The sequence below is a fragment of the Homo sapiens genome, chromosome 1, assembly GCF_000001405.40.
Source record: "Homo sapiens chromosome 1, GRCh38.p14 Primary Assembly".
NCBI classification, from domain to species: Eukaryota; Metazoa; Chordata; class Mammalia; order Primates; family Hominidae; genus Homo; species Homo sapiens.
The window spans coordinates 236904184-238057616 of record NC_000001.11 but is presented as its reverse complement, the minus strand read 5'-3'; the positions used below and the strand labels follow the sequence as shown (position 1 = coordinate 238057616).

At 39.3% G+C, this 1153433-nt stretch overlaps 3 protein-coding genes, 4 long non-coding RNA genes, 1 other non-coding gene and 12 pseudogenes across 27 annotated transcripts, besides 15 other annotated features; 8 read left to right on the top strand and 12 right to left on the bottom strand.

Moving 5' to 3' along the window:
* Positions 14248–14748: an enhancer, noted in NCBI's record as "H3K4me1 hESC enhancer chr1:238206169-238206669 (GRCh37/hg19 assembly coordinates)". NCBI's record gives its function as "activates a minimal SCP1, AML or CMV promoter by ChIP-STARR-seq in naive H9 embryonic stem cells {active_cell/tissue: H9 hESC(naive)}" and the evidence as "EXISTENCE:reporter gene assay evidence [ECO:0000049][PMID:30033119]".
* Positions 106114–107875, top strand: MTND5P18 (MT-ND5 pseudogene 18; annotated as a pseudogene).
* On the bottom strand, positions 107883–108403 carry MTND6P15 (MT-ND6 pseudogene 15; annotated as a pseudogene).
* On the top strand, positions 108474–109600 carry MTCYBP15 (MT-CYB pseudogene 15; annotated as a pseudogene).
* MTRNR2L11 (MT-RNR2 like 11 (pseudogene)) lies at positions 112404–113893 on the top strand (annotated as a pseudogene).
* On the top strand, positions 113887–113961 carry NMTRL-TAA3-1 (nuclear-encoded mitochondrial tRNA-Leu (TAA) 3-1; annotated as a pseudogene).
* On the top strand, positions 113976–114915 carry MTND1P25 (MT-ND1 pseudogene 25; annotated as a pseudogene).
* Positions 114984–115055, bottom strand: NMTRP-TGG1-1 (nuclear-encoded mitochondrial tRNA-Pro (TGG) 1-1; annotated as a pseudogene).
* Positions 115125–116159, top strand: MTND2P27 (MT-ND2 pseudogene 27; annotated as a pseudogene).
* Positions 116061–116724: an enhancer, noted in NCBI's record as "NANOG hESC enhancer chr1:238104193-238104856 (GRCh37/hg19 assembly coordinates)". NCBI's record gives its function as "activates a minimal SCP1, AML or CMV promoter by ChIP-STARR-seq in naive H9 embryonic stem cells {active_cell/tissue: H9 hESC(naive)}" and the evidence as "EXISTENCE:reporter gene assay evidence [ECO:0000049][PMID:30033119]".
* Positions 116556–116854, bottom strand: MTCO1P38 (MT-CO1 pseudogene 38; annotated as a pseudogene).
* Positions 129296–195442, bottom strand: LOC100130331 (POTE ankyrin domain family, member F pseudogene; annotated as a pseudogene). Its single transcript, NR_027247.2, has 12 exons — positions 195412–195442; positions 195095–195217; positions 190442–190594; positions 175049–175151; positions 153495–153643; positions 152016–152190; positions 151507–151680; positions 150442–150670; positions 141221–141384; positions 136559–136739; positions 136301–136372; positions 129296–130868 (listed from the first exon to the last, which is right to left on the bottom strand). The product of NR_027247.2 is annotated as a POTE ankyrin domain family, member F pseudogene (transcript).
* Positions 130601–131101: an enhancer, noted in NCBI's record as "H3K4me1 hESC enhancer chr1:238089816-238090316 (GRCh37/hg19 assembly coordinates)". NCBI's record gives its function as "activates a minimal SCP1, AML or CMV promoter by ChIP-STARR-seq in naive H9 embryonic stem cells {active_cell/tissue: H9 hESC(naive)}" and the evidence as "EXISTENCE:reporter gene assay evidence [ECO:0000049][PMID:30033119]".
* ZP4 (zona pellucida glycoprotein 4) lies at positions 166695–175213 on the top strand. Its single transcript, NM_021186.5, has 12 exons — positions 166695–167156; positions 167441–167562; positions 167648–167750; positions 169107–169259; positions 170056–170243; positions 170749–170846; positions 171731–171861; positions 172037–172226; positions 172302–172452; positions 172770–172848; positions 174771–174875; positions 175068–175213. Exons 1-12 carry the CDS (start codon positions 166982–166984, stop codon positions 175193–175195), a joined length of 1623 nt encoding a protein of 540 aa, NP_067009.1. The 5' UTR covers positions 166695–166981; the 3' UTR covers positions 175196–175213.
* Positions 202672–203233: an enhancer, noted in NCBI's record as "NANOG hESC enhancer chr1:238017684-238018245 (GRCh37/hg19 assembly coordinates)". NCBI's record gives its function as "activates a minimal SCP1, AML or CMV promoter by ChIP-STARR-seq in primed H9 embryonic stem cells {active_cell/tissue: H9 hESC(primed)}" and the evidence as "EXISTENCE:reporter gene assay evidence [ECO:0000049][PMID:30033119]".
* RYR2 (ryanodine receptor 2) lies at positions 223629–1015433 on the bottom strand. 18 transcript variants are annotated; one of them, XM_006711802.4, is made up of 107 exons: positions 1015048–1015433; positions 787001–787120; positions 726635–726739; positions 701632–701652; positions 693245–693259; positions 688009–688083; positions 682822–682900; positions 680182–680294; positions 670237–670336; positions 669434–669530; positions 640494–640568; positions 634369–634525; positions 616134–616298; positions 612095–612216; positions 603043–603226; positions 600882–601017; positions 588430–588525; positions 565693–565811; positions 564530–564663; positions 560865–561106; positions 556714–556906; positions 554112–554328; positions 550803–550907; positions 545826–545929; positions 527107–527190; positions 509027–509186; positions 506926–507073; positions 490842–491050; positions 488298–488472; positions 467616–467824; positions 466625–466977; positions 465764–465878; positions 463981–464141; positions 463488–463517; positions 461960–462119; positions 455506–455592; positions 446629–446855; positions 442774–443578; positions 440131–440331; positions 433747–433852; positions 431813–431956; positions 429537–429810; positions 426076–426190; positions 423907–424039; positions 422625–422728; positions 419125–419260; positions 418416–418602; positions 416615–416720; positions 414170–414290; positions 409004–409173; positions 407520–407740; positions 406116–406206; positions 403203–403343; positions 401633–401796; positions 399595–399673; positions 397543–397632; positions 396670–396807; positions 391028–391105; positions 389659–389734; positions 383398–383521; positions 382771–382886; positions 379505–379569; positions 377040–377161; positions 370113–370162; positions 358592–358652; positions 357150–357388; positions 355558–355639; positions 352274–352404; positions 350348–350668; positions 348519–348759; positions 348050–348137; positions 345780–345872; positions 340249–340419; positions 339096–339155; positions 334355–334489; positions 331309–331344; positions 330418–330530; positions 327261–327357; positions 325468–325571; positions 323861–323912; positions 315268–315321; positions 313994–314017; positions 301230–301329; positions 299841–299920; positions 297765–297841; positions 296589–296662; positions 286730–286810; positions 285517–285605; positions 283969–284097; positions 278847–278951; positions 275971–276052; positions 272645–273942; positions 271581–271648; positions 269482–269629; positions 266102–266188; positions 265294–265512; positions 263620–263750; positions 262286–262328; positions 259447–259580; positions 255701–255761; positions 251334–251480; positions 248582–248716; positions 238425–238581; positions 229172–229236; positions 226987–227087; positions 226052–226103; positions 223629–225065 (listed from the first exon to the last, which is right to left on the bottom strand). In XM_006711802.4, exons 1-107 carry the CDS (start codon positions 1015093–1015095, stop codon positions 224970–224972), a joined length of 14958 nt encoding a protein of 4985 aa, XP_006711865.1. In that variant the 5' UTR covers positions 1015096–1015433; the 3' UTR covers positions 223629–224969. The 18 variants fall into 18 exon arrangements, 16 of the variants coding, with proteins under 16 accessions (XP_006711865.1, XP_006711866.1, XP_006711867.1 ...); XM_006711803.4 differs by having other exon boundaries at positions 490842–491047; XM_006711804.4 differs by lacking the exon at positions 313994–314017.
* Positions 272307–273506: an enhancer, noted in NCBI's record as "BRD4-independent group 4 enhancer chr1:237947411-237948610 (GRCh37/hg19 assembly coordinates)". NCBI's record gives its function as "activates an origin of replication core promoter dependent on BRD2, P300/CBP, MED14 and CDK7 cofactors, and independent of BRD4, by STARR-seq in HCT116 cells {active_cell/tissue: HCT116}" and the evidence as "EXISTENCE:reporter gene assay evidence [ECO:0000049][PMID:35650434]".
* Positions 466460–467659: an enhancer, noted in NCBI's record as "BRD4-independent group 4 enhancer chr1:237753258-237754457 (GRCh37/hg19 assembly coordinates)". NCBI's record gives its function as "activates an origin of replication core promoter dependent on BRD2, P300/CBP, MED14 and CDK7 cofactors, and independent of BRD4, by STARR-seq in HCT116 cells {active_cell/tissue: HCT116}" and the evidence as "EXISTENCE:reporter gene assay evidence [ECO:0000049][PMID:35650434]".
* Positions 586426–586498, bottom strand: MIR4428 (microRNA 4428). Its single transcript, NR_039626.1, has one exon. It is a non-coding gene; the product is annotated as a microRNA 4428 (primary transcript).
* Positions 768530–769729: an enhancer, noted in NCBI's record as "MED14-independent group 3 enhancer chr1:237451188-237452387 (GRCh37/hg19 assembly coordinates)". NCBI's record gives its function as "activates an origin of replication core promoter dependent on BRD2, BRD4, P300/CBP and CDK7 cofactors, and independent of MED14, by STARR-seq in HCT116 cells {active_cell/tissue: HCT116}" and the evidence as "EXISTENCE:reporter gene assay evidence [ECO:0000049][PMID:35650434]".
* Positions 768530–769899: a biological region, named in NCBI's record as "MED14-independent group 3 enhancer GRCh37_chr1:237451188-237452387".
* Positions 769091–769899: an enhancer, noted in NCBI's record as "OCT4-NANOG-H3K27ac-H3K4me1 hESC enhancer chr1:237451018-237451826 (GRCh37/hg19 assembly coordinates)". NCBI's record gives its function as "activates a minimal SCP1, AML or CMV promoter by ChIP-STARR-seq in naive and primed H9 embryonic stem cells {active_cell/tissue: H9 hESC(naive and primed)}" and the evidence as "EXISTENCE:reporter gene assay evidence [ECO:0000049][PMID:30033119]".
* Positions 936508–936810, bottom strand: RN7SKP195 (RN7SK pseudogene 195; annotated as a pseudogene).
* Positions 981505–982170: an enhancer, noted in NCBI's record as "OCT4-NANOG-H3K27ac-H3K4me1 hESC enhancer chr1:237238747-237239412 (GRCh37/hg19 assembly coordinates)". NCBI's record gives its function as "activates a minimal SCP1, AML or CMV promoter by ChIP-STARR-seq in primed H9 embryonic stem cells {active_cell/tissue: H9 hESC(primed)}" and the evidence as "EXISTENCE:reporter gene assay evidence [ECO:0000049][PMID:30033119]".
* Positions 1031902–1032102: a silencer, noted in NCBI's record as "peak789 fragment used in MPRA reporter construct". NCBI's record gives its function as "represses an SCP1 promoter by STARR-seq MPRAs in K562 erythroleukemia cells {active_cell/tissue: K562}" and the evidence as "EXISTENCE:reporter gene assay evidence [ECO:0000049][PMID:32103011]".
* Positions 1040564–1041093: an enhancer, noted in NCBI's record as "OCT4-NANOG-H3K27ac hESC enhancer chr1:237179824-237180353 (GRCh37/hg19 assembly coordinates)". NCBI's record gives its function as "activates a minimal SCP1, AML or CMV promoter by ChIP-STARR-seq in naive H9 embryonic stem cells {active_cell/tissue: H9 hESC(naive)}" and the evidence as "EXISTENCE:reporter gene assay evidence [ECO:0000049][PMID:30033119]".
* Positions 1044072–1046399: an enhancer, noted in NCBI's record as "VISTA enhancer hs2138". NCBI's record gives its function as "enhancer in: somite[3/7]" and the evidence as "EXISTENCE:transgenic organism evidence [ECO:0001131][PMID:17130149]".
* Positions 1046842–1047837: an enhancer, noted in NCBI's record as "NANOG-H3K27ac hESC enhancer chr1:237173080-237174075 (GRCh37/hg19 assembly coordinates)". NCBI's record gives its function as "activates a minimal SCP1, AML or CMV promoter by ChIP-STARR-seq in naive and primed H9 embryonic stem cells {active_cell/tissue: H9 hESC(naive and primed)}" and the evidence as "EXISTENCE:reporter gene assay evidence [ECO:0000049][PMID:30033119]".
* Positions 1053176–1053514, top strand: MT1HL1 (metallothionein 1H like 1). The gene has a single exon (NM_001276687.2). The coding sequence runs from the start codon at positions 1053245–1053247 to the stop codon at positions 1053428–1053430; it is 186 nt and encodes a 61-aa protein (NP_001263616.1). The 5' UTR covers positions 1053176–1053244; the 3' UTR covers positions 1053431–1053514.
* A 1046-nt stretch (positions 1053515–1054560) lies between these two features.
* Positions 1054561–1074560, bottom strand: LOC107985368 (uncharacterized). The gene is made up of 3 exons (XR_001738551.1): positions 1074007–1074560; positions 1073133–1073184; positions 1054561–1056250 (listed from the first exon to the last, which is right to left on the bottom strand). It is a non-coding gene; the product is annotated as an uncharacterized LOC107985368 (long non-coding RNA).
* Positions 1057400–1060305: an enhancer, noted in NCBI's record as "VISTA enhancer hs2137". NCBI's record gives its function as "enhancer in: hindbrain (rhombencephalon)[6/8] | midbrain (mesencephalon)[7/8] | cranial nerve[6/8]" and the evidence as "EXISTENCE:transgenic organism evidence [ECO:0001131][PMID:17130149]".
* Positions 1074561–1074636: 76 nt separating the features above from the next.
* LOC124904563 (uncharacterized) lies at positions 1074637–1113780 on the bottom strand. The gene is made up of 3 exons (XR_007066964.1): positions 1113512–1113780; positions 1075194–1075231; positions 1074637–1075083 (listed from the first exon to the last, which is right to left on the bottom strand). It is a non-coding gene; the product is annotated as an uncharacterized LOC124904563 (long non-coding RNA).
* On the bottom strand, positions 1075874–1076308 carry RPL35P1 (ribosomal protein L35 pseudogene 1; annotated as a pseudogene).
* LOC124904564 (uncharacterized) lies at positions 1108201–1111081 on the bottom strand. The gene is made up of 2 exons (XR_007066965.1): positions 1109684–1111081; positions 1108201–1109158 (listed from the first exon to the last, which is right to left on the bottom strand). It is a non-coding gene; the product is annotated as an uncharacterized LOC124904564 (long non-coding RNA).
* Positions 1113781–1129213: 15433 nt separating the features above from the next.
* Positions 1129214–1144934, bottom strand: LOC105373218 (uncharacterized). 2 transcript variants are annotated; one of them, XR_001738550.2, is made up of 3 exons: positions 1140697–1144934; positions 1136035–1136806; positions 1129214–1133777 (listed from the first exon to the last, which is right to left on the bottom strand). It is a non-coding gene; the product is annotated as an uncharacterized LOC105373218 (long non-coding RNA). The 2 variants fall into 2 exon arrangements; XR_007066963.1 differs by having other exon boundaries at positions 1136035–1144386.

The window sequence follows — 1153433 nt, the reverse complement described above, 5'->3', positions numbered from 1 at the left end:
TCTAGCAGATATCATTTCTGAAGCCTTTAAATTTATCAGCTTTGATAGTGCTGGTTATGTTTAAAGTAATTTTTTTTCCTACATGAATTCAGTTGGTTGAGTCCTCTAAAATGATTCTCAGTGTCATACTCTGGTCCAGCATCTGGTCTGTATATCCTAAAACTGAAATTCTTCACTGATATAATATTTTTCAAAAAGAAAAAAAAATCAATTCTGTAGAAAAGTAGAATGCATACACTATAAAAACAAACGTCATTTTTAACCTGGGTCTTCTGATGTGAAAGTTTAAATTCACTGGCAAACACAAGTTCTCAGAAAAAAAAATGCAGATTAAAAAAATGAAGCTAAATTTTACCAGATTAAATTGTTTAAGAGTTGGCTTTAGGTTTTAAGATTTAGGACACCTAAAATTAATAAAAGAAAGAATAAAATAGAGCAAAGGTGTCTTAGCAAACTACATTTAAAAAGACTAAGAGGTTTTAGTTGACTATGAGTTCATATAAATAAACAGTGGTATAACATTGTTTTATACATATTAAATTAAAGAAATTGACAGAGGTGAGTCTCAATAATTTTAGAGGTTTATTTTGCTAAGTTGAGGACATGCTGAGGAAAAAGGAACACAAAATCACAGGCAATATCTGTGATTCATGCTTTTTCCAAAAAGGGTTCAGGGACTTCTGTATTTAAAGAGGAAAGAGCAGGCAGTAGGGAAAAGAGAAAGAAAAAATGGGGGCAAGGGTAGATAAAGGTGGCAAGCAGTTGCATTCTTTTGAGTCTTTGATCAGCTTTCTCTGAATTCACATTTTACATGTGAACGGAGAGATAAAGAAATAGCCAATTATGCATTCATCTTGTGCTCAGTGAATCTGCATTTTTACATAAGACAAAGTAAACATAGAGGAGAGGAAACAGTCAAATATGCATTTGTCTCAGGTGAGCAGATGGATGACTTCTAGTTTTGTCCTTTGTTCCATACCTGTGAACATAAGCTATTAATTTACTTTGTCAGGATGAAATTCAACACAACTGTTACAAGGTAAAGATCTTGGGGTCAGGCTGGGCACAGTGGCTCATGCTTGCAATCCCAGTGCTTTGGGAGGCTGAGGTCAGAAGATCGCTTGAGGCCAAGAGTTTGAGATCAGCCTGGGGAACACAGTGAGACTCCATCTCCATAAATATATATATATATATATATATATATATATATATATATATATATATATATATACACACACACACACACACACACACACACACATATATGTATACACACATATGTATATATATGTGTATATATATACACACATATATATACACATATATATACATATGTATATGTATATACATATATATATATAGAGAGAGAGAGAGAGAGCCAGGCATATTGGCAAGTGCCTGTAGTCCTAGCTACTCAGGAGGCTGAGGAGGTAGGGTTGTTGCTGGAGCCCAGGAGTTAGAGACTGCAGTGAGCTATGATTGTACCACTGTACTCTAGCCTGGGTGACAGAGTAAGACCTCTGTCTCTTATTTATATATCTTGGGGCCCACAAGGAATTTACTTGTGAGCAAACTGTGAGAGACGTATGTAGCCTTTTATCTTTGTAGCTATCTATTTAGGAAAAAATGGGAGGCAGCTTTGCATGACTCAGTTCCCAAGCTTGACTTTTCCCTTTGACATAGGGAGTCTGGGGCCCTAAGATTTTATTTTCCTTTCTAGATAGATAGATAAGCTTTTTTTTTTCAAATTACACAAAATAATTCTACAGTAACTGCATAATCTTTCATAATTTATAAGGAAGGTTCTTCTCATACTTTCCTCTGTTTAGATGATACTTGGAGAATGACATCTATTTCTGGAATTACATTCATTTTAAGAAAGATATAAACTAAACAAAAATACATTTCAAACAGAGTAACCAGAATTCTGAAGGCTCTAAAATTAAGTCATGTGAGGAACTATTGAAGGCATTGTTTCTTTCCTTGAACAAAAAAAGACAAAAGGGTGCATATTTTGTTATATTCACACATCTTAAGGGAAGATACTAGAGGATAGATTAGAACTATTTACATTGTATTAAGATATGAACCAGTATGACAACATTAAAAGGCAAAATGTAATATAAAAGACTGACACAGAAGGCACTAAATTCCCCTTTAGAAAGATAGTCATACATGTAGACCACAATTATATTAAACTGAAGGACAATTTTTCTTGATATAGAACTTCAGATAGACAGTTTGGGGATGGGGGATTCTTTTTAAAGGGGTAATTTAATTTCTGTATTACATTATTTCTTAATAGATAGCGATCATTCTTAATGTTGTTTTAGTATATATGCCTTTTTTCCTCTAGATAATTTTAAGATTTTCTCCCTATCTTTGGTTTTTATAAATTTGACTATAATGTACCTAGGTGTATAATTATTTGTATTCATCCTGATTGAGGTTAATTGGGCTCTTTAGGTGTGTGAGTTTAGAGTTTTCATCAAAATTAGAAATTTATCAGATATTTTTTCAAATAATTTTTTCTGCTACAATTTTTTCCCTCTTTTCTCTTCTGGGGACTCCAAAAACATGTTTTTTATACTGTTTGTTATTTTGTACTAGTTATTGAGTTGCTCTCTCTCTCTCTCTCTCTCTCTCTCTGGGTGTGTGTGAGAGAGAGATAGAGATTCAGCACAAATGAATTTCTAATGAATTTCTAATGTTATAATCACCCAGCAAGTTCTTCCTGCCTGCTGCACAGACAAAACCAGTTCACTGAGACTGTGGTATTGCAGTAAAGAAAGAGTTTACATGCCTGTAATCCCAGCACTTTGGGAGGCTGAGGTGGGCAGATCACAAGGTCAAGAGATTGAGACCACCCTGGCTAACATGGTGAAACCCCGTCTCTACTAAAAATACAAAAATTAGTTGGGTGTGGTGGTGTGTGTCTGTAATCCCAGCTACTCGGGAGGCTGAGGCAAGAGAATTGCTTGAACCCAGGAGGCAGAGGTTGCAGTGAGCCGATATTGCACCACTGCCTTCCAGCCTGGCAACAATGCAAGGCTTCGTCAAAAAAGAAACAAACAAAGAAAGAAAGAGTTTAATTAACACAAGGCCAACCACATGGAAGAACTGGAGAACTCACTCAAATCTGTCTCACTGAAAACTCAGAGATTAGAGTTTTTCAAGAATAGTTTGGCAGTCAGAGGACAGTGCATGTGTGCTGCTGATTGGTAAAGAATGCAATCATAGAGGTGTGGAAAACAGTCCTTGTGCACTAAGTCCACCTCTAAGTGGGGGCCACAGGACTAGTTGAGTCAGGAGTCATGAGTCTGTGTGGGATCAGTCTGAAAAACATCTCAAAAGACCAATCTTAGGTTCTACAATAGTGATGTTATCTACAGGAGCAACTGGGAAGTCACAAATCTTGTGACCTCTGGCCACATGACTCCTGACAGTAAGGGTTTATAGAAACTATGTCTACATTTAGCAGAGTTTAGGCCCCTCCCATAATCCTAATCTTGTGGCCTTTTATTCCTCTTACAAAGGCAGTTTCAGGGCCTGAACAAGGAAGAGATCAGTTTTAGGGAGGGACTATTACCCTTAATTCAAAATTAAACTATAAACTGATTCTTCCCATAGTTAGCTTCACTTATGCCCAGGAATAAGTGAGGACAGCCAGCCTGTGAGGCTAGAAGCAAAATGGTGTCAGCCATGCCAGATTTCTCTCTTTGTTATATTTGCAAAGACAGTTTCAATGTCATGTCTTCGAGTTAATGTATTTTTTTATTCTGCAGTGTCAGATCTCCCATTAATCCTATCCAGTGAATTTTTATTTCTAGAATTTCCATTTGATTTTTTTTGTAATTTTCATCTCTCTGGTGGGATTCTCTGTAGAATTACTCATCATATCCATATTTTCCTTTAAATACTTTAATATGTTTGCAATAGCTATTTTGAAGTCCTTTCATAACAATTTCAAAAATCTCTATTATTTGATTGACCTATTGGGTCTATTCAATTGACTGTCTTCTGATTATGAATGTCATTTTCTTGTTTTTCTCATGCCTAATATTTTTTATTAGATGCTGTACATTATAGATGCTACATTTTTGAGAGTCTGGATTTCCTTTTCTTCCTTTAAAGGATGTTTTGTTTTCTTCTGGAAGGTGGTTCATTACTAATAGGTCAGCTGATTCACGTCAAGGCTTGGTTTTACCCTTTCCAAAGCAGGTCTAGAAGAGCCCTTACCTGAATCAGTGCTATCTAAAAGAAATTTCTATGATAATGGAAATGTTTTTTATCTGCACTTTTTTTAATATCATAGCTACTATCCACATGACTATGGATTATTTAAAATATAGCTACTGTGACCAAATAACTGTGTTTTAAATTTTATTTCATTTTCATTCATTTAAATTAAAATAGCCAATTGTATCTAGAAGCTAACCATATTGGAGAGGACAGCCTTAAGCTAAGCTTGCATAACCCAACTCCTGAGGCACAACCTTTCTGTGGTTGCAAATAAATGTTTCATAAGTTAAGTATCATTTCTTCACTCCGACTCACAGGAAGTATGTCCTCTTGTGTCCTGTTTAGCTCACCGTTCTCCTGTAGCTATTGTCTGACCAATTCTTTGAAATTTCATTTTTATACATAGACTTAGTATTCAGCCAAAGATTCAAGGGATCCTTTGTACAGATTTTTGGAGCTTTGCCTCTGCATAGTTCGCTCTTTTTTATCCCGTCCCAAAAATTCTAGCAACTTCAAAATCCCTGAGCTTCAATCTGTATTTTTTCTCTATTCAGTGACACCTATTGATCTCTACCTAGGCTCTACTTCTCAGTTGTGTGTTATGGGAACTGCCCCAGGCAAAAAGCTGGAGTGAATGTGAACCTCACCTCATGCTTTTCCCTTCCCTGGGAGGATTACAGCCACACCCTGTCTATTGTTCAGTGCTGCAAACAGTTGCTTCACACCTTTTTGTCCATTTTTATAAAAGTTTACTTTGTGAGGGTAAATACTAAATCCAGTCATGACCTGATTCAGAAATAAAAGATTCCTTTCTTTTCTATGTGTTTGGTTTTTTATTATATAAAGCTTTTACATGATTGCAAATTTAAAGCAATATAACAAGGTACAAACCCATAAATGTCATTTCCAAACGTGCTCCCCTCTGTTCCATTCCTTACCCACCCCCATAACTGAACATGCTATTAGCATTAGTTTTACATGACATTACTGTGTGTGTGTGTATTCATACCCCGCTTTCTTGTGTAAAAGAAAGCTTACTATAAATATTTCTCTGTACATTATTATATTTGTTTAAAAATTGATTTTGGACAGCACTAATTGCATAGTTCTTATGTATTTGCCATTTTTTATTCAAACAATCTTTTTTGAATGACACTTCAGTTATTTTCAGTTTTGTGCTATTACAAATAATGCTGTGTACATTAGTCATTGCCAGTGTATTATTGAGAGAGATTCCAAGAAGTAGGATTTCTGAGTCAAAGGAAAAATCTCTTCATTTTACACTTTTATCTCTCTACAATTTTATGTGATACATACAATGTACTCTGTATAAACTGTATTATTTGCAGTTAGAAACCATTTTCTCTCTTATGGGTCTTGGTATGTGTTAGTTAATCTACTTAACATTATCTTTCTCCATCCTCTTCCCAGCACAAATTTCTTGAACTTCTTTGAAATGAATTCCTTGTGACTTCTTTGAAATGAATTCTTTGGGACTTCATTAAAGATATGACTTCTCCATAGAGGCATTCTCCAACATTCATCTCTCCACCACACACAGACACACACACGCCACACCATACCACACATACAGCACACACAGCACACACACAAAACATACATATCACACATACACCACACATGTACCACACATCTATACCACACATATACACCACACACATACACCACACACACACACCACAAATACATACATCACACACCACATACACACACACACAACCTATATACCACACACCACATATAGACCACACATACACACACACACACACTATATGTACACCACACACCACACACACAGCACACATACACCACATGCATAACACACACACACCACAAACAGACACAGAGCTATGTGGGCGCCTATCTGTTTCTGTCTCCCTCTTGTTTGTATTCATGTTGCTGTCTCTTTCTATTAACTTGCTTTCTTCTAAAATGTCATTTTCTAAGACGGTCTCTTCTCTTTTTCTATAAGTTTAAGATAGTTGCCTGGTAAGCAAAGCCATACTCTAACATTTCTTTAATGAATGCTATTTATGATCATAAAGTTACCATGAACACTGTCGTATTCTTTTTTTTTTTAAGATTTTCCTTATTCTTCAGCTGTTCTATAAAGATTTCATGTTCTGTACTTTCTAAGAAATAAGTGTTTTGTTCACTTGCTGTCCTTTGATCTTGTATGTAAATAAAATAACTTTCATAATGATAAGTCAGAGTGGCTAAGTGTCTCCTTTCTTTCATTTGTGAAATCCACATGAAAAAATCAGTGGACTGGAAGATCCATATTCATCTCCAAACACCAGAACCAACGTAAATGCAGAAAGAAATGGAGAAATGGTGTGTGTTGGGAAACGAACTAGTGTTGTAAATGTCTCTGTGCCACATAGGAGTTTAAGAAAGGTGAAAAGCCCTGCTAATGAAGAAAATAACAACCCTCAATGAAGAGAGAAATAGTAGGATGAACAATGAAAATGAGAAACAGCAAAATGAATAGTGGAAAATAGTAAATCATATCTGTGTAAGCACAATTAGTGATAAATTAGTTTGGAATTTGATCATAATGCCCTTGGGGGAAAATTGTTCTTAGTGAAAAAAAAAAAAAAACCTTCAAAAAATTTATGAGAGAAAACTGTAGGTAGAGGTTGGTGATTAGCCATTACCCACTTTTGGACAGGGAAGGCATTGGATGATTAAAATACAACAAAATAGGTTAGACTTTAGAGATCAATATCCTCGATTCTATGGGATTTATGACATTGATTAATTTATTGGAGAAGGCTGGGGAATCTATATATTAAAGAAAAATCTTTTGAAATAGTATATCATCAATAATAATTAAAAGAGTGAGGAACTACACAGGAATGGGTAGACAGATCAGTGTAACAGATTAGAAAATTCAGAACAAGATACATAGATACATATGTGAGTTAGTATATGATAAAGGTATTACTTCAACTACTGGGAATTTATCTAATAGAAATAAGAATGTACACAAATGTTTGGTTATGGGGATATTTATAGTAGCACTGTATATAATAGCAAAAAACTTTTTTTTTTTTTTTTTTGAGTCGGAGTCTCGCTCTGTCGCCAAGGCTGGAGTGCAATGGCACAATCTTGGCTGACTGCAACCTCTACCTCCCGGGTTCAAGTAATTCTCCTGCCTCAGCCTCCTGAGTAGCTGGGATTACAGCAGCATGCCACCACGCCCAGCTAATTTTTGTATTTTTAGTAGAGACGGGGTTTCACCATGTTGGTCAGGCTGGTCTTGAACTCCTGAGCTCATGATCCACCTGCCTTGGCCTCTCAAAGTGCTGGGATTACAGGCATGAGCCACTGCACTCGGTCTAAAAAATATTTTTTTTACTATTTTAGTGTATCTGAACAATTAAAATGCTAGAATCTATTAAAATTATTTCTTTAAAAGCATACTCAATGACATGAGGAAATGTGGTATAAAATGGATTTCAGTGAATAAAATGCATCACAAATAGCACATATGGAATGCTGGTATTTTGAAAAAATTTGTACCCATACATAGTAAAAGTCTTCTAAACACATATATAAAACAACATTTGGAAATGTACACTCTGAAATGATATCCATTGTTCTTGGTGGTGGGATTATAGGCATTTTTTTTCCTTCTTTGTTTCTTAATTTTGGGCTCTTAATGAATAATAATATTAAAATGTAGTCATAATATTATTTTCAATGAATTAGACTACTCCTAGTCTAATTGCATTGAGCAATAATGAACAGTCTTACTGTCAATACGTTGTTTGAAATAAAATAAACAACTTTAAATCTTTCCTATAGGCACAATGAAGGAGGATGAATTCTTCCCTCTCACCCTCTCCCACACTGAGTCTGTTTAGATGTTAATAAACTGTGACCAAGTAGATGTGATTGATCAGTCTGGTAAACATCCTTTACAACAGTTTGTACCGGCTGGCTAAATACTCATAGAATTAACTCAACTGTTAAAAGCAAATCAGAAAGATTGAGAAATTTCTCTTAGAGTTTATTCTATGGCATTTAAAACTATAACTGCCAGGGTTATATAGACATGAACCCCAGTGGCTTCATAGCACCACATAAACACATGGCAAAATTATAACATGCCATTTAGGATGAAACCTACTACTTCTTTTACTCATATGGAAACAGTTTTAAGCCACTGAAGGTTAGGTAATAAGACAAAGTTCCTACATCGGACACTTACAATTGTATCCTGCTGATTCTCAAAGCAGAACAAAGGAATTTAACAAGCTCAAAAAGACCCAAAATCTAAACAGCCCCTACTGTGAGTTGAAAAATAAACTGTAATTGCTGTTTGTTTTAAATTTGTATTGAAGGGTATGTGGGAACTCTTTTCAGAGAGGAAAAATAATGTAAATTTTTACCCTCATTCAATTTCTTTGGCTGCTACTGTATTATTTGAAAGTATTCATCATAAATTTTATATATCATTTAATAACATTTCAAAATTGCAACTTTTATTTAACCCTCAACTGTTTTGTTGCAAAGCTTGTGAGTTATTGTAATATAAAAACAGAGATTCTAATGTGCCTCATATCACTGGGGGTAAATACGTTCTTACATTCTTTCAGTACTGGCCACATGACAATCTATCCCCCACCAACATCTACACAGTGAGAGGATTTGAGACAGGACCTCATAAGTAAGTGTAATGAATACCTGTTGAGATATCTTCAGATGGCTGCTCTGCAGACTTGGCATAACAGGCCATGAAGCCTCCCAAGACCAACAGACAAAGTCCCAGATGTCCATAAGCATGCCAATTATCAAAGAAACAGAAAATCGGAGAATGATTACAAATAACAAGACGAATGTCCAGCTTTGTCAGTTTGCTCATCCGTGGGATAAAGAAATCTGTATGTCAACATTTTTCATTTGTTAACACAATGCCCCCATTGTTACAGGCAGATATGAACTCCTCCAATGACTTATCCCTGGAGCTGCAGTCTAATATGATTGAATTATTTTCATAAATAGCTTGTTCATATATTTTCTGCATCAATTTAAGATGTATACCTGAAGAGATAGCTAAGCAATTTCCCCAAACTGAATTTCTATAATTCTAAAGGAAAAGATTTTTGGCAGTAAGCCCATGATTGACCTTCTTACCTCCTGTCATCCTTCACTGAAGAGAGGACACTATCAGTATCAAGAGCATGCATTCTGGAGCAACCAGGGGTGAGTCCTAGAGCTACTATTTACTGATGGTATAACATTGCACAGAATACCTGATATTTATGCATCTCAGTTGCTCATTTGTAAAGTGAGGACAAGTATAATAAATACCTCATAAAGTTATTGCATTATAAGAGATAACAAAGTGCTAAGCACAAATAATAAATATTAACAATTATTGCTGATGTTAATGGTATAATATTTCTACTACTATCATTAACATTCAGCCCTGCATATCCATGGGTTCCACCTCCATGGATTCAACCAAACACAAATCAAAAATATTTTTTGAAAAGTATTTGTACTAACCACTGCTCAAGGAAATAAGAGAGGACACAAACAAGTGGAAAAAAATTCCATGCTCATGGACACGAAGAATCAATATCAAGAAAATTGCCATACTGCCCAAAGTAATTTATAGATTCAATGCTATTCCAATCAAGCTACCAGTGACTTTCTCCACAGAACTAGAAAAAAATACTTTAAATTTCATATGGAACCAAAAAAGAGCCCATATAGCCAAGACAATCCTAAGCAAAAAGAACAAAACTGGAGGCATCATGCTACCTGACTTCAAACTATACTACAACTCTACAGTAACAAAAGCAGCATTTTGTTACTGGTACCAAAACAGATATATAAACCAATGGAACAGAACAGAAGCCTCAGAAATAATGCCACACATATACAACAATCTGATCTTTGATAAACCTGACAAAAAGAAGCAATTGGGAAAGGATTCCCTATTTAATACATGGTGTTGGGAAAACTGGTAGCCATATGCAGAAAACTGAAACTGGACCCCTTCCTTACACCTTATACAAAAATTAACTTAAGATGGATTAAAGACTTAAACATAAGACTTAAAACCATAAAAACCCTAGAAGAAAACCTAGACAACACCATCAGGACATAGGCATGGGCAAAGACTTCATGACTAAAACACCAAAAGCAATGGCAACAAAAGACAAAAGAGACAAATAGGATCTAATTAAACTAAAGAGGTTCTGCACAGCAAAAGAAACTATCATCACAGTAAACAGGCAACCCACAGAATGGGAGAAAAATTTTGCAATCTATCCATCTGACAAAGATCTAATATCCAGAATCTACAAGGAACTCAAACAAATTTACAAAAAAAAAAACAAACAACCCCATCAAAAAGTGGGCGAAGGACATGAACAGACACTTCTCAAAGAAGACATTTATGTGGCCAATAAACATGAAAAAAAACTCGTCATCACTGGTCATGAGGAAAAAACCACAATGAGATATCATCTCACACCAGCAGGAATGGAGATCATTAAAAAGTCAGGAAACAACAGATGCTGGAGAGGATGTGGAGAAATAGGACCGCTTTTACACTGTTGGTGGGAGTGTAAATTAGTTCAACAATTATGGAAGACAATGTGGTGATTCCTCAAGGATCTAGAACCAGAAATACCATTTGACCCAGCAATTGCATTACTGGGTATATACCCAATGGATCATAAATCATTCTACTATAAAGATATATGCACATGTATGTTTATTGCAGCACTATTCACAATAGCAAAGACTTGGAACAAACCCAAATGCCCATCAATGATAGAATGGATAAAGAAAATGTAGCACATATACACCATCGAATACTATGCAGCCATAAAAAAGAATGAGTTCATATCCTTTGCAGGGATATGAATGACGCTGGAAACCATCATTCTCAGCAAACTAACACAGGAACAGAAAACCAAACACTGCATGTTCTCACTCATAAGTGGGAGTTGAACAATGAGAACACAGGGACACAGGGAGGGGAATATCACACACTGGGTCCTGTTGGGAGTTGGGGGCAAGCGGAGGGAGAGCATTAGGACACATACCTAATGCATGCGGGGCTTAAAACCTAGATGATGGGTTGATGGATTCAGCAAACCACCATGGCACATGTATACCTATGTAACAAACCTGCAAGTTCTGCACATGTATCCCAGAACTTAAAGTATATATTTTTTAAAAGTCTTTGTAGTAAACATGTACAGACATTTTTTCTTGTCATTTTTCCCCAAACGATACAGTATAACAACTATTTACATGTCATTTACATTATGTTAGGTATAAGTAATCTAGAAATAATTTAAAGTAGGCAAGAGGATATACATAGGTTATATGCAAATTTTTTATAACAGTGACTTGAGCATCTGTCAATTTTGTTTTATGGTTTGTTTTTTTGTTTTCATAAGTTATTGGGGTACAGATGGCATTTGGTTACATGAGTAAGTTCTTTAGTGGTGATTTGTGAGATTTTGGTGCACCCATCACCAGAGCAGTATACACTGCACCATATTTGTAGTGTTTTATCCTTTTCCCCTCTCCCCTCTTCTCCCCAAGTCCCCAAAGTCCACTGAATCATTCTTACGCATTTGCCTCCTCATAGCTTAGCTCCCACATATCAATGAGAACATACAATGTTTGTTTTTCCATTCCTGAGTTACTTCACTTAAAATAATAGTCCCCAATCTCATCCAGGTCATTGCAAATGCTATTAATTAATTCCTTTTTATGGCTGAGAAATATTCCGTCATACAAATATACAACAGTTTCTTTATCTACTTATTGATGGATGGGCATTTGAGTTGGTTCCAGGATTTTGCAATTGTGAATTGCACTACTATAAACATGCGTGTGCGAGTATCTTTTTCAAATAACGACTTCTTTTCCTCTGGGTAGATACCCAGTAGTGGGATTGCTGGATGAAATGGTAGTTCTATTGTTAGTTTTTAAGGAATCTCCACACTGTTTTCCATGGTGGCTGTACTAGTTTACATTCCCACCAGCAGTACAGAAGTGTTCCCTGATCACCACATTCGTGCCAACATATACTGTTTTTTGATTTTTTTATTATGGCCAATGTTGCAGGAGTTAGGTGGTATCACATTGTGGTTTTGATTTGCATTTCCCTGATCATTAGTGATGTTGAGCATTTTTTCATGTGTTTGTTGGCCATTTGTACATCTTCTTTTGAGAATTGTCTGTTCGTGTCCTTAGCCCGCTTTTTGATGGGATTGGTTTTTTGTTACTGATTTGTTTGAGTTCATTGCAGATTCTGGATATTAGTCCTTTGTCAGATGTATAGATTATAAAGATTTTCTCCCACTCTGTGGGTTACCTATTTACTCTGCTCACTGTTTCTTTTGCCATGCAAAACTCTTTAGTTTGATTAGGTCCCAGTTATTTATCTTTGTTTTAACTGCATTTGATTTTGGGTTCTTGGTCATTAAATCCTTGCCTAAGCCAAGGACTAGGAGGGTTTTTCCAATGTTATCTTCTAGGGTTTTTATAGTTTCAGGTCTTAGGTTTAAGTTATTAATTCATCTTGAGTTGATTTTTTTTAAGGTGAGAGATGAGGATCCAGTTTCATTCTCCTATATGTGGTTAGCCAATTATCCCAGCATCATTTGTTGAAAAAGGTGTCCTTTCCCCACTTTATGTTTTTGTTTGCTTTGTCAAAGATCAGTTGGCTGTATGTATTTGGGTTTATTTCTGGGCTCTCTATTCTGTTCCATTGGTCTATGTGCCTAATTTTATACCAGTAACATACTGTTTTGGTGACTATGGCTTTATAGTATAGTTTGAAATCAGGTAGTTGATGCCTCCAGATTTGTTCTTTTTGCTTAGTCTTGCTTTGGTTATGTGGGCTCTTTTTTGGTTCCACATGAATTTTAGGATTTTTTTTCCAATTGGTGAAGAATGATGGTGGTATTTTGCTGGGAATTGCATTGAATTTGTAGATTGCTTTTGGTAGTACAGTCATTTTCACAATATTGATTCTACCCATCCATGAGCATGGGATGGGTTTCCATTTGTTTGTGTCATCCATGTTTTCTTTCAGCACTGTTTTGTAGTTTTCCTTGTAGAGGTCTTTCAACTCCTTGGTTAGGTATATTCCTAAGTTTTTTTTTTTGGGTTTTTTTTTTTTTTTGCAGCTATTGTAAAGGGGGTTCAGTTCTTGATTTGCTTTTCTGCTTGGTCATTGTTGGTGTGTAGAAGAGCTACTGATTTGTGTACATTACTCTTGTATCTGGAAACTTTGCTGAATTCTTTTATCAGTTCTAGGAGCTTTCTGGAGGAGTCCTTAGGGTTTTCGAGGTAAACAATCATATCATCAGCAAACAGTGACAGTGTGACTTCCTTTTTACCAATTTGGATGTCCTTTATTTCTTTCTCTTATCTGATTGCTCTGGCTAGGACTTCAAGTACTAAGTTGAAGACAAGTGGTAAGAGCAGGCATCCTTATCTGTTCCAGTTCTCAGAGGGAATGCTTTCAACTTTTCCCGATTCAGTATGATGTTGGCTAAGGGTTCGTTATAGGTGGCTTTTATTACATTAAGATATGTCCCTTGTATGCCAGTTTTGCTGAGAGTTTTAATCATAAAGCGATGCTAGATTTTGTCAAATGCTTTTTCTGCATCTATTGAGATGATCATGTGATTTTTGTTTTTAATTCTGGTTATGTGATGTATCACATTTATTGACTTGTGTACGTTAAATCATCCCTGCATCCCTGGTATGAAACTCACTTGATCATGGTGGATTATCTTTTTGATATGTTGCTGGATTTAGTTAGCTAGTATTTTGTTAAGGATTTTAGCATCTATGTTCATCAAGGATATCGGTCTGTAGTTTTCTTTTCTGGTTATGCCCTTTCCTGGTTTTGGTATTAGGGTGATGCTGGCTTCATAGAATGAATTAGGGAGGGTTCCTTCTTTTTCTATCTTGTGGAATAGTGTCAAAAAGATTGGTACCAATTATTTGAATGTCTGGTAGAATTCTGCTGTGAATCCATCTGGTCCTGGCCTTTTTTTTTTTTTTTTTTTTGGTAATTTTTTAATTACCATTTCGAGCCAAGATGGCCAAAAAGGAACAGCTCCGGTCTACAGCTCCTAGCGTGAGCGACACAGAAGACGGGTGATCTCTGCAGTTTCCATCTGAGGTACCGGGTTCATCTCACTAGGGAGTGCCAGAGAGTGGGCGCAGGACAGTGGGTGCAGCGCACCATGCGCGAGCCAAAGCAGGGCGAGGCATTGCCTCACTCGGGAAGCACAAGGGGTCAGGGAGTTCCCTTTCCTAGTCAAAGAAAGGGGTGACAGACGGCACCTGGAAAATCAGGTGACTCCCACCCTAATACTGCGCTTTTCCAACGGGCTTAAAAAACAGCGCACCAGGAGATTATATCCCACACCTGGCTCGGAGGGTCCTACACCCACGGAGTCTCACTGATTACTAGCACAGCAGTCTGAGATCAAACTGCAAGGCGGCAGCGAGGCTGGGGGAGGGGCACCCGCCATTGCCCAGGCTTGCTTAGGTAAACAAAGCAGCCAGGAAGCTCGAACTGGGTGGAGCCCACCACAGCTCAAGGAGGCCTGCCTGCCTCTGTAGGCTCCACCTTTGGGGGCAGGGCACAGACAAACAAAAAGACAGCAGTAACCTCTGCAGACTTAAATGTCCCTGTCTGACAGCTTTGAAGAGAGCAGTGGGTCTCCCAGCATGCAGCTGGAGATCTGAGAACAGGCAGACTGCCTCCTCATGTGGGTCCCTGACCCTTGACCCCCGAGCAGTCTAATTGGGAGGCACCCCCCAGTAGGGGAAGACTGACACCTCCCACGGCCGGGTACTCCTCTGAGACAAAACTTCCAGAGGAATGATCAGACAGCAGCATTCGCGGTTCATGAAAGCCCACTGTTCTGCAGCCACCGCTGCTGGTACCCAGGCAAACAGCGTCTGGAGTGGACCTCTAGCAAACTCCAACAGACCTGCAGCTGAGGGTCCTGTCTGTTAGAAGGAAAACTAACAAACAGAAAGGACATCCACACCAAAAACCCATCTGTACATCACCATCATCAAAGACCAAAAGTAGATAAAACCACAAAGATGGGGAAAAAACAGAGCAGAAAAACTGGAAACTCTAAAAAGCAGAGCGCCTCTCCTCCTCCAAAGGAACGCAGATCCTCACCAGCAATGGAACAAAGCTGGATGGAGAATGACTTTGACGAGTTGAGAGAAGAAGGCTTCAGACGATCAAACTACTCCGAGCTACAGGAGGAAATTCAAACCAAAGGCAAAGAAGTTGAAAACTTTGAAAAAAATTTAGACGAATGTATAACTAGAATAACCAATACAGAGAAGTGCTTAAAGGAGCTGATGGAGCTGAAAGCCAAGGCTCGAGAACTACGTGAAGAATGCAGAAACCTCAGGAGCCGATGCGATCAACTGGAAGAAAGGGTATCAGTGATGGAAGATGAAATGAATGAAATGAAGCGAGAAGGGAAGTTTAGAGAAAAAAGAATAAAAAGAAACAAACAAAGCCTCCAAGAAATATGGGACTATGTGAAAAGACCAAATCTATGTCTGATTGGTGTATCTGAAAGTGACAGGGAGAATGGAACCAAGTTGGAAAACACTCTGCAGGATATTATCCAGGAGAACTTCCCCAATCTAGTAAGGCAGGCCAACATTCAGATTCAGGAAATACAGAGAATGCCACAAAGATACTCCTCGAGAAGAGCAACTCCAAGACACATAATTGTCAGATTCACCAAAGCTGAACTGAAGGAAAACATGTTAAGGGCAGGCAGAGAGAAAGGTCGGGTTACCACAAAGGGAAGCCCATCAGACTAACAGCGGATCTCTTGGCAGAAACTCTACAAGGCAGAAGAGAGTGGGGGCCAATATTCAACATTCTTAAAGAAAAGAATTTTCAACGCAGAATTTCATATCCAGCCAAACTAAGCTTCATAAGTGAAGGAGAAATAAAATACTTTACAGACAAGCAAATGCTGAGAGATTTTGTCACCACCAGGCCTGCCCTAAAAGAGCTCCTGAAGGAAGCACTAAACATGGAAAGGAACAACCGATACCAGCCACTGCAAAATCATGCCAAAATGTAAAGACCATCGAGGCTAGGAAGAAACTGCATCAACTAACGAGCAAAATAACCAGCTAACGTCATAATGACAGGATCAAATTCACACATAACAATATTAACTTTAAATGTAAATGGACTAAATTCTCCAATTAAAAGACACAGACTGGCAAATAGGATAAAGAGTCAAGTCCCATCAGTGTGCTCTATTCAGGAAACCCATCTCACATGCAGAGACACACATAGGCTCAAAATAAAAGGATGGAGGAAGATCTACCAAGCAAATGGAAAACAAAAAAAGGCAGAGGTTGCAATCCTAGTCTCTGATAAAACAGACTTTAAACCAACAAAGATCAAAAGAGACAAAGAAGGCCATTACATAATGGTAAAGGGATCAATTCAACAAGAAGAGCTAACTATCCTAAATATATATGCACCCAGTACAGGAGCACCCAGATTCATAAAGCAAGTCCTCAGTGACCTACAAAGAGACTTAGACTCCCACACAATAATAATGGGAGACTTTAACACCCCACTGTCAACAGTAGACAGATCAACGAGACAGAAAGTTAACAAGGATACCCAGGAATTGAACTCAGCTCTGTACCAAGTGGACCTAATAGATATCTACAGAACTCTCCACCCCAAATCAACAGAATATACATTTTTTTTCAGCACCACACCACACCTATTCCAAAATTGACCACATAGTTGGAAGTAAAGCTCTCCTCAGCAAATGTAAAAGATCAGACATTATAACAAACTGTCTCTCAGACCACAGTGCAATCAAACTAGAAGTCAGGATTAAGAAACTCACTCAAAACCGCTCAACTACATGGAAACTGAACAACCTGCTCCTGAGTGACTACTGAGTACATAACGAAATGAAGGCAGAAATAAAGATGTTCTTTGAAACCAACGAGAACAAAGACACAACATACCAGAATCTCTGGGACACATTTAAAGCAGTGTGTAGAGGGAAATTTATAGCACTAAATACCCACAAGAGAAAGCAGGAAAGATCCAAAATTGACACCCTAATATCACAATTTAAAAAACTAGAAAAGCAAGAGCAAACACATTCAAAAGCTAGGAGAAGGCAAGAAATAACTAAAATCAGAGCAGAACTGAAGGAAATCGAGACACAAAAAACCCTTCAAAAAATTAATGAATCCAGGAGCTGGTTTTTTGAAAGGATCAAGAAAATTGATAGACCGCTAGCAAGACTAATAAAGAAAAAAAGAGAGAAGAATCAAATAGACGCAATAAAAAATGATAAAGGGGATATCACCACCGATCCCACAGAAATACAAACTACCATCAGAGAATACTACAAACACCTCTACCCAAATAAACTAGAAAATCTTGAAGAAATGGATAAATTCCTCGACACATACACCCTCCCAAGACTAAACCAGGAAGAAGTTGAATCTCTGAATAGACCAATAACAGGCTCTGAAATTGTGGCAATAATCAAAAGCTTACCAACCAAAAAGAGTCCAGGACCAGATGGATTCACAGCCGAATTCTACCAGAGGTACAAGGAGGAACTGGTACCATTCCTTCTGAAACTATTCCAATCAACAGAAAAAGAGGGAATCCTCCCTAATTCATTTTATAAGGCCAGCATCATCCTGATACCAAAGCCGGGCAGAGACACAACCAAAAAAGAGAATTTTAGACCAATATCCTTGATGAACATTGATGCAAAAATCCTCAATAGAATACTGGCAAACCGAATCCAGCAGCACATCAAAAAGCTTATCCACCATGATCAAGTGGGCTTCATCCCTGGGATGCAAGGCTGGTTCAATATACGCAAATCAATCAATGTAATCCAGCATATACACAGAACCAAAGACAAAAACCACATGATTATCTCAATAGATGCAGAAAAGGCCTTTGACAAAATTCAACAACGCTTCATGCTAAAAACTCTCAATAAATTAGGTATTGATGGGACGTATCTCAAAATAATAAGAGCTATCTATGACAAAGCCACAGCCAATATCATACTGAATGGGCAAAAACTGGAAGCATTCCCTTTGAAAACTGGCACAAGATAGGGATGCCCTCTCTCACCACTCCTATTCAACATAGTGTTGGAAGTTCTGGCCAGGGCAATTAGGCAGAAGAAGGAAATAAGGGGTATTCAATTAGGAAAATAGGAAGTCTAATTGTCCCTGTTTGCAGATGACATGATTGTATATCTAGAAAACCCCATTGTCTCAGCCCAAAATCTCCTTAAGCTGATAAGCAACTTCAGCAAAGTCTCAGGATACAAAATCAGTGTACAAAAATCACAAGCATTCTTATACACCAACAACAGACAAACAGAGAGCCAAATCATGAGTGAACTCCCATTCACAATTGCTTCAAAGAGAATAAAATACCTAGGAATTCAACTTACAAGGGACGTGAAGGACCTCTTCAAGGAGAACTACAAACCACTGCTCAATGAAATAAAAGAGGATACAAACAAATGGAAGAACGTTCCATGCTCATGGGTAGGAAGAATCAATATCATGAAAATGGCCATACTGCCCAAGGTAATTTATAGATTCAATGCCATCCCCATCAAGCTACTAATGACTTTCTTCACAGAATTGGAAAAAACTACTTTAAAGTTCATATGGAACCAAAAAAGAGCCCGCATCGCCAAGTCAATCCTAAGCCAAAAGAACAAAGCTGGAGGCATCATGCTACCTGACTTCAAACTATACCTCAAGGCTACAGTAACCAAAATAGCATGGTACTGGTACCAAAACAGAGATATAGATCAATGGAACAAAACAGAGCCCTCAGAAATAACACCGCATATCTACAACTATCTGATCCTTGACAAACCTGAGAAAAACAAGCAATGGGGAAAGGATTCCCTATTTAATAAATGGTGCTGGGAAAACTTGCTAGCCATATGTAGAAAGTTGAAACTGGATCCCTTCCTTACACCTTATACAAAAATTAATTCGAGATGTATTAAAGACTTAAACGTTAGACTTAAAACCATAAAAACCCTAGAAGAAAACCTAGGCATTACCATTCAAGACACAGGCATGGGAAAAGACTTCATGTCTAAAACACCAAAAGCAATGGCAACAAAAGACAAAATTGACAAATGGGATCTAATTAAACTAAAGAGCTTCTGCACAGCAAAAGAAACTACCATCAGAGTGAGCAGGCAACCTACAAAATGGGAGAAAATTTTCGCAACCCACTCATCTGACAAAGGGCTAATATCCAGAATCTACAATGAACTCAAACAAATTTACAAGAAAAAAACAAACAACCCCATGAAAAATGGGTGAAGGACATGAACAGACACTTCTCAAAAGAAGACATTTATGCAGTCAAAAGACACATGAAAAAATGCTCATCATCACTGGCCATCAGAGAAATGCAAATCAAAACCACAATGAGATACCGTCTCACACCAGTTAGAATGGCAATCATTAAAAAGTCATGAAACAACAGGTGCTGGAGAGGATGTGCAGAAATAGGAACACTTTTACACTATTGGTAGGACTGTAAACTAGTTCAACCATTGTGGAAATCAGTGTGGCGATTCCTCAGGGATCGAGAACTAGAAATACCATTTGACCCAGCCATCCCATTACTGGGTATATACCCAAAGGACTATAAATCATGCTGCTATAAAGACACATGCACACGTATGTTTATTGCGGCACTATTCACAATAGCAAAGACTTGGAACCCACCCAAATGTCCAACAATGATAGACTGGATTAAGAAAATGTGGCACATACACACCATGGAATACTATGCAGCCATAAAAAATGATGAGTTCATGTCCTTTGTAGGGACATGGATGAAATTGGAAATCATCATTCTCAGTAAACTATCGCAAGGACAAAAAACCAAACACCGCATGTTCTCACTCATAGGTGGGAATTGAACAATGAGAACAAATGGACACAGGAAGGGGAACATCACACTCTGGGGACTGTTGTGCGTCGGGGGAGGGGGGAGGGATAGCTTTAGGAGATATACCTAATGCTAAATGACGAGTTAATGGGTGCAGCACACCAGCATGGCACATGTATACATATGTAACTAACCTGCACATTGTGCACATGTACCCTAAAACTTAAAGTATAATAATAATAAAATAAAATTTAAAAATACATAAATAAAAAATAAATAAAAACAACTGCATCCTCTGGGGATGACCAAGCCAAAAAAAAATTACCATTTAAATCTCGCTGCTTGTTATTGGGCTGTTCAGGGTACTTAATATAACACATATTATGTGGCTATTGAATGAAATGTTCTGTAAATATCTGTTAAGTCCATTTGTTCCAAGGTATAGTTTAAATCCATTGTTTCTTTGTTGACCTTCTGTCTTGATGACCTGTCTAGTGCTGTCAGTGGAGTAATGAAGTCCCCCGCTATTGTTGTGCTGCTGTCTATCTCACTTCTTAGGTCTATTAGTAATTGTTTTTTAAATTTGGGAGTTCCAGTGTTAGGTGCATATATGTTTAGGATTGTGATATTTTCCTGTTCCACAAGGCCTTTTACCATTATATAATGTCCCTCTTTGTCTCTTTTAACTGCTGTTGTTTTAAAGTTTGTTTTGTCTGATATAAGAATAACTACCCCTGTTGGCTTTTGGTGTCCACTTGCATGAAATGCCTTTTCTACCCCTTTGCTTTAAGTTTATGTGAGTCCTTATGTGTTACATCAGTCTCCCGAAGGAAGCAGATAGTTTTCTGGTGAGTTCTTATCTATTATGCAGTTCTGTATCTTTTAAATGGAGGATTAAGGCCATTTACATTCAATGTTAGTCTTGAAATGTGAGGTACCATTGCATTCATCATGGTCTTTGTTGCCTGTGTACTTTGGATTTTTTGTTTTTGGTTTTTGCTTTTTAACTTATTTTTTTTTATAGGTCCTGTGTGATTTATGCTTTAAAGAGGTTCTATTTTGAAGTGTCCCCAGGATTTGTTTCAAGATGTAGAGCTCCTTTTAGCAGTTCTTGTAGTGGTGGCTTGGTAATGGCAAATTCTCTCAGCATTCGTTTGTCTGAAAAAGACTGTATCTTTCCTTCATATATGATGCTTAGTTTTGCTGGGTACCAAATTCTTGGCTGAAAATTGTTTTGTTTGAGGAGGCTGAAGATAGGGCCCCAATCCCTTCTAGCTTGTAGGGTTTCTGCTGAGAAGTCTGCTGTTAATCTGATCAATTTTCCTTTATAGGTTACCTGGTGCTTCTGTCTCACAGCTCTTAAGATTCTTTCCTTCATCTTAACTTTGGATAACCTGATGACAATGTGCCTAGGCAATGATCTTTTTGAGATGAATTTCCTAGGTGCTCTTTGTGCTTCTTGTATTTGGATGTCTACGTCTCTAGCAAGGCCAGAGAAGTTTTCCTCAGTTATTCCCCAAAATATGTTTTCCAAGTTTTTAGAATTCTCTTCTTCCTCAGGAACACCAATTATTCTTAGGTTTGGTCATTTAACATAATCCCAGACTTCTCGGAGGCTTTGTTCATATTTTCTTATTCTTTTTGCTTTGTCTTTGTTGGATTGGGTTCATTCAAAGACTTTGTCTTTGAGCTCTGAATTTCTTTCTTCTACTAGTTCAATTCTATTGCTGAGACTTTCCAAAGCAGTTCACGTCTAAAAGTGTGCAAAGTTTCTTGAATTTTTTATTGTTTTTTCTTTAAGCTATCTATTTCCTTGAATATTTCTCCCTTCACTTCTTGTATTGTTTTTTGGGTTTCCTTGCATTGGGTTTTGCCTTTCTCTGGTGCCTCCCTGATTAGCTTAATAACTAACCTCCTGAATTGTTTTTCAGGTAAATCAGGTATTTCTTCTTGGTTTGCATCCATTGCTGGTGAACTAGTATGATTTTTGGGGGGTGTTAAAGAGCCTTATTTTGTCATATTACTAGGGTTGGTTTTCTGGTTCCTTCTGATTTGGGTGGGCTCTGTCAGAGGGAAGGTCTAGAGCTGAAGGCTGTTGTCCAGGTTCTATTGTCCCATGGGGTGTTCCCTTGATGTAGTACTCTCACCCTTTTCCTAAGGATGTGGATTCCTGTGAGCTGAACTGCTGTGATTGTTGTCTGTCTTCTTGGGTCTAGCCACCCAGCGAGTCTACCTGGCTCCGGGCTGGTACTGGGGGTTGTCTGTACAGAGTTCTGTGGTGTACCGTGTATGGGTCTCTCAGCTATGGATATCACCATGAGTTCCAGTGGAGGTGGCGGGGGCAGGGGCGCAATGGATTCCATGAAGGTTTTCAGCTTTGGTGGCTTAATGCTCTATTTTTATGCTGGTTGGCCTCCTGCCAGGAGGTGGCACTTTCCGGAGAGCACCAGCTGTGGTATTATGGAGAGGAACTGGTGGTGGTCAGGGCCCTAGAACTCCCAAGATTATATGCCCTTTGTCTTCAGCTACCAGGGTGGGTAAGGAAGGACCATCAGGTGGGGGCAGTGTTTGGCTGTCTGAGTTCAGACTCTCCTTGGGTGGATTTTGCTTTGGCTGCTGTCGGGAGATGGAGGTGAGATTCCCAGGTCACTGGAGTTGTGTACCTAGGAGGATTATGGCTGCCTCTACTGAGTCAAGCAGGTTATCAGGGAAGTGGGGAAAGCTGGCAGTCATGGGCCTCACCCAGCTCCCAAGCAAACCCAAGGGCCAGTCTCATTCCCACCGTGTCCTCCCCTGACAGCCCTGAGCCTGTTTCCAGGTGGTGGGTGAGATGGGCTTGAAAACTTGTCCCAGGATGTCCACCTCCCAGCTGCAAAAGGAAAGGGCTTGGCTTTTCCCCAGCCTGTGGAGTCTGCACACTGGATTTGCACCCTCCCCCAAGTTCTGGCCAGGAGGCTTCTCACCTCATTCAAATTGTTATAAAGTTCAGCTAGAGATTTCCTTCTCCCTATGGCATTTTATCCCCTGTTCCTCTGGCCACCCTCCTGATGGATCCTTGTGGTACCAGGCTGGAATGGGCTGCTTGGGGAACCAGCGAGCTTCCAGGGCACTTCTGCTGCTTCCTCTACCCCTGTTATTTTACTCGGCTCTCTAAATTGACTCAGCTCCAGGTAAGGTCAGAAACTTATCCCACAAACAGACCTTCAGTTTCTCCAGTGGGGGTGTGTGTTCAGGAGAGGAGGTTCTCCCTTTCCCACTTCCACAGTTGCAACATTCATAGTATTTGAGGTGTCTCTCAGGTCCTGCAGGAGCAATTCACTTCCTTCAGAGGGTCTGTGGGTCCTCTCAGGATTGCTGGTTTGTTCTTGCAGTCGATCTGGAGCTCAAATTCACAATGCAAGCCACCACATGCTGCTCTATCCAGAGATGCAATGTAGTCCTGCCTTCTGTCTGCCATGATATCATCGATGTCGTTATCCTTCAAGGAGTCCTGAAATCAATTACCCACCAATACTGAGGAATGACTGTATTATTAATACTACCACTGCTACCCTAACTTCCCCTACTGCCGCTAATAAATTATACTGCCTCTGAGCCTGGACTAAGACAACTCAGGCAGAGCCTCTGTTCCTGCGGAGCTCACAATCTATTACAGATGGGCAGAGAAGTAAATGAATGAGAGCAATAAAGTAGATGCTCTAATAAAATGTGTGCATAGGGTTCAGGAAAGACATGAAGGGAAGAAAGCATGAATTGAGACTTAGAGTTCTGAAGCAACCTTAAATATTCAGTAACTATTTGTAGCTCTGTAGGCTGGAACCTAGGGTGCAGTTTATGGGACTGAAGATGGAAGTGGGGCCAAATAATGGAGGGGTGTCAAGACTGTGTTAAGGAGTTAATTTTTAGGATTTCTACCTTTTGAAAAACTCCGATACTTTCCACATCATTTTCTTATTCTTCATGACAGTCTTTTGTTGTAGAAAACATTAAATCAATTTTACAGAGAGAAAATTAAGGCATGGGGTTGAGGATGTTAATATGACAAAAGTTACAGAACTAGTAAGTGGTGGTGTTGGTGCCTGAGCCTAGAGCTCACCCTCTTTTTTTGTCCTTATTATTCATTAGTTTCTTTCAGCTTTATTGAGGTATAATGGACAAAAACATAAGTGCATATATTTGAAGTGCACAATGTGATCATTTCATATACTTACATATTATGAAATAATTAAGACAAGTCAATTAACAGAACACTACCTCACATAGTTATATTTTTTTCAATTTTTTGGGTGTGAATGCAAGACCTACTCTCTTAGCAAATTTCAGGAATACAATGCAGTTTTTTTTTTTGTTTTTTTTTTTTTTTTTGAGACGGAGTCTTGCTCTGTCGCCCAGGCTGGACTGCAGTGGCACGATCTCTGCTCACTGCAAGCTCCGCCTCCCGGGCTGACGCCATTCTCCTGCCTCAGCCTCCCGAGTAGCTAGGACTACAGGCGCCTGCCACCACGCCCGGCTAATTTTTTGTATTTTTGGTAGAGACGGGGTTTCACCATGTTAGCCAGGATGGTCTCGATCTCCTGACCTCGTGATCCGCCTGCCTTGGCCTCCCAAAGTGACAATGGTAACCATGCTATACATTAGATCTTCAAAACTTATTATATGACTTATAACTGAAATTTTGCCCCCTTTGATCAACCCTTTTTCCTCCACCAACCACATGCCCAGATCCCCATCTCTGTTCTGGCAACTGCCATTCTACTCTGGTTTTTGTGTTTGTCTTTTTGTTTGTTTGTTTAGATTCTACATATGAATAATACCATATGGTATTTGTCTTTCTGTGCCTAGCATATTTCACTTAGCATAATGACTTCCAGGTGGATTCATGTTGTTGTCAGTGGCACAATTTCCTTCTTCTTATGGCTGAATAATATTCTAATGTACGTGTGTGTGTGTGTGTGTGTATACACACATATACATATACTCATAAGTGGTGATAATGGATCATATGGTAATTCTATTTTTAATTTTTTGAGGAAACTTTATACTGTTTTTCATAATGGCTGTATCAATTTACATTCACACCAACAGTGTACAAGGGTTCCCTTTTTGTCCACATCCTTGCCAACCTTTGTTACCTTTTGTCTTTTTGATGATAGCCATCCCAATAGGTATTAGGTGATATCTCATCATAGCTTTGATTTATATTTTCCTGATAATTAGTGATCATGAGTACCCTTTCATGTACCTATTAGCCATTTGTGTATCTTTGGAAAAATGTTTATTTAGGTCTTTTGTATATTTTTAACCAGATTATTTGTTTTGATGCTATTGAATTGTATGTGTTCCTCACATATTTTAGATAGTAACACCTTATCAGATATATTTGCAGTTATTTTTTTCCCATTCTGTAGGTTGCTTTTTCATTTTCTTGATCGTTTCCTTTGCTACACAGAAGATTTTTAGTTTGATGTTGTCCTATTTGTTTATTTTTGCTTTGTTGCCTGTGCTTTTGGTGTCATAAAAAATCATTGCCAAGATCAATGTCAAGATTTTCCCCTACGTTTTCTTCTAAGAGTTTTACGATTTCTGATCTTACATTTAAGTCTTTATTCCATTTTTAGTTAATTTTTGTAAATGGTGTAAGATAGAGGTCCAGTTTCACTTTTTTGCATTGATGATATCCAGTTTCCCAACACCATTTATTGAAGAGACTATCCTTTTGCCATTGTATATGCTTGACACCATTGTTGAAGATCAGTTGACTGTAAATGCATGGATTTATTTCTGGGCTCTCTATTCTGTTCCATTGGCCTTTATATCTGTTTTTGTGCTGGTATTATGCTGCTTTGATTACTGTGGCTTTGTAATATATTTTGAAGTCAAGTAATGTAATGCCTCCAGATTTGTTCTTTTCACTCGTGGTTGCTTTTGGCTATTCAGCGTTCTTTGTGGTTCCATAAGAACGTAGAATCATTTTTTACCATTTTGTGAAAAATGTCATTGGAATTTTCATAAGGATTGTATTCAATCTGTGGATTGTTTCAGATAGTATGGACAATTTTAACAATATTAATTCTTCCAATTCATGAACACAAGGTATCTTTCCATTGATTTATCTACTTCAATTGTATTCATCAATGACTTCTAGTTTTCAGTGTGCAGATCTTTCATTATCTTGGTGAAATTTATACCTTAGTCTTTTATTGTTTTTGCTCCTTTTGTAAGTGAGACTGATTTTTTAATTTACCTTTGAGACAGTTCATTCTGTATAGAAACCTATGAGCTTCATGGACTTTAATGTCTGCATCTCTCTCCAGATTTGAGAAATTTTCAGCCATTATTACTTTAAATACTTTCTTTCTCTCTCCCTTTCTCTCTCTTTCCCATCTGGGAAATGCCATGTTTCACTTGATGGTGTTGATAGTGTCCCATAACTCAGTTTGGCTTTCTTCACTTTTTTCTTTCTTCTTTTTTTTTCTCCTCTGACCTGCTTTCAAATTCATAGATTCTTTCTGCTGCTAGATTAAGTGTACTGTTGAGGCTCTTTACAGCATTTTTCATTTCAGTCATTGTATTTAGCAGTTCCAAAATTTCTGTCTGGTTCTTTTGTTATAACTTCCATCTCACTGTTGCACTTCTAGTTTTGTTTGTGTATTGTTTTTCTAATTTCACTGAGTTTTCTATACCTGCTATCTTATAGCTCACTGAGTGTCTTTACAACAATTATTTTAAATTCCTTTACTGGCAATTTATAGATTTTCATTTCTTTGGGGCTGGCTACTGGAAAATAATTATGTTTCTTTGGTGATGTCATGTTTTCTTGATTTGTTGTATTTCCTGTAGTCTTGCATCAATGTTTAAGCACGTGATGGTACATTTACCTATTCTAAACTTCATAGACTGGTTTTGGAGGGGAGAGACATTCACCTGTAGGTAGGTACAAGCATGCCAACTGGGTAGGGTGTGGCAGTTCTGGTTTTGGGGAGTAGTCTCCATGAATATCCCACTAAGTGAGGTCCGCATTAGCAAATATTGCAGGAGAATTCAATGACTAAGGACACTGTGGGTGTCCACAGTGGCAACAAGGACTGTTGGGGTCTTTGGTGGATAAGGCTGCTAGGAAACTCCTGATCTCTTTTTCACCCAAGGGGGATGTCATGGCTGACAGGATCCATCTTGGCATTGGGTATGGCTTGTGGGCACCCTCCTAGTAGTAGTAGCAATAATGTCTAATGCACAGTTGCTTGTGGAGCAGCCACAGAGCTGGAGTCCATAGCACAGGCACTCATGATGTGACAGCATCTTCAGAGTCTGGGGTTCTGGATAGCTTACAGTGGCAGTGGCTCCAGTGCCCATGATGTGGGCACACATGGAGCAACCTCAGAGTAAGATCTGGAGCATGGGCACATGAGAGCAGCTGCAGAGCTGACATCCAATGTACAGTCACTCACAGAATAGCCATAGCTCTAGGGTTCAGAGCTTGCATGGAGTTGGGGCTGTGGGTGGCTGCCTTGGTCTCAGGGTGGCACAACAGCTCATTCCAAGCCAGGCACAGCAGCATCTCCCTCTCCAGAGTAGACAAGGTGGCACTGAATGCTGGTGTACTCTGCAGAACAGGCCACCAGGATTAGAACCAACTAACACTATGAGATGGATACTTTATTGTGAAAGCTGCAAGGAGTCTGCAGCTTTTTGCTCTACTTTTTTTTATTCTCCTTTTTTGCTCTACTGTGTTGCTGTAGCTTCTTAATTGGACTGTTGAGCCCTCCTGGGGCTATTTTCATTCACAAATAGCTGTCTCATTGTTTTTTCGTGTCTGGGGCAAAGAAGGCTGATATCTCCTGCTCTGTCATTATGCTCACAGAACTCACACTCTTAACCTCTAAGAAGTCTGCCTGTATTTAGCCAGTGAGTGCCCATGGCTTGGGGCCAAAGTTTTCTAGTTAGACAGAGGGGTCATGTAGTCTTACCTGTGTCTTGAAGCATCATCTAGCAGGAGTGTGGAGAATGGCCTGGAGGGTTAATGAACTTCTGGCAGGCCAGATCTCACAAAAGCTGAAAAGGCAGGCCTCCGAAACAAATGTTTCAGCACTGACTAAATGGTTAGGTTAAATATTAAAGGCTGAGAAAGCCAGTACCCTTACACATAGGCTGGAACAACCAATAAAGGTCCACTAAGAGTCTTGCCCAGGCCTTTCTGGGTCTTGGAGCATGACAAGATAAGGAAGGAATGCTCACACTCCCCATACAAGGACCCATTTAGGTTTAAACAAGTTTTATTGCAGGGTCTAAAGGAACTCCCCAGATGTCTATAACTTAGTGGGACACAAGGTAAGAGTAATCACCTCCAGCACCTGGACCCATCTAAATTAAGTAAATTTACTGAGGCTCCAGAGGAAGATCTCCAGGACTCAGACCTTAATTATAGATTAGAAGAAATTAATCACTTATATCTTTAGGTGAATGCACACTTACACGTAGACATATAGCTTAGAAGGTATATCAGCACTGGAAAACTTTGTAATTTTGAGTTGGTCTGGCAATATTTCCTCAATATTCTCCCTATACCTGGTTACAGAAATAAACTCTCTTCTTTCCCATTCCTCTGCATCTCATTACTGAACCAAGAGAATAAGCAGCCTGACCCTTGGTTCAGTCTGGGAACAAACTTACAAAAATAGCCAACCACAGTCAAATCACATCCTTTCAAAGGAAGAAAATTCCTGGAAGTTTCTTTCCTTGCACACCTCTTTTAGTTTTTGGAGTCATTTCCCAGGTATCTGAGCTCATAGACACCTGCTGGCATCCTTGTGCTTTCGTTCTGCCAATACAGCAGCTCTGCTGATTCTTCCACAAAATCTTCTTTCACATCTGTTCTACAAAGCTTGCCTCACTGTTCATGCTCCTCACAGCTTCATGCTCCTACTGTACGGGGTGCTGATGGCTTTCTATGTGAAATTCTTTTTTTTTTTTTTTTTCAGACGGCGTCTCGCTCTGTCACCAGGCTGGAGTGCAATGGAGCAATCTCAGCTCACTGCAACCTCCGACTCCCTGGTTCAAGTGATTCTCCTGCCCCAGCCTCCTGAGTAGCTGGGATTACAGGCACATGCCACCATGCCCAGCTACTTTTTATACTTTTAGTAGAGACGGGATTTCACCATGTTGGCCAGGATGGTCTCCATCTCCTGACCTCGTGATCCGCCCGCCTCAGCCTCCCAAAGTGCTGGGATTACAGGCATGAGCCACTGCACCCGGCCCTATGTGAAATTCTTTAAGGGAAACCCAAAACTGAAAATTCCTCCTAGAGGGAAAACTCGTGCATCAAGTCCTAGAGCTCACAGCTTGGGCCCAAGTTTTCTATCTGTAACCTGCTGCTCATTGCATATCTGAAAAGAGAATGGAATGAAATTGCAATTATATGGGAGTTTGAGCAGCTCGCTGCAATCCTGAGTAAAAACGAAAATACCTAGGCTCATGTTTTGCTTCCTTGAAGGGGTAAAGAGAGCTCACAAGGATAGTTTATGGAGTATTAGCAGTACAGGGGCTACAGTGTTACTGTTGTTGATGACATTTACCTTACAAACACTGCAAAAGATTAATTTATCTTAGTTCCCACATTTATATTCTTTACCACATTCTTCTTTCTCTCTCAATTGTCATGTAAAAAGTTTTTTGCGTTTTTTTTTTTTTTTTTTTTTTTTTTGTAGACTGTCCTCAATTTATAAGCTAGCAGTGTTTCCCAAGTTCATTTGTAAGTCAATTACTGGGAACTCAGAATACAATGTCTCAAACTAGCAATTAGGATAAATGTTGATTAGGTCCCTAGGCCAGCCCACAAAATTTAACCCAGAGTGCCACTAAGTCTAATACCTCTTAACATTTCAGTCCTACAAAATCACCACTCATTCATATTCCTGTTCCCTTAAGAAAATGGATCCTTAGTTCCCCAGAATGTATTCTCCTTTCTACCACGGGACAGAAAGAGTTAGATAATCATGAACAGATGCTACTTATTATTCTCCACCTTTGTGAAAAGGTAAGTCACTTTCCATGTCTACTGAAAAATAAAGTCCCTTTCCCTTTCTATATAAATTTACCTAAACGGAATTCCTGCTTTGTGTCAAATATCTTTAGTAGTGGTTTGCAGAATTTAATTTAGTCTGAATATTCTAATTTAGTCTACCTGGCATGGGGCCGAAGAATCTGCATAATAAACTTCTCAATGGTATCTTATTTTTAAATTGAGATATAATTTATATGGACTAAAATATATAGATCTTAAATGTTCAGTTCGATTAGTTTTGACAGTGGTTGTATCCATGTAGCCATCACTTAAAAGAAGCTGTAAAACATTTTCACCTCTTAGAAAGTTTCCTGATACTCCTCTCCATTCCATTTTCCCTCACCCTAAATGAGTACTCTGATTTCCCTCACCACAGATTTGTTTTTACTGCTTTCTAACTTCATATAAATTGAATCATATAATATGCTCTCTCTTGTGTGTCTGCCTTCTATCATTCACAATGATTTTGAGATTCATTTGCATTGTAGCATCTACCATTGAAAGGTTTCTTTTTATAACTAAATATCATTTCATTGTATGCTAGTTTATCCATTCTTCAGTTCCTAGACATTTGCAATTTGAAGCTCTGATGAATAAGACGTCTATGAACATTTGTATATATGTACTTTTGTGCACATACATTGTCATTTATCTTGTTTTATATGACTAGGAATAGAATTACTGAGTCAGAGATGGATGTGTTTTTCACTTTATACTGCCAAACCGTTCTCCAAAGTAGTTGTATCGTTTTACCCTGACACCAGTAGTGTATGAGAGTTCCAGTTGCTTTACATTTCCCCTAACATTTTGTATTAGCATCTTTTTAAGTTTGGCTATCATAATAAGTGTAAAATAGCAGTTTATTTTGGTATAATTTGCATTTCCTGATAACTGTGATTTGAGCACACTCTATTATCTTCATTCAGAAAATGTCTGTCCAAGACTGCCTATCTTTTTGTTGGATTGTTTGTCTTCTATGTATAGAAGTTCTAAATATATTCTAGATTCTAGATTGCCTCAAGCAATCCTCCTGCCTTGGCCTCACAAAGTGCTGGGATTACAGATGTGAGCCACCATGCCTGGCCCAGAAACTTTTGATTCTGATAATGTTTTCTTTTAGTAATTTGTGGGATTTGTTTGTGTCATCTCTAATAAATCTTTACCTACCCTGAAGTCACAAGCATATATTTTTATGTTTTCTTCAAAAAGATTTAGATCATAATTTTTACATTTAGGTCTGCGATCTTTTAATCACTTCTTTGTATATTGAGTGAGTCAGATTTCAATTTTTTTCATATGTATATCCTGTTGTTCTAGCATCATTCATAAAAATACATTGCTTTCCTAACTGACTTAACAGCTTTATTGACAATCACTTGGCAATATAGGTAAAGGTTTCTGTCTGAACTCTATTCTGTTCCATTAATCTATTTATTTATCTTTACATAAATCCTACACCATGTTGACTGCTATAGCTTTACAACAAGTTAGATCATTTTAAGGCTTCAACTTTTCTTCCTTTTTCAAAATTGTTTGGCTACATTACATCCTTTGCATTTCCATATAAATTTTAGAATCATCTTGTCAATTTCCTAAACAATTTTGCTGAGAATTTGAGATTACATTGAATCTGTATCTTAATAATACTGAGTCTTACAAGTAATATATATGACGTATTTCTACATTTAGTTAGGTTATTTTTAACTATTCTCATCAATATTTTAGTTTTCAGTGAATAGGTCTTGAACACATTGTGTTAGCTTTATTCCTAGGTATTGAATTTTTTTAATGCTACTGAAAATGTAGCATTAATGAAATAACTTTCATTTTCAAGTTATTTATTGCTAGCATTTAAAAATATAATTGATTTTCATTGATTTTTGGTCTTGTATCTGATGATCTTGCTAAATACTAACTATTTCTAATAGGTATTTTGTTAAAATCCACAGGTGTCACATGGCTGAACAATGGCCCCTAAAAACATCAGATCCTACCTAATTCTTGGAACCCGTGAATGTTACCTTGTATAGCAAGGGAAAAAAAAAATAAGGATACTGTAGATGTGATGGAGTTATGTCCTGGATTATTCAGGTGGACCCTAAATGCAATCACATGTATCCTTGTAAGTGTGAGGTAGAGGGAGATTATACAACCTCAGAAGAAAAGGCAATGTGAAGACAAGTAAGAGGCAGATTTAAAGATATTGCCACTAAAGATTGGAGGGATACGGCTATAAGCCAAGGAATGCTGGCTGCCACCAGAAGCTCAAAGAGGTAAAGAAAGTATTCTCACCCAGAGCCTTTAAAGGGAGCACTGCCCTGCTAACACCTTGGGTTTGGCTGAGTAATACAAATTTAGATGTCCAGCCTCTAGAACTGTGAGACTAAATGTATATTGTTCTACGCCATCAGTTTGTCGTAATTTGTTACTCCAGCCACAGGACAGATCTCAAAGATTGTTTCAAGCTTTATTCCCAGGTGTTGGTTTTTCATACTACTGTAAATGATATTTTTATTCTCATTTTCAAATTATTTATTTTTGGTACTTAGAATTAGTGTTGTATTTTGATCTTGTATCCTATGACCTTGCTAAATGGTAAATATTTACTACTTCTAGTAGTTGTGTGTGTGATTATAAATTCCACTGAGATTTATAGGTACACATCATGTAATCTTCAAATAACATATATATCAAATAATATATATATCAAATTATACACACACACACACACACACACACACACACACACACACACATATATATATATACTTTTTTTTTTTTGAGACAGAGTTTTGCTCTTGTTGCCCAGGCTGGAGTGCAATGGTGCAATCTAGGCTCACTGCAACCTCCACCTCCCAGATTCAAGTGATTCTCCTGCCTCAGTCTTCCGTGTAGCTGGGATTTCAGACATGTGTCACCACACCCAGCTAATTTTGTGTTTTTAGTAGAGACGGGGTTTCTCCATGTTAGTCAGGCTGGTCTCGAACTCCCAACCTCAGGTGATCCGCCCGCCTTGGCCTCCCAAAGTGCTGGGATTACAGGCATGAGCTACCACACCCGAGTATTTTTATTTTTTTCCTTTCCAAACTCTATGTCACTGATTGCCTTTTCTTTACTACTGTCCAGGAATTACAGTACAATGTTAAGAAGAACACATGTCTTGTCTTCTTCTTGATATTAGAGGAAGAGTTTAATGTTTCAGTATAAATTTTACTACTGGTTTTTCAGGGGTTGTCAGTGTTCTTTATCAGATAGAAAAAGTTCCTTTCAATCTCTGATTTGCTCATAGGTTAATTCTTTTTCATGAATGAACTTGCATTGTGTCAAATGCTTCTTCCTCCATCTGTTGAATCATATAATTTTTCTCCTTTATTGTGTTATTTTGGTGAATTTCACTGTTTGACTTTTGAATGTTGATATGGCTTGGCTCTGTGTCCCCACTCAAATCTTCTGTCAACTTGTAATTCCCAATGTTGGGGGAGGGACCTGGTGGGAGGTGATTGGGTCATGGGGGTGGATTTCTCCCTTGTGTTTTGTGATAGCGAGTAAGTTCTCATGAAATCTGGTTGCTTAAAAGTATGTAGCACTTCCCCCTTCACTCTCTCTCCTGCTCCAACTGTATGAAGACATGCATGCTTCCCCTTTGCCTTCCACTATGTTTGTAAGTTTCCTGAGGCCTCCAGCCATTCTTCCTGTATAGCCTGCAGAACCATGAGCCAATAACACCTCTTTTCTTTATAAATTACCCAGTCTCAGGTAGTTATTTATAGCAATGTGAGAACAAATGAATACAAATGTTAAATTAATACCGCATTATGGGGATAAGTTCCACTTGGTCACAATGTACTATGTGGCTATTTTTGATTCATTAGTAATTTCTTCAGGATTTTTGCATCTATGTTCAAGAGAGATATTGGTCTATAATATTTTTAATACCTCTTTTGTGTTTTGGCAACAGAGTTATGATGACCTCATCAAATGAACTGGGAAGTATTTTATCATCCTTTATTTTCTGAAAGAGCTTATGAAATATTGGTAATATTTATTCCTAAATGTTTTCTAGAATTCACCAGTGAAGACATCTGGGCCTGGAGTTTGTTTTAGGGAAGGTTCTCTATTATGACTTCAATATATGACTGTATTATGACTTTAACAGATGATATGCAGGGCTATTTAGATTTTCTACTTTGTCTCCTGTCAATTTTGATATGTTGTATTTTTTCAAAGATTTCAATTTTATCTTATTTATTAAAGTTATTGCATAAAGTTGTTCATAACATCCTTTTATTATTCAAGTGTCTATAGTGATATCTCAAGAGTCTCTGGAGAGGTTTTATCTCAGCAGTCTTACCTGCCCCAGCATTTGGCACACAACCCTGATCCACTCAGTGAGAGAAAATTGGGAAGAGATGGTGGGTATGTGCAGGCTCAAATTATGTCTTGGGCTCCTCAGATTGTATGTATGTAAGATACAGAATGTATCTTATCAGCCCAAACATGCTATTAAAAATTTGTTAAGAATTCTACTGGTTTTTTCTTACCCCATCTATGATGGATTCCTCCCACCCTCACCACTCTGCCAGGTATGAAAAACAGGAATGCCTCTCAGCTCCTAGGAAAGACTTACCACTTTCTATATTTTAGTTTATTTAGGTCTATTTCTGTCCTGAACTCTCTAATTGACTTCTTAAACTAGGATTTTGTAGCTTGCCGCCTATTTGGCTTGTTCTTAGTAGCATAGAAGCAATTGTCTCCTGTGATTTTGTCCATCCTAACTAGAAATGGAAGTCTCCCCAGTTATTCTGATCCAAGTGCCCTGTGACCAACCATCACTTGGAAAAGCCTTCCACAGGCTTTTGCATAGGGACATAAAGAATAGCTGGTCTCATTTAGGTGTAGGTTAAGACTTTAGTTTGGAAATTCCTTGTCCCATGAATATTCAGTATCTTGTCAAGGAGCATTTGTTGCCTAGAAAATTTCAATAATTGCATGTACTACTTTCATTATAAAGTAAAATTTAATGTTAGAAAATTTATACTGAGGACTTTAAATACCTGACTGAGGACTTTAAATACCTGACTTGAAAATAACTGCTTTAACCAGAAAAATCTTGAGTCTTAATTTATTTTTTTAAGAATGAAACTCTGGACTTAGAAATACTCAATTTAACTTTTCAATAATAAAAAGTTTTTCTTTTATCCCATACCAGAACAAACTTTATTCAAGATGGTAATGCCTAAGCTAAGGAAACAGTACTTTTAAGGAATTTTAAAATTAAACCAGTGAGAGTTACATTGACAGTTGGAGCAGGAGAATATGATTCTAGATATGTGCTTTTCCACTGACAGTTTTTATTACTTATTTATAACTAGTATTTATCATTTCAAACTTTTTTGTTTTCTAAAGAGAAAAGACACTTTTTCTTTATCATTTTGTGCCTGCATTGCCTGAAGTCTGAAGAGACTCACATGCTTAATAATTTCCATAGCATCTTTGATGAAATAATCAACCTTGTATAACACATCTGCCATACTTTACATTGAGGGTTCATGCCTGTGAGGTCATATCATATGTCTTCTGTTAGAGACACACATACATATATTTTTATTCTTCCCTGTGAAGCATATCGTGAATTCTAAACAGAGTCACAAAAAGTAGAGTTAAGGTACCCCCCTGAGGAAGTCAGGCAGGATATCCTTGCCTGCACCTCTATTGAGGTACCATGTTTTAATGTCTAATCCCCAGCTTTTCATACTGGATTTTCTTAATGTACCCTCAGCCACTTGCTAACTAAGAACTAAGTACCCACACCAGTTAACATATACCCACCAAATGGTACATAAAGTAAAAAGCTAATCAAAAATAGGACCTATGACTTTTTAATGACCATAATGCTTCAGTTTTTACTTAAGACACCCTACCCTCACCATACCAGGGCTTCTAAAACCTGAATTATTCATCATAATTTTGCTCTGCGATCTTGTTAAGTCTAACAATAAAGGTAAAGTGGTTTGGGGGTATGTTTTATCTGAGCTCTGGGAAAGCACAACCATAGGCCAACCCCTCAACAGAGAATGTAAGATGTCCTTTTGCACAGATGCACCATCTCTTAAAAAGAATTGCCACTTTTCCTTCCAACCCTAAGCCATGGGTATACTGACCGCATTCCTTGTGACCATGATTTCTTTCCTTTAGATATATTGTGACCACTAGCAAAACTACAGTTAAGAGTTCTTTTCTCGAGTCTAGGAATCATTTTGTCTCTATATCATTTCAGACCCTTCACAGTTCAAATAAAAGAAAATCCAATTAAAATGGGCTTACATCATAGTTTGAAAAATATTTCAGTGCTTAATTCAACGTTTGAATCTATTCAGGATCCAGTTTTCCCCTGTCTGTTTTCTGGGACAACATCAGTGCTTTTGGATCTGATTCTAGGCAGACCCTCTCCACATGGTCCCAGGGTGGCTGCCAGTTGTTCTCAGGGCCAGCTTTCCTCATCTTTGGGCACTGGGAATGAGAATCTTTTGGGATGGATTCCACAGGGAAAAAAATACTGAGGTGCTCCAGGAAATGTGTCTTCAAATCTCATTGGCGCTGACTGGATTACGTGCCTGTCCTTGAACCAGCCACTGTGGGCTCAGGGTTAGGATAACCCAATTTACTGAAGCCAATCAAGAACCAATCAAGAATCTAGAACTTGAAGGGGGTCAAGGTCACCCAATCCATAAAGCCAAAATGAGAGTGAGCAAACTCACCAGGAGAAGATAAGGCATGTGATGGGGAAACAACCAACAAATATCCCCCAAAATAGGCTCCTGGAATGATGCATTCATTGAATTATTAAAATCTCACCATTTCTGGAGTCCTCACTCTAGTAAGCCACAAGAATAATCAGGAATTCTCCAAGGAAGTTTAGGGAAACAGAATAATGGTCAAAGAAGCATCTCCTCTGTTCAGAGATTTATGCTAGGAAGAGGGAGGGAAATCCCTGCTTACAATCCCATAAACTTGTACTTGCTCATTAATTTTTTTTTTTTTTGCTACTTATTCAAATCAGGATGAAATCATAGGATGAGAATTTACAAAAGTTTTATACATCATTTATTTTTGAAAGTTATTGCAAAAATATTATTCTTGCACAAATTTATTCTTTTTTAACCTGGGTTATTGGAACTATTACAATAATATGCTCGGAGGTCAAATCTCCGAATGCCTGTCAAGCTTTTCACGCTCTGTTAAGGAGCACTTGTCAATACCTCCATACTGCTTACACAAGTCTATATTTTCCATCTGATCTGGGTAAGGAGTATATTCTTCCCTACCTTCTCTCTCTTGAATGGTAACTCAAAGTATCCCAGTGCTTACTCAGCTCAAAGTGATGTTTTGGTATCTATCACCTCACCAGTGAGTAACCAGGCCAGAAAATATATTTTTTTTTTTTTTTTGAGATAAGAGTTTTGCTCTTGTTGCCCAGGCTGGAGTGCAATGGTGCAATCTCAGCTCACCGCAACCTCCACCTCCCAGGTTCCAGAGATTCTCCTGACTCAGCCTCCCTAGTAGCTGGGATTACAGGCATGCGCCACCACACCTGGCTAATTTTGTATTTTTTTTTTTAAGTAAAGACGGGGATTCTCCATGTTGGTCAGGCTGATCTTGCACTCCTGACCTCAGGTGATCCATCCGCCTTGACCTCCCAAAGTGCTGGGATTATGGGCGTGAGCCACCGCACCCAGCCCAGAAAATCTTGTCTGTGGATTGAAAGGGCACCACCATCCACTGCTACTGTAAATGTTGCTGTTGCTCTATGAGTGCCTTTGCCCAGACTGGTGGATAACCCAGTGCAAGGTCCTTACCATCATGAGAAACAATATGGTAACAGGAGCAAAAAACCACTGCTGCTGGTCCTACAGGAGTTTCTCAAGATTCAAAGAAAAAAGATGCCCTTTCCCCCTAGCTTTACTCACTGATAAAAGCTCCAAGCCAGAGGACATCTGAGTTTTAATCATAACCTCTTTAGTGGCACAGATCTTTAGCTTACACACTGCAATCACTTTCTCAGAGTCATGCCTGTGGTGACTAGACTGACTCAGGAGGATTCCAAAATCAGGCCACAGAATAGCAAGAGCCAGGGCTTATATATAACATCCTAGACCCACGTAAAGGCACGTAACCAATATGGCTATCCCGTCCTTTCCCCACTATCTCCACCTCAAGTCCAGTTTTTGCTCCAATGTCCCTTTGTCCTTTCCCAACAACCAGTTTTGACTGGAGCCATTTCAGTTTATTCAACATGTTGCAGTAACTTTTAAACTCAAACTGTCCAGTACCACCATTCCCAGAAGATCCCTGCACTCCTGCTCTTTTCCCATCTTTTCCCTAGCAACCGAGAGACTCCACATATCAATAGAAATGAGGACCAAAGTGAGGTGGCCCCATCCACACTCAGAGATGATGCCAAGGGTCAGGGTCAACACCAAAGTATAGTGGGGGACCAGAAGTAGCTCTGCAAATTTGCCCCCAAACAAGGTAGTTTAGCAATCCAACTACTTGAAATTGAAATTGTTAGTACTTTTTAACTGGAAGTTATCATGGAAGCAAAAAAAAAAAAAGCAAGAAAGGAGGAATTTATGTTTTTAGTTTTTTTTTTTTTTTATTTTTTAGTCACTCATTCAACCTAGAAAGAGGGAATTTTAAAAGGGAGAAAAACTCTACCTTATGAAAAATCTCCTTTCACCCGTTTCAGTTGGAAATGAAATAAAAATCTCTGGCACGTATCTGAGTGGCTTACTATACATATCTAATTACCATGCAGGATAGGAATCAACTCATTCATGAAAAATGGTCTAAACCTGCTTTGTTGTCATTTTATTTGATTAGAACATTCAGTTATCCATTTCTGCTCAGCTGCCCTAGCTTGTTCAGGGTATTCACTTAAAACCTGGAGTAATTCAGTGGGTCCACTGCTTTCCATCACATTCATGGCACTGTAGCCTGGAGATAGGAAAGGGATTAGAAGGAAGTAAGAGGCACAAAGAAATAGACACAATCCTAACCTCAGGTTACAGGCAACAGAAGAGGCTGAATCTCAGACCTAAATAAAAATGCAAATAAAGTAAAATCTCAGAAATAAAAAATATAAAGTACAACTATAACATACTTGTATGTGCACACACACAAACACACCCATATTTTGTGGACATATTAAAACCAAGATAAAAGTCTTTGATTTTAAACACCTTAGTGCAATATGTAAACAAAGTAAATTTGATGTAATAGAAATTACCATTGAACACAAGATTCAAAACCATAGATGAGTCAAGGCTTCCCGCTTTGAGATACTTCTGTTTTCGGAATTCATTACCTTTCAGCTACAAGAATTGTTAATGCTGGTTATAAAAAATGACAGGCTGCAGCAGGATACTAAAGAGTAAAGCAAAGAAATGTGAAGAGTTTGATCATGTGTCTTTGTCTATTTGGATACAGGTGAAAATTGTGGAGTGAACAGATAGCATGTGGATAATACACAGGATGTAATTAGGAAGTGCCAAATAAGAGAAGAATAATGTAAAAAATGCAATAATTGGGAACATGTCTGTTAGGCATGCTAGCTATGTAGAAGTTGCTGTGATTTCTAATATATGATAAAATATTCTAATTCTGAGGTTATGTGAATTTGTAGTATAAACCTATGTATTGAGTTGGCATTCTGTTCGTCATTCTGCCTTATTAGATACAATGCACAAAGAATGGCTGTGCTGTGGCAGTGATGGAGGAGGAAGGAGAAGGGAAGTGGTGAGAGCCAGGGCAGCAGCACTCCGACTTGTCCTGGAACGCTGGTTCTTCAGATGCACTTGATTCAGTCATGTCAATAGCTCAAATCGTTGACAACTTTGCAATTTAGAAAAAATTCCTAAACTGCAGAAAGGTGGAAAAGGACAGTACAATAAGCACTCTTATGCTCATCACCTAAATTCAGCTATTGTGATCATTTTGCAACATTGACTCTAGCTTGCTTAATGGCTCTCTAGAGAGAGAGAGAGAGAAAGAGAGAGACAGAGAGAAAGTGTGTGTGTGTGTATTTTAGAGCAGCATATTTTTCTTTTTTTTTTTTTTTTTTTTGAGACGAAATCTCTCTGTCTCACCCAGGCTGGAGTGCAGTGGCGCAACTTGGCTCACTGCAACCTCCACTTCCCAGATTCAAGTGATTCTCCTGCCTCAGCCTCCGGAGTAGCTGGGATTACAGGCGCGTGCCACCACGGCCAGCTAATTTTTGTATTTTTAGTAGAGACGGGGTTCACCATGTTGGCCAGGATGGTCCCTATCTCCTGACCTCAGGTGATCCACCCACCTCGGCCTCCAAAACTTCTGGGATTACAGGCGTGAGCCACTGCGCCTGGCCTCAGCTATTAATTTCCTGTTTGAAATAACAGGAATTGCTAAAGGTAAAAAAATAAAAAAGTTAATACTTATTATTCTTCTTTCTTCTTACCACTCACCCATCTTCACCAAGGTTGGCTCTTTCACGCACTGAATGGTTATAAAACCATTTTGTATCTCTTTGCATCACCATTGCCTTGGTTCAAGCCTCCATTTTTTTTTCTAGATGATGATATAGCAACAGCCTCCTAACTGGATTTTCTGCCTCTGATATTGCCTTTTTCAATCCATCTTCTCTTTGCATCATTGTTCTTCTAAAATTAATACATAATTGCCACACTTCTCTACAGAATAAAGTCCACACTCCTTACACATCTTGTAAACTGGTTCCAGTCTTCCTTTCCATCCTCATTGACTGCCTGTTTCATTCATGCTCCCCGACCCTGTTTTGCAACCCTATTGCAATTTCCCTACAGAACTTCCATGTCTTCTGCCTCAAAGGTGCTTTCTACTTTGCTTTGGTAAATACAATTCCATGCAGGGTTCAAAATCTCACTCTTGGCTGGGCACAGTGGCTCACACCTGTAATCCCAGCACTTTAAGAGGCCAAGGATATTAAAGGTGGGTGGATCACCTGAGGTCAGGAGTTCAAGATCAGCCTGGCCAACATAGTGAGACCCTGCCTCCACTAAAAATACAAAAATTAGCCAGTCATGGTGGTGGGCGCCTGTAATCCCAGCTACTCAGGAGGCTGAGACAGGAGAATTGCTTGAACCCTGGAGGTAGAGGTTGCAGTAAGCCAAGATTGCACCACTGTACTCCAGCCTAGGCAAAAGAGAGAGACTCTGTTTCAAAAAAACAAAAAACAAAATCCCACTCTTGAGTAGTTTTCTTTAACTCCTCAAAGAAGAGGCAGTTCTCCTGCTAAGTTCCCAAGATAATTTATCACACTGCATTACAACCATTTATTTTCAAGTTGGTCTCCTCCATTAGACTATATTCCCTCCACATTTCACTACAACTGGAAACTTACACAGTTTACTACATTGTTCCTACTTTTAAGATGAGGCACCTAACCCCCAAACCTAAAATAAAGGTTAAAAAGAAAAAATAAATAAAATAAGGCACTTAATATTTTCTCATTATCTGAATATTAGCCATTTATGAGGAGTAAAGAAAGAAAAAATTATCACTTGAAGAAAAGGCATTAGACCTTGTTTTCATTAGTTTTCCCACTGTTTCCTTTTTTTTTTTTTTTTTTTTGAGACAGAGTCTCGCTCTGTCACCCAGCCTGGAGTGCAGTGGCGCCATCTTGGTTCACTGCAACCTCCACCTCCCGGGTTTAAACAATTCTCGTGCCTCAGCCTCCCGAATAGCTGGGATTATGGGTGCATGCCACCACAGCCAGCTAATTTTTGTATTTTTAGTAGAAATGAGGTTTCACCATGTTGGCCAGGTTGGTCTCAAACTCCCAACATCAGGTGATCCACCCCCTTCAGCCTCCAAAAGTGCTGGGATTACAGGCATGGCCATCACGCTTGGCCTGGTTCACAGCTTTGTATTCCCTCCCCAGCTATTATTTCCAAGTACTTCTGAACTATGTTTGGAAAGAGCCACCTCAGCCCACAGACAGCCATAGAATAACCATGTTGGCTGTGCCAAGCCTGAACAATGAGGACTCTGACAATTTCCTATCATTAGATACCTCTGGAATGAGTATTCTATGACCTAGATGTGGTTTTCTTTCCTTTTTACCAACCCTCTAGAAATAGCCAATTATTAAACTTTCACCCCTCACCGCTAAATACACACACACACACACACACACACACACACACACACACACACATACCCACGCACCTTGATTCAATAAAAGGCTCAAGGAATTGTTGGTACATTGTTCTTGACTGCTCACTAAATCTACTTTAAGACATCAACTTGGACTCTAGCCTTAAGGGAAGCTACTGTGGCCTATAGCACCAAACTCTTGGCCAGTCTTATTATGGAATATTCTCAGACTCTCTCAGAGTCTAGAGTTGATGTGTAACCAACACAGTATAACCCTCTTCCTTTATCTTGAGAGTCTGCCTCTTTCTGGTAGATTGCCACCCAATTGTTGTGTTACTTAACCAAATATCCTGCACTATTTTGGGAGACATGGTGATGAAAGGGGCTCCTGTTCCAAGGGCTTACCTTTGCTGTGTATAGAGGCCTAGCTCCCCTTTTAGGGAGGTAGGTCACCAGAAAGGAGCTACATGTCTCACCGCAGCACAGCAGGGTCACACACTCTTACCAAACTCTCACAAGGAAAATGGCTATTCCAATCCCAGGACTCAACAAAGATCGAAAACTGTGTTTCTTGCAATAAAAAAAGAAAAAAATTCCCTGATACCTTCCCCCCTTGCTTCTCATAAAGGTCCAAAGTGGGATTGCACCTTCTGCCCCACAATAAAATAATATGTCCCCAATACTGTATTAGAAAAAAGACGAAAACTTAATATTCGACTAGTCCATCCCACCTCAACCCACATTCTGGAAATTGCTTATTCAACTAACGTTATGAGGTCTATAGTTACATTGCAATTTGTATAGTTTTATTGTCTGTTTTTGATCTATACACATATAAAAGTAAAATTTCACATTTGCATGAAGAAAGAAAGCTGTTACAAAACTAAATCATGCCACTTAATTACCATGTCAGAAAGTAATAAATTGAGATGTCTGTATATAGTTGATGGCCTCTTCAAAAATCCAAATTTATTGTCTTTTTTTTTTAGTCCTGGAAACTATTTTCATTCAAGATGCTAAATCAAGCATCATGGGCACTGGAAAACAGTATTTCAGCTAAACTCAATTAGATTATTTCACTGGAAAAAAAAACTGTGTCTTATCTATCAGGTTGAGAGATGTCTGGAGTTAATAATTGTTTTCTCTTTAAATTATATTTTATATTGAAAATTCTTTGGAAAATCATTTCTAGGAAAGGAGAGCAACTTCTTCTTCATAAGAAATAACCCATCCTATAACTGTCCAATAGTCACTGGCAATGATAAAATGTGATGGGTGTTTAAGTTCTGCTTTCTCAGACAGTCAGTAAAATGTGAGCTCTTCCTTCTCCCTAATGATGGCATCATTTTATTTCTGACCTCTACACCATCAATATTTAGTGTATTTCGCCCACAGCAAAGACGTTCTTGTTGACTTTGTTGTTTAAGGAAAATAAAATGAGTCCTCTAAGGCCAGTAACTGAATAGATAAATTTGGATTCTTAAGAATTACAGTAAGAAGAAAACATCCCACTACTAGGTAGCTAGCAGAAAGCTAGATAAGAGGAAAAAGGTTATTTAGCTCTAAAAGGACAATTATTTATAACCTCAGCATAATCATGAGAAGACATCAGATACATGCAACCTGAGTGACATTCTATAAAATACCTCATCAGCACTCCCCCAAATTGTAAAGGTCATGAAAGACAAGGGAAGACGAAGACATTTTCATAGGTTGAAAGAGACTAAGGAGATAGAATAACTAAATGCAATGTGGTTTCCTGAATTGGATTCTGGAACAGAAACAGGACATTAGTAGGGTGAAAAAAGGAAGACTTCAATAAAGTCTGTAGTTTAGTTGATAGTATTGTACCCTTTTTAATTTCTGAGTTTTGAGAAGTGTACTACAGTTATGCATGATGCTATATTAAAGAAAGCTGGGCGGACAATATTTGAGAACACTCTGTATCATCTCTGCAATTCTTCTGTAAATCTAATATTATCACAATATACAAAGTTTTAGGAAAAGAAATACAGCTGTTGGGGCTGGCCAACATTTCCGAGCAGCAGCAATATTCTGCTAAAGTCAACCAAGTTTATTTAAGCAGAGGAAACTAACACCTGATTTATACTTATGAACTGTTTTGTCCCCCTCAAGTTAATCTATAGACCTTCTCATACCCAGGGCAGTGATTTTAATTGCATTATGTTTTTAATATCCTTTGCAGATTTGGTGCTTAAAATTGCCCACCCTCTTCAGTTTGCCTGATCAATTTAGTTAATAGTATACCACTTCCAAGACAAACTTCCGTATCTATTTCGTCTGCAAGGAGCACTTTTCTCCACAATGTCTCTTTGGAAATTCAAAGTTACCCTTATGAGAGTTATTTAAACCTAAATCTTACCTAGACTGCTTGCACATTCCTAGATCATGAATGACACCCAGATGAACTTAACAAAAGGGAGGTATCCTATTCTCTCTCCTCAGCAACCTGTTCTTACATTGCTCCAAGCTTGCTAGGAAAAAGCTTTACTAAGATGTCTCTCCAGACCCATCTCAAGTCTTTTTCTTTTCCCTATAATGGTGCACGGTGTATGTAAACCAAAAGAAAATAAAGTTCAACATTCAACAGATTGTCTATTTCATTTTTATTGTCCATGTTTCAACTGCAGCAAGAAATTGCAAAACAGGAAAGCAAAGAGAAGATTAGAAAGAAAGTAAAACATGGAGCTATCAGAACCCACTCAGTTACTCAAGCCACCAATTAATTGGCCAGACAGTTTTAGTGTGGGTTTGTTACACTTACTGGAAGATTTCAAAATCTTGGATTTGAACTAGCATCTCAGGAGAAACTGAGCATCTGGGCATCCATAGCCTCTAAAGTCTCATCTCCCACAATATCCTTTCAAACAGAACGTGACCAACACCCCAGTCTCACAGAGTGAACTATGCATTTTCCTGCCACTGCTGACACTGGACATTCCCTTGGGTTAAAATGCCTATTATCCCCTTCCCCTCTAATCAAGACCTACCATTCCTTCATCGGTCTTCATAAATTACTGCAATCAAAACTATTCATGCTTCAATTTACTATATTCTGTCTCCTAAATATGCTGGGAGAAAACAAAAGGCAAGGTTGGTCAAATTTTACTTGAACGTGTCACTTGATTTTCCTGTAATTTCATTTCTTTCCAGAATGTTCTGTTTGGCCATCTACTTTTTATTCCCACTATAAAATAGTGGTGATGCTCTTGTAGCACTGTGGTTAAGTTGCTTGACCTTCAGAAGTCTCTATTTCTCATCTCTAAGTGAGGATAATATACCTAATAGTGTTTGTATGGGTAGTTAGCAGAGTACCAGGCACGCGGCCAAAACTAAATACATATCAGTTAGTGTTGTTGGTAGTGGTATTGGAGATGGTGGTGATGGTGCTAATGTCTTAAATCACATTTTAAGCATTTGACTAAAATTTAAAACCTTATGTTTACCTTTTCGTAAAGAGACATCAAACCCTATTTGAGAGTCCAGAGCATGTGACCTATCTCTTCCTACCACCAATCTCATGAAAGGACAGTAAATTAATTTTTTAAAAGAACAAATTCACACGAGAAAACAACAAATTCTCTCATAAAAAAATATTAAAATTTTGAGAAATTCCTATAACACAGAAAGCAGAAGAAATCTGGCTGATAAAGAAACAAAACCAAAAACACCACAACCCAAAATATACCCGAGAACACATCAGAGATCAGAGGAGGCATAAACGCAGAGATGCTTTAGTTTAGAGAAGTCATCACAGAAACCATCCTGAGGCAAAGTCAGCAAATCACTGAAGAACTCCATTTGAAGCATGGGAATCAGCCTCACCCCATCCTTCCCCTATTCTGAAAGCAGATAGCAGCAGCAGCCCCCTGCACATATTGACACGCCCAGAATCACTTTGTAGGAAAGACTCACCTGGAGGAGCAAGTGGCCTTAGTGTTGGGACTAGGGAGAAAAGCAGATGTGGGCCTGCCTGAGGTACGTCCTGATGTGTACCTGGTTTTCTAAAGCAGTGGCTGTGTCTCAGGAGATCTACCCAGTGTGTTCTGGGGCCAGAGACACTCAGGCACTCAGGATGGATGGTGACCACCCAAATCTAGAAGATGCACCTCTGAATCCCTACCCTGGGCTCCACACCTCAGGCCTTTCTCACAATTACAGTTGATCCTTGAACAACACAGGGGTTAAGGGCACTGAGCCCCTGCACAGTCAAAAATCCATGTATAATTTTGACTTCCCAAAACTCAACTACTAGTAACCTACTGTTGGCTGGAAGCCTCAACGATACCATAGTCAATTAACACATTTTTGTATGTTATATGTTATATATAAATAGCTAGAGAAAAATAAATAGAGAAAAGAAAATGTTATTAAGAAAATGATAATAAAGATAGAATATATTTGAATATATTTGCTATTCATGAAGTTGAAGTGGATCGTTGTAAAGGTCTTCACCCTTGTCATCATCTTCATGTTGAGTAGGTGAAAGAGGAGAGTTTGGTCTTATTGTCTCAGTGGTAGTAGAGGCAGAAGAAAGTTCAGGTGTAAGTGGACCCCATGCAGTTCAAACTAGTGATGTTCAAGGGCCAATTTGTATTTAGAAGAATGAGGCTCCTGTCATCAGAACCTCCATTCAACAACAGGCAAACAAGGATCGCCAATAAGAAATGGGAAGTCAATCAAATATGCCCAAATATTTGGAAAAAACCTAATACCTGCAAGAAAGAGCCCAAAGCAATAACAACAACAAAAAAGAATTAAAACTTAAGGAGTTGGACCTAATAGAGTACAGAGAAGAAAACATAAAAGTAAATTTAATGTGTGTCCTCAAATAGGGTCCATAGTAATCTCATTCAAAATCTGGAAGCAGCTCTAAAGAAAAATACTGTGTAGTTTGGAAACTAAAAATAAAATGGTTGGAAATTTTTTTAATGCAACAGATGAGCTAAGTAGCATCAGCGACCTAGACAAAGTTTAAGTAGCAAGCTGGAAGATTAACCTGAAGGATTCTACCAGAATGTGTGCAAAATATAAAAAGTATGCATGAGTGTTCACATAAATGGCTGAGATCACTGCTTTTCATATCTATACAAAAGAACAGAGATGCTGACAGTAAAACAAAAGAAAAAGAAAATTATAAAATTTAATTTATTTAATTTTCACAATGTACAAGGGGAAAACCAGACAACTTTTTGGCCACAGAAAGTTGGAATTGTTTTCAGAAAATATGCTTTCAAGTAGCTGGAGAAAAACAGGCTAAATACAATCCCATCCAGGTTACAAGCTGTTTATAACACACACACACACACACACACACACACACACACACACTTCTGATTCTGGAAGCCACTGAAGTAAGATTAAACAAGGAAAGGGGACATATGTTGGGGTGTGCTGAGCTGAGCTCAAGAACTGAGTTTCATTCCAAATTCAAGCACTATAGCCCAAGGAAAGCAAAGTACTATAGCACTTTTGAACATTAAAATGTCTGAGACTTCTCTTGCTATGGAGGTTAATTACGGGCCACTATGCTATGGATTCACCCCTCCAATGACAATATTTTTCCTTCCCCTGACACCTGTGAACAAACTTACCTGCTTCTTCTTCCAGCTCATTTTTCTTCTTTTCTCAATGCAAGCCAAACACCTCTTGTCAAAAGCTAATCTTATAAAGCTTATCTTGACACTTTTGACTACTCCTTCCATCTTAGGCCTGCAAGATAACAGCTCCACGTTTCCCTCTAATTTGAGGACTATTTATCAATCTTTTCACAGGCTCCTCCTCTTCCACTTGTCCTTAATTACTAAGCATTGCTCAAAGCTCAACTCTCCATTCCCATCTCTCCCATTTAGATACTCCCATAGCTTCAACTAACACTGCTAGACATTGGACTACTAAATCTATTCAATCACCATAAACACAGAAACATTGTCCTATTGAGAACTGGAATTTTTATGTTTTCCTTGCAAATATTTACCTGTTTTAGTTTGTTTTTGTCTATTTATTTAATTGTTCTTTTGCTAGTGTAACAACAGAACCACTACAGCAGCTCAGCTCTATATTCCAACCAGCTCAAGATTATTCTAGTATTGGGGACTAAGAATAGACAGAAGGTCTTCCTCCCTCAGTGACCTCTTCTCAAAGCCCAAGGACAGCCAGTCATGGTGGCTCGCACCTATAATCCCAGCACTTTGAGAGGCTGAGGGGGATAGATTCCTTGAGGTCAGGAGTTCAAGACCAGCCTGCACAATATAGTGAGATCCCATCTTTACAACAAAAATTTTTTTAATTAGCCAAGTGAAGTAGCATGCACCTTATAGTTCCAGCTACTTGGGAGACTAAGGCAGGAAGACCACTTCAGCCCAGGAGTTCAAGGCTAATACAACAAGGCCCTATAAAAAAAAAAGCCCAAGGACATCCTGTATAAGGCATCAACATGCATCTGTCATGCAACAATTGAAGGCCTTCTTGATTCTTCTACATTTCCCACCAAGAGTATCACCTTCTGAGGTTATGGACTCTAGGTCTGCTATGAGATTGGTAGAGTAATGCTTCCTTTGACATTTCAAAAAGTGCAGTTTGAGAAGGAAATTGGGGAACATGACTCTATAAACATCAACCACTCCCCCCATTAGCCTGTCCCTCCAAGATACAAAACAATCAATATCCTCACAGCTCCCCTTCTCCAGTTTTAAAGCTCTTTAAGGTGTACAGCCTCAGATACTCTCAGGTATTGCCTCAGATGTGACTTACAAAGGAACAATGGAATAGTAATCTATTCACTTAATTAAGACTTTGATAGCCTCTTATCATCATAAGTTCTAACACTGTTTGGCAAAGAATTTAAAAAATATATAGTTGCTGCTGCTGCTTTAGAAAATCTCAGATCCTTTGGTCTCTTAAGATGTTTTCCAACACTACTGAAGTGCAAGAATCTATTTTCTATTCTACATAATGACCTGTATTTTATCCTATTTTTTAGAAAGTCACCAATGGTAGATATGAGATATTAACATAGGCTAAAATCTATATTTAAAAAATCAGATAATTGCAACTTTAATCATTTGTTATGTAGAATATGTCAATCTTTAATTTTTATAAATAAAAACAGTATTTAAAAAGGAAACTAGGCAGGGTACAGTGGCTCACACCTGTAATCCCAGCACTTTGGGAGGCCAAGGTCAGCACTTTGGGAAGCTGAGGTGGGTGGATCACCTGAGGTCAAGAGTTCAAGACCAGCCTGGCCAACATGGTGAAACCTCATCTCTACTAAAAACAAAAAAATTAGCCAGGTGTGGTGGCGCACGCCTGTAATCCCAGCTACTCAGGAGACTGAGGCAGAAGAATTGCCTGATCCCGGGGGGCAGAGGTTGCAGTGAGCTGAGATCATGCCACTGCACTCCAGCCTGGGCAACAGAGCAAGACTCAATCTCAAAAATAAATAAATAAATAATAAAAAGGAAACTAAAGCATAACTCAAAAACATACAGTCCAAATCATTCAACTCCTAGAAGATATAACATTCAGTAAGTTACAGTATCATTACTAGGATCAGTGCCTACCCCTGAGGATTTTCCAAATTGGTTTGAAATTAGGTATATTTCTTCTGTTTAGACAGTAATGACTGTTTCTAATATATTTTTTTATCTCCCAGCACCTAGCACAGTAATATAAATACAATAAGTAAGTTTCTATGACATTACAGATGTCATAGAAACTTAATAAATGTTTGTGTAACAAAATTGAAATGGAAATGTGCCAAACACTCAAGAAAGCAAAGTAATGCAGTATGTGAATTCAGTTATATGTGGATCCACTCTGGTTTTGCTACTTATGGGAACTGGGGCAACTAACGGTTTTTCTCAACTGAAAAAAAAAAAAATCCTGAGGGCAATATGTATATCCTAGAGTTTATCATGAAGATTAAATAAAATGAGATTAGGTAGCATAAAATCAAATGAGGTGGCATTATCATAAACTCAATATTATGTAATTTTGTCCTATCTAAAATAATGGTTATAGCCATAAGCCATCGTTTTCAATAATAAATGATGAGAAACTTTGAGTCAAGTCATTGAGACAAGAATTTTTGACAATGCAAAACACTGAGCTAACCACTACCCTTTGATTGGGAAGATAAGCTAAAGCGCTTGCCTTTCTAGAAATGTGGTAGAATAAATACTCTGACCATCTTTCCTGCTACAAAACAACTAGATGACGGATATATTTCAACAAACATTCTTTTAAATGCATAAATGAGCTTCCAAAAATATAAACAGAGAAAGCTTGGGGAATCAAAAATGAAGAGAGAAGCTGGGCACGGTGGCTTATGCCTGTAATCTCAGCACTTTGGGAGGCTGAGGCAGGCAGATCACCTGAGGTCAGGAGTTTGAGACCAGCCTAGCCAACACAGTGAAACCCTGTCTCTACTAAAAATACAAAAATTAGCCAGGCATGGTGGCAGGCGCCTTTAGTCCCAGCTACTTGGTAGGCTGAGACAGGAGAATCGCTTGTATCTGGAAGGCGGAGGTTGCAGTGAGCAGAGATCATACCACTGCACTCCAGCCTGGGTGACAGAGCGAGACTTTTTCTTTAGACTGTCTTTGAAAAAAAAAAAAAAAAAAAAAGAGGAAGCAGAAAATACAGTGGTGACTTAGCCTTGCAGCTGTCATCACTCTCCTGGGATTATTGATGATACCAGAGGTCTGTAGTTTTGAGTTTTACCACCACACAACCATCCAGAGAACAGAAAACAAACCTGGGGGTAGAAAAAAATTTATGAGGAAGAGATTAGATTTCCATTTAAAGCTTGGGCTGTCAATTGCTACATCCATAATGAAACAGTAAGAAAATAGAAAGTTTCTTACCTGTCAAGATGACAAGAAATTGCTCTCAACATAAGCTCTGAGTAGAAAAAAAAAATCAAAAACTATCTCTACTGAAAATTTAACATTGTTTTAGGACATAAAACTAATCTTAAAAAATTTCAAATAATGATTATCTAACAGTCCATTTAGTCTGGCCAAAGGCATTTAAATTAGAAACCAACAACATAAAGATAAAATCAACAACAAACAGTTATAAAATTTAAAATATTCGTCTAAACTTATGGGTCAGAGAAGAAATTAGAATTGCAATAAAAATACACCTTTTTGTCATAAAAGTTGAATTTGTTCATATATCTCTTAAAATTAACTTAATTGGTGCCTCATCAATCTTATTGTAATATATTAAAATGTAAGATCTTAGAATGACCTCATGCTAATACTGTAATATATTACCTTGGTATTTTCTTCCTAAGGTGGAACATTATTTCTAAGCATGACATTTATGGAAGTAAAAATTACAAGTAAATCTAAGAGATTATCTTTAAAACACAAAACAAAATTTTATTTTTCTACATTTAATAAAGTCCCTAGTACATAGCAGGTATTCGATAAATTTAGGTGTTTTCATAAAAGGTGATGCAATATTATGGCAATGTGTAAACTTTACCTTCAGTCATTTTTTTTGTCCTTTTATCAAAAACACTAGTTTGAAACTAGCATTCTCTGCAGCAATCCCAAAACCACTTTTAATTTTTCCTTTGAAAAGTAATGGAATGCTTAAAATAGAGGAAAGAAGGATGTGATGGTGTGCTCCAGGCAAAACCAATGGAAACATCACCAGGGATACCAAGTGTTCATGGTCCAATCTGTGACTCCTTCCAAGAATGAAGTGAGAAACCATGCAGAGCTGCTTCTCCCAAGCTTGAAAATAGCTGATCCTACTGCTATGAGAAAACAGTATGGTGGTTCCTCAAATAATTAAAAATAGAACTGCCATGTGATCTAGCAATTTCACTTCTGGATATATATCTAACAGTACTGAAAACAGGGACTTGAACAGATATTTGTACACTCTTTTTCCTACAGCATTATTCATAACAGTCAAGGGGTGAAAGCAACCCAAGTGTCCATCAATAGGCAAACGGATAAGCAAAATGTGTTGTGTGTGTGTGTATGTATGTGTATATATATATATATAAAATAGTACATTGTTAATTTCATTTCTTTTCTTTTCTTTTGGACAGGATCTTTCCTTTTCTTTTCTTTGAGACAGGGTCTCACTCTGTCACCCAGGCTCGAGTGCAATGGCACAAGCATGGCTCACTGCAGCCTTGACCTCAGCAAGTTCAGGTGATCCTCCCACCTTGGCCTCCCTAGTAGCTGGGACTACAGGAGTGCGCCACCATGCCCAGACAAATGTTTTGCATTTTTTGTAAAGACAAGGTCTCACCATGTTGCCCAGGCTGACCTTGAACTCCTGGGCTCAAGCACAGCTGAGTTCCCCAAAGTGCTGGTATTACAGGAGTGAGCCACTGCACCTGGCCTCAGCCTTAAAAAGGAAGAAAATTCTGACACATTACAACACAGATAAACCTTGAGAACAATATGTTAAGTGAAACAAACCAGTCACGAAAGAACAAATAATGTATGGTTCCACTTATATAAGATATCTAGAGTAGCCAAATTTATAAAGGCATAAAGTAGAGGGGTGGTTGCCAGGGAGTGGGGGTAGGAGGAAATGGAGAGTTATTGTTTAATGGGTACAGAATTCAATTTTGCCAGATGAAAAGTGTTCTGGAGATTGATGGTGATGGTGGTTGTACAAGAAGGTGAAGGTACTTAATGCCAATGAACTGAACATTTAAAAATGGTTAAGATAGTAAATTTTACATTATGTGTGTTTTGCCACACTTAAGAAAATGGCTTTTACCTCTTTAATCTACACAATCTGTCCAGCCTTTGTTGGTGCCAACTAATTTTTGCTCCAAACTGAGGGTAAGGTGAGGCTATATTTAATTTTGTTAGAACTATTTATCTTTCTCCCTTACTGGGTTTCCCTCCATTATTTAAAGCAAGCACATATTTTTTTTTCTTTTTTCTTTTTAATTTCTGGGATACATGTGCAGAACATGCAGGTTTGTTACATAAGTATACACACGTCATGGTGGTTTGCTGCACCCATCAACCCATCATCTACATTTGATATTTCTCCTAATCCTATCCCTCCCCTACCCCCGACCTGCTGCCAGGCCCCAGTGTGTGATATTCCCCTCCCTGTGTCCTTGTGTTCTCATTGTTCAACTCCCACTTATGAGTGAGAACATGTGGTGTTTGGTTTTCTGTTCCTATGTTAGTTTGCTGAGGATGATGGTTTCCAGCTTCATCCATGTCCCTGCAAAGGACATGAACTCATTCTTTTTTGTGGCTGCATAGTATTCCATGGTGTATATGTGCCACATTTTCTTTATCCATTCTATCATTGATGGGCATTTTGGTTGGTTCCAAGTCTTTGCTATTGTGAATACCGCTGCAATAAACATATGTGTGCATGTGTCTTTATAGTAGAATGACTTATAATCCTTTGGGTATACACCCAGTAATGGGACTGCTAGGTCAAATGGTATTTCTGGTTCTAGATCCTTGAGGAATTGCCACACTGTCCTCCAAAATGGTTGAACTAATTTACGCTCCCACAGTGTAAAAGCATTCCTATTTCTCCACATCCTCTCCAGCATCTGTTGTTTCCTGATTTTTTAATGATCACCATTCTAACTGGCATTAGGTGGTATCTCATTGTGGTTTTGATTTGCATTTCTCTAATGACCAGTGATGATTAGCTTTTTTTCATATGTTTGTTGGCCATATAAATATCTTCTTTTGAGAAGTGCCTGTTCATATCCTTTGCCCACTTTTTGATGGGGTTGTTTTTTTTCTTGTAAATTTGTTTGAGTTCCTTGTAGATTCTGGATATTAGCCCTTTGTCAGATGGACAGATTGTAAAAATTTTCTCCCATTCTGTAGGTTGCCTGTTCACTCTGATGATAGTTTCTTTTGCTGTCCAGAAGCTCTTTAGTTTAATTATATCCTATTTGTCAATTTTGGCTTTTGTTGCCATTGCTTTTGGTTAGTCTATCCATGCCTATGTCCTGAATGGTATTACCTAGGTTTTCTTCCAGGGTTTTTATGGTTTTAGGTCTTACGTTTAAGTCTTTAATCCATCTTGAGTTAATTTTTGTATAAGGTGTAAGGAACGGGTCCAGTTTCAGTTTTCTGCGTATGGGTAGCCAGTTTTCCCAACACCATTGATTAAATAGGAATCCTTTCCCCATTGCTTCTTTTTGTCAAGTTTGTCAAAGATTGGATGGTTGTAGATGTGTGGTGTTATTTCTGAGGCCTCTGTTCTGTTCCATTGGTCTATATATCTGTTTTGGTACCAGTACCATGCTGTTTTTGGTTACTGTAGCCTTGCAGTATAGTTTGAAGTCAGGTAGCATGATGCCCCCAGCTTTGTTCTTTTGCTTAGGATTGTCTTGGTTATATGGGCTCTTTTTTGGTTCTGTATGAAATTTAAAGTAGTTTTTTCTAATACTGTGAAGAAAATCAATGGTAGGCTGATGGGAATAGCATTGAATCTATAAATTACTTTGGGCAGTATGGCAATTTTCATGATATTGATTCTTCCTAACCATGAGCATGGAATGTTTTTCCATTTGTTTTTGTCCTCCCTTATTTCCTTGAGCAGTGGTTTGTAGTTCTCCTTGAAGAGTTCCTTCACATCCATTGTAAGTTAAGTTGTATTCCTAGGAATTTTATTCTCTTTGTAGCAGTTGTGAATGAGAGTTCACTCATGATTTGGCCCTCTGTTTGTTTATTATTGGTGTATAGGAATGCTTGTGATTTTTGCACATTGATTTTATATCCTGAGACTTAATGCTTAAGTTGCTTATCAGCTTAAGGAGTTTTTGGGCTAAGACGATGGGGTTTTCTAAATACACAATCATGTCATCTGCAAACACAGACAATTTGACGCCCTCTCTTCCTAATCTGAATACCCTTTATTTCTTTCTTTTGCCTGATTGCCCTGGCCAGAACTTCCAATACGGTGTTGAATAGGAGTGGTGAGAGGGGGCATCCCTGTCTAAAGCAAGCACATCTTTTATAAACACATAATGATTAATGACATCTGGCAGGGATACTAAGAAGAAACCCCATAAGAGCAAAACACATGTATTCTTTTCTAAATATAACTTCAATACAGTGTACTCTCCAGCAGTCCTAACAGTGAGCATTCAAATGTTAACAGTGTTTACTCAGCACTCATTATTCCTCTACTATCAGTTAGGCTTCATTGTAGCAAAATTATGTCTAACATATAGTGCAGATTCACTGCATACATTGCCATTTGCATGGTGAGGTGTCATTACTCAATTTTATAAGTAAGTCCATGTTTTTTTATAAGAAGAAAAATTGTTTTACCCAATATAAATGCCTACAGGGTAATATTATAGTCTATGGGAAGGGAAGACAATTTTCATTATTAGTATGAATTATTTTATAATGTGTATTCTTATTTTCGAATTTAACAAGAGCTGAAAAATTTCTTAATAATATGCAGAGGCTCGAGCAGTTCCAATACATTCTGCATTATAATCTCATTTTAAGTCACTTCACATTAAGCAAGGATAGATGTTACTGGAGTGTACAGTGACAGAGGATGAGAAACTAGTTTATCCCATGGGTAAGCCAAGAACACAATGAAAACTTCAGTGACTTTTAGAATTATGATCACACTTTTCAAAAATAATCCACTCTTAAATGGCTCCAGTCCCTAAAAACAAAGACAATAAGCTTCATGGAGAAAAGAACTATATGAAAAAATTACAGCTACTTAGGAGGAATAAGTTCTAGTGTTCTATACCACTGTAGGGTGACTATAGTTAATAATAATTTATTGTGTGTTTTCAAATAGCTAGATGAGAGAATTTTGGATGTTCTGAACACAAAGAAATAATAAATGTTTAAAGTGATAGATACGCTAATTATCCTGATTTGATCATTGCATATTGTATACATGAATCAAAATATCACACCGTTGCTCATAAATATGTACTATTTTTATGTGTCAATTAATAATTTTTAAAAAGAAAAGAACTATATTTCAATCACCTCTTATTTCCTCTACAGCACATAGTTTGGCAGTCACCAATTAATTCAAGTGCTCACATATTTATTGAGCTTTTAATATATTCCAGGTATTCTTCTAGGCACTGGGGATTCAAGTGTGAATAAAACAAAGTCCTGTGTTCCTGGCAATTTCATTCTAATCATGAACATACCATGTGTTCAATAAACTAAATGGATTTATGAAAAGGAGAAAAATTGTAAAAATCCAGTAACTCAGGATTCACATAGGCAGAGGAACTCCGGATGTGGACTATTCCTTTATCTGTAAAACATCTCTTTACATATGCTGCAGAACTTCTGTTTCATCACCCTATGATCTCTTTAAATATGATGCTGTGGAAATAAATACAACCTCTGAGTTTCTGTAAACACATGTCCTTTCAGACACCATGCCCCAGAAGAGGGCCCATTAGTACACTGCTCTAAGCTACAATTTGAAGAGTGTAATACTCTTGTCTTTGCTTTGATGCGGACTCTTTTCCAGCTGTGAATAAACTCAGTCCTCGCACTTCTGATGTAGCATTGTATATCTATCTTCCCAGATTTCCCAAACTGGTGGAATCCTTTTCCCTTTAACCCTTACCATTTCTTCTTCACAGAAGTTCTTCTTCACAGTGTTGTTTGTACTTCTTGATATTTTGCAGGGTACTTTTCCTCCAAGGGTTTCTTGTAAGAAAAATTCTGAAGAAAAAGAAAAACATTATCTGTGATGTTTAAATTTATAACACAAAGAAAAGATTGTGAATTGCCAAACAGTCATTTTCAGAATTACACTACGTCCTTTTACCATTAAAATGTATGCGTGCTTGTTTCAGAAACATGGTGAAGTTATCTCAAAAGGCTACTTATTAGAAATCTGTTTATATGAAAGGTGACTTTCATTGTTCAAGGCACAACATGACTTTTCTTCCTTGTAGACAGAAAAAAACAATCTTTTGAGATTAAAATTATGAAGAGGTTTCCAAGTATATGTGTCCTTTTCAAATTCCATTTAACATAATTTTCTCTAATGGTAATTTTGTTTTTTAGTTTATCTACCTATCCAGTTAGAGGTTTGCCTTTCTTTAGAGTAATGCACTTCTTTTAAAGCAAGTAGAGCTGTCCCTCTCACTCTTTAATAAAATCTCAACTCTCTTTTTACAACCACCCTCACATTTACATCATCCCCTCCTCTTAACAAAGGTTTCTTGTGCTCTTCTATTGTGAGTTAGAGATTACACTATTACTACACATACAGAGAACGCTGCTGGACTGGTGAATGATTTGCAAGGTGTTGAAGTATTTACATTCAGGATTTCATTTTTTTTAAATTTCAAGAATGAAGTTTATGCATTTTGGAAGTGAGATCCAATGCATAAAGCTGAATGGTCTATTGGGTTTGGGGCCACCAGGGGTTCTTTCAGAAGAGATAGGAAATGAATGGGGCAGTTTCTCACAAAGCGTGGGCTGTGGATTGACCACATCAAAATTCCCTGAGATATTTTTAAAAATTCAGATTCAAAGACCTCACTGCAGAACTAAGAATCAGAACACCCAGGGTAGTACCTGGGGCTCTGCATTTTAATATGCACCTTAGGTGATCTTTATGCACACAAAATTTGAGAATCAAATGTACTATAGATACGGGGGTAAGAAAGATAAGAACTCGACCTTGGAATATTTATCTTCCCCTTCCATATTCCAGCCAATACTAAATAACTGCTTCTTAAAAGTATCCATTCTTCTGGTCTGTTAGCTCACTGCAGTAATTATTAGCTAAAATCAGGCCAGTAGGAGGGCTAGGGAAAAGAAATCATGAAGAAAATTCTTCTCAGACACACACACACACCACACACACACACACACACACACAGTGGGGGGGCAAAGATGAACTTTGGGTGCAATACTCAATACTCTTATTTATTTGGAGATCCTTTTTTAACAGAATGAAATAGCATTCAAATCAACAGCACTGGAATCTCTAATCATGACATATTTAACAGTGAATTCTTTAAGATGTTACTGCCCACATGTCAAACCACCAATGAGCCAATCCATCCGTTTAATGGCCTCAGAAGAAGGGTGTCTGAACATAAATGCAGGAACATATTGAATGAATGACTGTATTATAAATAATAGTGAAAGAAAATTTTGGAACAGAAGAGGAACAGTGATTGTGGACCGCGAGCAGCAATACATACTTTGAGGAAGATCTGAAACGTGACAGAGGATTTTCAGCACAAGTGAGATTTTCTCGGGTAGAAAAGATTGGAGAAGGCATGCCTGAGTGAGGCAGTCAATTGCTTAAATATTTTATGGATCTGTCTGCTGTTTACTGGAGGCAGCATGCAAAGGTGTCAGCTTTCAAAAGTGTAAATAGAGCAGGTTTCTTAACTTCACCCAAGACAATTCCATAAGATCTCTTGCCAGGAGGAAAATTATGACTTTTCTTCTTTTACATTCTTTCTGCTGTTCTTGTTTGCAGATAATTTTTTTTAAAAAGCATCTTTTAAAGTAATATCTAAATAGTTTTTGCAATTTTAGATATGGAGGAGGAAGATGGATTGCCACATCTGAAACAGAATGCTGACTTCCTAACAGAGTAATTAATCCTAAGGCTTTGGCCCTGTTCATATATGTAGACAGCTCCTCCTCACTTCCCATGCATATTTTAAACTCACCCTTGAATTCCCAGTTCAAACTTTATCTCCTTTGCAAATTATTTTGTCTACTGTCAGTATCAGCTGCATCTCTTTTGTTCTTGCATAGCATTTTCTACCCTTTTTACAAAAACGATCACACTGCCTTATAATAGTTTTTGTTTTCATTGTTTCCACTAAATTGTAATAACTGGGATATAAGCTTCTATGGGATTGGGGTCTTTACATTTTAAAATTGTATGCCTAATATAGTGTCAGGCATATGACAGGCACCTAAAAATATTTGATGCATGAATAAATAAATGAATCAATGATATGATGCCAAGTAGACTATGCTAGACTGAGCTTAGCAGGCAGAACAGATTCTTAACACTATTCTGTTAAGAAAAGACGATGGGAACTGCAGAGGAAAAGGGAGAACTTTATTTTCTATAAAAAACTATCTGCAGACTGGGGAGGCGCCACCTTCAGTACAAGTGAACGTGTGCTTTCTGAAGAACCAAAGGAGGGTCTGGCTTAAGTAAGGAAAGTTCTCACCCTGGTTCTCAATCAGGTCCATTCATGCAAATGAAAGATTCAAACTTGTTCAGTTCTGATTGCTCAAAATAGTGGAGCCCTGACTGGATTATTTTCAAGCCCCAAACCAGAAGATGTTTCTTTCAAATGGCCAGTTGGGGGAGTGGGGGTGAGGGAAGAAACGCGTTCTAGCCACAATTTATCTTGGCACCCACAACAAAAGTCAGTTTGGCTTGACTGTAGAAAGGGAAGTCCTGTGATACTTCTACAACATCTTTCTCAGAAAACAATATGTGACCGCTCCCTTACTTCACTATGGCTGCTTATTCTGATTTTGAGCACCTCTGTTAGCTACAGGGAGTCCATTTTGTCTGTCTGTCAGGGGCATCCTTTAACATCTCTAAGGCCTCCTCCAAACTTCCTCTCGTTAACGCATTTATGCTGGAGCTTGCAAAGGATTTTTGTGAAAAATCAGACCTTGGTGATGACCTTGAGCAGTAGGATATAAATAACTCCCACAAGCTTAGCGTTCCAATAATGGAACACTAGGCATAACTGGGTTAATGCCTCATCTCTGTAATTCTAACTCTAGTCCTAATTTTCCTCTGGTTCTCTTTCTTCTTCCTATAAGTAGGCTTAAGTCTCTTTGAAGCTTAAAATGTTAGAATTAACAAACCGTCCCAACTGTCTACAGTCATCACCTACCCGTGTCTTAAGTTGAGTTTTCTAGAAACAGAACTTAGGATGAGAATCCTTGTACAAGGGGTTTAATGAGGGAGTGCTCTGAAAAGAAACCTGTAAGGAAGAGAAGAAAGAAGGATAGGGCAGGAGGAATGCTAAGCAAAGGTGTGGTATCATATGAGGTATCGATAAAAAAAGAAAAAGCCAAAAGATGAACTAGCACAGAGCACTGCTCTTAAGGGTCCTTGGCATTCCTATGAATTTTCTGGTTACCTATATTTTAAAGATAGTCTCCTAACAATTCGCTGATTCTTGGCACTAAAAGTCTTTTATTTTCTCATGATGTCATGCTGTGAGGTTGTATGGAAAAGCCAGTTATTAACATATTAAATCAAGTAACTAGTAAACTCTAAATGAATTTAGATATAGGCAAAGACAAAATGTGTATGGAAAAAATTTTTTTTCCAAATAAAAATGCTTTACTGTTCATTTGTTCAAAGATGATACCAATTGTGTTGTTTACTCCGTGTGTGAATGTTAATGAGTAATGAGTAAGCTACCCTACAGATTACTCATCCTGTATGTTGAATTAAAACTATTTCATGATTAAAAAGAAAAAAAAAGGATATTGTATCAGAAGTCTAGCTTCAGATAGATCCCAAGAGGAATTCTGGAACACAAATTGCACTGGGGCTTATCTTGCCTTGAGACGAGGAAGCTGAGATTTGATACACCCTCCCCCACCCCTCCCATTCCCCAAACACACAGTCAGTGAGTCTTTGGTCACAAACCACTAGAGAAGGGCCAGAAGATCCCAGGCATCTCCATGAGTTGGGTCCTTTCATCTAAGGCAATGACACCCACTTCTCTGCAGACTGGAATCACTTAAAGAACTCCCAACACTACTGACGCCTGAACACCACCTCCAGAGATGATGTTTTAATAGTCTTGGGTGTGGTTTGGGCAATGGAATTTTCCCATGCTTTTAGGAGAGTCTAAGGTGCAGACTAGTTTGGGAACCACTGATATAAGCACCAACAAGAGTACAGAAAATTGCTGGATCACTGCTTGGTTGTGAACTGAGGGAAAGTAATCAAGGAGTATTGAGCTGAAACAGATGTCATAAGCCAGTAAGACTATTGAAATAAAAGCTGTGGTTTGGGGCAATGAAATTAAGCTTTTTGGGGTATGAGCCTGAGATGCCTGCAGAACACTCAGGTTGAGAGAAAGTGCTGGTATAACCTCAAGTCAGTGTTCAGATTTTAAATACCAGCATGTTCAACTTTCAAAGTTTTATAAGATTTGTTGTTAGAATAGACTATTTCTGGGGTTGAGAATCTGAAGTTATCAAAATAAAATGTCTTTGCTAATACATCTGTGGTGATATAATGTATTGAAAATACCAAGAAAGATTTCTGTTCTTGATGTTTCCTTTTACCCCTGGCTCTTTCCCTAACATATAAGAGCAATGTGTGTTCAAGACCTCAGGGCAGGGATGACAAAACAGACTGAGGTGGGGAAGCCATTCAATCTTCGAACACCTAAACTCTGCTAAGGGAATCAGGGCATAAAAAATAGATTTAGAATACCTGATGCATCAGAGCAAAGCTTCTTCACTCCATGACTAGATTAAGAAGTCTACAAGTTGGGGCAGAGTCAGGGAGGGGACAGATAGAAAACAAGGACAGGACAGGCGCGGTGGCTCATGCCTGTAATCTCAACACTTTGAGGGGCCGAGGCGGGGAGATCACTTGAGGCCAGGAGTTCAAGACCAGCCTGGCCAACATGGCAAAACCTCATCTCTACTTAAAATACAAAATTAGCTGGGTGTGGTGGCGCATGCCTGTAGCCCCAGCTACTCGGGAGGCTGAGGCACAAGAATCACTTGAACCCAGGAGCCCAGGAGGTGGAGGTTGCAGTGAGCCAAGATAGTACCACTGCACTCCAGCCTGGGCGACACAGCAAGACTCTGAAAAAAAACAAGGAAAGTTTAGACTTTGATTGGGCTCTGAAAAGGGGCCCCACACCCTCCCCCAGAATGTAGGATCTAACAGAAACTCATAAAGTTTTAGGGAATCTGTGGGTTTATTCCCAAGTGAAATGCCCTAGAAGTGTAATAGCAATATGAAAAATATAGACATATGGTCCTAAGATAGTCACACCAAATTCCTTTCATGTGGGGTCACAGGGAATTTGGTGTGACTATCTTAAATGCCCAGAGAGGGGCCCTGAAATAGCAGAGAGAGCTTCAACTGAAGAGCTTATGGTCAGAAATGAAGGATAACACAGCTGTGATACAGGAGAAGGGTGGTGTCTCCGAGGATGTTCGCCCAGATAGGGAAAGAGAGACAGACAATTCCACAATGCCAGGAATGAAACTAACCCCAGGGAAAATGCTTCCTCTAGGCTGACCATGAGTAAGGTTCTACCACCTGCCGACATGGGAGGATATGATAAAAACTGAACTGCTTTTTAAACATCAAGAAAGTTCTATTTATCACCTAAATGAGGTTATATACTGAGATAAGCAACTAACAATTCATCTTATCTGAGAATATAATTTGGACCAAGAAGAAACTATTTGGCTTCATTATGTATGAGCAAGAGCACTGCATTGAGGAAGGATCACCAAACTGTGAATCCAGGTATTGGGGTAGAGTCCTAGTTTGGCTACGTGTGTGTATATGTGCAGGAGTATATGTGTGTATACATTGTGACTGTCTATATATATGTATGTGTACACATGAGCAGTGTGTGTGTAAGACAGCTGTGTGTGGACTGTGTCTTTAGCAAGTGCTTTTGAAGCAATTTATTAAGAGATGGGAGGGTCTGGGCTGTAACGAAAATTTACCACTGTGTAACAATTTTTTTTTTTGCCCTCAAAATGAATTGGTGTATTTAGTCCTTAAATATAAAACTTGCTCCAGTTACTATAAAAATACAGCAGTTTGAGCAGAAACACAAATAGTGTTTGAAAAATATAGGCATATTAGAAGCACTTTGTGGTGTATTTTGAAATTACCAGTTAATCCATTTTCCCAAAGCAGCTTCCAGGCCCCTGAATGTCAAACCATGTTCAGGAAGATGCAGGGTAGCTCTCAAATGAGCCCAGTTGCATTCTCTGCAAAGACAACTTACGGTATTAAGGCTGGCCTGGCCTGGGAAATTACTGTTCCCTGGATGAGCAAGAAGGCCTTAGTTTATTCAAGGCCCCACAGGTTATTTTGACACTTTCTGTGACCTTGGAGAGGGCTATACCCTGCCTGGTGTGGTGAGGACTCCAACATTTTATTCCCCTCATAGCTAAGAATCCTCTTCCTTCTCTCACAGACTTACAGAAGCATGAGCAGTGAGACTGAAGTGTTTGAGTTGAATTCATAACTTCGGGATGTGTATGTTGTAAGTAAGGGCCTACTCTTTTAAAGGAAGAGAAAAAAATTGCTTGGAAAGAGAAAGTTAGACTTCATCAAACTCACAGACCCATTATATAAGTTGAGACAAATCCATGTAATTTTCAATGGCTTAGTTTTCTCAATTGGAAAATAAGGAAATGGTATTAGATAATCTCTTCAATCCCTCCTGGCTCTAATATTCTATAATCAAGGTTAAGAGCCTTTAATCCCTAATCCCTTCCCTTGGTGTGAGGGAAGTGGGGGCCAAGGTGACATATACATCTTCCTAGGCCGTCTGCTTTCCTAAACATCTCATTCTGTCCACGTTATTCAAATCCCGTAGCTGCACTATATTAAACAGAAATATTAACTTTCCAAGGCATCAGAAAACTGGTCTTAAGGTAGTCTTGCTCTTGTTCCTATCTTTTGCAAAATCATGAAAAAGCCAGATTCTTTGAAAATCTATTGTGTCAAGTTCCCAGACTCATCTTGCCTATCGTACACATTTGAAATAGAATGATACACGTGACACTCAGCGACTTTATACTAACATTCGCTTTTAACCTCGGACAAAAAAAGAAATAAATCAAAGAATCTTTCATCCGGCACTGTGCCTCTGCCTGTCCAGACAGATGGCTGTCTTTCTGTTTCTGGAATCTCTGGAGAAGGAGTTCTTACAGTTTCTCTTCTTAATCTTTGTCAGTCGAGTTCAATGTTCTTTTTATTTACAAAATAGCATGCAGGAATATAAAAGAATGGCGTGTTCTCTGCGCAGGCTTCAGAGGCAAACTGAAGTCTAGCTATATTCTCCCCTTTGAGCCTGCAATCTACAAAAGAGGATTTCTAAGAATGGATTTCCTGTAAGTTCCTTGACATGACATATTTACATATAGTTGTAAAGCCTGACAGACAACCAATAACAGAATGATGCTTCCCTCCTTATCTCCCTTTCCTTACAAAGTCCCTTCTTCCAACTCAGAATCTATATTTACAGATTTCTTGCTTTTAATTCTGGACAGTGTCATTCAAAAAACATTGTTGAACTCTGTATTATCTATCAGGAAACAGATGACACACTCAAATGTGGTAATTTGATGGTACTTTAATAAAGGAACTATTTAAAAAGGGGTAAGCAGAGTTTAAGAAAAGCAGCAAGGTATGGTACAGAACCATCGAGCTTAGAGTGGGGGGAGCCATCATTACCCCTAGGCTTGAAGGAGCTCAGGGGCAGGGGTGGTTAGCTAAACCCAAAAGATAGAGTTGTTTGGAAAGGGGCACCTAAAAGTGTTTTTTTTCCTCACAACTAACCTGCAAAGACCTGGCAGGGAAAGAATCAAATAGCCCTTTTTCCTTCCAGCCTCAGTCTTTTGCTGGTGCCCTGTTGCCTACATCAGAGGACAATCTATATGGGTCAGCTCCCTGGATCACAAGGAAGGGAGAATTGTTGTGGAGAGCAAACAGGAGGAGTCAAATGGAAAGTAATAGATATGTAGCTTATAAATAGCAGAAAAGCAGAAGCAAACTGGCCTTTCTGCTGTGGCTCTGATTCCAAAATTTTCAGCATCCAAATCATATCAGCTCTCTGTCTTTTAAACCAGGAATCAGTATGTATTTGTTATCTATTGCTGTGTAACAAATTACCACAAACTCAGTGGCTTAAAACAATATGTTTATTATATCATAGTCTACTGTGGGTCAGGAGTGCATGGAAAATTCAGCTAGGTTTTCCACAAGGCTGCAATCAAAGTGTCAGCAAGGAGTGGGTTCTCATCTAGAAGACCAGCTGGGAAAGAGTTGTTTACTTTTCACCCAGGCTGTTGGCAGATTTTGTTTCCTTGAAGCTGTGGAACCAAGGGCTCTGGCTTATGGCTGCCTGTACTGGAGGACCACCCTCAGCTCCTAGAGACCATAAGAAATGCCTCACTACATAGCCCTCCCCTCAACATGGCCAATGTCTTCATCAAACCTGGCAAAGCAGAGTCTCTAAAAGTGAGCCTTCTAGCTAGACAAAATTGTAACATAAAATAATAACAGAAGTGATACCCTATTACCTTTGCCAGATTCTACTGGTTAGAAGCAAATCACCAGCTCTGCCTGCATTCAAGGGTAGGGAATTATACAAAGCTATGAACACCAGGAGGTAGGGATCACTGGGGGGTGACTGAGGGTCTGTCCACTGCATACTACAAAGTCAGTTTAATATGATTCTATTATTTTTGCATATACAACAGTTCCCCTTATCCACAAGGGATATGTTCCAAGACTCCCAGTGAATGCCTGAAACCAGATAGTACCAAACCCTAAACATGTAATAGATATTTTCCCCTATACATACTATGATAAAACTTAATGTATAAACTAAGCACAATAAGAGATTAATGACAATAACTCATGATAGACTAGGACAATTATAACAATACACTGTTCACAATTTCATAGATAGATTTGTTGTAACTATAGATCTTAGCCACCCCAGCATGTAATTTTTTTCTTTCTAAATTGAGAACTTTCACCTCCTCACATAAAGGAAGCACTTTATGGCTTCTCTTTGCTGTACTGTAATTTCCAGCATATTAATTTTCACTTTGGGTCCATTATTAAGTAAAATAAGGGTTACTGAACACAAGTACTGTGATACCATGACAGTTGATCTGATAACTGGGAAGGTTACTAGGTGACTAACGGGCAGGTGGTGTACACGCCAAATTACAGACTGATTCACAACCTGGGCGTGATGAGGTGGGACAGTGTGACACTATACACAATTTAAAACTTACGAATTGTTTATCTCCAAAATTTTGTTTTTAGTATTTTCAGTCCACAGTTGACCATGGGTAACTGAAACTGCAGAAAGCAAAACCATGGACAAGGGGGAACTACTGTATAATAAATATTAATACATCAATTTTAATGTCAACAGTAGACATTTTACAGATTCTCTTGCCCATATTTCCTTTAACATAGCCCACCACAGCTTCGATATCTTTACCAGAAGCACTAGTTCTCTCTAGGTCATTTGAGTGAGTCTCTGTTCTTTTACAAAAATAATTTCCAACATCCCTTCTCTCTCTGGGCTTGACTTTCATTGCTCTCCCATTTATCAAAACCATTCTAGCTGTTCAACTCAATTGTATTTGTAGGCCTCACCCATCTCCAGAGTTGCTATGCTTTTCTTTGTAAAAAGGTGGCTAAAAGATTTGGTCCCACGTTTATAGTTCCTATTAGGCCAAAACAGAAAATCACGTAATAAAAACTTGAACTGACAAATAACTATGCAACAGACAACTACATGGTGATCTCATCACTTAGTGAAATGCTTTATTGAAAATCTTACATTCCTTAATGTTGATTTTTTGTGTGTGTTACAGAATGTGTCTTTCAGTTCCCTAAAGTGAGATTTAACATTTAGAAGTTTAATACATTGACAACAATAAAATTAAACATATATAAATTCATTGATTTGATCCTAACTTTTCTACCAATTTATTGAGCATTGCATCATGAAATCATTTTAGGAGATTACAAATGTTAATCTTGCTTATTGATGTTACATAGTATTAAATGTTTTACTCTATGTGGTAAAACCAACATGTCTTTGACATTAAAAGATAAGACATTCAAAAGTCATTTGATATTGCTTCAGACACTGCTCAAAATTACCTCATAAGTCACAAAACTTGGGGTTTTATTGTGAGAGTAAGTTATTTTTCTCTTTAATTTCAAGGCACATAATTTTTATTATGTTCAAATTAGTTCTTAGTTTTCATTTACACGTATTGTACATCAGAGACCCTCCGTCACCTATGTTTCTCCTGAGTTTAGCATCTGTAGTTCAAGTTAGTATTTTTCATCAAAGGAACAATGATAAAGAGATAGGATAGCAATTATAAGAAATTCTATTAAAAATTCACATGTGATCAATTTGGGGAAAAGTTTCTGTTATGATACTGAATTAAAATTATCGTAGCTCAAATGATACATGTATGATCTCGACTTTGTGAAAAAACAAGGAGCAAATACAGCAAAATACTAATGAAGTTGTTTCTGGATAATACAATTATAGATATTCTTTCTCCTTCTACCTGTCTGAATTTCCCAAATTTTCTATAACGAGAATGAATTGTATTTTTATTAGGAAAACAAATTTATTAAACAAGCACAACTGATTTATTTGGGACTAGTTAAGGTATTATCTTTGCTATACTAAGTATACAAGATGAGAACTTTTTGGTCAATTAAAATTTAAACTATAAATGAAATATTCTTATAAAATTTGTATTTGTGGGACAAAGTTTTTATAGAGACATAATTTTAAGTTAAGGAAATACGAACATTTCTCAATTTTTACTGTTCAAAAATTGAAAAATTTTGAAGCTCATTTTTCTCATAGTGATTTCATTGGCTTTCTTCATTATATCAATGTTGTCATAAAATTTCTTTACATGTGCTGATACGGTATTATAATAGTTGCCATACTTATAAGATTTAATTTATTCAATAGAAGAAGAAATTTTAAAAATAATTTTATTGTACAAACACAGCTTTCATCATAGTGGACTTAAGGAATAGAAGAGTTTATTATTGTCGGGCAAGGTGGCTCACATCTGTAATCCCAGCACTTCGGGAGGCTAAGGCAGGATGACTGTTTGAGGCCAGGAGTTCAAGAGCAGCCTGATCAACATAGCGAGACCCCATCTCTACAAAAAAAATTTTTAAAAATAGCTGGGCATGGTGGCACACACCTGTAGTCCTAGTTATTCGGGATGCTGAAGTGGGAGGATCAGCCTGATCAAAGTTACAGTGAGCTATAATCTTACCACTATACTCCAGCCTGGGTGACAGAGTGAGAACCTGTCTTAACAACAACAACAACAAAAAGGAAGAGCGGGGAGGGGAGGGGAGGGCAGGAAGGGGATTATTATATATTTTTTATTATTATACTTTTAAGTTCTAGGGTACATGTGCACAAAGTGCAGGTTTGTTACATATGTATACATGTGCCATGTTGGTGTGCTGCACCCAATAACTCGTCATTTACATTAGGTATATCTCCTAATGCTATCCCTCCCCCCTCCTCCCACCCCATGACAGGCCCCGGTATGTGATATTCCCCACCCTGTGTCCAAGTGTTTTCATTGTTCAATTCTCACCTATGAGTGAGAACATGCGGTGTTTGATTTTCTGTAACTCCTACCCCTTAGTCAAACAGAAAGGAAAGACAGCACATCCAGCTGTTCAAGAACACTGCTGACACCTAGCTGAGCTCTTTAAAGAGATATGGGGCCCACATTAACCCACTCAGCCAGGAGGACTCTGAGGAGTTCTCATTCCATCACATCCACCAGCCACCAAAGGTCCCCTTCTCATCTAATAGAGGTCCTATAGCTCCAAGACCTGGGAATAAGGGGACACTAAAGGCAAAAAAATAGGCTGTCCCATACTTGTTATTTTTGACTTCTGCATGTGTACTAAAACTTTGCTGGCCTTACATGTGTCTCAAAGAACATTATGAATTCTAGTTACTGCTGAATCTACTCTACATCTTTCATAATTCAATGCATGCAAATTATACATTGTTATTACTACAGAATTTGATTTGACCATTCACATTAAATCACATAATGTTCACAACATCCCAAGTTAAACAACATTTACAAATAATGTTATATATTGATGCCTGAATTTGGTGCATCCAATATAATACAACAGTCAAGGTAAGCAGCAATCCTAAAAGCTTTCTGCCTTCACTAGGCTTTTTTTTTTTTTTTCTGTCTGGGTGTGCTACATGCTGAATCAATAATTTCAAGAAAACCAAAGCTCAAGATGACTGAATAATATTGAGTGGTTTAGCCTTGTATCACCAGCAAGTTATTGAAAACAAATAGCCAGCTGTAAATTCATAAAATTAAATTCATTCTTCCTTATCCTTGCCTCTCAATGCCTTACCCACTGGTATTAGGCTTGGTAAGTATAACCCTATTAAACCATTTTAATCTTTCATAGAGAAAGAACAGTTAAGATTGTCAATATTACATCTTAAAACAAACTCAAGTTGTAGTAAGAGGCAAAGTACATCATGGCCAGTTTTGCAATAAAATTACTACCTCCCTTTTGCAAAATATTAACATATAAAATGATAACGATTTTGTTGACTAATAAAAATGTAAAATAAAAGGGATCAATCAAATAATAATGCCTGCTATACTCTTGGGCAATCAAAAAATATTTGACAAAAAAAATGAAAGAATGAATACATTTTCAAGAACAATCTTTCTGCAAGTAAACTACACAGATATTCCAGCTAACATATTCAAACAAGTTCAAATCTAAGTCACAAAAATAAAAAATGCTTAAGGGCAATATAGAACGATCCCACCCCTAAAAAGAAAAAATAGTTGAAATAGGTTGTAATCCCCACCAATTATTTTGATCCCAACTTATCCAATGTGTTTTATTACTTACTCTTGCTCCACATCTGCTCTTGTAATTATTGCATATGTATTTGTTTATATGGTTTTTATTATGCGGCTCCTCATTGGAATACAAATTTCATTAAGCCATGGATATTGTATACCTTTTCACTACTATAATCCCAGCACCTAGAACAGATCATAAATAGTAAGTATTTGTTCTTTCTCTCTCTTACCACTATACATGTATGTGGCTGAGATTCCAAGATGCCTGAATTTACTTGGGTTATAATACTATGTGACTCCCAGCTTCTTCACTGACAGTTGACTTTTTTTTTTTTTTTTTGAGACAAAGTCCCCCTCTGTCACCCAGGCTGGAGTGCAGTGGCGTGATCTTGGCTTACTGCAACCTCCATCTCCTGGGTTCAAGCTATTCTGCCTCAGCCTCCCGGTAGCTGGGATTACAAGTGCGTCACCATTCATGGCTAATTTTTGTATTTTTAGTGGACATGGGGTTTCACTATGTTGGCCAGGCAGGTCTCGAACTCCTGACCTCAGGTGATCCACCCATCTCGTCCTCCCAAAGTGCTGGGATAACAGGCATGAGCCACCACGCCAGCCAAGTTAACTATGTTTTAAAACTTATTTCATTTGTACAGTGCAATGTGCCATGGAGGTTCTCTTTATTTTCTTTTTGTCTGGCAATATGTCTCATAATTTATTTCTGGATAAGATGTTAATATATGTGATTATTTTAGGTAGGTAGAAGGTACTTTATCTTATTTGAAGACTATGTACCCAAAGACCTGAGCAGTCATTTACTTTTGACTTGAACAAGAATCTCTAGAATGGTGGCTTTCACACCTACTGTGCATCAGAATTAACTGAATAAGGTTTATTTAAAATGAAAAACAGTGGGGATAAGGTAGGAAGAATAATGTTAGAAGTTGCATGACACATGTTATATTTTCTGATAAGTAGGAACACAGCAACTAAAAAAGAAGAGACGGGAGAGGGAATAAAGATAGTTGAATAGCACATTGCTTATTGTATAAGCAAGAAATAGGAGTTAAAACATACTATTAAAACTTACAAATCAGAAGATTAAATTGGAAAACAACAGACGACAGGCAATAAAAAGGACATAAGTACAAAGAAAATCCTTAAAAACTATAAACCCTCTTAAATATCCAAAGAAATTTTAACAAAAGGGCAAAGAAAGTATACCATAAAATGAAACATAGCATATATACCATAATAACTATAATGTAAAATATGACAGAATTGAGACAAAGCACATCAATCATATGAATAAACAACAATGAACATTAACTTCCCTATTGGAAAAATCTTTGCACGTTGGCTGTGAAAATAAGACCAATCTGTAAGTGATGTACAAGAAACACATCTAAAACAAAGATACTCAGAAGGTCAAAACTAAAGGGAAACTGCTCAGAAAATAATGGAGACTTGTCAAAAGGGCATGGGCGTCAGCTTGAAGGAGCTCCTAATAACCAAACCTGGGATAATTTGAGCATCAAAATGAATAACGGTGATAACTTATTATGATATATTGAAGAAAACAGAAATCCATGGATAAATAAACAGAAAAGAAGAAAAGTCTCTTCCTTACAGTAGAATGCCAACTAATAGATGCAGAAAAATAATGGAATGATAAAATTACAATCAGGCAACCAACAAATAATGATTTCAGGCAAGAATCATCAATAACTACTAACATTAGTATATGCACAGTTGATGCTAAACAGGATATTTAGACAGTCTCAAAGTATCTCTTCACAATATACTTATTAATTATTAATATAAAGGGAAAAATGATAAATTTACAGTAGAGAAACCCAGAAGACAACCTCAACGAGGGACCAAAGTTAGCATCACCTATAAAGAGACAAATAAATAAATAAATTATGTGCTTTCTGCCATAATGCACTAGAAGAACACAATACCACTTTTATAGTACTCCCCTTTTTTTAATATATAGCATGGATCAAATCATGAGGAAACAAAGCCAAATTGAGGGATATTCTACGAAATAAGCAGCCTCTTCAAAAATGTCAAGATCATGAAAGTAAGAAAAGATTTCAGAATTGTCAAAGATTAAAGGAGATGACAAAGACATGGTGACTAAAGGCAATATGTAGTGCACCACTGGACACTGCACCAGAAAGAGGACATCTTTATTTTCGGGAAACTCACAAGGAAGTATTTAATGGTAAAAAGACAATCCATCAGCAACTTACTCTGAAATGGATCAGGGAGAAAAGTGTTTAAATATATGTACAGAGAGAAAGAAAGAGAGCAAAGTAATAAAGAATTCTGATAAAATTTTACTCTTTGAGAAAGTTAGATGAAGGATTTATGGCAATTCATTGTATTATTTTAAATTTGTCTGTAAATCTGAAATTACTTCAAGATACACTCATGTGTTGCATTACAATGGGGGTACATTCTGAGAAATGATTTGTTAGGTGATTTCACCATTGTATGAACATCACAGAAGATGCTTACCCAAACCCAGATGATACAGCCTACTACACACCTAGGCTGTCTGGTATAGCCATTGCTCCTAGGCTAACAACCTGTGCAGCATGTTACTGTACTATATGCTGTAGGCAACTGTAACACAATGGTAAGTATTTGTGTAGCTAAACACACCCAAACATAGAAAAGGCACAGTAAAAATACAGTATTATAACCTTATGCGATCACTTTCATATATGCAATCCGTTGGTTGCTTACTGGAACATCATTATGCAACACACAGCTGTAAAAGTTAACATAAAAGTTACCTGAAAAAAACCCACAATTGAAAACGAACCAAAACAAATGAATCTAACCACATACCAAACTGTTAACATAACTATTTTTTGAACTTTATCCATATTTAGTTGGATGTGCTCTAGGATTTAAAGAATTCTGAAGTTCACATTTCACTAGAGTTACACTAGAGTAATCTGGAGAGTTATTGTTAGTAATAATATCTCCCATTGATTCTATTTCTTTTATATTGTGGGATAAAGCATTAATTTTATTAATGTTAAAAACAAGATCTACACTGTTAGAAAACAGATACAATTGTGAAATCAAATAAACTATATTAAAATACTGTAATGTTAAAATGAAATAGAAAATTATCAATATGAGGTTGGGTTCGGTGGCTCACACCTGTAATTCCAGCACTTTGGGAGGCCGAGGTGGGTGGATCACTTGAGGACAGGAGTTCAAGACCCGCCTGCCCAACATGGTGAAACCTCCTCTCTACTAAAAATACAAAAATTAACCGGGCATGGTGGCATGGGCCTGTAATCCCAGCTACTCGGGAGATTGAGGCCAGAGAATTGCTTGAACCAGGTAGGTGGAGGTTGCAGTGGGCCAAGATCACACCACTGCACTCCAGTCTGGATGATACAGCGAGACTCCATCTCAAAAAAAAAAAAAAAAAAATGACACTGCTGTGTCCTTTATGTAGATGCTGAAAAAGAAAAAGAAAAAAAGAAAGAAAATTATCAGTATGAGCTTAAGGATTTTAAAAGTGTCTTTTCCGGCTCTGTTCCATGAAATAGTATCTATGCCATGTCACCCAGCAGCAGTGGCCGTGTCTCTTCCACACAGATTTTGTCTCTAATGCCACCCACACTAAGTCTGATAAGATTTCTTGGACAAATGCCTGATTTTACTCCTGCAGCAGGGATTACAAAAGGTAGGCTTCAAACATCTTAATGGCTCAGAAGACAAAGAAGCTTTTAAAGCTATGACAAAAGGACACAGTGACATGGCTCCCTGTGGCTGAAAGAACAACTTGAACTTGAAAAACAATTGCAGAAGAGAGTAATGTGTTGAGTCGATGAAAATCCATGGGTCCATAATGACACTGACAAAAGTAAGAAAAATCTCATTTTTTTCACTATTTAAGAGGCTATTAAACCTACTTCTCAATCTGAAAATTGATGATTAAGGGAGAGAAGTAAGTTGTTACTAAGAATTGCATTTTAGAATAATCAAATGCATCTGTCAATGGAAAAAACGTTTAGAAGAATTTTAATTAATAAGAAATGACACCATTTTTTTGAAATCCTAATGAAATTAGGGATGAAGATAAGAACTGATGTTAAAACCATCAGGTGAAAGACTGATGGGAAATAAGCACAGAGCTTGATTATAAGAAAAAGATGAAAAGAGAAACTGAATAGATTCAACTACTAATTTGTAAAGTTAAGCCTAATCATAAACCAGTAAAGAGAATTCTATTAACACTGCTAGATCAAGGGTGCTTATATTTCAATACTTAGATTTTAATAATTCGTGCTGTTATCTCTTCTTATAAATTAAACTAAAGTGAGGTTCTCATATACGATTCAGATCCAAGTAAACATTTTCCCCCACACAGTTTTCTTTTGGAGGCATAATTTATACTCTCCCTGTGAAAGCCCAAAAGTAAAACTTTATCTTTAATCTTCTTCACGTGGGCAACTAGTAGAAACTTGGTGCTGGAGGACCCCAAAGAAGTCTACAATTTTTTCAGAAAACAGAAGTTGATGATGTTTATTATTACTCATGGGTAGCAAAGCCCCATAACTAACTTGCAGCAGCTATTTTTGTTTGTTTGTTTGTTGTTGTTGTTGTTGTTTTTGTTGTTGAGCAGTGACAGCACACCAGTAACTTCCCCAGAATAAATTACATCCATTTTTTGGTACAAAATGTAGTGGGATTAAAGAAAACCAATGAACTCCACATGCAACACACTTACAAAGGACCCTAGGAGTAGGCTCTTCTAGACTTGGATGGTGATGTGCCAATATGGAGATAAAGGAATTTAGGAAAATCAGGTATTCCTCAGGAATGCTTGTCCCTCAGTCTGATCTTCTTGTTGCAGATCCTATTTATAAAGCCAGATGGTGAATATTACTCCTCTAACCTCTTATCCATCACCTCTTCCACTATGTGGATTGACGCATGAAGCAGATTATGACAAGGGTCTTGCAGTAACAATACAGAAAAGAAAAAAAGCAAATTAATAATTTTCAAAATATTAGCCCAATTACAAAAATGTTAGATAACACAATTTCCAACAAATTAGAAGCATTGAATGTTAGGAAATCCTTTAAACTAATTTTAAAATCACTATGTACATAATTACATCTCTGATGTCTTAATATATTATCAATCCAACATCTACATTTCACTTCATATTGCCTAACCACACTTAATTCCATGCTGTCACAGTATTATTAGTGACATTATCACATCATGTTAGAGTTATCAGAAAATTTCCTCAATGGTAATATCAGTGAATAGCTTAGCATCAAGATTTTCTTATCATTATTCCTTAGTTAAGCTAATTTGAATTTGCTGATTAGATTTATCCTCAGGATAAAGGCAGGGTTATTTCATGTCATGCATGTCATGTTATTTCAGCTAATTGTCCATTCTTCACAAATGCCGATTAGCAACTTTTTTATTGAACAAAATAAAATCTCATGGTTTAGTAGAAGAATTCACATGGATATGCTGTATAACCCTGGGGAAACTTTATGTTTGAGTGTCATTTTCTCTGGGTTGCAAATAGGCCAATAATGTGCCAGATCCAAGAACCAATTGTGCTTCCCTGGAAAAAAACACCAGGCACTCTTTGCTTATGATTTAAAGAGCACCCAAGAGCTCAGGCCAGGCTTAAAGAGCAAATGACAGACCACAAGCTTGCTGAAGGCCTGCCTCCCAATCCCAGAGACAGGGACATGCCTGGAAGAGAAATCACAGTATACCAAAGTCCTGGTCCAGTTATAAGAATCTTCCAAATTGCAATCTTCTCTCTCAGTTTTCTTACATTTCTCTTTTGTTCCTCTGTTTACCTCTCCTCAGTTCTCTCTAACGAGCATAATACTGTTCCCTCAGTTTGCTCTAGGTCCTTACTCCGCTTATTTTTATCAAAAGTATATCATCATGTAATTTTCAAAAATAGAACAGAAAAGTTTAGATTGTGTAACAATACTTCCTGAACTGCCCTTCTACCCCAAGTCCCCAGAGGTAATAACTTCTAACCACTTTTGTATTTAGACATGGTGGTCACTTCCCTAATTCTAAATCTGGATTATCGGCATAAATACCTCCAGAGATCAGGCAGGCAATATAATTTTTGGGGTGGGCTATGCATAAGGTACTATCTCCTTAAAGGATTAGTGTAGTTTACTGTAAATATAGAATACATACATTTTCTAATGTCAAATTAAAAAAATACTCCATACACACACAAAAAAACTCACTTACCCACCAGCTGTAGCCTACGGACAGCCAGTTTGTAACCCTCGACCTAAATAATGTACTTATATCACTATTATAAAACCTATGTTGTAAGACATCAACTCTCCACTATGAAAAAAAAAAATCAGGCTTTTCTGACTCACATTAACATACTTCTCTCCAATTCTTCTTTTAAAATTTAGGCAGTTATATTAATTAAGCTTCTATTTTTAGTTCATCAACTTTATACAGTACCCTGTTATTCTCCATTAGGTTCCAATTCCCACTACCTTTCCTCCACCTTTCCATCTTCCACTTTATGTCACTTAGATTTTGACTTTTATGTGGCTAAGGTTAATATTTATTCTTCATCTTTGACCATATCTAAATCTTTCATCTTTGGGCTGAGTTTGTGATGGTTAATTTTACATGTCCAATTTGCTAGGCCACAACACCCAGATATTTGGTCAAATTCCAGTCTCAATGTTGCTGCAAAGTTATTTTTTAGATGAGATTAACATTTAAATTAGTTGTCTTTGAGTAAAGCAGAACACCCTTCATAGTGTGGATAGACCTCATCTCATCAGCTGAAGGTTCTAAGAGAGAACACAGAGGTCCCCTAAGGAAGAGGAATTCTGCCTCCAGACTACCTTCAGATTCAAGCAGCAACATCAGCTCTCTTCCCTGGGTCTCCAGCTTGCCCACCTATCCTGCAAACTTCAGATTCACCTACCTTCACGATTGTATGAGCCAATTCCTTAAAATAAATATCTCTATGTAATACATTGAGAGAGATTCATTGGTTCTGTTTCTCTAGAGAACACTTACTAATACAGGGTTGATTGTATTTAAAACAATAAACAGCATTTCCATTGTAATGATTTTCGTTGTATTTCTATCAATAAATTTCCACTGTAATGACTATGAAAATAGCAATCACTGCTGAACCAAGTAGTATACTTGGATTATGTATTTTCACCACAAGTACAAAGGGATAATTTCTGTATTACCTGAAGAAAAACATGTCTGGTGTCCAAGAGAAAAGGATTCTATTTTCTCACTGTCCATCTATGACTTAAATTAATGCCACATTTTGTTCCATATTAGGACAATGATTTTTCTTACATCCATTTTTTCCCTAGAGTTTCTAATTGTCTCTCTTTTTTCTTGTTAACAGAAAACACGTGTTTCCTCTCCAAGCCACTAATGTCATTTAGGCCCTTGGTCACTCTGTCTATTGCTTAGAATAAATCTTAACTTATGCTTTTTGGAGTCCAGTGACTTCCTGTTGGAATTTAGGCCATTTTTTTCTAGGCCTGAAGCATTTGTCATTCTGAATTTCTTTGAAATGAACTCCTGGATTCAATCAATTATTTTTAGTAATTCACATTTCCCTCTCTTTTTTTCATCTTTGTTTTGCCAGAGTCTATACTTAAGTGACTCCTTTATGAAGGATACAGTAAAGGTAAGTTATCTAATTATTCGTAATTATTATTTTGTTCTCACATTTTATTGATAATTTGTCTGCTATGAAATTCTAGGTCCCAAAGAATGCACCCAGGGAATTTTAATGGCATTTCTGTATTGTCTTTGTTAAACAAAGTTTATGGAATACCATTGGTTTGAACTAGCATCTTGCACTAGGTCCCAGCAGATCAAACCAAACCAGAGTGCAGTCACTCATGCTAAGTGCTATGTAATCAAACTGAACTTTGAAACCAGCTGGTTTTCCAAAAAACAGGAGAATCCAGTCAACCTGAATCAGCTTAATAAGGAAGTTCTCTCTGTTTTAATCTTATAAGGAAAGTAACTGAAACAACCAATTCTCTTTTTGGTCTCTGTTTCTGCCTTCTTCATTCAGCCCTTTTCAGCCTATAAAGCTGATCTTTTCTGTTTAGCTCACTGGAACACTCATTCTATCTTAAAGAGTGTGGTGCTACCCAATTGTAGAACTGAAAATAAAAGCCAGTTCAATCTTTAACTAAATTCGTGTGATAGTATTTTTTGACATCGCCTAACAGCCATTGTTGCTGAAGATAAATTTAATACAATTTTATTGTTGTTGTTGTTTTTGAGATGGAATCTTGCTCTGTCACCCATGCTGGAGTGCAATGGGGCAATCTCGGCTCACTGCAACCTCTGCCTCATGGGTTCAAGTGATTCTCATGCCTCAACCTCCCAAGTAGCTGGGATTATAGGCGCCCATCACACCCAGCTAATTTTTGTATTTTTAGTAGAGACAGGGTTTGGCCATGTTGGCCACGGTGGTTTCGAACTCCTGACCTCAGGTGATTCACCTGCCTTGGCCTCCCAAAGCGCTGGGATTACAGGTGTGAATCACTGTAATCCTGGCCATTATTTGGTCTTACATTTTAGTTTTCCAGGCATTTGCAGAGCAACATGCTGGCCAAGCGAATGAAACCCCACCCCTATCCTTCTCACACCTCCCCTGCCTTTTTACCTCCAAGCTGAGCCTAAGCCTTTCACAGTTTCACTGAGAAGCTTGCTTTCCTTTCTACTGTTCATCATCCTACATGCCCTTGGCTGCTGTTTTTGTGTTTTGTTTTATCCAACAGTAAACTTCCATCTTCCTCTACCTTCCAGAAATTTATAATCTGTCATTCATTCTTTTCACTACATGGAGTTGATTTATTTGTTAAAATCATTTCATTGGTTGCTTAAGAATGAGAGAAACAGTTGTTCTCAGCCACCCCTTTAAACCAAAAGACTTTTGTCATCCTTTATATACCATTCTATTCTATTCTTTTCCTTCCTTCTCCTTCTAGCTTCAAACTTTTCTTCTAAGTTTCATCTGTTCCTATAGTTACCAGAGTTTAAAACCAAAGTATTTTATTTTTGCTTCATGTAAAATATTTGACTGTCCTTTTACTTAAGTATCTTCAAAGAAAAAAGAATCAGAATGAGGAAAATATAAATAAGATTAATTGAGTTTTGGTACAGGCTAGTTTTGGTACATTCATGTTAATGAAACTACAAGAGGTATGCAAGCAGAAGACATCTTGTGAAAATAAGTGACAACTGGCAGAGGTCATGGATGAAGGAAAGAAGGCTATGATTTCATTGTTTTGTTCCAAAAATTTCTTCAAATTGTATTTACTTTTGTAAAAAGACAACATTTAGTGTCACATGCAGTTTTTTCCATAAGAAGGTGATGTCGACCTTGTACCTTCTATTCTATATTGTCCTGCTATTGGCTGATTATCAGAGGAAGTTCATTGATTTCAAAGACATGATCATCAATTCATACCTTCTAAGGAAAGGAACTGCATATGCAGCATTCAAAGGAATTACGAACATACACAATTGTGGGGGATTGGAGTGTCCTGCAGTAACCCCTAGGACTTTCTCTTCATTCTTATGTTAAATTTTATCTTATGTTAATTTTAAAAAGCTACGTTTTCACAGTCAACCTATAAGTCTCACATACACGCTAATGCGGGCCACAGAGAACTACATCTTCATTACTACAATGTTAAGAAGGTTTTCCATTTTCATCTGTAATCTATAGCCTTACCCCAAGTACTATATAAATAGAGCCAAATCTCTCTATAACTGATATTCTATGTCACAAGTCCTGACTCAAAGTCATCATAGTTCTTTAACCTATGCCAATTATATGCCTCATTTCACAGAATCATCATCATATTCCTTCCTACTGAGAGTTTGGTTCTCTCCCCAAACTAACCCTATTTTATAAGTGCAAGGATCCCTATTTGACTTTGATTTAGGAGTTAGTACTATCAGTGTCTCATGAAGAGAAAACTGAAGAATGGAACGAGACCTCCGATAGACCTCATTTTCTTCCATTGTTGCTGCTATTTCTGCCATGTGATGGAGTTCAGAACAGGTGAAATTTTATTTTTACTTTTTGGCATGTTGGAATGCAATTTAAAATATTTACTAAAATTTTAATATATTGTCAATGTTTTGAGATTGTTTATCAGTTTATAATACTAAAAAATATTTTTTAATGAAACCATTCTAATGTCAACCTAAAAAGAAAGTGTCAAAAGAAACTGAAATACAATTGTACTGTGGAATACTGTTACAGATTTTAAAAATTATACATACAGATGGATAGATTATGATCCACATATACTCTGTGTGTGTGTGTGTGTTTTTTTTGTGTGTGTATAAAGACAACCAAGAAACACTGGAAAGGTTGGAAATGGAATCCAAAGATTCCATTATTTTAATTGGAAAAGTTCAAAGATCCAAAGATTGGACCCAAGATTCCAATCTTTCAAACAGTCCCAAGACATTACTATTACTAACAATAGAAGCAATTTGCAGTTGACATGCAGAATGTTCATATTTATGTCAAAACAAAAGAGAAGGGGGAAAGCAAAACTATTAATTTCCTGGTGAGAAGAAGTAGCTTAAAACTGACCGGCCTCCAACTGAGAATAACTAGAAAAGCCAGAGTTAAAATACAGAGTAAAAAACACATAAAATGCAGAGCTGATGTATTTAAAGGCAGCAGAGAGCTGCTGGGTCAATAAGAACTAGAGTTAAGAGGAAACATGAAAGTTGGGCAGAGTTGATTCTGAAGCTGCTTTTAACACAAAGCAATTACCAATTCTGAGCACAGACAAGAGGGTGAGAATCAGGGCTTTCCCCTCCAAAGGGCTGCTGTCAGGGAACAAGAAACTAGCAGAGCCTCTAGCTGAGTCTCAGGCAGCCTCAATCACACAGTCTGTGCTTTCCCAGGTCATTTGCCATATTTGAGGCTAAGTGGGGTGACACACTAAAATCCTAAGCAAAAACTCTCTCAAAAGCAGAGAGGAGTTTTCAGTGGTTTCATGAGACAAAGATTAGATTTTGTAGCCCACGAGAGGAAGTAGGGGGTGGGTTAGAAAATTCTCCAGGCAATTCCTGGAGGACCAGAATCAATCAACAGATGGACAGAGCCTTAGAAGAGACCCATTTGGAGCCAAATGGAAGTGACAGCAAATCACTCTCAAACAGATCTTTATTCCACGAGTGGTTGCCTGAATGGCAAGGCAAGCAGACACCTGTGATTCTGGGACAGGATGTAACAGGACATTTCCTGGTTTGACCTGCCTGGGTAGGTGACACAGACAACTTCTCTTGCCTCATTAGCCACCCACTATGAAGAAATAATAGCTGTGCCCTTATTCCTGGGAACAAATGGCCAGATTATCCAGTCCACTGAGTATGCATGGAGCATCTTGGAATATTGACCTTGCTCTCAAAAATTCTGTAAATATGACCTGCCTCTAGCTTGCTTAGAGGGATGAGAATTCCAATTGAGCCTCTTTGACGCATTGAGTTTAGTGTCTGCTCACACTGACAATCAGAGATAACACCGATTATAGATGAAGATGCTAGTTGACAATGAGAATGAGAAGAGACTGTGCTTTCCAAAATAAAGTGCCCAGTTCTTAAGATTTAGATATTCTTAACCTTATGTTTCCAGATGATGAAATTAAGTTTTAGATACATTAAGAAACATACTACTGTCATGTAGCTACTGGGTAGATGTGGGAGTCCAACTCTGATTTCAAAATCATGTTTTTTTCTGTTGCAAAACAGTTTGTCTAAAAGTTGCTGATATGAAGCCACCACTGTTTAAAGTGCTGGATATCATAAAAATTTTAGTCATGCCCACATTCAAAACCTTGCATAAAACCTATAAAGTGGCATGAATTTAAGGCATTAAAAAGGAAGTGAAATTTAACAGTGAAGATGAGGAAAGACTTTTGCATGTTGGAGACAGGGTGAAAATTGGGAGGAAGAGTTTGATCTAAGCACATCATTTAGAATATACTAAGTTATGCTGAGTAGCAAATAAACCCCAAAATTCAAGGGCTTCAAACCACAAAGACTTCTTTCTTTCCCATACTACATATCACCATGGGTCAGGGTCCAGTTGTGTTTTCAGGAACCAGAATAATCCAGCAGCCACTATTTTGAAATATTCTGGTCACCAGCACAAGTGTTAAAAAGGCTTGGGAACACACACATTGGCTCTTGAAGCTCCTTTTCAGGATTAGCACACATATCTCACAATAATATTGCATTAGCTAAAGCACATCCTGCAGGCCCCTGTAACCTCCAGCCTGGGTGGAGAAGTGCAGAAGTGAGAACCTGAATACCTAGAACATCAGTGAGCATACCTCACGGTTACCATGAAATGGTGAAATCTGCATCCCTTACGGTCACCATGAAATGGTGAAATCTGTGAGCACCCCTCACGGTCACCATGAAATGATGAAAACTCATTCGAGTGTTGTTTTCATTGTTGCTAAAGTAACGGAAAGCACTCACTGTATCACATAAATAATAAGGAAAGTTATCATTATTAAGCTCCTAATATGCAGAAGGCACCTACTTGTGCCTGTTGTAACATTTGGTATGATTGTCCCTATTGTTCAGAAGAGGATCTGGGGCTCTGAAAGATGAAGTAAAAGCTTTGGGTTTAAGATTATGTAACTTTCATCCTCTCTCCTGAAGTCTGCAGAATGAAGGCAACAAACAAAAGAGAATAAATTTGTAACAGGGCAAAGAAAAGAAGAGAGAGGCTATGGGTGAGAGATTTGTTGAATTTCTAAGAAACATGTGGAAGGACAAAACTGAGTAGAAGTGAGGGTTCCTGCAGAGTTCACTGCCAACGCTGAATACTCAGGTATGAAGGTGGGAATGGCAGAAGTGATCAAAAGCAGGCAGATTCATTGAAGTTAAGTCTGTGGAAGACTTTTCCAGCCAGCCTGCCCAAAAACCTCACACACTTCCATATGTGCACACCACCTGATAAAGGAGACACTTGTCACAGGCACCTCCTGGGAATCTGCTCTCTGAAGTAACTGAATTATTTTCTAGGGGAAGGTGCAAGTTCCTGTTGTGGGTATCAGGGTCCCTTTTCTCTATGGCTTTTGGCCAGTCTGGTGGGGGGTGATCCCAGCCTGCCTGCTGCTCACCCGTGCATGCTGAAGTGAAGCCTGCATGTCACTGTGCCACACACACATGCACAGCATTCTCCACAAACCCACCAGCGTGCTGGAAGGGCATGGCAGGCAGAAGGGCTGGGGTTGTCACTCATGATCGCCAACACCATCGTTTTAATAAAATCATAGCTAAAATCAGGCACATGAATAGGCTGAATAAAAGATACTCCTATTGCTGCCTCATTATGGACCCAGTGGGAAGGTGGACAATGGAGTCAATCTGACAGAGAGTAAAACATCAGCTTTATTAATAAATAAATAAATACAAAGTTTTTAACTGGAAAACCTGAATCAGGTCTGTAGTATTCTAATAATGGACTTCACACTACAGCATTCCAGAATTAGAAAAGTCTACCAATTTAGTTGCAGCAAGATCATCTCAGGCCTTTCCCCAGGGCTGGCTCCTTTGACCAAGGAACAAAGAATGGAGAAAGAAAGAGAAGAAAAGAAAGCAAAGAACAGAGCAAAATGCATGCTGTCTACGGGAAGGCCAGCCCCAAAGAACAAGGAGAAAGGAAGGGGATAAACGATGAATGACTGTTCCTTCTGCCAAACTCACCAATCACATTAGTCATCGCTCACTCTCAGCAGGAGTAAATGATGGGGTAAGGGGCCAGTAATGCTACTCTAGTCAAAGCCCCTCCAAGCAAAAACAGAAAACCAGAGGAAAAAAAAAGTGTTCTACTCCTAAGATTTTATCAGTCAGCATCCAACCAGAAAAACAAAACAATTCTGAGTTGGTTTTTTTGTTTTTTTTGTTTTGTTTTTTTGTTTTTTAAATTACAGAGGGCATTTAATACAGGGAATTGGTTTTATAGGAGATGCGAGAGACTCTACCACCAACCAAGGAATAATGAGGCAACTAACAGATCAGCAATTTCAAGAAGCTGCTACCCCTTACAAAAAGGTATAGGAACCTAGGGCATCTGGGTGACCTGGAAGAATATAAAATCATGGTGGGCATAATCATTGGAGCCAAAACCATGAAAAGAGAAGGAAAACTGTCAGAAATACTGCCTGATAAAGAAAAGGAAGAGGAAAAAGACCCTGATTTATCTCACTTGTCTCTGTCCTTGGATCCTCCATCAGTGCCTTCCATTGGCCAAGCCCAGTCAGAGACCTGCAGGCATGCAACTCTGTAAGCACAGACTTCAGTGGGTGGCAGAGCAGCAAAGAGGAGGGTGAGGATGCAGCTAAGGACAAACAGGCCCAGGACTGGCACACACACTAACATTTGTTTGCACACTCACTCTGCACCAGACACTGTGTTTACATGTTTAACACAGGTTACCTAATTTAATTGCTACAAGTCTATAAAAGAGGTAGGTATTCACTATTGTTAATCCACTGTACAGGCAAGAAGCCTACTTAGAGTTGACCTGAAATAATAACTAGGAACAATTAGAGGAGGAGAGTCAGTTTTGCAGAATAATCAATAGAGAATGTAAAAATTTTCAAATGGATACCTAAGTGTATAACAATACTATGTAAAGGTCTGGAATAATCACTGAAGCCACAGCAAGAAATAGTGAAGTGGTCATCTCAGCACAATAAGAGTAGATGGGGGCAAGAGACTTTTGCTTTATATTGTATAATTTGTTATAATATTTGGATTTTTAAACAAAATTCCTAATTTCTTTTATAATAGGAATGGGAGAAAAGAAAGTTAATTGGCTGAGCCAGTCTTATATGATTCTGAAGTTCATGTATTTACATTACACTCCACAGTCTCCACCCCAGGAGTGAGCTGTGAGTAATTTATCTGCCACAACAGCAACCCACCTGTGACTCCTTAACACCCTCACTGGAAAATCAGAGCACATGGCAGGAAGCCCTGGGGAGGGGTTATTGCCGGTGACCTTAAGGGCAAAATAATGTGCTTCTCAGGGATTCAACCTACGGCGGTGGTTGGACCTCTAAGCACTCCCTCATCTACCAAAACAAGCATCTGAAAGAAACCCATTGCTACGTAACCAAACAGCCACAGTCAGGCAGTGTCAATACAGATTTTGATTATCAGTTATTTTGGGATGTTGCCAGCAAATTTTCCCATGATGGGTTTAAATAACTGAACTTTTCTTCATGTGTAAAATGTGTACAGGATAAACCATGTAATCAGATGATATGTGTGGTTTTATGGAATATCTCTAATCAGTGATAAGCCAATTGACATAAAATTATTTTGTAAACCTAAAAGGCACTCTTTGCCTCAGTGAGCACCTGCTATAATCTAAATAAAATCTCATTGTAGTAGCCATCATCAAAGTGCTTTCAACGAATCCTCCAAGAGTTCAGTTAATTACCCCAATTTTTTTCTATAAAAGGGAGGGAAATAGAGAATGGAAGGCTTTTAATCCTAATCTTTATACCATGTCAGTCTATGAATCGGAGGTTACTTAATATAAACCAGTGTGTTTCCATCAGGAAAGAAAAGGCTACACAGTCGGGCCTTCCTGGTAACAGCCACTCATGTGAGAGCCCCAGAGGGACTTTTATAGCTGCCAACACTGAGACTTATGGATTCTGTCAAGAAATTAATGCTGTCATGAAAAAATATGCTTTACGATTTTTATAGCTTGGCATCCACATCCTTTGACAGACCATCTGCCCTATCCTGGTCTCTACCTAACTCCCCCCACCACACACACACACACACACACACACACACACACACACACACACTCTCTCTCTCTCTCTCTCTCTCTCTCTCTCTCCATGAGACCAGCTGCCTCTAAAGACAAACAGAAGAGGGAAATGTGGATAACTAAGATTTCTGTCTTTTTGCATGGCAAAGTTTCTGAGGTGAATAAGATTTCTGTTATGTTAATGCAGATGAAAGGAAAAATGGATTGCTTTTACTGGAATGAAGAGAGAATCTTAGTATCAGCCTCTCCCATGGAAAACTCTCCTAGGAACATCAAAGGGAATGCCATGCCTGGTAGCAGAGTAGAATAATCTAGCTAGCCTCTCCCATCCTGTTTCTGGCATCAGGTAAGATTTCCAAATGGTTTGAATTGAAGCAGCAGACATACCCCCTAGGAACTGACTAAGAATCACGCATTCTATTTGACACAAGCTATTGCATTTTTCTTTTTTTTTTTTTTTTTTGAGATGGAGTCTTGCTCTGTCACCCAGGGCTGGAGTGCAGTGGCATGATCCCGGCTCACTGCAACCTCCGCCTCTTGGGTTCAAGCGAATCTCCTGCCTCAGCCACCCAAGTAGCTGGGATTACAGGCATGTGCCACCACAGCCAGCTAATTTTTTGCATTTTTAGTAGATACGGGGTTCCACAGTGTTAGCTAGGATGGTTCAATCTCCTGACCTCAGGTGATCCACCCGCCTCGGTCTCCCAAAGTGTTGGGATTACAGGTGTGATTCACTGTGCCTGGCTATTGCATTTTTCTAATCTAACAGAGGTTTTTGGGCAGAAAGAGGAAAACCCAAGTTAAATTGGGCACTGATGGTAAAATGGATTTTCTCAAAAGCAACTTCTCAAAGAATCAGACACGTGGAGTAACTGTAATCCTTGTTATTTTGACTGGTGGCAAGTAGGACTTGGCATGGAAGTGCAAGGTTAGTAACTTGAGTTTTATCTAATTTAGCTGATGGAGTTTTTCAGAACTTTACTAAATGCAAATAAAAACTGATGCTGTTATGAATCCCTTAGCAGTATGGAGATAAGAAATGGAAAGAAAAAAATTCTAATGCATGATCACACACACTCACACATACATTTACTGACAGTTTACAGCTCTGTAAAAATATTACCATTGCTCAGGGCCTCTTTCCCAATCTGTTTACACTCAACATTGATCACAAGTTCTTTATATTTCCTGAGGCAGACAAGAGTTTTACAAATTTATATGGTTTATTGATATCCCCAGAGTAATGAATAAAGCAGCTCTCATAATCAACTGTGCTCTAATAATGATTTTGGGGGAAAGAAACAGTGTTGCAAAAAATAGAGTCTTTTTTCTGTGTATCATCCTGGCTAGAGGGCATAATCAGAGTCTCAACAGATTGTGGAGCTTTCTCAGAGTCTATGTTCTATGTCTATGTTCTCCCTAAATAATTTTTTTTTTTTGAGACAGGGTCTCTCTCACCCAGGCTGTAATGTAGTGGTGCCATCTCGGCTCACTACAATGTCAGCCTCCCAGGCTCAAGCGATTCTTCTACCTCAGCCTCCCGAGTAGCTGGGACCATGGGCGCATGCCACCATGCCCAGCTAATTTTTGTATTTTTGGTAGAGACAGGGTTTTCCCATGTTGCCCAGGCTGGTCTCAAACTCCTGAACTCAAGTGATCCACCCACCTCCACCTCCCAAAGTGCTGGGATTACAGGCGTGAGCCACCACACCTGGCCTTATATTCTCCCTCAAGAATCTTGATTGTGTTCTTAGCCTTCCTCTCTCCTCACCCTGGTAGCTTCCTAAACTTGCTCCCTCTCCAGGAGTTTCTTGCCTTTTTCCTCCCAGATAAGAGCTTCATAGTTTAGAAAAACTTTCAGCTATCTGTGATCCGTTTCTCCTCATCCTTCATTTTTAAGCTGCCTACACCATGCACCAGTTCATGGGTTTCCCCCTCCTTGGATTTACCCTCTTTCCACTTTGGTTCTCTGTCTACCCAGTACTCTTCTCTTACTTCTACCCACCCCAAAGTACACACACTTTTTTTCTGAGAATACAAGGAAAAGACTCAGATATATGGACTTTAAGGTTTAAAAACATAATATGAAATACTGCAAGGAGAAACTATCTTATTTGACTCCCAGCATCTAGAACTACCCCTTGATTAAAATAAGCAGTCCGTGATTTTTACATGGTGACTTTATTAACTACCTGGTGCCTTATCTAGAGAAAACCATAGGAAGAAGTTGGGCCAGGATAGGCCTAGTTGGCGTCTGTTGTCCCAGCATGATTATAAATACTGTCTCTTCTTGCTTTCACAAACTCACAGTGTCCAATTTGCTGCAAGTCTGAGCAGCAAACTTGTTTGATCACCTTATCTAACTTATATTTTATATAGTTCCAAGCCAGACTAAAACTCTTTGAGGTGATGTATATTTTAATCTCTGTAATAACATTAGAAGTATAATGAAAGCATGCATGATTATAAAGTGAAAGAAGGAGAATAAAATAATTAAAAGCAACTTGACTAATCTAAAAACAAACAAGAAATGAGAAAAATAAGCAAAGAACAGGTGGGACAAATAAAAAAGAAACAGATGACAGGTATAAATAATATTACATCAGTATTCTACCAAATATGTGTAATTTAAGTACTCCAATAAAAAAGCTTGTAAGACTGGAGATTTGGGTTTTTGTTTTGTTTTGTTTTAAGACAGAGTCTCGCTGTGTTGCCCAGTGTGGAGTGCAGTAGCAAGATCTCAGCTCACTGAAACCTCCACCTCCCAGGTTCAAGTGATTCTCCTACCTCAGCCTCCTAAGTAGCTGGGATTACAGGTGCCCACCACCGCACCTGGCTAATTTTGTATTTTTAGTAGAGATGGGGTTTTACATTATTGGCCAATCTGGTCTTGAACTCCTGGCCTCAAGTGATCTGCCTGCCTTGGCCTCCCAAAGTGCTGGGATTACGGGTGTGAGTCACTGCGCCTGGCCAGATTTAGGGTTTTTTATTTTCACTTCTACTATGTGCTGCTTATAAGAGAGACACAGAAAGTTTGAAGGAAAAAAAAAACCAAACAGAAGATTTATTATGTAAACACTTATCAAAAGAAAGATCACGACTCTACCAATATTAGATAAGTACATTTTAAGGGAAGAAGTATTGTTAAGTATCAAAAAAGATGGTTTATAATGGTCAATTCTAAATAAGGATATAACAATCTGAAAATTGTAATCACCAAATAACATAGCCTATAATACATTAAGTTAAAATAACACAACTTAAAAGAAGTAGACAAATGTACATTTCTAGTTAGAGATATTAACACACTTCTCTTAGAAACTGACAGAAAATAGATAAGTCAGAAGAGACACAAAATTAAAACAATTAACATACATGCTATGATTAACATATTGTAAAAGAAAAATGAATCTTGGGACCCCAAAATCACTAGGCCAAGGGAAAGTCAAGCTGGGACCTGTGTCGGGCAAAACTGTCTCCCATTTTATTCCTAAAAAAAATAGCTAAAAGATAAAAAAAAAAAAAAAAAAAAAAAAAAAAAAAGAAAAGAAAAAGCTACATAACTCCTTCACAATTTGCCCACAAGATCTTTACCGTAAAAAAGTTCTGTTGGATTTTCCCCCGCAATGTAAAAATTGGTAGCTTATCTTCACAGGTGCGGGACAAGGGACAGAACTCAAAGTCATCCCCCTGCTCACCTGAGACAAATGCCTGTCACATTGTTTCCTCTACCCTATTGTTTATATAAAAATTTACATCATTCACTGAGATTCACTCTGATTCACTGAGCCACACTAGGGCATAAGTGATTATTTCTCTACCCCTCCCACATGTAAATTGTGTATTTAGTGAAAGGCTGGCCAAAGACCCCAAAAAATGCAGCCTTCTGTCTCTTATCTACTTACCGCCTAGAAGACCCCCACTTCAAGTTGTTCTGCCTTTGTGGACTGAACCAATGTATATCTTACACATATTGATTGATGTCTCATGTCTCCCTAAAATGTAACCCAAATATACAACCAAGCTGTACCCCAGCCACCTTCGGCATATGTTGTCAGGACCTCTTGAGGCTGTCAGGGGCACGTCCTTAATCTTGGCAAAATAAACTTTCCAAATTGATTGAGACCTGTCTCAGATACTTTTGGGCTCATAAAAGAAAAGAACACCGAACAGCTGTCAAATACACCTTCTTTTAAAATATACACAGAACATTTGCTGAAGTTAGCCATAAATGGGGCCTAAACCAAGCCTCAAAATATTCAGTATTGAAATCTCATAGATTATTTTTTCCAAGCATAGTGGAATAAGCTAGAATTCAATAACAAAAAGGTAGCCAGAACATCTTCAAATATTTGGAAACCAACAATCTTAGATATGGGTCATAGAAAAAAATCACAATGAAAATTACAAGGTATTTTTAACTAAATACTAGTGTAAGTAAGACATACCAAAACTTGTGGACTGCAGCTTAACCCATGCTTTCTGGAAAACTTGTAGTTTTAAATAAAAATATTATTAAAGAAGAAAGACTGAAAAATCAATGCACTAATAATTCAACTCCAAAAGCTAGAAAATAAACAGCAAATGTAAAACAGAGAATGTAGGATCAATAAAACAATAAAGAAAATAAATAGAAAACAAACATACAACAGAGAAAAATAGAAACGGAGTTTCATTAAAACTAATGTTGTTTCTTTTCAAAGGTATATAAAATGTATAAACCCAAACAGGACTAAACAAAAAAAAGAAAGAGAGTATAAATAATCTCAAGAATGAAAAGGAGGCCATTCCTAAGATCCCAGAGACATTAAAAAGAAATCAGAAAAGAGAACAACTCTTCTTTGCAGAAGAATTCCATATAATATATGTACATACTGCCCCTATGGACAGTGAAGCTTAATTCTCTTCTTTTTCTCTTTTTAACTTTTAGGTTCAAGGGTACAAATGAAGGTTTGTTACACAGGTAAACTTATGTCTCGAGGGTTTGTTGTAGAGATTATTTCACCACCCAGGTATTAAGCCTAGTACCCAACTGTTATCTTTTCTGCTCCTCTCCCTCCCCTGACCCTCCTGGGGTCAAGTAGACCCCAGTGTCTGTTGCTTCCTTCTTTGTGTTCATAAATTCTTATCATTTAGCTCCCATTTATAAGCAAGAATACAATCATATTTGGTTTTCTGTCCCTGCGTTAGTTTGCTAAGGATAATAGCCTCCAGCTCCATCCATGTTCTCCTTTTTTAGAAGGTAGGCAGGACTTAATGACTCAATTCCAAAGAACAAAATATAGAAAGGGAAAAAGAGTAATTCTACAGTGAAGAAGCATGGCAGACACCAAACTAATTTGTCAAAAATTACAGAAATAGCCAGCACATTAACTCAAATATGTTACTTAGCAAAGCCAAGACCCCCCAGATCATGCCTACGTTACTACAAGAAATAAATGTATTTTTCACATTATTAATTTGCCTCCTACAGAATATTTTCTTTGCTATAATATCTCCTAGTCTTTGATCTTCTTTTTCTTCTGTTCCTTATAAAACTGTACAACTGAAACATAAACAGTACCTACAAAATTATTGAGGTAGGTTGCAAAAGGTGGCCCTAAATGCTTCCCATCCCTGTAAGCACAGTTCTTTACAGTGTGATTTCTGTAGTTTCTCCCACCAAGGGTTGGACTCTATTTCTCTTCCACCTGAATGTAGGCTTGGCCCTTATCCTGACTTGGCCAGTGAGACAATAGCAAATATAAGCAGAGACTTGGAACCTTGAAATCATCATGTGAAAGGTCTAAATTAGCCTGCTGAAAGAGGAGAGGCCTTATGCAGCAGTGATAGGCTGCCTCAACTGAGGCCTCCTCTTGGGATCAACCAGTCTCTGAATGCCATATGTGTGGGCGAGGCCACTGGACACTATCAAGCCCCAGTTGAACCAGTCTTGACTACAAATCTATAACAAATGCTTATTATTTTAAGCCACTAAGTTTTGGAATGGACTGTTAGACAACAAAAGGTAACTGATACAATCATATTTTCTGCTTTTTATCTCCTTTGAGATAGTCATTACAAAAAAAAATTCTATCAATCAGATTCCCACTATTATGGTTTCTTTACTACACATCTGTGAGTATAGCCATATTCCAGAGTTTAGGCCCAATCCTGACCCCAAATGTTGACATAAGTCCTAGAGCAATTATGCACATGCCCAGCATTGAGTTAGTCTTGTCACAGGTCTTCTCCAGATTTGGGGGCCTCTGCTTCTCGAAGCCCCTGGTTCATTGCCTCGGAGTCAGTCCTTGATTGAAGTAATTTCATTAAATGTCCTAAATACATCCCTATGCCAAGAACTATGCTTGAGGGTAAAGACACAAAGAATAAGACACAACTCTGCTCTTGAGAAGGTATTGAGATGGTGTTGAGATGGAGCAGGGACCCCTCTTAGAGGCTTGCCAGGGCAAGGAGGCAAGCAAGGAAATAAAGGAAAAACTTGAGTTCCTTCAAGGAAATTCCAGGCACCTAGCCAGCTCCGAGAAGTAAATGAGCAACCTGATAAGCAAGAAAGTAATAATAGCTTAAAACAATAGCCAAGGAAGCTAGAATCACAAAATGTTTGGTTCCCTATAGAAACTAAAGATAGGTGGCCATGGTGACATGCACCTGTAGTCCCAGCTACTCAGGTGGCTGAGGTGGGAGAATTGCTTGAGTCCAGGAGATCGAGGCTACAGTGAGTCGTGATTGCATTGCACCACTGCACTCCAGCCTGAGCAACAGAGTGAGACCTTGTCTCAAAAAAAAAAAAAAAAAGAAAAAAAAAAGAAAAAGAAACTAAAGATAAAAATCTAACATCCCTGAGTTGTTTTTCAGAAACCTGGACCCCCACCAAATTGATTCACTGGCACACAGACCTCACGTGAGAGGGAACTGAAGACTGAACTCTGACTGCCTTTCTTTGTTCTAAATTTCTTCCTGAGGGGCCTGGTGGAAGTCACACCCGTAGAACAGACCTTAATATTCTTTTCTGCTGACCTCAAGATTTTAGACAAAGCTTCATTTCCTTAACCAATCACAAATCAGAGAGTCTTTGAATCCACCTATGACCTGGAATACCCCCTCTTGACTTCAAGATATCCTACCTTTTAGGCCAAACCAATGTATAATCTCCATGTATTGGTTTATGATTTTGCCTGTAACTTCTGCTTTCCTGAAATTTACTCCTGACTATAAAAACCATTGCTTGCCAGCCATCGGGGATGTCGGGACTTAAGCATTAGCTGCCTGATTCTCCTTGCTTGGCACCCTGCAAATAAATGCCCTCCTTTCTCCCACTGCAAAATCTTGGTGCTGCTTGTTTGGCTTTCCTGTGCCTGGTGAGTGAGCAGACCCCAGTTCCGTTTGGTAACAGTGTCTGGACAGACAAGTATACCAAGAGGCAAAATTGAGACAGTATTGCCTAGCAGAAGGCAATATTTAACTAATACCTCAATTCATCACTGACAGACTTTTGCCTGTTTGTCAGAGACTCTGCCTGTCATCTGGGTAAACCAGGCTGTTGTGCCTATGGACACAACCTTCTCACACTGCTGATCTGCCTGCCTCCACTAGCTGCTTGCTCTTTGAAGCTTTAAAATCACAAGCTTCCCTCTGTCCCTGCTGGGATAAAGGTCCTGGGTCTGAGCTTAGTTTGACCCCATTAACTAAGGTACTCATGCCCTCCTGCTTTCCTCCTCGAGGTATGATCTATGTTATCTGAGGCCTCCCACTGGATTTTTTTTTTTTTTTTTTTTTTGAGAGGAGTCTCACTCTGTCACCCAGGCTGGAGTGCACTGGCACGATCTCAGCTCACTGCAACCTCCACCTCCCGGGTTCAAGCAATTCTCCTGCCTCAGCCTCCTGAGTAGCTGGGACTACAGGCACATGCCACCACGCCCAGCTAATTTTTTTTGTATTTTTAGTAGAGACTAAATTGACCAGCCAATTTACCATATTGGCCAGCCTGGTCTCAAACTCCTGACGTTGTGATCCTCCTGCCTTGGCCTCTCAAAGTGCTGGGATTATAGGCATGAGCCACCGCGCCCAGCCCTCCCTCTGGATTTACATCCTAGTTTCCTCTTCGTGGTGTTGAAGCAGTGTCATTGTCTGGGGTAATAGCCACGGTTCATTGTCCCATGGCCATGAAAACTAGGACACAGACACACCAGAGTGAAGTTAAGAGCAGAAGCTTAATAGACAAAAGAAAAGCAGCCCTCTCTGCTGCAAAAAGAGGGGTCCCAGAGAAAAATGGGTTGCTAGTCCTGTGGTGAAATGCATGGGGTTTTACAGAGAGCTTGAGGAACTGGTTTCTGATTTACATAGGGGAGGAAAGATGGGTTGGACCAGGTGTGCCATTTGCATAGCACACAAGAATCTGGCCACCCCCACCCTAATCTTTTATTATGTAGACGGGCTTTCTACCTGGTGGGCACCATGTTGTCTGTTCCTTACTACACACATGCTGACAAAGAAAAAGGAAGACGAAGCCTCCATGTTGAACATGCCTGGCTTCCAGGTAGCCCTTTCACATTGGCACAGCTGCCAGCATTCACCTGTGCAAGCTTCCAGCTCGCTTATCTATTGTCTGCAGCTTGATGTATCAGTCTGCTTTTCATTAGAAAAGAAATAATTTGGGGGCTGCTTTTTATTAAAGGGAAGCTCTGCCGAGGACTCTCTTACTCTCACTCCTCTGCCTAAATAATTTCTTTTGAGCTCCTGCATCAGTGTGACCCCAGCCGATCTCAACCCAGCCCCATGTGTCTGCCTGGATATCTGACTACCTACTTTACCAACAACTCTGGTTCCCTCCCAGTCTAACTCGGAATCCCTGTGCCATCTGCCTCCTTCTCGTGCTATTTGTGGGCACAGCCTCAGACTTTCCATTGCTCCCCACTTAGGCTCTCCCTTATGTACTCCTTCTCTCACTATTTTATGCACTCTATTGCACTGCTTTCCTCTCTTTTAATGCCTTGACCTACCTCATCACTACTGTGATTACTGTAAATATCCAAATTAGAAAATATAATCCCAATATGAATTGGGGCAGAATAACCAAGTCAGTCTATATTGATCAAAATCATTTCTTAAAATGTATTTGTAAGAGAACAAATGATAATTTCAATTGATATTAGAACACCTTTCAGTTTTCTAAATAACAAGAAGATGTGAGAGGATCGTCAGCCTCCCAATGACACATTTATTTGAGGATAATTAAAAGGACAATAGAAGGCAGGGAAGAGCTGGAAACTGGTGCCATGTCACTGCCACCTTTAGCCTTAGTGGTGACAGTGGAACATGTAGTTGTTAACTCACTGCCTCAGAATCTCCTGTCCAGTCCTTTCCATTCTCTGGAAAGCCTGATTAAAACACAGGTGGAAAATGAAGCACTAATGACAAGAATATCTACTACCAGAGCAAGCAAGCAAGCAAACAACAATAAAAAAATCCAATGACTGGTGAAAGCCAGGGTTGTTGTTTAGTCAACAGACAACCTTGAGGGGACATTGGACTCCTATGCAGAACTCAGATTATTTCCCTGGGGATCCCTGAGTCCTGGAAATGCTATCATTAATCACCCTTAACCCACACAACCTCATTTTTCTCATAGTAGCATGTGTAAATAAAACGAAAACCTTCCCTGAAGGCAAACATAATGGCTCCCCATTAAAATGAGACTGCTTGGCCTAAACAAACAGTGCACTGGGTATCCATAATTCTGCATGAAATGACAATGATTTTTTGAAACAGCTGGGGTGCAGTAAGATCATTATTGGGCTGTATTTAATAATTCTAAATGTTAAATGGAGTCCAGGCTCCCCAGAAGCCAACTTAAATTGGTTAAAAAAACAAAAAGTCAGGGTTAGAAATAACTGATTTGGGCATATTATGCATAACTTCTGCTGAATAAAAATTTGCCAGTGTTTGGACATTGGCAAGGTATGTCACTACAATGAAATAGTGTAGGGAGACTGGAAGAAGTGGGAACAAGTGTTGGTGGTGTGAAAGGAAAATAAATCTTTGGGCCCCCAAATCACTAAGCTAGAGGGAAAAGTCAAGCTGGGAACTACGTAGGGCCAACCTGCCTCACATTCTATTCAAAGTCACCCCTCTGCTCACTAAGAAAAATGCATATCTGATTACCTCCTCTAGACAGGCTAATCAGAAACTCAAAAGAGTGCAACCATCTCTTATCTACCTGTGACCTGAAAGGCCCCTCTCTGCTTCCAGTCTTCCCACCTCTGCTTCCAGTTGTCCCACCTTTCCAGACGGAACCAATGTTCATCTTGCATATGTTGACTGATGTCTCATGTCTCCCTAGAATGCATAAACCCAAACTGTGCTCTGACCACTTTGGGCACACGTCATCAGGACCTCCTGAGGCTGTGTCATGGGCACATGTCCTCAACCTTGGCAAAATAAACTTACTAATTAACAGACCTGTTTCAGATTTTCACGGTTCACGGTGGGAAGATGGCAAGTTTGGTTTGTAGAGAGAACTGGATGTTAGCTGCCCTTGAGAAAGCTGATAAGAATTGACCTTGTAGGGGCCAAGGGAAAACTTCCCCTTCACTCTCTAAAGGTTCATTAAAAAATTAACTCACAAAAGGCAGATGAATTGGAGGAAAGGCACACAAATGTATTAACATGCACACAAGGGAGAATAATATAGTGATTACCCCATGCCCAAAGGGGTGCAGAAGCTTGTATACCATCTTGAAGTTACAGAAAGAATGGGGGCTCAGATCATAGCAAGACAGGTTACAATGGCAAAATAGGTTTTAAGATAAGGAGAAGAGGAGGCCTGGCTAGCAAAAAGTGGTCTCCTTATGTAAATGAAATCCCACAGGTAGCAGCCCTCAGATAAAACAGATGGTAAATGTGTCTTTCAGAGCTTTCAAGGTATCAGACTCTCAGTCAATCTTTCCTAAATCTGGACATGGGAAGGCCTGACTGCATCAATGCAGATTCTCTACAGATGCAAATCTCCCAACCAAAAGACACATTTGCAGGGCTACTGCTGTTTGCTGGCTCTCTGAACAGCCATCTCAAAAATATGTCACTATATTTTGGGGTAAAATATTTTTACTTACTTCCACCTCAATTTCAATTCCATGGCTAGTGACTGCCCACAGACACCCACTGTTTCCATGAAATCCTCTGCCCTGTCCCTTCTGTGCCCCACACATTCAGTGCTTATGCTCAATCCACCAGTTCAACAAGAAATGCTTTGGATTCCAGGAAGGGGATGAAACCAGCCTTCTGCCCATGCAGGGCACTATGCCAGGTATCATAAAGAAATTTAAAATGAATTTTAAATAATAAGCAAAACAATGTCCCTCCCACAGAACATTCAGAGTCATGTAGGAAAAAATAAGACAAGTTTTTAAATAATAGTACAATAGAAAGAGAAATCTCATTAGCAAATTATTAGTCACTAAGATGACTGTGCTCCCAGGGGGACCTGGATCTCTCTAGTCAAGTTCCAATATCTCATTGACAGAATCAGATTGGCCCTGCTGGGAACCAGTGTCCACCTTAGAGCACTCAGCCATAGCCACACAGAAGACTCCCAATATTACTGAGCCAGCCAGTGACCTCCCTGACCCTCTAGAGAAAAAGAAAGTGTTAAATCTGTATAATCCTATTGTTTCTATTTTAGCATGCCACATGAGTTAGATCTTAAAGAATTGGCAGAGTTTTGGCAGGAGGATGATATGGGCTGAGGAAAAATACAAGGAAAGGTACAGAACCAAAAAATCTTGCACCATTTTTCTGTGCAGTTCTTCTGTTTGGAGGAAGCACAGAAGTAGGAGTAGAAAATGAATAGTGAAACACAATAAAGCTGGAAAGGTAGTTTGAACCCATGTCATGATGGTTTTGGGGGTGATAAACAGAGGGCAATTATAATTCAATTGGCAAAAGGAGCTACACACTTTGCTGACTTTGGTATTTTTGTTTGAATATTATATATACTTACAAAAATCTTTTAACTTCATAGGAATAATTTTGGTTATAATTACTATGAATCAGCCAGCCTCCTCATGGGAGCAAAATTACTTTTTCTAGCTTGGCACTTCAGATCTTACTACATATATATATATATAAAATCTTTTTTTTTTTTTTTTCTAAACAGGGAAGATAGATAGTGACCAGAATAGCTTTTGTTCAAACATCAGCAGCAATAACAGCTAAAGCGATCTATCATGTTTACTGGCAACGTCAACTGTTTGCACGGAGTATAAATGTCCTTCTTTCAAATTGGCCTCATCAGGAAAAATCTTTTTGGAATTTTAAACTGCCTCTTTTTGCCAAGTATAGAAGTTCTGTCCTTTTCTCAACACAAATTATTTGTTTTCTTAGATTGCAAAGCATTCTATTATCTGAGAGGGAAAAGAAGTCCTGGGAAGGAACATAACAAAAACTCTGTCAAGCATTAGTGAGAAAAGAATTCTGATAACTGAATTCTGAGACTTCCTAGTAAAGGACAGCCATGGAAGAAAAAGAAACAGCATAGTTGAGTAGTGGTGGGGCAAGGGTTAAAATGGGAAAAGGTAAGACATTTTTTCCTAGAGCTTAAAAAATGGTCAAATTCTTAAGTATCTAATTTTCTCTTTTATTACCTCTTTACTAAATTCAATGACAAAAGAAATTGATGATCTATTATAGCCATATCATGACTCAAAACGCATAGATTTCCCTGACATTAGAAGCTTCCGCGTTAAAGATGGAATATTTTAGGGGAAAAAATGTTGATTCTTGCACTCTATTTCAGAAACTTCCAGTACAAGTAATGAAGCTGTTTTCAACATTTCCAATGTCTCTGAGAGCCTCAGAATTCAAAAATCTAGAGGGCTTTTCTTTCTTTTTAGTTGTTTTTGGGGTGTTTTATTTTTGCAGATATTTTTGCATTAACATAATTAAAAATCAAACCATCTTTATTGATTTCCACTGACATTTTAAAAATCATGTTCCCTGGGACAAATCTTTAGAATTCTTTATAATTTTCTCATTTCCAATGCAAGCAATCTGAATTGAGCTTATTAACTATTAAAAATTGAAAAATGTTACTCATGAGTCTTTTTTAAAAAAGAAGAAAATATATATAATGGCAACTAAAGTCTTTGAAAATAATGTACTGTACTCTGTTCTCCCTGGAACATATATAATTTCTTTGAAGTTAGATTCTTAAAGAAACTAACATAGACTGAAAAGAACCCCTAAGGTTTAAATTAATGTTCTTCCACTTGTATCTAAATGCTTACCAGGGAGCCACCTGAACAAAAGAAATGTCTTTTTAAACTGAAATTTTGAGAACAGGAGTCATTAATGGTTACTATTTTCATTAATGGTTCTTACCATTAAGTTTGCATTTTTAAGATGGTAAGTAGCCTTTAAGACTAAATAATGCAAACTAAACTGAGCAATTATTTAGATCCACAAGTGATTAAGCTAAACCAACAACTGGGGCTTTTTATTGATCAGCTGATTGTTTTAGTCAGATTAATGGGAATATTTGGCATGATGCAGCCATCCTCTTACCTCAAGCCTTCCAATCTAGACACTACAGATTTGTAAATGCCTTCTCACATTCTGTGTGAGAGCACTGAGATACAATGTTGAAGTTCCTTCTTCCTTTTTTCTTATACCCTAGCTACAAAATGTAGCAAGGACCTCCCAAAAGAGAAAGTGCTAAATTAGCAGGTCCAACTTAGGGACTTCAAGGAAGTATCACATCCTAACTACGGTTAGTTTCTTATGAATGTGTTCTCAAGCTGTAATTCCTTTGAGAGCAGGGACCATAACTTACTCATTTCTGTTTATCACCTAATGCAGTGCAAGTATTCAAAGCCTGTTGATGGAACTGAATGAACAAACGAATGAATGGATGAACAAATACACAAATAAATTAATTATTTCCTTTCCCCTGACATCAGTGAATTGCCTTAAGCGTTCAAAGGGGAAAAAATACGAAAGACTAGAAAGGCTGGGAAGTCATCATGTATTTAAAACTAATTATGTACTTGTCCACATGTATTATTACCTCCCAAATATTGTATTAAGAAATGGAGATTTAGAGAGGGTGTAGCTAGTACATGGTGCAGTTGGGTTTTAAAGCTAATTCTGACCACAAAGGAACTACTGGGAGTCTGAGGTGGGAGCTTCGCTTAAGCCCGGGAGTTCAAGACCAGCCTGCGCAACACAGAGAGACCCTATCTCTTTAAATAAATTTTTTTTCATTTTATTTTAATTTTTTGAGACAGGGCCTTCCTGTGCTGCCTAGGCTGGTCTTGACCTCCTGGGCCCAAGCAATCCTCCTGCCTCGGCCTCCCAAAGTTCTGGGATTACAGGTGTGAGCCACTCTGCCTGGCCAAAATTATTTTTTAAATTAGCCAGGCATAATGGCGCATACCTGTAGTCCCAGCTACTTGGAAGGCTCGGGTGGGAAGACCCCTGAGCCCAGGAGTTTGAGGCTGCAGTGAGCTACGATCACACCACTACTCTCCAGCCTGGTTGACAGAGCAAGACCCCATCTCTACACACACACATACATACACACACATACATACACACACACAAAATAAAATAAAATAAGAGAGAGAGAGAGAAATCAAATTCTTTCATTCAAGCCCCTGATCTTTCCACTATCTCAACACTTCTTACTCTATCCTCTGCTTTACAATGTGTAAAAGGGATCAAGGAGAGAACAGGAAATCAGAGTTTCTCTTTCTTCCACCTAAGAAAGGCTTTTCTCTTAACCTCATCTTAAAATGTTGCATTTTGAAGGATATGAAATTAAAACATCTTTAGGGAAATCAGTAATCATGGAGGAGACAAAGGCTGGATTTGCTGTGTATTAAGGATAGGAAGAAGAAAGGCCACAATATTCTGTAAGTACTCAGCTCTTTATAGTCCTCCATCACCCCTACTGTGGTTCAAAAGTAAAGCACCACTGCCTCAATTCAGCAAATTACTCATCAGAGGCCATACTTAAATATTTGTTCAAAGAAAGATATTTGCTTTTCATCTGGGTCTGGGTCACTGAATACATTCTATAGCATGAAAGTTCCATCCTCTTTAGGACCAGTAACTCTTTGTCCTAAGGAATATTCCTGATGGGGCATATACTCCAAGTGACAAAACTCCTTCTTATCTCAGCTAAGATCCTATAAGTAAAAGAAAGTCTTAAACAACAATCTTAGCATGGGTCTCACAGATATCTACTGATAAACGCTGAGACTTCAGAAAGTCCAAGAAGCCCCTGAAATTGTAGGCAACAATTGCTATGTATGTCCATTTGTGCATTTGCAGGGCAAGAACCTCTATACCTATCAGAGGTTCTTTTATATAGAACCTCTATAGCGATAGATCCTAAAGAGATTCAAAATAAAAAAGATGAGAGATTCTTGCAAAAGAAAGTAAGTAACCCTTGTAGCTTTAAATTCCTACCATAACATATTTCTCTGGTGATAACATTTGCATTCTAATTCATGCTTTATGATTTTATTAAGTGTATTTTTGCTATAAACACCCAAAGGTGAGAAGGTAAATAAATTAATATGTGTTTAAGTATAAATAGAAACAGCAATGGTATCATACACAGCAGACAAGAAGCCTGACAGTGGGCACTGCCAAGAGGACACAACTCAGCTCAGAAGTCCTCTCCAGAAGAGGGCCTCGTGCAGAGGACAAGGAGAAATAGCAGTTTCCTAAAGGATGTTCAAGGCTATGCAAGGCATGCTCCCAGGAACTGCTGTAAATGTGTGAAGGCCATTGCCATCGTAGGGGCCAATGAAAAACTTCCTCTTTACCCTCAGAAGTTTTGTGGGGAAATCAATCCACAAAAGGCAGAATAATGGGAGAAAAGACACACAAATGTATTTAATCATAGTTTTATGTGAAATGGGAGCCTTCAGAATGAAGACCCAGTGATACAACGGAAACTGTTCATTTTTGTGCTTAGGTTCAACAAAGTATGGACAGCTGTGTTGAAATATGCTTGGACAAAAAGGATATAATATATAAATTTCAAAAGGTATAATATGTAAATTTAAAAGGGGGTATAATATATAAATTGTAAAATGTAGAGCGGATATAAATGCTTCAGCATTATTATTATTAGCAATAGAATGAGTGGAGAACCCAGCCAGTCCTGTCTGTCTCTGTTCTTCTTGGCCTCTGTGCAATCCTTCCTTCTGGGTATGGGGCAGGATCCTCTCTGGAGTGGAGAGGGAGGTCTGATGACCTACAGTCAAACAAGGTAGGTCACACAGTTTCCTTATGGCCATTTTTTTTTTTAACACAGAAAGGCAGGAGGAAAGTTGGAGTAGTATTTTTTCGGTTTTATGGCTGATTTTGGGTAAAAGGGGTTCTGGTTTCTCTGACCTACCTGGGGGAAAGATTCTAGTTTCTATGGCTGGCCCCAGGGCAGCAGAAGGGAGCAGAGACAGAAGGGTAGGAGAAATTCAAAGAGAAACTTTTGTTTCTGAGGCTGCTGCTGAGGCATTCATTTTGCGGTATCCTTTTCTGAGCCCTAAGACTATGAAGAAGCAGTTGTCAGCACAAACACAAGAAAGGGAATAACATGCATATGGAGACGTGTAGCACCACAGGAACACAGGGCTAAGAGATCCAAACACTCCTGTTGTCAAAAGGCAGCCTGGGAAAAGGTGTAGAGCATTTCAGTTTCACACATCGCCACCTTCCTAAAGTGCATCTTGGTCAAACATCGACTACTTGCACTCAGCAAAGCTCCTGGGATTCATCAGTACCTGTCGTCACTCTTCTCACATGGATTAGTATGTTATGTGATTCCTATATACAAACTGGCATTATAAACCCTGACTACACACAAGGAACCAATATGGCGCATTACATCAACAGCATAGCCTGAAAGATTCTCTGGATAGACACTGTCGAGTCCCATCTAATGGCTTTAACAGAGGCATTAACTTGTTTTGTGTCATACAGCTGTGTTAAAGATTCCCTAAATAGATAGTAACTTGGCAAGAATATATTAGTAGCTGCTCACCATGCCAATCATCTGAAGCTAATGTCATAAGAGGGTGCATGTAAAAACCAGAGGGCAAAGTAGATTTGCTCTGTTAAGATTCAGCTAAGCCCAGTTTTTTAAACGCTTTGATATTTTGAAGTGAGTGGTTCCACTGCACAACCTTCCCAGATTCTAACACTAAAGTAAGCAAAAGTGAAAGATTAGTGATTTGAGCCAGTTGTACACAGACCTGATACTCCGAACTCATAAATCCTGTGTGAGCCATTAAATTCATTGGTATTACAAGGGGAGAATGAGGCAAAGTTCAAGATTTGACTCCACATGTGCCACTAAGTTTTACCTAAGTTTATGACTAAAGATAAAATGCCCAACCATGGAAAGCTCTGGGTTTCCCCTGGAAAGACTGTACAGCCTTTCTGCTGATGACCATGAGGGGATTGGATAGGAAAGGATCAACCTCACACCATCCACAACCAAGGTCAGCGGTTGAGTGAGCCCACATATTAAACACTTCACAACTGACTAGATTCCAAACCAGTACTAGAACTTAGTTCTTCTTTTCATTACGCCTTGTTGCATCTCTATTGAAGACAGAGAAGTAGCGCCATCTGGACAATTGAGGCTTCTTTTTGTATTCCCCACAGAATGTCACACAGTGCTAAGAACTTAGACCTAGCTTACTGAGTTAGAGTAATATGTAAATATCTGTAGTTTTAATAATAATATTTTTCTCATTAAAATAGAAAAATAGAAAAAATACATATGCATCGTACAGGCACACACACATACGTTTCTTTGCCTATATATTTATTTTCCACAAAACATTATCACATTATATTCACTGTTTTGTTACGTGCATTCTCCCCCTTAGCAATAAGTTATAAAAGCCAGCTGATTTAGGAAATATAACTTTTTTAAAAGCCTAATGATATGTTGCATGGCATGATCCGAAGCACGTATCTTCCAGGGGAGTTCTTCTTGACCTTTGGAGAGCTAAAATCTGTAGCGCTGCCAAAGGTTTGAGACTTTGGACGAAACAACATGCCTACATTGCCTCTTCTTCCTAATGCCCTGTCCAAATCCCTACCTTTGTGGCTGGAAGCTATGATACTCTTTTGCTGCCAACTAGTGGTAAATTTCAACTTCTGACCGACGTTTCTCCCGCCTAGCACAATGATTCAATGTTCTTCTAACACCATGAAGCCTGGAAGGGACCTTGTGAGTTCTTACAGAGCAGCATTTTCAGGTTGCAAGCCACAACCCTTTAGTATATTGTGAAATCAGTTTCATTTTTTAAATGAACCTATTACAAGAGAAAGGAATATAAAAAATACCAAGTATATCCCATGAAGTGAATGAAGGTGTTAGATCATGAAACTCTACTTTCAGTTATTTGTGCATGTGTCCCCTTCAGTCACAAGGTAACATGGACACAAATTTAAAAAATTGAAAGCTACTGAAGTAGGGAGAGAAGCCATTAGAACAGCAGGATTCCAAAGTTTGCCTAGAATCCTTCTGTACTTTAAAAAAAAAGTTTAATGCATAAACTCATTACGCCTATAATTCCTCTAACAGCTTCAGGGCTTGAAGTGGCTGGCTTCCATACTTGTTAAAAGAAGCAAACCTTTGACAGATTCTTTACTGCCTGCTGCCTGGGTTCTTACAGGAAAAATGAAAAATGTGCAGCCTGACTTATTTTAATCATAAACCTAGGCATGTTTCTGGAATAATGAATCTCCTGATTAAAGACTGCAAAGTTCAAAGACTCGTTTTGGCTGCAGGAAATAAAATGATTTGGAATTAAAGGTGAAGGAATTGAAGCAGGTGAAATGTGAATGGCTTAAACTGCAGCTCTAGTACAATCTTTTGCCTTCTAAGAAATCTCAATGAGAAGAGATTATCAGAAGAGACAATTTGCACTGGAACCATTATTCAGGCCTGGCAAAGCATCCATAATTTTAGGACACAATAAAAAGTTTCTGCTTTGACTTTCAAAAGTTGACAACTTTAATAAACGAGACATAATGATGTCCAGAACCAACTATATAAAAATATAGTACTGGCCGGGCGCAGTGGCTCACGCCTGTAATCCCAGCACTTTGGGAGGCCGAGGCAGGCGGATGACGAGGTCAGGAGATCGAGACCATCTTGGCTAACACGGTGAAACCCCGTCTCTACTAAAAATACAAAAAATTAGCCAGACGTGGTGGCGGGCGCCTGTAGTCCCAGCTACTCAAGAGGCTGAGGCAGGAGAATGGCATGAACCTGGGAGGCAGAGCTGGCAGTGAGCCGAGATCGCACCACTGCACTCCAGTCTGGGCGACAGAATGAGACTCCGGCTCAAAAAAAAAAAAAAAAAAAAAAAAATATATATATATATATATATATATATATATATATAAATTCCACTAACTCATTAACATAAGCCACAAATAAAAAATGTGGTTATCAATTGGAAGGGCTTGAAATGATAGGCTTAAGGGTTTACTTTGGGAATTATTTTGAGAGTTCTAAGTCCATGTCCTTTAAAATGGTCTATTATTATGTATATCATTATGTATCTGTTTGACTCAAGATCTACATCCTTCACAAAGCCTTCCCTGACTTTCCTTTCTTTTAACAGAAAAGATTTACATTGTGAATGATGTATTTATAAATAACATATCTTTTCAACTGCAATAAGACACTAAAATGTATACTACATCAGGCTACTCACTAATGTATGATAATTTTTTAAACCTGGATCCTTACAGGTAAGGACAGCATTTCACGTATCATATTCTCCCAGACAATATGGTATGATACCGAGCACAAACATTAGACTGTGGATCTAATAATAGAAGCGTACAACTTCTTATCAATCAAGAAAGTATGCAAGAACTGCTAACTCGTGCCCCTACGCCTAACAACGTGGCTTTCTCAACTTTTAAAGGATTAGTCATCCGTTGGCCTTAGGAACCAAAAACATTAGTGCAACTCCAAATAAAAGTAACAAATATGTATATTTCCACTACTATAATAACCCCAATCCCCTTAAGCCTACCAATCATTATCACCTTAATTAATCCCTGCAAAAAAGGTTCATACCCAAATTACGTAAAAATATCTATCGCAGCCGCCTTCATCATTAGCCTCATCCCCACAGCAATGTTTATATGTATAGACCAAGTCATTACCTCAAACTGACATTGAATAACTATTCAAATTATTAAACTCTCACTAAGCTTCAAACGAGACCACTTTTCCACCATATTTATCCCAGTAGCACTATTCGTTACCTGATCTATTGTAGAATCCTCAATATGATACATAAACTCAGACCCTAACATTAATCAATTTTTTAAATATTTACTTATTTTCCTCATCACAATATTAATTCTGGTTACCGCCAACAACCTCTTTCAACGCTTTGTGGGATAAGAAGGCATAGGAATCATGTCTTTCTTACTAACTGGCTGATGGTACAGCCGAGCAGATGCTAATACAGCAGCCCTCCAGACAGTTCTGTATAACTGCATCAGAGATACTGGCTTTATTTTAGCTATAGCATGATTTCCCTTAACCTCCAACACATGAAAAGCTTCAACAAGCGTTTATTCTAAATCCCACCCATGACCCCTTCAATTAATTAGCCTTCTCTTAGCAGCCACAGGAAAGTCAGCTCAATTCAGCCTCCATCTCCGACTCCCATCCGCCATAGAAGGCCCAGCCCCAGTCTCAGCCCTGCTCCACTCCAGCACTGTAGTTGTAGCAGGTGTTTTCCTACTCGTCTGTTTCTACCCTTTAATAGAAAATAACCTATTAATCCAAACCTTCACGTTATTGTCTAGGGGCTACTACTACCTTATTTACAGCAATCTGCGCTCTAATGCAAAATGATATTTAAAAAATCATAGCATTCTCCACCTCAAGCCAGTTGGGCCTTATGATAGCCACAATTGGCATTAATCAGCTGCACCTAGCATTCTTTCACATCTGCACCCACGCCTTTTTTAAAGCTATATTATTTGTATGTTCAGGGCCCATCATCCATAACCTCAATGAAGAATAAGACATCTGAAAAACAGGAGGGCTATTCAAGACTCTACCTTTTACTTCTTCCTCCTTTATTATTGGTAGCCTTGCACTTACTGGTATGCCTTTCCTCACAGGCTTTTACTCTAAAGACCTTATTATTGAAACCGTAAACACCTCATATACCAACGCCTGAGCACTTTCTATTACTCTTATTGCCACCTCCTTAACAGCTGTCTATAGTATCTGTATTCTTCACTCTAATAGGACAGCCTCGCTTCATAACTCTATTATTAACGAAAATAATCCATTCCTAATTAACCCAACTAAGTGCCTAAAAATCGGTAGCATCTTCGCTGGATTCCTCATCACCAACAGTATTATTCCTGTTTCATCTCCCCAAACAACCATACCACTTCACCTAAAGTTCACAGCCCTAGCTGTGACCACCCTAGGCCTCTTCCTAGCAATAGAGCTTAATCTCATAACTAATAATCTTAAACTAAGGTTCCCATTACAGACATTCAACTTCTCTAATATACTAGGATTTTATTCACTCACAATTCACCGTTCAATCCCCCACTCAAGCCTATTCACAAACCAAAATCTGGCTTTACTTCTACTAGACCTAATTTGACTAGAAAAGTCCATAGCAAAAGCCAAAGTCCATTTCACAAACCCAAGTTTCAACTTCCATTACCATATCTACTCAAAAAGGCCCAATTAAACTCTACTTTCTCTCCTTTTTTATTCCATCCCTCTAACCCTATTGTTAATAGTCTAATCTATTATCCCGAGAAATTTCAATTACGACATAAATGCTAACAAATAATGATCAACCAGCAACTACCACTAATCAACATCCATAACTCTACAAGGCAGCCACACCCACAGGATCCTCATGCAACAACCCCTACCCCTACCCCTCAAAAATTAATCAACTCCCTGAGCTATTACAATTAATTGTGATCACAACCCCATCGTATTCAGCTATTCACCAAACCAACATCAACTCCATTAATAATCCTAATCATAAATCCCCTGAAATGTCAATACTTGATCCCCATGTTTCCGGGTATTCCTCAATAGCTATTACCGCAGTATAACCAAAAACAACCATTATACCACCCAAATAAATCAAAAAGACTATTAATCCCATGAAAGCCCCACAAAAATTCAACACAATACCACAACCCACAGCACCACTAATAATTAAACTCAAGCCTCCATAAATAGGAGGTTTTGAAGAAAAACCTACAAACCCTATAACTAAGAGAATACTCAATAAAAATAAAGCATATGCTATTATTCCTACAAGGATTATAACCATGACTAATGATATGAAAAACCATCGTTTTCAATTATAAAAACACCAATGACCAATACCCGCAAAACACACCCACTAATTAAAATTATTAACTACGCATTTATTGATCTTCCTACATCATCTAACATCTCTACAAAATGAAATTTTGGCTCACTTATTGGTGCCTGCCTTATTCTCCAGATCATCACAGAGTTATTCCTGGCCATACACTCTACATCAGTTACCCTAGCCACTTTCTCGTCAGTTGCTCATATCAGCTGAGATGTAAATTATGGCTGAATGGTCTGCTATTTTCATGCTAACGGCGCCTCAATATTTTTCATCTGCTTTTTCTTACACATTGGCTGAGGCCTATACTACGGGTCATTCCTATTTTTAGAAACCTGAAATATTGGCATTATACTCCTTCTTACCACTATAGCAACAGCATTCATAGGCTACATACTCCCATGAGGCTAAATATCATTCTGAGGTGCTACAGTAATTACAAATCTATTATCAGCCATCCCAAATATTGGAACCGACCTTGTACAATGAATCTCAGGTGGATTCTCAGTTGACAAAGCCACCTTCACACGATTTTTCCCCTTTCATTTCATCTTACCCTTCATCATTACAGCTCTAGCAACTGTTCACCTTTTATTTTTACATGAAACAGAATCTAACAACCCTTTAGGGATTTCATCAGACCCCAGCAAAATCACTTTTCATCCCCTACTACACAACCAAAGACATTCTAGGTTTAATTTTTCTCCTCCTCCTCCTAACAACTCTAGTACTATTTTCACCTGATCTCCTGAGTGACCTAGATAATTACACTTTAGCCAACCCCCTTAATACCCCACCCCACATTAAGCCAGAATGATATTTTTTGTTTGCATACGCAATCTTACGATCCATCCCTAACAAATTAGGAGGCGTATTAGAACTCATATCTTCCATTCTCATTCTAGCAGTTATTCCCATACTTCACACATCTAAACAACAAAGGGTAATATTTCAGCCATTCAGTCACTGCCTATTCTGAATCCTAGTGGCTGACTTACTCACACTCACATGAATCGGAGGACAGCCAGTCGAATACCGTTTTATTACGATTGGGCAGGCAGCATCTATTATATACTTCTCTCCCATTCTCACACTTACACCACTCACTACTTAAATTAAAATTCCCCTGTAGTATAATACAATACTCTGGACTTGTATACCAGAAATGGAGAACCCCCCTCCCCAGGACAACACAGGGAAAAACCATTCCCGCTTCACTGTCAACATCCAAAGCTGAAATTCTAATTAAGCCACTCCCTGAACTTTACTTAGCACATACTTTAACTACTGTGTCAGTATTAATCAGTTAGCACTAATACATTAGTGTTCTTATGTACTTCGTGCATTACTGCTAGTCCCCATGAATAATATATAGTACTATAATTACTTACTTGTACATAGTACATTCATAAATTAACGTACATTGCAAACCTAGTCCACATGCATATAAGCATGTAATAGAAATTACCTAATTAACTATCGCACATTACAACCATTGACCGTACAATACAAACTTACCCCTCACAAATATTGACCCATACTAAAAATCCCTAACATTACATACTGCGTACGTTCGTTCATTGGACATAGTGCATTTCATTCAAGAAATCCCTCGTCAACATGGATATCCCCTACCAAATTTTGGTCTCTTAATCTACCAACCTCCGTGAAATCAGTATCCTGCTCGGGAGTGCTACCCGCCTCGCTCCAGGCCCATAAAACTTGGGGGTGACTATACTGAAACTATACCTGGCATCTGGTTCTTAACTCAGGGCCATAAACCTAAGATCGCCCACATATGCCCCTTAAATAAGACATCTTGATGGACTAGTGATTATCACCCTATTAACCAGTCACGGGAGCATAGCCACGCATTTGGTATTTTTAACTTTGGGGGATGCTATCACTCACCATCGCGGAAGGCCTGGTCCCCTCTGAATCCTCTGTAGACGTACTCCGATTTGATTCCTACTTAAATCAATTGTAGAAGCTGAGCTTATATTGAATATTCCGAACCCACATAACAACCATACGGTGTTAATTAATTCATGCTTGAAGGACATAATAATTAATCAACAAGCAGGTAGGTTCACACACGTTCCCTCAAGCAGGTTCCCTCAAGCAGGTTCCTTCAAGCAGGTTCTCTCACGCACTTACGCTTACGCACCTACGCTCACCTACGCTCACGCACCTACGCTCACGCACCTACGCTCACGCACCTACGCTCACGCACCTACGCTTACTTTCAGGAACTTCTTCCAATTAAATCTGCAAGCCCCCCTCCCCCCATCTCTAACTTTGCTATTAACCTAGACAAATATACTCTTGCCAAACCCCAAAAACAAGAGACTAAAACGCAACCCGTCAGAGCCCAAAAATTTTATTTTAACTATAAATACCCCAACAGCTATCCCTCGATTTATGTAAATTTTCCTAAAAATCTTAAACCCCTTCTACTAAACTAAACCCCAATTTATATAGTAAATATAGTAACTAAATTTCCACCCTAATACTAATATAACGCCTTGAACATACCCCTCTGAAAGCACTACCCAATATATTATATCCTAAATCAATTATATTCTTATTAGGAATAACTATCTTAATCAAACCTTTGCCAATTCAATTTTAAAGCCCTGAATTCTCAGAACTATAAACAACCATTTACATTTACTTCTTCCTTTCTCATATTTTAAACCTACATTGAAATATATATATATATATATATATATATATATATATATATATATACACACAGTTAAAGTAGCTTAATTATTTTAAAGCAAGACACTGAAAATGTCTGGATGCGTCTGCATAACCCCATAAACAAATAGGTTTGGTCCTGGCCTATCTTTAACTCTCAGTGAGATTACACATGCAAGCATCCCCGCCCCAGTGAAAATGCCCTCTAGATCATCCAGATCAAAAGGAGCAAGTATCAAGCACGCACAAATGCAGCTCAAAACGCTTTACTCAACCACACCCCCACGGGAAACAGCAGTGATAAATTGTTAGCAATAAACGAAAGTTTAAGCTATACTGATATTTAGTGTTGGTCAATTTCATGCTAGCCACCGCGGCCATGTGATTAGCCCAAGCTAATAGAACTTGGTGTAAAGAGTGTTTAAGGTTTGCCCTCAATAAAGCTAAACTCCATCTACGTTGTGAAAAATTCCAGCTGAAATAAAATATACTACGAAAGTGGCTTTAATATCCTCAAGACGCAATAGCTAAGACCCTAACTGGGATTAGATAACCCACTGTGCTTAGCCCTAAGCTCTAATAGTTAAACTAACAAAACCATTCGCCAGAATACTGCAAGCAACAGCTTAAAATTCAAAGGACTTGGAGGTACTTTATACCCCTCTAGAGCAGCCTGTTCTATAATCGATAAACCCCGATATACCTCACCACCTCTTGCCCCCAGCCTATATACTGCCATCTTCAGTAAACCCTAAAAAGGTAATAAAGTAAGCACAAGTACACACATAAAAACGTTAGGTCAAGGCGTAGCCCATGAGGTGGCAAGAAATGGGCTACATTTTCTATACCCAGAAAATATTACTACAACCCTTATGAAATCTAAGGGCTCAAGGAGAATTTAGCAGGAAACCAAGAGTAGAGTGCTTGGTTGAATAAGGCCATGAAGCATGCACACACCGCCCGTCACCCTCCTCAAATGTTCTAAAAATTATTATAGCTAAAACTCTCTACATACATTCAGAGGAAATAAGTCATAGTAACATGGTAAGCGTACTGGAAAGTGCGCTTGGACAAACATACTTGGACAAAGTGTAGCTTAACCTAAAGCATCCGGCTTAAACCTGGAAGATTTCATCACGACCTGATCACATGGAGCCGATTCTAGCCCCAAACCTCGCTAAAAATATTATTAAATCATCTCAATCAAACCATTTACCTTAGACGAAAGTGTAGGCGATAGAAATTTATGCCTTGATGCAGTAGATACACTACCATAAGGGAAAGATGAAAGAACTAAATTAAGCACTAAAAAGCAAAGATAAAGTCTTTTACCTTCTGCATAATGTACTAGCTAGAAATAACTTGACACAGAGAACCATAGCCAAGTCTCCCGAAACCAGACGAGCTACTCAAGAACAGCTGAAAGAGCACACCCACCTGTGTGGCAAAATAGTGGGAAAATTCATGAGTAGTGGTGACAAGCCTACGGAGCCTTGTGATAGCTGGTTGTCCAAGATAGAATCTTAGTTCAACTTTAAACTTACCCACAGAATTACTTAAGCTCCCTGTAAGTCTGTTAGTCTAAAGAGGGACAGCTCTTTAGACCCTAGGGAATAACTTTTCTGTAGAAAGTAAAAAATATTACCCCCATAGTTGACCCACAAACAGCCACCAATTAAGAAAGCGTTCAACCTCAACATCTAATTATCTTAAATTCTAATCACTTTACTGAACTCCTAACAACACCTTGGACTAATCTGTTATTTAATAGAAGCAATAATGTTCACATAAGTAACGTGAAAATATTCTCCATTGCATAAGCTTATATCAGACTGGAATAACCCACTGACAACTAACAGCCTAATATTAATAAGCAATATAACAAGCACCTTATTATTTATTCTGTTAATCCAACACAGGCATGCTCTAAGGAAAGATTACAAAAAGTAAAAGGAACTCTGCAAATCTTACTCGGCCTGTTTACCAAAAATATCTCCTCTAGCATTTCCAGTATTAGAGGTACTGCCTGCCCACTGACATATGTTCAACGGCCACGGTATCCTGACTGTGCAAAGGTAGCATAATCACTTGTTCCCTAAATAGGGACTTTTACGAATGGCCACACGAGGGTTCAGCTGTCTTTTACTTGTAATCAGTGAAATTGACCTATCCGTGAAGAGGTGGGTATAAACAAATAAGAAAAGAAGACCCTATGGAGCTTTAACTCATTAATGCAAATAAAACTTCAAAAAGCCTACAGGCCTTAGCATACTGTCTGTGCATTAAAATTTTGGTTGGGGTGACCTCGGAGTATAATTCAACCTCCAAACAGCCTAGACTAAGACCGCACTAGTGTAAGCGAGCTGACACACATTGATTCGATAATTTGATCAACAGAAGAAGTTACCCTAGGGGTAACAGCACAATCCTTTTCTAGAGTCCATATAGACAATAGGGTTTACAACCTCAATGTTGGATCAGGCCATCCTAATGGCGTAGCTACTATTAAGGGTTCATTTGTTCAATGATTAAAGTCCTACGTGATCTGAGTTCAGACCAGAGTAATCCAGGTCAGTTTCTATCTATTTAACATTTCTCCTAGTACAGAAGGACAAGAGAAATAGGGCCCACTTCATAAAGTGCCCTCGCCCCATAGATGATATTATCTCAATCTAACAAATCATCACACACCCTACCCAAGAACAGGGTTTGTTAAGATGGCAGAGCCCAGCAATTGCATAAAACTTAAAACTTTACAATCAGAGGTTCAACTCCTCTTCTTAACAATATGCCTATAATTAACCTTCTCCTACTTATTATTCCCACCCTAATCGCTATAGCATTCCTTACACTCATTGAACGAAAAATCTTAGGCTATATACAATACGCAAAGGACCTAACACGGTAGGCCCCTATGGAAAGCTCCAACCATTCGCTGACGCAATAAAACTTTTCACCAAAGAACCCCTACAATTCTCAACATCTACTATTCCCGTTTATATTATTGCCCCAACCCTGGCTCTTTCTATCGCTCTCCTCTTGTGGACCCCCCTCCCTATACCGGATCCCCTAATTAATTTTAATGTAAGCCTCCTATTTATATTAGCCACATCAAGCCTAGCCGTCTACTCCATTCTATCATCAGGATGAGCATCCAATTCAAACTATGCCCTGATCGGCATATTACGAGCCGTGGCCCAGACAATCTCACATGAAGTCACCCTAGCCATCATCCTGCTATCAGTCCTACTAATAAGTGGCTCATTCAACTTATATGCACTCATCACAATGCAAGAATTCCTATGACTGCTCCTACCATCATGGCCCCTAGCCATGATATGATTTATTTGCGTGCTAGCAGAAACTAACCAAGTCCCTTTTGACCTAACAGAAGGAGAGTCAGAATTAGTCTCAGGTTTCAACATTGAATATGCTGCAGGTTCATTTGCCCTTTTCTTTATAGCAGAATACATGAATATTATCGTGATAAATGCCCTAACTACTACTATTTTCCTAGGATCACTGCACACTATATATTCACCAGAACTCTATACCATAAATTTCATTACCAAAACCCTCATTTTAACTGCCCTCTTTTTATGAATTTGAATAGCATACCCCTGATTCCACTACGACCAACTCATATAACTTCTATGAAAAAATTCCATACCACTTACACCAGCATTCTGCATATGATATACTTCAATACGTATTCTAATTTCCAGAATTCCACCTCAAACATACGAAATATGTCTGACAAAACAATTACTTGGTAGAGTAAACAACAGAGGTTAAAATCCTCTTAGTTCCAGAACTATAGGAATTGAACCTACCCCTGAGAATCCAAATCTCTTCGTGCTACCTATTACACCAAGTCCTAAAGTAAGGTCAGCTAAATAAGCTATCAGGCCCATACCCCAAAACTGTTGGTTATATCCTTCCCGTACTAATTAACCCATTAGCCCAACTTATTACTTTCCTCACTATTTTCATAGGAACTCTTAACACAATGCTAGGCTCACACTGATTTCTTATCTGAACAGGACTAGAAATAAAGATACTAGCTCTTACCCCAATCTTGATTTAAAAAATTAATCCCTGCTCTACAGAAGCAGCCACCAAATATTTTCTTACACAAGCAACCACATCTATAATTCTCATAATAGGTATCCTTACTAATAACCTGTCCTCCAGACAATGAACAATAATAAATACTATTAATCAATTTTCATCCTTAATAATAATAATGGTTCTAGTAATAAAACTAGGAATAGCCACCTTTCACTTCTGAGTCCCAGAGGTAACCCAAGGAACCTCTCTAATATCTGGCATACTTCTTCTCACACGACAAAAACTAGCCCCCATCTCTCTTATGTTTCACATTTTCCCATTAATAAATATGGATATTCTCCTACCTTCCACAATTCTATCCATTATAGTGGGCAGTTGAGGAGGACTTAATCAAACACAACTCTGTAAAATCCTAGCCTACTCCTCGAGTACTCACATAGGCTGAATGATAGCAGTACTAACTTATAACCCAGACATTACCATTCTAAATCTGATTGTTTATCTTATTTTAACAATTACCACATTTCTAGTACTTAACCTGAGTAAATGCACTACAACCCTATCACTATCTGGCACTTGAAATAAATTAACATGATTAACACCTATAATTCCACTAATTCTATTATCCCTAGGTGGCTTACCTCCATTAACACGATTCCTGCCTAAATGAATTATCATTCAAGAATTTACAAAAAACAATAGTCTTATTACCCCGAACGTTATAGCTATTATAATGCTACTCAACCTGTACTTTTATATACGCCTAATTTGTTCCGTCTCAATGACAATATTCCCCACATCTAATAATATGAAAATAAAATGACAATTCGAAAATACAAAAACCATACTACTCCTCCTTCTGCTTATCATTTCTATTTTCTTCTTACCAGTCTCTCCAGTAGTGTTATTTATTTAGAAATTTAGGTTAAAAAAGACCAAGGACCTTCAAAGCCCTTAGTAAGTACATTTTACTTAATTTCTGTAATAAACCTAAGGACTGCGAGACTCTATTCTGCATCAATTGAATGCAAATCAACCACTTTAATTAAGCTAAGCCCTTGCTAGATCGGTGGGATTCAAACCCATGAAAACTTAGTTAACAGCTAAATACCCTAATCAACTGGCTTCAATCTACTTCTCCCGCCACTGGGGGGAAAAGGCAGGAGAAGCCCTGCAGGATTGAAGCTGCTCCTTTGAATTTGCAATTCAACATGAAAAATCACCTCAGGGCTGGTAAAAAGAGGTCTTGACCTCTGTCTTTAGATTTATAGTCTAATGCTTACTCAGTCATTTTACCCTTTTTCCACTAATGTTCATCAACCATTGATTGTTTTCAACTAATCACAAAGATATCGGAACACTGTATCTGCTATTTGGTGCATGAGCGGGGCTAGTAGGCACTGCCTTAAGCCTCCTAATTCAAGCTGAAATAGGCCAACCAGGAACTCTATTAGGAGACGATCAGATCTATAATGTTATTGTTACCACCCATGCATTCGTCATAATCTTCTTTATGGTGATACCAATTACAACTGGGGGTTTCGGCAACTGACTAGTCCCTCTAATGATTAGTGCCCCCGATATGGCGTTTCCCCTGATAAATAATATGATCAAATAGTAAATGGAAAATGAGAAGGAAATTAGCATTTATAACCATGTGTTAGACCCTTAACATATATCATTTGATGTCCACAGCAATCCTGAAATTATTCCTGACAATTATTCCAGGAATTAAATTATTCCTGACAATTATTCCTATTTTACAAATGAAGAAACTGAGCTCGGTAATAATTCACAGAGTCCAGTAGGTCTCCAGAACCTCGAGACCTTTGTACTATATCAAGGATGATGGCAAATATGTGTCATCCCTGAAAGACAATCACTGTGCTCTTTCCTACTGAGGCAAGATACAACCTCAGAATCCTTCTCAACCCAGTGGTTTGGGCAGCTTCAACCAATTAATCGTAGTAGCTTCAGGAGTAGAAAACAAATTGCAATTCCTATTATTCAGTCTAAAGTCTCCAAGAGAACTTCCAGCTCAGATATTCTATATTTCCTACCCACACTCTTTAAAGAGTTACATTATAATAAATTATAAAAGGCAAAGTCCAAGTTAGAAAATGAAGCTTCAAGCTGTCACTTTGTCAAAAAGTACAACTCCCAGTCAGGGCCGTCTGTGCCTCCAGCCTCCAGCCTCTCTCTCTCATTACTTTTCCCCTACCATTTCTGGGCCCCTTTGCATCATTGTCTGTTATCCAGCATTATCCTAGGGCTGCTCTGTCCAATATGGTAGTGCTAACCACATGTGGCTATTGAGCACCTGAAATGCGGCCAACTCCACGTCAGGGATGCTGTAAGTATAAAATACGCTGTGGAGTTTTTTTTTATTATTATTAGATGGAGTTTCACTCTTGTTGCCCAGGCTGGAATGCAATGGCGCGATCTCGGCTCACGGCAACCTCTGCTTCCCGGGTTCAAGCGATTCTCCTGCCTCAGCCTCCCGAGTAGCTGGGATTACAGGCATGCACCACCACGCCCAGCTAATTTTGTATTTTTAATAGAGACAGGGTTTCTCCACGTTGGTGAGGCTGGTCTCAAACTCCTGGCCTCAGGTGATCCACCCGCCTCGGCCTCCCAAAGTGCTGGGATTACAAGCATGAGCCAACACACCTGGTCTACACTGTGGGTTTTGAAGCTGTTGTATGAAAAAGATGTAGACTATCTCATTAATAATTTTCTATGTTGACACATGTTGAAGTTGTATTTTGGATGTTGAGTTGAATAAAATATATTGATAAAATTAATTTCACCTGTTTCTTTTTACTTTTTTTGTAATGTGGCTACTAGAAAATTTAAGCACATACATGGCATCTATTTGTGACTTGCATTCTATTTTTATTGGACAGTGCCATCTTAAAGGCTTCCGTTTGCTATCTTTGATTCTTCTGTCATCCCAATTCTGTCTGGCTACCTATTCCATTTTCAAGGCTGGCTGACCCTGCATCTTCCTTAGTTGCTGGCTCTTGGCTGCAGCTTTGAGATGGCAATAGAGCAGCCATTCCTTCTTCTATCGGTCCACCATAGCTTCCTTTTGCAACAACTCTCTGCTGCCCCTGTTGCTGCCAAGCAACCTCTGAACTCTCTCAGCCCAATTTTAGCTCTTCCAGCCAAACCCCATCGAACTCCAGCAATCTTAATTTGTTAGGGATCCTTTCAGAAATACATAGCAAGAGATTGAATTTAGACTAGGGAAGTGAGAAAACAATCAAGGCTATCCCTCCTTGGACTTGGAGTACACCTTCTTTTGCAGGGCATTCAACTAGGTCAAGCAATCACATCTGCAGTTAATTGATAGAGTATCCGAAATAGATGGTCCATTCTGATAATAGCTTACCAATGATCACAGCCTGGGGAATGATCGCAGAAGTGGAATGACTGAGACCATGTCTGGAAACAGCCAGAGCAAGTCAGAGGCTATTAAAGGTCCAAATATGAGATTCTGAACAGGAACTGACTCTTTAGGAATGAGGGAAATGCAGAGAGACTCCACAGGAAGGTTCAGTTACCTAAAAAGGAAAAGGAGCGAACCAAATACGTGTCTCATTGATCAAAGATCGCCACCGCCAGGGGGCAGTAGAAAAACAAATGTCGAAAGATCTGAGTTCATATCTCAGTTCCACCACCTTAGGGCATACCCGCGATCCTGTCATTTAACTTTTGCATCTGAAGACTAAAGACAGTAATGCTCATCTAACCCTGAGAGTGTCAGTTACATAAAGCATATGAAGGGTTGGGGTCACAGGAAGAGGGAGGTGATAATAGGGGTAGCTGTCTCTCCCCGAGTTTCCCAAATTGGGAAAAATGTGTATCTACAGGGAATGTGATATTGGCCACAAAGGCACATAAAAGCAGCTCTGTATATTGTGAACATAAGTCACAGTTTCGTTCCTTCAAAACAGCATCAGAATTCAATTTTTTTCAGCATTAATGAATATTTTACAAAAGGAATGAAGTGATCCCAACAGCACTTTGAGAACACTGCATTCGGTTGTGTTACTCCCATGACCACACCTACTCTCCAAAAGTTTAGGCACATGCATGAATTCACAGATGCAGAAGTTCTCACGAATCTTTTGCGTCACTTGCATTCTTGCTCCTCTTTCATCATGACAAACTTGCTCCTACCCCAGGGCCTCCGTGCCTGCTCTTCCCCCTGCCTGAGACCATCTTCACCTGTCTCCCTCCCTCACTTGTGTTCTGCTCATTATGATCACCTCTTTTGCTGCACCCATCAGGAGACCTTATTAGGTTACACTTAACGTGTCATCTCATAAGACAACTGTGCACCACGCAGGACTCCAATTCACTAAAAAGGACAGGAACAAAATTGAGCCTGCTAAAACCATAGTCTCAAGGGTCCCTCTACAGCATTGGGCATCCTTGCAGCAACTCATGTGCTATCGTCCACAATGGGGCAGGAAGAGATCCATGTCACACACTGCAGGAATTGTCCTGGCTTAAATGCCTTCTGCCCCACAAGAACTAATAACTCTTGCAATAAATCTACAGGCATTTTTTATAGACTCTCCACAACCAGCATGCTGATTACAAGACTCATGGACTCAAAGAAGCCTAAAGCATAGCACCTCCATATAAATAAATAAACTTAGAGTTTATTTGCGGTGCCTCTGGTTCAGATGCAATTTGCTAATGTGACATCATTTTTATCATAAGCAAGCTTGCTTAATAATATAGTTGGCATGCTTACCCTTATCGGACTACCAGAGAAACAGATCTAGACAGCTGGACTGAATCTCAGGTTCTCATGCAGGGCGAGTTTTATTAACCCACAACATCTAAAATCACCATATGTTCTGTGACTCTAGAATTTTCAATCCTCATATCCAATTCACAGCATACATCACTGTTTACCGATGTGTTTGTTACCTGGCTCCCCAACCATCAGTATCATTACAGCAGAGAAGTTATCTGATATATTCCCTGGTGTACTCAGAGTCTAGAAGAATGTCTGACACAGAGTAGACACTCAATAAATATGTGTTAAATGAATGACATCCAATATCTATGGTTTTGCACAAACACAAGAAACCCAGGCTATTCATGGTGGTTTAACTGGCAAGTAATATGCAGACATGCAAGTAGGCAGGCAGCCTATCACTATGTCCAGAGTCATGCCCTCGGGAGCTGGTCCCAAGAGCACATGGGCTCAGAGGAAAGAGTCCTATTCATAAGAGGTCTAGGGTGTCAATTGGGGATTTTGTTATGGAGCAGCCAGTAGTGACCTAGTTTAGGACTTTAAAAAGTAACTCAAAAACAAGAGCAACAAACAGAGAACAACTTAAGGCAGAAATCTAGCTAATGGGACAAGAGAATACCAATGTCTGAGTGGGCTCATCATCAAGACAGTTTCACTGTGTGCTATTTGACTTCTATAAGAGGCCTCAGCACAAGAGTTGATCAAATTACCATGCTTTCCAGCAGCATTTCCCAAAGCTTCTGGGAGATATTCATAGACAGTACTTCAGAGAAGGTTTTTGCTTGGCAAATCTCTAGCTAAACACCTTTTTTATTAAAAGACTTCTGAGAATTAACTTTGTGAATCCCAAAGAGAGAACACAAAACATAGCATTTCCCAAACTTTTTTAGACATCCTTCCTTCACTGATCGTATCACTCTGTGAAGTACTTTTGTACTTTGGAAAAATTTACATAAATTTGTTTTATACTATTTGGCAGAGAATCATATATTACATGTACTATGACCTAAACTGCCCAAATGAGTAAAGAGGAACTAAGCTGAAAGCAAAATTAATACATCCCATGTGATTTGAGGTATAGAATTTAACTATAATATGCAACATTTTTAACTTAAAATGTTATTTTTAAATACCTAAAAATATATGTAGTTAACTATATACATATATACATATACCTATATATATATAGGTATATGTATATAGTCAACAATTAAAAAAAAACTGTCCCTGAATAACCAACACTTCCCCTTATCCAGTTCTTATCCTCTGCACAGGAATGAGCTCCTTTATGTATTCTAGTCTTCCAAGAACTGAATATTCACGAATCTATAGCACTTTCACAACTTGAATAATTTCAAACCATTAATAGCTAGCTTAATACCTACCTCTGATAATAGGCAATCTAAGAAAACAGCAATTTTATGTTTAATCAGGTAACCAATGGAACATTCTTTGCCTCAAATGAACCAAAAACAAAACGAGAAGAAAAACACATTTGGAAATAAATCTGCCAGCCCACTTTATAATGTAGACTTGCACCAGTTGTTTGATGAGCATTTTGATAATTAAAGGCTGCTCTGTCCTATATGTCCACGGTCTGTAAGGTGGCCGTCCCCTCCCCTGTCATTCTTTGGGTCCCAACTAAACACCCTGAGGGAAAAAACTGGGCATTTGCTTTGACTCTTTCTGAAACATGGGGAATTTGCAAAATCTTTCTAAAGCAGAATAATGTGTTACCATGCAAAAAGTAGTATGCAAAGAAGTCTAAATCATCCCAAAATAAAACTCTCCTATTATTGTGACACTTGGATGGCCCCATCCAACAGCAAAATCAGGCCAAACACTATTTTTTAAAAAGCAAAGAGAAATAACCGTTAATCACTTTTGAGATTTGCTAAGGTAATAGCAAGTCAAGAAATCTCACAATTTTGTCTAAATATGTAAACAAGGGTTATGTCCTTCATTAATATTCATCTCTGTGAAAAACTGACATGTTTACACTTCTTGTAGTTCTTTACACTTCATGACTAGCAATTTATTATACATGAAAGAATTTTAAATGTGCACTTCTAGTAGAATAATCATCAATTTTTTACAATGAATGACCAAGGAAACATCTTAATTCTAGCTCTCATCTTAATATTGGTTGGTGCAAAAGCAATTGAGGTTTTTGCCATTACTTGGGCAAAAACCTTGATTACTGTTGTACCAACCCTATACATTTCACTGCCTGGCTTCTGGCTACAGAACATTACATATCCAACATAACGTATGAATATTACTCCTTCCCTATCTTTTACCCCTAGGAAAATGAGGAAGTAAGGATGGGGCAAGGAGAGAGGGGTGCTTCAAAGCCTGATATGTACTGCAGCTTTTGGTAGTCAGCTAACATTTGAAGCACATTATGAATCATAAAACATTTTGAATCCCGTCTGTCTCAAAGTTTTTAGACATTCTTTCATTGATTGATTTACAGAAAGCAGAGAACAAAGTTGAAGTCATTCTAAAAACTAAGCTGCTTTGCTTCCCTGTTTCTATGTTGATGTTTCACTCCTAAATTTGTAAAAGTAAAGCCTTCCATGCCCAGAGGCAGCATCTTTAATGCCTAAGAGAACACAGATGTACATACATGGTGATATGGGTTGGCTGTGTCCTCACCCAAATCTCATCTTGAATTATAATTCCCATAATCCCCATAGGTCATGGGAGGCACCCAGGATAAGGTGGTTGAATCATGGAAGCAATTGCCCCCATGCTGCTGTTCTCATGATGGTGAGTAAGTTCTCACAAAATCTTATGGTTTTATAAGGGGTTTCCCCTTTGGCTCAGCTCCTGCTAGGAACAGTCCCCCCAAATCTGGCCATAAACAGGCCATGAGAAACTAGCCATAAACAAAATCTCTGCAGCACGGTGACATGCTCATGATGGCTATGACGCCCACACTGGAGGTTGTTGGTTTACCAGAATGAGGCCAAGGAACACCTGGCCCACCCAGGGCAGAAAACCGCTCAAGGCGTTCCTAAACCACAAACAATAGCATGAGCGATCTGTGCCTTAAGGACATCTTCCTGCTATGGATAACAAGCCAGAGTCTGTCCCTTTGTTTCCCGTAAGGAATGCTTTTAGCTAATCTATAATCCATAGAAATAATGCTTATCACTGGCTTGCTGTCAATAAATATGTGGGTCAAACTCTGTTCGTGGCTCTCAGCTCTGAAGGCTGTGGGCCCACGATTCCGACTCTGCACTCTATTTCTGTGTCTTTGTCTTAATTCCTCTAGTGCCGCTGGGTTAGGGTCTCTATGACCGAGCTGGTCTCGGCACTCATTCTTCTCCTTTCTGCCACCATGTGAAGGACATGTTTGCTTCCCCTTCTACCATAGTCATAACTTTCCTGAGGCCTCCCCAGCCCGGCAGAACTGTGAGTGAATTAAACCTCTTTTCTTTATAAATTACCCAGTCATGTGTAGTTCTTTATAAGCAGCATGAGAACAGACTAATACACATGGCAACCCAGAGGAGAAACATGAAACACTTGGAATTTGTTTGCTGCCAAATCAATGAAGAGCACTGCATTTTCCTTGAGAAATCCTCCGTGGTTCAGTTGTTGCCTGATTACCCTGCTTTTGGTGTGGGCTCTCTCTTTTCCAATTTGGTAATTCCCCACAACCAAAATATCAGGTTATTACATCAAAACCTACCCATATTTAGTAGTGTATCATGTCAAAGTAGATAGGAAGTACTGGCATGTTGGCACCTTTCCAAGGCTTTGGTAGTCAGCTAGACACAGTATGCAAAGAGGACAAGTGAGTCCTGGGTGCACTTGTGACCTGTCCTTGTGACTTGGAAAAAATGGCATCATGTTCTGTCCGATGTGTTTCCGCTAGGGTTCTTTGTGACCCCTGCCAGGTGCTCAGACCATGGTAATACTAAAGAATGTTCATATTCTATGTGTTCTTTGTAAAGATCATTTGGTGGCAAGTTAAGCGAAACCAATTTGAGGCACCTTGAGCAATAAAGGTTTTATTATGAGAAAAGTGGGAAATTCCATGGAACCACAAAGGATGGATTTTGCTGAGCCTCAGGAAGGGGCAAGAATCAGAAATAGCAAAATTTTCCAGAGGTTTGTTTTTTTTTAACCAATGTTTGTCTGTCTTTTGCTTCCAGCCCCCAGGGTAGGATACAGCCACTCTTTAAAGAAACTGATATGATGGATGTCAGTCTGAATTCCAAATTTCTGAGAAAGAATCTCAGTGGACCAGTCTTGGTCAGGTGTCCACCCTGGGCCCATTAACTGTGTTCAGGGAAATCAGGTCAGGAGAAACAGAAACAGCCATGAAAAGCCTGGCCTGTGGGTCAGCCAGCCAAGTAAAAGGATGAGCTAGCTGATTAATGAGTTTCTTGCAATGTGTAGGTGTACAAGCATGGAGAAGATGACCACTGGTGGCCTGGTCTCCTGCAATGCTTACATTGTCTGGTTCTATAATTATACTAGACATTTCCATATGAATATGTTGCATCATCTGAAATCCAACATGTCTAGACCAAATCCAACATGTCTAAACCAAATGGCATCTTTATACAATCTGCTGCCTTTCCCACTAATGAGACCAACATCTCTGAGTCACACCTACTTAAGTTCTTGTTAAGTTTCTTGTTCAGCGGTTCAAATTCTTCATGCTGCTACTGATGCCATACTGCTCTAGGCACATCTCACTATATAAGATCTGGATTAAAACCCTTAGGATAAATCGCTTTTTGCCGCCTACTTCTAGTTTAAGTAGACAAGCATCAGGAGGTGTTTTGCAGCCCTCATTGACTTTGGTCTCGTTAAAGGATTCCTTGTGATTTGGGGGTATCAAAAGTAAAAATGCTTGAGGATCACTTGAGGCCAGGAGTTTGAGACCAGCTTTGGTAACATAGCAAGACCCCCATCTCTATTTTCTTCCTGAAAGAATCTGTAGTATCAGTCTATAGTGTCATAAGATGCCAAAAATATATAAGAGTCACAGTAGCTGAGGAAGTATCTGAATGGGGAGGGGAAGGAGAAGAATACTGTAATGTGAAAAAGAGACCTAATACATACAAACTTCAGGAAAATCATCTCTTAACCTGAGCATAAGCACTCACAAGTACCTCCTCCCAGGATGCATCTGAGCAGCCTAAGCTTAATCATGCTTTCTAAGTTGCATGAGCACAACTAGGAATCTGCCTTCTCTCCCATGCTTTGAAATGTCAAGGAGGCCATGTTGACAAAATAGAAGCTGTGGCTGGAACAACCTGTCACTTCTCCAACTAATGCTAATGAATAGTTTTTTTATCTACCATTTCTTCACCTTCTGTCACTTAACATTTTCTTAGTTGGGGTCAAGTCTGGTTTCTTAACATAGAAAAACTCCAAGTAAAAGAGGCCCAAACAAGGTAAACATTTATTTTTTCCCCCATAAAAAATAATCCTGATTAGGCATCCAGAACCGCTGTGGCAGCCCTGTGAAGTGATCAGGAGCTGTGTCCTCCCTTCCTTTCTAAGCTGCCATCCTCACACATTTTGCTATCTTTGGGGCACTTTGTGGTCCAGGAGAGCAGGCAGATCTCCAGCTATCATATAGCCCCTTCCAAGCCAGGAGGAAGGCAATGAAAACAGACAGCATCCTTTTCTGGCAGTCCATACATATTTCTTACATCTCACTGGACAGAATTCAGCCACGTGCCACATGCAATTGCAAGGAGTGTGAAAAACATGATGTTTTAGAGCTGGCTGGAACTGTGCCCAGCAGAAAATTAGGTTTCCGTTCCTATGAAGGAAGGGGATGATGGATGGAGGGGTACACAATTAGCTATCACCACCATACCAGCCTTTCCCAGACATTTTCTCTTCTCATCTGGACTTACACCATAGACTGATAACTGTGCCCGCTCGGCTGCCATTCTAATCTATCATGCACACAAGTTAATCACCCTAAACCACTCTTCCACTTCTAGAGGACAAGATAAGATCAGGCAATTCAGACCCACACTTCCTCATCTCCTAAATTCACTTCTTTCCCGAGAAGTAATCTCCAAAAACTACCCTCTGCAAAACCTTCCAAAGGCTCATTTCTCCAAGGACTTTAACCTTCTAGCCACAAGATGCACCTCCAGGTTTTTCACCTCCCATCAACCCAGGGCTCCAGCTTTGTCCTTCACTGAACATCCTCTGGATGCAATGAGGCCTTTCCTACCTCCGAAATCTTTTGTTCTTTACTGTCCACCTGCAATTCTCCGTTTCTCCCTTTCTCTCTCTCTCTTTCTGTCCACCCCTCTTAACCTGTCCTCTCTCATGCACATATTCTCCTTTTTCATTGTTTGTATCCTACGGAAACCAAATAAAGTCCCATCTTCTCAGTAATGCACAGCCTAGAATTCATTTCCACAGATCGACGTGATTTAGCTGAATTGTAGTCTTTTTTATCTCTGATGTTTATTTAATACTCATTATTAATGTACTCAGTCTTATCTCTTTTCTAACACTGTCACTTGTCATGTTGGGCCTGTTGTTTAGCCTTTCTTTTCCTCGGGGTTATTAGGAAGTTTTATTGATGTACTGCAATCTACCAGGATGCATTTCCCATTCCTACATCCCTTCAGAATGTTTCTCCTGCTCCCATCCAGGGCAGGGACCCCATCTTGTTCACACGCACCACAGCTCCCAGGGCAATGCCTGCCACATATAGTAAATATCCAGTGAACAAATCTGGCTTGAGACTTACTTTGTATAACCTTAAACTTTATTGAAGAGGTTATTCTATTCTCCAACCAATGCTGTGAGCCATGAAAAGCTGGTGTCACCCTTCACTGATACTAGGGAGTGGCCAAACTTTTATTGTTTAACTTCTAACCCCACCATATTTCAGTATCTCTCATGCCAAAGCAGAAAGTAAAGTTTCACATGGAGCACGTAATCTGCATAGGTGGAAAATCATCAAAGTGCATTCCTGTACCTTGCATTGCACGTACATCTCCACTGCAATGCTTGGTCCAGAAATTACTCTTGGGACTGGAAGAGCAGATATCATATTCTACCCCAGCAGCTATACAAGCTAATTGTATGGAAGAGAGATTTTAACACTGAGATGTGTCTAGAAATGCCGAAAGCATAAATCGAGACAAAGGGAATTCGAGGGAAGTTTCTTTTGGATGGATCTAATAGTTACACATTCATTTGGAGTGGAGTCTATCTTTCATGAATAATGCTTTCCTAATTTGTGCTTATGCAGCCACTTAGAGGGTATAAGACTGACCAGGCAATCCAAATTCATACTTTCTAAACTCACTTCACTCAGCTCCTGAAAAGCAGTATCTACAATGGATTCCCTGGCACTTTCTGTATGAGTACAGATTATTTGTCTTGACCACATTTCCTTTGGAGAAATCAGATTCTTTTAGCTTAAATTACCTAAGAACAATTGAACTTGGCATGTTTCTTCCTGAGTGGAAAAACGTTTCTCAAGTGTTCTGGAGATATGATCCCGGTTTTCAAAAAGCCCAAGATTTGCTGGGTGTCTCTTTTTTTTTTTTTAATTAACTTACATTGCAGGACTCAAAACATTTTCTGAAATCAAACACACTATAAAACTAATCTAAATATTGGCTCCTTCATGACCTCCTTTAAAAAAATACACAGTGAAGACTGGGCGCGTTGGCTCACGCCTGTAATCCCAGCACTCTGGGATGCCTAGGTGGGTGGATCATGAGGTCAGGAGATCGAGACCATCCTGGCTAACATGGTGAAACCCCATCTCTACAAAAAATTAGCCGGCTGCGGTGGCACGCGCCTGTAGTCCCAGCTACTTGGGAGGCTGAGGCAGGAGAATCATTTGAACCCCAGAAGAAGAGGTTGCAGCGAGCCAAGACTGCGTCACTGCACTCCAACTTGGGTGAGAGAGTGAGACTCCGTCTCAAAAACAAACAAACAAACCATGCTGAAGCATTCTGGTGAACTGGCTTTAGAAATGTTAATAGAGGAAGTCAAAGTTACAAACCCAATCGACTTTTCTATCAGCTAGATCAGGAACATAAAAAATACACTACTACTCATGGGTTGGGAATAAATACTATCATTCATAATAAACTAATATTTATTTAATATTTCCAATGAGCCAGATATAAGTAATACTATATGCCCATTTACAGGTTAGGAAACTAAAATATGTTAAGTGACTGGCTTGAAATTATGCAACTCATATGTGGCACAGCTGGGATTGCACCTGGCTGTCTGGCATCAGACTGTGTTCTTAACCATGCTCCTGTTCTGTAATGAATTAAGAAAGTGATTTTCCAAATGTCAACAAAGAACAGAATCCATTATCAGGTATCAAGTATCACTTCAGAAGCAATGGAACTCTCAGAAACACACTGCTCTGCCATTCCATTTTACCTATAAGAAAATAAAATAAAGAAAAGCTATAGGAAAAAATGTAATGGGAATTTGGAAGATGGGTAATGATGCTTTCCCAGTTTCTCCAAACCCATGTGAACAGTGTAACAGCAATATAACACTTTATAAATTGGTAATCTCTAGAAACCAATACTGCTGCTCTCACCAGTATAATATTAAGTCTAGAAACTGGAACCAGCACACATACAAGCTAATCAGGTTGTAGTCTAGTTCTTGGGATTAGTGAGAGTTTTTAGAAACTTGTTAGCTATATTTTTCACTGGGTTTTCTTTAACAATGTTGATGTTTCTTTATTCATCCTGTAAAGAACAATAACAAAGAAGTGGTCATCTGAGGCAATATTATTTCTTTGTAAACCTAAAGGGGAAAAAAATTGAAAGAATACACATATTATTTTTTTGGGGGGGGCAGATGGAGTCTTGCTCTGTCGCCCAGGCTGGAGTGCAGTGGCACAATCTCAGCTCACTGCAACCTCACCTCCTGTTTTCAAGCAATTCTCCTGCCTCACCTCCCGAGTAGCTGGGACTACAGGCACATGCCACCATGCCTGGCTAATTTTCTGTATTTTAGTAGAGACAGGGTTTCACCGTGTTACCCAGGCTGGTCTCGAACTCCTGAGCTCAGGCAATCCGCCAGCTTTGGCCTCCCAGAGTGCTGGGATTACAGGTGTGAGCCACTGCACCCGGCCAACACATACCATTTTTTTAAAAACTCTATGTCTATTAGATGTTTGTGAAGATACCCACACCAACATGAAATTAGATATAATTATAAACACATAATGACAAAGTATAAATGTGGGTAATGGATATTAAGAATAAAATTTGAAAGTAGAGTTTTCACTGAATTTTCATATTTAATGTATTAATATATACTAGGTGATATCACAAGTGTAGTTACTCTATTTCTCTTCTCTTCAGTCTTTTAAAAGAACAAAGACTTAACATTAAGCTAGCTGTTTTTATTAATATTAAAAATCACCCATCAAGTGTTGATCTTAACCAAAGGCTAGACACCAACAATATCATCTTCCAAAGGTTCTGTCTGTGGCAAGTGCCACATGGATTTAAAAATACAAAATTATACAATTCTCAGTTTGATGAGCCTCTGGAGATGACTGATAAAAGAAACTGTTCTAACAGCTTGAATCTCTAGATGATTTGGGAAATGTCACAGGCAATAACAGGGAACTTTGGAATGGCGTAACAAATGGATGATCTCTGTCCGATTACAGCACATATTTTTATCAATTTCAAAGGCTTTGCTGCCAGTACTCCCAGTGTGCTAATCATTCTAAATAACAGATCCAGTCGATTCACATCTTATGAGACAAAATTAAAGCTTCTTGAAAAGTTGAAAGTATTTCTGTTTGAAAAATCTTTAGTTTCTAATTTATAAGGAAGACTTGAAGAGGTCTATCTCAGATATGTATCATTCTGTAATTTAAAATACCAAATGTTAACATCTGAATAGCTGATGTGAGCATAAGAACTTTCTGGGTCAGAGCACTGAAATCAGATTTGGTTAAAATTTTGGCTTTGCCACATTAGTGGCACCGGGATGGCTTATTGCCGATGGTGATGACCTGGCCATTGGGCAGCTCTAGCTCTTCTCCAGGGAGGAGGAAGATGCGGCCGTGGCCATCTCCTTCTCGAAGTCCAGGGTGATGTAGCACAGCTTCTCCCTGATGTGGGGCATGATCTCCCGCTGGGCCGAGGTGGTGAAGCTGTAGCCACGCTCGGTGAGGATCTTCATGAGGTAGCCTGTCAGGTCCCTGCCAGCCAGGTCCAGATGCAGGACGGCATGTGGGAGGGCATAGCCCACGTAGATGGGCACCGTGTGAGTGACCCTGACCCCATCTCCAGAGTCCCTGACAATGCCACTGGTGCGCCCAGAGGCGTAGAGGGATAGCACGGGCTGGATGGCCACATACATGGCCGGGGAGTTGAAGGTCTCAAACATGATCTGAGTCATCTTCTCTCTGTTGGCCTTGGGGTTCGGGCAGGCCTCGATCAGCAGCACTGGGTGCTCCTCCAGGGCCACGCACAGCTCATTGTAGAAGGTGTGGTCCCAGATCTTCTCCATGTCGTCCCAGTTGGTGACGATGCCATGCTCAATGGGGTACTTCAGGGTCAGGATGCCGGCTTGCTCTGGGCCTTGTCGCCCACGTAGGAGTCCTTCTGGCCCATGCCCACCATCATGCTCTTGTGCCGGGGGTGCCCAATGATGGAGGGAAACACAGCTTGGGGGGCATCGTCCCCAGCAAAGCCAGCTTTGCACATGCTGGAGCCATTGTCAATGGCAAGCGTGGCGATCTCTTCTTCCATCGTGACTGGTGGAGGAGTGGGGCAGCAGAGCAGCAGGATAACACGGTGAACAGGCTGGCGGGGGCGACTGAGCTTGAACATCCTTTCAAAAGAGAAAACAATAGTCCTAGATAGTTTTCCTGGAAAATTCTACCAAATATCTTAGAAAGAAATTATACCAATACCCTGTAATCTCTTCCAGAAAATAGAAGCAGAGGGAATACTTCTGAACTCATTCTATGAAGCCAGCATTACCCTAATACCAAAAAAACCAGAGACATTACAAGAAAAAAAAAATTATGAACCAATGTCTTTCACGAACAGAGACACAAAACTCCTCAAGAAATATTAGCAAAATAAATCCAACGATGTATAAAAGCAACTATAAATCATGGCCACATAGTATTTATTCTGAGTATGTAAGGCTGGTTTGATACCAAAAATCAATTAATTCATCATATCAGCAGGCTAAGAAGAAAAATTATAATACTGATAGATGCAGAAAAAGCATTTGGCAAAATTCAAAACCAATTTATGATAAAACCTCTCAGAAAAGTAGGAGTAGAGAACTTCTTCAATTTGATAAAGAACATCACCAAAAAATATCCAGCTAACATTATACTTAATGGTGAGAAACTAGATGATTTTCCCCTAAAATTGGGAATGAGGTTAGGGTATTCTCTCTCACTATATTCTGCATTGCTCTGGAAGTTCTATCTAACAGAATAAGACAAGAAAAGGATATAAAGGGTGTACAGGTTGAGAAGGAAGAAATAAAATTCTTTGTCCTCAGATGATACCATTTCCTATGAAGAAAATCTGCAAGAATTGACAAAATTCCTGGAAATAAGCAATTATAGCAAAGTTGCAGGCCACAACGTTAACATACAGAAGTCAACTTTTTTTATACAACTGCAATGATCAATTGAAATTTAAAATGAAAAACACAAATACCATTTGCATTAACACACACAAAAAACTTAGGTACAAATCTAGAAAAATATGTATAAGGTCTATATGAGGAAAAACTAAAATATAAGCATTGTATTAATGAGATCAAATCAGATAATGTCAATGGGGAAAGCGACCTTTGAAGAACTTTACTAAACTTAGAGGGGGTCATATATTTGCTTATTTTCCTCACAATACACTCTTTAGAGTACTATTCATAGGGCAGAAGTCAATATTTTTAAGAGCATCTATCCCCTAACAATGACATTATGAATGTATCTTTAACAGTGGGTCTATGAACACTGATAAGACAGCCTCTTTTTTCTTATAGAAAATCCTAGACTTTCTTAGTGTAGAAGGTTCCTCTTAGGTAATAACGCTGTTCTCTCTGGAAAACACTCACATGCATACATTTGTTTATTCATACAGCCACAATCTCTAGCCATATAATTTGTTACAACTTGTTTGGTCCCTCTGAACTTGGCTTTCTGTATTAAATTGTGATATTAATCTTATCTATCATTGATTTATCTTGAGAAATAAGATTATTGACAAAAGCTCTTGGCTTAGTACCTTGCACATAGCAAGCATTCAGTAACCACTAGCTGTTCTCTTTGTATTTCTACCTAATCTTCAAAGTAGACTGGGGTAGAGAGGACTAAATTCTCATTCTATTTGTCTCAATCTGATGCTGCATGGAAATCTCTGGCAGGGCTGCCTTTCTGCAGCTTGACTATTATATATCTCTGATGCTTGAAAAGCCAGCAGCCAAGGTAAAGTCTAGTAAAACAAAATATTTAATTTGAAAGTAGCCTGATATTATCATAGACAAAGTACATAGATATTATCAAAATTACATCTAATTGTTTCTTGCCAGGGGAATTAGACAAGAAAAAGAAATAAAAGATATCCATATTGGAAAGGAAGAAGTAAAACTATCTCTATTTGTATGTGACATCTTGAATACAGATAATTCTAAGGACTTCACTAAAAAGAATTATTAGAACTAATAAACAAGTTTAGCAAGACAGTAGGATATAACAACAAAAGAGAAAAATGTGTTGTATTTATGAATAATAGCATTAAAGGATCCAAAAAATAAAATTAAGAAAATAATTTTGTTTACAATAATATAGAAAGAATAAAATACATTAACAAAAGAAATGCAAGACTTATACACTGAAAACTACAAAATGTCAATGAAATATTTAAAGTAGACCTAAATAATGTAAAGACCTTCTATATTCATGGATTAAAAGTCTTAATGGTGTTAAGATGGCAATATGCTCCAAATTGATCCACAGATTTAATGCAATACTTTTCGAAATTTCAGGTTGCTTTTTTGCATAAATTGACAAGCTGGTCCTAAAATTTCTGTTAAAATGCAAGGAAGCTGTGATGGTTGATACTGAGTGTCAACTTGATTGGACTGAAGGATGCAAAGTATTGTTCCTGAGTGTGTCTGTGAGGGTGTTGCCAAAGGAGATTAACAATAGAGTCAGTGGACAGGGAGAGACAGACCCACCCTCAAACTGGGGGTGGGCACCATCTAATCAGCTGCCAGCACAGACAGGATAAAAGCAGGCAGAAGAAAGTGGAAGGACTGGACTTGCTGAGTCTTCTGGACTTCATCTTTCTCCCGTGCTGGGTGCTTCCTGCCCTCGAACATCAGACTCCAAGCTCTTCAGCTTTTGGACTCTTGGATTTACACCAGTGGTTTTCCAGGGGCTCATGGGCCTTTGGCCACAGACTGAAGGCTGCACTGTTGGCTTCCCTACTTTTGAGGTTTTGGGACTTGGTTGGGCTTCCTTGCTCCTCAGCTTGCAGACGGCCTATTGTGGGACTTCACTTTGTGACTGTGTGAGTCAATACTCCTTAATAAACTCCCCTTCATATATACATCTATACTATTCCTCTAGAGAACCCCAACTAATACAGAACCTTAATAGCCAGAAAATATTGAATAAGAAAAAAAAAAGTGTGAGGAATCACATCTTTTGATCTCGAATCTTACTACAAAGATACAGTAATCAAGACCTTACTGGTACTGGCATGAAGATAGACATATAGATCTATGGATTAAAATAGAAATGCCAGAAATAAATCCTCACATTTATGGTCAATTGATTTTTGACAAGGCTGCCAAGACAATTCAGGGGGAACAAGAACAGTTGTTTAAACAAATGATACTGGAATAACTAGATATCCCCATGAAAAAGAAAAAAGTTGGACTCCTATGTCACACCATATACAAAAATTAACTAAAAAATGTGTAGACCCAAATGTAAGAGCTAAAACTATAAAAACCCTTAGAAGAAAACATGGATACATCTTCATAACTGTGGATCAGCCAATGGTATCTTAGCTCTGACACTGAAAGCACAAGTACAAGCCATAATCAAGCAACAGAAAAAGAAGGTAAACTAAATATCATCAAAAGTTTTTAAACTTTTTAGCTTCAAATACCATCACCATCAAGAAAGTGAAAAGACAACCTACAGAATGGGAGAAAATATTTGCAAAACATATACCAGAAAAGTGAATTATATGTACAATACATCCAAAGATAAAAAAAACAAACCCACACACTTACAATTCGACCTTAAAAAAGTGGCACAATTTTAAAATGGACAAAAGACTGGAATAGTCATTTCTCCAAAGAAAACATACAAATGACAAATAGCATATGAAAAGATGCTTGATATCATTGGTCATTAGGGAAAGAAAAATTAAAGCCATGAGATACCACTTCACACCCATCAGGGTAGCTACAATAAAAAAGATAGACAATAACTAATGTTGATAAGGATGTAGAGAAATTGGAACCCTCATACTTTGATGGTGGGGGTGTCAAATGGTGCAGACACTTTAGAAAAGAGTTAGACAATACTCAAAATATTAACAGAGTTATCATATGACCCAGCAATTCCCTTCTGTAGTGTCTACTTTTGAGGTAAATGACATATTTGCCTCAAATATATCAATATATCAAATATATATATTTGCTTCAAATATTTCAGGATATATCTGAAATCAAAGGAATGATTATTATTTTGGCCATTTAATGTCACAGGTCATTTTTATATACATATATAAATCATACCTGGCAAAGTCCTTCTAAATTCTACCAGACAAATTCTCATTACAGCTTTAATATTAGCACAAGCTTTAGTTCTATTTGTTGTTATTTTGCCTATTTGGTACATCATAATATTTGAGGTCATCTTATATAATTAAGGTAGAATTATACCCATGTTGTAAGATTTGGCACTGCATTTTAGCATTTTTTTTTTCAGACAGGATCTCACTCTGTTGCCCAAGGCTGGAGTGTAGTGGTGCAATCACAGCTCATTGCAGCCTCAACCTCCTGGTCTCAAGCAATCCTCCCACCTCAACCTCCCAAGTAGGTGGAACTATAGGCACAGGCCACCACGCCTGGCTAATTTTTACAATTTTTTTGTAGAGATGGGTCTCACTACATTGTCCAGGCTGGTCTTGAACTCCTGGCTCAAGCAATCCTCCTGCCTTGGCTTTCCAAAGTGCTGGGATTACAGGTGTGAGCCACTGTGCTCAGTTTATTTTAACATTTTAAATAATCATAGGCTTATGGTTGTGCTATCTTTCCTTTAACCAGCATACAGGTCTCCTTCATTGAGGTTGAATCCATGGATAGGAAAGCAGCTTTAGGGCACACATTGAAGGAGGTCTCTGTACTCTGACCCAAACTGCCCTGCTGTCCCTCCCCTCCAGTCCAGTTGGAGCTCTGTTACTAGTTAAACATTATTTGCCGTTCCCTCAATAGGCAGAATACTCTCCATTCTGAGCAGTTCCCTCTGCAGATGATGTTTTTTTCTATTCTCTCTCTCTCTCTCTCTGTCTCTATCACTCTCTCTCTCTCTGTCTCTCTGTCTCCTTTTTTGGTCTATCTTCTTCCACTATTCAAGATCTTACCATACCTGACTTAAAAAAGAAAAAAAAAATCTAACCAAAGAAGTTTCCTTATTCTCCCCATTAAAATGCATTAGTATTTTCTCTGTGCTCCAACTGAATAAAAATGGTGGATCTAACATTACAAGGTTTACTATGTGACAAGCCAGCATCTTAAACCCTACAGAAATCACTTTATTTAATCCTTCCAATACCTCACAAAATGAATATTTTTATTAATCCCAATTTCACAAAGGAAAACAAGATGCAGAAATGTTAGAAAAACACATGTCATAAGAGGTAGAGCTGAGATTTAAACCCAGGCAGACTGACCTCAGAAGCAGCCTTGGACTTGATCCCACTCACCAGAATCTTACTTGTATTAAGTTTCCTAGTTTCTGGGCTTCCTCTTCTCATTTGATTGTGAATCCTTGAGCAGGAAGCAGCATCTTATACTTCCTTATAACTAGCCAGGCCCTGGCACAATGCCTGGGGCATCATGGTACTTAATTCATATTTGTGGAATTAAATTATAATAGTGTTCCTATGGGAAACTACAACCAACTTTAGGATAATGCTTCATGATATTTGTCCAGGAATATCTTGTGGCCAAAAGGCTAGACTAAAATGAATGTGATATTCACCACTCCTTATTACCTGGAATGAGCTTCCATATTATCCACACTTGCTCTTGCTCTTCATAATTCACTTGGAAAGAGGCTATAACTCCTGTCAAATCATTAGAAGAAAGGCTAAAATAATCACTGTAATAGTTAGAATCATGATTATCACAAAGAACAGATAGTACTGTGTTTTATACATACATAATTGCATACATATAACAAACCTGTGAAGTATGTACTGTTATATCCATGTTAAAGAGGAAGAAACTGAGACTCAAAGAGGTTAACTAACCTGTCCAGTCACAGAGTTGGTTAGAGGATCCAACACCAGCTGTCTGACTGCAGAACTCAGGCACATTAATGGCTTCCCATGCTGTCTGCCATTGGAACAGGACCTGGTGCCCTGTATTAGGACAGAGGTGAACAGCTCCCAAACGAGGCCCTCTCTCTTCTTCCTGCAACATCCTCAAGGTCTGCGAAGAGGTTCCAGAGAGCCCCTCAGTCCCAGCTGTCAACTTTTTCTCTAAACAACCATGATTTATTTGTAAACACAAACTAACATTTTGATTTCTTTTAGTTTATTTTTCTTTTCTATTGCTAGCCTGGACATTTCCAAAACATTGGTGGTAGCATACTGAAAAGATCAATTCCATTTCAAAGAACTGACTCACGGTTGCTTTCTGTTGGTATTGCTCACCCAGCATGCAGTCTCCCTGCTCATCTCAAGTGGGTTAATGGACTTGGAAGTCTGCATTTTAGGCTGAAGTGTATGCTTTAAATTGAAGAAGCAGCGTGTTGTGTTGTGCCGTGTTGAGGTGTGTTGTGCTGTGCCGGGATGTGCTGGGCTGTGCTCTGCTGTCTTATCTCATCTTGTCTGATGTTACTGACATAGTAGAATGCAGATTTCATTGTGGTGTAAAATGTCTTCTGGGTTATTTCAAAGCAGCCATTGAAAATTCCCTTTCTAACACTGTCAGAATTGGAAGCTGTTGATGTCAGTAAATGTCTTAGTGCTGTTTCTAGGCATACAAAATACCTCACATCTTTTTTCTTTCTTTTTTTAATATCACATTTCTTCTTTGTTGACACACTCAAATAGGTTGGACTTGTCCTAAATTATTAAGAAAATTGGAATGTGCCAATACTTCCCAAAAAAACCTGATTAATAAGGAGCCAGGCAACCTCTCAGTGATTCTCACTTTCTGGGATCTTCCCATCAGACTCGAAACAACAGGTTTTCATTAATATAAACAGAAAGGATTTTTACAAAGGAAAATATCTCCAAGATGTTTGTAAAAAATAATTGCAAGAATGAGCTCTTAGAGGGGAGATATTCAAATGAATTAAATTTTGTGGGCGGCAAGCCACCCAGGCGCCGAGGCAAGAGACCGAGGACACGAGCTGTTCCAGTATAATAAAATATAAAACAAGAATAGTTATACCAGATATAGATCTTAGATATGATCATATATGAATATCATTAATCATTAGTTGGTAGTAATTACTCTTTATCCCAATATTATAATAATCCTCACTCTACAATCATAACCTAGGAAAAGCCAGGCCATACAGAGATAGGAGCTGAGGGGACATAGTGAGGTGTGACCAGAAGACAAGAGTGCGAGCCTTCTGTTACACCCAGACAGGGCCACCAAAAGGGCTCCTTGGTCTAGCTGTGACGCCAGTGTCTGGGAAGACGCCCATTGCCAGGTGGACCGTGGTCTAGCGGTAGCGAAAAGTGTCAAGGAACAACACCCGCTACTTAGCAGACCGGGAAAGGGAGTCTCCTTTTCCCCGGGGGAGTTTAGAGAAGACTCTGCTCCTCCATCTCTCGTGGAGGGCCTGACATCAGTCAGGCTTGCCTGCAGTTATCCGGAGGCCTAACCGTCTCCCTGTGATGCTGTGCTTCAGTGGTCACACTCCTAGTCCGCCTTCGTGTTCCATCCTGTACACCTGGCTCTGCCTTCTAGATAGCAGTAGTAAATTAGTGAAAGTACTAATAGTCTCTGATATGCAGAAATAATGGCGTAAGCTGTCTTTCTCTCTGTCTCCTCTCCCTCTCTGCCTTGGCTGGCAGGCAGGGAAGGGCCCCCTGTCCAGTGGACACATGACCCACGTGACCTTACCTATCATTGGAGATGACTCACACTCTTTACCCTGCCCCTTCTGCTTTGTATCCAATAAATAACAGCGCAGCCAGACATTCGGGGCCACTACCGGTCTCCACGCATTGGTGGTAGTGGTCCCCCGGGCCCAGCTGCCGTTTCTTTTATCTCTTTGTCTTGTGTCTTTATTTCTATACTCTCTCGTCGCGGCACACGGGGAGAGACCCATCGACCTTGTGGGGCTGGTCCCTACATCGCTGAAGTGGGAATTGGGGTGGAGGTTGAATGGATTGAACTGGGAAGGCTCCCGTCTGGCTGGACGCCAGGGGCTGAGAGTTGAGGAATGCCCCATTGTTTAAAGGGGCCTGGGGCCGGCCCCTCATCCCGTTTCCCTGATTTTTAAAAGGCTGTAAAGGATTGCCATCAATATCAAATCTGGAATGGCATTGAGATGCCCAGTGAAAGCCCTTTTGGCATCGTGGGCATACAGTAGAAGGTGGGGCGTCTTGTTGCTGAAAAGTTTTTTGTTGTTGTTGTTGGTGATGTAAAGGACTGCGACCTGCACGCCGAGGGCAATTTCTTTTTGCAAGTCCCTTCTGGCCGCATAGGAAGCATTGGCCAGAGAATTGTCCAGGCATTAGAATAGAGGCCATAGCTTGTGCCATAATCATTGCTGTATGCAGAGTTCCTCCCACCCCTTCACAGGCTTTAACGTAGGAGGTGAGTATATCACCACCAAGTGGAATTTTGCCTTTGACGGGGCGAATAGCCGCCTGACAATCTGGATTTGCTTGTTCATAAACCATAAGTTCTACAACAAGTCTTTGGCCGTGGCTATCAGGAATAGCCTTTTCTGCTGCGTCTGGAAGACGAGCAATGAAGTCTGGGTAGGGTTCGTGTTGTCCCTGTCTGACAGCTGTGAAAGATGGGCATACTTTACCATCATCTTGAATTTTGTCCCAAGCATCTAAGCAACATTTTTGCAGTTGTTCAACAACCTCATCATTTAGTATAGTTTGGTGTCGGATTGCAGCCCATTGACCCATTCCCAGTAACTGGTCAGCTGTAACGTTAACAGGAGGATTGGAGCCCTGATTAAGATGAATGCGTTCCTGGACAGCATCAACCCACCAAGTCCTGAACTGTAAATATTGGGATTTAGATAAGACTGATTTTGCTAAAATTTCCCAATCATAGGGCACCAAACGTTTATCTTCTGCTAAGCCTTTTAATGTGGAACGGACAAAAGGAGAGTTGGTGCCATATTGTTTCACTGATTCCTTAAAATCTTTGAGGAATTTAAAAGAAAAACTTTCCCAAGTAGCAGGGCGTAGCTGAACCTGACCTGGATGTATGGGGTCAGGCTGAACTACCGCCTGAACAGCGGGAATGCCAGGTATTGGCTGTGCCCCAGGAGCCGGCAATTGCGGAGGCTGATTATTTCCCTGAGCAGCCTGAGTTTCGGGCTGAGGGGCTTGATTATCAGCCTCTTGATCCTGTTGAGCTGCGGGGTCAGCCGCCTGCTGGGCAGGATCAACAACAGGCTGTGGGTGATTTTGTACTGTTGGGGTGGCAGGTACTGGAGGTTGTAAAATTACAGGAAATTGCCAGGCTTCGGGATCCCCATATTCCCTTGCCTGAACTATAGCCCTCATAAGCGGAGTGTCGTCTTCAGGGATGTATGTAATTTGTTGCTTATGAGCAGCAATGGTAGTATTGGCAACAGCAGTCGCGACTGGACCAGGAGCAGAAAAAGGGGTAGAATTTTGAATAGAAGGAGAGTTGAAAAACTGAAAGCCAGGTTGAGACCAGATTACCTGCTGAGCAGGTCTTTCATGGGCCTGAAAACCAGGCTGCCACGGCAAGTGCAGACCAGGCTTCAAGGGAGCCTGTAACTCTAGCCAAGTCTGAGTAGGAGGAAAGGATCCAGGCTTCAAAGGAGCCTGTGACTCTATCCGAGTCTGATTTGTAGGAAGTGGACCAGGCTTCCAGGGAGCCTGTGACTCTGAGTCCGATTTGCAGGAAAGGAGCCAGGCTTCCAGGTAGTCTGTGACTCTAACTGAGTCCGATTAGGAGAAATAGGATTGAGGGCCTCATTACCTGGCCGAGAATTGGAAGCCTCTTTTCTGGGCTGTTCAGATAGCGGAGCCTCTGTATCGGGCTACATAGAAACATAATTTATAGACTCGTTTTCAGGCTGCCTGATCGCGTCTGCTATTTGCACGGCGGCAGCGTTGAAAGAGTGAGGAGAGACAGGAGGGTCTGGCTGCAATGGCTGTTGATATGTTTCAACTGAGTTTTGCTGGTTGGGGAAATAAGTGTATTTAGGTCAGTTAAAAGATCATCATAAAGCGACAACGGGGGTGTGGTAGCCTCTGGCGTAGGTGGCGGTGGCGCAGGCATGTCAGAGTGGAAGTCCTCCTGTGAAATTATGTTCTCAATTTGTGCAGTATCCTCAGGTTAAAAAGAACTGAGAACTTCCTCGACCTCCTCAGAGGAGAGGAAAGAGGGATCAGTCTCCATGTTGTCCTCCTGAGTCTGTAAGGAGTCTAAGACAAAGCGAACTGAAGCCCAGATTGACCAAATGGTGGGTGGGATAAAATGTCCCCCCTTATGAGCAATTTTGAATTGTTGGCCAATCTCAACCCAACCTTTAAGTTCTAAAGTTCCCTCAGTCGGAAACCAAGGGCAAAGAAGATCTACAACCTCAAATACTTCAATTAACTTTTCAGTAGAAACTTTAACACCTCCTTCTTTAAGAAGAGTTTTTATAAAATTTAAATAAGCTGAGTACTTTGTACTGGCCTGTCCCATGGTGTCCCCAGAATACTCTGAGCGCTGTAGCTTACCACCAAGTTTATTGACCGCAATCCTCAGGAATATCTCGTTGAACTCCTCTGCTGATCCCACACTCAGGGTGCAACTTCACACAGCGAGGGAGAGCCCCACGTCAGATCGCCAGATGTAGGGACCAGCCCCACAGGGTCAGTGGATCTCTCCCTGTGTGCCGCGACTAGAGAGTGTAGAAATAAAGACACAAGACAAAGAGATAAAAGAAAAGGCAGCTGGGCCCGGGGGACCACTACCACCAATGCGTGGAGACCGGTAGTGGCCCCGAATGTCTGGCTGCACTGTTATTTATCAGATACAAAGCAAAAGGGGCAGGGTAAAGAGTGTGAGTCATCTCCAATGATAGGTAAGGTCACGTGAGTCACGTGTCCACTGGACAGGGGGCCCTTCCCTGCCTGCCAGCCGAGGCAGAGAGGGAGAGGAGACAGAGAGAAAGACAGCTTACGCCATTATTTCTGCATATCAGAGACTATTAGTACTTTCACTAATTTACTACTGCTATCTAGAAGGCAGAGCCAGGTGTACAGGATGGAACACGAAGGCGGACTAGGAGTGTGACCACTGAAGCACAGCATCACAGGGAGATGGTTAGGCCTCCGGATAACTGCAGGCAAGCCTGACTGATGTCAGGCCCTCCACGAGAGATGGAGGAGCAGAGTCTTCTCTAAACTCCCCCGGGGAAAAGGAGACTCCCTTTCCCGGTCTGCTAAGTAGCGGGTGTTGTTCCTTGACACTTTTCGCTACCGCTAGACCACAGTCTGCCTGGCAACGGGTGTCTTCCCAGACGCTGGCGTCACCGCTAGACCAAGGAGCCCTTCTGGTGGCCCTGTCTGGGCATAACAGAAGGCTCGCACTCTTGTCTTCTGGTCACACCTCACTATGTCCCCTCAGCTCCTATCTCTGTATGGCCTGGCTTTTCCTAGGTTATGATTGTAGAGTGAGGATTATTATAATATTGGGATAAAGAGTAATTACTGCCAACTAATGATTAATGATATTCATATATGATCATATCTAAGATCTATATCTGGTATAACTATTCTTGTTTTATATTTTATTATACTGGAACAGCTCGTGTCCTTGGTCTCTTGCCTCGGTGCCTGGGTGGCTTGCCGCCTGCAGAATTTGTAACTTAAAGCCTCTGACCTTTCCACTGATTTGTTTAATAATTACCCTGGTATTTTTGCTTCTTAATTAAATGGAAAAAAATTCTAAGTCTTTTCCAGTCAATATTAACTAATGTTTATATAAATTTGAAAATCATGTTTAAGCAATTAATAACAAAAATGATTCTTAAACTACGGAGTGTTTAGGAAAAAATGAGCCCATCAGGGTAACTTATCCTTTGTTGCCAGCTTCTGTTTCTTTTAGGATTTTGCACATGAGCATTGTGTACATTTTTGGCCCAGTTTCCATTTCTTTGGTAACCAGAATCCAGGTGATGGAGGATTGTGTGTTTGTTAAATAAGGTTCAAGGTCCTTAAGAAGGGCTTTCTCAAGCCTCTGAGAGTATGCCTGAGAATCTACATCATTGATAAGGAAACAAGAGCAACACCAAGGAAATTGTAGTTCTGATTTATATCTTGTGCCTTTGCATTTTCAGTGCTCTATCTTTCTTTCTATTCCAAATATTTTACAGAATGCTCTCTGCCTAAAAGCCAATGAAACAAATAAACAGGCAAATGTGGAAACAAACAGAAGCCTGGTAATGAGAAAGAGCTGCTACTCCATTTATTTTTAGACCTGTGATTTTGGGTAAGGGTTAGCTGCCTCCAGGGTTGTATCAAAGCAAGATGGTTGAAGTAGGTGATTGGGTCCACCTCACTTAAAGCCCCCTGGCTCCTACCGTGAAGGTATGGAACCACTTTCCTCCATGCCTACCTCTACTAACACCCATTGGGCCTGGATGGCAACTGATAAAGCCCTGTAAAGGCTAACTAAGCAAAGGTATTTGGGCTAAGATTTTAACAGGTTTTACATTCACATTTGGAAGTTAGCCTTTAGCACTGGAACCCAAAGAAATCAATAATGTAAGACACCAAAGATGGAATTTTTTCCCCAGCAAATTAATAATAAAAACTAAAATGTCCCTATTTCTTCAAAGCCTTTTGAAACTGTCCTCACAGAGTTAACAAGAATTCTGGACAGAAATATAGTTATAATTAAGCATTCATCAGGCTGCACTTCCTTGTAACCAGAAGTCACATAACACTAGATACCGACCATTTGTGTCCCCATTGTTCCTAAACATAAGATTTCTGATGGTATAACCATAAGGATTTTATTTAAGAATTGCTTAAGCAGATTCTGAATTCCAGCAGAACAGCTGATGCCAACCAGTTTAAAGAGCCCCAAAGAGGAATCAAATTAGGATAAGAATACAGTGTCTTCATCCTGCACTCTTGGACCAATCAGTGATCTCCACACCTCAGCCCACTCCAAAACCCTTAAAAACCCTAGCCCTAAACTACTCAGAAAGATAGATTTGAAGTTTCCTCCCATTTCCTCACTTGGTGGCCCTGCAATTAAACTTCTTTCTCTGCTGCAACCTGGTGCCTCACTATAATTACTTGCCATATATTTGGGCAAAAAACCTATTACATCTACAAAATAAAATAATTGAGGTGTTCAGTAGTAATAATACTAGTTGCAGTCCCATTTTTGCAGAGGAAGATACTAAGGCTTTTTCAGGAAAGGCATTTTCTCAAGGTGCCATGAGATTAATACATTTTCAATTCAGGCCCAACTCAATGACATCAAATTGATTCCACCCTACCACCATCACCAACAAGGTCATGCTGTGTATGCGGTGGCCGTTAGATGTCACTGTATCTGTGGCAGCCTATACTGTATAAAATGCCCATAGCTTTCAAAGGCTTGGCAGTCTTGTAGAGCCAGCTCATAATGAGACTAGGTCCCCTGATCTGAAATTGCTGGATCTCCCTCCTCATCAGCTTCCTCCTTCCATATACTGTGTTCAGACCCTCCCCAAGGTGTAACCCAGCAGGAAGAGCAATGTCTCTGTTACTTAACTGACATTCCTTAAATCCCCTACTCTGTATATTTTTCAGTTAATTTCACAAAAGATGGATTGTAAGGTTTTAAAATAATTTGTTATAAACTTCTTGTATGTAATTTATAACATTTTTTACATCACAGTATAAAATGTATTATGTCAAATAAGATAATTATTTACTGTTTCTCCAAACCAGTGGGGAAAATGGCAGAGCAAGGGTCAAAGACCTGTGGTTTCTCTGCTTCTGGCCCATCTCTACCAATGGTCCTGCACAGCCCCATCAGGGAAATTATTTGTAACTTCTTTCAGCAAGTCCACATAAAATAGCTGAAAGACAAAGAGGACATAATATTTGACATATAGGGAGGTTTGGAGACATCATTGTGAAAGCTATATCTAGGAACCCCTTTATTCCTGCTTTTCCCCTTCCCAAATTTCCTCAAAGTCTCCTGTAACTGACAAATCAAAGTTGTAGGCCCACATCAATGTAGGGATGCTAAAACTAGAACTCCCAAATTAAGATGGATTCAATGAAAGGAACAGAAATCATCCCAAGTTAATAGCATCCCAGGAGATACAATAGCAAAACCTCTCTGGAGAAGAACATCCCCAATTTAAGCTCTCATTATTCCCACAGATGAGGATCAACTAAATAAGAACTCAAAATCAAGGATCACCAAATCCACAAGGAAACAAATATGATAATGAAAACCAAGTGATAATAAATTTAGAACCCTTAGAACTACAGTTCACAAAATTATTGATTACAGAATAGAAAATGACAACCTTTTGCTTACAGACAGGAAAAAATAAAATAATTAAAATAAACTAAAATGAGAAAAAAATCAGCAAGCAACAATAGGCTATCCAAAATGACTAGGCAGATATTTTCAAAACTGAATGAAACTAATATAAATAAAAAACATAATCTTTGAAGTTAAAAACTCAGTTGAAAGTAAGTTATCCACAGCCAAAGAAGGAATTGGGAATTAGTGAGTGCGAAGACTGATCTGAAATAATTACTTAAATTGAAGATCAGAGAGGCAGGAGATACAAAATATGAAAGAGATTAAAATATATCTTAAAAAAACAAAATGTGATAACTCCTATATAATAAAGAACCTGACTGGTCTTTGTCCCCAGTTCCTGGGAGAATGTCCCTAAATATTTGCAATTTCCTGAGTGATAGGGGTATCTTTGTTATTTATGATAAGCCCTGGTAGTTTATACCAACAAGATGATTCATACTGAGTCTCTAGATAGTTTATGCTAATGGGATGACTCAGGGTAGAGGTGGCCATACCAGAAAGACCAACTATGGCTTTTAGCCATGTGATATCTACCCAACATCCAGGAAGAAGAGGAGGGATGAAGATGGATTTCAATCCCATGGCCAAGGATTCAATCAATCATTCCTATATTATGAAATTCCAATAAAAACTCTGGATACTAAAGTTCAGTTGAACTTCACTGGCTAATAGTACTCTATGCTCATTCTTTACAATTATGTGCTAGAAAAATGATGCATTCTGACTCCATGGGAAGAGGACACAGAAGTTTCACATTTAGGATTCTTATTTTATGCCTCTTCTTTTGGCTGGCTCTGACTGGTATCCTTTTTTGCTATAATAAAAGTATAATTCATAGTATAGTGTACCATGGCAAAATAAAGCACTTTCCTGAGTTCCATAATTTATTCTACTGAATTATTAAACCTGAAAGGGAAGTAGAACCTCCAAATTTGTATCGAGTTGGTCAGAAGTGCAGGAGGCTTCAAGACTGCTGAGCATGTAGCTGGTGTCTAAAGTGAGGGGAGTTCTGTGGAGGACTGTGCCTGTAACCTATGAAGTCTGGCCTAATTTAGGGTAGTTTGTGCCAGAAGTCATTACGATAACATACTTTCAGTCAGAGTCAAAGAAGGAAAAACCTGTGTGTTGGCCTGATCCATTTATGTTTTAGACAGAATGCTCTAGAAAGATACAGAGGATGCATGAGGGAGCCTGTTACATGTTATGGATGGCCACGGAGATACAAAATCAAGCTATATTAGCCCAGGTGGAAAGACTGACTGTAAAAGATATTCAATAAATTAATTGAATTCAGAAATTCAGCTCTAAGGTCAGTCAGTCCTCTGGAAAGCATGCAATATCAATGAGGGGTCTACAAATTACTTTTTGTTCTAAAAGTATCCTTAGAAATGATCCATCTAAGAGCCTCAGCCTCTGTGTGGGCTTTGGCTTCTTCCGGCTCTCTGGCTCTGCCTCACCCATGGCTTATCCTGTGTCTTCCTCCTCCTCTCTATCTCATGGCTGTTGCTTCTTTGTTGCTTCTCTTGACTCATGGATGGTTTCTGCCATTTCCCGTTTCTGTCTGAGTGTGCCTTTGTGAAGGGTTTGCATTCACATTCCAGACATGACAAGGCATGATGTACTGGTCACCACACCTGGAGGGCATCTCTATTGGGAACAGTCCTCACAGCAGGACTTCTCACAGGCTGATGGTCTCCCTGAAGCCCCACCTATAAGATACTGACTGCCCCTGTGCCCAGAACTGACCCTCTATCCAATTCATTATCCCAAACACTGCTGGTTCACATGGCATTGACAAGTATACCAAGAACCTCTTTTGGCTACTCTGCACAGAATTCAGCTAGAGGTAGAACAAGTGGAACAAATAGTTTGGATTCCTCTCAGTGACTTGTATGCATGTAACTCTTGTCTGTTCTTATAAAACATCTATTGATTATTCTAGTTTCTTAAAGGCAAAATATGTGTTCATCTTTTGTCTTCTTAACCCCCCTAGTGTAGTGACTGAAATTTAGGAGATTTAGTATATCCTCAGTAACTGCTCAATATACTCAATAAACCTTAATGACCATTTGCAGCTAAACCCATATTTTGACTTGGTCCTGCATGTTTGAAAATATATCACAGTGTAATTTATTTTTAGCATCCTTCTAAAGCCATTGTCTTATTTGATATAGACCAAATTGCAAAGACACACACTTATTCCTCCCCAGTAAAAAGAGTTTCAGTGGCTTGATTAATACAAGTTAATCTATACATATTGCTGACAGCTTCTAATAAAAGCCCCTTTTTAAAAACATGTCAAAAAGTTGGAGAAAATGTTGACTCTCGGACTCAGCAAACTAAAAATCTTTATAAAATTTTATTTTATTGGTCAAAAAGTAATTCTGTGTTGGCATGAGTTTGGACAAATTAACAAAAGATTGTTCAACCCCCAATTTAACTTCAGGGCATTTGCATTAAGACATATGGGAAATAATAGCTATAAATTTAAAAATATATAAATATTCTACATGAATGACAAATTGTTAAATGGGAAGGAAAAAAACCATTCTGATATAATTCGTGCTTCATTTAATTCAGAGTTCAAGAAAAATTAAACTTTCTGAGATACATTATTCTTATTCAATGAACATCTCAACTTTAACTTTTCCTTCAAACACTGGTATTTACATTTAATTACTTACCCTTTTAAAAGACAGGCATGGTTTTAATAAAAAACTCAAAACGAGTTATATTTTGTTCATTAACATCAATTGCTCGTATTCTTAACTTCACATATGCCACTGTAAAGTTAATTCCAATTCAATGGTTTCAGAAAAGAGTTTTTGGTGTTGACAGTAACTGCTAATCATGTTTAAACATAAAAATAAAATATTTGCAGGCATTTTTAGACTATTATAACATTACATAATGGAAATAACTTTTCAAATCTAATTTTTGAGCTTTGTCATCATAAAATTAATTAAACTTGAAGGGAATTCTAGCTTTTTTGTATTAGACATGTATATTGCTCATGAAAATATATAATTACAGGCCAAGAAAATGTTGGGAGCAATAAAACACTAATGGTGACCATGTCAGGAAGTTTTTGAAATGAAGAATGTTACATTGCCACTATTCTAATCATCCAACCATCCAACACTGCACTGTGTGTTCAACTCACCCTTTAGCTGGGTGCTCGTGTAAACACTAGCAGAATTCACTTAGAAACCAGTACTGCCCAATTTCCTTTACTCTCAGTAGATGAATGACCTCACCTCATACATCACAAGAACAGATAAATCATTAGGAGGCCTCAACTTCCCAACACCAAACCTACATACCTTTGGAGCTGAAACATGTCTGTTTCTTGCTGTTACTGTGGAAAAAATGTCCCTTTTCTTATCCTGGGTCAGTTCCTCAACTTATGTTGAGACCCATTTTCGCACACTTATGCAGAATTCTTACACTATCAAATAACTCTTCTTTTCCTGTATTTTTCTTCTCTCCCTACTTATTGACTTCACTCTATAACCAGTTACTGTTCTAGCTACCCTCCTTTAGTCAAAACTTTCAAAATCACAGTGTTTTCTTGGCTTGCCATCTTCATTTTCTCACCTCCCAAAACTCAGTCCTCTTCAAGCTGACTTACATCTTTTTCACTACCAAAACAACCCTATAGAGGTTGTCAGTGACCCCAGTGACAGTAAATCTAATGGAAATTTTTGGGTCTTTATCTTACTTAACCTAGTTTTAAGATACACAAACAGAATGTCTTCATATACATATACATAGTGAGCTGATTACTCTAATCAAACTAATGAACATATCCATCACCTCACATAGTTTTATAACTATGTGAGGTGAAAACACTTAAGATCTATTCTCTTAGCAAACCTCAAGTACACAATACAGTATTATTAGCTATAGTCTCCGTGGTATACATTCGATCTCTAGAAATTTTTCATTCTACATAACTGAAACTTTGTACCCTTTGACCAACATCTACCCATTTGCCTCACCACCAGGCCCTGCCCCTGCTAATCTCCATTCTACTCGACTTAACCTTTGAAGTGACTCTCTCTACCTTCCTTCAACTCTTGGTACTGACGGTATCACACAACATTGGTTTTATCTGTCCACTTCCCAACTTCCCTGGCATCCTTCTCTGTATAGTCTTTTAAATAGGTAGCTCCTCAGAAATTAAACATATCCCCTCCCTTTATTTTCACTCTATACTCTTGGTTTAGGCAAGCTCCTGGCTTCAAACACCAGCCAGCTGTCAATAAGTTCCAATATAAATATGTAGCCCAGACCTTTTAAGTTCCTGTACCAATACATCCAATTGCCTATACAACATGAAGCTCTGAGGGGACATTAAATTCAGGATGTCCCCAAACTTAGGATCTGACTCTCCAAACCTGGCCTTCCTCCAGTCATCCATAGCTCAGTAATTGGCATAACACCAGTAGGTTGTACATACCAGAAAACTACAAGCCAGTCCTGATACCACCTCATCTTCACCAGCCCATTTAACCCATCATCAAGTCCTGCCATTTACTTCTTACCTAACTCCCACATCATTCTTTCTCTGTCTCTACCACCAACATCCTGGAACAAATTACCTTCATCTCTTAATGGACTACTCCTAAAGCTTTCTAACTGACCTCACCTATATCCAGTATTGACCTTCAATCCATTCTTCACACCACAGTCACAGCAAGCTTTTCAAAATGTCAATCTTGAAAATGTAAATCTTGTTTATTGTTTATTTCAAAATGTATATCTTATTTTATTCTCTACCTTAACATATTGTAATGGAGTTCCATTGCTCTCATGATGACGAGCAAATTATTTCACATGGTCTACAAGCCTCTGTGACTGGCCTATGCCTGCCTGTCTTGTAGTACTCCCCTCTCCTTTCTCTCCACCCTGGCAACACCATCCTTGTTTTTAAGTTATTCTCTGCCAGGTTCATTTTACTCTGTTTTTCCTTCATTGCAGTTATCACAATACTTTCATATCTATTTCCTGAATATTTGATTTTGTCTCCACTGAAAAGACTGTTTCAAAAATCAGGACTAGAAACAAGAATATTTTATCCCAAAGCATCTTGTTCACACATAGTAGGTGTTCTACAATCACCTACTGGATGAAAATCTGCATTACAGATACTAAGATTTGTAACTCATCAGTTAAAACCATGGGAGTGGAGGGGCTAACCTAGAATGAGAAGAGAAGTGGGTCAAAGAAAGAACCCCAGAGAGAGCTGACATTACAACTACCCAAGAAAGAAGGTGCAGGCTAGGTATTCATTTCATCTGAATATGAAATGTCTCATACATAAGCTTTTATCCTTTCCTTCCTGAGGATAGACTCACTTCACAACCTAATGTTAAATACGCAACCACTTTACCTGTTTTCACTGACAAGCAATTGCCACTGAGTTTTTCTCCTTAGGTTCCTCAAGACATGGTTTCTTCAGTGATTGGCAGCACAGGTGTGTCATACACATCTCTGCCAGCTGCAAAGTTTCGCTGTTTGAGAGGCTGGTAGGACTGCAGGTTAAGGGCCCATTTGGATAAAGTAGGCTGTGACGAGCCTCCTTCTGCCTTTGGAAAATCACACTTCAGTCATCTACCTCCCTTCAGGGAAGCACAGTGTAAGTATCCCAATAAGAAGGAACAAGAAAATACAACAGAATGAGGAAATCTAGAAGAAACAGAACCTCATAAAAGGGGTACAAGATAAATGATAGGATATCTACTTAAATTTGAATCTCAGATAAATAACAAATAATTTTTAGTACAAATATATCCATGCAATATTATATTTACACTAAAAAAGTGTATTAAAAATGTATAGTTAAATGAGAATGCTAGGTATTTATTTGCTAAATTTGGTAACCCCAACTGACACCCACACGTTCATCCATTCATTCACTTAGTAAATATATTTTGAGGGCAACTATGGGTCAGTTACTGTTCTAGCTGCTGGGAGTCAGCAGTGAACAAGACAGAAATTCTTCGTGGAGCTTTTAGTTCATAATAAAAACCAAACCTAGGTGCCTGTGGAATCTGAAAGGCTGCACTGCCTGAGGGGTGGGCCCAACCCGCCACTCTGCACAAAGTCTTCCCCCATCAAAAGATATGCAGTTGGCCCATGAATATTTGCAGTCCACTTATTAAAGCACTATTTTCTTAAGGGGATAGTCACTCCAAAATATTAACAGTGATCATCGTTGAGTTTGTGAATTTGAATGCTCTTACTCTTCCTACTTCTCTGCATTCTCTACATTTTCTAAATGAGTACATATTACTTGTAAAAATAGTATAAATTTTTCCCTTAACTCGAGTTGCCAGTAAAACTTTTTTATTCTTTATTATTTTAAATACTTTTTATTATTTATCAATGAATGGGTCAAGGCCTAATCTGCATCGTTAGCAGGAAGTCTATTATGTACTTCTTAGATGCCTCTTACCTCTGAATTGTCCAGGTACTTTTTAGAAGTCCAAAAGTAGAAGAGGGTTGGGAGGGCAGACATATCCTCACCCCAGCAATGCCAGAGCTAGAATCTGCTCACTGCCTCCTGAAGTCTCTATTCCTGTTGAAGGCATGCCTGTACGTACTCCATCAGCAGGATCTGAGTTTCCACCTGAACAGAAACCTGCTGAGGCCTGTCTATAGAATGGTCCACCCAGTCCTTTAATGTTAAAATAATCTAATGTGCCGCTAAGTATGCATACATCAGGGCTCAGATCTTTCCACTGCTATACACAGCTACCACCCAGGGACCAGTTGGCTTTCACATGCCTACTTATGGCTGCTTCTGCTGTATCCACCCACCTCCTTGGTCCAGAACAAGCCAATCTCCTCCCCAACCAGAAATCCATACTTTAGAGGTCCAGCAGCCTTCCCTTTTAAATACACAAAAGATCTGATTATACTCCTTTTCTCTATACAATAAGTAGAGTTATTTTTCAGCCTCACCCATCTAAAAGAAGCTACATCAACGATGCTAGGAGCTCTTATTCTTCCCCAGGAACCCTGTCAGCGACTCCGGGGAGACCAATATCCATCCTTGAAGATGGGCAGTTCTCTTCCAAAATTCTAAGGCATATTTCTGGCTCTTCTTTCAGTGGAAGCAACAGGACAAATGTAATCTCTAGAAGGATATTACATTGCATTTACATTAAAATATAAAATAAATCACATTGCACCCACATCTCACCATTCAGCAATGGACTTGATATGGATTTCTTAAGCTCTTATGTCAGGCAAAGCTTTCTTCTCCTTACCTTTATCTTACTAGGTAATTCATAACGGTAGAGCCACCCATTTGGGCTAATTTTTAAAATTAAAAAATAAAGCTGAATGGACCAGGGTAATGCATCCTGACCCATAAATTTAACCTTTTTTTTTTTTTAGATGGAGTCTCGCTGTGTTACCCAGGCTGGAGTGCAGTGCCGCAATCTCGGCTCACTGCAACCTCCGCCTCCCGGGTTCAAGCGATTCTTCTGCCTCAGCCTCCTGAGTAGCTGGGACCACAGGGCACACGCCACCACGCCCGGCTAATTTTTGTATTTTTATTTTTGTATTATTATTATTATTATTTTGAGACAGATATTATTTTTTTGAGACGGAGTATCGCTCTGTCGCCCAGGCTGGAGTGCAGTGGCACGATCTCGACTCACTGCAACCTCCGCCTCCCGGGTTCACGCCATTCTCCCGCCTCAGCCTCCCGAGTAGCTTGGACTACAGGTGCCCGCCACCACGCCCAGCTAATTTTTTTGTATTTTTAGTAGAGACGGGGTTTCACCGTGTTAACCAGGATGGTCTCGATCTCCTGACCTCGTGATCCCCCCGCCTCGGCCTCCCAAAGTGCTGGTATTACAGGCGTGAGCCACCGCACCCGGCTCCTAATTTTTGTATTTTTAGTAGAGACGGGGGTTTCACCATCTTGGCCAGGCTGGTCTCAAACTCCTGACCTTGTGATCCGCCCACCCCAGCCTCCCAAAGTGCTGGGATTATAGGCGTGAGCCACCGCCCCCAGCTATTTGTTTTTTTTTTTTAAATAATAGTTTAATAATATTTTATTTCATTGCTATTGATATGGTCTCATGCCTCAGTAATTCATAACTACCCATATATGATTTTTTAAAAATAGAAATTGCCTTAAACAGACGTTTTATCATGCGAAAAAAACAGAGGAAGATTTTTCAATTTATCTCAGGCTACTAGCTAACATTTTGATCAGATTGAGGCAAAACGATAATTAAACAAGTCAAGCCCAAATCATGTAAGGCTTGTGTCATAGGATTTTAGTGCGGTAAGGGGACTTTAAACATGAGCAACAAGGATGCTTTTATTATACAACTGACAAAACTGAGACCCAGAGGCAAGTCCACAGAATTACACAACCAGCTTGGCATCCATTCAGCAACACATTAGTTGACAATTCTTATGTACCAGTCCTGGAGTGGGAAGTCCAAGGATGAGTAAATTGTTCATGGAGGAGTCCACTGTCTTCATCAAAGTTGGAAATAGGACTTAGGTCTCCTCAATCCTGGGCAAAAGTCTCTCCTTCCCAGGAAGGCAGGCTATTGGAATGGTCCCTCCTGTATTTGGCACATTGGAATAAAATGCCATTTAATGGCTGGTTTCATTAGTAAATACTTACCCACCCCACATCCTGAGAGTTTCACTAACCATCAAGGAGTCATCTGCAACAAGTAGACTAATCAACTTGGAAGACAAAGTAGATTTGAGAAATTAATTATTTCCAAAGTCATACAAATAACATTCAACCCAATGGTATTATCAAATTCCCACATGACTTTAAATGCTTTCTCCTTCATTTCAAGCCTCTGCTAAATTATCTATGCCCCGGAGCATGAAAATGCAGTGCATAAATCATAAACAAGTCTTGTTCTTTTTTTCTATGCTATTGCAGAAATGTCAATTTGCCACATCATTTAGTTTCAGAGAAGAAGCTCCAGATGGGATGGGAGGAAGCATGAGCAATGGGCCTGATCACTTGGGGGGAAAAACTGGGGAATTTCTGGCCAAAGTGAATTTATACAGTTTCAAAGAAAGGTATTAACATGTATGTAAAGTGTGAGGTCAGAAGAACTGGCTCCCCTTCCTAGATTGTCTCAGTTTTTATTTCAATTATATTTACTTGTAATTCTCTCCCCATCATTGACCCCCTCAAGCTATGCAGAACACCACCATCACCTGTTGTTTTAATTTGTTTACTTATTTATTTTAACAACTTATTGATGGCTTCTCATGCTGAGACAAAACCCAGACTTATCTACCTTGGCAAGCATGAATCTACATTTTTTAACTGTACAAAAGAAAATCTATATGCACATACCGCCAGAGGAAGCAGCTGCAAAAACTATTTGCTTCTATGGAAAAGTCCTTAGGCTAGGATTTAGGAGAGCTGGGATCTTGGTCCAGGTCTGACAGGAGATCTAAATTATTCATGCCTTTATTCTCACTCCTTGTGCCTGCACAGGAGAGGTGCTAAGGCTACATCGTCCATCAGACTCATCTCTCAACACAAATCCCCTTCTCCACTGGGTGTGACCCTTTACTGTCGCCCACCTACATCCTGTCAATTCCTTATTCTGCATGTTTATTGATCATTTTTGCCCTTTGCCCTTTAATATTTAATAGTCATTAATTCATCAAATTGTGACTAGCCTCTTCCCATACCATCTATTTTATCACACTCAAGCATCATCAGCTGAAACTCAAATTCCACCTTTGGACACTTTCAACTCTAATGTCACTGGCCTCCCACTGCTCTCTGGTCCTAGTCCTTTCTATCTGTATCACATATTTTGTCACTTGATTATATAATGTCTCATATTGGTGTTTGAGATTTTTTTGTGGTTGCATTATTTCTGAACTGCCTCACTGTATTTGCCTTGACACCCATCTAAGTCTTGAACTCCTTCTTTAAATAGTCTAAAGTCCTAGTTTCTTGTCCCAATTCTCTCTCAAATACTCCCAACTAGTCTGAGCAAAGCCAGTTATTCTCCATTTTCTTAAATAAAAAAAGGACCTCCCTAAAATTGTTTGCAACTCTAATATTCTGTAAGTCAATGATTTTATGTATTGTTTATAAATTCAGATATGTATTTTTTGGTTTTCTTATTAATACTCCTTTCAATTCCCAGCAAAATTAGAGCATATAATAGATGCTTAATCCAGGAGGAAATGTGACAGAGGCCAGTGAGATTATTTCTCTGGCTACTCTTTGTGGAAGTGGCCAGAATTCCAAGGGTTAAAATCAGGTTTCTTTGGAAGTAACCCTCAACTACTAAAGCCTTTGCTATTATGCTAAGAGCATCAGAGGTCTCTTTTTTTTCTCCTCAAAGCATGGCAGAAGATGATACAAACACAGCTCAGTATTTATCGGGTGCCTAAAAAAATCCATCTCCAGAGCTTACAATTTTCAACCAACAAGGAGCAAATTCCCTTACCTCAAAACAGCAGGGTCTTCTGTCTCCTTGAATAAAGAGAAATGCATGGCAGTCACTTGTCAAGCAGACCCGATTTAAGAAGAAAGAAATGCAGTGATCAACAGTTTCAGTTTGCAATTTGCAAACAAAGAGTGAGATCTGATAATCCTAGAATGTTCCTCATTTTCTGCTTGAGGAAAAAATAAAGGAAATCTTTAAGAACTGTCTTGTTATTAAAACGAGATGATTGCTTCAGCCTTTCTAAAATGTTGTGTAATATTAATGTTTCACTAATGACATTTGTAATATACTCTGTGATAAATGCCTGCCAAAGTCCTGCTCTCGCCAATGTCGCCGTGTGGGATGATAATAGGCATGACCCCAGCCTCTTACACAGATTGGACTCATTTATTACCCAATGTCATCGCCAATTTGCATCTCTGATCCACAAGCCATTTTTTCCCCCACTGTTATCTAAATTTGTCCTTGCAGCCATTTTCATCAATTCTGGAGACTTGTGAGTAATAGCCTCACTGCAGGAAAGGGAGTTAGGTGCTCTCCCATGAGGCTATCAGATGAGGGCCACAGTCAGCTTCCAGGGCAGACTCCTAGTGAGAGGCCTTTTGAACTTGCAGCTCCCCTAGTGGTAGATATCAGACTACAAGATAGTGGTTGGCAGGCTTCTGCTGAACTTGGAGGCACCCTACTTTATATTTTGTCACCATCACAAGGAATTCAGATGGCTCTGCAAAACTAGAGCTTTGAAGTTTAAAAAAAAGAAAAAAGCAACCTTGAATAGATTCTCTTGCTCTGATTCTAACCTATCATTTATCTGTGAGACTAAGAGAGAAATAAAAAAGAGGAGAGTGATAAATGAATGGAAAAGGAGAATATGGGAGGAATTATTTGGAATACCCAGCATCCAGCCAGAAATGACAGCCCTCAAATCACATGCACTGATGAAACATGAGCTGCTGGCTGTTCTTAAGCAAAATACATAGGAACATTTTTAATTAGTTTATCCATGATTTCATTGTTTGATCAATTCATTGATTCATTAACAAGCATCACTGGCAGATATTAGGCTAGCCATAGGGAATACATGTGTGATTAATTATTGCTCAGAGACTATTTAAATGCCATGAGACTAATTCTCTCCTATTTACTGTTTTACCCGCAAGCCTAGCATAGTATGTGACAGAGAGCATCTGATGAAAGAGATAATTGAGACAGAGAGAAAAAGCAAAAGAGAGGGAGGGAGAACAAGAAAATTAGGGTAAGAGAGGGCTACTTTTTATCCCTAGAATGTTGGAAAATATTTGACCCAGAGTTGGGGCTAGGTGAACATTAATTGTTTATAGTGGAATTAACGTGATTTATTTCCAAAGCATTGACTACCCTCTATGACTTATTTGTGTTCAGACTGAATAAAAATATCCTAACACAAAAATTTCATTATTCTATTGATATTTGCTTACAGGGAGGTGAACACGGCAGCTACTTGTCTTCATTATATGTCTTTGTATGTGCACAAATATGCTTTGGCAAAATCATTTAACTAGTCTCACTTATAGGAAAGGGTGTTACGAAGGTTTAAGAAAGTCCGTTGAACCGAATGCGGAGAGGACTGCCAGCCCTTGGGGTGAAAAACAGGGCAGGGAGCAGAGGGGCTGAGGAGGGGCCTGTTTCTTCCTGGGGTGTTTTTGTGATGTTTTAAGCTGAATTCTCAGAATATTATCCACCCATTCCATAAATATTGATGGAGGCCTTGCTATGTTGGAGGCATTGATTTAGAAAGGACAGACTACACCCAACGAACCTGTGATCACAAGGGACCTAGACCAAGGAAGGAACAATTAAGATACTCTGAAAAGGACCAGGAGAGGGGAAGGCACCAAAATGATCAAGGCGAGAGAAGAGGCTGGGCACAGTTATTCACACCTATAATCCCAAGACTTTGGGAGGCCGAGGCATAAAGATCTCTTGAACCCAGTTCAAGTCTGCAGTGAGCCATGATTGTGCCATTGTTCTCCAGCCTGGACAACAGAGTGAGACCCTGTCTCAAAAAAAAAAAAAAAAAAAAAAAAAAAGGAGGTGGGGGAGAGAATTTCCAGAGCAGATGATGCTTTAGTTAGGTTTTTGTTTGTTTTTTTGAGACGGAGTGTTGCTGTGTCACCCAGGCTGGGAAGCAGTGGCACGATCTCAGCTCATTGCAGCCGCCGCCTCCCAGGTTCAAGCAATTCTTCTGCCTCAGCCTTCTGAATAGCTGGGACTACAGGCACACGCCACCGTGCCTGGCTAATTTTTGTATTTTTAGTGGAGACAGGGTTTCACCATATTGGCCAGACTGGTCTCGAACTCCTGACCTCATGATCTGCCCACCTCGGCCTCCCAAAGTGCTGAGATTACAGGTGTGAGCCACCACACCCGGCCCAGTTAGGTTCTTTAAAAAAATAAAGGGCCAGGTGTGGAGGCTCACGCCTGTAATCCCAGCACTTTGGGAGGCCGAGGTGGGCAGATCACGAGGTCAGGAGATTGAGACCATCCTGGCCAACATAGTGAAACCCCGTCTCTACTAAAAATACAGAGAATTAGTGGGGTGCAGTGGCATGTGTCTGTAGTCCCAGCTACTCAGAAGGCTGAGGCAGAAGAATCACTTGAACCCAGGAGGCAGAGGTTGCAGTGAGCTGAAACTGTGCCACTGCATTCTAGCCTGGCCACGGAGACTCTGTCTAAAAAATAAATAAACAAATAAAAATAAAATAAAATAGTGGCTCTTGCCTGTAATCTCAGCACTTTGGGAGGCCGAGGTGGGCAGATCACTTGAGGCCAGGAGTTCAAGACCAGCCTGGCCAACATGGTGAAACATATCTGTACTAAAAAGAAATTAGCCGGGAGTGGTGGTGCGTGCCTGTAATCCCAGCTACTCGGGAGGCTAGGCCACAAGAATTGCTTGAACGCAGGAGCCAGAGGTTGCAGTTAGCTGAGATTGCACCACTGCACTCCAGCCTGAGCAATAGAGCAAGATTCCATCTCAAATAATTTTTTTAAAAAAAGAAATAGCGTAAAAATAAAAAATAGAGTAAAAAATATAAAAATAATATAGAGTAAGCAGGCACACACACATAAACAAAGGGTAAGAGAGTATTTCAGAAAAGAAAATCCACAGACCACAGCAGGGGGAAGGAAGGGATCAGGGTGGGTTTAAGAAACTGCAGAGGCTTCTGCTTGACCAGCCACTGGGAGAAAAGAGGCCATGCTGGATAACCGGAGAGGACTGGGGTTGCCATGCTAAGCAGAGCAGACTGGATCTTACAGGAAGTCTCACTCATATGCTGAGGTAAGCTCAAAAACACAGATGGGTGGCAGAAAATGAATTAGGCCTTGCAAAACCAGCTCCCCTATAAAGCACAGATGCAGGCCACTTAAATAATCAAGAGTTCACTCATCTAACAAGTACTGTCTGAGCATAAGAGGTAAGCAATGTGGAGAAGACAAAGGTGAGTATGACTGACCTTCAAACTTCGTATAATCCAGGAAGGGAAAGAAGAATACTAAGTAGTCACTCCCTAAAAGGAGTACTGATAGAGAGCACAAGAAAACCAAATGAAGAAGGAATGACCTCCAGCTGGGGGATTAGGCAGTGTGCTTCATGAAGAGAACCTGGAAAGCTCTAGCCCCAGGCAGTGGTCTTCTTGCTTGAGTGGATCAGAATCACCTGGAAGGCTACTTAATGCTGCTCCCAAGGCTGGAGTTTCTGATTCAGGAAATGTGGAGTGAGACCCACAAATATGCATTTCTAACAAGTCCCCAGGCCATTCTGCTCCTGCTGATCTAAGAACAAAATTTCCAGAACCTCTGCTTCAAGGGAAAGTTAGGAATTGGGCAAATACAGATGAGGCTGTGGGCATTCCAGGAAGAGAGAACCATGTACTAAAGGCACGTGGGTAGAAAAGCAAAGCAATATCCTGGTTACGATCAAGTTAGGGTCACATAGAAGGAGCACACTGTACAGCTGATCCTTGAACGACATGGGCTGAACCTTGTGGGTCCATTTCTACACAGACGTTTTTCAACAGATACAGTTGGTCATCTGTATCCATGGGTTCCACATCTGCAAGCAAATGTGGATGGAAAATACAGTATTCATGGGATATGAAACCCACGGATGAGGGTTAACTTTACCTATATGCAGGTTCTGCAGGGCTGTCTGCCAGATTTGGGTGTGCACAGATTTTGAGATCCTCAGGGGTTCTGGAACCAATGCCTCACAGATACAAGGTATGACGATATAAGATATCATCAGACTCAAAACCTTCGTGAATTAATTACCCAGTCAACTCCAGTTAGCTGAGAGCAATTGTGCTAGAATAGTTATCAGGCATAAAGCAATGGCCAAAGTAAGAATAGCTGTCGTGTGACCTGCACCTTTCCTCCTCAATTTTCTGCTTTTGAACTACCCCACCTCACCAGGTCTGCCCACTCTCTAAACTGAAACAGCCATTAGTACCAACCAATTCAGCCATTGGGTGCATAACTGATCCCTTCCCTCTAAATGAAAAAGAATGACAAAATCCCTTTAGTTTAGTCAAGGCTAGATTGGGAATTTTCAAAAGGAATTTTAACAGGGAAAGGCACACTGTTTTCATTTCATCATTAAAAAAAAAGTCTACCCCAAACAAAGATTAACTTGGCTGGTGCAATTTCAAAACAGCTTACAAGGCATTATAGGTGGAATTATATCTCCCCCAACAAAAATATTATGAAGTCCTAACCCTCTAGTCCCTCAGAATGTAGGCTTATTTGGAAATAGAGTCTTTATGGAGGTAATCCAGTTAAAATGAGGTCATTCAGGTAGGCCTTAATCCAGTACTGCTGGTGTCCACATAAAAGAGGAAATTTGGACACAGAGAGAGAGATATATATACACAAAGGGAAGACTGTGAAGGCACAGGGAGTACACTGATGTGTACAGCACAGGGAGTACACTGGTGTGTACAGCCCAGGATCAGTGGGATGCACCTACAAGCCAAAAAATATCAAGGGTTTCTGGCAATCACCAGAAGATAAAGATACAAAGAAGTTCTTCCCTATAGGTTTCATGGCCCCACTGACAGCTTGGTCTCGAACTTCTGGCCTCTAGCACTTTGAGAGAACAAACTTCTGTTGTTCTGAGTCACCCAGTCAGCAGTACTTTGTTAGGGCAGCCCCAGTAAACTATTGCAGAAGGCAATTTCAAATTCTTTACATACACACAGGCACACACCCACACATACCACACACATCTTGGCATTTGTCATTTTAAATGGTATATCCACACGTTGCCTGCTGTCCTCTTAATTAGCCTTTGAAATCAGAGTAATAGCCCTCATTCTCAACCACAATTGCATGGAAAGATTTGTTTTGTAATTTTTTGGGTAATGCTAAAGAGGATATGTTTCCTAGGGGTTCTCTTGTTCTTTGGATGACAGTATAAAATTAGCTGTTACCACCCACATTCAAATGAAAAGCCAATCAGTGGTGCAGTGGCAACTGTCAATCTCGGGCCTGCCCAGCTGTCAGTCAATCTGGCCATAAACTTTGTTCCTTCTGCCCACTTTGTCTTGCTCTTGAGTGGAGGAGTAATTTCCCACAGGCTTGCACAAATAATTAATAAGTGGGCAGAAGCCACTATAAATACCTTGTCTACAGAAAGTCTAAGTAAGACACACTACCTGAAATCACTAGAGTCAGGGTTTTTTCCCTTCTGTTAGTATTTTAAAAGTTAGAATTAGAACCCATGACAATTACATACTTTGATAGATATGGGATGTTGGAGGAGACCCTACTGGTCTGTGGTGCTCAAAACTTACTGTCACCTGTAAAGACAACATGTCAACTGCATGGTCTAGAGAGGGGAGAACATGATCCAAACTTAAGCAGATGGCATAATTAAAGGTGGAGGAAGGGCATGAACTTCAACAGAGGCAGTCTGTCTGGGCCAGAAAATTTTCACTAACCTTATCTGTAATTCCCCACCCAAAAGTCCTTAATTTTATATTTTCTAATTTTTATTTTTTATTTGCATATATTCATGGGGTATAAGTGCAATTTTGCTACATTGATATATATCATTGTGTTGAAGTCAGGACTTCCAGTGCAAAAGTTTTAAATTTTAACTCTTTTTCTTTCTTTAGCAACTTAGTCTCCTACCTCTTTCTTAATCTCTTCTTTCACTTTCAGAAATAGGAATATCAACATATGGTTGACCCTTGAACAATATGGGTTTCAACCACATGAGTCCACTTATACATAGGTTGTCTTCCACCTCTGCCACCCCTGAGACAGCAAGACCAACCCCTCCTCTTCCTACTCAATGTGAAGATGACAAAGATGAAAACCTTTATGGTGATCCACTTCCACTTAATGAATAGGAAACATTTTCTCTTCCTTATGATTTCTTAATAACATTTTTTTATCTAGCTTACTCTATTATAAGAGTACAGTATATAATATAATACATATACAGAATATGTGTTCATCAACTGTTTATGTTATTGGTAAGGCTTCTGATCAACAATAGGCTATTAGTGAAACTACTTTTGCAAAATTATGAAGTAAGAGAAGTCTGACATAATTAACTCTATCTTGCATCTAACCTCCAAGCTGTTGTTGGTCATTCCTGAGAGTAAGCCAAGCTAACTTTGGGAGAGATTTAGTTTATAATGTAACCTTAAAGCAGGGTTCATAATAGCCTTTCCCAAAACTAAACCACCTTTGTAAGACTAATGAAAGTCTACAAGGTTAGGATGAGAGGTGCTGGAATTCTGCTAAGATCTAGGTGTACTTACAGATAACCAGGCATTGTTTTGTGGGTCAGGAGACGTGTAACTTTTCCCAATTACTCCCATAGATAACATCACTATTGTAGAACCTAAGATTGATATGTTGGGGTATTTTTCAGGCTTTTGCATTCTGGCAACTGACTGACCCCCACCCAAAGGCAGACCTGTGACTCATGACCCAACTGGTCCCGTGGCCCCGTGATCCAGAAGTGAACACAGTGCACAAGGACCATTTTCCATACCCTTAAGAGTGCATTCCAATGAATCAACAGCAGCTGTTCCTTAGTCCCCTGCCCACCAAACTATGCTTGAAGACCCCCTAACCTCCAAGCCTTCAGAGACTGATTTGAGTCATAACTGTCTCCCATGTGGCTGGCCTCACATCAATGATATTCTTTCCTCATCAGAATGTCAGGGTCTCAGTGAATTGATCTTGCCTGTGCAGCAAGTAAGACAAACCCATCAGGCAATTACATTAGTTACATTTGAGGGGGACCAAAAAACTCTACATGGATTTTTGGCTGCATGCGGGGTTGGCACCCCTAGCCCCCACATTGTTCAAGGGTCAACCATACTGACATCCCTCTCAAAGTCCGACTACCCATTCAGTAGGGTATCCTCCTGCCTGTGAAAGGGAATGATAATTTTCCACCCATCATGGCAAAGGAAGGTGTGGAGCAGGGAGGGGAGAGACATCAGAACAGAGCAGGTGCTGTGCAGTCAGCACAGGAGACACTTCAGAGACAGGTCTTGTACCTTGGACACAAAAGAGGCGTTGAAACAAGAGACCCAGTAATGGAAGCCATCGCAACTGACTCTGAATTACACTTCATTCTTGCTTGTTGAAAAGGAAAACCATGTAAGTACTTACAGTAAATTAAGTTTGACATCTTCCTTCAGAAGAGAAGTGTCCTAATTTCCACCACATGCAGAGAGCAGCTGGATGCACCATCCTTGCTCCCTAATTACTGATTAACACAACAATGGTCTAATCATCCCTCCATATTTGAGGGATAATTTTGATTATTGCTTCTCCACACTTGAAGTGGGCTTCCTGGGGCCTTGTTTGAGTGGTACTTCACTCTCCAGTTAGGAGGACCCTGCTCCAGTCACAGCGGGGCAATCACTGTTAATGTCAGATGAGGAGTCTGTACTCAATGGCCAGAAAGCATTGTACTACAGCTCCATGCTATCCAAACCTTGTGGGGTGATGTCCCTATTCTGCAGTTTAAAATGAAACACTCAAATGTAAATATGACCAGATTGAAGAAGGTTTTTGGAAATCACCGTTTGCCTTTCCCCAATCACACAGGTTGCCCTCATGACCTGAGTGGCCAGATCACTGAATGAGGAATGGGCAGCTTCAGTGAATGAGGAATGGGCAGCTTAGCTTCAGTGCAGGACTCCCAAGTACTTTGGTAAGGAACACAAGGGGAATCCTTAAGCCCGCCTATAAAATGTGGGTTGCATGAATACTACCATGACTATGGGGCTTTTGATAAGTCTGTACACATTAGGATGCCTCATAATCTGTTCGTAATGGCTCTGAAACAATTTTTAAATGACTGGGTGATTCTGACATAAGACAAAGAACAGCATTTGCCCTTTCACATTCAAAGGACAGAGCATTCATGTTGTGATAATAGTGGATAGGATGTTTTTTCTGTTAAGCCTGGGGCTCCTCGAGGTGGATCACACATTATCAGTGCATTTTCTCATCCCGAAATTAAATGATGATGTTCTTGGAAGATTCAGCAGAGGAATGAGCATAACATTACCTAACCCCAGACCTGCCTGCATTATCTTGGCATCCATCTTTGACCCTCTGCAGCATCAGAGAGATGGGTGTGATCCTAGGTGGACTTCAAGATAGCTCCACATAGTTCCAGGCTTGTGTGATTTTTCAACTTCATTATGTAAACACAGGACCTCATTTGGGAATGCAGCCTCATGAGTATAGGCTGTTCCTCAGACTCCCTGCAGATCCAATGAGTGCACTGCTTGGCATTTGCTTTCCATTTGCCACCCATCTCACCTTTATCTCCCAGGCTGGTCCTGTTGATGTTAGTGACAATGTAGCAATTATGCAACAAGCATTGTACATACATTATTTCATCTAACCGTCTGTTGTAATAATACTGTCCATGTTATTATCCCTATTTTACAGATATAAAAACTGTAACTGAGAGAAAGAGGTTAATACATTGACAGAGGTTGCAGAGTAACAGTCAGAATTTGTACCCAAGTCCACCCATTGTCAAAACTCACATGATATACTATACTATATTGCCTCCAAGTATGAGCAAAGGAAGTTACGCTCCTTGACTTTTCACCACTTTATAAAGCTGTTGGGAACAGGCCCCCCAAAATCTGGCCATAAGCTGGCCCCAAAACTGGCCATAAACAAAATCTCTGCAGCACTGTGACATGTTCGTGATGGTCGTGATGGCCATGATGCCCACGCTGCAAGGTTATGGGTCTACCGGAATAAGGGCAAGGAACCCCAGACCCACCCAGGATGGAAAACCGCTTAAAAGTGTTCTTAAACCACAAATAGCATGAGTGATCTGTGCCTTAAGGACATGCTCCTGCTGCAGATAACTAGCCAGAGCTCATCCCTTTATTTCAGCCCATCCCTTTGTTTCCCATAAGGAAGACTTTTAGTTAATCTATAATCTATAGAAACAATGCTTATCACTGGCTTGCTGTCAGTAAATATGTGGGTAAATCTCTGTTCGAGGCTCTCAGCTCTGAAGGCTGTGAGACCCCTGATTTCCCACTCTACACCTCTATATTTGTGTGTGTGTGTGTGTCTTTATTCCTCTAGCATCCCTGGGTTAGGGTCTCCCCGACTGAGCTGGTCTCAGCATAAAGCAATATTAGTAAGTCTAGTCAGGAGACTGGCCTTTTAACTCCTGAGACATCTTGCATGAGTCAAATCCTCAGATTCTTTCTTACATGTGCAATCACATGATATTTACTTGAAGGAAAAATACCTAAGGGTTATGAGTTTGAGCTCATCATAAAGGAAATGAATTTGTACCGGTGAGGTTTGGAAACTACATTTTCAAGGGGGTTAGCCCTAGGACATGGCCACTAATGAAAGCATATTCATTGATTCAGTCTTTACTCAGAGAACACTGAGTACATACATCCAAGGCACGCAGGATGCAGTGACAAATAAAAAAGTCCCTGGCCTCACGTGCTTCTAGTGGCAAACTGAATAAGAAAGAGGTCATTACAATCCAACCTGGCAAATCCTGTGAGTAAATGGCATGTAATAACCCAGTGGTGAGCACCTAATCCAGGTAGACGGTGTCAGGGAAGCCACATCTGTCTTTGAGGGCAGAGTCCAGCTTTCCTTCAATGTCATTTTTCATCATGTGGTTAAAAGGGCCACCAATTTTCCCAGGAAGACACATACTTATTTGTCCTCTGTGATGAGTTGAAGAGAACTAGAGATACCTAGTTACACATTCTCAGTGCTTTGACTACAATTTTTAGTCAACCGAAAAATATCAGTCTAAATACAATCAGGGTACAATTTGGGAATATTGGTGGCAGACTGCAGAAGACAAGTTTCCATGCTCTTGCCTCTCCAGTGGGGAATGTATCCATTTATCCCCAAATCTCTTAGAATTTCTCTACAATCTGGTCTGACACTCTAGCTTAAAGAGTGACCAAAGTATATAACTTGTAGTTTATGTGGAAAACAAAAATGTAGAAAGCAAGCAAGAAACCCTGACATCTTTATGAAATATGCCTGAAACACAGCCGAAAGATAAAATTGTCAAATAGCTGTAAGAGGCAGAACCAGTTTGAGGAATTCATGGCCTAATCCACATTTCCCCCAGATCCTGTGGGGAAACACTGTAGGACAGTTATGGCAATGAACCACTTTGGAATTTGTTGAAAGATTGCTGTGGTAGGATTCCCTCTAAGGACCAGGAAAGGGTTCAAAATCAACCTTTCTCAGGAAATAAGTTTAGATTTTTTTCTAGAATTTCAAGACAGGCTCTAATCGTACAGAAACTTTTCTAGAATGGATGGAGAAGGTGACAAGGCTTCTCAAGGGCCCCAACTCTCACCCGACAATGTTGACTGAGCACTCACTGCTTGGCCAAGCACTGTGCCAGGCACCTGACATAGAATCTCTTGCTTAATCCTCAAGCACACCACTGCCAGGAGATAGCATTCCCATTTTACAGATGAGAAAACCAAGATTCAGAGAGTTTGTAACGTACCCAGACCCCATAGTTCATAGATGGTAGTTTCACACCCAAATGTGCAAAATTCTAGAGGGAGGTCTTCTGAAGTCAATAAGTTCAATAAACTGGTGGGACAAATGCTATGTTGAGCAACCCTGAGGAAGCTTTCTTTCCTTCCTTTCTGTTAGCTAAAAGTTACTACATTTTTCTTGGGCTCTGAAGTCTGCCTGGATTGTGGTATTTAATGTGAGGCAGCTGCAGACTGTGCCCCAAAGCAAATGAGGCTAGAGGAATTCCCCTTTCTGAAGGCATCCCACCTGAGTGTCACAAAGATGTGCAGCTGAAAACAAGCCTGACTTCTGTATATAAAGGAATCTGGGCAGGCAGACCCTCGGCTCTTGGGAGAGGAGGCGGAGAGTCTGCAGCCGGCAGGAACTCCTGGTAGCATTATGTGGCTGCTGCGGTGCGTTTTGCTGTGTGTTTCATTATCTCTTGCTGTGAGTGGCCAGCATAAGCCTGAGGCACCAGATTATTCCAGTGTGCTCCACTGTGGGCCGTGGAGCTTCCAGTTTGCTGTAAACCTCAACCAGGAGGCAACGTCTCCTCCTGTACTAATAGCTTGGGGTAAGTTTGATGACTTGCCTTGCTTAGCCAAGCAATGATATGTCTCCTCTACTACCTAAGATGTCTCCCTATCTTCCCGTATTGATACTTTCACCTTCTGAGCCCTGTTGCATCTTTCTGCAAAAGAAATAGTCTAAGTTATAACTACATCTGATCTGAATCTGATTTCCCTCTTGTTCCTCTTATTGACAGTTGCTCCTTGGGGTCTAATGGCAAGGCTGACTATCCTTTCTGGCACTGGAGACTGACCGCTGTGTTTTCTCACCTCTTCCCCACCCCTCCAGACAACCAAGGGCTGCTGCACGAGCTGCAGAATGACTCCGACTGTGGCACCTGGATAAGAAAAGGTCCAGGCAGCTCCGTGGTGTTGGAGGCAACCTATAGCAGCTGCTATGTCACTGAGTGGGTGAGTATGACCCAATGGCCAGGGAGACTGTGTGAAGCGCCTCATGCTACCATCCAGGCTGACCCCCAAGGGCCTGTCTCTCCAGGACTCCCACTACATCATGCCAGTTGGAGTTGAAGGAGCAGGCGCGGCTGAACACAAGGTGGTTACAGAGAGGAAGCTGCTCAAGTGTCCTATGGATCTTCTAGGTAAAGGCTGGAAGCTCTCAGGGTCTTGTGGGGGTGGTGGGGGTGGGGTGTGAAAGTACTCTTGGTCCTCTCTGACCTGCTCTGTGCAGTGACACCTGACACTAATGAAGGAAGGATCATGTCCCAACTCTCACCTCCATGGGCAATCCTTAGGATAACTACCAATTGAGACTCCTCAATGCCAAGGCACTGTGGGTAAGCACTTCAGGTGTTACCTTCCCTAACCCTAACATAGTGCTGCAAATACTACTGCTGGCCAGGCACAGTGGCTCACACCTGTAATCACAGCACTTTGGGAGGCTGAGGCAGGTGGATCAGGTCGGGAGTTGGAGTCCAGCCTGACCAACATGGAGAAACCCCATCTCTACTAAAAACACACAATCAGCCGGGTGTGGTGGTACATGCCTGTAATCCCAGCTACTCGGGAGGCTGAGGCAGGAGAATCGCTTGAACCTGGGAGGCTGAGGTTGTGGTGAGCTGAGATCGTGCCCTTGCACTACAGCCTGGGCAACAAGAGCGAAACCCTGTCTCAAAAAAAAAAAAAAAAAAAATACAACCTATCTCTTGCCAGGAAGTTTTCCCAAGGGCCTATCACTGGTGAATGACTGAGCTGGGATTCAAAGAACTCTCCCAGAACCAGGAGCTTTTCACCCATGGGGAGAATGATAGGAAATAAAACTGAAGCTAGCAAGGGAACTTGGAAAAATACCTCCACAGAGCTAGATGTGCACTGAGACTAGGACCCAGGTCTTCCATCCCACAAGCTGGAGGGGTATCTGAGCATTTCCCTAAGGAAACAGCAGGAAGTATGATGCCTACTCAACTTTAGAAAGTCTCGCCTGACTGAGAGCCCGTCCTCAAAGTCAGAACAGACTCAAACTATAAATTCACTCTTCTCACCTGCCTTCCTTCCCAATACATAGCCAGGATGGGCAGCACTAATAAAATGAGGAATCATAGGCCCCACCCCAGTTCTGAACCAGACCTGAACTCAAAAACAATCTTCAGATAACTCATATCCAAACTAAGGCTTGAGAAACGCCTCTAAAGAACAGAAGGAAGGATTGTTACTGGAAGGAGTAAGAAACCCCCCAACTGCTTCTACCAATTTTGTTGACATTCTTGTTTTTAAAAAACTAATAGCAGGGCACTCTTACAAGGTGACTTAATGTTGACAACCTCCCAAGACTTAATCTACAACATGTAACCTCTCAATACTATCTACAATATGGAGTAGACACCTATTTCAATCATCTACATATCTACAGGAATCCAAAGTCAATGACTTGTATCAAAATGGTATTCAAGACTAACTTTTCCATTATCTAACCTGACTTACTCTTTTTCAAAACCTAGCCCGAGATGCTCCAGATACTGACTGGTGTGACTCCATCCCAGCACGGGACAGACTGCCATGTGCACCTTCACCCATCTCTCGAGGAGACTGTGAAGGGCTAGGCTGTTGTTATAGCTCTGAAGAGGTGAATTCCTGCTACTATGGAAACACTGGTGAGTAAGTGAGCACACCTCTGAAACCAGCTGAGGAAGTGTGGCAATTACAATGAAACCCAGAGAGGGGTTTGCTCAGAAGGCAAACATCAAGTGATAGCAGGCTGCCATGTAGCCATGCATCCAAGAACACTTGATCCCAATGTAACAGACTTCTACAACTCCCACTGTCCATTCTCCCAGAATCCAGATATAAAGTCAATAACGCTCAGACTTGAAGGCTATGTGCCAGATAATTGCTAGTGCCAGATAACTTCTAACTGACAGAAACTTATAGCGACTTTGGCTGATGGTCTTGGATTGTTTAGGGAGAGTCACTTCAAGGCTGTTGCTTTCTGCTTGTCTCTAATCCTGCTCTGAGGTTTTCTAACATAAACTTGACCTCAGAGTATGTATAGGTTGGTACAGGAGGAATCCCGGCTTTTGCCATTGTGGCAAAGGCTGCAATTACTTCTCTACCAACCTAATAATCGCACACGCTATTCCAAGATCTTAATCTTAACTGACAAGCAAAATGAGGTAGGAACTACTATCCCCCTCTTAACACATGAAACTGAAGCAAGGAGGTGCAATACTTGCCTGAGGTCACACAATAAGTCAGGGAGGCAAGACTCAACCCCAGATCATTTAGAGCCTGGGTTAAACTGTGGTTGGTTGATCTTGCACTGAGGTTGTCACTGGGAAGTTGTCACCAGCTTCTCAGTGGGATTAAAAGTAACTAAGTGGTTAGACTTTCATCTGGTTCTCCCCACAATGGGAGAGATGACCTGCCTTCAGCACAGCTGCTCTGTTTCAGTGACCTTGCATTGTACCCGAGAGGGCCATTTCTCTATTGCTGTGTCTCGGAACGTGACCTCGCCACCACTGCTCTTGGATTCTGTGCGCTTGGCCCTTAGGAATGACAGTGCGTGTAACCCTGTGATGGCAACACAAGCTTTTGTTCTGTTCCAGTTTCCATTTACTTCCTGTGGCACCACAAGACAGGTGAGCAGTTGGGCTTTGTTCCTGGCTCTGGAAGTTGGGTGGGAAGGTTGTAGTGACTAGTGGGGGAGAGCTGAAATATGTTGGCCGTGAACGATACTTGTGACTACTACTTGGAGTTTGGGAGAGTCCCTAGGGCAGGAGAATGCCTCATCACTGAAAAAGTTAATCTCTTCTGGGTGTTCAGCTAAGACCATCACAGCTGTGATCTAGCTAAGGGGCTGTCATTTACCGTGCTATAGAGAAGAAACCAGCAGGGATGCTGACTGGAATTGGTAGTGCTTCAGCTGCCTCTCCTAGGTGCTCAAATTCCTTCTTATTCCTTTGTCCTGAGATAAGGCGAAGTGATAACTTGCCAGGATGTCACTGCTATGTGTTCTTACCTCTGCTGAAGTAATAGGAAATATACCATACAACAGGGTAGCATTGCTGAGGGCTTAGACCAGATGCAAGTCAAGCAGCATAACACTAACAGAAATGATCAAGACTTCTCCATCTATTCCTGTAGATCACTGGAGACCGAGCAGTATATGAAAATGAACTGGTGGCAACTAGGGATGTGAAAAATGGGAGCCGTGGCTCTGTCACTCGTGACAGCATCTTCAGGTAAGGGCTTGGCCAGAATGACTTCCCATCTGCCATAAGGTGGGCATTCTCAGGTAAGCCCTGAATCCACAAATGAGCATTCCTCAGCAATAGGAGAAAACCTGTCTGCTACCTTGGTTCACCAATTGCACTGCCCATTACTTGATTAGGTCCATCTGTGTTGCTGTCTCCAACCCGACCTAAGCCTCAAGCTCACCTGGAGTTCTGCTATTTCACTTAACTAGATTTTTTTCTCATTTTGGCCTTCTCCATTCTACATTTCAGCCTACATTTCTCCATTCTACATCTGGCCTTCTCCACTGTCCATGCTGTAGCCAAAAGAATTCCTTTAAAACCTTAAGTCAGTCAAATCACACACCTTAAAGCCATGGACAAAAAAAAAAAATCTTTAAGATGAACATCAGGACCCTGCATAAAACAGCTCCTACTTCATCTCCAGCCTGTTCACTTCTAACATTCTCAGTCCCTTACTCACTATTCCCCGATTGCAGCCTGGTTCTTCTATGGAATTCTCAAAGGGCCTCAAGCACTTCCTTGCCTCCAGGCTTTGCTCTATATTGGGTGACGCTTTCCCTGTACCTCAAGTTTTTCTTTCACCTTCATATCAAGGGTACCTCTAAGGTCTTCCCTGATCTTCTCTATGGCAAGCATCTGTTTCTCATGATGCATCTTTATTTCTGTGTGCTTATCTCCAACTCAAACATTGGTCCTACTTGTATATTGGTCTCCCCAACTAAAATACAGCTCCCAGCAGGGCAGGAACCACATCCATCACACTTATAAACTTGTCTAGCACTTAATGCTTTCCTTGAGTTAAAAAGAAAGGATGTGTAACTGACACCCACTTCCCACAACCAACTAGCTAAAATCTTGTTTCTCTGCAGGCTCCATGTCAGCTGCAGCTACTCAGTAAGTAGCAACTCTCTCCCAATCAATGTCCAGGTTTTCACTCTCCCACCACCCTTTCCTGAGACCCAGCCTGGACCCCTCACTCTGGAACTTCAGATTGCCAAAGGTATGACCCCCTTGGCTGGAGTATCTGGCCTATAGTCTAAATCCAGTCTTCTGGGGCATGAAGACCCTAAGTTAGTAACAAGACACTTAAGGGGCTTGGGGCTATTTAAAGGGGTGACAGTCCCTCAAGTCACTGAGAGATTACTACTTCAAATCCTTATTTCTGCCTCTTGCAGATAAAAACTATGGCTCTTACTACGGTGTTGGTGACTACCCAGTGGTGAAGTTGCTTCGGGATCCCATTTACGTGGAGGTCTCCATCCTTCACAGAACAGACCCCTACCTGGGGCTGCTCCTACAACAGTGTTGGGCAACACCCAGCACTGACCCCCTGAGTCAGCCACAGTGGCCCATCCTGGTAAAGGGGTAAGTGGTTCTTTCATACACCTGTGCTGAAATTCTCAAAGAAGCCCATCCTGACTGCTGGGTCTCTTGGTCTAGCTGCCCCTACATTGGAGACAACTATCAGACCCAGCTGATCCCTGTCCAGAAAGCCTTGGATCTTCCATTTCCCTCTCACCACCAGCGCTTCAGCATCTTCACCTTCAGCTTTGTGAACCCTACAGTGGAGAAACAGGCCCTCAGGGGACCGGTAGGATGTTCCCTTCCATGACACTCACCAGGGCTCTGAACCTCCCCAACTTACAACTGTTTCCATGTCCTACTACTCTGCAGCCAAGGAAGCCCTTTAATGCTGGCTATTGGTACTGACTCAGAGCAACCCTTGTTACTAATTACATGAGTGACATCTGTCAACTGGACTCCAGTTCCTTAGTGCCATTGTGATATCAACTTGGACCATATCAATTTTCTGATAACTTCCTGAACCTCTTCCTGGGGAGGCAAAGCAGGTTTAGAGATACATGGCATGGTGATACTACAAATGACCTGAATTCTGTTGGCTCCCAGGTGCATCTGCACTGCAGCGTGTCAGTCTGCCAGCCTGCTGAGACACCATCCTGTGTGGTGACCTGTCCTGATCTCAGTCGTGAGTAACCAAGCTGTTAGAGGACAGATTTGAATGAATCTTGAGTCCCATGTCTAACCTTTCCTAGTCTCTGGCCAAACAACTCAAACTGAAGATTCATCTTACTAAGGCTTCTCTAAGTACTTGCGGTGCCATAGAACAAAGATGACTAGCTTCCCAGAATCCCATGTCTCCTAAAACAAGCTATAAATGTTCGGGTAACCCTCAACCTTAGCTTTTTCCATATAAACTTTAATTCATCCACCAACCAAGGCAGTTTATGGCCTATCTTATGTCTCATTTTAACAAGATACACCTGAATAGTTGAGAAACATGTCTGTACCTGCTTGACAGGTCTGGCAATGCAGCCTAAAGATCTATAAGTAGAATGACTGGACCTAGAATGTGGTCTCTAGTTCGTTGGGTCCAATGCTTCTAAGTAGTCAATGTGTCTGTATGTCTACATGGGTTCTACCTGTACTTGCCTAGCCTCTGAGTTTGGATTCATGACCTCTAAAGCTTTAAGTGCCTTCTAGCAAAACTCATAGTAACTAAATGGTGCTTTATTATGCAAAGTACAACATTAAGTAACATCTCCAAAAATGCATATTATCACTACTTCTAAAGAATGAACCATCTTAGATTGAGGTCCTACAACTGGCAAATAGAAGTAGAATTAAAACAGTTCTACACTGTTTGTGTGTGTTTGTGTGTGTTTGTGTGTGTTTGTGTGTGTTTGTGTGTGTTTGTGTGTGTTTGTGTGTGTGTGTGTTTGTGTGTGTGTGTGTGTGTGTGTGTGTGTGTGTTTGTGTGTGTGTGTGTTTGTGTGTGTGACCAGTTCTTGCTCTGTCATGCAGGTTGGAGTACAATGGCATGATTACAGTTCATGGTAGCCTCGACCTCCTGAGCTCAGGTGATACGCCCAGTTCAGCCTCCCAACTAAAACTACAGGCGTATTCTACTATGCCCAGCCTTTCTCCCTCTCTTCCTCTCTCTTCCTCTCTCTTCCTCTCTCTTCCTCTCTCTCCCTCTCTCTCCCTCTCTCTCCCTCTCTCTCCCTCCCCCGCCCTCCCCCGCCCTCCCCCGCCCTCCCCCGCCCTCCCCCGCCCTCCCCCGCCCTCCCCCGGCCCTCCCCCGCCCTCCCCCGCCCTCCCCCTCCCCCTCTCTCCCACCTCAGCCTCCTGAGTAGCTGGGATTACAGGCATGTGCCACAAAGTCCAGCTCATTTTGTATTTTTGGTAGAGACAGGGATTCACCACGTTGGCCAGGCTGGTCTTGAACTCCTGACCTTAGGTGATCCACCTGCCTTGGCCCCCCAAAGTGTTGGGATTACAGGCATGAGCCACCACGCCCGGCCTTTGTCTTATTTTTTTATAGAGATGGATCTTTATGTTGCCTGGGCTGGTCTCAAACTCCAGAAAGCTTTTTTTCCTCACTGTCCACCTGCAGGTGTGTCCTTTGTTTCCCACTCTTCCATTTGCCATCTTGCCATCTTTCTTAATAAAACATAGGATACAGAAAACGTAAAACTGTATATTTCAAGTGAATGAAATTTGTTTTACTTCACTTGAAAACCAGATCTAAACTCATTAAATTGTTTTCTCTGCATCTCAGCCTCCAAGTTCTGTTCTAATAGTTACCTTTGAATTTCAGGGAAAGATCTCTGAATTATAAACATGATACTGTCAAAGTACTATTTAGAAAAGGATGGCAGTTCAGGGATAGTTTCTAACATCTTTATACGAAAGTCCTGGTGAAACTAAGGTAATGGCATCAGATATAAAATCTCACTTGTTCAAGTACATATTAATATACTTAATGAGGTTTTTGTAAGGCATAGAACCAAGCTTTATAGAGACACTTGGCCTTGCACCATAACATTTTCTATCCCTGCCCTATGTGTGCAAAAACTAATGAATTACTAGGTCTCATTTCTCTAACAGGAAGAAGAAATTTTGACAACAGTTCTCAGAACACTACTGCTAGTGTTTCTAGCAAAGGCCCCATGATTCTACTCCAAGCCACTAAGGACCCTCCAGAAAAGCTCCGTAAGTATCCAAGAGGGAGGAGATCAAACTAGTGAACTAAATTACTAATCAAAGCAACTTCCTCCTTTCTATCCCTCTTGTTCTAGTCAAAAGAAATTGACCTTCCTATAGCAGAAGACTGCTAGTCTTTGTCAGGACACAGAATCACTTGGTTTTAGCATACATTAACCTACCTTTCCATCCATCCTCCAGGTGTTCCTGTAGACTCGAAAGTTCTGTGGGTGGCAGGCCTTTCTGGGACCTTAATCCTTGGAGCCTTGTTAGTATCCTACTTGGCTGTCAAGAAACAGAAGAGTTGCCCAGACCAAATGTGTCAATAAAACCAGAGTGTATTCCCAGCCTGTGCTGAGCTTCTCATTTGAAAGGTAAAAGGTTAATTTCAGACTAGTTCATCTGTTCACATCACTTTATCTCTTAAGCTTGGTAGTATAACTCAACTGAGAATAGAATAGAAACTGATACAAAAATTTCAGACTTAGTAGAGGTCTTAGGTCAGAGAACGTGGAATAAAATTTTTCCATAAGATCAAGGAAACTAGGGTAGAACTAATTATGAATCTAGATCACTGGTTCTCAAACTTGAGTGTGCCTCAGGATCATGGGAGGGCTGGTAGAAACAGATGACTGTTCCCATTCTCGGTTTGAATTCAGTAGGCCTGGTCCCATTCTCAGAGTTTGATTCAGTAGGTGTGGACAAAGGTTTAAACTCACATTTCCAGCCATTTCCTAGATGATGCTGATCTTCCCTGGTCTGAGCACCAGACTTAAACCAATGTCTAGAACAGTGACTAAAGGTATCTGATCATAGATCCTCCAACTGGAGGTGGCTTGATCATCAGAGACTTAGTTTTGAGCCAGAACTGACAAGTAGTTTCCTAGTCTTAAGAACTAAGACTTTTTTTTTTTTAAAGGGGGTGGGTGGGGATACCATCACTGACTTCTCAAGGCAAACATCCTGTTTAAGGAACTTTCTTATAACTGATGCTGCTGCTCAGCCATACTCTGGGGTACTTCCTATTCTCACTGAAATTCTGAAACTAATCCTGGTTCTATCAACTTCACCTACTTATTTTTCAGGGAATAACTGCTAAATTGACCTTTCAGCAAGGTAAAGGTGTTACACTCCTGAACAGCTGCTTTGTAGTCAAGCCAACCCTACTTCAAATTGCTAAGCAGGATGTAAACCCTGACCTTACAGGGATACGTGTGTTTCACGCAACAAACTATCCTAGAAGCTTGATGTTAACATACTTGAGCCTCATGAAAATATCACATAGTATTCATTCATCCCCAGCGTCTAGAATCTGGGAAAGATACAAATCAAATAACTTGCCCAGGGTCACTTGAGCAACAAAAGATAGATTCCAGTTCAAGTTTTAACACTAACTTGCACCCTTAACTCCCCATGGTACTGAAACTCAGTTCCTCAGAAAGACTAGTTGCCAGCGGTAGGCACAGGTGCAGCTTGACAAAGGGTTGTCTCAGGCTTATGAAAAGATAATGGCTTGGGGAGATAATGGCTATGCTACATGCAAAGGTCTGTCTGTTGACCTGTAATGAAGTCAGACATTTAGAGAAGAATAGTCTCTGACTGCAGTGGGGTAGTGTTTTGGTGTCTAGGTTAAGCAACTCAAGTATACATGTAACTTACTTGGCAATCAGATGAAACTTAACCTACTACTGAATATCATATTCAAGGTTTTGCTTTCCTATTCAATCTCTTGAATATACTTATAACAAATTTTGAATGTTAAACATTAATTGGAAATACGATGTACTTCTAGATATTAGATTGTTGGGAAAACTTATACCCAACTGTTTTCCAATAGCTGAATAGTACCTGTTTTAAACTAAAATTCTACTAACCAAACTTCAAGTGCTCAACAGCTGCTGCTGGCAGGGAGCTATTCTAGCTAGTTGCTGTATGACTCAAATCTACTCCATTAAAATGTATATTGGCTATATAAGCAGCATAGTAGGCATTGGGAATAAAGCAATGAACAGGAAGGCTTCCTCAGCAACTCTGACAAATGTCAGATGATTCAAGGAAACAAAGTTGGGTAAATGGGAGAAGGGAATTGCTAAGTCTCATCTTTTTCTATGAGGAAATAGATACGGGCATAAGTTTTTAGCCTATCCCTCTAAAACAAAGCGAGTATATAGGGTCCTCTCAAGCAACTGACCTTGACAAGTCAGGAATCGGAGTTTCCAAAAGAGGAAAGCTTTAGCAGAACCTGGCATAAAGGCCACTCGCCCCTCTAAGAGGAGGGTAGTAATACCTGTACTAACCAACGGCTACTGCAGTTAACCAAAGAAAACCCTGATACTTAAGCCTCTACCTAGGACTTGCCAGATTCTCTCTAGCAGGGTTTCTGGGACTGTTTATATTAACATGGTATGCCTTCAAAGGGAGCAAAACCTATTTCCCATATTTTACCATGAAACTTCTTTTCAGAATAAGAGTAATTCTACAGAACCTATTTCTGCAGATTTAGTTTTCCTGGTTTTCAAACAATCTATTAGAAGTTAGTCTGATCAGAGAAAATATTGCAAGGAAAGACAAAAACATCTCTGAATAGTCTCTGGCCAAAATCTAGCTTGAAGTTGAGTTTCTACTCGAGAAAAGTCAGTTAGAACCATTAACTTATAGTTTAATATAGTCTCATAGCTAAACCAGAAACTTGATTATTCCCCTCAGAGGCCCCATTAAACCTCTTTTTGGAGGCATCTGTCTAATTTTAAATAGCCTCTATCAAGTAACTCACGAAAGACTGTTACCCCAAACTTATTCACTATCCTCCAAATGGGTTTAACTTTAGTTTCTCATTTCTAGTTAAACCGATAGTTCTTTCCCTCCTGACTAAATCGTTCTGATCAATCCAGGATAATGTAATTCATCCCTGTATCTTTTTTCCTAGAGAAAAATCACTTTATTCCTTACGTGCCTCTTGCTAACTGATCTTCCAGAAAAGTGTTCTACATGTAAGTGATATGGCAACATAGCCTCCTATTTTAATATGGCGGGGTAGCTTTCCACCGCACAGCTGTCAGCCTCAGCTTCCCCTGCCATGTCTTGCCTACATACTAGCTGTGTAACAGTTCTAGCTACCCTAAATTTCTTGAGGGTAGGCACCTATTTTTGGAAGCAAATTCTTCCATTAGCCTAATGTCAGCTCCTCATCATGCTTGTCTGTGAAACTCAGAAAGGGGGCCATATGTCTGTCTCCTCTTACCTCTCTAGTTTGACACTTGTGAGTCTATAACCACAGATCCTATTAGGTCAGATTCCCTCCTCCCCTGTGTTAGCCAGGGTGTTCCTGTTCATGTATGACTCACAAGAAGGTGGGACTTTCCAAGTCAATGAAGAGACAGGCTGTGGAATGAGAAACATCTGCAAGCCATATATCTAATAAGGGATTAATGTCAAAAATGTAACTCAATAAGGAACCCAAATAAAAATGGGCAAAGGACATGAGTAGACATCTCAAAGGATATACAAATGGCCAACAGACTAGTGATGCTAAACATTCTCATTTATTAGGGAAATGCAAATTAAAACCAATGAGCTCACCTCCTGCCCATCAGAATGGCTATTATCAAAAAGGAAAGAAGTATTGGTGAGGATATAGAGAAAAGGGAACCCTTGAACCCTGTAGATGGGAATGTAAATTAGTATAGCCATCACAGAAAATGTTATGGAGGTTCTTCCAAAAAATGGAACTACCCTCATGAGCCAGCAATTCCACTAGTGTGTATGTATCCAAAGGAAGTGAAATTGGTAGGTTGACGAGATATCTGCACTCCCATAGTCATTATTAGCACTATTGACAATAGCTGAGATACTAAATCAAAGTTTCCATCAATAGATGGATGAAAGTGGTATATGTATACAATGAACTACTATTCAGTCTTAAAGGAAATCTTGTCATTTGTGACATGAACTTAGAGGAAAATGTTAAAGTAAACCAGGTATAGAAAAGTACATGATCTCACTTAAACATGTAATCTTGAATTTACAGAAGCAGAGAGTAGAATGGTTGGTTACTTGTGGTTTGCAGAGGGTAAGATGGAAAGATGTTGCTCAAAGGCTGCAAACTCAGGAATAAGTTCAGGGGATCTTTTGTACACCATGGTGACTACAGATTGGGTTCTTATGAAATAAGTGAGGTAATTCATGTTAGTATGATTCAGCCATCCTACAATATATACACATCTCAAAATGTGCTATATACAATAGTGTTAAAGCCAATTAAATTCTATAGTATATAAACAAGATCGAGAGAAGTTGGAAGTCTGCTGGTCACCAACAACTTAGGAGTTGAATTCTTGAAGCATTAAGATTCTTTTTGTCACTTTCCAGGGAAATATTTATCTTGGCTTCTTGGAAGTCTAACCTGAGAACCTAAGGAAGCTGGCAGGTGACTGGAAACAGCATCTTGACTTTACCCTCCATGTATTGAAACATTTTATTGGATCCTTATTTTGGACAAAGTTCCCTTTTATATTAGGAAATGAAGTCAGTACTCTGGTCCAACAACCAACAACATGGAACTTGTTTACATGGTCTGGTAACAAGAATAATGGTAGGAAACCAGAAGTTGAAGCTGATGTTATAGCAGCCGTTTGGAAAGAAGCCTATTCTAACAATGTCACGTTCCCTGCCACTCCCATCTTCACTCAGAATATTCAGATCAGAAGAGCCAGATACAGACACAGAGATGTAATCTCTGTGAACTCAACTTTCTCACCTCTGAAATAGAAAACTATCAATTGTTTCTAGCTGTCTGGCTCTAAATTTTTGGTTCTTAGAACCTTCTTAATCCCCTTCAGTTTTTTTCCACGGGTCTTGATTTGCAGCTGTCCTTTGGAAACTCTACTCCCATGATTTCTTGCTCGGTTTTCATGCTGTGAACGGACAATATGCTTTTGTGTCTTACACCACAGCACGTTTCTGCCCTCTAAGGGCTAAATGTCAGCTACTGTTTAATAAAGGTTTGATTAAGCCTTACTGCAACATTTGCAAGCCAGAGGGAGCAGAGATTGGATAGCTGTGCCACTTAATTGCCTCTTTCTACATTTTCCAAGAAGTACTGCTTTTTAACCCTTGCTAATGTGAAAGACACTGTGGTAGACATTGCCACAGGGAAGCCACCTTCCCCGATACCTCCAAGTACCTTGGCCATGACAAGAAATGGCCAAATCAAGTGAAATTTCTCATTTCAAGCACAGTGGTTGGGAAGGATACTTCCATGAAGCTAGGCTGTTTTTGTTTTAAAGGTGGTGGAATAATAGGCTCCGATGATACTGGATAAAATAAGTTGTACCTGGCCGGATGCGGTGGCTCACGCCTGTAATCCCAGCACTTTGGGAGGCTGAAGCAGATGGATCACGAGGTCAGGAGCTCAAGAGCATCCTGGCCAACATGGTGAAACCCCGTCTCTACTAAAATACAAAAAAAATTAGCCAGGCATGGTGGCAGGCACCTGTAGTCCCTGCTACTTGGGAAGCTGAGACAGGGGAATCGCTTGAACCCAGGAGGCGGAGGTTGCAGTGAGCCGAGATCGTGCCACCGCACTCCAGCCTGCTGACAGAGCAAGACTCTGTCTCAAGGAAAAAAGTTATACCCACCAAATTGTCTTTTAATCTAAATATTAGAATAAGGGGCTGAATTATATTTATTCCATGTTTACCAATTGTTATGTGACTCATCGGTTAATTTATCTGGTCTTTGTTTTGTGACGCTAGAATACCTCAGACTAGGTTGTTTATAATGGACAGAATTTATAGAGTCCCAGTTGTGGAGGCTGGGAAGTCCTAAATCAAGATGTCAGCATCTGGTGAGGGCTGCCTTGCTGTGGAGACAGTAAGAAGTGGCCAAAGTTGCCCTTTTATAATGGTACCAACCCCACCCATGAGGGTGATGCTCTCATGGCCTAATGACCTCTTAATGGTCCTACCTCTTAATACTGTTACAATGGCTCTTTTGTTTTTTCTTTTCTTTTCTTTTCTTTTCTTTTCTTTTCTTTTCTTTTTTTTTTTTTTTGAGACAGCCTTGCTCTATCACACAGGCTGCAGTGTGGTGGCATGATCTCAGCTTACTGCAAACTTCGCCTCTCAGGTTCAAGCACTCCTCCCCCCTCAGCCTCTCAAGTAGCTGAGATTGCAAGTGTGTACCTCCACACTCAGCTAATTTTTGTATTTTTAGTACAGGTGGGATTTCATCATGTTGGCCAGGCTGGTCTGGAACTCCTGACCTCAGGTGATCTACCTGCCTCGGCCTCCCAAAGTGCTAGGATCACAGGTGTGAGCCACGGTGCCCGGCCCAGCCTGGCAATTAAATTTCAACAGGAGTTTTGGAAGGCACAAGCATTCAAACTGTTATATCCCCTCGTCAGTCTATAAGCAGTCCTCTCAGAACATTAAATTTATCTTATGTGTGTCAAAAACACCTAGAAGATTATTTTCAAAGAAAATAAGGGGGAAAAGTTTGGAAATGTTTATGGAAGGATACAAAATTTCAGCTACAAAGAATAAGTTAAAGAATTTTACAACATGGTGACTGTAGTTAATAACAATGTATTCTTGAAAATTGCTAAGAGTACATTGTGTTATCACTACAAAAAAATAAGAGGTAATGTATGTGTTAGCTAGCTCAACTTTGCTATTCCACAACATATACATCTCAAAACATTGGCAGGGTGCAGTGGCTCACGCCTGTAACCCCAGCACTTTGGGAGGCTGAGGCAGGTGGATCACTTGACGTCAGGAGTTTGAGACCAGCCTGGCCAACATGATGAAACTCCATCTCTACTAAAATAAACTTTTAGCTGGTCGTGGTGGTGCATGCCTGTAATCCCAGCTACTCGAGAGGCTGAGGCAGGAGAATCACTTGAACTCGAGGGGCAGAGGTTGCAGTGAGCCAAGATCATGCCACTGCACTCCAGCCTGGGTGACAGAGTGAGACTGTCAAAAACAAAAAATGGACATGATCAATACAAATACTTGTCAATTAAAATATGCTTTTAAAAATGTTAAAGCAGAAAAGATGTTTCCACTGGCCACCCTTCCCTCACAGAGGGGAGGCGAACGCCCCTGACGCAGTCCTGAGACAGGCAAGGTGGGATTGTTGAGAAAGCTGGTTTTGTTGCCAGTCACCTTCACGGAAGGCTCTGCTACCCAGACCTTATGAAGTCAGACTTTCCTCCTAAAAATGCTGCTGTCCTTGTTTAGGGCAAAGGGCCTGGCACAGAGCAGGAGCTCAGAACATTTGCTGAGTGAATCATAGCAAACCATGACATAATTTAACCCGATTTAAAGGAGTCTAGAAAGTTGCCAGAGAATGGCTGGATTTTAAGCAGTTCGTATTTGTTCCCTAATGTAGCAATATGTGACCAGAGAGGCCGCTTCGGGCCAGCAGGTTACCCATCTCTGTCAGTAACCTCTTTGCACCCTAGCTCCTGTGTCTCCAGGATGGGACCCTTGGCTCATAGAAATGAAAAGCTTTGTGATAACAAAAAATCACAAATCCAGTTGCAGCTATACTTAGCCTTTGTTTCTCATAATTTTTGAAATGGCTTTGAGATATAATTCACATTCCATACAATTCACCCATTGAAAGTATACAGTTCAGTGGTCTTTAGTATATTCATAGAGTTCTGCAACCATCACCACACCAAAAGACACCCTGTACCCATTATAAGTCACTTACTAGTCCCTCCTTTCTCCAGCCCACGGCAACCACTAATTCATCTCTATAAATTTGCCTGTTCTGGATGTTTCATATAAATGAAATTGACATGTAGCTTTTTGTGATTAGCTTCTTTTACTTAGCATGTTTTCAAGCTATATCCATGTTGCAGCAAAACTCAGCAATTCCTTTTTATGGTTGAATATCTACTTTTCCATTTTGTTTATCCATTTACAAGATGAAGGACAGTTGGGTTGTTCCCACCTACAGGTTGTTGGGAATCCTGCTGCTATGAACATTCATGTATAAGTTTTTGTGTGAACATATGTTTTTATTTCTCCTTGGTATGTACCTAAAAATAGATCTGGGCCATAAGGCAAGTCTATGTTTAACATTTTGAGGAACTTCATAACTGTTTTCCAAAGTGGCTCTGCCGTTTTCTATTCTCACCAGTAATATATGAGGGTTCCAATTTTTCTACATCCTTGCCAATACTTGTATCTGTCTTTTGTCTCATTGCAAATTAGTATTTATATACTATCTTTAAATATTAAAAAGGAATAAAGCCAATAAAAGGGCCCATAATTTTACCTACAAAAAAACTGCCAATGACCAAATTAGGAAAAAATCAAGCCATAGAAAAACATGAAAAGAAATCCCATTCCCCACTCCCAGTTCCTCTCCCCCAAGGTAACTGCTGCTCAATTTCTTGTATGTCCAGAAACAAGCTTCATGTGTGTTTACCCTTTAGTTTACACAAAAGTAACTCCATTCATATTCCCCTGCACAGAGATGTCACTGTTGGTTTTACACACACACACACACACACACACACACACACACACACACACACACACAGTATCTGTCTCTTGTTCAGGAAACCTGTAGCCTACAAAGAATAAGGACATGTTAGCTAAGGATGAAGAAGATGCCCTGCAGGAGTCCTGAGCAGTATATGTTCCTTTGTGTCCTCTCACAGGGCCTAGTAAAGTATATATGGGAAAACCACTTTTATAAAATGACTTTGTTTTGAACACAGTGGGAAGAAATAGTGTATGTCGGCCTTTTTGCAAAGCCCTATAGTAAACACTAGGGGATGGGGAGGGCTGAACTCGTGGTAAAGGGTGCTTTGAGGCCCTTGCATCATGCTGCATTTTGCCATTAGATCAGGCTCCAGGGTCTTGATCGTGCTCTGTGTGCTGTCTTCCCTGTCTCCTTCAAAAGGTTGCTTACCTGCAAGCATGCTGTTCCTGGCATTTGCTGTTGCCCAGGAAGCTACAGAGAGGTGATGGGAAGGTGCCTATGAATAAGTCCATTCATAATGAGGGCCAGGGAAGCAGCTCTCTGTCAAAGTCACAAATTCCATGAGTCAACCCTTTTTGCAATTACCATGCAGACAGTCTTAACACAATCTCTTTGAGTGACTTTTGTAAGATGACACCAAAGCCCTGAGACACCTCAGGGATGACTCAGTGCCCTTGACTCGGGGCCAGTCAACTTGATGTTCTGTGTTTCCTGTGATTAAGTCCTTTCCTTATTTCACCCCATTGCCTTTACATTGTAAGGTTTCCCAGATTGACATTTTAGGCCTTTTGTACAAAATTTAACCTCTGGTACCTCAGGAGTTGTCGTCTTTGGCCACAAAAGAAAAAATCTTGAAAACTTTAATAATTGAAATGTGGTAGCACAATGAGAGAACTTCCCCAGTGATGGTCTGATGAAAAAATATACCCGAAAATATTAATGGAAAAGTGCGCGGAGCACAAAGCCAGCGTTATTTAAATATTAGGATTGTGATAAATATTTATTTCATGTTAATGTACTGGGTAAAATGAAAAACAATGAGGTGCAGAATTAATCATGAGTCTAGCGTGGTGAGCTTATCTAAGCGAAAGGTTATTCTGTAAAACAGATGGTGTTAAAAGGAAAAGATTAATTTCTGCATTTTAACCCCTAAACTGTTGAGAAAGCATAAAATAATTACCGTTTTTTAGTATGTACACCATGCCAGACGCTCTTTAGGCAATTTCCATGGATTATTTTATGTGATGCTCATAAATAACCCACAAAGTAGGTAACATTACTATCCCACTTTTAAAAAATGAGATTTGAGGGTTTTTTTTTTTTTTAACATTGATGCTAGATAGAGGAACGTGGTTTTTATAAGAAACATTCAATAAATATTCCATACATAGTGAGTAAATGACTGTTATTGATGGACTATCCCAGTCCTGTGCAGGCTGACCTTGGCAACACCCCCAGTTCTACAAGTCTGAGAAATGACAGAGAAGCAATTTAAATCCCCGATTTTCCAGGACATCACATACATCTCCTCTCCAGATTTCATTTATCTGTTTGCTCTATGACTTCCTGCCTTCTACAGAGCCCAGGAACCTGAGGGCACTAGTAGATCCACTCAGGAATCCCAGTTTGGATTTGAGTTTTTCTGATTCTGTGCCCTTTCCATGGTAGCACCTGCCTCCATTCTTTTCCATTCTAGTAGCTCTCTTGATTTTCTCCACTTTGAGTTGGAAATGTCAAACACAGTGTTCCATTTAACTCCCTCGGCTTTGTATCTCTTTTTATAGGTCCTCGCACAGGATAGGTCCACAGGAGGAAGCTGGTGGCCTTGGCATCTCAGCACCCCTGGAAGCTCAGCAGGAGAGGTTTTGCCTTTCAGCCACTCTGTGGCCCAGTGTGCTTGGGTAACTGTCTCTGCCGCCTCATCTGTGTAAACTGGGATAGTCCAACAACCTGTGGGGTAAGTCACTAATGTGACATATTATTTTGACTTTTACCTTATTACAGTTCAGCTTCTACTAAGACTTTGGGAATTTGGATTTGAGCAATTTGTCTCAAAAATAGCTCTTCTGTCACATATCAGTCCCAAGCCAGACCTTCAAGACCCTCCACCAGCTGCCCTATAACTACCTTCATCTAACTGCTCCTTGTCTTTCCTGGCCCCTGAGTCTTCAGCTGCCCCCTTTAGGTTAGAACACCTGCCCCTAGATCCCAGCCATGTGGGTTATCCGGCCAATGGCCCCAGCAAGTTCCCTAGCAGCCAGCCAGCATCACCACCTAGACACATGCCAAGACAGTTGTTAAATGGAACACTGCATTTAGGTCACTAGCTGGGAACTTCATAGCCACTCCCTTCCCCACCTGGAGCACATGACTTCTCTCTTCCTGCAACCCCTTTTCAAAATGTACTCTTCCCATAAAGCTTCATAGTATACTTTGGGATATTGGAACAATCAAATTACATCAATACATAGAAAAGAATTGTGAGGTTTAAGTATGATACATTTAATGAGCTTAGCACAGTACTTGGCACACAAAGTGCAACCAACCAGAGTTCTCCATATTGTCATCCTCACTGGTGTTACCATCATTCTTATCACCAACGGATGCTTATTAAATACATACTTATTTGCCGTGCAGAACTTAAAGTTGTAACCCACAAAATGAGCAAAATTGATGAGCTATCTAGGACTGACCCCACCCCTCCTTTCTTGAAGAAGCATCGTTTAATCAGGTAGCCACTCCACCCCGTATATCTGTGTTCATAGGTGATGCTGACCCCACCCCAGTTCTGGGAGGAGGCCTCTTTTGTCTGAGAGGAATCCCATCCCTCTTATTACTAGCTGGTTCTGGAGTGAGTGCGTGAGTACCCCAGCTCTGAGGCTGGAGAATTCCTGCAGAGGGAATTTGGAAAAATCTCCTCACTCCTAAGAGCTATTAAGAATCTTCTCTCAGCTGGGGATGGTGGTTCACGCCTGTAATCCTAGCACTTTGGGGGACCAAGGTGGGCAGATCACTTGAGGTCAGGAGTTCTAAACCAGCCTGGCTAACATGGTGAAACCCCGTCTCTACTAAAAATACAAAAAAAATTAGCTGGGCATGGTTGCGGGCACCTGTGATCCCAGCTACTCGAGAGGCTGAGGCAGGAGAATCACTTGAACCTAGGAGGTGGAGGTTGCAGTGAGCTGAGATCACGCCATTGCACTTCAGCCTCAGCAACAAGAGTAAAATTTCACCTCAAAAAAAAAGTACTCTCTCTTCTGGCCTGAGTATGGGATAGACTTAGTGACTGGCTTCTAACTAACAAGCATGCTGCAAATAGTCGGGGGTTAATGCTGAGGCTAGATCAGAAAAAGCATATGGCTTCCATCTGGCACTCACTCATTCTCTCTTTTTACACCTGCCCCTGGGTCCCAGCCACATGCTGTAAAGTGGTCCCAGCTAGTCTTGTAGCAGCCAGACAGCATTACCACCTAGCTATGTAAGAGAACGTACCTAGACATATGAGAGAATGTACCTCTAATGAATCCAGGTCCCAGATACTTCGGGATAGAGATAAGCTGTTTCTACAGCATCCTGTCTGAATTCCCAATCTGCAGAACTTGTGATAGATGATAAACAATTATTGTTTTAAGCAACTAAGCTTGGGGGTACTTTGTTGCACAGCAGCAGATAACAAATGCACCAATATATCACAGACATCTCCACATTAACGATGTAAATCTGCATCATCATTAAATGGTGTGGCCAACTGACATTAGCCAATCTGGCCATGTATATGCCTTAAGTTCACTTTGGTAGAGATTGGTAGCTACAGAAAATTTTGAGATCATGAGAGTCAGCTATTCCCCTCACGAATGAAAACAAGGTCAAATTCACACACACACACGCACGCACACACACACAAAGAGAAAGGATCACAAAAATAGTCATGTCATCTATTTCATGAGCTGGGGGAAAGCCCAACTCTAGGTCTTTTGCCATCGTGCAGAAAAGCTTCACGTAGCCAATGCGGAATATCATAGAATTTGGTCAGTCTGGGCACCAGGAAAGCGAATCCAGACCCAACTGGAGTGCTGTCTAAAGGTGAACCTGAGTCTAAACTGGCCCCTGGATTTTGGGATGGAATCTCAAGTGTCATCATAGGCCACAGGCCTTGCTCCATTCTTATGTTCTTTTTCAGGCAAATATAGGGTTTCAAATAGTTCATTAGACCCAATCTTCAATATAACTGATTTTGCCAATAAAGACCATTCTTAACAATCACTCCAGCCATTAGCAAAGCCTCCACGTTTGATGAAGAGGTGGGAAAGAGGAGGATCTTGACAGTGGTCACACTGGGTGAGAGCTTCCTGATGACAATGTTAGCTGACCATTCCTACGGGTTTTAATTTCAAAGGGAGCCAATGGCTATACTTAGGAATAACTTAACACACCATATATGATGAAATATTTTAAAACAAATATAGATATCCTTACAAACAGCTACATGGCATTCCATTGTATGGCTATACCAGTCTTTATTGTGCTGTCTTCACTTGGTAAACATTTATATCATGGCCAGTCTTTACAGTATTATAAACAATGTAGGGATGAACACCCTTATACAGACACTTTTATGTACTGTACTTGTTATTCCTTGAGATAAATTCCTTCAAGTGAAATTGCTGGGTCAAATGACATGTATATTGCCCAGTTTCTCAAAATGTAATACAGCAGTATATGAGAGAGTTAGGTGAAGTTTTCAAAAGAAGCTGTACTTCAAAACTAAAGGCAAAGGAAACCGAAAGGAAGCCCCAAAGAGGAAAAGTGAAAAGATCATCATCCAAAAGACCACTAGTGTGGCTGAACAGCAGAATGGTGAACTGTGTTTGTGGTATCAGTTTGCAGTACCAGAAGAGACTGTCTCTGGCATGTACTGAAGGTGATTTCTCTTTGAAGAGGGAAGAGCAGGTTGGCTTTTATGCCTCACGGGGTCCATATTACACAGTAGAATCATACATAGATTTGGGGGAAAGCTATACATATTTATGAGGGGAGTCTTGTGTATGCACAATGGGTAAACACACATGTAACAGAGAGCTCAGTTTACTTTGGGGCAGGGTTTTAGATTAAAATGAGGTAGAATTTGGCTCTACATCAAAAGGTGAACTATAGAACACAAAGACACTTTGTGCGCTGTCTCTAGATCTGGCTGGAACTGACTTCAGGTCTGCAGTTGCTTATCAGGAAAGAATGTTTGCAAGATGGTCCTCTATCCAATCAGAGTTGTACGAGTCTGGATTGTAAAGCAGAGTTAGGAAGTGTCTGACAATTTTCCTGATAGCTCCTACTGTTAGGGAGTTTAGCAAAAGTGTGTTTTTTCTTGTAGCCATAGGAATTTAGGAAGTTGCCATGCCAGTCTAGCCCTGAGACCTCAACCTGTAGGTAACTTTCATTTCCTTAACCTCAGGATCTGTCTTCGTTAACAAAGGGTCATCTATTTTGGTGTCTCAGATCACAGAAGTCAAAGGGGTTTCAGACTCCCAATTTATTTATTTATTTTTTATTATTATACTTTAAGTTCTGGGGTACATGTGCACAACGTGCAGGTTTGTTAATAGGTATACATGGGCCATGTTGGTTTGCTGCACCCATCAACTCATCATTTACATTAGTTATTTCTCCTAATGCTATCCCTCCCCAAGCCTTCCACCCCTGACAGGCCCAGGTGTGTGATGTTCCCCTCCCTGTGTCCATGTGTTCTCATTGTTCAACTCCCACTTAAGAGTGAGAACATGCGGTGTTTGGGTTTCTGTTCCTGTGTTAGTTTGCTGAGAATGATGGTTTCCAGCTTCATCCATGTCCTTGCAAAGAACATAAACTCATCTTTTTCTACGGATGCATAGTATTCCATGGTGTATATGTGGCACATTTTCTTTATCCAGTCTATCATTGATGGGCATTTGGGTTGGTTCCAAGACTTTGCTATTGTGAACAGTGCTGCAGTAAACATGTGTGTGCATGTGTGGAAGACAGTGTGGCGACTCCTCAAGGATCTAGAATTAGAAATACTATTTGACCCAGCAATCCCATTACTGGGTATATACCCAAAGGATTATAAATCCCAATTTCTACATGTAAGTTGGTTTCCTTCCCTGGTTTCACTAGAATTCCCTGACACCCCACCCCTATCGCCCACCCAGTCCATCTCAGTTCCTGGAGGGACCAGGTATAGGGTCCTATGGCTAATTAGTGGAATCATTTAGAATTAGGGCTTTCCCTTTGAAAGCCCCACACTTCTATTATTTCCTCCCCTTTTGTCCTCAAGGAGGAGTGGGAATTAATATCAGGCTTTTCTCCATCCTTAGGTAAAGGGGCCAACACAGTTCCTTGAGGGGAAATTAGCACAACAGGAGAAGACACAAGCCCTGCACTCCCAGGACTAGACTCCCAGCCAAAGAGGGATGAGCCCCAATCAGTCAGGACTCCTGGGAAGAAAACAGTTTAGGTTCAGACAAGAACAATCCAGTTCCAAGTTTTCAATGGAGGAAAAAGATTATACCCCTAAATCACCAATTAAATCTTCTTTGCATGACTGAGATCCATTTACATAAATTTCCCCCCACTTTAAAACAAAGGAAGAACAAACTTCCAGCTAGGAAAGAACACACAGGATTTGAAAAGCCAGCCGTCTCAGGTTACCTCAAGGCAGGATCTGGTACAAAGGGATAAGAGTGAAATCCTTTAGCCCCAACTGTCTGAGTTCCTAGGGGGAAAATGCTTGTTTTATTCACTGTCCTATTTTAAACTGCTGGCCAACTACAACACTGGTTGAATTCATTTCCACTGAGAAAAGGAGAGAGAAGAATGCTGGTAGTGCCAAGCAGCTCCTAGACAGGATGGACAGATGGACAAGGACAGGACCAGAATGTTTTCTCATCTCTGCATCCTTAGTTTCCAGTGCAGGTCTGACTGGTGTCTCATAATCAATAGACATTTATCATTGAATGAATGAATGCTTGATAAGCCTCCATCATAGTACTTATCTTTAGCAGCAATTTACCCCAGGTCTTCCTCCCCACTAGACTACCAGCTACCTGATAGAAATGGTAGTCACAGTCTCTTCTGTGTCTCTTAGCAGAGCTCCTGATACAGCAGATGCTTCAGGAAGCTTTGCTTGATGAAAGAGTAGATGGCACAAGGAGAAAGTTCATCATCAGAGGTCCAGTTCCCAGTGGAGAGCAGGCAGCCTTTAATCAAAATTACATATAAATTGTTTCAGCATTCACACATACTGTAAGAAGCCCTCCCCCTGCCACTACCAGCCCCCCAGCAAAGAGGAAGGTAAGCAGCCTCCTTAAGGCTGATGCCATCTTCAAAACTCAGGAGTGGACTCAAGTCACCTCCTGACTTATTAGACAGGTCCAGGCCCAGATGAGTGAACAAATGAACAAATACATCTTAATAGCAATCATGAAGGGAAAAGATTCTATGCTAAAGGAAAACTCATTGAAGAGCTCATATTGGGCCTGACTCATGAAGGTTATCCATTTGAATGCAGGTTTGTTTATTATTCAACTTTCTACTGGTTTTGGGGACAGGTGGAAAATTGTTAACTCTAAATTGTAAACTCTTTTGGGCCAAAGACATAAATTTCATCATTCGTTTTGTAAAATGCTGGTGCCTTAATACATCAAAGTACTTATCTAATATATTCCCCTAGTGATCTGCAATTGTCTGCTAGGTAGGGCCTGTCAGAAATCACATAATTTATTTATGTATTCATGTCATAGGAAAGAGAGGTAGGAAATACTTTTATTAAACATGTACTAGATGTTAAGCATTGTACTTGGTGCTTCGTGTACAACATTTATTTATTGCTTAAAATAACCTATGAAGTAAGAATTACATATTCCCATTTCACAGAAAACAGACTCAAGGAGACTAAGGAGCTTACACAAAGCTCCTAGGTTACTAGCGTCAAGGCTAGAGTTACAGCCATTTATTTCTGATTTCAAATGCTCTATCCTTTAGTCAATTTATAGTAGCAAAAGGTGGAGGGAACTGAAATAATTGTCCAAACATAGAGAAATCATTAAACTAGAGTATATTTGGTTAGTCAAATATATTATGACCATTTTTTGCTTATCTTTATGAAGACTGTACTATGAAAATATTCTCATAAGATAGTCTTAAGTGACAAACTCTGGATAGAAAATGACAAAATAATTACAGTTGAATTAAAATCAAACATATCATCAAAGGCACATAAAACCTGCACAGAGGGGAAAAAAGACTGGAAGGAAATATACAAGTAATAGGGTAAAGTTTTTTTGCTACTTTAATTCAAAAATTCTTTTATTAGTGTACATTTTTACACTTGGAAATCACAATGCTATATGGAAAAAACAGTGCATTAAATTCTACCATTAAAACAATTATATCATTAAAATTATTCTATTACAATCTCAACTAAGAAAAAAACCACTATTATAAAATTGCAACCTCACTCAAAAATGTGTCCATGGCCAGGCATGGTAGCTCATGCCTGTAATTCGAGCATTTTGGGAGGCTGAGGTGGGTGGATCACTTGAGGTCAGGAGTTTGAGACCAGCCTGGCCAACATGGTGAAACCCCATCTCTACTAAAAATACAAAAATTAGCCGGGCATGGTGGCGGGTGCCTGTAATCCCAGCTACTCGGGAGGCTGAGGCAGGAGAATCACTTGAACCCAGGAGATGGAGGTTGCAGTGAACCGAGATCATGCCATTGCACTCCACCCTGGGTGACAGAGCAAGACTCCATCTCAAAAAGAGTATCAATTAAAAAACCAAAAATGCCACGAACTGTGTTAGACCAAGGTTGACTTGGCCTGACCCTCTTCTGCAGATGTCTCCAGTCTTGGTTAGTGGCACTAACACCTCCTGTCCCTATTCCCCAGACACCAGCTCTCTGGAGATTCTTACAGCTTTTCTTGGTATTCTCTGAATCCTTAACACTTAATATAGTGTCAAGTACATAGGCGGTGAGTTTTAACTTGAGGAGGCTCAAAAATAATATTATTAGGATTTCGTCCCAGAATTAAATGTGCTCACACAATCCTGGACAGAGATGGAAAACTGCAGGCCCCCTTTACAAAGGCCTGTGCAACTCAGCTCAAGAGTGTTGGAGGCAGGAACAGAGGCCTCTGGCAGAGATGAGCTCTGCAGAGGGGAAGGAACTGGCCCCCGGGCTCTGTCCCCTCTCTCTAACTCACTCATCTGGTAAGCCTCTCCTTTTCCCCAGACAGCAGGAGATGGGGAGAGGACCAGGAGTGTGGCCCCAAAAGAAGTGCATCAGAGGTGGAAACATGGGCCAGCGACTGGTGCCCAGCCTCCTGTGGGAGGCAGGGGAGGGAGGGGAAGCTTTCCACCTGAAGTAGCACTGGCTGGCACACAAGCTGTACCGTGCTTAAAGCAGTATTGGAGAACAGGAAGAGGTCGGGATGTGGGAAGTGGCCCCAGGTTGTCAGAGACTCAGAGGAACTCACAGAGAGCTGTCTGTGTGACACATTTATTTTTGATCCAGCCCTTGGGTTCATGGTTCCTGTCTGAACCTTATGGCTGGAAGCAGAAACCAAGGAGCAGCTTTCACCAGGCACTCCACACGCGCAGGGCCCGGCCGTGTCACTTGAACGCTCTGATGACAAATCCACGTGGCTTTGGTTAATTGGGAACCGCGCGGAGGCCAGCTCCGCTTTGGCAAATGGCCAGTACACAGTGGCCTTGGCCCGGAGGTCAGCGCTCTCCCGGACACGTGCGCAGGTCAGGCAGTGGTGAGGCAGCGCCCCCACGTGGCGCTTGGAGGCAGAGCATCTGGGGAAGCTCTCCTCGATACCCTGCAGGAGACACGCCATGGCCCCCCAGAAATATTTGGGTGGGAGGATATTTTGCAGAAAACAGAGACCCTGAATTATTCACTTAGGGGCAAACACCTGTAAAATGTGGATTTTAACTATTAACGAAACCCCATTAGGTTAGTAAGCCCTGTTAAAAAGTTAGATTCATCTTAAAACTGAGGTATCCATCCACTACTGTATTTTATTTTTCTCTCAAAAACTACAGTGACAGATTTTTTTGTTTCATTTTGGTTTTTCTAACAAACTTTCAGAAAGCAAATTAATACTTGAAAATTTCTCAGAAACCAGCTCTGTGACTTTAGACAGCAACATTTCAAAATAGCTTCCATCTCATCTTTAAAATGATGAGATTAAACTCCATGATTCCTAATTTCCTTCCAGCTCAAAAATATATTGACTTCTAGGGTGCATAACATGCTTTTCTTTATAATTTATATTACAATATCATAATTTCATTAAAAGTGGTCTAGATGACAGGAAAGAGAGTTCCACTCATTCTGGCTTATGCTAAGGGAGCGCATTTCCAGGAAATAAATAAGAGAATCTTGTGAGCGGCCATAAACACATGCTGAAATACAGCCAAGCCCCAAAGAGAAAACCCAAGGCTGCTTCCTGCCTCTTTCTCATGGGCCGTGAGGGTCCCTCACAGCTTCTGCTCTTGTGAGCACGTCTGACCCCATTCTCCCCGATCTGCAGCAGCCAGCTCTCCCTTTTAACACATACCAGGACTCCTGTTTTCTCATAGCCCCAGTTTGCAGGTGGCCCATAGTTACCACCGGGGCCCTGAGTCTGTGTAATGAAGTAAGCTCAGCTCCCATAGCCAATCCCCTCTCAATTTCCCAGTTCCAAAATCCAAAGAGAGAAATATGATTGGTGTAGCTCACCTATGGAGTCAGGTTTCACAGTATAGATCATTAGCAGCCTGTGATTGGCTGTCCTGGGGGCCGGTAACTGCCTGTGGTCCAATCAGGTGGGAGGGTAAGGTCATGTAACACAAAACATGGCCACTTAATTGTGGGTGGGGCACATTCTGTTAGTAAGGGTTAACATTAGACTGTAAAGACCTGTGCTGTCAAATAAGACAGTCACTAGCCATGTGTAGAATTTGAATTCATATTAATTGGAATAAAATTTAAAAATCAGTTCTAGTTTACACTAGCCACACTTCCTGCTCAGTAGCTATATGTGTGTCTAGTAGCTACTACATTAAGAACGTTCCCATCACTGGAGAAAGTTCTGGTGGACATCACTGACCTCTAGACAATAGAGCTATCTAGGGGAGTTATTTAATGTAGAAGATGATGATAACAGAGAATTATTTTACTATCTTGTTTTCTATCTTGGTGTCACAACTTAGATTCTTAGAGTCCTTGGAGAAGAATAAGAGGCAAAGCAGATGTAATTTTTCTCATGTACTAGATGCTTATTGAGTGTCCTAAGGCAGCCATAGGGACATTCTATCAGCTATCACTTTCTCAAACTGCGGCCTGGGTCACTGACTCTGGATCGGCAAGATCTGCAGAAACACAATGGGAAAAATTAGAATATACATTTTTTAAATTCATGTGACCCTTTCACATAAGGCACAAATAGAGTTAAAGCTGTGGGATTTGGTACCTGTTCAAACGGGGGTTTCATTGTCTCCTCCACTAAGGTGACTCTCAAAAAGTAGTCTTGAAATAGGAATGGTATAGGTGCTGGAGGCACAGTATTCAGTCACAGCAGAATAAGAAAAGCAGTACATAGGTCAGGGCCCTATTGCCTCTAATGTCCTTGCTCTTATTTTTTGGCCAAAGCGTAACCGGGGTACCATTCACTGAGTCCTGAAGTGGTAGGGGTGATGGTGATATACCTCACTAGCTGGTTCCTATGGAGTGACTTTGCTCTGTGACCTGCTTCTTCATCCTCAGGCCTGCTTTGGCTGCTGTCTGTTTACCAGCCTGGCTCTCCAGCCTCATGTCTTTCCCAGGAACCCCTGTACATAGAGAAGACAGTTTCCCCTCAGAAGAACTAAAAAAATCACATGAGCCTGGACCTGCTAGGGGCTATCACTACACTATTTAAAGACAACCTGATAGAAGTGCATCGAATTGAGGCACGACAGAGAAAGAGGGGAGGAGGGAGACGGAGGGAGAGAAGGAGGAAGTAGTGAGTAGAGAGATGCATTACAGTGACTTCATTTGTACTCTTGGATTCAGCGATGCCGGAAGTGGCACCTAGGACTTCCAGGTTACGTCAGCCAGTACACTTCCTTTTACTCGAAGGGAGTCTGAGCTAGGTTTCACTTGCAGCCAAGGGAATCTTCATTTCTTCACATCCTGAAACCAGCTAATGACAGCAGCAAGGAAAATGAACTAATAATTTATACTAAGTTATAAATTACTCATGACTTAATATTTCCTACTCCACGATTAATTCAGGTTTTGGAAAGCACTCTGAAGACTCAATGCCCCTCTTTCTATAATGCTCTCTCTGTAATATTTTGAAGGCTATTTCTCCCTTTATTTCTCTTTCAATAGAGTTTAATTTTTAGAGAAGTTTTAGGTTTACAAAAAGGATGAGCAGAAAGTACAGAGTTTCCATATACTCCTCCTCCTCTCCCTGCTCTCCAGTTTCCCATAGCATTAACATCTTGCATTGCTGTGGTACATGTGCTACAATTGGAACATTATTGATATATTTTTATTAACTAAAGTTTATGGTTTCCATTGGGGTTCACTCTTTGTGTTGTAATTTCTATGGGTTTTGACAAATGAATATTGTCATATATCCATTACAGTATCATACAGAAAAGTCGTTCTGCCCTAAAAATTGCTTGTCCTCTGCTATTCATCTCCTCCCACACACCCCTAATCCCTGACAACCACCGATCTTTTTTACTGTCTCTATCTATAGTTTTGCCTTTCCTAGAATGGCATATGTTAGAATCATACAGTATATAGCCTTTTCAGATTGGCTCCTTTCACTTCGGAATATGCATTTAAGTTTCCTTCATGTCTTTTCGTGGTTTGATTATTCATTTCTTTGAATTGCTGAATAAGGTTCCATTCCCTGGATGTACCACGGTTTGTTTATCCATTCACCTACTGAAGGACATCTTGGTTGTTTCAATATGATGCAATTATGAATAAAGCTATAGATTGGATGACCTCTTTCTGTTATGCCCTGTATGCCCTGCCTGTCCTATTTCGAAAGCTGTTTTTCGTTTTCCGAGAGTCACTCAGATGTCATCTGCCTAAGGAAGGCTTCTCATCTCCTCCAGAAGGTGTTCTTCGCACCTTGCTGTCTTCCTTCCCTGTAAGAGCACTTCTTACATGTTCTGTAATCGCATTATCACATGGTTGTGTGGTTTCTTTGTGTCTGTTCCCCACCAGAGTGAATTCTTTCAGAATGTCTTACCTCTAGTGAGTTACTTAACCTCCTTTTGCCTCAGTTTCCTTGTCTGTAAAATGAAGATAATTTTTATTGTGAGAATTAAAGAAGTATATTTATATACACACATACCCCATCTAGCATAAATGTATATATTCTAAATATATATGTATATTTAGGATAGTACCTGGCACACAGTATACACTATATACATATTATTCTTTTTATTGCTATTAATATTAATCTTTGTACCCATAGCAACCAGCATGTAGATGCCACTTAGTAAATACATTTTGGGCCTGGTGCGGTGCCTCACGCCTGTAATCTCAGCACTTTGGGAGGCCCAGGCAGGTGGATTGCCTGAGCTCAGGAGTTCGTGACCAGCCTGGGCAACACAGTGAAACCCCATCTCTACTAAAATACAAAAAATTAGCCAGGTGTGGCGGCGCGCACCTGTAATCCCAGCTACTACGGAGGTTGAAGCAGGAGAATTGCTTGAACCTGGGAGGTAGAGGTTGCAGCAAGCCGAACTCGTGCCACTGCACTCCAGCCTAGGCAAGAGAGCATGACTCTGTCTCAAAAACAAAAAATAAAAATAAATAAATATAAATAAATACATACATACATAAATACATTTTGAACCAATAGTTTCCTTGTGGATGTTGGTTGATACCTGACTAGATGTGATTTATAATTTAAAATCATAATAACTATGCCAGAAGATCAATACCTATTATCGTAGGGGTTTTTCTCATGCGATTACTCAGCAATTTTAATGAAACCTGTAGACTCAGGGTTAAGCTGCCTTCTGTGAGGAGGGCATGACCAGAGCTAATGAGGCCTGGAAGAAAGAAAGAACTGGGGCATTTGCCACTTTCAGATCCAGAAGCTTTACAGATCCAGAAGCTTCACTTCCCATTCCTCTGTCTTAATTCATTTCTATAGAATTGACACAAACTCAAAACAAACTCCAAAGGCTCTGGTGAGTAAACTAGAATATGGCAACTCTAATTTCCCATGAAGTCTGTAATTGGCAATGGGAGGGGGATGCTTAAATAACCCTGACCAGTACATTTATTTTCTATTTGTAGGAAAACTCGATATAATAATCATACTTCTATCTGTGGGCTTAACCCATTTCCTGGTTAGAGGAAAAACGAGTGAAGCTCGCTGCCCGAGCAGTATTTCCGAGGCAAATGGGAAATGTGTTAAAGAGCTCTTACCAAATTTGTATACAACATGTGCCATTTGTGTAAGGCATCTGGAAGATATGAGAGCTTCCTTTACCTTCTTCCCTTTCAGCAATGAATCATGACAGTTGAGCCCTTGTCAGTGTCTGCACCCAAGACTCAAAGTGAAACATGGAAACATGTCTGAGTTCAACTAATCTAACCACCTCACATTTTTGATATGGTAAAATGGAGATGCTTACTTTTCTTTAAAAAATTATTTTTATTTATTCTAAAAAACAAAAACAGGATACATGTGCAGAGTGTGCAGGTGTGTTACACAGGTATATGTGTGCCATGGTGGTTTGCTGCACCTGTTGACCCGTCCTCTCAGTTCCGTCCCCTCACCCCCAATCCTGCAACAGGCCCTGGTGTGTGTTGTTCCCTCTCTGTGGACATGTGTGGAGATACCTACTTCTAAAGGCCACTGTGTATTAAATGAGGAAGGTATTTGAAGCACAGGAAGACAGAGAGAGCCTGTCATAACTTCACTGCCCACATCATTTGCTGGAGCAAGAAGGCCCTAGGATGCAAATTCAGCTCTTCCTGTTGAGTATCGACTCCCAAATCCAGCTGGATTTCCTAACGTGCCCTAAGGCTTAGGCATAACCAGCTTTTCAAAAGTTGAGTCAAAGATGAAAATTTTTTGAAAATGAATATTCCTTTGGGCAACAGCTGTACCCGGGATTTAATTACTTTATAAATGAGCTTTGATCTCACAGTTTTGTGGCAGTCTTTCCACCACAACCACCCCCAACCCACCGTTCTGCAGACTATGCCTAATTATCTTATCTTGCTAAGTCATTAAATATGCATTTGTTAAAGCCACTTTCCTCCTCCTTTCTCACTACCCCAGGAGATTTTATCATAATTACTGATTTAGTTTCTTTCATTAGATGATGATTAGTTTGTGAATCTTTTGTTTTGCTGACATGTCTGTGTAGCTGGGTGGCCCTGGGAATTCTTGTGCCTGGATACCTGTTGTGGCCGCCTTCCATTTTCCTTCCAAAGGAGAAAGATAGTTGGTAGTAAGAGAGGTCCAAGCTATCCAGTTGGTTTAATTGAGCAGTTGCTGAACTGGTTAAACAATTAGTGTCTTAGCCTAGATTCCCCTGAGAACAGAGACTGGCACAAAGACTTGTGAGCAGGTAGTTTGCACGTCAATATGTAATGCAAATGTTTGCATGTCACCCAGGGAGTGGAGTGAGGGACCAGTGGGAGGGAAACAGGAGAGAGAGGTACTGCAAGGGCATGTTGCCAGGGCAGCTAGAGCTCCAACGGACAGGGGCTCCATCCCATGGAACTTTCTTTTACTTCCCCCCCAACCCAACTTTACTGAGGTATAGCTGACTCAAAAAAGCATATATATGTAAGGTGTACAAAGTGATGATTTGATATGGATACACATCGTGAAATGATTACCACAAGCTAATAAGCATATCTGTTACCTCACATAGCTAGCTACCTTAAGATCTACTCTCTTAGTAAATTTGAAGCATACAGTACAATGTTTTGAATTATAGGCATGTTAAACTAAATTTGGCCTTCATATTTTGAGTCTCTACATAACGGACTGCAACCTAACTTAGTACCTGCATGAGTCTGTTCTCACATTGCCATAAAGAACTACCCGTGACTGGGTAATTCATGAAGAAAAGAGGTGTAATGGATTCACAGTGCTGCAGGCTGTACAGGGAACATGGCTGGGAGGCCTTGGGAAATTTACAATCATGGCAGAAGGCGAAGGGGAAGCGAGCACATCCTCACATGTTGGAGGGGGAGGAAGAGAGCGAAAGGGGAAGGGCTACATACTTTCAAACAACCAGATCTCAAGAGAACTCACTATTATGAGAACAGCAAGGGGAAAACTGCACCCATGATCCAATCATCTCCCACCAGTTCCCTCCCCCAACATGAAGGGTTAAAATTTAACATGAGATTTGGGTGGAAACACAGAGTCAAACCATATCAGAACCTAAACTCACTGAAAGCCTGACTTAGGAGTATACTTTTGTAACAAGTAGCTGAATCTCAGCCAATCACAGCAGCTGAGCTTAGTCAATCAATCATAGGCAGCTAACCGATCGGACTATGTGGAAATAAGGTAAACGCTGGGCTGGAACCAATCGAGCTGTCTCGGGACCTCACTTCCGTTTTCTGTCCAGAAATGCTGCGTGCCCACATTGAGCAGCTGAATCCTCTGAACCTGTGTTCTGGTTCTGAGGGCTGCCCAATTCTTGAATTGTCCTTTGTTCAATTAAACTCTGTTAAATTTAATGTGTTTGAAGTTGTTTTTTTTTTTAAGTTATGCTGTATTTTAGATAACCAGAAGTCATTCATCTTATTAACTGAAAGTGTGTGCCCTTTGACCAACATCTCCCATGCCATTTTCTGAGAAGCCTTTCTGTATGCTCTGAGCCGTCCTTCCAGGGGAAAACAAGGGCAGAATTTACTCATTGGCTCTGGTCCCCCATCCGTCAAGCATGGCTGCGTAGCATAAGACTCTTCAGATTGTAGGTGTCTGTGCTCCAAGGGGGTCACCTCCAGCATCTCATACTGCAGCATCAGAGAAGCCCAGGGCATAAAACAAGAGATACATGGTGCAGGCCAGGCAAGCTGGTAGACGCTTGCATAGAAATACAGTCATGTGCTACATAACAACTGCTTCAGTCAACAAAACATGTATGATGGTGGTCCCATAAGATTTTCATAGAGCTGGAAACTTCCTATTGCTTAGTGACATCTTGATGATCCTGACGCTCTTTAGGCCTAGGCTAATGTGTGTGTGAGTGTCTTACTTTTTAACAAAAAAGTTTAAAAGTAAACTAACATATAAAAACTTTTAAAAATAGTGTGAAAGTTGATCCTATATGAATAGGGTCATTCTTGTCATACCCAACTATATCAGAGTTGAGGAACTAGGAGGAAAAACCACTCAGGATACATAATGTTGCTCTAGAAATGTTATTCTCTGCAAGGAAACTGCCTGTTGTAACCCAAAACCAGTTTCATCTACAGGTGCTGAGATAACTTGCTGCAGCTGTAGGACTAATTTTGCCCACTGCCATTGCCCATCCATCGGAGCTTGCCAAAACCTTACTAATATCAGTGAACTTTTTCTCAGGACCACACAAAACATCCCTCTTTTTTTCTTTATAAAACCCCCAACCTTCTCTTTGTTCTTCAGACATACTGAAGGTTACCCGGATGAGGATATGTCTTGAACTTCTTTTTTTTTTTTAAAGAGACAGGGTCTCACTCCATTGCTCAGGCTGGAGTGCAGCAGTGAGATAGATCATGGCTCACTCACTGCAGCCTCAAACTCCTGGGCTCAAGCTATCCTCCTGCCTCAGCCTCCTGAGTAGTAGGATTACAGGCCATGCCACCATGCCTGGCTTATTTTTTATTTTTATGTTTGTAGAGATAGTTCTTGCTGTGTTGCCCAGGTTGGTCTTCAGCTCCTGGCCTCAAGCGATCCTCCCACTTGAGCCTCCCAAAGCACTGAGATTACAGGCATCGGCCACTCTGCCCGGCTCCTGAATTGCAATTCTTTCCTCCAAAATAAAATTTTAAATTTAGAGATTTATCTCTACATTTTTATTTTGATGTCAGCAGCAATAGAAAAAAGCTTATAGAATAAGGACATAAATAAAGTATTTTTATATGGCTATACAATGTGTGTTTTAAGCCAAGAGTTACTACTAAAGAGTCAAAACCTTAAAAATTCAAGTTTATGTGGTAAAACAGTTTCAGTGAGCTAAGGTTAATTTATTTAAGAAAAATATTGTTCACGAATTTAGTGTAGCCTAAGTATACAGTTGTCAAAAAATGTGAATCCGAAAGAGCCAATCCTTCAAATGCATCCCAAGTGGCTAACTGATCCTAAATTAAAAATAGAGCTAAGTGGTCATTTGTTAACTAGGGATCACACAGGTACTGAGTTCCCTGAAAACCTGCACCTTTTTGTTATTAAGACTGTCAGCGTTCACCTAAATCAACCAATCACAGCTCACCTACCTTGGCCAATCAGGACTCAGCTGTATCACCCAATTAGGATTCAGCTGTATTGACCAATCAAAACGAAGCAAGTTTCAAGTCTTCATTGCATACATGGACCTGATTGGAAGCCCAGGTGGGAACTTTTGTTATAAAACCAGGGCCTTGTTTTTTTTTTTTTTTCCTCTGGAACACCCCTTCGTTTTACACTTAAGGCTGCAAACTCTTCGCTGGAATAGTTTCTTTTCTCCATGTTTTTTTTCAGGGAACTTGAGTTCACAGTGTTTACAAAGTCTTCAGTAGTGTATAGCAATATCCCAGGCCTTCAAATTCACTCACCACTCCTCACTGACTCACCCAGAGCAACTTCCAGTTCTGTAAACTCCATTCATGGTAAGTGTCCTAGACAGATGTACCGTTTTCTATCTTTTGTAATGTATGTATTTTTTTACTATACCTTTTCTATGTTTAGATATACAAATACCATTGTGTTACAGTTGCTTACGGCGTTTGGTATAGTAACATGGGGCACAGGTTTGTAGCCTAGGAGCTAAATGGCTATACGCCTAACCGAGGCGTGCTGTAAGCTACAGCATCTGCGTTTGTTTGCACGGTGGTGAAATCGCCTAAGGACTCATTTCTCAGAACGTATTAAGTTATGGATGACTGCATAGCGATTAGAACAGGGCACTGGAAATGCAATCGACACATATACTATGAGCCCTTTTTATTTTCTATTATTTCACAAGTGGCGCAACCCTTTCTTAGGTCTTCTATCTGATCTACTCGTTTCCAGCTGAAGTTTAGAAAGATAACAAGTGATTCCCCACAGTGTTTAATGCTACTCTGGGTGTTATCAATGATTTCAAAGAACATTGAAAAATTTTCCAAAATCATTTGAACCTGCTTTCTCAAGTATGTGGCACACATTTGAACCATTAAGAGGAGTCATCAGTTGGGGAGGAATGTATGTCTTATTAAGGCTAACAGTGGTGAGATGTCCCTCTCATAAAGCATTAGGAAAGTTTGCTTAAACCACGATACGCATTTTGCCACGGTTCCATGGAAGCAAGTGACTGTCTGAAACTTCAGCCATTGACTCTGAATGCCCTTCACAGTGGGAAGCTGGATGATTTCAAAACCTGGGTGATGGAGGTAGTGAAGGAATGCTTTCTACAAAACAGAATGTTGGCCGGGGTGTGTGGCTCACGCCTGTAATCTTAGCACTTTGGGAGGCCAAGGCAGGCAAATCAGTTGAGGTCAGGAGTTCGAGACCAGCCTGGCCAACATGGTGAAACCCCGTCTCTACTAAAAATTAGCTGGGTGTGATGGCTCCCAGCTACTCGGGAGGCCGAGGCAAGATAATCACTTGAATCTGGGAGGCGGAGGTTGCAGTGGGCTGAGATCGTGCCACTGCACTCCAGCCCGGACGACAAGGCAAGACTCTATCGCAAACAAACAAACAAACCGGAATGTATTTGGGAGAATAATTTCCTTCGGCAATGTAGGAAATTATTGCAGCCTTCTGAAGTGGCTTGAATGTGATTCAACCGAGCATTTTCAAATCTTTTCAGTGTAACAAAAGTAATTTAGGTCTACATTTAAATGTGAGAAGTCCTAGAGGGCAGGCAGTTGATTTATATACTTATCACATTGTGGCTAATCATGTACTTGAAAAGCAAGAGAAAATTACATGAAGTAAGACATGCAAGTATGTAAAGGCCAGGGTGTCTTCAGAAATCAATTACTTGACTCTGGTTAAAAATCACACCGATGCTAACACAGGAGAAGGTTCATATTCAGATGTAGAGAAAACATGACCTTCACAATCTGAGCTAACAAAAGAGCACTGTGTATTGACCTGAGGCAAAACAATCCTCTAGCCTGGAAGAAATAGGAGCTAGTAACCTAATAAACTATAGGCACATGGTTGTAGTTCCATCAGCTGTGATTTCTCTACCCCTGAGGATGTTTTTAGGAAGAGTGCAACATATTAGGACAATGTCGTGGGGGTATGAGCTTCAAATGATTCAGTCTAAAGCCATAAAAAAAGTTCAAATGTATTGCAATTTCTGGAGGAGGATAAGCTTTATAGTATCTCTCTATGCTGTTTCTATTATAAGACAATGACAGCTTGGTTGAAGTTGATATTCTAGATAATGCTGTGTGGTGTTGGTGGGGGTGTGAGAAAGGCAGGAGGTTCTTCACTGAATGGATGTTTCAGTGAGGCAGGTGGCATGCATTGAAGACACAAGGTTGGTGGTAGGACAGAAATTAGAAAGGAACATTTGTGAGACTAATGCTGTTTAAATAGTACAAGAAGCGAAGACAGAAGGTAAAGTGTTGATGGAGGATAGCCAAGGTCAAAGCATTAAGAAACAATGGCAATTCAGAAAGTTTACTTTAGAGGCTGGAAGCAATATATTGACAAGAAGGTTATGCTAAAAGGACATTTGTATGAATGAGGGATGTAACTGCAAGCTGTGGATATATTTGGCTGCAACTCAATAAAAATGATTATGGATAAGAAAAGAAAGACATTTTATTCCCTGATCCAATAGTGACTCAAGTTTAACACTGGCAGCTCTGGAGTTGAAGATGTGGCAAAAAGTTTAGGATGAGCCTGACAGAAACAAGAAAAAGATGCAGGGAGGGAAGGTCCTTTGGGATGTATCTAAAAAGAAAAGCAGCCTACCAACACTTTTATTTATTATTATTTTTTGAGATAGAGTCTTGCTGTGTTACCCAGGCTGGAGTGCAGTGGCATGATCTTGGCTCATTGCAACCTCTGTCTCCGAGGTTCAAGCAATTCTCTTGCCTCAGCCTCTTGAGTAACTGGGATTACAGTTGCCTGCCACCACGTCGAGCTAATTTTTTGTATTTTTAGTAGAGATGGGGTTTCACCATATTGGCCAGGCTGGTCTCGAACCCCAACCTCAGGTGATCCACCTGCCTTGGCCTCCCAAAGTGCTGGGATTACAGGCATGAGCCACAGCTAACATATTTAAACTGTGATCCATTTCCTTCTTTACATTCTCATAAGGGACATTTTAAAAATAATTGCTTCATAATTGATTTGGGTACATTAGGTGGAAGACATGCAAATAATATGGAAGAGAAATTCCAGTTAAGGAACAAAAGAGAAGCTTTTAGAGGTTATCGGTTTCCAGGAAGCAAGTAAAATGATAAATGAATAGAAAAGACCATAAACTTCCTGTGCCAAAGGAAAGCGTCATCTCGAACACACACCATTTATTTCAAGCCCATTGTGAAGACAGCTAGAATGTAATCTCAAACCCTAACCATAATTAGATTTTGCAAAATGTTTAACTACTAAATCAACTAAAAGCACCAAGGAGAATCAATGTATTTGATTTACCATGTTTGAAACATGGATACAGACTACTAAAAAGTCTGTATGGCAAAGACTAATATTTACCGAGCATTGTTCGCGTACATACTAATATTGGTAGCTTTACCATTTAATTCTCATGACATGCAATGAGGTAAGATAATATCATCATTCTACAGAGATGGAAACTGAGATTTAAATGGGTTAGGAAATGTGCCATATTCTGTTGACCCCCGTTTCCAAAGTACCCAGCCTGGTGTCCAATAGAAAGGTATTTAGTAACTCTCTGCTAAATGAATATATTAAGTAGTGATACCTAGAATCACACCTGAAATACCTAATGCAATGCTAAGTCTTTGAGGTCTCTGCTCTATTGCTTATTACTAATACGACTGAGATGCAGTTTGAAGTGTGAATATCATAACATGAACAATCTTCAGCTGCCACCAAGACAAGCCACCTCCTTTCTTCAGTACTTTGATGGATAATCAAATGGAATATCTACCAGAATAATCCAAACAGCTATGGAGAGAGTACATAAAACTTGCAATTTAGCCCTTCCCTCTTTTCCCAACCAAAAATTAGTATCTAACTTCAAGATAGACTTAAAAAATTAGAGGAAATATACTTTAATGAAGTAGCAGCAAACCCCCAAATTTATGAATAAATTAAACTCCAAGGTATTCAACATTCAGGTAGTCATCACAGTGTTGATTTTTACTTTTTTTTAGGGCAAAAGGGTGGGGGAGAAAATTATGCTTATAGGAGATGAGTGAATGAAGCCACTTCAGAAAAGTTTTAAAATATGAGCTGAGAAACAATAAAATCAGAGTTGTGGCAAGGAGATATCCTGTCCATATTCATTTACCATCTCCTTCAAGTAAGCAGTCAACTTGTCTCAATGTGGTGCAACACGGTTGTATAATAATTATATTAGGAACAGAATGCTGATAGATACTGGAAGTGATGTCAAAGCAGCCTCACGAGTGCTCCACTGGCGCCCCCTGCTGTCTCCTCTGTAGTCATGCTATGTATCTTTAGCTCTGTTGAATTGCTTTTCCCTGGCCGATAATGCCTTTTCCCATGGTGTTAATTAGGTTGCAAAGCTCCACTACCAACACTGAAACAACTTCAGTAGAACGCAGAATTCCAAGAGAACTGTGACCCAGTTTTTATGGTCGTGTCTTTATAAGGAAAAGCCCCAAGATACTTAGGAGTTAATCCACAGCCTCATGAAGAGTAAACCAAGGCCATTCCAATGGGTGGTGCCTGGCAAGAGAGCCAAAACACCAGTCGACCAGAAAACATTTTTGTAAGATAGAGCTGGAAATTCTACTTGCATCACAAACTCAAATGGCAAGTCGTTTGTTCCTTTAACATATATTGAGCATCTATAACTTATTGAAAATTATTCTAAGCATTGCTGGATACAAGCAGAATAAAGTGGTAACATTGACTTTCAGGAGTTCACCTTCTCATAAAAAAGGTTTGCTCAAAAAAACTTTCTGGCTTGGCACAGTGGCTCACACCTGTAATCCCAGCACTTTGAGAGGCCAAGGTGGGTGGATCACCTGAGGTCAGGAGTTTGTGACCAGCCTGGCAAACATGGTGAAACCCCATCTATACTGAAAATACAAAAATTAGCCAGGTGTGGTGGTGCACACCTGTAATCCCAGCTACTCGGGAGGCTGAGGCAGGAGAATTGTTTGAACCCAGGAGGTGGAGGTTGCAGTGGGCCAAGATCATGCCACTGCACTCCAACCTGGGCAATGGAGCGAGACTCCATCTCAAAAAAAAAAAAAAGCAAAACAAAAACTTTCATTAAAGTAATATTTACAAATCTATACACAGAACCGTAGAGAGGGAATTTGTTCTTGGTGTAATGGTATGTAATGGTAGGTGACAGCCCTGATCATCTTCCCAGGGAAAACAAAAATACTAAAAATACAAAAAGCAACTTTGGTTTAAATAACTGTTTTTATTAAAGTCTAACATACATACAGAAACATGTGCAAATAATTGCATAGTCAGGTTATCACAAATGAACACACCTGTATAGCAACCACTCAAATCAACAAATGTAACCCTACTGGCATTTCAAAAGCCAGCCTATGCTTCTCTGTGCTTCTAGTCACAAACCCCTCCTTCCACCAAGCTGACTTTAAAGGTAATTTTTGCCTGTTGAGAATCACACAATATTTCTTTTGTTACATCTGACATCTTTCGCTCCACTGTGAGACTCATCCATATTGTTTTATGTGCAGTCGTTTGGTTTTTATTGGTGTATAGCATTCTATCGTATGAATATAGCACATGAAAAGAGTTTACTTGTCTGCTCAATTGTAGGATGTTTTCCTGCAGTGTTTAGCTATTACGAATAACACACCTATGAAAATTATTACATGCATCTTTTGTTGTACCTATATACACTTGGGTATATCTACCTAATGTTGGAATTTCTGGATCACATGGCATCTAAAGGATAACCTTTAGTAGACACTACCACAGAGAACTATCAACTTATTAAAAACCTTTGATGCATTGGCAAGAATGTAAGAAGTAGTTGAGGTTAAAAAAAGTTCCCTTCCCCTCCCTCTCTCTCATCCTCCCTCCCTCTCCTCTTCAATAATTCAACCTAAAAACCATTAGGTGGAGTGTCTAGATGAGGAGGAGGCAGTGGTAGTGGCCCAGTGTGGAATATAGGAACCCCAGAGGAGTGAGGAGGGCATCACCCACGGGGGGAGTGAGAGTGAAGGTGTGGGCAACCCAGCGAGGGCTGCTGAGTGAGCAGAAGGGCGTCTGCCCCAGAAGGGGGTATTGGCAGTCGTAACTGGCTGTGAGGTGACTGCTTAGGGGAGAGCAACCCAGCGCAGGTGAGGGGTCAGAGACTGAAGACAGGAATGTATTCAAATAGAAGATGGTGTGGCTATCGGAGATTAGTTACACAGAAGGACTGTTGGCTCAAAAAGTAAATCTACTGAGGATAAAAGGGATCTAGGTGTCTAACTATTGGAGAAGGGAGTTACAGATTTGAAAATGGAGAAACTGGAATGAACTCTGTGGTGTCAGATTGGAGTCGGAGGGTTCAGTGTCAATCCATGGTTTTTAATATATAGAGATAAATATAGATAGAACTGTGCATTTTATATCTTGAGCTTTGTCCGCTATGAATGAACATTGTTTTGCTTCCTTCTTCTCCATCCGGATGCCTTCTATTTTTTTTCTTGCCTAATTTTCCTGGCTAGGAGATCTAGTATAAATTTGAATAGAAGTAGCTAGAGCAGACATTTTTGTTTTGTTCTTAGAGTTAGGGGGAAAGCATTCGTCTTTCACCATTAAGTGTGAAGTTAGTTGGGGGATATTTGTAGATGCCGTTATCAGATTGAAGTAGTTCTCTGTTTCTTCTTTGTTGAGTTTTTATTATCAAAGAGTATTGGATTTTGTTAACCTTTTGTGACATGTGTGATATTATAAAATGTACATATGGTCTTCAACCCCATTTCCTGTTTCCTGATACACAACTCATAAAATCCTTAGAATCATCAAAGTCATGACTTTTCATATGCTAATGATTGACTGTTGGCTGCAGCCCATAGGTAGCTCCAAGTGGGACTGGTCACTGGAAAGACCAAGGCATGAGTAGAAGGTGGGACTTTTAGCCTCACTGGCCAACCTCCAGGGAGTGGGGAAGAAGGCTAAAAGTTAAGTTGATCGCCAGTGGCCAATGATTTAGTCAATCATGCCTATATAATGAAGCCTCCATAAAAGCCCGAAAGGACAGAGTTTGGAGGAGCTTCCAGAAAGCTGAATATTTGCCCAAGGAGGCCATGGAAGCTTCACAACCCTTCCCCCATGCCTCGCCCTATGCATCTCTTCATCTCTATCCTTTGTAATATCCTTTATAATAAACCAATACATTTAGGTGTTTCCTTGAATTCCATGAGCCACTCAGCAAATCAGTCAAAACTGAAGAGGGGCCGGGCGCGGTGGCTCACGCCTGTAATCCCAGCACTTTGGGAGGCGAAGGCGGGCGGATCACAAGGTCAGGAGATCAAGACCTTCCTGGCCAACACGGTGAAACCCCATCTCTACTAAAAATACCCCCTCTCTACTAAAAACCCCATCTCCACTAAAAATATAAAAAATTAGCTGGGCATGGTGCTGTGTACCTGTAGTCCCAGCTACTCGAGAAGCTGAGGCCGGAAAATCGCTTGAACCCGGAGGTGGAGGTTGCAGTGAGCGGAGATCGCACCACTGCACTCCAGCCTGGCGACAGAGTGAGACTTTATCTCAAAAAAAAAAAAAAATGAAGAGGGAGTTATGGGAACCCCAACTTGAAGCCGGCTGATCAGAAGTTCTGTAGGCCCAGACTTGGAACTGGTATCTGTAGGAGGGTACAGTTTTGGGGACTGAGCCCTCAACCTGTGGGATCTCACACTTTTTCCACATAGAAAATGTCAGAATCAAATTGGAGGACACTCAGCGGCTGGCTGCTGCAGAATTGATTGCTTGCTTGTTGGTTGAGAGCAACCCCACACATTCGGTCACAGAAGTCTTCTGTGTTGATCTGTTGTTTTGCATAGAATAGGAAAAAGCACCGTGAGTGTGTTTTTCTTCACAACAATCTATTGAGATCATGCTTGGGTGTATGGATGCTCCATTCATTTTTTAAATAAAGTCCCCATTTTCAGTCTTTTTTTTTTTTCTGTATTTCATTTGGGGTAGTTTTATTGCTGTTTCTTCAAGTTCACTAGTCTTGTCTTACTCAGTCTAAACTTCTGTTAATTCTCTCTCATGTATTTTTCACCTCAGACACTATATTGCAATATTATTGTGCCTCTACTAATGTTAGTTTCTCTGTTGCTATCATAACAAATCCCCACAAATGTGGCATCTTAACAATCTAATCCCAGCACTCTGGGAGGCTGAGGTGGGTAAATCACGAGGTCAGGAGTTCGAGACCAGCCTGGCCAAGATGGTGAAACCCCGTCTCTACTAAAAATATAAAAATTAGCTGGGCGTGGTGGTGGACACCTGTAATCCCAGCTACTTGGGAGGCTGAGGCAGGAGAGTTACTTGAACCCAGGAGGCAGAGGTTGCAGTGAGCCAAGATTGCACCACTGCACTCCAGCCTGGGCAGCAGAGCGAGACTCTGTCTCAAACAAAACAAAACAAACAAAAAACAACAGTCAACAATCATTTATTAAGCAAAAAACATTTATTCTCTCATAGATTGGTAGGTCAGAATTCTGGACCCAGAGTGACAGCTGGTTCTGTGACTTTGTTTTACAAGATTGGACTCAAGGAATGGCAGGACTGTGCTCCTTTTTGAGGCTCTGGGGATAAACGCACTTCCAACTAACTCATTCAGGACATCAGCAGGATTTTAGTTCCATGCAACTTCAGAGGTTTCTGCTTCCTTGCTGGCTACTGGCCAGGGTCATTCTCAGCTTCTAGAGGCCACCCGATTCTCTGCCTTCCGACTCCCTCCATCTCCAAAGCCAACAGTGGCTCCAGTTCTTTCTACACTTTGACTCTCTAACATCAATCTCTCTCTCTCTCTCTTTTTTTTTTTCCTGCATTTAGCCTGAGAAAACTTTTGTAGGTGCTTCCTTTCCTGGCCTCAGGTAGTTTCCCTACGTGCTTCTGGGGCCAGTATTCAGCTGAAGACTAGAGGGGGACCCTCGGCCCATCACAGGGGTCTCTCTCCATTTCTCCTCCCTGGTTCTTTCCCCCATAGAACTCTAACCACCTTGGCATCCCCAGACTCCCAGCAACGCCTCTTTAACGCAGGGTATTATTGCTGTTGTAGTTGTTTCGTGTAAGAGAAACTAATGGGCATGAATAATCTATTTATATTAATTTCAAATCAAGATAGTAAAAATTTACATTCTTATAGAGAATTTAGTGACATCAAAGAATATATCTTCGAATTCGGTTTGAGGAAGCAGTGACCTATATGAAGAAATCCAAAATCTTCAGGTCTCATGTGGGTTGAACTGTATCCTTCTAACAGAAGATATGTTGGTGCCCTAGCCCTGAGTACGTATGTCAGAATGTGGCTTTTTTTTGAGATGGGGTCTTCACAGAGGTAATCAAGTTAAAATGAGGTTATTATGGTGGGCTCTAATCCAATATGACTGGTGGCCTTATAATAAAGGGGAAACATGGACACAGGCAGATACAGAGGGAGAATGAGAATACCACATGGAGATGAGGGCAGGGATCTACAAGCCAAGGAATGCCACCAAAAGAGAGGTGCCAATAAGCCACCAAAAGAGAGGAAAGAGGCATGGAACAGATGCCCCCTCATAGCCTCAGGAAGAATCAATGCTACCAACACCTTGATTTCAGACTCCTAGCCTCTAGAACTGTGAAACAATAAAGGAACTGTGAAACCACAGATTAATGGTAGTTACAGGAAATAACATGAATAAACTGGGCATTCAACATGTTTCTAAATCAACAAACTATAACTATATCAGTTTTCCAAAATTTATTGATAATTTTAACAAAAAATATTACCAATGCCACAATGGAAATCTTTTGGAACTTGACAAAACGATTTAAAGTGTTATCTGAAAAGAGGAGCATTAGAAAAGTCAAGAGTTTTTTTTGGTGAAAGGATGATGGATGGAGAATTTGATGTATTATATATTAAAACACATTGTGAAATTTTAGTTACTTAAAGGCATGGTCCTAATGTATCTGTTCAAACATCTTTATTGCAAGTAATAACTCAGTTCAAACTAGCTTAAGCTATCATGAAAATGACTTTTTAAAAAACTGTTATTTTAGGTTTGGGGGTACATGTGAAGGTTTGTTATATAGCTAAACTCATGTCATAGGGGTTTGTTGTACAGATTATTTTGTCACCCAGGTATTAAACCCAGTACCCAATAGTTATCTTTTCTGCTGCTCTCCCTCCTCCCACCTTCCACCCTCAAGTAAACCCCAGGGTCTGCTGTTTCCTTCTTTGTGTTCATGAGTTCTCATCATTTAGCTCCCACTTATAAGTGAGAACATCAGTGTTTGGTTTTCTGTTCCTGCATTAATTTGCTAAGGATAATAGCCTCCAGCTCTATCCATGTTCCTGCAAAAGACATGATCTCATTCTTATGCCTGCATAGTATTCCATGGTGTATATGTACCACATATTCTTTATCCAGTCTACCATTGATAGGCATTTAGGTTGATTCCATGTCTTTTCTATTGTGAATAGTGCTGCAATGAACATTTGCATGTGCGTGTCTTTATGGTAGAATGGTTTCTATTCCTCTGGGTATATAATTTATATTCCTCTGGGTATCTACCCAGTAATAGCATTGCTGGGTCAAATGGTAGTTCTGCTTTTATCTCTTTGAGGAGTCACCCTACTGCTTTCCACAATGGTTGAACTAATTTATACTCTCACCAATGGTGCATAAACATTCCTTTATCTCTGCACCCTTGCCAGCATCTATTTTTTTTTTCGACTTTTCAATAATGGTCATTCTGACTGGTGTGTGATGGTATCTCATTATGGTTCTGATTTGCATTAAATCAGTGATATTGAGCTTTTCTCATATTCTTGTTGGCTACATGTATGTCTTTTTTTGAAAAGTGTTTTCGTGTCCCTTGCCCACTTTTTAATGGGGTTGTTTGTTTTCCTCTTGTAAATGCAAGCTCTTTATAGAATGCTGGATATTAGACCTTTTACAGATGCATAGTTTGCAAAATTTTTCTCCCATTCTGTAGGTTGTCTCTTCACTCTACTGATAATTTCCTTTGCTGTGCAGAAGCTCTTTAGTTTAATTAGATCCCATTTGTCAATTTTTGCTTTTGCTGCCATTGCTTTTAGTGTCTTTGTCATGAAATCTTTGTTCATTCCTATGTCCAGAATGGCATTGCCTAAGTTGCCTTCCAGGGTTTCTCTAGTTTTAGGTTTTACATTTAAATCTTTAATCTACCTTGAGTTAATTTTTGTATGTGGTGTAAGGGGTCTAGTTTCAATCTTCTGCATATGGCTAGCCAGTTATCCTAGAACCATTTATTGAATAGGGAATCCTTCCCCTGTTGCTTGTTTTTGTCAGGTTTGTCGAAGATCAGATAGCTATAAGTGTACGGCCTTATTTCTGGGTTCTTTACTCTGTTCCATTGGTGTACGTGTCTATTTTTGTACCAGTGTACCATGCTGTTGGTTACTGTAGCCCTATTTGTATAGTTAGAAGTTGGGTAGCATGATGCCACCAGCTTTTTTTTTTTTCTTTTTTGAGATGGAGTCTCACTCTGTCACTCAGGCTGGAATGCAATGGTGCGATCACAGCCCCCTGCAACCTCTGCCTCCTGGGTTCAAGCAATTCTCCTGCCTCAGCCTCCCTAGTAGCTGGAATTATAGGTGCCTGCCAACACGCCCAGCTATTTTTTTTTTTTTTTTGTATTTTTAGTAGAGATGGGCCTCCCAAAGTGCTGGAATTACAGGTGTGAGCCACCGCACCCGGCCTCTTTTTTTCTTTTTGCTTAGGATTACCTTGGCTATTTGAGCTCTTTTATTTTATTCCATATGAATTTTAAAATATTTTTTTCTAGTTCTGTGAAGAATATCATTGGTAGTTTAATAGGACTAGCATTGAATCTATAAATTGCTTTGGGCAGTATGGTCATTTTAGCAATATTGATTCTTCCTATCCATGAACATGGGATGTTTTACTATTTGTTTGTGTCATCTCTGATGTCTTTAAGCAGTGTTTTTGTTGTTGTTGTTGCTGTTTGTTTGTTTGAGATGGAGTCTTGCTCAGTCACCTAGGCTGGAGTGCAGTGGCATGATCTCGGTTCACTGCAGCCCCCACCTACCAGGTTGAAGCCATTCTCCTGGCTCAGCCTCCCGAGTAGCTGGGACTACAGATGCACGCCACCATGCCTGGCTAATTTTTGTATTTTTAGTAGAGATGGGGTTTCACCATGTTGGCCAGGCTGGTGTTGAACTCCTGCCTTCAGGTGATCCACCCGCCTTGGCATCCCAAAGTGCTGGGATTACAGGCATGAGCCACTGTGCCTGGCCTAAGCAGTGTTCTGTAGATCTCCTGGTAGAGATCTTTTGCCCCCGTAGGTCTCCTTGTAGAGATTTTTTGCCCCGCCCCTGGTTAGCTGTATTCCCAAGTATTTTATATTTGGGTGTGTATATGGTAATTGTGAACAGGATTGAATTCCTGATTTGGCTCTCCACTTGACTGTTGTTGGTATATAGATATGTTAGTAATTTTTACACATTGATTTTATATCCTGAGACTTTGCTAAAGTTGTTTATCAGATTAATGAGCCTGTGGGCTGAGACTATGGGGTTTTCTAGATATAGAATCCAGTCATTTGCAAACAGGGATAATTTGACTTCCTCTCTTCTATTTGGATGCCCTTTGTTTCTTTCTCTTGCATGATTGCCCTGGTCAGGATTTCCACTACTGTTTAATAGGAGTGATGAGAGAGGGTGAGAGAGGGCATCCTTGTCTTGTGCTTGTTTTCAAGGGGAATGCTTCCAGCGTTTGCCCATTCATTATGATTTTGGCTGTGAGTTTGTTATAGATGGCTCTTACTATTTTGAGATATGCTCCTTCAACACCTAGTTTATTGAGAGTTTTTAACATGAAGGGGTGTTGATTTTACTGAAAGTCTTTTATGCACCTATTGAGATAAAAAGTGATTTTTGTCTTTAGTTCAGTTTATGTGATCAATTGCATTTATTTGTGTATGTTGAACCAACCTTGCATCCCAGGGATAAAGCCTACTTGATTGTGGTAGATAAGCTTTTTGATGTGCTGCTGGATTCAGTTTGCCAGTATTTTGTTGGGAATTTTTACATCCATGTTCATCGAAGATATTGGCTGAAGTTTTCTTTGTTGTGTCTTGGCCAGGTTTTGGTATCATAATGATGCTGGTTTCATAGAATGAGTTAGAGATAAGTCCCTTCTCTTCAATTCTTTGGAATAGTTTCAGCAGGAATTGTACCAGGTCTTCTTTGTATATCTGGAAGTACTCAGCTATGAATCTGTCTGATCCTGGGCTTTGGTGGGTAGGCCTATTCATTACTGGCTCAATTTCAGAGCTTGCTATTGGTCTGTTCAGGGATTCCATTTCTTTCTGGTTGAGTCTTGGAAGGGTGTTTGTGTCCAGAAATTTATCCATTTCATCTATATTTTCTAGTTTATTTGCATAGAGGTGTTCATAATATTCTGATGGTTGTTTGTATTTCTGTGGGGTCAGTGGTGATATCCCCCTTGTTGTTTCTGATTGTGTTTATTTGAATCTTCTCTGTTCTTCTTTATTAGTCTAGCTAGTGGTCGATTTTTTTCAGACAACCAAGCTCCTGGATTTGTTGATCTCAGTGTGTGTGTGTGTGTGTGTGTGTGTGTGTGCGCGCACATGCACCTGTGTCCTTCAGCTCTGATTTTGGTTATTTCTTGTCTGCTATCTTTGGGATTTGTTTGCTCTTGGCTCTCTAGTTCTTTTAGTTGTGATGTTAAGTTGTTAACTTGATCTTTCTAACTTTTTGATGTGGACATTTAGTTATTTAAATTTTCCTCTTAACACTGCCTTAGCTGCGTCCCAGAGATTCTGGGATGTTTTATCTTTGTTTGCGTTGGTTTCAAAAAACTTCTTGATTTCTGCCTTAATTTCATTATTTACCCAAAAGTCATTCAAGAGCAGGTTATTCAATTTCCATGTGATTGTATGGTTTTCAGTGAGTTTCTTAGTCATGACTTCTAATTTGATTGTGCTGTGGTCTGAGAGATTGTTATTTTAATTATTTTGCATTTGCTGAGGAGTGTTTTGCTTCTGGTTGTGTGATTGATTTTTAGAGTATGTGCCATGTGGTGATGAGAAGAATGTATATTCTGTTGTTTTGGGGTGGAGAATTCGGTAGATGTCTATCTGGTCCATTTGACCCACTGCTGTGTTCCTGAATGTCTTTGTTAATTTTCTGTTTTGATGATCTAATATTGTCACTGGGGTGTTAAAGCCTCCCACAACTATTGTGTGTGAGTCTAAGTCTCTTTGTAGGTCTCAAAAAATTTGCTTTATGAATCTGGGTGCTCCTGTGTTGGCTACATACGTATTTAGGATAGTTAGATCTTGTTGAATTGAACCCTTTACCATTACATAATGCCCTGGTCTTTTTTTTTTTTTTAAATCTTTGTTGCTTTAGAGTCCATTTTGTCTGAAACTAGAATTGAAATCCCTGCTTTTTTCTGTTTCCCATTTGCTTGGTAGATTTTTCTCCATCCCTTTATTTTAAGCCTATGTGTCATTGCGTATGAGATGGGTCTCTTGAAGACAACATGCCAATGGGTCTTGGATTTTTATTCAGCTTGCCACTATGTGTCTTTTATTTGGGGTGTTCAGCCCATTTACATTCAAGGTATTGTTAAGTGTGGATTTGATCATGTCTTCATGATGTTAGCTGGTTATTTTGCAGACTTGTTTAAGTGGTCGCTTCATAATGCCACTGGTCTGTATACTTCAGTGTGTTTTTGTGGTGGCTGGTAATGGTCTTTCTTTTCCATATTTAGTGCTTCCTTCAGGTGCTCTTATAAGGCAGGTCTGGTAATAACAAATTTCCTCAGCATTTGCTTGTCTGAAAAAGATCTTATTTCTCCTTTGCTTATGAACCATAGTTTAGTTAGATATGAATTTCTAGGTTGGAGTTTTTTTCCTTTAAGAATGCTGAATATTGTCCCCCAGTCTCTTCTGGCTTATACCGTTTCTGCTGAGCATTCCCCTATTAGTGTGATGGGCTTCTTTTTGTTGGTGACCTAACATTTCTCTCTAGCTGCCTTTAACATTTTTTTCACTTCTACCTTGGAGAATCTGATGATGATGTGTCTTGGGGATGATCTCCTTGTGAAATATCTTACTGGGGTTTTCTGCATTTCCTGAATTTGAATGTTGGCCTCTCCACCTAGGTTGGGGAAGTTCTCTTGCATCGTATACTGAATTACATTTTCCAAGTTGGTTCCATTCTCCTCATCTCTTTCAGGGACACCAATGAGTCATAGATTTAGTCTCTTTACATAATCCCATATTTCTTGGAGATTTTGTTCACTCCTTTTTATTCTTTTCTCTGTTCTTGGGTGACTGTCTTATTTCAGAAAGCCAGTCTTCAAGCTCTGAGATTCTTTCCTCCATTCGGGCTATGCTGCTATTAGTACTTGCACCTGTGTTATGAAATTCTTGTATTGTGTTTTTTCAGCTCTATCCGGTCAGTAACATTCTTTTCTATACTGGCTATTTTGTCTGTCAACTTCTGTACTGTTTTATGATCTTTAGCTTCCTTGGATTGGGTTTCAGCACACTCTTGTAGCTCAATAATCTTCCTTTCTATCCATATTCTGAATTCTAGCTCTGTCATTTCAGTCATCTCAGCCTGCTTCAGAGCTTTTGCTGGAAAAGTGATGTGGTTGTCTGGAAGAAAGAAGGCACTCTGGCTTTTTGAATTGTCAGGGTTCTTGTACTGATTCATTCTCATTTTGTGGGCTTATCTACCTTCAGTCTTTGAGGTTGCTGACCTATGGATGGTTTTTTTCTTTTATCCTATCTCATGAGCTTGAGGATTTGATTGTGGTATAATAAGGTGGATTCAGCCAACTGGCTTCATTTCTGGAAGATTTTTAGGGTGCCAGCACTCAGTTCCCAACTACTAAACTGCTGTACGTTATCTCTGAGGGACTTGTGTTGGGCCCCGAGATTGTTCTCTGGCTCCTTGGAGTTAGAAATCTGCTGTGTTTGGGGGGCCAAGGTGCTCCTAGACCGCTGATCACTATACTCTGAAGGATGTTGTCAGCCAAAGTGTTTCATAGTGTGGTGACAGCAGAATCCTTCCTTGTAGCAGCAGCTGCAGTACTAGTGGGTGCCAGGGTGCTAGCGGGTTCTGGGGTGCCTGCCTCTCTGCAGGCACTCACCAGAGTGGTGGAGGCAACCCAGTTATGGGGGCCTTTGCTGGCAACTATGTGTGCAGTGGCAGTAGAGGTGGTCTTGGCTCAGGGGGAGGGCGCTGGTGGACCCAAGTCTGGGTGGCCCCTCTGCGCCCTGTAAACAGGAGTGGTCATTCAGGGAGCTGGGAGGATCTGCTGTTCTCTGCACAGTGTTAGCACAAGGGTAAGGTGATGGTGGGGCTGGCTGGCTTTCTGCCCACCAAAGCTTCATCTGCAATGGCAGATGATGAAGCTGGGAGGGCAGACTGCACTCCTGTGTGCTGGCGGGGCAAGGATGGCAAAACCTGCCCACAAAGACATGTGTCAGCAAGGAGATGTGAGAAGTTGCCATGGGCCTAGGGGAAGCCGCAGTATGGGGAGAAGGTCCCTATGGGGACCCTCCTCTAGGCTCCGCCATGCTGGAGCTCTCCACTGGTCAGGCAAGTCTGCCAGTGCAGAAGTTATGATGCAGGCCCCCAGGGCACCTGAGACTGCCCTGCAAGCAGGCATGGCCAGGCTGGGGCCCCAGGAGAGGCCAGCAGACCAAAGGGTGCTCAGGTTGATCTGGCCCTCTATGATGGGCAAGACTGCCCTGCGGAATTCAGATCAGACAGCTCCCCTAGGGCTAAAGTCTCCTATGGGAGTGAGCCATGCCTAGGGGGATAGCCGTCCCTGGTTGAGCTCTGCTACAAATGCTCCTGCACCAAACCCTCTGGGCTCCACATCAGCTGACTTGTTGCCCTTACCACTTCTCTAAGCAGCTCTCCCTGCCAACTTGAGTGTTCATGGTGGTCAAGGGGTCTCCTTCTGCTGGGGTTCTGGAGGCCTGTGGCAAGACTGGGTTGCTCCTTGCCAGTTCAACTGACCCATTCCCCCAGAGTCTTTGCGGGCCAGGAATGAGTTCCAATGTACAGTAGCCTCATACAGTGTTCCCAACTTTCTCCCCTTCAGCCCAGCTTGTGTCTTCCCTCCATCCACTCTGGGTGCCCTCCCTCTGCAGATCTGTTAGGAACACACCTGTCATCGAGGTCCCTGGGTGGGAGCTGTTCCCTCTGGCTGCCTCCAGATGATTTTTATGCATCTAAACTGAGCATGCTTTCTGTAATACTGAAACGTTACTGTGTAGCTTGTACTTAAACACTTCTCATGGGAGCACTAAACCATCCAAAGTGGCCTAGCCTACTCTTGGGCAGAAGTATTAGAAGACCATTGTAAAGTTGGGCAAAATTTATCCTTTTATTGCTTCTAACAAGTGGTTGTATCAATTCTTGGAACAAAATCGAAACTTTTATTTTTCTGAAATGTCTTTGGGAATTTGTATTTTTTAAATTTGAGTGGACCATCTATGTTTTCTTATACAACTAATTGTACCATTCTCTTAGGAGGAAATAGAAGTAGATGATAGTTTTTTTTTTGTTCTGTGATATGTTAGCATTATTCCATATTATCCAAACTTAGAAGCTATTTTTTCCCTGTCACTCATTTTTTATTGTTAAATATTTAAAACGTATAAAAAGCCAAAGAAAAATCATGTGAGGGACGTTTGCCTCAGACTCAAACCTCTTGTGCCTCTTCAGATTTCATTGGTGCCACCTGCTTCCTGGGCCTCCAGCCACTGGTTCCACCTCTGCTTCCTGCACCAGACATTTTTCATGGTTCTTCCGCCTGGGGCTGCCCAGTCTCTTGTCCTTGGCATGTTGGGCCCTTTGGATCCCCTTATATAGCTAGGTTGACCAGCTGCACCCAGGGTTTCTGGCTCTTCTGCTACTACCAGCCTTGGCTATAACTGCCTACCACAGGGTATGGATCCAGTATCCAGAATGAACTCCTAGAGGTCAGATGATTCCATCTAGCCATTGGATGGGGACTTGCTGTGCCTTAGGGTGACCTTTGACCAACAAGAAACAAGAGATGAAAGACAAGTAGCAGATTCATTCTCATTCTTTATCCCTCCAATGGACGACTCCAAGACACTATTTCTCTTTACAGAATGCCTTGTGAAGCTCCAGCGTGCCGACTGGAGGTCCCTGCTGAACAGCTCTGTTGCTCTTCCTGGCTCGTGGTAGAACAGCAGCTAGGGTACTCATGCATTCATTTTCATTGCTGCACGTCTTTCACTTATACCCTGCTTTCCTCATACTTGCAGTTGTAGTGGCCCCAAGAAAGCATAATTACTTCAATCCTTGCCTCAGGTTAGCGTCATGAGAACCCGAGCTAAGAGGATATCTTGTAGACACTACCCATGATAAACAGGGAACAATTCCTTTCTTGTTTGTTACGCCAAGTATGGAATACAAACTTTTCTTTCTTTTTTTTTTTTTTTTTTTTGAGATGGAGTCTTGCTCTGTCACCCAGGCTGGAGTGCAGTGGTGCAATCTCAGCTCACTGCAACCTCTGCCTCCCGGGTTCAAGCAATTCTTCTGCCTTAACCTCCTGAGTAGCTGGGATTACAGGCATGTGCTACCATGCCTCGTTAATTGTTGTATTTTTAGTAGAGACGGGAGTTTAGCCATGATGGTCAGGCTGGTGATCAAACTCCTGAGCTTAAGTGATCCACCCGCCTCAGCCTCCCAAAGTGCTGGAATTATAGGCTAAACTATTTAGTTTTGTGTGTGTAGCATTTAGGCTCAACTCATTCTGGCACTTACTCTTCATGACATTTTAAAATGTAGGAATTCATTTCATAATTTATACTCTTTAAACAAAACCATAAGAGTCTCTACCAGTTTCTCACTGGCTTTAAAAAAAAAAACTTGCTTAAGTAATTGATTTTCTTCTACTTGCATGTAAAATAAAAGAAGAATCAACTGTCAATAATCGGGCCATGAATTTTTACTAACTCCTGTTGACAAGGGTTCTGTTTCATTCATCTTCATTTTGTGTAGGTGGGAGTAGCTTGGTCATAATATTACAAGCTTAAGTAGATATTTCCAATTTCTCCTTCTGGCAATTAAGAGTCTTATCATTTCAAGGTCATCTGTTACTCTTATTCTTGACATTACATCGGCCTATATCTACATTTCTGAATTTACATGTAAAATGTTATGTATATCTAATTTTAATACATTTTTTAGTATGAGGCTCAACTGCAGGTAATTCAAATTATGTGGAACAACTTTTAGGTTTGGTCTTTTCTTAAAAATAATAGTTTCTGCTTACACACTAATATAGTATTGCTCATGTTAGGATCATTACCTGTTGTTATACTTTATGGTGTTAACCAGGCCTATAAAAAGATTCCTTTTTTCCTATGAATAAAAATTAAAAGGCCTATTTAGCAGTGCTTAATGAAGATAGAATGCGCATACATGAAGTTCATAAGTTTCCTGGAAGAAAATAAATATAAAACTTATGAAAGGAATTGGAACATATTATGGGCATGCAGGGTTGGTAGGTGAAACTGTGATTTTGGGAACATGAAACTTTAAGGATTTATTTAATTACCTGCTTTAGATTCATATTAGCCATACAATTAAATTATACCATTTTAGATGAAAGGATACTGAACTTTGTTCTGTGAGAGATGTGTGCTGTTAATATTTATGGCTATTAAAAGGCCCTAGCTCCACCCATGCACTTGTATCAAGATTTGGATGCCATTTAACCAGTCGCTATCCAGACATTTTTGAGTGCTGGGCAGAAACCTTATCAGGAGGGAGACAGGTCATTCCCTTCACAACACAATGGAGATTTATGAAATAATCTGGGGAATGTCTAACTGTTCCAGCCTGTTCCATGTCAAGTTTACCTGAATTCCATGTAAGTGTAATTTTCAAAAAGTTCTCTTTCACTGTGCCCAGAGTAAATGAGGCACTCACTACTGACAGCCACCCAAACACCTTAACAGCAACAGGTATCGAATTGGTATATTCACCCAAGAAAACAGGAGCTTCAGAAAAATATGAACATTTCCCTGGTGAAGCAAGATAGTGAATACATGTATAATTTCCCAAGATATAATTTTTACAGTCAAAGTATTTTCATTACAATATGACTTTTAAATGAGTTCTTGAGGGACTGAGAACAAACTGTCTCCTGCACACGAAAAATGACCATCCGAGGAGTACCAGTGGACAGTGATGACCGGGGGCATTTGGAAATCTTCAACTTAAATTGTGAATATAAACTTATTTTATGGCGTAGATGCAAAAGATGTTTCTAAGGAAAAGAGAGGAACAGATGAAATAGGGGCAGAATGATGTTTGTAAGTGTTGTAGTTGAGAATAGGGATATGTGTGTGTTCATTATGTTTTTTTTGGGGTGAATCTTTGAGTATTGATTTAGTATTTCTAAAAGGATTCCATTTCTTGACTTTGGGTCACGCAGTCCTGAGTTAAATTAGAGAAGTGGAGAGCTACACTGTGTTTGAGATTCACTGAGACATTTCCTGGGGGAATTCATGCTGATAAAGAAAAGCTTCCTCTTCTCTTTTGAGGCCTTGAGAAGGAAAGGAAGAGGAGTCTTCCTCTAATGGTGGGCCAGTGAGGAGGCTGGGAAGTGTGACTTTCTCCAGTAATCAGCTGTTCCTTTACTCTTTCTTCAACACGTATGTGTCCCAAATCCCAGCCTCTCTCTTTCTCCCAGAACTTTAGAGCTGGGCAGTCAGGAAAGCCTATTTAAAAGCCTGCAAAATCTAGGGGCAGCTATGTGTTTATTTACTCACCTCCCACCTGTACTGTTACTTTGTGTCACCTCTGATTTGAGCATTATAACTAGAACATCTGAATCTATCAGTGGACTTTATGTCCTGGAAAAATATTCATTCCTTTCCACTACATACTTGCTCTGCAGTGTTTCCTGGCAAATGGCAGTGCACTCTTTGATGTTTTGTGGAGCTGACCTCATTTATTTTATTCAGAGTCTTCAGAGCATCAGATCACCGCCCTGAACAGTCTTGAAAATTCCTATGGTACAGCCAAATTTATTCTTCCCCCACATAAAAGTGATACCAGAAGACAAAAGGCAAAATCTAGATACTAGCACCGTGATGTTGTGCTGGTGAGGTGTAAGATGACGGAGAAGTCACCGGTACCCACAGCAGCACTTTGCACACAGCAAATGTTCAATTGGGTTTTGAATGTTTAATACACCACATGCTAGGGTACCGATTCTCTTTCATATTAAGACAGAAAATGAACTCCTATTATTATAGGAAATGAATTTGCCCTGAGCAAGGAAGAGCTTTCAAAAATGAGAGCTATATAAAAATTAAATAATCTGGGAGATAGCGATCTTTTTTTTCTGTCATTGGAGGTTTTCAAGAGGTCTGGCTGACCCATATAACAGGGAAATGACAGGGGTGGGCCAGGTGCCTGGTGACTCTGAGGCCCCACAATTATATACACAACAGTCTTAGAGGTACCAGGAAATCTGACAGCGTTAAAGGTCTCAGTGCAGTGTTTAGGATTGTCCTATATCCACCTCAAGTTAGAAGCTCAAGATTTTATGAGTCCCAGTTATAAGTTTTAAATGGAGAAAGAAGAGGATGAGAAAGTTAGTTAAATAGTTTAATCAGAGCGGTTTTACAGTTCTAAAATTAACAAGCAGACTTGTAATAAAAGAGCTCCAATGTTTGCAAAATGACCTTGTTTCCATTCTGAATCTGACTTTTTAATTGTAAAGGTTAGCATTACATTTAAAAGGACTCAAAATGGAAAAAATGGAGTGATGTATATTATCATCCGTGTTTTGTGATGCAACTGATGAAATCCCTGAATGGATATTGCTTCAGCTTTGATATTAAAAAATGGCCTGACAAGAAGTCCTTAATCAACAAAACTGATCACAGGTGGCTGAAAGAATGAGCAAAACCCAAAACTACTGTCAAGTTCATATTGTATCACATTGTTGGTGGATGACACTGGCTCCAGATATACAATTAAGCCCACGACACTTTATTACTATGAATAATTATCATGAAATTTCTCTCACGTTGATCAACTTGTTTCTGAAGGTTTTCTTTGTTCATTTAAACTTGCATAATAAACATGCAATGAATGGTTTCTTTTGAAAGTGTATTTTTTGCAGTCTTTTTGTTTTCATACAAAGATTTCATAAAGTTGCAATGTTGCATCAGAGCATTACCAAAATAATAGCAGGAGCATATGGGGGCGGGGGCGGGGGGGGGGGGCAAATGTGAATTTAGCTGAATGAGAAGAGCCTCCTTTTGTCCTGAGACACACCACCCGTTTTTTTTTTTTCTTTTTAAGTGCAAACTGCTTTTCTTACCCTCCCCCACTAAAGAAAAGACTAAAGGAAAAAAAAAAAACCTCACAAAATCAATCTAAGAAAAGAAAGGTCGACATAAAGAAAATAAAGATGTTTTTTCATGCACGTATCTTCTGCATAGCTCAACCCACATATAGTAAGGCACTATTTCCCTTCGCAACTGGTGTCCATGGCAATCTGTTAAGTGCTACAGTGCTCTGTGACCATTAGACAGACAGTTTCCTTCCAGGATGGTGAAATAAAGAGGCTGGGTGAGTGTGGCTGCCACGTGTCTCTGTGAAGGTCTCGTAGCTCGAGAAGACTCCGGGAGTCTCAGAAGAAAATCTATCTATGTGTGTTATGACAGTGTCCAGAATGGTTTTCTTTCCAGAATTCCTTTTTTTGTCTGAGTATGAATTTAGATTATTCTTCAGTCTTTAGTCTCAAAGTAAATACAAAAGGTGGGGGGAGGAAACAGCTCTTCCGAAACAGAGCTTCGATGCTCCCAGAAAACACACAACGCTGGCAATTCACAAAATCAGCAAAATGTTTCCAAGAGAGCAGAGAAATTGAGAGAGGGAGAGAGAGGGGTAGGGTTTTGGTTTTTAGAGGTGATTGGGTCTGAGTTTAATTTAGCTGGTCTTCATACTGTTTCCGGAAGCAATCCCCTGCTGGGAAAAATTCCCAACACCTTTCTTGATACATCTTCCAGACATAAGATTCCTGCAAAAGTCAAGGAAATGTATTAACATTTTCCCCAAAGTGTGTGCTAACAAAACATAAGGTAGAAACTCAATTCTGTTACCTATATCGCACGGAATAGAGAAGTCCACATTAATTTAGATGGTTCCTAACTAACTATACCAGACCTTAACGTCTCATAATAATCTTCATCCTGACCATTATAATGATAAAAATATGTTGGCTGGGCACACTGGCTCAAGCCTATAATCCCAGCATTTTGGGAGGCTGAGGTGGGAGGATCGCTTGAGTTCAGGCATTCAAGACCAGCCTGAGCAACATAAGAGATCTTGTCTGTACTAAAATTAAAAAAAAAAAAACACAAAAAAAAGCCAGGTGTGGTGGTGCATGCCTGTAGTTTCAGGTACTTGTGGGGCTGAAACAGGAGGATTTATTGAGCCCAGGAAGTCAAGGCTGTAGTAGGTCCTGATCATGCCACTTGAACTTGGCAAAACAGCAAGACCTTGTCTCAAAAAATATATGTGTGTGTGTATATATATACATTTATGCTTCTGAGGGTTCTCTTAAAATATCGTATCCTTCAAATTCAAACTACTAACAATCTGCACAGTGGAAGAGGAATTTCAAATAGCTTAAACACCTTAGGCATTTAACATGCATTGTACATAATACTTTGAAGTTCATTGGAAATCATCTATCTGATTAAACAAAGACATTATGCAATAATTAAGAACTCAATTTTTCAAAATAATGGAATTCAAAACTCAAATCCAGCATTTTCAGTTAGTAAAAGCTTATTGTGTTACATAAACTTAGTACAGAATTCTACTTTAACAAAGGCAATCTTTTCCATACTCATTCAACATAACAGGAACTTTACATCAAGATACCACAACTAATATCTGAAAGTAATTCCGTGCCTCACTGTTTAATGCACACATTTTGTTCTGATATTTAGAGCTTCTCTATCATTTCTTTCAGAAGATGACATGTAATAATTTACCTACCTGTCCTGTGTGTTCTGTTTCATCTTTGTTTATAAGATACATCAGAAAAAACCTACAGATACAGAGAAACTGATCAGAAATGAACGGTATGGAAATATTAGGATAAACAGGGCATATTTAGATAAATTGTATGGTTGCAATCAATTATGGCCAGCACAGAGAAAACGCCACATGCAAATTTTTGGAAAAATTAGTGTACCAGAAAGAGGAAAGGCTGTGGACCTGACTTTTCTGATCTGTTGCTATTTGACCCTAGAGGCTTCAAGTTAGGAATATACACACTGGTCAGAATCAAATCAACACTGATGAATTAGAACTGAAGACTAGCTTAATGAGAAGTTGTAATTTACTGATCAAGTTCCACTGAGTATAGTTAAGCCAATTTTTTTTCCCTATAATGCTACTCGGCATCTCTTCTGTTTGATACTAAAATTGGGTCGGAAAATGAGTAAGAATAGCATTTTACCAAACTATACTTTTGGCTAATCTCGAGTAATGGAAAGATTTCTATGTATTAATATTTTTTTAAATGCAGCTTTTAAGTTGGTATCCAACAGTGCCTGACGAGATCTGAAAGTCCTCTTAAGATCTGTAAGAAGAAAAACGGAGACTCGCATCTCCCTAGGAAGCAGCCTAAGAATTCCTATCTAAAATGAGAAACATGACCAAGACTCCCACAGAGGCCCTGCTCCTCCCTGTCCACCTCTTCATTTCAAGTTCTAGAAAGCATCACTTACATGAAGAGCTGCAACTTAACCTCTTAAGTCAACCTACTCCAGAGGAAAAGAGAGCCATTAGCTGTTGGACTTTCTTTTAAAGTATCTGCAGCAATTATTTTTTAAACAATAAACAAAAACTTCCTCTCTATTCTGAGATGGGCAGGGACCAGTGGCGTCTACTGGAGAGGTGGAAGATTCTGAAACGGGCACACTCACAAGTAATTAGCCAAGTTGTGCTCCTGTAAAGTGTGGGTTTCAAAGCCATGTGGCACTGTGTCGAAGTAATCATTGCCTATCCCACAGATGAAGCATTTGGTCTAGAAAACAAAGGGAAATATTAACGTCAGAGTTCAGAAAGCAAAACAAAAGGAAAACACAACTCGCCATGTAGGGGCAGCTATTATTTGGTTCACTCAATACACGTCAAAGATCATCACATGGAGGCTGTGCCAAGCCCACGAATATAAATGGAACTGTCGCTGTAACTATATCTTGGTGTTGGCTTAAATGACACAGGTACCAGCAGCAAGAAGTAGCAGACGCAGACAGGGAACAAGATGATGATGATGATGGCTGAAAAGCAACGTCTCTTCCTTTCTCTAGCCTAGGTGAAAATGTCCAGGCTTAGTGATCAACTCTTGTTCATGACATTGACTAAAGTTATCTAAGCAGGATTAACTGTGTCTTCAACTGAAACTACAAACTTAGTACCCACCCAAACAAAGTCGGACGACCAAGGGGGAATAGGTACAGATTACTTTCCTTTAGAAAAGGCCAAATCAAATACCAAGCTATGAGACATCCCATCTACAGTTTAGCAAGGGTCTTCCAGGTGCTGTGCTAGGTACAGAATTAGCCAGTGGATGTGAATGGAGAACAACTTTCGGCACTAGGGACCAGATTCCTGGTCCTCTTGGTTCCACCTTCTCTGGACCACGCCTCTCCTAAGCACCCTGTAGAGGGGCACCTGCTTAGGTCTGCCCCTTGCAGACAGGCCTGGTCCACAAAACCCAAGGAGAAGCAATGTATTCAATAATTGTCCCATGTGACTCTGGTGCTCATCCTTCCCTGCCAGTTGTAAGCTGTTTTATGCCATCTGAAGCATGTTTATGAGACCCTGTATTTTAGGAACTACAATCAAGATGATTATAATAGTGTATAAAATTCTTCCTGCCTTACTGATCAACAACTGCTGACAGCTGATAGGTCACATTGAGCAACTGGGGAGAACAATCGATCAGGTCTTCATACCACTCCAATGATGTCTCTTAAATTGAAGTGGCTCAAATCACACTCATCAGCTTTACCGATGAACCTGTTCTTCCTCTGGGTTCCCTAGGTCAGCTAACTATGCCACCATCCATCTGGTGGCTAATGCCTGAAGCCTGGATATCCCCTTGCTTGCTCCATCTTCTCCATTTGGTCAGTCACCAAGTCCCTCGCTGAGGATGCAGAAACTAGATGGATTCAGGCAGTACTTGCCCAACTCCCATGTGCCACCTCTAGCAAAAGCTTCAGAATCTCCCACCTGGAAAATGCTGACAGCCCACTTCCCTGTCCCTGTTCTTGCCAGTTTCTACTTCATGCCTCACATTTTAAACCATAGTTATCTTTTTAAAATGCAAATCTGATCATCTGGCTGCTCTGCTTAAAGCCCTTTTCTTGCTTCCCACAGCCCACATATTAAACTGTAAATTTCTCAAATGAGTGATTATATTCTTCATTCACTGGTATTCCTCTCCAGCCTCATCATCAGAATTTAATCTGCATCTGGTAGCACTGAGGCTGCTAAGAAAAAAACCTGCACATCAACTTCCCTAAAATCAGTCTTGGTATATAATTTCAGGTGGTGATGGGCTCAAAGGTCCCACTGTGAATGGTACCCCTGGAGATGTCCATGGTGTGGGAGAAGGGGTTGGGAGGTTGCCCAAACTGTCCTCCTCTCTCCTTATCAAACCCACAGACTTCCACAGTCTTCAGGCCTCAGCTCAGACATCCCTTCTTCTAGGAAATTCCCTGACCATCCAGGAGTGAATCAGATACCAGCCCTAGAGACCCTACCACTCCAGGGCTTTACTCCCATAAAGGACTCACCACACTGCTCTGTAATCATCTATTTACTTGTCATTGAATCTTTGGTTTCGAATGAATAGTCTCTCCACTTCTGGAGGGAAAGGATGGTGTCCTATCGCTGTTTGCATGCATGTGGCGTCCACCACAATTTCAGCCGACCACGCAGCTCAACTATATGTATTGCTTGAATGGAAAACACGCCAGTGAAACCACAAGTTGTGCCCTTCCCCCTCCTCCTTCCCACATTCATGATTCTATTGATAAAGGTAGTGAGGAAAACGAGGGCCCAGGACAACAAAGAAGCTGAGTCATGAATGGAGAAGCTTACCTCCATGTCTTCTTTGACTTGTTCCTGTTGGTCTCTTAGTTCTCCAAAAGCATCAATAATTAGACCTGGTGTTAAATAAAAACACAATTTAATCTTTATCAAGCAATGAATAATTCAGTTCCTTGGCTAATCCCCCCAGGGAAAGGGGAGATGTACAACTACCTTGCAAAATGCTCAGAACATGGTAAACGTGACTACATATCCGATACTCCTAGGAGAAAGGAGGCGGTGTTCTGTCTTTGGGGACAGAAGTATGTGCAGTTACTGGGACATACACTCACTGAAAAGAGTGTTTTAAAATGAAGTGACAGCAGGAAAAACCTTTTGTTAACTTGGCATATACAGATGTTATTACATACTTCATGCCGAAAAAGAGCAGCTGAGATTTATAAGTACAGAAAACTCCACTAATCAGATTTTTCAAGTACTAATGTAGAAATGAAACATCACCACTTAAACGAAGAAATCTGCCTCAAGTCTTTTTTTTTTTTTTTTTTTTTTTTTTTTTTGAGACGGAGTCTCATTCTGTCACCCAGGCTGGAGTGCAGTGGCACAATCTCGGCTCACTGCAAGCTCCGCCTCCCGGGTTCATGCCATTCTCCTGCTTCAGCCTCCCCAGCAGCTGGGACTACAGGCACACACTGCCACACCTGGCTAATTTTTGTATTTTTAGGAGAGACAGGGTTTCACCGTGTTAGCCAGGATGGTCTCGATCTCCTGGCCTTGTGATCCGCCTGCCTCGGCCTCCCAAAGTGCTGGGATTACAGGCGTGAGCCACCATGCCCAGTCAAGTCATTTTTTTTTTTTTTTTTTTTTTTGAGACAGTCTTGCTCTGTCACCCAGGCTGGAGTGCGGTGGTGCAATCACAGCTCACTGCAGCCTCAACCTCCTGGGCTCAAGCGATCCTCCTGCCTCAGCGTCCCAAGTAGCTGGGATTACAGGCGCACACCACCACACCCTGATAATTTCTGTTTGTACAGACAGGGTTTCGTCTTGTTGACCAGGCTGGTCTCAAACTCCTGGGCTCAAGCGATCCTCTCGCCTCAGCTTCCCAAAGTGGTAGGATTACAGGCATGAGCCATGGTGCCAGGCCCCAAATCACTTTTTTCACAAGTCCCTTATAAGTAAGCTTCCATAATTTCATTGACTGTGACAATCAGAAACACTGTGTTGAGCTGTTTTAAGCTCCTTTTCCCTCCTGAGACCTGCTGGCTTCACACTTTCTTCGAAGTTATAACTTTGCCCTCTTAGAAAACACGTTATTTTTACACTCAATAAGAGCACAATGAATGAATTATGAGTCCCTTAAGCTTGTCCATGGTATTTGACTAAAAAATAGTGTCATTTGATGTCTGTGGAACTTAAAAGAGATTGTCACATTTACAGACATTTAATTCAAGCCAGGATACATGTGTTAAGCGGAAAAGATAACATGACTTTTCTGAGAGAGAAAAACACCACACTCCAAGTTGCCCGGAAGTAAAAGGAAGAGCTAGTGGGTCAATACAGCACCGTGGTTGAAGGGGTCTGGATGCAGATTGCCTGGGTATAGATGGATTCCAGCCCTGTTTAGCTGTGCACTTTGGCCAAGTTCCTTAGACTTATTGTGGCTCAGTTACTTCATGCATAAAATAAGAGCACCATTCTCATAAGGTTGGTGAAATGGTAAAATTAGTTAATACATGTGCTGGGCAGATAGTAGGTATTCAACAATGATACTATTAATAGCTTTATAATTATTTATAAAGCACTGACTATGCATCAGGTATTAGACTGGGTACTTGAATGTATGTCCTTTTTTTATTATACTTTAAGTTCTGGGGTACACGTGCAGAACGTGCAGGTTTGTTACACAGGTATACACGTGCTATGGTGGTTTTTGCTGTACCCATCAACTTGTCATCTACATTAGGTATTTTTCCTAATGCTATCCCAACCCCTCAACAGGCTCTGGTGTGTGATGCCCCCCAATGTGTTACCATTGTTTAACTCCCACTTATGAGTGAGAACATGTGGCGTTTGGTTTTCTGTTCTTGTGTTAGTTTGCTGAGAATGATGGTTTCCAGCTTCATCCACGTCCCTGCAAAGGACATGAAATCATCCTTTTTTTATGGCTGCATAGTATTCCATGGTACATACGTGGCACTTTTTAAAATCTAGTCTATCATTGATGGGCATTTGGGTTGGTTCCAAGTCTTTGCTATTGTGAACAGTGCCCCAATAAACATACGTGTGCATGTGTCTTTATAGTAGAATGATTTATAATTCTTTGGATATATCCCCAGTAATAAGATTGCTGGGTCAAATGGTATTTCTAGTTCTAGATCCTTGAGGGATCACCACAGTGTCTTTTACAATGGTTGAACTAATTTACACTCCCACAAACACTGTAAAAGTGTTCCTATTTCTCCATATCCTCTCCAGCATCTGTTCTTTCCTGACTTTTTAATGATCGCCATTCTAATTGGCATGAGATGGTATCTCACTGTGGTTTTGATTTGCATTTCTTCAATGACCAGTGATGACCTATTTTTCATATGTTTGTTGGCTGCATAAATGTCGTCTTTTGAGAAGTGTCTGTTCATATCCTTCACCCACTTTTTGATGGGGTTGTTTGTTTTATTCTTATGAAGTTGTTTAAGTTCTTTGTAGATTCTGGATATTAGCTGTATATCAGATGGATAGACAGCAAAAAATTTTCTCCCATTCTGTAGGTTGCCTGTTCACTCTGATGATAGTTTCTTTTGCTAGGCAGAAGCTCTTTAGTTTAATTAGATCCCATTTGTCAGTTTTGGCTTTTGTTGCCATTGCTTTTGGTGTTTTAGTCATGAAGTCTTTGCCCATGCCTATGTCCTGAATGGTATTTGCCTAGGTTTTTTTCTGGAGTTTTCATGGTTTTAGGTCTTATGTTTAAGTCTTTAATCGATCTTGAGTCAATTTTTGTATAAGGTGTAATGAAGGGATCCAGTTTCAGCTTTCTGCATATGGCTAGCCAGTTTTCTCAACACAATTTATTAAATAGGGAATCTTTTCCCCAGTGCTTCTTTTTGTCAGGTTTGTCAAAGATCAGATAGTTGTAGATGTGTGGTGTTATTTCTGAGGCCTCTGTTTTGTTCCATTGGTCTATATATCTGTTTTCATACCAATACCATACTCTTTTTGTTACTGTAGCCTTGTAGTATAGTCTGAAGTCAGGTAGTGTGATGCCTCCAGCTTTGTTCTTTCTGCTTAGGATTGTCTGGGCTATGCGGGCTCTTTTTTGGTTCCACATGAAATTTAAAGTAGTTTTTTCCAATTCTGTGAAGAAAGTCAATGGTAGCTTGATGGGGATAGCATTGAATCTATAAATTACTTTGGGCAGTATGGCCATTTTCACAATATTGATTCTTCCTATCCATGAGCATGGAATGTTTTTCCATTTGTTTGTGTTCTCTCTTATTTCCTCAAGTGGTAGTTTGTAGTTCTCCTTGAAGAGGTCCTTCACATCCCTTGAAAGTTGTATTCCTAGGTATTCTCTTTATAGCAATTGTGAATGGGTGTTCACTCACAATTTGGCTGTTTGTCTATTATTGGTGTATAGGAATGCTTGTGATTTTTGCACATTGATTTTGTATCCTGAGACTTTGCTGAAGTTGCTTATCAGTATAAGGAAATTTGGGGCTGAGATGATGGGGTTTTCTAAATATACAATCATGTCATCTGCAGACAATTCGACTTCCTTTCTTCCTAATTGAATACCCTTTATTTCTTTGTTTTGCCTGATTGCCCTGGCCAGGACTTCCAACACCATGTTGAATAGGAGTGGTGAGAGAGGGCATTCTTGTCTTGTGCCAGTTTTCAAAGGGAATGCTTCCAGTTTTTGGCCATTCAGTATGATATTGGCTGTGGGTTTGTCATATATAGCTCTTATTATTTTCAGATACCTTCCATCAATACCTAGGTTTATTGAGAGTTTTTAGCATGAAGGGCTGTTGAATTTTGTCGAAGGCCTTTTCTGCATGTATTGAGATAATCATGTGGTTTTTGTCATTGGTTCTGTTTATGTGATGGATTACATTTATTGATTTGCGTATGTTGAACCAGCCTTGCATCCCAGGGATGAAGCCTACTTGATCATGGTGGATAAGCTTTTCGAGGTGCTGCTGGATTTGGTTTGCCAGTAATTTATTGAGGATTTTCGCATCGATGTTCATCAGGGATATTGGCCTGAAATTTTCTTTTTTTGTTGTGTCTCTGCCGGGTTTTGGTATCAGGATGATTCTGGCCTCATAATATGAGTTAGGGAGAATTCCCTCTTTTTCTATTGTTGGGAATAGTTTCAAAGGAATGGTACCAGCTCCTCTTTGTACCTCTGGTAGAATTCGGCTGTGAATCTGTCTGGTCCTGGACTTTTTTGGTTGGTAGGCTATTAATTACTGCCTCAATTTCAGAACTTATTATTGATCTATTCAGGGATTCAACTTCTTCCTGGTTTAGTCTTGGGAGGGTGTATGTGTCCAGGAGTTTATCCATTTCTTCTAGATTTTCTAGTTTATTTGTGTAAAGGTGTCTACAGTATTCTCTGATGGTAGTTTGTATATCTGTGGGATCGGTGGTGATATCCCCTTTATAATTTTTTATTGCATCTATTTGATTCTTCTCTTTTCTTCTTTATTAGTCTGGCTAGCAGTCTGTCTATTTTGTTGATCTTTTCAAAACACCAGCTCCTGGATTCACTGATTTTTTTGAAGGGTTTTTCGTTTCTCTATCTCATTCAGTTCTGCACTGATCTTAGTTATTTCTTGTCTTCTGCTAGCTTTTGAATTTGTTTGCTCTTGCTTCTTTAGTTTTTTAAATTGTGATGTTAGGGTGTCAATTTTAGATCTTTCCTGCTTTCTCTTTTGGGCATTTAGTGCTATAAGTTTCCCTCTACACACTACTTTAAATGTGTCCCAGAGATTCTGGTACGTTGTGTCTTTGTTCTCATCGGTTTCAAAGAACATCTTTATTTCTGCCTTAATTTTGTTACTTACCCAATAGTCATTCAGGAGCAGGTTGTTCAGTTTCCATGTAGTTGTGCAGTTTTAAGTGAGGTTCTTAATCCTGAGTTCTAATTTGATTGCACTGTGGTCTGAGAGACTCTGTTATGATTTCCATTCTTTTGCAGTTGCTGAGGAGCATTTTACTTCCAATTATGTGGTCAATTTTAGAATAAGTGTGAATTGGTGCTGAGAAGAATGTATATTCTGTTGATTTGGGGTGGAGAGTTCTGTAGATGTCTGTTAGGTCTGCTTGGTCCAGAGCTGAGTTCAAGTCCTGGATATCCTTGTTAATTTTCTCTCATTGATCTGTCTAATATTGACAGTGTGGTGTTAAAGTCTTCCACTATTATTTTGGGGAGTCTAAGTCTCTTTGTAGGTCTCTAAGAACTTGCTTTATGCATCTGGGTGTTCCTGTATTGGGTGCATATATATTTAGGATAGTTAGCTCTTCTTGTTGCATTGATCCCTTTACCATTATGTAATGCCCTTGTCTCTTTTGATCTTCGTTGGTTTAAAGTCTGTTCTATCAGAGACTAGAATTGCAATCCCTGCTTTTTTGTTTTGTTTTGTTTTCCATTTGCTTGGTAAATATTCCTCAGTCCCTTTATTTTAAGCCCATGTGTGTCTTTGCACATGAGATGGGTCTCCTGCATACAGCACATTAATGGGTCTTGACTCTTTATCCAATTTGCCAGTCTGTGTCTTTTAATTTGGGCATTTAGCCTGTTTACATTTAAGGTTAATATTATTATGTGTGAATTTGATCCTGTCATTATGATGCCAGCTGGTTATTCTGCCCATTAGTTGATGCAGTTTCTTCATAGTGTCAATGGTCTTTACAATCTGGTATGTTTTTGCAGTGGCTGGTACCGGTTGTTCCTTTTCATGTTTAATGCTTCCTTCAGGAGCTCTTGTAAGACAGGCCTGGTGGTGATAAAATCTCTCAGCATTTGCTTGTCTGTAAAGGATTTTATTACTCCTTCGCTTTTGAAGCTTAGTTTGGCTGGATGTGAAATTCTGAGTTGAATATTCTTTCCTTTAAGAATGTTGAATATTTGCCCCCACTCTCTTCTGGCTTGTAGAGTTTCTACAGCGAGATCTGCTGTTAGTCTGATGTGCTTCCCTTTGTCGGTAACCCGACCTTTCTCTCTGGCTGCCCTTAATTAACATTTTTTCCTTCATTTCAACCTTGGTGAATCTGACGATTATGTGTCTTGGGGTTGCTCTTCTCTAGGAGTATCTTTGTGGTGTTCTCTGGATTCCCTGAATTTGAATGTTGGTCTGCCTTGCTAGGTTGGGGAAGTTCTCCTGGATGATATCCTGAAGAGTGTTTTCCAACTTGGTTCCATTCTCCCGTCACTTTCAGGTACACCAATCAAACGTATATTTGGTCTTTTCACATAGTCCCATATTTCCTGGAGGCTTTGTTCATTTCTTTTCACTCTTTTTTCTCTAATCTTGTCTTCTCACCTTATTTCATTGAGGTCACCTTCAATCTCTGATATCCTTTCTTCTGCTTGATTGATTCGGCTATTGCTACTTATATATGCTTCACAAAGTTCTTGTGCTGTGTTTTTCAGCTCCATCAGGTCATTTATGTTCTCCTCTAATCTGGTTATTCTAGTTAGCAATTCATCTAACTTTTTTTCAAAGTTCTTAGCTTCCTTGCAATGGGTTAGAACATGCTCCTTTAGCTCAGAGGAGTTTGTTATTACCCACCTTCTGAAGCTTACTTCTGTCAATTTGTCAAACTCATTTTCCGTCCAGTTTTGTTCCCTTGCTGGCGAGGAGTTGTGATACTTTGGAGGAGAGGAGGTGTTCCAGTTTTTGGAATTTTCAGTCTTTTTGTGCTGGTTTCTCCCCATCTTCATGGATTTATCTACCTTTAGTCTTTGATATTGGTGACCTTCGGATGGAGTCTCTGAGTGGACGTCCTTTTTGTTGATGTTGATACTATTCCTTTCTGTTTGTTAGCTTTCCTTCTAATAGACCCCTCTGCTGCAGGTCTGCTGGAGTTTGCTGGAGGTCCACTCCAGACCCTGTTTGCCTGGGTATCACCAGTGAAGGTTGCAGAACAGCAAAGATTGCTGCCTGTTCCTTCCTCTGGAAGCTTCCTCCCAGAGGGGCACCCACCAAATATCAGCCAGGGCTCTCCTGTATAAGGTGTCTGTCGGCCCCTACTGGGAGGTATCTCCCAGTCAGGATACATGGGGGTCAGGGACCCACTTCAGGAGGCAGTCTTTCCCTTATTAGAGCTCGAACACTGTGCTGGGAGATCTGCTGCTCTCCTCATAGCTGTCAGGCAGGGACGTTTAAGTCTACTGAAGCTGAACCCACAGCCACCCCTTTCCCCAGGTGCTCTCTCCCAAGGAGATGAGGGTTTTATCTATAAGTAAATAACTAGGATTGCTGCCTTTTTTTTCCAGAGATGCCCTGCCCAGAGAGGAGGAATCTAGAGAGGCAGTCTGGCTGCAGTGGCCTTGCTGAGCTGCAGTGGGCTCCACCCAGTTCGAACTTCCCAGTGGCTTTGTTTACATTGTGAGGGTAAAACTGCCTACTCATGCCTCAGCAATGGCAGATGCCCTCCCTCCACCAAGCTGGAGCATCCCAGGTCAACCTCAGACCGCTGTGCTGGCAGCGAGAATTTCAAGCCAGTGGATCTTCGCGTGCTGGGCTCCGTGGGGGTGGGACCCGCCAAGCCAGACCACTTGGCTCCCTGGTTTCAGCCCCCTTTCCAGGCGAGTGAATGGTTCTGTCTCGCTGGCATCCCAGGTGCCACTGGTATATGAAAAAAACTTGTGCAGCTAGCTTGCTGCCTTCCCAAACAGCCACCCAGTTTTGTGCTTGAAACCCAGGGCCCTGGTGGCATAGGCAGTGGAGGGAATGTCCCGGTCTGCTGGTTGCGAAGACCATGGGAAAAGCATGGTATCTGGGCTGGAGTGCACAATTCCTCCTGGTACAGTCTCTCACAGTTTCCCTTGGCTAGGGGAGGGAAATCCCCCAACCCCTTGTGCTTCCTGGGTGAGATGACACGCCACCCTGCTTCTGCTCACCCTCTGTGGGCTGCACCCACTGTCCAACCAGTCCCAGTGAGATGAACTGGGTACCTCAGTTGGAAATGCAGAAATCACCCACCTTCTGCGTCAATCTCACTGGGAGCTGCAGACTGGAGCTGTTCCTATTTGGCCATCTTGCCAGCTACCCTCCCTCCCCCACCTTTTTTTTTTTTTTTTTTTTGAGATGGAGTTTTGCTCTTGTCACCCAGGCTAGAGTGCAATGGTGCAATCTCTGCTCACTGCAACCTCCTCCTCCTGGGTTCAAGTGATTCTTCTGCCTCAGTCTCCTGAGTAGCTGGGATTATAGGTTCACACCACCACACCAGGCTAATTTTTGTATTTTTAGTAGAGACAAGGTTTCACCACATTGGCCAGGCTGGTCTTGAACTCCAGACCTCAAGTGATCCACCCACCTCAGTCTCTCAAAGTGCTGGGATTACAGGCGTGAGCCCCTGCGCCTGGCCTGTATGTCATTTTTAAAAATCTCAACAACCACAGGGCTTAGAAGTTTTTGTTGTTGTTGTTGTTGTTGGGTTTGAGTGTGTGTTTTGAAATGGAGTTTCGCTCTTGTTGCCCAGGCTGGAGTGCAGTGGCGTGATCTTGGCTCACTGCAACCTCCACCTCCCGGGTTCAAGCAATTCTCCTGCCTCAGCCTCCCAGGTAGCTGGGATTACAGCTGTGTGCCACCACGCCTGGCTAGTTTTGTATTTTTAGTAGAGATGGGGTTTACCATGTTGGTCAGGCTGGTCTCGAGCTCCTGACCTCAAGTGATCCATCCCCCTTCAGCCTCCCAAAGTGCTTGGATTACAGGCATGAGCCACCGCACCCAGCTGGCTTAGAAGTTTAAAGGGTTAAATGGCTCACCCACCCAAGATTGTAAAGCTGGGGTTCATGAGTCTGAAACCCAGAGGTGAGAATCAAACCAAGGAAAGTGCCTTTTCCATTATGTTATTTGAAAGAAGACAAAATAACACTGTATCTTCCCTTCATACCAGGGTTCCATACCGCTTTATATTTCCCCCGGTAGATTGCATGATGAAGAAATACTGGAAGGAAAAGTTTGATTTGGCTTTGCCAGGAAACACTTGACGTCATTACCCTACCTTGAATATTAACTTCAGCAACATGTGGCTCAAATTCTAGATGTTCATCAGCTTCAGTGAGGAGGATACTTACCTTGTATTATGGCCAAGAGAATGACAATAACAAAGAAGAAGAAAGTGATGTCAAAGATGATTCGATAGATCTCATATTCATCTCCTGCTGGGTCTTCGATTTCATCCCCGATCCCTCCTCCAGCACGAACTCCAACATACATGTGGAACATATAGCACTGGAAAAAAGACATGGTATCACTTCTTGGAGGGACATTACCCATTTTTTTTTCTCGACAAACCCGAGTTATCTCTGTAGTTCCTAATCCTCACTCTGGAAATGAGAATTTTTGCATTCTATATTGCCTCTTTTTGTTTCAGTATTTCTAGTTGTGAAGCAAACATTTGGCTTTTGCATGTTGCTGTCTTTTAAACAAAAGTGTATACTGCATACTCCGCCTAGCACTTTCTCTCTCACTTTGGAGAAAATGGAAAATTTTCTAGCATCTTGTATCTAGTATCTTGGCTCTGAACCATCTGTGCTAATGAGGTAATCATATTACGAACACATTCAGGGACATACAACTATATTGTATTGTTTGGTTATTTTGGACATAACAGACATTGGAAAGGTCAGGTAATAAGATGGAATCTTAGAAATTAAGCTAGAAGAAAACATACTAACACCCTTCCCTCACATAGTATATATGAAATATGATGCTGAAATTATTTTCTACTTTAATATCTAGAATACAAAAGAGAGGAGACCTGGGGAGGAAATAGCATCTTATTGTTTAAACCCTAAAACGTCAAAGCCACCAACAAGTACAGCTGCCTGTGCCTACTGCTAAAAAATGAGGGGTTCACTAAAGTGCATTTTAGGGCAGTGTTCTTGGCTTCAGCACCAGTGACATTTTTGGCTGGATAATTCCTTGGGCAGGGGCTATCCTGTGCACTGTATGCTATTTTAAAAAGATCCCTTGATCTCTACCCCTTAGATACCAATAGCACCCTACCTCATAGTGACAATAACAGATATCTCCAGATACCAAATGTCCTGGGGCAGGGGGTGGCAAATGAAGTCATGCTGGATTGAGTCACTGGCTTGGAGCATCCAATATTTTATCCTCATTTAAGCTAAGTTCCAACTCCTTTTTCAGGCCTTGAATTTAGCCACACTCAGCTTTCCCAAAAACTTCCCTCTCTGCTCTCTCCGCTCTCCCCATACCTCCTCCAAGTGAACTATTCCTGATTCCAGATCTTTGCTCGTACATTCTCCTTCTCTTGCAATAGGCTTTTCCATTCTTACTCCATTTCTACTCATCCTGTAGGGCCTAAATTAATAATCCTTCCTCTGAGATTTTCTTAGACTGTTCCAGATACCCTGACTTAATGGATGTGTCACCCATCAATTCAAAACCTAGTTAGTTGCTGCTGACCAGAATGATGGGGACAAAAGCCTTAACACAGAAACACCACACTCCTCTGCTTCGCTTCATTTCTGGCCATTGCTTTCCAGTCTCCTTTGCCAAATCTTCCTCATCTCCCTGTAGCTTCATGAACAAATGCCCCAGGACTGGGTTCTTTGAGCTTTTTACTTTTAGGACACTCCCTTGGGGGACCTTTCCCAGTTTCATGGCTTTAAGTATCATCTCTGTGCCAATTATACTCATTTCTATTTCCAGCCTGGATCTTTTTCTTGAATTCCACACTTGGGTATCCAGCTTGCTTATTTTTTGGTGTCTATCTCATTCCAGTAGGACTGACTGCATTCCAACAAGAAATGCTTTGGTTATTACTCTGTTGCCAGTGCCTAAAATAACGTCCAGCACATGGTAAGTCCTCAAATCATTTGTGGGATGAATGAGGAGCCTTCACTGCCTCAACCCACAGATCTCACATTCTCAGGACACTTTAAAAAGCACAATGTGTAGGCAAAGAGCAGTCAACAAGGTGATATCAAAATGCTCATAGTTCAACTATGAGTTCAACAGCTGATGGATCTGTTAGATGCAGAGGAGAAAAAGTCTCCTGGGTTAGATGGCTGGAATTTAGGGAACAGAATTAAATGTGTCATTTGGAAACGTTTTATCAGCCTGGCATACAAGGATGAGATTGGGCACATTCAGGGTCGTATGGTTGTAGACTCAGCCTGGCATATAATAAAGAGCATTATAAGGCCAGCTCAGCCAGTGCCCACCCAAGATCTGATCTGGAGCCCAGGTTAGGGGTCTCTTTTGCAGAAAGGTCAGGAGATCCTTAGAGCCAGATTAGGCTGATAGGGTCTAAGCCTAACCTCATATCAGAGTCTCCTGGACGTGGCAACATTCTGGGTTCCTGGTACTACCTACTGAGTCAATCTCTGGAAGTAAAATCTTACAGACCATCCATCACTTAAAAAAATATCCTGAAGCTACTGCTGTAGTTTTTCAAAACTTGGTGCTTGAAACTGCTAACAGTGAATCTGTGAGAAGGGGAAACTATTTTCACCATATACTCAGGCATACTGTTTGAATTTGTTTTACCACACATTTCTTACTTTTATTAAGAACTGGATTGCTTTTTTCCTTTTTTTTTTTTTCTTTCTACATAGAGTCTCGCTCCGTCTCCCAGGCTAGAGTACAATGGTGCATTCTCTACTGACTGCAACCTCCGCCTCCTGGGTTCAAGCGATTCTCCTGCCTCAGCCTCCCAAGTAGCTGAGATTACAGGTGTCCGCCACCATGCCCAGCTAATTTTTGTATTTTTGGTAGAGATGGAGTTTCACCATGTTGGCCAGGCTGGTCTCGAACAACTCCTGACCTCAGGTGATCCGCCCGCCTCGGCCTCCCAAACTGCTGGGATTACTGGCGTTGAGTCACCGTGCCTAGCCTGGATTGCTTTTCTCCAAATCTGTGTCTTCATATGTATTTAATTGTGACTACAGGAAATCAACAAAGAGTGGTTAACACAGCTTCTTTCCTCTTTAGTTAGACCATCTTTCCCATTGCCCACGTTTCTCTGACTTCACAAGTAGCTTTGTGTTTGCAACTCTCCTCCGGGGATTTCTCTGGGGACTCAGTTTGGATAGTATACCTGGTTCTGGACTGGTACTCCTCCATGTCAAGTTCTGGTCTCTTGGGTCCCCATTCCAATCCCCACAGTGAGCCAACAGTGGATTGTGCAGTTCCCAGTCCAGGTCTTGGAATGTCCTAGCTCTCCATCCCTGCTTCTTTGAGGAACTGCGTGTGACAGCACTAGTGGCTAAGATTGCCCAGCAACTGATGGATGAACTGATCATCCATCAGTTCCTCTTGGTGATTCCTGCTGACCAAGACTCTTGGTCTTGCACTTGGGAGTCTTTGGGTCTTGGGTTAAAATTTGGCTTCCCATAGAGGTGTTTGTCTAGGGAAGAGAATGTGCCAACTTGTTGCATTAACTTTTAATGAGTAGCATGTTGGTATTCTGACTCGTACATCAGGCTTATGTAATACTGGTTAATGTGAGTCTGTCCCCAAAAGAATGATTCACTTGTAGTTTCTAGACATGTAATGTTGAAGACAGGACCAAGGAATGAGGCTAAATTACCAAAGAAAATGTCTCCTTCTTTGCAGATCTCTTGTCAGCCATCTAACAACCTTTCCTGGAAATACCCTTCCTCACTGCTCTCCTTCATTTTACATCAGCTTTATGCATTGTGATGAAGGGATTCCAGCAGAGATCGGTAGTGGACTTAACAGTCATGCTGAAAAGACAGTCTTGTGCATCTGATTATTTAGGCTTAATAAATTACCAAATTTAAAAAGAATAAAATGTACAGTTCACCTGTGGGATGTTGATACTGGTTTTCCCAGCTTCATCCTTTACTACCTGGTCAGCCTTAGACAACTGTATGTAGTTGGCTGTGGTGCTGGAATAGGAGGTATGTGGTGAATAACTTCCAATACATGGCTGTCAGGCTTTCAGCTACCAAATTATCCTGCTGCAACTGAAAATCCTTTTATCCACCTTTCTTTTCATAGAATCAGCCTAAACCTGATAATGAGAGCTGGAGGTGGAAAGAAGTAATGCTGTGAGACAAAAAGATGTGCTTCTTTCAGACAATCTGAGTAATGAGGAAGGAAGGTGCCTGGTCCTACAAAAATTTAGAAGAGGAAGTTGTTGATTTCCAAGATGTTATAGTCTGTGGCTTCCCTCCCTCATCCGTCTCCTAAACAGATTCATTCTGAGGTTGATCATAGTTTCTATTGGCTTTAGGGAACACTGAGGGTCAGCTGCTGGTGAAGATCCTTATCAGGCCTTCATCTTGGCAAAAAAAAAAAAAAAAAAAGAAAAAAGAAAAAAGGAGCAGATTATTTGTTGGGAAAGTAGGGTAAAGTAAGTGACAACAATTAAGTGAGGTAATTTAGAACAATTACCTAAGCAAGTTTATTTCCCTAGGAGTGTACTTTTCATCTTAATCACCTGGAAAGCTATTTTTCCCAAAGTGCATAAGTCTTGACACCTTCCCCTGCAGCCTCTGGTTCAGGGGGTCCCTCTCCATCTGAGATGAACATCGTCCTATATGTCAAGTCAGACTCCCTGGCTATCTAGCCACAATCATCTTTCTACCTTGGACTTTACATCATTTTTCTCTTTCTCCTCCTACATTCTTGTAGAGGAGGTTCAAATTCTATCAGGATACTGCTGGTTTAATTAGATTCTCAGGCTCAAAACATCCTAATCTGGAAAAAAAAAAAAATCCCCCTGTGACTTGTCTATAACACTGCAGCTATGGCGCCCCCTACTGTAAATTATGAAAAACAGGAGGGCGAGTTGCCTATTTGCAAAACCTAAGATGTTCTCTCAGAGCCACAGAAACAACCAGAAACAACAAAGAAACTCAGGATGAAGTGAATAAAATGTGACATGAGTGAGGAAAATTTATCTCAAGAGAGAATATAGACATCGCCCTGTGAAAGGACACGTTCAAGAGACTGTCATAAAGAAAGGATCATCTTTTGAGAACTAAATTAAAGAAATTAAATCTTTGTTTCCTATTCTGTGCTGCTTTCTTGCTGGCAGGCTGGTTTTAATAAGCCTGTACTTTGAAAGCGCACTACTCTAAGTGATCAGTTATATTTTAAATTTTGTTGGCTTTTTAAAGAAGCCCCTGCACAAGTACTGGTAAGAAGCAAATTAAAAGTAAGTGTTTGGACGCTACAATTGGAATGTCAATCTAGGTAATGTGGCCTCCATTCCCATGTGGGAGTTTTTAGGGACAATTACTGGGATATGAGCGTGTGTAATGCTACACAGACTCCTGTCTGGTTTGACTGATTGGCAGCAGCCCGTCACTGTGAATGAGCTAGGGATGAAAAAGTGGCTTGTGTCTTGGAACTGAGTTTTCTCTTGCAGGGAAGAAACATCTAAGACATATACTCAACCCAGTCAAAGACAAGATAGTAAGTTTATTGTTATGTGTAGAGATATAAAAACCTACAACAGAGCTGGTCATAAATAGTCTTACTCATGAGGACAGAAATCCCTCAAACTGAAAAAAATCTAGGCTCTAGCTAAGTCCATAGTTCAGAACATCAACAGGCCGTATTTCCTCACCGGAACCAAGTTTCTCTGTCTTCTGTATTCATGCCCCCATGAAATTAGGCAAAATCAACCAGGTGAAGGCAGTTGTCTTCCTAAGCAAAATTAACAAAAGTAATGGAAATGCATACTGAGAGTGAGGTTCAAAATGTAGTCGTTTAAGGATCCTATGATTACAACTTGAATGGGGTCAACTATGACGACTGCATAATAAAAGGAGAGACCAGGATGTTGCTGGGGTCTCCCTGTGGTACAAAAGGAAGATCTAAAGTCACATATTGTTCTCACTACCTGATACAGGTCACTGAATGCCATTATCTGAAATCATTCCTATTTTTCTATTAATTTTTAGCAATTCTCTGAGCATCATAGCCTTTAGGAATACATAACCTAAGTAAACTTTCTGCCCTGAGGCTGGTAGATATTGAGATTTATAAATTTTGTCGGGTGTTTGTCCTAGAATAGAACTGAATTTCCTGGAAGTCACTGCAGGCAATGTACCTGCTACTGCTACCTTCTGCACCTCCCTTGTGCCTTGTAGCCTTTCCTGGCCTCCCACTCCCCTCCTGCCTTCAGGGTCACAGGGTAGAAAGGCTCTGAGCACAGCTGATATTAAAGGCAGCGCATGGAAGAGGAGATGAAGGATCCTTAACACATCTTCAGCCCTAGGCCTGGAATGAATGAATAGGCGTGGGAGGAGGGGGTAAAGTGTTGCATGTTAGTGACTCTGATGGAGAGTCGTCACTAGTAACGGGTCAGTCTTATTGCATTGAATCCAGTTTTCTTACAGTTGCTGTAAGTTAAAAAAAAAAAAAAAACTTATACATTTTTCTCTGCTTTGTGGTGCGAGAAAAGCAGCAAAAGGAAGGATAGGAGATGGTTTTAAGAAGTGGGCAGGTGGGCCAAATCAGGGGGTGATAGAAAGGCAGTCAGGGAGGAGGCTCCAGGCAAGGTGCATGAATTATTTGTCCAGCAATTAATCGGAGAAGAAGACTAGCAAATGTAAGTAAGTATTACATCTCAGTCATGACAACTTATGATGACTAAAATGGATCTCAAGTATTAAGGCACTTGATCTATGTCCGTATCAATATCTTCCACCCTGTGGTATCATGTGACATTAATAAGTTATTTCTATTTCCCTGTCTAGTAGCCAGCCACCTAAAGCAACTTCTCAATTGCAATATTTGAGCAGTGATGTTGAATCCACTATTTTTGTATAGTATATTAAATGTTCTGTATGCGATAGGAATACTGATCCACAAGGTTTTCCAAAACTTCTGGAATTTCTGGGGCACTCTTTTCTTGGAGGATCCCAGAAAAAAGAACGAGCTTAGCAGAATTTCTAGAAAGGTGCTTACCATGCAAATTCCATGAAGGCAGGGACTGTACTTACTCAAGCCTTATCCTTAACGAGTGCCTGGTATAAAAATAGCACTAAAATTAATGACAGAAGCATGAATGAAGTTACTATCTGTGAGGTAGTGTAACTTAGAGTACTGGTTGAAGAGTGTCACCTCTTCCTAACTGTGTGACTTATGACAAGTTACTCAAACTCTTGGTAGCTCAGTTTCCTCATCTGTAAAATGGGAATGATAGCAGTGCCAACCTGCAGCAGAAAGTTGGTAGGAGACTACTGAGTTAATATTTGTAAAGCTCTTGAGACAATGCCTGGGACAATAGCATTTATAGCCAAGTGCTATATAAGCACTTGACAAATAAAAAAAATCTACAAGACTGTGGATTTGTAACTGGGATGGCATTTTCTTCCAGTTGAGGAATTAAGTTTATGGATGAACAACCATGAACATCAGAGTCCTTTCAGCTCTGATACTCCGTGTCCTCCAAGTAGGTCACTAGCACGTGGAAACCACAAAGTCACATGTGAAACACCTCAGAACGGCAATCGTGACAGGAAATGTTGAAAATTACAGATGATTTTCACATGAACAATATGATTTGCTCTGCTGTCAACTATGTGTGGAAGGATGAGTTGAAAGCTTTTTCCCCCTGCATTCTCCATCAAAAGCATCCCTTTTTGAAGTTCCAAGCCTTCGAAAATTTAATCTTGACCTAAGAAAAGTGAATATTTTTATGTCAGCAAGCTATTATGTATCCCCAATTTTTAACTAACCTGCAATTCATTTGAGAGTTATTTATTCTTAAGATTTTTTTTATTAAAAAGAAAGTTGGGAAGAGAACAAAATGCTTAATATTGAAAAGCTAAAGAATGACAATCTTGTCTGAAGCTCTCTAAATTAGTAAATAAAAGAATACTTGTTTAAAGGAGAGAAAGGATGGGCAATTCTATATTAATGATCATTTATGATAAAGTTTTAAATACAGAAAAACTTCTTTACACAAATAAGAGATTTGGGCTATAAATAAATGGCTCAAGAACAGGCAGTGGATCAAAATGTAACATCGAGTTTCAGCAGAGCTTCCCTCAACCTCTGTCCTTTAATTCCCTCAGGTCAGCCACCTGTATGTTCTGTTCTCTCCTCCCTGCCAGGGAACAGTCACTGCATGTAGTTATACTAATTGTGGGAATAACTGAAGGCAGATTATCTTCTATAACATGGTGGGGAAAAAACTGTCTTAGGCTTTTAAAAATAAAAAAATACCTATGGTAAAAAGAAATAGTATCAATAATTCAGACAGGAGTAAAGTCTATAAAATGAAAAGCAAACAAGTTTCTTTCCCCTGTGATCTATGGTCCTACCCCTGTAGGAATCCTTGTTCACAGTGTCCTATGAATAAATCCCTCCAGAAAAATGTTATGCATATTCCAGCATATCAAAAATATGAATTATTGTGTATATATAATTTCACACAATTAGGATCCTATCATTACTGATCCAAGATCTTGTTTTTTTAAATTAAATGTAATTTAATTAAAATGTAATTTATATATCTCTCCATATCTGTATACATGAATTTCTCTCATTTTCAAACAGATGCATACTTGTTATGGATTTATCGTAACTGACTTAATCAGGACACTACTAATGATCATTTAGATTATTCCTAGCTTGTGAGGGCAGCTAATGTTCTTGAACATACAGAGGCTTGTTTGTGAGTAAACCTTTAGGTAAAGTACTAGCAGTGGAATTAATAGGTCAAAGGATATATATACTTAAAAATTTGATAGGTGTCACAAAACTTCTCTAAAATTGTTGTCAATTCAACCTCCCAACCAGAGTCATGAAAATGCTGATTTTTCCCATCAATTCACCAACTGTGGGTTTTAACAAACGTGAATACTTTGCAAACCTGATAGGTAAAAAGTGTTTTTTTCATTGTTTTAATTTGCATTTCTTTCACTTTGACAGAGGCTGAGCGTCTTTTCAAATTTGCAAGCCCACTGAATTAATTTTACCGTGAATTGTCTGGTCATGTGACTTACTTGTTCTTCTATTGGCTTATTTCTTATTGATGTGATAAGGACTTGGTAGATTAAGGAAAATGGCCCTTTGTTATGGTGTTAAATATATCTTTCCCAGTTTACCATTTGCCTTTACGACTTTATTTATAGTTGCTCTTTTTTCAAATAATGTTTATGCTTTCATAGATCCTGAGTTTTATGTCATACTCAGACCGTTCTCCATGTAAAAATGAGTATTACTATTATTTAAGGCATCAAATTCTGTCTTGTGATTATTCCTTCTTATTGCATTAAAATATGCTCATTTCAGAATTTATTTTTATTTAAAAAGCAAGGTTGGCATCCATTTTTATCATTTCCCCCCAAATAGCTTGTCCATGGTACTAATGTCATTTATTAAATTATTTTTCATTTCATTACTTCAAAAGATCTTTATCATCTTTTAATTTCCGTGAGTATTTGCATCTGTTTCTGAACTACTCTGTCCCACTGAGTTGTCATTCTTTAGTATAAAATTATCTTAATTGTTAGTCTTTGTAATACTGGTCATTCTCATCAATCTTTTGGGCTATTTTTTCTAGAGTAATTTATGTATCATTATATCAGCCTCTATACCTACATCCCCAACACAAATGATGTAGGTATTTTCGTGAGGAGCTTACTGAAGGATACATCTCTTTCCAGCTAGTGATATATATTTTGTCTCATGTTCCCCTTCCTGATCTAAGATCTCATGTATGATTACCTCTCAGCTGCCAATATTAGAGAGACAGGTTGTAGAACAGCGATATAAAGCAATATGAAAGCTTTAACAGCTGTTGATTTTTGAAAACCAAGACCAAAAAAGACATTTAAGCCAAGATACTCAATATAAAAGCAAAAACCAGTAGTTCTAGGAAGAGATATATTTTTGAAATTTAGTAATTTCAGTTAAAGTCATTAAGGTGAACAAAAAACTAAGGCTTCCAAATGTTCTCTGGGAAATAGTTTTACCCGTTGTCCTGGGATATGTGAACAACAGGCTTAAGTGATGACATTACTCCTTCGAGTTCTAAGTACATTACTCAGCAATTCTAATTATTAGGCTGTGCAGCACATATGGAAAATTGACAGAAATGCTCCTTTATGTTCTGCTAAAATTGAAAACTGCTGAATCTTTAAACAGCCCTGCAACTTTTTATTTGTTTAGACTATTTTCTATTTTGTACTGTTAGAGAATAAATACACAATTACTTAGACTGCAGAAGCAGGAGACATTTTTGTTTATGTGAGATCAAAGGTTATGAACTTACTGTTAGCATATCGTCACATTTCATATCTGGTGTATCACCATCTTCACTTTTATTGTAGAATTTTCGGAAAAAATTGAATGCCACCACAGTGTATAGGTATACAACAACAGCTAATAAGCCAACGGTTAATACGAGCTGGAAAACAATGTGACAAGGACCAGGTATTAGAAATGTAGGACATACAATTGACACGTGACATCTACATGGGCGGCGAGTGCTCTAGTGAGAACACAGCCGTGTTTACTAGAAGCTAATGGGATCCATAACTTATTTCTCACCTTTCTTAGCCCCCTCATGCAGACATTTATTTTCATATTCTCTTTATCAAGTTGTCAGACTTTATTTTATTTTATTTTATTTTATTTTGTTTTTTTTTTTTTTGAGACAGAGTTTCTGTCACCAGGCTGGAGTGCTGTGGCACAATCTGAGCTCACTGCAACCTCTGCCTCCCGGGTTCAAGCGATTCTCCTGCCTCAGCCTCCCGAGTAGTGGGGATTATAGGCATGCGCCACCACACCCAGCTAATTTTGTATTTTTAGTAGAGATGGGGTTTCTCCATGTTTGTCAGGCTGGTCTCGAACTCCCGACCTCAGGCGATCTGCCCGCCTCGGCATCTCAAAGTGCTGGGATTACAGGCGTGAGCCACCGTGCCCGGCCCTTTCTTCATTTTATGAGGGCTATTTTCTATAAATTACATTCCTAATAAAATGCATTTCGTTTTTGTTATGACTGTAAATTATTTTTAAATTTTCAATCATATCCTAAACTAAATAGAAATTTGTATTGCCCCTGAAATCTGGGGACACACAACTAGTAATAAGGTATAATATAAATATTTTTTAAAACTGAGAAATCTTGCTTTGTAAACAATGGCCAAAGTGAAAAATACCACAGCTAGTGACCAACACTGTTTTGAAGGCTATTTTTCTCAATCTATAATTAAATGTCTCTGTTTGAAAGGTCTTTCAGCTCTATGTAATCTGTTTTTAATTCCAAATTATACTTTAATTTTTGGATAGCTATAAGTATATGATAGAATTGTAGAGTATTTTTGATAGAATATGTATATGCTAAAAATGTGGCTTTTCACCCAGTTGGTGAAAATGTATTTCTGGTTTCATCACAGAAATTCGACCATACTAACAGTGCTTTATCTTTATGTGTACTTTTTCTGATTACAGCACATCTTTATGGTCTTGACTGCAACTGCTTATGCTGATTAAGTCTTTACAAAATCACTTTATAATTATCTGGAGAAAACATGTTACCTTAACAGAGGGTTTCATTCATTTCTATAAATGAAGTGCAAGGTTACTGTGAATTTCTGCATGTTTCACCTGTTAGGACTATAAAGCTCTACATATTTCTGCAAATGAAAATTTGAGGCCAGGTGGGGTGGCTCATGCCTGTAATCCTAGCACTTTGGGAGGCCGAGGCAGGCAGATCACCTGAGGTCAGAAGTTCGAGACCAGCCTGGCCAACATGGTGAAACCCCATCTCTACTAAAAATACAAAAATTAGCCGGGCATGGTGGCACGCGCCTATAATCCCAGCTATGCGGGAGGCTGAGGCAGGAGAATCACTTGAACCTAGGGAGGCGGAGGTTGCAGTGAGCCGAGATCGCGCCGCCGCATTCCAGCCTGGGTGACAGAGCAAGACTCTGTCTTAAAAACAAACAAACAAAGAAAATTTGATCCCTCAAAAAGAAACCCCACAAAGCTCAGAAATGGAAAGTAGTGCCGGACCTTTTATGTAGAAACACACATACATTTGGCATCTCCAGTTCTTTACTGCATATCCTGGGAGCTCAAACACATCTTATTAACTGACAGATAAATAGACTTTTTTGTCGCTAGACCCATGACTTGCCGTGCACGTCACAGTCATACTCAGAACCTAAAGTGACATATGTAAGAATCATGCTGAAATTTAGAAAACTGATGATAATGTGGACTTAACTGTGGACCCAGTTCAAAGCTTTTAGAGAGGCAATTATTTTAAAATGTGCTGGGCTACAAGACTCTGGAAATGAAGGAGTCTGTTAAGCCAAATAACTAACACAGAATATGTCGCCACCCAGTGGACACTTGAAAAATAGCAAGTGAACGGATCAGTGCACACTTCTGCAATATGCTTCAGGATAATGGGAAGTCTTAACATTAAGAACAGGTTCCATTGGAACGTAAGTGCATTTTCTGGACCTAGACCAGTTTTCTTCCGAGTCAGCATGACCTTGTCAAATATGAAACGTTATCCTTTTTGCTCAATTTAAAAGTAAAGAGTACATGAATATCCAGCTTAAAAATACTACATTAAAATGCAGCATCTCATATTTTACAACGAATACAATGAGTGGGTCAGGATTCTGTAACCTATTTTGGTTCTCCATAATAGCAAGTGGAGCAAATACTATACTAGGAACAAAATAATAACTAAGTTCCTGAGTGCTTGATATGGGCCAGGGGCTGTGTTAAGGCATACACATTTGTTTTTATTTCATTTTCGCAAAAATCTGGTAAGGTATGTACTTTTATTATTTTCAGTTAATTTATCCAAAGTCAAGCCAAGGCTTGAGTATAGGCCTAGGAGACCCTCAAACTACTAATCCCTGCAGTTTAGAACAGGTGCAGACCCTCCCTTCAAAAAAATCTTTAAAACTGTACATTGTCATTTGAGGGGTAGTTTTATTTTTCTTTGTTTTATTTGTTGCTTTTTTATTTTCTGCAAGGGAGGAAAAAGATAAACTGTTTACCTGTTTGCCATTGTGAGTTACTGAGGACAAGATGGTTCTTAATGTCTTGAATCCCATAGCAATGTCGAGAAGGTGAGCGGCAAAAAAAAAGTTGTTATAGTGTCCAAGAACAGACATAGTCATATACCAGGCTAGGTAGAGGAAGGACTATTAAGACAAAACGGGGGGAAAGAACATGTCAGAAAACAGAACGCATGACTATTGTTATGGGTTAAGCAAAATAAGCCAGGAACAGAAAGTTAAACTCTACATGTTCTCACTCACATGTGGAATCTTAAAAAGTTAATCTCATGGAAGTAAAAAGTAGGAGAGAGGACACTAGAGATTGGGGAGAAAAAGGAGAGGTAGGAATAGGGAGAGATTTGTTAAAAGATACAAAGTTATAGCTAGATAGAAAAAATAAGTTCTGGGGTTCTATACCGCTGTAGGATGACGGCAGGTCACAATAATATATAGTTTCAAATAGCTAGAAGGGGGATATTAAATGTTCCCAACACAAAGAAGTGATAAATGTTAAAGATAATGCATATACTAATTACCCTGATCTGATTACATTATATTTATCAAAATATCACTAGGTACCCCATGAATATGTCAATTAAAAAAATACAATTAAAAAGTAACTCTGATTTCACTCTGTTATAATTACTCCATTTACTTCATCTTCGTACACTATACTTTTTTTTTTTTTTTTTTTTTTTTTGAGACAGAGTCTAGCTCTGTCGCCCAGGCTGGAGTGCAGTGGCACAATCTCAGCTCACTGCAAGCTCTGCCTCCCAGGTTCATGCCATTCTCCTGCCTCAGCCTCCCGAGTAGCTGGGACTACAAGCGTCCGCCACCACGCCCGGCTAATTATTTTGTATTTTTAGTAGAGACGGGGTTTCACTGTGTTAACCAGGATGGTCTTGATCTCCTAACCTCGTGATCCACCCGCCTCGGCCTCCCAAAGTGCTGGGATTACAGGCGTGAGCCACTGCGCCTGGCTCACTATACATTTTTACAATTCTAGTTAGCTGTATCAGTTTGTTCTTTGTGAATTTTATTTTTACTTAATTTGTTCTGAAAAGGTCAGTGTCATCCTCCTTTAAAACAGTTTTAAAGTGTTTCAGGAATTGTCGTTGTTATTTATCCTCCGACAGAGAAACATTTATTGACTTCCTACTCCGCAGCAGGCTTTCTCAACCCAGCGCTATTCATATTTTGGTTCAGATAATCCTTTATTATGGGTGCTGTTCTGTGCATGGTGGGATGGCAAGCAGCATCAACTAGATGCCAATAGCACCGACCCCACCTCTCCCCTGAGTCATGACAACCAAAAATGTCTCCAGACATTGCCAAACATCATTAGCAGACAAAACTGTTCCCCAGTAGAGAAGAACCCTTGCTCTACAGCCAACAAAAGAACCAGTCGCTTTCTCTCCCTCCTTTTCTTCCCTTCTTTGCTTTTCATTTATTCACTGACTAAATCAGTGTTTGCTGAGACCTACTAGTTATGAAATTATATGAAGTGTTTTATTAACCAAGCATCTCACTTTACGTGAGCCACAGTAAGTCTAGGAGAAACCCAAATACCATGTGACGTCACTGAAAGCTATAATACACCTAATAATACTATTGGTACTGTTGTAGAAGTCTCCTGGGTTATAATTAATGTTGATTATTCACATAGGCTGGAAAATGAATACACTTTTGGGGGAGGGCCAGGACTAATGCAGAATAAAAATATGGTGGCTGCTCTTACTTATGGGACTACAGTCTCTGCTCCATAAGGAATGTTTTGCTAGTGGAGTCAGAAACCACCCATTTGGGGAAGCGGCGGACACCTTCATTTTGACTGTAAGATATCTTAATCTTTCACAGAGAATAAAAAGAGGGGGCTGAGCTAGTAAAGGGATTTCAAGGACCATGTGGAACTGAAGCTAGAGGTCAAGTGGCAGAAAAGAAAACAGCATTTTTAAAAAGCACACTGAGGTAAGACTAAACAGAGTTTGCTTGGGAAGGAAAATTTGGTTTGAGTGGTGGGTTCCTGTTTTGCAAGACCAAGTTGGAAAAGTGTGGCAGTGTTGGAGAGGCTTGAGGGCAAGTTCAAGGACATTTGTGTACCCCACAGGAACTTGAGTGCCACTGCAGTACCATGAGAAGGATAACGGTTTGTGAAAAATGGCATTTTAGGAAAATTTCTTTAGCACCTACTAAGTGCTGGTCAACGTTCAATATATTTGCACACATGGTCTCTTTTTTATTTTAGCAAGATCTCTGATGAATAGGCACGTTTAGCCCCAATTTATATATGAGGAAGTGAGCTTGCTCTAGTTAAGCTATTGTCTAAAATCATTGTAAGTGGCAAAGCCATTAAATTAGAAGACTACTGGACAAACCCCAGGGTGAGGTTACCAGAGCCAAAAAAAGCAGCAAAAGTGGTAAAGATAGAAGGGAGAATTACAGAGGACACAAACAGGACCAAGATTCAGCAAATAATCAAATACATGCATTGGAGGGAGAAAGAAGAGGAGGAGTCCATATGAATAATTTAAGCTTAGGTAGTAAGAAGAACAAAAATACTAAAAGAGAAAATTGTAGACCGAAGACTGGATTTGGTGGGGAGGAGCAGAGGAGAAGGAAGATGAAAATTTGCCATGGGACATTCAGATGGAGCTAATCTAAGGAGGCATTAAGAAATGCAAGACTGGGCGTGGTGGCTCACGCTTGTAATCCCAGTACTTTGGGAGGCCAAGGCGGTCGGTTCACGAGGTCAGGAGATCGAGACCATCCTGGCTAACATGGTGAAACCCCGTCTCTACTAAAAGTACAAAAAATTAGCCGGGCGTGGTGGCGGGCGCCTGTAGTCCCAGCTACTCAGGAGGCTGAGGCAGAATGGTGTGAACCCAGGAGGCGGAGCTTGCAGTGAGCGGAGAGTGTGCCACTGCACTCCAGCCTGGGTGACAGTGCAAGACTCTGTCTCAAAAAAAAAAGAAAAATGCAAAGACTGAGGAAAAGGAAAATTTATGGGCATAAGATGAGTAACGACCTAAGTGACAAGCTGGGCCAAAGGTGCATGTGTGGTCTACACATGTGCTTGCTGCACAGTAAAATTTGAATGAGAGAGAAAGAATAAATGATTTTTAGTTTAGGTATATCCCATGAAGTAATTTGGGACATACTTATGCTAAATATTATTTTCTGCTTATCTAAAATTTACATTTAACTAGGAATTCTGAATTTCGTCTGGTAACCATGGCTATGTTTCAGAGAGACACAGTAATAGTGAAGAATGAATGCATGTTGAGAGGTGATTGGCCAAACAGAAGCCATGAAACTGCAGGTGGATAAAAGCCTACTAAAATAGCAGAACGCTGTCTAAGGAAAGACTCCATCCTGGATCTATCCATGCCCAAGTTATCAAGAGGACAAAAAAACTACAAAGCAAGATGAATATTATGGATAAGCTGCATCTGGGCAGAAGCTGCATCTGGGCAAAAGTGGGCTATGCAAATACTGTGGCATGGAAGATTGAGCTTAGCAGGCAGAACTTAAGATGGACTGGCCACTTCAGTGGAAAATGCCAACTAGAGCCAAAGCTGAGGTTGCCCTCTTGTTATTCAGGGGAGTTGCTCCCATTTGGATGAGAAATTAGTTGTAAGATAGTGTATTAATAGTTTATGGTTCTGAAAGATACTTGGAAGACCTGATTTTGAACTCTTAGAGAATGCTCCTAAGACACCCAGAGTTCTGGGCCCATGGCTGGATGAGGGAAGGGATAAGGATAGAGGCAGGAGAATTTGGGGGCTATCAAATGCTTCTAAATAGGAGAATGGAACTAACGTGAACTATAAAAGTCAGTGCTAAAATTAAAGAGTGAAATCTTGAGACACCTGGCGGTTTTTAGTAATAGGTAATTTTTTTCTATTTGGATATATATTACGGCCCTATATTTAGTCTCCAAAGGCTCTTTGGTAAAAGGAGAATAAAAAAAATAAAATAAAACTCCATAAGTTAATGTACTTAATTTGGGGAAAACCTAAATTTAGCACAATTAATGTTCTTTTAAAATTATTTAGGAGTTTCTTTTTAACATCTATAAAACTGAAGTATGCCATTGTCCAATTAAAACCTTAATGAACGTACTCACAAATCTGCATCTCAGTTTTTCATATATTTTCATTTTACTATTTCAGCTATTGAAAGAAATGGAATGAGAGATGGGCTCATTAATCATATCATTCTGTGGGTCTCTCTCCAGATCTGGTCTGTATGAAATGAATTGGTATTCGAAACATTTTCTAAATAACCAGCCTTCCATCTGCAGAACTCCCACAGTCTTATCTAATCAGAGTGCATTTTCTTTTGTGATAATGAAGTAGGCTTACGTTGTCAGTGAAAACGACTCCTAGTTTCCACATCTGATACTTCACATCAATGGAGTTCAGTCTGCAATGACAAAAAAAAAAAATGCGTAGTTATGCACATTAACCAAAGACTCATAGGCTTGCGAGAGCCTGACGGCCTTCACATTCAATGGGACAAGACTTGGACACCTTCTTGGGAAACGAGTTCTATCCCAGATGCCAAGGGAGGAGCTGAGAGCCAACTCTGACACTGTATCCTAGAGTTTCATGATGTGTTCTTAGAGGATCTTGGAAAACAAAACATCATCACCTTCGTCTTATGTTATTTAAAAATAGTCCTTTCTTTTTCACCTTTCCCTTTCCTACATTCAGTATTAACATTTTTTTTTTTTTTTTGAGACAGAGTTGCACTCATTCACCCAGACTAGAATGCAATGGTGCAATCTTGGCTCACTGCAATCTCTGCCTCCCCGGTTCAAGCGATTCTCGTGCCTCAGCCTCCCGAGTAGCTGGGATTACAGGCATGTGCTACCGCTCCCAGCGAATTTTTTTTTTTTTTTTTTTTTTTTTGTAGAGATGGGGTTTCATCATGTTGGCCAGGCTGGTCTTGAACTCCTGATCTCAGGGGATCTGTCCGCTTTGGCCTCCCGAAGTGCTGGGATTACATGCATGCACCATTGTGCCCAGCTACATATAACATTTATTCCTTGAAACTGTACTAAATTGGCCAACATATGTACACATCAAACATTTCCTCACTTTCATATGCACTTGCAATTGCATTCCAACAGAATAACTTTTGATTCAAATAATAAAAGCTAGCATAAATATACACATTTATTTTACAACTACCTTATTTTATAAATGAAAGAGCTTTTAAATTGTTTTGTTTTTACTTCATTTCCAGAAAATTCACCTTCTCTGTTTCCTTTTACATCCAGGCAGGAATTTAGCCCTTCCCCTCAGTTCTCATAGCATTTTGTAGACAATTCCTTTTATTATTATTTTCCACATTGTCTTACAGTTGTGGGTGCTGGTATATGCATGTAGGTGGTTATATGCCTCTCTCACTTGTCTGTGAACTCCCCAGCTCACACACTGAATGTCTAAATACATATATGTTGAATGGATAAATACTAAAGTAAATATTTGTGATCTTTGCAGATTACAAACACGTATATTAAAATATATGTGTTAATTTTCATTTTTTCAGAACTTGCCACTGATTTATAGGCTAGAAATTGTAACTTTCCCAGCCTTTCCAATATTCCAGCTCTAAGTAATTGATATGAAATAATGCAATATAACATAATGGCAATATTATTTTCTAAAGGGTTTCTCTAGATTTAATGTTTTAGTCTTTATTGACTTCTTTAATCATTTCTTTTAATTAAGCGAATCTTTCTTAAATTATAAATGCTAAGTAGTTGCAAATCGAAGGTGACTTTTTAGGAGATTTTTTTCACTAAGGGTTAAGGCTCATTTAACTTACTCCAGGATTAAAAACAATTTTTTTTTCCTTAAATAAAGTTATCTTTGAACTATAATTAATTTTATTATCACAGGAGCCTTTAAAAAAAGTGCCACAAATATTTACAACAGGTTTCAATATAAGAATTTTTTTTCTTAAATGAAAAAAGGAAGAGTTGGGGGAAAAAATGTAGTAGTTTGCATGGGAGCATAATTATTTTACATTAAAGCAATCTAAAACAGAATAATGGTTTATATCAGGATGTATGAATTTCCTATGGTGGTTTCTTATTTATTTTATTTTAAAAGTTATTCTTATGAGTTATTTTCCATCTCTAGCATACATTAGTGTGACAATATACCATCAGTATCACACAGCACTCATTTCTCACCCGTAGGTGGCAGCCATGCTGTTTGTTTCGGTGAGGCTGACCCCACCTCTGGGGGAGGGCCATGGCTGAGCTAAGCCAATCAGAACACGGCCTTCCTGGTTGGGGGGCGGGGGGACTCCAAAGCTCCAGTCAAGGGTAAACTATAACCAGGAAGGTGAGTTTTGGAGATGTTTTGAGACATGAGCTCCTTTCCTCCCCAGTGAGGACGCAAATGAAGACACCTGCAGCCTTCCAGACTGCTTGCAGCTATTCCACCCCCAGGAATGGAGCTGGCCACTTATTTAAAGGTGCACATACCAAGCCTTATGTGTTTGATAAATAAATATATAAATCATTTTGTATTTGAATGTTCCCATTAAGATAGCGTTCATATAGAAATCGGATAATCTTTTAAAACCTGACCTTCCTAAATGCTTTAGTAAAGAGACATTATATGTAAATCTTTTTCCTAGTTGTACATTATTTACCAGAACTTTATTCTTCTAATTTTATTCTCCATATGTCAAGGTGTTAAATGCCATATGAACTTCTTGGTACTTTGCTAGGGGTCAAACTTACTTACAAACAGTTACTATGTATAATGGTAGAAAACTATGCCAATTTAAAACTATTTCTTCATAGTAGAAAAACAGTCTAAACTTCCCTTCTATTTTTTCAGACTTTTTTTTAGAGTCACAAATATGACCACAGAAAATGCATAACTCAGTAAAACTATTTAATTCTATATTGCTTGTTAAGGATCTGAAAATGTTTGTGGGATGCTCAGCCTCACACCCTAGTTCTTGTTTCATGATATTCTAACATAAGGAACACAGATCCTAAGGATTGCCCATCGGTGTTTCATTTTACAGGCAGCGGCACAACGTTTAAATATACATTTGTTTTCCTAGAGTACTCAAGTAATATTTTGGAACTTAATTCATATTTGCTGATCCAAGTTGTTTTCAGTAAGTTCAAAAACAAGTTCACCTTAATAAGTTTTCAGATAGATAAAAACAATATGACCAATGAGATAGGCCAGCTAAACTATCTTTTTAATGCTAGCTAACAGATTAAGAAAATAATACTGCTTCACAGAACCAGAAATATGTTTTCAAAGTAACCATCACATCCCTACTCATGTTAAGAGAAAGTATTATGTTTCTTCCAAAATCATTAAGTGACTACAATAAGCAATTACGTTTTTAAAAGCATGTTTTACTTTTATTCCAGAGATTCAGTTGATCAAATTTGCTAAATGGATGTATGTATATATCTGTACACTCACACTATATGTGTGTGTGTGTGTGTGTGTGTGTGACATTTAAATTCAGGTGCATTCAACTCAACTGGTTTAGAAACATATTATTCCATGAAAGCAGTATATAAAGAGTGTTTCATTTTGAAGTAAACTTTACAAGTAATGGTATGATGGTATATTATTTCTGACGCACTAAGCCTTTGCTGTTCAAAACAATACAATACTTATAGTAAAGTAATATGAGTTCCTCTGAACATTTTAAATACAAGGGCTACATAGTTCCCTTTTCCAAAACATAAGAAAATTAACGTTTTTTCAAACAGGAATTACCAGAAAACAGCCATATATTGAGTTTTTGCATGTGTTTTACTTAGATTTAAGGATCATTTAAAGACAGAAAAGGCAAATTAAGTAAAAAACATAGTCTTTCTGTTCTCTTATAAATATTAAAAGGTACCTCCAAAAATTAATAGAAAAAAAATCCAATAATTCCAGAGTTCCAAATACCAAGAAGTGTAAAAGTAGACTTTATATACTTTCTGTTTTCCTCATCTATCTATTCTTCTGACATTGAAGGAAAGGAAATCAATGCACAAGTTTAAAAATGTATTAATGTTTTCCCCTTTCAATCTAAGTCTGTAGGATAGAGCCGAAGTAACACTTACACAGCTGATAAGGAGCTGTCTTTCTTTGGCTTCTTCTTTTCTCTGGCATCACTGAAGTCCAGAGCTGCCTTGTCCATGCCAAGTAATTCACTGATTCTGTCTCGGCCGTAGAACTCTCCATATTTATCCATAACCTTGGGGTATGAGAAAAAGCATTTTGTTGGCTTCAACCATTAAGTAACATCATCTATATGTGTGTATAAAACATCTAATTATTTTTATACTTACTGTATATTTGCCCTAACAATCACTTAAAATCTAGTGTGTGGCTCACCTTCTGTGATCACACTGCTTAAGGTCTAAACAAATTCACAGCATCTTACATAATACCTATCTGAGGAACAAGATTTCTCTCTCATTCAAGAGAGGGAGTCATACCAAAGAAGATGATGAGCTGAAATAAAAGCATAAGAAATGGAGGGAAATGGAATGAGAACGACCTTTACTAAATTAATACTTTGTGCCAGAAATTATGCTTCATTCCATGTGACTGTCACAATATGTAGGTTTCACGTTATTGATATTCTGCAGATAAAGAAACTGTACCTTAGAAAACTTCATGTAATGTGCCTAAGTTTGCTAAACTCAGCAAGAGATGGGTCCAGGAAGCAACCAGGCCATGCCTGACTCCCCAGCCAATGATCTTCTGCATAGACCTCTGCATGCCAATAGGGGGCACATCACAGGGGTGGCATCCTTCCATGGTCTCAATTTCAACCCTTCAACTCTCTGGCCACAATGCCCATCTTTCTAACCCACTCCCCTGAGTATCCTGACCCCAGCAATTCTTCAGTAAAACACCAGGACCTGCAACCTTGTCACCATCCTCATTTTAATTAGCATCTAGTATAGATTCCATGTCTATCAATCATTAGAATAATTCTTAACAATCCCCTTCAGCTTCCTTGCTTATTTCTCTTCTGTCCCATCTGCCTGGCTTTGCCCATTTGTCATGTTTTTAGAGCAGGGCTTGGATGTGCTCACAGCTCCCCTGTGAGCTCAGTTATGTCCAACTCTGGGATACAGCTCTTCTTGGCCTCTGGTTCATATACCTCCTGAGTGAGTCTTACACAGTAATGAAAATGGAGGCCAGGAGTGGTGGCTCACTCCTGTAATCCCAGCACTTTGGGAGGCCGAGGTGGGTGGATCATTTGAGGTCAGGAGTTCGAGACAGCTTGGCCAACATGGTGAGACCTTGTCTTTACTAAATATACAAAAATTAGCCAGGCATGGTGGTAGACACCTGTAATCCCAGCTACTTGGGAGACTGAGGTAGGAGAATCACTTGAACCCAGGAGGTGGAGATTGCAGTGAGCTGAAATCATGCCATTGCACTCCAGCCTGGGCAACAGAGTGAGACTCTGTCTCAAAAACAAAAAAAGAAAATGGAGGGAACAGGAAAAGCAATTAAAGACAAGCAGGAGGAGAGATCACTGGTAGCAAAAAAGGAGTCCACTATACAGGAGAAAAGATTAGAAAAGGAGACAGAATGTGAAAATACAAGATTGAAGTGAATGAAGAAGGAAATATACTGAACAAGATTGAAGTGAATGAAGAAGGAAATATACTGATGAAAAGAAGGGATTAACAGATATAAAAATTGGCTTTTTCTGAATGTATGCAATCAAGTAAATTAAAAGAAACCAAAAGAAAGAGCCTATGAACATGAACTACTTAGGTTAATTAAAACCATTTGTTTTGCATTATTCTCACAGTGCTAAAAATGGGCTGGGCTGATTTGAGCCGGGGGATTCTCTCGGGACTGTGTCCTCACATTCCCTGCAGGACAAATTAGGTACCATAGCGGGAAATCCAGGAACAGGATTAGCTGCCATTATGGTTTACCTATTTATTTGACTACAGATATAGAGTTTTCTTCATTAAAGCAAGAAACTCTTGCTTTAATAATTTAGAAGCTTCTTCCTTATTCCATTAAATAATAGGAATAAAATGTTCAAATTATCTATTTAAAACCATTTTAAAATTATTCTTTCACAGCTTTTGCCTAATTTGGGTGTCCTCAGATGCACTAGCGCAGTGCGACTCAAGATGCCAGGTCACGAGGGAACAAAACACTTGTACCTCCTCCACATAAAAATCGAACACATTGCTTCTAACAAAGTAAAAAAATATATATGTACATTTACAAATATACATATATGTACATGTACACATTTATATATGTATATACATATATACATATACATACATATGTACACATATGCACACATACATATGTACACACATACGCGTGCATATGTGTGTGTATCCATATATGTGTGTATATATATATGTGTATATATATATATATATACATATACATATATATATATACACACACACACATACATACCTGTATATACATACAGGCGTGAGCCACCGCGCCCGGCCATTATGTGCTATTCTTGAAATTCATATTTGGCCGGATGTGGTGGCTCATGCCTTTAATCCCAGCACTTTGGTAGGTCAAGGCGGGCAGATCACCTGAGGTCAGGAGTCAGAGACCAGCCAGGCCAACATGGCGAAACCCCATCTCGACTAAAAATACAAAAATTAGCCGGGTGTGGTGGCAGGCGCCTGGAATCCCAGCCACTCGGGAGACTGAGGCAGGAGAATTGCTTGAACTGGGCAGCTGAGGTTGCAGTGAGCTGAGATCGCGCTACTGCACTCCAGCCTGGGTGACGGAGTGAGACTCCATCTCAAAAATTAAAAAAAAAAAATGGAGACATTAATAGGCAGATAAATTATACCTCAATATCTTATTCTACATCTGAATCACATCAAATAAAAATCTAAACTGTGCTTTAAGAAAAATGTAGAGGATTCCAAGTAATATTACCTTTCTTTTAACAAATTTGTCCCAGTAGTTGTTGGGAAATGACCTAAAATATACAAAAGCATAGAAGTAAATAGTATTATTTTTAATGACAAATAATAACATATCATTTGGGATATATGGCATACTTAAAATAATATGTAAACATATATCCTGCCACGTAAACTTACAATGAATTTGGCTAACATCACATAATTTCCTGCATCATAGGTATTTGAATATTATTTTAAATATTAACATGTAAATATATACAAAAGATTATAAGCTGATACTTTAATGGAGAAGAATATGAGCATATTTATTAGGTAGCATTGTTATATTTATTTGTTTATAACATATCAGTACATAGACCTGTTTATCAATTGCCTTTAAAAATTAAAGTATCTAGAAACCTGTCATTGTTTTTCCCATGAAGAAAAAAATCTCTTTCCCACCACTTATCCTCACAGAAACTTCGAGCATAGCAGCAAAGCACAACTCTAGCGTCTTCACTAATACATAGAGAGTTTGCCTAAAGGGACTGACTTGCTTAGAAATTAGTATTAATGGTAGAATTGCTAAACAAAACATTTAGCATTTAGGATAAACATGTATCATGTATAAATAATCTCCATTTGACAACTCGGAACCCATTAGCAAATGACTTTTTAATTAGCAAAACTAATCACAATTTTAAAAAGATTTCACTCGAATAGTAAATATAAACTATTACAACTATTGCACTAATTCTTTTTACAGTGAAAAATTATACTTTTGTGATGGACTTATACTCAGAACAGCAGCTAGTAGTTTGGGTCTTGATCTCACAGGGCTAAATGTTTATTGGATAGAAAAAGCATTTGTTTTTCTGTCTTACATTTTACACCGTGTCCTAATATTTAGTTAGTTTCATGCTAGGGTGCTTGATGGTACTGAAAGTTGATAACTCAGATATATTCAAGGTGTAAAATTCAATGCATTTTCCTTTAATGCTACAACTTTTTCGTTAATGAATAATTTTTGCCTCTGCTTTTGGATGAGATAACCCTGCCTGCAGGTCATGCACTTCCTGCTACACACATCCCTGAACGCTGAGTAATGGATGTGAAGTTCCATCAGTGCTGTGGAAATGAACTCTAAGCCATTTTTAATTAAGGAATTCAGAACTCAGAGGGCAAAAATTGAGGACATCCACCATTAAGAGTTGGACAGCACTGAGTCTTTAGATTTTTCTTGGCTGAATATATAACTATTATTCACCTCTGCTAAACTTTTGACAAATCTGCAGGAACTCCAACCAAATATTTTCATGTCTGAAATTTTTGAGTGCAGAAAGTCTCATATAATTATTTACTCACTGTGTGTTGATTACGAGTCTATCCCACTGGCCTTTAATATCATCTTCTGAAGGCTGTTCTGTAATATAAAGCCCATCAAATTCCAATTTCCGTGCCACTTCCTTTTCTCGCTTAAAAATAACCAATGGGACCTACATAGGAAAAATAAATACGTTAAAATTAGTTTAGATTTACTGGCATATCTTGTGGTCACTATCTTTACAAAACAGCTTTTGGAAAGAAATATTTCCTGTGTACTTCTAGGAAGGTAAAAATGGAATGAAAATGAATCAGCTATATTCAAGCAGGAAGAAGCATCTAGAAGGTTTTGGAAAAACAGAAGATAGAATAGATATTACATATATGCATATGTTTTTAAACACATAGGGTCTTATAGATAATTACACTAGTGAAATCATTTTTAAACTTCAAAGATGAAAAGATGATTATGCAAAATCATTTTGTTTACATATATCTCTCAACATGAATGAATGAAATAAAATTTAGCAATTGCAGCAATGTTCCCAAATGCATGCTACTAAAGTGCAGTTTTATTTGAGAAACCTCTTTAATAATTTCATGCTCAGCATCACCACATACTATTTTGAGATAAATTTTAATTTCGACATCAGCAAAAATCTGTCAGTTTGTCAAAATATTTCCAGAACATAATGATTTTCTAGAACATAATGATTCTCTTTTTACACGGACAGACTTTACACAAGGCACAGATAGCAGATAGACACTGATATTCTGGAAATAGCCAAGAATATGCACTCCCATAAAACAGAATAAACGGGAGGAAAGGAGTTCCTGAATAACTCTTTACATTCTAGTCTTTTACTCTGAGCCCTGGTTTTTCACACGTCTTCTGCAAGATTTATAACCAGAGGCAGAGGACAGTGAAAGTGAAATAAAGGCATTACAGTAAAAAAGCACCTTGCTAGGAAAAGATAAAGAGGTTTGGACAGGTAATGGGCAGCCCTGAGCACTCAGAGAGATTATCTTGGGTTCTATTCACCAAATTATATTGTTCCCTTGGCAGGCCTCTGGGGATAAAGCTGCATTATTTTCTGGGTGAAGTGTGACAAATCATGAGGCATTTCTGCCAAGAATAGCAGTAGATACTTCCCTCATAATAAAACAATAAAATGACTCCCAGGATTGACACAATATATTTCTATAAGTCTTAATACACCAAGTATCACTGCATTACCATGAGACATAGTGGGTGGGTGAGCTCACTTCTGTAGGGCCAAGTTATAGGCGAAATTCTCTATGTGAATAATTATCAGTATATGAAAGAAAGCTACTTTAAGACAGCTCATGGCCATAGCCCCTTCCCAGGGCAGACTAGTCAATGTAGACATAAAAAGGCCAGGCTCCAATGCCCCAGGCCAGGACAGCCCTGAAGGGGCATCCCAGCTTTGGAGACGGCACCTGCTGTGTCTGTCTACAGTAGCCCAGCTTTCCCCTCTGTCCCATCCTTCCTCCATTTGCCCCATGCATGTTGATTCATGGAGCATTCCCTCAGAAACTTTGTGCACAAAGTTTCCAGCTCAGAATCTGCTTCCCCAGAAGTCCAGCCTGCAAAACACACACACACACACACACACACACGCACACACACACACACGCACACACACACACACACACACACACACACACAGGTACCTTGGTGCCTTACTATCTTACTTTCAAGCAGTAGTATCCAATGATGCAGAAGAAAGAAATGACCGTGTGCAGAATAGCTAAGATACGCAACGTGGGCTCCATGTAGCCGCTGCTCTCCTCTAGTACATAGTGAACTGCGATGATTCTATGGGAGCTGCTGTCCAGGCTTGTCACTTTGGCATTTTCACTTGAACTTCTCGTGGGGAGCTCCTTTCCTTCAACCACAGAAGAAGTGGAGACCTGATTCAAAGCATTTAAAGTAGAGTCAGTTTGCTGCATCTAAGATACCATTGCAAGCAAAAGACAAAAGAAATACAGCCTTTTCAGCAAATAGTTGGATGTGAAGTCACTGCATAATGAAAGGACTAATAGCAAAGGCTAAAAACGATAGCTTTTCAAAAACCAAAGGCAAGTAATGAACATACTTTTAAAATTCATTCTTATTCAACCAAAAATTCTGAGGATTCCAATGCATGCTAAAAAATTAGATGGCTAAGCTCTCTTCTCAATTACAAAAGAATGTAATATAATACGGTATGCCACACCCAGGCATAGTCACAAATAAGATATTCAGCTAAATTAGGCTGGGAATACTGTGGGGAAGCCCTCTGCTAAATCAAATGCCCTTCAGTTGAGGCATTTCTCACTTCTCAGGAACAAATCTATCTTGCCTTCCTAGATAACAGTGATATCAGTGCCTAGGCACCAGTATTTCATAATAGGTTTAGACATGTTCACTAGCAGTAGTAGATACGTTCATCGTGAAATCTTTACATTCATTTCTATTTGGAGTTTTATACCAGTAATTAAAACAGTGAGATGTACGTACCTTATAAAAGAGCAAGATGAAATTGATAGCAAATGCGACAAATAAGGCTAACATTCTCATGTTGTAAAAGTTGCGAGCAAAATAGTTCTGAGGGTGAAAAACATTATGAAAAGGTCACTGAATCAACAGGCTTGAAACCTGCAGTCAATTTAAATAAAGCATTCATTCATTTACCCCAAACAATTGATCGCAAGCCTACTGTTTCAAGCACCATTCTTGGTGCTGCAGACCTAAAAGTGAGGGAGAACATTTCTGCCACCATGGAGGAGACAAAGAATAAAAAAGCATACCCGCAAGTGAAAAACATAATTTCAGAGAATGTTAAATGCTAAGAAGAAAACTACATCGGGTTAGGAGCTTAGGGAATAGGGGTGCTATTTTAGATGGTGTTGGTCTGGGAAGGTTTATCTCAGGAGGTAAGCTTTGAACAGAGAGGCCTGAATGCACAAGCGGGGAGCAAGTCATACAAATATTTGGGGAAAGAAAGAGTGTGTCAAAGAGAGGAGCAACAAGGGCAGAGGCCCTGAGTTAGGAGTGATGTTGGTGTGTTTGAGAAATAGAAGGAAACACAGTGAGAAGAAGGGAGACTGATGTGTGGGGGTGGCAGGGGGATGTGATCAGACAGGTGAGCAGGGGGCAGGGTTTTGTAGGCTTCTGATAAAAGGTTGTCTTGTCTTTGACAGTGTGGTGGTTCAGTTTACAACCTCCGAGGCCTCATTGCCTGGATATGAAGCCTGCCTCCCTCCATTTCCTAGTGTGGGATATGGACAAATGACTTAATCTTTTCTGTAGCATCACTCTGCTCATCTGCATGCGAAGTGGGAATAACAAAAGACCTTAACTCTTAAGTGTGCTTTGAAGATGAAATGAGTTAATATAGGGAAAGTTCGTTATTAATATAATTATTATGTTGATTATCTATAATAAATGTAATATTCCAGTATAATTATTATTTTATTCTAGGTGGGATGGGAAGCTATTAGAGGATTTCAGGAGGACTTGGTGCAGTTGGATTATGATTTGGAAGGCCCACTCCAGCTACTATGTGAAAACTGATAGCAGTGGAACAACAGTGAAAGCAAGAGGACCCGTTAGAAAGTTAGTACAAGACGTCAGGCAGAGGTGAGGTTCATGGTGGTGGATTGGACTTAATGGTACCTGTGGAGATGGCAAGAACTGGGCAGACTCGATGTATTTGGAACAACTGAGAATAATTATCGTTGGGTTGTATTTAAGGTGGGAAAGAGAGGGTTCAAAGATGATACCTTCTGAATTTGGGAGCCTCAGCAACTAAGGGAACAGCTGGTACAATTTATTGGGCTGGGAAAAAATAAAGCCTAGAGAAGTGGGTTTAAAGTAATAGGTTATGGTGGACATTAAGCATTTGTTTTAATATTAAGTGGGAGATGTCAATATAATTTAAGTGGATATGTCAGGGGATTTACCATAATAAAGCTACATCAAAATGTAACACCTCAGAATGATATTCCCCTCTGTGTACACAGCCCATCTCTGTTCGTGTCATTTCCCCACACAGGACCCCATCTTTACTGCCAGAGCTTATTAGAACAAGGCTGTCCACCACACCCAGACTGCGTCAGTTTCACTGGTTGTCCTTGGAAGGTGGATCTGGGTCACAGAGGCTGAGTTAGCTAGGCTGAGCTCTCACTTAGGGGAAAAGGGGCCTTTGTTAGACGGATGTGGCCATGACTGGTCATGTGCATGCAAATCGGTGAGCCGAGAAAGATAGCAAAGAGATGCAGGAAAAGGGAGGAGCTGTGCAGAGACAACAGAACATGTGAACCCTGACACAGTGAAAGCTGGAAGCAAAATCTCAACTACTTGGTTTACACAACTGTAGTTAAACACATTCTTCAGGAACCCACTGGGGTGCTGCAGCGCCCATTCAACCTTTAAACCACCTATAATAGAACTATACCTGCAGCCATGACCTATAATAGAACTATACCTGCAGCCATGACCTATAATAGAACTATACCTGCAGCCATGGAAGCCATTATGGCATACCAAATTAGGAATTATTCAGAGTTAGTTATCTAGGAAACATTTCTGTTCAGTGAACTCTGTATTAAACAATATAGGGAAAATACAAGATGGTTTAGGAAATGTAGTTACAACTAAATTAAAATATATTTGCATAAAATATATAATACATAACCATGTTTAAAGATAAGCATTTAGAATATATAATTACTGAGGACAGTCCACTTTCCTTATAGGTGAAATTCTATAGTTCATTGAGGTTCTGAGTTGTCAATTTTTGATTTCTCAAGGGCTAAAAAACACTAAATATGACTCTGCTGTTCAAATGGCTTTCTTATGAGGGTTGTTGTTCTTAAATTCTAGGTCTAACATCACTGGTCAGTACCTCTTGTAGGTGGATTCTACATGCTTATCCCCTATCCTTTTCCTCCCTTATAAAAATTATAAAAATTTATAAAAATTATGCATATATACACACATATAATTATACATATATACACATATAATTATAAAAATTATACATATATACACATATGTTTAATTTTTATAAAGGAGGAAAAGGATAGGAGATAAGCATGGAGGAAAAGGATAGGAGACACATATATGTGTATACATGTGACATTACACATGCATGTTAATAAAGGCCTTTCAAACAATATTTTTAAGAATTTCAAGATAAATATGAATAGACATAGAGAGAGCTATACCTTTTGTTTTCCAAATATGAATGTGTGCTTTACTAATTAGGGGAACACCTCTGTAAAATGTACAGGACAGTATATAAAGAACTGTAATCCCTCTCTTAAAGAACAATTTTGAATAGACCTTCTTATTATCAATGGAAAGTGGCTCAATTAGCTAATATTTTTATACCTGGATTTTTAAGTAAAAGGGTGATGTTATAGAAATACTGACTATGGCTCAATTAGCTAATATTTTTATACCTGGATTTTTAAGTAAAACGGTGATGTTATAGAAATACTGACTAATCTAGTTCTGGAACATTTTTGAATTACTTGTGTCCTAGAAGGCACATCTTGCTTTAAAATCTGTTGCAGGTCCTTAGACTATGTTTATTCACTTGTCCTAATGTCTTTGTGGGCAGACACTGGGAGCACTGTCCTGGCAGGAACCAAATGAAAGGGTTTCAGGGAGTGTGAACATGAGTAGAGGTTATGGGTTTGACAGTAGGGAGCGGTGGGCCAGAGACATTCACTATAAAAGATAAACACACTACAATGAGCAAATCAAACATGTGCTGGACTAACCTGGTTCCCTAACTGCCACTCAGGGAGAGGTCAGCAAACATTTACTGAGCCTAAATTATTACGGTATTGCACTATATCAGTAACAATATTCATTCTAAAACATCTTACTAGAAGTTTCTGTTGATATGCTATGATTTTCTTCCAGAATGCTGACTCTGGCACTTCTGGTTCTCCGTATCTGTGTGTGTGAAGCTGCCTCAACTTTTGTTTGCCCTTGTCTTCCTTGGCTTTCTCTTCTTTTTCTCCATCTTCTCCCCTATGAAAACAAACAAACAAAACATAAGCTCTCCAGAAACTAAAGAACTAAACGGGTGTTGTGGAAAATTACCCAAGTGAACAAATATTTTAGGCCATCATATTACTTTTGAAAACTAATTTCTTTTCCGGTGAATGATAATATTCTGAATTTTAGAATCAGGGGTAGGATTTTCTGTTGATCACAGTCCCCTGGAGATGGGTAATTCTGTGAAGTTGAAATATAGAGGACATTTTATAGGCTTGAAGAATCTTTATGCATAGCAGATTCCTTCCAATTCTGCAATGAAACATTAAAAAAATGAAGAATGATGAATGATTTTGCTATGACTGTCCCACATACCCTATTTTTAAATTATAATTTCAATCCTTTTTTTTTTTTTTTTTTTTTGTTTTTGAGACAGAGTCTCGCTCTGTCACCCAGGCTGGAATGCAGGGGCGCCATCTCAGCTCACTGCAACCTCCAGCTCCCGGGTTCAAGTGATTCTCCTGCCTCAGTCTTCCAAGTAGCTGGGATTATAGGCATGTGACACCATGCCCAGCTAACTTTTTTTTACATTTTTAGTAGAGATGGGGTTTCGCCATGTTGGCCAGGCTGGTCTTGAACTCCTGACCTTATGATCCGCCCGCCTCGGCCTCCCAAAGTGCTGGGATTACAGGTGTGAGCCACCACGCCCAGCCTATAATTTTAATGCACAATTTTTAACATTTTCCATTAAGATTTAAAATCAGAGGCCTACACACTTAATTGTTCACATGTATAAAGTGTATCATTATACTCTGACATATATTAATTGTAATTAATTTTATTAAATAAAATAAAGTGAATTATAGTAATGATATATTAATTCCAACAATAATGGAATTAGAAGAATTGACATTTGATATCCTTTAGGTGCAAAATATCAGTCCTTCATTAAATTAAAGTGAAGTCATATGTATTAATACATAAACCAGAAATATTAATATATATAAGCTATACTTAATCTTAACTCATATGAGGTATATATTAGTTAAAGAATTGCCATTGAAATGCCTGTCTTGCTGTTATTTGTGTCTACTTTTTATGGGGCCATTTTTACAACTGACCCAATAGTGTGAGATCTATGACAATGAATAGTGCTGACTACAAAAACATAACGATGAAAACAGACCAAAGAAAATAACAGAATAGAGGAGAAAATTTCAATGCTATGGGAGAATAGTGGCACTACAGGCACCTAAAAGCTTCCTTTCTTTCTTCCCCCAACTTTTCAAATGTGCGTATAAAATTCTATAAACGTGGAGAAAGATGTAGGCTTCGATTATTCAGAGAAACCTGGTGTTATGAGGGAGTTATGCATTTTCATCGCCTCACATCCAGCTCTTTTTTATTGCTGCGTTGATCCCAGGAGTGTTGGTGAAAATGAAGGCTCCCAGGCCCCACACCAGACCTGCTGAGGCAGGATCTATGGCTTGGGGCCCAGGAATGTTTGTTTTAACCAACTCTCCCGGGGACTTTTATGCATGTGGTCCTGGGTCTATGGTTTAAGGAGCACCACTCCACAGGATTCTATGAAAGCGCATTTGGAATGTTTGTTTCCTCCCTTCTTGGAAAGGACAGAAAGACATGAGTGATTTTTAAAGACAGAATTGTGGCCCTGAGTCCTCTTACAAACAGCATTCCATGCAATCACTGGAGTCTTTCCTGCTGAGAGGGAATCACACAAATGGAGGTCCCCATGGAATGAGAGGAAAAGACTAGACTGGCAGCCCCGGGGGCGTCTACAGTGATCCCTGCCCATGGCCTGAGGTCCTCGCTGTCAGAGCCTCTCCACGGAGATGGCACAATTAGTTCTGTGGCTCCTTGACAATATGAGATTCTCCCTTGCAGCTCCCAAAGACAGAGTACAAGAAAAAGAGATGTAATGACAAACTGAAACGAAGGAAAAGTATATGCAAACTATACATACTCGGCTTTTTCAGGTTCAGATTTGGTTTCTTCTTTTTCTTCCTTTTCTTCTTCTTTTGCCTTCTGTTCCTTGAATGAGTCAATGGGGAAAAGAAAACCAGGATTACCCATCACCTTTGAATGAATTGAGGGAGCCATGTGACCATGTGTCAAACCATAACCTATATAAGATACCCTCTTGCTTATACCACGATAAAAGCGCCACGTGTTTTTCATTTTATAGGGCCAAACATCTCCCGCTTCTTCTGCACACTGACCTACTGCACCAGCAGCAGGGACAAACTTTCTGGACTCCTTTTCACTCTCTTTTCTCATTTAGAAATATCCTTCTTTATCTTAAGCACCTACTAAAATCTTACTCATCCTTCAATGCCAGTTTAAGTCCTACCTCTTCATTCTTATCTAACTACTTTAAACCATAGCGGCATTGCCATTTTCTCAACATAAGCAACCCCTACTGCCCTGCCTATACTATTTCACAGTTAACCCTTTTCTAGTTTCTTCATGTGTGTTAGTTTTATCTCTGGAATAAACTTTTTAAGGTAATTTGAAGGCAGTGACCCCATCTTACCTTTGAATTCCCTATGATACCCAGTGGTGTCTGTCAGACACTTGGAAAATATGCCATATTCATGGATGGAATGATGGCTCTATGGACTAATGACTACAAAGAACATACAATGAAAACATGCCAAAGAAAATCACAGAACAGAGGAGAAAATTTCAATGCTCTGTGAGAATAATGCCACTTACAGGTATCTAAAAGTTTTCTTTCTTTTCCCAACTTTTCAAATGTGCATATAAAATTATATAAACGTGGAGAAAGATGTAGGCTACAGTTAGGGTGGGTACTGAAGCTTACACCATAATAGTTTAAGATAATTTAATAATTCATAAGGACTCTTAAAAACACTAACTTTGTCTACCAAAAAGCATTTCTCTTTGGAAATTCAAGTCACATAGGTAACACCGTTCTGGCACTAGCATGAAACCTGGTCTAATGATCATTTATTATACCCACCTGAAGTCCAGAGAGAATGCTGCTGTGACTTAGAGATAAATTACCTGAAATTTTTCCTGCACCTCAGGCATGGGGACTGGGTTGCTCATGAGGTCACTGAGCCCAGCATTTGGATTATGAGGAATCAGTTTGTACTGTCCTCCTTCTCTCTTCAGATCCAGGCCAAAGATGTCCGAAAGAAGGTCACTTTCCTCTGTCAGCTCCTTTAAGTCGGTCAGATCCTCGGAGGGCAGGGCGGCTTCCAGGGGTTTCCTCTCTCCCTCCTCCCCATCTCCTCTAACCTCATCCTGAGTGGGGTCTGGCATGTTGGCTAACAGTTCTGCAACTTTGATCTTTTTAGCACCTTCGACGAGGCTTCCCCCAAGCAGCAGGCTGCAAATGATGCGGAAAAAGCCTCTGAAAACGCTGGCCACGAAGTGCAAGAGGGTCATGAAAATACTCCAGTAGGATGAAAAGAAGGCCGTGACCATGTCCTTCACGGTCATCTTTTTTACTTTTTTCATCTGCTTCTTCAGGCTCTTCAGACTGAGCATTCGCATAAGGGTCAAGATATTGTACCTGAGCGCAAACAGGGCCGACCTGACCGTCAGAATGGAGAAGAAAGCCATCCTCGGCCCCTGCTCTTCCGGCCTCTCCTTCTCGCTTTCTTCCTTATTCGCTGACCTCTCGTTCAAGTCCGACTCCGAGATCTGAGCCGCCAGCTGCATTTCAAAGATGGTGTCCTCGCAGAAGTTCACAAAGAGTTCCATCTTCTCTTTCTCTCCGCCTTCGTTGACCACGTCAAATATGAACTGTCTTTTGGACTCCTTGACCTGGGGCTTCTCCCACTGGGTTCGGCTGGACTCACTGATTTCAAAATAGACCCTCTCGATGCGTTTGGCGCTTCCCATGATTTCGATGCGGCCCAGAAAGGGCTGGAAATAATTCAGGACGCTCTCTGCTAATTCCAGAAAAGTCTGAAGTCGGGTATCGTTGGGCATGTGCTCAGAGAGGTTTGTCAGAAGGACGGCGACGTTGAAGCCGATGTCCTTCGCAGGTTCGTGGAAGCGTTTGACGAACTCTTCGTAGTCGAGGGTTTCATTCTCATCCGTCTCCGCACAAGACAAAAGAAATTCCGTTTCTGACTGCGTGTAGTGCTTATGGCTCTCCATCGCTTTGTGGAAGTCCCTCTTGGAAATGACTCCCTTGCCATCGGGGTCATATTCTTTAAAAGTATCAGACGACGTCAAATCCTTTAGTTTTAAGAACATGTCAAAAAATTTGAGAATCATCTCCACGTTGTTGGAAGATTCCACAAGCATATCCACCATCTGTTTGCCAATCGTTCCATTAACAACATTACCTGGTGGTAAAGCAGTTGCATTTGTTTAAAATAAACTAACAAAATCAGTGATCATACAGAAGATAACAATGTAGATCTTTAATAACATCTGAATCAAGGATATGTCCCTGTTTATCTCTCACTCTATAAAAAGATAATTATTTATAAACTATAGTTTAAAAAATGATTACACAAACATGCATAACCCTATTTACAGAGCAATTAGACTGACACACATAAAATATTTCAACAAAAGTTGACATTTTTCCCCTCAATCAAAGAAGCAACATGTTTTAGATAAAGAAAATGAGCCAAAGAGCCAGAAACTAAAATCGTTTCATATTAATAATAAAAATAAACATTTGCTCAGCCCTTTAGAGTTGAAAAATCACTATCATAGACAATATCTGATTTAATGTTCATATGTAAGGCAGGTACTTTTTGTTAACCCTAATTTTACCGATGAGGAAATTGAAGTTCAACAAGACTAAATTAATGGGCCCATTGTGACTTAATTATTAAAGGTTAGTGCCAGGTCTTCAGACCAGATCCTGAGAGCAAACTGTACGCTTTTTCTGATTCATAATGAAAAGCACCTTTCTACATTTCTTCATGAGTCAGTGTGTATAGTTGTTAGAAAATGGCAGATTCCTGAACTACAGGATCACAGAATGCTTTTATTCATTGAACAGAACGTGCTATATATCATAAAGACAGGCAGGAGAAGAAAGGTCGCTGGTCAGAGGTCCACAGAGTCAATCGGAGAAGCAGTAAGCACCGTGGTGTTAAGAGTGTGGGATCTGGAGCCACATTGTTGGGTTTGAATCCAGGCTTAATGTGCTCAGCAACCTGGGCAGATTTCTTAGCCTCTCTGTACCTCAGTTTCCTCATTTGCAAACTTGAGATAATATTACCATTGAACTGATAAACTTGTTACTAGGATTAAATAAGTACTTAATTCAGTATCTGGCACGTTATGAGGCTGGTTTTAAGTCACTGCTGTGGTTGCTGCTACTGCAGTTATTATTGTTGCTGTTTGTTAGTATTTAACCCAAAATTCGAATCGGGGCCATGCATGGAAAAATGGATCCTGTGTTTAAAGGGTATAAAGTGGCTACTGTTGCCACCGACTAAGGGCTTTAAGCAGATGCTGCCACTTCAAAGTCCTAGCACGAGGCGTGACAGCTGCCTCAGTTAACTGAAGTGGAGTTACGCCATGTATGGCAGACACGGAGAGAAAATAGGAAGAAGTTAAGAAAAAGTGATAGGCACCGTAATACCAAACATTTCTTAGTTGTTTTGGTTGTATTTATAGGATTCCACTGAATTCTCATATCAATATCTATCATTTCTATTTTGCAGAGGAGGAAACTGAAAAAATGGAGATGTAGCTTGTCCAAGGGTCATACCTCCCAGAGGTAAGGAAGCCAGGATTTAAACTCTGGCGGTGGATTTGGAGCCCAAGCTCTTAACTGCTACATTTCCTGCCTGCTACAGGAAAAAAAAAAAAAAAAAAAGCAATAACAAAATAAGCTGGGAAGAAAAAAAAAGAGAAAATTAAAACTGAGGCTGTGGTGGGGAGAACAAGACTACCACTGCCAGCTGCCCTGGGGGACAGAGGCTTTCCCAGCAGTGCCACGGCTTTAAGAACCCAAAGGAGTGACTCTGTGGTCTTTTCAAAGCAGCAGCTTACACAGCTGACTGTTACCCAAATGTCCGAAACCCCCACTGATTATGGACAAACACACTAACAAATAAAATATTCTTTATAGACTGGAGAGCTTACTTTTTACGATATCACTATGAAATGAAAAGTACTGTTATAAAGTACTACTATTTTCATTTTGTAGATATGTAAACTGAGATATGCAGGATCTCCCTTTAAAAAAAAACTAATGTGAGAAAAAGAATAATAAGCCAGCAAGAAATCCAAGGCATCTATCATATCTGAGTGCTATTTTATTCTATGCTACACTCTGATTCCATAAGCCCATGCTGATCCTTTAAATAAGATAATAAAGAGAATTTAAAAGTATAAATCAAAACTACCTTCTAACATGGACAGCAACATGACCACCATATCCTTCTGCAGATCCATTAATTCTTTTAATAGCTCAATTTGACTGGAATCCTGAAAATATGAACATTGCATTTGAGATAATACAAGAAAACTATGCAGCAGGAACATCATACTTATTCTCACAAAAAGGATGCTGCTCTGGCAATAAATAGTAACCACTTGAAGCATTATGGAACTAAAGGAGGGCCAAATATTAAAAATAGTTATACTTTACAATTAAAAAGTATTACTGATTTCAACTCATGTTCTTTAAAGTATTTGTAGGCCGGGCGCAGTGGCTCATGCCTGTAATCCTAGCACTTCTTTGGGAGGCCGAGGCGCACAGATCACCTGAGCTCAGGAGTTTGAGACCAGGCTGGGCAACATGGCAAAAACCCGTCTCTACTAAAAATACAAAAATTTATCTGGGCAGGGTAGTACACACCTGTAGTCTCAGCTACTCAGGAGGCTGAGGCACAAGAATTGCTTGAGCCTGGGAGGCGGAGGTTGCAGTGAGCAGAGATCACGCCACTGCACTCCAGCCCGGGTGACAGAGCAAGACTGGGTCTCAGAAAAAAAAAAAGTATTTGTACCGACAATGAACATATATAGCAATAATATGAAAGAACCACAACAGTGGAATATTCTCCAATGCCAAGCAAGACTCAAGACCTTCTGCACATTTGACATCTATCTTATCTTTTATTTGAAAAGCCTGCATTTTTTTCTTCTAACTTTCTAACTTCTTCTAGGTGCTATTATGTAAAAATCAACTTCATATAGAAGAAATATAGGCATATAAGCACCATAGAAGATAAACTTATAAATGTATTTGTTAGATAAATTAACCAAAAACCTACACAGGTATTACCTATTAGTACAACATTGTACTAATAAATATTACACAATGTATCTTATTTACCAATTTGATTAAGCTTTCCAGTATTACTCTGGTTAAAATTTTGTTTTTGCTTTTGATTTTTTACCATAAAGAAACATTCTTTTTCAAAGACATATTGTGTCTAAACATCACTACGCTTAGCTATAGTCCCTGGAAATACGGATCATACTTACATCTGCACAACTTTACATCTCATCCATTTTTTAAACTATTCTTTAAAAAATTTGTACAAGGCATTTTTGGTACATATGAAGCTATACAGTGTTGGGAAGATGAGACGTTTTCTTTCTAAATAGCTGTTATGGAAACTTTATAAACCATGAACAAGTGCTAGGTAGCACCAGATGTTAATACCCTGATGGAAAAACATCAGGATGAGAACTCTCTTGTGAGGGTCTACATTTGGTTCATATGTTGGTTTCCTTTACTTACCAAAATATCCCTAGTGATTAAATGAAAGACTGGAATTTCCCTATTGGGCTGAAGTCACCAATAACTCCATACTGACATTCTCTCCTTGACCAAACTCTAGTCAGGTACCTCTGAGCCCTCTTCTCAACTTGGCCTCAACTTTGGTCTATAAAGACTTGAACAAACACTAATAAATATAGTTTCTAACTGTTCAAGACTGCATGTCAAGGATGATCCCAGCCCTCCACTAAAGTACCTGCCTGGGAAAACTCCAGGCTGATAAAAAAATCAACAGTTCCAGACAACATCTAAGGATAAGGACTCTGGAGGACAGAATCCTAACTAACTAACTTTGACAATTGCCAGTTAGCAGACATAGCTGGTCTAATCACATTTACACCAATGAACCTTTTGTAACTTTTCACTCCTCTGACTCTACTGAGCTCCTGCTCGCCCCTTCTCTAATCTTCATTCTCCCATTAATATTCCCAGTCACCTCTGTACAAATCAAATCAGGTTCAGTTCATGCTGAACTCTTTTTCCTTGTTGCAATAGCACTACTGATTAAAATCTGTCCTTATTCGCTTAACTAGTATCCAGCTTTGTTTATCTTTGACATTAAGATGTATCCTTACCACTTTTACTAGCATCCAGCCCTGCTGATCTTTGACAATATATCCTGCATATTGTCATTTGCAGGCCTGAGGGATAGGTTCTTCACTTTACTGCAGAGAAACAAGGCCTCAGGGAAGAGAGACCTGGCCCACACGGGTGGAACAAGTCATGGCAGCTCAGGAATTAGAATGACAGCATTCTGTCTTTTAATCTGACATTCTTCTACCTGACCGCCTGGCAAATACTCACACTCTGAAGGTCTCAGATTATACCATCAAAATTCACTGCATTGAAGAGACACATTCACAAGAACTTTTCTGTTTGTGTATCTTTTTGTTTCAAATGAAACAAATACAGCAGTGAGCAAACAAGCTGATATTTTTCAATAGCCCTCAAGTTAACATTAAACATGGTAGAAAATCTGTTTATTCTTCATTTGCTTATCCATATAATAGCTACTTTTTCTCTGTCACAAAATTAAATACACTGGTTAGGGGTAAGCATCGCCCTACTGAGAACATCTGCTTGTTTAAGACCCTGTAACAAAATTGTCTCCCTTGTAACAGATTATAAAACCTATTTCAATTATCTGTAAGGGGAAGGAAAATTCCAGTGAGCAATGGCCAGGAAGATGAAGCTTGTGAAATGTACAATGTTTGGGGACTCGACTGTTTCATTTGTCCATTACATTCAATTTCTTAATATCCATTGTCTCAAATTTGAATAATGACTCCTGTCTATTCTCAGGTTACATAACGGTTTTTATTTTTAAAAAATTTTAATGAGCAAAAGAGGCATGATAAAATGATCTTAAAAAGACAAGTGATAAAGTGATTTTAAAAAGATAATATTCTAACATCAAAAAGCATGTTTAATTTGCTGATGATTACAGTCTCCAGTTTGTCATTTAAGAGAGAGGAAGGCAGTTAGTTAGTTTACCTGCGACAGCTTCATCTGCATATGGGCAAACACATGAAGAAAGCCGACCACAGCATCCCACAGCCTGCTGTGTGCCAAACTCTGTTGATTCCCAGTGCAAGGACCCTGGAGCATAAACAGACAAACGGCAATTATTCCTCATAATTTATTTGCCAAAACAAACTGTACAATAACAGGGGAAAAGTTGACTTAGTGCTGATATATTTCACTGCTAGCACGTTATCTGAAAAGATAGGAACTCAAAGTGAAAGAAGGAGATACAGTGATGATAATGATCCTTAAGAGAGAAATACGTTCCTCTTTAAAACATTTAATATATTCCAAAAAAAGTTTCTCAAGGATTTTTATATTCTGTGAATCATTTTTTTTTTTTGGTCTGGCTTTGATCTCCTCTATTTAGAGGAAAAAAAATAAGGTCTGGGTGCTTTGGCTATTTAGTCAAATCAATCAATAGTCACTATTTTGTATTCAAAAGAATCTGAGAATATGCTTTAGATGAGAGGTGATTACCTCTTACTCCTAAATAGTAACCTGGATAAAGCATTCATATAGAGAAAAAAAATCCTCTTCAACGTTTTCTTAATTGAACAACTATTTTACAAATGGTACAACCAATGACGTGTTTTAAAAGAGTAATACTTGCTTATTAATTTCACGAATCCAGAATCCAAGGCAATTGGAAGTGGTTAAAATAACTAATTGGGAGTCATTAGGCTGAGATGGCTCCAGTGTCTTGCGTTCCTCCCTAAGAAAACCAAATCCCAACTCAATGTAAATTTAAGCTTAACCAATCAGAAACTGCCAGCTAACTTCTAACTAGAGAGTTCACCAGTCAGAAACTGCCAACTAACCTCTAACTAGGGACTTTGCACTTTTACCAATCAAATTTCTTGTCTTGCTTCCAGGAACGCCTTATAAAAGTGCCCCCACCTTTGGTGAAGTGCTGAACCATTAGTGTTCTGGTATTGCTCCATTCATAAATAGTTGAATGCTCAGATAAACTTGTTAAGATGTTATTGTGCCTAAGTTTATCTTTTAACAAACCTAACTTTGTTCTCTTAGCTGACACTTCTGAAGTATCAATACTAGGGTGGATCCGCTGTAGCACGCAGACTGTTTTCATGGAGCCAATTTCTGTTTTCACTTTCCAATGAAAAAATTCTACCATCATTCAGTTTTGTAAACCCATCTACATCAACCATGAAAATAAATAACAGGGATTTTACTTAGAAAGGAAAAAAGTACATAAAATACCGTTCTTAACTTCAAATTCCTTCATTCCTTTAGGCAAATAACTTATAATACCTTTAAATTGCAGGCCACATAAAAACATTTCAGATCTTATGCTAGAAACAAGTGATTGGAAGAGATGGCCAGATCCAAGATGTTGAAATAGAACTTTTTCCTGTCTCAGCATCTCTTGAGGCCCTACAGCTGAGATACTGACTATGTATTCTCAGATGACTATGAGAACGACTGACTGTCTACAAAAGCAGTAGACTCACTACCTGCAAAAGGGGTGACTAAAAATAGATATTTCCACTCTAAGGATACAAAGGGGTTGAAATTGAAAAGGGGGAAACTTTGGAGGGGGTTCTCCGTGTGCTGAGCCTCTCCATTTCGTTACTTCTGCATCCCCTTACACCAAGTGAGAGAAGAGGCTTCAGGAGAACCATCATGTGAGCTCAGTTTCTGTCTTCTGAAGTTGGGTAGCATAAGGTCTGGTATTAGAAAGTGTGACAGACAGCATATGACAAGAAAGATGTGTTTCTTATATGGACTACTCAGGAAGGGGCCATTCTGCCCCATCTGAAATCAGTCTGAAATGGTAACATAATTCCAAGGTGGATGGGGGCCACCAGATGCTTGAGGTCTGATTGAATAACTTTAAACTGGATGGGAAAAGAGTCATTTCCAGGCACTGGAGGACTAAGAGGGCCAGGCTCGCACGTTAGATAAAAAAATACAACACACCACACCAGAGGGCCAGCTCCGTGGTGCACTCTGGGATTACATGTGCCCCGGAAGAGACCTTTCCTTCCCCATACCTCCTCTCTCCCACAGCAACAACCCAGAGGAAGCCTGGGGTTAATCAGGAGGGGAAAGGGAAAGAGAGAGAGAGAGAGAGAGAAGAACCTTCAGGGGGGAGAGTAAAAAAAGCCTAGATTGGACTCCTTCCAGAATGAACAACATCCAGATGGGAGTTCTTGCCTGCACCCTCACTCTAGGTTTTCCAGCTGAAAATCAGGCCCAAGGGTAAGCGGAAGTTTTACTGAAATGAGATTATTCTTGTGACAAAGTGACTGACATGATTTTATTTATCTGAAAGTGGCCAGTGCACAAGATTCCTTCTAGTGGTAAAGAAATGGTCGACAAAGCAAGTCTGAAGGGACAGTGGTGAGAAGGAATCAGGTTATTTTAATCTGTAGGTCATTAAATCCAGCTCATTTAATGTACCAGATATAGTAGCTTTATAGTTTCCTTCATCCCTGGTTATAATTAGTCCCAACTGGCTATTACAGCTCTGGTTTGAAAGCAATAGATCTTTAGGATTTTCCTGTGGTCGATGTTCAGTGTCAGCTTGGTATTCCAATGGCATATAAATTAGGGAGGAGGAAAAGTGCAAGAGGTGAACACTAGATAGCCATTTTTAGGAAAATAAACTTGTTTTTTCTTCAAGTCAGAAATAATTTTCTTCCCGTGATAGTTAAGGTTTAAATCAAAAGTTGAAGCATTACAAGGGGTTGTGCTCTCCTGCAACCCCTAGGTGACCAAAAGTTGTTTGGCCAACCCTCATGTGACAGAGTTGCAAGCCCAAAGCCAAAGTACCCATTTTTTCTTTTAAAACCTGAAACACACAGAATGTCCTTTGCAGGGCTTGCTCAACCTTAGGTCCTCAGCTTCTGGGAGCTGTAAACTCCCTAGTCTGGTGCCTTGCTTTCTTTTTCTCATGACGTATGTACCTGCAACATGGAAAACCCTTGCTAACTACCAGAAGGACCTGTGCCAAGGACAGATCAAACTTTCTCTTTTCTCAACAACTACCTCATGGTCTTACTGTAGGAACCTTGACAATACAACGTCCTCTTACTCAAACAATTCTTCCCCTTTTATTAAATTGGGATTACAATCTTATAGGTAATTCCATTTATTTCAATGGTGTTGGATCTCCCCCTTATATAACTTTCTATAGTTAGTAGAAGTTTGAATAATAAAGCAATACGCAATGCTGTAATCTAAAAGGCAGTCCAGAAGCAGCACGAAGCTAATGATAAGCTTATCTTCATAGTATCAATATTTATCAGCAGATATACCACTAAGGCAAGCTTCTCTAAAATATATTTCACTAGATGTAATGTGGTAACTTGGATTGTATCCCAGAATTTTAAAAAACAAATAACGTGAATGGAAAAACTAGTAAAATCAAAATAAAGCCTGTAATTTAGTTAACAGGATGTGCCGATGTTAATTTCTTAGTTTTGACAAATGTGCCATGAGTATATAAAATGTCAGCATTGGGGAAAGCTGGGTGAATCATATACAGAAACCCTCTGTGCTATCTTTACAACTTTTCTGAATACTAAAATTATTCCAAAATACATATTTCAGATACGATTGTTATTTTAAAATGTCATATAAAAAATAAGTAATAAGAGAAGTTACTTGTTACTTCTGTTTTTTTTTTTTTTTTTTTTGGTTCTTATTGAACCAAGCACAATAAGCCATGTGACTTTATCCAATATCCTTTAAACATTCACATAGAAATCTGTGTTCTATGACAACACCCTAGAGTTTTGCATATAGTAAGAGCTCAATGGATGCTTCTAGATTTCGATACATTCAGGAATCTCAATTATTTTAGGAACCAAGAAATGCCTACTCTTAGCTGAAATGGCGGTTATGTTTCATTTGGAATATATTATAGAAATCATCCTGATTCCCATTTCTGGAAAATCCAGTGGCTTGCTAATGTCATCAGTCAATCCTGTTATTTATTCAGGACATGACACATGAATGTTGTTGTACTGGTATCATTCTAGGCATGCATGAGAATACTAAGGCAATAATGGAAGCCAGGAGAGGTAAGGAAATGGGACTGTGAGTAGACCAAAACTGACTTAAGCTTTCACTTTTATTTGATTTTAAAGGAAATGTTATTAGAATTATCAAGTGTGACGTTTCCATCTGGAAATGCTGAAATAAGGTTCCTCTTCCCCACCAAGGCAAAAAATAGAAAAAGTGCCATGCTTCCAAGGGACTGAATGCAGAGGCGAGTGAGCCTGGAGGAGGTCTTCCTACCTCTACAGCACTTACTCTTGGTTGGCTGTACTTGGCCATGAGTCATTTATTTACTCAAACAGCTGTAACTGTTACGCTCCTGGGATACAATTTATTTTTAACTTAACCTTTCTTCTCCCCACAAGCTTATGTTTAGTCTCACAAAGCCAATTATAAGTTTCTCCCTCCTGTTTTATCCTTAGCATGGGGCACGTCAAACATAGTGAATGATTCAGGGTAACATGTCCACTGAGACAAGACAGAAAGGAAAGATGACTGGTCATCAAGCAAAGTTTTGGTGATTGCAGAAAAACCCAGAATTTTATAAAATCTTTAAAAAATCTGAAGTTAAGGCTAGAAGCTTAGTCCAAGGAGAATATAAAACAAATCGATGTAAAAAAGAAAAGAATATTCTATACGCTATTTGGAATTTTATCTATAATATACATATGCGATGTTTTCAAACACTCTTCTCTTTCTTAAGTTTCTATGAAACTTCTTCCCACTTTTAGTGGAATACCAGAAAGAATGGTTAAATGTTGTGCCTGCTCGCCCTTCCTTCCTTAATATTTACTAAGTGCTTAATACATATACCAGGCCCTGGAGGTACAATAGAGCTAACATCACAGCCCATGCCTCTAAGGAGTTAATCATATCTCAACCTGCCAAATGGTGAAGCAATTTCATTCCATATAAATTCACATCTCAACCTAATATTTTAATTGTAGCAATTTGCAAAGAAACTCAGAAAGGGGTCAATAGGAGATATGGAAACTACTCTAGATATACTGCATTTTTCTATGGAGTTCAGTGCTACAGATAGCAGCCATGTTTAAATGTTTACCTGAATATACTCTGTAAGAGTGTTAAAGACTTGTTTTGCCACTTGGATAGCTTTGGAGAAATTCCGTTGTCCTTGTTCATCAATAACATCTTTCCCAGAGTAATACCAATAAAAGTCACTAATTGATTCCTGGGAAATAGAGATGATATTATTTATTATCAAGTCACATTCTAAAGTTACCATTGACTAACCAGTCTTGGACTTTATGCCTGAGAAGTATTTTAAATAATAGATATGGTAGCAAACAAAAATATCTGTGAAGTAAATATCATTCTTCAATGAATTTCCTAAACATACAATATGTGAACCTCCTTCTTAGATATAGCTAACAACTGAAGAGAAGACAAGAAGAAGAAAACTTAGCTTTAAAAATTACTGTCTGATAACCTTGAACTTCACAAACATAAGAATTCATTAAGACTGGAGCATATTTATGCATGAGCAAAATTAGATGTTTACTATGTGAGCACAGAAAATAGATGAATCATGGAACAATCTTTTTTGGGGTACCGACATCTGGCCTCCATTTTCTCCAACAAAACTAATAACATTGCATCAGTGAGAACTCGCTGATATCCATGGCTTTTGTGTCTGTCCCTGAGGAAACTGGTTGGATTGCTTGTAAATTTGTAAATACTAACAATTGTAAACAAATATCTAAATAAGATCAATCTCTATAAACCAGATGTATTTAACAATAACATACATTTTAAAGATATTTTGGTTGGATAAGTAAATAATCCAATTTAGTTGAGCTGTGAACTACATTTGGGTTTTCAGACAATTTTTAAAATGACAAATGTGTTTTCAGCAACACTTCTTGGTGTACTGACTTCAAAATGCACCTTCCCCCACCACATTAAGCTTTCAGTTAGAAAAAAAAAAAGTTGTGATTTTACACACTCAAAGATTAAGGAAAAAGCTGAAAGTCTGCATTTATAGTTTTAAAAATACTGTGCCTGGTTTAGCTTATAAATAAAATGAGGGGAAAAAAGTTGTACAGGGCTCTCATTATTTAAGAGGCCTACGTCTTCAATTCAGTTTGATTAACGTTCTCAAATATGATTACAATATCAGAGATTTTTAAGCAATGTGGTGTGAAAATTAATGCAAATATTAGGACAGCTGAAAAGAACTGACCTTAGACTATCAAATTTAAGTGTATGGTAGTAGTTGCAAAGCCTTTCTTTCCTATTCCTACAAATGTTCCAAATATTCTTCCCCAATTTGTCTAACAACTGTAGAAGAAGGAGCAGAGTATAAAAGTGCTTTACAAAATGAAAATGACTTTAAAATACCATCAAGCTAAAAAAACAGGCGAAAAATCTCTACTTACAGAAATAAAATAATGAGCAAAAGTAGGAGGCACGTTCAGAAGCAGAGATAACAGTGGCTGTTTTGCTCTAAGAATTGCTGAGAGATTGTGATCAGAGATAAACTATCTCAAAAACTCCTTTCTAGTTATAAACCAAAACACATTAAAACTCTGCCGTATTGTTTCAACATACCAACCCTTTTAATTTGTTACTAATATGGAAAGCAACATACCTGAACTCTCAGTAGGTAGTCTACAGTGGAGATAATTATGTTGACAGTTGTATTATTGCCAGTCTGAGTTCTCAGATAATTCTGAAAATCTATGCAAGATAAAAAAATGTTATTAATGCTTGCTCAGAAGTTCAAGTTGAGTCATTCTAAGAACTCCAAAGGCAAATGCTTTCTATGGCAAAATCATTGTGGGTTAGTGCAGTGTTTTTATCTAATAGTTTTACTATGAAAATAATTTATATTTTCCATAAAAAGTGATCACCCCAAAAGTGTATCTGGGTGCTCCATTGATGATCAATATTCAATTTTTGTCTCAGATATTGCTAATATCAGTTTCTTCATTCCTAGTTCTAGAGCTCTGGGCAAACGAATGACTAAAAAAGGTTGCTATCCTTGAGGATATAAGAAGGAAATTATTTATTCATTAATCACTTGTTCCTCAGTACTGTGCAAAGTGCTGGGGTCAGCCAAGATAAAATTAAGATGGAGTTCCTGCCTTCAGGGGTGCACAAGCCTAGTAGAGAGTTAGATGTGTAAACAAGTAATGGAGATACATTATGTTAACTAGTACAATGAAGTATGTATACGCTCAAGGTAAAGAGAAGTGGTGCAAAAGAAATGATACTCTATATTACTCTATAACTATTTATATGTTTTTCATAAATCCTCTGTCTTTTTTTTTTTTATTGAGAGACAGGATCTTGCTGTGTTGCCTAAGCTCCAGTGCAGTGGGGCAATCACAGCTCACTGCAGCCTCGAACTCCTGGCCTCAAGCAATCCTCCTGCCCCAGCCTCCCAAGTAGATGGGACTATGAGCACGCACCACCATGTCTGGATAATTTTTTAAATTTTTTGTAGAGATGGGGGTCTCGCTATGTTTCCTAGGCTGATATTGGGACTCCTAGGTTCAAGCAATCCTCCCACCTCGGCCTCCCAAAGTGTTGGGATTACAGGTGAGCCACCGCACCCAGCCTCATGTGTCTTCCCTAACATCAAAACTATTGATAAGACTCAAGTGAAATGGATATCCGAGGACTGTGAAAGCAGGGAAGCAATATATAAAACGTCCCAGTTCCCAATGCAGAGTCATGCTCTAGAATGATTTGTTGTCTCTAGAACGATGCATAATTGGAACTAACAGGCTCTTGTTATTACTGGCTTGAAAACATTATTTATGCCTTAGTATCATCAGAAGTTCCGGGGACTCACAAACCTGAGTTGTGTCCCTCACAGAGTAGTTGCAGGAATCGGAAGAGGTCACAGGTGAACTCATCGTCCTGCAGAACCTTTTCTCCTGTGGGAAATCCAGAGGGATCAAACATTACCAGCCACCCCAGCCTGCCGCTCCCTTTCTGTCCCCACCTCCATACAACTTGCATGTTGATCTAGCATTGTTCTGAACCAAAAACAGTCACAAGTCATAGCCACTTTTCTATCTGAAGCTCATAAGATCATGCGCTTGGCAGATAGAGGCACTTTTTCTTTGTAAGAAAAGAACGTTTGAATTTTAAAACTCAGACTTCTCTGTTAAAAGTAGCAGCATGGGTTTGGCAACATTTTACAAATGACCTAAAGGCTTAAACTTTGCTTTTTTCTTTCTTTATGTTCTTGTATTTGGCAAGGTGTACATAGAAGGGACCTTTTTCTGCATCTCTCACACGTGTTAAATTTGCTTTGTACCCGGATTATGACCAAATGATTCAATGGAAAGCATTCTGTGTATCCAAAAAAGCGGGGCCAAGAGTTTCTTTTATTAAAGAATAATTCATGGATTTTTGTGAAAGCTGTAAATCACTAGAAAATTGTTGATTAACTTGTTTTAATTAACTTTGTTATCAGGTTGACTACTGAATAAAAAGAAAGATTTCTGAAATCTAAAATAGAGATGTGACTGGTTTGAGCATTACTTCCATAGGAGGAGGAAATGGCAAACAACCTTAATTCTAAATATGAAACCAAAAGACAGACTTTGGTGGCTCGTGTTGTGAGAGCTAAAACTAATAAAGAAAGGTGAAAAGAAAGGCGTCCCCTAGTTACAGAAGTTCCTCTGCATCATCCAACACTAACAAATATTTTTGGGGCAAGGAGAAAACCTCAGAAAAGGGCTCAGTTTACTTGTATTTCAATTTAAAGGTATCTTGATCACAAGTTACTTTGAAAGCAAAAACACAAGGAAAGAAACAAACACAGAACAGCACCACACAAATGAAGCTGATTTTCAAGACAGAAAGTGTCCGTGGGGGGAAAAAAAACACTTCCACATTACGAGCAGCTGCTCCAAAATCTAAATTTGTTTAGAAAGCAAAATGACAAAAAAGCCAGTGAATGAATGGACTTACATATTAAAAAAAAAAAAAAAAAGAACTTTTTACAGAATGGAAATAAATACTTTCGGCTGAGAAAGAAAATGAGGCAATGATCGTATGTTTACTTTAAGTGAAATTATGAATGATCACAGTGACAGAGAGCTGATGGACTTACCAGTCCGCAGTCTGTGACTTTCAAAGTGAGAGGCTTCATATAATGGTAGGGTTAGGAAGCAAAACCATTTTGAAAACTAATATAAACATTAAAAAAAGTACATAAAATCACTGTACTCATTTCCCTGTTAGCCCACAAGATATGAAATTTGGTGACTATGTGAAAATCACCACGTATGCAAATCAGACGTGGCAAGTTTAAGTGTTATAGGCACATTATTGTGTTGAATCTCCCATAATTGGCTGATAAGTCCATTCCTCAGTGTTTAAATTCACGACAGGATAGGAAACGAAAGGGAGAATGTTTTAGGCAAATAAAGGCACTAAACTCTTCATTGGTGATACTTAGTTCCATTTTCATGAGTCACCTTAATCAGAAGAGTCTTTAAAGTGATATTTAAATCAAAATATTATGAGTTCATTACATAGGCTTATTGATTCTTTCCCTGTGAGCCCATCTGCAATTTTTTTTTCAAAAAACAAATCAATTCAATAAACCATGTACACACTTTAAGTGTTCATATATTCGTGAAAGAAGTAACCCTTACTAGAAAGTATTCAGAAAAACACTGAAATAAATATAATCTACCTGTGTACCTAAAAATGCTCTGCACAATGCATAATGATTTATAACATAAGGTTTTATTTATTGTCGACACACACAGTATTTTCTTGACTGTATACCGAAACACGTACAAGTAATTTCACTTATATAAGGACACACCGTACATCGCAGAACAATGGGAAGAGGGGAGGGGTTAGGGAGGGGACGAGTCAGGCCTTCGTTTACCATCAGGTGATACCAGGTATAAGCTGGGGTACTGTTGCTTAATGAAGACATTCCTATCTGATTAAAATGCTGCCATTGCCCATGCTGCAAATAAGTGGTAGAGTAACAGAGATGGATGATGGCTTTATGTCTGCAGAAGGTACAGGATCAGCAGTCTATTTTGTGATGTGTGCAAAAGAAATTCCATTGTAAGATGGAAACTAAGATCAATAACAAATAACGGAATGGAGTAACATGTAGTTGAAAGTGCTCTTACACTGGTAAATTATGATTTGTAATTGCTGCTTGAGGGCTCAAGGTACATATTGTGAAGGACATCCCTTTGGTTTCATTGTTATAAGAGGCTTAAGATTTTTAATACTGTAATAAAGGGAGAGGTATTTCAATATTGTTGCTGCTTCTGAGTTCATTCTTTGCGCCTTCATTTTCTCTTGTATAAAATAAAGATAACACGTACCCTGTCTACGTCACTGGCTCTTCATAATCTGTGGTAATTTTTTGTAAATTGTGGAAAGGTTAATATATTAGGTGCAGTGGCAATAATACTAAAAAATATGGAAACATCATGCCAAGCTGCTGAATAAAGCGATTTGAATTTATTAATTGTGTTTATATCTCCTGAACACCATCTTCATGGATTAAAATGTTCTCAAAATTACATTTTTTTCTTGGAAATAATCTAGGTAGATTTTATTTAACCAAGCTACGAGTGAAACAGTAAGTCCTATTTTAAAGATCTAATAAAGTTAACAAATTTTTAAAGGCTACTATTCTACCTACAATTGGTGAATTAGGATAAATAGACTCCAAAAGACTAACATTCTCTTTATCAGGTCCTGTCATGTCAATATCTACAATAATGCACAGGTAAAAGGTGATTCATGAAGCATAGGACTGGCCACATTAAAGGATCCCCTATAATCTATACAGTTGACTCTAAAGCACCCCGCTGCCATAGAGGAAATTATGCTGATTGTGGATCTTGAGGGGACCTTAAGATCGATTCTGCATCTTGCCAAAACTGAAAAATGCTACAGATATTTTAAAATAGTGAAAAGTCAGGTATTTTATTCCATGTGGGAAGTTTTAATATTGCTGTTTAAGCGGCTTAAGTATGACTGCTTCAATTATATTACAATTCAATTAAAAAGTAAATTTAAAAAATAAGCTTACAGTTAATATTTAGTTAGTGACTACAGTGTGCTAGGCATTGTGCTAGATATGTTATCTCATCATTTCAATTCAGGTTTATTATAATCCTGTAACTTAGCTAAATGTAATGCCATTTTGTGGTTCAGTGAACAACTGAGAAATTAAATAACCAATGTCATATAGCTATCGACTGGTAAAGAGTATGATTCCAGTAAACTTCAAAAAACATTCACTCTTCTATGGCAGGCACCTTGTGAGGTGAACATAATCTCGAACCTGAAGAAGTTCACAGTCTAATGGAAGATACAGGAAATAAACAGATAATTTCAGTATTATATGGCCTTTCTGAATTCAGTGTGCTATAGTTTCTAAATGTTGTAAAGTTACCATCAGTAACTAATAAAATCTTTGACTGATTATCATTACATATACTATATGTTATTTAAATAATTGTGAACTCGTGCTTGTTTTCATCAATTTAAGAATCAAAGGAAAACCATTGCTAGATATATGACTTTAGTCAGTTCACTGTTCTGAGCCTTCGTTTCATCATGTTGATATAGAGATGAACAAACTCCTCAACTCCTCATTTCATAGGACTGTTGGGAGAATCGAATTGGATCAAACAATTAAAAGTGCTTTGAAGTCTACAAAGCACAAAAGAAATAAATGTGAAGCCTTAGGTCAAATGACCTAAATTTCTAAGTTACAGAATTTCTGTAGGTTGTATGACAGTTGTTTGTTCTATAAATTCCAGAGTGCATTTGTTAAAATTTAGTTAACAGTCTGACAGCGTTGTATACAATGCATTCCTATTTCCGATGCCAAGACAACGAAAATGACCACTATGTGAAATAAATCAGGTTTGTCCCACGGATAACAGAATTAAAGTACATTCTGTTAACTTCTTAAACAAATTAAACTAGCTGGAGCGGAAAAAAAATCCCTTTGCTTTCAAATGTGATTGCATCTTGTTTCTCTTATAGCCAAAGCCTAAGCTTCTCAGCTGTCAAGACTCTCACTGAAATTCTTATTGTTTTTCATCCATTCCATTCATCAGCATCCTTACTGATCTCCCTGCCTTGAGACTCTGATACCTATCTCACACAATGTTGCCTATGAGTAATTTTTCAAAAGCACCATTCCAATTATCCTACTTCCCTGGTAAACAGATGGATTTCTTTAACTGTGAAAAGTCTACTCTGAAGAATTCCCTCTAATCTATCATTAGGCATAACTCAGAGCTCTCCCACTGCCATGAAGGAAATAATAATGCTGGTCACTATCTTTGGAGGAGTCAATTTCTATTTAGTAGCATGACTGAGAAATGGGAAATCTACATTGTACTGTTAGTGGAGTCTAGCAGAAGCATTATTTGAACAATAAACGTTAGGAACTCAATTCTAGGTGGATCATTTAACAATACACATAGTATCACTTAAGTGGTATTTAATGGCTCTCTGTGGCCTCAGATAAAGTGTAGATTCCTTGGCAGGGCAGAGAAGGTCCTTCGTGGCCTCCCAGGTACTATGTTTCCATCCTCTAGTCTGATCATTTTCCTTCATAACAGCTTAGTCACCATTCTCTGCCGTGTTTGGTACCTTGAACTTTGCATATGCTGTTCCCTCGCATTGGAATGTCTTTGCCTTCCTTATCCACCCCCTTGATTCCTAATTCAGACTACACGTCTCCCCCAGCCCCGCAACATCCCAGCCGCTAAGTACTTCCACCTAAATTCCTTTATATGCATAAAGCATTGTTCTGAATTTATTTGTTTACAAGTCTGTCTACACAGTACTGAGCTCCTAAATTGCTTCCAATGCCTAGGACACCATCTAGCACATAATAGTCACTCTAATTTAAATGAGCGCTTCAAAGTTTAAAAACTGCAAGGATGTTAAGAAAATGTATTTGGTGCCACGAACCAACATCACAAGTTTTCCTTGAAGAGAAAATTTACCCACAAGAATGGCAGAATAAGGTACACAGAATACTAAACTACACTTGTGAAAGTATTTGGAAAATCTTGAGGAAAAGGTAGCCCATAAATAATTAAGCAATCAAGAGTATCAAAAAGTTAGGGTAACCAATACTTAAAGATCAATTCAATCTCTTTGCTTAATCAATTTGTGTTGCTTCAACTTCACATAAATTTGATTAGATGATTATAAATATATCAGTAAGAACCTCAGTGAAACAAATTATCAGATACAGATAGAAAGGTGGGGAAGGTTAATTGGTAGTTAATGTTGTAGTGAGGATTTTAAAAAATCAAACTATTTTTAAGAAATCGGATCAACTTCAAAACTTTGTCTTGCTTTTATGAAGTCCAGGACTACCTCATGATCAAAAAAAAAAAATTCAGTATCTTCTGCTATATTCCAAGAAGAATTTTGAAAGCAGAAAAATTGCACTTTCAATGTCATAATGATTTGGTAATGGGGTTAATGGTTCTGATAAAAAAGCAAATTAAAAATCCAAGAATGGAATGACATTTTAAATATTCATACAGGTTTTGTTTTTGAATTTGATTAAGTCATTAAAAGAAAACACATATAAATATAAAATATACAGCACAGACAGCATTGAGCATATTACAAACTAACACATTTCCTGAAGAACCTTTAAAAAAAAAAAACTGGGAGGCTCAGGCTTTCACAGAAATGAGAGAAACTTAGTATAAAAAGGAGACAGAGGTCAAACTTGCATGACAATAATGGCAGCAGAAAAAAAACAGTATAAATAATTCATCTGAAAGCTGTAGATACAAACCTCAAAGAAACACACAGTTCCTCATGGCATCTCAATACCAGGTTAGGAACATTTGTAACCATAAAAAGTTCAAAAGCAATTTTGAAACTTAACAATAAATGCAAAATTTGGCAAGAGATTTGTGTCCCGGAAAGGGACAAAGAACAATAAGTCAAGGGGCAGCCAGGCGTGGTGGCTCATGCCTGTAATCCCAGCAGTTTGGGAGGCCGAGGTGGGTGGGTCACCTGAGGTCAGGAGTTCAAGACCAGCCTGGCCAAGATGGTGAAACCCCATCTCTACTAAAAATACAAAAATTAGCCAATTGTGGTGGCAGGCCTGTAATCCCAGCTACTTGAGAGGCTGAGGCAGGAGAATCGCTTGAACCCGGGAAGTGGAGGTTGCAGTGAGATGAGACTGCACCACTGCACTCCAGCCTGGGCGACAGAGCGACACTCCATCTCAAAAAGAATTAAATAAACAAACAGTAAGTCAAGGGGCAAAAAAAAAAAAAAAAAAAAAAAAAAATGCTACCTAAGGCAATGGTAGACATGAAGTAAGCCCCTGAAGAATATGAACAGATGGGAGGGAAGTGACTTCACTCGTGGGATCTGTAAATTAAACAGTGGGAGGCAGAATGCCTGCATTTCAGTCTCAGCCTTGCCGCTTAGCTGTGTGACCTTGGACAAGTCAAGAAACCTTTCTGTTCCTCTGTTTCCTTATCTATAAAATCAAGGTAATAGCTACCTCATTGGAGGGTTGCGGGTATCAAAAGTTCATGCATTTGAGCTTATACGTTTTCCATGGCTATATAATTTATGGTCATATTGTCGTCATTAGGAAGAGACTTAGCTTAATAAAAACAGTGGGCAAGGATGTAGAAGATTCAGGTACAACAGATTATTTTCTCAGTGCTAAGCCCATGCTCTCTGAGCCTCAAGTGTTGAAGCAAGTGACATCACTAACAGATGTTGCTTTTTCAGCCTTTTCTATCCCTTCCAAGAGGGATGATTGATTTTTCTTCTCCTGTGAGTGTATGTAGGCTTTTTTAACTTTTACAGAATCTTAAACAAAAGAGTGATCTCAAAACAGATATATTTAAACATGCCAAAAGTGTCTGTATAGGAATTCTTAAAACAATCTGGAAGATACTGTAATATTAATAGAGCTAATGAGTGGCCCTTACATATGCTCCTAATAGGTCTCTTGATTAAGGCAATAGCATGTATTCAGAAAGCACAATTTAATCTTGGAAGCCTTGTTGGCGTCCTAAGTACTATCTAAAATCTCATCCCTTATTTCCACTGCATAGAATGTCTTTCAGAAACTACTTTGAATTACTAATGGCATCTTTGCTAGTATATTAGTTTGAGGAGCAAATAGTTGCTATTGTTTCTACTGCTCTTTGAATTCAGTCACAAAAATAAAAATTAGTTTTGATGTTAAATGATTTGTAATCTGTCAGATTTTCAAAGGAATAGAGGAAAAACTCAGTAGGCCTCCCAATACTTGGAAGGCAACTGGCAGAGCACACTGGCGAGGAGGAGACTCAGCTTGTCACGTCCTCCTTGAATCTGTCACCGATTTCCCGTGCACCAATCAGTACAGCCATAAAGCCACAGCATGTTCAAGACAGAAACGCCACAGGGAGACTAGGGCACACATTCTAGGATCATTCATTGACACAACAGTTGCAGACGCTGGGCCCACCAGAAAGGTTTTTAACTGAAAAGCAACAAAACCAATCCGAAAATGTAATTGAAATGCTTGTTGCCCCTTCATATCTGACATACTAATAACTGTACATCCTCATAGAAACAAGAAAGAAAAGGAGGAAAGCTAGATGTGTAAATGTAAAAAATAACAGGATGCATAATGATGGAAATTAAATAATCTACTTGTTAAAACAGTCTACAACAAAAAAGAATGCACGGAAATTGTCACTATCAAGTCTGTACACAAAGCTAACAACAAATAAAGGAGCAAATAAACAAAAGACAGTTCATTTTTAATAATTACCACGCTCATGAGTGATGACTGAGGAAGGGAGGGTAGTACATTTACAGTAGTCGAAAGAAAAGGAAATGGGGAAAAAGAAAAAAAGTTGAGATTTTGCTTTTGTTTTTCTGTTTGTAAGGAAATAATACAAAACGTGTTAATCGGTTTGAGTAATTATTTTCTTATGTGTTGAAAAAGAATGCACAAGTTAAATCAATCTCCTTTTGAGAGATATAAAGAATTCTCACATCAGAATGGTCACTCTCACAAAGTTCTTTCTGACTTGGGACTCGAAAATGTTATTCCAACCCATATCCGCCTGACGAAGGAAAGGAGGCTGAGGAAAATAACCTAAGTGGCTGCTATTCCTTTTGGGAGCTGATATGAACAGCGACTAAGAATGACTATGGATTTGCGGTAGGAGCCCCTGGAACATTAGGTAATAACTACAGGGGAAAATGAAATTGATTTCTAATTCCAAGACAGGGAAGTCAGGCTTTGGACAGAGACTTCATTCATTTTTAGAAATTTTATAGCTGAAAATTGCTTAGGACTTTGGAGAGATGCTGGAGGTAGGCAGGTGATAGGCCCTGAGATCTGCAGTGGCTCCAAGTTCTGCAGATGGGTCCAGAAAACCTAAGTCGGTTTAGAGTGGCACTGGTGACTTTTCTCAAAGGTCTGGCCTTCTGAACCTCAGGCCAGAACCTTAGGCCAGAAAACCTAAGAAGTTATAGAATGGTGTCAGTGATTGTTCTTGAAGGTAGCTAACTCAGTTTAGTAACCATATGACTTATTTTTGTTGACTGCACTTGTACATCCAAATGTCAAGCAGAAAATAAAATAAACACGGGAGCCACATAGTGGTAGCAATGTCAGAATGGGTATTAATAATAAACTTTAAAATACAATAAGAAATGTTGTTTTTCCTATTTGTGAGAAGAAAAAAATACATAGATAAATTAGTTAATCCTAAAATATTTCAGAGAAATAAACATAGACTACAAATGGCAGATGGGAGAAAAAATTATTTTTTGAAATAAGATTAGTCCAATAAAAGACCCAATGTTCCAAAACTAATAATTGACAAGAAGACATATCCAAACCACACAAAACAAACAAAAACAGATAAACATACGGGGCCCTGAGTAAAACTAGTTTAAAAATCAAACACAAAAGAATAAAAACAAATCAAACCAAAAACTACTGAAGATTTTTTTCTTAATAAATACTGCTAAAATGAAAGGGCAGCAAAGGTTATTTCTGCTTTAAATGCATTGTATGCTAAACTTTCTAGTTTATACCAGCATCTATTTAGAGAGAGAAAAATTCTAAGATCACGTGTATCTCTGCTTTTGTGCACAGAATTATTTAAGCGAAATAACTGGTCTCTAATTTCTTTCATCAATCTAGACTTGCAAACATGTATGGATTTGAGGATCACTGTGCTGGAAGGGAAGAGGAGGGAATAGGAATGAGAGTAGACTGAAGGAGCTCAAAGGATCACTATCCTAAGGAAATAAAAGAATCTGAGAGCCCGACTTTGCTAAAGTGGCCAAAGAAAGTCAAATGTTCTTGAAAGGTTCATCTATGTGGTTTATGATTTCCCAGAAAATTCTCTAATAAAGGATCTTGATCCTTCATTCAACCATTATTCCTCATTGAAAACCCAATAAGGGGAAAGGCAGCTGGCAATGGGGCTGGCACACAAGGAGTTAATGACCGGCGTGGAAGGTTGGTTTTAGGGTGTGACCGGTGTCCAACTATGAACTTTGAAATGAGTCATGTAAGCATTTCATCAACTTTAAAATAACTTCTTATCTCTCTACTTGAAAGGTAATTGATAATTGACTCGTTTCAGGGAGGGAAGGGAGACAGGTGATCCTTTTAATGTAAGTCATTAATACCTGATCCTTCCTCTGTCACCATCCCAAGACCTTCAGCTTTGTTTTGTCGCTCAAATGCATTTAGGTCAAGGACACTATAATAACAAGGGAAAAAAAAACATTTAGAGGACTAATAGAACATTTTCTTTGCTCAGGAGAGCAAACATCTAAACACCATATATCTTGGAAGATGAAGCAAATGTTAACGTACACTGAAAACATGTCTCCATTCATTGCGTACCAACCGTATTTTCTTAGTGGCAGACTAGTGTCTCCCCTGGGCCTACACTGAAATGATCCATGTGAAAGTCAAACATGAAAGCATTCTTAGGTTTCAACATGGGGAGTACATTACAAAGCCAGCAGATGTGCAGAAATAAAATTCTAATAATTATGTTTTTGCAGTTGGAATAGCTTCTTACATTAAATGTGTGTCAGATTCCTTAGTCAAATGCTGTCTGAATGATTTTAAATCTTGAAAAAAAATGGAAAACGATTACCGCAAATGAGTTAGTGATCATTTAGTCACAAAATGAGAAATGGCCTACAAGCTCCTAAATAAAACTAAATAGAATTTTCTTTTTTAAAAAAGCATACACAACTCATTTTCAAGTATGCAGAATATACGCTAATTCTCCAAGATCCCTATTTAAACACGGGGAAGGCTTTTTTTTTTTTTTTTTTTTTTAAATTAGCGACAGGGTCTCACTCTGTCTCTCAGGCTGCAGTAGTGGCACTATCATAGCTCACTACAGCCTTGAACTTCTGGGCTCAAGAAATCTTCCCACCTCAGCCTCCTGAGTAGCTAGGACTATGGTACAGGTGTGTTGCCACCATGCCTAGCTTTTTTTTTTTTTTTAATCTTTTTGTAGAGATGGAGTCTTGCCCTGTTACCCAGGCTGGTCTTGAATTGCTGGCCTCAAGGGATCCTCCTATCTCTTCCTCCCAAAGCTCTGGGATTATAGTACTATGGGAAAGCTATTTTAAGACATTATTACCATTCTGTAAGTTATTAATTATGATATTACCAACCCCTTAAAACAAGATAGAAAACAAGACACTGCCGATTATCCCACTTTAAAGTGTTGTTAATCATTAACTATTCTTCTATGTGCAATTATCGTCAGAGTAAGAAACAAATGCTTCGAAAAAATACAACCACTGAGTAGAACCCCCAAGAAGGAAGTGAGTCCTTACCTACATGACTGCATCAGGCCGGCCAGGCTCTGAAAGAAGCCCACATCCTTTTTCTCCTTGAGGTAGTCAAGCATTTTCTATGGGAATTATAGAAACCACGTGGCCACTGAACAAAAATCTTATTGTTTGTTAAATAAATAAACAACCAAAACAGGCTTTCCATTCTAGAATAGACAGAAAATATTCACTGCGTACAAACATGACTAATGCCATCTTTATCATGAAGTAGGAACACACCTCGAAGCAAGATAGTTACGCAAACTTGGAATAAGAGGGTTAGTTGCCTTACACATCACCACAAGCACCAAAAATGTCAGGGGTAATATATTACTCTTAATTCTCTCCTGGTCACTCTTAAAGTAATTTGGTGATTCAGATACTCTAGTGCAAGTTAACTGGGAAGAAAATTCCTATAGATGTTATTCACAGGTTTCCATACCAAGGTGATGTCATTAAACAGCATTACAGGCTGGGCGTGGTGGTTCACACCCGTAATCCCAGCACTTTGGGAGGCTGAGGTGGGCAAATCATGAGGTCAGGAGTTTGAGACCAGCCTGACCAACATAGTGAAACCCCGTCTCTACTAAAAAATACAAAAATCAGCTGGGCGTGGTAGCATGTGCCTGTAGTCCCAGCTACTCGGGAGGCTGAGGCAGGAGAATTGCTTGAACCCAGGAGGCGGAGGTTGCAGTGAGCAGAGATGGTGCCACTGCACTCCAGCCTGGGTGACATCTCAAAAAACAAAACAAAACAAAACAAAAAACCCCGAACAGCATTACAATCTGAGAGTTGTGACTGCCATATGCTAATGCTATAGACGGAAATTCAGTTTCCATTACCATAGTCTGTAAATTGAAAAAACAATAGGAATCATTTGGCTATTAAAATGTTCTCCTTTGTTCTCAGAATGACGTCCAGAATCTATGGTCAAAATTTTGGTTAAACATACATGTAAAAAAACGCTAAAGCAATGCTTTGTCTTGTTAGCTTACTGTTACATAGCATAACGAAACAGCTATTTCTGACATGGTTAAAATTTATTAGAGATTTCAAATGTAAAAGCACATACAAGATGATAGAAAGCATGCTCAAAGGTTTAAGGAAATAAGAATACTGCTTCTCTACAAATCTGGAAGAGCAGAACAATTCCTGTTATCAATGCTGTTCTAAAAAGGGCTCAGTTAAGCAGACTAAATTTTAGTAGTAATCTTTTTCAGATAGCGAAGGCAATACAAACTAAATATGTAAAGGATACATATGCACAAAGTATATGCACATATGCATATATATATATACGCACAAATGCACAAATAGCAAATATACACGTAGTGTAGGTATGATACACAGATACACAGACACACATATATACGCACATAGACACAAAACCATATAGCCATTTACGGGGGGTGTGATAACTTTTGGTCAAATAAAAAATGAAACAATCATTGTTTTTTTTCAAACAAAGGGATGTGGCTTGCAGGATCAAAGGAGATGGTGGGATATATATTTGAAGTTATAAAGAAAACAGACAAGTTCCACATAGACAAGAAGTATACATTACAGGATCTCTCACTCCTGTCTCTGGATCTAAGGACTTCTGAATATACATACTAAGTAATGAGGGTCTTCTTAAGTAAAACATAAGCAGGAGACATTATTTTTTGATAAATGTTTTGGAGAGATTAAGTGTTTTATTTTTTCTTTTTTCAAAGCTATATAATCACTTATTCTGGGAACAGAACGAGCTGGTTACCCCTGCCAGGTTCCATAACCAGAGAGCCACAGTTTGGTAAACGCATGGTGAGAGAGTGGTTCATACCTCAGCACCAGAATTCATTTGACATGATAAAAGGTCACACTTGATGTTTTCAGATATTTTGACATCATTTTATGTTTGGATTTGTAACACTATCACATAATTACTTTTTCCCTCTTTTGCTCTCTCTTCAGTACTGTGGTAAACTAAAATTGAGCCATATTGTACATAGAAAATAAAACATTTTACAACAAATAGTTCTTTACTATATGGTCCATTTGTCTGAAAAGTACATTATATGAATGACTGGAAGCTGTTACCTGCTGTACTGTGGAGTTCCCACCATTTAAAATAGCAATTCCAAGTTTCAGAGTAGCTGCTACCATTGGTCCAGTTTCACCTAAGAAATATAAAAAAGTAGTGTTCCTTATATCATTTCGCCTTCTATATTAACCTATTCTACCTCCAATGCTGCACTTTTAAAATTATTATTATGCCCCCCCAGGCAATCTGTTTAATGGCATAGGGAGACTGACTTATGTTCCAAAAAATGCTAACATAATAATAATGCATATTTGGCATCAACATTTTTAATAAATTCTCTATAATATCTAAGAACTGAAACCATAAGAAGATATAGAAGTAACAGAATAGGAAGACAACTGATTTTGAAATATCGAGACCTGAAATTATTAAGATTCAAGATTAATTATGTGTTTAATAAACATTAAAATAAGTATGAGCTACTTAAAAGTTTCTTTAAAGAAAATTTCTCTCCCTCTTCCCTCAACAGTATTATATATGAAGAACTTTCATCATTTTCATTGTATCACTTTTATTTTAATATGTTTGACATCTGGTTTATTAGGCAGACTATTCTCAATTTTAAGTAATTCGGATAATAACAAAATTTTATTTAGTGTAACATATTTCATTTTTCATTGTTCACTTCTATTTATCCTAGAAATATAAATAATCTTCTATTCAAGGACAAGGGTACCTAATAACAGAATGTACCACCATTACTTTTCCATTCCATTACAAATTATATTTAAAATGTTTTCACAAAGAAGCTATTATGAATGTACAAAAAATCATCTTGAAACAGCTGGCTACTGAGATATATGACAGCATCTTAATTGTTAAAAAAGTCTCACTTTAAAAGTCTCCATATTTGTATCAAGAGTCAGCAAACTATGGCAAAATACCATAAATTACATAAAAAAATTACAGCTTGCCACCTATGTGTGTAAACAAAGTGTGTGTAAATAAAGTTTTTTTGGAACACAGCCACGCTGTTTGTGTACTTATTGTGTCTGGCAGCTTTCCTGCTAACATGGCACAGTTGAAGAGCTGTGACAGGTTGCATAACCCTCGAAGCTGAACATATTGACTCTCCAGCCTTAAAGAAAAAGCTCGTGCACCCCCATTTTATAGGATCAGTCTGCTAAGGTTTAGTTATAACATAGTTTCCAAAACTTAAAGAACAGAATGAAAATGAATCTGTATAGTAAGACTCTGAAAAAAAAAATTAACATTGGTCTCCGTAAACAATGAGAGCTCGTATTTGTGAATAGGCACCTGATATAGTCATGAACCAGAAACCCCAGGACTAAATGAGTCAGTGGAATTGAAATGAGGGAGGACCTTGAGAGCAACGAGGAAATCTGAAGAACAGACACTCGTGAGGGGAACTCAAGGAACCTTACCTTTGCTGGCACTGATTGTCTGTAGCACCATCTCAGCCGCGCCACGATCGTGGAGTCGGGCTTGCTGGTATAGAAGCTTTTGCTTTTCCATTTCTTTTTCCTGAACACAAATCCCAACCATTTATGTTGAGGGTATCAGTAAGCACAACAGATTTCTACAGACCATATTTTTAGTCATCTCTTCATGTATGGGCTCTATGACAACATTATGGACCATTTCAACACCAACGATGTTCTTCAACAGATATTATTAACATATTCAACTATTGTTTTTTTTTCCCCCTTTATAGTTTTCTTGATATGTTTTTGGTACTGGTTTATCAGCATGGATTTTTTTTTCTCAATTTTAATGATTTGATTCATTCAAAGCCTGTATCACAGTTTTGAAGTACTGTACTTCATCAATGAAACTTGCACTTTCTGATTTATACATTTGTGCATAAGTTTGTCACGTTTTGAATAATCTCCCATGCCATGGCCATAACTTGATACTGCTCAGCAAATGGCTCGAGTTGCAAAGTATCACTGAATCACAGAAAAACATTAACTGAGATGTCTTGAAGTTTAAGTAAAATTGAAAGCTGATATGAATCAAAAGGTAGGCTTCAACGAAGTAGTGGATTTATGATACAGATCTCCCCAGTCACCCCCAAAGAATAAGAGATGCAATGTGCCTTTATATTTTGTATTCTCTGGTGGTAACAAACGATACTGCATGGTACTGCTGGAGCAATGGCTGGAGTTTATTCTTTTCCACTTAAGCTACCACTGAAAACATAAAGAAGAAAATAAAAATAAAATATAAAGGCACAGCAAGTTCAAGACTGGTATGACCATTCACTTGAGCAATCCAGTTCACTGGAGAATTGAGAAGGAACTAAGCAGTATAAGTTGCAGAATGAAAGTTGCATAGAGCCCTATGACAGTGAGTCCATCAAATGGCGTGGTAGAGAAGCTTAGTCAATGGGACATGAAACAGTCAATTAGTATCATGTCCATAAACACAACGGCCAAAACATATATGACCTAAGAGCAGGAAGAGCTGCAGCAGAGGTAGCCAGAATGACAGCTTTGCTGCCATAAACTTTCCATCCAAAATACAGAAAATAGACACTGGAAGATGGAAGAGGTTTAAAAAATGAAGGCTTGCTAGTTACAGAATATGAAAAATAAAGTGAACTAAAAGGAGGGGGAAAAGAAATGGGCTCAAACAAATGAAAAAAGAAACCTTTAAATCAAAAGCAACCAACACAGACATTTATGCTGTTACCAGAGAGTTCTCGCCGAGGCTGGCAAATTTGTTTCTTAAATCTTTGATAATATCGTGCTGCGAAAACAAAATTGATCAGGGTTTTTTTTGTCACACTATAGTTAGCGCTCCTGTGGTTAATTTTATGTTTTCTTAAATTATGTGATAGGCCTAAATGGAAGCAGAGAAAAGAAAAAAAAAGAGGCAGCTTTGCTTTATATGTAGCCATGCTAACATCTATAAGGTTTGCCTTCATGTTTAAACCTCTTCCTGTGAAGTCAAAAACAAAACAGAAACAGAACCACACAGACACACAAAACCATTTTGTCATTACAACACAGTTTCAGAAAAACTGAAAGAGGACCCTTTCGTCTGCTCTTCAGGTGTTGTTTAAAACTGATGAGCAACATCTGATTCTTCCTTTTAGACCCAACAATCTTTTATGTTCCTCCCATTGCCAGAGCTCCATGTGGAACTTTCGCTTAAAGCTTAACCAGCTCCTTTTGTGAGAGAGTTTTTCAGTAAGAAAATGATAAGAAATTATTCGCTCATGAAACTGTCCTATCATTTTCATCAACTAAAGAGGCAAGGGAGTCAGGAAGAAGTTCTTCTATTGACCTAATAGAACACATAAAGACAGTCATCAGGAAACTCACAGAAGATGGAAGATGGCAACATGCCACACACTCTTGAGAAAAAACAGAACAAAACAACAATTTGCCATTTGTGCTCCAAAAGGGGGAAGATCAGTTAAAGACCTGCCAGAACAACTTGCAGTGTAGCCTGTAAGGTCCCGGTAACCTAACTGAAATCAACACATGATGTATGAACCTTACAAGGACCAAGAAATAGACAGGATCTCAGACTACCTTGCTTAAAAATAAACTCCCTGGACAGGTCACTCATTTTTTTTAACATCGCATCTAAATTTTAATAATCAATGTTTTGAGGAAGATGATGAAAGTCATTTGAAAAAAAAAAAAACATTGAGCCAAAAAGACATACTGATCTAGACGCAGAAAAATACTGTATTTCATAGAGATCAAGTCAACCTCTCTGTTGAATTTATTCTTTGTTGAACTGAAATTGGAAGCTCTCCCTTCAGGATTCTTTAATATTATTTCTTTCCAGTACTTTGCCCTTTGAGAACAGCTTCTGGGCATGTAATTTAATCTGTCATAGGGAAAGTTTATTATAAATTAAAAAAAAAAAAAAAACTCTGAAAGCTAAACCAGAAAATTTTCAGATACTAAGATGAATTATGTAAAAACAATTTTTTAAACTGCAGATTAGCTTTTCTAAACAAATTGTAGATAGATCTTTTATAAGCATCTTACTCAGGAAAATAACACCTTGAAGGCACCTTTTCAAGAATAGAGTTCTCTGACACAGCAGCTTCTGCTTAAACTGCCTAAGGCTCTTAAATAAACACCACCTGCAGTTTAGTCTTTGTGTTATTTCAAGGTTATTTCAAGGTTACACAGTAAGGTGAGGAAAAAAAGAGCAGCTCCAGAATTTAAATTTTCCCTTAGGCAAAACATTCTGATTGCCAAGAGCAACCAAGAATTATCAGTGCATATCCTAATAAGCTTGTTAGGAGGTTTTTCCAAGGTCGAATATGGTCATATTTCAGACCCATGTTCAAATCACTGGTAATGAACAGAAGTATTTTACATCATGATTTGCTTTTGGTTATAACTGAAGTTTGTAATAACATTGCTAATATTATTTCATTTTGTCTAAGAGTGTGTCAAGCTTTTAACACTTGGGGAAACAAGTAGAAAGGCTTGAAGAGAAACAACTATATTTAGTTCTTCGACAACTTGTCTTATGTGAGAAAAAAATATTGAAATAAGGGGAATTACAATTGTCCCTTGCTCGTCATCGATGGAGAAAATATTAAGTTGGTGCAAAGGTAATTGTGGTTTTTGCCACTGACCTAATAGTTTATCTTTGTAATGGAGATGAAAAGATATTTTAAACCAGGGCAGCCTGGTTACAGGAAAGGAATTTACATTGTTTCTGAAGGACCTGCCTCAGCTACATTGACCTCTGGGGCAGAACCTGAGCGACTGACAGGCTGAATCTACCAAATCTATCATCTGTGCATCATACAAAATGAGCCCATCTACTTTGTGTTCTTTTGTTTGTTTGTTTGTATTTCCATGACTTCAACAAGTGTAGAAAAGGTTTTCATAATATTTTCCTCAGAAACTGTAGGTGGTAGCAAGTTATAAGAGAATAGAAATATCCAGGAACAAAACTCCTTAAATTTCCCATAATTTAGTAACGTCATAAGTCAACATGAAATATTTTTAATTGGCATCTGAGAGTTACGACCTACAAGGTGATGTTGAATATCAATATTATACGAAATAAAAAGACAGAAAAATAGAAGATTTAATTGGATAACAATGGGGACAATGAAGAAAGGGAGTGAAATTGTACTAATAATTTGGTTTGCAGCACAAACAGGTCAACTCAGACTAAGGGAAGTCAAAAGTATGGATAAGAGACAACTTATCTACTTCAATTATTTTTTTCTGTTGTATTTAAGTTCTTGAAAAATGTAGATTAGCTACATTTCTGTAGAGTTGACTCACAGTGATGGGAAAATACTAAGACTACAACTTTGTTTAAAACGAGTGGTTCCTAAATTTTCTTTTTTTTTTTTTTAATTAAATAAATGAGCCAGGCATGGTGGCTCATGCCTGTAACCTCAGCACTTTGGGAGGCTGAAGTGGGAGGACTGCTTGAGCCCAGGAGCTCTAGACCAGCCTGGGCAAATAGCAAGACCCTGTCTCTACAAAAAACTAAAAATAGCCAGGCTTCGTGGTGTGCACCTGTAGGCCCAGGTGGGAGAATCACCTGAGGCCAGGATTGCGCCAGTGCACTCCAGCCTGAGCAACAGAGCAAGACATTGCCTCTAAATAAATAAATAAACAAACAAACATGAAGTTTCCTAGAAGATCCATGAAGAGAGCGGGCTTTCTTTGTTTTAACCACACCAGTACACACATACTGTACATCCAGTACAGTTCTCTGAAAATAATAGGTATTCAAGAAAATTTGCATGAATAAATGACAGAACTAAATGATGTGATATCCTATAGTTTGTGATCACAATCTAAAATATTACAAATGTTATCTTTTTTGTTTGAAGTGCTACAAAATTAGTAGCTCTAAAAGTTTGTCTTTCAGTTCATGTTTAAAGAGGTCTTCAGAATTATACATATACAAATAATAATCAAATTGTGGGCTTTAGCTCATTTAATTTTTTGTTCAGATCTTTCATCATTATCCACTCTCTTTATTACTGATCTTTCAAACAGTGTAATGATCTTCCAGAATTCTGCTTCTTGATAGGATAAGCAAAGTTTCTAATGCTGTCTCTTTAACACTCTGTAAAAATGGTATCAAAGTTTGACTAATCTACAGAGACAAAAGAAACACTAAACCAGGGTCAAGTAATTCAGTTAATGCACTAGAGGCTTTGACGTTAGATATACTGTGTAATGTGACTTTACAGCTTAATTCTTCCAATATTATATACACTTGCATTTTGGGTGGAATATTATTTCTCAGGGATACAGCATATTTAGAACTAATTTAAAACTATGCAAAAGCAATAAAACTCAACTAAGTTGAAATAATTTTCTATTTCAGGGTCCAGTTGACACAATTTACACTATACCACTGAAAGCTTAATTAACAAGGTATAACAAGGAAAGAAAAGAATGAGAAACTCTAAAATCAGAAGCTATCAAATTAGCAAAGTTAAGTTGACTCATCATTAGAGGGAATGTAGTTTATCTCTAAATGCAATATTGATTTAAAACAGCGGTCATTTACCCACTTATTTGTTTAAGCCTTAAAAAGCACTGGATACTGCCTGGAATACAGAAAGCAAGTACTATGCAGTTCTTTCTCTCCTGGCATAGCCTGACAAAAGAGAGAATAAGAACAAGAAGAAAACTTGGGACCACTAAGAATACAAAGCTATGGTTAGGTCATGAGGGCGCCAGAGTGTTGGACTACTTAGTGGGAAAATGAGAAGTCAGAATAACTTTGATCATAGATTGGATCACAGCAGCTCATTACTTGAATTTTGAAAACTCACAACTATAGAAGCTCTAGTCTTTGTAATTCTAGATCTTCATGAATGGTTATTAACCCTACCCCAGATCAACTCTTGAGAAACAGCTGTACTCCAAGTATTTGATACAGTCCCAAATTCCCTGCCAAGAATTATCTGTCTAGCTGGGAAGAGGATTTTTCTGGAGACCATCTGGAAAGGTGGTACATATGTATTTCTTCAATTCTTCCAGATACTTGGTAGCCATTTTATGCTAATCCATCTTCAGGTAGCATCTGCACAACTGGACTCTATTGTATAAATTGTCAAAAAATGGTGTTAACTGAATTGTTGAGGACATTTTTTGTCATCCTCAGGGGAAAAAAATGCTATTGAATTTTACTTCAGAAATTTGTTTTTCCCAGTCAGGAAGACTATATTTTAAATAGTATTATATTTAATATACCTAATATCAATGTTTTATATATTACATACTATATTTAATGATATTGATATTTATAATGAACTTTATGAAATTTATGAATATTATATAAATTATATAAAGTTCATTATATTATTAAATTTATGTAATTTCATATTGGCTCCTATATTTATGTAATTTACATTTATGTCATTTCATGTAATTTATGTGAAATGTATGTAATTTCACGTTGGCTCCTAGAAAGCTTGGAGTCAAATATTCTGACAATTCACATCAAACTGACAAGACTCCATGGCATGGGTTTCTTTCTATTCTTGGAAGGCCCTACTCTTTGTCTTTCAATAGTTTTTTTTTCCCCTTCAGCTTACTGTGTTATGTATAGTTCCATGATTCTTTAAATACTAAACTAGGAAAAGGTGGGATACGTATGTATGTACAGAAGACATTTTCTTTTCTTTTTTCTTTTTTTGTTTTTTGAGATGGAGTCTCACTCTGCTGCCCAGCCTGGAGTGCAATGGTGTAATCTTGGCTCACTGCAACCTCCGCCTCCTGGGTTCAAGCGATTCCTGTGCCTCGGCCTCCCGAGTAGCTGGGATTACAGGCGCCCGCCACCATGCCCAGCTAATTTTTGTATTTTTAGCAGAGATGGGATTTCACCATGTTGCCTGGGCTGGTCTTGAACTCCTGACCTCAGGTGATCCACCCACCTCGGCCTCCCAAAGTGCTGGGATTACAGCCACGATACACTGCACCTGGCTGACATTATTTTCTATAAAACATTTTTGTGTCACATTCCTGTTCTAAAACACAGGGAGTTTATTTTCTTTTTCAATCCTCCACAAATGATAAAAAGTGATAAAAACTTGCATGCTTTCATCAATACTTATGCAATTAGAGAAACTGCGAAATTGCCCTTAAAAATGAAGAGAATTTATGCCTGGATAGCAAACCACACAACTGTTAAGGGTAGATTTGACATCTGAGAACATCTAGTTGAAAACTCTTTGTTCAAAGAACAGAAAGCTGAGAAACAGAGAGGTTGAGGTCACACAGCACCTGGCTGATAATCCAGGTCTCCTGTGTTGTGTTGTTTATGTTCACCACACTGTAAAAGTTTATCTATGGGCTTCCCTGACTTGTTTTCAGCAGAGAAAGTGAAATTGATTAATAATAATAATAATAATAATAGCAAATATTTAGAGATGGTTATGTGATAGTCAATGTTCTGAGTGCCTTATATATATTGACTAATTTAGTCCTCATAACAACCCTGTGAAGTAGATACTATAATTAGCCACACTTTATAGATAGAAAAATTGAGGCTTCCGCTCACACAGCTAGAAGTTCAAGCTGGGATTCAAACACAGGAAGTCCATCTGAGTGTCTGCTCTTAATGAGTCTGCTGCCTTGCATTTACTGTACATAATCTGCTCCTGTATAAGCTTCAACTGAGATTATTTTTTAAATGACAACACATGAAGTTACATTACTGTGCACATGAAAAGTGCACAAATATATGCTGCTTCAATACATGTTTGTCTCCTAGTATCTGTGGGGGACTGGTTCCAGGACATCCTACAGATATTAACATCTGTCCCTTATATAAAATGTTATAGTGTTTGCACTTAACCTACGTACATCCTCCTGTCTACTTTAAATAATCTCTAGATCCCTTATAATAAATACTTAATACACAATGTAAATGTTATGTAAGTAGTTGTTCTGCTGTATTGTTTAGGGAACAGTGACAAGGGAAAAAAGTCTGTACTTGTTGGCTACAGAAGCAAATATTTTTTCGAATATTTAAATCTGTAGTTGGCTGAATCCAAGGATGTGGAAGCCACAGATAAAGAGGGCCAGCTGCATGTCTTCTATACAGACTGCTATTTTGGTCCACATACTCATATGCATGAATTACCATATACAATATAGAGGGTTGTGCTTTCTGGGAATCTTCCTTGTGTCAAGGCCAGGACCCCCCAGCCCAACCTATGCCCTTCTTTCTAAGCCTTGGCTACTTGCCTTGCTTCTGAGCCAGAATGGCCCTAGAAATGACTGCCCCCACACAGTGTACTTATGAAAGCCAGCTGCTACCATCATTACCACTCACCAAGGAGACCCCATGTTAATGGATAAGGAGAGACTGTGGTGCCTGGACACTCAACAGGCTGTATTCAAGGCAGCTCTGGCTTCCCCAGGGGTTGCCTGGAAGAACTGGTTAATATCAACAGGAAGTATGATGAAATTAACACTCTGTGACCAGTAAGTGACAGGAGATGTAAGGAACCTGCATATAAAGTGCCTATCCTCCTTCCCCGGGGAGGCACTGTTCTGTTCTGTAATGCATATGGTCTCTCAGGAGGCATCCCACACAACTGAGCAACACACTGTACTGCTGAACAGCTGTGATCAGCTCAAGAACACTCTATCTTCTACTTGCCCTCCCTCATTCCCCATATCGTTTCTCTATTTCCCTAACTCTTCATTCCCTGGGATTTTAACACCCCTTCCCCCAATAAAGTGTTAGCACGTAAGCTTTTGCCTGTGTTTTCCAGGAAATCTGAGCTAAGACACGAGATAATCACTTGAGATGCATAATTTTATTGTATAAAAATGTAGTTGGCAGATTGCGGCAATCAGCGTGAGTACTGGAGAACACTGGCCCTCAGAATTCCTTCCCTCTTTCCCCTCTATGATTCAATAGCATGAAAAGCAACTCTTAATGCTTTAGTCCATATTTTGGATACCATATACCTCCTGCAGTAGGAACTAAAGAATTATAAATTTTCTTGATATAAGGAATAATTGTTTCAATATTTTATATCCGTAGCTATATCTTTAATTTTTATGCATTTAAAAATTCTCTTTGCTAAGATTCAGGAAGACTTTTTAATTTAAAATGCTGTTACTATGAAAAGCACCAAATAAACCCATTCAAAGTTCAAATTATGTAGCCATGGAGGGCAGTATATCTTACAGCCCATTCATTCTTGTAGCATTACCAAAACATTGTATTCTATTGAAAGTTAGATTCATGGGCGGGTCAGACAAAAACTTTTCATCATTGGGGTAGTGCTATATAATATTAATCCTTAAAACATTTTGGACCTAAATTGGTTCTTCCATACTTAATGGTGCATACTGTGGGATACGAGCTGGGTATTGGTTTGAGTATGTTAGCAGGTATGACAATATTTTATTTGTGTCTCAGATCCATCTGAGAGAATATGCTGGTTTCCTAAGTATTTATTACAGAATTACCAACTCTGCCACAGGCATATTTAGAATTTAACACACAAGAAATTCTCTTTAATCAATAGTACAGAAAAATAGGACCTCAGACTCATCAGATAATTCATCTGTCAATTAGAAACTGGGCATTCGCCAAAAGGAAGATGCAGCTTGCCCAGTATTTGAGAAAGATGGCTGGAAGACAAGTTAACATTCCATTCCTCTTGCTTATCTAAGCTTCACTGTCATTAATTTAGATTTCACAGTCAACAACAAATCTATACTACAGTACCTTAATATTCTAAAGAAATGCTTTCAATAAATTATTATTTAATGCTATATGCTCAGATTTTAGAGAAGAGCAATAAAAGAAGTAACCATCTAAAGAATGTTTCTGAGTTTTTTTAATAAAATCATAGTTAATAAATGTGTTCTACTGCAGTATCAAAGTTCTTTGTTGATCTAGGTGAGAAAAACCCATAATGCTCAGAAAAATGATGTTATTTGACTTGAAACATTATTATTTATTATTATTTCCCTTAGCAAAAATTAAAAAGCTAAATCTAGCATTCAACTCCAATAATTATTTTTTTCAGGTAACTGGTAAAACATTTCTTCCCTTTCAATTAACATCGGCCTCTTTATAAGATTTAACTGTTCTTTTTAATGCTTTTGATAGAGAAGTAGCTCCAAACCTAAAAAATAATTAACTAAATATGCAATAAAGTTATTTAATAAGTAGTTACAGGAAAGCATATTTACCTATATTACAGATGAAACAGGGAATTTTGTAATCAGGTTAAATCAGGCACGTTTTAATTTAACAGGATCATATGAACAATACATATATATATATGATGGAAGAAGAAAAGAGCTGGCAAATCATTCCTCTTTCCTTGTTTTCCATGTTTTTTGAGCTTTACTGCATTCTTCATGGAAAATTTCCCTATAATAGCACTTTTCTTTTTACCTACTTCGTTTCTCTTCTCAATGACTTTATGGAATATTTTACAGGGAAAGAATTTAAATAGAAACTATAGCAAATATTAATAATTAACCAGGTATAGGGATAGAATTCAATTACCACACACTTTATGTTATTTCCAAATTTATTTGATATAATGTGTTATAAGAATTATTGAAACTGACAAGTAGCCTTTCATATTTGTAACTTATGTGAATAACTCCACTATTAGACTATGTCTAAATTATGTCAGATAGACATCTCAATGTAAAAGTATGGTAGATTACTACATTTATAAACAATAAATTTTTCAGTGGTTTTGTTGGTGTCACATAGTCAACCTCAGAGAAGAGTATCTTTATAGGGAATTAATTATATATATCTCTGTTTCTCAGCTTTGTAATATTTCATACCACATACACAGTATTTTGTTAAGAGTAGCATGTTACATAAATTAGGTGTGAATTATAAATTATAGTCCCAAATCAGATGGAGATCACTAAAAAAAAAAAAATCTCATTAGGAAGCGCAAATCCCCAAATCTGGTGTCCTGCATTACACCTATAAATGTGTGGCAATTCCCAGCACTTTAAAAGCCTGTCTCTTGCTGAGACAGTCATATCTGCTGGTCTGTATCCTCTGTTTTGGGATTAATTGCCAGGTTTCACCACCATGTGAACTTGTCCACTATTCTAAGTTCAAAGGTAGCCCTTTCTCTCAGGTCATGCTCCATATGTCATTTGACTTCTTGTCCTTAGTCTGGCCTGAATCCTAGTGTCTAAATATTAAGATGCCATCACTTGTCGTCTTTCGGACTTCTTTTCTGAATGAGGAGCCTTTCTAATGTCACTAAATTTGACCCTATTTATCAAACCGATCTCCCTGAAACTGCATTCCTCTTTCAAGGTAAAATGGTTTTCTTGGCTAGCAACACCTTCTCTGCCATCCAGCCCCATCATACAACTATCAACACATTCTTGAGGCATTAACTTTTATGCTACTTAGGAAATCAGTTCTTTACTTAATGTTAGGAGAGCCCTTCATATTTTCATCCCTCAACAATTCACATAAATTTTATATGAAATAATTCGTGATAAAAAATCAAAATCTACCAAATTCTTATTATACCCATTATTATCTATTATTTAAGCCCATAATATATTATTAAGTGTTAGGCCCATTGTATGCCATTAACCATTATATCCATCGGATCAGAGCTGCATCTGATAGTATATACATGATTTACATTTTGAAATTTGCAAGGATGATGATACAAGAACTATATATTCCTCCAACTATAACAGTGAGTTAAAAAAATTAAAAAGTGGCTGGGCGTGGTGGCTCAGGACTGTAATCCCAGCACTTTGGGAGGCCCAGATGGGTGGATCATGAGGTCAGGAGATAAAGACCATTGTGGCCAACATGGTGAAACCCCGTCTCTACTAAAAATACAAAAAATTAGCTTAGCCGGGCGTGGTGGCGCGCCACTGTAGTCCTAGCTACTCGGGAGGCTGAGGCAGGGGAACTGTTTGAACCCAGGAGGTGGAGATTGCAGTGAGCTGAGATCCTGCCACTGCACTCCAGCCTGACACAGTGAGACTCTGTCTCAAAAAAAAAAAAAAAAAATTACAAAGGAATTTTAAAATAGTTTCTTCAAGACAGTCTAAAATTCATTTTGGCAGCAAATATTTCACTTTTTTTTTTTTTAAAAAAAGAAGGCAAAGTAGAATAGTTTACACTTACAAACTAAAAAGCTTTTTTGTTGTTGTTGAGACGGAGTTTCACTCTTGTCGCCCAGGCTGGAGTGCAATGGAGCAATCTCGGCTCACTGCAACCTCCTTCTCCCAGGTTCAAGTGATTCTCCTGCCTCGGCCTCCCCAGTAGCTGGGATTACAGGCGTGCACTACCACGCCCGGCTAATTTTTGTATTTTTAGTAGAGATGAGGTTTCACCACATTGGCCAGGCTGGTCTCAAACTCCTGATCTCAAGTGATCCACCCGCCTCAGCCTCCCAAAGTGCTGGGATTACAAGCGTAAGCCTCTGCACCTGGCCACCTAAAAAGCTTTTTTTTTTTTTAAACAAACAAACAAAACTAAAGTCTTTATAGGTATCATCTTCACAGAATGTTTATGATTGATTTTCCTACCATATAGCCTTATGAAAATAAAACATAAGCTTAACAAGGTTCATATTAATGTAAGTAATTTTGTAATTCTATATCAAAATGTTTTCTTTTAGCAAATGTTCCCAGTATTCAAAATATTAAGAGAGAAATAGTCATCTAGTTCTTCCCTTTAATGCAACAATGAAATCAATATTGAAATCATGGAATATAATCTCCAGTTACTAATTGAAGTGATTACTAGCACAATGGAAAAGCAGGCTTCTTTCCAATCTCACCAGCAATACCATTTATCATGTCTGTTTTCAAGTAATAAAACTGGTGTTGAAAAACATCAAGAGGGATAAGGTCAGAACATTGCACCGAAAATGAGAAGTCCCTGGCTTAAAAAGTTTGTCATCCAAAGGGCTGGACTCCTTTATCCCAGCACAGTATGCAGCTCAAAGTTAGCTGGAGGATAAAATTTCAAATTATGAGTCATTTAAATTGCAAGAAGAATAAACTTGTGTCAAAGGAAGGGATCCTGAAGAGACCAAATGCATTGGAGCTACAAACTTGTAGAAAGATTTTCAAGACCTCCTTTTCACAAAAGAATCCAAGATGTTGGGTCTAACAAAGGTAAATGTCACAAGAAACCGAAACTCAGACCCAGACAAATACACACATATATATAGTTTTACCTTGCTGCGTTGGGATCCTGTGACCTTAAGGAAGGATGAGGACAAGAAGCAAAATAGCAATAAACAATTGCTCTGAAGACAACGGATAGACTATAAATGCTGTGCACTTCAGAAAAACAATATTATCTGCTGCTCACAGCTCATTCTAAACTGACCTCACTTTCTTATCAATAAAGATGACTTTGAGAATAGAAAACATATACATTAGAAAAGATTATAGAAATCATACAGAAATTAATCTTATGGCATTTTTCTCAGCCAGCAATAGTCATGGGTTCCTCAAATTAGATTGTTTTTATATTTTTGACACATTGACTTCAATGCTGCAGAGAGGTTCATAACAAATGCATCCTGGAAGGTCACTGCTCTGAGCTTATTCATTGGCTAATACGTTTTTGTGGGTCCACTTTAATTAAAGACTCATTGCTGGCTACTGATATATTTCCAGACTTCTAGCTCAAAGTCCAGACATGTAAATTAAAAGGAAAAGAAAAAGAATCTAATTTCTATTTCCCTGCACTTAATTTCTTTATGAAAATTCTAAAAAAACAAAACAAAACAAAAAAAGAGCCAATAAACAAAAAAAGCGGTAGTTAGCAACAACTAGCTTTTCCTCATAAAAAACGAAAGTACAGTATAAGCAAAGGGGGAAAATACTATTAACTTTCCTTTGGGCTAAGTAACATTAAGCAGCATTTCAAATTACGTAGGACATTTAAAAGCTGAGAGCATTTGAGAAAATAGTTGTAAACTACAATACAGTCCTAGGGATATATGGACTCCTACCTCATGCAAGCAAACTGCGTTGTGTGCCACTATCTGCATATGTACATGGAATGAGTGATCTAATTGGGCAGAAGTCTTTAAGGCCAAATCTTTAAGACTTCTATTCAGGAAAAAATATCAAACCAAGGGTTTACTGAAAAACTTGACATCATGTTGTTCTTCAATAAATATTTTCCTCACGTCTGTTGGAAATTCCAGACCACATCGCTGAGATGAGACCAATTTGAAGCCGTCTCATCTCTGAGGGTTCTCAGGAACACTCATTCTGAACATATGTGCTTCATTATATTATTTAACTATTCTATGATCCTTGGTCTTAACTTCAGCAAATGTTAGGACTCAGGTTTGTCCATCCAGCTCTGACATGCAGTTCCTTGACACAATAAGCTGCAATAAGCCATGAAGCAAGAAACATAAATGTCAGTTATAAGCTATGAAACAATGTTTCAAGATAGAAAGAAAGGCAAATCCAGAAAGATCCATCTTACTTCAAAACTCTTCACTTCCTCTTCACCATCGTCATCTTCCTCATCATGACAACTCTGTATATTTAAAAAAAAAAAAAAAGGAGACAGGAATATGTTGAGATTTTAGAAAGTGCAAAAGAACATTAGACATAGAAGAGCAAATCATTTGTATTAATTTATCATCAACCTTGTTTAAACACATGTAAGATAGAATGCTTAGATGACATAATCAATGAATTCATGACATGAAAATTATATATAGTGCTTTTACAAAAATAAAATATTAAATTACATATTTTATAGGTAACAGAGATAACTATGAGGTCCACATCATACTATACCCGCTACTTATTCATACATTTGCCTCATTCAAACCAAACTGCAAACCTTAAAAGGATTTTCTCTTTTTTTTATGCTGCCATTGCAATGCACGAATACAGGCAAATATAATGACCATTAGTTAAAATTAGACCGGGCGAGGTGGCTCACCCCTGTAATCCCAGCACTTTGGGAGGCAGTAGCGGGCAGATCACCTGAGGTCAGGAGTTCCAGACCAGCCTGAACAACATGGTGAAACCCTGTCTCTACTAAAAATACAAATATTAGCTGGGCATGGTGGCGGGCACCTGTAATGCCAGCTACTCGGGAGGCTGAGGCAGGAGAATTGCTTGAACCCAGGAGGCGGAGGCTGCAGTGAGCCAAGATTGTGCCATTGCATTCCAGCCTGGGTGACAGAATGAGCCTCCATCTCAAAAAAATAAAATAAAGAAAAAAGAGTCTGAAAAATACATGCTTTTAATACATCTCAGCTGCTATTATTATTATGGTCTGTAGTATAATAGTGACCAAAAGAAATTGGTCATTAACCAATAGCTATAGTAGGAAGAACCCTACAGCTCATCAAAGTTAGATTGTTCCAACCCTTACACGTATTTCTGCTGCTTGGTAAGCATTCAATGTTTCCATGGGGTGTATGAAGGCAGATAATGAAATATAAGCTACAAATCATAAACATATTTTTAATTCGGTGAGACACAGTACTCTGGGCATGGAGATGAACTGGGGATGGGAGGGAAGGTAAACAATGTGACCCTTCCACTCACTCCGTGATAAATTCTAAAAGGTTTGTCATATTCTTTCATTCATTCAACAAATATATACTACCCTTTCTGTTTATCATGATAGCACCACGCTTTCTGTTTATAATGATAGGCACATGAGCATAGTTTGCAAAGGAGGAAATAAAGGTGGGGACGCAGGCCTAGGACAGTTTCATTGTCTGGGTAATATGTTAAACTGCACATTTCATCACAAAAGCAAAGATGTTAATGATTCCCTCAGAAAGCAGGAAATGTTCTCCTTTGAGTTTCTGCTGCTCTGTCTCCCATGTTATTAGTCAGCCAGGATTTAAAAAATAAGAACTCATGAGAACTTTAGCAAAACAGATTTGGAAGGCAAATCTGCAGTCCTCCATCAATACATACTGTACATCTAATGTCGAAAACAGAGGAATTTTGCTTAGCTGCTCCTTAAGACTACCTATTCTAATATCTCCCATTATTCCCAATAATTAGCAGTGTGCATTAGTAAATAGGAGTAAAAAGAATAGGAATTTTATCAGATAACAAGCATGCTTACTCTCTATGCAAATTAGAACACTAATATACAATGTCTCAAGGATATGAAATTTTACATTTTCTCAAAGACATAGTCTTCTATAAAAATTTCATGACCTTCAGAAACATAGGAGAGACACAAGGATTGAGATAAAGAATACATTCAGACAAATTGTTATTTGGGATTATAATGATATGTTTTTAAGCCATAAAATTCATAAGCCATGTTTGCTTTTGTACAAAGGGATAATCCATTTAAAGCACTAGCTGAAAAAAATTTTTAATAAAAAAGTATTTTGAAATAAAATATTTTAACTGTTTTAAAAAAATCTTCCTAGGAAAATTTAATGAGATTTGCTCCTAATGAAGTTAAAATTTGTGATTTTTAAAAACTATTAAACCTGAATTTACTTGGTGTACAGACTGTATCTGACAAATTCACCAAACCTATAAAAACTACTTTAAACTTCTACTAATTAGCTTGAGAATATGCTAAGATCACACAAACAAAAAAGGTATCAGATTTCTAGCAGCTTTTGAATATACTGTAGAGAAACAGAAGGATTTACTGGAACAAAAGATATGTTCTTCAATAGCAAATGGCATCCACGTGACATAGATGATAATGCTAAGCAAATGGGAAGTTATATTAGACAGTCCTGTAGCAGGATTTGGCTTTCTGGATCAGAATGCTAAATTCTAGACAAGGAAGAGTCCTTCTTTTGCCAGGAAGGAAAAGGTGAATAAGCTAAATACATAAAGGGGCAGGTGTGGAATAAATAATTTCGAAGAAAATAAATAAAATGGAGGATATGTCAGATCATTCAGGTATCCACAACAGAATTCAAAACTGGCAGCACGAATACATAACACAGTAATGAGGGCTCTTCAGCTTGCCAGTATCTGCTGAAAATTTCATTCTGCCACAGAAGTATATTTCATGCATTCCTTAGTTGCCTTTCTGATTTGATAACTCCGCAGAAGACTAAGGAATCAAAACCCAGAAACTTTCATTGTGGATTTAAATCTGACTAACAGAGAGCTCATGGGTGAGACAGAAGAGAGAAACTCATAAGAATGTGACCGCAGCATTTTATACTTTTAACCAAGAAAGAATGGAACACTAGGCATAACGATGTGTATCTTAAATATTTTAAAAAGTTAATAAGAGAAGGAGGAGAACTAGGAGGAAAGAGTTCCCTTAGCTGGAAACTCAAAACAGCAGCAACATTGTTGAGTGTTTAATTTGTGATATCATTGCAGATATCTTCCTCCATACTGTTACCTTATTCAAATTGGTAAAACCACCGTTGGGGTGAAGCAGCTTCAAATAGTCCAAGAGGGATGACAGCTGGTAAAGAGACATTCTAAGGAATCGAGCAGGGTAGGCATGATGCAGACAAAAAGGGGTGGCAACAGCAAACCGATGGGATGCACTGAAGTTCTCCATAGGATTTTTTAAAGAGGAAGTATATATGATAGGAGTAGGGGAATAGAGTTTAGAATGAAGTGTGGCTTGAAAGATACAAAGATGTAAAATGATTTTTCAAATTATCACCAAAGTATGGTCAACAAGGAGCAGTAAGCACATGATTTAGAGCAGATGCTGTACTCATCATAATAGAGAGGACGTGCAGAACCACTCATCAGCTCTTTTGTTTCAGAAAGAAGTGATGTTTGTAATACAGAAAAGTACCTAGCCAAGAGAAATGAAAATCATGACTCCAGCAAAATACCATTTCATACCCATTTGGTTGACAAAAGTCAGTAACTCATATATCAAATATTGGAGGGGGTGTGGATCACCAGAATCTCTCTTAACCATTGTTGTTAAGAATGTCCATTGATGCAGTAACTTTGGAAAACAGTATGACATTTGTTCCTTTATTTGAAAATGGGTACACCCTGTAGCTCTTGTAAGATAGGTGAAATGGATAAGAATAGGCATTCAATCCCTGTTCACATTAGCAAAAACACAGAGGTGATACAAAAGTCTATCAACGAAAAAGGTAAATGGATAAGCTCTGGTATATCTGCCCAAAGGGAAATAACACAACAATAAAAAAAAATGAACTCCAACAGCACAAAAAAGTATGGAGGAATCTTAGAAAACACTATTAATTCAATAAGTAGAGCCCAAAATATTACACACAGCCTACTGCCCTTTTAAAAGTCAGTAACAACTTAAATTATATATATATGAAAATTTATCTATCTATATATAAATAAATGAAAACTACATGAAAAGAAAAGCAAGGGCATCTTGAGCACAAGGTTTAGAATGATGGTTTCTTTGTGTGGGGAGACAGGGTATAGGTTAATGAGAAGCCCATAGGATAACACGTAAATTCTCTAGGTTGTTTCTTGTCAGAAGTGGGTTTATGGGTAGTTACTACATTATTAGAAATGACTAAGTAACTTTAAAAGTAGACACTAGTGGACTAACAGTGACTGTGTATCATGAATTCAGAGTTATCATTAACCCAACTCTGTGTTCCTAAGTTTAAAAAACAATTAAAACTGAAAAACAAAAACCTAAGTAAGATATAAATGATGCCTTCCAAGGGACCTGCAGTGGTGGAGGAAGACACATACAACAGTCTCTTAAAGTGAGTTCAAGTCTCAAGTATCAAGACTCAAAGCAAAAGTAACATCCGTGGATGCAGAATGACTGTTGGTAAACCGAGAAACCATGAAGGCCAAGTGAAAGTTCCAGACAACTGGGATGCTAATTTTTAAAATGAGGAAAGACAGCTTCCAAAAACTACCCGCTAGGAAGTTCGATATTAATAATCAACAATAGTCTAAAATGGGTTATCAAGCAAATCACTGAGGAATACTCATCCATCTTTGGCAGTTTTACCAAAGTTAGAATTCGAGTTTAAGCAATCACAGTAACATCTTGATTTCTTTAAGAATCTCATGAAAGGAGATGAGAAATATGAGTTTTATAAAAGTATGTTTAGATGGATTGAAAACAAAGTAGGTTAACCAGTCTGGGAAAGGGTATAAAAATTTCAGCTGCACACTACCAACTGAGATAAACAGAGAAATCAATCACACTTAAGTTTGTGGTTAACACAAATGGAAAGAGATAACAGTGTATGACAGAATCAAATGTTAGAAAGATTTCAGCCTGGGGCAATGGTCTGACTTGAATTATAGAAATGATGACATATACTTAATTAAAAAATTAAAAGTCAACAGTATAATACAGGATAGCTGACATGACCTGGCTGAAAATTTAATGCATTCTTGCCATTGATGGCAAATGTATAAGATCCTAAGGCAGTGCAAGTGAGGGTACAGTTCCCATACACACTACGCAGGTGAGGTCGTAACTGGAATACCGTGTTTGATTAACTTCTGGGTGGCACATATGAATATACTGGAGAATGTGCCGAGTGTAACAAACTGCGTGGTGCAAGCTGGACATCCCTGAGTTACATTAAACAATAAAATGAATATGATTATTTAATTATGAAGGGGAAAATTTGAGATAAAGCATCAACAAGGTAGCCCTCCTCAAATATTTGACCATCTATCAAAAGAAACTAGATTTAGCTTTAGGATCCAACAAAATCAATATGGAGGCAAATTCAGTTTCACTCACAAGGAAGAACTCTAACAATCAGAAACAACCTATTCTTAAATCAAGAGCTTCTACCTATTCTCAAACCAGGAGCTTCTACCTGTTCAGCCCACTTCGATTCTTCAGCTGCAGAGAACACCCAGGCTGGGGGCTGCTCTACAATCTCTTTCTCACCTCCCTCTTTCTTCATTTCCTTACAAGCCACCTCCTAGCAACATACAAACCTGCTTTGATCTACTGTTCTCAACAAGAGTCTGGCAGAAATCTTCACCCTTGATGAATCTAACTTCCTGGCTTCTCAGAATTTGCATTTGGTTCTGAGAATTGCTAGTTGTCCTCACACAGCCAGGGGGAGCATTACTGCTACAAATTCGTAGACAACAGCCTAAAATAAACCAGGCTTCCTTCACAGTCCGTGAGTCCTATTTTAATTTCTAGCCCATGTGCCATGCCAATTGCCACGATGTCTCTTTCAGTGCTTCTCTCTCTCCTCCAGCCTTCCTTTGCTTCTCTCTCTCCTCTAGCCTTCCTTTATAGACTTCATCAAACACTTAGGTGTCAGCAGGTGACTGTCCTTTTGTCTTCAGAGAGAGAGCGAGCAAATAACCTTAAAAGGAAACATTTCCAACCTCCCATTATCCTGGCAGCCTTCCCTTCTTCCCTTTGTATCTTTTATCCTTTTATCTTTTTTTTTTTTTTTTGAAACGGACTCTCACTCCATCGCCCAGCCTGGAGTGCAGTGGTGCAATCACGGCTCACTGCAACTTTCCGCCTCCCAGATTCAAGCAATTCTCCTGCCTCAGCCTCCTGAGGAGCTGGGATTACAGGTGTGCACCACCGTGCCTGGCTAATTTTTGTATTTTTAGCAGAGACGGGGTTTCACCATGTTGGCCAGGCTGCTCTCAAACTCCTGATCTCAAATGATCCATCCGCCTCGGCCTCCCAAAGTGCTGAGATTATAGGTGTGAGCCACCGTGCCCAGCCCTATCCTTTTATCTTTTAACCCAGTGTTTATTAAACTATGTGTTTCAGCTCATCAATCAGACATAAAAACAATTTGGTGATTCATGATAAAATAAAAACAACTCTGTTTAAATAGAATGGAAAAGTTCAGACTACATTGCTCATAGGAAGAGTAAAATTTTGTGAAACTTTTCTTTCATGGCATATATTTTTATGTTACTTTAAACATACAGTTTTATGTTTCTATAAATATACAGTTGGCCCTCCATTGGTTCTGAATCCATGGAGTCAACCAACTGTGGATAGAAAATATTTGGAGAAAGTAAAATGGGTGATTGTGTCTGTACTGAACATGTACAGATATTTTTCTTATCATTATTCCATAACAATATGATAGAGTTGAACAACTATTTACTTGGCATTTACATTGTATTAGGTATTATAAGTAATCTAGAGATGATCTAAGTATACAGGAGGATGTGTGTAGGTTACATGCAAATACTATGCCATTAGTCAGGGATTTGAGCATTCTTGGATTTTGATATCCCACTGGGGGTCCTGGGACCAATCCCCCATGAATACTGAGAGATGACTGTACCGGGTAAATGTATTTCTTGCTGTAGGTTAGAGTTTAAAATAAATTAGAAAGCCATGGCTTTTCCCTTATGTCCTGTAACCTGTCTTCTCCAGCAGGTCTCATGGACTCCAGACCTCACTTCACAAATGATTCCCTTTCCTATTCTGTTGGCTCCTTCTCACCAGAATATATGTGTGCTTAGATGGCTCTCTCTTTAAAAACAAGCAAACAAATGGCAAACAAACAAAAATAATCCCCTTCAACCTCACAATTCCATCTAGATATTTGTTACCTTATATCTTTCTGTTCCCTCTCAATCTTTGCAATGAAGAAACAACTATACTATTTCTGTTCACATCTGAATCACTACTTACTTTCTCACACTACAGCATGTCCCCACTCCATGGCCCCTCTCCACAAACCGCAGAAGCTGTTCTTACTCTGCTTATGTGATATACATGAAATAAATCTGGAGATTTTCAATCCCTACCTTGCTCAATCTCACAGCAGAACATGATTTTGGTGACCACACAATAAGTCCTATAGCTTCTAGCTCCTATGTTAGCTCACACTTAAGGTTCTCTCCAACTTTTTTATGAGCTCCTTTCCTTCTAACCATCTTTTAATGTTCTGTGTCCTTACAGGCTAGGTCCTAGGCCTCCTCCTCTCCTCATGCTGTCATCTCTTCCTGGGTAAGATCATCTACTCCTACGGCTTCTAATGCTGATAAATTCCAAGTCTATATTTATAAGCCTTACCTGAGATACTGAATGTCAGACATGAATGTCTAATTGCATGTTTGACACCTCCACTTAGATGTCTCACAGGCATCTTTAACGCATCCACAATTTACTTTGCCTTCTTCTCTCTTCACCCCAGGCCTGTAATTATTCTGGTGCAGCCATCTCAGTACATGGTACCCAAGTGAGAAGCCTTAGCAAAACCTTCACTCCACTTTTATCCTCAATTTATCCACTTGTCAAGAGGAGTAAATGACATAAACACTCAGTAAATACTAAGCTGTACTATTTTTGCATGGCCAACTCATGGTTCAACAGCCAAAGACTTCCTTAAGCAGACCTCACTACTATGCCATGGGACCTGTTCCCAATACTCCTAAGAGTTTCTTGACATGGTTTGGCTCTGTATCCCCACCAAAATCTTATATCGAATTGTAATCCCCAAGTGTCAAGGGAGGGACAAGGTGGGAGGTGATTGGATCATGGGGACGGTTTCCCTCATGCTGTTCTCACGATAGTGAGTGAGTTCTCACAAGATATGATGGTTTAACAGTGTTTGACAGCCCCCCACTCCATTCTCTCTCTCTCTTGCCGCCATGTAAGATGTACCTTACTTCCCCTTTGCCTTCCGCCATGATTATAAGTTCCTGAGACCTCCCCAACCATGTGTAACTGTGAGTTAATTAAGCTTGTTTCCCTTATAGATTACCTAGTCTCAGGTAATTCTTTATAGCAGTGTAAAAATGGAGGGATACATTTCTCTGCCATTAAGTTCATCAGGGTTTTTCTACAACCATTTGCTTAAACTTTATCTTCCCCATCAGACAAAAAACTCCACAAAGGTGTAGTGTGTGCCCTTCTTTCTTCTTCACATGTTATCTCCAATATATTGATGTCCAGCAAATATTTGTTGAATGAATGAATGTTTAGAAAAAGTTATGGCTCCTCATAAATAAAATGTTTAAGTAGGAAACAATGATGACCTGCCATGGAATTTAGAACGGAGATTCATGCTACAAACAAAAAGTTGAAATTAATGAAATACACAGATTCTTATCCTTTTCAGATGAAAGTTACTTCCCTTTATTAAAATTAAACATGAAAATCAGGAAGGATACTTATTTACCTTTGCCATAATATCTGCATAGGCCATATATAAAAAATCTTCCTCCAGTTTGCTGGGGAAAGCAAGAAGAAAACATCAGTGTTTAAGCAGAAGGCTAGGCACATGCACACGTATCATCGCTGCTTAAAATAACCTTTGTTCTTTTTCTAACAAGTATACCTTTTTAAAATTAAATGAACACAAAACTAAGACAATATTAGGATATTCAGAAATATCCTGAAATCAGAAAGCAAAGATCCCGGGGATCCTAAATAGCTGTCCCATCTTACCTTACAGAAGGGCCTTCAATTTTCACAAAATAAACTGTCTTTTGGTTTACACACAAATGTAATAATTTTAATTTTCTTCAGACTACAAAACTTGAAACAAGCAAACTTAAATGAGGTGGGGGCTTTTGACAGAAGTGAAATTTGACATTTGATGGAAAGAGTCCCCAAATTATGATATGACAATTAAAAAACAAGATGGCCATAATAATGATCCCTAAAAATTAAGAAAGGTTAAAATATGTTTATTATCTTCTTTTTGAGAAGCATGGAAACCATGACTACGTGAAGAAAAGTTTCCACCAAAAATATACCTAAAATTTGCAAAGTTATTTCAGCAGTTTTAAACTTCAGCCATGAGAAAAATTCACTTATGAGAAATACCTCATTACCTGACAATGCCAGAGAGAGAGTTGCTCTATGCTTAGGAATGAGATGATTTTGTTAGTTAGGAAATAATAAGAGAGAGAGAAATAGTGAGAGAAAGGATAGATCACATTAGCTAAGAGGGAGAAATGTACATTATTATGGCAGGCAAAGAGGTCAAATGAACTCTTCTGAGGAGATTCATGTGGATATGAGTTTTTAATTAAATTACATCCCAAATTCTGCAGAGAATGGGAAAGGCCTGGGGGCAAAACAGGCTTTCTTTCCCATTGCAGGGCAGCAGATAAAGGTCCTCTAGCCTCTGCTATGTCCCATCTGCACAGCCAATTTATGCATTGCCCTCCGTAATGACAGATGCTGAGCACATTTTGACGATCAGGCCTACCAGTGCATTTCTTATGTAACTTCAGAGAGGTTTGCCCTTTGTGGCTTTGGTGAATTCATATGACTAAGGCTGCAGAAGACAAGAAAAATGGGCAATGCCCTTGAAATAGATCTCAGAGATACCTCCAAGTTGAGGTGATGGCTCACTTAGCCTCTAGAGGTTTCCTAAGACCCACTGCACAATGGAGACACTATCTACCCAGAAAATTTGGGGCCACCATCGGTCTCCATACACTTGCGGCACTGGAATTTGCTTTGGTTCTTTTGTTTTATTTATAAAGTTTGTTTGTGATAAACAGAAAAACCATTTCATAAGAAGAATCAGAATCAACTACATCATTAATTACAAAGTTGTTAAGAAAAACTAGAACTAGTAGGTAGTTGCTGAAGCCTAAAATTGAATGAGTGTCGGTCCCTAGGTACATGCCAGGCTGGTTGTTATCTTTGAACAATTCTCTCTCCTAACAACAACAAGATGAACTTAAAACATGAACACATGGCACAGAATACTCAGACACGGGTGTCTTTATTTGCTCCTCCTATGTCTCATAGGAACCCTCCCAACCATACCATTTCTCTGTTAAAGCTGTCCGACTAAACAGAAGGATCAGCTGATGTAGAGGATCAACTCTCTTAGTGCCTTCATCTTCTTCTGGAGGTTCAGCCCCAGGTTTCTGCAAAAAAGTCAAATTTATAAAATGTCACATTAAAAAAAAATGTTCACTCAAATCCAAAAGCACTGTGAAGGACAGCAATGAAGAATAAAAGGAATGCGAACGTTCCTCCTTCCCTGTTGTGGGGTGTGTGTGTGTGTGTGTGTGTGTGTGTATTTTATATGCATTATACATGCTATATATGTATATATGTGTGTATGTGTATATAAAAGCTTGTATGTATATGTGTTGCATGTAAGTGTAAATATGTAATATACATGCTATAACATATATAAATGTAATATAATATGCTAGATATCTGTTACATTACCATTGTAAAATTATGCAGCTCAAAACAGAGATATTTAATAATTTGACCAAAAATTAATATGAGCAGGGATAACTTATATCATTTAAAAATACCAAATGCCATTCTTATAAGCATTTTCATAACTCAAAGTATATTTGCTGCATGGATTTTAGCTTTAGGGAGGACTCGATTTACAAATATTTGCAATAAAATCCTGAGTCACCCCAAGTGTGAAAATTTAGTTCCCATAGCAGTGCAAATTGCTTATAAAGTGAAATATTTTCTTCGCTTACACACAGCATGATACGTAAATAATACTAAATGAGTTAATGCTTGAACCACTTATACTTTTTTTCTTATTTTCAGTTACTTTTAAAACTTAAAAAATATTTTTTTTTTACTATCGGATAGAACTTTAATAGCGAGGAAAATTATTAAGCATTTTTATTGGCAGAATTCAATTACATCCAACTTTTTGTTGAGTTTTATATCTCCACTGACTTAGCCATGGAAACTAATTTTCTCTGTACATGAATGGTGTTCTTTCCTGTAATTAAGCCTTAATGTGGATAATGGGCAGATTTCCACAAGATATCCAATAGTCTACACATTTTTTATTCTAAAGACAGATAAAAATCATTTTAAAATATGGGGACAATCAAGATTAGGCTTTTAAGAATTAGATTAATTTATCCATTATATTCCCTAATAATCTGTGAGTTAAAAAATAACTTTACACAAGATGTCTTTATCTTGGGAATCATGAAGCCTCTGACTAGTCTGCCAAGTTTTGAGATGGCTTGTAAATTTTGTTGAGAAGATGGCTTTTGCCAGATATTTAGATGGGTCCATGACTTAGAAAAGATGATACTGACTGCTGTTCTGTGCTGAACTCACAAGCTCTTTATCAGCACAGTCTGGTGAAAATTCTACTTCTCATGCTCCACATTTACCATGTGTTCAGTCTCCTGTGTTCAGTCTATCATTCTCTGCCCTGTTGATTTCTAAAAACCAGCAATTTTTTGTTCACCTTCTACTTAATTTAGGTGGATAACTTCTTGACAGTTCATTCTTTTATAGTCTATCCTGGTTCTCAGGTGTTTATAGGTGCTTTGAGAAGGAATTTAAAAGAAAGACTAAATCATGTTTAATTAATAATACTTCTATATTATTCATTTTAAATTCTCAACCCCTTGATGTTGATGAGATCTCTTGGAAATGACAAGAGCACATTTTCCCATAAGCATTGAATGCAGTAACAATTAAGATTTAAAAGTTTCCTAATACCCATATACTGTAATGATATTTTTTCCTTCAATGTTATATAATGACTGCTCACGCCAACATTGCTGCACCAAGCCTAGACCCTCTTTCATCTTAGAGCCCCACTAAAAACATACTGCTAAATCTTCTATCAGTTTATCTTCAAAGTAATGTTCTTCTGTTTCAATCCAAGACTTTTCATATCCCTGAAGAAAGAGATTGACAGCCCGATGCCTGAAAGGTAAGCACAATTTCAGAAAAAGGGTGTTTAGAAAATAAGTTGAAATTGTATTGAGTAGTGCTTTATTACTAGATTATCTGTGCACTGAAAGTGTAAAATAGAAATAAATTCTCTATTCTTGACTCTCCTCCTGAAAGACAATGCTTCTTGCAGCAAACATAGCGCACAGTGACTTGCATTTCAATCCTGGCTCAGTCATTTCCAAGCTTTGTAACATTGGTCAAGTGACTCGACTTTCCCAAATTTCAGTTTATTCCTTTATAAAACCAGGATAACTCCAACCACATTTCAGTTTTGTAAGCCTTAAAATGAGATAAAGGATGTAAATCGCATTGATTAGATGTTCATTAAATGACTATTATCATATAACATGTCTCTCGATAAGCAATGTAATCAGTGTCAATAGAGGACTTAGTCTCTGTCCAAGCAAACATTAAAAAACAAATGGATGGCCCTGAGGATTCCAAAACAAAAGGTATTAAGTGAACTTTATGGGAGTACATACTCAAAGATTAAACCCTGCACTACTTATCATAAATGGCCGCCTGTGAAAAAAGACCAGTGCAGATGAGAAGAATCAGTGGAATTCATGATGAAGTTAGTAAGAGATGTGGATAAGATGTCAAGGTAAGAAAGAATAAAAGAATGTCATGAAGGGAACATCATAAAACAACAACAGATGTGATAGAATGAGAGACGGTGCCATTGCAGGATGGAAAGCTGAGCTTTATGATAACAAATTGGGTTAAGGACTCATGAGACGTAACAGTTAGACAGGTTTATGAAGGGCCTTGGAAATCAGAGGGGGCAACTGCCAACGCAGCCGGAACTGCTAGAAATCATCATACATTCTTGTATGTGAGAGTGGCATGCCAAAGCACAGACTCAGCCTTCTGGGTTCATCAGAGTCACCTGTGTAGCTTTTAAGTAGCACACATGCTGGGCTCTCACTGAAATTCTAATTTAATAAGTTGAGGCCTGAATACTTTTTAAATGAGTTTAAGTGTGTTTCTTAAAAGCACCAGGTTGGCGAACCACTGGAATAAAGGATACCATTTTGAAAATGACATTTTGGAGAGGATGGAAGAACTCTATGACATCACAGAAACTAACTCAGAAACCACTGCCATCAACTTGATATGAGGCAAGGAACAAGCGACTTGAAGAGGTGGTGATGGAGGGAAGGATGGGAATGTGAAGTAGTTCAAAGGGAAACTGATGAAATCTGGGCAATGACAGTATAGGAGTAACCAAAAAGAAATGATAATGTGAATTCAAAGTTAATATTCTTTTTTTTTGCTTTCATTACTTTAAGTTCTGGGATACATGTGCAGAATGTGCAGGTTTGTTACATAGGTATACATGTGCCATGGTGGTTTGCTGCACCTATCAACCCATCTTCTAGGTTTTAAGCCCCATATGCATTAGGTATTTGTCTTAATACTCTCCCTCCCATTGCCCCCACCCCCCGACAGGCCCCAGTGTGTGATGTTCCCCTCCCTGTATCCATGTGTTCTCATTGTTCGACTCCCACTTATGAGTGAGAACATGTGGTATTTTATTTTCTGTTCCTGTGTTAGTTTGCTGAGAATGATGGTTTCCAGCTTTATCCATGTCCCTGCAAGGGACATGAACTCATTCTTTTTTTATGGCTGCATAGTATTCCATGGTGTATATGTGCCACTTTTTCTTTATCCAGTCTATCATTGATGGGCATTTGGGTTGGTTCCAAGTCTTTACTATTGTGAACAGTGCTGCAATAAACATACATGTGCATGTGTCTTTATAGTAGAATGATTTATAATCCTTTGGGTATATACCCAGTCATGGGATTGCTGGGTTAAATGGTATTTCTGGTTCTAGATATTAAGGTTAATATTCTATCTGACCAAAAGGTGACAGCATAATTGAGTCAGAGAATTGAGAAGTAGCACATTTGAGGAGGATGCTAATACATTTTAGACCCAGTGAGTGTGACACGATGGCAAGAAATACAGCTGTCTTAGCAAAAGGGAAAAGTATGATGTTTCCTCTATTTGTTTTGCTTATGTTTCTTTTTTTTCTTTGCCTTATACATTCACTCAAACTCTTACTGAATGTCAATGTACAAGTCACTGTTCTAGGTGCTGAAGAAAGAAAATGGAACAAAACTAGTACAGGATCTCAAAGTCTGAATCAAAGAGACAAATAGCCTTAATACTGTAGGAAAGTGGTATGATGTGCAAGGAGTAGAGGGGCATGGCTTGGTCAGAGATGTTCCACAAAAGAGATGTAGCTGAGCTGAGTCCTGTTTCTGAGACATAGAGGTGATGCAATTTGTATAAACTTCAGAGTGGGAAAGAGCATAGTTTCTCAGAGAACTCCAAGGTGACTGAAATGGTACCCTGGACCACCTAAGCCAGACTTGAATGTACCAGGCTACTTCTCTATTAAGTATGTCTGCTCTATGTCTAAGAGAAGGTTGACGGGCCTGTCAAATCTTTTTACATTATTCCCATAAGTCAGTTCTTTTCCCCTAATGCTAATAATTACAAAAATAATAATAATGACTAACATTTATCATGACATAAACCTACTAGCTCACTTCTAAGCACTCTGTATACATCAACCCATTAAATAATCTGAACAACTCTATAAGGCTGATCCCATTATGATACAGATGAGAAAATTCGCCAGTAAATAACTTGACCAATGTCATGGGGCAGAGAAGTTGGGAGGTCAGAATTCAAATCAAGACAAGTCTGATGCCAAAGAATGATTCAGATCATGTTCTGATTCAAATCCAGGACAAAGAAAGAACTCCTAATGACTCTCTCTTGCCTCACATATGTGAGCAGATATTCCTCAGTAAGAGTCATTTAATAATTACATTAAAGACCACAGTTCTCCGAAAATATCCAACAAAATTAGTCAAGTTTTATGTAGAAGAATCAATAAAGCTTTTCCATCCTTCTCTTGGACTATTGTACCCCTATTAAGGTAGATTCTAAACACCTGTCACTTACTAGGAAAAAATAACATTGATCTATTACAAAAAATAAAGTAATTCCGACCTTGGCAGATTATATAAGGGGGCCATCCGGAAGCAGGCTACAACAGCCCTTTTCCTCTGCTTGGACAGTAGTTTATGCCATACAGCCTTTTTAGATCTCTGAGGATGTTCCACCTGAGGTAGAATGACACAAATAAATATTTACACCCCAAACTACCTTCAAAAACAAATAAATATTTACACCCCAAACTATCTTCAAAAATATAGTATTAAACAGTTGCCCCTCTTAAGTAATCTATATTTGGAATTCCAATTCCAAAAGTACCTTAAGATTATCATGAAGAAGTCCATATCCTAAAAGTTACCCAAAGATAAAATTTAGATAGTTGCAAATGCTATATAATTCCCTTAGTAAGAATATCACATTTTCCCAATACTGTGTACTTCAAAGCTATGTCACCTCTAAAATCAAAGAAATAGAAAATCATTCCATATAAAATCATTTTATCTCCTTCTCAAAATTTTCTTTGGTTCTTTATGATTTTAATACATATTTTCTGCCTACATAAAATATTACCTCATTCTTATTCATATGTCCATTGTAACTAATTTTATTGTAAGAGCTAAAGTAATAAACACAAAAAGAGACAGTTAATAAAAATTCTACTATTCTTTAATACAGCAGGATAAAGAGAAGAAGACAACGCTTTGTGAACACAGTATTAGGAGTGAGTAAATTTGGTAAAAATGTTAAAATATGTAAATATTTTGTTAGATAGGGACAAATATAAATTCAAAAGTTGCAATAAATGATGCAAGCAAGTTATTTATATAACTAATAGTGTTTGGAACTCTAAGAGAAGAAAGAGATTAATTGTATTAGAAAGAAAAAATCCCAACATATAAACCTAAATTAATTAGTAATCTCTAGGCCATTGAGCACTGTACTTCCCAGACAGTAATGTCTCCGACCCACACGTTTAGACTTCTGAAAGAAATAAAAATGTTATGTTAGCTAAAAAAGTAAAACTACATTTATTATCCTTTGCAGTAAAGAGTCAAAAATGATTGTAATAATGTCTGAAGTAAACATTTAAAATGTTTGGACTGCGGTGGTTTAGAAATTTTCACGAGGCAACTTGTTTAACGGAAAAGCACTTATTTCTGTGATGCTCTTCCCCCTCTATGATCAATAAACACGTGGTGACAATTATCCACTTCAATCATCTTCTTGATGCTTGTGTCAAGTGAAATAAACCACTGTTAGGCCTTTAACATAGAAGTAAAAGCAATCAAGGGCAATAGTTTTCAATGAGACCCAACATACTTCAATTTAAATTTCCATTTTGAGACCCCAGTCTGTAGATGATAGCTTTTTACAGGAATTACAGCATTATGATCAGCATGGGTGACAGTTGACAAACATATTTTAAGTTCCTAAGGCATTTAAGATACAGTAAAAATCCAACAAAAAGGGTTCCTGCCACCAGGAAGCTTATCATTTGGCAGGCATTTTATTACCTGCCTATTAAAGTATTTCAGGAAATACCTGAGTGTGCTTTCCTCTAAATCAATGATAAGTAAATAGTTATCTGTGAGATATGTGATCCAAAGGCGAACACAAAGATGTACCTTGTAACCCTGTCTGAATGTCTTGATGTGCTGATGTGTTAGCTTGGCTAGAATTTGATTATTAGAAAATTCAATGGAGATAACCTACTCTCATAAGAAAACTTACCAGATATACAACACAAAATATACATCTAAAACAGGCTGCTGATACTTGAGATAAATTAAATCAACAAGTGTTTCCTGTCCACCTACTGTTTTTTACACTGACGTTTGCAAGTTAAAATATTCTTTGCACGCTCCTCTGTGACTCAGTCACATGTTATCATTAGCAGAGGGATATTAAAGGCATAAATTAAACACGAGGATATCTCCCACTTTTTATTTTTGATAATCGACAATTTCTTTTAACTCAAAACCCTCCTCTCATGATAAACCAATCTCGCCATATTCTTAACAGTTTGAAAAACTCTGATCCTCCCACTTTTTCTAGATAATTCCTACCTTAAGACTTATACAGGGATTACCTACTTCATATCTACATTAAGTATGGGTTGCTTCTATACTTTCTTCAGCACATTTTATATCCTAACAGCTCCGTATCATCCCATATTTATCTGTTTAAGTGTCTGTTTCCTCTCTTACAGCACTCAGTCCTCCAGGTCTGCTGGGGATAAGGCTGCCCTAGGACAGGGAACTCCATAAACATCCAAGGCATAAATGGATACTTAGAAAAGTGAACCTCATTTGAGAAATGCCATCATTCATCATGATTGGATATATTTATGAATATATGGGAATATAATAAAATAGAATCAGTTTCTATAAGCTTCATTTAATGTATCTAGAATTTATTCAAGCAAATCTATATATATGTATAAACACTAGGAAGAATTAAAAACTGATGGTAGAGCAATGCTGTCAGAAATGTAGCCATTTAATTAACCTTTAATAATCTTAAACATATATATATATAATTCTGGAGATAAAACTCTATGACTTTATATAAATCACTTAAAATTTCATGACAAGTCTTGTCATCTGCTGATTGATGATAATTTGTATTTATTTAATATTTCATGAAAATATTACGTAAGTTATTCAGGGGAAAGTATTAAGTTCCAAGGTATTAGATAACGTAAATATATGTTAATAGCCATACAGCTTAAGGGTATCCTAGTGACTTTAATCTCATCAAGTGTAGTGATAAATTGCATGACAATAGAGAAATTATTAACGTTTGGGGGAGGGTATTTGAGTAAGCAAGAAGGAAGTTAAAAGGATACTACATTAGATGATATCTTTGCATTATTAAACTGTCCAGGGCAGGGGTGAGGGTTCAGATAATATAAAACAGGAATACAAGCAAAATGTTTATTATTGCTATGATAATATGTTCAAATATGGCTAAAGGCAATACAAAATTATATATATATAATTTAATTTATCATCTATGAAATTTATCACACATACATATATATATATATATATATATATATATATATATGCACACACACATACATTTAGGTGGCAAAGTTCCTGAGATGGCATAGGGCATCTTATTATTATTTTATATTTAGTATAAAATAACCAAGTCATCAACAGTATGATCTGTCATAAGAGCCCTGTGACAGATCAGATGGTCAAGTTACAATGAGCTTCTTCACTGTGATTATTTTGCTGAATGGACTTGATGAGAAATAGATAATATATCTCTGTGTTGCAGATATTTTACCTAAGCCAGATGATCTCTTCTGTAAAAATATGACCCTCCCATTGATAATGTTTCAAGTATTCTTGTTTTACACATTCTTGTGCAAAGGTAATGAATATCAAACTGAGCTTTGTAGTGTAAAGTAGGACACAACTGAAAAAATATATAAAAACACTTTTCTTACATGATTTTAATATCTATCAATGCATTGTTCTTCTCTAAGTGTAATTTGTTCCTGATTTCAGAGAAAATTAGCTCAAAAATATACCTAATAAAAGGCAAGGTTAAACAAGTGGCAAAAAAGAAAATGTTTCAAATATTAAACCGGTAAAAGATAATATCTCAAACATGTTTTTATGAGCAATATTAAAAAATGAAGTATGCATAAAGTATTTGAAATCAGATGTAACTCCTGAATTTTTTGGTTAGAATAATTTAAAAATATAATCCTAATACTTTCAGAAATATTTGAAAAAAGACAACAAAACAAAGGCCAGGATCTCCCAAAATATATAATCTATATATTGCTACAAGATTTGTAAGCTTAGAAATTGTCTTTATGAAATACTAAGCACACCGGACTCTTATTCTTTAGAATGAATATGCTGAACATATATGTTTCTTGGGTCATAGTTAACAAATTAACACACATTCTCTTTTTAAAATATTTGTATGTGGCTAAGGCAAATATGATTGAATTGACACAAAGCCTGACCTGTTCAAGATGAAAAAGCACATTTGCTATATCCAATACTCTTTCTACCGTCTTCTCTGGATCTGAGGTATCATCAGTCCTGTTTGGTAAGTCTTTGTAAAGAGCCATTTGCCATCTAATAGCAGGATCCTCCAACTGCAGAAAAAAGGAAAAGGTTACAATGGGAAGATGGGAATCTAAAAACAAGGTTACAATCTAAAGATAGGAAGAGTCCACCCATCATTATTTATTGGGCTTTACAGTGTTTACCAGTTAAGACATGACGCGCAGCTGCAGTTATGTAGGATGAACAGGTCTGGAGATCTAATGTACAGCATGGTGATTACAGTTAATAATGCTGCAATTCATACTGGAAATTTGCTGAGAGTAGATTCCAGGAGCTCTTAGCACATACAGGCAAAAGGTAACTATGCGAGGAGATAGATATGCTAATTTGTCTGACTACACTAATCATGTGACTATGCTTATGTATATTGAAACATCCTGTTGGACACCTTAACTATATACAATTATTAAAAATTAAAAATATTGGCCAGGCACGGTGGCTCACGCCTGTAATCCCAGCACTTTGGGAGGCCGAGGTGGGCGGATCATGAGGTCAGCAGATCGAGACCGTCCTGGTTAACACGGTGAAACCCCGTTTCTACTAAAAATACAAAAAATTAGCCAGGCGTGGTGGCGGGCGCCTGTAGTCCCAGCTACTCGGGAGGCTGAGGCAGGAGAACAGCGTGAACCCGGGAGGCGGAGCTTGCAGTGAGCCGAGATCGCGCCACTGCACTCCAGCCTGGGCGACAGAGCGAGACTCCATCTCAAAAAAAAAAAAAAATTAAAAATACTAAGAAAGACAGATAAAGTCCTGGTCATCATGAAATTTATCATCTAGTAGAGAAGACAGACATTAAACAAATATTTAAAATTGTGATAAGGGCTACTAAAACAAAATATAAAATACCGTGAGATTTATCATACTCTTTGGTGGTTGGGTAGATTTCCCTTAACACAAGACGTTGTAACTAGGGCTTAAGGATGAGTGGGAAACTGGAAAACAAAATGGGTAAGGCTACCCATGCTCTTCTCCTCCCCATTCACAGTCTAATTGTAGAAAGATTTCTATGTTTACTTTTATGGGCAAGGATATAGGATAGCATTTACCTATAAATATTTGGACTCTACAACAGCGCTTAATTTCACTGAGGCAAAGATATTAAATTATATAAATCAATAGATGTTTTTAAAATCACACTCATCATAAAGGAGTCTACACATTTTACTTTTCAATAGCATCAAATTTCCTTGGTGAAAAACGTATATGAAATCTTCATGTGTTTAGAAACATTATTATAAGTCATAGAAATTGACAAAAGCAAGCAATTTAATGGGGGTAGAACATATCAGTTCAAAGAAATAATATAGAATAAGTATGTTATTAAAAATGGACAAAGCAGCCGGGCACGGTGGCTCACTCCTGTAATCCCAGCACTTTGGGAGGCCAAGGTGGGTGGATTACTTGAGGTCAGGAGTTTGAGACCAGCCTGGCCAACATGGTGAAACCTCTTCTCGATTAAAAATACAAAAAATTAGCTGGGTGTGGTGGTGCACGCCTGTAATCACAGCTACTCGGGAGGCTGAGGCAGGAGAATCGCTTGAACCCAAGGAGGTGGAGGTTGCAGTGAACCGAGATTGCACCAATGCCCTCCAGTCTGAGTGACAGAGTGAGACTCCATCTCAAAAAACAAACAAACAAAAAACGGACAAAGCAATCCCCTTGTCTTCTACTTTAGAATCTCCATTAGAAATGGGAGACTGAATGTTATGAAGCAGAAATAAATAGATGACATCTAAAACTTCACAACTCCCAGACTGAGAGTGCCTAGTTAAAATGTCAGAAATAATTTTCATCTACAGGCAAACACAGACAGATAGAGCTTTGTATAGGGATAAATGATTTGTAAAGACTACTTATCCTTTGATAAAATAAAATGTTTTCATCCGTTTACTTTTTAAGTCTGAGGACTATGTTTGATACTTACAGGTTTTAATCTGTACTCTTAGTTCTATTTAATACATAATTAATAAAGTAGAATCTTTATTCTAACATAAAATTACTCCTCTGGCCTCAGGATGAACAGCCCTACAATTTCAAGACAATGTATTCAAGAAGTTAGGAATAAAAAAATTCATTTTTTGAAAATCTGTGTATCTCATTAATATGCCTGCCTAACTCCTAGTTTAAGAAAGTGTAGAATAAAATGACAAGATGAATATTTATTCATTACCTCTTTATTTTCAGGTCTTATTCATTTGGAGGTGAAATATGGACAATCAATGTTTCCTTTTTTGCTCTCTTCCTTCTTCCTGTCTCCTGAATACGTCATCTAAACTGTCCAAAATATTCTTACAAGTGACCTTTAGAATATAATGGACAAACTTCTTTCTGCTTATAATCATAACCACCTTTATTTGACCATTTCTTGAGATTGGCCCAGACTCCTCTTAAGAGGTACTGAGCACTCTCTGTCTCTAACTCAGTAATTGTTGAACTAGATAATGGTGCTCCAGGTATGGTCTAGGGTCCCCTGGGGATCCCCTGCACCCTTTCATGGGGTACCTGATCTTCTCAAATACCCATGTACATAAAAACATTTAGTGTCTCTCCCTATAGGGGAAAAATGTTTGTAGTGTAAACTTTTCTTCTGAAGTTCCAATAGAGGCTTTATAAACTTTTAAAAAAATGTTCAAATTCTTCTGGCTATCTGAAAAGAGATCATACTCTAATAGTAATTAATCTCACTCTAAAAGAATTGTTAGTAAACAACTGAGTACACATCAAACTTCACATGAAATTTGCTCTGAATGAATACTTGTGCATTGTGAATATGGTAAAGGCATGTCTCACCTTTATCTTATTCTTTAAAATGCTAATTTAAAAATCATATGATTTGGATCTTTGGAAAGAGACATTTTAATACCCAGAAAGGCATATATTATATTGTTGTTGCTACTTTTTGACATTTGCGTATTTTCATAATTAAAAAAAATTCCTCAGAAGGGACACCCAGAATAGAAGACAACAGGCTGAGTCAAAATACTAGCTTGACTTTTAAAACTGCATCACAGGTTTTATAAACAAATGAATAATTTATTCAATGGTATAAAAAATTTCCAAATAATAGTAAATGGTCACTGGATTGCCAAAACTACTTCTAACAATTCTTTCACCCACCATTAAAAAGTAGGTGTTCTATCGATTTCCATCCATGTTTTTATTCCAACTGTACACGCTTCTCTTCTCCTTAGGTAAACTCACTTATTCCTATTGCTGCAAATCTCGATATAGCCTATTGATATAGTGTGGATCTGTGTCCCTGCCCAAATCTCATGTGGAAATGTAATCCTCAGTGTTGGAGACGGGACCTGGTGGGAGCTGAGTTGATCATGGGGCAAAACTTTCATAAGTGGTTTAGCAGCCTTATGTGGAAATGTAATCCTCAGTGTTGGAGACGGGACCTGGTGGGAGCTGAGTTGATCATGGGGCAAAACTTTCATAAGTGGTTTAGCAGCCTTATGTGGAAATGTAATCCTCAGTGTTGGAGGCGGGGCCTGGTGGGAGCTGAGTTGATCACGGGGCAAAACTTTCATAAGTGGCTTCGCAGCATCCCCTTGGTGCTGCCCTCAAGATTCTCGTGAGATCTGGCTGTTTAAGTGTGTGGCACCTCCCTCCTCACTGCTCTTGTTCCTGCTCCTGCCAGGCGAGATGCCTGCCTCTCCTTCACCATCTGCCATGATTTTAAGCTTCCTGGAACCTCCCCAAAAGCAGATGCCCGTGTTATACTTTCTGTACAGCCTGCAGAACCGTGAATCAATTAAACCTCTTTTCTTCCTAAATTACCCAGTCTCAGATATTTCTATATAGTAAAGCAAAAATGGCCTAATTCACCTATAGACTAACGACTCTTAAAAATATATATTTAATTACTGATCGCTCCATGTAAATTTTGTGTTTTTTGAGACAGGGTTTCCCTTTGTTGTCTAGGCTGGAGTGCAGTGGCACGGTCTTGGTTCACTGCAACCTCCACCTCCCAGGCTCAAGCCATCCTCCCACCTCAGCCACCCAAGTAGCTGGGACTACAGGTGTGCACCACCATCCAGCTAATTTTTGTACTTTTTGTAGAGGCGGGGTTTTGCCATGTTGCCCAGGCTCAAACTCTTGGGCTCAAGTGATTTGCCTGCCTCAGCCTCCCAAACTGTTGGGATTAAAGGTGTGAGCCACTGTGCCTAGCCAACATTTTCTTATAGACACCTTCTCTACGTCCAAAAGACCCTAAAACTCCTCTATCAAGAAGGACAGCATTAGGAGATATACCTAATGCTAAATGATGAGCTAATGGGTGCAGCACACCAACATGGCACATGTATACATATGTAACAAACCTGCATGTTGTGCATATGTACCCTAAAACTTAAAGTATAATAATTAAAAAAGAATACATCCAATCTGTATTTCAACTGATGACATATATTTTTTCCAAAATTTGACAATCTCTGGTAATTTTCTTTAAAAATATATCATTTATTATCTTTAGAATTTTTAATACAAAAGGCTTTGCAAGTAGGATAATGACTAATTAAAATATGTCTATTACCTTAATGTTTAAAGTAACATTATTTATAGTATTATTTTAAAGAGAGATTAACTAATGTATAGGTAGTAAATGTGGCTTAAGAATAAAATTTGGCTTACCTTGCCTTGTAAATGAATATTGCTGCGGATTATATCTCGTACTTCATCCTCGGTATCTTTCTGTCAAGAAATATATGTTACCTAAAAGGAGTCTTCTATTGCATCAACTGTCACAAGTCAATAGAAACAATCCAAACCTTTTTTGAAATAGTATACGTCTGAGAAACATCTTTATAAAATTACATGCTACAAATTTGGGGCATTCTCATTCAAATAATTTCTTGGTACTGCTGTAGCCTGAAGCAAGGTAATGACCTGCTTTACCTCCACAGTAAGGACATTGAAATTCAATGGAATCAAGTTTCCAATTCATAAGAAGAAGGGGGCATAGCATGTTTTCTTGGGCTGAAATAGAAGTATATCTCCAGTATTCTTCCAAATCTCCACGAAGTCATTTTAGCCCTTAATAACATCCTCCATGACCCAGTAATAGCAAGGAAAATGCAACTGAGAATCAAACTCTAGAGAACTGCCAGTAGAGCTGCGTGATGCAGCCCACTCCCACAGCTTCCCCTCAATTCACTCATTTTAGAATGTCAAACGATGCATGTTCAGTGACGAGCTTCAGTGATTCAATGTGGAATGGAGAATATGTCCTCCAATTTACATAAATATAAAATAGAAATTCCAATGTACAAAATATTGCATCCTCATTTGCATAGCTATGAAGAACAGAAACTCAGAGGACATTGTAAAATCTTGAGAACTTAAATCTTGCAGAGGAACTTAAATCTTGCAGAGGAGAACAGCAGCTGATTTAAAAGTCAACACCTTATCTACCCACAGTTGGCACAATATATTATGCTTTTAACATTGAAAAATCACCCTTCATAAATTTGAGTATGCTTCTCATCACAAACTTTATATAGAAGTTTATATGAAATCCATTTTTTTCACTACCAGAGATTGGTTTGTGTCTTTCCTGTTTGGTTCTTGAATGTGTCCCGGAGGTGATTAACATAACTTACAAATAAAAACAGCCTCAAAAAAAGAGCAGTCTTTATGTTTGAGTCTTGGGCCTGTCTAGAAAACCTGCTTAATAAAACATGTAATGCAAATGAAATATTGACATAGGGCAGTGAGACAAAGGAATCAAACACTGAGAGTCTGGAGGTCAGATGATCATTACCGCTGGGATGAAAAGGAGACTTACCAGGCTAAATCGATTTTTGGCCAGAGCAATGAGCTCCTGGTCCCCAGGGGCACAGATGTTCAACCCAATGGGCAGTAACCGCTTCAGAGCTGCTACAATCAGAGAGGTCTGCATGGAATACCGATCTCCTTTGCGCTTCATTTTCTTCCTTTCCTGATCAGAAACAGCTGCCTATGGAACAAAGAGAAGTGCTGGGATCTGAACCTGCTTTTCTCACATGTAGAACCACTATGACTCTTCCCTAACTTGTCACTTCATCTTCCTCATTTTCTGCTGCTCCCTAGTTTTGAAAATCCTCCTGTTTTGAGAATAATTTTTCTCTTCCCTTCTTAGTATCTTTTGCTGATTTCAAGTCCTACCCTCAGATTCCTAGGTCATTATAATTCACTGGTATGCATTCCCACGTAATTTTTAGAAGACAAATGAAAATTGTAATTTTAGGGAAGCAGATAAATATATAAAAAATTCTATAGTAATTTCAGATATTGTGTGCTTTCTAATTTTCAATGCTTAAGAAATATAAGAATAAAGGGCTTATTTTTGTTTTGACAAATGCTTGCTTTGAAATATATATACATGTATATGGTGTGTGTGTGTGTGTGTGTGTGTGTGTGGTCTAATATATCAGAACAATTATAAAATGCATTTTTCTTTTATACAGTCTGCAAACTTGTCTTCCTAGAGCCTCAGTCCCCGTCTAGTAGAAATAGAAGTAATATACTCATTGGAGTTTCATAAATATTCAGGACGATCTGGATAACCAGTTTACAACTGAATACTGCCATGTTACTCAAGGGCTCTCTTGTGATGTTTTTGAGGCTTATGCTAGTAACACAGGGTCACCTTAAACGACAGAATCTAATTTTCACTGGGTAATGAGTATTCTATCAAGATGGCATGTTCTAATGTCAAAATTAAAATAATTGTCCCACATCCACTTATTTGTGCATGTTGAATATTTTGTAGCAGTAATTCAAAGTTACAACATAGTTTCGTGATAATGAAATGATAATGAAAAATATTTTAATATTTATAAATATAAATACATTGTAATAGTCTTGGGCTATTGAGAAAAAACATAATAGAATTTAATATACAAATGATTTGTTTTACTTAACAGAAGGTAAAGTGTATCATAGCATGAGGTTGAAAGACATTTTTACCATAGTGAAAGTAGTGAAACAAGTGAGTCACCATATAGCAATGATAGCTTATATATTACGTTATAAAATATACAATTATGTAATAATTAAACTACATATTGAAGTGTTATATTAAACCTATAATCTTCTGAACCATAGCAGTAAGAATTATACTTCTGTTCCAAAAAGATATGCTTATTGCATGAATCCCATTTTTATACATACCAACTTGTAAGAGATTATTCTCAGTAAGTTTATTAGAAAAAATATGATGAATAATTTGTACTGTTAAATTGACTCATTCATTAAAAAATGGATCATTTAAAATGGGCTCTTTGTTCAAAGGACAACATAACTAAAATGATAAAAATAATTGCCCAAAGGAAGAACCACTATCCTAAAAATTAAGCAAATTGATATAAATTATACAAACATACTTCTATCCAATACCGGTAATTTAGTTTCAGCAAAGCGACATCCCCAATATAGTCTAAATTGTATTGGTTTGGAGTTTTCTTAGTCTAAATTGTATTGGTTTGGAGTTTTCTTAGTCTAAATTTATTGGTGTTAGAGTTTTCATTGATTTTAACCTGTAAAGTTCTTTTGGTTTTATGGTTGTATAGGCAGAAGGAGCTTATATCTGGTTTAATATTTATAAATATTTGTGAGCTTATAATAAAAATAATCAACACTAAACACATCTACAAATTGCTCAATTTTGAGTAACACTAGGCAAATGAATTCCTACTTATACACAAACAATAATTTTGCTTTCCACCCCAGAAGAAATCTATAACTGGAAAGAGTAGTAAATATTTGAACATTTATGGGTGATGTCACTGTTCATATGAGGAAATTAAATCTATAAGCAATAAAATATCCTCCTGTACGCACATATTGGGTATTTTTTGTTCATTTGTTTAGTGCCTATTTCCTCCCCAAACTATGCAGCTCCTTTGGGGCAGCTGCCAAACCTGTTTTGTCGTTTCTCTGTATTCAAAGCCACGCACTGTGCCTTGCTCATAGGCGCAGCTCAATAATTTAAACAGAGCCGCTAAAGCTAATGAATTTGCACACTTTTTCATTTTCAATCTGTGCATTTGGATCAGATATGAAGATGTAATAACATGGCCCATATGTGGGCATATTTAAGAAGGGAAGTGGACTAACCTGAGCCCTTTCTTAAATCAATCACCTGAGCCCTTTTTTTTTTTTTTTTTTTTTTTTTTTTTTTTGAGATGGAGTCTCGCTCTGTCACCAGGCTGGAGTGCAGTGGTGTGATCTCGGCTCACTGCAGTCTCCATCTCCTGGGTTCAAGTAATGCTCTGCCTCAGCCTCCCAAGTAGCTGGGATTAGAGGCACCCACCACCACGCCTGGCTAATTTTTTTTTTGTATTTTTAGTAGAGATGGGGTTTCACCATCTTGGCCAGACTGGTCTTGAACTCCTGACCTCGTGATCCATCTGCCTTGGCCTCCCAAAGTGCTGGGATTACAGGCGTGAGCCACCGCACCCAGCCACTTGAGCCCTTTCTTTAATCAATCAATCAATCAACCTCTGCTTCTGCCTCCTCTCTATCTCTGTCTCTCACACACCCACAAACATACAAATATGATTGTAACAATTTCACAGAAAATAGCTTTAAATTTAATAGTGGACCAGGAAAATGGCAAGAAAGACATCAAACAGACTCTTCTTCAAATATACTGTTAGATTTGAGCAAAAACAGTGCTATGGCTGCATAAAATGGGTTATCAGCAGGCTCCTCCACCCTCTCTCCTTATGACCCATCTAGAAAAGACTCATTTTCCAAGACCTATTCAAATCCTCACTTACCTCTGACATCTTTGACTATCCTATCAGTTTCTTTCTCTCGTACGTTTTCTAAGTACTTATTAACTATATGATTGTTAGATATTCAGCTGTATTTTAACTTTATCATTTTGTTACTACAATTCATATCTATTAAAATTTGTTGCATGCCTATAATCTGTGAGGCACAACACACACATTATTCTGATTTTACAAGCCTCCATCAAGGTAAGCAGCATGACAAACATTTTGCTGCTACGAACAGTGAGGTTTAAGATGAGTGAAGGGATTATGAAGTGGCAGAGTCAGCACTCCAGGCTGATCTGCCTCTGAAAGCCAAGCTCTTTCCTTTGCCACATTATGAACAGAAAGCACAGTTTTAATTGGTTGTATTTATCACATGACCTTTCTGTGGGAACTTACAAAAAATTTTCTAATATTCCCACAATGAAATAGCCTACCAAAAAAAAAAACCTATAAAAAGATACTTTTTTGTATTTTAGATATAGTAATTATAAAAATTAGCCTAGCTTTAAATGTCCAAGGCCTGTGATTACATTTCAACAGGAAATGAAATCTTAAGAAAAAAACAGAGTACAATTGTATAATGCAACAGGCAAAACCCACCTTTCTCACACCCACAAATAAACACAGAGAACTTGTAATAAATGCTATCTACCTATCTATCTATCTATATATATTTTTTTGAGATGGATTTTCATTCTTGTTGCCTAGGCTGGAGTGCAATCCAGGTACTTTGGGAGGCCGAGGCCGTCAGATCACGAGGTCAGGAGTTTGAGACCAGCCTGGCCAATATGGTGAAACCCTGTCTCTACTAAAAATACGAAAATTAACTGGGCATGGTGGCATGCGCCTGTATAGTCCCAGCTACTTGGGAGGCTGAGGCAGGAGAATCGCTTGAACCCAGGAGGCAGAGGTTGCAGTGAGCCGAGATCGCACCACTGCACTCCAGCCTGGGCAACAAAGCAAGGCTCCGTCTCAAAAAAACAAAACAAACAAAAACAAAAACAAAAAAATAATTTTTTAGTTTGAGAAAATTTGTGGGTCAGAAATGTTAAAATTGAGAGGTTCTTATCTATTACTCCCCTTTTTTCTTCTTGCAAATAAGAGCAAACTGTGTTATAATCAGTCATCTTTATGCATGTCTCACTCTAGGTTCTATGACATGTAGTGCTTTGAGAGTATCTTTGAGAATCACTGGACTCAACTGATGGAAAAGAGGGAAAAGGGTATCTGTACAGGAATACACAGACTTCTGGCATTAGCTTCTAGTTCATGTGCTGTCGGGTCAAACACAGGGCATTCAAAACTCTTAAACAAGACTAGGCCTACCAAGCAATACCATTCTACTTCCCTTGTGACAGATCACAGAGCAGGCCTGAGGATCCGGTGACTTTTGGAGGTCAGTGGAGTGGGTGTACCTAAGCTACTCTGTTGCCAGAATTTATTGAGTCAGTAGAGGCTAATTTGCTCTGCCTGAGTAGCAGTCATTTTTGGATCTTTGGCCATTTGGCAGCCAAATGTTACCACATGTAATATATTTATTTCTCATTTAGCAGGAATTAAACATATAAAGCCCCTTTAAAATGCTTTAAATGGAAGCTACTCCCCTCCCCAATACGAGTGACAGAGAAAACAAAAATCTGGAAAGATACTTCCCACTTCATGTGTGAGAACCTGGAATTCGTCCATGTGGCTTTTAAATAATGCAGCGAATTTATTTTGAGGTCTGTTTCTTTGGTACACATAAGCACACAAATATTCACACTTGATGGACACATAGTGTTGACATGTTAAACATACATTATACTGACTTTTGGTGAGTGGGGGGTGCGTGTGTGTGTGTGTGAGTGTGTGTGTGTGAAGCATGTCTTTATTCTGTTGCTCTGACATCTTGGAGATTTGCTGATCCTGGGGAGACAGCAGTCCCTCCCATCGTTAGGCAAGTCCTAGAGAAGGAAATGGCTTCCTTGGTTTGGGGAGCTTGCTTTTCATATACAAGTCAACCAACCCAGAGCCCACACTGACCCCTGCCTCACCTATCGGGCTCTTATACTCTGGGCTACTATCCACCTGCTCTAATCACTCTGGGACTAGGTACCAGGCAGCCAAGGACAGGCCCTATGATGTGGAGCCCCTGAAAAGTATTCAAATTAGCCAATCAGAAACCTGTTTGCCCTGCCTTGTCCATTCCTTCCAGTGGAGACCACGAGGCAAGCTCTCGCCCACGTCTTCTCCTTGCTCTCTCTACCTCCTGACTGACCCTGACCTCTCCCCGGGGGGCCCTGCCTGGCATGCCATGCCTCCTGTTTCCAGGGATCTGTCAGTAGAAATGTCTTCCTTCATGACAGTCATTTCCCGTCTGCATGTCTTACCATGCCTGATTCAAACAAATTCCAGTAACCTTAAAACAGCTTGCATATTTGAACCAATTTATAACATTACCAAATCTGTCAGATTCCAGTTACAAATCTTCGAAAATCTAAAAAAAAAAAGTCAATTCATGAAAGTCACATTCAGATATTTTCCAGAACAGTGAAACAGTTTATAGTAATACCTTTGACATCTTTGACTTGGTATCAGTAATAAGGAAAGACATATTGTTGATTTCATTCTGTACAACGAAGTTCTGCTCTTCTCTTTTGAAATTCTGAGAAGTTGCAAAGGAAATTTCAGTTAAAACCACTTAAAGAAGTCTTTGTAATTAGAGGTTACACAGAACCTGCAAGTTTTTACAGAGATAAGTATTAATTTGATATATAAGAATTATCAAAAAAGGATACAAGTATTTCTTGAGTATCTAATGAGGGTACTTGGCTAGAAGCAAGAATTCTGTGAACTAGATATGAATATGCACATTGCAAAGATGGGAAAACTAAGATTCAGAAAATTTCATTGCAAGATCACATGTTTACCAAGGAGTAGAATGAATATTCAAACGCCTGGTTAGCTGGTGAAAGGCATATACTGATTCCTGAGATTAACATAGACTTTCCGAGGACACATAGAACTATGACGTAACTTTCTATTCTGTCAGATTTTTTACCTGTTTTTAAAATACCATATCATTATTTATTCCCTTTTAATTTGGGAACATAAAAAGACTGGCAAAATCAATTTATCTTTAAATATTTGGGGAAAAACATAACACATTAGCCAATTTATGTTTATATTAATATATGCCCATGAGATTCAAAAGTACATATTCAGATATTTTTGCTTATTCTTGAAAGTATGATTAGACATTCATCTGAAAACATACTGATTATGATAAATACTCTTGTTCCAAACTTTAGTCTTGTACCTAAATCTAAAGACGCTTCTTCGGCATTTTAATGATCGAGGAAACTGAAGAGTTTCAGTTCTTCAAATAAAAATATGCAGTTTTTAGTAATTTTTTCCTGGGCTCCCCCTATTTTCCCATGAGGCATTCTAAGTGAAGTAACCCAACAGGGAAAACAACAGGCAAAAAGCAAAAATTCATCTTTGTTTTTTGGCAGCTCAAAATGGACTGATTTCTTCTGGAATTCATTTATTTATACATTCATTCATGTATGTATTTAGGGACAGGGTCTGGCTCTGTCACCCAGGCTGGGATGCAGCTGTGCAATGATAGGGCACTGCAGCCTCTAACTCCTGAGCTCAAGCAATGCTCCCACCTGTCACCGGGCATGCATTATCTATCTATCTATCTACATACCTAATCTATTTATCTTTTTACAGTGGATTTTGAATTTTCCTTCAGAATACCTTGGATGATCTATTGCATCCCCCAAACATGAGTTACACAGGATAAATAAATTTGTATCTTTGTGAAGATACAAAGTTGCATGTTAAGCAGCCATTATTTCATATATCCTTTCTGAGTGATTATGTTTTTAATGTATGTTTTTATATAAAGTTTGCTATTAAGTTTGACAGACTCCTCAGATGTAGGCAATAAATAATATTTGTCATCCCAAATATTAAATATGCATATTTAAAAAATATTATGTATTCAAAGTAACTTGATTTGTACAACAGTCTGATTAAGTAAACTGGTAAGATATCTCAGATGATAAAACTGAGGTTGAAATTTTTATTTTCTTTGTCTCTCATTTACAGAGTGGCATAGAATTATAATTGATATAAAAATTCTAAATTTTTAAAATAATTCAGGATAATCATCAATGCTCTTTTATCTATATTCTGCTAGTTACTGAAATAATGATAGACTACTATACGATTGTTATGATTAAAATCTTTTCCAGGTTTAAAAATACATAGTTCCACTTGCAATACACAAAATAGTGAAAATTCACCAAATACGTACTTTAGAAATTCTATCAACAGGATTGTCAGTAGAAAGAAGCTTTATTTTAAAACCCAACAGATTCTAAAATGTGAGCCAAACTAAATTCCTTAGGTGTAAAGTGTGTGAAGATAAAACAAATTTATGGAAGCAGTACCTTTACAAGTAAAATGAGTGTGGGTTATTGTTGGAAATTGCTAGTCTATTTAAGCACGTCTCAAACTGAGAACTGCAAATTAAGAGAACAAAATGCCAAGAGATAGGGAAAGCTAGATAGTAAAAATAGTACATCTTTATGCAATGTCAATATTAGTCCAAAATTTAGGGGCAAATTTAAAATATGTTTATGGAGTGCAATTAAAAATCCCTGTGATTTTTTTAAAGGATAAATTGCAAAACTCAGAAGAAGGTTTATATTCCCTCAAACTCCTCAGGGGAACCTATTCTCTCTCCTCAACTGTTACATGAAACCTAGGAGGCAAGTAAGCAGGTGCCTACAAACAGTAGGCGTGATCTATCAATATTTTCACACTCACATGGGACTTCGACCAGTAGATAAACACTTCAGCCACCATGCGGAAGAGCTCCTCTGCTTCTGGGTTAGGCTCCTTTAGCCACTTTGCCCTGGATCACATAATAAATAAAGTGGTTTCTCAGCTACTCCTTAAAGTTAATTTAAAAAAAAAAAACCATCCCCCCAAAGTTAAATGTACTGACCACAGAGCTCATGATGGTTTCAGCACAGTGTTGTAATATTTAAAAAAAAATTTAAACATCATAACTGTCAAACTGTTAACTTTTACATGCAAAATCAGAATGAAACGGCCAACTTTGATTTTAAGGTGTTTTAATTTTAAGCCAAAAATTAACTTGCCTATAAACAGTTAATTATAATTACCAACAAGCTCATGGCAAAATAGTGAATGAAGCGATTGAACAAGGACATGTGAGCCAAGAAACGTTATGACCGAATTGGAGAAATTACTAAATTACTTTTGATCATACCTGTTATAGTCCACAAATCTAATCAAGAGAGGGTAGAAGGCATAGAGATCTCTGGCCAGTGTGGTGAACTCATCTAGGATGAGGAGTTCTGCCTCCGACATGTCCCCCCTGGCCTCAGCTTTCAGGTGGTCTTCCTCAGACACCACCGTAGCTGCCTTTTTCTTGAGTTTCTCCATTAACGGCAAGAAATGAGTTTTCAAGAGCTGAGGTTTCACTTTATTTATTATAGGCTGGGAAAACACTGTTTAAAGACAGACATTAGTATTCTGCTCTGTAAAACCATTCATTAACATGATGATAGATTGTAATTACAATTGTAACATAATTAAAGCCTCCTTCTCCAGCACATGACTTCCTTAAGGGTACAGCTCATGCCTCAGCCATTTTTCTAGTCCAAGTTCTAATTGCATAGCTGCCATTAAAAAAATGTTTACTGAGTTGAATTCAACGATCTTCCTTGTTTTTAGAATAGATAGCTAATTTAGAATGAAAAAAAAGACTTTCACTCATTTTGGAAATCATTTTCACACAAGAAATAAAATTCCCAAATGGAAAAGGTTCCCCTAACCCTTAGAATAGGGACAAGCTCTGCTACATAATTACTATATGAGACTATATACAGTTATCTCATTTTAACTATCCCCATCCTTGGCACAATGGAAGAGTTAGATTATATGGAACACTGCTCTCTTATTTAATAATAACCATAGTTGTTAATAATAGTTCTAAACTTGATTGGGCCATTTTTAAAATGACTTTTTTCCCCCTGAAAGTAACATATATGCACTGGGGAAAAGTATACAAGAGAAAAGTTAAAGTCAACCATAATCATCTACCCAAATTAATAAGTCATTGCTGCATTTTTCTGGAGTTTTCATCAGTAGATAAATTCATTTACATATATATTATACATATAACATTCTGAATTCATTGTTTTAAAAATTCTCCATTTTTCCCTTCATAATATGAGTATTTCCAGGGCATAAAATATTGTTGAAACTTCAACATTTAAAGATGACATAGACGTGGTGGCTCACACCTGTAATCCCAGCACTTTGGGAGGCCGAGGTGGGTGGATCACCTGAGGTCAGGAGTTCGAGACCAGCCTGGCGAACATGGTGAAACCCCATCTCTACTAAAAAAAAAAAAAAAAAAAAAAATTAGCTGGGCATGGTGGCAGATGCCTGTAATCCTAGCTACCCGGGAGGCTGAGGCAGGAGAATCACTTGAACCCGGGAGGCGGAGGTTGCAGTGAGCCAAGATCTCACCATTGCACTCTTGCCTGGGCAACAAGAGTGAAACTCCATCTCATAAACAAACAAACAAAAAACAAAATATGACATAATATTCTGGCATGTAGATGTATACAACTTATTTAGCCATATTCTGGTTATTGGGTACTTAGATTGCTTCTAACTTTTCAATACAAATAATGCAATAATTGTAGACATTAGACTACATTTTTTTGGTTTACCCTCCCTTCTCTTCACATTCTCTATATAACAGATGGCTACAAGTGGATTGCTAAAAGTTGAATGTTTTATTTTTGTCTCTGGCTATAAAATCATTAGTTTTTACTGCTGTGTTTATTGATTAATCTTACAGAGATTGACAAGTCAGAAAAATGTTTACTTAAAAGTAGTAACTATTTAACATATACCCAATGCCTGTTTTTATCTACATTAAAAAATAGCATGACAAATACTAATATTTTTGAGTAAAGAAAATATTAATAAAAATTGTGATGGGAAAATTCTAGTTTATGTATTTAAAATTCTTTTGGAAATAAAACAGATTTCAGGGGTACAATGTCTTCTTCCAGTTCTTACCTGCTAGCCTCTTCATCCAGGCTCCCTCATCAATCCCCAAGTTATTATATATGATTTTCAATATGTTCCCTAGAAGTGTGTTCATGTGCTCTGAGTTCAGGGCTGTGCAGCACATCTCGGCCCGTTCTGGATTGTTCTCAGGTCCATGCTCCCACCAACGAGACATGTAGCTGCAAAGCATGGGCAGTATGACTTCCATGACATGTGGCATTTGAGTGTAGCGAATGCCGGACTCGGCTAATTCCACGATTTCTTCCATGAGTTTCTCCAAAGACGGTATGTTTGGACAAACATCTTCCACATTAGTTGGCAAACTGAGAGCTGGAGAAGTACATATAAAAATGGATGATATTCAAAGAAAGTACTGAGATGATATGGCGGATTTCCACAGGCAACTATTTCATTTTGGACTTCAAAATTTAGCAAGACGTGGCATGCCTGCAACTGGCTCCTTCTCCTGTGTTTCAAGGTAGCTATTTCAAAGCTTCTCTCTTTCCCCTAAGTTCCTACTGTACCATCACTCCCAGAAAACAGCCATTCCTCCTACTTTACAGCAAACAATAGTATCAAATATTTCCTCCTCTAACTTTGCTGCTCTCATGACCTACAAGCCATTTATGACTGGCTCCACCTTGGCCTCCATTCCCCGTTTTCGAGGAAGTTTTGAAGTCCCCCACTCACGGCTCCACCAAATACCTGATGCCTTGCTCAGACCTGTATTTTCAGCCCTGTAATACCTCCTACCCAGCAAGATACTCAAATCTTTCCTGGATTACTTAGCTATCCAGGCACTCTCCGTCCTCAGGAACAAAGCTGCTTTTCACTGTGCAGCAAAATTGCACTTTTACAACTCATCTTTCCAACCGTTCAGTGGCATTTCATACCCAGGACCAAATTCCCTTTTCCTAAAACTCCCTTCTTTCTTAACATCAATGTGCCCAGCCTTTTTGGCTCCCTCTGAATGTTGTCAGTGTCCTTACTGACTCTCTTCTCCTTGCTGAACTTTTTTTGTTGTTGCTGCTGAGACAGAGTCTTGCTCTGTTGCCAGGCTGGAGTGCAGTGGCGCAGTCTTGGCTCACTGCAAACTCTGCCTCCCCAGTTCAAGCGATTCTCATGCCTCAGCCTCCTGAGTAGCCAGGATTACAGGCACACACCACCACGCCCGGCTAATTTTTGTATTTTTAGCACAGACGGGGTTTCACTATGTTGGTCAGGCTGGTCTTGAACTCCTGACCTCGTGATCTACCCACTTCGGCCTCCCAAAGTGCTGGGATTACAGGCATGAGCCACTGCGCCCAGCCCTTGCTGAACTTTCAAATGCTGATTATCTTTAGGAATCTATCTTTGATTCTCTTCTCTTTTTTGGTTTGCATGTTCATCTAGACAATTTTGGCCATTCTTTCTGCTATAAGCTAATATCTGTAAAGCCATGTTTCTTAAAAACTGTTCTGACTCATCCTGGATGTCTCAAGCACAACTAAAACACGATGGATCTAAATTTAAACTTCTCTTTTTCTCTCCAGCCTATCTTGAGCATGCCCTAACTTGGTGGGGACATTATCCAGTCAGTCACCCAGAAGAGAAACCTGGGATTACGTCTAGGCTGCGATACTCCCTCATCTGCCACACAAGATGACTCTACCTCTAGGAGCTCTCACAATCAACACACATACACGCTGTCCAAGGGGCCTGCTCAGTCACCTTGCTCTTGAATTACCACATATTCTGATTGCTGCCCTATATGTATCATATCTCCCTCATCTATCACAGGGTACATCACATAGAATACCAAACAATAACATTTAAGAACAAACAAGATTGGATATAGTAAACTGAAAGAGCTCATTAAAAATCACTATTGGACAATATGATAAATATCAAGTTTTAGCTTCATATCTCAAAGCACTGCACATGTTTCTGTGTTACCTGCTCTTTCTCGTGAAGACTTGGTATTGTAGATGGAGTAAATATTATGTTTGTCCAGATGAGTTTCCAAAAATGCTACAGGAAAAGCACCAGCAAAGGCAGCTAGACATTCTCCTAATGCAGAACGTTGCCTATAAGTGGAAAATGCTTATGTTTTAAGGTCTTCCAAGTGAGTAACTAAAAAAGTCATATTACAATTAGCAAATTTAACCTAAAAGGAATGATAATATTGGTCCTAATAAAATTAACTCCCAAATCCAATTTCTGTATTGCTAAACATCATATGCTTTCAATAGCAATATCCTCACCATTTGAAAAAAAGCTAAATTATCTGTTAGCAAAAAATTATCTGTCAACTTATTTCCTCATATCTGATTGGACTAGTCCTTTTATTTCATTAATTCACTTTAAAATTCTGTTTCAATTAGTGATTCTCAGACTGATTCTGATAATTTGTGTTGGCATTCTGGAAATATCAATTTTTCTTTTGGATGACTTATGTTAAAATATCTATATTTGTAGATATTTTAGAAAAAGTTCCACTGTAACTTTTTGTAAATATCTATTTTTTTCAAAATGTCTTTTCCTTACCTTTGAATTTTTTTTTGTTTCCCCAATCACTTTATAACCGCAAAATTAATTGCACAAAAAAGACTTAAAAAACAAGCCACCAAAAACCAAAACATTATTTAGAACCTAAAAAAGTGACCTCGAATTTTGTCCAGATAAATATATAGGCAAAAACAACAATGACAAAAACAAAAGCTACAGCAATAAGAAGGAATTAGAGGGTTTGAAAAACCAGATATTAAAATATTTTTAAAAATACTAACAATTCAGGCTATATGATATTGATTTAGTCATAAAAAATCAAATAATAGAACAGAATAGAAATTCTAAATGTAATCTAGTAAATACATTACTTTACATGATGGTTTTATTTTAAATCAGGGAATAAAATAAATAGTTAATAAATGATTACTTTACAAATGGTTGATGATTTTAAAAATTTAATTTGAATCCTACATAATACCCAAGAGAAATAAAGTTCAGATATATTTCTAGTAAATTCCCTTCTTATCTCAGAGATGATCATTCTAGACATTCTCTACTTTCCTTGAGCTTTCCACACTTCTTTTCTCAGCCTTCATCTGGCTTAGGACTCAAGGCATTCTTCATTGAGAAAACAGAAGCTACTAGACACAGACCTACCTCATATAGCTTCTACCTGTTTTCTGTTGCATAGAGAAAAGTTATAAGCTTCAAAAGTCGCCTTCTAAAAGACACATTCTCGACTACCTTGTTCTCCAAATTGTGTGATTATTCATAGGACAAACTATACCTTGCCACTATAATATTTATCAGTTTGCTTGTTTGTTTTGGTTTGGTTTCCTCTACCAGATATAAAACCTATGAGAGTAGAGAAGTATCTTGTTTATTTCTGTATCCTAGTATCTGGCATTTAACAAATATTTAGGATACAAACAATAGGATTATAAAGTTAAATATAAAGAACTGGAAGCATGAAAAGTCTAGGAGGATAAATGTTTGAAATTCTAACTGCTAAATGTGTAGTCTAAACTTATCAGAATAATAAAACTAAGGGGAAGAAACATACATGAAATAATTGATTGATTATGTCAAAATTATATAAAATTTGATTATATAAAAATTCAACATTACCATGTCATAAAATGCTATCTGTATATAATTTTTATATATTTTATATATATATATATGTTTTATGTATATATTTTATATATAAGCACTATATATATATAAAGGTAAAAAATGGTAAAACTCACAAAAACAGGAGAAATAGGCAAGAGGTTAATCATTTTAATGAACAAAAGCATTATTACAAATCAGCATGACAATACATGAATAGAAAAATAGATGCAAGATGAGAAAAGGCAATTCATAAAGTAAAGAAACACAAATGACAAGGTAAACATGAAAAAAATAGCAAGTAGATGGTAATCAGGAAAGTGCATTTGAAAATATAAATAGGGATCCTATATTTTCACTATCACATACACAAGCACTAAAAAGAAAAAAAAGATAATCTGAGTAAGGAACAAATGAGGAAATTAGCATTCACTTCTAAAATTTGAGAATGTAAATGGAAAGGATTTTCTGAAAACAGTGAAATGAGTACCGTAATCCTGTAATACAGGCATACCCTTTGACCTATAATTCCAAATTCTAAGAATACAGCTAAGGGAAATAAGCATAAAAATACAATGGAATCTATGAACATAGATCTGGCATTATATATATTAGTGAAAAACAGAAAACAGCCAACATGTCAAAAATAAAGTCACATATCAATAAATTATTATACTTCCTTAATATAGGTCATAACCATAAAAATAATATGAAAATTGAGTTTACTTAAAATGAAGGTAAGAAATGTAAAATGTTCAGAGTAAACCCAATTATGTTTTTCCATTGATCTAATTTGCTATTTTTATGTACAACTGTCATCCTATTTTAACTACTGTAGCTTTATAGGTTTTAATATTTGGTAGGCCAAATGAGTACCTGTTCATTACTCTTTTATTCCCCTGCAAATTCCGTTGGCTAGTCTCATGGGTTTATTCTTTGAAATAAACTTTTGAATGATTTTGTGAAGTTGGAAAAAGCAAATTTCTGTAATTTGCTGTACTGAAATTGTACTGTAATTACAGGTTAATTTTGGGAGAACTTATATCTATTCATAATTAAATCTTCTATCAGAATATGTTTTTATTTATTCTGACCTTTTAAAAAAACTTCCCTGTTTTTCTTCTCTGGTTCACAGAAATTTCTTACTAAAGTTGCCAGTGATCTCTTTATTTTAAATTTACTGGGGATACCTTTTCTTATGTTACCTATTCACATCATTTAACACTGCAAACCACTCCATCCTGAAACTTGAGAACATGAGAAAATAAAACTAGGTTTAATAACTGCTCATATTCATGTTTACTTTGAATTTCTGATATATAATGAGAAACGATACTAGCAGGTGCTTTCATAAGACTCAAACACTCAGCTGAAACTTCATATTAAGTGTAGTCTTTACCATTAGTGCTTTACTTTCTTTGCATAACTCCATTGTCCTTTATTATATCAATTCTTATTTTGTTTAAAGATTGTCTAATTACTTCCAAGGAATTTCAAAGGTCAATCCGGTTTAGTTTATAACTAGGAAACAGGTTATGAAATGAAGATTCTTGAAATAAATAGTTATAAAACTTGAAGCAGCAATTAATACAAAGTTAAACTTTAAACATTCTTACCTCTCCACGTAAATACTCTTGCTGGTTCCCAAAGCATATAAGCTAGTCAGAATTCTATAACAAGACACCTGGACATCTTCCACTAAGGAAAAAGAGAATCTCACTTGAAAGAAAAACCCACTTATTTATACATTGTCCTGAGAAAGCTTAAGCTATGTACTATTCAGTTTAGGCTATATACTATTCATCCATAAAAAGAATGAAATCATGTCTTTTGCAGCAACATGGATGGAACTGGGGGTTGTTATCTTCAGTGAAACAAGCCAGGCACATAAAGTCAAATATCACATGTCCTCACTTATAAGTGGGTACTAAACCATGTGTACACATGGACATAGAGAGGAGAATAATAGACAAGACTCAGAAGGGTGAGGGGGCAGGAGGGGGTGGATGACGAGAAATTACTTAATGGGCACAATGTTCATTATTTGGGTGATGGATGCCCTAAAAGCCCAGACAACTGTACTTGAAACCCGTAAATTTATACAAATAAAAATAACTAAACAAAAGGCACATCTGCTTTTTTTTTTTGAGATAGAGTCTTGCTCTGTCACCCAGGCTGGAGTGCAGTGGCAATACTGGCTCACTGCAACCTCCACCACATAGGTTCAAGTGATTATCTTGTCTCAGCCTCCCGAGTAGCTGGGATTACAGGTGTGCACCATCATGCCCAGCTAATTTTTGTATTTTTAGTAGAGACGGGGTTTCACCATACTGGCCAGGCTGGTCTCGAACTCCTGACTTCAGCTGAACCACCCACCTCAGCCTCCCAAAGTACTGGGATTACAGGCATGCGCCACTGCACCCGGACTAAGCATGCTTTCTTAAAACAAAATTTAAAATAAACGTTCTGCCACTGGTAGTTGTGGCACCCACTGAGTAACTCAGCAGTTTTTGCACAGAGGTGCCCATCACCTGAGGAATGGACAATGCACGAGTCTGAGTTGGTGATTCTGCTCAACAAAGGCTCATGTCCTGAGCAGGGCAGTGGGGAGTTCAAACAGCTCATGCGTATTTTTTCCACGTAATCTTGGGCATTCTGTGTATAGTTTTATTAACTACTGAATGCCAGCCCAAAACAGAAGATTAAAGCTTCCCTAAAAACTGTCAGAAACCTCTAAACAGAGGATATTTGAGCCACTCTAAAAGGCCAATTATTTAGACACAGACTTTGTCTCAGTCGTCTTCACATTATTACATTGTCAAGCTTGGAGAAACAATCTACATTGACTCAGAAATAATTTGAAAACATTTACTGTTGCATGTTATATGGTTCAACTGCATTAAAACGTTTATGTGAAAAGAGGCAATGTAGAAATAGTGATCATTTGGAAACTTCAACAATGTGGAAGTCATTTTCTATAACCAGTACCTTACTGGTCCTCTCTGTGGGTCCATGTAATTCAGAGATCTATTTCTGTAAGAATGGTGTCTATCACACAAATGTCAACCTATAACGTTTTGCAATAAAAAAGGCATTTTAACATGTAAACAGTGTTTTAGTAACCCAGATGTGGCTATTACTGTTTTTGATTGTACTACAGGGTATTTCGATTAAAAAAAAAAAAACTCCAAGATATAAATTTACATACATATTAGGTCTTCTCCGAACTGATGCTGGCCAATATGTTCAAATAATGAAGACAGCATTGGCAGCAGGGCCACTGTGGTGTAATTGATAATCTGAGTAACCCCTTTGGGCTGGTTTCGGGTGTGAGTGAACTGGCCCTGCTTGAGGTTTTCCATGGTCTTCTCCAGATCCTCTGCAGCGTTGTCCAGAAAAGCTCTGAGTGCACTTTTAACACTCTCCAGGCCAGTCTTCATCACTGTCCTAGAAAGTAAATAAGGGAGGACTCGTATCTTCCAACAGGAACAAATGAAATATAAATGAATTGTGGTTCTCTTATGATGTTTATTTCTCCATTACTCTACTCACCTGGTAACCAACTTTTAAAATCAACTCTAAAACAAATTTTTTCAATATACTTGAAGTTACAGCAATACTGCTCTGTAAATTATCTTTTCCAAATGCCTTCATAGTCAACTTATTAAAACCTTGCTGCAAAAGTCTGTGCTAATGCTGTATGCTTATCACTAACGGTCTCCAATTTAACTAACAAAACACAGCTTCTGAGTGAGTATAGTTAATCCGAAATCCAACAAAACTAGAATGTTTCCTGAGGCAATGAGTAGCAAAAAAAATTTCATGCCAGCTAAACCAACTCAACAAATGATACAGAATGTTTGTGTTTTAAGGTGTAGCAATCAAGTCTTTTCTAATGAAGCCGCCGAAGGCTGAACTTCATACCTTAATGCCACTATTTGTAGTAGGAAGTGAAGGTCTGTAATGGTGTCTCCTTTCTGCATTTATCATACAAAAGACCTTAAATGAAATCTTAAACGCAAGAATGGATAATCAAAGAGTATTGTGGAATATTCTCTTTAGGAGACATTTATAAACTTTTATTTAGATTTATCCTAGATATAAACTAAATGTATGGCTGAATCAATCATGCTAAATGAACTGATTTTGTATTTGGTCAACATGCTAGATTTCTGGTCAAGTTGACAGGGCAGAGTAGAAAGCACACAGATGGGAATTCGTCTACCTACACACTTAGTATGCAATCTTAAACATCACTTTATTCATCTGTAAAATGAGAATAAAACTCTGTTTCCTAAAAAGCCAAATGTTATTATGAATGTTAAGCACAAATATCACGCCTGGAAGCTAACAAGATCTCTAGAGTTGTCAGATTACCATTTTTCCTGCGTGATACATTACCAGTTCAACCCTCCTTTATGGTCCTAGCTGCTACAGAAATTACCTGACATTAAATAATAATCTATATATGATCATAGACATAAGCTGCCACTGTATTAATTTTAAAAAGTTTTTCTTTTCACCTACACTAAAGACTTTATTACAAATCCAAAGAATAAAATCCAGACACTGGGTCCTTCTTAATATTCTTATATATATACATGTATCATTATTATAGTAATTTATTTAGGTAAAAATGTATCCATTTACCTTGCATCCAAAGTCTGACCCAAAATATGAAGACAGTTGACAATTGATGTTGCATCATTGCCTAAAGAGGAAACAAAATGCTGTATAAATTGCCCTGAGAATTTCTCAATGTTCTTCTTTTCTACCAATATTTGTGCTAGAAAAATTAGTCAATGACACAACAGTAATATTTTAAAAGGTTTTTTAATAATCAAGTTTGAAATCATGCAGTTTTTCTGCTTAAAAGTGGTTATGCAAATGTAAGTAGAAAAGCAATAAAGCATGTCTCATCAAATAGCTGACATGCCCAAGAAGCATTCAAAAGCACTGCACCAGACTAAAAGAGTTTTAACCGAGGTTTTCAATAATCCCCTCTCCCTCCCATCTCACTGTATTTTTAAATCTTATTGTTTACAAACTTTTAAAGTCAGCTCATATCCTTTATGAAATAAGGTGGGCTTAAAGTTTAAAAATTTTCATTCCATTCTAATTGCACCAAAAATTCTGCTTTCTTATTTCATCCCACTGCATTAAGATGAATTAATTTGCCTGAATTCCATTGCATGAAGGTAAATTAATTTCCTTGAATGTTATTGGTCTTTGGCAAAAACCAAAAAGCACCAAAACGTCATGTAAAAAAAAAATCAGACACTAAAGAAGTTAAATAATACTCCTCTGAGATTTTCAGATGGTAGTAACTCCTCTTGAAAGTAATATAAAATTCACTCATTTTGATTGGCATATTTTACAAGGAAGTACAGAAATATGAGTGATAAAAGCATTACATATATTTTTCTTCGTAATGGGGATACAGAAAGCAAATAAAATGATGAATTCAAGGTAACAAAATAATTTGACCACTTACAATATAGTTTGACATGATCAGTTCCTCATTACACACACACACACACACACACACACACACACACACACACACACACTATCATCTCCTGGGTCCTGAGATTGACAACTATTATCTGAATGTAAGTTTTTGTAATACTGGTATATGTTATATTCTTTATACAAAAAGTAACCTAAAATGAATGACCTAAGTACACACTGAAATTAATAATTGTATTAGAACATGGGCAAGCCAGTTTAGTGATATGATACAAATAAGAAAAAATAAGGTATTTATTACTGAGATTCTGAGTTATTCATGAAAATATTCCCTCATCTTGTGCTTCAAGTCTCAGAATTCCTGGTAATAATGAAGACAAAATGAGCAGAATGGTAGGATTTTTTATTTTCCTGTCCATTGGCAGATGCCAGCTCTGGGGCTTCTCCTGGAACTCTTAGAAGTATTCATTTGATGATTAATTCACTTAACAAAGAAAGATTAAAACCAGGCACTCTCAAATTTCCAGTAATGAACAAAATAGTCCTTATGGTACTTGCATTTTAAAGGGGGATATAGATAACGAATCAGTAAGCAAAAAAAAAAAAAATCATTTAGCAAAATATCAGCATATAACATAATAGCAGGCCACAGTTAAATATATATAAAAAATATTTGTTATATACAAAAAGATTATATATAATTATATTATATAATATATATTTCTATAAATATATTATATATCATATAATATATATTTACATAAATATATATTATATAATTATATATGATATAATTATATAATATATAACATAATATATAATATGCAATTATATATTATATAAATATATATTATATATATATACTATATATATATACACACACACACACACCTACAGAAACTGGGTAGAATAACAGGGATAGTGCTCATGAGTCCTTCCTGGAGGCGGCATTTGAGCAGAGGTTGGAATGACATGAAGAAATAAACCATCCATGTATCTGAGAAGGAGATCCAGGTACAGGGAAGAGCCCATGCAAAGGCTCTGAGGCAAAAAATGAACCTGGTGTTCCAAGCAAAGAGGGTCAAGTGGCTAAGGGAGTCAGAGCAAGAGGAAAGAAGCAGAGTATGAGTTGGAGAGGTTGGGAGAGGTCAGGTTCTAGAGCTTGGTTAGAGCAAGCCCTTGGATTTTCAGTGCGGTAGGAAGACATTCTTAGGTTTTGAGCAGGATGGGATATGATACGATTTATATTTTCAAAGAATTAATTCCCTATGTGGGAAATTCTGGAAGAGCAAAAGTGGAAGATAATTAGGGACCTACTGCAGGAACGGAATCAGTTCACTGATGATGGTGAATTCAGATTAGGATATCAGTGGTGAAGAACTTGAGAATATATATTTGAAGGATTTACTTATGGATTGAATGTGAGGTGAGCGGGAAAGCAGTCAAGGATAACTCTAAGGTTTTCTGCCTGAGTAATTAGGTGAAAGGCGGCACCACTGAATGGTGTAGAAAGAGAACGAGAAGAAGCAGACTGTGGGAGGAAGGGGATGCGGCGGGGGTGGGGGATGGGGTCCTGACCCTTGCTTTGCACATATTAAGTGTGATGGGCCTATTAGTAATTCGGGTAAAGATGTAGAATAGGCAATTGATTGAAAAAAAAAAAAAAGTCTGCAGTGCAGGGAAGAGATCTAAGCCAGAGCTATACACTTGGGCATTGTAAACATACATTTAATTCTAAACATCGTGGGTCTCAATGAAACTAGCCAGCATGAATATAAGTAAGAAGAAAAAAGGCCTAGGGCCTCCAGTGTTTGGAGGCAGAGAAGATAAGAAAGATGCAGTATAGACAATGGGAAAGAGAAGGCCCATGAGGAGGAAGAGATCCAGTGCAACGTATATGAGTCCTATGCCACTATTAATCAGCCCCAAATCAGAGAGGCAGGTCCTTCATTTTTCCTAAACACTCAGTTGTCTGTCCCTTTCCCTTCCAATCTGCTCTTATTATAGATTATCAGTGTTTGTACTTGGTACTGAGTTTTCCTGTGCCCTTTTCCATGAGGGGTGGCCAGGGATACTTTAAACTTCTATTAATATAAGCCTGGCAGGCTGGGATTTTTGTTTGCTTTGTTCCCTGCACCTAGAATAGTGTCTGACATACAGCAGGCCCTTAAAATATTTGTGGACTGTCTCTGGGATGTAAGAAGAGTAGGAAACAGCACCAGGAGCCAGACAAATTCTGTGGGTTGACTGAAACTGTGTATTGGGAATATGAAATTTCTGTGATTGCTAAAGGAATAAACTGAACTCCACACATTTTTACATCTTGGTAGACCCCTTTTAGACACAGCACAACTTTAAATAGAAACACCTCTATGTAAAAAATGGGAAAGGGACTCTAAGAAGGCAGAAAAAGTAGAGTCTTCAATATTTTAATTTGTAGACCAGGCAAAAGTGTCAATCCCATTAGCATGTGTAAGAAGCCTAAAATAATGTGAGTCTTGAAGAGGTAAAGCATGTGGTAAGGCTTTTCAATAAAATAATGACTTAAATATTGTCCTTCTTAAAGCTATCCAGATTACCATAATCAGAAATGTCAATCACGTTATCAGGAAGAACAGGAAGGGCCAGCAGAGTTTTGTAAGATGATAAAACTTTCAGGTGGCAACTGGATTTTTATGTACTTAAGTTTACATAATTGATTCATTGCTCTGGGTGGTGAAAAAACCAAAAGATTGATACTTTTCAACTCACAGTATTTCAAGGACCCAGCTATTTCCCTTGTCCTCAGATACACACCTCTCATCACCTCTGAGCACTCAGGGAAACAATGATAGATTGCCTATTTGTCCTTAAGATTGTGTATTTATATCAGTGCATCAAGGTGTACGTAAACATAAAAAGTACATAATTAAAATAATAACTTACACCTGGGTCTAATAACAATAGGGACAACATTGGGTTTTAAACAAATTATAACAACTCTCATATATGACTCTCTAAATAATAAAAACAACAAATTACATAATATAACTATAAATAATTTTTGCATATTAATCCCAAATTGTTTTTTTAAATAAAGTTTCTATAACTCAGGAATTCTCAATGTTAAATTTGACATATCATATGCCAGTTCTGTTTTATAATCTGATATGCTGAGAATTCACAGAATGTTGACTTCTCTCTCTTCTGGAAACAGTGATAGCAGTCATTGTACTTTTTATTTTTCTCTACTTTTCTAATATTGTATTCTTTTCTCTGAAGAAATGATTAATCTTGGCAGAATTCTATTAACAATGTGAAATACCACTGTGCCAGAACTTACAAATTTCTCTCACAATTATGAGGGAATAGAGAGAAATTGCAGAGTGTCAATGACTTTGTTATTTCTAAAGTCTGTGATATTGAACAGAGTAAAATTATTGGTTCCCTAATTTGGTGAGGAGTTTCAGTCAAACCGAGGACACATTTTGAATAACTACATATTCTATTCATTTTTCAAAGCCAGGAAATTCTCCTATAATGCTATGTTCAACTGAAAGAATTATCTGTATCGCTCTAATACTATGTTGATCTAATGCTATGTATACTTTATTACTTTCATTATAGGCATCTAATTCCAATATTTCTGAACTTCTCTAAAAAAATAGGATTTTTTACAGTATATATAATAAGTTAAATCCAGGAAATAGTTGTTTTTGCCATGCATATTGTCATAGTACTACAGAATTTTTAAATTAGAGAAAGATCTCAATGATCCTCCAGCTACGAATAACAAGGATAAGAAAATAGTTACAGATTGCGCATGATTGAACCATTACATTCTCAACTTAATGGCACACTGAATCCTCAAATATGCTTCTATCTGCAGTGATTCTGAGTACTTTAAGTAATTTTTCTTTTTTTTTTTTTTTTTGAGAGGGAGTCTCGCCGTGTCGCCCAGGCTGGAGTGCACTGGCATGATCTCGGCTCACTGCAAACTCCACCTCCTGGGTTCACGCCATTCTCCTGCCTCAGCCTCCCGAGTAGCTGGGACTACAGGCGCCTGCCACCACGCCCGGCTAATTTTTTGTATTTTTAGCAGAGACGGGGTTTCACCTTGTTAGCCAGGATGGTCTCGATCCCCTGACCTTGTGATCCGCCCGCCTCAGCCTCCCAGAGTGCTGGGATTACAGGCGTGAGCCACCGCACCCGGCCAATTTTTCTTTTATTATATGTGTCCTACCAAACACAAGCACAATCTGAGCCTTGTTAGAGATAACACAAACATATTAATTTTCTAATATAATAACTTCTGAGATAAGACAGAAATCATCATTTAAAGACGTCAGTGTTTTTTGGGAGAGATATTAGAAGTATCAACATAAACTTAATCCACTAATTTATTGATTAGGTAGAAATAAGAGTTGATAGGCTCCATTGTATTACTTTATTTAGTATCTACTTTTAAAACTCTTCCAAACGTAACATTAAGATTTATCTACTGGTATAAGTCAGGCATACTCACCTAGAAAAAAACTGAATATTTTAACAACAGCTACTGTTTCATGTTAAACACATAATAATATTTATCTTGTTTAATACTCCTGTAGCTAATATTGGAGTTGTATTAATGATGTTATACATTGGGTTCTAGGTCAGTATTATGCTCATTGTATTACAAAATGCTGGCTTTTTGTAATAACATCAGGTATTCCTAGATGTACCTATGTGATTAATTCACAAATTCTCCACTAACTCTGAGGAGTGTCCAGGTCATTCAATGTCTCACTAGGATGTTAAAAAGGCACCAGAAAACTGGAAAGTAGAAAAGGCCTATAAGTGACAAATATTTCATGCCTGCCTTTTCAAATAGTTCCTGGAACTGAAAGGATCATTGTTGGTTGAGTTTCATGATCTTATTATTTTAAGGGTCATTAATTATGTGTTATTTTCTATTCACTGTAAGTGGCCTAAGTGTTTTCATGGACCTCTTAAGGAATAAGAGAAAAAAAAAAAAAACATGATTCTCACCAATTGTAGGATAATTAGGTACTACATTTTTCTTAATAATCTCTTAAGCAAAATAAACAAAGGAAAGCTGTGTCATTCGTGAATGTAAGAAAATTTCCACGTTCTTAGCACTTGTCTCATAGTAAGTGTCTGCGTACTTATCTACCTTCTCTATTAGACTATAGGCTTCTTGAAGGCCGGACCTGGGTGGCTCATTCATTCATTCATTCATCATATATTCATAAAATATTTACTGTGTGCCAGACTTCCTGCCAGGCACTGAGAGTGCAACAGGAAGACCTCACAGAGCTGAGAGTTTATGCGAGAGAAGAGAGATATTAATCTGGTAGGCATACCATCAGTGACATGGAGGAAAAGTACACGGCACCAGAGACTATTATAATAGTAGCAGGACGGAGTATTATCAAGGAGGTCAGGGAAGCCTTTCTTGAGACAGTAATATTTGGATTGAAGTCTGAAGGATGGATAGTTTGTTATGAGTGTGAAGGATTGAGGAGATGAGTAATTATGTGTGAGGGTCCTTTACTCAGGCGATAATTACAGCATGTGCAAAAACCCTGGGCAGAAAGGAATCTAACACATTCAAGAGGCAGAGAGAAGGCCAAGGAAGCTGAAGAAGCATAGGGAGGAGGAGAGACTGGGCTGGGACACGAGGACGGAGTGGCCCATGGGGAATGGACGGTGAAACACTAATGTGGCTAGGTTAAGAAACGTGCTTTCTACCCTAAAGGCATGGGAAGCCACTGAATATGCAGGAGTGTAATCAGAGAAGTGTGTTTTGAGAAGATTTGATAAGATCATCGTGGAACACAGTTGAGAGAAGCAGGAGGGGATTCAGAGAGAATGGTCAGTATGCTCCTGCAATAGTACAAGCGAAAGATGTTTGCATATTGGTCTGGGTTCCGGAGTGGAAAGAGAAATCAATCTTCATTTTCCTATCCTCACATCTTGAGTGAATGCCTTTCACGTGGCAGACATACAATACATGTTTATTGAATGAATGCATAAAATGAGTATCATCAAGGCATTTGATTTATTTTCACATGTAAAAAGAAAGCCTTTAAGGCACTCTGATAAGCACCACCTGTGCCACCATCATTATTACTGTTGGACTCTTAGTTATCAGATGCTGCTTCCTCTAAAAATGATTGAAAGATTCTAACAGACTGTAATAGAAGGGCTAATGTATCCTCTAACTGCCTTGAAAATAGTAATCAGAATTTCTAGGCAGCAAAAGTCAGGGGTAACTCTGGGAATCAAAGCACTGTTTCTTTAGTCAACACTGGTCCTTGAAAATGGCAAATGATAAGGATATCACTTGTCAACCTGCCTACGTCCTATTTATGTCCTACCTGGATTTCCAAAATTCGTTATGTGCACCAACTTATAATCACTAGCAAGCATTTCAGAATTCAAACAGGGAAGCCTATATTTAGACAAGAAGCTATTTTCTTTCTTTTTCATTCCATAAATTATTCTAATTGATTCATCAGAATTCTATGGGTAATACCGCTTGTCTTCCTTTTTAAAAACCTTAGCTTTTTAAACATAACATAAAATGGTTTAAATGTCTCAAAAATAATAGATTAGGCATAAAAACACTATTATCTTAATTCCTGTATAGTGTCCATCAATGCAGAAGAAATATTTTAAAGTAGATAACAAAAAATATAAAAGCCAAAGTTTTGAGAATCCTCATTTCATATGTCAGAAAAATATTTCAACCACAGGCGAGGTTTGGAGATATAATTACAATGTGGCAGCCAACCTAGAATAAATATTCCATTACCCATCAAACTCTGCTCACCACAATTACTACCACCAGAACATGTATTTTGTCTCTTCATTTTTTTTTAATGCTCCTGTCCTGTCTCCACTTTCTGACATATTTAAGGTTAACATGTATCTTTCTACATCCTTACCTTCTCTGATCATCACAAAACTCAAGTATTTTCTTGTCAACCTCAACTTTCAATTCTGTCTTAATTTACTCTTAGGTTTAGGTCATGAAAAAATCTTTAAACCAAGATAGTACAGGAAATACAAGACAGTACAGGGAATATGTGAAGCTTAAATGCTTAAGACTTAGAGATTTGGCCGGGCGTGGTGGCTCACGCTTGTAATCCCATTGATAATCAATGTATTTCCTGCCAAAATGCAAGAAAATGATAAAAGTAGACTGAAAAAGAATAGATTAATATGACCATATACAAACAAGCACTGCATATATGCTACTGGGTCTCTCTGTTTGGAAAAATCCACACTGGCATAGCTGATAAATCAAAAAGTAAATAGTTGGGTTATAACACTTCTGATTCATTCTGGAAATGGGTGTATTATAAAGGCTTTACTGTGTGTATTTTTGTGTGTGTGGTGTGCAATGTTGGCTCACTGCAACCTCTGCCCTCCAGGCTCAAGCAATCCTCCCACCCCAGCCTCCTGAGTAGCTGGGACCAAAGGTGTATGCCACCAGACATGGCTAATTTTTTGTATTCTTAGTCGAGATGGGGTCTCGCCATGTTTCCCAGGCTGGTCTTGAACTCCCGAGCTCAAGTGATCTGTCCGCCTTGGCCTCCCAAAGTGCTGGGATTCCAGGCGTGAGCCACTGTGCCTGGCCCTGTGTGTGTATTTTAAAGGGCTAAGTCTACTAGTTTAGTATGTAATTTATGTAAATAAAGTATAATAAGCTTTAGATAAGTTAATAAAATCTAATAATTTTAATAAGACTAGAAACATCTTATATGTGAAAACTATAAGGTTACACTTTACATAGCACTTTAACATGAATTATTTCACAAAAAATTGATCTCTAGGTTTATTAGGTATTTTAGCCCACTTTAACAATGAAAAAATGCAGGTTCAGAGAATTTAAGTCCCTTGTCCAAATCATTCAGCTGTTAAGTTAGAAAAATAGGACTTACAACTAGGTTTTCTGATTCCAAACCCACTATTCTCTCTAGGATGTCATATTAGCATCTACAGCCCATAATATGTGACATTTAAATACTATACCAATACCCATAATATGTGAAGCTTAAATGCTTAAGACTTAAAAGATTTGGCCAGGCACGGTGGCTCACACTTGTAATCCCAGCACTTTGGCAGACCGAGGTGGGCAGATCACCTGAAGTCAGGAGTTCGAGACCAGCCTGGCCAACATGGTGAAACCCCGTTTCTACTAAAAATTAGCCGTGTGTGGTGGCGTGTGCCTGTAATCCCAGCTACTTGGGAGGCTGAGGCAGGAAAATTGCTTGAACCTGGGAGGCGGAGGTTGCAGTGAGATGAGATCTCACCATTGCACTCCAGCTTGGTGGGCAACAAGAGTGAAACTCTTTCAAAAAAAAAAAAAAAGACTTAAAGATTCTAATAATTTGGCAAATCTGTACTAGATGTTTGATTAATAAAGCCATGTTGAAGTTTATATTTTATAGGCAAATATCAAAGCAAATTTGAAACAATAACATACACTTTAATAATATAAAAATGTGCAAAAATGCGCTTTGAGATATAAAGAAAACATACCAGGTCTCCAATAAATTCCCCTTAAAAATAAAAATAATAGTATTAAAAGGCTAAGGGATGAAACCACAATGTCTAATTGAAATACTAGGACCACACAGGGAAGGAACTAATGTTAAGGTCTAGTTTTTCACCCCTAACAAGCATGACAAACTGTATTATACATTTATCTTCAATAACCAAACTTAAATGATATATTCAACAAAAATGGAATTTCAAGAACAGCTGAAAAGAATCCATAGAATGGAGTCTACATATAGTTCCTCTGGAGATGGTTATAATTTGAAAAATGACACAGGGGAGGCTCCTGGCATGTTGGAAACGTTCTATGTCTTGGCTTGAGCTATGATTAAATGGTTGTATATGCATATACATTTTCATCAAGTTGTTCTTTTTATTTGCTTGTATTAGAGACAGGGTTTTGCTCTGTTTCCTAGATGAGAGTACAGTGGTGTGATCATAGCTCACTGCTACCTCAGATTCCTGGGCTCAAGTGATCCATCCATCTCAGCGTCCTGTGTAGCTAAGACTATAGGTGTGCACCACTGCACCTGGCTAATTTTTTATTTTTATTTTTTGTAGAGCCAAGGTCTTGCTATGTTGCCCCAGCTGGTCTTGAACTCCTGTCCTCAAGTGATTCTCTCACCACGACATCCCAAAGTGCTGGGATACAGGCATGAGCCACCACACCTAGCCAAGTTGTTCTTAGGATTTTGTAGTTCAGGTATGGAATACCTCAAAAAAATTTTAAAGGAAATTATATGAGGTATAACAGGAAAAGAAGGATATACAATAAGCAGGAAGTTAGAAATAGCACCATAGAAAGTATTATTATGCTCATTAATAAGACCGCAAAAGGGCAGCTGATATGTATAATTAGATAGCACTTGCTGAAGACAAATGGAGAATATTTGAATCCACTGTTATTCTGAGAAGGTTAAAGAGTGTATGAAAATCCTGCCTGAATAAGCCCATGAAAATATTTCTCTGTTGAAGAGAAGTTAAACAAAAGTCAGTGAACTAGAAATTATTCTAAAGATAACTGCCCCATTGATTTTAAATAACTGAAATATTAATGTAAAAACTCAGGCAATTTTAATGAAATATAAATTTTCATTACTAAATTTAAGAGCACCAAATCTTGGATATAATACTAGAAACCAAATATAGCAATAACCTACTATATCCAGAAACTATTATTTCTCAAAAAGTGTAATGTGAAGAACTTATTTGTGCATATGTGTGTGTGTGTATATATATATATGTATATATATATACCCGTTCCTCAGTTTAACTGTGACTTTGTAGAAATGACTTAATTTTTTTAATCCTTAGCTTGTCCTGTAAATAGAATTGAACTTATAATACCTCTAGCAATACATTCAATGTTTTATTACTAAAATTACTCCAACACTGTCTCAAAACCTAGAGAGCAAAGGGTTCACATTTTCTTCGGCAGTTTATAAAATCGGATGCAGGAAAGTGTGAAACACAAATTCCACCAGCCACTAAAGATTCTAAAGCCCCACGGCAGGGAAAATCTGCGGAAAGTGAGTGCCCACCCTGCATGGCTGTCCGGAAGCAGGTGCTCTGGAACATGGACTCCAGCTAGGTGAATTCTCAGAAACAAACAGAAACTGACCCTGGAGTGAGTGGTGCTAGAAAAGCCACTCTTGCCAAGTGAAGCTCCGAAGCTCCTTGGCTTCAGTGTCTTGACTATGACGTTCCAATGTTTGGAATGCAGAAGACATGCAAATCTGTAGTCAAGAGCATTAAAAAAAATAAGTGCAGTTTAAAATTTTGATTTATAACAGCTCATTATTTAATCTGTCAGAGGTAACCAAACACAAATCCAAGGGCCTGGCTTTGTTTTGTTTTTACCCCTGAGATAAAATACGGCACAGCCTGCCATTTTCATTCATTTGCTCTTTAATAATAGTCTTTTTACTTTCAGTTATGCTTTGGACTAGTGTAAAAAAGATAGAGTCCTCAATTTCACCATACATAATGCTATTTATGAACAACCTCGAGGACCTTATCTTGGCCTGCAACGACCATGCATGCAGCCATGCAAACATGCATCCATGCAACATAGCAGCACACAACACAGTGCAAAAATGGCAAAGAAAACCAAGTGATGGCCATGCTTGTATTTTTTCAAGGGTCTCCTTACCAAATAGTGAAATCCTATGCCTGACAAGAACTCCAAGTTTGCAGAATAGGCTGAAGACAAAAGAAAAACAAAAGAGAAAAGGGAAGGGGGAAGGGAAGGTAGAAAAGACAGGGGGAAATTAAAAAAAAAAAAAAAAAAGAAGAAGAAAAAAGAAAAAAAAACAGCTGATATATGAGCCGGAAAAAAGCAACATGATGTCACGCAGAAAGAATCAATTCTCTGAGCAGAATGTGGAGTAAAGGTATTAAAGAAAGAGTCTTTGAGTGCATCTCTTTAACAAACATGGTTAAAAAAGCACATATTATAAGAAACCAAAAAAAATTGAAAGCAAAGCTAATTAATATAAAAGCAATCTATATGAACCCCATAAGGATATAACTACTGAAAAACCACCAGGAAAAAATTTGGTTTTATCTGCCCAAATGTACCACTGAAACTCTGGATTTAAAAAATATATATATGGACATTATTTTATTTTACAACAGACGTATGGTGCTTCGGGCATACAATGTTACTTTAAGTTTTAATATGTTTTATTATTTGAAATCTCCTTCGTCCCCAACCTTGATCACACTCCTTACGTAACGTAAGCATCCAGTGAATTTGAATACAGTAAAGTAGGAACAGAATTTGAGCAACTGATAATCACTCAGAGGAAAGCATTACAGATGTGATAACTTAAAGTCTCTGGATACCTATAAGTTCAGTATATTTCTTATCTGCTCCAGAGCAGGTTCCTGTGTCTTTGAGTCCTTCATGGCAATTAGCAATGAGCCATTCCAAATAATGGCTGCCCACATTCAGCATTCAGCCTGACAACGCTGGTATCCACTAACTCTCAGATCAGACACTTGAACCTGGGAGATCCCTGCTGTTTGTCCTTTCTTTTCACCAAGCCTCAGCTGGGTGGGATCCTCACAGGTCCCTATTTTGAGAAATACCCTTCACTCATTTCCATGCTATCCTCCCATCTACTCGTCCCTCAAAACTCAGCTCAGAATGAGTTTCTTCCAAGAATAAACTCATTAAACTAAATAAACTCAATAAAATAAGTAGGTCAGCGTTCTGACATCCAGCCCTCCTGTACAGCTCCCAACCCAGGCTGCAAGAGGTCCATACCCAGATGCTCTCAGGGGCCATTTGCAAATCTCTACCAATACAAGTGACATTATTTTCAAATCTACTCACGCTCTTCTCAGCTCTCAGAGAGCACAGGCTCTACCCAGCCAGCACTCACCCCAGAAAATCTAACCTTGAAGATCCATGTGTATAGTACCACCCACACTCAGCTTGATTTTTCCCAATAACGAGAACAGCTAAGTCCTCACTGACTATGTTCTCTTGCAAAACTCTGCATTAACAGCTGTGATCAAACGTGCAGCTCCCCAGGACTAGGGATACAGACCAGCCATGGAATACCATGAAAGTGGCTTGGCTGATCAGTGGCAGGATGGGAAGAGAGGGAAGCAGAGAAGGTAACGTTTGTGAGGTTGACCTCTTTTACAGTAAGTTTTGGCCATCACCCCTCACTTCTGTAACAATGTGGATTCATGTATTGATGAAAATTATGTAGGGTATTTTGTAGTTTTCCAAGAAAATGTTCATCTACAAATGTCTGAGTGAATCTGAGGTTTTGGGGAATTTCTTATCAGAACAAAATATTTTTAAAACAATGATCTATTCAAGTGGCTACTAGACATAAGATTAGTCATGAGGCCCTTGACCTGCCTTATTTATCTTTGTGCTATAATTTTAAGACAATAAAACAGGAGAAACTTTGTCCACGTGCCCTTATCTACTGAGCTTTATGGCTGACAGCTGTGTGTGCTAACTCAGACAGGGTCTGCCTTTTTCTAAAGAGAATAATTCAGTTTAGAATTGTACATACTTTGGATCCCTGTACTCCAATCTATTTTAAGTCATGTATTTTACCTATTCCTCTCTAGTATCCAGAGTGAAACATTCTGAGATATTCTTGATGATCCAGAATTTATAATGCTAGGATTAGGTCTTACTCAATTAATCCAAACCTAGGATGTTTTGCTATAATGGCAGACTGCTCTATGTCTCATTTATCAAATTATATGTAATGCCTGAAAATCTGTCAGAGAAAAAGGACTTGACAATCTCTGCTGATTCCTCACCACATGTGCCACCAGAGAGAAATACAGATACAGAAGGCAAGGTCCTCAAAGAGGGCAAATTGTAACTCTTTCCCCTCCTGTGCAATCCACTTTTAGGGCATGGTATTCATAGAAACTATAAGGATTAATTATTATAAGCTTTAGCCTATATTTTCTCTAAAAAATATTTTCTATAATACTGTTGTCCCCTTTCTCTGCTTCCCCTCATTTCCAACATTCTCCAGAATTTATAAGGCATCTACTTCTTCAGCATTTACTCATTGTCTTGTACTAAAACACTCCTTTGCAGCTCACCAATGCCCCTAATGAGCAAAGATAATAACCTTTTCTTTTTTGGAGTTCTGTCAACAGTACTTGGCATTGTTTATTACTTAAATCGTGAAACTCTTACCTTCCTTGGATTTTGTTTACAGTATTTTTTTTTTTCTCTCTAATTAACCATTCTTGATGTTCTTCAAAGACCTATTTCCAAAAACCCTGTAAATGTAATAATTCTCCAGGGTATTCAAAACCTTTTGCCTCTTTCTCTACTCTCCTTCAGTTTTATCTACTTCCTCGGAGCTTCAAGCATTATATATATATATATATGTGTTCAGATAATCCCCAAATATGTCATTTCTTGCTCTAATCTCTCAATTAACCCCACATGCTAATATTTCCAATCTGCTGGATTTCTCCAACTGAATGACCTGCGGGTACCTTATACTCCGATAAATACCTGACCAAATGTAACCTCTTCTTCGAAACGATTCTTTTTCTGAAATATGTTGTTTCTATTCATGATACCAACAATGTTCCAACTACCCAGAGTTGAAATTTCAGCACCAAGTTGGACCTTTTTCTACTTGCCATATTACTCATCGCCAAGTCATGTTGACTTTCTCTCTTCCCTGTTTCTCACCCCAGCTGCTGTTTACATCTCTTCTATATTCCCAGCACTCTGTAGATGTCTCCACTGACACTCATCACAACTTCCTGTAGAGTTAGCTCTATATGTACGTGTCTACTTGGCTGTAGTTCTAAATTTATTAAAGTTAGGAACTGTGTTATTGTGTGTGTGTGTGTTTATCTTCAGGCCTCAGACAGCTTGCCGTACATAGGTGGCATTCAGAAATATCTGAACGAGGCCGGGCACGGTGGTTCATGCTTGTAATCCCAGCACTTTGGGAGGCAGAAGTGGGCGGATCACCTGAGGTCAGGAGTTCAAGACCAGCCTGGCCAACATGGTGAAACCCTATCTCTACTAAAAATAATAAAAAAAAAAAATTAGCCGGGCATGGTGGTGGGTGCCTGTAATCCCAGCTACTCAGGAGGCTGAGGCAGGAGAATTGCTTGAACCTGGGAGGCGGAGGTTGCAGTGAGCCGAGATCATGCCACTGGACTCCAGCCTGGGCGACAGAGTGAGACTCTACCTCAAAAGAAGAAGAAGAAGAAAAAGACCCACCTGCTAAATGGATCAGTGGGCAGCACCACCTATTTGAGGCAGCACTTCCAACACTATAGCCTGGGTTGCTGTCTTGGCCTCCAGGTGCCTGCCATGGCCTCCCAACTCTCCCACTCTCATCAATCATACCTTTGCTGCCAGACTGTATTTCTCAGAGGGAAGCTCTGATCATTCTTTCACATAAAAAGCTTTAATAGCTTCTTAGTATTAATGAATTAGGTTAAAAAAATTGTGATAGAATTTTAAGAAGAAAATTCCTGATTCTGACAGTTAATATCCATTACCATCTATATAACCTACCTTTCCCCTAAATTACCAGCTTCTACATTTTATTTATGTAGTTATCTACATTTAGAAAATATGTTCCTTTGTTAATCTCTGACCTACAAGTTGTTCAAGATCAACTTTGACTGGCTTGATTTCCATAAATCTCTCGCCCCTCTATATCCACCCAAGGTGGTCTTACTTTACTTTGAATCCCATCTTACTGCCTGGCTTTCACTAGGGCTATACTCATATTCACGTATTTAGCTACTGCAAAGTATACTCCAGACACGACAGTACTGACCTTCGATACAGCAAATGCTCAGTATATAATAATTTCTTGTGCCAGGAAGTATCTAAACATCTCATGGAAACATTGGTTTTAATTGTGGAAAAGTTAACTCAAACCCACACAACTATTGCTACTCACGTCTGTTAAACACTTAAAACCATTATCATAGTGTTTATCATGCGAATGAAGACATGCTTATTTATTCATAGTGGCAGGGCCAGTTTTCTATCTATTGAGTTTATACCCTACCAATATTTTTCTATACATACAAATTAAGTTCCCTTTAAAAGTTAATACTATTTGAGCATATATTTTATATTTTATCATGATCATTTTCCGAAAGTATTATACTCATCTCCATCATAATGTTAATGACTGCACAGCATTTTGTACAGACATGCACCATCATTTATCATTTCCTTATTCATATTTTCCTCTATGATTTTCTTTCTCTCTGAGGTTAAATTCTAGCTATGTTTGGCACTAAAGTACTGTAATAACATAAGTTACTTTTATTATGCACCTCATTTTCTATGTGTTGGAATTTTAAATGGCACATGCTCCTTTTTTTGGGAAATACCAATGGGAGAAGTAAAATTTACCAACGCTTTTTCTATTAGTAGAAGAAAAACTGAAGATGAAATACAGTCATGCATCATTTAATGATGGGGATTCAGTCTGAGAAATACCTCATTAGGCAATTTCACTGTTATTCCCATAAGACCATGATATAAGTACATCATAGAATGTACTTACACAAACCTAAATGGTATAGCCTATTGCTCCAGGCTACATACTTGTGCAGCATGTTACTGTACCGAATACTGTAGGCAACTGTAACAAAATGGTATTTGTATATCTAAACATATCTAAAAAAATTAGTAAAAATATAGTATGGGGCCACTATCATACATGTGGTCCAAAATTAATTGAAATGTTGTTATGTGGTGCATGACTATAATTAAAGATATTCTGGTGCAGTGTCATTAGAGAGAGGGGTGGTCTAGGGTTAGTCTAGAGCCCCAAAGGGACATCAACTGAGGCTAGCACAAAATAGCGATGTACCTCTGATTTATTCTATGAGGGATACAGAATTGGCCAAGGTAAATGGGCCAATTTTCTTTTTTGGTGTATAGTTCCATGAAATTTTTCCAGCTTTATAGAGGTATAATTAACAAATACAGATCATATATACCCAAAACACACAATTGGATGCTTCGATATATGCATAGTATGGGCTCAGTGAATAGTTCTAAGGGTAAGGCTGAAACTGAATGGAGATAATAAAACACAAGACAGGAGAGGAGGAAAATAGCAGAATTTGCATTGATTTATTTGAATTTTTCTCTATTTTCTGATTTTATCTTTATGTAACTAAGTGATAGCTAGATTAACAACACCCTCTGAGAACAAAGTTCCTATTTAAAAAGGCTAACAGACCCAGGGAGGAGTAGGAGACTTCAACGTGTCCTCAATTTCACGACGTTTAAGGGTAACTTGGTGCCTTGAGATATTCTAGCTACTTGCGTGCACTCACAATCCACAGGGGGATACTGGCCCAGAGTACTGGATGTGGTGCTTATGAAATGATGAGGGAGGAGCTGCTCTCCCTCCCAGTGAAGGTGGGAAGGAAGGCCATGTTCAAGTGGGAAGGGGTGGAAATTCACATCTTGGAAAGTAACTGCATTGCCTCTCTCCATGTGGCAGCAATTTGTGGAAACAAAGCACGCCGCTGGGATGGATTCCTGCTGTTATTTTAACTATAATCAATTTTATAGGAAAATTATCATTTGAAGAAGTTTGAGGACATGTTTTATACTGTTGCAATCCCATATCACATGACTGGCCACTTGCTACTTGGTAAAATAGACAATAAGTGAAAGAGATGAACTGACAATTCCACTCCAGCTGCATTCCCCAGTGTTACGTAGTGCAGGAATCTTTCCACTTCTCCACCCTCTCACGGAGGCTGTATGCAATCTCATCTCACTCTGTCTAATAGGTGGAGACCGTACTGCCTTTCAGCACAGCATCGACGTCAAGTCCAAGGAAAGTCTGTATTTTCTCCAGTGTTCTGCTTTATACTGTGTATTCACTTTTATAGAAATTTTGTTCCGATACAATCTAAAAGCTTGGTATGGACTTTTGGGCAATGTAATATTAGAGAAGTAAACTTGCTCTGTAATTGATTCTCATGTATATTAAATTCTAGCAGAAGTTTGAGTAAAAGGACCTGATATCCCCAGCAGAATCACAACTGAGTCCATAAAGAACCCTTTGGTTTAAACAGAAATGAGAAAGCATTGTTAAGAGGGGAAAGCTTCAGAAATTTTATAGGTATCTTTACTTCATTTTCTTCCAACATTGGTCATTATTTTTAAATTAAATTTGTATATGTGGGGTTTTCTTCTGAACAATAAATGCTGGCAAAAATATCAGATTTGTGGAAACATTAAAGAAACTAATGTCAAAAGTACCATTTATCACAAATACTAATAGGGTGATGCATATCCGGCCTCTATGTGTAGATTGTGAAATGAGTGATATTTTATCCTTCTATCCACCATTACACTTAGCAGCAAAATATAAAGAAACTCAACATCTAGAACACATATCCAAACTTGTAGAAACTGTTTTTGTCTAGTATTTGTTTCCATGAAGACACGGACCAGGGAAATGGGCAGATACTCTCCGTACAGCCCCACTTCAAGGTCCTCAGGTTTTCTTTGCAACTGCATATACACCTAAGTCATACAACAGTGCTTATTTTTATAGCTGTTTACCTAGTCACCATTTCTTTCTCTTTGTTGGAAGCATGTCCTCCAGAGCAGAGAGGTCTGCTTGCTGCAGATAAGAAGTATAAACGATGGTTTTTGAAATACTGATCAATTAAAGGAAGAACGACCTGAAAGAAAGGAAAAGAAGACAGATCTACGTAGTGGAATCTTTCAGGGGATGAATGGGAGCTGAGGCTTTGGAGCAGTCAGAGTTCTGTTCACATGCAACAGGTCTCCTTATGTCCATGCCAGGCACGTCATAGTATGCCTCTCTTAAATCTCACTCTACCGTCTCCAGCCACAGTGGCAGGATGTGATTATGGTGAACAGAGCAAACTTGCAACAGTTTGGAATTATTCTCACTATTTTCTCAAAATGAAATATTCTCAATGTTTTCATATAACATAGTTCAGTGCCCAGCAGACCCCAAAATAATCCATAACTACCATATGTTGAGTCTCTACTATGTGTGAACATTGCAACTGATAATAGCAACTGCTCTGTAGGGTAGATGCCATCATCCCTGCATTATGGGTATTAAATGGAGACATAGAAATGTGTGACTTACCGAAGGTCACATTGCTACTTAGTTGCCTACACAATATTCTTTTAACCTGGCCTTTCTTAAAGTGCACTTTCCATTTCTACGCATGTTTCATCCTGCTGGCCTTGGGCCAATTCCTCCTCCTCACTCTGTCCACTCACATCACCTGGCCTCGTACACGCCATTCCCTCTGTCTGGCGTGCTCTTCCCATACTCCATATCCTATTCACTCTGGTCCTCCTGTAGATCTCAACTCAGTGGCAATTTGCCGGCTAAGTCTTTGCTGATCTCAACTAGATAAAGTCCCACATTCTGAGCTCTGATAACATCATTTGCAATTTTACATTGTATGCGTGGGACTTTGGATTAAAGTCTCTCTTTCCAGGAGCCTATGAGTTACACAAAAACAAGAAACATTTCTGGGTTTGTTTCCCATTATAGCCCTTTCCTGGCCTCCAGAACTATTAACTGGTCTCTTCTGTTTGTCACTGAATCCCTAGTGCTAAGGACTGTGACGGGCCCATAGCAAGAACAAGATCGGCACTACCAGTATTCAAACTCATGTCTATCTAAACATACTTCTTTTTCCTACCATGTGGTAGAGCACAGCTATATATAATGGGGACTACACCAGTTTTTATTGCTCTTCCTTGACAATTGGGACATTGCTTGAATTTAGTGACTGGAACATAGTAGGTACTCAATATGGTAAACGAATGAATTATAGACTTAGTAGAAATTAAGCCACATTAAGCATCTGTAAACAGATGCACCGGGGGTGCTGAGTATACGGGCAACACAAGAATGTATTTTAAAGGGAAAATTAGAGGCTGCGAATACAGCATTCTGATAATTGGCTATCAAGAAAGATTACAATCTCACAGAGACCGGAGATATATATATGGATCTATCAATTCATGAATCGCTAACTATGTGCACCCCAGGACAAACTTTGGATCTTCAAATGATTGGAACAGACTCTGAGTGCTATATTGAATGGGAAGAAAAGACAACAGAAATGTGTTTTACAGTAAAGAACACAATTTTGAAAACATACTACAAGTCAAATATTCATCAATCAAAAAGCATGCTATTTTAAAGTCCACAAAAGTTGTATTTATAGCAAATTATCTGTAATCGCTGAATGCAAGTACTTTAAAAGGAAGCAGACAGCAGTAATTAGGTCTTCAGGCTCACTGCAAGGTGTCCTAAACAAGAAAGCTTACCCAGGGGCATTTGTATATTCATGGCCATCCCTGGGCCATACCCTAATGCCTGACCCACACTAGACACACAGTAAATACTAAGTAAATGCATTAAATCATTCGGAGACTTTACAACTCTTCATGTCCATCCCTTTTTGGCTGAAAAAAGTGATGAATTTTCCAGTAATATAGCAAATTCCTGATAAATGCTTATGAAACAAAATAAATAATACCAATGGGATATATTTTGTATATAAACAATTTATCCTCTCTGATCTTCCATAAAATGAGCAGGACTAAGGTCCCACAATATTCTGTACTAAATGTTCTTATAATGTGCCTATTTATGAATTAACTCAGACTTTCCTATTTATAAAAGAAATTCTCAACTAGAAATTTTAAATCATAACAATATCCAAATGTTAAGAAATAGATATTTTTTATTCCATATCATATGATAAAACAAAAAAAATGCAGACCTAATTAAACCTCAGATAGAATGAAGTCATTTGAAGAAGGAATGCGGTAGGGAATGCAGAGTTAAAGTCTGACCAAGAATGCTGGGAAGATGATTCATGCAGTTATTTTCATGCCACAGAATATTTACGTGCAGTAAAATACACATTTGTAGACAAGTATGTTCTGAAAAGGGCAACGATCTAATGAGTAGGGTATGTAAACAAACATATTGAAGCAAAAACAAGATAGATTGTATACTGTACTTTTGCAAAGAACTTGATTTCTTGTTCATAAGGGAAATGTTCTCCTTTGCCTCTGCTGCCACCATCTGTAGATTTGAAGAGTTTTTAGGTAAATGCTGCACTGGAAACATTGCAAGATATTCATCCATAATGCAAAGGTTAGAAAGCATTGCTAAATGTATTATCCCGCTAAACTGAATGTAAAAAGCCAACCAAAAATATAAAGGCAAACTTTGGCAGTGTCATTAAAAATAAAAGGATGTTTAATACCCAAATCTAAATTTAAAAAGCTATTGAGGACAGCCCATAGTTGTGGTTAGAGACACAAACACATTTGTGTAGCTTTGAGATCTTATTGACATAGAGAGGGGAAAATGGAATAGAATAGAGTAAAAGTCCCACATTTTCAGTAGCCTTTAAGAAAAGAAGCTCACTGGGGAAGAGGACAGTGAGTGTAAATTGAATAAACATAATTGGCTAGATATTAACCCTGGCCTCTAATAATAAAGATTGCCTCTTCGTGTGACCGAAAGTTAAAGCTTCTCAATTTAAGACACAAACTAAAAAACTGCAGGAAGTCAGGATCTGGGATGAGGAGGAGGACAGCAATTTTAATATTAGGTTGGCAAATTAGCATTCCACTAAAGCATAAAGAAATTTTGACCTATGTCAAAAGATAATTTTCATAAGTGAAGCAAAAACACCCAAGTTTTCCCCATGGTTTACCAAGGTCAAGAATTGATTAACCTAATTCATTTAGCTTAGAAGGTGGCCTTTCTCACCTCCTTCATGCATATGGAAAAGGTTCATGCATATATTAATAGACGAGGTAATAATCAACTATAATAACAACGATGGCATGCAGAACATATTGGAGAGCTATCAGGTTTTAGTAAAATTTGTAAGCAGAGCTTCCAGATATTCAAGAGCCAAGCTGACTTTTGCTTGAAGAAGTTATTTTGCAAAATAATATAATAATAATAACTTGAGATAATAGTTTATCAAATTTTAGACAAAAATACAATATAATTTATAGGAAACTTATGCAATTATTTTGCAATATCAGAATGCTCTCCCCATGAACAAGTAAAAGAAAATTATGGTTTTTTAACACTTGCAAATTTCATTTGCATGGCACTTTGGCATTTGAATCTCTCTTAAGCACATTATGCAAAATGGCTGGATTCATATAAGAGACTTTCTCATATGAAGTTATGTCAAGAGAAAATTTTGAACACAGCCAAATCTGCTCATATTTCAATGAATTAAATAGGAAATGTCTTTTACTACATTTAAAAAAAATGCTTCTGTGCAAAATGTGAAAAAGATGTGGAGAGATTACAATCTACGGTATTATACAACAATTAGAAAAAGGCATATGCATATTTTTACTACCACAATTAACTTAGGTCTAGGAATGGCTACATTAGAGATATGCTGCAAAATCTCCAAAGTGAAGGATAAAGGGAGAAGGCAATATAGCAGTTTCACTTGCGATAACAATGAAAGATGGAAATTAAAATAAACACGATATTGACAATCACAGCTCTATCTGCTCCTCTAACAGAGTTCTTGTACCTAATTTGCCCTGGCCAAGCCATCTGAAAACGGTACACACAACATCAGGAGTTGTGAAAAAGGTTATTTGGCTGGGCTCTGTCATTGTAGCCTACTTTCTCTCCTGTGCTCTGTTTATAAGGCCCTCTACCCTGTGGATAGAATGAAATGTGTCAAGTGGGTAGATGTACCCTGGAGCAAGATTCTCCCCACCCCCATACAAGAAAACTGTAGTAGGTAGTTTATTCAGAAATTTGAATAAACTGTGAATAATACCTAAATACATTTCTTCCCTTCATATTGGTGTTTGTGTTCTCCAATGTGAAAGTAAAAAACAAATGACTTTCTTGTTCCTTTCTCCAAATGATGACTCTTTCTTTCTCTCCTGTCCCTTGTTTCTCCAAAAACAAGACTGGATATTGGAGTTGCTACGCATATCGGATCCTTTCAAATGTAGATCAGAAATTGCAATATTTAGCTTTGTGTGTAAAAGCTTCAATAATTCACCCCTACCTCATTTTTGTTCTTCGGTTAAATTTCATTAATTCAGATTAATTTGGCTACGTATCAGGATAAGTCAGGAATCATATTTTTAAAAATTGTTAGTTATATGAGTCATAGAGAGATTACAGATTATAAATTAGCTTGTAGTGTAAGCTTTTAAGAAAAAGAAGGGCTCAAAGAGAGCAATAATATAGTATTTGAACTGTAGAGGCAGGCTGAAAGAGAAGTCAATTGTTTATGAGAAAGATGCTCAATTGGAAAATCTTTAATCACATTTAGGATACAAGAGGCCAGAAAGAAGAAAATACCAGAGCTCTAATTTCTACAAACTTTAATCTGATGCTATGGCAGAAACTAGATTTACATCCTAAGACAAACAGCAGCTAAGGGATCCAAGATGAATGGTCCCAGAGGAAAGGTGTTGAATGACAAAAGGAGTGAGTGTTAAAAACAAAGAGAAAACGTCGAGAACGAAAATGAAAATAAATGAATAACCACCAGAAAAGCACACTATTTTCAAAAGGGAACAAACTGGAATTCCTTACATCGTATTACTACGCAGTGGCTGGAAGGTGCTCTGACATTAAGGTAAGAAATTAACAAGTCGAATTTTAATTCAACAATGTGGGAGGACCACAAAATAACAGAAGTGACCGGAGGCTGCTTTCATCATCTGTGCTGAATCTAAGACTTAAAGAATGAGGTTTTAAAAATTTTGAGACAGCACTGGGCCAGACGGGGAAGAGGTCTTTCATTGTACCCTAAGAGCAATAATAAAGTATTCTGCACAGCAGTTACTCTAGTATTAACGTGTTTCCCTGCAAAGGCTAAACTCAAGACCTCTATAGTGTTTAGAAATTTTGAAAATCCATAGTTTTGGAAGTTTTTCTTATGAGTAGAGCAACTGATTTCATAGGCGAGATTTAACTCTACCTTCAAATTCTGATGTCCTTCCAATGTATCTTTCAAAATGAAAACAAATAAATGCCAATAAACATTATAAGGGGAATAACTTATATGTTAGATTTTTAAAAGTTCACAGATTTTACCCACTCCCCAAGAACTTGTTCATCCATTGACCGTTGAACTCTACTTAGTAGTAGGATGAATAGATGGGTTTATACCATCACAAATAGCTCAGCAGCCTGTGTTGTTCTATATCCTGATGTTGTAAACATTAAAAACAACAAACACTGGGCTATTAGCAATGGGACTATGGTACCTACCAAACTCCAGGATATACTGATGGGCTTCATCCACATAGCGAATGAGTTGTTGGAGGAAACTATAGGCAAATCGTTTCTCAATAGAAGGCGTGTCCAGTTCCAGGTCCTTAAATCCTCTGGAAGAGCAAAAATGAAAATGGGAAAGCAATTTGTACAAAGCCTCTTAGAAGGTAAAATTGTGTGTGTGTATATATATATGTGTATATACATACATATATGTTTATCTATATATATAAATTTTGAAGTTTTTCTAATGTTATTGTAGCTCAAAGAAAAAGTAAGATTTAACCTATAAAGAATATTTTGCATATGATATAAAGCTTCAGTGAGTGACTCTCTTACTATGCAACGAAGTGTTGCATTTACAAAAACAGAGTGTGATTTTTTGCCTGGGGATTTTGCCTAAATGATGGATGCTGATTTAATATATGTAGCAAAAGGAACTCAGTTATATGGTACACAGCTAGGGGTGTTAATGTTTCTGATGTGTGTATTTTAAACATATTAAACAGTACCTCAAAAGTGTAAACAGATCATTGAATTCATTTTCAGCTTTAAATATGATGGAGATATTTAAATATTCACTCTTGTGAAAAGAGTGTGTACTTAGGGTATGTGTACTTTTACCTGGATACAGCATATCCATTGATCTGCAAGAACTTGAGGATGTCCTGTGCTTTTTCTCTATCCTTGGCTTTCTCTTTGGCTGTCAGTGTATCATAGGGCACCAGCAGAGGATGGTTTCCTCCTCCTAAGAGTATGTCAGGACAAGAACACAGCATAGTAATTTGAAAAGAATCTGAGATGAGACACAGATATATAATTGGACCACACTATAAAACTTTCCATATCCTTTAATAATACATAGAGCATATAAGACTCTTCTGCCTCTACTGCCTTTAATGTTTCAATTAATTCAGAAAAACTACTCACAGAAAGACTGTGCATATGCCTTCTAAGAGGCAGTTAAAACATGAACATGCATGCATTTGTAATACTAAGTGACAATAATATCTGCACTCGCCAATGAGAGGGAAGCAGCTGTATTCTCTTCTGCGTTCAAAGCAATTCTGAATGTGGAGAGTAGAAACAAATGCTAAATCATACTTAGCTGGATTTAGAAAAGTTATAAGGCATGTTTCAGGGGTTATGCTTCATCTGCTGTCGCACAGAGAGAAGAGAAAAAGTCTTAAATATGGAATTTGTATTATATCTCTCAGATCAGAGAGTACTTCATAGTCACATTATTTATAAATACACAAAACCATATGTAGATGTGCTACATTAAAAGTGGATCACTCTTAAGTGTCTAATACTTGACTTTAAACCACGTGGGCAAGTACATTTTAGCAAGAGTCTAGATTCCTAGTATACTTATCCTGATAATACTTACTAAAAGTAGTCTTTCTTTCAGATTTAAAAATTCTAGAAAATATGTAAATTTAAAAAAACTAATAGGGAGAAAAACCTTTCTAAAATTATAAATTATGTAAAAATTTTGGTTAAAATTTTGCAAAAATTATAAAAAAATTAAACTGTTAATTTCAGATGTAAAGATCTGATACAAAGAATGCTATTAAAACAGCAGCAAACCGAATAGCATGGTATGCCTCACATCTAACATTCGTAAAACATGTGTGGTAATATATATTGTGTGAGAGGCTCAACTACCCTGAAATACAACTGCTAAGGGAATTCCAGGAAGAATAATTGAGAATAAATATTGTTTGAATTGTAACAACATAACCCTATGAAATCAGTTTCCAATATAGTTTAGCCAGGAGCTACTGCAACAATCACAAATGTTGAATTAGCCCTACACAATAAATAAGCAAGCAAAGGAGGAAATGTCTGCTTCCCTAGTGCTGGCTTTGACTGAAAGCGCCATCTACAGACATGCAATCGCCCACTGAACTTTAATACCATTAGGTGACACTGTGCTATCATACATGGAAGGTGCTGGTCAAGAACTACCAAGCTAACAAATACTAACCATAATAAGGAATTCAGGTACTTCACAGTATATTAATAATATCAAGCACAAACAGTTGTCAGAAGACAATAATAACAAACACTTGTGAACAGCAGAGGGTATAGAATATGTTACTAAGTTTAGTAGAAACCAAATTTGACTTTTGTCCTAATCAAAGATATAATTAAACAGGACACTTTATAAGGATACTATAATTAACAACAATTTATTATATATTTTCAAATAGCTACAAGAGCAGTTTTTGAATGCTCCCAACACAAAGAAATATAAATGTTTGAGGTGATGGGTTGGCTAATTACCCTGATTTGATCATTACACATTGTATACATGTATGCAAATATCACACTGTACCTCATATAGACAATTATGTATCAGTTAAAAATAAAAGCAAAAATCTTTTTAAAATCAAGGATTGAATTCCATCACCCTAATTTAATCAACCATCACCTAGTTTGAACTCCATCACTGCATTTAGTCCCAGAGAATGCTATTAATTTGGCAACTTAATTTGTAATCAGTGATTTTGGGGCCGCATACCAATAAGTTACTGTGGGGGAAGTGGGGAGAGAAAGAGAAAGATGCTTTAAAGAGGTCTATAATTTAAAAATCCTAAGAATGCAAAGTACCCACTAACTCTGAAACTCTTCTCACCCTCTTCGACCTTCATTGAACTAGATGGCGAAGGGATCTGAAAGCCTGCCAGGTGACTGAACTAGCACTGTGCCTCTAACTAGCAGTGTGACCGTGGACATTTACGTTGCTCCTCCACCCTCAACTTTCCCATTTATGATATGGGTGTAGACATCTTGTGCTGAAGGAAATCAGCTACATGGAGAGGTAAATGAGTGAGCAGTAACTCTGAGGATATTACCAAACATACCAGCACGGACTCATGAACCCATTCATACTAAACAGTAAAAAAATGCTTGACAGCAGTGGGCTGTCTGTGGCTTAACAACAGATGACCATGGTACAAAATACTTGAAGTGGCAGTGGGAAAATAACATTTTTTACTAATTTGGGGGCACTAATCATACTTTTTGGACTTACACTCCTTTATTTCTATTAACTCCTTATGGCATCTGATTTTCCCTCAGACTTTTCTAGATTCCAAAAGAGCACTGAGGATCAGATGACTAAGGCAAGCAAAGGAGGCATTTTTCTCCTGATTTCCCTAAAGCAGATTCATCTTCTCTGCACAGATGCAGGGATGATAAAAGAGAAGAGAATGGGTGAAAACAAAACTGTGCAGCTTTGGCCCTGATTCTTTTAGTGTTTCTGACTTCTTATTTCTATTTCTCTCTCTCTCACACGCACACACACACACACACACGCACACACACACACACACCCAGGCACCAAGACATCAGGTGGTGACAGATTCCTCCCACCTACCTCTTATCGGCAGTGGGAGTAGAGCTGGCAGGATGCAACTGCCTACAACTGTTGGCTATAAGGATCCTCCCCACTATTAATGTCTCTGAGTGAGAAAACAACTTTGAAAAAAAGACACATGTCGTTTCTGCTCTGAAACTGGCCACAGTCTGTAACCTATCTTCTATGCCCAAGACTCATTTCTCTGGTTTGCTAATCTCAATAACCTAAAAGCCAGGATCCTGACTGTATAGTTCAACACGTTTCCTACTGGTCTGCCATTTTGGTTCTAAACTAGTTCCTCTTTAAAAATGAGATCCATACATGCAGTAAGAGAATTAAAGACTGCGAGGACTAATTTCCCCTACCTCACCACTTAGTCTGCTGCCACTAGGTTAGTTTCCCAACTACAGAATACAAATTTGAGCCAGTACAAGTTGTATGCAGAAGTATGGATGTGCCATTTACGAGTGGTATGACTTAAAGAAAATATCGATCTGGCTCAGAAATTTAAATAATGATGATTTTCTATCATGCTTATTTAGAAAAGCATATAGGTTGAATAGGTCTAATCTAAAAATCTGAAATCCAAATGTTCCAAAATCAGAAACTTTTTGAGTATCTACATGATGCTCAAAGGAAACACTTATTGGAGCATTTAAGCTTTTGGATTTGGGATTTGGGATGCTGAACCAGTAAGTATATGCAAATATTTAAAAAATCAGAAAAAAATCTCAACTTTCAAACAGTTTTGGTTCCAAACATTTTGGATAAGGGATAATCAACCTGTAATAAGATAGCTGCTTATTATTTTTAATTTAACTGTACCACAGTGACTTAAACATAGTTTAAAAAAAGGAACAGACATTTTTTCATGTAATCTGCTCATGTAATAAGCAGTGATTTTGTTTACCAGTTATGTGGGCAATACCCTGTCAAGAATTTCACAAAACAAAACTCTATGACTCATTTGCCATCCATCCATTCATCCATGCATCCATGAGCCAAACAATGAATTAATCATTCATTTAACAAACATTTATGGGGTGGTTTTAGAATACAGGCATATTATCCCTGAGCAGCATTTTGAAATAGGCAATTAAAAATGTGGAATCTTCTCCCTCTCCCTCTCCCTCTCCCGTCTCCCTCTCCCTCTCCCTCTCCCTCTCCAGTCTCCCTCTCCCCACAGTCTCCCTCTCCCCACGGTCTCCCTCTGATGCCGAGCCGAAGCTGGACTGTACAGCTGCCATCTCGGCTCACTGCAACCTCCCTGCCTGATTCTCCTGCCTCAGCCTGCCGAGTGCCTGCGATTGCAGGCGCGCGCCGCCACGCCTGACTGGTTTTCGTATTTTTTTGGTGGAGACGGGGTTTCGCTGTGTTGGCCAGGCCGGTCTCCAGCCCCTAACCGCAAGTGATCCGCCAGCCTCGGCCTCTGGAGGTGCCAGGATTGCAGACGGAGTCTCGTTCACTCAGTGCTCAATGGTGCCCAGGCTGGAGTGCAGTGGCGTGATCTCGGCTCGCTACAACCTCCACCTCCCAGCCGCCTGCCTTGGCCTCCCAAAATGCCGAGATTGCAGCCTCTGCCCGGCCGCCACCCCGTCTGGGAAGTGAGGAGCGTCTCTGCCTGGCCGCCCATCATCTGGGATGTGAGGAGCCCCTCTGCCTGGCTGCCCAGTCTGGAAAGTGAGGAGCGTCTCTGCCCGGCCGCCATCCCATCTAGGAAGTGAGGAGCGCCTCTTCCCAGCCGCCATCACATCTAGGAAGTGAGGAGCGTCTCTGCCCGGCCGCCCATCCTCTGAGATGTGGGGACCGCCTCTGCCCTGCCGCCCCGTCTGGGATGTGAGGAGCGTCTCTGCCCGGCCGCCCCGTCTGAGAAGTGAGGAGACCCTCTGCCTGGCAACTGCCCCGTCTGAGAAGTGAGGAGCCCCTCCGCCCGGCAGCCGCCCCGTGCGGGAGGGAGGTGGGGGGGGTCAGCCCCCCGCCCGGCCAGCCGCCCCGTCCGGGAGGTGAGGGGCGCCTCTGCCCGGCCGCCCCTACTGGGAAGTGAGGAGCCCCTCTGCCAGGCCACCACCCCGTCTGGGAGGTGTACCCAACAGCTCATTGAGAACGGGCCATGATGACAATGGCGGTTTTGTGGAATAGAGAGGGGGGAAAGGTGGGGAAAAGATTGAGAAATCAGATGGTTGCCGTGTCTGTGTAGAAAGAAGTATACATGGGAGACTTTTCATTTTGTTCTGTACTAAGAAAAATTCTTCTGCCTTGGGATCCTGTTGATCTGTGACCTTACCCCCAACCCTGTGCTCTCTGAAACATGTATTGTGTCCACTCAGGGTTAAATGGATTAAGGACGGTGCAAGATGTGCTTTGTTAAACAGATGCTTGAAGGCAGCATGCTCGTTAAGAGTCATCACCACTCCCTAATCTCAAGTACCCAGGGACACAAACACTGCGGAAGGCCGCAGGGTCCTCTGCCTAGGAAAACCAGAGACCTTTGTTCACTTGTTTATCTGCTGACCTTCCCTCCACTATTGTCCTATGACCCTGCCAAATCCCCCTCTGCGAGAAACACCCAAGAATGATCAATAAAAAATAAAAAAAATAAAAAATAAAATGTGGAATCTTCTCTTTTCCTCTCTGTGACCAATCCTAATTTGTGTTACTCTGTTTCCTAGTGCTTGGTGCCAGGTACCATCCTTCCATATCACAGCTTTACCTTTCACCATGAAATATCCCCACTTTCAAAATCTTCTCCCCTTCTACATTTTCACCTAGTCAAATAAATAAAAAGTAGAAGCTTTATTGGCACCTGTAACTATACAATAAGGATTACAAAAGAAATAAATGTTGTGGCCCTGAGCTCGAAAATAGTATATTCCTATCAGGGGAAAGAAAACCATATAGGAAGTCATTAACGACAGCGCATATGCGCGCACACACACAGACACCACATTATAAACAATATGTGTATAGACTAACGGCAAATAAATAATGTTGAAAGATATCATCAGCATAGCATACGTTAAACTGAAGAAAATATGCAAATAAATTTTAAAAGACTTGAGAAATAACTAAGAGAACATTAGTTCATTTAGTATTTGAATAAAAAAACGGGAAAAGTGCAAGCAAAAGCATGTAAGAGACAGTAACATAGCTGGACCAGACAAAAGAGGCTGAGATAGGAAATAAAAAGGGGTGAGATAGGAGATATTTAAGTTGGGGAAGAGAGTCAGGGAGGGAAGTCTAAGTCATTCATAGAACAACTCAGATATCAGGATGAGAAGTACAGAAGTCTGTAAGCTAAAATGGGTAAAAGAAAGCTGTCAAAATTCTGAGACACAAGAAAATATATACTAGCCACTAGGAAATTACAGCATTTCCAACTTCAATCTGTTACAGGCACAATTAAACCGTTCTGATTTTAAAAAGTTATAATAAGCTGTTGTGCTGAAGACGACTTCATCCATACACTCATGGAATTGAGCTCAGATTATTTTTTAATAAACGTTTTTAGAAAATATTACCTTTGGACTCCAACTCCATTTTCTTTTTCTTTGCCCATATATTATGGTAGTTTTCAGCCATCATTTCTGCCATAGCCTTAAATGAACAAAAATATTTATCGTTTCAATAAGTAAAAAAGGATAATATTGCTTTCTAATATATAATATTAGATACCGTAAAGGAATAACTCATACAGTATTAGTGCTATGATACATTTAAAAGATATCAAACACTCTTCTTTAGAATGTGAATCCCAGAGAATTGTAAGGATTTGCAATATTATACAGTAACTAAACAGCAAATGAAAATGGTCATTGTTATTCATAATGTTTGAAGACATTAATTCAATAATGAAACCAAAATAGCTATGGACTTCAGAAAAACTATTTGTATTTACAAGTTCTTGTTTTAATTTCCAAAGCCTTAAAAATGACCTAAACCTTATGCAACTTGAATATGGAGAATGTTAGATGGACAGTCAAAGATTTGATTTCTAAATCAATCTCTGTCCAAACTAGGTGAGAGACCTTAGACTAGCCAAGTTAATCTTTCTGTGACCTTTTGGGTTTTGATAAGATTACCTCCCGGATTCTTTCTACATTTGATTTTCAAGTTTACTGTGTCATTTTAATACGTTCATATGGGAGCAATAACAAATGGCAAACCAAACAATTTAACAATATGTAAATTTTATATTTACGGTCCTTATTTCTCTTGGAACAATACAGTTACCAACAATGCTAATATGTTATTTGAACACCATATTGACCTATTAACTTTATGTCTCAAGGCAATAAATTTTATCTTACTTTCAAATCTGCTATTTCAAAGTAGGTTCCTTGGTGACAAAAAAGAACAGATGAGACTATGAATGGAGCAAGCAAATGCAATCAATGTCTCTGGAAAAACTTAAAAGAAGGTGGCCCTTGCACAGAGCATTATTAACTATTTACTTTCTTCTCACACACAACTATTTAACATAGAGATTTTTAAATGGCTATTAAAGGAAAATATGTTATACGGCTGAAACACCCTAGAAAAAGTTGTATCAACTTTTTTTTTTTTCTTTGAGAGGGAGTCTCACTCTGTCACTCAGGCTGGAGTGCAGTGGTGTGATCTCAGCTCACTGCAACCTCTGCCTCCCAGGTCCAAGCGATTCTCCTGCCTCAGCTTCCCAAGTAGCTGGGACTATAGGCACGTGCCACCACACCCAGCTATCAATTTTGATAGCATTAAAAAATTAGAGTATATAATCTATAAATTCCATGGATCCATTATAGATCGCCACATTCAAATAAACCATGCTGCCAAATATATGCAGGAAAGCATTACATTATGCTTCTTAAAAATTAAATTTGGAGACTATTTTTAAAAGTTAATAGTACTTACATGCAGGTCTCTAGATAGTGTAACATTGCTCATGTCAATGGCCCGGGGACTGTAACCATGGGCAGCGTCCACAGAAACCTAGATCATTTGTGTGAAAAAACAGTGCCTCATTAAAAACCTTGTGAAGAGAGACTTAACTTATACTTTAAAAATATGGCACAAATTTCCAAACATAGTGTTTCCTTAGATAAAACTGGCAAGTTTCTATACAAAATGATGTTGTAAACACATCTCGCACATTAAAATTATATTTGGGTGTCTGAAAATGATTTATGATTGATAATTCTGAAAATTGCCTATCGGAATTTGATGTATTGTGCAATGAATCCAAAATTCTGAAACATTATCTTATGCAGAGGATCATTACATTTTTGAGTTTCTTACAAATCCAAATTGGCTGCAATGAAATTTACTCTTCCTCACGCAAGCAAGAGTTAATCAAAGACGTCAATATTTACAAATGTCTTGATGGGTCAAATGTTAGGATAAAGTATAACCAACTTTTAAATTATCATAGTATATCATATAGTATTCAGCAATGCACTTGGAAATCCTCGAGGAAGAGACTTCTTTAATTTCTGAATTAAAGCTTTTAAAAAATGAAATATACCTCTTTATCAATTTTAAGGAAGTTTCACTAACCATCCTGGGCACTTACCTCCTTCCACCCAATGGCATGTTATGTGAAAGTGTACCACAGAAATGAGCTCTGGTTCCTGCTTATAAATCTAAAACTATATCTTGATATTTTCCATAATTATGTATATTCTCTCATTAAAAATGCCCAAAAAGCAAACTAAAAACAAAATGAAAATATAGCTCATTATCATGCTTGTGAAATAAAAGTGAGTGTTACATATGCTATAACTAATAACAGGCTCATGAGCGATACTTAACTTACGGGTCAGTTTTGACAGCACCCTGGCTTCTGTGCCTTTCACCATGAGGACACTGTTCAAACCTTGTTCAAAGAAGGCAAACACCATGGTGGAATGAATCCAGCTTTCTCTGTACCTCACTGCTGTTTTTTGAGCATCCCGTTTTATCTATAAACATTATCCAGCCGCAGGGCAGCCCCAAACTCTCACTGAACCTGTCCTGGTTTCAGGGACTGCCACTGGTTCTTTGTTCAATTAAACTCTGTTAAATTTAATTTGTCTGAAGTTTTCCTTTTTTTTTTTTTTTTTTTTTTGAGACAGAGTCTCGCTCTGTCACCAGGCTGGAGTGCAGTGGCACGATCTTGACTCGCTGCAACCTCTGCCTCCCAGGTTCAAGCGATTCTCCTGCCTCAGCCTCCCGAGTAGCTGGGATTACAGGCACGCATCTCTGTCACCAGCTAATTTTCATATTTTTAGTAGAGACGGGGTTTCACCATATTGGGCAGGATGGTCTCAAACTCCTGACCTTGTGATCCACCCGCCTCGGCCTCCCAAAGTGCTGGGATTACAGGTGTGAGCCACCATGCCCGGCCTGGAGTTTTTCTTTTAATATGCTAAATAGGCCACCAGCCTCAAAGGTTGGTATGAAACTAGGTAATGGATGTAAAATCCTTAGCAAAGTGCCTGACACAAAGAAATGGATCAGGAATTTTAGTAAATGGCTATTCTCATTGTTAGTATACTATCATTATCACTACTACCACCATAACTGCTATCAACACCATAGTTCCCATACAGTTGTAGTGAGGAGTGGGTGAACATATTTGGGAGTCATAATTTTGCCCACCACAACATATAAAATCAAAGTCATTATTCTCTCCTTGCTGTCCCCAGCACTCCTATGGTCTTTACCTCACCTAACACAGCTATTGATTTGGGGACACAAGCTAGAATCCATGGCAACCATCTCGGGTTACTCCCCTTCATCCATTATTATGTCTATGTCCCCACCCAAATCTCCTCTTGAATTGTAGCTCCCATAATTCCCTCATATTGTCGGGGGTACCCAGTGGGAGATAACTGAATCATAGGGGCATTTTCCTCCATACTGTTCTTGTGGTAGTGAATAAGTCTCACAAGATCTGGTGGTTTCATAAGGGGAAACCCCTCTCACTTGGTTCCTCATTCTTCTCGTCTACCACCATGTGAGATGTGCCTGTTACCTTCCACCATGAGTGTGAGGCCTCCGCAGCCACGTGGAACTGTGAGTCCATTGAACCTCTTTCTTTTGAAATTTGCCCAGTTTCAAGTATGTTGTTTATTTCCCCCATTAGAATGTAAGCTCCTTGACAGCAGAGATTTTTTTCCATTTCATCACTGATCTATTTGAAAAGCTTAGAACAATGCAGCATACATAATAGGTGCTCAATAAGTATCTGTTGAAGGAATGAATGCACCATTCCTCTATCCTATCTTGTATTTTAGTTCTAGATAAGAAACACATTCCAAAAGTTTCATTCTAATCTCCATTCCCCTTCCGGGTTATAAGCTTATTTTTCATTTGTTTTAAATAGTTTTTGTCCTACATGTGTAGTACTGAAAAACAGATACAAGGTAAGAAATTGGAATTTGGGAGTAAATAATTGTTGAAAACCTGTGGGATATGCCTGAAATTGTCAGAAATGTTTTTTGCTGTTTTCTTTAGTATCCCTACCAAGGAGGGGGTCAAAACCCACCCAGTTAACCCCTCTCCAATCAGCTTCTTGTAACTTTGATCAGCCCTTATATACTCTATTGTATATTCTGTCAAGTTGATACTGGTATTATTCATGTCCTTAAGTTTGTCTTACATATGCAAATTATAAAACCCTAAGTGGACAGTAAATTTCCTGAAATCAGGATTCATGTCTTCCTGTGGTATTCATGGTAAACAAAGGACATTCATCAGGTTATTGATCCACATAACGATGATAACGACAAAAATTATGGCTCACCTATATTGAAATATATGCCAGTTATTCTTTTAAGTGATTGACAAGCATCATAACCAGAACACTCACAACATTCTTTCAAAGCCGATGCTCATACCAGCTTCATTTTAAAAATGAGAAAACTGCAGCATACAGAGGTTAACCAGTTTACCCAAGCTCACGATACCAGCTAGGTACTCATGGGTGAGACCAGAATGTCACCCCAGGCTTGGCTGTGCCAGATACTGCCGTTAACCATGGGCCACTTGTGTGTCCCTGAGGGAGTGCTAAGCCCCAGTGAAAAAAAGCTGAGGAATTCAGGCTCAGAATCACATCTACACATGATCTTCACTCATCCATTTGTATTCCTTTTATAAAATGATGCTATAAAAAGTGTTCCTTTAGTCAGAAGAGTTTATACATGATAGAAAATTGCTTTATAATCACATAGGAAATCAGTAACATAAAAAAAGACGAAGAGGTTTAACAAGATGACAGTCAAAAAAGAAAATGCTATAAGGCAAGTAACGGAGAAACGACAATCTATGTTAATATTTCAAATAATATTGGTTTATGCTTAAAGAACCTTTGGGTGAAAATAATGGCAAGTTATAAATAGACTTGTGGCCTTTGGTGTATATTGCTCCCCATTTCTGAGGCTTATAGAAATATTCTTTCTTTCCCACCTACAGGCCAAAGTGCTACAAACACAAATATACTCTTTCATTTACCACTAATGAGATGCTCTCAACAAATGCCCTCCACAGAAATATTGACATAACAATAGTAACAATAAGAATTCACACTTAATGAGGCAAACAGAGATCAAGTACACAAAGGTACATCTTTAGAAAGTAGCACTACCAGGATTTAAGCCCAAGTGGTGAAATTCCATAGCCCTTCCTCTTATCTCATAAACTGTGCCTCTGGCACAAGCATCGCCTAATATTTTGAAATCGCATATGAAATTTAAGAATGAATTTCAAAAATCACATGTCACCGTGAAAATCACTAAGACATGAGAGATGGTTTCACGGGTTAATAGGGTCTATTAAGGGCTTACTATTAGAACAAAAAGGAGAAAGAGAAAGAGGAGTGATATAAAATATACATGATTTTAAATTAGAGTACATAATTTTTGTTATTAAGGGCAGTGGGAGAATCTACCTTATTTTTCATGAAGCCTAAAGTCACCTCCATTTGTAGTAATTTCTTATTTCTTATCTACCTGACAGAATAATTAAAAAAAAAAACATCCCTTTCTCTATACTGTGTAGTGCCTTATTCATACCACTAGTCCCACCCTTACCATACCATGTTGTAGTAGATTTAACTTGACCTTATCTAACACTATTTTATGACTTTTAGGATTAGAATTGTCTTGCTATCTTTGTATTCTTATTATCTAGTACGCAGTTTGTGCTCAGCATTTGTTGAAACAGATTAAAATAAAAGCTAATCTACTTAGAAAAGTACACAGACAAAAAAATAGATAAAATACACTTTTATAGCTTCCATCCATATATGATACATCCCAAAGACAATTGAATGTAAAGTATGCCCAAATCAGAACTCAATTTATTTAAAATTAAAATTTGACCAAGGTCAAATTTATTTAAAAGTATATTTCAAATATGGAGCATGTGAAGCACATGCTGTTAGACCCTCATTTTTTTTTCAAAAATGATATTTGTGTAAATAGCAATAATAAACAATATTTGGTGTAAACCACATACATAGTGAGCTGAGGGGTCAGGAAAAGAATAATGACAGATTTAGCTCCCAGGAGAAATGAGGGGGTCAAAGGTAAGCAGCTCACATGACCTCGTGACTAAATGTTAACGGGTGGTATTTGGTGTCCTCCCTGAACTCTAGCTTTTCCACATCAAGGCTGTGCCTTACTCTTGCCACCTTGAGCACCGAAGACCTATGGGTAGAGCCTTGCTTGTTTGTCGAACTCCCTTGACATGGTCCAGCAGCAACATCTTCTGTGAATTCTTGCTCTGCCTGTGTGGCTGTATACCTTCCCTCTGCAGACAGGAGCGCCCTTGTGCCTTCTAAATCTGGATCATGACTGTCTGAACACCCTACTCTTTCCTAAGAATCAACCCTCAGATCCCACTGGAAATGAGAAGAAAGCCCTATAGACAAACTAGCTGTAGCAAACGAACATGATGTACTGTTTTCATTAGGAAAACTTCAGGACCTTACAACTGGTTACTTCTTCTTCTTCTTTTAAATTTTTTATTATACTTTAAGTTCTGGGGTACATGTGCAGAACGTGCAGGTTTGTTACATAGGTATACACGTGCCACAATGGTTTGCTGCACCCATCAACCCGTCATCTACATTAGGTATTTCTCTTAATGCTATCCCTCCCCTAGCCCCCCACTCCCTGACAGGCCCCGGTGTGTGATGTTCCCCTTCCTCTGTCCATGTGTTTTCATTGTTCAGCTTCCACTTATGAGTGAGAACATGCGGTGTTTGGTTTTCTGTTCCTGTGTTAGTTTGCTGAGAATGATGGTTTCCAGCTTCATCCATGTCCTACAACTGGTTACTTCTTCTATACTAGCCAGGAAAAGGAAGGCTTGTACATAAAGTCCAGTAACTTAATCATCATTTAACCTCCTTTGAAACTAAAAAAAATATATATATAGCTTTTTTCTCTCCCTTCTAAATTTTGTGACTCTTCAGAATTTTCAGATTATTCTTTAGAAAAACTCAATAATTAAATTTAAAAAATTATTTAATCCATAACATAAACAGTTGATTCATCACCGTGATGAATTCTTACCTGGCTTGTCTGAGAAATACGACGAGTCCGGTTGTAAAGGGCCATGCTGTCTCCCTCCCGAGTTCTTTCAATTCTCCAGCCCCAAGCCAGCATAGTTTTTAAAGATTCTTTGATTGGCCAGCGATAAATTTCTTTTTCCTAGAGAAGAAAAAACAAGAAACAACAGATATATTATGAATGTAAATAAAAATGTTAAGTAACGCTTTGCTCTAAAATAGACTGCCTTCACTTTTTAAAAATTTGATGAGCATAGCTTATTTAAAAATATAAAAAGGAAAGTAAAATTCTGAAAAGCAGAGTGTGAGCAGAGATCTAGTTTTACTAATGTTAGTAAGAGGGATCCTCGCTTTGTTCATTATATAGCACCAAGGTCAATTTCCTTTAGCAACCCGGTTCCTAGGACCTTACACAGAAAAAAGGGACAGCTTATGTAATATACATGTGACTCACAATGAAGTGAAATCCTTTTCACTTCATTTGTCAAGATACTCATTTCTTTCCCAAAGAAGTAAAATATATGAAAATCTATACATAATAAGCACATTATTACTTTGTCATCACTCATCAAGAAACTCTTAAGCATGATAAGAAGATTTTTTAAAGTACTTAAAAATATGGGAGAGGAATAAAAACCAAAAAGGAAAAGAAAAATGTTAAGGAGAGAAGAGAATAAACACAGAAAGGCTGACAGAAATTAAGAATTGAGAGGAAAAGACAAAATATAAGAAGGTTTTTTTTTTAAACGGGACCTTTGGAAGAAAAAATGTGAAATTTAAAATAAAGAAGACATTTTAATATAAAAAATATAACCAAAAAACACATTTTTCAAAAGAATAAAAACTTTACAAACTAAAACAAACAAAAAATCCTTACCTTTTCAGACAATAGCTTATATGGCTTCATTAATGGCTGAACCTTAGAAGAGTCTGAATATATTTCTCCATAAATCCATCCATTTGCCAACTTAAAAAAAGGCAAACATTAAAAATTGTTTTACACGTGTTAATTTTAGAGATTGTAGATATGCAGGTGTTTAAGTGCGTGTTTGATAAAATAAACCTAAAATGAACTAAGGTAAGGGTTAAGATTGAAATTTTATCCAGCATAAGTCACTATAAAGATATTCAATGCTATTTTCTTTTATTTTAAATTTCAGATTCAGGGAGTAAATGTGCAGTTTTGTTACATGGACATATTGCATGATGTATTTTCAGTAATCATCTGGAACAAGTCTTTTATCTAGAGATTAGAAGCACTTGATCTTCCTTAAACAGACCAAGGTCTTATAATTGTGCCAATAAGCATTCCCACAGGAGGAGGCTAGAGGGATGCATGGTCCCAAGGATATTTATTCTGACCCATCTTGGGACCCCACCTATGAAGTGTAAATACAAAACATGCATTTTAAATAGGAAAACTAGAGTATGCATCTCAGCGTCTTCTCTGAATAATGCCACCTGTTTTACCCATTCTTTCATCAAATTTTCTCTCAACACATTCATTCCATATTATTTTGCCCATCTGTACATATCACCATTTCCCTATATAATTTCTTGTCTGCCTACAGAATCTGAGTAATTAGACTGGAAAACCTTCCTGTAATATTCCTCTCCATCACCAACTCCACCCACTCAGTATTTAGCAGAGTTTTTATATAAGATAGATCCTTACTGACTTACCTAGTAAATCAATTACTGAATGAAGAACCAGATACTTATCAAAACCAACAAAAAAGGGTTTCTTAGAGGGACCGAAAGACTGGCTGGCCAGGGCAGAGTTTGAAACTCAACATGACATCTCCAGCATGATGATCTTTATTTGTTACGTAGCATACACATCCTCTGGAAGCAACCTTTGGTGTCTGATTTTCATTTCGCCAAACCAATATAGAAGTATTTTAGTTCTTGAACTATCTCAACTCAACTCCTCTGATGAACCTACTTTATCCTCTGTCAAGTTTAGACTAAGCTCAACTTAAACATGAACCTGTAGGCATAAGATTTCCTTTAGAAAACTTATAATATGTAGAAATTATCTCATAGATGCAGCTACTTTAGTTTTCTCATTTCTGTTGTTTTTCTTGAAAACACACAAAAAAATCACCTGGCCGATGTAATCTATTTTTAGTAAACTGCAGATCTAGTTGGTAGTAAGAAATACAACAGAAGAATAGAAAAGGTAAATAATTGTTAAATCCTGATTAAGAATTTTCAAGATTTTATCTGATATAGAACTACATATAAAACCTGGCCAGGCATGGTGGCTCATGCCTGTAATCTCAGCAGTTTGGGAGGCTGAGGCTGGCTGAACAACTGCTTGAGGCCAACAACAGTTGGAGACCAGCCTGGGCAACATAGCAAGATCTCATCTCTATAAAAAATATTAACAATTAGCAAGGTATGGTGGTGTGCACCTGTAGTCCCAACTACTCAGGCGGTTGAGGCAGGAGGATTGCTCGAGCCCGGTAGTTCCAGGCTGCAGTGAGGTATGATCACACCACTGCACTCCAGCCTGGGCAGCAGAGCAGGACTCAAAAAATAAACCAAAAAAACCTACATATAAAACCAAAGTTTCCTTAAAAGGTGAATTCTGAACCCGGAGTCATCATTTCCTCCTGAAGCTCTTGGTGATTGTTGCTTTTTTACTCTGATAAACAATATATGTTATAGAAACTATATTTATAATTTAATGAATAGATCTTTTGAAAGCTTAAAATAGTGCTTATTCATAAGGGTATCATATTTGTGTTAATGATAGAGCTAGCTAAATATTATATTATTATATAAGCTAATTGTAATTAAGTATTTTTTCCTAATTTAGATCAAGTTCTCATTTTAAAACAGAAAACTGTCATGGTCAGAAATATTTGAACAGTGACCAGTCATTAATAATGACTACTGAATTAGAATGTAATACTCTTTTTACCTTGTCCATTGACCATTTGTCATGGGAGTGTTCTGCATATTTGTTAATGAAGTATTCCAATTTCTCAGGAATTGTAATACTATGAGAAAAGTAAAGACAAAAGAGCTTGATTTTCACAGAATTTACAGGAAATCATATTAATAATTTACTCACAGCTTATGAATGCTTATATCTCATTCAATTTTAACTGTTAAACACGACTTCTTTTTTTAGAATTACATTTTTCTATTTTCACAACAATATAAGAAAAGTCAAGCAGATAATGTTCTATCTGCTCATCTTATATTGATTCATATTTTATGTGCTAACATAACAAATTACATATTATAAAACTATAATAACAATTATTATTAAATATATAAATTGAAATAATTAAAATACATTCAAAGATTAGGACAATAGATTACACAAAAAAGAAAAAACAAGCACTAAATTTAGTAGTGATGTGTTAAAATTTTTAAATATACATGGTCCACAAATAACACTGTAAATGTTACTGGTATTAACTATAGGGAAAATAATTAACTCCTGCTTTTTGATAATATTTAATCTTGACTCCTTTTGTGTTTAAATGAATATTTAATTCCTTGATGTTGAGGACATGCAAATGATGACCAAGTCTGATGATAAATCTAAGGCTTAAAACGTATCTATGAATGGAAAATTAAATATATATACATACATACATAATTCTATTCATTAATAAATATATCTTATTAAAGTATTAACTTTGAGAATACAATTCTACATAAAATCTAGTATAAGATGGTTTGCTGTTGTTTTCCAGCAGTTAACAGTAATTGAACTATAAGACATACACATACTTAAGAAGCAATATATAAAAAATCGTAATCGTCTAGAAATCACTGATATCACCACATAAACCTGTATCTGTTAAGAAGTCCCCAAAGGGGCAAGCCTAGGTAAATTAATATCCATGCCCACACTTATTAATTAATTGGATTTAATCAACCAACACCAAAACCATGATATTGTTCTGATATTTAAAAATCTCAGATGAGATCATATGTTAGCAAACCACAAACTTACCCATGTAGGAATGTGAATATGTGATAGTTTGGTTTACTTACTTCGGAAGAGATACAAAAGATCAATCATATAAGCCAAATACTGGGGGATGGGGGAAAGGGTCTTTTCTCACAGGACTGTCATCAAAGACCAAACATGCAAATTTAAGGCATTATCAAACTAATGGCATACCACTCAGGTTGAAATTCTGATCTGGTTATGGAAGCTAAATCAGCTGGGGGCCACTCAGAAGCCTCAAAGTTGAACTCCCAAGCAAATTCAGAAGCCGTGGATAATAACTACCAAGTGTCTACCTTGCTAAAACTGATCTTGCTGAGTCACCATAGAATCAGTAAGATAAGGTGGCATGAAGAGGCAGCTTTCCTTGCACATGGAGAACCATGGTCCTACTTAAAAACAGTAACGACAACAACAAAATGCTCAGACGTCGAACACCTGAAGTTCCCAAACATCCTATTTGTAGAACAATTGGAATTTTCCATAAAAATTCTCATTTGATATTCCCTTCCATCTTGTGCTGCGTTTTATCATGCTGAACATCAGCTGTTAACCCTGGGCCTTGCTGAGATGTAGTGATGGGTGAAGGGATTCCCTTGCTACTCGCAGAAACAGCTTTGCAGTGCATGCTGGGTACATCCTAAGTAAAAGATGTTATATAGAGGTTGATTGTCGTTATTAATAAACATTTAGGGTAATTTTTCAACTAAAAATATAACTGACATACTTTCTTAATTCTATTATAGATATTCCATGTACAGAGTCTTGATTGTGTTAAGAGTATCCTAGAAGGTACATCTTATCTATTTCTGATATTAGTATAATCATTATTATTATTACTATCGTTTTATAAATTAAAGGGACCCCTATTAAAAGGATACCAATTCAAAGGGGGCATGTATTAGAGAAAGTTCACTTTAGTACCTTATTCAATTTCAGACTTCACACATCATTTACAATAAAAATCTGCTGCAATAGAAAGAGTCCATACTTTGAGGTATCAACAGGTTGTGGGTTAAAGTTCCCTTCAGAATCCATTGATGACTGTTTTTCCATCATACTGACATAATTTGACTCCATGTAGTCTGGAGGCAAAGCTCCCGCAACTGCACTCAGGCAAGGCAGTGCCAGTTTGAAAAGTTCTTGTTCATATTTCTGGGAAAAATGGAGGACCAAAAAAAAAAATTACTATATGGCAAAAGTTGTCAGCATGATCATCAGGGCTGACAGAAGGTTGCAGAAGAAAATCTGAATTACCCTGGACTAACTGAACTCTCTGATCATTCTTTTTCCAGAAAATGAAACACAGGGCCTAAAACCCCATCAAACAGAAAAGAAGCTGCAGCTAGATTTACTGAAGTTTCAGCTTAAGGAGAATAAAATCTTTGACTCTCCAACACACTGGAAATGAAGTAAACTTTAATATTGTCAATGTGTAAAATATTGTTAAGAGATAAACATAATTTCAGTCAATAGGGACTACATTCCTTATAGTTAGTTATAGATAATTCCTGTACATTATAATGACTACATATAAAAAAACATAAAGCATAACATTCTAGAGAGTGAGAAATTTTAACTGATCCATGTTGCATTATAAAGCTTTGAAAAATAAAATTCTGAGCTGGAAAAGAAATTCTATAGAAAGTATGCATGCTAAAAATTTATAGGAAGAGCTATTTATATATTAATGACAGTTAAATTTATATTTATAGATTTTCTGAAAAATAATAGTAATAATTTATTTCACTTTAAATGTTCAATGTTAAATAAATGTTGTAAATGATTCTAAAAAATACTTACACATTATTTTAAAAGGACTCAGTTTACCAAAGGAAATTCGGTAAGAAAAAGCATTAAAGTGTTGCTACCAAATGTAATTGCAGACAAATTTTCTTCTATTATGTAGCAAATTAGTGGTTATACTACTCCAATCATCTAATAATGTCAATCTGGGAATTGAAACTAATTTTGATTAATTTAAGGATGAACACACAAAACTTGTTGTTCTGCCTTTTCTCTAAGATCAACACCTGTCAGTCATCTGAAAACATATGAACTATTCATTATAAATTTTGCAACTATAAGGCAATGCCACATATGCAATGCAACATTGAGCGACGGTATCTAAATCTCCATAGCAGCAAAGCTGGAGACTTTAGCAGGGCACTGGGATATTACAATTACATAAGATTTCATGTTTTGTATTTTTATATTGGATATAATTTCTTTGGCCTTTATAAGATTGGAGATGGGACTAGGGAGAGTTTGAGTCCAAATGCACCGGAAACTTATCAACCTTGTGCATAATTTCCTGAACTGCTTAGCCATTTTATATTCAGAAACAGTGTTATGATCACAAGGAAAATGCTACCACAATGATTAAGTAAATATAAGTTGCATTTTCAACATTTGTTATGAAGTTGAGAAAAGAGAAAAAATCAAGCCATACGTGTCTTGGTTAGCAAAGATAGTATTCAACTAGGAATACTATCTTACTAAGAATGTGTGGCTCTATACCATTTTATTGATACAAACAAACCCACAAACCATTAAATTACCTTTTGAGACAGGGCATCAAAAATGCCCCAGAACAACTTTCTTGATAAATGAAGTTCTTCTTCTGAGGCAGCACCAAAGTTTCCCCACCCTCCAGGCAGGCAGTAATATTTCCAGCATCTTTCATAATGATTTGTCAGCAGCTATGTGGGAAAACAATTATAAAAGCAATGAGCTATCAAAACCTTTTATATTTTTTTTTCATTTCTCCTCATATCACACTCTAATGCTACATTATAAGGTCATCTGAAGTGAAATTGCCCAATCCCATATAAATTATCTTGGAGAATACTATCACCGTGTATACTACACGTGATGGTTAATATTGAGGGTCAACTTGATTGAATTTAAGGATGCAAAGTATTGTTCCTGGGTGTGTCTGTGAGGGGGTTGCCAAAGGAGATTAACATTTGAGTCAGTGGACTGGGAGAGGCTGACCCATTCTCAATCTGGGTGGGCACCATCTAATCAGCTGCCAGCACGGCTAGGATAAAGGCAGGCAGAAGAACCTGACTTGCCTTTATCTTCTGGCCTTTATCTTTGTCCCGTGCTGGGTGCTTCCTGCCCTCAAACATCAGACTCCAAGTCCTTCAGCTTCTGGACTCTTGGATTTACACTAGTGCTTTGCCAGGGGCTCACGGGCCTTCGGCCACAGACTGAAGGCTGCACTGTTGGCTTCCCTACTTTTGAGGTTTTGGGACTTGAACTGGCTTCCTTGCCCCTCAGCTTGCAGACGGCCTATTGTGGGACTTCACCCGGTGATCGTGTGAGTCAATACTCCTTAATAAACTCCCCTTCATATATACATCTATCCTATTAGTTCTGTCCCTCTAGAGAACCCCGGCTAAGACACTATGTCTCTTTCAAATTTAACACTGATTGCAATATGAAGACCAGACGCCCAATTTTACAAGTAACTATATCTTGAACAGGATTCTTTATGAGGTTGTTTGGATGTCTATGTATCCCTGAGTTCTACGTTAATCATTTACTAATAATTTAATGAATTGTTATTAATATCTTGGAATCTGTGTGTAAAATGAAGGGACTGATGTCAGGATGACCCAGAAGCACAATAAAGGAACTATACATCTGTGATTCTTTTTGCTCCCTCTCTGCCTCTCTATGGCTTGCCACAAAACTTACTTCTCCAAGTGAAGTTCCAAAATTGCTCTACTCTGATCACTTATTTGTCTACATTTCTTTGGTGGTTATGGATGCAATTTATTACTTTACTGATTGTCTACGTTGCTCCTTACATTTTCACCTATGCATATTGCTTGTTTAGAACTAAACTGGAAGGTCAAGGACAAGCACAGAATCTTTCAATTATTTGGTAGTTCTTTGGATAATTTATTCTTGATCTATATTTGTCAAATTAATAAAATGATCTTATGACTATACATATTTTGACCCTTTCCTATATCTAACGAAGAAAATAAATTATAAGAATTACTGTTATTAAAGTGGACTGCATGTCTTACTGTTAAAATATTACAACTCATTTACTTTCCCTTTCAGTTAAAAAAAATGGACACATACATACATCCACACAATTTAGGAGTCACAAATGATGAAATATTGAGTTCTAATTTGCTTGGCTTAACACTGACATATCTCTAATGTAAAAGAGTTTTATTGCATAAGGGTAACAGCATGAGACTGTATCTTTTTTCACGAATTTTCCAGCTCATTTGTATCAAAAAATTTTGCAAGACAAGGACTATTGAAGATGACAAAAAAACATAAAAATAGAATTTTTATCAAGGATATAATTTATTTTACCTAATTCACTAATGTATCCAGATTTATTAAACCAAAGTCAATTTTCATAGAGAAAGATTACTTTTGCTAAATATCCAGGGATGCTTACTGTAACAGCTCCATATAGACTCTTTATATCTCATACTTCTTCAGCACTAGTACTGGGTAGCCATTGGGGAAAAAATAATGCTACTAGATGGCATTGCAGAGTGGTCATCTATAAAAATCCATCACATTACTATATAACTTTGATGCAAACACTATATTCTATATTCTGAGTCTAGATTATGATATTAAAGGACAAGAAAACATTCCCAACTCAGTAAGATAGAGTGAGACTTGATCCTGAACAGAATAATAAAGTTAGAGAAAATACCAGTGATTTTTCTATGCTGTGTGACAAACTATAATTGCATATACAGAGAGGTTATCTTTGAACCCTATGAAGTGACAATTGGAACCTGTCATGTGATTATTAACTTAGAAAATGTTGTCTTTAAAGCCTCGTCTTTATCTCTCGAGGTTTCTAATAATATTTTAGGCCAGGCCTATTACCATGTTTTCCAACTTAAGAGTATCTTGGCTTATCTTTTCCCTGTGGTCCTTTTTTTCTTTTTTTGACGGAGTCTCGCTCTGTCACCCAGGCTGGAGTCAGTGGTGCGATCTCGGCTCACTGCAAGCTCCACCTCCCGGGTTCACGCCATTCTCCTGCCTCAGCCTTCCACGTAACTGGGCCTACAGGCACCCACCACCACGTCCGGCTAATTTTTTGTATTTTTTATAGAGACGGGGTTTCACCGTGTTAGCTAGGATGGTCTCGATCTCCTAACCTCGTGATCCGCCCACCTTGGCCTCCCAAAGTGCTGGGATTACAGGCGTGAGCCACCGCGCCCGGCCTGTGGTCCTTTTTTTTCAATTGATTTCTATTTCCATTGTTTCCATGGAAATCAATGTTAAGATTTCTATAATCTTATAGAAGTTGTTTATTTCAAGTTGATGTATACATTCCTATAACTTCTATGCCCATTTCAATAATTGGGAGAAATTTCCCAGCGTCAAGCATGATGTATCTAAGAAATGTATATGTTGTCATAGAAAATAAAGTCAGAGAAGCCAGTAATCAAATATCTACAAACATTTCCTATACTTACTTTAAGAGGCATCTTTGCGTGTTCATTTAATAATGGAACATCAAATACTAATCTTCTGAGTAAGTGCTGCATCATAGAAGGTCTCAGTTGTCTGTTGGAACAAAGCTAATGTTCATAATGCCAAGAAATGTTTCTAAACTAAGTAGATCATTCATTAGAATAAATTATATCAGCCAAGGACCTGAATCTATACCTCACTTCAGATGGTATTCATTAGATGTTCTTTGTCCAAAGATTAACCACTTAGTTACTTTATTTTATATAAGGTTAGATTTCCCAACTTATCTCTATCCCCTAGATCTGAAGACCACCCCTTCTTTGATACAGAAGATGTTTCTGTTCTCCTCCTTTCTTTCCTAACCACTCACAAATGCAGACTCCACTGTTTCCTAAGACTTTCCTCCATTAACTTTAGTAAATGTCTCTTCCCTCATTCCAATGGATGGTAAGAAGAAAAAGAAGAGGGAATATTGGAACAGAAAGGAGGAAAAAAAGGCTGAGACAGCAAATTTGCCAGAGAAGGAAGGGAGAGAAAATGTACACAGTGAACATCTACTGTGTCAGGCAACAGCAAGTGTTTTACCTCATGTAATACTTAGAAAATATCTGTGAGATAGGCATTTTGGTTCAATTTTACAGAATCTTAGATTAGGGAAGTTAAAGAATTACTCTTCTGATTTTCCACTTCCCTCAGTGCCATCTGGTTCTCAACCCAGACACTCCCCCATGGGTGAAAACTTGCCCTTCCCCCAGGGACTGCCAGGCTGCTGGCTGCACCTGCAAGAGTCCCTGAGCAGTTACAAATGAGCCACGATCTTTCTAGGGGCTTGAGAAATTATCACTTTCACAGGCAAAACTTCATCAGGGGGAGATACGTTTCTGGTTTTCATTGTAAGACATTCTAGCACTTCTACTTATAGGAAATGGTTTTCCAGGTTGGAGGAAATATTCAGCCTTCATCGTTGCCACACATAAATATGGTTTAATATTATGCTGTATCACATTTTATATTTAAGAAGTCCCTTTTTTCTTTTCTCTTCTAGAAGATGAGTTAAATCATCAAACACAGTCAAAAGGGGAGATCTATTCATCTCACCTAAAGTGGCCAAGGACTCCCAACACAATTACTCCCCACTCCCAACATCCAGAATAGTATTCTGTAACTGGTCAAAAGCTATATCCAACAGCTGGATACCCTAGGGAGGCTTGGAGGAACACTCTGGAACTTGACTGGGAGCAAGGGCGATCAGAGAAGACTCATACCTCAGTATATGGGACTACCTAAAATGAATTAAATTTGTGGTATGGAAAATGTTTCCAAAATTCTAAATAATTTGTCAAAGGCCACATTGTAAATTCTGTTTTTTAAAGAAGAAGCCGGAATAGAATTTGTTATCCACTCACCCACAAATAGAGAGTAAACAAACTTCTATGGAATCCCGCTGAGCTTTGGTAAGTGAACAGCCCTTAGAAAGTCTATACACAGTATGAAGTAATGAGTCAATGAGAGAAGCGTGGTGCTCTGTGCCAGCAAAGAGAGGAGCACATCTTGTTAACAATGGCAAGACGGCTGTGCAAAGGTACCGATTGAGGGCCAAGGCCATGTCTGTAGCACTCAAAGCTGCCTGAAAAAGAATCAGAGAGTAGAAGGCCATTTGTGTTTGGCAGTAGATAATCTTCAAAGGGATTAACATGGGGACATACAATTTCACTATCCGGAAGATGATAGCACTATGACACATGGAAATGTATTCTTTAGTTACATCTTTAAGTGTCGGGTTCATATGATTTTTACCACTAAAAACAATCAACTATCCATTGTTCATAAATAGATAAAAATGAATGAAATGACACCTATCTCCTCAAAAAGCTTAACAGGTTCAGACTCTATCATTAAATATCAATGGTAGGATCAATGTAAGAAGACAATAATATCACAGATGTGAGTATTTTCCTTTGCTAGGCAAAGAGAGGAGCTTATTCTCACAATAGATCTCATATGCGTAAATTCTTTCTGAATTCTCTTTATTATTCATATTTATTCTTCTCATGTCTATCAGCACCAATAACCAAAGGATAACTGTATTACTACTATGTTATCGCCCATACTATCCAGGTCCACAACGTCAGGTGAATACACAAAACAAAGAAAAAAGAAATTTTCATTTCATTTTTGTGATTCTGCTCTCATATATTTCATGAAGGGGCTACTGTCGGCTCAAGTCCTAATGTGCTTTGAAATCAAAAAAGCACATTTAATTGATAAAATTAATGAGTACATGAAAGTAGGTATTAAATATGTATAGTAGCATAACTACTACAATAACATTTAGAACTTCAGCTTATTCCACAGTGTTTCAAAGAAAAGAACATTTAAGCTGATAATGGCAGATTCTCCATGTGGGCCACCCAATATACAGAACAGCCTTCAATCCATTTGTACCTTAACAAACGAAGATACCAAGATGATACTGACTCAACAATATCCATTAAATCATCTTAATTCTTTCATTGCTTTTATTGAGAAGCATAATTGTTTAGGCCAATTTGGAAGTTGATACTGAACAGAGGTTAACAGGAGTCACTGTGACCTCCCAAATTAGAGTTATGTGAACCTCTTATTGAATCCCATATAGCACCTTATCAGAATTCTTATCATATTCTTTTTGGTCAGTGGGAAGTTTCTTGAGGTTGTCAGTTTATTCAGTGAATTCCTTGAGAACATAGCCTAGTTTATTTTCTGTTTACCCATGGCTTACCTGAAAATATAACAGGTACTCAATAAACATTCATTGTCAATAAATTAATGAATGGATATATAAAAAAGAACATCATAAGGCACAGAGTGAAGAGTCAAGAGAGGAGGAAGTCCATCGCTCCAATCTCACCGTATCTAAAGAAGCAGCCGCCCGGAGATCTGGCAGAAAGCCAACCTCAAGAAGATGGAGGAGGAAGTCTTGAACCTCAATCCCATAGACCCTGTCAAGGAATAAAACCATGGCTGCCTTGTGATCTGGGCAAAACCCCGCAGACATGTCAGGTTCCACCACATTCCCATCTAAAAGAGAGAAGTGAATTTTGGTGTCAATGGCTGTGTCATATACAGGATAGATTACAAATGGCTGCTTTCTAGACTTCTTACATTTTAAACACAGTTTTCAATGAAATGGCTTTCTGTTCTTCGACTACCCTCAAGCTATTATGGGAGTTTGCTGAGGAAATAAGGCAGTGAATGTAAAGCCAAGGTCATTTAACTGTTATATAGGCATCCACTTGTTAACTGCATACAGGATACAAGACATGGCATTGTTAGATACTTAGGAGAAACAAACAGGCATCCAAAATCTACTTTCTAAAACTCCAAGTGAAATCCATGAAAAGTGAAAATGTGAAGTGGGGATGTTCACTCTTTTCTAAGTGAGCCTGTTTTAAACATGAATAAAGCTCATCTACCTTTATGTGATAATCTTGGTATATTTACATTTTCACGTCTTAGAACAATAACGAAATGATGAAATGACACTATAAAACCAGTATGGCTTTCATATGAAATATGTTTCATTAATCATAATAGCATTTAACGTGCATTTAAGGGTCATATTGCTTTCTCTATCAACACTTAAAGCTTTATGCCTATAGAGATTAGTGAATTCCTTATAGTCACTCCGTAGGTTCCCTAATTGGGGACCGCTGATATGAGAAATCATGGGATTATGTGCCAATTTCAAATACTGAAGAATTTATTTACTTCCTGTTTGACCACATGATAATTACGCCAAACTGGTGCTGACCACACACTGTACTCTTCTACAAATACTATCACAGAAATTTTCATATGGATACAACATCAAAGAAATAAGAACTCAGAGAAAGAAGACACATGACCACAATCATCCTGAATAAACTGATGAATAAAATGACAACTTTTCTGTTTCCACGTATAGTCAATGAAAAAATTTTATATGTGAATCATGAAAACAAACAAATAATGTTCTAAAGGAAACTAGATGAAAGGATAATGCCTGGTAGTATTCGTTCCTTATAATTATAACACCCAATATAACTAATACATTCCTTTCCTTACATTATAAGAATAATAGTTCTGATGTGTTGTGCTGTTGTCGGGTACTGCACTAGGAATGTTACTGACACGATCTTACACAATTCCCACAACCCAACTGTGAGGCTGCTATCATGACTCTTATTCAATGAATGACGAAAACTAGCCTTTAGAGAAGTAACTAGTCCAAGGTCACATACCTAGTAACTGACAGAGTTGTATTTAAACCAACTAAAACTGGATTTAAAATCCAGCCAAAGCTGACTTAACCTTAGTGTCAAATCAGTATATTATGATTTTCAATTAAAAATCTATATAAAATTCAATTTCAATTCTCCTAAAAATCGCATTAAAAAGGAATTTAAATGTACAGTGTTCTATTATCTTAAACCGTAGCTGTGCCTAGGGAAAAAGGGAGAAGCTCACCGATCCTGCTCTATATGCTTTGCTTTTTAAGCTCTTATCCAAGCAGACATTGTTTCTAATGAATGCCACAAATGCATCTGCCTGTAACTCAAGACTCACGGATTGGCTCAAGTTGCTGTTTTATTTGCACCATCTCCTCAAACACACTGGAGACAACAGAGCAGCAGTGTCACCCCGCAGTGCCTGCTGTATACATCCACCCGCAATTACCAGCAGTGCCTGCTGTATTCATCCACCCACAATTACTGCCTCAGACAGGGCGGCCAAATCAGTCTGGGCCAAGAGCTGCAAGATTATGTGCTTGTTCCTCAAGTTTTCTGAACCCCTCCTTCTTTCATTATTATTCTGAGGCATACTCTAGCTTGGAAATAAATATGATAAAAATGTCTGAGGAAGACCCTAGCTAATCCTGAGAAGGGAAAATATCATTCTTTAGAGACAAACTTCACATACTAAATATGGAATGTATAATAACCATTATTACTGCTACTTGGTGATGCTTATAGACCAATTGAGTTGTCATTGAAAAGGAGAAAGAAATATTGGTGGTTGAAGCTCTGCAGTGAATGCACAGCCACATAAAGTTAAATGCACAGCTATGGTGACATAAAAACCTACAGGTTTCTGTCTACATTCTCCACAAAAGGAAAGCAGTAAAAAAAAAAATTTTTTTTTGAGACAGAGTCTTGCTCTGCTGCCCAAGCTGGAGTGCAGTGGCACGGCCGTGGCTCACTGCAACCTCCGTCTCCCAGGTTCAAGTGATTCTCCTGCCTCAGACTCCTGAGTAGCTGGGACTACAGGCGTGCACCACCACACCTGGCTGAAAAAAGCAGAGATTTGGCCGGGCACGGTGGCTCACACCTGTAATCCCAGCACTTTGGGAGGCCGAGATGTGCCGATCACGAGGTCAGGAGATCGAGACCATCCTGGCTAACATGGTGAAACCCCGTGTCTACGAAAAATACAAAAGAATTAGCCGGGCATAGTGGCGGGCGCCTGTAGTCCCAGCTACTCGGGAGGCTGAAGCAGGAGAATGGCGTGAACCCGGGAGGCGGAGCTTGCAGTGAGCCAAGACTGCGCCACTGCATTCCAGCCTGGGCGACAGAGTGAGACTCCGTCTCAAAAAAAAAAAAGCAAAAAAAAAAAAGCAGAGATCTAACAAATACCAATGGATTGTGTTGTTAAAAGTTAACTTTCATTGTGACTGATACAAAATTCACAAACACACACACAAACCACTGTGACTCCCGATGTAGACAATATACTGCATATATTTGAAGAAAAATAACATATTAGAGCACAACTAACTACAAAAGGAAAGAAAGCAACTTGAAAACTCTTGAAGGCTGCTAAAGGCAGATGACTGGAGGAAACGAGGAGGTACCTGGAAACTTTGGGGCCCATTCTGTAAAGGACCCCTGGGCTCTCTTACAATCTATGTTCTTGGTTCTTTGTTATTATGTTATTACAAAATTTAATGCTTCCCTATTTCCTAATCTGTATGTCACTGGTACTATTATTATCTTTGTCCTGATAGTGTCTATTTTGTGGCTCAAAGTATAGAGTAAAGAAAAGATATTTTCCTTAAGCAAATGAAAATGAGTTAGAAGAGAGGTACAGAGACAGCAAAGGAAGATGAGCTACAGATGCACAAGGAGAAGAAACTGTCTCAAATGGGGAAGCCAAAGGCGGGGAAGATTTTTAATTTCTAGCTTTGCCTAAAGCTATAATGGGCGTTCAATTATTATGGTAGTTTTGCCACCTTGTAGATTTGGGTTTGTAAGGTTAGCATACATGAAGCTTTACTTTCTCATAATCATGACTGGCAAACAGGATGAGCTACCTTCAGGTATATGGTGACCCCTTTCATTCTAGACTTGAGCTATTATAGCCTGCCTTCTCTAGGGGCATAATTAATGAAAGAAAAGGAATATATATAGCATGCACTTCCTGCCTAATTATGTTTTTTGTTTGTTTGTTTGAGACAGAGTTTCGCTCTTTCACTCAGGCTGGAATGAAGTGGTGCAATCTCGGCTCACTGCAACCTCCCCACTGCCCCGGGTTCAAGCGATTCTCCTGCCTCGGCCTCCTGAGTAGCTGGGATTACAAATGCCCACCACCATGCTTGTTTAACTTTTGTATTTTTAGTAGAGATGGGGTTTTGCCATGTTGTCCAGGCTGGTCTCGAACTCCTGACCTCAGGTGATCCACCTGCCTTGGCCTCCCAAAGTGCTAGGATTACAGGCATGAGCCACTACGCCTGGCCCCTAATTATGTTTTGTTCTACAATTAGAAGTCTTTCATGTAAATGATTTATGTATAAATATCCAATAAAGTATTGAAAACTGAAAAAAAACACCTTACATTTGATAAAGTAAAAACAAAGTATAATTTGGGATTTAACACTTATTTTAGTTGTCTTCAATAACTTCTTTAATCTTGAAAAACATTTTCTCCTTACTCATGAAAAGAACACTTCTTTTTGGCTAGGAGCAGTGCCTCATGCCTGTAAACCCAGCACTTTGGGAGGCTGAGGCAGGCGGATCGTGAGGTCAGGAGGTCGAGACCATCCTGGCTAACATGGTGAAACCCTGTCTCTACAAAAAATGCAAAAAATTAGCCCAACGTGGTGACACATGCCTGTAGTCCCTGCTACTTGGGAGGCTGAGGCAGGAGGATTGCTTGAACCTGTGAGGCAGAGATTGCAGTGAGCCAAGATCGCGCCACTGCACTCCAGCCTGGGTGACGGAGTGAGACTCCATCTCAAAAAAAACAAAAAACCAAAAAAACAACAAACACTCTTTTTAACAGAGAGGGGATTTTAAAATCTCTAAGTCAAAAGCTATCATCAGTGCTTTTAATAGAAAAGCATTACAAGAAAGTGACAATGAAAACTATCAAAATGCATAACTAAGGAACTAAGGTCAAGAAAGACAGAAGAGCTTGCGACCAATGACACAAGGCAGGACATAAGACAATGGAGGGTAGCAGTGCATGTTTCTGCTTCTCTGGAAGCTGTCTGAAATGTCATATAAAAGAAAATTAAAATCCCAAAGCAAACACAGCTTTAAAAACAATGAGCTTTAAAAACAATGGAAAAAAGTCTGGATGCGGTGGCTCACACCTGTAATCCCAGCACTTTGGGAGGCCAAGGCAGGCGGATCACGAGGTCAGGAGATCGAGACCATCCTGGCTAACACGGTGAAACCCCATCTCTACTTAAAATACAAAAAAAATTAGCCGGGCATGGTGACGGGCGCCTGTAGTCCCAGCTACTTGGGAGGCTGAGGCAGGAGAATTGCTTGAACCCGGGAGGCGGAGCTTGCAGTGAGCCAAGATTGTGCCACTGCACTCCAGCCTGGGCTACAGAGCAAGGCTCTAATTCAAAAAAAAAAAGGAAAAAATTATAAAATATATACTTTACAGCTTTTTTAAAAAAACTAATTTAAGTAGTATACACATAATTTAGGAAGTGGAGAGGTTGGGATGTTGAGTACGGAAAACATTCTTTAGAACATGATGTCATCCAACATCCTACTGAATTAGGACAAATTGAAGTTGGCCTTACCTTTGGCTATTGTTGGCATCTGAAAAGCGATGCTGATAACGCCCACCAAATCTCCCAGGGGAATGAGGGATCTCAAAATGGACCTAATTCTGATGGCTTCTCCCTTCCCGGCATGAATCAACTATACAGGGGAAAAAAAAACATTAGAACAACTTTGTGACATCAATGTTACAATTCTGTCTAGGAAATCTGAAGTATTGGAATCCAAGTCCAAAATAATTTTCTGATCAGTGTATACATAAAGTTATGCCTCTCTCAGAAATAGTTTTCTGGCTTACCTGCGAATATTTACTTGCTCAAACAGTTTTCAGTGATTTCAGCATACACCAAGTTATTTATACTATGGTCTAGGCCAGTTGGTTCATCCATTAGAATAATAGTTTTTATCCTTTTGGGGACTGTTAAGATATACTGAGAATCTGACGTGTTTATGAAAGTTTACTTTCCAAAATTACATGTAAATACCTATCAATAACATGAGCAATAATACAAAGAAAATTATCATTAGACTCTGAACATATACTAATATTTATGACCAAATTAGCTTCTTTCTTGCTTTGTGCTAAGAAATGAATTGCATATCCATCTGTCTTCGACCCTGATTTCTCCCAAGGCTGGATATATAATGTGGAGGAAATGACGAACATAAATCCTAACAGTTCTTTTAGACTGACATGAAGTATCCAGGATGACTGTGGATGAACATACGGTCAAGAATCTCAGCAAGTCTTCAGGACAGACTAGGTCTGAAGAGCCGGGATGGGCATCTGTTTACCTCATTACAGGGCGTGAAACTCAAGCACAATTTCTGGCACACAGGAGGCCTCAAATAATAGTTGTGAAGATGCATAAATTTCAGAAATGCCAAGGTTGGTCCCCTATTCCTTCACTTAGTTTTCCCCCATTAATATAATAGAATGAAAACTTCTATTTATTAGTATACTTTCTCTTTGTTTCGCTGATGTTTTTTTCTGAGATGGGAAAAATAACAAATATTGTGAGCAAGTATTTTTGTTGTTGTTGTCAGTAATCACCTCCAGCACAGAAATTTTTAATAGTCTCTGTTTCCATTTACTAAGATGAAAGAATCTTACTAGCAGCAAAGTTTAAGTTTTTATAAAAATCAGACTCCAGTTTTCTAACATTCTAACATTTCTCTATCCTGTGACTCCTCTTTGTTCACAACAAAAGAGTACATCAAGGAAGTTTTAACCTCTGGGTATGAAAAACCTAAACCACACAAAAAACCCAACCAAAACCAAAAGAAATATAGATAATAAGGGTAGAGAAAAAGGTGCTTTGTAAGAAAGCCCTGGCTTCATGCTCATCCCACTTTAGAAATATACTTACAGTTCTTAACTACCCCAGCACCAATCAATGTGTTTCAAACTCTCAAACTCTGGGTTTGTTTCCCATTAAAAGATCTGGAAATGAATGTTTTGGGCCCTGGGCCAGGATTTTTTTTTAAATGAATATAATAGAATAACACAGAATCAACTACAATAAAATAAAGAACAAAATATCAGAATGTATTACAGAGTAAAAGTATTATTCCACGAAACTTTAATTTCATTTGGGTCAAAAAGTTTCAGAAAATACTAATCTAGGCTGGGTACGCTGGCTCACGCCTGTAAGCCCAGCACTTTGGGAGGCCGAGGCAGTTGGATCACTTGAGGTTAGGAGTTCCAGGCCAGCCTGGCCAACATGGCAAAACCCCGTCTCTACTAAAAATACAAAAATTAGTTGGGCGTGGTGGCATGTGCCTGTAGTCCCAGCTACTCAGGAGGCTGAGGCAGGAGAATCACTTGAACCTGGGAGGCATAGATTGCAGTGAGCTGAGATCATGCCACTGCACTCTAGCCTGGGAGACAGAGCAAGACCTTGCCTCAATTAAAAAAAAAAAGAGAGAAAAGAAAGAAAAAGAAAGAAAGAAAGAAAGAAAGAAAGAAAGAAAGAAAGAAAGAAAGAAAGAAAGACAGACAGACACTAATTTATATGGTCTAAATAGCTCTTAATATCCACCCCCTATACCTTCCCTCTCACTTTCCCCTAAAACGATGGCAAACACATAGAGCTAAATACACAAAAGAAAATGACTTTTGGTAGGAGCAGTTGTTTTCTGGATGCACTGTAACATAAGAGGAAATTGCATAGAGAAAATATGTTCTTTTCTTCTTAAAATGTGGGAGGCTGTATGAGTTTCAGAGATATATGAGTAACTTAAGTACTCTATTAATGACTTGCACTGAAATCCCATTACTAATTTTTACAACCAACGAGACATTTCCAACTAAACAAACACTTGTTCAGTGATTAGACTGCAGCTATTATTTTTAATGGAGCATGAAGATTATTGGTTTTGGATGCTGTTATGCTCTTTGACAGCTATAGATGTCTTAACACAGAGAAATCAGGATTGCTGCTCCTGAACTCCCAGAAACTCACATGCATCTCAGGAGCACAGCGTCCCAAGAGGTCAATCAAAGCTGAATAGAAGGTCATGATCGCGTTCCCCATGTGGATAGTGTCATCTTCCTCCTCCTCTGTGTCACTTTCATGAATGTTTCAAAAGAAAGAGAAAGCAAATGGGATAACTGACATTTCATGTTTATTACATATCTCTCCGAGGAAAGGGACTACTAGGTAACACATTATTTTTCTGATATGTTTCATATATGTTATAATGTAGAGCTTGACGTTTTTAAGGGAGAATAACAACTGGTTAAAGATCAGACTTGAGATTCTAACACCAAGAACACATCTGTGGAAATTTTAGTATTAAGATTCCTTTGAGGGGAAAAGGAGGAACTGCTTATTTGATGGCTTCTTTTCCTTCCTAGTGGTAGTGAGTGCATTAACAAAGAAAATAACTGATCAAAGGACGTGTGAGCTTAGACTATTTCTGTAAGTGGCACACATGTAGAGAAAGGGTGACAAAGATGGCATACAAGGTCACATGTAAGGCATCCAGTACAGTGCTTGCCCAGAGCAAGTACTTTATAAATGTTATTGCACTTGCTCACCTACCTCTGTACCAACTACTCAACCTCCTGCAACCCCTGCCAAAGAATCCAACATATCTCAACATATCTCCCTCCCCATCTCTGCAGGGAAAATATAATTACATGTTCTCTTGCTGATGAGAGCCAAATCTGGATGGCCCTAGAGGCTCACATCCTCCCTCCTTGGTAACTCAGCAGACAGCTGTCTCCACTGAATACAGCAGTCTGCAGAGTGACAGTGAGGCTTTGAATGACAGCCTCATTCCTGGGCATGCAAGGGTGTCCGTGAGGCCCTCAGGTGTACCCTTGCTAGTGTGGTCCTGGGCCAGAGGTCTCTGGATACATTTTCTACTACTGAGAGAACCTAAGAGCTCCCTGGTTCCTTCATGGGAAACTGATAAGCATGTAGCATGGTGTGTGTGTGTGTGGTGGGGAGTGCTCATTCTTGCTCTAGGAGTGCTCCCAGTCTGCAAATCCGGCTATGGTGTACATGGAACATCTATGCCCAGTTTATATGTAAAAGACAAAGGGTTTGCAGGATTGCGTGCCCTCTAACTCTTTTTTTTCTTTAGAAATGTGCCTCAATAAAGCCCTATGTTACATCTTTACCAGAGGCACTAGCAGTGTGGATGCATGACCCCGCTGGAGGACATTCACCTACACAGATAAGCATCACACCTGGATTTACTTATGTCGATGACTGGACTCTAGTATTAACAACGTATACCTACAGATAAATGTAAGATAGTGACTGCTTCTCGTATCTGTCTTCTGTACCTCAACAAAGCATCACACTCCTCAGAATGAAACCTTTTCTAGGTTTTACCACCATAACAGTTTAGTCAAGTCCCCCTTTCATTTGCGAAAGGTCTCTTTCTAATCATAAAATCTCATTCTAACTACCTTCCCACTAAACTCCAGTCTAACCCCAAAGGTTCACTTCGTATCATTTACAACAACCCACCTTGCCCTAGCTCCCCTAGGAAAATTCATAAGATGCATCTTCTACAACCTAAATTTCCCTCTGCTAAATCTACACCATCTTCTTCAGCTCTCTTTGTTCATTCGACCTATTCCAGCACCAAATTCCATTCATTCTTCCAAATCTAAGACATTATATTTTCAAAGGGAGAAATCTTCTGTACCACAAGTTATATTACAATTCATAGGATGCAGAATATATTTTATAAAATTTCACATCAAGTAGTATGGATCACTCGTGAGGGTGTGTATATTAGACCTACAGTGTTTTACTGGATCCGCTATTTGGTGAGGGACCATCTCGGGAAGGATCCTCGGCGATTTTGATGGCTTCTTCCATTGCTGCAAGAAGCCCATTCCCACCTTCTCCTCTCAAAGCAGGACCAAAACACTCAGGCCTCCGAATGAGCAATCTCACCACGACATTTGCATTTTCCTCCACACTCTCCCCTAAAGTAGAATGGGGAAGATAAGTAAACAAATATGATTATATGGAAGTTCTGAACAAATAAATGTTATACTAATCATTTCCTATGTATAAGAATAACTAAAACCCAACAATATACTAATAAAGCCAAAATGTAATCCTAATTGCTAGCATTAAGTATATGAGACACAGTAAATTTTGCTTGCATTAAAAATTTTCAGAGTAAAGCATTATGGAGGCATAAACTATTGATTCTCACTAACTTGTTATTATTATAGAATGATGTCATAATCCAAACTATTATTAGAATTCAAAATAAAAAATTTAGGAGAACTTAGATGCCTAAAAATTTTAATTTAAATAAGGAAAGAAGTATGTAAACAAATATTGTATTATAAGTGGTTACTGTGAAAAACCCCTATCGATTATAAAATATGTGATTTCTTTACTAATACTTCCTTCATGAAAGTGCTGAGATGAATCCTTATTATATCTCTATGCAGTTTTAATGATAACTCAAAAGACCTCAAGAAATCAAGTCCTACCATTACAGAAGACAGCAAATCTAAGAAAGTCAAGATATCTCTCTCCTTCAACTGGGTTCCACCCAATGTCTGGATAGCCCTTAGACACCAGCATCTGGCAACTTTGCAGTCCACAACCAGCCAAATAACGAACTACCTGCAAACAACATGATTAACAAAGAGTTATCCCTTGGCTGAAAACTCATTAGATGCTTACATTGGATACAATAAATGACATCCTTAAAGGATGCTTTTAAACAAATGCATTTTTGCAAATTCTTTTTGCTCTCATGATAATCTACTTGAACTCCCTTTAGTAAAACCTTAGACTTTAGAAATATTTAAATATCGTCATAAAATGGCATCATAATAAAAATATTTATGATCCTACTATAAGCTTTTTTTTTTTCAGCTCTCTCTAAGCAGACATTCTTTTTAATAAATGCCACAAACATATCTGCCCAGGGCTCAAGACTCACGGACTAGAACCAGTTGCTGTTTTATTTGCACCATCTCCTTAAACACTTTGGAGACAATAAAGCAGCAGCCTCAGCCCGCGGTGCCTTCTGTTTTCATCTACCCACAATCACCCACAGTGCCTGCTGTATAAATCCACCCGCAATTCCTTGTCAGACAGGGCAACCAAGTCTGTCTGGGTGGGCCAAGAGCTGCAGGATTATGTGTAAAACTACGAAAGAAGAATGTTTCTGAATTTAATAGCATTTAACTTGAGACCCTTATCTATCAAAGTCATAAATTGCAAACATGTCTAATGACCTCTGGTGCAATGTAAAAACTGAATCCACTCAAGATATTAAAAGATCTATATGAGATGCAAAGATATTTTAAAGAGAAATTGTTTCCAAAATGATATATCAATTTAATGGGGAAGCAGGTGTGAGAAAATACGTAGAGAAAAACCTAAGATCACAGTCAAACATCCTTGGTTCAAATCAGACACACAGCATTTAGCAAACACCTTATTTTGAGCAGTTACTTTTACTTTTTTAGCCAAGGTTTCAGTGTTCAGGAAATTTTTGATAAGATGACCCACTTTTCAGTATTGATGAAATTAGCACATAACATATTTTTGCCTGGCCTTTCCTCTTAAAATATTTTTGTTTTATACGAATGTTAGTCCTCTACAATATTTCACAAGAAATTCAATTTTAAAAGAAATCCTTAGAAAAGTCATTATCAATGGAAGTAAGACTGACAGAGGAGCAACTTATCAAGCAAATTGAGTTATATCCAGCTTAAGTTAAATCAGTTTCAAATATAAATAATAATATAGCTAAAAATGTTTTATATCAACTATAGTGAAGCAAGAGAACCAATGTGCAATAAACTCATCTCTTTGAAGTATAAATTCAATGAGCTTTGAGAGATGTAGACATCTGTGAGAACACACCATAATCAAGACGCAGAACATGGCCGTCACTCCTCAGAGCTCCCTGGGCCCTTTGCAGTCCCTTTCTCCCCACACACCTAGTCCCAGACAATCGGTTTTCTCTCACTACAATTTAGCTTGCATTTTCTAGGACACTTGTACACATAACCATGCAGCATATATCTTTCTGTGCCTGGCTTCTTTCGCTCAGCATATGATTTTGGGATTCATTCACACTGTAGCATATGTCAGCAATTCATTCTTTTTTATTGTGGGATGACATTTCACCGTATATGGGTATATCACAGTGTTATTTATCAACTAATACATTGATGGTCGGTATTCAAGTTGTTTGCACTTTTTGGCTATGACGAATAAAGCTGTTAGAAACATTCATGCCCAAGTCTTTGTGTGGACATATATTTTCCTTTCTACTGGGTAAATTGTTAGCAGTGGAAAGGCTAGGCATATAGTTTATGGTAGGTGTATGTTTAATTTGTTAAGGAACTGCCAAACTGCTTTCCACACTGGCTGTACCATTACTCATCACAACAGAAGTAGAAGAGAGTTCTAGCTGCTCCTTGTCCTTCTCAGCATTTGGTATTATCAACTGCATTAGTATTGGCCATTTTAATGAGTGTGTAGATTAAAAGATTTTAAGTACTATACGGGGGAAACATGTCCTGAGGTGTCTCAGAGATGCAAGACTTCATGATCCTGGACTGGTATGTCAGGAGGATTTGGGGAAGAGTTTCACTCTTTCATGTCTTCAACAGCCATGCACTAAGTGTCTACCCAGTGCTGACACTGTTCTCTAAAGGCAGGACAAAGCAGTTAACAACAGAGGAAAAACCACTCTGACCTCCCTGGCTTGACATTATAGTAGGGGATGAATTTTTAAAAATACATAACTACATAGAGTTTGATTAAATATATTTATTTTACATACAATTATCTTAATATATATTTAAAATATAAGTTTCTATAAATATAAATAAAATGAAAGTATATATTTGTGTACAGAATATACAAATATTTACATTTCCAATAGTTGAAAATAAAGCAGTAAAGGAAACAGGAAGAGTTTAAGGAAGTGGAGAAAAGGTTTCAGTTTTACACAGCATGGATGTGGAAGAGCTGATCAAGAGGGTGACTTTGGAGCATTGACTGAAAGAATGCCTACAAAGAGCCACGATGGTATCTTGGGTAAGGATACTGCAGATGGTTGGACTAGCAGGTGCAGAGGCCCTGAGGCTGAGCACAGTTGGCGTGTTCCAGCTACAGCAAGGGGACAAGGGTGGCTGAAGCAAAGAAGAGAGAGTGCGGGAAAGCTGTAGGAGATGAAATCAGGCTGGTATGTAGGAACAGATGATGTAGGAGCTATTGCAACATCTTTGATTTTTACTGGGAGTGAGATAGAAAGCCTTTGGGGAGTACTGGATGGAGGATTGGCATGATCTTTTTAAGAGGGTCACTTTGGCTGATAAGGGAAGAACAGATGCCAGGTGAGCAAGGAAAAAAAATCAGGTGACTACTTGGAATGCTATTGCAACTACAATACAGGGAAAGTTTCTCTAAATGCTGGTAATACACATGTGTGGCTTAGTATCCTTAGAGTGCACGGCTTTACTATATCGCTGATGCTTTGTGCTGGAATAAAGTATATGTGATATAAAATGTACATATGAGATGTCAAAATAACCTTTTTAAAAACTGAAGTGTATGATTAAGTCAAAAGTGGCAGCAGATATCACGAAAAGAAAAAAACACATAAGAATACAGATACAGAACGTTGGTTCTCCTTCCATAGAAAAATGTTTCTCATCAGAGAAAATTCATTTTTTCAAATGTATTGTTCTTCATAACTTCTAACTACAATATAATGTATAGTAGAATTATATACAATGTAATATATAACATTATATAGTGTGCAATGTAAATTATAATGTACTTTAATTCTAATAGCACTAGAACATATTGTGTTGGTGCAAAATTAATTGCGGTTTTGGCCATAATGTCACATTGCAAAACCACAATGACTTCTGCACCAACCTTACTTATATTTAAAATATTGAGAAAACCGTGAAAAAGCATAATTCAGACAAACACACAGGGCAGGAACATTGCTCACCTTTTCTAGATCCGGCTCACGCAGAGCTAATGCTAGTTCATTATTATCCATCACCGAAGCTGCAGCCACATCCAGTGGTGTTGAACCTCTCATAGCTGGGGAGGCTATTAATTCAAATGAAGATGAAATATAACCTGGATCGTGCTGTAACTATAAACTCCATACAAAAATATACTACCTCTTAAAATTTAATTTCTAAACACCATCCATAGTGTATTAATCTACATTGATTTACATTAAAGTTTAATTTTACGTATTTTGAATTGACAAATAAAAATTGTATATATTGTGTACATGTTTTGAAATATATGTATACTTTGTGGAATGACTCAATTGAGCTAGTTAACATACATATTACCTCACATACACTTTTGTGTGGTGAAAACACTCAAAATCTACTCTGGCAGCGATTTTCAAGAATATTATACATTGTTATTAACTATAGTCACCATGCTGTATAATAGAGCTTTTGAACTTATTCCTTCTATCTAACTGAAATTTTGTATCCTTGAACATCTCCCCAACCACTCCCCCCTACACCTGGTAACCTCATTCTACTCTCTGTTTCTATGAGTTCGACTTTGATTTTAGAGTCCACATGAAAGTGAGATCATGTGGTTTTTGTCTTTCTACACGTAGCTTATTTCATGTAATGTAATATCCTCCAGGTTCATCCATGTTGTTGAAAATGACAGGATTCCCTCTTTTTTTAAGGCCAAACAGCATTCCATTGTGAATATGTACCACATTTTTCCTATCCATTCATCCACTGATGAACACTTAGGTTGATTCCATATCTCAGCTATTGTGAATAATGCTGCAATGACCATGGAAGTACACGTATCTCTTCGACATACTGATTATTCATTTCCCTTGGATATATATACCCAGAAGTAAAACTGTTAGATCATATGGTAGTTCTATTTTTAATTTTTTGAGGAATCTCCTTAATGTTTTCTAAAATGGCTGTGTTTACATTCCCACCAACATGTATAAGGGTTCCCTTTTCCCCACACCCTCGCCAACACTTATTATGTTTTGTCTTTTCAATAATAGGCATTCTAACAGGTGTGAGGTGATAGCTCACTGTGGTTTCAATTTGCACTTTGCTGATGATGAGTGATGTCGAGTATTTTTTCATATACCTATTGGCCAACTATCTGTCTTCTTTTGTGAAATGTCTATTCAGGTCCATTGCACATTTTTTAACAAAACGTTTGCTTTTTAAATGTAATATTATATTATTTCAACCTTAAAGATGAAATAAAAGTCATTTACTTACCAAGACCAACACTGCTGTTTTCCAGTAAATAACTGAGATGATCAAACATAGCTTTTTGATTCTGCCTACTTATACGACAGAAGTAACAGAGAAAACGGCAACAGTTGGCCACCATCTTGGGAAAGGTGATTTCCTACAGATAAAGCATGTCATTAGCTGCTGAAAGCAAACGACCTTTATAAAATTGAGTTCATACGTTGAGGTCTCAATCACATCGTCAATCCCCGTGTGTCCATGTGTGTGCCAAACTTCAGATACCAAAGATCTTCAAATGTGCAGACTACGATTTGCCTCGTCCCTGAGTCAATGAAAATCAAGCCTGGCACTAATTCAGAAACTTCATTACCATGGATGGGTTAGAACAGAAATTGACTTATTACTGCATTCTCAAAGGTGAAAGGCAGATTCATTTGTGATGCCTCACTACCGCTATCAGCTGTGCTTCCATGGGAAATGATGCAATCTCTTTGATTCTGTTAGAATAATATGGATAATAATACTTGCTTTAGGTAAGGGGCAGGGGAGTGAATTCATTGAGCTGATTTCTGAAAAATATATAGTTCAGTACGTGGCACATATAATAGGATGTTCTTATCAGTATTAATATTAGTAGAATTACTGATTCCAGGGATTTACAACCTCCCTGATTTGCACCTCATGAGATGATTTCCTGGACTGGAAGGCCTGCATGTTTGACCCCACCAAACACATCTTCCTTGAGACCAAATATTATCATAGTTTACCCCAGATACTCTCTGGAGTTCTTCTGTAATAAAGTACAGTATATTATGATATCCTTCTAAGCCTGTCTAACTGGTAAACAGACTGATCATATGAAATATGGGCTTATTTCAGTATTGTGAAAAATACATCCTAAGATTTAAAATATCAAAACATATTTTCATATCAGAGGTTATAAAATTATACTGATTATATAAAGTTTTTTTTTATTATACTATTCTACTAATTTGGTTTTTGATACCATTAAGTTGTGGTCACTTAAAAGTTCACTTTAGGCCCAGTGTGGTGGCTCACGCCTGTAATCCCAGCACTTTGGGAGGCCAAGGCAGGAAGATCATGAGGTCAGGAGATCAAGACCATCCTGGCTAACATGGCGAAACCCCATTTCTACTAAAAATACCAAAAAAATTAGCAGGGAATGGTGGTGGGCGCCTGTAGTCCCAGCCACTCGGCAGGCTGAGGAAGGAGAATGTAGTGAACCTGGGAGGCGGAGGTTGCAGTGAGCTGAGATCACGCCACTGCACTCCAGCCTGGGCAAGAGACTGAGACTCCGTCTCAAAAAAAAAAAAAAAAAAAAAAAGAATTCACTTTAGAATTCTACAACAAATACATCCAAGAGTATTATCATCAAATCTCAATCTGGATTGGAAATTAAGTGAAACCAACCAATGTCTGTGTCATGGAGGATGGTGGAGTCTGAAGAACATGCTTGTGCCATGGACTGGTAACGTGATGAGAACTGAATTATAATTCAAAATTTTAAAATAAATTAACACATAGAGTAATTTTTATGTTTCTAAGTTTCTAAATATCCCCTAAATGAGATACTTCAGTTTCTAAATATCCCCTAAAAGAGAATAATTTAGGAGGCCAAAAATTACACAGTATAAGACAGGAAATTTTTATCAAAATCAAGGAAAAAAAAACTAGTAGTACGTTCAACTCCCTAAGGTTTGTGTGTTTTTTTCAAAAAGTCTTCTTTAAAAACAGTCATCCTAAGAGGATTTAAGAAATTCTCATTAAGAATCTACAATCTGGGCTGGGCGCGGTGGCTCACGCCTGTAATCCCAGCACTTCGGGAGGGGAGGCCAAGGCGGGCGGATCACGAGGTCAGGAGATCGAGACCATCCTGGCTAACACAGTGAAACCCCGTCTCTACTAAAAACACAAAAAAATTAGCCGGGCGAGGTGGCGGGCGCCTCTAATCCCAGCTCCTCGGGAGGCTGAGGCAGGAGAATGGCGTGAACCCGGGAGGCGGAGCTTGCAGTGAGCCGAGATCGTGCACTGCACTCCAGCCTGGGCGACAGAGTGAGCCTCTGTCTCCAAAAAAAAAAAAAAAAAAAAAAAAAAAAAAAATCTGCATTCTATATCAATCTATATACTCCAGGAGATGATACTAAATAGCATCTCAGGAATCAAAGACGTTACCTTGGACTCTCCACCTCCAAGGACGTTCACCATGACCTCCATCACAGTCTCGTGCATCCCCAGTGCCCTCATGAGATTAGGGTGCTGGTAAAACACTTTGTTATTCATAATATCCCTAGAAAGGACAATGGACGTATGGGGTAAAGCTCAGAGCAACATCTAAATAGTTAACCAAGTTCCTCATAAATCTTTTAGAAATAATTTATGTGAGTTGAAAAGTAAAAGCAATCACAGTATTTAATAAGCCACAAAAATTAATGAATGTAATTGTTTTCCTCAAAAATATTGATAATTTACCAAAATTGGTTGACGAATGTCTATTCTTTTCCATTGTAATAAACATAGTAAAAATGTAAACAGTTAAAATGAAATATACTTTGGACACATCATTCCTAATTTTATGGATATCCAACCATGTGTCCAACCTTCTTCTGGATAAAAATATGAATTAGTGTTATACCATGTTTATATAAAAATTCTTCATATATAAGTATCTCTGCTTTTCATATATATGCTGTTGCTAGTATTTATATATGCTGTTGTTAGTATTACATTCAGTATTTGTGTATATTATTACAATAGTGTTATTTCTTATTGCATTCATATTATCATTCTGACAAATACTTAAAAGGATTCATATTCTCCAAGAGAAACTGAGTATACATGAAGTCCAGGTACAAGTAATCTAACTCATTAAAACGGACATCCAGTTTCAAGAAACGGTGTTAGGTGATACCTAAAATGTCTCGTATTATCATTACTGCATTACATATTCTTGTAATATGTGTGTCAAGGTATTCCTAAGGGTCATAATGTTCAGGAGAAAGTATCATTCACTGCAAATAAAGAGCTCTGTTGATTTCTATTTTAACATAAATCAAATCGATGCCAAGAGTCTTTTCTATAAAACATTTTCTTGTTAGATCTAGAGCAAGAATAGAACATACAGCCTATGAGAAAATTGAAACTTCTCTTCAAATTAGTTTCCTTTAACTGAATTACTCACCTATTCATTTAGTCATATGCAAAACTTTAGTTACTCTGGCTATATCAAGAAAGTGGGATAGTATGATTTTTGCATTTATTATTTTTAATGAACAGGGCTTTTAGATAGCATAGGTCAGAAAAAAAACTTGATGCCCAAGGCTAATATGGGTCTGACTTATTTCATGCCAGAACAAACTAAGGTAAACAAGGGCAGCTTTTTCTTTTTATTGTCTCATTAATTCAAATCTTTGAATGAAGTAACTTGATTTTAAAATCTCATTTGCTTTTAGTTTTAGGTAAATTAAATAGCAGTCAGGCTGTCATTTACTAAGAATCTCTCTGTGTTAAATATTTTGAATACCACAAAAAGAAGCATTTTGCTTTTTAACATCATTTTGAGTTTTATCACTAATGAATGATTTACTTTTTAATGGCACATATTACTGTTGTGTGTTAAGAAAGAATATGATCTCCATTTTCTGGAAGGCTTTCTTTTTCATTTGGTTAATTAAGATAACCTCTTATGAGAGGCTTCCTCGGGTTAGATTTAAATATTAGTACTCAAATAAGACCTATGCTCATACAATTATAAAGACTCTAATATTTGCTTTTCTCAATTGGCTTTTTTGCTTTCCCTCTCTGTCCCATTAGTATATTTATTTTTAGTGTGCAACAATTATGAATTTTTAATAGAACCTTTCATCCATTTTTATAATTTTAAATACTTAATAGGTCCATGAGCAATATGCAATATTGTTTTCTGAGTTAAAATGTATAGAAATGATATGAAACAGTCTGTATCATTATACACTTGTTTTCTTCCCTCAGGATTGTATTTGAGTTCTGTCAAAGAAAAACTTGGTATTCCATTTTATTCGTTTTTTTCAAAGAATTAACTCTAAGTTTCTTTGATCAATTTTATTGTTTCTTTTGGTCTATTTTATTCATGTAGCAGTTACCTTTATTATCTCCTCTTTTGCCTGATATCTATGTAACTACATCAGCTTTTTTTTCTGCTAAATATTTGTCTTCTAATCACTGTTTAACATCCTATCTTCCAGAATTCTACATTTTTATGTTTAGGTATTGTTCTTAATGAACATCATAGAGCTTAATATAATTTTTATCTTTGTTATGATTTTGATTCCATCTTATTTTTTCTTTAATTATTTTTAAAAATATTTTAAATATTTAGGGGGTGCAAATACAGATTTCCTGCGTGCATATATTGTGTCGTGGTGGAGCCTGGGCTTTTGCTGTACCACAAAAAAACAGCCTGGGCTTTGGTTGTACCATCACCTGAGTAGCGAACACTACTCAATAGGCAATTTTTCCATCTTATTTTCAAATCCCCGAACTATATAAGCTTATTATTAATGATTGCTTAGATTTATACATGTATAAATCAGTAGTATACTCAAAAAAACGTGTTGCATCCCATTCTTTTTCTCTGAATTCCGTTTTCTTCTCCCTAATGTATATATTAACATTTAGCATAAAAATTTTAGAAGGTCTTCCAATGAGGGACTGTAAGTAAATATTCTGAAATATCTTTGTTTTATCCTCACTCTTGAATATGGGGTGTTAACTTTAACCCCCAAATCCACATGAAATGCAAGCTCATGATGCTGAATTCTCAGAAAATTTGTTCCCCCTACCCCTTCTTTTTCCAAGGCCCAATAGATAAAGACAAGCTTCCTTATCATTTCCTGTTCATATTTCCAACTACCCACCTTGGATTTCAATGTGTTTTTTTATTTTTTTAATGTATTAAACACCACACAGACCTATGGATCAATGTGTTTTTACTGTCCTATGTTTTTATATATTATTGTACATTACTATGAGACTTAAAAAAAAACACTGAAAGATATTGGCTGTGTGCCACACTGTAAAATTAGTCTTGTTTCATTACTGAGCAACTTTCTAACTTAGCTTTTGTTTCTATCTCTAAAATGTGGCACATATACACCATGGAATACTATGCAGCCATAAAAAATGATGAGTTCATGTCCTTTGTAGGGACATGGATGAAATTGGAAATCATCATTCTCAGTAAACTATCGCAAGAACAAAAAACCAAACACCGCATATTCTCACTCATAGGTGGGAATTGAACAATGTGAACACATGGACACAGGAAGGGGAACATCAGACTCTGGGGACTGTTGTGGGGTGGGGGGAGGGGGGAGGGATAGCATTAGGAGATATACCTAATGCTAAATGACGAGTTAGTGGGTGCAGCGCACCAGCATGGCACATGTATACATATGTAACTAACCTGCACATTGTGCACATGTACCATAAAACTTAAAGTATGATAATAATAAATAAAAAAAAGAAAAGCTATTTAGTATAATAATCGTATAATCCAGACAATATATTTTTATCAATGTAGTTAATGTACTGCTCTATAGGTATAACAATTAGAAAACATTTACGAGACAAAGGGTTGTAGTAGTTAAATAATTTACCCTAATCCACGAATCATGAGCTTCTCTTCTTCTTTGCCCATTCTCACACTCAGCAGGGACCGAATCTGACCAAGGGATGCCAGCAGGTTGATGGTGTCCTCCACGGACACACCATTTATCGTGTAGGTCTTTGGCAGGGCCCGAACAAGACCCCCAATGCCGTCATACTGCCGATGGAGCAACACAAACATGGCCCTCACCAGCTCGGGGTCTTCAATGACAGACTCCTGAGCCCATCGGACCATGGTCTCAGAAATCAGCTGCTGCAGAGTGGCTGCAAAGTCATTATGGATATTTTTTAAAAGAAAAATAAGAGAAGACAAATCAGTTGGACATTTCAAGTCCATATCCTGTACCCCCAAATTGGTATTTCTATTTGTACCAGGCTTGAAAAGGCTCTAGATATTCTTTGAAGAAAATAACCTTCATTGGATGATACATATTTCAATACAGATCAGTTACAATCATGCAAAGATAAAAAACACAAACCTTTCTTTAAAAATCATTCTTATAATTAAATAAGCTACAGTTATATCACTTTTTCAAAATTACCATTGGCAATTCATATGTAATTGAAGGTATGGCAATTAATATAAGGTGTCCTACTACTTTTATTTGTTTTGTTCTATTATTTTCTTCCCAGAAGGCCTGACATCATTTATCCTTATAAAGTTCGGTCACGGACATTCAAAAAGGTATGCTTATCCAACTGTCTCCTCAGTTGAGTCATTTGCACTAGTGACTACGTATAATTATGTTTTCACTTAAAGTTGTATCCATATTTGTCATTTAAAATGTCTTCAAAAGGATTTGATTGTGAATTTATATTAAAGCGAAAAGTTACTACATACACAGAAAATTACTTTGCAATGTAACATGAAACATAGTAAATGTAAAAGCAATAGAAAAGTCCAAATCTTTTCAAATAAACAGTGAAATTACCAAAATTAAGTGGGGTGACCAATTTATGCACGATGAGGCACTTAATCCTAGTATTAATATGCTGGCTGACTTTCAAATTAGGCTGTTTTACTTTCATCTAGAAATTATTTAAGCAAAAACAAAAACTACCATTTTTAACCAAATACAAAATGCAAATAAAATGCCAATATATTCCCCTATATCTGAAAACCACACTGTCATTTTAACCACTCAAGATCATAAACTTGATAATAATAGAAAGTGATTCATAAGAAACGTTGAACTCTGGCCATGCACAGTGGCTCACTCCTATAATCCCAGCACTTGGGAATCTGAGGTGGATGGATTGCTTGAGACCAGGAGTTCAACACCAGCCTGGCCATCATGGTAAAACTCAGTCTCTACTAAAAATATAAAAACTAATCAGGCGTCTTGGTGCATGCCTGTAATTCCAGCTACTCAGGAGGCTGAGACAGGGAAGCAGAGGTTGCAGTAAGCCGAAAATGCACCACTGCACTCCAGCCTGGGTGATGGAGCGAGACTGTCTCAAAAAAAAAAAAAAAAAAAAAAAAAAAAAAAGAAAAAGAAAAAGAAAAAGAAAAGAAAGAAACACTGAACTCTGATTTTAAAGAAAACTTGACTCAAATTTGTGATTGTGACACTGAAAAATAAATTTAGAAGTAACTGTATGAATAAAGGTTTTCTGTTGTAAGTCAAAAAAAAGTGCTGTAAAAGTTTTCGTAAGTTTATTTTTTTTTATTTCAGGGAAAGCTATTAACAAACCATTGCTGCATCTTAAAATCAATACAGTCTTAGAAGTGAAGTAAAAAGTAGGCTGGATCCCTCAGACCTACTCAGAGTGCTGTGCCCAAGGCACTCACAGCCCAAGGGTGCTTATTATTCTGAAATAGGATATGGATCAACCAGAAGTATACAACAGTTGAGGAAATATTTCAGAACCAAAATATAAAGACAATATCTGTTTAAATTTTAAGAAAAAAGTTTAATTTGATGCAATAATATTTGAAAATCGACCTCATATTTAGATATGAAGGCTAAATTACTATACTTCCTTTTAACTTTCTCTTTATGGTCTCTGATAAAATACCTAAATTTCTAGTTCTCTATGGAGACCATCCATCTTTATCATGCTGCTACCTCTCAGTCTGTTGCTATACACATAGACTGATGCTGCTGTTTATTTCTGGGAGCTACAGGCATCTACTTAAGAGTCTGATTCTTGGAAGTTGCAAACTCAATTATCTCACTGGCTCATCCAGTAAAACATTCGTTCAAAGGATGAGTTAAGTGTCAGCAGTTGGGTCATTCTGCCAGTGCACTCTCATACTGCTTACAGGACTTTTTGGAGTCACTCTCAACTGGTTTTTCTGCTTGCTTCTTCTTCAGATATGTCACCTTTTCTACCAGGGATAGCAGACGCCCTCTAATTGTTAAATCACTGTTTCCATCCAGAGACCCATCTTCATCCAGCTCAATTCCTAGTATAAAAAAACAGAGAGGCAGAAAAAAATATTTAAAGAATACACTTGGGCAAATAATTCTGAGGCCTTGTAATTTCTTTCATGCACAACTTAGAACAATGTCAAAAACATCTAACATTAAGTTAAGCAATGTTGCTTACCAGCCCTCATAAATAACATTCACTGGTCAGCCTCTTTTCTTCCTCTCTCTTTTTGTTCTATTCCTGTGGGCTCAGGGCTGTCACCCAGAACAAAATATAACACTGAGTAGAGACCAAAAAGACTCTCTTAGGGGCAAAGATCAATTCTGCTATTTGGGCTAACCCTTGGGCATCTCGGACTTCAGATACTGTCTGCCTAGACTTACAGTCCAGCCCTGCCTACACCATGCCCCACAGACTTTAATTCTCCTCTCTTGCCTCCAAAAATTTTAGCAGTATTTTGGTTAGTTGAGAAACAGAGAGAACAGGCATAATTAGGTACCCTAAACCAGGGAATGCTTTATATCTGAAGCAGTAATTCTAAAGTTTTAAAGTATCCCTGTATTTGTAGGGATACTAGAATTCTAGTATCCCTGTATTTGTAGGGATACTAGAAATACAGGGATACTTGTAGAAAAAAAAAAATATATATATACACACACATACATACACATTTCTACAAGGGATATTTGTAGAAATATATATATATACACACACATACATGTACACACACATGTAGTATAATTTTCTGGGAGTCATTTAGTGGTACTTCATTCATAAACCAAATTAATATGCAAAGTGGTGTTTTTATTATCTTCATTAAAATAAGATAACCACCGGTTAAACCAGTGGCATTATTTTTATCTATAACTTTAAAAACAGCTGGTTCATTTTCTTTCATTGAATCATCAGACCTTATCCACACCACTGCATAAAGGAATAAAAACACACACACGTCCAGAATACCTAATCAATTCCATTTTTAAAGTTCTTAGAATAAAAGGAGGGGAGACTTCCCTTAACAGATTTGGATTACTGACATAACAACTTAATGTAGGGTTTCCATAGGCATTCACTAATTTCAAAAGATATAGTCTACATTTTCTAGAAAGTACACCCTCAACTGCTTTAAATACAACTGTTTGTGATCAAATTTCTTTCTTACATGAGGAAAAAACAGCTTCATTGAGGTTACTATAAACAAAACTGTACATATTTTATCTATGCAATATGAGCTTGGACACATGCATCCATCTGTGAAACCATCACCACCACCAGGAACAGACATAAATCCATCACCTCTAAGTTTCTTAGCACTTCTTTGTTTTGGGGGGTTTTGTTTGTTTGTTGTTGTTTTAAGAATACTTAACATGACATCTACCCTCTTAACAGAATTTTAAGTGCACAATACAGTATTGTGAACTAGAAGCACCCTGTTGTGCCATGGATCTCCAGAATTCATTCATCTTGTATAACCGAAACTTTGTACCCATTGACTAAACCAACCTTAACCTCCCTGCCAGAGGCACCTGGCCACATGTCCCCCTTCCCATTTCCTGCCACTAATGGAAAGAGGAAAAAGAGAGAAAGAATTTTGGTCATCTTCTGCTCAGTTTAACTGCCTCTCTGATTTCTCTATCCCTCAGGACTCCCCACATAGGGACAGTTATTTTGCCATTTTGCCATAATAATAAATGTTTTTATATAACTTTCTAACAGGTATCGTGTGTATTCGTGAAAATATTCGCATATACACTTAATTTCGTCTCAGGATATATGGATTAAAAACATACAATTAATAAAAGCTTTTAATCAAAAAGACCTTACCACAATGTGTCATCAAATCTTCATGGAAATCCAATAGTTGGTCACGAATTTCTTCTGGACATGGACATTCACTTTTGTCATCCTTAAAATTGAGAAGCATATTGATCTGAAAGTTTGAAAAACAAGAAAGAGGAAGAAGGAGGAAGAAAAGAAAGGTGAATTCAAGAATGGCACAGCAGGGCCGGGCGGAGTGGCTCATGCCTGTAATCCCAGCACTCTGGGAGGCTGAGGTGGGCAGATCACGAGGTCAGGATTTTGAGACCAGCCTGGCCAACATGGTGAAAACCCATCTCTACTAAAGATACAAAAATTAGTTGGGTGTGGTGGTGCATGCCTGTAGTCCCAGCTACTCAGGAGGCTGAGGCAGTAGAATTGTTTGAACCTGGGAGGTGGAGGTTGCAGTGAGCCGAGATTGTGCCACTACACTCCAGCCTGGGCGGCGACACAGTGAGACTTTGTCTCAAAAAAAAAAAAAAAAAAAAAAAAAGAAAGAAAGAAAGAAAGAAAGAAACAAAGAAAGGCACAACTACCACAAAAGCAAAAATGCTCAAAATCTCTGATTGTTCATAAATTATTCCTCCACAGGTGTCCATCACACAATCCAACCAGTACCGCAGAATAAATCAAATCATCCATAGCTTAACAAGCTGCAAAATAGTCATATAACGTTTCTTCCTCTTTCTCAAGTCCACAATATGTCAGACTCTTGTATACTTTAAGAATTCATAACTAAGAGATCTAAATGCTATTTTTAAAAAGTATTGTATCATGCTTATCCTAAATTTCCATTATTTTCTAGCTAACATCTCTATTGAACATTCATTGAATATTTACAAGAACTCTTTTTGAGAAGAACACAGACACAAATAAGAAGGAAAAATATAATTGAAAAGTAACACAGGTTTGAGTATCCCTTATCTGAAATGCTTGGGGCCGGAAGTGTTTCAGATCTAGGATTTCTTTTTCAGAGTTTGGAATACAATCATCCTTTAGTATCCATGGAGTATTGGTTCCAGGACCCTCCATAGAGATGAAAAGCCACAGACAATCAAGTCTTCTATATGAAATGGCACAGAAATTGCATATAACCTATGTATATCCTCTCATATATTTTAAATCATCTCTAAATTACTTATAATACCCAAGGCAGTGCTGACATATCACTTCATTTAAGTGGATTAGACATAGTACTTGGTGCACAGCAAATTCAAGTTTTGTGCTTTGGAACTTTGTGGAATTTTTCTGAATATTTTCAATATACAGTTGGTTGAATCCATAGATGCAGAACCCACAGATAGAGAGGACCAGCTCCATCTGCATACACATGAGCTATTTTGAGAATAGAACCCAAGTCTAAAAATGAAATTCATCTATGTTTCATACACACCTTACACACATAGCCTGAAGGAAATTTTATAAAATATTTTAAATAATTTTGTGCATGAAATAAACTTTGTACTAAGTATTTACGTGTAGAATTTTCCACTTGTGGTATCATTTCAGTGCTCAAAATGTTTTGGATTTTGGAGTATTCTGGGTTTTGAATTTTCATATTCGGCATGGTTAATCTTTATAAGGGATAACTACGCGCTGCTAACATTAATGGTTCAGTTAAACTGCGGGAAACTTTACCATTTATGTTTGAACAATACTATTAAATTTATAAATTCGGAAGAGAAAGATGCTTTCCCATAATTTTCCTTTAAGAAACTATTTTAGATTTTCTTTTTGGCATTTATGTGATTTTTTTTCCCTAAACGTTTATTTTGATATAATTATAGACTTATATGCTATTGTAAGAAATAATACAGAGAGACTTCAAGTACGCTTTATGCAGTTTCCCGATTGGTAACACTTTGCAAAACTGTAGTACAATCTCATAACCAGGATAGCAACATTAGTGCAGTCAAAATAGAGGATAATTCCTTTATCTCAAAGATCCCTCCTGTTACCTTTTCATGAGCACACCCACATCCCTCTGTCTGCCCCTCATCCTTAAGTCGTGGCAACCACAAATTTGTTTTCCATCTCTATGGTTTTGTCATTGCAAGAATGTTACATAAATGGAATCATATAGTATGTATGCATGTATTCCCATACGATCCTTTAAAACATATTTAATTGGTAAATATTAATTGTATGTATTTATGAGGTACCATGTGATGTTTCGATATATGTATACATTGTAGAAAGATTAAATCAAGATAATTAACATATTCATCAGCTCATCTACTTATCGTTATTTCAAAGGTGAGAAGAAAAAAATCCCATGTTATCACCTGACGTCAGCAGGGTGTGCCATGATAAGTAGTTTCATTCCTGGTATGGGTAATTTGTATCTTCTCTTTTTCTTTTTCAGTTGTTTTAGAGGTTTGTCAACTTTATTGCTATTTTTTAAAAACCAGCTTTTGGATCCATTTTTTCTATTGTCCTGTTTTCAGTTTCATTACTTTCTGTTATTATCTACATTAGTGACTTCTTTCTGCTTGCTTTAGGTTTATTTTACTCTTTGTTTTCAAAATTCTTGAAGTGGCAGGTCAGGTTATTGATCTGAGTGGTTTCCGCTTTTTAAATGTAAGCATTGAGTGTTAGAAATTTCCCTCTTGGCCTTGCTTTAGCTGTGGCAAAAATTTTCAAATGTGATGTGTCCAATTTCTTTTAGTTTAATGAATCTTTAAATTTCTCCCCATACTTCCTCAAACCATAGATTATTTAGAAGTGTGTTGTTTAGTATCTCTAAGAGTTTGGAGATTTTCCAGTTACCTTTCTGTTACTGCTTTCTAATTTGATAACAATGTGATAAAAAAATGTGTATGATTTCAACTTTTAAAAATGTCTTGAGGTTATTTTATGGCCCAGGATATGTTCCATCTTAGCAAATGTTTCATGAACACTTGAAAAGAGTGTGTACCTTGTCGTTGGGTGGAGTAGTCTACAAACCTTGGTAGATCTATTATTTGATGATAGTGTGGAGTTTTTCCGTGTCATAGCTGATTTTTCTGTTCAGCTGTTCTATCAACTGAGAGAGGAGTCTTGAATTCTGCAAGATAATTTTGGATTTGTCTATTTCTCCTTTCAGTTCTATCAGTTTTGGCTTCACATATTTTGCTTTGTTGTTTAATTCATATATATTTATCTTCTTGGTGGACTGACCATTATGTATGATCCTTATCTCCTTGGTAATTTTCTGTGCTCTGAAGTCAACTTTATGTAACATAGCTACTCCTGCTTTATTTTGATTAATATTTTAATAATACATATTCCTTTAACTTTTCCCTTTTAATCTGTATACATTATTATATTTGAAGTGAGTTTCTCATAGCAAGCATATAGTTAGATTGAGTTTTATAAATTCACTCTGCCAATTTCTTGTAATTGGTATATTTAGATTATTGATATGCTATGACTTCAGTCTGTCATTTCACCTGTGGTTCCGTTTGTTCTGATTTATTTTTACTGACTTGCTATGCTATGCATTACTTGAACAATATTTAGAATCCTATTTTATCTGTGGTACTTCTCAGTGTATCTCTTTGTACAGCTTTTCTAGTGCTTGCTCTGAGTATTATTTTATATACATACCTAACATACAGTCTACTGGTATTGACGGTGCACCAGATGGTACAATGTCAACACCAGTAGACTTCAGTTTGAGTGAAGGATAGAAACCTTATCTCCCTTTCTGTTCCTTTATTCTCCTCTGTTTATAATTTTTAAATATTCCCTATACATATATTTAGAAACACATCAGTTTTATGATTTTTGCTTCAACCATCAATCATAAATTAGAAAACTCCAGAGAATAAAAATGCACTGCATTCACCATATTACAACATTACCCAGTGTTAATTTCTTCCTTTCTGAATTTTCCAAATTTCCTTCATTTTTCATTTTCCTTATATTTAAAGAACTTCCTTTAGCATTCTTTTAGGGTAGGTCTGCTGTAGTCAAATTCTTACAACTTCCTGTCATTTGAGAATGTCTTGATTTCCCCTTCGTTCCTTAAGAGTATTTTCAAAGTACATAGAACTCTGAGGTGATCGTCTCTTCTTTCAGCATTTGAAAATTGCTGTGCCACTTCCTTCTGCCCTCCATACTTTCTAATGAGAAATCTGCTGTCACTCAAATTGTTTCTCCCCCTGTAGGTAGTGTCATTTCTTTAAAGACTCCGTCTTTAATTTTTTCAGAAATTTGACTATGATGTGTCTCGGTAAAGATTTATGTTTATCCTATACGGAATGTACTCATCTTCTTGAATCTCTCACTTCATATCTTTTACTGAACTTGAAAAGTTTTCAGCATTATTTTCTTCAGTTCACCCTCTTTCTCCTATCCTCTGAGACTCCAACATCACAAATGTTAGATCTTTTGTTATATTCATCTTCATCTTTTCTTCAGATGGGGTAGTTGATATCACCCTCTCTTCAGTTCACTGATTGTTCCTTCTTCTCCCTTCATTCTGCTTTTAAGCCTATTCATTGAGTTTTAAAATTTCAGTGATTATATTTTTCAGATTTAAAATTTCCATTTGGTTCTTTGCCATATATTTTGTTTCTCTGCCGTTGAGGCTTTCTATTTCTTTTCCATTTTGAAGGAATTACAGGGCGATTGCTTTCAAAACTTCATCAGATAATTTTAACATCTTTGTTATCTCAGTGTTGGTGCTTATTGATTGGTTTTTTCATTCAAGTTTTCCTTGGTTCTTCACACACATGATTTTTAATTGAAATCTCAACATTTTGAGGATTATGCTAGGAGCTCTGGGTCTTATTTTTAACTCTGTTTCACCTGGTTTCCTCTGACCCCATCCAGCAGGAGAAGGGCTTAGGGTATCTTATTGCTGCCAGGTGGGAGGCGAAGTCCATTTTCCCACTCAGCCTTCTTGGACATCTGGAGGAGGGAAGGGACCCTGTTACTGTTGGGCAGTGGTAAAAAGTTCTGGTTCCTCATTAGACCTGTACTGATGTGAACCTTGCTAGAAAGGTAAGAGTGTCTTGCTACTTCTCCTTCCATAACCTCTACTGATACTTTGGAAGAAATGGGCCTTGTTACTACTCAGCGGGGATAAAGTCCCAGCTCTGTCCTCTACTGGGACACCTTGTTACAGCCTGGTGAGAGTGGAAGTCAAGGTTCCCCACTCAGCCTGTGCCCAGTGTGGGTGGGGAACAGTTTTTTCTGTGGTTTTTGGCTTCAGTAGTGCAGTTATTATCTAACACATTTCTGTCTTGCTAAGCTGCCCCTTCCCTGATCCTTTATCTAGAAAGAGGAGGCTTTTGTTGCAGCTTTTCTTGTCTATGCCCATTGGTGTTTCCTGGTTGTCGTCTTCTTTAGCTTCAAATCTGGGATAGATGAGGCAAAAAGAAAATCCAGGGAACTCACCACCATGTTGTTCCTTGGGTCCTGAGTTCTGTAGCCAACCTCTCTTCTTCTCTCTATCTTTCAGAGCCTTCTTATGTTGTCTTCTTTGTAATGTCCAGGGTTTTAGTTGTACTTAAAAGGAAGAATCGGGAAAAGCACATGTACTCCATCTTTCCAGAAGCAGAAGTTTCCCAACAGTAGTTTAACAGAGTTAATCTGGAAGAGGCTGGACCTGTTCTCTGCTCAATAAATGCTGTTTATAACAATTAAGAAAATTCCACATCCCTTTCCTCAAAGAAATTACATTCTGGTGAGAAAAAAAAAAATTCTGTAATTAGTCCCTATAAACACTTTCATTCTGAGCTACCCTGGATAGAGAAGAAAATGGTAAGGGTAAGAAATCAAAAAAGACATCTGTGAATTACATTGTTTAACACCATCCCTACGCCAGTAACTTCCCACACTCTGAGGCCCACTCTGAGGTAGATTCCAGAAAATTTACATCCCCCAACTAGCCCATTCTCTGATATAGGCAGGTTCCCTTTGTTCTGTTGTACCCTCAGGAGACCTGACTTTGGGGGTAAGCAATGAAAGGAAGAAACCACAAGCAGGTAATCAGTCTTCCGGCAAGCAAGGTGGAAGAGACATGTGTTTCTTCTATGGTAGGCACAAATGGAAAGCCTCTAGCATCGAGTCCTAGGAATCAAAAATTCCTATGAGTGGAAGATGATGAAGACCCATTTGTGGTTGAAATTTGCTCCTATTTGAAGAACTTCAGACTCTGGCATATCTTGGCCTTCTCAAAGAGTCGGTGATATACCTGATATCTTCTAATAAGTCCCTCTTTTGTGTAAACTAACCAAAGAAATTCTTTTGGTGAAACTAAGAATACTAACTAAATCAACTTGAAGACTTTAAACAGAACAAGGAAAACAAGACGTGTGAGTTATATAATTTTGCAAGGCAGAGATCCTGAATGACTAAAAGCCAACATAAATACGAAGAATTTTCATTTCATTTCTGTACCTGTTCTTGAGGTGGTGATCTAAATTCCTTTGTCTTCCTGGCTGTGAGTGCAGCTGACATGTTTAAGGCTTGCATGACTTCGTTGTATCGGAAACGTTGATTGTCTTGGAGCTTAGCCACAAAATCATCTGAAAAGGCTACAATGGCTTCTATCCGGTGCCGGACCTGGCAGTCACAGAGGTACTGAAGCAGTAGGCACATCTAAGAGACCATTAAAAAGACACCAAATTTAATTTCTAAATCCTTTAATAATGTGTATGAAATCATAATCTGTGGTAAACATCCTTAGTTGCCTACTCTTCTCTCTTAGAAACAGAATCCTGATTTTGTATAGGCAGCAATGTGCTCGGTCCCAGGAGATGAAACATAATTTGTATAAGCAAAAATGGCAAACAAATGTCCCTTTAGTGGATGTTAACTGATATGGTCTGGTTCTTTCCCCATGAAATCTCACCTTGAATTGTAATAACCCCCACATGTCAAGGGCGGGGCTGGGTGGAGATAACTGAATCATGAGGGTGTCTTCCCCCATGCTGTTCTCGTGGTAGTGAATAAGTCTCACAAGATCTGATGGTTTTATAAATGGAAGTTCCCCTGCACATGCCCTCTTGCCTGCCACCATGTAAGATGTGACTTTGCTCCTCATTTGCCTTTCGCCAGGATTGTGAGGCCTCCCCAGCCATGTGGAACTGTGAGTCCATTAAACCTTTTCCCTTTATAAATTACTCAGTCTCAGGTATGTCTTTATTAGCAGTGTGAGAACGAACTAATACACTTACCCTCCCAGCCTCCCTTTCAGCCACAGGTGCAATGGCCAATGAAATATATAAGGGAAAGTTTGCTAAGGGTCTTCTGGGAAAGTTATTCCATCAGTGATAAGAGACTAGAGTTCCCTTCTTTCAAAATGAGTGTAACTGGGTGATGACATGATTACTGCAGAAAGAATAAGGTGAGCATTTTAGGAAGAAAACCACAGGCTGAGGATCACAGAGCAGAAAAATATTAAGATCTGGGTTATGGATGAGATCATTGAACTGCTGTACCAATTCTAGAAATCTAAACTTAAGACAATTAAGTGGTGAATGCTCATTCATTCAGTGATTAGCTGGGTCTTTCTCCTACTGAAAACCAAAAGGATTTATAACTGAGTGAGTATGTTGGTAGAAACATTTCTAAGAGAGAATGCTCTGCCAAATTTTTAAAAAAATCTATACACTCAATACCAATTGTGATATAAATACATGACAGTGTCAAAGAGGACCTTAAAACCCTCTGTGTCACCATCTACAATATAACCATTTCTATCAGTGCTGTCTCTGAAGTAGTCACAGTGTCCAACCCCTTTTCTCCATCTCCTTTGCCCCACCCTCCTCTGAGCATGGTCTCCTAGAGTTTGGACCAGCAAGAAAGCCTCCTGACTAACCAGACACTAGATCACACTCTCTTTCCTCCCTTATCGATTTTCCTACCAGCAGCCACACTGGCCTTTTCCTGCCTCAGGACCTTTGCTGGGCTATTTGTTTTGCATGGAAAGCTCCTAGAACACCCTGCCTTGTTCCTTTTTCTTGTAACTGCTGAGCACAACTCTTAAATCTGAACTCAGCTTAAAAGTCAAAATCTCTGAGGGGTCTTCTCCCTCATCTTTCTAACAGTAATCCAGTCTAAATGTTCTTTCTTTTAGTAATCCATTCTTTGCCTTCAGAGTATTTAATGCAATTAGCAATAAGATTTTTTAATGCATAAATGAGTGTATATTTCCTTAGAGGCTGTGAGATTCTGAAAGGCAGGGTTCACTTGTGTTTCCCCTAAGTGCATACCCAGAGTAAGGCTTCAGTCAACGCTGACTAAAGGAACGAGGAGCAAAAAAGCAGGTCAGCGATGCAAACATCCAATTGACTTTAATAAACAGAGGAGACATTAATAAAGGACCCTTTAGACATCTTGAGGAGCATAAAGACAGCCAGTGTGTCTGATTCCTTAAAAACATACTAAGGTGGCTGGGTGCAGTGGCTTACACTTGTAATCCTAGCATTTTGGGAGCATGAGGAGTGAGGAACACTTGAGTCCAGGAGTTTGACACCAGCATGGGCAATAGAGCGAGACCTCATTTCGACTAAAAATAAAAAAAAATTAACTGGGCATGGTGGCATACCTACAGTCCCAGCTGCTGTAGAAGCTGAGGTGGGAGGATGGCTTGAGCCCAGGAGTTCTAGGCTGCAGTGAGCTATGATTGCACCACCACTGCACTCCAGCCTGGGTGACTGAGTGAGACCCTGTCTCAAAAGAACAAAACAAAAGCATACTAGGGGAAAGTAAAACCTTGCTATGTGACAATGGGTGCATCTACTGGTAAACAAGTATTCTAAGGTTGGTAAGAGTGGAAATATGGGTGGAAAGGGGTATTTGATGGCTTGTATTTCAGGTATTCCAATGTAATGAAGGTAAAAAGCATCTGGGAAACAAGAGGAGATGGCTAATGAATAAGAGGGAAAAGAATAGGAAGTTAGTTAATTTTATGAAGAACTACCATTACACAGGAATGCAAAGAAATAAACACACACACAGAGAAAGAAACAAAGGCATGTTCTAATACCTTAATGCTTAGCAATTCTGAAATTCACTCAAGTCTCTTGTTCTGATTACCTGCAATTTAACTGGCTCTGGCAGTTTCATTTGGAGCAGGCCTTCCTTGGGCCGCTTGCCCCCCTTGGCTTCTTCCTCACCAGCTCCTTGCAGCTTTGCATCGTCCACACTGAGCTCTTTCTCCAGCGTGTCACTCTCCTCCTCCGGAGTGGCAGCTTCTTTAAACACACTGGGCTCAATCAACTGCAAGATGTGCTTCAAGTCCTCGTTGTGAAAGATGCCCATGATCAGCAGGGTATAGAAAAGCTTGATGAGAGGTACAAAGAGGAATTCAGTAGTCCCTCCAACTGGGTCCCGGGCATGAAGACTGCCCTCTTTAACAGCTTCTGTCAGCATCTGTATGGTTTTGGACTTGAGGATGTCCAGTGGGAACTCTGGACTGTACTGGTAACATTCATTACTAATGCTTACAAAACTGGGGGAGGAAAACTGCATCCGTGGCCTGAGGGAGGTGCTGAGGCCGATCCCTGGAAGGCCGTGTTTTTTGTTCTCATCAGGGAACAGGGTGATGCTCTTCGTCTCCTCCGTCATGGGGACAATGTACTCGTTGTTCATCATGAGCCTGGCAGTGGCATAGGAGCTCAGGTGGATGTCAATCAGCAGGTCATAGTAGCCAGCACGCAGCAAACCAGGCATGTACTTGTTCTCAATGGCATAGAGGAGCTGAGGTTCATCCACATGGCTGCACAGGGCATGGGCCACCCGGTGGTTCCCAAGAGCACAGACGGCTGAGTAGAGCCGGAGAGTGTGATAGTGAAATTTCAGCAATTCCTCCTGCTCTGTCAACTCTAAGATGTCAACAGATCTGTAGAAGGGAGGAGAGTGGTAGTAAGATTAGAAATGAATGATTTTTTAAAATCTGAATCAGAGGAGAAATCAGTATGCACTGTAAATTTGAAGGAAAAAAGTTATGGGAATAGACACTGCAGGTTGAACATCCCTAATCTGAAATGCTTGGGACCAGAATTGTTTGGATTTGGGACTTTATTCAGACTTTGAAATGTTTGCATTATACTTACCGGTTGAGCATCCTGAATCTGAAAGTCTGAAATGTGAAATACCCCATTTCCTTTGAGCATTATGTTGGTGCTCAAAATGTTTCCGATTTTGGAGCATTTCGAATTTCAGATTTTTGGATTTGGGACACCCAACCTGTGTCTTCTTTTAATTTTCTATGACATGTTTAATGGCTGCATAGTACTTTTAATCATTTCTAGATGTTCTACAAATTTTCTTCTACATAGAATTTGACATTCATCTAGCACCTCCTTCCTCCTCCATTGTATCAAGGATCTGTGGCAATGAGCCGAGATCGCGCCACTGTACTCCAGACTGGGCAATGGTGAGACTCCACCTCAAAACAATAGATAAATAAAGAAACAACAACAAAAAAGTCTCTAGTGGAGAAATTTCTTTCATATGTCATTGTCATTCAATTGTTCATCAAATATCACTGAGTGCCTATTATGTATTAGCACTGCGCACTGATGATACAATGGTGAATAATATAGACATGATTCCTGCCCCCAGGGAGCTTATATTCAATTGAGGGAGTAAACCACCCCCGCTGACCAAAATGGAGTAAATTAAATTATAAACTGTGACATGTGTTAAGGAGAAACAAAGTACACACTGACATAAATCTACCACCATTGCACACTTTAAAATATTAATGATTTGTCATGTTATTGGGGCATCAGATTCTTCTCAACCATGCTAGTTAAGACTTCCTTTTTTGGAATTTGGATTTTGAAACTCATCATATTTTTCTTTGGCTGCTAGGAAGAATGAAATTAATGTGGGCCCCAACTCTACCAATCGGTGTGGTATAAATGACTGTGTGTCACTCTTAGCCTCAGTTTTATTTTCCTATCCATATATTTTCTATGGCCTGATGCCAGTGACACATTTTTATACATTCATGTTCCATATCATTTGGAAAACTGCCTCAAATCCTTTATGATCTTTAGTGAGAGTTTACATTATCCATTCACATACATACACATCTATCACAGGCAATTAATATAAACTACTGAGACAAGGTGTTATGTTGGTTTTCGATGATAGCATGCCAAAATGTTAAATTATAATGTTAAAATTCCATGCTCAGTAGAGACACAACGTTTTCCTTCATAAACAAGAATTCCTTCCCAAATGTTGTGTTTGTTTTGGTTGTTCGGTATTTTCTTAAAAAACATCATCAGATGAAAAATTATGATAAAACTCTTCTCACAAAAAAAAAGAATACAAAATTAAAATCAAACTGAACCATCTCAAGAGTACATTATGAAAGATATCTAATTACCTCATGTAAAAAATGTAAATACATATGTAATACATAAAAAGAATTAACTAGCCAGATTAATTTTTCTTTGATTTTCTTTTGTTTTAAAATATCTTTGTTGAACTGTAATTTACATGCTATACAATTTACCTACTTAAAATACATAATTTAATAGTTTATGTATATTAATGGAGTTGTGTAACTATAACTATAAGTTGAGTTTAGAACACTTTTATCATCCCAAAAGGAATTTAGTACCCATTAGCAGTCCTGTTCCGCTCCTAGCCCTAGGTAACTACTAATCTACTTTTCGTTTCTAAAGATTTGTCTATTATGGACTTTTCAATTAAATAAAATCCCACACTAGTAGGATTCTTTCACTTAATATACTTCCGTGACTGGTTTCTTTCACTTAATATAATGTCTTCAAAGTTCTTGCATTTTGTAGCATATATCAGTACTTCAATCATTTTTATTGCCAAATAATATTATATGGATATATCACATTTTGTTTATTGACTCATAAGCTGGTGAACATTTGGGGTTCCCTTTCTTTTACTATTGTTCATAATGCTTCTATGAATATTCATGTACAAGTTTTTGTGTGGACATATTTTAATTTCTCTTGGGTATATACGAGGAGTAGAATTGCTAGATCACATGTTAACGCTATAATTTTATTTTTTGAGGAACTGACAAACTGTTTTCCAAAGCATAGGTTAAATTTTAAAGATATTAAAATAAAAAATGCCAAGAACATCTAAAGATATAAAAATGGACCTGGCTTCAATAATTATTTTCAGATTAAAGACTTAAAACATACAAATATGTTTGTGCATTACTTTCATGACTTGTTTTTACTCAGTTTGTGATTCAACATTTCAGTGGCATTTTGGGAGGGAAATCTTGGCCCAAAACTTAGAAACTTAGCTCCTTATTGATAAGAAGGCTGCTTAAATGAAATCTCTGCAATTTAATTGGCTATCATATGGAAAAACAGAAAATCATAAACAAAGCTACTCAAATACCTTTGAGTACTTATTATACTTTATGTTACTATTATTACTGCCTAGAATGCATATAAACTTGTTTCGAAGACACTCCCAGTATTTTCCCAATTTTCTTTCATTAATATCTCTTGGATCAGTTTTTTACATCTATAAAATGAAGGGTTGAACATAGGAATCATAAGTGATTCTTATGATTCCATCTCTAATATCTCACTATTCTCTATTACAGTACTCTGCTAAGTCATAAGTCGGATTGCAGTTGCACTTGTCTGAATTTTTATTCGCCATTGTCATTGTAAGTAACGCAAGAGTGAATGAAGAAACCATCATGTGGCATCTTCAACTACAGAATAATTTTTTTCAGTAACAGAATGGTTGAGAAATAAACTTAAACTTAGAATACGCAGAATAATGACTCCATTGCCTAAAGAATTTAGATCTTTGTAAATTTCATCTTGTTTCTTTAGAACCACCCCTGCCCCGCACCACTACCGGAAGCCCCGGGCAGCAGGCTAATCCCAAGCGTCCCAATCAGAATGTCAGGGATTCACTGGGGCTGACCTGTTTTCCTCAGGGATATGAAGAGACATGAACTGCAGAGGATCCAAACACTGCACCAACCAGCCTTGGCGTTCACTTATTCGAGACACATCTACCTTCAAAAACTGGTTGGGCATTCTGCTCCACAGGACGTGTGACAGGAACTGCACGTGGAGGCGCGGGGGGCACTGCGGCACGGGGTTCTTGTGCTCACTCTTGAATAATCCCGCCGAGAGAGGCATCACATTCTAGCGGATGGGGAGGCAGAAAAAGAATAAATGTAGAACATCCCTTGGGGTTCACAAAGTAATGACTAGAATTCTGCACAGGACAGAGACAGGGAAAGTAAGATAACCCTATGAGTCAAGCAAAGTCAACACAAGAAATCATAGAAATTGGGTTGAAAAGTTTCTGAAAGGACAAACCAGGAAATACATTATGAGAGAGAATACCTACACCTTCCGGGCAGTCAAACAGGTTTCGGGATGTGTCTTTCCCATATACTGAATGGCACAGAGAGAAGGCCAAGCATACCCATATATCCTTTATATTTCTTTACCAGGCTGGGACCTCCGGGAAAGCTGGCAAGTCTTTAGGGACTTTCAGTGCCAAACTTCCTGAATGACAGATATGTCACATCCCCCTGGCTCTCTCTCTCAATATCTGTTCTCTGTCACCCAACTCGTCCTTAAGACACTTCCTCTAGCCAGAAGTATTCCAGATAAAGCTCAACAGATAAACCTGACTACCGAATAAGAAAACAGAATATGTTAGGCATTAACAAACCTACTTATTTCTCCTCCACCTCCAGTATCATCTTCAGCCATCCTTAATTCTTTCTGTCTGGTGTCAAAGAAAGAGAGGTCTCTGCTTTGCCAAAAGTTTCTTCATTTATCTATGATCTTGACAACACCGATGCCTGCCTCTTATGGGACCATAAGAAAACCATTATCTCATATTTCTGCATTATCTTCTATCTCTTCTTCTCCTCTAGAGCCCCCTCAACTGCATGCTGTAGACTACTTCATCCTCAAACTGCTTTCCTATTGCCCTCTAACAATAGGCGGGGAAAAACCAAGTACTGGTTTAAATACTGATGATATGCTAATGAATAAAACTAACAAAACCCCTGCCCTCATATAGCTTCCATTTTTCTCACTGAAAGTATGAAATAAAATCAATAAGTAAATTAAATGAATTAAATGGTATTTTAAAAGAGATGTCATGGGCCTGGGGGTTTGGGGGACAGAAAGCTAGAATGGGGGAACCAGAATCAAGGGCAGCAATTTTAAATGGGGTTGTCAGAATGGGCATCATTGAGAAAGCAACATTTAAAGAAAGACTGGGCTAGGCACCATGGCTCACGCCTGTAATCCCAGCACTTTGGGAGGCCGAGGCAGGTGGATCACTTGAGGTCAGGAGTACAAGACCAGCCTGGCCCACTGCTAAAAATACAAAAATTCGCCTGTAAAAAAAAACAAAAATGGTGGCATGTTCCTGTAGTCCCAAATACTCAGGAGGCTGAGGTGGGAGAATTGCTTGAACCTGGGAGGCGGAGGTTGCAGTGAGCTGAGATCGTGTCACTGCACTCCAGCCTGGGTGACAAGTGAGACTCTGTCAGAAAGAAAGAAAAGGGAAGGGGGGAAGGGGAGAAGGGGGGAGGGAGGGATGGAGGGAGGGAAGCAAGGAGAGAGAAAGAAAAAAAGAGAGAGAGAGAGGTTGTAGTGAGCTGAGATCACATCACTGCACTCTAGCCTGGGTGACAGAGTGAGACTGTCAGTAAGAAAGAAAAGGGATGGGGACAAGGAAGATAGGAGGGCAGGAAGGAAGGGAGGGAGGGAAGGAGAGAGAAAGAGAAAAAGAGAGAGAGAGAGGTTGTAGTGAGCTGAGATCACATCAGTGCACTCTAGCCTGGGTGACAGAGTGAGACTGTCAGCAAGAAAGAAAAGGGACAGGGACAAGGAAGGAAGGAAGGGAGGGAGGGAAGGAGGGAGGGAGAGGGAGAAGAGAAGAAGAGAGAAAGAAGAAAGGAAAAGAAGAGAAGAGAGCAAGCAGTCCAGTATGGATGCATTCAATTTGTGATAGCTATTAGTCGGCCAATGAAAATGTCAGTAGAAGTCAATAGTCAATAGATGACTGAATATATCAGTCAGGCTTCTGAGAAACTACAACTCCTTGTCCAATTTTGTAAAAAAAAAAAAAAAAAAAAAAAACAGGTCAGTCTGAACTTGCTGCCTCCTTTCTCTCATTTCCAATCTTGAATTCACTGTCACATGGCTCCTCTCATCATTTTTTAATATAATAATTGAGACAAGGTCTCCCTCTGTCACCCAGGCTGGAGTGCAGCAGCGCAATCACGGCTCACAGCAGCCTCCATGTCTGCACTCTCAAGTGATCCTCCCACCTCAGCCTCTGGAGGATCTGGGACTAAAGGCGTGCACCACCACATCTGCCTAAAATAATTTTTTATTTTTTGTAGAGATGGGGTCTCACTATGTTGCCCAAGCTGGTTTCAAACTTCTGGGCTCAAGTGATTCCTCCTTCCTCCCAAAGTGCTGGGATTACAAGCATGAGCCACTGAGACCAGCCCCTCTCCCATTGTTTTGCTTAAATTCTTCTGGCAAGGCCACCAAAGCCCTCCTCATTAACAAAAGCCAGGAATTCCTTTACTCCGAGTTGTATGAGTCCATCTACGGCATCCGCTGTTAGCCACTCCTGTTTAGAAAACTCCATCCTCGCTTGGCGTCTACTAAAATGTCTCTTTCAGTTCTTCTCCAACATTCTTGAGAGTTCTGCCCTCAGCCTATCTCATAGGTTCCTCTTTTTTAGTTGATACAACCAGGCTCTCTCCTCAGCCATCTCTTCCCACTCTCTACATCTGCCCTCAAATATTCCATTCACACTCAAAGATGAATTACAACTGATTTCTTGATGATGAAAATTTTAATCTCCAGCATAGCTCTTTTTAGCACAATGGTGTATACATATGTGTATATAGGTATGCATACGTATGTATATTGTATGTAAATTTATTGAGTATATAAATTTGCTGTATACCATGTATAAAGCACTGCTCAAGATGTTTAGTTATATTAACTCCATAAAACGGATACTGTGAACCCCATTTTATAGATGCAGAAACTGAGCTCAAATAATTTAAGAAAGATGTCCAAGGTCACCAAGCCAGCCTAATAAAACTATCTACTCTATTCACTCCAATGTGTGCCTGGAACCTCAACTTTACAATTGCAAAATTAAGTTCAACCTTTTTTCCTGAATTTCGAAAAGCTCTTCTACTTTTTGATTAGCATGGTCAAATTGTCCAAACTAAAATTTTAAATCAATCATTCATTCTCAGTCTCCTTGAGATCCTGAATTCCATTCATCTACAAATTCTATTAGTCCAATTCATTGTTAAATCCTATTCTTTTTTTTATTATACTTTAACTTCTAGGGTACATGTGCACAATGTGCAGGTTTGTTACATATGTATACATGTGCCATGTTGGTGTGCTGCACCCATTAACGCGTCATTTACATTAGGTATATCTCCTAATGCTATCCCTCCCTCCCTCCCCCAACCCCACAACAGGCCCCGGTGTGTGATGTTCCTCTTCCTGTGTCCAAGTGTTTTCATTGTTCAATTCCCACCTGTGAGTAAGAACATGCGGTGTGTGGTTTTTTGTCCTTGTGATAGTTTGCTGAGAATTGTGGTTTCCAGCTTCATCCATGTCCCTACAAAGGACATGAACTCATCATTTTTCGTGGCTGGATAGTATTCCGTGGTGTATATGTGCCACATTTTCTTAATCCAGTCTAACACTGATGGACATTTGGGTTGGTTCCAAGTCTTTGATATTGTAAATAATGCCACAATAAACATACGTGTGCATGTGTCTTTATAACAGCATGATTTATAATCCTTTGGGTATATACCCAGTAATGGGATGGCTAGGTCAAATGGTATTTCTAGTTCTAGATCCTTGAGGAATCGCCACACTGTCTTCCACAATGGTTGAACTAGTTTACAGTCCCACCAACAGTGTGAAAGTGTTCCTATTTCTCCACATCTTCTCCAGCACCTGTTGTTTCCTGTCTTTTTAATGATCACCATTCTAACTGGTGTGAGATGGTATCTCATTGTGGTTTTGATTGCATTTCTCTGATGGCCATTGATGATGAGCATTTTTTCGTGTCTGTTGGCTGCATAAATGACTTCTTTTGAGAAGTGTCTGTTCATATCCTTTGTCCACTTTTTGATGGGGTTGTTTGTTTTTTTCTTGTAAATTTGTTTGAGTTCTTTGTAGATTCTGGATATTAGCCCTTTGTCAGATGAGAAGATTGCAAAAATGCAAAAATTTTCTCCCATTCTGTAGGTTTCCTGTTGACTCTGATGGTAGTTTCTTTTGCTGTGCAGAAGCTCTTTAGTTTAATTAGATCCCATTTGTCAATTTTAGTTTTTGTTGCCATTGCTTTTGGTGTTTTAGACATGAAGTCCTTGCCCACGCCTATGTCCTGAATGGTATTGCCTAGGTTTTCTTCTAGGGTTTTTATGGTTTTAGGTCGAACATTTAAGTCTTTAATCCACCTTGGATGAATTTTTGTATAAGGTGTAAGGAAGGGATCCAGTTTCAGCTTTCTACATATGGCTAGCCAGTTTTCCCAGCACCATTTATTAAATAGGGAATCGTTTCCCCATTTCTTGTTTTTGTCAGGTTTGTCAAAGATCAGATGGTTGTAGATGTGTGGTGTTGTTTCTGAGGGCTCTGTTCTGTTCCATTGGTCTGTATCTCTGTTTTGGTACCAGTACCATGCTGTTTTGGTTACTGTAGCCTTGTAGTATAGTTTGAAGTCAGGTAGCATGATGCCTCCAGCTTTGTTCTTTTGGCTTAGGATTGACTTGGCAATGCAGGCTCTTTTTTGGTTCCATATGAACTTTAAAGTAGTTTTTTCCAATTCTGTGAAGAAAGTCATTGGTAGCTTGATGGGGATGGCATTGAATCTATAAATTACCTTGGGCAGTATGGCCATTTTCATGATATTGATTCTTCCTACCCATGAGCATGGAATGTTCTTCCATTTGTTTGTGTCCTCTTTTATTTCATTGAGCAGTGGTTTGTAGTTCTCCTTGAAGAGGTCCTTCACATCCCTTGTAAGTTGGATTCCTAGGTATTTTATTCTCTTGGAAGCAATTGTGAATGGGAGTTCACTCATGATTTGGCTCTCTGTTTGTCTGTTGTTGGTGTATAAGAATGCTTGTGATTTTTGCACATTGATTTTGTATCCTGAGACTTTGCTGAAGTTGCTTATCAGCTTAAGGAGATTTTGGGCTGAGATGATGGGGTTTTCTAAATATACAATTATGTCATCTGCAAACAGGGACAATTTGACTTCCTCTTTTCCTAATTGAATACCCTTTATTTCTTTTCCTTGCCTGATTGCTCTGGCCAGAACTTTCAACACTATGTTGAATAGGAGTGGGGAGAGAAGGCCACTTGTGCCAGTTTTCAAAGGGAATGCTTCCAGTTTTTGCCCATTCAGTATGATATTGGCTGTGGGTTTGTCATAAATAGCTCTTATTAATTTGAGATACGTCCCATCAATACCTAATTTATTGAGAGTTTTTAGCATGAAGGGCTGTTGAATTTTGTCAAAGGCCTTTTCTGCATCTGTTGAGATAATCATGTGGTTTTTGTCGTTGGTTCTGTTTATATGCTGGATTACGTTTATTAATTTGTGTATGTTGAACCAGCCTTGCATCCCAGGGATGAAGCCCACTTTATCATGGTGGATAAGCTTTTTGATGTGTTGCTGGATTCCGTTTGCCAGTATTTTATTGAGGATTTTTGCATCGATGTTCATCAGAGATATTGGTCTAAAGTTCTTTTTTTTGGTTGTGTCTCTGCCAGGCTTTGGTATCAGGATGATGCTGGCCTCATAAAATGAGTTAGGGAGGATTCCCTCTTTTTCTATTGATTGGAATAGTTTCAGAAGGAATGGTACCAGCTCCTCCTTGTACCTCTGGTAGAATTCGGCTGTGAATCTGTCTGGTCCTGGACTTTTTTTGGTTGGTAGGCTATTAATTATTGCCTCAATGTCAGAGCCTGTTATTGGTCTATTCAGGGATTCAACTTCTTCCTGGTTTAGTCTTGGGAGGGTGTATGTGTCGAGGAATTTATCCATTTCTTCTAGATTTTCTAGTTTATTTGCATAGAGGTGTTTATAGTATTCTCTGATGGTAGTTTGTATTTCTGTGGGATTGATGGTGATATCCCCTTTGTCATTTTTTATTGCATCTATTTGATTCTTCTCTCTTTTCTTCTTTATTAGTCTTGGTAGTGGTCTACCAATTTTGTTGATCTTTTCAAAAAACCAGCTCCTGGATTCATTGATTTTTTGAAGGGTTTTTTGTGTCTCTATCTCCTTCAGTTCTGCTCGGATCTTAGTTATTTCTTGCCTTCCGCTAGCCTTTGAATGTGTTTGCTCTTGCTTCTCTAGTTCTTTGAATTGCGATGTTAGGGTGTCAATTTTAGATCTTTCCTGCTCTCTCTTGTGGGCATTAGTGCTATAAGTTTCCCTCTACACACTGCTTTAAATGTGTCCCAGAGATTCTGGTATGTTGTGTCTTTGTTCTCGTTGGTTTCAAAGAACATCTTTATTTCTGCCTTCATTTTGTTATGTACCCCATAGTCATTCAGGAGCAGGTTGTTCAGTGTCCATGTAGTTGAGTGGTTTTGAGTGAGTTTCTTAATCCTGAGTTCTAGTTTGATTGCACTGTGGTCTGAGAGACAGTTTGTTATAATTTCTGTTCTTTTACATTTGCTGAGGAGTGCTTTACTTCCAACTATGTGGTCAATTTTGGAGTAAGTGCGATGTGGTGATGAGAAGAATGTATATTCTGTTGATTTGGGGTGGAGAGTTCTGTAGATGTCTATTAGGTCCGCTTGGTGCAGAGCTGAGTTCAATTCCTAGATATCCTTGTTAACTTTCTGTCTCGTTGATATGTCTAATGTTGACAGTGGGGTGTTAAAGTCTCCCATTATTATTGTGTGGGAGTCTAAGTCTCTTTGTACGTCTCTAAGGACTTGCTTTATGAATCTGGGTGCTCCTGTATTGGGTGCATATATATTTAGGATAGTTAGCTTTTCTTGTTGAATTGATCCCTTTACCATTATGTAATGGCCTTGTTTGTCTCTTTTGATCTTTGTTGGTTTAAAGTCTGTTTTATCAGAGACTAGGATTGCAATCCCTGCCTTTGTTTTCCATTTGCTTGGTAGATCTTCCTCCATCCCTTTATTTTGAGCATATGTGTGTCTCTGCACATGAGATGGGTCTCCTGAATACAGCACTGATGGGTCTTGACTCTTTATCCAATTTGCCAGTCTGTGTTTTTTAATTGGAGCATTTAGCCCATTTACATTTAAGGTTAATATTGTTATGTGTGAATTTGATCCTGTCATTATGATGTCAGCTGGTTATTTTGCTCATTAGTTGACGCAGTTTCTTCCTAGCATCGATGGTCTTTACAATTTGGCATGTGCATGTGGCCGGGCACTTGGCGCCAGAAGCAAGAGCCCCTTGGGGCCACCTCACGGGGTCAGTGAATAAACAATCAGAGTAGTGGTATTTCACCTCTGGCCTTGCCCCACTCTGTCCCCTTGCTGGGACAGGGGGGCACCAGGGGCCTCCCACTTATTCTACACTTCTCATGGCTCTTCACCGTGCCAGACTAGAGTCAAGCTCAACAGGGTCTTCTTTCCCCGCGGATTCCACCAAGCCCGTTCCCTTGGCTGTGGTTTCGCTGGATAGTAGGTAGGGACAGTGGGAATCTCGTTCATCCATTCATGAACGTCACTAATTAGATGACTAGGCATTTGGCTACCTTAAGAGAGTCATAGTTACTCCCGCCGTTTACCCGTCCTTCATTGAATTTCTTCACTTTGACATTCAGAGCACTGGGCAGAAATCACATCATGTCATCACCCACCACGGGCCTTCGCGTATTCATTTCTTCTCTAGAATGTTTTCACATTTATCATTTTTCATTCTGACTTCCATGGCTCTAATCACTGTCTTCCATGTAGACAGTATCAAATTATTGACACCTCATTGCTACTGATTATTCTCATTCTTGCCCACCTCCACATTAATAACAACATATTTTTCCAAAACAAGTTTCATTATGCTCAATCCCCTTCTTCAAATTTCCAATGGATTTCCCTTGTCTATGTAATAGATGCTAACCTTTTCACATGGCACACAAGACCTTTTCAACTTGGACTTGTTCTACCTTTTATCCATCTTAATCTCCAGCCACATTCTGGAAGGCATCCTTTGTTACGGTTACACTGAATTCCTTAACCTTCAGCATGTTCACTCTTACATATTTTTGCTTCTTCTCATCCTCTGCCCAGAATGACCTCTCCTAATAAACGTACCCCAAGAGCTTCTATTTTACAGTTAGTAATCAAACTAAATGTTACCTCTTCTTTGAGCTTTAGCTGATCCAACCCATCCAACTGAGTTGTTCTTTCATTTATGTTACTGGAGTATTCCATACATACCACTATTGTAGGTGGCATGGTTTCAGATCTTTAAGTCCATTCATTAGCTCACCTATCAGTTCAATGACTGCTGCAATGTGTGTAATCTCGGCATTTTTTTTTCTATAGGCCTTTTATTGAATAATATACATATGATAACTAAAGAGAAACACTTTTTAATTATTTTGTTACCCTTGTGACCTGAAAGAGATTTTCAAGCATGGCTATCTTTTCTTGAAAGAATGATTTATTTGATTCATATCAGTACTAATATACTGAATTCATTTCAGAATAAATCAATGCTATATCCTAATAGAAAAAATACAAATACAATACCAGGAATAAGTTTTATTACCTTTATTCTTCCCAACTCAAACTGGAAAACATTGGGACTTGTAGCTTGTGCAAAAACCGCAGGAAATAATTTTGTACTCGGTTCCACCTGAAATACATTTAATGAATTTAATAATGTTAGTAATGAAACAAGACAAGGGAAAAAGTTTTTCTTTATAACAACAAAGGAATACTTTACAGAAGGAGCCCAGAGATTTTCCTTTCTTGCATATCGATTGATGTGCTCCTTCAAGAATTAGAGTATTTCATTACTATGTGAACACTGCTTGGGGAACATACTCTGTTTACTCTGAAGGGCTTAAGGCATTGTCATTATTTAACAGAAGTAAACATACATAATTAATCTAACTTTTTCCATTTTCTTTTAATTTCTAATTTACTGTTTTTTAATTGACACATTGTAGATATTTAATGGGGTGTAACATGATGTTTTGATACTTGCATACATTGTGTAATGATCAAATCAGGGTAATTAGCATGTCTATCACTTTGAACATTTTTCATTTCTTTGTGGTGAGAACATACAAAATCCTCTCTTCTAGCTATTTTGAGATATACAATACCTGATGGTTGACTATAGTCACCCTACTGTCCAATAGGACACCAGCGCTTATTCTTCCTTTCTAATGTTAACTCTATACCCATTGGGTATCTGCTCCCTCTCCCCCACTTTCACCTACCCTTCCCAGTCTCTGATAACCACTATTCTATTCACTACTTCCATGACATTAACTTTTTTCGATTCTACATATGAGTGGGCAATGCAGTATTTTTCTTTCTATGTCTGGCTTATTTCACTAAACACAATATCCTCCAGGCTCACCCATATTGGTGCGAATGACAGGTTCTCATTTTTTTTATGACCAAATAGTATTCCACTGTGTATATATACCACATTTTCTTCACTTACTAATCCATTGATGGGCACTTAGGCTGATTCCCTATCTTGGCTATTGTGAGTAGTGCTGTGATAATTATAGAAGTGCAGATATTCCTTCCACACACTGATTTCCTTTCCTTGGGATATATACCCAGGAATTCTGGATCATATGGTAGTACTATTCTTAATTTGTTGAGGAACCTCCATACTGTTTTTCATAATGGGTATATTCATTTACATTCCCACCAACAGTGTATGGGTTTCCCTCTTCCTCAACATCCTTGCCAATGCTTATTATCTTTTGTCTTTTTGATAATAGCCATTTTAACTGGAATAAGGTAATATTGTGGTTTTGATTTGCACTTTGCTGATGATTAGTGATGTTGAGCATGTTTTCATATGTCTGTTGGCCATTTGTATGCCTTCTTTTGAGAAATGTTTATTAAGGTCTTTTGCCCCCTTTTAAATCAGATTGTTTTTACTATTGTTGTTTGTGTTCCTTATATATTCTGGATATTGATCCCTTATCAGATGTATAGTTTACAAATATTTTGTCCCATTCTGTAGATTGTCTTTTCACTCTGTTAATTGTTTCCTTGGCTGTGCAGAGGATTTTTAGTTTGATATAATCCCACTTGTCTATTTTTGCTTTTGTTGCCTGTGCTTTTGAGGTCTCGTCCAAAAAATCCTTACCCAGTCCAATGTCATGAAGTGTTTCCCCCATGTTTTCTTCCAGTACTTTCATAGTTTAAGGTCCTACATTAAGTCTTTAATCCACTTTGAGTTGATTTTTGTATATGGTGAAAAATAGGGGTCCAATTTCATTCTTCTGCATGTGGATATTCAATTTTCCCTGTACCATTTATTGAAGAAACTGTCCTTTCCCCAATGTGTGTTCTTGGCACCTTTGTTGAAAATTAGTTGGATATGGATAGGTGTTTTTTTTTCTGGGTTCTCTGTTCTGTTTTATTGGTCTATATGTCTGTTTTGGTTACCATAGCTTTGTAGTATAGTTTCAAGTCAGGTAGTGTTTTGGTTACTATGGCTTTGTGTATTTTAAACTCAGTTAGTGTGATGTTTCCAGCTTTATTCTTTTTGCTCAAGATTGCTTTGGCTGCTTGGGGTCTTTTGTGATTTCATAAGAAATTTAGAATTATTTTTTCTATTTCTATAATAGAATAATAATGTCATTGGTATTTTGATAGGGACTTCACTGAATCTGTAATTACTTTTTGTACTATGGACATTTTAATAATATTAATTCTTCCAATCCATCCAATCCAACAGCATGAGATATCTTTCCATTTATTTCTGTCCTCTTAAATTTATTTCACCAATGTTTTATAGATTGCAGTGTAGAGATCTTACACCTCCTTTGTTAAATGTATTCCTAGATAACTGATTTTTTTTTTTTTTTTTTTTTTGAGATGGAGTCTCACTCTGTCACCCAGGCTGGAGCTCAGCTCACTGCAACCTCTGCCTCCTGGGTTCAAGTGATTCTCCTGCCTCAGCCTCCCCAGTAGGTGGGATTACAGGTGCCTGCCACCATGCCCGGCTAATTTTTTTGTATTTTTAGTAGAGACGAGGTTTCACCATTTTGGCCAGGCTGGTCTAGAACTCCTGACCTCAGATGATCCACCCGCCTCGGCCTCCCAAAGTGCTGGGATTACAGGCATGAGTCACTGCGCCCAGCCGATAACTGATTTTTAAAGCTATTGTAACTGAGATTGTATCTTGATTTTTTTTCTCAGAGCATTCACTACTAGTGCAAAGAAATACTGATTTTTGTATGCTGATTTTGTATCCTGCAAATTTACTGAATGTATTAGTTTTAACAGTTTTTTAGTAAACTTTTAAAGGTATTTTTATATATAGGATCATGTCATCTACAAACTGAGACAATTTGATGACTTCTTTTCCAATTTGGATGCCTTTTATTTCTTTTTCTTGCCAAATTCTCTGGCTAGCACTTCTAGTATTATGTTGAACAGAAGTGGTGAAAGTGGGCATCTTTGTCTTGTTCCAGACCTTAGAAAAAAAAGCTTTCAACTTTTCCCCCATTTAGTCCTGGGCTTTTCTTTGATAGAGACTTTTCATTATTGATACAATTTCCTCACTCACTATTAATCTGCTCAGATTTTCTATTTCTTCATAAGTCAGTCTTGGTAGGTTGTATACATCTAGGAATTTATCCATTTCTTCTAGGTTATCCAATTTGTTGGCATACAATTTTTCATAATATTTTCTCATTATCCTTTGTATTTCTGTGGTATAGGTTGTAATGTCTTCTTTTCAATGTGGATTTTATTTATTTGAGTCATCTCTTTCTTTGTCTAGCTAAAGGTTTACTGATTTTGTCTTTTCAAAAAACCAACTCTTCGTATCATTGATCTTTTGTATTGTTTAGTCTCTGTTTCGTTATTGTTCCAATTTTTATTATTTATTTACTTCTATTAATTTGGGGTTTAGTTTGTTCTTGTATTTGTGGTTTTTGGAGGTGCAATATTAGGTGGTTTATTTTTTACTTCTTAAATGTAGGCATTTAATACTGTAAACTTCCCTCTTAGAACTGCCTCTGCTGTATCCCATAGCTTTTGGTATGTTGTGTCGCCATTTTTGTTTGTCTCAAGAAAATTTTTAATTTCTTTTTTAACATCTTCATTTACCCACTGGTTATTCAGGGGTATGTTGTTTAATGTCTATGTATTCGTAAAGTTTCCTCAGTTCCTCTCAGTATTGATTTCTAGTTTTATACTAGTGTGATCAGAAAATATATACGATATCATCTTAAATTTTTAAAGATTTATTTTGTGGCCTAACATATGATCTGTCCTGGAGAATGCCACATGAGCAGTTGAGAATAATGTGTATTCTTCAGCTATACATCTGTTGCACAGAATGTTCTGTAAATGTCTAGTATGTCCCTTTGGTCTAGAGTGCAGTTTAAATCTGCTGTTTCCTTGCTGAATTTCTGTCTGGATTATCTGCTGTTGTTGAAAGTGGGGTGTTGAACTTCCCTACTATTGTTGCATTGAAGCCTATCTCTCCCTTTAGATAAAACATACTTCATATATTTGGATGCTCCAGTGTTGAATGCATATAAATTCACAATTGTTATATCTTCTTAACTGATCCTTTTCTATTAATGACCTTCTTTGACTCTTTTTTACATTTTTTGAATTAAGTCTATTTTATCTAAGTGTGGCTACTTCTGCTCACTCTCAGTTTCCATTTGCATTGAAAATCTTTTTCCATCCCTTCACTTTCAGGCTATGTCTGTCCTTAAAGGTGAAGTGAATCTCTAGTGGGCAGCATATAGTTGAGTCTTGCTTTTTATCCATGCAGCCACTCTATATATTTTAACTAAGCAATTTAATTCATTTACATTCAAGGTTATTATTGATAGGTAAGGAATTATTCCTAATATTTTGTTGGTTGTTTTCTAGATCCTTCATTTCTTTCTTGCTCTCTTGCTTACCTTTGTGGTTTGATACCTTTTTGTGGTGCTAAGCTTTGATACCTTTCCCTTTCTCATTAGTGTGACTGCTGCAATTTTTTCTTTGTGGTTACTATGAAACTAAGACAAACAATATTGTAGTTATAATAGACCATCTTAAGCTGATACATTTGGTTGCATAAAAATACTCTGGACTGGCCAGGCATGGTGGCTCATGTCTGTAATCCCAGCACTTTGGGAGGCCGAGGTGAGCGGATCACAAGGTCAGGAGATCGAGACCATCCTGGCCAACATCGTGAAACCCCATCTCTATTAAAAATACAAAAATTACCTGGGTGTGGTGGTGCATGCCTATAATCCCAGCTACTCAGGAGGCTGAGGCATGAGAATTGCTTGAACCCAGAAGGCAGAGGTTGCAGTGAGCCAAGATCCCACCATTACCTGGCAACAGAGCAAGACTCTGTCTCAAAAAAAAAAAAAATACTCTGGACTTTTACCCTCCCCTCACAATTTATATTTCTGATGCCTTAATTTACATCTCTCTATATTGTATGTTCCTTAACAACTACTTGTAGCTGTAGTTACTTTTGACAATTTTGACTTTTAACCTTCATACTAGAGTACTAGAGGTCTGAAAGATTTGGCATAGCACCATTTCAGTACTGCAGTATTCTGAGTTTGATTTAAAATTTACTTCTACGAATGGGTTTTATACTTTTACATGTTTTCATGATAGTAATTACCATCCTTTTGCTTCCAGCTTTAGCACTGCCTTACGCATTTCTTCTAAGGCAGGTCCAGAGGTGGTGAATTCATTCTGCTTTTGCTTATCTGTGGAGTACTCTATTTTTCCTTCATTTCTGAAGGATAGCTTTGCTAGACATAGTATTCTTGGCTGACAGTTGTTCTTTCAGCACATTGAATATATCTCATTTCCCTAGCCTTCAAGGTTTCTGCTGAGAAACTTGCTGATAGTCAAATGGAAATCCAAGTATATATGACTTGGTGCTATTCTCTCATTACTCTTAGGATTCTTTTTCTTTGATATTTGACAGTTTGATTATAATGTGCCTTGGAAAGGACTTTTCTGGGTTGATTCTCTTGAGATCCTTTGAGCTTCCTGGATCTGGATGTCCATATCTTTCCAAAGATGTGGAAAGTTATTAGTCATTATTTTGTTAAACGTTTTCTGTGCCTTTCTCCATTGCTCAGTGGCATCCCATAAGTTCTATAGGCTTTTTTCCTTCTTTCTTATTTTTATTTCTTTTTCTCCCTCTGGATGGGTTATTTCAAAAGACCTGTCTTCAAGTTCATAAAGTCTTTCTTATGCTTGATCTAGTCTGTTGTTGAAACCCTCAGTTGTATATTTTATTTCATTTATTGAATTCTTGAGTTACAAGATTTCTGTTTAGTTCTTTTCTACTATATGTATTTCTTCATTGAATATCTCATTCAGATCATGAATTGGTTTCCTAATCTTGTTGAAGTATCTGCATTTTATTGTATCTCACTGAGTTCCCTTAAGATCATTATTTTGAATTTCTTTTCAGGCATCCTATAAATTTATTTTGGGGAGGGGGATCTGTTACTAGAGAATTATTGTGTTCCTTTGGAGGAGTCATGTTTCCTTCCATTCGCGTGTTTCTTGTGTTCCTTTGATATCTGTTCATCTGGTAAAACAGTAGCTTCTTCCAACTTTATGAAGTAGCTTTTGTAGGAAATAGCTTTTCCTGTAGATGGGTTCTAGGGTACCGGTTGGGTAGGATACACTGGTTTTGGTTCTGGGTGGATGCGGTAGTGTAGTATCTGTGCAGATTCTTCAGCTGTAATTTATGTCAGCAGCATCTGCAAGTGCCTCAGTGGTCTCGCTACAGGCATTTGTGGTGGTGATTGTGCAGCTTTGTTGGGGTGAGACCTGTTTCTCAGGTCACAGGAGTGCAGTGGCTGGGACAGCTATGAGGAGGGCTTGCTAGGGGCAGGTCTGCTCGGCTGATTTTCAGACCAGGGGCACATGTACATGTGTCTATTTTACTTTTTGATCTTACAAACTGTGTTTTCCTTTAATGGGGGAAAGAAGTCTTCCTCCCTAGAAGACTGATATCATCACTGACCGCGTACCTGATAGTATGTGCTCAGTTCCTTGCCATTGGCAATGAATGTGAGCAGCCCGCTGGCAGCATCCACCACACAGCCAATCTCCAGTCCATTATTGTTGCGTCCTTGCCCGGGGCTCATGCTCTCACCCGCACATACCATATAGCAGTTGCTGCGTTTGATGCTGAATTTCAAAAGAACATTTTTATCTTTGTACAACCACAGATAAAAGAGAAAGCAGGTATATCTTGCAAACTAACTAAATTATGCTGCGCAAGCAACAAGCTCATGCTGTAATGGGAGAGGTGCACAATAGGCCCGATTCTGTGATTCTGAGCAAAACTCCATTGACTGCAGTGGACGTTCTGAATCAGGTCTTATAAGTCTCTACATTTCACACCTAATGAAGACAGGTCAACAAGTTGGAACCAAGTAAGAACTGACCTGCACCTTCTCTCCAAAAACTCAAACCAAACTAGACCTTTTTCTGGGTTCAAAAAAGTTTAACTATTTAAAAATCATCCAAATTTGTAATTTTCATCTCATGGATTTTTTTTAGCTTTTTTTTGTTTTGTTTTGTTTTACCACTTGTTCTGAAATGAGAAGCATTTATTTCCAGACACTATCAAAGTCCTTAGGCAAATTCTACATAAGCCTTCAGTGATTTGATATACTTAAAATTTGGCTAAAATTTTGCCCCTTTCTGGACAATTCCCAGTGATCTGAGAGACAGATTTAACTAGAATATGCAAAAAAAAAAAAAAAAAAAAAAAAAAAAAAAAAAAAAAAAAAAAACCCAGTGATATTAACCACAAATGCCACCTGATTTTCACCTTCCCTAAAGCTTTTACTAGAGATGGTAACAAAGTTAAGTAATTTGAGCCTTATCAGCATTCTCTTTCTTTGCCACTGTACAGTAAACATATTAACAAAACCAGCAAAAAAGGCTAAAGCCAGGCAAGCAGAAGGGAAAGAACAAAAAGGCTGGGATAAATCAGTTTTTGAGTAATCAAATGTAGGCTGCATTTCTTCACACTATCTACATAAAATCCAATGACCCTTCCCTATCTTCCATTTCCTCCAACAAAATCATCTTTCAGTTATCCCATCCCTATATTGAGTTCTTTACTTATACTGTTGCCATCCCTGAAAATTAAGCATGGCCCCCAAAAAATATTCCTGGAGACATGTGGTTTTTTTGTTCCAAACTTATGTAAAGAGCTCTTCATTAGAGATTTTTGCTGGGCTCCCATTGAAAATGCTAAGTCCATTATGCTTCATATGTTACAACCCGAGGGCAGGAAAGTGAGTTTCCCAAAAAATGATGGTGCAAGTATAGAAGAAAAGCAACGTTATAAAGGACTCTTTCGGAGACCTGTCACAGCAGATCAGAGAGGATGCATGGGCACAAAAGGTAGAAGCCAATGGTCAGATCTTCTCTTGTCTTATTCTGCAAGGAAGATAGCCTTCTTCACTTTTTTGAAGGTTTGGTTTGAGTTTGGTTTGTTTTACAAATGAAAAAAAGATGGCACAGAAAGTGTAACTGACTTACCCAAAGCCACACAGCGAGTCAATGGCAAAGCTGAGGAAAGAACCCACTTCTCCTCAGTCCGAGTTCAAATGCGTCCACCTGGTCTAAACTACCAGCCCACATTGTCTTCACAGTTTTCTCCCCACCACATAGCCAGTTCCCGAAATCTATATCAAGTCATTGGTTAAAAGCCGCACATTCACCCATCTCTCAACCCTAAAACAAAGGCTAAGTATTGGTAACCCAAGCTGTTAGTCATGTTACCTGAAGGAATATATGATCATTACCCCAAAAGGCTGCACTGCTCTTACTGTACAATGTTTGCACATTTAACACATTTAGATTCCTTAACTGGTTTGTATGAATAACAAAAACGACATTGACATTAATGGCTTGATTATATTCTTCCTATAAATAGAAATACCTTGGTCACAAAATACAAGGAAAAGGAATAGCTAGGTTCACCAATATTTTTTTCACATGTCATTCTTGCAAAAAATTGAGGAAAACTAACCTTTCATGCACTTTTCCTTTTTCATCTCCTAGAGTAACTGTTACTGTGCGAACTCTGTCCAAGTCAAAGCCTGTGTCATACTGATGGAAATCTGATGTAATCCAGCCCACCCAGACATTAGCAGGTTCTTGTCCAGGAAAGATTCTCACTGAGTAATAGTACTGTGAAGATAGCAGAACCAAATATTGGCAAAGTAAAACTAAACAAAACAAAACTTGGATTTGCAATCCTAACTGTGTCTAAGTCTGTGAATGACTTAAGAATTCACTTCTTGGTTTAAAACCGTTTGGGTGAATGAAAATATTGTAGGCACAAAGGACTAACACTACAAACTAAGAAACGTCTTTTACCAGAGATCCTGAATTAAATAAGAAATAACAGGAAAGAGAGAAAAGATGTGATCTGAGCAAACATGCTAAATGATTTAAGTCTTTTTATGCTGGTCAGCATATATGTGTGTGCTAGATGTGTGTAATATACACACATACATATATATGTGCACATATACAGTGTATGTATGTAATAAAACCACGAATCCATTAAGCATAGGGAAGCTTCAAATTCTTCAAGCTTATACATGTATGCAAATCTATGTTCACTTTTTTTTTTTTTTTTTGAGATAGACTCTCACTCTGTCACCCAGGCTGGGGTGTAGTGGTGTGATCTCAGCTCACTGAAGCCTCTGCCTCCCAGGTTCAAGAGATTCTCCTGCCTCAGCCTCCCGAGTAGCTGGGACTACAGGTGTGCACAACGACACCCAGTTAATTTTTATATTTTTAGTAAAGACGGGGTTTCACCATGTTAGCCAGGCTGTTCTCGAACTCCTGACCTCAGGTGATCCACCTGCCTCAGCCTCCCAAAGTTCTGGGATTACAGGCGCGAGTCACCGCACCTGGCCAATGTTTGGGTTTTTATACTCGTCACCCACCTTTTTTGCATGTTCTTGGCCTTTCCTTTCTCTGACACATAACATTTTGAACTTTAAGCTCACTTTTTTTTTTTTTGAGACAGAGTCTTACTCTGTCACCCAGGCTGGAGTGCAGTGACACCGTGTCGGCTCACTGCAACCTCTGTCTCCTGGGTTCAAGCAATTCTCCTGCCTCAGCCTCCCTAGTAGCTGGGATTACAGGTGCCCACCTCCACACTCCACTAATGTTTATATTTTTAATAGAGACAGCGTTTCACCATGTTGGCCAGGCTGGTCTTGAACTCTTGACCTCAGATGATCCATCCACCTCTAACTCCCAAAGTACTGGGATTACAGGTTTAAGCCACTGCACCTGGCCTAAACTCATTTTGAAATAGTTCAGAACATGTGAACATCAAACTCAAATATGGGATCACTCTACAATGAACACAACTAAATACTTTTTCAATGTAGCATTTTAGGAGAAGTAGCTTTGAGAATTTAAAATGGAAGGGAGCAAAGCTTGACCTCTCACAAATTATGATGATTGATCTTCAGACAATTCAGTAAGATGAAGAAAATCAAATGTAGTTGAAAAATTCAAGGGCAATTTAAAATTTTGTCAAGAAACAGAGCAAAATTAAGATTATGCATGCCATTACAAATATTTTTTCTAAAATAACTCTTGTATTGCATAATATCCATCATAATACGTAAACTTTTTTCAAACTTTCAGTCCCCAAAATATATCCAAAAACAGAAACAGACATTTTAAAAATAATGTTACTAAGTATGATGAATCGGTATGTATTACTGGAGATGTAAAACATAATGAGTGACAGATAGAAATAAACGACAAAAGCTGCAACCTCATACCGTGGACGTTTGCATCAAGAAATCATAGTCATCCCGATCATCAGCAAGGACATCTTCGGTGAGTCTTGCAGAATGGCTTGTGCTGTAATCTGGCTTTGTTCTTCTAAGCAAAAATCTGAAATATTTCAGAGGACTAACAATAAGCAACATTAAAATGTTCTGTCTACTTCAAATATGAGCATATAATCAATTGAGTTGCCTTAAACCTGGGCGATTTTGCTCCCTGGGGGACATCTGGGAATATCTGAAAATACATGTTTTTGGTTCTCACAGTTTGGGGGATGGAGTGCTACTGGCATCTAGTGGGTGGAGGTCAGGATGCTGCTCAGCATCCTTCAATGTCCAAGGTGTGTCCTCAACAAAGAATTGTCTGGCCTAAAGTGTCAATAGTGCTGAGACTGAGAAACTCTGATTTAGTATAAGAAAGGATGTTAAAATAACTTGCCGCCTTTATCATAAAAAATACTATTTGGAGAAAATGCTCTGCAAGTTTCAGGCAAGAATGTAAACACAGACATCTTAAAAAGTAACTCTTGAGATAGATTGCACCTACGCTAACAAATTAGATGACTAACAGGTTGCTTAATTTTTCCCTACAGCATCCTTTGCACAAAGAGGAGGAGGAGAAGGGGGAGGAGGAGAAGGGGGAGGAGGAGAAGGGGGAGGAGGAGAAGGGGGAGGAGGAGAAGGGGGAAGAGGAGGAGGGGGAGGAGGAGGAGGGGGAGGAGGAGAAGGGGGAAGAGGAGGAGGAGGAGGAGGAGGAGAAGGAGGAAAAAATTTACACTAGGAGACCCTTTACTCTGGACTGTAACCTTCCTCACATAACTACAAATTTAAAATCACAGCGTATAAATTAGTAACCTTTGTTTCAGACGAGAGGGCTTTTCCTGGGCATAATCTTTGTGGTTGTTAAACTCTGGTTTAGTAGCTTCTTTGTCTTTGTCAACACGATCGGGCACTAGATGGCCATGAGCTGTCTTCATCAGAACCTCAAAGTCAGAATCAGCATCATAATCTTCCAAGTCATTCTTGGGCCCAAAAAGGCCAGCCCCAGGGAGCCCTCCAGCCACCGTCTTGGAGAAGACCTCCGCGCACTCGATCGGCATGCTCAGGCGATAAAACATGATATCAGTGTTGCTGTTCTGAGAACCAAAAGACTTCTGAGTGACCTTTAAACATGGGGAACTGTCTATGGTGCCGTCTATTCTGGTCACCTAGCAAACGAAGAAGCGATAGTTCACATTCCAATCACCATTGTCAATTTCCTGATTCTAAAGATGACTAAGGCACATCACGTTTTCAGAATCCCAAATGCGGTCCACACATGGCATCATTTTGTAAGAGATGATTAAACAGATTACTGTGCTATGGATATAGTCATAGAGTTCTGCTTCTGTTTCTAAAGACGGTTTCGGAAATTTATCTTATAATTCTATATATTCAGATTCAGCCTGACATTGCCCACACATAAAAAGGAAAGTATTTTTCATCATTCTAACAAGCTACTTGTAACGTAACTAATATGAGAATGGATGTGGTTCCCTTTGCCTTGATCTTTCTTCTAGCTAAAGAGCTTGATGCGCACAAACCCCAGACATAGTCTGAGCTATAGACTTCTTCACACATAGCTCAAGAAAAAAAAAAAAAGAATTGAAAGCAAAAATTTAAAAGTTTCCCATCCACTGATAGCTGGTAGAAAGTACCATCTTTGCTTAGATTCCACTACTATATAACACATCAAGGTCATCATTTTAAGTAAGTCATAATAATTGTCTAAGCAGAAGTTCCTTTGTATAAAGATATTCTTTTCCTGCTTTTTAGAAATGGCCTGATTTTTAAAGAAAAAGCAAACCTCTATATGTTCATGGTTTGATGGAACTTGAAGAAACTGAGGAAGCCTCTTGCTCAGCCACATGGTAATATCCCTGTTTGTATTAACGGCAAATGGTTCATAGCCCTCTTGTAAGCCACAGATGGTGAAATATTTCAAGGTGCTGACATCCTTTCCAAAGTTCATCCTACCCACTTGAGCCACTCCAAGGCTACACACAGGTATGAATCCTGGGAAGAAAAAAAAAATCAAGTTTTAGTACCATTAGTATATGATCCTGTTAGTATAGAATTATCAAACATATTGTTCCAGGACCGAACTTTGTGAGAGCTGTCACCCTAGGGTGAAAAAAGTAGTGTAATAAAGGGAACAATGACATTAAATATTACCCATAAGGGTGAGAAAACCAGGATTTGATCTTGACATTATAATTTACTAGCTGTGGGCCCTAGATAAGTCCCTTCTGTCATCTCAGACTTAACTCTGTAAGATGAAGTAAATGCTATGCAGCCCCTGGTCCTCCGGGGATTCTAGAGATCCCCGCCCTGCAGTCTCCTTGCTCAGGAGTGCATGTACTCTCTCATATAGGGAAAGTAAGAAGGAACTAAGTGCCAAGGGATGTGGTTCACTTGCCTTGCTCCTCCTTCTGGCTAAAGAGCTTGATACATACTAACACCAGACACAGTCTGAGCTATAGATTTCCTCATACATAGCTCAAGAAAAAAAAGAATTGGAGGCAAAAATTTAAAAGTTTTCCATCTACTAATAGTTGCTTTTGATCTTTGAAGAAAATTTTGCTTTTTTTCTGGAATAAACTGGATCTAAGCATGGGGGAAAAATACATGTTTAATGTATGAAGCATGTATTTATGCATGAATGAGGTACATTTATAATGCACAAATTATATATATAATCTTATGTTTATATGCAATAGCAATGAACAATAGAGCAAAAACCAATAAAATATTTCATAAGCTCTTCCCATGTGTGTCAGAGTTAGCAAATCTTTCCTCTTTTGAACAAAAAGGGGAACTATACTAACTTTGTTAATTGTTTTTTTGAGCTCTTTGGAATTGATTGGCAAGACAATGAGATGGTATTTTTTGGAAAGGAGATGAGATTTTTTTTTTCACAAGGGGATGAGATGATATTCTTCAGGGATGGGTGTTTATGTACTCTTTTTTTTTTTTGAGACGGAGTCTCGTTCTGTCACCCAGGCTGGAGTACAATGCTGTGATCTTGGCTCACTGCAACCTCCGCCTCCCAAGTTCAAGTGATTCTCCAGCCACAGCCTCCCGAGTAGCTGAGACTACAGGTGCACGCCACTGCGTCCGGCTAATTTTTGTATTTTTAGTAGAGATAGGGTTTCACCATGTTGGCCAGGCTGGTCTCAAACTCCTGACCTCAGGTGATCTGCCTGCCTTGGCCTCCCGAAGTGCTGGGATTACAGGTGTGGGCCACTGTGCCCAGCCTTCATTTCTTCCTGTAATGTTTTACATGAATGTTCAAGTAGGCAGCACACTAAAAACGTCAGTATTGGAATGCAGACTACAAATTAGATCCTCTAATTTGTAGAGCATAAAACCAATGGATCCTAAGAATAAGCCAACAATTTTGACAAGAATTGTAGTTAGCTCTGTCATTATGATTTACACACTTTTCTCTTACTGAAATTAGTGGCAGTGAAAGCAATATATAACCCCCAAAATAGCATAAGATGATAAAAATTACATCCAATAATTCATAATGATTTTACCCAGTTTGTATGCAGCAACATATAGTCATATGAATAGCTGTATAACAGTGCCACCAACCAGGAAAAAAGAACATATCCAGCTGTGTTCAAGGAAGAGTAAATGATGAGTTTCTAGTTAAAACTAAAAAAAATTGCAGCTGTATCTGCAGCTGTGACAGCTCTTAAAGCTATAGTCAAGAAAAGTTGTTTTAAATGAGTGTCCCCAAAGAAATCAAATAAAAAGAAATCAAATCAAATAAAAAATCTATTGTATTGTGTAAATACAATAGATCTCAGACAGCTTGAACTGCATTAACAGAAATTAGTAAATCTAGCACCCATTTAACATAAACTAGGAGCTACCAAGATAGAAACATTTCCTCAAATGGTAAACATCTATTTCTTTCTGATCACTTTATTTGTAGAAGGAGTTCCTAGCCTACATGGAAAGTTATTGGATAGCTGTAAATATCTGTATAGTTGACCTTTGGCTATTTGTTTCACTAATACCTAAACTTTTCTGCATATTTGAAATACTTTCATTTAAAATATTCAGTGTCTAGTAATATGCACAAATATTTATGTCCTAAACTGTTCCCCATAGCTATGTTTACAATTCTAGAATACTGTTTTGATAATAAATATACTTTTTTTCGTGAGACGAACATTATTCAGCCTTTGACATTTTGGTTTTCAAAGGCCCACTAATGCATAGGAAAATACTCCAAGTAATTATTATTGAAAGAAAGAAAGATAACATATGGTTTATTTTTAAATAGGAAAACAGCAGCAGGGTTTTTATTTAAAAGCTTCAGAATAGTGGAATTCCTGGTAATTTTGTTCTCTATGGCTCCCAATTTAACAAATTTTCTTCAATGTATATATATTTTATTAAAAAACAAGCTTTCATTTTTAAAATTTTATTTAACAAAATGGGACAAAAATTTCTTTCCCATAAAGAAATTTGTAAGAGTGGTGTGGACATAAAATGGCCCAAACAACATACTGTTTGAGTCCTAACACTCAATGTTGGCAGGTGGTGAATTCAGTAACAGAAATCCTCCAAATCAACTTAAACTAGTATAAGATTTATGTAGAGCAATTTGGTAATATGTGTTAAGAAGCTTTCAACCATTCATTTACTTATTCGATAATTACTCACTAAGCAACTACCATGTGTCAGAAAGTAGGAGTAAAAGATGACTAACACAGATCCAGGGCAAAACGTGCTCGTGGTCTAATAACATACAAAGAAAAGTAAAGAAGTTATACTGGCTGGGCCCAGTGACATTTGTAATCCCAGCACTTTGGGAGGCTGAGGCAGGTGGATCACTTGAGGCCACAAGTTCAAGACCAGCCTGGCCAATATGGTGAAACCCTTCTTTACTAAAAATATAAAAATTAGCCGGGCATGGTGGTGGGCACCTGTAGTCCCAGTTACTTGGGAGGCTGAGGCAGGAGAATCTCTTGAACCTGGGAAGTGGACATTGCAGTGAGCCTAGATTGCACCACCACACACCAGCCTGGGCGACAGAGCAAGACTCCGTCTCAAAAAAAAGAAAAAAAAAAGAAGTTGTTATACTGAAATAGCGTACCATCCATCTAAGCAGCCAGGGTTCTAGGAGCAAAGGAAGTATGGAGAGATGGGAGTCAGGAAGGTTTTGTAGAAGAGTTAACATCTAAGAAGATGGCAGACAGATATTACTATGAAGTGATTAAAAACACAGAGTTCTAAGTCCAGTAAACCAGGATTCATGTCTTAGCCCCTCCACTTGTTAGCTATTTGATCTTTGGCAAGTTACTTAAATTCTCTAAGCTTTAATCCTATCTTCTGTAACTCCTGCCCCTTAGGGTTATAGTTTTAAAGTTAGATCTTGTATGTATAATGCTTAGCACGAATGCTCAGTGAACTGAATTTTAAATGGTACAAAAAGGTAAAAAGAGAAATAATCTATTCCTGAGAATAATTAACTGTGATACATACACAGGAGTAAATACGTGCAGCCATTAAAAGTCATCTTTAGGGCTCAACAAAATAAACTGTAGAGAGAGATAAAATTAATATGGCAAATAAAAATAATTGACGATTGAAGAATATACAGGTGTTACCAAAGCATTTTTTTGCACTTTTCTGCAGGGCAGATATTCCTCAAAACAAAAAGTTGATTTTAAAAAAACCAAAAAAGTATGTTTAAAATGTTTCTAAGCCTTTGGACAAATATGTAATATTAAGTTAAAAAGGAGGTGATGGAAAATTATTTTTACACTATCATCTCAGTTCTTTAAGTAGGAGAGATGTATTAAAAGTCAATTTTTTCTCTGTGTAGTGGGAATGTTTGTAATTTTTAATCACTTTCATTATATTCCTGTGTATTTTCCAAATATTCAAAAGCAATATAAAACTTTTAAAATAAATAATTAAATACACCCCATTTTTGCATTAGTTTATAGCAATTATACCAGTAGATGGTATTTCTATTTATTGCTTTACTGTTTTGGTCCCCTTTAAAGGAATGTATTTATGCAAGTACCTCCACAGGTAGAAACTAGCATATTTTTTTCTCATTTTAAGTGAAGCAGAACTTAACAGGAAAAATCAAATCATATTCTTACTTCTGAAATTATGGTTTTAATAATCTATTATAACAAAACAACCAATATTTCTAGAAACTACATTTACTTTTAAAAATTAGCCTATACACAGCAAGGACAACTATGTGGCAATGGGATCAAAGAAGACAGAGTGGAGAAAAACTACAGGTACTGTTCAGCTGCCACACAGAGAAAGGGCCAGGCCTCCGTCACCTCCCTTTGTTCAGTACATGACAAAGTATCCTGCGTAATGAAGAGGTCGCCAATAAATGAAATTCCCAGCACACATGGCTCCATATTAGTAGTTAATGTTTCCTGATGTTTCATCTTGGTGAACCCTTACAACCATCCAATGAGATAGGAATCGTTATTACCATTTTCCACATGAGGAAACCAAAATCTTAGTTTAAATCACTTGCCCTCACAGCTACTAAGTGACCAGAAAATAAATCCAAGTCTGGTGGATCCCAATGCCCATGCTTTATCCTGGGGCTCAGCAAACTCTATAAATGACTACAGAGAAGACATTTTAGGTTTCATGGATCATATGGCCTCTGTTGCAACGACTCAACTCTGAGCTATAGTGCAAAAGCAGCCATAGACAGTAGGTAAACAAACAAGCGTGGTGGTGTTCCAATAAAAGTTTACTTAAAACAGCAGGGCCAAGGCAGTAGTTCATGCCTGTATCTGTATCTGAGAGGCTGAGGCAGGAGGCTCGCTTGAGCCCAGGAATTTGAGACCAGCCTGGGCAACATGGCGAGACCCTGATTCTACAAGAAAAAAAAAAAATAACAAATTAGGTTGACTCTGGGCACACTGCTTAGGAGTTAGCTTTGTTTTTCAAAGAGCTATTTTAAAAAATTAAAAATTAGCTGGGCATGGTGGCATGTGCCTGTGGTCCCAACTACTTGGGAAGCCGAGATGGGAGGATCACCTGAGCCCAGGAGTTGAAGACTGCAATGAACTATGATCACTCCACACTACTCTAGACTAGGTGACAGAGCAAGGCGAGACCCTGTCTCAAAAAAAAAAAAAAAAAAAAAAAACAGGTGGTGAGCTGGATTTGGGCCTTAGTTTGGCAATCCCTTTTCTAAGTTACTGTTCTACATTGTCTTCATAGAGTATCAGGTGTCTCCATTCAGCAAATATTTAATGAACACCTACCATGTGCCAGGAACTGTTCTACACACTGGGAATATAGCTGTGAACAAAATCAAAAATAACCCCTGACTTTCTGGAGCACAACTTTGAATACAAAAGACAGGTAACAGGTAAATAAAAAACTAGTTACCATTGTATACCACTGTCTACATCATATAGTGTCAGAAAATGATAAATGATATTAAGATGGAATGTTTGGCATAAATTGAACAAAACAGGTTGGTAAATGACATCACTCTTAATCATCACTCCATAGCTAAACATAACTGGGGTTCAATTCTTTATTAGCATGAAGTAGGCAGAACACACACAAGTATTTCAACACAATAAAACAGATTTCCACAAAATCATGCCTCTCCCCCAGCACATGTAAAATATGGGTCCCACCTTCCTGTCCTTTGTGTTCTTGATCTTCTATCCAGTTACCTTAATTGACACCCTGCAAATAACAGAGCCTGATGATATATAAGGGAAGTTTTCATTCTGGCAGTGGATCTTAAATTAGTGCATATGAGCCCAATCAGTTACTTGGGCCTGAGCCAGACCCACCCTAACTATTTGCAAATCTGTTAAAACAGTAGCTACAACTTATGGCTAAGCTGCTTCCTCCAACAAAAGACAGATGGCTTCAGCAAATTTTAACTTTCTGTGCTGATGAGCCTCCCTGCTCCAGAGCAGAGGGGAGGGTGATGAGCATGCAAATCCAGCCAAGGAGCTAGCAGTCCCAAAGATGTAGGGGCAAAATACAGGCTTGAAATCTCTGTTTGGGGCTACAATAAAAGGAAGATAAAGCAGATCACAAGCGTACCAGCTTTTCCTAAGAATAAATTATTTCAAATTTTAACATTTCTGAAATACAGTTAAGAATCCATGTATTAAATATATAACCCAAACCAAATGGCCAAAAAGCAGATAAAAATGACCAATATTATATGAAGATGTAAATTCACATTTTTTGATCAGAAGAAAAGGTAACAGCTAGCTGCTTGTGGCCTACTATGTGCCATATAATACATAAGTACTTTTGCCTATATTATTTAATATTAATCCCATTTTTTCAGATGAGGAAACAACTAAGATGTTAAGTCATTTGTCTAAGTTTCTATAGGTAGTTAAATGGATGCTAGAATTTGAATCAAGAATGCTGAGAAGGACAATCTACAAAATGGGAGAAAGTATTTGCAAACTATGTTTCTGACAAAGGTCCTAATATCCAGAATCTATAAGGGACTTAAATAACCCAACAAGTAAAAAACAAATCACCCCCATTTAAAAAATGGGCAAAAAAACATGAACAGATACTTTTCAAAAGAAGACATACAAGCAGCCAACAAACATGAAAAAATGTTCCCATTGCTAATCATCAGAGAAATGCAAATCAAAACCACAAAGAGCTACCATCTCACACAGTCAGAATGGCTATTATTAAAAAGTCAAAAAAGAACAGATGCTGACGAGGCTGTGGAGAAAAGAGAATGCTTATACGCTGTTGGTGGGAATGTAAATAAGTTGAGCCACTGTGGAAAGCAGTTTGGAGATTTCTCAAAGAACTTAAAACAGAACTACCATTCAACCTAGCAATCCCATTACTGGGTATATATATATATATATCCAAAAGAAAATAGATCATCCTACCAAAAACAGAAACACGCACTCATAGGTTTCATCCCAGCACGATTCAGAATAGTAAAAACATGGAATCAACCTCAGTGCCCATCAACAGTGAACTGGATAAAGAAAATGTGGTACACATACATCATGAAATACTATGCAGCTATAAAAAAATGAAATCATGTCCTCTGCAGCTACATAGATGCAGCCAGAGGCCATATCTTAGCACCCAGGAACAGAAAGCCAAACACTGTGTATTCTCACTTACAAGTGAGAGCTGAACACTGGGTACTCATGGACATAAAGATGGATGGCAAAAACAGAAACTGGGGACAACTGTGGTGGGGGGACAAGGGTTGCAAAATTATTGGGTGCCATATTCAGTATTTGGGTGAAAGTATCAATTGTACTACAAACCTCAGCATAACACTATATACCCAGGCAACAAACCTGAACATATAGCTTCTGAATCTAAAATCAAAGTTGATTTTTTTTTTTTTTTTTAAAGAATGCTAGCCAGGCACAATGGCTCACTCCTGCAATCCCAACATTTTGGGAGGCCAAGGTGGGCAGATCATCTGAGGTTAGGAGTTTGAGACCAGCCTGGCCATTGTGGTGAAACTCCATCTCTACTAAAAATACAAAAAAAAAAAATTATCTGGGTGTGGTGGCCAGTGCCTGTAATCCCAGCTACTCAGGAAGCTGAAGCAGGAGAATCGCTTGAACCCAGGAGGTGAAGGTTGCAGTGAGCTGAGCTCATGCCACTGCACTCCAGCCTGGGCAACAAGAGCAACACTCTGTCTCAAAAAATAAAATAAAAATAAAATAAAAATAAAAAATAAAGAACTCTGAGAGGGAAGGTAAAACACAAACAAACAGAAAAACACTTGCCTTTGATTTCTGGAATCTTAGAACTGAACTAGACAAGAAGAGATCATCTCTAATTTGTGTTTTTATTTTAAGGAAATGAAAACAGGCTATTTGCCCAAGGCCACACAAGAATCATTTCAGAATTGGGTTGTACTTGGATTCCTCTGCTATAGAAGTTGGCCTCACAGTCCTGATTTCTTCCTTCCTCTGACAAGTGTTGATTTTTAATTAAGGAGATTCCCAATAATAAGTTACTCTCCCAGGTCTGTATCATGATAGCAGGTTGCACAGAGGATGCTGGTGACAGGAACTTCAGCTGTTATGGTAAAGCCAGGCAGGTGGGTTTGGGGATGGTACAGACCTACTAACCTTAATTCACACCATGTTGAAAACCAGACTTCTGAATAAGCCACCCATTTCCATCAAATAATCTAACTGCTGCAATATTTCAACTGAGGGTACAAAGCATACTGTAGGAACAAACTAGTAGTTCTATATCCTGGCTTCTTTTTTTTTTCTAAAACAGCAGCATGATAAAATCAATAATGGAAAGTTTTCCCTGCCTCTCTTTTTTATTTTCTTTTCTGTCTACAGCTATACAGCTATTTTAATTACAAAAATAATCTGGTTTTCTCCCGAGGAAAGGAATTCCATGAGTTCTGAGAGGACCAGGAATTCAATTTTACTCACACTCCTTTCAGGTGGCAAATACAGACTCAAAAGTATTGTTTCTGGATTTGATTATAACCATCATGGGCCTCTGAGATGATCTTTACTTGCAGAATAGCTGAGAAGCTTGAAATGGACAACACAAGATACGTATCCACAGCAGACACTGTAGAATGTGGTAATCTCCAAACATAAATAACCGTTCTTTTACCATAAACTATACATCAAGATTTTAAGTGACTCTCTCACTTATTTTTAATTAAGGATATGGTTAGCTCTTCAAACTACTGATAATATAAGGCTGTTCCCGTAAGAATAAATTGAGAATAGTACTAGCTTAGTAGGGGATGCAAGAGTAGAAGGGGTGGTGTATTGGTCAGCTCAGACTGCCATAAGAAATGATCACAGACTGAGTGACTTAAACCACAGAAATGTGTGATCTCACAGTCTGGAGGCTGGAAGGCCAAGATTAAGGTGTCAGCAGGCTTCGTTTCTCCTGAGGTCTCTCTCCATGGTGTGTAGATGGCAGCCTTCTGGCTGTATCCTCACATGGTCTTTTCTCTGAGCACAGTCAACCCTGGTGTCTTCTCCTCTTCTTATGAGGACACCAGCCATACTGGATTAAGGCCCCACACTATTACCTCATTTAACCTGAATTACCCCTTTAAAGGCCCCATCTCTAAATACAGCCACATTGAGGGTTAGAGCTATGCAACTCAGTCCATAACAGGTAGAATGGAGACACGGTTTGTATTCAGAACGCTGTATCTGCCAGCAGACACATGTCCACCAAAGCCATGTGTGTGGAGCCCCAAGGAACCCGGAAATCATCCCTCATTAGAAGAATTTGAATTCTACTTTATGGGAAATTCATTTCATTACCCCTTAAGGCATTTCTTCATTTTTTTTTTTTTTAAAGCATTGTTGGGGCCTGGCGCAGTGGCTCACGCCTGTAATCCCAACACCTTTGGAGGCTGAGGCAGGCGGATCATCTGAGGTCAGGAGTTTGAGACCAGCCTGGCCAACATGGTAAAACCCCATCTCTACAAAAAATACAAAAAATTAGCCAGGCGTCGTGGTGTGTGCCTGTAATCCCAGCTACTCAGGAGGTTGAAGCAGGAGAATCCCTTGAACCTGGGAGGTGGAGGTTCCAGTGAGCTGCGATCACACCATTGCACTCAAGCCTGGGCAACGAGAGCAAAACTCCGTCTCAAAAAAAAAAAAAAAAAGAATTGTTGTGATTTCACGTGGCTCTGGAGGAGCCAAGCAGAAGCAGAGTGAGATGTGCAGTCTTCCTCACAGTCGTAAGAATTAGCCCATAGCGCCTAAGTTCTTTCAGCAGACAAGCACACGCTTCACATCAGAGAAGACTCTGTGCATGGTTTTCCCTATGCCGTCAATATGCTGGGTAAATCAGATATCATCTGCGTTTCTTCACTGACATTCCTTTGTCTTTATTGTTTTTTTCCAACTTTATTGTTGCTGGTTTTGTTTTGCTTTCCTTACACTGAAGTTTGAATTATGTACATATTCGGTATGATATATTCTGTAAGGGAATCTGGAGTTTATACTATGTGATAGTTAAGAACAAGCTTTGGTAGAACAGGTTAACAACCAAACTGAAGAACAAGTGAAGAAGGGAATACATTTAGGTGAGCATATGACATGTTAATTAATTACTGACTTCATTTTAGGGAGATTTAGTATAATTTTAATACAAATTAGGTTTAATATAGGAGCTCAAGAATGCACTTTTTTCCTATTAAATTAATAATAGTTTTTTGACCCATGGAAATTTGCCCTATGAGTGTGCTTTAAGAAGTAAATTTTCCCCCAGTGCAGCAGCTCACGCCTGTAATCCCAGCACTTTGGGAGGCCGAGGCAGGTGGATCACCTGAGGTCAGGAGTTCGAGACCAGCCTCACCAAATGGTGAAACCCTGTCTGTACTAAAAATACAAAATTAGCCGGGCATGGTGGCGCATGCCTGTAATCCCAGCTACTCTGGAGGCTGAGACAGGAGAATCGCTTGAACTCAGGAGGCGGGGGTTGCAGTGAGCCAAGATCACGCCACTGCAGTCCAGCCTGGGCAACAAGAGTGAAACTCTGTCTCAAAAAAAAAAAAAAAAAAAAAAAAAGAAGAAGAAGAAGTAAATTATCCTCACGTGGCAAGGAAGAGAGCACAAGGCAAAGAAAAAGTACAATTTATTATTAGCTGGTATTTGGGACTCAAGTTCTGATTTTTTAAATTGGTGAGCTGGGCTTAGATCATAAATGAACTAGAAGATTTGCTTCTGTTTCTCCAGAGACTTAGAATGAAAGGCACTGGTTGGCCTTCTTAGTTGTGTTTTGTTTCTTTTTTTTTCCCTCTAAGCTGATATCTGATTCTCAGTCCTTAAGATGTTACTATTCTAATGGTACAAAAGAACAGGGAGAGATAAACCCAACCCAAGAGGTCATCAAGGAAGAGACCATTTCTCCATGTGGCCAGGACCATCTTAAGCCATTCACTGCAGGACTCTTCTGTTCCCAGAGGTCACAGACTTATCCCAAAGATGCAGGCAGGAAGAGACACTGAGGGAGCGTACATGCCCCCACTCCCACCACCTTATCAAAACTGCAGAATGGGCGAGAGACACTGAGGGAGCGTACATGCCCCCACTCCCACCACCTTATCAAAACTGCAGAATGGGTGAGAGACCTTAACAAATCTCCAAAATTACCCCCAAAAGAGGCATTGCAAAATAAGTCTCCAAAAAAATAATACCTCCAAAAGGGGCATTGCATCAACTCTAGTTCAGAAATCTTTTGAAAGAAATTCTCTTGTGTAGGCTTATGTTAGAAGATGGAAGGGAGACTTCCCTTTGGAAATAGGCTTCCAGAGAAGGCGGCAATGGGAAGCACCAAAGGACTATGTAGGATATGAGGCAATCAAACACTAGGGAGTTGGAGAAGATAAAGAAATACAGAGAAGCCATTCATTCAAAGCCGTTCATTTTGCTTGGGGAGTTCCCCTACACATACAAAGCACCCTGCTCATAAAAGAGAGGATACTACTATGACCTGTACCTGAGCCATTTTTTTTTCTGTGCTAAAATGAAAAAATTGTCTCATTTCATCCACTTGTGCTTGAGATCACACCCCCCTTCACCTTATCAGGAACATGAGTAATTATCTCCTCTCATACTTATACCTTTATCATCAATTTCTCCTCTTCTTACTAGATCAGTCCCAAAAGCTCTACAGACACAATCCTGTTTCTTCTTTAGGAATTTCAGAACAGGTGTGGTGGCTCACGCCTGTAATCCCAGCACTTTGGGAGGCCACAGCAGGCAGATCACCTTAGGTCAGGAGCTCAAGACCAGCCACCAGCCTGGCTAACATGGTGAAACCCCGTCTCTATTAAAAATACAAAAATTAGCCAGGCATGGTGGCATGTGCCTGGAATCCAAGTTACTTGGGAGGTTGAGGGAGGAGAATTGCTTGAACCCGGGAGGTAGAGGTTGCAGTGAGCTGAGATCGTGCCACTGCACTCCAGCCTGGGTGACAGAGTAAGACTCTGTCTCAAAAGAAGAATTTCAAAATACACAGAAGTGGACCGTGGATTACTGATAAACTTTTGTTTGTGACACACTCTCATCATCACCTGTTTTTATTTATTTAGTTGGTTCTTTTAAAAATACTCTTAAGTATCTACCAACCTATTGCTCAACAGGGCTGAGTTCCTTCTGGAGGCCCTGCAGTGAACCCACTTCCTGACTTTCCTGTCATTTCTAGAGGTCTCTGGCTTTCCCTGACTCCCAGATCGATCTCTCTCTTTCTCTCTCTCTCTCTCAAACACACACACACGCACACACACACACACACACACACACACACACACACAGAAACACACACTCCTACTTCCTTCTTATAAGGATCCTTGTGATGACATTGGCTTCCCAGATAATCCAGGTTAATTAATCTCCTCATTTCAAGATCACTATCTTAATCACATCAACAAAATCTCTTTTGCTATGTAAAGTAACATATTCACAGATTTCCAAGAGTAGGCCATCAATCAACATCTTTGGAGGACATTATTCGGCCTACCATAGTTATCTTTTGGGACTTCTTTCCCTTAAATATCCATGTTGTCATTTATTACCGTAGTTTCCAGTTAATTCATCCATCCTGTGTGCTTTCAGTTGTATCCTGGCTTTGGCAATTGTGAATAGTGCTCCTACAACCATTCTTGTACATATCTCCTGCTGTTGAGACACACTAGTGTAGCTAAAAAACTGGAGTAGAATTTCTGGGTCATGGGTATGTGAATATTCCATTTTCAGAGATCCTGTCACACAGTTTTCCAAAGTGGAGAGACCAATTTGAGCTCCTAAGAGCAACGTAAAAGAGGTTCTATGGGTGTACTGCTCTCCAATGCTGAGTATTGTCAGGTCTTTACAAATGTTTGCCAACAGAATGGATGTAAAATAGCATTTAATTATGAATTTGCATTTCCCTGATCAATAATACTGAACATCTCTTCACACGTTTATTGTCCCTCTGAGTTGTTGCTTCTATGAAATACCTGTTCATACCTTTTCATCATTTTGCTTGATTTCAGAAATTATATTTTCTTAGCACTAACATTTTTTTCAGTTGTACACATTGTGAATAGCTTCTCCCCATTAATACCTGACTGTTTTTCTGCTTCCTTTAAGGAAGCAGAACATTCATTTTTTTAAATGAATGTTCTTAAATTTGTCTATATACTCCACCAGTGGTTTCAAAGTTTTGCTGTTGACATTTAAGACCATTTGGAGTTCGTTATCATATAGGGTGTGAAGAAGTGACCATCTCATATTTTCACTACAGATCCCCATTTGTCACAGGCCTCTTTTCTCCAACATACTGACACACTACCTCATCATGTTCTATGGCATCTGTTTCTATATCAGTTCTATGTTTCTGGCATCTCTACTTTATGCCATTTGTCAATTTGTCTATCCCTACAACAATACCACTCTATTTTAATGACTATAGCTTCACAATAAATCCTGCTATCTGGTAGGACATGCATCCCCTCACTGCTTTTAGACAGAAGATATTTTAGCCCTTTACAATTCCATATACATTTTAGAGTCATCACATCGACTTCCATAAAAACACTTGTTGGGATTTTTATTTGAAAAGTCTGATCGACGGATTGAAGCTATAGATCACTTTTGGAAGAATTAATATCTTCAGGCTTTTGTCTTCTCCATGAACATAACACACCTCTCATTTATTTGGTAATAAGTCTTTTAATAAAGTCAACCATCTCTCAATAAGTTTTAATAATTTTCTCAGTAAAGGTATTATATACCTTCTGTTAGAGAGATACCTAGCTACTGCTAGTCTCTGATGCTACTGTAAATGGTATCTTTAATTTACTTTTCTTAACTGCTGCTAGAATAGAAATTCTACCTTGTGAAACACTCCAATTGTTCCTAGTAATGTGTATAGATTCTTTAGGGTTTTCTCTGTAAATACTTATATTGTCTTCGAATGATGATAAATTCGTCCCTTTTACTCCAATTCTTATCATCTCCAATTTCTTTTTCTTGTCATATTACAAGTTTGAAAAACAATTTAGAAAAAATCTTTTAGCACAGCAATAAGTTGTGGTTGCTAAAGTACTGAAAGGTTTTATAAGTGCTCTGTAATTACATTTCTCATATAACTACCCTGTCTCTGTGTCTGTGTCATGCTTGATATGGCATGTTTTGCCATCTTCATAATTCCTTCTTATTGTTACATTGGCTAGTAATGAAAATAATTATGTGGTAAGATGGATGGAAATTTATATAGGTACGCCGGGGGTGGGGGGAAAGAAGAGAGATCTCAGGCCTCTATTACCCTTGTTCTTGTCCCCCAACTAATGTGATGAGGATCACCTCCACTAGGCTCTTGAGGAATGTGTACATAAAGGGATGCTCCATATAAAAATCATGGCTTTAATATAAAAAGCCTTGGTCCCAAAACATGATGTGGAATAATCTCTGGTTTTGGTAAAATGCAGTAGACCATAGATGTGTCAGGAGAGCTCCTCCTAGGTTCTTGGTATGGAGGAGTATCACAGCTTGATTAGCTACTATACCTCTGTGGGTAAAAGCTGAAGTGTCAACTAAGTTATTAGGCAGCATGGCTTATAATAAAAATGGCTTCTGATGAGGTAACCGCGTATGAACTCAGAGAATTATACGTACATCTAAAAACACTCCTGTTGGAAGAGGAATCCTTGGGACTGCCCTGCTGGCAAGCCATGATTCCTGTTCTCTCTCTAAACAGACTGGTGTCATGGGTGGTCTTTGATAGTCTTGTGAGTCTGAAGGTTCGGTTGAACCTAAGAAAGCCCCTTGATCAACATACCGGTTTTCTATTGCTATGGAACACACTACCACAAACTTAGCCATTTAAAGCAATACTCATTTCTTATCTCATAGTTCTGTAGGTCAGAGGTCCAGCATGGTAGGGCTGGGTTCTCTGCTCAGGGTTTCACAAGGATATAATCAAGATGGTAACGTGGGCTACATTCTCATCTGAGGGTTGGAGTCATCTTCCAAGCTCCCTGGTTATTGATGGAATTTGGTTCCTTGGGCTGTAGAACTGAGATTTCTCGGTTTTTGTTTGTTTTTTTGCCAGCTATGAACTTGGGGCTGTTCTCAGTTCTCAGAAGCAGCCTGCAGGTTACCATCATGTTGCTCTCTCCATACCACAGCAGTCTGCTTCTTCAAGTCCAGCAGGAAAATTTATCTCATATTTTGTATCTCTCTGACTTCAGGAAGGACCCAATCCCTAAGGGCTCATCTGGTTGGGTCAGGCCCACCTGTATAATCTCTATTTGACTAACTCAAAGTAAACTGATTTAGTGACCTAATCATGAGTGATATCCCATCATATTCACAAGTTCTGCTGACACTCAAGAGGAGAGGGTTATATAAAATGGTGTGAACACCACAGAGAAAGATTCCTAGAAGCAATCTTGGGATTCTGTCCATAAGAGTGAACACTGCAACCTCTTTCCCTGGGCTTCCCCAATCCTGATTTTGAATGGTTATCAGTCCAATGGTGAGAAGAGACAAGAATTCATGGAAAAACTTAAGCTCATCTAAAAACTGCTTCCACACATGCCCCTCACTATTCCTTTGTGACATTACAGTCCAAGGGGTCTTTTAAAAGTGATGATTGAAGGAATCCTTTTGCCTTCCCCAAAGATACTCTGAAGAGATTTTTAAAAAGCCAAAGAGAAGGGAGAATCCTAACAGAGGATCTGCCACATAGACAATGCGGCCTTTAAACCCTGAAATTCTAGTGGAATTTCACTCTAGTTCAACAATGCTCTTGATCTTGACCATGTAAGCGTGGTTTTGAGGAGGAGTTGAGGGAATGAGAGCCTTGCTCCTTCTACCAGAGACCAGTGTTTCTGTCATTTGGTTTTTATCCAGTTAACAGATGAGTTTCCTGAGGGCTGCTGCAGTCCCTATTTGAGGAAGAGGTCTGCAGCCCCTTAGAAGAGACCTAACAGCATCTTTTTATTTTCATTTTTTTTCAGACGGAGTCTCACTCCTCTGTCACCAGGCTGGAGTGAGGTGGCGTGATCTCAGCTCACTGCAACCTCCACCTCCCAGGTTCAAGCAATTCTCCTGCCTCAGCCTCCCGAGTAGCTGGAACTACAAGTGCCCGCCACCACGCTGGGCTAATTTTTTGTATTTTTAGTAGAGACAGGGTTTCACCGTGTTAGCCAGGATGGTCTTGATCTCCTGATCTTGTGATCCGCCATCTAGTTCTGGAAGAGGATAGGGTTGTTCCTAGCAGTACCTTTATAGAACAACCCTATCCTCTTCCAGAACTGGGATAGCCATAGCTCCCCCCTGGATTTAACTGGATGGCCATATCAGTCTTTCAAAGATGTTTGTGATTTTCTTTTTGACGGTATATAGAAACAACTTATACTGGTCAGCAAATCATTTCAGTTGTATAAACTATGCAATAGATAGAAAGGTCAAAATATACTTGGCCATGTTGTCTACTAAGCTGACCAGACAGGGATCTACAGCATGTGTCTGTGTGTATGTGTGCGCATACACACATATACATATGTATGCGTGTGTGTGTGTGTGTGTGTGTGTGTATGTGTATATCTCCATAGATAATAATTTCTACATTTATCCATCTTACCACATACTTTAATAGTCAGTGTATAAATGACTGAGCTTTCTCTGTAGCAATAAGAAGAGATTATGAAGATAGTTAAAAATGGCAAATCGAACATGATACAGACATAAAGACAGGCTAGGTGTAAGAAAAATTTAAAATAGACCACTTATAAATCCATTTTAGTACTTTAGCAACCATAGTATGTTTCTGTGCTAGAAAACCCTAAATAAATAGTTTTTCAAACTGGATCCTTTGAGCTCTAGCTACCTCAATGCTAGCTCCCAGTAGTGACAGGTAAATTAAGGAGCTTTTTTGGGAAGCTATATAAAGTCAATTTGGGAGAGGAGGGATGGGGAAGAGATATTCCAGTACCAAAAAGCATTCAAAAATCATAGGCATGGATAAACTCTGAAAGCCTTTCTATAGTAGAAAATTTAGATTCATGACTGACCCCTACAAAGTTACTACTTAATGATTATTGCTACATAAAGCTTATAACCTGCCTTGAAGACCAAAACGCAGGTCCTCCCAAAACCTCTAATAAAAGCCCAGCAACCTCAACCACAAAATTTCAGACAATTCATCAAAATCCTGTGTTAACTCTATGATAGAGATACCAATACAAAGTTCAAGTCAGTTTTTAAATTTTAAAAATTCTATGAAATACAAAGTCAAAAGCCAAAATTGTTCAAAACCATGTGCCACGGTGACACACTTCAGAGTCTATCTCATTATTGCAATGGTGATTGGTCTATGTGACTGTGTGGTACCATGAACATTTGTTACGTGCTTAAATAGTACGGATGAGCATTCTGCAAATCTGTGTGTATCATGTGAACCACGTACCATACAAACAGAACTCACACATGCATTTAAATTTTTTTTAACATCCAAAGAAAGGAAGCACAGCAGTCAAGTATTTTTTAAAAAGCCAATTAAAAAAATGAAACCTAAGTCACATCCATAGTAGCAGCCAGTGTAGACAGATAGATAACACCAATAAAAAGCCTTCCTCCTACCTTCCCACTAATACTTTGACATCCCTAAAACCAATATCAGAGAAAGGGAGACAGGTAGGGGAGGGTTAGAGCACTAATTTCACCACCCGGAGATAAGTGTTCAAAATAGATATTAAGGGTATAAAAATAGTTAGAAAAAATGAATAAGACCTAATATTTGATAGCACAACAGGGTGACTATGGTCAGTAGTAATTCAATCATACATTTTAAAATAACTAGAAGTATAATTGGATTGTTTGTAACACAAAGGATTAATGCTTGAGGGGATGGATACCCCATTTTCCATGATGCAATTACTACCCATTGCATGCCTGTATCAAAACTTCTCATGTACCTCATACATATTAGACTTACCATGTATCTCCAAAAAGTAAAAATTAAAAATTTTAAACATAGATATTGAGTTACACAAATGTAAAATTCCTATTATCTTTGCAAATCTGTGTTAGGGAAATGATGTTCATACCTGCTCAAAAGCTAGCTAAATGAATGAATATAAAACTTCATACAAGCAACAAACTGGCTAACATTTTGAAGATCAGTGACAAATTTATATAGACTATTAGAAATAGGCCTGGTGCAGTGGCTCACGCCTATATTCCCAGCACTTTGGGAGGCCGAGGCGGGTGGATCACCTGAGGTCAGGAGTTCGAGACCAGCCTCACCAACATGATAAAACCCCGTCTCTACTAAAAATACAAAAATTAGCGAGGCGTGTTGGCACACCCCTGTAATCCCAGCTACTTGGGAGGCTGAGGCAGGAGAATTGCTTGAACCTGGGAGGCGGAGGTTGCAGTGAGTCAAGATCGCGCCATTGCACTCCAGCCTGGGCAACAAGAGTGAAACTCTGTCTTAAAAAAAAAAAAAAAAGAAAAGAAAAGAAAAAGAAATACTGGTTGAGGTAGGTATGTATCTTAAAATCCAAGACTATATATATGCAAATATATATACATTTTTATATGCAAATCCATATGCAAACATATAACAGGATATATTCAAAAGCCATTTTGAAAAGAAGTGTTGGCTTATCTTTGAAATAAGGTTATTATTATTATTTTGAGACAAGGTCTCACTCTGTCACCCAGGCTGGAGTACAGTGGCACAATCACAGCTCACTGCAGTCTCGACCTCCCTGGACTCGAGTGATCCTCCCACCTCAGCCACCTGAGCAGCTGGAGCTACAGGAACATGCCACCACAACTGGCTAATTTTTTTAATTTTTGTAGAAACAGAGTCTTGCTATGTTGCCCAGGCTGGTCGCAAACTCCTGGGCTCAGCTATCCTCCGCCTTAGCTTCCCAAAGTGCTGGGATTACAGGCATGAATCACCATGCCTGGCTGAAATAAGATAATTATATAATTTGTATCAGATACTGTCTTGTTTATATGCTCTAGAGTAACACTATCCAATAGAACTTTCTGTGATGAGAGAAATATTCGCTACCTGCACTGTCCAGCAGGGGCATCCCTAACCACCTGAGGGAATTGAGCCCTTTAAATGGTGGCCAATGTGACTAAGAAACTCAATTCTTAACTTTTTAAAATTTAGGCCGGGCATGGTGGCTCAGGCCTGTAATCTCAGCACTTTGGAGGACTGAGGTGGGTGGATCACCTGAGGTCAGCAATTCGAGACCAGCCTGGCCAACAAGGTGAAACCCCGTCTCTACTAAAAATACAAAAATTAGCTGGGCATGGTGGTAAGCACCTGTAATCCCAGCTACTTGGGAAGCTGAGGCAGGAGAATCACTTGAATCCAGGAGGCAGAGGTTGTAGTGAGCTGAGATTGCGCCACTGAACTCCAGCCCGGGCGACAAGAGCAAAACTCTGACTCAAAAAAAAAAAAAAAAATTCAAACTAACTTAAATATAAACAGCCCTGTGTGGCCAAGGCCACCAAATTGGGAGTGCATGTCTGAAGAGTAAATGTCTTCCTTGCTTCACCAACACCTTCCATCTTTTTTTTTTTTTTTGAGATGCAGTCTTGCACTGTTGCCCAGGCTGGAGTGCCATGGCGTGATCTCTGCTCACTGCAACCTCTGCCTCCTGGGTTCGAGCAATTCTCCTGCCTCAGCCTCTCAAATAGCTGGGATTACAGGTGCATGCCACCATGCCCAGCTAATTTTTTGTATTTTTTAGTAGACATGGGGTTTCACTATGTTGGTCAGGCTGGTCTCGAACTCCTGACCTTGTGATCCATCCACCTCGGCCTCCCAAAGTGCTGGGATTACAGGCTTGAGCCACTGAACCCGGCCCACCCTCCATCTTTACAACTCTGCTCAAAGGCCATCTCGGGGCCCCACAGGCAGCAGCACGTGCTCCCTGCATGGTGCTTCCACAGAGCTTTCTGCATTTTTCTGTCTTAGAACTTAGCCACTAAACAGAAACTGTACAAGTGTCAACCTCCCCTGGCAGGTAATCTGTAATCTATACAAAGATAGGACAGTGTTTCATTCATCTTTGTCACCTCAGCATCCAGCAAAGTACCTGATCCATTGTGGGTCCTCATTTCACTTTTATGAGATGAATAAACAGAAAGAGGCTCTAGGCAGCTGATGAAGCAGGGAAGTTCTAAATGAAAATTTAACAATGATGGAAACCTATTCTTTTATCTGCTATTTATTTTCTTATTCATACTCATAAAAGCCATTTCAGCCTTCTAGAAATCCTAGCTAAGTCGTATAGATAGCATTTCTAATAATGTTATTTCAAGGGCATCTGATCAAGTCAGTCACAAGGCACCCTCACGATTTACAGCTGCAACTCATCTGCTCACTCACCCTGAAACAGAAACGCCCGGTTAGGAAGCCTCAGGATGAAAGCTTCCTTGTGCTGCAAACTTAAAAAAAACACAAAACATAGTAGACTTACCATCGCCAACATCAAAGTCCTTGAAAGCCAGTTCTGAGCCTGAATCATCAAGAAGGATTTCACCATTCAGTGTGAACATCATGGTGTGTTCGTTCATGTCAACCATACACCCCACGACATCGCCTGCTTGCCAAGAGCGCCCATAGTGTTCATTGCCCTGATGCCACCGCTGGGCCTATACAGAGGACAGAAAAGTCCCTTGTCACAGACTAAGCCAGGAAAATCGCACCCACCCACCACTCTGTCACGACCTAACAGCAGTCCCTTCTATCAACACAACAGTAGGAGAAACTCCAGCTGGCATATCGGTCTACTGCAATGTCCTAAGCAAAATGGAGCTGTCTGGGAATTCTAAATCCCTACCTAATATTAACATGGTATATTATCGAATCTTGGGAAAAAAATCCAAAATCTATGTCATGATTTTGAGAGCTTATTATTTTAAAAATCGAACCTCACATACTTTCTACTGAAAGAAAACTTATATGCCTTTAGAATATATCATTTTTCTGCGACAATGAATGTTTCCCAGAATACGGTTTGTTTTTCTCTACTCCCACAAATACAAATAATTATGAGCTAGGGAATCAAGCTGGGCATCTGTCATTGAAAATGATAGTGTAATTTTCATCTATTTCAAAATGAAATTTCATTCCTTAGAACCGATGGCACAGATACTTTAACAAAATGGAAATCTAGAAGCATTTCAGTTACATACTAAAAGTAAAAAAGCTTCAAATCAAACCTAAAAATATCCTTAGGATATCTGCTGAAGTAACAAGCCAAAAATTGAATATAGATGCCAACCTTTTTATATATATACATAAAGTGAAATCTCATATTGTAAGTACATTTGAAACATAGTTTTGATAAACGTGACTTTTGCATCTACAAGTATATTCCGTTGATTCATAAGCACACCTGAGTTATGTGAATTTTTTTTTCAGATAAATCTTTTGACTTTTTCTTAAACCTCACCTTCATTGTGAATCGGTACGTTACCAGACAGAGTCGCCAATGCAAAGCAATGACATAATTCTTCTTAATATAACACACTGTCTTTTTAAAAAAGTTTACATCAGGTATCAAAAGGCATAAAATGCCCAACCGACTTACCTGGCTGTGGTGTTCTCCTTCCTACCCCACCCACCCCATGCCTGTTCCCAAATCGGGAGTATCCTTTCTTGCCTATCATTTGACTGGGAGTAAAGGTTATTTTAACTTCCTCAGGTTACTTCCCACTCTGGTTCATTACATCTGATCTTCAGGAGGTATAAACCTAAAGCTGCCTTTTATCTGTTATTTTATTTTTTGAAGTTTAAAGTTTGCTAATTTTGACCGCCCCCCAACCCCCCAAAAAAGTGTTAAATTTTTCTATTTGAAATTTTTAAAAAACTGGATTCAGGAAATGTGATGTTTCAAAACTAAGTGGGTCAACTGCCCTAATTTCAAGCCTAGAAATGCTTTCCTACACAGGACATTTCACTCCAAGAAATATCCAAACGTCAAATCTCTTCATGATTGCTTATTTATTCTAATTTTATTTTTCTTGGTTAAAAAGTAGCTTTTTCCCCCTCATGTGAAAAGGAAAATAAATTCACTTAAAAAATAAAAAAAAAAGAAGACTTTAAAAAAATCTATGATTTTACCAATCAAAAGTGACTATTATTATCCTATTGTGGCTATAAGCATATATACCTTGTTGTTATTATTATTTTTTTGTTTGTTTTGAGACAAGGTCTCACTCTGTTGCCCAGGCTGGAGTGCAGTGGTGTGATCATGGCTCATTGCAGCCTCGACCTCCCGAGCTCAAGCAATCCTCTCACCTCAGCCTCGTATGTAGCTGGGACCACAAGTGCACACCACCATGCTTGGCTAATTTTAATTTTTTTTTTTTTTTTTTTGTAGAGACAGGATCTTACTTTGTTGCCCAGGCTGGTCTTGCACTCCTAGCCCCAAGTGATCCCTCCATCTCAGCCTCTCAAAGTGCTGGGATTACAGGCACCTCGCCCATATTACTGATCAAAATATTTTACACATGTAAAAGAATCTTTAAACATTTATTAGTATATAAATAACAAAATAAACACCTGACCAGCTTCCATCCAACTTAATAGAAATTACCAATAATGTTGAAAATGAAAACCGTTTGTGATTATAAACAACACTACATTAAGCATTGTAGCTATTAAATGTTCATACAAACCACTAATTATAGCTTAAAGATAAACTCCTGATACGGAATCGCTGCGTCAATGTATATGCATTTTTCCTCTACATATGTATCTTTAACATTTTGATAGACAAAGATGATTTATCTTTTTGATAACCATGGAAAAGCAATGTCTTACTTGGTGAATTTCACTGCATTCATGGGTTGTAGGGAAGGGTTTTGAGACTACGAGGACAAAAGCTTTCCTGTGAAATATTTTTCCACGTTTGTGCTGTGGGAAACACTGGTACTGTGAAGCTACCAAGAGGAACAGCAGAGGAGATGAGCCTCCAGCACGTACAGATGACTGGCACAGGACAAAGTCCACTCACCTTGAAGCCATCAAAGGCAAAGGCACGTTCATCTGAGCCAAGCTCCTGATCCGGTTGACAACCAGGACGACTCCAACCAACCCTCATGTCTCCAGCAGTGACCGTCTCAAATTCAAAATACCACCGTCCGGCCTTCACTGCATAGGTCTTCTCGGCACGGAAGATTCGGAACCTTTCCCCGGTGCCGCTGCACACTTCGGCTCTGGCTGCTGGGAAATGGACAGAGATTTCTGGTGGTCATTGGATGGGGAGGTGAAAGAGAAGGAAAGATATCATAAATAAAAGAAGGAAAGATAAATCACGACTTTAGTAATTCAACCTAGAGCGATGATGATAATGATACCTTCTTATCTTCTTTCCCATTTTACCAAGTGCTTTCTGATCTAGGATCAGCCACTGTCAGACCAGCTGGGTGAAGTGGAAAGCACCAGGGCTTGCGCTGGAGAGACTGGGGAATGAGTCTCCGTCAGCCTCATTTTCAGGAGGGAACGACCTTTCTGTAGAACAAAACCCAAGTGCCTTGGTGCTTTGGTTGTGGAGGATGAGATGGAAAGAAGTCAATAAGAAAAAAGATCCGAACTGCTCTGCATAAGAAATGAGTAGACATGTACGGGTGAGAGAGAAGAGGGAAGACGAAGCAAGGAAGAGAAGAGAAACAGAAATAAGGGAAAGTTGTAAACAGTGGAGAAAAGTAACAATAGCATCAATAGTAAAAATTTCCCTACAGGATGGTGATGGCTAAGGAACTCAAATGTGATGCAAAATTTTTCCATTCTCGCATACATCTTCACTGTGATCTGCTATACATACAAATGCTGTATTTAAAAGATCTGGGGGAAAAATAAAAAGGTCAGCATCCAACATTAGGACCAGTGTGATGCAAAAGGGGGAAAAGTATCCCTAGGAAATGAGATGCAGGTGAGATTGAGAGAGACGAGAGGGGGAAGTCTCAGAATGAGGAACCCAGAGCCAGAACGACGATGAGAAGGTAAGTCCTTCTGAAACCACAGAGGAGAGGAATGAGTGTTCATTGAATTGATATCTCAAAGAAGGTGGTCACCCAGCTAACATCTGAGTTAGATGCAGAGGAGGAAATTTCAGACTTGACCAACATCGCACAACTAAAAATGGTGGAACTTGGGAGCTGCTTCATGTTATAGCCCCTCTTCTTCCTACTTTGCCTCCAATAGCTCGCACAGAGTTACTAGTTACTGGTTAAATGCTAGTTTTCAGCCAGGTGTGGTGGCTCACAGCTGTAGTCTCAACACTTTGGAAGGCCAAGGCGGGAGGATCGCGCCCGGGCAACATAGTGGTACCCTGTCTCTACAAAGAGTTTAAAAATTCAGCCAGACATGGTAGTGCATGCCTGTAAGTCCAAGCTTCTCAAGAGGCTGATACAGAAGGATCACTTGAGCCTAGAAGGTCGAGGTTGCAGTGAGCTATGGTCGTTCTACTGCATTCCAGCCTGGGTGATAGAGTGAGATCCTGTCTCAAAACAAAACAAACAAACAAAGAGAAAGAAAGAGAGAGAGAGAAAGAAAGAAAGACAAAAGAAAGAAAGAAAGAAAGAAAGAAAGAAAGAAAGAAAGAAAGAAAGAAAGAAAGAAAGAAAGAAAGAGAAAGAAAGAAAGAAAAAGAAAGAAAGAAAGAAAGAAAGAAAAAGAAAGAAAGAAAAGAAAAGAGAAGAAGGAAGTTCCTATTTGTTTCTCCTTAAGATTTGGGAAAGACTTTATGCATAATAAAAATTTAATAACAGTTCAATCAATGACTTGGTATGATCAAATTAGAACTATAAAAATAATCTATATAAGCACTAAAGGTTGCCAATAAACATACAGCTAGGTCATATGTAACAATTTAAAATGAGATGAAGTAAAGCAGTGGAGACACCATGGCTGTAGCATGAGATGGCTCCCTATCACATGGGCTTAATTAATGAAACGATCAATAACTGCTTTTTTGATAATGGTGGTAGTGCTTACTGAATGTAGAACTAACTGAATCTGCTGGCTAACCCTTCAGAAACTAGCTTAAGTCTCTGAATCAGAGAAACATTTCTATGGTTAAGGGTAAATTCTCATGCCTATTACTTGGTAAGTAAATATATTTTGAAAAATAGGATCGTAAACGTTGTTTTGAGAGAAAAAAATTCTATCAGATTTTATGATATTTAAAGGTAGTTTGTGCTATTAAGAAACTAGTTCTTGGCGGGTCGCGGTGGCTCACACCTGTTATCCCAACACTGTGGGAGGCTGAGGCAGGCAAATCACTTGAGGTCAGGAATTCGAGACCAGTCTGGCCAACATGGTGAAATCCCATCTCTACAAAAAATACAAAAATCATCAGGGCCTGGTGGCATATGCCTGTAATCCCAGCTACTTGGGAGGCTGAGCAGGAGAACTGCTTGAGCCCGGGAAGCAGAGGATGCAGTGAGCCGATACCATGCCACTACACTCTAGCCTGGGCAACAGAGCAAGACTCTGTGTTTAAAAAAAGAAAGAAAGAAAGAAACTCGTTCTCAGTGCTGCAATACTAAACAAACAGGAAAGTCAAATTTTTACTCAGAGTTAGTATTTCCTCAAAAAACAGATTACCGATAAATTGTTTCCTTAAAACATGCCTGTAATCTTCCCTAAATGAATCTAAGAGATAAATATGAGCTATAAATTACACAAAAATTTGGAGATTATTTTCAGGGAAGAAAAAATGATCAGGTAGTTATCCTTATTTTTAATTATGTTGATATTTGCAAATAAAATATTACATTACATTCTAGTATGCATTAATAGATGTAACTCCTAATTTTCTAAATATAGAATTAGTATATACTATAGTCATTATATACCATGAAAACTATACTACAGTTTTTTTGGAAAACTAAACTACTGAAAAATACCAGGTTCTCTTTTCTGTGTTTGGTTTCTAATATATCAAGACTTCACAAATATGTATAGTGCACTCAAGTAATGCAAACTAATTTTAATATTAGCACAAATCAAATATTTTAGAAGGCAAATTCGGTATAAAAATGTAATAATTTCCCCAAAAGCCCCCTACACAATTCTCTTGGAATTAAAACATACCACTAATCCCCTTTATTACTATAGGGAATGAAAATAGGGGGTACTACATGGAGAATATATTGCAGTAGAAACAATGCAGAGTTTCTGAGTCCTAATATTCTTCTTCCTGGCCCTAATGCTATGCTATTCTTATGCTCATTGATGATACTTAACCTGAATTTGAAACAAACATGTGGTTCACAGATACTATCATGCAAGGGACTTCACAAAAAAAAAAGGACTCTTCTTTTTCTTTTTTAATCTCTGTGGATTTTCCTATTTGTTTGTGTTTTTTTTTTTTTGAGATGGAGTTTTGCTCTTGTTGCCCAGGCTGGAGTGCGATGGCACCATCTCAGCTCATTGCAACTTCCGCCTCCTGGGTTCAAGCAATTCCCCTGCCTCGGCTTCCTGAGTAGCTGGGGTTACAGGCATGTGCCACCATCCAAGCCCAGCTAATTTTTTTGTATTTTCAGTAGAGACGGGGTTTCACCATTGTCACGCTGGTCTCGAACTTCGAGCCTCAGGTGATCCACCAGCCTCAGCCTCCCAAAGTGCTGGGATTACAGGTGTGAGCCACTGTGCCCTGCCCCATAGTATATATTTATTAAGTTAGTTTAGGGTAGTTTGCAACTACGTTTTAAAGAAGCAACAGTTCAACATTATACCTCTTGCTAAAATACTAATACAAAGTGAAATCTGGGTTTGTAGGAGTTTTTTAAAAAGATCCAAGCAATCCGTAACAAACTTATTTTGCATACCTTGTAGTATCAAGCACCTGAGCCACAAAGTAAGTGCTCCATATATACCTGCCAAACTGTATCTAGAAACGAAGACTCTTCCGGGCTCCGGATATAGCAGCCCAGACAAATAGCTAATGGGTAGCATCCTGTCAAAGGCACAGAACTCTCCCCCGAACATCCTTATGCTTTGCTCGATTTTAAACACGATATATTTATGTGTTTGATAGGCAATTATAACTCATGTAAGTATGTTATATAAGTGATTTTTATACTGTTATAATGAATATAATAATAATGGACATTTAAAAATGAATAGTTGGGAGACATATTCCTGTCATACATTATCAAGTCTGTTGGTATTCAAAGCAGAAACAATTCAGGAATTATATTATTAATGAACTACCTCAAGATTAAGGCCAAGGACTGAGCAAAGACTGTGCTCCCCGTACCTCCCAGGCATGACACACCACCAATCACCTAACTAGGGCCTAAAAAGGCCTAAAGTAACCATACACTCTGCTCTCCAAACAATATAGCTAAGAAAATATATGCCACTAGAGGGCAGTCAAGATCTAACTATACATTAAAATCTTAAGTTACAAGAAGCTATAAGGAAAAGCTAAAATTTTATACATATCTAGAATCTTTTAGGTCTAATGATAATACTTTTTAAAATTATTGGTATTAATCAGCCATCCTTTCAACCTTCTGGTATTATTTTGGATAAAACAATTCAAATCTTGATTAAACCTTGTAGTAAATAAGAATAAATTCCATTTTCAAATGCTTTAAAATATTATTGACAACAGTACTCCAAAGATACTACAACTCAAATACAGAGTTCATGTTTTATCTGGAATATGTAAGCATTCTCCTAAGAGAAAATAAATTATAATTCTGATTAATTACATAAGGCTTGATTCAATTTTATTAAACTTTTTATGCCCTTGACTTTTTTTTAAATGTCAGCAACAGCAGTATAGACTATTATAAATGAATGTTTTGAATCTCCTCTTAGTGATAATCAGACTGATTTTGCTTTATGCTATAAAATCTCTCAACATCTATCTTTTAATTTTTATTCCCACCATCCTTGTTCAAAAAAACAATTTTTCTAAAGCCTCCCAACTGGTCTACCTCCAAGCACTGCCCCCTCCAATCTGTCCCTTCCCACTGTTGCCGTAGTTATATTGCTATTGTAAACTGTGATCACACATCAAGCTCTTGCTTTAAAACTTCCTGGGGCTGGTACTCCTTATACAAATTTATCCACATTTCTTAGCTGAGTTTGCAAGATATTCCATATTTTGCCCTAATCTTTCTACCTTCATCTATGTCTGTTCTCTCTGCCCATCTGTACCCTATATTTTATCCTAAGTGGACCATCTACCCTTCCTCAACTCTTTCTACACTTAATCACATCAGATGTACTTTCTTTCTAGTAGCGATGGCCTTTCTGACACTAATCTCTACTTGTTGAAATTTTGATCCTTTCAACATCTAATTCTGAAGACATTTTCTCCCTTTACTGATTCCTGATCCTTTCAACATCTAACTCTGAAGATATTTCTCCCTTTACTGATTCCTCCCATTGGAAAATTAATCTTTCTTCTTATGTCTTTTCCATACAGATCACTTGCATCCCTACTATGAAGCATGCTGTTATATCCTGGCACATAGTAAACACTAAACATAATCTCAGCTTCTACTGTAGAATATGCCACTCTATTCTCATTGCTCACTGTTCACATAACTTCGGTAAAATCAAACCTTGTCAAACAACTGTCAGTGGCTCTATCTCTAAATTCTTAAAATACAGAGATTGTGTGATCACCATTTTTTCTCCCTGTTTTCTCATTTTCTTATACACTCACTCTTCAAACTCATTAGATTCCTTCATTCTTCCCTTCCCTATATAACTTTCCATACTTTCTTGCCCTTATTAGCTTTTCCCCTACTTGCTCTCTTAACCCCAATTACTGTCCAATTTCACTACCTTCACTCTCAACATCTATACCTGCTCTGCTGAGTTCGCCAGAAAACACATGCACCGAACAGATTGGCACCACTAACTCAGAGTCTCTAACCTCAACGGGACCATCAATGTTTCTCCACAATGTTTTTATCTGTTTGCAGTCTGCTCTCTGTTCCATCCCACAAAACAGCAATTTTTAATCTTTATTGCTGAGTGACATCAGTAGAAATGGTAGAGAAAGAATCTCCAAAAATCCTCTTCTCCACAGAATTAATGAGAACACTGGCAAAAAACTATGCAAATGAAATTTTTCATAGCTCTGGAAATTAACTAAAGGCTGGCAAAAGCCAGGGAGTGTTTATTTGATAAAAATGTCCAAATGTTGGTAAGAACAGCAAACTAGTGATGTTTTAATTTGCTCCTGCTGCATCACCCTCTCTCTAATTCCACAGCATATTGAAAACCAAAGGACCCTCAATCATAGTGAAAATCAGCCACCCATAAGCCCTTGTAGTGGGCAGAACAGAGCTGGAGTTCCTCCAAAGCCCAGTTCCCAGATAACTGTCATTATGTTCCCTTTTCTGGAAAATTCCATCGGTAAGACTTGTCTTTATTCCACTTGACTTAGAGCTTGCCCAGTGCAAATAGTTGTTTCTCCAAGGACATTTGTTGAAAATCATCTGAGGCAATTTGTTAGCCTTGCAGCTTTGTGAGGCAGCAATAACAGCTGAGGCAAACAGCAACTGACCAAAAAGTTTGAAAGGAAAAGCTGGGGAGTGAAATATCCATAGTGGGATGTGAGAAGCTCCAACATATTCCTGGGACTCTAGAAGGCCATGCTCATGCCCAGGGCTGTGCATGTATTCAGGAAAAACCTGAGAAAGCTTACACCTCTGAAAGACCTTGAGGCTCTGCACATGCAGTAAGAGAAGGCTAATGTGAAATTATAAATTGCCTGGTTGAGTGTTGAAGGCATGTGCCAATATGCTCACATTACATTGCCTCTCCTTTGGTAAAGACTGGGAGACTTATCAGTCCTAGGCATTTAAAGAAGTCTCTGTCCTACCATCAGCTGACCATGAAGCTAATGAAACTGAGACTTCAGTGGCCACACATGACAGGCAACACAGTCTCTACTAAACTAGTTTAGAAAAATTACCAAGAAAGCAAACAACAATGACAATAAGCACAACAACAAAATCTGAAATAGGGGCGAATACAGAGTTACCAAATTACATTACTTTAAATGTTCAATTTTTCACAAAAATTGTGAGACATGCAAAAAGACAAGACAGTATGTCCCATACATAAAGGGGTAAAAAGCAGTCAATAGAAATTATTCCTCAGGAGGCCGAGATGTTGGGCTTATTAGACAAAGACTTTAAGTTAGGTATTTTAAATCTGTTCAAAGAACTAAATAAAACCATGTGTAATGAACTAAATAAAAGTATGAGGCTGGGCACAGCGTCTCATGCCTGTAATCCTAGCACTTTGGGAGGCCGAGGCAGGTGGATCACCTGAGGTCAGGAGTTCGAGACCAGCCTGATCAACACAGTGAAACCCCATATCTACTAAAAATACAAAATTAGCCAGGCATGGTGGTGGTCCAACTCTGTTCTGCCCACTCCAGCGGCTTGTGGGTGGCTGATTTTCACTATGATTGAGGGGCCGTTGGTTTTCAATATGCCATAGAATTAGAGAGAGGGTGATGGGGCAGGAGCAAGTTAAAACATCACTAGTTGCTGTTCTTAGCAACATTTGGACATTTTAATCAAATAAACACTCCCTGGATTTTGGCCAGCCTTTAGTTAATTTCCAGAACTATGAAAAATTTGATTTGCATAATTTTTTGCCAGTATTCTTATTATCCCAGCTACTTGGGAGGCTGAGGCAGGACAGTCACTTGAACCTGGGAGGTGAAGGTTGCAGTGAGCCGAGATCACGCCATTGCACTCCAGCCTGGGCAACAAGAGCAAAACTCCATCTCAAAAAAAAAAAAAAGTACAAAAATGATGCTTCACCAAATAGTGAATATCAATAAAGAGGTAAATTATAAAAAAGAATAAAAATTTCTGGAGTTGATAAGCACAGTACCTGAAATTAAACATACATCAGAGGGCTCAACAACAGATTTGCACTGACAAGAATCAATGAACTTGAAGATAAGTCCGTTAGTCAAGTATGAAAAACTGAAGAAGAAATGAAGAAAGACAAGCAGAGCTTCAGAGGCCTGGGGGATACACTCAACCATACCAACATACACATAATGGAAATCACAGACTGTAAGGAGAGACAGAAAAGAGAAGAAAGAATGAATAAATAATGGCCAGAAGCTTCCCAAATTTGATGAAAAACATTCATTTACACATCTAAGAAGTACAGTAAACTTTGGGGATAAACTCAAAGAAATTAAAACTAGACACATCATAATCAAACTGTTCAAATCCAAAAACAGAGAGAGAATCCTGAAAACAGCAAGAGAGAAGCAACTCATCACATACAAGGGACCCTCCAAAAGATTAATGTCAATGCCTTATCAGAAAACATAAAGGCCAGAAGGCAGCGGGATGATATATCTGAGTACTAAAAGAAAAAATAATTGTCAGCTGAGAATTCTATACCCAACACATCTTTACTGCTCTCTTCAAGGCTTCTAATCCAGTCCAGCCTGCCCTAACTTCTACTCCTTAGGAAAATAAACTCATTTTCTATTTCAACCTGAAGACAATAATTATACAGTAGACTGCCCTCAGCTTCCTCCTGATTTTCCCTGTACACAGGTTTTTGCAGCGTCTTCAATCTTTACTTCTTTCCTACTAACCTTAGGGGAATAAGTGTTGTTGTTCCTTTTACAGGAGGCCAATCCCTTTACCCATGCTCTGAATTTCATTCCCTTCAACCTTCTCAGAGACCACAGCTCATCAAGCTCCTCTTACTGTACTTTCAACCTCTCTCTCTCCCTTAGTGTAAAAATGTCCACATTTCTTTCATTTAAAAAATTAAATTTTTAACCCTCTGTTTCTCTCTAGCAATAGTCTCACGTTTGTACTTATATATGTAATTGAATCCTGGTATATGTGTTGAGTTGTCTCACATGCACCTCAAACTGAAGATGTTTACAATAAAACTCAGAATCTTCCCACTACCCCATGTCCATCTGCTCCAATTCCTGTGTTCCCAACCAGTGTGTATGTACTTGACATCTATCAATCCAGAAACTATCTCAGATGCCTCCTTTGTCCTTCTGCTGATTCTACTTCTAAATGCCAAATAATTTTTTCTGTTCACAGTATTGCCAAAGACAAGGTCTCCAACACTCCTCATCTATACTTCTTTTTTGTCACCAAACTGCTGTCCTCATCTCCAGTTTTGTTTACATTCAGCCTTTTTCCTAAAGAGCCACTAGAATCATTCTTTAATTTAAAAAAAAAAAAAAACTGTTTCAACTCCTGCCTCCTCTATTTGATCTACTGCCACTTTTCAAACTCCACTCTACATCTGGTCGTACAAAGCTCTCTGAAATTCCCATTTGCAATCCTCCTTGTGTCTCTAAGCCTTTACATATACTATTCTCTCTGCCTGAAATGCATGAACCCGATTGACTTAGCTGTACCTACTTTGGTGGTTTTAAAATATGTCCACAAATACTTGAGTACACCTCCATTCAAAAAGTGTGGGCTTCATTTAGTGGTTCACTTCTAACAAACAGAATATAATAGAAGTAATTGTAACAAGCATTACAGCATCCTTGTACTCACTCTTCGATTTTTCATTCTGGGGGAAGTCAGCTTCCATGTGAAGGCACTCGAGCATCTCTATGAAGAGCTCTGTGTGGCAAGGCTGTACCCATCTGGCTGTGTCTTCTGCCAACAGCCAGAGAGGAAGCGAGTTCTTTAGCCAACAGTTATGCAAGTGAGCTGTCTTAGTATCCAGTGCTCCAGCTCCAGTGAAGTCTTCAGATGACTTAAGCCCTGGCCAACTTAATAGCAATCTCAGAGAGACTATGATCCAGAACCACCTATCACTCACATTCATAACCCACAGAAACTTTGAGATAACAAATTTTGTTATTTTTAGCCACTGAGAGGGTTTTTTTTTTTTTTTTTTTTTTTTTTTTTGGTGGGAGGGAAAGGGGTAGTTTGCTGTACAGGAATAGATAACTAATATACCTCCTCTTTAAAGATTTCCCTCATATCACCAAGCTGATTTAAACCCCCTGTGTTATGACTCTTCAGCTTAACACTTTCATTGTATGGTAGTGGTAGCAATTTAGTCTATTTTCCCTGTCTACACTGAGAGCTACATAAGACAAAAACTCTTATTCATCTTTGAATTCCCAGAACTAGGCACAGTAGGTGTTCCATATCTATGTGTTAAAATAAAATAGAGTGGCCAGGTGCAGTGGCTCATGCCTGTAATCCCAGCACTTTGGGAGGCCAAGGTGGGTGGATCACAACATCAGGAGTTCAAGACCAGCCTGGCCAATATGGTGAAACCCCGCCTCTACTAAAAATACAAAAAAAAAAAAAAATTAGCCGGGCCTCGTGGCAGGCGCATGTAGTCCCAGCTACTCGGGAGGCTGAGGCAGGGAAAATCACCTGAACCAGGGAGGCAGAGGTTGCAGTGAACTGAGATTGCACCACTGCACTCCAGCCTGGGGGACAGAGCGAGATTCTATCTCAACTAATAATAATAATAATAATAATAATAATAATAATATTTTAAAAAATGGAAATGAGAATTGCAAATATGGAAGTAAAATGAAGTGGAGCATATGTTTTATAAATATAAGCTCCTTTTCTTTCTTCTTAAAATTCACATAATTCAGAAGAAAGTAGGTACCCATAAGGTAGCAATATGTTGTCCACAACGGTGTTACGAAGATGAAATTATTAATACGTATTAGCTACAAATAGTATAAAACACTGTATGTCATCAGAATAACTTCTTAACATTTTACTTATCTGGCACCATTCTGGAGTAAAGTTATCTCTAAAAGCAAATGTATCATGTGTCACTGAATATAGTTTATGCCCTTAAGTGACAATATCTTTAAAATATAACCATCATTGATTTTTTTCTGTCTGGCATTGCAATGCATATTTCTATGTGCAGGGGAAACTGTACTCCTTTTCCTGGATACTGACCATAATTAACTCTTTCCTTGAAGACTCAAGGTTATAAATTCTCTGAGCTGTAGTGTTTTCCCTTATTTTTAGTTATTATCTATAACTTTAGACATTTATTATTAAGTTATTATCTATAAGTTTAAAATTGAGTCAACCAGACTTAGGCATTCTCTCTTTGCAATTTTCAGTGAGTATCAGGAAAGCAATGTTGTCAGAGTTCCTTCTAAATGTAGAGTAAGTAACTTTCAAAATGTTTGATATTAAGCAGAGTGGGGGAGCGGAAGGAAAACAGGTAATTATATCTCTATTAAGACTATAGATACCAAAATATAAATATTCATGTGTAAAGTAATGAAAACCTGGGGAAATCAAATGGTTGATGTGTCAGACTATAAAACCAGGTGTGAGTTTTTTCCCCAAAATTTTATCTTTATCATTATATAAGTATCTTTCCAACCTAAAAATATATTGACTGTCATCACTGCTACCTACATCCTCTAGGGATGCACAAATGTTAAAGAATTATAAAGTTAGAGGGAAGCTCAAGAACTCTTTGATTATTACACCCTTCTTTTGCCTAAAGAGAGTAGTTGAATCAAATATTTGAAAATATGCAAAAACACTATTGGAAATACTATATTATCATAAGGCAATGTTAGTGAATATTTGTATGCCTGATATATACATTTGTTGATTAGAAAGTACATTTAATAGGTCATTTCAAAGCTGTGAAACCAGGATCTCTTGATACTGTGATTGAACATTAACGTTCTCCATAGGATGCCATAGTCCTACTCAATAATGCCATGCTTTCCTAAGGTAATGTAAGACATAGTCACACATAACCACAGCAGATCACTCATAATAATCCACGATTGGTGATATGGAGAAATAAATAAATGTCTGAAAGTTTAACCAAAACAAAAGTACATTTAAGTTCAATTAACCTTTGAAAAGATTTATAAAATCAATTAATCCCTTAGAGAAGTGATCAAGATAAAAAGAGAGAAAACATCAACTATCATTACCAGGAATGAAAAGAGAGATATCATTAAAGATCCTACAGACATTAAAAGAATAATAAGAGCACATTAGTGCAATTTTATGCCTATATATGGCAACCTAAATTAAATGAACTAATTTACAGAAAAACATAATTTATCAAAGTTGACACACAAATAAATAGAAAATCTAAATAGCTCTCAAGCTATCAAATACATTGAATTCATAACAAAATACCTTTCCTATAGTATAAAACTCTAGGCTCGTGGTTTCAATGATAAATTCTATCAAATATTTGAAAAAGAAACAATGTAGAATTAACACAAATTCTTTCAGAAAACAGAAGAGAAAATTTCCTACTTAGGAAGCTAGATTTACATTGATATCAAAATCTAACAAAGACATTATAAGAAAAAAATATATACCAGTGTATTGCCCATAAACTTAGCTACAAAAGTCCTAAGCAAAATATTAACAAATAGAATACAGCTCTGTGTAAAAAAGGACAATGCATCATGACTGAAGAGAGTTATCCTAGAACTAGAAAGTTGGTTTAACATTTGAAAATCACTTGATAGTCATGATATCCACAGAATACAGGAGAAAAATACATAATCTGTTCAATAAATGGGGAAAAAAGCACTGGACAAAATTCATGACCCTATTTATGATAAAATCACCCACAAACTAAGAACAGAAGGGAATCTCTTCAATGTGATAAAGGACAGCTATAAAAAGCTATACTTAACATCATACTTAATGGTGAAACATCACAACTTTCCCCCTATAAGGCAGAATAAACTCTCTTACCATTTCTATTCAATAGTGTTCTGAATTCTTTACCAGTTCAATAAATCAAGAAGCAAAAAAGCTATACCAATTGTAAAAGAAAAAGTGAGGTTTAGTTTTTGCAGACCTCATGATTATGTATATAGACAATCCCACTGAATTTACAAAAAAATAGAACTGACATATAAATTTAGCCAAATCACAGGATATAAGATCAATATGTAAATATCAATTATATATCTCATATTCGTGTACAGTTGGAAAATGAAATGAACTTTAAACTAATTTCATTTAATAGTATCAAAAATATAGATAAATCAAATAATGTATAAGACCTCTAGTCTGAAAACTGCAAAGCAATGCTAAGAGAAACTAAAGAGGATGAAAATAAATGGACAAATGTACCATGTTCATGAATTGGTCGACTAAATATGGCTAAAATATCAATTCTTCCCAAACTGACCTATGAATTCAACTGTAATCCCATCCAAATCAAATTAACAAGTTGAATCTAAATGTATATGGAAATGCAAAAGAAGAACAAAAAACCTTTATAAAATATGAAAGAAGTTGGAAGACTTGCCCTACCTGATTTTAAATTTACTATGTGATAAAAATGAAGACAATGGAATATTAACTTAAGGACAGACATAAAGATCAATGGAACAGAATATACAGTCCAGAAATAGACTGACTTATGTGTTCAATAGGTTTTGACTAAGACGCCAAGGTAATTTAATTTGGTAAGGATAATTGTTCCAACAAATGGTGCTGGGACAGTTGGATATTCATCTGTGCAACAAATGAACCTTGATCTTAAGCTTACATCATACACAAAAGCTAACTCACTTTAGATCACACACCTACAAGTAAAAGCTAGAATAATAAAACTCTGGAAGGAAACATAAGAGACAATATTTTTGTTTTTGCATAGGCAAAGATGTCCTAGGAACCCACAACTATAAAGGAAAAAAATCATAAATGGACTTCAAATTAAGAATGTCTGCTCTTTGAAAGACCTCATTAAGAAAGTGAAAAAGCAACTTACAAACGGAAGAAAATCCTTCCATACCTGACATGGTTCTTCTATCCAAAATATACTTTTAGAAACACAATTCAGTAAAAAGGCCAACAAAAATTAGAAAATATGCCTCGGTAATTATACTCCTAAATATTTAGTCTAAGAGAAATGAAAGATTAATTATATTAATTATATACCAAGATTTGTATATGAATATTCATAGCAGCCTTATTCATAATCACCTAAAATTGGAAACAACCCACATCATCCATCTATAGGAGAATGGATAAACAAACAGTAAATTATTACTATTATTATTTAAGGAATGCCACTGAGCAATAGATTTTGTGATATACATAAAACATGCAAGATCATAAAAGCATCATGATGAACAAAAGAAACTACATATAAAAAATACACGTGATAATGATTATAAAATCTACATTTATAGGTTACATTTATATGTCTATTTGCTATAAATTAATCTGTAATGATAGAACTTACAAAGTGGTTACTTTGTTGGGAACACAAACTTTCTGGAATGAAGAAAATATTGGAGGTGTTTTCGGTAGTGGTTCCTTTTGTTTCTACAACTGTCAAAATTTACCAGACTGAACACTTCAGATGTGTACATTTTATTGTATACAAATTTCTATTCAATTTAAAAACTATTTTTTAAATTGTTTTTAAAACAATTTCTATTTCAATTTAAAAACATAATTATATAGAACTAATTAGCTTTGAGGGTTTATTCTATATCAGAGAATTACAGAAGTCTCTTTGATTGCCATTTTTTGGCTTACAAGCCTTTTATTGTTTACTTTCTTCCCAGTGGTTACAGGGACTGTACACTCTTTGAGACAGGAATCTTCTTGGTATCTGCACACCTAACAGCAACTGATTCATAATGCGTGTACCACATCTCTGTTGTTAGAAAGCTAACCTCAAGATAGATATTATGTTAGCATTATGGATATTACTGTTAACAAGTAGATACGTCATTTAATTTGCAGCAAATATAAGAATCCAGTAACTGATAAGATCTGTCAAGATGCCAAGTATGTCTTTACTCAATTCAAAGGACTAAAATATGTCAGGATGCCTATGATTAGGATCCTACACCTGCCACTTTAAATGGGAAGACACAGAAGTCCCTGAATCTCAGTTTCCTTATCTGTAAAATGAGCGTAATACAAGCATCATCCTCATAAGAGTTACTGTGAGGATTAAATAATAATTGTAAAAGTCTTAGAAACACTTACACAGTGAATATATAAACTATCATTATTATTTAAGATCCACTTTTATGTACAGGTAATGCACTGAAAATATGAGCCACTAGAATACATTTGGAATACATTTTTAAAACTTTCCATCAAAAATTATAGGCCCTGTGACGAAGCACACAACCGTAATTTGTTTTTTGCCAATTTTTTGAAAATGGGTATTAAACTAACTCAGACTGCAGGAGCAACGGATTAAAGAGTGGATCATTCTAAACTACATTCTTTTTTTTTTTTTTTTTTTGAGACGGAGTCTTGCTCTGTCACCCAGGCTGGAGTGCAGTGGCGCCATCTCGGCTCACTGCAAGCTCTGCCTCCCGGGTTCACACCATTCTCCTGCCTCAGCCTCCCGAGTAGCTGGGACTACAGGTGTCCGCCACCATGCCCAGCTAATTTTTTTGTATTTTTTAGTAGAAATGGGGTTTCACTGTGTTAGCCAGGATGGTCTCAATCTCCTGACCTTGTGATCCGCCTGCCTCAGCCTCCCAAACTGCTGGGATTACAGGCGTGAGCCACCATGCCCGGCCTAAACTACATTCTTCAAAGGTATTATTTAAGGAAAATGTATTCTTTGCAGAACCTTTAAAAATCCATTGTGTTCAACACATAGTTAGTTATTGAGTATCTATTGTAATGTGTTTCCCTTAAAGCAGAATATCACATTAATTAATTCAATGTTGCCTGTACGTGTGTGTAAATGATGAAGGTGGGATTTTGTAAAACACTAGCCTCCACTACAAGCTTATTCCCCAAATCAGCAAAAATCAGCTGTTCTGGAGGAGGGCTGGTGGGCTAGGGGAGGAGCCCAATATCATAATCAGGGAGGTACCTACTGATCTCAGAGGCTTGAGGAAGACAGGCCCATTTTCTCCGCCCAAAGAATCATCAGCATCCTGAGCCATCCCACTGAGAGATGGGTCTAATCCCTCAGGTGTTTTTCAGGGAAGAAAATCCACTTGGCTGAAATTCCACACCTAGACTAGAGGACTCTATCCAGTACTCCCCCTTTTATTCATTTATTTGGCTTTAAAGAACTACTACATCATCTTGCAACCGAAGAAGAGGAAAGTAAAACCAAAATACCATGATCTTGATCTGGTGCTTCCAAGTTGTAGCCGTACCCCAGCAGCGTGCGCACAGCCTCGCGGAGGCTGTCCTTGTTGGATTTCTTGGTTCGGTCATCCAGAAGAGTGTAGGGAACAAGGCGAGGATTTCTTCTGTTCTTTACGTCCTGCAGGAAAACACAGGGTGCAGCCGTCAAAGCAATACCAAGGGCTTTTAGAAATAAGTAGCTACCAAATACATCAAACTTTAAATTCCATGAGAAAAACGTGACCCTTCCACAATCCATGCGTCTTCCCAGGCTGCAAAGTTACCAAAACACTATCAATATACAGGATTCAATCAAATGAATAAGCGCATCTATGGAAAGCAGACCCTCTCCATGAGAAGGAAAAACAACAATAACAAAAAACAACTTCAGTGATCTCTAACCACTTCCATCTGCCACGTTCACATGGCAAAGGACAAACTTAGAGAACATATAACTTCTGAGTACAGTTCATGGACAGGGTTTTATTCCAAGAACAGCCAAATTAGTGCTGGTTCTCCCTCAGTGGTTTTCAGGCAATGAAGAACTTAAGGCTGCTTTCCCTTCTTCAAAAAATTCCAGCGTGTTATGGACCACCCTTCTATGTCCCTAACTGAAAAATATGCATTGGGTTGAATCCACCAACCAGTGAAACCCGGCAATGCCAGGGGCACTAAAATGACTATGAAACCCATAACTTGTCTATTGTACGAGAGGCTCCAATGTTAAACTGTGGTTAAAATGTGTTGACACAGAGAGAGTGAACAGGCTATCTTACTATCTTGGCAAAAGGATGCTTAATATTAGAGTACAGAACTGAATTCCATGGGATCGGGGAGATGCATCTACTCCTACAAGTGTGTAGGGCAATGCCACTTTGGAAATTACTTCTTTCCATTCACTTCCTGAGACCTGCTGCAGTATTTGCTCAAGTCTCCACATTTCAAGAAGCATAATCAATTCTCAATACTTTAAGATAAGCAGGAATTGGGAGGCTGTGGATGTTCCCACCACATCTCCCAAGAGTTAAAAAAAAAAAAAAAAAAAAAAAAAAAAGAAAGCTATGGAATCACACAGGGGTTGTTCTGGTAAACCAGAGAATAAATACTGTAAATACTGTGTTGTTGTTGTTTTGTTGTTTTTGTTGTTGTTTTGAAACAGAGTCTCACTGCAGCCTCAACCTCCTGGGCTCAAGTGATCCTCCCACCTCAGCCCCCTGAGTAGCTGGGACTACAGGCATGTGCCCCATGCCCAGCTAATTTTTTAATTTTTTGTAGAGACGGTCTCTCACTATGTTGCCCAGGCTGGTCTCAAACTCCCAGGCTCAAGCAGTCCTCCCACCTTAGCCTCCCAAAGTGCTGGGATTACAAGTGTGAGCCACCCCGCCCAGCCAGAAATACTGTTTTGTCTTGTCTTTTCTTCCTTCCCTCTTTCAGGCAAATTTGTACTGAATACCTAATCCTGAATACCTTAATACCCAAATACCTGAATATCTACTGATGCCTAGAGCAAAATGATCTGCAACAGTAACTCAGTGGTGAAACCTGAACTGATGCGAGGCTGTTTATGGCCTTTACCCCTCTTTGGTATGACCATGCCTCCCTTGTGCGGAATGAATTGCAATTTGAAGTCACTTGCCCTACCAAGGTTGTTATGTATATACATGTAATATATCCTCAAATCACCATTCTGAAAACCAAATAAAAAGACTGAATTCTGAAATTTATGTGGCCCCAGGGGTTGTGAATAAGGGATGGTGAACCCATTTTATTATCACTTTATCCCAGTCTTCTTACATTTCAAAAGTTTCTCCTAAAATACAGTCTCAGAGAGAGAAATACCACAAAACCATATTATAAGTCACCAGTGTAGTATTATTCATTGTGTGCCTCACATGTGTTCACGATCACAGCCAGAACTAAGGTCATGTAAATTCTTGAGTCTAGCATTAAACAGCTGTTTTAGTCCAAATGTGCACTATATGTGATCTATATGATACAAGTTTTAAAATAGTCATTATGTAATCCTTCCTGTTACAAATTATGCTAATTCCCACTTAAGTAAGTCTCAGACCAAATGCTAATTCCCATGTACCTGTTGGATGCCATAAGTCCAGCCCTGCCGGATTCGATCCCGCGCCCACACATTATGTGCATTTTCTGCCAACTTGTCCACCATTGCTTCTTGTGATGGGGTGAGTTTGATAAAGCTCAGGTCCATAGGGGCAGGCTTGTATCCACTTGTCAGCTGGTAACTACAAATCAGAGACAAAGAAATTTGTGTATAATTGGCCTTTTCATAAAAATCTCTGTAAATATCATTTTCTGGCCCTACCTCATTACTGTTCTTCCATAAACCACAGTGGTAACCAGTGGTGAAGTACCAGACAGCAAGCCTAGGTTCCTTTCACTTTAGCTAATAACTGATCAGAATGAAAAGCCACATAATCTTTGTGTTTTTGTTTTTACACCAATAAGACAGAAATGAGACAACTTACCTGTCTCTCAGAGATGAAAAGGACCTGTCATTGTTTGTGTTCCTAATAGCTGAGGCTTTTGTATAGTCTAAATCAAAATATTGGTTATTTATTGAAATATTTTAGAGATTTCTCTTCCTGTGAAGTCATTTTTCTTCAATTGTTAAATGTTAGATTAATGTAATATTTATTTCATAAATCAGTGTATCCTTCAGATACTACCTATTTCTTATTCCACAGGGAAATTTAAATGCATTTGTAACTTATTTCCTTACTGTCATTCCTAGTTACGTTATTTAGGAAGACTAAATAAGATAGAGACTAGAAAGTAAAGAAAATCACAGCTATATAACCATCTAAAATCTGATTGCATTTTATTTCCCTAGAGTTCAAGGATCTCTTAGCAGAGACTGCTTCTACATTCTAGGCTGGAGAGAGAAGGTATTATCGTAATAAAACAGGTATAAGTTGTAATCGTTGGAAGAAATACAAAGTTGAAAATATTAACTTTTCAATGCACACATATAAGGGCAATAGTACTGCCCTGCTCCACACAGACACACAGCGCTTCATTCTATTTAACTACTGAGATTGGCACAAAGCCTATTTTATAACTGCTTTTCTTCCATTCTTCTGTCACTGTTGTATTCTCCATTATTGACTATACCTTGAGGTCAGGATCTGTTTCTGATTCATTTTTCTAACTGCCATTATCCTTAAAACAGTTCCCAGCAGATAACAGCCTTTTCATATACAGTTGTTGAAATAATTAATTTCATTTACCAAATTAATATAAACATAAATGCATCTTCAACTCAAGAACGTTCACTAGGTAATTATGCTAAGTTACAAAATTAATTATTAAAACATGAGAAAATGCTTTTAAAAATAAATGTGAGAAAAGGCCGGGCACAGTGGCTCACACCTGTAATCCCAGCACTTTGGGAGGCCAACGTGGGTGGATCACATGAGGCCAGGAGTTCGAGACCAGCCTGGCCAACATGGTGAAACCCAGTCTCTATTAAAAATACAATGATTAGCAAGGTGTGGTGGCGGGTGCCTGTAATCCCAGCTATTCGAGAGACTGAGGCAGGAGAATCGCTTAAACCCAAGAGGCAGAGATTGCAGTGAGGAGAGATCACGCCACTGCTCTCCAGCCTGGGTGACAGAGCAAGACTCCATCTCTAAATAAATAAATAAATAAATAAATAAATATATATATATATATATATGCTTTTGAAAATAAACTACAAATTCTCTTAAAAATAGACTACTAATCTGGGCTATGACTGGCATCATTACAAGGCAAGCTCCTTGAAAGCAGGGAGTTTGTCCATTTTATTCACAGTGACCCCCCAGCACCTAGAATAGTGACCAATACATGGTAGGCATTCAGTAAAAATTTGTTGAATGAATCAATATATTACAGCAATAAATAACTTTTTTAAGGTTGAATACAGATGGCTTTAGCTTAGTTACTTCTATTTTACTATAATACATCCCATATATTGTAAGTAATTTATGTATAGGCTGGGCTTGGTAGCTCACTTCTATAATCCCAGCACTTTGGGAGGCCGAGGCAGGTGGATCGCTTGAGGTCAGGAGTTCAAGACAAGCCTGGCTGATATGGCAAAACCCCATCTCTACTAAAAAATACAAAACAATTAGCTGGGCATGGTGGCACCCAACTGTAATCACAGCTACTTCGGAGGCTGAGGCATGAGAATCGCTTGAATCTGGGAGGCAGAGGTTGCAGTGAGCCGAGATTGTGCCACTGCACTCTGGCCTGGGTGACACGGCGAGACTCTGTCTCAAAAAAACAACAACAACAACAAAAAAGTAATTTATCTATAGACACAAAAAAGTAATTTTTCTGTAGACAAAAGCTTTACCAATGTTTTGTTTTGAGTAGATTATAACAATTAGGACAAATTACTGATCTATGTCATTCAATTTACATTCATAAGTTAAATTTATGGACATTAAATTTTGTTCCATTTTAAATAAAAACTCTGTTTGTATGGGCAATTAACTGTAGCTTTTGTTTTTTAATAAAGAAGCCATGTGGGAATTTTTTTTAACAACTTCTATAAATCATTGTATTCGACAGACTTCTGACATTTAAATAGGCAAATCTATAAACTGTAATCACAGCTGAAGATATAAGTTCTTATTTGAAAAGTATTTTCTTTTATTTTAGAATATATAGATATAGATATATTTATGTATTTAAATTAAAAAAAACCCAAAACATTAATATATATATTTTACATATTATATATTTATGGTTTTGGGTTTTATTTTTGTTCTTTTTTGAGGCAAGGTCTCACTTTGTTGCCCAGGCCGCTCTTCAACCCCTGGCCTCAAGCAGTCCTCCTGCCTCAGCCTCCCAAATTGCTGGGATTACAGGCATGAGCCACCACTCCTGGCCTGGAAAGTATTTTTTTTTTTTTTTATTTTTCAAGAAAAAGCTCCCACTGCATTTCAAATGCACCAACAGGTAATCAAGCTAGCATAGTCTAATTTCCAAGTTTAACAGTTTGCTGGAGGCAGCCTCAGGGTACATGATGAAGAGCCCAGTCTTCTGTACTTCCTTGCTTCCTCACAACTACTTCTCACTCCCCACAACTGGCCCATGGTCACCCAGCACAAGCCAGCACACAATCTTCTTTCACTTTTCAGCAGCCTTGATCCCATCTAGCAGCCACAGAGGCCACACAGATGATGAAGTTTCGATATCCACCTGTGAATCACTGATCGGAGCCATTGCTACCCTAATGAGGGATACATGCATTCCCAAAGAGGAGTGATACTTTCTGGAAACCAATTTTTAATGGTAGACTTTCTAGCAATATCTCATGGAATGAGGAAGTACTTTTGAAAGGTGGAAGGTGGGAAGGAGGTCTTTCCCAATAAAAACTTATAGACAAGTTATGCTAATGTGCGAAGCTGGATAATATTGACAAAATCATTCCTCTTTATTTTCTACATTGTTTTCTTCCCATACAGATTTCTTCTAGAATTGCTTTAATCTGTGATCTCAATGAAAACTTATGGAGATGCATTTGCATCTGTTTAAGTAGCCCAATAATTTGTTCACATTCATCTTCAGATGTAAACTACACTTTTTTAACCTTCTTTCCTCTATAACCTTGTACGAGAAAGGATTTGAAGCTTAGAATTGTTTTTTTAAATGGCTAATAATCCCATCCAAATTATAGTTACAAACTCTCACTTCACCTGAACCTTTTTATTTCCACCTATTTTGAACAACAAATCATTTGTACAGTAAAAATAAACATGAACATCTATGAAATTCATGGACTTTAACTAATTATAATGGATAACACTATTGACATCATGAATGTTTCACCAGTATGAATTAATGGTAACAGCAATAATTTATGAAACGAATTTTCTGTTTGTAGTACATTCTGACAAAGGAGCTAAGAATCAAATTGTTATATCAAAATGAGATATATTTAAAAGTAAATAAGTACAGTTTGACAATGTTCATTTCACCTTATTAATACAATTTAATTAGGTACACAGAGGACAACCAACTGCTAATATGAATGATTATCTTCTTGTGGTTAAAAATGAACAAAGCCTTTGAATCAAATGTAATTGACATGAACCAGAAACTGAACACTTTCAAGTAAAATTTCAGATTGATTTCCAAAAAGTTAAAGTAAATAAAAGAAAAAATACTAAAATAACTCTTGGAAAGTAAAATTTTATAGCCACCAAAATGGGAAAAACTCCTATTATTATTATATTCATACAAAAAACATATAGCTCATATTAAGATGTCTCTGTATTACATTCTACTTTCTCAAACATCATGAGAAACTTCTGCCAGAATCAGCCGACAGACTTTTCTCTCCTCCAATTTATTTACTGAACAGGTATAAGTAGCTTTTACCCCCTTTCTTTAACATGCACATTCTCTGTGCCATCAATCATCCTATAAAATTAGCTTATGAGGAATATATATGAAATTAAACAAATGATTTAATATGCTCACTTTACAAAGTATCAAAATACTTTTATAGTTATTAGCTCTTAGTTTTATTTTGGCAACTACATAATTTAATAAAATAAAATAAAAAAGAATAAAACAACAACATTGAGAGTAATCAAATACCTAACAGTTTAGGCTTTGCTTTCCCGATAGCAAAATTTTTTTTAAATACCTCTGAAAACAAAACAAAACAACAAAGATCCTGGCCAACTGTCGATTCTATTTGCATCAAGTCACCAAAGATATAAACAAAAAATTGACAGTGTTTGGCTCCACTGGGGAATTTTCATGTTAAGTTGCAGCTCAGTTTTGTGCTTCATTCCCATCTGACCCACATTTTTCCTAAGCAGGTATTCCAGATGAGTCTTTGAAACAAGGGCTCAGTGTAATGTAATTAAAGGGCCAATTAAAGTGATTTAACAAAAACAAGGCAGAATACCAAAAACAGTAAGCACCAACCTTTTGTTTTTTTTAAGCCACCCCCACCTCCCAAGCTTACTTGTTTAATATGGATCAAGTTAAATGAAGCTTGGAAATCATTATATTGTGAAAGATGTACAGTAAATATGTAAAGGCTACAGCCAAGTTCAGGGAGTGTTAGCTGTAAATTTCAAAGCCAAATCAGCCCTTCAAGTACCTTGGAACAAATGAGAAATCTCAGATGACTGCACACCAGAGACATTAAGAGCAAGTTTTGCTGAAAGCACATCTACTAGAAACGAATACTAGGCTGACATTTTCACAGAAAACATATAGAGAATATTCAGAATCATTCTCCAGAAAACAAATACAGAAGGATTAATTTCCAGAAGGGAGAAAACAAGGGTTATATTTCTTCTACTTTTTTACTTTTGTTTGTTTTTAAATAAAAACATGTAATATGAAGATGTGCCCTACTCCCCTGACCCCAAACTCCTTTTTACTTGAAGGGCTTCCTACACCCCTCAGCCCCTTTGAAACAAGACCATGAAGTATCCACTGCTCTCAAGAAGGAGGCATTTCAAGAGAGAGAGAGGGAAAAAAAAGCTATACTTGGCTTTTGGATTTTAAAATGTCTTTGAATATTCAATGCAGAGACAAAGATCTTTATAGCAGGGCCTTGTGATATTAAAATCTCTGCTTTTGAATACCAAAGGAACAAAGCCCTTATGCCTTAGGACAGAAAAGAACAGATAAAGAACCCAGGGCCTCCAGTCTAAGATAGGCTGAAAATTCCAGAGCCTACAGGAGGGGAGAGTCAGAGGAGGCAAGTTCTCCCCAGCCTTCTGCCCAAGTGAGGACCAGATAGATCGCAGAGCCAAAGTGAGCTTCTATCTTGCTTCCTATATTGTACTCAGCCAAATGGCAGGGTCTCATAATTTCACAGATCCAAACCCATGAACAGTACAGATATGGTGACAAACTAATTCCAGGCTGATGGGGCTGTGGCAACCCTTCCTTCTCCCTCCACCAATAGGCTGCAATCTCCAAGCGGCCAGAGAGAGCATTCTTAGCTTTCCAGCACTCCTAAAGAGGCCCGGATGAGGCACGAGAAGGAACAGTGACTCACAGAGGGGAGGAGGGCACCCAATGTGAACCCAATATCAAATCAGTGCAGAACACAAACATCCTGTAAAATGCCAGCAGAGATGAATGAAGACAATTCAGTCGAAGACAGCAAAGTCAGATGAGAATGGCCAACGACTGAACAAGACCTCCCTATCAGGTGAGTACCCAGAACATAAGCAGCCCTGGTAATAAGAGGGGCATAAATCTTGTATTCAATTTCACCGTCAAATATTCATTCAGCAGTAGAATGCTTTCAGGTGCTATTCTAGGAACTAATAATACATGGGAGGCTGAGGCGGGCGGATCACCTAAGGTCGGGAGTTTGAGACCAGCCTGACCAACATGGAGAAACCCCATCTCTACTAAAAATACAAAATTAGCTGGGTGTGGTGATGCATGCCTCCAATCCCAGCTGCTTGGGAGGCTGAGGCAGGAGAATCGCTTGAACCCGGGAGGCGGAGCTTGCGGTGAGCCGAGATGGCGCCATCGCACTCCAGCCTGGGCAACAAGAGTGAAACTCTGTCTCAAAATAAATAAATAAATAAATAAATAAATAAATAAATAAATAAATAAATAAAGACAAAAATGTATACCTTTATAGAAATTATGTTTGTGAGGCCTCTGAGCCTAAGCCAAGCCATCGCATCCCCTGTGACATGCACCTATATGCCCAGGTGGCCTGAAGTAACTGAAGAATCACAAAAGAAGTGAAAATGCCCTGCCCCGCCTTAACTGATGACATTCCACCACAAAAGAAGTGAAAATGGCCGGTCCTTGTCTTAAGTGATGACATTATCTTGTGAAAGTCCTTTTCCTGGCTCATCCTGGCTCAAAAAGCTCCCCCACTGAACACCTTGTGACCCCCACTCCTGCCCACCAGAGAACAAATCCCCTTTGACTGTAATTTTCCTTTATCTACCCAAATCCTATAAAATGGCACCACCCTTATCTCCCTTCGCTGACTCTCTTTTCGGACTCAGCCCACCTGCACCCAGGTGATTAAAAGCTTTAATGCTCACACAAAGCCTGTTTGGTGGTCTCTTCACACGGACGCGCATGAAAATGTTCCAATGAGGAATCAAGTACGAAACCAAATAAAGTATAATATGATAGTATGTTAGAAGATTTAAATGCTATGAAGAAAAATAAAGTAGGAAAGGGGGATAGGAGGAAGCACGTTTTTAAATAGAGCACAATTTTAAAGACGTTGAGGGAGACCACTTGAGAAGATGACATTGGAATCAAGACTTAAAGGTGAGACTAGACACAGAAAATATTGATATAATTATGTTTGCCCTAAGCAAACTAGAATTAGTGCCCTAAACAAACTAGAATTAATTTATCACTGTCAGGCTGCATTCTGGCTACAAGGCTCATTGGATTTAAATCCTAAATTAGGCCCAATCAGAGAAAATGAAGAACACGGCACATTGGTGCATTTTTAAATTTCTGGTCTGTGAAATTTACCCACTACACACAAAAAGAGTATCTAAGGGTTTTTCTTTTCTTCATAATTACAGTGCCTCATCTTTACAGAAAAATCCAACTGTATTTCTAAACCATTTTTCACTGAGGTAAATATTTACCAAAGTGAATTTTGTACATGTGCTTGTGTCTATGTAAACAGTATACATACGGGTACACATTCAGTATCTAATACATTCATTTCAGAAAGTCATTTTAAATGTGTGTGTGTGTGTGCATACATATATATATATATATATACACACACACATGCATCAACCATATCATTCTCAGCCTTTTATCTGCCCTACTATGCCTCAGAGATATCACCTTGTTTCCTGTCACATGTAGTAGCTTCACAGCATTAGGGCTAAGGCTGTGTTGGGAAGAGCAGAAAACCTAGCAGTAGTTTTAGAAACCTCTCAGATGATCCTAGTATGCTTTTTTTTTTTTTTTTAATATTTTGAAACGGAGTTTCACTTTTGTTGTCCAGGCTGGATTACAATGATGCGATCTCAGCTCACTGCAACTTCTGCCTCCCAGGCTCAAGTGATTCTCCCGCCTCAGCCTCCCAAGTAGCTGGGATTACAGGCACCTGCCACCATGCGTGGCTAATTTTTGTATTTTTAGTAGAGACAGAGTTTCACCATGTTGGCCAGGCTGGTCTCGAACCCCTGACCTCAGGTGATCTGACCGCCTCGGCCTCCCAACTGTTGGGATTACAGGCATGAGCCACCGTGCTCAGCCCTAATAGGCTTTTAAACACTCAAGCAGCCTTTGAGTTACTGTGTTTTGTGTTGATTTCATAATAGATAAGTGCTAAATGAAAGTTTAAATGAATGCCATTAATATTCAGACAGGATTTTATTTTCATTTAAATCTACAGCTTTTCGAACAATCTCAAACACTCAATTAGGCATATGAGATAGTGAGGACCACAAGCTCTTGGAGTGAGTGGATTGTTTTTCAGTTGCGTATTTCTTTATTGCTATAATAATTTAACTCTAGGCTCATCAAACTATGCAGTGTGTCAAGAGTTTAGCTGCAATAAATGAGGGAAGATGCGTGAAATTAAGAATAGATGATAATGTGTTGTGCTCTTCACTGTTTGCTTGTTTGTTTTGAGAGGAAGGAGAAAAAGAGGCACAGGAGGAAAGAAAAAAACTACAACGAATCATCCATTCTTCAAAATTTCTTAAGAATTTTCCATTAAATTATGTCTATTATATATCAGAAATTGGCTATTTAAAAAAAATTATTTCTAAGTTCTGGGGTACATGTGCAAGATGTACACAAAAATTGGCTATTTTAAAAAAACATTTTATTTTTATTAAGTTCTGGGGTAAATGTGCAGGATGTGCAGGTTACATAGGTAAACGTGTGCCATGGTGGTTTGCTGCACCTATCAACCCATCAACTACGTGTGAAGCCCAGCATGCATTAACTCTTTTTCCTAATGCTCTCCCTCCCCATGCCCCACTCCCTACAGGCTCCAGTGTGTATTGTCCCTCTCCCTGTGTCCATGTGTTCTCATTGTTGAGCTCCCACTTATAAGTGAGAACATGCAGTGTTTGGTTTTCTGTTCCTGCATTAGTTTATTGAGGATAATGATTTCCGGCTCCACTGGCTGCACAGTACAAAAATTAGCTATTTTTAATAGGGAATATAGCATTTAATTCCAATTGATATATTGAACTTGACCGATTATCAAAATGTCTCTAAAATATATGCAAAAGAGACAGCAGTAGAAATATTGTGGGCTATGAAAAGGTTATTCTGCTATGATACTGCTCTTTCATAGACCATAGCCCAAGGGTTGCGTGTAGGAATCGACCATATTTCTAATAGTTACACAAAAGCAACTTAAAATGCATATGTGTGTCATATAAAACCCTGGCACTCAGGAAATACATGCTTTCAGCAAGGGGAAGTGAGAGTCAAACTCAGAAATGACAGAGGTAAACCTGGTAGAAAACAATACTGGTTCTTATCAAGATTTTAACCCAAAATTAATCTTCTTGTGAACATTATATTTTGCTTAAATAATACATTTTAAGGAAAGCTAAGACAATTTCTAATCTATGACTTTTATCAGTGTATCTAGGTTGTATCTAGGTTATATGGCCTGTGCATCCATACAGAATGTTCAGAAGAATGGACCTTTAAAGTCATCCGCTAGGTTATGCCTATGTCTTGTTCTCCCTAATCCAGTCAGTACTAAGTCCCTTGAAATGTAGAATTCAAGACACCAGGACAAGGATGGAAATAAGAAACCTTGCTCTCAATCACCACCTCTCTCCTTTAAAACTCGTCCCCCTGGTTTCTTCCCACTATTTACATAAACATGCTCATGTGTCTCCTATGCTTTATCAAATTTTTATTTTTTTTTAATTTTTTTTATTGTGACGGAGTCTCACTCTGTCACCCAGGCTGGAGTGCAGTGGTATGATCTTGGCTCACAGCAACCTCCGCCTCTCAGGTTCAAGCAATTTTCCTGGCTCAGCCTACCAAGTAGCCGGGATTACAGGTTGTGCCACCACGCCCAGCTAATTTTTGTATTTTTAGTAGAGACAGGGTTTCACCATGTTGGCCGGGCTGGTCTGGAACTCCTGACCTCAAGTGATCCGCCTGCGTTGGCCTCCCAAAGTGCTGGGATTACAGCTGTGAGCCACCAGGCCTGGCCAAAAAAAAACTTCTTTAAACACCATTTCCTTCTGAAACGAATACCATCAATACCATCTTCCCTTTTTTTTTTTTTTTTTTTTTTTTTTTTTTTTTGAGACAGAGTCTTGCTCTGTCACCCAGGCTGGAGTGCAGTGGCACGATCTCGGCTCACTGAAAGTTCCGCCTCCTGGGTTCAAGCAATTCTCCTGCCTCAGCCTCCCGAGTGGCTGGGATTACAGGTGTTCACCACCATGCCTGGCTAATTTTTTTTTTTTATTTTTAGTAGAGACGGGGTTTCACCATGTTGCCCAGGCTGGTCTCGAACTCCTGACCTCTGATGATCTGCCCACCTCGACTTCCCAAAGTGCTGGGATTACAGGCGTAAGCCACTGCTCCTGGCCTGAACTTCCTAAAGACTAGTTATATTCCTCCTATCTCCTCTTTTCCACCAACATTTTTTTTAAGTAGATTAAAACCTGGTTTCTGTTATCAATCACCTCTTTGTTATTACTATGAAAAATTCCAGGCCTATGCAAAAGTATCAAAAATAGTGAATACACTTGAAGCTCTCCTTCTGTTACACCTCAATTCCAATCCCCTCCTTATCCCCAGAGAGAATTATTACTCTGAATTTGAAGTTGACTATTCCTAGACATGATTTTTATAGTGTTCTTCCATATATCTGGCTCTATGAATTATCTGTAGAATTATATTTTATGTTCTTAAACTTTAAACAGTATTACACTGTATCATCTTTTTGGTAACATGCTTTTTTTGTTTTTTGGCTCTAAGGAGTATTTTTGAGATTTGTCCTTTGAATCTATCTAGCTATAGTTAATTCATTTTAACTGCTCTATAGTATGCCATTAGATGAATCTATAAAAACTATATTTAGGCCGGGCACGGTGGCTCACACCTGTAATCCCAGCAATTTGGGAGGCCAAGGCAGGCGGATCACCTGAGGTCAGGAGCTCAAGACCAGCCTGACCAACATGGTGAAATCCCGTCTCTACTAAAAAATACAAAAATTAGCTGGGCGTGGTGGCGGGCGCCTGTACTAGGGAGGCTGAGGCAGGAGAATTGCTTGAACCCGGGAGGCGGAGGTTGCAGCGAGCCAAGATTGTGCTACTGCACTCCAGCCTGGGTGACAGAGCAAGACTCCATCTAAAAACAAAACAAAACAAACAAAAAAACAACTGTATAGGGATTGATGGGAATTTGGTGGAAATTTAAATTGTTTCCAATTCAGTGCTATTGCAATCTATGCTGCAATGAATATTCTTTTCAGGTTTGTTTTGCATGAGTACAAAAGTATCTCTAAAGTTTATTTCTGGAAAAGAAATGGGTCTTATAAGATTAGGCTAAATTGATCTCCATAGTGGTTGTACTAATTTACATAGTCTTCCATTTTTTCTCACTTGGTGGGGGTGAAATAGCTTTTCATTGTGATTTTAATTTACATTTCCTTGATTAGTACTGAAGTTGAGTGTCTTTCATATGCTTATTGGATCTGCAGGGGTTTTTTATGAATTATGTTCATATCCTTTGCTCATTTTTCTATTTGGGCATCTTTTTATTAATTTTTAGGAGTTCTTGATATTGTTCTGCAAGTCTTTTTTTTTTGAGATGGAGTCTCGCTCTGTCGCCCAGGCTGGAGTGCAGTGGCGCGATCTCGGCTCACTGCAAGCTCCGCCTCCCGGGTTCACGCCATTCTCCTGCCTCAGCCTCCCTAGTAGCTGGGACTACAGGCGCCTGCCACCATGCCCGGCTAATTTTTTTTTTTTTTTTTTTTTTGAGACGGAATCTCGCTCTGTCGTCCGGGCTGGAGTGCAGTGGCACTATCGCGGCTCACTGCAACCTCCGCCTCCCGGATTCACGCCATTCTCCTGCCTCAGTCTCCCCAGTAGCAGGGACTACAGGCGCCCGCCACCACGCCCGGCTAATTTTTTTGTATTTTTATTAGAGACGGGGTTTCACCATGTTAGCCAGGATGGTCTCGATCTCCTGACCTCGTGATCCGCCCGCCTCGGCCTCCCAAAGTGCTGGGGTTACAGGCGTGAGCCACCACGCCCGGCCACCCGGCTAATTTTTTGTATTTTTTAGTAGAGACGGGGTTACACCGTGTTAGCCAGGATGGTCTCAATCTCCTGACCTTGTGATCCGCCTGCCTCGGCCTCCCAAAGTGCTGGGATTAACAGATGCTTTTGATGCACAGATTTTTTTCCTTTAGCAAGTGCATATTTCAGATTAGAGGACATGAAACATAAATAACATCAAGTGCAGAAGCACACTTAAAAAGAAATAAAGCAAGGTTAAGGAAATGGTCAAGCGTCCTATTATTGTTAGAAATAATTCTGTAAATTCTCCTGAGTTTTCTATGCAATATTACCTGCTATTGATGACAATTTGGTGTTTTTCCTTTCCAAGCCTCATGATTTTTTTCTTGTCTCACTGCACTGGCCTTATTGAATACATCAAGTAGTAGTGACTTATATTGTCTCATTCCTAAACCTTAAAGGAAAAATTTGAGATTTTACCTTATAGATTATTGGTTTCTGTTGCCCCTTGTTAGGTTAAAGAAATCTCTCAGAGTATTGCCTTCTAAGAGTTTATATGCTTATAAATAAAAAAATCTTATGAATTATTTATTTCTAAATACATTGGGATGATCATATGAATTTTCGTCTTTATTAAGCATCAATTTAATGGATACATTTTCTAATGTTAACCTATCTTTTCACTACTAGGATAAACTCAGCTTGGTCATATTATACTTTGTTAATACACTACTGAGTTGTTTGCCAGTATGTTCCTTAGCATTTTTGCATCTATGCTCATAATAGCAATGGACTATAACTTCCCTTTTCCATACTGTCTTGATCTGGGCTTTGATATGAAAATCATATCATCAGAAAATAAACTGTGAAGTGTTTCTTCCTCTTTATGTGAGATTGTATTTGGTAGAAATCAATAGAAAAGTTGTTTGGGACGTGTGTGTGTGTGTGTGTGTGTGTGTGTGTGTGTATGTGTGTTTGATTCAATTCCTTTAATAGTTATAGCTCTATTCGTATTTTCTTTCTTATTGGATCAGTTTTGATATTATTCTATACAATTGTCCATACTTTTACCTTTAGAAAGTTTTAATGTACATTTGTTACATTTTTCAAAATATTCCTAAGTTTGCTAACAAAATTGTTTTTTCTTTTTCCTTTGTCAATCTTTTCAGAGTCTTTTTCCCCTGCTTAGTAGGTTTTTAAAACAGGCTCTTGGCATCATTGGTGTTTATATTTCATCCCGCCCCCACCAAATTCATTAATATTGCTCTTATTATAATTTATTTTCTTTTACTTTCTCCAAGTAATACTTAATATATGCAATTCATGTTTTAATATGAAATATTTTCCTTTTCCATTATTGTTTTACAATTTCCATGATGTATAAATCCAAGAGATCTATTGTACAGCATGGTTAATATAGTTAATAATGAGGTATTATATATTGAACTTGCCAAGAGATTTGATTTTAAGTGTTCTCACAAAATAAAAAGGGATTATGTGAGGTAATAAATACATTAATTGGCTTGGTTTAGCCATTCCACAGCATATACATATTTCAAAGTATCATGTGGTATACCATAAATATAGGCAATTCATATTCATCAACCTAAAAAATAAAATAAATGAAACCAAAATATTAAAAAGCTTTTTAAAAATCTGGTTTTGAATCATCCATTTATAAGAGTATAAAGGCATGAAAAAAGGATAGGTTCATTTAGCAAGATCAAGAAATATGGGTTATCTTTTTAACTAGAAATAAACAAAGGCAGAGTGGTAAATAAGTAAATAATTTTCCAGATGATATGCTTGATCCATAACCTATTTAGAAGTATATTTTTAAATGTCTAAGTGTGTCATGATTTGTTATTTTTGCTGTTATTCTTTGTGATCCAGTGGATATGATCTTTACGATATCAGTGTCTAATGTCCTAAAGGATACTAAATTTTATAAATGTTTCATGCATGCAGCACTCTATATATGTCAAGCTTTTAATTGGTGTGTGTTTATATTTTTATTAATCTTTGTTAACATTTATCTGTTACACATATCAGTTTCTGAGATTTGTGTTAGGTCTATCACTGTGATTGCATATTTGTCTATTTCTTTTTGAAAATCTACTAGTATTTTTCTTCATTGATTTTTGAAGCTGTTTTACTTGGTGTATACATGAGTAGTTATAGCATGATGCTTGTTTTCTCAATTCTCCATATAGTGGCCTTCTTTTCTTAATATTAATTTTGTTTAAGGTCAATTTTATTTAGAAACTGATAAAAGGAGAGTACATCAGTTTCATTTTGAGCAGTATTGCCTAGTGTGTCATTCTTACTATTTTCAACTTTTCTATGTTCTAAAGTTATTGATGTACCTCTTATAGCTGTATATCATAAATTATCTTTTTGAATCCAATCTGACAATTTCTGTTACGCACATGGAGAATTTAAACCATGTACATTTGTTATGACTAATGGTGTATCTGGATTTACATCTGTCATCAGATTTTTATTTTAAAAAATCATTATAAAATAACTACAAAAGTATATGCTTCAAAGCATTATAATAAAATTAACTTCATTAATCCACCACGAAGTTAACAATTAGAACATTACTAACATTACATCTATCTGTGTGTTGCTCCCCATCTTACATCCCTGCCTATATTTATACCAAAGATAATTACTATCTAGAATTATAATTTCATTGATTTTTAAAAGTCAGTCCTTATCGAAGTATGTATCTCCAAAATATGTATTTAGTTTTTATTTTTTAGTTTTACTTGCTTTTGAGCCTCAAAGATGGTTTTACATTGCATCACCCTTGTAGAATGTTTTTTACACCCTTATTATTTTTTAGGTTCATCTATGGTGTCATTTATAATTCCGTGATTTTATTATTAGACTATAGCCAACTTGATTCATTTTCTTATTGAAGAATATTTCTTCCACCTCCTATAACTACCCCCTTATTCTTTAGCTATTCCAAATAACATTGCTATGAATGATAGTTTGCCTGCTCGTCGGTGCGAACTGTCTCTAGGGTATATCTCTATGAGTGGAACTGTTGGGTACCAAGACGTGCAAATGTTCAATTTTACACAATGATGCCAAATTGCTTGCAAAATGGTTGTTAAAAAACCCCAACATTTTAGGCTCGCGCTGATCTGCATACATATCAATACCAGTTATTATGAAGATTTTTGTCAATAGAGAAAGAATAAAATGATATCTCATGGAAAATTTAGAGACAGTATATAGACTGTCAGCAGATCCAAGTATAGTTTTCATTTAAGGGTCTCAGCTTTTCCATATCTTCACCCACTCTCAAATAATTGCTGTGTTGCGTTGTGAGAGCAACACAAGGAATATGCATTAATAAATACTCAAGGCAGAGGACATTAGTTCCTCAATGAGACAAACTTATTTTTAAACCCTGTGCCCCATCCATCTATCTGTCTATCATCTAGCTATCAATCTATCATCTACCTATCTTAAAGTTAGAAATTGGAATTGAGATGATTGTCATGGGGACATGTATTAACCCATTTGTTTCAACAGAAAAATACAACCAGATATTTTTGACAAAAGATAATTCTGTTTTAGCTGATTGTTTTGTCAGTGAAAACTGCCTTTATCAATTAGATTTTATAACAGATAGAATCTATACATGAAATAAGTTGAATTGTATCCCAAATACATACACACACATGCACACACACTCACGCATAGCATTTGATACAATTGATTAAATGTATTATGCTGTCAAAGATAATGTGAAATTAACATTTCTACTTTCTTATTCTTCTGAGTAAAAGAGTAACAGGTATAATTACTAGGTTGTTGTTTTTTGGTTTTTGGTTTTGTTCTGTTTTAGCCTTAATAATGCCTTTTTTGGATACTTTCCAAAAAACCTGAGAGTGGTTTGGAAAGGATGAGGATAATGAAAATGAGAGGATAATGAATTCTTTTGGAAGTTAGGTAGATTCCAATTTTTGGCTTTCAAGAAACTGAACAAAGGCATAATTGAGCTGTCACCCTGAAAAAAATCATTAAATATGATTTTTCATAATAAACAATTATGGTTTTTGGTTAACTTAACTCAATGATCTTTTTAATAACAAAAATTATTTATGTGAACGAAGAATGCAACCACTCTGCCAACTTGACTCTATCAATAAATATTATTTGTACGTGAATACATAATGTAATTGGATAAAGAATACCTAAATCCATCTTACTATGAGCTATTTCCAATAACATCCTATTTTCTATGACTTTTTATTAAAAACAATTTATGTTGTTTTGAGCACCTGTGTACTAAAATAATATAATGATAACTCAGGAGGAAAATTTTAACTTAATGACTATGATCGCAGAAAACAAAAACAATTAAAAATTCAATTTAGATACATATCTTACTTATAATGTAGGATAGAGTACTCAAAGACTGCCAAGCATAAAACATTGATTATTAGCATAATATACAGTAGGAGAAATAATTTGAAAATACAGTTGAAAAAGGAAAATGAAATAATGTAAAATTCTCCATTATCAACATTTTTATATCATTTTTACACAGATGATGGCAGATATCTGAACACTGTGGTCTGTGCTCATAAGATACACTCAAAGTTGATGAAAAAGTGTCATTTTGAAATGTAAATATGCAAAATGTACCCATAAAACACATCTTTTGGAACTATTTAAATTTTCAAGAAAAATTTTAGAACCTAAAACTGCACGAGGTAACAATACAGTTTTTATAAACTCACTTATGGAGCACCTGAGTAAAAATGTTCATAGACTGTTGAACTAGAGACTTGCTTAAATCTGCATTTGCACAGCAAAAGCACAATTTCTACTTGGATTTTATGTTTTTCTGGGGTAACATGAGGCCTGAGGTGACTGATAGAGATTATGGGGTGGCTACTTTGATTATATCTCGATGCTATTATTTAATACATCTACAGGCCTGCTACTTACAAGTCCTGCACATCAGAAAAGCAGCTTGAATACTTAAGTTTAAATAAATAAGAAAGTAATATGAAACAGCTATCATTTATTGAATATTTCTTTAATACCTAAAACTTCCCTGTTAAGTAGGTATTACTAATGCCCACAGGCAGATGAGAAAGGTGAGGTCTTAAGTGAACCAGGATCACAAACATAGGTCATAGAACAGCAGGCCAAACCAGTACTACAGCATCTATCTACCTCAATTTTCTCATCTTAAAATGTGGATAATAATGCTGACTTCATAATTAATCCTCGAATATATTTTTATTGTAAAAGTAAATAAAATTATAAAGATTTTTGGGCAGAAAGTAGAAAGCTATATGTAATCATTTAGAAATATGGATACCTCTGTTAACATATAAACACACACTGGGAAAATAACACAATTTTTATAACACACTCCCAAATATATTCTGAGCTTTGTTTCATCACTCAGCAATGTGATAGAAACTATTGTTTCACCAGATACTTAATGTAACCCCTAGGGTCATTCAGTTAGTTTAAATTTTTGAATCTGAATTTTTTTTTTTTTGAGATGGAGTCTCACTCTGTTGCCCAGGCTGGAGTGCAGTGGCACGATCTTGACTCACTGCAGCCTCTGCCTCCCAAGTTCAAGCGATTCTCCTGTCTCAGCCTCCCGAGTAGCTGGGATTACAGGCACTTGCCACCACGCCCAGCTAATTTTTGTATTTTTAATGGAGACAGGGTTTCACCATGTTGGCCAGGCTGGTCTTGAACTCCTGACCTCAGGTGATCCACCTGCCTTGGCCTCCCAAAGTGCTGGGATTAAGGTGTGAGCCACCGCACCCAGCCTTGAATCTGAATTTTAAAGCTTCAGTAAAAGCAAGGCATCTGTGTGTCCATCAAGAGTTATTTGGTTGCACTAAATCTCTACACAGATTATTTAATATTGCTTAGTCATTCAACTTACTTCTTGGGTAGCTTCATTTTTTTCACCTTGTCTTCAGCATGTTCATCTGATATACCCACATGACATCCTAATGCCAACAAAGTCCTGGAAAACAAAACCAGAGATAAGTGTGATCATTTCTTCTCTATGTCCAGAATAACCCAAGACAGCAGCAGTAGCAATGAGATACAACCTTGAAAGCACAATTTTTTTTTTTTTTTGAGACGGAGTCTCGCTCTGTCGCCCAGGCTGGAGTGCAGTGGCGCGATCTCGGCTCACTGCAAGCTCCGCCTCCCGGATTCACGCCATTCTCCTGCCTCAACCTCCCAAGTAGCCAGGACTACAGGTGCCCGCCACCACACCCGGCTAATTTTTTGTATTTTTAGTAGAGACGGGGTTTCACCGTGTTAGCCAGGATGGTCTCGATCTCCTGACCTCGTGATCCACCCATCTCGGCCTCCCAAAGTGCTGGGATTACAGGTGTGAGCCACCGCGCCCAGTCAGAAGTCTTGTTTTTAAGGTGAAAGGAACATTTACTGATTTGCTAATTATTCATTTCTGAGTAAGGGATAAGACACTGCGAACTGAAATGGCACAAAAAGGAATACACTGAAAAGTAAGTCTCCCTCCAACTTCTTCTAATTCTGTTTCCTTCCTCTAAAGGCATCAATTGTTAACAATTCTTCGATATCCTGCTGGGGAGTCTATGTACCTACTAAAGCAGATATACGTGGTGTGTGTGTGTGTGTGTGTGTGTGTGTGTGTGTGTGTATGATATTATTGTTTTACCTTTTATAGAAATGCGTATATACAGGAGACATTTTGAGACAATTTGTCTTTAGTACCCACGGCACTGAGTGGTTTCTCCTGCCTTGATAGAGTAAGAAATAACGGCATAATATTTTGGGATTACAGAATTTCTAAGGTCTGATCAGTTCTAGTAAGAATGTGGGAATTATCTAAAACCCATAATACTTATCTCTATAATATTTTAATAATGTGTGGATAGGTTGATGGTTATATGTATATACATATACGTACATTATATATATGTATTTCCATATAGACAAGTATCTATATGTATAAGCTTAACCATTTAGACAGATACATATAAGCTTATACATATGGGTATCTATCCATCTATACACACACAATTATCAGTTAAATTTTGTTATATATGAAAAAATTAAAATAACCCCATGAAATTATCTTTCTAGCGTTAAATTGCAAAACTATGGGAAGACCAAGAGCTGATTGAAGGTACAAAATAAGCTGAATAAAGAATGTGCACGTTGAAAGGGATTGATCAGCAATAAAATAAAAAACGAACTCACAGGAACAAATATAGATTACACTTATTCAGACACTATCCAGAGGACAGGAAGATTTTACCAGCACCCTCCATTCCTTTATTTATTCATTCAGTAAATATCTACTGAGTGCTATCATGTGCAAGGCCCTGTGCTACAGACAACAGGCAATTATGATAGTATCTTCAGGGCAATGAGGTAATCACAAGGCTGTAAAAGTATCAAAGAGGGATGTCCAACCCAGCTCTGAGAGAACTCAAGATTGATCATAATATTAGGATTTACCATAAACTCAGGCAATTAAACCTTTGAGCACATGCCCACCAAGAAATCTTCTGATGATAATGTGTCTTCCCAAGCTGATCTGTAAAAATGAATATTTTGGATTATAAGACAGTTATTATCACTGCAAATCAGTACCTCAGTGTGACATGCCAGGAATGTAGTTAATGTGAGTCCAGACCGAGAGACAAAGTCACATGGTGTACTGACATCAAAAGTAAGCCTGAGCCATAGAAAATGTAATTAGTTAATTCATCCTTAAGGGCTTCTGAGAGAGAGCCAGTGTTTTATGCCATCAATACTATAATCTTCTCATAACTAATTAATTCAGCCTCATAATCTTCTTCCCAATGCAAACTACCTAGAAAAGTATGAATTCAACTCACACGGACAGTGAACATAATAGACCACATGTGCATAAATATATAAGTCCATAAATATTTATTGAGTTACCACCATATCTAAGGTACTCTGTAGTACAGTAGTCCTCCCTTATCCATGGCTGATATGTTCCAGGACTCCCAGTGGATGCCTGAACCCCACAGATAGTACCAAACCCTATACTTTTTCCTATCCATACATACTATGATACATACTAAAATTTAACATATGAATTAGACACAGTAAGGGATTAAAACTAGTAACTAATAGAAAATAGAACTATTATAACAACATACTGCTCACAATTTCACAGACAGAAGAATTGTTGTTTTTATAGATCTTAGCAACTTCAGTATACAGTATTTTTCTTCCCTTATTAAGTTGAGAATATTCACCTTTTCACTTAAAAGAAGCACTTTATGGCTTCTCTTTGACATATTCAAATTGCCAGCATCTTTAATTTTGTGCATTGGGGCCATTATTAAATAAAATAAGGGTTACTTGAACAAAAGCACTACAGTGTCATGACAATCAAGCTGATAACCAAGATGGTTGCTAAGTGACTAACAGGTAGGCAGCCTATACAGCATGGGCCAGGGGGACAAAGCGATGATTCGCATCCTGGGCAGGACAAAGTAGCAGGGCGTGAGATTTCATCACACTGCTCAAAATGGCATGCAATCTAAAACTTATACATTGTTTATTTCTAAAGTTTTCCATTTGATATTTTCAGGAGTACTACTGCACATGTTTCTCTTGACAGCGTTTACAGTCTGATAGGAGAAAAGATGATGACTGAAGAATTATAATAAAACCAAGTAGGGTTCCACATTTTAAAAAGTTACATGTTTTAGAAGCATCTTTAAGATATTCCAAGAAGGATAATTAAACATTTCAAAGATGAAGACATGTGGGAATAAAGGATAAAGAGATGAAGAGGCAAATATTTCAGGTAGGTGAATAAGACAGACAACCTACAGAAGCAGGAGATCGTGGGTCTGTGTGGGAGGGGCAGAGAAGGGTTGACTGGAGTATTAAGATCTGACCGTGTACTATAGGTTAAGGGTAAAAAGAAATACTGGGGTAAGTTTGGGGTGCACTATATGCTTCATAAATATTTCTCATTATGTGTGATGGCTAATTTTATGTATCAACTTGGCTGGGGCATAGTGCCAACACATTTAGTCAAACATTATTCCAGATGTTTCTGTGAAGCTGTTTTTGGGTGAGATTAACATTTAAATTGCTACACTTTGAGTTCACATGGAATCAAAAAAGAGTCCGAATAGCCAAGGCAATCCTAAGCAAAATGAACAAATCCAGAGGCATCACATTGCCTGACTTATATATAAGGATATAGTAACTATAACAGCATGGTAATGGTACAAAATTAGACACATAGATCAATGGAATGGAATACAGAACCCAAAAATAAAGCCACATACCTACAACCAACTGATCTTTGACAAAGTTAACAAAAATAAACACTGGAGAAATGACAACCTCTTCAATAAATGGTGCTGGAAAAAATGGCTAGCCATATGCGGAAGAATGAAATTGCACCTCTATCTCTCACCATGTACAAAAATTAACTCAAGATGGATTAAAGATATAAATGTAAGACCTAGAAGAAAACCTAGAAAAAACTCTTCTGGACATTGGCCTAGGTAGAGTTTATGATAAAGATCCCAGAAGCAAATGCATCAAAAACAAAAATAGACAAATGGGACTTAATCAAACTAAAAAGCATCTGCACAGCAAAATAATCTACAGAGTAAATAGACAACCTACAGAATGGGAGAAAGTATCTTCAAATTATGCCCCCAATGAAGGACTAATATCCAGAATCCACACAGAACTTAAACAACTCAACAGGAAAAAAACAAACAACTGTATTAAAAACCGGCCAAAGGGTCAGGCATGGTGGTTCATGCCTATAATTCCAGTACTTTGGGAGGCCGAGGCAGGAGGACTGCTTGAGCCCAGGAGTTCAAGACCAGTCTGGGTAACATAGGGAGACTCTGTCTCTACACATAATTCAAAGTTTAATCAGGCATGGTGGCACACATCTGTGGCCCCAGCTACTCTAAAGGCTGAGGCAGAAATTTTGCCTGAGTCTCGGAAATCAAGGCTGCAGTGACCTATGATCCACCACTGCACTCCAGCCTGGGCTACAGAGTGAGACTCTGGTCCTGAAAAAAAAAAGAAAAGAAAAGAAAGAAAAAAGGACATAAATAGACATTTCTCAAAAGAGGAAATACAAGCAGCCAAATAAACACATTAAAAAATGATCTGAATTACCAATCATCAGAAAAATGTAAACTAAAACCACAATGAGATACCATCTCACACCAGTCAGAATGGTTATTATTAAAAAGTCAAAAAATAAAAGATGTGGGTGAGGATGTAGCTTATACACTGTTAGTAGGAACATAAATTAGTTCAACCCCTTTGGGAAACAGCATGAATATTTCTCCAAAAACTAAAAATAGAACTACCATTCAGCCCTGCAATCCCACAACTGGATACCTACCCAAAGGAAAAGAAATCATTATATTTATTATTATTATTTTTTTTTTTTGAGGAGTTTTGCTCTTGTCACCCAGGCTGGAGTGCAATGGTGCAATCTCGGCTCACTGCAACCTCCGCCTCCCGGGTTCAAGCAATTCTACTGCCCCAGTCTCCAAAGTAGCTGAGGTTACAGGTGCTCACCACCATACCCAGCTAATTTTTGTATTTTTAGTAGAGATGGGTTTGCACCATGTTGGCCAGGCTGGTCTCAAACATCTGACCTCAGGTGATTCACCGGCCTTGGCCTCCCACAGTGCTGGGATTACAGGAGTGAGCCACCGCATCTGTCCAAGAAATCATTATCAGGTCACGCGTTTGAGACCAGCCTGAACAACATGGTGAAACCCCGTCTCTACTAAAACTACAAAAATTAGCCAGGCGTGGTGGTGGACACCTGTAATCCCAGCTACTTGGGAGGCTGTGGCAGGAGAATTGCTTGAACCTGGGAAGCAGAAGTTTCAGTCAGCCGAGATCATGCCACTGCACTCCAACCTAGGCAACAGAGCAAGACTCTGTCAAAAAAACAAAAAACAAACAAACAAAAAAAACACCTGCACTCACATGTTCATTGCGGCACTATTTACAATAGCAAAGTCACGGAATCAACTTAAGTGTCTGTCAACTGTTGACTGCAAAAAGAAAATATGGTACATATACACCATGGAAAACTATACAGCCACGAAAAAGAATGAAATCATGTCCTTCTTGCAGCAACATGGATAAAGTTGGAGGCCATTATCCTCATCATTTAAAAGAAAATTAAATACTTCATACTCTCACTTGTAAGTGGGGGCCAAGCAAAGTGGATACACACAGATATAAAGACAGAAATAATAGATAGTAGGGACTTCAAAGCAAGGAGAGCAGGAGGGGAGCTAGTGTTGAAAAATTACCTGTCAAGTACAATGTTGACTATTTAGGTAATGGGTTCATTAGAATCTAAATTCCCACCATTATACCTATGTAACAACGCACATAGGTAAATTCCTATGTATCTCTGTACATAGCAATATACCTATGTTACAAACACGCACATGTACCCTCTGATTCTAAAATTAAATACTAAACTTTTTAAAAAAGTATAGTGCACTTTAAGTAAATCAGACTACCTTCCATAATGTGACTGGGCCTCAACTAATCAGTGAAAGGTCTCAACAGAAAAAAGAGACTGACCTTCTGAGCAAAAGGGAATTTTGCCAGCACCCTGCCAATTCTTTAAGGAATCTCTCTCTATATATATCTGTATATACATATATGTCTATATATATATGTATATATACACACACACACATACATACACCCTGTTGGTTCTGTTTATCTCAAGAACCCTGATTAAGACATTAAGTGAGGGCCTCATATGCTATGCTGAGGGAATTACACTTATGTGAATGGACTAGGAGCTGCTAAAGGTTATTCTGCAGAATAGCAAAGTTAGAAGTCATCAGGTAGAAAATGTACTTTTTAGAGGCTGATTATTTTCATTTTTATTAAATTTATAGAGTTGCATGACTATCAGCACAATCTAGCTTTGCACCATTTCCACGAGCCCATGAGGTCCCCCATGCCTGCTGCAGGCGTTTCTCACTCTCACCTCCAGACAGCCCCTAAGCTACTTTATGTCTCTATCAATATGCCTGTTTTGGGCATTTCATAGGAATAGAATTACACAATATGGAGTCTTCTGTGTTTGGCTCCTTCCACCTGGCATAAAGTTTTTCAGGTTGATCCATGTTGGAGTCTGTGGCAGTAGTTTGTTTCCTTTTATTGCTGAATAATATGCCATTGTAATACTGGATCACATTTTATCTATTCCTTAGTTGATGAACATTTGCACAGTTTCCAGTTTTTGGCTCTTATGAATAATGCTTCTGTGAACATTTACGTGTAAATCTTTGCAGGGACATAAGCTTTTATTTCTCTTGAGTAGATACATAGGAGTAGAATTGCTAGGCTATGGTAAGTTTATGTTTAACTTTTTAAGAAACTTCCAAACTATTTTCCAAAGTGGTGGCACCATTTTACATTGCCTGCAGTAATACATGTGGGTTTCAGTTTTCCTATAGCTTCACCAACACTTGGTATGTCTGTCAAAAATTATAGCCATTTTATTGTGTGTAAGGTAGTATCTTCTTATGGTTTTAATTTGTATTTTTCTGACTGATGATGTGTAACATCCTTGATTGCACTTTATTAGCCATCTGTGTATCTTCTTTGGTAAAGTATTTTGCCAATTTTTGCCTTTTTTTTTTTTGAGACAGAATCTTGCTCTGCCACCCAGGCAGGAGGACAGTGGCATAATCTCGGCTCACGGCAACCACTTCCTCCCAGGTTCAAGCAATTCTCCTGCCTCAGTCTCCCTAGTAGCTGGGATTACAGGCGCCTGCCACCACGTGCAGCTACTTTTTTTGTATTTTTAGTAGAGATGGAGTTTCACCATGTTGGCCAGGCTGGTTTCTAACTTCAGACCTCAAGTGAGCCACCCAACTCAGCCTCCCAAAGTGCTGGAATTATAGGCGTGAGCCACCATGCCCAGCTGTTTTGCCAATTTTTAAATCAGGTTTTGTGTATTCTTATTATTGAGTTATAAGATTTCTATATATATTCTGGATACAAGTCCTTTGTTAGGATTGGTATGATTTACTACAAATCCTATTAATACAATTGTGCTTGATTCACAAATATTCTCTCCCAGCTGGTGGCCTGTCTCTTCATTTTCTTAATGGCTTCTTTTGAAGTACAGAAAGTTTTACTTTTAATTAACTCCAATGGATGGACTGTTTTCTTTAATAGGTCATGTTTTGGATATTGTATCTAAGTACTCTTTGCCCAATCCTAGGAGGTTTTAAAATGGGAGCAATGGATTATATTTAAAATATATTTATTAACACTACAACCATATCAAGTTCTTTGTTTGAATGAAGTGTTTGGTTTCTGTATCATCTTTATTGAACCACTTTATTTGATGATTTAACATTGTTTAACTCATTTTTTTTTTAAGTCTGCTGAAGGGTGGTGAGAGAAACAGCACACTATAAGTTGGAACTGCAAAGCTGATAGAAAGGCTAGAAAAGCACAAAATAAGGGAAGCAAGAAAGGATTAGTTGGGAGCAGGTTCTTGGCCTTACATGCATTCAGTAAATATTTACTACTAGATTAAGCAGTAGGGATTGGTAATGTAGCATTTTAGTACTTAAACTATATAGCTGCAGAAAAGTAAACAGACTGTTAGGAAGCAAATGTGAGGCACCCTGTAGGTAGGCATTTGGTATGTAAAAACCCAGTTACTGACTGAGATTTATCATTTATTTATTAATTCATTCATTTGATGAATATTTACTGAGCTCTAAGTAAAATTTGAAAAATGGTAACAAAAATCAAGTGAGATGCCTGCTGTCATGAAACATATGGTCGGTGGAGTACAGAGGCAACCATGTAATTCCCACACACAGGGAAAGCTTCTATACTGGGAGTACAGAAAGGATGAGTACCTATAGAAGTAAAATTGTTGAGTCAAGGAACTCAGACAACATGTTCGAAAGAAGTGAACCTGACCTTAGATCTGGCAAGCTTGTCCAACACGCAGCCTGCGGGCTACATGCGGCCTAGGACAGCTCTTTGAATGTGGCCCAACACAAATTCATAAACTTTCTTAAAATATTATGAGATTTCTTTGTGTGATTTTTAAAATTTAGCTCATCAGCTATTGTTAGTATTATAGTGTATTTTATGTGTGGCCCAAGACAATTCTTTTTCTGCTATGGCCCAGGGAAGCCAGAAGATTGGACAGCCCTGATCCAAAGGATGAGAGCCAGGCATAGAAAACAGCATTCCACATCACACCCTGGGGCCTGTTGTGGGGTAGGGGGAGCGGGGAGGGATAGCATTAGGAGATATAGCTAATGTTAAATGACGAGTTAATGGGTGCAGCACACCAACATGGCACATGTATACATATTTAACCTGCACGTTGTACACATGTACCCTAAAACTTAAAGTATAATAAAAAAAGAAAAGAGCATTCCAAGAAGAGGACGTGTGGAAGATCTTGTGGTGGAATGGAATGTGTGGACAGGCAAGCAACACAAAGGTCAGTGTGACTGCAAGCAAGAGTACAAGGGCAGCCTCACTTATAATGAGGCTGGTGAGAGGGGAGGCCCCAGATTTTGGGATACTTTGGCAAATTAAAGCACCATATTTAACTTAAAAGCAATGAAAAGCCATTAATGGATTTTATTTTTTTTTATGTATTTAATTTTTTTTTTCTTTTTGAGATGGAGTCTCGCTCTGTCACCCAGGCTGGAGTGCAGCAGCATGATCTCGGCTCGCTGCAACCTCTGCCTCCTGGGTTCAAGCAATTCTCCTGCCTCAGCCTCCCGAGCAGCTGGGATTACAGGCACCTGCCATGACGCTTGGCTAATTTTTATAATTTTAGTAGAGACAGGGTTTCACCATGTTGGCCAGGCTGCTCTTGAACTCCTGACCTCAGATGATCCACCTGCCTTGGCCTCCCAAAGTGCTGAGATTACAGGCTCACCTGACCTCAGGTGACCCACCGTGCCTGGCCCCATTAAGGGATTTTAAATAGAAAGATTGACATGGTCACCTTAATGTTTGAAATGAACACACTGGCTACAAAGTACAGAATAGCTAGAGGTGCTATTGCATTTTGTTTGCTGGTATTTTTGTTGAGGACTGTTGTGTCTATGTTAATCAGGGATATTGGTCTGTAGTTTTCTTTTTTGTTGTGCCTTTGTCTGGTTTTGGTACCAGGGTGATACTGGCTTCATAGAGCGGTTAGGGAGAATTTCCTGCTCCTTGACTTTTTGAAACAGTTTCAGGAGGATTGATATTAGTTCTATGTATGTTAGGTATAATTCATCTGTAAATCCATCTGATCCTGGGCTTTTCATTGTTGGGACAATTTTTATTACTGATTCAATCCTTTTTTTTGGAGACAGAGTCTCACTCTGTCACCTAGGCTAGAGTGCAGTGGCACAATCCCGGCTTATGGCAAACTCTGTCTCCCAGGTTAAAGCAATTCTCCTGCCTCAGCCTCCTTGAGTAGCTGGGATTACTGGTGTGCACCATCACACCCAGCTAATTTTTGTATTTTTAATAAAGTTGGGGTTTCACCATGTTGGCCAGGCTGGTCTGGAACTCCTGACCTCAAGTGATCCACCCACCTTGGCCTCCCAAAGTGCTGGGATTACAGGCATGAGCCACCGCACCTGGCCACTGATTCAGTCTTGCTACTTGTTATTGCTCTGTTCAGGTTTTCAATTTCTTCCTGGTTCAGTCTTGGGAGGGAGGCTGCATGTTTTCAGGAGTTAAGTGGGTTTTTATCAGGGACACAAGGATGGTTCAACATCTGCAAATCAATAAATGTGATACGTCGCAAAAACTGAACCAACAACAAATACCATATGAGCATCTCAATAGGTGCAGAAAAAGCATTTGATAAAATTCAGCATCGCTTCATAATAAGAACTCTCCATAAACAAGGGATAGAAGGAGCATACCTCAAAATAATAAAGGCCATATACAACAATCTCACAGCTAACATTATGCTGAATGGGGAAAGTTGAAAACTTTCCCTGTAAGAACTGGAACAAAACAAGGATATTTACTTTTACCACTCCTATTCATTACAGTACTGAAAGGCCTAGTGAGAGAAATTAGGCAATGGAAAGAAATAAATGGCATCTAAACTGGAAAAAATGAAGTCTAATTATCCTTGTTTGCTGACAATTTGATCTTATGTCAAGGAAAACCTAAAGATGCCACAAAAAACTCTTATTTGATAAATGGAATTCAGTAAAGTTGCAGCATGTAAAATCAATGTACAAAAATTGGTAGCATATCTATAGACCAGTAACAATCTAACTAAGAAACAAATCAAGGAGGCAATCCTATTTACAATATCCACATAAAAATTAAAATACCTCATTGAAATACCTAAAATACCTAATTAAAATATATTTAACCAAGGAGGTGTACAAGATCTGTACAAGAGAAACTATAAAACAATGATGAAAGAAATTATAGATGATGCAAACAAACACAAAAACAGCCCATGATCAAAAATCTGAAGAATCAGTATTGTTAAAATGACAATATTGCCCAAAGCAATCCATAAATTCAATGCAACTCATATCAAAATGCCAATGTCATTTTTCACAGAATTAGGGAAAAACAATCCTAAAATTCAAATGGAACAAGAAAGAGTCCAAATAGCCAAAGCAATCCTGAGGGGTAAATAAAAGGAGGCATCATATTACCTGACTTCAAATTCTATTATAAGGCTATAGTAACCAACACAGCATGGTACTGGTAGAAAAACAGATGAATAGATCAATGGAACAGAATAGAGAACCCAGAAATAAAGCTACATACTTACAGCCATATTTGTTGGCTTTCACAAAGCCAACAAGAGCATACATTGGAGAAAGGATACACTCTTCAATACATGTTGCTGGGAAAACTGGATGGCCATATGCAGAAGAGTAAAACTGGTCCCCTATCTCTCACCATGTACAAAAATCAACTCAAGATGGGTTAAGACTTAAACAAAAGACTCAAAATTATAAAAATACTAGAAGAAAATCTAGGGAAAACTCTTCTGAACATTTGTCTAGGCAAAGAATTTATGACTAAGACGTCAAAAACCCAGGCAACAAAAACAAAAATAGACAAACAAGACCTATTTAAACTAATAAGCTTCTGCACAGTGAGAGAAAGAATCAACAGAGTGAAGAGACTACCTGCAGAATGCAAGAAAATATTTGCAAAGAATTCATCTGACATCAAACTACTCATTCATCCAGAATATGCAAGAAACAAACAATTCAACAACAAGAAAAGCATCAAATAGTCTCCTTAAAAACTGGGCAAAGGAAATGAATAGACATTTTTCAAAATAAGACATACAAATGGCTAACAGGTATATGAGAAAATGCTGAACATCACTAATCATCAGAGAAATGCAAACTAAAACCCAGGTGGGATGTCATCCTACACCAGTCAGAATGGCTATTCTTAAAAATGCAAACAAACAAACAAAAAAACAGATGTTGGCGAGGATGCAGAGAAAAGGGAACTCTTATGCACTGTTGGTGGGAATGTAAATTAGTACAGCCTCTATGAAAAAATAGTATAGAAACTTGTCAAGGAACTAAAAATAAAACTACCATTCGATCCAGTAATCCTACTATTGGATATCTACCCGAAGGAAAAGAAATCCATATATCAAAAAGACATCTGCACTTGCATGTTTATTGCGGCACTATTCACATCAGCAAAGAAATGGAAGGAACCTAAGTGTCCATCAATGGATGAATGGATAAAGAAAATGTGGCATATATACATAATGGACTATTATTCAGCAGTAAAGAAGAATGAAATCATGTATTTTGTAGCAACATGATTAGAACTGGGGTCATTATTTTAACTGAAATAAGCTAGACCCAGAAAGGCAAATACCCATGTTCTCATTCACAAGTGGGTGTTAAAAAAATGTGCACACATGGACATAGAGAGTAGAATGACAATTCATGGAGACTTGGAAGAGTGAGGGGATTGGAAGGGAGTAGATGATGAGAAATTACGTAATGGGTGCAATATACATTAACTGGGTGATGGATACCCTCAAAGTCTTGACTTTTGTTACTTTATGCATGTAACAAAATTGCACATGTACCCTGTAAATTTGTACAATTTTTAAAAAGGCAAAAAAAAACAATAGAAAAGAGAGTATCTAGGGTGTATTTCAATTGGATCTGTTGGGAGGATATTATAATTTCAGGTGGGAAACAATGGTAGCTTAGACTAGGTTAGCATAGGGTGGCAATCATGTTGGAGTTGATGATGTGGTGATAGTAACATTAATAATGGAAGAAAATAAAGAAGTCGATAGATTAACATATCAATAGAAAGCCATGGGTGAAGGGAAGGGATGTGTCCAGGATGACTCCCAGATATCTGAGTTGTGTTCTGAGGGGCACTTAACACAACAAGAGAAGGACACTGAAAGGAGCCTGAGATTTGAAGGTATAAAAAAGTCACAAAGTTTGAGGTACATTTGCAATATCTAAGCAAGTTGGCATCTGAGAATGTTATGCGCTGGATACCTTTTGAGGACTAGGTACATGATTGTGAATTTAAAAAAAAAATCATGCTGTGGACTTTGGGTGATAATGATGTGTCAATGTAGGTTTATCAATTGTTATAAATGTACCACTCTGTTGAGGGCAGTTGCCTGTGGAAACAGGGGGCATAAGAAAAGTCTCTGTATCTTTCTTTTAACTTTGCTGAGAACCTAAATCTGCTCTAAAAAATAAAACCTTTTTTTTTTTTAATTATAGTTCCTGGCTTCATGGAGCTTACAGTCTAGAACAAGCTTTTCCAGCCCACAGCCCAGGATGGCTTTGAATGTGGCCCAACACAAATTCATAAACTTTCCTAAAACATTATGAGATCTTTTTGTGATTTGTGTTTTAGTTCATCAGCTATCATTAGTGTTAGTGTATTTTGTGTGTGGCCCAAGATAATTCTTCCAATGTGGCCCAGGGAAGCAAAAAGATTGGACACCCCTGGTCTAGAAGGAAAGGCAAATATTAAATAACCTCAGAAAGTGATATTACAAATTGTGGTGAGTTATAAACACACTATCAGGTGTTATAAAGGAAGTGAAGGAAGTGGTGAGGAAATTCTTATCAGGGAAGTGATATTTAAATGAAGGCCTGAGGGATGAGTAGGGAGGAGATCCTTTAAGGGTGAAATGAAGAATTTTCCAGGCAAAGGGAACAGAATAGTGAGGCAGGAAAAAGTTTAACTCATTATCAGGAAGAGACCATGAGGGCTGGAACATAAGGAACAAGGCAAAGAGTGGTGCAAGGCATGATGACAAACAGGAGGGGTGTCAGATTGTCTGGGCCATGCACACACTTGTGAAGATATCAGACTCCAAGTTCCATGGGAAGCCATTGAACAGTTTTAAGCAAAATATGAATGAATGCACGTGTGTGTATGAACTCAGGCTGCTGTGTGCAGAATAAAGACGGCAAGTGGGAGGACCAGTTAGGAGATGGCTATGGTAGTCTGGGTGACAGATGATGGTGGCTTGGACCAGACTGACTGCTGTGGAAAGGCAGGATGGAGGAAGAGTGACGTATACTTGGGGGGACCTGATAATGGGCTAGAAGTAGGAATGAAACAAAGGGAAGAGTCAAAGGTGATTCCCAGGTTCCTGGCATGTGTAGCAGGATGAATAGCCTGGCATGTTGAAAGACTCAACACCCTAAATGCAAATACAGGGGACATAAAGCTATATAGGTCTAGGTCACTTCTGATGCATCCAGGGGAAAATGTCAATGGAATGATAGGACAAACAATTCCGTCACTCAGAGCAGATGTCTGGGGTAGAGATGGATATTTGGGGAGGTATCAGCACCTGTGTGGTAATTAAGTCACGGAGTGGAGTGGTGAGAATACCTTCAGAGAGCTTGCACACTGAGAAGAAATGGCCCAGGACTGAACATAAAGATTCACAACATTTAGAACTTGGGAAGATTGGCCAGGCACAGTGGCTCACGCCTGCAATCCCAGCATTCTGAGAGGCTGAGGCGGGTGGATCACCTGAGGCCAGGGGTTTGAGACCAGCCTGGCCAAGATGGCGAAACCCCATCTCTACAAAAAAAAATACGAAAGAAAAATTAACCAGAGGTGGTGGCAGGTGCCTGTAATCCCAGCTACTCGGGAGGCTGAGGCAGGAGAATCACTTGAATCTGGGAGGCAGAGGTTGCAGTGAGCTGAGATCGCGTAACTGCACTCCAGCCTAGGCAACAGAGCGAGACTCCTTCAAACAAACAAATAAATAAGTAAGTAAGTTGGGAAGATTGTTGCCAGCAAGAAACCAAAGAGAAAAAAGAAGAGGAGGAGGAGGAGGAAGAGACAGAAAAAGGAGGAGAAAGATAAAGAGAAGAAGAAGAAGAGAAAAAAGAAGAGGGAGGAGAAGAAGGAGAAGAGCGAGAAGGAGAAGAGCAAGGAGAAGAGGAAGAAGGAGAAGAGGGAGAGGGAGAAGAGGGAGAAGGAGAAGAGGGAGGAGGAGAAGAGGAAGGAAAAGAAGAGAGAAGAGAAGAAGAGGGAGGAGGAGAAGAGGGAGGAAGAGAAGAGGGAGGAGGAGGAGAAGGAGGAGAAGAGGAAGTAGGGGAAGGAGAAGAGGAAGGAGGAGGAGAAGAAGAGGAAGAAGGGGAAGGAGAAAGAAGGAGGAAGAGAAGAAGGAGAAGGAGGGGAGGGAAGGAAGGAAGGAAGGAAGGAAAAAAAGGGAGGGGAAGGGGAGGGAAGGGGTGGGTGATGGAGGGAGGGGAGGGAGGGGGAGGAGGAGGAGGAAAAGAGGTATGAGAAACTAACTTGCTCTCTTGGACAAAAATTCCACCTCTCCCCTTATCAGTTATTTGTCTCCCTTCCATACTGCTTTCCTCTCCATCCCTGTGTCCTGGGTCCCTACTATTCCTCCCATCCTTCACCACATACGTGCACAAGCACACTACATCATCTAAAAATAATTTTCAGGAAAAATACTTGGCTAGGAGGAAAAATATCATTGTAGTGTCACTATATTTTTGTTAACTTCCAAAGAAATAAATTCTATGAATGTGTATTACATGTCGATTAAAAATCCTTATATCAATTATTTCTAAAACGTGAGCTGTTTATTCAGAAATTAAGATCTGGAATTCGGAAAATAGTAAAAACTAAACCAGAAACTGAACCTTTGGTAACACTGGTCACATTTGAGGGTCATCTGGCAGGCATGATCTGCCAAGCTGTGCTGTTCTGAGAGTGTCACAATTTCGCAGTACCGTACGATACACAGATGACGATGGAAGTCTAAAGTAAGTTGTCACTGTCAACAATTTACATAAGAAAAAAATCACAGAAACAGCACCCAAAATTCATATTTCATTAAATTGCTCCTCAACCCAAAATAAGGGATATTCTGGAATAATTTCTTGCTTATTTGTTACTTGGAACTTCTAAAGATGTAAACAAATGAAGCTGTTCATCCCTCCCATGATATATTTATTAAACAAACAAAAAACCTAGACTATGCTCCCTCTCAGACATATGGTGTTAAAGCCTTTATCAATATCCTATTAGTTAGTCCCTATAATAATTCCATGAAGCAAATACATTATGATCCTCATTCTACTAAGGAGAAGAAAACCTAGGGTTCAGAGGAGTTGAGTGACTCCAGCAACATTTCCTCGGTGGACCAAGCCCTTAAGTCCAGATGACCCAACTCCAGAGTCTGTGTTCTTAGCTACGCTGCTCTGGGGCCTGCCAATTAAATAAGTGAATAAAGGAAATATAGGAAGAAAGTACTGTACTTTCTCTAAACCCTTGGAATTGGGCATGGTATGAATCTTAGAGAAGTACAGATGTTTTCCCCTAATTCAATTTGTAAATAAATAAATAAAAATCAGTCCATCATAAAACCATATAAACTAGCTATAAGAAAATCAACAAAGAAATGTTAAGCATTTGCTTGTGAAGAGGGTGATTTACATTCATCAGAGAGAATAAAACCACAGTACGTGCAGTCTGAAGATTAACCAAATCAGCCACCAGCAGCTGGTAGGTATGACACTGGATTACATGTAATAGTCAAAGGCACAACATGCTAAATGCAAATACAGAGATTTCTACAGTCCAGAATTTACTCTCTGCTATAGCTGGCTTAGCTGTCAATTGCTAAAATAATAGGGAATGCACTGCAAATTTAAATTATGTTAGACCTTGACCTTTCAATAAAACATTCTGTTGTAAAAGATGAAGAAATAATGAGCTGCTATGAATTACTAAGCTAAATATACAAGCCTCATGTCAAGAGCGCAAAGGAAGATCAGAGATGCTGAATCCACGTACTCAGGACACAGGGCTCGTTATGCATTCTTTATTACAAGCAAACCTTGTCATTTTTAACCTTTAGGTTCTCAATTTACTTGATGTGTATATATTGCTTTTTCTTTTAAGTTCCTAGTAGACCCTAAGCTCAATCTTATGCCTAATGTGTTTATTTACATGATAATCTGCATCCTTGAGGATATAGAGTTATACATCACTTAACAATGGGGATATACTCTGAGAAATGGGTCTTTAGGTGTTTTCATCATTATGTGAACATTATAGAGTATATTCGTACAAACCTAGATCGTAGAGCCTACTACACACCTAAGCTATACGATATAGCCTATTGCTGCTAGGCTACAAACTTGTACATGTTACTTCACCAAATACTGTAGACAACTGTAACACAATGGTAAGTATTTGGGTATCTAAATATAGAAAAGGTAGTGCGTTGCACTAGGATGTTATGACAACTGTGATGTCATAAGTTATAGGAATTTTTCAGCTCCATTATAATCTCATGGCCACCATCATATATGCAGTCCATCATTGAGTCAAACACTGTTAGGCAGCTCATGACTATATACCCGAGTCCAAATTCTAGAATTTGAAATGCGGTTTAAATTTTATGTTCCGGGTCCCTGGTAAAATAATTTCAGTGGAAATAACTCCTTACTACTCTTAACAAAACTGAAACAAACAAAAAGGACTAGAGTTTTGTACGTAATATAAAAACATATTAGGATAAGTGACCTATTGGAACAAATCCAGTTCTGTAGGACATCAAGGATGGAAGGAGGACAAGAGTAAAGTTACTGGCTTTGCAAAAATATTCTCTTTACTTTTCTATATCAAAATTCGAAATTATATTCCTTCCTTTATTCCATTTCAGTCCCATTATTCCGTCTGCAAAGGTAAGGGGCAAAGTCAAGAGGTCAACTGGCAGCAATCACTAAAAAGCAAATTTGCCTTTACTGGGTGATATAAAATACTCTACAGTAGCTTTTCTCAAAATATGTGCTCAGGCTGGATGCAGTGGCAAGCTCCTGTAGTCCTAGATACCCAGACTGGGCCAGAGAATCACCTGAACCCAGGAGTTGCAGGCTGCAGTGCGCCATGATCCAGCCTGTGAATTGCCGTTGCTCGCCAGCCTGGGCAACACAGTAAGACTCTGGCTCCTTTTAAATTTATTTTTATTACTATCATTTTTGAGACAGGGTCCTGCTCTGTCATCCAGGCTGGAGTGCAGTGGCGTGATCACAGCTCACTGGAGCCTCAATCTCCCAGGCTCAATCCATCCTCCCACCTCAGCCTCCAAGTAGCTGGGACTCAGGTGTGCGCCATTATGCCCAGATAAGTTTCATATTTTTTGTTGACATGGGGTCTCACTATGTAGCCCAGGATGGTCTCAAACTCCTGGGCTCAAGCCATCTACTGGCCTTGGCCTTCCGAAGGGCTGGGATTATAAGCACGAGTCACTATGCCCAGCTGACTTTGGCTCCTTAAAAAACTAAAACAAAACCAAAGATATGGTGCTCAGATAAATAGTCCTCATAGGTATGCTCTGAAAACAGGCTGCTATGGTGAAATCAGTTTAGGAAATACCATAAACAGACTTCACCCCAAAGTTCTGAAAAGTCCATCAGCAAAAAATTTTAAATTATTCAACTCTTTGAATTTAGCATCTTTTAAATATATTAAATCAGTGCTTCTCAAATTACCTATGGTGAAGAACTAATTTTCTTTTAATATTTGGTCTATTGTGGTTTTTCCTGATATAATACAATAAAATTGTTAGAGAAAACTGAATTTTCAAAATGAAGACATACAGGCTATGACCTCACATTTCTTAAATCATTAGATTCAATATATGTAAAATTGCTTCCCTAAATTGGTATAGAAGTTTATAAACACTTGCTCTTAATATCTTATTTAGTCACAAACCAGTAACAATTTGTGACTGACACAGTCCCGGTCCACAGCCCACATTCTGTGGACCTGTATCCTATCAGGTCACAAAATCCTCATCATCCATAATACCCATATACACCTGTAGGACACCCTTTGCAAAATACTGATGTAGAACAAGAGGACATAAATTAACAGGGTCAAAGTCTTATTCTCAACAAATACTGATCCAATCCACTTATGCATTATAAAAAGTTCTAGCTGGAATTAAAAATCACTTCACAGCTCAATTAACATATAGCATCAATACCTGTTTTTTTTTTTTTTTTTTTTTTTTTCAGGGAAGGCAGGTTGGAAAATAGAAAAAGTTAAGAAACTCACTTCAGGGTCTCAAGCGACATTTGTAAGTTGTAATTGCGCTCCTGTTCAGGCAGCTTGGAGAACTCCACCAGGCATGGGTGTTGTCTCTTGTTGTCATCTCTAACCTGAAACAGGACAGGAAATTGACATAAAATAGTCTCCAATGCCAGGCACTAGCAATGGAATTCAACTGTGTGGTAGAAAGTGGAGGCAGAAGGCAAGAAGAAACACCCAGATCATTACCCCTGCAAAGCTGCCCCCACAACCTCTCAGGCGCAGTGAGTATCTGAGGTCACTGGTAAAAGCTGGCATTATCTTCGTTCCTTCCCTTCTGTTTGACAGAGCTTCCATGAACCCCCGCCATGCAGACTTCTACCCCAGATTCCCACAGGCTCACTCAGTCAGCTCCTTGCAGCATTTGCTTATATCTTATTTTCTCAGTGAGGTTTACCCTGCCCACTTGTCTAATTAGGACAGTCTGCCTGCCCAGCTTACTCTTTTTTTTTTTTTTTTTTTGGTCCATACACCTTCTAACAGATTGGATTTATTGAGTTATTGGGCTATTGTCTGTCTCCGTGAATTAGAAGATCAAAAATGCAAAGATTTTGGTCTCTTTTGTTCTTTGATGTGTCCCAAACACCTTAAACATGCCTGGTATGTCCTAGGCACTTGACACGTTTTATAAATTGAAATAAATCCTGTGTAAGAAGGGTGTGGCAATGACTTAGTTTTAATTCATAGTGATTTTCCTGTATAGAACCAAACTGATTACAGACATCAATTAACGACAGGACTGACTGACATAAACACTTTGAGGTGGTTCTAGCTGTTTCTTTTACCCCCTGCATGTTACCTCCTGATCTCACAAATCACCCTACTACCTTCGCAAAATCCATTAGCATCATATGCAGGTGGTTTTTATATTAATTCTTGAAACTGCATATTAGCAATCACATTAAACTAAATGCAAGGTTTTAGGAATGAATTAATGAGAAAGATGTTCTCTCTCCTTGCATTAGTAATTAGGTTTGTTATCTTCTCAGAGACCTAAATCGCATCGGCATTAACGCCGTGGCAGCACCTAGATGGCAGCCATATGCTGTCAGGGAACAAATTAGTTCATGAGCATCATTACCAGATCCTAAAAATGCCACATGAGAAGGACAGAAACATGAGTGAGCTTTTTTTTTAAGTCTTCAGCAGTCACCAAGTTAGAAATGATGTATTTATTCCTTTCTTTCTGGTCATCATTATGAATGAACAAGACTTATATAGAATCATATATTAGATATACTTATTTGATTGCAGAACTTTGAAAATGAAATTGAGTTATGTAATTTTATTCTAAACTCTAAATCTCTAACCCTACAAACGAAACATAAAATGAGCATTTGTAAAAATGAATGTGTTGAACCCACAAATAATCTCCCTATTTAGGTCATCTCCACTTTGTCTCTACTCTCTATACCAGAATAACCAACACCATCATCTTCTCAAGTGTCTCAATGAAACCAGAAATCTGCGCAGATTCCCTTCCTTCTCCTGCTACATCCCATACGTGAACACCAAAACATCTCCTGTAATCACGTCTCTCTATCCCCACTGCGGGGCTCTGAGTCGCCTCTCACCTGAGGTACCTGTGCCCTCTCCCTGTCTCTCTTCCTGCCTCCAGGCTCTCTGCTTTTCCACATTCACAGCAGAGCTTCTTTTGAAAGCAGACATAAGTCTGTCACCTTCCTGCTAAGCATTTTTCAATGCTCTTTAGCCCCCTACAGAATAAAATCATCTTCTTTCCAAGCCTTTTGTGACACACTTCCTGCATACATGGCCTGGCTTCTCACCTCTTCTCCACACCACAGCAGAGGTGTCCTCTTGCAACACTGCACTACTGAAAGGTCATGGCTAATGTCCTGTCTCTTCTGCCTCCTCGCTTTTACACATGCCAGGTCCTCTGCCTACTACACGGTCATGCTTTCTGATTGCCAGCTATCTTGTACACATCCCTCAGTCTTGGATCAAATATTTACCTCCTCCTGGAAGCCTTCCCTGATTTCCCTGGGAAGAGCTAAATATTACTTCTTTACTCTGTAATTGTTTGCCTACCAATCATTCAACTAAAGAGGAAGCGCCAAGAAGGCAAACATAATACCTTAAAAGTCAAGGCCTTTTCAAAATTGGGTCCCCAGTACTAAACACACCAGGCAAATAGTAGACATACAATAAATGTTAAAGGGACGAATAAATGATAGACAGATCTGCCTTGTTATTCCACAAAATAGGGCCCTTGCACCATACTCCTGGGAAATATATCCCAAAGTAACGATAACTTCCTCTTCTTCAAAAAATCCAGCATGCTGGGTAGCTAAGTATAAATTGCTCCAAAGAAAAATATACTTGAATACTTCAAAACCTCATTTAAAATGTTAATGAATTTATGAAATTAGCATAGTAACAGGCACATATCTTAATCTAGAATAATTGACATCACAAGGTCAAGGATTCTAACTACTACACAAAAAGGAGTTTCAGGGAAGGTCTTGGAAAAGAAGCAGACTGCAAATCATACATTAGATGAGAGAACACCTCCTGCACCAGGAAAGGTGCGGGTGCTAACACAACAGCAGCAGACCAAGGGCTCAGTGTTTCCCCCAGAGGTACATCAAGCCCAGTGTTGCCTCAACTGGCCTCAGACCCAGCAAAGGATAACTTGAGTCAGTTGCGGGCAAGAAGGCCCCACGGTACTGTATTATCCTTTAATATTTGAAAACCCTGGCCGGGCGCGGTGGCTCACGCCTGTAATCCCAGCACTTTGGGAGGCCGAGGCGGGCGGATCACGAGGTCAGGAGATCGAAACCATCCTGGCTAACACGGTGAAACCCCGTCTCTACTAAAAATACAAAAAATTAGCCGGGCGTGGTAGCGGGCGCCTGTAGTCCCAGCTACTCGGGAGGCTGAGGCAGGAGAATGGCGTGAACCCGGGAGGCGGAGCTTGCAGTGAGCCGAGATCCCGCCACTGCACTCCAGCCTGGGCGACAGAGCAAGACTCCGTCTCAAAAAAAAAAAAAAAAAAAAAAAAAAGAAAACCCGAAGAGTGTCTTGAACATGGCAGGAATGTGATGTATGGTATCAACCAGAACTAAATGTAACTGGAAGAATCAATAATAGTGAGACTTTATATTTTAGTCAGTTCTTAAAGAAGAAACACACCTAAGGTTCCACTGCAAAACATAACCACTTAGGTGAACTTACTAGGAGTTTGCAGTGGAGATCATCTTAGAAGCCCGTTGAAATATTTGCTATTATAATATGGGGTTTTGCTGTTTGTTTTACATTTTGTTTGTTTTTTTTTTTTTAATGGGAACTTTTTAAAAAATCTTCCTGGCCTCTAATCATCTCTTCCTATTTTTGAAACTTCTGGAGAATGTTGCCTGTAATTCCTCTGGCAATTGATTACTTACACATTTGTAGCATCTCTCTTCCTACTGACTAATAGATGGTCCAGTCTTTTATTTAGCATTTATACATGTCCTTCAATTTTAAGAATTGATGAGGCCGGGCATGCCTGTAATCCAGCCTGTAATCCCAGCACTTTGGGAGGCTGAGGTGGGCAGATCACCTGAGGTCAGGAGTTCGAGACCAGCCTGGCCACATGGTGAAACTGGTCTCTACTAAAAATACAAAATTAGCCACGTGTGGTGGTGCATGCCTGTAAAACCAGCTACTTGGGAGGCTGAAGCAGGAGAATCGCTTAAACCGGGTAGGTGGAGGTTGCAGTGAGCCAAGATCACACCACTGCACTCCAGGCTGGGTAACAAGAGCGAAACTCTATAGCAAAAAAATAAAAAAAATTGATGAACGTAGCACAAAACTAGGTACCCAAGTGTTTGTTGGTGTAACAAATGTCTAACTATCATTTAGTTAATAAAAGCATCCCATTTTCTGGTCATGCTTCAGCAAGCCTTACAGTGACTTGCAGTCACTTTCTAAATTCTGTCTTAGAAAACCTTGATTCCAGTCTTGGAGCTGCTACTCACTAGCTATGTGATGCCTGCCAAGGCATTTAGCAACTGCAAGAACTCTCCGCTAGGTCATCACCAGTACAACTGAAATAACAACACAACCCAGTTCACTGTAATGACAATTTGACCTAATAATCTGTATGCAAGAATGCAAAACACTGAATAAATATATAAATATTACTGAGTAGTGTGGAGTATCACATGATACTACTACTAACGTTATATTAAGTATTCTTTATTCAGAGCTCAATGCAATAAACTATGAAGGGTAAATACATTAATTTCCATATTCAGTCAGGTATAAGAAAGTGTTATGGCCTTTGGGACACTTAGAATATATCATACAAATGAAAGTATTACCATGGTTTTGACACAAACAAGTATATGATATACACTAGGATTACACAGGTAGTTGTTTGTTTTAAATCTAAATTGTATTAAGTTGTAAACTAAGCTCTTTAGCAAAGTATCATTTAGAAGCATGTGCAATCATGGTTTCTCAGTCTTCATTCTACCTGTGAAACCAACTAGGAACACTTGCCCACAGGTTTCCGCTTTTACACACAATTGGAACTGAAAGAAAAGAAACATGAGCGAGAGAAAAGTAAATTGCCTTCTTTTCATTTTCAGTTTTCACTTTCAATTTCACTGAGATCTTTTAAGTGGCTTAAAAATCAATGCCTATTATCTGTATATGTTAACCTTGATTTGAAAATATAACTTTCAGCCCAGACACTGATAACTTTCCATTGTCTAGGCAGCTAGACCATCCTTCAGTGAACCTGCCAATAATGCCTGTCAGCCCCATTAACTACAATAACGTAGTAAGGCAAAACTGCACAAAAACTAATGTGTAGGGGGAAAAAAATCAATCCAACTAACTGATTGATGTCACCCCATAGCGGGAAAAGGCAGAAAAAGTTATGTTTTCAGAAAGATGTATTCACAGAATCTGAAAATAAATTTCAAAATTACATACCGGACCATACTGCCAGCCAAGCTCAATTTTATTCATAACCCAGAGTTCATGGATATTCTCTGCCAGTTTTTCTCTTATTCTTTCTAGATGAGGAGGCAACACGATCTAAAATTTACAAAAAGAAAAAAGACACATCAGAAACAAATGCAATAAGATGCAGTGCCAACAGTCTTCACTGCAAATTGAACTAAATAAAACTGCCTCATAAACCAGTAATCATAGAACAAAGTTCTAAGCCATCTATTTCACGACATTCTTTTTTTTTTTTTTTCCCCTTGAGACGGAGTCTCACTCTGTCGCCCAGGCTGGAGTGCAGTGGCGCGATCTCTGCTCACTGCAAGCTCCGCCTCTCGGGTTCACACCATTCTCCTGCCTCAGCCTCCCGAGTAGCTGGGAATGCAGGTGCCCACCACTACGCCCGGCTAATTTTTTTGTATTTTTAGTAGAGACGGGGTTTCACCGTGTTAGCCAGGATGGTTTCGATCTCCTGACCTCGTGATCCGCCCGCCTCGGCCTCCCAAAGTGCTGGGATTACAGGCGTGAGCCACTGCGCCCAGCCTTCATGATATTCTTTAAATAAATTTTGGTACCTTTTTTTTTTGACAACTTAGGTTTCCAAATCAATTTATGAGCCACCAGAAAAAAAAAAAAAGGAGTGTTGGTGGGGACAACCAAAAGATGTTTAATGGATATGGGGCTACTACCAAGGAATGTATAATTTAAAATGAGAAATCATCCCCAAGCTCTTACACCAACTGGGCCAGCATTCATTAGCCAGAGTAAAGGCAATTCAGTGCCCACATTATAGTCCATCGGATCTTTGAGCGTATAAATGTCTGACTAGTGATTGATATCTTCCCCTACACTCTACTCTGTTACTGTTAGTGGTTTCTAAATATAAGCTTCACAGAAAAGAAACAAAATCTTTATATGTTCCCATTAAAAGGAAGAAATTGAATGTTCATAAAAAACCCAAGGTAAGGGACTGGTTGTTTACGTCTTGATTAAGCACTTCTGTGTGACCCCACAGCTAGTCTCGCAACACATAGAGTGGGCAAATGACCACAATGCCCAACGACGAGGTGGCATTCCCAAGAGAAGCAGGTGATAACTGTTTCCTTTCCCTGATAGAGGTTATCTGGGTCTCAGGTAATCCTTAAGTTTCTACCATGATGTCATCTAGTTGTTCATTTCTAGTCTCCCAAATCTTTTTTCCTATAAACTTAGGTTGCACTATACATATCCTCCCACCTTTTAGCAATGGGCAATGCAAACTGAATTTTGGCCATGAACAATGTTTGCATGTTTATTTTAACAACATGATATAAAAAGGGGGAACAAGAAATACGATTTGAGGAGCTAAAAATCTGATTGCTAAGCAACTGAAGCTTTGGAGGCATGGTATTAATTCAAGTTCAGACTTTGGAAGCAATGTCTTTGATCTTTAAAAACTAAGAAACAAACTTTGAATATCTAAACAACCTCACTGAAGCTACTTCACCATCAATATAAGTCGATATTGAATTCATAGCCAACCTCAGAACACCATTACATCTATGAAACAGAAAAAGAGGAACAACAGCTAACATTTGTTGGGTGACTATTTGCCAAGTAATATGGTATCTATTAACTATGACAAACATACTCTAAGCATCCCAGTAAAGAAGGTGAGCAGCTCCCCTAAGGGAAGAGTACTTGATGCCAGGCACTTTGACTCTAGAGTTCATGATCTTAATCTATACCCAAGATAAAAGTCAGCTAAATATCTTCCAAATAAGCGTATCGAAGAAGGAAATGAGAAGAAATTGAAAACTCCATGTTTCCTATACGGCATCCTCATCTTTCTCTATATTCTCCTTAGAGTCTCATAGGAGTGTGAACCCTATTGTGAACTGCGCACTCCTTATGAGACTCTAACTAATGCCTGATGATGTGAGAGAGAACAGTTTCATCCCAAAGCCATCCCCACCTTCAACCCCAGCCCACCGGCTCGTGGAAAAATTGTCTTCCAGGAAACCGGTACCTAGTGCCAAAAAGGTTGGGGGCTTAAGAACTACACTCTAAGATCGGTGTGTGTCACATCTGTATGATATTACTTCAAGTGCAGTACATTACCCCAGATATTAAATCATCTTAACACTATTATACCTTAAAATTTCTTGCACGATTTTTGTCACTAAGTTCCACCTGTTGCTATTATTGCCTATTTTTAAAAGTATTGTCAGGCCTCTGAGCCCAAGCCAAGCCTTCGCATCCCCTGTGACTTGCATGTATACATCCAGATGGCCTGAAGTAACTGAAGATCCACAAAAGAAGTAAAAATAGCCTTAACTGATGACATTCCACCATTGTGATTTGTTTCTGCCCCACCCGAACTGATCAATGTACTTTGTAATCTCCCCCACCCTTAAGAAGGTTCTTTGTAATTCTCCCCACCCTTGAGAATGTACTTTGTGAGATCCACCCCTGCCCGCAAAATATTGCTCTTAACTTCACTGCCTATCCCAAAACCTATAAGAGCTAATGATAATCCACCACCCTTTGCTGACTCTCTTTTCGGACTCAGCCCGCCTGCACCCAGGTGATTAAAAGCTTTATTGCTCACACAAAGCCTGTTTAGTAGTCTCTTCACACAGACGTGCATGAAAAGTATAATATGCACTTTATAAACTAAGTAATATTAATTATTTTAATAAAACTTTAAAGACAACCTTGAACAGTGTTTTTAACACCTCAGGTTGTAATCTGTTCGTACATTAGGGAATCAGTTTATTGGGTTGGGAAAACTACTTAAAACATAGAATAGAGGCCAGGCACAGTGGCTAATGCCTATAATCCCAACACTTTGGGAGGCCAAAGCGGGTGGATCACCTGAGATCAGGAGTTCAAGACCAGCCTGGCCAACGTGATGAAACCCCATCTCTACTAAAAATACAAAAATTAGCCAGGTGTGGTGGTGGGCGCCTGTAATCCCAGCTACTTGGGAGGCTGAGACAGGAGAATCGCTTGAACCCAGGAGGCAGAGGTTGCAGCGAGCCGAGATTGCACCACTGCACTCCAGCCTGGACAACAGAGCACGACTCCATCACAACAACAACGACAACAAAAACATAGAATAGAATAGAAAATGAGTGAGTGGACATGGTAAAGGTAAGTGTTATTTTATGAGACTCATTTCAGTCCTACATGTCAACTGTACAACTGTATTACTGTGAAATTCGTTCCTATGGGTTGTGGTCCAAGTGTAAAGCCACTGTGTATCAGCATGACTGCAATACCAGTGATTGCCATTCGAGTGGATCTTGGTACCTGGCTGGTATCCACAGGGATGGGTGTGAAGGCAGCTTGCGTCAGGGAAACTGTGGGGCCCAGCAGGTCGCGTGTGTAAGTTCTTTCTTGCTTGTACTCTCGGCTGTGTTCCACTTTCAACTTTTCTTTTGGCAGAACAGCTTCATAACAAGGAGCATACCCAGGTGGAGGAAGAAATTTGAATTCTCCATGTCGCCCTCCAAGCAGAAAGCGTACTCTAAAGAGGATGCACGTTAGAGTCAATTTTATCTCTGGTGTACATTAAAGTTTTCTAATTCACAAAATCTTAGGGAAAAATTGTTAGTACAAAAGTATTTTATCAGAAGCCACATTTTCCCCTACGTACCATCATAATGTGATCACCTTAGAATTCAAGGGCCTCTAATTGTAAAAGGTAAAACATGAGGACATCATATTCATCAAAAGAGAAAACCTGCTTAAGTTAATTAATGGGTCAGTGAAGACATCACCTGCTGGAGAAGTAACCAAAAGCACATGCACCACATTCTTACGGGAATGAAGTGCATGTCCGTAATAACTGGTCACTTAAAGTCCCAAAGTACCGAAAGATAAAGAAAAGACCTGATCTAAATATCTATATGCTTAAAATTACAGGATTTAACAAGGAATGAGGGGAAAAACCAGTCACTTTTCTTTTCTTTTTTTTTTTTTAGATTCTTTTTTCACTTTCTTGGTCACTTTTCAATGTCCAATTTCCTAATGAAATTCTCTGAAGCAGGGGCCCCAACCCCCAGGCCACGACAGGTACCAGTCCGCGGCCTGTTAGGAACCAGGCTGCACAAGGGAGGAGGTGAGCTGTGTGGGCAAGAGAGCATTACCGCCTGAGCTCTGCCCCCTGTGAGATCAGCAGTGGCCTTAGATTTTCATAGGAGTGCGAACCCTATTGTGAACTGTGTCTGTGAGGGATCTGGGTTGCTCATTCCCTATGAGAATCGAACTAAGGCCTGATGATCTGAGCTGGAACAGTTTCATCCTGAAACCATCCCCACCTTCAACCCCAGCCCTGGCCCGTAGAAAAATTGTCTTCCACAAAAGCGGTGCCTAAGGCCAAAAAGGTTGGGGACTGCTGCTTTAAAGGAGATTCTGATGTCACTTCAACTTGAAGAAAGCAGGTAACCTTATCGCTAATTGTTTATCAATCTCAACAACGAAAAAGAACTTACTAAAATCTTTTATACATTCTGCTCATTTAAGCAAAACTATTTTAATCTGAGTTCCATTGAAAAACACTTTTTGAAACAGTTAAATGATATATATTTCCTGGGGCCCTCGGGTTTACAAAAATAAATTTAAATTTTTCATTTTCCTCGTAATTCTTTTTTTGTGTGTGTCAAGGTCTCACTCTGTTGTTCAGGCAGGGGTGCAGTGACACAGTCACAGGTTACTACAGCCTCCAGCTCCTGGGTTCAAGTGATCCTCCCAACTCAGCCTCCCGGGTAGCTAAGACTACAGGCATACAAAACTAGGTGCTAACTAAAGAAACAAAACAAAACAAAACAAAACTTTTGCAGAGATAGGGTCTCACTGTGTTGACCAGGCTGGTCACAAACTCCTGACCTTAAGCAATCCTTCCACCTCGGCCTCCCAAAGTGCTGGGATTACAGGTGCAAACTACTGCACCTGTCCATAATTCTTTTTCTAATTTGTGTATCAGGTCCAGTCCAAAAAAATAAAGAAAAGCAAAGAAAAGTGAGGAAAAATAAAAATGTTAAAACATTCCAGAAGCTTATAGAAACATAATTTGTATAAATACATCAGAAAAAGTAACTGGTACGTGGATAGCTAATATTCATGATTACTCTGTTTCTTCTTCAATATGATGCTTTTGTAACTAGGAATTATTCCTGGGAGAATTATAACTAAAAGAATAACTGAAACAAATGGAGTCCTTCTAAGTGTACAGGTGTGTGTGTGTATAAAAATAAGTGACAGAGTAGTTACTTATTATAACAGACCATCATTTATTAAAGTTTCATTTGCAGAACTACAATGGATTATCACTTTAATTTGTTTCCCTCTGGTAATAGCAAAAAAGGAAAGAGTGTGAGGAAACCATCTTGGCACCATTGACCATGGGCAGAGAATAAAGGAATAAAGAGAATAAAGGTGGAGAGGAACACTGAAGAAAGCCATCTGGGCCTCATCAACAAAAAGGATATTTAATTTCTATTGAAATAAGAGGGTGTGCAATGGGGTGAGGAACTATGTCTTAAAAAAGGAAAATGAATGAAAATATAAGAAAATAAGCAGTATTTTTTAAAACAGCCTTGCTCATTTCATCTAAATAAATGAACTAAAAAAAAAAAAAAAAACACCTTGAAATAGTTCAGGACCCTGGTTTGAGGGAGACTGCCCACATCTAAACACTGTGGGATCCGTAAACAAAGCATTCAGCCTTGCAGGATGCCCATCTTAGGTGAGGCTTACCTCCTCCTTCAAGGCACAGGCAAAATGCGCAGAGGACAGGTGCCCAGGAGAGACAAACAATGGTTAGAGAAGAAGGGCAATGGCAGTGCAGAGTCTTCTGTGGAGGTATGAGAAATGAGAAAGGAAAGAGACCAAAAAACATAGACATACTAACTTTATTCCTGCAGAGAAACTAACGACTGGAAAGAAGAGGCCATCGATGTTGAAATTCTCAAACATTCCTTGAACAGGTTGTCCATTAATTCGGAACGAGATGCTTGGGGCACTCAGATCTAAACAGCAACTGATGACATCATCAGTTCTTAACAGATGTTGGTTTGGTGAGCTTACAGTACGAGCAATACAACCTATTGGGGGGAAAACATTAAGGAAGGTCATGTATTTTTTTATCTCAGAGAATCAGCTTCAGAGCCAAAGTCAAAAGATTTGAATAAGTAGTGACAAACCAATGCACAACATCAGAAGGAATAAATCTTGAATGTAAACGCATGTTACATGTTAAACTCTTTGTCAAAAAAATAAAAAGATTATTTCAGGAGTCAGGCTGCTACTTATGTTGTAAAATGGACCTTCTGATACACAGAAACTTCTGCATGTAGACGGATGGCAACTGATCCAGAAATTATCTATGAGCAGATTATATAATGATGTCAAAGGAACATCTCCAGGGACTTCAAATAGCTACCTTACCATCTACTACTTGTAAGACCATAACCAAATTACTTAACCTCTCTTAATTTGGATGTCTTATAAACAGAACACCAAGTACCATCACCTTGTTTAGTTATTTTGACGATTAATGTTTTACAAGTAACAGAGTCTCAGGCACAGCAGGTACTTCATGTCAGTCCCTTTTTCAAATGCTAAACTCCCTTCATTCTATCAATTTAAAATAAAAATACATAAAGATAACGAAAGCAGAAAATATGATCATTCATTCCTGCAGCACGTTGCTTATTGTGAGACAACTATAGGCCAATTGGCCTATAGTTTTTCATTTATTTCACACAAGATCTTGGTTGGCTTCTTAAGTAAAGCAGGATATAACTGGAGGTGTGAAAATGATATTGGATAAATGTTATTTATTGCCCCGGCAAGACCAACCTATGGTCTAAGCCCATTCCTGATTCGAAGAACTCCTTTGCTAATTCGTCCCGAGAGCATCTGCTTCTCACTGCACAATGAAAGAAAAGAAGGTAAGGTTCTCCCAAACACACATGCTCATAAACATAAACAAAACCTTCAACTTGAGCAAAGACAAAAATAGACTTTGTGATACATGCTTTGTATTTTTAATAATTCTTTTTATTTCTAGCATGCCAATATCTCTACCAAGGACATATCTGAAATGCCAGTAGTAGAGAATACCTATTTTTTTTTTAATGTGGACACTTTCTATTTTACCAATATTCAAATCCACAGGCAATAAATTCACTATCAAGTGTCTCTTCTAGAATTCCCTGAATATAATAAAGGCAGCTTTTTAAAAAAGTCATATAAAAGCAATGCAGAAAAAGGTCTAGTTTCTTGTTTGTACCATGATCTGTAGCTAATAGCGATGTTATTTACACGATATCTATTATAATCAAATATATTTTTCACTTGGAGGGATACGATAGCTTTATAGACCCTCTATTAGAAACCTGTACCCATCTTTCCTGTACATTCCTCCACACTACTTCTATATTTAAATTCTCTCAAAGCACCAAGATTTTTTTATACTTTTGGTCCTCTCAAACACCTGGGACCTGGATTCCCAAAATCCAGTTCTGCATTGACAGAGAGGAAGTGTAGCAACACCGCAAAGTTTAAATTGAAGAGAAGAAATGAAGACATAGCTAAAAACTTTTGCTTATGAGCCCAATCCTTGTTCCGAGAAATACTGCCACTCTCCAATTACAAAATGTTAAGTGGCAGAGAAGGTGCTCTATCCTGGAAATCACTGATATTTGATACTTCAAATTGTACATCAACCATTAAGAAGAAAACAGGAGAACGACCCCCAAGAAGGTTATCTGTTACTATGAATTCGAGCTTCATAACTCACATTCCAACTAATTTAGATTTGTCTTCATTAATTACGAATCTAAAATCAGCAAAGCATTTAATAGACTCCCAGTGGCTTAAGAGAAAATACTTTTCAACTGTAGGCCTGATATGATACGTATTTTCTTGCCATTTAAAAAAAATGAATAAAATTTCAAGATGCTTTTCTCCTGAAATTCCACTGCCTATCGTCCTTTCTGGTACATGTCCACAGATTCACTAAATTTTTTTTTGTTGTTCTTATTGTTCTACTGAACAGATACTTTGTAATAAAAGGTATAACGCATACAATTCAATTCCATAAGAACCAGGTACTTTTAATGTATCGAAAGAAAAAGCTTCAAATTGAATACAAAACAAAAATAGTAAAATATGTTATTGTATGGAGAGACTAAATGAAAGCAACTTGGCATTGTCGATCAATGTTTTTTTTTTTTCATCTAATCTCTGTGTAATGGGAAAACAAGTCCACGTGCTTCATTTATTCATTTGAGTACTTATTTCCTGCAGAGCAATACTAGGAGCTAGGGAGAGAGGGGGTAATAGTATCTAAAGGATTATAGTTCAAATGTTTTATAACATGGACTTTAGCCCTATTTTGTGTTTAATAGGTCTTCTGAAGTTAGGGCTCTTTCTCTCTGCTTGGTCAGCAGGACAATTTTCCTGTGGGAACAAGGCACTGTGACTATGGTCTGGCTGGCACAGGTCGCCTTTGTACAAAGCAGTCTACAGTACTGTGAGGACTCCAACCACATTCCTCAGAGGTTAGATGAAATATGCAAAACACAGCTTCAACCCCATAAATATATATATACCTTTTATGTACTCACAAAAATTAAAAATTGAGGCTGGGTACGGTGGCTCACACTTGTAATCCCAGCACTTTGGGAAGCGGAGGCAGGCAGATCACTTGAGACCAGGAATTCAAGATGAGCCTGGCCAGCATGGTGAAACCCCGACTCTACTAAAATATATATAAAAATTAGCCGGGCATGGTGGTGCAAGCCTGTTAGTCTCAGCTACTCAGGAGGCTGAGGCATGAGAATCGCTTGAACCCGGGAGGCAGAGGCTGCAATGAGCCAAGATTGCACCACTGCACTCCAGCCTGGGCAACAGAGCAAGACTCTGTCTCGAAAAAAAAAAATTAAAAATTCACAAAAAATCAAAATACAGCTTCCTCTCGTCTAGACAACTGAGCTATTGGCACTCAATGAAGAAAGAATTCAGTAAGTATCATTGTTAGATACAACTACATGGAATGCTTTTAGATATAAACTCATTAGCATAAAATCTTAGGTGTAGTTCAACTTATTTCTTATTTTTCATAAGTTTTAGGCCCATAAAGCATTCATAAATGTCTATCATTTGTACTCCACATGAGGCAAAGTTCAGCTTTATAACTTAAGGTAACTTTCTGCATCTTCCATATGCTAAATAATTTATAAACTATGCCAAGATCATACCAGGACTATATTCCAAATGCAGCTTTATTAATATAAGCTTATGTCTGCAGAATCCAGATGAATTTTAACATCTAAAAAATCTACATAATCAAGAGCTAAGCTTTTAAATGGAGCTAACCAAACTCTACTTCTTCATGAATCAGAGAAAAGAATATTATTTTTTAATATAAAGTATTCATTTTTAATATATACTCAACCATCAAAGCTAAGAGTTGGTAGCTGGTGAAATGACCTATTCCTTTATTTTTAAACCATTTTATACTTCTGAAACAAAGTGTCATTTGTTATGATCTGAGTCCTCATACCACACTTTACAAATTATTGATTTCCCACCATTACATTATCTAACAGAAGGCTGAACTTAGTCTATTTCTTCCCATTATTTTCCAAGATTTGTTTTTTGTTCTTTTATGTTGGCAACTAAAGCTTTAAACATACCAATTAAAGCAGAAAACTCACAAGTTTCTTGCAGTTCATTCATGCTTCGGAATGCACTCTTTAAATACACAGTATTGTTCCTAAGCAATACACTCTTATTTAAATCTACTCTTTAAATACACAGCATTGTTCACAAGCTCGGCAGTCCCTTGGAAATGTACTATAATTTTAAGTATTTTCTTTTTCCCCTAGTGAAATACTGCTTGTTCCTCAACACTCTTACTCATCATCTCAATGCTAAATTTCTGAATAATTAATACCCTATAGAAGTACCTAATGGAAGCAGCACCAATAGCTTTCAGAAATGCCCAGCAAAAGATCTTCTGGAACACGGTGAAAGAAAATGGATAGTACGTACCTGACCAGAGATGAAGGCCATCAAATCCATAGGAGAAGAGATCATCTCCAACACCATTTCCACCCCACTCTTCGCCCCCTCCAGGGTAGGGAGAATATCCTTCAGTGGAAGCCCAGCCCACTCGCAGGTGAGTTGCTTCAGCTGTCACAAAGGGCTCTGTGTGGTCCACCATCAATTCATAGTACCATTTCTTATACTGAGCAGAACCTTCACTGACGCCCAGAAAAATATTGGGTCTCATGCTTTAAAGAGACGGGAATCACATGTAAGGAAAGTCCAAAAAAACCTTTCATTGTTTTCATTTACATCTCACAATTTCACTTGTGTATTTCATTTAATTTTATTGAGACAGAGTCTTGCTCTGTTGCCTAGGCTGAAGCGCAGTAGTGCAATCATAGTTTATTGCAGCCACCATCTCCCAGGCTCAAGGAATCCTCCCACCTCAGCCTCCTGAATAACTGGCACTAAAGGCGAGTGCCACCACGCCCAACTAATTTTCTTTTTTATTTTTAGTAGAGATGAGATCTTGCTATGTTGCCCAGGATGGTATCAAACTTCTGAGCTCAAGTGATCCTCCTGCCTCGACCTCCCAAGTGCTGGAATAACAGGCATGAGCCACCGTGCCCAGCCACATCTCACTATTTTAAACATTAGTCATGCTTCTCTAAGATGCCACATATTAAATATATATTTCCTTAATTACTAAAAAATTATTAAAACTACCACTGAGGTAGTACACAGAGAAAGCCAGCTTCACTGTGAACATTCCATCAGCAGTTTTGCTTCTGAGATTTCTTGGCAGTGTCACCCAAGGAACTAATGTTATTTTGTCTTAATTCCTCTTCAGCATGTTGTGTATCATTAATCATATTTATGTCATAAACTGAGACACTCAGAGCAGACTTTTAGAATTAATGGAGTTATTGGGAATTCCGGACATGGAGAAATTTTCCTAAGCTAAGCTTTGTGTCACATGGGGCATGGGGCTGAGGTAGGTCATGTTGTTTATGAAGGAACCAAGGTGATTAATAAGCTTTGTTGTTCATTATGCCTCACTGTGAACAGAAAAAATACAACAGTAAGTTGTATTTAATTCCATTTTAGGAGTGGACATATACCCTATGGTAATACTAGGTAGAAATGAATGAAGGTCTCAGAACATATCACTCATAAACGGCAGGTCTGTTATATAAAGAATCATGAAGGAAATCTTAAATCAATACTGTAAAACAAACAAACAAACAAAAACATAGAAGGTGCTTGGACTTTGCTTCCTAGCTCAGCAGAGGTAACATAATTTAATATGTAATTGATTTATTTTAAAAAGGAGCTCCTCAAAAGGAGCGAAAGAAAAAAACCAGCTGTATCCATTTCCTAACAATTTCCATTTTTCCAGCACAGTGTGGTTGGAAGTACAGTTGGAAGACCATGGGTTTCCGAGTCAAGAGAGAAAATTTGAGCATCCATTTGCTAGCTCTGTGACCCGGCACTAGTTATGAAACCTTGCTCATCCTCCATTTATCCTCCTGGAAAATGGACTGGTAAACATCTATAAATTTAAGCATCTTGTGAGGATTGAATAATAGAATAAATGTAAAGTCTTTGCCCTAGAGTGAATATGCAATAAGTATATATGTATATTATATATTTTTAAAAAACACATTAGCTGGGTGCAGTGGCTCACACCTGTAATCCCAGCACTTTGGGAGGCTAAGGCGGGCGGATCACAAGGTCAGGAGTTCGAGACCAGGCTGGCCAACATGGTGAAACCCCGTCTCTACTAAAAATACAAAAATTAGCTGGGTGTGGTGGTGTGCACCTGTAATCCCAGCTACTCAGGAGGCTGAGGCAGGAGAATGGCTTGAACCCAGGAGGCAGAGATTGCAGTGAGCTGAGACCATGCCACTTCACTCCAGCCTGGGTGACAGAGCAAGACTCTGTCTCAAAAAACAAAACACATCATAGAAATACACAACAAACCCCACATTTCTGTTTAAAACAGGAGGAAGTTATCAGTTTCTCCAGGCTAGCTGCTAGATACAGTATGTCAATGTTACTACTATCACACACAGCGTTTTGTTGATTGTAAGCCGTTATTTCTTATCATTTATTTATGTGTTCATTTGAGGGATGTGATGGTTCATACTGAGTGTCAACTTGATTGGATTGAAGGATGCAAAGTATTGTTCCTGGGTGTGTCTGTGAGGGGGTTGCCAAACGAGATTAACATTTGAGTCAGTGGGCTGGGAGAGGCCGACCCATCCTCAATCTGGGTGGGCACCATCTAATCAGCTGCCAGCACAGCTAGAATAAAAGCAGACAGAGGGACGCAGAAAGACTAGACTGGTTGAGTTTTCCATCCTTCATCTTTCTCCCGTGCTGGGTGCTTTCTGCCCTTGAACATTGGACTCCCAAGTTCTTCAGCTTTTGGACTCTTGGACTTAGCAGTGGTTTGCCAGGGGCTCTCGGGCCTTCAGCCACAGGCTGAAGGCTGCACTTCTGGCCTCCCTACTTTTGAGGTTTTGGGACTCAGACGGGCGTCCTTGTTCCTCAGCTTGCAGACGGCTTTTTGTGGGACTTCACCTGGTGATCATGTGAGTCAATGCTCCTTAATAAACTCCCTTTCATATATACAGCTATCCTATTCGCCCTGTGCCTCTAGAGAAGCCTGACTAATACAGGGGATAAGAAAGGCAGTGTGGCGCGGTGGTTATAAGCTCAGTCTCTGGATTTAGATCTAAGTTCCACTTCCAGTTCCAGTTTTTTCGTCTATAAAATGTGAATCATCATGGTTCCTAGGAAAGCACAGACACAAACAGTAGAGAATACACGTAAAGCCCTTAGCGCCACAGCTGGCACATGGTATTCAATGAACGTTAGGTGCCTTGGAAGGCAGATCTAACTGAAGATGTAGTTTTATTGGTTATTTGCATAATTTATTACATTTTGGACATTCTATTTTTGATTGCACATAGCAGGTACCTCAAAATGATATTGAAGGGGCTGGGCGCAGTGGCTCACGCCTGTAATCCCAGCATTTTGGGAGGCCAAGGCGGGCAGATCACGAGGTCAGGAGTTCGAGACCATCCTGGCTAACACGGTGAAACCCTGTCTCTACTAAAAATACAAAAAATTAGCCAGGCGTGGTGGCGGGCACCTGTAGTCCCAGCTACTCGGGAGGCTGAGGCAGGACAATGGCCTGAACCCGGGAGGTGGAGCTTGCAGTGAGCCGAGATCGTGCCACTGCACTCCAGCCTGGGCGACAGAGCGAGACTCTGTCTTAAAAAAAAAGAAAAAAACAATGATATTGAAGGATAGTGTTTTTAGTTACATTCTAAGAAGATGTAAAGTACAATTATATACAACCATATACCTATACAGTTGTCAGGGTGGTCCTGAAGATGCCAATGGTTATGTATCTACATAGGAATGTGAATAAAAGCTCTTATACATGTGTTTGCGGCAAATCCATATTTTGCTAGGTTCATTTATTATTAGCCCATCTGATTGTTAGAGAAAAAGACATATTATTCACTGCAAAAATACAGAAAATAATACTATATGGTCTAATTTAAAAAACAGACCATATAGTATCAGCTACAGGGCAAGAACATTAATTCTTTTATTATGGTACCTGTCAGGTGACATTGTCTGTCTGAATTTACCTGCTGACATGGTTCACAAGACGTGTCTGCAATAACAAGTCTCTTCCTGGTAGGAGATTGTCACAGATGAGATGCTGGTTAGAACGGACTGCAACCCCGTGGCAAACACAGAGTGAGCACAAGACATCCAGAACCTGAAAAGAGAAATTACTTTCAGCTGATCCTCCCTCCCTCCCTGCTTTCCCTCCCTCCCTCCCTCCCTTCCTTCCTTCCCTTCTTCCTTCCTTCCTTCCTTCCTTCCTTCCTTCCTTCCTTCCTTCCTTTCAGACAGCATCTCACTCTGTCACCCAGGCTGAAGTGCAGTGATGCGATCATAGCTCACTGCAGACTTGAACTCCTGGGCACAAAGAATCCTCCTACCTCAGCCTCTGTAGGTGCATGCCACCACATCTGGCTAATTTTCTTTTTTTGTAAAGACAGGGTATTGCTATATTACCCAGGCTGGTCTCAAACTCCTGGCCTCAAGCAACCCTCCCATCTTGGCTTCCCCAATTACTGCAATGACAGGCATGAGCCACTGGGTGCAGTCACTGTCAGCTGATTCGAATTCCCCCTTCAGAATCAAGCATCAGCAGCACTTTTTTACAAAGCAAATGCATTCCTCCAGTTACATTTGACTCAGTTATTTAAACATTACAGTAGTTTCCCACTAATTTTCCAACTTTTCTTCATATATAAATTGAGAACTGTTCATGTTCCCACTGATGCTATGAATAAACACTAAAAAATATTACTTGATCATGATTAAGAGATGAAGCCCAGGCGCGGTGGCTCATGCCTGTAATCCCAGAATTTTGGGAGGCCAAGGCAGGTGGATCACCTGAGGTCAGGAGCTCAAGACCAGCCTGACCAATATGGTAAAACCCTGTCTCTACTAAAAATACAAAAATTAGCCGGGCATGGTGGCATGCACCTGTAGTCCCAGCTACTTGAGAGGCTGAGACAGGAGAATGCTTGAACCCTAGAGGCGGAGGTTGCAGTGGGCTGAGATCGCGCCACTGCACTCCAGCCTGGGCGACAGAGCTCGACTGCATCTCAAAAAATAATTAAGAGATTAAAAACACTCATGAAAAATTTGACACACTTTTTAAAAGTTATTGTATTTAAAAATATATCTAAAAGGATTTGAGAATTCATTCAGGGAAATAAAATAGTTCATTTACCTTGTGATTTCTTCCATGTTTGTCTAAAAGTGAGATAATAGATTTAATATGTCCTTCTTTAATAATATTTAGAGCTTCTGGACTTTCTACTAAAACACAGTGTAAAACTTCCAGAATGCCTAAAGATAAAACAAAGAAAGAGGAAAAAAAACACATGATTAATTGGTGTACAATGACCAGTGTCTTCCTTTTTCTACATAGGTGCATTCAGTACAACATGTAATTATCTGTGCTCAATGTGACTGTTACAAGGCACTGTGATAGGTGACAGGTGGTGTTTGGGAGAGGGGACTAATATCCAAAGATGAAGACATCACAGTTGAGGGAAGAAAAGGCAAACAACTGAGACGTGGTGTTTAGCAGAGGAAGCCGGTAACGCTACCCGAAGGAGGGCGTACACGAAGCAACACAGAGGTGGGGCCTTAAAGAATACGTTCATGACCATTTTCAGGCTTTCCAGGAAAGGAAGGGCAGTATGTGCATGAGTAAAGTCTTGAACGTGGGGCATATCTGGTGTGCCTCATGTACAGAGTGAGTGGGGGAGGGGACAGGTGGGTTAGGGCCAGTTTATGAAGCTTCTTGGCACTGAAAGTGTAATCCTGCAACAGTGCATCCCAATCCATGGAGATCATGACATTCTCCTTGAGGTTTATAGTACACAAGATTTCTTAGTTTGTTAAATAAGAGAAATATGTAAAATAAGACATAAATAAACAGAAATAACACAATGTATAAAACGGGATTAAAAATCGTGGTATTTTTAGGTACTAGCCACCACAAAATATAAAATAGTATATGCCTTTTCTTGAAGTTTAAAAAGGAAAGAAGAGAAAATAAATTTCATTATCAGAAATTTTAGCATGAACTTGTAAAGCTAAATGTGTACCTCTGTGTTCATGTTTTCTGAACAAGCTTGCCTTGTCAACAATGAGAATGGGTCCCATTCACACCAATTAGACCCAACATACAGAAAACATCACCTCTAAGAGTTACATAGTATTGGGAAGGGCCCCAGAGGAACCCTGTGGAAAGGGTCATACATCTCAAATGGAGTTAATATTCTTAGAAAAGAAATACAAAGTTTTACATTTACAAAGGTATCATAGAATACAGAGGCAATTCTCTATGGCTGTCACAATCTATATTTGATCCAAGCCCCAATCCATTACAAAACGAGGACTGTTAATGCTAATTTCTTCACTAATGACTTAGTTTGTTAAAACACAAATATATATTCAGCCAAAAGGATTTTGAGTTACATTTTGGAGCTGTTCAAAATCAGCTGCTGTGTTCCAACAATGCATAACAGTTAAAAATCAAAGACAACAGAAACTAATGCTACAAGAGGCTGACGAGTTAAAGCAGATCTTTATATAAGTATACTAAAACTGAATACCTTTTTTTTTTGCTATTACTAAAAACGTAGAAACAAAATAAACTCATTCATTCTGTGCTAAAATAAAATCATGGAAATGGAAAAGCATTTTTAATAGACTGGTCATGCTATCCCGATGTTTTTGTTTGTTTTCTCCCCATTATTGATTGCTATAGAGCACACGGCTGCCTTTTTATAAAAAATAATTTCAACTTTTATTTTCGATTCAAGGGATACATGGGCAGGTTTGTTACATGGATATATTGCATAATGCTGAGGTTTGCAGTACAATTGATCCCATCAACCAGGTAGTGAGCAAAGCCCAACCAATAGGTAATTTTTCAACCCTTGTTCGATCCCCCTTCCTCCCACTTAGTAGTGGCTAGTCTATTGTTGCTATCTTTATGTCCATGAGTACCCCTTGTTTAGCTCCCACTATAAGTGATAATACGCTGTATGTGGTTTTCTGTTCCTGCATTAATTTGCTTAGGATAACAACCTCCAGTTGCATCCATGTTGCTGTAAAGGACATGATGTCAATCTTATTATGGCTGCGTGGTATTCTATGGTGTATATGTACCACATTTTCTTTATCCAATCCGTAGTATTTCATGACGCATAGGTACCACATTTTCTTTATGCAGTTTACTGTGGATGGGTACCTAGATTGATGACATGTCTTTGCTCTTGTGAATAGTGATGCCACGAACATTTAAGTGCATGTGTCTTTTCGGTAAAACAATTAATTTTCTTTCAGATATATACCCAGTAATAGGCTTCCTGGGTCAAATGGTAGTTCTCTGTTAAGTTTTTTGATAAATCTCCAAACTGCTTTCCACAGTGGCTGAACTAATTTACATTCCCACCAACAATATAAGCCTTTTTTCTTTTTGAGATGGAGTTTCGCTTTTGTTACCCAGGCTGGAATGCAATGGCACAATTTCACTTCACTGCAACCTCTACCACCCGGGTTCAAGCAACTCTCCTGCCTCAGCCTCTGGAGTAGCTGGGATTATGGGCACCCACCGCCATGCCCAGGCAATTTTTGTATTTTTAGTAGAGATGGGGTTTCACCATGTTGGCCAGGCTGGTCTCGAACTCCTGATCTCAGGCGATCCGCCCACCTTGGTCTCCTAAAGTGCTGGGATTACAGGTGTGAGCCACCGTGCCCAGCCTGACTTTTTAACAATAGCCAAGTGTGACTGGTATGAGATGGTATCTCATTGTAGTTCTGATTTGCATTTCTCTCTGGTGATTGGAGATGTGGGTAGACTATTTTTCATATGTTTGTTGGCTGCTTGTCTGTCTTCTTTTGAGAAGTGTCTGTTCAAGTCTTTTGACAATTTTTTAATGGGGTTATTTGGCTTTTGCTCGTTGGGTTATTTAAGTTCCTTATAGATTCTGGATATGAGACCCTTGTCAGACGCATACTGCCTATTTTTATAAATAAAATTTTATTGTGTATTCTATGCACCTGCATTTACATACTGTCTATGGCTGCTTTCACACTACAAAGGCAGGGTTGAGTGATTCTAACAGACCTCATGGTCCACGCGGCCTGTAATAGTAACTATCTGGCTGCTATGGTCTGAATGTTTTCGTCTCTCCAAAATTGATATGTTGAAATCCTAACCCCCAAGGCAATGGTTGTCACGCGCGTCCGTGAGAAGAGTCCACCAACAGGCTTTGTGTGAGCAACAAGGCTGTTTATTTCACCTGAGTGCAGGCGGGCTGAGTCTGAAAAAGGAGTCAGCGAAGGATGGTGGGATTATCATTAGTTCTTATAGGTTTGGGGTAGGTGTACAAAGTACATTCTTAAGGGCGGGGGAGAATATTACAAAGTACCTTCTTAAGGGTGGGGGAGAATATATGTATCAGTTAGGGTGGGACAGGAGCAAATCACAATGGTGGAATGTCATCGGTTAAGGCTATTTTCACTTCCTTTGTGGATCTTCAGTTGCTTCAGGCCATGTGGATGTACACGTGCAGGTCACAGTGTACATCCAGCCTTTGGGCTCAAAGGCCTGACAATGGTATTAGGAGATGTTCCCCTTGGGGAGGTGATTAGGTCATGAAGGTAGAGCCCTTAAGAATGGGATTAGTGCCTTTATAAAGGAGGCCCCAAGGGAGCTTGCTGTCCCTTCCACCATGTGAGGACGAACTTTCTTTGAGAAAGGAGGCCCTCAGGATGCCATATCTGCAGGAGCCTTGATCTTGGACTTCCCAGAATCTAGAACTGTGAGAAATACATTTCTGTTGTTTATAAATCACCCAGTTTGTGATATTTTGCTACAACAGTCCTACTTGACTAAGACACTAGCCTTTTTCAGAAAAAGATTGCCAATCGTGGAATACAATATAACCATTAAGAAAAAAGACCAAGAAGTTAAGACGAAGACCAATAAATTTTCGTGCTAAAATAAACACTCATGAAGGCCCATAGAGTGAATAAACTGAATATATTAGAAAAGATATGACCAGATTTTGGAAGTAAATAGCGTATGTCACAAAGTGCAAAAATGGCTATATGAAAACAAATCCCCGATTTTTCTCCTATTTAGCCTAGTCTAATAGAAAGCTTTCAGAATTTGGGGTTTAACATTAAAACAGTTTCTTTGTTTTTCAATTCTATCAGGTCAGATCCAATAAATAAATAGTTGAAAAACATTGACAGCTTCTAATTCTATTAATTATAACAATAAAGTCAGAGAAAACACGTTTTATTTTCAATTTTATTGGAATAAACTGAAATATGCAGGCATATTAGATGGCCAATACCTCAAGAATAACCCTGGTTTATTGGAATAATTTTTTTTTGAGATAGGATCTTGCTTAGTTGCCCAGGCTGGAGAGCATTGGCACGATTATAGCTCACTGCAGCCTCAAGCTCTTGGGCTTAAGCAATCCTCCCACCTTAGCCTCCCGTAGCCTCCTGAGTGGCTGGGACTATAGGTGCATGCCACCATGCTGAGCTTTTTTTTTTTTTTTTTTTTGTAGAGACGGGGGTGGTCTCATTATGTTGCCCAGACTGGTCTTGAACTCCTGGGCTCAAGCAATCCTCCCACCAGCCTCCCAAAGTGCTGAAATTATAGTTGCGAGACACAGCACCCAGCCTGAAATAAATTTGATTTTTAATTTTATTGAAATAAACAGCAAATGTGCTTTTGTATAATAAAAAATTCTTAAAGGACAACAAATGAGAAACACCAAAGAGTCCATTTTTAAATAAAAAAAGGAATAGGTATACAATATTATGCGTATATTTAAATTATGCTGATATATGCTTTGAACACTTGGATGAAAAATGATGCAGAGAAACAGTGCTTAATGAAGATTATAATATCAATAGTTACAATCATTTGACCACTAAATTCTAAATACATTCAATAAGACCAAGAAATAGCTATAGTCGTGAAGCTTATGGTTAGATTCTCAAATTTAAAAGCTTGGCAGATCATAACAGTATTATGGAATGAAAGAATTATAAATATACTACAAATTACTTAAAAAAATTTCAACTAACTACAACTAATAATGCAAAACAATTGAATTTTATGTTTTAATAAGTTTATAGAAATGATTTGAGAGAACCTTTTAACATCATAGAAATATATAATAATCAATGTAACTTTTTAAGAGTAGATCCAAAATAACATATAGATTATAATTGCAACTATGTAAAATATATTCATTTGTATAAAATACATATTTTAAAAAAGACCAGAAGTTATTACCTAAAAAGGTTAGTCTTGGTTATTGCTGGATTTGTATACTTCTCTCCCAATATTTCATAAATTCTGTGAAATGAGCATGCATAACTTTTATAGTAAGAAACGTATTTTAAAAGAATCATAAAACAATAGGAAGTAATGTCTACTTACATTTTATTTCTGCCACTAAATCTCAATACTTAGTCAATTCATGCAACTTAATGAGGCCTGACAACAAAAGGCCAGTAACATTAGCTGCCTTTCCTCTCTACAGTATATAACTATAATTAACTTTTAATCTATGGAGTCTTTTAAGTCTTATACTTCATCCAAGTTATATAAACTTATTTTCATTCCATAAGTTTGGAATAAGCATAAACAAAAGCTACCAGTTGCTACACAGAGAACACACAAATTACAGTACTGAGAGTTTATACTAGAATTAAGTATTGTACAGCAATAAACTAGGGTTGGTCTCAGGGTACTGGCCATTTAACATGCATGATTTACCTTAGTAGTGAGGAGTTACAAGAACTTAGGTTGACTATTCCAAGTTGATTTCAAATATCATCTCCTAATTATCTTCTGGACATTTCAATGAGAATGTCTCTAAGTACCCCCAACTAACTTTTTCAAAAGCTGAACATAACACCTTTCTTTGTACGTATATATGTAAAATTGCTTCTCTCATCCATCGTGCATCCATATATTCAAGCTAAAAACCTGAAGTCATTTTTGAATCCTCTTTCACTTTCTCATTTTCCTAAATCTAATTGTTAAAATTCATTAATCCTGTGTCCAAATTTATCTCCTAAACTCATCCTCTCCTTTCACTGAATAGCCTCTTACTATATCCTCTCCTCCAGTTTCTCCTCCCTCCCCAACCCATCCTCCAAACTGTAGGTGGTTATGCTGAAACACACATTTAATCAATGTCACTCCCTTGCTTAAAATCTTTAATGGCTTCCCAGACCTTCCAAGGTCAAAGTCCACTCCCCTTAGCATAGAATATCAGTCCCTAAACCAGATAGTGCAACCTTCCTTTGCAGCCTCAATTCCTGCCGCTTCCTCCCACAAACAACAATTAATATGTATACCTACATATGAATCATATATATTTATTAAGCACCTACCAGGCACTGTTCCAAGGAATGGGATCAGCAGTGAACCAGACAGGCAAGGCCCTCTTGAAACTTATAGGAACTTGCCCACCTTCAATCCTTTGCTGATGTTATTCTCAGATCTAAATACACTCCCACCGTCTAAGACTGCAAAATCTCAATCAGCTTGCAAAGGTTGAAAGTTACCTCATTTGGTGAGTCTTTACCAATGCCCTGAGATGAATTAATTATTCCTCCTTTTGTAGTAACAAGCACATTCACATTTTTAAAATTCTCATTTCAATCCCCCATTACAGAACGAGCCCTTGAGAGCAGATATTGATTTAATTTTGCCTCCTTGTCACCCAGCTCACTCTGACCCAGGGAAGGTCATCTCGTGTTTGCCAAATGAATAAGTGAATGAATATAAATGGACTGTTGGTTCTCACATTCTGTTTAAACAAAATAAATCTGCCATTTATTTATTTACTCATAACAAGATTCATAATTGTTAAGTGTAAATAGAATAACTGAAATACTTTATATCTGGAGAATTTCATTTAAAACCGTTATTATTTTAAATGTAGAAAAGACAGAGGACACAACATAGGGAATTTATATTTCTTAGTGCTAGGATTTCCTTATCTGTGTTTCAATTTGAGGAAAAATTTTACTTGGTGAATTCGGCAAATTTCTGTGCTGTTTGTTTGTAGAACACAAAATTGAGGCTGCAGGCACTGCATGTTTAATACGTGCAAATATTTAGCCATTTGCCTTAAAACTTTTATGGTTGTAACTGTGAATTATTTATGTTCTCCCGAGAAAGGAAAATCTCCAAGGATGTAACTAAATGTCTAGAAATAACTTAATGGTATTGGGAGCTGTGGCCAAGTGCTGTGATGGGTAGAGAATATTCCTTATCATGTTTTTTGTAACCAAAAAAAAGTGGTCCTGTTTGCTTTTTACTGATAGACTTAGACTTTTGTTACTTGACTTACAAATCTGTAGGAACTTCATTAGAGATCAAAGTTGACTTTGCTATTGTATATTCACAGGTCACAACTCAGGCTGTCTGAGGTTGAACAAAATTTGTTGAGAATCTGTATAGAAAAACTAGAAACAAGCCACAGGGCAAGAGTGCTCTACGTAGGCTGACTTTACCTACCAAGAAGAATCTAGCCTGGGGATTTTGCCCCATCGCAAGTAGGCATAAGCTTACATTTGGGAGAAGAAGTGAATGGAATTAGACTGGTAGCCACACAGGCACAGGAGGCCAACGTGGGGACAAAGCAAGCCATGACGCTGGTGCTCCCATGATCACTGCAGAAAGCCCAGGAAAACCACAGACTTAGAAACCACCATGCCCCACCCCCCATGGTACTGTTTCTCATCTATGGTTACAACTGTTTTGCAAAAATAAAACACAGTCAAAATCATCCCAGAACACCAAGATGTATGTGGATTTAGATGGAACCTAGTTCTCTATTCATGAAGGATACAGGAGTGTGATTCTGCTCTGGGAGAAGGAAAGTCTCTCTTCCACCTCTATTTCAAGTAGGAGTAATAATACTGGACAAAAGATTACTCCAGAAGGAGCACCTGGCCCCACCTGAAAATCATGACATGGAAACCCTTTCGTCTAAGCTAGAGGTAGGCAAACAGGAAGACTCCGGCTGAGTGCTAATTAGTAGGAATTGAACTGCCCCATGTAAAGGAAACAGTGGAGATACAGTGCCAGTCAAACAGTTTGGCGGTGTCCACAGCAGATCAGCGAAAGAAGTCACAATCAGAGACCCAGTGAATTAATTACAAATTATTCAAACCACAGGTATTTGTTTGGGGATTTTTTTCCCTCCTACCTGGGAGTCGAAACCTGTTAGAGCTTTTTTGGTCAGAACCTTTTTATTAATATCTCCAGATTTCACTGACATTTCACTGAAAGTAGGAAAATTTGTCTTTTAGCTCTGAGTAATTAAATAAAGTGACATAACGAGTAAAAAGATGGGGAAGTAAACTGGGAAATGACTAGAAAGAACAGGGAAACACACAGAACATGAACGACATTTGCATTCCTAAATGAAATAACTTAGGGATGTGACAGACCATCATCCTTTCAGAAGAGTAACTGATTGGCAGTCTTGGTATTTACAAAATTTAATGGGGAAATATCATAGTAAGAGGTATCATTATTATTCTATTGTATTATATACTGGTGATAAGCATGGATGTAAGCCGATGTGCCTAGTTTTGTGTCCTTGCAGGTTTTTAGCAAACTATTTAACATCTCTGTGCTCCAGTGTCCACCTCTATGAAATGGATGTAATAATGGTGCCTGGGAGAGGAGAAATTGTTATGAATAGCAATACATGTAAGACATTTAGAACAGAGCTTGGATCAAAGCAACGTGATGTAAGTATTTGCTATTATTTTATGGTTGAAATAAAATAAGGCAAATGAAACAAAGATCAACAGGGAAGAATTACCAATATGCTCCTTTGTGGAGCAGTGATGATAGTCGTAAGAGGTAGAGAAATGCTGAATGGACAACACTGATCAGAGGAGAATTCAGGGGAGATATCTATGAATCAGCATGAAGACATGGAATCAAAGTTAGTTTGATTCAAATAAAATCAGGTAAATTAGTAAATCAGGAGAAATTAAACCAGCCTGTTAGACCTTGGCGAGAGACACAGCGAGGCACAGAGAAACAAGGAGGGCAAGTGGGCAGAACCACAGAAAGTTTTGCATTCTTGAGATTACAGGAGAGCTGAGTCAAAAATGCAGTGAAGGATCATCAGAGAAATGCAAATCAAAACTATAATGAGATATCATTGCACTCCAGTTACAATGGCTTACATCCAAAAGACAGGCAATAACAAATGCTGGCAAGGGTATGGAGAAAAGGGAACCCTCCTGCACTGTTGGTAGGAATGTAAATTAGTACAACCACTATGGAGAACATTTTGGAGGTTCCTCAAAAAACTAAAAATTGAGCTACTATGTGATCCAGCAATCCCACTGCTGAGTATATACCCAAAAGAAAGAAATCAGTATACCGAAGAGATATCTGCACTCCATGGTGGTTGCAGTACTGTTCATAATTGCAATGATTTGGAAGCAACCTAAATGTCCGTCTGCAGATGAATGGATAAAGAAAATCAGTATATACACACAATGGAGTACTATTCAGCCATAAAAAAGAATGTGATCCAGTCATTTGCAACAACATGGATGAACTGGAGATGAGTATGTAAGTGAAATAAGCCAGGTACAGAAAGACAATCATCACATGTTCTCACTTATTTGCGAGATCTAAAAATCAAAACATTTGAGTTCATGGACACAGGAAGTAGAAGGATAGTTACCAGAGGCTGGGAAGGGTAGTGGGGGGCTCTAGAGGAATGTAGGGATGGTTGATGGGTACAAAAAAATAGAAAGAATGAGTAAGACCTACTACTAGATAGCACAACAGTGCGACTATATCCAATAATAACTTAATTGCACATTTTAAATGTACAATTAACTCTTTAACTTAAAGAACGTAACTGGATTGCTTGTAACTCAAAGAAGAAATGCTTGAAAGGGGATGGATAACCCATTCTCCATGATGTGCTTATTTCACATTGCATGCCTGTATCAAAACATCTCATGTGTCCCATGAGTATATACACCTACTATGTACTCATAAAATTAAAAAAGTAGTGAAAGTTCAACTAAGACTTAGGGTTTAATAAATGCTAAAACAAAGCATAAAGCACCCCTGGTTAACAGGAGTGTCTTCTTACGAAACCAACATCATGAAAAAAGAAAAACATGCAAATGAAGTAAGCAGCAGTTTGCTGTAGAGAAGACATGGTCTAGCTAGTTCCATGTTGGCACAAGATCCAAGGAGTTTGGGAGGTGGTTTTTTTTTTTTTTTTTTTTTTTTTTGCTACACAGCAATGGTGAGGCTGTAAGGGAAAGAATCTGAGTTATGTGTAAAAGCAGTAATTTGTATCTGGGCCTGTGCATCTGAGAGGGTTCTGTAAAGGCACAAATCTGTTGTTTTTTTCCACGAGTTTAAATTAAACTGCCAATGAGTGATAACTTACGCATTGCATCTAAGTTGTCTTATTTTCAAGAGTAAGCACAACCATGAGGGAAAATGAGAAAGTAGGAACTATAGAAACGTCTAGCTTGAGCTAACTGGAAGCTTAGTTTGCTCTTCCTACCAAGGAGAATTGGGTCTACCCAAAACAAATAGCAAGAGTTGAATGATGAGTCAATATATAGCATAATTACAACACATCTTTTTAAATGTTTGCAGTGAATTTTGTGTATCACAAACTGAATCACCACTGAGCCGGAGAAAAATGTTTTTGTTTGTTTAAAATGGGTATAAATTTGAAGTCAAGAAATCATTTGAGTCTCAATATAAGATAAACTGGTAAATTATTTTTTAACTTTTTATTCTTTACATATAATCAGAAAGAAAAGAAAAAAGAAGCAGTGCACATTTTGCTTCCTGTTAACAGGGGGTTAACTCATGAAATAAATACATTACTCTAAATAGAGTTTCCGTAAGTCACAGAAATAGAGAAAAATAAATTGATATGAATATATATATGTGTGTGTATATATATATATATATATGTATATATACACTTAAAAATAACAATTCCAAGAGATTTGGGCTCAAGCCAAATTACCAAAATACATAATTACATATGCTTCATATTTTTATGCTGGTTTTGTGGCTAAAGAAGAAAATAAGCCCATTAAATCTTGAGCACTCATAAAGCTCCAAAAAGGAGAAAAAAGCAACAGAGGTTAAAACTAAAATATAACACGGCTTGGCAAAATTAAGAAAAGGAGAGAAAAATAAATAAAAATGGAAGTTAGTGAAGATAAAAGGTGGATCACATCATTATCCATATACAGAATGAGGGAATATCGTGGATGCATTTGCAAAACAGACAAACAAAAATGATGGACCAAGAGTCTTTTATTAGAAGAAAAGATGAATATGAGTCAGGAGTTTGCTGGAGTAAATTAGCTGAAATAAAACACACAAAATGAGCACTGTAATTATAATGTACTATGCAGCCTTAATTAGGCCCCTGATGGTTTGCTGCCTTCAGTTTAAGGAACCATGATTTATAAAAAAATAGACAAACTATAGAAGTTAAAGTCCAGTTAAAAGAAAAGAGAATGTCAACTAAAAGCAGTTCATTATACAACAAGTAACGGTATTAGAATTTTTATGCTATACAAACATTTATTTGTATAAATTGCCACATCTCAAAACCTAAGAAAATGTTGAATGCCAGATAGGAAATCATTAATACTTCAAGATATTCTTTTTTTTTTTTTTTTTTTTTTGAGATGATCTTGGTTCACTACAGCCTCTGCCTCCCAGGCTTAAGCGATCCTCCTGCCTCAGCCTCCCAAGTAACTGGGACAACAGGCGCATGCCACCACACCCAGCTGATTTTTGTATTTTTAGTACAGACGAGGTTTCACCATGTGGGCCAGGACGGTCTCAAACTCCTGACCCCAACTGATCCACCCACCTCAGCCTCCCAAAGTGCTGGGATTACAGGCATGAGCCACCATGCCCCGCCAGATATGCCTATCTTGCTGTTAACAATCATGGTTCTGGTTTTCTGGGGGTCTCTTTCATTTATTCATTCATGCATCGCTGAGTACATCAAATGGACCATTCACTGTGTTAGGTCCAGGGTTTGAGCAAAATGAGGAGCAAAATTGGCCTCATCCCTGCTCTCATAGAGCTTACAGACAGACTACAGAGGTTCATTCCTAGGTTCATTAGTTTCCTTTTACCTTGAAAAGGTGACATCTGAGCTGTGTAGCCTCAGATTCTTCATTTGTAAATGGAAATTGTAATAAAACCTACCTTATAGAGTAACTGTGGAAATCCAGTGGAGTAATGCATATGACACTGTCAGCACAGTGCCCTAAATTCACTTGAGATTTCCTTCGTTGCACAATTAAAAACTACGCAGTCATTATAATGTTCAAAAGTCTAAGACTCTGGGTCTCCCTGTGAAACGTCAGTACCCACAGAAATGCTGGCAGATGTAACTGTTTGCTCTAAAGCCTTACTCAAAGGTTTACAAGACATAAACACCTGAGAATTTTTTAAGATGGATCCCCTGGAGCAAGTTCTTCCAAAAGATGTGTACCTCAAAGCAGCAAATATTTATTGAGAGCTATCATTTTGGGCAGAAATGTAAACTGAGCATAGCATCAGCTTCATCGTTACATCAATTTTAAAAGTTCTCCTGCAGTATAAAGACAAACCAAGCGCATCATTCCCAGTGATCGCAAAGAAAACAAATAAAGGTGCATAGAATAGTCTAGTTGTTGTAGTTAGCAAGTGTAAAGTAAGGGGAAGGAAGGAGAAAGGTTGTGCAATACATTGACAAAAAGCACAATTTTAGATAGGGCACTGTGTGCAGAATGGTATATAGTTGTGAGATATATCAGTATGTGTAGGGTGAAATACAACAACTTAATGCATTTCAAAGTGGATGTATTTTTGGAAAACTGAGCAAATCACTTCAGACCTGAGAATATGAGAAAGTACTACCAGAAGACCAAAACACTTTGTGATTTAATGAAGAGTAGTATTTTGAATCATTCGCCACTAAGCCTGCATCACCCAATGTAACTCAAGAGAGGGGTAGTAAAGCCACAAGGGAGGCTAGGTGGGTTACGAAGCCTCCAGAAAACACTTTCACTTTCACTGAAATTCTACAGATCTGCAACAATTGAACTTGCCTATTTACATGAGAGAGTTATTCTATTTCTTCATCACATTCAAATAACATACAGTGCACACTCATTCCATCACTATCCATCCCGCTGGCCCCCAACTGAGACATTATCTATTATGAAGGGAAAGAGCATGAAATTTGCAGCCAGATGGTAAGCGAGGGTAGGGGGGTCCCTTAAGGCCTGCCTCGGTGGCTTACATGCTGTCTGGCCTTGGAAAGACAATTTCACCATGTCTCAGTTTCCCAGCTGTGAAATGGGAATACTAATATTATTCACTTTATAAAGTTATTGTGTAGATTAAGTAAGTTAATATATTTAAAGAGACTAGAACAGTATCCAAAACATAGTAAAACTTGTATCAGCCTTTGCTATTATTATGCGTTTCCATCTGAAATTCTCCATATCATATCTTAGCAGTGTGAACATGGGAAAACCTTGCTTTTAATAAATCAAATTAATCTTGTAGCTACCAACAACTGCTAAATCCAAAAATAAAAGGTGCTAGGTGCGTACTGTGGTATTTTTATACATTTAATTTAATAAGCACATTTGTAGTGTCACTAAGAGCACTTTGAGGCAGATATTTTTACCATTCCCATTGACAGGTTAAAAAACGGGAAGCACAGAGGAGCTAAGCGACTTGGTCAAGGTCATACAGCTATTATATAAACGGTGGAGCTGGGATTGGACTTAGGCCAGTCCAACTCTAAAATCCATACCTGTAACCTATGAGCTCTGCTTCTCCTAAACATAGCAGCAAAGAAGATAGAAATAGAATGATTTTAAAATGAGCTGCCATTTCTGATGAGTCAGTCTTGGTAGGGATGAACCCTGTTTTTGATAATGAAATAGTAGGAAACTTTGGAACAGGCCCTATTGCCCACAATTAGGACATTGTATCCTAATGGGCTGACTACACTCTGAGACCTCATCCTGGTCACCTCTCTCCAGAGCAGGTACCTTTCATGGGTGCCAAAGCACCTCGGCTAATATCCATCAAGACTACTTTCACTATATCACACTGACCCTGAGGGGACTGCCTGGACAGTGGTGCACCCTGCCTCGATACTGCAGATGGAACATTTGGGTGGGTGGCAAATGACTTCCCTCTTTTGACTACTGTGTTCATATGCTCCCACTTTAAAAGCTTAGGACTAAAAGGGCCATCAAGAGGCAAGTTGGCTTGAGAAGATTGAACTAAGTTACTCACAATGCAGAGAAGCACCTCTGAACTCAGACCCACACAGAGGCTTTAAGCCATGACAATGTACCTTAGGTAGGTAACAGACACTTAAACTTGACGGAAAGCAAGTGACACAATGCAATTACTTGACCAAGGGTGATGCTAAAAATATTTAATAACTAGAATGGTATGAGCAAGATGCAATCAGACCAGACAATGGTAATAAATAGCCATCTGTCAGTAACAGTGCCTAAAAGCCAAAACTTCAGTTCTGTCCCTGACAATGAAACTTAAGCTCAGTTCCCAAAGGAGACTAGAAACAGGCCAGGTGGATGTGCAGTGCAAATCACATCACTGCTTGTGATGTTGTTTTCTTTTCTTTTTTTTGAGACGGAGTCTTACTCTGTCACCAGGCTGGAATGCAGTGGTGTGATCTCGGCTCACTGCAACCTCTGCCTCCCAGGTTCAAGCGATTCTCCTGCCTCAGCCTCCTGAGTAGCAGGGACTACAGGTGCGCACCACTACGCCCAGCTTATTTTTATATTTGTAGTAAAGACGAGGTTTCGCCTTGTTGGCCAGGATGGTCTCCATCTCTTGACCTCGTGATCCGCCTGCCTCGGCCTCCCAAAGTGCTGGGATTACAGGTGTGAGCCACCACACCCGGCTGATTTTGTTTTCTAATAAGCAGTTTTTCTCAAGTAAGCCCTTAATGGATTTGGTGGGTTTTACGAGACAAGACTTCCTCTTTTATTCCTCTGGCTAACTAAGATTTTTGTGGAATGCCACCCTAAAGGGCTATGCAAAGGGAAAATAAAATCAGAAAAAAGTAGTGAATGAGCACAGGTTGCTGGTATCCCACCTCCAAACTAACCCTGGAGAAAGTCAATAGTGTTGCCTGAATTGTTGGTACTACTCAAATCAGTTAGCTATGATTTCTGCATCACTAATAATGGATCTCAGACAATAAATATCATGTGAGCTCTTGTTCTTTCTAATTCAATTGCCCACACTTAAGTAAATATCAAGGAGGAAAACTTCCTGCTACACAAGATTATGGCACAATTTATTTCACAGCTTACAACTTTTTCATCTTTGAAAAATGATGAGCTTATACTCTGCAAGAAAGAATTATAAGGACTTTGGAAGCCTTAAACCATCCTATTTACAGGTACCACAAGTTGTTCTGTACATGAGCATGAAGCTTTGATATCTGGAGACCACTCAAAGACTCGTTCTTTTTTTTTTTTTTTTTTTTTTTTTTTTTTTTGAGACAGAGTCTCACGCTATCACCCAGGCTGGAGTGCAGTGGCGCAATCTTGGCTCACTGCAACCTCCACCTCCCAGGTTCAAGCGATTCTCCTGCCTCGGCCTCCTGAGTAGCTGGGATTACAGGCACCTGCCACCATGCCTGGCTAATTTTTTGTATTTTAGTAGAGTCGGGGTTTCACTATGTTGGCCAGGCTGGTTTCAAACTCCTGACCTCAGGTGATCCACCCACCTCAGCCTCCCAAAGTGCTGGGATTACAGGCATGAGCCACCACGACCAGCCTCAAAGACTCCTTCTTTGGCTTAAACCCAGACAGGACTTCACTCACTGGCACTTACTAAGAGAGGGGAAGAAATGGCAGGAATGCCAAAGAGAGACCACTTTCATCACTGCAAAACTGTGCAGGGAACAGACTACACAAAAAGTCAAACTCAGAAATACTCTGTAGCCTCCTGACTAGCAGTTTTTAGTCAGCTATCTCTTGCCCCCAAATCGTATTTCAAGGACTGAGAACATCCAGAAGAAAATGCCACCATTCTGAAATACATCAACTCAATCAACTGTACTTACTCATACCAATCTTTGTCTTTTCAATTAACTTTGGCCCAGCGACATAATCACTAGACACACTTGAAGTCAGGGAAAATATGTGATTTATCTTTCATTCCCCAAATGAATTCAGAGTGGTCATGCGTATGAACTGATCAGATACTCTTAGTATACATAGTGACTGGTGTCACTGGTGCTTTCACCACAAAAACTGACAAGTATCTGAGGTTATGGATATTTAATTAGCTTGATTTAATCATCCTATATTATATACATACATCATAACATCACACCGTATCCCACAAATCTATACAGTTACAGTTTGTCAATTTAAAATAAATTTTAAAAAACTCCCTTGGTGTTGCTAATGTGTCTCTGTATAATTTTTGCTTCCACTTCCACTATAAATGATTTATTACTACCACCACCCACACTTTTTCTTATTTCCTAACTTTGGGGCCTCAGATCATTTCTCACCATGGTATTTAAAAATGTAAATATAATTGGGGAATTTAAGATTACACCAGGAGGCTCAAAGAAATTAAGATCAAGAGAAAGCCTATGAAAGCCTGCTTAGAAATTTTAGCTTATTAAAAGATTAAAAAACCCCACAAAAACAGAACCCCAAAATAAGAGAACACCCCATCAATATAACTATACATATTTTAATTTCCATTCATAATCTCATAGTCAGTAAGAATCTTTAGAGAACACAGTGGGGTGATTAAGATCAAGGATACTGATGCCAAACTGCCTGGCTCCGGGAGCTGGTTCTGTGTTAGCTCACTTATTGAATTTCTCTGAGCCTTAGTCCCTTCATCTATTAAACAGGACAATAATGTTACCTAACCTATAGAGTTGTTAGAATTAAATTATTAGTATTTGTAAAGCATATAAAATAGTATCTGGCATACACACGTTTATTAAATGTGATCTGTCCATCCAGTAATTTCAGTTAGATTCTTACAAAGTTGCCTGGCTGTAAATATTACACATTGTAAGAGGCCTTTTATCAACATGGTGTTCAGCTGCAAGTAAGGGAAAGTCCTACTACTCTGGCTCAAACTAGGAAGGAGCCAGACAGTCAACAGCACATGAGTTCCATGCCATCGACCACTCAGGCTCCTGCCATTTCTCCTTTCCTCAGTCCCTCCTTCCTGTGAGGTGTCTTCTCTTATGCTGGCAGATGGCTGCAGCCTACCAGTTACTGCATCTTTGTTCCAGGCAAGAGATTGAGGTAGGGCCTGAGTCTTTCTCCTAGAAAGGCTTTCTTTGGGAAGCAAAGCTCTCCCAGGGAGTTTAGCTGATATTACAGGCCAGAATGGGGCAACATGGGCACCCGCAGTTTTAAGTGAGGTTAAGATTTTGAGAATTTTGCTTTTCAGCTTCTAAAACTAAAGAAGGGAGGGAAGAATGTGGTTCAAGAGCACTAGGTTAGGCAATCTACACAATCTTCTTCACAAGCCTTAAATATGTTTCTGGTTGTCTGTAAAGGTATTCACTCTGACTTCTTAATCACTGTGGTCCCAGGCATATATAGAACATTGAGTGGGAAAGGCTTGAGGTAAAACCAATTACGTTGTCAGGAAAACTGAAACTGTTTCAAACCCCTTGCCCAACAGGTAGGGGTATGCATGTACATATGTATGTATGTGTGTGTGTGTATATATATATATGTGTGTGTGTGTGTGTAGGTATCTATACATATGTATATATCTATACATATATATGTATAGATCTACACACACACACACACACATATATACACACGTACATACATATTTATGTATAGATAACTCCCTTCTGTGGCCCTCACACACACCTACACACAGCTGACAGTCAGGGCTGACGGCAGCTCAGCTTCCTGCACCTGTCAACTCCCGGAGCCTCTACTCCAGCTTTGCCGTTTGTGTTTCTACTCACACGTCTTTCCCCTTTCCATATTCATCAGCTTTTTTTCCTCACTATTGGCAACAGAAATGACAGGAGCTATGATTCATGACAGTGTAAAATCATATTTGGAAGTAAATTCATGAAATGTTGAAAAGATACTACTGTTTGTAATAATATTAGAGAGAGGTCTGTCTATTGGCCATGTAAATGTAGAGGTAATGCTTGTCATTATCAGTATCTCCGTCGGTTGAGTCCTACCTCAATCCTCTTGCCTGGAGTAAAGATGCAGCAACCTGTAGGCTGCAGCCATCTGCCAGCATTAGAGAAAACAACGCACAGGCAGGGGGCACTGAGGAAAGGAGAAATGGCAGGAGCCTGGGTGGTCGATGGCATGGAACTCAAGTGCTGTTGACTGCCCCGCTCCTTCCTAGTTTGGGTCAGGGTAGTAGAACTTTCCCTTATTTGCAGCTGAACACCATGTTGATAAAAGGCCTCTTACAATATGTAATATCTACAGCCAGGCAACTTTGTATGAATCTAACTGGAATTATTGGACGGACAGATCTAATTTAATAAGTACATATATGCCAGATAGATAGATAGATAGAAAGAAAGAAAGAAAGAAAGAAAGAAAGAGAGAGAGAGAGATGGAGTCTCGTTCTGTCGCCCAGGCTGGAGTGCAGTCGTGCAATCTCGGCTCACCGCAACCTCCGCCTCCCAAGTTCAAGCGATTCTCATGCCTCGGCCTCCCCAGTAGCTGGGATTACAGGTACCTGCCACCATGCCTTGCTAATTTTTGTATTTTTAGTAGAGACAGGGTTTCATCATGTTGGCCAGGCTGGTTTCAAACTCCTGACCTCAGCTGATTTGCCCACCTCAGCCTCCCAAAGTGCTGGGATTACAGGTGTGAGCCACCACACCCGCCCACCAAATACTTTTTTATGTACTTTACAAATATTAATCATTTAATCCCCCTAACAGCCCTATCGGGTAGATAACACTATTGTCCCTGCCACTAAATTAGTGGTAGAATGTAAAGAATAATGGAAAAAGCAATTTAAAAAAAAAAGTAAAAGCAAGGTGGAAAAAATAATTGGTGTTACTGTTCATTAGACCCTTTCTTCTCTATCCTTTGGGTCTAATGACTTCCCATTTGCTATTTATCACAAGTTTTGACAAGCAATTCCCTGTCCTAGAGAACCCAGTGTTTTACTCTTTTTCTTTCCTCTAATTTGAACTCCTTGGTCACCAAAGTAAACAGCGGTGTACATATTTCTACAGCCTATGCGTGCAAAGACATATATACATATTACACAGGGTTTTTGCCCCTTCTTTCCTCTTTTCATTTATTTCTTTCTACTTTCATCTTCACTTTTTTTTTTTTACAAAAATATATCCTATCACACATTCTAAAAATGAATTTTCACTTAAAAATATATTCTAAATCTATTTCAGGATATACATCTAAACAATTCTTTGCAATACCTATAATATAGCTGAAAATGTTGTTGTAATATAATTTAACTATTCACCTATGATTCATCACTTCATTTCCAATGTTGTTTTTTAAGGCAATCCTAGGCATTGTTCTGCATCTGGCAATGGTAAACGAGGTGTTTCAGGCCAGCCATCAACCAAAACAACCAAGGCACTGGGGACCTGCCAAGGCAGTAAAGACTAGAATGGTCTAGATCCCAGGAAGACAATTAACCCTACTTTTGATCCCTTTTCTACTCAAGAATTCTTCAGTTTGAATCTGCAGCTAGGGCACTAACGAGATGAGGAGAGTGTGTGTTCAGCAACGTCAGACTTATTACAGAGAGGAAAAAAATGATGCATATGTATGCACTTTGTAAAGAGCAAAGCACAATTGAAATAAGTTATATACATACACATGTGCATCTCATCATTGTTACTGCCTCTAAAAACTAAGCAACACCACTTCCTCTGGAGAAAAAACAGTTCATTAAAAGCATAAATGTTAACTACAGTAGAAAAAATTGTTCAGCAAAATATATTTTAGATACTTAAAAAACAAGAGCTACAAAGTATCATGGTCATATTGCAAGTCTGATGCTAGGGAGCTGAGTTTTAACCTTGGCAGTAACAATAATTTTTCTAAGATTTTGAGTCAGTCATTTAAATGTTCTTTGCCTCAGTTTCTTTTCCTCTAAAGTAAGAATGTTAGATTAAATATACTCTAAGGGTCCTTCTTTCCCTTGACTTTCATTATGTTATCTCTGAGCACAGGGCTTCCCTTTTCATTAGGAATGCCTGCAATCAACAGATTGACTGGAAAAAGACAACAGCAAATAATAATTTGTATCTGATGAAACTGTGCCTGTAACTGACAAAACTGAAGACTCTGAAAACACTGGACTGTACTTGGTTGACCTTAAAGGATGCTTGGCTCTGTTCATGTCTTTTCTCTCTCTGTTTTCCAGTTAAGCATTTCGCTGTGCAGTTGATTCAGCCAGTGTTAACACTCTGCTCTGAGGCTGCCCTGCACCTATCTCTTTACAGATACCACTGGGTCCAGCAGAAGACATGAGCATTTTTTAAATGTCTTCTGTAGCTTTCCAGTGATTCTGGACACTTGGCCCTAAACATTTATCCATTTTTGTAATCTATGCCACCATCTTGTTACTGATACAGGAGTTAAGGAGAAATTATTTAGGCAGATAGTGAGGGTACAGGAGTCCTTGGTAAGGTTTACCTTTTAATGAAGAGCAGTCCCAAAATCATGTTCTTTTCTAACAAAGAGCAGCCTGCAAAATCGAGCTGCAGACATAGAGAAGCAAGTTGGAAGCTTCCACGGGTGAATGCCAGCAGTTGTGCCAATAGGAAAAGACCACCTGGGACTAGGCATGTTCAAAATGGCGGCTCCATGTTCCCGTCTCCTTGCCAGCCACGTGTACAGTAAGGAGCAGGCAACATGGCACCTGCCAAGTGGAAAGCCTGTTTGCATAAGATTAGGGTGGAGCAGCCAGCCTTCCTGGCCAGCCTTCCTATGCAAATGTCATACCGAGTCCAACCAATCTTTGGGCCCTATGCAAATCAGACACTGCTTCCTCAAGCCTGCCTATAAAATCTGGTGCACTCTGGTGCAGGCCAGATTTCTCAATCGTGATCTCTCTCTGTCTCTCTCTCTCTCTCTTTCCTCTCTCTCTGTCTCTCCTCTCTGCCCCTATCTCTTCCTCTCTCTTTCCCTATCTCTCCCTCTCTCTCTTTGAGACAGCTGTTCTCCTTTCTCTTTCTTTTGCTTATTAAACCTCTGCTCCTAAACTCACTCCTTGTGTGTGTGTCCATGTCCTTAATTTTCTTGGTGCAAGACAATGAATCTCAGGTATTTACCCCAGACAATGACTTTGCTTCAGTACCACTTATTTGGTCACTTCTTTATGCTAGAAGTTACAGGTTTTTCCTTAATATATTCTGCAATTAATGCACAGTCACTACATTCATGTTATGATACTCTTAACACCCTCATCTCATAATTATTTTTGTTTTTATTACAACAATCTCCATTTCTATCTTACTTCTGCTGCCCAACGATCTAGCAGTGCCCAAGAACTCACTATGACTCAAATTTTTGTCCTCCACTATCTAAACTCTACACATTTTTGTCCTCCACTATCTAAACTCTACAAATTTTTCTCTGTGACTTAAAATTACTCTCTCTGATCATGGTTGTTTCTCTGTCTCTATTCAATTCCAACAAACCTGTCCCTGAGTGGGTCTTTATCATGCAAAAGTCTCAGAACTATTTTGTATGGACAGTGGTATTTTTTGAGTGAATTTTAATGTTCATCCATCCATTCATTCAACAAACAATACTAGACACCTATAGGTGCCAGATGGTATGGTAGATCCGGAAAGAACAAAGATGAATGAAACCATGCCCCTATCTTCAAGAAGTTCATTACTAATGAAGGAAACTGAGAGGAAAAATAAGTAACATAAGAGGGCATTAGTGATAAAGAAAGGCAAATAATGAAATACTGTGCAAACAGATGGAAGAGCAGTAGATTCATTTGGGTGTCACTGAGGCAATCTATGGCACTAGAGAGGTCAATTATGTGTGAGCTAGAGAGCTCTAACAAGTTCAAATAACTGATTTAATACTGGTAAGTCCAAAATCACTGATAAGTCTTCACAGTCATTGATAAGTCTCCACAATACTGAAATAAAACTAACATCTTATTAGAGATGTGTGTATCGGGTTGACTGCCTATAAATATTTTACTATTATACAGACCATTTGTTAGTATTTACTAAATTTCCTTTAAATAAAATATTACACTCTAGGATTTGGAAAATGAACTGTCTCCCCAATCTATCCAAATAATCTTTTGAATACAAGGAAAACAATGAGAACTCCAAACTGATCTTCTTATTTATAGAATAGACTAGCAGTAATCAATTTGAAAAAGAATGAGAATTCTGGCTCTTTAGTGGTTTTCAGGGCTTTATAAATAGGTTTTTTAAGATATAAATGGACATGATATTGTTAGATGACTATTCAGAAATGACTAATGAAAATACTAATGATTTTTCAAGAAATAAAAATACTTAACATAATTTAAAAGGAAAACACTTATATTACACCAAACATCAGAGTTTTTTCTTTTTGTTTTTTAAAGATGGGGTCTCAATATATTGTCCATGTTGGAGTGCAGTGACCATAGTGCACTACAGCCTCAAACTCCTAGCCTCAAGTGATCCTCCTACCTCAGCCTCCTGAGTATCTGGGACTCAGTACACACCACCACACCTCACTCAAAGTTGTTTTTTTTTTTTTTTTTTTTTGTCTTAAAGGATACGAAGCAAAGAAAAATAGGAGTGATCTATCACAACAAGGAAAAAACTAGAAAACATACCTGAAGAAGCTTCCAGTCTTTCCAATCTGCTGATCAACCAGTCGAGGGAGCCAGAAAATTGAGCACAGTTTTTACGATTTCCTCTAATTAGAGCCGCTGCAAAAGAAGAAATAGATTTCACCTTTATGTGATTTTCTAGCTCGAAAATTGAGATAAGCTAATATGCAGCCCTAAAATATTGGATCAAGAACAAAATATCCTCTGTTACATCTAAAAACTTATGCAAACATACATACACGTACATATACAACACTGAGACATTAAAGACAAATTAATAATTATTAATTGAGACTGAAGCAAACCACTGCTCATTAGAAGGAATGTAATTTCGGAAAGTGAATTTCACATTGGGAGGTAATAGTAAAGGGTAATGGAAAAACAGTCTCCTGGGAGTTCCCTCACTTGGGTTCTAATCCCCTTTGCTTTTAATTAGCCATGAGATTAAATTATTCTTCTCTCTCAAGCCCAATTTTCTTACCTATAGAATAAAAAGAGCAAATCAGTTTTTCTGAAAATGAACCACAAAATACTAGGAGATATAACTAGTAATTATAACTCTAACAGGTATACAGAGAGATATAACTAAATGTTACATTAAATAATGGATGAGAAGACCAATAGCCACTAACTTTGAAACCCTTTTATTTTCTTATATCATTTCCGTGGATTTAGAGATTCACAATGTATATTAAAGACCTGAAATTCTGCAGTAAAGAAACTGATTCTAGCTTGGCTTAGACTACTGTTTTCTACACTTCTTTGATTGAACAACCCATTTTAAATAAAACTCCTATGTGACTTTTCTGGTTTCTTTCAGCCTAGTTTATACACTCACTTTTAAACTTTTAATTTTTCAAAATCATTAAATTCTTTCAAAGCAAGCATGGTAAATATTTTCTACTTTTATACCCCTAAGTTTATTCAGAAACAGTATAATTGCTTACAAGAGGATGGCAAGATGTTTAGACAATATGATATTTAAAGAGAGAAAGATGTCTCTATAAGAATAATCACTATTGAAAATCTGGTAGGCCAGGGGTGGTGGCTCACACCTGTAATCCCAGCGCTTTGGGAGGCTGAGGTGGGCGGATCATGAGGTCAGGAATTTAAGACCAGCCTGACCAACACAGTGAAACCCCATCTCTAATAAAAATGCAAAAAATTAGCCAGGCATGGTGGTGGGCGCCTGTAATCCCAGCTACTCAGGAGGCTGAGTTAAGAGAATCGCTTGAACCCGGGAGGCAGATGTTGCAGTGAGCCAAGATCGTGCCACCGCACTCCAGTCTGAGAGACAGTGTGAGACTCCGTTTCAAAAAAAAAAAAAAAAAAGCAGAGAAAATCTGGTAGCTGATGCAAGCGTTTGAAGTAGTGAAGTTTGAGGCTACCGCCTGTTAACCTCCCTGTTAAGAGCAGGAGGGAAGAGACCCTACAGTTACAGTGTACAATTAAACTTAAAGATGTCCTTCATGTTTCCTCTTTCCAAAAATAAAGAAATAAAGTTATTATCTGACCTGAGAGTAAGAAAAGAAACACACAGAAAAGACGCCAACTTCATGAGAAGAGCTTTTTTGTGTATAGCGCCTCTGTGACATTTGTACAGAGATTAAGAGCTAATACACTCATTACTCAGGCTCTCCTCTGGCTCTGGGTCCAGCAGCCTCCCTTAAGAGCCAGCCATCGAGATATACTCACAGACTGCAGAGTACAGGGGACAAAAGATAGGGGTGGAATATAGCAGAGGAATGAGAAGTACTAAGTTCTAAGCAGAACTAATTTTATTCTGTAAGAATATCTGTTCCCAATTTAGAACAATAGCAACTGGGAAAAAGGACATGATAAAGTTTTTGAATTTTAAGAGTCCCTTTTGTTTAAAACTTAACTCATGCTTTTCAGTTTATTTCTGATTTTGTAAAACTAATTTTATATATAATATATAATTATATATAGCTATCTAAAATTATATATAAACTATTGTATTATCTAAAATTATATAGGTATATATATAATATATATCATTATCATATTATCCATCTAAAATGAAAACATATATCATTATCATATTATCTATCTAAAATTATATATATGATATATATAACATAAGTGATTCTTGAAAGAAATTAATAGTGTAAGAATGAACTCTTTTAATAAGCCATGGGGCATTTAAGAAAATTATAAAGTAAGCCACAAAGAAAAGTTCATTAAATTTACTGCAAACAGACATGGTATAAACCATGTTCTCTGACAGAACCGTGTCAGAATTTAGTAAGAAAAGCAGGAATGAAAATAAAACCAAAGCATATAAAAATTTAAACTCTCTCCTTAATAACTCTTGGGTCAATGATGGAATCAATATCATAATATAAAATATCTAATAAATATCAAAAATTAGAATACTACCTAACACAACCAATGGTAAATGGCCAAAAGTGTACTCAAGGCAAAATTAAATAAACACTTTAATTGCTAAGCAATTGGGTGAAAAATGGTAAATACGTCTTTTGAAATAGAGGAAAAGAACATCAAATAAACATCAGTAAAACAGAAAAAAATAAATCGCAATAAAAGTAGAAATTAATACATTAGAAATAAAAATAATTTATATAATAGTAAGATTGATCAAGAATACATTCAAGGACTATTTTTTAAATATAAGCTAACTACCAACTACTACTTTAATCAAAAAGAAAAGGAAAAAAGGACAAAATTAAGAAAAGGGCATTACACCAGGCGTAGTGGCTCATACCTATAATCCCAGTACTTTGGGAGCCAAGGTGGGAGGATCACTTGAGCCCAGGAGTTTATGACCAGCCTGGGCAACATAGCATGACCCAGTCTGTGCAAAATTTTTAAAAAATTTTTCCAGGTTTGATGGTACATGCCTGTGGTCCCAGCTACTTCAGAGGCTGAGGAGGGAAGATTGCTTGAGCCTGGAAGGTCAAGGCTACCATGAGCCATGATATCACCACTACACTCCACCCTGGGTGATGGAGTGAGACCCTATCTCAAAAAAGGAATTATAAACACAACAATTTTATACATCTTTATACTGTAATTTTGAACATCTGGGTAAAATGGTCTCAAGATATAGATACATAGATATATAGATATGTATTTTTTCACTAAAACTGATGCAATAGAAGGGAAAACATCTAAACAGAATAATAAATCATGAGTAATATTGAAATGTCAAAGACCAAAAGCTTTTTCGCACATATTCAATAAATAAGTAATTTCTACACTACTTCATATGCTGCATAACAATGATTTGGTCAACAATGAATCAGATAAAATGATCATCCCTTAAGACCATAAGACTATATTTTTACTGTACCTTTTCTATGCTTATGTACGTAAATACCACTGTGCTACAATTGCTTACAGTATTCAGTATGGTAATTTGCTGTACATATTGCTGTACAAATGTACAGCCATAGGTTATGTAGCCCAGGAGCAGTAGGCCATCCCGTATAGCGTAGACGCGCAGTAGGCCATCCAGTATAGCGTAGCCGCGCAGTAGGCCATCCCGTATAGCATAGCCATGCAGTAGGCCATCCCGTATAGCATAGCCGTGCAGTAGGCTATCCCCTATAGCGTAGCTGTGCAATAGGCTATAACACGGAGGTTTGTGTAAGTTCCATGATGTTTGCAAGATGTATTCCTTAGAACTGTTCCCATGAGTAAGTGACACATGACCGTATTCCAAAGCCAAAAAACTAAGGAAACTTCCCTGATTTTACAAAAGCAGTATCAGTGACATTGATATCAAAGCACACATCACAAAACAAGAGGAACTCTTATAAATCCAAAAATATTATATAAGTTTATATATTAATGAAATTAATAAATCAAATTTAGCAATATAAATTTAGTATTTATAAATCAAATTTAGCAATACATTAGCAACATTTCATCCAAGTGGAGATTCATTCCTCCAAAGAGACAAAAATATATCAGGAAATCTGTTAATGAGTAAAAGATCAAACAATCTCAATATACTACGAAAATATATACATTTCTAATGAAAAAAATTAACTCAGTAAAATAGAGTACCTCCTGAACATCGTGCATGCATGCGTGTGTGTGTGTGTGTGTGTGTGCATGTGTGTGTATGTAGGCGCATGTCATGGGTACCAATACATTTTACAGATAAATGGAGTCTGTGAATTATTATAATTCATCCAGTCAGTTAAGAAGATATCAGTTATGTGAGTTTCTAAAGTAATGAAAAAGTATGCAGAGAAATACAAGGAAGCTCATCACAGCACTCTTTATAACAGCAAAATACTGGAATAGCCTAAATGTGCCTAAATAAGTAAATGGTGACATTACCTCAGCACAGAAGTGTACATCTGCTAAAGTCTGATGAAGGTTTATAGTTACTACCAAGGATAGAGGCCCACAATGTAGAATTAATTGAAAACATCTGCTATAAAAGAACATTGATAGCATGATTCCATTTTTGTAAAGTAAATGTATACACTGAATATAAGTACATGTATAGCATGGAGAAAACTGTGTTTTTTAGAAATTTCTTAGAGAATGATTGCTGATATTTGGGGGGGAAATATCTTGATAAGGGACTGAGATAGAAACAGAGAGCTTGAGGAAGATTGATATTAGTGGGACTGCTTCCCCAGGTCAAAAAGGTACATTTTCTTATTCCAAAATAAGGTGGAAGAAGAATGGACCCAGGAGAGGAAAAAAAAGGGCCATGTCCTGTAATATGATCTTTCACAGTGACCCTTTGAACCAGCAATAAATTCTGTCAAAAAAAAAAATCACAAATGCTCAATAAGAATGGAAGTTAGGATGTGAAGAGAATGGAAGTTAGGATGTGAAGTTAGGATGTGAAGAGATGTTCTGTGGCTACACTTTCACTCTTAGAGAAAAAATAGACGACAATAAAAAAGCACGGAAGTCCAAAAAAATGTAACCAAATAAGCCCCTAAAATGTACCAACATCAAAGGAAAGCCTTTTGACTATCTTAGTCCATGAACCTGGAATTTGGAGCAAGATGAGCAAATCTTCAAGGAGAGGAGGGAATAGGTGATGTCTTGCTGCAAAGATGTGCAGATATGTACACACGTGTTATTCTGCAAGCACGCATGCAGGTGTGCAAAATGTTTTCTGCATGTATTACGTGATAAATATTTAAAGGAACATTTGTAAAGGTTATAGATCAAAATGTGTGGTTAAGTTTAAGAGTAGTTTCTGCCTTCTTAATTTTTCTTATTTCTTTCCTTATCTAAAATGTATTAATTTTAATACCAAATAGTACAATAAAGTTAATGCCTTTCCAAAAATAAAACGGAAAACCATGCCATCAGTATCTGTAGTGGCTTTCATTATGAGATGTCTCAGAGCACCACTGTCATCTTCGAAGTGCAATGGCAACTTGGTATGGTGCGTCAAGGTACAAAAACAAAAGACAAATGTCCCTCCCTAAAACTTTACAATACTCTTTAATTGCTGCCTAATTAAAGACTAAGTTAAGATCTTTTATCTTTTTGTAGAGACAGGGTCTCTTTATGTTGCCTAGGATGGTCTCCAACTCCCTTCCTCAAGTGATCCCACTGCCTTGGCCTCCCAAAGTTATGAGATTATAGAAATGAGTCACTTTGCCTGGCCCCATTCTTTAATTCTATGAATTTAATCATTCTAGATACTTCTTATAAGTGGAATCATGCAATATTCATCTGTTTTATTAGTATCATCCTATCCCCGGAGGCTTCATGCTTCAATGTCTTTGAATTCTTGGACTCAAAATTTCACAAAAGACTAAAAAAATCTGAGACTTACAGAAAAATTTAGATTAAAAGAAATTCCAAGAAATTACCTTCACTTTAAAAATTTATGCAACAAATACTGATTCCCTGCTTTGTGTCAAGCATTGTTCTAGGTGCTGGAGGTACAGAGGAAATGAAACAACATCCCTCTTGGAATTTACATTCAAAGCCTGGAAACACTAAGTGAACAGGCCCTACGCAGCACAGAAAAATGAGGGGCTAATTGGACTAAAATCTAGAAACATTTTTCAAAATATTGAGATTAACAAGTAGATGCTCCTAAGCCTGAAAAAAATAAAACCCATTAAACAAACAAACGAGCAAACAAAACAAAACACTTCAGAATGTACTGAAGAATCTAAGAAGATAATGCATTGAAACTTCTTGGAGAGCTTGGAGAGCTGTCCCTGTGTTTGGGGATCTTGTAAACTGGAGTCTGAGGACTCCTACCTGGGAACTTGCAAGAGTAAGGGACAATGAGACTATCACCAAGCTGAAATTTTAAAGGATGTGTCTTGTTTATACGATACGTTTCTGAGACTTCCTGAAGAACAAGATCGAACTATCTAGATGCACAAACACTAGAATAACACCGATCTGTGCATGTCTAAAGCCCATTTCCTTCTTCTTCACCTCTTGACTGCCTTTTCTCAATGTTTTATGGCATTTAGGGAGATCTGCCTCCTTGAGACACTGGGAAATTGGTTTGAATGTGCAGAAATAATGGCTAATGGCTGTATTCTTTCCAAGTCTTCAAACATTCATTTTGGCCATACTCAAAGAGCAGCAATCTATCCTTGTTGGTTTCATACTTTGAATCTTCAGAAAATGAGTATTCATAGGAAAGTTTGCCCAGCGGCCATTTCTCAGACATCTTTAGAAAATCATTCTGTCTTGTAAGCATCCCACAGATTAATCGTGTGGATGTCAGAAAAGATGTATGAAAGCATGCCACAGTGATGCTTTTCCAACTATGAGTATCGCTGTTTCTAAGATCCTGAGGTATTCCAAACAGTAGGCTCACAAATCTACCTTTGTCATTCTCCACCTAAAACACATGAAATATATCCATGTCGAATGCAAAATTGTTATAGATTCTTATTCCCACCTTCTTGGTTTTCTCTCTGTGCAAAATAGACACACTGAAGAAAAAATACAAAGACAGTGGCTTATTTCACATATAACCCCAGGAGAGAATCTATGGTCTACCTATTTCGAATAACGGGAAGGAGGCTTAACAAATTTGGAGTTAATATTTGAACCAAAGGTTTTGACAGCCAAATAAAGAAGGAAAGGTAGATACACATGTCTTACAGGACTCCAATTATTGCTGCAGATCTGAGACTTTTCCAGACAAACTGAAGTATATATTTAGGTATATGTGGCTATCTTATGATTACAATGAATTCAATAAAAAATATTGGCAGCATATGGTTCTGAAGTATTTTGCATGTCAAAATTCAATATAAAGTTGTATTTGTTACCCTTTTCTGGTCATGAAATTGATGCTCACTATAACACAAAAAGAAAATCATAAGAACTCAAAAACATTAAAAAAACTCTCATAATTCTATCCAGTGGAAACACCCCATCTCCCACTAAAATTACCTTGTAGATTATGGGAAGAGATTCTCTTCATTTGCACTAATATATAAATGTTTTTTTTTTTTTTACTCAACTGTAATTAGTACATTCAGTTTTTACTTTTGCTATCAATTATCTGGCATTAGAGATATATGTTAACTACTTTTTTCAATTATAAAAGTAATGCATGTTAATAGATTCAGAATAATGAAAAATATAATATCAAGATCTCTCTCCCAAGTTGTAGCCCGCTAACTAGACAGAATCAGCGACATCAGAGGTGAAAAGAAGGGACAGACCGGACCAAGAATTAAAAGAACGCAATACAGAGAGTTTAGAGACAGACCAGCAACATCTGGTTGCTGGTGAAAGGAAGAGACAGACCAGGCCCTTCTTCTTAAAAGAGGGGTGTAAACAAGGTCACAGAGTCTATGAAAGTTCATAAGAAGTGTGTGAGAGCTCCCTGAGGTCTGAGTAAAGACTGGAGAAGAGAAGGAGTGGAGGTAAAGAGATTAACCACAAATTTTACCATATATGAATGTCATTGAGATCTGAAGTATTTAGCTGTATACCAGATGGTAAAGATGCAGATGTGCGATACTGTGTTCAAAAATGGGTAGAATAATAGAATATAAAATTTGCAGTCTGGGGATAGTGATAAAGCAAACTTTGTTCCTGCCATTTTCCGATGAGGAAAACAAGAACCAGTATACACCTACAATAATTATGATTCTATGTGCTCTATTGGCTAATCCATAACATTCTTTGCTATATCCAACAAATCTAAGTAAAGTTTCTTTTCTAGGACATCTTTGAAAAGCAAAACAACAATAATAAGAATGAAGCAAGAGGTTGGAGACAAAAGTTTTACTATGTTAACAAGGGAAAGGATGATAACAAACATCCAAAAGAAATGGGAATAATGATAAGAAGAACAACAATATGCGATGCTGAGCATTTTCTATATATTATAACATTTAAGCCACCCAACAACCTTATGAGGGGAATGACTATTGCCATTTTACAGGTAATATTTATAGTAACAATAGATGCCACTTGCTATATGCCTGAATGAAAGTTCAGGTGCTTATTTTTCAAGAAAGGAACCTAATGAAAGAGGAGTAAGAGTTCCACTGGTTTTTAATACACTAATTTGATAGCCAAATGCACCCTGCTACAGAAAAGTCAATGGAAATCTCTGTAACGTATTTATTAAATAATTCAAGCAAATATTTATTGACTGCCTACTCTATTCAAGCATAGTGCTAGGTAGTGAATAAAAGCATTCTGATTAGAATTCAGTTCATAAAACCCTTTGAGGAAGTAGATGAGTCAACATTTGGGATGGACACTTCAGCTTCTTGGCCACCATCCTCTATAACATTCATTCCCTATATGACAGATAGGCAGTCCAAGGAGTTGACCCAGTTTCAACAGTGGATCCCTGATCAGTCAAGACCAATGTTGGTAAAATTTCCCTACTCTTGCCAGAACGACTGGTTCAGGAATGGCCAGACACAATTTGGGCTAATGAGATGCGAGAAGCGTTGTATTTGGGGATTTTAGGAAATAGCACACTCTTTCACAAGGGATAACTTCTGGAACAAGCCCTCTTTCACTTTTCCCATGTCAGAAAGAAAGTATGCAGTACTAGGAGCTGACAGCAGACAGCTGAGACCATCAAGAAAAGGCCGCACTAGAGGAAGATGACTCCATGGAAGGCAGAGTGGAGACATAAAGCAGCTGGTTCTGGAGATAAGATGGAGCCATTGTGTCAAACCCACTGGTAGACGGCGAGCTGTGCAAGCCCCAAAATCCCCTCTGTTTTTGAAGCCAGTTTGGGTTTGGGTATTCTGTTATTTCCAACTGAACACATCCCAATAGAAACATTGCTCCACCTTCAAGAGCTCCTTTCTCGTTCTATTTAAATAGGTAAGCCATTTTAAAATCACACTTCTAGCCATGTTCCAGTAAAAGCCAACCTCAAAACTAATTAGGAGCAGGAACCGTGTTCATACCCACCAAGTCCCCAACATTTTGTAAAGTCTATTAATGTTACTTTTGTAGGTTCTAAAATAATCAAATTTAATCCCCAAATAACTCTGTGGAGGTAAAGGGAGGATTGGCTTGAGAAATAAGTAGCTCAGAAGGATAAAGCTGAAGTGCTAACTTTGCTGCAATGGGCCTTTTCTATGATTATATAAAAAATTATAATTCCTTCTATTCATTTTTGCTACTCATGGATACAATACCTGTTGAAGGGACCAATGAACAGAGACTATAAAAAGAGTTGATATGAAAATAAAAGATGCATATTTTCTAGATTTACCTAAAAAACAATGTTCTTTCTGCACGTAACACTTTCTACCCTCAAACATTCATACATGAAATTCTTCTTTTTTAAAATTTAGAGGTGGTTGCCCAGGCTGGCCTCAAACTTCCAGCCTCAAGCAATCCTACCAGTTCAGCCCCCCACGCAGCTGGGACTACACACATGAGCCAATGCATCCAGCCAGTTTTTATTATTATTTAGAGACAGGGTTTTCCTCTGCTGTCCAGGCTAGGTGATGCAACTCTTTACTTAAGCATCGAGTTTATCCAAGAAATTCATCTTATACCAAGTGAAGAAGGTAGGATGTAGTGTTAAAAACATCACCACACTTTAGTCTCTGCTATATTATGAAATTTAGTGCTATAACTTCTGCATTTGCAAAGAAATGCAGTCATTAGAATTTTGGCAACACAAAATCTTTATCTCAATCGTTACTGTGGGTAAAATGATGAATCCAAATTCCTATAAAGCCTCAATATCCCTGGTCCTGTTCTCAGAAATGGCAGCCGCATGTCACCTTTTAGTCTGAAAGTTCCAAACTGCAAGTGTTTAATTTTAATAAATATCAAATAGCCCACCTAATGAAAACATATTAACAATTCTAATAGGCACAAGAGTTTTATTTGCTAGGTTGTATTATGACTCTATAAATTTTAATGACATTTAATTAGATTGTAAAGAATTTTCAAATATTTTGACTAAATTCTTCCCATTAAAAATGCATTCTTTTTTCTTTTTTTTTTTAACTTTTTTTGCATTATCTCCTTTCTATACTTAGGTATGCTTTCCTATTTTATCAGAACTTAGTCACGTAATGAATACACATTTATTGAGTATCTCCTATGTGCCAGACATTCAGTTAAATAGCAGATACAAAAACCAGAATGGTGCTATTCTTGCCTTAGAAATCAATCACACTTATAACTAAATAAGAAATGTGACAAGTGCTATAAAATACAGGTGAAACTTAGTGGCAAGAAACCAGAGAAGGAAGGTTCAATTATACTTAAGAGTTGGGAGAAACATCAAGAATAACTTTATTTTTGTTTTTGTTTTGAGATGGAGTCTCATTCTGTCACCTAGGCTGGAGTGCAGTGGCGCAATCTTGGCTCACTGCAACCTCTGCTTCCCGGGTTCAAATGGTTCTCCTGCCTCAGCCTCCTGAGTAGCTGGGGTTACAGGCTCCCGCCACCACGCTCGGCTAATTTTTTGTATTTTTAGTAGAGACAGGGTTTCACTATGTTGGTCAGGCTGGTCTCGAAATCCTGACCTCAGGTAATCTGGCTGCCTCAGCCTCCCAAAGTGCTGGAATTACAGGTGTCAGCCACTGTGCCCGGTTATCAAGAGTAACTTTAAAAGACAGTGACATGTGAACTGGGTCTTGAAGGATATACAACAATTCTGGAAAAGGTGAGACAACGTCCCAGAGGTGTGATGTGTATGGAAAGTTCAGGAAACTGTGATGTGGCTCAAGTAAGGGGGTAGGGATAAGGGAACTGGGAAAATAGAAGGCTGGAAGGGTTAACTGGGGCCTCATATACCGGGACAACAAGGTGAACTTTATCTTCTAGAATGATATAGAAATGTGAACAATGTCTAAACAGGGAAGTGATGTAACAGTTGTGACATACAGGATGAATCTGAGATTTTGGAGGCGAGGGTTAGGGTAGAGAAAGAGACCATTCCCCGTGGTCTCTGTTTTTGCACATCTTGCAAATTTGTCATTGGAAGGCTTTGTTTCAGGAAATCTTTTCCAAGATGTTTGCAGCAAGAGGCCATGCAAGAGAGAGATGTCTCCATCCACAGCAAAGGCCAGGCAGGCTTTCTGTCCAGTGTAACTAACTCACACTCCCTGAGCTCAGGATTCCTTTTCTGTAACTCAACTAGCTGCATGTGCAGGTGTCATCTGTCCCCTTCACATTGTCCTTTGAGAACTGGGGCTCAGAGAATTGGCACTACAGCCAATCTCTACAGCTATTTCTTTGACTACTAAACTGTCCCTCTTTACCCTAACTGCAGGCTAACTTACTAGCTTGCAAATAGGGTAAAAATCTCAGACCCTTTAGTTTTTGACAAGAGACAAGTAGAAGCTACAGGAGGTCAAAAATAATGAGGAGCTGTGTTTGCAGAGAGCCCACAGGAATGCAGGGTAAACCACAGCAACTGTCGCTTAATCAATGTCAGGTGTACTTAGAAGTTGCCAAACAGAGATCATATAAAGAATAGAGAGAAGACTGGAGCAGATCATTGATTAGATGGGAATGTAAGGAATTAAGAGGGACCCTTGCGGAACTAACTCCAAAAGCAAAAAGGAAATATTTAACACACATCCATATAAAGGCCCCTCATCTGCAAAGACTGCACCCTGAATGACTTTCTCCTCCTTTAACCAAAGGCAAATCTACTTCTCTAGCTACCTTTCTCACTCAGAGATGGATTTTAATACTAAGCACCATTTGATTTGGCACAGTAAATTAAAAATTAAGTCTCAATTAGGAGGCATGTTATAAAATTGCTGTAGCTATTATGTGATTTTTTTTGCTTTTGTGTTTGATTTTTATTTTATTTTTTGTAGAGATGGGGTCTTGCTATGTTGTCCAGGCTGGTCTCAAATTCCTGGCCTCAAATGATCCTCCCACCTCAGCCTCCCAAATTGCTGGAATTACAGGCATGAGCCATCACACCTAGTCCATTTATGGACATTTTAAATAGATAACTCTGTTGCTATGAACCCAATCATGCTTCTTACCCAGCAACTCATACAGAGAATTCAGAATGGATTTCCAAGACTCTCCTGCTTCTCGCCCAGCAACATCAGCAAAGTGTGCTGCACTGCTGTAGACGTGCAAACGGTCTATGCACTCAAGCACGAGGTTGATCATTCCCTGGAACGTTAAAAAAAAAAAAAATCACAATCAGACATCCAAAACTGTCATTCTGCTTACAGACTAAAAATGCTAAGTTGATTTAAAAATAGAAGTCTGACTGAAGGTTCATCTACTAATCATAAAGAAAACTGTGATCATTCAAAGGACAGGAAGACACACATTTGCATGTGAAATGAAATGTTCTTCAGATAGTTCAAGCAGATTTTAAATTCTGTATGCCATCATCAAATAGCAGTGGAAGAATAACCTAAAAATATGTACTTCATACTTATGGCCTTCTATTGTTAAGTGACCATAAGAGCAGATCCTTATTCTTAGATAGGCATTATTATTATTCTTAAAGATATAGTATATCAGGTAAAGCTCATGAAAAGATATTTTTAAAGCAAATCAAAAATGCTGTAATGCATTTTTGCATTATCGTGAACTTTGTAAGATACAGCCTGAGTTTGAAATTATGCTTTATTTTTATTATTATTGGTAGATCAAGGTTGTAAAAAGCGTGGCAAACCACATAAAGAGCTATCTAACCACATAAAGAGCTATATAAACCACTATCTAAACCAATTAACTTATTTCACACAGAATTTAAGAGATACCATGGACCTAAGAACATTTCCAAGTCCCCATCCAGATTGTCTTATATGAGAAGTTGGGAAAAAAACTAAATTACTATTTTAATTTTTACACCCCAATATTTAATGTTACTTCTTCCAGATATTAAATAAATGCAGCATTGTAAAAGAGCCTAACAATTTGGCATATGTGAAAGCTCCCAGGAAACTAGTCCACGTTATTATTGGTTTATGTTGATACTTTTTTGCTTTCGTGCCGTTGAGGTCTCTAGATAGGTCATCTCTTTTGAATACCCAGTGGGAACGTCCTCAAAAAGTTATGTCAGTTTCAAGCGTTTCTGATGAGATATTAGAACACAGCTTTAAAAGTAGACAGGGATTATGAGAACCTAGTAATAACCCTTTCTGGTTTTGTTTGTTTAGTTTTATTTCTCTGTGTCACAACTTTTATTTTAGGCTTTGGGGGTTACATGTGCAGGTTTGTTATGTGGGTATATTGCGTGTCACTGGGGTTTGAAGTATAAATGATTTCATCACCCAGATAGTGAGCAGAATACCTGATAGGTAGTTTCTCGACCCTTGCCCTCCTCCCACCCTCCACCCTCAAGTAGGCCCTGGTATTTATTGTTCCCCTCTTTGTGTCCATGTGTACTCAATGAATAACCTTTTTTGTTACTTTTACAAAGCTAAGTATTTATTCAGAAAAAAATCATTATTCTGCATACAAGATGCATTGAAAAGAATGGGAATCCAGCTGAACAAGCCTGATTTATCCCATCAACCCTCGTAGTCTCCAACGAAGCTCCTGACTATATTAGAACATGAGATATATCATTTGGTCCTTCTTTTATTGTTTGTAAAATATGACACTTGAGTTCTTTTTAGCAGTGAAACTTTTGGGGCAATACAATCATACATGGAAATGTAATAGATGCAAAGGAGAAGGGTAGGGTTGCTCTGTCCAAGTAGGGTTCCTGGAGCTCAGCCTACTCCGGTAGCCCTCTCCTGACAGCTTCCATCCCCAACACGAAGCTTCCTATAGATCCTGGGCCATTTCCAAGGAGCACCTGCTGAATAGTTTGAAAACCCTGATGCTTTCTAAAGCCTGTATTCGTACAGACACTTTGAGATTCTTAATTGATATAACCCACATGAAGAGAACTATAGTGCTTGCAAAAGACCAGGGTGAGGGCTGAGCAGACAGTAAATGTCTCTTGCCAGGAGAATGAAAAGATTCATGTTTTTAAATTAATACTCATGGATAGTATAAATAAATAAAAATCATGTCGAGATTTCTCTAAGGCCTGTTTCTCCTGTTCAGTAGTATACTTTCTCCTCTATATTGCAAAACGCAAAGATGGTCAAAATAGATGGAAAATTTTCCCAACCAAGAAGCTGTTTTTACAAGAGAATAACAGAAGAGAAATGAGTGTTGATAGAAACGGACCTCTTCCTGGAAGAGATTTTGCCGATTCTTCAGGGCTCGTAGTCTGTTCTGTTTGTCTTCATGCTCTAAATGCTCATCTGGGGGGTGGAAGTAGCCAATGAGATCCTGCAGACTTAGGCTTACGGACTCTATAGGCAAATCGACTGTGGAAGCCTTCGCTTTCTTGCTGAGAGCATCAAGGCCCCTAAAATAAACCATAAACATTTCTCTATTGTCAGTGATTCACAATTTTATCATTTTTCCATTTATAGATGATTTCAGGCATTAATCTCTCTCCCTACATCACTGTAAAAGGGACATGTCAGAAAGGTCCTCCTGCTCCAAAAGCAGTGATCATGGATTCTGATTCAAGTCAGAAACTGTGCAATGTTATGTTATAAAAAGCAGTATCCACGGCCACTCACCCAGAGAATAACCTCATAGGCTACAGGAACAGTGTCTACAAAACCAATAGTAGGAATGTTCAGAAACCAGTTGATTTTCATTGGAAAGCACTACACACTTTAAGGCTTCAGGCTTCATCTTCCCAGATTCATAATTCTGACATTTCCTTGTGGTTTGTCTTCAAAAAGGAATTCCTAAGTTTTCATGGACCCTAGCTTGCCATTCTGTTTAATTCCTGTGAGTTCAAAAATATATTCTAATGATGTTAATTTAGAAAATCTGCTTATGAAACGGTAAATATATATTAAAATGCTTTTCTATTATCTGAAAGAAATGCATTTAAAAGTTATACTAACAAAAATATCATGAAGTATTTTCTAGCCTTGGAAGAAAGATATATTACTGGCATGTAAATGTGTTCATTTGTTGAGCTTACTGAGATTCTCAGTTTTTAAACTCATAGCTTTGAATGTATCTGAAAAGAACTTTATAACATGTCTACAGATCAAAAGTATTTCAAAATAAAAATATTTTTTAAAACAATGCATACAATAAAAGAATGGGACAACATCTCTACTGTAGTTGATATTGTAATATTCTATAGCCATGACAAGTTGTTAATGCATAGAAATATTACACTTCCATTCCTGCTCTCTGTATTAGCAAAACTGTATGGTAACATTTTATTTCAAGCAAATGTTTCTGACTAATTTTCTGACTATGCTGGAACTTACATTACAAAACAATAAAATACTCATTAATGAGAATTAGCTTTGAACTTTATAGTTTTAAAAAATTATTTAAAATATGTCATCACTTCCACAAAGATTGCTAATGATTTTGGAATATTTGATTTCAGCTTTATCAAACAGTAGAAACAGTAAAACTGTACAACTATTTTAAAGTTTTTGCCTGAAATTCTATACCAATTATATATGAACAGAATTCACCTACCTACCCCCAAGTTTTATCGCCTCTATAAGTTTTTCTGTGCCCAAAATGCAAGAGTGACTTTTCAGTAGAAAATTATTTTTCCCATTTAATTCACATGCAGTGAAGTATTTTTCTAAACATTTTACCCCATTAACTCCAATTAAACATAAATAAATGTATAACAAATTCAAACTCAACTGTTAATAAGTGAATAAAATTCAAAAACGATTCAGTATCCACATTTTCAAATATAAGTGAAAACAACAGTAAATGTCAGTTTTTAGGTTATTACATTGAAATAAACATATCTACCATGAGGAATGTAACTATTCAATTACTTTGTAAGAGAAGTCTCTTGTCAGAAGAAATGTTGTCCAAACTTCTAAAATTATTAATTATGTTATGTTTCAGGGCTTTCCTCTAATACAAAGATGTATATCATCTTAATTTATGAAGAACAAAAAATATAATCAAGAATCAAGGAGAAAAAAAATCATCCAGAAATCCAAAGATAGTAGAATCACACTATGCTAGAGTAAAAATGAAAGCTATTAACCTTGTGGCTACATTTTGTAATTTAAAGATTAAACTATATTATTACCTAACAAATACAGGTTCCTCCCCTCTCTCATCTACTTCAAGAATATATTTATTAATATATCCAGAAGAAAAATGAAAACATATATAGTGTATATAAAATATATGATATATGTTGTTATATATTATATATATTTATTATATATTATATATTTGTTATACATTATATATAGTATATATTAGTATATACTAATAGTATATGCTGATATAGTATATTATTAATGTATAATATACTCTATAGTATATAGTTTATACTATATTATATAATGTATAATATATACTTTACATATATAATGTAATATATACAATTGTTAATTATACTATTATGTAGTATAGCATATAATACATATACTAATATATGCCATTAATTATATATGCTATTGTATAGTATATATAACATATACTATACTATACATTATAATATACTACATAATATATCCATTATAACATATAATTATATATAATATGTATGTTTAAACACTTCCACGTATACACACACATTATATATTACTTAAATGCTCATGAGTATTACTATTAGAAGTATACACACACATACACACACACACACACACACACACACACAAAATTTTATATATATTCCCCACCCCAGGCCAAAAGAATAGAGCTCCCTTCCCTGAAGACAACACAAACACACACACAAACACACACACAAACACACATACACACACAGTACTACCACAACCACCGTGACCTGGGAGAGAGAGAACAGAAGGATCACAGAACATAAACCACATAAGAAAAACACAAATGATTAACTATCTTGACTTTCTTTCCAAAAGGTAAAAATTTTTAAATTAGTCTCTTAATATGTAATAAGTAAATTGGCATTAATAAAATTAATAGTAAAAAAATAACTGAAAAATACATGGGTGAAAATATTGTAAAAATACTGAGATTTTAAAGACGGTGCTTTCATGAATGTGATAAAATGAATAAAATATTTTACTGAAAAGCATATGCTCTTTAAAATGCTCAGTAATCATGTAAAACTTTTCAAAGCTTCTAAATATATTAAAAAATTATATAAATTCAGGACTTCAATTTTTTTTTTTTTTTTTTGAGACAGAGTTTCACTCTGTCACCCAGGCTGGAGTGCAGTGGTATGATCTTGGCTCACTGCAACCTCTGCCTCCTGAGTTCAGGGTTTAAGTGATTCTCGAGCCTTAGCCTCCAGAACAGCTGAGATTACAGGCTCATGCCCACCACATCCAGCTAATTTTTATATTTTTAGTAGGGATGGGGTTTCATCCCTGTTGGCCAGGCTGCTTTCAAATTCCTGACCTCAAGTGATGTGCCGGCTTCAGCCTCCCAAAAGTGCTACGATTACAGGTGTGAGCCACCACACTCAGCCCAATTTGCTACTTTGTAAGTCTTATTATTTTACTGGTTGCGTAGCATTCTGTTGTATAGAACGTAGAATACAATATAGTTTACTCTCTGTTGATAAACTCCTGGCCTCAAGTGATCCACCCACCTTGGCCTCCCAAAGTGCTGGGATTATAGGTGCGAGTCACTACCGTGCCCAGCCTAAATTTGGGACTTATAATAGGTAATACTCCTGTGCATTTAAGTGAAACTTGCAAGTTTATATATATATGCAATAGAAACATGATTACTGGATATATATATATGCAATATAAATATATATGCAATATAAACATGATTACTGGAGTTAAATAATACAACTAAAGGATAAATATAGAAAAGAAACAAGGAGAATAAACGAAAGCTTAATTAAAATTTAGTTTTTGAAAAAGCTAATACATGATTAAGGTCAGTTAAGCACAAGAGAAAGAAAGGTTAATTGTGTTTATCCATGGCACTTCTCAGGTGATCACAAGGGAGAGACATTGTTAAAAGCAGATGTTAGATAACTCAGAAAAATATGGCAAATTTGTGATGGGTTTGTAATGAGGAGGATAGCTAAAAATATCAATGCAGAATTAGCAAAGACGTTCTAGGCTACATTTCCCAAGGGGAACAAGGAATCTCATCTGGAAATAAGCATTGCACATGTCAACTAGATGTGAGTTACATTTGGCCAAGACAAAGTGACAGGGCAGGATTTCCCTTCCCTCTGAAACAACCCAAAAAAACAAAGTATAATGGGGAGTGGCGGGGCAGGGACCAAACAAACACGAAAACTTTCAAGACACTGGAGAGCAATGAATAAAGGACAGGAATTCCTGAGGAATGGAAACAAATCAGGTGAGTCCTACAGCTGCCTCAGTTTACTGCCTAGGAGAATTTCCAGGCCATGGAGCAGGAAGGGAACCCAGGTGTGGCCTGACAGTCTCCATGAGTTGAAGAGATATTGCTGAGCATCCAGGAGACCAAGGTTGCTAGAATTCACAGGACACAGAGAGGAGAGGGCTCACAAGAGGGAACCCTGGAGACCTACAGAAGGTCCCCCTCAAATATTCAGCAGAACACTGATGAGAATGTCATGAGAAAACTACTCAAGGCAGGGAACAGAATCACCTGAAAGGATTAGAGGGAACAGCAACTGGCCCTCACACAGAACCTAAAACAGCGCCTGTCCCCAGCAGCCAGACTGGAAAACTCTACAATTCATGGGACACTGGATAGAGTATTCAGAGGGTCTTGTCTCAATAGTGGGGAATCACTTGCCCCAGAGTAAACACTGCTCTTCCCACCCAGAAAATTCTAAAGGCAAGATCCAAACAAATCAAACTCTTCCTAGGTAACTTAACAGCATCCCAGGAAAAAGCTCAAGAATATTTACAGGAATATAAAAATAGCCAGCACCTAACAAATTCACAATGTCTGGTAACTAAACAAAAATAACCAGGCATATAAAGAACTATAAAATACAATCATCAATAGGGAGTAAAATTAGTCAACCCAAAGAAAAAAAAAACTTGTCAATCTAGAATGCTGTACACAGCAAAAATATCACTTAAAATGAAGGCAAAAAACACATTTTCAGTTGTACAAAAGCCAAAAGAGTCTATCTCCAGCAGACTTGCATGATAAGAAATGTTAAAGAAAGTCCTTCATGCAGAAGAAAACAATACCTGAAGAAAATACAGATCCACACACACACACAAAAAGAGCACTAGAAATGATAACTACATGTGCAAATATAGATGTTTTTGTTATTTAAATCTCTTTAAAAACTAATTGATTTTAAATAAAAATATAGTGTGGAATTAATAACATCTATAAATGTAAAATGAATGACAAAGTGCGAAAACTGGGAGGGAAGTATACTATTATAATGTTCTTATACTATTCATAGAGTGACAAAATATCAATTAAAGGTAGACTGTGGCAAATTAAAGATACATGCTATAAACCGTAAGTAACCACTAAAATACAAATAAAGTATTACAGCTTTAATCCGTAAGTAACCACTAAAATACAAACAAAATATTACAGCTAATAAACCAATAAAAAGGAGGTAAGATGAAATAATAGAAAATACTCAGCTAATCCAAAAGAAGGAAGAAAAAGGAGGAAATGGGACAATGACAAAGTGTTCTTAGGTGGTTTATTTTTTGTAACCCATATGCTCTCACGCTCCCGTGTAAGGGTGGTGATGGTGGTGGCGTGTGTGTGTGTATCTCCTCTTTATCCTATTACTAGGTGGGACGAATATAAAACAAATAGGAAGAAGACAGACTTAAGCCTACTATATCAATAATCATATTAATGTAAATGGATTAAACAATACAATTTAAAACAGGGATTATCAAATGGGACAAAAATGCAAGACCCAACTACTTATTGCTTAAAAGAAATGCACTTTAAATGTAAAGATACAAAGAGGTTAAAGGTCATAGGATGCTAATACCAAAGGTGGGGTGGGGGGAAACTAGAGGGGCTATGTTCATATTATACAAAGTACATGTCATAGAAAAGAATATTACCAGAGTTAAGGAAGGTAATTTCATAATGATAAAGGGGTCAGTTCATCAAAAGAACAAAATCCTAAACAGGTATGCACTTAATAACGGAGCTTCAAAATGCACCAAGAAAAGGTGACAAGCAGCAAGGAGAAACAGAGATATCCACAATTACAGTCAGACACTTTTCAGTACCTTTCTCTCAGTAATTAGTAGAACAAAGAGACTGAAAAACGTAAGGAAATTAAAGATCTAAATAATACTAAATTGACACTTTTGAACACGACCCAACAAGAGGAGAATGCACATTCTTTTCAAATTCACATGAAACATTTACCAAAATAAAGTTTATTCTAAGCCATAAAACAAGTCTTAATAAATTTCAAAGCGATCAGTCTCACAAAGTATATTCTCTGACCATAATGGCATTAAATTAGAAATTAGTAACAGAAAAATACTCAGGAAATCCCCGAATATTTGGAAACTGAAAAAATCTATTGGTCAAAGAAGTCATCAAAGGGGAAACTGAAAGAAAACATATCAATGCCGGGTGTGGTGCCTCACGCCTGTAATCCCAGCACTCTGTGAGGCCGAGGTGGGTGGATCACTTGAGATCAGGTGTTCGAGACCAGCCTGGGCAACATGGTGAAACCACGTCTCTACTAAAAATAAAAAAATTAGCCAGGAGTGGTGATGCACACCTGTAATCCTAGCCACTTGGGAAGCTGACACAGTAGAAATTGCTTAAACCTGGGAGGCAGGTTGCAGTGAGCAGAGATAGGGCCATTGCACTCTAGTCTGGGCGACAGAATGAGAGTGAAGAGCAGAATGGGGAGAGGGGAGGGAGGAAAGGGGAGGGGAAAGAAGAAAAGACAGAAAGAAAGAAAAGAAAAGGAAAGAAAAAAGAAAAGAGGGAGGGAGGGAGGGGAAAGAGGGAGGGAGGGAGGAAAGGATGGAAGGAAGGAAGGAGGGAAGGAAAGGAGGGAGGAGAGAGAGACAGACGGAAAGAAAAGAAAGAAAGAAGAAAGGAAAATCAAAAGGTGTGAGGTACCACTAAAAACAGAAATGTATAACACTAAATGTTTATGTCAACAAAGGTCTCAATAATATCAGCATTCATCTTATAAAGTTAGAAAAAAGAGAGCAAGGCAAGAAGAAAGAAAATAGAAAAAATGAGACTGGGAATCAGAAAATCTTTTCATAGTTAATAGGGGTTAATGTAACCATCCTATTTTATCATGACAGGTATAACAAATGAATTTCACTCAAATAGCCCAGACAAAAAATAATTTTCAAGATTTAATAAAGCAGAAAGTGTATAATTCAACATTTTTTATCACAGAATCCAAATTTCTCATACTTGGTACTCTATCTAATCAGAAAAGTAATAGTTAAATTTTAAAATTATTCTTCCAAAGAGCAGATGTGCTAAAGTAAATCACATTCAAGATGAATTTTGGTATTTCAGCCAGCATAAAAAAATGTCACTTATGGTATACTAGCACTACATTATGTCTATAACACTGAGATAGTAGCTTTCCCACAAAATAGTTTTCAAAACAAATAACCAGTTTTTGGTCTAGTATTAAATTAACCTACCAAATGGTATCTCTGCAGTGCCACTGAATACTCTACAGCAGTCAAATTGAATTTTAAAAAGTCCCTCATATTTGAAGAAGTCAGTGTTGACTAAATATAAAATCGACAATTTCAAAGATTTATGATTAATTTGCTCAATCCCTATCATAGGATTGATCAGCTCTAGTAAAGAAAAACTAGTGGGAAGAACAAGATATGAAAAGGCTAAGTTTGTTTCCAAAATAAGTTATAATTTCCAAGTAGAACTTCTTGACTAGTTTTATAATGCATTAAAATGTAATAAATTTTTACTGTAAGAAATAAATACTATATTAAACTACAAGAATACAAATAATACTGAAAAGTAATACAAGTAATAAAAAATACAAAAATGTGGTGCATACCCCATTCGATTTAAGCTTTACTGCATCTGATGAGGCTTGGAGTTGAGACGAGGCAGAAAAATGGACTAAACACTTAGGATGTGTGGCCAAATGCTGTGCACATTTTTTGGTTACATACAGGCACACACACATATACACACAGTGTGTATGGTTTATAAAAGAGATGGTTTATAAAAGAAGTAGAAAATAATATAATCTTGAGTAGGGGAGATTTGTTTTATGCTGTAAAGCCAAAAAAAAAATTTACCAATTCAACTACTACAAAAATCCTTTCAAATTCTTTCCCAAACCAATAAACTGGTAAAAAGGTTTGCAACTTATGATGACAGGAAATGAATATCTCTAAACATAACAAAAGCTCAGAACAACTTAACAGAAATATTAACAAATAATAGGATTAAACACAAAAGAAAAAATAAATGAAGAAAGATGGTCAACAAAAAGTTTCCCCCATCAAATTAGCAAAGTTTAAAGAGACAAATGCAATCTCTCGCAAGTCAGAGCATATGTTGGTATAATGTTACCAGAAAACATGTTGGTCACAAGTTTAATTTAGTCTATAGATATGCAATTATTAGGTGGAAGAACAGTTCTTATGAGAATTACTTTAAAAAAATACATATCAAAACTCCGCAGCTATATAGGCTTCACTGCCCTCATTGAAAAAGGAACTAGGCTGGGCACGGTGGCTCACACCTGTAATCCCAGCACTTTGGGAGGCCAAGGAGAGCGGATCATGAGGTCAAGAGATCGAGTTCATCCTGGCCAAGATGGTGAAACCCTATCTCTACTAAAAATACAAAAATTAGCTAGGCATGGTGGTGAGCACCTGTAATCCTAGCTACTCGGGAGGCTGAGGGAGGAGAATCGCTTGAACCCAGGAGGCAGAGGATGCAGTGAGCCGAGACTGCACCACTGCACTCCAGCCTGGATGACAGTGTGAGACTCTGTCTCAAAAAGAAAAAAGGAAAAGAAAAAGGAACTAAATAGGTTCAGTACAAGGAAAAGTAGTCATTAAATCATCCTAATCTATACCTATCAATTACAAATTACACATCCAATTTCCAAAACCATATTCTTTTTAAAAGTTTATTTAAAAGAAAGACATTAAATCATCTCATTAACACTTCCTAACGTTTCTGCTGACTTACCAAACAGTATGAGATTTATTACCATCATAGCATACTTTTAAATTGTCTATTTGCATATCCAATAAAGAAATGAAAATGAAGTATCAAACAACTACGCCTACAAAAGAAAAAGTACCTTATAAATCTATTGAAAAGGAAGACTGTGCTCCGGATAACTCGGGCTGTGCGTGATTCTTCATGCTGGGATCTCGACAAACTTATGCCATCATCCATGTGGCCTTCATGATGCATAATAGCCTGTAAGAAAGCAAAAATAAGGCCATTACTCCCAACGTCTCTTTTCCAAACTAGAGTTAGGGAGATGTGTACTCAAACAGCTGAGCCATAACAACAGATAGAATCAAAAGGCAGGTACAGGGGACTGTGAAGCTGTTACGTTCAGATAAAATCATATGCACAGCTCCCTATACAAATTAGCCATTCCATTTATTCATTTAGTTATTACTTCATTTTTTTGAGATGGGGTCTTGCTATGTTGCCCAGGCTGGTCTTGAACTCCTGGGCTTCAGTGATCCTTCTCCCTCTGCCTCCTGAATAGCTAGAATTACAAGCCCCCATCACCTTGCCCATCTCAGTTATCATTTTAAAGAACTACTCAAAAAATGCAATGAGTCGAGTAAAACAAACAGCAGAGCCTTTTCACATATCTACATTGAACGACTGATCCTCAGCCTAAGCAAACTTGGTACAAAGCAGCAAAGCTAACGTTGCACTGGCACACCAGTCATACAGTAGTTCTGAACATAGACTGGTCAATAATAAGCACTGAACAATGCTTATAAATCATCTAAATGATAAAAATGTATACATATATTTCTTTTCTTTTGATAGTTTTTTGTTTTTGAACTTTCTATGAAACTATAATGTTAGGAAAGAGAAATGCAAAAATCTTAAGAAAACAGTTCCATGATTTTCACAAGTGAACATTCCTGCATGACCAACACCCAGCTCAAGAAAGAAAACATTACGGTATCTCAAAATCCTCCTTAGTGCTCTCTTCCTATCCCTATCCTTCACAAGGTTCACCACCTTGCAGACTTTTGACAGCACAGATCAGTTGTGTACTATATATAAGTAGAACCGTTTGTTCCCATCTGTGCTTATCTTCATTCAACATTTATAGCAAGATAATTTAATACACCTACCCAGGTGTACTGAACTAAATCTAGGAACTGGAACTATAAATTATCTAGAAAGCAATGTAAAGAGGAAACTCCTTATATAAAAAATGAGTGAGACACAGATATATCTATATTCAAAGGCAAAATATTATAGCCTTAAGTGCCCTGATTAATAAAGAAAAGAATGACTAAAATGAAAGAACTTGCGGTTTTCATGTCCTAAAAATAGAACAGCAAAGAGAGTTGAAAAGTGGAACTAATGAAGATTAAGTGAAATTACTAAACTAGAAGTCAAATAAAGTACTAGAAAAGATTTATAAACTCAAAATTTGATTCCTTGTGATGATAAATAAAACAAAGCTCTCACAAACCAGGCTAAAGATAAAACAGAAAGTAAAAACACAAAGAATGGGAAATTACAATAATACAATACTGTGTGCAACTCCATGGCAAAACCAAAAATCAACCAACCAAACAAAACTGGGTATTCCAGGGGAATAGAATAGATTTTTAGCCAAATAAGACTAATCAAAAGGAATCCAACTCTATTTGACCAGTTTCTTTAGAAAAGGATTGAAAAGATAATTTAATATACAATATTTAAAAGACCTAGGACCAGCTGGTTTCACAGGTGAGCTGTGATAAAGTTTCAAAGAACAGCTACCTTTCATGGCAGACTAGTCTAGACCAAGGATTGGCAAACTACAGCACATCACCTGTTTCCGTATAGCCCATGAGCTAAGAATGGTGTTTACATTTTTAAATGGTTGAAAAAAAGACCAGAGTAGAATGGTGTTTTGTGACACATAAAAATTAATAAACACAAAGATTGTATGAAATTCAAAATTCAATGTCCATAAAGAGAAATTAACTTCCCCCGTAAATATACATGTAATAATTCTGAATAACATATTAATTAATTAAATCTAGTAGAATTTCAAAAGAATCATACACTATGGTCAAGTAGGGTTTACTCTGTGAATTTAAGAACTCTTTAATAATTGGAGGTCTGGTAACTTAGTTATTTTATCAACAAGTTAAAAGACACAACACATGATTTTTATCTTCTTTATTAATAAAATTCAGTAATCATTGCTATTTTTAAAAAGCTAAGTAAAATTGAAATAGCAGGAGGCTACTTAAACATAAAAACAATTTCAACTGTCCTCAGGATGCAAGTTACGACTTCGATAAAATAGGAGTGGAAATTCACAATGGGAAAATATGCTGAGATAATAAACCAGCAGACCAGATGAAAGAACAGCAAGCTGAGATAAAAAGGTGAGCTGGGTGAGATAAAGACAAGAAAAAAAAAGCATGAAAACTAAAATTTTAAAGGTACAGAAAGGGCTTACGAACAGAACAGCACCAAAGAAAAAAATGAGTACTTTGGAAGACACACTTGAGAAGCGAAGTGTAGAGAAAAGGTCAGGGAGAACACTGTGAGGAAAGACAGCCATGTTCCTGAGAAAGAAACCAGCAGACTAAAATGGCACGAAAACAGGAACCAAAGACATGGTTGGAAAAGTAGATTCACATACCCAACTTGTTCCAAACATACATAAAAGTTTTCCAACAATTTAAGTGTGCGTTTTTAAAATTTAATTAAAGTTAAACAAAACTAAAAATTGTGTTCATCTAGTTCGAGTTATATACAAATACCAAATTGCCACATGTGTCTAGCAGTTACTGATTTGGACAGCACAGCCTTATACCTAGCTGCAAGTTCATGGGAATTACCAAGAGCATAGGCAATGGGGAAAAAAAGTCAGACACATCCAGAACATGAGGCATTCTATAACTGGCATGGATTTTTTAAAAACTCGATGCTACAGGAAAAAAATAAGCTGAGAATTTGTTCTACATTAAAAGAGACTGAAAGGCATAAAAATAAATAAGTGCATGAATTTTGATTGCATCCTGATTTTAATCAACTAGAAAAGATATTATTGAGATAACAGAATAAATATGAATACAAACAGGATAGTCAATGATGTAATAGAATTACCTTAATGCTATGTAACTGTACTGTGGATGTCTGACTGCATACACACACACAGAGAAAAGAAAGACAGGAGGAAAGGAAAGCAAATCTGGCTAACTATAATAATTGTTGACTCTAATTCAAGGGTATGTGGATGGTTATTGGTTTAGTCTTTTAACTTTTTTATAGTTGAAATTTTTATAAGTAAAATATTAAGAAAAAAAGAAAAAGATAACATCTGCTAAATCTAGTAGAAGAACCATGACCAAACGTCATTATCAAAAGAAAAATTTGCTTTAAAGCCAAATCAACCTCTTCTGCCACAATTTCGACAACATTAGGTGTTCACCTTGAGAATGCTAACCCAGCTCACCCTGGCTCATAATTCTGCAAAGCTAATGCAGTTGAAGACCAAGTTAGCAGGTGCATGGGCAATCTCACCAACTCAATTATAACTCCACATCCTTGAAAATACATGTTTTCATTCAAGAAACATTTATTGAGCACCTACTATGGTTTCAGCACTCTGCTAGATGCTGAATATACATAAATCAAAGACTTGGTTCCAATCTCAGAGTCTAGTAATGAAGACAGAATAAGTCACAATTACACACCTTTAACTCTTCCTTTCCTTTCTGACCCCGCCCCCTCCTTAGATTGTGTTTAGTTTAATTTCTGGCTTGTTGGCTTCTGGGGACCTCAAAAAGTGGGCCTCTTCCTGTAAGCAAGGGGATGTCAGTAACGGACTTTGTCACAGCATGGAGGACAAAGTGAACGGTACTAAACTAGAATCCAGAAGACGGCACTGTATATTTCTTCACTTCATATTTAAATGCACGCATCCCATAATCCTATATATGAGTGATGTAACATCCAACTCTGTTCACTTTACAAAGCTAAAGAGTCTATTACAGTGGAATCTGCCCTTTCACTTGCAAAATTATGAACTTTTGCAGGTGACTAAAAAGATCAGCCAATTATTTTTGACTTGTGCTTGTGTATTCATAAAAAATTACTTCTATAAATTATGTTTTTTTCTATCACCTTACCTTACGTTGTATAGATCCCATTCTCACGGATTTCACGTCCACAGACTGGTAAGTAAGCCATAGGCCTGTGTCTACATGTTGTATATAGCATACTGAGTCACCGTATTTTATTTCAGATGTTCCCATGCCATCTACTTCTTTTCTCACCCCTACATCCAATTTTTCCTAAGGGGAGAGGAGGAAAAAAAGGTCAGTAAACATTTCAAAAATACTAGTGTATGGCAATAGAATTTTGCCTTATTGCAAATATGTTCCTTGAAAAATTCAGCCCTCTGAAGTCCCCTGAAATAATGGCCAAATATTTTACTCTAACAGTTCGACCTCTAACTTATGCTTGAATTATTCACATTGGTAAAACACTATTTTTGCCATAATGTAAAATTTTTAAATTTTATGTTGCATAATGGCCAACTCCAAACCAGAGATCTTAAAATCAGTAGTTAAGCTAAACATACTTCCTGGGTTTTTGTGGATTTTTTTTTTTCATTATTAGTGATTAAGAGCATAGATTTGGGGGACAGAGAGATTTAATTTTGAGTCCAGCCTCTGCCACTCATTACCTCTAAGATGTTAGCAAGTTAATTAAACCTTTTAAGCCTCAGTTTTCTCATCCATAAATAAAGCTAATAAGGTACCTCTCCATAGGATCAAAAAAAAATTAAGATAATGCATGTAGATTTCAGAATAGTGTCCCCGGGATAAACACTTCAAAATTTTTTGACAACTTTGACAATAATAACGGTGACAACGATTGTTAATGAACCTATTAAAATGATTATTTATTTTGAACTAATCAAAGCTAAAATTCAGTTTCTACTACTGCAATTTCCAACTCAGACTACAGAGGTATTCACTCTTAAAGGACTACTATGCCAAGCTTCCTCTCCTAGGAAGTAGCAATCCATCCTCTGACACCAGCCAAATGTTTTTTTCAAATCTCTGTTTATGTCAGCACTTCCTCCTCCAACATACTCTTTCCATTTTTCCTCCCATGCATAGCTGTGATCTTCAGGAACTCACTATGTCTTAAAGTCCTGTACAGTCCCTAAAGCAGCAATGAAAAAGCCAAAGGTACCTCCTTTCTTTAGTCTCTTATTCTTTTTTCTTCCTTGGTCTAACCTTCCTTGTTAATTTACTTTACGTGTCTTCTATGTCTTTGGTCTTATGACTTTTATTTAGAATTATAGTTAAACGAATGTTTTGAAGATTCAGTCAGAGTAAAATGTATGTCTGCTAAACAAAAACGAACAATTTTAAAATAACCCCAAGGTTTAACAGATTTTTCATGTCATTTGCATAATGTATTAATAATTAATGACCTGAAAATGATTATGAACACTCCATAAACAATTGAAAATTAAAATTAAAATGAGTTGAAATTTTTAACACAAAATGTCAAGGTCAACTAAGAAAATATATAATTATCAATTAAGTTGATTCAATCATTATGCAAATAACCTGAAACACTATTCTAAGTATCTGTAATAAAACAGACAATAAAACCATTCCAATTTCATTCTATCAACCTAGATAAACTACTAATCTACTTTTACCAACCCTGTCAATAGAAAAATTAAATTCTGTGATAAAAATAGAACACTGTAATTATCTCTTCAGAATAGAACAGTGAGCCTCTAACATTTTTTTTTTTTGGTCTTTTCTTCAAGCAAATTGGTTTGTGTCTAGACTATTTATGGGTGCATGGATTATATATTAAGAAGTCACGTAAACATTAATTGTGAAATTATGCTTTCTTTGTATTTTATTGATGTATTTCACATCCGTCTCTGGATTAGAAGATTTAATTGTGAAATATCGTGATGATGATTTTTTTTTTTTTGAGATGGAGTCTTTCTCTGTCACCCAGGCTGGAATGCAGTGGCACAGTCTCAGCTCACTGTAACCTCAGCCTCCTGGTTCCAAGCAATTCTGCTGTCTCAGCCTCCCGAGTAGCTGGGACGACAGGCGCCCACCACCACACCCTGCTAATTTTTGTATTTTTAGTAGAGACAGATTGCACCATGTTGGTGAGGCTAGTCTTAAACGCCTGAACTCAGGTGATCCACCCACCTCGGCCTCCCAAAGGGCAGGGATTACAGGTGTGAGCCACCGCTCCCGGCCGATGACTGTTTTAATAATTACTATGACCCTTGAGTGAGGTAAAAAATGCTGAAGTTACATTAGAAAAAATAAGTGAGAACACTTGCTGAATGAAAGACCAAAGGCCATCCATGTTCTTTCCTTCTTTATCTCCTGTCATTTTCTGTAGCTCAGGCTTAGGAGAAATTCAGATGAAAATAATCTAGATCCTTTGAATGACCGTAAGCTGAAGTACAGCATGAACAACAAATGTGACATCTAGTAAAAGCATCCAACAGAATAGTAGCCTGTATTACTGGAAATAAAGTGCTCAGATTAGGCAAGTAATAATCTTACTAAAACTCTGTATTAGCTGTACCATATCTATATTAATGGCCTTAATTTTGGCATCAGCTTTTAAATTTTATTTTTCTTTTGAGTTGTTCTACTTTGGAAAATGATGAAGTAATTCACTGGAGTGAATTCTCCTATAGAAACTATTATAAAATTTGGAAAAAATCCTTTTAAGAATTGACTTAAAGGCACTTGGACCAAAAGCAGGAAGAAATTGAAAAGTAGATCTCTCAAAAGACAAATAGCACCTTGCGTGATTGGTAGGTGGCTGCCTTTTGCCTTGGGGCATGCAGTGCCCAATCTGTCTGCTACTCTGGCAGCAGCAATCTGCTGCTTTATGGGCTTGAGGTATCAGAGGATATGCTTCAGGGACCACAAGCAACAAAATAATTAGATGGGCTAAATCCTGGACACAAAGTTATCTACAAAATCTTTGTAAAAAAATTATCCAAATTCTGCTGACTATGTATGCTGGAGGAAAGTCCAGTATAATGGCAACAGATGGAAGCTGAAAGATTTGAGTAAAAATATAAGCAACTCCTCATGTAAAAGAGAGAAAACTGAAGTTTCAACCCAACAAGGTTAACTGCCTGCAAAACCAAAATCACTCTTCAGAAAAAAACTTGAAATTCAGAGCCTCTACTACATATCATTCCCAATATCCAATATACTGTCAAAAATAAGCAGATACAAAGAAACTAGAAATGTGAGCTATATTTTTTGGAAAAACAAAAACAACAAGAGTATAGGCAATACAAATCAATGCAAAGATGGCCCAGATCCTACAACTAGCAGACGAGGACTTTACAGCAACTATTATAAATATAAAATATGTTCAAAAATATAAAGGAAAACACATACATAATGAATAGAGCTAAATTATACATCACAAAAATAAATGAAATAGAAAAATGAAAATAATTTAAATACAAAATTAACTGGGTCAGCTTAGCATCAGATTGGAATTGTATAAAAAAGAGTTAATGAAATTAAAAGTTAATCAGTAGAAATTTTTCAATCTGTAGATCAGATTGCCATTAAAACACTCTAGCTTAAGTATTTTGCTATTAAATGGAAACCTCCTTCAAAAGACTATATAAAATTTAATTCCTATGCCTCCTACATTTAATCAAGAAAATGTCAAGATCCTCCTAATCTTAGCATTATCTTATAAGCATTATCTTATTCATTAAAACCTGTAAATTTTTAACTTTTATAGTCTTCTATCCTGCAAGAATAATCTTGAGACCTTAAGAGCTATAAAAATACTCAAAGATAAAATGACTCTTTTCAGCACAGTCTAGAATTATTGCAAGCACTGCTTTTTCAGTCTAAGAGGTGCGTATGGATATTTTCTCTTTTCATTCATGTACTCTCATAGCATGTTGTACTTTCACTATCAGGGAAATGTTGGCACTTTGTTAAAACTGTTCCTCAATTGTCTTCTTTCCACTTGACTATCATTCACCTTTTTGACAGCAGGAATCATATGTCTGATTCCTCCAGCCTGACCCCACATAACCTCAGGACCAGAACAGCCTGCAAATGTCAGATCCTTGATGAATTTCTGGAAATCCCTTCAGATTTCCCATAAAAACTGTGCTGACAAACTACTCCCATTATGAGCATTCAAATAATCCCATTCGTAAGTGCTTGGAACATCTAATTTTCAAATGAATATTAAAATAGACCCAGATGTGGCTGGGCGCGGTGGCTCACGCCTGTAATCCCAGCACTTTAGGAGGCCGAGGTGGGCGGATCATGAGGTCAGGAGATCAAGACCATCCTGGCTAACACGGTGAAACCCCATCTCTACTAAAAATAAAATAAAATAAAAAATTAGCTGAGCGTGGTGGCGGGTGCCTGTAGTCCCAGCTACTTGGGAGGCTGAGGCAGGAGAATGGCGTGAACCCAGGAGGCAGAGCTTGCAGTGAGCCGAGATTGCGCCAGTGCACTCCAGCCTGGGCAACAGAGCCAGAGTCCATCTCAAAAAAATAAAATAAAAATAAAAAATAAATAAATAAAATAGACCCAGATGTAAAAACGATTGGTCTGAAAAGTATTAAGTAATATTTGGCATTGGGTATACCAACCTGACTCATAATGAAGCCATACCTATTTCTGAAGAACTGTGGCCTTATACACATAGATATACTAAGTGATATATACATACTAGATATATAAAACTAGACTCAGTAAAAGACTAAAACTAGTCCTATAGAATTATTTCTTATAATACAGAGCATGCGGTTCAGAGGAATTCTTCTAGCATAGTTAAAATCATCCGTATGTCTATCCAAATTACTCTATCAGGTAACTAATAGATCCTCAGATGATGGAGTTTTTATTGATTTCTTAATAGCCAGGTCTCTTTAAGACAAATAATGATTAAAGTTAGAAAAAAATTAAAAAGTCAAAAGAATTTTTTTATTTGCTCCTTTATGGTGCCGCACTGCAGCCCAGAATAGTTGGTCACTGTGAAAAGAAAGTCTAAAAATGTTACGTGGTAAGAGAAACGACTGGTACTGACAGGCCAGGCCAGGCTTAGTTAGCCCTTCCAGGACAGAAATGCAAAAAAAAAAAAAAAAAAAAAAAAGGAAAATCACACATTATCCCTCGGCTTCTCAGGAGAAGTTACTCTGGTAAGTGAGTTTGTGGAAAGAAAGGATTTTTAAAGTTTCTCATGCTGAAGGGGTCTATGAGGGGCTTCCACAGCCGTAGCCACAAAGCTTAAGGTCACAGTGCCTAAATAACAGCCCTCTAACACCCCGTACAATACCCTCCCCTAGAGTGTGCGTGGGACCAATGAATAGAACAGGATATCACTCCTGCAATGAGGTTACCTTAGATGGCAAAGGTCAAGGGATCTTGTAGAGGTAATTAAGGTTCCTTATCAATTGACTATGAGTAAATCAAACGAGAGATTATCCAAGGTGGATGATACTTAACCAGGTGAGCTCTTTCAAAGGGTTCAGGCTTTCCCTGAGCACATAAACTACAGCTAGTTTCCATGGGACTCTACCCTGCTCTTGGTTCTCTCTTCCTTACCACCTGTGGCCAACAGCATCAGCCCATGCCTAAGGATTCCAGCCTGATCATAATCATCCTGGCCAGACCACTTGCACGGCAGGTGTCAGGCTTACTTACCCAGCCCTCACAATCTCATTAAGCAAACCTATATAATAAATGCCTTAATATATACATATCTCCACTGGTTCTGCATCTCTGGCTGAACCCTGATTGATTACTCTAATTCGTCACAATGTTTCCATATATGAGAATGTAGCTTTAGATATGTATTTCTGTGTCATCTATTTTTTCCTGAGACAACCACTTGTGTTTTGTAACTTAGTTTAAATAAAACTAAACTATCAAATTATGATATGTTAATCACAGAAGGCTTCAATGGGTTCATTCTCGTTCTTACAGTCGTTAAAAAAGACCAGCATACAACTATAACTGAATTTCTCTATCTTCTGTAAAACCATAATTGGCACTATTTTATCAGTGTATCAATGCCCCTTGAGAAAAGACTACTGCAAAAATTTCTTTTGAATTTAATCCCAAGTAAATGCAAAATTCATCTCCATGGGTAACTTTGTATAACTGTTTTGATAAGAAAAAAAATTACAAGTTCTTTATAAAATCTTTAGTTTTCTTACTAAAGAGGGTTTTAGTCTTACTATGTAGTTAAGTTTGGTTCTGCCACATAACTTGTCTAAGCCTCAGTTTCCTCAACTGCATAATAAAGATAAAAAAACAGCATCTTAACTCCATACAGTTGTGTTAGGATTAAATAAGATAATGCATGAAAGGTGCTCAGCACATTGTTTGACACATAGTAAGTTATTCACCTCTACCTTTATTTTCACTGTGTGAAAGTGTACATTTTAAAACATCTGAAACATATTCTGAATGAAAAATAAAAAATCCAGATAAAAATAATATAGTAAAAATGTCTTTAAAATGTTTTAGTCTGGCATCGTAGCACATGCCTGGGTAACCCCAGCATTTTGGGAGGCCGAGGCAGGCAGATCACTTGAGCTCAGGAGTTCAAGACCAGCCTGGGCAACATGGCGAAACCCCGTCTCTACTAAAACTACAAAAATTTGCTGGGTGTGATGGTGCATGCCTATAGTCCCAGCTACTTGGGAGGCTGAGGTGGGAGAATTGCTTGAACCTGGGAGGTGGAGGTTGCAGTGAGCCAAGATCTTGCCACTGCACTCCAGTCTGAGTGACAGAGCGAGAGACTCTGTCTCAAAAAAAAAGTTTTATATTTTACATTTGTTCCACAATTCTTGTAATCTCATTGACAGTCTTATTTGAAACTGTTATTCCATCATTTCCATAGCAAAAGACTTCTATTCATTGTACACAGGGAGGAAAAACCAGAGGAAATCGCCTACAGAGAAATGTTTCAGTGGCATTTTAAGCTAAAAAATTTTATCTGGAGGGTTGGGGATTGGATACACATATGATTGGCAAGACCTGCCTTATGATTAAAACAAACATTTCAACACACTTGAAAACAATGGTTACAACTTCTAGGAATAGAGAAAGTGAAGAATATTTCTAAGAAAATCTACATTTATCAAATAGCATTCTTCGTTATGTAAGATATTTTCCTTAAAAGAAAACCAAAGTAGGTTACATTATAAATGATTTCCTATTTTATTCAGTTTTTTTCTGAATATATAGGGTTGCCAGCAATTGTTGATTCTTCCCTCAAATCCTGTATTTGAGACTGGCTGGTGAATGTTCACATTACTGTCAAAGACACCCCAATGACAATTGAGGAAATGCTCCTTATGTCAACTAGCAACATGGAATTTTAAAGCCAGTCTCACCTTTAAAATCTAAAGTTAAAATGATCTTAATGATTTATAAAATCTTCCAAATGTACTTATACTTTCAATACCGTCTCACACAGTTAGGGGTAAGGGACTGCTCAGGTAAATGCAAGGGTTCACAAGAATTGATTTTCTTTTCAGAATTTCAAAACCAAAACTCCTAAACCCAGATGAAAGCTGAGATTTGCAACTGACCTAGAAAAGTTTGATTTTCCATCAGTAATAAATCTTGATTTGCAACACAGTAATTATGTCAACCAGCAGTCAGTTCACTATTGCATACTCAAAGTATACCTCAGGTCTAAGATATATGTTACATCATTTTTTTTAAGTGTTTGCCTTTCATAATGTAAGTACTCTTCATGGGAAATATGGTAGAAGATACATGTCTAAGATCTAAGGTCTAAGATATATGTTACGTCATTTTTTAAAAAGTGTTTGCCTTCCACAGTATAACTCTTCTTCATGGGAAATGTGGCAGAAGTATGTAAAGAGAGGGCAAGAATTTTCAACCTACCAGTAACACTGAGGTGGGGAAAAAGTATCAAATATACCTTTAAGTGAATCCAATATGTATTTTAAAGAACAGAGACCATGATCAAATGTGATGACTAACAAAGGGATTAAGTGAATCTGTTGAGCTATTCTATTTTCTCTGAAATGTTGACAATGTGAAACAATATCTTAAAAATATATATATTTTCATCTTTAATCAAGGTCTCTTTTTATTGTGTTTCAATAATTATAAGTTCAATGCTGCTTTATTATATAATTGCAGAAAATACTTTTCAGCATGAATGGATTTTTATGTCATTGGGCTTCCAATCAAAACAAGATTCTATTATAAATATAATCAGCACTATCAATTACTCTAATTTTTCACGTCTGTATATGTGAGTGTAGTTTTAGATATGTGTTTCTGTGCCATTTATTTTTTCCTGAGATACCTATTTGTGCTTTGTAACTTATTTTAAATGAAACTAAACTATCAAATTATGTTAGTTCCACAGCCCTTTTTTCTGTACCTTGTAGCTGGATTTTAACTACTTTTCTAGTATCAGAAATGCCTTCTATTTTAAAACCAATTTTCTACCAATCAAAATTGGGTAAAATATTACACAAGAATCACACACTAATTTGTTCTTTTCTTTAAGATACCCCCCCCCACACACAGTCACCTAAACATTTTAATTAGCAGATAGTTTTAATTAAATTTATTTAAATTATAGCTCTCCTCTTATAAAGTTATTGGTATCTACAAACTTCTGAAAATCAGGGATCTAAGAATTAGAAAATTTAAAATACAGTGGTAAAAAAAAAAAAACAACAAAAAGAGTATTGTGCATTCTAAAGGAAGTAAGTTATCCAGAAGCATTAATTTGCTTTAAGAAAATGATGCTGATGATAATGATAGTGATGACAGAAAAACAGATGTAAGAAAAAGACACCACTGCTCTACTTTTAACCAACGAAATAGGAATTTGAATCACCAGCTCCAGACTATAGTCTTGGATGTCAGGCATTGTTGTAAACAAAAGTCATTTTTTAAATTCCAAATTTGTAATATCCAGAGACAGCCCTAATTGGAAAGACACTAACCATGATTACAGAAAGCTCAAGTTAGGACATGAGCAGAATTTCGAAGAATTTGGAAGTGGGCATAAAAAATGTCCATCCCTTCCCTTCCCAGAGAAGACTGAGTCAGGAGAATCAAATCCCCCTATACCACTTCGACTCACCAGATAATAAGAATTTTCTTTCCATTCCCAACTGAATATATTTATGCCCAGTCTTAGAGTAGCTTTGCTAGTACATTCAGAAGTTCCCAATTGAAAACATATTGTTGTTATTGATTCTGTTTCTGTCCCTACAAGTTATGATTCGGAGCTCATTTGAAATATTAGGAGATGCATATATATTTAAGATATATTAAATGCCTTGAATAATCTGAAGTACACTCGAGATTAAACTGTAAAAGGCATTTTTTTTTAAAAAAAGCCTAAAGTCATTGCTCTGGGATACATGGAATGAAGGGAAGGAAAATTCAAATTCATCTGCTTGTAAAAGCCACATGCGTTCCAAGAAATGAATAAAAAAAAAAGACCATTTGCTAAAAATTGCTTACTGTGGCATTTGTTTCATTCATGGGAATACTAAATCATTATAATTTGCTTCTAAAATGATAGGAGCTTTACAGTTAAAGAGGTTAACTTACTCACAGAATATAAAATAAGATATAACTGATTTTTCATCTATCAAAATTATCAGATTTTAAAATCATCTGTTGATGAGTCGCACAGAAATGTAAAGTTTCATACCCTGCTGCTTAGAATAAATACTGGTGCAAAGTTCTGAAGAGTACTTTGGCCAGGTGCATTCACTCACTAGGGACATTTAGCAATCCCCACTAAGTGTCAGGCACTGCACTATCCATGGTGAACAAAACAGATACTGTTCTGCCCTCTGAGAGCCTCCAGTACCAAACACTTGAAATCTTCACATTTTTAGACCAAATAGTACAACTTCCAAAAAAGAAGTAGTCAGCAATATATAGAAATATTCAGAGATAAAAATATTCAGCTTAAAAGTGAAAAATTGAAAATAAGCTAAATATTCAAATATAATAAAGTAGCTGCATGAATTATGATAAATCTATGTAATAAGATGTTGAATTATTGCCAAATTCTATTAAAGAATATAGTAGTATATGTTATTAAATAAAAATTAGGCCCAAAATCATATATAATTAACACTGTTCATCATCAAAATATGTAATATTTGCTTACAACTCAAATACACACAAGAGGTTGTTTCTGAGTGATGGATTTACTTTTCTCCTTTCTCCATCTTTGTACTACCTTTACATTTTTCTGTAATGACTATGCATTAAATATATAATAGAAGAAGTCATTTTAAAAGAAATAATTGGAAGAGTTAGTGTCTCTAGTTCATGGGAAAAAATTTATTATCTAATCTTCCAGTGATACTAAAATTAAAAATATACTGTGATTAAAAAATATTTCTCTTGAAATCTCACCTTCACTTTCACTGCCTTCAACCACTTCATCATATGAAATTACCTGTATGAATGAAGTGGCTGGAAGCATGGAAGCGTTATTAACCTGTACACTCGAGTGGTTCCATGAACACCAGGCAGGAAAGTAGCTTCAGAGAAACTAAATTGCTCAGTTAAAGAAGAGTTGAGTTGGGCTCTTCGGCCTCTCTACCTCCATGCAACCTGTGACATTACACAATTGCCAAATTCCAGAAACAGAATCCCTGAGCAGAAATCACAGAAGGATCTGGAGAGTCAAAAGTCCTCAAATATGAGCCCTATTCTAACATGGAGAGAATATTAGGAGGGATATTCAGAGAAAAAGGTTTCAAAAGCTATTGCTTTGGGCAATCTCTATCAAGAACATTCAAAAATATTCACAGCTTTTAAGTCACTATTTCCATTTGTAGGAATCCATCCTAAATAAACAAATCAAAAATGTGCACAGAACTTATGTCCCAGAATGTCAGTGCAATGGTTTTTATCTTTAACTGATTTCATTGTAAAATAAATATGACTATTGTAATAGCCAAAATAATCCAGAGATACATTTTTTAAGTTAAAGAAAAAATTTCTCTCTGTCTTCATATTCTCATACAGCTTCCATTTTGATCTTTCTAAAATACTGTGAGTTAAATGATTAGTGTATATCCTTCCACAACTACCATAAAATCATATACAAACACAAGTATGAAGATTTCTTTTTAATTACAAAAATATTTGTAATACCTTTAATATTACAACAATAGATTACATTAAAATCTATCATAAGATTTGCAATACCTATATTACAATTTACAACTCAAAATGTTGAGTAAAACAATATTTTACTGAACAATATTTTCATGGATATTTTTCCAGATCAATATATTGTTATACATATCTCCAGATCAATATATATTATGTATATAACATATTCAACATATATTGTTATGCATATAACATATGTTATGGATATAACATATAAAACATATGACTATATATGTTATATGTTATATAGATGTCATATATGTTATATATATGAATGTTATATATGTTATATACCTAACAATATATATTGATCTGGAAATATATATAACAATATATTGATATATATTGATCTGGAAAGATAGCCATGAAAAATACTTCCAATAAAATGTTGTTTTATTCAACAATATTTACAAGAATATCTTTCCAGATTAATATATTTTGACAGCTAATACCATTTAATATTATAGATATAGAATAATCTTTATTGCAAATGTGTGACTTTTCCATTTTTTTGGCATGACAAAGAAAGATGAAATTAACTTGCACGTATATTTTTACCTACAAGTTTTCACTTTATTTTTCTAAGACAGTACCCTCCCACCCCCAACCACAACTTAAAAATACATAGATCAACAGATGAAAGGCTATATAAGTAAGAATATTTTTGAAGTATGTTAATATACTTTTCCCTTTTTGCATTTCCATTTCCATGTGAATCACCTGCTTTGTCACAGGCATTCATCAACCTCCAGGAGGATTAGGATTACTAGAGAAAGAATCAAATGAGAAAGATGGACTCTATTCAGCTTTCTGCAGGAAAGGGAGGATTTTGAGAGATCACAGTTAGACACAGGGTCAGGCAGCAGTCTGTGGAGGGGTGGGGTGACACTTTAGCTGGGTGAGGCCCTGACAGGACAAGCATCTGCCTCAGGCTCCCATGGCAGTCCTTACAGCCTGGGGTGAACTGAATGAGTGAACCAGCCAGCCTGGAAAGCTACAGCCCAGTTATATGTAACCACCCCACCCTGGCCAGTTGTTTTGGTGCAGAGATAACCCTGTGTCCACCGATTCTTCTGTGTTCCTAGCCCGGCCACTTGGTCAAGTGACTCATCCTCCCTGCGTTGGTTTTCCCCATCTGTAAAATGGGGGTCCTGATACTCAGTGAGATCAACTAGAGAGAATGCTCAGCTCTGTTGGCTGACTTACAAGGAATCACAGAATGGCAGCAATTCTTTTATTTAAAAAGCCAAGGAGTGTGGGAGGACAGGGTCCCTGCTTCCTGAACACCCTCCCAAGCTCTGAGGGCACTAACTGTTGGCATGTTCCCAGTTCCCAGTCCCGCTCAAGTCAGCCCTGCAATATTCCTGAGTGAACAAAATGAATGTCCAATTAAGGGTAGGGCTTCTGCGGCAGCTCTCCACACACCATAAAGCCCTCAGTGGTGTGAGGTGTGTGGTGTGTGTGCGTATCATGAACTGAGAAAAGGTGACTTGATATCTCCTAATACTAAGATTTTCTGTTTGTTTCTCCTCGTAGCTCCTGGAGATTTTGTTTTATAAATACTAGTACTACCCTATATTTATTTGTTATGTAAATTTAACAACTTACAACTTCAGTGACTTGTATTTTTTTTTTTTTAATGTTCCAGGATACATGTGCAGAATGTGCAAGTTTGTTACATAGGTATAAGTGTGCCATGGTGGTTTGCGGCACCTATCAACCCATCATCTAGGTTTTACGCCCCACATGCATTAGCTATTAGTCCTGATGCTCTCCCTCCCCTTGCACCCCCGCCCCACCGAGAGGCCCTGGTGTGTGATGTTCCCCTTCCTGTGTCCATGTGTTCTCACTGTTCAACTCCCACTTATGAGTGAGAACATGTAGCACTTGGTTTTCTGTTCCTGTGTTAGTTTGCTGAGGATGATGGTTTCCAGCTTCATCCATGTCACTTCAAAGGACATTATCTCATTCCTTTTTGTGGCTGCATAGTGTTCCATGGTGTATGTACCACATTTTCTTTATCTGGTCTATCATTGATGGGCATTTGGGTTTATTCCATGTCTTTGCTATTGTGAATAGTGCTGCAATAAACAGGTATATGTATATCTTTATAATAGACTGATTTATATTCCTTTGGGTATATACCCAGTAATGGGATCGCTGGGTCAAATTGTATTTCTGGTTCTAGATCCTTGAGGAATCACCACACTGTCGTCCACAATGGTTGAGCTAATTTATATTCCCAACAACAATGTAAAAGCGTTCCTGTTTCTCCACAGCCTCACCAGCATCTGTTGTTTCTTGACTTTTTAATAATCACCATTTTGACTGGTATGAGTTGGTATCTCATTGTGGTTTTGATTTGCATTTATCTAATGATCAGTGATGTTGAGCTTTTTTTCATGTTTCTTGGCCACATAAATATCTTCTTTTGAAAAGTGTCTGTTCATATTCCTTGCCCACTTTTTATTGTTTTACGAATACTATCTTGCACTCTTCAATACCATGCAATATCCTTTTTTGTCTCCTGCAATGCTTTAGTTTGCCTGAATTCCACCTCATCTGATATTAAGAACAGATATCTTTTTTTTTTTTTTTTTTTTTTTTTTTTTTGAGGCAGAGTCTTGCTCTGTTGCCCAGGCTGGAGTGCAGTGGCACAATTTAGGCTCACTGCAACCTCTGCCTCCCAGGTTCAGGCAATTCTCCTCCCTCAGCCTCCCAAGCAGCTGGGATTACAGGTGCATGCCACCACGCCTAGCTAATTTTTGTATTTTTAGTAGAGACAGGGTTTCACTGTGTTGGCCAGGTTGGTCTCGAACTCTTGACCTCAAGTGATCCACCTGCCTTGGTCTCCCAAAGTGCTGGGAGTGAGCCACCGCACCTGGCCTGTTTGTATTTTCTTGGTATTCCACTAGCCATCTTTTTATTTCCAATCTTTCCAAATAAAGTTGTTTTAGATGTGCCTCTTAATGTCAGCATAATTTATGCTGCATGCCCAAATATGAAATTATTTTAATTTTAAATTGTGATACAGTCCATTTATATATATTGATAAGCAAATAGAGTGGGCCATATTTTAGGTTTTCACTGTGTCATATTTTAGGTTTTCTGTTTTCATACCTTTTTTTAGAGCCATTCGCTCTGTGGTCTCATTTTCCTCATTGTCTGCATGCCTGCATCTGTGTTTATGTCTCTGACTCTTTAGTAACACTTTACTTCTTTTTATTAGGCTGGATTACGCATGATGAAGAAGGTAGCGTGTTCCTCTTTCTCTCACCAACTTTTCTCTCTTCCATCATCTTGTTTTAGTAAATGGTATTATATTTGAGTGTTTCCTTTTTGGCTGTTAAGTATTTATGCTTCCATTACTTGAGTTTTCAATCTTAAGAAGATCTTTGATGTTTGTTTCATAGAAGGCAACTGGAGCACCTACCGTACCTTTCACTCTTCCTCTTTTTCCTCCAATTTTCGTTAGATGTATTTTGCCTGTTAATTTTTTTATTTTTAGTTTTTCTATAAAGTCTTGGTCTCACTGTGTTGCCCAGGCTGGAATGCAGTGGGCATGATCATAGCTCATTGCAGCCACAAATTCCTGAGCTCAAGAGATCCTCCCACCACAGACTCCCAGCTTTTTAAAATACTCAAATTTGGCAAATCATTCCAATGTCTTCCACTGTGATGTACCGGTTCATGTTTTTCTACTTCTTCGAGATTTTATTTGGGTATGTTATATTTTGCTGGAAGGATATCAATTTCTTCTAGTTTTTCTAATTTATTGTCAATAAGCTGAATGCCATTTTAATAGGTACCACCTTCTTTACTTGAAAAGGGTTTCTACCATCAAATAATTGGTTCTTCTTTAGTGGGTTGAACTTTTTTCTTTCTGGACGGAGGTGCTATCAGTAGATAAACTAGCAAATTCCCACCCCTCTGCTAGCTAGATTTAAGAAAGAAGCCCATGTCCCCATAATGGGATTAATTGTGCTTTCCAGTTACAGAGACAAGGAGCAATTCTGGCCCACTGTAGAGGCCCTCTAAGAGTCCACAGAGCAAATATATAGATACAGATGCTTTGCAAGGATAATGAGGTTTTACCAGCTGTGCCTCTCTATTTTCACAATGGAGAATAAAGACCTACCCTGACTGTCTTTCCTGGAGCTCTCCAGTTAACTCATAGAATCAGAGGCATCTGCTACCATTCGGTATAACCCAGAACAGGAGTTGAAAGAGAAAGGCATTGGGAATGTTCATTCAGGATACTGTCTTTTCAGAATTACTTCTGGTCTCCCCACACCTTATTTTGGTTTGAGTTTTATTTATAATAATATATATATATGAATATATGTATATAACTATAGAAACAACCTAAATGTACAATAAAGGGTAATGATTACATAAAGAATAATGATCGCATAAATCAGAGTGTATACATACATATTGGGATAGTATGAATCTGTCAAAAATATAAAATATAAAAATACCTACTATACATCCTCAAATGAAAGCAGAACACCAAACTATAGTCATATTTTGTAATGTACAGTTGATTCTTGAACGACATGTATTTGGACTGTGCAGGTCCACTTATACATGCATTTTCCTTCATCTCTGCCACCCCTAAGACAACAAGACCAGCCCCTCTTCTTCCTCCTCCTCCTCCTCAGCCTACACAACATGAAAACAAGGACCAATTTTGTTGATGGTCCACTTCCACCTAAGGCATAGAAAATATATTTTATCTTCCTTATAGCTTTTTTTTTTTGAGACAGAGTCTTGCTCTATCGCCCAGGCTGGACTGCAGTGGCACGATCTCAGCTAACTGCATCCTCTGCCTCCCGAGTTCAAGCGATTCTCCTGCCTCAGCTTCCCGAGTAGCTGGGACTGCAGGCACATGTCACCACGCCCGACTAATTTTTGTATTTTTAGTAGAGACGAGGTTTCACCATGTTGGTCAGATTCACCTGCCTCGGCCTCCCAAAGTGCTGGGATTACAGGTGTAAGCCACCACACCCAGCCTTCTTTATAGTAGTTAAGTTTTTGGAGAGTCAAAATGTAGATTTCAATTGCATGGGGGAGGGGTGTTGGTGATCCCTATATCCCCATGTTGCAAGGTTGTGTGCGTTTACACAGCAAAAGAAAAATGATTAGGAAGGAAATTCATCAAAACGTTGATATTCTGCATAATTAGGTAGTTCTTACTCCTACTTTTTTTTGTATTTTCTAAACTTTCAAAGACCAACATGTACTGCTTTCAAAATCAGAAGAAATGAAATATGATTAAAGCACTAAAAAACTTTTAAGTAGTTGTAAATAACTACTTTTAATTTTGTTACAATTATCACTCTAAATAATGAATATGTTTTCTTGTTAGACATTATTTATATGAAATACATTATTAAGAGTATAGTGAAATAGTTTATTTTCATAATTAGCAAAATTAATGTTCTCTATTTCCTGCACTCACTGGAGCAATCCAGGCCATAGACCTACTGTAGAAATAAAGTGGTCAGTGGCCTCCAGTGACAACTGCAAATAGAAGTTCTGTGGGACACCTTCAAAGTTCAATAAATATTTATGTTTATGCTGCCAATCCTATGCTGTGACAGGACACCATTATAAGATTAATAAAATGGAATTTATTAAGCATACAGAAAATTGGTCTTTTAGGGTAAACGCTTTACCTAAATAGGAAATAATCATTTGTTAATGCTTGTAAAATATTTAGAAGATTTTACCTAACATATAGATCTCTAGAGAGGGGCAAAGTAAAAATTTAAACCTAATCCAGTATTGAAAAAGCATTGTAGTGCATGTATTGTAGTTCTACTAAGCCAAATCATGACCTTGTTTTGAATATATTATACATGGTACTTAACATCTTTTCCTCATCTAATAACATTGTTATCAAAAATCCAACTTGAATTGGGCCAGCATACAAAATATGGGAAAGGCGATTGAATACTAAGAATTTCCTAGCAGTGAAAAAACAAAGTAATACGTTTTTTTCTTTTCAATGAGCCCTGAATAACACTGTGAAGATGCCTATACCTAGATGAGTATGTAGTAATTGCAGAAATACAAAGTCAAATCTTTATCTATTTAAAAGAACAAAGTTTTGCCTTTCTAAGATGAAAGCTAGTTAGTAGTTTAATATTGTTCCAATCATCTTTCCCAAGTTTCACAATCTTCATTAAATTATGAACAGAAATATGCAATTGATATGGTTTGGCTCTGTGTCCCCACCCAAATCTCATCTCAATTTGTAATCTCCACGTCTCGAGGGAAAGACGTGACTGGATCATGGGGCGAGTTTCCCCCATGCTGTTCCCCTGACAGTGAGTGAGTTCTCGTGAGACCTGATGGTTTTTTTAAGTGTTTGACGCTTTCTCCTTCACACTCACTCTCCTGCTCTCTCTCTCACCTGCCTCCATGTAAGACCTGCCTGCTTCCCCTTCTGTCATGATTGTAAGTTTCCTGAGGCCTTCCCAGCCATGCGGAAGTATAAGTCAATTAAACTCCTTTTCATTATAAATCACCCAGTCTCAGGTATTTCTTTATAGCACTGTGAAAATGGACGAATATAGCAATTATCATAAAAATGATTCAATAGGGTTAAGGATGAAGGTCCGCATATAAGAATGGATGTATAAATGTATCTTTGAGACACAGATTCCAGTGTGCTTTATCCTCACACTGTAACCCAAAAACATCCCAATATCTGTGGTCACTGTATACTGTCAATGCTTAAGAAAACAGGAAGGAGCTGGATGGATGTGTTTTAAGAACTGTAAACGACATGAAACACCTTTCATTTGATGACGTATAATAGGTATTTTCATGTTTTATATTTTTGACAGCTTCATACTATCCCAATATGTATGTATACAGTATGATTTATGCAATCATTACCCTTTATGTAATCATTACCCTTTATTGTACATTTAGATTGTTTCTATAGGCAGGTTTTAATGGTTTAGAAAAGTCAGTTTTACCAGAGAGGAATGTATGGAAGAGAAACTGGGAATTTAGAAATACACATAAGACATACTTACATCATTTATTTTCTCATTTCTTTTCTCCTTTCTAACATCAAAGGAAATATGACCGGGTAACATTTATAGGAAACCCAAAATATTTTCTGTCTCACCTTGGAAGACCGGAAGGTAAATGCTGTTGATTTTACATCAGCTTTCTCTTTGTCCATGAGTAGAAGGTTTTTGTCTTCCATGAGACTCAAGTATTTTCCTGTTGTGACATGGCGTAGTCGGAATGGCTGTCCCCATCTTATGTGGCTTCCACTCCACCTAATGAAAACAGTTAGGACTTGATCCAATAGCACCCACAATCACAGAAGGAGTAGCTATTAAAACATATGTCGGACAATGAACAGTCATATATATTGTCTTAATGTTCTCAAAAAACTTAGGATATTAGTGATATTAATTTCATTTCACAAATAACAAAATGGCTATTCAGAATGATAAGTAATACACAAAGTCGCAAAGCTTATAGTAAGAAGAAGTTAAATGTAACTCAAGGTGTTCTGACTTAAATGCCGTACCATCCACACAGCGCCCTATTCTATGCAAAGATAACAAAGAACTTGTGCTCCAAGTCACCCTCTAATACAGATTAGTCAAGCTCTAATGCAAATAATGCAGGAAGTATAACTCCAAGTAATATTTTAGCATTTACTAGTTAAAAACTGTTGCTGTATTTGCACAGACTTGAAAAACAGTAGTATTGTGGTCAACGTCTAAGTATGATTAATTGGAACTCATATATATAAACTGAAGTCTATAGTTAGACTATATTTACCTGACAAAAGAAATGTATTCTTATACTTTACATTTTAATATTGTGGAACAATTATATTATTAGAACGCGATGAACAAAAAAGATAAGCCAAGAAAATGAAAATTCTAAAAAAGTCAGGAAAAAATGTAATAAACAGAAAATATAGAATGTTTCAGTAAAATGATAAGTTATGATCATTAAAAATTTGCTTTGAAGGATACTGAATGTTGTTAATGCGCAGAAATGATAAACGTTTGAGATGATGGATATGCTAATTGATCTGATCACTATACATTACCTGTATCAAAACATCACTATGTACCCCATAAGTATGTACGATTATCACTTGTATATTAAAAATAAATAAATGACTTTCAGGTAGGATAAAATAGAAAAATCAAAATACAAGCTGTTCTTGCTTTGCACATTACCTTGTTAACTGAAGGTTGTGTATTTAGGAGCTTTAACCATGCTAAGGTGCAGAGTGATGGCACAGTTCTATCGTGCATGACTTTCCCTTAACACCGTACCATGCAAAGTGAGGACAGGCCATATATATCATTGATAAGACACAAGCTTAAGATCAAAGCACGCAAGAAAACTAAAAACGAATGAGTAGAAAAGATTCAACAAGCAAATAAACCTCAAAAGGAAATGACAAATTTGATATTAGATAATTCCAATTCAAGGCCAAAAAGCACAAAAGGTATACAGCCAGATATGTTATGAAGAAAAAGTGTATACTCTAAAAATAATGAATGTTGTAAAGCTTCATATGTCAACAACAAGCAGAAAATGAAACATAAGGATAATTTTTTAAAAGACAGTTTACACTGGATGATTTTGTCAAAATACAATGAGTCAAAGAAAAAGTAAATATATGGAGATTTTCAATATAATCTTATTATTTAATAAACTTGGGTTCATACAGACTTATTAAAAATGTTTGTGTTCTACAAATTGAGAGTACTTGGTTCAAAGCTAGCAATCTTTTAGTAAATTATAAATCAATTTAATGTTGTTTTCCTAACCTGGATTTTTGACTTGAGATGTTAGCATAGAAAATTAGCAGTAGAATGTTATAACAAGTTCATTTTCACATGAATTTGTTTATAAAGACAATTAATTTGGGAAGCCCCCCAATTAAGTTAATAACCGTATACTAATAAAACCAGATAACACGGTATTGTCTTAAGATGAAATTAAAGTTTGTTACCAATAATAGCACATTAAAGTATTTCTATTTTGGAAATAAACAAGCTTTTTAAAATCCTCCTCTTATAAAATTAAGTGTATTGTTTGCAAATACTATGAAAACCACAATTATCATTATTATTATTATTACTATTATTTTTATTTTGAGACGGAGTCTCGCTCTGTCACCCAGGCTGGAGTACAGTGGCGCGATCTTGGCTCACTGTAAACTCCGCCTCCCGGGTTCAAGCGATTCTCTAGCCCCAGCCTCCCGAGTAGCCAGGACTATAGGCGCCAGCCACCGCGCCCGGCTAACTTTTGTATTTTCAGTAGAGACGGGGTTTCATCATGTTAGCCAGGATGGTCTCGATCTCCTGACCTTGTGATCTGCCCGCCTCAGCCTCCCAAAGTGATGGGATTACAGGCGTGAGCCACCCTGTGCCCGGTCACAATTATGTTTAATATTTGTTTCCATTATTTGAAAAACAATGAAATATTTGGAAATATGTTTAATATTTGTTTCCATTATTTGGAAAAACAATGAAATATTTGTAAATAATGAATCACTTCTGAATAACAATTCATCTTAATCATCATGGAACACACCTTCATTTTCAAAACAGCACAAAATTTTAACCAGATATATACTATTTGCTAGCGTATCTGGAAGATGTTCTGGGCTCAGTTCTATTCAATAGAACTCATATGTACCAGTGCTCCTTTGAAGTCTCTAAGAGGATTCTGGTAGAAATGGAATGAATGTGGCCAGTTTTTGGCAAAACCACTGCATAGTCTAAGTCTAAGCACATTTGCTTTCATTTCCAGCCACTCAAACTAGCCTGGTCTCACATGCCCAGACCCCCACCTCCTCCCAAATGAGAGGGCAAGGCAAGAAAATCATATGTAGTAAAAACTAAAATTGGCAATAGTAATGGAGTTTTATAAAGCAATTTCCTATGGTAACATCAAAAAACTGTGCCCTACGTATTATCGATATTTACTCAAAATTACCTCAAAGGGAATTGGGGAATAGTGAGTACTTCTTTATGATATGTCACCCTTTAATTTTGTTTATTTGCAACATAAAAAATAGAACTTGAACTCTATGTAATTCATAGTTTTTATTTCCATGAGTATTCCTATTACAGGAACTAACACATATCTCACTTACAATATCCCTATAATTTTGCCTGGAGTAAAATATAGGAGAGCATTTTCTATTCAATTTAACTCCCTACATTAAAACCATTTATTAAAAAGGCCATGATACTGAAAAACTTTTGACAATAGTTTCATGTGTAAGAGTATGCAGTATAAAATATATAATGAATGGGCCACATCAACTACAACAAATATATAGTATAGGATCTCACTGGAGAAAAGAGAAGACCGAGTATCCCAAATATTGAATATAAACATTGGCATTAGGCAATATAGTTCTATCACAAACAAAAGCAGGATCTTCACTATAAATTGCTAAATATAATGCAAAATTAGTAATTATGTGGCCATTGCATATAAGACATGTAAACTTCCTAGAATGAAAGGGATTTAATTAAAAAAATAAAAGCTCCTAAACTGAATGTAGCTTAATTTACATATCTACAATAAAGCCAAAGTAGTTTAAAGAGTCAGTATAATCTGAAAAACTTCTTAAAATAATGATATTCCGTACATATGAATCTCCTACTTTCCTACTGCTAGACAGGAAGGTGAAATTTAATCAAGGGTCAGAGAGAAGAACAAAACATCTCTCTTTAAGCTGCTAAATGGTTGAAAAACTACCTGCTCTGCCTTCTCTGTGGTATTCCCCTCAGTGACATCTGGACTATGAGAAGCAAGTAGCATTCCCTTTCCCCAGTGGCTGACCATAAGATCATCTCCTTTCTATATATTGATTATCTGTAATCAAAGTGAAAATAAACTCCAAACTTCTATTTCAAAATACAAACATAAGCAACAGTAGAGAGACAGGATCAAGACTACTTAATTCAGAAGTTTGAAGAATAATCTAGATTTATGTAGTCACAGCTCATCAATAGTATCGATAACAATAAAAACAAAGTCCTATCAGGTTTTCAGAAGCTTTCATGTTTTTTTTTTAACCAAAAATAAGACAGATGTAGGGTCTCTCTCTACAAAAAAGATAAATATTTCTTTAAGCACTCAATCATGAAGTATAGGTATGTCTCTAAATTTTGAAAACACATATTCAATCTGTTTTACAAGGTCAATACAACCTCTCGAAACTGCACTTATAGTGACAATTTAATTACATATATAATTAGTAATTATGTATACAATTAATTTGTATAAACACTTCTTTACTCTTTCATTTTTATAATACACAATGTAAAAAAATATGAGTAATACTTAAAATCCCTTTCCTTAAATTATCTGAATAATCACAAAATATATAAAAGCTATGAGTTTTCCTTTGTTTGCCTTAGAAGTCTGTCTCTTCTTTTTCCATCTCATTATGATATGCATTTCCAATAAAAATTTTCTTTTAAGTTTGGTAGTTACCAAAAGTTTTAATATTTAGGTAGATTTGATCAATTGTGCATTTATATCAAAGACATTTAATGTTTTCAATTAGTTATTAATGACAATATAGAAGAGCTTTTTAAAGTTACAGACTAACATAAGAAATATAAGAAATAAATTTATATAAATATTTTTGTTGCAGAGGAGTAGGATGTAGTGAAAAGGAAAGACTGAATAATATATATTTTTATTGTTAAAGAAGACCATTTTCAATAAACAAAGGTATTAAACCACAGCATTACTTACAGTCAATTGGATACTTTGAAAAGGGTGATGTAACCATTTTATTTTAAAGTATCACTATTTAAAATACACTGGAAGTTATATTCTATGCATCTAAACTGATAATGAAAGGATTTCTATGTCAACCTCACAGTGTTCAAGAATGGACAAAGTTTTTCAAAATCATTGCATGGGACACAGGAGCAGAAACGACTGAAGGCCTCTAAACTATTCTCATCACCATTAGACAGGCAATAATCTCAAAATAAAATGTCTATAAAGGTAGTTATACTAGGCCGAGCGTGGTGGCTCACACCTGTGATCCCAGCACTTTGGGAGGCCGAGGCTGGTGGATCAGGAGGTCAGGAGATCGAGACCATCCTGGCTAACACGGTTAAACCCTGTCTCTACTAAAAATACAACAAATTAGCTGGGCGTGGTGGCAGGTGCCTGTAGTCCCAGCTACTCGGGAGGCTGAGGCAGGAGAATGGTGTGAACCCGGGAGGTGGAGCTTGCAGTGAACCGAGATCGCGCCACTGCACTCCAGCCTGAGTGACAGAGCAAGACTCCATCTCAAAATAAATAAATAAATTAATTAATTAAATATAGTTATACTAGAGTAAGATAGCCCTCATTCCCACCCATAGAGTCTGTTATCCTAAATCAATAATGTCTTTAAAGCCCAATACAAATCAATTATCATCCTAAATCAATAAAGTCTTTAAAACCCAATATACTAGGAAGTAAACACATTGAAAATTTACTGCTTTTAGGCAAAGGACTAAAGCTTCGAATTATTTTTAAAAATTTTAATTCTACTTAAAATAGTTCAAAATGACACCTTTATCATCATATTGTATTCATTTACAGGAACTAAAAGGAAATATTCAGACAGTTAAGTCATCAGAAAAAAATACTTTATACATTTATGTTTCATAAATATTAATATATAAAAACTCTCATTACTATAATGAATACACAGTGACTTTTATTGCAATGCAGATTTGTACTTAGCTATCAAGTGATTTTTAAGTAAATATAGTGACTTCCAGTAATGACTCTGTCCTACGCTCATGTTCAAGTTTCCTGTTTTAAATGTACTTTTAGAAGGTTAAATCCACAGTCTGTCAGATCTGAGATGTGCGACAGGCTTGCAAAGAACTTGTCGTGTCTCCAAATCTTACATCACTCTGTCCTAGTAGCCATTTCTGCCAAGAGATGCATGGTCTGGGATGAGATGATGTTAGAAAAACAAATGAGGCTAAAGACAAAAGCAGACTGTACAAAATTATTGCTTATTTCTCAGGTTTGCTAGCTGGTGAACTGAGGCTAAGGAATGATAAAGGTAGGTGGAAGGAAATAGACAAAAGAGAAACTGTCCACCACTTTCTCGGTGTTTCCTTTGTTCGCTTGCTTGCTGTAGTTTTCAGCATCACAGGCTGACACAGAAGCACAACGCTGAGCTATTTGGTACACTTGGTGCATTAGGCTGTGTTTAGAAGTTCTACTTACGCAACTCTTAGCGTCTCTAGTCTCCAAAGGGAACGTGCATGAACAGACACAGCGCCACCTTCATAATGAACAGTTCTGTTTCAACAAACAAACAAAAGCCCAAATGTGAGTTAAACATGTTTCATTCTTTGGACTCTAATTTTTTGAAGCTAATTAGGAGAGAAAAGCAAATGGCCTGTGAGTAAACAGTTAAAGTTATACTTTTTTGGCAGGAGACAGTATAGCTGGAAATAAAAATAACCAAAATAACAGTAACAGTGATCAACCTAAGTTTTCCCTGAATAAACAATGATTTAAACATATTCTCTCTTGCCATTTTCTCCCTCTAATCTCATTCATTCTCTCTCTCTCTCTCTCTCTGTGTGTGTGTGTGTTTCTTCCCATCCCTCCCTCCCAGTGAATAGATTTCACCTTACTCATCTAACTTAGGTCCATGAAAGTACTCTGTGATAAGTTTAGGTATAGTTTAATATATCATTATTTCAACATATGTATATAAATATTTGCACTTCCAAATTCTGTTTTAGATTATTTAAAGCATTTTAAAGAAATGTAAGAACACAATTCTTAATATTTTAACACAGCAATCTGCAATTTATATCAAAATATGAATATCCAAAAAGTCACAAAAAAGGAATTTCTTTGGATGCATATCACATGCACCCAAATTCCAAAACCCTCAAAATAATGTGTTAATATGCCATACATAATGCTAAGTAATTGCTGTAAGTATCCAAATTCATGACTGCACCAACGCCTTGAGATTATTTTGGAAACCAAAGCTGATGCACATGCCCTCTTTCTTTCCTGAGTGTTAACTGTCTTCCTCTCTATAGGGTCTGTCTTATGTAAACACATGAAAGCCTATCCTGCCTCACAGACAGCAGTAATACCATGTCTACTCCTGTCAGTTTCCAGTGGGCTCCAATCTTGCTTCCAGACCCATTTCTCCACTGAAACAGACTTTGCTAAAGTCATCAAGTGACCTTCATGTTACCAAATCCAATAGACTTACTTTCTTTTTAACACTGTGGAAACTCCTATTGTCTTGAAAGTTTTTCTAACACCATTCTCACCTGCCGTTCCCTACCTGTTTAGATAATCCTTCTCATTCTATCTTTATTGTGGAATGTTTCAAATATACGTAAAGAGAATATTAAAATAAATCCGCATACACCTAGCAGAAGACATCAACAATGATCAACATAGGGACAACCGCGTTTTACCTGTAACCTCTACTTACCCCTCCACATGCAACTCTGAAAATAATTATTTGATATTATGAAATATCTAGTCTGTGTTTGAACTTCCCAAATTGCCTCACAGATGTTTTTAATTTTCCCCTGTTGCTTTTTCAAATCCAGTTCCAAAAGAGATACACTTATCAGTTAGGGGTCTTAAGTTTCTTTTATTCTAGAATAGTCCCCATTCCTCTCTTGTCTTCCCTTCTTGCCATTTATTTGGTGATAATCAGTCTGTACCATATGTCCTGGAGGACTTTCTACATTCTAGATTTGGCCAACAGCCTTCCTATGGTGTTTTTTAACACATACCTCTAAATTGGTAGTGAGATCTAGAAATCTAGAAGCTTGTCCAAGTTTGAATTTTTGGCAAGAACATTTCACAAATTGGTGTTTCTACTTCCCATTATAACACAACAGGGGTACATAATTGTCTATTTCTTTAGATAAAATTTAATCAGTTAGTTTGGGATCACCCTAATCCATCCATTAGGACCTAAGAGTTTTAGGTAGTAAGTTGGTGCAAAAGTTATTGCAGTTTTTGCCATCAATAACCAGTGTCCACAGCAGTGATTTTCAACTGTCGCTGCATAAAGTACTCACATGGATAGTTTTTAGAAATCCTTATGTGCACCCTCACCAATGACATTAAACAGATCTGGAGTCAGGACTTTAAAAAACTCTCTCGCTGGTTGCAATGGGAAGCCAAGCCTTGGAAAGTACAGTCTAAGTAAGTTACTCCACAGCAGCACTGTTGATGTTTGGGGCTGCGTGATTCTCTTTTGGGCTGTCCTGTGCATGGCAGGATGTTTACAACCCTGCCCTCTACCAACTAAATGCCACCAGTAGCCTCCCACCAGCTGTGACAACCAAAAGAGTTCTAAGAGTTCTCCAACATTGTCAGATGTCCCTTTGGGGACAAAATCACCCTCAGTGTAGAGCCACTGACATAGGTAAGCGGCTCTCAAGTCTTCGGTGAGGTAGAATCCTCTCCCTTTGAGGGTTTGTTAAGACCCAGATTGCTTATCTCACTTAACATACGTCCTCTAGGCTCAACCATGTTGCTAAGAATGACAGAATGTCATTTAAAAATTACAAGTAGATTGGAGAGATAGGTTCTAGTATTTGATAGCACTATAGCATGACCATAGTTAACAACTTAGCATATATTTTCAAATAGCTAGAAGAGAGGATTTTGAATGTTCCCAACATAAAGAAATTATAAATGTTTGCATTGATATACATGCCAACGGCTGATTTGATCATTCTATACTGTGTGTATGTATTGAAATATCATATTGTACCCCATAAATATGTACAATTATGTGCCAATTAAAAATAATTTTGTGCCATATATCGTATTCTACCCCATAATATGTACAATTATGTGCTAATTAAAATAATTTTTTAAAAAGAGATTGCTGGACCCATCCCCAGAGTTTCTAAGTGACCACATCTTAGGGTGAGGCCCAAGAATCTGCAGTTCCAACAAATTCCCAGGTGATGTTGATGGTCCATATTTTGAGAACCACTTGACTAGACCCATTATTTCATTTTGGCAACATACTTAACCTTGGTTGTATATTAGAATCACCTGGAAAGCTTTAAAAAGTCCAATGTACAGATAACACTCAGACTGATTAAGTAAGACTGAATGACAAAATATAGACATTGTGCACGTCTGTGTGTGTATACACACATATATAAATAGACACACTCACACAAAGACACAGCTTTTTAAATACATTTGACCTTTAATAAGGGTCTTTTACTTGACCACAAAGAAAATGTTATCAGATTTTTAAAGACTTTTACTCATCGTATTTTCTGATCATAAACAAAAAAATTAGAAACAAATACTGAAAAGAAAAGAAATTGACAACTTGGAAAATGAAGAAACTTCTAAATAATTCATGGGTCAAAGAGGGAAACAAAATTATACTCTATCTAGAATATAATGAAGAGAAAAGCACTTCTTAACAAGTCTATGATTCACAGGTAAACTTTGAACACTTTTAATCTGCAATCCTTTAATTATTAAATAAAACATGTAAATAAAGAATTGCCTGAAGACATATAGAGAACAAAATAAACCAACAGAAAATAGAGGAAGAAACTCAATGATATACTGTTCAATAAGATGCAAGAGTGTAAATTATGTACATTTTCTGTGCAAGTTATCACTAAAAATCTATCATATATGTACATATGTGAACATATATCTGTATGAGCATGGAGAAAGTTGTCAAATAATGAACATCAAACTATTAGCATTAATTACGTTAGAGGAACAATTACATAAGGTAATAAGGTATACAGAAATTAAGTTCAAAACATTTTTAAAAGGTCTCTAAGATACAAATAGCATGAATAATATATCTTTGTAAAGTTATATGGATTTATACAATAAAGTGAAGAATTATCACGCAAATGGTTTACTTTGACAACTTTACCTTTTGAATTTAACAATGATCTTTTATAAAAATCTAATGGTATTTTTATTAAAATTTTACATGACAAATATAAAGTCAAAAGGAAAGTTGAATCCTCCTTCCTACCTGAAATATTTTTAGCTCTATCTTGAAGGTTCTTGTGCCCTGAATTGTTCCTCTTCATATTTTTTTAAAAGTTTCATTGGCAGGTATAGAGAATCTGATGACTTCTTTTGATTATTTATTGCCAGGCGGGGAATCTTTGCTATTACATAGTTCCCTACGTAAATTACACGGCATGTGCAGAGCGTCAATGGTTGTCTAATCAAGTCTTCATGGGCTGTTTCAGACTGAAAATTGGCACCACAATATCAAGATCTTAAATAAATAGGAATTTCAGTCCTTCATAAAGGACTTTAAGGACACTCAAACTTATTTAGAAATCAGCCCACCTAGAGGAATACACCTGCTCCATTAAGGGATTGTCCCTTTTCCCTGCAATGCATTTCAAGTATCAAATCAGAGTCTAGGAGGACAATTGTTCTAAAGACCAACAAGTTTGCCAAATGGTATTACCAACTTTGAACTCATACAAATAAACGATTATACTCAGAGCAAATGCCCTTTCCAGCTGGATGACTGAAAAGGGAGAAAGATTCTCTAAGAAATTACACAGACTGATAGCAACAGCACCTTTTGAGGTAATCATCACAAGGGATTTTAATGCAAATGGCAGGAAGGATGCCAGAATTCAGGAAGGTCGACGGATATGAAAATACAAAAGAGCTCATGCAGCTCTTTGTTAACTGGAGACTATTTTTGCAATGTACTAAAACAGTGTTACAGCTACTGAGAAAAAGAGTATGTGCTAAAAGAACTGGACATTGTTATTATTTTGAACAGAATTTTGTTTAAAAACTTTAATCTCATAAACCAGACAAAGTCAAAGTCACTGTAATTTCACTGAATAGGAATGTTAAAAATATGCACATATAATAACCAGCAGTATGAGCTTGTTCAACAGTACTTTGAAAAATTCCAGACTTAAGGCTGTAAGTTATGCCTACATAACACATTATCCCACAATATAATACATTTCATTTAGGAACTCATATTTCAGGCTGATCGCATAAAACTGCCTGAAGAGGCCCTTTAAGGTTATTCTAAGTACAAATTCTTCCCAGTAAACCATCAATTCCGCTGCTCATAAGTATTATAATATTGTCCACTGATATAAAATTAGTTATTTTTGTATTTTTGGCTATAAAACACAATTTGAGTCTTATCTCAGTTGTCAAGCCACTTGTTTCTCGGTAAAAAGCAGGCACTTTGACAGCTAGGATAGCTCATCTTTAGAATCTAAGGCCCAGAAAAGACTAGCATTAGCATATTAATAAAAGCACAAATCCTTACGAGTTCTTCATAGCTTGACAGTTGGGCATATATTTACAATAAAATTTTATAGGGCACACAATTCTAATTAGTGGACTTTAGTACAGAATCATAAAATACATTATTAATGAAAGATTGCACATTGTAAGCGACACCTCCAACCTGCAAGGAAACCACTTCCTTTCATTGTGAGTGCTGCCACAGGGCTCTGTCAACCAATGACATCACAGTTACTCTCTTGTTTGTTCTGCAGGGCAACTAAAAGTTGATGACTCACTTTCACATTTGATTGTTATTAACTTTCTTAAGATGTCACTTCTTTGTGTGAACTTGTGCAAGCTGTTGACCTCTCTGTCTCATTTTCTTCATATGTAAAATGGGAATAATTTTTACTGGGTTACTGTGAAGAATGAATGAGTAATATAACCCACGTAGACCACTTGGAAAAGTCCTTGCACAACAAATGTCAGCTCTGAGGATGCAGATGGTGATGGTGATGATCATGACCATGATTGTGGTCATAATTTATATTCAATCCTTCCATATAGGGAGTTAAGATTCAATAATATTTTGCCTGAATTGAATGGATTGTTGCTAAATCAATCATATTATACACTTGTTGATATTCAAAGTCCCTAAATTATAAAATCGCTCGGGACAACGTAACTAGGAAATGAAGCCTACCTATTAATAGCTTCATCATAAATCAGTCACTTCAGTGCTAGCCTCCTCCTGCAATTCAATGGCAGGATCTCAGCATTCTTTTTTTAAAAAAATAATAAACACATTATTTTATACTGTTTCTATGGGTCAGGAATACAGTGTATCTTAACTAGGTGCTTCTTGCTTGGTGTCTGCCTTGGAGTCTCTTGTGAGGTTGCAGTCAAGTTGTTAGCTAGGGCTGTAGTCACTGGAGGTGACCTCTAGCTACCACCATTCTACTCTCTCCTTCCATGAATTTGAATTCCACACATGAGTAAAATCATGCAGTATTTGTCTTTCTGTGCCTGGCTTATTTCACTTAGCATAATGTCTTCCAGGTTCATCCATGTTGTTGCAAATGACAGGATTGCCTTCTTTTTAAAGGTTGTATAATATTCTATTGTGTATGCATCGCAATACATTTGTAAAATGACACTATAAAAAATTCAAGCTCTGAAAAGAATGCATACATTATATAGATTAAAAGAATACTTCTTTTCCTACCTTCTCTCTTATTTAAATCCTCTTCTGAAGTCACCTGCTTTGTCACCCTTACTGTAGCTCCAGCACAGGGATCCACTGTCTCGAGAACTGTTGGACTTGACACCCACCACTATGACTTTCATTGCCACCATGAAAGGGTGGTTTAAAACAGGAGCAGACCTACTTTTTCTGTAAAGGGCCAGTTAGTAAATATTTTCGGTTTTGCGAGCCATATGGTCTCTGTCTCATTATTTAATTCTGTTATTATCATACAAAAGCAAACATAGACAATATGTTTTTAAAAATAGGATGGCTGTGTAACAATAAAATTTTATTTGCAAAAAAAGGCAGTGGGCTGGATTTGACCTACTGCCTTGATTGGTTGACCTTAGATCTAGAATATTCTACCCATATTATTGGTCATTTTAATCTCAGAGAAAGCTAGCTGGATAAAATCCAGGGTCTAGGGTCTTTCATAAATTGAAGGAAATGTCTTACCTTATCTATCTTGAATAACATTTCTAAATCTAGAATTCATATCTACATTGTGACAGATCTTTTTTGCCCTTAAGAGAAATATAGACAAATTCACAGCGCTTCAGAGCACTTGGCTTATCCAAAAAAGCCACATGAAAGAACAGCTGGGGCATTTTTCAATCTACTTTTGTTTCTTCAACATAACAAAGCCCTGACAAGGTTAGTGCAGTAATGCTGAATAGCTTACATAGTCTATTATTACTACAGTATCACGGACACTTTGAGAGGGGCTCTAAGTGAACTTTATTTTTCTCTTTTTTACATTTACCATGACTTTAGAGCAATGGGGAAATGATACAGAACTATTCAGAGTCCTATTTTCTGAATACATAACATTCTGGTTTCATTTTTTGTCAAGAAAAAGGGTAGAGTATATAACAAATACTGAACACCAGAAGAGGTAAATAATAATAAAAGACAATTCAATCAGTCACATCAAATTTTGATCATGAATCCATTACATATGTTAAAAGTAGAGAAAACAGTTTACCAGGCTCTGAAGATTTCCTTGCCAATTCATATTATAATTACATGTTTCTGTAGAATATAATAGGGACAAAGAAGAAGCCATATCAATGTATTTTAGTTACTGCAATGCAGGGAAGTAATAAAATACTACTTCATTTATCCAAACTCAACTTTCAATGAATATACCATAGAATTTCTGTGATATACCACAGAATTCAATTCTCCCTTCAAAAATCAGTAGTTATTTCATAATCTAAACAAAATATATTATAAATGTCATAACAGGTATTTCTAGAAATCACTGTTTTTTATTTCAAAAGGAATGTGCTGTTTGAATACAAGTATGATAGCAAAAATGAATATTTTCTCCTTTTGTATACATAAGGTAATTAAGATATCACTGAACCATAGTATAATCCATCATATCAACATGCTAAAGAAAAAAATCATTGATCATATCAATAAATGAAGAAAAAGTATTTGACAAAATCCAGTGTCTATTAATAATACAAATTCTCAGCCAATGAGGAATAGAAGGGAACTTCCTCAAGTTGATAAAGAACATCTACAAAAAATGCCTACAGCCAACACCATACTCAATCATAAGAAACTTGTTGCTTCTATATCAGGACCAAATCAAGAATGTTCTCTTCACCACTACTACTCAAGACTGTAACAGAAGTTCTAGATAATGCAATAACATAAGAAAAGGAAATTAAATGTATACAGACTGAGAAGGAAGAAATAAAACTTTTTCTTCATAGATGACATGATTATTTACCCCAATCTCAAAGAATCAAGAATAACAACAAAAATCTCCTGAAACTAATAGACAATTATAGGAAAGTTTCAGGACATTAATACACAAAAATCAATTTCTTCTATACCAGCAATGAACAACACGTATTTAAAGTAAAAATATTATTTATCTTAATACCAAAAAATTAAATGCTGAAATACAAATCTAACAAAATATGTACAAAATCTAAATAAAGACAACTACAAAATTCTGATTTAAAAAGTCAAACAAAATCTAAATAAATTGAGAGCTATTCCATGTTCATGGATAGGAAGACTCAATATTTCAAGACATCAGTTCTTCCCAATTTGATCTATAGTTTCAAAGCAATCACAGTCAAAATCCCAGCAAGTTATTTTGTAGATATTAACAAACTGATTCTAAAGTTTATATGAGAAGTGAAAGACATAGAAGAGCCAACACAATATTGAAGGAGAAGAACGAAGTTGGGAGACTGACACTATCTGATTTCAGGACTTACTATAAAGCTACAGTATTCAACACAGTGTGGTATTGGTGAAAGAACAGACAAACAGGTCAGTGGAACAGAATAGAGAGCCTAGAAATAGACCCACACAAATATAGCACATTGATCTCTAACAAAGAATCAGTAAGTCAATGGACATTCTCCCCAAATAGTACTGAAAAGACTGGATATCCATTTATATATATATATAAAGAATCTAGACACAGACCACGCCCTTCATAAAAATTAACTCAAAATGGATCACAGACCTAATACAATGGAGAAAATATAGTCTTTTCAACAAACAGTGCTGGAACAACTTTATACACATGTGTAGAAAAACTAATCTAGAACACACCTGACACCTTCCACTAAATTTAGGTCAAAATGAACCATAGGCCTAAATGTAACACAGAGAACTATAAAACTGCTGGAAAATACCATAAGAGAAAATCTAGATGTTCTTGCATTTGACAATGATGTTTTAGATATCAAGAGCACAATTCATGAAATAAAAAATTGGTAAGTTGGGCTTCATTAAAATTAAAAACCTCTGATCTGCAAGAAAACACTATTAAGAGAATAAAAAGACAAGCCAGAGACTGAAAGACAATATTTGCAATCGCATATCTGGGAAAGGACTGGCATCCGAAATATGTAAAGAACTCTTAAAATTCAACAACAATTTGGCCAGGCGCAGTGGCTCACGCCTGTAATCCCAGCACTTTGGGAGGCCGAGGCAGGTGGATCACGAGGTCAGGAGATCAAGACCATCCTGGCTAACACGGTGAAACCCCATCTCTACTAAAAACACAAAAAATTAGCCGGGCATGGTGGTGGGCACCTGTAGTCATAGCTACTCTGGAGGCTGAGGCAGGAGAATGGCGTGAACCCAGGAGATTGAGCTTCCAGTAAGCCGAGATCATGCCACTGCACTCCAGCCTGAGCAACAGAGCCAGACTCCGTCTCAATTTAAAAAAAAAAAAAAAAAAAACAACCACAATTTAAAAATCACCAGAAGATCTAAGACATCTCATCAAAGATATACAGATGACAAATAAGCATATAAAAAGATGCTCAATGTCATATGTCAACATTTGCAACTTGAGGTATCACTATTCATATGTTACAATGGCCAAAACCTGGAATACTGCAACATTAAATGCTGGAGAGGATTCCCATTCATTGCTGGTGAGAATACAAAATGATACAGCCACTTTGGAAGACAGTTTTGCAGTTTCTTAAAAAGCTAAACATACTCTTACCATAGGATTCACCAATTGTGCTTCTTGATATTTACCCAAATAAATTAGGTCTATACAAAACTTGCATGTAAATATTAATAGTAGCTTTTAATTACCACAACTTGGAAGCAGCCAAAATGTGAATAAACTGTAACACATCCATTGGAATGTTTTTCAGTGATGTAAAGAAATCAGCTATCAAGTCATGAAAAGATATAGAGGGGCCATATATGCAGATTGCTAAGTGAAAGAAGCCAGTTTGGAATCATAACTATATGATTCCAACTATTTAACATTCTGAGTAAAGCAGAACTATGGAGACAGTAAAATAAATATTTTTTCAGGAGTTCAGGGGAGGGAAGAAGGAATAAATGGGGAACAGGGAATTTTGAGAGCAGTGAAATTATTGTGTGTGATACTGCAATTGTGGATACATGTTATTAGTCAAAGTCTATAGAATGTACAACACTGAGTAAGCCTAATTTAGAGAATTAAGAATAATGTGTCCGTATTACTTTATCATTTATAACAAGAGTACCATACTAATACAAGATGTTAATAACAAGAAAACTGGTGAGGCAGAATTCTCTGTGCTTTCTGCTCAATTTTCCTGTAAACCTAAAAGTGTATAATAAAGTCTATTAATTTTTTAAAAATCATTAGGTATTCTAGCTCAACAAATACTAATATAGTAATACAAATATATTAGGAATATATTACAGGGAAAAAAGGAGGTAGTTTTTAGGGCATTTTTTCTCCAGAATATACAAAATAACACCAGGCTATCTCAAATAAACTTGGATTATTCTCTTTAAAAGAGAAGGATGGAGAGCTACAAATGTGTATGTGTAAATGTTGCAAAAGTAAATAATATGAAGAACTATTATCTTTCTATTCTTTCGTAAAAACAACAGTATATAGAAATATAATTGTATTTAGCCAAAAACAAACACTAATTGTTTACCATTCATATTCTAGACACATAGGTATATATTTTAGGAAAAAGAAATATAAAACACCAAAGTTCCTGTATCCACGAATGTACAGTTTGACATGGTAAGAAAGACACGAACACCAAAAACTAGCCTAGGTAGTAGTATGGGGAAACTACGTATAAAGAGATGGGAGAGGGGAGGGGAGGGGAGGGGAAGGGAGGGGAGGGAAGGGAAGGGGAGGGGAGGGGAGGGAAGGGAAGGGAAGGGAAGGGGAGGGGAGGGGATGAAAGGACATAAATTGTCAAGAAGAGCTCTGCAAAGTTTTCATGAGGGAGATATTTGGGTTCACTCCTGGAGCTGAGTAAGAATTCAGCATGCAAAGAAAAGAATGAGGATATGAGGAATGAGAGCGTGGCAGTGAGAGTAGAAAGGCTGCAGAATCATGAAGTAGAATGCTGCCATATTCAAAGTGCAAGAATACCTCAGTGGTTGATGGTGGGATGAAGAGATAAAGTTAAGAAAGTTTTTTCACCTACTTTTCTGAATGGTGGTCACAAATCCACAAGGATAAAAAGGAGTTAAAGATAAAGACTTTGGATATTAATCTGAAAGCAACAGCACAACAGAACCCTCAAATCACAGTAAACAGGAAGGTGCACCCTTAAAATTGACATCAGCAAGAGAAACAAGTCTAATAGAGAAAAAATTTAGCAATAAAATCAATAGGACCTAAAATCCTTCTTTCTCTTGTTTCATAAAAGGTAAAAGAAAAGTCAAGGCAAAGTTTTGAGCATAGTAGACTGGTATACATAACCAAGTTATGGGCTGTAAGAAGGAAAACATCTCTGATGGAATTAAATTAAGGTTGATATATTTGAATTGCTGTCTCAAGTGAAATTCACGCAGACATACGCAATAAGAACTTGAACATTTAGGATAGAAGTTCAGGAGAATGAGTCTGTGGATTAGACTTGACAGTAATTCACAAAGTTCATCGTTGAGGCTATAAGAAAGAAAAGAATGAAAACATTTTGTTTCAAGGGCATTCCATTTGTGGATATATTTGAGGGGAGAACTGCATTTGACATAGTTGATCACCCCACTGCCCTTGGCAATCTTATGCTTTGACTCCAGGATACCACTCTTTCCAGGTTTTCCTCCTACATCACTGGCAGTTGCATCCTTTGCTAGATGCTCCTCATCTCTACAATTTAGGGTCAGTCCTTTACTATATGTCCTCATTCCCAAGGTGATGTCACACAGAATGTTTTGGTAGTCTATTCCTGTGTAATCAGTTACCCCTGACTTCATGGCTGAGAAACACCACCATTTCTTATTCTACCATTCCGTAGGTTGGAAGTCTAGGCATGATGTAGCTGGGTTCCCTGCTCAGGGTCTCATAGGCTGAAATCAAAGTGTTGGTTGGGGCTGGGTTCCCACCTGGAGCTCAGGCCCTTATAGGAGCTCACCAGTGGTTCCCAGAATTCAGTGCCTTGCAGTTTTATGACTGAAGGCCTTATTTCATTGCGCTCTGACAGCTGGAGAGGGCTCTCAGCAACTTTGCAATACAGTCTCCTAAACAGTCCCTCTCAAAACACAGCAGCTCACTTCATCAATCATGGCAGAAGAATCTCACACACCTTGAAGCTAAGACTTCAGGACTACCCTGGGAGAATCTCCCTTTCAATTAACGTAAAGTCAACTGATTAGGGGCCATAATTACATTTGCAACATTCTTTCAGCTTTGTCAAATAATGTAATCTAGTCATGGGAATGAAGTCCGTCATATACCCAGTCCCATCACACAAAAAGGGAGGAATTATATACAGGATGTGTATAGCTGGGGTGAGAATCTCGAGGCCACATCAGAATTTGGTCTTCTTAATATTTGTCCTACTCCAGGTTTCTTATTCTCATTTCCTGCTTTCTTGTGGATTAAGTATTACTATTATATTTTTATGGTTTCTCCTTTAATTTTACATTCTTTTACTATGTTTGCAGTGATTACAGATTACAATATGTATTCTTGGCTTATTATAACAGGATCTAATTAGTAACTTTACCACTTTCCAGACCATGCAAGAACCACCATTTAATTCAAGTTACTTTCCCCTTGACTCATGTGCCAGTGTTGTAATGAGTTGTTCTCTATAATTTTTTGTTTTGAGACAGGGTCTCCCTCTGTCACCACAGCTGGAGTGCAGTAGCAGTGTTGCAATCACAGCTCACTACAGCCTCAACCTCCCAGGCTCCAGCAATCCTCCCACCTCAGCCTCCCGATTATGTAGAACTACAGGTGCATGCCACCAGGCCTGGCTGATTTTTGTATTTTTTGTAGAGATGGGGTTTCGCCATGTTTCCCAGGCTGGTCTTGAACTCCTAGACTGGAGCAATCCACCCACCTGAGTCTCCCAAACTGCTGGGTTTACAGATGTGGGCCACCACAGCCTGTTCTCTATGGTTTTAAAATCCAAGATGTTTTTGCTGTTTTTATAATCATCATTATCATTATTTTATTCACTCAGTATCCTCTGATTTAACTCTCGTATTTATCTTTCTGTGGCTTTTTTTCCGTTTCTATACCTCCAAAGTTACATATGAGATAGTTTTCTTCTACTCAAAGAAACTCTTTTTGGTATTTCCTTAATGTGAATCTGGTGTTGATGAATTCCCTCAACTTTGTCTAAAAGTATTACTAGGTCTGGGTGCAGTAGCTCATGCCTGCAATCCCAGCACTTTGGGAGGCCAAGGAGGGGGGACTGGTTAAGATCAGAAATTCAAGACCACCCTGGGCAACATAGTGGGATACTGTCTTTACAAAAAATTTAAACATTAGCCAGGCATGGTGGCACACGCATATAGTCCTAGCTACTCAGGAGACCAAGGTGGGAGAATCAAGGATTGCTTGAGGCCAGGGGGTTGAGGCTGCAGTGAACCATGATCACACCACTGCACTCTAGCCGGAGCAAGGCCCTGTCCCAAAGTAAATTAAATAAAGTATCACTGTGTTACCGGATATAAAATTTTAGATTGCCAGATATTTTCTTTAAGCACTTTTAAGCTTACATCCCATGTCTCCCATTGTTTCTGAGTTGAAATCAACTGCAAATCTTACTCTTGCCCCTTTAAAGGTACTATATCTTTTTGCTTTTCGAGTTTCATTTTGTGTTTACTTTTCAGCAGTTTTCCTCTGATGTGCATACCTGTGATCTGATTTGTCTTATTTAGGGGTCATAGTTTTTCTTGAATCAGTAGCTTAATATAGTTAGTCAATTTTGGAGAACTTTCAAGCAATTGTATTAAATACTTCCTTTACTCCACGCACCTGTGAGTTCTCTTTGTCTCCCTCCATCCATCTTTCCTCTCTCCTTGGCTGCTTCCTCTCTCCCACCCTTGTCCTTTCATTTTGGGACTCCAATTACATGCATGTAGGATAGACCATCTATAATATCATTTACCATCTTTTTTGTTCTTTTCTATATTTCCCAATCTTTTTTGGGGGGAAGGAGGGTGGAGACAGGAGGCTGAAGCAGGGGGATGGTTTGAGGCCAGGACATCGAGGCTGCAGTGAGCCATGATTTCACCGCTGTACTCCAGCCTGCCCAATAGAGTAAGACTCTGAGTCTCAGGGACTATAGGCATGCACCACCACATCTGGCTTTTCAATTTTTTTGTAGGGATGAAATCTCACTATGTTGTCCAGGCTGGTATCAAACTCCTGAGTTCAAGGTATCCTCCCAAAGTGCTGGGATGACAGGTGTGTGACACCAAGCCCAGCCTGTTTCCCAATCTTTTGACTGTCAGTGTTTTAGTCTGAATAGTCTTCTGATCTGATTTCCAGTTCACCAATTCTCTTTTCAGCTAGTTCTAAGCTGATATTAAATCTATCCATTGTTTCTAAGTTATTTATTTTTTAGTTTTAGAATGTCTATATGATCATTTTTTATAGTTTCCAGTTCTCTACTAAATTGTTGCATCTTTTAATTCTTAGAACATAATAATCATACATATATATATTTTTTTTTCTTTTTTTTTTAAGAGATAGGGTCTTGCTCTGCCACCCAGACTGGAGTGCAGTGACACAATCATATCTCACTGCAGCTTTGAATTCCTGGGCTCAAGCTCTCCTCCATACTTGCTATACTCAGCTCTCCACTTGCCATACCCAGCTAATTAAAAAACTTTTTTTTTTTTGTAGAGACAAGGCCTCTTTATGTTGCCCAGGCAGGTCTCGAACTCCTGGGCCCAAGTGATCTTCTTGCCTTGGCTTCCCAAAGTGTTGAGATTATAGAAACACTGTACCCCACCAGATAATCATAAATATTTTTAATTAAACTCCATTATCTGTGTGTCTAATATCTATGTGCCTTTTTCAGTACTATGTATATGCTCTTGATCTTTAGTCAAGTCCTATCATCTTCTGTGCCCATGTTTGATAATAAGTAAGTAGGCTGATCTTTGTCCTTCATTCCTGGAAGACAGTACACCCTTGGAATTTTCCAAGTGAATAGAAGTGGCTTTGTTATTCATGAGCCCATTACATCACACCTCAGTTTATGCTAATGATGTGGTTCATGGTGGGCCCCTAAATAGCTTCAAGATGGGAGCTGGCCATGCTGGAAAGATAAACCACACGATTAAAGGGGTAGAGGTTTGATCCAGCACAACATCTAGGGATAGGAAGGATGCTAGAGATTGAATTCCATCATGTAGCCTATGATCGAATGCATCATTCTTACATAATAAAACTGCACTCAAACATTCTGGGCACTGAAGCTCAAGGAAGCATCCTGGATAGTGAACACATTTATGTGCTAAGAGGGTAAAATATCCTAATTCCACAGGGAACGAGAAGCTCTGCATTCAGGACCCTCCCAGACCTCATCCTATGGATCTCTTCATTTAGCTGGTCTGATGTGTAGCCTTTATAATAAAACTGCAAGCATAAGTATAACATCTGTGTTCTGTGAGTCATTCTAGTGAGTTATTGAATCTAAAGGGATTATGGGAACCTCTAAATGTATAGCCAGTTGGTCAGAACCGCAAGTGGTCTGGGGATCCCATTTGTGATTGGTATCTGAGATAGAGGCAGTTTTGGAGAAAACTGAGCCCATAACTTGTGCAGTCTGTGCTAACTCCAGGTGGTTAGTGTCAGAAATATACCGCAGTATGCTAGTTGGTGCTGAAACAAAATAGCCTGTTTAATTTTGATTATCAGACATTGTATATATAAAATTATATAGGCAATTTGAGTTTTATATGTAATTTTCTCCCTAAAGGTTTACTTTTGCTTCTTGCAGAATTGACAGACGAGGGCCATAGTAATCTCATATTGTCTTATGGCAAATCCCAAATGGCAATTAATATTATTTGATGCTGGGTCTCAATACTTGTAAGGTCTGGTCTATTTCTGGATCACAATTATTTTAGGGATACAGTTCTTTGAGGTCCCACCAAACACGCCTCTTCTTTAGGGAGATTTGTACAATTTTTGATCCATTTCCATCCTATGATTCTTCTAACAGTTGTGCTTCACTTCTAAGCCCTTCAGACATTGCAACTGCCTAGAGAGAAGAGGCTGCTCCAAACACTAAATTCATTTCCCTGATCTCCTTCCTTTTTGGGACTATGACCCAATACTACATCTTCACTGCTTTGTTCACTCTCTACTTTCGGGGGAAAGGAGAGTGTCTACCTTTATTAGTTTTTCTCAGTGGGAGTGGGGAGGTTGGTGTGAAATAATGTCAACAATTATTATAAATAATGTCTACTATTATTATGAATATAACATTTAAAAATTATCTTTAAAATATAACTATTTCCAACTTTGAGTCTCCCTCCCATCAGGATAGTGAGGAAATCAAGCCCTAATCATTCTTGGTAAAGCAGTACCTTAATATCAGATATTGGGCAGGACCAATTTGCTTGCTAGATCTCCTATATTCAGGGTCTCTCTTTACATGCCCCCTTCCAGTCTGAGGGCCACTGCTTTTTATCCACCTGGGAGACACAGGACATTGTGCTAAAGTAAAAATCTCCACAGTCATTCCCTTCTGACCTCTTGCCACCTCCTTAGAGGCCAGGATGGAATGCGGAGGAGAAGGCTGTCGGGAGCTGAGTGCTTGGTATCCCGAAAGGGGACCCCAGAAATCTTTGCTCTTTGTCCAGTCTCTATGAATGCCTTAAAAAATTGAGATCACTCTGGTCATGTGCAGTTGTAACAAATAATAAAAATCCCTTGAACATTTTGTCTAGTTTCCTCTATAGTAAGAGTTTGACAACTACAGTTTTTCAACAAAGATTTTGATTTTGATACAATCTCCCAAACTTACTAGATTTTTCCAATTTTACTTGTATTCATTTGTGTGTGTGTGTGTGTGTGTGTGTAAGTTCTAAACCATTTTATCATTTGTGTAAGATCCTGGTGTAAGACACAAGAAATCTTTCTGAGTTTCTCTTCAAAGGGTTTAGCCTGTTAACTTCTTTATCCTTTGTTCTCAAACTCAACTTTTTTGTTCTTCCTTGCCCCTAGTTACCGTAAACACCCTACCCCCTTCCCATCAGCTCTAATCAATAACTCACATTTGTTCACTTGGTTACCTATACCCATTGTTCCCCCGAAACTGCACGTCTCACACACTCCACTTCTGTACCTCCCCTCCCCTCCCCCACTATATTTAGGAAAATATGTACAAGTAGCCAATGGAGTCAGCTCAGATTGTGCGGTCCAACCCTAGCCCATGGGGGAGTGACACAGAGATAGGGGCTGCGTTAAGGATAAAAACCCCCTGGTCTCCTTTGTTCTGTGTGCACTTGCGAACTTGATTGATGTGAGTGACACCCTTCTGCAGAAGTAGATTGCCTTGCTGAGAGCATTAAACTTTTTCCTGAGTACTGGTTTTACTTCATGGCACTCAGCATTTATTCCTGGAGTATTTTATATCCAACACTGGGTTCACCATCACAGGCAAGATCCTACGCCACAAAGTTCCTTCAAGTTGCCCTTTTATATCCACATCCACCTCCCTCTCATTTCCCTCCCCTGTTTCCCTAACATCTGATGGCCTATAATCTGTCCTCCATTCCTAAAATTTTATCATTTAAAAATGTTATGAAAATGGAATCACACAGTATGCAACCTTTGGGGATTGATATTTTCCATTCAGCATAATTGCCTGGAGATTCATTGAGGTTGCTGTGTGTTCAATTTTTATTTTTTATGTTTTTTTTGAGACAGAGACTCACTCTGTTGCCCAGGCCGGAGTGAAGTGGCATGATCTCAGCTCACTGCAACCTCCAACTCCTGAGTTCAAGTGATTCTACTGCCTCAGGCTCCTGTGTAACTGGGATTACAGGCATGTGCCACCATGCCCAGCTAATTTTTTGCATTTTTAATAGAGACAGGGTTTTACCATGTTGGTTGGGCTGGTCTTGAACTCCTGACCTCAAGTGATTCACCGACTTTGGCCTCCCAAAATGCTGGGATTACAGGTGTGAACCACCATGTACAGCCAGGTGGTTGTGCGTTTCAATAGACCATTCCATTTCACTGCTGAGTAGTATCCCACGCTATGGACATACCACAGCTGATTCCATGTTTCGATTATTACAAATAAAGTTGCTCTACACCAAGTATTTGTGTACAAGTTTTTGTGTGAACACAGTTTTCATTCTTTAGAATAAATGCCCAGGAGTACTATTGCTAAGCCACATGGTCATGCAGGTTCAGTTTTTTAAGAAACTGCCAAAATGTTTTCCAGAGTGGCTGTACCATTTTACAAGCAATATATGACAGTTTCTCTGCATTCTCACCAGCACGTGGCTGTCAATATTTTTGTTTGAGTCATTCTGATAAGCATACAGTGTTATCTCATTGTGGTCTTAATTTGCATTTCTATAATGGGTCATAATGCTGAACATATTTCTATGTGCTTATTTACAATCTGTATGTCATCTTTGACAAATAGCTGTCATGGTTTTTGCCTATTTTCTAATTGAATTGTTTGTATTTTACTGTTGATTCTTTATGTATTTTAGATACTAGTCCTTTATCAGATATGGTTTGCAAATCTTTTCTCTCAGTCTGTAGCTTGTCTTTTTACCCTCTCCACGTGGATTTTTACAGAGCAAAACACACTTTCTCCTGTTGATGAGATTCAATTGTAAAATAAAAATAAGATACCAAGCCCCCCAACTGACTGAGCAGTTCCTCTCTTGGCTGAGAGGACCCCAGAGAAACCTGAAAAACTGAGTTCTGGCCATGATGAGACAAGAGGTTAGACACATTTCATTATCTCCCTTCCTTTTGGAGTCTAGACACAATGACTGGCCGGCATTCATGTTAAAATAGATCTCAGAAGACTGACAGAACAGACTCTTCATGACAACAAGATACCAAATTATAGACCAGGTGCAGTGGCTCATGCCTGTAATCCCAGCACTTTGGGAGGCCGAGGCGGGTGGATCACGAGGTCAGGAGATTGAGGCCATCCTGGCTAACATGGTGAAACCCTGTCTCTACTAAAAATACAAAAAATTAGCCAGATGTGGTGGTGGGTGCCTGTAGTCCCAGCTACTCGGGAGGCTGAGGCAGGAGAATGGCGTGAACCTGGGAGGCGGAGCTTACAGTGAGCCGAGATGGCGCCACTGCACTCCAGCCTGGGTGACAGAGCAAGACTCTGTCTCAAAAAAAAAAAAAAAGATACCAAATTATAAACAGGGTGTAAGGCCAGGCCATACAAGTGTTAAGTCCCCTACCCCTACAGGTCACTCAGACCCAGGGTACTGGTTAACAGACTTCCTTAAACATTACTTTCTGCTGACTCCAAATTTTTAGGCAAAGCATTGCTCCTTTAACAAGTTGCAGATTAAATAATCTTTGAACCCACTTATGACCTGTAAGCTGCCACTTTAAGATATCCCACCTTTTTAGGCAAGGCTGATGTATATCACCTCCATGTATTCACTTATGACTTGGCCTGTAACTTCTACTTCCCTAGACTGTATAAAACATAGTCGTGACATAACGGCCTCGGGACCATTTACTCAAGGCTTCTTGAGTTTGTGTTTTTCCCTGGGCTTCAGTCACTCATATCGGCTTAGAATTAACCTCTGTAAAATATTTCATAGATTTTTGTCTTCTCTGTTAACACAATTTATCATTTTTTCTTTTCTTTCTTTTTTTTTTTTGAAACAGTCTCGCTCTGTCAGGCAGGCCAGAGTGCAGTGGCATGACCTCAGCTCACTGCAATCTCCACCTCCTGCGTTCAAGCGATTCTCCTGTCTCAGCCACCCAAGCAGCTGGCTAATTTGTGTATTTTTTAATGGAGACAGGGTTTTGCCATGTTGGCCAGGCTGGTCTTGAACTCCTGACCTCAAGTGATCCACCTGTCTCAGTCTCTCAAAGTGATGGGATTACAGGTGTGAGCCACTGCGTCCAGCCTAATTTTTTCTTTTATAGACATACTTTTGGTGTCAAGTTTAAGAACTCTATGATCCCAAAGATTTTTTTCTGATTTTTTTTCCCTTAAAACTTTTATGTTTGTTTTCCTAAAAGTATGTGCTTCATATTTAAGTCTGTGATCTATTTGGAATTAGATTTGATATAAAATGTGAAGTTTAGGCCCAGGTTCTCTTTTGTGTATGTTTGGAAGTCCAGTTGATCCATGTGAATGTCTTTTAAGTCTGGGGAAAACGTCTCCTTTTTCTGTCTGAAGAATCCCTCTTTCCTTTCTGTTCAAGACATTAAGCATAACAAATGCCTTAGATTTAGTCTTTGGGGACTGAGAGTCAGGAAGAGAGATGCCTTGCAGAAAACTTGAGCTTTCTGCCAAGTCTCAAACCTCCCCTCAGGCAAAGAAACACAGGGACTGCTGGCTGCTTAAATGGGAAGAAATAAGAGAAAATAGTGGGAGAAAACATAATTTAACATCACAAAAATTGTGCATGTTGGCAAGTATGCAAATTCTCTATGGAAGAATCTGTAGCATATATTAGATTCTCAAAGATATCCACAACCCCAAAAATGCTTTTGTTTTAAATCACTGTTATCAACGTTCAGATTCCTATTCTATTGGTCCAGAGACTCTTCCCGTATGTAGAGTTACTCACTTGAAATCAAGGTATTCTCAATATAGATGACTTAGCCAAGCATACTGGAGTCATTCATAGTCCTCAAAATGTTTTCTACTCACTCAGGTTGTTATGCTGATTTATTAAGATGGCTTTCTTTCCCCGCCCCTAATTGCTGGCAGATAACAATCCTTCAGGAACTGTCAAAATTATATAAATGGGGGACCTCACAACCAAGGGTGATTCTCTATACAGCCATCCTTAACCAAACTTACATTAAAGTGCAAGAGTTATTTTTTCTCCGTTTCTTTCTTTCACAAATACGAAACAATAGCATTTGTATGCAGATTCCCATATATACCTCACTATGCAAAAGGTATGCAAGAAATGAATGGCACAGCCCTGGCTGAAAACTGAATGGAAGAGATGAATATGCAGACCAACACGTGTGATCAGTGGCACTATGGGATGCGGGAAGTGAAAGTGTGGGGAAGTTAAAGATAGTCCTGGCTGGGCGTGGTGGCTCATGCCTGTAATCCCAGCACTTTGGGACATCGAGGAGGGCGCATCACGAGTTCAGGAGATCAAGACCATCCTGGCTAACACGGTGAAACCCCATCTCTACTAAAAATACAAAAAATTAGCCAGGCGTGGTGGCGGGTGCCTGTAGTCCCAGCTACTTGGGAGGATGAGGCAGGAGAATGGCATGAACCCGGGAGGCAGAGCTTGCAGTGAGCAGAGATCGCGCCACTGCACTCCAGCCTGGGGAACAAAGCGAGACTCTGTCTCAAAAAAAAAAAAAAAAAAAAAAAAAAAAAAAGACAGTCCTACTAGCGGACGTGTCCTCAATCAAGTTTGGTTGTGTTCGTGTATGACTAGACCCTCGTATTTAAAATGCATGTAGGAATCGTCTGAAAAATAGTTACAGTCACCCACAATTACTCACCTGCAATTCCCATTTAGAGTTGATATTGAATAGCAGGTTCAAACTAATTAGAGAAAAGCAAAGCTTTTTTGTTAACTTTTTATAGGCTGACAAAAATATCCTTCAAAATCAAAGGTCAACAAAGACTTGGCTGATCTTTCTCACATGGTTGAATGGTAAAATATGTTTTCTACCATCTAAGTTTTACCAAAATTATAAATGGCTTCTCCCAGATTAACATTCACTTCATCCTGAATATAGTGTTGTTGAGATCTTAAAAGATGGTGATATGGTTTGGATTTGTGTCCCCGCCCAAACCTCACATTGAATCGTAATCCCCAGTGTTGGAGGAGGGGACTGATAGGAGGTGACTGGATCATGGGGGCAGATTTTCCCCTTGCTATCCTTGTGATAGTGAGTTCTCACGAGATCTGGTTGTTAAAACTGTGTAGCACTTCCCCTTTGCTCTCTTGCTCCTCCTCCAGCCACGTAAAACATGCCTCCTTCCCATTCGCCTTCTGCCATGATTGTAAGTTTCCTGAGGCCTCCCCAGCCTATAGAGCCTGCAGAAGTGTGAGCCAGTTAAGACTCTTGTCTTTATAAATTACCCAGTTTCAGGTATTTCTTTATAGCAGTGTGAGAACAGACTAATAGAGACGGTGAGTTCCAGAAAGATAGTGGCAGGGCCTTAGACATGTTTTCATACCCAGCACATGCCAAAGATGTCTGGGCTATACAAGTCCCTCAATAAATATTAAAAGAATTGAGTTGAGGTGATTGAAAAGCAGATCCAGTCTTAAAAGGTTATTTCAGAGTGAAATTATAAGCGTTTCAGTTGACACATTTTCATAGGAGAATTTCTGCTGCTGGTACCTTTGGGAGCATGTGGCTGAGCAGCTGAGCCGCAGGCAGGTGCTAAAGCAGCTGTCAGGAGTCTCTTCCTAGTAACAAATCAAGAAGTACTTGCCTAACCAGCATCCCAAGAAGCATTACTTGTTTATTCAGGAGCTCAGTTTGCCACAATAGCTCTATTCAAGTTGCTGCACAAGGGAAAATAGGTATGTTTTGAGATGACACCTCTGCATAAAATGTAAATGAATCAGCACAGATTTGAAACAACAATAGCTTACACTTTGAATCACCATTGAAAGAATCATGTAGGTAGGACTAGAGCAGAAAAACAACAAAATACATGTTGTTACCATTGCTTTGCAGAACACAATACAACCATAAAGGCATCTGGAAATTTACAAAAGAAGATGCTTCTCTTTCTTTTTTTCTTCTGAAAGATATTGCTTACATATAGATTAAGTTAATAAACCCAGTGTAGACAAGTCATGTTCTTAAATTTTAATTGAGAAAATCATCGAGAGATTTTTTTGTATAATGTTGATTTTAATCTATTGTCTGTTTTTCTATTCATATACTCTAAATGCATCAAATGTCTCATTGTTTTTCATTTTTGCCAAGATCCAACAGCTCAAATTCCTATGAATGTTTTTAATCTTGTGTTAGAAGCCCACGTTTTTGAAGCAGTCATTTTACCCAGTCCTTGCCTTGAGAGTGCGGCTCTAGACCAAGTCAGGCTTCCAGAACACATGACAAACTACAGCAGCTACTGCACTCTCTGCAATCAGCAAGGAGTTTAAGTTTGGGGTAAAAAGCGAATCTCTCCCAAAGGAGAAGAGGCAAAGAGCAGAAAGTAGCTCTCCTTTATGTACTGACTATTCCATCAAGACTGTTTAGCTAACTCATCTAACTCTCAGTTCCAGGCTGAAAAGATATATGCAGGACCTGAAGACAGAGAAAAAGAAGAAAAACCCTCATAGGTTAAACTTTATCCTTGACCATTTTGGAGAACAACAGAATAGCTTTAAGAGCTTCCTCCTAGGTGGTGGCCAAAGGCATACAAATATCCTCACAAGGATATCAGTCATCCAGTTGTGTACACAGATATAAACTATGCATCTCTTTCTAAGCCAGATGGAGAGGCATTTAATTCATTACATCCAATCCATCTCATGCCTTATCAATTATTTACAACTAAAGCTCATTAAATCATCATAATATTAAAAGGGGGCATGGAGGTAAAAATCTTGTCATGCATACACATGGCATAGCTTTTTCCTGCTGAGTCACATTTTGGGAAGCAAATGTAGCATTTATTTCCAGATACTGTCAGAAACTATGACTTAATTGGCCTGCATTTGAAAGTAACAAGACACAGCAAGCATATGCCAAGAGCAATGCCAGATAAGGTGGAAGAAGAACAAGCTTTCTCTCCTTCTCTCCCCACCTCTCCGTCATACCACCCCACAAAACATACCACACACATGAACACTCTCCATCCCCTTCCATGCATTATTTTTCTCCTTAGCTCTTATCATCACCTAATGCATTTCATCTCTGTATATGTGGGTAAGTGTATACATTTAGAAATAAACGTATTTATTGCCGCATATGCCCACTAGAATGTAAACTTCTTGAGAAAATAAACTTTGTAACTTTGTGTATACTACTATAGCCCCAGCACCCAGAAAATCATAGTCATTCTACACATTCTTATTGAATCAATAAAAAGTTTCGACATTGCAAACCTGTTTTTAACATAAATAATGCTTTTCAAACAATGTTTCCTTAATAGATTTCCAAACTAAAGGCCCCAAATAATCTTCCCCAATGCATCCATTTTAAAATGTATCAATATAAAAGTATGCACAGTTTATTCACATAGTGCATATCAAATCCATAAATAAGTCTATGTGCACATAAAGGAAATGCCTTTGTTGATATTTTATTATATTCACATAAAATTTTGGATGGAAATAATGAGATGCAATCTAGAAACAAAATCTAGAACAGAAAATACTCTCCACATAAAATATGTCAGGCTTGAAATAAAATTTAGTAGTCAAATGTCAAGCCTCCAGAATGAAAGCCTATTTAAGTTTTTATTTTTAATGTTTGTGGGTATGTAGTAGGTATATATATTTATGGGGTACATGAGATGCCTTGATTCAGGCATACTATGCATAATAATCACTTCAGGGTAAATGAGGGATCCATCACTTCAGGCACTGATCCTTTGTGTTACAAACAATCCAGTTACACTCTTTTAGTTATTTTTTAATGTACAATAAATTTATTGTTGGCTATAGTTACCCTGTTGTGCAAAAGCCTATTTTTAAAGCAATAATTAAAACATGATTGACAAGGGATACTGACACATCCCTTCCCAACTACCAGACTTGCTTCTCTTTAACTCATTCTATCTCACTAATTGAAGAGTTTAATAAGAACTAAAAAGTTACGACACTATAGTTAATACTAATGAGCTCTCTCCCTTATACCTGACTGCTCACAACTACTATAGGTTATATTTTTACTATTTTTGTTGTTGTTTAGACAAGTTGTCTACTAGTCATTTTAGAGCGATTTGTCTTTCGGAAAAAAATCTCAAGTAACTTAAAACAATAATGATGCTGTATTTCATGAACACGTCAGGATTCAATCCATAAAAGCAAAATGGGCAGGAAGCATGAGAAAAAGATAAATATTTAGTTTAACTCTGATAGGCATCATCTCCAATTCAGTTGTTCTTAACTGAATAGCTCTATATGCTCTTCATTCTAAGAGCTTTATTAACATTCTTTAGGAGAATGAATAGGTAACCACATACACATACATATCTAAATGTGAAGAGGAAGGTAAAGGTAACTCTACTGATATCCAGAATCATAAAACCCATTATTGAGGTGGATTTTCAATAGCTACAATTACAGTTATGTATATTAAATAACTGTCAATAGAACAAAGCAGGAACAGGTGCACAAATCCATGTAGAAACACAGCATTTATGACCAGACTATTCCTAAATCACTCAGAAGTAAACATCTTTTCTGGCCATCTCCTTAATAGTTTCCACTATGTCTCCTAACAAAGTAAATTGGACTTTAGTTATTTAACGTTAACAACAGCATACAATTAATGAGTATAGCCAGATCATAATTACAGGAAAGAATTATAAGGTAAAAAATTTTTTTTACATATTTCCCAGGACCTTCTCTAGCTTTCATGTCACTGTGCAAAAATCAAATTACTTTTACTTCTTTGTTTAATGAATGAAAAAAGTATATTTTTAGATGATCATTATGCATGTCTCCCCCAGTACAGACTGATAACAAATAAATAAAGGCTGCTTCCGGGGTGAGCTATCCTTTGCCTCCCCCAAGTTCCTTACAATGACCTAGGGAAATAACAGAGGGAGGTTGAAAACTTTCTAAACAATGGTATTAACAAGATTTAGAAATAATGAAGTGCTATATAATTGTGAAATTCAAGGAATTATTTTTATCATTCTATTCAAATAATTGCTCAATCCCAGTATAACCAACACAAATAGTTTTTTCTTAAGCAACATCCCTTCAGCTCCATGCTGCCTACTGCTGACTCATTTTCTCCCTCGAGTCATAATCTGACATCCATTTTAATCTAATTTCACCCATGTAAATATGCTATAAAAAGGGACACAAACAAACGCGTTCTTACCACCATCACTACCTACCAAGAGTCCTGATAGGCTGGTCTAATTACATACTAAGAATAAGTTGAACTGAAATTATCAACATGAAATCAAGAAGACTATTTGGAAAGGAGGGGCAGGCTTCAACATATATGCAAAGGGAGAGTGGGTCCAGAACATGATTAAAATATCTTTGAAATGTCCCCTAGATTTCTCTGCAATCATAACTAGCCATCGAAAGGATCCTCTTGGATCCAGTCTGGCCTCTCTTCCTACAAAGTCTATGCTCTGCCATTCTGTCATCCATATGCCCAGAGTCCCTCAAACTTTTCAATCATATCTGGCTAAATGCTGCCTCTTCAGACTAAATAATAGCAACAGACTAAATAATAACAATAAATGTGTTGATTTCTCAATATGCATCAAGTATTTTACGTGTATTTTCTTATTTAGTCTTTTCAATAGCCCCATAAAGCAGGAGATAATATTTAAGCTGCATTTTACAAAGAGGGGAAACCATTGTTTAAAGAAACTATGTCACCTACATGAGTCACACAACTGGTAAGTGGCAGAGCAGAACCCCAATCCCAGATCTGTCTGGTTCTAGAGTCCATTACCTTAACCACGAAGCTCTACAGTGTCTGTAGATACAGCCGAAAAAGCTCTAAGAAACACTTAGTCTGTCTTCCATTTAACAAATCAGGGACTGAGGATCCAAAGACTCTGGCATGGTCTCTTATAAGCTCTAACTCCAAATAAACACACCATAGCATTTAACATATCCACAACCCAATCCTTTGACTTCAATGACTAACTTCCCTGGTTCCCTACTAAACTATCACTCTGACTCTCTTGCTGACTCTTATTTCTCTGCCCACATCCTAAACATCAGCATTCTGTAGGAATCCATCCTCAGCCCCCTGCCTGATTAGGCTATTCCAGGTCTTTACAGCCTTCATAAGGCCATGCCCAATCGACAAACACATCTAATCCCAGCTCTTCCCTCTCCATCTGATGAACATATGATAGACCCCATTCCTTTAAATATCCCCCTTACACTTAGAATTTGCACCCATCCCAAGTTTTGTTAAGTTAAAGACTCAGACATCCCAATTTCCTACTGGACGTCTCATAGACTGTACTCATCTGTAACCAAAGTTTAACTCCATCTTTCATAGCAAACATGTACCATCTCCTGCAATCCTTAGCTCCAGCTGTCTTCCCCTGAGGCAGAAAAAAAGATGGCGCTGGATTAGATACCTTCTCTCACAGCCTGTGTCTAGTTCTCCCCTAAACCCATCACTTTTATCTAAATGTCTATGATGCAAGTAAACCTCTCCATTCTGATGGCATTATCTGGGCTAAGTTCTTGGATTTTGTCACACGAATTACTGCATTTCATTTCCGTGACTCAGATTCTCCCCACCTCTAATCTAAGTTCTCCTTGCCTAACAGAGTTATTATTTTAAAAGAGAACTAACTATTCCACTCTGATCCCCACATCCCTTCCTAACAACCTCAGAATAGAAGCCAGCCCACGGGAATGGCACTAAGGATCTTTCTCTTGTCTACTTTCCACCTTTTCCTCCATTTTCCCCCTAATCACTCTGGAATAATTGCTATTCCCAGAATATGCTTGACATCTCTCTAGTTCTTAAGTTTATATTTCTGTTTGAAACTAATTCCTTATCCAAGTGTCTTAAAATCTCCATTATCTTTTATACAAACCCTACTGACACCATCGACATCTTCTTCCTAAACCTACTGAAAGAGGCAGTTTTAGCTTACGGAATGTTTCCAGGGGACTTATGTCACTCTTGACCATTATCTAGGTCTGCCTGGGAACAGAGGTTAAGACCCAGTACCCAGGTCTCAGAGGGACTTTTCCTGAGATTATGCAGCTGGTTAAATGACTCTTAATTTTCTAAATGGTCCCTATGTATTTTTATTAAATTATAAAAATAAATAATTATTAACTAATAGTTACCTAAGTGTCCATGTTAATATGAAAAATGTCCACTAAAAGATTTAAAGATACATAACAAACCATCCACACAGTACCTTCTCTCACTGCAATCTCTTATTTACATATTCATCTTACTACATTCATTGATTAATTTGTAAGGTAGAGCAGTAGCAAACTATTCTAAATATTTTTATGGTTTTGTAATATTTGTGCACTTTTCTCAGTAGATTCATACTATTGTAATCTTGTCCCAGTGCCAAATAAATTAACATGAGAGAGGTATTATATCAGATTAAATATGAGAGAAAGTGATCAATTCTATCATCTGTATCAATAAATGAGAGGTCATAGCAAAGGGTCCTAAAATTGTACGCAATTTGAGAACTCTGACTTCAAAACTGAGTTTGAGATTAAACATTCTAAAAAGAAAATTAATCAAAACTAATGAGCATTTAATGAAGTTCTAAGTAGTTTAATGCAATGTGGTCACTCTTCTCACTTCGTTAATTTTGTTCAGTGTTTCTTAATATGTTTTAATTATACAAAAATTTTCAGTTCTTCTGTTGGTAGGTAATAGAAATATAACATGAGAAAAAGCTAAGAGGGGGCAACAAATGGATCACTTCAGTGAATCAATGAATGTCAGTAGCCCATCTTGTATGATGCTACTGGCCTGAATGAATAGATCCCTAGTTTTTAAAACATTACATCAAGGCAAAAGAGTGCAAGTCTCAATGCAATGAGCTCAGGTACTAACCTCCGCTGCTCTTCACCATGTTCTCCTGAAGGGACAGTGAGACACTCGTCCATGTGTCCATGCAGCAACCTGAGGACATCACCACCAATGAGATACCCTGTAAGGATAAAAAATCATTCAGGTCTGGACTGTCAGTGTCAGGTGCTGATAGCCAGACAGATCATCTGGTCCAATCTTCTACTTTCGTAAAGAAACTGAAGTCTAGTGAGTCTTAAGGACCTGGCCAAGGTCACAGAGATAGACAGTGCCTGCTGTTCCCTCTGAGTCCTGGGTGCCCGAGTCCCACAGTTAGGGATATTCCCACTAAAAGCATGACCTCAGACACATAAAATCCTCTGTTAAACATACAAACACATTTAGAATCAAATGTGAACCTATGTAAGTTGGAATAACCAGAACATATACAGATATTTCCCTAGGAAACCCTGCTCCTTTGTAAAATTCGTATTCCAGCTATAAGGCATGACCTCAGAAAATAAGAAATCTTGACATTAGTCCAACCAGGCAATACTCTGAGGTCAAAAAATTGAAGAAAACAATCCATAGGAAGCTATCACATAAAGCATACACAAATAAACTAAAGCTGACAGTAGCATAAAAATAAGGGAAGATTAATCTTCACCCAAGCTTCACTGTTAAAATAGCAGTTTAAACAAGATCCTCAAATGTCAGGTATCTGCATTACAGAATATTTAGACACAGACAAAAAGCTCTAATTAACAATCAGCTCATTATCACAATTCCAAAGATGACTGTCAACTTTGCAGCAAGGACAGGCCCTCTAATTGAAGTGGAGTTTTTACCTTGGGCTGCCTCACTTCCTGAGCTGATTGGGGCCACGCTCCAGAGAGTCTGCTGGAAAGCGGCATCCACGTGTAAGCTGCCGTTGCCATAAGACAAGTGCTGTATCAAGAGGCAAAAGGAGGCATCACTTCAGGCTCTGGTAAGCTGTAACATGTAAGTGCTTCTAGGAATGCAAACTTAACGTTGCTGATTTGGTTATGTTCATAGAGAACATCTGTTTCAACCTGTCATTCAAGAATCAAAAAACTAGTCAGAAGAAAAGAAGTTCCTCTCTGAATTTACGGATTTTTAAACTTCATTCTAACAGTTACTGACTTAAGTCAATAATCAAAATATGCATAAATGAATACACTAAATAAGTTTATTTGTAACAAGATACTATTTTTGTTTTAACGATGGTTGATGAACAAAATGAGCACTTAAAATTATAATTAGGTTTTCTACATATCACACTCTGACAGCTTTTTGATGATGAAGTAAGTGAAATCTATTGGACCAAGTTTATGGAGTCTTCATTTTATGAAGTCCTTAGGCGTCTTATGGGGTCTTTTATGGAGTCCTTCAGGAACTGTTATCTGCAATTTGATGCAAAAGCCATTAGATGGCGATATTTCCTAACAGCTATCTAAAACCAAGCTACATTTCTTCCGAAATTCAGATACTAGCACATTTCAGATTTTCCTTCCTAAAAATAGAAACACATTAAAATAAAACATACTTAATATCTTTTAGAGCCATAAGACTGAATTATCAAATGTTAACTAAGAAAAACAAAATTACTTGCTTATTTTACTCATCATAACTTGGCTGCCTCTAGAATTTCAAACATACATAGAGCAACCACCTGTTTTCGTGGAGTCTTCTCAGTAAACATCGCCAATATCCCTGCAATGTTTCTGCAATGCTTTGCCAATGCTGATGACAGCCTAAGTTTTCACAGACTTTAATCAGACCAGAAATTTCCCAGAAATCTTGACCATCTTATTTAGATGATCAGTCACGCCTAAAGTAGTCACCTTAGGTGTACTCCACAGGCCTTTTAAACATCCTACGGGTCTCTTTAACATAAAGATACTATTCTCAAGTCACCATCAAGAAGAGGTCGTTCACTCTCTTTCTCTTAAAAATAAAACCAAAGAAACTTTAAACATTGTGATATGTACACAGTGTTTATCAGTCATTTTTCCAATGAATAAGATTGAAAGTTTACCAGTTGATACATAAGACTTGGCAATAATTTGCTCTTATTCCTCTCCTCAACCTCAACTAGCTGCCTGCTTTTGTACAATTTCTTCTTTACTTCAATCTGTCATTCTTACAGTCTTAGCTGTAATCCCAGCTAAGATTCCTTTATTGACTCAATTTCTTCTCCAGTATGTTAAAACTGTTTAATTGTTTACAAATAAATCATATCCCATCTGCTTTAACAAACAAGCAGAATATATTTCCCTTCAAAGCAATTATCACACAGTGAAATTCTTGGGCTTATTTTCTTTTTCCCTTTTAGAAGCTACCTGACACAGGTTCACAGCTGTGTTCCTAGCATCTGGCAATGTTATCCAGTAAACACGTATGTGGAGAAGCTAACAAAAATCATAAAATCAAAGTATCATAAACATAAAAACACACATTTTAAGCTGTTCCATAAATACTCGTATTTCAATAACCTAGTGTAAAAAAAAGCACGTGCACAGGCACACACACATACAAATCCATGTGAATGACACCGATTTTAACCAAACTCTGAAAATAATTCAAAATACCCGTGCTCATATCTGTGTCCAAGTGAAAGCTCATGTAATATTATGATAAGTAGATTACCATCATTTGTTAATTCATCATGGGTTCACTGAATGTACTATGTATATTAATAGTACACATTCTCCACCCCAAGGGTGCTTGTAATCTCATAGAGTAAAATACATACACAAAATGCTGTACCTCAGTATATAAACATATCACATGTGATATTTTGATACATGCATACAATGTGCAGTGATCATATCAGGGTAATTGAGATATCTATCACCTCAAACATTACACACAACACTTTTTATATACTGAGGTACAGCATTTTGTGTATTTTGTGTATGTATATGCATATGTAAAATATATACATATTTATGGGCTACATGTGATATTTTGTACCAATAAAATAAATTATGTACCAATTAAATTAAAAAATAAATACGGCCGGGCATGGTGGCTCACGCCTGTAATCACAGCACTATGGGAGACTGAGGCAGGTGGATCACGAGGTCAGGAGATTGAGACCATCCTGGCTAACATGGTGAAACCCTGTCTCTACTAAAAATACAAAAAATTAGCCAGGCATGGTGGCAGGCACTTGTAATCCCAGTTACTCAGGAGGCTGAGGCAGGAAAATGGTGTGAACCCGGGAGGCAGAGCTTGCAGTGAGCCGAGATCACGCCACTGCACTGCAGCCTGGGCGAAAAGAGCGAGACTACTTCTCAAAAAAAAATAAAATAATAAATAAATAAATGGATATGGAAGGTAGGAAAAAGCCTTTAAAAATGCTGTGTAAATCATAATCAACGTGCTACAGGAATTGTAAGGAGAGAACACTGCAGACAACAAAATGAGAGCAGAGTTTCTCATGGGTTGGGGGCTTTGAGGGAGCCAGTAGGATCACTTGGCCTGTGTCTCACATTTATATATTTGCTGTCCCCAAACAAGTGTCTACATACATTGGATTTGAGTATGTAGATTAGTAATGTGAATGCGCTATGTGCAAATATTTAAAACATACCAAAAATTTTTGTAAACCATTTGGGGATTTTTATTTTTAACATACCAGAAACCTTGCTATCAGAAGTGGGCTGGGCCCCCTGGCCCTCTAAGAAGTTCTGAGAAGGGGAATGTGTGATAAGGGGAATGTGTTGAAGACAAGAGCGTGAGCACAAAGGTGGAGATACGGGGACATACATTACAGCCGAGAGCTTTGTCTTTGGGGCTGACAGCACATGCTAAGAGGTGGAATGACTGATAGGTCCACAGACAAAGGCTGGCGCCAAACCAACGACCTTGATTTTAGGTAATAAGGAGTTTACAGCAGTAATAAAATAGGTGACGGAGTTAAAAAGGCAATTTCCAAATCATATCTATGCCTGAAGATAAATAATAAATATGAGAGAACCATAAGCATATGAAAATTTCAGTCTGTGGGAAAAGGTCCCAAATATGTCCTTAAGATCATATTACAGTCATATAAAGTTCTCTAAATAAGGTCTACTCTTCTGAAGAAAATATTCTAATTTGAATGCTTCCAATTTTGCTGCTTAAACAGCAAAGGGAAGTCTGGGTAAAAACTACATCACGTCAGGCTTGTGGTATGCAATATTCAGAAAGCAACAACAGTTTCAGTTACTGAAACTGAGATGAATTATCCTTAAAGCAAAAACAGACACTGGCAGAGGATGAAAGCCAAGTCGGCCTTAGGCTGAAATATGTAACCACTGCAGGATTTACACAAAAATATAGTAGCACCAGTCCACCAGCAGCAGTACAAGGGCTTTGGGCACCAATCTCTGGGCACCCGGGTCTCACTTTGATCCCAGGACTAGTGATTTTCAAGCTCTAATAGGCACATGAATCTTCAGAGGATATTGTATTTAAACATGTAGATTGAAGGGCCAGGCGCGGTGGCTCACGCCTGTAATCCCAGCACTTTGGGAGGCCAAGGCGGGCAGATCACGAGGTCAGGAGATCGAGACCATCCTGGCCAACACGGTGAAGCCCCGTCTCTACTAAAAATATAAAAAATTATCCGGGTGTGGTGGCAGGCACCTACAGTCCCAGCTACTCAGGAGGCTGAGGCAGGAGAATGGCGTGAACCCGGGAGGTGGAGCTTGCAGCGAGCCGAGATCGTGCCCCTGTACTCCAGCCTAGGCGACAGAGCAAGACTCTGTCTCAAAAAAAAAAAAAAAAAAAAAAAAAAAAAACAAGAAAAAAGAAAAGAAAATGTAAAAAAATCTAGATTGGAATGCAGAGTAGTTGCAGGGGTTGTCAATCAAGACTGCTGATCCAAGAGTAACAAGACATTACACGATAGAAGTGCAACATCTCAGAAATGGAAGGGACACGATAAATCACCTTCCAGGAGTTCTTTAGCTGGAGTACACAGACTATACTTCAATACCTTTAGTTTCCTTTGTTATCCTACGTATTTATTTTATGCACTTCACCATTTTTATGATGAGGTCAATAAGTTTTATCAATTTGCAATGGAAGTCCATGGTACAAAAACTTCGTACCAAGAATCTCTCAATTGAACCCTTATCTGATGCAATTATTCATTCATTTATTCATTTTTTATTAAACTTTCAGGTACTTCGGCCCTGGTGATGCAACATTCTGAACAAATTGTCATTTAAGGACAGGAAACACAAGTAAACAAGTCACATTACTCCTCAGGCATCAGTTTTTTCTTCTGAAAAAAAAAAAACAAAAACAAATGAGGGGCAGAGAAATAGATGTTCTTTCCAAATGTAATATTTTATGGTTCCATTACCTGAGCCACAGAGGAAAGAAAGGCTCACAGCAAATTAATCAAAAATGAATTGGTTCATATAATAAATCACTTGAAAATATTTATGATCACTCTTTTATCATTATTTTCACACAACTTGAGGCAGTTCAGCAATTTATTATGCAATCAATAATTATCTATATTTTTTATTAGAAATTTAAAACCATCATTCTCAGCAAACTATCGCAACGATAGAAAACGAAACACCGAATGTTCTCACTCATAGGTGGGAATTGAATAATGAGAACACTTAGACACAGGAAGGGGAACATCACACACCGGGGCCTGTTGTGGGGTGGGGGGAGGGGGGAGGGATAACATTAGGAGATATACGTAATGTAAATGACAAGTTAATGGGTGCAGCACACCAACATGGCACATGTATACATATGTAACAATCCTGCACGTTGTGCACATGTACCCTAGAACTTAAAGTATAATAAAAAATAACAATAAAAAATAAAAAAAGAAATTTAGAGTTGGGTAAGAAAGAAAGAAATTTTTTGAACTGTAGAATAGCTTTCTCTTAAGCATTTTCCATCACCCTTTAGATAAGCATTCTGCTTTTCCTAATATATTTTCAATCAGTTGTTTATTTGGCAATGTTTTCACAGATCCGAAAAACTTGGCCTGTTTCATTAAGTAACCTGATCAGTAGAAAATCAGTTGGAAATCTACATTTCCAGTGCAAACAATCCAATCCACAGATTGAAAACATTTGGGCTTACTGGAGTGATTTTTACACCTAACACACAGAAAAAAATTGTTTTGTAAGATTCATTTTGTTTAGTTTGAAATAAATTCAGTCAGTAATATCTACTTGGCCATGTTTTTTCTATTTTAAATTGTATATTTCTCTTAAGGTGCTTTGCTAAGGCCTTCTTTAAAAGAAAATAAGATTTTCAATGAGCAAAAAAAATTCTTTCCTTTTGGATATTTTTGAAAAGAAGATTAACATATCCTTTTACCTCAGAACATAAAACAGCAAAAATGAGAAAAGACATTATCTGGGTGAGGCGTTTACAACCATTTTTAGAGCTTAAGACCCTTTATACCTCAGAATTGAGCCCCAATGTTCAACATATAAAGCAGACAACGGTGCAGCAATCCCAGGTGCTGTCCACAGTATCCTCTTCTGTCCACAAGGCATGTTCTCAGAGGACAGGGTGAAAACCAACCCTCTCAACCAGCTTTCATCAATTTAGCATTGTAATAGTTGTATTAGTGTACCCCATGCACTATTAGTTTAATCTTAGCTTAACCATCGCTGTTAGTGAAAGAAAAATCGCTCATCGGTCAATAGACACTGATCACCAAGGAGTTGTAAAATCAATGACTGGAAATGTTTATTTTTAGAAGTTAGTTTTAACTAATTTGTTATCAGACACATTGTTAAACTTACTTATTTTTAACAACACCAGCATCTCTTCAGAAGATGAACCTTGCTTTCACATGATAGATCTTTAGTTAATATCACCTATAATGTTCCTTTCACTGTTTCTTTCCCAACTATCTCTTCTTCTGGTTAAATATCTGCTGTTTCTTTAAGCATTCTTTTTTTTTTTTTTTTTTTTTTTTTGAGACGGAGTCTCGTTCTGTCACCTAGGCTGGAGTGCAGTGGCATGAGGCACAATATCGGCTCATTGCAACCTCCGCCTCCCCAGTTCAAGCGATTTTCCTGCCTCAGCCTCCTTAGTAGCTGGGATTACAGGTGTGCACCACCAAGCCCAGATCATTTCTTTTTTTTCTTTTGAGATGGAATTTCACTCTTGTCGCCCAGGCTGGAATGCAATGGTGCGATCTCAGCTCACTGCAACATCTGCCTCCTGGGTTGAAGCAATTCTCCTGTCTCAGCCTCCCAAGTAGCTGGGATTACTGGCACCTGCCACCACGCCTGGCTAATTTTTGTATTTTTAGTAGAGACGGGGCTTCACCATGTTGGCCAGGCTGGTCCTGAATTCCTGACCTCAGGTAATCCACCCGCCTCGGCCTTCCAGAGTGTTGGGATTACAGGCATGAGCCACCGCGCCTGGCCTAATTTTTGTATTTTTTAGTAGAGACAGGGTCTTGCTTTTTGGCTATGCTGGTCTTAAACTCCTGGCCTAAAGTGATCCTCCCGCCTTGGCCTCCCAAAGTGCTGGGATTACAGGCATAAGCTACCATGCCTAACTTCTTTAACCATTCTTAACAGGCACAAATCTCCCAAGTAAATAGTGACAGTAACTTACTAAATAATTTTTATGTGCCATTCACAGAACTACGAGCCTTGTTGGATTCCAGCATTTAATCCCGTAACACCCCTATGAGTTAAGTTCTTTATTATTCCCCAGACTCCAGATGAAGGAACTGAGGGTTTCTAAAGGTTACATGATTAGCCCAGGTTCATACTCACCAGACTTCGTATTTACTATATATATATATATATATATATATATATATATATATATATATATATATATATATATATATATTTGTGTATTCTACAAGGCAAGTGTGCATATATATACACACAGCCCAACTTTAGTTATTCAGGGTTTATTCTATAGATTATTTCAACTCCCTCTGCCTATCCCAAAGTCCTTTCACGAACTCACTTCTTGATCTTTCAGTTTCTCTAGATCCTTTTCACTGAGTCCTCCAAATAAGTCTTTGAATCCACACCATAGTACTTCATATACCCGCTACTATCCACCATGGTGGGAATGTAAAATAATAATTCACCATCTCTATACCCATAGGAATGTCCTTCAGCATCTCTAAGCTATACTGTAATGCGTATTTACTGTCTTACAATATCCTCATACAGCTCTGTATGTGTTTGATTTGTTTTCTCCACTAATTATTTGAGGTTAGAAAGCATGAGTGATGTGTCCTTGGCCTTTCCTGTTGTTTCTGCTATATGCTAGGTCCATAGAGATCAACAATAAAAGCAACGACTTCATTATCAAATGAAAGTGAAATTTTAACAACCTGGTTGGCTGCTCTCTTATAGCTCCATATAAAAGATTACCAGGAAAGAGAACATAAATAATTGGCTATGTAGCACAGGCTGGGCAAGGTGTGGCTCATGCCTGTAGTCCCAGCCACTCGGGAGGCTGACTGGGGAGAATAGGAGGTTGAGGCTTCTGTGAGCTATGATGGCCACAGTACTCCAGCCTGGGCCACAGGGCAAGATCCTGTCTCAAAAAATAAATAAAATAAAATAAAAAAAACAATAAAATGTAGTTTGGAAATCACTTGTAAATTTTAATTAATCATGAGGTTTATTTCCTTCTATAGGAGGTAAACCTCACTTATCATCATTATTATTGCTTTCACTTGTGTAGTGCTTTTTAATTCTGCCCATATTTAAATCCATTATCTCATTGCTTCCTCACAATAACCTTGGCACTATGCATGATTATCAGCATCAACCTCATTTTTTACAGATGAGAAAGCCAGAGTTCAGAGAATTAGATGACTTTCTCAGGTAGTTAGTTGTAGAATAGATGTTAGAAGTCCTGGCCCTGTGAGGTCTGAATTTTCCATTTTTCAGTGCATAATGATGCCATCCTGTCAAATAAACTCTGATACGTAGCGGAAGTACAAATTGTAAAACAACAACAACAACAAGAAAAAATTCATAGTTATGTCAAAATCTAAATAAAGTATGTGTATAATTTATATATTAAAAGTGTGCATGAATTATTTCTACTGCTATTGGTTTCCAGGTACAACTACAATTCAAAATGCATATCTGATCAAAATACATCATCTTAACATACATAGCACATGCATATAGCAAGAGCTTAATTAATGCTTATTTTACAATCTGCACACCTGTATTGTCCTAGAAATTCGCATGGTGACTATTTCTACCTACATTGGTTAAGGGACAAAAGTAGAAAAATGCTCCAGGTCTCCCTATAGCTACGCAACATCAGACACTCCATTTAATTTAATAGTTTCTGTCAGTTACACGAGACACTGTTATACCATTTCCTTGTCTTCATCATTACCTCTTCTACAAGGCAAGTGAAACAAAACAAAACCAATCTTCCTAGAAATGTTTCAAATCTGGAATTAAATGTATTGGTAAACCAAAACTGACTTACAACATCCCCAAACTTACCCTATTTCATGTTTATAGAACAAAGGGGGTATCAACTACTTACTTAATCCTAAACCAGTAACACATGAACTACATTTTGATTTATGGTAGTGGTAAAATACTTTCTATAACCCGGTATCTGCTAAATTGCCACATGCCCTATTTCAGATTTTTGTTTCAATCATCACACACTGTGATGCCTGGGATTTTTCATGTGAATATTCATATAAAGTTTACAATGCCCCATTTTATATTTATTTAGTCACCTTTCAACCTTAAAATGAATATTTTGCTCTAGCATCCTTCACATCTTCATTTCAACTTACTTCATTTCAATTTACTGTAAACTTCTGTATTGGACTACTCTCTGGCAAAACTACAACTTACTAAATAAGTTAAATTAAATACATATTGACCTTACCACAAAAGTTCAAAATGCATTTGATATGGTTCGGCTGTGTCCCCACCCGAATCTCATCTTGAATTCCCACATGTTGTGGGAGGGACCCGGTGGGAGGTAATTAAATAATGGGGGTCAAGTCTTTCCCATGTTCTCATGATAGTGAATAAGTCTCATGAGATCTAATGGTTTTAAAAAGAGGAGTTCCCCTGCACAAGCTCTTGTCTCTTGTCTGCTGCCACATGAGACGTGTCTTTCACCTTCCACCATGACTGTAAGTCCAACAAACCTCTTTCTTTTGTAAATTGCCCAGTTTTGGGTGTGTCTTTATCATCAGCATGAAAACAGACTAAGACAGCATTTCATGATTAAACACAAACTTCTTCCTTCATTCTCCCATTTCCAGCCCCTACTCTTTGAAACAATGCAGTGTCAATGATAGACTTCAAACTATTTCTTCTTTTGTCTATTTCTCCCTTCTTAACATGGCATGTGTTCCTCACATAATAATTTGCTTTCATAAATATCAGAATAGGTAATCACAACCTCATTAATATAGCCTTTTCATCAGGTGCAAAATAAAGACCATAGAATTTTTAATTCCTGATTAGACTGCATTTACATTCTATCAATAAAGTAATTTATTAAAAGGTACTATCAATATCATGAACATGCATATCAAGGTTATGAGGGAAGCCTGCCTGAACAACCTGATAAGCTATATTTGCACCCACATCACATTATTCTTCCGTTTAGGAAGTTATTTATAATTAATCTAATAGAGATAGAGGAATGGTTATAAGCAATTTTCATAGATAATTTACAATATAAACCTTAAAGAGATCATTTTATTGACTTGTCATTTAGCATATCAGCAGATACATGATCCTACTTTCCACACTTACCAAGTACCTTTCAGAGGACACGCTAACTAAGATGAGGTCATCTCCAACTCGTACTTTTTCTCCTTCTGATCGCTGCTTAGAGGCAGGGTGTATGGTCCACCAACAAGCCTCCCCTGCAGATATACGGATATGTGAAACATGAAAAAGTTCCTCTTAATTAAAATCTATTTTCTTTGCCAATGATTCCCAACACACAACTTTCAGAAATCCGGAATTAATGCAAATTAATCTCTTACACCATGAAAAGAGAAAGAATTAAGCCTTAGCTTAGGATAAAATAAGATTCTTCTCCTAGAAACTGGGTGTGACACTTAGGGAAGGTTGATGTCTTTTTCTTCCACTAAGAATTGCTTTAAAGCGATGTTTATTTATACTCATCTAAGGCTAAATTCACCACTCACACTGATCTGATTTCATTCTTTACACACTCACATGTCATTATACTGTCCAATTCCTTTCTATAAAATCATCTTGTTTTTTGTCAATTTTCATAAGGACTTGGGGTTTTGTGACGTGACAATTGTAACAATTTTTTGAAAATGTTCTCAGTAGTTATTTTTGGATGCTGACTCAAAAAAGGATGCAAAGTATTATCATCTAAAGATTGTACTATCCTGTCCCCTTTCTACTTTATTATTTTAAAATGTGGTGTTTTCTATTAATCTAAAGGTAACATATAAGAGAATCCTTCTAAAGAAAAATGAATTATAAAAGATCTTGGTTTACATCAACCAAACAATTTCTTCTAGCACAAGTCAAGCATAAGCCTCATGAGCCACATGTCTCTTCTTCACTCTTTCTTCCCAATACCTAACATAGAAGCTTCAGCATGCCATTCTTCATTCTGTTCATAATACCTTTGAAAACCTAAATGCAACTTCTATCCCAAAATCAGAGGAGTGTTTTCATGATATCCGTCATCATTTACCATTCTTTACCTTCACTCAACTTTATGGTGTTTCCATAACTCTTTTTTTTCCTAATTCCTCAATGCCAGAATGTAAGTCCCTAACAGTGGGACTTGGTATGTTTTGTTTACTGAGGTTTCTCCAGCTCCTGCTAGCCTATTATAGGCCCTCACCACAAATTCATTTTGCATGAGTGAATAAGTGAATTACCAAGCAATATTTTGTAAGTATTCTTACAGTCAACATGTAATCTGTGTTTTTTCTTACATAAACCATAGTCTAACTTGCTTTTCTTACACAAACCATAATCTAACCTGAATGTCACCTGGCAGAATTCTTTATCTTCATTCATCCAATTCACATTTTTACAGTTGCAGGTAGCTTTTCATCCATTCAAACATTTATAGTGTACCCACTATTGGCTAACCATTGCTTTAGTAGCTGGGATACATCAAAAAAGAAGGAAGAAAAAATTATCTGCCTTGTGAGTTTAATTCTGATGAAGGCAGGCAGACAACAAATAATAAATACAATAAATAATTGAGGAATTCAGAAGAGGTAGGGAACTACGGGAAAAAACAGAGTAGCATAAGGAAATCAGGACGCAGGGAGAAAACACTGACTTGTTTTGTTTTGACTATTACATAATCTTCTCAATGTATGAAAACAAATTCTAGACTGCGTCTTTTACTTCTTTTGAAGAGAGAACTGACAACTTTCTCATTTAACTGTGTGCTGAAATACATTAACTAGAATAAGAAAACTAAAAAACTAGCAAAAATACAGAGGAATGATAGAGCCTGTACAAAACAAAATCAGAATAATATATTTATTTATCTTTCTGGTGCCAGGGGTTCTTGGAATTTCTTTTATAAGACGATGCATTGGTCTATTAAAAAGTTTATGAGGCTGGTAAACATAGCTTTGTTTTCACCTTTTTGTTGTTTGTAAAAGATTTAGTAAATATGGGTAAATACTTTTAAGAGGGGGAGTGGAGTGAGAGGATAGCTTGATCTCACTCTTGAAGGGAACAACTTAATAAAAGTTGAACTATTTCCTTCCATTCTTTTTTCTACTTGGTCTTTATTTTTAATTACAAAGTGATGCATGCTCATTGTAAAAGACAAAACAGTCCAATTTTATAGGGATATATAAAGTCAATGCAAAGTCCTCAGAGTATTGAGAAGAACATCAAGTTTGTGTTCTCCTATTTTGATTCTCCAAAAAAAAGTGTTAATATATACATTTTTGTTTCACAAATCTGAAAATGCATGTCTGCTTGGACAGGTATGTAGAATAATGCCCTGTGGGCAGAGAAATTAAGGAGACTTTCATTTTTTATCTTTTTATTTGAATGTTGGCATCAAGTATGTTATATTTTCAGACTTAAAAACATTTTTGAGAGAGACATGTAGAATTACTTCACAAACTAATTAGTGTACATTAATATGGCTAACACCCAGTAAATCATGTAGTAAATATTAATTTTCTATCCAAACCTACAAGAAGAATAAGGTTTGAAGCCTAGTTTGAACATCCAACTAATGATGTGGGAATAACCAAGAGGAATGATATACACTTTCCCCTTCTAGGAAAAACTTTCATTAGAACATTCTTTCCTGACTCCATCCATAAGAACATTCATCCCATGTATCGTATTTCCCGGCTTCTTCCAATCCAACCCCTGCAGGGTTCTCTCTGAACCTGGCTTCCCGCAGCACAAGATGCTTACCTGTGGTGTCCTCTTGCAAGCCAACATCAAAAGCCAGCTTATCAGTTGAAGACCGGGAGGTGGACAGGCAGCACAGATACTACAAAGTACAAAATCAGTAGTTGTAAGTAGAGGTTTTGTTCGTCTGTTGTTTGTGTTTGAGACAAGGTTGCTCTGTAGCTCAGGCTGGAAGTGCAGTGGCGTGATCACAGCTCACTGCAGCCTCAACCTCCTGGGCTCAAGCAGTCATCCCACCTCAGCCTCCTGAGCAGCTGGGACTACAGGCACATGCCACCATGCCTGGCTAATTATTTTCTTTTTTGTAGAGATATGGTTTCACCATGTTGCCCAGGCTGGCCTTGAACTCCTAGACTCAAGTGATCCTCCTACCTCAGGTTCCCAAGTAGCTGGGACCACAGGTGTGCACCACTACACCTGGTTAATTTTTTTTTTTTTTCCATAGAGATGAGATCTCCCTATGTTGCCCAAGGTGATCTCAAACTCCTAAACTCAAGCAATCTCCCACCTCCACTTCCCAAGGTGCCGGGATTATAGGCATGAGCCACAGTGACCAGCCATCGTTAAGGTTTATAGTTGTACCAGCAGAGTCTTATTCTGACCTGTAATTTGGCATCCATCTATCCCTACTGTTCTCACTGTTTTCCTGAAAATCTGGATGCTTCTGCACAAAGCCCAGATTTTTAAATGTCTGTGAGGCAGAACAGCATGCATTAGGGGCAATATCCTAAAGGAATTGTAGTCTTTTCTTCCCTTATAAAAGACAAAGGAAATGTTCTCTGTCAGTACAGGAAGACAAGTAACTGGGGATGTATTTGTACATCTCTCACTTCATGTGATATTCATGATCATCTGCAAAAGTACAATGTAGTCTGACAGTTAGAAATCTTTCTCCCAAACAAATTTGAAGACTATTCTCTTTTATCTTCTAGTTTTGTTTCCATTTAAAAATGTTTAACTCTTTGAAATCCACCTAGAATTTATTTTGGTGCACAGCATGTCACTGCACTAAAATGAGGTTTATTGTGTGTCTACATACACGTGCATTTCCACAGGAGTAATCACTCTTGCAACACCATCATCTCCTTATTCTTCCCACCCTTACGTGTTCCTAACTGTATATTCTTGGACATAAAGTTTAGGATCATTTTTCAAGCCTACTGCTCCCCAACCCCCATGCCACAAAGTGTTGTAAGAACAGAGACACAAAGATGAATGTGTTGTAAGAACAGAGATACAAAGACGAATGTGGTAGGAACTCGAAGTACACTACCATCACGAAGCAAGTGCACTGCCAGCAAGCCCCCTTTAGAATCACTGGAAAAATAATGCAAAGGCTAGAAATGTCTTATTATGGTACAGGGCCCATCCAGCTAGGTGTGTGTCTGTGAGTGTGAGAAGGCAGATGAACCAATCGGTGGCAGATATGCTGGTATGTTAGGTGGAATTCAGTGCCATGGGGATGTGAAATCAAATTGACCTGCAGATTCTGATTCTGACTCTTAACTACAAAGAAATGGCTCCCAAGGTTATAGCCAAGAGGCTCCCAGGGTCCCTAAACTTGTTTTTAGCCACAGCAGAAATGTCAGTCTGACCTCAAGACAGGTAGCCCACGATAATCCCCTATGTTTATAGACTTTAAATATAAATTGTGCTTAACATCTGCCTTTATTTTTTAAAAAGGTAACAACTTTGCAATAATCAGACTTCCCAGACAAACATGAAGTGATTCCTATTAAAGTCTTTTGTAATTTTTTCAATAACAAGTACAGTATTAGGCACTGTACCTATAACTATTAACATATGCTTTCTCCTTAATGTTTCTAGTAACTCTGAGGTAGATACTATGATTATTCTACTAAGTGTTAATTAAAGAGAGCAAGAACTTGGTCTTATTCACTACTATATCCAGGACCTAAAACAGTACCTAGCACATAGTAGATGCCAAATAATATTTATTTAATGAATGTATAAAAATTTCAGGTGTAATTACAGGCTTGATTATGCAAAATATCCCAGGCTGTCCAGCATGTGGCAAACAGACTGAATCCAAATCTAACAACCAAGTTGAGGCTCTTAACCCAACTATTATGTATAGAGAGTAGTTGTCTTAAAAGAAACCCTCACATTTATTAGCTCATGCAGTTCATGTGTTTTGATTGCTGTAGAATGTGGAATTGTTTTCATTAAATTTTAATATGTGATTGCTCTATACAAATTGTTTTTACATATTTTTCTTACATCCAACCACTTTATGAAACTGTTTTATGTTGTTTTATATCTTGACATGTCAGCCAAAATTTCCAGAACAATGTTAGTTAGCAATGGTAGATAAAACATATTCTTATTTTAGTTAATTTGATTTAAAAAATGGCTTCAGCATTTCACAATTACAATATTCACTATTGATCTGACACTGATAATCTTTATCACTGAGGAATTAATCAATGTTTAGTTTTCATTAAGAATGAGCATTGAATTTTATTAAAAACCTTTTCCAGCACTTGCTAACATGATCACAAGTTTTCTTATCTGACCTATTCATGTGATGTAACACATTAAAAGAAATGATATTATTAAATCATCATTAAAATCACGTCCATGTATTTCCTATACTTCTCATCCTATACTTTTGAATTTCATTAAATAGACAATTAAAATCAAATTATCACATAAATATCCATGATTGAGATTGAAAATTTGTGTGCCCTTGTTGGATAGTGGTATTTTTTATTTTTATTTTTTATTATACTTTAAGTTCTAGGGTACATGTGCCCAATGTGCAGGTTTGTTACATACGTATACATGTGCCATGTGCCATGTTGGTGTGCTGCACCCATTAACTTGTCATTCACATTAGGTATATCTCCTAATGCTATCCCTCCCATCTCTCCCCACCCCACGACAGGCCCCGGTGTGTGATGTTCCCCTTCCTGTGTCCAAGTGTTCTCACTGTTCAATTCCCACCTATGAGTGAGAACATGCAGTGTTTGGTTTTTTGTCCTTGCGATAGTTTGCTGAGAATGATGGTTTCCAGCTTCATCCATGTCCCTACAAAGGACATAAACTCATCCTTTTTCATGGCTGCATAGTATTCCATGGCGTATATGTGCCACATTTTCTTAATCCAGTTGGATAGTGTTATTGATACGTAGTCTTCTGCTTTAGAACAATTTACATAATACAGGAATCATCTACTTTTTAAAAGGAATGATCAAGTATATTATTACAGATATTGTATAATATTCTAGATATTGAACTATCATGTTGCCACTAAAATTATGTTGACAATATAAACAACATGGAAAATGCTTATGTTACAAGAAAAGGAAAAGAAAATCATGCCGGGCATGGTGGCTCATGCCTGTAATCCCAGGACTTTGGGAGGCCAAGGCGAGAGGATCGTTTCAGCCTGGGAGCTCAAGACCAGCTTAGGAAAGATGGTGAGACTCCCATCTCTACAATAAATTTAAAAATTAGCCAGGCGTGGTAGCACACACCTGTAGTCCTAGCTACACAGGAGGTTGAAGCAAGAGAATCACTTGAGTCCCGGAGTTCAAGGCTATAGTTAGCCATGATCATACCACTGCACCTCAGCCTGGGTGACAGCAAGACCCTATCTCAAAAAACAAAATGATATAAATTTGGTAACGTAGTAACATCTCAATTATGTTTAAAAAAAAAAAGCCTTAAGGACAGAAGAGATTAAAACTTTTTTTAAAAGCCTCCAACAGTTTTTTCCTATTAGTGTGATCAGAATTTTTCTTCTGCAACTTCCAAATCGTATAGAATATGTATTGCTTTTATAATTTAATAAAGCTCTTATAAGAATGGAATGAGGCCGGGCGCGGTGGCTCATGCCTGTAATCCCAGCACTCCGGAAGGCCGAGGCAGGCGGATCACCAGGTCAGGAGATCGAGACCATCCTGGCTAACACGGTGAAACCCTGTCTCTATTAAAAATACAAAAAATTAGCTGGGTGTGGTGGCGGGCACCTGTAGTCCCAGCTACTCAGGAGGCTGAGGCAGGAGAATGGCGTGAACCTGGGAGGCGGAGCTTGCAGTGAGCCGAGATCGCGCCACTGCACTCCAGCCTGGGCAACAGAACCAGACTCCGTCTCAAAAAAAAAAAAAAAAATGGAATGAAACTTTTGCATATTTTTAACATATTTTATATACAGTTGACCCTTGAACAACACAGGTTTCAACTGCACGGGCCCACTTACTAAGATGTTCTTCCCCCTCTACCATTCCTGAGACAGCAAAACCAGTTCCTCCTCTTCCTCCTCCTTAGCCTATTTGACACGAAGACAATGAGAATGAAAATCTTTATGATGATCCATTTCCACTTTATGTGTAGAAAATATTTTTTTCTTTCGATATTCTTAATATTTTTTCTCTAGCTTACTTTATTATAATACAGTATATAATACATACAAAAAATATGTGTTGACTGGTATTGGTAAGGCTTCTGGTCAACAGGGGGATATTAATAGTTATCTTTTGAGGGAATCAAAAGTTATATGTGACTTCCTACTGTGAAGGAGATTGGCACCCCTAACTCCTGTGTTGTTCAAGGGTCAGCTGTATATGTAATAGCTAAGAATACATTAAAGTATTTATAAAATATATATTTAAAACATTTACATATATACACATATATATGTGCATATATACATGAGGCAAAGAATAAGAAAACTGTGCCCAAGAGAAGCCTAGTGAATAACTGGGTGAAAGGAGGAGCAGATGTGGTAAAAGAGAAACCTGGTGAAGAAGAAAAAGAAGTTGGTGAGTACAATTAATATTGGAGCTCACAGGTAGATTTTCTTAAATCTGATCTTTCAATAAAGATACCTTATTTCTCTAATAAATGAACTCTTCAAAACAAAATCAGAAAAGAAAATATCTCTTATTTGACTCTTACACCTCTCTCCTCCTAAAACTACTCTATCAAAAGTAAGATACTGAAGATGGTAATCATATAATGATAGAATTAAAGGACCTTAAAAGTCATCTGAGCTGACTTTCATCTTTTACATGAGAAACTAACAAGGGTACAAAGATATGAAAGAACACAAACATCCAAGCTCATTAATACCATTGCAGAAATGATGCTACCAGCATTTGCAGACCATGTACCCCCAAATGGATCAGCATGACCACAGGGAGATGAAATCAAATGCCTACTCACCATGCCACTATAGGAATGGCGCAGCAATATGGCATGTCCGTAGAGGAGTGTTCGATGACCACCACCTTGAGCAGTCTTTAGAGAGAAGAGAAAAAAGGAGAACAAGAGAGAAAAACACAAAAGAGTAACTTAACCAAGTTGATAAAATACTCTCTTGCTCTCAAAGGAACGTTAGTAGGAAAGAATGTATTAAGAGCTCTTGCAGACAAGCAAAGTGCTGTTGAAATAATGTATACATTGGAGTAAAGTTAATGTAACCTCTATTATGGGATTAGCATTTTATCTAGTTCTTGAAAAATAAACTTGGTATCAGTAAATAATTATCATAATTATAGTTATTTACTCATAATGTACTTAATAATAATCTCTTTCCCATTATATTATGGTTTCCACTGGGTGGGAACCATGGTACCTTAGTCACCATTGTATTCCAGGTGCCTACCTGCATGCGGAACATACAAGAGGCACTAAATAAATGTTGATTCAGGCCAGGCGTGGTGGCTCATGCCTGTAATCCCAGCACTTTGGGAGGCCGAGGCGGGCGATTACCTGAGGTCAGGAGTTCGAGACCAACCTGGCCAACATGGCAAAACCCCATCTCTAGTAAAACTACAAAGATTAGCTGGGCGTGGTGATGCCTGCCTGTAATCCCAGCTACTCGGGAGGCTGAGGCAGGATAACTGCTTGAACCCGGGAGGTGGAGGTTGCAGTGAGCTGAGATTGCACCATTGCACTCCAGCCTGGGCAACAGAGCAGGACTCTATCTTAATAAATAAATAAATAAATAAATAAATAAATAAATAAATAAACGTTGATTCAACGAATGAGTATTCCTAGAACACAAAATTGATCATAATGCCTCCAGGCTTAAAAACTTCTCATTCCTCCCAATTGCTTATAGGGAAGAGTCCAATCAATCCCTTTCCATGAAATAGAAGAGTGCTTCTTAAATTGGAGAGCTTGTAAAAACACAGATTCCTGGCCCTTACCACTGGGATTTTGATTCAGTAGGTCTGGGGTAGACACAGAGAAGTTTCATTTCAATAATTTTCCAGGTGATGCTGATGCCGTTGGTCCAGAGACTACTTTGAGAAGCACAGAGAGACATTTGTCTCACTCATCTCTAGCCTCATCTTCAATCATCCTGTGCTCCAAACATACCCACTTTCCCTTCCCTGAATATGCCATACTGCTTTCATGCTGCCCCATCTCGGAATACAACATTCCCTCTCTCTAGTCTTCCCTGCCTTATAAAGCCTTTTTAATAGGAAAGCCTCCAGTAGTTTTTTTCTATTAGTGTAATTGAAGGATTTTTCTTCTGTAACTTCCAAACTGTATAGAATAAATATGTATTGATGTTATAATTTAATAAAGTTTTTATAAGAATGGAATGAAACTTTTACATATTTTATGTACATGTGACTCTTTAACGACACAGGTTTGAATTGCACAGCCCCATTTATACTCAGATTTTTTTCTCCCTCTACTTTTTAAAACTCTGATTAAAGACTACCTTCTCTATGAAGCCTCATCCAGTTTCCTCAAAGCTACTCACTCTCCCCATCCTCCTGCAGCCCTAGGTATACACATGTACATTGGCCTTACACTCTACACAAGAACCCTCCTCCCCTTGATCAGACTGAAAACTCCTGAAGGACAATGACGCTGTCCTGATTATCATTTCACCTCCAGCTATGAGCGTGAGGTCAGGCCATGGTAAGTACTCAGTAAACAACTGTCAAATGAAAAACTGGATATGGGGAAGCTCACTTCAGGCTGAGTAAGGAGTATGTATAAAGGGGTCATGGTATATAATCACAAGGTGTGTAAGAAGGAGGAAGCAATCATGGAATTTTAGTGTTGGGTTGCACAGAAAAACTTCACAGGAATTATAAAATTAGATCAGGGAAAGACCATGGAAGGTACAAAATATTATGACGAGAAGTTTGTAATTCTTTTTGCAGGAAAAGGAGGTCTTTAAAAATTTTCAGAATAAGAGTGATGATACTGACCTGTGCCTTAAGAAGTACAGAAAGATGCTTTAATATCCAATATTATTACAACCTTTTTATTAAACAAATATCACATTCTTGTTGTTCCATATAGTTTCTCAAAATAACTTTATGTTTTGTTTGAAAAAACTCAGAACTATTCTAAAAACAGATATTAAAAGGTATTAAAATAAGAAAAACTGCTGAAAAACCACTTTTTTTGGGGGGCCAGACGCAGTGGCTCACGCTTGTAATCCCAGAACTTTGGGAGACCAAGACAGGTGGATCGTGTGAGGTCAGGAGTTCAAGACCAGCCTGGCCAACACTGTGAAACTAAAATACAAAAATACAAAAATTAGCTGGGCATGGTGGCGGGCGCCTGTAATCCCAGCTACTTTCAGGAGGCTGAGACAGAAGAATGGCTTGAACCCGGGAGGCAGAGGTTGCAGTGAGCCGAGGTCACACCGCTGCACTCCAGCCTGGGCAACAGAGCGAGATTCTATCTCGAAAACAAAAACAAACAAAAAAACAAAAACAAAACAAAACAGTCACTTTTTTCACATAACTGAGAAGAAAAGGGAAAAATCTACTTTGAAAAACTATACTCCTTCAGAGAATGAGGCTGTCTTTAGAGAGCACTTTTTTTTCTATAATGCATTTGATTTATTGTGGCCAAGAACAATTTTATTTACTTTGTCTGGTTTGAATTACTTTGATAGAAGCTCACCTTTTCATACCAGATTTATGTTCCAAAGCTATAAAATCCACGTGAACTTTAATAACACTTGACAGCCACACTAGTCAAAACAAAATGTTTTAAAAGTGAAGGACAAGGTCTTGAAGTTAACCAGAAAGTGCTCCTTTTACCGTAAAGCTTGGCCTACACATTTCATATATATATATATACAGTGTGTGTGTGTGTGTGTGTGTGTGTGTGTGTGTGACTAAAGAGGTTTACACACACATTAAAATTACTGGCTCTATATTTTGTTCTTTCTGGTTTGCTTTTTTTGTTTTTTGGCTCTGTGTTTTTTAAATACAGTTGGCCCAGAGCAAGGCAAAGTGCCTCATGCTTGTAATCCCAACTACCTAGGAGGCTGAGCCCAGAAGATCACTGGAGCCCAGGAGTTCCAGGTTGCAGTGAGCTATGTTCATGCCACTGTACTCCAGCCTGGGCAACAGAGCAAAACCCTGTCTCTTAAAAAATAAAATAAGTAGTGAATCACACAACAGGGTCACCGAAGGACTGTAACAATCCATGAGAATCCTGGCCTCAGTTGAAGATAAAGGTGCCTGCAAAGGCCAGTTTAACATTGTCAAGACATCCATTTGACATGGACTGGCTTACTTGGGATGGTGTCTTCATGGAAAGTCTCCTCAGGGAACAGATCAGGCTTAGGACAGTCCTAATGCATCACTGTTTAGCACCAACCAGCAGAAATAGGCTCCCACAACAAGAAAGCATCCATCTGGTTCTAAGAAGTTAATGCCTTTTCCGTATGAAACCCAAAGCAAAGCATGATGATTGAAAGGTGAAAGCGAGATAAAATTCAGCATGTTTTTCTGTTTACGTGACTTAAATTACTGTAATTGCATGCATATGCCCTCCCCTTAATCCAATTCTAACCTTTCCAGATCATCCATTGCAAGTGTGAAAATAACTATTGGCCTTCTGGCCTCGAAGTTAAAAGAACTGGGGGCCTAATTAAATTATTTTAGGCATACCACCTGCTTTTAACTAATTCTACATCATCTTTCTATTTGCACTGGTTTTTATATGCATTTGTTCTCACAAGAGACCTTCAGATGTCTGTTTCAGGCGACCATTTCATTCACCCTTCCCAAGGGGAAGTCCATACAATATTGTACAGTTGAATTAAGAATGAGATGATAAAATGAATACAGCAAATGCAGATTTAGCAGGAAAAACTAAATTTTCTCAAACCCCAAATCATAAGTTATCAGTATTTGCAAAGAGAGGAAATATTCCTATTTTGCTGTTGTTTTAAATATTTTTCCAACCCAAACTCTTGTTTCATGATACGTCTAATTTAGGGATTAACGTCCTCTCTTCAAAATGTGATCATAATATTTTCTACTGAAAAATAAGAGCTAGAGTTATTTGAAATTCTGGAAGATGTTCCACGTCCTGGTTGATAGATGGCTTCAAAGAAATACTCTGTTCTGTCATCCCATCCAAAACGCCGAATTCGCACTGGTAGTGAACAGGTCCAGGTTAGGGTGTCCCACAATGCACCTGGTTCAGTTTTATTAAACATGATGGATTTAACCACAAAATTCAACAGACTGACAAGAACGCGCTTCCTTTTCTTCAAAGCAATCTTTTCCATCTATATCTGGAATTTTGATTTAATATTTCTCACAGTCTCTTTCTTTCAAAATCATAAATTCTTTTAAGCCTTTATTAATGGAATATCAATCAATTTTTCTACCTACCCATTGTTTCTTGGCTTTTAAGATAAAAAAATTAAACCCCATAAATGTTATAGGAGAAAGGTAGTGGGCATACAAAAATGAAACAAAAATTTTCTATTATATATCCTAAAATAACCATAGTCTACTCTTCCTGTCTGTCCCTTACATATTCCTTCGATGACATGTCCACATGCTTTACTCTTTTCATTTGTCTACTTTTACAATATTTTCACTTTTCCAATTTAGTTGAGAAATGAATAAGGGGCTGGCTGAATTATTTTCACTTCTCCTGGAGTAAGTAGAAGTAGTTTCTTGGTGCCTCCCCTAATTTCCCAGTGGAAGAATTTCCCATTGTATTCATGCAAAAGGGCATAAATGCAAAGTCAACATAATCCCCAGAGTGAATATTCTAAATGGAGAGCTACTAAAATTGTTTTAATAAGAGAAATTCTTAATGTTAGCTAATTAAATATAATGTTACAATATGACCCAAAAATGTCAAATGTTGTTTGTTGAGTTGTTAAATCTAAACGTGATTTATCTAAATTTAAAAGCTCCAAAGCTTGATTTTTAAAAACCTTTTAAAAGCATGTGAAGAAAAGTTACATGGATTCAAAAGTAAAACAAATGTGTATAACCATACAGAAAACATACAAAGTACCACATATATATAGCTGATATATAGTAATATATATATCTGTCATATATATAATACAGCTATACTAATATGCAGATACATACATATATAATCCATATATAGTAATATATCTGCTATATATATACATAGCATATATATTAAGATGTCTTACCTTCATCATGAATTTCTGTAGGGGCATAAGGAAAAGAGAGGAAACATTAAATAGACACGATCTCAAAGACTTCCTTAAAAATATCTCTTATTTATAAAGACTCCGTTATCCTAAATGGAGCTATGTAAACAATAAACATAAAAAAAAACATTCACCATGTTATCGCAACAAAACTTAGTATCAACTACATGCTAGAGAAAAGCCGTAGCAAGCAAAACTCTTTAAAAATGTTTTGACGTTAGTTTCTTCCTTTTTCTGTGAAAACATGCTGCTCTACTTTCAGTGATTCCATTGACAACCTATTTAAGCACCAAAAAAGGTATCATCTTAAAAATTGATCCTCTGCAAATGCTTTTTAAAAAACCAACTTGCATCTTTTGCATAAAAATGCAGTGATAAAAACAAACAGCAACCCAACTCATTTTAATAAAAACAGTAGATTAAAACAGGTAAGGTAGATCGTAAACTAATATGCTGCAATGAGCGGCTCTCGTTTCATGCAAAATAACAGTAAGCAATTTCTTAGACACTGAATATTGTGAAAGGTGAATTTCACAGAAAAATCACAAAAACATTTCTTTTTCTCTTAAAATGACACAGTCTCCTTTCATAAATTATATAATAGCTCTTTTTTCTTCTACAAAACATAATGTGTACGTATGTGTGTGCATATGCAAATTTACAAATAACTTCATTTTTCTTTACACCTCTAAAGTTTCTTTGACTACTTATTCCTAGGAGAGTTACACAGATGAAAGAGTATGAAAAAGAAAACAATGATATATTTCCAAACTTAGGGCTGAATTTGTTGTCAGGTTGATGTCTAAGTCCTATGGAGAAAAGATACCATAGAGACACTAGTTGTAAGAAAAACAGCAAGGAAAAGTTTTCCAATATATATATTTGTAAATATTACAATTTTTCCCTGAAACATATTTACATAGTAATATGTATATTATTAAAGGGAAATTCTGTTGAGACTAATTTTTTCATTTTCAATATTACAATTTCAAGGAAAAATTGTAAAGAAGCTTTCATCCTTGGCTTAGAAAATACAGGCTGTTTAGTTACCTTTTTATAACTGATATTAATCATACATAATATCAGGAAACTTACTTTCCATGTTAAACTGACCAATCACATGTGACTCACTAATGGTAGAGATATCACTAAAGAATTAGGCAAAATCATTATTAAGCCTTAATTCAAAGAAACACAAAAACCTAACATTTTGGTACAGCACATGGTTTGTGAAGAGATACTTTCTTCATGAGATTTTTTTTTTTTTAATTAAGCTAGGTTTGGGAGATTTTCCTTCAGACAATTTTCTCAGCCTGATTTTGTCAGGTATCTAAGTTGAACCACTTTAAAAATGTAGTAGGTATTAACAAAAAAAAGAGTGGTCAGCCAAGTGACCGAGGTCTGCTATTCGGCATTGCTAAGTCATGTCTGACTGTAGGAAGAATAATACACAGAGGAGAGCAATCTGCATACACGACAAAATAGAATGAATACTGAAAAATAGCAAATGCTGAAATATCCTTCTGCAGAATGAGAAAGAAGAGCAGATGTAAGACACAAACATCACTTTCAAAAGATAATCAAGAACATGAAAGATTTGTGGTATTAGTGGCATTATTGACAATAACTTTCTGTACAAACCATTTCTTGTTCAAATTGGTTTAAGTGCTAGATATTACCAAAATTATAGCATCAGGAGACATTCAAAGGGATCGTTTAAGGGAAAAGAAGAAAGCAAAGCGCATTAAAACAAAAAAGATGAGTATATTAGTTTAATTCAATGTAAGCACTGCTTCTGTATGATAAAAGCAACAAACAGAAAAAGAATAACAACAAAAACCCTTTAAAAATTGATATGATGGAAAGTAGAAAAAAGAAACACATAAAGATAAATATTGAAGAAAGCAGCCTCTTTGGGTGTGGAGAATGTCGTTTTTGTGCTTACAATAAGTTTAGCAAATAAATTAACTATTTGATTTATTTCACTAATGAGAAGTTCAATAGACAAGAGCTAAAATTTCATTACACAAAATAGAGTAAGGGATGACTATATGGGCAATTATAGGACAGGCACGCAGCATGGATTCCAACGTGCTGTCTTAGAATTTTTTGGATGATGATTAATTTGCATAGAAACACAAAGGTGGAAATTTTAGTTCTTTAGGCTAAAACTGCAGATGTCAGTAACTCAGTGTCCCAGGTTTAGATTAATCCGGAATTGACACATCAGATGGAGCTCCAAATACAAGCAAAACCTGGGGGCACATGCCACATTAACATGGAAGCCAGGAAGAGAAATTGCTATTGCTACATTTTAACACATAGACGGCCCTGGGTGTCAAATGGATGACAAAAAGAAGCAGAATCATCTTTCGTCTGTAAGCATGAGCCACTCAGTGTAGTAGATCTAAAAGACCTAAGGCACTCTCTTAGCAAATGCAAATGATTATGAATAGAAAAACAAATCAAATAGCAATACTTTACTCTGAAAATTGCTAACAAATACTGGATATCAAGAGAATGCATATTTAATCTGTTCTTGGTGCAAAGAAGGAAACAATAATTCAGGTAATGTAGCAAAGCTCCTCTATTATAATGATGCCTTTCAGTTCAACCTTGACTTTTTAAAACTGGTATTTCAGTTTCATGAGCTAAAAACTGATTTTTAAAAAGGAACGCTTCTAAAAACCTACCTTAGAACTTTTAAAAGAAACTGTTATTGAAATGTCTCCTCAAAAATTATATAGATAAGGATTTAGTGACAAAGCACCATACATTTGGAGGCTTGCCATTAAAAAGGATTATCAAATGCAACAATTTCAGAATAGCCTCAGAAGTCATTCTAGCGTGAAGTTTCCATTAAGGAGGCAAAATACCCTACTCTGTACACAAAATATACATCAAATTTAAGCCTTTTCGCCATCTTTTCCTCTCCACGTATCAAGATGCTAGGATTCTCCATAAGTCTCCAACCGGTAACCTCTCCTTTGTGAGGAAATATCAGGTAAACTTCATTATGTTGAGAAAACAAAGTGATTTCACCACCAAAGACTAGGATTTCTAGGTAGCTATAGTTAATTAATGATAGTCCCAATAATTTTTAGAATAAAAAAATTAACAACAATTCTGAGTTCCAAATATCAATATATACTACCTAATAGCATATGAGGTTGAAAAGCTTCAACTATCGCTCTTATGATGAAAATATGTGTCTGGGTGCAGTGGCTCATGCCTGTAATCCCAGCACTTTGGGAGGCCAGGGCAGGAGTATCTGCTTGAGCCCAGGAGTGCAAGACTAGCTTGGGCACCATAGTGAGACACTGTCTCTACAAAAAATTAAAAAGTTAGCCAGGCATGGTGGCACATGCCTGTAGTCCCAGCTACTCAGGAGGCTGAGGTGGGACTATCACTTGAGCCACGCTCCAGCTTGGGTGACAGAGCAAGACCCTGTCTTAAAAAATATCTATATAAATCCTATGGAAATGCTTCACTTTCCAGGATTCCCCTGCTAAAAATGTCCAAGATGCTCTGAAAAGACAGACATATTGATTACAGGTACAGAAATCATCTGAAAGAGGCTTGTCCACCAGTCCATGAATGAGCAATTATACACATAATAATACATTCTATTGAAATGCCCTTGTGTCACTCATATTAATGACCATCACTGGAATCTAGTTATGTGAGATGCAGATATGTTTAAAAAGAATTCATTCTATTTTTCGGCAGATTTGTAGCAAGTTCTTTTTCAACCTATAAACAGCTCTGTACAGACAGTAGTTAAATGGAATGTCTTCTCTTTCGAGTATAATAAATTTGACATATATATGTACATACAATTATGTAGTTCTTCTTTAGAAGGGTAAAGAAAAATAAATGATTCCGATAAGCTACTATAAGTTCTCACACTTTATCTCTGTGACAGGTTTATAAAGCAAAGAGCTGCATAAATGCCTAAAACATGAAATAGAAGAGGTATCTAGGGCTTTCTTCATTTCCCAGCTTGTCTCGATAGAGAATTTCTCTAAATCAAAAGCAACACATTGATTTCTACAGAGGGCAAATGGATACTGATGTCTTGAAGACATACAAAGCCTGCCCTCTATTCAGATCATCACCTACACATAAAAAATTGCCCATGTCAGAATACAGAAGACTCCATATATTTTTAAAAACCATTTCAAACATGAATGAACCTTGATAGCTTGAAAGCATTTCGCAGGTTCTCACATAATAGCAGTCGTGTGTTAAAATGCATTTTTAAACAACTCTCCAGGTAGAAACATTTGAAATGATTATGGATTTTAACAATTACAACAGCATCATCATATTTTTTAAGAGAAAATACATGTGTAAGACATCACTCAGTCTATAGACAATGCTTCATAGACAACAATCTCACAGTCTATTTCATCCTTTTGCTTTCTTCACCCCACTCATGACCTGATTCCTAGGCCTCCACATTGGAAACCAATGGTATAGGTTAGAAAAGGGCTAGGAGTGGAGTAGATGGAAATGACCATTAGTTACTTTCTTATCCAGTACTCAGGAGTTTTATTCTCTTTTAAAGTGTAAAGAGCAGCATTTGATAACTCAGTGGGCTTGTGATTAAACAGATGCACAGCTGCTCAAAGAGACAGTGATGATGGAGAGAAGGAAGGAGATGAAGGCAGGAAGGGAATTAGGGAAAAGGGGATGGAGAGGGGAGGGAGAAAGGAGAAAGAAAGAGAAAGTGATTGATGGACCTTTGATGAAACTATCCAGAATAATGTTATCAGAAGATTTATACAGAAGCCATTTTAATTTTCATATATATTTAAGTTTGTAAGGCTCCCAAAGGTCTTAATCTGGTGGTGGTAAACGCACCCTAGACAAGCAAGTATAACAGAAGTTAAAACAGGTCACTGTCCCAAAACAAAACAATGACCAGTCTCCGAAGGGGATTTACAAGAAGGTCCCTGACTTAACAATGGTTCTATTTATGATTTTTCAACTGTACGACAATGTGAAAGTGATTTGCATTCAGCAGGAACTGTATTTTGATTACCCATACAATCATTGTATTTTTTACTTTCAGTATAGTATTCAATAAATTACATGAGATATTCAACACTTTAGTATAAAATAGGCTTTGTGTTAGATGATGTTGCCCCACTGTAAGCTAATGTAAGTGTTCTCAGCCCGTTTAAGGGAGGCTAAGCTAAGCTATAATGTTCTGTAGGTTAGGTGTATTACATGCATTTTTGGCTTACGATATTTTCAACTTCTGAAGGGCTTTTCAGGATATAACCTCACCCTAACTGGAGGAGCACCTGTACTATCACGTCCCAAAACATATTGTTATGCCACCTAAGCAGGGATGTCAAAGAGGGTGGCTGCAAATCCACTGGCTGCCCTTAGCTGACTGCCCACCCCCAGTGTATTATTAGAGGCCAGGCAGCAAAGAAATGGTTTCTTGGAGAGAAGTGCAGGTGGGCCTGGAATCCTGCCTGCCTCCCAAGCTTGCCCTCACTTCAAGCCTAGCAAGGGTAGCTTCAGGGATACCTGATATCCCTGGGAGCTGGGACACTGTAGACTGGTGTCTTACTATGCCTGGAGATTGAGAGGCAAAAGGCTGGGTGTAGTCCTACAGGGCTGCAACTGGGAAGTGACCACACTGCCAACAAGCAAATGGGGGCCATACTAGACAGATCCAGCTTGGGATTGTCTCAGAGGCCACCAAGAACTCCCAGGAAGAGTAAGGAATTGCCACTGACCAGCTAGTGGACACGCATTTGTCTGCAGCAAGAGAAGCTCAGGTCAGAGTTTTCTGGGGATAGAAGCTCCCCGAAAGACCAATGCCAAGCGCCCACAGAGAAAGTCAGCATTAGAAACCTGGCAAGCCCAGTGCATGACACTATGATCAAAGCAGACCTTTCCTGCCAAGCTTTCTCTTCTGTCTCCTTCCCACAGCACCTGAGAGTGGCAGACTCTCCAGGTACCAAGTAGGGCGTGAGGAACCCGGCGGGGCAAGCAAGAAACAGCTTCCCAGATATCCGTCCCTCCAGCTCGATTCCTGACAAGTTAACTTGAATTAGCTTCAAGTTCACCTATTATACAGATTTGGGCATTTTAATTACTGAAATGAGATCTGTATGACTTGAAATGTCTGTGGGGTATTTCACTCTTGGAATACGAGAAAGGTCAAGGGACCGGTTCTAATTTAACTCAAGGGGCAGAGAAGTACCAGCCCCACAGAGGAGTCTCAATAGTCCTGGGTTAGGTGGGTAGAGGGTTAAATTACTTTCTGTTGGCCTTCAAAGTCTACCTGTAACAGTAGAATTTCAAACTTCTAATGGCCAAAGCATAAGACATGAACTGGATAGGTCTTCAAAGAAAAAAAGAGCTCCAATCTAAAATTTGCTGCAACATTTACACATAGTGATCATCCGTGTTCTAAAACCCAGCAGAATCTTTTTATTATATGACTTCCAAATGAACATGTATTTTGGCATCAATATGTTTTAGCACTGACATGATAGTAATACTTAAGAAAAAAGGAGTAAAGCAGATTCTAGTCCTACAGACAAAGAGATTACGGCCAATAAAGAGGCTACATAAGATTATAAAGCCAGTCACTTGGCAAACTAAGCCTCAAGGTTTTTAGCTCAGAAAATATCAGAGATATTTCCTTAGAACTAGAAGGCAATCTCTACTGCAATGATTTACAAATAAACTTAATACAAATAAAAATAAATTATTATAGGAATAAGAAAGAAAAAAATTACACAGGCAGATCAAAAGTAACCAAATCCACAGAGGAACTGAAGGGAAGACTTTTAGACAATGGTGAAAAGGTGATTTTATTTACTGGCAAGTGCTATTTACAAAGTAAGTAAAAGCAGCTTGAGTGGTTGGTCAATACCAATCCAGATATGGCACAGAAATAGTGTAATGGAAGTGAAGGGATGCAAGGATGGGAAAAGACAGAGGGCTATGTTGTAGGATGCTGATATTAGGGAAGTGCAGGACAAAGAGGTGTCATACGTGTTCTGAGAAGGAAGCAGGCTTCCCTTACCAAGACAAGAAAAATGTGAATCTTGGATCAGCATTTTAACTATAGCCAAAGAGGAAGGTAGGAAATTTCAAAAACAAATAGTTGGTCAAAAGTAGTAGTAGTTCGGTTATAAAGAGAAATGAAGACTTCAAATTATTCTCAGCAATATAACATACAAGTCATAGTTTTCAAAGGTCATCAGAAATGGTAAATTAAAAAACAAGTTTCCTTGTCTTTAAAGGGCTAAAAAAAATTTAAAAAAAAAGACAAGAGAACATGAAATTGTTGGAAAACACTACTGAAAGGGCACTGAAAAGATGGCAAAATTCTCAAAATATTGCATCAAGAAAGTTGGATCCTAAAACCAGAAAAATAATGAAGATAAAATAAAGCCATCAGTTAAGTCAATCTTAAAGGATTCTTCATATAAGTCACAGAGCAAATACAAAAACATTTCAATAATGAAAAGCCTCACTGTTTTGCACTCTTGGGAGAAAGTGGAGTAGGAATATCAGTCTTGAGGAGACTTTAATTTCCATTCAGAATCCTGGTGTGTTAAGTATTGGAAGGTACCTTGGTGTATTTCCTCTCTCCTTTATTTTTTCCTAACAGATAAGGAAACCGAGACCAAAAGAAGCAATGTAACTTTTTGCACAACTTGTGACAATGTGGGCTCTAAGAATTAGCCTCCAGAATCCTGTAACTGCGTTTTTCTACATGGTCATTCACCTTCACTGCTTCAGATTATATAAGGCTGGGCATAGTGGCTCCTGTGTGTAATCCCAGCACTTTGGGAGGCTGAGGCAGAAGGATCACTTGAGTCCAGGAGTTCAAGACCAGCCTGGGCAACATAGTGAGACTCCATCTATACCAAAAAAAAAAAAAGGTTCTATGACTTTCTATGACTATATATATAATTGTCTTCTTCTACAGTACATGCAGAAATATAAGGACTAAGCAGTGGAATTTTGAGATTAAACAGTCAAGGTTTTTGTTTTTTGTTTTTTTTTGCAGAAGATATACAGACAGTATGAATAATAAACACCTTTCTGTTGGCCAGAAGCACATAATAATTACAAAATAAATTATATAAAAACTATGTGGTTCTAGGGATGGAAAGTACTTTAATATGCCCCATTTCAGATGAAGCAAAACCAGAAACATAAGGTTCTCATTAGAGACCTGTAAAACATGTGTTCATTACAACGAAGCAGTTAGTTTGAACACTAATAGTACAAGCCACACTAGGAAGCAAAATGAAAGATTAGAGGCGAGAGCAAGCATGCACTTTTAGATCACAATTTCTTTGCAAATACATGGAAACACATACCCATTTTTCCACATCAACTTGCTGTGGAAAGAAAAAGCCAAAATAAATAACAAACAAACAAATACCTAGCAATGTTTCAATTACTGTCATTTAAATGAATTGATATCAATTTGGTCCTTGCACCACAATCTACTTCCAATTCTAAAGCATAAAAAATTGTATTCAAGTTTTTCATTAACAACATTTAATCTCACCAAACAAAAAGAATTCAGTTAATTTAGCAATCAGAACTCAAAAAGACATTAGGCTGGAAATGCACCAGGTACATAAAATAATGATAATCCAATTTATTTAAAAGCAAACATGAACATTTCTCTAATTCTCAAACGTAATAGGCCTTCTGATTTAAGAACTACTACTCTCCTCTAATTATAAAAACTGATTTAATTAAAAAGATCAATTTAGAGACATAGTGTCTAACTACAGTTTCTCTCATGACACTTAAAGTAAAATTTCTCTTACTCTAATCTTTCTAGCATTTCATACAATTTCACAATATAAAGGCATGCCTTAACAAATAGTTCTGAAGTTATGTGGGAATCAAATTATTTTTTAAAGTTGTATTTATAAGTGAATGTTAGTCTCTTAATCATTATGTGGCTCTTTAAAACTTAAGTGACTATAATCATACCCACACTGTAAACAGAACAAACAAAAAAGCCATATGTCAACAAAGACTGTCTCTACAACGCCCTAGGATTCCTTGCAAATAAATCAGAATAAAAAATTTCAACATTGAGAGACATACTCAATCTCAAAGGTAAGTTTCCTTAACTCACCTCCCATCTATAGAATGTATAATTGGTGTCCTGTGGGAATTGTGGCTTGCTTCACACCCTTCATGTATGAAAGTTTATTTGTAATTTTTTTTCCTTAGAAAACTCATTAATTAGGTAAGAAGCTAATGCTACTTAGGCAGAAATCTTGGGCTATTAGCTAGGAATCTCCAATGCTCTGGCAAGCAAGCTTTTGGGAAGCAATATGCATAAAAAGCAACATACAGAGTGATTATTTCAAAAATGTTATAAAGTGATATTTAAAATATGAGCCTAAATAAACAGGCAGAATTTTATGAAGCCCTAATGAAATCCAATAGGTTACTTGTAACAGAGCATTTTGCCTTCTTTTGTAATTTACTTAGTTTTCAGAAAAATCTGTTCTAAACTTACTTCCTCCTTTGCATTTTACAAACACACTGTTGTTATTTAAGAAAAACACTTGACTGAACAGAAAGGCCTGATTTTCACTATACATTTTTCAAGATATTTTCTTGTTAGATAAAGCTGAAGATCTCCTTTTAAACATTAACTTATCGGAGTGATGAATCCATTCCTTTAGATCCTGGGGCAAACAGAAGCAAAAAAGGCATGTCCAGCACAGTGCAATTGTGCACTTTTCTACCTCTAAAAGGGCGAATTTTTATATTTATTCTCTTCCCCAAAAAAATCTAAAAAAATTAAATGACTTCCTTTTAATATTTATCAGGAAAATAGAATATGCCATATTTTTGGTGCTATTTTAGTGCATATTTAGTGCATATTTTTAGTGCTATCAACGATTATCAAAGACATTGTATTTTGCCATTATCAGGTTCACTTCTGCATGTCAGACATTCACACATGCATACACACACACACACACACACTCCCATCAGTGCAAAGATAAAGTTATGGGATTTTTTCAGAAGAAAGAATTTATAATCAAGAGTCATAGTTACTAATGATAGTAACAGGAGCTCTTTAATGTTCTATATTACAAAAGACACAGTTCTTCAAGGCGCAAGAATTAGGAGCAATAATGTAACAAACAGAATATCCAAATACCCAAAGAAAAGCTTAGCAACAGCATTGCTGGGAGTGAATTATCAGCTAGACACACAAGACAAGACAAATGGTCCACAGGGTTAAAAGACTGACTAACATACAATAAAGTTGTAATTATGCATAAGCAATGCAGAACGATTTCATGACACGTCTCTTGTTCTTGTTGACAAGAATCATTTAAATTCCTGCAAACGGTGAAAAGGAGAATGATTCAAATGGAGCTAATCAAGACAAGGAAATATAAAATTCACAGTAAACTTAACCAATTTTAGAATTTACGCAATTACAAACCCATAAAACATATAAGACAAAGGAACATTTTTTCCAAAAACTTGAATCAAGTATGTGGAATTTTAAAAATATATGTGGATTTTATTAAAGAAAATGACTATTTTAATATCTGCAGGAAATTACATTAAATATCTATCATATTAACACTAATAAAAAGAGCAATTTCATTTCAAAATTTCAAAATAAAAACAAAATTTCCCTTAAAAGAAACAACAGTTATTTAAACACCAACTTGATTTAGCAGAGAGGACATAAGAATCTAATATAAAAGTAATTATTTTTAAATTATATCACTATATGAAAGTCAGATAATTCAAATGACATCTCTATTTTTGCATTCTTTTTTTTTTTTTTTTTTTTCTTGAGACGGAGTCTCACTCTGTCACCCAGGCTGGAATGCAGTGGTGAAATCTCGGCTCACTGTAACCTCCGCCTCCTGGGTTCAAGCGATTCTCCTGTCTCAGTTTCCTGGATAGCTGGGATTACAGGTGCCCGCCACCACACCCGGCTAATTTTTGTATTTTTAGTAGAGATGGTGTTTCACCATGTTGGCCAGGCTGATCTCGAACTCCTGACCTCAAGTGATCCACCCATCTCGTGCATTCATATTTTAATTACAAATTTAGGGCACATAAACATGAACTATTCCATAAACTTTTTTAAAAAAAGTTTGCTTGCTTCTTTCAAATTGATTAACTTTATTTTACTGTTTAAGATGGATAATTCTGTTAAGTTAAAGCAGTTACCATGTGGCAGGCTTTGAGCCATACATTTTACATGTAATCTTATTATCTGCATTTTACATACTAGAAAACAAATGACATATAAATGTATCACACGCAAATCTTCAACAACAAAATAAAATGACACGAAGCTACTAAAGCTACTAAATTTTCTAGAAAGTTCATTATTTTGCCTTTCCCATGAAAGTTGCGACATACCTGGTATTGATTTTTTATGTAAGATGGTAGGGAGGGAGTTAAGAGTTGTCTCCTCACCCACCCTTGTATACCTATCCAAATGACCATTTATTAAAAAATAAATCTTTTCCCCATTAGCACTGCATTGTCACTTACTAATGCATCAAGACACAAATGTACAGATCTACTTATGAACTCTATCCTGCTCTATTTTTCTGTCTTTGTCCTAATACCCAACGGTCTTATTGTAACATTAAAATAAGTCTTGATATCCAGGAGTCAAAGACTCTAACCTTGTTCTTTTCTTCAAAGTTGTATTTGATAATCTTGCTCTTCTTCATTTAGAACTGGCTTTTCCAACTTTCATGCACACTAAAAGAAAACCTGCTGGGATTTTGATTGAGATTGCATTGATCTACCTGATCAATTGGAAGAGAACTGTCATCTTTGTAATATTGAGCCTCCCAATATATGAACATGGTATATTTATCCTTTTTTTAAGGTCATCTTTATTTTTCTCAAAATGTTTCTCAATTTTCTGTGTAAAGGTTTACACATCTTGTATTAGAGTTATTCCTAGGTATGTGTTGTTTCATTATACTAATATAAGTGAAATCACTTATTTTTATTTTGTAATTGCTTTTTACTAGAATATAAAAATATAACTGATATAACTGAATTTTTATAGTGAGCTGTGACTTTGCCAAGCTCATTTTTAATTCCAAAAGTATCCACTTTCCCCAACTTTATTCAACACTGCCTTGAAAGAATTCAATATTTCACCAGTTTTGCATTTGATAGATAATTTCTATCAGTTTAAGTAACTTTTCTTACATGCCGACTTACTAATATTACAATGAATAGGTGTTTAATATTTAAAAATGTTTTATAGTATCTGTTAAAATAAATATTTTTTTATCTTAATAAGGTAAGTGACAATAATTGGTTTTGAATCCCAACTTGGTTGTAATAGGCTATTGAGTTGATATGTCAATGGGATGGATTTCCCAATATTTTAATATTTTGTGGAGGATTTCTACACCTACAGTCCCTGATAAATATTAGTCTATACCTTTTTTTTTTTTTTTTTTTTTTTTGCATGGTCTTTGTCATAGTTTAGGATCAGGGTTATGTTGGCCTCATAAAATCAGTTGGGAAGTATTATGAAAGAGTTTAAGATTGGTATTATTGTTTCCTTATATGTTTGGTGGAATTAACCAGTGAGGCCATCTGGGCCTGGACTTCTTTGTGAGAAGGCTTTAATTATAAATTCATTTCATTTAATAAATATAAGACAGTTGATATTTCCCACTTCTAGTGTTAGGGTTGGTAAACTGTATTTCGCTAACACTATATTGTTTCTAGAATGTTTTAATTTCTTTGGAACAAAGCTAGTCACAGTATTCTCTTATTATCTTTTCATTGTTTGGAGGTTCTGCAGTGATTTCCTATTTTCATTTCTAATATTGTTAATTTTATATTCTCTCTTTTTCGTATTCAGTCTTTCCAAGGGCTCATCAATTAGTCATTTCAAAAATCCAGCTATTGGCTTGAATGATTTATATTTCTTTCTACTTCATAAATTCTGCTTTCTACATAAATTCTACTTCATAATTTCTTCTTTCTACATTTTCCAGGTTTAATATTTTCTTTTTGTCTTCTTGAGATATTTAGATAACTGATTATTCAGTTCTTCTTATGTATTTAGGGCCGAATAACTTCCTCTAATCAGTTTTAACTGTATCCACAGTTTTAACTGTATCCATGTTTTCCACTATTATCCAATTTAAAATATCTTATAATTTGCCATTTTGATTAACTCGTTGATTCATAGGCTTATGGATTTGCAATTCCTTTTGTTACTTATTTCTTACTGAATTATGTGATGAGAAAGGAATACACTCTTATTTCAAACCTTTGAAATTTGCTTATACTTCCTCCATAATCAATTTTGGTAAATGCTCCATCTGCACTTGAAACAAATGTGTACTTTCTCAGCATATGGTGCTGTGTTCTATAAATGTCAATACATATGTTAATTAATCATACTGTTCAGATTTCTATATCCTCATTCATTTATTTGCCTGATTATTGTAATACTGTGAGAAGGATGGTCTTATACATTGATTGTTGATTGAGATCTCCTGATAATTTTGTCAATTTTTGTTTTTATAAGCTTGAAAGCTATATCATTAGATTCATGTAAATTCAGAATTATTTTATTTTTCTTATAAACTGACTTTTTTTAACATAGGGAAATGTCCATCTTGATTTCTCGCAATACTTTCTGCCCTAAATTCTTTCTCAGAGGTCAGAGATATATATATATATATATATATATATATATATTTTTTTTTTTTTTTTTTTTTTTTTTTTTTTTGAGACAGAGTCTTACTTTTGTCACCCAGGCTGGAGTACAGTGGTGCGATCTCAGCTCACTGCAACCTCTGCCTCCTGGATTGAAGCTATTCTCCTGCCTCAGCCTCCCGAGTAGCTGGGATTGCAGGCACACACCACCATGCTTGGCTAATTTTTTGTATTTTTAGCAGAGACAGAGTTTCCCCACGTTGGTCAGGCTAGTCTTGAACTCCTGACCTCAAGGGATCCACTCACCTCCCAAAGTACTGGGATTACAGGCATGAGCCACAGCGCCCAGCCCTTTTCTCAGATATTAACATAGTTATACCAGCTTTCTTTAGATTCAACTTTACCACACATACAACTTTACCATCCTATAGCTTTTACTCTTTCTGTAAGACAGTCTTAAAGTATATCTCTGGTGAGCAGCATACAATTGCAGTTAATAAAATCTGACAATCCATGAATTTTGATTGAAGTATTTAGTCAATTAACATTTAGTTTTATTCTTAAAATATGAGTTTATATTTATTAGTTATATTTATCATATTTTCATATTATTTGTATTATATTGGTCTCATGTTCTCTTTATATAGCTTTATGGAAATATAATTTACATATCATAAAGTTCATTTATTTAAGGTACACAATTTCAATGCTTTTTGGTATAGTTACACAGCTATGAACCATCACCATAATCTAATTTAAGAACAGATTCAGCCCATATGTTACTTCTTTTCCCTCCTTTCTTCCTTCCTTTACATTAATCAAATATCTTGATATTGCATTTTTCCCTCTGGAAAGTTGTTGGTTATTCTTTCTTATTCTTTTGGTTAGTACCCTAGAGGTTGCATGGGCATCCATGACATTTAATAATCTTCCATTGTGATTAACTCTTTCATTATAAGTATAAATTAGTAACTTCACCTTGTTCCAGAAAAAGGATCTTTGAACATGGTTGACAATTTTATACTCTTCCACCTTTTGAGTTATTATCGTTATGCATTTTAATTGCACATATATTTTAAACCCCACAAGGCATTAATACGATTATTTTGTATAGTTAGCATTAATTTACATTTGGCCATATATTTACTTAGTCTTCTTTCCCTCCTGCATTTACTCTTTTCAGTCTGGTATCATTTCCTTTCTGCCTGAAGAACCCCATCTCCTGTATCTAAATTATCTCAATTTGTATGCGTCTGGAAATGTCTTTACTTCACTCTCACTTTTGAAGTATACTTTTATCTGGCTATAATACAGAGTTAGTGATTATTTTTCCTCACAACATTAAAGATATCATGCCTTTGTCTTCTGATTCAACTTTTTCTAATGTGTCATCAGGTATCAGTCTTATTACAGCTTTTAAATTTTGTTCCCTCCTCCAGTTACTTTTAAGATTTTTTATTTTTCTAGTTTTCAGCATTTTTACTATGGTAACCCAGTGTGGTTTTATAAGTATTAATATTCCTTAGGATTGACAGTAATCTTGAATCTCACTATTGTAGCTCCAAATCCATCACAGTTTGGGAATCCAGTTACTCGCATGTTAGATTTTATTACTACAGTTAATGCATCTTTTATGATTTTTTCCCTTTATTCTTAATGTTCTTTTCTCCACATAGGCCAGTCTGGATATTTTCAACTAATCTATTTTTCAGTTCATGAATCCTTTCTTCAACTATGTCCCAGCTGCTGTTAAACTAATCTTCTGAGTTCTTACTTTACTTACTGTGGTTTTCAGTGTTCGAATTTCCATTTGATTTTTTTCATTGTAGATTCCCCAATTGTTTTAAGGTCTGTGACTGATAATTCCAATATCTGGATCACTTATGGGTCTATTTCTACTGTCAGATCTTTTTTCTCTTGATCCTGACTCCTTACATGCCTAATAACACGTTTGACTGCACATCAGATACTGTGTTAAAATTTGTATACAAGCTAATTCTGTTTCTTCCTCCAGAAAAGATGTACCTACGGCTGGCAGCTAGATGATGGGCAGATAACACCAATTCAATGTGAGCTGAGTAGATTGAAGGCAGGTTTTCAGACTTAGCAAGACTTTAGTTCACCCTCTCTCCTAGTAATCATAACTTCCAAGGATTCCAACTGAGAGCCTGGAATGATTATCAAAACCCCTCCTCCTTAGCAACCACTGAAATACAATTTTTGGCCCCCCAGCACAAGATTAGGCCTCATGAGACATTATTAGTATTGTTTCATAGAATCGATAGTCACATCTTACTATACTGCTGAGCTTTTGATCTGCTTTCTGCTAAGCTTCTGAGCTTGTTTCCCAAAGGCTAATAACAGAAAAATGATCTGGAATAGTGGTGCATGCCAGTTATCCAAGCTACTTGAGAGAGGATTGCTTGAGCCCAGGAGTTCGAATCCAGCCTGGACAATGAGACCCTGTCTCGTAATAATAATAATAAAAACGTCACCACCAACAGAGAAATACCTCAAGGGGAAAGCCTCTTCAGAGTGTAAGCCTTATTTCTCTTTTTCCTTCAAGATCTTGTATCCTCAAATTCTGCCTACGTTGTCAGGCCAGAGATTACATAAACTTTGCAGGCTCCTCTGCCTTAATCTCTGCCCAAATGAATACTCAGCAAATGCCCCAAAGGGAAAAGTGGTATAAAAAATGTTAGACCTACCTCAGTGCACTTCTCTTACTGCTGGGATTTAGGTCTCTTCAAGTCCTCGCTACCTCAGAAGTTTCTAATGCCTCAATCATATTTCCTTTTAAATTTAATATATTCTGATTAAATCCTTTAAATTTAATCCTTTTAAAACTTCTGGTTTGGGGGAGGTTTGGGTGTTTTGCTTGTTTTTTGTTTTTCCCACAGCTGGAGTATTAGTCTACTAATAGACTAATACTATTTCTAGGTAGTATTTCCAGGTAGAAATGGAACTATTAAATTTTTCCTCTACATTTTTAAACGAGGTCTGATCCAAACAATAAAAGATTCAAAACAAGGTAAAAGTACATCGTTTCTGGCCTAGATGTTTTCTTCCCAACAAAACCCCAAATCCTTGGTGCCTAGGGATTTGTTAAGTATGTCGTCAAACTGTCATTTAGGACAGAATTAAATGAAATCCACATTATATACTTTTCATTAAAACATCAGCATTTAGATCAGTCAATTACATTTCAACAAGCAGTGAATTCATCCCGAAAGTAGAAAGGGAAAGAAACTAATATATATTGAGAACCTATTATTATACATATGTATTTTTCTTTATTTTTCCCTCTCTGTTTTTTCTGTTTGTTTGTTTTTGAGACGGGGTCTCACTTTGGTGCCCAGGGTGGTACAATCATAGCTCAGTGCAGCCTGGAACTCCCAGGTTCTAGTGATCCTCCCACCTCAGCCTCCTGAGTAGCTGGGACTACAGGTGCGCACCACCACGTCCAGCTAGTTTTTTAAATTTTTTGTAGAGACAGGGGTCTCTCTTTGTTGCCCAGGCTGCTCTCAAACTCTCAGCTTCAAGCAATCCTCCTGCCTCCCAAAGTGCTAGGATTATAGGTGTGAGCCACCATGCCCAACCTCTTTTCCATTTTCATACATGTTTACAAATAATAGAATCACAGACTCACAGGACCTCAAACTGAGGTATCTACCTAAATGTTCACAGGAGCAGACCAGGTACTTTTAAAATGAAAAATACAAAGCACTAAATTAGAACAGACAGACATGACATTAATGTGGGAGAATTATAAATAAAAAGAAAAGCATCTCTCCATACTGTAATATCATATGGGATTATGTACTTTAACGGCATGAGATCACAAAGTCTTTTCTCCATCAGTTCGAGAAAGAAATTTACCATAAGTGTAATTGAGCAAATGAAGCACAAAAGTAAGGCCAGTGATTGACTTAATTAAACATTAGCCCAATTTCCTAACTTTACTCTGGTTTTGCAGTATTAGGCAGAACTCTCCCAGTTTTTTTAGATCTGTCATACAATGAAGCCGACTCAGTACAATAAACTCAGCAATCTCATACACTAACACACATACAACTCAATACAAGGAAAGGGTTTAGAAATTTTATTCTTAAGTATAAATGCTTTCTTTTAAAATTTAAACTAGGTAATAAAGAACTAAGAGCTACTACTTCCTAAATTAATCTTACTTTAGAATAGGAACAGTTCATGTAATACTATTTCAATGTTTTCTGAATTTGTTCAAATCCTCAGGATATGCACTTTTTTTTTTTTTTTTTGAGGTAGACCCTCTCACTTTGCCCAGGCCGGAGTATAGTGGCAGTAGTAGCACTCACTTTAGCTTTGACCTCCCGGGCTCAAGCAATCTTCCCACCTCTCAGCCTTCCAGGTAGCTGGGACTACAGGCACGTTGCACCACACCTGGCTAATTATTTTATTTTTTTGTAGAGACAGAGTCTCGCCATGTTGCCCAGGCTGGTCTCGAACTCCTGGGCTCAAGTGATCTGCCCACCTCAGCCTCCCAAAGTACTGGGATTATAGGTATGAGCCACCGCACCCAGCCTGGATATGCACTAACTCAAAATTATCAATATCTCCTTTCTCTAAGTACAGAATACGTTAAAGTGGCTGTTGCATAAACCTTAATGTTAACAAATTCAAGTGGATGGATGGGTGCTAAGTAAATAATACAGTAAGTCTCTTCCATGGAGGCTACTTATCAGAATTACTAAGTTAAATTAAATACCACAAGTAATTTCATTTGGGAGATAAATAGTCAAGAAGAATAAGAACAATTTGGGGGTCAGGGGAAAAGAATGAGGGGGACTAATCTTAATATTAAACATTTCTAAAATACAGTGATAAATGTGGTATTAGACATAATAATAGATAGACTTTGTTAGAAAATATTCAGCTTAGAGTACCACCTCTAGGAATGTGTATTAGTTTAAATGTATGATTAAAAAGTCATCACAATAAATATAAGGAAAGAAATCATCAGTCATGAATAATGATGGAACTTTTGCTTAGCTAAAATTAATAGAAAAAAATCAAGTTGATTACTACTCTTAAATAAATTCCAGCTCATGTAATACTGTTTCAGTGTTTTCTGAATTTGTTCAAATCCTCAGGATATGTACATAGTACATATATATATTTTTTTTTATTTTTTATTTTTTATTTTTTATTTTTTGGCAGAGTCTCTCTCTTTCACCCAGGCTGGAATATAGTAGCACTCACTTCAGCCTTGACCTCCTGGGCTTAGATCTATTATGAATAATAAATTTCATATAATAAAGTCTTACATTTTAGATCTATATACTATGAAAAACTGGCAGGTACACAGAGGAATACAGAAAAATTTTTACACATTCTAACAAGTCAGTGCATCCCAATCAAAATCTCAGCAAGTTATTTTGTAGATTTTTACAAACTGATTTTAAAATTTATATGGGAAGGCAAAAGACCCACAATAATCACAACATTGGAGAAGAACAAAGTCAGAGACAGACATTATGTAACTTCAAAACTTACTACAGGCTGGGCGCAGTGGCTCACACATGTAATCCCAGCACTTTGGGAGTCCGAAGTGGGCGGATCACGAGGTCGGGAGATGGATTCCATCCTGGCCAACAAGGTGAAACCCCGTCTCTACTAAAAATACAAAAATTAGCTGGGTGTGGTGGTGCGCACCTGTAGTCCCAGCTACTCAGGAGGCTGAGGCAGGAGAACTGCTTGAATCCGGGAGGCAGAGGTTGGTTGCAGTGAACCAAGATGGTGCCACTGCACTCCAGCCCAGTGACAGAGCGAGACTCTGTCTCAAAAAATAAATAAATAAATAAAAAAGACTTACTATAAAGCTACTAGTAATCAAGACAATGTGGTGTTGGTTAAAGAATGGACATTGAACAAAACCATATTCTAATGTAAATAAAATGTATAAAATACATACCAAATAATCACTATATAAAATGAGAGACAAAAATAAGAAAATGTGAACACCCAGTGATAAGGAACTCTACGAGTAGAAATATTACTTCTGGCTGGGAGCTTCATGAAAGTGTTTAAGGAAGACAACTCCTTGGACATTTGCAGAGAAGCGAGGGGTGGTAAACTTTTGAAAGGCTCAGAATTCTAGGTTGAGGAATTAGTGTAGTAAGAATGTGGAGAATATATACCTGAATTAAGTGTAGCATATTCAGGGAGTGAGTTCAGTTTGGATAGAGAACGAATAGTATAAAGAACTAATTGGAGCCAGAAATAAAGAAAGGTTACAGTTTTAGATTCCTTTGTAAGAACTGAGGTCACAGGATAGCAGTTAAATTAGGAACGGTCTGCTGGAGGGACAGCGTGCAATAGTTACAGACAAGTTAAAGACCTAGATCCAAGAAGACATCATCAAGGCAGCCCCCGGCAAAACGCCATGAGAATAATCCGATCATTAGCTGGATTCACCCAGCTGCACATATTTCTTCCTAACCAATGCTTGAATAGTTTCCCGAGGAACTAAAAACCCCTTATGGGGGCCAGGCGTGGTGGCTCACGCCTGTAATCCCAGCACTTTGGGAGGCCAAGGCCGGCGGATTACCTGAGGTAAGGAGTTCGAGACCAGCCTGGCCAACATGGAGAAACCCCATCTGTACTAAAAATACACAAAAATTAGCCAGGCGTGGTGGTGGGTGCCTGCAATCCCAGCTACTTGGGAGGCTGAGGCAGGAGAATCGCTTTAAACCAGGAGGCAGAGGTTGCAGTGAGCCAAGACCATGCCATAGCACTCCAGCCTGAGCAATGAGAAGTAAACTCTGTCTCAAAAAAAAAAAAAAAACAAAAAACCTCTTATGGGGAAACTACATACAAATCAACAAAACTTAAATATCTGTATCATTAGTACCATCCACATCAAATCCATGCTGGAGCTTTAGAGCCTGTACCTCAAGAATCAATAAATGATATAATTAATTTCCTTACATGTCATATAATTGTCATTCACACAAATACTTCTATTCTGGAAACTATTAGAAACAAAACTTCCAGTCCATGACTGTGTAAAGATAATCACTATTTTTAATCGCTGACCTTGGTACATTGTTTCTATTTCTTCATCTGAAAAAAAAAATCACTTATTGAGTGTTTATACACTACAATGCACACGCTCCATTTATGTCCTATTCTGGAAGAGGCCTCTGTAGCAATTCAGCTCGCTCTCACTATTTACTCTACACAGAATCTAGAACGTGGTTACTCATCATATATCAATAGAGTGAACAAATGCAATTAACACCAGCTTATGAAGTATTTAATTTTGCTGGTTTAGCTGCTGTTTCTTCTGTGATCTCTCGTGTTATTTAACTTTCATTTAGCTTTATCTTTGCATTGTCCAATCTCATTCATTGTTGTGTGAGATTTGGGATGCTTTTTTTTTTTGAGACAGCATCTCGCTCTGTCACCCAGGTTGGAGTGTAGTGGCACAAACACAGCTCACCGCAGCCTCGATCTCCCAAGCTCAAGCAATCCCACCACCTCAGCCTCTGAAGTAGCTGGGTCTATAGGTATGCTGGCTATGGCTATTAGCCACCATGTCCAGCTAATTTTTTTTATCTTTTGTAGAGACAGTGTCACCACGTTGCCCAAGCTGGTCTCAAACTCCTGGGCTCAAGTGATCCTCCCACCTCAGACTCCCAAAGTGCTTGCATTACAGGCGTGGGCCACAGCGCCTGGCCTACTTTTCTCTTTTGTCAGATACTGCAAGGCTTTCAATATGTTCTTCTTGTCTCACATATGGCTCACATTTTCCAGGGCTATGGAAATCAGTGCGCGGCAATATTAGGCCCATTCTGTGTGTTCTTGCTGCGCTGCTCTTTGTACTTTTTTCAGTGGTCTAAGGACAGTTCTAAGGTTTCTGGTTCCAGCAAAGGACCCTTCTACAGTTCCACGTGGTCTTAAGACTTAATGCTTCACCAGGAAGTCATGGGTCACATGTGGCCTGATCTCAGAAGCCACATGAAAGTAATCAGTTTGTACTACGAGTACTGACCTCATGCTCACTCTCAGAATGTTCCATCTGGTCTCTGTAATCCTCAAGTTATGTAGATCCTGCTGGTCTTTGCCCTTCTCTCACACTTCAGGGATTACTTGCAAAAAAGTGTATCTTCTCAGAATGTGTGACTGCAACAATCACTAAAGAGGTTGTATGAGTGGGGTGAGGTGGCTCACACCTGTAATCCCAACATTTTGGGAGGTTAAGGTGGGAGGATCACTTAAGGTCAGGAGTTCAAGGACAGCCTGGGCAATATACCAAGAACCTATCTTTACCAAAAAAAAAAAAAAAAAAAATTAATTAGCCAGGCATGGTGGCTTGTGCCTGTGGTCCTGGCTACTCAGGAGGCAGGAAGATCCCTTGAGACCCAGCATTGGAGGCTGCAGAGAGCTATGATCATACCACTGCACTCCAGCATGGATAACAGAGCAAGAATTAACTCAAAAAAAAAAAAGGAAGTTATTTAACTCAACAAAAAGGAAGACTTCTTTTAAGTCTTCAAATCAGAGATGAAATACAAGATTTTGTATGCGTGCATATTATTTGTATTGCCTTCTGTAAATAGATTCTATAAGTTTTATCTGATTCACAAAGACACCATGACTAGGGATAACCATGTAATTTCTCATCCAGACTGGGACACTTTGGACAACGAAAGGGGGAACTAATAGTGATTATGCTGTGACCACAGGTATTAACCTGGACTGTGTCAGGCAAATGAGGATGGAGGATTACCGAACCCAAAAGGTTATTTTCTGACTTTTCCTTTCAAAAACATTCCTTTTCTCCCACAATAGAGAGGCAATTCAAAAACAGCTGTATTTAACAGACAAAAAAGCTCTATCATATGTTCAAAACTGTTACTACAGTAGCAGAAACAGAATTTTTGGTACTTTTCAGCCCCTTGATTTTGGTCTATAAATTCCATCTTGCAGTCCCTCCAGTCAGCAAATATTTCCTTACTACCTAGTACATAACATGCATTGTCTTGGATGTTAGTGGTATAGCAAGCGAATACCACAGACCCAAAGACCTGCATTCCTGAGATTTACACTCTAATGGGGATAGGAAGGCAATAAACAGACCGCGAATACATAGTCTTCAGAAGGTGTTCAGTGCTTTGAAGAAAACACACCAAAAAAATGCAGGAAGGAGTGTTAATTGTTGTTTTTGCTTTTGTGTTTGTTTTTTGGGGAGGATATTGCACCATTGCACTCCAGCCTGGGTGACAGAATGAGACTCTATCTCAAAAAAGAAAAATGTTTGAGAATGGCTGACTCAATAGGTTCCACATATCTTTAAGTCACTCATAAATTGCAGAATAGTTTATTAAGATTGAATCAGAAATATGCCATGTCATTTATTTGCTATCATATGTTTACAAATGAAAATTTTTTCTATTATAAACACACACAAATAGCTGAGGAAGATGTCCAAATTGAATGAGACTAATCAAATAAAATAATCTATACATTTAAGATTCATAATCTAAAACAGTGCCTAACTACGCCACTGTGATTAAATTACATCCTGCTTAAATTGACGTCTTTATTGAGTTTGATGACAGAGTCTGGAAACCACGTCATTCAAATACTTAGAAATATGGAATATCCTTGGCTTCTGAGTAGAAAGTTGTCTTTCTAGAAACAGAAAGGCAGTAAAACTGAAAGATGCATCTTTCAACCACAGACAAATTTCCACATTCACCTAAGTGACAGATGGATAATTGTTGCTCAGTGAATATTTTTAGCTATGAACCCTTCAAGAGATTATAATCACATTCACCATTACATCACTGCATCAATTTTGCAGATGACAGGTAGGTAAATATTTATATACAGAGGCTTTGGACAAGATGCTGGCTAAATATTACATTAATTAGTAAATTTGTGAATTTATTGGCATTATAATCTAATTATTGAAGTACTATTTATGCTTTACCAAGGATGTTCTTCAATAGGTAGGTAACAGAACACAGCCTCTTAAAATAAGGTTAAGTTAGACTAGATATTTGAGAATAGAAGTTTCAGATATAAATAGCTAGTAGCATCGTATTGTCTACAATATAAACACACACTAATCCATTCAGCATTTCACAGTTATGAGGACGTACAAGGGGAGAGTGTTGGGTAGGTAATTAGATCTCTTCTCTGCTCTCTGATTGAACTATTTACTATGAAAGCAGATTCATACCACATTATATTTATCTTCTCTCTTTATTATTAGATTGCTAAGATTCTCAAGAGCAAGGAGGCATTGTTATTCATACCTGTCCCCCTAGCTCCAGAATGCACAAAAGCAACTCAATCTATTTTTGTTGAATGAACACTGTACGAATGAGACAGGTGGAGAATGGACATGCGCTTTCTATTTCTTGGTCATGGAGACACCTGAGCACAGAGTTGGATTTGTTTTCATAGGCAAAGATTTTACTTGTTGGTCCTAGTTTGGCTCAAGAACATGGAGGGTCCCAAATATAAACATTTCCAGTGAAAGCATACAGATGCTAACTATGTATCTGCTATATGATGTAGCAGACAATGTTAGAAATTATCTGACCTTCATTTTCACATGCAGTTCTCTTCCTTCTCCCAATAAAAGAACCTAGTTCTTCAAAGTATCCTTCCCTATTGCCATCCCCATGGTCGGAGCCAGTTGTGCTGGCCCCATTTTCTCTTGCGAGTAAATAAATTAGCTATGGGTGTGTGACAATGGGTATGAGGGAAATTCTGCCAGGGAATTCCTGGGGAAAGTGCCTTGCTTTTAGAAATAAAGAAAGTCAGCTCCTTTTTGTGCCTATAGATGATGTTGCCTTTGGATATCATCCCTGAAATTCCTACAAGGTATCCTGTAATCATGAGGGAAGCTAGCCTGTGAACCAAGCAAACACAGAACAGGGCAAAGAGAACTACAGAAATCTCACCTAGAGCTTGGATCAACTAAATCTGAATCTTCTCTTCCTCTGGACATTTTGTGTCCTGATTTTTTAAAAACCATATATAATTAGGTGGTAAAAGATGACAAGACAGTATATGATTCCATTTATATAATAATATTTTTATGTATAAAGTTATAGATGGCTATATACTAATCTTTTAGCTGTGGTTATCTTAGGGGGGAATGAGGACTATGAAGAGGGCATTTTTATTTTATACTCATATATTACTGTTATAAAAATAAAACATTTCAATGATTTAGAATTTAAATTTAAGTATATTTGCATATTGCATGCATAATAGACACTAATTACTTTTAACAATAGCATTAATTAAAAATAACTAAATAAACAAATGAAGATATATATAAATGCTCAATTTGTTGAGTTCTTATCATATTCCAAGCAGGCATCTTCCTGAAACACAAATAAAACATGATGAGTGTGGTATTATTTTTCTTTGTTAATAGGAGCCTGTTCATTCTTTGGCTATAGTCTCTTCAGTGGCAGGTATCTCTACATTTACACTATTTAAAGTATGGTCACAGTTTTACATACTAATTCTGTATTTTAATGGAGTTTAATTCTGTATTTTACAGAATTAAAATACAGAAGACTTATACAGAGACTTAATGGAGACTCATACAGAGCATATTTGAAAATGGATGAACATCAAGTGTTAAACCTCATTTTTTTCCAGTGAGTCATTAGCCCTGCCATTTGAGAAATTTACTTTTAATAATATACAGAACACAATTTATATCATATGAACTACAAAATTCATCAACTCCTTTTCCTCCACATTACCCCAATGTGCTTTAATGGAAAGAAATCATTAATATAAAACTCAACTAGCGTGGACACAACATTAACTCTTTTCATTTTGATCCTTGATCTATCTGCCCTAAAGCTTGAACAAAAAAGGCTTTACGATGTAGTGCCTCTGAGCAGATACCATAATACCAGAAGAATGAGGATGTAAAAGAAATATGAAGATCTACTGTTGGAACTGTGACCATACTTCAAATACTGTTACCTGACACAGAAGAGACTATAGCCAAAGACTGAACAGGCTGCTATTAACAAAGAAAAATAATACCACACTCACTATTTTGTATTCATGGCTTAGGAAGATGCCTGTCTGGAATACGATAGGAACTCAACAAATTGCATTTATATATATCCTCATTTTTTTAGTTATTTTTGATTAATGTTATTGTTAAAAGTAATTAGTGTCTACTATGCATGCAATATGAAAATATACTTAAATTTAAATTCTAAATCATGTGATTAACTACTGGAAACTCAGAAAACCTTCAGAGAATGAAGCCCGTTAAATACAAAATGTATGTGAATCTATAAATTGGTATGTACATAAGACAGACTGAAATTCCTATTGATCGGTTTGCAAGAAAATCAGGCTCCTGTCAAATCAAAAAGTAGACTTTTCAGTCATTTTTCAACTAGATTGTTCTGACTTCCATTTGATCTTGTCAATAACATCTTACTCGAGCTCAGCACATCCATGATAGGGTAGCCCACATAATGGCACACCGGAACCATCCACATCCTAATCCCTGGCACCTGTGACGATGTGACATGGTAGGTCACTGCTGGCTTTGAGGGTGGAGGATGGGTCACAAGCCAAGAATGCAGGCTAGAAAAGGCAAGGAAACAGATTTTTCCCTAGAGTCCCTGGAAGCAATGCAGTGCTGCCAACACCCTGATTTTAGCCAATGGAGATTGATTTTAGACTTGTGACCTCTAACGCTAGAAAATAATAAATGTATGTTGTTTTAAGCCACCAACTTAGCGGTAACTTGTAAAGGCGGCCATAGAGCAACTATAGCTAGGGGCTTCAGGTAATTGAAGGTTTTATTATTGTGGGTGTAGTTTTGTTTTTGTATTTTGTCCAGAGATTATAGTTATTTTCTTCAGAAGGATCAGATCTGATAGGAGCTTACTCAGGCATACTCAATGCAGAGACCATCACAATGATGACAGCATACTCATAGTGCTTCTTGCATGCCACGATTGTTCTACACACTTTACTTATATTATTTGATTCCCACAACAAAGGGAGATGCTATTATTTTCCCCACATTATAAATGAGAAAATTGAGGCACAGAAAGGTTAAGTCACTTATGTTACCAGGAAATGAACTCAGGGAGTTTGTACTATAATCTATGAGCTTTAACCACTATGAGATAATACACAGATCTTCTTCATCTTTTGCTCTTGCATTTATATAAAATGATCTTAGATGCAATTACTTGTGTGAAATTGGAGCTTCAGTGTTTGATAAATGTACTTTTAAAAAGTAATTTATGGGGCTTCAGTGCTTCACAAATGTATTTTTTTAATTTATTTACCAGTAAATTTAGCCAGTTGCTTCCCACTGCATTTTTTTTTTTTTTTTTTTGAGATGGATACTCGCTCTGTTGCCCAGGCTGGAGTGCAGTGGCACGATCTGGGCTCACTGCAAAATCCGCCTCCCGGGTTCAAGTGATTCTCGTGCCTCAGCCTCCCAAGTAGCTGGGATTACAGGCACGTGTCACCACGTCTGGCTAATTTTTTGTGGTTTTAGTAGAGATGGGGTTTCAACATGTTGGCTAGGCTGGTCTCGAATTCCTGACCTCAAGTGATCCACATGCCTCAGCCTCCCAAATTGCTGGGATGACAGGTGTGAGCCACCGTGCCCAGCCCCATGCATTTTTGAATGTTCTTAGAGTACATGTCTTAAAGAGATAGGGGTTTTATAAAAAGAATGACACAAGTGTTTTATTTAATTAATTAATTAATTTATTTATTTATTTAGAGATGGAGTCTCACTTTGTTGCCCAGGCTGGAGAACAGTGGTGCAATCTCTGCTCTCTACAACCTCCATCTCCTGGGTTCAAGCGATTCTCTTGCTTCAGCCTCCCGAGTAGCTGGGATTACAGGTGTGCGCCACCACACCCAGCTAATTTTTGTATTTTTCATAAGAGACGGGGTTTCTCCACATTGGCCAGGCTGGTCTCAAACTCCTGACCTCAAGTGATCCACCCACCTCGGCCTCCCAAAGTGCTGGGATTACAGGCGTGAGCCACCGTGCCCAGCCAACACAAGTTTTTTACTACTCCACATTCTACAGCTCCATTTTTCATAAAAGCTGGACATGTCTGAGTCTGATCTATACCTCTGTTAATAATTAAGTCATTGTAATATTTTGTACTTTGAAGACAGTACATAATTTAGAAAGAGGAAACATCATTACAGTTTCTTATAAAACAATAAGCCATTTTACTAAACTGAAACATAAAAATCATTTTAAGAATATCTCTGGACATGTTTTGGATTGTCTTCCTGACAAGTATTATTTTCTATTAAAATTTTAAGGAATTGCCTAATGAGCTCAAATTGTTCCTTGGAAAAAATTTTGAAATGATTTTTCTATTAATAGTTTTAATATTACTTCTAATAGTTTTGGAAATGATTCTAAAAAGTGCCAAGAAAATGTAAAGGAACAACAAGTTCCACGTACACAATTCCTTCTTCATGCCAACATGATAATTATATATACTTCTATAACATACATGAAATTATACTATAATTGTTTTTCTATCCCTGCAGTTGTAAACTCATTGATGACAAAAAAACACTTAAATTTCTATACATAGAACCTTTATAAGATATAAGTTACCTTATAAATGTTGAAAAAGCACCAAATGATTAGAATTGGATTTATTTAATATTCATTTCAATATTATTTGCTCATCACAATATTTATAACATTACATTGTGAATTTTATAGATTTTTAAAGTATCATCCATAACTTACATAGCGGTAAACTACCAATACCCACGATCATGAGGATTATATAGCAAATGAATGAATGATCCAAATCATAATCACCTGAATTATAAATGTTAATCTATTACTCCATCAAAGAGCACGATGTAAGGAGCAAAGAATGATTAATTTTAATTTTTTCTCTAGTTCAATCTACAATATTCTAATAATAAAGGGACCCAGTCAAGTGGCCATAAGCTAAAGTTGAAAAGGACAGGGTCCTACAATCCCCCCAGAAATAATTCACCCGAAAGACAGAAAGGACACTCAACGTGTATTTTAAAATACGCTGTCCTCAACAGAATATACAAGCCATATATTGGACTCATGGCATTAAACCAAAGCAACGCCTTTTCAACAGATGATAATTATTATAAATATTATTTGAAAAAGAACTTTCAGTAAATTTCCTGGACTCCAAAACCAAAGCCCTTTCTACTATACTACGTCACCTCTCACTTGATATCTGTGCTCATAGGAGATGAAATCCTTAAATTAACTTTGGCATTACAAATAAAGTTGTGTGAGAGAAAAGTGTCTATCATAATTTTGTGAATTAAGATAAAAGGAATAGCCAAAAGCACAATATTACTTAAATTATGAAACTTTATTAACTACAAAACACATGGAAACAAGCAAATGCTATCATCAACTCTCTATTCTAACACTGCTGCGGCATCATTAAATCGGCAAACTACATGTGCCAGGATTGATGAGAATACTGGGGTCGAGGGGAGGAAGTGGGAACTGGACTGGCTATGTCCCAGAGAAGGAAGAAAGCCATCAAGCCCAGAGAAAAGGCAGTCAGGAATTAATAGCAGTCCAACCCAGGGAGTTTAAAAGTATACAAAAAAGAATAAATAAAACAATAATAACATGCACCATCATTTAATAATTACTAAGCCTTGATGATAAAGTTATCTTTCCCAAAGCCACAGAGCTAACTATGGCAGAACTGGTATTCTCAAGCAGTTCTCTAAGACAATAAACCCCTGTTTTTAACCCTATGCTATATCATCCATACGCAAAATAGATCTGAAGAGCAAGAAGAGCAATACAGAGGTAGATCTGCAAGCGACAAGTTATCCAGAACCACAGAAAACCCAGTGGGGGAAATAGAAAGAACAGCAGAAGCCAGAATGTGCATAGGCAGACGCCCAGAGAAAACGGGGCCAAAGAGATGGTTGCTGCTCAACAGACACCTTCTCCTTCTCGTTGCCTGTGTACTGTCTCCATCCTCAAGATCTGAAAGCTTCTGTGGGCAGCTACTGAGATAGACAGGTCTTGGCCTATTTACTATTGACATGATTTTAATAAGAATAAAAGCTAAATGATAGTCAATGTAATTATATAAATACTGGATCTAGGTCTCTCTTTTAACATATATATATATATATATATTTTAATTAAACAGACATTTTAGAAAATCCACTTAGATGAAATCCTTCAGAATGATTTTGGTGCCACAAAAATATGAGTTATTTTACTAATAGTCACAATAAGCAACTTTTTAGGGAACCAAAACTTCATACATTAGGTAATATTTTCTCCCATTTCATCTTACACATCTTCTTCTGTTATCGTAATGTTCATGATTTACTTTGTCACAAATGACATTGGGAGTTTTCTGCTAAGTTTCCTTAACCATTTTATGAAAACCATGTATTTATTCATGACCCAAGAATACTAGCAAAATGGTCCTTAACCACAAAAAACAAAGGCATGGTTCTAAATGGAAAAATTTTCCTTATCATCAAGTGTGTTTGTATTGCTATGTGCATATAACATTTTGGACATGAAATAGTATAAGTATTGTTTAATTTACTGAATTACGTAAGAAATTAAAGAAGAATTATTAAATAAAAAAGAACAGGGCTTCGTAAAGAAAGTTGATTATGAAAGAGTTGGGAATCAGGGCAACACGAGGTTCTTTTTGACTCACTGTTCATCTGAAAGGAAAGAAATGATTTCTTGAAAATTCACATTACCTTCCTGACACACTTCATCCTAGGAAAAGTGGCTCTTCATTTAAGCAAACTACACATGATTTATTAACCTGGAGATAGTAATTTGATTGATAAAAAAATTCCCCATTAGAGTTCCATAATGAGTGTAAAGGGGACATTATAAGGCACTAGAAAAGATGATATTTGGAGTTCAGAAGACTTGGTTCCTACAAGTGCCAGCAGCATCCATGAGTCACATATCATCAGACATGATATCTAGCTGGTGCACATCCTTATGAATAAAATGGTTAAGTGGAAAATATCTATCCTTCTTGGTAAACAGTTGCTGCCGCAAGTCCCCACAGTGCTCCCTAACCCTGACCACCCCAGGGGTCCTCCAGGACACCCCCCGTTGCTCGGGCTACCTCCAAATCCATAAATACAATAGAGGCCTCCAGAACTCCTCCTCCAACGCTGTGGCTGGGGCTGTGCTCATTAACTGGCATCACCTGTGGCAAGCTAGGAATGAATATCATTTCTGGGTATAATCAAAAATACTCAGCAGTATGAGAGAAACTTTCATTTTTCCCTAATATACGGTACCCCGTTGAGCTATTTGACATTGGTTTCTTTCTAAAAGTTACTAATAACCAGAAATAGGTTTCAGCTTCATGCAATGTGTTTATTCCTTGTAGCAGTTTTTCCTCAAATTATACTTCCTAATTCATGTCTTATGGTAACTATACTGCGCTTTATAAAATAGTGTTCAACACATCACACAAATTACTACTTTATCTGTGATGGAGACATTCTAGAGAGTGAACAATTCAAAACTAAATTCAGCTAAATAAAAATACTTGAGGAGATCCAGAAATTCTAACTAATAAATGTCTTGAAAACATAAATCCTAGAAGCTGGGTACACTGTGGCATGCATCTGTAATCCTAGATATTCCAGAGACTGAGGCAGGAGGATTGTTTGAGCTCAGGAGCTCAAGACCAGCCTGGGCCATATAGCAAGACCCCATCTCAAAAAAACCATAAATCCTAAAACAGTATTTCAAATTACTTCCTATATTTCAAGAAACTTTAGAATTTGCCCAGCCCAACCTCATGATTTGAAGAAGATAAAAGATCTTCTCAAAGTTGTTAAATTTAAAAAACGCAACTTAACAATAAAAAAATTAAATTTATGGCAATTTAGTTCTAAGTTGTTATCTATAAAGACAGATGAAATGGCAAGATGCATTTTTTAAATGCTAATGCCAAATAAAAATGATCTTTCTTTATAAAAGCTGATTTGCATATCAAAGTTGATATGACTCAGGGATGTTTAAAAATCAGGAGGGGTTATTTCAGGTAGAAATGAAACTAAATTGAGAATTGTTTTACTCTTTCATAACTTAAGCATAACTGAGAAGGTTTACATGAAAGAATAGAAATTTTTAAAAGAAACTTTATATATTTTAATAATTTCAAACTTTGTTGTAAACAAAAAATGAACCTGAAAAACTAAAATACTAAGCTTTTGTAAAATAAGCTTCTAGTCTAATATCAAAAGTCACTAAAGTTTCTCTTCCCTACTTAATAGTACACTGCTGAAATTTAATTTAGAATTAATGCACAAATCAACTAAAGTCATAAGCTGCATGACACTAAAATTTTAAAAACTACAAGGCTGATGAAAATAACGTTATAACTGATCACTCCTTTCTATGGATAATCATTTATATATTACCATTTTTTAATCTCTTTATTTATCCAGACCAGAGTAATGATTAATAACAACAGCAACATATAGATCAATAATGGCAAAATAAAATTTTCAGTTTTCTCTCTGGAAATACTACACTTTATTAAACCATACACTGCAGTAATTACCATACCAAAAAATAAAAATTAAAAAACCTGGAAACAAAAAATTTGACCATTAATCCTCCTGCTTAATTCTAAACTTTAATAAATTGGTTAAGACTGGGTAACAGCCCAGATATCAGTCACAGGAAGTCTCATTGAAAATAAAATAACCAAATAGGCTTTGAAAGAAAAATACTTGCATTAGGAAACCACATAACAATTTCAGGGCTGGGCGCGGTGGCTCACGCCTGTAATCCCAGCACTTTGGGAGGCCAAGGTGGGCAGATCACGAGGTCAGGAGGTCAAGACCATCCTGGCCAACATGGTGAAACCCCGTCTCTACTAAAAATAGAAAAAAAAAAAAAAAATAGCCAGGTGTGGTGGTGGCAGGAGCCTGTAGTCCCAGCTACTCAGGAGGCTGAGGCAGGAGAATGGCATGAACCCGGGAGGCAGAGCTTGCAGTGAGCTGAGATCGCGCCACTGCACTCCAGCCTGGGTGACAGAGCCAGACTCCATCTCAAAAAAAAGAAAAGAAAAATTTCAATTTTCAGAGGAGAAGGATTAGCTGTTTGCAAAATTACAATAGCCTAAAGCCATATCACCAAAATTTGGTTACTTAAAATATATAACAGTGCCATGAAATTTTACTTTCCATGAAAAAGCTCAGAACATAGTCACATAGTGACAGACATTTGAAAATGAAATAAAGGTTAATGACAAATAGCCATGCATAAAGCTATGAGTTAAAATAATAACAATAACAGCTCTGAAAATGTAATGAAACACAGAAACGCTCAAAGAAAGGTCGGTTTTAAACAACAGACATAAGCACGAGGCCTAGTGACACAGATCACATCAAGCTTGGATATATTTTTTTAGTTTTCAAGACACCACAAATATGCTAGATAAAGCAGAAAGTCAAACCTAAGGACATTCCAACTGAAAGGCATGGACTTATTTTAGCAAAAAGAAAATCTCTGACACCTGTGAAAGAAATTGTTCCTATAGTAGCTGAGCTCATTAAAATACTACAAGTCTACATAAATTGGGTACTTGCCCCTTCTGATTTCTCCACGGTGTTAGCCAGCATCTCCTGCAGCGCCCGGACAGAGAGGGACTGCTCCAGCACAAAGGTGCAGATGGAGAGGTCTGGGGGCACATTCTGCACAGAAAGAGGAAGAGCAGTCAGCAGCATCATCTTCATCAAGCATCCAGACCCAGCTTACCTTAGGAGGCTCCAGTTTCTTTCATAGAAACAGTATTTGTCAACTTTCTACTGCAAGTTCCCCAGTCATCAAGAAACACTGTCATTACTCCTCATGTTTAATACATTTTAAAAAACCAGAGATAGTGGCCGGGTGCGGTGGCTCACGCCTGTAATCCCAGCACTCTGGGAGGCCGAGGTGGGCGGATCACCTGAGGTCAGGAGTTTGAGTTCAGCCTGGCCAACATAGTGAAACCCCATCTCTACTAAAAATACAAAAAGTAGCCAGACGCAGCGGCACAAGCCTGTAATCCCAGCTACTCAGGAGGCTGAGGCTGGAGAATAGTTTGAACCCAGGAGGCAGAGGTTGCAGTTAGCCAAGATCACACCACTGCCCTCCAGACCTGGCGACAGAGCGAGACTCCGTCTCAAAAACAACAACAACAACAAAAACACAGATAACAACAGCTGCCATTTATTGAGCAACAATAACAGCTCTGAAAATGTAAGGAGACACAGCTTACTCTGATACGCATTGCCCTGGGAGCTGTATCTATAATTCCTGTGGTCATCTATAGTAAGGATTATTACTATCACTCGTGTGAACAGGATAAACAGAGAAGTTAGATTCCTTTTCCAAAGTCACAGAGTTATAAAATTTTCACGCTAAGGATTAAAATCCAGATTTCTCTGACTCTCATACATTCATTTCTAACTTACCATTCAGTTTGCTGATAAAAAAATTAAAGAACAGAAAAATAATAGTTGTCTCAAATTAATATTAAAGATAAGCAAATATAAAACTGAATTAGTATAAAATATTCCCAAACACAGGTTTCTCCTTATCCACAAAGTAGCGATTACTTTGTTTTATTCAAGTTGGATGCTATATTTTGCCTCTAACTTGGTCCTGTTCTGTGTATATCTGTATTGCTTTATTTTTTCATCCTCCATCTGTTTTCTTTTTTTCTCTTTCTCTTAAACCGCTATCTCAATCAATACACCACAGATTCTCAAAATCACAACTCAGGAGGTGAAGGAACCAGGATAAGAATTGACTGGCTGTTCACGATTCAGGTGATGGGTGCACTAGAAGCCCAGACTTACCACTACACAATATATGCACGTAGGAGAGCAGTACTTGTCCTTCCCATATATTAACATATATATGTTTTAATTTCTTTTTTTTTTTTTGAGACGGAGTCTCACTGTGTTTCCCAGGGTGGAGTGCGATGGTGCGATCTCGGCTCACTGCAACCTACACCTCCTGGAGTCAAGCAATTCTTCTGTCTCAGCCTCCCAAGTAGCTGGGACTACAGGCATGCACCACCAAGCCCAGCTAATTTTTGTATTTTTAATACAGATGGGGGTTTCACCATGTTAGCCAGGATGATCTCGATCTCTTGACCTCGTGATCCGCCCCACCTCGGCCTCCCAAAGTGCTGGGATTACAGACATGAGCCACCGCGCCAGGCCTTAATTTTTTTTAAATATAAAAAAAGGCACATGGCTGTAGTCCCAACTATTCAGAGGGCTGAGGCAGGAGGAATGCTTGGGCCCAAGAGTTTGAGGCTGCAGTAAGCCATGGTCACACCACTGTATGAAAACCTGAGTGACAGAGCAAGACCCTGTTCTCAAAAAATAAAAATAAAATTGAAAAAAAGGAAGAAAATTCAGTTTGGATGATTAAATTGTGAATGCATTTCTTTCTTTTCTTTCAGTTTATGGAAATGTTTTCCAATAAATCATAATAAATAATGAAAAAGAACTGATTGGTGAGTTAGAACCGTAAGTTATTAATCATGTATGCTTTCGCTTAGACAAGCAGGATCCAGTATGCAGTCCAACCAGGTACAAGCAAATGTTCAATGGAGGATCTTCATATCAGAAGAACATTACAAATACATTAAACACAACATGTAAGCAAGTTACGCTTTCTTCATAAAAAGAACACTGGGAGGATAAATTTGATAAGCTGATGCAATGCATCCACATTACAATTTACACTGTTTTAAGTTTTTATTAAATTGAACCTCTACCATTGGAATGATTTTTCATCACAGCATAAAATGATGCTTTATGGTTACAAGGAAAAATCAAGTACTAGAGTTCTCAAATTAAAGCTAAAATTATTTTATGGATAAATGATGCCCACAATAAGGCCACAAAGCTTACTCAGACCACACAAACCCCACTGGTTCCCATGTTTTGTTCTGTTTTGTTTTTTTTTTTTAAATAAAATTTCCTTCTCTGGCTTCTGCCATCCTCCTATCATGGGCTCCTGTTTACCCAACCCAATCACTTTCCATTCCTGCTCAGACAATTTCAGCCAGCAAAGAGTCCTCTCAAATCTGGCACAGCTAACTGCATTTAAAGTCTGCAGTTGGCCAGACAAGGGCTTTCTTTCTAAAATCCTCATATAAAAGTTCAAAGGCTAGGAAAAGGACTCTCTTCTACTCTGGAATTTAGGAATACATACTCTTAAATTTCATTTTTAAAGTTCTAACCATACTAATTATAGTCTGTCCTCTTGAGATCAAGACAAATGCTAATGTAAAAAAAACTGTTAATGTAAGTGTTTATTTCATTTATATCCATTTAAAATGTGAGGGCTTATACTTTGGCACTGCTGAAAGGGCGCTATGTTATCAAATGGTGTGCTGGTGAACTGACTTGAAAAAAAATGCCTTGATTTGTAGCATTTGCCCATTTCTGTGGTGTAAATACTCCAATCACTGCTGATTTCAAAGTATCAAAGTTTACAAATTGGCTTACAAAAATCCAAAATATCTAACAATCAACCCTTGGCAGTGTCTAAGAGCTGTTTCCAGCGTGCCATTAGACTGATTTCAGACCAACATTTATTAATTGCTTTAGAATCAGCATATCCTAATAGTTAAGAGCATGGATTCTATACACAGACCACCTAAGCAAAAATACTGGCCTCATTACTTATTAGCTGTTAACTTTTATAATCTTTGGTTTCCTTCCCTAAAAAAAATTGGATAATAATTATACCCTTCTCATAGGGTTGTTATGAATAAATGAAATAATATATGTAGAGAGCTTATCACAGTGTCAAGAATATAAAAAGAACTTAAAATAAGTGAGCTATTATCATTAGTTTTGCATATTGTAATTCCTCTCCATTTCTGGAAATGATGAAGCACCACTTGTTTCTTAAAATCGGTTCTTGCATGGATTCTACTTCGCACAAATAGTGTTTGAAAACACAAATCTATAATTTTGCACCTGTTCATAACATCCAAAATGTTCCAGTATTGTCAAGAAAAGACACTTTCCGGTAACATTTAAAACTTCATATTCTGGGTGTATTTAAATTGTTTCATGCCTTTGCTTAGATCAAAATGTTAAAGTAAGGATTGCTGTAATATCTCATGTTATTTTAAAGATCCTTGAAAACCACATGGGTTTCAAATGAATTAATCCTGTCAAATGAATTTTATTTTTCCACAGAGTAATGAGCCTGCTACAGCTATTTTTTCAGATCGTGGGAGTTAGCATAAATAAACACGCCAACAATCTTCAAAGGCAATTCCCTGTGTCTTACAAACGCCACCCATTTTGTTCTGAGTCATCTTCACCATGCTTTCTCTTTGTACCCAGCTCCCCCTACACACACAAATGTAATAGAAAAGCTGAGACAGTTAAAAAAAAAAATAGTGTTTACCTTTCAGGAAAACTTAATACACATCAGAGATTTGTAGTGTTGTCTGTTTTGCTCTAAAGAAAAATGATCTAGTTATTTTAAACAGAATCATCAGCATAATTTGTACCTTTTAAAGTCAACAACTAAAAGTATTTCTTCATTTAGATGTCTATTTCTTCAAATAACATTGAAATTTGTACAGTTATACCCATGGTAGCATGTCAGGCCTTTGTTCCCACTTCCCAAAAATAAAGCAGCATCACTGGAAAATAAAGGGTCTCATTCATTCATTAAAGATCAGCTTCAATAAATGGCCCCGAACCAAAATGACTCCTAATGCCAGGAATGGAAGATAAGGTAAAACATTTTACAAACATGGGGAGTAGAGGCTCCCATTTGCAAGCATTTGAAAATTATCATCTTTTCCTTAGTCTTACTTTGTTTTTGCTTAAGTCTTATTACTGAGACAGTTAATTTTTAGAACTTCAATGTGAAAGAACGTTCCTTGCCCTTACTATGAGTGTGCTCCCAAATCATGAGAACTTTCATATAGTACGCTCTGCATTATAAGTGCTTCGAAATACTCAGATCACATCGGAACACAAAACCAAAAACTGCAGTTGAGCATGTTTACCTACCCGCCTCTTACACATTACATATGGCGTTTACCTGTAATGCAAAATTAAATCAGAGAAAGAGATTCAGTCTGTCTAAACATCTGTGTCTGTCTATTCTACCCAGAATAGTGCCTAAAGCAAGCTTGCAGGAGGGTAATAATACTTTTCATATGGAGACAACACCGATTTTATCAGAATATATATACTTTGGGAAAGGTAACAGACTTTAAGCCAGCAGCATGGCTGTGTGCCTTTTCTTGTTTCTTTTTTTTTTTAAATACAAACTGGTCACCATCCTCCCCTGCCTGGCAAACACTGTATAGTCTTAGAGGGGGAAAAAAATCTCAAGAATAACCACAAAGCAGCATCTGGCTTTGCTGGCTCTGGAGAGGCTATGTAAAAATCAATTAGGTTTCCAACCAAAGTATCCATCAACTACTTGGCTTCCAGAGTTGTATCTGCCTAACTCACTTAAAAACCTACTGAAACATGTCATTACCTTAACTGAATAACAACCAATAATTTAGGACTATATAAGCCACATTAAGCCACCATCCTTCTCATTATTATGTGTAAAAACTGCATACTAATAAACTACTCCATTTCACATCCTGATGCCTTTGCTTATATTTTTTTCTCCCTCGGCGTGAAGGTCCCCACCTATGCACACTATTTCATATTTTTAAATCACACATAAAATCACACATAAAAACATCTCCTTGTAGGGACGTCAAACAACACTGGAAAACTGAAAATTCTCTTTCCAAATTTAATTATACTCACTTTCCCTTTATAGTGTGCATATTTCCAGTCCTTTTTCTTTTTTTAATATATTTTTTGTTTTGTTTTGTTTTTGTTTTTGAGACAGAGTCTGGCCCTGTTACCCAGGCTGGAATGCAGTGGTACAATCTCGGCTCACTGCAAGCTCCTCCACCCACGTTCACGCCATTCTCCTGCCTCAGCCTCCTGAGTAGCTGGGACTACAGGCACCCGCCACCACGCCCGGCTAAATTTTTGTATTTTTAGTAGAGATGGGGTTTCATCGTGTTAGCCAGGATGGTCTCGATCTCCTGACCTCATGATCCGCCTGCCTCGGCCTCCCAAAGTGCTGGGATTACAGGCCACCACGCCTGGCCTATTTGCAGTCCTTTTTCTATGCATTTACATGTATACATATGCTATGTATTCATAGCAGTAGAAACATTCATGGCATGTAGAAATATATAGATTAGCTTTTTCCATTAATGGGTTCACGCTATATAAATTACCATTTTTAAATTTACTGATATATCCTGGAGATCACTGTCTGCCAGCAAAGATATTTCTACTTCATTGGCATGACTGCCACAGAATCTAGATACACCATATTCCTGCTGAAGATTAATCAACGTGTTCTGCCACGCAACACTGTCACTCAGCTTGGATCCCACTCTACCTCATGACCACCGCCACCACCAGCAGCAGCCCTAATACAATGACTTACACAAAGAAAATGTTCGATGTTTGATGAACTAACCTCAAACTATGATTTCATCTATTTCTGGAAAATCAAACAGATGCACATACACTATAGGGATACAGGCAGTTAGAGCCCTAATGACAAATCTGCTTTTGGTTGGGCTGTTTTGTTAACACTAGGTTTCCAGCACAAAAGCAAACAAGTTAATTATGCTTTTCACACTGCCTTTCAATTGGGCTCCAAGTGACCTTTGACATAACACAGGTATCTCAAAATGTATTTTGCAAATGAATGATGTAGTTAATGTTGACAGTTTGACAGCAGTAAATCCCCGTACCAGGAACATGGAATTCAGATCTCATGGGTAACTAGCCAAGATACCTCAGGGGAGTCGGGCTGAGCTTCCCTGCCTATGAAGTGGAAAAATACTTATCCGACTTCAAAGAGATCGAAAGAAGAAAATCAATGCATGATAACCTGGACAATGCCAATAAGTTATAATTTTATCTGCCTAATTTAAGAAAACCCTAAATCAGATTGAGAGCTCAGAATCAGAGAGATATAAATTAAGAGAAAAGCTGTTCTTCCACCAAGAGATGTGAAAACAGTATACTTTAAAACAGAGCAGATGGTCTGAAGTTGAGGCAGGTTTGTTTTTGCTTAGGCGCCCATCTGCTGTGTGGCCTTCAGGAAGGCACTGTAACTGTTGAGTGTCGACTTCTCCCCAAATGATGGAGATATCAAATTCTATGTCCTCCGAAAGATAAAGTGGTGGTTGTTGTTTTAATTTACCAACTAGAGACATGAACCAGGCAAAATGTCACTTACCAGATGGGGAATAATATCCTTTAAAATGTTTATATATTCTCCAGTGACAAAAAAAACCATGGTGTTGTATCCCATTGACTCGTAGGAAATACTGTAGAAAGGAAGTAACAGGCAAGATCTAAGAAAAATCTTAGTTCACTTTTTCCTCTTTACATTGCTTCAAAACCCCAATCATAACATTACACCATGTTCCTAGTTTGGAAATATTATTTCCAGAGCTTCACACCTCTGTTCATAGTTCTGGGTAGTTTTTCTTGTCATGTTCTTTTTCCCTTCATCCCACTTTGCGCCAGAGGTTAACATTATTGCCTCCAAGAAGGAAAGATTTTTCCTGTGTCAACTCATTCGTTCAGGTCAGCTTTTTGAAAGACAAGGCTAAATGTGATCCTAACAAATGAAGCTGATGTCTCTGGGTTTTCCCCGGTCTTAAATCCTTTGAATCTTCAGAAACACTCAAGTCATTCCCTTGGCATTCTTGCCAATAGAAAGGTCCAGGTGAGAGAGGATATAGCAGCACGTTTAAATGAGTGGTAATTAGCAGTACATTGCGGCTACAAAGACCCACAGCTGTGCCAACTTAGCAGCTAATTATGAAAATCCCTAGTGAATTCGTAGCATCCCATATGGTTTGCTCGGTGTTCATTTTGCTCCTTGACATGCATCTTTCATAATACAACATCCTTTAATATTAAGTAGATAGGCCAATTCATCTGATTTTTACAATTATTTTAAAATTCAAATGACTCAGACGTGTCAGTGCAAAACTAGAAGGTACACTCATTGGATGAACCATTCCATCATACCTCTCTAATTCTAATGTTGGCTTACATCACATCAGCTCACATATATCTTGAGAGGGAGCCATTGTTGATGTGCATACAATTACCTGGAACTTTGCAAGCAAACCACTCAAAGACAAAGCAGAAAAGAGACTTCTGCTATGAATTGAGCCTCAAGATACTATGTATCTTGAAAGTCATATATGCAAACTAATGGTTCCTCTGATGTAGGTTCCTGCCTCTCAACATTGCTAATTCAAACTCACTTCAGGCAGACTGGTTTCTATCTTTTTATTCATGATAAAAAAAATCACAATCTCAATAAAAGCTCCACATACCAACTCTCTGGAAAACAAGTATCCCGAACAAGTATGTCAGAATTATGTTTTGAAAAGTGGAGCTCTAGGTTGAGAAATCTACTATTTGAAGAGTTATGGAGTCTTACTACTAAATTCAGAGTTTAGAGATGTTTGAATAAATGTATGAATAAATGGACGAATAACACACCACAGAACAAACATATAAATGGAAATATTTGAAACACTGTTGCAGTTCCTCTAGCCACGAATTACTTTGGAGCACATTTTCACTCTTTCCTCAAAAAAGGTTTTTTTTTTTAAAAAAAAATTAACACCACACACACACACACACACACACACACGTGTGTGTGTTTATTACGTATGTAGGAAATATCCTACATGTTAGCCTATTCATGATAACAAGGATCAGCAATAACTAAGACAAAAATAGTGTATGAGCTAAGTATTTGTTAGTCACAAATACTTGTTATTTGCAGTAATATCTCAGCTTTGCCGTCTGCAGGATCTCAGTAGACCACAGATTGAACACACTTGATAGAGCCTTCAGTGAACATTTCTGATGAGCAACAGTGTTGTCTCTAGGGAGTTCTGTGACAGGGATATTTTGTAGAATCCATTCATAGGTTTCTTGCCTGATATAGTATCTGGGACAAAAAATATCTTTTACAGTAACCAGGTCAACTTAATTGTCTGGAATATGACCTTTGCCACAACAGCCATAGTTCCTTGTCTCATGCCCTCCTTGAAGAAGGAAAAATAATTCACACAAACACATAGATGAGGGCAACCAACAGATTCCGACTTGTCTAGAGTTTCACAAAAGTCAAAAGGAGAAGAGAAAAGCGAAGACAGTAAGTATGGCTTCCACAATTAAAGTTGTGTAGGTGATAAGATGATGTCTTCAAATTCAATTAATTATGTAATATAGTGCAGATTCGTTCAGGCATAACCATACAAATACCAACCATCTCACTGTTTGCAGGTGTCTCATTCTCTGAAAATGAGCTGGATTAATTTCATCTAAATTAATTTGAAATGGCAAGAGCTAAATTAATTACTCAGTATCAGTTTGAACAAATCAAGCTGAAATCAACTCAGTAACATTGAAACTGTTCTTATAAAATTAATAAAATTAAATTGCTAGGTTTTTCAATAAAAGCATACACTTTGAGTAGAAGCATAGCTAAGCATTAACCAGCCTGCCCTATAGTCCACTTCCTTATAGGTACTTACTGCTTAAAAATCACATAGCCCCTGTTACAAGGTCCTTATTTCTGTAGATAACATCCTTAACATTAAGAAGCCTCATGTTTCTCATGTTGAGATATTTTCAGATCCTGTATTCCACTGACACCAGCCAGTCTGAAGATCCCCTCTAAAGAACTTATTCAACATAAGAATACAATTTATGACTTCATCCCCACTGCCCTAACTAATCAGCAGCCCTAAGCTCCTCAGCCCTCTATGTACCAAAATCCCCTTAAAAATCCTAGTCCAGTATCCCTCTGGGAAGAGGATTTGAGGTTCCCTCCCACCTCCTCATTTGGTTGCCATTCAATTATTAAACTCTTTCTCTGCTCCAAAGCCCACTATTTCTGTGTACTGGTCTGTTATCACTCAATGACATCGAACCTAGTGATCCTCTACCAACATCCTTGGCCCACTTTCCTAAGTTGTGTTTAAAACACATAAATTCTAGTCACAGAAGTATATCGGAATCATGTTCTGGGAAGTTGGGCTCCAAGTTAAGAAATCTGTTATTTAAAAAACAATGAAGTATAATAAAATCTAGAAACTCCAAGCAGACTCAGACTGAGACATTCAACACCTTGGAATTCTTGCCAGGAATTGTACTAGCATGAAATTTCTATGCAGTTTCAAGAATATAAAAAAATGTAGAGACAATTATACAAGTAATAATAGCTATATCACTTTTTAAGGGTCCTCTTTGTGCTAGGTCCTAATTCTCATCATGAAATAAGTATTATTATCCCCACTTTAGAAATGAGTAACCAGTGAATCAGAAAACTGAGTGACATGCCCTAAGCCAGAAACTATTAAAAGACCTATCTGCTTAGCCTAAAACTCATACCAGACTGCCTTCCACAAGGTCATATCAGCCTGCCTCCCAGTTGTTTTCTTTTTATTGCCCTGTCCATTTGTGGTAACATTTGTGATTGATTTAAAAAAAAAAAAACCTAAATGTGACAGTGAGCCTGCTCTAAAAAAATCACACACACACACAGAGAGAATGGAGTCATGAATACCCCATACTCCACGACTTTGGCTTAAGGGCCATTTTAGAAGCTGGTAGCCTCACATGAGCTCCTCTGGGAATGTACTAGCAGGAGCAAAAGTGCTGGAAGGCAATAATACTGTGATCCTGTCTGGATGGATGTGCTGTAGATATATTTAAATACAGAGGGCTTTCCTTTGCTGACTGCAGGTGAGTCACCACTTCCATAGGAGATACAATATTTTCTGGTTGAAGAATCTTGATGATAGAATTAGATATGGTGTAATTAAACAACTAGGTCAGGGTATATACCTTTGGATATGAGGCCAAGGAATGTTATATGGAACTGAAACTAGAGCTGTATTTGTGAGATGTGACTCTGACTTAACAGCAGGTGATCTGGAGGTACTTCAGAGTCCTATTAATCTTTACAGATGATAAACCTATAGTTGAAGCTAATGGAACACAAAAAATACAGTAACCAAAAAGTCCATCTCACTTAACACATAATTTGGCTCTGAAGGAGTTTATAGGTAATACAAAGAAATCAAAGAATATTTTTGAAAGATAACTCTAGAAGCTGAGCACCTGATAAGATACAGCCATAACATAACACTTTTTTATGTTGAAGGATCAATTCAGGATAGATAAAAATATTTATACGCTGCATTTTTTAAATAAATTATATGCACCTCCCCCCATGACCAAGTGAGAAGGTTGGCAAATCTTCTCCTTAAAAAGCCAGCTGGATAAAATTGACAAAAATAACACTTTCAGAGCTGTGGAAATTAACCAAAGGCATACAAAAATATAAGAAACTTTTATGCTTAAAAACTGCCACAATTTGGGTAAGAACAGTAAATCTGTGGTGTTCTTTCCTGGGCTACTCCCATCTCCCCACAGCTCGACTAATGTGGAGGTTCTACCATGTCATGACATGGGCTAGCTGTGAAGACCAGTAGCTGTGCCACCTTGTCAAAGGGAACTCACTTGATTTGGAGCAGATGCCATGCACACTGCACCATCTATGAAAGTGACACATCCCAGGGAGGTCCAACAGATCTGCTAGCACACACCTGGTGATCCTCTACCAGCTCTAACTCAGTATATTTTTGACTGAAGTTGCACATGCACAAGAAAGACACCTAGGAACCAGCAGGAAGTAAATCTTGGTAGACTTGAAAATGACCTGAACTTCTTATACATTTCCTTATCCACGGACAGGTTGGCTGGTAGAGGACTAAAAACTTACTCCTCAAAGTGTCTGAGCACAATCTCTGTACCATCATTACCTGAACTCTAAGCTATGAAGGAATAGCAAAGTCTCTAGAAAGCTAGTCTTAAAATAAAAATAAGAATAATTTTTTTAAAACATTAAGCAATGACGTTATTGGCCACCCATCAAGGAGAGACATGTCACAGACTCAGCTCAGACAATTTACTAAACAAAGAAAAAATAAAAAAACCCAGCAACAATAACCTTCAATAGAGACATAAAAGAATTCAGGGTTGTTATATTATCTAAAATGTCCAGTTTTAACAAAAAATTATGACACAGACAGTAAAAGCCCAGGAAAGTGTAACCCATTCTGTGGGGAAAACATAGTCTTGAGAAACTCTCTGAGTGCCTTGACAAAGGCATTTAGCAGGTAAAGGCTTCAAGGCGGCTATTATAAATATGTTTAAAGAACTAAAGGAAAGCATGCTTTAAAAATTAAAGTATGGAAACAATGAATCAACCAATAGAAATTATCAAAAAGGATGCAAAAATTACAAAAATAAATCAAATGGAAAATCTGTATTTGAATACAATAACTAAAATAATAAATATACTAAAGAGGTTCAATTGCAGATTGAAGAAGAATCAGTGATAGATTATCAGAAATTATTCAATCTGAAGTACACAGAAAAAAAAATCATTGACAAAAAAATGCACAGAGCCTCAGAAACCAGTGGAATAACGTCAAGTACATCAATATACGTGTAATGGGAGTCTCAGAAGAATAGGAGAGAAAGAAGCGGTCAGAAAAATGCATTTAAACAAATAATGAATGGCCCCAAACTTCCAATTTGATGAAAAATATTAGTTTACACATCTAAGTAGCACAATAAACCTGAAGTAGGATAAATACAAAGAGATCCACACCCAGACACACTGCAGTCAAATTGTTTGCATGACAGTCAGACAAAAATAGAAGTATTTAAAGCAGTAAGAGAAAAATAATACACATCCCATCAAATGGATATATGATTAATGGCTGACTTTTCATCTGACAAAAGAGAAGACAGAAGGCAGTGAGATGACAAAGAACCAAAAGAAAAAAAACCTTTCAATCAAGAATCTCATATCCCATCTTTCAAAAGATGAAGGCAAAATAGACATTTGCAGATAAACAAAGACTGAGAATTTGTTCCTAGCACAGTTAAATACAAAAGAAAGTTCTGAAGGAGCTTCCTTCAATTCCAAAGAAATAAATAAAAAATGTCAGAAATTGAAAATGTGTGGATTAACATAAAAGACTGTAAAAATTTTATTTCTTAACGTCTTTAAAAGAGATAAGAATGTATAAAGAAACAGTTAAATAGTTATAATAGTATCTTATTGGGTTTGGAACATATATGTATGATGTATGGGTGTATATGTCACAAAAAAAGAGTATGAAGGAAGGGAAAGGAAATGAAGCTATGTTGGAGCAGGTTTTCTATCTTTTACTGGAATTAAATGAGTATTATTCTGAAGTAGACTGTGAAGTTACGATTTTAGATGAATTAAAATAACACATATTGCAATCCCCGAGTACATAAGAATTAAGAGCATAACTCAAAAAATACATAGTAAAGAAATCAACAGAGGTTTCAAAATGGCACACTATTCTGCACAAAAGAAAGCAAGAATGGAGGAATACAGGTACAAAAAATACAGCAGGCATATGAAAAAACAACATGGCAAATGCAAATCCAATTATATCACACAAAATATGTATGTTCTAAACATTCTATCAAAATGTAGAGGTTGTCAGGATAAAAAATATGATCTAACTGTATGCTCTCTATAATAGACACATCATAGATTAAAAACTACAAATAGGTTGAATGTAAAAGAACACAAAAAATGCACATGATGAAAACATTAACCGTAAGAGGTGAAACAGCTACATCCAGTCACACAAAAAAGATTTTTAGACAAGAACTGTTATTATTGAAAGTGAAATTAGGTCATAAAAGAAAGGAAGGAAGGGAAGGAGAGAGAGAGAGAAAAAAATGAAAGGCATCCAGATTGGAAAAGAAGTTAAACCGTATTTCCAAATGTCATGATTGCATACATTGGAAACACCAAGTAACCCACCAAAAAACTACTGGCCCTAATAAATGAGTGTAGCAGGGATGCAACATATAGATCAATACATAAAAATCAGCTATCCTATATACTAATAAGAACATCTGAAACATGGAATTAGAAAAACAAGAACACTCATAATAGCATCAGTAAGAAAATAAATTATGTCTTCTTTAAATAATCAAGACATTGAATATCTGCAACTATGTTTAAACTTTTGTATCATTTCCCCATCAGGATGGTTAAAGTCCTTGGCTAAAACTCAGAAGAACTATATAACTAATTTTGACCATGTTGACGTGCCTTTGAACAGATCTTACCATTAAGTGAAGACACTTCTGAGGTAGAGTTATTCGGTTTTGCTTTGACTAGCTAGTCAAACAATGCAAAACATTCTTTGCTTTTTGCCTATATATACACTGTTTCTTTGAATTGGAAGTTTTGCATTTTAAATGAGATGGACAACACTGATTTCAGCTCAGGAAATAAATAAATACTCCTCGGTCCACTTCCATTTACTTTGAAGCACAATCATCAGCCTTTTGTGGAGGTGGGGAGGTAGGGTTCTTTCCAATAGTCATGGAAATGATCTAAATTTAGAAAATGCCTACCAGTCCTTCTGTGACCCACACGAACCCCCTTCACTCTAAGCTGGGGCTGCAGTTTCTCTCTGGCACAGTGAATTGGTTTGTGGTTGTTGGTCATCCAGGAAGTCCACACAGACTATACCAGGTCCATAAAAAATAGGAACAAGATGATCAGACCTCTGTCTCTTATAATAATAGTCCCAGGAAAGAAGCAAGTAAAATGAACATCTTTAAAAAATAAAATACAGCTAAGAAGAACCTAAACTAGGGAAAAAATGAAATGTGATGTAGAGTATTCAAGGGAAGGGAAAAATGGATTTGAAAACTAACTGGACACTGAGGGTAAAGGAGGAACTGGAGATTGATCCATAGTTTTAAACCTGAAACAACGCACAGATGGTGCTGCCATCAGCTGACGTAAGGAACACAGGAGGAGAAACAAATTTGAGCAGGAAGATAATACATCTGTCGAGAGCAAACACATCACAGTATGTGGGTCAAATAGGGTGAGGAAGTCAGAGCCTTTGGATCTGAAACTAAGATATCACCAGAGATATTTAAGGAAACAATTTTAGTAGAAGGGGAAGAATCTATTTCAAAAGTGCTATAAAGGATTGAGTTTTCTGTATCGTAACAATAACAGATGTAGAATGACAATTTAAGAAACTACTGCAAATGGAAGTATAAAAGTATCTGAAAGCCAAGAAATGCTGTAAGGTGTCATTAATATATTCATATATATTTTTAATTAAAGCATCAATGTCCTAAAGAAGAAGCTGTAATACCCATATCTGATACTGGAAATCAAGCAAAAACTCTTTAAACTCTGACATAAAAGGGAACTTTAAATTCAGTTTCTCAATGTAATTTCTAAAATTAGTTGTTTTTATTTTACTTGGTAATGTTCCTAATCGTCACACCTGATTGTCTTCTCTAATTTCCTAGATGTCATCTCTCTAACCTGATCCCCCTGCCCCCATCTCTTCATCTCCAGTCCCTTCTACTTATTACCACCAAATTAGACTTCCCTCAAGATCACGTTAGACCTGTCAGAGATTTAATAGAAGAAAAAAAATCCCACTGTTTAAAAATTTAAGTCCAAACTCCCTATCTGGTATCTTAAATTTTTGGTATAAAGTTTGGACATAATGGTTACTATTAAACTACACTAGATAACTCTGCTTTTCACAAACACATTTTCATTTCTCCCATTTGTCCTTTGTCCAATTTCTACCATCCCTCAGCTCCAAGCTCAGATATGGACTCATCCATGAAACACTTCTTGATGACTCAAACTGCCTTGTATTACACATATTTATGGACAACATATTTTCCACCTGACTTTATAAGCTACTGGGGCTTTGTGATCCTCCACAGGACCTATTCACTATGGATTTTGTTAAATATTCTTCATTGTTGCATGTGTTTCCTGTTCAAAGTATATTACAGAAAAACCTAATTTTTGTGAAAGGACAACACTTATCATCTCATTGCAAATGGACCACCAAAAAATATTTGTAAATAAGCCCTAAGAAATACTTTTAAACTGAATTATTTAAAAATAATAACTTATATATTTAAATAATGTAGATATGATTTTTCAAGAGTAGATTGTTAAAATAATGTAAAAACTTGATGATGGTCTAAAAATTTTGGTTTATGCTGGTTTTGAAAAAAAACATAGTATCTTCAGACTCAAACATTAAAATGTTAAAACTATCTTGCACAGAATTTATCTGCATTATTTCAGAGTGCAGCCTTGTAGGAAATATACACCCAATTCGTTCACATACAGGTAGAAGCTTGGAGTTAAGGGATGGCTTAGAAATTCGACAAAGGACAAAGAGGAGAAAGAAAACACACATGTACTCATCTTATTCATTCACATGTAGGTTACTAACCGGAAAGATCCACTGGATCTTTACAGGAGTCAAATTCTTTGGTGAAAAAATTACATACTTCTAAATTTTATTTTTTTGGCAAATACCATAATAGAACCTAATGGTTTCTGTTAGTTTTGATTCTCATAAAGAGATTTAATATTAATAGTATAATCCATCATTAAAATAATCAGCCTTCTCTTTTCTCCAAGCTAATCCCAGTTTATGTTAATTTCATTGTGCCACAATTTATGGCAATAGTGGTTCAAGAATGAATCTGGTAAATGTCTGGTGCCTGCTGAAGTGCATTTTTGTTAAACCAATCTCATTTCTTGAAGAAACCAAATTAAATATCTTTAAGACAGAGCACTAGGACACAAAGACAAGTGAGGAGCAAGCAATATAATATATCACGGACTTCAGGAAAGCCTTCATCTCTCCTCAAAAGAACATTCTCATCTTCAAGCATTTAACTGCTCAACCTTCTTCAATTTACGATGCACCTGTAATACTAACCACCTTAAATAGCTCATGTTCAATTGATATGTGCTCAATAAAATGAACCATTTCTTTGTCATAGCATATACAAATTCAGATTAGCAACCTGAGCACCTGGAAGGCTAGTACCACTTTTTAACCCATGTTATTTTAAACCTTTAGCTATAAATATATTTTAAAAGAGAGCTTCTTCTTAAGTTTTATTTTCAAGGCTGCCTAATTGAGATATGTGAAAGCATTTTTGCCTTTGAAATTCATGTTGGCCGGGCATGGTGGCTCACGCCTGTAATCCCAGCACTTTGGGAGGCTGAGGCAGGTGGATCATGAGGTCAGGAGATTGAGACCATCCTGGCTAACATGGTGAAACCCTGTCTCTAATAAAAATACAAAAAATTAGCTGGGCGTGGTTGCGGGTGCCTGTAGTCCCAGCTACTCGGGAGGCTGAGGCAGGAGAATGGTGTGAACCCTGGAGGTGGAGCTTGCAGTGAGCTGAGATTGTGCCACTGCACTCCAGCCTGGGCAACAGAGCAAGACTCCATCTCAAAAAAAAAAAAAAAAAAAGAAATTCATGTTGAAACACAAAGCTTTTTTTTTTTTTTTGCTGAGTTTCTAAATTTGATTCTGCCATTACGTTATTCATGTAATCTTTCAAAAAAAAAAAAAAAAACACCTGAAAATGTTATTGGAAGTTGAATACTAGGATCTGGTCCAGAAACTCATGGAAATCAGCAAAATGACAGCCAGCCAGCAAGTGAGTGAGTGAGTAAATAAATAAGTCAATAAATAAAAAACAGGATGCTATAAAACATCTAAGGTTACTTTCAGTAACCCCTAGCAAAAGCATTTTCATTAAGTTAGAAACTAAAGTAGAGATAATGGTCTTCAAATTTCTTTTCCTACATACCTAGTATTATTTTCCCAACATTGCTGTAACAAGTTACCATGAACAGTGGCTTAAAACAACATAATTTTTTTCTCTAACAGTTCTAGACATTAGAAGTCTGAAATTAGTGTAATTAGGCTAAAGTAAAAATATGATCAAGATTGATTCTTTCTGGAAGCTCGCCAGGGAGAATCTGTTTCCTCACTGTTTTCAGCTTCTAAAGGCTTTCTACATTCCTTGGCTTGTGGTCCCTTCCTCCATCTTTAAAGTGCATCACTCCAACCTTTACTTCAGCCATTACATCTCCTTCTCCTCTTCTGCAGTCAAATCTCACTCTGCTTCCCCCTTATAAGCACACTTGTGATTACATTTAGAGCTCACCCAGATAATCAAGGAAAATCTCCCCAAAATCCTTAACTTAATCACCAAGTCCCTTTTGTCATATAAGGCAACATTCATAGGTTCCCTGAATTCGAAACTGGATATCTTTGAGGATAATTCAGCCTACGACATACTCCATAAGCAAATATTTGAACACACATTTGCAAAAAGGAGCATATTAATAAAATTATTTTAACTATATCTGTACTTCAATACTTACATATCTTATTTAAAAATTAAAATTAAAAATAAGAAAAAATGTCTACATTTTATATTTTAATAGAACAGATAATATTTTGCTTGAGTTATGAATGCTATGCAACTGAATATGCTTCATATCTTATATTAAATATCTTGTATTAAAACTTTGTGAGTCAATAATATAAAGGACTGGCTTCAAGTTCAGTCTATCTTGGTGTTTTGTTTTAATGGTCTTCAAAGGCCGAAAAAGAAAGATTACAAAAATGTATAGACACAAATGGAAAATGACTCTTATTTTTCATTTTAATCCACCAATTACAAAAAGATTTTGTTGCAATTCAGGTAGCAATAGTAAATTCCAATTTTCCCTATGGTCACTAAGTTCTTACAAACTAACCACATGACATTTCACTTTCATATTTCTAATAAATATTTCAAATCTCATCTAAGCTCTTTATTTGATTAGGAAATTCTGCTTTTAAGTTTATAGTCTCCCTATGTCACAGATTTTATACATGATGTGTTTACATCATTTTCAGTGACATATTTGTATAATGAGAAAACATATCCAAACATTCATTTCAAAATATTCTCTCCAAGGTAAGGTTACCAGAAAGCAGGTAGTTTTTCATTGTTAAAAATGTCATCTTCGCCCTGGAAATATCTCCAAGGGAGTACGCTATAAAAAGCTCCAGATTATTACTGCAAGTGCGGGACACTTAACTTTTTGTAAAATTCATCATTTGAAGTACATGGCCACAAGATTACAAGAAGACAGTCCACAGTAAAGTCATTGCACATCTCATTATAAAATACTATTCAGATTTTATATTCAGGTTCTAACATCTCTGCGGCAACAGCTTGCCTATGAAATAATGAATTCCACGGAAGGAGCTAGTTTTGTGAACTTACCTGGGGATTGTTATTTTATTTCCAGTCAAGCAGCCAACTCTATTAGTGGTTATATTTACCTATTTCTCTTTATGAACACCCTTCATAACCACCTCCCCCAAATCCTTGCTTTTACCAAAGAATTTGCTCACTCCTGACAATCTATTGTCTCTATGTTTCCTTCAGAGCCTCATAAAAAGTAGCTCTTCAAGATTTTCATTCTTGAAACAGAATCAGTGCAATTCTATAGTCCATCTCCCAGTACCGAGTAATTTTCCTAATACTTCTTTCACATATTCAGCAATGTTGTCCACATGTTTTTTAAGAATATTTACTGACATAGAACTGCAATATAGCATGTGATAATATGGTTTCTCAGTATTATTTCAGCCACTTCTATGATAAGAGTAAGTGTTTTCCCAAATGACTATGACTTTTTATCTTCCACTATTAAGGAAGACACAAAAGACAGTTCTAAAGATTTTTTCAGTCCCGACAATGGTGGTTCGCGCCTGTAATCCCAACACTTTGGGAAGCAGAGGCAGGTGGGTTACTTCACCCCAGGAGTTCCAGACTAGACTGGGCAACATGGTGAAATCCCAACTCTACTTAAAAAAAAAAATTAGCTGGTTGTGGTGGCACACACCTATAGTCCCAGCTACTCAGGAGGCTGAAGTGGAAGGATCACTGGAGCCCAGGAGGCAGAGGTTGCCCTGAGCCAAGATCTTGCCACTGCACACCAGCCTGGGTCACAGAGTGAGATCCAGTATCAAAAAAAAAAAAAAAGGATTTTTTCTCAGGTCATTGCATGTCATATCATACTCAAACTTCATGTTCTAAATGTTTAGGTTTTAAATGTCTCACTGTAATGACTTCACACTGTCATCAGTTTATATCTGAAGGCACAATAGACCCCATAAGATAAGATTTGTAATTAACAATAATGTAAATTCATATATACCTTCCTGATAGACTTGAATGTTTTTGAGCTCATAGTGTAGCTGGCAAAGTATTTGTGTTAGAAAATGGAGAAATATCAGCTTTTATGTTTAGATTTTCCCCATTTGTGTTTACATAACCAGTATAATTTTCAACTTGTGTATCTCTGCAGAAACTCTTAAAGCCAACTATTTTTTGAGTGAATTCAGATAGAACCAGAATACTTAATAATAATATAATCAATAATGATAATGCTGACACTCAATTAGTGCCTACTCTGCCTGTTATTGTTTTAAACACTCACCATCTAGTAACTTCATCGGGAAGTTTATATAGGATAGATACCTACTAAATTGATATTTTGTCACGATATGCTCAAATCAAGGAAACCCTAACTGTGAAACTTCTACTAACAAAATATCTTGTGTTACTTAGACAACAAATTATGGTGATGTGTAACCAAATGTCATTCAGACCAACTGAGGGAAAGAGAGTCAAACTGTGTAGTAAATATTAATGAAATTTTGTTTCTTTCTTACCTATTTTGGATAAAAATAATATATAAAGAGATATTACATTATTGTAAACCAAAAAGTATCTGAGACAGGACTCAATCAATTTAGAAGTTTATTTTGCCAAGGTTAAAGACACACCCAGAAGAAAATGACACAGAATCACAGAAACAGTCTGTGGTGTGTGCCTTTCTCCAAAGTTGAATTCAAGGGCTTCAATATTTAAAGGGGTAAAGTGGGCTGGAGGGGAAAGAGGTAGGGTATGGTAATCCACAAGTTGCAAAAGAAAAGGATCAAGTAGGATAATAGTCAATTACATGTTCACAGGTAAATCAGCTGTTTACCTAAGACAGGTGAACATAAAGTAGCTACCTGTGGAGATATTTAACCTTTTATCTGTAGCTATCTGCTTAGGTACAAAAGGAAAGGCAGCTTCTTGCATGACTCAGCTTGTAGTTTAATTTTTTCTTTTTGGCAGAGTGAATTGGGGACCCAAGTTTTTATTTTCCTTTCACATTATATTCCCACAACCCACTGAATTGCTTTGAATCTACAAAAGCAGTAGATACCATTAGTATAATACCTACAGTAGTCATCCATTCTCCTAAATAGCACAATAATGATATTGTTACAGAAAAGCGCTCCCAATCTGAGAGGTGACAGCGTGCTGGCAGCCCTCGCTCACTCTCAGCACCTCCTCGGCCTCGGCACCCACTCTGGCCATGCTTTAGGAGCGTTTCAGCCTGCTGCTGCACTGTGGGAGCCCTTCTCTGTGCTGGCCGAGGCTGGAGCTGGCTCCCTCTGCTTGCAGGGAGGTGTGGAGGGAGAGGTGTGGGCAGGAACCAGAGCTGCGCGTGGCGCTTGTGCTGGTGAGCGTGGGCTCGGCGGGTCCCGCACTCGGAGTGGCTGGCTGGCACTGCCGGCCCCGGGCAGTGAGGGGCTTAGCACCTGCGGCAGCAGCTGCAGAGGGTGCACCAGGTCCCCCAGCAGTGCCAGCCCACCGGTGCTGTGCTCAAATTCTCGCCGGGCCTCAGCTGCCTCCCCGCAGGGCAGGGCACGGGACCTGCAGCCTGCCATGCCCGAGCCTCCCCCCGGCCATGGGCTCCTGCGTGTCCGAGCCTCCCCGACAAGCGCCGCCCCCTGCTCCATGGCGCCTGGTCCCATCGACCGCCCAAGGGCTGAGGAGTGTGGGCACACAGTGCGGGACTGGTGGCAGCTCCGCCTGCGGCCCTTGTGTGGGATCCAGTAGGTGAAGCCAGCTGGGCTCCTGAGTCTAGTGGGGAATTGGAGAACTTTTATGTCTAGCTGGAGGATTGCATACACACCAATCAGCACCCTGTGTCTAGCTCAAGGTTTGTAAATGCACCTATCAGTGCTCCGTATCTAGCTAATCTAGTGGGGACTTGGAGAACCTTTATGTCTAGCTAAGGGATTGTAAATACACCAATCAGCACTCTGTGTCTAGTTCAAGGTTTGTAAATGCACCAATCAGTGCTCTGTGTCTAGCTAATCTAGTGGGGACTTGGAGAACCTTTATGTCTAGCTAAGGGATTGTAAATACACCAATCAGCACTCTGTGTCTAGCTCAAGGTTTGTAAACACACCAATCAGCACCCTGTGTCTATCTCAAGGTTTGTAAATGCACCAATCAGTGCTCTGTGTCTAGCTAATCTAGTGGGGACTTGGAGAACTTTTATGTCTAGCTAAGGGATTGTAAATACACCAATCAGCACTCTGTGTCTAGCTCAAGGTTTGTAAACACACCAATCAGCACCCTGTGTCTAGCTCAAGGTTTGTAAATGCACCAATCAGTGCTCTGTGTCTAGCTAATCTAGTGGGGACTTGGAGAACTTTTGTGTCTAACTCAGGGATTCTAAACGCACCAATCAGCACCCTGTCAAAATGGACCAATCAGCTCTCTATAAGACAGACCAATCAGCTCTCTGTAAAATGGACCAATCAGCAGGATGTGGGTGGGGCCAGATAAGGGAATAAAAGCAGGCTGCCCAAGCCAGCAGAGGCAACCTGCTCAGGTCCCTTTCCACGGTGTAGAAGCTTTGTTCTTTCACGCCTTGCAGTAAATCTTGCTGCTGCTCACTCTTTGGGTCTGCACTGCTTTTATGAGCTGTAACACTCACCGCTAAGGTCCTCAGCTTTATTCATGAGGCCAGCAAGACCAGGAATCCACCAGAAGGAAGAAACTCCGAACACATCTGAGCATCAGAAAGAACAAACTCTGGACACACCACCTTTAAGAACTGTAACACTCACCGCAAGGGTCCGCGGCTTCATTCTTGAAGTCATTGAGACCAAGAACCCACCAATTCCAGACACAAATCCAGATCCAAGGGAGGATTCTTAGATTTCATGCAAGAAATAATTCAAGGTGAGTGCGCAGTGCAAAGCAAAAGCAAGTTTATTAAGAACGTACAGTGGTGAAAGGGCAGCTACTTCATAGACAGAGTAGGACGTTCCTGAAAGTAAGAGGAGGAACGTGTCCACCCTAGGTACAATGCTTGTATATATGGGGAGATGTGTTCTGCTCCAATGGTTTGTGATAAAGGATTAATTTTCTTAATTACTATAGTTTGCAAGAATCGATATTATTATCTTTAAAGCAAAATTAGGAATGCCATTGTTCTCTAGATATCAGGATATCTGGACACTCCTAAGTCTGGGTCTGTTTAAACATTATTAATTTTTTCCCTTAACCATAATAAACATCTAGAGGGTAGGAATGCCTGACTTTATGAGAATGCAGCGCAGCAAGTTCCGGCCTCATTTTCCTAGCCCTCAGTCAAGATGGAGTCTCAGCAAGTCCCGGCCTCATTTTCCTAGCCCTCAGTCAAGATGGAGTCTCAGCAAGTCCCGGCCTCATTTTCCTAGCCTTCACTCAAAATGGAGTCGCTCTGGCTCGAATGCCTCTGATAATATTATGCAAACTTTATTGCACAATGTTGTTATTGTATACTTTAAAAAAATATTAAGTACAGCAAACCGAAGGCTCATACTTGAAAGGCATCTATTAATAGCCCAAATTAACTTACATATATGTAAAGTCACAATAAACTGGGTTTAGGCCTGAGAGCCATAATTTTCAGGATCTACATAAATATCATAAGGAATGGAACAGACTCTAAGGGTCAAAGCACTGAATATTTCAGGAGCCCTGAAGTTTCACAGAATGCTAACAAATATGAAAAACAAAAACAAAACTCAAGTTAGCTTGATAAATAAATGACAAATTTCAAAAAGTAGATAAGCCAATGAATATATGTAGAAGTAAAATCATACTGAACATATTACAAAAGGAATTACAGAATTATTGTAAAAATTCTACTTTTTACAATAATGTACAATAATGTGACTATCTCATACTATAAAAATCTAGACTAGCATTCCTTGTTCCTTTTCAGTTTAAGAACATCTGTGAATTCACAACTGAGCAAAGTGCTTAGTTCATGCTAAGCACAATTTGTCATGCTGTAGTTAGAAGGAACTGGATTAGAATCCTGGTTCTGCTACTCAGCAGCTATGTGATCTGGAGTAAATCACCTACACTCTCTAAAGTTTAGATTCTTCCTCATGATGTAAAGAGCAAGTGAAAAAACGTATGTGCAATGCCTTAGCAGAGTCTCTGATACACCAGGTGCATGTAAAAAGTGGTAATGACATTATCATCCTAGAGCTTTTACGTAGAAAAGAAAATACAAGCTCAAATACAGCCCACGAAATGGGATCTTGTGACAGAGGACATATAATGGAGAAAATAAGCTAAATATGACTCATCGAGGTATTACAGTTTTCTTAGGAACAAGTTACTGAAAGTAGTATAAGTACGTACCCGTAAGAGTTAAAATCAGCTTTCTACTAATTAAATTGTATATTTGTGTTACAATGAATCATCATATTAAGGAAGAGGGGATACAGTAGAAACGATGAACTGAAACTCAGAAGGCCCAAATAAGGCTTGATTCTACCATTAAAAGGACTAATTCTTGTTAGGTTATCTAACCTTTCATGCCCCAAATTCTTCAAGATGAAACCAGCAGACGACGTAAAATTATTTCTAAAGTTCCTTCTAGCTCTTTTTGGTTACATCCTTAACAAATCTACTTCTGTGGTTTTTTAATGCCACAAAGACAACTTAAATCATGAAAACTAAAACCCACACGAAAAAAGTCAAAGCTGATATCAGGAGAAAGATGTTTATCACACAAAAGGTCAAATAATTATTTAAATGTCAATAATATAAAGTACAGCCTAGAGAACAATGTTGACTGGTTATTTTCCATTCTCATTAATATCCAAAGAAATCAATTTAAATGTCCTCAAAATTTTTGGATGTGCATAAGTGAAACTTGCTATCATAAATAGATTAAATGATAGAATAGTCCATAGACTGCATACACGAGTATTTTAAAATAGTGCCAGATTACTATCTGTCATTGATTGCTAAGTCATTGACCAATCCAAGGATAAAAATACATGAACTCATGTATTTGATGTTTAACAGGCACATAGATTACCTTTAGGCCACAGTAAAATTTACATTTTGTGGCTGAACACAAGACTTCTTTGGATTAATTTTTAGGATGGTAAACAGATAGAAAATTATTAAATGGTATTAATCCTATCAGCTACCTATATGATTATTTAATAATCTAGTCCTAGTAAGTATTTTCTTTCTCTTCTCAGTTTGTCAATCATTTCCTTATCTATATACAAACTCTTCTGCTTATTAATGAAGCATTAGTAAAATTGTAGTTAAGACATAATTTTTCATGTATTGCCAACATTTCTGTAGGCTATGTTCAGAGTTTGCAGACTGAGTCCAAACCAACATCTTCTAGGCCCTCATAGTTTTATTGAAATACCTTTGTATCATATATTCCAAAATATGTATGTAAAGAAATGCATATTTTAAATAAAATTAACACCCATGAGTCCATCAACCAGGTTGAAGAATACAATATTATGAGTAATTTTGGAGCTTTCTGTGTCTCTCCACAACATTCTCCTGTTTTTCTTTATAATTTTACCACAAATTTATGTAGACCTACACAGTATGTTATTTAAATTTGTTGGCTGGGCACAGTGGCTCATGCCTGTAATGCCAGCATTCTGGGAGGCCAAGGCTGGTGGATCACCTGAGCCCAGGAGTTCAAGACCAGCCCAAGCAACATGGTGAAACCCCATCTCTACAAAAAATACAAAAATTAGCCCAGCTTGGTGGCGCATGCCTGTAGTTTCAGATACTTGGGAGGTTGAGATGGGAGGATCGCTTGAGCCTGGGAGGTCCAGGCTGCAGTAAGCAGTGATTGTGCCACTGCACTCCAGCCTGGGTGACAGAGTGAGACCCTGTCTCAAAAATAAAAAATTTGCTGAGTTCTGCCCTTTATATAACTAGAAACATAAAATATGTATTATAAAGTGTATATTCTTCTGTAATTCTTTTGGTGATGCAATATTATATTTTTGAGATTAATCCATGTGGATGTGGACTCCTGTGGCCCATTCATTTTTATTGCTCAGAGTCATCCGCTGCATGACTATAGCTCAATTTCTTCTGCAGTCTGCTGCTATTTCCAATTCTTTCTCCCATCAATACTGCAACAAATACTCTTATGTATGTTTCCTTGTGCACGTGAGCAAAAGTCTTGCTAGAATATATACCTAAGAGACAATCCTAAATTACAATATACGCGTATCTTCAAATTTACTAAATAATTACAGTTTGCCAAAGTGCTTATACCGTCAGGAGTGAGTGAAAGTTCCTCCTGCTCCACATTCCAATCTGTGAAATGATACCTCGTTGTGCTTTTAATTTTTATTTCTACAATTAATAATGAGGCTGATGTTTTCATATTATAAATGATCATCTGCATTTCCTCTTCTGTGAAATGCATCTGTCATTTTTTCTATTTGGTTGTCACTTTTGTATTGATTGACCATAATACTCTATGTATTCTAGATATTTTCAGGTCTTAAATTGTATGTTTTGGTAAGTAACAAACCAAATAATAAAACGGAGTTTTCCTTAGACAGTCTGTAGTTTTTGCTTTATTGTTGAAATGACATTCATATAAAGTTCATGGCTCTTGAATGGATGAAATGATTCTCCTTTCTATCTATATGTAAGATTAATACATATATAAATAAATGCCAAGAGAAAACCTTCACCACCTTTCTTTTGAAAACTTGATTCCATGCTCCCCACACCCAGAAATGGAAGATGGCATAATAGCTTGAGGACGCATAACAACATCAATAAGTAGCCTTTGAAACAGACGGCCCAAGTGACAGCTCATATATGCATCTTCTGGGCACTGAGTTTACGTACAGAGATTCAGAATAATCAGAGATTTTCCTCTTTAAGAGCAATTTACATTTGTGTAGCTCTTTCTGTATTTTCAGTGTAATTTGCATATTTTATATGATGTTCAGTTATAATGGATGAGGAAATAGAATTATTATTGTCACTTCAGAACTCAGAAAACAAAAGAAGCTGAAGGGACTTGCCAAAAATGGGATGAGCTTACAGGCAAGTCTAGGGCTCCTGATCTCTAGCCAGCAGGCTTTCCTCAGCACTAGATTGCCTTCCAAGGTAAGAAATGAACACTGTCAAAGCAGGGGAGATGACATTTTTTTAAAGTCTGACTCATCCATGTAGTCAACTTGTACCTACTGCTTATAAAAGAATCATATCACACTCAGAAATCATCCTATTGCAAAGCTGGGCCCATTAACTGCTGAGATGGAATTACAGTAGAGTGATCTGTATCTCTCCATACCACTCATTCTCTACTAAGTCAAGATTTCCCTGAGACACAAATCTCTTACACCCGACAGAAAATTTACACAAAAAAAGGAAAACAAGGCTGTGGTGGTTGGAATTACTGAATTATCTGATAACTAGGACTATCCAGTTGGATAAAATGTATTTCTTGGATTTGGCCTCATGAATCTGTATTCTCAAGCAATAAGATAATTATATAAAGTAAAGCATCCTCCAAATGTATTTGAGTTATCACTGAGGCAGATGTTAAACAACTAGAGAAAACCTCTCAATGTGATTGCAAAGACTGTCACAATTTATATGATTGCCAGGACAAAGTGAGAAAAAGGTACATATGTATATTTAATATAATGAATTCACAAGGTTTTCAGGTAGTATAAACATAACTATTTTAAAATATTAAATTTTAAAGGATAACCAGCTGGGCGCAGTGGCTCATGCCTGTAATCCCAGCACTTTGGGAGGCCAAGGCAGGCAGATCACCTAAGGTAAGGAGTTCAAGACCAGCCTGGCCAACATGGTGAAACCCCGTCTCTACTAAAAATACAAAAATTAGCCAGGAGTGGTGGCGTGCACCCGTAATCCCAGCTACTTGGGAGGCTGAGGCAGGAGAATCACTTGAACCCGAGAGGCAGAGGTTGCAGTGAGCTGACATTGCACCACTGCACTCCAGTCTGGGCAATAGAGCAAGACTCTGTCTCAAAAAAAAAAAAAAAAAAAAAAAAAGATAACCGCAGAGCTATCTTCATATGAATAGATATAAATTATTAACACATATACCCTTTAGAACTTTAATAACCAAAGCAATATGTTATCAGGAAAACTGGAAATTGTTATATACATGCAATATCATGTGGTTTGTGACCACGTGTATAAATGGCAGCTATATGCCAAAAAAGACAAATACTCGAAGAATGGGCAAAGGGTATGAACAGGGAAAGGTCAGCCTCACCACTAATCAAAGAAGTACAATTCTTTCAAAACAGAGATCTTATGCCTTTCAGATTAGCAAGATTTTTCTTATTTTGATGCCCAGTGCAGATGTAAGAATGGGCAAATGGATGCGTAGAAACACAGCTCAGAAGATTGTAAACTATTCTGAAGGGCAATATGACAGTAAATATCAAAAGCCCTAAAAAGTACATGACTTTACCCTAGAATTCCATTTTTAGGAATTTATTCTAAGGCAATGTTGAACAGTGTCCAGAGATATTTATTTCATATATGAATATTCACTGTAGTATTGTTTATAAGTAGAAAAAAAATGGAAAACAAACAAATACATAAATGATAGAGCTGGGATTTTAGCTGAAGGTATTCTGGCTTCCATGTCTGTCTGATAAATTTAGATTCTATTCTCTTAGCCTAACAATGTTCCTGTTATTTCCTAAGCCTGTAAGAGCCAACCTAAAATGAAGGTAACTTCTGAAGGATATGCTTAGCTCACTCTGTAGTGAGAGGAATATCCTGTATAATTCAGGGACACCAGTTTACCAATACAACTAACCTATTCTAGGAACTGGTTATAAGAATGGACATTGTAAATATATCAAGGCTTGTAATGACTCTCTCACAATCTCTTATTATAATGATTGTATCTTTCGTCTAAATTCCTAGAGTTCTTAAGTTCAAAGGGTATATCCCTATTTGAATTTTTTACCATAATTGTGAGTCGCACTCGTATGTTTCCTATCACATTAAAGACTTATGTTAAGCCATTAAGGTGATGGTAAAGGGAAGCAAAATATGTAAAAGTTTCCCATTTTTAATTCAGTGTTTGCTTGTTTGACAGAAAATAAATGTATGAATCAGTAAAATAACAGAAAAGCTTTTGAGTGGAAGTTTGAGGCTTGGTATTTTTAAAAATATGTCATTAATGATCACTCTAAGTTTTATGAGTGCAGTGAAAACACATATTGCAATAATATATTTACACATTCACATTTCATTTAAATTATGTCTGAATTCAAGTAGTATGGGCCAGAGTTCGTTGTTCAAAGAGAACAGTGTCAAATAATTTGATAACAATATTAGCAACAATTACACAATTATACTGCACCTGAGATTTTTCTTTAGATCAATGGGCCTTAACAGGTGAGGCTACTGGTTTTATCACACGCACTTTAACTCTGGATAGACAAATAGGGTCAGTTTCATCTCTAGCTTTTTCTCTCTAGCAGAAAGTCACCGTCTGGGAGCCACAGTAGAGTGAAAACACTCTGGTCAATGATAACTCTTAATTCTACCATGCGAATAAAGAGGAGGGAAAAGAAAAGGCAAGCACTTTAACTCTGGATAGACTACAGATCTAAAGTCATTATTAGATTGCTTTTGTCTTTTGTTCTTAGAAAGACACAAAAGTCATCATCAGACTGGCCTGTTTTATTAACTTCATTACTAAGAAACTGGTTCTGCTTAATAATACCTTATTTAGGAGAAATATCTTAAAGAAGAAAATTTAAACTTGTAGCAGGAAGCTCTGTATTTAGAAAAGGGGTTACGTGACTGTTTGAACTCTTATCAACTACAGTGCTTGGAAGGTTTGCAATTGTAAGGACAAACACTTTCCTACAGTGACTGGTAATACTCTTTATGAATCCATAGTAAATGAAGTTCCTACAGTATGCTAATCACAACTTTTTTATCTTTCTTAAAAAAAGACAAACAATATTTATAACCCTCACAAAACACAATAAACTACATATTCTAATACTAATACTTGCAATCTTGAGTTTTACAGATTTGAATGGTATGTATTCAATCAGGGATGATCTTGGATGAGCATAAAGAGAGATTAGCATAGAGTTTTTTTTCAGTCTCTAAGTAGAATTTTCATTATGAGATTGTGGTTTTTAAAGTCTGTTAATTAACTATTGGATTCAATTTATCAGTATTTAAAGATTACCTGGCACTTGACTGGGCACTGCAAAGTCAGCATATACTTAAAGCCATGTGTTCATAATTTCTATAACTACTTATAATACAACAACTTCCTTCTGCTTGGAGAATGAAAGGTCTTATCAATTCGATTTCACAAACATCTAGTGAGTCCTTACAATGTACCAGGAACTCTGCTTTTCCATGAAATTCACTTCGATTATTGTAAGACAGTAATACATATTTGGTTCCACATTGGTCTGACTGGCAGAAAGCTGAACAGACTTCATTGATATTATGCTGTCCTCAGCATTATGGGAGTGAAGATTGGAATCCCCTAGCAAACTCGGACGTATTTATTTTATAAAAAATGTGGAAAGGTCACCGGTATGCTTTGAAGCACCAGTTAATGCCCTACTATCATCATCACTATCTGCATCTGATGGCAAACTGTAGGGGTGTCATCAGGAAGATGAGGAGCGAAGCGCTTTGCCTAACTCAGCACTGAAGATCTAATTTTGTCTTGCAGATCATCAGCAACTCATGAAAGTCAGCAAGTATACAGGATCACTGAAAAGTTTATCACTGGAGCAGAGCTTTACTCAGTATTTGAATGACGAGAGTAGTGTTTGGTCCTCTCCCATTTTCAGAACTAAGAAAGCAGGCAAATACCAAATTTACGTATACCTGCATGTCAACTGGGTTGCAAAAGGAAGTACGGTATAGTCCCAAGATAGCCATGTTAATAGAATAAGGGAATGCAGTAGCTTAGAAGATTGCAATGTTGATCAAAAGGGAAAAATATTAACAGAATCAACTAGATTCCCAACTAAGCAGAGAACTTCTAGCAGGCCTGCTAGTTACGATTTAAACATCCCTCAACCAAAACAATAAGGAAGAGCCCTCTCAGATGTTTCCTGGTGGTCCGTGTATCATCTTATTTGATTCTCTCAATAATACTAAGTCAGTCTTCCCATGTTACAGCACTCCCCTATATTAGACCCATGGAAAATGAAGTCTTTCATATCAGGTGACTTGTACCGATTCAAACAAAAAGTGAGTGAAAACTCGGGCCTCAAATCTGGGTTTCCTAAAGTCAACTTCAGCATTTCATCTGCTCCATGGTAAGGATAGGAATGTCACATGAGATTCATGAATGAATGACTCAACCACATTCTTCAACTTGAGAAAGGAGAATGACAGGTGGCATCTTAGCAAAGGAAATTATTTTCTAAACACTACTCCAGATTAAACTTTTGATTTGTACTTTCCATCCTAGCAATTTAAAACACATTATGAATTTGTCAGCATCTCCGGGATCCACAGACCTTGGCATAATTAAAGCCCATTAGATTGGTTCGGAGTATAACAGCACCACATGTGCTGTGAAAACATATTCTCCTAAAAGCCCCTAGGAGGATATTAAACATTTACAACCCACAATAAAACTTAGCAGAACATGTCAAAGTATAAAACTTTTTATTAGCCGGCAGTATAACCCACCACTCAGGGATAATATACTTAGATCCAGCCCCTACTATTTTGTAACTTTGAACTAATGGATGTGGGAAAAGCATCTTGGGTGTCTCAGGAAACCTCTTCTGGCCCAGAAGTCCAGCACATCAAAATTATCTTTACAGTATTGAGAATTTTCTCTATTGCAGAGCTTTGATAGTTGTTTCCTGTTCAAAGGCCCCACCTTATAATTTTATTTTGTATAATTCCTTCTCTTATTAACCCACTGAATAACTCAACCTTATAATTTTATTCTTCCGTATTCAAATAGGGTCAGTTTCATCTCCAGCTCTTTCTCTCTAGCAGAAAGTCACTGTCTGGGAGCCACAGTAGAGTGAAAACACTCTGGTCAATGATAACTCTTAATTCTACCATGAGAATAAAGAAGAGGGAAAAGAAAAGGCAATAGCATTTTAAGGATTTAAGCGGAGATTTACTCTCAGTTTCTCATTTAGGCCAAAACCTATGTAGAACTATGAAATGAAATGAAAAAAAAAAAGACTCTAGGAATTGCACTGTTCATAATTTGATCAGGAAAAATAACATTGAGCACATTTAGATATGTGTTGAATAATTTAACAGAGGCATGCATATGATACAAAAGCAAAATAATAATAAATGTTTATTTTTTAGAGAGGGGAGTCTCACTTTGTCGCCCAGGCTGGAGCACAGTAGCATGATCATAGCTCACTTCAAATTCCTGGGCTCAAGGGATCTTCCCACTTCAGACTCCCAAGTATGTGGAACTACAGGTGTGCACCACCATACTCGGCTAATTTTCTAATTTTTTGTAGAAACGGGGTCTTGCCATCTTGCCCAGATTGGTCTCAAACTCCCAGCTTCAAATGACCCTCCAGCATCAGCCCCCCAAAGTGCTGGGATTATAGGCATGAGCCACTGCATCCAGCTAATAAATCTTTAAAAAAATATATTTTTCTGTCATATAGAAAAAATTAAAAATTATTTTATATAAAAAAGTAACATAACTCTGTTATGTTGCTACAGTGGTACTGGTCTCTTGGTGCTGATGGAAGCTCACAGAAATCCAAATGAAGCTAATAGAGCCAAGGTTAAGGATTTTGACACCCTAAGTAAAGAGGATTAAAGAATTTAGAATAATTTGAAAACAATAAAAACTGTGTATTTCAGCCACACATTCCATCTGTAAAGCCTACACCAATGATTCTTTGTCTTTTCATCTTCCTGGACACACATCTCATTGATAATCTGATTTTAAAAATCTATATGCTGATAAATAATTTTGGATATAACATCAAAGAATGGAGTCTTGCAGGCCATCCTTGGATTACTAGAGTCCATGCATGAAACTCCGCCCTCCTGAGTTCAGGAACTGCATCTTAATCTTCCTATGCCAGCACCAAGCACAATGCCTGCATCCAGGTGATGGGAGAGCTGATGAATGAGAATGTGCACCCATGGTTGAGTGATGAATGAGTGACGATGACAAAGAATAACGTGGTTGGTTAAGAGAATGATGTAACTTGTTTCTGAAGGAACAAATGATTCCCATTCCTCAGTAGCATCATTGTAATATTTTTAAACATTATGGCTGGGCACTGTAGCTCACACCTGTAATCCCAGCACTTTGGGAGGGGAGGTGGCCTGATTGCTTGAGCTCAGGTGTTCAGGACCAGCCTAGGCAACATGGCAAAACCACACCTCTACAAAAAAAAAAAAAATACAAAAAATTAGCCAGATATGGTAGCACGTGCTTGTAGTCCCAGCTACTTGGGAGGCTCAGGTGGGAGAATCACCTGTGCTTGGGAAGTTGAGGCTGCAGTGAGCTATAATTGCACTACTGCATTCTTGCCTGGGGAAAAGAGCAAGACCCCATGTCTCAAAAAAAAATTATGTCAACACAAACCATGGCCTTTTCAAAGAAGTCAATCACTGAACTTATATGTGAACGCTCCCAATATATTAGGAATACTCTTTTACAGTGAAACTCTCAATGTGAGTTGCAGAGTACTTTTTAGAAACTGAGAAGACTTCAGTGCCTAAATATTGTTCAAGCTTATTCTGCATCAAACCATCACATTATACTCCCAATTGATGTGGATTCACAAAAAATGTTTTTAAACTGTTTGAAATAGCTATTGTTCCTGAGTTCTAAAGGTGTACTGAAGTCTTTAAGTCTAATACCCACCTTTACTTTTCTTTCCTGTGGGTAGGGTATTACAAAAATGGCAGACGATGATTTTAACTTTCATAGAAGTTATTACTCGTGTTAAACACACTGAAGAGTGGACAGCTTATCTGTTCCTGCAGTTTGTTATAGTGGAGCATAAAGATCACCTTTCCTTATAAATATATAAATTCATGGATCAGCTCAAGGCTTGGTCTTGTTCTTTCCCTCCTTTTCTTCATAAATCAATCTTTGCCCTCGCATTCTGTGATGGAGTTTTCTATTAGTTTTATTTTTTCCTTCTGCTTCCCCATAAGAAATATGACAATAATTATATATGTACTTTTATCGTTTGCTTTTTTGGCAACTGTTTTGTTCCTTTTACATCCCTGATTTTTTCCAGATACATTCATTTGTTACGTCATTTCCAAAATTGTGATTTTATTTTTTGTGTTCATCATCTGCATTTCAATTTTTGCAGCAACAAAATAGAGTTACCACTAAAATACAACTGTATATAGAACTTACACTTTAGTGCCCATATTAAACGAATATGTACTAATGCACTATTAAATGAATAGCCCATTGTTTCAGTTTATTTAGACAATAAGGATTCCAAGAAAGATTTTTATCTTTTTAGAAGACTCAAAAAAGTGTCTGCTTTGCAGGTCATTCTCCTCTGATCTGCCTCTAAATGCCAGAAGTGCTTGACCTGAGCCCCTTTGTCTTCTGTGACTACATATTCCTGCAGGTGATTCTCACACCAACCTGTGGTTTTAAATACCATAATATAACCCAATGACTCTCACATCTATGTCACCAGCCCTGACGTCTCCTTAGACTCCAAGCTAACATCAAGCTGCTTACTTGACATCTTCACTCAGATACCACCAACCTAACAAACACAATCAAAACAGGACTCTTAATAAGTCTGCCTTTCTCTATGACTTCTGCCTTCCTCATCTCAACAATGTCCTCAAATCCAAAACTCTTTAATTCCTCTTTCTCTCTTACCTCTTAAATCCAATCTGACGAAACTTCTGAATCAAAGTATTTCTTTACTACCATCCCTATTGAGTTACTTCATTCTCTTGTCTTCTCCAATCCCCTCTTCATGGAGTAAAATTATTTAGAAACATCATTCAATTCCTATAATACACCACATCCAACAGCTTTCCATTGAATTTAAAATAAAATCCAAACTTCTTGTTCTAGCTTTCAAAGTCCCTGAAAATCAGCCCCCAACTATCTCTTCCACATCATATCTCATACCACTTACCCCCTTCACCTGCTGGACTTCAATCACACTGGCCTCTTTCTGTCTTTGAACAGTCCACACTCATTCTCACCTTAGGGTCTTTGCACTATCTCTTCTACATAGATTCAATGCTTCTCTCTCTAAGCATCCAATGACTGGTTCCTTCTGGCTATCCAGCAAAGAGGCCTTCTACAATAAACCAATCCAATCCAACAGACCCATCACCTTACTTATTTTAATTATCTCCATGACATGCATCACTAATTATTAGCTAAATGGTTTATTTCCTGTCTTTATCTACTAGAATGAAATATCCATGAGATGGTGCACTCTGTCTCGATCTCTGCTCTGTCCCCATGACTTTGGACATTGCTTAGCACGTCATCAACACTCTAAATAGCGTGTTTACTGTGTGAATATAACAAATATATTTTAAATATACACTAAACCTGTATGAATTTTATGGCAATATTTTTTCCTTTTTATAGAAAGCTATCACATATATTAAAAGATCCCAATTACATCTATTCATTTTAGACAATGTTCATAGAGATTCTAGCGGTAAAAATATTAAAAGATCTTATTACAACGTTTAAAATACTCCAGAACTTCATATTACCTATAAATCCTACATAGAGTTAATTATACATTCTGAATTGTTGTATTTTCGGTGATTAAGAGAAATGCAGATAGCCAACATTTCAATGTCTTTTTAAGTTGTCTTGAGTAACATATTTTATGTTACTCCAGATTTAAGGAATTTAATCTGTATTTTACCAGCAATGTGCAATATATCATCAATGACTACCACAGCTTTGTCTCCAAATTTTCTGGGCCCCTTCCCTTTTGTACCAATCTAGATCAGATTTTTCACTGCATTATGATCAAAATTACTGCAAAAAGTAATCCTTCCTCCTTCTGACTTTCCTGACTCATTTTTTTTTTTCCAAACACTGAAGTACGGTTTCTTCTTTTGTTATTTTTATTTTACTTTTTTTGGAGACAGGGTCTTTCTCTTTCACCCAGGCTGAAGTGCAGTGGAGCCATCATAACTCATTACAGGTTCAAATTCTCAAATTCCTAGGCTTAAGTGATCCTCTCATATAAGCCTCCTGAATCACTAGGACTACAGGCACACACTGCCACGCCCGGCTAATTTTTCTCTACGTTTTGGAGAGACGGGGTTTTGCCATGTTACCCAGGCTGGTATTGAACTCCTAGCCTCAAGCAATCCTTCCATCTCAGTCTCCCAAACTGCTGGGATTATAGGCGTAAGCCACCATGCCTGGCCTATAAGTACAATTTCTCAAACATCATTTTATTTATATCACTCCCTTATTCCCCTCCCCTAAAAAAACTGTACCCATTAATATTATTTCAATAACTCCCCTTACAAAGACTTTGTGATCTAGTTAAGCAACCCTTCCTGCAATCCCCAATACCTGTGGGCCAGGGGGTTGGGGGTTATAAGAAACAATCAATGAAACCACCATACACTCCAGAAGCATTATCTATATACTGAATAATTTATATATTTTGAAAATGTATATGCGTGTGTGCATACACACACACATATTTGCAATTGCAAGTATAATTTTAAAATGTATCTGATTAATCAAATAAAATATTTTACTTAAATATGTAATAGTGTTTCTGAATTCATACTAGCATTTTTAGTCATTTTCCATTTTCTCAATAGACACCAAATAAACAACTACAATGATGTACATGAATTAAAGCCACTGTATTGAAAGCCATTGAGATTTGGGTTTTTTTTTTTCTTATCAAAGCATAACTTAGCCTATCCTGAATAGATCAGGATAGCAAATCAATTTTATTTCAGGTACTACTGATTGGTAGTAGCTACCTGGAAAAATGCATTTTTAAAATACTGAGTGGCTGTGTCTAGGAAAATTAGAAAAGGAATGCCAAGCACAGTCAGTCTCTCCATGAACATGGGAGACTGAATTAACTCTTGTGATACTGTGATATAATAAGAAATGTACACTTGCTCACTTCCCCAGTTCCTGAGAGAGCTCCTAATATCCTTCTCGACAGAAGTTCAAGGAGAATATGGAAAATATCTGTTCTGATATTTGGTCTTTGACCCTAGTTCCTGACACAGAGCTCCTAAAATCCCTTAAAATTTCCTAGGTAAAAATATCCTTTTTTGTTCGAAAGAGGTGACTCTTGGTAGGCTCTTGGATAGCCTCAGGATGTTGGCTGGTTGCCAGGGGAAGCAACAATGCAACTGGGGGGTCAGAACTTTAAGCCTTCCCCCAACACATTCCACCCTTGACCTCCATGGAGGATAGAGGGGCTGAAGGTTGACTTGATTACCAATGGCCAATGATGGAATCAACCATGCCTACAAAATGGAGCCTCCTTAAAAACCCAAAAAGATAAGAGTCAGAATTAAAACTAGGTTGCTGAACTAAAACTAGGTATCTGGAGGGTAATGCGCTGGACAGGACATGGGAGCTCTGTGCCTCTTCCCACATTTCCTGCCCTAGGCATCTCTTCCATCTGAGTGTTCATCTGTATGCTTTGTACTATCCTTTATAATAAATAGGTAAACATTAGTAAACTGTTTTCCTGAGTTATGTGAGCTGCTCTATCATGAGGAGGGGGATCATGGGAACCCCTGATTTAAATCAGTCAGACAGAAGTAAAGATGACAATCTACTACTTGCAGCTGGAATCTGAAGTAGGGGCAGGCCGGGTGCGGTGGCTCACACCTGTAATCTCAGAACTTTGGAAGGCCAAGGTGGGCGGATCACTTGAGGCCAGGAGTTCGAGACCAGCCTGGCCAACATGGCAAAACCCTATCTCTACTAAAAATACAAAAATTAGCCGGGTGTGGTGGCACGCGCCTGTAGTCCCAGCTACTTGAGAGGCTGAGACATGAGAATCGCTTGAACTTGGGAGGCAGAGGTTGAAGTGAGCTGAGTCTGTGTCACTGCACTCCATCATGGGCAACAGAGTGAGACTCCATCCCTCAACCAAAAAAGAAAAATTAAATTGAAGTAGAGGGCAGTCTTATGCAGCCAAGGCATCAACTTGAAGAATCTGATGCTATCTCCAGGTAGATGATGATGTCAAAATTGAGTTAAATTACAGAACACTTAGTATTGCTGGAGAATTGCTTGGTGTGTGGAGATAAGCCCCCACATATCTGGTATCAGAATTATTGTGTTGAGTGGTGTCTGAGAGGAGAAGAGAAAAAAAAGACTTTTTTTTTTTCATCAGAACTCTGGAACCCTGACTTTGAGCATAAGTTTTATGCAAATGGAGGCTTATAACTAAGAGACTTTAGTAAGTACTGGCCAGACAATAAATGCAAAGTGCAGCCCGGTCATATCCACAGTTGCAGTACAGTTATCTCGTGCAAACATTCTCAGCTCTTCTCTTCTCCAACATTCCTATTCATCAGCTTAACTACCTTCCCCCAACACAAACTTTGGGTTACAACAACATCTAGGAAAGCAATTTCTTCTGCAGAATTTTAACGTGTAACCTTGAAAATGTAAATCACACAAGACAAAAAATTATTATTCACAGCATCAAAAACTTCCCAGATTAACTTCTTGAGTGTTTGCTGCTTATGTTTAAAATTTTCTGGCTGCAAATCCAGCATAATTTTCCATGGCTATTTTCTGACAGAGTACTTCATCAATACAAAATATATAAACATTCTAAAATAAATACCGATATTCTAACACACACACAGTCAAAGCTAAGTAGGTACCCAGGCCTGATTTCATTCTGCCTGTTCTGAAGTAGGAGCCACTAATGAATTTAATGTTTATCATTAATGTGTACTTTCTTAGGATTTTCCTGTACACACATTTATATATTCTAATATTTTGTACCTATTTTGCAAATTTTAATTTGTAACATGATATAAATGGTATTATACTGTTCATCTCCAATTTGCCTATATCCAATTGCAATTTCATTTTTGCACAATTTTACATTCCTGTAATTGATTCTTGTTGATATGTGTGTTTACAGTTTCACTGTATATACAGTATAACATTGCTTGAATCCACTATACTTTATCAATTTCTCTACTGCCGAACATTTAGGGATCTCTTGTTGGTTGGTAGGCTGTTTTGTGCTTCAAATAGAATTTATTTTTTTACAGCAATTTTATGTTCACAGCAAAAGTAGGAAGGCACAGAGAGTTCCCATATACCTCTGCCCCCTACACATGCACGGCTTCCCCCACTATCAGTATCTTTCATCAAAGTGACACCGCTGTTACAATTGATGTCAAACCTACATTCAGGTATCACTATCCCCCAAAGACTATAGTTTACACTGGGGTTAACCCTTTGTGTTGGATATTTGATGGGTTTTGAGAAATTTATAATGACATAACCACCACTGCAGTATCTTACAAAATAGTTTCACTGTACTAAATATACCCTGTGCTCACCTATTCATCCCTCCCTGCCCCTTATCCCTGGCAACCTCTGATCTCTTTACTGTCTCCAGAGATTTGACTGTTCCAGAATGTCGTATTATGTAGCCTTTTTCAGATTGGCTTCTTTCACTTAGTGACATGCATTTAAGGTTCCTCCATGTCTTTTCACGGATTGATAGCTCATTTCTTTTTATCACTGAATAATATCCCATTGTCTGGATGCACCAGTTTATTTGTTCACCTACTGATGGACATCTTGGTTGCTTTCACATTTTGGCAATTTTTATAAACAAGGTTCTATAAACATCTATGTGCAGGTGTTTGTGGGGACATAAGCTTTTACTCATTTGGGTAAATACCAAGGACTGTGATTGCTGGATTGTACAGTAAAAGTATGTTTAGCTATGAAAATAACTGCCAAACTGTTCTCCAAAGTGGCTGTTCCATTTGCATTCCCATCAAGAATGAATGAGAGTTCCTGTTGCTCCACATCCCCACCAGCATTGGTTGTTGTCTGAGTTTTGGATTTTCACTCTTCTGATAGATGTATAGTGATCTTCTGCTTGTTTTTGCCATTACAAAAAATAACATTGACATGAATACGTATGTGCATGTTTTCATGAGCCCAAGTGCAAGAGTTGGCCTAGGCCAGGTATATTTCTTGGATTGAATTTGCTGGGTCCCAATTATGACCTTCTTAAACATTAGTAGGTATAATCACCTTGCTTTTTAAAGAGGCAGTATCAATTTACGCTTCTAACAGAAATGCATGAGAATTTTTATTGGTTCATATCTTTGTCACCATTTTCCATTGTCAAACTCAAAAGCTTTTGCCAATTTCATGCACAAGAATTTGAATGCAGCTTTAATTTGTGCATTCCTTATAACTAATAATCTTCAACATCTTTTAAAATATTTGGAAGCCATCTGAGTTCTCTTTTCCGTGAAATATTTCTTCAAACATATTGAACATTTTCCTACTTGGATATTCTTTCTTTCTTATTGATTGCTAGGAAATCTTTATAATTTTTGATAGTAAAATTTTATCCACTTATATTTACATGTTGAAAATATCTTCTCCCAATCTGAGGTTTGTATTTTCGTTGTTGGTGGTAGTGCTGTTTTTATGTTGCTCTGTTTTATTTGTTTGCTTTACATACTATGGTATTTGCTGATATTCAGAAGTCTTTAATTTTAATTTAGCCAAATACATCTTTATTTTGCTTTGTAGTTTGTGCTTTTGGGGACTTTAAAATCAGCTTTATTGAGGCATAATTTACATGCAATGAAATTTACCACTTATAAGTATACAACTTGATGAGTTTTAACACTTTTCTACAATCATCTAATCATCACCACAATCACAAAATAGGACACTTCCATCTATTTTATGGAATAAAAACATTTGCAAGTCTCTGCAGTAAATTCCCACCTACTTCCTCCAGCCCTTGCCAACCACTCATCTGCTTTTAGTCACTCTAGCTTTCCCTTTCTATCATTTCATATACATGGAATCATTTGGTATACAGTCTTTAGTGCCCTGCATCTGTCACTTTCCTTAAAGATTTTGCGTTGCATCCATGTTGTTGCACAGATTAATAGTTCATTCTTTTTGTTACCACATAGTATCCCTTTATCAGTTGATGACACTTTTGGTCATTTCATTTCCAGTTTTAGGCTATTGTGAGTAAAACTGCCCCAAACATACGAGTACAAGACTCTGGGTAGAAACAGGGACAAATAACTCTTGGGTAAATAACCATGAGTAGGCCACTATGTTGTATTGTAAACTCATGCTGAATTTTATAAGGAACTGACAAACTGTTTTCCAAAGTGACCACCATTTGCATTGAAATATAATTTTAAGTTCTGTATTACCTACTGGAAAAAACATGTGCAACTAAAATAGTTTTATGCCAAAGTATCAGAAAGTTATGCTGACAAAAAATCTTAGCATTTCCTTCTGTACCAAATTTATCAATAATTATTTATCGATTTTAATGATTTTTCTGTAAAGTATCTGAATTTTTTAATTATGTATAAGCATGCTTACAAAAATGTATCCTTTATATAAAGTATGATATGGTTTGGCTGTGTCCCCACCCAAATCTCATCTTAAATTGTAGTTCCCATAATTCCCACATGTCATGGGAGGGACCCAGTGGGAGGTAATTGAATCATGGTGATGGTTACCCCCATGCTGCTGTTCTTGTGATACTGAGTGAGTTCTCATGAGATCTGATGATTTGTTAAGGTCCTTTTCCCTCTTTGCACAGCACTTCTCCTTGCTGCCATCATGTGAAGAAGGACGTGTTTGCGTCCCCTTCTGCTATGATTCTAAGTTTCCTGAGGCCTCCCCAGCCCTGTGGAACTGTGAGTCAATTAAACATCTTTCCTTTATAAATTATCCAGTCTCAGGTCTTTATTAGCAGCATGAGAAAGGACTAATACAAACTAGTAGAGGATCATCATGGTGGATGGGAGGCAGGACTAGATTGCAGCTCTAGACAGAGCAGTATGTGGGGGCTCGCATTGTTAATTTTAGACCCAGATCAGCTGCAAGAACAAACCAGCAATCCCGAGAGGATCCACAGAGCCTCTGAAGGAAGCGGACTGCTCCTGCAGGACCCGGGAGACCCCCCTAAAACTGTGAGTGCCCCAACCATGGAAGTAGGAAAGGGCGGCCCTCCTCTCCCAAATATACACCCCCACTGGAGAAGCCGAAGGTCTGTTTGCGTGAAAAGTTTACAACTTTACCTGGAGCTGAGTCAATTTGGAGAGCTGAGCAACATACAGGGGGTAAAGGAAGCAGCAGAAAGGCCCTGGGAGCTCGCTGGGTCCCCAAGCACCCCATACCTGCCTGGCACCACAGGGATCCAATGGGAGAGGAGCACGGGGTAAAACTCCACAGGCAGAAGGAAATCTCTAGCTGGCCTTTGTAACAATTTGAATGGGGTGAGAGGCCTCCTGGCCAGAACTCAGGGGAGGGTGCAAATCTAGTGTCCAGACTCCATAGGCAGGGGAGGAACCAAGCCCTTTTATTTTGCAGCTGGAAGGCAGGTACCCTGGGGTAAGTGTTCAAACCCATCACACCCTCCGCCTGGAAACAGACTCAGGGCTGTTGTTGGGGGGCACAGTGGGAGTACGACTGGCCCTTCTGTTTGCGTGGGAGCTGGGTGAGGCCTGTGACTACTGGCTTTCCCCCACTTCCCTGACAACCTGCATGACTCAGCAGAGGCAGCCATAATCCTCCTAGGTACACAACTCCAGTAACCTAGGTATCTCACCCCCACCCCCGAGAGCAGCTGCAGCAGGACCCACCCAAGGACAGTCTGAGCTCAAACGTGCCTAGCCCTCCCCTACCTGATGGTCCTCCCCTATCCACCCTGGTAGCAGAAGACAAAGGACATATAATCTTGGGAGCTCTAGGGCCCTGCCCACCGCCAGTTCCTCCCAATACTACCAGAGCTGATGCTCTCTGGAAAGTGCCATTTCCTGGCAGGCAGCCAACTAGCACAAAAGTAGAGCATTCAGCCACCAAAGCAAAGAACCCTTATGGAGTCCATTGCACACTCGCACCACCTGCACCAGGACAGACACTTGTATCCACAGCTGAGAGACTCATAGAAGGTTCACATCATGGGACTCTGTGCAGACAACCCCCAGTACCAGCCTGGATCTGGGTAGACTCACCAGGTGGCTAGATCCAGCAGACAGACAACAATCACTGTGATTCAGCTGACAGGAAGCCACATCCATAAGAAAAGGGGGAAAGTACTACATCAAGGGAACACCTCGTGGGACAAAAGAATCTGAACAACAGCCTTCAGCCCTAGACCCTCCCTCTGACAGAGCCTACCCAAATGAGACGGAACCAGAAAACCAAACCTGGTAATATGACAAAACAAGGCTCTTCACCACTCCACAAAAATCACATTAGTTCACCACCAATGGCTCCAAACCAAGAAGAAATCCCTGATTTACCTGACAACGAATTCAGGAGGTTAGTTATTAAGCTAATCAAGGAGGGACCAGAGAAAGGCAAAGCCCCGTGCAAGGAAATACAAAAAATGATACAAGAAGTGAAGGGAGAAATATTCAAGGAATTAGATAGCTTAAAGAAAAAACAATCAAAAATTCAGAAAACCTTGGATGCACTTTTAGAAATGTGAAATGCTCTGGAAAGTCTCAGCAATAGAATTGAACAAGTAGAAGAAAGAAATTCAGACCTTGAAGACAAGGTCTTCGAATTAAGCCAGTCCAACAAAGACAAAGAAAAAAGAGTAAGAAAATATGAACAAAGCCTCCAAGAAGTCTGGGATTATGTTAAACAACCAAACCTAAGAATAATCAGTGTTCCTGAGGAAGAGGAGAAATCTAAAACCTTGGAAAACATATTTGGGGAATAATTGAGGAAAACTTCCCTGGCCTTGCTAGAGACGTAGACATCCAAATACAGAAGCATAAAGATCACCTGGGAAATTCATCTCAAAAAGATCTTCACCTAAGCACATTGTCCTCAGGTTATCCAAAGTTAAGATGAAGGAAATAATCTTAAGAGCTGTGAGACAGAAGCACCAGGTAGCCTATAAAGGAAAACCTATCAGATTAACAGCAGATTTCTCAGAAGAAACCCTACAAGCCAGAAGCGACTGGGGCCGTATCTTCAGCCTCCTCAAACAGCCTAGAATTTTGTATCCAGCAAAACTAAGCATCATATATGAAGGAAAGATACAGTCTTTTTCAGACAAACAAATGCTGAGAGAATTCACCATCACCAAGCCACCACTACAAGAACTGCTAAAAGGAGCTCAGAATCTTGAAACAAATCCTGGAAACACATCAAAACAGAACCTCTTTAAAGCATAAATCACACAGGACCTATAAAACAAAAATACAAGTTAAAAAGCAAAAACATATTTAAAAAATGAAGTACACAGGCAACAAAGGGCTGGATGAATGCAAGGGTACCTCACATTTCAATACTAACATTGAATGTAAATGGCCTAAATGCTCCACTCAAAAGATATAGAACCACAGAATGGATAAGAACTCACCAGCCATCTGCTGCCTTCAGGAAACTCACCCAATACATAAGGACTCACATAAACTTAAAGTAAAGGGGTGGAAAAAGGCATTTCATGCAAATGTACACCAAAAACAAGTACGGGTAGCTATTCTTATATCAGACAAAACAAATTTTAAAGCAACAACAGTTAAAGGAGACAAAAAGTAAAGAATGGATTTAAACTACACATTGGAAGAAATGGACTTAACAGATATATACGGAGCATTTCATCCAACAACTGCATTCTATTAAAAGCGCATGGAACTTTCTCCAAGATAGACCATATGATAGGGCATAAAACAAGGCTCAATAAATTTAAGAAAACTGAAATTATATCAAGCAATCCCTCAGACCACAGTGGCATAAAACTGGAAATCAACTCCAAAAGGAACCTTCAAAACCATGCAAATACATGGAAATTAAATAACCTGCTCCTGAATGAGCATTGGGTCAAAAACGAAACCAAGATGAAAATCAAAAAATTATTTGAACCAGACAACAATAATGACACAAGCTATCAAAACCTCTGAAATACTGCAAAGGTGGTGCTAAGAGGGAAGTTCATAGCCCTAAATGTCTATATCAAAAATATTGAAAGAGTACAAACTGACACTCTAAGGACACACCTCAAGGAACTAGAGAAACAAAAACAAACCAAACCCAAACCCAGCAGAAGAAAGAAATAACCAAGATCAGAGCAGAACTAAATGAAATTGAAAGAAAAGAAATACAAAAGATAAAACAAAAAGCTGGTTCTTTGAAAAGATAACTAAAATTGATAGACCATTGGCAAGATCAATGAAGAAAAGAAGAGAGAAACTCCAAATAACCTCATTAAGAAACAAAACGGGAAATATTACAACTGACACCACTGAAATACAAAAGATCATTCAAGGCTGCTATGAACATCTTTACACACATAAACTAGAAAACCTAGAAGAGACAGATGAATTCCTGGAAAAATACAACCCTCCTAGCTTAAATCAGGAGGAGTTAGATACCCTGAACAGACCAATAACAAGCAGTGAGATTGAAATGGTAATTTAAAAATTACCAACAACAAAAATGTCCAGGACCAGACAGATTCACTGCCGAATTCTACCAGACATTCAAAGAAGAATTGGTACCCATATTTTTGATACTATTCTACAAGATAGAGAAAGAAGGAACCCTCCCTAATTCATTCTATGAAGCCAGTATCACCCTAATACCAAAACCAGGAAAGGACATACCCAAAAAAGAAAACTACAGACTGATATCCTTGATGAACATAGATGCTAAAATCCTCAACAAAATACTAACTGAATCCAACAACATATCAAAAAGATAATCTACCATGATAAAGTGGGTTTCATACCAGGGATGCAGGGATGGTTTAATATATGCAAGTCAATAAATGTGATATACCATATAAACAGAATTAAAAACAAAAATCACATGATCATCTCAATAGATGCAGAAAAAGCATTCGACAAAATCTAGCATCACTTTATGATTAAAACTCAGCAAAATCAGCATACAAGGGACATACCTTAATGTAATAAAAGCCATCTAAGACAAACCCTCAGCCAACATAATACTGAATGGGGAAAAGTTGAAAGCATTCCATCTGAGAACTGGAACAAGACAGGGATGCCCACCTGCACCACTCCTCTTCAACATAGTACTGGAAGTCCTAGCCAGACCAATCAGACAAGAGGAAGAAATAAAGGGCATCCAAATCAGTAAAGAGGAAGTCAGACTTTCACTGTTTGCGGATGACATGATCGTTTACCTTGAAAACCCTAAGGACTCCTCCAGAAAACTCCTAGAACTGATAAAAAGAATTAAGCAAAGTTTCTGGATACAAGATCAATGTACACAAATCAGTAGCTCTTCTATACACCAACAGCAACCAAGCAGAGAATCAAATCAAGAACTCGACCCCTTTTACAATAGCTGCAGAAAATAATAATAATAATAAAAAAATGCCCATCTTCAACAAGTGGATAAAGAAACTGTGCTGTGTGTGTGGGGGGGTGTTTATGGGTGTGTGTGTGTGTACATATATATATATATATGGTGGAATATATATATATATACACACACTATACATATATACTACATACTGTGGTGTGTATGTGTGTGTGGGTCTGTGTGTGGGTGTGTGTGTATATATATGGTGGAATATATATATACACACACTATATATATACACACAATACATATATTATATATATTTTATATATATTTTATATATTATATATATGTATATATAGTGGATTACTATGCAGCCATAAAAAGGAATGAATTAACAGCATTTGCAGTGACCTGGATGAGACTGGACACTATTTTTTTTTTTTTTTGAGATGGAGTCTCACTGTTGTCGCCCAGGCAGGAGTGCAGTGGCGCAATCTCGACTCACTGCAACGTCCGCCTCCCAGTTCAAGCAATTCTCATTACTCAGCCTCCCAAGTAGCTGGGATTACAGGTGCCCGCGACCACGCCCGGCTGATTTGTATTTTTAGTAGAGATGGGGTTTCTCCATGTTGGCCAGGCTGGTCTCGAACTCCCTACCTTAGGTGATCCACCCGCCTCGGCCTCCCAAAGTGCTGGGATTACAGGCGTGAGCCACCACGCCTGGCCAGATTGGAGACTATTATTCTAAGTGAAGTAACTTAGTTATGGAAAACCAAACATCGTATGTCCTCACTGATATGTGGGAGCTAAGCTATGAGGATGCAAAGGCATAAGAATGATATGACTTTGGGAACTTCAGGGGAAGAGTGGAAGGAGGATGAGGGATAAAAGACAACAAATATGGTGCAGTGTATACTGCTCAGGTGATGGGTGCCCCAAAATCTCACAAATCACCACTAAAGAACTTACTCATGTAACCAAATACCACCTGTACTCCAGTAACTTACGGAAAAAAAGAAATTGATACCAAGTAGTAAATTAAATATTACTACAAATGTACTATACCAAGACCATTATCAATCTATATAGGATTAAGCATTATTATAGTAACAAATATGAATATTTACTCCAGCAACCTTGAAAACATTAAATTCCTTGAAACAGGAAGACAGTGGCTGTGTATTCTTTGGAGAGTACAGTAGGATATAAAAAGTCAAATGAACTGATAAACTGCCAAAATGGATACATCAATATTATTAGCCTAAATAAGGAAATCCAGTCAAAAATCAATGCACATTTATTGAGGCTCTACTTCCTTCAAAACTGTATTATGTACCTGAGATACAAGATGACTGAGAGGCTGTCTCTGCCTGCAGGTGCTTTCATAATTTGAGAAACGCCAAAGTAAATGTAAAGGGACACATGAGTTAGCAGCAAGTTACGCAGTCAAAGGAGGAATTAATTTTGCTTGAAAGAGAGGAGCGTGGGAGGGAGGAAGAAAAAGAGAAAAAGCGATCAAGTGAATGAGAAAGAGAGGAAGAGAAGGAAATAGAAAGCAACCAGGTAGACAGGCAAGCAAGAAAGAAAACAGAATTATTTGTCATAAAGGAGGGAGATGCATTGTAAACACAGGAAGACTTTACAAAGGAAAAAACATTTGACAGATACCTAAACAATGAAGAGACTTCCTTCAGGTGAAGAACGCGCAAGGGTCTTCCAGGAAGAGCGAGAACAGAGTATATCCAAAGGCATGTCATCTTTTATTAAAACCCAACTGGAGGTTTATACCTCCAGGGTTGTTTATGCATGTCTAAGTGTGCAAATTGGCAAGTGGCAACAGGTGAAATAATGCAATCCACTGTTAGAAAGCTTTCAGAAGCTCCCTTCATCTTTCAAATAAAGTTGTGCTGGTTACATGGCATTTGAAACCTGACTTTACCCCTCAGCAGAACACTTGGGAGTTCCCAGCCACCAACAAATGCTTCTTCTCTATGCCTTTGTTCTCATTCTCCTTATGAAATGCTTCCTTCTATATCACACTCTATTGAGCTATATTCGTATTTTACCCATTTATTCTCTCATCCTTTCAAACATCAAAAACATTCATTAACTTAAGTACCATCTGTCAAGGAGTCCCACTCAAATGCCATCCCTATACTTTCATAAAACTTCACCAGTAGCTCCTGACATAAGTATTCTCCTTCCCAGCTTTAGGAGGGCAAGTGCATCTAACCTATTGGCAGCAAACTTTGCCTCTATCATATCTCTGACAGTTGCTCCCATTTTATTTGTCTAGCTTTCCCTTTAGCAATATAATACTTTCCATATGTTAGAGCTGGGCTAAGCACATCATGGCCATGGACCAAATCACAGCCCAAGAGTTAAGAATGGCTTGCACATTTTTCAACAGTTGAAAAAAAATTGCAAGAAAAAGAAAAAAATATTTTATGGCACATGAAAATATGAAATTGAATTTTCAGTGCCCGTAAGTACAGGTTTTTTGGAACACAGCCATGTTCATCTGTTTACATATGGTCCACGGCCACTTTCACACTGCAATGTCCAAGCTGAATAGAAAACATCTGACCCACAAAACTAAAATATTTCCCATCTGGCTCTATACAGAAAAAAAAAAAAATGCGCCAACTTCTGTGTTAGAGCTTCATTTGCTGCAGTGTGTTCACTCCAGTGATGGCTAAATCATACTCTTAGATTCAGAAAGTATATACTTTCTGCAGTATATACTTTATAGCCAGGCTTCTAACAGTGGCAGCGGGCACTCTGCAGTATATACTCTATAACCAGGGTTCTAACAGTGGCAGCAGGCACTCTGTAGTATATACTCTGTTACCAGGGTTCTAACGGTGGCAGCGGGCCCTCTGCAGTATATACTCCAAGTGTAGTTTTCAGTTTTTCACAAACATTCACTTAATTCAGCTCTGACCATCTGAATTAACAGCTTCTCCTTCCCCTACCCTTAGTTCTGTTCTCTGTTATTACAATGGATACACCATCATCAAAACCACAATCCCTATTCTGTACTTCCACCAGTGCTGTTCCTGTTTGCAATAAGCCCTCAGCATTGTATTTGTGAGAACTAAGGCTTCCAGAACAGAATGGGTCATCACCAGCTTACTGCCTACCAATGCCTGCACCATCTGGGGGGAGTCTGCACTGACGGGATGCAGCAGAGCAGAAGGAAGGAACAAAAACTGGCTACGCACTTTGTAAGCACAGCCCCCTTTGGCTGAAGCTGACAGGTTAGGTGGATTAAAATATCTGCCAATCTTTTTGCAGTGTTTGAGATGAAACTGTGTGCAAGAGGTGAACTCCAGGTAGGTTTTTTCCAACAAGTTTCATCTGCCTTATAATTAATGGAGATCTCTTAGACATCAGTGTTTTCCTAAGTTTTCATGTTGCTTCATTTTCTACATCTTATGAGAAACATAATGGGAAATTAGGAGCTCACCTATGACTACAATGAGAATTCTTTAAAATCTTTTAAAAATTTCCAGAATGAGTCTTTAGTTCACATCATAAGGCGTAAGGCATCATAAGGCAAGACACTGATGTTGTATTCCTCACTGGAGTTTAATTTAGTATAAAATTAGGTATGTAATTCAAGTATTCCATAAAATGCCTTCTATTTTGGGAATTTCAATTATGTCATCTTTGCCCTTTGTGTCACCACTCTACCTTAACTGGATACCAGCATAAATGCATGTTAAAAATACTAAAAAGAGGCCAGGCGTGGTGGCTCATGCCTGAAATCCCAGCACTTTGGGAGGCTGAGGCAGGCGGATCACCTAAGGTCAGGAGTTCGAGACCAGCTTGGCCAACATGGTGAAACCCCATTTCTACTAAAAATACAAAAATTAGCCAGGTGTGGTGGTGCGTGCCTGTAATCCCAGCTACTCAGGAGGCTGAGGCAGGAGAATCACTTGAACCTAGAAGGTGGAGGTTGCAGTGAGCCGAGATTGCACCACTGCACTCCAGCCCGGGAGACAGAGTGAGACTCCATCTCAGAAAACAAAAAAAAAAAAAACCAGTAAGAAGAATTATTTCCACATAACTTATGAATCACAATTTAACAAGCAGTTCCATTCAGGTCCAATTCAACAATCTGCCAAGAAAACTGTTAAATATTTTCTTTCAACTCTTCTGTTCTATCGGAACTCTGTTCAAGTATCTAATCACTTATTCTACATTGACAAGATAGTCACAAAATATTAGGATATTTCCTTTCTGCCACACTTACCATCTACTTTATTTTTCTCTAAAAATATTGGGAAATAAATATTATATAACTGAAACATAAGAATATTGAAAAATATAGTTATTGATAATTTATATTCTTTACAAAACAGTGGTCTTTCTTTTGCCTCTCATTTGCACAAACAAAATTCTGTGAAAGTCAAAATGAATAAAGTAGAGAGAAGAAACAGCAATAATGTTAATATTTATTTCCTTATAATTGTTTTATTATTTCAATTAATTTTTAGAGAAATCGTCAAGAAACAAGTATCTGCTGTTTAAGATGGTTCATAAACTATATATGAAGTGAATCTTTCTTACATCATCTAGCATTTATCTTATACCGACATTTTTATTATTCAAAAATTCTCACTTGAATAAGAAGATCAGTTCATCTGGAATATCACAACTATTATGCATCATTAATATCTTAATGCATTATTTATGCTGGTGAATAATGAGAAGTCACCGAATATAAAGTATTGCTCTATCATGTTCCATTATGAGAAGAAATACTTTTAATTAAAGTGACGCCATAGAAATTGGAAGAAACAGAAAGAGCTCTTGATATTGTTACATCTACAAGGCCCAGCTTCCTTTTTGGAAACCTGATAAAAATCAACAATACTGTTTCATACATACTGTGAATGTGTATCAGTCTCAGAAATACAGAATAATTGAAATATTGGATGCAACAGATCTCAAAGATCCTCTTACTGCCTCTATCCAGAGTCCACGATGATGAATACCAGAAAACTATGCTTGAAGCAGTGAGATAATTAAATAAGAATGGCTTTTACTGTTTTTTAATGAATGTCCCTTTTGTAGGGGCAGCACTGCATGACTATTGATTCAATTGTCACATCTGCATAAAACAATGGTCCTCATCTGTATAAAACTGTGCTCCTATGAAATCCTGGTGTTGCATGAGGTTCAACCTTGTGTAACGATGCTAAAATCTTTCCCAGTTTTGCAAAACTTTTTGCTCAATTAAAAATTTCTATAATAATCATTCTCAAACACTTAAAAACTATCACTGCTTAATAATCCAGTAGAATTTGAGATTTAATTAATTGATTTAATGATTTATTGATTGAGACAGAGTCTCACTCTGTTGCCTAGGCTGGAGTACAGTGGTGCAATCATCAGAATTTAATTTAGTATAAAATTAGATATTAATTATTTTTTAAGTACTTATTGTCATGAGTTTTAGATCATCTGAACAAGGTGAGACTCAGCAGTATAGAGAGTCTTATAAAATGATTTGTGTTAACCATTGCTTATTATTATAAACTGCACCCTGTCATGAACATGAAAAGCCAAATAAATTAGTCCCCAGTGAAACTGTCAAGCCAAATACTATAGCAATCCTTCAGAAAAGTGTAAAGGCAGTTTTATTTAGCCCGCTTTTCTTATGATCATTGTTTAAACATCCTCAGTCCTTGAAGAGGAAACTCAAACTAGTCTGATCCATTTCAGTGGATTAAAGTTATTCTGCTCTATGAAAAAAACATATAGCATTTATTTAAAATCTGCTCGTATATTAAATATACTGACTGTAACCACTGAACACCAATTATGAATTGTTTCTTGATCTAATTCAACTTAAAACCCTAGAATAACCCAAATATTATCAAAGGAACATTAGTTTAACTGGCAGTTATTCCACTTAATCAAATATTTTACTGATTATAAAGTGATTATAAATGAAAAGGAGAAACGAAGAGCAATTCCCTAATAAGTCCTGACAGTGGCTATTATTACAGAGCTGCTATATCCAGGAGTAGGATTTTCCACTATAATCGCTGGTAAGCAGCAAAGCAAACCTGCTCAGACCATGTTCAGTGCTTAAGTCTATACTATCCACACGAGAATCAAATTCATACAGACTGTGGGTGTTTCCTTTTAAAAAGGTCTGCCCATGAGTAAAACTGGGTTGCAAAAATTTAACACCAGCTCTCAGGAGTACAAATTATATTCACTTATCTCCTACTCAGAAATCATTTTATTCTATCCTACTATCTCCCAGAGTTAATCAGATTTTAAAAAGCATTAATTAAAACAGTATAAATAAGGTAATATATTTTCTATTTCCTGGGACTGAGCACATATTCTTTTCTATATGATAGATGAATATATTCCTATAACCCTCTTATCCAATTTGAGCTTTAAAAAAATTCCCAGGCAGGTACGGTGGCTGACAGCTGTAATCTCAGCACTTTGGGAGGCTGAGGAAGGAAGATCGCTTGAGCCCAGGACTTTGAGACCAGCCTGGGCAACACAGTGAAACCCTATCTCTACAAAAAAAAAAAAAAAAAAAAAAAAAATACAAAAATTAGCTGGGCATAGTAGTGTGTGCCTGTAGTCGTAGATACCTGGAAGGCTGAGGTGGGAAGACTGCTTGAGCCCAGGAGGCAGATACTACAGTGAGCCAAGATCATGCAACTTCACTCTAGCCTGGGCAAAACAGCCAGATCCTGACTCAAAAAAACAAAACAACAATAACAAAAAAATCCACAAAGAAAAACAGAAACAGCACTTCAAATCTATGATCCTCAAAAATTTACTGATGTAACACACATATAGGAAATTAATTTATTAGCACATGTATACATGATAAAAACATAATAAATACATTAGTAATATTATCAAAAATAGCAAATAAACATAGTGTTAAGGCTTAATGACTTTATATTTGTGAACAGTTGGCCTAAGGCTATTATTTTTTGTTTGTTTATTTAGTTACTTATTTTGAGACAGGGTCTCACTCTGTCACCTAGGCTGCAATGCAGTGGTACGATCTCGGCTCACTGCAGCCTCAAACTGTTAGGCTCAAGCAATCCTCCTGCCTCAGCCTCCTGAGTAGCTGGGACCACAGGCACATGCCACCAGACCCAGCTAATTTTTAAATTTTTGTAGAGACAGGGTCTGGTCTTTAGAGACCAAACCTCGCCTAATTTTTTAGTTTTGTAGAGACACAGGGTCTCGCTATGTTGCCAGGTTATGTGGCCATTGATTTTATAACCTGCTACATTATGGATTTCTCTCATCAATCCACTCCTATAGCAGCTTTTCCACTGATTAATTTTTGGGAATTTTAGGTATATAATCAAATCATCTACATCTAGAAATAGTTTTACCTCTCCATGTCTGATCTTCAGTGTCTAATCACATTGGCTCATACCTCCAACACAGGCATGTATTGCAGAGGGCATGCTGGACATCCTTAACTTACACCTGACTTTAACTGCTAGTGTACTACCTTAAAGAAAGTGCTGATTTTGAACTGAAGCGTGTGTGTGCACATGCGCTTATAAAATAATGTTAAGGAGGTATTTTATTATTTTTTAAACATAAATAGAATTTAAATTTTGTTCAGTGCCTTTTCCCTATGAGTAAGTTCAAAGGATTTTTCTCCTTATCTTTCCTAATATGAAGAATTATATTAATTGATTTATCGTATTGAGCTATTCTTGGATTCCTGGAATAACCTTCACTGGTCATGATAAAGATTTTAATGCAACATTGGTTTATTTAAAATATTTTATCTCAGAAAATTTCTGTATCAATAAAACTGAAATCGATCTATAAATTACCTTTGCAAAAAATTTTTTCTTAATTTTGAAATTTAAATTACATTTACTTGACAAAATAAATTTGAAACTTTTCCTTCTTTTATTATGCTTTGGAATAATTTAAGGAACATAGTTAAGTAGGGAGTATCCGACCTTGGCGCGTGTCTTGTCAGGGAATACTTCTACCACACTATTTATTTTATGATAATTGGTCTGTTTGAACTTAATGTGGTAAATTTTTATTTTCTTGAAATTATTCATTTCATGAAGATTTTAAAGTTCACTTGTATGTAGTTAGACAAATGGTCCCTTATGACTTAATTTCCTTTTGTGATCATTATCCCCTTCCAACTCATATGTAACTTCTAATAATCAAATATTTGTACTCCCTTTATCCTTGATTAGGCTAATTCATGGTTTGTCTATGTTGATGATTTTTTTCAAAGGACCAATTTTCAGAATTAACTCAGCAATTTCTTTCTTATCTTTATTAATACCATTTTGTTGCTTTATTTTGCTTTGTTGTTCTTCTCCCAGTTTTCATCTGGTTGTTTAATTCATTGATTTAAATTTTCATTTTTAATAATATATGCACTGAGGCCAGGCGTGGTGGCTCACGCTTGTAATCTCAGCACTTTGGGAGGCCAAAGCAGGCAGACCACCTGAGGTCAGGCGTTCTAGACCAGCCTGGCCAACATGGCAAAACCCCGTCTCTACTAAAAATACAAAAATTAGCCAGGCATGGTGGTGGGTGCCTGTAATCTCAGCAACTCGGGAGGCTGAGAAAGGAGAATTGCTTGAATGCAGGAGGTGGACGTTTCAGTTAGCCGAGTTCGTGCTACCACGCTCCAACCTGGGCAACAGAGCGAGACTCCATCTCAAAAAAAAATAAAATAAAATACGAATATATGCATTTAATGCTATAGATTTTATTCTGATAACTTCTTTAGCTATATCCCATGCATTCTAAAACATCACATGTTCATTATCATGATGTTCAAGAAACTCTTCAATTTTATTTTGCCTTTGACCCAAGATTTAATTAATAGTGTACATTTTAATTTTCAGATAGAAAAGTCTTTTGTGTGGTTTTTATTTTTTAGGGGGCTGATTTTGTTTTTGCTTTTTAAAAAATTAACTTCTAGTTTCTTTATAGTTATATTTGTATTATTCCTATTCTTTGGAACTTACTGAAGTTTTCTTTGTGGCCTAAAATATTGTCAATATTCTTTAATATGGTATGTGAACTTTAAAGAAAGGTATATTCTATTTTTGAGGTTCAGATTTTGACATATCTCTATAAGGTCAACCTTATTGATTATGCTAAGCATTGTACTTATTTTTTTCAAGTTGAAGTGTGTTACGTCTCTTATTATTGGTATGTTTCTACGTTTCTCTTTGCAACTTCTGAGGTTTCTACTTTGTAAAAGTTGTATCTGTTATTGGGGCCATGAAACTACTTTGTCTTCATTGAGAAATGTACCCTTTGGCATGATAAAAAAAAAATCCTTCTTTGTCTCAAAGTTTTTTAGTCTAAATTATGCCTTGTCAAATAATGAGATAAAGACATCTGCTTTCTTTTTGTTTGCATTTCTTGGTATATCCTTGTCTATCCTTTTATTTTTCCCTTTCTGAATGCCTTTGTTTTTGTATACATAGTGTTAGATTTGGCTTTGTAGTCATGCTTATAATTTTAAGTTCTTATTTTAATAGGTAAGTCAAACTCACTTATAATTGTTTATATAATCAATACACTTTGGCCTCAATTCTCCTAGATTGTTAAAATGCATATTTTAATTAAAAAATACTATAAATATATAATTTCATTTTTATTTAAAATGAAAATTTTCCTTTTATTTAAAACATTTTATGTGTGCGGTGTGTATGTGTGTGTGTGTGTGTGTGCGTGTATGTGTGTGTGTGCATCACCCATGGATGATATATATATACAGACATGCATCACTTAATGATGGGGACACATGCTAGAAATGTGTCATCAGGTGATCTTATCATTATGTGTACATCATGGAGTGTATGTAATACAAACCTAAATGGTACAGCCTCCTATACACCTAGGTATGTACGGTATAGCCTATTACTCCTAGGCTACAAACCTGTACAACACATGACTATACTGAATACTGGAGGCAACTGTAACACAGTGGTATCTGTTTATATAAACATATCTCAAAATAGAAAAAGTACAGTAAAAATGTGATATAAAAGGTAAAAAACGGTACACCTATATAGGACACCTTACAATAAATGGAGCTTGCACGACCGGAAGTTACTCTGGTGAGTCAGTGAGTGAGTGGTGGGTGAATGTGAAGGCCTAGGACACTACCCTACTGCAAACTTTATAAACGCTGTACACTTAGGCTGCACTAAATTTATTTTTAAAATTTTCTTTGTTCAATGATAAATTAACCTTAGCTTATTGTAACTTTTTACTTTATAAACTTTAATTTTGTTAGCTTTTTTATTTTTGTAATAACACTTAGCTTAAAATACAAACACAGCTGTATGAAAATATTTTCTTTATATCTTTGTTCTAGACACCTCTTTCCTATTTTTTAATTTTTTTTTACTTTTTAAACTTTTTTGTTAAAAACTAAGACTCAAATTCACATCATTGTAGGCCTACACAAGATTGAAATCATCCAGACATCACTAGGCAATAGGAATTTTTCAGCTCCATTATGATCTTATGGGACCACTGTCATATATGTGGTATGTGGCATACAGCTGTGTCATATGTATATACGTGATACATATATACACATATACATAGGATATACATATCATATATAATATGTACATTAAATATGCATTTTTATATTTAAATAGAAATATATAGTTATCATATGTAATACCTACATATCATATATATCTACATTATCATATATCTACATTAAATATATATAATATAAAGGTATATTTATAATATATTATAAATATTATATATAATATAAAATATATATGTATTTCTTAATAAACATGAATGTACATTAATTTATAATATAAATATATTTAATATATGCGTTATATAATATAAATATATAATATATATTTTATAATACTTGTATGTTTTGTTATGTTTATTATATCATTTATAATATACATATGTTCATAAAATATACAATATATAAATATATTTTTATATATCTCTTTTGTTTAGGAAGTTTGGGCTTCCCTAACACTCATATTTTTAAATAATATTCTTAAGACCTTCTCTTTTTGATTACTATTTCTTAGTTCTATGACCAATATTGCAAATAGCTAATATATTATTTATCTCTGGTGAAAGTTATATTTACTTTTAGACTACATCTATAAAGCAATCAGGAAGTTGAATTTTTATAAACTATACCCACTCTCCCATTTTTGGTAGTCATACTTACTTAACCTTGTCAGAGGACAGAGCCATTCCATAAGACACTCTCCCCTAAAACCATCATTCCATCTCAGTTCCTTGGGGAAATGTGTCTTGAATGCTCACCACCATTCCTCGTGCCACAGTCTGTACTGCAATTTGGTTTTCTTGGGGCAGGGGTCCCCAACCCCTGGGCCATGGATCAGTGCCAGTCAGTGGCCCCTTAGGAACCAGGCCACAGAGCCGGAAGTGAGCAGCAGGCAAGCTTCATCTGTATGTACAGCTGCTCCCCCTCACTGGCCACCTGAGCTCTGCGTCCTGTGAGATCATCAGCAGCATTAGATTCTCACAGGAGTGCAAACCCTATTGTGAACTGCACATGCAAGGGATCTAGGTTGCACACCCTCTTATGAGAATCTAATGCCTGACGATCTGTCACTGTCACCCCCAGATATAGCCATCTAGTAGCAGGAAAACAAGCTCAGGGCTCCCACTGATTGTACATTATGGTGAGTTCTAGAATTTATTATATATTACAATGTAATAATAATAGAAATAAAGTGCACAATAAATGTAATGTGCTTGAATCATCCCCAAAACACCCTCCAGCCCCGGTTCATGGGAAAATCGTCTTCCATAAAATCATTTCCTTTGGATTTTCAAAGGTTTTCACTTTTCCATCTTCTATATCTCTACAGATGTTAAGCTGTGGGTTTACGTGCTCTGGTGTCCCTTCTCATGCAGTCTCCAGGTCTAAAATTAGTTTTTCTTTAATTTGGAATTCTGGCCTGTTATTCAGCTCCCTTTTCCAAATCTCTGTTCTCTACTCATCTTGTTTCTGAGTTAAGAATGTATGTTGCTCTTTCATAGTGTCTCTTATTTTTTTAATTTCTTTTAGTTCATTTTTAAATAGTTATGTTTATTTAACTAGTTGACCTTTATTACCTTTAGATATTATTCTGCTTCTTATTCTCTTTTTATATATAAAACAATATATACACATATAAATTATATATTAAGCATAATTATAATTATATAAATTAGATTACTCCACTAATATATATAAATTATACATAATTATATATATTATAAAATTATAATGTCTACAGGCAACACAAGCACATCAAATGTCCAGACAAAAATTGAAATGCTTTTTCTTATACTCTTAGGGAGAAGAGAGAGTGTAGCCTTTTTTTCAGCTTTACAGCTCTAGAGCTCCTTGTTCTGTGGTTCTCCCCACTACTTGAAACATGGCCTCTTATGAAATCTATGGGTTCTGCTTCCCCCCTCTATTTTTTTTTTGGTTCGATCCTTCTCTATCCTTTGCCTCTATCGCCCCTGCAATTTCTCCTCAGAGGAGGACTTTGACCTGTAAGGGAGTTTTACATAGTTAGCTATAAAAGTCCATAGGGCCAAGGTTACTCCAGAAACGTCTCACCTCACTATGCCATGGTTCCTTTGCTTCCTCTTAGTTCTCTTTCTTTTTCTTTTCTTTTTGACAGAATCTTGCTCTGTCACCCAGGCTGGAGTGCAGTGGTGCGATCTTGGCTCACTGCAATCTTCGCTTCCTGGGTTTAAGGGATTCTTGTGCCTCAGCCTCCCAAGTAGCTGGGATTACAGGTGTGCATTACCACACCCAGCTAATTTTTGTATTTTTAATAGAGACAGGGTTTCACTATGTTGGCCAGACCGGTCTTGAACTCCTGACCTCAAGTGATCCGCCTGCCTTGGATCCCAAAGTGCTGGGACTACAGGCATGAGACACCGTGCCTGGAGTGGTTACTGTTTTCACATTGGCCCACCAGGCTTTCCAGCAAGGATTTGTCACTGACTTTCAGAGACAATAGAAATCATGTCACCTCTCTTGCACTTCCTCCTATACATTTACTGACACCATACGTAGGAATAACTTGCCACTTAGTTTGTCTTAGATACTGTATTGTCTGTGGCTGTGAGTTTTACCCTCTTCATAGCTCTTTCTGGTTGCATGTGGAGATTCAAAGAGATGAAAAACTATGCCTTTTTGATAAGGCTTCATTTCTCCCTGAATTTTTAATAATAACAAGGTAGGTCTGTCTCAAAGTGAATAGTTCCTAAAAGCAAAACCTCAACTTCTAATTTCTGAAATATAGAGACACAGATGAAAATTCATTCATATACAGAACATACAGTAAATATCCACAATTAGGAATCAGGAATAATTAATCAAAACATATCAACAGAATTAAGTGTTTATATTTCTGCAAGAAAATCTATGCTGATATTATGAACCATTCTCTTTTAGGCAAAGATCAGCCTAAAAGAATAAATATCCTCGGAGCGATTGTCTCAAAAAGTTAGTTCTGCCTTTGATTTTAAAATTCTGTAGCTTAAGATATTGCTGGGCTCATTTCAAAGAGTATATCTATAATTTACAGTATCTGACTACTTACTACCAACAATCTTTCTGTCCTTTGCCCTTTATGATCAATGCAAGAGATAACACTTTGAGGAAAAAAAAAAGCCATATCCCATTTTCTACCAATGAAAGTCAAATCCAGATATATCTATGTGAACTGCATCTAGACCCAGGTTTACGTATTTTAAACATGAACTGGGATTTAGAGTTTTGACTTTTCGTTAATATGGAAAATTGAAAGTCTATCTTATAAAAAAATACAATGAGCCTAAGACTATTGGTTCCTTTACAAACTTAATAATCCATTAAATCTTCCTAGCCCTTATCAGTTTTCAAATTATATCACTGATTTACTTGTTTGCTTTTCTACTAGAATATAAACCTCATGGGGCAAGGACTTTCTGTGTTCTTGCTAATAATCTTATCCCTAGTTCTTTGTACCCAGGAGAGACTCAATTAAAAATCAGCAAAATGGAGATGGAAAACATTGTTATATCCCTTTCATTTATATAGTATGTATTCCACAGAAAATAGTAGAGAGCTCATAAATAACTTCAATGCCACTAGTAAAACTTGCATATTTGAATAGCCTTGAAAGACTTCATCCCACCTTGGAATTGGAAGTGGACTCCAAGAAACAAAGTCTGTTGCCAAATCCTTCTGCTGCCAAGCATAGCTTCTGTTGTTCTTTGTGGATGGTTGCGGTGCACTGCAGAACCACTTCATCATCCTGCAAAGGGGGAGAAAGAGAGGGAAAAATAAGTGAGACGTGACATGACTGCACAGTCCAAATCATATCTTGAAGAACATTATTTTAGTGCATTTTAAAAATCTGTGCCGAATGTAAAAACTACTGTCAAAAAAACAACCAAAAGAAACCCCTACGGAATCAATCCCTCACGTACTTTTTATTTGCAAAAAGGCAACTGAGTAGGGGAAAAGAGGGGAGCTACGGCCATTCAAGGCAATCAGTAGTTTTCTGACTGTACTGACTGATCCCCAGAGGCAACCTGAACAAATAAAAGTAAAATACAGGATTTTCATATTATCGTCACTATTTTAGTCATCAAAATTAACAAGAAATTGTCTGACACATTTCTAGGACACCAAGTATCATCAAGAACGGAACAGATTCTAATAGCAGGCACACATGTCATTTCAAAACTCACACAGGAAAACAGGTCAATAACAGAACTTTCTCACTTCAAAGTGATGGTAAAAGTCATCTTAGTTCAACCAAGCATTAGTTGCTTGATCATATCAGAAAGGATCCTGGGTTGCTTAAAAATGTATGGAGAGACAATTTATTTCAGTCCTCTGAAAGCCAAAACAGGTTTCCAATCAATTCATTAAGCAAGGTTACTGAAGAAACTGTACATGGGGAAAGACGAAAATTAGAATGACTCAATACAGGCAGTGGGAGTGCTGCAGGAATCACGGACTTTAGGACAAGCAAGATCTGGATTCCCATCCCAGCTCACCATGTACTAGGTTATATGATCTGAGGCAAAGTACTGAATTTCTAAAATGACGAAGTAAATCCGATAAAGCACCTTACATAATGACTAGCATACAAAAGGCACCAAATGCACAGTAAGAAAATGGAAAACACAGGTTCTACGTGGCAAGGGCCTAAAAAGTCTGACCATTTACGTGTTTTGACATCTCAACCTCAAGGAAACAAAAGAAAACATAACAGAGTAGTAAAAGAGCAATATAATCATCAACCATTCTAATTAGAGAGAAAAAGGACACACAAGTATATTCTAGAAGCCCTTCACCAAGGTAGTATGGCAGGGCAGAGGTGATGGGAATAAAGACTCAAAAGCAGACGGCAAGTTGTTTTTTTTTTTATTTTTAGCTAACCTAAAGAATATGCTATATGGCCGGGCGCGGTGGCTCACACCTATAATCCCAGCACTTTGGGAGGCCGAGGCAGGCGGCTCACCTGAGGTTGGGAGTTCGAGACCAGCCTGACCAACATGCAGAAACCCTGTCTCTACCAAAAATACAAAAATTAGCTGGGCGTGGTGGCACATGCCTGTAATCCCAGCTACTCAGGAGGCTGAGGCAGGAGAATTGCTTTAACCTGGGAGGCGGAGGTTGCAGTGAGCTGAGATCGTGCCATTGCGCTCCAGCCTGGGCAACAAGAGCGAAACTCTGTCTCACAAAAAAAAAAAAAAAGAATATGCTATATAAATTGGAAAGGTGCCACTCTAATTTGTATTTAAAATCCTGGTAATGCTTTTATTTGCCTTTATTTCCTTTTTTTTTTTTTTTTTTTTTTTTTTGAGACAAGAGTCTTCCTCTGTCACCAGGCTGGAGTGCAGTGGCATGATCTTGGCTCACTGTAACCTCTGCCTCCTGGGTTCAAGCCATTCTCCTGGCTCAGCCTCCCGAGTAGCTGGGATTACAGGCACCCACCACCACACCCAGCTAATTTTTGTATTTTTAATAGAGATGGGGTTTCACCATGTTGGTCAGGATGGTCTCAATCTCCTGACCTCGTGATCCGCCCGCCTCGGCCTCCCAAAGTGCTGGGATTACAGGTGTGAGCCACCGCACCCGGCTGTATTTGCCTTTATTTCCTATATGGTAGCACCAATATTTAATAGCGTAGCTTATAGCACCAGCCACAGGCAAAGCCCAATATTTTTAACAACCACCTCCTAACTGACCCTCCAGGTGCTCACTGATTTCCAGTGAACATTCATTTGTTTGCTTTAAAAAATAATCTGCTAAAAAAATAGCATTATTCCCATAGGATGGGTATATCTGAATATAAATTCATGTGCAGTGTGGCTATAATAAAAACAATCATGAAGTACTTTGGAGCTTATATAATCTGCAAGATCAAAGCTATATTGTGGTGTAATAAAAAAAGAACCAAAAATTGTGCTGGTGTGTTCAATGCCTTATCAAATCCCCAGAGGCTTTTACTATTTTGTCTCACCTACCCTATGGAACTAACTCTAACATGCAAACTACACTCTTGGGTAAGTAACTACACTCTTACTCTTTTGGATGCTAGAGGCTATCTAAATACAATTTAATACATTATTAATAACTAACTAAAGACAGTTTGGGAATGAGAATAAGAGAAGACAGCAAGATGAGGTAAAAACAAAACCACAGATATATGGGACAAGTGGGAGTAACAGAGCTTACTCAGTAAGCCCCGGAAGAAGAGAAGGCACACCGTCTTTACCAAAAGTACAGTGAATGCCCATCCTGGCATTAACTTATTTAATCCTCACTCTACCCCTGTGGTATAAAGAGGACCCACACATATCTAGATGAGGAAAATGAGACATAAAGTAACTTGTTACTCACAGAGGGCTTATCAGACATATTTCCAGAAATTGATCACTAAACCTAATTCATCTGAATTAGATTCAGATAATTCAGTCTGTAATCCCATCCCACACTGCTTCTAGAGACTCAATTGATTTTACCATGTATGTTAAAGTGCTTCTCTATCTGTAAGGTGCATCCTATCGCCCATGGATCCTGCTAAGGTGCAGATTCTGATTGGGAAAGTCTTGAGTGGGGCTGATTGTGCATTTCTAAGAAGCTCTCAATATGAGCCACACTTGAGAGCTTGTTAGATGAGGATCTAGGGCCCAGAAAGGGACCCAGAAAATATATGGATCCTAAGAAATATACGAGTTTCTTTTCTTCTCTTCTCTTCTCTTTTTTCTTTTCTTGAGGCAGAGTCTCAGTCTGCTACCCAGGCTGGAGTGCAGTTGCACGATCCCAGCTCACTGCCACCTCCACCTCCTGGGTTCAAGTGATTCTCCTGCTTCAGCTTCTCAAGTAGCTGGGACTATAGGCAAGCGCTACCATGCCCTGCTCATTTTTTGTATTCTTAGTAGAGACAGGGTCTCACTATGTTGCCCAGGCTAGTCTCGAACTCCTGAGCTCAGGCAATCCACCCACCTCGGCCTCCCAAAGCGCCAGGATTACAGGCGTGGGCCACTGCGCCCAGCCAGATATGAGTATCTTTTTGATATATGATATAGGAAACCTATAGGAGTTTGAAGACAATCTTTAACAGTCAAATATTAAAATAAGCCTGTGCACTTTGGACAAATCAGAAATTAGAGCTCGTGTGGAGATGCCCATCAGTATGTGAGATGTACCAATCATCTAAGGGAAAGGAATGGATTTAAATACTATATTAAGCTATCCTATCCAATGTATGAGACCAACTCACTTACGCAAAGTTTCACTTCAATCCAGTCCCTTAACATTGTATGATGGAGTGCATGGTAATGAAGCAACATTAAGTTCAGGAGAGCTCCACTATACCACCAAGGAGAGAGGCTATAGCTACAGCTTTCAATCATGGTTCAGTTCAGGAGAGCTCTGCTATACTACCAAGGAGAGAGGCTATAGCTACAGCTTTCAATCATGGTTCAGTTCAGGAGAGCTCTGCTATACCACCAAGGAGAGAGGCTATAGCTACAGCTTTCAATCGTGGTTCAACTTTGAATGATACAACCTAATCTGACATACTCATCAAAGCTTTTGCCAGTTTGCCCAGGAGCTGCTTCTATTTTACTTTCCAGTAATCAAAAGGTTCCTTTTGGACAGAAAGTAAAATATACTGAACATTTAATGAACCAAACACCAATTCACAAGCCACCTTCCAGTTGCCTTTAATTAACCCCATCATTCATCTCAGAGCACACTTCCTCTCCAGAATCACTGTGGTCTGACAGCATGCAGAGTAGGCATTTGAGAGGTTTTGATAAATAGCTTAATGTTTTCTATTTATGATTATCCATATGTAATACATCTGGTAGGTAACATATATATGAAATGCACATGAGGATATTGTGTACATGCACACATGCTCACACATACATGTACACACACACACACACACACACAATCTAGTTTCTATTCCAAGAATAAAGACCAACACTGCCAAATACTGATGGGATCCAGAGGGTTAACCTACCTGACAGGACAATAAAGATATTAATTAAAGTATGTCTTCCTGGGTCATAAGGCCTCTTCCGAATTAGTCTTTGCTATTCAGCCGCTGAGGTGCAGACTTGTAATTCATATGTCTTGCTTTTGCATTTTGGTTGCCTGTGCCAATAGTGTTTCTGAGTGCTGAAATGCACATGATGACCATCATTTTTTTCACCTTGGCCCAGAAGCACTGAAAGCACCCTTAAATACTCACCCTTTACTAAACAAACATGAAGAAACAAATTTATTGATCTTTCTTTATACAAATTCTGGATGAAATAATAAATAATCAACCACTTAAAAGAAACCTCAAGAGCAATCAGATAAATGGAAGGACTTAACAAAAGGGTGACATCCACCTTGGAGTTACCAAGTCCTGTGGATTCTACTCCATCAACACTTTTCCAATCCATCAATTTCTCACCACCTTAGTCCAAGCTACAATTATCTCTCATTTTGACATCTTCAAAATCCACTGAATGGTTCTCCACACTGCACACTCCCTTCCAAGGAGCTTTAGCTTGAGGCCACACCATCAATCTGTACTATACGGCATGCTGGCTTAAAACCCTTCAATGGTTTCCAATTGCTCTAAAGATAAAAGCCAAAAAATCCTTGAGCAGGCCAGGCGCGGTAGCTCACACCTGTAATCCCAGCACTTTGGGAGGCCCAGGCGGGTGGATCACTTGAGGTCAGGAGATCGAGACCAGCCTGGCCAACATGGTGAAACCCCATCTCTACTAAAAATACAAAAATTAGCCGGGTGTGGTAGTGTGCACATGTAGTCCCAGCTACTTGGGAGGCTGAGGCAGGAGAATCTCTTGAACCCGGGAGGCAGAGGTTGCAGTGATCCGAGATTGTGCTACTGTGCTCCAGCTTGGGCAACTGAGCAAGATCCCGCTCAAAAAACAAACAAACAATCAAAAAAATCCTTCAGCCTACAAGGCTCTGCACTGCATGGTCTGGCACCAGCCCAATATCTCCAACCAACCTTCCTTCATGCCTTTTCTCCTACAGGACTTTCGCATGCACTATTAAACCCCTTTCTCTCTTCTCTAGTTAATACTTACCCATCTTTCAAATCTCAACCCAGGCATCCTTTCAAGGCTGTGTTGAGATTGGACCCACCAGGCTATTAATTCTTTTGTTTTGTGCTCCCATAACATTGTATTTTCTCTTTTAGTTTCTTCAATTGTTATCATGCATTCATTTGTGTAATTATTAATGTCTGATTATTAAACTGAGTCTGGGCCAGGCACAATGGCTCACATCCCAGCACTTTGGGAGGCCGAGGCAGGTGGATCACCTGAGGTCAGGAGTTTGAGACCAGCCTGGCCAACATGGTGAAACCCCATCTCTACTAAAAAAAAAAATACAAAAATTAACCAGGCATGGTGGTGGGTACCTGTAATCCCAGCTACTTGGGACGCTGAGGCAGGAGAATTGCTTGAACCCGGGAGATGGAGGTTGCAGTGAGCCGAGATCACGCCACTACACTCCATCCTGGGTGACAAGAGCAAGACTCCGTCTCAAAAAAAAAAAAATAATAATAATAATAAAAAATAAACTGAGTCTGTTTTTACCTAGAATTATAGCCCCAGTATCTAGCATAATGTCAGGTATATAAAAGGGCCTCAATCAATAGTAGTTGAATGAATGGATAAGAACAAACAATGCCCAAAATTTGTAATAAGTTAATACCACTAAATCAGCACTACCCTTTCATTGAATTGCCCACTTTGGACATTGCAGTTCAAAAACAAAGCTCAACATGAGATCTTTCTCAATAGTGAAGAAATGTTGCCTTCCCCAAATCATCATACTGAGGATTGGCCAAATAAGGAACTGTAGCTACAATGCAGATATATACAAGCCTTAGTTAGCAAAGAAAGTAGATAAGGCATTCAGGGATGCCTAGGGACCTCACACTTGGCCAGACTGTACACCGGCTAATCCCAGAACAAGAGAAAGAAAATAGAAAACCTTCAAAGAATCAGGAGATGTAGAAAGCAGGAGACAGAGAAAGCCCAAAGCTTAGGGATAGCAGGGGTGGCGACAGTGGAAGAGGGGGATATAATGGGGACATGTTGAGGGGTGAATTATGGGAAAGCCTATGTGTATGCACCTGTGTGTGTGTGTGTGTGTGTGTGTGCATGTGCATGTGTGTTTGTACATTTAGTAATTCTGAGCAAAGTTAGCTTGACTGCTGCTCACAAACCTGTGAGGTCACACACACAGAAAACCACTTCCACGGTCGCCCTATCTAAAATAGCAGCCCCTATCACCCTGAGTCCCTTCTCTTATTTTTTCCCCTTTATTATCACTACCTGACACTATATTATATGCTATTTGCTTTTTTTAAATTTTTCTGAGCCTCCCCCACTAGAATGCAAGTTCTGTAAGGGAAAGGACCTTGTCACTTTTACTAATGGTGATCACCAAAGCCTGTAAGAATGCTGGCTCACAGGAAGCACTCAATCAAAAAATATCTATTAAATAGATACATAGATGACCTCTAATCCAATTTGATCCCAGCAAGGGGGTGGTATTTAGAGGGGCTTCTGCCTTTCCATTACAACAAATAAGAATCAAACAAAAGATACTCCATTCCTCCCATACAAACATCTTGAAGCACTCAAGGGTGAGCCTACGCATTTTATTTAGTATCTCCCCATGCCACTTTCACATCAGTTTCCTGGTTGATATTTAATAACAAGGAACAGAATTCATAAACCATGACAGTGATGTTACTTGCAGACAGAAATCACTTCTTTGCAGTTACTTAGACCCAATTCTGTCCATTTCTATGGGTTCCAATAGCATTAGGATCTGTGTGAGAGCAGGAACAAGGTCTGGTTTGCTCACCAGTACATCTCTATTGTCTAACACTGTGCCTGCAAATGTTATGAACTCAATAAGTGATTGCTTATCACAATCCACCTTAAGATTATTCATAAATACATGCTGCCATGCTGACAGATGGAGTCTCTTTTTAGAACTGCCAAGGTAAGATCTTATTTAATTTCCAATCAAAGCTGGTATTGTATGATCCCATTAAGTGATTTCATGGTTTCATGCAGCCAGGAAATAGGGCAATATTGGAGGAAAATTACCGATCCTGTCTATTATTGCTGTGACAAATTTTAATGTATCATAAGCATCCACAGCCTCAATATAAAACCCAATGCATCACTGAAAAAAAGCAATGCAGTCCCTTCTTTTTCCCCTATTTTAAGTAAAACAATGCTCTTTGTGTACATAATCTAAACGAATCAGTCATATATTATACTCTTGAAAACTCAATAAATAGTCTTAATAACTCTAGTCATTAAAAAAAAAATCTCTCACATCATGCCAAGTATTTTCCCTAAACTCTTACTCCTCCAGTCTTCCGAGATTTTTTTCCAGGTTTAGGCTTTGTGTAACTGGTCCTCTAAGTTATGTCCTGAGAATTTTTCCATAATTAGCATCAACTCAGAAAGCTCACTATATGTATCTTATCCTGTGGTTATCTCTCCAGCACATCAGCTTAAACTCCACGGAAACCAGTGGCTTAATGAAAATAAATGCTTTAGTGAAAACCTAAGTTACTAATTATCCATTTTAGACAACTGTACATAGAAAATGTTCAGTCAATATATGTTGAATTGAATTCCTTTCTGTATTTCCTGTGACTATAAAACTCTTGGCCAGGTGCAGTGGCTCATGCCTATAATCTCAGCACTTTGGGAGGCCGAGGCGGGTGGATCAACTGAGGCCAGGATTTTGGGACCAGCCTGGCCAACATGGTGAAACCCCATCTCTACTAAAAATAGAAAAAATTAGCTGGGCATGCTGGTGTGTGCCTGTAATCCCAGCTACTCAGGAGGCTAAGGCAGGAGAATCACTTGAACCTGGGAGGCGGAGGTTGCAGTGAGCCAAGAGAGTGCCATTGCACTCTGGCCTGGGCGACAAGAGTGAAACTCCATCATAAAAAAAAAAAAAAAAAAAAAAAAAAACTCTTTAGAACAGAGATCTAATATTTATGGAAGAAAGGCCAGAACTGGAGTACTGGATTCTGACAATTTTGTGATGAGTAAATAAGACATGATTTCTACAATCACTGTTGCCAAGTCTGCTGGAACAGTACAGAATGGAGAACAATTCTCAAACAACATCAACAGTTCCTTTCAAATAGTCATTCATCATTTAAAAGATATTCACTCAGATGCAATACATGCTAGGAAATATTATAAGAGCTAAATTGCCTAATAAACAAAAGATCCCCGAACTCATTAGGCTTGCATTCTAGCAAGAGAAGAGGACAAATTTTAAAAAATAAACTAAAAATCTGAAAATCTTAGAAGGTGAAAAGTTCTATGGAAAGAAAAAAAAGAATAGTATAAGGGGATCGGAGATGCTACTAGCCTGGGGGAAGTTGAGGTTTTGAACAGAATTGCCAGGGCCTCATTGAGGGGGTGACTTTTGAGCAAAGACTTTAAGGAGGAATGAGAAATTGATCAAATGACGATGTGGAGACAGGGTCTCGCCATGTTGCCCAGGCTGGTCTAGAACTCCTGGGCTTAAGTGATCTGCCCACCTCGGCCTCCCAAAGTGCTGGGATTACAGGTGTGACCCACGGCACCCCACCAAAGTGTTTTATTTCTTTGTAAAACACTTGTGACCTGCCTTCACTCGTCCCACAATATAACCGTCCCGGTGGAGTGAGCACCAGTGGAGGGGGAGCAATCCAGGGAGAGGGAAAGCTGGTGAAAGCCCTCTAGGCAGGAAAGCATGGACTTAGCATCGTCAGAAAATTCACAGCTAGAGCAGACTAGGCTAGGGGAAGTGGGTGGGAGATGAGGTCAGAGATAATGGGCCCAGACCATGGAAAGCCTTGATGTCAGTGTAAGACCTTTGGATTTTACTGGGGGAAATGGGCAGCCACTGGGTCATGTACTAAATGTAGAGTGTAGAAAGGCAAGGAAGAAGCAGTTACCCAAGGGGGGTCACTGCAACCATTCAGGGAGGGAGATGGTGGCTCAAAACAGAATGGTAGCAGTGGAAGTAGAGAGAAATGATCAAATTCTAGATATGCGTTGCATTTATCAAGTTCCAGTTATGTTGCAGGCATGGTGATAAGTGCTTACAAGTTGATCTCATTTATCCCATCATTGCTTTTGACATTTATGTCATACAGACAAATAAAATGTTATCTATGCTATTTTTTTGTTTTTGTTAAAGCAAATAAGTAGTTAACAGAATAAGCTGAGATAATTCCAAATAAAAGAAGCCAATATTTTTGGACTTTCACTCAGTCTATATTTATTCATTTAAAATACAGGCAGTCCTCAGTTTGCATGCTAGTACAGGACCATAAAAATGTCTTCAGACAAGCTTTGGGAAAATTCACATTGTTTATCATTGTTCCATGACCTTTAAGAATTTTTGTCCAAACATGACAAACTCCCTATGATTTATAAATGTATAGACAACATTTTCTAAATAATAAAACTAAATGTACTTAGTACACTATAATTTAGAAGACTGGAAACATTGAGAATTAACGTGTTTTATTTATTTTATTTTATTTTTGTAGAGACAGGGTCTCACCATGTTGCCCAGGCTGGTCTAGAACTCCTGGACTTAAGCGATCTGCCCACCTTGGTCTCCCAAAGTGCTGGGATTACAGGTGTGACCCACGGCACCCCATCAAAGTGTTTTATTCCTTTGTAAAACACTTGTGACCTGCCTTCACTCATCCCACAATATAACTGTCCCAGTGGAATAAGCATCTTTGCTATCCCTGGACAAATTGTCATGCTCCTACATTTGAATCACCTTCGGGAATTTTCTCCTTTGTGCTTTCAACGTGCTGAAATATCTCTGAGGGTTCTTTAATGTGAAGTTTTTCACCTGGTGTCATTTACTCTGGAACACCTACATCCTATGGGTCAGAACCATTTTCCTTGCACACGTCAATAAGCTCACTTTCACTAAGTTCCTCTGGGTGCGTATTTACAGGCAGTCAAAGGGCAGGACTGTCATCCTTCCATAGCCAGGTCATCCTTTTAGAACTCCTTTATGTTCAATTGGAATTCCAGTTCCCAATGTTATCACTTTTTGTTTCTTTGATGTACTTTCATCTGTTAGCCAATTTCCACTTATTCATTTTTTGTAAATCTTGGATCACTGGGGAACAAGAAGGTAACAACACTACACACTTTGCCTTGTATGCATGAACTAAAAACCAATACACAGTGACCAGTCATCCACAGACTCTAAAAGAAGTGATGTGATCACATCAATCATATCCATATGATGTGCATCTGCTATTTGACAGTGATTCATATTCCTAATGTGGTGATATTACAGAATAATCTAGTCTTCTCATAGTTTTAATTGCAGTGATATGATTGCATTTGAACTACCGTGTAACTGTCTAGTCTTCAGTTCCCCACCAGTGGATGAACTGGGCATCCTCCAAGGTGCCTTCAGTCCTCACATTTTACGGTTCTGTGAAAAGGGCAAAAGAAGAGAACGAATTCCCCCCATGTGCAAATTCAAGCAGAGAAGTCAACTGTACCTTTCACATGTTTACTGTATAAGCCTATCTGTAGCCTTCTATTAAGTAGAGGAAATGACAGGATATTTCATTAGTAGGCTTAACTATTTATGCTGTGTGTGTGGTTTTATACAAGGTGACGGTAGTCTCTCTTTTTTTTTTTTTTTTTTAAATGGTCTAGAGCTCTGTTGCCCAGGCTGGAGTCTCACTCTGTTGCCCAGGCTGGAGTGCAGTGGTGTGACTCACTCACTGCAACCTCTGCCTCCTAGGTTCAAGCGATTCTCCTGTCTCAGCCTCCTGAGTAGCTGAGATTACAGGCGCACAGCACCATGCCTGGCTAATTTTTGTATTTGTAGTAGAGAGAGAGTTTCATCATGTTAGCCAGACTGGTGTTGAACTCCTGACTTCAGGTGATCCTCCCGCCTTGGCCTCCCAAAGTGCTGGGATTACAGGTGTGAGCTACCATGCCTGGTCCAGTAGTATCTTTTCTATCTCAAAAATAATATAGCTACAGAAGTAATCTGTTGTTCTGTGCTGATGACTCTTATGCAAAAGTTTAAATACAAAATGACACATAAGAGATTATGGCCTGTGAGGCCAGTATTAACAGTGTGCCTTGGTAATGTCAGCCAAAGGGAGCTGGACAGAAACACCCAAATACCAGACACCATCAAGATGATGTCAGAGCCCTCACTTTATTTCCATCAGTCAGAGATGGCAGCTGGCCAAGCAGAAGGCAGAAGGCAGAATGTTGCTCTGAATATATAAACTTTCATCAATGCTTTTCTAGTCCCAGTTTAGTAGAAATAAACACTTCTATCAGAAAGGAACTTTACTTTTTCATCTTTAATACACTAAATCAGGAAATCCATCAGTGCTGAGCAGGTATACTGCACCAATAAACTCTAAATTAACGCCTTAGCATTCTGTCACAGTCTGTTGTCAACCAACTGATTCAGTCTCACTCAGGGCTGTCCTCACAAGCCATCAGCAATCTTTAGTGACCTGGACTTTTAGTTCCTGCCAACTAAGAAGCAGCAAAAATAAAAACTTGAGCCATCTTCAAAGAAAGTCTTGAACACTTTTCTTAAATGTCACAGAAACCAAGAGGTACATAAAAGAATATATAGATATGCCTTTATTTCATGAATAGCCACCAATAATGATCACATTTTAATAGGTCTATTACCCCAAATTTTGCCATCCCCCATAGTTCCTTATCTTGATAAGTGGCACTGTCAAGCAAACAGTAATGAATGCCAGATTCCCAGGCAGCATCCTGATGACTTCCTCCTCCTGACTGCCTGTAGTCCTGTTACCTGCCCTGACATCACTCTGGCCATAGAGGAAGTCAGCTTCTCACAGTCCATCAGACATATTGCATGATCTACTTCCTCCTCCATCTATAACACCTTCTCACGTCATTCTCCACTCTGCTTGCTACAATCCAACCACACATACCGCTATTTTGCTCCTCAGATGTGCAAAGCCCTTTTCTTTTTTTCTTTTTCTTTCTTTTTTTTTTTTTTTTTAGATGGAGTCTTACTTTTGTCACCCAGGCTGGAGTGCAATGGCACGATCTCGGCTCACTGCAACCTCGACCTCCTGGGTTCAAGGGATTCTCCTGCCTCAGCCTCTCGAGTAGCTGGGATTACAGGCACCTGCCACCACACCTGGCTAATCTTTTTTTGTATTTTTAGTAGAGACAGGGTTTCACCATGTTGGCCAGGCTGGTCTCGAACTCTTGACCTCAGGTGATCTGCCCGCCTTGGCCTCCCAAAGTGCTGGGATTACAGGCGTGAGCTACTGTGCCTGGCCACAAAGCCCTTTTCTACCTCAAGGTCTTTGCTTGTTCTTCCTCCAGATCTTTGCAAAACCTGCTCTGTCCCATTTTTAAGGTCTTACCTTATTAGCCCTCTCCTCTCCTTCTCACCCTACCTTCCTTCCCACCATTATCTCTCCAGTTCCTTCATAACATGCATCACACTCTATAACTGCTTAGTTTACTCAACTGTTTCCTTGCTCACTGTCTTCTGGAACAGAAGCACGCACACTGCATGAAGAAAGACTCTGCCGACCTCGTTCATACCGCATCCCTGGTACCCAGCACATAGTAGATATTCAGTCCTCTATTTGGAGAATAAAGAATGAATGATACTTTCTATACCTTTAAAAGGGAAAGAAGCTACCATTGATTACATTCTAGAACTACCTCCTTCCTAGGTGTATCATTAAGCATCTACTCCCAGGTACTATGCATTATCTCAATGAAATAGCAAAGGGAGGTTCATGTTAGTTTTATTTATCAACTTATACCTATCATATAGCACAGCATCTGGCACAGAAGCGACGGTCAATGGCTAAGAAATGAAGAGCTCTATGAGTTAATTACTATTACTATTATTATGGTTACCCTACAGATGAGCAGAAAGAGCCATTGTAAGAGTAAGCCATTTGCTCATGGATGCGCAGGTGGTCGAATGAGACAAATCTGGGCCCACACAATTCCAAAATCTATGCTCCTAGCCTCAAGACTATATTGTCTCCTACAATGATATCAAATCACTGCATTAAAAGACAAAGTACAGTCCTGTGATTTCCCAAATATCTTTAGATAGTAGGCTACAGCTAAAGTGAATAGACTCTAGACTTATCGTATGCACCCTGAATAGTGTCAATGACAACAAAACCACATGAAAAACAAATTTACAGAAAATGCCAAGCAAATTGGTTTGAATGGAGGAGTGGGATGCAATGGTGAGGTGAGAAAGAGAAGGTTGGCTATATCATGAATAGGTAATTAAAATTTAGACTAAGGAAGGGCAGCCTCAAGTAAAGTCACTCAAATTTTTGGTAAAGGAGAAAAAAGTAGAGTGGAAGAGGGAGATCAGCACAGAAGATGAGAAAGCGACCGTTCTCACTTTGCATTTTAGAGATGGAAAAATACTAGAGTTAAGCCTACTTTTTTGGGCTATTTTAGGAAGAATGAATGTATTAACATCTGCCATATCCTTTGGAATTCATTAAAGTACTTGATAAAACAAAGTTATTGGCTCAGAAGCCAGCAGAGTGTCTTCCTCTTCAATTACCGCTTTCACAAGTTTCCATGTTACCCTAAAATCCAGGAAACGGAATAATTAAGAGGAGCAGCAGAGAACCAAGGAAGGTGAAGGAGTCAAGGGCACAGCCAGCCCCAGATGCAGGCAAGAAGGTGATGACTTTGTAGGGAGCTTTGAAATGGTAATCTACTGATGAAAATTTGGTTTCCTTTCTATAATCACCATACACAGGTGTATTAGTCTGTTCTCACACTCCTGGTACCAACTTACTGTATTAGTCTATTCTCACGCTGCTGATAAAGACATACCAGAGACTGAGTAATTTATAAAGAAAAAGAGGTTTAATGGACTCACAGTTCCATGTGGCTAGGGAGGCCTCCCAATCATGGCAGAAGGCGAAAGGCACATCTTACACGGCGGCAGGCAAGAGAAAATGTGAGACAAGCGACATGGGTTTCCCCTTATAAAATCATCAGATTTCATGAGATTTATTCACTACCACCATAACAGTATGGGGGAAACTGCCCCTATGATTCAATTATCTCCCACTGAGTCCCTCCCACAACATGTGGGAATTATGGGAGCTACAATTCAAGATGAGATTTGGGTGGCGACACAGCCAAACCACATCAAAAGGCAATTCTAAAGACTGTCAGGGAATAAACTCCAAATCACCTGGCTGACTTCTCCCTCTGCCACACTCCTGTGTCCCCCTTGGCAGGCCATAGAATAGTAGAGCTGTGAAATTACTAAAGAAAAGCTAAACTCACACACACACACACACACACACACACACACACACTGGTATAGCAAGCAGCACAACTAGAACATCACACAAATAATTTGTGGATGCAGATACAATCCTGCAATCAATCGAGTGCCAATCACAGAAGAACTGATATAGTCAGGATCAATGTGCCCATATGATCACATGGAAAATCCATTTCAGTATCGTGATAGATCCCATCTATTGTCTAGTGAAATTTGATTTCAAAATGTGTGAAAAAAATTGAAACTGCCCTCATGAATGTCATCTAATATGTAGTGATGGCAAACTATACTTCTTGATAAATACTAAGCAAAGAAAGAAAGACAGATTCCCAGAAACCAGGAGGCAAAGGAAATTTTTTTGTTCCTATGTTATAAATCCCCTAAACTAAGTAAGGTCCTGAAATGTTTTAACTTTTAGAAAAAGATAAAAAGAAGTGAAGAGCCTAAAATGGCTTGGATATAGATGTCATCTATGTGGAATCCACCAATGGAAGCAGCTATCAGAATTTAGCATTTAATTTGACAATTATCATAAGAAAGTTGGCATATGAGTAAAAATATCAGATCTAAAAAGACTGGACATATTTCAGACATTCAAATTCAGTGTCTGTTTCATGTGAGATGAGATTAACATCGACAGATACATTCACCAAACAGTAACATCAACAAAAATGCACCTGTTTCTCTTTTCCACTTAAAAAATAGCATGAATCAAATCTATGCCTATGTTCCCAGTTGTGAATGATCTGAATTTCCCAGTTGGCATTGAAGATTGCTCACTTATCAAGACTCTGGTTAAACTTCATCATAATGTGTGTGCTGAGGATAAGAAAGTTTTCCTGAGCCTCTCATACCTAAAGTAGAACAGGCCCAAAGAAATGGCTGTTAAAGAAAATGAGTGTTCCCATTAGCACATAAAGAGTTAAAATCAAACATTGAGACATGCAGAATTTAGCACTCCAAGGCATCTCCTTGTCACCTGGTTTATCCATAAGCATAAAGTATTCAGAGATGAAAGCAAGTGCCAGACAGGCTGGCCCCTTAGGATCAGCCTGGTAATTACACCAGAGAGCATTGTCTGTTCTACAAACTGTGAGATATTATGTGTCTATGAAACATTAAATGTATTTATTCATACCACGCTTAAATATTTAGAGCAGATGAGACCCATGTGTAAGTATAAATATATGTATAGAGTACACATAACAGATTGGTGTCCGTTGCTTGCATATTTTAGAATGCTGAAAACCATCCTCCTCCTCTCTAAAGAATGAGACCACAATAAACAAGTGGTAGACATTCTCAAAGACCTATACCAGACTCAGATTGTACAAACCATGTTAAAATTCTGAAAAGAAAACCACTGTGTACGATTATTCCATGTTAAGTAAGGACACTGAAAATATCACATTTTAAAGAGAGATACTGAAAAGACTGGTTTATTGCATAAGCTCCAAATACTGCACAAGAAAAGATGGAGAAGTAATTTTAGAAGCAATTTTCAAGACCTAAATCTCTCTATCCAAAATCTATTATTTCAAGATAAGGTGATTTTGAAGACATGGTTCTTTCTTGTATTGCACAACACAATGACCTTCAGCAAGTGTATTTTTTCTTGTATTGCACAAACACAGGGCAAATTCTCAAGACTAAATAAAAAAAATAACAGTAATCTGGACAGATATTTAGTATACCATCATAGGAGAATAAACACCAATGAGTTTTCAGCAAAAACATGGGGCATGGTATAGCATTATTCACAGAAGTAATTTTAATCTTGTTTCTGGGATATGTTTTGACATGTATCTCCCCAATTTCATGTTTATAGAAGGGTTTCATAGCTCTGTGTGTATGGACATAACATTTATCTATCAGTTCATAGATGTGCTTTTGAAAAACACAGTGAAATATAAGTTTGCAATTTCAGCCTCCAATTTATCTCTGTAATTGGCCAACCTATTAAATTATCTTCTTTCAGGCTAATTATAAACATAATTCTTTAATTAACATGTTGATTATCATCTGGTGTACCAGGCACCATGACTCCCTATTTTTGTAGACTTTCCGTAAATTACCTCACTTTTCTTGCAATTGGTAGATATTTCAGCTGAAGGCTTTTCTCCAGCCTGAAAATGAACGGATGAACCAGCAAACTATACCTGAGCAATAAACTATTCCTGATAAAAGTTAGGTTGTACATTGGCAGAGGAGAAAGTAAGTACAAGCAAAACAGCAAATTTCAGTTCAACTGCTGTTTTCATTCAGTTTACACAGGTACTGTGAAGAGAAATCAAAGGTTAGCTTGCACATGAAGCAAAATCATGATACAAGTTTTAGGACTAGGTTTTGAAAAGCTTGGTGTTTAACTTACAAATGTGAGCCTCTGCCAGTTTACAAGGGGTAAAATATAATGGATGGAAAACGTAAAAGTTGCTCAGATAAAGTGAGATACACAAAGTATCTGCATTGCAGAAATCTTGTGGTTGTACAAAAAGAGCCCACTGAAGCCAAATCAGAACCAGGTTCTGAAGTCCTTTTTCCAGCATGAGTGGTGGGGTCTAGTGGCATGACCCCAGGTAACTCACCTGTCACTTCATCCTCAGTGATCTCATCTATTAGACAGAAATAATAATATAATAATAATTTGTAATATCCACTGTATACTTACTATTTCACTTTTTGTTGTTGTTTTTTTTTTTTTTTTTTGAGACGGAGTCTCGCTCTGTTGCCCAGGCTGCAGTGCAGTGGCACGATCTCAGCTCCCTGCAATCTCCCTCTCCGGGTACAAGCGATTCTGCTGCCTCAGCCTCCCGAGTATCTGGGATTACAGGCGTGTACCACCACGCCCGGCTCATTTTTGTATTTTTAGTAGAGATGGAGTTTCATAATGTTGGCCAGGCTGGTCTCGAACTCCTGACCTCAAAGGATCCACCCACCTTGGCCTCCCAAAGTGCTAGGATTACAGGCATGAGCCACTGTGCCCAACCATTATTTTATAATTTATAATAAATAAAGAATATGGATTAAGTGGAAAGAGATTTGCTTTTGCAATAGACACACCCAGGGTTTGCATCCCAGCTCTCTAGCTTTCCTTTTACTAGTCACTGGGATTGCAATGTTTTTCCTCTCTGAAATCTCCACCTTAGAGGATTGTCACAAGGGATTAATCAAAATATAATTTTAACAAAGTACCCAGGAAACAATTACCAGAATATAAAAGACTACGAATACTTGTTACTTCCTCATTTCTATTTTTGTAAAAATTAAATTCATTCATTCAACACATAAGACTGTGAATGAGACAGAACAATTTCTTACACCCATGGAGCTTACACTTGGGAGGAGATTGATAAACAAGTAAATGAATAGTTACAAAATGTAATGTCAGCTCGTGATAAAAGCCAGGAATTCTAACGACAGGGCTGAAGGATCAAGGTGGATATATTACAGGATGGTCGTAAATGACCTCTCTGATGAGGGGACACTAATCCAAGAACTGCATAAAGCTGGGAGTGAGCCTGTGGAATATTCCAGGCAGGAAAGAGCAGCCAACACAAAAGCTCTGCAGTAGGAAATGTCTCAGTCGGCTCCAGGAAGAACAAATGGGCTGGTGGGCTGAGTTGAGTAGGAGGAAATGAGTGCAGAGACCAGGCAGGGTAGACCCAGAGGGCCACGGAGGACTGAGAAGGGCTTTGGAGTTTGGTCCAAGTACCTTGGGAGCCACAGAGAGTTGCAAGCAGAGGAAGGACATGACTCATTCCCACTCTAAAAGAACCACTCAGGAAGCCATGCTAGGGGCATGAGAGGTTGTTACCGTAGCCAAGCAAAAGACGATGGTGGCTTCTATTAGGGTGTGACCTGTGGAAGTGCCGGGAAAAGGTCAGAATCCAGATATATTTTTTTTAAAAATGGAATTGACAGGATTTGCTGATGTGGGATAACGATAGGAAAAAGAATAATTAGAAGGGTTTAGGTCTGAACAACTGGATAAATGGTGGTACCATGTACCGAAATGGGGAATACTGTGGGAAAGGCAGTTAGTGATAGGGGAGGAGAATGTGAAGCCAACTTCAGATGAGTTAGGTTTGTGATGATGTTCTTCCAAGTGAGATATCAAGTTGGCAGTTGGATATGCAAATCTGGAATTCAAGAAAAATGTCATGGCTGAAGATAAATATTTAGGACTCATCCCTGTGAAGAACATATATAAAGACATGATACCAGCTGAGATCACTAAGGGAATGAATAGGTAACTAAAGACAGGACGATCTAAAAGTGAACCCTGGTGCACACCAACATTATGAGGTTGGAAAGAGGGGAGGAATTCAACAAAGGCTAATTATAAAGAATGACCTCTAAGGTAGAAAGAAAGTCAGGGGCCAACCGATCTAAACAGATTACAAAGAGAAAAAATAGTCAACCAGGTAGAATGCTACCTGGAAGTTGAGTGAGAAGGCAGTTTAGAATTGCCATTACATTTGGCAACGTGGTGTTCACTGGTGGTCTGGTCAAGGGCCATTTCAGTGGAGCTGTGGGGAAGAGATCCAGAATGGAGGGGACTTAAGAATGAATGAGAAGAGAAGCAGCAGAGCAGCAGGTACAGACAACTCTTGACTTGTTTTACAAAGGTGAGCAAAGAAATGGTATAGTAGCTGAAGACGATATGGAGTCAAAAAAGTAAATATCTGGGGCTGTCTGTGACATTTCAGGCACTATTTTGGGCACTATGGAAAGGAAAGATCGAAACAGACAAAACTCCTGTCTTTGTAGAAATAAAATAGGGAGAGACAATGTATCTATATGCATACACACACACACACACACACACACACACACACACATCTGTTGGGGAATTGGTATAAAGAAAATAAAGTAGGGTAGGACAGAGCAATAATGGGAGTTGATATTTTAAATGGGCTATACAGGGAAGATCCCTCTGCTAACATAATCTGAATTTGTGAGAGAGAAAATCATAGGCTAGCTAGGAGAAAGTTCCAACAACAGTGTTTTTGATACACTTGAGGGACGGTAAGAAGATATGATCACATGTTTACATGCTGATGGAAATAATCCTGAAAAGATCAAATAAGAAGTTAGTGATTTGGGCAAGAGATGGGATAGGTGTATCTCCACCTGGGATCAAAGCACAGGTGGAGGTGGTGGCTTCAGATAGGAGCAAAGGTAAAGTGGCTGGGAGTTTGGCGGGTGAAAGGATGTATAAGTTCTCTTCCAACTGCTTCTGTTTTCTCAGTGAAATCAGCTGAGAATGGGAAGGGAAGACGGGCTTTGAGGAATACGAGACAGGGAACTGCCTTAGTAAAGGGAGGACTGCCAGGACACACTTGAGATTAGACACGAGGACAAGACTTAAACATTGGACGATATCCCTTTAAATGAGAGACTATCTTTAAGCTCTAAAATACCAAGGAAATGCATGGTATTACCATAGAAAATGGAAGAAGAAGAATGGCTGAGAAGATAAAATGCACTACTAGCATGTGAACAAGTTGGACATGCTGAGTTGAGTATTCTAAAAATGTTGGCAACAAGGGCACTCAAAGCACTTAGAGACCACTTAGAGGGAACCAGCAGATAACTGATCATGATAGTGTCTGTGTTAACACAGGTCTAAGACAAAAAAGATCAGGATGCCAGGGCAGTGCGTGGAAGGCAAGAGCCACGCTGGGAGCAGTGTGCCCGTCTCCCCAGCTGTTAAATGTAACACAGTCCTGTAGAGCTATTCCCAATCTGCCATTCAGTTTACCTTCACACAGATTAGTCCATCCCATTACTACCTGAGGCATATTAAGAAAGACCGTTCTAAGTTGCCTAAAAAATGCATTTCTACAGGATCAAAGTGTAAACCACTCTGTAAATCGAAGAGTAGACTGATGAATTTCCTCACTGGGACCACGCTTCACAACCCTCATCACATTGCTTGCTTTTGACTCTCTCTTTCTTAGACTGTACTCTGCAAGAATGAGCCTCATGTCTTATTCTTGCTGCACCTGTGTGTATCATCATCCCTGGAATATAACAGATGTTCAGTGAGTGTTTGATGATTGAATGAGTGAGTAAAAAGATGCAAATTTAAAAATAAAACCAATAAAACTCTAGCCAAAGCACAAAAATAAAGGAAGCAACTAACAGAATTTCTTAGGGCTTGATATTTTGAGGCCAATGCTAGAGTGGAAAGAACTCTGAACTAGGAGTCAAAACACTTGAGTTAAAAATATCAAATCTCTCACTTTCTAGATGGTCAACCTTGGAATAATCCACTTCAATGAGATTCAATTATCTCATTTATTAAAAAATAAAAAATCTACACTTGCTCCTTAACTATATCAAATAATTACCATAAAGATCAAAGTAAGTAAAATATATGAAAGCCCTTTGTAAACTATGAAGTACCATAATATAGTTACTAATACTAATATCCATATCCAAGCTACTTGGAGTAGCACCAGAGGTCATGAACAAGGTCATATGCAGTTTCAGCAGCATCAGAAACCAATTTTGGTGAGATCTGATCACCCACGAGGACCTTGTACTGGGTCAGTATGACTCATGGAAGACAGACAGCACTGTTAAGCAAGACAAATCTTGAAGGAAAATGTAAAATGGCATTTACTATGAGTAATATAAAAACTACATTTGGGTTGGACAAAGAAATTACTAACCTTCTAAAGGTTCTCATCAAAATTTCATCTAGTAATGGAAACTAGTTATTTAAACTCAGCTGGTATCTGATATCCAAAGATGCTCAATCTAAAGATTAAAAAAATGTCTAAGAGTACATTTGTTCGGCCGGGCGCAATGGCTCACGCCTATAATCCCAGCACTTTGGGAGGCCGAGGCAGGTGAATCACCTGAGATTGGGAGTTCAAGACCAGCCTCACTGACATGGAGAAACCCCGTCTCTACTAAAACTACAAAAAACATTAGCCGGACGTGGTGGCGCATGCCTGTAATCCCAGCTACTCAGGAGGCTGAGGTTGGAGAATTGCTTGAACCTGGGAGGCAGAGGTTGTGGTGAGCTGAGATCACGCCATTGCACTCTAGCCTGGGAAACAAGAGCAAAACTCCATCTCAAAAAAAAAAAAAAAAAAATGTACATTCATTCAATGTCTAGTCATCTGTGTATGTCTTTCAAAAATCCAAACTAGATCTTTAAAAAACCTCTCAGTACTAAGGTAGTGTCACAACTCTATTTTCCTGTCTCTTCATCATAAAAATGGGTTCCTTCCTTCATTGTTTTACATGCCTCAATACAGCTTATACCCAGTTACATTAAAACATCCTCTTCTAAGAAGGAAACAGTGTGAAGTCTATATTATAAGCAAAAACTAAATTTCATATGAATAAAGAAAGAAGGAATTTCCAGCCTGGGAATCTCTGGGTGATGACTGATGAGGGGAAATAAAAAACAAGAAAATAACCCCAGAGTTCATGTTGAAGATACTTTTAGCAAAACATGACTTAGTCAAATAGCAACTAATGCACAACCCAAAGCAGTATTTCTCCTTTGAAACCAATGGATTTTTTTTTCAAATGATACATCATCATTTTTGGGGGGGGGGGGGGGGGCGGGGTTGCGGGGGGTGGAGTCTTGCTCTATTGTCAAGGCTGGAGTGCAGTGGTGTGATCTCGGCTCACTGCAACCTCTGCCTCCGTGGTTTAAGCAATTCTCCTGCCTCAGCCTCCTGAGTAGCTGGGATTACAGGAGTGCACCACCACACCCGGCTCATTTTTGTATTTTTAGTAGAGACAGGGTTTCACCATGTTACCCAGGCTGGGCTCAAACTTCTGACCTCGTGATCTGCCCACCTTGGCCTCCCAAAGTGCTGGGATTATAGGCATAAGCCACCGTGCCCGGCCAATGTATCATTTTTGTATCACTTCTACTCAGATTCTGCGAAAACCCTTAAGCCTCCTGTTTTGTAGTTGAGGTACCAGCATGGACAGAAACTCTGGATCTTTCCTCACCCTCTCCCTATTGTCAATTACAGTGTTACTTTTCAGTTTTAAGACTCACCTAAGATATCCTGGACTCTACTTTCTTCCAGCAGAGCCAGCAGCAGATCTCCCTCTTAAAACAATGATTTTTTTCTTTCCTTCATTGCCACAAGGTTCTATTCCACCTTCCTCCTGGTACCTCAATACTCCTGGAGTGGTCTTTGTTCTGCAAAATGTTTCTCTTTTGTGTGTTCTTCCCATGGTGTGCCCACTCCTGGATGAGCCACAATGGCTGGTGAGGGGCAGCCTATTAACCTGTCATCTGAGCCCCTTTTCTTAATCAATCTAAAAAGAGGAAATCTCTTGTAGCAGCTGAGCATAATGAAGCTTCCAACCCACCAGCACCTTTCAGGTCCATGACATCTGAGTGGGCTCAACTTTTACTGTTCCCTTCTTCGCCCTATAGTTACTGTAACTGCCTCTCTTATTAAAGATTAGCCCTGACAGGAATCTTTCCACAATGAATAGGTGAGAAAGGGAGAGTGGGCACTCTACGAAAGTCTGTGTAATTTAAAACTGGAGAGCAAAAGGAAATGACAAGAAAAGTGTAGCTGTAGCGAAAAGGCAGTTTTTAAAGAAACAATTATTTTTGCACGAGCTTAAATGCTTACTCTTCCAGTAAGCTATTTCACAGTGTCGAGAGCTTTTCCTTCTCCGTCCTTCTCAAGCAGTCTCATAGAAAAATTAGGAAAGAAAATCATTATAGGGTTTATAAGGCAGGAATCATTAAAAGATGTTTTCTTTCAAATTAAAATGAGAAGCAGATGACAGTAATATTTATACTAGTGCTACTACTAGACAAAATAAAAATTCAAAAAGTTATCTTTCAGTTAATAGCAATAGCCACTCGCAAAATAATATGTAGGACCACAAGAAATAAGGTGGTAACTGAGACGAAACTTTGTATGCATCTTCCACTAAAATTGACAATCAAATGTTTTAGGTTCTCTATTTCATGAGTGAATTTATATGCTAGTAGTTATTAAGTCATGTAATCCTATAGATGGAATCAAATCATCCAAAAATAAATCATCAGAAACAAATCTTATTTCTGAGCAAAATTCCAATCAAATATAATAAGAAAGCAAATGCTGCAAAAAATCAGGCCAAAAATATATGAAAGGAGAGGAAGATTCAATTACTTTTAAAATAAGTAAAAGTACCAAGGTTACTTGGGAATTCAAATGTTTCATAAACAAAATTGGCATCCAACAAAGTGAAGAATATACCTCTCTAAAAAAGAATAACACAAAGCCAGGTGCAGTTGTGCATGCCTGTAGTCCTAGCTACTCGGGAGGCTGAAGCAGGAGGATTGCTTGAGCCCAGGAGTTTGAGGCAACATAGCAAGACCCCATGAAAAGAAATGGGAAAGGGAAAGGAAGCACTGGCAACCCCCAGCTAATTCAATAATGCTGTTGGCAGAGACAGGACAAAACAACCGAGAAAAGAAAGAAAACAGTCCAGGCACGGTGGCTCACGCCTGTAATCTCAGCACTTTGGGAAGCCAAGGCTGGCAGATCACCTGAGGTCAGGAGTTCGAGACCAGCCTGGTAAACATGGGGAAATTCTGTCTCTACTAAAAATACAAAAATTAGCCGGGCTTGGTGGCATGCACCTGTAATCCCAGCTACTTGGGAGGCTGAGGCAGGAGAATCGCTGGAACCCAGGAGGTGGAAGTTACAGTGAGCCAAGATTGTGCCACCGCACTCCAGCTCGGGCGAAAGAGCAAGACTCTGTCTCAAAAAAATAAAAAGAAAAGGAAAGAAAACAGATCAGCCAGGTGTGGTGGCTCACGCCTGTAATCCCAGCACTTTGGGAGGCCAAGGCGGGCAGATCACAAGGTCAGGAGTTCGAGACCAGCCAGGTCAACATGGGGAAACCCCATTTCTACTAAAAATACAAAAATTAGTTGGGTGTAGTGGTGGGAACCTGTAATGCCAGCTACTTGGGAGGCTGAGACAGGAGAATCACTGCAACCTGGGAGGCAGAGGTTACAATGAGCCGAGATTGTGCCACCACACTCCAGCCTGGGCAACAGAACGAGACTCTGTCTCAAAAAAATAAAAAGAAAAAACAGATCAAAACAAGCAGGCATAAAGTGACTTCAGATTAAAGTTGCTTTTGCTTCTAGAATTAAAGAAAATGTTCAGCAATTGTTGATATAATACATTTCCTAAATCAAAATTAGTCTATAAATCCTCTGTAATCAACATGGCCCTTTCCCAACATTATCTTTGTTGAGTCTTTCCTTCCACCTTGATACACGGTTGACAACTTCTTAATTTATATTAACAGTCTAAATGTGGGGAGGATTTGTTTTTGACAGCTCTAACCTCCCTCTATTTATATGCTTTAATGGAAATGAGCATTTCCCTACGCGTTCTCACCCTGTATTCTTACTCTTCCTGGGCCCTGACAAACATAAACTTACAGCTGAATTTATTTCCACATTAACAGGAGCATGTTTCCCTTTAGAAGCCTACATAGAAATGGTCTCATGCCATTGCTCAATGTGGTAAGCCATGCCATGCCCAAGCTCCAAAGAGAGGCATTCAAACAGAACTACAAGGGCTTCCAAAGAGGCTGATCAGAGTACAAATACAAGCTATCTTAGCTATCTCTTTTTTTTTTTTTCCAAAGACAGAGCTTCCCTCTGTCACACAGGCTGGAGTCCAGTGACACTATCATAGTTCACTGCAGTCTCAAACTCCTGGGCTCAAGGGATCCTCCTGCCTCAGTCTCCCAAGCAGCTGAGACTACAGGCATGCACCACCACACCCAGCTAATTTTAGTATTTTTTTTTTATTTTTTAGAGACAGCGTCTCACTATATTGCTCAGGCTGGTCTGGAACTCTTGGCCTCAAGCCAAATTATCTTTAACAAGTGCTGATAAAGCATAAAAACAGTGAGTGATTAAACATTAGTTTTAAAATAAGACAATGAATCCTTGGACTTTAGGAAATAAACACACTTTAAGAGCTTTGCTATAAAGGGCTTTGACAATGGGAGCCTCCACTGGACTAGTAAAATTCAAGCGGTACGTTGTCTGGGGTAAATACCCGGGGCTCATTGTCTCGCGCCAAGAAAATTCAGGACACAGACATACAGGAGGAGTTTAGGAGAGGAGGTTTAATAGGCAAAAGAAAGAGAAAGAAAGAGAAAGGAAAAGAGCTCCCTCTCTAGTGATAGAGACGGGATTCCGAGAGGAAAAGGCCGGCTGGGATGGATGAGCTGGATTTTATATTTCAGCTTGAGGAGGTGGTGTCTGATTTATGTAGGGCCAACACATTGGTTCCATCAGGAGTGACCTTTACATAGCTTGCAGAGAAGGCTGGCCACCCCACCCTAATCTTATTATGCAAATAGACTTTCCACTCTAAGGACACCATCTTCTCTGCTCCTTACTCTACACGTGACTGATAGAGAGAAGGGCAGATGGAGCCGCCATTCTGAACATGCCATTTGGGGGCTGCTTTACATTAAAAGGAAAATCTTACCGAGGATGCCCCTACCCTCACTATCTGCCCAGGTACTTTCTTCTGAACTCCCGTATCAAAATCAGACTGGAAGCAAAGATGCACTGAATGTGGAAAGATGATTTATTTTCTAAATTTCTAAATACTACCTTGTGCACGAACATCCTTAAACGGTGACATCTAAGCAAAAGGAAGAAGCTATGTGTTGTTTGGACAGCCCTATGGACACTGGCCCTGTTGGTGAGACACCTTGATATTCCTCTTCAGAGGGAGCCATCCACTCTCCAGACTGTCAGTTCAATTGATTTGGATAAAGGTGATCACGCACCTCTCACACCTCTGTACCAGTGACCGATACCTCCCATCTTCCTAGGGACATGACCCAGGATGGTGCAAGGAGAATAAATACCAGTAATGAAACTGAGGAAGGAGGAGCTCTCTCTGCCTATCTCACAGCTGGCATAATGTGTGACTGGAGCGGCTGGTGACCTTCTTGCCACATTGTGTTATAATGTTATGATAAATATATATGTATAGTTTTTTGTCCATAACATGTATTGGTTCCTGGCTCATAACTCCTATTGTCTTTTGTTATAATGTTGGGTGTGTTCCGCCCCAGGAGCAGGCCTCAAGAAACAGAATCTCTCTGATCTTCTCCTCCCTCCTTTCACCTGCCCCAAGGCAGGACTCTAATCTTGCCTAACCTTTCTGACTGTGGTTTTTAAGACCCTCCCCAGATAGGGTCCCACGCTATAGCCTGGGGAAAGGAATGCCAACATCAAGAAGCTTCCATAAAAACCCAAGAGTCCTGGTTTGAGGAGCTTCTGGATAGCTGAACATGTGGAAGTTCCTGGGTGGTGGTGCCCAGGGAGGGCATGGAAGCTCTGCACCCCTTCCCACATACCTCACCCTACACAGCTCTTCATCTGTACCCTTCGCAGGAGTCTTTATAATAAGCCCGTAAATGTAAATAAGTGTTTTCCTGAGTTCCGTGAGCTGATCCAGCAAATTAAATCCAAACAGGGGGTCATGGGAACCCCAACTCAAAGCCAGTTGGTTAGAAGTTCTGGGAGCCTGGATTAGAGACTGGTGTCCAGGGTTACTGGGGGCTTGTGGGGACTGAGCCCCCAACCTGTGGGATCTGACACTATCTCCAGGTAGATAGTGTGAAACTGAATTGGAAGAGGACACTCAGCTAGGGTTCATGCTTGGTGTATGGGGAACCCCTCCCCTGACCCCGGTCACAGAAGTCTCCTGTGTTGATGGTGTGGTGGTGTGACAGCAGGGGAAAATAGCAGTTGGAGAGTTATTTTGGAAACACCTGGGGAAAACCTGCCTGCATACGAAGCCAACACTGAAGGAAACACTGCCAAGAAACAGTGGGGCCAGTTATAATGGCAGAGTTTGCAACCCTGGAAAAAGTCATACTTGAGCCCTACCCCAGACTTTTCACTTATGTGAGTCAATAACACATCACTTCTTTACTTTGGCTTACGTCAGTTTCAGTTGGGTTTCTGCACGTACATCCAAAAGAGCTCCAATACACCAAAAGGCTCCTATCATCAGTAACTCGAGTAAATCAACACAGCATTGACAACTTTCAAATTCCAATTCACAGAGCTGTAAGCCTAAAACCTTTTCAATGAAAGAAGGCCATTTTCTGTAGGAAATTTCAGAGGGACCTGTGCTGAAGTGACTTTCATGAATATTCATGTTATATATTTTCTCAAGCCCTTAGTGCATAGTAACGTGAAAATGTCTATGCTAAGGATTCACGTCCTGAGTATTAAACCTTTCTGAGTTGGTAAAAATCTTCTCTAATTTCTCCTAGGTCACATAATATCCTATGGCTCAAAAGTATCTACTTCACAAGACTTAAAATTCAGAAGAATTTTAAAAAATCATCTTTCTGCTTTCTACTGTCCTTGCATTTAGTTATCCTAAAATTGTCCTGGTCTAGGAGCTAGGAGGTTCTAGGGCTAGCTTTGTGAATAACTTAGGTATATCCCCCTAAATACAGCATTTACTTCCCTGAATCTGTTTACTATTTAGTAATGTGAAGAAGGTATACTAGATGATTTCTAAAGTCTCTCCTACTTTTTAAAAATCTCTGAGGATTTTTCACATGTGATTTTATTGCCCCAAACCTGGCAAACAAACAAACAAACAAACAAACAAAAAAAACAGTGATCAAAATACTGTTTAGGCATACTGGAAAAAAGTCTTTTTCATTCACTATAGTGTATCTAGCAGTAATAGGACTTTTCCTCTTTTTCTTTGTTTCTCTGAAGACTTCAAATCCTTAAAATAGTCAAGAAGAAAATTATGCCTTTCTATCTACTATCCACCTTTTCAACTATTTATTGAGGTAGGACTAGTTTCCCAAGACACAGGTCACAAGACCCTGCTAATACAATAGGATGTGGTAAGGAAGCCAGCCAAAGCCAGATGAAACCAGCCAGAATCAAGATGGTGACAAAAGTGACCTCTGTTCATCCTCACTACTCATTATACGTAGTTACAATGCATCAGCATGCTAAAGGCACTCCCACCAGCACCATGACAGTTTACAAAGGCCATGACAATGTCTGGAAGTTATCCTATATAGTCTAAAAAGGGAAGGAACCCTCAGTTCTGGAAATTCCTCACTCCCTTCCTGGAAAACTCATGAATAATCCACCCCTTGTTTAGCATATGATCAAGAAATAACCATAAAACTAGCCAACCAGTAGCCCTTGGAGCTGCTCTGCCTATGGAGTAGCCACCATTTTATTCCTTTACTTTCTTAATAAACTTGCTTTCTCTTTACTCTGTTATCCTCTCTTGAATTCTTTCCTGCGTGAAGCCAAGAACCCACTTGGCCTCCTGGGCTGAACCCCAATTTTGAGATTTACCCTGTGACAGATATAGTTCCACATATCACTATATCACATTCTCCATTTAGAGATATTTAAATATAGTGACCAACAATATTTAATATGAAGCATTTAACCTGACCAAGAGTAATTCAAATGCCAAACTGTTGCCCATTGGCTTCCAAAATTAGCTCTAGAGATATATTACATTTCGTTAATTCTAAGACACGTTTTATCATGTTTCAACATGTTTAACCTAAGGATGCTTCATACATGGATGACACCATAGATATGCTGATGTACAATCAGTATAACCCCGTAGCCTGGTACAGTATGACCAACTGATCTGGACAGAAGAGCACTGCATTCAAACTATGTCCTGTGTGACTTCTCTCTTCTCTCCTCATTACTGGCTGTGCTTAGCAGCCTGCATTTCTAATTAAAGAGATTTGTCTTCTGCCTAAAATGCTACCATCCTTGAATCTAACAATTACAGTTTGGCATATACATGTACCATGTTATTCATTTGACCTTATTTCCATTTGATCTAAAATGTTACCTGTGAATGTTCTTTGAAAAATATAAAATGCCATATCATCTTAAGATGATGATAATGTTAAAAGTAGCATTACTGTTTTCATGGTTTTACTTATATATAAAATGAAATGTTTTTCTATCCTAAGCAACCAACCAACTGAAAACAATGATAAGATAATTTAAGGGAAGAAAGTACCTTTCACATGAAATCTTGGAGTAGGAAGGAAACTTAAAGATCCTTATCCCAATTTAGCAAACAATGTGAGCATCCTCTACATGGTATGTCTGACCCACTGTTTTTTTTTTTTTTTTTTTTTTTTGGCTTTTATAGAGGGGGCAATACAACACTTGACTTATTATATTTAAATATAAAATAAAAATATTTAGTCATAATTTCAAAGACAAAGAGGAATTTATATGACATCTAGTAGAACACGCTCATTTTATCATTGTGAAAATAAGTTTGGTTTATAGTATGGTACTCAAGGCCACTAAGCCAGTGAGAAACAGGACCATGAACAGTATATAAATTTCAAATGTGTCACCTTTGTTTTTCTACTTAAGCATAAAACAGTTTCAGTAAATTTCTTTATTAATAAAAGGTGTTTGGGGGCTATATAAACCAAGGGTCACAATGAGAATTATATTTGGATTCACTTTTTTGAGGGATTATGGAATATTCAGTGCTCCAGAATTGTGTCATTAGAGAATTATGTAGTGTTGAAAAGCTGGACAAGAAATGAACTCCAAATATCCCTAATAATTATAACTCTTCTGGCAAAAGAGGGCTACTAGCTGCCTTAGACGACGGCAACCTCACATCTGCAGAATGCCAAAACTTCTGAAAATACCTGGAATTCAAATACTTTTTTGCTCTAGGGAATTAAAACACCAGGAAAACAACAGACTATATATGGTAAACGAATGTGTCTCTTGTGCTTAAGCACTAATGGCAGTTTTAATGATCGAGCAAAATGATCTTTTCTAATGATAAAATCCTGAGAGAAAGAGAGAGAGGGAAAGATATTCTTTTATCCAAACTTCTTCCCTCCCTGCTGGGAATATTTAAATCTTAACTATCCCTCAGAGTCCTTGCAACGTGATAGAGTAAACAGTTGATGAAAAAGTGAGATGTGCTCTTGGTTTATACACTACCTAGTCCAGAAACTGCTGAAAAAATTAAGAGCCTTGTTCAAGCACACTGCTGTATGATAATCAAAGTGATACAGGAGCTAAAAAGAAATTATTTAGGCTGTGAGGTAAGAGAGTCCTCGGTAAGATTTCCCTTTTAATAAAAAGCAGCCCCCAAATTATTTCTTTTCTAACACAAAGCAGCCTGAAAAATCAAGCTGCAAACATAGATAGCCAGGTATATTCAACATGGAGGCTCCCTCCTCCCTTTTCTTTGTTGCCACGTGTGCAGTAAAGAAGGAGGCAAGGAGATGCAGGCCAGGTAGAAAACCCATCTACATAATAAAAGATTAGGGTGAGGCGGCCAGCTTCTTCATGTGCTATGCAAATGGCACACCTGGTCCAACCAATCTTTTAGGCTCTGTGAAAATCAGACACCGCCTCCTCAAGCTACTCTATAAAACCCCGTGCATTTCACCATGGAACCAGAAGACCCACTTGGAAGCCCCTCTCTCTGCAGGAGAGAGCGCTTTTCACTTTCTGTTGCCTGTTAAACCTCTGCTCTTAACCTCACTCCATGTCCGTGTCTTTGATTGCCTTGGTGTGAGGCAACAAGCCTCGGGTATTACCCCAGACAAACAACCCTGCTTCAAAAGCCTGGGCACTCCACCTGCATAAGTTCAGAAGCATTTTCAAAAGGAATAATAATAGCAAATATATACACATATATAAATATGCATATATAGAGATGGGAAAAGTTCACCCTAGCTTTTGCATCATAACTTTTTGCCTTAATTGTTTAAAATATATGTAATTTTATGGGAAAATCTCCTGTTTCTAATCCTGAGCACACTCAATGTCTTCATGAAAGAGGAGTGAGAACAGAGTCCGACTGGTGTATGATGCTGATGACTGGTATAGAACAATCATTCACCTGGATGCCCCTAACTCATACTAATTGGGTTCGTACCTTTTATCGTCATTTTTCCACAAATGATCTACTTACAAATGCTAGTAAATATGTTAGAGAATATTTCACTATGCAATTCAAAACAAAGTCAAGCCACTAACTGCAAAGGTCCATGGCAAATCTCTTACAGATCTAAGGTGACCCACAGGTCTATTATTGACCTGGATGTGTTGGTTAGCCACAGATCAAAAGAAGAGAACTCCAGTACGACCAGTCTGCCTGACGGTGCTACAGTCCTCATCACGGCTCTTCATGGTGGAGAAGGAGGCCAAGACCAGAGGACAAAGTGAGATGTTAAGATTATCAGTGCTTTATTATGTTAGCAGAGTCAAGCTCTGTAAAATATTTAAAGAGGTTTACTCTGAGCCAAATATGAGTAACCAAGGCCCATGACACAGCCCCAGGAGGTCCTGAGAACATGTGTTCAAGGTAGTCAGGTTACAGCTTGATTTTATACATTTTAGAGGGACAGAAGTTACAGAAGGACCTCAATCAATACATGTAAGGTATACTTTGGTTTGATCTGGAAAGGCTGGACAACTCGAAGCTGTTGGGGGAGGGGGACTTCCAGGTCATAGGTGGACTCAAAGATTTTTCTGATTGAAAGAGTTAAGGGCTGGGCACAGTGGCTCACGCCTGTAATCCCAGCACTTTGGGAGGCTGAGGAAGGAAGACTCACTTGAGCCCAAGAGTTCAAGACCAGCCTGGGCAACATGGTGAAATCCCTGTCTCTACTACTAAAAATACAAAAATTAGCCAGGTGTGGTAGCTACTGGTGTGGACCACACCTGTGGTCCTGCTACTCAGGAGGCTGAGATGGGAGGATCATCTGGAGGTCGAGGCTGCAATAAGCCATGATGCGCCACTCCAGCATGGGTGACAGAATAAAACCCTGTTGGAAAGGAAAGGAAAGGAAAGGAAAGGAAAGGAAAGGAAAGGGGAAAGGAAAGGGGAAAGGGAAAGGGAAAAGGAAAGGAAAAAGGAAAGGGGAGGGGAGAGGAGGAGAGGGGAAAGGAAAAGACCAAGGTTTTTATTATGCAGATGAAGCCTCCAGGTAGCAAGTTTCAGAGATAACAGATGGTAAATGTCTCTTATTAGTCCTAAAAAGATGCCAAACCTTAGTCAATTCGGAAAAGACTAGGAGTGGGTAAGGGATTCTCTACAAAATGTAGATTTTCCCCACAAGAGGTAGCTTTGCAGAGCCATTTCAAAATATGTCAAAGAAATATATTTTGGGGTAAGATGCTTCAATTTCTTTCAGGGCCTGTTATCTGTCATGTGATGCTATACTAGAGTCAGGTCTGAATTTGGTATCTTATTGCTACAGTGTGTTTTGTCAGTCTTCAGATTTCTGTTTTAATGTGTATGCTGGCCAATTGTGCCTGAATTCCAAAGGGAGGAGAGTGTAACGGAACATGTCCAATTCCACTTCTTTTCATAGCATGAACTAGTTTTTCAGGTTTCTTTGGGTCCTCTGGCCTAGAGCGAGGTCCATTCAGTCAGTTGGAGGCTTAGAATTTTATTATTCATTTATATTCATCAATAATTTCCTTCTCTGAACTATAAGATCCTCAAGGAACACTGTAGTAAATAACAGATACTATTAATCAAAGGATACTACTAACAAAGGATACTACTTGTATTAGTCTTTTCTCACACCACTATAAAGAAATATCTGAGACTGGGTAATTTATAAAGGTAAGAGGTTTAATTGACTCACAGTTCAGCATGGCTGGGGAGGCCTCCGGAAACTTACAATCATGGTGGAAGGGGAAGCAGGTGTGTCTTACATGGCGGCAGGAGAGAGGGAGAGCACAAAGAGGGAAGAGACCCTTATAAAACTATCAGATCTTGTGGGCACTCACTCATATCATTATAACAGCATGGGAGAATCCACCTACCAGTCCCTCCCTTGACATATGGGTATTACAGGGATTACAGTTTGAAATAAAATTTGGGTGGGGACACAGAGCAAAACCGTATCACTACTAATCAAAGGATACTCTGTCAATGGTTGGATAGAGCCTCCAACAATTTCCCTCCCACCTTTTAGGAAAGGACCATACCAAAAATATCTTATATTGTAGATAATTCCTCAACATGATATCTCAAAGCACGCCATCCCATTATTAAGAGTTTCCATTATGGAAAACTCTATCTTAAATTGCTTACACTCAATCTAAGTTCTTTTTCTCTTGCTGACTGCCCAAAGCAAACTGCAGCAGTTTGCTGCCTGCTCACTTCCATGTTTTTTGTTATTTATTTTTAATATTGAAAAGAGCTTTAGACTTTCTCTACCAATAACTATCTGCACAACCTTGTATCAATCATTTAATTTTCCTAAACCTAAATTTCCTCATCTACAAAATAAAATATCAGGACAAATTTGTAAATGTCTAGGACTTTTACTATGTCAATATTCATCCTGAAACTCTAGATTGGTATCATTTCTTGGCCTCTATTCTAACTCTTTGGACATAGATTTTATCCCCATCTGCATTTTTCATAAATTTCTTATCTTTTCCTGGTACTTCCTAAGAAAAAAATTAATGATAACACTGCAAATAAAAAGAGTTCAAACCAAGAAAAGCTCAGTACTATTGACTGATCTACTTTCTCACAATGAGTGCTACGAGCAAAGGAGAGGTGAGCCAATGCAGGAACTAGCAAGTGTCTGAAACAGGGCAGGTGCACCCTTTCCTTTCCTACTTAGATCTGGGATAATGAAAGCCATTGATTTGTCATTAGTAATAACACTTCCCAATTTGTAAGTGAGGTTTTTTGGTATTTTGCTATTGTTACTGTTGTTTTGAAAAATACATGGACGATTGCGTACTGTGGAAAAGAAGTATGTGCTCATAGAGGCACCATATTCCTTCAGAATATGACAGGATGACTAGAGGGTTGAGAAAAATCCTTATCACACAATTTAGAACAATGTTGTCATCCAATATGAGTATGCACTGAACATGAAGGCTTGTTTTCAATGCTAACCTCCAACATACATATGCACGACACAGTAAAACTTAATATCTGTCCATTTAAATGATGCCACATCTGCACCCTACACCTTGCTCTAAAAACTATTTTAATGACCAAGTTCCTAGCCTTAAAGGATGAGGGGACAGTATCTCCATAAAAGATGAAGAGAAGGCATCTATCACTGCCTTTGACCACTTGTTACTTGGGTTATATAAGTCAGCTTAACTTTGTTTTCCTCACATCTGCTGGGGGTGTCAATCAGTATTGCAATTGCAATTGTCAAACACAAACTTTTCCAACTGTTTGGAAAACCAGACAAAAAGCAGTTCACTCCACCAACTCCAACTGTGCTTGCCAGTGACGACAGAAGGAACTGTGCCACAAATTCAGATTAACTGAGGCTAATATCTGGGAACCACTTTGAGAAACATTCCCATGGTTTACAGAAACCATAAAACTAACCAAGACAAAGAAGCTGATTGGTAATGCCAAGATCAGAAGTTATATAAATCCCCATGTGACTCCATCAGCTGAACACTAGCTCCAGATTTCACTTTCAGGGCTGCTCTCGAGAGGCTAGATGCCAACTCAGTAACAGCTGTGCAGTAGCGAACAGGAGAGAGCAACTTGGGAAAGGCTAGATCCGACCTCAAGAGCCTGACAAGAGCCTTCAGCTAAAATCAGCCAAGTACCTCTTGTTAAATCACAGTGCTTTAGAATGTTTTCTACTCTTTTGCAAATACTATACACAGAGGAAAAGTCAATAAAGAAGAACTGGAGAGAAGACATCAAACAGCAAAACTTACTCCTTCAACAATCAGTCAGAAGTGTGGAGAAGAGGCCTGGGCTTCTGAATCATGACCCTTCAAAGGGACACCAAGTGGACCCTGAACCCCAGGGGGGGTTACTACATCAGTGCTTTTAAAGACTTCTATCATTAACAATAGAGGGCACATTTTCCACACCATCCATTAGCTACTTTAAAAATTAACTAGATTCTTGGGCATTAAAAAAAAAAATCACAAAACTGTAAGCTTCTTGATGACAGAAGCCACATACAACAACTTTGAATCCCCTACATTTACTGAAATCCTTGGAAAATAGTAACCCCAAAATGTTGCTAAATGAAAGAACAATTTAAAAAAGTATTATACCTTAATTTCTACATATCTATGCAAAATTTATCAACTATCTACAAATATTTTCTAATGTCCAGAATATTATCCTTCAATCTGCCACCTGCTTAATAATCATAACAAAAAGAAATTTTACAATTATGAGCATATTTGCAACATTTCAATTTACATATTTTAACTCATTCCCTCAGTTAACAAACTTTGTATCATTCCAACATGGAGTATATAAAAACGTATTTTAACACCTGAGATTCAATGACACGCCAACTCCCACCGAACAGATACTTTAGATATAAACTCTTGCATATTTCATAGGCTTTGTATGTAAAAGATTTCATAAAGATATGAAATGCCAAAATTTGCTAGTAGCCAAAAGCACATTCTGGGAAATATTATGAATTCAGTCTAGACACAGCCAAAGGGTTGATAAAGGAGTAGTGGGGGATGATAGAGGAAGATTCGAGGGTTCCTTTCCAAGGTTCCAGCCACTTCTTATGATTCCATGACCTTGTTATCTAAGAATTTGTGTCTGTAGGAGAAAAGGTGCAATGGCATGGGAGAGACTTGATTCTTGCTGAAGAATAAAGGATTTATTCTTTGGTCAAGTTACTTCAGGACATAATAATCTAATAATCAAGGAAAACACATACTCCATGCGAGTTCCCTGAGGTTGGTTAAACAGTATTTCATGTATATGTCTCTTGCTCTGACCAGTAGACCCAATATCTTAAAGGTCCTCAAAAATTTGACCCTTGACTAATTTCAAGACATTGTCAGCTGGGTGCAGTGGCTCACACCTGTAATCCCAGCACTTTGGGAGGCCAAGGTGGATGGGTAGCTCAAGACAACAAGTTCAAGACCAGCCTGGGCAACATGGCAAAACCCCATCTCTATAAAAAAAAAAATACAAAAATTAGCCAGGCATGGTGGTGTGCCCCTGTCATCGCAGCTGGGTGTGGTGGCGCATGCCTGTAATCCCAGCTACTCAGGAGGCTGAGGCAGGAGAATCCCTTGAACCCAGGAGGAAGAGATTGCAGTGAGCTGAGATCGCACCACTGCACCCCAGCCTGGGTGACAGAGCAAGACTCCATTTCAAAATAACAATAAGACTACCAAGCTGGGAATAGCAAAACTAATAGCCATTACTCTTGACTGACATGCATATGCTAAGTTCTAGCCATGTAACATGCACAAAAATGGAGTAAACATTCATCAGAATTCACTCAAGAAAAACAGAGTATAAAAAGTCACCTAAAAAGGGTCCATCAAGAACTAATATAAAATTGCTGGATAAGATCAAGAAGAAAAAAAAAGCTATCCACCTAAAATGATCATCCACATCATAAATGTCTCCTCTCCCCAAAATAACACAAAGTTTTGTTCAACTGATGTAGCTGAGCTTGTGCAAGGAGAAACTGCAAGAAGGAAAAAGCAATCTATGATCTTCTAAAAACAGCCTAAATTCCAATTTAGCAATGTGTTTCTTGCAGTATAAACACCTTTTTAGGCATAAAAATGAATGGAAACACAGATACTTACCAAACACTAATTTACAGCATTCGTTGGAACATAGGAATTATCTCAGGGTATTTTCTCTTAACACAGGTGCCCTGCCTAAGTGAAGGTGGTGTTTCTTCAATCTTCACACTCTTTTTCTGTAAGCTTCCTGGTTTTCTCCTTCTATATCCTATCGTTCTGTGCAAAGCTGATAAAAATATCATTTATGCATAGCTTACTGCTAACATCCCGTGGGTGATGCAGTCAACAAAAATGACTTCCATGTTGAAACACATTCAAGCATAATTTCCTATCATTCCAGCATTCAAAATCTTTCTGTCCTCTTGAGTGAGGAAAAACTCAAACTTGATTTTCCCTCTGCTCTGATACCACACAAATCATTAACACAGAAGACTTCTGTGACCAAATATGTGAGGGTTTCTCCCCACACACCAGGCAAGCAATCAGTTCTGCAGCAGACACCAGCTGGTTGTCCTCCTATTCAATTCTAATGCTATTTACCTGCAGATGGCCTCAGATTCCCCGGTTAAGGGCTCAGTCTCCCAAGACTGCCCCCTACTTCTCACTGGTAACCAGTCCAGACGTAGGGCCTTGGGAACTTCTAACAGGCTAGCTTCAAGTTGCGAGGATCTGGAGCATGACCCTCTCCTTGGGTTTGATTAATTTGCTAGAGTGGCTCACGAAACTCAGAGAAACACCTACTTATATTTACTGGTTTATTGTAAAAGATATTGCAAAGGATACAGATAAAGAGATGCATAGGGTAAGGTATGAGGGAAGGTACAAGGAGGTACCATCTGATACTCAGGTATGTCACCCTTTAGAAACTTCCACTCCCCCATGTTCAGCCATACAGAAACTGTCTGAACCTTGTCCTTTTGGGTTTTTATGGAGGCTTCCTTACGTTGGCATGATTGAATAAACCATTGGAAATGAGTGATCAACTTAACCTTCAGACCCTCTCCCCCTCCCCGGGGTGTTGGGGGTGGGGCTGAAAATCTCAACCCTCTTTTCCTGCCTGGGTCCTTTAGGTGACCAGAAGTAATTCTGAAGCTACCTAGGTTCTGCAAGCCATCAATCAGTTCATTAGCATACAAAAGACATCACTTTGGAGATTCTAAGGATTTTAGGAGTTATGTACCAGAAAAAGAGATTGAACACCAAGTATGTATTTTACAGTATCACTCCTCTGTTCACATTTTCTCAAGTAGAATAAGGAAGTTGCTACCTAAAATTAATTCACTAGAAAAACGCTAAAGAATACTGGGTCAGTAGTGGGAAGACCTCATCTTATTTGCCACCTACACATTACAGCAATTGTCCACAGAAGTCTCAGAGATGCTAAGTGGTGGTTTGTCTATCACCACCTTCATTCATGGCAAAGAAGAGATATCCATGCTGCCTCCTTTGAAGAAGCAATGTGGAACAAGATGCGGTGGGAGTAGGGAAGTGGAAAAGGCTTGCTACTTGCTTAGGCCATGACCACAGTGTTATAAACTTAAGCCCCCTACCAGCCACTGAGTCCCAGACTGCCTGGCTGGGGATTCCTCTAAATCCACATGCAATTCTCCTCATCAGAGAACATGATAAACCATGTTCTATGTTCATAATCCTGTTCTGTTTTACAGAGAGATTTACAGAAAGTTTTAGCCTCAAGGGGTGCTGATGTGGGTAAAACAAAATCCAAGCAAGGCTTGACATTTATTTTAATAAGCCATGTCTACCCTCTACTGCTAATGCTGGGCTCTCCATCATAGCCCCATATACATCTAGCAAACAAGAGCTAAAAGATGGGTGCAGTAGTGTGCGCCTGTAGTTCCAGCTATTTGGGAGGCAGAGGCAGGAGGATCGCTTAAGCCCAGGAATTCAAGACCAGTCTGGGCAACATGGCAAGACTCTATCTCTATTCAGAAAAAAAAAAAGAAAGAAAGAAAGAAAGAAAAAAAGACACTATCTCTATTTAAAAAAAGAAAGAATGAAAAGAACTAAATGTGTTGAGGAAGTTCTAAAAAGCATTCATTTCACCCCCACTTCCTCCCCTCACTCTCATTCAGCAAGGCATTTAACTGGCTTAAAAAATAAGTGGGGAAAAACAGACACACGAAAATGACAGATATAGTTATTTGATATTCCTTGATATACAACCACTTAGAAACAAAACAATTCAATCGGCTACAGAAACAAATCTCATAATCCTCACTCCATGCTAAAATCATGCTTTTCTTAAGATTATCAAAGATTTAACTTGTGCACAGGAAAAAGCGACCATACTCCAAATTACAAGTAGGCATAATTTGAGGAGTATCCTTTTTTTTTTTTTTGAGACGAGTCTCTCTCTATCACCCAGGCTGGAATGCAGTGGCACGATCTCAGCTCACTGCAAGCCCCACCTCCTAGATTCAAACAATTCTCCTGTCTTAGCTTCCTGAGTAGCTGGGATTACAGGCATGTGCCACCACGCCTGTCTAGTTTTTGTACTTTTAGTAGAGGGGTTTTTAGACGGGTTTTTGCCATGTTGGCCAGGCTGGTCTTGAACTCCTGACCTCAGGTGATACATACGTCAAGGCCTCCCAAAGTGCTAGGATTACAGGCGTGAGCCGCAATACCCAGCCAGGAGTATCATTTTAAAAATAAAAACATTCCCAGTATACAACTGACTTCTATTAAGACAACTATCAGGGGAAGGGCTAAGTCTGCATTTGGTAAAAAGATAACCTAGTTTCTTGAAAAACAGAATACTACAAAAGCTGTCTCTACTTTCAATGTCAATTCCTTACAATTATCTTGATTTGAAAAAAAAATGTAGTATAATTTTGAGAGATCTGATTATTCATTTCAAGTGATTGTTAGGTATTGCTTTGTCTGTTTTCCAGGAAGTGATTTGATAACAAATCTAGACCTATAATAGTGGCATATAAAGGTGAAGCTTAATGCAGCATTCTCTTCTAAGCAAATAAAATAGCATTAGGGATAATATTGGTAACATTTATTTTTAAAGAAATTGAATCTGTCATTACAGTTACATTTCCCCTCTCTTTGCCTATCTGAGCAACAATTTTGGTTTTCTTTTGTTAGTTGGTTGTTTTTAATTCTGTCCTTCCAGTATAAATACAAGACAGTTGCTTTTATGATTAATTCTAGTTATTTTTCTTAGGGTAACGTACTATTTCCACATTTTATCCACCTTTAAAATGGAAAACACATATGAGGACACCAAAGAAATAATCTAGATTGCATTGTGGAAGCAAATGGCAAAGCTCTATATAAAAAAAGGGGGGGCTATCTTCTTAGCCTAACGTTATATATGAGCACACACAGATGATGCTGAGAGGGAAATCTCTCCAACCCCAACAAGGTCATCAGGTGCTGGAGTCAGAGTGGACGCAGGGTTGGTGGGAGATCTTATGTTTAGAACCCATGGAGATGCAGTGTCCTTGAGCTTACAGTAAGGGCACGATATACTTCAGTTTAAAGCCCTCTGGTTTTTATTCTGTTGTGTTTTGATCAAGAAAAAATAAACACCTGTCAGCATGTGAATCCTGAGAAGTATGCTAACTGGCACCAATGCCACCTTCCCCACCCCCGCAGCCACTTTAGGCCTGGTGTGTGGAGCATCAGGATGGCAATGAACTCAATGTCCCAACAGGAACTCGGGGATGTTTACAGCCTTCCAGCTTTCCCCATTATAGGGTCACTTCCGGGTCACCAACCAATGAATTCAATGTACCAACAGGAACTCTGGGATGTTTACAGCCTTCCAACTTTCCCCATCATAGGATCACTTCCGGGTCACCAGAAGCTGTGCTGGGGCAGCAGGAAACCAGCCTTTGGGCACAGACCTTTAACCGACGTCCTTCATTCAAGTAATATTAAAGGACAAGTCTCATTGGTGCAAACATAATGAAACCCAAAAGGTGAAAAACTATAATACTAACAGCAAACCACCCATCCCCACCATGCATAAAAGGCCACAAAGTGCTACATTTCTCCTGTAGAATACTTTCTTTTTTTCATGAGTTAATATAGGCATTTAAGTATTTTTCCAGGTTTATCCCCTCAACCAGAATGAAATCAGGTAAGCAAAGCACTGCCCACCCTCTCTCCTTTCCTGGAGAAGATGCGATGCTACAGCTGGTCCACAGGGCTAGGTCTGCAGTCTCTCCCCATTTAGTGTGAGACCACGGGAAAGGAGCTCCACCACAGGCCTCAGCTTCCACATCTGTAAAATGGTCCCTACCTCCTGGAGTGAAATGAAGCAATGATAGGGGATACTTCCCACAGTTCTTGGTGCATCATAGGTGCACAATGTTAGCTGTCACTATTTTTCTTCCTATTTTTTTTCACATCACCCAAAGCTTCTAGGTCAAGCTACACACAAACAAGCATTCAAAAACCATGAAAAGGAAGAGAATTTGGCAATGGGCATCTGATAACACTTAATTTACATTTTGAACAGTGCAGGTTCTTACTCTTTTTTTTTCCCTTATGAGGAAGGTTTTTATTATTCCATGTTACAGATGAGAAAGCAAGGCACAGAAAGGTTAAATCGCTTGCTCAAGGTCATACAGAAGGAAGCTGCAGAGATTCAAACTCAGGTGGTCTAACCTCAGAGTTCATGTTCTTAATCAGCATGCTATGTTGTTTATCACATGTACAGCAAATCTTTAGTGTTGTGCATAGGTTCTTGGAAACTGCGACCTTAAGGGAAAGGACCTACAAGGAAACCAGTTTTACCACAGGCTGATTGATAGAAACAAGAGTTAAGTTCCCAGAGGAAAAGAAGGCATTATACGAAAAAGATACTTGCACATGCATGTTAATAGCAGCACAATTCAAAATTGCAAAAATGTGGAACCAGCCCAAAAGCCCATCAATCAAAGAATGGATAAAGAAACTGTGAGATATATATATGATGGAATACATCTCAGCCATTAAAAGGAATGAATTAATGGCATTTGCAGCAACCTGGATGGAACTGGAGACTATTATTCTAAGTGAAGTAACTCAGGAATAAAAAAGCAAACATCGTATGTTCTCACCCACAAGTGGGAGCTAAGCTATGAGGATGCAAAGGGATAAGAATGACACAATGGACTTTGGGGACTTGTGGGGAAAGGGTGGGAAGAGGGTGAGGGATAGAAGACTACAAATTGGGTTCAGTGTATGTTGCTCGGGTGATGGGTGTACCAAAATCTCACAAGTCACCACTAAAGATCTTATTCATGTAACCAAATACCACATGTTCCCCAAAAACCTATGGAAATCAAAAATAAAAAAAAAAAGGCAAAAACAAGAGTTAAGTTCTTACAGCACATTTCTGATCCAAAAACACCACCAAGCTTCTAAATAAAGACCAAAACACTTCTGCTACTCAACATCAAAATAAATGTGAGCTACACATTTATTTAAGAAAGATTAATAAAAAAGTAAGATAATTATCCACTTATTCCAGTGCAGGGTTGCAAGTGGCTGGATTCCATCCCAGCAGCTCAGGGTGTCAGGCAAGAACCCGCCCTGGGCAGGCCGCCGTCCCATCACAGGGCACGCTCACACCCACATCCACACTCACACTGCAAACAGGTGGACATGCCAGTGAATGCCATGTGCACAGCTTTGGGCTGAGAGGAAACTGGAGTACCCAGAGAAAACCCATGCAGACATGAGGTGAACATGCAAACTCCACCCAGACACTAGCCCTGGCCAAGAATCCATTTCATTTTTTTCTCATAGATGTTATGATGAAACAGTTTTGAACAAAACTTACTTTATTTGACACATCAGCAAACTGAATCTACCCCTCCTCCTATTTTTGTAAATAAATTTTTATCAAAACACAGCCACGCCCATCCCTGTAGCATAGACTACGGCTGCTTTCACGACAAAGACATACTTCACAAATAAAAACTGTGCAACATGATACTTCCATCTATGTACACATTGTGAAATTAAGGCAAGCTAATTAGCATAGTCATAACCTCTCATAATCAACCTTTTTTTTGTGGTGGGGACATATAAAACCTACTCTCTTAGCAATTTTTAAGTATATAATAATTATTAACTAGAGTCACCATGCTGTATAATAGGAACTCATTCCTCCCGTCTAACTAAAGCTTTGTGCCCTCTGACCAACATTTTTCGATCTCTATGCATAACTGTCATTATACACTATGTGACAGGCTGGGCACAGGGGCTCAACGTCTATAATCCCAGCACTTTGGGAGGCTTTGCAAAGCAGGCAGATGGCTTTAGCCCAAGAGTTTGAGACCAGCCTGGCCAACATGGTGAAACCAGATCTCTACTAAAAATACAAAAATTAGCCAGGTGTAGTGGTGCACACCTGTAACCCCAGCTGCTTGGGAGGCTAAGGCTGGAGAATCGCTTGAACCCGGGAGGCGGAGGTTGCAGTGAGCCGAGAGCACGCCACTACACTCCACCCTGGGTGACAGAGTGAGACTGTCTCAAAACAAACAAATAAACCAAAAAAACCACTATGTGACACATATGTCTTCCCTACTCCATTCTAAAATGACACCTCTAGAAATTGAAATCTGGCCTCCTACACTGTCAGCGCTTTTAAGTACCACAGATTTCACCACCAATCACTTCCTCTCTATGCCAACTAGCAGTCCAGTGTGACCCATGCTTAAATGGCCTTAGAATCAGGAATAAGGACTCTGATGATGTACTAAGCTATCTCTCGGAAGTGTCTCTCCAAGTACTGCTTTCTGAGCTCTCTAAATTGGTTTGAGATCTGAGGTGTTTTTCTGAATAAACAGACTTGCTACTCATATCATGTAACATTCTCAGAGACAACAATGCCTTCTAGAACACAATAATTGGCCACACTGTCAGTAACAAAAACATGTACGCCACGCCACTGACAAGTTAAGGGGGAGAAAAGCACTTCAAAGACATGGAAAGGAAACACAACTACCTTGGTCCAGAGGAATGCATTTTTAAATTCCAGCAATCAGTGAGAGGCGAAATACGCAGCAATTTCGCATGAACTCAGGAGAGGAATCCAACTATATTTCTAACAACATGCAATTTTCCCACTGAGCCATAAAACCGTTCCTGAACATCATTAACCCTTCCGTTCCCTGTTCTAACAGAAATGTGAACTTTTCACTAGATTCCAGACTTAACACATAATGCTAATGTTACAGGGGACACCTTTAATTTTTTTTTTTTTTTGAGATGGAGTCTCATTCTGTCACCCAGGCTGGAGTGCAGTGGCACAATCTCTGCTCACTGCAACCTCCACCTCCCCAGTTCAAGCGATTCTTCTGCCTCAGCCTCCTGAGTAGCTAGGATTATAGGCATGTGCCACCACACCCAGCTAATTTTTGTATTTCTAGTAGAGACAGGGTTTCACCATATTGGCCAGGCTGGTCTCAAACTCCTGATCTCATGATCAGCCTGCCTTGGCCTCCCAAAGTGCTGGAATTACAGGCATGAGCCACCGTGCTCTGCCTACAGGGGATCCCTTTTAACACTCTTCTGGTGTCCAGTAAGAAGAATTCCCTCTAGTCCCACCCACTCCATGGCTCTTTCTGTCCCATTCACTCCCTTTACCCCCAGGAGATGGCTTAACTTAGCTGATTGGTAAACCTAGAAATAGGTGGTGATAGGGTCTGGCTGTGTCTCCACCCAACTTTCATCTTGAATTGTAGCTCCCATAATTCTCACATGTTGTGGGAGGGACCCACATAACTGAATCATGGGGGAGGTTTCCCCCATACTGTTCTCATGGTAGCGAGTAAGTCTCACAAGATCTGAAGGTTTTATAAGGCGAAATCCCTTTCACTTCACCCTCATTCTCTCTTGTCTGCCGCCATGTAAGACGTGCCTTTCGCCCTCTGCCATGTGGAATTTGAGTCCATTAAACCTCCTTTTCTTTATAAATTACCCAGTCTTGGGCATCTCTTTATGAGCAGCGCGAAAACGGACGAATACAGGTGGGCATCCTCAACTTTCTTCCTCTTGGGGACAGTTCCCAAGAACAAGCTCTCTGTCGGTAATAAATTTGATATTTTAATCTTATATCTGCCTTCCTCTTTTATTTCCCAAGTTCTTCAGAACCCAGGTAAGAAAATGGATGTTGTTCACCTGGCCTACTCAGACTTCAAAACACTGATGCCACTTGAAAGAATTCAACCAAAATTGAGCTCTCATAGTTATGCAACAGAAAACAAACCTTCTGAAATGATCAGAACCTTGGGAAACACAGCATAGTGGTTAAAAGCAAAAAAATCTGAAATAAGAAAGTAATGTTCAAATCCCTCTCTGCCAACTATAAACTGTGGGCAAATTTCGTAACCTTCCTGGGCCTCAGTTTCCTCACCTGTAAAGTGGGGATGAAAATAGTAACTTATAATTTTTTTTGTAAATGACAAAGTCTTGCTCTGTCACCCAGACTGGAGTTCAATGGCACAATCATGGTTCACTGCAGCCTCCAACTCCTGGGCTCAAGTGATCTTCCCACTTTAGCCCCTCTAGTAGCTAGGACTATAGGTGTGTATCACCACACCTAACTTTTTTTTAAAATGTTTTTATAAAGATGGAATCTCACTATGTTGCACAGGCTGGTCTTGATCTATTGGTCTCAAGCAATCCTCCTGCCTCGGCCTCCCACAGTACTGAGATTATAGGTATGAGCCACTGTGCCCAGCCTGTAAGTCATAATTATTAACATATGTAAAGACTCTAGAACAGTACCTGGACATTATAAGCTAAATAAATGTTAGCTATTACTAATAGCTATTACCATTACTAATAGAGTTGACCTTTGAACGACATGGGGGTTGGGGCATAGACCCCCTGCACAGTCAAAAATCTGCATATAACTTTTGACTTTTCAAAACCTTAACTAAAAATAACCTACTGTTGCCTGGAAACCTTGCCAACTAAACAGTTGGTATAACATAAACAGTTGATTAACACATAAATAGACTAAGATCTACATATATTTTATGCACTCATGATATACCATCCTTATTTTTTCTTGATACTTCTAGACTATGCAGTTCATCTATGAGTTTTTTTTCAAATTGTCATAAATCCCCAAAAAGGTTTCCAATATATTCATTGAAAAAATTCCACGTATAAGTAGACCCAAGGAGTTCAAACATACGTTACTCAAGGGTTCAACTGTATTACCATTTCTCTTGTTATTAATACTATTATCTTGTCCCACAAGATGCTTTGCAAAAAGGAAATCATCCATGATGAGTTAGATTCCATTCTCTAAATTCACATCTACAGTAGAACCCTAAGAATAATGAACTAACAATAATTTCAAAATTGTAGGAAAATGACTCACATTTGTCTATTGTGGGCACTGTCACCTGAAAAAGTTTTGCCTTACAGACCAGAAGGAGAAAATTCTGGAAGTGCACTCCTTTGACACACATATTTTAGAAGTGCTTTGTGTTTCTATTTTTGTTTTTCATGTCAATAATTACTCAGACCTGCTCTTCAAATTTCTGATATGTAAACTGCCCGATAGACTGGTCGGACAAACCTGTGGTGTGGCCATATAATTTCTAGTTGACAGAAGAGAAGTCACACATCCTTTGCCCAGAGTTTTTATGGCCCAGGACTAGTGAGTTCTCTCCCTCTATTACATAACCTTAAAAAAAGAAGAAGAAAGAAAATTTTGTCATGTGACTCACAAGATTACATTTTAATTGACCAAATCTGCCTACAGTAAAAATACCAACTACAGGAATAAAGTTAGGTTGTCAGAGATCTTTGTCATAAGCAACCAAAATTGATTTAATGCCTTAATTTAATGCTATGGTTTAAATGTATCCTCTCCAAAATTCATGTATTTTACAATGTGATGGTATTAAAAGGTGAGGCCTTTAAGAGGAAATCAGCCATGAGTGTTCTTCCCTCATGAATGGAATTAAGGCTCTTGTAAAAGAGGCTTCATGTCTCTTGCCCACCTTTAGCCATGCGAGGACACAGCAAGAAGACCCTAACCAGATGCCAGTACCTTGATCCTGGACATCTCAGCCTTGAGAACTATGATAAATAAATATATGTTCTTTCCATTTGGTATTCTGTCATAACATCAGAAAATGGAATAAGACAGTATTACAAAGTAACACAAGTGCCTGCTCACCTATCACAGAACAATACAGCGGTTGTTTTGTTGTTGTTTTGTTTTGTTTTGAGACGGAGTTTCACTCTTGTTGCCCAGGCTGGAGTGCAATGGCATGATCTTGGCTCACCGCAACCTCCGCCTCCTGGGTTCAAGCGATTCTCCTGCATTAGCCTCCTGCGTGCGTAGCTGGGATTACAAGCATGTGCCACCATGCCGGGATAATTTTGTATTTTTAGTAGAGACAGGGTTTCTCTATGTTGGTCAGGCTGGTCTTGAACTTCTGACCTCAGGTAATCCTCCCACATCAGCCTCCCAAAGTGCTGAGATTACAGGCATAAGCCACCGCGCCCAGCCAATACAGAATATTTAAAACAGTAATATGAAGAAGAAACATAAATTTGGGGTTAGAAAATGCCGGTACTACTGGACTACTAGTAGGAAATTTCCCCCAATCTAAAATCCTAGCTTTTGTCTATGTTGCAGGTATCGTCAAAACCTTAAATAAAGACTGAAAACCTCAAGACAGACAGACATTTCTTTCCAGCGTACTATCAAAAATATAGGGAAAAAGGGGTTAGCAACACTAATAACATAAGATTCTGGCTGGTCAAATAGGAGAGGTTTGGAGTATGTTTGAAGAGCCATAACATTAAGAACGTGTCTCTCTAACCCATTTAATATGCACCAACAAGTCCACTGGCCCCAAGCTTCCTTTTTTTTTTTTTGAGATGGAGTCTCAATCTGTGGCCCAGGCTGGAGTTCAGTGGTGCGATATTGGCTCACTGCAAGCTCCGCCTCCCAGGTTCACGCCATTCTCCTGCCTCAGCCTCCCGAGGAGCTGGGACTACAGGCGCCTGCCACCACGCCCAGCTAATTTTTTGTATTTTAGTAGAGATGGGGTTTCACCGTGTTAGCCAGTATGGTCTCGATCTCCTGACCTCGTGATCCGCCCACCTCAGCCTCCCAAAGTGCTGGGATTACAGGTGTGAGCCACCGCGCCTGGCCCAAGCTTCTATTTTGATACATTCTGAAAGAGAAGATATCACACAAATGCAATATTCCCAGGATAAAAACATGTGCACACGTCCCCATGGAACACTAGCTCCTCCTCTTCATAGGACCTGCCAACGGTTATTCACAAACCTCCCACATCATCAGCTGTAGAGAAAGCTGTTCCTTAAATTTCACATATTTCTGTCTTAAAAAAAAATAGGACATAGTCACTAGCCATTCAGTTGAAAGACTATGATGTCATTTACAAAAATGGAAAATGCCAACACAGCCTTCCCTAGGGCCAGGCTGAAAGGTCCAGCTTGACCCTCTGACATGGAAAAGAAATCTGTGTTGACCACCACCCAGAATATACTACCTCAGTGAGCCCTTGATAAAGAGGTAAAACCATGTCCCTTCTTACTAAATAGAATACAAGCACTCTAAACAAAGAACTAGGTATGAACCTAGCTACTAACTTGACTTCCGAATTTAGCTAATAAAGGAAATGGTGAAACAATTTTTCTTCTTGAAAAATTTGCAGTACATGTGACTAACTCAAATACAGGTGTTATTAGCACAATGTTTGAGATGTCCTGAAATTTCCCCGTGTTTTCATATCCCTCTCTTTTTAAAATAAATCTTTCCCAATAATCTTCATATCTATAAAGTTTACTGTGTTCGAAATGTCATGCTTGTGACCAAAACACAGTTAAATAAATCATTATTTCTAATATAAACGACTTTCTTCAGAAAATCACTCCTCTGCTTACACATTTCATAAGTTAAAGCATCCAGCTGACCTTTAAACAGCTTGATGTCTTAAACAAGTGGAAGTGAGGTTTAGCTGTTTCAGTGTTTCATCTAATCAATGTTTTCCATGCAAGTCTTTTACTGACTAGAATATCAATAAATTAACATATTCCAGGAACGAAATGGATTTTCAAAAATATAAACATATGAGATACTTTGGCTACAAACTTATAAGACAAGCAGACCTATCCCCAATTTGTTGTTGTTGTTGTTGTTGTTTTGTTTTGGGGGGTTTTTTTGAGACAGAATCTCACTCTGTCACCCAGGCTGGAGTGCAGTGGCGCGATCTCGGCTCACTGCAAACTCCACCTCCAGGGTTCAAGCCATTCTCCTGCCTCAGCCTCCCGAGTAGCTGGGATTACGGGCACCCACCACCACGCCCAGCTACATTTTTTTATTACTATTTTTAGTACAGATGGGGTTTCACCATGTTGGCCAGGCTGGTTTCAAATTCCTGACCTCAAGTGATCTGCCCACCTCAGCTTCCCAGTATTTATTAATGAAAGAGGCAGGTAGACTTTGACATACTGGACTCCTTCGAAACAGCAAGAATATTTTCTAATTCTGAGGGGTTTTCTCCCAACCAGTACTTCCTGAAAATAATATGTATTTGACATTGTTACAGGCATTTCCTCAACTGTAAAATAATCTACTCTGAAAAGGTTTTGTGAGGATCAGAGATGATGCATGCAAGATGGATAATACAGAGTGAAACGTAGGTGTATCAGTCAGGTGTCTCCCGAGAAACAGAAACTATACGGTATATATGGAGGGGGATGACTGGGAGGAATTGGCTCACAGGACCACAGAAGCAGAGAAGTCCTACGACAGGCTGACTGCAAGCTAGAGAATCAGAGAAGCTGCTAACATGGCTCAAAGCCAGTAGCATAGCTCAGTGTAAATCTGGCAGCCTCAGAAGCAAGGCAGCCAACAGCACACCACCGGTCAGGCCTGAGAGCCCCCAGGAGGCCACTGGTAAAAGTCCCGGAGTCCAAAAGCCAAAGAAACCGGACTGGGATGTCCAAAGGCCGGAGGAGAAAAAGTGACCTGCTCAGAAGGGAGACAGAAAGCAGAGAGAGTGAATTCCCTTTCATCTGCCTATTTGTCCCAGCTGGGCTTCCAGCCAGGCAGATGGTGCCCACCATGCACATTGAGAGTCCTCTGACTCTCACGTCAATCTCTTCTGGAAACACCCTCACAGACACACCCAGAAACAATGCTTCACCAGCCATCCAGGCATCTGTCAATCCAGTCAAGCTGACACCTAAAACTGGCCATCAGAGTAGCTGTTCAGTAATCAACACATAACCAATCAAACATACTATACACCAAGTAATCACAGCTAAAAGTACTTGCATGCACATGACAGGTATGTGCTGAACGTCATTCCTGGCACAGCGCCTGCCACATGATAGGTTCTCAAAAGACAGTTGTCAAGTAAATGAAAAGGGGAGATTCCAAAACTGCTTTAAATTGCACAGCTTTAAGTAACTAAGCCTAAGCAGGGGCCAGGCTGTGGTACCTGGTTTCACACTTCTTCAAATTTATGGTAATCTCTTGTTCTGATGCTGGATTTCAGTAGCTATCTCATTAGACAACTATGTTAGGAAAGTGTTATCATCTCCACTTATCCAGGAGGAAATTAAGTCTTCGAGATTATATCCTTTCCCTCCTTCTTCCTTTCTAGCAGGATCTCAGGTTTGTGCAGTACTCATTCCTCCCCAACACAGCCACGTGCCCCAAGGGAAGCTATCACACCCTGATTTGTAGAGGTTATTTTTACTTTGTTAGTAATTATTTCAGGAACAGGCATTTGACCAAACTCTGGTTAATAAGACTTAAGTAGACGTCTCCGGGGGCAAGAGGGTTCTGGAAAAATGCTCCTCTCCTCTAAGAAAGAGCCACAAGAAGAAATGGAGCCATAATGTCCTCCAGACATTGACACGTCGGAATGGGATATGTGAAAGTCCTGCAGCCGTCCTATGATGAGTGAATGGACGGATTAACATAAAGTATAGGCCGGGTGCAGTGGCTCATGCCTGTAATCACAGCACTTTGGGAGGCCAAGGCAGGTGGATCACTTGAGGTCAGGAGTTCGAGACCAGCCTGGCCAACATGGTGAAACCCCATCTCTACTAAAAATACAAAGAAAAAAATTAGCTGGGCGGGGTGGCACAGGCCTGTAATCCCAGCTATTCGAGAGGCTGAGGCAGGAGAATCACTTGAACCCAGGAAGCAGAGGTGTGGTGAGCCGAGATTGCACCACTGCACTCCAGCCTGGGTGACAGAGTGAGACGCCAGCTAAAAAAAAAAAAAAAAAAAAATCAAGTATAAGGAAAGCAGAAAGATGGATCACGTGGGTCAGCCGCTACCTCTTGACTGGCTCCACGTCTGGACTTATGATGATAAATTGCTTTTGGGATGAGGCATTTGGAAATGGAAATAAGCATCTCTTACTTACAGCCAAAAGCATCCCAACTGATGTACCACCCAATATCCAGGCTAAGGTCTCTCTGACTCCCCAGCTTGTTCTTTTGATTACCATATTCAACTGGACCTTGACTGTATGAGGGGAGCCCAACCCTAAACCAGAGGTGAAAAGAAAGCACTGGCTTTGTGATAACTCCCCTCTGGATCCTGAGTACAAATAATGTAGTCCCCCATACCCCAGCATTTGACTTCAAGACTCAAATGCCAAATTCCCCATGGTGAACCTTCTCCTATACGAGGCTAGATTTCACTAAAGTTGAAAGAAATTTTTTTGAGGAGCAAAAAATTATATTAAAAGCCTTGATGGCAAAGTATGCCAGAAAGAAAGCAAGCTGAAAACCTATAGCATCTTGGGTCAGTTGTCCAACCTCTCCTAGCCTGCATTTCCTCAACCATAAAATACCTATTTTGAGAAGCTAAAGTCAGGCCAGATATAATGCATACACGTCCTATAATCAGTGTGGTGCACAGTAGGTGTTCAATGATTAATACACAATAATCCCAGTTCACAGTATTCCTCAATCCATCTACAATGGCACTAGAAAAGAAGCTATGCACATCGAGATATATGAGTGGTTTCATATTAATCCTGTGATCATAATCAATAATTCACAATTTTCATTCAGTAAGGATTCCTCCTAATTTATCCACCATCAAAATGAAAAATAACCCTTAATAATCTATAATCTTGTTTATTTTTCCAGAAATGACAGAAAATTATTAAACTTTATTGATGTTTCCTGAATGGAAGGGCAAAGATGAAAAATGAATGTGCAACCGAAAAGCATCCAACTGACTTTTAAATAGCTTAGAAATGTTAATAGAACAGCCACCCCTGCATATCAAGGTACAGATTTTATAAGCCACAAAGTTATTAGTCACTAAATGATTTTAAATGCTGCTATTAATCCCCTTGTCTCCATTAACTATTATTTCACATTCTGAATACCACAGCAGTAAGCCCTTCGAGCAAAACAAATACAGCAAAGCTTGCGTCTGCAAATCACAAATCCTAAGTACAAGTCTCTGCTCTTTCTTGGGGCATACTCAGGGTGCATCCCACAGAACCTGAGGTCTCTTCTGGTGGGCACAGAGTAAAGCGAGTCAGCAGTCATCACTACTATCTAATCACAGGACACAAACACAACTACTTCACACTGTGCCTACTCAGTACCTTGGAACTCATACACGTATTATCACCACCACCGCTGACATGTACTGAGTTCTTACCATGTACCAGACACTGCTTGGATACTCTGCCGTCCTATGAACTTGGTGCTATTATTATTCCCATTTGACAGAGAAGGAAACGAAGGCACAGAAAAGAAGTCTGGGGTCACACAGCTGTTATGCGATGTGCAGTCAAGATTCAAAGTCAGGCAAACTGACATTTTTAGCCACCACCTAAAGCACTTTGGTAACAACTAGCTGATATCCAAAAGTAAAATTTCCCAAATATTCCTATGGTCACTTTAGGTACATGCACAGTGTTTAAAAATTACCAAAAAAAAAAAAAGTGTTTTAATTCCTAACCTCAAGAAGGTGCATAGATCAACAAGTCAGGCACGTAGACTACCTATAGCCTGAGTCATCGAGCAGGGAAAGGTTACATTATAATAATGCAATGATGTTACAATATAATAAATACTCCATGTCAGAGGCTACTTCTCTACCCATGATACTCAGTGTCCTACCAGTCGAGGTCCCCATCAGAAAAGCCTCCCCAGAAAAGCCACCCTTCCTTGGGCAAGGATACAAATAGTCTAATCCCAATTAACCAATTTTGTAGGAGCCCTTCCAATTTGTAAGAACCCTGCTTCTTATTCGGGACTAAATACTGTAATGTCCAGCCACAGAAATTTCAGGTACCCTGGAGGAGCTGGAGTGATCTGGGGAAGAGTCCTTCACTTTGGTAAATATTTATTGAATAGCCACTATGCACAAAGCACTGGGCCACTATTCATTCAGCATGTGCTACTCAGACCCTAACTTAAATGCTTCAAATTGCAATACCTATATAGTATATTGAACACATTATAGGGGTTTTTCTTGCTTTTTTTTGTTTTGTTTTGTTTTTTGTTTTTTTTTTTTTGGTGGGGGGTGTTTTAAGAAAAGGAGTCTTACCGTGTCGCCCAAGCTGGAGTGCAATAGTACGATCTCGCTCACTGCAACCTCCACCTCCTGGGTTCAAGCCATTCTCCTGCCTCAGCCTTCTAAGTAGCTGGGATTACAGGTGCCCACCATGCCCGGCTAATTTTTTTGTATTTTTAGTAGAGACAGGGTTTCACCATGTTGGCCAGGCTCCTCTCAAACTCCTGACATCAGGTGCTCCGCCTGCCTCAGCCTCTCAAAGTGCTGGGATTACAGGCATGAGCCACCGCTCCTAGCCCATATTATACTTTTTAAAAGATAAAATCAATTGAACATTCAACTTAAGGCTTGGAATCCTCACTTTTCTAAGATTTAATAAAATTCATGATAGCCTAGTGATTTTTTAAAAAATCATAGATAATTTTGTTTTCAAACTCAATATTCAAGGGTGAATACTGAATTCAATATAACTATTGAAACACAGACATAGGTTGAAAAGACTGAATTCATAGAGATGCAGATGTAATATTGAACCTAAACTTTCATCTATGAACCTGAAAATTCTTCAAAAATTAGAATTAAAGTTAAGTTGAAGGTCCTAATATATGATTTTACTAGATTAATATTTTTCATTCCATATGTTGTTACAGGAGTTATATAGAGGATGCTATAATGCATTATTTCCTTAGTTAAATATCGTTAATTTATGTTTACCTAAAGTTGCAAATATTGACTTAATAACTAGAACAAACTGAAGTGTAAATACTACTGGCGTGAAATGACATTGTGAGAGCTCCATATTAATTGGTTAAAATGTGTAACCTAACAAAACCTTAGTAACGTAATTACTAGAATGTAGTAAAAAATATTTGGAGGACTTTCCACAACCTGTAAAGTTCAGTCCCTAGGCTTACTAAAATATGAATCCATTAAAATGTGAAACTTTGGAGGGGAATTTTGTAAACAGTATTGATCCCCCAAACTATTTATCATGAATTTATAGAGAAGCTTTTTCATTATCATGGAAAGTACCTACCATATCCCAAAAACGGAGCAAAATTTTACATATATCATCCTATATAATTCCTAAGTTTACAAGACTAGGAAACCTTTTTCTGCTGGTCTTCAAAACCCAGTCTGCTTTCTCTCTTTATTTGTATATGAAAACAACACAAGTATTTTGATAAGTTTAAAATGCTTACTATAGCACCAAAATACCTGCTTAGAAGCAAAAATATAGAGAAAAAAATATGAAATAATAAAAGGAAATATGAAGTCAAATATGCTTTTTAAAATACTTCATATGATTCCAGGAGTTCCAGCACAGGTAAATAAAAAGTAAGAATCCTCATTTACAACATCTTAATCCACTGGATTCCTGAAACTGTGGATAGTACTGAACCCTGTATATAGTGTTTTTTTCCTATATGCCTGGAGCGTTGCCACATAATCCCAGAGTTAATCTCTCCTTTCATGTTTTATGTATTCCTTGAGAATAAAGGACGGGACTACTGTATCTCACTCAGATCCTGCCAATGCTACATATTTTCCTCCTGGAATGTTTTTCAAATGATTCTGGGAAAAAAACAAATTTCAAGGTTGCTTTACCCTGGGATTCCTGGCTCAATTCTTAGGCCAAAGGAAGATATACTACATGACAGAATTAAGTTGCCAGTTCTTATCCACAGAACAGAATGAATTTAAACCATAAAGATCCTCACCTTCTCCGAGTTGACTTCATGTGATATGAGAAACACATTCCATGGGTCATTTCCTTTCTCCTGCTCAATACCATAATCCCTTGCAAAATTACTAGTCCATTTCAAACTCCTAGATATATACGTGCTCCAGGATGCCTTTGCTATGAGAATACAATCTAATTCCAAGTACATTTCTCACATCAATTTTGCAAATATATTCAATGAATGTTGTATTTTATTCTTAAAGTTCATAAGGAAGAATACATTCATGAAAAGGCAAAGGAAATATTATAAAGAGAAATGGATTGAGTGAAACTACCCTTGCTACACATTAAAATGAAATCTAAAGTTATGGTAATTAAATGCATATGAAATATATATGATATAGTTAGGATATTTGTTACCTCCAAAGCTCATGTTGAAATGTGATCCCCAATGTCAGAGGTGGAACCCGGTAGGAAGTGTTTGGAACATAGGGGCAGAGCTCTCATGAATACCTTGCAGTAATGAGTGAGTTCTCACTGGATTCATTCCTGTGAGAGCTGACTGTTAAAGAGCCTGGGACCTCCTCCTCATTTCCTTCCTCTCTCCATGTGATGCCTGCTCTGGTCCTCTATGCCCTTCTGCAATGAGTAGAATCTTCCTGAGTCCCTGACCAGAGACAAATGCTGGTGTCATGCCCCTTGTACAGCCTACAGAACCATGAGCCAAATATATCTCTTTTCATTAGAAATTACCCAACCTCAGTTAGTCCTTTATAGAAACACAAATGGACTAAGACAATATACTAATGAAAAATGCAGCTACATTCAATAAGATAATAAGTTGATTAGGGCCAGACACAATGGCTCATGCCTGTAATCCCAGCACTTTGGAAGGCCTAGGTGGGTGGATCATTTGAGGTCAGGAGTTCAAGACCAGCCTGGCCAACATGGTGAAACCCCATCTCTACTAAAAATACAAAAATTATCTAGGAGTGATGGTGCATGCATGTAGTCCCAGCTACCTGGGAGACTGAGGCACGAGGATCGCTTAAACCTGGGAGGCAGAGGTTGTTGTGAGCTGAGATCACACCACTGCACTCCAGCCTGGGTGACAGCTCAAGACTCTGTCTAAAAAAAAAAAAAAAAAAAAAAAAGAAAAAGAAAAAAAAAGATAATAAATGGGTTGGGACAATTAGCTAACAACTTGGGGAAAAAAAAATTAAAGCTCTCCCTATCCTTTGCCAGAATAAATTTCAGATAGGTTAAAGATTTAAGTCCTAACAGTGGGAAAAATATGAAATAATTTAATAAAATATAGATCAGATGAGATAAACATATATGACTACATAAAAATGTAAAAGCACCACACTATAAACCTCGTGGAAAGTAAATTACAAACTAAGAAAAGCAATTGTACTTAATTCACTAAGGGTAAATAATCTTATCTTATAAACAGCTGTTATATATTGAGAAGAGGCGCTCCCATTAGAAAAGCAGGCAAATAATGTATTAAGTAGGAAACTCACAAAAGAAGAAATACACTCAACCATGGAGAAAGTTCAGCCTCACTACTAAAATACAAAACAAAAAAAGGCCAGACGCAATGGCTCACACCTGTAATCCCAGCACTTTGTGAGGCCAAAGTAGGACGATCACTTGAGCTCAGGAGTTTGAGACAAATCTAAGCAACAGAGGGAGATCGCATTTATACAAAAAATTCAAAAATTAGCTGGGTGTGGTGGTGCATGCTGGTAATCCCAGCTACTTGGGAGGCTGAGGCAGGAGGATCACTTGAGCCCAGGAGGTTGATGCTACAGTGAGTTGTGATTGCACCACTGCACTCCAGCCTGGATGACAGAGCGAGACTCTGTGTCAAAAAAAAATATTTAAAAACCTAAAAAATAAGCCAAACTGCAAAAATAGGTTTTGGGGTTTTTTGCTTTTTTTAAAAAAACTACTGGAATGGCAAGTAAAAATGGTTAATAATAATAACCAATCAGCCGGTCGTGGTGGCTCACGCCTGTAATCCCAGCACTTTGAGAGACCAAGGTGGGTGGATCACCTGAGGTCAGGAATTTGAGACCAGCCTGGACAACATGGTGAAACCCTGTCTCTACTAAAAATACAAAAATTAGCCAGGCGTGGTGGTGGGTGCCTGTAATCCCAGCTACTCCAGAGGCTGAGGCAGAATTGCTTGAACCTGGGAGGCGGAGGTTGCAGTGAGTCGAGATCACGCTACTGCACTCCAGCCTGGGTGACAGAGCAAGACTTCGTCTCAAATAATAATAATAATAATAACCAATCATGGTTAACACGCAGGAAAATGAGCATTATTTTCCATGTGTTGGAATGCATATTAGTACATTAGTATTATTACTTTTTTGGCAAAATGTTTCCAAATACTTTAAAATGTGCATGCCTTTTAATTTAACAATATTGTTTCTACGTTTCCTTTTCATTTTGTAACAAAAGGGGTCTTGCTCTGTCGTCAGGCTGGAGTACACTGGTGCAATCATACCATCCTGCAGCCTCCAACACCTGGGCTCAATTGATCCTCCCGCAGCAGCCTCCAAAGTAGCTGGAGCCACCAAGCCCAGTAGGAATTTTTGTTAAAAAAAGAATTCAACAAGTTCTCAAAGACACATGTATAAGGATATTCTATGTATTATTATTTACAATAGTGAAATACTGGGAACAACTTAAATGTTCATTAATAGAGGGATGAATATTACAGAACACCATGAAGCCGTTAAAAATGTTGGTGGGCAACTGGATTTGCTAATATCCAGAACACATGTCCACAACGTAGTTTTAAATGAGAAAAGATTAATAAATATAGGATTGAGAAAATAAGCATGGGGGTAATTATGTCTAGATGATAGGATTAAGGGTGAACCTAATATTTTCTGTATTATTTCTAGTATGTTCTGAACTTTTTCCAAAGAACTTTCTTTGTAAACAACAAAACAAAATATGCAGCAAAAAAAAAAAGTCAAAAACAAGAGAGATGTCTGCAATTTAATGCTTAGCCATCTGCCAAGGAGATTATAACACTATCATAAAATTTCCAAGTATCTTTGCTGTTCTGTGCACATCTGACTTCAAATATTTTAACTTCTCTCATCTAATTAACTTCATTTGTTTCAATAATTATTTTTATTGTATGTCCCACCATAAAGGTGACACCTCCCTCGAGTAGGTATCCTACTTATCAACCATCCTCAGGAGTAAATAAATCATGCTGTCTGGAGTGACATTAAGGGGAGTGGCTCACTAGGAACGATCCTTACACACCACAATTATTCAATACACATTGAAAGCACTTTGGCATTCAGGGAAATCAAGTGTGGCATTCTTGATATTTCTTTAAACTGGGGCAATCATGGTTCAGAGAACTGTCAAATGGATAAATGATAAAGCAAAGCATAAATCCATTGCAATGAAATTTCCTTCTGGAAAGTAGATGATTCAGTGGTTTGTTTTAAAAATTGGTGCAATGGTAGGAAATGTCCTAGACTAAATAGAGGAAAAGCTCTGTTCTCATCCCAGCTGTACCACGTACTAGCTGGGAAAACTCCAGCAAGCCTGTCTATCTAAACCTTCATTTCCTCACCTGAAAGAATATTAACTCTGAAAAAAATCAGAAGATTGTTCAGAGTACAAATGCAAAATTATCATGCTAACAAAGATATCTTGTAAAGAGCATAACAAATGCCTACACATCTTAGCCTCTGTACCATCACTGCAGAGCACATTGATAACTTGTACACATATAGTCAAATCTAAATACTGGCACAGTCTATGACAAGCTTCCTGAGTCAGTGCCATGGAATGGGGCTGTACTTGAAAAGAGCCACGGTGAGCTTTGTACTCTGTGATGCTGTCAAACATGTAAGGTTTAAAGTTTCTGTGCCCTATCTCACCAAAGATAAAATGCATCCGCGTCCGTGTCACCATATAGTAATGCCATCCAATAACCTAAGCGGTATCCAGGGCACAGGCTGAGATTGAACATGGTACTGAATTAGGCCACTATCCCAGCAGCCCAAACATCGTCCCTGACAAATCTGTGTGAGACGTCTCTGCGGCAGTGACAGCTAACTCGCTAAGCTCCATTTGCCATCCCACATTTTCCAACAGAAATATCCATGACAACACATAAAAGCTTCAAAGGTAAACCAGCTGAAGATGTAAAATACCAATTAAGTAGGTATCAATCCCTGAGGAATCACCCTGAACTTTGGCCTGGATGGTCCTAGTGCTGCCTTCCCTAGGAATCTAAGCCTACCTGTGGTCCCCGGTGCCTGCTTTCCAAGATAGTGGGATAAGTTCCCACCCCCACAACACACAGCACCCAGCCAGCATCAGAGCTTCTTTGCAGAGATTGTCACAAGACCAACACACGGCACCCAGTGATGCAAACTATGAGAAAAAACAAAGACCAGGGAGTCTATGGGCCTTGGGTTATAGGACCAGCATATAATGGAATGGCAGAGACAGAAAAAACAGGAGCATCCCCTCACAAGAGAAGCAAGAGAAAACCCTGACTCAGTCCAACATCCACCCCAGAGCCATGCATGAGAGATACAAGAAATGAGACATCCAAAATTGGCCAGGGATTGCTATATTAATTTGACCTCCAGATCCAAGGAGAGATTTCAGGAGTACTCAAGAAAAAAAACAGACCTTTGTTAAAGACAGGCTCTTTTTATTCAAAAATGGATACATGGGGTAAAATAGCATCTAAGACAAGGAGACAAGATTCTCTAATATGAAATAGTCCCAAAATTATCGGAAGAGAAATGTACTATAACTGAATTAGAATTCAGCCATGTTAAAAATTTTTTTAAAAAAGAGTTTATTGATATAAAAATGCTAATGATATAAAAAGTTTAAAAATACATTTATTACATGAGCAGGATGATTCCAAATTTATTTTTAAAAATAAAAGAACAATATATGCAGATACACAGAAAAATGAATGGAATAAAATATGTGAAATATCAACAGCAATTTATCTCTGGGTGGCATAATTGCAAGTAGCTTTTATTTTCTTCTGTCTGTATTGTTGTGTTCTCCAAATTTTCTACATGTTATATTTCTCATTAAAAATATCACAAAGATTTAAAACATAGAAAGAGATGCACAACCTCTCTAAAATCCTGAACATGTATTAGGGCTGTCACACTTGGCTCTCTGGCTTTTTCTTTTTTTGAGACAAGATCTTGCTCTGTCACCTAGGCTGGAGTGCAGTGGCACAATCATAGGTCACTACAGCCTCAAATACCCAGGCTCAAGTGATCCTCCCAACTCAGCCTCCCAAGTAGCTGAAACTATAGGCATGCATCACCACACCTGGCTAATTTTTAAAAAATTTTTTGTAGAGACAGGGTCTGGCTATATTGCCCAGCCTGGTCTCCAACTCCTGAACTCAAGTGATCCGCCTGCCTCAGCCTCCCAATGTGCTGGGATTACAGGCAGAAGCCACTGTGCCCAGCCCTCTCTGGCATTTTCAAATCACTTGGACTCACACTTCCCAAAGAAAAAAAAAAAATACACACACACACACACATATATGCAGATTTTACACTGTACCATAACTATAGTATCAGAATAAGGCTTTAATATATGTAAATAAGACATATATATCTATATGTCATATGCAATTTGTAAAGACCTGTTATATCATTTATCTGTTAATGGATAAATGGATAGAGCAAATGTGATGTAGCTAGATACAGATATATCTAAATATATGTATATTTTATGCTTTTATTTTCAAAACTGAATTTGGAATCATCTTGTTCATATAATGCATGTCTTTTTTAAACTTTATATATCATTAGCACTTCTATATGCATAAACTCTTTCTAAAATATTTTTCATATGGCTGAATCATAGTTCAATTACAGTACATTTATATATATAAATATGTATCCTGTTACACATATATAATCATTATGTGTGCTGTAACACATGTATACCTATATTTTTATATATAAGTGTTACATACATATGTTATATTAATATTAAACTTTTTAAAAAATTTTCACATGGCTGAATCATAGTTCAATTACAGTATACATATATATATATATATATATATATATATATATATATATATATATATATACACACACACATTTGGTTGTACAGATGAGAGAGAGTAGTAGGGTAGTTACCAGGGGTCATAGCGAGGGGAAATACAAAGATGTTGGTCAAAGGGTATAAACTTAAAGTTATAAAACAAATAAGTTCTGGAGACCTAATGTACAGTAGGGTGGGTCCCTGTAGTTAATAACACTGTATTGGACACTTGAAATTTGCTAAGAGAGTAGAACTGACGTGTTTCCATCACACACACAGAAAAAAGGTAACTCTGTGAGGTCATAAATACGTTCATTAGCTTGGTTTTGGTCGTCATTTCACAATGTACGTGTATATCAAAACATCACATTGTATACGTTGAATATATATAATTTTTGACAATTATGCCACCATAAAGCAGAAATAAAACTTTTAAGATGATGACATTTTGAAAATCAGGTCCATCCAACCAAATGTTACATAAGACATCCCAAGAAGCATATACTGCTCAGCACTTCTAGTTCAACAGCTATATTACTCAAGCATTCTTCAAAGGAAATCACATGGAACATCTTATTTTATGTAATGTAGACTATAGAATGCTTCAGCAGAGGAAAACACACACATAAACCCACACAGAAGGCAATCACTCAGCAGCCCACATTAGCCTGATGTCTTGAACACTCAAAATCATCCCTATTGTCAAGAAATCCTAGAATCAGCAAACTCCATGAGGATAGCACCTGTTTTTGTCTCTGGCTCAATGGTTACCAGCGATAACTTCAAAATGATCAGCTATGCAACATATATCTTAATTCATTCAGACGAAAACAATTACAAAATGCATGCATATGGTGTGCCGGTGCTGGCTGCAACAGAGCAAACGTGCCCTTGTGTATGAACTATTACCACAACTCCCGCTGGTCAACCAACATCAGTTCATCCTGGGAGGTACAGTGGGTGAAAGCTGTGTGGGCCTCACCTGGAACAAATCTGAATCCTTATACTCTTTTCAGCACCTAATACTCTCCAGCTAGTTTCAAAGACCCCACCTAAGGTGAAAAACAAGAAAAGATTAATATGCTCTCAGGTTGATACAAACGTAATTGCAGTTTTTACAATTAAAAGTAATTGCAAAAACCACAGTTACGTTTGCACCAACCTAATACTATTGTTTTGCAGTTATGTGCCAGGCTGAAAAGGATGAAAATTGTTTTAGAGGATAGCTATTCTACTAGTGGTGTCTCAGTCCATTTTGCTAAAATAAAATACCTGAGACAGGGTAATTTATATAGAACAGAAATTTATTTTTTCACAGCTCTGGAGGCTGGGAATTCCAAGATCAAGGAGCCGGCATCCGGTGAGGGCTTCTTACTGCATGGTCTCAAGGCAGAAGGGCAAAAGAAGATGAAGGCTGCATGAAGCCTCCTGCTCTGTCGCCCAGGCTGGAGTGTGATGGCATGATCTCAGCTCACTGCAACCTCCGCCTCCTCGGTTCAAGCAATTCTCCTGCCTCAGCCTCCTAAGTAACTGGGATTACAGGTGCCCACCACCATGCCCAGCTAATTTTTGTATTTTTAATAGAGACAGGGTTTCACCACATTGGCCAGGCTGGTCTCAAACTCCTGCCCTCAAGTGATCCATCCACCTCCACCTCTCAAAGTGCTGGGATTATAGGCGTGAGCCGCCGTGCCTGGCCATGAAGACTTTTTTTTAAAGGCCTTCATCCCATTCATAAGGCAGGAGCTCTCATCACCTAATTACCTCTTAAAGGCCCTACCTCTTAATACTATCGCATTGGCAACCCCTGAATTATTTTTTAATTTTTTTTTTTTTTTGGTAGAGACAGGTTTTCACTGTTGTCCAGGCTGGTCTCAAACTCCTGGGCTCAAGAGATCTGGCCTCCCAATGTGCTGGGATTACGGGCATGAAACACTGCACCCAGCCAAGCATCACCTGAATTTTAGAGGAAACACATTCAAACCACAGCAAGTGAATAAATAGATTTTGTTCTATAGCCCGTTATGAATATTTTGAAAGGACAGTTCTCATAGGAATTTAGGTAAACTAACCTAAAATATTCCACAAAAACTACTTTTCCTGTAACAGCTGGTCCCATGGAACTCATTATCAGTAGTCTTTTCAATGTTAGGCTTCTTCCATAAAAATGCAATGGCCGGGATAGTGTCCAATAGTAGATTGGTGAATGCCCGAATGAGGATTTTCTGAATAAACAAACTAATTTGCAGTATTCAATAGCCACAGAATGGACACAAACTAAATAGTTCACAATAGGGAATTAAGTTCATAAATTAAAGCATATCTACATGACACAATATTATTTAACATTTAAATTATGAGATAAATATAATAGTATGACACAATGCCAAGTGTATCTGTAAACATATAAATAAGTCTTTTAGTATTATATGTATAGGGATGTAATTTGACACAAATGCAAATAGAAGTACTTGAATTATTATGGAGAAACAAGTGTGAAAAACTTTCTTTTTTACATCCAACAATCTTTATTGGTAAAACAGTATCTTACACTCCTAACGCTATCTATCCAACTTCACTAAGAACAATTTCAGTTTCAATTAATAAATGGTACCTAAAGTAACAAGAGATAAAAGTGTTTTCGAGGGAGCAGCTCAGGCTCATGTTCGGCCGAGTTTCAGGGTATTCAGGACCTGGCTGCAGGGAAAATGGAATCAAACAGGTAGATGCTCTGGACCCAAGCCCTCAGGTGATGACTCACCTCCCTCCTGGGGGTCCTAGTGGCTCACGGTCCCCCTGGTACTTCCAGGCCCTGCAGACTGTGGCTGGAGCCCTAGGAGCCAAAGCACTGTCCAGAAAGGCTGGAACTTGGCCTCCCAGTGAGCCGGCTTCTGCCTCTTGAAGTCATATTCTTCCCGGAGCTCCTGGAGCACCCGCTTGGTGGACCCGGTGGCCATCCACACTTCCTGAGCCATTTCCTCGTGGAAGAGGATCTCCCGCTGGAACTTCTCCAATTTCTAGACCAGGTCTTGTGCAATCTTCTTGAGCCAGTCGCGGGTCTGACTCACGGCTTCCAGTTGTCCTGCATCTTGCCAAGCCTCCGGTCCAGGTCCAGACAGTAGGCGTCCTCCTCCATGCACTCCTGCTGAGGCCCCATCACGGCTCTCTGCCCAGTGCAGGAAGAGTGGGGGCCTCAGCTGCAGCTGCAGGACCTCCGTCTCCAGCCGTGCCCTTGCCCCCTGCAGAGAGGCCTGCTCCCTGAGCACAGATTGGATTTGGGCTCTCACTTTTTAACTCCTTTGGATTTCTTTGGAGTAAAGAAATTGTTTCTTCTGGGGCAATCCAGGACTGGCCTCAGGCATAGGTGATGTGAGGCCACCACCAGCCTGGGTGCCAGCCCCATCCTGCCTCTGACCTTTCTGTGGCCCTCACCCTGGACCAAATTCTGCTGGGCCAGCTCTTCCCTCCTTCTGATTGCACATAGTCTCTTGGCCACAAACGCCACCATGGCACTGCAGGCTCGGATCCCCCATGGCATCCATATGTTTGCAAGCACCTGTCCCAGGATGCTGTAAACAGCTTGTACGGCTGCCCACAGCTGGACCAGCAGCTGCTGAGAGAGCATTTCGTGGCAGGCAGCAAGCCCTCCATGGCTCCCAAGGGCTCTACAGCTCTGCCTCCCCTTGCCAGTCACCTGTGGGCCACAACTCAGCACTCGGAACCCTGTGGTGTATTCCAACCCTGTCACAAACAAGGGCCCACCAACCAGCGTAGCCCATTTGCTAGGCTTGGGGGAGAGGGTGCAGCCTGTGTTCTAGAAAACCATGTCCTTGATTTTGCTGTGCAAATAGAGGCTAACGTTACTTATGCAGTGCCTTGGGGGAGCTCATGTCAGCCCCTAGCTCAGGCCACTCCAGGCCCCACCTGGCCCTACTGCACAGCTAGCCGGTCAAAGCAGGACCATGCCACAGCCCTGTGTCCTCTCAGGGCAGTGGGGAGGCCCGTCCCTGCTGAGGCTCATTACCCTGATTTAGTTTCCTTCTGCTGTAGGGAAGCCTGGTCCTGCCTGCAAAGAATCTGCCTCCCTTGCTGGATTGAGCTCCTTGAAGAAGGGACTCTGTTTTCTCCATCACCACATCCCTACAGCTCACCAATGCCCAGCATATGCCAGGGGCTCAGTCGTTGACTGTCTGGTTTTCTTGTTGAATCTCCTCTGACTTAGGACATGTCATTTGCCCCTCCTGACCTCCATATTCAGATCTGTACATAAGAGTAAGTAGGTAAAGACTCCTCTAGCTTTAAAACCCCGCCAATATAAAGTGAAGTCTGAAACCAGAACCAGAGCTAAGGAATGCGGAATGGAGCATTTTCCCAGGCGTGATGGATGAGAGCTACTGACATGGCTGTTAGGGTGGGACCCCGTCACCTGAATGCATTTGCAGGATTCGACCCTAGTTTTCTTTCTTTTTTTTTTTTTTTGTTTTTGTTTTTGTTTTGGTAACAAGAACATTCATAACAGCTTTATTCATGACAGTCAAAAAACAACAACAACAGTATCAGCAATAGGAAAATAAATTCTAGTATATTCAAAAATAGAACACTACTCAACAATAAAGGGACAGAGGATATGGGAATCAAAAGTAGAGGGATAACTACTGATATAACAAAGACATGGGCCAGGCGTGGTGGCTCACGCCTGTAATCCCAGCACTTTGGGAAGCCAAGGCGGGTGGATCACCTGAGGTTAGGTGTTCGAGATCAGCCTGACCAACATGGTAAACCCTGTCTCTACAAAAAATACAAAATTAGCCAGGCGTGGTGGCACACATCTGTAGTCCCAGCTACTCGGGAGGCTGAGGCAGGAGAATCACTTGAACCCAGGAGGAGAAGGTTGCAGTGCGTCATGATTGCGCCACTGTACTCCAGCCTGGGCAACAGAGCAAGACTCCATCTCAAAAACAAAACAAAACAATGACATGAATGGGTTCTCAGAAATAGTAACTTCAATGAAAGAAGCCAGACACAAACGAGCCCACACTGTATTATTTCATTTATGTGAAGTCGAAGAACAAGGAAAACTAATCTATGGTGAGAGGAATCTGAACAGTGTAGTCCATGGAGGTGGAGACTGCACGGAATAGGGCAAGAGGAAACGTTCTAGGAGGATGGAGATATTCTTGATTAGGAGCTTGGTAACATGTGTGTATACATTTCTCAAAAATCATCAAATTGTCCATTTAATATATGTATATTTTCCTTTGTGTAAATTTTCCCTCAATAAAAAAAAAATTTTTACTACAGTTTTAATGAAGCTTAGAAAGTAAATGAAATTCAATGAATAAATTCAAACCACCTATTTACCTGGAGGTCAAGTTTTTGCTAACTTTTTACCATTGTAAGTAACACTGCTATGAATATCCATTGGGGCAAATAATTGTATAGATTATTGGTTAAATTCCCAAAGTAGAATTTTATTTATTAAAGATTTCATTTAGTTTGACTTTTGAGACATATTGTAAAACTTTCTTCCCAAAATAATGATCCAATATATACTCTTACCTACAATGTATGAAAATACTCATTTCCTCTACTTAGCCAACATCAGATATTGTCATTTTATAAACATTTAAGAATAATATACACTAAACAGCAATAATAACAACAATTTCTAAAACTCACACAATTACTATACCCTAGGAACTATTCTAAGTAACCTACCTGTATTAACACCCATTTAATACACAAAACAACCTGATAACATGTGACCCTAGTTTTCAAATCAGACTCAAGAATGATCTTTAGTGTTGGTGGGTGGGTGGGGTGTGTGTGGTGGTGGTGATGGTGGTTTTTTCACAACAGCTTCTGGAAATCTTTTTCACAGGGAGTATGGAGGCTTCTTTGTCCAAACTGGGTGGGTTCAGGCTCCATCCGCTTAGAAGCTGCTGTCTGGGCCACAGCATGTCTGGGCCTCTGCCTCCCCTGCCTCCAAGAATGGCAAACAGGTTATCTTTTCAAGAAAATGTTATTATGTTACTTTAGAAAGTTGTTTCTATGGTGACTATGTTGTTTGGAAGGGCTGAGCATTCACAATGTTGCGTTGCTGGTTCCAATTGTCCTTTCCCTCCTTTCCATCCCTTCCACCACACAGCAAAGAGATCAGAGCCCAGAGGAAACGGCTGAGGAAGAAGCATGCTCAGAAGATGCAGATGCCATCTTCAGAATGCTGGAACGAAAACTGTTCAGAACAAGATTTCCATTAAAAAGGTGTTGTTAAAGGACGGACCCGGTGGCTCACACCTGTAATCCCAGCACTTTGGAAGGCCGATGTGGGTTGATCACTTGAGGCCAGGAGTTCAAGACCAGCCTAGCCAACATAGCAAAACCACGTCTCTACTAAAATTATAAAAATTAGCTGGGTGCAGTGATGCATGCCTGTAATCCCAGCTACTCAAGAGGCTGAGGCAGGAGACTCAATTGAAGCCAGGAGGTGGAGGTTGCAGTGAGCTGAGATAGTGCCACTGCACTCCAGCCTAGGCAACAGAGCGAGACCCTGACTGAAAAAAAAAATGTTGTTTAAAGGAAAGTACAGGTATAATTTGTAAAAGACATGCACTGAGGGAAATTGAGATTTTGCTAAGTGACCATCAAATCTATTCCCAATGTTCAAGTGCTCAGACTCAAAAAGAGGTAGAAAAAGAGACTGCAATAAGAAATGAATGACAAAGAAATGGGAGACTATCATCAGACACAAAAATATATTCATAGGCATATCAGGCACACATGCCTACCTTGAGGGAAATGTTAATGCAAATTGTATAAGTAAATATCATATTTTAATGGTGTTAGGATAAAACTACTTTTTTGTGTACAATAAAATTCATAGTAACAAATAGCATCTTTTGAATCCTACATTAAGGTTTCTGTCTACCCCAGCCCTATTTCTCCCATTTCTCTACGAACATTTTATCTTGCACTCATATTTATCTAGAGCTGCCTTTCTCTTCTCTGAGGAAATCCATCCAAATTGAGATAGGCCTTTGTTGATTCATCTGGCAAGTAATTCAGTGTATCAGTAGATATGATAAAATAACTCAGATAGAACCAAATGGTGCCTATCAAACAAATCCTGAATATACGTCACCTTCCAGTCCATCTCCAACAGATAATGGGAGCCCACAATGGGACTGTCATCAGCCTTCCCGACAAGAGTCCAATGCCAGAGTCATCAGAGAGCCACAGGAGGAGTGAGGCCTCAGCAGCCCTGGGAGCCCCTCATCCAGTGAAAATTCCACCCAGAAAGTGGTGTCTTTTTTTCAACCTCAGTAATGATGATAATGACGATGATAAAAGGAGGTGGGGAGGATGCTAATGCCAGTTTGTGTAATGGGCTTCCCTAAATTACTCTAAGCACTGAAACTAGGGGCCAATAATTAATTTCATATCTAATACATCAAGTTTTTAGAAGAAAAGCATCCTACCCATGTCTGCCTGCAATTTCCCTGGAATGGCCAGAAAAACACAAATGAGATTTCACAGCAAGACTCACAAAGCTATTTCAGTCTGGACTCACACGTGTGCATCTCATCTGATGTTACAAATCAACATATCTGTCCAGAACTATTAGGGAAAAACAAAAGCAGATAGCCGTCGAGATCAAGTTCTTCCAGTAAAACAAGACCTTGAATAATAGTGAGGGCAGTGCCAGGACCTCAATGTGACACTAATAGACTTTAGAAGTTAACAGGTATCAGGTGACGTTGATTTCTTCATTCAGTTACTGAGGAAGCTAATGACAGACACAGGTCAAACATGTCTTGGTCTAGTCATTGTCAATTCTTGGCTAAATGAGGCTTATTTTAAAATCAGAACTCAAGAAAAGGATACTTTGATGTTTCTTATCATTACCCTTACTGTCTTTCCAAAACTGTCATCCTGTGCCATAGGCACAGCAGAAGGAATAGAAGTAATGAGATTTGGGAACCCTACATTGATTACTCTTATGTGACTGACACACTGATGGAGTCAGTTTCCTGAATGATTGATATCCCAGCTCCATCACTATACTGGATGAGACTCCTAAGCAAACAACTGAGAGAATCACAACTAAAGTAGATAGTCACAGAACACATAACTTTAGCAATCGATGGAAAATTTGAGGTTCCTTTAAACCAAATTCAAAGAAATATGCACTCAAAATTATACTACAGTTATAGAAAACGTACTATGCTGTTTTCTGTGGTTTCTGTCTCTTATTTGGCCAGAGAAGAAAGAGGGGTATCAACCCAAAGTATCAATTTGCTCACCATTATTAAAAATATGCCCGAGAATGGCAAAAGTAATCCCCCCAGAATCTGCAGTTTTCCTACTTATTTTCTGATTCGTATCTACTTTTACTTCATTCATTAAAGAATGGAATGGGGCCAGGTGCAGTGGCTCACGCCTATAATCCCAGCACGTTGGAGGGCCAAGGTGGGCAGATCACTTGAGACCAGGAGTTCAAGACCAGCCTGGCAAATATGGTGCAACACCGTCTCTACTAAAAATACAAAAGTTAGCCAGGCATGGTGGTGGGCGCCTGTAATCCCAGCTACTCGGGAGGCTGAGGCAGGAGAATCACTTGAACCTGGGAGGCGGAGGCTGCAGTGAATGAAGATCATGCTCACTGCACTCCAACCCGGGCAACAGAGTGAGACTCTACCTAAAAAAAAAAAGAATGGAATGGTTGGGGCAGTTAAAGGATAAAATTGCAAACAGATGGTAAACAATAAAACTGAGGCTATTAAAAATAAAGAGGCAGCATAGCCTGGTGAAGGTAGACTGGCAGAATTCAAATCCTAGCTCCTCCACATATTGGGTATGTGATTTTGGGTAAATTACTTAACCTGTCTGGTTTCCTTATGTTTAAAAGAGTGATGATAGTAACAGACCTATCTCATACAGTTCCTAAGACAGGTGACATGAGCTATCACTTGTAAAGAACTTAGTACAGGTATACAGCAAGTACTACAGAAATATTATAATAAACAAAACTCGGCTAATTAACGAACATTTCTGATGTAAATTCAAATTGGCACAATTTGGAATTTATTTAATATCAGTGTAGATAACATATCATTTAATTTTTAGTAGAAAACATTAATATTCAGGCTTTTCCATGCATATGAGATGATGTTTTCAGATATAAAATTAGTTTTCATAGATCCACAGTTGAAAGAATCCTGAGAATTTATGCAACCATATGCTGTTTTATATTGCTGATTTTTCACCAATGAATGTGTGATGGTTAGTATTGAGTGTCAACTTGATAGGACTGAAGGATGCAAAGTATTGTTGCTCCTGGGTGTGCCTATGAGGGTGCTGGCAAAGAAGATTAACACTGAGTCAGTGGACTGGGAGAGGCCGACCCATCCTCAATCCGGGTGGGCACCAGCTAATAAGCTGCCAGCACAGCCAGAATAAAAGCAGGCAGAAAAAGGCTGAAAGACAAGACTTGCTGAGTCTCCTGGCCCCCATCTTTCTCCCGTGCTGGATGCTTCCTGCCCTCAAACATCAGACTCCAAGTTCTTCAGCTTTGGGACTCTTGGATTTACACCAGTGCTTTGCCAGGGGCTCTTGGGCCTTCGGCCACAGACTGAAGGCTGCACTGCTGGCTTCACTACTTTTGAGGCTTTGGGACTTGGACGGGCTTCCTTGTTCCTCAGCTTGCAGATGGCCTATTGTGGGACCTCACCTTGTGATCGTATGAGTCAGCACTCGTTACTAAATTCCCCTTCATATATACATCTATCCTGTTAGTTCTGTCCCTACAGAGAACTCTGACTAATACAGAATGTCGCACCTCTATCCTGATAGCAAAATTTCCTTGAAGGCAAAAACCATATCTCACTTTTGTTTCACACACTCTGCAGGACCCCGGCAAGGAACCACCTTTGAAGTTTGCATTTATCAAATTGATCATAACCGGATTAACCAGACAATAATTTTCATGGCATTGACCTGAATTTAATTAAGTTTGTTAAATTCTTGGTGCAAATGAAGAAAACCTAACCAAAGTGGTTAGCCTATAATTTTTCAAGTTGTTGAAAATCTTTCTTAATTCACGCATGGACTATTACTTCTCCAGAAAATAAAAAAAAAAAAGATAAGAAAATATATATGTCTAAAACCTTTTTCTTCCACAGTGATTTTCTGAATCCTTTGCAAGTTTTCCAAGGCCCTAAAAATTGTGGATTTCAAAATAAAGTCTAGATCCTCATTAGATTCTGACCTTTGCTGAATCCAATGGGAAGATTATTTATTTACCACTTACTATAGTCTCTCTAAGAGCAGTCAAGTTCATGCCAAATTGCCAGGAATAAATAATTCCCCAGGCTGAAAATCTATTTCTTCACATTTTTCAACATTTCTCAGAGTGAAAAACTATTTGAGGAAACAAAGATTTTCTCCTTTAGCATTTCTCCTAAATGCTAAAGAGGTACAAACTAGCATACGATAAGGAATTCAAAGGAAAATACTTCCATACCAAAAAAAAAAAAAAAAAAATCAAGGAAACACTATATTCAAACATACTTAAAAAGATTACTAAAAATCTAATCGCTATAAAATGCAAGGATTTTATAACACCGCACACCACAATTCATGAAAATGACGCATAGTTCAGATAGCAATACATTTGTATAACTGCTCAACACTTTAGTAGACTCAACACATAAACTAAATAGTCCTGCAGTAATAAAACTGTATTTATCACAGCTGAGAACAAGTGGTTCATTTCATTTTCAGGCAGTCTGACCAGAACTGACTCATCTACAGTGCTTTCTGGAAACCATTCTATCAAAAACTCCAAAGTGCATGGCCATAACCCGGACTGGGCCATTCTCTCTGAAATGTTCTACTTGAATTTCCCCCCATCTGATCCTAATCTTCTTCCGTCTTTCCCACTGCCTCATTAGCAAAAATATGTCCATGTGTATCAGACCTGTTCCTGTTCCATTTCCTTCCTTAAGCAGCACATCCTGCCAACCTATGATTGACCAAATCAGCTGCTTTTTCAAACCAGTTCCCTCAGTAGTTCCCTCCCCTGTGCTACAACCAGCTTGCAAACTCACATCCTTAGATCAATCCAACTACCTGAATTCCTATGTTCTGCCCACAAACTCCAGCTATGGAGCAGGACTGCTAAGACTCTACCAACAGCTGCTATTAAAAATGTAATTTTAAGTACACTGTAGCTGTTCACTACCTCTATTCATTTTGCTTCCTATTCCCTCCACTGCAGTTCAGACATTCACCACTTCTTCAAGCACCCTATGCAATCCCTTCCACCCTCATTCCTACAGGATGACATCACTTCGGATCTCATCAACTATGATATGCTCCTATTATCACACCCACGTAAGTGCATCTTTCAGTAATTTGCTTAATTAATCATATTGGTTCCTTTTCCTCATTGTGATAAAAACTGTTAGGTCTTTTTCATCTGGAAAAGTCTTTGCCTCAATATCTGAATATTACATGATTACATAATTAAGAAATATACAATTAAGATATTAAGACACAGAAAATTAAGTTCGGTGAAAGTAGAAAAGTACTTAATAAAATTTACACCAATTTATGAAAACTCAGTAAATTGAGATGAATGGGAATTTAACTTGATACAGTGTATTGAAATCCTATAGCAAATATCATAGTTAATGCCTGCTTTTTACCACTTCTGTTGAACCCTGTGCTGAAGGTATGAGCTAGTGCAATGAAACGACAATAAAAAAGGTATGAGGATTACAAAAGACATTATTCACAGACAATATGATTGGCTATGGAATCTTTCGGTAAATTATCTGAATGACAATTCAGCAAGGTAGCTAAATATAAGACCAGTATATTTTTAAAAATCACTTTACTTAATATATTTCAGGAACAAACAGAACATATATGTTTTTAAAGATTCCATTCACAACAGCAAGAAAAAAATGACACACTTAAGAATATAAATAGCAAAAGATGCATAAGAATTTTTTAATATAATTATAAAACTTTATCAGTTACTTTAAACAGGAACAAAATAAATGTAGAGCTATACCATGTTTATGGATAGAAAGGCTCGATATTATAAAGTTATGAACTGCTCCCAAATTGATACATAAATTCAATGCCATTCCAATTAAAATACTGACTGTGTATCTTACAGACTTTGACAAGCTGATTCTTAAGTTTGTGTCAAAATGCAAAGTGCCCGGAATAGTTAGGAACATCTTAAAAATGAAAGCAAGGTAGAGTACTTCTCATCAAGACTTATTGTAAAGCCATAGTTATTAAAATAATGTGATACTGGCCCAGACTTGCAAAGATCAAATGAGATCCATAAGTGTAGGACAATTTGATATATGTCAGAGCTGACATATAAAATAATCAGGTTAAAAATGAACAACAATAAATCACTATCAATATGGAAAAAATGAAGCTAACTCCCCAAATAAATTCTAAGTGGAGTCAATAAGCAATTATGAAAAGTAAAACCTAGAAAATTTTCAAAGACATAGAAGAAAAATTTTAAATTAGAGATTGTCATTTTAATATCTAGCTAGCTATTAGAATTTTGTGGAGAAGTGAATAAGATAATGCAAATGAAAACACTTTGAAAAGCACAAGGTATACCATAAAACATAGAAGGCAATTTTATTATTATAGAGCCAGACAAGTATGTTTCCATGTTCTACCCAAGTTATCCGACTCCAAAATTTTTTTAAATTTTGTCTCAATATATTTATTGTAGTTAAAAATGCTTCTGAAGATAATTTGTTACTAGAACATGAAAAGCCTACCAAAAGGACACTTCCTAGACCACAATATACTCAGTTGTTTCTTAAGCTGCCATTAACTTGACATTTGTAATTAATGATTTCTTATAAAAAGCAAAGCACTGCTACGATGTCCTTAAAAGGTCGCATGAATTTCTTTCAGGAACTCTTCAATACCCAAATGTTTTACAACATGCCGGACAAGACATGCTAAGATCATTGGCTATTTTAACACTGAAATTATAAAGCACCTTTCTCATATAATTGTTTTTGTCATTAATATTCACAATTCAACAATAATAAGCAATGTTAACGTCGGTTGAGTGCTCATTACTTCCCGGGTAATTTCTTAAGCCCTATACATATATTCTCATTTATTCCTCATTTCTGCACAATGAAGTGGGCAGTATTACCTCCTTTTACTGATGAGGAAACAGGTCAAAAGGGGACAAATAGCTAACCCAAGGGTATACAATGACCAGACTAGAGCCTATGCCAATTTGATGCCAAATATGATACTTGTTAACCACTAATCCACACTCCTTCAATATATGCATACATATGTGCTAAAGGCAAATAGAGAACACTTCCTAATGAATGTATAGAAAAGATTGAAGGAGGCCTGGTGTGGTGGCTCAGGCGTGGTGGCTCACACCTGTAATCCCAGCACTTTGGGAGGCCAAGGTGGGTGGATCACCTGAGGTCAGGAGTTTGAGACCAGCCTGACAAACATGGAGAAACCCCGTCTCTACTAAACATACAAAATTAGCCAGGCATGGTGATACACACCTGTAATCCCAGCTACTCAGGAGGCTGAGGCAGGAGAATCACTTGAACGTGGGAGGCGGATGTTGTGGTGAACCGAGATCACATCATTGCACTCCAGTTTGGGCAACACGAGCGACTGGTTATTGCTAAGTGCCGAGATATTGGGTCATTTAATTTTCACTTTAAATTAAATACTTTCAGAATTGAAGTTTATTTTTCTGCATTTTCTGTATTTTCTGTATTTTACATTTTATAAAATGTATACAATGAGCACGTTCAACTTTTCTAGTAAAAGTAAACATTAGGAAAATTATAAGAAAATATGTTTATGATCATGAATTCAGTAATAAAAGACCTAAAAGAGTTTGGAAAAATCCTAACATACCTATTCACAGGTCAGTGAATAAACATTTAGTGATGCCCTAATAGGTGCCAGGCACTGTGTGAGCCACTTGTACACACATCATCCTATTCTTAAGATTCCTCACTTTACCTATGAAGAAACTGCGGTTCAGGTAATTCCTACAGAAAGCAAAATTCTAGCCCAGGTTTCCTCCCACTATTCTTCAGCCACCTTTCTAGATGCCAAGGAAAGATTCAATTGAAGACAGCATGATGTTTGGAAACTTACAGCTAAAACCTCTTCAAACTCCTGGCTTTTCTTGGCAGCCTCAAGGAGAAGCAAAGATGCTTTGTCATCTTTCTCTCCCACAAGAACACTTCTGACAGCCCTGCTCACTCGCTCTCCCCTACTTCAGTACAGGAGTATGGACCCGCCTCTGGGTCAGGGTCAGAGTCTACATTGGTGGGCAGTGTCTATATTGGTGGTCAGTATTGATTTCCTTAACTCTGTCACCCCAGCACCTGCCTTTCTAGTGCTCTGGGCCCTCCCGATCCCTTCCTGTCTCGGCCACCTGCCCTGGATTCTGCCCCTTGTTCTCCTGGACTTGCCACCACTGCTCAATATTCCCAGGCCTACCTCTCCCACACGGGAATCTCAGAGGCTGCACTATGAGCTCCTTGCCGCTGTTTCTCACTCATGTATAGTACGGTGGGTCCAACAAAGGGGTTATAAATAATGAATTCATTAATATTCTTGACTTTGTGCCTGATAGAACTGCGACAGCCAAAAAATCTCTTTTCTTCTCTAGATTTCTAATCCGGGTCTCTCCAAGCCAGCCCTGAATGTCCAGGATAAGAAAAGGAAATCAGTAGAAGCCAAGGAACTCAAAATTCATAGAGTTCCTTGCTGTACTCTGCCAGCAACTATGTCAAGGTCAAGAAAAGAAGAAATGAAATGCATTTATGCAAAGGAAATATTTAGAATGCAGGGAAAAGACATTTATTTCCAAGCAAAATTCCTTTCCAAGTGCTCTAATCAATGGCAAATACTCAAAGACATCAAAAGGATTCTGTTTCTTCAAAGTTTAGAAGAAAAAAGGAAAACTTCAAGATAGAATGAAAAGTTATGAGAATGTTTGACGCAAGAGAAAGGCAATCTTTTCTTCATAAGAGATTTTTTATTAAACTATTAGAAATGCAGTGAGGAAAAAAAGTGACAGAGATGTAACAAATACATTCTTCTGGAATCTGGTCAAAGTCTTGCTATCAATATTTTTGTTTTATAGTTTTATATCATATTTGTGCTTCTTTGTGAGGATCATCAGTTTTGACATCAGTGGAAATATGCAACTCGTTTCCAGAGTTTTTGGAAAATAAGAAATGTGAGTTACATAAAAAAGAAATCCAAATACATCTGCAATTTAAAACAGCTTCTTCCCCCTCACCCCTTCAAAAAAAAGCAGTATTCAATGCTTAGTGCTGAGGGGAGTAGAAGTACTGATTTGTGACATGCAATGAACTCCCTCAGGATTCCACATTTTAATCACTGAACATCACCATTGTGACAAGTTAGAAGGAGTCACTCAAAAGCATTCAAGATATTTTTGTTTGTTTTTTAGATGGAGTCCCACTCTGTTGCCCAGGCTGGAGTGCAGTGGCGCGATCTCTGCTCACTGCAAGCTCCACCTCCCGGGTTCACGCCTGCCTCAGCCTCCCGAGTAGCTGGGACTACAGGCTCCCGCCACCATGCCTGGCTAATATTTTTTGTATTTTTAGTAGAGACGGGGTTTCACCATGTTAGCCACGATAGTCTCGATCTCCTGACCTCGTGATCCACCCACCTCGGCCTCCCAAAGTGCTGTGATTACAGACTTGAGCCACCGCACCCGGCCTTCTTTTTTTTTTTTTGTACTTTTAGCAGAGACGGAGGTTTCACCATGTTAGCCAGGATGGTCTTGATCTCCTGACCTCGTGATCCGCCCACCTCGGCCTCCCAAAATGCTGGGATTACAGGCATGAGCCACCACGCCTGGCCGCATTCAAGATATTTTTTAAAGGCAGAGAAAGGTAATTTTTAGAGAAACTCCAAACAGGTGTTACCTTGCCCACGGATTTGGGATTCGGAAGGATACTGAAAAACACATCTGCTTTATCTGTGTCATTAGGTTTGGATTCTAAATAACATCAAATAATTTAACTATATATATTATCTAGAATACTATCACAGATCATACATATTGATGAGTATTTACTGCTATTAATTGAAGAAGCACATTTAAATGAAGTAAAATAAAAATCAAAACAACTGGCTCTTAGTAAGCTATACTTAAGTTACGTATCTCTGTTCTAAACCCCTTAGCGGAAAATAAATGCCCTCTACCTTCCTTTCTGGAATTTTAAGATGATTAATGTCTCCCATAATCTTTTGACTCCTGTGTAAAGGCAATGCCTTAAGGCTAATTAATTGGCCTACTAGTAGAATGTGTGGTTTCTATTAAGTGAGATCACAGAATTTGGAATTACTAATAAATTTATTATATGCTATCTAAAATGGTTTTGTTGGCTAGGCGCTGTGGCTCATGCCTGTAATCCCGGCACTTCGGGAGGCCGAGGCCGGTGGATCACCTGAAGTCAGGAGTTTGAGACCAGCCTGGCCAACATGGTGAAACCCCGTCTATACTAAAAATACAAAAAAAAAATTAGCCGGGCGTGGTGGGCGAGTGCCTGTAATCCCAGCTACTCAGGAGGCTGAGGCAGGAGAATCGCTTGAACCCAGGAGGCGGAGGTTGCAGTGAACCAAGATCACACCATTGCACTCCAGCCTGGGTGACAGAGCGAGACTCTGTCTCAAAACAATAAATAAAATTTTGAAAAAATAAGAAAATGTTTTTTTTTTTTTTCTGGAGAAAGCAGAGGCCGCAGTATTGTGATGCATGGGTTGAAGTCTTGGCTCTGTCCCTGTGGGCTATCAGGCCTCAAACAAATCACCTGACTTCTCTAAGCTCAGTATCTTCATACTGAATATTTTCCAAAAACTCCTGTTCTGCCTACTTCACCTACTTCACAGCAGGTGATAAGACCATGGAAGGAATTCAAAAAGGTATCACTGTTGTTAATTAGGGACTTAGATATACAAAACCCACTTATTCTCACTTAAGCCTCATTACTGACCCAAAAATGTAGCAAATATTATTTGGCAAGTAACAACAGCAACAAAAACAGAGAGCTCCTATCTGACTTCTTCCTCTGGCAAAAATTTCCATTAGTCATTTGCTATCTTAAATTGTTAATTGAGGGTTTTTCACATAAAACCGGTATTTCTCAGCAAGAATAAGAAATAATCACTGTTTAGATCATTAAATGAAGTCAAAAGTTGTTAAAATATTCTTTTCATCATTTCGAGCTGGAGACAATTTGTTCACAGACTGCACTGCACGGTTTGATTGTGCCGTTCTTTTATCCAGCCTCAATCGGAACACGCACTTGGCAACGCAAGCCCCTCCGCAGCAAAAGAAGTGTTTTCTATCCAACAGCTCACATTTCTTGCTCAGCCTGGTAAACAGCTTCTTCCCGATAAAATCTAAGACAGTCAAGACTCAATGCAATTCCTATCAAAATTTCAATGATATTCTTTGTAGAAAAAGGAAAAAAAAAAAACCCATAAAATTCAAATGCAATCTCAAGGAACCCCAAATAGCCAAAAAATATTGAAAAAGAGCAAAGCTGAGGCCTCATACTCCCTGATTTCAAAACATACTACAAAATGACAGTAATCAGACAGTGTGGTAGTGGCACAGAAACTTATATAGGCCGATGGAACAGAATAGAGAGCCTGGAAATAAACCCTTGCATATATGGCCAATGACTTTTGACAAGGGTACCAAGACTACAAAATGGGGAAAGGACAGTCTCTTCAACAAAATGGTGCTGGGAAAACTGGATATCCACAAACAAAATAATGAAATTGGACCCACACCTTATACCATATACAAAAATTAATTCAAAATGGATTAAAGACCTAAACTAACACATGAAACTATAAAACTCCTAGAAGAAAACAGGGGGAAAGCTTCCAGACAATGGGTTTGGCAATGATTTCTTGGATACGACACCAAAAGCGTAGGCCACAAAAACAAAAATAAACTGGGACTACATCAAACTTAAAAACCCTCTGCAAATCAAAGGAAACAGTCAACAGAGTAAAAACGCAGCTTACAGAATGGGGGAAAATATTTGCAAATCTTATATAGTCATCCCTCGGCATCTTCAGAGGACTGGTTCCAGAACCAATGGATACTAGAATCAGTGGATGCCCAAGTCCCTGATATCAAATGGTGTCATATTCACATGCAGCCTATGCACATTCTCCTGTATACTTTAAATCATTTCTAGATTACTTATAATACCTAATACCATGTGACTGTTATATAAATAGTTGTTAGGCAGTATTTTTTATTTGTATTTTTTATTGTTGTGTCGTTATTTGTATTGGTTTTTTTCCCAAATAGTTTCAATCTGCAGTTAATTGAATCCAAAGATAAGGAACACACAGAGAGACAACTGTATCTGATAAGGAATTAATACCCAGAATAAGAAACTTCTGCAACTCAGCAACAACCAAAAAACCCTGATTTTGAAATGGGCAAAGGACTTGATAGACAATACTCCAAAGAATATATACAAATGGCCAAGAAGCATACAAAAAGACGCTCAATACCTCAATAAGAGAAATGCAAATCAAAATCACAATATCACCTGACACCCATTAGGATGGCCACTATCAACAGAAAGGAAAATAGCAAGTGTTGGCAAGGCTGCAGAGAAATCAGAACACTACGCACTGTTGGTGGAAATGTAAAATGGTGCAGCCATTATAGAAAACAGTATGGCTGGGCACGGTGGCTCAAGCCTGTTATCCCAGCACTTTGGGAGGCCAAAGCAGGCAGATCATCAGAGGTCAGGAGTTCAAGACTAGCCTGGCCAACAAGGTGAAACCCTGTCTATACTAAAAAAAATAAAAATAAAAAATAAATAAATTAGCTGGGCGTGGTGGTAGGTGCCTATAATCTCAGCTACTTGGGAGGCTGAGGCAGGAAAATCACTTGAACCCAGGAGGCAGAGGTTGCAGTGAGCTAAGATCACGCCACTGCACTCCAGCCTGGGTGACAAAGTGAAACTCTGTCTCAAAAAAAAAAATAAAAATAAAAATAAAACAGTATGGAATTTTCTCAAAAATTAAAATAGAACTACCATACAATCTAGCAATCCCATTTTTACGTTGTCTTAGTTTGTGCTGCTATAAAAAGGTGTTATAGACTGGGCGGCTTACACACAACACACATTTATTTTTCACAATTAGAGACCTCACTGTGCCAGAATGGACAAAGATCAGGGTGCCAGAATGGTCAATTTCTGTTGGAGGCCCTCTTCCAGGTGGCAGACTGCCACCTTTACGTTGTGTCTTCACATGGCAGAAAGACAGCATGCTAGCTCTCTGGCCTTTTCTTATAAGAACACTATATCCCATTCATGAGCACCTCACCCTCATGACCTAGTCTCCTCCCAAATGCCCTGCTTCCAAATACCATTACATCAGGGCTTGGAATTCGCCATGTGAATTTTGTGGGGACATATTCCATCCACGACATGGGTATCTATATCCAAAAGACATATACAAGATGCAGAATCTCAAAGAGATAATTTGCACACCTGTGTTCACTGCAGCATGATTCACAATAGCTAAAAGGTGGAAGCAGCCCACATGTCCATTAACAGACGAACAGATAAAGAAACTGTCATGTATACAGATAAATATATACACAACGTGACATTATGAAGCCTTAAAAGAAGGAAATTCTATGGCATGCCACACCATAGATGAAGCTCAGGAATATCATGCTAAGGGAAACAAGCCAGTCACAAGAGGGCAAATGCTGTATTATTCCACTCACATCAAGTATCTGAAGTAATCAAAATCACAGAAACAAAGTAGAAAGGTGGTTGTCAAGGGCTGGGAGGAGGACGGGGGAGGAAGGGAAAATTAGTATTAAATGGGTACAGAATTTCAGTTTTGCAAGATGAAAAAGTCCTGGAGATTGATTGCATAGCAATGTGGATACGGTTAACACTTTTAAATTATATGCCTGAGGATGGCTAAGATGGGAAATTTAATGTTTTATGTTTTTATCACAATAAAAAACAAGAAGACAAAATAAAAATGCTGTAAAATATTAAGGCAGTCCGCATCGAGTCTACAAAATAATGCTGCAACCCTAGACTCCCTAGATCAAGTCATCTAAGAATCCATGTTGGTGAAACCCCATTTCTACTAAAAATACAAAAATTAGCCTAGTGTGGTGGTGGGCACCTGTAATCCCAGCTACTCGGGAGGCTGAGACAGGAGAATCGCTTGAACCTGGGAGGTAGAGGTTGCAGTGAGCCGAGATCGTGCCACTGCACTCCAGCCTGGGCAACAAAGAGTGAAACTCCATCTCAAAAAGAAAAAGAAAAAAAAAGAATCCATGTTAAATAACCTAATGATAACTGCCAGGCACTGAGCTCAGAGGTTTACATGTATTATCTCATTTAATCATCCAAATTGTTAGATCAGAATTATTATCCCCATTTTCTATAAAATAGTAAGGTTTGGTGCAGTCACATCCTGAGGTCACGCCCCAAGCCTGTGCTGCAAAGGGTCAAACTGCTAACTGCAAGACATAATGCCTTCTCTGATTAAACAGTCATCTACACCAGACAACAAAACCCACAACAGATGCTGTCTTTTCCTAATTAACCAAGAATGAATAGGTGAAAAAAAAAAGCAATGCTGAACTTTAAAGAAACAACTGAATTGAGGCACACGATGCTAGAAAACCACCTTAGGAGAAATACATTTACAGCTGTAACATACTAATTCGCCAACCTGCCAGAGCAAAATTACCTTCCTTCACCTAAAACAGCATTCAATGAGGCCAGATCTATTTCAGTTTTTCAAACTAGCTGCTCAAGGCCTGGGGATGATGACAATTCTGCTGGCTGAGTCATGCCGCTTTAGTGATCTGGGCAAGGAGAGGAGTAAGTTAAAGTATGAAGAGGGAAGATCATTGAGAAGTATGCACAATGTCACAAACAGCAAAGAGATTTAAGATTTTTTGCAGGCAATACAACTAAAAAGCAAATTGTAACCTAAAAATTCAAATCCAAGAAATCCCTGCTCTAAAAGGTGTACTTAGGTTCTTAAAATAATCTCAAATAATCTCTGGACACAGAAGATTGTGATTCTGCCATCTGCTTTCTGTCCAGAACAGTTTCATGATTTACAACTCTATGTGGGCCAGGCTCAGTGGCTCATGCCTGTAATACCAACACTTTGGGGAGGCTGAGGTGGGAGGATTACTTGAGCCCAGGAGGTCAATACCAGCCTGGGTAACATAGTGAGACACCGTATCTACAAAGAATTAAAAAATTAGCTGGGTGTGATGGTGCATGCCTGCAGTCCCAGCTATTCAGGAGGCTGAGGTGGGAGGATTGCTTGAGCCTGGGAGGCTGAGGCTGTAGTGAGCTGTGACCATGCCACTGCACTTCAGCCTGAGTGACAGAGTGAGACTTGTCTCAAAAAAAAAAAAAAAAAAAGTCGGCCGGGCGTGTTGGCTCACGCCTGTAATTCCAGCACTTTGGGAGGCCGAGGCAGGCAGATCACAAGGTCAGGAGATCGAGACAACCATCCTGGCCAACATGGTAAAACCCCATCTCTACTAGAGACCTGTAATCTCAGCTACTCAGGAGGCTGACACAGGAGAATCACTTGAACCCAGGAAGCAGAGGTCGCAGTGAGCTGAGATCACGCCACTGCACTCCAGCCTGAGCGACAGAGTGAGACCCCACCTCAAAAAAAAAAAAAAAGTCTATGTGACATTCTTGCCACTATACTTTTACTACAAGGCTAATCTGAATTTGGAAGGTAGGGGTGCCAACTGTCCCATTGATTCACTTTCTAAACTCAACACAGCCACCTCTATCTTTGACTTTCAGAGTTCGCAAAAAGCTGACCTCCCTTCCACAAGTTCCCTTCACTTGTCAGGGCAAGTCCCAGAGCCGCTCTCAGGCATGTGTCTCCTCCTCAAAAAGCCGCAGTGGAAGGAGCTCAAGGCCGGCAGAGCAAGGCTCTCTGGAGGCTGCTCAATGCGGGCTGCAGCCTCCGCAGCCTATCAGCTCTGCAGCTATTTGACACAAATATATCCAGATGCTGAAAATTTACTGCAGGCTTCAGCTATGCCACAGCCACAAGGAGATGCGAATAATTATGTTTTGAAGGCTTTTCTCTCTGTTTTCAACAGTCAATCAAGATGATGGGATTTCTGGGGACATGAGGGAAATGTCAGCCTGTGCTTTTCGGCACAGTGATGGGGACTCTTATGCAAGTGGGTCTTGTTCTGCTTCTGCTGATCCATTAGAAGGAACGCCCAGAATCCTCAGCCAGAATAAATCTTTCAATCTTGGGAATCAAAGTTGAAAAAACACAAATGTAAACCAAAGCATCTGGCCTAAAATTAGGGATCATTGATACCATAAAAGTTAAAAATTCAAGCCATTTCAATACACAGCTCCAGGTGTTCAATTGAGTCCAGTTAAACAGACACTAAGATGTCCCTGCATTAGACTGACAGTGGAATGCGGATTTCTCATTATTGTACTAAGGCTCTTGCAGGACCTTAGTACGATACTTGTTTTTACATACAGAATGGCATGTTATAAAAGAGGCAAACATAACCATCACGCCTGTGTTAAAATAGTGCTAAATGCACTGTCTGTACTAACAGGGAGCTTTGCCACAGGGAGTAATTATGTCTGGGAAAGGAACACAGAAAAAGAGAAAGAGAGAGAGAAAAACATTTTTCTAATTCACAGCTGTAAAGCCCTGCAAGGCAATATCCCATCTTCACGGATCAGGATGTGGCATTTACCTACAAGAGGGCTTTAGGTTTCAAGGGAAAAATCAGCTCCCAGGTTGTAGACCCATGAGAGCCTGCAGGGACAACCCTCAGACTCCTGAAACTGAAGAAAGCAGGGGCCTAAGACCTAGGGATAGATTTGTGTCAGTGCAATCCTGACAATAAAATCCTCCAGCCAGGCACCTAAGGAAACAGGTGCTATACTCAGTGAAGACTGTGTGGCAGAAGTGTCCAGGAGCTATGTTGCTGTTTAACCTTGGTGTACAAAAACAGCAAAGGAAGAGCCAAAAGGTTTATGCTTGCTTGGCCTTCACTCACTTTGGACTCACTTGTTGTCTATACCTCTAAAAGTCTAACGGCCCCAGAGAGATAATAGCCTTGAGAATTTCCACAGCACTGATCAATGCCATTTGCTTTACCCTGAGAATGCACAACCACACACCATCACTTCTTGTCCCAACCAGACCAGGAGGTTATGAGGAAGGGAATCTTATCCTCTGTGTGTGTGTATCCCCACTGCACATAAGTACCCAAAGGTTTGTTATTTGACTGACACAGGAGCACCGAGAGAGAGTCAGAGATGCTTCTTTTGAATCCAAGGGCTGCCAATCTAATGACCAGGAGTGAAGGTGCTAGAAATAGAGAATGTGAGAGGCAAAGTAGCACGTGCAGGAAAGATAATGAGTTCTGTTTTAGATATATGGAGCACAAAATTTAACTAAAGCCAATATTGAAAAATATGCCAAGATCTAAATATGTTACAATTATGTTAACACTGCCTGTAAAATAGTGCTGCTCAGGAAGTTTTGGTATAAAGGGCCTCTATGTAGCCGGGTGTGGTGGCTCATGCCCGTAACAGCAATTTGGGAGGCCAAGGTAGGAGGATTGCTTGAGTCCAGGAGTTCAAGACCAGCCTGGGCAACATAGTGAGACTGTATCTCTACAAAAAATAAAAAATTAGCCAGGCGTGGTGACGTACGCCTGTAGTACCAACTATTTGGGGGGCCGAGGTGGGAGAACTGCTTGAGTCCAGGAGTTCAAGACCAGTCTGGGAAACACAGTAGATCCTACCTCTACAAAAAATAAGATTAGCCAGGTGTGGTGGTGCATGCCTGCAGTCCCAGCTGTTCGGAAGGCTGAGGCAGGAGGATTGCTTGAGCCTGAGAGTTTGAGGCTGCTGTGAGCTGTGATCATGCCACTGCACTCAGCCTTGGCAACAGAGCAAGACCCTGTCCAAAAAAAAAAAACCCTCTTCACAAAGAACTAAGATAACCTTCAACTCAACTAAAGACAAAACTGACATCACTTTCAGCAAGACCATAGTAAGTTCTGTATACTTTTAATTAAAAAAATTTAAAACCTAATAAATTTATGCTAGAAAAATATAAGCATTATCATCTGATAAATATTAATGTATGAACACAAAGCTGTGGACCTCCTAGACCGTTCATAAGTCCACCATTGTACCTCAAATGGTACTTCAGTATAGCTAAAGTCCATCGTTATCTAATTTTAAATAAAAGTAGACTATGTATTATTTTTGTCAAAGACTATTTACTCTGCCAAAACCTTGCAAGTCATGCAACTGTGCCTATTATTTAACAGAAAATGAGTTACGTAAGTCTCTGAAAAATACACTCTTGATAACATTAAGCTTTAATAAAGGTTATTTATGGCTCCCGAAAAGTAGTTCTTCTCTTGTCAATTGTATTCCGTAATTTGAGGAAACTTAAAAACTTGCACCATGTAGAGCAGAGAAACCTGAGTCAGCATCTTCTCATCTCATAATTGGGAGAAAGGGCAGGAGCCACGTTCCTCCTAAGACAGCAGGGAGATGAAGCACTCTTCAGCCACCTCCTCATTTCTGCCCCAGTCCTCTGCTCCTGGGAACCAACATCCTTCTTTGCAGCCACACTCAGTCTTGCTTGGAATGTAGGCTTTTCCCCAACTCCCCGCTGCTGTGGCAGGCCAGGTCATTGCAGCTAACCTGACTCTGGGTTTACCCCGCCCAAGGGTTACACATCAATGCTAGGACAGGTACTCCCAGAAGGCTTCCTATAGCAACAACATATGCGGAAAGGATTATGTCATTAATTCTGATCAGTTTAACTGCAAGATCTTATGGTGTTTGGAATCTCTTTCTCTTATGCAGCTGGAGTTTCAGAGTTCTCACTATTGACTTCTCGGGAAATTAATATGCAATATGAAGCAATTTCTTTGCTTGTCAGCTCAACTCTAACAGATTATGAAAAATCTAACTAGTATCAGCTGCCTTCATTGACAGATAAATGTCCTCCCTTCTCACTGGCCTCTGTCTCCTTGTCACCGGCATTTTAGCAAAGGTCAGTCTCTAAATTGAACAAAGGATGAGACAAAATATTGTGTTCATGTGTGGGAAGGTCACTTAGTCATCTCTGTGTTTCTTGATTAGGCTAACTCTCCACTGCAACATTTTACTTTCGTTCTGAGGTTATCTCCAAAGAGTCCCCCAAAACTCATTTCTATGTGTATGCTTTATCTTTACTACCTGAGAATTCTCTTTCTCCTAACCTGAATACGTCATATTACCATTTCAATACTCTTTCCTTCATTAGGTGCTCAGTGGTTCCATGCCCGTGTCTTTCCTAAGCTACTATCAAAAGGTCACTGATGACCTCCTAACTGGTAAATCCAAAGGACTATCTGTAATTTGCAAACCCATAGCCTTTATTTAATCGTGCCAGCCACTGCCTTCTTTATACACTGAAAGCCAGCCTCCTTCTAAATTCCTCTTTCTTGGTTCTAGTCCTTTTGCTCCAACTAATCTTTCCTAGTCACTTTTTACAGATTCTTCCTCCTCTACCAAATGCTTCATGAATAGCTTGCCCTAGGATTCTACTAATATATCTAGCAAATCAATGCAAAGTAGGTTCTGCATGTAAACGGTTAAGAAGTTAGGATGATATATTTTGAAAAAGAGAAGGATTGGTGGTGACTTATAGCTTTATTCCAATCTGCAAGCCCCTAACAGCCGACTTGTTTTGTGGTGGTGAATATAGAAGGGCCTGAGTCAGGATCGGGTTGGCAAAGAGCAGAGACTCATCACCAAACCAACTAATGCGCTTATCATACTAAACCAGAGTTACCTGTTTTCATGGCTGTTTCACCAGATAAATGGGATACTCTGAAAGATAAAATGAAGTAAATCATCATAAATTCAATCATATCAGGTCCCTATTTAGAACCCCTTGATAGAGTCTCAATGGATTTAGAATCAAAATCCACACTCCTTATGCTGGCCTGTAATGCCTAAATGTCTGGCCTCTGGCTACTTTTCCCATCTTCCTGGCCTTCTCTGGGGGTTTCACAAATATATCCAGCTGGATCCAACCTCCAAAACCAGAAAAACTATTATAATAGATTTTTTAAATTGTGTATGTCCACACAATGGACTAGTATACCGTTGTAACTAACAATCTACAGCCAAGGATTTCCATGGATGTATTTTAGAAGCACCAAGTCACCAAAGACAATATATAGTATGTGATACCATTTTTATAAAGTTCAAAAGCAAGCAAATCTAAAAATAGATTGTTTAACAATATATTCATGATTCCTGTGGCAAAAATAAAGGAAAGCAGGAGAGTAAGAAATAAGAGTAAGATGGTGACAATTTCCAGGAAGGGAAGGTGAGGCAGGGTATATGATTAAAAAGAAGCCCCAGGGAGCTGGGTGCGGTGGCTCACGCCTGTAATCCCAGCACTTTGGGAGGCCGAGGCAGGTGGATCACGAGGTCAGGAGATTGAGACCATCCTGGCCAACATGGTAAAATCCCGTCTCTACTAAAAATACAAAAATAAGCTGGGCGTGGTGGTGCACACCTGTAATCCCAGCTACTCAGGAGGCTGAGGAAGGAGAATTGATTGAACCCGGGAGGCGGAGTCTGCAGTGAGCCAAGATCGCGCCACTGTACTCCAGCCTGGGCAATAGAGTGCGACTCCATCTCAAAATAAATAAATAAATAAATAAATAAATAAATAAACCCCAGGGAGTTTCATCTCACATAATCTACATATGCATAACATACATTCTTTTGTATGTAGCAAATGTCTTATAGTTTAAAAGGAAATGTAAGACCACATTTGCTGAGCCACACCACAGCTGCCTCCAACCAGACTGCAATTCAATTTAACACGTACTCGTTCTGGCAATGGTGAGTCACTGCTTTTTGATGGCCAGATTGTGACGCTAGTCTGTCTGGATTAACCATCACGGAACTAATCAGCTGTTACAGGAATTGCAGATTTGAAAAAAATTCGGTCATCATTAATCCTTCTTTTTATATCAAAACTAACTATATCATCCAGTTTCTTAACCCTTTGCATACAGAACCTACTTTACATTCATGCAGCACAGTCATTAGACCTATTAAGACACTCAGCAGCCATTGTGCAGCAGTGATTTTCACAGGATGTGGAGGCTGATGGGTTTCGTGTCCTATGTACTGCTTTATTTCTAGTTGAGGCATACCAGAGCCAATTGTATGTATGAGAGTCTCAGCTGTCCCCAGCATCAAAAACATCTCTGTCACAGCATCAAAAACATCTCTCATCTGACACACCCTAGCAGTTTCTACATCTGCTGGTCTGTCTCTTGAGTGACAGTACAGCTCATGCATGGATGTTAAAGAGCCTCTCTTGAGCTCCCAGCCTGGGTTCAAATCCTGACTCCGCCACTCACCAACAGGTTGACCTTGAGTAAAGAACTTACTTTTCCTGTGTCTTCAAATAGGAATAATCGTCGGAACCTGTCTTGTGGGCTACTGTGAGGATTAGATACGGTAATGTATAAAAGTGCTTAGCTGCCAGGTGTGGTGGCTCATGCCTGTAATCCCAGCACTTTGGGAAGCCGAGGAGGGCGGATCACTTGAGGTCAGGAGTTCAAGACCAGCCTGGGCAAAATGGTAAAACTCCATCTGTACTAAAAATACAAAAATTAGCAGGGCATGGTGGCAGGTGCCTGTAATCCCAGCTACTTGGCAGGCTGAGGCAGGAGAATTGCTTGAACCCGGGAGGTGGAGGTTGCAATGAGCCAAGGTCATGCCATTGCACTCCAGCCTGGGTGACAGAGTGAGGCTCTGTCTTAAAAAAATAAACAAATAAATAATAAAAGTGCTTAGCATATTGGATAAATCTGCTCAGAGAGGGTTAGCAATTTTTATTAATTAGTATATTATTAGTTATATATTTATTGTTATAATTATATAATCAAATATATTTAATTAGTATAAATATATACTTTATTAATATTGATATATATTTACATGATTGAAATTAGTAATTATTATATAATTGGTATAATTCATGTTAGCATATTACTATTAACATATTAATATTTATTATATAATAGCATATATCTATGTATATGTATATATGTGTATATATACTTATATATACATATATACACATATATACACATGTATACATATATACACATATACATATACATATATACACATATACATATATACATATATACATATATATACTTATATATACATATATACACACACACACATATATATATTTGGGTTTTTTTCAATCTGAGCCAACCAGAAAGACTAAGCAGAAAAAGAAGGGTTGCACTGAAAGATCAAAAGTTGGGAAAGTGTCCAAGGGCTATAAAGCCAAGTTGTGTACTGGAAATGAAGAGGCTGGAGAGTCGGTTACCAGAGAGCAATCAAGAGATAAATCAGGCCCAAATCACTGGGAAAATGTGAAATGCAAGTCACATCCAGCAGCCCAGTGTCCACAGCTGAAAGGAGAGGGAGAACAGGCAAGCTCTGAGGGCTAGGGATAGGCAGCGTGGAATCTTCCCTTGTCATTCCTCACCTGAGCTGTGCTCACCCCTGTCTGTCCTCTAGCCAGCCCCAGGAGCCTCGCCTTCCTGACCTGGGGACCAAATGCAGCATTTCCCATCAGGCCATTGTCCCAGGCTCTAACTCACAACCAATTCTCATCACTGAGGATCCTGAACAGCCCTTACCAACAGGACGACACGGACATGGCTCAGTAAGTCGGGTCTCCCATCAACAATATACCCAGGGGTCAAAGCTTTATCACTTGCTGTGTCAAGACCCGAAATTTGATCAGAAAGCCACTGCCAATCTGAAACCTTGCTCTGCGCTTCCGGCTTACAAAGGACATGCTGACCCTCTTTTGCTTTTTCTTGGTCAATCAGGCAGAATTTAGTCCCAGCACAGAGCTCTGCAAAGACAATAGATGTTGCCGGCTATGGCCAAGGTTCTTCAGACTCAGCCCGGCAGATTCCCCCACGCTTCTCCAGATGCATCATCTGCTGAAAGTTATCTCCTCTCTAAAAGGCTACCCTCAGCTCTTCCAGACATTCCTCTTGGCTAGCCCCAGAGCACCATCAGCAACGCAGCTGGTGGGCAGCTGGTATATGGGTGGTAAGAATGTACATTCTGGATACAGAGAGACGGTATGTAGCCCAGATCACATATCAGCTATAAAACAAGAAGAATTCCATCTCAGAGATGCTGGGGCATTACATGAAATAACGCAGATAAAGAGTTCAGTGGAACAGTTGGTATTCATAGACATCAATAAATACCAGTTCTTCTCCTCTGCTTCCTTCTCCCTCCCCATTTCTAGAAGACAATCTCAAGGACTTCTGAAGGTATTCCTAGTCTCCTAAACATAAAGCATTTCCTGGGGTGATCCCAAGTAAAATCTGATACTAACTTCTGAATTTCTTGGTAAATCTTCAAGTTTGCCTGTAAGAAATATAATGAGAAAGACTGAGTTCAACACAATATAATTGGCCTTATCAGCAGATCATGGTTTTAATGAATCTTTGTCCAACAAGCTCTAAGAGTATGTCTCTTCATATCTGAAATATTTCTGAAGATGACTGAAACAACATAGAAGCTCCAATTCTATTTCTGTTTCTCTGGTACCAGCCATACAGCAGAGATAAAATTTGCTACTCAAGGCATTCCTAAAGAAGAAGAGAGCTAGGATTGCCCTAAAAGCTATCACATTTATTATAAGAGCTATTATAATTCAGCAAGATGACATTGGCACAGAAATAAGCAAATTTAACAAAATAGGGATCTCAGAAACACACATACAACAAAGGTGGCAATGGTCAAAGACAGCCTAATCAACACTGCTAGGATAGTAGTTTATATATTTTTTGAAAAAATAATATTATATATCTATCTCACACCACATAGTACATAAATGGAAATTTAGAAATTCTTGGTGAATTAAGAACCTAAAGGTTGAAAGCAAAACTTTGACACTTTATTCTTTTTTTGAAACAGGGTCTCGCTGTGTCACCCAGGCTAGAGTACAATGTTGTAATCATAGCTCACTGCAGCTTTGAACTCTGGGCTCAAGCAATCCTCCCACCTCTGTCCAAGGAGCTGGGACAACAGGTGCAAGCCACCATGCCTAGATAATTTTTTATATTTTTTTGTAGAGACAGGGTATCACTATGTTGCCCAGCCTGGTCTTGAACTCCTGGCCTTAAGTGATCAAAGCACTGGGATTAGAGGTGTGAGCCACCGCAACTAGCCAACTTTGACATCTAAGAGAAAATTTTTAAAGCTGTAACTCTATGACCTTAGAAGACAGAGGGATCTCTTTTAAACACACACACACACACACACACACACACACACACACACACACACACACACACAGAGCCTTAACTACAAAAGAGCCTTAACTACAAAAACAAAAAAGCCTTAACAACAAAGAAAAATGACAGACAAATTCTCCTACTATAAGAATGCCTTTTCAAAGAACTCCGGAAAGAGAATGGAAAAGACAAGCCAAAAATTAGAGGAAGTAAGATGTCCTTGGCACATGTCACTGACAGCATCTAGAATAAATAAAATAACAAAAATGACAACCAAATAGACAAATGAGAAGCATTTCCAGAAGAAAGATAAACACCCAGTAACCACATGAAAAGATATTTGAGCTCATTAGGAATCAGAGAAATGCTCATTAAAACCCCAAGATTTTATTTTACATCCATTACATAAGCAAAAATATTAATGCCTGACAATATCAAGGATGGCAAAGATGTGGAACAACCAGAATTCTTACATGTTATCACTGAGAGCATGCATTGGAAAACTCTGGAAGACATTTGGCATTGTCTTATAATCTGTATTTGCTAGCCTGGAAAATACATATTTTCCATACATAAGAAATTTATATATGTTTCTTTGAAAACTCTGGAAAATAATTTGGTATTATCTTGTGAAAATGAGCATGCCCATACTCTACAGCTCAGTAATTTCTCTTCTAGGTATAAACCCTAAAGAAATTCTTGTACATGTACATTAGAAGGATACATACAAGATTGTTCATAGCAGCATGGTTTTTAAAAGAAACAATCTAATGACCATCAACAGTAGTTCACATAAACTGCTGCATATTTACAAAATAGAGTGCTGTATACTTGTGAATATAAATGATCTATAGCTATAAACATCAATGTGGATCAATTTTAGAAATGTAATGCTAAGTGAAAATAGCAGGTTGCAATAGAATACATACATGGTATGTGAAATCATTTTAAAGTTCAGAAACAAGCAAGTAACATGCTCGTATGCAGTTTTTAAAAAATAGGAAAGCAAGAGAATAAGCTTAGAATTCAGGATAGGAATTATCAGTTGGGAAGTAGGAATTGTGATCAGGAAAATGCTTACAGAGAACCACTGAAAGTTAGTAATGCTTCTTAAATTGGGAAGTGTGCTCTTACATTTTCATTTTATGACTAGCTTTCATAATTTACATATCTGTAATGTTATTTTAAATATGTAAAGTTTAACAATTAAAAAAAGTTTTAAGATAAAATTTGATATGTCATGACATATTGCCATTCCAAAGCAGACAGTTGACTTGATCGTGTAGTAGCCAGTCCAGAAGGAGGACCCATGCAAAGATTTTTGCCAGCAAGAGAGCAGCAAAATACTCCTAACAGTGACCATAGCCAGGCTCCATGTCTTATGAGGTTCATAAGGAGGTAATATTTCCAACAGTAATACAACATAGACTAAAGTCAACGTTTTTGTTTACAAAAAGATCTAGTTATTCTATTTGCAAAAGCACTGGTAATCTCAGTAAATATCAAGATATAATTTCCTCCTCTATAAACATCTCAAAACACTAATCTCTTCCCAATATTAACTTGTTGTAGATACACAGTTTTCTTGAAGTACTGTATGTTCCTGAACCTTCTACTACACTTTCACACAAACTTAGAGAACGTCTTTACCAGACACACAGCAATAAAACACAAATGGAAGGTTACCAACTGTATCAAAATATCAGTATTTTCACTGTGATCCCAAGCAAAAATTTAACACCTGAAATGTTAAACATTTTACTTCTTTAAAGAACATGTAGTTGCCAAGGCACAGAATGTATTGACAGTTTGATAACAAAATCAGAAAAGTCAATAGAAATCAGAAAGTTCATATATTGCTATAAGGAAATCTGTGATATTAAAGGTGTTTTTTAAAAAAATAAATAAATAAATAAATAAAACTTTCAAGTCAAAACCAAGGGTTTATTTATTTCAAAGGCTATTCAGTGCAACAAAGTGCCAGAACCCAGTAAAATCATCTTTTGGCCATTTTTGTGATTTTCATAAGAACCATACATGTTTATAAATGATAGCATATTTTAAAGTAAATTAGGAAGTGCTGTCAGTTGTAATTAGACAAAATTATCTGAGAAAATTCTACAACATGAATGTAAGTGAAATAATATTTGCTATGTGCCAGAGTTAATAAAAAAATATATATTTATATATTATTTTTATATATTTCATTTTTTATATATATATATATATTTTTTTCATTAAGAGACAGAGTCTTGCTCTATCGCCCAGGCTGAAGTGCAGTGAAGTGATCATAGCTCCCCGAGCTCCCCGTAGCCTCTAACTCCTGGACTCAAGTGATCCTCCTGCCTTGGCCTCCCAAACAACTGGGACTACAGGTACACACCACCGTGCCTGGCTAATGATTTTTTTGCAGAGATAAGGTCTCACTATGTTGCCCAGGCTGGCCTTGAACTCCTGGGCTCAAGCAATCCTCCCACCTCTGCCTCCCAATGTGCTGGGATGACAGGCATGAGCCACCGCGCCTGGCCCAGAAAACATAACTTTAAATTTCCAACACATCACGTCTACAATGTGTTTAACATTCTCAGAGCTGATGCTATGGAGCACAAAAGTAAACCTGCTATAGGCTTTACAAATTGCAACTGTTGAGACAGGAAAGAGGACTGTGATAGTTCCTTCTGCCTGGAAATGAGGAATATAGGAACAAGACCAGAGTGAACCTGGAACCCAGTAGATATTGTCCTGGCTGGGACTGTCTTGGTTAGCAGGGCACTCTGCTTGAAATCAGAGATACTTTAAGCTCCAAAAGCCATTCAAAATGATATACAAGGTATGACACAGGCATTAAGGATGATGCTGTAGATCCCAAAGAGTTCACATCAATGGTTCAGTTATCTCTACTAAAACAATTACAACTCATCCATTTTTCAGGTATGTTATTGGTGCACATATACACATTCAAGTATGAGCATATAGGTAGGTACATAGAGACAGACATACACTGAAAAAAATCATTTATGGATAATGGGCATAACTCTACAGAATACTTAATGTTCTAAAGGCCAAAAAAGAAAAAAAAATCTGGAAACACTTCCAGAAGACTGGCATCTATAACAGTAGGTTCCAAAGCAACCATTTTTTGCTATTTTAAGATGCCTCATAAGGAAAATAAAGAGGAGAAATTATCTCTAAAAAACCACATAAAAGAATTCTAGAACTACAGCATATAATTAAGGTGCCCTAAGGGGACACTATCCAGATTGACTGTGATTTGTAGAGGTTATATGGTACATAATATATCTGTAAAATATAATGCTAATGAGACTTAACATTTTAAAAATAAACAGAAAAATATGAGCCTTCAGATTGTATTATAAAATCTGCATATTCAAGTGCTATGCATAAGTATATGATTCATTTGGAAGTTATACATTATTAACAAGACTAAGGCTTTACAAACATAAAGGTTGACTCATAATAACACGCTTAAAATCTGGAGGAAAAATATTTGTCAGAAAACACTGCAAATAGAAAACCTTAGTTAACAGTGTTTTTTAACCTTCATTGATCAACATACATAAATCAGGGACTTTTTTGTTAATGTGGAGTATATTTAATAGATCATTTTTCCCTTGCTAGAAATGGAAATACTTGACAAATACTATTGATTCCTGATCCTGTGTCATTGTTGGAGTATTTCTAACAGCAGAGTCCAGAATAGGCCTATTATGAGTTTACTCCTAAATATTCAGCACAAATTAAAATGGAGTCACCATACTCTGCTAACTCCTATTTGAAAAAGCAGTCGGGATATTAGAACATGAGATTGGCAAATCTCAGATTAGGTCTAAGGGGAAACAAAAACCAAGTAGGCAATGGCCACTCACTCCATTGAGTGTTATCATAGGTAGGGAAGGGCCAGATGAAAAGAGAGGTCAGGGGTTGGGGTAGTGGGTGAACAGTGAGGGAGGAAGATTCATAAATGCAAATGGCCAACATCAATAGAGAGCAGGTGCATTTGAAATCAAAGTTCATTTCAAACAGTGCCTACTTTAGGAGGAAAGGACTAAGGATGATGCTCTAGCACAGCAGGAAACCAGGTCATGTAAGAGGATATAAGCCAGGGTGACATTAGTAAGAACAGACTGGTTATTTACTATTTCTTTAATGTTGCCACTAATCTAAAGACAGATTCAAACTCAAGATACTTAAGGAAAACTCTGCCACACCGATTTATTATAAACGCACCATCCTCTAACCTCACTATACACCTTCTGTTTAAATATTAAACTAGATTGAATGAAGAAAAATGAAACTTTTAAAAAATTCTCATAATGTTGAATACTCCAACATAACTAAGCATCCTTGAAACAATCTCTTTTAAATTAAATGACACCAATACTCTTTTTTTTTTGTTTTTTGAGATGGAGTCTTGCCCTGTCGCCCAGGCTGGAGTGCAGTGGCAAGATCTCGGCTCACTGCAAGCCCTGCCTCCCAGGTTCATGCCATTCTCCTGCCTCAGCCTCCAGAGTAGCTGGGACTACAGGCGCCCGCCACCACGCCAGGCTAATTTTTTCGTATTTTTAGTAGAGACGGGGCTTCACCATGTTAGCCAGGATGGTCTCGATCTCCTGACCTCGTGATCTGCCCGCCTCGGCCTCCCAAAGTGCTGGGATTACAGGCGTGAGCCACCGCGCCCGGCCAACACTCTTAATCTTTTATCATGAAAGTCAAACTCTCTTTTAATGCTCTTGTCCCCTTTTATAATGCCTACCAAGCAATTAAGAATCACACATATAAACTGTGTGCGTGTATAGACAGGTATTTGCGGTGTGTAGAAAACTTAACATGCAGAGAAAGAGATCAGTCACTCCAAGGTGAAAGACTCACCTGACCCAGCTACTCTTTCCAACAAGCATCCTCAGTTTATTGTCAGAGTGTGTATTCTCAAAGCAATCTCAATATTACTAACAATCACAAACAGCTGACCTTGTGCAGGTGCCCTTCCGACCACTTTTCAAGTGTAGGAGTCCTGTAATTCTCTCCACAACCCAGTGAGATGGATTCTATTCTATTACTGTCCTCAGTTTACAAAGGAGGAAATAAAGGTTTGGAGAGATTAAGTAATTTGCCCAAGGCATACAGCTAATGAGGAACAGTGCTAGGACTCAAACCAATTGTCTTCAATTTCAAACCCCAGTAGAAGCAGGAAAACACACAACTACTGGGTTCTTGCTTCCTTTTTTGTTTTCAGAGCCATTTCAAACCCTGTCTGGATGCAATAAGCTGATAAAAAAAAAAAAAGAGTAGTTTGTCGTATCTACAGCATCTATATCAAGGCACCTGGGTTGCAGATTCATCTTTCTGAACCTCTTTTTCCTCATCTGCAAATTTAAGTCAACATGCTTTTGTAGTATTAGTAATAATAATAACAACCTTAACAGTTATCATAAGGGTTAAATGGGCTATATGATTGCCAACAGCTCATACTAGCAGGCTTATTGCTGTCATCTCTCTAAAAACAAGTTCTGTCATTCGATATCCCAAGTACTTGAACACAGCAAAGGACCTCTCCTAGGATAGAAATCCACTCACCATTCTGTGCCTATGGCCTGGTATAACACAAACGACTGTTCCAGAGACAGGAAAACCTGAGTCCTGACTCGAACCACCAACCAGAACCTTGGGAACCTCCCTGGGGCCCCACAGTCACATTCATAACCAGATGATGCCAGCAAATCCTATGTCTCCAACATGCTAACGCAGAGTGAGTACATAAAGGAAGTCCATCAATAAAACTCCGGTTTTGCCAGAAACAACCTACAGCAAAAGAAAATTTAGTATTTAATACATTTCTAAAAAGATTTCCTTGCTTTCTGCATCTCTTTTTACCCCTCCTAATAAAAGTGTGCTATTCTGTTACCTGCCTGTGAGAATGTTCTCATTGGAGCACTGCCTTTCCTCATTAAAAAAAAAAATCAAACAGGTATTTAAGATCAAAAATAGCCGTTTTTAAATTATCAGCTTTTTTGTTTTTTCTGTACAATGGCCTGTAAACAAGCAAGGTGACATAATTTTCTAGGATCTCACCTCTGGCCTCTTAAATGATGCTTCTCACAGGTGGTACCCAGTTTGCACACTGTTCCCTTGATGAAAACTAGGTTAATGATAAAACCTTGTCTGTCTGGATCCAAGCCTAGGAAGCATAATGAGCTTCACCTACCCAACAGCAAACAACATTCAAAGTCTAATGAAACTGCTTACTGATTAAATTCACCTTGTATGACCATACATTAAGAACTTGGTTAAAAAGGAATAAGATTTCCCTAACAGAAAGAATTAAACCATGATTTAATTACATCCCGATAGTGCTAGTAAGAATGGAGATCATTTAAGCCAGGGGCTCTGATTAATTTCCTCCTCTCTTCTCAAACATATGCATATTTGTAAGGGCACAGCCAAGCTAAGCTGACTTGCTGCTTAGCAGACACGGATGTTAAGGCAAATTGGGCCAACATCCAGGAAACACAAAATGGATGAGAATGAAAACTGCTTTTAACCTCTTGGGGGCAAAACAGAAAGACCGGTGGGTAAAAGCAGATATTCCCATTGAAAACCTCCTTATGATAGCACAGAGCTTCATAATCTTTAACCTGTTTGGGAAGCAAAGCCATACCATTACTCACTGGGTGTGTGGCAAAAATAGGAAGCAATGAGGCAGACGCAGATGAAGCTATGGAAGCCTTTTTCTAACCCACTGCACTGCATAATTAGAGAAGCCTGAGGAAATTAGGTTTTGAATAATGGCTTCCAGAGGAGTCTCAGAGATTTTTGTTTGTTTCTAGATAAGATGTGATTAATATTTTGATAGTACAAGTGGCGATCAGCCAAAATTTCAACAGAACGGTTACCTAAGACACTGGGCTGAGAGGGTTTCTAACACATAGTAAGGAAATGAGTATACAGAAGTGAGATTAAATAAATCAAAGGCATTCTGATTCCGTTATTCATATTGGCACCTGTATTTCCTCTAGAGGTGATCATCAACAGGACAGGCTTAGTGAGTTCTAGATGTATGGCAAACAGGGTTTAGAATGAGAAAGTCCTCTACCTCCAAAAACATCAGTATCTGTATCAATCATTTAGCAACTACTACATGTCAAAAGGTATACTGTTACTGACATTTTAAAGCAGAGTACTTTAAATATTTTTTTTTAATGGGAGAATCTATTTTTTTTTTTTTTGAGATGGAGTCTTGCTCTGTCGCCCAGGCTGGAGTGTAGTGGTGCAATCTCGGCTCACTGCAAGCTCCGCCTCCTGGGTTCAAGCAATTCTCCTGCCTCAGCCTCCCGAGTAGCTGGCACTACAGGTGCCCACCACCACACCCAACTAATTTTTTGTACTTTTAGTAGAGACGGGGTTTCACTGTGTTAGCCAGGATGGTCTCGATCTCCCGACCTCATGGGGAGAATCTATTTTCAAGAGAAGTCACCCAGCTGGCCTCATCCTCCCCTTTACCATAAACAATATCCCTCCTGGAACCTCCAGGAACTAGAACTACTCAGAACCCAGACTGAAAATCACTGGTGTCACGCAGATGCCTACACTTACTTCTCCACCGACACCTAAACAGAAACCTACACCTACACATATTCTGTTTTCCAGAACCACCTCTAAGCTCAGACACGTTCTGTGTTTTGCACCAGCCATGTCTTCCTCCAGCCCCACAACACAATAGCTGAGTATAGGTCATATCTTCCTCCTCAATGTCTTCATGAAAGATCTTCTATATCTGCAGGATAATAACCTCTTCTGTTTCCAAATTTCTTTCTTGTATCCTCATGAGGCACTTTAACAAATATTTATTGCAAAGATTTAAAACAAAACAAAGACTTGTGATGAGAGTGAAATGAAATACATACTTTTTTTAAGCTACAAAGCTGTTTCCGCTTAGTCGTATTTTATAATTAGCCAGTCTTCTGTTAGCACCTGCCGTTACCCAGACCACCTGGCAGAGACGGAGGAGGGTCACAGCTCTCAGTGTTATCATCGTTCAAGTCCTCATTCCGAACCCGCCTCCTCTCCCTTCCACCTTCTACAGTGGATATGCAGACTCCCTCCCGATGCCTTCAAACATGTGGAGCTTCCTGCTGCCTAAGAGCCTGGCACTTGCTGCTTCTCTGCTTTGAATGCTCTCCCCCTAGAAGTTTCCAGGGCAGGCTCCTTTTCATCATTATGACTCAAACCAAATGGCACATCCATAGAAAAGGAGAACTGGATTAACCCACCTTTTCCTCCTTTTTACTCCCAAATTCCATGTTGCTCTCTTCCTATTACCATGTGTTTTTCTTTTTTTTCTTTACAACAAAATGCTGCCTGCAAATACCTTGTTTGCTTATTCTATTGCCAGAATCCCTCCATCTTCCAAAATAAACTTCAAGGGAGAAAGACATTTATCTACTTTGTTCACCATTGAATCCCCAGCACCTATAATAACAACTTTCCACAAAAAGCACTCAATGAATGAATAAAGGATGAAAAAGAGATGCCCAAACTGAGTTAAATCAATATAAAACAGCTGATTTTAAAGGAAACTTTTACACGAAAAAATCATAAAAGATAGGAGATCCACATGCTTAGAATTTTCTGTAAACAGGTTATCATGCCTATAATACATGAATTATCCATACAACAGAAACCTATTTAGATACAAATAGTATAATTATTTCTAGAGCGCCAAGCAAGTCTGCTTACTTTATCATTTTTTGTTTAAAGTATTTCATGTATGTTATGTATTTAGAAATGTGAATGTAAAATTTCAGCCGTATTTATTTTAAAAGCCCAGCAAGAAATTAAAAGTGTATTTTACCCAGCAAAAAGGCAATCATGGCAGGGCACGGTGGCTCACATCCCAGCACTTTGGGAGGTCGAGGTGATGGATCACGAGGTCAGGAGTTCGAGACCAGCCTGGCCAATATGGTGAAACCCTGTGTCTACTAAAAATACAAAAAATTAGCCAGGCATGGTGGCGTGTACCTGTAATCCCAGCTACTCGGGAGGCTGAGGCAGGAGAATTGCTTGAACCTGGGAGGTGGAGGTTGCAGTGAGCCGAGATTGTGCCACTGCACTCCAGCCTGGCGACAAAGCAAGACTCCATCTCAAAAAAAAAGAAGAAGAAGAAAAAAAAAAGGCAATCACACAGAGTAACCCATCCATATCATGAGCAAGACAAATTCAGAATGATCTCTTGATATTTGGGGGAAAGTAAATTAGAGTCTGATTAGATGACATTTAGAAAATGATGAATACATGTTGACACTAACTAAAATTTAATAACAATTTAGTATTTTATATAATTACAAACATCTCATTGTATCCCTATTTTTAAAAAGTGAAATAACCATGACATACCCAAGGTATTTAAATTTCCTATTCTGATTATGGAAGATCTAAAGATGAAAGCAATTGTCATTAATAAATATCCCAAATGAAACATGTAATCAACTCTGTTCTTTTTGGTTGACTACGAAGAATAAAACAAAAACAGAGCACCAATAACCATATTGTTTCAAATGGCCTGGATCCCATGGGGAGGAAAGACTCGGATAGACTTAAATATTCCTAGTATATTTAAGTCAATGCCTAAAATATCAAAAGGCAAAACTACATTTGACCATCAAATTAAGTCTACAGACAATGTAGAGCATTCGACATCTGAAAGCGGCGTATAACTGACAGCCATCAGCTCTGTTCTTTATGCCGGCACACACATTTAGCAAGAACAGAGAAAAGTGAAATCTAAACATTCTAAATTCCTTCCCCCTCCCCAAAAGAAAACTTTTGTCACCAAAATTATAATTCAAGCATTATTGGATAGACATTTTTTCACCCCCATCCTCAGGAAACACGGATATTCCTCTCGGCGAAAGGCAGGAAAAGAGAGAGTATAGAACAACAGAAGGCTTGGAAATCTATCAACCTGGTAATCAGTCCTCTTAAGAAATAGAAGACTCCACCTTCAATGAGCAGAGTTATGAGAAGATAGAAACCATCAATCAAAGTTTATAGCCATCAAATAAATGACCCAAAGCAAAAGTATGGCATCAAAAATTCTAATATGAAGTTTCTAAACCAGTGTCTCTCTCCATCTCTCCCCCAACCCAGCACCCCCTGCATGAAGAAGTTCAAACTTGCTTTTCTTTAAGCTTCATTCCTAACAACATTTAACGATTAATGCCCAGGAATCTAAGAAGGACACTGACATGGAATGAAGCCAACATTTGTCCTCCACTCTACAGCTGGCCAGGGCTACTAATCCCAATTACAGATGAATTGTGTGCCACTACAGGCCTTTTCCAAGACACACTGTGATAGCCCAAGCTCCAGGATTACTGTTCTCCTGAGATCAGTATCTCAATGAATCCGTTTCTCTTTGGCTTGGTAAGTATCCAGGAAAAGAAGGAATTGTTGTTGTTTGGGGTTTGCTTTAAGAAACAGAAATTCAGCTTATTTCCTGACTAGGCTCCTAACATGCAAATTTTTAAAGAACTTTCTTGTCTAAACTGACTTCACATAACTCTACTTATGGACTGGCATAGTGGCATGTGCCTATTGTCCCAGCTACTCTGAAAGCCGGGACAAGAGGATCACTTGAGCCTGGGAGTTCAAGGCTGCTATAAGCATATCTGTAAACAGCCACTGCAGTCCAGCCTGGGTGACACAGCAAGACCTCATCTCTAAATTTAAAAAAAAAAAAAAAAAAAAAAAAAGGAGGTGGATCAATCAGACATCAGTTCAGTTTCATATAATATCACATTACTCAATTTCACATACTACATATTTTGAAATATCAACTTCCAAAAAAATTTTTTAAAGAACTATATTTATTCCCTAATTTAGAGAAAACTACTATTTGACAGCTGCTTTGCTTACCTCTCTGTTCTATAGGCAAGAATGATCATGCTATTATATTCACCGAGTCTAAAAGTTATTGCAAACGAAAGGATAGCCTCACCATCATTCCCAGAGATACTACTCAGCAAAACAGCCCTTACTGAGGTGAGCTGTTGAATAGTTCTTGGCCCTCTAAGAAGAGTGGGACCGTTACTCTATTTGATGTGATAACTATCGCTCTATCTAGCCAGTATGTGAAATTTTTATCAAAAGGCAGAAAATTCTGAGTGTTTCATATCATTCTGGTGCCTACTCCTTTGATTGTAATCACTGTGCTTTTTTTCCCCTCTTCCCCAGAATGAGAATCAACCCCTGGAAATCTCCAAAAGGACAGACTCCTAAAGCTGCCAACAGGGATTCACCAAGAACATCACTGCAGATCTCTGCAGTCGGTTTCATCAAATATTCAACAAAGCACGGCTTTCAAAATCAAATAAAAAAGCTTTGGTTACAGCTTTTATGGGTGAGCTTAGAATGCTAAGTGTTAATAGCCCATCTGCAGTGAAGAGGTTGCTTTTGTTTGTTTATTTGTTGCTTCATTATTTGTCAGCATATTTTCATTCAAACCCAAACAAAAGCATTTAACTTCATCTCGTGTAATCTAATGCCAAGTATAATCTCTGGTGACTACTGATTTTCTTGTTAAGTCTTTCTGTACAGAGATTGAACCTGAAACCCTAGAACCTAGTGAATTCACTCTGATGTTTTTATTTTCTCATCTCTGAACCAATATGTAAGGCAACGAATGATCTAAGCTCGATGAGACCTTCTGCACTGCAGTACAATTTGTCACTAGAATTGCAAATGCTTTATTGTACCCAATTGCCAACATGGAATTCAGGCATTCCAGAGAACTGTTTTGTTTTCTTAAATACTCATTACATGACTCAATGACGTAACAAATCCAAAGAAAAACATACATGCTAGATTTTGCCTGCTTTTCAATGACTAACTTTGTTATGTTCATGCATTTTAAAATATATGGCCAATTTCACTTACTATAGAGTTTCACTCTAAAAAAAAATGCAAATAATTTAAAAATCTAGGCTCCAGCCCTGAGAGACTTCAGCTTAAATTTTATTGTAAAGAATAGCAAATCTCAAATTTCAAAAGATCCATCCATGTGTACAAATGTTTCACATGCATCAGAAAACAGAATGCTTAATTGGCTCATTTTCTGCTCCCAACACACTCATGCAGAAAGTATCTGTTTTATTGCTGGTGCTGTCTAATATTATTTTTGAAAGATTGCTGACAAATAATATCAGAGAAGCAGATGGAAGTTGGCAAGGTACCCAGGTGTTCTAAGTCAGATGACTGGCATTGGCCCTTGAGAAGCTAAATTCCCAGCTCATTTCAGCCTAATGGAACCAGCCCCCAGAAACACACACGTAGATAAACACCCAGTGGTGGCCTGACAGAGGAATCTCACCATGCTGATAGTGGGTCATTAAGATCATCTTCAAACAGTTTTTCACTTTAAAGTTTTTGTGGGTTTTTTTGTTTATTGGATTTTTAAAAAATTTTTGGAGACAGGATTTTGCTCTGTCACTCAGGCTGGAGTGCAGCAGCAGCATCATAGCTCACTGCAGCTTTGAACTCCTGGCCTCAAGCAGTCCTCACACCCTTGCCTGACAACAGGCTACAGGCATGAGCCACCAGGCCTGGCTAATTTTTTTTTACTTTCTGAGAGATGAGGTCTCACTATATTGCCAAGCTGGTCTCAAACTCCTGGGCTCAAGTGATCCTCCCGCCTCAGCCTCTCAAGTAGCTGGGACTACAGGCACTTCTCACCATGCCTGGCTAATGTTTTTAGTTTCTTTGTAGAGATGAAGTTATCACTATGATACCCAAGCTGGTCTGGAACCCTTGGTCTCAACCCGTCCTTCTACTTTGGCCTCCCAAAGTGCTGGGATAACAGGTGTGAGCCACCATGCCCAGCCTCACTTAATTACAAATAAAAGGACATTATTTAAACTATATTAAACAATATTATATAATTTGAGGATAAGCAGATCATAATTTCCACCCCCTAAGGAAAGCTAGGGCCCAATTTTTGACAGTCTCAAAAATTTGTAATTCACAAATCTGTCTTTACAGTGCTTTCAATGAAGCAAGCCAAAAGATAAGTGATTTTGATCCATTTTAAGAACGTTTGCCTCTATTAGTTCAGCAGGAGTCTGCCCATGAACTTGTTAATTAACACTTAAGACTTTTCCCCTGAAAATAAGTTTCATTTCTACAGCGTTACTGATTTTCAGTCATCTCCAGGACATCCACCACTTTACCTCACTCTTGTTCCTGCCCTATCTGTAATCTTATTCCAGGAATATAAATAAAATGAATAAATGCAAGCCTGGGCAACATAGTGAGACCCCATCTCTACAAAAAAAAAAATTAATTAGCCAGGTATGGTGCATGCGCCTATAGTCCCAGCTACTTAGGAGGCTGAAGCAGGAGGAGTTCAAGGCTGCCCTGAGTTATAAGCATACCACTGCACTCCTGCCTGGGTAACAGAGTGAGACCGTGTCTCTTAAAAAAAAAAAAAAAGAATAAACAGCACAAAATCTGAAATCATTTACATAGCAAATAATTCTCTGAAATATATTCCTACACAGGGTAGGATTATTTCATGATTTTAAATATATCAGAATAGGTATACGGAGTATGGACAGGAGCTAGACAAAGCCCCAGTAAACGTGGAGAAAAACAAAACTGAAAATAAAGATATGCAAAATCAACTTTGAGGTCTGGCCTGAACTGGATTGTATTTATAAACATAACTAAAGAAACCCTATGTCTATCAAAAAGGTAAGAGGTTGCCGTGACCTTTCATTTGAAGCTCACCAAGTGCCCTCTGGCTAAAGTGTGTGAGAAGCCTCACTGGCCAGCCCACCTAACCCAGCCATCAGCCAGTCCCTGCCACGGTGGCCTACTGCCAGCCCCTACTGCCTGGCCCTCATCATTAACTGGGAGCTTTACCTCTTCTTTTATTTATTTGTCGCCTGTCTCTGCTTAAACCCCACCACCCTCTCAGCCCAACCTTGAATATTTGTCTTGTTTACACTGTACCCCAAGAGCCCAAACCTACTGTGCACCCAACAATGACATGGCTCACCACGTCTACAGCTGGGCACCTGTGAAAGCCCAGCCTGGCCGACAGTAGCATTTCTGAGCATCAGTTAACAAATCAGCATTCTGATGTTATCCCTCAGGTTCATATGAGCTTTCTGAATTTGTTTTTGCTTTTTTGAAACAGAGTCTCACTCTGTGGCCCAGGCGCAATCTCGGCTCACTGCAACCTCTGCCTCCTGGTTTCAAGCGATTCTCTCGCCTCAGCCACCTGACTGACTGGGACTACAGGCACAGGCCACCACGCCCATCTAATTTTTTGTATTTTTAGTAGAGACGAGGTTTCACCACATTGGCCAGGCTGGTCTTGAACTCCTGACCTCAGGTGATCCACCTGCCTCAGCCTCCCAAAGTGCTGGGATTACAGGTGTAAGCCACTGCATCCCAGCCTTCAGTTACATATGAGCTTTCTGAATTTGAAGCCGTAGTCTCATTAACTCCCAGCCACTAATGACATTAGGTTTCTGATCCTGAAGTCTGGCAGAGCCTCCGTCAGCAGCCTGGGTGAGCAGTCAGGCACCCGGAGACCGCCTTGGCGGTCCCTTAGCTCACCTCCTTCATGTGTATCTGTGTGCACATGAGCAGGCTCAAAAGGTTTGACATCTGAAGTCTAGACCTCTCAATTGTTGATCAAATCTTTCTGGTAAAACTAACACACTCCAGAAGCTGAGGAGCTAACACAAACATGGGGTGTATTTCCACTCCCTCTTCCGTCTCTGTTTTTCAGAAGACCAATTTTCCCACCACCCATTAACTACATGAACTTAAGAGAACTGGGTATGCTCAAGTAAATAACACTTTATAAGAAGAGGTCAAAGGAATAGTCCTCAAGGAATTACTCACCTTAACCTAATGAGATGTACGCCCAGATGTGTGCATCCAAATAAACAAAAATAAAACCAGGAGATCTGCAGATAAACCAATCAGTGTTTACATCAGTAATGCCAAGGGCAAACCCAGAGGCCTGGAGGGTACTCAAGCATACCTCCTGCATACTGGAAAGACCAGCAGTTGTGGAGGGGTGGGGGTGGGGGGGGTAGGGGGTTGGGGGTGGGCGGTACTTTTTGCTAGCTACAACCTCTTTTCTGTAACTGGTGAGGAAATGCTATTGATGGGAATGTGGTATGGCATGTTCCTTAGGTGGACAGTAAAAGGGAGAACTGCTGGTTAACACTGCATGTAGGAATGGGGTTGCAGGTATCTTAGAGATCACGGTGGATTCCCAAAATCAGCAACCAGTAGAGAGGTTTGACCGGAGTGGTTGTATATTTCAAGTCAAAAATTAAAAGATAAAATAGGAACATATCTAAGGCCAGTGTGTGCTATTGTTCAACCTCTCCGTCTCTAGTCCATAAAGAGTACATAATAACTATAATATCAAATAGCACTGGATAAGCAGATGGAGTTTCTGATGGACTCCTGTTTCTACTGAAGTAGCAGTTGTAGAGATGAAGCCTCTTTCCCTTGGAGAGTCTCAGATTGCTTAGTAGCCACCCTTTTGTAACAGCCCCATTAGACTCCTGCAGAACGTTCTAACTCTATGAACAGCAGGCATTTAGACGATGAGCCTTGCAGTTTATCTTTCCAGCCCACAAAACCCTATCCTATGGAAATTGTTTCTCTACTTAACAGGCTAAGTACACTTCCACTTTACAATACCCCTCCTTCCCTGCCTGTGCCTGCAGTTTCTCAAAATAACCAGCTCAAAATCATCAATATGCCAAAAACATGTATTTTGAGGTATATTCTGATCTCCTATAATCATATTTTGGGGTGCTGTATCCTGGGCACCAACAACCCAAAGCATGTTTAAATAGAATGAACATTAGCTGAAAGTTTCCAACTTTATGTTGTTAATACAATATTTGGATTGCAAAACCAATTTTTTGTTGTTGTTGAGTAATATTGATAGGAAATGAAATTAAAAGTTGTGGAAAATGTTAAATAGGGCCACACCCAGCCCTATTTAACCATTTTTCAGCTCCTTGAGATTAGAGACTAAGGTTATTCATGAGGAAGAGGCTTTCTGACAAGCAGATGGCCAATAAAGATTTGTTGATGACTTATGTAATTATGTGATGGCGTGTTCATTCCACATTCACATACTGTATAAAGGTACAAATGCCTGATCATACATAATCCACATAAACAGTAAGGTGGCCAATCTGTTGCAAACTTCTCCTCCCCAGAGGAAGCTACCTATGGCTTCAGAACACTAATTCCAGCACAGCACCTTTTATGATGCAGAGGATTAACAGAATATCCCAAACTCCACTACTCACTCTGATGATGCCCTGGTTGTCACATTTGCCACAGGAAGCAGAAGAATATTATTTTGTTTTAATTCATTTAAGTGTAAATATCCACACAGAGCTAGAGGCTGCCACACTAGGCAATGCAAACCAAACCAAAAAAAAAATTTCTAACACATAACAGGTGCTCAACAAATGTTCACTACACAAATGAACAAAGATTTGACGTATTTGCTATAGAAAACAGGTGGGTTTTGGAACCAATAGACTTTTATTTGAAACCTGGTTAGCTGTTTTACTGGCTTCAATATTTTGCTTTATTGTTTTGTTCATTTCTACCCAGATGTGACCTTCTTTAGGTTAGTTGTCAGGTCTTTTTTCATCACTGTATCATCAGCACATAGTATCTTTATTTACATTAGGAAAAGAGTTTAATTAATAAGAATATTTGCATGTATCCATAAATGAGTAAAGGGGTGAATGTATGAAAAGCACTGTCTGCCAAAATAACTGCTGTCTTCTAGTATGCATGGAAAGAGACCCACTTGTAATTTCACAATTTGAAATACTCATGTGAATATTTACATGAAAAAGATGTCTAATAAATTATATATCCCTTATGTAAATGCAGTGGAAACAGCATTCTTAGAGACAATTTTTTATTAAAACTCCTGAGTTAACAAACTAAAAAAACCCTCCTAGTTGATATAACTATAAAGTATTTCCATTAGTAATATTTAAATTCATTATCAACTCTCTGTGCACAATGTTTTCTTTTTTTTTCCCCCAAAATTTTCTTGACAGGGAAGACAGGGGTGTTTTATACAGTGTGGAAGGTACAAAAATCTAGAAAGTTATTTAAATCTTTGGAATTATCATTAGAAAAGAGTGCTTCAAATCCATCCTGTTTGTTGTAAGAAGTAAAAGGTCATAATCAAATACACATTATAATTACAACATCATCTGGTCTAATGTTATTTTCAAAATACTTAAATGGTTCTTTTTACCCATAATATTTGCATGCAGAGTCTACAAATAATTCCTAATCTATAAATATCAGCATCTCCTAATTAACATGCCATCCAAAGAATTATTTAGATTTATCTTAAGCAAGTTTAAAATATATGATTTCTTAAATTCCTGTAAAGAAAACAACTGCCGTGGGCCGTACCTCTAATTAAACACAGTCTCATCATAGGTTTAAAATCCAGGAATGTGAATAAGCCTTTGTGGAAACTGTTTATCTTTCTGCATGTATAAATCATTAGTAATAAAATATAAATTATAATGATTTAGAGTGAAGTTACAAAGAACAATTCTTTCTTTTATCAATTTTCAGAATCAACTCTTAGTTTCTTAGTTCTTTTGGGTTTTTTTTAAAAACTATCTATTAGAAGGAAAGAAATTCCAAGTTTAAACCAATCACCTTGAGTCTGTAAAATCTCACCTTCCCAGAAAAGAACTATAAAGATCAATGAAAGGCTGTCAGAAGACATTAGTAAAATGGACAACTCAATTAGCAGGATGAATATACACTCAGACACCCAGGGATACACTGCCCATCATCCCTTCCATTAAAAAACAAAACAACCACCACCACCAAAAAAAACCCAGACATTAGTTCTAAATCTAAAACAAGGACTTAAAAACCTGACAAAAAAATAAAAATGAAATGTCATTGTCTTTCAGGATGGCAAAATCTAGATAATAGAAAAGAGCATCACTTGATACTATTGATCAGTAGGCTTTAAGAATTTAGAAGCAATACTAAAGAAATAAGGAAGAAAATGTAATTGAAGACCATAATAAAATTGTTGAATCATATTGGCACCACTGAAAAACATTTCCTCTAAACACTGACAATCCATTGTTTCCAAATGAGATCATTCATGTGTATCCTGCAGATCCTAACGAAATACAAATAATACATATAAACTTGTTTTGTAAATTGAACTGCTTTATACCAGTATAAGATACCCTTCTTCAATATTAAGAAAGTTAATCCAAAGATTCTGCTGTTGATAACAGTCTGTGTCTGTCAAGTATTAATTGTTAGAGACTTCAGGAATCACATAGGATTATTCTAGGAGCATTTCCTATTTCCTATTGATCATTTCATTAGTAAAGCATGGTCCCTAATCTCAGATATTCAAATTGGAGGGAAAAACAAGATTAATACTCAAAGAGCAAGCAATTAATACATACTATAAGGTGGCACAAAATTAAGTTTTCAAGTGCACGTTAATAATTTCAAGGGAGTGTTTCCACTAAATGAAGCTGATTTTGTGGAGATGGTGATTAATATAGGCCTTAAAAGATGGTTCAGATTTGTATGTTTTATTTCCCTATAAGTTGAAACTTTCCCAAAGCATTGCTCCATCATAATCTCTTTGTAGCCCTCTGATTCACAACCCACTGCTAAGTACATATTTATTTTCTATTATTAGTAGTAGTACTACTAGTAGTAGTTGTGGTACAGGCAGGGTCACACTTTGTTGTCCAGGTTGGTCTTGAATTCCTGAGCTCAAGCAATCCTCCTGCCTCGGCCTCCCAAAATGCTGGGATTACAGGCATGAGCCCGTAATCTGTGCCCGGCCTGAGTTCACATTTAAGTAAGTATGTGAGGAATTGAATGAAAAATACCATAAAACAGATGTGTATTTCTCATCTATGTAATGATACGGAGCCTTTTTCTACACACATGTAACACATCTCTCCTGTCTATTTGATCACCTCTTCTTCCTTAGATAAACGCCCCATAGACTATACTTCATCCTGTACCAAAATAACTATTAATTAGTTCCAATTTCTATATTTGCTTTTACTCATTATTATTATTATTATTTTTTGAGATGGAGTTTCACTCTTGTTGCCCAGGCTGGAGTGCAACGGCATGATCTCGGCTCACTGGAACCTCTGCCTCCTGGGTTCAAGAGATTCTCCTGCCTCAGCCTCCCGAGTAGCTGGGATTACAGGCATGCACCACCACGCGCAGCTAATTTTGTATTTTTAGTAGAGACAGGTTTCTTCATGTTGGTCAGGCTAGTCTCCAACTCCTGACCTCAGGTGATCCGCCCGCCTCGGCCTCCCAAAGTGCTGGGATTATGTAATAGGCGTGAGCCACTGCGCCTGGCCTTACTCATAACTTTCTAACACCAGTGGATGACTTACACTACCGTGTGTTGATTTATGGGCATGCTGCCCTCTGCCAGATCACATCACATCAGAACTGGAGGAAAGAACTTGCTTTCTATTAGCAGCTACCATGCAGCATTTTGCATAAACACATTAGAGACTATGGGCCTCAGTCTTAGGCCCATGGAACTAGATCCACTCTTTCTCCATTCATTCATTCATTCGGCAATCATTCCTTCCCTACCTACTCTGTTTTGAGCACAACCCTCAGCACTGAGGAGACGAAACCTGGACGTGATTCTTGCCCTAAAGGAGCTCACAGACTATTAGTTTAACCGTTCATCAAATAGAATATTTTAGACAAAAAGGCACAATGTCTCAAAATGCTACAGCTGAAGATGGGAAGGGTGGGATCCAATCATTTTTAAGAATAGCAGAAGAAAACAGGAGAGAAAAAGGAAAATAAGGGAAAATTGTCTGATTTGTGATCCTTATAGATAAATGTCTAATGAGGAAAACATCACCAATTTCCTCCTTCAAAGCCCGGGAGAAGGCATATATGAAAAGGATAAAATATGAAAGTGAACACGATATTTTTTAAGAGCATCTGAACTCTAATCTCTTTCTTCCAGACGCTTATCTTGTTCTCTCTCTTCAATGTCCTTTCCCTTTATTTCTGTAAGTCTTAATTCTTCCAATCCTTTAGCTCATAAGACCACAAACCTTCCCTGATCCCCACAGCTGAAAGTCTTCTCACTCTAAACACCCAACTCACTCCATCTATAACTATTTTATGGTAATTAACTTTCTATGGGAAGAGAAAGAAACTAGCACTTATTTGGTACTTTCTATGCCATGTACTTAAAACACATTAACTCTTGTAATCCTTGCAAAAACTCCAGGAAGGTACTTTTATTTCCATTTTTTAAGCAATTTGTAAACTTTAATTCTGAGGGTTTTTACAATTTTATTATTTTATGGATACATAATAGTTGTACATACTTGTGGAGGCACATGTGCTATCTTGATAATAGCATACAATGTATAATGATGAAATCAGGGTAGTTGGGATGTACATTATCTCAAACATTTATCATGTCTTTGCATTGGGCACATTCCAAATCTTCTCTTCTGGCTATTATGAAATATATAATAAATTATTGTTAGTTATAGTCACCCTATTGTGCTATTGAATACCAGAATTTATTCCTTCTATGAAACTGTATTTTTGTACCCATTAACCAGCTCCTCCCACCGTCCCTTCCCACTACGCTTCCATTCTCTAGCAACCACCATTCTATTCACTATCTCCGTGAGATCAATTTCTAAGTTCCCACACATGCATGAGAATATGTGTTATTTGTCTTTCTCTGCCTGGCTTCTTTCACTTAACATAATGACCTCCAGTTTCACCCATGTTTCTGCAAATGAAAGCATTTCATTCTTTTTTACAGCTGACGAATATTTCATTGTGTGTATATATCACATTTTCTTTATCCATTTATCCATTGATGGACACTTAGACTGATTCCATATCTTGGCTATGGTGGATAATGCTGCAATGAATGTGAGAGTGCAGATATCTTAGATATACTGATTGCTGTTGTTTTGGATATTTACTTAGCGGGATTGCTGGATCATATAGCAGTTCTTTCTCTTTTTCTTTTCTTTCTTTCTTTCTTTCTTTTTTTTTTTTTTTTTTTTTTTTTTGAGATGGAGTCTCACTCTGTCACCCAGGCTGGAGTGCAGTGGTGTGATCTTGGCTCACTGCAACCTCCGCCTCCTGGGTTCAAGTGATTCTCCTGCCTCAGCCTCCCAAGTAGCTGGGACTACAGGTACACACCACCACACCCAACTAATTTTTGTATTTTCAGTAGAGATGGGGTTTCACCATGCTGGCCAGGCTGGTCTCAAACTCCTGACCTCAGGTGATCCACCCGCCTCGGCCTCCCAAAGTGCTGGGATTACAGGCGTGAGCCACTGTGCCCGGCCCGTATGGTGGTTCTATTTTTGGTTTTTTGAGGCATCTCCATGCTGTTCTCCACAGTGGCTGTACTACTTTACACTGCCACCAACAGTGCGCAAGCATTCCCCTTTCTCTGCCTCCTTGCCAGCATCTATTATTTTGTCTTTTTGATAAGCGCCATTTTAACTGGGGTGTATTTCCATTTAATACAGGATGAAATCAAAGGTCAGAGTTCAAGTGGCTCACTGAAGGTTACACAGCTAAATGTGATCATGGGAGGATTGAACCCTTGATCTCTGTGACTCTGTGTTCCTTTCACAATGCCCCACCACATTCTACATATTACTATATTCACTTAAGCATTTCATTCAATACATATTTACTGAAGGCTTATCCTGATCTCTGGTCTAGAACTACAAATATGGTCCCATCCCTACCACTTAGTATAGGAGAGCATGATTAAGCAGGCAATTACAATTTGTATCCCTAAGAATATTAACTAGCTGGACATTAACAGGTAGTTGTGCATTTTCTTAAAGTCTATTAATAGCTTTGGGAACATTGAATCAAGCAAAATTAAGCGGGTTCCTTTAAGACATCTCAGATTCTTTACTAATATGCATTGTAAAACCTCCAGGAGGTAAGTGTAACATGTTTGAGTCTGAGACTTTCTTTTGAGAAACATCTTTCAAAAGATGTTTTTGTGTTGTGGTAAAATGTACATAACAAAAAAAATTAACCTTTAAAATGTACAATTTGGTGGCATTTAGTACCTTCACAATGTAGTGCAGCTATCTTACTATCCATTCTAGAACTTTCTGAGAATAGATTTTGTGGAGAATAGCACCTGGGTGGGGTCCCACGGAACACATTTTGAGAAACACTTGACATGATGGCCAGGAATACAGCAGAGGAAGAGGTCAGAGAACACAGAGCCCAAGCCACGATTGAAGGACCAGGGCAGGTCTCTCCAACAGAAAGAAGCCTAAATGTCTAACCAGAGTTAGAGAGGGAACACATGTGTGAGGTTCAGCAGAGGGAACAGCAGGGTAAATGCCCAGGATTAAGAGGGACAGCACATGATTAGGGCTATAAAAAATACTTACAGGCTCTCAGAAAGGGTGCCACCATATGTAAGGAAACAGCTGGTTAAATGGTGACGAGGTTGAACAATGAGATCACTTTATGCCTGTGTTGCCTTCCTCAATGCCATGGTGATGGTAAATTTTTATGCCTTCTAAGAGATTCTGAATTCAACTTCTCTTTTTAGGGGCAAGAATCAGTAACAATCCTAGCCATTCCCATTCATCCCAATGAGATATATAACTGCATATTTAATGATCAAAGGATCATTAAATAGCTGGTCCTACATAAACTACTAAATCATTTAGAAACAAACTGTAAGAACATTTAAATGAACATCAACATTATTTCGTGAAAGTTTAATAACTTGTCTTCCAATACAAAACTGGAAGTATCTCCCTTTAGTTTCCAATCAAATCATCTATCCTTTCCGCTCAATAAAATTCCAAAATGGAATCTAATTTCCCCTTTCTTTCTTAAATACGCCACTATTCGGCTCATGCCTGTAATCCCAGCACTTTGGGAGGTGGAGGTGGGTGGATCACAAGGTCAGGAGATCAAGACCATCCTGGCTAACATTGTGAAACCCCATCTCTACTAAAAAATACAAAAAATTAGCCGAGCGTGGTGGTGGGCGCCTGTAGTCCCAGCTACTTGGGAGGCTGAGGTAGGAGAGTGGCGTGAACTCGGGAGGTGGAGATTGCAGTGCGCTGAGACCGCACCACTGCACTCCAGCCTGGACAACAGAGCGAGACTCTGTCAAAAAAAAAAAAAAAAGAAAAGAAAAAAATATATATATACCATTATTCAGTAACAGTTCTTGGTTTCATGTATTAATTTATTTCACTTCCCTCTTTTGCTGGGGAGCTTAATTTGAGCAAACAAGGAGACAACAGTCACCAAAGAAAGCCCCAACATCCCTAAGGATCCTTGAGGCTTGGAAAGCAACTGGCGCCCAGTGGCATCTGAAGCTTAGTACAAGAGTAGAAAGTATGAACAATGAGAAAGTGTTTATTTTCTTTTCTGTAATGGGGCATTCTTCACCTTTATTGCTGACAAGAATGGTGGCCTGCTACAGAGGAACTTAAACAACTGTTTTGAGGAACTTTAACAACTGTTTTAAAAATCCTACTTCATCCTTAAAGCTAACAAGAAGAAAATAGGAAAAACATACATACATATAATACACTTTAAACAACATATATTATATATAATGAAGTCTATAAAATGTCCCTCTAGGGATAGGACGGAGGTCCAAATCTGTACAGGCCATTATTGAATTCTTTAGTTTAAAAACTACATTTTTTTTTGAGATAGGGTCTTGCTATGTTGCCCAGACTGGTCTCAAACCCCTATGCTCAAGCAATCCTCCCTCCTCAGCCTCATGAGTAGCTGGGATTACAGGCACACCACTGCACCTGCCTGAAAATCTACATTGTTTTTAGAAAGCTAGGTAAGCAGGTTTGGAGTGTTTCACTGACCAACCAAAAACTGAAAATAAGCTGCAACCGACTTTCCTCAGCCAATAGTCCTTCAAGCCTTGCAAGGGATATCTTCATCACTGAATCACTGCAGGTTTCAACATATCTCAGGCTGCCTGCACCAAAGCACTCGGCTCACAGCTCTTCAGAACAGCAATGAATCACACGCTTATCATTGGATAAAGCCTCTTATTTGTGTCATCATAAAATAACAATGGAGTACCAAACCAGCCCCACTAGGAGTGTTTGGAAACGTAAATCTAAATTGAAGAGAAGCCCAGAATCTTATTTGCATAAAAACTACATAACTCATAATCCGCATCCATAACTCCTGAGCTGCTTCCCACCAGGGATTTCACTGGAAGTTAGCAATGTTATCTTGTGACTGCAATGCAGCCCAGAGCCCCTCTTGCAAGTTGCAGTTTTTATTCCTACTCATCTCCCTCTTAAATTGCACTTATCAATTTATGACAAAGCTGCTTCCCAAGGTCATCCACCCTTTAAATCTACTGTCCTTTAGAATGAAAATTTTTGAAAGTCATGAGTACCAACCCAGAAAATTTTAAAAGTAGATAAAATCTACCTTTTCAGAATAAAAAACAAAACAAAAACCCTGTTTGCCTAGTAGCAAAACAGTATTTTTACAGCAGAAAACCACTTCTTTATTTCCAATACAAACACAGCCTTGGGGTAACTTAAATGAAAAATATGTAACAATTCAGAGAAGCATCATCTAAATTTATGTTGCTCATTTTCTACCTGTGGCCTAAAATAACGGTTTTGCAGATTGTCTGCAAAATTATTGGGAAAATTAAAAAAAAAAGATTTATTGATTATAGTTTATAACCTTCAACAACTATCCCTGCAAAAAAAAAATGCTACACATACACATCCCCCAGACTATCTATAACTGTTCCATGCCAGCTCAACTCAACATTAAATTCATTATTCCAAATGTATTGCATCAGTGCACCACAGTTATTTTATAGAAATATTATCGCCAAGTTGAACTGCCAGAATAATGATGGGTAATAAAGGTCCATCGTTATTTAAAACACACACACACAGAACAGTTTAGGTTTCAGTTAAAGACTTTCTAGGGAAGACCCTGTCTTCTGTTTGATCCCCTACCAACTTGTTCCTTTTATCTGTCCTACATCCATTAATAAAGCCACAAGTTACTCAACTGCCAACACTAGAAACCTTTAATTCTTCCTAATTCATTCCTTCCCCTCCCCCCAAATCTCAAAATCTTCACCGCTTTGTCTCTTGTTCATTCTTGCTCCAAATTGTCCATCACATACATCTACTCTTTGTCCAGACCTTCACTATCTCTCACCCATGCAAGAGCATCCTAATTGGTTTCCCTGTCTAAATACACACACTCTGACTCATCTTTTTAAAACACAAATCTGATTCAGCAACCAGCACAGTGACTGTTACCAAAGCCCTTAGAAAATGGCTGCTGGTGTCTGTTCATATCCTTTGCCCACTTTTTGATGGGGTTTTCTTTTCTTATAAATTTATTCAAGTCCCTTGTAAATTCTGGATATTTACACCTTTGTCAGATGGGTAACTGCAAAAATTTTTTCCCATTCTGCGGGTTGCCTGTTTGCTCTGATGATAGTTTCTTTTGCTGTCCACAGGCTCTTTAGTTTAATGAGATCCCATTTGTCAATTTCAGCTTTTGTTGCAATTGCTTTTGGTGATTTCATCATAAAATCTTTGTCCACGCCTATGTCCTGAATGGCATTGCCTAGATTTTCTTCTGGGGTTTTTATGGTTTTGGGTTTTACATTTAAGTCTTTAATCCATCTTGAGTTAATTTTTGTTTCATGCAGCCAACAAACGTGAAAAAAAGCTCAACATCACTGATGATTAGAGAAATGCAAATCAAAACCACAATGAGATACTATCTCATGCCAATCAGAATGGCGATTATTAAAAAGTCAAGAAACAACAGATGCTGGCAAGGCTGTGAAGAAATAAGAGCACTTTTACACTGTTGGTGGGAATGTAAACTAGTTCAACCATTGTGGAAGATAGTGTGCCAATTCCTCAAGGATCTAGAACCAGAAATCCCATTTGACCCAGCCATCCCATTACTGGGTATATACCAAAGGAATATAAATCATTCTACTATAAAGATACATGCACACATATGTTTATTGCACCACTATTCACAATAGCGAAGACATGGAACCAACCCAAATGCCCATCAATGATAGACTGGATAAAGAAAATGTGGCACATATACACCATGGAATACTATGCAGCCATAAAAAGGAATGAAATCATGTCTTTTGCAGAGACATGGATGAAGCTGGAAACCATCATCCTCAGCAAACGAACACAGGAACAGAAAACCAAACACCGCATGTTCTCGCTCATAAGTGGGAGCTGAACAATGAGAACACATGGACGCAGGGAGGGGAACAACACACACTGGGGCCTGTCGGTGGGGGCTAGAGGAGAGAGAGCATCAGGGCAAATAGCTAATGCATGTGGGTCTTAATACCTAGGTGACGAGTTGATGGGTGCAGCAAACCACCCATGGCACATGTTTATCTACGTAACAAACCTGCACATTCTGCACATGTATCCTGGAACTTAAAGCAAAGTAAAATTTAAAAAGAAAAGAAAATAGCTGCAAGATCAATGTCCATGCCACACCCCACTGCTTAAAAACCTTTGACTCTGTCCTTGGCCCACCACCATTTCCTAAAGGGTGTTGATTGTAAAGGTCCTCCTCTGCTCCTTCAGCAGTCATCATGACGTCTGCATCATTACACACAACAACAAAAACAATGGCTAAGTTAGCACTGGCTAAATACCGTATACCTTTTCAAGTACTTATATCCTCACCCAGCAGATGAGAAAACTGAAGTCTTAAGGAAATACAGATAGATTCCAAGTAGCAAACTCCTAACTTAGATCTTTCTGACTGAGTTCTATAATCATATCACTATCCTGCTTACAGCTCAGTTTTTCTTTACAGCAAGAAACATCACTTAATTTGAATTATTGCTAAATAACATCAGCAACCATTCAAAGAACATGTTGAGGGGTGTCTTATGCATCGCTAAGAGTCATTTTCTCTAGTCAAAACACAAAAACTTTGGGTGGCTGCCTCTGTTAGGGTGATTATTCCACCCTGACATATCCATTACTGGAACAGGCACATACTCGGTTTCTGTTTCAAGTAAGTAATAATGCCCTTCGGGAGAAGCATAATTTTGTCTCTGGACAGTTCTAGCAAATGTAGAACTGCATCTGAATATGAATTTCTTAATATCAAGCTTAAAATGAAAGCTCAGGCACAGTATACTCCTAATGCAAAATTAAATAACCTCTAAAACTATTTTCCTAACAGCACCATGATTCCTAGATCTAAAATGAATCATAAATTTAAAATCTAGATGAAAATTAATCAGCCCAACCTACTTTTTCCAGTGACTCCTGTGTATTTGTTTAAACTCACTTTCAAAATCGAAACCCTGAGATCTAAAAGAAGAAAGGTTCTCCAAGTAAAACTAAAACCACCAACTTAAACACTTGGCCCTCATGTTAACAAATCAGCATACTCTTCTTCCAGAGCACTTGGAATTAAGTAGACCCCTGAAAATCAAAAGCAAAATTAAAGCTTTTGAAACCAAAATCTGGAGGAATTCTCTATTAATTCCTCCAGACATGAACTCCAGAAGGATTTCCAGAATCCTCCAGCTAAAACATTCAAGAGCTTCATCTCGGCATTGTCAAATTCTCCAAATCTATGATTAAAAACCTGGAAAAGGCACCATAGTTTCAATATTCCCATTAGCCTATGTTCTACCTCTAGTTTTTTCTTTCATAGAATACAGGAGATGTTTGTACAGACTATGCTATGTGTTCTTTGTGTTTTTGTTGTTGTTGTTGTCATTGTTTTCAGTTCTTTTCAACTGCCAATCCAAGAAAAGTGCCTGCCATATCTGTCTTCAGGGGCTTTCCACATGCCAGGTATTAGGTTAAGCACCGGGGATACAAAAACAGAAAAGATTCCATCCCAGCCCTATCTAGAAACTTGTTTTCCAAGAATCTTCCATCCTCTGAATTCATCCCATCAATGATATTGATAGATTGAGGGCCAAGCCAAATCCAACATGAAACCAGATGCTAGCTTTCCTTACATGCCTCTTAATTCCTACATCTCAAGAAGCAGCTGTTACAGAAGCAGAGCCCTAGAGCAGTGATCAAGACTGTGACCTCTGAAGTCAGACAGGTCTTGCTTGAGGCCCAACTCTGCTACATACACTTGCATGTCCTTGCGAAAGTTATTTAAGATTTCCAAACCCTAGGAAAGGAAAGGAACAAAGGAAAATAATGAGAGAACTTCATAAGGTTATTGCAAGTGACAATGCACAGAGAATACTTGGCACTGTGCCTGGCATATATAAGTTCTCAGTAAATGTTGCTTGCTTTTATAATACTAATACAACAGCAGTAGCAGTTACTGTATTAAGTTGAGCCTTCAAACTCATCTTATAACACAAAACCCCCCTAATGAGCTATCTCGGGTGGAAAATGGGCCAGCATATGTAACTAATCATGGCAACGGCTCATGTATTTGAAAATACTCACATCTATCTTCTTCACCTAAAAATTCCCAGAAAGGCAGCATTTCAAGATAGCATTGAAGTAGCTCGGACTTCATTTCACATGAAAACAAGGAAATAGGATAGCCAATGATAAGCTATAAAATATCTTAATGTTCCAATGAAATTAACGGAGAAGTCAAAATAAAAGTTAAACTAATCAAATACATTGTGGTAATGTATAACAGGTGTGTGGGAGGGAAACTTCATCACACTTCACAGAAGAAAAAAGCCTTCATTCCACTCTTAATGGAATTTGACAATTTTTCTGCTACTGTCTTGTATTCTTCCCCTCAGAGTTGGAATGCTACCTATGGTTAATCCTATTAAATGAGCCATTATTTTATTGTGTTTATGGCACTTGGCTTCAAGTATGTTTTGAGGCCTAACTGCTAAATCTCATCAACACACCCTTGTAAACTGACCAGCCATACCATGTACTTCTCAAAGCTTGTATTCTACCTCCTTTAAAATTTTCTTGCTTTGTTTTCGGGGGTTTTTTGTTTGTTTTTGGTTTTTTGTTTTTGTTTTTGTTTTTGTTTGTTTTTTGTAGAGACGGGGTCTCAGCATGTTGCTCAGGCTAGCCTCAAACTAAAACTGTCTTTTAACTTCCCAAAATTTCAAGGATATAGATAGGCATAGAAAATAAGCGACACCTTTCAAACAAATTATGCAGCTCTAAAAATATTTCCTCTATCATGGTTGGTATCAATTATTGCCTAAGTTTTCAAAGTATAATTATCTCCCAATACATTTGACTCTCTGAACACTCCAGAAATGCTTTGAACAATTTATCCTACTTGATTTGCTCACTCGAAGAGGAAAATTCATTCAGAGGAAGCTAGAGCTTGGGAACAGAAGTGAAAACAAAAATGTATGAACCTGAAGAATTCACAAAATTTGGGGTAGGGGGCTGGATTTCCCAAAATCTGAAAAATAGAGGTCAAAGGCAATCTTATCCAGATCTGAAAGGGCAGGGCAATTCCAACGACAATAAAATCACAAAGGTCTTAGTATTTAATGCCTACTGTGTACTAGACACTTGGTAACAATCCTACGAAGTCGGTATAATTATCATTATTTTTATGAGAGAAAAATGGAAGCTCAGATTGGCTTGTCCAAAACCCACACAGCCAGAAACAGGATTGAAATGCAAGTCTAGCTGGCTTCAAAACCCAAAATCTTTCTATTCTCCCATGCTGCCTTTTTCAATAAACTTGTGTTTACAATAACCATACCACATGCACATATATATATATGTGTGTGTATATATATATATATGTGTGTGTGTATATATATATATATATATATATATATTTTTTTTTTTTTACTTGAAGTTCTGGGATACATGTGCAGAATGCACAGGTTTGTTACGTAGGTATACATGTGCCATGGTGGTTTGCTGTACCTATCAACCCGTCATCTAGGTTTGAAGCCCCACATGCATTAGGTATTTGTCCTAATGCTCTCCCCCACATCCCCCAGCCCTCCCGACAGGCCCCAGTGTGTGATGTTCCCCTCACTGTGTCCATGTGTTCTCATTGTTCAACTCCCACTTATGAGTGAGAACATGCGGTGTTTGGTTTTCTGTTCCTGCACGTGCACGTATTTCAGTGAAAACCAATCTCCTTTTAAAAAGAGAGGTTAAAAGCTGTTTTATTAACTATCTTGTTTATCCTACCATCTGACTTGATGAGACCCTGAACACTTCAGCCGAAGTCCATCTGCAGGCCCATGTCATCTCCACCATAATATATGTGTGACACGACATGCGGTGGAACTTGCTTCAGGAGAAAACTGTCATATTATGCAAAATTTCCAGATGATTCGACCACATGACTTCCTAACTATCATTAACTCTGGCCTGAATAAAACCAGATAGGGTGCCATGAAAAGGCCAAGGCCAAATCAAGGTAACTAGTGGAGGTCTGTTTAATAAAACACCATTGAAATTGGCCAACATCCCATCACTAACTGTTATCCCAACATAAGAAGCTTTTGCAGAAACTATACTCGCTTGGACTTTGCTAGATCCAGTTTAAACTTTGTGACTCTCTGATAGCCACAGTGTTGCGGGATCGCAAAGGATTCAGTTCAACAAACATTCAAGGCACAAGGATAATGTGCCAGGTATACCATGAGGAGAATGTACAAATGTTAAGAAATGGCTCTTCTAATCCAGGAGCTGATTTTACATGATGTATTCACCATGAGGTTGGCAGACATCTCTTAGTGAAAAGTTACTCATAATGAAACTTAAAATGTGATCACCAATGAAATCTTAATTGCATGACTGCTCTCAGATAAATTCAAACTGAAGATACAAAATGGTCATTGAACAGAAGGAACGTGAATTGTGAGGGGCTCAAGTTTAGAGGAAAAGATTGAAAAAAGAATACACAAAGCAACAGATAATTTGTGTGTATTTCCACCCCTACCCCCATACCCTCATAATATTTTTTCATTGGATACTGTTGGTATTACCAGAACAGGTGCACACCCTTTTCCTCTTACAGTAATAGAAATAGGGAATTTTATCAAAATTAGCAAGACTAACAAAGTTCTCACTTATCTGCTTAATTATTAACCCAAACTAAAAATGCTCTAAAAATCATTTAATTTGTCAATTAAAAAGAAAGATTTCTCAATCTCTCATGTAAATATGCAATTCAGCATAGTAGCCTTAATCTTTTCTGGCACTTAATATTTTTAAGTAAAAAGAGTTTCCTGAGATTTCACATCTATATTTTCAATAGATAATGAGATATCTATTGTCTGATTGACCCTGAAGTTTGCTCATAGTTTTTTCCAGGCATTAATCATCCCCATCCCCAGAACAAAGGGCATTTGCAGCTCCCAAACTTTAAAGCTGGTATAAAATTAAGGGCAATTTTAGATTTTAACAAGTAGTATGTTCAACACTAAACTAATTATAAGCAGGCAATTATTCTAACTTTTAACCAGAAAGAAATTCCAAAAGAAGCTGTGTCTCCAAACTATAATCTCTTTTTTAAAAAGATTAAATGGGATGATTAATCTGTAGTTTAAAATTCAGGAACAAAACTACTAGAATAGATGAGGGTAATACTTAAAATGCATTCTGGAAATAGATGAACACATCCTCCAAGTGAAAGAAAACTGGCAACATGACAATTCAAAAAAGCCCAACTCTCAGTGGAGCTAGGAGCAAATTTTTGCTAGTGGACAGAAACTGGTGAAAAAATGCATTTTTAAAAGGTTTACATTGTCACAATTGAACTAGTCAAGAAAAACAGCTGGCAGTACAACAAAGTGCTATAAGAAGGAGCGCATCCTGCAAAGCAGTGGGAATTGTTTACTCCAAGCATGCCGACTGTTATGTTATCTACATATTTGAAGTGGGTTCCCAGGAGAGCTGTGTCAGTGATTCTTGGAACTGCATTCCCACGCATTCCTCTCCAAGTCAACTGAACAACTTTCTCCAAGACACAAACCATACGCTAAATTCGGCAGTGCCCCTTCCCAGCAGTGCCGTGTTCATTAGATAGTTGACTTAGAGCCAATAGAAGCCAAACACTAAATTAAAAATGTGGGGTTAAAACAACTGGAATCAACGAAGTAAGGTTTTAAGTTACACTTAAACATCTCCCTAAATTTCCAAACCCTACCATCTGATAAAACCTCCCCACCCCTTCTAAAGAGCTGGCTTTTTAAGAGAAATTCAACAATTACTTATGTTTTCATGATACCAAACACAACACCACATATCAAATTTGTTACCCAAATATATGCTATAGTCCCTCTGCAGTCAATATCTATTATCAACACACTAACTCTTGGCAAATTTTACTCTAACATTTTTATTAATACCGACATTACCCTGCTTACTGAGATTCTGAAGTCTTACACAGGATTTTTGTTTACCCAAATACAGCGGCAGCTGGAAGAGAAAACCCTTTTAACTTTAACTAATAATAGACCTTGACAGTCAGAAACCCCCTCGTTTAAAAATATAGCTGAGGCATCTAATTCCTCCCTTAAAACTTCTATTTTCAGGCTAACAATCATCCCAGTTTCCCAGTATTCCTTGCTTTTTTTCTTCACTGCCATTACAAGAATAGATAGTTATTGATTTCTGGAGGGTCTGTTTCAAAAAACTGGTCATCTAGAACTGGGTCATTCATGTTTATGGGTATAGTAGGTCTATATCCAACATGTACCAAGACTGAGACAAAGGCCTGCTGACACTGGTACAGAGGCAAGTGGACAGACAGTGAGCAGGAAACAAGCCAATGAACAAGATGTTTTCAGAGGCATACATAGGAAAACAAAACAGCCCAGTAATTCCATCTCTAGGAGTACCCATCAGAAAAACTCTTGCATATGGCGCCAGGAGATACAATAGGAATGTTCAAAGAAGCATGTTCCTCATATCACAAACCAGGAACAACCCAGTTGTCCACAGACAGGAGAATGGATATATGCTTATATATTCACATAAAGGAATATTTAGATAGTAACAAAAATGAGCGTGCACAGCTAAATGCAACCACATAGGTGTCTTAGAAACAATGCTAATTGCAAACGGCTAGTCCCAAGAGTCTACCCACAGTGCACCTTTTTCTTTTTTTCTTTTTTTTTTTATTATTATACTTTAAGTTCTGGGGTACATGTGCAAAACGTGCAGGTTTGTTACATAGGTATATACGTGCCATGGTGGTTTCCTGCACCCATCAACCCGTCATCTACATTAGGTATTTCTTCTAATGCTATCCCTCCCCTAGCTCCCCCAACCCCCCGACAGGCCCCAGTGTATGATGTTCCCCTCCCTGTGTCCATGCGTTCTCATTGTTCAACTCCAGAGCTAAACTACAGGGTTCATTTAGAACTATTGGCCAGGGAATCATGTATAGTGGTACAAGCAAGGAAATTATAAACACAAAATTCAGGTTAGGGGACGTCTGAGGGTGGAATAGGGGATACCCAAGATCCAGTTCTCGAGTTGGATGCATGTTTCACTCGTATTTACTTTATTACTAGACTTTATAACTTAAGTATATGTTACATCTATTATTGTGTATGTATCAAACATTCAGAAAGCTCTGAGGAAAATAGCACAAGGAATATGATAGAGTCTCCAGGGCAGCTAGACCTATAGTATGAAGACAAATAAAAATTAAAAATAAGAGGTTTAATTCTCACAGATAAAAAATAAGAGATGTTGCCCATCCTTTTTCTTAGAATATTTACTATAGAAAAGTTGTAAGTTCTTTCTTATCTCTTTGAAATATATGTAAATTATTTTAAAAGCTAAATGATGTTTCTGTCAGCTCTGTGACCCAGAAATGTCTTTCTCCAGGACCTGAGAAACATCTCTTTGGAATGTAAACATCCAAAGAAGATAGTGTCCCTATCTCGCAGTCTCTACTGGAAGACGGCAGTCTAACTTCGGCAGGTACCAGGCTCCAAGTTGCAAAACTACCTTCTGACATAAAGATAGGAATGAGTTAACACCAATGGTCACCCTAATTACCAGGTGAATTTAGCATAAACTATGTGTAACAAATAGTGCTGTCGAGTCCTCTTTCTTAAGGAGTAGTCTGTCTTGAGAACATGTATATAATGGGTTCTGTCTACTTGGCTATATAAAAGGGTCAGATTTCTGTCTTGGCACTCTTTTAGTAGATGGCCTATAACATGCGTCACATTCTGGTCTAATTTTTTTTTTTTCTTTTTTGAGACAGAGTCTCACTTTGTCACCCAGGCTGGAGTGCAGTGGCGCAGTCTCAGCTCATTGCAACTTCCACTTCCCGGGTTCAAGCAATTCTCCTGCCTCAGCCTCCTGAGTAGCTGGGACTACAGGCGCATGTCACCATGCGCAGCTAATTTTTGTATTTTTAGTAGAAATGGGGTTTCACTATGTTGGCCAGGCTGGTCTCAAACTCCTGACCTCTTGATCCACCCATGTCAGCCTCCCAAAGTGCTAGGATATTTATTCAATAAGTAAACTGTTTTCTTTTTCTACTACCTTTACAGAGTAGTTTACTGGGTTGGGAGATTTTGGTTTTTGTTCTTTTTCCCCAACACTGGTCAGACAGGGGGTATTTGAGTTGGGTGATGTATTTTAGGTTGGATTCCCAAGGCACGGGCCCTAAAAGGAAGAGTCCAGTGCAAGAGGATTAGGAAGGAAGTGCTCCTAGGAGGCTAGTGAGGGTGTGGACAAAGCAAGACAGGCATGGGGTGAAAACCAAGCAAGGGGGCCACGGGAGACTCCAGTGGAACTCTACACGGTAAGTTCTGCCCCGTGAAAGCGTGAACTGGGCTTTCATGCTTCCATACTGGACAGTTATGGGAGGCTGGGGACAGCCAGGGACATTAATTCCAGCCACTGGCTGCTGTAGGCAAAGCAGCTACAGCATTTGGAGGAATCTCCTCCAAAGTTGAGTTACAGGGTCTACATTGGAAAGACAAAGCTCTCCAAAGTTGAGGAGAGGGTAAGAGTTGCAGAAAGTCCCTGTGAGCCAAAGCAGGATGGAATGAGATCAGAGATACAGGCGGGACCCTGACACTGTGGCTACCATCAGCTCATGTCAGAAAGTTTGGGTTTCAGCCTAAATGCAATGGGAATTCTCAGAGAGTTTTCAAGGAATGACTCAATTTATGTTTTACATAGTGATTCACATTGATTTACATTTCTGCATCATCAAATCAGAACAGCAAAACAATAGGGAAATGCAGGTACTTTTGTGCCCTGGCAAATTTATGAATTTCTGGTTAGGGACCTTAAGGGTTACTCACTGAAGACAAACTGTGAATGTTAAGTTTAAGAACACCGAGGAACTACTGAACCTTCTTTTTTCAAGGAAGAAGGTGTTCGAACGATAGTCTAAACCTATTGAGAGCCGGCCAGTTTTTCAGGCAGGCATCTAATGCATGTCTTTCCCAGTGGGGAGCCGGTGCTACCGAGAGGCCCCCGAAATTACCTGCAATGCTGGTTTCCATCTGTATTAGAGAAAAGTGAGAGGTAATGATACCTCTGGCATTCTCTCTCCATACCTAGCTTCCAGTGAAACAAGGGCAGGCAAAAATAAAATAAACTGTTAATGGGCAGTGAAGTGTTGCACTCTAGGGCTTAGCGGTCCCTCTGTGTGTCTGACCTGGAGCTCACAGTGCGGACGAGATCAAAGTCTATGACATGGGAAATCTCTTTGCCCAAAGAGAGCAGCATGCTCTTCCCAACTGCCCCACCAATGAAGAGCTCCTCATCACAGGGTGGCAGGAACCCTGGCAGCACTGCAGCAGTCAGGTTGTAGGGTTCCCCTTTCCTCCATGCCCTGTGGTACACCCCAGATTACTGGGTATTCTCCTTTATCCTACCATATTGCTTCCTTCCCAGGGACCCAAGCCCCAGAAGTGTTCTTCAAATTTACCTTAGATAAATGGAGCATGAGGCCATTTTCTTAATTCAAAGCCCCAGCTTCCAGCCTTGTTTGACTTTCCTTTAGATAGGGCATTGGGATATTACCAAAAATACAGCATTCCCCTTTTTGTCCATGAATAACAGACTCTAGCACTTCAGTTTCATACAAGCTCCTGGCAAACTCTTCAGCATAAGAACATGAGAAATAGGACAGAGCGGGGCTCAGGCCCCTCTCAGGTGTGCTCAAGTGTGTATGCCTTCCCTCAGGCTGCTGGAGCCACCCTACATGCCCAAGAAGCTGAGGACAGCCACCCAGGGCTTCAGAAAGACCCAAGGAGGCAGTCAGGGCAATGGGGGCCCCACCTGGTCATAAGGCATCTCCAGTGAGGAGCCACTTAGGTAAGAATATATCTGATTGGCTGGCTGTAAGAAGGGATCTGTTGTTTGCAAATCCCACAAGTGTCCTGGGGAAGTGAAAATCCTGGCACAGTTGTTAACTGAAAGTTACATGACTTCTGTAGTGTGACAGGTCCCCCATCAGGTTACTTAAGGGCATATGTCCACTGCTTGAACCCTGAGGTCCAAGTGGTGAACCAAGGCCATAGTGCCCAGCCAAGAAGAAGGTGTTTCTGAGAACCCAAACATCCTGGAGAGGATCCGGGAACATAGCAAAAAGAGTTCCATTGCACACACACTGTAGGCAAAGAGCCAGAAAATTAGCTTAAAAGCAGCTTAAAAATGGCAGGCAGGGCCGATCTCTAAAGCTGTCCCGCTGCCGCCCAGAAGGTCCCCATATGTAAGTCTTAATAAACTCATCCGCTTGCCAAGCTGGACTTGTTTGAGTCATTCCTTGGTCTCTGGACATCTTCCCAGTTGGGGAACCAGGGGAGGCATTATACTCCCCAGTTTTTCTCTTAACAACTGCACCCAAGACATGAAGGCTAAATTTAAGTCACTAAAGGTCCCAGACTACCCCATAAACATGAGATGATAGGCAATTTGGGGGACGCCTCATTAGGAAGATCTCAGAGGACTGGATCAAAACAAGTTGTCTGAAAAGGAATTTGAAAAAATTCAACCATCATTTACGATAAAAATTCTCACCAAACAAGGAATAAGAAGATTTCCTTTACCCAACAAAGAGATTCTACCAAAATCCTACAGCAAACACATTAATTAATGATGAAACATTAGAAATCCCTCTTGAAGTCAGGAAGGAGACATGGACACCTACCAACATTGTTTCTATAAACCATGGTACTAGAAATTCTAGCAGCTACAGCCAGACAAGAAAAAGAAACAAAATATGTGCATGCTCTATTTCTGAGCAATTCCATTCCTAAATACATCCAGAAGCTGTTCTCACACTTTGCACAAGAAGACATGTACAAGATTGTGCATTGCAGAATGATTTTCTATGAGAAAAATTTTAAAATGAAACAATATAAATGTCCTTAAACAGGACAATACATAAATCCATTGCATTATGCTTCCAAAAGTGACTATAACACAGCAGATGCACTCCCTAATCTGCAGCTGCTAATAAAGAAGACACTGAGCTCGGCCTAGCTCTGCATATCTGAAGGATACTAAGAGGCTGGGTAAGGTGAGGCCAGGTCATTGTATTATAGATGGACTTTATGCAGATACTCCAGAGAAATCCTATGGTCCAAGGTAAGTCAAAGACACCTGTAATGGTTCAGAGTAAGCTTATAATAATTAATCCACTTCCCCAGGAACAAATATGGTCTAATTCCAAATTCCTAAAATTATCTCAAAGATTTTATCAACAAACTCCACCAACTAGGAGTGCCTGATTTCACTCTATTTACACATCTGGAAATGAGAAAGTTGAACATGTTATCCCTAATTAAGCCTTTATTGTCTCCAATTTTATAAGGAGAACATAAATAAGTTCTGTGAGTAAATGGATTTTGTGCTGGGGTATTTCAGACACCCCCAATTGGGGCATCAGTGTTGTGTGTTCTGCAAGAGAGAATTCAAGTTCACAGAGCGGTGAACTAGTCACAACTTAATTTGTGATGATTCACTTAATAATAAATTTGCATGGCCTTATAAAAAGTTTCCATTATGCAATACCACTAAAGTTAATTTTAAGCTCTACTGTCTAAATAATCAAGCACAATAATTACCCTACCAAGATGGCACATATCAGAAATCAATCCATCAAGTCTTTTGGATGAAAGCTGATAAACAGATATTCAAATGTAGCTATAAATGAAATAAAACAATAAAATATGAAAGCCAAAAAAGACGTTAGGTGTAATTAAACTTTGTGGTTTACAAACTGTTCTGCAACGGTGCTTCAGGGTTCCATGAACACTTCATTCTGATTTCTTTTTTTAGATTTCGAACTTATCAAAACTCTTCTTACAGAAACATACACATTCAAATGTGTTAGAGTCAGACAGTCATCCACTTTTCTATGTTTAGCTCTTGAACAAACCTCACTTTCAGGCACACATCGCCTACACATCACTGAGTGTTAACTCGCCTGCATCTCTGCACACACGTTGTGAGCTAGCACGTCACACAGCACTGCCTGCCAGACAATGATTCCATTTCGTCAAAGCCACCATAGTTTCAGTACCATAGAGTCTGTCAAATTATTTGAATCTGTTAGTGTTTTGCGCTGTGTAAAAATGAATCTAAATAGAAATATTTTGGAGATATGAATGTTAGTGGTAATGAAGACAGTCATTAGGCAGTAGGCATGCCAGAAGAGGTGACTCTAGTCATAAACAGTGTAGAAGAAAAGGAACCCATGAGATAGACACCAAGTACCTCTCACAGAGATATTGTCATGGTATCTTCTTCTCAGGAACAGGATCTTTCCTCTCTACCACTCACTCCCTACTTAATATCATGTAAGACTATGATCTCACTTTTGCACATTCAACTCTTTAAATAATGGCTTGAGATATAATTCATAAACCATACAATTCACCCATTTAAAGTACACAGTTGATTGCCACAATCAATTTAAGGACATTTTTATCCCCCCAAAAAAGGAACTCTGCATCCCTTAGCCACCCAATCCTCCCACTGCCTTTAGCCCCTGACAGCCACTCATCTACTTTCTGCCTTTATAGATTTGCCTATTCTGGATATTTCATATCAGTGGAATCCCACAGATGTTGTCCTTTGTGACTGGTTTCTTTCACTCAGGATAATGTTTTCAAGACTCATCCATGTGGTAGTATATATGGTAGTATTCCTTTCCCTTTTATGACCAAATAACATTCCATTGTATGGATACAGCATATCATGCTCATCCACTCATTAACTGATGGACATTTGAGTTGTTTTCACTTTTTGGCTGAATAATGCTGCTAGGAACATTCATGAGCAAGTTTTTGTGTGGATATATATTTTCATTTCTCTAGGGTATATATAGGAGTGGAATTGCTGGTTCATATGGTAACTCTATATTTCACCTTTGAAGGAAATCTAGTCTGTTTTCCGTGGCAGCTATACCAGGTCCCCAGCAGTGTATGAGAGTTTCAATTTCTCTGTAGCCTTGACAACACTTGTCTGCCTTTATTACAGTCATTCTGGTGGATGTGAAGTGGTATCTCATTGCAGATTGAGTTTGCATTTCCCTAATAACTAACAAAGTTGAACATCTTCTCATGTGCTTATTGGCTTTGGCACATTCAACTATTACATACTTTTAAAGTAGAATTACTTTTAAGCTAGGGGACTCCAGATTCCAAATGTTTACATGCTGAATACTGCCAGCATGTCAATGTGTTCTCATTTGTTGACTTTATAATGAGTAAACTGTATACATCTGAACTTAGAAAATAAATAGTTTGTTTTTATATTGTGGTTTCATAAACTTCATCTGACTTTTAAAAGAAAATAATTATGAAACCACCAATCTAATAAAAAATTTCCCACTTATTTTTCCACATATAAGAAAATAAGCCCCGAGACTTTAAATGACAAAACTAGATTGAGCTGGAGAATAAAAATAATCACAGTCTCTTGTCTCCTAGGCCATGGTTCTTTCTAGCAGAACTAAATGAACAAGAACAACAACAAAATCAGTAATAAAACACCTTCAGGGTGCATTTTAAAATATATCCAGGATGGGCATGGTGGCTCACGCCTGTAATTCCAGCACTTTGGGAGGCCAAGGTGGGTGGATCACCTGAGCTCAGGAGTTCAAGACCAGCCTGGGCAACATGGCAAAACCTCGTTTCTACCAAAAAATACAAAAATTAGCCGGGCACGGTGGCACACGCCTGCAATTCCAGCTACTCAGGAGCCTGAGGCAGGAGAATCGCTTGAACCCAGGAGGCAGAAGCTACAGTAAGCCGAGATTGTGCCACTGCACTCCATCCTGGGTGACAGAGCAAGACTCAGTCCCAAAAAATAAAATAAAATAAAATAAAATAAAATATATCCAGTGCAAAAGTGGTAAAATTAAAAAGTAACACAAATAAATGATTATCACAAAAGTTGGGATAGTGGCTATCTATTAGGGAAGGGGTAAGCATGTTGAGAGTCTGTGATACTCATAAAGTTCTATTTCAGGTCATGATTTAAAAAGTGTTCACTTGTTATTTAACTGTTTCTAGATGTTGTGTGGATTTTACATTTCATAATAAGAAAGGTTAAAAACAAATATTTTCCCACGCAACTTATCAGTATTAAATGAGAGATCTTTGCCTTACAAAAAAATTACTTAAAATCAATCTAAAGATGACAAATAAAGAGTAGAATTATCTTCCTTTGATCCTTCCTACTTATTCAAATGGATGCCACGTCGCACATCTTATCTGTACAGATAAACAGAAGCACTGCTTTCAAAGATAACCCATTCTTCTAGGGGACTCCCCTTCGAGAAACATCATTTGCTACCAATTTACGGAAAATTACATTTATTGCAAGATCATAAACTCTTTGACATTCTTGTCAAGTCTAAACGAAGCACAACCCTCAGGTTCACGCCTGTTCTTCCTCCTCACCAAGAAATTATGAGTTGAGGAAAGGATATCTCACAGTAGATATTAGAAGCCTTAACATCTGCACTGTTATGCCCCCATGCTTGCTCTCTTATAAATTATTTTCCAGCTAGAGAACTAGAGGTCAGCCCCACCAGCACAAAGGCATGATGACAAGGTGACAGAGACCATGGGAGGGGTAAGTACCATGCCCCACTGTCACTGACCCAGGCTCCTTCCACCAGCAAAGAAATAATTGTTCCTTAAGGGGACTGAAATTCATGGTCACAATGAGGACCACACACATACACACAAATCATGTTACTGGATGATTCATGAAGTAAAGTAAACTTTTGCAAAGTCCATAGTATAGCCCATGAACAGTATGGTAGAGCCACTGGCTACGGGAATCTAGAATATTTTGTTCAGCATCTTTTTTTTTTTTTTTTTTTTTTTGAGATGGAGTCTTGCTCCATCACCCAGGCTGGAGTGCAGTGGCATGATCTCGGCTCACTGCAACCTCTGCCTCCTTGGTTCAAGCAATTCTCCTGCCTCAGCCTCCTGAGTAGCTGGGATTACAGGTACTCGCCGCCATGCCCAGCTAATTTTTTGTATTTTTAGTAGAGATGGGGTTTCACCATGTTGGCCAGGCTGGTCTTGAACTCCTAGCCTCAGGAGATCTGCCTGCTTCGGCCTCCCAAAGTGCTGGGATTACAGGCGTAAGCCACCACACCCAGCCTGCTCAGCATCTTTTTTAACCACCAACCTATAACTGTTGATGTACTAAGAAACATAACTTTGCTTTCCCATTGTAGTATGCTTGAACAGGAAAACCTTCTCCCTCTTGCCAATATTCCCCTTCCCATACACAGCCTGGTCTAGAAAGATCCAAGCATTCAACATGCATTCTAAACCACCACTGTGCGAGACAGGAGGCCTGTCTGAGTCCTGCTGGAGGAGGCAGGGTGTGTTCTTCACATGCTGGTTGGGATTCTGACACCCCAGTCGGTGGGAAAATGGTTCAATTTGACCCTATGTCATTTATAGCTCTCAGAGGCCCCTGCATAGCATGCATACCTCTTATATAGCCCAGGTAACTACGGGAAAAAAGTAGGGGAATTTTTCACAGTAAGAATAACCCAGGGTTATTCAGCCCCTTATGCAACTCTGCCTTGCATTAGATACTTTTCCAAGAAGACCTGCATTATGGTGGTCTCAGTCCACATCACTTGCCCTTTACATGGCAATGCTATCCTGGGCAGGTAGCAGAGCAATGTTTCCGCTTTATCACTGCATCAAACAGCATTAGTAAAACTCAACGGGCTAAGCTGGTGGTTTAGGAGAGTGCTGGAAGGGTCATTTGTCATGGACACTCAAGTTATGTTGGTAATTATATGCATCTCTCCTTCTCAACAGCCAGTGAAGAGGATCTGAAGAAGAAGGGAAGCAAAGTGGCTTTCCTGCACAACAGCAGTGGGAAATGAGTGGGGCCTCTGTGGCCCTGCTCAGGCCAGGGCCACTCCAGCACTCCCCAGGGGCCCCATGGCCAAGCAGAGGAGTAGCCACAGACTAATGCCCCTGCACACACCACCTCTTCTCTGCCCTCTCTCTTGGCTTCACATCGTCCACTCAAAAGGCTGCATTCAGCATAGGAAAGATTCTCTAGAGGTATCCACATAGATGCCATGTGTGAAAGCAAAAGCTGTACAAAAGACAAATCTATCACAATGACAGACCTTCAATAAGCTACAAGTGAAAACTCATTGTAAAATACACACAGTTAAAACCAACGAGGGGGGCCGGGCGCGGTGGCTCATGCCTCTAATCCCAGCACTTTGGGAGGCTGAGGCGAGCGGATCACAAGTTCAGGAGATCGAGACCATTCTGGTTAAGGAGGTGAAAACCCATCTCTACTAAAAATGAAAAAAAAAAAAAAAAAATTAGGTGTGGTGGCGGGTGCCTGCAGTCCCAGCTACTCAGGAGGCTGAGGCAGGAGAATGGCGTGAACCTGGGAGGCGGAGCTTGCAGTGAGCCGAGATCGTGCCACTGCACTCCAACCTGGGTAACAGAGCGAGACTCTGTATCAAAAAAAAAAAGAAAAATAAAAAAAAAACCAACAAGGGGATGCTGGACAGTGTGATTTTAGAATCTGTAGCCCAGGAGAACAATGAGAAACTTCTGTTCCCCAAGATAGTCTATTACAGGGACTTTTTTTACTTGCCTCATGATATTCTATTACAAGATAACTGGAAAGTGATGCTGCACCTTCCTTGGTTGCTGTTACTAAGATTTCCTGAAGATACCTGAAAATAAATGAAATGTATCTGAGTAACCTTACATAAGGCATTGAAAGCATGCGTCATCTACCACCAGGGACTTGCATACTAAATATGTTGCAAACAGCTTACTTGTTAAATGAAACTGACCCAAGTTTTATGTTTTCTAGATTCTGGCTGCATTTTCGAGTTATCAGCATGGTTCTATTCCATGTCCATTTTTCCTCCCACCATGAGGCACAGGATCATACAGTGATTGAGGCTAACAGTTTGTGGCCACATTATCTAGGTTTAAATCACAGCCCTGCCACTTACTTGATCTATGACTCAATTTCCCCATCTGTAAAACAGGGATGATAAAAATCATCACAGAGTGTTTTGGGAATTAAGGAAGTTAATAGATTGCTTACAACAATCCCTGGCACTTGATTATGATAGAATCAAATATTTTGACCTTTGACCACTTGCTTTGAAAGGAAGTATTAAATTCTATTTCACCCTGATCATCTTTACATAGATTATCATTAAAGAGAACATCAGACAAACTGATTGATATCGTTTGGCTGTGTCCCCACCCAAATCTCATCTTGAATTGTAGCTCCCACAATTCTCACATGTGGGAGGGACCCAGTGGGAGGTAACTGAATCATGGGGGCAGGTCTTTCCCATGCTGTTCTTGTGATAGTGAATAAGTTTCATGAGATCTGATGATTTTATAAGGGGGAGTTTCCCTGCACAAGCTCTCTCTTGCCTGCTGCCATATAAGACATCCCTTGCTCTTCCGCCATGACTGTGGGGCCTCCCCAGCCACGTGGAACTGTGAGTCAGTTAAACCTCTTTCCTTTGTAAATTACCCAGTCTCAGGTATGTCTTGATTAACAGCATGAACATGGACAAATACACTGATTAAAAAAAATAACTGAACACCCAGAAATCAGTGGTTGTTCTTTCTAAGGGAGGGACTCTCTCAGTAATGTGTGCCAAGCCAGGGGACCAGTGAGGCTTACCAGTGTGGATTCTGTGCCAGGAACTTCAAGGTTTCCTGAACCACAGTGTCTCAGAAGCTGCCCAATGTCCTCCAAGTATCACAAGTGCTGGATCAGTCAGATCAGCGGTGAATCATTCAGAAGTCATCCTAGTGAGCTTGGTACTTCAGACCCAAGGGAACACCTCCAATAACCACCAACGGAAACGTGGACAACCAAAAGGGTGCAAGTTTTCATACCTTTCCTAACTAAGGGATGACTCCCACTTGGTTTTTTTTTTTTTTTTGAGACGGAGTCTTGCTCTGTCACCCAGGCTGGAGTGCAATGACGTGATCTCGGCTCACTGCAACCTCCATCTCCCGGGTTCAAGCGATTCTCCTGCCTCAGCCTCCTGAGTAGCTGGGATTACAGGAATGTGCCACCATGCCCAGCTAATTTTGTATTTTTAGTAGAGACGGGGTTTCACCATGTTGGTCAGGCTGGTCTTGAACTTCTGACCTCATGATCCACCCGCGTCAGCGGGTGTGAGCCACCATGCCTGGCCGACTCCCACTTCTTATACAAGTTGCTCTCTTCTCCTACTCCTGACAAACAACTGGGGGAATGTCTAATTGGAATGACAATCCAATCTTGACCATACAGTATCTATATGTTTTCTTCTTGTGCATAAATTACAATAAAGACATTCCAAATGAGTGGGACTACTAGACCTCTCAACTTCCAACAAATAACTCAACCCTCCCTCCTATTAAACCTGGAGCTGAGCAAAATATCTAGGTCTTCACCAGAGACTAAACATATCATTTACTCCCTCTTATTCATATCAAGTAAGAAAGGGGGCCTAGGAAATGCATTCTAAACCAATGGTCTAAATCACACAGATTATCACATTCAAGAAAGTAGTCTGTCACTTTCTTGATTTGTTCTTTCCCAGTGACCTCGCTCTCCACCTGATCTCCATCTCTCATACCTAAGGTCATTCCCTGGACCTTACTAAGTACAGCCCCCACAGCCCCAATTCCAAGCATCTCACTTACATTCTCGGAAGTCCTGTGTGCAGACTTGTCTGGCCCCTGAACCCTACAATTCCTAATCTTGCCACCAGCCCACTGTCTCCCAACCCACGCTGTCTCCTCTGAAGTCCTCACTTCTTTCATTACCCAGAGCATGTCAATCAGCCATCATCACAGATCTCCCTTGCATGCTTCCTCAGTGCCTACCCTCTCTTCCTTCCCTTTACTTGCTTGACAAAAAACCATCCTTGGTAAAAAACCCAACTCTACCTGAACACTGCATTAAGTGGGACCAGTGAGAATCATGTGACATTTCCCTGTTCACTCTCACATCATCCCATGCAATTTCAGGTTTCTTCTCTCCTTAACACTTCGACATTTTCCCAATCCTTACTCTCAATGTACTTACCCTGCCTGAGGTTCTCTAAGCTTCTTGGATATGTGATTTGTTGCCTTTCATTAATTTTAGAAAAATTTTTCCTGATAAAAAATACTTATTCTACCCCTTTCTTTTCCTTCTGTGAGTCCCACTGCATGGGTTTCATATTTTCCTCACATATCTCAGATGTGATGTTCAGTTTTGTCATTTTTTGCCATTCTTTGTGTTTGGTTTGGATGCCTTTTATTGACCTCTCTTCAAGTTCACCAATTCTGCCTCTGAAGTGTCCAGTCTGCTGAAATGTCCATCAGCATTAGTCATCTATTATAGCAAATTAGCCCACAATGAAATGTTTGTGGCTTAAAGCCATCAACATTTACTATCTCACAGTTTCTGTGGATCAGGAATTCAAGAGCACCTAAGCTGCTGGCTCTAGCTCATGATCTGCCATGACATTACTACCAATATGGAGTCATCCAGGACTGCAACCACCTAAAGGACTTGCTAGAGCTGGAGGATCTTCCTCCAAGATGACTCACTCATGTAGTCCTAGTTGTTGGCAGAAGGCTCAATTCATCTCCACACAGGCCCCGCTATAGATTACTTGAGTGTCCTCATTACATAGTGAATAGTTTCCTTCAGAACGTGTCACCAAACAGAGAGCAAGGCAAAGGCCACAATATATTTTACAATGTTGCTTCAGAAATTACACAGTCATTTTTGCAATATTCTTTTGGTTACACAGACCAACCCTATTCAGTGTGTGAAGAAAGTATGCAAGATTATGAATACTTGGGCCAGACACGGTGGCTCATGCTTATAATCCTAGCATTTTGGGAGGCTGAGGTGGGAGGATTGCTTGGGCCCAGGAGTTTGAGACCAGCCTGGGCAACGTAGGGCGTCCCCACCTACATACACATTTTTTTAAAAATCAGCCAAACATGGTAGTGCATGCCAGTAGTGCCAGCTACTCTGGAGGCTGAGGTGGGAGGATCACTTGAACCCTGGAGGTCGAAGCTGCAATGAGCCATGATCGTGCCACTGCACTACAGCCTGGGTGACAGAGCAAGACTCTACCTAAAAAAAAAAATGCAGATTTGAAAGCAGGGATCATTACAGGCCATCTTAGAGGCTAGCTACCATCCTGTCAAAACAATTCTTCATCTTTGATATTATGTTTTCCAATTCTAGCATTTCTAGTTGATTCACTTTTACAGTTTTCATACCTCTCCTGAAATTCCCCATCACTTCAAGCCTAGTATTAACCTTTTCCATGAACTCCTTCAACTTATTAATCATAGCTATTTTTAACGGCCCTGTCCAATAGTTCAAATATCTGGGCCATCTCTTGGTCTGTTTCTGTTGACTATTTTATTTCTTGACAATGGGCCTTGTTCCCCCTCCCCACCCCATCACTTGACTCTTTTGTTTATCTCATGATGTTTTATTGAATACTAAACATTCCATTTAAGAGAATCAAAGATAATAATATTTACAACCAGAAATGTACATGCCTTTTCTTCTATCAGGCCATTAGTGTGAGAAGTTGAGTTGATCTAGTATACAGTTAAACTGGGTTTGAGTTTTGTAACTACAGGAAGTTGCCTTCAGTGTTCCACAGACTTCAAATTCCTCCCAGGGGGAACTGTCATTATCTTGGGCTTAGTGTGAGGCCTGGGGTATCTTTTCTCAGTATTCCTGCTTCACCTTCCCTTTCAGCAGACCCTGCTCATCTGTGCCAGGGGCTATCTTTCTCTGGCTTTTGCCCCTCCTCAGCAGTACAATAGTGTTGCTTTTTACTTGGTGTAAAGCTCAGAGTGGAGACAGGAGAGTTTCTCACTTCTCTTACCCTAGCCTCAGTCTTAGACAGCCCTGTGTGACTGTCTCAGAGATGAGACTTTCTCAGAATTCCTTTCCCATCTGCCAGGGAACAGCTGGGCTATTTTAGATTTCTATAAGACCCTGTATCTAAAAAAATTGATCATATAAATAATTTGAGGCATATGGCGATGTTATCTTTCTCTAGAGAAAATTAACATTTACTTCTGCTAGATGCCTGATCATAATCCAGGATCACCTTAGTCTACTGTCAGTTAGTGAGATGACTTTTTTTTTTTTATTTTGAGACAGAGTCTCGCTCTGTCACCCAGGCTGGAGTGCAATGGCACCATCTCAGCTCACTGGGTTCAAGCAATTCTCCTGCCTCAGCCTCCTGAGTAACTGGGATTACAGGTGCACACCACCACGCCTGGCTAATTTTTGTATTTTTAGTAAAGATGGGGTTATGCCATGATGGTCAGGCTGGTCTCGAACTCCTGACCTCATGATCCACCTACCTCAGCCTCCCAAAGTACTGGGATTACAGGTGTGAATCACCGTGCCCAACCTAGTGAGATGATTTTTAAGGGGACATAAGGCCCTGTAATAGCCAGGCTATTGGTCTATTTTCAGTTCACTCTTTTCCTAGTTATGTAGTTCTCTAGGGAACCAATCCCAAACACAGAGGATAACCCCTTAGCTAGCTTTGAATTTCACATTTTCCTCCATACTCTCTTTTTTACTCTTCCCCCAGTTTTATAAAGGTATAATTCACAAATAAAAATTATGTATATTTGCTGTGTACAACGTGATGTTTTGACATATGTATATAATGTGAAATGATTAACTCAAACTAATTAACATATCTATCACCTCACATACCTATTTTTTGTAGTAAGAATGTTTAAGATCTACTCTCTTAGCAATTCTCAAGCATACATTAACTATAGTCACCATGCTGTACAATAGATCTCCAGAACTTATTCACAACTTATTCATACTATCTAACTGAAACTTCATACTCTTTGACCACAATCTCCCCATTTCATGTCCTCCCTAACCCCAGCCAAGCTCCTGGAAACCACCATTGTACTAGTCATTTCTATGAATTAAACTTTTTTAGATTCCACATATAAGTGAGATGATGTGTGGCACTTTTCTTCAGATGCTTGGCTTATTTCTCTTAGCATAATGTCCTCATAGTTCATTCATGTTGCCAAGAATGACAGAATTTCATTCTTTTTTATGGCTGAATAGTATTTCATTATACTATTATACTATATATATGTATCATTATACTATATATGTTATACTATATCATACTATATATCATACTATATATATTATATATATCATTATGCTACACACATATATATATCTCATACTTTACCCATTATAGACACTTAGGTGGATTCCATATCTTGGCAAGTGTCATGCTGAAGAGAGATCTGCATTCCTGCAGACTCTTCAATCTGTCAAAATTGCTTCTAGAACTCTCAGCAACATTCTCTAGACTAAGTGTACATCTCCAGAAAAATGCATCCGAATGTCAGTTTCTCCTCTCTTGATTTCCATGTTCTCCCGAATCCTGGACAGTAATTCTTCATCATATTATTAGCCATCACTAACATCTGTCTTCAAGTAGATTTTTTCAAAGACTTTATCTGGGCTTCTTGGTTGCCTTCAACAGGAATATGTGTCCAAAATGCCTAGTCCATCAATACATGAAGCAGAAGTCTGACTTATATTTTCAAGGAACTAACTCTAGCTGTTGCGTGGAAATAGAAAAGGGACAATGGCAGAAGCAGGAATACCAGCTGGGATGCTACTGCACTGCAGTAATCCAGATGAGAGAAGGCAGTGCCTTGGGCTGGGAAGGTTGTAGTGGGGGTGGCAGAAAGTAGTCAGATGTCCAACTACCTGTTCTCCATTTGCCCTTGAATGTCTAAAATGTATTTCAAACTTAACAAGTCAAAATATAAACTTTTCCTCTTCCCACTCAAAGCTACTCTTCCTTCAATCTTCTCCACACCAGAAAATGGCAGCTCTATCCTTCAAATCGCTTAGGCTAAGAACCTTAAAGTCTTCTTTAACACCTTTTCTACTCATATCCAACCTCTGTTCCTGTTATCTCTATATTCAAAATATATCCGGAATCCAACCTCTTTTCTCCACCTCTCCTGCTAGCATCCTGATGCCAGCTACTACCATTCCTCCCCTGGATCACTGCAACAGCTCTCTGCAGCTGCAGCAGTTCTCTGTGATTGTATTTTGGTCCTTCCCATCCCGACCTCCCAATCCCTGCCATTCAGTCTATTCTGGCAGCCACGGTGGCCTTACTAAAATGTAACTGAGATCATGTCACTCTTCTGCTCAAAACTTCTGATGGCTTGACTTACTCAAAGTCATGGTCCAAATTAATAAACTGCTCAAAGAGGTCCTACACAATCTGCACTGCCACCTCTCTCTGATCTCTTACCACTCACTCCCTTATTCACCCTACTCTAGCTATACCACCTTCTTTGCTATCACTGGCAGAGGGAAATTGAACAACTTTCTGAAGGGATTTAAAAATTCTTTCCAGTCCCTCTCCCTCTCCCTCTCCCTCTCCCCACGGTCTGCCTCTCCCTCTCTTTCCACAGTCTCCCTCTCATGCTGAGCCGAAGCTGGACTGTACTGCTGCCATCTCGGCTCACTGCAACCTCCCTGCCTGATTCTCCTGACTCAGCCTGCCGAGTGCCTGCGATCGCAGGCTCGTGCCGCCACGCCTGACTGGTTTTGGTGGAGACAGGGTTTCGCTGTGTTGGCCAGGCCGGTCTCCAGCCCCTAACCGCAAGTGATCCGCCAGCCTCGGCCTCCCGAGGTGCCGGGATTGCAGACGGAGTCTCGTTCACTCAGTGCTCAATGGTGCCCAGGCTGGAGTGCAGTGGCGTGATCTCGGCTCGCTACAACCTCCACCTCCCAGCCGCCTGCCTTGGCCTCCCAAAGTGCCGAGATTGCAGCCTCTGCCCGGCCGCCACCCCATCTGGGAAGTGAGGAGCATCTCTGCCTGGCCGCCCATCGTCTGGGATGTGAGGAGCCCCTCTGCCTGGCTGCCCAGTCTGGAAAGTGAGGAGCGTCTCCGCCCGGCCGCCATCCCACCTAGGAAGTGAGGAGCACCTCTGCCCAGCCGCCATCCTATCTAGGAAGTGAGGAGCGTCTCTGCCCGGCCGCCCATTGTCTGGGATGTGAGGAGCGCCTCTGCCCCGCCGCCCCGTCTGGGATGTGAGGAGCACCTCTGCCCGGCCGCGACCCCGTCTGGGAGGTGAGGAGCATCTCTGCCCGGCCGCCCCGTCTGAGAAGTGAGGAGACCCTCCGCCCGGCAGCCGCCCCGTCTGGGAAGTGAGGAGCGTCTCCGCCCGGCAGCCACCCCGTCCGGGAGGGAGGTGGGGGGGGTCAGCCCCCCGCCAGGCCAGCCGCCCCGTCCGGGAGGGAGGTGGGGGCATCAGCCCCCCGCCCGGCCAGCCGCCCCGTCCGGGAAGGAGGTGGGGGGGTCAGCCCCCTGCCCGGCCAGCCGCCCCCTTCTGGGAGGGAGGTGGGGGGGTCAGCCCCCCGCCCGGCCAGCCGCCCCGTCCGGGAGGTGAGGGGCGCCTCTGCCCAGCCGCCCCTACTGGGAAGTGAGGAGCCCCTCTGCCCGGCCACCACCCTGTCTGGGAGGTGTACCCAACAGCTCATTGAGAACGGGCCAGGATGACAATGGCGGCTTTGTGGAATAGAAAGGCGGGAAAGGTGGGGAAAAGATTGAGAAATCGGATGGTTGCCCTGTCTGTGTAGAAAGAAGTAGACATGGGAGACTTTTCATTTTGTTCTGTACTAAGAAAAATTCTTCTGCCTTGGGATCCTGTTGATCTGTGACCTTACCCCCAACCCTGTGCTCTCTGAAACATGTGCTGTGTCCACTCAGGGTTAAATGGATTAAGGGCGGTGCAAGATGTGCTTTGTTAAGCAGATGCTTGAAGGCAGCATGCTCGTTAAGAGTCATCACCACTCCCTAATCTCAAGTACCCAGGGACACAAACACTGCGGAAGGCCACAGGGTCCTCTGCCTAGGAAAACCAGAGACCTTTGTTCACTTGTTTATCTGCTGACCTTCCCTCCACTATTGTCCTATGACCCTGCCAAATCCCCCTCTGTGAGAAACACCCAAGAATTATCAATAAAAAATAAATTTAAAAAAATAAATAAATAAAAAAAATAAAATAAAAATTCTTTCCATAAGTCTTTACACAGGTACATGTTCAGATCCTTCAAGGAGCTGACTCCAAGACAGAATTAGAACTGCCAGTGGTTTTCTGGGAGAAATACCTAGGAAGGATGAAGGGAAAAAGGAGGAGTAGGCATAGACAACCTTCAGACCCAGATGGAGGTCTGACACCTGTGGAAGAAAGAGGGAAGGAAGGAGGATTATGGAGAAGGAGCCTCAGACTGCAGTGGAGCTCTGAGAAAGCCTTGGCCAGGCTGATGGGGTAGGAGGGAGGGAGATAAAAGGTTGCCCATCAGAAGAGTCCCAAGAGGGGCATGGAGGGCTCAGCTCCAGCTCCCCTCACCATGCCCAGTCATCAGCTGGGGGCAGCCCCAGTAGACGGTAGGTTTGGCATGACCTCCATAGCTGAAGACTGTCACCAATTACTCTCATAGCAAGTTCCCTGGAAGGACAGCTGAGTGGCACACCTCCATGGCCACCACAGGGTTTTCTGCCAACTATTCAATTTTTTTTTTTTTTTTGAGACAGAGTCTTACTCTGTGGCCAAGGCTGGAGTACAGTGGCATGATCTCGGCTCACTGCAACCTCTGCCTCCCTGGTTCAAGCGATTCTCCTGCGTCAGCCTCCCGAGTAGCTGGGATTACAGGCGCCCGCCACCATGCCTGGCTAATTCTTGTATTTTTAGTAGAGACAGGGTTTTGCCATGTTGGCCAGGGTGGTCTCAAACTCCTGACCTCAGGTGATCCGCCCGCCTCGGCCTCCCAAAGTGTTGGGATTATAGGCGTGAGCCACTGTGCCCGGCCTCAGTTTTGTACATTAGAGATAGTGGCACTTTAAAAACGGATATTTTCATTTATTAAGTAACAAAGGTCTCTTCTTGCCACATGTCTTTGCCAACACTTACTCAGTTTTGTACATTACAGAAAGTGACATTTTGAAAATGGATATTTTCATTTATAAGTAACAAGGTCTCTTCCTGCCCATGCTTAAATAAAACCAAAATAGGCACGAAAGGAAAAAGTAATACTTATTTTATGATACATGTTTGTTTTTTACAAAGAACTTTAATTTGAAAAACTGTCTACACTGATTTTTTCATTCAGTTTAATATTTAGAACGCATTTGAGGAACTTAGCACAAAAACAATGACGTTAATATTTTTATGTAATTCCTTAAACTTTCTGGTTTTGGTCTTCAATTAAATTTTCATCTCTCCAAAATGAAGGCATCCTTATAATAGTAAAGTATGTTAAAGCGTTTACTCAACTACTGCAATTTCAGTGTTAAAAGAATGAAGCAGTAAGGATCTATAAGTCTGCTTTTTTTTTTTTTTTAGCAAAACAGCTTTTGTTAAGTCATCCCTTTGCTTAGTTCTTTCCCCTCTGTGGATGAGAGTCACAGGCAGCACACCAAACTCACACGGCTCAGCAGATCTGAATCCCTAACAAAATCAGAACTGCCAAAGGACTCCCTATAAACCCTCCCAACCCACCGAACCTCCGAGGCCTGGGCGTGGCGACCTTAAAAATACCTTCTCCACAGTGACCAAGTAAGCACAGTGCAACTAAGATATCCACCAGTTTCGTATCTTACAGATACTTCTCGGCTCTTTATTCAAAACTCATTGTTACCCTCTTTCTGGCAACCACCAAGCATTTCTATCTGCAAAATGCACGTGTTAACTCTGCAGCCAGTAGAGGGAGACATTACTGCCTATGAATTAGTTTCTACCAGTTTTCGCTCAGTCTCAGCCTTCAAAACGGCTGGTGGTCTCAAAGTTGAAAATCTCCAGGTTGCAGATTCCTTTATTTCTCTTTTAAAAACTCACCTGCTGCATGAATAGCAGTCATTGTCATAAGTCAACATATGTGTGATTCCCAAAATTAGAACCATCAGAAAGTAGAATTGGCTTGCCAGGGGGAAAAGGTGGGGAGATGGGATGGGGGTGGTCAGGCACAGCAATGCCCCCCGCGCCCCCCACCAAAAAAAAGGGCCCACATCATAATTTCTAGACCCTGTGAATGTTACCTTCCCTGTCAAGGGAGGGTTAAGGTTGCAGATAGAAGAAGCAGAAGACTTGTGGGTCAGCGTGATAGGATGTGAGAAAGACTCTACTAGCCATTGCTGGTCTTGAAGATGGAATGGCATGACCTCCATAGCTGGCCCCGGAATGCTAACAACCTCTAGGAACTGAAAAAGGCATGAAAACGGATTCTCTCCTAGAACCTTCAGAAAGAAATGTAGTTCTGCCAACACCTTGATTTTAGCCCACTGAGACCCTTTACAGACCTCTCAACTACAAAACTGTAAGATAATGTATTTGTGTTGCTTTCAGCCATGAAATATGTGTTAATGTATTATAGCAACAATAAAAAACTAACACAGTGGGCTCTCTGTTTCTGAAGGTAATCAAGCAGATACCGAATGGTCAACTGTGAAACTACTACAGAAGGGACCCCCGCACTCGGTGAGATGTTAGAATAGATGACCTCTACATGTCCTTCCTACACTAAGAGTCTATAAGCAACAATTCTTTTCCCTAATTCCTGGACATGTGATGGCTGACAGGCTTTGGGCAAATCATTGCAAAATGATCCATAAGCCAATGGCAAGATGCCAGCTTTTTTCATAATTATGACACTCACCGTAACCCTGTTCTCCAGCTATAAAATAGAAACTCTATCTCAAAGTATTTCACTTGACATCATTTAAAATGATGTAATATGAGATGATAACATAAAACAGTTTCTCCTTGGAAGAAAAGAGACAGCTATAGCATTAAACGTGTATTCAGTCTCTGCCAGAGCATTGCTTTAAAAATAGTGACTGTTGGGAGGCCGAGGCGGGTGGATCATGAGGTCAGGAGATCGAGACCATCCTGGCTAACAAGGTGAAACCCCGTCTCTACTAAAAATACAAAAAATTAGCCGGGCGCGGTGGCGGGCACCTGTAGTCCCAGCTACTCGGGAGGCTGAGGCAGGAGAATGGCGTGAACCCGGGAAGCGGAGCTTGCAGTGAGCCGAGATTGCACCACTGCAGTCCGCAGTCCGGCCTGGGCGACAGAGCGAGACTCCGTCTCAAAAAAAAAAAAAAAAAAAAAAAAAAAATAGTGACTGATAGGATCAAAGGAGAAAGTCTTCATCACTTTTTTGTTGTTATTTTTGTTGTTAAGAGAGAGGGCCCCACTCTGTCACCCAGATTTGAGCGCAGTGGCACAGTCGTAGCTCACTGTAACCTTGAACTCCTAGGCTCAAGTGATCCTCGCACCCCAGCCTCCTAGTAGCTGGGACTACAGACACGCACCACCACATCTAGCTAATTTTCCTATTTTTTTGTAGAGACTAGGTCTTGCTATGTTGCCTGAGCTGGTCTCAAACTCCTAGGCTCAAGTAATCCTCCAGCCTTGGCCTCCCAAAGTGCTGGGATTACAGGTATGAGCCACAGCACTCAGCTCTCATCAGTATTTTTAAATAAAAATAGGATAGAAGCAAATAAAGCAGAATAAATGAGAAAGCATCTTAGGGTAAGTATTGTTTCCTGAGTTTTTTGTTGCAGTTCTGTGTGGAGTATATGATATGTGCATACCCTGGAACACTATGAAAAATGTGGTTCTCACTATGGGCATCATCTCAAAAATTATAAAAGCCACTGTACTAGCAAGGACAGGAGCACATGGTTTAATACAAAACACACGCACACAAATTGCAAGACAGTGTTTAGCAGTTGCATAATACACAATCCACCCCTATAGCCTTTACATTTGCTAACTATATAACTTCAAGAAGATATACATGTCTTTTCATCTCAGAGTCCATGAAAATTTTATTGTAGCCCTTATATACATAAGGTTTTTAATTAAATAAATTTTTCTCAGAGAAAACATGTTAACCTTCAAGGAAATTATTTGAAAAGGTGGTGACACATTTACAAATAGCTTAAGTGTGTCTGCCATCACAAAAAGTAGTACCCTGGAGTACCTAACTAAAAGGAAGTTAGTTAACTGCTTCTCTTATCTTTTACTTAGGATCATAGAGTTTAAGTTTTGTTTGTTTGTTTGTTTGTTTGTTTGTTTGTTTTTGAGACGGTCTTGCTCTGTTGCCCAGGCTGGAGTGCAGTGGCGCGATCTCAGCTCACTGCAATCTCCACCTCCTAGGTTCAAGCGATTCTTGTGCCTCAGCCTCCCAAGTAGCTGGGATTACAGGCGTAGGCCACCACGCCTGGCTGATTGTTCTATTTTTAGTAGAAACGGGGTTTCACCATGTTGGCCAGGCTGGTCTCAAACTCCTGGCCTCAAGTGATCCCCCCGCCTCGACCTCCCAAGGTGCTGGGATTACAGGCATGAGCCACCATGGCTGGCCAGAGTTTGCTAAGTCTTTATTCATCCCATGTAAGCCATCATTTTTCTGCATGTTCCCTTTTAACACTCATCTTTTGCAAAGGAAACATTGTACTTCTGTTAAGTCTGTCCTTACTGAGGAACCCTCTTTTCACTTCAAATCAGCAAGCGGTCGATGTGGAGGGACTTCACCACTGATGTGGCGCATCCCGGTGGGTTGCTTCCCTCTTAACTGGATCATTCCCCTCGGCATCCCCGGCCTCCAACCGCAACCCCAATGTTCTGCTAACTAACATTTAAGTAACTCTACATTTTCCACAAATTTTATAAGCCTATTATCTATGGTCCTTATTCAGGACACTGATAAAAAATGTTGAGCCCAAAACAGGTAAGGCAGGTGTTCCTCAAGGGTGACCTCTACTCTCAAATCACCAACCAGTATTTTCAGGAATCAGCCACTGAGCTAATTGTGTCTCCACATCAATGAACCATCATCCATTGTCTGTTTTCCTGCATTTCACACTTAATTTCCATAAGGATACTAAGAGAGACTTTATCAAATACACCACATCTAAATTTTTATATCCCATATCTACAACATTCCACTAATGCTTCTAGCATAGTGATGCTATTTACAAACCCACGAGGTCACCCGCCATGCCTGCCCCAAGGAACCCATGGTGGCCTCCGTTTCTCACAGAACATATACTTGACTATCAGTCTAGGGTGTCACCTGGGACTGAGATCAGAAACACCAATCTACAGCTACTAGAATTCGGATCTCTGCCTCTATTACATCTCCCTCTTTCTCTACAGCTCCTCAATGGCTAATGACAATGGTCCAGCAATGTCTTCTAATAATTTGGGGAAAATCCTAGGAAATGATTAATCTGGATCAGGAAACCAACTGATTTGGAGTTTACCGTTTCCTAACTTTTCTTGGAAATTATCTTAAAATTCTCTTGCAAATACATTTTTACTGTAAACAGCTTTCTCCTCGATCAAGAAAACAGGAGGTAAAAGGAGTTGAGTGCTCTCTCTTTTTATCTGAATGGAAGAATTTTTTGGAAAGTGCCAGCCACCGTGCTTGGCACTAAGCTGGTAGTCAAAAACACTTGCTTTCTTCCTTTCCCCGTTTCATCAGAAGCCTAAGTAAGGCTTTTTCATTTTTCTCCTTGACCTAAATGTAACTTTAAAAACATGGTGTATGCCGATTTGTCTGCATTTTGCAAACTGCATAAGCCTCACCTCCTTGGATAGTTATCATTTCTGTTGCCACCCTTTCCAGTCAGCACCATACCTTCTAAACACCACCTGAAACCACCTACAGTGGTCTCACTAACTAAAGATGTACACACACACACATGTGCACACACACACACACACACACAGCATTTTAAACCTGTAGTTGGGGGTTCCAGCAGAAGAAGGAAGTTCCTCCCATTTCTTTTCCTGGAGAGCTGCCCTCCTCTGTCGAGGAAGGTCATTCTCTTGGATGCAACCCACAGCCTCAGGAGGGAGGCACATGGCATGAGGGGAGAGATGGAGCACAGGTCTCCAGACACCTGGCAGCCAGCGGGGCCACAGATGTACCACACAGATTGCTCCCACAGCCGCTCAGAGCTCCATTTTGAAAAGCCCTTATTCATCCTTTACCATTACATATCCTAGAGAGCTATGTCAGGGGAAAACCGCCACCACCATAATACAAAGCGATACAAAGCCCCACAAAGCACATTTCAGCCTCACCACAAACCTAGGAGGGTAGGTTCGACTATTGTTGATACTTTACCAATGAGGAGAGAGAGGCTTGAGGAACTTAAGAGACTTTCCTTAGGCCACAAAGCTACTTAGTGGAAGAGCTGGACGGAAACCAAGATCATACCCATCTTGACTCTGCACATTTTATCGTCACCATTTATTGATCACTTAGAAAATTCTGGGCCCCTATTAAATACTTCCCAGGCATTGTCTCTTTTCAGACTCAGAACAGCTTTGCATTTTAACGATGAGCCAGCTTCATTAAATTTACCATATTTCTGACACAAATTCAAGTGGAGCTAAATAGTCCAGAATTGTTGGAATTCAAAGTGCATTTCCTAGCCACTATAATTCCTAAAGTACAATTTGATGGGATGCTTAATAATGTAGGAAGAGTTGCTCACATTTATCAGGCACTTACCGTGTGTCAGGCCACGTGACATAAACAATACATTACCTCATTAATCTTCTCAAAACCCCTGATAAAAAAAAATGACTATTAAACCATTTTATAGATAATGAAACTGAGGGTCAGGAAGCTGACAAATTTGCTAAGTGATATAAAGCAAACTGAGGAGACAGGAGTTAAAACCCAGTGGTCTGACTCCAGAGATCATAAAATAAACATCACATGGTACCACCTCGGCTTTTTAAAACAACCTCCTGTCTACATGACCCAAAAACATTTGCCTGTGCTCTCGGACAGAAAGGTGATTGCTGTGTCCTTTAATCTAAAAAAGTTAGGGATAACTCGTTTATCACTTAATTGCATGAATGTTGTAACTAAAGACCAAAGCTGAAGAAAAGTGATCAGAGATGAGATGCAGTGATTGAAGGTCAAGGCAGAGATGTGGTATCAATACCAAGACCTTCCCATCCAGGTGAAAGGCTTTCCCCCAGGTCTCCCTGGCACCGAAAGGCAATGGAAGGCAGGTCCTCCACTTTAGTAGAGACTGTTCCTGTGGTCCTGACTTCTGCATTTATATTTGATAGGCTGAAGAGTGCCATGGCCATGAGACCAGCTACCACTTCCTTCCATTCATCCGATGTGATCCTCCAAACAAACTGGCCATCGTAGGAGAGATGGACCCAAGGAACCTGAACGGCCCATCTGACACTGCACCTGGATATCTGTCTCTGGACACCTGGGGCCCAGTGTGCCATGACCAACTCAAGCATTCAGATGCTGGCGCAGGTGCACCAAGATGAGAGCATACGCACACACACGCACACACATGCACACACACACATGCAGTTTTCCCAATTACTGTAGCAGTTTGCTCTGACCATCTTAACCAAGTACCACAGACTGACTGACTTAATAGGAACGTCTTGTCTCACAGTCCTGGAGGCTGGACATCTGAGATGAAGTGTTGGCAGGAGTGGTTTCTTCTGGAAGCCCTTCCTTGGCAGGCAGATGGCTGTCTACTCCCCGTGTCCTCATACAGCCTTGCCTCTGTGCACACACCCTCCCGGTGTCTCTTCCTCATCTTCTAAGGACACCAGTCTATTGGATTAAGACCCAACCTAATGACCTCACTTTAACTTCATTACCTCTTTAAAGACCCCATCTGCAATCACAGGCACATTCTAAGGTACTAGGGGGTTAGGGCTTCAACTTATGAATTTTGGAAGAACATCATTCAGCCCATACCCCCCACATTAGAAATAGACTTCTTCACCCAGTCAGAATGGTTTCATTCTAAAATTCATTTTTTTTGCACAAGGGGTTTTTCCTTTTTCACGTGAATTAGGTCTTTTAAAAAAAAAAGACTAAGTAGTTCCGGTTTCTTTAAATATTGAACCATAACTATTAGAATAATATTGTTAAAATATTGTTAATAAGGAGAATAGGAAAATCTTTATAAAAGATGTAACTAAACATGGTATCACTACAGGCGTGGTGGTCCATGCCTGTAGTCCCAGCTACTCGGGAGGCTGAGGCAGGAGAATCGCTTGAATCCGGGAGGCGGAGGTTGCAGTGAGCCAAATCATGCCACTGCACTCCAGCCTGGGTGACAAGAGCAAAACTCCATCTCAAAAAAGAACAAACAAACAAACAAAAACAAACAAACAATAACTCCCTATTTTCCCTCCCAGCAGCTCCTGGTGACCACCATTCTACCGTTGTCTCTGTGCACTTGACTATAGACTATTTCTGAATAGCTACTGAGCCTACCCTTGAAGGTAGTAACCATGAAAAATTGTACTTGTGTTTCCCCAGTACCAAGCACAGAATCTAGTATGGAGTTGTGGCAGGTTACTGCATGATGAAAACGGCAGTTGCTTTACTTTATCTAGCAAACGTCTGTGGCTGCCATAATGACTACAGTTGTCACATGGGATACAGAAAAGGACTTTCTGTAAGGTGAGTGGGAAGAACTATCATTTTTTATGGTGTACCTCAAGTTTCAGATGTACCTGAAAAACTCCAATTCTCCAAAAAAAAATTCTCAAAGACGTAATAAATTTCAATCAATTTCAATTTAAAATGTACCTATGTATGTATATATCCCTTCAATTTCTTTTGAAATGGGAGAAAGGATATTTGCAGGTATTTGTGTACATGTTGCAAAACCACAAAGTTTGAAAATTGAAAATTGATTGAAACAATCAGCTGGGCTCAGTGGCTCACGCCTGTAATCCCAACACTTTGGGAGGCTGAGGAGAATGGATCACCTGAGGTCAGGAATTCGAGGCCAGCCTGGCCAACATGGCGAAACCCTGTCTCTACTAAAAATACAAAAAATTAGTGAGGCGTGGTGGTGCATGCCTGTAACCCAGCTACTTGGGAGGCTGAGGCAGGAGAATCATTTGAACCCAGGAGGGAGAGCTTGCAGTGAGCCGAGATTGTGCCATTGCACTCCAGCCTGGGCAACAGAGGGAGACTCTGTCTCAGAACAGAGAAGAGAAGAGAAGAGAAGAGAAGAGAAGAGAAGAGAAGAGAAGAGAAGAGAAGAGAAGAGAAGAGAAGAGAAGAGAAGAGAAGGAAGAGAAGAGAAGAGGAGAAAAGAGAAGAGAAAGAAGAGAAGAGAGAAAAGAGAAGAGAAAGAAGAGAAGAGAAAAAAGAAGAGAAAAGAAAAGTCAATCAATCATGGACTCTAACTCCTCCTAATGATGGCCAGTATCTCAGTCCAGGGCATGAAGCCTCATTTCAGGAATCCAGAAATACCCAATTGAGGCAGACAATCAAAGAGAAAAAAAATGAGTCCCTTTACCTAACTTGTCCATCCTCCAAATTACGACCATATTTATATGGTATACAACATGACATTTTCCTCTGTTTATAAACCTCCACTGACCTCCCCACCTAGAGAAATGGGTCAGAATCCCTTAGCGTAATGGAGAAGGTCTTTCGTGACCTGGGCCTTATCCCCCACTCCCACCATGTCCCCCATCCTGCCCAAACAATACCTCATCTTCTACTGTACTTCTCACTGTTGTCTAAAATTTTCAAGTAAGTTTCTCTACTTTTGCATTTGCTATCCTGTCTTCCTTCTCCATCATCTTTTTTATTTAAGAAGCTTCTACTTGCCCTCAAAGACACAGCCTTCCATGACACAGGCCTTTCTCAACCCACACACACCAAGGTTATTGCTTCCTGGTCCATGAGCTCAGACCATTAGCTCACACCTCTACTGTCAGTGTGATGGTTAACTTTACATGTCAACTTGACTGGACCACAGGATGCCCAGATTAAACACGATTTCTGGGTGTGTCTGTATGGGTGTTTCCAGATTAGATTAGCATGTGAATTGGTGAACTCAGTAAAGGAGACTGCCCTACCTAATGTGGGTGGGCATCAGCCAATCCATTCAGGGCCTGAATAGAACAAAATGCAGAGGAAGGAATCTGCCCCCTTGTGTTCTCTGCCTCACTGCTTGAGCTACGACATCTCACTTCATCTTCTCTAGCCCCTGGACTGGGATTTACACTATCAGCTCCCCTGGTTCTCAGCTTCTCTTCAGACTCCAACTGAATTATTATATATATCACCAGCCTTCCTGGGTCTCCAGCTTGCAGATGGCAGATCCTCCATAATCATGTGAGCCCATTTCTCATAATAAATAAATATAGTAAATAGTAAATTATATATGTGTATGTGTATGTATATATGTGTGTACATGTGTATAAATATATATATTTGTGTGTGTGTAAGCAAATAGATATAATTGCTTCTGTTTCAATTGCTTCTGATTCTCTGGAGAACCCTGACTAATATAAGAGTACCTCCTATTATGTCTGCCTCCTGCATGAGACGAGAACATCCTGGAAGGCAGGCAAGGTGTCTTAGCCAGCTGTGACTCTCCAATGCCTGACCACAGTTTCTGGCACAGAGTAAATCCTTAAATGAAGAAAGGACAGGAACAAATCTCCCAGCTGTCTCGGCTCCCCTTGGATAGCAACAGTCCATGCAAGGTAGGTAAGTGGTTGGGCAAGTCGTTCAGCCTGGTTCCCCTTCCCCTTCTGCAAAACAAGGACAAGATGGCACCTGCTCTCCCCTCCCTGCAGGGATTCACAAGGATCCACAAAGAAGGCTCGCAAAGCCACTCAGAAAGAATTACAATTCTTAAATAAAAGATATTCAGATTCTAATATCATAATTTCAGCCTTGAAAATCACCTGAAATCATCTTTCAACCCTATTAATTCTTCTCATAGTTTTCTCCTTTTTCCTTATGGGTCCACACATTCTTTCATATTTCAGCCATTTGATAAGAAAACACAAGAAATGTATTGTTCAGAGTAAGGAATTAAACAATCCACTAAGACCAAATAGGGCAATTTGTTAACATCACTATCATTTGCAATCTTCCTAGATAGAGTAAATTATTTAAAAGATTTTTAAAACTTTGCAGCAAAGTTTCAAACTTCATTAAGTGAACGTTGCAGTTTTTGAGGAGAACATTTCACACCTACAAAAGAACTAAGGCCTACAAGTTTGTTCTCACCCAGAGGCACGGATACCTTCACGCGTCTATTTTGAAATCAGAGCTGACTTCCACTGTTTGGGGCTTCATCACATTGTCTGTGTGAAAATGAACCTTTGTCTTTGGTAGTAATTATAACTAAAATCAACTTCATTTCCAACAAGGAGAACATGTTCTTCCTCAAAAAGAAAATTTTCCATCACACTCTCTTAAAAAAATGCTTCACAAAACACTTGCCATTGTTTCCTTTGCAACCGCCTTGATTACTCCTTTGTGTTGGAATCAAGCTGATCTGGGGTTCTTAAGGGTTTCCAGGAATTAGCCTTGCTGTGTGAGGGCTGCTCTCTGCAGTCCTTATGGATCCGGAGAGGGAAGAGGGATTTTCCTCCAAGCCTATCAAAGACCGTGCTTCTTGTACAATGGATGGTCTCTGGGAAGGAGTGGTCCAGCCCCAAGAGCAGGGGCTGCCAACTGGCCCAGAGCAAGGGGGGGGGTGTGGTTTCCACGAAGGCGTGGCCTCTAGAAGGGTGTGGCCTCTTGGAGGGTGTGGTCTCTGGAGGCGTGGTCTCCAGAGTCCAGACACTGCCCCTCCCAGCAGCCAGCAAAGGTACCGACAGATAGCCTGGGGTCTTCACTTCACTTCCCTCCCAACTATTGCCTGGCCATCCTTCCTTCCCCTCCTCCTTGCAATTTGGACCTCAAAGGTCTGGAAACCTCCCTCAAGTCCTATACTTGGTGATGACTACCTTGCTCCTCCCAATTTCCTGGATAATCTTTACAACAAACGAGTCCCCAGTTGAGTGCATGTTCAGTCATCACATTCTGCTAAAGATGTGCCTTCACTGGTATTGACTCAAGTAATGCTCCAAATAACCCTACAAGGCCAATACTACCACACATCCCATTGTACAGATTAAGCAGCAGGATCAGAGAGGTTGAGTAACTTGCCCAAGGTCAGTACACTAGTTAAAAGGTGGTAGGGCTGGGATGTGAAGCCAGGCAGTCTAGCTCCAGAGCATGGGTTTTTAGCCTCTAGGCTACAGCCCCTTCCCCCATTATTTTCCTAAATTAAATTTCTCAGTGGAGTCATGCTCTATCCCCTAGGTCTTCTTCCCTCAAGAGTATGATTTCTAAAAGGATTTCCTGGAGTGAGGTAAATGGAAGAGTAGCAGCTTTAAAATCGAAGTATTTCCAAGCTTCTGACAGGGTCCAAGCTCTAAAGTGTCTGAATTCAAATATTTTATACTGTACTCTTCCACTCTGAAATACAAACTTCTTTAATTCAGTGTTACTTGCTAAGGTGAAGATGTCATGTCCATTTCATCACCTTCAAAAGCCTTAATGTGACACAATGTCTTGTCAATAAAAATGTTATGCAAAATTTTATTTGCAAGGCTAAAATTTTAGAGAAAAGATATTACACATATCAAATTTAACAGGGTTTTCAATAAGTAGGAAGAAAAAAGGATTTGGTGGCATCTGGGCCAATCCTAGTAATATTGACCAGGCCAAGTGTGTCCTTGGGAATCCCTGGTTCTTTGACTTTTCTCTACTCTCTAATCCCCGTGAAAATGACTAACCAGAAAAAATCACTTCCATATGGTTTGATATAAACTTATACCAGTTGGATTATTATTTTTCCCTGGGACATCTATATTTTCACGAAATGAAAGTCTCTGCACCCTTTCTAAAGAAATGCCCAGGTGACCATGTACTAGTGGCACAAAGAGCTGAGAGAATAAAAGGCAAGTTGCGTGCATGTTGGAGCGACGTCATGTCAAGACCACCTGTTCTGCCGGAGTCTAAGCAGGGTCCGTGCTGAGTTCTTCATTTCCTTCACTTCAACACTTAAAGAAAAGTTCAGTGCTACAGTTTTATTCTTGTGTGATCTTTAAAAATACTGCACTCAGAGATGTTTAAATAAATGTGATCTAAGTTCATCTCTCTAACACCCAATAGGTGTGAGCCTGCTGAATTCCACCTTGTAGCTCTCTATCCCTTTGCTTGGAAAATTCTGGTTCTTATCTCTTTTCTCACAAGTGTACTATGTGGATTTTTTACACTATTTCATGGCAGTCTGTTCCTCACACATTGATGATGTACCCACTCCCTGGGCCAGGAATTGTGCAAGGAGCTGTGGATTGCAAAAACTAGTATGACATGATTTTGACCTCCAGGGAAGTGACATGCCCTTAAAGGACAATGGGACAGAGTCTTCTAAAAGAGAGGCCGGCTGGACACGATGGCTCATGCCTGTAATCTCAGTACTTTGGAGGCTGAGGCAGGTGGATCATCTGAGGTCAGGAGTTCGAGACCAGCCTGGTCAACATGGTGAAAACTCATCTCTACTAAAAATACAAAAAAATTAGCCAAGCATGGTGGCGCACACCTGTAATCCCAGCTACTCAGGGGGCTGAGGCAGGAGAATTGCTTGAACCCAGGAGGCAGAGGTTACAGTGAGCCGAGATCATGCCACTGCACCCCAGTCTGGGCGACAGAGTGAGATTCCATCTCAAAAAATAAAAATAAAAATAAAAATAAAATAAAATAAATAAAAGAGAGGCCAACAATATCCTATGGCCAGATGGAGGGGAAAAAAGCCCCCTTTCTGAATTTATGAAAACCGAACCTCAGAAACCATTTTTGGCTAAAGAGCTGGGTTTTGTTCTCAATTCCTACTGAGGATCATGTCTTGGATGCAGAAAGGAGAAGGAGCACACTGCTGGTACATGTGAACAGAGTCCCCGTTGAGGTTCCGTGAAGCTTATTTAATAAATAGTTATATGACGCCAGGGCTCTGCAAGGTAGGGCACTTAGGGATAAAAAAGCAAACAACCGAGATACAGGATTAAGGATAAATCAGCTGAATACAAGAATGACAGCAAATTACATGATGGAGCATAAACCAAATAGGAGCCAGAAACAGTTGTTATTTTAAAAGTCAGGAAGAATCATGATCCCCATTCCTAAGAGGCTTACATCCTCATGGGGAGATAAATCAAACAAAAGTGGAGCCCTAAAAACATAAAACCATAATTATTACTATATGTGGGCTGGAAAGGTGGGCCTGGATCAGAGCAAAAAAGCATCAAGTCGTTTAATCCTAGAAATTTGCCTGGAAGGGGAGAGCCATTAGCTAATTTTTTTTTTTTTTTTTTTGATGTTGTAGCTTAGAAAGAAGAGGTAGGGGGAAGTTCTCCTCCCTGCCTAAAGGGTAGCCTGGGCAAAAATTTCTTTAACAGAAAAGGTAAACAAAATAAAAATGGGAATCATGAGGCCAGCTAACTAAAGAGCAGAGAGATAAAAAGAGAGGAGGGGGCCGGGCACGGTGGCTCACGCCTGTAATCCCAGCACTCTGGGAGGCCGAGGCGGGCGGATCACCTGAGGTCAGGAGTTCGAGACCAGCCTGACCAACATGGTGAAACCCCATCTCTACTAAAATACAAAAAATTAGCCAGGCGTGGTGGTGGACGCTTGTAATCCCAGCTACTCAGGAGGCTGAGGCAGGAGAATCGCTTGAACCCGGGAAGCGGAGGTCACAGTGTGTTGAGATTGCACCGTTGCACCTAGCCTGGACAACAAAAGCAAAACTCCATCTCAAACAAACAAACAAAAGAGTAGGGGAAGTAGCAAAAACATCCAGTGATGGAGGGGGAACTTACCTACTCTCCTCTATTTGCATACTATCTCATTTAATCCTCCAACTACCCACTAGGGTGCACTCACCCACCACCCACCCCCAACCAATGACAGCTGCTGGGCATGGGCTGCCACTGGGGTGCCAAACAGACAAGGTACCTGCTTTCCAAGGGCTTACAGTGGAGTAAATTACATTTTGTCCTTCTGCCAGTTCTCTAGCTCAGAGAGGTACAATCCTCCAACTTGCCAGAGGTCCTCCCTGCACTAGAACCCTCAAGGAGCAGAATCAGGGCAGGAGCCAGACAGGTTTGTCTGACCTCCAAATCTCAGAGCTTTCTGTTACCCTTGCAGGATAGGCAAAAATGAGCAAAAACTAAAGAGAATCCCAAAGATGGCAAAGATTTCCACTGGATATTTTCTTTTGCCATTTCCATTTACTATCCTGAAGCACACTTCACACTCAGAACTTCAAATGTGCCTTTTTTTTTTTTTTTTTTTTTTAAAGAGACGGAGTCTCATTCTGTCACCCAGGCTAGAGTGCAGCGGCACGACCTCAGCTCACTGCAACCTCCGCCTCCCAGGTTCAAGCGATTCTCCTCCCACAGTCTCCTGAGTAGCTGGGACAACAGGCACCTGCCACCGCGCCCGGCTAATTTTTGTATTTTTGGTAGAGACAGGGTTTCGCCATGTTGGCCAGGCTGGTCTTGAACTCCTGACCTCAAGTGATCCACCTGCCTTGGCCTCCCAATAAGGGTATTGTGAGAAATTGGCAGGGAGGGGAAAGGAATGAATTATAATCATTTCCTCTTCTCCACCCTCTTCTACTCTTGAGGGAAAGAAGAGCAAAATGTAACTGTTGGAAGAGGCAATGGTACAAATACTCCAACAAGCACAGTGCTGTGAATGTCCTCTGAACCAAAAATGTTTCCCTTTCTTAGAGCAGCTCGATACAGCAGTGTCAACAATGTTACCAAACAGATATTCATTTACTTGGTCCAACCTCGAAGCATCCTCACAAAGGACCCAATTGCTCTTCAGAAGGATGTTGAAGCTAGAGAGAAGGAAGACCAGTGGCCCAGTACCAGAGGCTCCAAGCCTGAGACCTGGCATCGTGCTTGACCTTGAAAATGTCATTGAATTCTTGAGTCTCATTAAAGGGGGACTTCACAATTGACCTCACAGGGTTGTGGTAGAGATTAAATAACAAATACAAGCACCTTGCAGCAAAGTGGCTGGTCCCCCAGAAATATGCAAATGTTAGTTGATGCCAAATAGAATATTTCAGTTTGAATTAACCAAAGAGAATGTTTCAGTCCACAGCAGGAGGTTTCAGAGCATTGGTACCCCGAGGGAGAAATGAAGCTGAGATGACGCAGAAGAGTAGAGGAACAGTGCCTACCTGGAAGATAGCAGGTGTGCCCCTACCTGAGACAAATTTGCCAGCTTTGCCTAGAGCGAGAGTTCTCAAAGTGCAGACTCCAAACCAGAGGCATCAGCATCCCTTGGGAACTTAGGGACGTGGATGAAACTGGAAACCATCATTCTCAGCAAACTATCGAAAGGACAAAAAACCATACACCGCATGTTCTCACTCATAGGTGGGAATTGAACAATGAGAACACATGGACACAGGAAGGGGAACATCACACTTCGGGGACTGTTGTGGGATGGGGGGAGGGGGGAGGGATAGCATTAGGAGATATACCTAATGCTAAATGACGAGTTAATGGGTGCAGCACACCAGCATGACACATGTATACATATGTAACTAACCTGCACATTGTGCACATGTACCCTAAAACTTTTAAAAAAAGAAAAAAAAAATGCCCATTTTCAGGCCCCACCTCAGACCCACCTAATCAGAAACTCTGGGGCCAGAGCCCAGCAATCTGCGTTTTAACAAGCTTTCCAGGGGATTCAGATGCACACTCAAGTTTAAGAACTTGAGTAAAAATTAAGTGAGTAAAAGTCAGCAGTAGAGAAAACTTAACTCTATGGGCCTATCATTCCACAAAGAAAATTCATACCAGGATATGGCACAACCCAACATTTCCACGGTTAGAAAGTGGGGCCGGGGGATTAGAATTTCACAGCTTAGCATAGGGGGTACAACTGACAGCACCTTACTGGCCCTGTGTCTGTCTTGTGACCAAGCTGTGGCACCTGTTATTTTGGGCAGTTTTCTCGGTGCACAAAGCCAGGTCATACGCTCAGTGAACATTGCTGAACACCATGAAGGTGACATTTAAAGCAAAAAGGCCCTCACAGAGGTAATCTTCCTTGGAAAATATCAGTAGTCAGGTTGGCAATCATGTAAATTTCCGTTTCCCCTACCTATCCCAGGAAATTATTATTATTATTTTTTTTTTTGAGACGGAGTCTCGCTCTGTCGCCCAGGCTGGAGTGCAGTGTCAGCAAATATTTTTTAAATTTCTGAAATCAATCACATTGCACTGCTGCTGCAGGACACTGCAGAGAGGAGATGCTGCCCATGCACCACCCACAGGCTGCAGGGGCCTCCTCCTGCCCAGGCCCATCACCGAGGCCCTTCGGGAGATTCAGTAGCCTCTATGTGTTGGTGGTTTTAGGGATGGAAAGCATAGATAATCAGATATTGCTCTTAGATTTTCCAAAACAGACAGCTAATGTCACACACAAAAGTCAATGCAAAAAATCTTCCTTTCAAAGCAATTTTCTCTCCATGCCTGAATTTAACTGCATATTCTTTGCCAACTTAAAAAAAAAACCAGCTTTACCATCTTCTAAGATTATATTTCTCAATTTCAAAAAATATAAACTGGAAGCATTCATGGGACTTCCCTGTACATTTTTCTTTGCAACCTATGACTGTAATTATTTCAAAATAAAATACATATATTTTATATATACATATATGTATTTTACATATGTATATGTATATATGTATTTTATATATACACATTTATGTATGTATTTGTGAATATATACACAGATGGTTAGGTTTTACCCTGGTTATTCCGGTTATGTTCGGCTAGGTTAGGTTTCACACTGGTTATTCTGTTGAACACACATATACATAGACACAAAGGCAAGAATCCCAAGCCCTGACTTCAAAATTAAACCCATTTGCTCATGTTCATGTAAAGAGTGATATTGAAGTGTGCTCACAATGAAAATAAACTAGTGAAGCAGTTCCTTGTCTAATCACACACCCAGCTGCTCTTAGGAGCCAGTACCCCAAAACACAGAAGCTGAGCTTGCTCAGAAATACCAAAAGTGCAAAACTGGAACGCTGGTGGAAAGCACAGACAAGAGACAACATTGCAGGCTTCCTAAGACCCACTTCCCAGACTTTCCTGATCATGCAAATCACCTGGGGTGTGTAAAAGAGATGCTTTTTCCCATTCCTGATTGCCAGGAGGAGGGACTCTCCTCCACCCTGCAGCCTCCACGCCCCTACACACTCCCGGCCTCTCTCAGCCCTCTCTACTTCCTATGTGCCTCAGGAGAAATAATTTCGACTGATAGATTTAAGAGAATCCCAGAGCTCTGCTCAGCGCAGCTCAGCCCTGTTCTCTGTTTTGGTTGTGAGCTTCTGCAGGCTGCAAGGTTCTGTTGCTGCTCCAGCGGCCCTGCTCCCAGGGAGGCCTCTGCGGTACATCAGCCTCATTCCAGGAATTCAATTAGCAGGCCTACTGGGCTAGCTGACTTAACGCAGCATCCTCCAGCCAAGCCTCTATGAGGACATTTTGACCTCTCATTTGTCCTAGTCATTGTTTTTGTCTCAATTCATTCAGAAGCTGGGCAGGAAAGGGGAGTATCATATACTGGGCCCCTCCGATCCCTCCAACAGGTGTAGCCTCACAACCCAGATTCCCAGGCCCCTCTCCTGGAGGTTCTGGGTCGCTAAGTCTAAATCAGTGCTTGATGCTTAGGCAAGGAGCCCAGGAGATTCTTATTCCCTGGAAAATTTGGGAAATGCTACCCTAAAGAATATTCTAGGATCATGTTCCCTGTTATGCAAAGTTGAGGCATACATGAACCAGCTTCCACAGAGGTTTCCAGCACCACCAGGAAGGTTAGCTCTAATTACTCCCACAGGGGACATGAGAGAAACCGTGAGCTCAGGACCGGAACCTTTTTACCAGGAGGTAAAACAGCCCCACAAAGGAGTAGAGGCTTTTCAACAATGCCTCAAGAAAAATAAAGGAAGATGAGGGCATGTGAAGCCCAGGGGAACCCCAGGGAAGGAGGGAGGAGCCCAGCCTGTGCAGGGGAGGTGGATGCCACACGTGTGACGTGCTTCTGGAAAGAACTAAGGCTGCAGGACACCGTGAATCTGGAAGGGAATGCCCCAAAGCATCTTCCACCTCAAGTGTCCAGACGTTTCCTACACCTTTGTGACCACACAAGATCCTGAGTGGACTCAGAGGCATCTTCCACGGGAGATGGAAGTCACCAACTCTGAGCCAGGAATCGGAAGCTTCACATCTATTACCTATAATAGAGCAAGGTAAATGTAAAAGCAACTTGGTAAAACTAAAGCTGCAGAGAAGTGAGAACCTACAATGTTTCCTTTTTTTTTTTTTTTTTGAGATGGAGTCTCACTCTGTCTCCCAGGCTGGAGTGCAGTGGTGCGATCTCGGCTCACTGCAAACTCCACCTCTGGGTTCACGCCATTCTCCTGCCTCAGCCTCCTGAGTAGCTGGGACTACAGGCGCCCGCCACCACGTCCAGCTAATTTTTTGTATTTTTAGTAGAGACGGGGTTTCACCGTGTTAGCCAGGATGGTCTCGATCTCCTGACCTCGTGATCCGCCCGCCTCAGCCTCCCAGAACCTACAATGTTTTCTATTAAGCAAGAACTCCTAAGTGGGGCTCATAGTACAGCATCTATAACTTCTAAGTTAAGATATATAAAGTATATGTTGTCCATTGATGTTTTGATGTCATTGTTTAATGTGTTGGTCTATTTTATTTTAGTAAACATAATAATGCTTATAAGACTTTTATTGGTTCATCCTTCTTTAGCCCTCCAGCCTTTTATTTCCCCCATATGGCCTTAGATTTCTTAATCCAAATTAACCTCCCTTTGTGTTACAGACTAAATGTTTATGTCCCTCAGTCCCCCCAAAATCATATGTTAAAATCTTAACCCCAAATGTAATGGCATTAGGAGGCGGGGCCTTGGGAGGTGATTACTGCCCTTTACAAAGGGACTTCAGAGAGCTCCTTTGTCCCTTCTACACGTGACAACACAGCAAGAAGACAGCCGCCTATGAACCAGGAAGCGAGCCTTCACCAGACACCAAATTGCTGGCACTCTGATCTTGGGCTTCCCAGCATCCAGAACTGTGAGGAATAATTTCTGTGGTTTCTAAGCCTCCCAGTCCATGGCATTTTGTTATAGCAGCCCAAATGGACGAAGGTGCCATGTCTGAAAAAGGGACACTGTATACACATCACACTGAGAAATCCATTTTTTCAAGGACAGTTTCAGCCCTCTCTCCAGAAGTCCACACTAACCACCTCCCAGCAGCTCCACGACTCTCTGACAGACAGCGAAAACCCCCACATTTCCAGAATGAAACTCTTGATCTTCACTCTTTCCAGGACCGCTCCATCTTAGCTGGTGAAACATCATCTGTCTGCCAGAAACCTTGGGATGATCCGGACTCCCCTTCTCTCTCTCAACCCTCATCAGAACCATGAGGAAATCCTCCTGGCTCTATGTCCAAAAAAATATCCAGGGTCCTGCTGCTCGGTGCCACCTCCCCCTGCTGCCACCGTGCTGCAAGCCACATCAGAGCCTGTCTGCAGCCCAGCGGGAGCTGGTGCAGGGGAGCTGTTCTCCCTGCCCACCCCTGTTTACCAGGAACATCTATTCTCAACACAGTGGCCAGACGGGTCTTTTCAGAATGAAAATCAGAACGAGCTACCCCTCAGCTCAAAGGATTGCAATGACTCCCATATGGCTAAAAGTAATAGCAAGAGCCCAGTCCTCTCAACAGCCCTCAAGGCCTCCTCCACCTGCCCGGCCCACACCCGCAGCCCCTCTGGCCTCCCCACCACTGTGCCCCAGTCCTGCTGCACACTCTGTTCCTTAGAGTCTCCAGGCACACTCCCACGTTGGTGCTGGCACTGGCTGCTCCCTCTGCCTGGAAGCCCATGAACTAACTCCCCTGCTATCTTCAAGCTGCTCAACTGCTACTATCTCAAAGAGACCCACTCTGATAACTATGTTTTTTGTTTGGATTTTTTTTTTTTTTTTTTTTTTTTGAGACAGAGTCTCGCTTTGTCGCCCAGGCTGGAGTGCAGTGGCGCAATCTCAGCTCACTGCAACCTCCCACCTCCTGGGTTCAAGCGATTCTTGTGCTTCAGCCTCCCAAGTAGTTGGGACTACAGCTGCCAATTTTTGTATTGCTGGCTAATTTCTGTATTTTTAGTAGGGACAGTGTTTTACCATGTTGACCAGGCTGGTCTCGATCTCCTGACCTCAAGTGATCTGTCCGTCTCAGCCTCCCGAAGTGCTGGGATTACAGGCATGAGCCACTGTGCCCAGCTAATTTTTGTATTTTTAGTAGAGACAGGTTTTCACCATGTTGGCCAGGCTGGTCTCAAACTCCTGACTTCAAGTGACCTGCCCGTCTTGGCCTTCCAAAATGCTGGGATTACAGGTGTAAGCCATTGTGCCCAGCCTGATAACTACATTTAAAATCACCACTCATTCCCTCCATCACCCCCTTATCCTGTTCTACTCTCATTTTCCCCCAGAGTACTTACGATCTTCTAACATGCAATGCAATTCATTTAATATGATTGTTTTTCAACAGGTCTTCCCCACCAGACTCTCAGCCCCATGAGGGCTGAGTATTTGTTTAACAGCATATTTCGGGCACCTAGAAGAGTGTGTGGAATACAGTCGGTGCTCAATAAAATTTCAGCCTTCCCCAAACGTAAGGTGAACAAAGCAGCTGGGCTAGCTCAGGGTTCAACCAGCCGTGTTTGCCGGCACTGAGACTCATGTCAGGAAGGGGGAGGACTCACAAGATGTGAGCAGCACCCCTTATTCGTGAGGTTCTAGAAGGCCTTTCTGCACTGAAATTTCTCCCTGACAGTCTGCCAGAAAGCCTGAAATTCCCAGCATTACCATCAGACCGTTGAGAAGACCTCGAGGGAGAAGGGAATGTGGCAAACTCATCACAGCCATTAAGCACCAGGCACAGATCAGCCAGCTTGAATCTCCACTGCACGATAGTCAACAGGTACAGAGGGCCTGCCACGCACAGGCACTGTGCTTGCAAACTCGGTACAAAGATGAGGAGGAGACTCCTTTCCTATCCGTAGGGAGATGGGGGTCTAGGCGGGGAGAGAAGTACATATACAAGTAAGTACAGTGCCCTGGGTAAAACCTGAAAGAAAGGTTTACACAAGGCCCTAGAGGGTGACCAGGACCCAGTAACAGCTGGGAGAGTCACAAAGGCTATCAGAAAGGAGAAGTGACTGACAAACCAGTAGAATTTGCCGGGCAAAGAAAAAAAGGCAAGGGAACAGCACCTGCAAAGCCACATAATTGTAAAAGGCACAGCACATTTAAGCGATGGTGTTGGTCAACTCACCATGCCGGAGCATCACACAGAAGCAGCAGTGCTAGACAAGGAGACAGGGAAAGGTGCTGAGCTGGCCTGGTCTTACAGGTGGGAGGGGACAGCAGCGGGTGAGGGCAGAGCAGAGTTTTTTGGAAGATGGTCCTAAGGGCAGGCAGGAGGAGGTGCTGAACAAAGGAAACGTCCTTGGCAGGGCCCTAATGAAAGGGACAGCTGGAGCCTTGTCCCTACTGAGGGATGCTTGCTTCCAAGTACCAAATGTAATGCAAAGGGAACGCCGGCCAAATCCCACAGGTCCAGGCCACAGACAGGCACGTTCCATGGATGATGAATTACTGCCGCTCCCTCCAGGTTCTACCTACAAAACGAAAAGGTGGGAGATGGATGGGCGAGAGGAAAGCCCCTTGCTGGTCCAGAGGAGAAATGATGAGGAACCGATGCATTTGCAGTGAAGGCGGGTTTTGGCCACAAGCAACTAAATATCACGTGAGGAACTTCAGCCCGGGATGACACAGACTGATAAAGGCATGGTGACCACAGAGAGACAACCAGACAAAAGAGACAGAATTCTCGGTTGCAAATGACAGAAACCAACCAAGTTGGAATGCTAGCTAACAGGTGTTCAAAGAATTGACAGGGGCTGGCCGCGGTGGCTCACGCCTGTAATCCCAACACTTTGGGAGGCCGAGGCGGGTGGACCACCTGAAGTCAGGAGTTCGAGACCAGCCTGGCCAACATGGTAAAACCCTGTCTCTACTAAAAATACTAAAATTAGCCAGATGTGGTGGCACACACCTGTAATCCCAGCTACTCGGGAGGCTGAGGCAGGAGAATCACTTGAATCTGGCAGGTGGATGTTGCAGTGAGCCGAGATCATGGCATTGCACTCCAGCCTGGGCAACAAGAGTGAAATTCTGTCTCAAAAAAACAGGGACACTGGACAATGTAGCCTGGAAAATGGGCAGAAACCAAAGGAAGGTGGTGGTCAGAAGGCCCACGGCCCAGACACACACAGAAGCAGTTACGATAATTCAGCACCAACACCTGAGGTAGCCCTAACCTGTCCCCTGTTCTTCACGTTGCTTACTTCAGGTTCAAAGTACCAGGCTACAGGAGGATTGGTTGTGCTAAGGTCAAGTTGCATGCCCTGGGCAGCAGGATATGGAGAAAGCAGGTACTGACCTTTTCAGCTTCCGTTGTAGGTGATGCCATGACTCACGCAACAGTGAGGTTCCCAAACGTAGGACAGTGTTCGGAAGCTGAATATCCAAAATAAATTTTAAAATAATGTCCACTTAGCAGTTTCTAACTCTAAGCCCAATTTCCAATGGACACATCTATCTTGGATGGCCTCAGAGCTCCTACTGGCCTCAGACATCCATAATCCCAGCTCCACAGTACTATAATATCCAAGATTGAGCTCCCAGCTTTTCCATCCCAGAAAGTACCCTTGGGTTCAAATAAAACTGTTCTTGGTTGTTTTTCGTGGAGTTTCTGTTTCATAAGATGAAACTGTTCGGAGATTTGTTGCACAACGGTGTGCATATACTTAACACGACTGAACTGTATCGTTTTAAATGGTTTTGATAAGTTTTATACGTGTATTTTATAATAAAACAAAAATTTTCTCTATCAAATTATTATTATTTTTTTAGATGGAGTCTTGCTCTGTTGCCCAGGCTGGAGTGCAGGGGTGCCATCTTGGCTCACTGCAACCTCCACCTCCCAGGTTCAAGCGATTCTCCTGCCTCAGCCTCCCGAGTAGCGGGATTACAAGTGCACACCACCATGCCCAGCTAATTTTTGTATTTTTAGTAGAGAAGGGGTTTCACAATGTTGGCCAGGCTGGTCTCGAACTCCTGACCTCAAGTGATCCACACTCCTCAGCCTCCCGAAGTGCTGGGATTACAGGCGTTAGCCACCATGCCGGCCTGTCAAATTATTTTAAAATCTCATTCTCTCAGGGCAGCTGATCAAAACTAGAAGGAAAACATCTGAGTGTTTATTTCCTGATTCCCGGGCTCCCACTGTGACTTTACTACTTTACTAAATGAGCAGTAAGTGTAAGCCTCATGGATGTATCTGTATTTAGTGAGAAGAGGCATTCAACAAGAGGACGGCTGCTGTGTATGTGTGTGTGCCTGCATGCAGGATGGCAGGTGGCTACAGAAATATATTTTCAACCTTCCTGGATGCCTCTCCACCACCCTCACCAGCACCTCGCCTGTAAACAAAGCCTCAACTCCAGGCAGACTGATCTACTCCCTCTCTATCCCTTGCTCCCTTGGAGCACTCCCCCCACCTGTCTGTCCTGTTCCTCAAGCTCCCGTCTAAATCCTGGTCCTTCCTAGGGGCTCATCTCAGCCCCAGTCTACCACGAAGCCTTCACACACCACCAAAGTCCACAGCAATGTCTTTGACCTTGAAGTCAAAAGTCTACCATGAAGCTTTCACACACACCACAGTCCACAGCAATTCCTTTGACCTCTACATTCCTATAACACTCACCATCAAGAGGCCCACAAGGCACTCATTTGATGCCACATTATTAACTCACGTTTTACGAATACACTTTAAACAAGATTGGAATCATAAACGTAGGAATAATCTCTTTCTCTCCCTCCCCCACCTTGCTTAGATGGAAGAAATACTTAATAAATAGTAAGTGGCTGATTGACTGAAAAAGTGAAAAACAGAAATAGAGATGAAAAGTACACTTGGTATAATTTCTTTTTAAGACTTTCCTGGGTTATGGGGCAGTAACTCCTCTCCTAACGATGAGGTTGCTTGCTTTTGCTTTTGTACAAATAAAGGTTTGGGTGGTGTTTATAAAACTGTCTGCCACCCATGTGGCATTTAACTGATTCTGCCTTGTACTATTAATTAGCTTCTTATGTGCGTGTGTACTTTAAACAAGATTGAGAAATTATATGTACGAAAAAGAGCTCTTGCTCTTGTAAGATCGAGAGTGTGTGTGTGTTTGCTTTTGATCATCTATAGAACCTAGTAACTGCTCAATAAATATTATTTAATTGACTAACTTATAGAATGAAAAATAGAAATAAATACAGATGAAGAATGTTAAAAAAAAATCTACCACTGCGCTAAGGAGATTGCTCCCCTTAATAGTGGAGAGACTACATATTGTGCCTGCACAAAAAAGAAACATCTTGTTTGTGAGGTTTTTTTTTTTTTTTTTTTTTTTTTAACTTCTAAAAAGTAGTGACTGAAATCTGGCAGGTAATTTCCCTGTTGGCATCCAAGGATGAGCCTAAGAGAACAAAATGGCCAAAGCCAAGTCTCTGAACTTGCTTACTCACTGAGCCAGGGACCTATAAGTCATCCCAGCTCTGCCAATAAGTTAAAAAGGAGAGCTGCCCCTGAGACAGCAGAGCCATTAGGATGTGGGAGATGGGCCAGACTGAAAGGGAAGCCTCTGAACCTTGAAGGAAAGCACCGTCATGCGGCTTGGGAGCTGGTGGTCCCTAGCAGACACGTCTGTCAGCTTAGGAAGTGAGGCGGCAAAGACAAGCCATCCCAACATCACATGGTGACAAACCAAGCAGGACAGAGAGGACCAGACTGGACAGGCTCTGGGGCCGGGACAGATGGGATGAAAGAGACCAGGGCAGAAGGGGGCCCCATGCCACGTGAGTTTCCCAGGGGCCGGGATAACTTCAGAAGGACCCCTAGTGTTGCGTATAAAAACATCAGAATTGGGGACTGACTCTGGAAAACCCCTCAAGAATCCCAAGCACATAAATCCTTTCTTGCCCTGGCTTCTATTTGCTCAGCAACTGCCCCTTTAAATCCCAGATCAGGGCCAGGCACGGTGGCTCATGCCTGTGATCCCAGAAGTTTGGGAGGCTGAGGCAGGTGGATGACTTGGGGTCAGGAATTAGAGACCAGCCTGGACAACATGGTGAAACCCCATCTCTGCTAAAAATACAGAAATAGCCGGGTGTGGTGGTGGGCGCCTGTAATCCTAGCTGCTCAGGAAGCTGAGACAGGAGAATCACTTGAATCTGGGAAGTGGAGGTTGCATTGAGCCGAGATCACACCACTGCACTCCAGCTTGGGTGAAAGAGTGAGACTCTGAGAGAGAGAGAGAGAGAGGAAAGAAAAAAAAAGAAGAAGAGGAAGAGGAAGAAGAAGAGAGAAGAGAGAATCGAGAAGCGAGATTGAGTCCACCCATCCCAGATCAGGAACTCCTTGAAGGCCCAGCCATGTGCAGGAGGGACTTAGTAAATAATGTGTAGGTGACGGAAGGAAATGCATGCTCTTTCACCTCATCTATTTCTTTGCTTTTTCATTTTATTTTTTTCTCATTTCCTACCACTTCCCCCACTTATTCTTTAGTAAGCCTTCCTTTAAAAGCTCCAAGCTTGTCCCAATAGAGACCTAAGAAAAATAGAAGCTAACCCATTTCTAACCTAAGTTAACAAGGGCAGGCAGGAGGGTCCTGGAAGGCAGGAGGGAGCCTTTACCTTAGCCCCAGGAGCTGAGGCAGCACCGAGGATACTGTGCAGCTGGAAGGCACGGCTGCAGAGCCCCTCCGCTGGGTTCATATCCCAGTTCAGCTTCCAACTGCAGCTTAACCTGGGGAAATTTACAAAACTCCTCTCTGCCTCAGTTTCCACATTTGTAAATTGGTGAAAAAAAATAGTGCCTACCTCATAATATTTGGGGAAAGATTAAATGAGTAAGTACTTGATTAGTGCCTAGCACTCAATACTCACCTCTTCCTTCTTTTTCCACTGCCCCAAATAAACACTAAAACTTTTGTTTCAAAATGTAGTTTTTCATAGCAAAAGAAGGTTCTATTGATCTGCCATGCGGCATGTGGTATGGAACAATCTCCTAGTACAGTGTAGGATTTTTAATTTATCATTTTTCCTTGTACATTATGCCCTCCCCTTGGATTCATCTTGCAACCAATGGCAAAGAGCTGTCAAAGAGGCTATTGAGAGGCTGGGTACAGTGGCTCACATCTGTAAACCCAGCACTTCGGGAGGCCAAGGTGGGAGGATCGCTTGGGCCCAGGAGTTCAGGACCAACCTAGACAACATAGCAAGACCTCATCTCTACGAAAAATTTAAAAATTAGCCAGGCATGGTGGTGTGCACTTATGGTCCCAGCTACTTGGGAGGCTGAGGTAAGAGGATTGCTTGAGCCCGGGAGGTTGAGACTGCAGTGAGCCATGATCACGCCACCACACTCCAGCCTGAGTCACAGAACAAGACCCTGTCTCAAATATTTTTTTTAAAAAGCCATCAAGACTGGCTTGCCATCTGTGGTCTTGGAACACACCGAGAACAGCAACCTCTGCTGACCAGCTGGGCTGAATTAACTTAAATGTTATATGTATGCTGATATTGAATTTCCTGGGTTTTTTTTTTTCCGTTCACACTACCTTCTCACTGCTGAAAGATGATCTTTAAAAGCCCATTCATTTATCGGGAGAAGGTGGCTTGTTGTCCCCGCAGGTGAGAAGCGCAGTGGTTGTCTGAGCCCTCCTCATTGTACTTGTGCACATCATATGCGATTCAGAGGCAAGGATAGCTGAGACATGCCAGGGGAAGAGACCGTCTCAGCTCCTCGCTGAATATTTTGCACAGTCTGCTCTAAATCACATGGACTTCTCTTTCAGTCAGGATTGAATCATCTCCAGAATTTATTCATCCTGCACAACTGAAACTTTGTATCCTTGTGACCACACCTCTTCATTTCCCTTTCCACCACGTTCCTGGAAAACACCATTCTCTGCTTCTATGAGTTTGACTTTTTTAGATTCCACATGTAAGTGAGATCATGCAGTATTTGTCTTTCTGTGTGTGACTCATTCCACTTAGCATCATGTCCACCATGTTTACCCACATTGTCACAAATGACAGATTTCCTTCTTTTTAAGGCTGAATATTATTCCACTGTGTATATATACCACATTTTCTTTATCCATTCATCCAGCCTTAGGCACTTAGATTGTTTCTTCATCTTGCCTTTTGTGAATAATGGACAGCATGTTAATAATACTGGATTGTACCCCTGAAATTTGCTAAGACAGTACATCTTGAGTGTCTCACCACACACACACACACACACACACACACACACACACATACACACAATGGCAACTATGTGAGGTGATGGATATATTAGCTGGCTTGATTATAGTAAAGATTTCACAATGAAATCAAAACATCATATGTACATTTTGAGTATATGCAATTTTTAATTGTCAATTATACCTCAATAAAGCTGGAGAAGAAATTAAAATCAATCAACCAATCAATCAATATCGACTGAATCACTGGCCCGTTTCTGTGTTCAGAAATTTTATGGCACAAGTGGCTTTCCAAATTCTCTTCATTTTCAAGGTCTTAAACACCATTTTCATAGATGAATAATTGCATTTTTACCATTCCTACGGGAAATTAATAGGGAGGAAAACATCAGTCAATCTTGATATTTGTCTTCATGCATAACAATTTTAATGCATACATTTTAATAAAGAAAAATGGCAAAGGACATGCAATTTGAAATTCAAACTGTGACCTAATATATTTATCTAAAATACAAATCTGATCAACCAAACTCCTGCAGCACAAATGCCAACAGGATTGGGGGCACTCACTTGTCAAGACATCACAGCATATGAGGCTTGATTTCTCCCTCCCCAGGTCTCCAGCCCACTCCATCCCTGGGGGTGACACGGACTGGGAATAGCTAATATCACTGGTAGTGGATGTACATGGAATATTATTATACTTGGTTTAAAAACATAAATCCCCAGAAACGGTGCAATGGAGTATTTTACTTAAGCCCATATCCTCCTTGCCAGAAACCAAAAAATTAAAGTTGCTTTGATTGCATTACACAAGATGTTTTGCTTTCATCTTATCCATTTTGGTCTCCTATACTGGAAGATGGTGTCATGAGGATGCCTGAGAAACAGGAATAGGTATTACGTTTAAATCTTTGTAAATATACCAGAGACCCAGAGGCCAGACTTACAGAGCAGCATTCTCTCTTATTTAACCTGATTTAAGCAATAGGAGATCTCAACCGTCACCCAATAAAAGAAAATCAGTTCTGTCATCTGGGGTTCACTTCCTTATTAAAAATTAATACACAAGAATGAGCAACCAAACAGGAGAGAGTCTCCTGGATCTTTTAACTCATATAGCTCAGTTTCTTCCCCCTTTTAACTCAAGGTCTTAAATCTTTGTACCATTTGTACCATTTTTCAGACAGTTTAGTGGTTGATGGAAAAGGTCAATCTGGCAGCTCTAAAGAATTCCACTCTCTATTTATTTCTCTACCAAAGGGACATAGTTTGGATCCTGTACTGCATTGGAATATTTGAATCATATTCATTGGAATATATGCCATCTAGAAGTTGAAAAAGAAGAGAAAATACATATTCAAGCTAAAATAAATCCAATTTTAAGGAGGCCATTAGTCAACCCCAATTTCAGTAAGGTTTTGAAAAAACAGGCAAGACTAAAATAGACTAAAATCACATGGGCGACTGCACAGCTTTCTCTTGGGACTCTACTCCAACAGAAGACCTGCAGGACAGACCAATTCCAATTGCTTCAAGGTGCAGGATTTCTAATTCAATACAATTTAGGAGGCAAGCTCTCCTGGACACACCCACACAGATTTATAGGGGGCATGAGATGTTGCTCTCTACCAACTATGTCATAGAAAACAGGTTCCGAACATGCCAGAGCAGCTCAGTTTGTACTCTTCTGGAACTTTCATCTCTTGTCCAAGTGGTAAAATCTGAGCAGCCTTTATTTTATAATTAAGTATCTTCAAATTTTTTTCTGAAGGTTAAAAATAATGAATGGCTTAGCCTAAAAGCCAACAACAATTCCAGATACCATTACTATGGTTAGAAAAATAAGATACCAACGTATATTCCCTTGCCAAATATATACCAATATATACCAATGTATATTGCCTCCCTCAGCAAAGCCACTTAGGAAAATTAGAACTGAAACCAGTGTGGTCCTGTGTACTCAAAGTTTCCAGTCTTGTTATCCGCCACCTATTGCTGTAAAGAAACCATTCTCATAAGAACAATTAACGAGAAGTGTACATTTCTAGGTTGAAACAAAAGGAGAAGGTTCACAATTTAGAAATAAAAGGGAAGAAATAGCAGTGTCTCAAGTATGACAACATGAGCTGAAGAAAAGAGTTCCATGTGATTTAATCCCAAAACAAAACAAGCCCAGGAAGAGATTTCCCAGACTGGCAATTGGACAGCACTCTTTCTGCAGTGGAAAGTATTTGAAATAGGGCATTGCTTAACGTCAGGCCTCTTCTGTTGAAGGACGACACTGTCCAATCCGGTTTTTATTCCTCCCACCCAGAAATCCAGGACTGTGAAAGTCTATAAAAGTCCCAAACAATTTTCAGGATCCCAGAGGCTATGACCTTCATCATTTTCCCGTGATAGTCTCTAAGTCCAATTTTTCAGAATCATTTATTTGAAGACCAGACCTCTGCATGAGAAATGAAAACTATTCTAGTAGAATGGCTCCAGTGGAAGGTGGTTTTCTCAGGGCCCAGGCTGTCCCTCCAGCCTGGAATGCCCAGACTTCAAGGTCAACCACAAGTCCACTTCCCCGCCTATTCTGATGACATCCATCTCTCTTTCTGCAGAATCCTCTTGCCTGAGTTGTTGCCTGAGCCATGTTGAGCCATGCAGTGAGTAGCTTATCACATGCCCACTACATGCCACCTTGCTTTCTGAGAGGTCTCCTTTGCATATAATCTCCCCAGCTGGGACCACTCTGTGGAAATGGATGGTTGTCAGCATCTCCCAAAACCTCACAGATGGCAAGTGTTCCTCACAGACGGAACACTGAAGGTTAGCTCCTTGATCTCCAGTCACCAGGCTAGGGGGATGCTCTGTAGCTTGCCTTGTGGGTACTTCCCTTGAGTGAGAAAGAGATGTCGGCAGTGCTGCTGTCAGCTAAAATTATGATAAATAACCCTTTGGCTTTGTATAGCACTTTTCAGCTACAGAGTGCTTTCAGACACGATCCCAGTGAAATGTTACACTTTTTGTAAATACGTGGGAGGGTGGTTGTTCTGTAACTTCCAGATTGTCTATGTCACAACAGTGCTGCACGGCCCTGCCATGAAACCCTCTACCATTGAAGCGTGTGGTACAGCAGTGTTCAGTGGAAGACCCAGAGACTAGAAATGTACGGTACCCAACCCTAGATTACATCATCCAAGTTTCACAGTTGAAGCCAAGACAAAGTTGATTCAATAAAGAAAGTTTGTCTTAGATACCTTTGACATGCCCTCTGCCCTTTGTTGTCTCTAACACTTTTAGGAAAAAATACTGAAGGGAGAAAAGGCTCACCATATGTATGGTCTTATTTTCAACATTTTAATTTGCAACGATAACCTGAAGACATTACTTAACCTCTCTGAGCCTCAGAAGTCACATCTATAAAGTTCAGTCCCATCTATAAAGTTGCTGGAGGTTTACATGACATAAATCACACACTATGTTTAGCACAGGGCAAGGCATCCAGGAAGCAATTGATATATGAAGGCTTGGGTTGTTTGTTAATAATATTTAGGAAGACAAGGCCGGGTGCGGTGGCTCACACCTGTAATCCCAGCACTTTGGGAGGCCAAGGCAGGAGGATCACGAGGTCAGGAGATTGAGACCATCCTGTCTAACACGGTGAAACCCCGTCTCTACCGAAAATACAAAAAATTGGCTGGGCATGGTGGTGGGCGCCTGTAGTCCCAGCTACTCGGAAGGCTAAGGCAGGAGAATGGCGTGAACCCAGGAGGTGGAGCTTGCAGTGAGGCGGAGTTTGCAGTGGGCCGAGATCGCACCACTGTACTCCAGCCTGGGCGACAGAGCGAGACTCCGTCTCAAAAAATAATAATAATAATATTTATAAAGACAAAACAAATGATGCATTCATAAAACTGTGAAGAGTTTGATAAAAATTAAGTCACTTCTGTCCATCAATATTTATTAAGCATGTTCGCATTCAAAGATTGCATGGAGAAACAGTATCCTCCCTGCCCGTCCCAAAAAAACAGAAACGATACTATGGTTTTTGCTTATAAGGATTTCATTACCTAGTGGGTGAGTGATACACACTTTTAAAAACGCCTAAGAGCATTTACAGATCCTACAGAAAGAGGAAGTTAAAGTGTAACTACGGTACAACTGAGCCCCCATAGAACCAATAAATTGGTGGCAATTATTAGCAATAACCACAGGCTTCCTACATATAGCGAGCTTCCCCTTAAGTGCATGTAAGCTGAACATAGATTTTCCTGTTTCATTTGACTTCCTTTTCCAGGAACACCTCTATCTGTAAAGCCAGATGTATCTGTGCAAAGGCACAGAGGTCGAAATGGAGGACTCGAAGAAGGGAGTCAGGCCAGCTCGCCTGCCCCACTGGCCCTTCCAAACAGAGGCTCCGGGCCTGCTCTCCCAGCTGCCTGCCTTCTCTCTTCCTGTCGCCACTGCCTAGGGTTCAGGCATCCATCGTCCAAATACCCAGGACTCCTGCTTCCCCTCGACTCTCTGCCCACAGCCTGCGCTGCACCACTCTGGTTTGCCACGTTCAGTCAGCTGTTCAAGGTGGCCTAATTCACAGCAGCGTGAGAAGAACCCCAGGAAACACAGGCCGCACACAGATTATCTCAATTACAGGAAAAGCATCACTGTTAACTTCACTAAGCAAAAGAATCGATTAATCTCTCTGGCCTCTGGGATCCCACGCCTGCCAATACTCTAGCTGCTCATTAAGATCCAATTTCTAAGGGTCCTTGAGATTTTCCTAACTCCCTCCGCTCAATGCTTATTTCTCCTTCCACCTCCATCCAGGGCTGATCACTTCATCCAGAGCCTGTGGTCCTAGAGAAACAAAGGTCTAAGTCCTCAGGGATGAAACTGCTCTCTTCCAGTCACCTGAGCCCAGGCCAGGGTCAGCCTGGACTCTCTTGCAGAAGCCCCCTGGGGCTCCTGCTCCTGTCACTGTTCCTCTGTGCTGTCCTTGATCTCCCATATTTGACATCTCTTTCCCAGGTGACTGCCCGGGCAGCTCCATGTCATGAATAAATCATCTGCCCTCTATTTCTATTCTCAAGTTTTCCTGAAAGTCTCAGTTTCTTCTCAGCTCCTCCCCTAGCCCACCATCACTATGGGCTTCTGAGGTCGTGTCCCAGCCAATGTCACTACAACATGTCCTTCAGGGAGCCTCCCATCAGGTTCTCGGCTTGTTATTCCCTCTACTTGGATGATCTTATGGAATCACTGCTGTCCAATAAGGTGGCTGCAAGCCTCCTGTGGGTATTTAAATTTGGGTTAATTAAAATTAGATAAAATGTAAAATCCAGTTCCTTGGTGAAACGCGTCACACTTTAAGAATTTAATAACCACATGTGGCTAGTGGTACTGGATGGCACAGACATAAGGCATGCCCATCTTCACCGGGAGTTCTACGGGACAGCACTGTCACAGAGCACCCATATACGCCCACACACTGCTGCTCCGGCCTCAGCAAAGTGAGGTTCTGCATGTGGAGGGAGAAGGCAATTCTGCTATGTGGGATTTATCCAAGAAATGCTGTGAAGGAAGCAAGTTGAATTAGATTTTGAAATAATAATAAGACTATCTTTGGCCAGACACGGTGGCTCACGCCTATAACCCCAGCGCTTTGGGAGGATGAGGCAGGTGGATCACTAGAGGTCAAGAGTTCAAGACCAGCCTGGCCAACATAGTGAAACTCCCATCTCAACTAAAAATACAAAAAATAGCTGGGCATGGTGGCACATGCCTGTAATCCCAGTTACTCGGGAGGCTGAGGCAGGAGAATCACTTGAACCCAGGAGGCGGAGGTTGCAGTGAGCCGAAATCACACCACGGCACTCCAGCCTGGGCAACAGAGAGACAGTGAGACTCTGTCTCAAAAAAAAAGGAAAAAAAAAAAAAAAAGACTATCTGTGATCTGTATAGTATACCACATATATAAACAATGTTTACATATATTTTAAAATAACATGGTTTCAAATGGGACATTTCACATGGCAGAATAGCACAGACAGTCACATAAGAGCAAACACCAAGCCTGAGAAGATAGCAGAGGGTCTCCTTCAAGGAAACAAACACTCTTTAATTTGAGGGACTCATAAGGCATCAAAATGGCCATCTGGAGCGTACCTAAGGATATTTCAGCCTGCTTTTACATTCCTTTATTTGACCTTAACACCACTCTACACGGCACACCAGGTAACATCAACCCATTGTTAACCCAAGGGTGGGCAGACTACAGCCCATTATACAACGCATCCTTATGGTAGATCTTTTCTCTCAACATGCTTTCCCTCTGAAATCAGTATTATAAAGGTGCTCTAGTATATTTAGGTAATTGTCATTCCAGCTGTATCCGTATGTCAAATCAAGACCAGAGAGAGCTAGGAAGAAACAGGACAAAATAAAAGAAATAATGAACATATGGCTATCAAAACATCTCTCCATTTTTAACCCATCCCCTGTTGACTCTCTGCTCTTCTCTGCATATTCCCATCTTCTCAGCCAAGAACCCTGGTATCAAAAGCTGTGCTTTCTGCTTCCAGGGCACCTTCAGTCTAGGAATGCTCTGGCTGGTGGCTGCCACATTAGGCAGCACAGGCCTGGAATTTAAAGGGCAAGGATAGGACTCAGAGGAAGGAGAAATCAGAGTTCAGGTTTAGGATTTAAAGAACAGGTCTTAGAACCGTCCCTGGGTCAGGTGCAGTGGCTCACGCCTGTAATCCCAGCACTTAGGGAGGCCAAGGCGGGGGGATCACTTGAGCCCAGAAGTTCGAGACCAGCCTGGGCAACATGGCGAAACCCCGTCTCTACTAAAAATACAAAAATTAGCCAGGTGTGGCACCGCACACCTGTAATCCCAGCTACTCGGGAGGCTGAGGCAGGAGAATTGCTTGAACCCAGGAGGCGGAGGTTGCAGTGAGCCAAGATCGTGCCACTGCACTCCAGCCTGGGCAATGGGGCAAGACCCTATCCCCCCCCGCCCCCCCCAAAAAAAAGAAAGAAAAGTCCCTGGTGTTTCTACAGTTTGAATTCCAGACCAACAGAGATTTGGGAATGGCACCCTCCTTAGGGTAAGTCATTTCCTAAGGGATGCTAAGCTCACTGGACAGGTTACAAGAGAAAGTTTCCATCCCTCAGTCAGAATCCTGAAACAACCTGCTTGATGGTGAAGTTCACGCTGTAAGAGCTGCCAATTGTGTTTCTGGGTGTTCACAGAACCCCCCAGTAGTTAGCAGGGGTGTTTGATCCCAGGCTTTTTTCTATTCAGTCCATGTCCCAAGCCACATTTTCAAAGTTAACCATCTAATTCAACCTATATTGTTATCTTCCTCCAGAATAGTAACACTCCTTCACCAAACCAAGCTCTTACTCTACACAAATGTCATGTGAAAGTCGTTCCAAAAATAAATGTATGACATTAAACACAAGTACATAATTTTCATTTAACTGGTTTAACTTATTACAAAATTACTATATTTTGTAATGCACATGGGATAATATTCTCAAGTCAACTGTACATGTGACATAGTAGCTACTGAACCTTTAACTTTCATGCCAACCTTCTTCTCAAAACAGAGCCTTCCTCTTGAAACCCTTGGCCCAGTAAAAGAGTCTCGTGAATTTTCTGCAACTGAAGTTGTTTTGCATTCAAAAATCAAATGCCAGACTACACTTCACCTGAAGGTCAGGGAGGACAGTCAGTCATTCAGTCATTTATAACCAAGGACACCCAAAGTATATGCCAGTTTCCTATATTCCTATATTAGTTTCCTTTATTAGTTTCCTGTTGCTGCTGTAACAAATTACTGCAAACATAATGTCTTAAAACAATGCAAATTTATTTTATAGTTCTGGAGGTCAGACATCTAAAGTAAAATGGTTCTGCAGGGCTGCACTCCTTCTAGTGACTCTAGGGGAAAATCTGTTGGTTCCTGGCCTTCCAGCAATGTGGCACCTTCAACTGTCTCTGATCTCTGCTTCCATCATCACATCTCCTCTGACTCTGATCCCCCTGCCTCCCTCATGTAATCCTCTCATGATTACACTGCCCCCGCACGAGATAATCTCAAGATCCTTAACTTAATGACATCTGCAAAGTCCCTTTTGCCATGTAAAGTAACATATTTACAGGTTCTGGGGATTAGAATATGGACATCCATGGAGGGCCCTGATATGGTTTGGCTGTGTCCCCACCCAAATCTCACCTTGAATTGTAGTTCCCATAATCCCCACATAGCATGGGAGGGATCCAGTGGGAGGTAATTGAATCATGGGGGCGGTTTCCCCCATGCTGTTCTGGTGACAGTAAGTGAATTCTCAAGAGATCTGATAGTTTTGAAAGAGACTCTTCCTGCCTTCACTCAGCACTCATTCTCTCTCCTGCCGCCCTGTGAAGAGGTGCCTTCTGCCATGATTGTAAGTTTCCTGAGGCTTCCCCAGCCATGTGGAACTGTGAGTCAATTAAATCTCTTTTCTTATAAATTATTCAGTCTCGGGTATTTCTTCATAGCAGCATGAGAACGGACTAATACAGGCCCTTATTCAGCCGACCACACCAGCCTTATAAACTCATCTCTGCAGACTATCTAAGAATAATCTTCTGAAATACCAGAGATTACTTAAAAATTCACTATATACTCCCACCAACTGAAGTTTTCCACTTGCATTTTGCATTTCAGCATCACGTGGGATACACTGGGATTAGCTAAAAGGAACATGACTTATTTTTCTAAACCAGTTTAGACTATTTACCTTTTCATATTTCTTAACAAGATAACATACAATTCTATTGGCTAAAAGTAGTGTGGATTTCACTGTATCCCTCAAGGGAGGCTGGCAATAAATGTGAGGTCACATATAAACTTGACAAGATACATTTTAGTTTAATTTCACTCTCAGTGTCTGATTTCTTTAAAATCATGTGGCTAGATGGTTACCTCTTACTGACTCACTATTTCTTAGGGACATATCTGAACTAGTACTAGACTGAACAAAAAATAATTTCCTATAATAAATGTAGTCAAAAGGAATAAAACAGTATATGGAAAGAAATGGTTATTCTTTTCTACACTACTATCTTAGTTGGAAATGCATTTTAAAATCTAACAATTAAAGGAATGGGAAGAAAAGGCTCTGCTTATTCTCAAACAGGCCTACCTAGATATTAGCTTTCTTCATTTATGTGTAAGAAAAATTAATCTGAACTCCGTTATGTAATACAGTTACCCCCACACTGAGAATGGGTTAAGTTGGAGGCAGATGAAATGGATGTAATTGGCAGGGAATTTCCTGAGAGGTCTGAGGTTTTTAAAAGGTGAGACTCAGCAGGTGCAAAGGGCAAAAAACCAGAGGGTGCCTTTCCATGAATTTGGAGCTATTTTTAATCTAAGAATGAGAGGTCCAGATCTATGGGACCCATGTGGGTTTGGTTTGTTATTCGGGAATAGAAAAGGCTTCTCCTGTTACAGTGGAAACTCAGGCAAGAAAGGGTTATTTTGGCTTTGTAAGTACTGGAAACAACTGAAATTAAATAAAATGTTGTCTCTGAATACTGTCCTTGCCTCTTTTGAAGGTAAGATATTATGAGCCATATCTTGTATCCTTCACATGACAACTTAACCTAAACTGTCTAAGTACTATGAGAAAGGATTACCTACCACAAAAACAAGGCTGGAAAGAATGTATTTTGTAGGTAGAAAACTTAACATTACCCCTCGAATATTTTCTACAACATAAAACCAATGCAGGACAATTTCTGAATCCCTGGTTTAATCCTAAGCCAAGTAATGAACTCAAAAACATGGAAGAATGATAAATCATAGATTAGCAAACTTAGAAAAAGAAACGTACAACACCAATGCCCCTGGCTTTTGTTTTTTATTTTGTTTTGTCTCATAGGGCACAGGAGTTTGAGATAATAAATTGCGAAAAGCATTGATTCCAGTACACAACTTCCAGGAGGCATCCAATACACATTTACACATTTGTTGAAGGAACTTGTAAATATGGTTTAGTCTTGCAAGGAAAGTAGAAAAAGGAAAGAAAAGCACAGGTAGCCAAGCCCTTGCATCCTATCTCTCTTTATCTCTCCTGAGATTCATGAGTGGTGGTCACAGGAGCGTGGAGATGGCCAGGACCTCACTAACCATCTGCGTTTGGCACACGTACCAAGGGTTGCCAATCCACAAATGCAAACATGCCAGACATGCATGCTTTACACGCCTTTACAGCTGGCTAGCCCCAAGCCACTTGGGATTGGAAAAAAAAAAGTACAGTCAAGGAGTATCATGTCTTCCATGTACATTAATTTCCAATAGTATCCAATATTACATATATCCAATATTACATTAATTTCCAAAGGCAGAAATGGCAAGTGCAGTCAGCATTTCATTTCTAAATTCAAAGGTACAGGACATAGTTCTCAGCTGGTGCCAGCAAATGCCAAATGGGTGGCACAAATACCAATGACTTAACCCAGCATGCACAGAGAACTAATTGTGTTGAATACCATCTATCTAAAGTGATCTAAGATGTTTTCTCTATTCCAAATAATGCGAGAACTTCTGAGATGAAAATCACACAAAATTAAATGGAGACTTTCTCACATTTTTATTAAGGCTCATTTTACAAACACATCCAAGCCCCACTGTGGAGGGGGGAATGTAGGAGGAGAAACCCAGGCTGGCCACCCAGACACCAAGAGGGGCACCAATTCTGCCAACATCTCAAATTCGAGAATGTGGTGAGATCCACTGATAAATTCAACTTCCATGCACTTGGTTTCTAACAAGATATACGAATGCCATTTTCTGCTTATTGACATCTCTGTGGGCTGCAAAGAAAAGAAACATGTCTTGGTGCATCTGGCATTAGAAATAAATCTACCTCCTCAAATAGTACTTGAAGAGTGAATCATTACTCATTATACTTCTCACATTTTGCATCTCCCTTTAAACAAAAACATTTACATTTTTTATCCTGATTTTGGTAGGCTATAAAATCAGATGATTCATCATGGTAGGTAACCAGGTGAGCAACAAAGAAGGAGGAGGAGGAGGAGAGGAAAGTGAAATGAGCAGTATGTCCTAAACCTGGAATTGAACCTGGAAACAGAAAAAAATGTAACAGAGTTGCTACAAACACACACGAAAACCAAGCCCAGTGAGTGAAGACTGGCTAGGATGCTATTCTCCTGGCCCAGATGCTGGTTCAGGTGCCATCTGGAAGCACCAGCAACTAATGAGGGAAGAAAAGAAATTCAGCAATTTGGAAGTTTTCCCGAATGCAGTCCCTCCTTCAGGGAATCCCAGCTTTACTGTGAAAGGGGTCCTCCTGCCTTTCACTTGCGCGTGCTGAGAATTGCTTTCTCAAGGTCAGTGGCCATGAAAATATTCTATGCAGCCTGAAAAGAGAAGAACTCTCTGGCACAACAAGCCATAACACTATAATCCGAGAGCTGCAGACATATACATACTCAAATACAGGCAGTTCATGTTCCTCCGGGGATAGCACCAACTTGTCCATTAGTATCAGCTCTATCTCATTTAAAAGCATAAGTTTGACTGCTGTTTGCCAACCTCGTTCTACTGCAGCTGGAGAGTGAAGGCCCAATATCTCTACATACTCAAACCATAACGCTGCCTGTGACCTTTCCTCCCAAAGCCCAAACACTTCCAGCATCGCGAAGTAAAGTGATATGGTCCCACCCAGCACCCCTCACCACCCTGCACAGGGTACCCATGATATTGTGGGAAATAAAAATCCTCCATGCAAGCCCTGGCTTGGATTAGTTAAGCAATATGCTGGCTCCCTGTTGAGGTCAGCACCCTTCCTTTCCTCCCCATCATAACACCATAGTAAGATAAAGGTAACAGACTGGGAAGAAGGGAAGGATGAACCCGAAACACAGAAAAGTTCAAAAATCTTGTCCACTGAGACAAGAAGGGTTAAGGACTGAATTGTGTCCCTCCTCCTACAAAATTCGTATGTTAAAGCTCTAATGTGACTGTATTTGGAGATAGGTCCTTTAAAGAGGTGACTGAGTTAAAATGAGGAAATGAGGGTGAGCCCTCATCCAATATGACTAGTGAGCTTAGAAGAAGAAGAGATTAGGACACAGATACATGGAGGAAAGACCACGTGAGGACACAGGGAAAAGACAGCCATCTAAGAGTCAAGGGGAGAGGCTTTAGAAGAAACCAGCCCTGCCAACACCTTGATCTTGAATTTCCAGCTTCCAGAATTATGAGGAAATAAATGTCTGTTGTTTAAGCCAATGAGTCTGTGGTACTTTGTTATGACAGCTCAGGCAAACTAATGCAGGCATTAACAGAGCATGCCTTAGGCTAAAATGTCAGAAGCAGGCTGGGTGCAGTGGCTCACGCCTATAATCCCAGCACTTTGAGAGGCCAAGGCAGTCAGGTCGCTTGAGCTCAGGAGTTCAAGATCAGCCTGGGCAACATGGTGAAACCCCATCTCCACCAAAAATACAAAAAATTAGCCAGGCGTAGCGGCACACGCCTGTGGTCCCAGCTTCTTGGGAGGCTGAAGTGGGAGGATCACTTGAGCCTGGGAGGCGGAGGTTGCAGTGAGCTGTGATCATAACACTGTACTCCATCCAGCCTGGGTGACAGAGGGACACCTCCTCTCAAAAAAAAAGTCAGAAGCAGGTGCCTCACTGATCTTCCTATCCCTGTCTGAATAGCTCTCTTCTCCCCCTCAAGTTCCCAGGATTCCAGGCCCCTCCAACTGAGATCAAGTAATGGGGCAGTTCACCTCAAATGCTCTTGGTTCTTGATATTAGGAAAGCAATCTAATCAAATAGATTAAACACACACGTGCACCCAATTACACTCTTCTAAAATCACAGCTGTTGTATACCCTTGTGGCTTCAGCCTCCTGATCTTTCTCATTGCTTCCCTTCTCCTCCTCCAGCTTCCAGGAACAGTAGAGAGGAAATTAACACATGCGGAGCAAGTTAAGAATTTTATCTGATGGGGTAGATTTTATTTTATGCAACAGGGAAGGGACTCCAAAAGACAAGAGTAACTTTTCCAATAGTAGAACCAATAACTGAAACTCAGATATTTTTGACTCCAAAGACTTGACTCCTTTTGATAAGTCACGGTTCCATCCCAGTAGCTGAAATGACTAAAGTTTTATAAAATAGTTCTATTAGGAAAAGAAATAAGTCACTGTAAACACTACCCTAATATCCCTGGAGATCAATTTTAAATTGATATTAATTGGATGCACTCTACTACGTAAGCCTATAGAGAAACTAAAATATCTGTTGCACTTCAAATTTCACGACTCATGCTACAAAATGAACATAAACGGCAATCACACCCTTGAGTAGTTTTTGTGGAAAGATAACTCAATGAAATAACCTACTTTTAAAATAAGAAATAATGAAAATAAAAAGCCGATGTGAATTTGGTGCTTTCCTATCATTATTCAGCATTTGGGGGAATACAGCTCTGTCGGCAAGGTTATTCCAGGCTCTCTGAGACCAGGGTATGTATACAAGAGGGCCGGCCCCGGCCCTTCAATCAGGCACTTTCATGCTTCCTGCATGGGCACAGAGGGTGAAATTAGCAGTTAACTCCACATTAGGTCGGGACCCAAGTCAGCTTTTAATTTAATTCTCCTTTTAGAGAATTAAAAAGGGACTAGCACATTCAAGAAATGCCTGGCCAAAAGCAAAGGACTATTCCCTAACCAGTGACACTGGGAACAGTGAAGGCACCAAGGAAATGCAGCTGGGAGGAGGGATGATGAAAGCAAAGCTTCAATTCCTCCTGGCATCAGGGAGGGGACTGAGGGCCACAAACTACCCCTCCCCCGCCTTTCCATCTGTTACCCAAAACGCTTGCTCTGCTTGTGAATTAAAGCAATAACAACCTTAATGTTCATGAATAACTAGACATGCCTAGTCACCTTGCTGCCTATAAGAATTATGTACGTCATTATACATGTTCGGCTTTCTTACAAGTGCCATTCAATTTCCATAATACCCTCAGCTCGCGGGTCTTAGTATTCACAGATTTCTGCTTATGTAGCCTGATTGCCTTGTTAACTGCTTTATAACATTAGCGGGAGCATTAGAAGTCAGGAAAATGAAAGATGCATGGATGAAAGTGGAGAAGCCAGCTTGACACAGATGGATTTGCTTTGGGATAAGCCGAATTTGAAATACCATGAGCATCCAGGTGAAAATGGGTATGAGGCACTGGGGTAATGTCCTTTCCACGGTGAGCTCCTGTTGTGGTTGTGAATTAGATCTTCAAAGAGGAGAATGGAATGTGGGGGCAGATGATGGAGGACCGAGGACCAAACTCTGGAGGCATTCACACTTGGACAGTGAGAGAACCAAGAGAGGCCCAGGGAGAACAGAGGTGGGTCATAAAATAATCACTCTTCAGAGCCACACTGTCCAATATGGTAGCCATATGCCACGTGTGTCCACAGAACACCTGAAATGTGGCTGATCTGCACTGAGGTGTGCCGTGGGCATAACATACACACTGGATTTTCATGCCTAAGTGGACAAAAGTCCCACATCCTCCAGGGAAGTTTAAGGGGATGAATACTGAGGGAAAGCATTTGAGAGCTCCCTGGTCATCTTTCAGCGCCATTTCAGTGAGTGGTAAGGCCAGTAATATAAGAAGCAGTGGGTAAATAAACCACTGCTGTGTCTAGCATTTTGGGGCAGAGAAATAGAGGAGCACAGTTAAAGGGCACTTTGCTTTGTTGTCTCTGAAAGGAAGACCTGCAGATGTTTGTAAATAGCCCACTATCTCCTTCTCTCCCCAGAAAGACACAGACATACTTGCCTCATCAGTTCACATTCTCAGTCCCACTGAACCATCTGGAAACAAGCTCATACACCAACACAAGCAGAGAGGAGAGATGACTGTGGAATAAAGAGGCATTCTGCAATTTATCAAAAAAGGAGCTTAGCCCTCCCATGTTTTTTGTTTTAAATTCTGCATGAGATCCCCGAGTGAAAGGCTAGAAGTGCTGAGGGAGGGTTACCTGGCTTGCCTGAGAGTGGCATGGCATGAGAACCACTAAGCACATACCAGATCCTGGGATTCCACGGGCTTTTCATCTGGCTGTTGGCTGCCCAAATGCCACCACTTGAACATAAATTTATCGGGAAACTTCTACATGGTCGTGAGGAATTTTCTCTCTCACTTCAAAGCATGCACCAAACTGCCAGAGAACACTTAGAGGGTTTTCTCCTCCTACTCCCTAGTCTTCAAATAAATGAATGTTGAAAAGGGTAACTGCTGATGGCTCTCTGTAACTTCTGAAAGGGGACTTGTGGCAACAGTGGGCCCATACTGCATCCCAGAAGCAGGGCCAGGCTATAATTCTGAACGGGCAACAAGTCACTATAAACATTTATAAAGAAGAAAGTGTGCAAGGGCTTACAGAAAGTAAATCGTCGGGGAAATTGTTAAAAATTTCCAAGTCTTTGCTCCACAAAAACTAAACATTAATCAGGCTTTAGTGATTTCTCTAGTATTTTATAAGAATAGCAAGGCGATATAATAGCAAGGAGATCAAAGAATTAACATCACCTGACACTGCAGGTGAGACTGAAAACGTGTATTCACACCTAACTTTCCCTATTAAATTGCTCAAATAAAGAATCTTAACACTAGCAGGGTCCAATTTAACACTTGTTACATATAGAAGAAACTCACAGAAACTAACAAGCACTCAGCCCACACACATCTGCTTAGCCAAGGCTTCGTGGGTTAACCTTATGGTACTGAGAACTTGGAAACAGAAGACTGCAGGAGGGGCGGCTATAAGAGGCAGTTTACTCTCTGATTTTATATCCGATTTTATATATATATATATATATATATATATATATATGTTTTCCTATTTGAAAGAATATAACACAGGGGTTTTAATTCCATCAAGATAACAGGCAGTTATCAGGTGCATGAAAGCAGCACCAACAAATTAATACAAAGGTGCATCGACAATAGCAATTTTAATACTTCATTTCCAGACCATTAAAAATGTCCGCCATCTTTGCTCATCATCATTGGCTTCCTACAAAAGGACTTTGTCTTAATAGCAGAATAGAGTCATGCTTAGTGCTTAGTGCTTAGGCTCTGACACAGGTTTTAAGTTCTGGCACAAAACGATGAGCTGTGTGGCTTAACCTCCCATACCTCACATGATCCTGTGAAGAGTCAATAAGTTAATATAACATGAACGCTGCTTACAATAGGACCTGTCCCACAGTACATGATCAATAATGTCAGCCACTAGTTTAATCAGTTAATGTTTATCAGCACCAGATCATAGCAAACTGAGATTCTCCCTGGGGACCTCGCTGACACAGGGTGTCACTAGGACAGAAACCTTCATCTCTAAAGAGGTCTTTGCCCACCAAGTTCTTCTCCCCATTAAGAAATCACAGTTATCTTGGAGTAATTAGCCTTTCCCTTTGCACAGGTGCTGATGTCTCCTGCCTCCCAGGGATCATCGCCAAGTAGTGCCTGGTGGAGCTCACCCTTAAAAGAAAGAAGAGTTTGAGGATGCAGCTAGGACAGGAAGGCCATGCCGCAGGAGAAACTGAAGACTTTTCATGAGTAAAGGTTTTGTTTCTTTAGGCTGGAATGGCTGCCTCCTATCCATATAAATGAGGTAAGTCTCCTGGGAAGGGCGAGGTTCCTGATAAAAGCCAATAAAACCATCTTTCCAGCTGGATGGGTCATTGGGATGGAATATTGAGAGAGACAGAGAGAGGGAGAGAGAGAGTGTGTGCGTATGTGTGTGTGTGCCATATATGTAACACATATCTGGAACATAAATGCATGAGAAATGTCTAAATTATGATATATATGTATACATGCATGTATATATATATATATATGTGGGGGGTGTATTTATATATGTATATACATATATAAAGAAAGACAGGGTCCTCCTGTGGATCTTGGTTGTCCCTTTAGAACCTGGCCCTCCCTGAAGTGTGGGCCATGGGTACCCATACAAGGGGACTGAGGGGCACAAACCTGTGGATCCTGAACCAAAGCAAATGTAGGTACATCGAGTCCGTAGCTCAGACCTTTGTTGACTTTCTTTTTTTTTTTTTTTTTTTTTTTATTATACTCTAAGTTTTAGGGTACATGTGCACATTGTGCAGGTTAGTTACATATGTATACATGTGCCATGCTGGTGCGCTGCACCCACTAATGTGTCATCTAGCATTAGGTATATCTTCCAATGCTATCCCTCCCCCCTCCCCCGACCCCACCACAGTCCCCAGAGTGTGATATTCCCCTTCCTGTGTCCATGTGATCTCATTGTTCAATTCCCACCTATGAGTGAGAATATGCGGTGTTTGGTTTTTTGTTCTTGCGATAGTTTACTGAGAATGATGGTTTCCAATTTCATCCATGTCCCTACAAAGGATATGAACTCATCATTTTTTATGGCTGCATAGTATTCCATGGTGTATATGTGCCACATTTTCTTAATCCAGTCTATCATTGTTGGACATTTGGGTTGGTTCCAAGTCTTTGCTATTGTGAATAGTGCCGCAATAAACATACGTGTGCATGTGTCTTTATAGCAGCATGACTTATACTCATTTGGGTATATACCCAGTAATGGGATGGCTGGGTCAAATGGTATTTCTAGTTCTAGATCCCTGAGGAATCGCCACACTGACTTCCACAATGGTTGAACTAGTTTACAGTCCCACCAACAGTGTAAAAGTGTTCCTATTTCTCCACATCCTCTCCAGCACCTGTTGTTTCCTGACTTTTTAATGACTGCCGTTCTAACTGGTGTGAGATGATATCTCATAGTGGTTTTGATTTGCATTTCTCTGATGGCCAGTGATGATGAGCATTTCTTCACGTGTTTTTTGGCTGCATAAATGTCTTCTTTTGAGAAGTGTCTGTTCATGTCCTTCGCCCACTTTTTGATGGGGTTGTTTGTTTTTTTCTTGTAAATTTGTTTGAGTTCATTGTAGATTCTGGATATTAGCCCTTTGTCAGATGAGTAGGTTGCGAAAATTTTCTCCCATGTTGTAGGTTGCCTGTTCACTCTGATGGTAGTTTCTTTTGCTGTGCAGAAGCTCTTTAGTTTAATTAGATCCCATTTGTCAATTTTGTCTTTTGTTGCCATTGCTTTTGGTGTTTTGGACATGAAGTCCTTGCCCACGCCTATGTCCTGAATGGTAATGCCTAGGTTTTCTTCTAGGGTTTTTATGGTTTTAGGTTTAACGTTTAAATCTTTAATCCATCTTGAATTGATTTTTGTATAAGGTGTAAGGAAGGGATCCAGTTTCAGCTTTCTACATATGACTAGCCAGTTTTCCCAGCACCATTTATTAAATAGGGAATCCTTTCCCCATTGCTTGTTTTTCTCAGGTTTGTCAAAGATCAGATAGTTGTAGATATGCGGCATTATTTCTGAGGGCTCTGTTCTGTTCCATTGATCTATATCTCTGTTTTGGTACCAGTACCATGCTGTTTTGGTTACTGTAGCCTTGTAGTATAGTTTGAAGTCAGGTAGTGTGATGCCTCCAGCTTTGTTCTTTTGGCTTAGGATTGACTTGGCAATGCGGGCTCTTTTTTGGTTCCATGTGAACTTTAAAGTAGTTTTTTCCAATTCTGTGAAGAAAGGCATTGCTAGCTTGATGGGGATGGCATTGAATCTGTAAATTACCTTGGGCAGTATGGCCATTTTCACGATATTGATTCTTCCTACCCATGAGCATGGAATGTTCTTCCATTTGTTTGTGTCCTCTTTTATTTCCTTGAGCAGTGGTTTGTAGTTCTCCTTGAAGAGGTCCTTCACATCCCTTGTAAGTTGGATTCCTAGGTATTTTATTCTCTTTGAAGCAATTGTGAATGGGAGTTCACCCATGATTTGGCTCTCTGTTTGTCTGTTGTTGGTGTATAAGAATGCTTGTGATTTTTGTACATTGATTTTGTATCCTGAGACTTTGCTGAAGCTGCTTATCAGCTTAAGGAGATTTTGGGCTGAGACGATGGGGTTTTCTAGATAAACAATCATGTCGTCTGCAAACAGGGACAATTTGACTTCCTCTTTTCCTAATTGAATACCCTTTATTTCCTTCTCCTGCCTGATTGCCCTGGCCAGAACTTCCAACACTATGTTGAATAGGAGCGGTGAGAGAGGGCATCCCTGTCTTGTGCCAGTTTTCAAAGGGAATGCTTCCAGTTTTTGCCCATTCAGTATGATATTGGCTGTGGGTTTGTCATAGATAGCTCTTATTATTTTGAAATACGTCCCATCAATACCTAATTTATTGAGAGTTTTTAGCATGAAGGGTTGTTGAATTTTGTCAAAGGCTTTTTCTGCATCTATTGAGATAATCATGTGGTTTTTGTCTTTGGCTCTGTTTATATGCTGGATTACATTTATTGATTTGCGTATATTGAACCAGCCTTGCATCCCAGGGATGAAGCCCACTTGATCATGGTGGATAAGCTTTTTGATGTGCTGCTGGATTCGGTTTGCCAGTATTTTATTGAGGATTTTTGCATCAATGTTCATCAAGGATATTGGTCTAAAATTCTCTTTTTGGGTTGTGTCTCTGCCCAGCTTTGGTATCAGAATGATGCTGGCCTCATAAAATGACTTAGGGAGGATTCCCTCTTTTTCTATTGATTGGAATAGTTTCAGAAGGAATGGTGCCAGTTCCTCCTTGTACCTCTGGTAGAATTCGGCTGTGAATCCATCTGGTCCTGGACTCTTTTTGGTTGGTAAACTATTGATTATTGCCACAATTTCAGAGCCTGTTATTGGTCTATTCAGAGATTCAACTTCTTCCTGGTTTAGTCTTGGGAGAGTGTATGTGTCGAGGAATGTATCCATTTCTTCTAGATTTTCTAGTTTATTTGCGTAGAGGTGTTTGTAGTATTCTCTGATGGTAGTTTGTATTTCTGTGGGATCGGTGGTGATATCCCCTTTATCATTTTTTATTGTGTCTATTTGATTCTTCTCTCTTTTTTTCTTTATTAGTCTTGCTAGCGGTCTATCAATTTTGTTGATCCTTTCAAAAAACCAGCTCCTGGATTCATTGATTTTTTGAAGGGTTTTTTGTGTCTCTATTTCCTTCAGTTCTGCTCTGATTTTAGTTATTTCTTGCCTTCTGCTAGCTTTTGAATGTGTTTGCTCTTGCTTTTCTAGTTCTTTTAATTGTGATGTTAGGGTGTCAATTTTGGATCTTTCCTGCTTTCTCTTGTAGGCATTTAGTGCTATAAATTTCCCTCTACACACTGCTTTGAATGCGTCCCAGAGATTCTGGTATGTGGTGTCTTTGTTCTCGTTGGTTTCAAAGAACATCTTTATTTCTGCCTTCATTTCGTTATGTACCCAGTAGTCATTCAGGAGCAGGTTGTTCAGTTTCCATGTAGTTGAGCGGCTTTGAGTGAGATTCTTAATCCTGAGTTCTAGTTTGATTGCACTGTGGTCTGAGAGATAGTTTGTTATAATTTCTGTTCTTTTACATTTGCTGAGGAGAGCTTTACTTCCAACTATGTGGCCAATTTTGGAATAGGTGTGGTGTGGTGCTGAAAAAAATGTATATTCTGTTGATTTGGGGTGGATGGTTCTGTAGATGTCTATTAGGTCCGCTTGGTGCAGAGCTGAGTTCAATTTCTGGGTATCCTTGTTGACTTTCTGTCTCGTTGATCTGTCTAATGTTGACAGTGGGGTGTTAAAGTCTCCCATTATTAATGTGTGGGAGTCTAAGTCTCTTTGTAGGTCACTCAGGACTTGCTTTATGAATCTGGGTGCTCCTGTATTGGGTGCATAAATATTTAGGATAGTTAGCTCCTCTTGTTGAATTGATCCCTTTACCATTATGTAATGGCCTTCTTTGTCTCTTTTGATCTTTGTTGGTTTAAAGTCTGTTTTATCAGAGACTAGGATTGCAACCCCTGCCTTTTTTTGTTTTCCATTGGCTTAGTAGATCTTCCTCCATCCTTTTATTTTGAGCCTATGTGTGTCTCTGCATGTGAGATGGGTTTCCTGAATACAGCACACTGATGGGTCTTGACTCTTTATCCAACTTGCCAGTCTGTGTCTTTTAATTGCAGAATTTAGTCCATTTATATTTAAAGTTAATATTGTTATGTGTGAATTTGATCCTGTCATTATGATGTTAGCTGGTGATTTTGCTCATTAGTTGATGCAGTTTCTTCCTAGTCTCGATGGTCTTTACATTTTGGCATGATTTTGCAGAGGCTGGTACCGGTTGTTCCTTTCCATGTTTAGCGCTTCCTTCAGGAGCTCTTTTAGGACAGGCCTGGTGGTGACAAAATCTCTCAACATTTGCTTGTCTATAAAGTATTTTATTTCTCCTTCACTTATGAAGCTTAGTTTGGCTGGATATGAAATTCTGGGTTGAAAATTCTTTTCTTTAAGAATGTTGAATATTGGCCCCCACTCTCTTCTGGCTTGTAGGGTTTCTGCCGAGAGATCCGCTGTTAGTCTGATGGGCTTTCCTTTGAGGGTAACCCGACCTTTCTCTCTGGCTGCCCTTAACATTTTTTCCTTCATTTCAACCTTGGTGAATCTGACAATTATGTGTCTTGGAGTTGCTCTTCTCGAGGAGTATCTTTGTGGCGTTCTCTGTATTTCCTGAATCTGAACGTTGGCCTGCCTTGCTAGATTGGGGAAGTTCTCCTGGATAATATCCTGCAGAGTGTTTTCCAACTTGGTTCCATTCTCCACATCACTTTCAGGTACACCAATCAGACGTAGATTTGGTCTTTTCACATAGTCCCATATTTCTTGGAGGCTTTGCTCATTTCTTTTTATTCTTTTTTCTCTAAACTTCCCTTCTCGCTTCATTTCATTCATTTCATCTTCCATTGCTGATACCCTTTCTTCCAGTTGATCGCATCGGCTCCTGAGGCTTCTGCATTCTTCACGTAGTTCTCGAGCCTTGGTTTTCAGCTCCATCAGCTCCTTTAAGCACTTCTCTGTATTGGTTATTCTAGTTATACATTCTTCTAAATTTTTTCAAAGTTTTCAACTTCTTTGCCTTTGGTTTGAATGTCCTCCCGTAGCTCAGAGTAATTTGATCGTCTGAAGCCTTCTTCTCTCAGCTCGTCAAAATCATTCTCCATCCAGCTTTGTTCTGTTGCTGGTGAGGAACTGCGTTCCTTTGGAGGAGGAGAGGCGCTCTGCGTTTTAGAGTTTCCAGTTTTTCTGTTCTGTTTTTTCCCCATCTTTGTGGTTTTATCTACTTTTGGTCTTTGATGATGGTGATGTACAGATGGGTTTTCGGTGTAGATGTCCTTTCTGGTTGTTAGTTTTCCTTCTAACAGACAGGACCCTCAGCTGCAGGTCTGTTGGAATACCCTGCCGTGTGAGGTGTCAGTGTGCCCCTGCTGGGGGGTGCCTCCCAGTTAGGCTGCTCGGGGGTCAGGGGTCAGGGACCCACTTGAGGAGGCAGTCTGCCCGTTCTCAGATCTCCAGCTGCGTGCTGGGAGAACCACTGCTCTCTTCAAAGCTGTCAGACAGGGACACTTAAGTCTGCAGAGGTAACTGCTGTCTTTTTGTTTGTCTGTGCCCTGCCCCCAGAGGTGGAGCCTACAGAGGCAGGCAGGCCTCCTTGAGCTGTGGTGGGCTCCACCCAGTTCGAGCTTCCCGGCTGCTTTGTTTACCTAAGCAAGCCTGGGCAATGGCGGGCGCCCCTCCCCCAGCCTCGTTGCCGCCTTGCAGTTTGATCTCAGACTGCTGTGCTAGCAATCAGCGCGATTCCGTGGGCGTAGGACCCTCTGAGCCAGGTGTGGGATATAGTCTCGTGGTGCGCCGTTTCTTAAGCCGGTCTGAAAAGCGCAATATTCGGGTGGGAGTGACCCGATTTTCCAGGTGCGTCCGTCACCCCTTTCTTTGACTCGGAAAGGGAACTCCCTGACCCCTTGCACTTCCCAGGTGAGGCAATGCCTCGCCCTGCTTCGGCTCGCGCACGGTGCGCACACACACTGGCCTGCGCCCACTGTCTGGCACTCCCTAGTGAGATGAACCGGGTACCTCAGATGGAAATGCAGAAATCACCCGTCTTCTGCGTCGCTCACGCTGGGAGCTGTAGACCGGAGCTGTTCCTATTCGGCCATCTTGGCTCCTCCCGCAGACTTTCTTTCCAACACACTTTCTTCTCATATTTTTCCCCCTCTAAGCATAGAGAAAAATGCATGGGCCAAAAAAAAAGGCAGAAAATCCTGCATAAGCAGAACTATGAAACAGGCTTTCCAAAATGTTGCTTAGAGGCTCAGATTTTAAATTCACGCAGTGATATCCAAGCATAAAACCTACATGAGAATGAGAGTGGGTTCAGCGCTTGGGTCTCTGCCCTCCTAAACATGGGGTGACTCCCACAGCCTTTTCTCTATCAATATAGCTCCCAAACATGTGGAATCAGCCCAGATCCCTCTCCGAGACCTGGCTGCACAATCCAGCTGCATGTTCAGTATTTCTACCTAGACATACACCAGCTTCAAAATCGGTGACTCATCAACCTAACCTGCAAATCAACTCTTGCCCAGGATGGCCCCTCTACCGTTTAATAATATAACAATAGTTCCAGTCACACCAACGTAACATCGCCTGAATCATCTCTGATGGACTGCCCTCCCCCAGTCTTCAGTGTCCAGGCACAAGACAGACTCTTACACTGGGCGAAGAAGGACTAAGCCAAAGGGCCATCTTGGGTTTGCATAAGTCATCCCTGATGTGGCACTGGAACACACATTCTACCCGTGGTGACTGACTAATCATAAAAGAACATCATGAATATGTCTGGGCTGGGGGAGGTTGTGGCAGAACATTTGAAACAAGTTATGCAATAAGACAAAAGCAGGTGACTTTGGAGGGATGCAGATGACATCATGGTGAATCCTGCTTGAGGCCTCAGAGGTGTAAAGCAGCCTCTATCCATCAGTGTCCTCCCATTGCCGCATCTTCCTCCCAAGGAGTCATCCTTTTCTTCCCCATCTCACAGTTAGTACGTAGGTTATGGCAGTGCTGCCCAATAGCCTATCCACATATACAATTTTATTTAATCTATTTTTTGAAACCTAGCCTTGATCTTGCTCTGTCACCCAGGCTAGAGTGCAGTGGCATAATCGTAGCTCACTGCAGCCTTGAACTCCTGGGCTCAAATGGTCCTCCTGCCTCAGCCTCCCAAGTAGCTGGGATACAGGCACGTTCCACCACACCCAGCTAATTTATTTTCATTTTTTTAGAGATGGGGTCTCACTATGTTGCTCAGGCTGGTTTCAAACTCCTAGGCTCAAGCAATACTTCTGCCTCTGCCCCCTGAGTAGCTGGGATTACAGACATGAGCCATCATTTAGGGCTCCCACACAAAAAAATTTTAAATCTTCTCATAGCCATGGTTAAAAAAAATACGACGAAAAGGAAAAGGTGAAATTAATTTTAACCATATATTTTGTATAATCTAATATGTCCAAAATATTATCTCAACATGTAATCAATCACTACTGAAGCTTTTTTTTTTTTTTTTTTAAGATGGAGTCTCTGTCGCCCAGGCTGGAGTACAGTGGTATGAGCTTGGCTCACTGCAGCCTCTGCCTCCCAAGTTTAAGCGATTCTCATGCCTCAGCCTCCTGAGTAGCTGGGACTACAGGTGCATGCCACAACACCCAGCTAATTTTTTTTATTTTTAGTGAAGACGGGGTTTTGCCATGTTGGCCAAGCTGGTCTCGAACTCCTGACCTCAGGTGTCCGCCCACTTCAGCCTCCCAAAGTGTGGGATTACAGGCATAAGCCACAGTGCCCACCCTGAAGCATTATTAATGAGATATTTTATATTCTTTTTGCCATGATAGGTCTTTGAAATCTGGTATGCATCTTACCCCTGCAGCACATCTCAACTCAGAGGGGCCAAATTTCAAGTATTCAACAGCCACACATGGCCAGTGGCTGCCATACTGGACAGCGGGGCTCTGAACAGTGCTTATTTCAAATGCAGAGCAGGACAGTGACTTCCTACGTGGTCCCCTTTGTCTTATGAGGTTCGCCTCTGGCCTTGCTGACTCTCACTACCTGTGTGGTCCACGTTGTATATGGATTCAACTACCTGGCACGATCTTCCTTGTCTGCTCGAGAGAGAGGCCCATCCAAAGCAGGGCCCCTATCTGTATTCTCAACACCCACCACAAACCAGGCATTCCGTAGATGTTTGTCAAATAGTCAATCAACTAAAGACTCCAGGATAAAATCCAAATTCCTTAAAATGACAATCAGGTTTAGCCTTTAACTCCTTATAACAATCCTCTTCATAGTCCTCTACACTAGGTCCTTAAGTGTCTAGTTCAGCGTGCGGTGGGGCGAAGATAGAAATAGGTCCTGAGGTAAATATGTGGCAGCTTCCTGGAGCATTAGTTATACTAACAGATGAGTTTTTGTTTTTTTTTTTTTTTTTGAGATGGAGTCTCGCTCTGTCGCCCGTGCTGGAGTGTAGTGGCATGATCTCTGCTCGCTGCAACTTTTGCCTCCCAGGTTCAAGCGATTCTCCTGCCTCAGCCTCCCAAGTAGCTGGGATTACAGGTGACTGCCACCACGCCTGGGTAATTTTTTGTACTTTTAGTAGAGTCGGGGTTTCGCAATATTGCCCAAGCTGGTCTCGAACTCCTGACTTCATGTAATCCACCTGCCTCGGCCTCCTGAAGTGCTGGGATTACAGGCGAGTATTTTTAAATATTTTCAGATTAAAATGCTCTGGCAAACACTAAAAGATTTTTTTTAAGATTAAATACGAGTTTCCAAATCCATTTTATGTGTGCAACAAGTAGCTTTATAACTGACATTCTAGAAAACCTCCCACAGCTCCTTTTGGCATTCACTTCCCCCTTGCTGGTTGGTGCACTAAAGAAAAAATCTCTAATGAACCCTTGCTCTCCAGACCAGCTCATGTCTCCTTGTCTCTGCCCCTTTGCTGGGAGTATTCTCTTCATCTGTCTCTCATCTCCTCTGCCCATCCGCTCAATGCCTGGAAGCCGACCCTGATCAGTGGAAAGTGGAGTTTGCTAAACTGCAACTGATCTCAAAAGCTGCACAGGCCGGGTTCAGTGGTTCATGCCTGTAATCCCAGTGATGGCGGCGGTGGCCCCTCTGGAGCAGCCACTGTGGGGATGCCAGCTGCAGCGGGGGAGGCACAACCGGGGCGGCATGCCCCATGGAGCCGGAGGGCACGAGGAACAAGCAGGACCCCCGTGCCCTGCTGAGTTGTCAGAACGGGAGCCCCATGCTGCAGGCACAGCTGCAGCCACCTGGATATGGCTCCAGACCTGGGCATCCATGTGCTCTTGGGGGCCCAGGACACCCTCTTCCCCCAGCAGGGTCAGAAGTGCCTGCTCCCTGGCCATTCCCCACCTCCAGTGCCTGCTCCAATTTCAGAGTAAAGTAGAAGCCGAGCCCGGGCGCTATCGCGACCTGGCCAGCTGTATACCCACGCTCAAGGCAGCGATAACACACCAGCACCCCCGCCGCCTCATCCCCCTCTGAAACTCTGGGGGAGTTTCAAGCTCAGGGAGAAAGGCTGGAGCCGGGTGGGGCTGAGAGCAGCTCGGCAGGCACCCCTCGGTGTGCACAGCCTGGGCATCTTGGACAGAATGTTGATTGCCACAGGGGGCAAACAGGTTCCTAGGCAGGAAGGGGTAGGTCCCTGGTGAAGCCTCACCTTCAAGCCAGGCACGACCTGAAGCCTGGGGGCCAGGGGGCCAGTTCCCAGTGGAATCCCCAACACAGAGTAAGAGTTTATAGTGTTTTTTCCAGGCCTGCCATGGCCGACCGTGGACCCATCAGCACGCACTTCCTCCCCTCTGAGCCCATAAAAACCCTGGACTCGGCCGGGCAGGGTGGCTCATTCCTGTAATCCCAGCACTTTGAGAGGCTGAGGCAGGTGGATCACCTGAGGTCAGGAGTTCGAGACCAGCCTGGCCAACATAGTGAAACCTTGTCTCTACTAAAAATAGAAAAATTAGCCGGGCATGGCGACAGGTGCCTGTAATCCCAGCTACTCAGGAGGCTGAGGCAGGAGAATCGCTTGAATCCAGGAGGCAGAGGTTGCAGTGAGCCGAGATAGCACCATTGCACTCCAGCCTGGGGGACAAGAGCAAGACTTCGTCTCAAAAAAAAAAACAAAAATCAAAACCCTGGACTCAGCTGGACTCGCACACTCGTCAGGAAGACCTGCCTGCGGAAGGGAGCTGCCCACTTCAGGTCTCATGAGAGTTGTTCTTTTACTCAATGAAGCTCCTCTCCGACTAACTCACCCACCAGTTATCTGCATACCTCATTCTTCCCAGACGCTGGACTAGAACTTGGGACCTGGCAGGACCGAAAGAGTTGTAACACAAACAGGCTGGAAACATGCCCCCCACTCACCACATTGCAGGCAACAAGGAGAGAAGAGCAGTGGCCCTTGGGGGCTCCCTGAGCCAGGGCTGTGACATGCTGTAACACCCTCCTTGGGGCTCTGCAGTTCCTGGCATCTCTGAGCTTTTGGCACCATTGCATTCTCCTTGTCCAGATACTGGTGCCCACAGCAGAAGCCACTTGCAGTAGGTCTGATCCAGCCACAGCCTCACATGGAGCTGGCACCTGTGCCAGCACCTGGAGCAGCCCACCCCACCCCAGCCAGCATGCCTGGCTACACACAGTGGCTGGACCCCACACTCACTTGCTCACACAACCCTGGCCTCCTGCACCTGGCTTGCCCTTGGCAGGTGTGGGATCTGGGACAGTAGTGCAAACCAAGCACAGCCTGCCGGGCCATGTGGGCGAAATAAGCCCAGTGGGAGCAAGCAAAACCCAAGCAGAGGCACCACTGGCCACAGAGGTTCCAGCTGGTAAAGAAACACCCTAAGGATCCTGTGACACCAGCACTTTGGGAGGTTGAGGCAGAAGAAATGCTTGAAACCAGGAGTATAAGACCTTTATTCTCCTAAATGTTTAATTGTTTTCTGTTATTCATCCTATCATAAAACTGGTCCAATTAAGCTGTTGGAGGATGGTTTGATATACTTATTTAAAAATTAGCTGGGCCCAGGGACATGCACCTGTAGGCCCAGCTGCTCAGGAGGCTGAGGCAGGAGGATCTTGCTGCCAATTTTGCTTCAAGTCAGCCTGCAAGAAAAAATCATAAAAAATAGAAAGGTAAAAAGTTAAACACAGTCCAGGCATGGTGGCTCACACCTGTAGTCCCAGCACTTTGAGAGGCCTAGGTGGGAGGATCACTTGAGCCTGGGAGGTCAAGGCTGCAGTGAGCCATGATCATGCCACTGCACTCCAACCTGGGCAACACAGTAAGATTGTGTCTCCAAAAAAAAAAAAAAAAGTTAAAACACCAACAGGTATGTCAAACCAGCCTCCAGTAGCTTAACTGGACCAGTTTATAATGAGCAATGGAAAACAATTAAAAATTTAAGAGAATAAAGGAAAATATTTAGTCACATCATGCCATACTCTATGTGCATTTCATTTCAAACATTAAGTTTTCAGGAAAAATTTTCTAATAAAATGCAATTGTTAGGGAAAAACAGTATTAACGTGAAAACCAATAAAATAAAATCTATTCCTTGAGAAATAGCCTAATAAAAATAAGCTGGAGTAGCTTTGAAAATAAAGCATAATTTAAGAAGCCTAAACTCTTGCCTGACACCATTTTTTAAAAATGGACTTTTCCAGAATATTGAAGGAAATTCCTCACTCCTAATAATTCAGTACTTCACTAAGGTTTTAAAAAATTATGAAAGGCAATAGCATTAACTGATAAAAAATCATCAAGCATTTTCCTTGGGAAATATTTCTCTCTTAAGTTAAATGTTATATAAACATTCCTGATTTTCATGAACTACTTTCAGTCATCTGGATGACAGGCATTAATAATTAAGTCCAATACAAAAGTCCTCTCTGTACTCACTGTATAAGCTATAAATGTCCAACTTGCTGTGCCCTGTTTTGAAATGTATTTACTTATACTAGATATAAGTAATATTAAAATTAAATACCTAAAGAAGTCCATTTATGTTCCTATATTAAGTACATATTTCAAAATTACCTTTTGAAAATTGCTCTCTTTAAGTTCTATTGCTAAACCTCTGAGTGGTTCCCATTAATCTTTCCCACTTTCTCTTATCACAAAATACAGCCAGTTTATCAGTAAACAACATATAAATGGGATAAGCTGCATGGATTTTTCTAGGGCCTGGACTAGAAAATTCATTCACCAGCACTCTTCCAGAACAACCAATGAAGAGCAGAATTTAATATCATTTTTAAACAATTCACAGTTCAAGAGATCATAATGTCCTAATGAGCTATTTTCCTCCACCCATCATTGAACTTTTCTTACATTTATAACTTCTTTTCTGAAAAAGGGAATTCTACTAGAGTTGCTGCAATTATGCCAAATATTAAGAGATACAGGAAGATTTTTGCTCCAGTGCAATGTTACCATTACATGTATTTTTTTCTCAACTGGCTCACCTAGGAGCAGGTTGGAAGAAAAATGTCAGTTAAAGGCCACAGTACGGGGAGATCTAAAAACAGTAAAGGGAAGTTCATTTTATACACCAAAAGCCAGAAAATGGAGTCAGCAAAACCACTTAAAGCTCAAAGTAAAAATAAATGATGGTGAAGAAGAATTAATTTACATATTTGCTTCAATCATAACACAGTAAAGACTTTTTTGAGGAAATTCTCATAACCAACCCATTTTTGCAAAAGTCAGGGCAAATGTAATGAGAAGAATAATACAGGGTAGATGAGACTAAATTAACACATGGGAAGTGTTTTTTAAAAGCCCCTAAGAATTGAGAATATTCATCCACCAGTGAAAATGTGAAACCACAGACTGAAGTAAAGAATGTATTTACACAAATGGCCACGTTGGTAAGGGACAATTTACCAATGTTATCAGAATAAAGGCTTCAACAGCACATGGGCAACATAACAATGTCAACTGTTCTTGAGCCATGCCAAGAACATAAGAACATTTCATTAGCTATTAAACTAATATTTTTGCTGAGGCATAAATTTTGCCTATTTATAGGTATCCCATTTATATGTTGTTTACTGATAATCTGGCTGTATTTTGATAACCCCACCAATGTCCTCGTCTCTGCATGTCAGTGTGACTTTATTGTAATCACCATACTGTATATACTTGTTTTCAAGAAGTGTTTTTTTAAAAAACAACGAAACGTTTTGTTTCTTTGAGGAAAATGGGCCCCAGAAAGCCAAGTACTAGTGCTATCTATTCTGAGATTGACATGATGAGAAAGTGAAAGAGTCTAAAAATAGGTACAGTTCTTAGCAAAAAAAAAAAAAAAAAATCAAAGTTCTGGATAAATCAAGGTATGCAATGTTGAATCTGCTAGTGATTTAAGTGTAGGGCATGATTAATTATACCACAAACTGTGTATAGTACAATGCAATGGAGGTTCACTACCATCAAAGAGAAATGATGTGAAATTGACATGTCTGCAGGTTTAAAAACTCAGCTAAAGGAAATAGGAAGCAATAATTAAAGCGCAGGATGTTAACAGAAAAGAGTTTAGTCAGGAAGAACTCTTCCACAATGTTACAGTAAGCCAAATCAAAAACACCTGCTACAGTGTTCACGCATTGGAAGACAAAATAATAAAGATGCCAATTCAACCCAAATTGATACACAAGTTTTGCTACAATTCTTATCGAAACCCCGGTGAAATTTTTTGTAGATATAGACAAGAATATTTTAACATTTATATAGAAAGACAAAGGAAATGGTAAAACAATTTTGAAAAAGAGGAATTAAATGAGAGAAAACACGCTACCTGACATATATAGCTACAGTAATCAACACTGTATGGTATTGGTGGACAGCTAGACACATAGACGAATGAAGCGGAATACAGAACACAGAAATAGCCCTGCACAAGTATGAACAAATAATTTTGTACAAAAGCAATTCAATGGAGGAATGGTAATCTTTTCAACAAATGCTGCTGGAATAATTGGAGACAGGAAAAAAATAGAATCTCTACCTGAGTCTCATACCTTATTCAAAAATTAACTCAAAATCAGATCATCGATGAGAAACATAAAACTATAAAACATTTAGAAGAAAACATAAGAGAAAATATTCAAGACCAAGAGCTTGGCAAAGAGTTCTTAGGCATGGGGCAAAAAAAAGCACAATCCATAAAAGAAAAATACCAATAAATTTTACTTCATCAAAATTAAAAACTTCTGTTTTTTTGAAAGACTGTTGAGAGGGAGAAAATGATGAGCTACAAACCAGGAGAAAACATTTGCAAACCATATATCTGACAAAAGACCCATATCTAAAATTGATAAAGAATTTTCGAAATTCAGCATTTTTTATAAAGTCCATTTAGAAGATAGGCAAACGACATGAAAAGACATTCGACTTTTAAAAGACACAGATGCCGGGCGCGGTGGCTCACGCCTGTAATCCCAGCACTTTGGGAGGCCGAGGCGGGCGGATTGCGAGGTCAGGAGATCGAGACCATCCTAACACGGTGAAACCCCGTCTCTACTAAAAATACAAAAAATTAGCCGGGTGTGGTGGTGGGCGCCTGCAGTCCCAGCTATTCAGGAGGCTGAGGCAGGAGAATGGCATGAACCCGGGAGGTGGAGCTTGCAGTGAGCCGAGATTGCACCACTGCACCCCAGCCTGGGCGACAGAGCGAGACTCCGTCTCGAAGAAAAAAAAAAAAAAGAAAGACACGGGTGGCAAATAAGCACATGAAAGATGTTTAACATTACTAACCATTAGGGAAAAGCAAATTAATACCATGATTAGATATCACTACACACCTAGCAGAACAGCTAAAATTTAAAAACAGTTACAATACCAAATGCTGACGAGGGTGTGGAGAAACTGGATCTCCCAAACATTGCTGATGGGAATCTAAAACTGCAGCCACCCTGGAAAATACTGCAATTCTTTAAAAACTAAACATAGCTTACAACCAACCAAACATAACTTACAACCAACAAAACATATTCCTGGGCATTTATCCCAAAGAAACAAAACTGATTTCTGCATAAATGCCTGTATAAGATTATTCATAGCCATTTTCATTGTAATAGCCAAAAACTGAAAACGACCAAGATGTCTTACAAAAGAATGTAAACAGACATGAGAAAAGGCATTTTGCAAGACATTTTGTAAATGGCCAAACAAAATGTGGTATGTCCATAGCATGAAAAGAGCATTTCGCTGAATGAAAAATGCCAATCTCAAAGGTCACCTATTGTATCATTCAATTTATATTACTGATATGGTTGGATCTGTGCCCCCACCCAAATCTCATGTCAAATTGTAATCCCCAATGTTGGAGGTGGGGTCTGGTTGGGGGTGACTGGAGCATGGGTGGGGATTTCCCCCTCGGTGCTACTCTGGTGATAGTGAGCAAGTGCTCTTGAAATCTGGTTGTTTAAAAGTGTGCAGCACCTTCCCCACACTTCCTCCTGCTCCAGCCATGTAAGACGTGCCTGCTTCCCTTCACCTTCCACCATGATTGAAAGTTTCCTGAGACCTCCCCAGAAACTGTCATGTTTCCTGTATAGCCTGTGGAACCATGAGCCAATTAAACCTCTTTTCTTTACAAATTACCCAGTCTCAGATATTTCTTTACAGCAGTGCAAGAACGGACTAATACAATTACATTGTCAAAATGACAAAATTACAGAGATGGAGAACAAAACAGTGGCTCCCATGGGCTAGGGATGGTGGCACTAAGGAGGAAGTGTATGACTATAAAAGGATAGCAGGCCAGGCACGGTGGCTCACGCCTGTAATCCCAGCACTTTGGGAGACTGACGTGGGTGGATCACAATGTCAGGAGTTCGAGACCAGCCTGGCCAACATAGTGAAACCCTGTCTCTACTAAAAAAAATACCAAAAAAAATTAGCCAGGCGTGGTGGTGGGTGCCTCTAATCCCAGCTACTCAGGAGGCTGAGGCAGGAGAATGGCTTGAACCCGGGAGGTGGAGGTTGAGGTGAGCCAAGATCACGCCATTGCACTCCAGCCTGGGCGACAATGCAAGACTCCCTCTCGAAAAAAAAAAAAAAAAAAAAAAAAAAAGGATAGCACACAAGAGCTCTTTGAGGATGGAACAGTTCTGTATCTTGATTGCAGTGGTCATTACATGAATCTATGGGTGATAAAATAGCATAAAACTATATACACGCTTTATAGCAATGCTAACTTTCTGCTTTTAATATTGTACTATATTATGTAAAATATAACCAATGAGAAAAATGACTGGAGAGTATCAGCTTTCTGTGACTCTATCATTATTTCAACCTAAAAAGTTTCTTAAGAACAAGTTAAAACAGAACACACAATACGATGTTACGTGCCACCAAAAGTTAGTTTCTCATGGGGGACTTCAGTTCCAGGTTATGATAGAGACGCTGGTACTGAACTAAACTTTCGCTGAGAATAACTATAAAAACTAGTTTAAGTAGAAGATTATTTGAAGTCGCTGAAGAGCAACCAAATCATAGGATGTGATGGGCTTGCATGCAATATACTGAATTGAGATTTCACAATCAAGACAGGATCTAGTAAAAAAAAAAAAAAAAAAAAAAAAAAAAAAAGACAGGTTCTAGTAAAAACAAAAAACAAAAACAAAAAACTGCAGGTATTCACATGAGACCTCAGAAGAGTTATACCTACTAGGAAGGGCAATATGGAGACAAATAAGCCTCAATGAGATGACAATGATGTGCCTGGATGCTACCTACCTACCAGAATAAAATTAATGTTTTGTGGAAGAAGATAACATCATCTAGAACCTCTATATCTTTTCTTACATTATGTCCAATACATTTAAAAATACCATTTTTGCCAGAAAATAAGACCAAATATCTGAAAACCAAGAGGAAGAAAAGGAAAGAGAAACAAACGTAAATGTGATACATGTATTATGCTTATTTATTACAATAATAAATATATTTGAAAATAGATGAAGAGGAAGAATGTTACAACAGAATTTGAATCTGGAAAAAGAACCAAATGTAAAACCAATTACTAAAAAATAAAACAGCTCAAAATTTAAGAATTCAGTAGATGGACTTACCAGCTGACTGGACAAAGCAAAAAGAGATTTATGAACTGGTAGAAAGGTCAGTGGGAAATACTCCGAATTAAGTACAAAGAAAAAATAAAAGGAATGAAAATACAGAAAAGAATGTAAAAGAGACATGAGAAAAAGGAGCAAAATATCTATCATCGGAATCCCAAAAAGAAGGGAGAGAGAGAATGAGGCAGAAGCAATGTTTGAAGAAATACTGGCCAAGAATTTTCCAAAATGAATGAAAAATACCAAGCCTCAGATTCAAGATACTCCACAAACCTCAAGCAGGATAAATAGAATGAAAATATCACCTTTAAAGGAAAACAGTGAGACTTACAGCTGACCTTCCAAAGAGAAATAATGGAAGCCAGAATTGCTGGGGGTGGGGTCGGGGGTGGATCACCAACAACTGCCAATTCCATACGCAAACAAGGAGAAACACAGATGTTTTTAAACAAAAACTGAGAGAATATCTTGTCAGTAAACCCATCATAAAATAAATCTTAAGGTACTTCTTCAGACAGCAGCAAAATGATCCCAGATGACAGCATGGCAAGCAGGACAACGGAAAGGCACTAGACAGTGCAACATATAAGTAAATCTACATGAATTCTGACTGTTAAAGAATAATAATAATGTCTTAAGGAGTTGAAGAGAGAGAGAGAGAGTGTGTATGTGTGTGTGTGTGTAGAATTAAAATACATAGCCAGAAGAGCACAAAAAGAGAGGATAAATAAATTTAAAGTATTATATAAACAGACTCGCATTTCCAGAAAAATATAAAAGTATTCATTTAAGGTAGATACTAATAAATTAACGATATTATAATCTCTAGTGTAAACACTGAAGGAGTAATAAAAGAATGAATAACTCACAAGCTAATAGAAGCTTGTTAATAAATATTAATCTAAAGAAAGGCAAAAAATGAAAAAATAAATAAAATAAATATCATAGTTCAAACTGCTACAACAAAGTCCCACAGACCTGGTGGCTTATAAACAACAGGAATTTACTTCTCACCATTCTGGAGGCTGGGAAGTGTGAGATTAGAGAGCCAGCATGGCCAGGTTCTGGTGAAGGCCCTCTTCTGGGTTGCAGACTGCCTGCTGTTTTCTCATTGTGTCCTCACATGGTAGAGCAAGAGAGCTCTCTCATCTCTCTTATAAAGGCATTAATTGCACTCATGAAGGCTTTACCCTCATGACCTAATCATCTACCATCTCCCACTACTATCACATTGGGGGTTAAGATTTCAACATAAGAATTTTGGGGGTAGGCACAAACAGTCCATTGCACTAACAGAAAAAAAAAAACAGTAAAATCATAATTCTAAACTGATATTTTTAAGCTGCATATGCACAGTGTAAGACTCCCAATACAAGGCAGAATTCAGCTGCCAAACACAACAAAAACAAAACAAAACAGCTTAGTAAACCACAGCAAGCATCATAAAATCCTTGATGAAATTCTCTTAAGTTTTCCCTGAAACTGAGGGAAAGGATCAAAGATCTGCTATCATGTCTTCTAGTCAGCATTTACAAAGATCCTGGGAAGTACAATGAGGCAATAACAAGAAATGAAAACTGAGAAGCAAAAAATAAAATGGTCAGTATGTACAGATGACATGACTGGGCATATAGAAAATCCAAAAGAATCTATAAACTATTAGAATTAATAAGTGAACTTGGCAAGGTTACTAGATACAAGGTCAAATGTAAAGTCAATTATATTTTTACAGTCTAAGAAACAATTTTTTAAAGATACATTTGCATTGACATCAATAAACATCAAATACCTAGAAATAAATCTGACCCCCAAAATGTGCAAAGTCTTTCATGGAAAACTAAGTGCAAATACTGAGAGAAATTTTAAAATATCTAAATATATAAAAGAAAGATATACCATGTTCATAGATTGGGAGTCTTAATATCGAAAAGATGTTAATTCTTCTCAAACGGGTCTACAGATTTGATGCTATTTCATTAAAAATTCCAGCAGCTCATCTTGTGGAGATTTATAAGCTAATTCTAAAATTTAAACTGAAATGAAAGGAGCCAAGAATAGCAAAGATAATTTTGAAGACTTAGAGCAAAGTTAGAAGATGAACACCAACATATAACAAAACAGCAGAAATCTGGAGTTAATTTAAAAGTTATAAATTTGGAACAAGAAAAGACAAATAGACCAATGAAATAAAAGAGAGTCAAGTAATAGATATCCCTGCTTACAGCCACCTGACTTACTACCCAGGTACCACTGCAATGCAGTGATGAAAAGGTAGCCTTTTAAATAACTAGTCCTGGATCAATTGGACATCCATAGGTGGAGGGACTGATCTCTACCTCAAACTATAAACAAAATATCAATTCTAAGAGCACAGACCTAAATATCAGCCTTAAAATAGTAAAGGCTGTAGAAGATAACATGGGAGAACAGCCTTTGGGTAGGCAAAGAAGATACAAAAAAAAAACCACAAACCATGATTTAAAAAAACTGATAATCTGGACTTCATTAAAGTGAAAAACTGCTCTTCGACACTAACAACATCAGTAACAGAGGGGGGAAAAGCAAGAGTGTTGGAAAAGATATTTGCAATAGACGTATCTAACAAAAGATTCCTATTCACATCATATAAAATACTCCCCAAAAGTTAATGTTTAAAAAAGACAATTCTGGTCAGGCACCATGGCTCACATTTGTAATCCTACCACTTTGGAAGGAGCACTTGAAGCCAGGAGATTGAGACTAGCCTTGGCAACATGGTAAGACCTCATCTCTACAAAAAATTAAATTAGCTGGCATGGTTGTACACTTGTAGTCTTAGCTACTTGGGAGGCTGAGGCAGAAAGAGCCCTTGAGCCCAGTAGTTTAAGGCTGCAGCAAGCTATGACTGTGCCACTGCACTCCAGCCTGGGCAACAGAATGAGACTCTGTCTAGAGAGATGATTAGATAGATAGATAGATAGATAGATAGATAGATAGATAGATAGATAGATGATAGATGGATAGATAGATAGATGATAGATAGATAGATAGATAGATAGATAGATAGATAGATAGAACAACCGTATTTTTAAAACAGGCTAAAGCCTGAATAGGTATTTCACAAAAGAATACAGTATATCCAAATGGACATTAAAGATACAAAGCAGGTGTTCCCCATCATGAGTTGTCAGTGAAATGCAAAATTAAAGTCACAATGAAACCCTCTATACATCCACCATAATGATTCCTACTTTTTTGAAACCAACATTTACTAAGTACTGCTAGTGGAAATGTTAACTGAGTCAACTACTTTGGAAAAGTGTTTAGAAGGCTGAGCATATATATAACCCAATCAGCAATTCTACTCATAGGTATATATCCAGCAGAAATGTATACATACCCTTATTTCAGGTGTTCACTTAAATATTTAAATCTTTCATATTTGAGAATATTAGTACCAGCTTTGTTTTTATTAGTGAAACCAGAAACAACCCATTGTCTATCAACAGAATGGATAGATGAATTGTAGCATACAGCACTAAGCCACCAGGAGCTACAACATGGATGCATCTCTGATATAAATGAAGCAAAAGAAACTAGACACAAAAGAGTGCATATTGCATTGTCATTCCATTTGCACAAAGTGGAAAAACAAGCCGAATTAATTTATTTTTCTAGAAGTCCATAGAGTAGTAACCTTTGGAAAGGCAGGTAACTCTTGGGAGGGGGTGCTAGAGAGGCTTGCAGGTAATGGTAACATTCAATGCATTAATGTGAGTGGTAGTTACACAACTGCGTTCACACTGCAAATATTCATCAAGCTGTACACTTAAGATTTATGTACTTTACTATCTGTATGTTAATATATTACACTTCAATTTTTAAGTTTCCTTTAAAGTTACTTAAGAAAGATTTAGCAGGGGAAAAAAACAGTCTATGAAAGGCTAATAAATTAGTGTTGGTAATAGTTTCTTGTGGGCAAGGATTATATATCCCATTATACCCATGGAGTTAAGTAGAATGCTTTGCGTATAACAGGAATTCGGAAAGGCTAAGAACATAATCATGATAATGGTAGTAATCATATAATTTTATATATAATTTGTATTTCTGTGGATACAAATATGAGAGCTTTCAGCCAGCATTTAATCTTCCTTGTTAATATCCCTATGAATAAAATAGAAAAATGTAGACTGGATGTAGAGAAATGTAGAACTGATTTGACACAGACTTTGAAGGAAATCTTACCTGGTTGGCCATCAGATTCTAGCCTCAGCACCTTCCCATTTAGGAGTCTTATTAATAACTATGTGGAAACCATTTTAAAACACAAATGAAGAAGAACGCTTTAAGTATAAGTCTACAGCACCCTACAGACACCTGACACACAGGAGGTAGTGAGTATATATATCTTTGCTGAATGAAAGAATACACATATATTGGAATCATGGTTCCATCCAATACATTCATAGTATTATCATGCAGTAAAAATTATCAACCGTGGTCAATCCAATATTTATGGCATTCTTCATGAACTGGGACAACCACAAAGCCGATCATGTAGCTAAATAAAAGTGAATGCTTGAAAACTTATTAATGCAATCCCCAAATAAATACATGGCCTTAGTCTCCCATAACTTACAGTAGTTTTTCTTCCTTTCCTCTTATGAAAAACTGTTATACTCTCAGTATTTCAGTTTATGGCACAGAAGAATCTTATCAAAAACACTTCAGCAATAATTTTTCCCTGCCCACAAAAATAGGCTGGATTTATCTAACCTTAAAAATAGACTCCATTTATCCACAATATCAGGGCCCTTCTTGGAAGCTGTACTGCTAAGTTATGCAGAGTTCTCGACTCCTGGTGGTATGAACAACAAGCAAAAGAGGGTGTCATTACTCATCTCCTCTCTTATGCAAAGATTTGCAAGTCCTTCTCCTTGATTTATTTATCAGATTCTGTTTGGGTCAGATTTTAGTCTGCCCCATTATTCACGTTAGATGGCAATGGCATCATCATTATTAACCCCGAGATTTTAAAGTCCATTTCTGTATCCCAGTAAGGCATCTGAGTTATACACAGCACCCTCTTAACAAAACTGTGGGCTTTAGTTTGCCCATTTAGAGGGAAATGCGGAAATGATCTCTGTTCCCTCCCTACTGTGTGACTGCATGAAACTGGTGTCATTTATGGAATCGCTGATTCCATTCTCTACTGACGTTCAGGTCCTTGTTTTAGGCCTGTCCAGAGCAATGTTTTGGTTGGTTGTAATGTATGCCAGATTTCTCGTTCTGCTAGACATGTGAAATTCAAAAAAAAATTTCTGCAGAAAATGTACTAGTCAGGACCAAAACTAGAGAATGTTCAATAAGCAGTAGATATGGCAGGTTTTTTTTTTATCACTCTACAGTAAAAAATGTGAGGCGCTATCTCCCACCTTCTAATTGCTACCTGATTGTTACTGAACACCCCGCCCCCCGGCCCCCCGCCCCTTCTCCAGACCAGCATCTCTAAGCACCTTAACCAGGTGAGAAGATGGTGAAGTCTCCGGGGAGGAAGGAAGGCTGGTCTCAAGCTTCTGGGCTCAAGTAATCCGGCCCGCCCTGGCTCCAAAAGTGCTGGGATTACAGGTGTGAGCCACCACGCCCCGCCTCCAAGGAAGATTCCTTTTGAGAAAGTGTTATAGGTGCTCATTCAGAACACAAAAGAGATGAAGATATATGCTCTGTTGTTAAGTGCAGACATTTGTTGAAAGCTTTTACCTTTAAATCAACAGTGTGAAGTATGGAACAAATGTGGAATTTACACATGTAAATACTGTATAGATTTACTGGTTAGATTTTTTTGAAAGACAGTGCTTTGCAAGCAACAAATTATATGTACAGCATAGTGCCAATTACACAAAAATGTGGAGGAAAAAACTCTCAAAATATAAATTGCTAATTTTCTGAAAAATTACTGGAATTTTCTTAGCCAGATCCTATCATAGTAGGAGAGCTGAGGGCAGTCACTACCAGCAGAATCATTCTGTTTCCTAAGATATTTCAACATTTTCCCCTGACCTGAGCTTTCAGAAAATCCCTCCAATATATCCCTAGACTGACTATTTGCTTAATAGTATACATAATTACCTATATAAGCCCTACCTTCTTTTTGAGTTAACAGCTATGAGAAAAAACCCGCCAGCAATATCAGCTTCTCCCATTTGTCTTAATGAGACATGCTTGCTTCAAGCCTAGCTGGATTATTTCATCACCAAACCACTGCAAATTGCAAACAAAACACGCCCAGCTTTGAACCAACAAAGCTTTATAGAGCTCTAATTTTAATGATCAAAAGGTCCCTAGCAGAAAATGAAATGATGCAAAGCTAAACCAAAGGCAAATGAAAATCGTATGTGCTCTCGAATTAAGAAAAGCAGTAATTAGGTATCTGCAAAGAGAGGCGATGCATCAGCTTAGGCGTGTGCCCAACAATGGTGATGTGTGTTGGTGGGGCTGGGGGGCATCTCTATCCCATCTTGTACTTAGGAACTTGCAACATCAATCACCACTTCTCCTCTACAACCTTAGATTATGGTCTCTTTCATGAGAAAAGAAAAGCATCCCTAACTTTTACCCTTCCTCCCCTTTCAAGCTCCCACCTCCTCTCTTCCTCTTCAGCACATGGGGTGAAAAGATTGTCTATATCATCTGCCTCTATTTACTGCTGCTCTGTTGCTTCTGGGTCTCTGGCAATCGGGAGTCTACTTTCAACCTCCTCGCAGAGACTCCCATAATGATCACATCAAAAGTCTCCTCAGGGCCAGGCGCGGTGGCTCACGCCTATAATCCCAGCACTTTGGGAGGCTGAGGTGGGTGGATCACAAGGTCAGGAGATCGAGACCATCCTGGCTAACGTGGCGAAACCCCATCTCTACTAAAAATACAGAAAATTAGCCGGGCGTGATGACACACACCTGTAGTCCCAGCTACTCGGGAGGCTGAGGCAGAAGAATCGCTTGAACCCGGGAGGTGGAGCTTGCAGTGAGCCGATATCACACCACTGCACTCCAGCCTGGGCGACATAGCAAGATTCCGTCCAAAAAAAAAAGAAGTTTCCTCAGTCACCTTCGTCTGAGCCTCTGTTGCTGACTCCTCTACATGCTCCTCCCAGATCATCTGGTCCATTTTTGTGGTTTCTCAATCACACCAGTGGCCTCCAATCTGCCTCACTGGGTCACTCCTCTCTCCAAAACACTAAATCCACACTTCTAGCTTTGTGCCTTGAATTCGACTCCTACTGCTGCCATAATAACGTATCACAGACTGGGTGGCTTAAGCAACAGAAATGTATTATCTCTCAGCTCTGGAGGCCCAGAGTCCGAGATGGGGTCAGCAGGGCTGGTTCCTTCCGAGGGTGGGAGGGGGAACCTGTTCCATGCCTCTCTCAGCCCTAGTGCTCCTTGGCTCACAGATGCAATGCTCCAGTCCTCACAGGTGCAGTGCTCCAGTCTTCACAGATGCAGTCTCTAGTCCTCACAGGTGCAGTGCTCCAGTCCTCACAGATGCAATGCTCCAGTCCTCACAGGTGCAGTGCTGCAGTCCTCACAGGTGCAGTGCTCCAGTCCTCACAATGCAGTCTCTAGTCCTCATAGCTGCAGTACTCCAGTCCTCACAGGTGCAGTGCTCCAGTCCTCACAGGTGCAGTGCTGCAGTCCTCACAGGTGCAGTGTTCCAGTCCTCACAGGTGCAGTGCTCCAATCCTCACAGACGCAGTGCTCCAGTCCTCACAGGTGCAGTGCTCCAGTCCTCACAGGTGCAGTCTCTAGTCCTCACAGGTGCAGTGCTCCAGTCCTCACAGTTGCAGTGCTCCAATCCTCACAGGTGCAGTGCTGCAGTCCTCACAGGTGCAGTGCTCCAGTCCTCACAGGTGCAGTGCTCCAGTCCTCACAGGTGCAGGGCTCCAGTCCTCATAGGTGCAGTGCTCCAGTCCTCACAGGTGCAGTGTTCCAGTCCTCACAGGTATAGTCTCTAGTCCTCACACATGCAGTGTTCCAGTCCTCACAGGTGCAGTGCTCCAGTCCTCACAGGTGCAGTGCTCCAGTCCTCACAGGTGCAGTGTTCCAATCCTCAGAGGTATAGTCTCTAGTCCTCACAGGTGCGATGCTCCAGTCCTTGCAAGTGTGCTTCAGTCCTCACAGATGCAATGCTCCAGTCCTCACAGGTGCAGTGCTCCAGTCCTCACAGGTACAGTCTTTAGTCCTCACAGGTGCAGTGCTCCAGTCCTCACAGGTGCAGTGCTGCAGTCCTCACAGATGCAGTGCTCCAGTCCTCTCAAGTACGGTCTCCAGTCCTCACAGGTGCAGTGCTCCAGTCCTCACAGGTGTGCTCCCTGTGTATCTTCACACCATCTTCCCTCTGTGTGGACCTGCGTCCTAATCCCTTCTTGTTAGGAGGGCACTAGTCATATAGGACCAGGGGCCAGCTTAATGGCCTCACTTTCACTTGATTCCTTCTGTAAAGACCCTATTTCCCATTAAGGTCACATTCTAAGGTCCTGGGGATTAGGATGTCAACATACTTTTTAGGGAGCCATAATTCAGTCCATAACATATCTCAAAATAAATACATCCAAAATAAATCCCACTGCCTTCCCCTGAAACCTCCCCTTCCTCCTGATTTCCATATGACCAACACCATCTGAAGCTCAGCTTTGTCTTTTTCCTCTTCTTGTATCTAATCAGTTACCAACCCCATAAACCCTTTCTCCACTGTGTCCTAAAGCTCCCGCTCCTTTCTATTCCCACAACTACCACCCAAATTTAGGCCCGAATTATCTTGCACCAGCTCCGTGGTGACTGTCTCCTAATAGGCTTCTCAGCTCCGGTCCCGCTCTGATCTCTCTACATCCCAATTTATCTTATAAATTGCTGCCCCATTAATCTTTCTAATGGACAGCTCTGACCCATTTTTCTCCCTTGAGAAGGAGAAAAAAGAATAACTTCCAGGGCCCCTTTTACCTTATGAATTAAGAACAAATCCCTGACCCTGGTCTCAGGGCTCCCCAGTCCCCCCAGGATGACACAGCAGTACTCGCCCGTCATCTCTCTCCCAAACGTGTCACCGTGCTTCCCGCCTTCGCATCAGGGTCTCATCAAGGAAGGGAATGGCACTCTCAAGGGTTTAACTGAAGAGAGGTGAATGAGGGATCATTTACCAAGGTGCGGGCTGGGAGCGTGACAGGATCCGACAGAGGTGGGACTTCTAGGGACCAGCAACAGTGGGAAACTGTCCCCAGCCCTGGATCTGAGCCAACAAGGAAAGGAAACAGTGCTCCCGGCACCATCTAGAGTAGGAGGCTCCTGAACATAGAACAGGGCAGAGAAGACTGGAAAGTGGCCCTGGGGATGGGGAGACAGAAGAAACAACACATGGCCCCCACTCACCTTCCTCTTTCATCTGTCCTGTCTTCCTGCCCTCCCCACCCAAATTCAGCAAGATCCCACTCACTTTTACTTTAGGAGGCATAGTAGTGGTGTTGAAGGTAACTTTTTTTAAAGTAAAAATACGACTCAAACAAAGACAAAATGAACACATCAAAGATTTTATTTAATTTCTTCACTAAAGAACCAGTGTGGTATCACAGCAGGTTCAAAGGAGACTCCAAAGGACATACAGAGATATCAGCCCATCAGGAAGGCTGAGATGAATTTGCTTGAGAAGAATAAACCCACTCGGTATCTACAACTGCATTCTAGTAGACACAATTTGCATTTTCTATAATCAAGAATCAACAGTTCAGGAATCATTACTATCAGTTTTCCACAATTTAAGAGCAGTAAGATAGCTCCCAGACAAGTGAAAAGCACAGATAACCTAAATGGACAAATGTGATAGGACAGCCATAAATCATTCCTTATAATCCAATTTACAGTCTTTTACCATTTTTCCTGACAGATGGAGGGAGGGGGGGAGGGGGGAGGCGGGGAGGGGAGAAGAGGGAGGAAGGAGGAAGGGAGGGAGGGAGGAAAAGGGAAGGAAGGGAGGAAGTGATGGATAAAGGGAGGGAGAGAAGGAGGGAAGAAAAAGGAAGGAAGGGAGGAAAGAAGGGAAGAAGGGAGGGAGGGAAGGAGGGAGGGAGGAAGGAGAAAGAAGGGCTTTGGCATCTGAAAACCCTGGGCTCGCCAGCAACATCACTTACTCATTAATTGCCCTTGAACAAGTCATTTCACCTCTTTGCAACTCAGTTTCCTGATCTGTATTAATGCAATTAACCGCTTTATAGACTAAATGGATTGTTCCAGGAATCAAATGAATTGCAGCTATCCTGTCTGAGCGGAATAATGTGGGCCAATATACTTGTCCTTTCATGTTCCTTCACTATAAAGGGGTTAGACCCTGATCCCTGAAGATCCTTTTCAGTCTGAGAATTCTGTGACTGGAAATGCTGCCTCCTCCACCAAGCCTTAGATAATGGTACTCCTGGGACACGGATCCCTCCCTCCTCAACATCCTTTCCTCTGACGGTTTTCTGATTGTTATGTCCACTGTGTAGTAGAATATTTGCGTTTTCCTTATTCCCTATCCCACCCATAGAGACAGAATAAGCTCTTTAAAGGCAGGACAAGCGTGGATATAAGTCCAGCAAGAAGCATGGCACGTAGCAGGCAGTCCACGAACATTTCAGAATGAAGGAGAAGAGACCGGGCGCTGGCGCAGGAAGAGGTGAAATCACAATTGTCTCTTATCCTTCACCAGTTTCCGTATCCTCTTTGGTGTGAGTAGGACTGACTCAAGTCGGGCTGACTTTGCAGGCTTCTGTGTGATGCAATTCTTCATGACGGGAGCAGGACATTTAGACTTAATAATGACACCCCCATCTTCAGGAGATGATGGCCCCTTCCCTGTCACAAAGGGAATGGCAGTGAAGCTGAAGTTTTTACGCTTCTCTGACAGCCATCAATCAAAAACGTTTCATCTCAGCTTTTCATTTGTCTGAAGAAGAAATGTTCTCCTGACGTTTCGTCGAACCTACAAGCCAGGACGTGTAAGCTGATCATGACTCCCAGCTGTGGGCATTGGCCTTGGAAACATGTCATGACAGACATGTCCAAGACCAAAGGGAACTAACGGGATAGTCTAAAAAATAAGAAGAGATGGGTTGGGTGCGGTGGCTCACACCTGTAATCCCAGCACTTTGGGAGGCTGAGGTGGGCGGACCATGAGGTCAAGAGATCGAGACCATCCTGGCCAACATGGTGAAACCCCATCTCTACTAAAAATACAAAAATTAGCTTGGCATGGTGGCGGGCACCTGTAATCCCAGCTACTCAGGAGGCTGAGGCAGGAGAATCACTTGAAGCTGGGAGGCAGAGGTTGCAGTAAGCCAAGATCACACCACTGCACTCCAGCCTGGCAACAGAGTGAGACTCTGTCTAAAAATAAATAAATAAATGAAATAAAACAAGAAGAGAGGCAAAGGGCATCAGGGATTGGATCCTGTGTATGCAATGCGTGTGTGTGTATGTTTCTGTTACATTTTTCAAGTGTCTTAATCATCCTTCAATATGTTGTTCTTCCCTAAAAGGAGAGGAAAAAAAAAACCCTGTTCTTGCCTACAGGCTCATAACTGTGACATGCTCCTGAAGTACAGTTCTTGAAAATATTGTCCTTAAAAAAACAAGCACTTTAAAACATATTTTCATCCCTTAGCCCACTCCCCCAAATGTCAACTGTTTCAAAAATAAAATGAATCAAAATTTCCTGAAACGCTACAAAAGAGATTTTGGAGCACTTTTAGAGATCAAGGCGGCATTTCATTGAAACTTTAATTCCTGCCTTACATGTTGTTCTATAGTCTGGATTCTGCCTTTCATGTTTTTTTCATATTTTATAATGAAATAGAATCTCTGCTTTTACCACCATTTACTTCACCATTGGCCATTTACTCCGTGAGTTTTGGAGCCCAATATCATGACCACATCCATCATCTCTTCACCTTTTGGACCCTCTGAATTTTACACAGGACACAATCCCCCTAGAACCATAAGCTTACTGTTCCCAGGTTGATGCATATAAGGTTTCACTGTTTGAGCATCTGAACTCTACGGGAACTATGGCTTCCACCTTCATGGTATCTCTTAGGTACCTGGTATAATGCTACAGATAAAAGAGGTATCCCGTTCACACACACTGCATTAAGGTACCCTAGTAAACTGCATATAATTACCCTACTCTGTATTTATTATGTAAAATACTATCTCATGGAATCAGTTCGATGCAATTCCACAAACATTAAACACAGGACCTATGATGTGGCACACAGCCTGCAAGGCTCTGGTAATGTAAGAAATTCACATTTGATATTATAAAGTAACTTCCTGCAGGTAGAAGCAGGGCACCAAGTTTCCCTCTCATTTTAAAATATGTCCATCTCCAGCAGAAAGGGCCCCTGTATGGCAAGATTAAGTGAGAGTTCTAGAGCCAGCCTGCCCAGGTCTGAAACTGTCGCTCCACTGCCTGTGTCTGCAAACACTGGGCTCACTTCACTTCTTTGCAGGTAGCTACCTCTGAGGGATTTTCTAGGGATTTCATGAGAAAATACACATGCAATGCTTAGAACAGACCTGCCAGACAATTACATATCAATGCACCTACAAGAAATAAAGTTGCCAACAGCAGTAGGTAGGCCACGGCGTAAAAAAGCTCTGATCTCCTGACTAGAAATGGTTACTCCTCAGGCTGATGCTGTATTTAAGATCAGAGGAACTCCTCTCAGCCTGTGGGACTATTCAAATGTGCCTTAAGAATGCCCTGTACAACCTCAAAAAGACATGTGGACACCATTGTTCCTGAATGCTGAGATGGTACAGGTTTGTTGCTGGTCCTGCCACTATCAAAATAGCATCTCTCAAAAGTAACTCACTCATGAGCCCCGAGGAGAGAAGAGGAGAGAAGACGAGAGGGGAGGGGAGGGGAGGGGAGGGAGAGAGATAAAGAGAAAGAGAGAGAGAGAGAGAGAGAAGGGGAGGAGAGGGTAGGGAACGGGAAGGGGAGGGGAAGGGGAGGGAAAGGGGAGGAAGGGGGGGGAGAGAAAGGGAAAGGGAGGGAAGGGAAAAGGAGGGAAGGGGGAAGGGAGGGGAGGGAAAGGGAAAGACAAAGGGAAAGGAACCATAAAAATAAAAACCCCAAAGCACTGGAAGAAATAACAGAGATCAACAGACAATTCACTGCTACACATGAACTAATTTAACTGAATTCTACACCACAGTCAAAATTGGTGAAAAAAAATATGGTGGAATATCTTTCATTCATTTGTGCACACATGTGTGCGTGTGTGTGAGACCGAACTTTCCTCATGTAAAGTTTCTTTGATTATGAAATAAATATAAACTCTAGCAAAAGCTAGAAGAATTTAAATCATAATTGCTTTTATTTTGAAAACCAGAAACCTGCTGTGGAAAAGAAGAGAATACAACTTCTAGTGGCTATCACCTCAGTGTGCTGTTCGGCTTCATTTTAACAATATCCCAATTGACTCAAGACTAAGGATATCATTTTTCCTGTAAGCTTTCTTTTTCTTTTCTTGATCTTCTCAAAATGTATCATTTCAGTTTATATCTTTGGTTATGCATTAAATATGAGTGAAATTCATGGGTTCCCATGTACATTATGAATCAGATTCTAAACTCAGGAGGAAAGAGAAACAATTAAAACTTCATTAGAAGCAGAATAAATGTGCAAAAACTCTTAAAATACCAAAAATGTTAAAGGAAAAAAAGTGCTTGCCATAGTAGAAAAACAAATTGGCCACATTGAATTGTTCCTTCCTTCATGGTGATGAGATGTGTGGGCCTGTGCCTCTCCCTCAGTGACCACATGCGGGTTTCCCCTGCACACTAAGAACCACGTGTCCCAGGGAGCAAATGTGTCCTCGTTCCCGCCTCAGCCCTTCCCAGACTCAGGAAGGCCCTGCCAGCCTCTGAGTTCCTATACACTTTCTCCTGTTCCACTCGCTTTCTTCTGCATCTATCTTGGCTCCACAGCTAGATTTCAGGTTTTCTTCCAGTAAATTGGCAGATACTCATCATCGGTTGGTGGGTGGTAAGTACCTGCACCCAGCCATCCAGGGGAGGTCTCCCTGGGTTCACGTGTCAGTGGCTCCTCTCTCTCTGTCCCCTACTTGGGTAACGAACATGAAAGCAATTACGTGTAGGTCCTCTGAACACTCCGTCACTAACAGGGAATGCCTTGGACTTCCATTTCATTGCAGCAACACCACTACAGAACTTTTGCAATAGAAACCAGGAAATATACCTTCCACATGGGCTTTGAGGCTGACTGTAACATTCTGGGAAACCCCAGAAACATGGGCCACTTCTTCACCAGCCAGGGAGAAGGTAACTATGGAAGCCAGAGAAGTACTTCACGGCTGGGACAATAGAGAGGATTTGCAAACAAGCTCACTAGGAGTTCAGTTACTAAATGGATCCGAACCTAAGTAGTCCCTAAGAGGGCTACTGACATGAGAGAATTCTTCTCCTAGCTCCTTCTAAATGCCTGTCTGCAAGCTTCTCTTATTGTTAACATCTCCTCTTCCCTGAAAGAAAACCACCCATCATCAAGAATCCTGGCTCAAAGCTTGTTGTCAGCTTTCAGGGCCTGTAATCCACCAGGATGAGGATTTCCAGGGACCCCAGGATCATTCAAAGCTTTTCTTTCCAGTCCCAGGGTGAGATTTTGTTATGCTCATCCTGCAGAATGGTTTGAGTCTGGTTGACCCTAAGACTACGAACATGACAATGGAAATTACCGCAAGTCCCTCTGAGAAAACAACCTCCCCATTTTACCTCTCTCAAACAAATCTCTATCTGACCCCACCAGCCCCAAGGTCACACAACCATTTGTTGGCAGGGTCCTCATCCCAATGTTCTTCCCGTGATTAATAAAGAGGAAAGTAAGGGGATGAAACTGATCCACTGGACACTCTAACAGTGCCCCTGGAAGTCACCTCACCCCCTGACAGCTGCTCATTTGAAATACAGCTTCTGACTCTAAACCAGTATTTCTTTTGGGCAGCCCTAATCACTCAGACTCAATTAATCCTTAATTTATTCTCTTACTCTCCTTTGTTCATTTGCTCTAGTGACTGTAACTTCCCTCTCTCTAATTGCCTTCTCCGGGTGTCCCCTCCCACTGGACCTGGGAGCCACTGCGGCCTCCCAAAGCAGCAATCATCACCTGGCCTCTCTCACCCTACACACCTCCGGTGTCCTCATCTCAGAATTTCACCCACCAACACTCCTACTCTTCTGCTTCCAGAAGAGATCTTACCTCTATTCTTCCACCCCCACTATCTTTGCCTACTTCCTTCATAGCAGGTTCCTTCTTTCTGCATTTGGACGCATTCAAGTGATGTTCACATTAAACTTGTGGGCAGGAGGATCCTTTCTCTTGTCCCGATCTTCTCCTTGCCACAAGATTTCTCTCAAGTCTGTCCTTGTAGTTAACAGTGCACCAAGCATCATGGGAAACCGATGCCCAACACGGTCCCAACTCACCCACAGAGCATCAGGGTCAGAGCATTCTCTGACCATTGCTTGAGTTTCCCAATCAGTTCCATACATTTTATTAATTATTAGTGATAAATGGTCGGAGAAAGGTAAAATCGGAATTGGTTAGAGTGATCCAAGAAAACTCTGTGTAGGATGAAAAGCATAAGCAAGGTATCAAGGGGCAGATCATAAAAGGCCAAGTAGAGAAATTAGACAGGATATGCAAGGATGTGAGCTGAGGCTGGGAGATGGACACGAGGGTTTCAGGAGGACTAAAATGGCAGGCGGATTCTAGGTGGGTTGCCGATTTGTTGCAGGAGGAAGGATGACGAAGGTTGAAATGAGTACTGGGATCAGAACAAGAAGCTAACGGAGTATGAAACACATCGAAATCTGAGTTGGATTGCAAAGAGAAACACGATGGGCTATGATGACAAATTAGATGCAGAAGAGAAGAAAGAGAACTAGACAAATGCATTGAGCCACTCCCATGAGCCAGGCACTGTTGTTCTAAGTCCGTAAAGCTAGGTGCTGGTGGATTCCGGCCTCAGACTCAGGTCTTCTGAAGGTTAGGATCACACTGGAGCCACAGCCACAAACGGCAGTGCCACTGATCAGCAGAGACACTAGGAAGGAAAGTCGCTTAGGGAACCGAACAGGCAATGATGTCAAGCTGGTGTTTCTGGGGTCCGAGAGGCAAGAGGGAAGTCTAAACAGAGGCTTGAAGTGAAGGCCCAGGGCTGTCGAATCTACGGTGGGTTTCTCCTACAAAAAAGAGTCGCTTTGGGAACATTCCTTTCATCTCTCTGGCTCTCAGAGCTGGATGAAGTCATTGTTAAGTCTTTTCAGACTCTGTTATTCAAGAGATCCCAGATTTTGTGACATAGATAAGCTCATGAAGGCAGAAGAGCCAGAACAGGAAATAGGACAGAATCTTTTGGGATAACCACACACTTGGAGTAAAAGGAATGAAAAGCACCTGGAAAAAGCATGATCAGAAATGTAAAAAATTACCCAGAAGGTACCATGTCCCCAAAGTCAAAAGAGTAGCTTCAAAAAGGAAAGTCAGGGTAGTAGAGCTTGAGAAGGAATCTAAGGGAATAGGGACAGAGAGGGACATTTAGACGTGGCAAGGAGGGAGTTACTGGCAACATCCTGGAAAGTAAATTGAAGAAGGAAGAGAAGCTAGATAATTACATGGAGAGGGGTACAAGCAGTGGGAGAAGACCACTTCTGCAGGAGGGGAGCAACCAAATAAGGTATCCGGGTCAAAGACAGACATTTTAAGATGGGAGAAATTAACAGGCTTCAAGATAAACCAGAAGGAGTAAGTGGATAGGGAGGCAAAAAAAAAAAAAAAAAGGCTAGAAAGGATGGATTCCAATCTTGGCTTCCAGGACCAAGATTCAGGCCATGTGAGGGACTGTAACATTAGAAAAGACAAAAGAAACCTCCTTTTCACTGGCTGGAAGGACAAGAGGACAGATTTGGAGACAGAACTCTATGAAGGTCAAGTTAAGGATAAAATGGAAAAGTGGGTTTAAATCTACTCTATAAAGAATGATGTGCTGGTAAACCTCCTTTCTGGAAATTCTTCACAGATTTTCATATACTCTCCATTACTAAATGCCACTAACTTGGAGTGTGACACTGGGCCAAGTCATTTGGCTTTCTGAGCTTTTGTTTCCTTATCTGCAATATCAGAGAGGCATGGGGTGGACAGGGTAATGTTTTCTAAAGGCCTCTTCCTACCCTAATGTTTTGGAGTTTGTTTATGCATTTTTCCTTCTGATTGCTCCATGCCATCCTCTATATCTATTCTTTGCAATTACAGCTGCAAACCACTTCCCTACTTATTTGGAATACTTCCTTAACATGCTATGCATACAGACGGTGTTCAACAAATGTTTTCTGAATTAATCTAATTCCCACAATGTCAGAGTTTCAGGAAAAATGTGTGCTTCATCACCTCTCCCTCTCTCCCGAAAGCTATCTAAAGAAGCACAGTCACCCAGTGCTGCTGGAGTCCTTTCTTGGGTAATTCAGCCGTGATAAAAACACTTATCTGAAGCCAAAGTACAAATACAATTGAATGTCAAATAAATTAGTGCCCTAAGCGTTTTAGATCTTGCCCTTCCTGCCAATGTGTACATGCTAATTTCTAAGTTAAAATAAAATAAGTCTGATGATGTAAGCCTGGGTGGGCTTTCCATCAGTTCCTTGGGAAAATACCATAGTGCATATCTATCTAAAGCTCCTCGTAGCTTCATTATGAAGGGAGCAAAAAGTGCGAATTTCCACTGCTCATTCCATCTTTTCCTTTGTACTCTGTGACATTCCTACAGCTGAGAAAACTGACTTGGTATTCTTTTGCTATAAACCTAAAACATACTTGAACAGCAGATAAAGAAGCCTTTCTCTCCTGGAAAGAACACTATTAGCCTAAGATTTGAATTTTAGTCCTCGTTCTGCACTGCTGAGTACTGACTTCATACCATTAACCTTCCTGGACCTCTACAAACTAGGGCTAAGTATTCCCATCCAAACTACTATGCAGTGTTGTACACCAGCATCTATACTGCATAATTGTCACCATTTGTAGATGAGTATATTTAAAGATGCTTCTTGTCATTGTGGAACAAGATGTATGAACACTGAGAAGAAATCTATAATGAAATACTTCATTCTGCAAAAGAAGACAGGAGGAAGACCGTAAGCATTCCTATCAGGATCATTCTTACAGCCAGGACTAAGCTTTAAGTCTCAATCTATGGGTAAATACAAAACTACATGACACAGTACACCACAAGGGTAACTCAACTGTGCTTAGACAAATGAAAGAAAGACAAAGTACTCAAAAAAAAAAAAAAAAAAAAAAAAAACCTTGACCAAGGTCATTTTATACCATGGTTTTCCTAAAGTCAGAGGAATATCTTCTATAACATTCTGTATGATTGTTGGAAAAAAAAAAAAAAAGAGGACCATAACGAAAAAGATGCGTGTTTTTAAATGCCAAATGACAGTTTGATGCTACATTGGTAAGTTAATAAAATCTTTAAAATAAAACACACATTCCAAATCATGGATATGTTTGGATATGACAGTGAATGAATCCATTACAAGCTGACAGCTTATTTTATGATAGGATTTTTCTCTCATAAAATAAGTGTCCCAGCATATCCAGAGTTTACAAAAACATATTTTCAATCTCTCTCAAAGATAAACAGACCCAAGTGGGCAGGTTTCCAACAGATGGGGGAGCCACTGAATCAATGATCATTCATCTACATAACTATTTGGAAGGAATGTGAGCCAACTCGACAAGCAGCAGCAAATGGAACAGAGATGCCAGAGAGACAGGTACAAGCTAAACAGTGACAAACCCCTTTGCAAATGAGGAATTAATTTACAGCAGCATACATAACTCACAGATACAGCCCATTAAAGATTTCACCTCTACTTCCCTTAACAGTGATCTCACACCTCTTCTAAAAAAAGAAAAGCAAAAAAGCTTTCTGTGGACAGTGGTCAAAAAGATGCCTCAATGTGCTGGGGTGCTGAATACAAATCCAATAGACAATGACCTGCTCAAGATAATAATCCAGATGTTCTAATCAGGACATATGAAATGTCCCATCAAATTCACAATTACGGTGTCTTAATGACTGTTTTTGTTTTTCTATGCAAAACAGCTTCATCCATCACTATCAAGAATTCTTCCATCTACAACTGTTTTATCAAGATGTACAGATTCCTAATACTCCTTGGGCTATTTGCTTTAAAAAAAAAAAAAAAGAAGAAGAAGAAGAAATAACTCATATTGACAAGCTTGCACATGACAGAGAAATAAATGCCCTCAGAAAAAAAAGAAGCGACTTCAATGTGGGAACTATACTACAGTCTCCCCATTATTCACCCCATCAGCATTTCTGAACCACCAACATTCTCAGGTTAAGAGAAAAAAAAGGGGGGTGGGGGAGGGAAGGATGGAGGGTAATGGGTGGAGAAGCCGGTAAAGGATTTGAGAATTTCCATATGAAAATTGGAAAATTGTGAGGAAAGGCATGTTTTCCTTTTAGATGTTAATGCTATACCAAAAAAAAAAAAATCCCCCTGCTCCACTGTGTCACCTCCTTCAAGGTCATTTGTCGTCAGCACAGCAACCTACGGATGTTTTATTAAAAGAAAAATCCCAGCCTGGGACTGCCAGATCTCTACCCAGGACCCACTTATCAAAGGTGCTGCTCTAGCTGACAGGCAGCTGCTGAGTGGCACAGAGTTGACATTACTTGATATGTGCAGAACCTCATCAGCCAGCACGTTCCCTCGGTCCCCATTAAGCATTCTGATAACACCACCTCCATGAGCTCGGCTTAACAGTTAAGCCCGCAGGAAGCCCTTGAGTGCATGAAGCCTACCAAAATGTCCCAGCTAGTTTTAACCCCACAGAGTTTGATACGAATTGATTGAAAAATTATACAGCAACCGTATTTGTCCACCTGAATAAAATAGTCCTTAGTTTTGAGAAAAATCTAATGTGGTGTTAATTACTTAAAAAAAAAAAAACCCTTATAGTCTATTTTCTATGAAAAAGACAACTGTATTACTAGCAGGTTTATACACCGTGACCAAGGTATTAGTGAAGAGGCTCTTCCAAGCCCGGTCTTGGGCCAACAGTACTTCAAAAAGCATATGCAATGGTGCATAACCTGCAGCTATTAGACTGGATTACTATTAGGTTGTCATCTGATGTGGACCCTGGGTTTTTATCCTTCCCAAAGCTTTCTCCCAGTCCGTTTAATGCACAAAAGAGAAAGAGACAGTCGTTTACAACGTTCCTTTGCAAATTCGCTGTTTTCATATGTTTAGTACCCAAATACATCAAGACTATTTTCACACCTAAAAGTTAATATTCCAAAATTCCACCGTATCTACGATTTTCTGTGATTATAGGTAACTGTAACCGGGAAGTGGTTTTGTTTGTTTGTTTGTTTTGTTTTGTTTTGTTTTTGTACTGCTGAGGAAAGAAGTACCAGCAGAAGCTGCAGTTCTAGGTTGGGGAAGTCTGGGGAATCCTGCAAGGGAACATCCTTCGGGAAGGAGGACAGAAGTGGAGAAGGAACGACTGAAAGGATGCTAACTAGGTTATTATTAGCAGGAAGTTAGGGCATTTTCTTTTCTGGAGAGGCTCTCCAGTCCCAGCTTGGAGGTGTGCAATGCCTCAGCCTGGGAAGTATCTGCAGTGTTCGAACAAATGAGAGAAAGGAAGGAGCAGTGCCAAGAGGTACTTAAGGAGAAAGAATTGTATTAGTGTGGAGCCAACCTTTCCCGGGCAGCCACCCTGCCCTTACACTTACACACACACACTTTGCTTCACTTGGCATGCAATAAGCCAGCATTTAGAGAACGACACGTTCACGATGTTCTCCCCACCACCACCCGCGCGCGCGCACACACGCAAACACACGCTCGCTTCCCATGCCTTCCACGCTTTGCAAGCGGTCACAGCACCACCACGGATGGCACCAGCCCCGGGAACCGCGGGGACCACGGAGGCGACTCCTCCTCCGCTTTCGCAGCACCTTGACTTGGGGGAAACCTCCGCGCAGCGTCCTGCACCATCACCCCCGCCCCCGGTCAGCTGCGCCGCACGCTACACGGAGTAAGCGAACCAACGTCTTCGCTCCGTGACAACGCGCGGGTCCAGCCCGAAAGCCCAAGAAACCTCCCGGCGGCGGTATTCCCAGAAACAGCCCGAGTTCCCGCCGCTCCCCGCGCCCCCACGGGCCACCCTGCTCTGCACCCTGCCCCCGGCCGCCCGGGAGGTCCCAGCCGTGCCACCAGGCAGGCCGGACCGGCCGTCCCCTCCTCTCCCGGTTCCCGCAGCTCCGACGCTCCTGTCCCCGGTGCCCCGGGTCCGAGCCCGGGCGCCTGCCGCCGGCTAGCCGCGCTCCATCCTCTAGCTTTCCACACGCGCGCACAGACACGCGCCCTTGCCTTCCCTCGCCCCAACACGCACACCTGCACACACTTGGTGATGCCCGCTCCTCCCGCATCCTCAGGGGGCACCCCCTCGCCCCGCCCGCGAGTCCCCGCTGCCCGCTGTCACTCTGCCCGGACCCCGCTAGTGGATGCCCTGACGCCCCCTTCCCCTGACAGCACACGCGACGCACGGCGCTTACAGTTCGCAGGAACTGGATCTCGTCTTCGCCCTCGCCCCCATCGGCCATGGTTCCGCGCCTCCTCGCCGGGGCCGGCTCCCGAGCCCCGCGGAGCTCGGCGGCGGCGGCGGCCCCTGGCGCTGCCTTCTGCTTCTGCTGCCGGGAGCCGGGGGCTGGAGGGGGCCGCGCTGCCGGGTGCCGAGCGCCGGGCGGTCCCCGCCTGCAGAGCGGAGGAGGAGGCGCGGACGCTCGGGCGCGGGTGGTCGAGGCGCGGGGCCTCCCTGCTCCGCACTGTGCGGGAGGAGGGCGGCCCGGGCCCGGAGGACGCGGGGAAGCAGCCCCGCAGCCCAGCCGCGCTCGCTGCCTGCAGCCGGCGGTCCGCTCGGCCCCGGCTCCTCCGAGCAAGTGCGCGGAGCCAGCTGAGCCGGGGTTAGTGCAGCGGTGGGGGTGGGGTGTGGGGGCGGGCGGGGAGGAGCTCGGCGGCTCCCCGCTGCTGCAGGTAATCCGCAGCCCGCTCCTCCGGGCCGCCAAACCCGAGGCCCAGCGCCACTTACTGGCTGCGCTGGGAATCGGGGCCGGAGCGCACCCGGCGAGCGCACAGCCTCCTACCTGCGCCCCGCTGGGGTCCCTGGGCTCATTCCCCTGCCCCTTCCGAGCTTAAAACCGCCGGCACGACGCCCCTTCCTCCTGGACTGGGCTAGGGCACTAACTTCCACGGCACTTCGGATCGCACGGAAGAATGATATCTTTCACCTGGGCGCACGGGGTGGCTAATCTCCAAGTAGAGATTACGCAACACCTGGTATTTTAAACGTGGATTACCTCTATTCATGATCAAATGGGAATTCTTCAAGATCTAGTTTTAGTGTACCATGCTTTTCGCAGATAATCGATGCAAAGTGCACGGTTTTGGTGCACAGAACTTTAACATTCAACAAATATACAGTGAGCGCCTATGCCAGACAATGTGGTACAAGACAGACCCAGAAGTGTGTAGTCTGTATTCGAAGTGCAAGCCTTAATTCAACAAGGAATTGCGGTAAAGTATGGGATACTATCTATAAGTCTGAACCACTGGATGGGTCTAAAGTCAGACTGTGCTACCCATTATCCTTGCTGAGAGAAGAAATTCGAGCATTCCACCGCAGATAGTAATATCTTGCTCTCGCAATCCTCCATGCAATAGTCTACCAAATGCCTACTTAACAAACGGCTATGACTAAGAAAATACAGGGTCTGAGACAATTTGGACAAGAAAGCAATTTGTCTCTTGTTCCTAGTCCACAGCGCTTTCATTTATCGTACTTAAAATAAGTATGTGCAAAGTAAAGTTTTCAAATGTCAGTACTACGGAGATGCAGACATTGTAAAACAAGGATTTTTGCGTCCGTTTACCTACATCTTACATTCTGCGGCATCTAACTCATTATTAAAATCGACCACTGAGTTCTATACAGTTTATATTTTATTTTTAGCATTCATTAACTTTGTACTTACTGGGGTAGGTTTGTAAATTTCCAGGAGAATGACAATATGTGTATAAATACTCGCTGTCCGTGGTAGAACTAGTAATGTTCTGCCCTATCTCATGGAAGTATACCAGTCACCTTACCTAAAAACTTGACCTATCCCTGTAGCCATGACGACTAACCAACTCTTAAACCGTTATTATTTATGTGAATGTTTACTCTTACGAGTCTCTAAAGGAACAACCAGTGAGCTCCCAAAAAGTCGGGTAAGAGTCCTCCATGAGCAATGACTATATTCTGAAATTGGCTCCTGATTTAATGTTAAATGATTTGATCTTCCAAATTTAGAACGTATCAAATTGACGTTTTAAACTATTTTATTCAGAACTATGCAGAGACAGGTTTCTTAATTACTCCATTCTACCCAGATGGTAGGTAAAATAATATAAAAACGCTTACCACGTCTTCATTTTGGCATTTTAACTAGGCTGTAAACTGTTCTAGCAAGAGTTATGGTTATTATTTCTTTAGTTCTCTCAATGTAAGTGGAATAATGCTAAAAGGCCTAGACACTCGATGTTTCTTATTCACCCCATACAGTCTTCAACAGCAAGTAGACATAGAGCAGAGACTATTTATAAAACACACCGTGTATGTGGACTTTAAAACACAAAAATACAAAACTATGAGGTTTATAGATCTCTAGTCTGTTCTAAAAGTATAAAAATATGTTTGAGAATGATATACAACATTTATTTTTAAAAAGAAAACCAAAGCAAATATAACAAGTGTTTTAATACTGGTGATGGGCATATTGGTGGAATATTATTTTTGGTACTCTGATATTCTGTTATATTTCATAATTACATAACAAAATAATTTTTACAAGAAAGCAACTTCAGTGAAAGCTATGGAAACTTTTTACTTATAGCTTTTTTAAAAAAAATTTAACCCTTTTGGATAATTTAGTTATAATTCCCTAGTTTCTTCTTCTGGTGGACAATTGTAGTAAGAATTCCAGTGCAGAGATCATAGGATACTAACTAACCTCAATTTTAAGTGTACTTGAGAAAAAATACATAAAATTTGGATACAGCTTAAAGTTTATGTTTACTGTATTTAATTCTTATTGTAGACTCAGACTAAAAGAAATTAACAAGTAGACCTTTTTCTAGGCACAAAACTATAGTTCATTAAATAGAAAAAAATTATTTACAATTTTCATTAGAAAATAGTATTTGATATCTATATATTTTGTAATTTTTATTAAAATATTTATTGGCTGGGCATAATGGCTCACACTTGTTATCCCAGTGCTTTGAGAGGCCAAAACAGGAGGATTGCTTGAAGCCAGGAGTTCAAAACGAGCCTGGGCAATGGAGACCTCATCTCTACCAAAAAAAAAAAAAATTTTAATTAGCTAGGCATGGTGGCACAAACCTGTAGTTCTAGCTACTGGGAGGTTGAGGTAGGAGGATTGCTTGAGCCCAGGAGTTTGAGGCTGCAGTGAGCTATGATCAAGCCACTACCCTAGTAACAGAGCAAGACCTGATCTCAAAAAAAAAAAAAAATTCTCTTTTTCTAAATTCGTGTTATGTATAATAGCTTATTTTGCTTTTTATTATCTTAATATTGCTTTATTATAATATAATCTTTATATTCAATAGATACTACATTTTAAATCTTTATTAATCATAAAATTATTAATAAAAAGTTTAGAGGATGACATTTCTATGTTTCTTAGTCCAAATTTGGGAAGTATTCTTCTTTATGACTAATTTTATATTCTGCAAGAGAGGGAAAAATTATATTTTTGCTTTTTTAATTAAGAGTTTTTCTGCAGTCATCTAATTAAGAATGGGCCATCGTAGCCCACTTATTCACTTGGCAGGATGCTAGACAGCCTTAAAGAAGAAAAAAATTAGGACAAATGTAAGCTTTTTCATTTTGACTTACAATTTACTAAGCTCCCCAATGATGTACATGAGCTTAAAAAATTAACTTCTTCCTCAAGGTTTCTACGGAAACTCAGCAAAATACTCAATGTTATCATTTTAATTCAGCTCCTTTCAATTAAGATTACATACATTAAAGGCTTTATTACTGACTTGAAAGCCTCTGGAATTGTCATCGAATCATTATAAAATTAGGATTAGAGAGCCTCTAACGTCCTGAGATTTAGCCCATTTCTTGTTAACTCAGATTTCCTGTTTCAAAATCTCTAAGGAACATTTCATACCTATCTTCTTATCCCACTTCAGAACTCAACAGACCAACATTTTACAAAATTTCCATTTTATTTACATCCTTATTGCATGTGTTCTAAAATACTATAATTCTTATGAGCACCTGTCCTAGAAATAAATCCCTGGGAAATTCACCACAAGCCAGTCCTCAGGTCACATGGCCTGAATCTCTGCATTAATGCAAGATGGCCAGAAATTACATTACGAATGATGACGATGGTGATGAAACTTCATTTATTGAGCATTTACTATGCTCCGAGCACTTGCATTTTATTTTTTCTTTTCGTCTTCGCAGCAATATCATTTTTGAAAAACAGGAAAGAAGACTTAAAGAAGTTAAGTAGCTTGGCCAAGAGTATGCAGCTGCTGAGTTTTGACACAGGGGTCCGAGGACTTATACTCCTCCCCTACCTCCATCCCAAAGCGGAAAGCACAAAAAAGAGTCTAGACTAGCATGAACTATAAAAGGCTCTGGCAGCCCCGGGAGATCTGTCCCTGGTTTCAGGCCAAAGCAGGTCCTGCTAGCTCTTGGAATGCCAAGTAAGTTCTGGAAAGAGACAGAGATTACTATGTGTTCAGAAATAATATCCAATTTGTGCCTTTCTCCGCAGTTTGGATTCTTAGGGTAAATCAGTTTTTCAAGACTTGAAGGTTATTCACCACTATCGTATTAGTTCCTTTCCAAATTATGAAGCCCCAAACTACAATTAGTATTCTGATTTCCAGGGTCAGGACTGAACTACATGCAGATAGAAAAAGTACACATGATCTACCTCTTGGCATCGGAGGAGCCCTGGACATCACAGAGAAGGATGTCCCCACCCGACGAAAAGTTTGCTTATTACTGTAGTCCCCTCTTACCCACAGCTTTGCTTTCTGCAGTTCCAGTTACTCAAAGTTCCAAAATTTAAAATGGAAAATTCTAGAAATAAACAATTCCTACATTTTTAATTGTGTGCCAGTTTGAGTAGCGTGATGAAACCTTGTACCATCTCACTCTGTCCCATTCGGGACATGAATCATCCCTTTGTCCAGCGCATCCACTCTTCTGTACTCCCCACCGTTAGCCAGTAGCTGTTTCAATAATCAAATCGACTATCGCGGTATCATGGTGCCTGTGTTCATGTATCCCTTATTTTACTTCATAATGACTCCAAAGTGCATGAGTAGTGATGCTGGCATATTGTTATTATTGTTCTATTTTATTACTAGTTATCATCGTTCATCTCTTACTGTGCCTCTTATAAACTAAACTTAAACCTAGGTTTGTATGTATAGGGGAAAAACACAGCATACATAGGGTTCAGTCCTATCCATGGTTTTGAGCGTCCCCTGGGGTCTTGGAATGTATCCCCTACAGATCAGGAGGTATGGGTTCCTAAGGAAATGTGGGTTCCCCAGCCTCATTTCCAACTCAAATTGCCTAGTGGCTTCCCAAGTAGGTCATTCTGACTGTCACGTGTCTCTGAAGGCAGATCTTCCTCCTGATTTGCCTATTTCTGTTGTACTACAGCTCGAATCCAAACTCTGATCACCATTTTTGATTCCTCTCTCACCTTTCCCACTGAACATCAGTGTCTTTTTATAAGTAAAAGGCATTTTCCTGATTCTTGTCTTTATATCCCAGAGTAATTTCACTAACATCATCACTAATCTTCCTGTTTCTTATGCTTTTCCAGTGCAAATCATCTTCCTGACTCCCACCAGCACCACCCCCTATAATAATGTTTTCATCTTGTCACTTCCTTGCCCAATAAGAACTAGAACCATTGAAAGGTGGCCCCCAGATGCCTCCAGGTTATGTTCAAACCCCTCAGCTTGGCTTTGGAGACTCCCCACGATATAGCCTTAAACATACCTTTTCAATATTTCTTTCCTAGTATTCCCATTTTGCCTCCCAACCAGACTACTGTTCTGCAGATTAAAAAGCTACTCAGCCGTGCCTCTTCTTTTGCTATTTCTTTAGCCATCCAGGGCCACAAAATCCTGCTGAAATCCACTCCATGCTTCAAGGACTAGTTCAAAGCCCCCTTCTGGGCTTTGATTACTCTGGCCAGAGATTGTATCTCCCTCCTGTGAACCACAGCCCTTGATCCTGTATTGCCCAGGCCTGTAGGTGTATGTTTAAGGGTAATGTCCCTCAAATGCAATAACTACTGCATAGAGGCAGAGAAAATGTGTCTACTTTTTTATTATACTTCTTTTCTTTATGGGTAATAATTAAGATCCTTTCTGTTGATGGTCATGAACTGCTTGTTTACCATTTTGTAGATACCTTTCTACTTTCACTTTCCTTTTAAGAAAATTCCATTTTGAAACACCTTTCTTCTTTTTATCCCTTCCTCTATGTGGAGTTCATTCTTTAACTGCAGGGTGCTAACCACTTTGCTGTGTTCAGTAACACAAAAGTAACCTCCAAACGCTTGTGTCCATAGAGTTTGTCCCAGCATGAGACCCATCTCTAATGTCTTCTAGGTATTCACAGAACAACAGGACATGAGCAGGTTCTTTGAACCCTTTATTCGTTCGTTCATTCGACAAACGTTTATTGCGTGTGTCCCAGGCTTTGTCCTAGCAAATAAAGCACTGGCCCTATCTTCATGGGGCTTTTATTCTAGGGGAGGAGCTAGATACCAACAAGTAAATGTATATGTCAGGTGCATTGAGTGCTATCAAAAAATACAAAGCAGAAGCCAGGAGGAGTAGCTCGGGCCTGTAGCCCCAGCTACTTGGGAGGCAGAGGTGGAGGTGGTAGGATTGCTTGAGTTCAAGTCCAGCCTGGGCAACATAGTAAGACCCTGTCAAGAAAGAAAAGAAAAGAAAAGAGAGAGAAAGAGAGAGAGAAGGAAGGAAGGAAAGAGGGAAGGAAGGAAGGAAGGAAGGAAGGAAGGAAGGAAGGAAGGAAGGAAAGAGGGAAGGAAGGAAGGAAGGAAAGAGGGAAGGAAGGAAGGAAGGAGCAAGCAGGATAAAGGTTAACAGAGGGGCCAGTTTTGTAGAGAAAATGGTCAGGGAAGACATCCCTGATGAAGTCACATGGCAACAGTAGCTTGAATCAAGCCAGGGAATGAGCCTTGTGGCTATCTAAGGGAAGAGCACTCCACGCAGAGGGATTGGTATGTGCGAAGGCTTGGAGTTGAGAGTGTACATGGCATGTGTGAACGATTACGAGGAGGGCAGGGAAGGGCAGTGCAGTGGTGCACTATGGGCAGAGCGAAGGAGGGAGCAGGAGGGTGCTGGATGATGAGGCCAGGGAGACAGCAAACACAATACATACCCTGCCCATTCCGAATGGGAACATTCATTGCTTTTTTTCAGGAAAAAGAGTTTAGTGTGCTCAGTCTGGTTTAAACTAGGCCACCTGGCTACCCATTTTAACACCTAACCTGAATCTCCATGCTCTCTATACATTTCTAATTCCTGGATACTAGAAATCTACCATCTGAGTAGAAATTCTCCTTACCTGTTGAAGTTTGCTAAGAGGTCCAACTTGGTGGATTATATTTATTTATTGCAATATTAAGACACCCTACATTTTACCAGCCTTGTTATTGACTTGAGAGATGGCTTAAACAAATGGACTTACGTTCACCTGCTCCCAGGAATCAGGACAAGGTAGTGGCCATAAGGATGGGCTTTCAAGCCAGACTCAGTCCTCATCCCTTCTTTGCCACTCACTAGCAAGTTACTTAACTGTCTAAACCTCTGTTTTTCTGTGTATATGATGAGGATAATAAGAGTACCTCATAAGATTGCTGTTGATATTAAATGAGATAATGAATATAACTTGCAGAATGTAATGCCTAGAATATGGACACACTCACTAAAATGTACATGCATGTATGTGCATGTATTTATGTAGTTGTTTGTGGCTCCTGTTAAAGAACTGAAATTATTTATATTATCAGAAATAAAATCAATCAGATGGTATGTTCAGTGCAACAACTTTAAAAATATAGATTTTTCTAATTTTTCCATCATTATTATTATTATCAATATTAAAAGAGTTCTTTGATAAGTTCTCATCTAGTACACAAACACACTCACTTTCTCATAAATATTCCACTACCTTTTAGAATTTTTTTAGTTACAAGTAATAGAACCCCCCCCAAAATATAAACAGGGGCTTAAACAACAGAGGAGATCATTTCTCTCATGTAACTTTAAGTCTAAAACTAGGCAGTCCAAAACTGTTACCATGGCTCCATGATGTCATCAGTGTGCCAACCTCCTGTCTTTCAGTCCATCATCCTTAGTTCATGGAGTCAAGTCTCACTGTTGCAAAATGGCTGCTGCTGCTGCAGCCATTGGATTCAAATTTCAGATGGGAGCAAGGCGTGTATGGTGGGGCAAAGGGAGCATGTCATATGGCGAATCCACCAGTTGAACAGCTTTCCTGGAAATTCCACCAGTAATTTTCACTTCTATCTCATTGGCCAGAATTTAGTCACCTATCTTTATAAGACAGGCAATGGAAATATAGGTTTTAGCTGGCTGCATTGCCACCCTCAACAAAATTAGGGCTCTCTTGGCAAGAAAAAAAACAAGGAAGGTGAACATTGAATAGGCAACCAGCAGATTTGGCCTCAACTTTCTTATAATTGTCTTTTCATATGACACATGTACATAATATGTTATGATTTTATGGTTAAGAGGATAATCTCACAAACCGTGGAGAATCCCTTAAGAAAGAGATACATTTTGTGTCATCAAATGAGGTTTCATGTTCATAATCTCCAAATGGAAATACTTTAGGTATTCCTCAAACATCTAAAAAATTTAATTACATAATTTACTAAAATAGCCTCTTCTGTTTTCATGTTCCAGTTTAATCAAATGTTCCTGTCGGAGTGTGAGGCTGCAGTGAGCTATGATCATGCCACTGTGCTCTGGCCTGGGCAACAGAGCAAGAACCTATCTCTAAAAAAACTTCCTAACACACACGTTTGATGTCTTTTGTATATAATATATCGGAGTGGGGTTTAGGGGGTTTTTTGTGTTTTGGGGTTTTTTACTAACAGATCCTACCATATTCTAGCTTCATCTTGATTTAGCTATATTCGTCTGGGGTACAGGTGGCACAGGAGAAAAGAGGAGGTTACATACAGAGCTAAGACTGTGATGCTTTTGGAAGGTTATAAAATCCAGGAGAATGTTGACACCAACTTCTACAGTTCTTAGTTGGATTTAAACCAAGTAACGGTGTATGATACAAACAGAATTATCTTTTTGAATTTGTCATTGGATGTCGTGATCACAGTGAAATTTCTAAAGGTGAAGGACTAAGGAATGTGAATTAGAGAAAAGGAGCTCTAAACCTCAAGATTGACATGATCTTTCAGCCTCTATGCTGTGATATTTGGCAGAATTCTGTGCTTACACTTCAGGTGGCAGGTGTACTGAGCCACCAATGGGTGCTTGGTTCAGCCATGAAGGTTGAGGTTGCCCAAACCAACATCCTCTCCTTAATATATGCTGTGCACTAATGAGAGCTGAAGGCAGATGTGCAGGGTGGACCTACCCTAAAGCCCCACTCAGAGGGTTTTCAACTGATGCTCTTGAGCCAATCCACTCATTCATTCAGCATTATTTCCGCCTGGTTCTGTGCTCGCTTCCTGGAGTGCAGAGTGAACAAGGCAGTGCCTGCTTCCTGGAGCTTATAGTGTGCACAGTGCAGACAGGTGAGTGCTGTGACAGGTACATAAGATGGGGTGGTGAGGGGACAGGCTGGTGAAGGCCGTAAGGGAAATGCTCCTTGGAGCAAGTGACTTGTAAGCTGAATGGTAAGAAGGCACCATCCAGATCTGAGGCGGGATAGGCCAGGAAGACCAGTGGCCCTCATGATTACAGGGAGTAAGAAGGACCAAGGTCGAGGGAGAGAGCTCAGAGATGAACCCAAGAAGCAAAGAAATGGTGGCACCATCCCAGGAATCTGCACTTGATCTGAGATGGGCCAAGGCATTACATAAAATCTCATCACTGATTTATTTTTAAGTTTTATATTGTACTTAGGGGAATCAGGAATTTAGCAGACGTTCTGAATTCCCTGAAGTCTCATCTTGCCTCAATTGTGAAATCTCAGGGTCTATGGAAATATTTTTCCTGGGCTACACTAGTGGGTTATCTGGATTGGCAGTTGTCAACCTTTTCTTACTGTAGTTGATTAATGATTCGTTTGCTTAAATAAATAAATAAGCACACATTTTTGAGCACCTATTATGTACCAGGCACTGAGGTAGGTGCTAAAAATACAAATGTAACAGGATGGCACTTTCTCTTCTCAGCCTCAGCTAAGGCACCAAAAGGTCAAAAACAATAAAACAGGTAGCAAAGGCTCCCACATTCTAAAGAGAATAGTAGGACACCTATGTGGGGTTTGCAGAGAGGGTGCTGGAAACTGATTTTGAGGCTTACAGTAGAGGTAGAAGTGGCTGAGAGAGATGATTTCTTTGGAGAAAGTTGGAGCGCTGTCTTTATCCCTAACCCCACCCACCCCATCTCAGGGAGGAGACGCAGGGGGCACAAGAGGTGCATCCCCCACTCGCCTCAAGCCAGGAAGACAGGCTGCAAGGAGACTACACAGAAAGCTTGATATGGGTCCCCTGGAGATTTCTATCTGACTCATGCCTGAGAAATGCAAATAGTAAGTGGCTCTTTTGGGGGACCATACACAACCACAGCAGGAGCTAGCTGCCAGACACAGACTGCAGACGGAAGTATTTCCCTTAGACCGGTTATGGCATGCAACCTAGGATGTCTTAAAGGCGTCTTAAAGGTGCCTACCCAAGAAAGCTTCCTGCCAGGGGCTGGATAACCTCAGCACAAAGAGACTGAATGGAGGCGTGCTGAAGATGCAGAAGCCGGGGCTGGGGAGAGGTGAGGTGCGGGAGGCATCAGCACTTGTAGGGAGCTGAAGAGGAGAGGGGTGGGTCCCCTGAGCAACCCCTGAAAACATCACTCAGAGAAAGAATCACCTTCAAAGATCTTCCCAATGCTGGTAACTTAAGACCATTCCTGCTATGCTCTCAGCCTCACTCTCAGTGGCCACCTCCAGCTCTGGAAGGTGAAAGCAGCCTGGTTGGGGTGCGAGGAGGAGCGGCTCAAAGGAGGGAAATTAAAGGGAAGCTGACCTCATAGTCCATCCTTCAGTCTTAGGCTCCTCAGCCAGATGCTCCCAGTCTCTGGAAGGAGACACACTTTCTATTTGAAGCTTAAAGTCATGGTTGTGAAACTGGACTGAACATTCCAGCATGGAGTCAAGACTGCTCGTGACTAAAAGTGACAGGAATGTCCTCCAGGCAAAAAAACAAGCCTCTAAATGGTTGTAAAGGGACAGAGAGAGAAAAGAATACAGTTGCTTTCAGCATCCCTGTTGAACTCTGGTCTTTCAATGTAACGATTGCACAAAGGTGCGTAACACACACAAGGTTTGCCTTCAGGAACCACACAACGTCTGACTGAAAAAAGGTGCAAAGCGATGACAGCACAGCATGCTAAAAAGCAGGGCTGCAGTTGCAGGAACTCTGGGGAAAGAAGAAGGCTTCAACCCTTTGTTGATGTTGAGGTAGGGTTGCCAGGTAAAAGACAGGGCACCCAGATACATTTAAATTTCAGAGAAGCCACCAATAATTTCTTAGTGTAAGTATGTCCCTTGCGATACTTTTGTTTGTTCCTCTGGTAAGGCTTTGCTCAAGGCACAGAGGGCCCTGGAAACCCCTTTGTTGATCTGACCTCTCCTCCTTGTTGCTCTTTTTCTTCCTGGGCCTTGAGTTCTGCCGACACGCCTGGCCACCCGTGGGTGAATGGCGTACCCTCCATCATCTACTGGGTTTTATTTTTAATTTAATTTTTTCTTTTTTGAGACTGAGCCTTGCTCCATTGTCCCCACCCTGGAGTACAGTGACGCCATCTCAGCTCACTGCAACTTAAACCCGGGTTCAAGCAATTCTCCTGCCTCAGCCTCCTGAGTAGCTGGGATTACAGGTGCCCGCCACCATGCCTGGCTAATTTTTGTATTTTCCCTAGAGACTGGGTTTCGCCATGTTGACCAGGCTGGTCTTGAATTCCTGACCTCAAGCGATCCGCCCACCCCGGCCTCCCAAAGTGCTGGGATTACAGGGGTGAGCCACTGCCCCCCACCCATCTACTGTTTTTTATAACTGCCTCCAGAGAAATTGTGAGAATCCAAATAAGATCATCCAAATATCACCACTAGGCTGTGACTTCTAGTTTATCTCCAGCGTCCACCTCTCCCCCTAAGCTCTACAATTATATCCAACTATCTACGCAGCCCCTCCATGGGAATGCACAGCAGACAGCTCAAATAGGACGTTTCCCAGACAGAGCCCCCATCTCCCAAATCTCTTCCCCAAACCTCTTGTTCTTCAGTCTTCCCCGTCTCAGTGGATGGTGCCTCATTATCAAGCCAAAGACACAGGAATCATCTTTGGATTAACTGTCTTCCCTCACTCCCCACGTCTAATCCATCAGCAAGTCCTACTTCTAAATATATCTCAAATCTGGATGCTTCTAATTACGTCATTGCCAGTGCCCTAGTCCAAGGCCCCCTACCCTCTGCTCTGCTTCCAAAGCCTCTCTCTCCTGCCTCTGCCCGGTCTAGTCCCCCTATACCTCTTCTCTTTGTCCTTGAGTAGAATCCATGCCCTCAATCACACACCTAACAGGGACCTGCTTCTCTGTTCTTTCCCACCCCTCTCATTATCCCATACCCGCCCCCTTTATTCAATGCACTTTAACCGCACTGGCCAAGGCCACCCACTAAGCCCTCCTCTGTGGAGCACTCTCCCTGGGAAGGTCACATGACTGGTGCCTTGTCACTATTTGGATGCTGGCTGAAACATCCTGTCCAAGAGGCCTCCCTGACCACCGTCTCTTTTTTTTGTTTGTTTGTTTTTTTCTGAGACAGAGTTTCACTCTTGTCACCCAGGCTGGAGTGCAATGGCGCAATCTTGGCTCACTGCAACCTCCACCTCCGGGGTTCAAGCAATTCTCCTGACTCAGCCTTCCAAGTAGCTGGGATTACAGGTGCACTCCACCATGCCCAGCTAATTTTTTGTATTTTTAGTAGAGACGGTGTTTCACCATGTTGGTCATGCTGGTCTCAAACTCCTATCCTTAGGTGATCCACCCACCTCAGCCTCCCAAAGTGCTAGGATTACAAGCATGAGCCACCGCATCCAGACTCCTGACCACCATTTCTAAGGTATCAGCCTTCACTCATCACTTTCCCCCTCATTACCTTGCCTTATTTCCTTCTAAATTGGTCATCACTACCCAAAACTGTCTCATGTATTTGCTTGCTGAGCAGAAATCAAAATCCTTGGCAAAGTGAAGATAGTCTATTACCTCTCCTTCAATCCAGCTGACTACTCATTTTGTCAGAAGAGGAAGTTATAGTCTGACAGGATTTGTTCTTTACAAGGCCATCCTGTTTGCTGCCGTTCTTATGAAAATATTAATCAAATAGTTACACAATTATTTTCTTCCAGTCTCTTTCCTGATAGACAGGTTAGGCTTATCGGTCCAAAGACTTCTAGATTATTCTTTCTCTAAATATGTAACTTATTATTTTGATTAATATCCAAAATTCTCCTGCACGAAATCTCCAAAATGAGACCAATGCCTGCTCAGTACTTAAAAAGGTAAATAACTGAAATTTGTCAATACATATGACTCGGATTTTTCCTCTCCATTGTTTCTTTAAATTCAATTTGTACCTTCAAAATAAAACCACACAGTGATACTCGATATAGATAGACAGATTGATGAATAAATAGACAGTTGAGTTTGTTTCAAGTCTCTATCCTGTAGTGTCATTTCGAATCAGATTTCTATGTCCATCTAATAAGAAAAAATACTTACTTTTATTAATATATCTCATTACTGAACCATTTAGTCTTTTTCAATTTTTCTTTATAGAGTTTGCTTTAATTCTCTCATTTTATCTACTAATTTTCATTATTCATGTTTCTCCTAGTAAACTACCCCACATTCAACTTTATTTATTTATTTTTTTTTTTTTGAGAGATTGGGTCTCACTCTTTCACCTAGGCTAGAGTGCAGTGGCACAATCACAGCTCACTATAATCTCAAACTCCAGACACAAACGATCCTCCCACCTCAGCCTCCCAAGTAGCTGGAACTACAGGTGCCCGCCAACATTCTCAGCTAATTTTTTTTTTTTACTTTTTTTGCAGAGACGGCAGTTTCACTATGTTGCCCAGGCTGGTCTCGAACTTCTGGACTCAAGCAGTCCTCTCACCTGTGCCTCTCAAAATGCTGAGATTACACATGTGAACCACCATGCTGGGCCCCCACTTTCATTCCTGTAACATTCCCATTTATATTCCATGTCCTAGAAAGTGTTTTTACTTAGTCAATTAGTTTCCATTGAACATTTTTCTATTTTTCCGTATATGGACATCACTGTTTTGTTCTTAAGAAAGTGTGTGTGGAAATGTTCAGTCCTCCTGCTCTAGCTTCGTTTTTCATTTCTTTTTCAATTTCTATGAATTCAATTTGCATACCCTTAAAATACATTTTAATTATTTGCTCATCAACCTTAATCTGTTCAGCATATCTTCCAATTAAAAAAAAATTCTTCCTTATTTCCATTCATTAAAAGGCAACTAATAGTAATAATAACAAAAAGCCTATTATTTAGGAAACCATACACATGCTAGGTCCCTTCCTGGTCCCAGAACCAATCTGAGCCCACAGCAAGAAGCATTCTGCAGCTCTGGTCACAGAATCTGGAGGAAACACCCAGTTGCTAAAGTTCCAGGTCACCTGAGCACTGTTCTGAACCCCTTATCTCTTTCTAGACTGAGATAGTGCCTTCTGTTTCTTGTCAGACTCCATCCCAAGCCCAGGAATTCTGCTCCTGAACTGCAAGCTGGCTGGGTAGTTTGTTTGTTTGTTTGTTTGTTTGTTTGTTTGTAAAAAGAAATGAAAGAAAAAAGAAGGAAGGAAGAAAAGAGGGAGGGAAAGCGAGAGAGTGAGCAAGTGCGTACAAGCAAGCAGGCAGTAAATACTACTTCCATCCCAGATAAACTGGCAGTCCACAACAATAAAAGGTGGAATCACAGATGTCTTCGTGTGTTTAGGCTGCTACAACAAAATGTCATAGACTAGGTAGCTTATAAACAGCACATATTTATTTCTTGCAATTCTAGGAGCTAGAAAGTCCAAGATCATGGCACTGGCAGATTCTGTGTCCGGTAAGAGCTTGCCTTCTGATTCACAGGCCAAATCCATTTCTAATCTTGCTTCCTAATCACTTCCCAAAGTTCCCGCCTCCTAATCCCATCAGCCTGGGGGGTTAGGATTTCAATGTATAAATCTTGAGGGGACACAAATATTCATACCATAGCAACAGCTGCCTGGAAATACACAGATCAGGGGTCCAGAGGGGGAGCGTGAGGCACCATCATTTCTGTCCTAGGAAATCATGACTAACTCATCTTTTTAAGTTTTTTTGAGGGGAAAAAAGACACATGGACAGGATTGAATCTGTGCATGTGATTTATTTAAAGCGTCTTTATCAAGGGGCCTTTTATCTGGTTCTAGGACAGCAAATCTATTTAGATATAGGAAATAGAGGGAGAAAAAAATAAAAACCATGGGTCCCCAAGGACTTGGTACCAGACCTACTTTATTTAAACATATCCATGATTTGGAATCCAGAATAAACAGTATCACAAATTTGACCCATGACATTAAGATTTTCTAAGTAGTGAAATTCCAGGTCCTGAAAACTCAGTAAAGATTTCCCAAGCCAAAATGAGCTAGAAAAGAAGGTCCATGAATTTCAAAGTGAGTGAAGGTATTCAAATCCACAAGGAAGATGTTAGGCTCTGAGACACAGTTCACTGCCAGAAGTAGAACACCTTATGTGTCCCCAACGCCAAAGGGTATAACATTAGGCTGGGCATCCTTAGTAATGAACAAACATAAATAAAAAAATAGACTCCAACTCCACACACAAACTGTGGGTGTCTATGCTTGGAATACTGTATGCAACTTTGCTTAATCACTGTCAAAAAATACACAGTGAAACTGAAGAGAGCACAGAATGAGGAAATTAAAATAATCAACTGTGATAACAGACTAAAAGTACTTTTAAAAACATTTTAATCTGGGAAGATAAGTTAGGTTGGCATTGAAGCTGAAAAAAATCTTGAAAGGTATAAACAGACTATGAATGCCTCTCAAGGACTCCTTTGAAATAAGAGGTCTTTTAAGATGAATAAATGTTATAACACTCTCATTTCTTGTCTGCCAAGCACCACAGGATACAGAATCTTTAGCAAAGGTGAAGACAAGCTGGTGTGTAAGATTCAATTTGCACAATTCTATGATATTGATCCTAGGTATATCACTAGCTGCTACACTAATTTGTTGGGAAATAGGGAAGTAGCAGAAACTAAAACAGTAAGTAAGTACCCTAGGAAAGACCACATATCCGTTCATCCCTTCATTCAGCTATACTTACTGTTTATTATACACCTGATGCTATGCTAGACAATAATGAACATGTCCCTCTCTTATGTAATATGCCTTCTACCTAGGAGCTGGAGTGAGCAGTGGTAAAATTGCCATCTTACAGTTTTTACCACTATGCACTCATTTAGGTTAATTAGTTCCTCTGATATGTAAATTACACAAAAGTGAACATTAGTTAATAATGGAACAATTTCTTGAGAACTTTTCATGAAAGAAGCATGGCACTAGATGCTGAAAACATCATGACATCTTCCTTCCCCCAACTAGCTTAAACCTGTGAAACATTTTGAGTTTAGATTTAATTCAAACTGCAGCAGGAAACTGTTGGAAGGTTTTAAGCAAAGAAGTAAGTAACATTATCTGATTTTTACTGCAATAAGGAACTTTTTATCTTATTTCATTCATGTTTAAATTTAAATGATAGTTGACTAAAGCGATAATGTGTTGTGGAGTTTATAACATGTTATAAAGTTATGTAAGATGTTTGACAATGGATGGAAAGAGGAAATTAAAGTATACTGTTGTAAGGTTCTTACACTGTATGTGAAGTGGCATAATATTATTTCAAAGTTTGAGCTATAAGTTATAAATGAAAATTGTAAATCCTAGAACAACCACAAAAAGTAATAATCAAACAGAGGCATAGCCAATAAGCCCCCCAAAATACAATCATAGAAATACTCAATATATCAAAAAGAAGGCAGACAAGCAGATGGAAACAAAGAACAGATCAGACAAACATAAAACAAATAGCCAAACAGTAGATTTAAACCCAAACATATCACTAATTACATTAAATGTAAATGGACTAAACATTTCAATTAAAGGACAAGATTGTTGACTAGATATAAAAAAAAGCGGAGGAGCCAAGATGGCCGAATAGGAACAGCTCCGGTCTACAGCTCCCAGCGTGAGCGACGCAGAAGACGGGTGATTTCTGCATTTCCATCTGAGGTACCGGGTTCATCTCACTAGGGAGTGCCAGACAGTGGGCGCAGGCCAGTGTGTGTGCGCACCGTGCGCGAGCCGAAGCAGGGCGAGGCATTGCCTCACCTGGGAAGTGCAAGGGGTCAGGGAGTTCCCTTTCCGAGTCAAAGAAAGGGGTGACAGACGCACCTGGAAAATTGGGTCACTCCCACCTGAATATTGCGCTTTTCAGACCGGCTTAAGAAACGGCGCACCACGAGACTATATCCCACACCTGGCTCAGAGGGTCCTACGCCCACGGAATCTCGCTGATTGCTAGCACAGCAGTCTGAGATCAAACTGCAAGGCGGCAACGAGGCTGGGGGAGGGGCGCCCGCCATTGCCCAGGCTTGCTTAGCTAAACAAAGCAGCCGGGAAGCTCGAACTGGGTGGAGCCCACCACAGCTCAAGGAGGCCTGCCTGCCTCTGTAGGCTCCACCTCTGGGGGCAGGGCACAGACAAACAAAAAGACAGCAGTAACCTCTGCAGACTTAAGTGTCCCTGTCTGACAGCTTTGAAGAGAGCAGTGGTTCTCCCAGCACGCAGCTGGAGATCTGAGAACGGGCAGACTGCCTCCTCAAGTGGGTCCCTGACCCCTGACCCCTGAGCAGCCTAACTGGGAGGCACCCCCCAGCAGGGGCACACTGACACCTCACACGGCAGGGTATTCCAACAGACCTGCAGCTGAGGGTCCTGTCTGTTAGAAGGAAAACTAACAACCAGAAAGGACATCTACACCGAAAACCCATCTGTACATCACCATCATCAAAGACCAAAAGTAGATAAAACCACAAAGATGGGGAAAAAACAGAACAGAAAAACTGGAAACTCTAAAACGCAGAGCGCCTCTCCTCCTCCAAAGGAACGCAGTTCCTCACCAGCAACAGAACAAAGCTGGATGGAGAATGATTTTGACGAGCTGAGAGAAGAAGGCTTCAGACGATCAAATTACTCTGAGCTACGGGAGGACATTCAAACCAAAGGCAAAGAAGTTGAAAACTTTGAAAAAAATTTAGAAGAATGTATAACTAGAATAACCAATACAGAGAAGTGCTTAAAGGAGCTGATGGAGCTGAAAACCAAGGCTCGAGAACTACGTGAAGAATGCAGAAGCCTCAGGAGCCGATGCGATCAACTGGAAGAAAGGGTATCAGCAATGGAAGATGAAATGAATGAAATGAAGCGAGAAGGGAAGTTTAGAGAAAAAAGAATAAAAAGAAATGAGCAAAGCCTCCAAGAAATATGGGACTATGTGAAAAGACCAAATCTACGTCTGATTGGTGTACCTGAAAGTGATGTGGAGAATGGAACCAAGTTGGAAAACACTCTGCAGGATATTATCCAGGAGAACTTCCCCAATCTAGCAAGGCAGGCCAACGTTCAGATTCAGGAAATACAGAGAACGCCACAAAGATACTCCTCGAGAAGAGCAACTCCAAGACACATAATTGTCAGATTCACCAAAGTTGAAATGAAGGAAAAAATGTTAAGGGCAGCCAGAGAGAAAGGTCGGGTTACCCTCAAAGGAAAGCCCATCAGACTAACAGCGGATCTCTCGGCAGAAACCCTACAAGCCAGAAGGGAGTGGGGGCCAATATTCAACATTCTTAAAGAAAAGAATTTTCAACCCAGAATTTCATATCCAGCCAAACTAAGCTTCATAAGTGAAGGAGAAATAAAATACTTTATAGACAAGCAAATGTTGAGAGATTTTGTCACCACCAGGCCTGCCCTAAAAGAGCTCCTGAAGGAAGCGCTAAACATGGAAAGGAACAACCGGTACCAGCCGCTGCAAAATCATGCCAAAATGTAAAGACCATCGAGACTAGGAAGAAACTGCATCAACTAATGAGCAAAATCACCAGCTAACATCATAAATGACAGGATCAAATTCACACATAACAATATTAACTTTAAATATAAATGGACTAAATTCTGCAATTAAAAGACACAGACTGGCAAGTTGGATAAAGAGTCAAGACCCATCAGTGTGCTGTATTCAGGAAACCCATCTCACGTGCAGAGACACACATAGGCTCAAAATAAAAGGATGGAGGAAGATCTACCAAGCCAATGGAAAACAAAAAAAGGCAGGGGTTGCAATCCTAGTCTCTGATAAAACAGACTTTAAACCAACAAAGATCAAAAGAGACAAAGAAGGCCATTACATAATGGTAAAGGGATCAATTCAACAAGAGGAGCTAACTATCCTAAATATTTATGCACCCAATACAGGAGCACCCAGATTCATAAAGCAAGTCCTCAGTGACCTACAAAGAGACTTAGACTCCCACACATTAATAATGGGAGACTTTAACACCCCACTGTCAACATTAGACAGATCAACGAGACAGAAAGTCAACAAGGATACCCAGGAATTGAACTCAGCTCTGCACCAAGCAGACCTAATAGACATCTACAGAACTCTCCACCCCAAATCAACAGAATATACATTTTTTTCAGCACCACACCACACCTATTCCAAAATTGACCACATAGTTGGAAGTAAAGCTCTCCTCAGCAAATGTAAAAGAACAGAAATTATAACAAACTATCTCTCAGACCACAGTGCAATCAAACTAGAACTCAGGATTAAGAATCTCACTCAAAGCCGCTCAACTACATGGAAACTGAACAACCTGCTCCTGAATGACTACTGGGTACATAACGAAATGAAGGCAGAAATAAAGATGTTCTTTGAAACCAACGAGAACAAAGACACAACATACCAGAATCTCTGGGACGCATTCAAAGCAGTGTGTAGAGGGAAATTTATAGCACTAAATGCCTACAAGAGAAAGCAGGAAAGATCCAAAATTGACACCCTAACATCACAATTAAAAGAACTAGAAAAGCAAGAGCAAACACATTCAAAAGCTAGCAGAAGGCAAGAAATAACTAAAATCAGAGCAGAACTGAAGGAAATAGAGACACAAAAAACCCTTCAAAAAATCAATGAATCCAGGAGCTGGTTTTTTGAAAGGATCAACAAAATTGATAGACCGCTAGCAAGACTAATAAAGAAAAAAAGAGAGAAGAATCAAATAGACACAATAAAAAATGATAAAGGGGATATCACCACCGATCCCACAGAAATACAAACTACCATCAGAGAATACTACAAACACCTCTACGCAAATAAACTAGAAAATCTAGAAGAAATGGATACATTCCTCGACACATACACTCTCCCAAGACTAAACCAGGAAGAAGTTGAATCTCTGAATAGACCAATAACAGACTCTGAAATTGTGGCAATAATCAATAGTTTACCAACCAAAAAGAGTCCAGGACCAGATGGATTCACAGCCGAATTCTACCAGAGGTACAAGGAGGAACTGGTACCATTCCTTCTGAAACTATTCCAATCAATAGAAAAAGAGGGAATCCTCCCTAACTCATTTTATGAGGCCAGCATCATTCTGATACCAAAGCCGGGCAGAGACACAACCAAAAAAGAGAATTTTAGACCAATATCCTTGATGAACATTGATGCAAAAATCCTCAATAAAATACTGGCAAACCGAATCCAGCAGCACATCAAAAAGCTTATCCACCATGATCAAGTGGGCTTCATCCCTGGGATGCAAGGCTGGTTCAATATACGCAAATCAATAAATGTAATCCAGCATATAAACAGAGCCAAAGACAAAAACCACATGATTATCTCAATAGATGCAGAAAAAGCCTTTGACAAAATTCAACAACCCTTCATACTAAAAACTCTCAATAAATTAGGTATTGATGGGACGTATTTCAAAATAGTAAGAGCTATCTATGACAAACCCACAGCCAATATCATACTGAATGGGCAAAAACTGGAAGCATTCCCTTTGAAAACTGGCACAAGACAGGGATGCCCTCTCTCACCGCTCCTATTCAACATAGTGTTGGAAGTTCTGGCCAGGGCAATCAGGCAGGAGAAGGAAATAAAGGGTATTCAATTAGGAAAAGAGGAAGTCAAATTGTCCCTGTTTGCAGACGACATGATTGTTTATCTAGAAAACCCCATCGTCTCAGCCCAAAATCTCCTTAAGCTGATAAGCAACTTCAGCAAAGTCTCAGGATACAAAATCAATGTACAAAAATCACAAGCATTCTTATACACCAACAACAGACAAACAGAGAGCCAAATCATGAGTGAACTCCCATTCACAATTGCTTCAAAGAGAATAAAATACCTAGGAATCCAACTTACAAGGGATGTGAAGGACCTCTTCAAGGAGAACTACAAACCACTGCTCAAGGAAATAAAAGAGGACACAAACAAATGGAAGAACATTCCATGCTCATGGGTAGGAAGAATCAATATTGTGAAAATGGCCATACTGCCCAAGGTAATTTACAGATTCAATGCCATCCCCATCAAGCTACCAATGACTTTCTTCACAGAATTGGAAAAAACTACTTTAAAGTTCATATGGAACCAAAAAAGAGCCTGCATCGCCAAGTCAATCCTAAGCCAAAAGAACAAAGCTGGAGGCATCACACTACCTGACTTCAAACTATACTACAAGGCTACAGTAACCAAAACAGCATGGTACTGGTACCAAAACAGAGATATAGATCAATGGAACAGAACAGAGCCCTCAGAAATAATGCCGCATATCTACAACTATCTGATCTTTGACAAACCTGAGAAAAACAAGCAATGGGGAAAGGATTCCCTATTTAATAAATGGTGCTGGGAAAACTGGCTAGCCATATGTAGAAAGCTGAAACTGGATCCCTTCCTTACACCTTATACAAAAATCAATTCAAGATGGATTAAAGATTTAAATGTTAGACCTAAATCCATAAAAACCCTAGAAGAAAACCTAGGCATTACCATTCAGGACATAGGCGTGGGCAAGGACTTCATGTCCAAAACACCAAAAGCAATGGCAACAAAAGCCAAAATTGACAAATGGGATCTAATTAAACTAAAGAGCTTCTGCACAGCAAAAGAAACTACCATCAGAGTAAACAGGCAACCTACAACATGGGAGAAAATTTTCGCAACCTACTCATCTGACAAAGGGCTAATATCCAGAATCTACAATGAACTCAAACAAATTTACAAGAAAAAAACAAACAACCCCATCAAAAAGTGGGCGAAGGACATGAACAGACACTTCTCAAAAGAAGACATTTATGCAGCCAAAAAACACATGAAGAAATGCTCATCATCACTGGCCATCAGAGAAATGCAAATCAAAACCACTATGAGATATCATCTCACACCAGTTAGAATGGCAATCATTAAAAAGTCAGGAAACAACAGGTGCTGGAGAGGATGTGGAGAAATAGGAACACTTTTACACTGTTGGTGGGACTGTAAACTAGTTCAACCATTGTGGAAGTCAGTGTGGCGATTCCTCAGGGATCTAGAACTAGAAATACCATTTGACCCAGCCATCCCATTACTGGGTATATACCCAAAGGACTATAAATCATGCTGCTATAAAGACACATGCACACGTATGTTTATTGCGGCACTATTCACAATAGCAAAGATTTGGAACCAACCCAAATGTCCAACAATGATAGACTGGATTAAGAAAATGTGGCACATATACACCATGGAATACTATGCAGCCATAAAAAATGATGAGTTCATGTCCTTTGTAGGGACATGGATGAAATTGGAAACCATCATTCTCAGTAAACTATCGCAAGAACAAAAAACCAAACACCGCATATTCTCACTCATAGGTGGGAATTGAACAATGAGATCACATGGACACAGGAAGGGGAATATCACACTCTGGGGACTGTGGTGGGGTCGGGGGAGGGGGGAGGGATAGCATTGGGAGATATACCTAATGCTAGATGAAACGTTAGTGGGTGCAGCGCACCAGCATGGCACATGTATACATATGTAACTAACCTGCACAATGTGCACATGTACCCTAAAACTTAGAGTATAATAAAAAAAAAACATTAAAAATAAAAAATAAAAAATAAAAAATAAAAAAAAAAGCAAGACATATGCTATCTATAAAAAATTCATTTTAACTAAAAAGACACAAATAGTTTAAAAGTAAAATGATGAAAAAAGATATGCCAGGAAACTCTAATAAAAAGAAAACTGGAGTGGCCATTCTAATATTAGATAAAATATGTTTCAATAAAGATGATTATTTCATAATGGTAAAAGCATCAATATCAAGAGAACATAATCCTAAATTTGTATGTAACAAAGCTTCAGAGCAAAACTGGAACTGACAAGAAAAATAGACAAATTCACAGTTTTAGTTGATTTCAACACTTCTCTCTGATTGAGTTGACAGGACAAGTAGACAGAAAATCAGTTAGACTGCTATAACTGATAAAACACTGCTGTCAACCAACTTGATCTAATTGGCATTTGTAGAACACTACTCAGCAATAGCAGAACACAATTTTTTTCCAAATCTATACAGAACATTCACCAATATGAGCCATATCTTGGGCTATAAAACATGTATCAATAAATTTAAGAGTACTAAAATCAAACAAAGTATGTTCTGTGACTATAATGAAATAAATAACAGAAAGATATCCAGAAAATCCCTAAAATCTTCAAAATTATACAACATATTTCTAGATAACCCATAGATTAAACAAGAAAACAACAGGAAAATTAGAATATATTTTAAACTGAATTAAAATGAGAGTGCCACATATCAAAATGTGCAGGTAGAGGACAAATAGTGCGGGGAAGGAAATGTGTAGCACTAAACATACTAGAAAAGAAGGATTTCAAATCAATGATCTAAGCTTCCGCTTCAAGAAACCAAAGAAAGAAGTGGAAATTAAACCCACCACAAGCAGAGGGAAGAAAGTAATAAAGTTAAGAACAAAAATTAATAGAAATAGAAAAAGAAAGAAAGAAAATCTATGAAACAAAACAAAACGATTAATAAAACTGATAAAACTCTAGCCAAACTGACAAATGAGAGAGAGAGAGAGACAACACAAATTACCAATATAAGGATTTAAAAAGGGGAAATCACTACTGATTCTACAGTCATTCAAAAGATAAGGTAGGCCAGGCATAGTGGCTCATGCCTGTAACCCCAGCACTTTGGGAGGCTGAGGGGGGCAGATTACCTGAGGTCAGGAGTCTCAGACCAGCCTGGCCAACATGGTGAAACCCCGTCTCTATTAAAAATACAAAAATTAGCTGGGCATGGTGGCAGGTGCCTGTAATCCCAGCTGCTCAGGAAGCTGAGGCAGGAGAATCACCTGAACCCAGGAGGCAGAGGTTGCAGTAAGCCAAGATTGTGCCATTGCACTCTAGCCTGGGTGACAGAGAGAGATTCTGTTGAAAGAAGAAAGAAAGAAGGAAGGAAGGAAGGAAAGAAAGAAGGAAAGAAAGAAAGAAAAAGAAAGAAAGAAAGAGAAAGAAAGAGAGAAAGAGAGAAAAGGAAGAAGGAAGGAAGAAAAGATAAGGTAATACTATGAATATTTTTGTCAATAAATTTTGCAAACTAGATTAAATTGTTAAACTTCTCAAAAGACACAATTTATCAAAAGAAACAGAAATGAAATAGCAAAATGCAAATAGCTCTATATCTATTGAAGTAATTCAGTTCATTGTCATCAGTCTTTTCCCCAAAAAATACCTCCAGGATTAAATGATTTCACTAGCAAATTATATCAAACACTTAAGGAAAATTTAATTCCAATTGTAGGAAAGCTCTTTCAGAAAATAGCAAAAAAAAGAAACACTTCCCTCCTTGTTTTCTCATACCAAACCTGATAAAGACATTATGAGACCAGAAAACTAGAGACTAACAACCCTCATAGCCACACATTCGTCATGACATTTCTAACAAAATATTAGAAATCCAACCAGCAACCAATAATAGAAAAACACATCATGACCAAGTAGGATTTATTCCAGGAATGTAAGGTTGACTTCATATTTTAAAATCCATCCATGTATTTTGCCATATTAGCACACCGAAAAATAAAAACCATGTGATCATCTCAATAGTCTCAGAAAAAAAATGCAACAAAATCCGAAGTCCATTCCTAGTAAAAACTCACACAAGCTAAAAATTGAAGGAAGTTTCCTCAACCTGATAAAGGCCACCTGTGAGAAACCTTGAGTTAACATCATCCTTTTTGGGGAAGATTGCCTTCCCCCTAAGATTAGGAAACAGGGCAAGGATATCTGTTTTCAACACTTGTATGTTTAGAGGTGAAGGGAAAACTTACCTTTCCCCCCTTGGAAGATTTGCTGAAAAATCAATCGACAAAAGGAAGATTACCAGGAGAAATGGCATACAAATTTATTAAAGTGCATGGGGGAGAAACACAGGGTGATTACTGCAACCCCCGCCAGTGGGGTGCAAAAGCTTATATACCATCTTGAGTTTACAGAAAGAATGGCCAAAGTATGTTTTGGCTCAGAGCATGGCCAAAAACAGTTTGTAGTGTTAAATCAGATTATGGTGGCAAGACAGGTTTGGGAGGGAGAGAAGAGGAGGTCTGGCTAGCAAAGGTCATCTTGTTATGTAGATGAAATCACACAGGTAGCAGCCCTCAGAGAGAATAGATGGTAAATGTTTCTTTTAGACCTTCAACAGAGTCAGTCTCTCAGTCTTTGCTAGATCAGACAAAGGAGGGCTTCAGAGAAAGCCTAGCGGCATCAATGCAGACTTTCTCTGCAGATGCAAATCTCCCCCACAAAAGACAGTTTTTCAGCCATGCTGAATACCCATCCTGAAATATGTTAAAACAGAATATTTTGGGGTGAAATATTTTGGTTTCCTTCATCTACAACATTGTACTCTAAGTCCTGGCTAGTACAAAAAGACAAGAAAAAGAAATAAAAGGCATCGTGTTGGAAAGAAAGAAGTGATAGTGTTTTTCTTCACAGATAGCATTGATTGTCTATGTAAAAAATCCAGAGATCCACAAAAAAGCTACTGGAAGTAAAAAGTGGGTTTGGCAAGGACACAATATTTCAGGTTAATGTACAAAAATCAGGGATACAGGCACAGGAAACAATGGGAAAATGAAATTTTAAAAATGAAATACCTAATATTACCAAAAATTAAAATATTTGAAAATAGATTTAATTTTAAAATGCAAGACCTGTACATTGAAAGCTACATACCATTCTGGAGAAAAGTTAAAGAAGATCCCCCAAAATGGAAAGATATACTGTATTCCTAGATCAGAAGAGTCAATATTGTTGTCAGTTCTCCCTAGTATGTTGTATAGATTCAAGGCAATCCTGATTTTAGCAAACATTTTAGAATTTTACAAACCAATTCTAAAATTTATATAGAAACACAAGGCACCTAAAACAGCCAAAACACTTTTTTTTTTTTTTTAACTGAGTCTTGCTCTGTCGCCCAGGCTGGAGTGCAGTGGCATGATCTTGGTTCACTGCAACCTCCGCCTCCTGGGTTAAAGCAATTTTCTTGTCTCAGCCTCCCAAGTAGCTGGGATTACAGGTGCATGCCACCATGCCCAGCTAATTTTTATATTTTTAGAGACAGGGTTTTGCCATGTTGGCCAGACTGGTCTCGAACTCCGCACCTTGGGTGATCCTCCCACCTTGGTCTCCCGAAGTGCTGAGATTACAGGCATAAGCAACCACACCCAGCCCAAAACAACTTTTTTTTTTTTTTTTTTTTGAGACGGAGTCTCGCTCTGTCGCCCAGGCTGGAGTGCAGTGGCGGGATCTCGGCTCACTGCAAGCTCCGCCTCCCGGGTTCACGCCATTCTCCTGCCTCAGCCTCCCGAGTAGCTGGGACTACAGGCGCCCGCCACTACGCCCGGCTAATTTTTTGTATTTTTAGTAGAGACGGGGTTTCACCGTTTTAGCCGGGATGGTCTCGATCTCCTGACCTCGTGATCCGCCCGCCTCGGCCTCCCAAAGTGCTGGGATTACAGGCGTGAGCCACCGCGCCCGGCCAACAACTTTTTTTACAAAATAAAATAAGCCTGGGCAACATAGTGACACATCATCCTTATAAAAAAATCAAAAAATTAGTTGGGCGCATGCCTGCAGTCCCACCTACTCAGGAGGTGGGAAGATTGCTGGAGCCCGGGAAGTTGACGCTCTAGTGAGCCGTGATCATGCCACTGCACTCCAGCTTGGGCAACAGAGTGAGATCCTGTCCAAAAAAAAAGAAAGAAAAAAATAAGAAAAGGAAAATATTTAGAGGACTTACATTACCTATTTCCAAACTCACTTTACCACTACAGTAATCAAGATGGTGTGCTATTAATGTAGCAAAGATAAACCAGTAGAACAGAATAGAAACTACAGACATAGACCCACATATATGTGATCAATTGATTTGTAATTGGCTGAGCATGATGCCTCATGCCTGTAATCCCAGCACTTTGGGAGGCCAAGGTGGTTGGATCACCTGAGGTCAGGAGTTCGAGACCAGCCTGGCCAACATAGTAAAACCCCATTTCTACTAAAAATACAAAAAAAAAAAAAAAAAAAAATAGCTGGGCGTGGTGGCAGGCACCTGTAATCCCAGCTACTTGGGAGGCTAAGCAGAAGAATCACTTGAACCCGGGAGGCACAGGTTGCAGTGAGCCGAGACCACACAATTGCACTCCAGCCTGGGCAACAAGAACAAAACTCCATCTCAAAAAAAAAAAAAATTTAAGAGACGAAGTCTCACAATGTTGCCCAGGCTGACCTCGAACTCTTGGACTCAAGCAGTCCTCCCACTGCAACTTCCAAGGAGCTGGGACTACAGATGTGCACGACTGCACCCAGCTCAATTGACTTCTGATGAAGGTGACAGGTAATTCAATGAGGGAGAGAATCATCTCTTCAACAATCAGTGCTGTAACAAATGGACACATATGTGAAAAATAACTTTGTCATACCTCATTTCATATTCATCTGCAAAAATTCACTCAAAATGATCATAAACCTAAATGTAAAAGCTAAAGCAATAAAACTTCTAGAAGAAAACTTCAGAAGAAATGTTTGTGACCTTGGTTTGTATCTAAGATATCTCAGAGAGGACAAAAAGTACAAACTGTAAAAGAAAAAAAGTTGATAAATTGGACTTGATCGAAATTTAAAACTTTTCTTGTTAAGAAATTAAAAAGGCAAGCCAAAGATTAGGAAAAGATATTTACAACACCCATACCTGATAAAAGATTTGTATTGAGAATATAAGGAATTCTTCTAGGATAATAATAATAAGACAACTTTTTTTTTAAGGCAAAAGATTTGAACAAATAAACTCACTATATTTTAGGAAACTTATTTTTGTTATGGTTGAGACAGGGTCTTACTCTGTCACCCAGGCTGGAGTGCAGTGGTGCAATCATAGCTCACTGCAGCCTTGAACTCCTGAGTTCAAACAATCCTCCTGCCTTAGCCTCCCAAATAGCTGGGATTACAGCTGTGTGCCACCATGTCCTGCTAATTTTTAAAAGTTTTTTGTAGATATGGAGGTGGGGGTGTCCTGGGGGTGTTGCCCAGGATGTTCTTGAACTCATGGCCTCGAGCAATCCTCCCACCTCGGCCTCTCAAAGCGCTGGTACAGCCATAAGCCTCCATGCCTGGCAGTCTCCTCTTCTTATAAGGACATCATTCATTGGATTAGGGCCCATCCGAAGTCCAGAATGATTTCACTGTGAGATCCTTAACTTATTACGTCTGCAAAGACTCTGATATCCAAATAAGGTCACATTCTGAGGTTCTGGAAGAACATGAAATTGGGGGGCACACTATTCAACCTGCTTCACTCACCATCCTAAAGTTTATAATAGCATTTCTATTATAATTTATAATAGGAATTAAGAGTTTTACTTTAAAATTTATATATACCATTTATATATTCCTAAATTTTTCAGCAAAGTTTGTGTCACATTCATTCATTCATTCATTCACCAGACAAACATTTAGGGGACATTTACCATAGGACATAGGAGTTTAGGCTCTTATCCTAAACCTAGGTATCATTCCTACCCCTGAGTTCTTCACAATGATTTTGTACCTCTCCTTCCAAAAGGAATCATCTGGCAGAGAGAGCATTTCTCCCAGGCTGGAGTTATTTTCACACGTTAGTTTTTAAATTAAAACAATAGTAAAGTGCACTGACATTTTGTTCCTACAGCATGTGGAGTAATATTTTTATGGTTACTCTGGCAACCACAAAGGCAAGAGCAGCAGGGGGGAAGGAGCAGAAGGGCTGGCACGGGTCACTGGGAGGTGGAAGGAGCACCTCGCTGCGGTGTGCTGGCTCGGGTCCAAACAGGACGGGGCCGCAAGACCAGCTACTGCACAGAAAACGGCCTGAATCCCCAGCCTGAGTCATCGTCCCATGACTGGAGAACATGGACAGATTATTTTCTCAAGAAACTGGTGATAAACCAAGGGCTGCAGGAATTAAGATCTAGTGCTAAAAAAGAAATGTTTACATAGGGCTAGATATCCCGTCAGCATAGAAAGGGCAGTTGTTGATTGAACTACTATTTGTAGACGACAGGCACATGCGCTGCCAAGTCCATAGCGACTAAAGTGCTGTCAAGGACTTGGTTTTGCCAGTGCACCGGATTCCGGGACAAAGTCTGAGCTAGGTCATATGCTCTCTCCTCTCCCTATGCTTATGAAACATGGTCCTACCCCTAATTAGTCAGTCCCTGTCTATTATGGACCAACTACGTACACAGCACTGATCCAGGGGCTTTGGAAACACTTTTTTAAAAAAGCGTTAAACAGACTTTGCTCCAGCCAATGACATAATGCAAATGAGACAAATAAAATAAAATTGTGCTTATGCAACCTAGGTATTTCACCTTCTGAGTCTTAAAAAAAAAGAGAGAGAGAGAGAGAGAAAAAAGAGGGAGGTAGTTTGGGAAGGGAAAATTATGCAAAATCTTGTTGAAAGTCAACATGTCCTAATATTAGTGAAGAGTATGAGCTTGGCTTCACATGGTCCTGGATCGAACTCTAACTTTCACTCGCCAGCTAAATATCCCTATCCTTGCAGGTTACTTATATTTATTGACCCTTTCATCCCTCTCATTTGTAAAACGGAAAGGGAGATTCCTACCTTGTGGGTTTGCAGTGAGAATTAAATGAGAACATGTGTGATGAGCACTAATGTCATATCCGGCCTCTCACAGAAACTCAGTAAATGGTAAACGTCACTGTTGCTGTCGTTCATGGATTCAGTCTCACCCTGGGCATAGCTTGGGACAGGGACATGAGGCCATAGTGATTGAGAGCACCGAGAGGCTATGGAAGCTCACTTCTGAGGCCCAGTCCCCCCGGCAAAGTGCAGCATCCGAGGGACACCAGAGTCTCCGAACCAGAGGAAGTACAATGGCCATCAAGGACAGGAACTACCTAAACGCTCAGCCATCCTCTGAGACCTATTCGATGAGGTATCTGGCTCAACCACTTAGTTCCTACTACTAAGATTTTCTGATTTGGGGAGAAAAAGTGGTGAGTGGAAACCTGCTGGTTTCCCCCGGGACCTGGGGGTGACTCTGGAGCCCTCCTCTCAGTCTTCGCTCTGAGTCTTCGTAGAGGAGGAACAAGCATTCCTCCTCTACCTCAAGGTGTGGGTTAAGTGGGAAACAGGAGCTCGGTTGGGGCTTCAGGAGAATGATCCAGGGCCTGGTTGTGGGAAGTTGGCCAAAAGAAAAGTAGGGTGACCCACAACAATGTGGGAAGGAAGAGTTCGTCCTTTTCTCCTTGGCCATCGTCTCTATAACTTAGCAAAATCAACTTGGCTGAATGAGAAGTTGTCTCACCCCTCTGTTAGGTTAGTCACTCAATAACAATTATTTTTAAGATCATATTCTATTTATATGCCAAAGAGCTAAATATAGAACTGTGTGACTCTACCAGCATTCAGAAATATTCCAGATACACTAAAATGAAAACCTGACTATAAAATAAATCCACCCCAGATTACCTCAACTTTCAGAAGATCATATCTAGAAAGCAGACAATACTAACATTTAAATGGTTTTAATCATAGTCAGAACCAGAGAAAAACGTTTCTGTTTGTCAATCTTTTAAAGGCAAACAAACCTAAATCTTCACCAATATGCGATTTTTTAATACAATCATTTTTCACAAATGTGGTCAAATTGGTTACAAGAACAACTAATCCCACACTAGTTTTATTTAGTTCCCAGTGAGAAGGTGTAATTCTGACTTGCCTTGACTAATAGAACTGTCGTGTTGTCTGGCTAAACATAGAAGCTATTAGAGAATTAGGACATAAGTATTCTAACTTCTAGAATGATGGAGAATGAGAATTGGAGACTTAGGTCCTAGGCCCCAGCTCTGGACAAGTCTTTTAACAAAAATAGTGCTGAGCATTTGCTAGAGCACAGTTCTGAGTAAGTAAGGAGTATGGGAGAAGAGAAGGCTCATTTCTTTCCCTTGCAGGGGCCAAGGGAAAACTTCCCCTTTGCCCTCTGAAGTTTCACTGAAAACTTAACTGACAAACGGCAGATTAATTGGAGAAAAGCCATGAAAATTGATTCACATGCACGGGAGGGAGAACCCCCATCTCAATGAGAGATGACCCCCTATCCTAGGGAGGCCCAGATGTTATATGCTCTTATTCCAGAGGGGAGGGAGGGATAGGGAATGTAGATCATTCCGTTGAGGGGCAATCAATGATTACTAAGGAGAATGAGTGGATATGAGTGGATGGGGAGCAGAGATTAACTTGTCAATGGTTGTCTTTGGAAACTGACTGAGCCTAAGAGACAGATACTATCTTGTAAGTGGGTGTGTTCAGGTGTGTTTAGATTCTTGCTCTTCTTTTCTGAACAGGTAATGAACTAACACAGAGGAGAAGGAAAAAACCATTTTCCCTCTTGGTAGGTCCCTCTTTATGTACATAGGGGAAAAGTCATTTCCAGTGTCTGTGGGTCTTTAAGGGCCTTTACTTCAAAACACTCATACCAGGGAGCTATATTTTAGAGTAACATTCCCCAAACTCCCTCACCCTCAAGTGGTTTAGCAATCATTTGGTGTTACAAAATTAAACCAGTGGCACAGAGGAGCCCGGTAAGACTGTTTATAATGAAGTTCTATGTGGATACACAGTTTCTAGGTATAAGAAAAAGGGGAAAAAAATCCATGGACCTGGAGCTGTTGGGGAAGGCAGACATTAGGCTGGCCCTGCACTGTTAGGTAAGCTATGGATAGGAAATGTTGACCAAAACAGCCAAACTCTGTGAAATATTTGAAGAGGTTTATTCTGAGCCAACTGTAAGGACTATGACCCATGACACAGTTTCAGGAGGTCCTGGGAACATATGCCCCAGGTGACTGGGTTAAGCTTGGTTTTACACCTTATAAGGGGACAGAAGTTACACACAGAGACATAAATCAATACATGTGAGGTATACATTGGTTCATCCCAGAAAGGCAGGACATCTTGAAGTGGACGCTTCTAGGTCATATGTGGATTTCAAGATTTACCAATCGGAAATTTGTCGAAACAGCTAAGTTATTATCTGAAGACCTGGGATGAATAGAAAGGAGCATCTGGGTCAAGAAAAGGGTTTGTGGAGACCAAGGTTCTTATTATGTAGATGAAATCATGTAGGTGGCCACCCTTCGAGACAATAGATGGCAAATGTTTCCTATTCAGACTTTTAAAAGGTGCTAGACTCTCAGTTAATTTCCTCAGGATTGGGAGGGCCTGGAAAGGGAAAGACTTGGTTATGTTAATAGACATTCTTTACAGCTGGATATTTTCCCCCACAAAAGATGGCTTTGCTGGGTCATTTCAAAATATGACAAAGAAACATATTTTGGGGTGAAATGTTTTGATTTCCTTCTTTATTTGTCATGTGATGCTATACTAGAGTCAGGTTGGAATTTGGTATCTTATTGCTACAAAGAGTCTGTGTTGTCAGTGTTAAGATCTCTGTTTTAATGTTAAGTTTGGTCAGTTGTGCCTGAACACTAAAGGGAGGAAAGTATAAGGAGGCATGTCCAACCCCCACTTCCCATATGGCCTGACCTAGTTTTTCAGGTTTCTTTGGGTCCCCTTGGCCTAGAGAAGGGTCCACTCAGTCAGTTGAGGGCCTTAGAATTTTACTTTTCATTTACAGGAAGGAGGAGAGCATAATCACCCAACAGATTCTTCCTGCCACTTCATGGACAAAATCGATCCTCTGAGACCACAGCACTGCAAAAAGAGAAAGAGTTTAATTGACGCCAGGCCAGCTCACACTGGATCAGCTGGAGTTATCACTCAAATCAGTCTCCCCAAAGGCCTGGAGGTTGTAACTTTTCCAGGATAGTATGGGGGGCAGGGGGCTGTGGAGTGGGGAATGTTGATTGGTTGGGGATGAAATCATAGGGATGCAGGAAAATGGGCAGGTCTAGGTGGAGTCAGCCAGTTATCAGGAATACAGGAGTCAAAAATCACCTCAAAAGACTAATTTTAGGTTCTACAATAGTGACGTTATCTCCAGGAGTAATTGGGAAAGTTTTAAATCTTGTGACCTTCAAAACAATGGCTGCTTATCATTTATGCCTACATCTGAGAATTCAGGCCCTCTCATCTTCCTAACCCTGCAGCCTTTCATTAGTGTTACAAAGTCAGTTTAGTCTGGGGGAAGGGCTATGATCATCCTTGCTTTAAGGTTAAACTATAAACTGAATTTCTACCAAAGTTAACTTGGCCTATACCCAGGGATGACCAAGGACAGCTTGGAGGTTAGAAGAAAGACGGAGTCAACTATGTCATATTTCTCTTATTGTCATAAATTTGCAAAGGTAGTTTCAAGAGCACACTACCTTCCAGATGAAGAGCAAGTTTAGGTGTGAAGGTGGAAGGCTGTCTGTCTTTGCTCAGTGAGACCAGAGAAAACGGGGGTAGACGAAGAACTTGGAGGGGCAGACAGGGGAGCAGAGCCTTAACGTGGAAGGACTTCCATTATCAAACGTTTAGTCAACACCTACCGTGTGCTGGGCACTGCAAGGACATCTGGGGATGACAATGTCACCAGGAAGAATGAAAATTGTGCTCTATAGCATTGGGATTGGAGGAGCCTAATGAGAAGAGATAAACCTTAGCTGGGCGACTCTGGACAGGTAACCAAAAGTGATGCCACAGGGACCTGGGCTGCTGAGGACATGGTGGGAATGGAGAGGAGAAAACTGTTGCCTTGAAAGAAGTGGGAGGTACTGCCCAGGCATGGGGGACACAAAATTCACATGATTCAGAAACGGGCAGGTTTCCAAGCAGGGTGAGTGAGAGACTGTGGCGCCAGAGATAGACGTGATCGCCAGGTGACCTAGGCAAGACACTTAGCCCATCTCCTTGTCACCTGAGGGTGGTAGTAGTTTCCTGCCTACATTAGAGGATTGTTGTGAGATTCTGTGAGAATTTGTTTTTAAATCATTTTAAATGTATATCCAACATAGGATTAGAAAATGTTTTACTTTGTATGCTGGTTAGTAGGCCTCTGCCCTTTCGATAGTGACTTCAGCTCTTCATCCTTCATTTCGGACATAGATAGTTGTTTTTCTACCTCTACCTTATATCATTTTTAGAACTATTAGCTCCAGATGCCAACACTTTAGCCACAGCCCTGCTCCTTGTGTGCTACAATTGTTCTCTGGGCCATGGATGCAGTTACTGTGTGTGAAGCACTTCCTATTTGCAATATTATCTCTCTACCTTCTGGGTTTCTAATCCCAACAACGACCTCTCCAGTCCTGATGGGCGAGGTCAAGTTGTTCTGTCTCATTCCGCCGCTGACGAGCGGGACAAGGATAATCACATGATGAATGCAGGACGTCAATGTCTCCCCACGGCATTTCTCCCTTTCCTGTGGAGAGTCCTCAGACAGTTACAGAACGAGCATCCTGTTTATCTTGCATCCTTATTTTGTATAGACAAATTGATTTTCGGTAACTGGATTTTTAATGCTATATTAAAGAGTCTTTGTGGTTGCACTTATAAAGAATGGCAGCATGGGAAAATGAAATGAGCCAGTAAAGGGAGGAGAGAGAGGGAGAGAGGAGGAGGAAGAACTGAAGTAGTTTGAGAGCCAAGCCCTCCCCTTCTACTTTCCCTATTTTGGAACCTCAGTTCTCAGCGGCCCTCCCTGGCTGCCTTGCCTTTGCTGATGCCGCCACGGAGCCTGGACAGAGGCAGGTGATGCAGACGTGGAGTAAGGAGTGGAAAAGATATCCTCCAAGAGGCCTTAGGGAAGCTAAAGAGATGGGGTGAAGCCACTAACTCCTACCTGCTGACCCAACTCTTTTTCTCTCCCTGTATCATTTCCAATTCAGCTTTATTTTTTGCTCAGTTGCTTAAGCTTTTGGCAATGTATCTAACCCCTTTGGCATCATGGAGTTTAAACAGGAATTCAAGGACTGAACCCTTCCTTTCAATCTCTCTCTTTTCTCTTGGTATTCAGAAGTCTCAGGTCTCCGTGGAGTGGAGACCTGAGTATGGCTGTCCCCACCAAAAAGGTGCCCTGAGACTCACTGTCTGCGAGGCAAAATACTCCAGCTCAGTCTTGTGTTGAAAGAAAAGCTAGACTTATAGAAAAAAAAAATGCTGCACATTTGCTTGATAAAACGGACTAGGCATAAATTTTTCAGAGCAATTTGAAATAGAAAATATATGTACCATATAATCTTCCATTGTTCCTGAATGTTTAGTCCCTTTCTTGTATGGCAAATCAGTTAACATCTGAGATGTTGTTACCTCTGAACTACAATATTTAGCTCCCAAGAATGTTATGAGGAATAATAATATGTAGTCACATATATTCCTTAGAGGAATCACCCAAAGTAAACTAACAAAATTAATTACACAATGATTAACAAATATTGGGTGCTATGTACTAACTGGTATTAATAACACCAATAATTATTATATTACATGTGTCTTAAATAGATCCACGCTCTGCATAACTTTTTATATCCTGCTTAAATAATAATTGTTTAATTGCCATGAGACTTTACAGCATTAAAAATTGTACAAAGAAAATTTCAGAGGTTTCATCCTTTCTGTATTCCAAACACCCTTAAAATTCATCTTCCAACCTGCTCATAAAATGAAAATATGCAAAACAGTATAGAAAGGGAGAGTTGGCCAGGCAAACTGGCTCACACCGGTAATCCCAGCACTTTGGGAGGCTGAGGCGGGTGGATCGCCTAAGGTCACTAGTTCAAGACCAGCCTGACCAACATAGTGAAACCCTGTCTCTACTAAAAATACAAAAACTAGCCAGGCATGGTGGTGGGTGCCTGTAATCCCAGCTACTCTGAAAGCTGAGGCAGGAGAATCACTTGAACCCGGGAGGCGGAGGTTGCAGTGAGCCAAGATCGTGCTATTGCACTCCAGCCTGGGCAATAAGAGTGAAACTCCATCTCAAAAAAAAAAAAAAAAAAAAAAAAAAAGAAAAGAAAAGAAAACGCGGGAGGAGAATTAACTTGGACAATAAACCAGTTTCGAAATGAAGACAAGTTTCCAAAGCATGGGAGGAGATGTCATTTACAACAGCACACAATTATGGTTTGGCAGGAAAGAAAGCCTATCACAAGCTAACTGCTATAATAGATTTGAGTTTCTTTACATGTAACTCTTTTTGGCACTAAGCCAGAAGCAGCAATGACCCTCCCTCTCTCTCAATCTCCGTGTGTGTGTCTGTGTGTGTGTGTGTGTGTGTGTAAAATGTACTCATTCATCCACTTAACTAATGTTGATTGGCCACCTAATTCATAACAGGCACAGTGGGAATGGAATAATGAGCAAAACAAAAAATCCCTCCTTTCATAACATATATGCTCTAGGATAATACATAAATAAGCAAGTGCCCAAGTCACCTACTCATTTATATATGGACTCAGAAGTTGATGTGTGTATATACATATGTATTGTATTGAATTATTTACTTCCTTCCTAGCTGCAACACCATCTTAGTAGTACAATAATCACAATCTATAGTTCCCAGCCATTTCGGCTTCCATTAATCTCTTCAACTTCTCCTCCAAGGGACCTGCATAAGGCTGAATGGTTAACTGAAAACCGTAATAAAGAACCCTCTCGTGCTGGCCCCTGACTTAAACCAAGACAACAATTAAGAGTGGATTCTTTGCTTTAGGTTCAAGATGATGAACAAATGGAACACGAGAAGGTGCCACTCAAACCTGAGTCAAGGAACACAGCTAAGTCCTCGAGGCAGGCCAAGATTCATACCTGAAGATTTCTCCAGAAATAGGACCTCAAGGCAAAGCCAAAGGCATGAGTGGAACCATAGAGCCCAAATGGGTGGTTATGGATGGGTCTTTTTAAAAGATTATTAATTATCATAGTAAAATTATACATGACATAAATTTTATCATTTTAACCAGAGTACAGTTTCATGGCATTAAGTATATTGACAGTGTTGTTTTATCATTAACAATGTCTTCAGGACTTTTTCATCTTCACAAACTGAAACGCTGTACCTATTCAACAATAACACCCCAATCTCCTCTTCCCCCACCATCCAGTTTTTTGTCTCCATGAATCTGACTCCTCGAGGAAACTCACATAAGCGGAATTGTATTTGTCCTTTTTTTTTTTTTTTTTTTTTTTGAGATGGAATCTTGCTCTGTTGCCCAGGCTGGAGTGCAGTGTTGCAATCTCAGCTAACTGCATCCTCTGCCTCCCTGGTTCAAGTGATTCTCCTGCCTCAGCCTCCCGAGTAGCTGGGACTACAGGTATGTGCCACCACGCCCAGCTAATTTTTGTATTTTTTAGTAGAGACAGGGTTTCGCCGTGTTGGCCAGGCTGGTCTCGAACTCCTGACCTCAAGTGACCCACCTGCCTTGGCCTCCCAAAGTGCTGGGATTACAGGTGTGAGCCACCATGCCTGGCCTGTATTTGCCTTTTTGTGACTGGCCTATTTCACTCAGCATAATGTCTTCAAAGTCCATCCATGTTGTAGCAGGTGTCAGAATCTCCTTCCTGTTTAAAGTTTGAATCAATCCACGACGCCCTCCACGTGTTCCACTGCCTCTTCTCTTCTCGCTTGGGAACGCCGGTCTCACCTCGGCTTGCAATGGACCCCAACTGCTCCTGCGCCGCTGGAGGCTCCTACGCCTGCGCCGGCTCCTGCAAGTGCAAAAAGTGCAAATGCACCTCCTGCAAGAAGAGCTGCTGCTCCTGTTGCCCCCTGGGCTGTGCCAAGTGTGCCCAGGGCTGCATCCGCAAAGGGGCTTCGGAAAAGTGCAGCTGCTGTGCCTGATGTCGGGACTGCCCTGCTCTCGGATGAAAACAGAATGACACGTAAAGTCCGGGATTTTTTTTTCTACAACCCCGACCCATTTGCTACATTCCTCTTTTTTCTGTGAAATAGGTGAATAATAATTAAACACTTAGACTTGAAAAGTAAAATAAAATAAAGTTTGAATAATACTCCATTGCATGCACGTACCACATTTTGTTTATCTATTCACCCACTGTGGGTTGCTTCTACCTTTTGGCTACTGTGAAGAGCACACAACGAACATGGGTGTACGCATCCACTTGAGTCCCTGTTTTCATGAGAAGTGAGTATAGTGAGGAGCCAAAAAGTGAGAAACTACACAGCAGACAAATTAAAGGTGGTCTGAAGGAATTCCTAAGAAAGAAACGCTGGGGTCGACAGTCGCCTTTCACACATTCCCCGTGAGGGCTCTTGTGGGCAGACTCATTTGTGTAAAGAGACCAGGAACAGCGAGCAATCTGCTTTCATTCTTTAACACATCTAAAATATTTCTCCCAATTCCCTTTATGACTGAAGATATACATTTAAGAACCATCTGGCTGAGATGAGAAAGTGCAATCTGTGGCTACAGCCCCAGACTCGTTAATTGTTCAAGAAATATTTGCCAAGTACCTTATGTGTCAGTCATCCTACTACGTGCCTGGGATACACCTGTGAACAAATCATACGAAAACGTCTGCCCTCGAGAGGCCGTCATCCCATTGAGGGGAGACAGACAGTAAAAAATACATACAATCTAAGCAAGTTACATAATGCTACATAGCAGCATCCTTGTATCCATTTGCTCATTCATTTATTTAATCATTCAACAACTATTTACTGAATACCTATTATGAGCAGACCCAGGAGAGAGCTGAGCATAGAACATCTTACTTGCTCTTTGGAGCTGAACTAACCAGCATTCTACACACGAATCACAGTGTATTGCGTTTTATTTTCTAGCACCAGTAATTGAAATGAAGAAGATGTGAAATGATGATATGAAGTAAAGAAGACTAAAAGGTATGTTCAATTACCGGAAACTCAATTGTAAGACCAATTAGAATCTCTATAAGTTCTATTCATAGAGAATTTGCCTTCAAAGACTAGGAGAACATAGATGCAGGGCACTCCTTGATGTATTTTTATATAATTTCAGGTCTATTTTTCAGTTTCATTGCAATTATAAAATGACAAGCAAGCACTCCCAAAAGCCTGACAAAAATCACTGGATTCTAAAAACGGTGTTTATTCATATTTACATCTCAATGGCAATAACTCTTTTTTGCTTTTCGCTTTGGAATATTATAATACTAATATCTAGTCGGAAAGCGTAGCCATAAAATTACACATAAAAACTTATATGGTATGATGGTGAGAAATATTCTTTTGTATTCAAGTTTAATTTGACATTCCTTAAAGAAAGGGGTGTAGTTCAAAGCTGCAAAAGAGAAAGGAACATTTATAAACTACTGAGGGATTAAAAAGCAGAAACGAAGGCCTGTCATTGGGTTTGGCTAATAAGTGTATTTCATCCTCCAGCTAAGCAGCTGTGGTGGGCAGAAGGGCGGCTGGGTCACCTCCACTCACTTTGCTGTTCTCACTGGAGTGAGGTCAGAGGCTTCCCACAGGAGCACAGTCTGTCCCTTGGAGCAAGGAGCGACAGAGCTTGGCTGAGAGGAGAAGAAACATCACACCGCCCTCACCTGCTAGCCCTCACTTCCCTCTCTGTGGCTCCTCCGATGCTCCACTTTCTCCATAGGCAAAAAGCCACCTATATGTCACCTGTGCACCTGTGTGTTGAGTCTCTCGTGGAACATAATGTTGTACATTTTGAGAAAGACACAATTGCTAGATGGAGCATGAGAAGCCTCAGTCCCTTCCTAAGGGAAAGGGATTCAACCTCCTATCATTTTCCCCCAAGTTGCTGAAACTGTGTGGCCACATGGGTAAGCCTTGGTCAAAGCCCAGGAGGAGAGAAAAGCAGCAAGGCCTTGGGAGAGTCCCAAGAAGGCACCAGCAACAGGTCAGTGATGAAGGGAGAGAATGGAGGTCTGGGTGCCACAAAAAAGCAGCCACTGGAACTAACTCACCTGAGCATCTGGCTGTAGGTCTGTTGCCAGCAAACTGCTGTGACAGAAAGAGAGTCATACCAGATTTGCCAGTTGTGTGGACTTTGCCTCAGTTTCCTCCTGGTGACATGGGGTGATTGTGAGGATTGAAGGGTTAATCAAAGAATGCACTCAGAAAGTATCAGCTTTCATCCTGAGCTGAGTAGTCATGGCCAAGTCAAAACCCCAACTCCCTCGTGAGCTCGCCTCTCCAAGTTCTCACCCACCGTAAATGCCTGGGCAGAAAGGAGCTCTGCAGCACCTCTGAGGGATGGTCTCCAGATGCAGGTCAGGTCCATGATGACGTTTTCACCAGTCCTCCATGGAAGGAAAAGGAGGGAAATTTCGTGGGTGTCTGCGGGAGATAGCCCACTGTCGTTTATTGGGAAGGAATGACCCTTTTTCCAGGATTATTGACTTCAGAGCCACGCATGGCATGCAGGCTGCTGCTGGACACCTCCTCAGGGATCCATCCATGTTGACCACATGGACAGTGGTGCTTCTTGGAGCTGTGCAGCATGGCAACCTGGCATGCTCATTTGGTGACAGTGGATCGTGGTTGGTTTTCTCCTTTTCCTCATCTTTTTCCTCCTCCTCACCTCCTTCTCCTCCTCAGTGTCCTCACTGGCAATGAGATGAAGAAGGAAAAGCTACCAAGGATGCAGCTCAAGAGCCAGTCTTCCATCACCCCAGGGAATAGAGTCCCAGCCTGGGCAAGAACGGAGAGAAGACAGAGAGATAGAACAAGTTTACGCTCTGTTTCCAAAAGGATGTCACAAATGAACTTAACAAAACTCACCAAGAAACCTCAGGCATAAGAGAAAGAAATGGGGAGATACCAGAATATACACCTACATTCCCTTTGTCCTATCCAGAAAAAAAAATGACATCTTCAAGTCATTCGTGGTACCCAATGGACATGACAAAGTTAAGCACCCGCATTCTGAAGCAACTCACTTCAACATATCGTCCTCCCACTCACTTACTACACATGCTTTTCCATTTCTATTCTTTAATCTCCTCCATTTCTATTTTTTATTATCTAGTTTTCTCCGTTTTATTGATATATAATGATTTACATATTCATGAGGCACATATGAGTGTTTGCTCCATGCAAAGGATGTGTAATGATCAAGTCAGGGTAATTGGGAAATGCCTCACCTTGAGTGTTTATCATTTTTGTGTTGGCTTCAAGTCCTCTCTTTTAGTTACTTTGAAATATGCATAACATTGATGCTAAGTATCATCACCCTAGTGTGCTATCAAACATCTGAACTTATTTCTTCTATCTAACTGTATGTTTGTACCCATAACCAACCGCTCTTCATCCCTCTTCCCCTACCACCCTTACTATTATTTTCCTTTTTTTTTTTAAGACAGGGTCTGGTTCTGTCACCCATGCTGGATTACAGTGGCATGATCATAGCTTACTGCATCCTGGAATCCTGGGCTCAAGTAGTCATCCCATCTCAGCCTCCAAGTAGCTGGGACTACAGGTGTGAGCCACCATGCCCAGCTGATTTAAAAATATTTTGTTAGTCTGGGTGCTGTGTCTCACACTTATAATCCTACCACTTTGGGAGGCCGAGATGGGAGGATCGCTTGAGGTCAGAAGTTCAAGACCAGTCTGGTCAATGTAGCAAGACCGTATCTCTAAATAAATAAATAAATAAATAAATAAATAAATAAATAAATAAATAAATAAATTGTTGTTGTTAAGGGGTGGAGTCTTGATAAGTTGCCCAGGATGGTTTTGAACTCCTGGTCTGAAGAAATCCTCTTGCCTTGGCCTCCTAAAGCAATGGGATTATGGGTGTGAGCCACCAGGGCCGGCTACCATTTCTATTCTTATGAGAAGCAACTAAACAGGGCATCAGGATGACATAGTAAGAGGAGTATAGGTTTGGAAAGCAGGGTTCCTAACGGGCAGTGAGTGGGACACTTGCCAATGCCAAACCTGAGAAATTAATTTATTTTCTCAAGGAAACCGTATTAGATGTTCCCTAAGGAGAGCATTTTGAGATTGAACGTAAACTTTCTCAGCCACATCAAAAAGCCTGGTAGTGAAGCACAGGGCGTTCGACACACTGAAGGGCAATCATTGGGCTGAGCTTCTGCCCTGTGCTCCCAGACCACAGTCTACAGAATCAACTTCTATAGACTGTAACCATTTGATCTAAATGCCAGAGCCTGGGATGCCCAAGGAAGATAAAAGCAAGGGTCATATTTATGTTCTTTTATTTCACATCCATTGAACAACTGTTCAACGGGCACCTCCTAGCTTCCTGTCTCTCTGGATGGGGTCCTGGGAGCCAGAAAAACAAAACAGACTTCCTCTCTCCAGAATGTTCACAGCATGACGGGGGATGAGACAAAGCCGGTCCTCAGCAGTGCAATTGCGCTTTAACTAAGCATGAAGGGGGTGTGTCCCATGCCAACCACATCTCCATAGCCCTGTGGGACAAGATGCACAGGACTTCCCTGATAAGAGAAAAACAGTCCTCTGATAGCACCTGGGGATGCACGCCACTATCTTCAGTGACTATTTGGAAGGATCAAAACCGGTTGATGCCTTAACTCACGGCAGCAGCAGCTCTACTTCAGTGAAGAAAACCAACAGAAGTTCACGTTGCAACTGTGCTGTTTATGACCCCGAGGAAGCCATCGGGCCACCTGGGCTCTAGGGTTTCCCTGCTGGGAAATGATCCTTTTCATCTCAGGGAAGACAGTTATTATTATTATTATTTATTTATTTATTTATTTATTTGAGACAGAGTCTCACTCTGTCGCCCAGGCTGGAGTGCAGTGGCGTGATCTCAGCTCACTGCAACCTCTGCCTCCCAGGTTCAAGCGATTCTCCTGCCTCAGCCTCCTGAGTAGCTGGGATTACAGGCGTGCACCACCACTATGCCCGACTAATTTTTGTAGACACGGGGTTTCACCATGTTGGCCAGGCTGCTCTCGAACTCCTGACCTCAAGTGATCCACCTCCCTCAGCCTCCCAAACTGCTGGGATTACAGGCGTGAGCCACCATGCCAGGCACTGGGGAAGACAATTCTCATTCAATTATTCAAGCCATTCTCTCTCTCTCTCCTCTCTTCCTCTCTCCCGCCCTCTCCCTTTCTCTGTCTTCCTTTTTCTCTCTCTCCTTCTCTGCCTCTTTCTGTCTTCCTTTCTCTCTCCCTCTCCCTCTCTCTGTCCCCCTCCCCCAATTCTGCCCCACCACCTGTCTTTGAGAAGAGAGAAGGGACAGCTGTGTTCCCTCCCTAGCCACCCACTGGGACTGCAGGACCAGGAGGTGGGCCAGTTCTGCTGACATCTGATGCTAACAAAAAGCATCAGCGAAGCCGCTGCTCAGCCTCTCCTGGCTGTAGGAGGAATCACTGCTGTGGAACATGAAAAATTAATTAGGAGAAGATGAGTGCCTGGGCCTCCTTTCTTCTCAGACCCAACGGAATCAATAAAATCCTCAGCTCCTGCCAATAAAAGGCAAAATTGTGCATTACCCATGGACAGCCAGAGAGCTGTCAGAATTACAGAATATTGAAACTCGAAGGCCCCTAAATGTCCCCAAATTGTCCAAAGAGTCTTTGTGATTTATTCACTAACACAGTAAGTTGGTGTCAGGGGCTTGGTTCACACCTGTATCTCTGAATGGACTTGGACCACATGAACCAGAATCAGGAATCCTCCTGCACTCACAAAATCATGGAGAGGAAGGGCAAGGGGGTTGCTTGCTGCAGAGAAACCCTAACTCCCTTTCCCTATAGAAATGCCTCCAAGTAGAAGTGGAAAGAAAGAAATAACACACCTGTGCTCACCCCCGCCTGGGCCCTGCCTTTGGCCGCTGGGTATGCCGGTCTCCTCTATGCCCTCTGAGTAACAACAGAAACAAGAACTGAATCCCGAACAGTGGTGGCCAGGGAGGGCCCGTGTGGAGGCACGGCCAGTCTGCCACCTGCCTGCACTGCACCGATCTCTCCTGCGTGAGATCAGCCAGCAAGGCACGTCCAGGGCCTGCCTGGGTTAAGTGGCTCTCAGATGAGGTAATAATGACAAAGCTCTCCTGAGCCTGGTGAGTTTTCCAGGCATGGAGTCAGGTCGCCTTATTTAGTCTGATTGTTAAAACCATTCTTTAAATATCCTGCTACGGGAATTTACGATGCCTTTTGAAGCTTTTTATTTAACTGGTAGTGTTTTGTTCCTCTTTTCCAGAGCCGTGAGGATGGGGAAAACTGTTTCCTTCCACCACGTATTCTGGTGTTGAAAGGTCAACCTCAATGTTAGAGAAAACACAGCACCCGGCCCTGCTCCCCTTCTCTTCGCAGGTGAAGTCACTGAGTGACATGGTGTGTCAGGTGCCCTTGGGTTTGTGGGGGAAATGAGGACACTGATGTGTAAAAAGCCAACAGCCAAGGAGAGGACAGAGGCCACCCTGTGTAGATGCTGCCTCTACAGCAGGTGACGAGAAGCTGTTCTCCCCTCTTTGGTTTTATCAAAGCTGGTGAGCACAGTCCTGTCAGCAGACAGACGCGAGGGGACGTGGGTCAGGCGTGTCATCCACGGGATGGGCAGGGGCCTAACGCCAGCAGCAACCCGCATCTCCATTCAAGGGCATGGGCACAGGGTCATGGAGCGTGTGTGACTGATTTGGCCATGCCAGAAACACAGTCCTGGGGAAAAGAAGAACAGCAAGAGATCGCAGATGCTTCTCACCGTCTGGAATTTTCGTAACATTCTACTTTCCCCAAACCTCTTACTGGCAAAAGTCTTATCACCAATCATAATGAACTTTGAGTTCATTAAATTGAATTTTATGTTAATATGATTTTTTTTTGAGACAAAGTCTTGCTCTGTTGCCCAGGCTGGAGTGCAGTGGCACAATCATGGCTCACTGCAGCCTTGACCTCCAGGTCTCAAGCGATCCTCCCACCTCAGCCTCCCAAGTAGCTGGGACTACAGGCACATGTCACCATGCCTAGCTGATTTTTTAATTTTTTGTTGAAACGAGGTCTCACTATATTGCCCAGGCTGTATGTTAATATAATTTCCAAACATAGGACTAGGTGTAAAGATAGCAACAATTGCATTAAACATGAATGACGTTTGTGTAATGCTGTGAGCTGTTATCTGTACTTTTTTTTTCTTTTTTATCTTTTTTTTTTTTTTTTTTTGAGATGGAGTCTCTCTCTGTCACCTCAGCTGGAGTGCAATGGCATGATCTCAGCTCACTGTAACCTCCGCCTCCTGGGTTCAAGCGATTCTCCCGCCTTAGCCTCCTGAGTAGCTGGGATTACAGGTGAGTGTCACCATGCCTGGCTAACTTTTGTATTTTTAGTAGTGACGGGGTTTCACCATGTTGGCCAGGCTGGTCTCAAACTCCAGACGTGAGGTGATCCACCTGCCTCGGCCTCCCAAAGTGCTGGGATTACAGGCATGAGCCACTGTGCCCGGCCTGGTACCTGTACTTTCGTGCAGGTGTGCAGTGACCATGTACCCAACAGCTGCTTCAAGCGCACGTAAGTACTTCCTCTCTTCTAACCATAGGACCAGGCCAAACTGGGCCTACTCTGTCGAGTTACCATGTAGGTATAACACAGCCAGAAACTGCAAGTCATGTAGCCTGAGCAATAGGAAAGGCGTTGACCCCTAATAACACCCACAACCAGTAAGTCCTTCCAACAGAACCAGAAGACTAGGACATGACCAGAACCTGAATGCTGGAACTATTTCAGATGCAAGGAGTCCATTGGCCCCAAAGATCAGGGGTAAAATCTGCCTCAACATACCTTACTATAAATGGTCAAATGTCAGACCTCCAGTCAGACCCTGCCAAGCCAACTATTCCTAAGTCCTTTTCCATGGCCCATGAGCCCTTAAAACTTGCCCCAGACCCCCAGTGGAGGAGACAGATTTCAGCCTCCCTCCTGCTTCCTTGCTGGTCTGTCTTGCAATAAAGCCTTTTTTTTCTCAAAAGCCCGTGCCATAGTATTGGCTTCTGTGTGCATTGGGTAGAGAGCCCATCTGCTCAATATGACTTTCTCCTGGGCCCCAACAATTGCCCTTGTCTGAGCTCCTTGAGGAAGCTCCATGTGCTTGTTCCAGGGACATCTCCCCTCCCCAAAAGGCCCCATCAACTGAGGGCTTCAGCAGAGGTTGGTAATGCCAGAAACCTAAGTGTCTGCTGGAGTAAGCTTGCTCCTACTACAAGAGAGAACCATGGCCCAGAGACTCCGTAATGTCAGCTATGCTGGGCTCTAGCCAGACACTTAGGCCTGGACATTTGACTCACCTTCCATTGAAATAGGCCATGAAGACTAACCCCTTCAAGTCTCTCAGCCCTGTTCACTTTAGCCACCCATGAGAAGCTGAAACTTCCCATACAACAGCACCCTGATTTCTTGTCTTTTTTTCTTTTTTTTTTTTTTAGACAGGATCTTGCTGTTAGGCTGGAGTGCAGTGGCACAATCATGTCTCACTGCAGCCTCAAACTCCTGGGCTCAAGCAATCCTCTCACCTCAGCCTCCTGAGTAGCTGGGACCACAGCCGCCACCACACCCAGCTAACTTTTAAAAAATTATTTTTAGTAGAGACTGGGTTTCACTTTGTTGCCCAGGCTGGTCTTGAGCTCCTGGGCTCATGTGATCCTCCCGCCTCAGCCTCCCAAAGTGCTGGGATTACAGGCATGGGCCACCATGCCTGGCCTGACCTTTATTACTATATTCTTCATAACTGCCTAATATGAGCTACCTCTCTCCTCCCATCTTTTTTTCCTGGGATTTTTTGTTTGTTTGTTTGTTTTTTGCCCTCAAAACAATTCCTTCGCTATCATTTCAGGTGGGAGCAATGGTAAATGTGTAGGCTTAAATTGCCGTCCCTTATGCAGAAGCCTCCAGTCACCTGTCTTTACTTGGGCCACTTCCAGTAGTCCCTCCCCTGAGCCTTCTCTGATTCCTTGTTGTTGTTGTTCTGTTTGGTTGGGATTATTTTTGTTATATTTTGTTTTGTTTTTTTGAGCCAGGGTCTCCCTCTGTTGCCAGGCTGGTGCGCAGGGGTGCCATCATGGCTCATTGCAGTCTCGACCTTCTGGGCTCAAGCGATCCTCTCACCTCAGCCTCCTGAGTAGCTGGGAATACAGCCATGAGCCACCACACCCAGCTAATTTTTTATTTGACATACTGATGACATATTAATCTCTCAAGGCCCGATGGGAGGGTTTGGGTGAGTTGTGGAGAGTGATAATGAATTAAAAGACCTGAGAAAGCTGAATGCTAAACCAGTATTGAAGGAGGCCAAGAATCAATCCAATTAACACCAGAGAATCCCAAAGTCACAAGAATTGGTGGCAGTGGTTACCTCTAGAATACAAGTGTGCGTGTGTGCATATGTGTGTGTGCATGTGTGTGTGCATGTTTGCATGCATGTGTGTGCACATGTGTGTGTGCATGTGTGTATGCATGTATGAGTGTGTGTGTGTAAAGGTAGGTCTAAATAAATAGTGCTAAGTTGCTTATGAGTTAGATCCTGAGATCCTCTCCCCAGCTCCCTCCATAGAGATGGGTGGATGCACCCTGTCTATCCCAGCAGGAGATGGGAGGCTTGTTCTCTGAAGAAGGTCCCTGGACTAGAGATGGAGGCCCAGCTGGGAGTGAGGGCACCATACTGAAGCAAAAGGGCTGAGTAAACACATATTTATAGATACTGAAATCCCCATCCCTTTTCCCAAACTCAGCTCCCAGAATGCTGGTGGCACATGCTACTTCTCTAGGTAGATATTGGAAGAGCCTTCACAGGGGCATCTGACTATCCCTATAAGAAAGACTTAATGCTACTGACAGATTTTTCCAATGTAACAGCCCAGCTACTTTCCTAACAGCGATTCCTACAATTCCACCAGCCCCACAAACAAACTTAGAGCTTTCAATAGTTTTCTTAGTAAGCCACTCTTAAAAATGAGCAACCAAGAAAACCAGGCATTTGAGAAAAGCCCCTAAAATAGGTGTTAGAAACCAAAACAAGCAGCAAAAGAAAACTTGAAAGAAACAGCAGTTACACAAGAAGAAGAAAATGCACAAACTTCTCTTTAGTATCATCAGAGAGAAAAGATATTGCTTTCATAAAACAAAAACAGAATGTCTTCAAACAGGAACATTCAGAGAAAAGAAAACTACTCTTAAAAATTAAAAATATGAGAAATTTAGCAGAAGCAAGGAAAGATAAAGTTGAAGCATTCACTTAGAAAGTGAAGCAGAAAGAAAAAGAGATAGATCATAGAAGAAATGATAAGAAAACTAGAGTACCAATTTAGGAGCTCTAACACCCAAAAGTAGTTCCAGGAAAGAGAGAAGAAATGGGAAGAAATTATAAAAAAAAAAAAAAAAACATAATTTCCCAGAATCAAAAGCATTTATTTTTGTAAGAGTACAGGAAGTACCCAGGATATTGTCATAAAATTTCAGGATACCAGAGACAAACAATGGAGCAGAAATCAAAATGGCATCAGAAAGAGAAGGCAATGCGAGAATGTCTCTAAAATATAAAAGGTATATTATTTCCAACATAGAACACTTGATCCAGTCAAATGATGAATCAGATTTCAGGACATATTAGAGTTCTCCAGAGAGACAGAACCAATAGAATATATATGTAGAGAGAGAGCGATAAAAGAGGATCTATTAGAGGAATTTGCTCATGCAATTATGGAGGCTGAGAAGTCCCATGAAAGGGCATCAACAAGCTGGAGAAGCAAGGAAGCCAGCAGCATGGCTCAGTCCAAGTCTGAAAGCCCTGAGAACTGGGGAGGCCCCTGGTGCAAGTCCTGGAGTCCAAGGGCCTAACGCTCTGACGTGCAGGGTCATGAGAAGGGCATTCCAGCTCCAGAAGACGGAGGGTGAATTTGCCTTTCCTCTGCCTCTTTATTCTACCCAGGCCCCCAACTGACTGGATGGTGCTACCCACACTGAGGTTGGATCTTCTCCCCTTAGTCCACTGACTAACATGCCAACATCCTCTGGGAAAATCCTTACAGACACATTAAAAAATAATGCTTTATCAGTTATCTAGTTGCCCTTAATCCAGTCAAGTTGACACTTAAAATTAACCATCAATCACATAGGATAAAATAAATGTTTCAATGTTATGATGGTAAAGTCTTATAAATTTACCTGTCATAAACCATGGGAACATCAATTATCCAAGGAAGCTATAAAATACTTAAAGAAACAAAACAAAAGAAAAAGAGATGGCCACAGCAAACAGGGTGATATGGTTTGTCTCTGCGTCCCCACCCAAATCTCATGTTGAATTGTAATTCCCAGTGTTGGGGGAGGAACTTGGTGGGGACCCCCGTCTGGTGACTGGATCATGGCGGTGGATTTCCTCCATGTTGTTCCCATGATAGTGAGTGAATTCTCACGAGATCTGGTTGTTTAAGAGTGTGTGGTGCTTCCCGTTTCGCTCTCTCTCTCTCTCCTGCCACCATGTGAACAAGGTGCTTGCCTCCCCTTTGCCTTTTGCTATGATCGTAAGTTTCCTGAGGCTTCCCAGCCTTGCTTCCTGTTAAGCCTGTAGAACTGGGAGTTAATTAAACCTCTTTTCTTCGTAAACTAGCCAGTCTCAGGTAGTTCTTTAAAGCAGTGTAAAAACAGACTAATACAGAGATTACAACAGGTTGTTAGGAAGCAAGATCCGGGATAACAGCTAAGTTCCTGGCATAAAAGGCAGCCAGTCCAGACTACAGCATGTTAGAAAGAAGATGAAATTGATAGGTTATCTGTTGCATTTGAATGTATCGAGAAAAAATTGAGACATGAACACAGAGTTTAGGGTTCAACTAATTATTAGGATTGGGTTGGTGATAGAAACCAAGCAAACAAGACAATGATTACTGCAGAGAAAGCAAAATATTTTTTATGAAAGCTAAAGTAATTACAATTTATTCCATGGCTAAGCTTTGATTAACATTTTAATTAAAAAATCATTTAAAAGTCATATTAGGCCAGGTGCGGTGGCTCACGCCTGTAATGCCAGCACTTTTGGAGGCCAAGGCAGGCGGACCACTTGAGGCCAGGAGTTCAAGACCAGCCTGGCCAACATGGCGAAAGCCTGTCTGTACTCAAAATATTTTTAAAATTAGCCAGGCGTGGTGGCAGACACGTGTAATCCCAGCTACTTGTGAGGCTGAGGCAGGAGAACCATGTGAGCCCAGGAGGCAGAGGTTTCAGTGAGCTGAGATCATGCCACTGCACTCCAGCCTGGGTAACAGAGTGAGACCCTGTCTCAAAAAAAAAAGTCATATTACAGTAAACCCTAAATATTGATCTTATCAATATTATGATAAAAGTATTTTTGGAGTTGGGATGGGAGAATCAAATAGGTGGATGTTTGTGGTGGGAGAAAAAGATAAAAGACAAATCCTCATATTTCGTAACGGAGTGTAAATTGATATTGTAGAAAACTGAAAAATCAAGAAGTAGCCATCTAAGCATGTTATTTAGATACATGAAGGTAGATGCCAAAATAATCAGCTAAAGGAGTTGAGCATGGAGCCCATTGGAAAAGGGATTTAAAAAGGGGAGAGAAGAAGCAGGGCCCTCTGCCTTTAGTACTTTAAAGCCTTTGAACACACTTGCTTTAAACTATGTCTGTGAATAAATTTGGTAAACAACAACATAATAAATAAAAGAAAAACAAAGTAATAGGTCAGGACATTTCTAACAGAGGGAACAGCGTAGCACGGCCTCAGCAGCACAGAATGCTTTGTTCACATAGGGCTTAGGATACAAAGAGGAAAAGGCACAAAGAGATGAGTCAGGGACTTCTATGTCTTCTTAGGTTGTACAAAGCCCCCAAAAGAATATTCCTCATATCCTAATGCTGAGAGAAAGCTGGATCATCTACAAAATCAGAGCTTGTCTTGAACCCAATAGAGAGCTGAGATTTCAAGGCAACCAAAGGAACTAAATTTTAAGGACTGACAAGTGCCTACAAAGACAAATGAAACGTATTAACTTTTTTAACATTGGAAGAGCACAGGAGGAGAAAGAAGTGGTGGTAGGAGTCTGTAGAAAGGAATCAGCTAAAAATTGAACAAATTCCTGAAAGCCATAGGTGGCTAACCTATCCATTTAGAACTGAGAGTCAGATACATAGAAAGTTTGCACTCATCCCAAGATCTTCTCCATGAATCTCCACACAACAGCTGCAAGAAAGATTGGAGGCAGCTAGGGGAAGGGACCAGAGAGAGCTCCTGTCATTGACACGGGTGTGCAGGAAGCAAATGCTGCCTCTCAGGACAGGCATGAAACGCCACTTGCTTCCTCAGACCTTTGTCTGCTATGAAGCAATCACCTCATGCCATGAGGGAGCAGCAACAACCCTTTCTCCCCCAGGGATGGTGAAGAAGAGGAAGAAGAAATCCTGTCTGCTTCTAAGGGAGGAGTAAAAAACCCTCTATTCTGCCCCTACCCCCGAATTATCCAAAGATCTACTGTGTCTGGAGGAAGGGTGGAAGCATCAGTTGTCTGCTCCACAAGGAGGGGCAGGAAAATGTCATTGACCCAGGATCCTGTGCCAATACATAACAGGGGTCTGCTCTTGCAGGGAAGTGGTAGGACATACTCTCCTGCCCAAGACCTACCAAAGACACAAGGCAAAGTTCAGCTGTGATGGGGGGAAAAGGGAGGAATCCCAAGAAGTCCTCACACCTGAGGCACCCAGGTCCTGCCTAAAACTGAGCTGGACCAAGAGAAGTGAGAACCTGCCTACCACTCACAATGAGCCCAGCACTGAGTAATAATAGTAGTCTTCCACTACAGAAGGGGAAGATGTGGGTAGGGAACCCCTATCGGATTGGTGTGCAGAGATGACTGAAGCTGAAAGTGGAGCACAAACATGAGAAGTCCCTCTGGCAGGCCACCATGGGGGAATATGAAGCCTGTGGTGCACTGAGGATAACAAACAACAACATTCAAATACTTCTCAACTACTAACTAGATTGACTAACCACTCCACACACACATATTAATGCCATGAAAGAAGAGATGTTTCTATTTCTAGGTGTAAACGTTATTTACCTAATTCACTACTGTTCTGTAAATGATAACCATCATTCGATAACAGGTTACAAGATACACAAAAAATCAAGGAAAACACAACTTACTGTCAGGAGACAAAGGAATCAATAGAATCAGACCCAGAGATGACTCAGATGATGTAACTATTGAACAGAGACTTTAACTGTGATGAGTATGTTAGTACCTAGTAGAAAAGATGGGCCAAAGCATGAACAGATAAGAAATTTAAGCAGAGAAATGGAAACTCTCTTAAGAAGTCAAATGGAAATGCTAGCAATAGAAAATACAATATCAGATAGCAAGAATTTCTTTGATAAGCTTATTAGAAAGCTGGACACAGCTAAGGGAAAAAGTTAGTAAACTTGAATATAGATAAAGTAGATTATTCAAAATGAAACAAAGAGGAAAAAGAGTAGGAAAAACCAGCAGGGAATCTATTGACAGTTGGACAATAGCAAATGGTCTGACATTTGTGGATTTTTTTTTCAAGACAAAGGCTCTCTTCATTGTCCTAGCTGGAGTGCAGTGATGCAATCATTGTTCACTGTAACCTTGAATTCCTGGATTGAAGTGATCCTCCCACCTTAGCCGACTAAGTAGCTAGGACTACAGGTGCATGACAGCATGCCAGCTAATTTTTTAATTTTTTGTAAAGATAGGGTCTCCCTATGTTGCTCAGGCTGGTCTTGAACTCTGGGCCTCAAGGGATCCTCCCACCTTTGCTTTCCAAAGTACTCACTGGGACAACAGGCATGAGCCACCACACCCAACCCATTCATGGAACTTGCATCAGAAAAGAAGAGAAGGAGGAGGAGGAGAGAGAAAGGAGGAGAAGAAATATTTGAAGAAAAAATGGATGAAAATGTTCCAAAATTAATGAAAAACAACAAACCATGGATTTAAGAAGCTCAGAGAGAACCCAGGCAGGATAAATAAAATGCACACATACACAAATATACAAAAACACACACTAAACACATCAGTTAAACTGCTGAAAGATAAAGTGAAAATATTATGAGCAGCTAGATGAAAAAATGAGTCTGAAGAGGTAACAAAAGACCAGATCACAAGGAATTTATATGCAGATCACAAGGAGTTTTTATACCATGCAAACAACTTCGGATTTTTTTCCTTCCTGATGGCAAAGAGAAGACACTAGCACATTTTAAACAGGGAAGTGTTCTGATCAAATCTGCATTTTACAAAGATCTCTCTAGCAGCAGTGTGGAGAATGATTTGGAGGCGGTAAATCATAAAAATGGATAAGTCTGTTGTGATATATTCCTATAGGGAAACAAAACAGAGAAAACAAATGAACCAGAGCTAAACATATTACCATGGATGAATTTCATAAGCATAAAGTTAAATAAAAAATCAACTTGCAGAAGAAAATGTACACTAGAACACAATTTATATAAACTTAAAAGCAATGTTGTTAAGGAATGAGACATTTAAAAATAAAAATCATAGGAATGTTAAACAGAAAAGTAAAACACCCTGGGGAGGGATAGACAAGGGATGCAATCAGCAGAAAGTACACAAAGGTTTTAAAGACATTGGTAGTATTTTATTTTATTCTATTATTATTACGGTTTGTTTGTTTGTTTGAGACAGAGTCTTGCTCTGTCTCCCAGGCTGGAGTGCAGTAATGCAATCTTTGCTCACTGCAACCTCTGCTTCTTGGGTTCAAGTGATTCTCCTGCCCCCAGCTCCTGTGTAGCTGGGAATACAGGTGGGCACCACCATGCCTGGCTAATTTTTGTATTATCAGTAGAGACAGGGTTTCACCATATTGGCCAGGCTGGTCTCAAGCTTCTGACCTCAAGTTATTTGCCCGCCTCAGCCTCCCAAAGTGCTGAGATTACAGGTGTGAGCCACTGTGCCCGGTCAGTAACATTTTATTTCTTAAGAATATGGGTGTTGGTTTTATTATTTTAATTTCCCTTTGATATTTGCAATATAGCATAATAAATTTTGAAAATAAAACTAGCAAAAAATAAAACAAATTTTCTGTCTATAAATATTTAATGAAAAAATAGACAAATAATTTTGAATCTCTCCAAAGAAGATACACAAATAATCAAAAAGCACATGAAAACATGCTCAGTATTAGTAGTCAGTAGAAAAATGCAAATCCAAACCCCAATAAGATATCACTTCACATTCACTAGGATGACTAGAGTAGAATAGACAGAAAACAGCAAGTGTTGACAAGGACATGGACAAATTGAAGGGCCCATACATTGATGATTAAGAATGTAAAATAGTGCAGCCATTTTGAAAACCAGTTGGAAGTTCCTCAAAAAGTCAACCATAAATCCAGCCGTTGTACTCCTAAATATATACCCAAGAGAAATGAAAACAGCTGTGTAAACAAAGACTTGGACATAAGTGTTTATAGCAGCATTATTCATCATTGCCAAAAGGTGTAAACAACCCAGACATCTATCAGTAGCTGAATAGATAAACAAAATGTGGTATATTTGTACAATGAGACATTATTCAGCCATAAAAGGCAAAAGAGATCTGAATAGAAATCAGAGTATTCAACCATGAAAGAATGAAGTTCTGATATACACTGCCACATGGATGAACCTTGTCGACAGTATGCTAAGTGAAAGAAGCCAACAACAAAGGACCACGTGTTGAATGATTGCATTCTTATGAAGCATCCAGAACAGGCAAATGTATGGAGACAGAGAATCAATTAGTGTTTGCCAGGAGCTGGGAATAGGGGAGAATGGGAAAAGACTCCTAATGGGTATGGGATTTCTTTTTGGGGTGATGAAAATATCCTGGGACTACATGGCAGTGGTGGCTGCATGACCTGTGAATATACTGAAAACCACTCGATTGTACATTTTTGAAAGGTAGAGTTTATGAATAATATTTTAATTAAATATAATTAATTAAAATTAAGCTAATGGGAGGAAGATGTTGATAAATAGTATAGGCCAGGCACAGTGGTTCATGCCTGTAATCTCAGCATTTTGGGAGGCTGAAGTAGGAGGATTGCTGGAGGCCAGGAGTTCAAGATCACCCTGGGCAATATAGCAAGACCCCATCTCTACAAAAGTATTTAAAACTTAGCCAGGCATGGTGGCACACACCCATAGTCCTAGCTCCTCAAGAGGCTGAGTCTAGAGGATTGCTTGAGCCCAGGAGGTCAAGGTTACAGTAAGCCATGATCATGCCATTGCACTCCAGCCTGGATGACAGAGTAAGATCTTTTCTCTAAAAAATAAATAAATAAGTGTTTAGATAACGTGTTCTCCACAGACGTGAAGGATGTTACAATACTGATGGAAAGGCAAAGTTTGAAGGGAGAGGAGAGAAGCACCCAATGCCAGAAATAATGGAGAAGGTCGCTGAAGAGGCTGAGGGGATGGAAGCCAGAGTACCATTGGGGAAACTTTCTCATACCCAATGGCATGAGAAAGGGAGGATGCGAGCTGCAAGCCTGCAGCTGAGTGGGTACATAGAAGATACAAAAGTTAAGAGGTTGCCAAGACACTGTGGAGGCCAGATCTGATATGGGGTCTGAGGGGAAGGGAGGCGTCCATGGTGATCAATGGATGCCTTGGGAGTTTTGACGCCAGGTGCCTGGGAAACACCATTTAGGAAACAGAACCACTTTGGGGACAAAGACAAGGTCTATTTTGAGTATGCTGAATTCGATGCATTGGCAGGACATTCAAGTGATGATGTTCAGCAAGCCGTTAGAAACTTAGAATTCCACGAAGTGGTCAGAGGTGGAGATGTGTTCCAGGAAAGAAAGATACAAAAATAACAGCTGAAATTGTGAGAGTGAGTCATCTCCCTGAAGAAGCCAGTGGAGAAGGGAGAGAAGAAGGCCAAGGAAAGACATTGAAGGATGTCCCCTCCAAAGAGAGGACAACATAGAAGGACCCATGGAGACAAACAAAGTGTGTTCCAGAAGAAGCAGGGTAATAGAAAGAAAAAAGCATCATAAAGCCATAGAATAGGAGAGCTTCGTAGACAAAAGCGGGTAAAATGGTATTAAATGTTACCATACAGAAGGTAATAACTACTAAAAGGCTTTTGGAAATGATGAGGTCTTTGGCAATTCTGATGGAAGAGTTTTTAACGGAGGGCAGGGATGGGATCCAGAGTCCTCTCCAAGATGAAAGTTTAGGAAAGCTGAGTGCCAGAACCACATAATAGGACCACTCACTGCTCTTGACTTCCCATAAGAACAAAGCCAGAAGGACCCTTTTTGGCATATAATGCTCAACTCAGTCTTAGAATATGACATTCAACTACACAGTCATTGCACTCTGTAGTATTCCATCCTGAAAGCCAGAATCAGACCAAAAGGCTCTCAGGTATGCCAAAAAAATAGCATCTAGAATATCATCATTGAAAGGTGCTAGGATACCACATAGCCTACCCTCTGCATTTTTAGATGGGAAAAATTGAAATTATCTACATTTGGCTAAATTAATTTCCAAAAGATCTTCAGCCTTTTGGCGGCAGAGGCAATTCTATAACCAGAAATCTCTGGCTCCTTCATTATCATTGTGTCTCCTGGGAATACATCACTTGCCTCTGTGAAATAACCTCTGACGCCCTTTAAGAGGTGACAGAAAGAAGCGGTGGAGACATACAATGCCTGGAAAAGTCTGACTCTTAGCCTGGCTTGATGGAAATGTGCTCAGCTTACTTTGTGAAGTTCTTCCAGCTATAAAAGCAGAAGACTCGCTCATTTGTCATTGATTTGGTGAATCTAGGAGAACGTTCTTTTTCTGCCCTTGTCACAATGATTTTTGTTGCAATGTGTCAACTGGGATGTCAATGAATGACAGCATTTATCCAACAACACAGTCAGATCATCTTAAGAGAGCTCCACATGGCTGAGGGAGTGAGTCCTGCTCCTCAGTGGAGGTGAGAATTTTGCCTCAATTACCAGCAGAAGGCCTCTTTTCCCCCCGTTTAGTATAGTAATGTGTCTGCACCTAGGTTTTCCCGCCTTTACTTTTTAAATAGCCTTATGCTTTATATATACCGTACAAGTCACTCATTTAATGCGTTCAATTCAGTGGTTTCTAGTATATTCACGGAGTCGTACAACCATCACTGTGGTCAAAATCAGAATATTTTCATCACCTTTAAAAGAAAACCCGTAACTTGTAGCTATCATTTACCTATCTCTATGACTCAGCCCACCCCTAGCCCTAAGCAACAACAAATCTACTTTCTCTATAGATTCCCCTATTCTTGACTTTCATATAAATTGATTTATATAATATCTGGACTCTTGAGACTGGTTTCTTTCACTTAGCATCATGTTTTCAAGGTTCATCCATGTTGTAGCATGTATCAGTACTTCACTCCTTTTATGGCCAAATAATAGTTCACAGGTGGTGTGGATATGTTTTGATATCCATCAGCTCATTGATGGACATTTGGGTTGTTTCCACCTTTTGGCTATTGTGAAGAATGCTGCAATGAACATTCATGCACAAGATTTTGTGTGGAGCTCTTTGGAGTCCTACCATGCTGATGATTAAGTCCTGTGCCTTGTCCTGAGCTTTCTCTGTCCTCCTCCTGGAAAAGATAAGAGCTTCTTAATGCACTTAGCCTTTCATTACTTTCTTCTAATCATCAATCATGCTTAGATCATCAATAGCTCCTCAGTTCTGTTGTCCTTGCAGTAACTATTCCCCACATATTCCTAAAATACCAGATACCTCCACCAGCTAGAACATTCCTTCCCTCTGGCCTACCATTCAGTAGAGCAGCAAGTCATAAAAACTGGGTTACAGGTTACCACTTTGTGCCATGTCTGTCTTTGCTCCACTGACCACCAGCTATGGGGTCCTCATTGCCAGCCAGAGAGGGATTCAGCTCTCAAACCTCATCTAGCCACTTGCTTTCCTTTTCTTCCTCCCTCCCTCCTTCCTTCCTTTCCCTTTTTCCTTCCTTTCTCTTTTTCTTTCTTTATTCCTTCTTCCCCTCCCTTCCTTCCTTCCTTTCTCTCTCTCTTATCTCTCCTTCCTTCCTTTCTTTCTTTTTTTCTTTCTTTCTTTCTCTTTCTTTCTTTCCTTCCCTTCTTTCTTCCCTCCCTCTTCCCCCACCTCCTTCTCTCTTTCTCAGCAAGGTCTCACTCTGTCAGCCAGGCTAGAATGCAGTGGTGCAATCATAGCTCACTGCAGCCTCAAACACCTGGGTTCCAGAGATCCTTCTGCCTTAGCCTCCCGAGTATTTGGGACTTAAGGAGTGCACCACCATGCCCAACTCATTGAAAAAAAATGTAATCGTTACAGGGTCTCACTGTGTTGGCCAGGCTGTTCTTAAACTCCTGGCTTCAAGTGATCTTCCCAACTTCGCCTCCCAAAGTGCTGTGATTACAGGTGTGAGCCACCATACCGAGTCATCTTCTCTTTCTCAAATCACTTCCAGGACCAACCATTGCAGATTGCGTTCTCCAGTAAGCAGACAGCGAGGTGGATAGTAGGCAGGATAAGTATTTATTATGGAGGGCCCTTGGGTCAACAGCTGTGTCAGGAAGGAAACAGAAGCAGGATTGGGCAGAGGGAGAAGTTGAGATTGATGTAGGGTTAGTGACAAACTCAGATGACCCATAAGGAGTTCTGGAACTAACACGGTCCATGTTGTCTGTCCCATGTTGGTCCAAACTGGCCCAGCTTTTATATCCCTGCTGTGATTAGTCACTGGATGTGGCCTTCCTGTCTGCATACACACTTCCAGCAGGTGAGGCCACAAATCCTCCTGCAACAGGGGATCTGGTGCTGCATCTCTACTTCCAACACAAGGCTTTATTGGAAGGAGTCTTCAACACATTTTTGGAAGCAGAAACCCTCTACTTGTATTTAATATCCTCCCCATGGGAAAGGATGATACATCATTTCAGGGCTTCCTTAGAGAGGCTAAGGAATGTTCTGTCCTGTTCTTTGAGAAGGTGTGAGGGTGTGTGCTTTTGCACATTGGGCCATCCCTCTTTGGCCACAGCATTCCTGTTCTTCTTCATAACATTGAGTAGTCAAGTCTTAGTACAGAAACTAGTACAAAACTGCTAAGGTAAGAGCTGGGAGGGTAGAATGATGTTGGAGGCTGAGTACAGGGAGAGGAAGAAAAGAGAAACCCAAGAGAATCTGCAAGCCCTTAACATCAGCGATGTGGAGGAAGCTTAATAAACAGTATTTGATGATGATGATGCAGGAACATCAGCGGCATATAACCCCTTGTCACTTTTTCTTTGTACAAAGAATAATCTCTCTCTCAAACACACACACACACACACACACACACATACACACACCTCCCACATGTATTTTTAGCTTCATATCTCAAAGCACTCAACAAGCTTAAAATTCATGTACCAGCCACCTGCAAAGACCATCTTGTACTCACAGAAATGCAGCCTGTCCTAAAACAACAGCTGTTCAGTGCAGGGCAATGCCACAGAGGAGCTCAGGGCAGGACCTGAAGACAAATGACATGGCTGAAGCAGCAGGTGGACTCTAAGTAGCAGGAATATGGGAGCAGATGGTGGAAAATACAGGGAGCAGCAAAAAAGAGCTTCATAATCTCACCTCTTTACCAAAAGTGCCCCGGACTCTGCCCACTGGATCTAGAAAACAAGAAAAGAAAATATTTTAAAAGAAATACACATCACAGTCATCCTGTAACAACAGTAGTCTACATAGAGCCAGCTGCGTCTAGGTGGATGGGTGGTTGGGACTTAGACAGCAGGCACTTATGAGAAAAACAGTTTACATTGTTAGAGTTAGAATTCAGAGGTTATAATAGAATTTGGCTGCAGGTAGTCCCCAGATACTTGGTGTTTTTGTAGTTGTTTAGAGAATTTACCTTTACTGGATCTCAAGTGAACTATGGTGGTGACAATAAACAGGGAATCATTTACAAAAACAAACCAGGATAACATTTAAACCTTTCATTTCGTTCTCATGGGCTTGGAACCTACAGAGATAAGTATGCAGACAAAAGGGCTCAGATTACAGCCCAAAATAAACACAAAAGCTACATCTATCCATTTCCCTCCCTTCCCTTCTCTTTCCCTTCCTTCCTCCCTTCTTCCTTTTTTCTGGGGATGGGGGACAGGGTATCATTCTGTCATCCAGGTTGGAGTGCAGTGAGATGACCACAGCTCACTATAGCCTCCACCTACTGGGCTCAAGCTGTCCTCCCACCTCAGCCTCCCAAGAAGCTAGGACCACAGGCATGCACCACCACACCCGGCTAATTTTTTTTTTCTCAGCCAGCTGTGCTTTATTGACAACGTGCTCCTCAGGCCTTGACCGCGTACTTCCGCAGCAGGCACAGCCGCTCCTTCCACTGCTGCTTCTTGGTCTTCAGGTGCTCCTCGCGCTTGTTGAGCCGGTGGCGCGTGGCGCGTGTCTTCTTAGGCCGCAGGTCCAGGGGCTTGTACTTCTTGCCCTTGTAGAATTTCCTGAGGTTTTCTTTCTGAGTCTGGTTAATAACTGTGAGAAAATGGGCAATGGATTTGTGGACGACTCGGATCTTAGAGAGCTTGGAGGCCGCACCGCCTGTCACTTTGGCGACGCGCAGCTGGGACAGCTCCACCTTCAGGTCATCCAGCTGTTTCCGCAGCTCCTCCTTCTTCTTCCCGTGAAGATCTCGAGCTTTGATCTTGGCCATTGCTGCACAGGCCGCCGACGCCGACCCCTATTCCCACACCTGGCTAATTTTTTAATGTTTTGTACAGGTGGGATCTCACTGTGTTGCCCAGGCTGGTCTCGAACTCCTGGACTCAAGCGAACTACTCTCACCTCAGCCTCCAAAAGTGCTGGGATTACAGACATGAGCCACTGCACCCAGGCTTCCCTTCTTTCCACAAACATGTTTTTATTATATTTTTTCTTGGGCTTCCACGAAGTTGGATAAATATATCTCTTTTTGGAACAGGAAAGTGCATGCTAAAAATATCAGATGATTTTTCTCATTTTGATTTTTTTTAAATATTGCACTAAAGACATTGGAAAAACAGTAAAGGAAAGAAACTGGTTCAGAGCCACATCACTCCATCAGCTGCCTGTCTTTATTCGTTCTTGTTTCCTTTCAACCCTTGTCTGTGGAATTGAACGCATTGCATGGAAAGAGTCACGTGATAGGTGTAGTTTTTCTCCTCTGCGTTTTTCACTTAATTCTGATCTTCACCTCTTTTCTTGTCGCAGCAGCTCTCCTTTGCCATTCACACTAGAGCATAAACTGGGAGAAAGTAGGAATTTGGGCTGCTTTGTTTACTGTTTCATTCTTCAATACAGCGCTTGGCATATTAGAAGCATTCAATAAATATTTGTTGAATGCATCATCTTCATAATTCTACTTGTTAACAATGGCTTAGATTCCATTAAGTAGACCACAGGGTTACTGCTGTTGAAGGTTTAGTTTGCTTCCAACTCTTCACTTGCATATGTACAACAAAATAATAGCCATCACCGTACATACAGATTTTTTCCTTCATTTTACTTTATTTTATTATTTTATTTTATTTTTTGAGATGGAGTCTCTCCCTGCTGCCCAGGCTGGAGCACAGTGGTGCAATCTCGGCTCACTGCAGCCTCTGCCTCCTGGGTTCAAGTGATTCTCGTGCTTCAGCCTCCCGAGTAGCTGGGATTACAGGCGCCCACCACCACATCAGGCTAGTTTTTGTATTTTTAGTAGAGCTGGTTTCTCCATGTTTGCCAGGCTGGTCTCAAACTCCTGACCTCAAGTGATCCACCAGCCTCGGCCTCCCAAAATGCTGGGATTACAGATGTGAGCCACCATGACTGGCTTCCTTCATTTTAGCTATTTCCTTTATTTTAGTTATTTCCTTAATTGAAATCTCAAGGATGGGGTCCATGGTTGAAGTGGTCTTACACTTTCATGCATCATAATATATGTTTCCAAACTACTTTCCAGAAAGGAAACTACTTTCCAACATAGACTGCTGCTAGCGAAGCCCACCCGAGCGCATTATCAGACAGCTTTCCAGCTGACTGTGAGGGGTGGGGACCAGGCACGGGACCAGATGGCAAGCAATGACAAGAGGATCCGTTTGTAAATCCTGGGAACTCTCGCTGCCTTCCATCTCCTGCTTTCCTCTGGTGTCCTTGTACCCAGATGCTTCCTTCAAGTCATCTCCTCTCTCTTATTTGGTTTAAATTAAGAGTAAGCTAGGAGCTGGAGCTCGTCTCAGTGCCAATTCTGACAGGAAGTTGGACAGCCGAGATGCCTTGTGGAGCTCTTGGATTCCATGTGGGCCGAACGCAACCTTCACACATCTGCAGCCTCCATCTGCTGCTTCATCACAGGACATCATCCTCTGTCCAGGCATTGCTTAGTTTGCACAAGACGTGTCTGTGTAAAAATGCTTCACCACTCACTCCTCCGCAGCTGCCTCTGCTGAGCCACACAGCGCCCATCGCTCTACATCTATTGGGAGCACACAGGGCATCATCCCATGGAGGAAATTCACACAGAACTTACAGGGCAACTACATCTATGAGCTGCCAGTGTTATCCCACATGTGCTCATTGAAAGGAATTGTAGAAAAGATATTGGACGTCCTTGTCGGAAGCCCTTGTTCTATTTCCGGCTCTGAGAAGCTGCAAAACCTTGGATGAATCACTCACTGCCTGCAGTCCTCAGTCTCCCTCTCTACCAAAGAAGGAGAAGAACAGCTGTTCTTGCATCTCACATGGTGGTGGTGAGAATCGAATGAAACACTGTGCATGAACGCTCTGCAAACTGTGAAGTGCTGTGAGATATAGAGCACTGGTATTATCATTTGAATGCCAATTCTGAAGTACCCAGAGAGCAAATGGGTGACAGAGGCCATGGTTTGCTTTCCCCACAGCCATTCTACACCTCTTTCAAGGCCAGTTGTGTTCATGTCGCATCTGGCTTTATGTCCGGCGCCCAGGAATGAATCACGGTTGAGCTAAATGAATCACGGAAATCTCATTCCTTCTTTGCTCCTTTGAGGCAGGCATGTGATTCAACAGAGATCCAGAACACTTGGGGAAAGATACTCCTCCGTGATAGAAGGAGAGAGCTCTCCCCGCCTCCTAGCTTGGACGTTGTCTTGTGAGGACTTGGTGCTATGTGCTGCAGCTGCACAGAGCTGGCACCAGAAAAAGGAAAGCCAAGAGCAGCCGATCGCGGGCCCTGACGCCGTGGAAACAGTACATGAACCACCTCTGGGACTGCCAATCTCCAGACTTCTGATGTGCGATTTGTGAGTAAAATTTTGTGGCTTACATCAGACATTCTCCTACCTAAAGGCACAAAGGGGAGAAACAATGGGTGATGGAAACGATCAAGTCTTACCAGTGGATGAAATTGAACAAGTTTTTCCAGCAGGCTCAATTCCTTGCCCTCTTGTCTCCGTCGGCTTTGCTTTATTGTGGTTCACTTCTTTTTTTTTTTTTTTTTTTTTTTTTTTTTTTTTTGAGACGGAGTCTCGCTCTCGCCCAGGCTGGAGTGCAGTGGCGTGATCTCTGCTCACTGCAGGCTCCGCCTCCTGGGTTCACGCCATTCTCCTGCCTCAGCCTCCCCAGCAGCTGGGACTACAGGCGCCCGCCACCTCGCCCGGCTAATTTTTTGTATTTTTAGTAGAGACGGGGTTTCACCGTGTTAGCCAGGATGGTATCGATCTCCTGACCTCGTGATCCGCCTGCCTCAGCCTCCCAAAGTGCTGGGATTACAGGCGTGAGCCACCGCTCCCAGCCTGTGGTTCACTTCTTAGATTGCAGCAAGCGGCTGGGCGTGGTGGCTCATGCCTATAATCCCAGCACTTTGGGAAGCTGAGGTGGGAGGATCACTTGAGCCCAGGAGTTTGAGACCAACCTGGCAACATAGTGAGACTGTATCTCGACAAAAAATTTAAAAATTAGCTGAGTGTGGGGGCACATACCTGTAGTCCCAGCTACTAGGGAGGCTGAGGTGGGAGGATCACTTGATCCCAGGAGGTTGAGGCTGCAGTGAGCTGTGATTGTGTCACTGCACTCAAGCCTGGGTAACTCTGTCTCAAAAATTAACTAATTAATTAATTAATTGCAGCAGTTAGTAAACTTCTGAGGCAAAACAAAAATGGTAAATGAATTTAAAAGTAAGTGGCTACAAGGAAATGAATTAAAATATGAGGAATGTGTGATTACGTGAACAGCGGGCACTGAGGACAGGCAATGGGCCAGGAGAGCTACCCCCACCAGCATCAGGAAGCTGAGACAGAGAAGGGAGCGGGCACAGGACTGCAGAGGTGGGTAAAGGGGAGTCCACGACTTCCAAGGGAAAAACTCCAAGGAAAAGCCTCCACTTGGAATGTGTCACCCAGCTCTCTGTCTGGACAAATGCAACTCCTTAGTCCCATGATCAGCCAAACATTTTGTCTTTCTTTCCATAAAAGTTATTGCTATGGCCTGAATGTGTCCCCCAAAATTCCTATGTTGAAACGTAATCACCAGTGTGATAGTAGTATTAAGAGGTGGGGCCTTTAGGAGGTGATTAAGTCATCCCCGTGACTAGTGGGATTAGTGCCCTTGTCAAAGAGGTTGAAGGAAGCACCACAGTCCCCGTCACCCCTTTTGCCATCTGAAGATGCAGCAAGAGACACCATCTTGGAAGTGGAGAAGAAGCCCTCACCAGACACCAAACCCGCTGGCACCTTGATCTTGGACTTCACAGCCTCCAGAATTGTGAAAAAATAAATTTATATTGTGACATTTGTATAAATGACCCAGTCTGTGGTCTTTTGTCATAGCAGCAGGAATATACCAAGATAGTTATCAACTGAGCTTTTTGTTTTGTTTAATTTTGGGCCTTAAATGCGAGGCACTGTACCAGGCATAGTCCTCGGTTCGTGACACATAATCACGATCAGTCCTTACGTAGCCCGTCTTTTACTTTCATTATTTATTTTTATTGCATAACAAACGCTGCTAAGCCAGCCTCACTCAAGAATTAAAAATTTACCACGGATATACGTCTCCCTACGTGCTCACCACTATCCCATGTCCCTGCTTGCCTTTTTTTTTTTTTTTTTTTTTTTTTTGAGATGGAGTCTCGCTCTGTTGCCCAGGCTGGAGGGCAATGGTGCGACCTCGGCTCACCGCAACCTCCGCCTCCCGGGTTCAAATGATTCTTCTGCCTCAGCCCCCCGAGTAGCTGGGATTACAGGCACCCACCACCACGCCAGCTAATTTTTGTATTTTTAGTAGAGATGGGGTTTCACCATGTTGGCCAGGCTGGTCTCGAACTCCCGACCTGATGACCTGCCGGCCTCAGCCTCCCGAAGTGTTGGGATTACAGGCATGAGCCATCACAGCTGGCCTATCCCTGCTTGCCTCTTGAAGGGAGTTAATACTTTGAATTTTGTGTTTATCATTCTGATCCTTTTTTGGTTTTGGTTTTGGTTTATCCTGTACATACGTATGTCTAACCAATATATTGCTTAATTTTGCTTGTTACTTAACATTTCATGGCTAAAATTCATCCAAGTTATTGAACGTGGCTGGAGTTACTTTCCCGTTGTGTAGATATACCATAATTTATTTGTCTATTCTCTTGTCAAAGGACATTTTTTTTCCATTCTTCCCTGTATAGAACAAGAATTCTGTGAACATTCTTGTATATTATCTTGGTGCACATGTGCTAAAGAGTCTCTTGGATATTTACCTAGAAGTAGAATATCAAATAGGCAAATATTCAATTAGACAGAATACTACCAAATTATTTTCCAAAGCGATTGTGCTACTTTAGTTTCTCATTGGTAATATGTAGGAGATCCCACTGATCATTTGATCTCTAATACTTGGTATTGGCAGACTTCATTTAATAATCGCATGGGTATAAAATGGTCTTCAATTGTGCAGATGCTGTACAGTCTCCTGTGGTTTAATGTCTTTTTGTATATTTATTGGCCATATGTGGTTCCTCTTCTGTGAAATGCATTTATCTGGTTTTTGCTCATTTTTCTATATTGAGTTGTCTTTTTTCTAGTGATATGTAGAAACTCTTTATTATTCTTGAGTGATCTTTGTTGGTTATTTGTGTTGCAAATATCCTTTCTCTCATCTCTCCGAAGGACATACAATTATTCTCAGAAACAATTTATTCTGAATACATATTGAAGAAAACTTGAGATGAAGATGAGAAGGGATGAAGAGCTCCAAAGCCCACCCTCAACATTCCTGACAAAACCTGGGACTTTGGGAAACGGACCATGGCAAGTGATTTTGTACCGAGATTGCTGATGGGAAGAGAAGTGGGGAATACTAAACAGAAACCAATCTTCATGGAAACAGGGACAGGAGAGGGTGTTGACAACGGGAGGGTAAAAACCAGACTGCTCTCATGAAAGCAAAGAGGGTTGACTGTGAGTTAAAGCGGCAGGCTACCTTGTGTTCGTTTATTTTCTTTTTATTTTTATGTTCATTTTTAAAGACTTTTAATCTGAACACTTCCAGGTTTACAGCAAAATTGAGAAGATGGTACAGAGCATTCCTGTATACCCCACCCGCAGTTTCCCCTATTATCAACATCTTACACTAGTAGGGTACATTTGTTAGAATTAATGAACCAATATTGATGCATCAGTATTAGCTAAAGTCCACAGTTTAGTCAGATATCCTTACTGTATACCTTTTTCTGTTTCAATATCCCATCCAGGAGTCCACATTACATTTAGCTGTCATGTCTCCTTAGGCTCGTCTTAGTTGTGACAGTTTCTCAGACTTCCCTTGTTTTTGATGGCCTTGCAAGATTTGTGTGTGTGTCTGTGTGTGTGTGTGTGTTTTATTATTTTTTTCTTTTTTTGAGACGGAGCCTCGCTCTGTCGCCCAGGCTGTAGTGCAGTGGCATGATCTCTGCTCACTGCAACCTCCGCCTCCTGGGTTCAAACGATTCTCCTGCCTCAGCCTTCCTAGTAGCTGGGACTACAAGCGTGCACCACCATGCCCGGCTAATTTCTGTATTTTTAGTAGAGATGAAGTTTCACCATATTGGCCAGGCTGGTCTTGAACTCCTGACCTCGTGATCCACCTGACTCGGCCTCCCAAAGTGCTGGGAATACAGGCGTGAGCCACGGTGCTTGGCCTTTTTTTTTTTTTTTTTTTAATTGAGACGGGGTCCTGCTCTGTCACCCAGGCTGGAGTGCAATGTGCAATCATAGCTCACTGCAGCCTCAACCTCCCAGGCTCAATCGAACCTCCCACCTCAGCCTCCTAAGCAGCTGGGACCACAGGCGTGCACTACCACACTCAGCTAATTTTCTAATTATTTGTAGAGACAGTGTCTCACTATGTTGCCCAAGCTGGTCTTGAACTTCTGGGCTCAAGTGTTCCTCCCACCTTGGCCTCCCAAAGTGCTGGGATTACAGGTGAGAGTCACTGTGCCCAGCCAATCTTGACAGCTTTGAGGAGTACTGGTCAGGTGTTTTGTAGGATGCCTTGTATTGTAATTTGCCTGCTGTTTTTAATCATGATTAGACTGGAGTGATGGGTTTTTGAAGGGAAGAGCACAGAGACAAAGTGCCATTGTCATCACATGGTATCCAGGTGTATCTGTTTCCTAGGCCTGCAGGAAAAAAGTACCACAAACTGGAATGGCTTGAAACAAGAAATTTATTCTCTCACAGTTCTGGAGGCCAGAAGTCCAAAATCAAGGTGTCAGTAGGGCTATGCTCTCTGAACCCTCTAGGGGAAGATCCTTCCTTGCCCTTTACAGCTTCTGGTAGCCCCAGGCGTGCCTTGGCGTCTAGTCCCATAACTCCACACTCTGCCGCCACCCTCAGGTGGCTGGCCTTCTTCCCTCTCTGTGCATGACTTTCTTCTTTTTTTTTTTTTTCTGAGACAGAGTCTTGCTCTGTTGCCCAGGCTGGAGTGCAGTGGCACAATCTCAGCTCACTGCAACCTCCGCCTCCCAGGTCCAAGCAATTCTCCTGCCTCAGCCTCCCGAGTTTCTGGGATTACTGGCGGATGCCATCACACCTGGCTAATATTTGTATTTTCAGTAGAGACGGGGTTTCACCATGTTGGCCAGGCTGGTCTCAAACTCCTGACCTCAGGTGATCCCCCCACCTTGGCCTCCCAAAGTGCTGGTATTACAGGCATGAGCCACTGCACCCACCCATCTTTATCTCTTCTTTTATGAGGTGTCTGTTCAGATGTTTTGCTGATTTTTTTAGTTAAGTTGTTTTCTTAAAATTCAGTTTTAAGCGTTGTTTGGTACATTTTGGATACCAGTCATTTATCAGATATGTGTTTGGCAAATACAATCTCTCAGTCTGTAGCTTGCCTTTCCATCCTCTTAATAGCATCTTTTTCAGAGAGGAAGTTTTTAATTTTAACTAAGTCCAACTTACCAATTTTTTTCTTTCACGGATCACATTTTTGGTGTACCTCAAAAGTCACTGCCAAACCCAGAGTCACTAGATTTTCTCTTATGTTTTCTTCTTCTCAAACTTTTTTTGTTTTACATTTTGCATATAGGTCTACATATGATATTCTCAGCTGATTTGTGCAAAAGTTGTAAGGTCTGCGTTTAGTTTTGTTTTTGCTTTTGTTTTGCCTGTGGATGTGCAGTTGTTCCAGCACCATCTGTTGAAAAGACTGTCCCTTCTGCATTGAACTACCTCTGCTCGTTTGTTAAAGATTAGTGGACTGTTTGTGTGGGTCTATTTCTGAGCTCTCTTTTCTGTTCCATTGATCTACTTGTCTATTCTTTCACCATAGCACACTGCCCCAATTACTGTAGTTTTGTAATAAGCCTTGAAGTCAGATAGTGTCAGCCCTCTAACTTTGTCTTCTTTTTTAGGATTGTGTTGTTATTATTGGTGTTCTGCCTTCTGTATACATTTTATGATCAGTTTGGTGTTATCCACAAAACAACTTGTAGAATTTTGATTAGGATTGCAAGGAATCTATAGATGAAGCTGGGAAGGACTGACATCTTCACAATATTGAGTCTTCCAATCTATGAACACAGAATATCTCTCCAGTTAGTTTTTTTGTTTGTTTGTTTGTTTGTTTGTTTGTTTGTTTGAGACGGAGTCTCGTTCTGTGGCTCAGGCTGGAGTGCAGCAGCATGATCTCGGCTCACTACAACCTCTGCCTCCCGGGTTGGAGTGATTCTCCTGCCTCAGCCTCTTGAGTAGCTGGGATTATAGGCACACACCACCATGCCCAGCTAATTTTTCTATTTTTAGTAGAGACAGGGTTTCATCATGTTGGCCAGGCTGGTCTCGAACTCCTGACCTTATGATCCGCCCACCTCGGCCTCCCAAAGCGCTGGGATTACAGGTGTGAGCCACCGCGCCCAGCCCAGTTAGTTTTTTATGTGTTATTTTATATTTTTGTCTTGGACTAAAGGAACAAAGAATGAGGTGGAAAGAAGTAGCCACTTCTCAGGAGGTGACTCACTGAGAAAGTGACAGAAGGAAAGGAAAATCCCCCTTTTCAAATACAGTTGAGGAAAATATGCTCACAATTGGAAAGAGTTAGGCCTTAGGGCACAAATTCAAGAAATAAACAAAGAACCAGTAGCTCTTCTGATATTTAGACGAAACATTTATTCTATAAACAGGATTACTTAAGCCTTAAAATCAAAGTGCACAAAGAGATGAAAAATTGAGTGCACATAGAGGTATGTGAAGTGCATAAAGAACTAGGAGTGTAAATCTAAGGTCTCATTTTAAAAAGAGATTAAATAGAAATTTCATTTACTTATCATTAGGTAGGCTAGCAATCCATGACTGCATTCAGCTAAATCTAATTTATCTCAGCAAACTAGGGCGTGGCTGCCACTGACAAAATGAGGAAATTGAAGCAGTTCTTGTTATATTTGGGTCAAAATATAGTTTGATCTCAATTTTCTAGGTCATTCAGGTAGAAGTTATGCCTGGGACGGAATGACTCAGTAACTACCTCATTTCCCTGTTTTCTCTGGTAGAAGATAGTAACATTCTGGTATTTCTCTGAAGAAAACCAAAACATAACTTGGATCAATTTTAGCGTTAGTAATGAGTATATGTTAATTACACTATTCATTTAGTCAATCAACAAGATTGTATTGGGTGCCATGTGCCAAGCACTGTTCTAGGCACAGAAGAGAGAAGTGTTCTGAAGAAAATAAGAGCAAAGTAAAAAGACAGAGATTGGAGGTCCTGTTTGGTATGGGGTGGTAAGGGACAACTTCCTCTATAAGATGACATAGGAGCACATATAACCCTAAAGGATAAAAGAGGCAGAGCCATGTGGGTAGCTGGAGGAAAATGTTTCTAGGCAGAAAAAGGCAGTGCAAAGACAGGAGCATCCTTGGGGCTTCTGAGGAAGAACAAGGAGGCCAGAGTGCTGGGGGCAGGAGACAATGAGGAGGAGATCAAGTTCAAGTGGACACGGGAGCTGGCCAGAGTATGCAGGGCCTGGTTGATCTTGGTGAAGACCATTGGAGAGCTTTGAGCATGAGAGTGAAATAAGCTGATTTCCAAGGGTAATGAAATCAGAAGGCGAGGGGAGAAGCAGACAGACCAGTTAGGAGACTGTTGTGCGGGGTAAGTTCTTTCTGACTTTGGCAAATATACATTCATACGAAGGGCCTCATTTTAAAAAAATGATATCTGAGATAGGAAGATTGCTTGAGGCCAGGAGTTCAAGACGAGTCCGAGCAACATAGCAAGGCCCCATCTCTGTAAAAAGAAAAAATTTTAAGCCATGCCTAAATTACTAGCAGTAGAAAGGTAAGAAGAGATTGGATTAATAATATTTTTTAATGTAGAGACAACAGGATTTGCAAATGGATTGGAAGTGAGGGGTGAGAGAAGATTCAGTCGGAACTCACGGAGTCACGCATGACTCTGTGCAACTTGAGCAGTCAACATCTAAACCCAGGAAGTGGGTTTACCCAAATCACTCCACCTTTATAGCACCTGAGAGGGAATGGGAACCACCCCAGAGAAGACAGCAGCTTAATTGTCTTCTTTGCTATTATAGGCTAGGCATGGTGGCTCATGCCTGTAATCCCAGCACTTTAGGAGGTCAAGGCAAGTGATACACCTGAGGTCATGAGTTTGAGAGCAGCCTGGCCAACATGGTGAAACCCTGTCTCCACTAAAAATACAAAAATTAACCGGGCGTAGTGACAGGCGCCTGTAATACCAGCTACTCAGGAGGCTAAGGCAGGAGAGTCACTTGAGCCCGGGAGGCGGAGGATGCAGTGAGACAAGATCACGCCACCGCACTTTGGCCTGGGCAACAGTGAGACTCCGTATCAAAAAAAAAAAATTATTTTAGAAATGTTTAGAAATATATATGTCTATTTTAGAAAATGTGGAAAATAGAGAAAGAAGAAAAATAAAAATAACCACCTTTCCACCTCTGAGCAAGGGTAAACCACTACTGATAGTCAATGTAAGTTCTTTTTTTTTTTTTTTTTTTTTTGAGATGGAGTCTCACTCTGTTGCCCAGTTTGGAGTGCAGTGGTGTAATCTTGGCTCACTGCAACCCTGCCTCCCGGGTTCAATTAATTGTCTTGCCTCAGCCTCCCAAGTAGCTGGGATTACAGGCATGTGCCACCAAATCTGGCTAATTTTTATATTTTTAGTAGAGACAGGGTTTCACCATGCTGGCCAGGCTGCTCTCGATCTCCTGACCTCAGGTGATCCACTCACCTCGGCCTCCCAAAGTGCTGGGATTACAGGCATGAGCCACTGCGCCTGGCCTCTATAAAATATTTTTTAAAAATTAGCTGGGCATGGTGGCAGAGGCAGGAGGATCACCTGAGCCCAGGAGTATGAGGCTGCAGTGGGCTATGATCACACTACTGCACTCCAGCCTGGGCAACGGAGCAAGACCAAAACCAAAACCAAACAAAATAAAATATAAAACTCACATAAGTTTGCTATGGTTTCATCCCCAATGCAGCAATATTGAGAGGGAGGGCCTTTAAAAGGTGATTGAGTCATGAGGGCTCTGCCCTCATTAGATGGATTGATCTATGCATGAATTAATGGGTTAATGGGTTAATGGTTATCATGGGAGTGAGACTAGTGGCTTTAGTAAGAAGAGGAAGAGAGACCTGAGTTAGCACACTAGCACACTCAGTCCCCTCACCATGTGACACCCTGCACCACCTAGGGATGCTGCAGAGAGTCCCCACCAGCAAGAAGGCTCTCACATATGTGGCCACTCGACTTTGGACTTCTCAGCCTCCATAACTGTAAGGAATAAATTTCTTGGAGGATGGGAAGTCCAAGGTCAAGACGCCACAAATGGTAGGGGCCTTCTTGCTGATGGGGACTCTCTACAGGGTCCCAAAGTGGCACAGGGTGTCATATAGTTAGGGGGCTGAGTGTACTAGCTCAGACCTAGCTCAGGCCTCTCTTCCTGTTCTTATAAAACCACAGATTCCCTCCTGTGATAACGCACTAATCCATTAACCCATCAATCCATGAATGGATTAATCCACTCATGAGGGCAGGTCCCTCAGAACCCAGTCACGTGCTAATGGCGCCAACTCTCAATACTGCCACATTGGGGATTAAATTTCAAACATGAGTTTTGAAGCCCACAACATGTAAACCATAGCACTGAGTAATTACTGGCAATGCTGGCTTGTGTTCCAGCACCTTCAAGGATCAATAAGCCAACACGTTACTGCTGTATGTGTTAGACTTTCTGCAGCCCAGTCTTTCTCTATCATCCTCTTAGCTTACATCCTTCTTGGCTGACCCCAGTAACCCACACAAGCCCTCTAGGTTGTGCCTCCATGGCCAGACAAGAGTCTCTCTGTTTGGGAATCTAGTCCTTTGGGAGGATTAAAGTGGATGGAGAATGGAGCATCGGCTTGCATGAAGACATCCAGGCCCCACAGAAAGATCTTCTTTGGGAATCAAGAGGCCGAGAGGGAATGGAGTTTTCTTAAATAACAGAGATCTAGAGCAATAGGATACTAAATGCCAAGATTGGAATCCTCCTTAAAAGACCTCTGTGGCCTAGCTTTGAAAAGGACCATATGCTTTGGGAAAAGGCTGCATCTCAGCAGTGCAAAAGCAGACTAAAACCAGAAGGTCCTTGTGGGAGCCCAAAATATGGGTTCCAGAGAGACATCCACGTCAGCCCCCTGGAACTTTTGCATGTTACCTTATTGGAAAAAAGGGTCTTTGCCGATGTGGTTGAGGACCTTGAGATGAGGGATAAATGTAGATTCTCTTGGTGAGCCCTAAATTCCATCGCAAGTATCCTCATAAGAGAAAAGAAGAGAAGACAGACAGAAAAAAAGTAGACACAGAGAAGGTGAATATGAAGAAAGAGACCGGAAGGATACAAGCCAAGGAATGTCAAGGAATGCCAACAACCATCAGAAGCTAGAAGATGCAAGGAAGAAGTCTGCCCTAGAGGCTTCGGAGAGAGTGGAGTCCTGCTGACACCTTGATGTATGACTTCTGGCCACAAGGACAGTGAGAGAATACATATTTGCTGTCTTAAGCCACCAAGCTGGTATTAATTTGCTATAGCAGCCACAGGACACTAATACAGTCCCCCTTCAAATTTTCTGAAATGTGTATGTCTTAACCCCCAAGAACTCTTAAGTGATTTTATGAGATGGTAGCCCTTCCTCCCCTCACCTCGACTCCGACACCTCCATCCCCCAGAACATGATTGAGATTAAATTACTCAAAATTATGCTAAGTGAGATTTAGAGCTAAATCTCAATCTAATTTTTAATAATAAAGCTAGGTACATTTTCTTGCACCTAATGATTGTGGAATCTATCCTGCCCTGTACTACAAATTGGTGGTCCCGGCCAGGCTTCTCCTCCCCTCTTGTCATTGTCCCTGACTCCATGGCTGCCAGGAATCCCAGAGGGAAGGACTTTAGAAGCATTGGGGCATGCTTCCTTTGCCCTTCCCAGGAACTTAAGGCAGTGTACCCCATCCTCAGAGGACCCCCCACATAGTAAGGCTTTCAACATAGGCACAGTGGCTCACACCTGTAATCCCAGCACTTTGGGAGGCCGAAGCAGGTGGATCACTTGAGGTCAAGAGTTCGAGACCAGCCTGGCCAACTGGTGAAACCCCATCTCTACTAAAAATACAATAATTAGCCAAGTGTCTTGGTGCATGCCTGTAATCCCAGCTACTTGAGAGGTTGAGGCAGGAGAATCGCTTGAACCTGGGAGGTGGAGGTTGCAGTGAGCTGAGATTTGCACTCCAGCCTAGGCAACAGAGGGAGACTGTCAAAAAAAAAAAAAAAAAAAAAAAAAAGCAGCTCTATCCCACCTTGGTTCCACATTCTCACATTCTCAAAGCATGTAATCTCACTAGCACTTTCCCCACTTTCCACTCCAATCCAATACGGTCTAGAGAGAGCACTGGGAGTTTCAGTGCTTGAACCATGATGCAACCCCTGAGTAAAACCTTCCTAATTTACTCATTGGTCACCATCCCGCCTGCTCCCTCCGCAAGGATCTTTTCAGCATTGATGCATTCCACACAGAATTAACAACTAGATTAGTTTTTGTAGTTTCCTCCTCTCTTGTTATTTATTGTCCAATGAACACCAAGCTCCCTCATCTTTTGTAGTCTGCTTTTGATGTCCCTAGTGTTGGGGACCCCATTGAGTTCAGCACCCTCCATCCCTAGTCTGCTGCGGACCCTCTTGCCTGGGTATTCTCCATGTAATGCCAAGTCAGCCTCACCCTGAGGCCAGCCTCAGCAGCAGCCTCATTACACTCAGCTGAAACTTCATTTCTCATTTTAATTCCTTTGAACCAAGCGGCTTCCCTCTCCCTCCTCGTATCTAACTGGCTTTTTCCTGATGGAAAAAAATCATGACTAAATTCCAAGCCCTTCTCACTCTCTGGAGTTCTTTAGCCAATCCTACTAGGAGATCAGAAAACTTAATAATTTTCTACTCACTGACGGAGCTTTAACTCTTCCTGAGCAAGTGATATTGAAAAAATGACAATTTGAATGAATATGCCTTTCCTCCTATAAGCACAAAGCTCTTAAAACTGATGTGGGAAAAATTAATATGGGATGAGAGAAGGGCGTGCCTGATACAGATCAAAGTACCTCGACTTTCCTCTCTCCTAACCAGGAAGGTCAAATACGGAGGGCTCTATAAAGAAGGCAGAGAACAAAGACAGCCCTTTTTCTTGATGTGTAACAAACACCATTTACATAAGATAACTGTGCACAGTACAGTTTGCTAGGAATTCAAGAGTTAGGACAGAAGTTCACCCTGTAACGCAGTTTGGCAGATCATCTGGGTTAGAATATTAGACTCACCGGCTCTGCAGAGCTCTCGGCTCCTCCCACCATTGATGATCTTTTTGATTTGGCCTCCAGCATTCTGCCATTTTTCTGAGCCCCTTCTTTCTCGCTAGACTTCCTTCTCTCTCCTTCCTAAATACCCCCATGAGCTCTCAGAGACATGTCTCTGCAACTCCCTTTTGACCTATCCAGCCATATTCTGAGGGCTAACATTCCAAAAGGCCAAATGGTTTCTTACATGTTTGCTGAATAATATTTCCTCCCCTAAAAGGAATTCTGCCCCCAGATCTTGAATGGTGCAACCATGGCTCACTGCAGCCTCGACCTCCCAAGCTCAAGCTATTCTCCCATCTCAGCCTCCCACGTAGCTAGGACTACAAGGTGTGCCACCATGCCTGGCTAATTTTTAAATTTCCTGTAGAGACGGGGACTCGCTATGATGTCAGGGCTGGTTTTGAACTCCCGGGCTCAAGTGATTTGCCCACTGTGGCCTCCCAAAGTGTTGGGATTACAGGTGTGGGGCCGCCACACCCAGCACCATCCTTTCTCACGCTTTTATATTTGTAGAATACAGAATCTCCTTCTCCCGGGTGATCTAAGCTGTGAGATGTAAAGGTGATAGTAGAAAATGGAATTTCTTGTGTTTTCACTGTGAACTCTCCTCACTAATGTTTCCCAGATGAGCCCTGTTTTGTAAGGAAGAGGAGACAGCTAGACTGACACCTGACCTGCGGGGCCCTCCCACCCTCTCATCCACCTGGCAGAGGGGCAGAGGGCAGAGAGAATCCCATTGAGCATGAGAATCCTGGGAAGGAAGAAAGGAAGGGGGAGTGGGAGGGAGGGAGGGAGGAAGGAAGGAAGGAAGAAAGGAAGAAAGGAAGGGAGGGAAGGAGGAAAAGAAGAAAAAAGGAGGAAGAGAGGGAGGGAGGGAGGGAGGGAGGGAGGATGTGTCAGTGGTCTTCTGGGCTGTACCCAGGGTCTAGGATGGAATCTGCAGAACCAATGCTCCCTGAATACCTGCTGGCTGGTGAATGAAAGGATGGAAGATCATGAAACACTGAAGCATTAGGAACAGCCATGATAATTGTTCAAAAAGTTACGTTGGCAAGTGATCACCACTTCCTCACTCCACTCTTGCCTTAAGACAAAATAATAATTATTCTTAATAGGAATGATCAATAGTTCATTAGTTTTACCAACGCATTTCACTGATATGGTTGTTTACCAGTCGTTGATATGCTCCACTCCTAACTCCAGGCTTACTTTGCTTCTTGTGAAAATAGATTCATTAGCAATTCTTCCAGAAAAGTGCTGTGAGTGATAAACTCTAAGCCTGTGTATGTCTGAAAATGTCTTCGTTAGATTCCCCATTCTTGAAAGAGGGTTTAATTGTATATAGATTTCCCAATCACAGCTATTTGACCTAATATTTTGATGAGTTATTTTATCCCAGCACTGATTTCTGGTACTCTTTGTTGCTCATGGAAGTCGACGGGCAGCCTGACATTCTTTTTACAATAACCTGTCTTTTCTCCCTGGTAGCTTCTTAGATTTTTCTCTCTATCCCTGACACTCTGCGGTTCTGCTATAATGTTTCTCCATGTGTAGAGATGGGTTCATTTGTATTTATCTTGCTAGATGCCTGGTGTGCATTTTCAGGTTGAGGGTTTAAAGGTTCACATCTTTCACAGTTCAGTGAAATTCTTCTAACTATTGATTCTCTGCTATTCTCTACTTCTGTAACCCCTATTAAGCATATAGTGGAGCCTATCAACCTGTCTTCTCAATGTTATTGTCTATGAGCTGTGTTCTGGGTCATTTTCTTGGTAGTATAATCTAATTCATAAATTCTGTCTTCAATTGTAGGCAGTTTCACCATGGATTTACCCAGTCTATGTTTTTATTATTATTTCAATAACCCTATTTGTCCTATCTGTAGTGTATCATTGGGATTTGGGACACGGGATTCAGGATTTGGGATCTGGGAGTTAGGACAGGAGTTCTTCATTATTATTATTTTTTAAATCTCTGTGATTCATTCATTCAACAATATTTATTATGTATCTACAAAATGCCAAACACTATTCTGTGTTCTGGGGTCTCAGCAGTAATAAAATACACACGCATATGTTCTCCTGACATAAAATGAGTAATTCAGTAAAATATTTAACTAAAACATAGAGTGCATCAGTTAATGGTAAGTGCTGTGGAAAAGAATACCCCAGAGGAGGAGAACAGAGAGTGAGGATTTGTCTTGCTGATGAGGAGAAAGGAAGTCTGTGTGACTCTGGCTTTTTCATGGGGATCAAGATCACTGGGGATAAAAGGCATAGCGAGCTTCAGAGCTGGCAATGGGAAGATGAGAACTGTGGAGAGGGCAGGAGGAGAGGGGAGTGGGGATCTTACCAGGGGCGTACAGGACTCTGGGCTTCCCTCTTCACTTCTGCTGATGGAGAGGCAGAGACCAATGGAAGCAAGAAATCAGGGTCAAGTGGGCCAGGGGTCACTGTGCTCTCAGGCAGAGGAATCAGAGCTCCCATGCCTTTTTTTTCCTTTTTTTCTTTATAGATGGGGTCTTACTATGTTGCCCAGGGTGGACTCCAACTCCTGTGCTCAAGTGACCCTCCCACCTCAGCCTCCTGAGTAGCTGGGACCGCAGGTGTCTGCCACCACACCCAACTTCCCATGCCTTTTTGACTCTTGTTTTTTGGCTCATGATTTCTTATGCTTGCTTTATAGGTGTTATTACCACCTTTATCTCTGAGGAATCAAATATACTTCATTTAAGTTCAATTCAGGCTTTGCTCTATTATTTGAAGTGCTTCAAGAATTAATTTTCCTACTTGTTCAGTTTGTTGGCTACTTTTCATTATATTTGTTTGTTGTGCTTTAGAATTTTAATATACAGACTCATCTTCAGTAGGAGAGAGAGAGAGGGCAAGAGAGAGAGAGAGAGAGAGAGAGAGAGTGTTTCTCCACCTGTTCTCACGTCTGCTTATTCTTAACTGCATTCACCCAAAGCAGCAGGCTCTCTGGTTCAAAACAAGGCTTATATGTAGGCTCTCTTGTTTTTGGCAGTATTGCAGACCCAGTGTAACAGGGGGCTTGAGCCAGCAGTTCACTCTATGTTGTCTCAGGTCCCTGTGCTACCTCCAAGACACAGCTTGATGCAGGACAGGTCACTCCAGAGACATCACAGCTTCCAGTTATTTGAAGAATTGAACTCCAGGCTACTTCTGCTAAATGACAGATTCAGAGCCTGGATCCTAGAGTCCACAGGCTTAGTTCCACCTACCTCTGTGTGTTTGAGATCACAAAGGCATTTTTTATGTATCATATTTGGGTCATCATTTATATATTTGTAATATTGCTGCTGTGGTTTGGATATGATTTATTTGTCCCCACCAAAACTCATGTTGAAATTCGCTCCCCTGATGTGGTGGTATTGGAGGGTGGAGCCTAGTGAGGGGTATTTGGGTCATGGGGGCAGATCCCTCATGAATGACTTGGTGCCATTCTCATGCTAGCAAGTTCTTGCTCTGGCGAGACTGGATTGGTTCCAGCAGAAATTGATTAGTTCCTGCAAGAGTGGGTTGTTGTAAAGCCACGATGCCCCTCAGGTTGTGTTTCTTTGCATGTGTTCTTTGCATGCTTCCCCTTTGACTTTCTCCACCATGTTCTGATGCAAACTGAAAGTTTCACCAGAAGCCAGGCCATGCCCTTGAATTTCCCAGTCTGCAGAAACATGAGCCAAATAAACCTCTTCTCTTTACAAAATTACCCAGTCTCAGGTATTCTGTTACAGCAACACAAAACAGATGAAGACAATTGCTTTAATGCTCTGTGTCCTAGTTAACTTTATTAGCAAAGAAACATGAAAAAATATTTGTCTGAAGCATAATGGAAGTACAAGTCTCACTAGAATGATAATTGCCTGCAAGCAGCCATTCAAGGAAGACCTAGCTCTTTCCATCTTGTTGCTCTGCCATTTCCAACCTCCCTGGTAGCTGACTTCTTCTACTCAAGTCCATTGGAAATAATTAACCACACAACTCCACTGAGAGCAACAAGTTTATGCTGTGGAAGACGTGGTGAGCCCTGTCTGCCACTTCTATCTATCCTGATGTGAGCTGGAGCAGATGAGAGAGTTTAACACACAAAATCGCAGCATCTTGACCAGAAAGAGCTGCATTCACCCTTCGCCACCTGGTTTCCACTACTGCTCCATTGAAATGACTAGTTACCCAGATCACCAAAAGTCTCTATCATGCCAGAGCCAAGGGACATTTTTCTGCCCCTGTCTTGCTTAGCTTCACAGTAGCTCTAAATGCAGAGGATCCTTTACTCCTTTAAAAAAAAAAAAAAAAGAGAGAGACACAGAGAGAGAGAGAGGGTCTGCTCTGTCACCCAGGCTGGAGAGCAGTGGTGCAATCATAGCTCATTGTAACCTCAAACTCCTGGGCTTAAGAGATCCTCCACCTCAGTCTCCTGAGTAGCTGGGACTACAGGAGTGCACCACTATGCCCAACGAATTAAAAAAAATTTTTTTTGTAGCTACCGGGTCTCACTATGTTGCCCAGGCTGTTCTTAAACTTCTGGCCTCAAGTGATCCTCCCACCTCAGCCTCCAAAAGTGCTGGGATTGCAGGCATGAGTCACTGCACCCTGCCCCTTTTCTCCTTGAAACACTGTTCTTTCAGCTTCTGTGAAGTTCTAGTCTGGGTTTTTTCCCCCTACTTTATTGGCAGCCCTTGCTGCAGTAGGTGATCCTGTCAAAGATATCTGTCTTTGTTCATTTTGTGTTGCTATAAAGGAATACCTGAGGCTGGGTAATTTATAGAGAAAAGAGGTTTATTTTGCTCCTAGTTCTGCAGGCTGTACAAGAAGCAAGGCTCCAGCATGTGCTTCTGGTGAGGGCTTCAGGAAGCTTCCAATCACGGTGGAAGATGAAAGGGAGCAGGCATCACATGGTGACAGAGGAAGGAAGAGGGCGGAGGTACCAGGCTCTTTTTCACAATATGGTCTCGCAGTATGCACTAGAGCAAGAAGTCATTCATTACCAAGAGGAGGGCACCATGCAGTTCATGAGGGATCCACCCCCATGATTCAAACACCTCCTACCAGGCCCCACCTCCAACATTGGGGATCGAATTTCAACATGAGATTTAGAGAGGGCAAATACCTAAACTTTAGCAATGGCCATATATTAATCCCACGACCCTGTGAATATGTTACCTTATATGGCAAAAGAGACTTTGCAGATGTGATTAAGTTGAGGATCTTGGTAGGGGGGGAGACTATCCTGGTTTAAGTGGATGAGCCCTTAATGTACCCATGAGTCCTTATAAGAGGGAGGCTGAGGGGGATTTGACTTCCAAAGGAAAACGTGATGTTACAACTGAAGCAAGATGCTGTGCTGCTGGCTGTGGAGATGGAGAATAGGACCATGAGCCAGGGAAGGCAGCTCCAGAAGTGAGAAAAGCAAGGCAGCAGCTCTCTCCTGGAGCTCTGCCCACACCTAGGTTTCAACCAGTGAGGCTGATTTTGAACTGCTGACCTCCAGAACTGTAAGAGAATAACTGTGTGTTATTTTAAGCACCATGTTAGTGGTGATGTGTTATAGCGCAATAGGAAATTAATATACTTGCTTAATCACCCCTTGGGCTTCTCTTCCCCTGTAAGACCTGTATTTTTTTGTTGTTTTTATTTTGTTTGTTTGTTTTTGTTTTTGTTTTGAGACAGGATCTCACTCTGTCCCCCAGGCTGGAACGCGTGTCATCATCATGGCTTGACTCACTGCAGCCTCAAACACCTGGGCTGAAGCAATCCTCCTGCCTTCGCGTCTCGTAGCTAGGACAACAGGCACATGTCACTAAATATGGCTCTTTTTTTTTTTAAAGTAGAGATGTGGTCTCCCTTTGTTGCCCAGGCTGGTCTCAAACTCCTGAACTCAAACCATCCTCCCACCTCAGCCTCCCAAAGTGCTGGGATTATAAGCATGAGCCACTGTGCCCAGCCAAGACCTTTCGATTCTGAAATGCTGCAGGGCTCAGCCCTGAGCCAGCATCTCCTTTCTTGCCACAATTCTAGCTACACTCTCCTCCCTGGTGGTCTCGTTCACTCCTATTTCCTTAAATACCATTTACATTTTGATGGTTCCCAAATTCTTCTCCTCAGTCCAGATCATTCCTCTAAGGGCCAAATGGATATACCGAACAGCTTTCTTTACCTCTCCATTTAGGTAGAATACGCAAAAAAGAACTCTTTGCATTCCCAGCTTGCAAACCTGTTCCTCCCTTGTCTTCCCCCCTCAAAAAATGGTACCTCTCTCCATCCAGTGAGTTACTAAAGTCAAACTCTAGGTAATATCTTTGATTCCTCCCTCCCAGCATCCTGCCCACCCCAACACACACCATTTGTATGTCCTGCCAATTCCATGCCCAAAACGTATTCGGACCTCACCCACTCCTTCCACCCCATGGCCACCACCAGGCCCATGCCTCCATTATCCATTATCTCTCACTGATGCAATAAGTTCCTGTTGCTACCCTTTTTCTTGTTTTTGAGACAGGGTCTTGCTCTGTCTCCCAGACTGGTGTGCAGTGGCACTCTCATAGCTTCCTGCAGCCTCAAACTCCTGGGCTCAAGCAATCCCTCCACCTTAGGCCCTGAGTAGCTGGGACTATAGGCATGAGCCACCGTACTCAGCATCCTGTTGCTATTCTTGCCCTCAAACTCTCAGTTTGTCACACACTATCCAGAGTGATCTTTTAAAAGTACAAATCAAGGCTGGGCATGGTGGCTCACACCTGTAATCCCAGCACTTTGGGAGGTCAAGGAAGGCAGATCACTTGAGGCCAGGAGTTTGTGACCAGCCTGGGCAATGTGGTGAAATCCCATCTCTAAAAAAAATTAAAAATTAGCTGGATGCAGCCAGGTACAGTGGCTCATGCCTGTAATCCCAGCACTTTGGGAGGCCAAGGTGGGCAGAGGTGGGCCGAGGTCAGGAGTTCAAGACCAGCCTGGCCAACATGGTGAAACCCCATCTCTACTAAAAATACAAAAAATTAGCCGGGCGTGGTGGTGCACACCTGAAGTCCCAGCTACTCAGGAGGCTGAGGTAGAAGAATCGCTTGAACCCGGGAGATGGAGGTTGCAGTGAGCCGAGATCACACCACTGCACTCCAGCCTGGGCGACACAGCAAGACTCCGTCTCAAAAAAAAAAAGGAAAAAAAAATTAGCTGGATGCGATGGTGAACATCTGTAGTCCCAGCTACTCCAGAGGCTGAAGTGGGAGGAATACTTAAGCCCAGGAGGTGGAGGCTGCAGTGAGCTATGACTGTACCACTGCACTTAGAAACCCTGTCTCAAAAAATAAATAAATAAATAAATAAATAAATAAATAAATAAATAAATAATAAAAATTCAAATCAAATTATGGCCTCACTGCTTTAAAACCCTCCTTGGCTTCCCTTTGTGCTCAGAGTGAAATGAAATTTCCCACCCTGTTCTCCAGAGTCCTGTGCAGTCTGGCCTCTCCATCAGCTCTGGCTCATCTTTTGCTACCCCTGCCCTTGCTCCAGGTTCTCTGAGACTAGGATTGTTTCTAGAATGTTCCAGGCTCTTCCTCCACCTGTCGTTCCTGACGCTCTCTTGCCCAGACTGTGCATGGCTGGCTCCAGTGCTTTCTTCCCTCATGGCGTCCTGAATGTCCCCTCCTCAGAGACACCTCCCCAACCACTCTCAGGAACTCTGTTTCTCCACATCCTGTGCACCTCCTTCCTAGAATTGATCACAATCCTGATTTTTCCTTATTGTCTGATTCTTTATCTGCAATGAAAGTTCTATAAGAGCAGAGAGCAAATTCGCCTTCTCCACAGCTTATTCTCAGTCCCTGGTGCAGAAGATGCCCCTTTCTCCACATGAAAATGATTGAATGGATCAATACTTGGCCCCTCGGACCCCTCACTACCAGCTGACAGAGGGCTGCCAAATCTTGAGCTTGGGGAATATTAGGTCCTTTCAGAAAAACCTGGCATTGCGTTGTAAAGTGATCCTGCGTAAGTCACTTTACCTCTCTCGTTTTCTATTTTTTTCCCCACAGGATGCTCTTTACCTAACTCAAAGACCCAAAAATGGGTGTGTTGCCTACCTGTGAAGCAGGCCAAGATGTAAATAGAATCTCATGCTCTTGAACCCAAGATGTTTGTTTGCAGGCACTTCCTGTGCAATGACTATATTCTTTCTAGAATCCGATTTAAGAAAGCTCCCAGAAGGGTCCCGTTCTCCTGCCATCTGTGATCCTAACTGCCCAAGCTGGAGCTATGGAGAAGGAAACCAGCGCTATTACCGGAGCCCAGAGCTGTTTGTTCTCCAATATTTCCACCCCTGAATTCCCTTGTCAAAGAGCTCAGTGTTGAGATCCTTCCTGGTTCATTTGGAATGAAATGGTCTGATGCTGTTGACTTCTTACACATGTCACAGGAAATGACCAAACAAGTTGATGCATCTTCTGCCAAGAGCTCTTGGGTGAAAATCGTACGTACTTAGAGAAAGGACCGTGGGTTGCATACAAGGCCATATGAGTGGCTCGTCACTGAGCACAGAGGAAAGGCAAGAAACCCACATCTGAGTGTGACAAAGCACATCGTACCCCCCTTTAAATGGAATGGATTGCCTTATTTTTTTTTATTTTTTATTTTTTTTGAGAAGTAGTCTTGCTCTGTTGCGAGGCTGAAGTGCAGTGGCGTGATCTCACTGCAACCTCCATCTCCCAGGTTCAAGCGATTCTCCTGCTTCAGCCTCCCGAGTAGCTGGGACTACAGGTGCGCACCAACATGCCCAGCTAATTTTTGTATTGTTAGTAGAGACGAGGTTTCATCATGTTGGCCACGATGGTCTTGATCTCTTGACCTCGTGATCTGTCCGCCTCGGCCTCCCAAAGTGATAGGATTACAGGCGTGAGCCACTGCACCCAGCCGGATTGCCTTTTCTACAGAAAATGCATTTACAAGCCCAGGAGATCTTCACCATGGGTGAGATATGCTTGAAGGACACAGTATTAGAAAATGCCATTTGACAAAATTTTAATACAAAGAAAGGTATTTTTCTTTTCTCTTTTGTTCCCTCTTTCTTTCAGCAATGCCTATTAGTGGCATAATCCTGCAGGTATTTATGCCTGGGTTCAGAACAATCACCAGAGTTGAGATCTGTATGGAACAAAGACCTTCAAGCATGTGGAAGAGGATCAGCCCAGCTGAGGGCCAGCAGCAGGACCGCAGGCCAGGACGCAGGTTCTGCTCTGACGTTTGGCCTGCCAGTGTGCCCTCTGCTGTTTTGAATATCAATTGGTTCTTATGTAGGTTTCACTGCCTGGTTTATGGATAAACTAGGAATTCTTACAACCCAGGATAGATGAGCTCTTCAATCTAAAAAGTAGGGCTCTTGGATCGTGGATTTCAAGTTTCTATGAACTGAACCCGATGCATGAGCTCCCTGCACTCATGGAGACATGATTTCCAGTTTTGGACATTTTCCTACCCATCTTCCCATACCAAAGCCTCTGTCTCGAAGCAGTAACCTGTTTCCTGAGACTTGCGAATTGGTGAGCCACTTCCAAATGGTGGGGGAGAGATGGAGCTAACATGTGAGATTTGGATGCTGAGAACAGGGACTCTCTTCCCTGGAAGATTTCTTGAGAAAATAAACATAATTTGAAATCCTGCTCAAAATTAGCTCCGCTATGTTATCTTGGGATTATCAATTCATTTAGTTAAGCAAACTCTCTCCAGGGACAGTGAGTTACGTCTTTGTGTGAGTTACGCTGCTCACTCAGCCATGCCTTCATTCAATACGTATTTACTACTCTATCGGGTAGAGATCCATAAGTAGATCGTGCCACGTCCTCAGGGAATGGGGAGGCTTGGTTTGGGCTTCCCAAAAGGCCTGGACACAGTGGGGATTTTGGACCAAACACTAGATGGCATGAAAGCAACAGGCAATGGAAAGGCTGGGCGCCGCGGCTCACGCCTGTAATCCCAACACTTTGGGAGGCTGAGGCGAGTGGATCACCTGAGGTCAGGAGTTCAAGACCAGCCTGACCAACATGGTGAAACCCTGTCTCTACTAAAAATACAAAAATTAGCCAAGCGTTGTGTTGCATGCCTGTAATCCCAGCTCCTCAGGAGGCTGAGGCATGAGAATTGCTTGAACCTGGGAGGCAGAGGTTGCAGTGAGCTGAGAGCGTGCCACCACACTCCAGCCTGGGCGACAGAGCGAGACTCCGTCTCAAAAACAGGCAATGGAGAGAAAGGAAGAAACAGGAGAAGAGGTAAAAAGAAGAGGTAATTGGCCCTTCTCCGAAAGTCCCGGCAGCTACTCTGCCAGTGAATGGCATTTCTGAGTTTATTCCGATTTGCTGAAGCTACTTTGATGTAGGTAAGCTGCCTGGTTTATAGATAAATCAAAAACTTAGGAATCTTGGATGAGGTTTTCAGGTCTACAAGTAGAGTCTTTGGATCATTTATGTATTTCAAGTTCCTAGGAACTGAACACAAGACATGAACCACCCTTCTATGAAAGTTCCCTGAAGGCAGAGACCAATTCAACAACACATATTGAGAACTGGGTCCATTTCTCTTCAAATATTCTTTTTTTGAACTTTTAAGTTCAGGGATACATGCACATGTTTGTTACATAGCTAAACTTGTGTCATGGGGGTTTGTTGTACAGAGTATTTCATCACCCAGGTATTAAGCCTAGTACTCATTAGTTGTTTTTCCTGATCCTCTACTGCCTCCCACTCTCCACCCTCCGATAGGCCCCAGTGTGTGTTGTTCCCCTGTATGTGTCCATGTGTTCTCATCATTTAGCTCCCACTTACAAGTGAGAACATGCAGTATTTGGTTTACTATTCCTGTGTTAGTTCGCTAAGGATAATGGCCTCCAGCTCCTTCTGTATTCCCGCAAAAGACACGATCTCATTTTTTGTTATGGCTGCATAGTATTTCATGGTGTATATGTACCACATTTTCTTTATCCAGCCTGCCATGGATGGACATTTAGGTTGATTCCATGTTTTTGCTCTTGTGAATAGAAAATATTCTTTAAAAAATACCCTCAGCCCTTCTCATGGCCTCCAGTGCCCATGTGATCTGGCCCCTGCTCCCTTGCTGACCGCATGTCAATCATTCGCCTTGCTCCCTAATTTCCACACACCATGGTTTTTCTATTCCTTGAACAAAACCAAATTTTCACTCACTCCAAAACATTTTTCTTGTCATTTTCCCCTGCCTTGAACCTTCTTCCCCAGATTTTGATAATTCTATTTCTTCCTCATTCAGATCTCATCCAAATGTCACTTCTTAGAGTTTTGCTTCTGGAAATGGTTCTCACACTCAGAACAACTAGAAAGCCTAGTGAAATATAACTATATCCATTTAGAGGCATCAGAGAGATACCCAATCAGTGAGGAAAACAGGTGTGAGAGAGAACGGAGGCCCAGAGATGATCCTGGAGTTAGGGACCACTTTTCCCCACAGGCAGATGCAAATTCTGAAAGTGGAAGCTGAGAGACTGAAAAGCTGAATAGAGTTCTCCACAAATCAAGGAACTGCGGGTTTCAGAGACTGCTGAGTAGGAGGGATCCTAGTAAATACCCTAACCTATCAAGTACCTGGAAGTAAGTGTGAACCAATAGATTAGCCCTCACAGGGCCTGAAGCCCAGCTTCAAATAATCTATCTATCCTTGGCTGAATTAATGTGACCTGAAATTGCTAGTGTTTCTAGCCTAGATGCTGGCCAGATGCAAAAGTGCACCCTCTCTAGAAGAATATAACAGCATTCGGAGCCTCAAATTATCTATTTTAATATATATTATCTGATACCTATCAAGACATAATCAGTCATAAAGGAAGATAAGATATGACCAAACAAAGAGACAATAGGAAAAGCAGACCCATAAGGATTTCAGATAATAAACAGACACAAACTTTAAAACAACCATGATTAATATGTTTAAGAATATAAAATTTTTGATGAATAACTGGAAATTATGCTTATAAAGTATAAAAAGTAAACCAAATGGAAATTCTAATATGGATAAATATTATGAATGAAATTAACATATTGGATAGGTTTAACATCAGATTAGACACAGCTGAAAAGAGAATTAGTAAACTTAGAAGCTAGGTCAGAAAAAATATATCTAAGATGAAACAAACAAGCAAAAAGATGATAAATATCAAAAACCAAGAGATAAATAGGACATTGTGAAATGTTCTAACATAGTTGTAACTGGTGTCCCAAATGACAGGAGAAAGAGAACGGGGCAAAAGTAATACTTAAAGATATATTACTTACCTGATGAGAATCAATGGCTTGCCTGTGTATGTGCATGAATGCAACAGCTGAAGACTTTAGAAATAGGAGCTTGATGACATAATTTCCCTACCAGATTTATATTCCTATTCGAAGCCTGCCCCAGCTCCTTCAATGTGTGTGACCATGGTTACCACACCCACCCAGGGCCTCGCCCACCCAGGGCCTCCCTCCCATCCTTTTCTTGGTCTGTGATGTTTGCTGTAGCACCAATGACTACTAGTGCTATTCACCAAAAATTTTGGTCCTCTTTCCAAGTACGGTGGGGATTTCACTTCCTTATCCCCTGGAAGTCAGGATGGTCAAGTGCCTTGCTTTGGCAATAAAATGCAACAGCTATATGTGCCCATTTTGGGTGGAAGCTTTAACACTCAGTGTTCAATATAAATTAAGGTATGTTCTTGTCCTTCTGCCTCAGTGTCACAACAGAGCCTCCATCAGCCTAGTTACTGGATGATCATAAGACGCCAAGAGATGGAGCTTCCAGCTAATCTGTGAGGCCTGTTAACATGCATAAGAAATGAACTTGGGTTGTTTTAACTTGTGTCATACTTGTTGTCACACTATGACACAACCTATCCAGACACATGTCCCTTTGACTTGCTTTTTCAGTCTCCTTGTCACCATTCACCTCCTATTTCAATCCAAACTCCAGGAGACCTTTGCTATCTTGCTTTCTTTTGGGCAGCAGAATCTTCCTTTCCCTTTAGAATCTTTTCTATATCTGTTCTTGTGTCCTATTCCTCTTTGCTGAAGGTGGTGATGCCCTTTATTCCCAAGAATGTCCCTTTTATCTGTTTCCTTTGTTCCAGACAGCTGGCAGCTTTACACAGCCATGAAAGTCTTTTCAGCAAATGACTAAAAAGCATGTCCTAGGGAAACATCTACCTCCCTCATCTCTCTGACTATGTGAATCCCAGCCTTCCCTGATTTCATCAGTACAGGTCTGATTGCCACTGCAGGCAGATGGAGAAGCTTCCCCAGGTCTTGTCTGGCAAGACTGCAGCTAGTTATGGATTCTGGGCCATCACCTAGCAGGCTGCTGGCAAGCTGTAAATGGAAACAAACAAACAACAGTCTTTGGCTTATAGCTTGAGATCTTTATGAAGACTAAGAAAGCAATCCTTATTACGATGGCCTGGATGTGTGGTGAGCCTCGTTTTCTGTGAACAAGGACAGAGGATGGAGCAAAACATTTCACCTATTTTATAATGCACAAAATCAACTGCATGTATGTGTATATCGATATGAAAGGGCATTCCTCACGAATTAGCAAGATAAGATTATTGCGTATTTGTAACTTTTTTAGTTCTAAAAGCTCCAGCAGTCTCTGAATGCAAATGTCTATGTTGTCAAAATATCTGCACACACACACACACACACACACAAACCTATTTTCTACAAGTAAGGGGGTAATGAAAGGTTTCTGTCTTTTCCAGGCAAAGAATGAGTCATGGATATCATTTGAAGAAGTCCAGTCTCTACAGGGAACAGGTGGAGTTCCTGACACCCTCCCTTGCAAGCAGCTCATACCTGCTGGGCTCACCTGTCTGTTTTCTGCCAACAACATATTCCATATTCTAGCAACGAGTCTGAATTACCCAAGGCAGGAGGCCTGTTCTTTTTGCAGAAAGCTAAAAAGCTCATTTCTCTTTTTCTTCCCCACAAAAACACAGCCGGTCGTTTATCTCTCTACAACTCGCCACAGCTGGAGCAGAGACTGACTTCATGGCTCGGAGAAGTGGCAGCCGTTTCAGGGCTATGCCCTGCTATGGTAGGTATTTTGGAGTTCTTATTTCCTGGGAGCCAAATAATGCCTCTCCCTGTAGTATTCAACAGTTGGCCAGGCTGACGGCTTGAATTCTCCAGGCAGAGCTGAAACAGCTGCCATATAAGGAACTAGTTAAAAAACCCTGGTGTTCCTTAGAGGCAGGAAGGTGAGACTGGCTTATTTCTTTGGAATCCAGAAAGAAGATGAAAATGTGGTCTGTCTACCCAGTGCCAGCCGTGTTCGTGGGCAGAGCAGGTGGCTGTCTGTATGTTGGTATGTGAGGGGTGCCAAGAGGGTCCCCAGCCAAAAATACCCCCCACATCCAACTGGTCTTGAAATGCTAAATCCTTCTTCAGACATCCTTTGCTTTACAGTTTTCTTTCTTTCAGCATCCTCTTTGCAAATGCAAAGAATTTTAGAAGAGGGGAATTATTTATCATTATCTCATTGTTATGGCCTGAATTATGTGCCCCCAAATTCATATGTTGGAATCCTAATCCCCAGGACCTCCAAATGCAACTGTATTTGCAGATAGGGTCTTTGAAGAGGTAATTAAGTTAAAACAAGGCTCTAGGGCAGGTTGCAATTCGATCTGACTGGCGCTTTTATGAGAAGGGGAGATTAGGACACTGCCTCACACAGAGGGAAGACCACGTGAGGACACGGGGAGGAGAGGGCCTCTGCAAGCCCAGGAGAGGGGCCGCAGGAAGACCAACCCTGCCGACAACTTGATCTTGGACTTCAAGCCTCCAGATCTGTCAGAACATACATTTCTGTTGTTAAGTCCCCAACTCTGCTATGTTCTTACAGTGGCCAGCGCAAATGGATACACTTCTTTTTTTTTTTTTGAGATGGAGTTTCACTCTTATCACCCAGGCTGGAGTGCAATGGTGTGATCTCGGCTCACTGCAACCTCCGCCTCCCAGGTTCAAGCGATTCTCCTGCCTCAGCCTCCCCACTAGCTGGCATTACAGGCACCTGCTACCATGCCCAGCTAATTTTCATATTTTCAGTAGAGATGGGTTTTCACCATGTTGGTCAGGCTGGTATCAAACTCCTGACCTCAAGTGATCCACATGCCTCAGCCTCCCAAAGTGCTGGGATTACAGGTGTGAGCCACCTTACCCAGCCTGGATACACTTCTAAATGTAAATTATGTAAATTAGTTTACACATCCTCTGTTCTTTGCCAGCTAATTGAGGTTTGGAGTAGAAATGGGAAATAGGTGAGTCCCAAACAGGAAAAGGTCAGGAGAAGTTTCCCAAAGAATTATAAGGGAGTCTGAGACATGGAAAGGGTGATGGATTGGATTGGAAGAAAGATACAGAGAAAGGGAAGGAGGAAGGTGCTTACATCACTGTGATCTGATGGAAGGGCGATGAATTGGGTTGGATGGAAGACACAGAGAAAGCAAAGGAAGAAGGTCCTTATTATCACTGTGATCTGATGGAAGGGTGATGGATTGGGTTGGAAGGAAGACACAGAGAAAGGGAAGGAGGAAGGTCCTTATTATCACTGTGATCTGATACGGTATAGTCTTACATGCATTCCAATGTGCCGTCAGATTCAGCATAACATTTTATCCTGACAAAAGTGTTTGAAGGAGCTACCCACTCCATTTATAGATGAGGAACCAGAGTCTCAGAAAAGGTGTAAATTGCTCAGGGTTCCCCCAGAACCTAGCCACAAACCCAATGTAGCCCTCCCTAGCCTGTGGGACCTGGACATTGTTAGGAACAAAAGGCCAAACCAACCCCTAATCCACTGGTTTTACACCACAACCTACTGCCTCAATGAGGACGCGCTTTGGGGCCAGGACTGTGTCTTAGTCTCTTTCAGGGCGCTTGCAACAGCTGCTATAGAGCCTTGCCCAGATGAGTAGAATATTTGTTGATTGAACCAATACAACCCCCTCTTTTCTTTCCTGCAAAAGCAAGTTGGATTGATGCAAAGCACACACTAGGATTTATTCCAAATACCCTTCCAACTGCGGCCTGAAGATTACCGGTGACCTGGCCGAATTCCCGAGGTGTTCACTGCTGCCTACCTGGCTAAAATCCTCTTCTGTTATTCAAGAATGAAGGTGGCCAGCCTGGGCAACATGGCAAGACCTTGTCTCAAAAAAACCAAAAACCAAAAAACAAACAAAAAAACCACACAAAAATAAAACAAAACAAAACAAAATATATATATAAACAAAAATAAACAATAAAACAAAAACCAATATAAAACAATAAAACAATAAAACAAAAAAAGTGGCTGCCACCCAAGCTCGTCTGTAACAGAAACTTCTCTTCTCTCTCTCTCTCTCTTTTTTTTTTTTTTTTTTTTTCCATTTCATAAGTTACCACTAAACACGCAGGCTTTTTTGTTTAGTTGGTTTGATATTTTTTTTCTTTTTTTTTTTGAGACAGAGTCTCACTCTGTCACCCAGGCTGGAGTGCAGTGGCACAATCTCGGCTCACTGCAACCTCTGCCTCTCGGGTCCCAGTGATTCTTCTGCCTCAGCCTCCCGAGTAGCTGGAATTAAAGGCATGCACCACCACATCTGGCTAATTTTTTTTTTTTTTTTTTTTGAGATGTGGTTTCGCCATGTTGGCCAAGCTGGTCTCAAACTCCTGGCCTCAAGTGATATGCTCACCTTGGTCTCCCAAAGTACTGGGATTACAGGCATGAGCCACCATGCCCAGCCCTGGTTTTTTGTTTGTTTGTTTGTTTTGTTTTTGAGACAGGTTCTTGCTCTGTCACCCAGCCTGGAGTACAGTGGTGCAAACACAGCTCCCAGCAGCCTCAAGTTCCTGGACTCAAGCAGTCCTCCCAACTCAGCCTCCCAAGTAGCTGGGACTACAGGCATGTGCCACCACCCCAGCTAATTTTTGTATATTTTTGTAGAGATGGGTTTTTACTATATTGCCCAGGCTTGTCTCAAACTTCTGGCCTCAAGTGATCTGCCTGCCTCAGCCTCTCAAAGTGCCGGGATTACAGGCGTGCACCATCGCACCCAGCTTGCAGCAGAAACTTGACGGTGATGCCATGTAAGCTCTTCACACTGTGACAATACCTAAGAGACTTCTTCAATATGGAGCCTGACAGTGACAACCACAGAAGCTATTTACTAAGGACAGGTACCATTCTACAAAAAGAGCAGTATTCAGGTTACCAAAATTATTGAGTTTATTCAAATATACAACATACAAGTATAAATGACAGATGACCACAACATGGTTTTGGAATAAACGCAATCTCTTCTCACTGTCCAGGACTGGCCCAGGTCCTCATTTAGGTACACACACCCAGTTCTGAATTGCTTTCTGGGCTATGCTGTGTCCTCTCTTGTTCCACGAAGCCAGGGCTGGCTTTGTGGGTATGCAGCCTTAAATAGGCCCCATGCTGGGCTTAATGCTCTGCTCCGTCTGTCTTGAAATTCTCAGTACTTTTGGAACCAGGGGCCCCACGTTTACATTTTGCACTGGACTCCACAAATTAGGTCATTGGTTCTGAGAGTGGCCTCGTTCCTTTTCTGCATCAGGGCTACTGTATACATTGCAGGGAATCCTCGGGCTCCCATTGTATGATTAGAAGAGATTTCTCGGTGTGAATAAAAGATGGAGTGGACACAGTTGGATGGAGGATGCCAACCTGAGAGGGGCCTCGTCGTCAAGCAGTGCTGGCAGTTGCTGAATCCCAGGGCTGTAGATAATCTAAAGTCATGCTTGGAGTCACATGGACACCAAGATCTGACCAGAGGCGTGGCAACAGCAACAAGGGGTCCTCAGAAGGCTAAGGCCAGAAGCCAAAAAGTTCTGTCCAAAACTGCTACAAGGACAACAGGCAGCAGGGCTCAGTCCCTGTGGAGCAGGTGCTGGCAGAAATTGGCCAAGGATTTCAGGGACCCAGCAAGCGAGGCTGGGGTTAGGGGCTGGAACTCCATCCCAACTGGGAAATGGAAAGGAAACTGATTGCAGCCAAGAAGTCAGGCCCCTGGCCAATTCTAGCAGATGGAGAAGAGAGGGAAGCTGTTGCTCTGAGCTCCTCCAGGCTCCTGGGGATCTGCTGAGTGAAGGTCTAACATCTCCAGGTTGAACTCACTCTAACGACACGCAGGGAAGACCTGAATTTTTAACAACCGATGCTATGTAACAAGCTGGGAGCAGGGGAAGCCCAGCAAATAGAGCCTAATAGAAGAGGCGAAAGGCTTTATGCTAAATCTGGAATTGTCATCCACAGCATCTCTGTAGCTCTGGCTATATCTGTTCTTACTTGCCGCTGTGTAGTTTAGTCACAATTCTAGAATTTCAGAAGGTATGGCTCATCTTCAATGCTTGTACTGCAATTTCTTCCTCTACTGGAGAAGTGAAAAGTCTCTCTCTCTGCACGCTGTCTCCTCTCTCCTCCCCTTTCTTCCTTTCTCCTCTCTTCCCTTCTTTCTTTCTCTTTCTCTTCCCTGCATTCTCCCTGTCTCCCTCTGAGCCTCCCCCTCTCTGGCTCCCCCGCTTCCTCTTGTTCTTCCTCTCCCTCCCCTCCCCTAGCTCTTGTTGGTGATGAGACCTCTCAGCCTGAGTGCTACTGGAAAGTCTCCCCGTGATTCAGAGGCCTGCGCCCCACAGGGCCTCCTGTGCTTACCACAGCCACCCACCTTGCCAAGAGCAGCTGATTTGAAAACTGCCTGCCTGCCGCCTCACGGGGAATTGCTCTTAATTGTTTGGTTTCCATGCGTGTCGTATATCCACTCCCAACGTAGAGGCTTTGCTTTGGGTAAGAAGAAATGCAAATGGAAGTAGGGGCATTACATCCAGGATTCTTTCTGGAGGTTAGACTAAATGACCTCTTAAGATTCCTGCTAGAATCTGTTATAAATAACTCAAAACCTGATTAAAAATTCTACCTGAAAACTGTCTGAGATCGACAGCACGTAATCCATATAGACACGTGCAAATTGTGAATGAGTCTAGTAAGAGGACCACAGCTAACGTTTATTGAGCACTAACTATGTGCCGGGCACTGCGCTAATTGCACAATCTCATTGAATCCTCATGACAGCCCAGGAGGAATGTTTCTAAATATTTCTGTGTTACAGGTGAGGAAATCTGTAGAGTTTCAGTCAGCGACTTGCCAAGTGACACAGCCAGTAAACAAAAGAGCGGGACTGGATCCCCACTCCATACCCATCTGACAGTCTCAACAGGATGTATTTCAGAAGGAAGTCAGACCCAGGAAAGACCTCATTCCCAGGTGGCTTTGCATGGTGACAAGCTCTTAGACTCAGTTGCGGTACTGGGCCTGAACTAGCTGAGCTAACAGGTTTTTCTCTGCCCCTGACGTTGACAGTTCTGACAGTTCATCCCATTATTTTTATGTCTGCATAGAGTAGTTGCTTCCTGGCCTTCACTGTGTGCTCAGATAGAATATTTCCCTGGATCCTTTGGAAGCGTGCTGCTTAAGATCAACACCTCTGAAGTCAGAGGCAATGGCCCTCACTCTAGAAAGAAGCACCTGGTTCAGGTTGGCCCTCACTCTAGAAAGAACCACCTGGTTCAGGTTAACCCCCACTTTTGCTTCTGTGTGTATCAACCTGGCCTTGCATGGCATCTGCTGCAATGACTCAAACTCTGGAGTATTCTCTTTGGCCAGCTCCGCTTTCTATTTTGTAAATCTGATGAGCCACTAGATTGTGGAATCGGATCTCATTGCCTTTAAGCATACTGCACTTGGTCACTAAATGAGCTTCAGAATAGTGTCAGACCAGGACACAGAAGCATGCACGTGGTGTGCGTGTGTGATCATGAATTCATCATTGCATGTGTGTGCATGTCACATCTTCCCTGTCACCCAGACTACAAACCGTGGCATCATCTTGAGCCTGCTCACCCACACTCACTCACTCACCTGCCCGCATTTCTCCCTCAGTTTCACAGACACTGTCCTTGTTCAGGGTCTCTTGGTCTCCTCTGCCCCAGACAACTCTGCCAGCCTCCTGCCCCATCTGCCCTCATCCAGGCTGTCGCCTCTCTGATCCATCAATCACATTAATGCCAGAATCATCATCCTTGCATAAGACCACTTGCATCACAGGTCCTCTCAGAATTCCACAAGAATGGGACTCCCAAGTTGCTGCTCATGACCATCGCATTCCAAGTCCTGCAAAATCTTTCTCCAAATTTACTCGCCAACCTTATCACCCATTACATGCACCTTAGAGTTCATCCAAACACCGTGTATAGAATCCACATTGATTGAGCCTCTGCTACAGCCGGGGACGCTGCTACCTGCTAGGGAATATTTATAAACAAGGCCCGCAGCACACCAGACCCTCTCAGGACTCCTTGGCCTGGAAGGTCCTGCTCCTTTTCTTCCCTATTAAAATCATTCTCATTTTCCAAGTCAGATGTTTACCTACTGTGACATTGACCTTAATCCCCTTAGAATCCTTTCTTGGAGCCTAAGTCCTTGAGTTTTTGTCCTGATTTTGCTATTAAACTAGTTGTGTGAGTTTGGGGAAATTTTTTAACCTCATGGGGTCTCAGTTTGCTCAGCCTGAAAAATGGCGATAATACAAATACCTCCTCATGTAGTTGTTGAGAGGACAAAATTATTATTATTATTTTATATAAAGCATTTAGGACAGGGTAAAAAATTGTTTCTTTTTTTTTTATTTAGATGGAGTTTTGCTCTTGTTGCCCAGGCTGGAGTGCAATGGCGCGATCTCGGCTCACTGTAACCTCCGCCTCCCGGGTTCAAGCGATTCTCCTGACTCAGCCTCAAGTAGGTGGGATTACAGGTTCCTGCCACCATGCCTGGCTCATTTTTTGTATTTTTAGTAGAGACAGGGTTTCACCGTATTGGTCAGGCTGGTCTTGAACTCCTGACCTCAGGTGATCCGCCCGCCTCGGCCTCCCAAAGTGCTGGGATTATAGGCATGAGCCACCGCACCCAGCCAAAAATTATTTCTAGCACCTTGGCTCCCATGTGTTGCTTATGTATTGCTATTTACATGTAGGCCATTCTGCCTGCTTCCTCTATGCAATTTTTAGTTATTTGAGATAAAGGGTGGTCATTATCTTTGCATCCCAGCATCACTAGCAGAGAGCTTTGATCATAGAAGATGTTTAATAAATGTTGGCTTAGTTGAGTTCAGTTGCTAAATGATCATAGAAATTTTAAGTTCATTTTGCCGATTGCTCTGCCTTCGAATAGGACTTTCCTAATTCTAGGTAGAGGAGATTCTGGTCCCTGGCAACCTATTCCACTTTCTGATATTTCAATCTGAAGGAGACTTTAGAGGTCATTTCATGCAGATATGTCAGTTACCATTTTGTGTGTTGACCTCAATCGATTAATAATGGCTTTCTCAAGTGCTGGGAGTGCTACAATTGATTAGTGATGTCTGGCCCTTGCATGGGCAGGGCAGCTGATAATGTGCAAGTCTTGTATTTGCCATTCCCAATTTAGTCCATTGCTCTCTTTTGAGTATGAGGAAACTAAGTATACAGAAGTTGAGTGACATACTGAAGGCCACACAGTTAGTGGTAGCAGGGTCCAAATGGGAAGTTAGGTGTTCTGAATACAAGTTCAGTATTTTTTAGAGAGATTGGAATTTGGGAGAGAAAAAAGGGGATCCAACTGTGAGTCTATGCCTCATTTGCCTGTAGATGTAACTGCCCATTCTCATCCTTCTGTAGGCTGGGGATTGTGTCTTTGAAGCACAGCACATGAGTGGCAGAAGCCTAGTGGAGGAGTTGCCCCTGCAAACTCAGTGGACCCTCATACCTTCTCCTTCTCTTAGACAGCCTGGCCCAACCTGGACTTGACAGATGGTGCTTGCCCAAGTCACAGGGGTGGCAGGACTGAGTCCTGGGCTGCTTCAGAAGAGGGGATGTCACAAACAAGTTCTGATGAATGTTAAGCTTTTACAAAATAGGATTAGATCCAGGGTGGACTCCACGGGGAAAAACATCCTCTTCTTTATAACGTTGAATTTATTATTTTAATTCAAAACAAAAGCACTGAAAGTGTTTCTCTGGGGGAGTGGAAAAGATTATTCTGCAAGATCCAAAAAAAAAATTATAGAATTCAGAGTTTCCAAAATAAGCTGAAATTTCTGAAGAATCCAGACTACATAACTTGTGTCAACAGAATTTAGACTCTGATTATGTAAGTAGGTAGGGGGAGAAGGGAGGCACCAATTCACACACACACACACAAAAAGAGTAGTAAGAGGCAAAATTCATTAAACACCAGGCATCTGCTCTCGGGAATGATTACTGTTCTAGCTGTAAACTATACAGGCCTGTTGCTGAGTAACATCATGTTACAGCACTTAATACCACTGGATGTCAATTATAAAATAGCACGCTTAGTACACAAACACTGGTATCTAGAATCATAAACTATTACACCTAGGAGGAAATTAAAGATAGCAGCCCAATCCCCTTAATAGGTGTCCACAAATGGTAAAATGACTTACCCAAGGCCACACTGCAAGTTACAGGCAGAGCTCATCCATAATCCCCGGAGTCTTCCTTCAGCAGCTTTCTACTGTCTGATGTAGACATCCTAGCATTACATGTTTTCTCTGAAATTTAGGATAGCCCATCAGAATTAAGGTATCCAAAGCAATTTTACTCATTCCAAAATATCAGTATTTACATCACCCAAGTTAATAGTCCAATCTGTTTTTATCCTTTCCTTTGATACAGCCAGGTAATTTTTATGTACCCATTATTGGGCCCTGGAAACCCTCCTAGCTGCCTTACAGACAAGTGGAGGAAACCAATGCTTGTGAGTTGCATTTTATGTGCCAGGGACTGCCCACACTGTCTCCTAGAAGCTCACAAATTATTTTCAAGAACTCTTTCTTCAAGAAATTCAAGGTCAAGTGGTTAACAAATGGTAGGGCTGGCATGCAAAGCCAGGTCCACCCATCTCCAAATTTCTTGGACAGCTCAAGTGGCCGTAACAAAAACACCATGGACTGAGGTTTTTTTTTTTTTTTTTTTTTTTTTTTTTTGAGACAGTGTCTCAGTCTGTTGCCAGGGTGGAGTGCAGTGGCACAATCTCGGCTCACTGCAACCTCGGCCTCCCAGGTTCAAGCGATTCTCCCGCCTCAGCCTTCCGAGTAGCTGGGACTGCAGGTGGGTGCCACCACACCCAGCTAATTTTTGTATTGTTAGTAGAGACGGGGTTTCACCATGTTGGCCAGGATAGTCTCGATCTCTTGACCTTGTGATCCACCCGCCTCAGCCTCCCAAAGTGCTGGGATTATAGGCATGAGCCACCGTGCCTGGCTGGTTTTTTTGTTTTGTTTTGTTTTGTTTTGTTTTTTGAGACAGGGTCTTGCTCTGTCACCCAGGCAGGAGTGCAGTGGTGCAATCATAGCTCATTGCATCCTCAGACTCCAGGGCTTAAGAGATCCTCCCACCTCAGCTTCTCCAGTAGCTGGGACTACAGATGTGCACCACCGTGCCTGGCTAATTTTTGTATTTTTTGTAGAGGCAGGATCTCACTTTGTTGCCCAGGCTGGTCTTGAACTCCTGGAGTTGAAGAACATTTACTATATTATTTCGGACAAGGAGGGAAGGGTGGGTGGGAGACAAAGCCATGCACAGTTGGTATTCTCATAAGAGACGGATAGCAAGACTCAGAACCCTTGACTCTCATACTCCTGTTTGCTGCAACTCTGCAGTCAAGAGGCATGTGGAAAGTCCATGGCTGCCCTCTCCCCTGAAAAACTGAAAAAAAATCCCCTGAAAAGAATCATGGAGTGGTGGTGAATTTTATGTGTCAACTTGGCTAGGCCACAGTACCCAGGTATTTGGTCAAACACCAGTCTAGATGTTGTTGTGAAGGTATTTTTTATAGGAGATTGATATTCAAATCAGTAGACTTTGAGTAAATCAGATTATTCTCCATAATGTGTGTGGGCCTCATCCAATCAGTTGAAGATCTTAAGAAAAAAAGACTAAGGTTCCCTGAGGAAGAAGGAATTCTGCCTCCAGGTGGCCTTCAGATTTGAGCCACAACATCAACTCCCCTGGGTCTGTAGCCTGCCAGCCTGTCCTGCAAATTTCAGACTTTCAGGCCTCCACAATTCTTGAACTGATTCCCCAACTTATGAAAATACACACACATACACACACACACACACACACACACACACACTATTGATTCTGTTGAACCCCAACTAACTCACATGGGGTAAGCTCCATGAGCAGCTTTAGGTAGAAGCCCCCTCAGTGGTATCCACAGACCCCATGCTGACCTCCTTTTGGCCTCCTTGGTTGGGGTGGGGTATGGAGGCTCAAGGGCCTCTTCCCCACAAGCCAGAGCCTGTCCATACCTGTTTAGAGCACTGGCTGTAATATGGAGCCATCCAAAAGTACAAGGACTGAGGGTTGACAGCCCCTTGACTCTCCCCACCAGAAGTTCTCCCCTTTTGATTGGGGGGTGGGGATCTTACCCAAAGATTCCACTTTATCCCTAACACAAAGAGGTGGGACCTTTGGAAGGTAACTTTGTCACAAGGGTGGAGCTCATGTGAATGGAACTAGTTGCCCTTATAAAAAAGGCTGGAGGGAGCTCCCTGGCCCTGCCCACCACGTGAGGAACAAGTCACCACCTATGAAGCAGAGAATCTGTTGGCACTCTGATCTTGGACTTCCCAGACTCCAGAACCGTGAGCAACAAATTTCTCTTGTTTATAATTTACCCAGCCTAAGGTATTTTTGTTTTAGCAGCCCAAATGGAGTAGTGTGTGCCCACTGGAGAGCAGAGGGGAGAGAATGCAGAGGTCCCTAGAGGTTAGAGTGAATGATCAGCTCACCCCAGGGGATATAACTTAACGCAATCTGCGCTCTTCATACATTTCTGTTTGCCAGGGAGGAACTTCCAGCATCCAGCGTGGGTCCCTAGGGTGAGGTGCCTGGTGCCAAAGAAGTAACCCCCAGCAAGAGTGAGGGACTGAGGAAAAAGAAGGGAGGGGCTATGGCAGGATCTCTGTTCTGTTCATTAGCTCTTTGTTTTGTGGTTGCTTGGTGTTTTTGTCCTTTCCTTTTGTTCTGAAGTAACCTTGGAGTCCTGGGAGTCAGGACTAGACCAAGGTTCCAATCCAAAGCAACTGATTAAATATCTTCATTTCTTTATCTGTGAAATACCACCCATTTTGTTCCCCTCAATTGATTTGAAAGTTCAGTATTTGATTTCTCTTCTTTTCATGGATATCTTTGTAGAATCATTTTTTATCTATATGCACATGTGAAATTGCTGATATCAGACCATTTTTTAATTTACAAAAATGGTAAGTTGATATGGTTCAGCTTGATATAGTTTCTCCTAATGCAAGCCAGGAACTCTAACACACTTTTTATCTCCCTCAGATACACACTTTCCAATACCCACTTCCTCCAGCTTTACCTGTATATCTGTAATATATACATATTATGTGACATTTTCTGCAAATTTAGGTTCACATTTGTAATAAAAGCCTTTTTTAAACAAAGAATATATTTTGCTTACTTTTTCTTACTATTATACCTTGTATAACACTTCTTGCTCTGGGATTCTTGTATCCTCTAACTGGAACACATTCTTTGGTTATTTTTCAGGTAGAGTCTATATACGAGAATATCTTCTAAAGATCTTATATGACTGAAAATGTCTTTACTTCATCCCCACTCTTAAATGTTCATTCGGCTAGATATAGAATTGCATTCACATTTTTTTTCTCAGAACTTGAAAAGCATTCCTCCTGCCTGTTCTGACTTCCAGCTTTGCCAATGAAGGATCTGTTGCTATTGCAAAGTTGTATTTTCTGTTTCCAAGATAACCAAATGGTCTATTTTCAAAGCCACATGTTCTTGTTTCATAACCACCTATTCTTACTTTATGGATATAACACCCTCCTTTATTTCTTTGTGAATTTTAAGTTTGCTTTGCAACAATCCTGTTCTGATCATTCCATTAACTTTGTGCCCTCAGGTGTAAGTTCAGTTTGTTATCTCCTTTTGTGGGGCTTATTTTTTTCAAGCATCTGGTGATTCAAAGTTGCATTCTAATCCCTGTGGTCAAGGCCCTTCAGTTCTTCAGGAGAGGGAGAGCTTGTTCACCACTGCCCCCACCTGCTCCAATGTTAGCAGTAGTAGCGGAAGGACAGTCTGGACCACTGGATAAGGTACACAGGTGCCTCCATGTTCACCGTGGTGTTGCTATTCACCTGGGGCTCTGTTCTCTCCATCCCAGGCTCCCACACTTACCGTTCATATTTAGAGACAAGGACCCTGATTGTCACTGCTTAGCCTGGGGAAGAGAATGGAAGAGAAGACAGTGGGCAAAGCTGTGGAGTAATTCCCTGGGGCCTGAGCTGTGTTCACCTCAAGGGCAGATGTTCAGACTATGGGTCTCATTGTGCCAGAGCTGAGCACTGGACCACAGGCCCCAGGCTCCCAGATGTCCTCTGATCAATGTGTGTGTGTGTACATGTGTGTGTAAGAGATGCAAGCTTTCTAAAGTACAGGCCTGGCACCTGAGGCTTCCTTTTCTTTTCTCCTGGAGATGTCTCAAGTTTCCAAGTCACCTAAGTTCTCCTTCTTGTTTTGAGGTGCAAATACATATTTTTCAAAATATATTTTCTATCATTTCTATGGATTCAGTGTGGACAGGAAGATAGTGCAGCTTGTGCCTAGGGATTATTGTGAGATGCTTCAACAAACTGTGAAGGTGAGAATTAATGAGCACATGATACAAGGCCTGACATACATCATGACAGCCATTATTGAGAGCTTTTGGTGTTCACTATGCTAATCCTATTTCAACATGGCTTCCAGTCTACACCGGGGATATAGTTATCTCCATCCCTAGAGCTACTTCTCGGGTAAAAGAGTCATTTCTTTAACAGATCCAAGCCCAGCTTCATCACCTATCACTGCAGGAAGAACGTTATTATTCTCCTTCCATGGTTCATTAGAAAACAGGTGCCGTACTGAGTCTGAGCTCCTGCATTTCATCACTCATTGGCCTCTGTACTGGCTGCCATGTTAATTTAATCTTAGCTGGTAAAAGGCTTAGGAGAGAGAGGGGAGCTTACAGCATACAGCTGTGGGGAAGAGCCGTCTAGAATCTCAAACTTTCCATGGCTCCTTGTAGGGAAGCACATTTTGTTCTGAAATGTGCTGCATACATTTGGCTCTTCGCTTGAAGGAAAATGTTCTGGGGGTTTAAAATGCTTTGAAAAGGAAAAGGAAAGGTGAAAAAGGAAAAGAGGGAGGAAAGAAGGGGAAGAAGAAAGGGAGGGAAGGGGCGAGCCATGTTCCTCTTCCTCCTCTGTCAAATCCCTTTGTCTCTGGATACATTCATTGTCAGCCCTGCCAGATGTTGAAAGTATTTGAGAGTTGGCAGCAGGTTCCAGTGAGAAAATCAAATCTCTGCTCCTCCTGAGAACTCCATTAGCAAGATAGTTAAACTGTGGCTTCACCTGAAAGAGGATAGACAGCAACCCACATGGAAACTCCCGTCTCCTTAGAGAGCTTTGAGAAGCAGCTGGGTCCTGTTTCTCGGGCCTTGACAACACTTCCTACTCCTTCCGCCTACAGAAATATTCTGGAAAAAGACATCAGTACACTAGAGACACTACCTCTCCACTGCTGCACCTCATGCGGCAGAATCCAGCTAGATACATTTGTTCCTGTTCTCAGCAGGCTGAGAGTGTCCTGGGGACAGAAAGGGAACAGAAATCCTGCCCTCAGGCATACGCTGCCCTCAGTGTAGCTCTCCAAAGCCAAGAATACATTCATTACTCAGGAGAAGACTGATCCATCTAGTGTGTCTGTACTCAGAAGTATAAATTTATATTGTACAAATATAATACAGAATAGTCAATCTCAAATAGTTTTTTCTTTTTCTTTTTCTTTTTCTTTTTTCTTTTCTTTTTTTTTTTTTTTTTTTTTTGAGACAGTTTCACTCTTGTTGCCCAGGCTGGAGTTCAGTGGCACGATCTCAGCTCACTGCAACCTCTGTCTCCCAGGTTCAAACAATTCTCCTGCCTCAGCCTCCCAAATAGCTAGGATTACAGGCATGCACCACCATGCCTGGCTAATTTTGCATTTTTAGTAGAGACGGGGTTTCACCATGTTGGTTGGGCTGGTCTTGAGCTGCCTGATCCACCCACCTCTGCCTCCTAAAGTGCTGGGATTACAGACACGAGCCACCATGCCCAGCAATCTCAAATTTTAAAACCAGCAATGTGATACAATTTCATGTATATAGCCGTTTATTTGAAAAACTCAGAAATTTTCATTTGAAATACTTTTCCATGAAATGTTATGTATACATGTCAAAAACCATGGAAGTGTTTATAATCATTGACCCTGGAATGCCACTTCAAGGAATATGCCCTAAGACACAAATTCAACAGGAAAAAAGAGCAAAGATGTTCAATTGTTGTTAAACTTAAAAACTAGATACTAATTGTGCCACACACACACACACTCAAAAAAAGGTTTAAGAAATTAAGAAGGCTGAGCACACAGTAGCTCATCCCTATAATCCTAGCACTTTGGGAGGCTGAAGCAGGAGGATTGCTTGATCCCCAGTTTGAGACCAGCTGGGCAACCTTGTCTCTACAAAAAAAAAAAAAAAGAAAAAAATAATTAGCTTGTGTCAGGCCTCTGAGCCCAAGCCAAGCCATCACATCCCCTATGACTTGCATGTATACATCCAGATGTCCTGAAGTAACTGAAGATCTACAAAAGAAGTAAAAATAGCCTTAACTGATGACATTCCACCATTGTGATTTGTTTCTGCTCCACCCGAACTGATCAATGTACTTTGTAATCTCCCCCACCCTTAAGAAGGTTCTTTGTAATTCTCCCCACCCTTGAGAATGTACTTTGCGAGATCCACCCCTGCCCGCAAAACATTGCTCTTAACTTCACTGCCTATCCCAAAACCTATAAGAACTAATGATAATCCACCACCCTTTGCTGACTCTCTTTTCGGACTCAGCCCACCTGCACCCAGGTGAAATAAACAGTCATGTTGCTCACACAAAGCCTGTTTGGTGGTCTCTTCACACGGACGCGCATGAAATTTGGCGCCGTGACTCAGATCGGGGGACCTCCCTTGAGAGATCAATCCCCCGTCCTCCTGCTCTTTGCTCCATGAGAAAGATCCATCTACGACCTCAGGTCCTCAGACCGACCAGCCCAAGAAACATCTCACCAATTTCAAATCCGGTAAGCGGCCTCTTTTTACTCTCTTCTCCAACTTCCCTCACTATCCCTCAACCTCTTTCTCCTTTCAATCTTGGCACCACACTTCAATCTCCCTTCTCTTAATTTCAATTCCTTTCATTTTCTGGTAGAGACAAAGGAGACACGTTTTATCCGTGGACCCAAAACTCCGGCGCCGGTCACGGACTGGGAAGGCAGCCTTCCCTTGGTGTTTAATCATTGCAGGGACGCCTCTCTGATTATTCACCCACGTTTCAAAGGTGTCAGACCACGCAGGGATGCCTGCCTTGGTCCTTCACCCTTAGCAGCAAGTCCCGCTTTTCTGGAGGGGGGCAAGTACCCCAACCCCTTCTCTCCGTGTCTCTACCCCTTCTCTGCTTTTCTAGGGGAGAGGCAAGTACCCAAACCCCTTCTCTCCATGTCTCTACCCCTTCTCTGATTTTCTGGGGCAGGGGCAAGAACCCCTCAACCCCTTCTCCTTCACCCTTAGCGGCAAGTCCTGCTTTTCTAGGGGGCAAGAACCCCCGATCCCTTATTTCCATACCCCAACCCTTTCTCTGCTTTTCTGGAGGGCAAGAACCCCCCACCCCTTCTCCGTGTCTCTACTCTTTTCTCTGGGCTTGCCTCCTTCACTATGGGCAAGCTTCCACCTTCCATTCCTCTTTCTTCTCCCTTACTTTGTGTTCTTAAGAACTTAAAACCTCTTCAACTCTCACCTGACCTAAAATCGAAGCATCTTATTTTCTTCTGCAATGCCGCTTGACCCCAATACAAACTCAACAGTAGTTCCAAATAGCCGGAAAATGGCACTTTCAATTTTTCCATCCTATAAGATCTAAATAATTCTTGTTGTAAAATGGGCAAATGATCTGAGGTGCCTCCAGGTATTCTTTTACACATCAGTTCCTCCCTAGTCTCTGAGCCCAATGCAACTCGTCCCAAATCTTCCTTCTTTCCCTCCCGCCTGTCCCCTCAGTCCCAACCCCAAGCGTGGCTGAGTCTTTCTAATCTTCCTTTTCTACAGACCCATCTGACCTCTCCCCTCCTCACCAGGCTGAGCTAGGTCCCAATTCTTCCTCAGCCTCTGCTACTCCACCCAATAATCCTTTTATCACCTCCCCTCCTCACACCTGGTCCGGCTTACGGTTTCATTCTGTGACTAGCCCTCCCCCTCCTGCTCAGCAATTTACTCTTAAAAAGGTGGCTGGAGCTAAAGGCATAGTCAAGGTTAATGCTCCTTTTTCTTTATCCCAAATCAGATAGCGTTTAGGCTCTTTTTCATCAAATATAAAAACCCAGCCCAGTTCATGGCTCGTTTGGCAGCAACCCTGAGACACTTTACAGCCCTGGACCCTAAAAGGTCAAAAGGCCGTCTTATTCTCAATATACATTTTATTACCCAATCTGCTCCCAACATTAAATAAAACTCCAAAAATTAAATTCCGGCCCTCAAACCCCACAACAGGATTTAATTAACCTCGCCTTCAAGGAGTACAATAATAGAAAAAAGTTGCAATTCCTTGCCTCCACTGTGAGACAAACCCCAGCCACATCTCCAGCACACAAGAACTTCCAAACGCCTGAACCGCAGCGGCCAGGCCTTCCTCCAGAACCTCCTCCCCCAGGAGCTTGCTACAAGTGCCAGAAATCTGACCACCAGGCCAAGGAATGCCTGCAGCCCAGGATTCCTCCTAAGCCATGTCCCATCTGTGCGGGACCCCACTGGAAATCGGACTGTTCATCTCACCTGGCAGCCACTCCCAGAGCCCCTGGAACTCTGGCCCAAGGCTCTCTGACTGACTCCTTCTTGGCTTAGCGGCTGAAGACTGATGCTGCCCGATCGCCTTGGAAGCCCCGTAGACCACCATGGACGCCGAGCTTTAGGTAACTCTCACAGTGGAGCATAAGTCCTTTCCCTTCTTAATCAATACGGAGGCTAACCACTCCACATTACCTTCTTTTCAAGGGCCTGTTTCCCTTGCCTCCATAACTGTTGTGGGTATTGACAGCCAGGCTTCTAAACCTCTTAAAACTCCCCAACTCTGGTGCCAACTTAGACAATACTCTTTTAAGCCCTCCTTTTAGTTATCCCCACCTGCCCAGTTCCCTTATTAGGCTGAGACACTTTAAATTATCTGCTTCCCTGACTATTCCTGGATTACAGCTACATCTCATTACTGCCCTTCTTTCCAATCCAAAGCCTCCTTTGTGTCCTCCTCTTGTATCCCCCCACCTTAACCCACAAGTATAAGATACCTCTACTCCCTCCTTTGCAACTGATCATGCACCCCTTACCATCTCATTAAAACCTAATCATCACCCTTACCCTGCTCAAAGCCAATATCCCATCCCACAGCATGCTTTGGAAGGATTAAAGCCTGTTATCACTCGCCTGCTATAGCATGGCCTTTTAAAGCCTATAAACTCTCCTTACCATTCCCCCATTTTACCTGTCCTAAAACTAGACAAGCCTTACAAGTTAGTTCAGAATCTGCGCCTTATCAACCAAATTGTTTTGCCTATCCACCCTGTGGTGCCAAACCCATATACTCTCCTATCCTCAATACCTCCCTCTACTACCCATTATTCTGTTCTGGATCTCAAACATGCTTTCTTTACTATTCCTTTGCACCCTTCATCCCAGCCTCTCTTTGCTTTCACTTAGACTGACCCTGACACCCATCAGGCTCAGCAAATTACCTGGGCTGTACTGCCGCAAGGCTTCACAGACAGCCCCCATTACTTCAGTCAAGCCCAAGTTTTATCCTCATCTGTTACCTATCTTGGCATATTCTCATAAAAACACACATGCTCTCCCTGCTGATCATGTCTGATTAATCTCCCAAACCTCAATCCTTTACAAAACAACAACTCTTTTCCTTCCTAGGCATAGTTAGTGCAGTCAGAATTCTTACACAAGAGCCAGGACCGCACCCTGTAGCCTTTCTGTCCAAACAACTTGACCTTACTGTTTTAGCCTAGCCCTCATGTCTGCGTGCAGTGGCTGCCACTGCTTTAATACTTTTAGAGGCCCTAAAAATCACAAACTATGCTCAACTCACTCTCTACATTTCTCATAACTTCCAAAATCTATTTTCTTCGTCATACCTGACGCATATACTTTCTGCTCCCCGGCTCCTTCAGCTGTACTCACTCTTTGCTAAGTCCCACAATTACCATTGTTCCTGGCCCAGACTTCAATCCAGCCTCCCACATTATTCCAGATACCACACCTGACCCCCATGACTGCATCTCTCTGATCCACCTGACGTTCATCATATTTCCCCACATTTCCTTCTTCCCTGTTTCTCACCCTGATCACTCTTGATTTATTGATGGCAGTTCCACCAGGCCTAATCGCCACACACCAGCAAAGGCAGGCTATGCTATAGTACAAGCCACTAGCCCGCCTCTTAGAACCTTTCATTTCCTTTCCATCGTAGAAATCTATCCTCAAGGAAATAAATTCTCACTGTTCCATCTGCTATTCTACTACTCCTCAGGGATTATTCAGGCCCCCTCCCTTCCCTACACATCGAGCTCAAGGATTTACCCCCGCCCAGGACTGGCAAATTAGCTTTACTCAACATGCCCCGAGTCACAAAAACTAAAATACCTCTTAGTCTAAGTAGACACTTTCACTAGATAGGTAGAGGCCTTTCCTACAGGGTCTGAGAAGGTCACCGCAGTCATTTCTTCCCTTCTGTCAGACATAATTCCTCAGTTTAGCCTTCCCACCTCTATACAGTCTGATAACAGACCAGCCTTTATTAGTCAAATCAGCCAAGCATTTTTTCAGGCTCTTAGTATTCAGTGACAGACTAATGGTCTATTAAAAGCACACCTCACCAAGCTCAGCCACCAACTTAAAAAGGACTGGACAATACTTTTACCACTTTCCCTTCTCAGAAGTCAGACCTGTTCTCAGAATGCTACAGGGTACAGCCCATTTGAGCTCCTGTATAGACGTTCCTTTTTATTAGGCCCCAGTCTCATTCCAGACACCAGACCAACTTAGACTGTGCCCCAAAAAAACTTGTCATCCCTACTATCTTCTGCCTAGTCATACTTCTATTCACCATTCTCAACTACTCATACATGCCCTGCTCTTGTTTACACTGCCGGTTTACACTGTTTCTCCAAGCCATCACAGCTGGTATCTCCTGGTGCTATCCCCAAACTGCCACTCTAAACTCTTGAAGTGAATAATCTTTGCTGGCAGGACTATGCTGAATCTCCTTAGGCACTCTCTAATCAGATGTCCTAGGTCCTCCCAATTCTTAAATCTTTTATACCTGTTTTTCTCCTTCTCTTATTCCATTTAGTTTCTCAATTCATCCAAAACCGTATCCAGGCCATCACCAATAATTCTATATGACAAATGTTTCTTCAAACATCCCCACAATATCACCCCTTACCACAAGATCTCCCTTCAGCTTAATCTCTCCCACTCTAGGTTCCCACGCCGCCCCTAATCCCGCTCGAAGCAGCCCTGAGAAACATCGCCCATTCTCTCTCCATACCACCCCCCAAAAATTTTCGCTGCCCCAACACTTCAACACTATTTTGTTTTATTTTTCTTATTAATATAAGAAGGCAGGAATGTCAGGCCTCTGAGCCCAAGCCAAGCCATCGCATCCCCTATGACTTGCACGTATACATCCAGATGGCCTGAAGTAACTGAAGATCTACAAAAGAAGTAAAAATAGCCTTAACTGATGACATTCCACCATTGTGATTTGTTTCTGCCCCACCCGAACTGATCAATGTACTTTGTAATCTCCCCCACCCTTAAGAAGGTTCTTTGTAATTCTCCCCACCCTTGAGAATGTACTTTGTGAGATCCACCCCTGCCCGCAAAACATTGCCCTTAACTTCACCGCCTATCCCAAAACCTATAAGAACTAATGATAATCCACCACCCTTTGCTGACTCTCTTTTCGGACTCAGCCCACCTGCACCCAGGTGAAATAAACAGCCATGTTGCTCACACAAAGCCTGTTTGGTGGTCTCTTCACACGGACGCGCATGAAAGCTTGGCATGGTGGTGAGTGCCTGTAGTCCCAGCTACTCAGAAGGCTGAGGTGGCTGTGATCACGCCACTGCACTCTAGCCTGGGTGACAGAGTGAGACCCTGTCTCAAAAAGTAAATAAATACATAAATACAAATTAAGAGAAACCAATGTATTGTGACATTATGCAAATATTAAAAATGATCGCATCAATAATGTTAGTTGCAGGGACAACAACTGTGATATATTGTTGGGTAAAGGAGTCAGAAGATATCATTGGTATGTGCACCATGCTTACAATTTCACAGAAACATTTATGTCTATGGGCCTGCCAAGAAGGCATTATAGAAAAATGAAATTACTTGTATTAGAATAGTAGATATATGAGTAACAGTTTTCTTTCAATGGTGCAATGTTGTTTTTAAAATAAAACCAGAAACATAAAACAATGGGAATGTTGTTAGATCTCTGCATCAATGCCTAAAAGTCCTTTCAACTCATGCGTAATTCATCTAAGTTTTGTGTTTTGCCTTTCTAATTGCATGACTTTTTCCTAGTTGGTTGTGAGCAACCATTTGCCTGGGGGCAGGCACAGGTTGAGGGAAGGGGGTGGTGACTGGGGGAAGATTAAGAATGTCACAGAAAAAAAACGCAAAGAGAAAGACTTAATTAATATTCAGGTTTTGACCTATATAGTAGGATTAAGTACAAAGGCAATGGTCTTGCAACTAGGCTACAGCTTTAATAAGGGATGTTCTAAACACCTCTCCTCTTCTGGGCACATTATCCATCAAGCCTGGATGATTCGGGTTACAGAGTTATCTCCATAATGAAGAGAAGGTAACCCATTTGCTCATGACAGCTACACGGTGGGGATAACTCTACAACCTGAATTGTATGAGAGCAGTGGAATTTAACTGTCATGAGTTGAATTCTGTCCACCCAAGATTCATAGATTGAAGTCCTAACCCCCCATACCTCAGAATGTGACCTTCTTTGGAGATAGGACCTTAAAGAGGTAATCAAGTTAAAATGAGGTCATTAGAGTGGTCCCTAATCCATATGACTTGTGTTGTTACAAAAAGGGGAGATTTGGACACAGCAGCCATCTAGGAGAACGCCACATGAACATAAAGATCTACAAGCCAAGGAAAGAGGCCTGGAACAGATCTTTCCTTAGAGCCCTTAGAAGGAACCAACCCTGCCAACACCTTCATCTTGGACTTCCAGCCTCCAGAACTGTGAGATAATAAATTTCTGATGTGCAGGATACCCAGTTAGTGGTACTTGTTCAGTCACAGGAAACTAACAAAATGACCAAAGGAAGATTAAAGAAAAGCCCTCCTTTCTACTCTGAGGGACTGTAGGAAGGGGTCGATGTTCCTCCCATCCTCATAGGCTTTCCTGTACCAACCTGGGATGCCACCATCTCAAAGTCACTGGGGCCACACAGGATGGTCAGGTGAGCTCAGCTGGGCCTTCTTCAGTTCCACTGGGGTCTTGCAAGACCCCAGTGACTGATGGAGTCTTCAGAGAAGTGGCTGCCCAGAGGTCACAGTAGGAGGGAAGAGGTGGATCTGTAGGGCTATAGTGGATGCTCATGTTCAGACCAGTGGGAGTCACAGCTAGACTTCAGAATGGATATAGTCCCAGCAGGCAGGGCTCTAGCCAGGTACAGAGGCCAATTCATAAATTACACAGCCGTAGGCTAACACTGCAAATGCTAGCAGGGTGAGAAGGTCCCAGGTAGACTGGCGATCTCCCCGCCAAAACCACAGCCCCTTTAAGCATCACAGCTCTTCCCTACCACACAAGACGTACATAAGCCTCACCCCTGCTCCACATACCATCTTAGGGAGGGAAAGGGGCTGAGGGGAGAACATGCATCTGGGAGACCAAGCACTTTTAGTCAAGAGGAACTGGGCACAACCAAATAATCGGATCAGACAAAACTTTAAACCAATTGAGACATCAAATTAATTGTTTCCAGGCCACGAAGTTGTATTATGTGTTGAAATCCTACAGTGTATATGCAAAGTGCTTCATGATCACAGGACTGTGGGTTGGTGGAGGAAGTAGAAGTGGGACCATTCACCACCAGGGTCACTATCTCAATCAACAACTTCAGAAAACCCTTAGGGATGGTCACAGTGGCTCCTCTGGTGTTTTCTAGACTAGACTGGATGTGTTCCAAAGATTCTTACAACTTTGTACTGTCACTAGCTTCAGGTAATGAAGTTTCACAGCCTGGAGGATTGCTAATTAAAGTCAACAGCAGCTTGATGACCCTGACACCACACCCTCAATAAACAAAACCATTGCTTAGTCTGTCAGTTGCCTTAGATGCACAGGCAAAGTGAAGAGCTGTCAGAGACAAACTGGGAAGTGGGGCAGAGCTGTGCAGGGCTAGCAGAGGGGGAGCCGAGGGTGAGCTGAAAGCCAGCTGAGGGTGCGCTGGTGGGGAGAAGGTGGCCCTTTTCATCTCGGCTCTGTTCCATAGGGCTGGCACATCTTCCATTTGGGATGATGAAATCTCTACCACAGCAGGGGGAAAGGCCATTAGCCTGGCCAGCCGCGGTGGCTCACACCTGTAATCCCAGCACTTTGGGAGGCAGAGATGCGTGGATCACTTGAGGCCAGGAGTTCAAGACCAGCGTGGCCAACATGGCGAAACCCCATCACTACTAAAAAGACAAAAAATTAGCTGGGCATGGTGGCGCACACCTGTAATCCCAGCTACTCGAGAGGCTAAGGCAAGAGAATCGCTTGAGCCCAGGAGGCGGAGGTTGCAGTGAGCCAAGATTGCACCGCTGCACTCCATCCTGGGAGACAGAGCACAACTCTGTCTCAAAAAAAGAAAAAAAAAAGGCCATTAGCCTTAAGCCTTTTCAGGTTGAGGAGGTGAGTTTTTTATTGTAAATAAACAAACATAACAGTTCTTTGGACATGAAACAAAAGTAAACAGTAGGACTTACAGATGGCTTCCCATCTTAAGCAGCCTAGGAATCACAACTATTAATAATGATGTTTTCCTGGAAGGAGCTCCAAGAACTTGTAAATCAAAAAGTATCTGAGACATCTCAATTGATTTAGGTGTTTATTTTGCCAAGGTTAAAGACATGCCCATGATATAGGCTCTCGAGGTGCTGACAACATGTGCCCAAGATGGTCAGCCTATGACTTGGCTTTATATAGTTTAGAGAGACATAAGACATCAACCAATACATGTAAGGTATATATTGGTTCGCTCTAGAAAGGCAGGACAACTGGAAGCAGAGACTTCCAGGTCATAGGCAGATTCAAAGACTTTCTGATTGACAGTTGGTTATTATCTAAAGACTGGAATCAATATAAAGGAATGTCTGGGTTATGATAAGGGCTTGTGGAGACCAAGGTTTAATCATGCAGATGAAGCCTCCAGGTAGCCGGCTTCAGAGAGAACAGATTGTAGATGTTTCTTGTCAGACTTAAAGAGTTTATTCTACCAGTCTTAAGGTCTGCGTTGGTGTTAATGGTTATGAGGCATGTCCGATCTCCCCTTCCCATTATGACCCGAACTAGTTTTTCAGGTTCACTTTGGAATGTCCTTGGCCAAGAGGAGGGGTCTATTCTGATGGTTGAGGGGTTTCAAATTTTATTTTTTGTTTACAAACGGTATACCCATCATTCATACCCATTTCATAAGAATAAAGGCAGCCAACTTCGGTCATGACACAATCATTACTTAAGTAGTCCTGGAGTAACTACTAGAGAGTTAAAAGTTAATCTCTCAGTGGCTGGAAGATAAAAGGAGCAAGGAAGAGGACAGCTGCTTTTCTTTCTAGGCACTTTGTCACTTCCCAAATGCTAGGCACCGTGTGAGGCAGGGAAGGAGGTTCAGACACAAAAACTGAGAGGAAGGGGAGCAAATATGTACACATGACAACCATTCAATTATATATTCATTCAACAAATATTTATTGAACTCTGATTATGCACTGGACATTAGGTGTTGGAGACAGCTATTAACAAAACAGTCTTTGCCTCATGGACCTGCCTCTGTAGTAAAGGAGGCAGACAATCATTCAACACATAACATAGTATCGGGTAGTGACGTGTTATGAAGAAGGCATATTAGGGAGCTAGACTGTGACTGAGCAGGCAGAGAGAGGAGTTGCCCTTTTAGGGGTTGGTAGGTAATGTCTGAGATGACATTTGAGTAGAGACCTGAATCAAGTTGGAGGGTGTGATGGTTAAATTTACATATCAACTTGACTGCACTACAGGGTGCCCAGATTAAACATTGTTTCTGGATGTCTGTGAGGGTGTTTCTAGATGAGATTAGCATTTGATTTAGTGGGCTCAGTAAAGGAGATGGCCCTCCCCCATATGAGTGGACACCATCCAATCCCTTGAGAGCCTGGATAGAACAAAAAGATGGAGGAAAGAGGAATTCACCCCTTTTCCTTCCAGCCTGAGTACCAGGGCATAGATCTTCTCCTGCCCTCAGTGCCCCTGCCCTGGTCTCTGGACTTGGGCTGAATTATCCACCCACTCCCCTGCTTCTCCAGCTTGCAGGTGGCAGATCATGGGACTTCTCAATCTCCGTAATCAAGTGAGACAATTCCAAATATGAAAGTTCTTCCTATGGACAGTTGAGTCTTAAACAACACACGTTACTTATATGCAGATTTTCTTCTGCCTCTGGCACCCCTGAGACAGCAAGACCAACCCCTCCTCTTCCTCTTCCTCCTCCTCCTCCTCAGCATACTCAACATGAAGATGATGAGAATGAAGACCTTTATGGTAATCCACTTCCACTTAATAGGAAATATATTTTCTCTTCCTGATGATTTTTAAATAAAATTTTCTTTTCTCTAGCTTACTTTATTATAAGGATACAGTATATAATACATATACCAAATATGGTTTTTGTTTTGTTTTGTTTTGTTTTCTCACTCTTGTTGCCCAGGCTGGAGTGCAATGGTGCAATCTCGGCTCACTGCAACCTCCATCTCCCAGGTTCAAGTGATTGTCCTGCCTCGGCCTCCCAAGTAGCTGGGATTACAGGCGCATGCCACCACGCCTGGCTAATTTTTGTAGTTTTAGTAGAGATGGGGGTATCGTCATATTGGTCAGGCTGGTCTCAAATTCCTGACCTCAGGTGATCGGCCCGCCTTGGCCTCCCAAAGTGCTGGGATTACAGGCGTGAGCCACTATGCTCAGCCCCAGATATGTTTTTAATCAACTGCTTATGTTTTCAGTAAGGTTTTGGTCGACAGTAGGCTATTAATAGTTAAGTTTGGGAGAGTCAAAGGTTATACATGGACTTTCCACTGCAAGGAGATCAGTGCCCCTAACCCCAGAGATGTCCAATGGTTAACTGTACATCCAGTCCTCTCCTTTATCTTCTCAGTCTCCACAAGTTCCCCAACCATCATCACGCATTTCTCTTTGTTATTTTGTTTTCCTTCATGCTTACTCACTCTCATCCACATGCACATATTTCTCCCCCTGTCCAGCACAGGAGTGCACACCTGTCACCTCCTCCCGCCTTCTGTATTAGTCCGTTTTCATACTGCTGATAAAGACATTTTCAAGACTGGGTAATTTATAAAGAAAAAAGAAGTTTAATGGACTCGCAGTTTCACGTGGCTGGGAAGGTCTCACAATCATGGCAGAAGGTGAAAGGCATGTCTTACGTGGTAATGGACGAGAAAGAATGAGAGCCAAGCCAAAGCAGAAACCACTTATAAAACCATCAGATCCTGTGAGACTTATTCACTACCACAAGAACAGTATACGGGAAGCAGCCCTCATGATTCAATTATCTCCCACTGGGTCCCTCCCACAACATGTGGGAATTAAATCAAGATGAGATTTGGGTGGGGACACAGCCAAACCATATCTCATACCTCTATGGTGTCCTCACAGTCGTTTAAGAAAATCTTCTCTCTCTGATGAAATAAAAATGTTAGAACTTGGAAAATCCTTAGAGTTTACGTGGTTATTCTCAGTGCACACACACACCACTCCCCACAGTCCTCCAGATGTGTGCCTAAGTTATCCTTTGCTCAAACCTCCTACTTAAAAAGGTTTTGGGGAAGATGTTGTCCCTACTGGCAGAGGATGAAGTGGTAAGAAGCTGAGAGAGGGTTGAGACAGAGGGAAGCAGACTCTCTTCCCCGCGGCGCCCTCATGATCAGCATCACATCTTTAAAGGTACCTTCATCACCTCTTCCTTTCTTTCTTTTTTCCACTGCCTCCATGTCAATGCTGGACAGGAGCATGAGTGAAGCATGAGTTTCCTTCCATTTTCAAAACAAACCTTTAACTTAGAATGAAGGTGAAAGAATGTATTTTTTCCTAAATCAACAGTGTAAACTGGCTGGACTGTTTTGTAAAAATATCACACCCTCTGGATGTTTCATGAGCTGATTTGCATGGTACCAGATGAGTTTCTTTTTTCCTCTTTCAATCAGCTCAAGTAAATATACAACATGCAGCCAAATTACATCCTCTTACAGGAAGAGAGATTTCAAAATCTTTTCTTATTGTTTACCTGAATCTGTTTGTTCACAGTTTCTCAGACAGGCAAGATATCCTCAGAACAAAGTTACTAAAAGGATTTTCAGGTGACACAGGCTGCAGCTGGAAGTTAGTTATGTAACTTTGGTTTTGTGGCTCTTTCCATTTTCACGGTGTACAGCAGATACTAATTAACATGGAAATTGATTTGTGTGCTTGAGCATTCCAGCTAGCTGCAACAAGCATTTCACGCTCTGCGTTGGAAAATGTTCTCATTGCTTCTTTGGTAATGCTGAGCCATGGACAGATGACAATGACAGTTCACTTTTGTCACTCTGTGAATGAAGGAGTAAATAAGTGCCCCATCCACAGAACCACGGAGCTCATGTAATCCACTCAAAAAGGGACCCTGGTCCAGCAACTTTGATGCAACCTGACTTTCCTTGGACACTTCCAGTGACAGGAGACTCACTACTGTCGTCCAGCTGTTTGCCATGGCTCTGCTAGGTCTGAGTTAAAGGGGGTCACTCACACGACTGTTTCCCCTTTTGGAGCTCCCAGTGAGAGGCCACAACCCCACGGCAACTGGAAAGATGCCCATCTAATAGTCTACCCCCTCTAAGGTCAGAATTCTCTCATAAAGGTGCAGTGGCATGCACCTGGAGTCCCAGCTACTCAGGAGGCTGAGGTGGGAAGATTGCTTGAGCCCAGGAGTTCAAGTCCAGTCTAAGCAGCACGGCAAGACTCCATCTCTTAAAAAAAAAAAAAAAAAAAAAATCTCCCATAAAGCTTGCTCCTTTGCAGGTAAGAGACCATCACCATTGTTTCTTTACTATTTGTTAAGTGACCATTTTGTGTCAGATATTGTCTTATATCCCAGGGCTGCAACTTAAATAATACTTACTCTGTCTACCAGGAACTTCCAATCTAGTTTATTAAATTTTAATGACTTTGAATTAGATAAACTAGTATAAGTTATTTATAGCATTCTTTATACATTAATTCAATAAAAATTATTGACTAGAATTTACAGTCTAGTAGGGATAGAAATCTAAATAAATTATTATAACAGGATGGTGCAAGTGCCGTCATAAAGCACAGCTCATTAACTTGATCCTTCTTAAGGCAACTGGCCAGGGAAACCTCTCAGAGGTGTTAAGAGGCAGAAAACCTAAGGGCATTGAACACTTATGGGGCTGGGGGCGGGATTTAGGGAGAAGGACGCTGCCAGAAGGATCTATTGCTTTGTGATGTTATTCAAGGTTAGCCCAGCCGTGCACCAGCTGATTGACTATTGGAGTCCTTGGACACCACCCATAATCATTCTTAACCACTCATGTCGCATGGCTAATGAGAGGTCTTGCGGTACTGGCTTAATGAGTTGAAACGATTCAACTATAATTAGCACATTTATTATTTTAATATGAATCAATGCTTCTAAAGACCTCAAAAAGAACTTAATCTCTACAATAAATTAAACCCTTCCTACAAGTTCCTTCATACTACTATCACACCTAGTGTTTTCTTCTTAGCATAAATTGCACACGTCATCCCCAAAATAGTTCCAATCATAGTGGATCGCAAACAGCCAGGCTAAAAGTAATTAAGTTTTATTGTAAATTGTTTTCTGAGCTTTTCTGAAAATCCCAAGGAAAGGCCAGGAGGAGCAGATCTCCAGCTAGGGTGACATTCTGATTGGTCGTGATGACAGCAGTGCATTTTTGGTAAAACTAACAATGGTGCTTTTCAGACACAAGTCCTGCCTAACCTAACGTGGTATGAAGGAGGCCGGCAGCCAGGTTTGCACTTTCACTTGTTGCCTTTGCATCTTCATCCATCAGGCTGAACAGAGAATCAATAACCAGCAGCCTAGCAGGATTTTTTAAGGTTATCACTCCCAATCCTTCATTTGATGGATGCTGAATGTTGATCAAATTGACTGAGAGTTGAAAAGTTGCCTTCTGCTGCAGGTTTGATGAGTTACCATTTTCTGCCAGATAAAGAAGTTTCAACAAAGGAAGAAAAATTACTTTTCTGGGATCTGCTCTTGCTCTATAGAAACAGAAACGCAGCTAAGAGGCTTAAAGTAGAAACAGCAGAATATTTAGGTCTCACCGAGGACCCTGCCTATTTTGACAGGGAAGTCCTTTTGTTCTATGTACATATTTTGAAAAACCACTGTTTCTTTTTATAGGAAAGGATTTCTAAAAGGCATTCTTTGGAAACTCCAACGTAAAGCAAAATCTATTAGACATCTAGGATATGGTCTTGAAATTAATGTTAAGTGAGAACTGACATATCAAAGATGTAAGTATTAAGATTCTAATCTATTTTTACAATGAATTCCCATTTGTCCAAAATGTTTCCAAATTCTAGAATTTTTTAAGAAATTCGGATTAAAGAAATACCAGAGAATGCTGGCTTTGGCAATGGTCTTTTCTCCTTTCCATGTTTGTAACTACTTCCTCCAACAGAGAGAAATATCTACAATAGTTTTAGAATTGCTAAGCCAAGCCACTGAGAAAAGCAAGCCTATTAACTAGAGTTCGATATTGTTGAAATTATTTTTCTTCTTGAGGTTAAATTTGCATAAAGTGCAATGCAGATATCTTAGGTGTACAATTCATTGAGGTTTGATAAATATATACCTCATAGAATTATTACTGCAACCAAGATACATGGAACATTTCTATTATCCCCAAAATTGCTCTTATGTCCTCTTCCAGTCAGTCCCCAACTCCCACAGATAACCGTTCTGAAGTCTATCACTGTAGAACACTTCAGCCTATTCTTCTTTTTTTTTTTCTTAGAGACAGGGTCTAGCTCTGTCACCCAGGTTGGAGTACAGTGGCACAATCATGGCTCACTGCAGCCTTGAACTCCTGGCCTCAAGTAATCCTCCTGCCTCAGCCTTCAGAGTAGCTAGAATTATAGGCACACACCACCATGCCTGGTTATTTTTTCAACTTTTGTAGAGGCAGGGTCTCACTATGTTGCTCTGGCTGGTCTTGAACTTCTGGCCTCAAGCAATTCCCCTACCTTGGCCTCCCAAAGTGCTGAGATTACAGGCGTAAGTCACTGCATCTGACTTTATTTCAGCCTATTCTTGTACTTCATATGAATGAAATCATGAAATTATGTGTTCTTCTACATTTGGGCTCTTTTGCCCAACAGAGTGAGTTTGACATTTGTTCATACTGTTGGGTCTAGATCAGTTGTTTCATTCCTTTTACTGCTGAATAGTATTCCAGGGTATGAATATTCCATGAATTGTTTACCCATTTTCCTGTCAATGGACATTGGTTTTGTTTTTGTTTTTGTGGTAAGAAGACTTATCATGAGATCTACCCTCTTAACAAATTTTTTATCTACCCTCTTAACAAACTGTTGAGTGTACAATGTAGTATGGCTAAATATAGTCATTACATTATACAGCAGATCTCTAGAGCACAGTCATCCTGCTTAACTGGAGCTCCACCTGTCAAATGCTCCCCATTTCCTCCTCCCTGCAGCCTCTGGCAACCACCATGCTACTCTCTGCTTCTGTGTACTTGACTCTTTTAGATTCCACATTGTATTAGTCTGTTCTCACGCAGCTATGAAGAAATACCCGAGACTGGGTAATTTATATAGGAAAGAGGTTTAATTGACTCACAGTTCCCCAGGGCTTGGCCTCAGAAAACTTACAATCATGGCAGAAGGGGAAGCAAACATGTCTTTCTTCACATGGCAGCAAGAAGGAGAAGACCAAGAGAAGTGCAGATCGAAGGGGGGAAAAGCCCCTCACAAAATCATCAGATTTCATGAGAACTCACTCACTATCATGAGAACAGCACAGGGGAACCGCCCCATGGTTCAATCACCTCCCATGAGGTCCCTCCCCCAGCACATGGGAATTACAACTCAAGGTGAGATTTGGGTGGGAACACAGAGCCAGACCATATCACACATCTAAGTGAGATCATGCAGTATTTGTCTTTCTATGACTGGCTTATTTCACTTAGAATAATGCCCTGAAGTTTCATCCATGATGTCATGAATGACAGGATTTCCTTCTTTTTTCTTTTGAGACTGGGTCTTGCTCTGTCACCCAGGCTGGAGTGGACTGGTGTGGTCATAAACCACTGCAGCCTTGACCTCCTGCGCTCAAGCAATCCTCCACCTCAGCCTTCCATGTAGCTGGGACCACAGGTGTGTGTCAACACACCCCGCTAATTAAAAAAAAAATTGTAGAGACGATATCTCACTATGTTGCACAGGCTGGTCTTGAACTCCCGGGCTCAAGTGATCCTCCTGCCTTGGCCTCCCAGAATGCTGTGATTATAGGCACAGCCAGGATTTCCTTCTTTTGACGAACATTATAGATTTTCCCTCAGGATTGGTTATTATGAATAAAGTCTGTGGGAATATAAATGGGTGAAACCATTTTGGAAACCATTTGACAGTTTCTTATAAGGTTATAATACTCCTACCCTATGTATGACCCAGCAATTCCTCCGCTAGGCGTTTACCTAAAGGAATAAAAATGTATTCACAAAGAGACTTGTGCAAGAATATTTATAGTGGCTTTATTCATGCTTGACAAAGTCTTTCAATGAAGCCATCTAGCCTTGGTTAACTAGTTCTCCAGTGGAATTCTACTCTTTGTCATTCATTCTCTTGAATATAAGAATAATACAGATTTGAACATCCATCTGTTAACTCCAATAAGTAGGTGACCTGTATGTCTGTTTATGTTGTCTTTTCTTCCTCCTCTTCATGAGTGTCCTGGGTAAATTTTGTGTATGAGGTTCTGGATAATGCTATCATCTTCCAGAGAGGGCTAGTCCTATTTTCTGGTAGGCAGATAAAGTCACAACTAATCAGGGACTGGTTTGTTTGTTTGTTTTTTAGTTTCCATCTACCTCTCATTTTCCCCATACATAGGGTATAGCCTCCAGGATTCCCAGCTGAGGTACTGGAGTGCTGACTGAAGCCCTTCTCCCTGGGTCTTGAATTCCAACTCTGGCATCCCCAGCACTGTGAGAAGGAAGAAAACTCTGCTTTACCCATTGGGAGTTTTCTGCTTTGCTTCAAAAGCAGTTTAAGAATTCAAAAAGTCAACAAATCCCTAGAAAGACAAAGAGCGGTTTGTTGGGCAAAAATGTGCTGTGCCTCCCTTGTGACCAGGATTTCTGCTCCCTTCCACTCCAAATTCCAAAGACTTATTAGCCCTAAACTCCAATTTCTGTCTTTCTAGTCCTTTAAGATTGCCAACATTTCAGCAGGCATCTCTCTTCTTAGCAGCAGCTTTCTGCCTAGGCCTTCTGCCCAGAATCTCATCTTCCCGCCTCCCATGACCAACAACTGGCAAATACTTGGAGGGAAAAAAGACAGCATGAGGTTGGCTTTCCTCACTGTGGTGTTCTTCTCTAGGGATCGTGGCTGATAGGGTCTGTTTGCCTCAGATAGTTTGTGATGCTTTCAGTTTTTTCAAAAAACAATCTTTCTAGTTGTTTTGTAGGAAAGCTTCAGTTCACTGTAACCTAATTTGTCCTAGTTAGAAGCATAGGTTATGACTTAAATATTTTTCTTGTCTAACTGCACTGGATAGGACCAATTCAATGTTTAAGTAACTTGACTTTTCTTTTAATGAGAATGTTTATTAGGTTGTTCATTAAGATGGATGTTTTGGGCAAGATTGGAACAACAGACACTAGGGACTCCAAAAGAGGGGAGGGAGGGAACGAGCAAGGGTTGAAAAACTACCTATCGGGTACTATATTCACAATGTGGGTGGTAGGATCAATAGAAGCCCAACTTCAGCATCACACAATATACTCATGTAACAAACTTGCATATGTACCTCCTGAATCGAAAAAAAAAAAGATTGGTGTTTTATGTGGCTTTTTAATAGATAGCTTTTATCAGATCAAGGATATTCTTTAATATTCTTAGTTTTCTATATTTTTATCATTAAAAAGCATTATTTAATTTTTCTGTATCTATTAATATGATCATATCATTTTTCCCCTTTCATCTCTTAATTTTATAAAGTCGTGTGTGTGTGTGTGTGTGTGTGTGTGTGTGTGTGAGATGTGCTTTCCTAATTGTATTAGGGTTTTCTAGAGGGACAGAACTAATGGAATAGGTATATATAAAAGGGGAGTTTATCAAGGATTGTTAACTCACACAATCACAAGGTCCCACAGTAGGCCACCGCAGGCTAAGGAGCAAGGAGAGCCAGTCTGAGTTCCAAAACTGAAGAATTTGGAGTCCAGTGTTCGAGGGCAGGAAGCATCCAGCACGGGAGAAAGATGTAGGCTGGGAGGCTACGCCAGTCTCTCTCTTTTCACATTTTTCTGCCTGCTTATATTCTAGCCATGCCGGCAGCTGATTGGACTGTGCCCACCCAAGGGTGGGTCTGCCTTTCCCACTCCACTGACTCAAATGTCAATCTCCTTTGGCAACACCCTCACAGACACATCCAGGATCAATACTTTGTATCCTTCAATCCAATCAAGTTGACACTCAGTATTAGCCATCACACTAATATTAAACTATTCTTTCATTACTGGAATAAATCTAGATTGATTATGATACAGTACCTTTTATTACATTTATGACTGGATTCTATTTTCTATCACTGGTTTAGAATTTCATCTTTGCTAAAGTTGCAATTAGATTTTTTCTTTTCTTCTGCTGGGCTTGCCTGATTTTGCCATCAAGACTAAATTAAGCTAATAGAATGAGTTGGAGAATATTTGATCTTTTATTATGCTCTAGAAAACTAAGTCTAAGATTAGAACAATGTGTTCCTTGAAAGCTTTTTAGAACTTACCTGTAAAAATCATCTGGGCACGGTGTTTTATTTGGGTAAAAAATTTTAACTACTACTTTCATTTATTTTCCTTATATATATATTGAGCTAGTCAGTCTTACTATTTCTGTTTTTGAGACAGTTTCCCTATAGGTCATATTTTTCTAAGAATTTATCCATTTTGTCTAAGTTTCCAAATTTATCACCATAAAGCTGTTCACAGTATTTTCTTATCTTCTTTTAATTTTGGTTGTATCTATAGTTATATCCCTTTTTCTCACCTCAATATTACCATTTTTTTCTTTACCAATCTCACCAGATAGCTGACTATTTTATCAGTCTCTTTTAAAGACCAAATTTGGGCTTTGTTCTAGGATGTGTTGTTTTTTAAAAAATCAGTGTTTGCTCTTATTTTTATGTTTTCTCTCCTACATTCTTTTGATTTAATCTATTGCTTTATCTTCCTTCATTTTTTCATATTGACACGTAAGTCTTTATTCCTTTCTGAAATAAGTGTTTAAATCTATTATGTTTCATCTGAAGTATCACTCATAAATCTTGCCTCATTCCAGAAAGGACTTGATGAAGCTCAGAAAGATGTACATAGTACAAGATTTAAAAGTAAGAACAGGCCAGGCGCTGTGGCTCATGCCTGTAATCCCAGCACTTGGGAGGCCAAGGCAGATGGATCACCTGAGGTCAGGAGTTTGAAACCGACCTGGCCAACATGGCAAGGCCTCATCTCCACTAAAAATACAAAAAATTAGCCGGGCGTGGTGGCGCGCTCCTGTAATCCCAGCTACTCGGGAGGCTGAGGTAGGAGAATTGCTTGAACCCAGGAGGCAAAGGTTGCAGTGAGCCGAGATTGCACCACTGCACTCCAGCCTGGGCAACAGAGCAGGACCCTATCTTAAAATGAATAAATAAATAGGCTGGGCATGGTGGCTCACACCTGTAATCCCAGCACTTTGGGAGGCCGAAGCGGGCGGATCTCAAGGTCAGGAGTTTGAGTCCAGCCTGACCAACATGTTGAAACCCCGTCTGTACTAAAAGTACAAAAATTAGCCAGGTGCAGTGGTGCACGCCTGTAATCCCAGTTACTCAGGAGGCTGAGGCAGAAGAATCACTTGAACCCAGGAGGTGAAGGTTGCAGTGAGCAGAGATCATGCCACTGCACTCCAGCCTGGGTGACAGAGCAAGACTCCGTCTCAAAAAAAAAATTAAAAATTAAAAAAAATTAATAAATAAAATAATATGAAGGGATTCTTGATAGATGGCAATAGTGGTTTGTTTGTTTTAACTAAGCTGTTTCTTATACTTAAAGTGGGTTCCTTGTTGGCAGCATATGGCAAAGTATTGTTCTTTAGTCCAATCTGACAATCTCTGCATTTGAATTGGGGTATTTATACCATTTATATTTAATATAATTATTGATATGGTTAGATTTAAATCTGCCATATAGCTACTCATTTTCTCTATGTCCCATCTGTTCTTTGCTCCCTTTACTCTTTTTATTCCTTCTTTTGGATTCAGGTTTTTTATTATTTAATTTTACCCCCTTTGTTGTTGTATTAGCAATACCTCCTCTTGTGTTATTTTAGTGTTTGTTTTAGGGTTTATACTATACATCTTATGTTATCACAGTCTACCTTCAAGTGATATTACATCACTTCACAAATAGTATAAGAACATACTTCAATTCTTCTTCTCTCAGCTTTGTGCTATTGTTGCCATATACTTTACTTCCACATATGTCATAAAACACACAATAATTTGTCATTTTCTCTTTAAACAACCAATTCTGCTTTAAAGCCTGCATTCTCAATGGGGTTATATTGCCCACTCCTACCCACCAAGGGGCAAAAAAATAAAAATAAAGTTCTTGGAGACTGAAAAAAATGTTCAATATTACAATGGCTTGTATTTCCCCAAAAGGCCACAGAACATAAACAAATACATGGTATATCTGTGGTATTAAAATTTTATGCAGAAGGTGGGGAGAATTTGGTTGGGGAAAAAGGTCTAAAAATGCTTCGTCAGAGAATAAAATTAAAAAGACTGAGAAACACTTTAAAGAGATTTAAATAATTTTAAAAACCCTCATATTTACCCACATAGGATAGTTCCCATTCTCAATACTTTTTGTTCCTTTGTGGAGATCCAGATTTCCATCTGGTATCATTTTCTTCTACTTGAAGAGCTTTCTTAGCATTTCTTCTCACTCAAGTCTTCTTATGATGAATTCTTTCCACTTTTGTTGGTATGAAAAGCCTTTATCTCATCTTCATTTCTGAAAGATATTTTCACTAGGCAAAGATATCTAGGTTAACAGTGTTTTTCTTGCAGTACAGATTTTCCCTGACTTACGACTTTTTAATTTTATGATGGTGTAAAAGTGAAACACATTCAGTACATTCCTTGACTAATGATGGAATTATGTCTAGATAAACACATCATAAATCAAAAATGTAAGTTGAAAGTGTATTTTAGACATGATATTTTCAATTTATGATGAGTTTTTTGGAACATAACCCCATCATAAGTCAAGCAGCACTTAAACTTCAAAAATGTAGTACCACTGTCTTCTGGTTTACATTTTTTCTGAGAAGAAATCTGTTGTCATCCTTCCGTAAACAACGTCATTCCCCAACTCCCTCTGACTGCTTTCTTCTTATCACTAGTTTCTCTCTCTCTTTTCTTTTAATTCCAGAGGACCCAAATCACTAATTTTAAGCAATTTGATGATGTTGCGCTTTGGGGTCATGTGTTTTTGTTTTTGTTTCTTTTTTTGTTTTTGTTTTTGTTTTTGTTTTGTTGGAGTCTTGCTCTGTCACCCAGGCTGGAGTGCAATAGCACAGTCTTGGCTCACCACAACCTCTGCCTCCCGGTTCAAGCAATTCTCCTGCGGCAGCCTCCCAAGTAGCTGGGATTACAGGCATGTGCCACCACACCTGGCTAATTTTGTATTTTTAGTAGAGACAGGGTTTCTCCATGTTGGTCAGGCTGGTCTCGAACTTCTGACCTCAAGTGGCTCACCCGCCTCAGCCTCCCAAAGTGCTGGGATTACAGGCATGAGCCACCGCACCCGGCGTGGGGTCATGTTCTTAACCTTTCTTGTGCTTAAGGTTTTTTGAGATTCTTGGATTTGTAGCATTATAATTTTCATCAAACTTGGAAAGTTTTCAGTCATTCTTTAATTTTCTTTGAGTCTTTAAAAACAGGCTTACTGGAATTTAATTCACATCATACAATGCACACATTTAATTTGTATAGTGCAATGTTTTGTAGTATATTTATAGAGTTGGGCAACCATCACAACAGTCAATTTTCAAACATTTTCATTACCCCAAAATGAAACCTGATACCCACTGGCAGTCACTTTCCAATTACCTCCAACTTATAAGCCCTATGCAATCACTTATCTATGTTCTATCTCTACAGATTTGCCTATTCTGGACTTAAAAAAAATAGTCATGCAATACGTGTCTTCTGTGGTTTAAAAAACAGAATGTACTGTCTCACAGTTCTGGGGGCTAGGTAACTGATAGCAAGATGTTAGCAGCATTGGTTTCTTCTGAGGCCCCTCTCCTCGGCTTGTAGATGGCCATCTTCTTATGTCCCCACATGATCTTCTCTCTGTGTGTGTCTGTGTCCTAATCTCCTCTTCTTGTAAGAATACCAGTCAGGTTGGATTAGGTCCACTCATGGACCTCATTTTACCTTAATTATCTGAAGACCCTATCTCCAAATACAGTCACATTCTGAGGTGCTGGGGGTTAGGACTTCATCATATGAATTTTTGGGAAACACAATTCAACCCATAATACTAGGCAGTGAGGACACTGAATTCATTATACTATTTACTCTATTTTTGTGAGAGTTTGAAATTTTTCATAATAGAAGGTTTTAACTTTTATTAAATTAGAAAATTGATGGAAGAGAATAATAAAGTTAAGCCAGTATGAACCACTGTAATAGCTCTAGAAAGAAATACAATCACTTATCTTTAAAAAAAAAATGACTTGATAATCCATAGGCCTATTAGCAGACCACCTTTTACATTCCTGAAGGGTGAATTTTGTCCCCTCAAATTCAAATATTGAAGTCCTACCACCCAGTACCTCAAAACATGACTGTATTTGGAAATAGGGTCTTTAGATAACTAAGGTAAAATGAGGTTATACGAGTGGATCCTAATCCAATCTGAATGGTATCCTTATAAGAAAAAAAGATTAGGGCACAGACACACAAAGAGGGAAGACCACGTTGGGACACAGGGAGAAGATGGCCACCTGCAAGCCCAGGAGAGAGGTCTCAGAAGAAACCAACCCTACTGACATGTTAATAGCAGCTGTAGAGCCTCCAGAACTGTGAGGCAGTAGATAAGGTACCTCAGCCTCCAATGTCTAAGAAACCCAAGATCATATCCAGTCCAAAGGGCAGTCAGACCTTCCCTATGTTAGGCATTAGATAGAACTGGAGTCTCTTTAGTACACCACTGATTTAACTTTTGCTGACATTTAATATTGCCATTTAAGTTTAATCTTTCACAATATTACAAGTATATCACAAGTTATACTTGCCGAGTAAAGCAACACAAGTGACCTTAATGGTCTGTATCATGGCATAGGCTGAAATATTAGAGGGAGGACAATTGAATATCTCCATGCTAGGGTCAGCCCCAACATGTAAATATCAAAGTTACAGCCATTAGCTTTTAGGTTTTTTTGGTTCACTTATGCAATTTCTTATTAATATTCCTCCAAGAGAACTGAGGATATTTCCAACACACCATGGAGTCAGAACACCCAATGAATCAAGATGAAATAAGATAAATATCCAAATTAGCTCAATGGGAGAAAAGAGGTTAATAGTCACAGAATCATAGAATTTAGAGGGCTGACTTCCATTTATGGCAATATAGTAAATTAACTGAGAACCCTCCTATCAAAAAACACCTGGAAATGATGGACAAAATATAATAAACATGCTTTTAAATATATAACTGAACATGCAAGAAAGTAAGAGAAATCCCTCGGGGCAAAGCCAGAAATGAAACAGAAATGCAGCTCAGACTGCCCTGATAAATGTTGCTGGACTTGATAACTGAGGGGCTACTATTTTAACAGCCATGTGAGGACAGGAGATAAAGCCTTGAATCTATAGTAGGAAGCTAGAGTGTAAGTTATCTAGTATCAGCACCCTCAAAGGCTTATACTTCAGTAAAAGGGTAGATTAGGAATAACATCCACCCACTGGCAAAGAGGTGTGACAAGAGAGCTTTCTGGTCTCATCTTGTCCTCTAGGTTACATTGTCTTTAAAACCAATATTACTCTGAGAATTCTAACTATGAATCATTTTCTCCTGCATTTGCAGTTTAAATTCATACTATCTTTGTGGTCTGTGAATCTCACCTCTGGTATGCCTGAGAGGAAGAAATGCTTTGAGGGACACAACTTTAACCCACACCTCCAAAATCTCAACAGATGAGGCTCCACCAGACATCATTAGCTCATCATCACTAAGACAAGTGAGAAGATTCGAGGGTTGGACCCACTCATATGTAACTGAATCATCTGAAACCCAGATATTTTAAATGACTTACCCAAAAGTTCCACAGCATTTAATTGGCAGAGACAGACCAGAGCTCAGGGCTTATGAGTTGTCTGTGAATTATTTACTCCTTCCAGCAATCTGCCTCTTTCCATATAGAAGTTCTTTCTCTGGAGAATCTAAGGGAAAAATCAGGTTCAATTGTCTTTATTTATTTATTTATTTGTTTGTTTGCCTTGAGACGGGGTCTCACCTTGTTGTCCAGGCTGGAGTGCAGTGGCCCAGTCTCAGCTCATGGCAACCTCCTACTCCTGGATTCAGGTGATTCTCCTGCCTCGGCCTCCAGAGTAACAGGGATTACAGGTGCATACCACCACATCCAGCTAATTTTGTATTTTTAGTAGAAATGGGGTTTCACCATGTTGGCCAGGTTGGTCTTGAACTCCTGACCTCAAGCGATCTACCCACCTTGGCCTCCCAAAGTTCTGGGTTTACAGGCATGAGCCACTGTGCCTGGCCTCACTTTTCAATATAGGATTGTTGATTTTGAAGACAATTGAGGCCAAGCATCGTGGGTCATGCCTGTAATGCCAGCATTTTGGGAGGCAGAGGCAGGCAGATCACCTGAGGTCAGGAGTGCAAGACCAGCCTGACCAACATGGTGAAACCTCATCTCCATTAAAAATACAAAAACTCACTTTGGGAGGCCAAGGCGGGCGGATCAAGAGGTCAGGAGATCGAGACCACCCTGGCTAACACGGTGAAACCCCGTCTCTACTAAAAATACAAAAAATTAGCTGGGTGTGGTGGTGCACGCCTGTAGTCCCAGCTACTCAGAGGGTTAAGGGGGGAGAATGGTGTGAACTCGGGAGGCAGAGCTTTCAGTGAGCCAAGATCGCGCCACTGCACTCCAGCCTGGGCGACAGAGTGAGACTCAGTCTCAAAAAAAAAAAAAAAAAATTAGCCAGGCATGGGCATGCACACCTGTAGTCCTAGCTACTCAGGAGGCTGAGGTGGAAGAATGACTTGAACCCTGGAGGTGAAGGTTGCAGTAAGCCAAGATCATTCCACTGCACTCCAGCCTGGGCGACACAGTGAGACTCTGTCTCAAAAAAAAAAAAAAAAAAAAAAAAAACACCAAAAAATGAGACTATTTGCCCCCAAATACTCAAATAAGCAAGTGGATTCTGCTACTGTGGTGCTTCAAGTTCACAGGTGTCCTCATCTGTATTCTGGAGATACTCTGCACCTGAGCAAGTGTGTTGAAAAGATGTGCTACCCAGCATGCTCACTGTCTGCTAACTGAAACACCCTTTGGGAAAGCAATCTGCTTAAGCATACCAACGGTTTTAAATGTAATGCTGCTTTGAGTAATTCATTCTTAGGAAATTCTCAGACATATGAATAAAGGGTTAGTGTTCAATTATACTCACACTATTGTAACCTACAATGCTAAAAAGTTGAAAATGCCCTAATGTTCTACAAAAAAAATGGTTACATAAATTACAGTACGTGTTTAAAATAGATTGTTCTATAGGCATTTTAAAAAATTTGAAGACTGATATAAAACTGAATGGAAAAAAATGAATTAAAAATATACATATCTATTGTTCTCACTCATGGGGAGCTGAAACAACTGATGTCATGGAGATCGGGAACAGAATGATAGACACTAGAGGCTGGGAAGGGGGTGTGGGTTGGAGGGGTTTGAATAAAGAGAGGTTGGTTAGTGGGTACAAATATACAGTGAGACAGAACAAATAAGCCACAGTGTTCAGCTGCAGGGTAGGGTGGCTATAGTTAGCAACAAGGGATTGTATATTTCAAAGTATCTATTAAGAGAGGACTTGAAATGTTACCAACACATAGACGTAATAAATACTCAAGGTGGGCCAGGCGTAGTGGCTCACGCCTGTAATCCCAGCATTTTGGGAGGCTGAGATAGGCGGATCACGTGAGGTCAGGAGTTTGAGATCAGCCTGGCCAACATGGTGAAACCCCATCTCTACCAAAAATACAAAAATTGGCCAGGCATGGTGGCGCATGCCTATAATCTTAGCTACTCGGGGGGTGCTGAAGCAGAAGAATCGCTTGAACCCGGGAGGTGGAGGTTGCAGTGAGCCAAGACCACGCCACTGCACTCCAGCCTGGGCGACAAAGCAAGACTCCATCTCAAATAAATAAATAAATAAATAACTCAAGGCGATGGATACTCCAAATATCCTGACTTGACACATTCTATGCATTGAACAAATACATGTACCCCATAAATACATAAAATACTTTGTATGAATAAAAAAGTAACTTACAAAATTTGAAGAACATAGCCTTCCCTTTTTATAAATTAAAATTCTCTAAATTTTGTATTCCTATGGTCTTCTCTGATTCAAATTTGTAATTGGCTTATTAAAACATATATTCACAAAATACGTACATGCAGAAACCACAATGGTATAGCACTTCGCACCTGTTAGGATGGCTAATATAATAATAATAATAATAATAATAATAGGCCAGGTCCGGTGGCTCATGCCTGTAATCCCAGCACTTAGGGAGGCCGAGGTGAGAAGATCACCTGAGGTCAGGAGTTCAAGACCAGCCTGACCAACATGGTGAAACCCTGTCTCTATTAAAAATACAAAAATGAGCCAGCCGTGGTGGTTGGGTGCCTGTAATCCCAGCTACTTGGGAGGCTGAGGCAGGAGAATCACTTGAACCTGGGAGGCGGAGGTTGCAGTGAGCAGAGATCATGCCACTGGACTCCAGCCTGGGCTACAGAGTGAGGCTCTGTCTCACAACAAACAAATAAATAATAAACACTGGCAAAATTGGAAGGAATACTTGACACTGCTGGAAGGAATGTAAAATGATGCAGCTGTGGAAAACAGTATGATGATTTCTCAAAAACCCAACCCACAAGAAATGAAAGCAGAGACTCAAGCTGACATTTGTACACCCATGTTCATAGCAGCATTGTTCAAAATAGCCAGAAGGTGGAAGCTACCCAAGGGTCCATCAATGGATGAATGGATAAGAAAATGTGGTAATCGTCTACCTGTCTTTAAAATCAATACTACTCTGAGAATTCTAACCATGGGCCTTTTCTCCTGTATGTGCTGTTCAAATTGGTACCAACTTTGTGGTCTGGAAATCCCTACACTGAAAGATTCACATAAAAAAACCATCTAAGGCTGATAACCCCTGTGGTATGACTGGCAGAAAAAAAATGTCTAGAGGGACAAGCCAATCCATATTATTCAGCCTTAAAAAGGAAGGGAATTCTGACACATGCTACAATACGGATGGACCTTGAGAACACTACACTAAGTGAAACAAGCCAGTCACAAAAGGACAAATACCATATGATTCCACTTATATGAGGTACGTAGTCAAATTCACAGAGATTCACAGAGAGGGAAGGTAGAATGGTGGTTGCCCCAGGCCAGGCATGAGGGAGGATTGGAGGGTTATTGTTTAGTTGGTACAGAATTTAGTTTTGTGAGATGAAGAGTTCTAGAGATGGATGGTGGTGATGGTTGCATAACAAGATGTGTGTGTATTTTACCACAATAAAATATATACATGAAAATACATGGATATATACATATATACTATAACATATCAGTCATATAAAAAAGATGATACATGGGTAGGTAGGTTGATAGATATAAAAATTGATAGCTTTATGGTGTATTCATTTTCTATTACTGCTGTGTAACAAATTTCCACAAACTTGGTGGCTTATTAACAACACATATTTATTCTCTTACAGTTCTGGAGAAACAAGTCAGAAATTAAGGTGTCAGCAGGGCCACACTCTCTCTCTGGAGGATCTAGGGGAAAATTTTGTTTCCTGGCTTTCTGCCTTTAGAAGCTGCCTGCATTCCTTGGCTCATGGCCCTTTCCTCCATCTTCAAAGCCATCTTCCTCCTACCTGAAATTTTTTATCCTTTACCAACATCTCCCTAACTGTTCCATTCTCTTGTAACTTCTATTCTACTCTCTACTTCTACGAGATCAACTTTTTTCAATTCCACATCTGAGCAAGATCATTGGTATTTGTCTTTTCATTCCTGGCTTATTTCACTTAACATGATGTCCTCCAGGACATCGATATCTTTGGAAGCCATTATTCAGCCTACTCACTCATGAATGGACGGGAGAAAAGAGAGAAGGAAAATGAAAAACAATGGAAGAAAATATTCTCTGTATACTTGTATATAGTTTACAAGCTTTTTGTGATAAAAAAGTTTTATAATAAAAAATGCAACGTTTTAAAATTGGCTTTCTTAATTGATATAATTTGGATATTTGTCTCTTCCAAATCTCATGTTGAAATGTGACTCCCAATGTTGGAGGTGGGGCCTGGTGGGAGGTGTTTGGGTCATGGGGGTGGATCTCTCATGAATGGCTTGGTATCTCCCTGCTGTAATGAGTGACTTCATGGAAATCTGGTTATTAAAGAGCCTGGTGCCTCCCTCCCCCTCTATCTTGCTCCCTCTCTTAATATGTGACAAGCCAGCTCCCCTTGCCTTCCTCCATGACTGGAAGCTTCCTGAGGCCTCACCAGAAGCAGATGCCGGCACCATGCTTCTTGTACAGCCTGCAGAACCATGAGCCAAATAAACCTCTTTTCTCTATAAACGACCCCACCTCAGGTATTCCTTTATAGCAACACAAATGGACTAAGACATTAATGCAAGTATAATTTAGTGTATTTGGGGTGCTTTTCCAGGTGTGAGATGGGTTCCACTAAACCATCCAGCATGTCTGGTATAATTATCCTAATGAGCAGAGTAATCCATTTGTAAGGTGTCAAATCTGTAACAGGAAGGCTGTCTATAGCTGCAATGTTTACAGCTCCCTCTGGAAAATATCCAGTCTCACCACAGTCAAGTTTCCCTCCCTACACTTCTCTTGTGCTACTGGCATTCACAGGGAGATTTATACACATTGTCTATCAAATGAGGTATTTTGATGAGGTGTTGCATTCACTTTTTCTGTAAAGCATGGCTTTGAAGAATTGAAAAAATTAAACCTCTCCCAAGGGTCTTCATTATTGTTCTTCAGTTAATGAAGATTTCTTTTAAAAGCCAAGCCCTGTGCTGAGAGCTTTCTGTGGATTAAGGCATTGATTTCTTGCACTGTCCTGTGAGGTGAGTGGTAGCACTATGGTCATTTACAGATGAGGAAGCTGCCTCGTAGAGAGGGCATACAACCTGCCCAAGGTCCCCCAGCGACTGATTTTTGAAGGCATGAGAGGGGAGGCATTTATGACACAACATGGAACCCTATTTATGCACTACAGCTAATCACATACATGTCTTCTGAAAAGATCAAAGACAGGTCTGACCTCAGAGTCCCCTCACACAACTGTGCACTTCACATCAGACTATTAGTTAACACACATCACATCTGCTCTCTTCAAACTCTTTAGATCTTCTAAAACATACAACGAAAGCGGAAGAGAGAGTTCTTGCCCTTTTAAATATCCTACAGTTTAATCTGGGAGATAATACATATACCCTATAATGTAAGTAAAGTTACAAAATGATCTATACCCTCAAACACACAACACAAGAGTGACCAAGAGCAGGTCAACATACACAAAACCAAAGAGTGATAAGGATGAAGTCTGTTGGAGATTTGGTGGTTAAATGCATTTCTCTTTTCTGGGCATTTGAGGGCACAGCCTGGCAGTTTAATACGACAAACTGGGTTCTATAGATTTTACTCATAAATATCCTTTATGAGTGAACAAAAAAGTAATTTTAAACCGAGTTGGGGCTTTTAAAAAAATTTATGTTAGCATGAACACTGACTCCTTGGAAATTATACCAATGCTCAACAAGCAAATTTTTAGTAAAGAAAAATAGAGGAGGACAAAGAAGGGAATCTTGATTTAGAGCAATGGCAAGAAGGCAAGCTGCAACTATAAATTTCTAAAGAGCAGCTTGTTAAATAAATGGTTTCTCTTTGGAAGGCAGATGTTTATCAGTAAATGCTCCTCTGAAGTGCAGCTTGTTAATCTGCAGGGGGAGATGTCTGGGCACTTTTGTTCCCAAAAGGTCGGGATGAGATAAGGAGGGGGAAAGCTTGACAGCTGCTCTGGGATCTGTATTCATGAAGCAACCCGGAATCAGGTTAGCTGTGTTTATGCTCACAGCTAATCACAGACTTTCCTTCTAACATACAGAATGGTGTGCCCACATTTGTGAGTACACAAACGTGCGTGCACGCACGCGCACACACACACACACCCCTTCTTACCTGATTCTGGCATAGCAATACAGGAGATTAATATTCAGAAAGAGTTCTGTACCAGAACTTTGTACCAGTGTTTCCAACAGTGGTGTACAGCACACTGGTTCATCAGGCTAAGCAAGAAGAAATGAAACCAGGCTTGCTTGATGAAGTCTAAAACTGGAGGTCCTAAAGGGGCAAAGTGAAAGAGAGGTCAAAGTTTCCTACCTACTGTTAGCTGCCTTAGAAGCAGCAGTAAAATCTTGGGAAAGAGGCATGAAATATACATGGGAAGTGTAATGTTCCTCCAAATATTACATGAGAGACCCGGAGATGCCACTTTTGCTTTTAAATCCAGAGCAGAGGATGAGTTTAAGACTTGAGAAACACAAGGTACTGGAGGGAGTCTGTTCCCCACAAACTCTGTGAAGAATGTTATTCTCCATGAGGGCGGGGAATTTTACTTTCTTAGCATTGTATGTCCAGCCCTGGCACAGGATCTAGCCCAATACATATTTGATGAATGAACAGATAATATGAATGAATGCACAAATGCCATATTACAGCAAATATTTCACCTCTTGGGGATCTTAGCTAAAGCAAAAGTAGAGGAAATTTGTCCAGCCAGCATTTCCTCTCTCTAATATCATAACCACTATTTGAGCTCATTGGAAGAGAAGCTTAAAAGGCAGACATAAATGTTTATTCCTCTATCGCTGCAAATCTTAGCACAGCCTTGATAACCAAATACCAATCAACTCTACAAAATAACAGACTTTGGCCGGGCACAGTGGCTCACACCTGTAATCCCACAATTTTGGAGGCCGAGGTGGATGGATCACTTGAGGTCAGGAGTTTGAGACCAGCCTGATCAACATGGTGAAACCCTGTCTCTACTAAAAACACAAAAATTAGCCAGCGTGGTGGTGGGTGCCTGTAACCTCAGCTACTCAGGAGGCTGAGGCAGGAGAATTGCTTGAACCCAGGAGGCCAAGGTTGCAGTGAGCCAAGATTGCACCACTGCACCCTAGCCTGGGCGACAGAGCAAGACTCCATCTCAAAAAAAAAAAAAAAAAAAGAAAAAAAGAAAGAAAAAAAAGCACACCCATCCCTCTGGATGGAATGGGACATCCATTTCCCTACAGAAGGCATGTTTTATCCCTTTAATGTTGGTAGGAAAATGGTTGGGTAAAGTCCTTTCCATCTCTCCCCATTTTGGGGGCAGTCATGTCCTCATTACTGTTTCCTCTCTCTCATCTCCAAATATATATCCACAAATGTTTGCTACTTATATTACAAAACCTTTAGAAAATTCTCTCTTCCCACCTTCCAGAGTTCTCAACTTTCCCGTTCTCTTCAACCCTCCTCACTTTTCAAGTAAAATTTCAAAGGTGGCATCCAAAGCCAAACCGCACTTTTCACTTGACAAAACCCAATAATTACTCTGTTTTCTTAAGTCAGATGCTCCTGCTAATCTGATACAAACCATCCAAAATTAGCGCCTTCCTTCCCCTTCAATGCCAATGGTATTAAATGACTCAACTCTGCCTCACACCAGCCCCTTCAGCTTCCAGGGTTTGAGCTGACCTCCTTGTCAGGACACACTCTCTTGTTCTGTAGCATCTTTTCCATTCACCATGATAAACCATCTTCTTCACTTCAGCACCCCTCTCTATAGCTTAAATAAAGTCAGGCTTGGCTCTTTCGACACAGGGTTATAGCAGCAGCAGATGCTCTGCTATCTGGCATAGTTGGGAGAAGGAAAAATGTTGCTTAATCTATATTCCAGTTAAAGGACAGGGGTCACATTTATCAAACTTGGGTGGTCAACCTTCAAATACAGTGATTCACATGGTAAAGTGTACTTAGTACTGAAGTGACACTGAATTTTGATGAGTCTTTGATGATTCAGAAGGTACTGCAGGAATATTGCAACACTTATGAGTCATCATTATGAGTATCAGCGATCACTGGATTGTAGGTTTTGAAAGGCCGCTGATGGATGGACCAGATTTGCTTCTGTGCAGTTGTCTGTTCCCTTGCATTGGACAGTGGCAGCACATCTCTGAACTTGCCTGGAAAATCTCTGGAGGGCACTAGCTGGCATCTTGGCGTCTGTTCAACAAATATTTAAGTTCCTACTATGTGCCTGGCAGAATTGCTAGATTTTTGGTTCTGACATTATCTACTGCATATGATGATCTTTCCTCCTTGAGTGCCTTAGCAAATAGAATGGGTACCATGCCTCCCTGTCTCTTTTAGGAAAAGGTTTGTTTTTTTCTATTTTTCCCAGTTGATGGTTAATTTTAACAAATGGAGAAATTTCACAGGGTCTTTCTCTTGATTTTTATCTGATCTGTTGGGTAATAATGCACAATTGGAGTGTAAAGCATAACTAGGTTTCTGAATTATTTTCAGCTGATTGACAATGTTTCTAACTGCAAAAGAGAACAAACTCATTTCTATGCCAAACAGGACTAAAAAACATTCATGGATGTGTCCACTTCCTTGTAACTCACCAATTTATTTTGGTTGGGGGGGGGGCGGTAATACGTCCACTGATTGATATTTGATCCCTAACTTTATTCAAGACTTATTTATTTATTTATTTGAGACAGAGTTTCGCTCATTGCCCAGGTTCGAGTGCAATGGCACGATTTCGGCTCACCACAACCTCCACCTCCCGGGTTCAAGCGATTCTCCTGCCTCAGCCTGAGTAGCTGGGATTACAGGCATGCACTGCCACGCCCTGCTAATTTTGTATTTTTAGTAGAGACGGGGTTTCTCCATGTTGGTCAGGCTGGTCTCAAACTCCCGACCTCAGGTGATCCGCCCACCTTGGCCTCCCAAAGTGCTGGGATTACAGGCATGAGCCACGGCACCCAGCCTCAAGATTTAATTTGAAGGCCCAGTGGAGAGAAATGGGCTCCTGCAGACCAGGAAGCAGTCCTGGCTCTGCTGGGGACCAAGCTGTCACCTCAATTTGCTGTACTTCAGCATTCCCAATGGTTTTAAACTGGATGTTAGTACTTGCCCATAGCAATGTAAGG

Excerpts from the sequence above, each read along its gene's own strand:
- ZP4 (NM_021186.5), top strand. The coding sequence starts at position 166,982 with ATGTGGCTGCTGCGGTGCGTTTTGCTGTGTGTTTCATTATCTCTTGCT. Across the intron at positions 172,849-174,770 it reads GACCTGTCCTGATCTCAGTC|GAAGAAGAAATTTTGACAAC; the intron begins GTGAGTAACCAA and ends TTTCTCTAACAG. Across the intron at positions 174,876-175,067 it reads GGACCCTCCAGAAAAGCTCC|GTGTTCCTGTAGACTCGAAA; the intron begins GTAAGTATCCAA and ends TCCATCCTCCAG.
- RYR2 (XM_006711802.4), bottom strand. The coding sequence starts at position 1,015,095 with ATGGCCGATGGGGGCGAGGGCGAAGACGAGATCCAGTTCCTGCGAACT. Across the intron at positions 379,570-382,770 it reads TCAGTATATCCTGGAGTTTG|ATGGTGGCAGCAGAGGCAAA; the intron begins GTAGGTACCATA and ends TCAAATCTACAG. Across the intron at positions 301,330-313,993 it reads CAGGATCCCAACGCAGCAAG|GAAAAAGAAATGGAAAAGCA; the intron begins GTAAAACTATAT and ends ATTTGTGTTCAG.
- MT1HL1 (NM_001276687.2), top strand. The coding sequence starts at position 1,053,245 with ATGGACCCCAACTGCTCCTGCGCCGCTGGAGGCTCCTACGCCTGCGCC.